Source organism: Leopardus geoffroyi, chromosome B4 (genome assembly GCF_018350155.1).
Source record: "Leopardus geoffroyi isolate Oge1 chromosome B4, O.geoffroyi_Oge1_pat1.0, whole genome shotgun sequence".
Taxonomy (NCBI): Eukaryota; Metazoa; Chordata; class Mammalia; order Carnivora; family Felidae; genus Leopardus; species Leopardus geoffroyi.
The window spans coordinates 104,497,106-105,650,538 of record NC_059341.1 but is presented as its reverse complement, the minus strand read 5'-3'; the positions used below and the strand labels follow the sequence as shown (position 1 = coordinate 105,650,538).

Below are 1,153,433 nucleotides of genomic sequence, written 5' to 3'. Positions count from 1 at the left end.
TTAAAATTGGGCCACGTTCCTCTTATCCTGAACAAAAAGGGTTTTATGACCACTTTTTATTTTAAAATGAAAATAAAAATAACGTATTCATTTTTCTAACAAGTGATTTTTGAATACCTGTAATAGGTCAGAGCTGGCTCTAGACAAAATTGCATTCTTTCTTGCATCTCTGCTTGTTTGTGAGATTAATATTCTTTCTGTAATGTATTCCTGAAGATAATTTCCTCCACTGAGGATCTGTTGAGGGTAAACTTCCTTAATTCTTATGTGTCTGAAAATATCTCTATTTCACACTCACTGTTAGATGATAGTTTAGGTAGGCATAAAATTCTAGGTTAATTGTTACTTTATTTTAGATATGAAAAGTATATTTCTTTTGTTTTACAGTTTTTTTTGTTGTTGCTGTTGCTGTTGAGTTCTGTTATCTACTAAGTGTTATTATTTTCTTGGTGATCTGTTTTTTTCTCATTGGTTGCTTTTCCTTGTCTTTAGCATTCTACAGTTTCATTTTGATGTGTCAAAGTACAGACTTGGTTTTGTTTCATTTTCCCTGAATTGTTTTTATACTTTTTAAAAAAGTTTATTTTGAGAGAGACAGAGACAGAGAAAGTAGGGGAGGGGTAGAGAGAGAAGGAAAGAGAGAGGGAATCCCAAGCAGGCTCTACAGTGCCAGCACAGAACCCTATGTGGGGCTCAAACCCACAAAGCTACAAGAACATGACCTAAGCCGAAACCAAGAGTCTGACCTTTAACCAACTGAGCCACCCAGGTGCCCCTGTTCTTATACTTCTTGATTGCTGTTACTTGATTTTCCTTTATCAATTCTATAAATTTTTTAGTGATTTTTTTTCTTTGAAATTTTGCCTCTCCCCTATGCTTTCCACTTGGAAAATTTATACCTTTACTCTCTCGAGAGTCCTTTAATGTCCATCTATAAAACTTTTCTCTCTTTATCTCTGCCTGCTAAATTTCAGATAATTTCTTCAGCTCTAACCAGCATTTCATTAATTATCTCTTGAATAATGTCTGGTCTGTACCAAACCATTGAGGTTTATTTTTATTTCAATGACCACATTTTCAATTTCTATAAGTTCTTTGGCTTCTTTTCCAACTTTCCTGGTCTTGTTTTTTTATAGATTTCTTTCTCATATCTTCAATTTTTATTTGTATAATTATTTTAAATATCCATTTGATCATTTTTTAACTGTAATTCTCAGGGGTCTAATTATTGTATGTGTTGCTTTTACTGACTCTCACAATGTTTTTTTTTCCCTCCCATATTATGGAAATTTGTATAATATGCTTATTTTCATGAGAGATTTATCTGTGGGAATCTTATGGGGCCTCAATTAAATATATTTTCTTCTGTCAGGCACCTATGGGATTTATTATATATAAAATTATAAAGTCAAAATTCACACTGTAACCTTATATGATGGCAGGACTTTGCAAATTCTTAGGAGGAGACTTTTTGTTATTATTTCTATCAAGATTCTAGGCAGGAATCAAATTTTCATTTGTTAGGAATTCAGTAATTTTTTAAATGTGAATATAAAACGCAAGGTAGTTTATGCAGAAAAGTGGGGCTTAATGATGGAATGCAGTGTAGCTTCATTGAGAACCAGACAGATGAGTTATAGAAAGTCATACAATCAGACACTGGCAGATAGATTATACCCAGCCCATCTCTCTCCCTCCCTCTGTCCCTCTTTACAATTATTGGGAAAGGGCATATGGCATCAATTCATACAATCTGGGAGCTTGTTCATATCACGCAAAATGGATTCTAGATGACTAGCTCTTTAGATAGGTAGAAAATTAAGGAAGGGATAACTATAATTTTGAGACACTTAGGACTATTATTGGTATAATTTAAGCTAACAGCTCTCAATTCTCAATTACTAGACTTATTTAGAAAGTCATATGGTAACTGATGGTATCAGCACATCAATAGAACTACCCAAGTGAACATGAAAGTTAGAGAGCAGACACATAATGAAAAATCTAAATGATGAAACCTAAAAGAAGAATGGAAGGAAACATGAAATATAGAGAATGAAGAATTTAATAGTCACAAAGACCACTATAAAGACCAGGTACTGTAAATGAATGATGTCATTCAATCCTACAAGTAGTTGTAGGGGAAATGGAGTCAATGTTTTACTGATTTAGAGAATGGAGACTGTGAAATTTAGGTGGTCCAACATCATACAACTAATAAAAAGAACTGGCATTTGAATCCAGGTCTGGCTCCAAAGGTCATCCTAAGAGCACAGTGTTTTGTAAGGCTACACCATGAGGAGAGCACAGAATCATGCAACTCAGATAGACTTGAAGACACCATGTTCTTCCAGTAAATTTTGACAAGGAGTCACAGAATAGCTTCAGAATGAATAAAGAACTTACCTATCTTCAATGAATGAAACAAGTTGGTTTTAAAAAATCTACTTTATAACCTTGGTTTCAATCCTTCATCTACTGTGATGAATTTTTATCCTTCATGTAGTCTTTTCTGAATCCACATCCAAGTAAAACTTTAATTTCTTATGTCCCTCTCTGCTCTGTACCAACTAAACTCAACTCATGTTCCTCAGTCAAAAGCCCAGGCTTTGGAGTCAAACAACCTGACATGAATCCTGGCTTCACCACTCAACAGCTGTGTGACCTCAGGCAAGCTATAAAATCTCTCTGTGTCTGAGTTTCTTAGCTAAAAAGCAAAAGGGAAAATAATAATAGTCAATACCTCCATATGGCACATAATAAGAACTTCCAAAATGTTAACTTCAGAAATATTCTTGATGGAGAGAGGGACAATACACATATGTAGGTGATACACAAAATCTTTATGTTTGGCATACATGTAAACCAATTAGAACAGATACTGACCCTAACACTGAAACAGGATCCTGGAAGCATTTAGCTTTTCATTGCCAAATAGGGGGAGTCCCATGGGTCCTAGAAAAAGACGAAATTATTTGGGCAGTGAGAAGGAACTCAGAGGACAAAGTGCTGGTGCTATTAGCCAGTTAATGTATGAGCATTCTTTTTTTTTTTTAATTTTTTTTTCAACGTTTATTTATTTTTGGGACAGAGAGAGACAGAGCATGAACGGGGGAGGTGCAGAGAGAGAGGGAGACACAGAATCGGAAACAGGCTCCAGGCTCCGAGCCATCAGCCCAGAGCCTGACGCGGGGCTCGAACTCACGGAGCGCAAGATCGTGACCTGGCTGAAGTCGGACACTTAACCGACTGCGCCACCCAGGCGCCCCTAATGTATGAGCATTCTTATCATAAACAAATAGTATAGTCACATAGTATGTACTAGTTTGATATAGTCCTGAGCATATGAAAAAAAAAAAAAGATGGTGATGACAGAAACTAGTGTCTACAAAACTAAAACTAGCCAGGCTCAAGATTTTATATTGGAACATTGTTCTTCTGATGGGAAGATTGCCTTTAAATCTCATTCCACTAGTGTAGTTGGTGAGAAAAATAATAATAAATATTGATTGAGCATTTCTTAATTGTGAGGCATTGTGTTAAGTAATTTTCATGCAAAACCTAAGCTAATCTTCACAAAAACATATTGAGGTAGCACCATTAAAATATGTACCTTGCAGAAAAAATGAGGAAGACAGAGTGTTAGAATTCATTGAGGAAAGCAAAATACCAAGTATTTCAGAGTACATTTAATATGGAGGTAAAATAATGATGAAAGTCAAATAAAATAATGATGGAAGAGAGCAAAAAGGGGGTGCCAACAACATCTAAAGATAATAATGGTTGGGGCCACTGGGTGGTTCAGTAGTTTGACTTCAGCTCAAGTCATGATCTCATGGCTGGTGAGTTCAAGCCCCATTTTCAGGTTCTGTGCAGACAGCTCAGAGCCTGAAGCCCATTTCAGATTTTGTGTCTCCCTCTCTCTCTGTCCCTCTCCTGCTCTCTCGGTCTCTGTATCTCTCTCTCTCAAAAACAAAAACAAAAACAAAACAAACCTGCATTAAAGGTAAAAATGGTTGGTAGCAGCCATCATTCCTGGAGCTAGGAAACAAAAGAGAAGAGATATATTATCAGATAATAGGAGATTAGAGAAGACAGCCTACAGGGTTCAAGTTTGGACTTCTTTGGGGAAGCTCTGCTCACCAGGGCTCAGGCTTGGAATTCTTTGGGAAAGCTCTTCTCAACTGGTGTCAGATCTCTGTGAAAGTGTCATAATCTGCAAGGTACACAGACCACCAAGGATACTGTTGGATACTTGGATAGCCTAAGGATCATTTAAACTTTATTATGTAAAAAAACTTCTTTATTTATTTATTTATTTATTTATTTATTTATTTATTTATTTTGAGAGAGAGGGCGGGGGAAAGGAAGGGCAGAGAGAGGGAGAGAGAGAGAGCAGGCTCTCTGCTGGCAGCACAGAACCCAACGTGGGGCTCAAACACAGGAACCATGAGATCATGACCTGAGCTGAAATCAAGAGTTGGACGCTTAACTGAGGCTACCCAGCTGCCCCAACATAAGGGAGCATTTAGCTCAAAGGATAAGTAAGTGAGGCATAGGAACAGGTTCAGGTTTATATCCAAACCTGAGTGGGTGTGGTGAGGCTACTGTTTGATGTGAAAGAAGAAACCATAGGCTACAGCCAACAATTTGCTGCTGTTGAATCAGTGCTGATGGAAACTGAATAAAATGTGATTCAAGGCCCTTCCCTCACACACTTTCCCATTTCTTTTTATTGCCCCCCAAGATAGAACCTAACAGCTGACAAAGGAGTCTGGAAAGTGTAATTTTCATAGACTCCACACCAACATCACAGAAAAATGTATGGAATGAAGAGCTTGGAGCTGAGAGCTGTGTTGCATGGTATTTTGTGCAATGTAGGTATATATAGTTTAAAATGCAGAATTTGGAGCTGTGTTAGTTATTTGCCCTCACAGAGATTAAGTAAAAAGCACCATCTCTGGAAACCAGGTTTCTCACTGTTGGGAGGGTAAATTTACAGATAAGCATGGGAAAGTGATCAGAATATTCCATGTGGCATGGATTAGAGTGGAGATTATCAATATGAACTCATTTTAGCTTAATATAGATACAAAAGTATGGTCACAAACAAAAGTATATATGTATATGCATGAGTGTATAGAATATGTGTGTATATATACACACATGCATGTGTGTGGGTTAATATACATGCATATATTTCCTTCTCTTCTCAGCTAGAGAGTCTAGAAGCAATGGCATTTAGTAGCAATGATCATACTCAAAACCCAGATCTTTTTTTTTAAGAGTTGGGCACTTAACCGACCACCCAGGTGCCCCCCCTTTTTAAAAAAGTTTATTTATTTTTGAGAGAGAGAGCATGAGGTGCAGAGAGAGAGAGGGAGGGAGTGGATCCCAAGCAGGCTCCATACTGTCAGCTCATGGCCCAACATGGGGATTGAACTCATAAACCATGAGATCATGACCTGAGCTGAAATCCAGAGTCAGATGCTTAGCTGACTGAGCCACTCAGTTGCCTCCCAGATCTTATTTTCTACTGACATTTACCAGTAAAAACAAAAACAAAAACAAACAAATGAACAAATAAACAAACAAACAAAAAAACAACAACCAGGGCTTCTTGGGAAACTTGACTGATTCTAGGACTGGGAAAGGAAATATATGAGATGAGCCTGTAGCATCATATTGTGTGAGAATGAGGAAAGTGCAAATTGCTTTGAAGGAGGTATGTCAAAGGGCACAAGAACCAACTGAAAATTCTCCCAGTGGAAAATTTAAGCAACAAAATAAAGTAGTAATGGGTTATAACATAAAATATAAAATAAATCGATGTGAGTCTATACTGATATAAATAGATGATTAAATAACACATAAATGAAGAATAAGAGAGAAATGTCCTATGCAAAAAAATCAAAATAATATATGTCAATACTCTGACCTTAGGTGGTGGAGCATAACTACTTTCTCCTTAAATGTGGGTTGTACACAGTGACTTCATTCCAAAGAGTACAGTATGGAAAGAGGTGCAGGGAGGATAACTTTACAGTGGAGAAACCTGACAAATACTATCTTAGCCAAGTGGCCAAGGTCAATATCAATAGTGATAAGTCATGTTTATAGTTTGTACCTTTGGTATGATGTGATGAAAATGACACTTTATCCCTGTGGTCTTCTTCCCATCACACCAAATCCACAGTCTAATTTTAAGAAAAACATAGAGACAAATCCTGGTGGAGGGCCATTTTACAAAATACCTGACCAGCAATCTTCAAACCTGTCATGGTCTTGAAAAACAAGGAGAGTCTGAGAAACTGTCACAGTCAAAAGGAACATAAGGAGACGTTATGAGTAAAGGGAATGTCGTGTACTGGTTAAGACTTTGAAACAGAAGGAAGGCATTAGGTAATAGCTAAAGAAATCTAAATAAAGTATTGACTTTAGTTATTAATAATGTTTCAATATTTGTTAATGGTAACAAATGAACCAACTACACTAATGTTCACAATTGGAGAAACTAGGTTGGAGGTATGTGGGAACTCTACTATTTTGGCAATTTTTCTGTAAATCTAAAACTATTCTAAAAAGTCACCATGTCCCTTGGAAATGTGGATTATATAATTTATTTTTGTATATATACATGCATATAAGTCTAGATTATACTATTTTACATAGATTATATTATAGATTATATTGTAAGACTGGATAAGACAAGATTTGTTGAGGGAAAGGGCACTATTTTATTACCTCACATTCAAGTTCTTAGGAAAAGAACCTGTAATCTGTCTTATTAGCATGCTCGGGGGATCTTGGAAACTTGGAAAAGATAATGGTGCATTTGAAATGAGGTGAAGATGCGAGTTATGCGTTACTAGAGGGTCGAGGAAAGCTCAGAGAGGTAGGTACTGCAAGATCTCAGTACCCAACAGATAACATGTGCCCTAGGGTGCTAATAGGGTATCTTCTTAACAACAGATCAAGGAATGTACTATAAAGGGGGCTATCAGCAATACTGAGAAGCTCAGTGTTGTCTATCCTGTGTTGAGCAGGGTTGGTTGTAGGAAATTCTGGTGAAAACAGGTTCTCGAGTGTCATTAAAATAATAGCTTCCCAGAAGAGGAGCTAGGGATAGCACCTAAACAGTTGAGGCAAGGTAGATGATATTAACATAATGGGCAGCAGACCAAATTGCTCCAAGGAGTTATCAACTGCAGGGATCAGCCTGGGTGTTCTTGGGCACTAGGTGGATTACAACTGGATAAGCAAGTGGCTGATGCCACCTACTGCCATGGAAAATGACCATCATTATTCAGGTTTGAAATGCGATCCATTTCTCAGACCTAGAGCCCATCAATTGATGAATAGGCCATGTTCTCTAGAAGAATCCCACAACAACCCAAAGATATACAGTAGTGATTCCCTCAGTCATTAACCCCCCAAATACTACTGTCATTTCTCAGAGTAACTGCATTCTGAGGAAAAGAAATTTCCAAAACTTTTGAAAGCTGTTGGATATAGGGTTCAAGCTTACACTGATATTGGGAGTTCAAAAATGCCATCAAAGGGACACCTGGGTGGCTCAGTCAGTTAAACATCCGACTTTGGCTCAGGTCATGATCTCAAGGTTTGGGAGTTTGCACCCCGCATAGGGCTCTGTGCTGACAGCTCAGAGCCTGGAGCCTGCTTCAGATTCTGTGTCTCCCTCTCTCTCTGCCCCTCCCCCACTCATGCTCTATCTCCATTTCTGTCTCTCTCTCTCACAAATAAATAAATATTTTGAAAAAATTTTAAAATGCCATCAAGGAGCCTGTATTAGATTGGGGCTTATGGAGGTCAGTTGAGAGCTCAAGCATCTCTTACTGTAATTTTGAGGAGTCCAGGGCTAACCTGTGTGGTTATTTGAAAATTTCCCGAGTATCTGATATGTATGTATTTAGCATATGGAAGAACCATCATACTGTTTCCATGTAAGGAAAAGCCAGATCTCTAAAATTATATTATCTTGGCCAGATTAATAAATCAGAAACTATAGTGCATCTGAGATGCATAAATGACAGAGTTTAGTGCCACCCTCAAAGATCAGTGACTACAAAGATCAATGACCCTCATTATATATCAATATAGTTTACTAAGCTGGCCCCTTCAAAGGCAGTAGATTGTAGTGAATCACAGTGGAATACTACAAAATTTTCCCCATGGGTGGAATGAGAAGAGTGGTCTTATTTGAGCAAAGAATGGCTGTTTCTTGTCTTTGTCCTGTATGGTTGGGACTGACCTGGGAAAGTATTACACCCATCACTACATCTATGGGAGGCAAAAGAGGGCATTGATCAGAAGGTTTTGTGGAAAAATAGTCTCAGAAACCTTTGTATGGGTTAGGTGCAACAGCCCCAGGGGACTCCCTTACATAAGGCATAAAGCCTACGGAGGGGTGGTGATGCCTTGGGTGCTAGTAGTGGGGGATACACAGGGGAAAATATACCTCTCAAAAAAAAAAAAAAAAAAAAAAGAAAGAAAAAAGGACACACACAAAAAAACAATAAAAAAGAAAATATACCTGTCACCATCTTCAGATACTGCAGCACAGTGGTCAGAAAGCACATATGTGAGATCTGACACATGATTTTAACATAAGATCCAACACATGAGTTCAAGTCAAAGGGAGAGCAGTGCACTGCTGGTATCTCAAAGTTCTGAACTCATTCTATGCCCAATGTTAGTGAGCATCATACACAATCACTTGTCAGGGGTATTCTGGAAGCCAATCTTATGTAATCCTGTGAAAGAAATAATACCCTGGCTTGCAGAGAGCAAGGCCACCCTCTAGGCCACCCTCCAGGAAATAAGGCCTAGCCCAGGGGCCTTGGGATGACCTCCCAGGCATGAGTCATGGAGCACCTTGGGGCTTCTGGTTGATCTTGTGCACAGGATTGAAATTTGGGGAGTATCTGAAAGGGAAACACAGAGACCAGGGAACCCCACTTGGCTCCTCCTCTGAGCCTAAGACTCTGCCCTGACATAATTTCTGGCATCAACTGGCCCCAGGCACAGAGGGGGAATTTTAAGAATTTTGAGGAAAGCCCATGAATGTGTAGGGCCTCTTGAAGAGCAGAGCCTGGATCTGAGGGAGTTCTTGGTCTCTATTATGAGTTCCAAGAGGGCAGGGATGGGTCTGTTTTGCTCATGGTTTCCCCGTACCAAACACTTAATTCATTTTTGAAGGATGAGTGAACTGGAACTTGATTGCCAAAAACATGAAAGATTAGTTAATCATGGAAAAATTTTAACTGAAGTTTGTAGTTCCTTAAATGTAAAGTATATAGCTTAATGCCTTTCTCATAAGATTTTTAAAAACATTACTGTAGTAAGTTATATAAAGTGCTTAGAAGATTATCTGGCACAGAAATATACTTAATACATATTTGTTAAGAGATAAATGAATAATTAATGAGCCCATGAACAGAAGAAAAGTTTTTTTAGTTTTTCATGATTCTGACTCTATCATGATTTAAAAAATTAATTTTAGAAATGGTTGTTCTGGCTCTGATTTACCCTGGCTGATAATCAGGAGAACATAGAGATTTTGTCTCCTGACCATTTTTCTTCCTTCCTTCTTTCCTTCCTTCCTTCTTTCCTTCCTTCCTTCTTTCCTTCCTTCCTTCCTTCCTTCCTTCCTTCCTTCCTTCCTTCTTCCCTCCCTCCCTCCTTCCCTCCCTCTGTCCTTCACTCCATCCCTCCCTTCCCCCTCTTTCCTTCCTTCCTTCCTTCCTTCCTTCCTTCCTTCCTTCCTTCCTTCCTTTCTCTCCTCTCTTCTTTCTTTCTTTCTTTCTTTCTTTCTTTCTTTCTTTCTCTCTCTCTTTTCAAAGAATGGAACTTCTGGGTTGAAGGAAACCAGTATTTACCTTAGTGTCTACACACAGTAGGTACTTAGTAAATTTTAGTAGAGCTCAGTTGACTTTATAAAATAAAACTAATTGATTATAATGGTGATGCTCTTGTTTAAAAGCTTGCCAATATCTTTATAGGAGTTCCCAGGTTTTTCTTATCTGCCCTAAGTGTGTAGAGGCCTTGAAGATTCTGAGAAAAATCAGTTTTAGAAACTTTCCACTAGAAAGCCTAAAAAGTGAATTTATAGGAGTTAATTTCCTTATGGTTATTTCTAGTTTTTCATTTATTTAAATTTAAAAATAGCACTCTCAGAGGCTCAAAAGATTACAGAAAGCATAACTCAAATATTTTGAAGCCTATAGAAAAATGCTTGTTTTTCGTTTAATCTTAAGTTATATGCATTGTATAACAAGCAGAAATATGTTGGATATTTAATTCATCTGTAAGACTCTCTAATTCATATTAATAAAAAATATGTTGAGATTTATTCCCATTGTAGTTTTCCTTGGAAACTCTTTGAGGGCTAAGATTACTCTTTTATACATACATAAAACCCTCAGACTCTGGCACATTTTATCTGAAAATAACAACTACTTTTCAAGAAAAATGTATTAATTCCTTGGTAGCTAAAAGCTAGAAAGATCTCTGCAGAGGTTTAGCATATTTTGAAGGAGAATAAAAGAAAGTCTAAATAATCTTATTTGAATGTGGGGTTAAAATACTGAAAATGTGTACTTTTTTTTTGGTATTTAAAAAGTCATTAGTATGTAAGGGCACATAACTGGTATCTTAAAATGTCAGCCATATTGCTCATCTTAACAAATGACTGCATTAGGAGGACAGCTGTCAGTATGATCTTCTGACATAAAATCAGGACTCTGATAATTTCCACTGTTGCCTTAGTTACCCATGAAGATGGTGTCATCTTCAATAGTAAGTAGAAAACTGTCCTCATCACAGGATGTCATGATTTCTTTTAAAGTATTACAAAGATTCAACATGAATATGCTAATTAACATCATGCTAATGGGCATTTTATTGTTGATAATAGAGACTACTGTGTTTCCTTCTTTAAGGAAAACAGGACAACAGATAAGTTGCACCTGATGAATGCATAGCTGGACAGCAGTTATACATTCTTTGCTCATGACTAATACACGCAGCATTTCTCCATCTACTACTTTAAAAGCATCATTTGAAAAATAAAGCTTTTTAAAAAAAATTTTTTAACGTTTATTTATTTTTGAGACAGAGAGACAGAGCATGAATGGGGGAGGGTCAGAGAGAGAGGGAGACACAGAATTCGAAGCAGGCTCCAGGCTCCGAGCTGTCAGCACAGAGCTCGACGCGGGGCTCAAACTCACGGACCGCGAGATCATGACCTGAGCCGAAGTCGGCCGCTTAACCGAATGAGCCACCCAGGCGCCCCATGAAAAATAAAGCTTTTAAAAAAATCCCTTACTGCTTTCCTTACATAGAAATCCTGAAACAATGGCAGTGGCCCCTATGCTTTCGATTATTGTAATGATCATTGCTTTTAGGTTTCATTAATCTGGAATGGAGATTTGTTTCTGTTGAGCCTCACCATCAAACCTGTGAAAACATTGATGGGCTATGCAGTGAAGCACCTGTAAAAGGGGAGTATGTTCAAAGAGTGAGGGAGGGTGTGCTTTAGCTCTTTCTGCTTTCCTAATTGCAATTGAGTTCTGAAAACTGAAAGCCTCCACATTCAGAATGTTTTCACCTGACACTTGTTCCACACTGTATGCTTTTTTATTATTTCTGGAAATTGTAACCGGTTATAATATCACTAATCGAAATTTTAGTTTGCTCGTGCTCATTTGATCAATTTTGATGTTGTGAGCATGCAATATACATTGTTAATGAAGAATGCAAAGAAAAATGATCTCACAAACAGATCTTGTTTGTTGAGTTATATTGGATTAAATACAGTAGGTATGTGTGGGGTGGGGGGGGGATCCAACAGGAAAGAAAACTATTGTTGATGCCATTCTTCTGGAATAATTCTATCAACTCAGTCCAATGTATATTACTCACATCTAGACATACCTAATGTTAAAGATATATAGGTATATACAAAAAGTAATAAAACCTATATGAACAGCAGAAAAATTAGTATTTAAAACAGATTAGTAGATGGCAAGGAAGTTCTAAACACATGTTTGAATGCTTCATGACTTACAGATTTCACCATCATATCATTTTTAGGAAATTTTCACCATAATTTTGGGCCATTCATCACTGAAATAGACAAAGTACATCTGTAGTGACCTAGTTTAGGTTTAATATACATTGAAGTTTAATTTGGAAGGATTTTTAAATTAAAGTTGGTTTTAGGGCACCTAGATGGCTCAGATGGTTAAGTGTCTGACTTTGGCTCAGGTCATGATCTCAAGGTTTGTGAGTCTGAGCCCCTCATAGGTATCCCTGCTGTCAGCTCAGTGCCCCCTTCAGATCCTCTGTCCCCCTCTCGCTCTGCCCCTCCCCCACTCCCCCCTCTCAAAATGAATAAACATTTAAAAAATAATTAAATTAAAATTGCTTTTTTGCATCCGATATTAATGCATGATAACAATTAGGCAGTCTCCTACTTTTCGTGACTCTCCAGTTATACCTGCACACATTTAGCATTCCCTTGATGACAACTCTGCTCCATCCCTAAGCTTCAGTCCCCTCCTTAGCAGTAGATATTTAAGAAGCTTTAGAGAGCAGCTTGGCCTCTAACTACTTTTGCTATTATTCATGCTCTAATTTGCCCCAGACCAAGTATCTGAGCTCTTGTCTAGAGTCCCTCTCTATTACATGGGTTCCTGCAGTATTGGCCTCAATCTCATTCATATTGAATTTAATGCAGATCTCATACTACATTTCCTGCTCATGTTATGTTTCACACATTTTGGTCCCTGTATTAGTTTACTAGGGCTGCCATAACAAAGCACCACAGATCGGGGGGGCTTAAACAACAGAAATGCATTTTCTCACAGTTCTGGAGGCTGGAAGTCTGAGATCAAAGTGTGGGCAAGAATGGTGTCATCTGGGGCCTCTCTCCTTGGCTTGCAGATGGCTCTTTTCCTTGTATTTCCACATGGTATTTTCTCTGTGCATGTCTGTTTTCTGTACTCATGTGTGTTTTAATCTTCTCCTCTTACTGGAATGGAGCATACTCTGATGAGCACACCTCATTTTAACTTAATTACCTCTTTAAAGACCTTATCTATAGTCATATTTTACACTGTGGGTTAGGACTTCAGTGTATGAACTTGGTAGGGGAGTAGATTCAGCTTACAGAAGTTACTTCTTTTGTTACAACAGCAACAACTATTATTATTTTTATGGCTAACATTCATTGAGTACTTATTATATGCCAGCCACTGTTCTAGCTTCTTCACATCTTCTGTGCCATAAAGATTGGAGCTCTGTTGGGGCGCCTGGGTGGCGCAGTCGGTTAAGCGTCCGACTTCAGCCAGGTCACGATCTCGCGGTCCGTGAGTTCGAGCCCCGCGTCGGGCTCTGGGCTGATGGCTCAGAGCCTGGAGCCTGTTTCCGATTCTGTGTCTCCCTCTCTCTCTGCCCCTCCCCCGTTCATGCTCTGTCTCTCTCTGTCCCAAAAATAAATAAACGTTGAAAAAAAAAAAAGATTGGAGCTCTGACCCCACACCTCAGATCTCTAACCTGTGATGTGAGTCTTGCTATCAGCTGCCAGATTCTCTGACATTAGCTGCTTGACGCCTGACTTTGCAGACACAGGGTTGCCTAGTTATGAGTAGACTCTAGAGGTGGAAACCATAGGTCTTTGTTCTCGTTCTGCCTTTTATTGGCTGTTCGACCTTGGGCAAGTTACTAACCCCACTGCGCTTCAGTTTTCTTGCTCTGCATAGATGTAGAAATGATACTAACTATAGGGTTGTTGGGGAAGATTAAATGAGTTTACTATAAGTAAACCCCTTAAAGTTTTGCTGGGTGTGTGACTGGCAGAATGAAACACTGAGATAATGTACTCTGCAATAATGACATTTTGTATAGAATGTAATTTGCAGTTAGCCGAGTCCTCTGCAGCAGCCTCACCCCAGTTATTTTATTAATTTCATATAGTGTAACTTCACATCGTACAGGTCATTTTTTTAAATTTCACATACAGGTATTATGATGGAATTTTGCTGTACTTGCTATATTTTAACTCTTGTTACTATTTTCATTTTTCCTGCCACTCGTATTCCTACTTCTATTTCTATACTTGCCTTTGGTAACATCTGTTGTTATCTTCTATGTAGGTATCACCTACCTGAGTTGACCCCTCCCTTATTACTTGAATACTATGCCAGCCTTACGGTGCTTCTGACTGCTTCCTGTGTTGAATATGTCTTATTTCTCCCCTGGCTTGGTCATCAGTGCCTATATCCCATACCTACAATAAGACACGAATCCCTAAGATTAATTATCTGTTGCAAATAATTTTGCTGTCTTGTGTGTAAACCCATGACCATATTCATTGGAGGATAAATGCTGACCTGTCTGTGAATGTTTCATTCAGTAGTTAACTGTCAACAAACAAACAAACAAACCTCTATTGCCGCGTGCAAGAAGTTGTGGGCATAGTAGTAGTACTTTTGAATATTGTTACAGTACATGATTTAAGACTACCACCTTTGGAGTCATATTGATGGATCTGAATATCAGCTCCACCATTTACTACCTGGATAATTTTAGCTTCAGTTTCCTCATCTGTAAAACTGGGATATTTGGACCTGTGGGGAGGATTCAGTAAAATAATTTGCTAAACAATACATGTCTCAAGTGCTCTACAAATATTATTTTATTTGATGCTCACAGCAACTATGTTAGTTTTATCATTCTTGTTTTACAGAGATATTATGATTCAACCAGAGTAGACCCTGCATTCTTTCTATACTTTCTTGCCATTTTCCTTTAAAATACCGTCTATTATTTGGATGCTCAGATATTTACGAATATCCTGGACAGGGAGAGTTCGTTTTGTTTTGCAGCTCTTACTCCTGGTAATTACAAAATGCATCTTTTTTAAATAAGTAAATTGATAACTTTCCCAAAAGTGATTTTTGTAATGAATCTGTCATGGCAATTAGAAATAATTAATTTTTGGGTCACCTGGGTGGCTCAATCAGTTAAGTATCTGACTTCAGCTCAGGTCATGATCTCACAGTCAGTGAGTTCGAGCTCTGCGTCGGGCTCTGTACTGACAGCTCAGAGCCTGGAGCCTGCTTCAGATTCTGTGTCTCCCTCTCTCTCTGCCTCTCCCCTACTTGCGCTCTGTCTCTCTCTCTCTCTCTCAAAAATAAATGAACATTTAAAAAATTAATAAATATATATATATATAAATAATTATTTTTTTCACTTTTTTAACAGTACAGTCAAATTGGGAAGGTTTTAAAAATCCCATAAATAAGAAGCATGATATCAGAAGACACTAATTGCAAAAGATCATTGTTTCCAATAGGTCATAATGTAGACTATCTTTCTTTTCTACAAAAAAAGTTGCACAGCTTTTATTTAAAAAGGTCATTAATGGGTTGGCACATCTTTAAACTTTTTTTTAACATTTATTTATATTTTGAGAGACAGAGAGAAAGAGAGAGAGAGCATGAATGGGGGAAGAGCAGAGAGAAAGGGGGGGAGACACAGAATCCGAAGCAGGCTCCAGGTTCTGAACTGTCAGCACAGAGCCCGATACAGGGCTTGAACTCACAGACCGTGAGATCATGACCTGAGCCGAAGTCAGATGCTCAAACAACTGAGCCACCCAGGTGCCCCGGGTTGGAAGAGCTTATATTCAATTTTGAATTATTTTCAAAAATGACTGGATAGAAATCAAGTAAGGCAACCATAGTAGAAATGCAAACACGTTAGAAAAAGGCATATAGCATCAGAGCTATGATCAGAACCTTGGTCCTACATGCTCAAAAATGTATCATATTGATAAATGTTGAAAAGAATGGCCTTTAAAACCTTGTATATGTTGTACAGATTTATTCTAGTATAGCAAAGATGTCAGACTTGCCTCCTTTAAATTCACTTGCCACTGATGTAATTAAGTTCAGCTACTATTTGTATATTTGTAGCTCACTCTTGGGTCAGTTCTATTCTATAACTGCTTCACTAAAACACTGTCCTTTATGCCACATGCAGCCATTCAATTTGCTCTTGGTTGCATTCGTTGAATACATGAAGGAATTATGTTATGTAAACATAATTTCATTTTGAATTCATTAGAATGAAACCTAAGCCTAAATGCAAGGGAAACTGCCAGGACACATGGGACCTGGAACTCTTGTTGATCTTTTCTCTTGAGAAGATGGTTGTACTCTATCACAAATTGGTAGAAGGGGTAATTGTAGAGAGGACCACATATCCCATGACTAATCCGTTTCTTTTCTCCTCAGTATCACCACGTGTGGACATTTCAGTATATCAGACTTTCCTGAAAATACGGGTTTAACATTATATCAATGAAAATAGCTTAGAATTGAATATTAAGTACTCTCTCTTCTAAAACAATGCCTTTAGCCGCAATAAAGCAATCCTCTGGTTCTTTTGTTGTGTTGTCTCTTTCTCTCTCCCCCTTTCCCCTCTGAACTGCTCTCCACTATACCATCCTCCCTGTCTGATTCTGTTCCTCCTCCCCCACCTCCTTCCTCTCTTCTCTCCTTTCTTCTCTGCTCTCTTCCGTCCTAAAATTCTCAATGATTTATTATGAAGTACAGTTCAGCTATGTTCTTTGTCTACTTCATTATTGTATAACCTAGACTCAGCTTCCTCCCTAATAAGGCTACATCCCTCTAGCAAATTTGGAAACAAGGAGTTTTGCCTCACATATGCTGCTGAATCAGTTTTATACTGCAGCTGCTAATCTTACTGCCTAGCTCTCTTCCTCCAAGTGATGTTTCAGGTAGATACTGTCCCACACAAAGATGCTCCCAATTTTATAAGCAATTGGGGTATCCATGTTGCAATAATAATTTTTTTTATCTTGGTAGACATAAAAAAAATCTTGCTCTACTTTCTATTTGCCTGTGTCACTACTTGACCTTGATATTATCTAATCCAGTGTTGCTCCTCTGTACACTGAATCAAGATATTTCTAATTCTTATTTTATTTCCATATCATTGTAGCAGTTGGTATTTAATATGCATTTATGTTTCTTGTTAGAGAAAAACACAGATGATTTATTATATGCTTCTGGTCTGTTCACTTTTCCTCCTAAACTTTAGCTTGGGAAAATAGCTTAGTATTTAGAAATTATGGAACAAAAACTTAAGCGCAAAATGTAAATGGATCCTTGGCTAATAACTAGCAGATGTTATATCTACCTTTTACTTCTGCTATAGAATTATACAACTTCTTTAACATCTGAAAAGGCAAGACTCTGAGAACTGAAACAACTTTAAGGTTATAACCTGTAGACATGTCAACCTCATATGCAGAAATCAACTCATTATTTTCTGCCACAAGGTGTTTTTCCTTCTTGGTTTCATGGGACTTCCATACATGTCCACATGGCCAATCATTACACAGGGATTGTCAATGGCATTGTTCTCTCCTTCACTTCTTACATTTAAATCTTCTCCAATGTCTGTCAATTCTAATAGTTGGATATCTCTTAAATCGTTTATTGTTAGTCTATCTCTACTGATAGCACTTTGCACCAATCTAACTAGTTTCTGTGTTTCTTATCTCAATTCTGTTTGCTCTTTACATTGAAGAAAGAGTGACATTTCTAACATGACTGTCTGATTGGGTTCTTCATTTACAGTTCAGTGGCTCTTGCTTATATGATACAATCTGAAGTTACCTGCCAAATACAACAGGCCAGTTGCCTATGTACTTAATTTTCCTTTTTCCATTATCAAGTGCCCTGATTTCTATTGGCTCACTATTGTGTCAGGGATACAGATTCCATGTAAGTTTCAAGGATTCAGCAGGAGACCCGGCTAAGGCCAGTCAGTCTGTTTCAGTGCCTAGCTTTCATGTGACCTAAATGGACCAACCAAAATGAATCTGTGGATTTTCCTGGAAATAGCACTCATCTTCCTTTTTTGTTTCTATGCTGGGTGTGATGAGGAAGCAAGCAGGTCTGTGTGGTGCTGATAGTCACTATGAGACCATCAGTGCAAGTGTTAGGGTGCCAAGGATGAAATCTTGGTGAGGAATTGGACCTGGGAAAAGAAAAAAATTAACTGGGTCCTAGCCTAACTGCTTGCACAGTCATCTCAGGACCTAGAGGGATTTATTTCTGTTACTTGGTTTTGAAAGCATCTGTTGAAAATATCTTAACTTCTACCTCTCTCACCTCAATTTAATCTCTATAATGGAATTGTACAGAATTTCTTTCGGGTCATTCTTTCTCTTATCTGTGGATCATTGCACATACGGTTTCCTCATGTTGAACAGTTTTCTCTCTTTTCTGTTCACTTCTCAAAACTTGGCTAATTCCAAACGTCTTTTAGATCTGAGTTTTGATTTCCAAAAGACTTCCTCCAATTTCAGAATTCATACCACCATTGTGTCCTTCTCGCTTAACAGTGTTTATGATATTGGTTCCTGTAATTGTTGACTTGTCTATACCTTCAGTGAACTATAAGCTCTCTCATGATAGGGACCATGTCTACGTTGTTTATTACTACATCTTTGGCACCCAGGTCAGTGCATGACACGTGATAACAATTTGTTCCTTCATCCACTCGGTAAGTGTTTATAAAGCTCTTGGTTTGAATCTGGGCATAAAACAGAGTATATTATAGAGAGAATCCTCCTCTTGTGGCATTCATATTCTCGCAGGTAGATATAGACAGTACACCACTGAAACAATACCTACATAATAAGTTAGGTGGTGATAATTGCTATGAAGATGCATAGATCAGGGGGAAAGCAGAGTGAATGAATGAATAAACTTCAAGAAATTGGGCTTTTGTTTTATGTTGACAGTGTTATAAAATCTGAGAAACTTAATTGTTCAGATCATTTAAAATGTTCCTAACAATTATTTTTTATATAGAAAATGATTTACATTTTGAAGTAAATGACCAGCCACTGAAAGACCATTGTTTAATCATCACCTATAAACATTTCTCTTGAACCTCCCCCACTCTACATTTTTAGTGCAAGTAAGTAATATTTCTAAGAATCTGTTAGGCATCTTCTTAGCCTTTTATTCATTGTGTTTGATTAGTTCAGATTATTATTAAAGTATAGGTTATGATAGCTTAAAATAATAAAACCTAGAGAAAAATTATGAATATTTAAATTCCTCAATCATATCTTTGAGCAAGTTGTCAGTTTAAAATTGTCTTTAAAATGATTTCTTAAAGTCAGTTTTTTGTTTTCTTTTCAGAATCATGAATTATAAATTATAGTTTGGAAGTACCTATGAGATAAGATTTAATAACAGGGACTTCATAACATCTTTGAAGTGGTTTGAAATTACCTTAATTTCAGCTTTTGAGTTCTGATACAATTTTCATTGAGACTAGACAGATAAACTATAATAAAGGAAGGAGATTTTTTTTCCTATTTTTATGAGTACTGACACTTTTAAAAAAGATACAAAAAACTTTCATTTCTTGTTCAAATTATAGTTATTTGGAAATACAACTTTCTAACCTGGCAGTAACATTTTGCTTCTTGTGTATGTGTTTCTTTTAAAATTTATTCTCTACTATGGATTTTTAGTTTTTCTTAGAAGGTCCACTTTTCTTTGAAATATCAGCAAAAAAACTAACCTATTACAATATTTTCTTCTGTCATTGTACATAAAAATGGTAGAAAGTTTGTACTTTTTTGATCAATAAATATTTAGACTGCTTATTACATGCCAAGCACTATGTGTTTATCACTCTCAATTATTTGAATCACAATGTAATATAACCTTATTAAAAATATCAATAGAATTCCATCAAATTATATCATTGAAATGAAAATTCCCTGGTTTTTGGAAGTCTTTCTTTACAATTAGTGTGAATTCTGTAGCTCTGAGACCTTAAAGGGTAGGGGGAGAAAATATATTTCTTCTAAAGGGTAGATATGAATAAACTTGAGACCCTTCAAAGTATCTAGACTTAATGGGACACATTTGCTTAAGTATTTAGTTGGTTGGTAACATGTGCAAAGCATGATGCTCAGCAAACATTTTGTCCTCTTCTATGCTTTCAGCTTTGCAACAGTGAAGCTTTCAAACATCTCCACTGTTTTTGCATGATAATCTTAGGTTAGAATAAAACCTATGTCTCTAAAACATCCAGCTTGCTCAGCACACCTTGACTGGGCCATTGGAACAAGTGGGCTCTGCTCCACAAGGTGGATAATGGCGGTGTGTGTTTGGTAGCCAGCATCTGAGATGACACCTAATGATTCCCACCTTTTTGAATTCACACCTTTTTGTAGTCCCCCACCACACTGTACCAGGTTGTCTGTGTGATCAATAGAAGTTAGCAGAAGTGATGGTACGTCCCTTCCAAAATTAGGGGTAAAAGACTGAAGCTTCTGTCTTGAGATTTCTCTTTTCTTTTTCTTGCTTTAGGGAAGTCACGATGTTGTGTGAGCAGCTTTAGGAAGAGAAATATATGGTAGAAAAAAAAATGAAACCTCCATCAGAAGTCACATGAGTGAACTTAGAAATGGATTCTCAGTCCCTAGGACTGCAGCCCTGGATGACTTTGCTGCAATCACAGGCAAAGACTGAGCCAGAAGCACCTAGTCAAGCCTCACCTGAATTTCTGACCCTTATAAACTGTTGAGATAATGCATGTTTGTAACTTAAGTTACTAACTGGGGGAATATTTTGTTACATAGTAATAGATAACTAAAATACTTTTAAGTTATTCCATTTTGTGTTTTGGGTTATAAACTAGGTCAGGGTTTCAGCACAATGAATTTTCAGTAACTGAAACCTATTCTTAGGATGAACTCAGGAAAACTTAGAAAGACTACCCACTTTTCCATGATGTAGAAAATACTTGTCATCCTATTTTTTCAGCCTTCCTTTCTCTTAAACCCATGGACATGTCTTCAAAGAAAGGAGGGAAAAAGAGAGAAAATGAAGAGTGTTGAGGGGGAGTATAGTGAGTCCTAGCTATTTTTCAGGCTTGTGTTAGACAATCCATTTACTCTTGTCCACAATTGCAATAAGCCTCGACAATCCCCTTTTTACTTAAAGAAATTAGATGATATCATGCAGCTAAAACATTTCGCAACTGCAAAAGAAAGAAACTGGATCACTTTCTTACACCATACACAAAAATAAATTCAAAATGGATTAAAAACCTAAATTTGAGACCTAAAACCATGAAAGTCCTAGAACACAGGCAATAACCTCTTTGACACTGGCCAAAGAAACTTTTTTCTAGATATGTCTCCTGAGGCAAGAGAATAAAAAGCAAAAATAAACTATTGGGACTATTTCAGAATAAAAGGCTTCTGTACAGTGAAGAAAACAATCAACAAAACAACAAGGCAACCTTTGGGATGGGAGAAGATATTTACAAATGGCATATCCAATAGAAAGTTAGTATCCAAAATATATAAAGAATTTATAAAGTTCAACACCCAAAAAACAAAATAATCTAATTAAAAAATGGACAGAAGACATGAATAGACATTTATTCAAAAAAGACATACAGATGGCCAACAGACACATGAAAAGATATTCATCATCACTTACCATTAGGGAAATGCAAAATCAAAACTCCAGTGAGTTATCACCTGACACCTGTCTGAATGACTAAAATCAACAACACAAGAAACAGTGTTGGTGAGGCTGTGAAGAAAAAGGAACACTTGTGCACTGTTGGTAGGAATGCAAACTGGGACAGCCATTGTGGAAAACAATCTGGAGATTCCTCAAAAAATTAAAAATAGAACTTCCCTATAATCCAGCCATTATACTCTAGGTATTTACCCAAAGAATACAAAAACACTAATTCAAATATGCACCCCTATGTTTGTAGCAGTGTTTTTTACAATAGCCAAATTATGGAAGCAGCCTGAGTGCCCATTGATTGGTGAATAGATAAAGAAAATAAGTGGTATGTACAATGGAATATTATTTAGCCATAAGAAAGAAATTCTTTTTTGCCATTGGCAATGACATGGATGGATTTAGAGAGGACATTGCTAAGCGAAATAAGTCAGAGAAAGACAATTACCATATGATTTCACTCATATGTGGAATTTAAGAAAGTAAACAAATAAGCAAAGGTAAAAAGAGAGAGAATTACCAAGAAACATACTCTTAATTATAGAGAACAAACAGATGGTTACCAGAGGAAGGTGGGTTAAATAAGTAATAGGGATTAAGGAGTGTACTTGTTGTGATAAGCACAGGGTGATGTATGGATATTGTACACCTGAAACTAGTATAACACTGTGTTAACTAACTGAAAGTAAAATAAAAACTTAAAAAAATTAAAACATTTCACAACCAGAAATTAAATATGAGTATGCCTGACTCCAATGACTGATTTTACATTATACAAAATTGCCAAATACAAACATGAAAGATTTAAGTCCATAATGTTGGGATGCTATTTTTTTCCAGTTTAGTTAGATCCATTTTAAAGGAAGAAAAATATCTATATTGATGGATTTGTTGTAAGAATAAAATGAGAAAGCAAATGCAAACAAAACTTTCGCAACTGCAAAAAAAAACATGCAATATAAGCCCTGGTATGATTTTCATAGGTCTTATGGTGGACGGTCAATATATATTTGCTCATGGACAAAACAGAGTGAATTTTGTCCTTTTGTACATAAAATGAGTTTTAATACACATTAGCTTGTTAGACTGTACATTTCTATGACAGCATGGATTTCTATACATATTTCTGATATATGGCTATTTCTTGCATGTAGATTCTATTTTTGAAAGATTTCTACATATATGAAATTTATGAGAGAAAATAACCTTTAAGGTGTAGTATGAGAATATTATACGAACTGCACATTACCTGAAATGCAAGTATTCAGATGAAGCATTTTTATTTATTTATTTATTTAGTTTTTACTTAGTATTTTATTTTATTTATTTATTTTTTTTAAATATATGAAATTTATTGTGAAATTGGTTTCCATACAACACCCAGTGCTCATCCCAAAAGATGCCCTCTTCAATACCCATCACCCACCCTCCCCTCCCTCCCACACCCCCATTAGCCCTCAGTTTGTTCTCAGTTTTTAAGAGTCTCTTATGCTTTGGCTCACTCCCACTCTAACCTCTCTCTTTTTTTTTCCTTCCCCTCCCCCATGGGTTTCTGTTAAGTTTCTCAGGATCCACATAAGAGTGAATACATATGGTATCTGTCTTTCTCTGTATGGCTTATTTCACTTAGCATAACACTCTCCAGTTCCATCCACGTTGCTACAAAGGGCCATATTTCATTCTTTCTCATTGCCACGTAGTTATTCCATTGTGTATATAAACCACAATTTCTTTATCCATTTATCAGTTGATGGACATTTAGGCTCTTTCCATAATTTGGCTATTGTTGAGAGTGCTGCTATAAACATTGGGGTACAAGTGCCCCTATGAGATGAAGCATTTTTAAATTAATGAAAATATATGTGTTGATGTCAATTTTGAGTAATTTATCTTACATATCAATTTGATTTAGAGGTGTATTTCATTTTTGATTGCTTGTCATTAGTTGAGGCATTACCAATGTGCGTTTTTGTGAATGGTTTGCTTCAAGCAATACCATGATAGATTTGCCTTTGTTCCTTTCAACTGAATGTGTTGTTAGTGGATGTTTATATTTTAATCCTGTTGCTTTACTAATGTTAATTCCGGAAGCAGTCATATGCTGGGAGGGGGAAGGGTAGGCTAAATGGGTGATGCGGATTAAGGAGGGCACTTGTGATGAGCACAGGGTGTTATATATAAGTGGTGAATCACTAAATTCTACTCCTGAAATCAATATTACACTCATGTTAACTAACTAGAATTTAACTAAAATTTTGAAACAAAAAAATAAAATAAAATCAGGGCACCTGGGTGGCTCAGTCGCTGAAGCATCCAACTTCAGCTCAGGTCATGATCTCATGGTTTGTGAGTTCAAGCCCCACATTGGACTCTGTGCTGACAGTTCAGGGCCTGGAGCCTGCTTCAGATTCTGTGTCTCCCTCTCTCTCTGCCCCCTCCCTGCTCATGCTCAGTGTCTCTCTCCCTCTCTCTCTCAAAAGCAAATAAGCATTAAAAAAAATTAAAAAAAATAAAATGAAATAAAAGCAGCCATATTTACTGACAAAGTTTAGTAACTTATGTTTCTAGCTAATTAACTAAATGAAAAACTGAATAATAATCCATGCCAGCTATTGACTTCTCATAAGGAAATGAAGATTCAAATGAATAATCTGGGAATGAAGGTTTAACTGGCCCTCAGTGCTCACTGGTGTAGTTTTGATGGCCCACAGATTAGATTTCAGCATCTTCATATGTTATAGCAATAGTTAAAAAATTAGTTTGGAAATTATTTTGTGTTCTATGACCTAAAAGACCAGGAATGTATTTTTATATTATTTTCTATACATAAGTTAAGACTAGAGTCCGAGCAGTTTGCTTGCTAAAGCTTCTAACATGGGATTCAGGGCAATATTCATGCTTGTGGTCATTTAAAGAAGGGGGAATGGTGATAAAAAGGAAGCTCTATAGAGGTAGGATTGTGTTGGCCACATATTTATTAGAACCATATATATATATATATATATATATATATATATATGAGAAATTAATAAATAATTGTTAAATTTATAAATGAATTTATGAAGCTGGAGAGGCAATTGTGTGCCAGTCATTTGGGTTATGATAAGGCTTTGTAATTTTATGTTGACAGAATTGGGGAACCATTGAAAGATCTTTTTTAAAAAAATATTTATTTTGAGAGAGAGAGAGAGAGAGATAGAGCATGAGCGGGGGAGGGGCAGAGTGAGGGAGACAGAGAATCCCAAGCAGGCTCCACACTGCTAGTGAAGGGCCCAACATCGGGCTCCAACCCATGAACAGTGCGATTATGACCTGAGCCAAAATCAAGAGTCAGACACTTAACCAACTGAGCCACTCAAGGGCCCCTGTAGGATCTTGAAGAGGAGATGCATGGACAAGTTTTGGATTATACAAAGATTATCTGATAGCAAATGGATTAAACTGGAGGCAATAAGACTAATTAGATGGCTGATCCAGGCCAGAGATGTTGGTGTGTTAGTAAGAATATTTAAATGGGATACAATTCTGAACATGCTAATTAGAAAGGCATTTGACTGAAAGTAATAGAAAATCCAACTTGCAGCCATAAATGTCTACTTTGTTTCTTTCACAAACAGATGCTTGGAAGTAGATGGTGGCTAAAATTGGTTCAGGAACTCAGTGATGGAAGGACCAATGTTTTTGTGGTTCTTTGGGAAATCTCATACTTGCTCCCTCTTCAATACAAAAAAAGTGAGCCAGGAAATGGCTGAAAGGAAAAGGGATGTGCTAAGTGCATATGTTCTGTTTTATCATGAAGGGAAAACCTTCCCAGAAACTTATTCAGCAGTTAACTTAACTTTAACTTCTCCTTAACTTCTTTAAGTCTTTTAATCCAGAAACAGATGTCATAGCCATTAAATTAGGAGAAAATATGGTCACGATTGATTATCATGATCCATCACTGGGGTGCCATGTAGCTTTCCCAAAGAAAATATGATTCTGTTAGCAAAGGAGAAAGGGAGAGTGGATGCTGGCAGGAGAATAGTATCTTCCACAGCTAGCCATTTTGACCCAGTGGCACAGTGAAATAGGTCGTCATGACTCTGTGCTTCGGTGTAAATGTGCTGCTTTATGGGCTGATTCGTGTCCATGATTGTTTATGATAGTCCTAATTAGTGAATATGTACCCTAAAGGAATGTGAAAATTCAATTAAAAAATAAAACTTCTCAGGCAATTTAATTTTCCTTATCTTTTATTTTTATTTATAACATCCACACACACAACCTGCACCCACCAAAGCATCTCTCTCTTTAGCCAGGCTGCTGTGGAGCTTTTTTTGTTTCATGGTGATAAAAAGGTATGATTTTCATTTCAATTAGAAGGAATTGAAATAGACTTTAGCACTAGAATGCCAAAGGATACCATACCGCTGACTTGTATGAAAAATTTTTTATTATCCAGATATTTTATGGTTTTAAATTTTTTCATCAAGGCAGTTGATTTTCCCTGTAGCAGTAGTTTCTCAATAGGAGTAAAATCATATGATTATGCAGCCTGGCACAATCTGCTTCAGTACTTTGGCAGTAACTGCGGAAAGGACATTAACTCCAGGGAGCCTTCATCAGGCTTGAAGAGCTTTGGCATCTGGAATGTTAATCAGGGATTTTTGTAAAGTCAGTGAAAATGAGATATCTCCTATGTATTTTTAATTTGTTTAAGAAAATTGAATACCATGGACCTTTAAATGTTATCAATTTAGCAATTGAATAACAGCAATCAAGCTCTTTGTCTACTGAAGTGAAGGTATTTTGCGTTTCCCTAAGATGTATGGAAAAGACCTTGCTTCCTGCTACTGTGCAATAAATACTACTTACTTTATCTTTAAGGGAGAATTGAATGTCTTAAGCAGTTTTGTTATGCAGTAATCTTTTGGGTGGAAACTAGAAAATATGTACCTAATATACATGATCAGAAAAAAGAAAAGCTAACTATCTTAGCCAATAGAATTAAATTTATGCCACATTTTCTATTATGTTTTCTATTTTCATATTTTATATTTACATATAATATATTTTTCCTGTTATCTACTGTAAATGAATACTTAGATTTAAATAGATATGTCTTATTCCATGGTGTTTTTATGTGTTAAATTATATTATAAATTTTATAGGCTAAATGAAAATATCCCACTTGTCTGGAAAATGAACAAAACAGTCCACATTGTAAATTCTTAGATTCGTTGAATTTTAGATTACAGAGATGGTTTGAGAGATCAACTTCTTCAACTTATTTTTGAGATAAGGAAATATAAAACCCAGATCACTGAGTTGCGTTTTCAAGATCTCACAGCTCACTAGGGACAGTCAGTAGTAGGTTCACAGGCTACTAATATTCAATGTTTTCTGACAATTCCAAATTCATTTTTTAAATATTTTATTTATTTTTGATTGAACAGGAGAGAGCACAAGTGGGGGAGGGGAAGAGAGAGAAGGACACACAGAATCCGAAGCAGGTTCCAAGCTGTCAGTACAGAGCCCGCCGCAGGGCTTGAACTCACAAACTGCAAGATCATGACCTGAGCCGAAGTCGGACGCTCAAACGACAGAGCCACCTAGGTGCCCCTCAAATTCATCTTTCTAAATGAAGGTAGAGTCATTGATCAAGCCAGGAAGTCTTTCAACTGTAACCTAATATCAGATTGATGAGATTGGTCTATTACGAACCAAAGGGCCCCTTAAGTAGTTACTCTTTGAACTTCAATTTGTAGAAGGATGAACCTCTGGTGGAAGGGTGAGAGGTAGTTGACCGGAAATCATTAGTTTTGCTTCATTCATTCATTGATATAGATACATACAGAGTATATGTCAAGAGCCATATACTGTTTGAAGAACTGGGGCTATAATAGTATACAAGACAGATGAAATTCTTATTCCATAAGTTTGCTTTCTCACCTGTAAAATAGGTCTAATACTATGCACAATACATATTAAGTACTCAATTATTAAGAGCTGGTAAGATAGCAGTATCTAGACATTTTGTCCTCTAGTTAAGGACATAATTGAGTCTTCACTAGGTTTTCCACCATTTTATGAGTAAGACCGATAAATCCATAGACACTAACCCTTTGTCTATGTCTTTTGCCATTTGTCTGATGATTAGAAGTAATGTGTGGGACAAAATGTTGATGCATTAGGCATTTAGTAAGTCCACAGATGGTGGTTCTGATAAAAGATAATGAGTAAGGAAAGCAAATTCAAAAGCAGAATGAGTGTTTATTTCCATGAGGATGTTTTACTGCCTTTTTCATGGTGGAAGAGATCCAAAGTAGTGATCTATTTCAGTATTGTCTTGCTGGTTGATTTTGCTGAAGCATGATAACAATGCTGAGGGACTAGTTAGTCACCACTTCTGAAAAACTGGATGACAGTGGTAGTAGACAGGTCAGTCTTCATGAAGACAGTCTCATGGCATTATGTTTGTACATATTCATTCTATGCCCATGCCACCATGGCCACCCCCCTTACTTATGAGCCAACTGAACAAGCACTAGGTTGCTGAGAAGAAAGCTTACATACACCTAAAGTAGATGAATATATGCATCCAATTATTGAAGGTCTACTTCACTGTGAGAGTGTTTTGTTGAGTTTTCTCCCCTACTGTTCTTAGTCCCAAGTCTTTAACCTTGTTTTTTACAAGTCTTTGATCATTAGTCAAGTATTTATAATCCATAGCTCAATAATTGGTACGTCTCCTTATCTTAGGCTATCTATCTTTGCAGGCAGTGGACAATGAGATATAAGGCTAATATTCTGCTTGCTGAAAGGATTTCCTTTAGTCCCTAACCTTCAGAATCTTCTAGAATGTGGTCAAAACAGCCCACTTTTGAAGTGTCTCAGCTTTAGACTATTTCATCTATTTGTCTCTGTCAGACAGTTTTGATAATATTTACTTTAGGACAAATTTTGATAGCTAAGAATATGTACTTTCAGCATTTTTCTTTAAAAATATTATAACTGGGGTGCCTGGGTGGCTCAGTTGGTTGGGCATCTGACTTCAGCTCAGGTTATTATCTTGTGGTTTGTGAGTTCTAGCCAGGCCTCAGGCTGGCACCCCTATGGAGCTGGCTTCGGATCCTCTGTCCCTCTCTCTCTCTCTGCCCCTCCCCCACTGGCACCCTCTATCCTAAAGATAAATATTTTAAAATATATTTAAAATAAAAAATAGTGCCAATCCTTGCATATTTTTTTCTTTGTGATTTTTATGTTAATTTAAGAAGACTTCATAGTTTTATTGTATAACTCATCAGTTACTAAAGGTTTAAGACTTTTAATAAAATTGACTATAAATGTTGCCTGGTTTTGAAGGCCCTCCAAAATATCAGGACCTCATTCAAACTACATAGCTTTGCCTTGGTAATCAGACTTTTCCCCTCAGAGATACCCAAACAGCTATTTAAGTGAATGACAGCAATAAAATATTGTGGACTTATTATGTGCCAAGTAGTTAGGAAAATTGGTGAAAAAATGCTCTCTTTCTTCTAGAAATTTGTGATATAGTAGGGGACATTTGTTAATTCACAAATAACAATGACACAGTCTAGTCTTTAATAAATGTTCCATAATAAAGATGTGAATCAAGTGTAAATCCAGACTTCCCATCCTATTTCTATCACTTTCCTAATGTTTAGCCATTTTCAAGGCCCAGATTAAAATCATCTTCTACATAAGATCTTCTCTCATGGCCATAATTCTTAGTGATCTAATTCTTCCACTATTCCATATTAACTACATTACCAACATTAACTACATTTACCAACTACATTACCTACTACATTACCAACATTAACTACATTACCAACATTTCCAGTTTGTGTTAGATATTGCAGTATTGGCTTTAAAATTTTATTCCCCAAATTTTACATAAGAGGATGTATTACTATCATATTCATTTTATTGATGAAGAAACAGAGGCTCAAATAATTTACTTCCTCCCAAATCATGCAGTTAATGACTGATGGAATTAGAATTTGACCTAGATTTGTTTGGCTTCAGTGTTCAAACTTTTTCCAACATATTTCCTCTTCTCTCAGATTAACACTAATTTATATGACATATTTTCTTAGCTTCTCATTGAGCCATGTACATTATATCCTCAGTGCCCATTTGACACTAAAATTCAGTCAACATCTCTACCTCTTTCAGCATCATAAAAAATTCTTCTACATATTTAACAAGTTTTATTTTTCATCTCTACCTTAAAAGAAAATCTTCACTTTTACCTTGACAATTTTTCAGTTATGTATCTTTGTATTTTATCACTAGGTGATCCTATAGAGTAGTGAATTTAGGAAGTAATTCATAAATGTTATAGTTTAAAAAGTAATGATGGGGTACCTGGATGGCTCTGTTGGTTAAGTGTCAGACTCTTGATTTTGGCACAGGTCATGATCTCACAGTTCGTGAGTTCCAGCCCCACATCTGCTATCAGCCAGAGCCCGCTTGGGATTCTCTCTCTCTCCCTCTCTCTCTGCCCTTCACCCACAAGTGTGCTCTCTCAGCTTTCTCTCAAAATAAATAAATAAACTTTAAAAAATAAATAAAATGTAATGAGAATTACACTTTGGCTATACATGACACTTAAATGTATCTAATATAGTCATCTTCTTTATTGTTTATTTATTCAGTGTCTGTTAACTGCCAATTTTACTATCTCTCTGCTATACTGAGGATACCATGGTAAATAAGGGGGGATACAAAAGGGCATACAGGCAGGAAACCTATACTGATTCTTAGTATTTCTGAAGAATGTAACACCTAAACTGAGAGCTGATGGATGAGGATTAACTAGACAAAATAGGGGAAGGGCAGGTTGAACAAATAGAAAAAAGTTTATGTTTAAACTTGAGATTAGGAAGAGCATGGAGAATTACTGAAGAATAGAACATATGTGTAGGCATGGGTGGGACTTGAGAGTGTGTGCTTGGTAATGGAGAGAGAAAAAGGGCTCAGTTGTATGCAGGGGAACGGTTGTACAGTTTTTGGAAAGTCTGGACTGTCTTGGAGTCAGTGAATGATAGCCAGGAGACTTCAGAGTGTAGTGTTATACTCCGAATTGGGTTGTGGAAGAATTATTTTACTCTAGCTGCACTTTGGAGGATGCATTGAGTTGGTGAAAGTGATAAGATTAGAAGCAGACTTCTCAGGTCAGTGGACAAACAGAAAGATACTGAGGTGGAACCGTCAGGACTTTGTGACTAAGGGAATGTGGAGATTCAGGAGTGCAGCCAACTGAAAACAGTGTACCCCAGCAACATGCAATCTGAAGCTACAGCATTTTGAAGAAAATATTAAAGCATAATAAATGCAAAGGTGACTATAATTACAGGAGTTATTTCCTGATAAGTTATAGAGTAGAATGAATTATTTTATAAACAGTATTTAAAAATAATTTCTAAGTGACACATCAAATGTTAAAGGGGCCCTCAGAGGTGATCAACATTAAAGGCTGTTTGAAGAGTGTTGAAGCTACAACTTGATCTATTCTTGGCTTTATTTACAAACAATATTTACTTAGCTATAGATTTTCGGGAAAACAGCAGTCTTAAATTATACACAGTGGGTTTGGCTAGTTCAAACCTAATTAGCTACTTATATTAATCCTTACTTGACAATGTAGAATGTGTTGTAATATTTTTAAATGCATGTATTTCAAATCAATTTTATGTTCTTGCTGCTGTAATATATTAGTACTTCTCAGAAATCCATTTTTAAAATCTTTTTTTATTTATTTTGAGAGAGAGAGAAAGAGAGGGAGAGAGAGAATCCCAAGCAGGCTCCATGTTGTCCACACAGAATCCAACACAGGGCTCAATCTCACAAATAGTGAGATCATGACCTGAGCTGAAACCAAGAGTTGGATATGCTTAACCAACTGAGCCACCCATATGCCCCAGAAATCTCTTTATCTTACTTATTACTCTTTTCCTCATTGCTACCTAATTTTGATTCTTTCCAAATTGTTGCATTAACATTGTTTTCTCAGATTTTTCTGTTATCCCTATAGGTAAAATGTACAAGATGAAAATTAAACTAAAATTAGACATAATCAAAACATGATTTCATCATAACTCACTACATATTCTCTAATGAACAGAAATCTTTTGTTATACATTAATGCCTTAAGAATGAAAGTCAATTACACAGAAAAATTGCCACTGAAGAAAAGAGGGAATAAATGAACTAATTGCAATGAGAAGACAAGTGATTAATCTGTGAATGTTTCTATGTTGTTTAATTGCAGTGCACTCTTGTGGTGTCAATATTACTCAGTTATTTAATCCTAGCTACTGTTATTTGAAGAAATTCTTATTCCAGGATACAAGAAAAGGCAAACACCACTGGTACTGTAACACTAATTAGAATTTTTGCATAATACTGGTGGGTTAAATTTGTTTTTGTTGTTTTATTTATATTCTACCTTCATTTAAGAGTATTTGGATATTTCATTTTATAAAATGCTTTCATATTCTTTATATTTTTGATATTCCCAATAATTCTCTTGGAAAATCATCTTTATTCTCATTTTATATGTGAGAAAAATTGAGACTTTGTGAGGTTGTGTGACTTTTCTGACACCAAACTTGTAAATATCAGAGCTGGCCTTCAAACTTAGATATTCTGACTCTAAATCCTAGCCTTTTTCCTATATCATCTTCATCATGTTAAAAACCCACAAAACATGATGAGTTGTAGTAGCTCATTTCCAATTCCACTAACATTCATTGAATGCTAATTAAGTGCTGGATGCTAATTATGTACAGCTCTGATCAAGGTTTTGAGGCTGACAGCAGGATCTCTTCTCAGATATGAATAACCTCAGTGCATCATAGGGTATGCTACTCCATTTACATTTTTCTTGAGTTAGTATATTCTTCAGTGAAGAATGTTCTCTTATTATTATGTTCATGAAAACAAGAGAAATGTCATCCACTGTGAAAATTGAGAAGAATCAAATTCCAATCCAGATTGGTTTTCTTAGATACTGGTGATGAGATAGGAGATGATAGTCTTTACCAGTAGCCAGCCTGTGAACACAAGTGTTTTTGTTTTTTCTTTGTTGTTTCTGCTTTGGTGCTAAAGAAGAGTCCAGTGACTCTAAAAACCATTAAAGCCCATGCATAGCCATCTGCCATTTGTCTGATTTTACATAACTTTATTCAGCAAGACAAACAACACAGTATACCTAGTTTCCATATATAACATGAGCTAGTGGGATAGTCCAAGTACTACATTTAAAGCTATTTCTCCTTGAGTGAAGAGGATATAACTTTCTGAATGGTGTGAAGGCTCAACTCTGAGAAGCTTTTCATGAAAAAGAAGAAACAAATATATATTTCTAACTGGCTTTTATATAGTTATTTTTCAGCTAGGAATGGGACTTACCTTTCTTTGTCCTTGAAAAGTAGTCTTAAAGGAAATAATGATTTAAAAACTACTTTTTAAAAATTAGGGATCAACGATAAATATAAATTTCTTACAGCTAAAAGTTTCCTCCTTTATACAAGTTTGGGTCTTGGGTGTATTTAGATAATGTTTTCAATTACAGAAAATAATTTATTAGGGACCTATTAGAGATGAAAAGATTGCCAGTAGAGCAAACATTGCTTTCAGCTTTTGGCAAGTTGATTATAAGGTTAATAGACTATAGGTAGAAATTCTCAGAGGTAAATGGTCAAATACAAATTATAATGCTCTGAATGAAATTATCTTGGGGAATGTGAACATTTTAATACGTTTGAAATTTTTATTCATAGCATTTTTGTTGTTTTAGTTTACTTCTGCTCATAGCCAGAGAGAGAGAAAAAAATGTACTTGTTGATGTTTGAACCAGTTTAATTCTGCTAGAACCAGTTTAAAACTTTTTTTTATTGAAATATATTGGACATATAATATCACGTACATTTAAGGTGCACAACATATTGATTTGATCCATTTATATATTGTGGTATGATTGCCATTGCAGGGAGGGTTAGTATCTCTGTCACGTCATGTAATTATCATTTCTTTTTTGTGGTGGGATAATTAAGATCTAGTCTCTTAGCAAGTTTGATGGTTATAATACAATATTGTTTTCTATATTCACTACACCATACATTAGATCTCCAGGATTTATTTATCTACCACTTGCAAGTTTGTATCTTTAAACAACATCTTTCCTTAAACAACATCTGCTTAAAAAATATTAAAGACCTGGGACACATGAATGGCTCAGTCGGTTAAGTGTCTGACTTCGGTTCAGGCCATGATCTGGTGGTTCCATGAGTTTGAGCCCCAAGTTAGGTTCTTTGTCTGTCAGCATGGAGTCGCTTTGAAGCCTCTGTCTCCCTCTTTCTCTGCCCCTCCCTCACTCATGCTCTCTCTTTCTCAAAAATAAATAGACATAAAAAAATACTGAAGACCTTTTTTTCTGTATGATCATGAGGTCTACAAAGTATAAATAAGCTCCAAGAAACTACCATACAAATTCTGAAATAATGAATGAAGGCACAGAATTCCTACTTTATATCCTGAGCAGGTTGTCTCTATTCTCTAAAGAATTTAAAAGAATCCAGTCCTGGTAAGAACACTGTATTTACTCTAGATACCTACAATGTCCTGTCTTAGGCTAATGGAAGAATTGGAATCATTTGCAAGTAGGGACAGAGTAACCTTGTGCAGCAGATGGTAGCTGAGTAGATTGCCTGAGTTTGGTCCCTGAGGGACTGTATTTGAGGGAATATTGATAGATATTAACCATCTTTATTACTTTTTTAAGACATATCCACAAAAATAATGTGACTACTGATCAAAGTTAGTTACGAGTGCAATTTTGTTATGAATATTGTACAATTGTATTCTTCTGTAAAGTTATAGAATTTAGAGGCCTCAGAAGCTTCTGGCCTCATGGAGGCACTTCAGAAAAATAGCTCGAAAGTGTTTCTATTATATTTATGTGTCATCAAGTGCCTAAGAACATGGGAGGAAAACTAAATATGTGTATAGATTAACAACATTTTTAGTGAAAATATGGTTTTAAACTTAGATGAAAGATATACTGAAGACAAGTTTATGTTCCATTGTTCCTTGAGTCTGATGAATAAAAGCTTGGTTATCTTTTCATTTTGAAATAAATAATAGACCTAAGATTATTATTGGATCTAAAAATAAATTATCAATACATATTATTGTTATCCTTATGTTAAACAAAAGAATATCATTTGAATGTATTGCTCTTTTACTCTACAAAAAACAGTGTTTCAACACAACAATTTTATCATTGATTATTTACACCTGCCAAGTATAGCTACAATAATGAAAAAAATGTTTTCCAAATATCAAAATTTGTAAGATTATCAAAAAGTCAAGCATGCTTAAAGTTGATTTAAATGCTTTGTAGTGAGAGACGTATGGATTCTCTGCTTTTGAATCATGCATCTCTTGCTTAAGAGCTATATTACTTCTTTAGGTGAGTAACTTCTTTCATCTCATCTTCCTTCCATGTAACATTGGGTGATAACCATTCCCATGCAAGAGATGTCATCAGGTAACAGAGGCCAGACTAAGTTACACTTTCTGAGAATTCCATTATAAAATGAACAAAGAAGCCCAATTTTATATAGTAGAATTATAAAACCTGTGGTGTATTTTAAACATTTACTTTTATGTATTTATTTATTTTGTAGAGAGATAGAACGTGTGAGTGGGGGAAAGGAGCAGAGAGAGAGAGAGAGAGAGAATTTTAAGCAGGCTCCAAGCTCAGCGCACAACCCTGGGATCATGACGTGAACCGAAAGCAAGAGTTGGACACTCAAACAAGTGAGCCACCCAGGCATCCTTAAACATTTACTTTTAAATAAACAATATTGGGAACTTTTTTCTCTGTTCATAAATGGACTCTCTGAAGCATAAAAAATGCAAGAAACTACATACAAAAACATGGTTCCATTTATAACCTCATATGGTATATAATCAAAATTCCTCATTTAAGTGAGTCCTGGCTAAGGAGATCTCCTGGTTCTTGCTGGCTATTCCACTGCCTTCAATGCTGAATTAATGGTAGACCAGCTGTGATGACTAACTACAATATTTGAAAAGTATCCAGTAAATGCTTATTATATTTTTTCTTGTCTTTTCCCTTCATCTGAGGAAAAGCATTTGTAACTTTTGGATTAAATATAGTTATGAGGTCATGGAATTCAGTGTGGATTGTCCCCTACCCCCTATTTTTAGAGACCTAAATTAACACTTCTATAGTGTTGGAGTAAAAGAGTTCTCTAGGGGCTTCCAATCTTTTCTGATAGTGACTTACATGATCAAGTACACACACATGCACACAATATAGGCATCTCTCGTTACTGAAACTTAGCCCATTTCTGTAAACTTGTTTAATATAAAATTTTTAACATAGTAGGAACCTTGATGTTCATCATTTAAAAAAATTCAATGATTTCTCAGCCCATACAAAAGTCCCCTCAAACTTTGCCAAAGTTTATTAAAACAAATAACTCAAATGAATATATAAAAATCTATTAGGAGTTTAAGGATATTATAAATCACTTAAAAGTCTAGTTGACTAATATTGTAACACTTAACGAACTCATTTGTAGGCATATTTTGAGGAAAAACACAATGATACTGTGTATTTTATTAGATACAAATTACATTATCATTTTTCAATGCAAGGGACATGTAACATAATATGATGCAAACAATCAATGGCATGATATTTTAAAATTTCATAATGAAGCCAAATACATTTGGAAAAATAAAAAAATGTAAAAACTTTTAAAATGAAAGCTACTTATCAGTTGAAGGGAGGTAGGATTTAGTGGTGAGAAGGTGGAGATGAATGTGGTAGTCATCATTGATGTTTGAGGGATGGGCGAGAATGAGCCAGTGAAGGAACAAGTAAAAGAGTAAATGTCCAAATTCCATTTGTGACAAATTCAAAGATCTGGTAGATAGTCTTTTCTTCTTGGGTCCCAAGATTCTTTAAGAAAATGACTATGCATCACCTATCGTCTGAAGCCTTAGTCAAAGCAATGCAATGAACAACAGAAAACGTCTTCTTGAGATCCTTTCCCTGCTTAATACTGGGCCTGATAAACCGAGATTTTTTTTTTGTAATTGCATTTTTGAAAATAAGCTTTCAGCTTATGTCACACTCATTCTCATTGCAATTTAAATGACTTTGTCTTTCTAATATTTTCTTTTTCCTTTAATATTTGATGTCAAGTATCCCTGGATCTTTAGATTGACAGTGAAAATTAAATTGACTGAGTGCCTGAATGATAAGCATGGAAATTTGCTTTTTAGTGTAATTTTTTGGGAAAAATTGTTTCCGCTCGCTATCTGTGGAAGGCATTTCACTCATTATCTTATATAGATTTGCATATTTTTCTCAGGTCATTGATGCATCCAATATTTATTGAAACCCAATTCCTGCACCAAATCAACTTCTTTCTTGATTTCCTCTTTCCTCAGATTTTTAAATATGTACAACATATTTTGTAGTATGCATGTGATACTTGATGGCCAATAATCCATTACAGAAAAGATTCTTTAGTTAGTGCAAAAAGATTAAATTGTAGTTTGGTAACATGGTAAAGCTTTCTAGAATCAAATGCCATGTCCACCATATTTGTTTATTTTCTTACTCATGTCCAGGTTTACAACCTTTATGTGCTTTACTCTATCTATATGGTTTACAACTTCCAACTTCTAATGCATGAGCCTTTCTAGGTCTCTGAATTCAATTACCTTATTTGAAAACATGTACCATTTTTTGAAGACATTTTTAAGTTAATAAGGGGTGGGTTGTAGCCATAATACACAATACATTTAAATGACAGAAGTACACAATTTGATCCTGTTTGAAGAAAATCTGAATGATGATAACAAGTTGATCTTATATTTTCTTAGACTCACAGGCAACTAAACTATTTTTGTTGGAAAATGCATATATATTTATTATAAAGCTTTTTAGATTTTGACATGATATTTTGAATACACATGATTGCATTCCATTGAAGCATATGTTCAGATAGAGAAACTTTGGCTAGGGATAATGTGGCTAACTGGATTATTGTTCTAACTCTTCAGTACCCTGTACCATGTCACTTTGCAGTGCCCTTCCACTGTAAGAAGACTGTCTTTCCTGATCTCTTGGCTCTAGGTTCTTAGGTGACTTGGTCTGGCCAGATATTTGTTGATATAATGCAAACAGAAGCATGAAAAGTATATGTGCCCCAACTACTGCCATGGGAAGAACATGAATATGCAATGGCAGCTTTCTGGTCCTAGGAGGAAGATGACAGATCATGGAGTAGAGCCAACCTGAGCCAAGTTGACCACAGAACCATTGACACCCATCCTTTAAAATGAATGAGCCCAGTTGAGATTAGTAGAGGCATTCGGTGAAGCCTAGACTAGAATAGGCAAACTCTAACCAACCTACCAACTTCGGAGCTAAATAAAATTTTACTGTATGCTGCTGAGATTTAGTTTTCCCTGTTTCTTTTTTTAGTATAGAGTTCTTATGGCCATAGTTAAATGATACAGAGGATACTCATATAAATTACTGAAATATAAATTTCACAAAACAATGTTTTTATATGCTAGCTGAACATTATTAAATGCTATGAACTCTGATTTTTTTTATAATTATACTAGTCTATTTTCATTTTCCCTCTTTTTTGTTTCTATTTCATTATTTAAAAATGATGATTATAAACAACTGAAATAAATTATTAGACAACCAATGGATCTCCATCCAAAATACTTTTACAGTTTTGTTGTTTCAGTTCTGGATTCCTTCTATATACCTCATAGTATCTCATGTTCTGAGTTTAAATGTAATATACTCAATGTAGAGCTTCTGTTATTGTCAAGCAAACACACAAGATTGGCAAGGCCAAGCCCAAGGCCAGACTACTTGAGCTGGTAAGGATACAATGAGCCATTTACAGATTTAGACAGTTTATTACTTACATAAACAATGAAAAGAATTATAAGCCAAAGGTGCCTGTTCCACGCTATTTTTGTTCCATACACCAAAAAGGATAATATGGAAATGAAAAGGATGGGAGGTTGCAATGAGATCTTTTGGACATACTGTTGCTGAGGAACCAAATATAGACTGTAGCTAAGTAAGTTTATATTCTGACACTATTCTGGGGAAGATGAGCTAGAAAGTCCCACACCTCATCAGACCCCAGAGACTATGAAAAACTGTTTCATAACAACCTCTCATGGGATAAAAAGAGTGAGTAGGACAGGGCCTTACAGGTTGCAACTTTGCAAAGGACCAAACGTTGTAGGACCATATGGCCTGCTTCAGCCCACTGCAGACATGGTAAAACTCTTCACCAAAGAACCCCACTGACCCCTCACATCCTCCATATCTATATTCATTATAGCACCCATCTTAGCCCTCTCACTCGCTCTACCCATATGCATCCCTCTACCAATACCATATCCACTCATTAACATAAGCCTAGAAGTGCTATTTATATTGGGTATGTCAAGCCTCCCCGTCTACTCAATCTTACGGTCAAGATGAGCCTCAAATTCAAAATACGCTTTAATCAGAGCCCTCCTGGCCAAAGCCCAAACAATCTCATACAAAGCCATCACCCTCCTATCGCTCACATCTCACACTAGCCATCATCCTCCTATCAGTACTACTAATAAATGGATCTTGCACACTAGCCACATGAATTACCGCCCAAGAACACCTATGATTAGTTTTCCCCACAAGACCCTTAGCCATAATATGCTTCATTTCAACATCAGCAGAAACTACTTGGGCTCCCTTTGACCTAACAGAAGGAGAATCAGAATTCGTTTCTGGATTCAACGTTGAATGTACAGCAGACCCCTTTGCCCTATTTTTCCTAGCAGAATATGCCAATATTATCATAATATAATCATAAAAAACATCCACACAACAATATTACTCTTTGGAGCATTCCGCAGCCAATATATACCAGAACTTTATACAGTCAACTTCACTGTCAAAGCCTTACTGCTAACAATTACCTTTCTATGAATTCCAGCATCTCTCCTATTCCAAGAGAATCATAAAGCATCCTGCCAAGACTCAGATATGATGTGATTCAAACCTCTGTTTGTATGGATGTGTTCAAGGTAACCAGGGCACAATGGTGGAGCTGTTTCCCTATAGTTAACACCTTATCTATTTTTGTGGCAGTTAAAGGTCAAAGTTCACAGACTTTGCAGAAGTACACAGGCCTCCAATTGTCTATAGAAAAATAGTAATGGCCTGCCTTACTTGTTATCCCAATGGCTGCACAATACATATATTAGCATCTTTTTTATAAGTGCACTTAGTGACTTTCTCCTCTGACCTAATAATTATTTTTTCCTCAGTGATTAGCATTATTCAGACCCTCGTGATTAAAGGGTTACTTAAACCTCTTTTCGAAGGATGAGTAATTTTCTGCTTGACGTCTTAGTTAAATATGGAATTAGATTGCAGAGTACTATGGGGTTTCTTGTTTAATGCCAATAGCTCTTGTCCAGAAGCAATTGTTCGGAGATTTTAACATTTAATCATTTCATTTGATATTATTAATTATTTCATCAGTATTATGCTAGAGGAAAGATACTGATTAAATAAATAATAGTTTGAAATTTGCATTTCAAATAGTGTTGTCAGATGTGAGTTATTTGTAACCAAACTTTTCAGGGTAAAATGTTATTACGCTAAGACACTGAAAATCCTCTATATAATACTATAATGATAGATATGTGCCGTTGTACAATTGTCCAAATACTTAGAGTCTGCAGCATCAAGAGTGAACCCTAAGGCAAACTACAGAATTTTAGTAATATGATGTGTCAGTATAGGCTCACCAGTGGTAGCAAATGTACCACTGTGGTGGTAGATATTGGTAATGGGAAGGGTCTGCATGTGCAGTGGCTAAATAGGAAATCCCTGGGGCGCCTGGGTGGCGCAGTCGGTTAAGCGTCCGACTTCAGCCAGGTCACGATCTCGCGGTCCGGGAGTTCGAGCCCCGCGTCGGGCTCTGGGCTGATGGCTCAGAGCCTGGAGCCTGTTTCCGATTCTGTGTCTCCCTCTCTCTCTGCCCCTCCCGGGTTCATGCTCTGTCTCTCTCTGTCCCAAAAATAAATAAACGTTGAAAAAAAAAATTAAAAATAAATAAATAAATAAAATAAAATAAATAGGAAATCCCTGTGCCGTCCTCTTAATTTTTCTGTAAACCTAAAACTGCTCTAAAACAGTATTTTTTTAAAAAAGGGAAAAGAATTTATTACAGCTCAACCATTATGTTGTACGTACTAAAAAGGAGTTTGTTTCAAAATAAAATTCATTTTCTATAGTATAACAAACTCCTTCTTAGTACGTACAACACAATGGTTGAGCTGTACATTTTCTATGCAATTAGAAAACAATGAATTTTCCTAGCATTGGCATAATTATAAATTACTGCAATAATTTCATTAATTTTTTGTGAACAAACATGGCTTGATTATTCTGAGAGGGAAAGCAATTAATTCTGCACACAGGTTCTACAAAATATTTCAGCTAATGAATTTATCAAAATAGCAATTTCTACCTGTTAAGTTACTTTTTATAGTCTATAGATAAAAGTGAAAATATCCCCCAGTGTGAGTGCTCACTCTGATGACTTAAAATAACTATCCTTAAAGAAACTTTGCACAAGTTCAAAGTTAGATAATAATTGTTGCAAAGATGTTAAAAATAAAAGAAGAAAAAATATGTGCTCCTTTAATATGCGTAGTCAACAGTTGCAACACTTTATAAAAAGAAGGTTATTTCACAACTTTCCTAGAAATTGTACTGGAAAAATTCTGCTATTTTTTGGTTTTCTTTCTCTTCAGGATAAAAGTATACTCTTCATTTAGGGATCCCTTGTTTGCTTGAACCACAACGGTCCATTATAACCTTGTGATATGTCCATTGTATTTGTACCAAACAGTTCTTTGGTTTATTGATGTCAGAGACAAAAATGGTAATGGGATCCCAATATAGCTTTCTGGTTTGGAAGACTACATACTTTAAATAATCTAGAATAGAGAATACTACTTTTGGCAACGTGCACTAGTGTTAATCTTGCTCTGGCAGGTCATCAATGAACAGGGTATTTTCCTGCCCTACCCCGGTAGGAAGTTCTGCTAATGCCAGAGTTAAAAAGTTCTCTTAACATTCATGCATAATTCAACATGTGCCTTCTGATTTCTGAGGACTGTGCCTATCATTGCAAAAGAAAAATACTTCATTGAAACAGAAAATACATGTGATAAGGCAAAATAAATTGCTTTGTATGGGGAAAGAAAATATTTTTATTTAGTGTTTATTGAAATGGTGTTAGATTTAAAAATCCTAACATTAAGGATAATACAATGAAAATTAAGTTTCTTTCCATTACATATCCACATCTCCTTCCTCAGAGGTAATAACAATGAACAGATTTTTGTATCTTTCCTGAAATAATATTCTATGTTTGCAAATATAAATACTTACACACACACACATACACACACACACACATATATATATATAATTTTTTTAATGTTTTTATTTATTTTTGAGACAGAGAGAGACAGAACATGAGCAGGGGAGGGGCAGAGAGAGAGGGAGACACAGAATCCAAAGCAGGCCCCAGGCTCTGAGCTGTCAGCACAGAGCTCGACACGGGGCTCGAACTCACGGACTGTGAGATCATGACCTGAACTGAAGTCAGATGCTTAACCGACTGGGCCACCCAGGTGCCCCTGTTTTTAAAGCAAAATTGGGGCATACCTTGGAAAATATTTTAATTAATATGCTATATATAGGTATTCATATAGATAGTAAAGTGGACATATTTCCAATGGGTATATTTAAAGCATTTTACTGTCAGTAGCTATTTCTCCCTAGAGTCAGTTTATGGAGAATAATTCAACATTACCTACAAATTATTTGAGTACTTTGCCAGACTCCTATAGGGGACATATTATTAAAATAAGACATTATTAACTTGAGTAATAGCAGTAATGAATAAAGTTAATTGAGTGATCTGTATGTACCAGACCCTCTAGTAAGTGATTTACACATATAAACTTATTTAATCATTGAAACAAAAGCTTACTATGTTTATACCATTTTATAGATGAAACTGAATCACAGAAAGACAGGTAACCTGTGAAAACTCACACAGCATATGAATAGCAAAGGCAGAGTTTGGATCCACATAATCTGCCTCGTGTTTCTATGTTTTCTGCTATATTAGCTATCAATACTTAATAAGGACTACTTCTTTGTTCTTAATTTGAAAACATTGTCTTTGAATATAGCATAGATCTTTTAAAAAAATGCATGTTATGACATAATATTCCCTTTTTTCCCCATTCTGTGTGTTCCAAACATAAATGACAGAAAAGTCTCTTTCTTTTTGTCCATCATAATATACTTTCTCTGCATTACTCTCCACAACCTAAGTTGCTGTCATCCCCAACTCTTTCCAAAGAACTCTCAGAAATCCTGTCTATGAGACTGTCTTGACAACCACACAGAGTGTGCTGGATTCATCTTATGTATCTGAGGTTATGGCACCAAACTTCTGGTCTTATATGTTCCATTTGGAAATTGACTTCCTGTCTCTCAGCGTTGGGCTCCTCAGCTGTGTGTGACAGTTGGATAGCTATTGGGCTCTCTCTTGGCTTCCCTCCTACCTTCCCTGTCACTTCCATCAAAACAAAGAATCCTTCGGTGATATATTAATTCTTCTAGAATCAAACCTTTGTTTAAAGGAAGTAATCGTGATTTTACAATGAAGTCCTCATAAGTGTGGAAATGTTGACCCATATTATCTTCCTCAACAGCAACATTCTGCTAACAGTGCCTGAGTGCAGCTGTGCATGACCAAAATACTTCCATGGACAGTTTCCATTTATCCTTACAGAGCAGAAGCTAAACAATGTTGCTGAAAGGAAAAACAACCAAGATTTTGAATGTTTTGGAGGAAGATCTCAGCTTCTTTTTGAAATCATATGCGTTCTTATCAGTGTAATTAGATATTTATTTTCAGTTTTATATCTCAAATTATAAAACCATCAAATCATGTCTAATGAAGAAGTGAGAGTCACCTGAGAGAGAGAGAGGGAGACAGAGAGAAAAAAGAGATTACTGCAGAGTAAGGGAGATGTTCCTAAAATTACTCTAAAAAGAATATTGGCTTAGAAGCATGATTTAATCCTTCTTGCCCGACTGGGAATACCCTCTATATTGCATTTTACATTCAATTTTATGCAAGGGTCAGTTTTGTTCCCTTGAGAATGATAAGCTAGAGGGATAGGTTGACTTGGTGCCAATTTCTATATTTTTTTAAAGGGTGCAAGTTGTAAGACAATATTATAGATTTGTTAGGAACTGGAGATTTTAACTGCTTAGTTGAATTGAGTCTTTCCCCTTCTCCACCATTCATACGTGCATATTTGGGGGGGGGGATTTTTCTGTTTATTTGTTGTTATTTTGTTGTTTATTTAACTGGTTTATTTTCTTATAATTTTGTTGTGACTATTCACAAATATTCCATTTCTCTGCCTTTGTTGCTTTGACGGACAAATTATGAGTAAATGTGGTATGTAGAACTTCCAGGTGTTATCATGTCAGTATGGGATGGAGACTATCAGTCTCAGACCTTGAATGAACTACATGAACAGGCTCTTTGCTGATCTGCTTTGGACATGTAGTGTGAGGGAGAAATAACCCTTTATTGTGCTAATGCACTGAGATATGGGAATTATTTATTACTGTAGCATAACTTAGACACCCTTGCCTATGCTAACACATAATTTTTCTCTTCTGAATATATCCCTATGGATCTTGAATGGTGTAAAATTTGTTAAAATTTATATCAAGATATCTTACTGGAGCACATTAGTTTTGTTATTTCAATTGTCATATATTGTTATATCACTACATTACAATCCTCATAATTCTTATCCTTTTTCTGCTCCTAGGAGAAATTACACCTGGTTTTCCATGCTATTACTTTTTTCTTTCAAATCACATCCATATGTTCTCTGATTTTGTCTGAGTTGTCATATTCTCACACAATCTTAGTGGTGAGCCACCACTAAGTGAGCCACAACTGACCATGGGTTTGACTCTTAAAATTAATAAGCATCTTGCCCATAGGGGTTCACCTGATACCTACTCACACTATTGTTTGTAATAAGAGGATGTATCAGTCTTTTGAGAAGTTGTTCTGATCTCACTAGGAAAATAAGCTTTTCTCTCCCTGCGTTTATAGCATGGAGGAAGAATTCCTGTTCCATTTCAATTGGCAACCCTGGCTCTATAAATAGAATGTATTCTTTTGGAGTCTGATTTCACAAAGTCATATAGTTTTACTTAATATTATTTAAAAAATAAAATCCAGAAATATCGTATATATGGTATATAAATATTGACTCAGGTCAGCCTTTCATTCAACAACAAAGCTTTAAATTAAGATAAGGGACCTCTGGGTGGTTCAGTTGGTTGAGAGTTCCACTTCAGCTCAGGTCATGATCTTGCGGTTTTTGAGTTTGAGCCCTGCATTGGGCTTGCTGCTGTCAATGCGGAGCCTGCTTTGGATACTCTATCCCCCTCTCTTTCTGCCCCTCCCCTGCTTGCACTCTCTCTCTCAAAAATAGATAAACATAATAAATAAATAAATAAATAAATAAATAAATAAATAAATGAATAAATAAATAAGACCATTGGGGAGCACAAATTTTACATCAATCATTTTCTTCATTAGAATATATTTCATAAATGATATTAATTTCTCAAGAATTTTATCTCCTATTTTGCAGTCACTCCCTTGTGACTTAACTTTAAGCATTTAAATATATTCCTGTAAATAATCTTTCCACTACCGTATACCCTCTGGCATTGACCTCCTCTCCTCCATGACATTGTCCTTCAACCTGCCTCAGCCATACATTTCCATGGGAATACCCTAAAGATCCTGTCCTTTATAATTACAACCACTCCACATTTCAATTTTATGTATCCCTCTAACTACATCCTCTTCTTTTTTCTTATTTTACCTCAAGACCCAGACCCCTAATCTTCTTCAATCTAACCACACCTCCCCATGTCTTTTTCTTCCACTCAGCTTAAAATCATGGTTTCTGATTTTAATTTCTTGTATATCCTCCCTATAGTCTTTTCTTTATGTTATCCTTGCTTTATTTTTTACCTCCTTAGCAAAACACAAATCTCGTTTAATTAAACTCTTCTCCTATACCAAGCTCCACCTGTGCACCATAAGGCTGGGGGGAAAAAAACACAACTATGATAACTTGTTTTACTTTCAATTCATGATTTTGAATCACAAACAAATCCTCCATTTCTCTCAGCAATCACACTATATATCCCTAATCGTTTCATATTTCTTATCTTCTAAATGACCGTTTCTCTTCTTTCCTTCTCAAATTCTTACATGTCTCCATCCTCACCTTACTTTCTACTTTGCTACTTTGCTGAGAAAATTATAGCTATCATCAGTAAACTTTCACAGAAATTCATGACTACACTTCTTAACCAGCCACCAATATTAGCATATTCATACTCCAGTATTCATACTTGTTGCCATATATGAGACCACAGTGTTTTTATTTAAACATCACACCTCTGCTCATGATCTAGATCTCATCTCCTGTCACCTAGTCAATGTCATTATTTCAGAATGCACTCTTCTCCAATATGTTTGTTTCTTTTTTACTTGCTGTTGAATCAGTATACAAATATATTATTATTTCTTTCTCTCCCTATTAGTCCCCAATGCCAGTTTGGCAAAGATCTGCAAATGACCAATAGGTATATGAAGAGGTGCTCAACATCACTAATCATCAGTGATATGCAAGTCAAAACCATGGTGAAATGTTACCTCACACCTGTTAGGGTGGTTATTTTCAAAAAGACAAGAGACAACTGGTGCTGGAGAGAATATAGAGAAAAGGGAACACTGTGCACTGTTGGTGGGAATGAAAATTGGTATAGCCATTATGAAAAACAGCATGGAGTTTCCTCATAAAATTAAAAATAGAACAATCATATGATCTAACAATCCCACTTCTGGGTATATATCCAAAGGAAACAAAATCACTATCTTGAAGAGATATCTGCACACCTGTATTCATGTGGCATTATTCACAAAAACCAAGATATGCAAACAACCTAAGTGCTTGTCAACAATGGAGAAAGAAAATGTGGTATGTTTCTACAATGGAATACTATTCAGCCTTAATAAAGAAGGAAATCCTGCCCTCTGTGGCAACATGGATTAACTTGGAGGGCATTATGCTAAATGAAATAAACCAAACACAAAAAGACAAATACTGTATAGTATCACTTATATATGGAATCTGGACCAAGAAAAAAAAAATTGAACTCAGAAACAAAGATAGAATGGTGGTTACTGGTTCCTCTGAAGGTGGAGGAAAGAGGCAGATATTGGTCAGAGGGTACAAATTTTTAGTTATAAGATGAATTATTTTTGAGGATCTTACATACAACATGGTGACTATAATAAGTATTTTGTATACTTGAGATTTGCTGAGATTAAACGTAAGTGTTCTCAGCACACACAAAAAATAACTATATGAAGTGATGCATGTGTTAATGAATTTGATTATGGTAATCATTTAACAATGTATATGTATATTAAATCATCACACTGAGCAATTTAAATACATATGATTTTATTTGTTGATTGTAGTTGGGAAATGCAGTTGTCAATAAAGTTGGAGAAAAATTAACCATTTCAAATTAATTCCTTTCATAGAAGAATATGAGGTGTCCCATATTTAGCCACACATTTATATTTTTTAGCTTCTAATTATTTTTCTTAAGTTATATATAGTTTTCTTATGAAAAATCTATTTGTATACCTTGATTTCATGTTGAAAAACTAATTAGCATCCCACAAAATAATTGGTAAACCTGATGATGCAAATTTACCCCCCAAAAAATGATACCTTCAAATAATTTATTTGTTAAGACACTGTAAACAGATTTTATTCCAACTGTTATTTCTGTTCTTACATGTCCTTTATAGAAAAAGGACATAGTGTTATAATGTATTCCAGATTCATTTGTAGATTTATTCAAGAATACTGTTAAATATGGAACTGAAGTCGGTCTTAAGTACTATAAATGGTACACATAATTCTATATTATTCTATAGGAAGGAAATATCTCATTTAAGTCATATGCCTGCTTATTCTATATATAATTCAAAGATATCTTTGGCCAGCTCAAAATAGAGTCTTGCTAGCTCCCAAACTCAAAGTGGAAGTTGAGAGAAAATAACAGAATGAGCAATTCTTGTTGCAAAATATTAATGGTAGATCATTGCAAAGTTTTTTTGAATGTTTTGCCTGACTTCTCGATGGGTGGTATTTTACATATATTTTGGGTGTGTTTTTTACAACACTGAATTTATAAAAATGATACCACACTTAGATTAATCCTTGTTTCTAGTTAATAAAATTACATTTATTTGCCTGGAAAATGTTCTAAGAGTCCCGGGTTTTATGAGGTTACACCTTACAAAATTGTACATTATTTCCTATACATTTGCATAAATGATATTGTCTTATTTTAAATACTTTGAACACCTTTTTGAAATTGTTTTTAGAATCAAGTTTATTATAAGAGAACTAACCAGATGAAATTGAATTGTGATTCCCTCTTTTTTGCATTGGTTATCATATTTTTATATCTGTTAGGAAAATCATATGTAAAATACATATATATGTATACATGTGTGTGTGTATATATATATATATATATATACAGTCAGTCATCTAGCAAATTCTTATAACTCAACTCATTATAAGCATCATCAGCCTTCTTCAACAATCACTTATGATTTTATTTGTGATCCTGAGTTTTTTTCTTTCCTAGAGAAGTAATCAAGGTGAGAAGTGAAGTCATAAGACTTTTAAACTGAAGTAAAATAGCTATATTGAGTTTTCTCTTTAAAAATAATCACCATTGGTGACTGATTTATGTCATATTAAGTATTTTAGAGCACCTTTCTGAAAATTGTTTTTGAGTCAAATTTATGAGTAATAATGTAAGTTGCTTATTGTTAGGCTTAATATGTAATGGAAATGTAGTTGTAACCATACCTGTATTTTAAGAATCAAAACAGCACTATGAAATATTAGTCTGGCAACTTTAAGTTGTCTATTACTTTGAATGAAGAAAACTTCAAGCACAAAAGGAAAAAAAAAAAAAGAAAAAGTGTTTAATTTCCTATATTGAGTTAAAGATCCTATCAAATTCTACTAATCTGTGTTATACATTACCTTAGGGGAATGATGGGAAAAACTTATTAGGGAACACTGTCACACATGTAAAAAATTACCTGACATTAAAATATAAATATTGCCCAAATCATAATCCACTCATCAGTGGTATCATTTCAGTGGTTCTTTACAACCTACCATTGGTCATAAGACATGAGTTAGCTACAAGCATTTCTATTGATTTCCATTGTCTAGAAAGAAACTAAAATATTTCATTTGAGCCAGTGTGCCAACACTGAAATTATTTTTCTGACAACTGGGCAATGTTCATCCTGGTTTGTTTAGACAACCAATTAAAGTAAGATATCAAATCAATTGCTGATTTTTCTATTGTAGTAAAGTCAACACCATGATATTACCCCTTTCATTTTGTCTCATATTTTCATTTTGTCTCCATGAGAATAGTCCTGTAGAGTGTACCAGCTTTTCTCTATTTTCTCTCCGCCCCTAGATTCACTGGATGTGGTAAGTAGAAAGTAGGGAGTACCCAAGGGATTAGTAACATATGAATGCCAGAGAATGAGAGATAAACTCCATGAAACTTAGAAGCCTGCCACTTCTGTGTTGATTCTAGAGGCTGAAACATCTGCCGCATGTCAGGGGACTCTGTTTAAAGAGAAAGGTACATTTCTCTACATTACACCACTCACCCATGAATAAAGAGGCACAGCACCTACAGAACCTCTCTGGATGTTGGTGTAGAGGCCACATTTCAGTATGCTGCTCTGATGCCCTCACCCATAAGCTTTGAGTGGGATCCAGCAAGACAGGGCTCTGCAGAAAGTGTGTGGTGTCCACTCTCCTGCTCCTCGGGCCTTAATTATTCAAAATTAATTGCACGTCTTTGGTAGATATTGCCTCATTTATAAAAATGCTTGTATTTTGCATATGTGTAACTGTGTAAGTTAACTCAAATTCTTAAAAAGGCATAAACAACCAAGCTGTTGGATGAACATAGAATGAAAAGAATAAAACTAGAAATGGATTTGCTTTCCTTTTTATAAAATGAACTTGCTATGAGGCGTAAGAGAAAGATCTATGAATGAAAATCATAACTCCCAATTAGTTAATTAGCTCATAGGTTTACTAAATAAACAAGTGAATGTTAATTTTAAGTAAAAACTGTCATTCACGAGTCTCTTTGGTGGTACATGTTAATCAAGAGTTGAAATTTTTTTGTGATAGATTTCAAATATCAGCAGCATTTTTCTACATTTCTCGTGTTACTGAATTGTTTTTTGTTGTAATTTACATTATGAGATGGGAGGTAGTATGATATAGCATTTAAGAATTTAGACTTTTGGGGTGCCGGGGTGGCTCAGTTGGTTAAGCGCCTGACTTGGGCTCAGGAGATGATCTTGTGTGCGTGGGTTTGAGCCCTGCATCTGACTCTGTGCTGACAGCTCACAGCCTGTAGCCTGGTTCAAATTCTGTGTCTCCCTCTCTGCCCCTCCTTTGATCCCTCTCTGTCTCTCTCTTTCTCTCAAAAAATAAACATTAAAAAATTGAAAAGAATTTAGGCTTTTTAGTTAAACTGTATAAATTTAAATGTTAAATGTGTCATTTTTAAGTTTTGGTGGCCTTTAGCAGGTTGTGTAAGTTTTCTGAACTTCAATTTTCTCCCATGTAAAGTGGGGATAATGATGGTACTGGGTCAGAGGTTGGTATGAGGTTTTAATGATATAGAACATGTAATGTAGTGGCCATAGAAGAAGGCTTCAATAAATATGAAGTATTAATATTCAGGAAACTACATGTCAGCTTCTTTAATTGTGAAATAACAAGCCCTTTAAAGCCTTAAAATGGTAGATGTCTGCTATTTTAGGTAATATCTATGTAAAGTGAAGTTAGGATTTAATCAGTTATTTCATGAATAGAGAAAAGAACCACTATGTAATCAAGGTTTATGAACAAATTATAAGGACTGACTATATAGTAGTGACCCACTGAATAATTACTCATGTTTTTTTGTTAACTTTAAGAAGTCAGTCTCATTAAAGTCCCTTTTAAAAGCATTTAATTATGCCATAGATCTAGTTATCTTGTATGCCAAATTGTCTTAGCTCCTAGCTACCTCATCCTTTTTCTTCCAACTTATATATTTGTATATCTCCCTCACATAAGGGATTTTGAAATTAGAACAAATAATGTGTACAATTAGCAGTTTAATTTAGGTTGAAATAATGTTTTCATCTCATGTCTGGTGAAAGACAATTTTTTTAAAACACCTTAATTCTCTCATCAGTACTGTCAAAGTAAATATTTGTTAAAGGCAGAATTATTAATGGGAATGTGGGTCCATTTTTTTCTTCCCATAGAAGAGCAAAAGGACCCAAACACAAAGCACTTTTTTGGCATTTGCAGTTATAGATCTCACAGAAAATAACTGGGTAATTGTTTTGTCAGTTTAGAGATCACACGCAGAATTATAGCGTTTGCTTCATTTCACTTCTGTCTTGGATTGATAGGACAAGCTATTTGGGGGAAGATTCTGGTTTCAAAATACGCTGTGGAATTTTTCCATCAAATCAGTATCTCTAAAAATTTGTGCATGATGAATGAAATTTTGTGCCTTTAATGATGACCTCCACAGTTCTCAACTGTTTCTCACTGGGGAGTACAGAGTAGTTACCATAAAATGAACTTACATCAGGCTTTCTATTGTCTTCTTCAAGTTGTGAACTGATTTCATATATTTGGATTTCACTGCCTGACCTGAAATTGGTTCATTGATTGTGATATGTCTCTCTGTGCTTCTTCTCATAATTGTTTTCCAGAGAATGTGACTTACACGTTAAATGCTAAGTACTTTGTGTAGGATCGGGGGACATCGATAATGAACCCAAGAAGAAAATGCATGATATATAATGAAATATTGATAATCTTTAACACATATAACACTGTGACTAGCAGTTTTCATAGAAACACTTACAATTAAAAATGAACTTATAGTCACAGACATTCATAATTCTATTACTCAAAAATCTTTTTCTCAACTATGAAAAACATTAATACGTTAGTACTGGTGACAGCATCACAAACATCCTATTGGAAAACCAGCTTTACCTGATTTTTTCTCTGCAACTCTTCTGCTACTCCTAAATTTAGACCAGATCTCACAAACTTAAATGCCTGAGGGAATTGTACTGTTAACATCTCTTCCATAATGTGTAAAGAAAAAAGAGTATCAGGCAATAAATGCATTTATGAACCCTATGCATAGCATCTGCCTAATTTCACTGCTATTTATACCAGCCCAAACAAGTCCTACATTGGTTTAGATTAATTGTCACAACTTGGTTTAGACCATACCTTACCATACACTGTTTCTGCCTTCCATCTCTAATAACTCAAGTACACTCTGCATACTATGTACTGGTCTCCTGTATAACAAGACTGATGACATCGTTTTCCTGTTTACAATATGCTTTACTTTCCCTATGTTACTTGATGCACACACTTCACTTTCTAATCCCATCTTCTACCCCTCACCTCATTGCCGCTCGACCTGTGCTCTGGCCCCATTGAGTATCTGTCATATTGAGACTCTTGAGTCCCTCAAGATTTTTCATGACTAACATTTGTCCTTTAATATCCTTCACTCCTAGAAATGTACATAGTCTGTGAATCTTTCCTTGGAAATCAGCAATTTTTCATCCAGGACCCGGGGAATAGGTTCTACCTATTTCCATACCACTTCTCCCATTGTATTGCAATTTTCAGGGTATGTGTATGTTTCCACTATCTGCCTTTCAGGGCAAGGAAAAATTCTTGTTTATGTTTACAAGAAAACCTAACAACATCTAAACAATTTTTAATTAATTAAAAATTAATATGTGCGTGTGTGTGTGTGTGTGTGTGTGTATGTGTGTAATAAACATACAAGGTAGCAGTATGGTAAATTAAAATTCTATGTGCACAGCAAAGCACAATAAATGTTTCTTTTAATTTTTCATGTAGTGAAGATTTCTTTCAGCAAAAGTGAAAATATAGATAAGAATAACAAATGCAATGAGAATTTTCAAAGGCAATGTGTCCTTTATTTTCATATTAACGGAGGTCAGTCTGTACACAAATCCATATATCTACCATCGTTTCTTAGCCTTGACCTAAGTGCCTTCCATATCTGCAGTTCTTTTATAATTTTCTACTTTTCTGTAGAGTTTTCACCTACTTTTCATTGAAGCAACAGAAAGAACTGTCCTTGGAATTTGAATGTTTTTAAAAAGTAAATGTTTTAAAGTAAATGTTTAGCTTTATGCTTATGAGATAACAGACTTTTTTTATGATTTCCTGCACCTGAGTCTCAATTAGACCTCAAAAGACAAATTGGAAAAAGCACAATAAACTGCCATTTGGTGCATGAATGTGTGTGTGTGTGTGTGTGTGTGTGTGTGTGTGTGAATAGTATGGGGTAAAGCTAGTGATTTAAAATTCTAAAACACATATTATTACTATTCCTCCATAAAATCTCTGTTTTTCATTACTGGACTTAGAATATTGCTATTACCTGTCTTTGTGATGATTCTGCTGTAATATCGTTAAGATCTCTTCATTAAGCTTTCATTAAAATTGATTTAAAGACGGATGGAAGAGCATAGTCATTGCTTATTTTTTTCAATAAAGACAATGATGTATATCTAGGGTGTAGCATAAAGCTTCCTCTTTTTTTAATTTTGGTATTTTTTCTGATTTCTTTAAAAATACTATCCATATTTTTATTAAATCACACTTTTAAAATAAGAAATGTTTATATTTATTTTTTTTTAATTTTTGTCAATGCTTATTTATTTTTGAGAGAGAGGGAGAGAGAGACAGAGAATTGGGGAGGGGCAGAGAGAAGAGGGAAACACAGAATCTAAAGCAGGCTTCAGGCTCCAAGCTGTCAGCACAGAGCCTGATGCAGGGATCAAACCCATGAACCATGAGATCATGACCTGAGCTGAAGTCGGACACTTAACCGACTGAGCCACCCAGGTGCCCCTAAATGCTTACATTTCTTATTGCTTAATTACTTTAATAGTTTCCTGTCCTTTTCCATTTCTACAAAGTTCTAAAACTATTCTCTTTGATTTCTCAGTTCATCAGAGAGTTCAGGTAATGAATTAAAGCTCTAGTGTCAGAAATGGTTTGAATAACATCTCTGCCAATTATCTCTATCTTGATTAAGATATTTAACCTTTCCAAGCTGTACAAAAAATGGGAATAATACCGAAACCATGTCACAGAGTCTGGAAGATTAAATAAGCTAATGTATGTAAAACAGATTGTAAAGTATGTAGCCAATAATAAGCATTTAATAAATGTCAGTTGTTGAGATAATATGATGTTGATGATGATGATGCTATTTTATCAGTGTCTATTACACTGCAATGCCGTTGCAATCCAGCTTTCCCCTATGTCACTTCACACTAAAAAAATTGCTGCCTATAATGATAACTGTTTGTCAGATCATTCAAAATGATCTACAGTGCACCAGGCCCTGTTCTATTGGATGGAGATACAGCAGTGTATGAACAGATGAAAGTCCCAGTCTTTTAAAAAAGTTTTTTGATGTTTTATTTATTTTTGAGAGACAGAGAAAGACTGAGCCTGAGTGCGGGAGGAGCAGAGAGAAAGGGAGACACAGAATCCAAAGCAGACTCTCTAGGTGCTGAGCTGTCAGCACAGAGCCCAATGCAGGCCTCAAACTCATGAACTGTGAGATCATGCCCTGAGCTGAAGTCAGATGCTTAACTGACTGAGCCACCCAGGCCATCCAGTCCCAGTCTTTTTAAAGGTCGAGAGGTGATAGACAATACACAAAGAAAAAGTGAATTATGTTGTATTTTAGGTAATGCTACGTGTCATAGAGAGAAATAAAGCCAGAGTGAAGTATAGATAACTGGGAAGCAATGGTGAAGTTTTAAATAGGGCAGTCACAGGGCTCCTACTAAGAAAGTGATATTTGAACAAAGACAAAATGAGGTGAAGAAAAAACCAAAACACTTGGGTAAATTTCCTAAGAAAGAACATTTCAGGTACAGGGCAAATGCTTACTAAGTGCGAGATCAGAATAAGGTCAGAGGATTAAAGGGATCCAGAATGACTAGAGATCAGTTCCACTATGATATAGGCCATTACCATATGTTGCTTTTCTTCAGGTTAGTAGAGATTTTGAGCCCTAGTAATGACATCCTTTTCAATTTAAGATTGGTTTATGTGTTTGTTCACAGTAACAGTGAGACACTGAGCACCAAAAGGCCCCAAGTGGATCATTTGATCTCCACACAGATTCTTCTCTGTCTTCACCGTGTAAAAGCAGCTCCACCTCCTGCTCATTGGAGTCAGTATCCCAAAGATGATGGCCAACTCCTCTCTTTGCCGTTGATTCCTTGCGAGAGGAAGCCTAAAGCTCTGACAGCAGCTGCAACTTATAATTCAATAGGCCCCTTGTGGTATCTCCCGATGAGCCTGTGTCTCCTCTGGGCTCTGAGGCTTCAAGCACTGACAAGCTCAGAGGGATGGGGCCAGGAAGCACAAAATTCTCCACAGTGTCTTTGGAAGGGATGATAAGTGGGATAACTCCTGCTTCCTGGAAGGACCTATATGTAGCTTTCCTATTACAGCCCTATACCGTGGTCCATGATTTAATGACTACATTACCTTGAAGGATAATGCATTGTCTTTTCATAGTGCTTTCACTTATAACAACAGTTACAACAGTCAGAAGACTGTTGTAGCATTGCATGAGATTAGCTGCTTCTGGATGGTAAGGTTTCAGATTTGACCTGTGGATTCTATGGTCATGGGCTCACTCTCACAACTTTAATGTGAAGTGAGTGCCCTGACCAGAAACTATGTCATGTGGGATTCCACGCTTAAGAACTAGATATTCTATAAGCCTCTTGGTGGTGGTATTGGCTGAGTCTCTGCAGGAAGGGAAAGCAAACCTAACCCACAGTAAGTATCTCCTTCTGAGGGGACAAATAGCTGGCCCTTCTAGGATGGAAGGAGGCTAATATAGCCAATTTGGCATTCACTGGCTGCTTAGCCTTGTTAGAGAATAATGCCATTTTGAGAGCTCAGTGTTGATGTCTGTTGTTGACAAGTGAGACACTCAGAAGTATTAGTAGGTAAGTTTACTTTGAGAGGTGGAGTCCATCATTTTGGTATCCATATGTACTCTTCATGTCTGTCACTGGGGCTACTCTAGAGCAGCTTGGGCTTGATCCCAGCTGTGTTATTTTCATTGTTTTGATGGGTTGCTGTTAGGCGTGTTTAACTTTATGACTTGGTAGTTCTGAAAGAAGCCAACTCATCGTGAGTAGCTCTGGATGCATATTCACTGAAAGTCCCCTTGGTCAAACATTTCTTTTCTATCAGGTCCTCAGACTTATTTTTCAAAGGCATACGATTATCCACATGGTGTTGCTTCAGAGTCCCAGTGGTTTACATCTGATTCTCCATGAGAGCTTGCTATAAGCTCCACATTTAATCCTTTCCCATCATGGACGTCTCCAACCCCATAACATCTGCCAGATCACATAATGTAAGCAGGAGAGCAGACTGTACCAACTCTGGACCTACTACAGCATCCTTTTGTGCTCCAGGACCTACTCAGTGTAGCCTACAGTTACATGTTTCATTTATTCTGTAGAGAATTCAAAATGCAGCAATTTGTATTTGAATTTGTGGGAAAACACAACATTCTTCTGACCACAGGATTCCTGAAAATTTTACTGGAGTTTCCTGTCTCTAAAACTTTCTAGCATTTATTTCTCATTACTATGGAACACATGTGTCTTACCACAGCCTCTAAACTACTAACTGCCTTCTGCTCATCCTGTTCAATCAACATGATGTTCATCAATGTAATGGATCAGTGAGATGTTCTGTGGAATGTCTAGGTGATACAGGTCTCTTCAGACTATGTTATGACACTGGATAACACAATTAACACAGCCCTGAGGCAAATATGCAAGTGAAAATTGTCTATTCCATATGAATGGCAGTGATTTCTTATCTTCTTTTCTAATTAGAATGGTAAAAACACATTCACCAAATTAACAACCACCAGTCATATACTTGTGGTTTTGATAATCTATTCCAGCAATGAAACCATGAGCAGAACAGTCCCTGTTATCAGTACTGCTTTATTAAATCGGAAATAGTCTACAGCCATTCTCAGTATCCATTTCTTCAGGGGCTAGTCTGTGAATTAAGGTATAATATGGAGCACTGCCCTTCATCTTTAGTCTTTAATGATAGCACTTATCTCTGCTATAACTGCTGGGACATGATATTGGTTTTAATTTTCCATCTTGGCTGGCAGTGGATGGTTGGAAAATGGACAGTTCCAGAGATTTCCCTTTGGCCTTTCCTAATATTATAGCTCTTATTCTAGACTAGGGACTCTTATGGACTCTACACTAATTCCACTATTCCCTCAAGGACTGGGAAAACAAACACTGACTTGGGTTTCTGGACCCAGTGGGCACACAGTATTTTAGAATTTTGCCAGGATTCTGTTCATTACCTGTTTTCTATGACTTTAGCAAAAAGGATTGTGATAAAACTATGAGTCTTTAGGTGTCAAAGTCATCTCAGAACATTTGTCTAATAGTTATTGAGAAGTCTGGCTATTTCCCTTTAACTAGGCTACAGTATCTGAGTAAATGGTCATATGTAACTCCCTTTGGAGAGTTTCCATGTTACATACTTGCCATGGTGTTGCCAGGTTATTCTTCCCAGAGATTGGAACACCTCTTCAATTTGTAGGCTCCAGATATGAAAATGGGCTCAGGTATGGAAACTGAGCAAGGAATTGTGATTTTAGTTGAGACTCATCGTCCTGTTTTGCCATTCTTTTCAGCTTGAACTTTTTCCACATTTGTTAACTGCCCGGGTATTTTTCTTTTAGGGACATCATGGTCTATTAATCATCTTCACAACTTTCTGCAGGTAAAGTCCCCTTGTTTGCTCCCCTGACCTTACTGTCAAACAGTAATTATTGTCTCTTGGCTTCTGAATATTAAGTACTACCTATAACATCTATTACCCTGAGGTCCCTATTCGCCCAAGAATGTTAATGACAGCAGCTCACTGATCTATCTCCTCTTCTACATCTACTTCCCTGGGCCTTAGAGAAGATCTATCAAAGATGGTACTCCTGTCACCACACATGGCTGTAGGATTTGGTGAATTGTGTATTCTTTGGACCCCCTCCTGGATCAGAATTGTTTGGTGGGTCCTTTGTCCTTACGTAATATATCCATTCCAGCATTCCCACTTCTCTTAGACTCTTAATTCCTTTCTCAATCATCTGCCAGGGAAACTCAGGCATTTCTACTTCACTTAGAGTTGGCTATCATTTTTTCCCCAGGCTTCTATGAACCACTCCACTGCAACTTTTTTTCATCTGATGCTGTCCTTGGTAGAGTTTTAAATCTCATGTCCCAAGAAAATGCTCTACCTTTCCAAGTCAATGAATTCTTGTTTATTCAGTCTTACATTCTGGCACTCTTAATTAAGCACACTTCAAATCTAATCCCAGGAGGACTCTTTCGGCTTCTGCTGATAAATGCCAGCTAATTCTTATAATTCCTTATTGTATATAGTCTCTATCCTACCTTATCAGACTGAGCACATCCCCAGCTGAGTTATACTAGGATTTTACTCTGGTTGTCAGCTTAGTGGCCACCAGAGAAGGCGGAAGGACACCTGATGCTTCCTGACACAGTGGCTCCTGCAGCATATTATAGCAGAGTGAAGTGCTCATTCTTACCAGAGAAGCATGGGTCAGCTCTTACCAGAGAAGCATGGGTCAACTCTCTGCTAGACCTGAGAATTTGAGTGGGTCAGGCATCTCCATTCAGATGTCTCTGAACCATATTTTAGCATTTCAGGTTTTCTATACCAGGCCCTGAACTTTGTATAACATACTTGCCTTAATTGAGCATTCTAATATCTCTGGAGCTTTGTACTACAACAATCTTCAACCTGGTGCTTGACTGTGTTTGTCCTTCTACTGCAGGTAATAGGGTTCTCTATTGCAGAGGCTCTTGGCTCTAGAACTTAGCCATTAACTGCTTGTTAATAGCCTGAGTCTCTCATTATTTTTCCACAGGGCATCAATACAATATAGCAGTACCCAGGCAACTCCACTATCTTTGTAAGCATCCCCCCACCCTGTTAAATTTTTCACTGCCTTCATTCATGTCACCTGCCATGGCACTCTTCTCTATTGGGGCTGATTTCTTCTTTCGTTTTATTTTTTTTTTCAAGTCACTACACGTAAAATTGTTAGCAATTACACTGCCACTTTGAACTAGGGATCACCCATGCCTCATTTATCAACCAGAATGACATTCCCTTCACTCTTGGGGTGATGGCGAGCCAGTCCCAAATCCAAAACTTACTTCCCGCTTTCTCAGATTACTGTAATTCTGATACCACTTCTATAGTCTAGACCTAATAAGAAGTAGATAATAAGATGGGCTTAGTTAGGCAAGGATTTTCTTAGAGGAGATGCCTCTGTGACAGAAAATGTGAGGGAGCTGGAGAAACCTGGGAGAGGTAAGTCAGACCCTTACTAAAGAAAGTTGTATGGAAGCATCATAGTCTGCCCCACTATCTTAGAAGTTTCAGCAGAATCATCAGAGTCTTGGAGGCCTTTTAGGATCCCTGTGTGTTCAGGGAGAAGCCAGTGAGTATGGCCTTGGTGAAAAATGTGGTGGTGTGTTCAGAGTGTAGCAGCCAATGCCTTTGGCCAATTAAGCTTCCTAGACCTGGAGGTCTGCAGGGTGCATCCTCATGCTGCCATATTAAGTGAATAAAATATAATACATTAGTTCAAGGGGTAGAGGGGGCTAGGTTACAAACTCAAATAACTACAGGTATGAGTCTATATTATCTAATATACATATATGTTATCTAATATAAATGAACAAAATAGGCAGTCTAGTTACTGGAAAGGAACACTGCTCAAGCTTGAAGATAATTTTGTCTCAGTGTTGGGAAAACAAGGTTTGCTGCTGTGAGGGAATGATTGTTGCATGCAAAAATTGGAGTCAAGCATTTCGAGATCTTCTGGAGTTTTTTGTTTGTTTGTTTGTTTGTTTTGTTTTTGGTGTTTTCTTTTTGTGAAGCCAGAAATGTAGATATTTATATGATATATGAATTTTACATACGGGAAACTAATTTTTAAAAATCTATTGGGTTAGCACAATAGAACACATCAACAACTTGATTTTAGGTTAAAGACTGAGTTTATGCTCCTCCATTTAATTATCTTAACCATTCTTCTCATCTTCCTCTCTGTTCACATACCCCAGCCAGCTCATTCTACACTCTCAAATGTAAGATGGGATAATGTCATTGCCTACCCTTTCTTCTATGTGCCTCCTAGTACTTGAATTCCTGGCATTGCAAAGACAAAGGCTTAAGATACCCTGTCAAGGCAAATTCTGCTCCCTTGTGCTGTGTCAATGTCGTGGTCACTGCCAAGGATGCCCCCAATCATTCTCTACTCGTCCCCATTAGTATACTTTTTAAAGTTTCCTACAGCCCTTGCCAATATCCTTCTCAGACCATTGTCGCCACTGAGTATCTGTTGTCATTTCAATTCGAACTAGTAGACACTTACACACTAAGACACTCTTACCTTCAGACAAAATACGTTCCATATGTATGCACCTATAACTTGGTAGCTTGCTTCTTGTTTTTCAGATTGATAAGCCAAGAAAATAAATATTCCTGGGATTTTTTTCCCTTGCTCTAGAATGTCAGCGTCAAAATTTTTCTAAAATTAGGGTGGGCTGAAAGTTGTTGGCTACAGTAGAATGTGAGTGCCTTTTCCCAATGCATAGTTTTCATCTGAATCTTAAAGGAGTCCTTGACCCAAAAAATATATATATGAAAATTTATGTGCTTTGCTTGTTTTGTTTTGTTTTGTTTTCTAATTCAGAATCTCTTCTATAAGAGAAATGTACTTGGTCCCATGCACCCTTAGGACATTTTTCTATGCTGTTTCAGAGCCATAACTTTCTCATCCACCAATAATAGATATTCATAAAAGTACCTTTTTTCTCCTGCACATCTCTTTGCATCCCAATCATTTCTTTCCTCGAATTAGTCAGATTCAATAAATACGATGATATCATTTCACCTTTCTTTGCTTAAGTGTCCATCTGAGCAAAGAGTGTTTAGAGAGCTTGGGAGTCTGTTCACGGACATTTTTTTCAACCTCTTGCAAGCCCAGTCTAAGCTGCTTGTTTATTCTCAATGCTGAAAACAGTTTAAAATAAGAAATAGGAAATATTATTGTTGCATGTGTAGATATGAAAGACTTATTCATCTAATTCCTTATAAAAACAATGCCATGAATCTTACATTTACCATAAGAATGTTGTTGAGGATGTCACCCAGTGCATTAAAGAGGGTCTTTTATAAGTATCCACAAGATACATTTTACTCTGATCTCAGAACCAGAAAGTTATAGCTTTCCTTGAGAAACTACTTTTTTTTTGTTTTGTTTTCAGACACTGAGAATGTAACTGAATACATGTCATTCTTCTGGAAAGCTTGGAGCCAATCTGTGAACCTTCCAAAAGTTTAATAGTATTTATTTATTTGTGCTAAGTTCATGCTGGCTCCATTTTATTTCTCCATCCTTATTTTCTCTTTGCCTCATTTTTCTTCTCATTTTAGAATTTAATCTTACCTAGCTATATCATTTCTGTCTTTCGTTGTATATCTCCTTAAAACTACTTTATGGACCAAAACATATAAATAAATTATACATAAGTCAAAACTCCTGCAACTAACAAGTTCCTAATTATATTGAATGGCCACATCTGATATTTAAATATGATGTAAAATTTCATGGGAGCCTTTATCCTGTCCAGTGCAAAGACATATTACCACAGATGGGATTAATTTTAGAGTTGTTTCCTGAGTACATGGTGACATTTATTGAAAGCACATTGCAGTACAAATGCGTGGAGTGGAATTAGGTTGTGTCTACTAGCAGAAAACTTGTTAAGTGTGGCTGCAAATGCTGACATTCTTCAATCTCTGCTTCTTACCAGGCTCAGAATAGTCCTGTGAGATGTGACTTCCTGAAGAAATAATTTGATCTTCTAAACCTAGACATTTCTTTTTTTTTTTTTTTTTCAACGTTTATTTATTTTTGGGACAGAGAGAGACAGAGCATGAATGGGGGAGGGGCAGAGAGAGAGGGAGACACAGAATCGGAAACAGGCTCCAGGCTCTGAGCCATCAGCCCAGAGCCTGACGCAGGGCTCGAACTCACGGACCGCGATATCGTGACCTGGCTGAAGTCGGAAGCTTAAACGACTGCACCACCCAGGCACCCCTAAACCTAGACATTTCTAAAGTAGAGAGGAAGTTACCATTCTTCCATACAGATAGGAGTGAAGAGAAGAACAACATGAGCAAGTCAAGGTTTCTTTAAACTTCTGAGGCTTAAAATGTTTGGTAGACCAATAGCTTCTCAAAAGAAAGTCAGACATCTACTTTAGTTGACATTGTCTTTACAATTAATTTTTTTCCCATGTAATATAATGGTTGATGATTCCTCCATTTTTTTTCTCTAAAAACTCTATGTTGTTTCATTGCAATGTGGATGAGTTTATGCTTGCTGGTTATTGTATATTATAATTTAAAAAAACATTCATGGAACTTACATTTAATCAGATTGCTCCTCTGTCTTCACCTCTTACATTTTCTCTTTCATTCTCAGGGTCCAATTTTCTTTTTATTCTTTTAGCAACCAATATTACTTCCTTCTCAAGTATTGCATTTCCTCCTTCCCTTTCATGAAAATTTCCCCTAGAATCTTCAAATGTCTGACTCTTTCTCTGTATTCAAATTTGGCTTAAGTACACCTTTTAAGAAAGAGGCTTTTTAATGAACAATAGTCTATAGTGTCTATAACAGACTATTTTCCTATGTTCCCACCCAATCATCTCATTACACCATTCTTTTGTTTATTTTATACATCTTATATTAATTAGTTTTATTTATTTGTGTCCTTATTTACTGTTTGGTTTCCATTGGTTGAATGCAAGCTTATTGAGGGAGTAAGCCAGTTTGTCATATTGACTGCCCTATCTTCTGTTTCACTGACAGAACCTGGTGCCCAGTAATTTCTCAATCAGCACTTTTTCTTATGATTTTAACGAATGTAATAAAAATGAAGTACAACAGCTTATACAAACAATGCTGGTTATAAACCTCAATTGTGCTTTACCAAGATGGTGGACAGTCTTCCTGGGAATGTCTTCTTCCCCTGCTCTCCAGAAGCTGGATAAGGACTGTGAATGTTGAAATTTTCTTCATTCAGTGACAGTGTTTTTTTTTTCCTATGTGAAAATTGGTATCTGTGAAATATATTCATTAGTTTTAAAAAGCTCAAATGCATGGCCAATAGGTCATTCTGTAAGATTTACTTTTTAATTTGGCAAAGCTCGATGGTTTCACTTGAAAACACTGTGTACTTTCTACTTAAATCTCTAATTGAAAATTACAGTAAAACCTTGGATTGCAAAGTAACTTGTTCTGTGAGTGTTCTGCGAGATGAGCAAACATTTCTAATAAATTTTAACTTGATGAACAAGTGACATCTTGCAATACAAGTAGTATGTGAAATGCCGAACGTCACAGGATGACAACTGAGCCAATGGTTCTTTTCTCTTTCTCTCTTTGTCTCCCTCCATCTCTCTCTCTCTCTCTCTCTCTCTCTCTCTCTCTCTGTGGGATTGTGGATGATCATATCCCTCGCTCGGATGTTCGGTCTCAGGCTGCAGTGTTTGGCAAAAAACTGATTTTTCAGATCCTTGGAAGGTGCCAATGACTGGCACTAGTGTATTTTTTGTCACTTCAAAGCATCTATGGACAGTACTTTGCTTTTCTGTACAAGAGTAAGTTTAGGAATGCCTTGCTTCCTTCTAGGTCAGGCTGCCTGCTGACATAGACCCTTTCTCTGCTGCCTTATTTCCAGTTACATTATATACAGTATAAGACAAGAATTTATTAATACTATACTGTTCTCAACATCCGTTAGTGATAGTGAAAGTCATCCTACACAATAACCCTCCTCTCTCTTATCTCCCTCACACCAGCCACAGAAGTTTTCAAAGGTAAGTGCAGGTTAATTTGTTTACTTGTCTTTATATTTTGTATTTTCTTTATTATTTTTTATTGTATTACAGTATTGTAATCATTTTTATATTAATATTTTTGGGTTGTGGAACAAATCATCTGAGTTTCATTATTTCTTATGAGGAAATTCACTTTTATATATAAGTGCTTTGGATCACAAACGTTTCCAGAACAAATTATGCTTGCAAACCAAGGTATTATTGTATATACATTTTGCTTATCTGCATTATTTTAAAGTTAGTTTCAAAACCCTTGAAACCCAGAGTTGCACAATGTGGTCATATAAATCAGAAAATCATTAGAATGAGATTTGCCTTCCAAACTCCATATTATTTTGTCTTTACTCCTGTTCTACTACATATCTGGTGAAAAAGTTATTTTATGATTTAACCTCATATTTTATACAAAGTACATGAGAGATAGTTGTGAAAAATCATATTGAAAACAATAATATTAATTGCATTCACATCACATGCTAGACCCTTTTCTAAACACATTGATGTATTATCTCATTTAATCCTAAAACAAACTTCCTTGGTAGTACTATTATTAGTCCCATTTTACAAATGAGGAGACTGAGGCCAAGAGCTCAGAGATAGTGTGGACCTGGGCTTTGACTACAGGTAATCTGACAAATGACCTTTGTGGCTATCAAAAAGGGAGAAGGACCGACATTTTCTTTTGCTCTCATCAGAGAAGCTGGTTGGCACAGTTCTACTTGCTGTTTGCCTGGATCACAGACTAGGCAGATTGTGATGTCTGTTGCTCTGAAAGTGTCTCCTAGGATCTTCTTTCCACTCTACTGAGAAATCTCCTGCCCATACTGCCTTTGGACATACCCTTCAGTCCTTCTCTGAGTATTTCTATTTTGTTTGCTTTTTCTTTATTTTTTTTGTTTGTTTGTTTATTTTGAGAGAGAGAGAGAGAGAGAGAGAGAGGAGAGGTGGCAGAGAGAGGGAGACAGAAAGAAAATTCCAAGCAGGCTCTTTGCTGTTAGTGCAGAGCCAGACCTGGGGCTCAATCTCACAAACTGTGAGATCATCACCTGAACTGAAATCAAGAGTCAAACACTCAATAGATTGAGCCTCCCAGGGACCCCTCTATTTTGTTTGCTTTCTATGATTACAAAAATGTTTGCTCACTCTAGACTATTTTGTAAAGAGTATTTATGAAAATATAAAAATCCCCATAATCTCTAAATTATTAATAATTAGTTGTTTTCTTATAGTCTCTTATGATGTCTCTCCTTTATAATTAGATACTTCGTGTCTTTATATCCTTATGTTTTGCTTTAGGTCTCCTTAGAAGTGGCTGCAGAGATGGGACTAGACATGCAAGAGATTTATTGCAGGAAACACCTAGGCTGAGACAAGCGGAGAGAACTGGAGAAGACTGAGAAAATCTTCACATCATGACACAGGTCTGATGCCAGTAAAGGAGTGCAAGGAGTGAAAAGAATTGAATATGCAAAATTTTAAGCCATAGGGCAAGTCTAAAAGTTTCAGTGCAGTGGCAGATCAGAGACATAGCTGGTGGGCTGTCAGTTATGTTCTGTGTGGCTCATTATCAGGGTCACCAAGATTTACCCATTATGCAGCACACATCTATTTCTCCATGCACATTCCAGGAGCATCTCCTCATGCCCTTGTGGGTCTCTCAACCTGAGGAAAAAAACCTGAGGACTATTGTTAGTAGCATGAACAAAAGTCAATGTCCCTGCTGTTGATCTAGAGGCCACATCTGAGCTTCCTTCTCTACCATCCTTTCGAAACACTCCTCACCTTTAGCTATGACTGCATCAGGTCTTAGTGGATGGTCTAATGTGGGGATTCAAACCTGCATTTCTGAGGAGTCTGAGACCTTGATAATTATACCCTCCTCAGGTGAGAGTCACTGTATGTGCTTCTTCACATTTGCAGTGGGGTCAGGTAATACCAGAAGGATCAAATGAATCATCTGGGTTCCATGTGTATTTCTCCATACCTCCATTGTGTAAAAGCATCCCTACTTCTTCCTGATGATCACAGTCAACTATCTATGCCACCATAATGACTTCTCTTCTTACCTACTGGGTCCTAAATATAAGAAATCAAAATTTTTCTGGTAGCAGACATAACTTGTAGTTCAATGAGATCCTTGCTGTATCCTCAGGCAAGGATATGCCCCCCTTTGTGGACCACAACATCCAACACTAGAGATCCCAGAGTTGATTTAGACAAGAATGAAAATTCTCCACTAGGTTTTGAGGAGTGATGGTAAGAATAATGCTAAAGACACTCAGTGGTTCTGTCCCTGAATTCCCAGAGACATGTAATCTTCCCACTTGGGACACAACATCATAGTAGAGTTCTCTGATCTCATGCATACATAACATCATGAAGGATATCATCCCATCTTTTCTGGATATTGCCTCAAAGCTAGAGCTTCAGCTGTGCTTTTAGAAGGCTGTTCTATTGTTCTATAAGGTTGACTATTTCTAGATGATGAGATGCCAGAAATAACTAGTGAGTCCCATAGTCATGGGCCCACTCCCATTCCTCTTTGCTGTGAAGTGGGTCTGCTGATTGGATGCTGTGATACAGGGATTCAGTATCTGTAGATCAGACATTCTGTAAGCCCCAGGATAGTGGTTGGTAATTGAATCTCAGAAGGCAGGAAAAAAATCCATATCCTGAGTAAGTGTCTATCACAATGAGGATGACCCACAACAGTTATCAGCATGGGAGAGCCCAAGGCAGTTGGTTTCCCAAGTGACCAGTTGGTCTCTGGTGGAATAGTGCACACTGGGAAGTCTTGTGGTGTTATGGATTGAATTGTGTCCACCCAAAATTTATATGTTAAAGCCTTAATCCTTATTGTGATTCTATTTGGAGATACGGACCATAAAGAGGTAACTAAGGTTAAGTGAGGTCATAAGGATGGGACCCTAATCCAATAGAATTGATATATTTATGAGCAGAGGAAGAGACACCAGAGCTCACCCGTGCACTCTGTCTCTCCATGCATACCCAAAGAAAAAGGCCATGTGACAACACAGCAAGAAGGTGACATCTGCAAGCCCAGCAGTGAGGCCTCGCCAGAAACCAATCATGTTGGCACCTTGGTCTTGGACTTCCAGCCTCCAGAATTGTGAGAAAATAAATTTATGTTGTATAAGCCACCCAGTCATTGGTATTGTGTTATTGCAGCTGAGCAGAATAATAGGTTACTCATAGGATGGAAATTTAGATATGTAGCACCTGAGTTTATGAGTACATTATACTCTTCTCAGCAGATCTAAGACAGTGGAATATTTCCAAGACTTCCACACATATTCTCTTATTATTCATTAGGCAGACAACTCTGGAGAAATTGAAATTGTCTTAATATGAGTGAATTATAAAATGCTAATAAAAAGCATTCTCCACTCAAATTCTTATTGAGCCCCTGACTATTTAAGTTAACAGTTCTAGGGAAGAGATGGTTAATACAATATCTCAGCCATTAGAGCTTCTACTAAACAGTGGAAACTCGATTGATAAGGTATTTCTGCAAGAAGGTATCTTTTGCCTTTGGTTCCAAAAGGCATTTTGTTGAGATTGCCAAAATTAGAAAATGAAATTGTCTTGAATATCTTTTATGGTTCATTTATTAAACGTTCAGTGCGAATAAATGTGAATCTGATGTTTTTTAAATCTTGAAATAGATTTTTAGGAAATGACTTTCTACTTCTTTGGAATTGACATCTTTTCACCAGTAGAAAAATTCCTAAATAATTCAGCAAACTATTTTTGCACCTACTGTGTGTTATTGTAGCATGTAATGGGGATAAAACAATAAAAAATACAGGTGCTAATTACTCCTGCAAGGAGATTATGGAATAACGGATTCTTTGTCAGAGATTCACTGAAGGTGTCAAGGTCAAATATGTGTTACATCTTTTGATGCAGTTTTGAGGCCTGTGTATCTGCTTTAATTCCATTAGCATCTGCACAGTCAAGAGGAATAGCATAATGAAAGGAAATACTGCCCAGAGTATGTGTCATTTTATTCAGTTGATAGTCATTGTAAAGATAAATCTTACTAATAGGGTGAGCGAGGATGAGCACTGTCATACTGTGTGTAGTGAGCTGGAAGTACAAACATAAAAGCAAATAAAGGATGCCCAGTTCATGCAGCGAAGCTGGTTCAAACCAAATTTGTGGCTTACAGAAATGGGACCTTGGTAAAATTTTCTAATTGTTGTATATTATTACTCTTCTAAGTTATATGTAGTAGACCATTTGTCTACTGTATCCTAATGTGAGAAGATATTTATAAAGTAGTACCTAATTCCCAGTGAGGAAATTCTTTTGTTCATCACTTTTGTTCATCACTTATGATCTTTTAAGTTATCACTATTATTCTTGCATTGTCATGTAGTATATCAAGTGTGCAGTGTGTACTGTGTGTACATGTGTGTGTGTGTGTGTGTGTGCGCGCGCCTATGTGTGCATTGCTAGATACAACCCTTCTATTTCTGCCTACAGCATCCAGTTCCTTGTTTTACAGTATACACATTGTAGGGTTTTTGCTAAACTACTGTTCTGTATTAAACTGCTAATCCTCATGGGGAAATGTCTTTTCTTTCCCTAAATAGATTTAATATAGGCATACAAAAGTTTATTCCCAAGACCTTTAGCTATATCCCATAAATATGTCCAAGGAAGAACATGCATTATTTTTCATATCATCAAACTCAAGGACAGTATCACTGGAGCAACTTTACAGCTCTCTATAAAATTAAATGCACATAAGTCTTTTGTTACAGTTACCACAGAACACATTGTATCTGAAAATGTTTCCAAGAGCCACACTAAATTCACAGAATTGAACCAAGTAGAAGATACTGCTTTATTAATACAGTTTACACTAAGCTCATTTAAAAAACTATACCCTGAGATGTGGTGGTAAATTTTCTTCTAAATTAAATTGTAAAGGTCTACCCCATAATTAGTCATATTTGCTAGAATACTAAAAATTGCCACATCTTTCCTCACATGATTTGGTTGCTAGACTACATAGTTAATGATTCGTAATCTATGAAGGTGTGAGTACTCCCTTAGTACTCTGACAAGAGGTTTCAGTTAATTGTTCCTCCTTGTAATTTATCTTTAGTTTTGAATGTGATTCCAGGGGCAAAAGCTTTATGAATAAAAATAATCTTTGCTATATCATTTTGCTTTCTGGATGAGGAAATACATGGGCCTGGAAAGAAGAAGAACAAAGGAATACCCAGTGTTAGGAAATGTATGAGTAGGATACTCTGTTCTATTCAAAAGTGTGCTGCTTTTTTCTTTGTGAATAATATAAATAAGGGTCTTATTTTTTCTTGTTTATTGATTTTTTTGTCATGGGTCTAATCTTATTATTTTATTTTTAGTCACTAAACACTACTTCAGTTGGTTTATATTTTTTTAATAAAATTTTTTAATGTTTATTTATTTTTGAGAGAGAGAGACAGAGCATGAGTGGGGGAGGGGCAAAGAGAGAGAGAGAGAGAGGTTGACACAGAATGCTAAGCAGTCTCCAGGCTCTGAGCTGTCAGCACAGAGCCTGACACGGGGCTTGAACCTACAAACTGCGAGATCATAACCTGAACTGAAGTCAGACACTTAACCAACTGAGCCACCCAGGCACCCTGGGTTGGTTTATATTTTGTATAAAGTATATTAACGAGTACCAAGGCTGGTGCTGTAAAATGCAATCTATATGTGACCTTAACATAATTAGAGAATTATATAATTATGAAATTAGAGTTCTGATTGGTTTTATTTGATTTGAACAGTAGTGATCCACATTTCAAAGATGCAAGAAGCATAAAACACTCTTGCAACAAACATAATACTGCCTGATTTTATATGTGACAGCTTATATTTGTTACACACAATTTTTTAGGATGGCAGTTCAACAGATTCAGCAGATGAAATAACCGAAGACACCAAACTCATTTATATTATTGTATCAATAAACCAGATATATTCTGGATGGAGTCTCCTGTTCCTTTGAAATAACTTAAGACAGGCTCAGACTCCAAACATAACCTTTGGAAACCTTTCTCTAACATTATGTGAGCTTCTGTGAGTATGGTTCCTCTGCCTCTGGGCTTATGCTTTTGTACATGCTGTTGCACCCTCCCTCAAACAACCCAGAAGTGAGTTTATCCCCATTTGCAACGTATCAAGAAAAATATTCTACAAAAAAATCACTCGTAACTAAGATAGTTCCATTAAATACTATTTGAGAAGCAGATGATGGCAGGGTGCTGGAGCTGACAGAAGAGAGGCTGCACATTGAAGCAACAGAAAGAGTTAGAAAGTAGATAGTTTCTAATGGATACTTCTTACAGATGTCCCTGCCATGCTCCATCTCTCTGGTTCTGACTCTCCCACAATTCTTTGTCTCCATACACTTCCCTCCTAAGAACAAAAACTTCATATCTTTGTTTCTTACAGAAAAGTGTATCACCATTGCATAGTTTGGTATTTTCTGATACTAATCTTCGTAGGATTTACCCTCTATAGAAAGTAGCTTAGCAGGATAATTAGCCAAAGGCATTTCCCTTCTAAGGGAAGTTATTTTGCCTTGTCCAAATGACTTTTGTGAATGAAATATCCTTAGATTAAGGAGGCAGAAAGGGTTCACTTGTATTAAGTGAGGGCTTGACATTCTGTAGTTAGGACTGTAGGGGGCGTCTTGAGGTTGGTGGTCAACAACTCACTGTGATCGCTTCATCAGTCACCAAACTCATCCTATGGGAAAGCTATCTCTGTAAAAGTAAAGTAGTATTTCATAGGAAAATAATTCAAGGGCCTCTTCCTTTGGCTTCAAAGTGTTTCAGGATTTCTTTTTTTTACCTCAATACCTGGGGTTCACTGTCCTGCTGCTTCGAAGAATGAAGAGGTGGACACAAAATAAAATAAGCAGCAGGCAAAAGTTTATTACAGTATGAGAAAGTAAGAATAGTATGAAAGCTCTCTTTACAGAGAGGGTGTATTCGAAAGTGAATGCCCATGACTACAGGCAAGGGTCTTTATTTTATAAGGTTTTGGTCGCCCCCCACTCCTACCCCTCCTTTCTCCCTTGTTTCTTCTCAGGTTCTACCCTTATTGACTGAGTAACTCTAAATAGTCATTCTTTTTTGATTGGTTCATTTCCATTGTATGACGAGTGTTCTATGGCCTTACTGTTCCTTGTGGGTCATATGTTTTATGGTCTACTTGTTTTTAGTCGGGTCTTTTTTCAAATTCTTAGGGGAACCTGAGGGGTAGTAGATGGTGTCTGTTACATCCTTAAGAGGAACTTTACCCTTTGAGGGGGTTTGCTATGGTCAGATACTCCCAGCATTGTTCCAAAATAAGTGTTTTCCCTACCCAAGGAACTCAGGTCCTAATCTTTCCCTCTCTGCCTACTTTATCTTTCCCTGTCATAAAAAGACCAAACTTACCACTTACAACTTTATATGAAAAGTGAGTCTTCTCTTTTTGGTTAAGAACTGGCAAGTATATTCCTGGCCTTGTAGTATTAGTGAAAACGTACATTTATTAAGTAATAAATTGCTGTATTTTTAGTGGTGTACTCATAATAAAATTACATTAATTGTGTAGTAATTTCTAAATTAGAATACATGCTATCAAGTCAGGTAATACCTTCTTGTCTTGGTATTTTCCCAGAAATAATATCTGTAAAATTCTCTATTTCCAGAACAGAATGCATTGATCCAGAACACCCAAATGGTTGTCTGTTTAGAAGTGCTTCAACATTTACAACAAAAAACACAAAAGTATTTAGAAAAATTCTGTCTTGGCAGGCTAACAGGGCCAATTCAGAACTGAAAAATTGTTATTTAAAACTAACTCGATTGGGTTAAGATTTTGATTTCTATTTCACACTCAATCCATCCACTTTCTTTGAATACACTCACATACATATAATTAATTTTTGAAAGAGAACACTGAAAATATTTATTTTGAAAATAATATGGACTGGATATACAAAAATGTCAGACATATTGCCATAGACTTTACATGCTCATATTTTAGACATGTTTTCATATTTAAGACTTGTTTTACACCGTTGCTTAGCAACATTCTGGTCATTTATTTCAAAAAGAACTTCTAAATTACAAAGCCTTTTGTGAAAAAGAAATAAGAAAATTTTGACTTTTTTTCGTGTATAGAAAAAAATGCAGAGAAAACGTCCGTTGTTGTGCATAAAAGGACTATTGTATTAAATGCTGAAAAATAACATTCTGACTAAATTATTTGTTGTGATCTTTATTTTAAGTCTTTTTATTTAAAACATTAATAACAATGAAGTCATTTGTTCTTCGCTCTTTTCAGTTACTGGTTAATGTGGCACCCAATTTATGTCCAAAAGGTTAAGTGTATATAACAGCCTAATATTTTAAGGAAAAAGCTGGATGAAAATGAGGTTCTTTGTTTTCTGTTTTTGTGTTACCTGAAGAGGTGATTAAGTAGGGAGTTAATATTTAAAACACATAAATATATATTATATGCATAGCACTAATGCATCTATTATAAAAACTTGTTACCTTCTGCCTGAGGTATTAATTTTTTGCACATATTTTATCCTCCACACTAGTCTCTGTGCTCCTTAAGATCAAAACCTTTTCTTTTTTTAAATTATTTATTTTGATAGAGAGAGATAGTGCGCACTCACAAACGAGTAGGGGAGGAGTAGAGAGAGAGAGAGAGAGAGAGAGAGAATCCCAGACTCCGTGCTGTAGCCAGAGACCGACGTGGGGCTCAATCCAAAGAACCATGAGATAATGAATGACCTGAGCCAAAATCAAGTGTCAGATGCTTAGCCAACTAAGCCAACACAGGCACACAGAACCTTTTCTTATTTGTTGTTGAGTTCTCATAATCTGGTAGTATCTTGTATATAACAGGCATTCAACATGTGTCAAGTTGAATATTTTAATAACAATAATTATCATAGTAACAGTGACAATATTTTTGAGCAGTTGTCTATGTGCCATGTACCATATCAAGCACTCTATTTTAATTGTAGAAGCAATTATGTATTTTTTCTGTTTACATCATGGACAGGGGAGAAGGAACTCTTAAATTATAGTGAATACAAAGGCTGGGAAACACTCCAATATATAACCAAGAACTTGCAGTCTTCCACATTGTGATAAATAAGGTAAATTGAAATGCTTATACTTTTAAGTATTGATAGGCTTAACAATTGTTTTTCTCAAGCTTAGATCTCAAAACACACCAAGCATAATTAGTTATATCTTGGTGTAATGGATATCTGTTGATTTAGCCTGTGCAGTGTATATTGTCTCATCTGGTACAGCATCCTGTTTGTTGTTGTTGTTGTTGTTGTTGTTGTTGTTGGGTTTTTTGATTTTTTGTTTTTTCCCTTGAGAAATCTCTCCTCCATTCTCAGTTCATATGGTCACATGGGACAACCCACCCTCCAACCCCAGAAGTGGGAACATAATCTATGCCTTATCCATGACAGTGGCCTTTCCTTTGGCTATCCCTGTGGTAATTCAGCTATTAATACATGACACAAAGGAAACAATTAGCACTAGGTGTTCTGTTGCAAAAGGGGAAAGAGTTAGGATCTTTTCACTGGGATTGTTGAGCTGGTTGGATTTAAGAGTAGAGCTATTGTAGTCACTATTTCTTCAGCACATCCCTTTGAAACTGAAGCTAGTGAGGAAGAAACAGTGTCAAGGCAAACACCAAAGAATACCTGTTCCTAACAATGTCCACTGATGAATGCTAAAATCACTGGGTGAAAGTTTGAGGAGAAACAGGATATTAGCATAGTCTCAAAGTGTCTCCTCCAAGTCATTTATCAATTACAAAGGGAGAAATCTTAATTTTACAATGAAGAAATCTGGCAGACAAAATTTAACCAAGCAGTCAAGGTCAACCTCACCAGAAATAAGATATATTAGCATTATATTTCCTCAATATTATATACTTAAAGAGGAAAAATAAATCAATATTTTGTGGTATTCTTGCCAAAAATTCAGAAACTTAACCTAATCATCAGACAAGAAGAAATGTCAGACAAACTCAAAATGAAACACATCTACAAAATAAGTGACCAGTATTCATCAAAAGTTTCAAGATAATGAAAGATAAGGAAAGACTGTGGAAAGTTTTGAAGAGACAGATCAACTAATGCAATATGGCAACCTGGATTAGGTCTTGGAAAATAAAAAAAGATTTTAGGCAAAAAAAGTTGGTGAAATTTAAAAATAAGGTCTGTAGTTTAATTAATAATATTGTACCAACACTAAATTTTCCTGGGTTTTAAAAAAAATAAGTTTATTTATTTATTTTGAAGACAGAGAGAGAGAGAGAGAATCCCAAGCAGGCTTTGCTCTGACAGGGCAAATGCAGTGCTCAAACTCATAAAGAGTGAGATGATGACCTGAGCTGAAATCAAGAGTCAGTCACTTTTATTCAACTGAGCCACCCTGGCGCCTGTCTAATTTCCTGGTTTTGAAAATTGTATTATGTCTATCTAAATTGCTAACATTTTATTTTATTTTATTATTATTTTTAAGGTTTATTTATTTATTTTGAGGGAAACAGAGACAGTGCAAGTTGGGGAAGGGCAGAGAGAGAGGGTAAGAGAGAAAATCCTAAGCAGGCTCCACACTGTCAGCACAGAGCATGATGTGAGGCTCAAACCCATGAAGCCTCAAGATCATGACCTGAGCTGAAATTGAATTGGATACTTAACCAACTGAGCCACCCAGGTGCCCTTAAATTGTTAACATCTTAGAGGAAACTGAATGAAGAATATATGTGAACTCTTGGTAATATTCTTCCAAATTTTCTGTAAGTCTAAAACTCTTTCAAAACCAAAAGTTAAAGAAACACACACAAAAAGAAATTGAGTCAACAGATTAAGATTAGATTCCTGGCAACTTTGTGTACCTCTATTCAGCCATATTTGAGCACAGACATACCCATTAGTCTTTCAGGTCATGAGTTGAAAAATTCTTTAATCATTTTAATTGGATTTCTCGCACTTTCAAGCAAAAGAGATATGACAAATATGTATTTATTTTCTTTGCCAGTGAGTTTACTGTGGTCTGTCTAGAAAATGCCTCATGACTAATAAGGTGTTACATGTAAGGGGATTTTCCCAATAATTTCTGTGCTCAAGGCAATACTTTTTTTCATTTTAAAAATAAGTTTGCATGGAAGCGTTTTTCTATAATGTACTTGTCACTTTTATATCTTTGCTGTGGAGTGTCCTAAATATGAATTTTCATTCTTCCAATGATTTTGAGTCATCATTCTGAACATAGATCATCTTCTAGCACAGAATGTGTTGGTATTGATTGACTGATTGATTGATTGAAATATTGAAAAGTATGCTTATACATTAATTGACCTCTGATTCTAGAATTTATTTATTTTGTCCATTCTTATAATTTATGAATCCCATTTACCTTATTGGTTTTACATACATTTTCTTACTGTTAAACTATTTATAACAGTGTTCCTCCCACCAGAACTTGCTGTTGTATATCTGCTGTTGGAGAACACAATCTTACTGAAATCAAATTTAAATCAAGAGTCATATGGTAACTAAGGAATATCATAAATATTTCTTGTATGATCAAAGTTCATAGATTTTGTGATATCTTTTTTAGGCACAGAATTTTTGTGGGCTTTGTTTTTTTCATATATGTAACTATGGACTATGATCTATATGGGTGAATTGAATGTGTCACTTTAGGATATGATAATGTGACTCAATTAGAAATTAAAGTTTGTAGTTTATGCTTTTATTAATATTTCAAGTAATGTGTTTCCTTAATAAGTCATCAGTGCTCCTGCTCACCATGATATGTTTCCCAAGATGGCCTAAGAAAAATGAACATCACAGAATGACAGGGAGAACTACGAATAAGTCCCTTGGGCAGATTAAAAGTGTCTCCGTGTGCCAGGGCCTGTGATTGCTTCTCCCCACTTACAGAATCATTCATGACATTCTTTTTGTGACAGGTCTTTTGTCCTAGCTGATGTGAATATAGAGCTTCCTTTTTGCCTGTATGTGTCAATTCCCGACAGTCACCTTAAATGCCTATCCCCTTTTATCTTGGTCTCCTTCAAAATGTGTCTCGTGCACATGTATTGGGCTTATAATTAATCTGAGCTGATTGCACTTCTCCTCACTGCCCATATGCATCTATTATTATCCATTCTTCTTCTTTTTTTAATTCCTTCAAGTCAGCAGCAGCTATACTGTGCTGTCATTTCCTTGGCTTGGAATCAATTCTCTTTTCCTGCCAAGTGCCATAGATCCTACAAAGTGCTTCTGTTGCAGTAGTAATTTTGTTACCTAATATAAATGAACAGTAAGGCTTCAGAGTCTACTATAAATAGCATGGAGTTTCTCAAAGGTCTCCCACTGATTGTTCACCAGACTGATTTAATCTCTACTAATAGTCTTAATTCATAAATTGACATTTTAGCATTTTTTTCTGGATTTTCCCCACCACAGTCCCAATTAATTTTTTTTACTGTTTGTAGAGAATTGGCCCTTAATTGTTTTAGTGTACTTATTTGTAACTCTAGCTAGTCTTAAAGAAAGAGGAGAAGGAGTAATAAACAGGGAGATTCGGGTTTTTCCACTATTTCTTATTCTTGTGAACTATTTGTCCCTCAACCTCCTGAGTATAACATAACTGCGAAGGGACTCTTTCTGTACATTTTATCAATTAAGGTCATCAGCTTGTAAGAAAGTCTATTGATGACTGACAATACTCAGGGTATAGTGTTCAGTAAAAGGGAAATGGCATAATGATGTAATGCAGAAAATTCTGGGCAGGGAGTTGAAGAGGTGGAATTTGGTCACAACTATACTGATATATTTCTGAGTGATAATGTGTAAGTTCAGTTCCATCTTCTGAAAATAGTTAGGCTTGACTACATGAACTTAAATTGCTTTCTTCTCTAATATATTATGAGTCTACAATACCACGTTCCTCCAGGAATTCACAATTTAATTGAAATGTAGAACGAGAAGAGTTGCATTGCCTGCAATTCCTTGTGAGAGTTTTATAGCACAGGAGCCATGTTTTATTCTCTCTCAGGTCTCAAGTCCAAACACAGCCTAAAACAGAAGTTCCAGGTTTTTTTCCATTGAGACACATATAACAGATGATAGTCACACTTACAATCCATACTTAAAGAAGCGCATGTGATTATGATCTATTCCATGTCCACATGGGAAATTTCTCCCCTTCTCTGTCATATTTTGAAATCCACTGTTGAATCTGCTTTTGTTCATTTATTTAGACATCTTTATTCAGGCGTAATATACAATAAACTTTATATATAAAGTGTCCAATTTCATGTGTTGACACATGTATACACCTGAAAAATGATCAGAATATAATGAATGTATCTAGCAACTCCAATGATTTCCTCATGCTTCTTTGTAATTCCTCCCTTCTGCTTCACCATATTTTTCTGTCCTCAAGCTACTACTGATCTGGTTACTATCATGAGAGATTAGTTTGAGTTTTCTAAAATTTTAAACAAATGAAATCAAGAAATAGGAAGATACTTTTTGGCGGGAGGTGGGGATTTGGGTTTTCATACTGCACAATTATTTTGTTCATCCCTCTTGTTGTAGGTATAACTAGGTCATTACTCTTTATTGCTGGGTTACATTTCACTATATAAATATACCACAGTATTTTAATCCATTTCCCTGCTGGTGAGCATTTGTTTGTTTCAAATATTTGACTATTACAAAACAAAGCTACATGAACATTCGTACATATAACTTGTATGGACATGTGCTTTCAATTCCCTTGGATAAATACTTAGGAATGATTGGATCATATGGTAGGTATATGTTTAACCTTTTAAGAAATTGCTCAACTCTTTTCCAAAGTAGTTATACTATTTTACATTCTGACATTTACATTCTATATAATTAAAGAATGCATTTCTTTAATGATTCATGATTTGAGCATTTTGTGTACATGTATGTCAGAGATCTGTGCATTCTTTGGTAATATGCCTGTTAAAATATTTGCCTATTTTTAAAATTTTTGGGTTTTCTTTTTCATAATTCCAAGTCCTGAGGGTTCTTTATGTATACAAATTCTTTACCAGAAACATGATTTATAAGTATTTTCATTCAGTATGTGGCTTATATTTTCATTGTCTTTATAGTTTCCTTTGAAGAACAGAAGTTTTAAACTTCATGCTCTAATTTATTTTTTAAATAATAAATGGCTTGCAGATTCTGGCACTTTATTAATATTAACAAATAATTTGTTACTTACCTCACACCAAATCATGATACATAAATGTGACTGGATACTATGGAAGAGGATGCTGAGTCCCTACTGGTGGTGAGGTAATGATTAGTGCAGCTATTTTATGGTATTTTTTTTTCTTTGTTGCATAGTAATTGCTGATACCCAGTCACTTCATTTTTAGGCCATTTGAAAAATAGCTTAGGGTAAAGGTTGTTGTAGATGTAAGCTCCAGGTTGGATAACTTTGTGGATTCATTGTTGTATTTTCAATATTGGAATATTAAGGTTATATCCCTGAAGTGGAACTGCATTGTTGACAAAACACAAATGTTTTCCTGACAGTCCTAAGCAATTACTTTTATATAATGCTTTTTATATAGCAATTATGTTTCTTGCCCTTAACTTTATTACTGACAAAGAGTAGATGCTAATCTCCAAGACAGGATTTTTTTTTTAAGTTTATTTATTTTGAGAGAGAGAGAGAGTGAGAGAGGGGCAGAGAGAGGGAGAGAGAGATCCCAAGGAGGTTCTGCACTATCATCAGCCCAGAGCCCAATGTGGGGCTCGAACTCAGCAACCATGAGATCATGACCTGAGCTGAAATCAAGAGTCAGACGCTTAACTGAACTGAGCCACCCAGGTGCCCCTCCAAGAGAGGATGTTTTATGCAAACAAAATATGCAGTCTCAGACTGCTAAAGACAGAGAGATGACAAGACTTGTGACATACAGGATCTGTTCATTCAAAGAAGTGCCATCCCTGTTCATGGTAATGAGAAGCATGGATGGGGGAAACTGGAGTCAGTTCCCTTATAGTTGATTCATGCCTTCCTATTCACTGCCCCCAATTTTTGTACACAGAAATGTTGTCCATACATTATCACATTTTGGTTTGATCAAAGTTCGGTCTTAGAATCTTTAGTCTGCTCCAGTAAAATAAAGGTATGGGGTATCCTCCTGTTTGAAATGAAAATATCCTAGAAAGTATCATATGATATTAAATCTTCACATTTTATAATTGAACTTCATCAAAATATTGTCTAATAATTACACTACACCTGACCATTAAGGTCATGGTAAATTGGTTTGGTGTGAGAAAGGAAGGAAAAGTAATTTTGGAATATCGTCATTGACAACAGGAGAAGGCAAACACAACAGGTTATTGTGTGGTAAGATAAAGAACTAAGGACAAATACTAGAAGTCAAACAATATCTATCCATTATCTCGTTCTTCAATATTAAAGCTCCCAAGTTTTAGCTGAGCCTGTGATTTTCATTTGCAGGCTACGTTCCCACTTCCTTTGCAGTTTGTGTACTCGTGTGACTGAGTTCTGGACAATAGGGCATAACTGGAAATAAAGAATGCTATTTGGTCATGCCCATAAAAAGAATTGTACTTATGCTTTCTTGCCTTCTTATTTCCTGCTGTGGCAGGTGACGAGTACTTGACAAGACAGCAACTGTGGACCCAAAGTTGGAAGTCATGTGTTTGGGACTATAGAATTACCTTCTAATCCAGGCTCCTTACTTCTGGAGAGGTAAGGACTTATGAAAGAAATAATAAACATCTGTTTTCTTTAAGTTTCTGTATTTTTGGATTCTTTGTTATAACAGCTTAGCCTGTGCTCCAATTAATAACGTCAGGATTATCAAAGAAGAGAAGATAACACTAATTTCTACAGAGCATAATAAAGGTAAATTTAAATGTTTCATATATTTTAATTTTTCTGAAGCTTGATAATATATGGACAATATTTTTTGTATACAAAACTTGGACTATTTCCTCAAAACAAAATGTGTACTTTTTTACATTACAGGGAGGTTTAAAGAATTCATCTGCCAAATTATTTTTTATATGTAAACTGCATGCAATGACAGAGGTCAGTTTAAAATCTAATGGATACTCTCCTGAATGGTTGATAAAGTGTCTGATCTCAAGATTAGAAATTATTGCCTAATTACATATACAGCAGTTAGTTCCTTCTCAATGAATTTACTGAAATATATGCATACACATACATATACATACATTCATACAGAAAGGTAATCATGTTTAAGACTGATAACTCAGGGATACCTGCATGCCTCAGTTGGTTAGGCCTCTGACTCTTGGTTTTGGCTCAGGTCATGATCTCACAGTTCATGGGTTTGAGCCCCGCATCGGGATCTGTGCTGACAGAGTGAAGCCTTCTCAGAATTATCTCTCTCTTTCCCTCTCTCTCTTTCTCTGCCCCTCCCCTATTTGAGCTTTTGCTCTCTCTCTCAATAAATAAACAAATAAACTTCAAAAAAAAAACCCTGATAACTCAGTCTTTAGGAATTGCACAGATCTGTTTTTTGTTTATTATTGTTATTTTTATTGTTTTATTGTATTATTTGTTCCAAGATTTGTATATTTCCCGAAGCCTGGAGATTTTCTATTGGGGCTTAAAGGTAATTTTAAGCCTTAAGTTAGCAAGTAGGTTTTGACCTTAATTATATTCAGCAGCCTATGAGTTTCTTGAAGTTAGTGTTTCCTATTTTGTGGTTGACTTTTTACCTATAGCCTGGGGAGATTGCTTTGAACTTAGTTCCTTGTAAAGGCTGGCCACATGGGTTTACGAACTTGCCAGGTTTCCACACTTATGAAGGCTTTATTCACAGGCTTGTGGCAATTTTTATTTAGGTGAACGACTTTTACTCAGGCTGTTTTTAAATCATTAGGACTACAGCAACAACATTAGCAAATGCAGGAAGACAGTCCTGCCCTTAGCAATCAGGCAGAGCAGAGGCAAGGATTCAATTATGGAGAAAAAGAGTATATTTGTTTTCTGAGACTGTGTAACACATTCCCACAACCTTAGCAGCTTAAAACAATACAAATACATTATTTCACAGTTTCTATGGTGAAGGGGCCGGTAGACTTTCCGCTCAAGTCTCACACGGTTGTAGTCAGGCTCTTGGTTGGCGGGGAGGGTGCTCCATTCTTATCTGAAGTTTGAGAAACTCTTCCACACTCATTCAATTTGTTAGCAAGATTCATTTCTCTGCATCTGTAGAACTCATGGCAGTTTCCATTTTCTTCTAGGCCAATAGGAGAATGTCTCTCAGGCTTCACCTTATTCCTTCTATCATCTATCTATCTATCTATCTATTTATCATCTATCTATCAATCTATGTATACAGCTATCATCTCTCTATCTATTATTGTAATAAGAACATTTAATAGGAGAGCTACCCTGTTGACAAGTCTTGACGGACACGGTACACTATTGTTAATTACAGGTATAATTGTGTACAGCAAACCTCTATAACTTATTAGTCTTAAACAGCTGAACATTCATTGAACAGCAACTCTTTATTTATCACTCTCTCCAGTCCCTAAAAATTCTATTCCCTGTTTCTCTTAGCTTGACTATTTTAAATACTCACATACGTGGCAACATGCAGTATTTATCCTTCTGTGACTGTCTTATTTCACTTAGCATAATGTCCTCGAGGTTCACCCATGTTGTTGAGTGGTGTTGAGAAAACTGGATATCCACATGAAAAAGAATGAAATTGAACCCTTTTACCACACACAAAATCAATTCAAAATGGATTAAAGATTAAAGACTTAAACATAAGGTTTGAAACTATAAAACTTCTAGAAGAAAACAGGAGGAAAGGCTTCATGGCATTTGTCTAGGCAATGATTTCTTGGATATGACATCAAAAGCAAAGGCCTTAAAAGCAATAATAGAATGTGAGAGTACATAAAACTAAAAACTTCTGCACTGCAAAGAAAACAATTAACAGAGTGAAAAGGCAACCTAGAAAGGGAGAAAATATTTTCAAACTATACATATGATGAGGGGTTCATTTCCAAAACATATAAGAAACTCATACAACTCAATAGCAAAAAAAGCAAATAACTCAATTAAAAAATATAGAAAGAACTTGCTAGACATTTTTCTAAAGAACACATACAGAATGGCCAACGTGTATATGAAAAGTTGCTTAACCTCACTAATTTTCAGGGAAATGCAAATCAAAACTACAGCAAGCTAGCACTTTACTTCTGTTAGATGGTTATTATAAATCTAAAGAATTAAAAATAGTACTCTCATATCATCCAGCAATCCCATTTCTGGATATATATTGTCCCAAATTGAAATCAATATCTTGAAGAGATATTTGCATTCTCATGCTCACTGAAACATTATTCACAATAGCTAGGATATGGAAACAGCCTAAATGTCTGTCAACAGATGAATGGGTAAAGAAAATCTTGTATATACAAATAATGGAATATCATTCAGCCTTAAAAGAAAAAGAAGAACGTCCTGCCACTTCACTTTATTTTAAAGAACTTGCTTAATTAGATCAGACTCACCTAGGATAGTATCTCCAATTTAAAACCAGTTGAGTAAGGATTTTAATTACATCTGCTAAACCCATAGTAACACATTAGTGTTTGAATCACTAGGAAAAAGTTTGTACAGCAAGGGCTGGGAATCTTGAGGCAGAGAGAGGGGATATCTTATTCTTATCAATTCTGCCTACCACAGGGAATCATTCCTAAACAGACCTTTAGATATTACAGTAGGAAGTAATCTTTCAGCTTCTTAAATAGACTTTTTAAGCTAAATCTATAAGCCGAGGTCTAGGCTTTTATCCACAGAGTTGAGTTCCACATGATGCTATAGAAACCATGTGATATTTTAGATTAAAATCGTTCATGCCAGGCACACCATGCTAGGTATACTGTCTCGCAGTCAAGACAACTTTCAACCAACCTGCTCTGGAATTGTTAATCACTGAATTCTGAAAGTAGCTTTAGAAAGCTAAGTCTCAATGTGTCATTCTTTCACAATGAAGGGATAGATCTTATAAGTCAATAAATAAAAGGAAATAATTTTCTTACTATAAAAAGAATAATCCTTCTTCCAAGTTGTGATGGTAGAAAAATACATTACTATAAGCCTCAAGGCTAAGATGCTGGTAGTTCTCATATAAATAAAATGGCAGAGTAGCCAGAAGCTGAGTAAAGAGAAACAGGGAAAGAGACAATCAATAAAAACCCTCCTGGGATTACAGACAACTCTAGGGTTTGGAAACTCAGTGCACATATTTTTCTAGGCTGAACTTGCTCAGGAACAGTAAAGATGTGGGGTAGACTTGAAAGCATTCTCCAAGGCTCAAATAGACCAACAATGCCTGAAGCTTCACAGCAAAGAGGCTGAAACACCACCTCTAATGGGACATTGCCATAAAAATAACCTGCTCTGAACAGATCTGACTTCTTTAAAAATAATTTTTTTAATGTTTACTTATTTTTGAGAGAGAGAGAGAGAGAGACAGAGAGCGAGCAGGAAAGGGGCAGAGACATAGAATCTGACACAAGCTCTAGGCTCTGAGCTGTCAGCAGAGAGCCCAACACAGGGCTCAAACCCACGAGCTGTGAGATCATGACTTGAGCTGAAGTCAGACACTTAACCTACTGAGCCACCCAGGCACTCCTGATCAGAGATGACTTCTTAAGAAGCCAAGTTTTAAAATAATGTTACAGTCATCCCTGGCAGCCTCAAAAACTATATGAATACCCAAGGCCACATTCTCTCAAGAATGACCAAAGAGAGAACCTCCAACCTATTCTTCCTGGATGAATATGGGGGAAAAAGTAAAATAAAATTCCTGGACTGTGATAGTCTCCAAACCACACACACATGTCCAATAGTAAAGGGTAAAAATCTAACTGCCTAAGGAGGCTTATGTGTAATCTTTGACCAATAAGTGGTTTATGCTGACCCAAGAGTGACCAAGATTAAACTACAACAACAATAAGAGAGGACAATATGAGTGACAATATCAGAGGCTGCATACTGCAGGAAAAATGTACCTTATAGAATCATTTCAGTCAAGTCTCTAAACAAAGAAACCAATGACCAAGCAGATAGCAACCAGGTATAATTAGAATCCAGAATTTGTACCATGTATTTTTGAAAATACCCCATTTTCAACAAAAATAATGAAACATGACAACAAACAAGAGAGTGTGACTCACATACAACAAAAAAATTGGCAATAGAATAGATCTTTGAAGTCATCCAGACGATGGACCTAGCAGACAAAGACTTTAAAGTGGCTATTGCAAATACATTTAAAGAAGTAAAGGAAGCTATGCTTGAAGAATGAAAGAAGGTATGATGATCATCTCATAAAATATTGAATATCAATGATGAGATAGAAATTATTAAAAAGAACCAAATTAAAATTCTGTGATTGAAAAGTACAATAACTGAAATAAAAAATTCACTAGAATGGTTCAACAGTAGACTTGAGCTTATAGAAGAAAATCAGTGAACTTTAAAATAGATCAATAGGATTATATAATATGAAAAAGAGAATAAAGAACAAAGAAACATTAACAGAGTCTCAGAGAAATGTGGAACACTATTAAACACAGTAGCATACTTGCAAGAGGGCTACGAAAAGGAAACCAAAGCAAAGGAGAGTATAAATAATCAAGGAAACAAAGGCTGAAAATTTCCAAGTTTGATGGAAAACATTCATGTACAAAGCCAAGAACCCCAAGAAACTGTAAGATAAGCACAAAGAGTTGGGGCGCCTGGGTGGCTCAGTTGGTTGAGAGTCTGACTTTGGCTCAGGTTATGATCTCATGGTTTGTGAGTTTGAGCCCTATGTCCAACAGGCTCTCTGCTGTCGTTGCAGAGCCTGCTTTGGATCCTTTGTCCCCTCTCTCTCTCTGCCCCTGCTCCACAGGCACACTATCTCTCTCTCTCAAAAATAAATAAACATTACCAAAAAAAATGAAGATAAGCACAAAGAGGAAAACACCCATACTAGTCACAGTCAAAATGTTGGAAGATAAAGAGAAAATCTTGAAAGAAGCAAAAGAAGAAGGAGCCTAACATCAAATTACAGAGTTCAGAAAGAAGTGGGATGACACAAAGTGATAAAAGCAAACACTGTTAAAAAATCTTATATCTAGCAAAATTATCTTTCAAAAATGTGGGTGAGATAAATGGGTGAGATAAAGACATTCTCAGATAAACAAAGATGAGAGAATTTGTTGCTAGCAGATCAACCTTAAAAGAAATAATAAAAGAAGTTCTTATGACAGGAAAGCAAGTGACACAGAGAGTAATGCAAAACCACAAGAAAAAGCAGAGTCCCAGTAAAGGTAATTATGTAGGTAATTGCAAAATACAGTGTAACTGCACAGTTCTTTTCTTTCTTCTGTTGACTGATTTAAAAAGGAATTGTATAACATACCATGTACATGATGCTATTATTGGGCATATAACGCATGGAAATGTAATATATTTGACAATAACAGCACAAAGGGATGAACAGGAACAAAGCCATGTTGGAGTACAGAAATGACACTAGACAGGAGTAAAGAGAACTAGAGAAGGTAAATAATAAAGTTAGCATATATACATGCTTTTATTTATTTAGCTTCTTTAAATTTTTTTTTTAATTTTATTTTTGAGACAGAGAGAGACAGGGCATGAGCAGGGGAGGGGCAGAGAGAGGGGGAGACACAGAATCTGAAGTGGGCTGCAGGCTCTGAGGTGTCAGCACAGAGCCTGATGCGGGGCTCGAACTCATGGAGCATGAGATCATGACCTGAGCCGAAGTCGGACGCTTAACTGACTGAGCCACCCAGGTGCCCCTATTTAGCTTCTTTAAAACATATGATTCTATGAAGTCATAACTATAACAATATATTGTTAAGTTTGTAAAATATATAGATGTAGTATAAATGACAATAATAGCACAAAAAAATAGGGAGGAAATGGAGCTACATAAAATTTTTATATTTTATGTAAAGTTAAGTCAGTATTAATCTGAAACAGACTCTAATAAGTTTAGATGACATGTTGTAAGTCCTTAAGAAGCCAGTAATAAATTACATTCAAAAATATAATCAAAACTTTACTAGAGATTTAAAGTGTTACACTAAATATAATCTGATTAATATAAAAGAAGTTAACAAAGGAAGAGTAGAGGAACAAAAAAAAATGAGGCACATAGAAAACAAAAGATAAAATAGCAGATTTAATTCCAATAATATCAGTAATATTAAATGTAAATAGATCATACAATCCAATCAAAAGTTAGAGATTGTCAGATTAAATGTAAGAAACAGAACTCTATGTTTTGTCTTAGAAGAGACATACTTGGTATTCAAAAACACTAGTAGGTTGAAAGTACCGGCGTGGAAGAAGCTATACCATGCACCAGGAAGGAAAGGAAAGTTGGAGTAGCTATACTCACACTACACAAAATAGATTTTAAAACAAAAATGTTACTGACACAGAGATGAACAATTTACAATGATAAAGGATCCATTCACGAAATATGTAACAATTATAAATTTATAAACACCTTACAGTGAAGTTCCAAAATTGTACTAAATTGTGGGAGGAATATTCAGCTCAAAATAATAGCTGAAGATTTCAGTCCTACACTTTCAATAACAGAAAAACAGTTGGGCAGATCAACATGGAAACAGACTCACCAGACGTAACAGACATCTGTAGATAGAACCATCCACCCCAAAGCAGCAGAATGCACATTCTTTTCACGTGCTCCTGGGACCTTGTCCAATACAGATTATACGCTACGCCATCAAGCAAGCCTGAATAAATTTAATAGGATTGAAATCATACAAATGATGTTTTCCAATATCAATAAGATTAAATTAGAAATCAGTAATAAAAGAAAATATGGGAAATTCAGAAATATATTGAAATGAACATGCTCTTCAATAATTAATAGATCAAAGAGATAACGAAAGAGAAAATAGCTTGAGTAGAATGAAAATATAAAAGTATATGGGGATATGGTTAAAGCAATAAAAATTTAAATAAAGCTGTAAATGCCTATATTAGAAGATATATACTCAATAATTTAACCTTCCATCATAAGAAACTAGAATAAGGAAGAGCAGATTAAGCTCAAAGCAAGTAGAAGGAAGGATATAATAAATATCAAAGTAGAAATAAATGAAATAAAGAAGTAAAAATGATAGAGAAAGTATAAATAAACCCCAAATTTGGTTCTTTGAAATATCAATAATATTGACAAACTTTTAGGTAGATTAACCAAGAATAAAATAGAGAAAACTTAAATTACTAAAATTGAGAATGAAATGAGGGACATCACCGCTGACCTTACAGAAATAAAAAAGATGGTAAGGAAATATTATAAATAAATTACTATGAACCAACAGGTTAGATAATAGATAAAATGAACTAATTCCTAGAAAGACACAAATGAAATCTGACTACAAGAAGAGATAGAAATTCTTAGTAGGCCTGACAACAAGTGAAAAGGTTGAACTAATAATTTTAAACTTTCCAAAAGAAAATCCAGACCCAAAAAGTTTCACTATTAAATTCTACCAAAGATCCAAAGAAACTAAATATAAATTCTTCACAAAACCTTTCAAAACATAGATGAGTTGGAAACTCATTTTATGAGTCCAGTAATACAATGATATGAAAATTAGTCTAAATATCACAAGAAAAGAAAAAAATATAGACTAATATCTCTTATAAATATATCTACAAAATTACTCAATAAAATACTAGCAACACAAGTTCAAAAACAAAATAAGGATTATACGTTATGACCAAGTAGGATTTATTCCAAGAATGCAAGGTTGAATTTGTAACCAAAAATCAATTCATGTAACACATCATATTAATAAAAGACAAAAATCATATAATCATTTGAAAAGCATTAGACAAGATTTAACTCGCTTTCATGATAAAAGCATTCAACAAACTAGGAGTAAAAGGGAATTTACTAACCTGAATAAGGATATCTATAAAAAAAAATACAGCTAATGCTGTGTTTTATGATGAAAGAATGAATGTTTTTACACTAAGATCAGAATAGGTTTTTTAGAGGAGCCAAAAATGTTGTATCATTAGATTGTTGTGATGGTTGCACAACCCAGTGAGTATACTGAAAAATGTTGAATTTTACATTTTACATCAATGAATTGTACAGAATGAATTGTGAATTATATCTTAGTAGAGCTGACTGAAGATAAATAAAAACAAACAACAACAAAAAGGGAAATGATGCATGAGACCTGTGACTTTTCCAAAGCTCAGTAGGAGAATGTACTGAGGATTATATGACAGAAGTGGATCCATCATAGGCCTCTGGAGTCACAAGCTAAACAAAACAAAACAAAACAAAACAAAACAGCAACAAAAACCAGAAACCAAAACCAAAACCAAAAAAACAGGAGACCATTTCCTTAGAAATATGCTGAAAAGTATATCTCTAGTTGAAACAAATGAAAAGATTAGGGGAAACCTTTCCTATGCCATTTAATAAGTGTCCTTATTAAATGACTGAACTACATCATGGGGCTAAAATGTTTATTTATAAGATAGTGTGAAAGCCCCCCCCCCCAATAAATGGATTAGGAGAGATTAAATTTGATGGCTAGATGGGGAGGAAGTAAAACAGCAAAAGGTGACTGGAACTGCTAGTAATGGAAATTTCTAGACATTGTAAGAAGAAAATAGCTCAAACTCAGCATGAGAAGACAGTATGAATAGGTGACTTTCACCCCAAATGAAAAATGTTTAGTGAAAAATATTAACCCCTGATGAGAATTTTCTCTCAATTATGTTTCTCACACATGTATTTAAATATATGCTGGCATTGAGTACCTGAAATCCCACCATGGCTAAATAAGTGTTTTCTGCATTTCTTCTCCTTTCTTCAAAAACTGTTGAGTTTATGCTCTGGTGTATGGGAGTAGATTTTTAATTCTGGTTGGATGTTAAAATACTTTGGGCCAAGATGTACTTCAATAGGTGAATAGATATAAAAACTGTGGTATATTTATATACTAAAATTTTATTCAGCAATAAAAAGAAATAAGCTCTCAAGCCATGAAAACACATGGAGGAACTTTAAATGCATCGTGCTAAGTGAAAGAAGGCAATCTGAAAAGGCTGCATACTGTATAATTCCAACTAGGGAATTCATGTGGAAAGGTTCAACTCTGGAGACAGTAATCAGTGGTTGTCCCAGGTTCAGGGAAGAAGGGATAAATTTTTAGGGCAAAGTTCTATATGATACTGTAATGATGGATACATGTCAGCATACATTTGTCAAAACTCAGAGAATGTTTAACACAAGGAGTGAACTGTCATGTGAACTGTAATATAAATGTAATGTACGGACTTTAGTTAAAAATGATGTTTCAAATATAGGATAATCAGTGTAGCAAATGTACCACACTGATGCATGATGTTAATAATAGCAGAGAACAGAGGGGGAAGTGAGGGAGTATATGGGGACTTTTTGTACTTTTTGCTCAATTGTTCTGTTAACATAAAACTGCTAAAAAAGTTTTTTTTTAAGGGAAAAAAAACTGGGGAGATTTAAAAAATGTATCAGCACAAATTCCTTCTTTAGAGATATAGATTTAATTGTGCTTGGAAAGATACCAGAATCTTTTACAAGTACTTCAGGTGATTATTATATACAGATAAGACTGTGATCTGTTGGTTGATGACAACAGTAAGTATATTCTTGTAATATAATTTTAACAGGGCATGTTTGCTGTTGTGGTTTGGCTTGTTTTCCATATTTTTCAGGAATGGTCCAATTCTGTGATAATAATAATGTCCTGCTAATGCTTTGGTTTTTTTTTAATGAGGCACATTAGAGATTTTGATTTTAAATTCAACTTTATAGGTACTATGGGATTTATAGCTTTTCCATGAAAACAATACAATATCTATAAGTATCATGACCTTTTCTTGCAGAGATTAAATGAGATAAGAAATTGAGGGGAACTTTAAATTCACTAGCCTTTAAATTCTTTCATCTGAACAAGATATTTTGATTTTAAACATAAAATGTCTTTGGATTTTTTTCCATATCTTCCCATGAAATAATTATGGAAGAGATTTGTATTCAAATATGGAGCATATCTTAACTGTTATTTTATCATTGGCATATCTTAGTCATTTAATCTTATTGCAGAAACTTTGATGAGCTATAATGAACAGGAATTAACATAATTTGAGGTGAAAAATAGAAGAGTATGTAATTTTGGAATGAGCCATGCTTGGTGTCAATTTAACTGATAAAGTAGTTTTTGGTGGGTTCCTCAGTTTTCTGTGGGATATACATTACCCTTCAGAGGATTAAAGATAGTCCAGACAGAAGTCATTCATATTTTGATTGGAGCCTCTTGAGTATGGAAGCAGGATAGTTCTGACAAAAATACTGATATGCTTTCATGAGAGGCGCAATCACTGCCCAGGTTGACCGTAAGTCAAATGATCGTTCCAATAGCTAAGAGTGCACAATGCTTGGGGGTGGGGAGTGGTGGACCAAGACCACTCCTTTCTCTAGCAAGTCTTCCCTAGAAAGGAGGTTCTCCAGATGGACTGAACATTAGTATCATCTGGGGAGCTTTAAAAGTCTCAGTGTCTGATAATACCGAGACTAATTAAATAAGAATGTCTGGGATGAGACCTAACATCACAGAGGTGGACATGACTTACCTTGTTAGGTGAATTTGAAGAGTACATTGAATGTGTGTAGCTCACCCTCTTCTTTCTGCTCTCATTTTGAAGTTTGCCTAAGTGCAGAGATATGTATTACCTATGCCTCCATACTGTGTTTTTTTTTTTTCAGTTACAGGCCCTTGTACCTTGACACCTGTAGTATTCCTTCTGAGGTTGTGCATGGGTAGGTAAATCTGACAAATTTAGGGTGAGTTATTAACAGACTTAGCTTTTATCACTAAAGCTATTTGATTTCTTTTATGTTTCTAAAGTTACTTCTCAATTGGTTCCAAGTTGGGGACTTAATTTATTATCTCTGAATGACCCTAACAGATTTGATGGCCTGTAAAGCACTGAGGAGCCCGAGGAATCTCAAGGAACCCAGTTGTAGGAAATACAGCTGATTTCACATATATTAGAAGGTTAATAAGCAGCCCCTGTCCCAATATCATGTCCTTTCTCTTCCTTATACTCTAGTTCTCTCTTACTCTAGCTATTTGTCTGACGTGGTTCACACACCCACTGAACAACACCTTATAACTTTGAGAAACAATACCAAAAACCTAAATCCGTGAATTAGAAAGCAAATTTCTGAGAGAATAAGATTAGGTTATTTTGTAATACATGTGCACCTTTGTTCCCATGAATTGTGCTTGCAGTGAAGTCACAGTCACATAGGAGGGCAGCCCGCCCCTTTATCAGAGTCTGGGTCTAAGGATGCTTCTCAGAGAAGTTTTGGCTGCGAAGGCATTTCGTGGTATATCCACAGATTCACCAGCTTTCTTCTGTTTTTACATTTATTTCAGCTCTCCTATGTAACCTTCAACAAGTCATTGAAACCTTTCATCCCAGAATTGTAAACTTCTCCTCGTGAGAATAAATAACATAATTATATGCACTATTTTGAGAATTTTAGGAAAACCCTAATTCATCATATTTTTAGATAGTTCAGTTGTGTATATTAAAATTTGGGTGAAATAGGAGTATTTAAACTTCAAACGTTGTTACTATTTTTTAATAAAAAATGATTATTGGAGGTTATATTACCTTAGGAAAGATAATAATCACAATCATTTTATTTCTATAATGATTCCTTTTTAGGCACTAATTATTGCTCTACAACATTTTTTTAAATTCTTTAAAGTGTGTTTTAACTGCCTTCTTGAATTTTTAATTTTGTTTAAAAATAGTCTCCACTGAATTTTTCCTCTCAAGTGAACTCTATAAAAATTGATTTTTGCCTTTCAAGAAAAGTGTTAGAAAATGTAGTTTAAGGGAAGTGTATTATTGTGTTTTCTTCCCCCATGTTCTCTTGTGCTTTAGTTGTTTAGGTTCCTGTATTTTAGTTGTACTTTAATATTGTAGAACTTGAACATTTCCTAGGGAGACAAAAGTGCCTATTTTAGCTTTGCCTCCATTAACTAATCATTGGATAGAGGCAGTACTTTCTTTTCTTTTCTTTTTTTCTTTTAAGTTTATTTATTTAAGTAATCTCTACATCCAACGTGGGCTTGAACTCCTGACCATGAGATCAAAAATTCCATGCTCACATGACCAAGCCAGCCAGACATCCCCGAAGCAATGCTTTTTAATGTTGAGATGCCATTAGACAGTTTTGGAAGACCTGTATCTGATTCCACCTCTCTATAACTAATGAACTGTATGACCCTGGGCTGGTGACAGACAATATTTTTGAATCTCAGTTCTCTCATATGTGAAAGCAAGTAGTTAGAATATATTTTCTCTAATTTCTGATATATTTTTCTGTAAATGGTTCTGTGGTATGGTTCTTGGTTCACAGTTTTTATAGTAAGCAATTACATAAACAGAGATTTATATTTTAAAATGTCTATGAAAAACTATTAGAGGTTCCCTGCCACTGAGAGAATCTTGAACCACAAACACTTGACAGTGTTTCTCAGAGAGTTCCTCTGAGTTTGCCTGAAGATCCAGAATGCCACGGTGTTAAGTATAGGGAGTGCCATGGATATCCAGAAATAAAGGATATGAAATTTGAAACTTGTGCAAAGAATAGGATCTTTTTTGAAAAATGTGAAAATAAGTACCCCCTAAATTTAGGAAAGCTTCTATATGGATGGGGCCCATTCTCAGTTTTGTTCATTGGTTTTATGGGCATGTGGACAAAGGAGGGCTCACAAGACAAAGGCCTAAGCCCTGAATTGGTATAATGTCATTCGTGTTGTGTTGTGTGGGTGAAAGCAAGTCAGGATATCAAAACTTGTGGGAGAATAGACTTTATCTCCCTTTTAAAAATAAAGTTTATTTATTTTTAAGAGTGAGAGAGAGAGAGAGATGGGGGGGAGGGGTGAGAGGGTGGGCAGAGAGAGAGGGAGAAAGAGAATCCCAAGTAGGCTTCACACTGTGAGTGTGGAGCCCGATGTGGAGCTCGAACTCACAAATTCTGAGATCATGACCTGAGCCAAAATCAAGAGTTGCATGCTTAACCAACTGAGCCACCCAGGCACCCCAGACTCCATCTCTTGATAGGAAGAGCTGCAAAGTACTGAGGTCATTTTTGAAATCTATGCATTTCTGATAAAATTGACAAATAAAACATACTTTGCAGAGTTTTCACGGGCATTGAGTAAAATAGAGTGCTTGTTTCAGTGCCTAGCAAAGAGTAGCCAATCAATAGATAACTTTTTATCAGCTACATAATTATTATTAGAAATGCTACCTGTGTAGAGTGCCTGGGTGGCTCAGTTCCTTGAACATCTGACTTTGGCTCAGATTATGATCTCATGGCTCCTGGGTTCTAACCCCACATCGGGCCCTTTGCTGACAGCTCAGAGCCTGGAGCCTGCTTCAGTTTTTGTCTCTCTCTCTCTCTCTCTCTCTCTCTCTCTCTCTCCCCCTCCCCTTCTGGCACACTCTCTCTTTCTCTCTCCAATATAATAAACATTAAAAAATTTAAAAAAAAGAACTGTTACCTATGTTAAGGTCACCAGGAGCCCAAATCCTGTTACTTCTACTCCTATCTTGTATTCCTTCTTCTCTACCTCTATTGCTATTGTCTGAATTGTGAAACCCAATTATTTCTTGCCATGAATGTTGAAACAACCTCTTGAGTAAAAAGCAATTGGCTATTCATCTCTATTGAGAAACTATAAACTCCATGAAGGGCAGGGAACTTGACACTCTGATTTATAGTTGCATTTTCTTTTTCTGATACAGTACATTGATCACAGTAGATGTTCCACAAATATTTGTCAAATATATGAATAAAAAATGAAACTCTACATACAAAGAAAGCTTTAAAAAATCCAAATCTTGTTACTCTGCCTCCTCATATTCTGCCAATATCTCCACACTTTTCTAAATAAAATTTAAGCTTCTTGGTGTAACCTACAAGGCTCTCCATGATCTGATCCTTGCCTCTAACTTCATCTCTCACTCTTCCTGTACACATAGCTGATCTTCCAGCAATTTTCCTGAATCTATCATGATTTGCTGAAAATGTCCTTTCCCCTGGAAAAGCCTATTCCCACTTCTTCACCTGGCCTAACTCCTACAATCCTTAAGACTTATGGCAATAATTTCCTCTTCTGGGACATCCTCCTTAATGTTCCAGCATTGGCCACATGGCACTCTTCTTGTCTCCTATCACAATCCTATCACAGCAATTATCACTCTACAAACCAAGTGCTTATTTTTCATCTCCATATGACCAGCAAGTATCTGGTATACAGTAGATGTTTCATAATTATTATGTGAATGAAGAAAGGCAGAATAGCAGGTTTGAAGGAAGGGTAACTTTCAAATCCATTGTCAGGAGTTTCACAGAATACCCCACTTAAGCCTGGGGATGTGTTTTTCCTCCCTCATTAAAGTCTCATTAGAGTATTTTTCCCCACTAAATGGACGAAATTGCCTTCCTTTGTCCTTAAAATAATTCTCAGTAGTGAGCTTGGTGTTACTCTGTCCCCAGGTGGCTATTGTTCTAACCTTTATTTGCACTGAAGCCTGACTTCATTTCTCTTTAACTGCTTTTGTTGATTGAGCAGGTGGCTTATGTTTTATTTCTGAACAATCTCAAAAGACAGACTAGTCCAAGTATAAAGCAATGTTTGTATAATGCTAAACTATAGAATTTGGTAATGACTAAATTATTTTGGCATCTTGAGCACAGAGCTAGGCTCAGCTTCTTCCACAGTAATGACAATTGTGTTAATAGAAGTGCCTTCAGGAAAGAAGAGAAATCCAGCATCAATTTGACATGACTAATGTTTAAGTGGATCCTGCTGCATTTGCTTTTCAATAGAAAGCGACAAATGGTAGTTATTCGAAGCACCCTGTGAATCTTGTGTGTGCTGTTTGTGCATAAGTTAAAGTAGCCCCAGGCAACTTTTTACTTACTCTTCTTTGATTTACTGTCTTTCTTAAATTGGAACACAAATACATTCTAAACAGTTTTAGGTCACCTAGTTCTTTTCCTTATTTCCCAACCATAGCCCAATCCTCTAAATTCTTAGCTTTTTAGAAGAGTGACAAAAGAGGCATATAATTTAGTACAGAAAGATACAACAGAAGATCACAAATAATCCACGATATGTGAACAACCACATTTTCCAAGTTCTTAAGAGTAAACTGGAGCTAACCATTCCATAAATACATTTGGCAATTTCAGAAGATGTATGGACTTCTTTTTGGAAAAATGTCACCCTTTACTTTCCTGTATAATGTTACTTAAGATTGGGCACGTGCTTCCATTATATATCTATTAATTCCTCTCCTTACTACACTAAATAATAGCTGACATACCAAAAATGCATCTTAAGATGAATAGGAATCTTCTTAATGAAACCAACATTCCCTTTATTCAGGTTAGAAAATTAGAAAACGGAGCCCCAAGGAAGGCAGATGACTAGAACAAATTCACATAGCTATCTAATACAAAAACTAAACTAGGGCAAAGACCTCATTCTCTTCCCTTTCGATTCTTTCTACTATATCACTATATATTTTTTATTCTACTCATTCTTTTGGTTTTATCCTTTTGAATGCTTATTTATAACAAATTGTTTTAAAGGTAGTTATACATTTAAAAAGAAGTGAGATCTTTAGCTGAAAGGAATTATTTGTAAGGATTTGGCTAGAGATGCAAGATGATTATTATCTAGTTCTGATTTCATAAGCTCTCTTTTTAAACAATATTTTACATAAACAAAAAATAAATTAATATTTAATCAATATTGCTATTGCTATAAGATTGTAAGTCTTATTTAAGTTATTTTGGGATATATGCTGTAAGCAAGATATATGTTAGAAATAAAGTATGTTATCTATATTTAATTTGTATTGAATTTAATTTTTATTCGATGCCCTAGGAATTGCTTGGGAGTATTCTAAAGTATTGTTTTGCATTTGCTTACAGCATCTTATTATGTTGCACTCAGTCTTTTATATAAATCTACCATATAGAAACACAGTTACATTTGTGATCAGGTCAATGTTGCATTTCTGGCTAGATCAATATTCATGCAATTAAGATACAAATATGTCTGTATGATATTAAACAATGGTTGAGTTCTTCTTCCCCTAATTTTTTATATTGGATTTTAATTCCAGTATAGTTAACATACAGTATTCTATTAGTTTCAGGGGTACAATATAGTGATTCCACAGTTCCATACACTACTCAGTACTCATCAAGATAAGTGTACTCTTAATTCCTTTCATCTGTTTTACCCTCCCCCTGCCCACTTCCCCTCAGGTAACCATCTGTTTGTTCTATACAGTTAAGAGTCTGTTTTTTGGTTTGTCTCTTTTTTCTCTTTGTTCACTGTTTTGTTTCTTAAATTCCACATGAGTGAAATCATATGGCATTTGTCTTTCTCTGTCTTATTTCTCTTAGCATTATACTCTCTAGGTCCATCCATGTTGTTGCAAATGGCAAGATTTCATTCTTTTTTATGAATGAATAATATTCCATTACATATTTATATAATCTGTATTACATAGATATGAAGATTAATTGACCATAACATTGTAAGTTTATTTCTGGGCTTTCTCTTCTGCTCAATTGATCTATTTTTATTTTTGTTATTTTTTATTTTTATTTTTATTTTTGAGAGAGAGAGAGAGAGAGAGAGAGACAGAGAGACAGAGCACCAGCAGGGGAGGGGCAGAGAGAGAGGTAGACACAGAATCTGAAACAGGCTCCAGGCTCTGAGCTGTCAGCACAGAGCCCGACGTGGGGCTTGAACTCACAAACTGTGAGATCATGACCTGAGCTGAAGTTGGATGCCTAACTGACTGAGCCACCCAGGTACCCCTATTCTGCTCCATTGATATATGTGTCTATTTTTGTGCCAGTACCATACTGTTTTACTACAGCTTTGTAAAATAACTTGATGTCTAAAATTGTGATATTTTGTTTGGGTTTTTTTTTTTTCAAGATTGTTTTGCCTATTGAGTGTCCTTTGTAGTTCCATACAAATTTTAGAATTGTTTGTTCTAGTTCTATGAAAAATGGTGTTGGTATTTTTTTAAGTTTATTTATTTTTGAGAGAGAGAGAGAGAGAGAGAGAGAGAGTATGAGCAGGGGCAAAGAGAGAGGGAGACACAGGATGCAAAGCAGGCTCCAGGCTCTGAGCTGTGACACTGGGCTCAAAATCATAGACCACGAGATCATGACTTGAGCCAAAGTCAGAGGCTCAACCCACTGAGCCACCCAGGTGCCCAGTGTTGGTATTTTGATAGGGGTTGCATTAAAACTGTAGATTCCTTTCGGTAGTATAGACATTTTAATAGTATTTGTTGTTCCAATCCATGAGCATGGAATATCTTTCCATTTCTTTGTGTTGTCTTCAATTTTTTTCATCAATGTTTTATAGTTTTCAGAGTACAGTTCCTTTACCTCTTTGGTTAAGTTTATTCCTAATTGTCATTATTTTTAGTACACTTGTAAATGAGATTATTTTCTTAATTTCTCTTTCTGTTGCTTCATCATTAGTGTATTGAAATGCAACAGATTTCTGCACATCAATGTTGAATCCTGTGACTTTACTGAATTCATTTATCAGTTCTAATAGTGTTTTGGTAGTCTTTCAAGTTTTCTACATACAGTATCATGTCATCTGCAAATAGTGAGAATTTTACTCCTTTCTTATCAATTTGGATGAAAGACTTTTATTTCTTGTTGTTGTCTGATTGTTGTGCCTAGGACTTCCAGTACTATATTGAATAAAAGTGGTGAGAGTGGACCTCTTTGTCTTGTTCCTAACCTTAGAAAAACTCAGTTTTTTCCCCATTGAATATGATGTTAGCTGTGGGTTTTTCATACAAGGTCTTTATTATGTTGAGATATGTTCCCTCTATACCTACTTTGTTGAGAGGTTTTATCATGAGTGATGTTGTACTTTGTCAAATGTTTTTTCTGCATCTATTGAAATTATCAAGTGTTTTTCATCCTTTCTCTTATCAATGTGATGTCCTTTTCTCTTTTAAAATTTTTTTTAATGTTTATTCTTGAGAGAAAGAGACAGAGACAGAGCATGAGTGGGGGAGGGGCAGAGAGAGAGAGAGGAAGACACAGAATCTGAAACATGCTCCAGGCTTTGAGCTGTCAGCGCAGAGCCCGACGAGGGGCTCGAACTCACAAGCTGTGAGATCATGACCTGAGCCAAAGTCGGAGGCTTAACTGACTGAGCCACCCAGGTGCCCCTCCTTTTCTCTTTAAATTGAATCATTTGTATACATACCAAGGTGCTGGACTGTATATGAATTCCACAGAGTATGGCCATATTTGTAAATATGTGAAAATAACTTGGAAGGTTTTATTTTCAAAATTATGGATTGGATAAATAAAAATGTAAGTATTCTTATATATATCAAGATAAAAATGGCGTATATCTAAGTACTTACATATGCATTTTTTAAGAGGTCATTTGCTTAATACCACCTAATTTTCCTCTACTTTATAATATATATCTACCTCTTTTATTATATCATTATCACAGAGCAGTTTCTCATTTTTCAAAGCATTTCAGAGTTCTTACTAATTAAAGTTTTGTGACAACACTATGAAGAACATATGTTATAATTTTTATTAGCATAGAAATAAAAAGACAAATATTTTCTAAAAATGTGTTATCCCAGCTTTTTTGTTGTTCTTGTCAGAATAGGTGGGACTGGTTCTCAGGTTACTTGGGTTCCTTTTTTAATACAAGTCATGGTGAAACTTTGTCTCCTTTTCTCATAAAAATGGAGAATATCATTTGGATTAACTTTGATGACTGCACATTCTCAAATTAACTGTTTATCAAGTATGAGCTAAATGATAACTAGCACTCTGGATTTGTTTCAGTGTGTGTGCATGCATGTGTGTGTGTTGACTTGGGAAAGGGGATTAATGATAATGGAAAGAATATGAATGTTTCTGGAAGAGCATGAGAATGTTTGTGGGGTTGCTATTAGCCTGGCCTCAAGAGAGAAGGAAAGAGGTGGCCAAAAAGAGAACTGAACAAATGGTAAGAGGAAGCACTGAGAAAGAAACCAACCTTTAAAAATCCCTAGATCAGGGGGTGCCTGGGTGGCTTATCAGTTAAGTGTCAGACTTTGGCTCAGGTCATGATCTCACAGTTCGTGGGTTTGAGCCCTGCATCCGGCTCTGTGCTGACAGCTCAGAACCTGGAGCCTGCTTCAGATTCTGTGTCTTCATATCTGACCCTCCCCACTCACACTCTGTCTCTCTCTCACTCTCAAAAATAAATAAAACATTTTAATAAAAAAATTTTAAAAAATCCCTGGATCAGTCAGATATGCTTTGGGATGTAAGTAACAGAAACCCAGGTCAGTCTGGCTTAAGTAAGAAGAATTCTTATTACAAAACATCCAAGGAACAGATATAATTTCAGGCCAGTTCAATCCAGGGTTTTGATACTTTTGATGTCATCAAGATTTTTCTCTCTCTCCATTGCTCAGCTCTGTTCTCAGTAGTTTTTACTAGCCTGACATTTAGGAGTGTGACCTGTAAAAAAAGGTATAGATTTTGGGGTTACCACCCCATAACTATTAATTATATCCTTGGGAAAGGATGAAATCACCTTTGGGTTCTAGAAATCACATCTGGGTTCTAGAGTGAGAAGAGAAGAAGATCTTGAAGAGAATCTTGACAAACACCAGCATTGAAGGTGGAGGAATAAGAGTTCAACATGGAGACTGAGAAGGAACCTTCTGAAAATGAAGAATACTAGAAACACAGAATCCATGGGAATGGTTTTGTGTCATAGATACACATTATTTGACTATCTGATATATTACAATTTTCCCTTTTTCTATAAATAGTCTCCATATGCGGGAATGGCCACCAGAACTATATGGCTATGACTCGTGGCCATAGCTGAATATTTCAGGTGGGTCCAATTGAGCCAAGCTCACCCATCAGACTCTTGTTTCTAAGAAACTAAACTTTAGAACTGAGAGATGTGGAAACCACATATGGCAGGCTGAGTTGAAGCAAACAAGTAAAACAAATGAAATAAAAATAGAGTCATGGACCTAGAAGGAAGTAGAGGAGTTTAAAAGGGCTCAGAAGTAGAGGAAAAGGAAGTATCTGTTGGAGGAGTGTTGAGGGAGAAAAAGCATAGGGCCTGGGAACATTTTTTCTTTTTTTTCAGGTTGTTAAAGACCTGAGTATATTTCATTTTATTTTGTTTTATTTTATTAATTTTATTTATTTATTGTGTATATTTTCAGATTTATATTGTCTCTCCCTTCTCATCAGATAAGCTTGCTTCCTAAATTACAAAAGAAATAGAAGTCAAGAGGTAGAACATTTCTTAATTCCTTGCCACCAAAACTGAAAACTATCAGCATCTGTGTTTATTCCTTTGCCCTTCTTTGCACCATGGCACAATGGAATAATGCTTCTCTCTTGTAAATTACCCCACCATAACATTGCAAGAACGATCCCAAAATTAAATAACCTAATATGGGGGGGGGTACAATTGCAAGATTAATGAAATGAAGTCTGTGTCTGCACAGCTATCCATCCTGAGTTCCAGGGGTCTGTCTGCAAGATCCAAATCCAATTTGTCCTGGCTGGTGTTTGGCATGACTTGATAGCTGCTCTCTGCTCTGGCCTAAATATACATGAAGATGATTCTAGGACCTAAAGCTGGCTGTGACTTCCAGGACAGCACTTGAAATTCCAAGAATATTCCTACTTGTTTTTGCTTTTGTAAAATTGGGACTGAAAAATACTGCTAACAAAAATATTTTTTGATGCCTGCAGAAAAGGAAAGGATTTTCCTGCCTGACTCCAACCCCTGTCGTATACTTCCTGACTTTCAGAAAATAAGAGCTTTGATTCATTCCAGTTTGAGAATGGGAGCTGGATGGAGAACAGGAGCTGACTGCCAGGTTTCTCCTGTTTTCTCAAACATATTTTCCAGGATCTTTGTATCCTTGGTGCCTAGCATAGTGCTGAGTACATAGTAGGATCTAAATGCAATATTGGAGAATCTATGACTGGATGAATAATTTATGCAAGCTAAGGGAGGCCTGAATTCAGAGCACAAGATAAAGGATACATTTTAGGGAAGAGGAACTTTTTTTTATTTTCTACTGAAACTTCAGTGTTCTGCAGAGAAGGGAACAATATGGATGCTGCTTCACACATGAAAAAGAAAAAAGAGAATCAGATCATAGATTTTTAATGTTCTTTTAAATTCTGAGAATGGTGCCCTGTGTGAATAAAGAATTATAATTGGGGATATGTTTAAATATTTACTTCTGATTTTCATTTCCAAGTGAATTAATTGAAGTAGTTTGATACAATTTTCCTATTTTGGAACAACCAGCATTATTAAAGTAAGTTATCATGGATTTAACAGCTGTGAGTTTTAAACTAAGCATGGCTATTAAAGCAATGTATCTTAGTTTTGAGAACCAAACTTGGTTTCGCTTTATTACATTGCAGCTATTAAAATGTGGCCATTTGATCAAAATCTTCAAAAATTTTTAAAGGAAAAAACATGTATACACAGGGTTTTAAATTGTTAGTTGTTTGCTTTCTTCCTTTTCTTTAAAATAGAGAACAATCCCTATTCCCTAATGCTCTTGGAAATTAATGTAGGACAGGCAGAAACAACTATCTTGAATGAGCTTTGTTTTATTTTATGTCTAATAGGCTACCCTCTCCTGAATTTTTTTCATATTGTCTGACTTTATCTCTTGTTATTTCTAAACCATCATGGAACACTGTTTCTGTTTGATAGGCCCTTTCTGATGAATAAAAGAGAAGGGAGAGAGGGGAGAGGGAGAGGGATAAGAAGAGGGAGAGGAAGAGGGAGAGATGAAGGAAGGGAGGAAGGAAGGAAGGAAGGAAGGAAGGAAGGAAGGAAGGGAGAAAGGGTCGGGGGACAATCCCTTAGAAATCTCTTTTCAGATCACAAAGAGTTGGAGATGCTTTAATATAAAAGAAGTAAATAAAAATAAGTGCAACTTTGTTACTTTAATTGCACTTGAACTCCACACTTAAAAGCCCAAGCCAAAGTTAGCTGAGGTAACCGTTTTTGAGGGCACCTGTCAGGGAGAGTCTACTATGATGGTTAAATTTGTGTTAACTTGACTATGCTAAGGGGTGTCCAAAGAGTTTGTAAAACATTATTTTGGGGTGTATTTGTGAAAATGTTTTCAAAAGAGTTTAGCATTTGAATCAGTAACACTGAGTAGAGATCTGCCTTTACCCATCTGGTCAGGCATCAACTACTTTGTTGATGACTGAATAAAGCAAAAAGTTGGAGGAAAGGTGAATTCTTCCACCCTCAGATATCCAAGCTCCTGGTTCTCAGGTTTGTGGCTTAAGACCAAGAGTTACACTATTGGTTCCACTGGTTCTCAGCTCTTTACTGTCAAACTGAACTACAATAGTGCCTTTCCTTGTTCTCCAGCTTGTGGGCAGCAGATTGTGGGACTTCTTGGCCTCCATAACAGCATTAGCCAATGTCTATAATAACTCTTATCTATCTATCTATCTATCTATCTATCTATCATCTATCCCTATTGGTTTTGTTTCTGTGGAGAACATCGATTAATACATTTACCTTTATCTTTCTTAGAGAAAAAAATTGAGATGAGGAAAGAAGCCTTCAATTAAAAAATAATACTTCTTAATGAGTAAAAAATAAACTTTTGCTTTAAAACATTCGAATGTGGGCCTTTGTAAAAAAAAAAGTAGCTTGTTTTCACTAATACAGGAGCTGACAATCAGAAGTAAGAGTCTTCCATGAAAATTTGAAAGTAAAATATGACATTGGCTTAGGAACAGGTGGCTAGATAGATGGTATCCATGTTATGTGGTAACAATCTATTTTATGCTGTAGCAAAATATTTGGTAAATCTATCTCCTGAACTAACTTTGGGTGACATATCATGTACACATGATCTTAGTCTTAGGGGAAAAAAGTTGGGAAAGAGAATGCCAACCTGCATGTTCATTGTTGATTACACTTGCCCAGGAATTTTAGAGAAAGATGAACTCAAAAAATGAATTTTCTAAATGTACAGACAAGAATTAATAGGACCAGATACTCCAGAAACTCAAGGCCAGAGACAACTGTTTTTAGATCTTGAAGTAGAGATAACAGTGAGTAACACTTTGAGTAGCAAAGATTGATACAGGTAACAACAAAGGCTGATCTTACCACATCTATCAGAATAGCTAAAATCTGAAACACTGACAACTCCAAATACTGGTGATGATGTGGAGCAACAGGAACTCTCGTTCACTGCTGGTGGGAATGCAAAATAGTACAACTACTTTGGAAGACAGTTTGATGGTGTCTTACAAAGGTAAATATAGTCTTACCATGTTATTCAGCAATCCTACTTTTATTTATTTACCCAAAGGAGTCAAAAGTAATATCTACACAAAAACCTGGACATGAATGTTTTTGGCAGTCTTATCATAATTATCAAAGTAGAAACGATGAAAATGTGCTTCAATAGGTGAATGGATAAACAAAACTGTGGTACATCCATGCAATGGGATATTATTAAATGATTTTAAAAATGAGCTATGAAGCTAAGAAGAGACATGGAAAAACTTCAGAAGTATTTTATCAAGTGAACTAATCCAGTTTATAAGGTTACATACTGTATAATTCCAATGATCTGACATTCTGGAAGAGGCAAACGTATGGAAACAGTAGACAGATTAATGGTTGCCAGGGGTTCATCAACTCCCCCTACACACACACTCACCTGACAGTATGTCAGATACTAAGATTTTGAGTCAGTACATTCATTTCAGTTCTGACTAGACATTTCTCTTATTTGAGTAGTGTTGAAGAAGTAGGAGGCTCAGTGGTTAATTACTTTCTAATCTCAGTAAGACTAAGGAAACACTAGTTCAAACAAGAATGAGAATCTAAGACATTGTACAAATAATTTGCAGTAGTGTTAGAGTACTAATTGCATGTAAACTTTGGGGATCTTTAGGAAAATATTTTTCTCCTTATTACTTTATCATTTTTGAGAACAAATAGTTATCTTTTGGAGAATGTGTGTGATTGAGTATGTGAATGTGTGTGTTTATGTGTATTTAATCCAGAGTCACACAATTTTTAACATAAGAAGTCTGTGCAAATCTTAGTGGTGAGAAACTTAAACATAGAAACTTAAACATAAGAAAAATTTATCTAAGTAGACATTGTAGTATCTTGGTAAAACCTGGATTTGAAGTCAGGCAGACTTAGGTCTAATTCATGTTTTAGTACTATGAGCACCTGAAGAAGTTTTGTTAACCTCTGTGAATTTTGATTTACTTCTCTGCAAAGTGGGATTCATAATTTATAGCTCACAGGATTACTGTGATGATTAAGATGATAAATGCGAAGGGTTTGGCTCACCACAGAAGCTCAATCAATGTTAACTAATTTTATTTGAATAAATAGTGGGTCAAGTGAGAAAGTAAACACAGGAAGACACAACCTTGGTTCAAGCTCCATATAGATCTTTGGTACAAATGAATAGCATTTTCTTTATACTCAGTCTTAATTAAATATCTAAGTCCTATATTAGACTAAGGTATATGCATTTAAAAAATGTATAATGCTTTTCTTCAAGATGCTTAGAAGGGAGTTCAGAGAGCAGTTATTTATATACCCAACAGAACAAACAACAAACAGTACTAAAATGTGAAGGCTAATTGGCAAGTGAGCACAAATTACTATGATGTGGGAATGTCAACAAAATTCAAGTGGAAAATAATGGATTTTATCTGGGTCTTAAAAGAGGAAAATGGCTTAAATAAATGATTATGTAGAATTAGAACCTGGGAAAGGAATAGATGACTGATGTTGAGTGTCTACTATTTTTCAGGCACTGTCTATTGATACCAAAATACGTACATAGAGCCTGATACAGTGTTTGCATACAAACAGACAGATGGAAACAAAGAAACAGAGAGAGAGAGAGATCTAAAAATGAAGCAGATGGATATACATCCTCATTTCAACTCTTAAGAGTAGCTGTCATTGGGGTGCATGGGGGGCTCAGTAGGTTGAGCGGCCAAACTCTTGATTTCAGCCTAGATCTTGATCCCAGGGTCATGGGATTGAGCCCTGTGTTGGGCTCCATGCTGAACATGGAGCCTGCTTGAGATTCTCTCTCTCTCTTTCTCTCTCTGTCTCTCTAAAGTAAATTTTTTAGAAGTGGCTATTATTAACTCAGTTTTGCAGATAAAGAAATTGAAAATTATTCAGTGAGAAACTTGTCCAAGCTCTTATAGACAGCAGGTAGAGAAATGGGTTTACCAGCCCAATTCTGATGCACACTATGTGTTGTTTCTAATATAGCACTTCTTGAGTAATAAAGTGTTTTTTGAAGACAGGTAATGAAATACAAGTTTAGAGAGGTTAAAATTAAGTTACTTACTTATAAAATTTCTGCTCTCTCCCATTCACAAATATTTCTGTATAGATCAGGAGTAAGTCTGGGACCATCATGGTGGAGAGAGGGAATAAAGAAATAAAGATAAAGAAATGTAAGCCTTATTATAGAATACTAACACAATTTTTTATTTGGATTTTTTTTTTACTGAAGGGTGATTTTATTATTTTATTATTATTTATTATTTATTATTTTATTATTTTCTTCAAAGATGATTAGCTTTTATTTCAAATTGATCTGCAGTTGGCAGCCTCCTACTTTTCTCTGCCTCAGTTTCTTTTTATTGTTATTTTTTGTTTTTAAATTTTTTTATATTTAAATTTTAGTTAACATACAGTGCAATATTGGTTTCAGGAATAGAATTCAGTGATTCTTTACCTTCATACAACACCCAGTGCTCATCAGAAGTGCCCTTTTTAGTACCCATCACCCATCTAACCCATCTCCCACCCTCCTCCCTCCATCAACCATAGTTTGTTTTCTATCAGTAAGAGTCTCTTGTGGTTTGTTTCCCTGTCTGTTTTCCGCCTTCTAATATGTTCATCTGTTTTGTTTCTTAAAACAAAATTCCACATATGAGTGAGATAATACGGTACTTGTCTTTCTCTGATTGACTGATTTTGCTTAGCATACCTTCTAGTTCCATCCACATTATTGCAAATGGCAAGATTTCATTCTTTTTGATGGCTGAGTAATATTCCTGTGTGAATATGTGTGTGTGTGTGTGTGTGTGTGTACATATCACATCTTCTTTATCCATTCAGCAGTTAATAGACAATTTGGGCCCTCTCCATAGTTCATCTATTTTGATAATGCTGCTATAAACATTGGAATGTATGTACCCCTTCAAATCTGTATTTTTTTTTAAAAAATTAATGTTTAGTCATTTTTTGAGAGAGACACAGATGGAGGATGAGTAGGGGAGGAGCAGAGAGAGAGACACACACACACACAGAATCTGAAGCAGACTCCAGGCTCTGTGCTGTCAGCACAGAGCCTGACTTGGGCTCAAACTCATGAACCATGAGGTCATGACCTGAGTCAAAGTCAGACGCTTAACTGACTGAACCACCCAGGTGCCCCTGAATCTGTATTTTTGTATCCTTTGGGTAAATACCTAGTAGTGCAATTGCTGGATCATATGGTAGTTCTACTTTCAGTTTTTTGAGGAACCTCCATCCTGTTCTCCAGAGTGGCTGCACTAGTTTGCATTCCCACTAACAGTGCAAGACAGTTTCCCTTTCTCTGCATCCTCACCAAAGCCTGTTGTTTCTTGTATTGTTAAGTTTAGCCATTCTGACAGGTGTGAGGTTGCATCCCATTGTGGTTTTGATTTGTGTTTCCCTGATGATGAGTGATGTTAAACATCTTTTCATGTGTCTGTTAACTGGATGTCTTCTTTGAAAAAGTATTCATGTCTTCTTCCCAGTTTCTTAACTGGGTTATTTGTTTTTTTGGGTGTTGAGTTGATAAGTTCTTTATAGATTTTGGATACTATCTGTTTATTCAATATGCTATTTGCAAATATCTTCTCCCATTCCCTAGGCTACCTTTTAGTTTTGTTGATTGTTTCCTTTGCTGTGTGGAAGCTTTGATCTTGATAAGGTCCCAATAGTTCATGTTTGCTTTTATTTCCCCTGCCTTTAGCAACATGTCTAGTAAGAAGTTTCTGTGGCTGAGGCCAAAGAGGTTTCTGCCTATATTTTCATCTAAGATTTTGATGATTTCCTGTCTCACATTTAGGTCAGTCATCCATTTTGAATTTATTTTTGTATACGGTTTAAGAATGTGGTCCAGGGGCGCCTGGGTGGCGCAGTCGGTTGGGCGTCTGACTTCAGCCTGGTCACGATCTCGCGGTCCGTGGGTTCGAGCCCTGCGTCGGGCTCTGGGCTGATGGCTCAGAGCCTGGAGCCTGTTTCCGATTCTGTGTCTCCCTCTCTCTCTGCCCCTCCCCCGTTCATGCTCTGTCTCTCTCTGTCCCAAAAATAAATAAACGTTGAAAAAAAAAAAAGAATGTGGTCCAGTTTCATTCTTCTGCTTTTCACTGTCCAGTTTTCCCTACACAATTTGTTGAAGAGACTGTCTTTTTTCTATTGGATATTCTTTGATGAAGAATAGTTGGCTTTGATGAAGATTAGTTGGCCATATAGGTGTGGGTCCATTTCTGGGTTTTTATTCTGTTCCATTGATCTATTTGTCTGTTTTTTTGTGCCAGTACTATACTGTCTTGATGACTGTAACTTAGTAATATAGCTTGAAATCTGGAATCATGATGCCTCAAGTTTTGTTTTTCTTTTTCAGGATTGCTTTGGCTATTCAGGGTCTTTTGTGGTTCCATAAAAGTTTAGGATTATCTGTTCTAGCTTTGTAAAAATGCTGGTGGTTTTTGATAAGGATTGCATAAATATGTAGATTGCTTTGGGTAGTATAGACATTTTAATAATATTTGCTCTTCCAACCCATGAGCATGGAATGCTTTTCCATTTCCCATGTCCTCTTCAATTTCTTTCAATTGTTCTATAGTTTTCAGAGAATAGATCTTTTACCTCTTTAGTTAGGTTTATTCCTAGGTATGTTATTGTTTTTGGTGCAATTGCAAATAGGATTGACTTCTTTATTTCTTTTTCTGCTGCTTTGAGATTGATGTATAGAAATGCAACAGATTTCTGCATGTTTATTTTATATCCTGTGACTTTGCTGAATTCATGCCACAAGAAAAAACTTGAAATGCTTTCAAATACATAGAAGTTAGTGAACATCCTACTAAATAATGAATGGGTTAACCAGGAAATTAAAAAAAAAAACATGGAAGCAAATGAAAAAACACGACTGTCAAAACCTTTGGGATGCAGCCAAGACAGTTCTAACAGGGAGGTATACAGCAATTCAGGCCTATCTCAAGAACCAAGAAAGATGCCAAACACACAGCCTAACCTTATACCTAAAGGACCTAGAAAAGGAACAGCAAATAAAGCCTAAAGCCAGTAGAAGAAGGGAAATAATAGAGATTAGACCAGAAATAAATTATATGGAAACAACAACAAAAAACCCAGTAGAACAGATCAATGAAATTAAGAGCTGGTTCTTTGAAAGAATTAACAAAATTCATAAACTCCTATACAGATTTATCAAGAAGAGAAAGGACCCAAATAGATAAAATCATGAATGAAAGAGTGGAGATCACAACCAACACCACAGAAATACAAACAATTATAAGAGAATACTATGAAAAATTATATGCCAACAAACTGGGCAATCTGGAAAAATGGACAAATTCCTATTTGGATTTTCACCTTCTAAGCTCAGAAACTAATTCTTGATATCATTAGTATCTCTTTTATGACATTTGTTTTTATAAAGCTTTTATCCATTAGGATTTTTTCACATCTTCATTGGTATTTTCTAGGTAGATGTTGTGTTCAAAATTCACAAGCTGATTTCTTCAGGCAGGGTGGTAGAATTGAATTGTATTGCATTATCCAAAATACAATCTGGTAACTTTAAAAATTTTTTTAACATTTATTTATTTTGAGAGATAGAGTGAGACAGGGCATGAATGGGGGAGGGGCAGAGATGGGAAATAGGCAGGACCTAAAGCAGGCTCCAGGCTCAGAGCTGTCAGCACAGAGCCACATGCAGGGCTCAAACTCACAGACTGCCAGATCATGACATGAGCCGAAGTTGGACACTTAACCGACTGAGCCACCCAGGTGCCTCAAGTCTTGTAATTTTTCTAATAGATTTAAATTTTAAGGAAAGAGTGTTTCTGGAATACCAGACATCCCTCAAGGATATCTCTTATCACTACCATACCCTATGATTAAAGTCAATGGAAAACTACAATAACAATTTAGTACTATTAATGTCCAGATGCTTTAAAAATGAACATTTGAGTCATCCATCAGGCAAAGAAAACCATGAGCTAAAATTGAGGTTTCCTAGAGAAGAAGGAATTGTCCTTTAAGACTAAAGTATTAATCTTACCCAAGTATCCATCCTGGCTCTCTAGGTTTTAAACTCAAAGCTGCAATATCAACTGTCTGAGGTACCAGCCTGCCGGACTGCCCTGCAGACTTCAAATTTGCCAGCTCCCACAGTTGCATGAACAATTCCTTAAAATAAATCTCTTTAGATAGAGATAGGTAGGTAGATAGATAGATAGATAGATAGATAGATAGATAGAAGATAGATAGATAGATGATAGATGATAGGTAAAATATATATATTCTATTTCTATATATAGAAAATACATAAACATTATAGACAGATATATATGTGTATATATATGATTATAGAAATATTAGAAATACAGAAATAATATTAGAAATATTATTATAGAAACATTATAGATTTCTCTGGAGAACCATGCTATAGTGTGGAGAACATACCATAGCAAGTTTTAATAATTCCTTAAGTCTCAGGTGCCTGGGTGGCTCCATCTGTCAAGCGTCTGACTTCAGCTCAGGTCATGATCTTGCAGTTTGCAAGTTCGAGCCCCACATTGGGCTCGCTGCTGTCAGCCTGTCAGCATACAGCCTGCTTCAGATCCTCTGTCCCCATCTCTCTGCCCCTTCCTCACTTGTGCTCTCCCCCAAATGAATAATTATTAAAAAAATTATTTAAGTCTCAGTTAGCTGATCTCTTATATGAAATAATAGAATCACTTATATCATAGAGTCATTAAGAGTAAAAAAAGAAACAGTGCAATCAAATTACTTAGCAAAATATCAGACAAATCATAAGTACTTGATAAATATTCGCCTTTGTTCATTTTCTTCTACTCTGATTATCCAGCCTGCAGTATTCCAGGTATAAGCTTTTTAAAATATCTTTTATCTGTATCTCAATTTATTTTAATGTGTAATCATTTCATTTCAGTTTTCCTCCAGCAAGATCCAAGAAATGGTTAAATTTTCTAGTTGTTAAAAGGATCAGTTCTTCTTTGACAATATATTTATTGATTAACTCAAATTTCTCAGGTTGGCTGAATATACACTTTAAGTCTCTGAAACCATTGTATAATTATGACTACTATTTGGACAATGTCCATGGAAAATCTATGACCTAAGAAGAAAATGGCAAGGAACTCACACCTTCCCCAACAAACCTTTGGTAATTTGAGTTTAAATTTTGACCTTTTGACCAGTTATGCAAATGAACACCTATTGTGTTCTACAGATTGATCAAATAGCAGTAAGTAAAACAAAGTCCATTTTCTCATAAAGGCTGCCTTCTATATGGCCATTGTAAGGCTTTTCCTCAGCAGGAAAACAGTAGCCATTGGAGGGTTTTGAACACAGGAAAGATAAGTGAGGAAGCAGAATTAATAGTGTACCCAGCTTCCATAATGAGTAAGTGTGCATATCATCTCCCCTTGTCATAAACAAACTCTCTATATGGTAGGATACATAAATAAACACACAAATAAAAATAGGGCCATGCTTTCTGATTCTACTTCTCTAAATAAATGATATGGTGTTATTTTCCCATAAGTTACAAACTCCTTAGCAAAAACAACCTTATCTATGACTTGAAATGCTAATGAACACACATGATGATTTTGTTATATAATCAATACATATTTAAAAACTGATTTACTATCTTGAAGAGATGAATAAAAACTTGGTTGTCTTAGTCCTCATTCATTTTTCTTTAAATCCTTTTTACATTTTTTATTTGATTAAAACTGGATGATAAGGAGAAAGAAAAATTGTTAAAACAACATCTTTGAGTAATTGGGAGGCTAGTAGGATGTGTGCTAGTACATGTGAACAACAAACTCTCTGGAGAGAAGCCTTGATTTGTTGCATTTTCTGATTTTTGTGGTGTAAATACTCCCTCCTAAAAATTGAACACTGTTCAATTTAACAGTGATTATGGACCAGAGAGGTAAATGCATCTATCTAAAGGTTGTCATTTACACAGAATTTTTTTTGAGAAATTTTTTTAAGAAGTAAACATGTCTGTCATTTCGTCAACATTATTATAACAATGTTCACACATCACAATTTCTAGAATGAAACAATGTGTGTGCTATGGGTTTTTTTAAGTGATAGTAATTTTCCTCTTCCTCCATCCAAGTAGGAATAATAGAAATACAATAATAAAGCTATTATATTCATAATAAAGACACTAAGAGAATTGAATGAAATGATGTCTAAATTCAGAGTCATTGCCACTCCAGTAGACCAGAATTTAAATGGATTGAAGCAAAGCATCACAAGTTTCCCCTAATTTGGGGAATCTTGATATATGACATTGATCATTTCTAATGTGGCAAAATATTCATTCAATAGTCTTCCCTCAATTTATACACTCTTTTTTTTAAGTTCACTTATTTACTTTTGAGAGAGAGAAAGCAGAAGGGAGGGGGGTATAGAGAGACAGGGAGAGAAGGAGAATCCCAAGGAAGCTCCATGTTGTCAGCGTGCAGTCTGACATAGGGTTCTATCTCATGAACTGTGAGATCATGACCTAAGCCAAAATCAAGGGTCAGATGCTTAACCAACTGAGCCACCCAGGTGCTCCAGTCTTCCCTCAGTTTAAAATACAATGGAATATTACTCAGCTATAAAAAAGAATAAAATCTTGTCATTTGCAACAACCCAAGTGGAATTAGAGGGTATTATGCTAAGTGAAAAAAGTCAGTCAGAGAAAGACAAATACCATGATTTTACTCATATGTGGAATTTGATAAATGAAAATAAATGAACATTAGGGGAAGAAAGAGAAAGGGAAACCATAAAATCGACTCTTAACTATAGACAACAAACTGAGGGTTGATGGAGGGAGGTAGGTGGGGGAATGGGTTAAATGGGTAATGGACATTAAGGAGGGCACTTGTGATGAGCACTGGATAATGTATGTAAATGATGAATCACTAAATTCTATTCCTGAAACTAATGTTATACTATGTGTGAACTAGCTGGAATTTAAATAAAAACTTGAATCTAAAATAAACACCATGCTTTATGTTTTGTATAAAAAATAGTACAATTTTAAATTTAGATGTTGATCTGAACAATCTGATTTTAAGTTAATGAACAGAGATTTTACTATCAGTGAAAGCCAAATATTATGCTGTATATTCATTTATTGAGCACATAATTTTCCAAATAAAGTGGTGAACTACTTGGATATAGTCTCAGCATTAAAATATTCTGGAGACTTATAGTCTTACTATTTTATAATATGTTTTAAAAGGAAACATGTGAAGTATTGTTCATGTGTATTTTAGGAAGATAACTAAAGGTAATGTTGGAGCCTGTCATGGGTTGAGGGATATTCTGAGAAAGGATTTGCATGTGAAGTTTATTAAGGAGTATTTCCACAATTGTAGAAGGAAGGCAAAAAAAGCATACTGGAGAAAGGGAGAACAATTGTGATGCAAACACAGCAAAGGCTTCGGCCAATCCAGAAATTCAGAAAATGATATGACCTTAGAGAGTTTTCCTAAGTTAGGGCAAGTTTTAACAGGCTTTAATAGCCTCAAACAGTCATTAAATGCTGGATATTCTGGGAAGAGCCATGACCCTAGGTGAGGAGATTCTCTTCAACTATAACATTTCTCAATGAATGCTCTGTGATGGTATATTTTATTTATCACCCTGACTAGGTTATACTCTCCAGTTATGCAATCAAACACTAATATACATGTTGCTGTCAACGTCAGTTGACTTTAAGGGAGATTATCCTCTATAATCTAGTTGGGCCTGATAAATTGAAAGGCCTTAAGAAAAGAACTATGGTTTACTTGAGGAAGAAGAAATTCTACTTGTGATCAGCAGCTTCAGCTGGTGCCCAGAAGGTCCAGTCTGCTCCTCCTGTTAGCCTGCCCTACAGATTTCAGAATTAACCTTACCAGTCCCCACAATTGTGTCAGTCAATTCCTTGCAATAACTCTCTTCATATCTGCTTCCTACTGGTTCTGTTTCTTTGGTTGAACTTTAACTGATGCAAGCTGACGGCTGAGAATTGTCTACAAACAGAATGTCAAGTAGCTGGTGGATTAATCTGTCACTCCAGAAGGGAGTGAAATCTTTCACTGGGTAGGCATCCCAGTGTTCACCATGGGATAGTTAAATTATTTCTCTATCTTTTACATTCAAATTTATATTCCTGCCACTTGCCAGGCAGAGAAAGATGAGGAGAGACTGGGAACAACTCTTATGTTGTTATACTAGCGATGACTCAGATCAAGATGCAGAAATCCGATTCAAGCAGTCCCAGCACATATAAAATGAAAATCTGGGGACAATGCTAACTTCAGGTGCTGCTGAACTGAGAGGCCCAAATGAAGTGATAAATTTTTGGATTCCCATTTTTTATCTTTCACCTCTGCTTTTCTCTGGATTCCCAACTTCACAATTTGTCTCCTTCACTCCTCGGGACTTCATAAACCTCATTCTAGCAAGTCCAATGCAAACATTCTGATTTTAGTTTGATTTCTCACATTTGGATGATAATACTAACTGCAAACCAATTACTATGAGCAAGAAAGATAGACTATGCTAATTGGTTAACAAAGTCTGAGTAATTAGCTTACTACTGGAGACAGGGGTTTCAAATTTCATATAAGGAAAGGAGCTGCAGCCTTGGTGGAGAAGGGAGAGTGAGATATCACTGGGAGAAATCATTAAGGATAAACTAGAAATACACACAAGTCAGTATGAGAAGATGACAAGGACATTTGTCTGCCTTAGCCTGGACTCTGGAAAGAAAAATAGTCTCATTATTAAATAAGTATGTTTAAAATAAAGGCATAAAATGTCAAAAGATAATAAGTGACAATGTTTTATGAAAATTGATGGGATTTTAAAAAGAATAAAATAAAATGTGTACAATTAAAGTGTAGGGTTTTTGAAATTAAAATGAAAACCCCAGTAGATGAATTAAATAGCTACTTAGTCACAACATAACATAGAATTAGTAAAGTGGAAAATAGATTGAAAGAAATTGATTAAAATGCAGCAATGGGAATTAAATAAAGAAAATCTGAGAAATTAATATAGAGGGAGGATTCAGTATATATTGAATATGAATTACATAAATAGAAACTAAATGAAATGAGAAGTAACAATATTTGAAAGTATAAACACTTAAAATTTTCTAATATTGATAAAAGACATAAATCCTCATGTTTAAGAATCACAATGGGTTCCTGAGAAACCAGAATAAAAATCAAGCCACCCCTTGGAATATTATAGTAAAAATGGAGAACACCAAGACCAGGTCTTAAAATCAAATGTAGGAAAAATTCAGATCAGGTACAGATGAATTATTAATTTTTAAAATAATTTATTTATTTTTTAATTTACATCCAGGTTAGTTAGCATACAGTGCAACAATGATTTCAGGAGTAGATTCTTTAACATCCCTTACCCATTTAGCCCATGTCCCCTCCCACAACCCCTTCAGCAACCCTCTGTTTGTTCTCCATATTTAAGAATCTCTTATGTTTTGTCCCCCTCCATGTTTTGATATTATTTTTGCTTCTCTTATGTTCATCTATCTTGTATCATGAAGTCCTCATATGAGTGAAGTCATATGATATTTGTCTTTCTCTGACTGACTAATTTCACTTAGCATAATACCCTCTAGTTCCATCCACATAGTTGCAAATGGCAAGATTTCATTCCTTTTGATTGCTGAGTAATACTCCATTGTGTATATATACCACATCTTCTTTATCCATTCATCCACTGATGGAAATCTGGGCTCTTTCCATACTTTGGCTATTGTTGATAGTGCGGCTATAAACATTGGGGTGCATGTGTCCCTTGGAAACAGCATACCTGTATCCTTGGATAACTATGTAGTAGTGCAATTGCTAGGTTGTAGGGTAGTTCCATTTTTAATTTTTTGAGGAACCTCCATACTGTTTTCCAGACTGGCTACACCAGCTTACATTCTCACCGACATTTGTTGTTGCCTGAGTTGTTAATGTTAGCCATTCTGATAGGTGTAAGGTGGTATCTCATTGTGATTTTAATTTGTATTTCCTTGATGATGAGTGATGTTGAGCATTGTTTCATGTGTCAGTTGGCCATCTGGATGTCTTCTTTGGAGAAGTATCTACTCATGTCTTTTGCCCATTTCTTCACTGGATTATATGGTTTTTGGGGGTTGAGTTTGATAAGTTCTTTATAGATTTTGGATATTAACCCTTTATCTGATACGTCGTTTGCAAATATTTTCTCCCATTCTGTCGGTTGCCTTTTAGTTTTGCTGATTGTTTCCTTCACTGTGCAGAAGTTTTTTATTTTGATGAGGTCCCAATTGTTTCATTTTTGCTTTTTTTTCCCTTCCCTCTGGAGACGTGTTGAGTAAGAAGTTGCTGCAGCCAAGGTCAAAGAGGTTTTTGCCTGATTTCTCCTCTACAATTTTGTTGGCTTCCTGTCTTACATTTAGGTCGTTCATCCATTTTGAGTTTATTTTTGTGTATGGTGTAAGAAAGTGGCCCAGGTTCATTTTTCTGCATGTCGCTGTCCAGTTTTCCCAGCACCACTTGCTGAAGAGACTGTTTTCATTCCATTGGATATTCTTTCCTGCTTTGTCAAAGATTAGTTGGCCATACATTTGTGGGTCCATCTCTGGGTTCTCTGTTCTATTCCATTGTTTGAGTGTCTGTTTTTGTGCCACTACCATATTGTCTTGATGATTACAGGTTTGTAATACAGCTTGAAGTCCAGGGTTGTGATGCCTCCAGCTTCAGTTTTCTTTTTCAAGATTGCTTTGGCTATTCGGGGGCTTTTCTGGTTCCATACAAATTTTAGGTTTGTTTGTTCTAGCTTCGTGAAGAATACTGGTGTTATTTTGGTAGGTATTGCATTGAATATATAGATTGCTTTGGGTACTATTGACATTTTAACAATATTTGTTCTTCCTATGCAGGAGCGTGGAATATTTTTCCAATTTTTTTGTGTGTCTTCTTCAATTTCTTTCAGAAGTTTTCTATAGTTTTCAGTGTATAGATTCTTCACCTCTTTGGTTAGATTTATTCATAGGTATTTTATGTATTTTGGTGCAATTGTTAGTGGTATCAATTCCTTGATTTCTCTTTCTGTTGCTTCGTTATTGGTGTATAGGAATGCAACTGATTTCTGTGCATTGATTTTACAGCCTGTGACTTTGCTGAATTAGTGGATCAGTTCTAGCAGTTTTTTGGTGGAATCTTTTGGATTTTCCATATAGAATATCATGTCATCTGCAAAGAGTGAAAGTTTGACCTCCTCCTGGCCGATTCGGATGCCTTTTATTTCTTTGTGTTGTCTGATTGCAGAGGCTAAGACTCCCAATACTATGTTGAATAACAGTGGTGAGAGGGTACATCTCTGTCTTGTTCCTGACCTTAGGGGGAAAGCTCTCGGTTTTTCACCATTGAGGATGATATTAGTGGTGGGTCTTTCATATATGGCTTCTATGATCTTGAGGTATTATCCTTCTATCCCTACTTTCTTGAGGATTTTTATCAAGAAAGGATGCTGTGTTTTCTTGAATGCTTTCTCTGCATCTATTGAGAAGATCATATGGTTCTTGTCCTTTCTTTTATTGATGTGATGCATCACATTGTTTTGTGGGTATTGAACCAGCCCTGCATCCCAGGTATAAATCCCACTTGGTCATGGTGTATAATTCTTTTAATGTATTGGATCCAGTTGGCTAATATCTTGTTGAGGATTTTTGCATCCATGTTCATCAGGGAAATTGGTCTATAGTTCTCCTTTGTAGTGGGATCTCTGTCTGGCTTTGGAATCAAGATAATCCTAGCTTCATAGAAGGAGTTTGGAAGTTTTCCTTCCATTTCTATTTTTTAGAAAAGCTTCAAGAAAATAGGTGTTAACTCTTCTTTAAATGTTTGGTAGAATTCTCCTGGAAAGCCATCTGACCCTGGACTCTTGTTTTTTGGGAGATTTTTGATTAATAATTTGATTTCTCTACTGGTTTTGGATCTGTTCAAATTTTCTATTTCTTCCTGTTTCAGTTTTGGTAGTTTATATGCTTCTATGAATTAGTCCATGTCTTCTAGATTGCCCATTTTATTGGTGTATAATTGTTCATAATATTCTTTTATTATTTGTATTTGTGCTGAGTTGGTTGGGATCTCTCCTCTTTAATCCTTGATTTTATTTATTTGGGTCCTTTCCTTTTTCTTTTTGATCAAACTAGCTAGTGGTTTATCAATTTTGTTAATTGTTTCAAAGAACTAGCATCTGGTTTTTCTGTTCTACTGTGTGGTTTTTTGTTTGTTTTGTTTTGTTTTTGTTTCGAATTGATTTCTTCTCTAATCTTTATTATCTCCTGTGTTTTGCTGGTTTTGAGTTTTATTTGCCATTACCTTTCCAGTTCTTTAAGGTGTAAGGTTAGGTTGTGTATCTGAGACTTTTCTTCCTTCTTTAGGAATGCCTGGATTGCTATATACTTCCCTCTTATGACCACCTTTGCTGTGTCCCAGAGGTTTTGGGCTGTGGTGTGATCATTTTCATTAGCTTCCATGTACTTTTTAATTTCCTCCTTAACTTCTTGGTTAACCCATTCATTCTTTAGTAGGATGTTCTTCAGTCTCCAAATATTTGTTATCTTTCCAAATTGTTTCTCGTGGTTGATTTTGAATTTCATAGCGTTGTGGTCTGAAAATATGCACTGTATGACCTTGATCTTTTTGTACTTGTTGAGGGCTGATTTGTGTCCCAGTATGTGATCTATTCTGGAGAACATTCCATGTGCACTGGAGAAGAATGTGTATTCTGCTGCTTTAGGATAAAATGTTCTGAATATCTGTTAATTCCATCCAGTCAAGTGTGTCATTCAAGCCATTGTTTCCTTGTTGATTTTTTGTTTAGATGATATGTCCACTGTTGTAAGTGGGGTGCGGAAGTCTTCTACTATTATGGTCTTATTAGCGATGAGTTCCTTTATGTTTGTGATTAATTGACTTATATATTTGGGTTCCACCATATTTGGAGCATAAATGTTTATAATTGTTAGGTCTTCTTGATGGATAGACCCCTTAATTATGATATAATGCTCTTCTTCATCTCTTGTTACAGTCTTAATTTTAAAGTCTAGATTGTCTGATATACGTTTGGCTACTCTGGCTTTCTTTTGTCGACCATTAGCATGATAGATTGTTCTGCATCCTCTTACTTTCAATCTGAAGGTGTCTTTAGGTATAAAGTGTGTCTCTTGTAAACAGCAGATAGATGGATCTTGTTTTCTTGTCCATTATGTTACCCCATGTCTCTTTATTGGAGCATTTAGTCCATTGACTTTAAGAGTGAATACTGAAAGATATGAATTTATTGCATTATGTTGCCTGTAGAGTTTGAGTTTCTGGTGGTGTTCTCTGGTTCTTTCTAGTCTTTGTTGCTTTTGGTCTTTTTTTCCAATATTTTCTCCCCTCAGAAAGCCCCCCTTGAAGTTTCTTGCAGGGCTTGTTTAATGGTCATGAACTCCTTTAATTTTGTTTGTCTGGGAAACTTTTAATCTCTCCTTCTATTTTGAATGACAACCTTGCTGGATAAAGAATTCTTGGCTGCATATTTTTCTGATTCAGCACATTGACTATATCCTGCCACTCCTTTCTGGCCTGCCTAGTTTCTGTGGATAGGTGTGATACAAACCTGATCTGTCTTACCTTGTAGGTTAAGGACTTTTTTCCCCTTGCTGTTTTCATGATTCTTTCCTTGCCTGAGTATTTTGCGAATTTGACTATGATAGGTCTTGTTGATGGACGGTTTTTGTTGAATCTAATGGGAGTTCTCTCTGCTTCCTGGATTTTGATATCTGTCTTTCCCCATGTTAGGAAAGTTTTCTGCTATGATTTGCTCACATAAATTTTCTATCCCTTTTTCTCTCTCTTCATCTTCTGGGACCTCTATGGTTCTGATGTTCCTTTTTAATGAGTCACTGATTTCTCTAAGTCTTAAATTGTGCTCTTTTGCTTCAGTGTCCCTCTTTTTTTTTTCTGTTTCATTATTCTCCTTAAGTTTGTCCTCTATATCAGTGATTTGCTGCTCTTCCTCATCCATCTTTGCCGCCGTGGCATCCATTCAAGATTGCAGCTCAGTTATAGAATTTTTTTTATTTCATCCTGACTAGCTCTACTTCTTTTTTCTCTCCAGAAAGGGATTCTAATCAATTTTCAACCCCAGATAGTATATTTATTATTGTGATTCTAAATTCTGGTTCAGACATCTTGCTTGTATCTGTGTTGATTAAGTCCCTAGCTGTCATTTCTTCCTGCTCTTTCTTTTGGGGTGAATTCCTTCATTCCGTCATTTTGAAGGAAGATAAGAAATTAATAAATAAAAAAAACATTAAAAATTAAAACAACCACCCAAAAATCAAATAAAATGCTAGATCGTAGGTGTGTTTTGGTCAGGTTGTTGAAAGGAACTTGATAGATTAGTGATAAAAGGGAAAGATAAGAAAAGAAAGAGAAAAAAAGAAAAAAGAAAAAAGGAAAACGTTTGAAAATTTGAAAAAATGAATACAATGAAATAGAATAAAATGAAATGATGGAAGTAAAATAGAATTTGAAAATTTTACAGAAAAGAAAAAAGTACAGTAAAAAATTTAAAGGAAAATATTTTTGATAAAAATTAATAATAAAAATAATTTTTTTCTCTTTCTGTATTCAAGAATAAGAAAAGAAGGGAGTGCCTGGATGTCTCAGTCGGTTGAGCATCCAACTTCAGCTCAGCTTACAATCTCATGGCTCATGGGTTTGACCTCCACATGGGGCTCTGTGCTTACAGCTCAGAGCCTGGGTCCTGTTTTGGATTCTGTGTCTCCCTCTCTTTCTCTGCCCCTCTCCTGCTCACACTCTCCCTCTGTCTCTCTCTCAAAAATACATAAACATTAAAAAAATTTTTGAGGGGGCCCTGGGTGGCTCGGTTGAACATCCAACTTTGGCTCAGGTCATGATCTCATGGTTTGTGAGGTCAAGCCCACGTTGGGCTCTGTGCTGATGGCTCAGGGCCTGGAACCTGCTTCAGATTCTGTGTCTCTCTGCCCCTCCCCTGCTCATGCTATGTCTCTCTCTCTCAAAAATAAATAAACATTAAAAATTTTAAAAAAATTTTTTAAAGAACAGGAAAAGAAAAGAAATTGAATAGATGGACCAGTGAACAGATTGAAATACGATTGAAATTACATTGTTTTCCCTTAGAAGTCAACCTAAGAAGCACTTTACAATCCATAAACTAAGCAGGCAGAGACCAACTAAGCAGCACCCAGTTGGGTGGTGTTTAGTGTAACAGCTCTGTTCTCCACTAGATGGTGCTGCTTAGCTTGCTGGGGTGGATTGTTGTGGAATTTGTAGGTGTGTGTCTGCATGCGTGGGATGGGTGAAAATGGCATCACCCAGCTACTCAGTCTCTAGTATCAGAACTCTGCTCTCCCTGACCAGCAATCACACACCCCTCCTTTGTCTCTGGCTTCTGTCCACTCCCCACTTTTACATTGTCCATGACCACGTCATCAGTTTGCCAGATGGCACCTCCCTCTTGAGTTTTATCTCAGATGTGGCTGTGTTTCCCAACCCCTCACTTCTGAGGGACTGTAGCTTTGACCCGCTCAGACCTTCTGGGGGAGGGTGTCACTGAGCAATGGCCAGGTGCCAGGTGCACCCAGGATGTTCGCAGGACCATGCTGCTGCCAACACCCAGAGACTGTAGCTGGGTACCAGCCCACCCCAGAGAAAGTTCACATGATCGTGTAGAGCAATGTTTCAGGGTTTATGGAAAATCACAACACCCATCTGGCACCACGTTTCCCATTTAACATCCTTCTTCTAGCACCAGCGAATGTGGTTGTTCTCTAGGGTCCATTGGGACCTTTGCTTGTGGAGAGGCCACATAGCCCCTACCAAATGTCCTCCCAGCAAGGGAACCACCTCTCCCCATGTGGCCTGAGGAACCCTTGGACCTCTTTCTCTGCTGCAGGGGATTTTCTCTTCTAACCAGAGCATCATTAGGTATTGAGTTGCAGAGTTTCAGACTCGGTTCTTCCCCTGTTTATAGAGTCTTAATGGATTTTAAACCCTCTCCTTTCTCCTTTTTTTGTTCACTCCCATGAGTATTCTTTCTTTTCTCTCCAGCTGCTTTCAGACATGGAGATGCTTTCTCATACTCTCCCCCATCCCCTGTCTGCAACCTCTATGCAATCAAAAACAGCTCCCTGCCCTCCTTGGCCTCTCTCTCCCCCAGTTCACCTCTCCATGCCACATACCTGCTGAGTTCTATGGTTCAGGCTGTGCAGATTGTTGTGTTAATCCTCAAATCAGTTTTCTAGGTGTGCAGGGTGGTTTAGTGTTGATCTAGCTATATTTCAGAGATGCAAAAAAAAAACTTCTATGTTGTTCTGCCATCTTGGCCCCTTCTCAGTCATTTTTCACAGTAGGCTTTTCTCCATAAAATCAAAAGTCAAAAGAGTATAATAATTAGCTTGAATATAGAGAGAAAAATACTGTCACTTAAAAGTCCATTCAGTAGTTGGCTGGAGCCAGTTCATACTGGCTTGCAAGTGCAAGCTGTTAAACCATTGGCTGCTTCAAATCTAAGCCAAATAGCAAAGGAAATTCCCAGGGAGAATAGGATCTCTATGATATTAGCCAAGGATTTACTGAATTTATAAAAGACTAACTCAGAATTCAAAAGCTAAACACAATTAGCGAAAACAAAAAGCAACACACTTGCAGATGCATCAGAGTGAAAATTCAGAACACGAAAGGCAAAGACAAGATCATAAATGAAGCTGGAGGAACAAAAAGAGGAAAACTAATGCTAATCTGTCAGCAGTTTTCTCTATGTAACTAATGGGAGTCCCAATGCAGTGGAATAGTATCTTACAATTTGAAACTACATGCTACTCATATATATGTATTTAGCTAACCTTATTTAAGAAATAGTGTATTTTAATTTGAATTATAAGATAAGCATTTGATATTTTAAAAACTGGAATATGTTGTATGTGATTATCTTTTCATATTACACTAAACCTAGAGTGGGAGTTTGATTTTAAGAAGTTATTTCTCCCCTTTAAAATATGTTGGCTTATTTTTTGGTTTCTCTTTTACATATTATATAAATATGTATATATGTATAATATATATTTAATATAGGCATACATAAAAATAGACATCTGATTCAGAAAGTAAAAGTATGATTTCAAATCTTCTGTAAGTTTTTTTATATTTTGCTATAGAAGTAATAAAAGTTACCACTATATAATCATACATTTGGACCTTGAACAATGTGGGGATTAAGGTACTGACTATCCACATAGTTAAAAAATTTGCAAAAAATCTTTGTTTCCCCCTAAACTTCATAACTGTTGACCGGAGGCCTTATTCATACATAGTCAATTAACACATATTTTGTATGTTATATGTATTATGTACTTTATTCTTACAATAAAATAAGCTAGAGATTAAAAAAGTGTTATTAAGAAAATCATAAGGAAAATAAATTTATATTACTGTATTTTATTTACCAAAAAATCTCTATATAAGTAAACTTTCCATTTCAAACCCATGTTATTTAAGGGTCAACTGTATTTAAGGGTCAACAGTAAGTGCAACTGTTTTTAATAGGAGTAAATGAGGTATAAAGGGAATGATAAAAATAAAGGAAAAAGTTCATCTTTTTCATCAAATCCTTAGATCATCTGGAAGTACAAAGGCCATCTGAAGTTACAGGCTAGAAGAGATATATTTATTATTTCAAAGCAATTACGCCTATTTGAATTCCTAACACCTCCCAGAAGGTATCTGTATCTACTGTCTTTGACCAGTTGGTCAGTCTGGTAAGTGGACTGATTCATCCCACTGAGTAAATTCTGATGGACACTATGAACAACCTTTAGTTGTCTTCTTATCCTATTACCTCATTTCTTTAAAAAAAATGTTTTTAATGTTTATTTATTTTTGAGACAGAGACAGAGCGTGAGCAGGGGAGAGGCAGAGAGAGAGGGAGACACAGAATCCAAAGCAGACTCTCTAGGTGCTGAGCTGTCAGCACAGAGACCGACGTGGGGCTCAAACCCATGAACTGTGAGATCATGACCTGAGCTGAAGTCAGACGCTTAACTGACTGAGCCACCCACTTCTTCATTTAGTTCATGATAAACTAATTTTTTAAAGAGATTAATCATGTGTATTTTATGATTGTTTTTGACAAAACCTTTGGTTAAAATTTCATATGAAAGTAATTTGATTAATATAAAACCATTGTACCTAATTAATATTTGTATTTTCCTTTCTTTGTTTTTTTTTAAATTTTATTTATTTGAGTTGTCTCTATAACCAACGTGGGGCTCTAAGTTGTGACCCTGAGATCAAAAGTCATGTGCTCCCCTGATGGAGCCAACCAGGCACCCCTATTTTCCTTTCTTTGAAAAATATGGAACATGAATTCTTCAGTGCTTATCTGACCTTCATTATGTACTTCAAAATTGGTTTTTAGAATGTAGATAAGATGAAGTCTACCCATTAAAATTTTAAGTAGGATGTTTTTCAAAGAGAAATTAGTATGGATTGAGAAGACAAATTTTAGTTTCCTTTTAAAAAACCTTTTAAACAATCACACTGGAATAAAAATGAATAATTTATGTGGTGCTGGATATCTTAAGGTAGAAGATAAAAAAAAATACTGAATTTGGCAAAGCCTGGAGTTAGAGTATAGCAAGTATAGCAAATTTTTACTTCTGCTTATAGGGGAAAAAATGGTGCAGAATGAGAATGTGAGGCAAGAGAAATTTGTTTTCGTTTCTTAAGACAAAAGAAAAAAAAACACCATGAAAGATAATCCAGGAGAAAAGGAGGACAGGAGAGAGAGAAAGAGGGAAATTTTGGAAGCAAAACTCTAGACTATGAAAAAGCACGCAAATGCAGGGCACAAGTGGCATTTAGAAATACAAGTTGTTCATTTCTTTTTTTTTTAATTTTTTTAATTTTATTTTTAGAGAGAGAGAGTGAGATCGAGCAGGGGAGGGGGCAAAGAGGGAGAGAGAGATTGAGAGAGAGAAAGAGAGAGAGAGAGAGAGAAAATCCCAAGCAAGCTCCAAGCTCAGTGCAAAGCCCAAAGTGGGACTCGTATGCACGAACTGTGACATTATGACCTAAGCTGAAATCAGGAGTTGGCACTTAAGGGACTAAGCCACCCAGGCACCTCTGTTCATTTCTTAAAATGGTAGGTGAGACAGAGGAAATGATTACTATAGTGTAGTAGATTGAGGCATATTATAGTGAGAGAATGAAAAGTTTTGTAATAAGATCTGAATATCTCTCTCAAGTTCCCATTGTCTGAAAATTCAGAAAAAAAAGTATGATTTTTGAACTTTTCTTGTTTCATGAGAGAATAACAAAAAAAGAAAAGAAAAGAAAAGAAAAGAAAAGAAAAGAAAAGAAAAGAAAAAAGAAAAGAAAGGATACTAACATTTAGAGAATATATACCACATTCCAGGCACTCGAGAAATTTTACTTATGCAGTTTTTATCCTCACAAAACTCTTGAAATAAAGGCATTAGTGTGATTGTTTTACAAATAAGTAAACTGAGAAACAGAGTGATTAAACTATTTGTTTAAATGACCCACTGCTAGAAATTAAAAAGTCAAAATTTAAAACGGAAATCTGGCTGACTTTAGATTCCATGTTTTTTCCATAATTCATTACTGCCTAAGTAATTGAAAAATCACATGCAAGAAACTCCATTTCATTTTAATGAAAAACTAATACTACTATGTTTTAAAAATCCTAGGCTGTGAATTTTATGATAATAGTTTGAAGCAATTATTATAAGCTTACTTTTTTTTTTTTTAGTTTTCAAGGATTTAAGACCACATGGTATTCTGGTAGTACTTAACAGACAATGCCAAAGAGTGCACTTAGAAGCTAATATGTACTTTTACAATTTTATTTTTTATTAATTTTTCCCCTTCTAAAAATCATTTTTAAATTATAGTTTACACACAGTGTTACATGAGTTTCAGGTATACAATATAGTATTTCTACAACTCTATATGTTATGTTCACCACAAGTGTAACTACAGTTGTCACTAGACAACACTATAACGATAGCACTGATGACATTCTCTATGCTGTGCCTTTCATCCCGTGACTTATTCATTCCATAACTGGAAGCCTGTACCTCCCACTCCCCTTCACCCGCTTGCCTACAGTGTTTTATGTTTGTTAAAATAAAGTTCCTCATTCTTTAGTCGTGATACTCTACAAAACAGCTCAGAGAGTTGATTGAAGAAATGGAAAAGTCAATGAGGGTGTACACAGGAAACAGAAGAGAAGCTCAGGAACTCAGGGTGCTGGGTTTTCTGCTACCCAGCACCTTGGGAAGGTACCCTTCCTGGTACATCTGCTGGCGTGCCTGGCTTCCATCATGGAAAATATATTCACAATTACCATGAACTGGGCTGACCATCACCTCCAGACATATATGTATTTCTTCCTCAGCAGTTTCTCCTTTTTTTACAGTTCAAAATTTTTCATAATTTGTTAACTCCTCCATTTTGCTACATAATTCTGATGCGCAATAATTTCTTATATTTTTTTTAATTGACAATGCACCGTATATTCAATGTCAAACACTTAGCACTGTCTTCACAAAGTTTTGCATTACAGGTGATATATCTTGCTTTTTAAAAACAGCGCAGTGTCAGAATGTAACCACCCAGATGGTGCTGAATATCAGTAATTCTTTTTTATTTGTTTACAATAAGAAAAATGAGTTGTGTATTTTGCCATTCTATTAGTATACATGATAATTTATAAATCAACAGCTTAGCATTAACAAAAATAATTGACTGTGAGTGATTAATATTTTCCTTTTCTTACTGTTAAGTACATAACATATTGAGTTTCTCTGCTTTTTCTTCTACAGTGTTAGGAGATAAATATTTTATGCTATCCTTATACAGGAGATTAAATAATACTTGAAAAATCTTTATAAATTAGAGAAAAGAAACTTCTGTTCTCCTTTGCCTAATTATTATGAATATTAATACATCTCTGTCAAAAATCAGAAATATGTAGATCATCAAAAGGGACTCTGTCATATATAAAGTTAATAGAATATAGAATAATTTCATTGGAAGTCAAAACAAAAATATAAAGAAGCATACTGATATTATATATAATTCTACCCCTCTTCTCCTTTTCAACAATGGAAACCAGTAGCAAAGTCAGAACAGGTCTTCGAAAATGTTAAAAGTTTATACTTGCTCAAAAGGGAAGTTTTCAAAAAAAGTGTTATTATACAATACATAGGGATGGGCTGTTGTTTTTTAAAAACACAAGTGATAACAATCAGAAATATTTAGATAAATTATTTTATGTTGAATATTATGGATGGTGCATAATTAAAAGGAGTCTGGATTATGTTAACTTTTTTGAAAAGGGACTACCAAGCTTTGTTCTGGCAGGGGGATCCCTTTGATCCCATTTTTTTTCTTTGGGAAGTTTATTTCAATTTTATTTCCACTCCTCGAGTGTGGTCTTATTCTATGCATGGTCTGTCCTCTTAAGATTTGAACTTTAAGGGGTCTCACTTGAGTGATGGCCTTCCAAAAACATTCTCTTCTTTCAGCCAAGCAGCTTAGGTGTTTCCCTTTGCCTTTGCAGCCCAGCCATTGATCCAAGACTCATAAGGAACCCACACACAGACTTCTGAATCCTCATCAACCTTGAAACCCTAACTTCAGTCTGTGACGCTTAGTTCAGTGAGACCGTGACTCATGGATTTTGTCTAGTTTTATAATTTTTTATGGTGGAGGATAGTTACAATACCAATTACTCCATTATAGCTGGAACTGTGAGGTTTTTTAAAATAAATTATTGACCAAAATAAAACCAGGTGTATTTTTGTTTTCTCCTAAGAACTCTCTTTTCCTGAAAGATATGCACTGAATTGGTCCTGAAATTATAAACATGACATGTGTATTGTAGGAGAAAGTAAATAAGTGTTATCTTTTGTAACATATTATTTGTTGGTAACAAACATTTTTAGCACAAAGTAAAATGATGGAGGAATTAAAGCAAAGAAGCTAAGGAAAACCATATAATTCTACTGTTCATGGGAAATAGTAAGATCACTTTAACTTTCCTTTTGAAAATTTACATATTCCCCATCTCTACTGATTGCAAAGGTCTAGAGGCAAAGACAGCATAATAGTATTGAACCCTCCTAGCTCTAAGTATTGGTCTGTAATATCATTTCCCATCAAAAGATAGGAGGACTCCTTGAAAACATGGCTGATTTCAAGTTTGGGTTAGAAAATGTAGAAGAGGAGCCTAGAACATCATGTTGTGCTAGAAAATAAGCTATAAAAAACTAACAAGGTGATATCAAAACTTCACAGGTACTGTCACTGACTGAAGATGGGACAGTGTGAGTCTCAGGAAAAAAAATGATTTTGATTAAAACATAATGAGTATTAAAGACCATGAATTTCGTGTAGCACTTTTTTTTAAAAAAAAGGAGAGGAAAAGGAAATAAAACTCAGTGCATATCACTGGAAATAGGTAGCATACCAATAACTCTAGTAATTGATAATTTAAAAAGAAATAATTATGCAATTATTCTACCTTTTCAACATAAACTGTAACTTATGGTAACAAAAAGATACTAGCAGTTGTTGGAGAAAAGTTCTTTTTACGGAGAATAATTACAGCTAATAAAGGCAGAAGGAATGACAATGAGAAAATCACTGTTTTGCTACCACATACAAAAGGACTGATTTAGGAAATGTTCAATAATGGATGCTAAAACCATTCAGTGAAACTAATGGGGAACTTTGCACTGAAGGAATCAAGATGTTACCGTCTGAAACCACATATCAACCGGTATCACTGAAGCAAGACAATCAATGTGTGCCTCCAAAGGGATGCAATATAAAGTACAAAGGATTACCTATAGGATGCTCTTGTGAAAAAGAAAGAAAAAGTACCTGAATTGAATTGTCTTTAAGAACTTATATCCAGGGAGCCTTGGTAGCTCATTCAGTTAAGCATCTGACTTTTGGTTTTGGCTCAGGTTGAGTTTGGTAAGTTCTTTGTAGATTTTGGATATTAACCCTTTATCCGATATGTTTTTTGCAAATATCTTTTCCCATTCTGTTGGTTGCCTTTTAGTTTTGTTGATTGTTTCCTTTGCAGTGCAGAAGTTTTTATCTTGATGAGGTGCCAATAGTTCACTGGCTCAGGTCACCATCTTACAGTTCGTGAGTTCCAGCCCCACATTGGGCTCTGAACTGTCAGAGGGATTGGTATTCTCTATCTCTGTCTCTCTCTGCCCATTCCCCATTCATGCTCTCTCTCTTTCTCTCAAAATAAATAAATATTTTTTTAAAAAGAAATGAAAAAAGAATTTATATCCAGTCTAATGGAATGTATTGTGCAACACCTCAAGAAATAATCAGCCAAATCTTGACTATGGATCATCAATAGGATTATTGATCTACTTTTTTCAAAAAGGCAATGATGTGAAAAATAGAATAGGAGGAGGGAGACTTGTCTATATTTAAAAACAATGAAGAGAGGGAAGGAGGGGAGGAAGGGAGAGAAGGAAGGGTGGGGAGGAATACAATAACCAAATACAAAAGTGGACTGTTTGGATTCCATTCTCATTCAAACTAAGGAAATGTAAAAAGACATTTTGAGACAAGGACATTTTAGCTGATAACAAAAAAAAGTATTGCTAATGTTGTTAATTATGTGTAATTATAATGACATTATGGTTTTGATTTAATTTGCCTTTGATGTATATTGAAATAAAAATGACTTGCTGCCTGGGCTTAGCTTTAAAATTCTTCAGCCCTGGGGCGCCTGGGTGACTTAGTCAGTTGAGTGTCTGACTCTTGATTTCAGCTCAGATCACGATACCAGGGTCGTGGGATTGATCCCCACACTGAAACTCATGCTAGGCATGGAGCTTGCTTGGGATTCTTTCTGCCCACCCTCCCACCTCTCCACACACATAATGTCTCTCTCTCTAAAATAAATAAAAAGAAAAAATTTTAAAATAAAATAAAATGCTTCAGCCCTACCCCTACCCCTACCCTCCTTCCACCCACAAAAGGCAAGGAAAATAGATTGAAATAAGTATATAGCAAAATAGTCATGATTTTTGAAACTGGATGATGGGAGTCATGAAAATTTATTTTACCCTACTATTGCATATGTTGGAAATATTATTAATGCAAATTTATAAAGAGAACATGAAGTTACCTGTGAAGTTATATTTTGCTGCCTTTGAAGAGAAAGGAGAAAAATGGGCCTTATTTTAAAATGTAATGTTAATTTCCTCCCTTCCCAATTGTTCAGGATAGGAACTTGAACTCAGTTCATATGTAGCCTCAGTATGATACATCCTGTATATATCAGGCAGGAAACTGATGGCATCCTCCAAGAAGTTAACTGATGAAAGTTTAATGCCTGAACTATTTATAGAGGTGAGTTCAGGGTGAATGAAACCAAGGGATGGTGAAGCCTAAGGGATTTGTGGAAGTCAGTGTCACCTGGGACTGTAGAGACAGCAGGAAATTGGAACAGTGATGCTAAAACCTGTGAGAACAAGCTCTGGGAGGGGTCTATGGGAGAAGGTAGAGCTGTGTAGAAAACATGCCTGAAGGGAAAGCACCATCTTCTAACCCCTGCTGGTGTCTTCCATCCCTGTAGTCCAGCTGTCAGAGGTGAAAGAGTCTTCCGTCCCACAGAGTTCAGACTGCAAGAGCACAGAGCAGGGCAGAGAATGGTTGTTGGTTGGGGAAGGCAAAGAGAAGTGATGGAGAAAATATTAACCTGAATGTTTATACCACTAAAGATCTGATTCTGATTTTGAATAAGTTCAGGTAATATAAGGTGAAAAGTTTAGCAAATAAAAGAGAAAGTACAACATGCTCAGGAAAAGGACACATTTTAGTGCACTCTAAAATACAGATATAGTGATCAAATATTTTAAAAATGTAACATAACAGTAATTCCACTTAGGGCAATGGACAATTTGGTTCATTGTACATTTTGTTTTAGTTCAAAGAATTATGTTTCCATAAAACTAAGGCTTCCATATAATAGGCAAAAGTATTTGAGGACTCTTTATCCCAGGGTGAATAAGTAGCCAATATTTTTTCATAGATGATGAGGGACAATGAGAGGCCCAACTGTTGAAAAAAAGGAATAAACCTTTCTGTTAAGTAGAAAGGAACTCTATATACCAGGGTTACCTTGTGGGAGGGTTGGCAGAACCATAAATTGTAAATCAAAGTGCAAACAACCATTGCATGACAAAATATTATTTCAGGCAATTCAGTGAAGAAAATCTACGAGTAAATTGTTCTCTTCTCTCTTTTCTGATTGATATGTAATTTATGTTCCAAAAGGCTCTAGTCTCTCTTGGCTTAAAATTTTATACTTACTGCTTCTTGAGCTGTCTTATTTTTTAAGCTGGTTGAAAGTACACAGGGAAATTTGTCAGTAGACGGTTTAAAGGACAATAGATCTGGGAGATCCCTTGGAAAAGGTAAGAAGAAAAAAATGAGCATTATTTTTGAACAAAGAAAGGATGAAATTTCAGGTTACCTTTTCTTAGATATGCTGGAATCCAAATTCTGGAATCCAAATGCTTTTCTTAGATATGATGGAACCAAAATGCTGGAATTGAAGACATTGGAATATGTGGGTTCTTTTAAGTTTTTATTTAAATTCCAGTTAGTTAACATATATAGTTTAATATTGGTTCCAGGTATACAATATAGTATTTTTACAAAAGAAAAGAATGGATATTTAGGTTCAGAACAAATATTTGGAAATGTCTAGGAAAAAAAAGAGTCTCTTGTGGTTTGTTTCCCTCTCTTCTCCCCACCCCCACTCCCTGCTTCCTATATGTTCATCTTTTTTGTTTCTTAATTTCCACATTTGAGCGAAATCATATGGTATTTGTCTTTCTATGACAGACTTATTTCACTTAGCATAATACATTCTAGCTCCATCCATGTCATTGCAAATGGCAAGATTTCATTCTTTTTGATGACTGAGTAATATTCCGTTGTATATATATACATCACATCTTCTTTATCCATTCATCAGTTGGTGGACATTTGGGCTCTCTCCATAGTTTGGCTATTGTTGATAACACTGCTGTGAACATTGGGAGACATGCACCCTTTCAAATCTGTATTTTTGTATCCTTTGGGTAAATACCTAATAGTGCAATTACTGGGTTGTAGGGTAGTTCTATTTTTAGTGTTTTGAGGAACCTCCATACTGTTCTCCAGAATGGTTGCAGGAGTAAAATGAATCACTGAATTCTGCTCCTGAAACCAATATTACACTGTATGTTGACTAAGTAAAATTTAAATTAAAAAAATCATTAGGAAATCCAAATCAAAACCACAATGAGATAACATCCCACATCCATTAGAATGGCTACTACCAAGAGAAACAGAAACTAACAAGTGTTTGTAAGGATGTGAAGAAATTGGAAGCCTTGTGCATTCTTGGGAATGTAAAATGGTGCAGCTGCTGTGGAAAACAGTATGGCAATTACTAAAAAAATTAAATGTTGAATTGCCATAGGATCTAGCAATTCCACTTGAGGGTACACTCAAAAGAAGTAAAAGCGCTTGTCTTGACAAGCACTGAGTAATATATGAAACTGTTGAATCACTATATTGTACACATGAAATTAATATAACACTGTATGTTAACTACACTGGAATTAAAATTAAAAAAAAATTAGAAAACAAAATCAACCAAGGATTATGATGAAAACTTGTAGACGTGAAGAAAAGAGGTAATTTTCTGAAAATACTGAGGAGAAAATAACATTAGTATTTGAACACATCTATAGATACAGCCTTATGTTAGTTGTAGTTTTATAACTACTCATGCCTGGTTGATAATTATAACATTAAGTATAGTTCATTCTAGTATGAGGTCATGCATTTTTAATTATACTTATACGTATTTTAGGCATATATATATATGTATATATATATATACACACATATATATATGCCTTTTTTTCTCCCTTCCTTTTCAAGATTTTTCATCTCTATCTGCTATAAAATTTGAAGCTATTCAAAAAAAAGCTCTTCAAAACTTGGTTCTATACCGCTGTCTCTAATCACTTCATCCACATTCTCAACTCAATTACATCTATGCCCCACTCCGCATATGGTGTGTGTGTGCGTGTGTGTGTGTGTGTGTGTGTGTGTGTTACCACATGAAGTGTGATGGCTACATGAGTCACAGATTTGTGCATCTGATGCAGGCCTATTCTCTAAGCTCCAGAGCAAAACCAATAGTTTACCTGACAACTTTTTCTGGGTGTCTGATAAAAAAAACCTCAATCTATCTGAAGCTGAACTAAAGCCAAGCATGATCCTTTGCCAATCATATCTGTCTTATGAAAAGTAGCACACAGCTCACCTCCCTCTCCCAAACAACCTTCCATATCCAGTGCTTTACCATGAATTGTTACTTTTATGTCTTAAATATCTTTTGAATGTTTTTGCTTCCATCCATCTGTAATGTCACCATCTTTATCCAAACTGCCATCATTTGACATCTACATGACTGCAACAACCTGGACCACCTACATTTTTCCTCCTCACCCTTTCCTCGCCGTCTCATACCAACACATCCCTTTCACTTCTCCTTACTACAGCTGGAATGATCTTTCTGGAATGTATATCTGGAAATCACATCAACTTCTTCTTTCAATTCTTCAAGGACTACTCTTTGCTTTGAGAATAAAACAGGATTTCTTTACATGACCTTCAAGGTTTCTACTACTTTGCCAGCCGTATTCCACTCCATGCCCCCCCCTTAGTGTTTCTCAGCAACCACACTGGCTTTCTTTTGCTCCTTTACTACTTCACTAACATCCTATCATGTTCCCATCTAGGGATTCACGCTTGCTGATCCCTCTACTTGAAATATGTACTCCCTAGATTGCCAAATAAGGAGATGGGTCTTGGCTCACTTCCTCAGTAAGACCTTCCCTAACCACCCTATTTAAAATTTAAAACCTCTCTCCCCAACTTCTGTACTTCCTATTCTTTACTCTGTTCTTTTGGTGCCTTATGTGTCTCCATTGCCCTTACCATCTTGATATGTACTATATATATTTACTTATTTTATGCATTGTCACATTAGAATGTATGCTCCTTGCTTGCAGGTATTTTTCTGTGTTTACATGTAATATCACTGAACCTAAAAGAATACCAGGAACACAGTGCTAGAAGTCTTCATTTGCTACACCAGATCTACCCCAAGTTTTTTTCTTGCCTGTTCTGTGCTATGGGAGGCTGGCCTCTACAGATTGTATATCTGGACTCTCGTCCTCCGGCTTACACTCAGATGTTTGCCAACTGGGAAACATTTTCAGAGGATTGGAAGAGAAAGAGTATTTAGGTTGGATATTCATTTCTCTTGCAGCACACCAGTAGTGGCTATATCTGTCCAGTGAAGGCCAGGGCTGCCCCATAATTCCTTTCCAAAGTTGTAGGATCTCCAGGTTTTGGTAACTGCTTCCTGTCTTTGCTTCTTAGGAGACAAGTCTTTTGTTTTAATTCTTAGACTCTCATCCTCTTCCTTTGGTTTCTTCAACCCTTTCTAAAGCCTTGTAGTCTGCCCTTCATCAGAATTTCCTCACATACCCATTTGAGTGTACCATCTATTTCTGCAGGAACTCCGATCGAGTAGGCATTCAATAGTAAGACCACAACACATATATAGTTAGCATTAATAAATTATCTTCTAGGAAGATATACTGTTTAAAACCCAGTGTATTTCTGAATGCATTGTAACTTTTCAATTAGTGGTAATTATTATTATTATTATTATTATTATTAGGCCAAGATTTATTCTCATTGTTAGCATCTTAATAGAATTCCATACAGCATTTTGTATACAGTACAGCAGTTTAGTATATATGGCACATAATACAACATTTTACTAAGTCTGTCTGCTTTTGCTCAGTCTGAAATATTTTACCAATAACTAGAAAGTAGCATAGTGAAACTTCAAGATGTCGGTCTTCATGATGAATTTATTGTCATTTTATAAAAATTCAAGTGCACCCTCCAAAACTGCTGCAGTGGCAGAAATATATTTATTTTGTTTTATGTCAACTGGGTGACTCCTCTGTGTACAATAGTGTAGTTCAAATACAGCTCAATTTACAATGCAAGTAAGAAGAAGATAAATCATAGAACAAAGATTCTAAAAATAGCCAGTGATTACCTGTCAGCTCCCTGAGTTTCACACTGCTAGTAGAGTGGCTCGCTTCTACTTAATTCAGACAATAGCCACAACATCCAGTTGGCCTGGGTGTTTATGCTTTTAAGCTATAGGGTGTTTAACAATGAACTTAAAGCTAGGTTTTAAAATTCTATGCTCTTCTAATTAATGTTTGTGCATAAATTTTTCCAGGAAGGTAATCTACATGATGCCATTAATGACTTCTTAAAATTCTCTGCTGGTGAAGAAATCAACATTGCAACCTTCTGTTTAGAATTTCTCCTAAGCTCACACCAGAGCATAATGTAGTCTCCATGACACCGCATGGGATTCCAGGAGATCTTTAATGAGCAGGTGCAGAATTACTGGGATAAGAATGGGATGTCTAAGAAGTCCTTCAAGGTCTTCATTGCCAAAAAGATAAACTTTTAAAAAGGGAGGACCACAGCCTTTGATCAAGATAGAAACTCAAACAGAAAATTGAGAATTTTTATTTCTATAGCCACATCATGTAATTTTCTTCATACCTTAATTAAAATTTTAAACTGCATACTTAGTACTTTAAGTTTTAGTAATTTAGTCTAGGAATGTACTTTATCAACAGTACAAATACAAGATACCAAATAAATCTAATATTTTTAAAGGCCAAACGTCCTTTGGAACATATCAAATAAATCCATGAGAGGTCTATATTTCTATCACTCAGATCCACTGTGACCATGGGAGGCAGGAAACTTCATATTCTTATACTTTCCATAAATTTTTTAATTCAAATTTTTCTGTGTCAACTTACAACATTTGTCTTCCAGATTTATAGTTAAGCAATTTGTCAGGCATCTCTTCACTCCTGGCACATACAACCCAACCAGCTGTTGTCAATTTTTATCCCTTCCAAGCCTTTTGGCTCAGTGACAATATCTCACCTCAAAAGATTCATTGATGTTTTAAGATATGATGAGATAATGAATAAGAAATTTCTTTGGAAATCTCAATATTTTCTACGTACAGAAATTGTTGAAAATTATATTTTAGTAATCTAATCTTATAGATTGATTTGCATCTTCAACAACAGCATATCTTCTTTATCTCCACCCTACTTGGAACTTTTGTTGTCTTCATCCTTATATCTTGAATCTAGTAATGACTTAACAGTCATTCTTTCTAATTGTCACCGATTTCTCAGCTCCAGAGTAGAGAGTGTCCTTAACTAATCCACATCCAATGCCTCATTTCTGCCCCAAATGCTTGTTTGAGGATGTGGGCAGTCTCAAAGCCAAGGGCCTGTTTAGTGTTCTTCTATAGGTGTATAATGCAGGCAGTAGGATTTCCCTGCAGAAAGGCAAGAGAAATAAGATTAAAACCCTACAAAAATATTTATTAGTGTACTTGTAATGCCATCATAATGTTAGTATATCTGACTACAACTGAAAAGAAAGATAAATGAGTAGCCATGATATCACACACACACACACGCAAATGCTTCTGGGAGTGAAAGACTATTATTTCCTTAGTCTAATGATAAAAACAGCTGGAAGCACAGTTTGTCAGAGATCTCTTAGGATAAAGAAATGCAACATCGTGTTCTAGAGAGTCCAATTCTGAACATTTCTTACTCTAGGGTAAAAGAAAGACTGCTATGTTAACTGTTGTGGGTATTCATCTTAATTTGTCTAATCTAGCCCCATTTTTGAAGACCTACAAGTCTTAAGTTTCATGAAAATTTGTGGAAGACTTTAAAATGAGGATGACTCAAATTTGTTGATATTTAAAATAGTGGGCTTAAAAATGTAGTTAATAAGAAAGTCTAACTTTCGTTTTTACTTTAATGATACTTTATCAAGCAAATCATTTGATTTTTCCTCATAGATTTAAGATTCTCTACTTTGGCTAGCCCCACTTGATGAATTGCAGACAGGTAAGCATGACAGAATCTGTGGCATACCCCTTCCCTGTTCTGTAACATCTCCACATTTCCACCTCTTTGTGATATAAAGGAAATGGTAGATGGAAAAGAAAGAGCAATGAGAAATGAATACATGATCTTTATGGTGCTTTCCAGCCAGAAGAGTCCATGGCTTGAGATTACAAACTAAAGAACTCATTTAATCCATTTCTACATAGAGAGTACTCTTTGCATATATATTCAGCAATTATAATAAGATTAGGTTTTGGGATAATTGCTGCATCAGGCATATTGTAACATTCCATTTTACTAGATTCATAGACTGCTGCATTTTTCTCTCCATTGACTACCCTCCTTATTTTTGCTTTCATATAAAATATATTTATCAAAGTAATATGGACATAAAATTTAAAAATACATAATATTGAAAATCACACCCTCTACTGTTAATCCCCAGTGACTAACACTTCTTTAACGCCTTTATTTCTTAATTTGTATCTTTGTACAATACCTATTGACTTCCTTTTATGGCTGAGGAAGAGTTAGTTTCCTTGCATTCTTGCTATTCTCTTTCTTCCACTCAATATGGAAATCATAATTTGTAGTTAAATCAGTAATCAGTGTTTATCTTATCATGGCTATGTGAATATTATCCATTGTTGAGTGTACTGTGATTTATATTTCTTCTGTTGAATATCTTCTCATGAAGTTAAAACTTTTTTCTTTTTCCGTAATTTTGTTTTTGTTGTTGTTAACTTCTCTGGTGAAAGCCTAAAGTCACCCAGGTGATAGGAAAACATCGAAGGGTAATATCGAAGAAGGCACACCAATGAAAATTTTAAGTGTTAAAAGTCCATTGCGTTAGGGTTCTCCAGAGAAATAGCTCCAGTAGGATGTATATGTATATCTATCTATCTTCCTATGCATCTATATATCTATCCATCGAAAGAGGGATTTATCTTATATTAATTGGCTCACACAATAATGGAGACTGATAAATTCAAAGTTGCAGTGTGTGGGGGCTGGCTTAAGACACAGGAGACCCGATGATGCAGTTACAGTCTAAAGGTCAACAGTCAGAGACCCAGGAAAGGTCTCTCCCTTCTGCTTAGGGAGGCCAATGTTTTGTTCTATTCTGGCCTTTGACTGATTAGATAAGGTCCACCCACACTATGGAAGGCAATGTGGTTACTCAAAGTTTACAGATTTAAAGGTTAATTTCACCCCATAACACTCTCCAATAAGATACATAAAATTAACCATCAAATCCATGATTTTGTAATGTACAGTGCTGTTTTAAATTATATCCCTACTCAACCAGATTTTCCCCCAATATAAGTATCTTAAAAAAATGTTGAGAAAAAAATGGTGTCTTTTCTACATCATTATTTATTTGAAATAGTAATTAACTTTGCTAATATAAGGTGCTCTAAACTAAATATGGCTTGTTTTTCATCAGGGTATATAAAAGGTCAAGTAAAGAGAGTATATGGACTTTCCATGACTAGAATAGAAGCAAGGGTGTAAGGAATGAACTGAATTTTTTTTTATACATATGCTGCTGCCTCTTATCAGTGTTTTCTTAAGTTGTTTTTCCTATACTTCCTTAGATTTGCACTATGCAAAGGGAAAGTGACTACATTGGCTCTTTAAATTGAAGATTAAATACAATTCAAATTCCTTTTCTTGATCACAATAGCTAGACTTCAAGTGTCCAAAAGCCACATGCAGATACTTGACTGCACAGTGCAGGTAGAGAGCATTCATGTCATTATGGAATGTTCTACTGAACAGCACTACTCTGGACAAACACTATAGAATTAGTAATTGTAATCAAATATATTGTTCCTGTCTTATGAAAAGATTGAAGTGTGAGTTGGTCTTAAAGAGGCTGAGGGGCGCCTGGGTGGCACAGTCGGTTAAGCGTCCGACTTCAGCCAGGTCACAATCTCGCGGTCCGTGAGTTCGAGCCCCGCGTCGGGCTCTGGGCTGATGGCTCAGAGCCTGGAGCCTGTTTCCGATTCTGGGTCTCCCTCTCTCTCTGCCCCTCCCCCTTTCATGCTCTGTCTCTCTCTGTCCCAAAAATAAATAAACGTTGAAAAAAAATTTAAAAAAAAAAGGCTGCTTGATTCTTTTTTCCATTAATAAGAGCTATTTGGACTTCACACCTAAGACTTGAAAGGAATATTACCTTTAAATCACTCAATTAGGACTTTTTGGGTTTTATAACTCAACCCATTCAATTGATAACAAAGGCCAAGACATGAGTGAGAACATGGGCACATTAGAGGAAGATAAATATGCTTCATATTTTTGAATATGGTACATGAGGAGAGATTCCCAGCCGGTCAGGGGCAGGTGAGGGCTAGGTTCTGAAAGGGGATGTAAAACATGTTGTAAGTTTAGTTTTAGTCCCAAAGACAGTAGAAGAGACATTGACATCTAACAATTTTAAACATGGAGATAGTATAAGCGGATTATTTTCTTTAGAAGAAGCTCACAGTTTTATGAAGAAAGAAAGCTAGAAAGAGGATAGGATTTAAGAGTCAATCTTACCTGGATTCATATTTTTCCATCTGCCACAATCAGAATTGGCTTGTACATGTTCCTTAAGTTTAGTCTATCTCAGTTTCTCATTTGCAGAGTGGAGCTAATAATACTTCATGAGTTGTTAAGATAAGTAGATAAGATATGCAAAGTATCTATTGAATACCTGGCATTTAATAGGAATTTTGTAATTTGCTGGTCCCTAGTCCTCCTCTTATTCACATATGTTTAAATTGCAAAGACAAAAGGCACAAAAGGGAAATTCTGCAAGAGGATAGTATATTTGATCCCATAATTCAAGACGATTTATACATGGCTTAATCGACGGGAAGTTCAAGAAGTCTGAGATCAGATGATAGCTTATCACCCAGTGACAGCTCTGAGTAGAGCAACGTCAGAATAGAAATGAATGCCTGGTAATCAAGTGGAAGCAGACCCAGTGCTGATGTACTGACCACCTAACTTAACTGCTACTCTGAGACCCATCAATACAGAATTAGGTGTGGCCACAGTAAATGCAAAAACAGAAAGTAGTTTTTATCCTATCAAAACTGATTTTCTGTCAGTGTTGTGGATCACTGGGGTACCACAAACATGCACAGATGTGCTGCTGATCTTCAAGAGATGTGTATAATTTATATTTTCTACAACTGAGAATACATATTATAATGCACTTATTTGAGCCACCCATATGGCTGGAAAGCTTTCCTCCTAGAGAGTACCATAACTTGTATTTTGCTTCATTCAGGTATCTGCTCAAGCATCTCTCTTATGAGGGGAACACTTTGACATGCCATCTAAAATAGCAGTTTTCCAAAGTTCTAAGTTTTACTTGGAGGATCCAATTTAATCTTTGGCAACAAATACTGTCGGTTGTTTTCTTGAAGTGACAGGCTCACTCTGTTCATTTTCAAGCAAATGTCTGCCAATTACCCAAGTCTGAATAACCGTGGTTTATCTGCCAGTTCTTTCAAGTAAAAATGTTGTTTCATGAAAAAGGCAGCTAGTTTCAGCTCTCAACTCGAAAAATATACAAGTTTCTTTTTTTTTTCTGGTTCAACCACACTTTAGTTATGTAGCAAAAGCACTTGTTTTTTATGTTTATATTTATTTTTGAGAAAGAAAGAGGGAGCGGGGCAGGGGCAGAGACAGAGGATCCAAAGCAGGCTCTCTGCACTGACAGCAGAGAGCCCAATATGCGGCTCGAACTCAGGAACTGTGAGATAATGACTGGAACTGAAGTCGGCTGTTTAACCAACTGAACCATCCAGGTGCCCCTCTAGGAAAAGTACTTTATGCATACTTCCCACTTCATCACATGGAACATTAAAAAGTCAACATTTAATAAAAATAATAATTTTTACTGTTTTAGTTTTAAGCACAACTGACTTTTTCTGCAAGTGCATGGTCAAATGCAATAATAATTGGTAGTACAGTTGGGTGTCAGTGCCTAAGGCACCAATAATTCCACCTACCATTACTTTTGCACTATCTAAATTGCTCACAATAATTAATTAGTATATAAATATTGTAAAAATACTGATAAAATAAATAATTTTATTTATTGTTATTATTAAATAAATCATAACATCTAGGCCTTAAGTATACTCCTAACATTAATAAAGAAATATGTTAGAGAAAACACAGATGCACAAAATTTAGAAATAGAAAAATATAATCACAAAATATTTTTAAATTATAAGAGATTATAATTTCCAATAGCATTTTCATAAATTAGAAATACTTCATGTAATGGCTAATTTTCTACAGAAATGTAAGTTATCACAATGTACCTAGTAGAAGGTATATAATGAAGAACCTGAGGAAACATTAACAATGTAACTTAACGTCAATGATCCTAAATTTATTTTGGACAAATAAAGGGATAAGATTAGCAAGAAAATATGGGTTGATAATAAGAAGAATTTCTTTTATTAATTTATTTATTTTCATATTTTCTGCAATGAAATTTTATTCATTATTATAACAGAAAAATGATATTTAAAAATATCGACATCTTTCTCTTTTAGAGAAAGGTTAATTTTTAAAGACTATACTTATTAGTGTTAAGAAACCATGTCACTGATGATTAAACTGATGTGAACTCATAAGAATATGAGTTCATTTTTCTCTTTTCCAATTAAAGTATAACCATACATTTTGGGAAAGATAAACATAAGCCATAACAAGTGAAGCAGGGGCTGGGAGAATTGACAATTTAGATCATGTTGAAATTGCCTCACTGATTTTTTTTGTCAATGTTTCCCACCTACCATGTTAAATATCCATAGCAAAACCCCCTTTTTATTGGAATTTTCCACTTCTAAAACACACTTTAAACACTTCCAAAAGATTCCTATAGCAAATTCACACTTCCTATCTCCAGATAGCTGCAAATAATCAGATCTGGGACTAGATCATGTTCCTAACTTGAATGCTTCAATTTGGAACTTTTCTGATCCCCGACGGCACATTGGATTAGGAATTAGAGCTTTTACTCCCAGGAGCAGAATTTTCGACACAATTTATGCCACAAAGGTTGCAAACTGAATGCCACCTTATTACATCCTGCCTGGAGGCATTTTTTTTTCTTTTTGGCCCACACAAGGTTTAAAAAATATTGAATTAACTTAACAACAATTTGAAAATATTTGCTTTCATAACAAACTGAAATGTGGGACCCTGAGCTTCATTCTTTCTATCTGGCATGGCAAAAAATTTTCTGGAATAGATAAGTTGCAGAACGCCCTAGATGGGGCTTTCACCAAGATCCGCACTGCCTACTCTTTTACAAAATTTGAATTTATGATCACCTCCTTAGGTTATGTACAAAATCTTGCTGTTAGAAAATGATTTCCCAACATACCTGCTATGCTATCATATTCCTATAAATAAAGACTTTTTTTGGTTTATGGAACTCTACAAAATTTCCAGGCAGAGAGCAGATGTGTATCATGGGAGACATTGGTAATTTCAATCTCACATTTACAAAGATTGGATTGTTAATGCCCAAGCAGGGAATAAAGTTCCCAGTGAAGGTGATATAAAGGATATGTAAGTGTTCATGGGGTTGCATTCAGAAGCAATGGGTACCAAACATCGATGAAAGTCTGCGTGATCAGGCTGTGAAGGAAGTTAAAACAGTCCACAGAAAGCAACAAAGTTACTTTTGAAGTTAATGTGTAAAAATTTCCTGACCTGTGGTGAATACAAATACTAGCAGATTAAAAAGCTGCTCACATTGGCTTTTGAACAATCTGAGTCAGTTGCAGACTTCTAAAATGTGTGTTTAAATATACATGTCTTTTAAAGAAAGAGACTGCCATACAATATGTTTAATATTCTATAGTAGTTTGATCTCAGGAGTGCTTTTTAATTCTTATCCTTTCATGGAAAACAATTTTGAAATCTGTTGTTTTCCTTTCAGTATACATGCAATTCGTCTATTTTTGACATTGCTCTAAGAGTAAACATGATTAAAATGGCAATGAAACCATTTATACAGCCATTAATAAAATGTGAATTAAATCCATATTTAATCCCCAACATGGTTCTTTCTATAAATCTATTCAACTTTTTGAATTTTATCTCAAATAATTTGGAATTGAGATTTACCAGAGTCAGCAGTTCTCAGAATGGTTTACTGCCTAAGGGGATAACAACAACTGGGGCAGAGAATTTAGGTCCATCTTGGGAAACTAGAATATATTCTTTTACTTGCTCAAAAACATTTACCAAAATCTGATCATACATTACTCACACTAGTCCTTGCTGAAGCTATAAAGAGGAAAAGACACGGTCCCTGTTTATAAGTAGCTAAAAACTTATCTGGCAGAAAGACAGCTGACCAGTACCATGTGATAACTGTGGTCATGATCCCAGGCAACTGCAAAGGAAGCATGGAGGAAAGATAGGTTAATATTGCCATGAAAATTAGAAAGTTTCCTCCAAAAGCAGTAACAGTGAATTGGACTCAGAAAGAAAACTATGATTTTATCATATAGCGAAGGGATATATGAAAGCACATGGCAGTTCAGGGAGCCATAAGTAAACCCACATGATGGGAAAATGACTTTGATGACAGAGATAAGGATGCTAATGGGTATTGGGATAGGGACCCCTGGGTGGCTCAGTTGGTTAAGTGTCTGACATCAGTTCAGGTCATGATCTCATGGTTTGTGAGTACCATCTGGGGCTTGTGAGTTCGGGCCTGCGATGGGCTCTGTGCTGACAGCTCAGAGCCTGGAGCCTGCTTCGGATTCTGTGTCTCCCTCTCTCTCCCTCTCCCCTGCTCATGCTCTCTCTCTCTCTCTCTCAAAAATGAATCAACATGGAAAAAAAATTTTTTTAAAATGGTATTGGGACAGAGGGCAGAGTGTTTTATATTATATATACATATACATATACATATACATATACATATACATATACATGTATGTATATATATACATATACATATATATGTATGTATATGTATATATATATGTATATATAATATATTCCATTGTCCTAGGAATATTGAGGACATTTGGGAAATTTATTCAAGAGTCTAGGAGGTTATGTACAATTTAACATTTGCATGTCTAGGAGTTTATTTTAAGAAAATAATGTGGAAAGGAAAATATGATAGAGTAGCAAGGATGCTCCTCACAGCATTATCTAGAACACAAACATTTGGAAACATCTGGAATAAGTAACAATGGGAGCCTGAAATAGGGGTAGACCTTTAGAAATACCTACATTTTGGTCTGTAAGTTTAAGATATTATAGTTAAAGCAAACTGAGTTAGACAAAGGCCACTTCAAATATCTCTAATTTTCTCAAGACTTGTGCTGTTTCTCACATCCTTATCTGCAATCTTCCCGCTGACTTTAATGATTTATGAAGAAACTAGCAGATTCAGGGAAGGCCTGGGGTAAATGACTATTGGCAAAGTTAATCTTCCAGAGAGTCATATTTCTGCATTTGTATCCATCTTTTCATCCTTACCCTTCGTACCTACTGTTCACATGTTTTACTTACACTTCTTAAAGCCACATTTATCACTCTCCCTGAAGTTAAACATTCTTAGTGTGTTTTGTATACACCAAGTAAGACACGTTGCTGTCAAAAGCTATTTTTAAAATAACTCTAACCTCTAAATTAGAGAGTGGCATATGAAGCCAGGCTGCTTAAATGCACATTTTAACTGCCTCACTTTCTACCTGGGTGGCCTTTGAAATTGACTTAACCCTTCTCCTCCTCAGTTTACTCATCTGTAAAAATTAGGGTTGAAAATAATGCCTACATTTTATAGCTTGAATTTTGTCCCTCAAATACTCATATGTTTAAGTTCTAACCTCTAGTACCTCAAAATATTACCCTATTTGGATATAGAGTCATATATAAATAGATGTAATTAGTTAAATGATGTCATACTAGAATAGGGTGGAACCCTAATGCAATGATTGGCATCCTTATGAGAAGGGGAAATTTGGACACAGACATGCACGCAGTAAGAACACTAAAGATGAAGGCAGACATCTGCAAGCCAAGGCACACGAACAACCGCCAACAAATACCAGAAGTTGGGAGAGAGGCATGGAACAGATTTTCCCTCAGAGCCCTCAGAAGGAACCAAACCTGTGGCGTTTTGATCCCAGACTTCTAGCTTCCAAAACTCTGAGGCAATACGTTTCTGTTGTTTAAACCACTCAGTTTGTGGTAATTTGTTAAGGCAGCCTACCTCAGAGGACAATGGAAGAATCAAATACAAAGCCTATAGAATGACTCTTCTCACATAATAAGTTAACATTATCAGCCATCAACTAAAAGAGAAATAAAGGGGTAGGTACAGTGGTTCTTTGTGGTACTCCTGAATTATGATACCTACCTGAATCTATCTTGCTCTCTGTAAGTTAGGGAAATTCAAACTCAACACTTACATAACCAATTCATTTTTTTTTTGAATGGCATTGTGAACTTTTCTCTCAGGCTGCCTACTATCCAGATAATTCTGCTATCTTTTGTCCACAGTTCAATTCAATGTGAAAACTTCAGCTCATCTTTAGCTTTTCTATTTCTCTCAATATTGTTTATAAAGTCTTATTTTTTTGGTGTATGTTCAGATTTTCATAAATTAACACTTAAACTATCTTAAGGGTCTCCATATAGTTTTCCCTTTATATTTTAGGCACTGCATTTTAGGCACATCATTCTGAAATGTTCATTTGAGTGCATCATCTGCTTGCTAGAAAATATGCACTGTACTGTTTTCAGAAATGGATTTAAACTTTTTACTTAGCATTCATGATCCTTTATGAGTAAACTACCATTTAATTTCCTAAACTCAGATTGCATTCTTATAAAGTTGATTTCCATTAGCAGTTATTCTCAGGGATACAGGTCATGGCAAAAAAAGGGGAAAAAAGCCTTCTGTTTTTGCATTTCATCTTGTACCAAATAAATAACATAGTTCAGTTTTCCTATAACCTGTTCTTCTCCTTGTTTCCAGAATACTTCATTGCTATTCTTTAAATACTTGAAAGTATTTTTAAGTTCCTTTATATTGTGTGTGTGTGTGTGTGTGTGTGTGTGTGTGTGTGTGTGAGAGAGAGAGAGAGAGAGAGAGAGAGAAGGGGCAGAGAGAGAGAGAGGGAGAGAGAGATTCCCAAGCAAGCTCTGTGTTATCAGTGTAGAGCCCGATGCAGGGCTCAATCTCATGAACCGTGAGATCATAACCTGAGCTGAAATCCAGATCCAAACACTTAACCAACTGAGCCACCCAGGCATCCCTATTTTTAACAATTATATTAGACTTATGAAAAAGTTTATAAAATAATATGGTGAATTTTCATGTTCTCATCACCTACAATAAAATATAAAGCATTAAGAAACCTTGGAAGTTAATTATGTTCTCCTCCTCTCCTCCCCTTCTTTCTTTTTTAATTTTTTAAAAAATGTTTATTTATTTTTGACAGAGAGAGAGAGACAGCGCATGAGCGGGGAGGGGCAGAGAGAGAGGGAGACACAGAATCCGAAGCAGGTTCCAGGCTCTGAGCTGTCAGCACAGAGCCTGATGGGGGCTTGAACCCACGAACTGGGGATCATGACCTGAACTGAAGTCGGACGCTCAACCGACTGAGCTACCCAGGTGCCCCTCTCCTTCCCTTCTTAAACTTCAGAGAAAACCAGATCCATAAATGTCTTTACACTTGCACTATGTTTCCGTCTCTAAATAACGTATGGTACCATTTTAAGACTTAGTATTATATATTTGTGCTGTATGTATCTTTCTGCAACTTGTTTTTTACTCGGTATTATGCCTTTAGGACTCATCATGTTGATTCATGTGGACCTAGTTCATTTATTTGCCTTTTGTATAAATTTTTTACTTACGACTATACCAAGATAAATCCATTGTCCTGTTGGTTGACATTTAGTTGGTAACCAATTTTATTTCATTCATTCACTCAAGAAATATTTATTAATCATCAAGGATACAAAAGGAAAATTAGTTCCCCATTCTCCCGAAGCTTATGTTCTAGTACAAACCTGTCTTTTCCAAATGAACAAAAGTTTCTATAGAATAAATTCCCAGGGGTAAAATTGTTGTGGCATTGATTATTTATATCTTAAAATGAGTAGGTATTTTAAAATTTTTCTCCACAGAGATTGTACCAGAATATTAGAACGTTATTTGATCTATATTTTCTCCAATACTTGACATAGTGAAATTTTAAGTTTTACCAGTCTGATAGGTATGAGATAGTATATCCTTATGGTTAAATATGCAATTCCCTAATTCCTAATGATATACAAATATTTTTATATTCACAGGCCATTTGTATTTCCTGTGCTCTTACCCATTTTCTACTGAAATATGTAACTTTTTTTTAACTGCTTCGTAGGGGTTGTCTGTCTCTCTCTCTTTCTCTCCCCCGCCCCTCTCTCTCTTGTTTTTATTTAAATTCCAGTTAGTTAACATACAGTGTAATATTGGTTTCAGGAGTAGAGTTTAGTGAGTCATCACTTATGTACAACATCCAGTGCTCATCACTACAAGTGCCCTCCTTAATGCCCATCACCCATTTAGCCCATCCTGTGCCCCTCCATCAAACCTTATTTTGTTTTCTATAGTTAAGAGTATGTTTTATGGTTTGCCTTTCTCTCCCCACCCCAATACCACGTTCATTTGTTTTGTTTCTTAAATTTCATATATGGATGAAATCATATCATATTTGCATTTCTTTGATTTTTTTTTTTTTTTTTTTTTGCTTAGCTTAATACTCTCTAGCTCCATTCACATCATTGCAAATTGCAAGATTTCATTCTTTTTTATGGCTGAGTACTATTCCATTGTACATATATACCACTTCTTCATCCATTCATCAGTTAACGGACATTTGGGCTTTTTCCATAATTTGGCTTTTGTTGATAGTGCTGCTTTAAACACAGGGGTTCATTTATCCCATTAAGCCAGCATTTTTGTATCCTTTGAGTAAATACCTAGTAGTGCATTGCTGGGTTGTAGGGTAGTTCTATTTTGAGCAACCTCCATACTGTTTTCCAGAGAGGCTGCACCAGTCTACATTCTTTATATTTTTTTACATGCTAAAGTTTGAAAAAACTTTCAAAAAAGTTTTATAATTTTCTGTACAAAAGTCTTACTTCTTTCATACATTAGTCCTACTCTGTATATTAATTTTCGTAAATGGTGTTTATAAATTACATTTCTAATTGTTTGGGTTGTGAATAGATTTTATTTGGAGATCTAAGTCAGGGGTACGCAATTTTTTTTTTTTTATAAAAAGCCAGTTAGTAGGCACCTGGGTGGCTCAGTCAGTTAAGCGTCCAAATTCAGCTCAGCTCGTGATCTCGCAGTTTGTGGGTTTAAGTCCCACATCAGGCTCTGTGCTGACAGCTTAGAGTCTAGAACTTGCTTTGGATTCTGTGTCTTCCTCTCTTTCTGACGGCCCACCCCACCGCCACACACATTCTGTCTCTCTCGCTCTCGAAAATGAATAAATGTTAAACAAATTATTAAAGGCCAATTATTAAATATCCTTGGCTTTGCAAACCACGGCACAACCATTCTCATAGAAAAACTAAGAGCCCTTTTTAAACTAAGTGTCATAATTTGTAGATTTGTGTGAGCTTTCTAGTTAGGCAATCATATCATCTATGATATGGGATGATTTTACCTTTCTTTCCTTTTCAATCATCATAAAATTACTTCTCTTATATTACTGCATTTGGTTAGGACTTCTAGAAACATATTGAGTAAAAGTGTTGATCATGGTATACTGTTCTTGTTTTTATACAGAAGAGATTGTCTTAATGTTTCACCATGAGTATGATGTTTGATATGAGCTTGTACAGAAGCATTTATCAACTTAAGGGATTATCTTCTATTCCTAGTGTCCTGAGAGTTTATTATTATTTTTTATTACAAAAGCATATTTAATCTATGCTTAATGCTATTTCTTCACTTTTAAATTAAGATTATTGCATTTTCTCTTATGATGACTAAAGCAAAGCATATGAAGACTTTTCTGATGGTAAACTCTTTTGCATTGCTTGTATTAATGCATTGATAAATAAAATTTGCTTCTATTTTATTAAGAATTTTTCATCCATGATAATATGTGAGATGAATATGTAAATTTTCTTTCTTTTATTGTCCTTTCTGGTTTTGGTATCAATGCTATACTAGCTTCATAATGTGAGATAGAGAATACAATCACTTTATCATTCTTTGAAAGTATTTGCATGCAATTAAAATGATCTATTTTGTGAATATATACACCTCACTGGGAAAAATACCTAAGGCCAGTACTTTTAGATGTGTTTGTGTATGAGTACAGATTTTTAGTTATTGACTTAATTTTCTAATGGTTATACATCTATTAAAATATTTCTTACAAATTAGGTTTGATAAGGTATGTTTTAGAATATTGTTCATTTTACCTAAGTCTTCAAGTTCATTGGCATAGATTTGCACCACTTTTGGTTTTAAAGCATTTTATTATGGAAATTTTCCAAACATGAATCCATTGAAGTAATAAAATAATCTCCCTTGTACCCATTGCCCAACTTCAATCATATATAATTATATAAACCTCTACTATTTCATTTTATTTATCTTCCTGACACACTTTTTTGGCTTGCATAGTCTAAAACAAATCTAGTAAATCATATAATTTTACCTATAAATAATTCACAATGCATTAACTAATAAATTAAAAATAATAATTATTAAATTTCTTCTAATAAGTGTCTTCATTTAGTTTTCCTGGTTTTTTTTTTAATGTATGCTTTTGGGGAAAAAATTAAGGTTCAAAGCTCAGTATGATTTTCTCTGTAATTTTCCACTTAGAATGAATGAGTTTTAATAATCATATGACCTTGTTCACCATTTTATCTTCATGGCTAAAAATTATTCCATAATTACAAAATAATATTGCAAATCGAAAAAAAAACATTGGAGTTGAAATTAGAGAATCTTAATTTTAGTTCCCCTTTTCTAACTATCTGTGATTTGCCAATTATTTAGGGCTTCTGCATATCTGTTACCTTAATTGGATAAAACAAAGCAAAAATACCTTCTACTGAGAATGCAAAAACTTACATACATATTAATGTACTTGTAAATTTTTAAATGCTCTAGAGAATGTCATGTGCAAGAATGATATGTAACACTGTGAGTGATCAGTGCAAATTTCTCTCCACTTCTGAACAGAGAACTCAGTGTGCATTAAGTACTAATGGCATCTAAGTAACCCCATTTCTAAATGTTAGGAATCATGTTTTATGTTTGGGCTCTGATACTCAACATAAGCAGATTTTTGCAGAGGAATATGATTTAATAAAAATCTTACTGCTCCTCTTTGGAGTTAGGTAGAGGAGGTGATGACGTTTTCAACTTCTCTTTTAAAGGTTTGTGTCCTATCTAATGGCAATTTTTACTACCCCAGGATTTATACCTGGAAAATTATAACAGAAGGGGATTGGCTAGGACTGTATGTATCTATACCTTTTCCATCTATCACGTGCGACCTTTTTCATTTTTTTTTATGTTCATTTAAAAATTTTACACTTAGCTTCTAAACTTAAGCAACGGCCAATTTTTAGTTGTTAAAATATAAAGGAGCAACAAGTGCAAACAGAAGATGTGTTGTGTTGTCTTTTCTTCGTGCTTGTGTAATCATGGAATTGGATAAGGGGTGGTAATAGAGTTAACTCATCTTAGTAGAGAAGAAAAAGTGGAAGCATGAAGGGTAGCTGGGTATCACAATTGAGGTTACATTAGAACTTGAAATGCTGCAATGTGAGAAACTTGATCCTATTTCCTGCCTTCCTCCCAATCACTTCGCAGAAAAAGGTAAGCAGACATGCCTAGTTCCCACAATTGCTTATAACACAAGTCAATACAATGGCAATAGCCCATGTGAGGTTTTTAATACTAGCTAATGTCCAGACATTTTATAACTTATCATCCTCCATGACACTAGGAATCAAAAAATTATTTATCATGCGTTAGACTGACGTTGAAAAAAGGGCCAGTGGCCATTTTGAGTGTTAAAAGACTTTTGTTTCTACAAAAATATAAAACTGTAAAATTGACTCAACTAGTAAAGGCTTCCACTTCTGCAGATAATATTAAACTGTAACTTTTTTTTAAAACTGGGACTATCAATCATTTTGCCATCAAAATATCAAAAACTTCCTCAGTTTTGACAGCATCTTGGAGGGTAGATATTGAACCATAAACAGTGACAAGAAGAAAACTATGCAGAGTAAGACATTTCAACCTGCTCAAGCCACCATAAGATGAAATATAACTTTGTAATGCTATTAGTATTGCCATTACATGCCTCAGCAGGTATATACATATGTCACACTGACTGGGTATTCTGATCATTCAGGCAGTTCTCATGACATACAAGTTGCTGAAAGTATTGAACATTATCACTGTTTAACTTTTTTGTTTTTAACTGATATACAGTTAAGAACCAGATACAGTGTAGTGTTAGGGGGAGAGAGGGCATTTTTGTGTGCGGTACCTAGAGGAAGTGATGGATTAGGTGGGGAGAAGGAGAGTACAAGATGATTATGCTCAAACTTGCTTCCATTTACTAGTTTTGAAATCCCTAACAAGAGAACCATAATTAAAAAGTGAAGGGAAGAGAATCTCTTGCTACAGAGATCAAGGGACTAAGGAACAGTCACGAGGAGCTGAAAAACGCTTTAAATGAAATGCAAAACAAAATGGAAACCACCACGGCTCGGATTGAAGAGGCAGAGGAGAGAATAGGTGAACTAGAAGATAAAGTTATGGAAAAAGAGGAAGCTGAGAAAAAGAGAGATAAAAAAATCCAGGAGTATGAGGGGAAAATTAGAGAACTAAGTGATACACTAAAAAGAAATAATAGGGGCGCCTGGGTGGCGCAGTCGGTTAAGCGTCCGGCTTCAGCCAGGTCACGATCTCGCAGTCCATGAGTTTGAGCCCCGCGTCGGGCTCTGGGCTGATGGCTCAGAGCCTGGAGCCTGTTTCCTATTCTGTGTCTCCCTCTCTCTCTGCCCCTCCCCCGTTCATGCTCTGTCTCTCTCTGACCCAAAAATAAATAAACGTTGAAAAAAAAAAAAAAAAAAAAGATATAATATACGCATAATTGGTATCCCAGAGGAGGAAGAGAGAGGGAAAGGTGCTGAAGGGGTACTTGAAGAAATAATAGCTGAGAACTTCCCTGAACTGGGGAAAGAAAAAGGCATTGAAATCCAAGAGGCACAGAGAACTCCCTTCAGACGTAACTTGAATCGATCTTCTGCACGACATATCATAGTGAAACTAGCAAAATACAAGGATAAAGAGAAAATTCTGAAAGCAGCAAGGGGTAAACGTGCCCTCACATATAAAGGGAGACCTATAAGACTCGTGACGGATCTCTCTTTTGAAACTTGGCAGGCCAGAAAGAATTGGCACGAGATTTTCAGTGTGCTAGACAGAAAAAATATGCAGCCAAGAATCCTTTATCCAGCAAGTCTGTCATTTAGAATAGAAGGAGAGATAAAAGTCTTCCCAAACAAACAAAAACTGAAGGAATTTGTCACCACTAAACCAGCCCTACAAGAGATCCTAAGGGGGACCCTGTGAGACAAAGTACCAGAGACAACACTGCAAGCATAAAACATACAGACATCACAATGACTCTAAACCCGTATCTTTCTATAATAACACTGAATGTAAATGGATTAAATGCGCCAACCAAAAGACATAGGGTATCAGAATGGATAAAAAAACAAGACCCATCTATTTGCTGTCTACAAGAGACTCATTTTAGACCTGAGGACACCTTTAGATTGAGAGTGAGGGGATGGAGAACTATTTATCATGCTACTGGAAGCCAAAAGAAAGCTGGAGTAGCCATACTTATATCAGACAAACTAGACTTTAAACTAAAGGCTGTAACAAGAGATGAAGAAGGACATTATATAATAGTTACAGGGTCTATCCATCAGGAAGAGCTAACAATTATAAATGTCTATGCGCCGAATACCGGAGCCCCCAAATATATAAAACAACTACTCATAAACATAAGCAACCTTATTGATAAGAATGTGGTAATTGCAGGGGACTTTAACACCCCACTTACAGAAATGGATAGATCATCTAGACACACGGTCAATAAAGACACAAGGGCCCTGAATGAGACATTGGATCAGATGGACTTGACAGATATATTTAGAACTCTGCATCCCAAAGCAACAGAATATACTTTCTTCTTGAGTGCACATGGAACATTCTCCAAGATAGATCATATACTGGGTCACAAAACAGCCCTTCATAAGTTTACCAGAATTGAAATTATACCATGCATACTTTCAGACCACAATGCTATGAAGCTTGAAATCAACCACAGAAAAAGTCTGGAAAACCTCCAAAAGCATGGAGGTTAAAGAACACCCTACTAACGAATGAGTGGGTCAACCAGGCAATTAGAGAAGAAATTAAAAAATATATGGAAACAAACGAAAATGAAAATACAACAATCCAAACGCTTTGGGACGCAGCGAAGGCAGTCCTGAGAGGAAAATACATTGCAATCCAGGCCTATCTCAAGAAACAAGAAAAATCCCAAATACAAAATCTAACAGCACACCTAAAGGAAATAGAAGCAGAACAGCAAAGACACCCCAAACCCAGCAGAAGAAGAGAAATAATAAAGATCAGAGCAGAAATAAACAATATAGAGTCTAAAAAAACTGTAGAGCAGATCAACGAAACCAAGAGTTGGTTTTTTGAAAAAATAAACAAAATTGACAAACCTCTAGCCAGGCTTCTCAAAAAGAAAAGGGAGATGACCCAAATAGATAAAATCATGAATGAAAATGGAATTATTACAACCAATCCCTCAGAGATACAAACGATTATCAGGGAATACTATGAAAAATTATATGCCAACAAATTGGACAACCTGGAAGAAATGGACCAATTCCTGAACACCCACACTCTTCCAAAACTCAATCAGGAGGAAATAGAAAGCTTGAACAGACCCATAACCAGCGAAGAAATTGAATCGGTTATCAAAAATCTCCCAACAAATAAGAGTCCAGGACCAGATGGCTTCCCAGGGGAGTTCTACCAGACGTTTAAAGCAGAGATAATACCTATCCTTCTCAAGCTATTCCAAGAAATAGAAAGGGAAGGAAAACTTCCAGACTCATTCTATGAAGCCAGTATTACTTTGATTCCTAAACCAGACAGAGACCCAGTAAAAAAAGAGAACTACCGGCCAATATCCCTGATGAATATGGATGCAAAAATTCTCAATAAGATACTAGCAAATCGAATTCAATGGCATATAAAAAGAATTATCCACCATGATCAAGTGGGATTCATTCCTGGGATGCAGGGCTGGTTCAACATTCGCAAATCAATCAACATGATACATCACATTAACAAAAAAAGAGAGAAGAACCATATGATCCTGTCAATCGATGTAGAAAAGGCCTTTGACAAAATCCAGCACCCTTTCTTAATAAAAACCCTTGAGAAAGTCGGGATAGAAGGAACATACTTAAAGATCATAAAAGCCATTTATGAAAAGCCCACAGCTAACATCATCCTCAATGGGGAAAAACTGAGAGCTTTTTCCCTGAGATCAGGAACACGACAGGGATGCCCACTCTCACCGCTGTTGTTTAACATAGTGTTGGAAGTTCTAGCATCAGCAATCAGACAACAAAAGGAAATCAAAGGCATCAAAATTGGCAAAGATGAAATCAAGCTTTCGCTTTTTGCAGGTGACATGATATTATACATGGAAAATCCGATAGACTCCACCAAAAGTCTGCTAGAATTGATACATGAATTCAGCAAAGTTGCAGGATACAAAATCAATGTACAGAAATCAGTTGCATTCTTATACACTAACAATGAAGCGACAGAAAGACAAATAAAGAAACTGATCCCATTCACAATTGCACCAAGAAGCATAAAATACCTAGGAATAAATCTAACCAAAGATGTAAAGGATCTGTATGCTGAAAACTATAGAAAGCTTATGAAGGTAATTGAAGAAGATTTAAAGAAATGGAAAGACATTCCCTGCTCATGGATTGGAAAAATAAATATTGTCAAAATGTCAATACTACCCAAAGCTATCTACACATTCAATGCAATCCCAATCAAAATTGCACCAGCATTCTTCTCAAAACTAGAACAAGCAATCCTAAAATTCATATGGAACCACAAAAGGCCCCGAATAGCCAAAGGAATTTTGAAGAAGAAGACCAAAGTAGGAGGCATCACAATCTCAGACTTTAGCCTCTACTACAAAGCTGTCATCATCAAGACAGCATGGTATTAGCACAAAAACAGACACATAGACCAATGGAATAGAATAGAAACCCCAGAACTAGACCCACAAACGTATGGCCAACTCATCTTTGACAAAGCAGGAAAGAACATCCAATGGAAAAAAGACAGCCTCTTTAACAAATGGTGCTGGGAGAACTGGACAGCAACATGCAGAAGGTTGAAACTAGACCACTTTCTCACACCATTCACAAAAATAAACTCAAAATGGATAAAGGACCTGAATGTGAGACAGGAAACCATCAAAACCTTAGAGGAGAAAGCAGGAAAAGACCTCTCTGACCTCAGCCGTAGCAATCTCTTACTCGACACATCCCCAAAGGCAAGGGAATTAAAAGCAAAAGTGAATTACTGGGACCTTATGAAGATAAAAAGCTTCTGCACAGCAAAGGAAACAACCAACAAAACTAAAAGGCAACCAACGGAATGGGAAAAGATATTTGCAAATGACATATCGGACAAAGGGCTAGTATCCAAAATCTATAAAGAGCTCACCAAACTCCACACCCGAAAAACAAATAACCCAGTGAAGAAATGGGCAGAAAACATGAATAGACACTTCTCTAAAGAAGACATCCGGATGGCCAACAGGCACATGAAAAGATGTTCAGCGTCGCTCCTTATCAGGGAAATACAAATCAAAACCACACTCAGGTATCACCTCACGCCAGTCAGAGTGGCCAAAATGAACAAATCAGGAGACTATAGATGCTGGAGAGGATGTGGAGAAACAGGAACCCTCTTGCACTGTTGGTGGGAATGCAAATTGGTGCAGCCGCTCTGGAAAGCAGTGTGGAGGTTCCTCAGAAAATTAAAAATAGACCTACCTTATGACCCAGCAATAGCACTGCTAGGAATTTATCCAAGGGATACAGGAGTACTGATGCATAGGGGCACTTGTACCCCAATGTTCATAGCAGCACTCTCAACAATAGCCAAATTATGGAAAGAGCCTAAATGTCCATCAATTGATGAATGGATAAAGAAATTGTGGTTTATATACACAATGGAATACTACGTGGCAATGAGAAAAAATGAAACATGGCCTTTTGTAGCAACGTGGATGGAACTGGAGAGTGTGATGCTAAGTGAAATAAGCCATACAGAGAAAGACAGATACCATATGGTTTCACTCTTATGTGGATCCTGAGAAACATAACAGGAACCCATGGGGGAGGGGGAGGAAAAAAGAAAAAAAAAAAAAAAAGAGGTTAGAGTGGGAGAGAGCCAAAGCATAAGAGACTGTTAAAAACTGAGAACAAACTGAGGGTTGATGGGGGGTGGGAGGGAGGAGAGGGTGGGTGATGGGTATTGAGGAGGGCACCTTTTGGGATGAGCACTGGGTGTTTTATGGAAATCAATTTGACAATAAATTTCATATAATAAAAAAAAAAGTGAAGGGAAACATTTTAAAAGGGATTTGGGAAATACAGGGAATATATAGTGCTGTCTCAGGGTTTCGGAGATAAAGTGTGATCTTGAGTAGTCAGGAGTTTTATTTCAATTTCTGTGAAGATCAAACTGCAACTCTGAGACCATGAGAACTGACACATCATTAGTGTGTATGAGAGTTTCACATCCAGGTGGAAACAAGCAGAAGAAATTGAGAGAATATCTTTGAGAATGTATAAAGCACACATTGGTGACCTTCAGAAAATAAGTGGAGATTGGGGGAAGGATAAAGCAGGTGTTGTGGTCCTAAATTCATTCTCTTAAAGCTAGAAGGTAGCAAAACAGGGTAATAATTTGCATAAATATTTGTATAAATATCAATTTCATGTTAGGAAGGGATTGTGCCTCATGATTTGATCTTAATAACAGATGGTATAGAGGGAGAGACTATTTTTGTGTATTGCATCAGGTTAAGGAATTATCTCATATTCATAAACTATTTAGTAGTAAAAAAACAAAAGCAAACAAAAAATCACTTGTGAGGCTTTTTCTCTTAATACAGAATTTAACCAAGTTATATTCATTGCAATCAAAATTTTTGGTTTTCTTCAGGTCATTTATTTTATGTTTAATATGCTTTTTTAGTTTCCTATTTTTTAACTTTTGCTTTATGTATAAAGTCACCACAGCTTCCTATTTTTAAAGGTAGTGTTGCTATTTATATATTTCTATACTGACAGTAATTTTCTCTGTATACTTTAAACATTTTATTTCACTGTCTCTGGCTTGCATTTTTATTCTTATTGAGAAAACTTCCTTGATTTTTACCATTGTTCTTTATAAGTTATTTTATCTTGCTTGGGATAAAATGTGCCTTCTGGATAGGTATGTTGTTATTTTTGTTTAGAACTCACAACCATTATCTTTTTAAATGTTTTGGTTAGTACATGTTGGATATAGCCTTTAGATAGTTTTACTTTCACTTTTTTCTTTGCTTCTGATATTCCAATCAGAATATCTCTCTCATTCTGCCTTCCATATTTCTTAATATTATAAAAATATATTCATGCCCTTAATTCTGTGATGTATTTTGGTCATATATCCATATTACAGTTTACAAATTACCTTTTTGTCTCTTTCTCATCCACTATTTAACCTACTAGCGCTTCTTTTTTATTTCAAAATCATCTATGGTTATTCCTGGAAGTTTATTTCTAATTATTTTTTGCCTTATATATATTACGCAGACTAAATGTTTAAAACAAATCATATGTAACTGTTCTAATATTTGTAATTCCATGTCTTCGTAAGTGAATATTTAGATCTTTTCACTCATTGTTTCATCTGACTCTGACTTATGCGCTTTGACTTCTTTCACATTTGGTGATCATTGATTGACTTTATCCATTGAGAATCTAACACAAAACAATTTGGGAAATGTGTATTCCAGAGAAGATTTAATTCTGGATTTACTAGTGTCCAAACTGAGATCAGCCTCCTGCTGACCATCATCAGTGGGCAAATCACAGACTCTGTTTTTCTGCTCCATCCCATCTAAGACTGAATATCCTGCCAGCATTGTTATCATTGGAAAACTCTCAGAACGACCCATTTTAATGTGGGCATGTGTTGTCCCAGCACCAGATCACATTTATTTCATTATGAGGAGAATAATCAAGGATCTCTTTCCTCTTGTGAAGTCAACTATGCCTCATGGAAAGTGTTCTATTTAGGATATAGTTCGACTGTAGTGAGAATGGTTTATCAATTCACTTAGCCACTTATGTGTGAAACAGAAGTCCCATTATATATAGATGCTTGTCATCATTATCTATTAGTGTCTTCATTGTTAGAATCTATAAAATCATCTGGACTATTGGCGTGCAATGCTTCCTGTTTTACCTGACATTACACTTTACCCTTTTTAAAAATCTTGGAAGTTAGCAATTAGAGACATGGCAAAGGATTTCATTTATTTTTTTTTCCCTGTTGTTAATTTTAAAGCTTACCTTTTTTTCCATTGTGAGAAAATGTCATGCTTGGACAATTATTTACAAAATACATATTTTAAAAAAGAGGAAGGGGCGCCTGGGTGGCTCAGTCAGTTAAGCCTTCGACTTCGGCTCAGGTCATGATCTCACCATTCATGAGTTCAAGCCCTGCATTGAGCTCTGTGATGATGGCACAGAGACTGGAGCCTGCCTCAGATTCTGTGTCTCCCTCTCTCTCTGCTGCTCCCCCATTCATGCTCTGTCTCTCTCTCTCTCTCTCAAAAAAAATGAATAAACATTTAAAAAAATTAAGAATAAATAAAAATAAAAAAGAGGAAAATGATAAATATAGTCCCTTCATCTAGGAAAATATTATTATCATTTTGAATCATTCAGTCACAGTATTTATGCGCATTTTATTAACATATTTTTATTTAATATGAATTTTTGCTAATATATTTTCCTTTAGGGAATAGATTTTTTAAAGTAAATTTATATGATTAACTTAGAAATTCAAATAAATTTCAAAAATTAAAAGAAAAAAGGCATAACATTTTAACACCATAATGTAACCATTACTATACTTTAATGAACCCCTTCAAGATCTCTGAGTACACACACACACACACACACACACACACACACACAGAGTTTCTATATAGATACATAACATTCATTCTTCTCATGAGATCTCTCAAACATGTGTCTTTGTAAATTATTACCTCCTGTGATTTGGTTCATTCTCATTCATTCTTGCATGTATGTATATACATCAGGCATTATTCCACTATTGAGAGCCTATGATTCTGAGTGCTAGAACTCGATGCAAGGAGGCAAATGCAGCTCTGCCCTTGAGACATACTGACTCAGTGAAGAGGAAACAGAATTAAACACATATAAAACATATTAGTGACCTATATAGAAAACACCAGGGGTGCTTAGAGGAGTGGGCAATTCTTCCCAAGAGGGAAATGGTATAATAGCCTTAAAGAAGAATATCTGAGTTGAGTCTTTAAGATATAAAGATGTTTGTTTACCTTGTGGACTTGTAAGCTTCAGGATCAGGGAGAAGAAGTATGAAACAGTGGCTGGTGTTCAAGGAAGAGCAACTTCTATAGATTCAGTAAGTCAAGAGTGTGGGAGAATTAACTTATAGGTAGTGGTGGTAGTGGTAAGTGTAATTAGTGAAATATTAAGCAGAAATAAAAAAAAACACATTTCCCCCAATTCAATTCGTTTTCAGTGATATGTACTCAGACACAGCTATAGTGTATGCCCTCCTGCTATGATGGTGAGATTAGATATTCATTTCAGTAAACACTTGAGTATGTTTTAATTAAAATGTCTTCTGAGGAAATGGAATGTCACATTTTTAAATAGAATTTCAGGTTGCTATAGTTACTAATAAAACTGTCACTATTTATTCTAAATAACATAAAAAGCATCTTTAAAGATGGTAAATCATTTTCAAAATATCCTGACCATTAGTACTGATATTAAATTGAGTTGTAGTAACAACTAGTTGAATGTTTCATGTGTGAAAAACTGCAGAAAATGGATATAGGAAAATAGAGAAAATAGAGATATCTTTCAAAAGCTTATGAGTTAGATGGAAACAAATGTTAATGTACCTTGTACAGAACAGGAGACAATTTCTCTTCACTGATCAGATCATCTGTTAAGTTCAAATGATCCAGTAAAATTATTTTTTGTTGTTATTCCCACAAAATTATGCCAGTCATTGAAGCATAAAGGTAGTTAAGTGAGGGGAACATTGAGTGACATAAAGGAATAATGCATCCTGGAACTATGGGGCTTTTGTGGTCATATCCCTACAGAAATTCTACCCTATTGCAGACTTTCTGACTTCTGAAACAAAATGTCAACTACAAAATAGTTCATATATTTTAAAAAATGGTTTGCACAGTATAATCAATACCATCCAGAATCTCAGACTTCCTGATATGTTTTGAAAATTCATACAGTATAATTAATACATAATCATGTCCCTATTCACCAGATAATGGCCGAGACCCCCAGGATAATTACAAGAAGTAAAGTCAGGAGCTGTGGTCAAGAATGTGGTCAAGTTTAAAAGATAAGAAAAATGCCAGCCAAAGACTTCCCAGATGTATTCAAGGCTTGAAAGCAAATTACCAAAATTACAAGTGGCACATAGTACTAATCAACACCATGATGCTTTCTTCCTTTTGAGGAAGGAGCATAATTGCTATATGTTTCTAGTTGGACTTAGTTTCCTCATCTTTCTCTGGACTTCGTTTCGTCATCTTACAAGAAGGGGGTGGGGGTGGAATAATACCTACTGTAAATAAGGAAGTGATTTTTTAAAGTATTCTAGCATAGCACCCTATAAGCCTTGGTTCCATTATTTTGCCCACCCTTTTCAAGTCTCACAAGACCTAATAAATGCTACCCTGTCACAGAAATTTACAGAAGAGTGCTTTCACTGAAGGGTACAACTTTGAAGTTAAGGAAGAGTTAAAAAGTCCTGCTTTTTTTATTTGTTTAAAGCAGCAGTCCACATATCGCAAAGTAAAGAAATTGGTTTCATCAATAAAAAGATGCAAAAAGGTTCTGAGATGATTCATAATGCGCATTTAATGATTCATAATATATATCTAAGGATTCTCATCATATTGTTCTGTTTTGTCTCTTTTATATTTACTAGAATAGGAAGAAAAATGTATTTATCTTCCTTTATAATGTTTTAATGTTTAAAGGATTTGAAAAACTTCACTGAAAATCCTCCTCACATCTTAATGTCTTTCAGGGTTATTCATTTATCTAAGCGGGTTCCTAGAATTTTTTACGGGATGATCGCATAGATGTATGTCTTTCATATTAAATGTCTAATATTTTATGTAAAATATATACAATATTTATAATATAAAATATTATAATTTTATTTTATAATATACATTATAATTTATATAATATTTATAATTATAAATATTAAAATTTTATAATTTTATTGTATATATGTAAAATATATACAATATATTTATAATATTTATATATTTATATATTTATATATAATATTTATATATTTATAATATAAAATATTATAATTTGGAATAGGAACAAAATTTTTAAATATAATTTTTGGATTAACCATTATCCTCATTTGTTTTAGCAATACATGATGGCTAGCATGTATTTTCTTAGAGAAGATAGAGTTAGAAAGTATGATCAAAAGATAACATTTTTTAATGTTTGGTTATTTTTGAGAGAGACAGAGACAGAGCGTGAGTGGGGGAGAGGCAAAGAGGGAGACACAAAATCTAAAGCAGGCTCCAGGCTCTGAGCTGTCAGCACAGAGCCCAATAGGGGCTCAAACCCACAAATCCTAGAGCATGACGTGAGCCAAAGTCAGACACTTAACTGACTGAGCCACCCAGACACCCCTCAAAAGATAACCTAAATCCTACTAAACAGAGAAAATAATTGCCATGCATTTATATAAAAAATGAAGAAACTAGTACTGGACATGTTATTATTGATTTTAAAATAGTAAAATGAAATAAAATGATCTCTATCTATTAACCAAAATGATCCAAGAAACAGATGGCAAGAAAAAAATATTTTGTGTACCATCAATTAATTCATGTTAGTTCTAGCATTCTAGGGAAATAAATATTCTTTTCTTAAAAATTATATATTTTTGTAATGCTTAAAGGTAATCACTCTGATATTATGAGGTGATGAAATAAGGAGTATAAAAATCAGATGCTAAAATTAGAGAATTTTGAATTTTCATCCCTTATCTAGTGAATATATATTTGGCATTTTACTTAGCTTCTATAAACCCCAGTTTCCTAACTGAAAATGGAAAAAGTAGTTAACAATTGTGTATAATAAATAAGATAATGTATATATACCCTTAGTAACCCTGAAATTTTGGTAACCATTAGAAAAGATAGAAATATGTACTCATATTTTTCCAAGGAATATTATAGTATACCAAATAATCAGCATTTGCCCTAATATAATAACTTGACTTTTTGTAGAGTAGAGGAGGTCACAAAATGATTATGATTTCCTTGACTGAGTATTTTAGTTTTTAAAAAATTTGTACATCCCGAGTGCATACATATTTAAGGCATTCTACTGTACATTTAAGCCATATATGTCTTAAAGGGTATAACAACTGTATTTAAGGCTTACAATATCAAAGGTAATTTTACTGCACCACAGAGATAATTCTGAATTCCATGTAATGTGCAATTAAGGACTGACATCAAGTAATATGAATAATTATATGTTCCTTCTCTAGATTCATATAATAGCCATTTTCACTTATGCATTTGTATGACTTTAACATATCAGAGGAAGTGCTTACAGAATGCAAAATGTTTTAAACAGTGTTTCATAAAGTATTTGGGGAAAAGCTTTGTAAGAAATCAGAGAAAACTGGTTTAGAATGTATAAATAGTAGTTTATTCATTTTTATATAAATGCATGGTAATTATTTTCTCTGTTTAGTAGGATTTAAATTACACATTGTTTACTCATGCAATCCCTATCAGCACAAAATTATCACGGTGGTTTTTCATTTTTTCTATATATAGTGCTTTATATTTAAAAAAAATTTGTAAGTCTCAGAAAGGGTTTCTGAACAATGATACCAAATTTGTAGGTTTATTTTCTCAAACCAGATTAAAAGTTCCTAGAGGATAGAACTCCTTTTCATCAACTTGGAATGAACATTGATCAATATGTTATATTCTTGGCAGTTTGATTGGATTCAATTGGATTGCATAAAAGATTCCTGAAGTCTGATTTTTGGAGACTTAGATTAATATTCTAACTCTACACTTAATAGTCTGTGGACCACTTTTTGCAAACACTTAAAGCCTCTGATTCCTCAGCTGTCAAGCAGGGATCATAACATGCTCTGCTTTGCTGACCTCAAAGTTCTGTTTAGTGCAATAATATGAATGAAAACATGTTATTTACAATGAATGCATTGTTTCCTTTCTGATCACACACCCACTCCAGTCAGGGGCTCTTTTTTTACCAACCGATATCAAATTATAAGGTCCAGATTTTACAAAGTCAACCTTTGATGGCAAAATAAACAGTCCTTGTCCCACTTCTTTTCTCTTTGAAAACAAAACAAACTCAGGTACACAGATAATTAGCTTATATTCTTCCTATAGAACCAATTATTCAGTAAAATTAGGGAGGACAAAGGTTGCCAAGAACAGAAGTATGTCTATGTTCATTGATGTTTTGAACATAATTTTATCTGGACCCTCTTGTTAATTCTATTAGTCATCTTTAATTTTCCTTGTGCTTTATCAACTGTGATCATTGCATTTGAATTGGATATATGCTTTGCCCTGAAACTAGATTAGTCTTTCAGGCAGTTTTTCTTAAAAAAAAAAAAAAAAAGAAAGAAAGAAAACAAGAACAAAAACATAACAAACATCATAAACTAACCACAAACTTTTATCAATGCTTTTATGATGCTATTTCTGGCAATTATTCTATTGAATTATGTATACTATAATATCTAATATGTATTTGACACCACTTTTTAAAAACCCCCATAATTACCCAGTGTGAGTGTACTATCTATTTCCTGATGGACCCAGATACAGACTAGTAAGGATAGTAGATAACAAGCAAGAGAAGCTACTGGATATAAAGGATTTTCATTTCATTAAAAGAGTAATGAGGGGGCCTGGAGTTGGCTGAGCATCCGACTTCAGCACAGGTCATGTTCTCGCATTTCATGAATTCGAGCCCTGCATTGGGGTTTGTGCTGACAGCTTGGAGCCTGGAGCTTGCTTCGGATTCTGTGTCTCCCTCTCTTTCTGCCCCTCCCCTGCTGGCACTCTCTCTCTCTCTCAAAAATAAATAAACATTAAAAAATAATTTCAAAAAGAGTAATGACTTTATCTCATAAAGGCCATTGAAGGTTTTTAAATAGAAGAGTAGTGTTTTCAAATGTCCATCCTTATCCTAGTAGTAATTACTCAAGGACATGACAATTCAATACATTAAGAGATTCTGAAATTTCAGAATTGAGCATATTTAGATTCAGTGGTTTAATAAAAACCAAATGAACAAATAACTTGTCTACATCAGTTTATTGACAGCTGTTAAGGTATGCTTAATCTACATGGGGCAAGATACAAAAAAAGAAGGCTTATCAATATTAGTCTTTTCTCAAAAACACCTTCAGACTCCTCACACAAATATTCAAGGACCTCCATTCGTAGACCACTTTGTCATATGGACCATCATTATCATCCTCTCCTTGTCTTACTAAATCAAAAGTACTGACTGATATGTGTTTGACATATTACCTTGACAGGAATTGTATATTATTCTCATTTCTGAGAAGGAACTTTTCAATCCTCTAAAATTTGTTATGAAATTTTTCTTATTACCTTTTGTCAAAGTCTGAGACCTCCACAACTATTCCCACAAATGTCCTCATTATCTATTCTTTTCAAGGCTGCTGGCGACTTTCAACAGACCCTAAAGTTGCTCAATCTTAAGCAAGTTGAGTAAGGGGGACAAAGATCTCCATTTAAAATTATATATCTGTAGTATGTAGACAGCTAAAGAATCTGTTAACAGATTTGTTGTGGAAAGGCATAGTGGTCTTTTGGTGGTTGGATAGAGAAGAGAGGTGAGAAGACCCAGGAGGATACAATTTTAATAGTGTAAATAAGAGATGATGAATGAGTGAGAATAGAATGCAGGGAAGAGATCTAAAAATTAGTCACCAAAAAGAACTTGCAGGCTACATGTGGATGATGAGTTAATAGGAAAGCTGAAGGTGGTTATAACTTGACTGAGGGTTGCAGGACCTCATATATTGTTGGTGGAATTATAAACGGATATTTCTTCTCTCATATCATTCTGACTAGGCCTTCACTTCCTCTACTCCAGCAGGAATTGCTCTTATGTAGGTCACTGATGATTTGTATGCTGCTGAACCCTAATGGTCAAATCTGTTCTCATTTTATGGGGCCTCCCAGCAGCATTTGACAAAGTTGATCACTGTGTACTTTTTCATACATTTTTGCCACTAGTTTCTGGACACTATACTCTTGGTATTTTTTCTTTCCCCTCTTTTTAAAAACAATTTTATTTTAATTCCAGTATAATTAGCATACAGTGTTATATTAATTTAGATGTTCAATATAGTGACTCAGTAATTCTATATGTTACTCAGTGCTCATCACGATAAGTGTACTCTTAATCCCCTTCACCAATTTCACCCATTCCCCCCAGCCTCCTCTCTGGTGACCATGTTTGTTCTCTATAGTTGAGTTTGTTTTGTACGTGAACTAACTAGATTTTAAAATAAAAATTTAAAAAGGAAAAAAAAAAGATGTTGTATGTAAGTGGAATCACTGAATTCAATTCCTGAAACCATATTGTACTGTATGTTAACTAAGTAAAAATTGAAAAAGAAAAAGAAAGAGTTTATTTTTGTTTGTATCTTTTTCCTTTATTTGTTTTGTTTCTTAAATTCCATCTCTGAATGAAACCATCTAATATTTGTCTTTGACTGACTCATTTCACTTAACATTATACCCTCTAGACCCATACATGTTGTTGCAAATGGTAAGGTTTTATTCTTTTTTATAACTGATTAATATTCTATAGTGGGTATTATATATACACTATACTACACACGCACACACACACACCCACACACACACATCTATTCTTTATCCATTCATCTATTGATGGTCACTTGGACTACTTCCATAATTTGGCTGTATAAATAATGCGGCAATAAACATAGGGTGCCTATATATCTTTTTAAATTAGTACTTTCTTATTCTCTGGGTAAATATTTTTTTTCCTCCCTAATCTCTCTTTATTTTTCTTTTTTACTTCTCCATTATCTTCTCCTTGACCTTTTAGTGTTAATGTCCCAAGACATTCTTCTTTACCTCTTCCTTAAAGTCTTATCCAGGAGACCGCAACTTTTTCCAAATTTATATTTCCTGCTAAGACCCCTCTTTCTCCAACTCCAGATATGAATAAAAAACTGCATATTTAACATCTTTACTTGAATGCCAAGTGGATATTTTAAACTTGGATGAAGACCTCCAAAAGTATGCTCCAAGATATTTCTTCAACAAACTGTTGTCTTGCCAGACTTGTCATTTCAGGTCATGGCAACTCAGACTTCTGGCTGCTCAGACCACAAGTCATGGGGTTATCTTTGACTTCTATTTATCTTCACACCCCACATGCATCCTCTTAGAAGTCCTTTTGTGTCTAATTTTCAAATATTGTAAAATCCAATCACTTCTTACAAAATTCAATGATGCAAACTTGATTCAAACAACCATCAACTCTCACTTGGATTATTGTAATAGCCTTCTTACAGATAGCCTTGTTTCTATCCTTGCCCCTGTACGGTATATTCTCAATACAGTATCAGGGATGGTCCCTTTAAAACATTAATCAGATCATGTCTTTCATCTGTTCAAAATTCCATTTCATTCAGAATAAAACCCAAAGTCCTTATAATGACCTACCATTTCCTGAATTATCTGTGCCACCGCTTACTCCATTGTCTTTCTGATTTCACCTTCTACTTAGTCATTCCTTCATCTATAATGGCATTCATATGCAAGACATTTTGCACTGTTCCCTCTACTTGAAATGTTCTTCCACTCAACATATGTGTGACCAATTACCTCACTTCCTTTAATTCTTGCTCAAGTTAATTTTCAATGGAATTTATTTGCAACCTTCCCCTGGACAAGTTTCCCAATTCTCCTAAACCTATTGTACTTTTCTATTCTCCATTATGTTTACCACCTTCTGGCATATTTTGTAATTTACTTATTTTATGCATTGTCCGCGTTCTCCGTCTAAATGTAAACCCTATGAAGGCTGTTCTTTTCTTTCATTCGTTGATGTATTCCATGGATACAAATGATGCTTGGCACTATAGTTTTTCGATAAATACTTAATGAGTGAACCATTTCACAAATCAGTTTGACCTTGTATTGTGACTGAACAATCATAAGGTTTCAAGTAATTCCATTTCAAGGTACATATACCCAAAGGAAACTTCAGCACACTTGTACTATGCAATATATACAATCCAAAATATATAGGAAACTCCTACAACTTTATAGGAAAAATAAAAACAAAGCTCAATTTTAAAAACTGGCAAAGGACTTGACTAGACATCTCTCCAAAGAAAACATCCAAGTAGCCAATAGATAAATGAGAAAGTTGTCAACATCACTAATCATCAGGGACATGCAAATTAAAACCACAAGGAGATATCACCTCACAAATGTTAGAATAACTATTATGGGAAAAACAAAAGATAACAAGTATCAGTGAGATTGTGGAGAAATTAAAACCTTTGTAACCTGTTGCTGAGGCTGTAAAATGGTGCAGCCGATATGGAAAGAGGTTCCTCAAAAAATTACAATAGAAGTACTACATGATTCAGCAGTACCACTTCTATGTATATATCTAAAAGAATTGGAATCAAGGTCTCAAAGACATATCTGCACTCCCATGTTTATTGCAGCAGTATTTACAATAACTGTGATATGGGAACAATACAAATGTCCATCAATAGATGAATGGATAGGGGCGCCTGGGTGGCGCCGTCGGTTAAGCGTCCGACTTCAGCCAGATCACGATCTCGCGGTCTGTGAGTTCGAGCCCTGCGTCGGGCTCTTGGCTGATGGCTCGGAGCCTGGAGCCTGTTTCCGATTCTATGTCTCCCTCTCTCTCTGCCCCTCCCCCGTTCATGCTCTGTCTCTCTCTGTCCCAAAATAAATAAATAAATAAATAAATAAACGTTGAAAAAAAATTAAAAAAAATAGATGAATGGATAAAACAAATGTGCTATTCACCTAAAACAAATACAATGTTATAATTCAGTTATGTCTCGTTAAAAAAAAGTAAATAACTAGGGGCACCTGGGTGGCTCAGTCAGTTAAGCATCTGACTCTTGGTTTTGACTTGTCATGATCTTATGGTTCATGAGTTCAAGCCCTGCATCAGGCCTAGTGCTGTCTGTGTGAAACCTGCTGGGGATTCTCTCTCTCCCTCTCTCTCTGCCCCTCCCATGTACTCTCTTTTTATCCAAATAAATAAAATTAAATTTAAAAAAAATGACTAGATAGATTAACAAAAAAAATGAAAGAATACATAAGAAAGCAAGAGAAAGTGTGTCATATACATACAATGGAATATTATCCAGTCCAAAAAGTAAAGGGATTTCTTTTTAAGTTTTTATTTAAATTACAGTTATTAACATTCAGTGTAATGTTAGTTTCAGGTGTACAATTTAGTGATTCAACACTTAACATTCAAAACCCAGTGCTTATCATAACAAGTACACTCCTTAATCCCTATCACCTATTTTTTTTTCCTTTTTAAGTTTTATTTAAATTCCAATTCACTAACATATGGTGTAATATTAGTTTCAGGCGTAAAATTTAGTGATTCATTACTTACATACAACAGCTGGTGTTCATCCCAACAAATGCCCTTCTTAATACCCATCAACTATTGAACCCTTCTTTCTACCCACCTCCCTTCCACTAACCCTCAGGTTGTTCTCTATAGTTAAGAGTCTATTTCCTGGTTTGCCCCTCTTTTCTTTTTCCTCCCTATGTTTATTTGTTTTGTTTCTTAAATTCCACATATGAGTGAAATCATATGGTATTTGTTTTTCTATGACTCATTTTGCTTAGCATAATTCTCTCTAGCTCCATCCACATCACTGCAAATGGCAAGACTTCATTCTTTTTTTATGGCTGAGTAATATTCTATTCTAATATTCTATTATATGTATATACATATATATATGTATATGTATATATATATATACCACTTTTTTATCCATTCATCAATCGATGGACATTTGGGCTGTTTCCATAATTTGGCTATTGTTGATGATGCTACTATAAACATTGAGGTGCATGTATCTCTTCAAATCAGGATTTTTGTGTCCTTTGGGGAAAAGACTCCTAGTGCAATTGCTGAATCATAGGGTAGATATATTTTTAACTTTTTGAGGAATCTCTTTCCTATTCTCCAGAGTGGCTGCACTAGTTTGCATTCCCACCAACAGTGTTAGAGAGTTCCCCTTTCTCTACATCCTCATCAACACCTGTTGTTAGCCATTCTGACTGATGTAAGGTGATATCTCATTGTCGTTCTGATTTGTATTCCTCTGTTGATGAGTGATGTTGAGCATCTTTTCATGTGTCTGCTAGTCATCTGGATGTCTTCTTTGAAAAAGTGTCTATTCATGTCTTCTGCCCAATTCTTACCTGGGTTGTTTGGTTTTTGGGTGTTGAGTTTGATAAGTTCTTTATAGATATTGGATACTAACCCTTTATTAGATACGTCATTTGCAAATATCTTCTCCCATTTTTTAGATTGCCTTTTAGTTTTGTTGATTATTTTTTTTGCTGTGCAGAAGCTTTTTATATTAAGTCCCAATAGCTTCTTTTTACTTTTGTTACCCTTGCCTCAGGAGACATATCTAGTAAGAAGTAACTACGGCCAAAGTCAAAGAGGTTACTTCCTGTGTTCTCTTCTAGGATTTGATGGTTTCCTGTTTCACATTTAGGCCTTGCATCCAAAAAAATGAAGGGAATCTTGCTATTTGCAACAATATGGATGAACCTGGAGGACATTATGCTAAGTGAAATAAGCTAGTCAGAGAAGGTCAAATACTGCATGATTCCACTTATATGAAAGATCTAAAACAGTCAAGAAATAGAAGTAGCACAGGAAATAGTCAAGTGCAGGAAAATATGCAATGAATTTTAGTAACAATATTGAGTGAAAAATGCAGATCCAAAGAAATTTTATATTGCAATGAAAGATATAATACTCAGATTACAGACTGGATCAGAGGAATAATCCATAATAAATATCCACTAGGGCTAATATTATAATTTTTAATGGGCAGTCTTTTATGGGACTTCTTATTTTTATGAAGGATACAAGACAGAAAGAAGGCCATGTATGAGCCAATGTGAATAATGTTTCATGAACTATAAGCTATTATAATAAGCTGTTTATCTAATTCTTTTCACTTATGTTCCAAAAAGAAAAAAAGAAGAGTACTTGGAATTTGGGCAGAAATTGTTTATGTTCTCATTGGTTGTGCTTCAGCTGTCCTTTCATCTTCTGACTGGAAAGGCTCAGGATGTTCAGGGAAATCCTCTTCTACTTCTCTGGCCTGGGTGTCTCAGCTCTTACAGAAGAATGCTCAGTTAGCTACTTGAGTCACGTTATGTCTGTGGTGCAGAATCAACAAATCTCCAGGTGTGCTCCAAAATTTAAAAAGGCCAAACACCATTCTCTTCAAGCAGTTTCAAAAGTGGAAATTTGTTCTCAGCATGCAGCTATCACAGTAAGAGAATTTAAAAGGTCTTTAAACTTTGAAGATTTTAAGTCAAATGCAAAAGTAGTTTAGTTTTAAGGACAACAGATTCTCTAGTTTTTGAAATAACTGAGAAAAAGTAGAATGAGTAATAAGTAATCAACTACATGGATAAATTAAAATGAAAGTAGCCAGCAACACAATGAAATATATTTAAAAATCAAAATTGGTTTGCTTTGAAATTTTGTCAAATTTCAGTTAGGATATTTTGGTCACTGAGAACTTTTTTTGGCTTTCCAAATGGAAATGTTTGTTTTCTTTCTTTTAAAATATTTATGTATATTTCAGGGTGCCTGGGTGTCTCAGTCGGTTAGGCGTGGGACTTCGGCTCAGGTCATGATCTCGCGGTCCGTGAGTTCAAGCCCCGCGTCAGGCTCTGTGCTGACTGCTCAGAGCCTGGAGCCTGTTTCCGATTCTGTGTCTCCCTCTCTCTCTGACCCTCCCCCGTTCATGCTCTGTCTCTCTTTGTCTCAAAAATAAATAAACGTTAAAAAAAATTAAAAAAATAAAATAAAATATTTATGTATATTTTAAAATTCAGCCAATATCTTTGTTTCTGAGTTTTATTTTACTTTAGAGACATAATAAAGTAAGTGTGATGGTGATGATGAAGGAAATATACTGTCTGGCTATGACACTTTCTGAAAATAAGGATTTTTAAAAATAATATTATCCTGGATGTGTGCACTAGAAAACCAATAAAAAATGGAATCCAGATCAAATAATTGGCATGGTCTAGGGAAAAGCCTAGCATTTTAGTCTGCATTAGCCATGTTTTTCATACTAGAAGACATTTATGAAATATACATTTAATATTCATAAGTCTTATGAGAATAGTAGGTTTGCATTTCCAAACGTACTTAGCAATATGTGAATAATATTATGCTGCAATTTGTATAATAACAGTTATAATTATTTTGTAATCAAAGGTAAATGATAAATGGGAAAAGCCAAGAATTTTGGCTAGGAAATATTTATTCCTTCCATATAAGACAGAATATTTCCCACTTTCCTGGTTCTTCACCCTGTAAAAGAACTAGATAAGGTGAACATGAAACAATTGTCTACTGTGATAACAATATAAATATCATCAAGATTTACTAACATTTCTAATAAGGATATGGCTTATGATTTTATTAAACATGTTAATTTTATGTAAGAATTCCATCTTGTTATTAGACCACTAATGAAATGAAATTGGATTCATATCTTAATTTTAAAAAATCTTATATTCCACACAGGAGTTGATTCCAATAGCTTATCAAAAATAAAATAGGTTTGTCTGTTTCTTTCTGAGAGATGTTAGCCAAAACTTGCCTTGATCATTATTATAATATAATTAATTCAGATGACACAGGTAAGCAAGTTAGCATTGCAATCATTTATCACATTAGTAAAGTATTTCCTCATGTTTAAATTAAATACTAACAATCACGTTCTTGTAATATGCTAGGAGTTCTTATTCCAGCAACACAAAATCTTATATATCTTCACAGTGCATGATCCATTTGATATTGATAAGAAACCTGATTTTTTCTTGTATTAAACATAATTCCATTTTGGATCGGTAAGAAAACTGCAGTCCGCTCAAAACAAGAGATGAAGACCAAATCATACTGTTAACAAATTTGCATGCTCTGAGATGTTACCAGCTGCTGCTCTTAATAATAAATGAAGTCATCACTTTCAGCAATCTGGAAAAGAAACTGAAATAATTATGTTTTCAGTTTTGATTTAACTGAAAAACAGTTAATGGGAGGGAACAAACATTCTCCCAACTGAAAAAAAGCTGTAGTTCACTAACAACCAGGTCAAGTGTGCATTTTTCACAATGGCCTAATTTGTTGGTACGCATATCCACTGAAGTGAGGAAGACCTCAGAGGGCCATGATGTAAGTCCCAGGAATAAAACTCAAAAAGCTCTGTATTCACAGTCACCAGATATTAGTTAAAGACATTATTTTGTGATTACTGAGTAGTTTCTCAGTGATTTTCTGACTTTATTTTATAACAGCTGACATTATTGAATAATCTCTAACTTGCTTCCCTGTTACATTAAATATCACATTTAATCCCCAAAATATACCCAAGAGAAGGTTGATGCTATCATTATTCCTACGTTAAATGTAAGGAAACTGAAATCTATTCACTTGCCCAAGGTCACAGAGTTAGTAAGTGACAGATCTTAGATTTCCAGTCTCTCTTATTCCAGAGCCGAAGATTTTTTGTCACCTCTGTAATACTGACTTCCTATGGGCTCATTATTAAACCCACTATTTACATTGTGGCATTAATATGTAGATTGTGTATTTGGTTTAAGAAATGTTTTCAAGAAAAACAAAGAAATTCTTTATCTCTTCAGAAAGCATGGCAGCCACAGCATAATTCCGTGAATACTTAAGATCCCAATATTCCAGAAGACATCACTAAAAGTATCTTGTAGATAAAATAGTTTCTTCTCTTGCTTTGGATCACAGATCCTTGATTACCTGGTGGAAGTAACTAACTCACTTCCCCTCAAAATTGTGTGTGTGTCTGTGTGTGTGTGTGTGTGTGTGTGTGTGTATTCAGTTATTTTGCATACAATTTTAGAGCGTTCTCTGAGCATTTGAAATCTATTCATTGACTCCCTGAATTCTGACAGGTGAAAAACAAAACAGCAACAACTGAACTCATTAATTAAGCCAAAATGATGGCAGATAAAAAGGATCTGTGATTTCTTTACCAGAAAGTCTGTAGTAACCCTTTCTTTTTCTAGTTCAAAATGCATTCCAAATCTGCCTGCCTCTTCCCACTTCCGAAGCCCCTCTCAGACTGTAGCCACTGTTTGGCTCCCTAGAAGATAACTCATCTAGTCTGTGTTTCCATCCTGCCTTCCTATCCTTTGTTCTCTGCACTTCAGCCAGAGTGATGTATCTGAACGGTATCCCAAATCATGTTACCCACTCATTAAAACTCTAGAGGTTCTATTTATATTAGAATAAACTCACACGTACCAGGGTCTACACGACTGGTATTCTGGCTTGTGCTGACTTCCCCAATCTCACCTGATACCCTGGTCTCCTGTTGTGCTAAAGCTCTAGCCGACTGGCTGCTTCTTCCTCTCCAACGGACAACTTTATTCCCATCTCGGGCCTCGGAATCTGCTCTCTTTTCTCTGCCTCAGGTACGTCCCCAAATTCTCATGATTAATTCCTTCTTATAATTACAATCTCAGCTGAAATGTTTAAGCCTAAAGAAGAAATTCCTTAATAATTCAATCAAAAGTACCCTGCTATCCTCATGTCACTATTTCAATAATATATTTTATAGCAATTATTAATATCTGACAAATTCTGATTATTTGTGATGATTTACACCGCTAATCCTTTTTTCTCTCTCCCCACACACACATCCCTCAGTAGAATTTGAATGTTTTCTTCTTACCATTCCTATCTGCCTGGCACATAGTAAGTTGTCAATAAATGTCAGTTAAATCAATTTCTCTAGCTAATTAAGACTATGTGTCATGCAGTATTTAGACAGAATCTAAACTACCACCTTTCATGTGTGTCCTGAACAAACGTACTGTTTTTAGTAATTGTTTCATGTAGACATTTCTGAGATGAAAAACTAACTTTTACAGATGGATTTAGGTTTCTATATAGTGCTGTAATTTGTTTTATACTTACCCTTTTTAAAGAAATGACTTAAGCATTCTTATTTAAAAGCTTGAACTTTCTGTGTGTCTAAAGAGAAGATAAAATTCTCTGTATTCTTCCTTATCTAGCTCCTCTGCCAAATTGTATTTCCACTGATGTGAAACATAAAACAAACATTGCTGAACATTGTTTAGTGTTGCTCCGTAGGTACCGTACAACCAATCCCGAGTATTTGAAACAAATAAAATAAAAATTTAGAACTATACTGATTTTTAAGTACTAGAAAAACAATGAGTAACATATATAGCATAACATCTATTCCCTTAAATCCATTTTAAAATATGGGTAGGATGACCATACATTTCATTTTCCCTCGGATAGTGCTACTTTATGTCGTCTTATCTTAAATATTCATACTTTCTCTCTCACAGTATAATTTGCATAGACAGCAAATTATATGCTAACTATGAAAATGGGCAATATTAACTTTGGTAGCATTATTTGTCAAATAGTAAGAAAGGACAATGAGATTATCTACTTTCATAGGTTGCTGGAAGAATTAAATGAGTTAGTGTATGTAATGTCCTTAGATAGGTGCTTGGCATCTGATGCATGTGAAGTAAATGTCAGCTATCATCCAGGTTTTTTGTTTTTGTTTTTGAGAGATAGAGAGCAGGGGAGGGGCAGTGGGAGAGAATCTTAAGCAGGCTTCATGCCTGCCCAGAGCAGAGCCAACGACGGGGTCATGTGAGATCAGAACCTGAGCAGAAATCAAGAGTCTGACACTTAACTGACTGAGCCACCCAGGTGCCCCAGCTATCATCTAATTCGGATGGAAAAGATAGACCAGTAAGTGCTGCCCAATTGGGCAGAATAACAGCATTTAGTGGATCCAGAAGTACTGCCCCTTCATAGATGTCTTTTACTATTTAGCTGGATTCAATTTTCACCTGATGTTTGCAGAGTCCCTGGTTTTAATTTGTAAATGAAGCCAAACAACTACCCGGACCACCTGTAGTCCTTTAAAATGATTGCTTTCCAGGGGTGCCTAGGTGGCTCAGTTGGTTAAGCATCCGGCTTCGGCTCAGGTCATGACCCCTTGGTTTGTGAGTTCAAGTTCCTCACTGGGCTCCGTGCTGACAGCTCAGAGCCTGGAGCCTGCTTTGGATTCTGTGTCTCCCTGTCTCTCTGCCCCTCCCCTGCTCATTGTCTGTCTCTCTCTGTCTCAAAAATAAATAAAAAACATTAAAAAAATTTTTAAATGATTGCTCCCTTGTAGATATATTTTTCTGGCATTTGACTTCACTAGGAACAGGTTATGCTGAACAAAGGACCTTGAAAAAAATATGAAACATTCAGACATTACTTGGTTAGGAAATAGGGAACAACTGTCTTTTCATGTAGGGAGGGAATTGGATTTTGGATGGTGTGAAAACCAGAAGTCAGGCACCAGGTGTTTGATTAGAGGTGTTGTTCTTTAAGCCTCGAGTTTTAGAATAGAATTTATTTATCTTAGGTACATCTGTTTCAGATGTTAGCGACTCTCAACTAAAATGAAAGTACTTGTATTATATCCCCAACCCACCCCATAGAGCTGTACTACTCATATACTTAGGAACATTGTGTTTGATGAAAAAGACATGGGGGATTCCTTTCTTTGTGATCCTCAAGATAATGAGCCATATTTAAGAAATACAACTCTTGTTTTTCTTTAAGGGAAACACAATTTTATGTCTTTCAGCTTATGCATGGATATTTCAATCATATTAAATTTGAAGCAGTTTACTTAAATTTCCCTGGAAATGTCCTTAGTAGTAGAAACATAGTCAGGAGATCTTCACTCTTGAATATGTCTCTGTGAAAGTTCATTATTTATTTCAGACTGCTAAAGGTATTATAAACTTTTCTTCAGTTAAAAATAAATTGTACAAGGACTTTGGAAAATGTTGCTGATTTAAATTGGTCTTTTCATATTAATTAGTTATCCAGTTCTAGATACATTCTTATGTATGTAGTGTTTTGGGGAGAAATCTACAGAACTATCTTGATGACAGAGAACTCGGTAAATTCCCTTACTGCCAAATTTTGTCTCAGGACAAAAAAATTTTCAAAGTCCTTATTTTCAGTCCATATTTCCTCGGACTATTTTCTTTAGTGTATTAAATGTTTCAATTTATTATTTTTTAATTTATAAAAAGTGTGAGAGTGACAAATATGCTGTACTTAAATTGTGCATTACTGTGTAAAAATAGATCCTTAAATTGAATTCACAATCAGTGTCACTGGCTTAGATTTATATTTCCTGTAGAATAAAGCAGAAAGTGGAGATCACGTGCCATTTGATGGGTTGTGAAATACTCGGAACCAGTAGGAAGATAACCTGGTTTGTGAATGACAGAAATCCTATACGATTTAAAAAGTTGGAAGATGATGGTTTGTCATTACAGGGTGCTACAACAGAAACTGATGTCGTATATTCTGAAAGTGACTGATAAAATGGCAGCAAAAGCAGCGACTCCTAAGAAATAACATGTGTGATATAGGTTGTCAAGTAGTAACTTCTACATGAGACTGGATTTATACACCCAACAAAATCAATAGCTTGTTGTTTATTGAATGAATTGCTGAACAGTTTATTCAATGGATTACTCCACTGAAAAGACAACCAGGAAAATGTAGTATTACCACTTTATAAAATTCATCATTGAGTTATTGAAGATACTAACTCTCTTCAACAGAAATAAAGACTAAAAAACTATTGCTGAACCTTTATCCCATTATTTTTAGTGCATACACTGAAGCCAACATATCAACTCACTATAGGTTAGATTTAGAGATGATTATCAATATTTGGATCATTCATTCATTTATCAAATAATTACAATAATAAATATAAAGGAAACAGGCATTTATTGTACAAACCCCTGGAGATTCAGTATGGCAGAATAATTTATTTTCTTCAGGTAATATGGAATACTTTGTGGATCAAATGGTATGCTAATGATATGGCCTTAAAAGTTGGGTTTACTGTTTAAATTCTCTCAAGTTATAGTCGACTGACAGTTTTTCAGCTATCTTATAGGAAAAACTGGTTGATAAGGCAACTAAGCAAATGTCAAGAAATATTTCATAATGGAAGCATTGCTGATAACATTTACGAAGCATTTACTGTGGGTGAGACTATATGTTACGTTGTTCCTCACTACAACCCTAGGTCAGTTGTGTTAGTTAGAGTAGGGTGAACTGGCAAATGGCTCAAATCTAAAAGCTCAGTTGAATAGTCCAAGGATATTATTGCTGGTTGTTGGACAGATGTTCTCCATGCAGTGATTCAATGCACTGAAAAAGAAAGCATGGAGGAAAATATCCTGCTTAATAATATTGGCTCAGGAGAGACAAACATTACTTTTCCTCAGATTCTATCAGTAAGAACTGGTAACATAGCCATTCCTGGTTACAATGGGAACTGAGAAGTGGAGTCTCTAGATGAGCAAACATCTTCCAGCAAAACCTGACTAACATAGAAGAGGAGAGTGTCAAACAGCTAACCTACATGTCTGGTATGTGCTAATGTAATGGACATTTTACTGATGAGGGAAGTAAGCTGTAGAATTTTTAGAAAACTTGCTTAAGATGACACAGCTAATAAATGGTATATTTAGGACCTTTATTGAGAATATGCTCACCTTCCATTTTGTATTTCTTAATTTTCAACTGCTATTCAAATTAATTTATATGAAATTGCAAGTTACTTCTTAAATTCCCTTAAAGTTTTTCTATGTTTATATTTTTTATTTTCCTAAATAGCATTTATACTTTACAGCAGAGATTCTGTCTTTTTACATTTTTGTAACACTAATATTTTTTTGTGGCTCTGAGATCGTATCAACTCATAATGAATGTTCAATAAATCTTATCTAAATGTCTGATTACAGGTTAATGTTGGGCCTAGTTTAGAAACATGAGGCATGATGTAGGAGTTGATGTAAGAGAGGAAGGGAAATAATGGTTGAGTTCAGGGTCTTGGCAATTTTTCAGAAATAAATTTTAATGTAGCAAGTTAAACTATTAGCACAATCTCTAATCTAACCAAAGAAATGATGCATGTGATATAAAATATAACTGAGTTTTTTTTCTTTTGGTATCATATGAAAATGTCCTTTCTGTATGAGTTGTTAGTATTGTGTGTTAGTATTGTTAGTATTGTGTGATGAATAGAGGAATTGCAGTGGAGTGTTTAGGTTTATTTTTAAATGCATCAAAGTCTGGGATACCTGTGTGGCTCAGTCGGTTAAGCATCTAACATCAGCTCAGGTCATGATCTTGAGGTTTGTGGTGGGTTTGTGAGTTCAAACCCCCGCATCAGGCTCAGTGCTGACAGCTCAGTCTGGAACCTACTTTGTATTCTGTGTCTCCCTCTCTCTCTGCCCCTCCCCCGCTCTCTCTCTCCCTCTCTCTCTCTTTCTCAAAAATAAATAAACATTTAAAAATTTTTAAAAATGCATGTGTCCGAAGTAAATGAGTTACAGCTATACTGTTATGTCATTTTATTTTCAAAAGCAGTAGAAATGTTTTCCAACCAAAAGGAAGCAAATTTATTATATAGATAGTAATAAAAACACACTGTAGTTCAAAGTGCTCTGATAATCAAATATAGTGGTTAACTTATGGAATATTCCATTAAAATATTTTACATATCATTTCCCCCTTCAGTTTCTGTAGAATATTTTTAATGTAGATACAAAAGGGGAAATGTGTTAAATATGTTCTTTTGGAAGGGAAAGTTCAGACAACAAACAAGATCATACCACACTTGTAGAATTCGTGAGAAATATTCAAGAAAAAATATAAGAACTACACTAAAGTTTTTCAGGTTGACTACATGTTGAAAAGATAAGGAGATAAGCCTTAGAATTAAATAAATGTTGCATTCTATATAGAATGGACTGGAAAAGTCTTTATAAAAGACAAATTTAGTTCTAAATTTATTTTGACATATTAAAATGTTCACTATTTTGGTGAATTTAGATTTTTCTTTATATATTGCTTTCAAATCTTGAACATACTATTTCCCTAAGTTTAAGCACTAATGTACAACCTTTGAAATTTTTACCATTTTGCAAACTGCATTAACTATTATTTGTTAAATATTGCATTTAAAGCGACTTTCCTTATTTCACTTGAAGAGATTTATTTAAAAATAAAACTATATATCATGTCTTTATATAAAAAAATCAACTTCCACAAATAAAATATGAAAGTTAATAAAATGAAAACAATTTTGTTACATTTATTTATTTAAATAAATAAATTTATAAATTGTATAATCTATTTTACAATTATTAAAATTTTACCAGGTAAATATGACTTGAAAAACATATGTTATTAAGTCTAGAAAGGTATTGAAGACAGCAAAGTGAGATTTTCTTTCTGAGGTGATGAGAGAGATTGAAGATGTACATGTTTCACTCTTTGATTCAATTTTTAACATTGTGTTCACATACATAAAATCGTCTTTTGCCACCAGTGGTATGATCCCACATATTGGAATGTATCAAGAAAATGTATTGGAGATTTTATTGTTATGGAAAGCATTAGTGTTTCTTAGGGGATCTGAGTACCTTCTAAGTTTTTGTATTATCTCTACAGAGAGCAAGAAAGTTGGTTTACTTACCGACAGTAAAATAGTTGTGAATTTTTGCTACAGCCATTTTCTGTTTCAAGTATCTTCACTCCCATTTATGCCTGTTAAACACTTCATCTTTTTTTTTTAACCAAATAGAAATGTGTATATTGATTCACAAAATACATGCCCCAGAATGTTCATATACTTGCTATTTATAACAACCCAAACTGGAAAGAGCCCCGTTGTGCATCAACAGTACAATGGATAAATAAATAGTTCTGTAGTCAGTAAAATGAACACTAGGCAGCAATGAGAATGAATGACCTATTGCTACAGCAGCAACATGGATGGATTACACAAAATGTTTTTGAGCTGAAGAAGCAAGGCACAAAGAGTATAAGCATTCAGTATAAATGCTGAAGAAATGCATTTTTTAAAGTATTAAAATAGATAAAAATAAATCTATGCAAATAGAAATAATGATGGCCACTTTGGGTGAAGGATAGTGACTGGAAGGTAACACAAAGGGGCTTTTAATTACCAGTATTGTATTTGTTTTAATTTTATTTAAATCCAAGTTAGTTAACTTGTAGTATAATAATGGTTTCAGGGGTAGAATTTAGTGACTGATCACTTAATTAACACCCAGTGCTCATCCCAGCAACACTGCTTCATCTTTTAATCCCCAAATTTAGGGCGAGCTCTTCTAAGAATCCTTTCAGGATCATCATCTGCAAACCACCTCTTCTCAACTGGTGTCTGTTGTTCTGGAATCTCATCTTATTTAGTGTATGTCCCAGAGTTTTCTCTTTCTCATTAAGTATTATTACTAATAGCACATTAAAATAAGCTGACGTGCAATTGGTTGACTTGACTCTGCCCCATTTCTGCCATAATATTTCCTAGCAGTATCTAAAATACACATGGAGTACACAGTTTTCACTTCAAAGTGCGTGCAAAACTGGAAGACAACCAGCAGCTACCTATGTCTTTTGCCCCATTCTCTCCAGGCACAAGATAACAAACACTTCTCTTCACGGACAACGTGAAGAACAAATAGAATAAGACCTTCTAGGCCCCGCTAGACTCTGATGTGACAGTCTGGGCATCATGGTGCATTTCACAACCTGAATGATAGAGGAAGCTGCATGAGCAGTTGGCATCAGCAGGAAATTATAGGTTAGGTGTAGGAAATATGAGCAAGAAATAGAGGCTGAGCCTCGTAGTTTAAAAAGTATACAGAGTCCAGGGGTGCCTGGGTGGCTCAGTCGATTAAGCATGCGACTTCGGCTCAGGTCACGATCTTGCAGTTGTCAGTTCGAGGTCCACATCCGACTCTGTGCTGACTGCTCAGAGGCTGGAGCCTGCTTGGGATTCTGTGTCTCCCTCCCTATCTGCCCCTCTCTCGCTCACACTCGGTTGTTTGTCTGTCTCTGTCTCTCTTTCTCTCAAAAATAAACATTAAAAAATTTTTTTAGAAAGTATAGAGATTCTGAATGTTCTTCCTGCCATGGTTTTCCCATTTATTGTTTGATGTACATACATAACTATTAATATATGCTTTTGTTTTATATTTGTAATCTTTAAATTCTGACAAGTCAAAAAATATAATCTCTTGTTTAATAAAATGCAAAATACTGAAGATCCATTTCACATGAAAACCGATGTTGATTGTGTAACTTGCTCAAAATGTTTGCTTACATTTAATATCTGCCTCGGGGCTTATAATGATGTCAATGGCCCGTGAAAATAAAAAGTTATAAATCTGATGAAAAGGCATCAGCATTTACTTCAAATGTAAGTATTGTAAGATTCAAATTGTAAGATGTTGTCCCAGAAGATTAATAATTAACTCATGTAGTTGTAGTAGATGTATTTAGGGAGCTCTCTCTAAACCATGACTTTTTATTTAGAGCAAACAAGTATTCTTTTAAAATAATGTCACCGTGTTTCTCCCAAGTTTTCTTTCGCACGTACAAAAAGTAAAACCGTCACTGTCAGTGTGTTGGCTCATTAGCAGAAGAACTGTAGAAACAAGTAAAGCATACGTTTTTACATCCACAGTGACTTTTTGTCAGTATTACCAGAGAGAAAATCAGTTGAATGAATTCACTGTTTTCATTCATTTCATGAAATCAAAGTAAAGCTTTTGGAAGTTCATTCTACACATGGTGAAATATCTGACATTATTATGAATGCTGCTGTAAATTCAGTTTAGAAATTCAATGCTTACCATAAAATTAGTGATTTTATGATGAAAATTTAAATGCAGATTTCGAGGAAGCACAATGTCAGGGTAAACTGTTTCTTATCAGATTCAGAACTCTTGGAATAGTAATGTGATTTGATTTTGATTGCGAGGCACATACAAATTTGTAATTGTGTAGAAACAAACTGTGATATTCCACCAATCAAAATAGGGTTGTACAATAATTACAAGAATTTTTTTAGTATATGCTGTTAACTAATTGAACTAAAATATTTTACGATGAAGCTGATATTAAATACCAAAAAATTACTTAGCATAGCAATATGTAATTTCTATCTTTGCTGCCCATTTCCAATTGGGTTTTAAAAATATTGGGCCTTTGATGAACTACTTTGCAAAATAATCTACGTGTCTTAATATAATATCGAACTTATTTTACGGATTAGTGTTCTAAATTTATTTGCATTTGGCCAAAATCAGTTGGAAACCTGTAACCAATAAATGATGCACTAACAATCTCCAGGTTTTAGAGCTTTTAGTAAGTTACAATTACCACAAATGACACTTGGAAACAGGAATTCATTTGCTATCTACAAAAGCAAAGGAGGAAGTGAGCAAATTAAATGATGGGAACACATATATGAGATGTAGTTTTGAAATAGAGTAATTGTTATTATGTATCAATTTGTCTTAAGACTCTTTTGAAGGAACTCATATGCTTAATTGAATAAATTTATATTCTATGCCAAAATTGAATTAGCTTGAGGGGCCCTATGATTTTGCGGCATCTAGAGTTTGTGAAATTTTAAAAAGTAAATATAGAATTAATTTATTGTCTAGTTTACTTATAAGATGTAATAAAAAGTTCCTCTGAGTGAAGGCAAAATTTCAGGTATATTTGTAAATGTTTGGGTTGAAATAGATGTCCATTTCAATATTAAAAAATAGAAGTGAAAATACCCTCCATTGACCAAAATCTTCTCTGCGTTTCCTTTACTTCAGTGCCTATAGAGACATTATTTTCTGAAATAAGATTATGATCTTTAGAAGAGGCTCAATTAAATAAGTCAACCATTTAAAAGTTATTAGTCACAAATGCAATTTTGAAGCAAGTTACATAGACAAATTTATGAAAAATAAAAGTCGTGAGACCATTTATTCTTCAGAAAAGTAGCAGATATGACATTAGAATAAGAGACATTTATGAAACTCATTAAAGCTTATGAATACTTACCAAGAACAATTCTTTTCCTTATATAATTTATCAGTGAGTTTTAAAAATCATTAGTTGAAGTATATGTATACAAGTGCACAAATACTATATGTACAGCTCCATAGAGTTTCACTAATTGAACTCACTGATGTAACCAGAAAACAGATCAAAAACAAAACATTACCAGGGCCCCATAAGACCTTCTTATGGCCCCCTCTACTCACTATTAAGCTATAGATTTGTTTTGCCAGTTTTGAAACTTATATAAATGGACTCATACAGCATGCAGTTTTATTATCTGGCTTCATATCTCAATATAATATATTTCTTCACTTTTTAAATGTTTATTTATTATTTTTGAAAGAGCGCACGCTTGTACTTGCAAGGAGGGAAGGAGCAGAGACAGAGGGAGAGAGAGAATCCCAAGCAGGTTCTGCAGGGTCAACACAGAGCCTGATGTGGGGCTGGAACTCATGAACCATGAGGTCTTGACCTCAGCTGAGATCAAGAGTTGGGGGCTAAACCGACAGAGCCACCCAGGCGCCCCTCAATATAATGTTTTGAAAGTCACTCATACGTCTATTTGTAGTTAATTCATTCTCACTGCTCTGTAGATTTGCATTACGTGAATACCAAAATTTATTTACACATTCTAATTTTGATGGACATCTTGGTAGTTTCCAGTTGGGGCTATTAGAAATAGTGCTGTTGTGGGGGCGCCTGGGTGGCGCAGTCGGTTAAGCGTCGGACTTCAGCCAGGTCACGATCTTGCGGTCCCTGAGTTCGAGGCCCTCGTCGGGCTCTGGGCTGACGGCTCAGAGCCTGGAGCCTGTTTCTGATTCTGTGTCTCCCTCTCTCTCTGCCCCTCCCCCGTTCATGCTCTGTCTCTCTCTGTCCCAAAAATAAATAAACGTTGGAAAAAAAAAATTAAAAAGGAAATAATGCTGTTGTGACTATTTTAGTGTACGTTTTTGAAAACATATGTATGTATTTTTGTTGAATACATAAATAGAAGTAGAACTACTGGGTCATAAGATCATAAGATTATTGTTATGATTATAAGCATTTTATAGATCAACCACAAAAAATAAGACAGTTTTGTAAGCCAATATATAAATATTTTAATTTTTTTGACTTAATTTTAAGGTCTCTTTACCCTCTCAAAATTGTCCCAATTTGAAGAGCAAAATAAATGATCACACTAATGATAACATGCTCCACTTTATCAGTCTGCAAACAAACAAAAAAAATGATATGTCAAGTGTGCTTTTTGTTCCCCAAATAAAAGGACACACTTTTTTACTATTAATAAAATGTGTATGCAACTTGAAATTTGCTTTTAACATAATTCAAGTTGAATACAGATCAAGATGCGACATAAGTAGAAAATATAACAGTCCTTGCATTTGCTAAATTTCTTTTACAAATAGTGATGAAATCCAATTTCAAGTGAATGATTAAAAGCACAAAAGTAATATAAAAATAATTTACAACTAAAATTATCCTCTCTTAAAATCCATTTTATTTAATGGATAAATGCCAATATTGAAAAAAATAACATAATTCAACAATTTGAATTCTAAAATTTTCCATTTTTGAAACTCTAGCTTAAAATATCATGGCAAGTATAATTTCACATTGTATAATTATTTTGTATAGCATTTAAAATGCTTTTAATAAAGCATTGCAGAATGAAAGACTTGTATTTGAAAATATTTGCTAACTATTCCTTTTTTTAACGTTTATTTTTATTTATTTATTTATTTATTCTTAACTTAAATCCAAGTTAGTTAATATACGGTGCAATAATGGTTTCAGGAGTAGAACCCAGTGATTCATCACTTACATTTAACACCCAGTGCTCATCCCAACAAGTGTCCTCCTTAGTGCTCCTTGCCCATTTAGCTGATCCTCCCCACCCAACACCCCACTAGAAACTGTTTGTTCTCTGCATTAAGGAGTCTCTTATGGTTTGTCTCCCTCTCTGTTTTTATATTATTTTTGCTTTCCTTCCCTTATGTTCATCTGTTTTGTATCTTAAATTCCACACATGAGTGAAATCATATGATATTTGTCTTTCTCCGACTGACTTATTTTGTGTTTTGATAACTGTTCTTATAAACCTTTATAATTAATTATTTTTTACTTTTAAAAACTTTTTTCTTCTCCTTGGTAAATAAGTGAAAATCTTTTGAGACAATAATTATATAGCTAAGTATATGGAAAAGATACAAGTTCCAAGCTTCTTTCTAGGAAGTAAAGGGCTAGGAAGTAAAGGGATTTTATATTTTAAATGTGTTTTAAATTTTTATTCTCAGTGGGTTCTGAAATGGCAAATACAACATTCTTCAGTTACTTCATATTTTTTCAGTGTTAATTGACATGGGTGGTTCTAACTTCGAGGGGGATAATGAACTGTCTAAAGGAGAGTGAAGCCAGCCCGCTTGAAGAATATTATGTTTCCACAAAACAACCTGCACAACTTTTGGTGCTGTCCCTATGGGTTTGGGATCTTTTACTAAAATATTGGCAAAATTTTAAGTAACAGAATTGATACTGTCCTTTAGAAGAGCATGTGGCTTTTGCTCCTGTTTTAGACTGCTTTTATGTATATAATTCTAAAGTGTTTTTCTTTTGTTTAAATTGCTACAAGCCATAAAGCCCTAATCCACTAATCCATTCATTCAACCAATATTAATTGAGCACTCATTATGTGTTAAGCACCGTCTAGGCATTGGGACTATAGAAATGAAGTAGACAACAATTCTAGAGGGAGGAGGCAGATGGGAGGATATGTAGTTCTGAAGAAAATGGTGATATGAGAGAAGATGCACTACATAATTACTTATATGGTGAAAGAAAGGCTTACAAAGGAATTAACATTTGAGATCCTCCAAATCATAGCAGCTAAAACAAAGGATGCTTCAATCTTTTATGTTATTTTAATGAGAAGAGAAAAAATGTTATAAAATCATTGTATTCAGATGCTAAATAAACCATCAGTAGGAGAAACTACATTTGGTTTTGGTCATGTAAATTAGAACATTTAATCAGTAAATTACCTACCCATCAACTGTTTCTGCCTGCCCTTTCAAAATTGTATGATGTGGTTCTCTCTCTTTTTTAAAATATGCACTTGATTAGGGGCGCCTGGGTGGCTCAGTCGGTTGAGCGTCCCACTTCCGCTCAGGTCATGATCTCATGGTTTGTGGGTTCCAACCCCCTGTAGGGCTCCATGTTGACAGCTCAGAGCCTGGAGCCTGCTTCGGAATCTGTGTCTCCCTCTTTCTCTGCCCCGCCCTCGCTCATGCTCTGTCTCTCTCTCGAAAATAAATAAACATTAAAAAAATTTTTTTGAATAAAATAAAATAAAATATGCACTTGATTAGATAATTTTGAGAATAGCAGCATACTTTATTTTACCATTATTGAATCTCAATGCATATTAGACTATCAAATATCTAAGAAGTTCTAAAGTAGAGAAACCTATTTAATTTTATTTAACCCCAAATTTTCCAATTGTATTTAATATTTTATCTTTTTTTAAAAAAAGAAACATCTATTAAAATCCATAGAAAACTTATGGTCTGTGAGATACATCTTGGGACATGTTGGAAATATGTCTATATCACCAATACTGAAAGATTTGAAAAAATTTATTTTATTTATTTATTTATTTTTAAATGTTTATTTATTTTTGAGAGAGAGAAAGCAGGCACAAGTGAGGGAGGAGGAGGAGAGAGAGAGGGAGACACAGAATCCAAAGCAGGCTCCAGGCCCTGAGCTCACAGCTCAGAGCCCCACATGGGGATCGAACCCACGAATTGTGAGTTCATGACCTGAGCCGAAGTCAGACACTCAACCAACTGAGCCACCCAAGTGCCCCTGAAAAATTTTAGTTACAGTAGAATAGCTAATGGTACATTTCAGACTATATCTAGAAAGAAAAATAATGCTTAACCTTGAATAGTTTTTGAGGGAATTGAACTTAAGTCATTGATATTTACTGATAGGTGACATGAACAAATATCATCAAACTGTCATTTAGTTCTATGGTTAGCTCTTATGTCTTGAATAGTTCTATCACCACCAGTAAGGAAATGTGGCCTGAGAAGCAATTCTTTTTATATTAAATATTTATACAAACATTTAATAAATATTATAAAGATATATATTCATAAATATTTACTCAGCTTTTTATTCAAATTATGAGTTGAAAATGAAATATCTTACGATAAAGAATATCAAGGACTTATTAGTTCCTTTAAATATACTTTATATAAAATTAGCTTGAGGAATTTCCTTATTTGTTTAGCATTTGTTTATGAAAGGTTTGTATAACCACAGTACCCCTCCTATGCTAAGTATGCTCTCATTCTGGAAGCCACACAGGATTAGTCATAGTTAAAGCTCACATGAGAGAGAGGCCAATATTCCATTTCAAACGCTTTATTTGGTATTGTTTGGAATATATAAAGCATCTGGTATTTTGTTTCAATTATTTTCCTTCACTCGAGCAACCAGCTGAAATTTTATTTCTGAAAAATTTGTTAAAGTTGTGCAGAACAAGTTTCCCCAAATGTGCCATGTGGGCATGTGGACCATTTTGAGCTGAAGGAGATTGAGACTGCAGGCTCACATGAAAATTTTACCCCTCCATTTACTATCACAACAATCTGGGGGTCTTTCCCAGACTTAAAGTTATTACCAGAGATATATTTTACCCAAATGATTCATCTGCATTGCAGGACAAACATCTAATTACCAAGCATCTGCTCTTCTTACTGTCTTGTGAAATGCCCTCCACCCCTTTGAAGCCCAGGTCTCTATGTTATTCCTTGTCTTAGGAAAGGATGTATGTACCTCACTTTGCTTTTTTGTCTTGGAACTTGTCATGTATGTGGGGTTCCAGTACATGTGAAATCAAGTTTGATTTTCTATTATTAATCTGTCTCATGTCAATTTAATTCTTAGACCAGCCAGAAAAAGTTTTAAAGGTTAGTTAAAAGTTTTCCTTCCTCAACACCATACAGCCTGTAGGCCATGAGTTTTGTCAGGCATGGACCAAATGATGGAGGCTATGTTGAGGATTTTGAATTCAGTCCAAGGATCAAAGGAAAGACATTGTCAATTTACATAATGTAACATGATTGTATTTGAATTTAAAAATAATTTTGGAGGGAACAGATAGGATTGATTGAGGAAAAAATAGTAAGTTGAAGGACAGTATATCAATTCAGCCTCCAGTTTTCCCCTCATTTTGATTTTAGATCTTCCCTGCGTCCTTTCTCATTCTAAGCAGAAAATCTTCAATAACTTCTCCACTTCTTATGAAAGCTACATTCTTCAATACCAGCGTGTAGAAGAACATCAAAAGAGAAACAAGCCAACTTTTAGTATTGGGGAACAGGAGTTAGTCATAGGCATGGACCATAGATAAAGGGAACAGAGAATATGAATGCAGTAACGGTAGACAATGAATGTTTTGAAGGCTAGATTTTTAAAAACCACTGCTCCCATCAATTTCACTTAATTTCTATTTCTTGTCAAGATCTTTGACTTAATCATATATGAGTATGTTAAATTTAGGAATAATACTATATTAATATCTTATTTAAAATTTTTGACTGGAACAGGAAACAGTTTGAAAAGGTAAGAGACAAATAGGACAAATAGTAAGAAAAACTATTTTTAAATTATACTACTTGAATTCTCATTCATATTTTTGATGTGTGAATTTTTATATTGGCTCATGAAGCTGAAGATAAATTGTATTCCAGTTGATTAATTATTTTTGCTAAACTCATGGAATTTATCACTTTTGAAGTAAATGATAAATTACAAGTTTATTGCTTACTTTTCTATTCATCTCATGCACATTATGACCAAATAGAATGAATGTTTTAGAAGCAAAAAATGATTATCCTTTAAAATGTATTTATGATTTAAATTATTTTCTTAAAATTGTTTTATTATATAAAATCTTTTGCCTTTGATTGTCTCAAAAAAGAAAAGATTTATTAAGCCATGTATTTTATGTGAGATAGAAGATATAGATTTTATATATATCTAAGAAATTCAATGCATTTCACTTGATAATTGACATTCATGGTGCTAAGGCTTTTCTTACACAACTTTACTTTGAAAAGTAAGTATAAGCTTTATAGGGACAGAAAAGTTTTCCCTTCTTCCCTTCTAGGTTCTTTGGCTGATCTAATAATTAAATAGATAAAAGCATAACAGGAGAAAAACAGAAGTGTAATAACATGCATACCTACTGTATAAGTGGGAGAGACTCAAGAAAACAGAGTGCAACTCTCTAAAATGGTCAAAGTAATCAACTTAAATATCATCTTCAGCTAAAGACAAAAGAACATATTGGGGGAGGTGCTTGTGAATGAGAGGGTCAGTCATGGTAGGCTACCAGGAAAAGCACAATAAATAAAAGAAAGATTGTAATGCACATGTAAGTCTTTTTTTGATTGCAGTTTCTAAAGATTTCAATATCTTCCTCTTCCTGGTATGCAAAGGAGATCCCCTTACAACTAAGGAGATTTCCCCTATAAATGTCAATGTCTCTTACAAAAGGGTAACTTTTATTCAGTTTTCAGAGCTTCACTGTGTCTGCCACTTCTTAAAAATAACCATTAAAAAAATCAATATGCCAAAGAGGCATATTTCGGGGTGGTATATTTTGCTCTCTTTCAGCTTTATCAAATTAATAAATCATCTTTTCTCTTTTATTTTCATTTTTGTACATAGATGATAATTTTAACATGAACTATTATATAAAATATCTTTAATTCATTCAATGTATATCATTTAATTAGGCACTTATTAGCAGCACAAAATTAAGTATTCAACAAAGTAAAGTAATATAGGTGTTTTTCAAGAGCTGTCAATCATATGGGAATGGATGAGAGAATGGTAGGCATCATGAAAAGTACAAGTAACTGAAGAGACAAGCTCTGCATTCAATTCCTATTTGAAAACCACATCCAGGTTCACAGCTATGTGCCTCATTAGAAGGAAAAAGGACATAAGAATTTAAGCATGCAAGTGTTATGGGATAAAATTATTAATTATTACGAAGAAACATTTTCCTTAAAAAATCTTCCATTTTCAAAAGTGATTCATCATGTCAGGACATTAATTTAAAAAGATTCATGATCTTGTCAGCAAAGCCTCACAAAGCATGAAGAAAATAGAAGGAAGTCATTATGTATCAGTATAAAAAATTTAACCAAACTAAGTGTTTTCCAGACTTGCTTATACTCAGTCTTACACAGGAAGCATATTATAGGAGGGTATATTTAGTGGGACATCTTTTCAGCTGAACTCACTTAAGTTTCCATAGCTAAAAATCACAGCTTTCTCCCATACGTTTTCAAAGCATTTGATCCTACCTATTTATGTGTGTGTGTGTGTGTGTGTGTGTGTGTGTCTGTTTATTTTTAGATTGAAGTCCATATCTAAACAGTTAATTGCACTAATCTAAGTGTATGGCTGGAGGAATTTTAACATATGATTTTTACATATGAATATACCTATCTAACCACTACCCAGATCAAGGTATTGAACTCCAGAATATTCCCTTCAATCTGTGCTCCATCCCAGGGTACCTTTCTCCAGATAGAACTAATATTCTGGTATATATTGCCACAGATTTGTTTACCCCTGAAGCTAATCTAAATTGAGTTATACAATATGTATAACTTCTTTCAATCAAATAATATATACAAGATCCATTTAGGCCATTGTCGTTATCACAAATTTGTTTTTTTTTAATTTTTAAAAATTTTTTTAACGTTTTTATTTATTTTTGAGACAGGGAGAGACAGAGCATGAACAGGGGAGGGTCAGAGAGCAGGAGACACAGAATCTGAAACAAGCTCCAGGCTCTGAGCTGCCAGCACAGAGCCCCACGCGAGGCTCGAACCCATGGACCGCGGGATCATGACCCCACCGTCCAACCGACTGAGCCACCCAGGCGCCCCACAAATTTGTTCTTTTTTATTGTTGTGTAGTATTCTTCTATGTATGCACATACACAGACTATATATCCATTCAATTATTTTTGGACATTTAATATTTTTCCAGTAATTGAGAAGTATAAGTAAAGCTATTATGTACAAATTATTTGGTATACCTATTTATTCTTAGGAGTATCTAAGCGTAGAGGTCTAGCGTAATTTGTAGGTTTAACTTTCATAAATACCATCTAAAAAGGTTGCCAAAGTGGTTTTACCAGTGTACATGACCACCAGCAGTGTATGAGGATTTTCTTTCTTGCATCTCTGTTTTCACACTTGGAATATTCTCTTAATTTAAGTCACTGTAGTGGGCATTTTGTGGTTCTAATTTTAATGTCTTTGATAGTAAATAATGTGAAACTTTTCATATGCTTATTGACCATTTCAGCATCCTCTTTTTTGAAGTGTTTGGTTAGTCTTGTGACTGCTTTTTGAAACTGAGTTACTTATCTTTTCATTATTTTTTAGTGAGAGTTCTTTTTATATTCTGGATATGAGTCCTTTGTCAGATTTATTTATTGTGAATGTTTTCTTCTAGTATGTCTTCCATATTAATTCTCTTGATAATCTTTGATGAACAGATGTTCTTAATTTAATGTCATACAGTTAGCAATTTTTTAGTGAATATCTTTTGTGTGCTTTGCTTAAGAAATCTTTGCCTACTCTAAGGTCACGAAGATATACCCGTATGTTCTATTCTATAAGTAATATTTTACCTTTCTCACTTGCATCAATAGTCAGAATTGAATTTCGTCTTTATTATGATAAATATAAGAATAGAGTTATATTTTTTTCTTATTTATATTTAATTTTCTAGTGCCATTTACTGAAAAGGCCACCCATTTTCCACTGACTGGCATTGGCATGTGTATTTATGAATAAAATAACTTAGTGTGTTTAAATCTTCTTCTTGACATCCTATTCTAGTCATTTGTTTATTTGAATATTCTTATTTCAGTACCACACTGTCTTAATTACTGTAGCTTTGTAATAAGCTTTATAATCTGTTAGTGGTAAATTCTATAAAATTTTATTTTTAAAATTTTATTTGCTATTCAAAGTTCCTTGGATTTTGTTTGAGAACCCTAGTTGGGTTAGACAAAGTCCAGTTCATATTTTAATTAGTCTGTAAATCTTTCTATGGCAAGCAAGGAGTTACTACTTTATTACAATATAAAATTGGCAGGTATTTTTTTCTTAGTGAAACTGGAGATAGCTCCAGTGAGATGTAATTTTTATTATGGACAAATTTGGATTTTGTAATGTGTCACTGAAATTATTCAGACTATCTAGACTCATCAAATGATATGTAAGGATAAGAAATTCACTATACATCACCTTCATATTTAAGCAAATGTCATTGAGCTAAAATAAAATTCCAAATAGTTATGTAGAAAATTTATACTTCAGCAGTTGACTGTTTTAGGAAAATACTATAAATTGGATTGCAATTATTTTTGTTTTAATGCAATTTTATGTAGATTTTAAGAGTTGTAAAAAATATTTTTAAATCCTTCAGAACTCTTTTATATCTTTATCAGAAGCAGGAAGGAAATAGGTTGTTAGCCAGATAAGGTTGTATGATGTAGGAAGGCCTTGTGTTTGTTGTCTGTTGGATTATAGGCTTGCTCATCTTTAAATGCAAACACTTGAAAGGCAAAACATGGATATAAAGGAAAGAGAAATAACAACCAGTGTCATGAATTGAGGTTCCTGAAAGATCAGAGAGGTCCAAAATAGAAGGATTGGGCTTGGATAGGTTGAGGGACACCTCTTTTGAAAGCGGAAAGACAGGAGAGAATGAGTATCGATAAATGCTTTGCAAGATAGGTGAGAGGAAGTTGAATCATTTCCTTCTGTGAAATAGCCAGGGACACCATTTGCTGACAGGGAGAGAGGCAAAGGATAGGATGTAGAGTAGAGAGGTTTTCAAATAGTTTATACAGTAAGAAAGCAATTTAACCAGAGAAATTTAGCAGGATAGCTGTTAGGAGGGGTTGAAAGTTAATATTAGTTTTGTTATCATAAATTTGGTTATTGTAGAATTCTCTCCTGAAACAAGTGTACAACTTGTCATTTTGCAGGTAACACCACAAGCTACTGTATTTTTAAAAAGCTTTTTAAAATATGTTCTCTCACAGACATTTTTTTCAATACAAGTCTAGGTATTCCTTCATATAGAAACATCCTCTGATACAGAATACTATTATGCTTAGAAATTTTTTAAAAAGTCTTTAATATAATTTCCTTATATTATAACTTGGTTCTGAGTATGATGAAGAAAGAAAATAATTATTAACTATTACCTGTATGATTAATCATCAGCTACTTAAAAGTCATAATGAAGTCACTTCAGGTTGTAGTGGCATATTATATGTGTATATATAATATATATGCAATAGGGTACCTGAACTGTGTGTGTGTGTGTACATATTCCTGACCCCTGAACAACATGGGTTTGAACTGTGCAGATTTACTTACATGTGGATTTTTTTCAGTACATACGATACAGTACTGTAAATGTATTTTCCTTTTTTATGAGTTTCTTAACATTTTCTTTTCTCTAGCTTACTTTATTGTAAGAATACAGTACATACTACATATAACATAAAAAATATGTGTTAACTGTTTATATTATCAACAGTAGGCTGACTATTCGTTAAGTTAAAAATTTTTTTTTCAATGTTTATTTATTTTTGAGACACAGAGAGACAGAGCATGAACAGGGAGGGACAGTGAGAGAAGGAGATACAGAATCCGAAGCAGGTTCCAGGCTCTGAGCTGTCAGCACAGATACCAACGTGGGGCTCAAGCCCACAAACCGTGAGCTCATGACCTGAGCTGAAGTCAGACATTCAACTGACTGAGCTACCCCAGGTGCCCCCATTAGTTATTAAATTTTTAAAGAGTCAAAGTTTACACAAAGATTTTTAACTGTTCAGGGGAGTCAACTGTGTTGTTCAAGGGTCAACCATATATATATCCTATTATATAACCTGTATAATATATCTTATTATATAACCTTTTAGATGAGTTTCCCTGCTGTCTTCTGTTCTTTATATTCCTTCTAATTGTCAGATTTAGAACTCATAATACCTTATGTTTGCATAAAACTTCAGAATTTACCACGTATTTTCTCCTCTCTTGTCCAGGTTCATTCAGCTGTTGTGCTGCATGCCTAGGCCATAAAGTTAATTATTCTGTTTCTAATTCTAGTGACATTTCCTCTATAGGACAGAGGGACTACAGTAATACATTTTTAGTCAGATTGATTTAATTACACTGGAGACTTGACTTGCATTTATTTCTGCATATGTTGTTATTTGAACATAAAGATACAGATATAGGATTTTTTTCCAAATATGTTTCATAAATATTTTGTGTAAATTCAAAATTAATTAGTGAGGTAATTAAATCCAGTGGGCTAATGCTTTAAAAGAATTCTTTAATCATTTCTTTCTTTTTTTTGGTAAAAATACAGATGATCTTATACTAATTTCTTTGTTTTGTAAATATAGCCTTTTTATTCCATTTTTTCTAGAGTGAGACATACTTGAACTTAAAAGAAGAAAAATTAAACATATAACGTTAAATAACCAAGAAATTAGACATCTGCATTTCAAACCTATATATATTTTAGGAAACAATTTCAAGCTTTGACGACATGATTCATGGTTTAATGTTTTATATAAATCAACAATGGCTGAGATCCAAATATAAACAGTACAATGATAAAGAAAAAATGTTTCTATTTCTTTATGACCCCCATTAATTTACTATTCCATAACAGCACTTGTAGTGACAGTTGAAAGACTCTTTGAAAATCTCCTCAAAATCTGAAAAATCAAGACAAGATCAGTTTTAATTAGATTCATCTAAAGAATTCAAACAGATATTTCTCCAAAGGTTATAATCATATTAAAAGGAACTCAATTTCACTAGTCATTAGGAAATGCAAATCAAAACCAGGATGAGATGTCATTTTATACCCACTAGAATTGCTATGATAAAATAGATAATAATGAGTGTGAGCAAGGGTATGGTGATATTTGGACCTTTATACATTGTTGATGGAATCTAAAACTGTCCAGACACTTTGAGAAGCAGTTTAGCAGTTCCTCAAAATGTTGCATGTTGCACATAAACCAGCAATTTTACTCCTATGTATATATCCAAGGGAAGTGAAAATATGCCCACATAAAAACCTGTGGATGAATTCTTATAGCAGCCTTATTCATAATAGCCAAACAGTAGAAACAACCCAAATGTCTATCAATTGCTGAGTGGATAAACAAAATATAGTATAATCCATAAAATGAAATATTATACTGCAGTAAAAAGTAACGAGGTTCTGATACATGCCACAACATGGATGGAACTTGAAAGCATTATGTCAAATGAAAGACATCAGTCAGTCACAAAGACCACATATTATATAATTACATTAATATGAAATTTCTCAGAGTAGGCAGATACATAGAGATACAAAATAGATACTTTATTATTAATGGTTACCTATGCCAAAGGAAAATTGCACCAGATAAACAGGCAGGGAAGACTTTATTCAAGACTACTGCAATCAGGGTGAGAGACTGAACTTCCTTTCTCTGAAACAAAAGGTGATAGGATTAAGTGCTGGGGTGAGCTAAAGGAAAAGTACAAGAAGTTATTAGGGTGAAGTAGATCAGTGTGATTAGGCCATCTATGTTTGCTAATGTAGTTGGATTCTACACTCCTACAGAGACTGGGGGATAGTGCCGGTATGTCTTTTGATGATTATATTTCAAAAGGATGACTCCCAAATCCTTGTGAAAGACATTCCTAGGTTGAAAAACTGGTAAGAGCCTGGAGGAAGATATATCTATATTTCAAAAGAGCAGAAAAAGAATATGCAATCACAAGTTTTTAAAGTAAATGTTCTAAGGAAAGATGGGGGGTGGGTAGGGGGGGTCAAGTGTCTATAGTCAGGGAAAAAATCATCTAAAGTTTAGTCAAGCTCTTGGGAAGGCCATCTCAGTCACCTAGGACTAGGAGAAGGGTTGGATAAGAACAAGAGTGACTGCTAATGGATACAAAGCTTTCTTTTGGAGTGAGGAAATATTCTAGAATTGATTGTGGTAACTGTTGGCCACCTCTGTGGATATATTAAAAAAAAAAACACATTGAATTGTGTACTTTAAATTATTAATTGAGTTAATTATTTCTCTTTCAAGATGCCTATTTTTTAAAATACCTTGTATAATAATAGGTAAGTAGTCCTACCTATTACCATTTCTTTACCAAATTACTACAAGAAAAAATAATGCAGTGCAATCAGTTATAATTTTGTCTGTGGTACATGTCTTTTCTTCTTAACAAATTTTACAGGGCTCTCATTACTTGACTCCAGGTGCAATTTAGTGTTTGCTTAGCACCTTTTTTCTATTCTTTTATACTACCTGAGTTGTCAGCCAGAACAGTCAGCCATCAACATTGTTGCCCCATGATCATTTTATCTAAACTGAAAAGCAAGCTAACACCCATATCCCAAGTGACAAAATATGTGCTCAGCCAAATGTTATATCATGTACCATGATTTGGATCCAAAATCCTGGTGTGACCTTCAATTCTAATTTATTCAACAGGTACATACGAGGACCTTGAGAACTTGTCTTGCCTTTTCAACACATAGCTTTGATTAAAGGTCAGATGTAAGCAATAAGCTTTGTTTTTCCTTTTCTGAGAAAAAGGTTACATTTGACAAGTCAGCATCATTTGACACATTTGACCTCCTGGAAATACTGCCTGTTGCATATTTTCATAATACCAGATTTTGCCAGTTTTCCTCCTACTTCACTATTCCCCCTCTCCTTTGCTGAATCTCTTGTTTTCAAACTTCTGAATGTTGGAGTACTCAGATTCTGTGCTCTCCTCACTGCTTTTCTTTATCTACATGTCTGTCCTATGTGTACTGTACAGGTACACAACTTGCATTTGCTAATTAATGACAAAATTTACATAGCAAGAAAAAGAAGTTAGCATTACTTCATTCAGGTAGAGACTAAATAAGAATGATTTTCTTCAGCTATGGATTTAATTTATTATTTACTAAAATAGGTGCTTTAAAGCAGCTTTTTTCATGTCACTAGGAAAGTGCTATTAAAGTGATGAGACTTTGATATTATTTTTGCTTGTATAGTGTTATAAAATGACTACATCCTTATTTCACATGCAAGAGAGTTTTCCAGCAAATATGGGAGAGTATGGTCAACCCATTAACTCTTTTTTTAAAGCAGCAATATGGTATTAAAAAGCAAATGTAAACTCATTCATTTAGTAAATGTTGGTAAAATGTCTCTTTTATGACACGTTCTGCTTCAGGAACTAGAGATATAGCAGTGAACAAAATTGAAAAAAAATATTCTGCAATATGGATTCTATATTATACTGTCAAGAGAAAGACAAAAAGGAAACAAATAAATATATAATATACTGTAAAGTAATAAGTGCTATAGAGAAAAATAAATAAGGACAGGGGAAACTGAATATCTCAGTGGGGTTGCAGTTTTTAAAATGATGGGCTGGGACTGAGGCACCTGCGTGGCTCAGTGGCTTGGGTGCCTAACTCCTGATCTCAACTCAGGTCGCGACCAAGGTTATGAGATTGAGCCCTGTGTTGGGCTCCACGCTGAGCCTGAAGCCTGCTTGGGATTCTTTCACTCTCTTTGCTCCTCCCCACTCCCTCTCTCTCAAAATAAATAAGTAAATATTTTAAAAAATAATAATGAAATGATGGTATGTGAGGATCTCTTTGAAAAGAAAGCATTTAAGCATATTGTTGAAAGAGAAAAGGTAGTAAACCATGTAGATAAATATCGAGGTGAAGTGTATTCTAAGCAGAGGGGAAAACACAGTGCAAGGACCCTGAGATAAGACATGTATTTAATCTGTTTGAAAAACAAGAAGGCCAGTGTGTCTTGAGAAAGGTGAGTGAGAAGAGTAGAAGGAAATGAAACCATAGAGATAGGTAACAGGTTCGTGTTGGGCTTTGTAAGCAAATTAAAAACATAAGTTCTTAATTTTCATGTTTAAGTAGACATTTATTGGAAGATTTTGTGCAGAGAAGTGGCTTGATCTCTTACACTTTTATTTAAAGAATCACTCTTGTTATTGTGTTGAGAATAAATTTTAAGAGGGTAGGAGTGCAAACAGGCAGATAATAAGGACATTAAAAGAATCTAGGCAAGAGGTGGTGGTTGGTAGTGATCAGCATATACATATACCAAGAGTAGATGTGTATGGATTGAATGTGGAGTATGAAAGAAAGAGAGATGGCAAGGATAACTCCAACTGTTTGATTACGTGAGTAGCTAGAAGAACAAATAGCCTTTAACTGTTAAAGTATTAATGCAGGATGAGGGGTGTGAGAGGCTCCATGCAGAGATGGTTAGAGCAATGCTAATTTTGAAATGTCCGTTACGCATTCAAATGTTGAGAATGCAATTGAATGTATGAGAATGGAGTTCAAGGAAGAGGACTGAGCATGAGATTTACATTTGGGAGTCATTACTGTAGATCCATTATTTATGAGTGAGGTCTTCAAGGAAAGACTAGACACAAAGGAAAGTGACCCAATTCCTGGGAACTGAGAGTCAACACAGGAGACTGAAAGGTAGCCACAATGAAAAGAAGAAACCAAGGATGTATGGTGTGCTGGAAGCCAAGTGAGTATAATGAATAAAGGTAGAATTGATCAACTGTAAATGTGGCTGAGGGATCAAGTAAGATGAGCAGTGAGAATTGCCTATGAGATTAAGCAACTGGTAACTTTGAAATAGAAGTTTTAGTGTCTCTGGAAATCCAGTGAGTGACTCAAAGAGAGAATAAGAAAGAAACTTAAGTAAATATGACTTTTTGATTTGTTTTTGTTTTTATTTTGTTTGTTTCTTGCTGTAAAAGGGAGCAGAGAAATGCATATATTAGATTGATAACAATGAAGCCATTCAGTCTCTTCAAGGATTCCTGCCACCAGATGTCTTAGTTTTTAAGAATGTAGAAGACACATCTTTTAAGCAGAAGATCTATGAGAACCATGATATCAAAAAGATTTTTATAAACCTCAGTGTTAAGGACACACTCTGGTTTTGGTCTCTCACATTTCACAGTAAATGGGCTGTGGTGATAGAGAATAGAGTGAACTGAGACAGACAGTTCTTCCTAAGGCTTAGAGTACAGTAGAATTAAACTGCCTTCACCCAGCTCCCCTTCTTGTTCTTCCTTCATCTCTCAAGTAAGTGCCACCTTTAGGTCCTGTCTATGAGCTTAAAACAAAGGACTTTGAAAAAATAAGACAGATTTCTGGGGCTGCCCCAGTTTAGTTCTATTTGTAATCCAATTTTTGATCCTACTAACAGTTCTGTCCTCTCCACATTATGGTAATGGGATAGGCATGAGCAAGTACCCAGCCAATCTCTTATAACAGGGGGGATAATTGACTGCAGGCACAAGATGGTACTCCTTGAAATCTATTTCACAGCCTGCCTGCCTTCCACAACCTGCCTGCCTACCCCCGTCCAGTGACTAAATGTAGTGGGAATACTAAAGCAGATCCCTTCTAGGATACACAAGACTCTTTTGACCAACTTTGATTCTCAACTCACAAATGGCTTTGCTGAGCCTACCTTGAACTCCATCCAACATTCTCTTCTTCTGTCCTTCATTTACATCACAGTGTGACAACTTTTCCACCCTTCCCTGGTTCCTTCTCTATTTCTTTTTGTGCAAACATTTCAGGGACTATTGCAAATAAGATCTGACTTGTCATCAATACCTGGAGATCCAAAGCATTTTCATGCTCTTCTTCTCTGTCCCCTGTTCAAAGGGGAATGTACAGGGGCCAGGCAAAAAAAAAATGAAGTTTTAGTGAAAGTCTGGCCCACAGTAAGCCCACTGGGTCTGCAGACTCATTCTGTGGTCATTTTTTGATTCCTGAGCACAGAAATGGAATTGGAATACTTGGCAGTAGGAGTCACTCCAGATTGAGTCCCTGGTCTATGGAGTAAAAGTTAATATAATGGGGGAAGCCTAATAGAATACTTTAAAATCACTCCTCCTCCCAACCACATCCAAGGAAACAATACCTTTTCCTAAGATATATGATGAAGACTAGTGTGACTATTAGACCTAAAAGATACAGAGGTATTGGGTCCCTATAACATATACATTTAATTTGGTATTGTAGCTCCTGCAGAAACTAGAGAATTAATTATTATAGACTATTGTTGGCTCTATAAGTAGTAGCCCCAAAATCACCTGCTGCATCAGGCATGATGCCAACTTCTATAACAGATTAATAATGTCTCAGGCAAATGGTATATGATCATTTATTTCACAAATGGATTTTTTTCTATTTCAATTATAAAAGAAATGAGAAACAGTTTTCATTCACATCAGATAGACAATACTAATTTATAGGTTTTGTTTTGTTTTGTTTTGTTTTAATATATGAAATTTATTGTCAAATTGGTTTCCATACAACACCCAGTGCTCATCCCAACAGGTGTCCTCCCCAATACCCATCACCCACCCTCCCCTCCCTCCCACCCCCCATCAACCCTCAGTTTGTTCTCAGGTTTTAAGAGTCTCTTATGCTTTGGCTCTCTCCCACTCTAACCTCTTTTTTTTTCCTTCCCCTCCCCCATGGGTTCCTGCTAAGTTTCTCAGGATCCACATAAGAGTGAACACATATGGTATCTGTCTTTCTCTGTATGGCTTATTTCACTTAGCATCACACTCTTCAGTTCCATCCACGTTGCTACAAAGGGCCATATTTCATTCTTTCTCATTGCCACGTAGTACTCCATTGTGTATATAAACCACAATTTCTTTATCCATTCATCAGTTGATGGACACTTAGGCTCTTTCCATAATTTGGCTATTGTTGAGAGTGCTGCTATAAACATTGGGATACAAGTGCCCCTATGCATCAGTACTCCTGTATCCCTTGGATAAATTCCTAGCAGTGCTATTGCTGGGTCATAAGGTAGGTCTATTTTTAATTTTTTGAGGAACCTCCACACTGTTTTCCAGAGTGACTGCACCAGTTTGCATTCCCACCAACAGTGCAAGAGGGTTCCCGTTTCTCCACATCCTCTCCAGCATCTATAGTCTCCTGATTTGTTCATTTTGGCCACTCTGACTGGCGTGAGGTGATATCTGAGTGTGGTTTTGATTTGTATTTCCTTGATGAGGAGCGACATTGAGCATCTTTTCATGTGCCTGTTGGCCATCCAGATGTCTTCTATAGAGAAGTGTCTATTCATGTCTTCTGTCCATTTCTTCACTGGATTACTTGTTTTTCAGGTGTGGAGTTTGGTGAGCTCTTTATAGATTTTGGATACTAGCCCTTTGCCCGATGTGCCATTTGCAAATATCTTGTCCCATTCCGTTAGTTGCCTCTTACTTTTGTTGATTGTTTCCTTTGCTGTGCTGAGGCTTTTTCTCTTCATGAGGTCCCAATAGTTCATTTTTGCTTTTAATTCCCTTGCCTTCAGGATGTGTCAAGTAAGAAATTGCTACGGCTGAGGTCAGAGAGGTCTTTTCCTGCTTTCTCCTCTAGGGTTTTGAAGGTTTCCTGTCTCACATTCAGGTCTTTATCCATTTTGATTTTATTTTTGTGAATGGTGTGAGAAAGTGGTCTAGTTTCAACCTTCTGCATGTTGCTATCCAGTTCTCCCAGCACCATTTGTTAAAGAGACTGTCTTTTTTCCATTGGATGTTCTTTCCTGCTTTGTCAAAGATGAGTTGGCCATACGTTTGTGTGTCTAGTTCTGGGGTTTCTATTCTGTTCCATTGGTCTATGTGTCTGTTTTTGTGCCAATACCATGCTGTCTTGATGATGACAGCTTTGTAGTAGAGGCTAAAGTCTGGGATTGTGATGCCTCCTGCTTTGGTCTTTTTCTTCAAAATTACTTTGGCTATCCGGGGCCTTTTGTGGTTCCATATGAATTTTAGGATTGCTTGTTCTAGTTTTGAGAAGAATGCTGGTGCAATTTTGATTGGGATTGCATTGAATGTGTAGATAGTTTTGGGTAGTATTGACATTTTGACAATATTTATTCTTCCAACCCACGAATATGGAATGTTTTTCCATTTCCTTATATCTTCTTCAATTTCCTTCCTAAGCTTTCTATAGTTTTCAGCATACAGATCTTTAACATATTTGGTTAGATTTATTCCTGGGTATTTTATGCTTCTTGGTGCAATTGTGAATGGGATCAGTTTCTTTATTTGTCTTTCTGTTGCTTCATTATTTGTGTATAAGAATGCAAGTGATTTCTGTACATTGATTTTGTATCCTGCAACTTTGCTGAATTCATGTATCAGTTCTAGCAGACTTGGTGGAGTCTATTGGATTTTCCATGTATAATATCATGTCATCTGCAAAAAGTGAAAGCTTGACTTCATCTTTGCCAATTTTGATGCCTTTGATTTCCTTTTGTTGTCTGATTGCTGATGCTAGCATTTCCAACACTATGTTAAACAACAGCTGTGAGAGTGGGCATCCCTGTCATGTTCCTGATCTCAGGGGGAAAGCTCTCAGTTTTTCCCCATTGAGGATGATATTAGCTGTGGGCTTTTCATAAATGGCTTTTATGATCTTTAAGTATGTTCCTTCTATCCCGACATTCTTGAGGTTTTTTATTAAGAAAAGATGATGAATTTTGTCAAATGCTTTTTCTGCATCGATTGACAGGATCATATGGTTCTTATCTTTTCTTTTATTAATGTGATGTATCACATTGATTTATTTGTGAATGTTGAACCAGCCCTGCATCCCAGGAATGAATCCCGCTTGATCATGGTGAATAATTCTTTTTATATGCTGTTGAATTCGATTGGCTAGTATCTTATTGAGAATTTTTGCATCCATATTCATCAGGGATATTGGCCTGTAGTTCTCTTTTTTTGCTGGGTCTCTGTCTGGTTTAGGAATCAAAGTAATACTGGCTTCATAGAATGAGTCTGGAAGTTTTCCTTCCCTTTCTATTTTTTGGAATAGCTTGAGAAGGATGGGTATTATCTCACCTTTAAATGTCTGGTAGAACTCCCCTGGGAAGCCATCTGGTCCTGGACTCTTATTTGTTGGGAGATTTTTGATAACTGATTCAATTTCTTCGCTGGTTATGGGTCTGTTCAAGCTTTCTATTTCCTCCTGATTGAGTTTTGGAAGTGTGTGGGTGTTTAGGAATTTGTCCATTTCTTCCAGGTTGTCCAGTTTGTTGGCATATAGTTTTTCATAGTATTCCCTGATAATTGCTTGTATTTCTGAGGGATTGGTTGTGATAATTTCATTTTCATTCATGATTTTATCTATTTGGGTCATCTCCCTTTTCTTTTTGAGAAGTCAGGCTAGAAGTTTATCAATTTTGTTTACTTTTTCAAAAAACCAACTCTTGGTTTCGTTGATCTGCTCTACAGTTTTTTTAGATTCTATATTGTTTATTTCTGCTTTAATCATTATTACTTCTCTTCTTCTGCTAGGTTTAGGGTGTCTTTGCTGTTCTGCTTCTATTTCCTTTAGGTGTGCTGTTAGATTTTGTATTTGGGATTTTTCTTGTTTCTTGAGATAGGCCTGGATTGCAATGTATTTTCCTCTCAGGACTGCCTTTGCTGCATCCCAAAGCGTTTGGTTTGTTGTATTTTCATTTTTGTTCAGTTCCATATATTTTTTAATTTCTTCTCTAATTGCCTGGTTGACCCACTCATTCTTTAGTAGGGTGTTCTTTTTTTTTTTTTTTTTTTTTTTTTTTTTTAAATTTTTTTTTTCAACTTTTTTTATTTATTTTTTTGGGACAGAGAGAGACAGAGCATGAACGGGGGGAGGGGCAGAGAGAGAGGGAGACACAGAATCAGAAACAGGCTCCAGGCTCTGAGCCATCAGCCCAGAGCCTGACGCGGGGCTCGAACTCACGGACCGCGAGATCGTGACCTGGCTGAAGTCGGACGCTTAACCGACTGCGCCACCCAGGCGCCCCAGTAGGGTGTTCTTTAACCTCCATGCTTTTGGAGGTTTTCCAGACTTTTTCCTGTGGTTGATTTCAAGATTCATAGCATTGGGGTCTGAAAGTATGCATGGTATGATCTCAATTCTTGTATACTTATGAAGGGCTGTTTTGTGACCCAGTATGTGATCTATCTTGGAGAATGTTCCATGTGCACTCGAGAAGAAAGTATATTCTGTTGCTTTGGGATGCAGAGTTCTAAATATATCTGTCAAGTCCATCTGATCCAATGAATCATTCAGGGCCCTTGTTTCTTTATGACCGTGTGTCTAGATGATCTATCCATTTCTGTAAGTGGGGTGTTAAAGTCCCCTGCAATTACCACATTCTTATCAATAAGGTTACTTATGTTTGTGAGTAATTGTTTTATATACTTGGGGGCTCCCATATTTGGCGCATAGACATTTATAATTATTAGCTCTTCTTGATGGATAGACCCTGTAATTATTATATAATGCCCTTCTTCATCTTTTCCTACAGCTTTTAATTTAAAGTCTAGTTTGTCTGATATAAGTATGGCTACTCCAGCTCTCTTTTAACTTCCAGTAGCATGATAAATAGTTCTCCATCCCCTCACTTTCAATCTGAAGGTGTCCTCAGGTCTAAAATGAGTCTCTTGTAGACAGCAAATAGACGGGTCTTGTTTTTCTATCCATTCTGATACCCTGTGTCCTTTGGTTGGTGCATTTAGTCCATTTACATTCAGTGTTATTATAAAAAGATATGGGTTTAGAGTCATTGTGATGTCTGTAGGTTTCATGCTTGTAGCGATGTCTCTGGTACTTTGTCTCACAGGATCCCCCTTAGGATCTCTTGTAGGGCTGGTTTAGTGGTGACGCATTCCCTCAGTTTTTGTTTGTTTGGGAAGACCTTTATCTCTCCTTCTATTCTAAATTACACATTTGCTGGATAGAGGATTCTCAGCTGCATATATTTTCTGTTCATCACATTGAAGATTTCCTGCCATTCCTTTCTGGCCTGCCAAGTTTCAGTAGAGAGATCCATCACGAGTGTTATCGGTCTCCCTTTATATGTTAGAGCACATTTATCCCTGGCTGCTTTCAGAATTTTCTCTTTATCCTTGTGTGTTGCCAATTTCACTATGATATGTCGTGCAGATCAATTCAAGTTACGTCTGAAGGGAGTTCTCTGTGCCTCCTGGATTTCAATGCCTTTTTCCTTCCCCAGATCAGGGAAGTTCTCAGCTATTATTTCTTCAAGTACGCCTTCAGCACCTTTCCCTCTCTCTTCCTCCTTTGGAATACCAATTATGTGTAGATTATTTCTCTTTAGTGCATCACTTAGTTCTCTAATTTTCCCCTCATACTCCTGGATTTTTTTATCTCTCTTTTTCTCAGCTTCTTCTTTTTCCATAATTTTATCTTCCAGTTCACCTATTCTCTTCGCTGCTTCTTCAATCCAAGCTGTGGTTGTCTCCATTTTATTTACAGCTCATTTATAGCATTTTTTAGCTCCTCCTGGCTGTTCCTTAGTCCCTTGATCTCTGTAGCAATAGATTCTCTGCTGTCCTGCATACCGTTTTCAAGCCGAGCAATTAATTTTATGACTATTATTCTAAATTCACTTTCTGTGAGGGAAAAGTGCTCAAATTAAAGTTTGAGCATTTTACATGAATGTGATTCCAAACCTACTTGTGTTGGTGGGCGGGGCCGCAGTCAGACCTGATGTCTGCCCCCAACCCACCGCTGGGGCCACAGTCAGACTGGTGTGTACCTTCTCTTCCCCTCTCGTAGGGGCGGGATTCACTGTGGGGTGGCGTGGCCCACCTGGGCTACTTGCACACTACCAGTCTTGTGGTGCTAGGGATCTGGAGTATTAGCTGGGGTGGGGGCAAGGTGCATGGGGGAGGGAGGGGCAGGCTCAGCTCACTTATCCTTCAGTGATCCGCTTCGGGAGGGGCCCTGAGGCTCCGGGAGGGAGTCAGACCCGCGCCGGAGGAATGGATCCACAGAAGCATAGCGTTGGGTGTTTGCACAGTGCAAGCAAGTTCCCTGGCAGAAACTGGTTCCCTTTGGGATTTCAGCTGGGGGATGGGCGAGGGAGATGGTGCGGGCAAGGGAGATGGTGCTGGCGAGCACCTTTGTTCCCCGCCACACTGCGCTCTATCATCCGGGGCTCAACAACTCTCCCTCCCATTGTCCTCCAGCCCTCCTGCTCTCGAGCAAAGCTGTTAGCTTATAACCTTCCAGATGTTAAGTCCTGCTTGCTGTCTGAACATGCTCTATCTGGCCACTCTGCTTTTGCAAGCCAGACTCGAGGGCTCTGCTTTGCCAGTGGGCTGCCCCTCCGCCCGGGCTGCCCCTCCGCCCTGGCTCCCTCCTGCCAGTCCATGTAGTGCACACCACCTCTCCGCCCTTCCTACCTTCTTCCGTGGGCCTCTCGTCTACACTTGGCTCTGGAGAATCCGTTCTGCTAGTCTTCTGGTGGTTTTCTGGGTTATTTAGGCAGGTGTGGGAGGAATCTAAGTGATCAGCAGGACGCGGTGAGCCCAGTGTGCTCCTACTCCGCCATCTTCCTCCCAGAATACAATATATATTGTTTTACAACTATCTGTTTCACTTTGAAGTAGGTTTGGAATCACATTCATGTAAAATGCTCAAACTTTAATTTGAGCACTTTTCCCTCGTACATAATATCTAATAAATTCAGAGGCAATCTTGTTTGGTAAATTGGTCATATATTTAGTGTTAGATTGTGGGAGAGAAACTCATAATAGACTGCTTTCCTAGACGTTGGGCACCCCATCTGGAGGGTCTCAAAATTGAGCTCTCTCAAGTCGACCTCCCTGAAAATGGCCTTATAGTTTTATCTTAGGACTGTGTCAACTCTCCTATGCTTTCTCATATTAAAGGCAAAGAGATTCAGACTAGAGGGAAATCCCGTAGAACATCAGACTAAACCCTTACATCATTGGACATAATTCCAATGTGATAGAGTGAACAAAAAATGACCTGAATTAAGAATATATATGGATTCATTTTAATGACCATTGGCCTGGTCAACCGGTCAGGGGTCTGGATGGAAAAAAGCTGAGAGTGTGCTCCCTTCAGCAGCACATATACTAAAATTGAATGATATAGAGAAGATTAGCATGGCCCCTGTGCAAGGATGACACGCAAATTCGTGAAGCATTCCATATTTTTCCGGATGGCCAACAGGCACATGAAAAGATGCTTGACGTCACTCCTCATCAGGGAAATACAAATCAAAACCACACTCAGGTATCACCTCACGCCAGTCAGAGTGGCCAAAATGAACAAATCAGGAGACTATAGATGCTGGAGAGGATGTGGAAAACGGGAACCCTCTTGCACTGTTGGTGGGAATGCAAACTGGTGCAGCCACTCTGGAAAACAGTGTGGAGGTTCCTCAAAAAATTAAAAATAGACCTACCCTATGATCCAGCAATAGCACTGCTAGGAATTTACCCAAGGGATACAGGAGTACTGATGCATAGGGGCACTTGTATCCCAATGTTTATAGCAGCACTCTCAACAATAGCCAAATTATGGAAAGAGCCTAAGTGTCCATCAACTGATGAATGGATAAAGAAATTGTGGTTTATATACACAATGGAGTACTACGTGGCAATGAGAAAGAATGAAATATGGCCCTTTGTAGCAACGTGGATGGAACTGAAGAGTGTGATGCTAAGTGAAATAAGCCATACAGAGAAAGACAGATACCATATGGTTTCACGCTTATGTGGATCCTGAGAAACTTAACAGAAACCCATGGGGAAGGAAAAAAAAAAAGAGGTGGATCCTGAGAAACTTAACAGAAACCCATGGGGAAGGAAAAAAAAAAAGAGGTTAGAGTGGAAGAGAGCCAAAGCATAAGAGACTCTTAAAAACTGAGAACAAACTGAGGGTTGATGGGGGGTGGGAGGGAGGGGAGGGTGGGTGATGGGTATTGGGGAGGGCACCTTTTGGGATGAGCACTGGGTGTTGTATGGAAACCAATTTGACAATAAACTTCATATATTGAAAAAAAAGGAAAAAGGCTGAGAGATCTGAGACAAGGTCTTTGGTAGAGTTGTGTGAATGGATATATGGCAGAGGGCATAGAGTGAAGATTTTTGTATTTATATCAGAAAGCATCCATCATGGAAGAGGCACTGCACAATGAAGTAGACAAAATGACTTAACCAGCTTTCTTCATTGACCATCCTGTAATTAGGATAATGAGCACAATAAAAAAAATGGCCAAAGTGTCAGAGATGGAGACTATTTATGGGCTCAATTTCATGAAGTCTGTTACCAATGTATATCTAGCCTTTGCTGCCTCTGCATATGCAATTGTCAGTGATAGAAATCAACACTGAGCCCCTTGAAAACAATCAGGAGATGACCTTGATCAGCTGAAGACTGGAGACTAGTATTACTGAGGAGGAAAGAAAGGAATGCATGTGAAACCCTGGTGATCCATTTTCAGTGCCTCCTGGTATTCCCTTCCCCAAGTGCTGTAACTGTGGACAGATATGTGCAGCAAACTGAGAAGTGTATGATGGTCAAGTGTCAGACCACATAGAGGGGGTATTTTGGAAATGAATTTCTTTTCTTAGCATTGATTGATTAACTCTTGATATGCTACATCTAGGCTAAAAAACATACTAGCTTTACTTATTTTTAGATAAAACTAGAATCTTCTATATAGACTTTCTGTACAGACTTCTTACCGTAATTTAGATTGAGATTGATGCAAAAAGATTTTATTTAGGCATATATCTTAAAGATAATGGTTAGTCCACATATTTTCACCTAAATAAAGCAGCAGGCAAAGTTTAAAACATAGTCTTCCTGTTTCTGGTTACTCTTAAATGTTACTGTGTTAGATAACATCCATTTATCCCACCACCTTTTTTCCACTCTGCTTTCTGAGATCGAAGACTGACCTGAATAGACTATACCAATGGGTTCCCTTTCCCTATAGCTTTCAGTTAGAATCCGTAATTTGGGAACTTGCAGGAGATCAGAAAAAGATAGGAAAGTAAGGTTGGGGAATCTTTTACCCTGAAGTCTTTCCTAAAGGAGTATTTTGAATTGCTTGTTTTTGTCAAAGGTCCCAGTTCTTCTAAAATTGGTCACTGGAATATGATTATTTGCTTCTAGATTCTCTTAACTCCACATCTTTTTTTTTTTCTCTTAGGGCATACTGTTGATAATACCTGCCCTCGCTGATACTAGCCCCAGGATATTGCACTATCATTGTAGTTTTCCAACACCTTCCCCATAGCTTTGTAAATAGTTTTTGAAATGAATTCTCCTGGGACTCTAAGTGATACAGTAATTCATTGTTTTTCAACATTTTTTTCATTATCTATCCCCTAAGGAATATTTTTAGACATATTAAATGCTATTATAATATCCCAGATTTTTTCACACTCAGAATCCAATTTCCCCCACCTGGGGGTGATATTGCTCCTGTTGAGAATATAGGAGTAGCTGGTTAACAGAGGTAGCCTAATGGGATTTATGGTTTACATGCACATATCATCAAGGACTTCAACTGTTGGGAGAAAATAGGACATGGTAGGCTTATAGAATGTGATTTGTACCTTGAACTAGCAGTTTATAAATGTTTAGAATGCATAGATCTGGAAACCAAGAGGTAACAGTGAAGGTTATCATTATTACATATAGTAATCCTTTGGGAAAATTTTCTTCTTATCACTGCAACCTTGAACTTGATGACTGTGAGAATTGACTGTGAGAATTCTAGTGCCCAAAGCAGGAATATTTACTCAAAAAGATACAGTCATGATTCAATGAATGGGAGGCTAAATCTACTCCTGGCCACTTGGGGCTTCTCATGTTTCTTCATCAGCAAGAAGGGAACTTACCAATGTTATTGATTAGATTCCCTTATCAGGGAGGTATTACAATAATGTACAAAAAGAGGGCTATTATTGGAATCCAGAAGGTTTTCTGTGGTACCTCTTGCTATTTCTTTGTGTTTATTAATACCCATAGTCAGTGGAATACAGTGGTAAAGCAATGTGTCAGGTTTCATAGGACAGATGGTTCAGGTTACCACATTAAAGAACCCTGTCCAGAAAAGTTCTGGCAGAGAGTAAGGAGAATATGAAATGTGTTATGAATTAAGGCAGCTACAATCACCAACCTAGGTTTTTTTGACTAGCTAAAAAAGTGGGGACTTAGCAGCCATATTCTACAGTATTTAACTTTATTTCCTCCCTCCTTTCTCCCAGGATATTCAATATGAAACTAACTGAAGAAATATATTTGGCCAAAGAAAATAATCTGAGTCCTGAAAGCTTTGAAATTACTAGCTTGATAAAAATTGAATACAATCTGACTTGTTAAGGTCAGCTGTAATAGAGTGTAATGTTGTTCTACCAAAAACCAAGTTAATTTTCAAAATCAAAAACTTATATGGTAAATTACATACTATTCTACTTATAGGAAGGAAACTTAAGTGAATTCTTCTTTACATTTATTATTTTGCTTAATTATATGTAAGTAAAAATCATGTATACACCTAATGTGTCCTAACTGTATTTAGTTTAGTATGTTATTTTTTAATTTTATTTTTTAATTATTTTTTTAATTAATTATTTATGTATTTATTTATTTATTTAGAGAAGGAGAGAGGGGCAGAGAGAGAGGGAAAGAGAGAGTCCCAATAAGGCTCCACACTCAATGCAGAGCCTGCCCCTGGGGCTCATCTCACAACCATGAAGTAGACACTTAAGCTGAAACCGAGAGTCAGACACTTAACTGATTGAGCAACCCAGGCACCACAGTATATTATTTTTTAAAGTAATACTTCAGTTTATACATTTTACACCCTCAAATATAAAACTAGGTTCTAATTCAAACACTTTTTTTAAATTTTTTCTTTAATGTTTATTTATTCTTGAGACAGAGACAGAGCATGAACAGGGGAGGGGCAGAGAGAGAGGGAGACACAGAATCTGAAACCGGCTCCAGGCTGTTAGCTGTCAGCATAGAGCCTGATGCGGGGCTCGAACCCATGAACTGTGAGATCATGACCTGAGCTGAAGTCGGACGCTTAACTGACTGAGCCACCCAGGTGCCCCTCAAATACTTTTGAAATGTAATTAAGATGATGTTTCTTTCTGATTAAATATATCATCTTTAGTGTTTTGTCTCCAGGTTATAGCACGGTGAGCAACTTACTTTTAATGAATTACAGTAAACTGAGCTATTTGTTGAATGAATGAAAACTTAGTTTAAAACAAACGAACAAACAAACAAAAACTACCAAAAATATCAGGTAAAGCATCCAAGAGTTTATGTCACAATCTTATTCAAGAGCTAAGACTGTTGATGATCCTTGAATTTTTTATATAACCCTTTATAGATAATATACAGAAAAAAATGTTGGCATTGTTTTCTTTTTTTTTAATTTTTTTAACAGTTATTTATTATCAAGAGACAGAGAGAGACAGAGAGCGAGTGGGGGAGCAACAGAGAGAGAGAGGGAGACACAGAATCCAAAGCAGGCTCCAGGCTCTGAGCTGTCAGCGCAGAGACTGACATTGGGCTTGAACCCACGAACCATGAGATCATGACCTGAGCTGAAGTTGGTCACTTAACCGACTGAGCCACCCAGGCGCTCTGATGTTACCATTGTTTTCAATGAAAAAATATGAAATATATTCTAGAAAACTATATCAATTAGAAAGATGAATGATCCAGATATTATAATTAATAATATTGAATTTCTGGAATGTGATAAACCACTGATTTTCTTCAATCTCCCTTACTGTAATTAATTTTGTTGGTTTAATCCTTTTTTGAGATCCAAATCTTTCAAATTTGGCCTGTGGTAAATTAAATTAAAAAGTACATATTATGTTCCGTGATACAGACTGACTTTTGTTCATAGCAATGTGTCTACCAACCTCATATTTGCAAGTGTGTATGTGTGCATTTACTGGACCAGACAATGAACAATGTTTATTACAGAATCTATGAAATTCTTATTTATCTGAGCTGTGTCCATGTAATGACTTGATTGTCCATAAACCAAAAGATGAACTATTTGGAACTGAATAAAAAGAAGTTTCTAAAATTAACAAGTAAAGTAATCATCTAATAAATTCTTTTAAGTTCCTCTATTTTGATTGTCATGAACATTACTAAATACCATAAAGGAACTAAAACATAGCTCTAATCCACGTGCTTCATTCAAATAAGGGAGATAAAAATATAACCACCCTTCATAGTTTCCTCAGAGAAGTCTGAGTTTATACCTGCGTCCCTACCTTAAATATTGATGCCCCTTTTATTCCTAAAGGTGGTCATGTTAGGTTAATATTACATAGTCATCACCTTAGAGGTAATGCATATAAACCAATAACTAAAATATGGAGTGGTAACTAATTAGTATCAGGAAATAAGCTAAGTACAAAGCAATTACCATTGGAATTCATGATTGGGTGAGTTCAATTCTCTCTGGTGATCAGGGAAGACTTCAAAGCAGATATGGCAGACAAATATGCCATATCTTAAAGAAAGAGGACTATTTCAACAGAGAGAAAATGGAGAGGCAGTTTATTCAAAATATCTATATGTTTAATGTGAAAAATTATTCACACTAAAGTTGAAATGTTGATTTAAAATGTGGATTTTTTGGAGTGCCTGGATGGCACTTCATGACGTATATCTCAAGATTGCTTTGCCTATTCAGAGTCTTTTGTGGTTCCATACAAATTTTTTGGATTGTTTCTTCTAGTTCTGTGAAAACAGTTGGTAGTTTGACACAGTTGCATTAAATCTGTAGATTGTTTTGGGGACTATAAACATTTTAACAGTATTTGTTCTTCTAATGATTGAGCATGGAACGTCTTTCTATTTCTTTTTGTTGTCTTCTATTTCTTTCAACAATGTTTTATAGTTTTCAGAGTATAGGTCTTTCACTTCTTTGCTTAGGTTTGTTCCTAGGTATTTTATTATTTTTAATGCAGTTGTAAAAGGGATTGTTTTCTTAATTTCTCTTTCTGCTGCTTCATTATTGTTGTAAAGAAATGTAACAGATTTCTGAATGTGGATTTTGTATTCTGCAAATTTGCTGAGTTAGTTTATCAGTTTTAACAGTTTTTTTGGTGGAATATTTTGGATTTTCTATATATATAGTATTATGTCATCTGCAAATAGTGAAAGTTTTACTTCTTTCTTAGCAATTTGGATGACTTTTATTTCTTTTTGTTGTCTGATTTCTGTGGCTAGGGCTTCCAGTACTATGTTGAATAAAAGTAGTGAGAGTGAGTGGACATCTTAAGGGAAAAACTCTCAGTTTTTCACCACTGAGTATGATGTTTGCTGTGGGTTTTGCATATATGGCCTTTATTATGTTGAAGTATATTCCCTCCAAACTTACTTGTTGAGGGTTTTTATTGTGAATGAATGCTGTACTTTGTCAAATGTTTTTTCTAAGTCTATTGGAATGAGCATATGGTTGTTATCCTTTCTCTTACTGATGTGATGTATCATGTTGATTGATTTGTGAATATTGAAACACTTTTGCAACTAGGAATAAGTCCCACTTAATTGTGGTGAAAGATTTTTTTTAATGTATTATTGGATTTAGTTTGCTAGTATTTTGTTGAGGAGTTTTACATCTATGTTCATCAGAGATTTTGGCATGTGGTCCTGTTTCAGTGGAGTCTTTACCTGGTCTTGGTATCAGAGTAATGCTGGCCTCATAGAATGAATTTAGAAGGTTCCCCCCCCCTTTATTTATTTATTGTTTTTTGGAATAGTTTGAGAAGAATAGGTATTAACTCTCCTTTAAATGTTTAGTAGAATTTGTCCATGAAGCCATCTGATCCAGGACTTTTGTTGGGAGGTTTTGATTACTGATTCAATTTCTTTGCTGGTAATTGGTCTGTTCAAATTTTCTACTCTTTCTGTTTCAGTTTTGGTAATCTATATGTTTCTAGGAATTTATCCATTTCTTCCAAGTTGTCCAATTTGTTGGCATATAGTTTTTCATAATATTCTCTTATGATTATTTATATTTCTGTGGTATTGATTGCTATTTCTCCTCTCTAATTTGTGATTTTATTTATATTAGTCCTTTCTCCTTTTTTCTTGATAAGTCTGGCTAGGGGTTAATCAATTTTATTGATTTTTTTTCGAAGAACCAGCTCCTGGTTTCATTGATCTGTTCTAGTGTGGTTTTTTGTTTGTTTTTTGTTTTTGTTTTTGTATCCAAATCATTTATTTCTGCTCTAATCTTTATTATTTCCTTCCTTCTACTGGCTTTAGGTTTTGTTTGTTGTTATTTTTCTAGCTCCTTTAAGTATAAGGTTAAGTTATTTAAGATAAACCTGTAATGCTTAAACTTTTTTCTTAGAAAAGCTTTTGCTGCATCCTAAAGTTTGTGGATCTTGTGTTTTCAGTTTGATTTGTTTCCATGTACTTTTTCATTTCTTCTCTTATTTCCTGTTTCACTTACTCATTTTTAGTAGCATGTTATTTGGCTTCCATGTATTTGTAGTCTTCCCAGATCTTTTCTTGTGGTTGACTTCTAGTTTCATAGGATTGTGGTCAGAAAAGATGCATGGTGTGATTTTGATCTTCTTGAATATGTTGAGGCTTGTTTTGTGGGCTAATATATGATACATTCTGGAGAACGTTCCATGTACACTTGAAAAGAATGTGTAGTCTGCTGTTGTAGAATGGAACGGTCTGAATATGTTTGTTAAATTTGTGTCATTCAAAGCCATTGTTTCCTTGTTTATTTTTGGTTCACATGATCTATCCATGGGTAAGTGTGGTGTTAAAGTCCCTGACTATTATTATATTATTATCCATAATTTTCTCTATCCTTGTTATTAACTGTTTTATGTATTTGGGTGTTCCTATGTTGGGCATATAAATATTTATAATTGTTATATCTTCTTTTTGCTTGTTCCTTTATTTTCATATAGTGTTCTTTTTGTTTCTTGTTAAATATTGTTTTAAAGTCTATGTTGTCATATATAAATATTGCTACACCAGCTTTCTTTTGCCATCCATTTGCATGATAGATGTTTTTGCATCCCTTCACTTTTATTCTGCAGGTGTCTTTAGGTTTAAAATGAGTCTCTTATAGGCAGCATATATGTGGGTCTTGTTTATTTTTTTATCCATTTTGTCACTGTATGTCTGTTGATTGGAGTGTTCAATACATTTATGTAGATATGAGTCTTTGTCATTTTATGATTTGTTTTGTGGTTGTTTCTGAAGAGTTTCTCTGATCTTTTCTTGTCTTTATCTTCTTTCATGGTTTGCTGATTTTCTTTAGTGATATATTTCAATTTCTTTCTCTTTATTCTTTGCATGTTTAGTAGTGGTTTTTGATATATGGTTACCATTAGGTTTGTATATAACCTTTTCTGTAAGGTTATATACAGAAGGTTTGTATATAACCTTTTCTATTTTAAGTTGATGGTCATTTAAGTTTGAATTCTTTCTTTACTCCTCTCCTCCCCACATTTTTAGGTATATGTTGTTATATTTTACATCCTTTTATCTTGTGAGTTCCTTGAATGATATTCATTTTTACTGCTTTTGTATTTCCTACTTCTATACTGTCACTTTTGATCTCTTCTTTCCACTCAGAGTCCCCTTTAGTATTTCTTGCATGACTGGCTTAGTGGCCATGAACTCCTTTAGTTTTTGTTTGTCTGGGAAACTCTTTATCTCTCCTTCTATTCTGAATGATCATCTTGCTGGGTAGAATATTCTTGGGTGAAGATTTTTTCCCATTCAGCACTTTGAATAATCATGCCACTCCCTTCTAGCTTTCAAATTTTTTGATGAAAAATCCCTTGCTAGCTTAATGGGGGTTCCTCTGTATGTAACTGTATTCTTCTGTCTTCCTGTTTTTAATTTTTTTCTTTATCACATTATTTTGTCATTTTTATTTTGCTATTTGATTATATGTCTACTCATGGATCTGTTTTTATTGGTTTTATTTGGGGTTCTCTGTGCCTCCTGCATCTGGATATCTGTTTCTTTCCCCAGATTAGGGAAGTTTTCCGTTATTGTCTCTTCAAATAAATTTCTGCCTTTTCTCTCTCTTCTTCTGGGACTCCTATAATGTGAATGTTATTACATTTGATGGAGTCATTGAGTTCCCTAAGTCTACTCTAGTTTTGCATAATGCTTTTTCTCTTTTGTTCAGCTTGATTACTTTCCATTACTCTGCCTGCTAGGTCATTAATTTGTCCCTCTGCTTCTTCCAGACTGTCCTTCATCCCATAATGTGTGTTTCTCAATTCATTTTTTGAGCCCCTTATCTCTGCTGTGTTATTCCTTATGTCTGTGTTAAGGGTCTCACTGATGTCTTCTACCTTTCTCTAAAATCCAGTGAGTATCCTTATGATCGTTACTTTAAATTTTCTATCAGCCATGTTACTTATATCTTTTTCACTACAGACCTGAATGTGATGTGTTTTACTAGATGTGCTTGGTCTACTTGTGAAATAAGACTTGTCGCCATGGCTGCCAGAACTGAGGCCCCACAAAATGCCCAAATCTGGAGATGCAGTGCTGATAGGGGTTTGAGCAAGTTTTCTGGGAGAAGAGTCCCACTGTGCTGGGACTAGGGCAAGTGTGACTGGGGAGGGTGGTTCCACTGAAACACGTGGGGGGTAGGGCTTGGTATAAACAAATGAAGTTGTGAGTATATATGTTGTGCTGTTTCCCACAGATGGCCATGTGCTTATGCTGAGGGGCAGGAGAGGAAATGGTGCCTGCCAGTTCTTTTGTTCCCAGAGGGTTTTTTCCACGAATGCTGCATCTCTGGGACATGCCCCTAGACGACCAACTAACCTTCACACTGTGTACTCCAGGTGCTCTTCATATCACTATTTCCATGCTATGTATCTGTGGGATATTTGCCCTGCCTTCTCTGCAAGAATAGCCTCAAGGCCTCTGGGCTCTCCTCAAGCCAAGTCCACTGATGTTTAAAATTCCAGGCTTTCAGCCCTACTGGTTGCAAGAAGTCAAGAAGTTCAGCCACTACCACTTTCCAAGCCAATCATTATGGGGAATCATCTTCTCCATGTGCTCTCCTGTGTGCTACTCTCTCTTGCCCTTCACCACTACAGCTCCCTCCCCACCTCACCAGCCACGATCAGTTTCTCTCCCAAACCACCACTCCACACTTCCTACTTCTTTGATGTGGCTCTTCTCTATCTTTTGTGAAGTTCTGCCAGTTTTCAGGTCAATTTCTGGGGGTATTTAGGATGATTTGATAGTTATCTAGTTGTATTCACGGGATGAGTTAAGCCTAGGGTTCTCCTACTTCACCACCATCTTCCCTTCCTCAATCAGGCATTATACTTTTAGGGCACCTGGGTGGCTCAGTGGGTTCAGCATCTGACTCTGGACTTCAGCTCAGGTCATGATCTCAAAGTTCGTTAGATCAAGCCCCATGCTGGGGCCTGTGTGCCCCTCCTGCTTGTGTGCACGCTTTCTCAGAATAAGTAAAATTTTTAAAAATTAGAGAAGTAAATAATAATCAAAAGTGTGCTTCTCACCACCCATCAAAAAAGACACCTGCACAGAGTGATGTCAGCAAAATGGCAGACTAAGAAGATCCAAGCTCCCATCTTCCCCAAAGACACACCAATACAAAACAAAACAAAACAAAAAGCCCAAAAGAGAACAGGCTCTGTCTGAACAAATTCTATAGGAGCACTCGAAAAAAATGAAAGGTTTACAACAACCAGGCAAAAGCCCAAACAAGCAAAGCCATGTTCACAGCGGTAGGGAGGATTTATGATTCCTTACTCATGCCCCACAGTCTTGGTTTCCTCTCCTCAAATGCAGACCCTGTTTGTTCCAGTCTGCCTGGGAGATACCTGAAAGACTGACTTGCTCACTCAGTCTCGATGACTTAGAACACATGCAGGAAAAAAAGGCACACACCCTGCTTTAAAAAACTACAAGGTAGGCAACAAATATAAAAATAGGTTTAAAAAAAATACTTCCATGCATCAAGGGACACAATCAACCACATGGAAGGCAACCTATGAAATGGGAGAAAATATTTGCAAAAATAGAGGTGAATATCTAAAAAATGTGAAGAAATTCTACAGTTCAACAACAACAATAAAAAACTAACAGAAAAATGGGCCAAGAACTTACTTGACTATACATTGCTCCCGAGAAGATTACAAATGGCCAAGAAGCACATGAAAAGATGTTCATCATCACTAATCAGATTGGGAAATATAGATCAAAATCACAATGAGGTACCACTGGATACCCATTATAATGACTATCATAAAAACAAAACAAAACAAAAAAGTAAACATTGTTGAAGATGTGGAGAAATTGGAACCTTGTGCACTGTTGGTGGTAATGTAAAATGGTGCAGCCAATGTAGAAGACGGTATACTCATTCCTTAAAAAAATTAAATGAAATTGCCATGTGATCTAGCAATTTCATTTCTGGCTATCTACCCATATTATTCACAATGGCCGTGATGTGTCCACCCAGTGTCCATCAATGAATGAAAGGATAAACAAAATGTGGTCTATACATACCATAGAATATTATTCATCCATAAAAAGGAAGAATATTGTGATACATATGTCTGCTCTTACTCTTTCATTTCGATGGAGAGAGTTCCTAATCCAAGGGATAAGATGAGACACACAAAGGAATTACAAAGAAAATATAAGAATTATGAAGGAAGTGATAAATCCTCTTATTTGCATATGATACAGTTGTCTACATAGAAAAATCTGGGAGAATCAAGAAACAATTATAAGTGATTCAGCAACATTGGTCTTTATAAGTTCCACTTAGTAAAATCATTAGCATTCCTATGCCCAGTGTAAATAAATATAAAACATAATAGAAAAACCAGCGAATTCAAGGCTAGCCCTATAATAACATCATTTTACTCACATTTCTTGGCTGGGAAGCAAAAGTTGTTATACTAGGCAGAAAGGGTGAGAGAGAAAGAGTCTCAAGCAGGCTCCACACCCAGCGCAGAGGCCAACTCTGGGTTCCATCTCACAACCATGAAATCATGATCTGAGCTGAGATCAGGAGTTGGATATGTAATTGACTGAGCCAACCAGGTGTCCCAAGTTTTATTCATAATCCAAAAGGATATGGGGCCAGAGAGCCTCTTTCCCTCATTTATCTGACTCTTTCTTCATGTCAAATCCTGGAAAGGAAAACTCACACCAATTTCACCTTCTCTCCTCCCTGCTTCCATAATTCCATGGAACAATGAAGGACTGGCTTATCCCTATCCTCCATGCCTCAACTCCCTCCTACTAAAAACAAAAAGCCTCAAAACCGAACTGTGACAGGAGGAAGAGGCATCTTCCTTTTGCTATGCCTGTGTCCTTTTTTACTGCCCCTCAAAATGTTGAATGGGAGCTGAAACGTCTAATTTTTTTTTTCTTTTCATAGAACTGGCTCTTCATAACCAGTGTCTTGCTAAAGAGAGCAAAGTCTCTACCCCATCCTTCTCAGAAAGCTATAAACTTCCTGGCTTGGTTCTGGAGGTGGGAAATGAAAAAATCAAACATGATTTAAAGGCAAAATTAAAATACATTTGGGTCACCATTTGCAAAATATAAATCATAACACACAAACTTGTGTCTTTCAGCAGCTTTTCTTTCCCCCTCACCTTGTTCGCAACATACGCCTTCATAATGGAACACGGAATAATGATGTAAGCATCTGAAAACCCTCAAAAGTATAGAAAATTGATATTTTTAACAAAAACAATTAAAAGTTCTACGCTACCCATTGTTAGTACCCTTCAAACTCTAGCTTTTATTTGCCTGGGATAAAAGAACTTTTATGATCAAAGTTCCAAAAGTGACCCCTGTATAAGAATATTGAAACCTTTATGCATAAGAATAAAAACAACAGGTCAGCACTCTGTCATAATTTACAGCATAACTCTCAAATTGTACCTCTGATTTATTTTGTTCTTAATACATATTTAACAAAATAAGTTAAAATTAGGTGGGTTATACTACCAAAAGTAGCATGGAGTTCAAATTTATCTCATAGTAAGATTCTGTCATTTTTATGCCTCAAAGAAAAAAAAAAATCACATCCTTCAATTTATCATAATTTTCTATGGTAGGAAAAAAGGAAAGCATTCTGTCTTGTCTTTAAAATATACTTTGATCACTGCAAATATTTCTATCTTTTTCAATTCTATTAGATATTTGCTCTATTAGGATAATGAGGCAGTTAATTTTCTTTATGATCGAAAATCTGAGGGTTACGTGGTTGAGATCTAGCAAAACTATTCAGGGATGTCTTCAGGGAACCAGGCTTCTTCTATCATCCTTCTCTTCCATCCTTAACATATACTTTTTCATTCGCTGGCTTTAAGAAAGCTGTTGCACTTGTGATTATCTTTACATTCTGGAGGGGAGGAAGAAGAAAGGGGAAGGTCAAAGGCAAAAGTCTTATTTTCAAGAAATTTTGACATTTTGTTCAGGAAGTAAAGCCGGGGGTATCTTCTACATTCTGCTGCCAAAACTCTATCTCCTGTCCAACCCTGTAGGGAGGTTGCAAAGGACACTGGAGTAATTAATGAGTATTTTGCTTCCCAGCCTTCAGAGTAGAGGAAGGCAGTGAGTCATGAGTGAGCCAACAGCCAGCATCTGCCACACTGACATGAGTCTATCTTTTGGCATGTGTTCAAACTTAAAGAAGCTTTGAAAAGATCATTATCTATCTCCATTCATAAGTATAAATTACATTGTAATGATAAAACTTTAGTTATAGTAAACATTTATGATTTTAGGTAATATGTATATTAACTATTGACTGAACAATTTTATGTACTATGCAACACGCAGCATAATTAAACACTAATTCTGATCTATCATGACAGAAGTTTCTTCATGACTGAGACCATAATTCTTAGTCAAAACCATAATAAGATGACAGTATTTTCAATTATAATAAAAAAGCCATGGTGTGCAATATTAATTTTTCCTCAGAAAACAAAAGAAATTGATTTTCAATTGAAATTCTACTTGAGTCCCAGTGAAAAAATCCTTTGGTCAGCACATCGAAAAGAATACAAAAAGAAAAAGAATAAGGCAAAACTCATGAATAAGAATGAACTTGATTCAGGAGAACATCACATTTAGTTCTTTTATTTTCTTTAAGTAAAGTTCTTTATCATAGCTTCAGTTTAAGATATTATAATAGATCTGATTATATACTATAACTATGCCACTAAGAGACAGGGAGCATTATCTTGAGTTTTTGTTAATACTTTAATATACAATGACAGGAAACTGGTGTATGTTTAATAAGTGAGGAAATTAATTCATATAAATGAGGGGGATGCATGTAATTCTTATAATTTCTATTGGAGAAAAATCCTGAAACCAACTTCTGAAACTGATTTCTCATAAGAAAATAAATATCCTAAAAATACAACTCACGATGGACAGTTTTGAAGAACTTTACCTACATCTGCAGAAATTATTTATTCAGGAAATATTTATAGAGCATCTATACTAGGCTAAGACACAGTTGGAAGGTGATGAGAATATAGTAGCAAATAAAAGAGATATTAAGATATTTGAACCATACTTAAATAGTTCTGCCTAGAGAGGATGATATCATTATGCAAATTTGGTTTAAGGGCCCATAACCAGGGACTGTTAGCTGCTGTAATCAAGAATGCACAGTCTGGGGTGGTCAGTCCTCATTAGTGAAAAGTAGTGACTCTGTCCTATAATGATGAATACTGCATTTGGGCTCTCCGCAGAGAATCTAATAATATTTAAGAAATATCCATTGGTGAACATGTTTTTAGAAATACTGTCTTTGCACCATGGAGCATAAGACTCTAACAATCCTGCATCTCGTATCCTACAGTTAGCCTCAGGCAGGGTGATGGCTGGTGCCTGAAGATGATCACAAGTGTAGCAGAGGATTGTTTTCTCTGCGTCTTATACAAAAAAAAAGTGTGGTTGGAGCCCCTAAAAAGACAGAGCTGGGACGTTTTGATGTATAAAATACTTTGTGTGACTTATTTTGTGCCTGCTTGCTAATGACTGTACATTTACCAAAATCTGACATGTAACAGAACTGGTCTAAGATAACTTTCATTCTGATCTAGCAGTAAAACTGTGGAAGAAAAGGAAACCTGTGGAGGAGGGCTACCTCTCTGGCAGTTGCTATAATGTACAAACATAAAACTAAAAGAATAAAAGCTTAAAAGTGGCCCTTCAAAAAATCTATTTAAATCAAATTACAACAAAATTCCCCCGCCCTATGGAGCTTATATTCTGATAAGAAAAGATGGACAATCCATAAATAAATATACCACATATTAAACTAATTTATTGGGTATTCACGGTCCGCCTCTGAGTGAATGATGTCTGAGGTAAGACCTGAATGAAATAGATTGAGGCAAGTTAAAAAAAAAAAAAAAAAAAAAAGATTACCTCAGAGTCTTGTCAAGAATCACCAGGATCTGGAAGCCCTTCTTGCTAAAGTGTATGTAAAGCAAGGTTGTTGGAATTAAGTGTATATTAATCATGCAAGGTGGTAGGGAATAGTCTAGATTCTAAAGGACAATTTTATTATCTAGTTATGAGGCCTGGGGAAAGACCATGACTATTGTGTTTTATGATATGTAAACTGAGGTTGAAATAGAAAATATCTCATGTCTCTTTAAATTCTAAAATTTTTGTGATTCTTATTCTGAATACTTCTAGTATTAGCTGACGCTCCAGGCTTTGGTATAAATGAAAGTCAAAGCAAACATTTTTAAGAGCTTTAGTGAGATATAATTCACACAACTTATAATTCACTCATTTATGCATGTACAACTCAGTCATTTCTAGTATATTTACAGTCATACAACTAACACCACAATCAATTTTAGAACATTTTAATCACCTGCAAAAGAAAACTTGTACCCATTGGCAGTCACTGCCCCCTTCCCCCACAACCCCCGCCACCCGTACTTCTTCCAGAGCTGGACAACCACCAATCACCTTTCTATCTCCATGGATTTGCTTATTCTGGACATCAAATAGAAACGGAATCATACAATATGTGATCTTTATGGCTGGCTTCTTTCACTTAGCATAATGTTTTCAAGGTTCATCCATGTTGTAACATGTATCAGTACTTCATCTCATTTATTGCCACATAATATTCCACAATAATATATTGAATGGATGTACCACAGTTTACTCATCCATTTGTCAATTGACATTCGACTTATTTTCACTTTCACCTATTTTAAATCAGATGCTGCTATGAGCATTCATGTACATGTTTTTGTATGGACATATTTTAGTTTTCCAAGGCATATGCCTAGGAGTGGACATACTGGGCCCTATGACAATTCTTTTTAACATTTTGAGGAAGTGTCAGACAATTCTCCAAAGCTGATGTAACATTTTACACTCTATAAGCATGTATGAGGGTTCCAATTTTCCAAGGTAAACATTTAAAGGTAAGCTTTTCAAATTCAAAGGGTCATCTTGGGGATAGAATAGCAGTTCACGGCCCCCCTAACTTGTACTTAGTAAACCTCAAAACCCTTCTGATTGTGACACTCTGAGATGATCTGTGCTGGTTTATCACCTGTTGTAACTGCTAAACAGCATACATTTATTTTTCTCCTCATTCTTTTAGATTCTTTTTTTTTTTTTTTTTTTTTTTTTTAATTTTTTTTCAACGTTTATTTATTTTGGGGACAGAGAGAGACAGAGCATGAACGGGGGAGGGGCAGAGAGAGAGGGAGACACAGAATCGGAAACAGGCTCCAGGCTCTGAGCCATCAGCCCAGAGCCCGACGCGGGGCTCGAACTCACGGACCGCGAGATCGTGACCTGGCTGAAGTCGGACGCTTAACCGACTGCGCCACCCAGGCGCCCCTCTTTTAGATTCTTAATTCACTATCTGCTGTTACTGAAAATAATGACCTTTCTCAGGCAGGATAGGCTGAAAAATGGCCCCCAAATATAATAAGTATTAATCTTTGAGATCTTTGTAACCTTGTGCGGCAAAATGGACTTTGCAGATGTAAATAGTTAAGTGTCTTGAGGTGGAGAAATTATCCTAGATTGGCCAGATGGGGTCTAAATGAAATCCCAAAATGAGAGGCAAAGGAAGATTTGACACAAATAAAGCAGTGTGACCACTGAAGCAAGATGCCATACTGCCGGTTTTGCCGGTTTTGAGAGAGGGTCATGGGCCAAGGAATGCGGCTCTGGAAGCTGGAAAGTCAAGGCAATGGCTTCTTTCTTAGAGCCTCTGGAGGTTGCACAGCACTGCCTATATCTTGATGTTGACCCAGTGAAACTGATTTGAGATATTTGACCTCCAGAATTGTAAGAGAATAAAGGTGTTATTTGAAGCCATCATATTTGTGGTATCTGGTTATAGTAGCCATAGGAAATTAATACATCAGGTAATATATCTGCATTTTAATACAATTCTTGGAGCTACACACTCTATTATTATATGAATAATTCTGATTATAATTCATATATGCAGTAGGTAGTCGAAGGAGATACTTGGGAGTATATAAGCTTTTTATATCCCATAAAATCATACATTCTATATGGTAGCTTATTCTTAAATTTCTATAATTGGGAAAGTACACAGAATCTTTAACCATTGAATAAATAGTGGTCAGGATTCCAGGTAACAAAATCTATTTTCTATCAATTCAGTGTGTAGGCATGAATTCTTCATTGTAATGCCCCCGATTTCGAATCCAAGAGACCACCAAGGAGCGATACTGATGCAAACGCACGAGGGTTTATTTGCAAGCTCGAGCTTGGGCCCAAGTATACCCGACACAGCGAAGCAGGGACTTGGACCCCTAGGTTAAGAGGCGTAGCAGTTTTATAGGGGCCAGTGGCCAATGAGATTGTAACACACACAGAAAGTTGCATAGTCATGTCAGTCCACACGCAGGTGGCCAACAGAATTACAATTTACCCTATAGTAACTGTTTGAACTAGCCTATCACTCTGGTCAGAATTGGCACGCAAGTTTGGCAGGCAAAAGGCAGGGTTTACATTCTTTGGCGGTTAGGGCTTCCGCATTTCTATTTGAGCTGGTTTCCAGTAAGGGTGTGCTCAGCGGCTTGACTAGGGTGGGGGAGTGTCTTAAGCAATAAGCAGGTCATGTGGGGGTTATACATGAGATGATGGGTGTAGCACAAAACGGAGTTAGTCTTGCTCTGCTTGTCCAGGAGTAGGGGATTTTTGTTAAATTCCTTGGGTCCCACATTCATATTTATCCTTAATTTTCTTTCCTTTACCAAAAATACTTATAATCGCTAGGGGTATGCCCTTGACTTTTCTGTGGCTCCAATGGAAGGAACTATAGCCAAATGGTTTGCAAATTCATGTTTGGTATCAACCAGTCACAAATTGTGCGGAAAAACACAATGCATGTAGATCAGAGATTGTTTTCTGAGGATTGAAGGAGATAAGTTTTGTAAAATACTTAGTACAGAGCCTAGTGTCCAGCCAACATTCAAAAGTGGCCTTTACTTGTTTTAAAATGTTATTAGTGAAGGTATCAATGAGCGAGATCTGCATATTGTTGAAGAGCTCAGATTCTGAAATCAGACTTCCTAGATCTGGGTTTTCAGACAATATTAGGTGTATGACCCTGGATAAGTCATTTATCATCTCTGTCTGTTTCCTCCTTTATCAAATCGATGTAATAATAGAACCAACTCACAGAACTAATTCATGAGTTCATGAACTGAACTATGAAGATCCATGCTTAGCACCTGGAAGCTCAATAAATTTTCGTATTATTTATTGAGGAATTACTTTAATTCCACCTTATCACATCTGAAGGTCTTGTCTTTTCAGTCTGTATTTGTTTATAAGTGAGTAAACGATGTAATGTTCCTCTAAGTGTCTTCCAGCTTATTGTCACACTGTTCACACCAAACAGCACTGCCTAGTTTTCCTGAACGGGTGGGGGAAAATCCCCTTAGGTGGCCCATGTAATCAATCCGCTCACTCACGATTTTGCAGTGCTTGCTGATAAAGAGGCTTCTGCAATTCTGAAGGCTTCCCTGAGGGCAACATCCCCAGGCCCTGCTGCTTGTGTGCAAATCTGTTTCTACTTTTGGGAAAGGAGCCTTATTTACCTAATGAGGTTCAGTTTACAGAATCCAGGCTCCAAATTCAGGTCAAGTATGAAGAAGGAGCAAAGCACCCTGCCCAAGCATGTCAGAATCAAGGGAATGAGCATAGTAACAACCTGAATTTTTTTTTTAAGTTTATTTATTTTGAGAGAGACAGAGACAGCATGAGTGGAGGAGGGGCAGAGAGAAAGGAGAGAGACAATCCCAAGCAGGGTCCTTGTGCTATCAGCACAGAGCCGACAATGGAGTTGAATTCACAAACCATGAGATCATGGCCTGAGCAGAAATCAAGAGTCTGATGTTTAACCAACTAAGCTACCCAGGCGCCGCTATCCTAAATTTTACGTACAGATTTTCCCCCAAAATATTCAGACCAATTCATATAATTTGATTCACACAAACATTTATGTGGAAAACTTTTCTTAAGCACCACGTTTCAGTGTCCAATATGTGCCAGGCACTTTAAATATATCATCATATCTACTCTTGACCACAATTCACTTGAAAAGGTATTATCAGCCCCATTCTGCATTTGATAAAATGAAGTCTAAGATAAGTGAACCAACTTAGAACCAGTCAAGAAACAGAGAAGAGAGAGAATCAGTATTTAAATCTATGCCTACCTAGTCTCCCAAAAGCAGAAAGATGGGCCAATATTCTTTTAATCATTTTCCAAACGTTGAACATGTAGGTTGTTCCCAATATATTGCTATTAAAAGTAATGCCACAATGAACATATCTGTGCATTAATCTTTGTCAGAATTTTTATTGCCTCTGGATAGAGAACAGTAGGAAGTAGCACACTAGGTCAAAGGGTATGTAATATTTGTAAAGATTTTTTTTTAATATATGAGACTGCCTCCCAAAAGATTGTTCTGGGCCTTCCTTCCAGCATGAGGAAGAAAGAGTGTCTGATTCATGCACTTTTACCAACACCATCATCCTGTAATCTTTGCAAATTTGATAGGCAGTCTGTTCTCTCCCTTCTAATTATGTATAATTTCAAATGGGTGCTACTGCATAGATAAACACAGCCAATGGCAACAAGTGAATGAATTGAAGCATCTATATCTTGAACACAGAAAAACTGAAGCAGCAGACATTCTACGTTTGCTTTTGTTGGGGTGACAAGACTGGAAGGAAATTCAAAATGTCACTGAATTTATTTTTTAACTTTTATATCAAACTGCATTGTACATACATAACAGTGCACAAATCATAACTGTACTGCTTGATTAAGTATTGAAATAAATATACCTATGTAACCTATATCAAAATACACTACAGACCACGCACCATGAGAAGACTCCCTCATGCCTGTTCCCGTGCTGTCCCCGCAGATGACCGCTATTGCAACTTGCATCATTGTACATTAGTTTTGTTGCCCTTTTTGCATTTTACACGGGTGGATTTAAACAGTATGTGATGTTCAAACAGGGTGCTGTTGAAAAAACCACCAGATGCCGAATAGAAGCAAGGCAAGATTTTATTCATGGCAGGGCCAAACCTGATCTCCTGATCTTTTTTTTTTTTTTTTAACGTTTATTTTTGAGACAGAGAGACAGAGCATGAATGGGGGAGGGTCAGAGAGAGAGGGAGACACAGAATCTGAAACAGGCTCCAGGCTCTGAGTTGTCAGCACAGAGCCTGACGCGGGACTCGAACTCACGACTGTGAGATCATGACCTGAGCCGAAGTCGGCCACTCAACGGACTGAGCCACCCAGGTGCCCCCTGATCTCCTGATCTTAAGGAGAAAAGTGCAGAGAATGGCCCCAACAAAGGTAGCAGTGAGCTTATATGGATTTTAGCAAGTCAGAATACATCATTATTTGGTTAACCAACTACAATTTACGGTGTTTCATGGTAGCCAATTATATTGTGACACAGACGTTAGTTTTGGCGGGAACCTATCAATTTAAAGTTCTTTTTCCTAAGAGGGTTTAAAATGACCAATCATAGTTAGACACCTGAGATGCCAAAGGGCAGCAAGTACCTGATTTTTTACATGTTGGTCTTGCCTAGGCCAGATCTTGGTAGAGGGGGTGGGGGAGCATTTTGCATCCTAGATTATCTATTTAGCAAGCAGGCGAAGTCACAGAAGAGAGATAGGGTGGTTAGTAATTTACGATAACCCTAATAGGGAACTAAATAAGCCTTTTATCTCAATTATTCATGAAAGGTGAGTTTAAGCTGAACTTATGTACAATAAGCTTTCTGATATCTTATAAGTTGACCTATTACAATGTTTTTATATCTTCAGATCTTTAGATCTTTTGGTATACGATTTTTTGCCTGGATTCTTTTGCCCAACATAATGCATTGATTTTTTTTTTCATTGTGGTACAATATTCCATTTTAAGAATGTGACACTATTTACTTATTACTGCTGATTCCAGTTTAGAGTTATTATGAAGAATGCAGCTATTAATTTAGTGTTGTGCTCAGATTACCATTTCTGTGTGCATGTCTACTTGCTGTGTATATACCCAGGAGTAAATGATTACAGTTAGTTTTGTTAGATACCATCCAACAGTTTTCCAAAGAGATTGTACTTATCCTCCTTGGAGCAATATCCAATAGCTCTTTATCCTCACCAACATGTGGCATTGTCAGCTATTTCTTAAGGTGAGGATTGGTATCTCACTGCCCATTTTCATTAAGGATATGCAACACCTCTTCGGATGTTTAAAGGCCGCTTAGATTTCCTCTTTTGTGAAGTGCTTATTCATGTCATTTGTCTATTCTCTTTAAAAGAATCATCTATCTTTGTCTTGCTGGAATTTTTGAATTTAAAATATTTTGAATGAAATTTCTCTTTAGACACAAGTATTACAAATATCATCTCTCTGAACCTTGGCTTTGAATAGTGTCTTTTGATAAATAAATTTTAATAAAGGTATATCACAAACGGAGAGACATTGCTACCATGTGGCAGAACTTAATAAATAAGACCCTTTCTGTCTCATTCATCAATATTCTGCCCTCTCCCTTTCTTGGTGGCCCGTTTAACCAATTTGTGCCGATAAATTTCTATAAATTTATCCTATAATGTTTTTTTCTCTCATGTTCCAATCCATAAATATCAATTATCTTCAGATATCTGTATTACTTGTGAATAAAATACATTATTTATGACAGGGGAAAAAGTGTTTAATATTTCAAGTCCCCAAAGCGTTGTTTGCTGAGCTGGGTGATAGGAATGATGAAATTCGCAAAACTAGGAAATCTGATAGGTAGGTGAATTCTGCTGAAGAAGAAACTAATGAGCAGATTCCAAGGGGTTGGTAAAGAAGCTGTGGCCCTGGAGTCTGGAGAGACCTTTGTGGAAAGAGAGCTAACAAAGGAGAATAGACCAGAAGGTGTTTGTGAATAGTCTTAAGTTTGGCTATGTGGTTGCAATGAATTTCCACTTTGGTAAGATCTACATTGCAAACTGTTGCTTTCTAGAATTGGATCCACTCTGAGGTAGGGAGTGCAAAAATTTCTTGGGATGATTCAGGAAAGGCACAAGAGAGTGAGATGCTGATCACAGGGACTCCATTACACTTGGGTTACTTGCAGCTCTAATTTGCATCTGCACAGTGTGATTTATGCTGTTTCCAGCTGCATTTGCAGTCAACAATAGCAACAATGATTGCAATCCTATCGCAATATATTTATCACAAAAAGTACAATTATATCATATTTCCAATCTACTATCGTTCTCTAAATTGTGGACATGTGAGAATTATATCAGAATATATCAGAATTGGTCTTGTCTTTGAAAATTAGCCTTTTTTTTTTGCCACATTATATTTCCATGGTGGATCAAATTTACATTAGTAATATAGATGGTCACTCGCCATCTTGTTTTTATAAAGTGGGCTTTGTCTTATTTGACATATTTTGGCCAATCCTTGGTTTTTCCTTTCAATTATTTAACTTGGCAGGGAAATGAGGTTGCATTGTGTCCAGAAAAAAAAAAAAAAAGAGCAAGAATGGATAGTAATATTAATAATTGCTTGTCTTTTATATTAATATTTTCTTTTTAAAAAAATGAAAGCTGCACTCTTAGAGGGTACTATTAAGTTTAGAGACCATATTCTATTATGGAATACTACTAATCTTTCCTATTCCAGTTGGTTCTCTAATGTTTTCTCTCCTATAGTGTTGGAAATTGATAAAATTCACTGAACTACTATCCCTGGCAGACAACTCCTGCTTTCCTTCCTACAAAAGAGACTGTCACATAAAATTTCCGTCAAAAGGATTTTAAGACTTCTACAATTTGTATGCATGTAAAATTCATGTAACATGTGCATTCACAAAGGCCCTCCACACTGCTAAAACTGTGACTTGTGAGAACTGATCAAATGGGCAGGAATGCCAAATGGCCCTGCGGGTGGAAAAGGGATCAGATGATTTCTACAGGGAACTTGAGTGTCATAACTAGAGTCCCGATAGTACACTTTGTTTACACTTCTAACAGAGATTTTCAAAGTCATGAACGTAGATGTTGCTAATTCCAACATTTCATAAAATGACAGATAACTCATTTTTTGTGGTATCTTCTATGAAAAAAAATTTAATTTTTGTCTTTGTCTGACTGTCAAGGGCTGATTAGGTAGCACAGAAACTGAATACTAAAAGACTCCCTTTTTAAATTAAGGAAATCATGTCTACAAGTCTCCAGAACAAAAAAAGATTTCTACTCTCTTGCCAGTGGGATGAAGGGAATTTTTTCTAATGGACTAAACATGAGATCAGGCAAAATGTTCAATAGACATGTAGGAAACATTTTGTCTAGTGTGGACCTAGGATTTCAGGAAAGCCCTGTATTCTATATGTACTGCCTTCTCCGTGTCTATGAACAAAGACCACCAAAAATTCCCAGCAGCCAGTGGCATTTCCTGTTGGAAAAGTTACTCTGCCTGAGTTTCAACACCTGGAGAGAATGTTAATGATCAGGTGCCAATTCTCTTTGTGCTTTTTTTTCCCCTCCTCAATTACCTTACAAATTGGTGTCTAAGTAAAGCAGGCTTATTTCTATTACTATTTCTTTCTTTTTTAAATATATTTTTAATGTTTATTTTTGAAAGAGAGAACACAAGCAGGGCAGGGTTGGGGGAGACACAGAATCTGAAGCAGGCTCCAGGCCCTGAGATGTCAGCACAGAACCTGATGTGGGGCTCAAACCCATAAACTGTGAAATCATGACCATTGCGGAAGTCGGATGCTTAACCGACTGAGCCACCCAGGTGCCCGTACTATTACAATTTCTTTACATTTTATTGAATCTTGGAAAATGTGTCATACAAGACCAGTGTGCAGTGTCCCCATTCCGGCTGAATCTTTTCCCTGCCATCTGCTTTATGATTCTTTGCTTTGCTGCTCCTTCTGGGCCCTAATAATCAAGCAAACAGAGAAGGTAGCAGCAGTCTCAATGGTTTATCTTTCATCCAGCGTGTATCCTCTTGCTGATAGTTTTGTTTTCTTGATACCAAATTTCACAAAAAAATGAACACAAGTGTCTGGAAGGCAGTATGTTGTGGTGTGAAGACAGAGGGCTTTGGGGCCAAGCATCTTTAGTTTGAATTGTGGTTTTGTCACTTTGTCAGGAGTGTGGATTTAGACAAGCCCACATCTCTGTGTTACTTAGTTTCCCTAATACAAATGATGACAATACCTAGCAGGAAGTGCTGTGCAATTAGAGATCGGAGATATGTATTGTTCTTAGAACACACCGGGCATGATTTAAAAGATGGCTAGAAGTCAAAAATTAAAATCTAAGTTTTCTCTCCATAAGCAGCTTGGAATATAATTGCAGATACATGACTCACACACACTCACAGAATCAGCATTATAATACAGAATATGATTTTGACAAATGATTGATCAGGATAATCATTATTAGGGAATTTCAGAAACCCAAAAGGAAAGATTCTGTGACTTTCATAAGTTAGTGGCCTTTTCTGAGCCAAAAGCACCATGGTGGGATCACTATCTTAGGCAAGCGCTCTTGGCATGAGTTGATGCAAGACACCAAAAGTGGTTATGGGAGGTTAGAAAGCTATTGCAAAACTTTAACGACATGTTAAAGGCTGGAATTGTGCAGACAGATAACTCTGTTCACATTGGAATTAAAAGCATTTAAGGACTGAGAGGAGCGAGCAGCACAAATAGGTAATTCGTTCACCAAATGTTAAATAGAGATAAGCACAATTTCTTCCACAGATACATTGGTAGCATCATTGATTTGAAATGAATTAAATTGCATTGAGCTACTTATTAATCCAGAGGAAACCACTTGGGGTTCTGAAGAAGTTTCTTTACAAATTATGTCCCTAGCAACTTCACATGCTGGCGCTAGTGTTGAATTTAATAAAACAGGGTCAAAGAAGCTGTGGCAATCGAAGCACGTAGCTTAGCTACAGAGCTGAGGGAGAGCACACAGGGCTTTATCCAGACTGTTTCACAGGGATGTGTAAGCACCACAGAGAGTGCCCTCAGGATCTGCTTTCTCCCAAGATCCTATTCCTCCCTTCACTGTTGACCACCTACACAGAATAACAATAATTCCAGTGCCCAATTGAGTAATAACAATAACTGTATTATTCTACATTTGCTTAGTACTTTATGATTGTTCAGGTCAAATCCATATATTTTCAATAGTTTTTATTGGTTATCTTCCCTAAATTTCTTTAAAAATTGTTTTTAATGTTTATTTTTGAGAAAGCATGAGTGGGGGGTGGGGCAGAGAGTGAGGGAGACAGAACTGAAGCAGGATCCAGTCTGAGCTGTCAGCACAGAGCCTGATGCAGGGCTCAAACCCACTAACCGTAAGATTATGACCTGAGTGGAAGTAGGCCGCTTAACTGACTGAGCCACCCAGGTGCCCCAAATTATCTTCCCTAAATTTCTAAAGATATGCTTAAAAATGCATATCATTTTTTAAGAGTTGCATAATATTTACATTGTTGAAGGACTTTCTGTGAATTAAATTTTTTTTAAAAAAGCTTAAAAAATATACTGATTTTCAAATCATTTTAGTGATACTAGATGAATAGAAATGTAAAAAGTTTGGTCAGAATAATTATGTCTCTTGGTAGGGAAAAGAAACAGAAGTGTGGAGAATCTAGATTTTGTTTTAAAAAACAAAATGAAGTGTTTGAGATACAGCCTTGAAGATTCTGGGTAATAGAAAAACAGTAACAGTTTCCCCTATATCCCAGTCCAACTTCTTGAATGCATCAGTTTGTTATTAATATGGTTATATAAGTCTTTCGAGAAAGAGAATAGAGTTTCCAGAACTCTAGACCCAGATATTGAGAATAGCAAGTGTTCTCTTAATATTAAAAGTGACTTTAACAGCACAGTGTGCTCAAGGACAAATGCCCAAGTCGGCAAACACGTATTTCTCATCATCAACTTTAATAAATATGAGCTGTGCAAGTCACAATCTATCTACCACTGTCCCTGACAAGGAAATGAATATTTTTTAAAAGTATGTGCCCTGAGTGGATGATTCAGCTCTTCAACTACAGGAAATCAGTGGTGAAGCATAATAAGCCAAAAGCAAATCAAATAGTAGGCGAGCCTTTTAGTGTGTGTGTGTGTGTGTGTGTGTGTGTGTGAAAGAGAAAGAAAAACACCCAGAATAGCTGGAAAGTTCAGATTAAAGAAAATTGAAAATGAATTTTTTAAAGTGTTGTAGAAGACTGTGTATTTCAGAATGATGATCCTGAGGATTCAGTTCATACATTTTCTAAGAGCTTGAACATCTATTTGGGAAGGGCACAGAAGTAATTAATTAGGGACTAATCATGCTATCTCTATCTTTTTCTCTGTTCGAATATGTTGTGAACATAAATTTAAGCCAAAGTCTCCATGAAACTATGTCCAAGGATATTTTAATACGGAAATATTGTAATACTAATGTGTAAAGTGATATTAAAATGAGAATTCCTTGTGCTGCCTATGCTGGACAAGACCAGAGCTGAAGCTGGACATTTCAAAGTAGTGGTTTCCCAAACACATCTTGCCATACTTAATGCAAGAATTAATAGTTATATTTTATTAAAAAAATAAAAAATTGTGGACAAATAAAAACTGGATGTGACACCATACCAGCAAGCATAATCCAAGGCTCTCCTGAGCAAACCAAGAAATATCATCATTCTGGTCAGAAGTAAAGTCAGGGAATGTGGTTTTAGGAAAGTCAAGGAAGAGAGAGTTCTGGGAGACAGGATTTGTCGACATTGCCAACTGTGTCTCGAGCTCAAATTAGATAAAGCCTGTCAAGCATTCTTTGGTTTAGCAACATGAAGCTCAAAGCTGACCTTACTTAGAGAATATCGGAGTGGGTGTTGGGATGAGTGGGGGCTAATGAAATGGACAGATGACAGGTGAATATGTCAAGAAGTGTGACTGAAAATAAGAAGAGATCTAAAGTAGTAATTAGTAGAGTAGATGGGTCCTAGGAGGAATTTCAAAGATGGATAGGACTTGGGTAAGTTTATATACTTGTAATAATAAGGAGTTAAAAGAAGAGGAAAGGTTGATAATAAAGAGAGAGAGAAAAGATGAGAACAAAACAGGGAAAGAGCTCTAGAGACAGGCACGTATTGGAAACGAATTTAAATAAATTTTGAATACTTATAAAAAGTTCATTTGTACTTGGATGAAGTAAATCTAAAGTGAATTAGAACCAATAGAACTAACATACAAATACAAAATACAAAACTAACATAAAAAACACTTTTTAAGAGGGGTAAACTACTAAGTTATGAAGACAAGCTTTCAGTAGTTTGAAATGAATTTCATTATAAAATACATTAAATAAATGAGAAAATATTAAGAAGGTTGATCATAGCGGTAATGGGTTTTAAGTTTTATGAAATGCTGTGATAATTAGGTCAGAATTTTCAAGTGGAAATTGAGTGATAATCCTTAGAAATGCAAAATAGTAATGGAACCTATAACAAGAGTGCTATTAAAGTGTTCAGATAAATATAATTCTAGCTCAAATAATTAAGATTTCATTTATCATCCTGAATCTCAGTAAAATTTGGCTCCAAATGTTTTTATGGAAACTAAAGTTCTGTTTAATAGTTTTTACAGGGGCACGTGGGTGTCTCAGTCAGTTAAGCATCTGACTTTGGCTCAGGTCATGATCTTGTGGTTCACAAGTTCGAGTCCCACATCGGGCTCTGTGCTAACAGCTCAGAGCCTGGAGCCTGCTTCTTGGATTCTATGTCTCCCTCTATCTCTGCTCCTCTCCCACTCATTCTCTCTCTCTCTCTCTCTCTCTCTCTCTCTCTTGCTCTCTCAAAGATAAATAAAACATTAAAAAATAGTTTTTACAGTTTCTGGAATGAGAATTTCTGAAACTTCACTAGGGTTGAAAAAAAAATTTTAAGAGTTGAAAACCAGTGAAACTACCATGTAGAGATATAATTAAAGAATTCATCTGTTTAAAAACTTTGGTTCCACTCAGTCATTGCTTCTCACATAGCAATGTAACTAGATAAAGGTTTCATTTATTGCCTACATTTGGCTGTGTCATTCCATCCTTCCATTATTTATGTCACTACTGGAAAGAAATCAGTATCTGTTTATATGTTATGCCTGATAAAAATAAGGTTTCTTCATTATTAAGGTAGATGATGTAGTGACTCTTAGTAAAAACCTAAAAATGAGAAACCTTATAGTCTATGTGGAATATATAGGAATGTGACTTCTCACTGTGTAACAATACAAACACCAGACTGTCTGTTTATATTTCACTGCTGCAAGTAAAATTAAATAAGATAACAACTTTCTATGTATTCACAAGGGAACGAATTTCATAGATATAACCATCCTATCCTCTATAGCATTTAGAGATTACTATAGCTATTAATGATATATTCTATTTAATGTTGTAATTATTTTATCCAATGTATTCAAATATTTTCGTTGTTGTTCAGGAAGCTCTGTGCCCAATGTGGGACTTAAATAAATCCTGAGATCAAGAGTCCTATATTCCACTGACTGAGTCAGCCAGGTGCCCCTCAAATATATTTAATAAAACAGTTTTCCCTTGCTATCAGAATGAGTCAAAATAGTTTAACTGATGTTGATTTGTAGTGCTGAAAAACTCACAATGTGGGTCAGAAACAAGTTGTTCTCTTGCAGGGAAAGAATGCATATGAACGACACCATATTTAAATATATATTGAGAAAAGAGATAGTTTTTCAAAATTAAACGTATCTTTTAGTTGAGCTCAAAAAATATTTAATGTGTGACTTCAGTTTAATCATTAAAAAGAATTCCAAGGAAAGGTGGAATGATATAAACCAAAGGAGCATAAGTTTTGCCTAGTTTTATCTTTTCTTTTTTATTAGAATGATTACCCATGTGTGAAAGCTGTTCGTAAACTGTAAAGTCCTATACAAAAATGTCTTTACTAATATTTTCCTATTCTGGTAATTAGAGTGATTTATTTCTCAAAAATTGTGATACTAGGAGAGTAAACATACAAGATGGGTTTTATGAAACTGTGAAATTTTATTTTCATTTGCCACAAATTTGGATAATGACATAACCATACATTTTGGCCCCAAGCCCTTTTGAATTGAAATAGCTTATTCTACATATTGATTATTTAATTAACAAAATTGTCAATTAATTATTTTCCTACCTTAATTATTCTTATTATGGACAGGTGTTATGTGAAATATGAATTATAACTCATCACTTCTTTTTTTTTTTTTTAATTTTTTTTTTTTTCAACGTTTATTTATTTTTGGGACAGAGAGAGACAGAGCATGAACGGGGGAGGGGCAGAGAGAGAGGGAGACACAGAATCAGAAACAGGCTCCAGGCTCTGAGTCATCAGCCCAGAGCCCGACGCGGGGCTCGAACTCCCGGACCGCGAGATCGTGACCTGGCTGAAGTCGGACGCTTAACCGACTGCGCCACCCAGGCGCCCCATAACTCATCACTTCTTAAGTCAAATGAATTTAATTTGGTTTTAAAAATCCTAATTACAAAATGATTCTTTCAGTGACAGCATAGAATTAAATAAATCCCATAATTTATGGAAACAGCTTTTTTTAAAGTACTTTTTGTTTATCACTGTTGTTTGCAGTCACGCTATGTAATGATAAAGGGGGAAAAATAACTTAAAGCCGTTTCAGTATGTTACTGGGTCTCTCGGTTCTTGTCCCAGATGCACCAAAGAATTGGACACCCAAGACCAGAATGGGGAGATAGAGTTTATCGAGTAGGTAAGTATAGTACACTTTCAAGAGTAAAAGGGGGCCACTTCCAGAGCAATAGTGGCAATGGCACCAAAAAACTCTAGCTGCATCCTTTTAAGTATGTTTGGTTAACTTGTAAATTTGACTTTGACATTTTTGATTGACAGCTGGTGGTTGTAAAACATTTTGACCTCTGCACATGCACATACCCATGATGCATTATAATTGTACTTATTTATGTGTTGCCTAGTTATGGACATTTAATAAGCTTTGTTGTGACCTTAAACGTACTTAAGGGCAAGTTGCACCCTTTGTGTACATGCTCAGTTCTTAGGAGTCCCCTCATGGCTTTTGAGCCAGCTCTGTGGTTATGCCTTTCCTGTTCTGTTAGCCTTTTGGAAGTGGCTCCTCCGAGGGTGTGGTGAGCATCTGTTTTATCTCTTCTCACTCATGCCTAAATAGCTGTCTAACATCCCCCGCTCAAGTGATTGGACCCCAAATTACTGGAAATTGGGACATGACCACTGTGGCTTCTTCAAGCTGCTGGGGGCATTATGAAGATTTTGGGAGTTCAACACTTGCTCACTACGGATGAGAGAAGGCAGTGGTGGTTGGCAGCCTTCCTCCAGGGACTTCCTTCCCAAAGGAAAGAGTTGTAAGCATCTGAAGGTTGATATCTTTGATTGAGGACCAGTTAGAAATTGGTGGTGGGTACCTTGGAGGAGACAAAGGATACTAACGTATTGAGTAGCTGTGGTCCAAAGAGTAACATAAAAAGAGCCCCTAGAATGAGGAAAGGCAGTCAGGGTATAATTGTAAGCAGTTGTGATAGATTACCCAGGAAGACAGGTGTTTCTTTGGTATGGAAATTTTTAAGGCAGAAAGGGAAGGGAAAAGTTTGTAGGAGATCTGATTCCACATTGGGGAAGAAGACAACTGAGCTATAAAAGGAAAAGATGACTTTGCCAAGCCCTATTCCTAACGGGATAATGCAGAGAAAGAGAGAAGACTTATCTGTCATGAGGTGGAATAATCAATTCTGCCACTCTATACGGTTTTAAAAGAAGTGTCCTATCACAGGTGAATTTGGGTATGGGAAATGCAGGGAGATTAACTTGTATAGAGGAGGGCATCTATCCAAAAATGGGGGTTAGAGATGAAGGCTGCTTGTAAACAGGAAGTTACTGGAAATGGTGACCACATCCAAAGAACAGATCCAGTCAACAGGGACTCCTAGCCCACAGCAGTGCTCAGGCTGTGGGGTTTATGGCAGGCAAGGGTCATTTTCCGGTTCCTAGAGGTCACCTAGCCCACTGCAGCACATGCAAAGCAGCTGGTGTCAGGGAGCAGGGTCCACTTCCCAGAGGACCACAGGTGGAAGAATCAAGCAGTGTTTGTCACCAGTGGTGGGAACAGTTTCAAGGCAAACCCTCAATCTCATAAAGAACTGGACAGAATTAGGGAACTAGAGTAGAAACTTTCAGACTATACAAATGTGACAGGAGTAGGGGAAAGAAGCAGCTGGGAGCACTCTCAGCTCTTCAAAGAACTAGCTCTAGAAAATGTCTTCATAAAACTAATTCTAAAATCACGCTGCTGACTTTCACACGTTTCTCTGGAATAAGTAAAATGTAATGGAGGGCATCAGCAAGTGTAGCTGAGCCACGAAACATTCTCAGTAAACTTCAAAATATTGGTGTACTAGAAATTGTACAGAGCACATTCTATGACCAGGTTGTGTGTGTATGTGTGTATTAAAAGATATAATATATTGGGACTCCTGTCTGGCTCAATCAATTACATGTCCGACTCTTGATTTCGGCTCAGGTCATGATATCACAGTTCATGAGTTCCAGCTCTGCATTGGACTCCACGCTGATGGTGTAGAGCCTGCTTGGGATTCTCTCTCTCTTCCCCTGCCCCCCTCCTTGTGTCTCAGAATAAATAAATAAACTTAAGAAAATTAAAGTTTTGAAATACAATTAATATTCTGCAAGGTTTTAAAAGGATGTGCTATAAGGACAATGTTTTGGATTTTGTCAGCGTGCCCCTCCACATCTATTCCTTCCCTCTCTGTACTAAGTTCTATCTAGACTTGTAGAAATGTCACCAAGAGCTTCCTTGACCTCTGGTTTCCAGTCAGGATGGGAGTGGAAGAACAGTGGGAGTTTTCTGCCATTCCCACTCCCTTCTGGGTGACTAAGGTTAGAGTGGGCTGGTAGTTCCTAGAAGGCAATCCTATATACCCAGTCCTCTCTGGATCTGTATTTTGGGGTTCTTCCAGGTCTAGAGAGATGGGAAGAGGCCCTCCTATTACTTACCAGTCCCCCCCAGTTACCAGCTTCCAGTAATCCTTGTGGATTTTTCTTTTCTTCACCTCAACCATGACTTTACAAAGAACCCTTAAAATTATTTTAAGTAGCCAGCTGGAACCCTAGGTAATATATATTGTTTGGTATGACAAAAGCAAGGTGACTATGGGAGGCAGTAAATCACAGCTGTTGAACTTAAGATTCTGGAGTCTGAGCTTGAGTCTCAGCTATACCACTGACTAGAGTAGCTCTGGGAAAATTGCTCAACTTCTTTAAGCCTTAATTTTCCCATGTCTGGATAAAGCAGACACTTTCTGTTCCACTGGGCTATCATGAAGGTTAACTGAGAACATGAGTGTAATGTACTGACCCAAAAGACTGGTCATTAGTAATAAAAGGCAACAGGTACTGGTCACTTACCGTGCACCACATATTCCAGGCACTCTATATGTACTGTTTTAGTCTTTTCAATAGCTTCGGAATAGAGAGCATTACATAAGCTGAGATATATATGTGTGTGTGTGTGTGTGTGTGTGTGTATACACATGTATGGCTTATATACGTGTATGTGTATACATATATACATATATATACACATATATACATACACGTGTATATACATATATACACATACATGTATGTATATACATATATATGCATACATGTATGTATACATATATGTATGTATACGTACATATACATATATACATACATATATACACACATATATACATATATATATACACACACACATGTATGGTTTAGAATAGCATCTGATACATAGCAAATATCATATAATTGTTTGTATTATTATCATTGTCATCTAATTTCCTAATTTTAAAGATGAGGAAACTGAGAGGTTCAATATTGAAGGTTGGTTTATCAAACAAGAAATTTAGCTTGGATTTGAATTTAGGAAGGGGCTTTAAAACACAATATTTTGGAGTGCCTGTGCAGCTCAGTCAAGTAGTTGAGCGTCTGACTTTGCCTCAGGTCATGATTTGGGGTTCATGAGATCGAGCCCAACGTGGGCTTACTGCTGTCAGCACAGATCCCACTTCCAATCCTCTGTCCCCCTCTCTGTGCCCCTCCCCCACTCATACTCTCTCTAAAAACTAAAATAAAAACATTAAAAAAACCCACAATATTTTATGTGCATTTATCAGATTGATATTACCTATGATTGTTACTGTTTAAATGATTCTACTTATGTAAACATATATTAAAAATATATTTTATTGTATATATGGTGTATATATATGGTATATATATTTATTATATATATATACACATGATATGAATATTTGTATGTTTACAGACTATGTCAAGGAAGACTACATAGTAAGCCGTTACTTAAAAATTACAGATCTGGAAATTCAAAATAAGTTATATAAGTGTATCTGTGTCTATCTACATGTGTATCTATGTAATGACTACCTGACACATATAGATCTATCTGTCTATAAATGCGTACATATATAGCATATAAAATTGTAACCTATTTATTTCTACATGTATGACAAAAATTAGCACATGTGTTTAAGATTATTTTTGCCTACGTTTCCTAATTTGAAGAATATAACTTTTTCTTGTAGCTAATGAACAATAGTCAAGAGTTTGAAACTTGTTTCATCAAGCAAAATGACTAAATCACTAAATACACCTTATGTTTTGAAAATATGTAGTTGTGATATTTTAGGGAAAATAGTGTTTGTTTGCTTATGGATATGAAGAAGGATATCTCTAGCTATATGAGAGGTATTTTTGCTTTTGTGCTGTCATCTAACATATATGATGATGATTTTTGTCTGAGAAATGCTATTTTACATGTGTCAAAGGAAAGGGTATACTTTGTTCATTTCTGTTTTTTTTTTAGGAGCTGCCAATATTATTTAATATAAGTAGTTGATCTTTTAAAACCCTTGCTCTTATTGTGTCTCCCTCAAGAGTAGAAGCTGCCTAAAAATGCTGAAATATGCCTCAAATGATGGCCATAACACAAATTAATAGAATCTCTGACTAATGCAGAACTTCTTCTAATGTAACCATGGTTTCATCATTGAACATTTCTATTGTTAGTTCCCATTCTCATGGAGAAAGGCAAAACAGCAGGACTTTTTGATATCTGAATAATTTGAACATAAAATGACAGAATATAATACAAAAGGAAGATAGCTGAGCTTTATGTAAGTATGGATTTAAATATGTATTTTAATTTCCAAAAGGTAATATGGATTCCTAGGCCAAAACGATGACTCTAATTTAAACTACAATTTATTGTGGAGAATGAAGTGCACGATGAAACATTCAGGCAAACTGTCAACACTGATGCTTGAATGTTGTGATTACAGTTGCTATTTGAGGGCAGAGATCATTTTGCTTGAATTCCTTGCTGGTAAATTTATTGTTCAAATAATATGGTGTCTGAAATGTGGTATAAAATGGATAACTACAATCAATAAACTTGTGATTTATTTATCTATTGCAGATATTTTCATTGTCAGGTTGCTGTGTACAAAGAAAATAAAGAGGGCAGAGTGGCGAAAATGTTGAAGATGCAAATTACAGACTATGCTTTTAATTAATTCAGTGGCAAGGAAACTTCAAGACATATACCAGTTTCACGTGCTTTTTCTTTTTCTTTCTTGTAATTGGAAGAGACTACATGTTCTAAAGGAGGTGCAAAATAACAAGAAACATTAGCTCCTTTGGTAAATGATATTGAACAATGTGATGGTGAAGTTAAATTATACATCATTTACATTGATGAATAGATCTGTGACATAATTGATTAAATTAATAGTTATAATGTGAAGTTTAAATTTAAAAGCTCCCAGAGCAAAACCCTCAAAGATAATTAATTAGCTTTCCTTTAACCTGTTGGCCAAATACTGAGGGACACAAAAGAGAATGATACCTTTTTTCTGTAATTTTTCCCTTAGCCTCATCAAATTATGTTCGACTAAATAAAAACCTCCTACCTGATCTCTTAGAATGCTATATCAGAGTTCTTAGGTAGATTTTGGCATATTTTTTAGAATTGCATATGTTCTTTAAACTGAAATATCGTAATGATGATCTAATGGTACACTCAAGTAAATAACTCCTCGAACTAGAACTCAAAGTACCATTTTTAATTTCCAAGACTTTCCATATCTATATTTTAGTGTGTAGTATTGGAAGATGTTTCCTGACTAATCAGAGATGCAGATTGTAAGAGTGGATATTTTATTTTAGTTCTAGCTTTGATTATAAGCCACTGTATGCAACAAAAAAGTGATTTAATACTTATGACCTAATTTCCTTTACAGGAAAGTCTTTATTATTATTTATATTAATACTATTGTTAAGGATGGATTTTTTTAATTTTTAGTTCACAGTGGGATCATGGAGTGGGGTCATATGTTGTGGCAGGCAAAAATTAATCTCACTATGGAAATCATATATTATTCTCAAGTTTCTTACATGTGAATAAATTAGTTGTGCATGAAGGAGTTAGAAATGTTTACGTGTATTTTAAGCCCCATACACCATATTTACTACTTACTTCTACTACCATTGTATCTGATCATACTGGAAATTCTTTGAAGAAAGGCAATATATTAGTTTTACTGTTCTCTGTCTTCCACAAATTATATATATATTTATATGCATATGCATTATATATAATTATGTGTATATATTATCTAGATAAAGATATAGAACAATTTTTCAATCTATGATGCAAAGATAAGCAAATGATTTGTTTTATTTTGTCTTTTTTTGCATTTTTAAATTAAAGTTTTCTAAAGTGATTTTACTTTTTATTTTCAAAGATCTAAATGAAAGTGTAGTGGTTACACTCAGTTTAAAGGCATCATTTAACATGACTACATTTTAATGCAGTTTCCTTTCACAATAATTAAATTGTGAAGTGCATGGCCATAATGGCTCCTGATGTGAAAAATTTGCACTACAGTGATATCATTTAAGAATTGATTTATCTTAGAAAATTGACAGCATAATGGATATAACAACATTAACCTTGAAACCAGGACTTATAATTAGCTGAAGTTGACGAGGAACAAAGGTCACCATCTGAAGGTTATCTTCAATATCTTTATCTAATTTCTAAAGGACAAACTACTGTATCTAACACCCACTGTCTACGTGATCACTAAATAATCATTGAAAATTAGTCAAAACTCAATTACCTTGTCCATCTGTATAGTTCTTTTGTTCTTTGGTAGGTAAGTGACAAAGAAAGAGAATATTAGATTACTCTTGATGTCCACATGTTGCCTGACCCATAAACATATGCAGCCTATTAAGCTAGTGCTGTTTTATTAATCTTGGCCAGATTGGCCAATGTGGCTAGTTCTTTCTAAAATGTGCCCTTCCTTCACAAGTATAGGTTTTTCTAAAGTTTCTCAAGTAGATGATATCAGCTCAACCATAGAACCTTGAGTAGTTTTCCTACTTGAATAAGTTAATCATATCTTTGGGTCATGAAAATGCAATTAATTGAATCATTTGAAGGACTTTTAGGCAGAGAGGCAGTCTTCGATTTACATGGTAAGTACATTATTACAGCAAAAGACAAGAAAGTAAATAAAATATTAGTGAAGACACTTTTCAAGTAATGTGGGTTAGTAAGATAATATAAAGCAAGATTTAAACTAAAATGCCTAATATAAACGTGCATGTAGGAAATAATATCTCCTATCCATATAATGCAAATGGTAGGCATAGATGATAGATTGATGATGGATAGGTAGGTATAGGTGTAGATAGAAAGAAAGATATTGTGTTAAAACAGCAATTGTGTAAATATGCAGTGACTGGGAATAAAATATTTTATGGAGTTGGTAATTGATAAATGTAAGATATCATTCTTTAGATATATGCTCATTTTACAATGTTATGGCAGCACCTATTTTATTAGTCATATCTTCAATTATTTAGACAATTTTAAATGTGCATAATCCTTTATGCACAGTTTGAGTTGATATTTAGAGTACATTCATATGAAATATTATAATTTATTTGTTGAAATTGGACCATTTGATATAAATATAATGTAATGTCTTTTCTGAAATGAACCAAAATATGAATTACCCATTTAAATTCTTGAAATGTAGTGTTTATGGCAATAAACATAAAAGGATATAATGATATTCTTAAACACTGACAGGAATATTGTTTATTCTTGTAGTAAAATGGAAAAGTTAAATTGTATTTTCCCATGTTACAAAAAAGAAACTCCCAGCTTTATTCCCAATATAATTTTAATGTTCAGTTTTTGATATGAACCCAAATATTCAAATTATCTTAGAGTACTTAAGAGAGTTTCCTGTAACATGCCTTCTGTTTGGAAATTTTGTCACATTTTACCATAAAAATAGTTACTGTGAGTTCAGTATTTAAAAAAAAAAATACACGTTTTATTTAAGGTTTTGAAGACGGTTGCTTTTCTAAGAAAGAAAGAAAGAAAGAAAGAAAGAAAGAAAGAAAGAAAGAAAGAAAGAAAAGGAAAAGAAAGGAAAGAAAAGAAAAAAAAAGAAAAGAAAATGTTCTCTTGTAAGGAAATGCAAAATCCCAGTACTGGGAGATTAAAATATTTTCTCATAACTACTATCCTTGATGATATCAGAAGTTAGCCTGAAACTTACAATATTGACATGGAAATCAAATAAATGACATCTTGGTGAAGTAGAAGGGATACATAAATTAATGAATAAATAAAACAGTTTGATATAGAGTAAAGCAGTTATGAAAAATTGGAGTGCTATGGAAGCACATACTTCTTACCAATTTTAGAGTAAAAATAATACCTTACAATAGTTTAAGTAGATATTGCTTGTTTTGATAAGTTACTCATCTGAAGTTAACAATTATATTAATTGCTCAAAGAAAGTATGTCACATTCAGTGTTGTATCTGACATAATAAATATTTTTGGATGAATTAATGATTTATGAATTTAAACACAGGGATATCTTCTACAGTTCAAAAACATGTATAATCCTAACATAGTCATATTAATAATATTTTGCCTTGTGTTTCCATGCCTTTTAAAATAACTCCCAGATAGTCTTGTCAGAGAACTAGTGTTATTTGGATATCTCTGTCTGGCGAATCAGTATTATTTGGATATCTCTGTCTGCTCTGCCTTCTCATACACTGTTTGAGCTCCATACCATACAATTTAGGAATACAAGCTGAAGTCCCAAAAAAGGGTAATTTGAAATGTATTTTCCCCCAAACGAAGATATAAAGGGTTCTCACACGTTAACAATCTGACCTAACCATGTGTTTACACTCTGATAAAGAGTCAATGAAGATAAATGTATTAGAAAGCATTTTATAAAATCATTAATAAACGAAATGGTATGCTGGTGCCTTAAATGTTAACATAAATTCCATATAATTTAGTTATGCATTTTTTACTTGAAGCTACAGAATTGAGAGGGTAGAGCAAGGTATGTTTATCTATCAAGACCATCCCTGACTTTTATCTGCTTATACAAATTTGCTCTACTGTGACCTCTAATTTTTGTCTCAGCTGCAAATACTAGGTTTTGCCTGGTTTCTCAGGTCTGGAATCACTGGTGCTAATAATAGCTGGCATTTATTTAGCTTTGTATGTAAATGATCTTCTTTAATCCTACGATGTAGATACGATTTTATCCTTCTTTTACACATAATGAAATGGGAAAGACAGTTATTTCCCATGCATTTATTTATTTATTTAACTTTATTTTAAATAAAGTTTAAATCATTTGCCTAAAGTCAGCTAGCCTATGATAGGATTTGAAACCAGGCAGTCTGCTTAGATAATGCTTTCAGGACGACATTTTATTTCCTTGGGGCAAGTTTCCTGCCTTTCTCTTGCAACCCTCATGTGGGCTGAAATTGTGCTTCAGTGTGTATCGGAGTAAACCGCACATGCTGCCCGACATCCCACTCGCTCCTGCTTGACTGCTGGAGTCTCACCTGTTATGTGCGGACATGATGGTTCAGATGCTCTGCCTGCTGAAAGATTTGTGTATAATCTGTCACTACACCTCCCTACTTGCGGCTTGCCCCAAGACTGTTTATATTCTGACTTCTCCCTACACTTGTTGAATGCCTACAAGATTATTACAGTCAGTTAAATAACTTCTATAATAATATGGCGTAAGATTTACATCACAATGAAAGAAAGAAAAAAACCAGAAATACTTTGTAGTTAAAACTCAACAAATCTTGGTATCATACTAGATACCAGGCCAAAATATAGAATTAATTAAATAGAGATTTCAAAATTATGAAGCTTATTTACTGGAAGGTTCGATGTGTCATTCAGAGCAAAGAGAAACTTGAGAGGAGGTAGGTATACAAAGAAAAGAAATAAACCTGGTTTTGGCTCCCATGAGTTTGAAGCAAAGGAGAAACATACAGAGATTCTTGATATCACCATATCCACATGTTTATTTGATCACCATGCATGATATATATATATATATATATATATATATACACATATATATATATATTTAATTTTAATATCTCATAGTAAATAGTGAAATAGCAGGAGCTTGGGAAATTGCAGTAAGAAGTACATAATAGGTGCTCTGGAATTTCATTGTAAATTTAATTGTAATTAAATGACTAAGGCATAGATTGATATCTAATTTTGACAGTTTCAAGGCCAATTCATTTCAAATTGAATTTGCTACAATTGTTAATAAATCGAAAAATATATCAAATGTCACTTAAAGCAGAATCTGCTTTACAGGTATATTCAATTAATCTTAAAAACTCTCAGTATTATATTTAAAGGCGCTCTAAGAATTTTTATTTTTACCCTTAGTAACTACTAAATGAAATTAAAAATCAGTCTAAAAGTTTCTGATTAATGATGCTTAAATTTTAATTCCAGGTCATTTTAAAGGTGTTTTAATAACTATCTTAGTGTATTTTATTTCTTAAGGAAACAGGGGTTTGAAGGAAAAAATTATGAGATTTGTTCCTGATAATTTGCTTGGGAAGTTGTACATAGTTACTATTTGTAACATTTAAGTATTTAATAAATTGATGCAGTTATATTTTTAGAGAGCAAAGAATATTTTTTATCTTTGTTTTCCTTCACTTCTCTTTTGTTCTTTTTTTTTTTTTTTTAATTTGTATGTAGGACACTGAAACCCAAATGGACAGAAATTAATTTCCAAGAGAATTATATTCTTTGGTATATCTTTAAAATTGATTGTCCTTAGATTTTGAAGAGGTTCAGAAATCACTAATACAATTTTGTGTCATTTTTAATCCCTTTTATCTATACACGCATGCTCTTACCCACCTGCCCTCTGGCGATCACCATTTTGTGCTCTGTATTTAAATCTGTTTTTTGTTTGTATTGTTTCTTAAATTCCACATGAATGAAATCATATGGTATTTGCTTTTCTCTGACTGACTTACTTCATTTAGTACTATACCCTTTAGGTCCACCCATGATGTTGCAAATGGTAAGATTTCACTTTTTTACAGCTAATATCCCATTGTGTATACATAGCATATCTTCTTTATGTATCCATCTATGGATGGACACTTGGGTTGTTTCCATATCTTGGCTATTGTAAATAATGCTGCAATAAACATAGGGATGCATATATCTCTTTGAATTAGTGTTTTCATATGGGAGGGGGGTAAATACCCAGTAGTGTGATTACTGGATCATATGGTAATTCTATTTTTAATTTTTTAAGGAAACTCCATACTGTTTTTCACAGCAGCTATGTCAATTTGCATTCCCACCAACACTGCACGAGCGGTCCAGTGTTGACCAACACTTGTTTCCTGTGTATTTTTTAAAGTTTATTTATTGATTTTGAGAGAGAGAAAAAGAAAACATGCACATGCTAGTGAAAGGGGCAGAGAGAGATAGAGAATCCCAAGCAGGCTGTTAGAGTTCACAGCCTACAAGGCCTTGATCCCACAAACTGAGATCACAACCTGAGCCAAGATCAAGAGTGGGTCCCTTAACCTACTGAGAGGCCCTGATGTCCCTCTTGTGTTTTGATTTTAGTTATTCTCACAGGAGTGAGGAAAATCTGGTTGTAGTTCTCATTTGCATTTCCCTGATGATTAGTGATGTTGAGCATCTTTTTATGTGTCTCTTGGCCTTCCTTGGAAAAATGTTTATTCAGTTCCTCAGTCCATTTTTAAATTGGGTTATTTGTTTTTTGTGTGTGTTGAGTTGTATAAGTCCTTTATATATTTTGGATGTTAACCCCTTATCAGATATCTAATTTTGTGCTTTTTTATTTCCAAATAATTATTTCAGATTGTTTTCTTGTCAACTTTATTAAAATGTGGAAACATCATAATAGTCATAAAAGCCACGCATGAAAATAAACAAATACAATGAGACAATAAAGAACAATTTTGTAAAGTGCATTTGAGGGGTGCCTGAGTGGCTTAGTCAGCTGAGCGTCTGACTTCAGCTCAGGTCATGATCTGTGATCTCACTGTTCATGAGTTTGAGCCCCACATTGGCTTGGTACTGTTAGCCTGTCAGCACAGAGCCCGCTTCAGAGCCTCCGTCCCCCTTTATCTGTTCCTCCCCCACTTGCACTCTCCCAAAAAATAAATATGTTTTTTAAAAGCACATTTTATGTTTAAGCTTCTCTGTACCTTAATAGAAATGGATATAGAAGTAAAGTGCATTTTAAGAGTCGGATATTTATGACATGCTTCTGGGTAAAAGATTCTTTTTGTATATACACACGTACACACAGACCATGGGTCTGTGGTTTGCAAGGCACTGGACAATAACTGATGTTTGTTACTGGGTCCCATTGTACTGATGAATTGTCTGATAAAAAGAAGATCTGTAATAAATATTTTGAAATAAATGAATACTGGTATATGAACTCCATGAGCATAGGTTTGTCTTTTAAAATTCACTGCCACTTCCTTAACATTGACACATCAAGATGCTTAAGACATATATAATATGAAAGAAATGAAATCCATAAATAAGGAATGAATTAGAGGAGGGAAGAAATTATATGAATATAAAAATGTATTTCCAGCCACTTGGATTAACGCTGTTCCTCCAAGCCCTATATGTTTAATTCCAAACCAAGTATTAAACATCATCTTGTATTTCCAAGTTAACTCCTTGTTCCTCCTCCTCTGTTACCTATTTCCACTTATAATCAACATAATGATGTTTTTGCTCTGTACTCCAAGTGTCTTTGGTTCCTTCTTTCACAAAAGTTTTGGTGTCACTTATTTGAGCAGGTGAATAATTGGCAATTTTGCTGTCTTATCACTGTCTTAGGACATCTTTCTAGTCAGATGGTCCTTCTCATCATAACGCTTTCTCCACTACTTCCATCCCCCAAATTAATTATGTGTAACTCTTCAAGCTGTTTACTCATACTTTTACTCCTTAAAAAAACAAACAAAACATTTAAAACTGAATTAACATCTACCTTCTTTGAGAACATTACTGCTTTGATTTCCATAAAATTTCACTGGATTATACCTTTACATTTTTATGCTAAAGTCCATTGTGATTTTGTCTTATTTATTCCTTAGGACCCCAGGGAGTGTGGCCAATTTTCTTTTTGCATGGTTCATATTAAGTAATATTCTGTCATTCCTCAATATATACTTGTTCTGTGAAAAAAAAATAAAATTCTTGATGCACTCCTTCCTTTGCATTGGTTACATAGAATGGAAAAGGAGAAAAACCTGAGAATGGCAACAATATCCCAAGAATATTGATGTGTGAACACATTAGCCAAAGATATGATTTTGGAAAGTATATTAATATATTAGGCTAAAGGAATAGCATCTCTCTTGGATCTGTGGCAGAAGGAAAAGAGCCATAGAAAAATTGTGATAAAATTTTTTTAGGTCCTGGTATGGCCACTTCTTCCATGAACACAGTCAAGAGACATGAGCAGGCTTATGTCAATACAGGAGGGATGCATACTCTTCCTATGGAAGGCAGTGCAATAAACATTGCAACAGGTGGGGATTTAAAATCTTCTTCAGGGAATATTGTGAGTAATAGCAAACAGTAATAAAATATATAACAATATGCATTATAATAAAGTAAGTAGATTTGTTTTCTTGTCTCACAAAAACTAGTCACAATAATATATTGTGATTATATACAAATTTAGGTCTCTGCAAGTTATAAAAATTATACATAGAGTATAAAAACTAATGGGTATCTAATATATTACATACAGCTCTGGTTACTAATCTTTTGATCTCTGACTCCCCTCAAGAATCTCATACTATCAATATTCATTTAAAAAGTGCACTTGTGTATATACACATACAAATTATTATTTGTGTACTATTTCAGGGGATTCTAGAACTTTCTAAAGCCCACCAAAGGACTATGTGGAGCTCCAGTGACTCCAAGACAAGAACTCTTATATTCTCTTTTCAGTTTACTCTATCCCTTTCCCACCATCAGTAGCCATATTCCTTGGACGGACACTATTTCAACCTGTAATCTCCTTAAGCCATTGTGATTTGTCTTCTATAATTATCACTTCCATGAAACTTTCCTTACTCAATATTCTAGTAATATCTTCTTGCTAAATACACAAGTTATTTTCCCCTTTTTAAATCTTACTTGATTTTTCAGGAATATTTGACACTAGTCACCATCCCCCACTTTTTGCAATGTTTTTTTTTTTTTTTTTAACTTGTATCCATGTCATATACCCTCCTGATTTTTCTCTCTTATATGCCTATTTCTTGTTAGAATCATTTTGTAAATATTAGTGCTCACTAGGATTCTGGACTTCAGCTCTCTTTTCTAATCCTGCACTTTTTGTCATCAACGTTGTTCACTTCCATGGTTTAAAATACCACTAATGATTTCCAAACAATCAGATTTCTCATTTGATAGGTTAGCTTTTCCAACGTATTTTGAATATCTGTAAATGGATGGCTCACAGTCAGATAATAAATTTCAACATGGTCAAAACTACATTCATTTTGTTTTAACCTAAATATTCTCCTGCCTGTTTCATATGCCACTGAAGAGTGTTTCTATCTTCATACCTTACCTATAATAGCTTTCTTCTTTCCTATTTTTTTATCCTGCTCCTTCCAAAATATGTTCTCCTTTTTCTTGATTTTAAATTTTCCTAGGCTCCCTCAGGATAAATTTTAGGCTCTTTAACAAGATTTACATATTCTTTCATGGTTATGGCTGCTGCTTCGATTTTTATTCTCTTCTCTCAGTCTATGTCTCCCCCATCTTCACATAGTAGCCAAACTGTCACTATGTCCTCTTCTGTATGTAAGTTATAGCTTATCTGTCTCTGGTTATTTGCCATTGCTGTTACATTTTCACACCATCCATTCATGATTTACTTAGTAAACCTTTCTCTTCCTCAGCTCTGATTTCTCGGAAATAGATTAGATGGTTCTTTTCTGGGTTCCCATATCACCTCCAAGTTTTCTCTTATCATATTGTGTCACTCCTGACTCCCTATGCCAGCTGGTTCTTAGATGATTCATGGACTCCTAGAAACAGGAATAAAAACTTTGTTTACAAATGTATGATATCCAAAATCCAAAGACTCATTTTATAATACGAAAACTCTAAAATTGATTGAGAAAGTAAATGAAAAGAAAACACAGACATGTACTGTAACGAATATTTACTATAGTAAATGATTACTAAAATAAATTTAATTACATAATATGCACATTTGCATAATTTCAAGATTAATCAAAGGATCATAATGAGCCTTTACTGCCAGCTTGCCAGGAGTCCAGCTTCCGGGTCCCCTATACAATTTTAACCTGGACCCAGTCGCAGGTTAGCACCATTTGTTGGTGATTGTCTGACACAACTTACACATATGGCATAATTTTGGGTTCTGTGGCTGAATGATACTTCAGGGATTCCAGGGAAAAGCCAGTTGACTGGCACCTGGTGGGTTAAGATCAGGTTTTTTACTGTTGTTTTTTGTTTGTTTTTGTTTGGGGCCTAATCCAAAAAATATGGAAAAATACTTGGAGTTAAAAGAACCCAAACTTTGCCTCCTCACTTCCCAATATGAAGTGTCATAGGACATTACCTTAATACGATGGTAGCCTCCGAGTAGATCAACAGCACACTATCCGGGAGGTCATGATACAGAAAAGCTCACAGAACAAATTAAAATACTTAAATGACACATTTTATCTAGTTTATTAAAAACACACAGAAGCAAGGGGAAAGAGGGTAGGTTAAGACACAGAATATGGTACAGTGCGGAAGGGCTACATGGTCATAATCCTGAGGTATGCAATAATCAAATGTCCTGTTCCTCTCCCTGCTACATCAACCTTCCAAACTGATGGTGTGGTCACAAAGACCAGGCTTGAAGCTTGAGCTTTATTCAAAAGACAAAATACGCTCTGGCTCAATGATTCATAGGTGCAGGGACAAATACACGTGGCTGATAGATGTAGTTCTCCCGTTAGCCTAATGAACAGCAATGAGTTTTATTTGTGTTATTTAAGCAGAAGACACATAAAGTCATAATTGAAGTCACCAATGATGGCCAAATAAAGACTTTTGAAAGATAATTTTTCATATATATCTATTGTATCCTAAATACATACAAGCTTCTTGTATATTTATTATTAGGTATATTTACATACTATAAACATATAGTTTCCAGGTGTCTCATGAATATTATGTATCTCTGATATTTCCATCCCTCTCTGCCTATGTTTAACACAAGTATGCTCTGCTTTATAACTACTTATCTTATATTGGACAATTCTCATGAATTCCACCCATGTCTAACAAACATTTTACTTACCAACACTTCACCTATTTTTAAAACATTCTAAAATACTTTGCCTACACTTTACAAACTAAAAACTTATTCATATAATAGAATATTTTCACAGCAAATGTGCATTTCACAAAAGTAGCCTACGGTGGGTGATTGTATTTGCTAAAAATGGCTTCAATATTACTTCTCTTACCATGTGATTTTGATGCTCCTCCCATTAAGAGGTGAGGGTCTATGTTTCATTCCCTTGAAATCAAGTGGGCTGGTGACTGGCATCCAATAATGAAATGTTGCAGAGGTGACACCTTGACTTCCAAAGCTAGGTCATAAAAAGTGACATAACAAGCTTCTGCCTTGTTCACCACTTGGTTTGATTTCTGCTGTGATATCTGACTGCCCTTAGGCTGCCATGCTGTGAGGAAGCCCAACCTATCCCTTTTAGCAATCCACATGTAGAAGCCATAAGACCACAGAAGGAGGGGGTGAGAAGAGAAATAGAGTTAGAGATATCTCCCCAGTCAGCCTGAGCTGTTTTAGTGTTTCTACTCTCCCAGGCCTAGCTACTGTCACATTACAACCACATGAGAGATTCTAAGCCAGAACCATGTAGGCAAGAACTTCTCAAATTATGACCAACTGATACCATGATTAAATAAGAAAATGTTTGTTGTTTTACATTACTAGGTTTTGGAATGACTTTTTACCCATTAGCACATGCTAGAACATTTCCCCACCTAGTCTTGACTTCCCTTCCACATCTCACCCCTCTACATTTATGAATGTATTTCCACTCCATTTCAGCCTGAGAACACAAGAGCCATTTGCTAAGTACATTATATAATTGTCATTTTGAAGAAAGTTTTGTACAGACTTCAACTGTCTAGGACTTCTTGTTATTAAATTTTTCTTATTAATTTAGGGGCACCTGGGTGTCTCAGTTTGGTTAAGCATCCAACTCTTAACTTTGGGTCAGTTTCATGAGTTTGAGCCCCACATCAGGCTCTGCGCTGCTGGTGTGGAAACTGCTTGGGAGTCTTTCTCTCTCCCTCTCTCTCTCTGCTCCCCACCCCCCCCCCCCACTCATGCTCTCTCCGTTTCTTTCAAAATAAATAAACTTAAAAAAAGTAAATTTTTCTTATTACTTTAATACTGAAGATACTGTTTTCTAATTATAGTCTTTCTAAATCATACATTTATGTGCTTCATTACTCTATGAATTTTTAAAGTATATCCAAAGTGAAGATTACCCATCTAAGTTATTTTCGTTGTTTACTTGACTGTCCATGACTGCTTGCACATGTCTTTGAATGAAAAAGAAATAGTGACTTTTTTCCCAAAGATGTCTCACCAAAAGAACAGCAGTAATCACTGAGCTCAACTTTATTCAGTTTATTTGTGTTGCCAACTGATTCAAAGAAATATTAGATTGGTATCAGTGATGTCGATAATCAAGGTAGTTAGGTAATCAGAAATAAGTTTGAGTCAAATTCTGGAAGATTTATATTTGACAGAAGTTAAAAAGTGCATATCAGAAGTCAAGCCGTGTGTACCTAGCTTCTTCAGGTGCTTGAGCTGGAAAACCCAGGAATTATTAGTAATGAGTTTTAATTTACTCACCTGTAAGAATGGAGTTAGATTAGTGTTCCCAGCATAAAATTCTATAATTCTTAGAGAATTATAAGTGAGGATCCCAGAATTTGAGCAGAGTCAAAAATGAAAAACTTTATTATGGGGCTTTATATTAGAGTAAATCTCTCTAGGTGAAAACAACCGCTGAATGTATTTAGGATGTTTCTTCTCCCTTGACATTTAACCTCATAGTGATCTAAAGAGGAGGAACATAACAGATTTTTCCCCTACAAATGTTATTTTTCCTTTTAAAAGGAGAAAAAATATTTCTGAAGTTTTCACTATTTTGTTTGTTTCCAGTGCCTTGGTATTAGTCTTAGATTTGATGTCAGCACAGAATGATGCAAGAGAAAATTCTCTGGAACTTGCCTTCTCTTCTCATACTTTGACTTTAGACAATAACTAACAGTTTTTGCTTTTCTCGAATGCTAAGATACTCTTAGTTATGAGCTGAAATCTCAGTGACTATTTGTCAAATTGGTACATTTTACAGTAATCCCATGTAAATGCATAGATAAAGGCTGATTAATGTAGTCTTTTCACAACAATTTATCTTGTGAGAATTGATGCTTATATATTCATGTGGAGGCACAAGTGTTAGCAACAATGTGCTTAGTATAGCTCTCCTATTCTGCAGTTTGTTTTTTAGACAAGTAAGTAATGTGTAGCATTAACACAAGAAACATGAAACCTACATAATAAAAAGTGCTTACTATTTATGATAGAACCTGATATGAATTTTATGACAATTCATTTCAATTAATTGTATTTGATCTATTTTTTAATGTGTGCATAACAGAAAAATTAAACATAATATGCTTTTACACACCTTTTCTTTCTATTATCATTTCACAAACAGTATGTGGGAGAAACTAAGTTTTCAACAAGAGTCTTTTTATTCTTCTTTCAGCCTTAAGGCTCTGTGGACTACTTTTCCAGCTTCTCTTATAAGTGGATATTGCCATGTGGGTTGTTCTTGGCAATGGAACATGAGAAAAGTGTGTGTTACTTCTGGACCAAGGGTTTTAGAAGTGGGGTGCTTCCTGTACCCTATATTTTTCCTTTCACCATCTGGATATATAACCAGAGGAGATGGCAGGGGCCAGCTAAGAAAGGTGCCCAAATTACTGTGTGAAAGAAAGGAGACCACTGACCAAGTCTTACTCTGGAATATTGAGAGAGTGAAGAATAAACTTCATTTGGGATTGAGTCATTATGTATTTGGTGTTTTGTTGCTTATTCTAAATAATACGATGTCATAGTATTGTGTGGCCTTGCTGCTTAATGAAATAAAATAAAATTCACATTCCCACAAAACTATAGGTAAAGTGTATGAAAGGAGTTACTCCTATTTTTTATTCAAATCTGTCTTCAGTTTTAAACTCAACAGTAAGCATAAGTGCAAAAAAATGTCATTTAATTATTTTAACAATGTTAACATAAACTATTGTGAATATAGGCGAAATATTTTTAGAATGAGTAACTATACGATTGAAATGAGGTGATATTGAGATCAACATGTCTATTACAACTAATATTATTTGCTCTCTTTTTGCATCCAAATTATCCTTGCACTCAAAAGACAAATTCCTGTCACTTACCGAATCTTTGTTGTTGTCATGGCCCTTGCTTCTCTTGTGCTTTGATCTCAGTAACTTAATCCTTGTAAACAAAACCATCCTTGATCAAAAAAAAAAAAAAAAAAAGCCTTTTTTATCATTATTACTAAAGAGTAGTTGTATGACACCTCCCACTTAAGAAAACATATAGAAAAAAATCATATGTAAAATAAAATATATGGAGGGAACATTATTAAGTGTGACTAGTAACACTGTATACTTCTATGGACTAAATCCTTCCATTGATAAAAGGTATTGGGACTAATGAAAGGGGTGATTTTTACTACCTCTTCCCCCTTTTTATTTAAAGTTTAGTTATTCATTTTGAGAGAAAGAGTGAGCTGGGGGAGAAACCCAAGCAGGTCCCCACTGTCAGCACAAGCCCGAAGGCGGGGGCTTGAACTCACCAACGGTGAGATCATTACCTGAGCCGAAATCAAGAGTTGGACTCTTACTCGACTGAGCCACCCAGGTGCCCTGCACTATCTCTTCCTAAAACTAGTTGACCAGAAGATAAGCATATCTCATCTTAATCAGTGATCCTTGGTTATTAAAGAGCAGATGATAACTGTAGCATATCAATTGGTTCTATATTTGTTTGAGAGACTTTTTGTCTTCAATGAACAAGATGAAATGTGTTTTTGGATCTCTATGTATTTTGTTCCCAAATTCCTTCAGATTTATTTAAGCAGTAGTTCTCAAAGTGGGATTCTTGACCTAGCAGTAGTCCATCGCCCAGGAATTTATTAGCAGTGCAAGCTCCCTGACCATACTACAGACTTGCTGAATCTGCAACTCTTGGGATGGAGTTCAGAAATCTGTGTTGTTACAAGCCTTCTGGAGATTCTCCTACATGCTAAATTTGAGGGCTATTAAACTAGAAGAACTGGTGTAGAGGGTGACTCCTCTTTACTCATGTGAATTGGCTGACCTAATTTCTTCTGCAAAATTGCTATTTATAAATGCTCCTCAGTTTTGATTGAAAAGGTTATTATTTTTTTTTTTGTAGTGATGTTAGTGGTAAGAAAATGAGAATGTATAGTTTCTAAGCTGAGAGTGCCCATGAAGACTATCTCTTCTTACTAAAATATTTTTTACCTATGACTATTTCCAGCCTTCCATGATCAAATTCTTCCTTTTTGTGATAGCATCTACTGGGTATCCTTTAATTGTCAGCCGCATGTAGGGATTATACTGAGAATTAAAACTTTTGTTTGATGTGTGAATGGGAGTCAGGCAAATCAACACTCTTCTTGGAAATGGTAACAATATCTGAAGCTGTACAAGGCAAATGTTGATTACTAAGGAAATTAGAACCAAGGTTTAATAAGAAAGGAATTCTACAGAGTGACATATAAACTGTCTTTAAACATATGAAGTTTTTTCAAGTATAAAGGGCATTTTATGTCTTCTGGGAAATGCCAGAGAGTGAAAGTTAAAAGAGTACTGATATATGATTAATATGCAAAAGTTATTATTAAATTAGGTCTGTCTGAAAATGGACTGGACTATCGCATGAGTTAATGAATTTTCTGTAGTTAAGAGTGGTTAAGCCACATCAAATGGTAGGTTGATTGAGTGGTCTAGACCCTTGTTAGTCAAAGTGTGATCTTCTCCGGGAGCTGTTAGAGGTATAGAAGCTCAGGGCTTACCCCAGTCCTGGTGAATCAGAATCCACAATTTAATAAGATCCATTGGTAATCTATATGCATGTTATGTTTCAGAAATAATGCTTCAGTAGACATCTAATGAATCATCTAATTATTCTTATACCTAATTATTTTTAATTTAAATCCAAATTAGTTAACATAAAGTGTAATAATGATTACAGGAATAGAATTTAGTGATTCATCACTTACATATAACACCCAGTGCTCATTCCAACAAGTGTCTCCCTTAATGTCCCAATTCTTTTAGCCCATCCTCCACCCCAACACCCTCCCAGCAACTTTCAATTTGTTCTCTGTATTTAAGAGTCTCTTATGGTTTGTCTTCCTCTCTGTTTTTACATTATTTTTGCTTCCCTTCCCTCATGTTCATCTGTTTTGTATCTTAAATTTCACATATGAGTGAAATCATATGATATTTGTCTTTCTCCAACTGACTTATTTCACTTAGCATAATACATTCTAGTTCCAACCACGTTGTTGCAAATGACAATATTTCATTCTTTTTGATAGCCAAGTAATATCCCTACACACACACACACACACACACACACACACACACACACCACATCTTCTTTATCCACTCATCAGTCGATGGACATTTGGGCTCTTTCCATACTATGCCTATTGTCAATAGTGCTGTTATAAACACTGGGGTGCATGTGCCCCTTTGAAACAGCATTCCTGTATCCTTTGGATAAATACCTAGTTCTTATATTTACTTACTATAGGATTATGTCATGATGCAGAATTTGAATAACAGTCTAGAAGAGAAGGGGGAAATATATGAACTTGGCCTCGCATTTCACTATGGGGTTGCTAACTGAATTAAATGCTACTCCAGAAGAAAAGATCCTGTTTCCTGATATTGTACTTGATTTAAGTGAGATGGTGTTCACAAACTATTTTTTCAGTTAGCTTCGGACTCTTTGTGATACACAAAAGCAAAACATGCCTTTTGGATTTCTTGCCCTAAACCCTGAGGATACTTGCATTAATCCCCATATTATACACAGAGTTTAATCCTTCTCCTTGTTCCCTTCTCCGTGGCCTCTTCCCGTTCACTAAAACTAGGCGAGGCTAATTTCCCTCCCTGACAACATTTCCTCCCTTCTCAGAGTGGGTACTGGTTTTGTCTCCTGCTTCCTCCCTATTCCTGGCGGAATGAGTCTGTACTGACGGCAGAAGGAAAGGAGGAGAGGTTAAAGAGATGTGTAGGTATAGAGGGGGACTGGAACCCCTTTCCAAAGACCAGACTTTGCTCAAAGCTGAAATTTACTAGGGCGGGGAGGACTTCGCACACCATCCTTATCCCCAAAGCAATGCATGGAGAAGAGCTGGAGAGGCAGTGAGAAGTGACAGATGCCACCACACCCTAGCTTGACTCAGGTCAACCATGACCACCGTGCCTCGGTCCTGGGAGCAGGGCGCTGCTTAGAGAAATGACAAGCACGCAAGGCCAGAGAGCGAGGTGCCCAAGCGCATCGGCCTCCCCACAGCACCAGCCGACACGCGCTTTCCTGCGGCGACCATTGTGCGGGGGAAGCCCGGACGAGGAAGAGCGCACCCCCTGCCCACACCTGCCCACCCCCAGCCTTGGCTTCTCAGGGGGCGCTGGGACGGCCGCCAGCCCCAGCAGCCCGGGAGCGGCTTTGAGGGAGTCGTGTGTATCCGCGAGCGCGTGTGCGTGAGGAGGAGAGCAAAGACGTGATTACTTCAGAATTTATTTAAGGGCCGGTGGAAACCACTGCAGCAGCTTCCAGGGGAAGCCCTGGTTCCAGAGGAAGAGGAGGTGGCGGCTGCCAAGGAGGAGGAGGGGGGAGAGGCGGGGGAGGAGGAGCGGCGGCAGCGACAGCACGAGGCGAGTGAGGAGAGACGATGCTGTAGCGTCCGCACCGGCTCCCGGCAGGTTGGTCCCCCCCGGCCGACTGGTGCAAGCAACGAGGCTCGCCAAGAGGCTGGGAGGAGAGTCGGGTGTGGGGGGCCGACGGCTCCCCTCTCCGGAGAAGAGGCGCCTCTTTTGAGTTCCATGAGACGCCCTGGCGCGGAAACAGTCTGGGGGCCGGGAGACGACCTGTCGTGCTCCCCGCATCCCTGGGGAGTCGCTTCCCTTTAGCTTCCCAACTCTCGGCGTTAGCCATCAACTCCGGAGAGGCTCCGGGTGGGGGCATGGGTGGAGAACTTCTCTTCCAGATACTCCTCTCGCCTTTCCCCAAAGCTCGCGTTTGCAGGGACCCCCTCCGGGTGGCCTGCGAGGGGGGATGGTGGCCGGGGGGTGGGGGGGGGGGAGCGGCGCCGCTCGGTTAAGTTTCTGTGAGTCCAACCCAGTCCCCTGCTCCCGGCTCCCCGCCCCCGGGTCACCAGCTGCACGCGGGAAGCCGAGGCTGCTCCACCAAAGGGGCCGCTACTGCTTTAAGAGCCGCCTCCCCCTCTCCTCCCTTTGACAATGGTCTGAACCGAGCTCTGCTTCCCAAAGCAAAATTTGTAATATGCCATTTTTCCGATGGACGCTTCTCCTTTTGGCTGCTGACGGAGCCGCGGGAAGATGCCGGGCTGCTGCCACGCCACCCAGCCGGGGCACGTTCAGGGAGGGCGCCGGGGCACGCGAGTGTCTAAGCTGCCTTTCTCCTCCGGTTGCTAGGGAAATGGTCCAGGAGTGCCGGCTGTGAGCTTCCCCTCTCGTCAAGCCTGAGACTGCGGTTGTCATTGATCAACTGAAGAAGCAGGACCCGAAATTACAGACATTAGGTACCGAAACTGTGTTCGAGTTGCAAGGTTTCCATTCCGCCTTATTTGTTTATTTATTTATTTATTTATTTATTTTTTTTACCACCCCCCCTCCCCAGCCCCACCCCGCCCCCAGGGAAGATGAGATGCATATTCCTCCTTGCCAATTACTGTTCCATACCTTTTGCTTTCCACCCCCATCCTCTCCCTTCTCCTGTTTCTCCACCTCCTCCCGACTTGGCTGTCTCTCGTTGGGCAAACCATACAGAATTTTAGTGTGGAAATTATGAAGTCAACTTCAGGGTGGTGGTGGGGGGGTGTGGCTGAGAGATAACTGTCCAGCTGTGTGGCGAGGGCTGGCTCCTGGCCATCTGTAAAAGCACTGGGGTAAAGAAAGTGCAAAATGCTTCCATTAGAGGTGGTCATAATATTTCCTGAGGACAAGGGATTTCAAAGAGTTAAATAGGAGGAGGAATATTCATGTAATGTAATCAGACAATGGCTAGGATTTCTCTCACTCCTTGTGGGTTAACTGAGGTGGAGCTGGGTTGGTTCTTAAGACTAAATCTTTGAAGAGGAAACTAACTACCCAGAATAATTGCATCTTTGCCTCTAGTCGGGTCTAAATCCCAATGATTTGCTTCAATAAAGTGATTCATTGACAGAAAAAAAAGCCTTTTGTAACATTGTCATATCTGAATAAGTACTTCTTGAGAGGCGTATATTACCAAGAAACACATTGGATCTTGAAAGCCCTTGGGTAACGACTCCAGTGGGCATTCAAAACTTTTATTTTGAAATCTGTGAGATCTGGAAGACAGTCAAGGTTACATACTAAGAGTAAGGGAGTTGGTTTTCCTGGTATAAAATTCTTCCAGCTAAATTTAAGCACTGGGACAATTAAACCAATCCGATTATTATTTTTTTTTCCTTTCACAACAAAATAAACAATGTCTCTAACTAGGTCTTGAAACCTTAGGTAATTTCATGAACAGGCATCAACATCTAGAACATAATTCATAAATTCAATTGGCTTTGGAGAGGGGTGCTGAAAAGGCAAATATCCAAGTGAGCTGTTAGGATGTCCTTCCTGGTTTTTCAGGAATTATGTGGTACAATACAATTTTTAAGACTGAAAATGATTGTAAAAGTTAAAAGTGGTATAGGAAGATGGAGTACACTAGAGGGTAGACAGCCTTTGGAAGTTGCTTCAGATGTTGGCCATTCTACAGTAGGGTGTTTAACTCTTACCTTGAATATATGATCTTAATACTGAAATATGCATTTAGAAACAGGTTGTATTTTGTCTTCAGGGTTATACAAGTATTTTGTCATTTATATAAGACAGGATAGGAGTTCTAGTGCCAGAAACTAAACTAGTTCATGAAAGTGGCCTTTAAATTTTTTAGAAAAAATTTTTTTCTTCTAGTTTTGGTGAAAAGACTTTAGATTTGCTCATCTGAGTTGTCTGTTGGTGAAGAAAAAGCAGATTAAGGCATCTATTTCCTAAGTAACTTTTGCATAGTTTAATTTCTCCCAATTGGATTTGAAGAGTTCAGAGTACCCACTGGAATTAAAACTTTAGGCCTAGAATTAGAATGAATCATAAAGGCAAAATATTCTGTCTGAAAAGGTTAATGTTGTTCACTTTATACAATAACTAAATAAATACTAGAATTTTTAATTGCCCTTTAGAATTTTACTGTGTTATCTCAGTCAGGTATTCTATTGAAGCCTTACAATGGGCTTGTTTTGAAAGAAAATCATGGATTCTCCCCCTCCCTTACAGAAGAGAATACTGAGGTTTTGAGAGGTGATGTGACTTGCTCTCCTTCCAACGCCTTAGTTGTGAAATCAAATCAAGTTGAGTGAATTAATAGGCTAAGACCCTAAGTCCCTAAGCTACTTCTCATTGTAGCATCTCTGGACTGACTAAATCAGACGCCAGCTTTTATACTGATATAAGAGCCTAAAGTTCGTGAATGTGTAATGTCCCATGGTGACACCAAGCCTTTGTTAGCACTAGGGTAGTATATCCAGGAGGGCATTGTAGCTGAGGTAATCACCGCAGTTATGCTTTTCCTTGGAATTTCAGGTTTTTATGAGTAATTCAGAGTTAAGATGCACGAAGGGCTTTTTCCCAAGAAGGATATGATGTAAAATACGGATTTAAGAATGTTTAAGTAACCCTAAAATGTAAACCTTGCAAGTGTTCTGGCACAAATTGTCACAGTGCTATCATTTCCTCTCCCAGTGTTTTGTTTTAACCTTAAATGTCAAAAAGAAACACATTGGCTCCTGCTAATGATTTCTCAGAATGACACAGCTGTTCAGTGTGTGGATTTTCATGCATGGCATGTGAACTAATTGTTTTTAATATTCAAATGTGTTGGAACATTTTTTTTCCCAATTCCTTCTCAATTAATGAAAAGAAGATGTATAGCAGTTAGAAACAAGTCTTCTTTCCATTTTTGTGATAGTGTTTCAATAAAATTCAAATTGAGAAAAATACAAAAAATATTATATTTTTATCTGTTAAGTGGTTAGCAATAGTAACAATGTGTGTGCGCACTCGCGTGTGCATTTAAATACATCTTATGTATCTATTCTTTTACTTATTTTAGGGTGAATAAGAAAATGAACAAGTCAATTCTTTTGCCTTCAGGTAGCCCAGTGTTTGGAGTGATGAGCAACAATTCAAACTATTATCTTGAATTATCCTACAATTCATCCCCCCCCTTAAATTTTTATGTAGAATATCAGTCACAAGATACTTTCCTTTTATCTTTTAAAAAGTTTCTCCTAGTTTTCAGTGTGCCCTGACCAAATCATTCAGATAATTGAATTTATCTCCTCAATAACCCAATTTATATGAAGAATTGCATAAAAGTAATTAACTATTGACCTGTTAAGTCTTGACATTTTATTTGACTATACCACCAGAAATATTTTCCCCAAGGACAGGAATATATAGGCAGAAAAATGAATTGACCTTGCATTATAAAACCAAAGAATGCTCCAGGATCAACAGCAAAACCAGTATTTCTCCACATCAGCCTTCTGCAAAACCAGGCCCTCTAATTAATAGCTCCTGGCCTCAGTACAACAACTGAAATTGAGATGGGTTTGATTCTTTTTCAAACATAAGATAGAAGGTAAAAGGGAAAATGAGATAATTTCTGATTTTTAAAATGCTATACAGTATATCAGTATATCTAAAAGTCTGTTGTCTATTTTAAATCAAATTAATAAATGATTTTAAAATATTCTAAGCAGTTCATTTATTTCATGACTGGAACCTTGTGATTAACAGCTGAGATGTGAAGTTACTACATTAGATAATGTAGTTTATGGTGTCTGTTTTGTGGAATATTTGAAAGAGTGTTAGCTTGTATTGTTTGGATGGAAAGCAGACAATGCAGTTCTCAGGAGACAAAGGAATACTAACAGTAATTAGGGGAATAATGACCTAAACAAACTTATGCACCTCAGTCTGTTTCATAAAGCCTCTATCAAATTTAGTCAATATCACTTTATCTACTTTATGTAGACTACCTTAACAATTTAGGTAGAGAGCACATAAAAGTAATAAAATGGGAGTTGTAAAGTCAAGAAACTATAAACTAGTTGGTATGCAAAAAAATCTGTTGGTAAAATTAAAAAGTCAAAACTGATTATTATATAAAATGAATACTCAATTATTCATAGGTTTCCTAAATGAACGAGTGAACATTAATTCATTCAATTATTTAAGTCATTCAAAAATCATTTACTTCCTACCCATTAAGAGCCAGACACTCTGCTTGCTTTTAACAATATAACAAATAAGGGTAAAATGGAGGTGTTAGCTATAAGAGATTTGTAAACTTACAGGTGAAGATCACTTATTAGTAAGTTGAATAACATATTACTATAAACTGAATTGGAGGAATCAATCATGAAAAAACCCCAAATCTTTGAGAAGTAGGTGAAACCAAGTTGTATCTTGGGTAGGAGCTTTATAGATTATCAATAAAAGAGAAAGGATGTAGATTGGCAGAAGTCAATGAATCATATTTCATTGAGGTCAAAATATTTAGTTGGAGTTGGAACAGTGTGTAGGAAAAGAAAGAGACAATCAGACTAATGAGTTGCAGAGTTTGGTGAGTTGAGGGTCAAGTGGCATTATCGCAAGTAGTTTCTTAGTACTAAGACTTCCCTCCCCTTTACTTCCTTTAAGCAATGATGTGTGAAGTGATGCCCACGATTAATGAGGACACCCCAATGAGCCAAAGGGGGTCCCAAAGCAGTGGCTCAGACTCAGACTCCCATTTTGAGCAGCTGATGGTGAATATGCTAGATGAAAGGGACCGTCTTCTAGACACCCTTCGGGAGACTCAAGAAAGCCTCTCACTTGCCCAGCAAAGACTGCAGGATGTCATCTATGACAGAGATTCGCTCCAGAGACAGCTCAATTCAGCCCTGCCACAGGTATGATTCCTGGTAATATTTGTCTTTCCTATTGCAATCACAAATGTGACAAGACTTTGCTTTATTTCTATTCTTGGAATTATCTTTTTGCTTAAAATGTATGATATGTATGTTTTGGTGAGAAAAGCATAAGAATAGATTACTACTGGTTCACATAAAATCTTATCTTAAATTTGTAGTACTTTGGTGATGGTGGGTGTGAAGGCTGAGTTCCTATCAGGTCTTTCTTTTGAAAATTTTATCTGAATGTTTTGGTGGGTATAGAAAAATCACCTGTTGATCGGCTTTCAATCACCCAAATATGGGAATAGTTAGTTTTCTCTTTCTTGCTCTTTAAACAGTATTACGACATTTGGAAATATGTGTTTTCCATTTTCAGCTGTGTGGTCTGTCTTTGGAAATAATCATAGTTTGGAAGTCTACTGTCTTTCTTTAAAAATGCCTAGCACCTGCTCAAAAATTCTTGGAATTTTCAATGTATTATACCCTCTTCTTCAAAAACATTTCAACCAGTTTCTTGAAAATATATTTTGGAAGTTAGAGAAAAGGCAAAAGTTCAGCCTTACTCTAACAAACTTAAAATTGTTAGATTAGCTATTTTTCAATATGTTTGTCAAGCATCTTATTTTATAGAAAAAGATATCATTTTAAGAATTTCAAGCTTATTTACATACAAAGTTAATACTGAGACTCAATTTTCTTATTTAAGAATAGAATAATTGTGTTTGTTTTAGGTATGAGAAAAATTATAGAATATGAATGAGATTTTTAATAATCAACCCCAATACACTATATTTTTCTCTTATTTTTTTTTCAACGTTTTTATTTATTTTTGGGACAGAGAGAGACAGAGCATGAATGGGGGAGGGGCAGAGAGAGAGGGAGACACAGAATCGGAAACAGGCTCCAGGCTCCCAGCCATCAGCCCAGAGCCCTACGTGGGCTCGAACTCACGGACCACGAGATCGTGACCTGGCTGAAGTCGGACGCTTAACCGACTGCGCCACCCAGGCGCCCCTATATTTTTCTCTTAAATACAAATTTGATTGGCCCTCCACTTTAACAACAGTATAGAAATGTTGACGAGTTGACCTCTCTCCATGAAGTTATGTCTTGTAGCAAATATCTTTTCATAAATATTGAAAATTATATAATCAAAGTTGATAAAATTCTAAACCCAGATGTACTATTAACTTGAAGTGTGTTGTTGAGATATTAAAGATTCTCAGAACGGAAAGGATCACCTAGAATCCTTTTTATCACATCCCCACTAGGTAACCCCATAACCCTATATGAAGAACTCTTGTTGTAGTCCTTTTTGTTTTCAGTTTGTCTTGTGTTAAGATGCAATACTGTTTTCTGTAACCCTCACTCGTTGGTACACCAGTTTAATTACACAGAATGAGTTGATTCATCTCAAAAGACAGCTATCATATCTTTACCTAGAGTTATATTTTTCAGCTGTATTGAATATTTTGATTATAATATCTAAAATTTTAAGTTTTTTTTTAAATTGTTTAATGTTTATTTATTTTTGAGAGAGACAGAGACAGAGTGTGAGCAGGGGAGGGGCAGAGAGAGAGGGAGACACAGAATCTGAAACAGGCTCCAGGCTCTGAGCTGTCAGCACAGAGCTCGATGTGGGGCTCAAACTCATGAACCATGAGATTATGACCTGAGTCAAAGTTGGACACCCAACCCACTGAGCCACCCAGGCACCCCTAAAATTTTAAGTTTTGGATTTGAATTATATTGGTCTGCAATCTCTTTATCTCAACACTCTGGGGCTAGTGTGTTTCAGAGTTCAGAATTTTCTTGACTTTTTTGTAAGTATATGATGTATATTATGGAAAACTAGATGCATTCTGGGAAGCACCCTATAATTCTACGTTTTCATATCTGAAAAGAATTATATGAATATTCCTATTGCATGGAAAAAATAAAGACCATAAATCTCTCACATTAGTACAGCTTTAGTTTTGTACCTATCAAGTTTGCAACACACATACAAATAAAATATCAGTTTTCAGAGTATATGGGTTTTGGAACTATAGGTTAGGGATTATGAACCTGTATATTCAGATGGACATAGTCCCAAAGTCTTTTGTGAATACTTTGACACTTTTCTTATTGTTGATTTACATCTTACTATTCTACGGATTTGAATAATGCCTGCAATTCACAGGTCCTTAAAGACAGTGATGGTCCTATAATATTTTTAAAGTAAATTTTAAGTAATCTAATCTGTAACTTAAGCACTCTGGGTATCCTGCAAGCAACAGAGGAATATTCTTCTTTAACTGGTATCTTTGAGTATTTTTGACTTTTTTGTAAGCGATGTGCCTGCACTGTTCAGTGGCATTGCATTGGATATTTAGCTGGAAGGAGAAAATGACTACTATAAATGTGTGTTTTGAGGCAGAATAAAGCATGTAAAATTGAGAACTACTACAATAACATAAAAATGAAAATTATTTTAACAAACATGGGATAGAATTCAAAGCAGAGTCAATCAAACTTTATGACACACTATGTTTTATATAATACTTTTAGGTGTTGGTGATTTGATGCTTTGCTTTAGTCACTTTCTCTCAGAACATTCCTTTATGAACAAATGTAGCGATGATTTTAACAATCTTAACCATATAAAGTATTTTGTAGCCATAGTGTTTAGTTTTTCATCACTCGATCGCGCGTAACTGTGTTTAAAGAGTACTTATAATTGCACATCACCAGGCCTGATGTTTCTAACCTTCACACTCAATTTTCTACCTTTCTTATGCACAGATGAATTTAAATGTTCCATAGAACCTCAGATTCAACATGCCCTAAACTCAATCATCCTCTGCCTCCCATTCCCCACCCAAATCTGGGTGTTCTATCTCCTCACCCAGACACCTGACAGTCCTAAATTCAATCATCATTTAGCCATATTGTTTTTAATCTAAATAATTCTCAAATCTCTATTTTTTTTTTGTTTTTTGTTTGTTTTTGTTTTTGCACCTGGTCCCAAACTTCTTTGTTTTTACATCTCCTAACATTTCCACTTTAGCAAATGCGTCATGCCATGTGTTTGAATAATATTGCTCTGCTTGCAGGATCTCCATAAGCTTCAGGCTTTTCCGGTCTCTCCTTTGTACATCTTCATCTCTATGCCCATAATGTTTTTCCTCAATGTCTTTGCTTCACGTCTAAACTTAGCCAAGACTTTCTCTCTTCCAGGAAGGCTTCTCTGAACCCCCAGGTACATTTCCTCTGTGTTCCTTAGCCTTATAATTTCCCATATTATCATTAAATTATCTGTGTATATGCCTGTTTCCCAACCTGGACTATATGCTTCTTCAGAACAGGAGCATATCTTAATCCTCTAACCCTGTGAGCCAGTGGAGTACCAGGTCTGGAGTGAGGGCTTTTAAAGTAAAATCAGAACTAAATGCATATTCATTTGGATGGAGAAGTAGCAATAAACTTGATACATGAAGATCTAGTTTGTATTGTGGCTCTTCTGTGCATCATCAACTTGAGTCAGGACTTCAGGTTTCCAGGCTATAAAAATCAGTTCATACTAATACTTCACAGGGTAGTCTGTGATGATTAAAGAAATATAAGTAAAAACTAATTAATTTGCAATGTATAAATATAAAAAGGATTGCATTTGTTTGTCTCCAATGCCAAAAGATAAATTAATTTCTGTATATGTATGGAGCATTAGAATAATTTACTAGGAATATTAATCAAATAGTTTTAAAATTTTTGAGTACAGGACAGATATTTGTCAATTACTGATGTGCTTATTAAGAATATTTACAGGAAAGGTAAGAGGAGGTAAGAGGAGTGAACTTTCCATTATAAAAAGTCCATTTTATATATATATATAATTTATATAAAATATATTTATATTTAGTTTATATTTATGTATTTTTATTTATAGTATTAAAATATTACTATAATATATTATTTATATCATATTTTATATTTATTTATATTATTTATATATAGATATGTACATATATTATACATAAAATATATTAGTTCTTCATTTAGCATATATTGACGATCTTCTGTGTATTATTAACTAGTTACATATATTTGAAAAGGGGATAAAGGAGAAAAGGCACATTATTTGGCTCCCAGAGAACTTAGGAAATAAAGTTGCTTAGAAACAATATATAAATGAACCCAACTTAATATAATACCAGAAGATTGTACAAGTATTGAAAAAATTTTCAATACTTGCTATAATACAAATGCTATAATCTAGGCATATGATTAAATACAGAAACTTTCACGTGTAAAGTGATATTAAGGAGGTCTTTTTAAGAAAATGTTGGAAATAATTCTAATATATTCTGTGTGGAGTTGTAGAGTTGTGCATAGGGCCCTCTCAAAGACTTTTGGGGTTAAAGTTCAGCCTATGCTCTTCTTTCTAGTCTAGGCTTGAGGTTCCTAATTTGCACAAAGGAGACAGATTAACTAGCAGCATGCCTGAGTTTTGTTTTTATTTTTTGAAAGACTATATAGGAATCAAATAAGGAGAATAACTGAAAGATTTGTTTGTCAAAGGGTTGTAGTGTAGGAATGAAATTTTATATACTGGCAGTGGAGGAATATGACCTGTTAACAATAGGAGTTTGTACACAGTATGATCAGTAGAATTTTGAGTGAACTGGTGACATGATGAGGTAATGATGAAGGAATATTACTCTGCCATTTTGATTTAGGATGGATTACATAATGTACTCATTAGCTATCTATCGCTGTGTAGAAAGACAAATACCATATGATTTCACTCATATGTGGAGTGTAAGAAACAAAACAAATGAGGAAAGGGGAAAAAAGAGACAGGCAAACCAAGAAACAGACTCTTAACTATAGAGAACAAACTGGAAGGAAGGTAGGTGGGGGGGATGGGTAAAATAGGTGATGGGGATTAATGTGTGAGCTTGTTGTGATGAACATCAGGTGTTGTATGGAAGTGGTGAATCACTACATTATACACCTAAAACTAATAGAACTGTATGTTAACTAACTGGAATGTTAATAAGAACACTTAAACAATAAATAAAATTATGCTATGTAACAAACAACACAAAATCTCAGTGTAAAACCTCATGTAAAATTTTGGATTTATGGAATTCAGCTGATCTTGACTTAGATTGGTTGATCTTGCCTGGGCTCATTTACGCCCAGTTTATGGTTAGCCCAATTTATGGTTAGCTGAAGGTTGGCTCAGTTAGCTGTATGTTAAGTGGCTATTGTTTGAATTAGGATGGCCTTGGCTGGACCAACTGGGGCCATTCATCTCTATGTATGTGTGTAATCCTGCAATAGGCTAGCCCTGGCAAGTTCTCATGGTCATGGCAGAGGAGTAAGAGCAAAGCAGAAACAAGCAAGTGGTTTTCAAGCTTCTGGTTGAGTCTTATTTTGGTAAAAGTTATGGCCAAGCCCAGAGACAGAGTGGAAGGCAATACATAATTACATGGCAAAATTACAGGAGGGGATGAAGCATAAGGACCACCACGGTAACTGGTCTATCACAAATATAAGCTAAAAGGGTCATTTGGGCCATTATTATGTTAGGGAGAGCTTATTGTGATAATGTAATAATTCTGGTGGGTTGTGGGAATTTGAAATAGGATTGTGCAACTTGAATCTAAGAAAGACAATAGAAATGTAAAGAATGTTGGGGAGAAAGGATGGACAAAGACTGGTAATGAACTGAATGGCAAAGACTTGGAAGTTGAGTCAGAAGATCTGAATTTGAATTGGAGTTCTTCCACTTATTAGCTGAGGGACCATTGGTAAGTAACTTGACTTCTCTGAAACTCTATTTCCTTAATTCAAAGGAGGGATGATATCCTCTCTTGGGAGTGGTTAAAAGGAGGCATGTATATATTCTTCAGAAACCTTGAACATTTAAAAATGTCAGGAGTCATTTTTCATTAATTGGTTTGTGCTAGTAGTTTACTCTGAGAGGAATTAAGTTAAAGGAAGCTACTTATGGAGAGCAGGAATATGTTTATATTTTGGCATTTTAAAATGCAAAATATTTAAGTGACACTTATGGAGAGTCACTTTTATTCTGGAGACAGACTACCTCCTAGGTATCTTTGTGGCTTGCAACGTACTAGCTCAGTGACTCTGGTTAAAGTAGTTAATTCAAATAATGATAGACCTACCTCATAGGATTATTATGAGGAATAAATGACCTGGAACATGTCAAATGATCAATTCAATGCCTCACAGATAGTACATGCTCAATAAATGTTAAATGCCGCTATTGATGCTGTTATTATTACTATAGATATTATCATCATTATCCTTAGCCAACCTTAACTGCATAATTTTGCTGGGTAATAATGAACACCAGCACAAATTGAAAGCACTAAAACGCCGTACTCTCTGCAATCTTTATCAAATTTTGGAAGTCCTTTGATTTATCTTTTTTTTTAAAAAAAATTCTTAACTACACTCTTCTAAATGGCTTCCCCCAATTTTCCACTTCCTCAATGACCAGTTTCACATGTCCCTTGATTGAGTCAAACAACATCCCTTCTTAGTCTACTGAGAAGATAATATCTGGATTGAACTCTTTCCTTTTCAATGAAACCTAATGATAGTGCACTAAGCATTTTATCCCTTGCTCTGTCAAAGATGCTACATCTATTGCTGCCTCTTATTATAGTTATTCTATTTTCTTAATATGCTTTTCTTTCTTCCAGTTAGTTATTTTTCCCCTGGCCAGATGAAATGGTGTTCACAAGCAGCCTTTGTTTCTCATGATTTAGATCTCTTTATTTATATGTCTTTGTTAACCTTTATTTTCAGACTTCTATCATCACCATTTTCTTAAAAATACACTTCTGCATGCCATCACTGGATACAGATTTGGCAAATCTAGTGATCCTCTTTCATTGTCATGCTCCTTGGCATCTCTGTGCCAAGCAATGCTATTAATTATTTCATCTTATAATTCCCATGTCCTTAATTCTTTATAACCATTCCTTTCCTAGATTACTAGTTTTGATGTCCTCTAATACTGATTCTCTTCCCGCATATCCCTGTACACTTATTTATTCCATACTCATCTTCTTTTACTTTTGTTCTCCAATCTTAAGCATTGCCCTTTTTGTTTAAGGCTAGTACCTGCCTCTAGATCTTTGATGTCCCCTTCTCATGTCCTTTTGATTATTTTTTTGTCTCTACTATCTTCAATCTTTCTTGCTCTATCAGTTGGCTTTTTTGTAACATATTCAAATCAATTTCTTAAAAGTAAAAGTACAACAAAACCCACAAAAGAGTTGCTTAACACTGTGTCTCCGCTTAGCCACCAGTCTATCTTTTCTTTTCCTGTAACTTTATTTCCCAACTTGCCTGTTCTCACTGTCTCAATTTCTTCATTTTCTATTCACCTTTGAGCAACTGAAGTCTGGCTTTCCCTCAGATTCCCTGCTCAAAATGATGTAATCAGCAGCCAAGTGATGGATGCAGTAGGTCTGTTTTATTAAAATTCACTGCAAAATTTGACACTGTGATGACTCCCTTCTCAAAGAGCGAAACAAAACAAACTAAAAAGCCAAACACCTTACACTGTTAACTTGTATGACACCACACTATCTTGGTTTTTAAACATTTTTGACTTTTTCCTCCCCATTTCCTTTTCTGTGAATCCACTCCTTAAATGTTAAATAATAAAGATATGATGGGGGCACCAAGGTGGCTTGGTCAGTTAAGTGTCCAACTCTTGGTTTTGGCTCAGGTCATGATCTCACAGTTTATGAGTTCAAGCCCCGCATAGGGCTCTGGGCTGACAGTGCGAAGCCTGCTTGAGATTCTCTCTCTCCCTCTCTCTCTTTACCCTCCCTGCTTATGCTGTCTGTCTCTCTCTCTCTCTCATCCAAAATAAATAAATAAACCTAAAAAAAAGATATAATGAATAACAATAGCTAATATTTCTAAATACTCCCACTAGGCTAGGCAATGTTTTATTTAAGTATTCAGATATTAAAATGGGGTCTTTCTGTCTTTCTCTTTGAAGGGAGGCTAAATAAGTGAGGTGTAACTATTTGCAGAAAGTACTAGGACATAATCCAACTAATAAGTCCAATGTTAGTTCAAACTCCATTTTAAGTCTCAACAAAGGTTGAGGTGGTAAAGCTAGAAGAGAGACTGGATTGTTTTGGAGAGCTGTTGGTTTGTTGTACACAATCTACCATTCCATGTAGGAGGGATGGGGTGATTACCATTCATTTGAACCAAGTGAGAGGAACTTCAGGGCAGACACTTATGAGAACTTGATGTATTTCCTCCAGAAGCCGAAGGATATAGTCTGAAGTCTAAAAGCCACAGCTGTGGCTGGAGATGCCCCTGCCTCTATAATAGATTAGAAAGTCACATGGTAGGAAAGCTTCAAGTCCTCCAATGTCAGAATAAAGGTTGGTAATATTTTGAAGCCCAGGTCCCAGGTGGTGAATAACGAGAGAGAAATTGGAGGATTGATTTCAAAGGACAAACAGAGCTAGTCAAATAAAACTGGGGAAGACAGATTCTTTGAGAAAGCCATGAACCTGCCCCAGAAGAAGGGTCATTGATTGTGTATTTGCCATTCAGAAAGCCCTGAACACACATGAAAATTGTGTCAGCCACATTCCACTGTGATCTTTCATTCCAATTTCACTTTCCTAGGGTCTGACTCTGGAAGGGTCAGGAATTGTTGCTGTGAATGTAGGCTATCAGCATGAAGGAGACTACCTTGTCCCACCCCCCATTGTAGACTTTAAAGCTTGAAACAAGCCTGAGCTAAGTGAAAGGGTGAGCTTTAGGCAGGACAGAAGCTTGGGGCTTTGTATATTATATAGTCCTATATGGAATGAAACTATGAAATTGTTAGACTACTTAATTCCCAAACAAAAGGACAGATAGTTTATTTTCTAAGCATGAGCAGAAAAGCTAAGACACCCACCTGAAATTTTATTTGGGGTTCATTTCTTCACCTGAGGAAATCAGGAGACACAGAAATGTTGATTTCTGAATCCAGCTCCTTCATTAAACTGGTTAGATGTATCATCTCAGTTAATCCTCAAAACATTCCAATGAGGTCGTTATTATTATTATTCCCATTTTACAGATGATACAACCGAGGCACAGAGAGGTTAAGTAACTTGTTCAACACCACACAGTTGGTAAGTGGTACTCACCAGGATTTTATTCATGGCTTACTTTTGTTTTACTCTGAGCCATCTCCTTCATCTCATTATGCTCATTAGATATAAAGAAACCTTTCTTGAAACCTTCTTTATGAGACATGGGCCATTGAAAGTATTTCTCATGACTACTCCTAAGTTTTTAATAAGGCAAACATTATGATTTAAATATGGAAAGATTATTAGAGTTCATATAATTATACACACAATTATTTAAGAATCTCAGTTCTTTGTATTTATAAATTTACCTTTTAATGTATTAAGCATACTTCATAGCCCATCATCTACTTTTTATAAGCAAGAGTGTATGGGTTGCATGGAAAAGTATTTAACAAGAAATTATAGGACGTGGGTTTCATTTTCAACTTTGTGAAACCCCGTGACACAGAAAAACCAGTGAACTTCTGAGGCTTCTTGTTTACTTACATGTAAATGGGTAATTCTGGTTCCCTCTAATATGTTGAATACTTTTGTTAATTTCAAATGATTATAAGGGTATAGACTTCAGCTTTATTGATTTAATAATCACAATTTAATAAACAATTGCTATTTATTTTTATTTAATTTTTATTTGAGGGGGGGCACACAAGCTAGGGAGATGGGTAAAGGGAGAGAGAGAGAAAAAAAATTTTAAGCAGGCTCTGCACTCAGTGCAGAGCCTGACGTGGGGCTCGATCCCATGACTCTGGGATCATGACCTGAGCCAATATCAAGAGTTGAACGTTCAACTGACTGAGCCACCCAGGCGCCCCAAACAATTGTTTTTTATACAACAAATATTTTAGGGCCTACCCTGTGTGAGGTTCTATGCTTACAGTATAGTGTTGCTGATAACTATGCTTTATTTTAAAACTTGACTAACCATGAGTCCTAGGAATGTATTGTAACAAGAAGGTAATGCCTACAATCCACTGGATATCATGTTCATTAGTAAATTCTTTGAAATGAGAGTTATTTCTAGTTGCTCCATTGCCTTTTATCCTCTAATGTAATGAACCGTCCATGTTCCTTGAAAAGGGCAGTCCCTCTTTTGTGTTCTAGAAATCACCCCCTCTTGCTATTTCAGGACAAAACGTTTCCCCTCTTTTTCCTACATCATTAAAAAAAATTCTATTACCAACTCACCTAACCAAGTTACCACCCCATTTCTTTCCCTTTACAACAAAAGTTTAAAAAAATTGTCTACAATCATTATTTCTCATTTCTCTCTTCCTGTTTTCTCCATTTTCTCTTGAATCTACTCTAGCTGGGCATTTACTGCAAAAACTTCTAACCTGCTTTGTGAACAATACCTGTAATCTCCATAGTGCTAAATGCATTGGTCAATTCTCAGTCTCATTCCTGTTTATCAGCTGTATTACATACTTTGGGTCTCTTCTTTTTTGAAACACTTGCTTCATTTGGCTCTAGTGCAGTGCATTTGCCTGCTTTTCCTCCTATCTCTTTGGTCACTCCTCAGTCTTTTTTGTTAGTCATTCTTAATCTTCCTGACCTATTAATGCTTGATTATTCCAGGATTCAGTTCCTGTACTTTTTCTCTTTCCATCTTGGGCTAATACCAGTGATGATTTCTCCTATCTCCTAGCTTTATGTATTATCTAACTATTGATGACTTCAGAGTTGACCTCCCAAACCCAGACATTCCCATGACCTTCAGACTCCTATTGTCAAATGTAGAAATTAAACATGTCTCAAACTGAGTTCATGATCTTCACTTACTCTTCTGCATCTAAATTAATAGCAACGTCAGTCTTCTTTTGGCTTAGGCCAAAACCTCAGTGTTTTATTTCTTTCACATTCTGTATTCCATCCAGCAGTGAAGTGTCTCTATTTTACCTTTAAAATATATGTAGACTTGAACCACAATAATCACTTCTACAACTCCATCCTAGTCAGAGTCACCATCTCTTACCTGGATTAGACAGTATTTTCCTTTCTCCTTTCTCCTTGCTCATGTCTGTACCTCATTAATCTATTGCCAACATAACAACAAGAAAGATCCTGATTCTGATAAAAGGTAAGTCAAGTTTTGTTTCATATCTGCTCAAGTGTCTGAAATGCCTCCCCTTCTCACTGTAAATGCCCAGGTCTTTAAACTGGACTAAAGTTCTAACAGCCCCCTCCCCTTTTTCTGTCTGATAGCATCTCCTGTAGTTTTCTAGCTCATCCACTCTACTCCCACTATCCTGGTGTCCTTGCTATTCAACATGTCAGGCATTCAACTGTGTTAGGGTCTCCGCACTGGTGTTCCTTAGGCCTGGAAAGTTGTCCCCCAGACAGCTATGTGACTGGCTCTTTCAACTCTTTAGGGCTTTACTCAGATACCACTTTCTCAGTGAGGCCCTACCTGAGCAATGCATTTTAAATTAAAATAGCTCCCTCCTTAATATTTCCAATCCCTCTTCTCTGCTTTTTCTTCCTAGCACTTATCACCATCCAACATAGTGTATACTTTATTTATTTATTTATTTTTGCCTTATTTTTTATGTCTTTCCTCCTCCACTAGATTCTGTTCCATGAAACCCGGGAACTCTTTTCTAATGATTTACAGCTGTATTTTCTGCCCACAACAGTATCTGGCACTTAGTTATTGTTCAAAAATACTAAATAATGAAATGAAAACAAAAGTCATTCTTTTGCTTATTGAAAACATTCTCTGTGGTATCTAGTTTGTGCTTATTTGGCAAGTCTCATACAGTCATAAAGAATTACATATACTGACAGAACAGGAAAACAAATACAATTTATACAGTATTATGGCTAAAGTGTTTATAACACTAAAGTCATAGTATATATGAGGCTGGTGTTGATATTACACCTCAAAGGTCCTTCTAGAATGAAGTGGGTTTTATATCAAAAGATTGTGGCATTTTTAAAATATTTTATAAATCAGAGCAAGGAGATCAGAATGTAAATGGCTTGCTTTGAAGGTATGAACAAAAGATATGAGTCCAAGGCTTTTTTACTTCAAATTCCACTTTTTTCACATTTTCATGTTCTTTTATAGGGAATTTATTTCTTAAATTAAACCAGCTTTCATGAAAGAAATGATGTGGAGAGCTGTGCAATGTCGTAATACTACTACCATGATTTGAAAACCATATACAAGTTTTATTTCATGGAAACAGAAAAATAAAAGAATATTTTGGTTAATTTTTATTTTTTAACAGTTTATCTTTTAATTACTGATTTTCTATTTTTCTTTCTTTCTTTCTCTCTCTCTCTCTCTCTTATTCTCTCAGAAGGAATTATATCAACAGAAAAACAGCTGTTAGTATTCTCAAGATGAATTTCTAACTTGAGTTTTCCAATCAATTTTATAGTATAATTAGGTGTGCTTAATACTAGCATGCATATGATTCATTTGTTTTTATTGATCTTTGAAGAAAAATTCTAGGTTCAGTAACAGAGACCTTGAAATTTACAGTTTACTTTTTCTTGGTCTTTTTTCTTCAGGACCTTATAGCTTAAGGCTAGATAGCAACCATCACAATGTTCTAGTTTGGGAAAAGAGAGAGAGTTTAGAACTGTAGTTTAGAATGCTTTACAAACATGACTTTCACACTCTAGGTAATTATATCACACATTTTTGCATCCATTTCTGCAATTTAATTGGTTTAGCTCTCTATTAGCTTATATGTCACAGATCTTAGTGGGCACCTAAAATTTGTTGTCTGATTACTTAACAATCATAAAGATTATGTGAATAATTCTTAGTGAAGATTAGTAGATCGAAGGGGAATAGTGCTTGAATTTAAATTATTCTTTGCATTGCAATTGAGTTTGTGACTCTAATTTTTTTTTTTAATACAGTTCTACTAATTTCCCCCAAGTGTGACAGAATTTATTGAGTGAGATTTTGAATGATTGGTACTTTCTTCCTTGGGCCTTGAATTAGGACAAATTTTCCCCAAAATGGAACTTTTAAATCCTTTTTTGCTTCCCAAGAAGTGAGATCCTTGATAGCAGAACTTGGAATAGGTGCTGTAGGAACAAGGTAAATATTCCTCTTGAGTCTCCCTCCCAGGAGATCTAGAGGTGTCAGATTGCCTGCAAAGGCAGGTGTGAGGATTGACACTAGTTCCTAAGGTATTTGGCCTAAAATGAAGATTTCTGCTTTGCAACACTACTTTGCCTGCAAGCCCATGTTCATTTTGATGTTAATTAAAGGAAATTGTTCAACCATGGATGTGAGCAAGTAGAATTTGGCACTATTTGTCTTATGTTCAACTAATTTTCCTGTTTTATTATTACTTATGATTCTCTTTTTATGCCCACTTGTAGGATAATCTGCTTCAATTAAAGTATATAATATTTTGGCTCAATTTATTATATATTTATGCTAGGGCTTAGAACATGCATTTGTTTTGGTGACTTACAAAAGATCATTAATTGATGAGCTTTAAAAAATAGTGGTCATTAATTTAAAAGTTTTTCATGATAAAATCTTATCTAATGATCTATTTTTAAGATAAAGGAGAAAAATCAGTTCCAAATGATAGCGAGATTATTTTATCTTTGTTAATTTTGTATATGGAAAACATTATTTAACGATATTTATACAAATGTCATTTAGAAAATTCTGTTAGTTAATTGCCTGGTCTATTCTGTCATCAAAATACAGTCCTATGAACTATATTCAATATGTACAAAATAATCCATGGCAGTTGATGTTGCTTGAGTTAGAAGAAATTTATCAATTAATATCTTTTTAGTAGAAAAGATTTGATGTCTGAAATCAGAGTTTTTAGTAACTATGTTAGGTAAATTTAATTTTTCTTCTAAAACTTTAACTTCAATTTACAGCTCTAAGTCTAAAATTCTGTTGGTACGATCACAAATTTTATCTCTTACTATGATGTAGATTCTTTATTTCTCCCCTCAATTCTATTAATTTTTACATGTTTTGAGACTCTTATTAGTTGCATTCTACTTTATCATTATTCTGTTTTCATGGTCAATTGAAAATCATCATGAAATGATCACCTTTATTCCTAAACAGGCATTTTCTCATAGATTCTGCTTTGTCTGATTTTAATTGTACGATAGAAGATTTCTTTTTTGCTAGTCTGTACTGTACACATTTATCTATCTTTTTACTATCACAGTATCTGTGTTTCTATGTGCATTATTCACAGAGAGCAAATTTTATTTTTATGAGTTTGACAGTCTTTCTTTTTTGGTCTCTTTATATTGACCATAATTACTTGAATGTTTGTGTGAAATATACTGTCTTACTAAGGGCTTTCTCTTTTCCTTTTCTGTTTTGTGTTCCTTTTATTAACCTTTCATGCTTAACTTTTGAATTGATTGAATATATATTTTTGTTGTGCAATTTCCCCCTCTATTGTTCTGGCAGTTTCATATTCTTTTGCTATTCTTTTAACAGTTAACACATAAACCGTGATGTGCATTCTCACTATACCAAAATGTAATGTTTAATGTGTACTATTCCTGCCATCTATTCCCATGTGTGTGATGTGAAAGATATTATTTTCTAGATTTATACAGGCAATATTCCTTTAAATTTATTCACACATTTACCATTTGTGTTACTAATTCCTCTTTCTGGATATTGAATCTTCCATTTGAGATCATTTTTCTTCATTCTGAAGAACAACCTTCAATATTTCCGTAAGCGTAGTCTACAGATGAATAATTTCTCAGTTTAAGACTTTCTGAAAATGTCTTTATTTCACCTTTATTCCTGAAGGATGTTTTCACTGGATATAGAATTTTAAATTAGTTGTTATTACTTTTGGCATTCTTTTTTGTTTTGTTTTGTTTTAAGTTTATTTATTTATTTTGAGAGAGAGAGAGGAGGAGGGGCAAAGAGAGAGAATTCCAAGCAGCCTCTGCACTGTCAGTGCAGAGCTCGATGATGCGGGGCTCAAACTCATGCACTGTGAATCATGACCTGAGCCGAAATCAAGAATCAGCTGCTTAACTGGCTGAGCCACCCAGGTGCCCCTTTCCTTTGGCATTCTTTACATGCCATTTTATTCTGACCATCATTCTTGCTATTGAACAGACAGTTGTGAATTTAATTATTGCCTCTTTGAGGGTAAATTTCTTTTGTTGTTTTCTGTTTTGAGGGAAAGCATGAACAGGGGAGAGGGCAGGGGGGGAGAGAGAGAGAGAATCTTTTTTTTTTTTTTAATTTTTTTTTTTAACGTTTATTTATTTTTGAGACAGAGAGAGACAGAGCATGAACGGGGGAGGGGCAGAGAGAGAGGGAGACACAGAATCGGAAGCAGGCTCCAGGCTCTGAGGCAACAGCCCAGAGCCTGACGCGGGGCTCGAACTCACTGACCGCGAGATCGTGACCTGGCTGAAGTCGGACGCTTAACCGACTGAGCCACCCAGGCGCCCCGAGAGAGAGAATCTTAAGCAGGATCCACCTTCAGCACAGAGCCTGCTGGGGGCTTGATCCCAAGACCTTGGGATCATGATCTGAGCTGAAATCAAGAGTCAGATGCTCAACTGAATGAGTCACCCAGGAGCCCTGGTTTTTGTTTTTATTTTTGGCTTCCTTGAATAATTCTTTTTTTTAAGAAGTTTTAGTATCATGTGCTTAATATGTATTTTTTAAATTCTTTTTTGCTTTGTATTCAGAGGGATTATTGACATTGTAACTCAATGCCCTTTATTAGGTAGGAACATTTTTACTCATTTTAAAAATTCAGTTACATTCCATCTTTCCTCTCATTCTAGAATTCTACTTGTTTATTAACCTCATTTTATTCTCTCTTTTATACTCTTTTCTGTATTTTCTATTCCTTTATCTCTCTGTGATTTATAGGATTTTTTTTTGTACCCACCCTTTGGTTCACTAATTTTCTCTACTGTATTTTATTTGATGTTAACTTATTTATCTGGTTCTTTATTGTGTTTATTGTCCCTTCTGATTTTACAATTTCATTTGTTTGTATGTAAATTTTTAGCTTTCTGTGAAGTTTTACAATCTCATCTTTTATCACTTTGAACACTGTAAGTATAGTTATTTTAAGTCTTTTAGATAACTTCAGTGTTTGGGACTCCTGTGGTCTGTTTCTGTTGTTTACTATTTGTATTATCATATATTCTTATTTTCTTGTAATCTCATGTGTATGGTTATTTTTGACTGTGTGGCAGGCATTTCATTTATAAAGTTGTGGAAGTCATTTTAGTTCTAGAATTATATTATCTTCCTACAGGGAGAACATGTATTTATTCTGGCCAGGTGCCTAGGAAAATAGCAATCCTCATTCACCTTTATTCAAATAATTCCTGGGGTGACCCATCATCCAGGGATATTCCCTCTAGGGACCCATCATCCAGGGATATTTCAGAGGCTCAACTTCAAATGAGGAGGATTTCCTAGGGCCCCTTCATCTTATCAGAACTTGACTCCAACTCCTGTCCCTCTAGTCCTATGAAACAGTCACATGTGCTGAGCTAGTCCCTTTAAAACTAGGGGAAAAGCAGATCTAAATGTCTGGGACCTAACTTTTCCCCTGATCCCAAATACTCAATTTTTTACTATCTTTCTATATTAGGTCATACATGAATACAAAATAAAATATAGATATAAAGAAATATGTATAGATAGATATATCTCCAGTGTTTTTAGTTTTCCTTATCAAGAGAAGTAGTCCAAATTGCACAGTCTGACATTACCAGAAACAGAAGTCCAAGAGCTTTAATGAGTACAATGAATGTAATTAATTGAAAAGAGAGCTGAAAGCAATTTTCTTAAAATAAACATGCTAATTTCTGTGAAAAAATTAAGCAATTATCTTTCTTAATTCATTTTCTAGTATACTCCTAGTCTTGTTATATATTCCTGGTAGGCTTCTGGATGTCAGTAACTGTTTCAACAGTGTTGAAAAATAATCTTTCCTCCAGCATTTCCTCCTTCAAATACATCCTCCTCACAGCTGCAAAAGTCTCTATTTAAAATGCAAATCTGACTTTGCCACTCCTTTCTTAAAATGCTTCCATGTCCACAAAAATCAAAGCAAAACAACAACAAAAACATTATTAGAACCAATACACTATTTCAGCAAGGTCACAGAAGAAAAGATGATTACAAAAAAATTGATTGAGGTGACTAATGATTAAACCAATATTTATGATGATATGTGATAGAAGTATAACAATGATAGAAGTATGTAGCTAATGAACAAAAGCAAGGAGACCAGAGCAATGCAATGGGGGAAGAGAAGAAGCATTTGTTGGTCATGTATTATACATGTATAATCATGTATTACATTAGTTGCCACCTTCGAATATCTTATTTTATCCTCAGAAGAGTCCTGAGATCAATCTCTTTAATTCTACATAGACATAGTAAAACGAAATCTCAGGAAAGTATGTTTCCTACTGTCAGATTACTGGTAAATGTCAAAAGCAGGATTTAAATTCAAGTTTCTCTAATTTTATTTTATTTCATTTTATTTTATATTTTATTTTATTTTTTTATGGTATGTAAGGACACTTAACATGAGATATACCCTGGTAATTTTTTTTAACTGCACAGTCAGTATTGTTAACTATAGGCACAAAGTTGTATAGCAAATCTCTAGAACTTATCCATCTTGCATAACTGAAACTTTGTAGTATTGCACCTTTAAAATGAAACTTCTTTTATAGCACTTAAGATTATAGAGTCAAAGATAGTCAAAGATAGTTTTTTTTTAAAAAAAAACATTATCTGTATTTCCTTATTTAGCAAAATCAGGAAAATAATTGTATGATTTTTGCCCAAACTATAAAATTGCTTTAAGCTGTATTTTTGATTAATTACATTTATTGTACCCTATTCTTGCTCTTTTCCCATACTGAACTTGCCCATCTGTGTTAACATAAAACTGGTATGCATTTTTTTTTTTTTTTTACTTAAGATGTTGTCCATAATTGCATTCGGGGTTGCAGGTAAGTATTCACTTATTTAAATGCAATGTTTAATATATTTGAATGTTTGTATCATTTATATATTCACCATTTATCCATTTATTCCTATAAATAGGAAGATACTTCATTTTGATTTCATCCATTGGCTTAATGGAATGTAACTTTAGTCAACCTTCTCAGAAAGGTGTTTGAGTGTTGGCATGTTTTCTGAACACTGAACATATAGGGCAGTGTCTATTGATTTAATATAAGGTCAAACTTCATGTTATATCCGCCTATTTCCTTATGTCATGCCATTGCACAGGTTTTGTAATTGGCTTTCATGTTTTCATTGTGTTTTCTTGTTTAAAAGTTTTTACAACTGATCTTCATGCATCCCTGCACCACTAGCTCTTCAAGTGGTAACTACAACCAGAAACAGAAATGACAGCCTCTGTCTGAGAGTTTTTGTACCAGATACAGTTCTAAGGACTTTCCATGTCTATGTAAATATGTTATATATGTTAAATAACGAATTTAATTTGAACCACCACAATATGGACTGTAATTATACCCCTTTTACAGCTAAGGAAATTAACATGGAGCATGTTCCCAGGCTACAAAGGTAGTATATGGTAGACTTTCAGTTCTCATCATGATGGTCTAATTTCTGAACTGGACTGATACTCAACTCTTAAAACCATTTCAAACTTACATATTTTTAAACTAACTGATATGTCTTAAAAGGAAAGGTTGAGAAGTTTTTCACATAAGATACTAGCAAAATAAAGCCCTTTTGTGAAACTTGAAACCCTGAACTCTACAAGACTCTAGGCCTTGATGCACAAAGAAAAGCATTGCCTGTGAAATTTTAAGTTTAGATTTCAAGTTACGTCAATGTCTTGAACCTCTCTGTGCCTCCCAGTTCTTCGTTTTTGAAAAATTAGTGAGGTTCATATCCGTAGCCAATAAGAAGTCAGCAAAAAAAGGACTGAAAGTATTTCACATTGTTATGTGGAACAATGGAAAGGGACACTGGAAAGTTACAGTTCGAGTTTCAATCCTTCCAGACAGACCAGAGATAGCCTTCTTTTAACTGCTGGGATCAGATAGGAAAAGAAAAAAGGGAGAGGAAAGAGAAGAAAGCATTTTTGAGCAGCCAGCACCAGGCCAACAGAGCAGCATCCAAAGACAGACTTCTGAAGGCAAAGAGTGTATTTCACCTGAGCTTTGTAGCAGTGGTGACAGTGACATTAGTGTATGGAAGTGGTGGTAATCAGAGTAGCAGTATCAGGATGGCAGGAGACCCAGAGAAGTAATGGCTTAAGCCAAGACTGTTGACTCTTTTTTGTTATCATTAAAGAGTACCTTTGAGCACTGAACAATTTCACTGTGCTTTAAAAAAATAAATGGCATGTATCTCTTCTCTTGATAGTTAGAAACTTTTCAGAAGTCAAGCCTGTATCTAATTCAACTTTGTTATTTCTAACACTGTGCATCATGTAAATACTGTAAATTTCCTGCAAATTTTTGGTAAAGTAGGATGGGCAAAAGTCAGTTTCAATGAGTTTAAGAGAAAATGAATAGAGTAGAATTAGAGATTTCAAGTATAAGGAGATGTTTCAAGGAATTTTGCTATAAATAGGAAGATATAAACAGGTGATAGGGGAAGTGGAATCAAAGGAAATAACTTGTTTCTTTTCCTTCCAGACAGAGTAACAGGATGTTTTTATGCTGATGGATGCTGATGAGAATAATCTCCATAAATCTGTGATGTATAAAGGTGGGGTGGGGGATGACTTCCTGGATTAGGTCTTTAAGGAGGTGGTAAGGGAAGATAATGAGAATGGTTTCAGTAAGAGAATACCTATTTTTTTTGTATGCTAGTAACTGAGATACGTCGGTAGAGGTATTGGTAAGTGGACAGATGTGATTAGGAAGTCTGTGAATGTTCTCTGCTGGTTGCTTCCGTTTTCTCAGTGCAGTAGAGAGCAGGGCATAAGTTCAGAGTGATTATGGGAAAGAAGTTGGACGTTTGAGGATAGAAGATATGAAATAGTTTCCTAAGAGTGTGAAAGAAAAAAATGAATTACAATACAGAGTATAACTGAGGAAAAGTATTAACAACCCTCTTAAGATTTGTTATAGCATCCGTTATTTACCTATTGTCTTTTTGCTTTGTGTATCTATGCTTTCTTCTCTTTTCTTTCTTTAAAAAAAAATTTTTTTTAACGTTTTATTTTATTATTGAGAGACAGAGAGAGACAGAGCCTGAGCATGGAAGGGGCAGAGAGAGGAGACACAGAATCTGAAGCAGGCTCCAGGCTCTGAGCTGTTAGCACGGAGCCTGATGCGGGGCTCGAACTCAAACCACGAGATCATGACCTGGGCTGAAGTCGGATGCTTAACTGACTGAGCCACCTGAGTGCCCCTCTTTTCTTTCTTGATTAAAAGATTCAAAAGGTTATCTGTGTCTTTTCAATTAACTATTGTTTGGATTGTCAGCTGTATAATTTTTTTCCTTATTCATTTATTTATTTATGATTTTAAAATGATTTATTTTTGTAAGTTTATATTCTTTTTTCTATGAGTTGCATGTTTAATTCACATATTTTCAGTATTTATTCTTTATTAATATGAGTATTAAGGCTTTTTTCCCTCTGAGAACTGTTTGGTTTCTCTCCATTAGGTTCAGATATATATGGTATTTAAGATATTCTGTAGTTTTTAAAATATTAAATAATTGATGAACATTTTTGATTTTTAGGTGATGGGATATTTTTAGCTTGTTTTCTAATTATTATTTCTATCTGTAGTGCATTGTGATCAGAAAATGTGGTCTCTACTAGTGCCAGATTTCAAATTATTGACTTTTTTGTGTTCCAATATGGCAAAATTTATGAACTAAGGGAATTTGGGAATCAAACTTTATTATTTTTCAAAGTGTAGAATTCAATGTGGATATCATGTAGACCTAGCTTGTTTGTTATTAAGTTCTTATAAATTGTTATTTAATTTTTGTTCACTTGATCTCACATGAACTGAGAAAAATCTGAATTAATTATATAGGCAATTTAATAACATTTTGTCATTCCTTATAATTACAGAGCTTTCAAGTTATCAGCCAGGCATAACATAATGTCATTCTGAACTTATAATAAGTAGAATAATTAATGATCACTATTAACAATGTCAAATACAGCCTTTTAAAAGAGGATATTCTATAAATCTTTTAACATTTTTAAGATTATTCAAATTTAAGATAAACAGTTGAAACCAAGACAAAAGATGACTGGAAATATTCTCATATGAAATAGTGGTATTTTCCACTTTATTTTTCTCATATTTGCAGATAGCTCCATTATTTAAAATAAGCAAAGCAATAATAGTTTGAAATTGCCTTAAATGTGCTTCAATCTCAGGCATTTTAGTTGACAATTTAGATAAAATTAACAGCAAATATCATTTATAATTTATCTCATTTTCAGTCTTGAAGGAGAAATGTCTCTTAATTTTACCCTCTAATTTGTTCTTTCAGATATAAAGCACCTTAAGTGGGGGGAAATTATCCCATTGTAATATGCAGAATTTTCTCAATGAGCTTGCTTTATAGACAGAAATTCTAGGGTGTCTTTATATTTCATAATTTGCATTATAATAGATGTTTTTGCAAGAACTTAATGCACTCAACTGGAAGCTTTTCAGTGTGTAGAGGGAATTGTATTCTACTAAGCAATGACATGATTTTTTTTCATGAAGAAAAGTAATTCTTTTCTTTGATACTTGGGGAATGTACTAGAATTGTATATCAAGGACAGAATAGGTGACGATAATTGGTAGTTAAAATTGTATTTCATTGATCCCCCCCAAGTACATCAATAGGGACAGTTTTCTGCAGAGTGTCTCCCCTTAGTCATTATTTTTATGAAGTTTAAAAAATTAGTTTTCTACTTACTAATTTTTTTAGCTCTATGTATTTAAAACTAAATGTAGGTATGTCACATATCATCTCCTTTAATTGTCACTATAACCTATGAGGCAGCTTGTACAGTCTTCCAGTTGCATTTTCTATAGACTGACCAAACACGTCCTCCTTACGTTTTGTATTCAACTGCAATCAGAAAGGGTGCACTGAGCTAGCTGGTATTTTGAGATGTTAATTACAGCTTTCAAAGGGGATGCATGGAGTTAGTGGAGTATGAGGCAGCAAAGGAAAGGTACAGTGTATTCATAACCTTTATGTTCTTGAACATGTTTGCCTACATGCTTTAACCTGTACACATGTGCAACTGAACTTTTAATTGAGGCGAGGCACAGATGATAGAAGGTTATATCCTGTGGCCAGGTTCCACTGTTTGCAGTTATATATTGTCAATTGATGTGTAATTCATGTATGTCAGAAACCTGACAAGTTGAAGAGGTAATTAATTTCCCTTATGCTTGTTGCACTGCACCTGTGAACTCTCAGAAGAGAAATTTGAAAATAAATCATATCTTGGCAAAGCAGCAAGACCAGATTAGATAAGCATCAAGTGGACAGATTTTTCAGAACAGGAATCTTGCTTAGGTGGGTTGGAATGAGAGAATATGGAAAATCAATATTAAGGCCTGAATTCTGGAAAATACAAAAAAAAAAAACAAAAAAAACAAAAAACTTCCTGTGTAGAAACTGGAGCTTGCCTGAAATGGTGTCCTGATTTGCATTTGGGAAGGCAAAGAGGAGAAAATATAGTAACTATTCCTCAAGGGATTTTTCCGTGGGAAGCTGAAGTTTAATATAGGAAGTGGGATAGATGCCCTTTCTCTCATGGGGTTCTGTGATGTTAGATAATACTTTGTTGATAAATGAGGAATTATTTTTTATAAAGTTTTGAAGGAAATTACAGAAGCTTTGTTACCTTTTATCATATAAATACATTAAAAATGTTAATACAGATTTAGTCAATTTAGATTTGGGAATAAGATATGTGTTACATACACATTAAGAGAATCCCCATAAATAATGACTTGATGGGCAATAAATCTTAGAGAAACATCTATCTCAAAGACAGATTGATATAGATGAAATCAAATTCTTATTCTTGTATAATGTATTCTAACATTATTGCAAAGTTTAAGACCATTTGATTTTTGGTTAAGATTAAATTGGGTTGGAAAGTCGGAGTTAAGGGAGAAGGTGAGAAGTGTGTTACATCACAAAACTCATCTGGTTTATACCTATTCTGTATCTATATGAAGATACATCATCATCTATATGAAAACTATATTATTTTAGAGATAAATGCTGTAGGAAATGTTTTTCTCTGAAAAACTGATGCATTTTCCCTTCTGGACATTAGGAACAGTTATAAATTACAGCTAAATTAGTGACCTATACTTATCATACAGATATTTTTTGGTTTTACAATACATTGTTTTAAATAGTAAAAATAGCCAGTGTTTATTAAGCACTTATAATACATCAGACACTCAGTTATCTCATTTAAATCTTTACAAAATTCCTTTGAAGTTGATAATTACAGTTGACTCTTGAATAGCATGGGGGTTGGGGCATCAGTCGCTATGTTGTCAAAAATCTGTGTGTAACTGTTGAGTCCCCAAAAACTTTACTAATAGCCTACTGTTGACTGGAATTCTTACTGATAATAAAAAAAAACACATACTTTGTATGTTACATATATTACATACTGTAGTCTTACAATAAAGTATGCTAGAGAAAAATATGTTATTACTAAATTCATAAGGAAGAGGAAATACACTTCCAGTGCTGTGTGCATATTTATTGAAAAGAATCTGCATTTAATTGGACCATTTAGGTGGTTGTTCAAGGGTCAACTGTATTATTTTGTATTCCAGATGAGGGGTAAGGAGAATTATTGTCATGTCCAAGGTAAAACACCAATAAGTATTGAAGCCAAGGCATAAGCTTAGGCAGTCTGATTTCGGAACTAATTTTTTAAAAAATACCAACTACGAGTTAATATCCTAGTTTTAAATTTGGGAGATTTTTATATCTGCAATTCTATTTTCTCTTAAAACTTGGGTAATCTGATGACTAGATTTGTATTTATTCATGGAAACAATGAGCTTAAACTGAGCAGCAATTGATCCATTAGGCACATTTCACCAGGGCTCTCACGATTGTACTCATGGGAGCTGAGACCCTGAATGATCAAAGTGATTATGTTCTCTTTGTTTTGATCATCGGGATATTCAGAACATTTATGATTGAACAGTAATTTTTTTCTTCCTTCCGGTATTGATTTTTAATGTTCATAGTTCTCTAATGAACATAATTTGTTGTGCATTTCTTTTTAGGCATGCCAAAGTTTTTGTAGGATGCTTTATTTGACTATTGTGCTAATAGTGCTCTTCGTGTAATTGTATAAAGAACTTGGACTTTAAATAGACATAAATTTTGTCAAAAAGAATTTAAATAGATTGCTATGGAAGAGTATTAGAGCTTCTGTAGTGGAGTTGTGTTATTCTTAAGTATATGAAATTTGTGTAGCTAAAAATATATGGATGGTATAGTATCAGTGCTATATCATGAGATTATGAAGAAAGGAGTGGAGTTGTTTTTAGAAAATACTTGTAGTAAAATAATACTTTTCTAATGAAAAAATTGGGGGGATATGCTTTGTGAGACCCCTAATTACAGCTACCTAATCACTGGGGACAATTTTAGAGCTCCAATAGCCCTTGTGTGTGTGTGTGTGTGTGTGTGTGTGTGTGTGTGTGTGTGTATGTGTGTGTATGCTTAAGTGGCATGAAATAAACATGTATTAATGGAATAAAAATTCTGCACAATTTGCTCTACCAGATATAGAAAACGTGGTAGCCACAAGCCCTGCCTAGTTGGAGCTTAAAAATGCATGGAGGGATACAAAAGAGTTTAGAACACCTATACAGCAAAATATACAGTCCTGAAGAGCAGACTATGGTTAAGCAAAAATGGTCAGGGGAATTTTTCTAGGAAAATCTTTGGGATCAACATGAAAAAATTTCCAAATTTGGCCTCATCTACACCGGTTTCCCCATTTTATTGGACGTTTTACGCTTTTCCCCTTTATTGTAGTATTAATGTAATTTGTAATTCTTGCAGGAGGCAGTATGAACTGTCAATATTTTTGTCTTGCTAAGGTGTTATCATTTATTTCATAATCATCTGCTTGTTGCACTTTCCAAGTTGAGATTTATGGGACATTCTATATGCCAATTCTGATTTATTTGTTATTACTGCCACATAGAAACATTTCATTTTTCTCTGAGCATATAACATTTGATCATTTCTAGGAGCTTTGATTGGTCAGAGATCTTGCAAGTTGCAGAAGTTAATTTTAACTAAATATAGTGAAAAAAGAATTAATTAGACATATACAAAGCAGTGCAGTCTCAGAAAGGAAACCCAATAGTTAGGTCTCAGAAAGAATAGGGATGAAAGAAAATCCAGGGATGTGAGCAAGAAGAAAGCGAAAGTCATTGGGGTGTTTGCATTGGGGTTGAGCCCCCTCCAATTCTTTTCAGTGTTTCTGACTCTGTTCAAAATTCACATTCCCAGGTAAAAGAACTGAAGCAGCTGAAGTTGATTGAGAAGCTCACACTTTGGCTAGAAGGGAGCAATACTTTCATCAGTGGTCTTAGCGTAGGTGATAGAGAGGGGTATGTTTCTAAGAAACTCAGGTCTCATTAACAGAAAGGTGGGATAGGCACTGTGCAGGGAAACTGGTAGATGACATTCCTGCTGGAGTCTTAAATTTGATCCATTTTAGTTCTACTCATACTTGTGTAGCTCTTGGCTGTACAAGAATGAAGTTAGAATATGCATTTGATATACAGATGCAAATGTATTTAGTGCCAGTAACTTCAACCAATTTTTCCTCCAAAAACATATTTTATAATCAGTTAGAGCTTTTTCCAGAAACATTTCTCTTCCTAATTAAAGAATCCTGTTGAGAGCAACTGTCTGCCCAGAAGTAAGTAACAATTAGGGATTTGATTTTATTTGAAATTTAAGACATGAACATATATAGGCGATGCTGCTTCACCAATTATATCATAGGTTACTCATATTTGACCCCTTAAGGGACTCATATTTGACCCCTTAGAGAATGCCAGATTAGGTTTAAACTGCATTAAGTATTCTTGAGGTTTACCAACTCTAAACATATTAGAAGGGATATTTTGTTAGTAAAGCAAACATCACTCTTAAACTGCAAGCAAATGAAATAAATGCTTTAACACCCAAATATTCTATATAGTTAAAAAGAGAATATTTAAATATATTAAACTAATTGTGCTATATGTTACTTACCAGAAATATACTATTTAAAAAAAATTTTTAATGTTTATTTATTTTTGAGAGAGAGAGAGAGAGAGAGAGAGAGAGGGAGCATGAGTGGAGGAGGAGCAGAGAGAGAGGGAGACACAGAATCCAAAGCAGGCTCCAGGCTCAGAGCTGTCAGCACAGGGCCTGATGCGGGGCTTAAACCCACGAATTGTGAGATCATGACCTGAGCTGAAGTCGGACGCTTAACCAGCTAAGCCACCCAGGCACCCCAGAAATATACAATTTTTAAAAGTCAGAGGACATGTACACTATTTTGTAATGACTTTGTCCTGGCAAAATATTAAAGTATATATAATTGCAGAAAAGAATTGAAGTTTTATTTATTTATCTTTTTAAGATCTCTGGTTAAATACTGTTTTGAATATTTTTTTTAACGTTTATTTATTTTTTGAGAGAAAGAGCATGAGCAAGGGAGGGGACAGAGAGAGAGGGAGTCACAGATTCCGAAGCAGGCTCCAGGCTCTGAGCTGTCAGCACAGAGCCCGAAGCGGGGCCCAAACTCACGGACCTCGAGATCATGACCTGAGCCAAAGTCGGATGCCTAACTGACTGAGCCACCCAGGCTCCCCTTGAATATTGTTTTAATTAAAACAGATAAAGATGTTTAATTGAAAGATTTAACTCCTCCACATATATCAGTTTGACATCATTTTCTAATGTCATTGATATCTCAACATATTTAAAAAAGAGAAGTGTGACACAGAAATGGAAATTAGGCTTCTATTTCAAGGATATCTCAGAAAGGGCTAATCACCACACCAAGAAGTTTTTTTCTTTTCTTTTTATTCTTAAGGTTTATTTATTTTTGAGAGAGAGAGAGAGAGACAGCATGAGCAGGAGAGAGGCAGAGAGAGAGGGACACACAGAAACTGAAGCAGGCTCCAGGCTCTGAGCTATCAGCACAGAGCCCCAGTGTGGGGCCCAAACTCATGAGCCATGAGATCATGACCCGAGCCAAAGTTGGTGGCTTAACCAACTGAGCCACTCAGGTGCCCCCACGCTAAGAAGTTTTTACTGGCAAATAATCAGGAAGCACTATTAGGATCAGAAACTCTTATGTAGGAGATTGACATCAGAATGAGATATGGACTGTTTAAGGTAAAGCCAGAAACAAGAAATTGTGTTTGAAGAAAACAAGGTATGGCTTTGCATTGGAGAATATAAAGTATTTTGATGTAATTGAGTTACTGGATATAGTTATTCTACATTCAACAACAACAGAGCACTGAAGCAACTAATAAATATTTCTATGAAGGCCAATACTAATATGAAATGGGATATTTCTTTCAAACTAATAGAAGCAACAGGATATCATTAATGTTATTGGGTGTTCATGTGCACTGTCATTTTCAAATTGCTTTATAACTACTTACTGATTACCCTTCAAGGATGGTCTGCTGTTCTCCATTCATCAACTTGAGCATAAAATACTTTGCATTGGACCTAGTAGAACAGACAATTTATGGAGCTATAGTCATCCTGGAAGTAGCTGACTGTTGCATGTAAGGAAAATATGGCTCACTTGCTTGAAACCATATCACCATTTCTCTTCCCCAACGTGCTGGAGTTACAGCTAGAATAAATGCCATGCTCATGCCAGACTGTGAGCATGCATTCTCGGTACATCAGCCAGCTCGCTCTCATCCTCTTGCAGTTTTGCCATTGATGGGGTGACATTAAGATTCAGGACTTAAATGAAACCTAATACACAGAAACTGCTCAAATATTTATAGCAGAATTTCCTTCAAATGTACTAACTGGGAAGTTGCTTTCCATATACTTTAGAACTCTATCCTTGTCTTTTAGCTTCAGTGAGATTTTTTCATTGTAGAAATTCCCTAAAATTTAGAAGTTAGACCAGATGGCTTTAGAGAGACCTTCTGGTTCTAAAAGATATCTTGTGGAACATAGCACTTTTGTTTTCTTAGTATAAGAGCTCAACACCCTACAATGATCTGTAAGGCTCTTTATGATTTGTCACCACTTCTTTCCTCTTCAGCTTAGTTCCTACCTATCTCATTACCCATCCTCAACTACTTCAGCCACATCCACCTTCCCAAACTTCCTAGAAGATTCTAAGGCTAGTTCTTTTTGTTTTTGAAGTTTATTTATTTTGAGAGAGAGAGAGAGAGAGAGAGAGAGAGAATCCCAAGAAGGCTCCCCGCTCCCCCACCCATCCACCCCCACCCCCAGTGCAGAACCAGACTACAGGATTGATCTCACGACCCTGAGATCATGGCCTGAGCTGAGATCAAGAGTTGGATGCTTAACCGACTGAGCCACCCAGGTGCCTCCAAGGCTAGTTCTGTCTTGAGTTAAAGTCTTTCTTTTGGATAACCGCATGACCAAAACTCTTAATTTCCTCAGGTCTCTGAGGAATATGTTTAATATATGTAACTTCCTGTAAATTTTCTTCATTGTATCAATGTGAAGCCAGTCCCCAGATAAGACTATTTCTTGCTTAGATTTTACCTCTTCTACTAAATCTTCCTCCTCCATTCTCCTCTTCCTTAGCCTCTGCTTCTATGGAACTTGACCCAGTGCACTACTTTGGAATGTAAGCTGCCTGAGGTTAGACAATTTGTGTCCTTTATTCACTGCCACATTCTCAGCATTCAACTTGGCATCTGTAAATACTTAAATATTTTAGAATGACTGTTTTAATCTTGAAGGCCCTAATTATTTTAGAGGATTTGAGTACTCATTCTATATTGGGTAAAGACAAGCAAACAAACAAATAACAAATAAAAATCAACCAACATTATATTCTCCACTTGCAAGCATCTTAAAATTCAGTTAAAATGAGTTTCACTAACCTAAATCTTTTCTATTATTCTCAGTGAGCAGTGGGCTTTTTGAAGTTCTGTGTGAAGATTTAGGATAAACTCTGACCTGTGGGTCAAATCCAGCCCTGTTTTGTATTGTCCATAAGATAAGAATGTTTTTTGTTTGTTTGTTTGTTTTTTTACATTTTTAAATGGTTGAAAAAAGATTTAAAGAATAATACTATTTCATGATGCATGGGAATTTCGTTGTATGAAATTCTAATTTCAGTGTCCATAAATAAAGTTATATTGGAATAGAGCCATGATCATTTATTCATGTATTGTCTATGGCTACTTTCATGCTACAAAGGCAGAAATTTTTAGTAATTACGAGACTATACTGCCCACAAAGCCTAAATTTTTACTCTCTGGCCCACTGCAAGAAAATGTTTGCTGATCCTTTTCCTCAGATGTAGACTCTCATGTCTCATTACCTCTTGGATTCTTATAAGCACCTTTCATTATCACTTTAGATCATGAAATGTCTTCAATCCAACAGACCCATGACACCATACTTTTCCATGTCATTATTTTCTGACTTCTTTCATTCAAGAAACTAACTTTATTCTTTCCTGTTGGGAACTTCGTTTTTTTTCCTACTTACCAGCTGTTACATGTCTAGCTGGTAACTTTCTTAGTCATCCAAAACATTTACAACTCTTTCTGAGTATATTTGCTGTCTTACCCAGGAAAACATTCCTGCCACAGTCTTACTAGTAGAAACAAGAAAAAAAAAATAGAATACATGAAAATAGAATGAAAGATTTCCACTTGTGGCAATTTTCTTCTAAGTTTTTATTGTTTATCAGATACAAGTCCCACAGTCTTTTATTCCATATGAAACAAATTTTGTCACTATCTCTAACTTGCATTCTTAGATAACAGGTCTTTTTTTTTTTTAATTATTATTCCTATGAAAAGTATAGAGAGGAGCCAAAGCTTGTGTGTGTGTGTGTGTGTGTGTGTGTGTGTGTGTGTGTGTGTGTTGATGGTTTCTAAGAGGTAGTTTATTATCCAGCTGAAGAACTGTTAGGTGAGAAATAGAATCTCAAGCAATAACCATGGATTACATTTGATATTAAAAATGAATGTCTTGGCAGTTTTATGAACTGCTTTATGATTTAACTATTTCAGTAGTTAGATCGTAGTGCTAATGAGTTGAAAAGGATGAACTTGTTTCCTATAGGCTAATTAGCTTTATGCTCTTCTTTGGTCATTGAAACGTCAATTTGATGAGATGTTTTGCTGGTCCAGATCTTTATTAGCATAGAGACTACAGCAACAGTGTGGATGAAACCAGTAAAATTTAATTATACAGCTTATATACACATTTGAGAAGAAACCTTATTTTATGTAAGATATTTAGATTATATTTTAATGTTTATAAGTCTTATTATTCTAGATGATGCATAGATAAATATAAACTCAAAGGAAGGGGCATCTAGGTGGCTCAGCTGGTTTAGCATCTGACTTTAGCTCAGGTCATGATCTCACAGTTTGTGTGTTCGAGCCCTGTGTCGGGCTTTGTGCTGACAGCTCAGAGCCTAGAACCTGTTTTGGATTCTGTGTCCCCCTTTCCCCCTCTGTCCCTCCCCTGCTCATGCTGTATTTCTCTCTCTCTCCCCCCAAAAAATAAACATTACAAAATTATATAAAAAACAAAACTCAGAGGTAAAAGTGAACAATTAGCCATTGTGACTAGTTGACATAATGACAATCAATATTAGAACCAATTTTTGTTACTATTTCAAGGTTAATGTTATTAGTTGATTTATTCAATAAATCTATTAAAGATTTATTAAAGAAAATTGATTAAAGAAATTTACTCCAGTTCTACCTAAAATTTCTCTGAACTTTGAGTTTAAATTTAAAATTTGTGGTTCCATACAAATCTTAGGATTGTTTTTCTATTTCTGTGAAGAATGCCACTGGAATTTTGAAAGTACATTGAATCTATAAATTGCTTTAGGAAATATGGGCATTCTAACAGTATTAATTTTATTGATCCATGAATACAGGATATCTATTTATTTGTGTCTTCTTCAATTTATTTAATTTGTGTCTGACAGTTTTTAGTGTAGTGATCTTTCAACTCCTTGGTTAAATTTATTCCTAAATAGTTTTGTTTGTTTTTGATGCTGTTATATATGGGATTGCTTCTGCAGTTCATTGTTAGTACATAGAAACACAATTGATTTCTGTATGTTGATTTTGTATCCTGCAACTTTACTGAATTTATTAGTTCTAATATTATTTTATGTCTTTAGGGTTTTCTGTATACACGATCATATCATTGACAGAGGCAACTTTACTTTTTCCTTTCTTACTTGTTTTTATTTGTTTTTCCTGATGAATTGCTCTGCCTAGAATTTCCAGCACTATATTAACTAGGAGTGGTGAGAGTGGGCACTCTTGTCATATCTCTGACCTTAGAGAAAAGCCTTCAACCTTTCACCATTGAGTATGATGTTAGCTATGGGCTTGTCATATATGGCCTTTACTATGCCAAGGTATGTTTCTTCTATACCCTGTTGATTGGGAGTATTTATCATGAAAGGATGTTGAATTTTGTTAAGTGCTTTTTCTGTATCTATTGAGATGATTATATGATTTTTATCCTTTCTTCTATTAATATGGTAGATTGATTTGTATATGTTGAACTACCTTGTATCCCAAGGGTAGGTTGAAGTACCCTTGGTTACTGGTATGATCCATTTATATCCTATTGACTTTTATTTGCTAGAATTCTGTTGATAATCTTTGCAAGTGTTTGTATCAGGGATGTTATCCTATAGTTTTCTTTTCTTATAGCATCTTATCTAGCTTTGATATCAGGGTAATTGTTGCCTCATTAAAATGAGCTTAGGAGTGTTCCCTTCTCTTTAATTTTCTTGAAGAATTTGAGAAGAATTGGCTTTAATTTTTCTTTAAATGTTTGGTAGAATTCACCTGAATATCCTGAATAGTCATATCCTGAATAGTCAAAGCATTCCTGAGAAATAAAACAATGTTGGAGGCATCAGCCTTTCTGATTTTGAACTATATTATAAAGCTATAGTAATCAAAATAGTACAGTACTGGTAATAAAATAGACATAATAGCCAGTGGAACAGAACTGAGAGCCCAGAAATAAATCCATACGTATATTGTCAAGTAGTATTTGACATCACAAATAATCAGTGAAGAAAGGATGGTGTCTTCAATAAGGGTTGTTGAAAAAACTGGATATTCATATGCAGAAGAATGAAATTGGACCCCTATTTTATACCGCTCATAAAAACAACTTAAAATAGATTAAAGATTTAAGTGTAAAACCTGAAACTGCAAATCTCCTAGAAAAAAACATAGGGGAAAAGCTCCTTGATTTTGGTCTTGGCAATGAGCTTTTGGATATGATACCAACGTGCAAGCAACAAAAATAAAAAAATAAACAAGGGGGACTATATCAAACTAAAAAGCTTCTGTTCAGGAAAGGAACCAATCACTAAAATGAAAGGACAAAAAATGGAATGGTTATCATAAAATCTGGTAAGGAGTTAATATCCAAAATATATGAGAAATTCATATAACTGAATAGCAAAAATCCCAAACCAAAACAAAAAAAAAAATGATTTAAAAATGGACAAAGGAACTGAATAGTCATTTTTCTAAAAAAGACTTAGAAGTGGTCAACTGGTACATAGAAAGGTGCTTAGTAACATTAATTATCAGGGTAATGCAAGTAAAAACCAGAGTGAGGTATCACCTTATATTTGTTAGAATTGTTGCTATCAAAAAACAACAAAAGCAAACAAAATAAAACAAAACAAAAACAAGAGATAACAAATAAAACAAAAAACAAAAAAACAAGAAGGATGTGGAGAAAGGGGAACTTTTGCACACTTTTGATGGGAATATAAATTGATACAACAATTGTGGATAACTGTATGACGGTTCCTCAGAAAATTAAAAATAGAACGACCATATGATCTAGCAATCCCACTTTTGGGTATACATCCAAAGGAATTGAAATTACTATCTCAAAGAGATATCTGCACTTTGATGTTAACTGCCTAAGTGTTGATTGATGAATGGAGAGAAATGTGGTTTGGGGGCACCTGGGTGGCTCAGTCAGTTAAGCACCCAAGTTTAGCTCAGGTCATGATCTCACAGTTTGTTAGTTTGAGCCCCATGAAGGGCTCTGTGCTGACAGCTCAGTGCCTGGAGCCTGCTTAGGATTCAGTGTCTCTGTCTCTCTCTGCCCCTCCCCCCGTGCTCTCTCTATCAAAGGTAAATAAACATTAAAAAAAATTTTTTTAAAAAAAAGAAAATGTGGTTTTATATATAGAATGGAATATTATTCAGCCACGAAAAAGAAGGAAATCCTGCCATTTGTGACAATATGGATGAACCTTGAGGGCATTATGGTGAGTGAAATAAGTCAGAGAGAAAAAGACAAATACTTTTTGGTATCACTTATATGTGGAATCCAAAAAAAGCCAAACTTAGAGAGTAGATGAGTAGTTTCCAGGGGGTGTGGGTGGGAGAAATGATCAAAGGGTACAAACTTTCAGTTATAAAATGAATAAGTTATGAGGGCATAATGTACATTATAGGGACTAATACTGTATGGTATACTTGAAAGTTGCTAAGAAAGTAGATAGTTGCTTGAAAGTAGATCTTAAGTGTTCTAACAAGAAAGAAAGAAAGAAAGAAAGAAAGAAAGAAAGAAAGAAAGAAAGAAAAGGAAAGAAAGAAAAATAAAGGTAACTATGTGAGGGGATGGATGTGTTAGCTAACCTAACCTTATTATGGTAATTATTTCATAATATATATGTGTATCAAAACATCACATTATACACCTTAAACTTACAATATGCTTCTTGTCAATTAGATCTCAATAAGGCTGAAAAAAATTAAAATTTGTCTATATACCAAGGTCATTCATATGTAATAAGCTGTAATTGTGTTGCTAATAATACACTAAAGCTTGTTCTAATTTATTTTTATAGAGCTATAACTGATATATAACATTATATTAGTTTCAGGTATACAGCATAATAATTTATTATATGTATATATTGTTAAATGATCACCACAATAAGTCTGGTTACATCCATCACCATATATAATTACATTTTTTCCTTCAATGAGAACTTTGAAGATCTATTCTTTTATCCACTTTCAAATATACAATATATTTTTATTAACTATAGTTACCATGCTGTATATTACATCCCCATGATTTGACTTATTTTTTTAAAGCTGAAAGTTTATACCCTTAAAAGTTATTTTTAAATAGTAAAAAATAAAGGTAAAATGAGATCAGAGGTATATAGGCCATTAGCTTCTCTTAAAGTCATGTGAATTATATGTTTTTATCAGTAATTATTAATTTGTTTTATATAATTTAGATTTCCTTGCCTAAACTTTGTACTCCAGCTTGAAAAGCATTACACTTAAATTACAAATGTGTTTCTCATTATTTACCCTAGCAATGAAGATTACATTCATAAAGTCTACCAGCAAATGTTACATTACTCTCATTGATGTTATGGTCCTCACCTTAATGTTATTGGGGGGAAAAAAAGAAAAAAGCTGAGAGAAAGTACATCATATCTGATCATCTCCTAATCTGCTAATACCCAGCAGCTAACATGAGGCTTGAAAATTAAATCATCTGAAAAAATGAAGTCTTATTTATTACACCCCTCCCTTTTTAAAAAGTGTTGTCTGTATTAAACTGGGGATATCAGCATGATTTTAAAAATGTGTACCAGACTCAGCAGTTAGTATGTAGCTACTAACATGTAGTATATTCAGCTATGACATAATTAAATTCTGTTAATATTAGCAAAAAGAGGGAATAGATTAATGAAAATAAAGAATTCTCAGTCTTATAAATGTATAGAAATTGTTCCCAGGACTATACACCTATATAAATATTGTATTTCTGTGGTCTTCCGTTAACATTAGGAAATTATCTGCATATACATACCAGGGTTCTTGTGCCATTTTATGAGATTAGAGTCAGGGAGTACTTTTATATCTTCAACAATTTGAACTTCTCCTGCTAGACAGAATAATAGTATGAATAACACCCAGATCAATATGAATAATGCTAATAATACTCAGGAGAATTTGTTAACAGACTTTTCATTAATATCCATTGATCATTTACAGATATTTTACACTTTTTAACATTTTTTAGTGCTTATTTTTGAGAGAGAATGAGAGACAGAGAGTGAGCAGGGGCGGGGCAGAGACAGAGAGAGAGAGACACAGAATTGGTAGCAGGCTCCTGATGCGGGGCTTGAACCCACAAACCACGAGATCATGACCTGAGCCAAAGTCAGACACTTAACCGACTGAGCCACCCAGGTGTCCCTATAGATATTTTATTTATAACAAATCCTCCACCATTAACTGTTGGAAATGATAAATGTTGGCTTCTGCTCTTGACCCAATTTCATATCAAGAATTAACGTATGTATTCTTCTTCAATGCCATTATTTCATAAAATTGTGGGGAAATAAGTTCAAGAATTCCTTATACTTACATAAATGGGTTAAAAAAAAGCTTAGGGTGGAAAGCTGCCGCCACAGGGTGAAAGCACCCAAAGTTAGCTACTGAGATATTATACCATTATAATATCTTGAGTAACTTGTATCACCTGCAGGAAATAACTTTGCATCTGGCGCCAATATACTTTGACCACAAACTCCACTTACCGCCCAGACTCTTTACTTCTTACACACAGGAGTTAATGGTTACTATCTGATTGTTTTCTTCATGTTCGCCATGTGTGTAAGATCTTGAGCACTCAATAAATATGGAGACGAAACCCCTGCTCAGGGCTCATATTTCCTCCCAGACATTAGCATCTCTCATTTTCACTTCTGCATCTGTTCTCTTGCTGGACAAGAGAGAACTCCAAACTCACAGTCTGTGACATAAAATAATATCAACTTTATATTCCTCTTAGTTCATTGTTAAAGCCAAAGGATCTTCCCTTATCCAAGTACTATATCTCCATGAATTTTACAGTGTATCTTTTATTATTAAAGGAGTAGTTGCAAAACATAGTATTCTTATAGAATATTATCTGAAGGATATTCAGACTCTATTCCTTCATGTTCTATAGTCTAGTTATTTTTTTACTCAGATGATATAATTTCTTTCTCATCTTCCTAGCCTCTAAATGTCACTATGCACCAAATTTCATCCTGTGTCTTCTCTTTCTACATTGAGTCTGAGGTGATCTTATCCAGTCTCATGGCATTAAATATGATGCATAATGTGACAACTCCCAGATTTCATCTACAGCTAGTAACTCTTCCTCAAGGAGGACTCATATCTGCAACTGGGTTATTCAACATTTCCTTTTTGACATTGAATAGGAATCTGAAATTTAACATATTTATAACTTGAATACTTGATTTCCACATCCAACCCTTCAAAAAATATTGCTCACCCAACTGCCGTCCACATCTTTGTAATAGATTGTATTCTTCCAGTTACTTAGACCAAAATTTGAACTAATTCTATATTTAATTTTCTTTTTCTTTCATATATATCCAAACCAGCACTTACCTTCTTGGCTCTACTTTCAGTACACAAATGTATGCATTTATGTATATATGTATGTACACACACATATTTACATACACATTTCCCACTTCATCTGTCCCCTGCATCTTTTTAATCCATACTACTCCCCCCTCTGTTTTCTTTCCTCCACTCACACTGGCACCCTGGCTGTTCTTCTTAGAATGGTCTTTTCCCAGAGATATATGTGGATCACTTCTTCATTTAATTTAGACCTTTACTCAAGTATCAATCTCTTGTTGAGCACTACCCCACCATCCTATATAAAATGACTTTCCCCATCTCTGACTTTTTCTTACAAAGTATTTGTAACTAACTGGCTAATTAACACTCACCGCCCTTATCTAGAATATAAGCTTTGTTAAGGCAGCAATTTTATTTTATTCTCTGCGATTTTCGCAATGGCTGCAACAAGTAATGGACACATAGTACGCATTAAATAAATTCTGATGAACAAAAGAATCAAACTGACCTGCAGGTTAAATTAGACAGCAGAAAATGTTATGATAATGACATGAGGAATATGCTATAGTTTAAGTACATTGGCAAGCTCATGATATACTGCTAACACGTTAGGATTTACAGAACTTGTTAGAGGTAATTAAAATTGGGTTGCTGTAGAACTGTAGAAGTTGGCACTGTTGAATCAAGGAAATGCTGTCTCTAAAATTTTCATTATGACCTTGTTATAACTTCGGACTACGGTAGCTGGAAAAAAAAGTGTAAGCTACATCAAGCACTAGACAGTATACTCTTCGAGAGTGGGAGGTAGAAGCAGTCTCCCCTGCTTTTGTCTTACTTCTACTACTCCTAGATAATAAGTATTGGCAAGTATCTGAATTTGTTGTTGTGTCAATATTCTTGTCTTTCCATTAGTAATACAAATAGAACTAACTTCGTGTTTGCTAAAGGTTAACTGAATGAGTACACTTAAAGCTCCTAGCGTGCAATCAGCCCTCAAAACATTTCTACTTTGATTGTATTTTCTAATAAACTTGTACTAAATATTAAAGGGAATCACAGAAATACTAATCATGAACATGAATCACATGGGTGTACATCTGACTTACTATTAAGCAAGAGTGAAAAAATGAAAAAAGTTAATCGTGGTATTTTAGATTTCCAGAAATAGGCTCCAGCCCTTGCCTTGAGAATAATGACCTAATGATAAAACAAAACTTTACCTACTCAGTGGGACTCTAGCCACACCATCTCTTAGAGATGTAGTTAAAAATATCAGAACCTTTAAGGAAGTTTTAGGCATGGACAGGATGGCAGCTCCATGAGCCAAGTGAAAGGCACCACAATTGGAAGTATAACCTAGTCTCTTTTTGTGGTTGATGTCCAAAAAAAAAAAAAAAAGAAAGAAAGAAAAAAAAAAAAGAAAGAAAAGAAAAAAAAAAAAAACAAAACAGTGATGTCCCACTAAAACATCCTTTTGTGATCCTTTTGTGTTATTGTTAGAGCCAGAGTGAAGGGGCTGAGTCACCCGGTAAGCCACCTGTTAAATCATGATGTTTCAAAATCTATCTACCTTCAGGATATATTTAAGAGTGGGCTGTTCATTAGTCATAACTAAAAATATGTGGTACTGAAATGTAAAGTAAAAGGCACGTAGTCTCTATAATTGATACTTATTACTCAGCTCTTACTCTAAGTTTTCCAAGTCTATTTAGAAGTTTAGACAGCCTTGCTGTCATTTGGGAGAGATGCATTTGCAAATAAGCATTTTTGTCCCATAGAGGCAATATTATTAGGGATGTTTTCTTTGCAATCAATAGGAAACATTAAGTACTTTGTATCAAACTATTCAAATGGCACTTTGATACAAGCCTCAACACATTCAAACTTGCAAAATGGTTTCTCTGATATTATTTTTGACTTTTGCTGAATATTAAAGATAAAAGTGTTACTAACATATAGCATACATGTGTCATATGTATTATAATATATGTATATTGTGTGTGTGGTGTGTGTAATTTTTAGTCTTGGGATAAATTAGGTCCTTTTAAAACTTGATACTATAAATCTTGATATAAAAAACTTGGTATAAAAATTAAACTTGATATAAAAATGGTGGAGGGAAAACCAATTTGACTACAAAACAGCCAACCACATACAATAAGACAAAATACATATTAAAAACTGGAAAAAATATTTGCAAGTTGAGTACATGTATTAAATACTATTAATATATGAATGATCTTAGAAATCAATGAAAATGGTAAATTTTTTAATGGAAAAATTATCACAGGCCATAAATCATTTATTGAAAAGGGGATGATATATCAACCCATATTGAATTGGCAAGTATTGATAATTTCAGTATTGCCAAGAATATGGAGAAATAGTCACTTTTGCACAATGTTGATATAATTAGGAAGAGAAAACATTTTTGAGGAGAGTACAGCAATATGAGTCAAAATTTAAAATGTGTATATTTTTATTTATTTAGCAGTTTAATTAGGAGAATTTATCTGGCAGAAATAATCAGGCATGTGTTCAAATATCTATGTACAAGGATGCGAATAAAAATATTGTTTATAACAGTAAAAAAAAAAAGGCACTAATCTAAATATCAACAGTAGGGAATTTGATAACAATATCTACTATATTTGGATGGTGGGACAGCCTGTAACCTTTAAAAAATTTGCTATAGAGATATGCTTATGGATTTTGAAAGCTCTCATAATAGATTTTTACTAAAAAAAAAACCTGGCTACCTGTATCAGTAGCAACATGAAATTAACCTGGTTATATACATATGTGAATCTGTGTATGTGTATGTGTGTGGTATGTGTGTTTGTATGCATACCATCAGTTTGTTTGTTAATGGTAGTTTGTTAATGGCAGTGGAAGAACCAAATAAGGTTTTAGTTCTCATGGAGTGTTCTACAGAGGGAAGTTTAAGTGTAAACAACTAAGCATACAAATTAACAAGATACACTCAGAGTTGATGGTTGTTCTGAGGAAAAGAAAGGAATAATTTCTGCGTTAGGGGAAATGATGGTACTTAAAAAAGGAACTCTGGAAAGATGTCTTTTAAGTAATAATGTTTGAACTGAGACCTAAATGAAAAGAAGGAGCTTGTTGTAAGAGGATTGAGGAATCTAGCCTTCTAAGAAGAGGGAACAGCAAAGACAAGGATTCTCTGACCACAATAGGTTTGTAGGGCTCAAGCGGAAAGAAGCCCTAAGTGATACAGAGATTTGAGCAAAAAATCTTGCTCTCTCATTTGAGAGAGTGTGAGAAAAAAATCTTTACTACGCTGTATGTTACCCAATTTGAATTTAAATAAATAAATTAAAAAAGAAAGATTCTGTCTGCTTCTCTCTCCCTCTGGCCCTCCCCCACTTGCACACACATACTCTCTCTAAAATAAAAAATTTAAAAAAATTAAATATTAAAAAATAATCTGAGACCCTCGCAGTCCAATGAATCCAGTTAGGAGTCTTTTTAAAAAGTGTATTTTAATCTTAGTGCGTGTATGAGTTAAGCAGGACTAAATTTTACAGATACAAAAAATTAATGAAATAATTTTATTTTTAAAATTCCCTTGCCTTGAAAAGTAAAAAATTCAAATAGAATTGTTATTGCCTTCCTAAAACAAGAGTATTTCACCTTCCCCTTCCCTAAGTTTAATTTAACAGTGAATCAGGTTCACTGAATCACAGCTAATTGTGAAGCTTTCAGAATTAGCAGAAATCTTCCATTAAGGGCCCGGTGATTATGTTTATTAGTATTTGTGGCCTGATTTGTTATTAGGTAAAGAATGCTATTACAGTGTAATCTCATGCATTTTAACAGCTGTGTTATTCCTAATCATTTGAAGGAAGCTGTAAACTGAGTCTCTTACATTAATAGAGATTCCCTAAACACAGTAGATAGTAACAATCCATTTTATTTTAAGGCATTTCACAGAAATTGGTGGCACTATGTAATTAGTTTAATGTTACTGAATGCCACTATTGCTTTATATTAACTCAGCTAAATAAAATATTAGTTGTAATTTTTGTACAAGTAATGATTTTATTAAAGTAACCAGAAAACTTTTTATATGAGGGTCATTGACTTAAAAGTAATTTTTAAAGGTACCTTCCTTAATTTTACAGTAATTAATGAAAATGGGTCTCAAAATATCTAGTTTAGGTTTCACAAATAGATATTGACTATTTGAAGTTATTTTTAACTTAATTCTTAAATTATGTTATCATTGTACTTTTATGTTTCTTTAAAATTAAAAATATAAAGGTAATCACCATGAATATATAATCATTACACATTTCTACCTGATATTTATTTTATCTTTAGCTTTAACATGTATAAAGTGCTATTAGACATCACTAGATTCAAAGGAGGGGATACATGAATTGGAAAAATTAAGTATATTTGTATGTTAATTTTCTAGGGTTCTGGAAATAAGAAAAGTAACATAATAAAGAGCCTCATTAAAAAAATAAAGGTGGTTATGAAATTTCCCATTAGTATAGGACACCTTAGATGTTTTTAGGTTTAATTAAAATTATAAAATACAGTTTCCCTAGGTAAAACTACATTAAAAATGCTCAATGCTTCCCCACATGTATTACAGATTACTACCGTGTTATATAATGCTAAACTTTTATGGTTTTCATTTAAGGCACATATTATTTAGAGAGGATTTTATGGGCTCAGTGTTGAGTAATGTCTAATCTTCTAAATTGGTCTTATCCATTCCTGGAGAATAGTATTAACTTGTTTTATAAACGTCTTAGAACAGCACAGTCCAATAGAAACAGCTGGACATGTAGTTTAAAATTTTCTGGAAGTCACATTTAAAAACAAAAATAGGTGAAATAATATTAATGATATATTTTATTTAAATCAGCATGTGGCAGTAGCCACGTTTCAGGTGCTCAGATGCCACCTGTGGCTAACAGCTCCAAATCTGGTCAAAGAAGCTTTAGAACATGCATTGATCTAGGACTTAAAAGAGTCCCTGTAGACTGTAGTTTCTCCAAAAGAGAGCGTGTTTCAATTAGCAAAGATGGTTATAGGGGTAGAAGGCTAAATGGCTGATTAAATAATTTTGTATCATGACAGCAACTAAATGTATCACTTTGCCTTGGATTTTTGCCTTTTTACCTTTTAGTGGGATGTTATGGCTCTGAGTGAACAGTCTTCTATGCTGCAAGAACTTGTTGTATTAATTCACTGAGATATTCTCAACCCTTGACCTGGACTGCTTTGCATTCCGTATTCCTCAAACACCCTGTTCCCTGCCCCCACTCCCCAGACCTATGACTTTGAACAGGTCATTCATTCTTTCTATCTGGAATAAGCTACTGTCATTTTATGGAAAATCAAAACTCTATTTACCTTTGACGCTTGGCTCCAATGCTTTGTAAACTGTAAAATTGTAAATTTGTAAATTGGCTCCAGTGCCTCGTAAATCCATCTTAGAATCCACTAGATAGAATTCATTGAGCTCTCAATAGTGGGGCCTCCATAACATTGTATTATGTCTTCTATACTGCTTGTTGCACTGTGTATATAGATTTGACATTTGTCTCATTATCTTCCTTCCCTTTCTCTCCAACTGGATTATGGACACTCTGTGAGTACACACCATATCTTATTCATTTTAGCCAACCTGAATTCAGCTAGAGGATAGACACAACATAGGTCCCTAATAAATGTTTATATATTATATTTAAATTGCTATCTCAAAGTATTGTACAACACAATTCTGAATTTTTCTTGTAAGTTATCTATAGAGTTATTAAAATTCCTCAAGGCACATGAAGCTTGTATGTGCACATTTATATGTAATTTGAATCTGCAACTTAGTGGGATCTACTTTTGTCCTTGATTTCATCTCATTTCATTGGTGCTCACCTTTTGAAGGGCCGTGGACATTTAAGATTGCTCTCATCAAAGAGACCCATTTGTTATCATTAAGTTTTATTAAATATTTTACAGCTATTTGTGACATCATGAAGTCGTTTCATGTATCCTTTAACCGTTGCTTTGTGTTTCTAAAACTTAGGTCCTCAAGAATGTAAACATTTTTAGAGAGTAATGACTATTTTTATTTTTATTCAACTCTCCCCATAACACCAAGCAGTTTTCTGGGAATAGTGTAGGTACTAGGTTCAGTAAAATCTTCTTGATGAACCCACAATATTCCTGCATAACAATTATGTGTAATATTGAGAGGTTACTATATATCAATATAGTTAAATTTTTTTAATATTGTATAATTTATAATGAACCCTACTTAATTATTTAAGTGTATGTTGAATGCCTGTTTCATACTTGAGTTTATTCATTCAGCTTGTTGAGTGCAACAAATTAGAGTGCAGAAACTGTATTAGATACTGAGCATGCATTAAAGAAAACAAGAGACAAGAGCCCACCCTTGTGTGTTTTACAGTATAATGAGAAGTACACATGGCAGCACATGGCAAATAAATAAGCAAATACATATAAATGAATTCTTCTTAATTCAATGAAGGAATGAATGGTTGAGGAACAGAAAAAAAAAAACAAGAGGAATACATATAGATGCAGTGGAGAGGGACTCTACAAATAGAGGACATTTAAACTGGGGCTTGAGTGGGGTCCCTGGATGGCTCAGTTGGTACAGCATGAGACTCTTGATCTCAGGGTCATGAGTTCAAGCCCCATGTTGGGTGTAGAGTTTACCAAACTGGGGCTTGAGTGATTAGTAAATCATTGCTGTGTGAAGGTGGGAGAAAGAGCATTCCCAGGAGAGGAAACAGCCTTTGTAAGAGCACAGTGCATATTGGAATTTAAAAACTGGCCAATGCAGCTAGGACCCAGTGAGCCAGTGGGAGTGGCATGGGATGAAGATGGAGAAAGAGGCAAGGCACAGGATTAAGCAGAGATTTGCAGGCTATGCTAAGGAATTGGGTTTTACTCAAGGTTTTTAGCAATGAAGGACACGACTCATATTGAACAGAAACTAGTGGAGGAGAGCAAGAGGGCGAATGGAATAAGATTAGGGGCACATTATAGGAATTCTTATGATAGAAGCTGGTGGCTTGGGCTAGAGTTGTCACAATGGTGACAAAGAGAAGATGACATATTGTGTACCAGTTTACAGAAAACTTATCAAGAGATTGTAGATGAGGATTGAGGAAGGGTGAAGAATCAAAAATGACTAACAATTTTTCTGCTTTGCAACTTGTGGATGTTAGAATTTTTTTTAATGAGCTGGCAGAGAAAACACAATAAGAGGGTTGTTAAAAATAGTTTTTAGGAATGGATAGAAGATGGCAGAGGTGGACCCTGAGTTTATCCCATCCCACACTTACAACTAGGTATCATCCACATGCAAGTCAATAAACTGGAGAGTGATCCAAAGACTGACAGAACAAACTCACAACTAAATGTAAAGAAGCAGCTGCATCTGGAAGGTTGAGAAGATCAGAGAGGCAGAGGGAGTCTGCTTGTAGAAGGAAGGCAGCTTTGCATGTAAAGAGGGCAGAGAAGCAAGCCCTTGACGGCCTAGGTTGCTCAATGATATATTTTGGTTTCTTTCTCTTTATTCTTTGCATACTTGTTAGTGGTTTTTCATATGTGGTTACCGTTAGGTTTGTACATAACATCTTCTGCATATAGCAGTCTATATTAAGGTGATAGTCATTTAAGTTTGAACCCATTCTTTACTTCTTTCCTCCCCACATTTTAGGTATATGTTATTATATATTACATTCTTTTTTTGTGAGTTTTCTTGATGGATTTTTTACAGAAATATTCATTTTTACTGCTTTGATGTTTCCTACATCTATACTGTCACTATTGGTCTCTCCTTTCTACTCAAAGAGTCCCCTTTAATATTTCTTGCAGAGCTGTTTTAGTGGTAATAGACGCCTTTCAATATTTTGTTTTTGTTTTCTTTTTCTCTGGGAAACTCTTCACTTCTTCTATTTTGAGTGATAGCCTTGCTGGATCGAGTTGGCTGCATATTTTTCCCATTTAGCACTTTGATTATATCATGCCACTCCCTTCTGGCTTGCAAAGTTTCTGTCAGAAAATCTCCTGTTAGACTTATGGGTTTTCCCTTGTAAGTTACTGACTACTTTGGTCTTGTTGATTTGAAAATTTTTTATCATTATATTTTGCAAATTTAATTACAGTATGTCTTGGTGTGGGTCTGCTTTTGTTGCTTTTGATAGTTGCTCTCTGTGCCTCCTGGTTCCAGATATCTGTCTCCTTCCCCAAATTAAGGAAATTTTCATCTTTTATTTCTTCAAATAACTGCCTCCCCCTTTTCTCTCTTTTCTTCTTCTTCTTCTGAAACTTCTGTAATATCAGTGTTATTATATATGCTGGAGTCACGGATTTCCCTAAGTCTATCCTTATTCTACATAGTTCTCTTCTCTTTCTTTTGTAAAGCTTGATTACTTTCCCTTACACTGTCTTCTAGGTCACTAATTCATTCCTCTGCTTCTTCCAGCCTGCTGTTCATTCCATCAGATATGTTTCTTATTTCCTCTATTGAGAACTTTCTCTTTGCTGTGTTATTGCTTATCTCTGTATTAAGGGTCTCATTCATGTTTTCCACTCTTATCAACTCCAGTGAGTACCCTTATGATCATTGCTTTAAATTCCCTATCAGTCATGTTGCTTATATCTGTTTCATCTAGATCTCTGTCTATGGCCTTGTCTTATTCTTTCATTTGCAATAATTCCTTTGTCTTCTCATTTTGTCTGTCTCTCTGTGTCTGTTTCTAGTATTAAGAAAGTCAGCTGTATCTTCTTGAAAGTAATGACTTTATGAAGAAGAGATCCTGGAGTGTCCTGCAGTGCAGTGTCTCCTATTCACCAAAACCTAGCAATTCAGGAGAACATCCTATGTGTGTTGCTTACACCCTGCTGTTGTGTCTAAGTCACTTTTCCTTTTGGTTCAGTCATTTGTACTGACTCTGCCTCCTGTGGGCTGTGCTTGCTCTCTGTGGTGTTATTGGGACCCAGGCAGGACAGCTTTGAGGGGGTGTGCTTGCTGAGGAATTCGTGAGTGGGGCAGCAGTGTTAGCAAAATTTGTGCTGGTCCCCTAGTATTTGCCGGATCCCCCCAAACACTGCAGTGGTTAGGGGCTACATACCAAGGGAGTTGGGGGTGGGAGCCTGATTGCATTGCACAATGATGACTGGGCGTGGTTGGGTCTAGTGCCTGAGGGTGGCTGAGGATGCACAGCTGGGCACGGCATGCCAGATGGGTGCAGTGCACAGTGGCAGCTGTGTGACCCAGTGGCTGGGTGGGGTGCGTGCCTGGCTTTAATAAGATTTGCTTGGAGTCCAGGGCTGAAGCTATCAGACTTGGAGTATGCAAGTCCTCATGAAAATCAGTGGGGATGGCACACTGCTAGTGGGTTGGGTAGCAAGTGTCTGTGTAGTCCCATCTCTCATAGGTATCTCTGTTCTTATGCTGGGGGAAAGGGTAAGAAAATGGCTCCTGTCAGGTCCCTCATTTTTGGAGAAGTCCCTCAACTTGCTCTGAAGCTAGTAGAACAGATCTGTCTTCCATTTACCCATGGTGTTGTGTACACTGCCATTTTTACGTTGCTTTCCTGTGTAGGCTGCTATCTCTTTAAGGGTAGCAACCTTCTATCACTAGCTCTCCCAACTTGCCTGGTGCTGAGTCAGCTGACTTTTAAAGCTCCAGGCTCCAAGTTCCACTGATTCTACAACTCACAGAATTCAGCCCCTCTAGTTTTCAAAGTTAAATACTATGTGATACATCACATCAATAAAAGAAAGGATAGAAACCATATGGTCATTTCAACAGATGCAGAACAAGTATTTGACAAAGTACAATACCCATTCATGATAAATACCCTCAACAAAGTAGGTTTAGAGAGAACATACATAATGAAGGCCACTATGAAAAACACACAATGAACATTATGCTCAGTGGTGAAAAACTGGCAGCTTTTCCCCCTAAGGTCAGGAACAAGATAAGGATATCCACTATCACCACTTTTATTCAACATACGACTGGAAGTCCTAGCTCCAGGTATAAGACAACAAAAGGAAATAACAGGAGTCCAAATTAATAAGGAGTAAGTAAAACTTTTAGTATTTGCAAAGACGCGATACTATATATAGAAAACCCAAAAGACTCCACTGAACACTGGCTAGAAATGATAAATTCAGTAAATTCTCAGGATACAAAATCAATGTGCAGAAATCTGTTACATTTCTATGCCAGTAATGAAGCAGCAGAAAGAGAAATTAAGAAAACAAATCCTATTTAAAATTGAACCCAAAATAATAAGATACCTAGGAATAAACCTAACCAAAGAGGTGAAAGACCTATACTCTGAAAACTATAAAACACTGATGAAAGAAATGGAAGACAACACAAAGAAACTGAAAGACATTCCATGCTCATGGATTAGAATTACAAATATTGTTAAAATGTCTATACTACCCAAAGCAATCTACACATTTAATGTGATCCCTATCAAAACATCACCAGCATTTTTCACAGAACTAGAACAAACAATCCTAAAATTTGTATGGAACCATGAAAGACCCTGAATAGCCAAAGCAATCCTGAAAAATAAGGCACAGCCAGACATATCACAACTCTTGACTTCAAGTTATATTGTAAAAGTTTTAAAAGTTATATTATGTAGTAATAATCAAAACACTATGGTAGTGCCACAAAAATAGACACAGAGACCAATAGAACAAAATAGAAAACCCAGAAATATATCCACAATTCTATGGTCAATTAATCTTCAAGAAAGCATGTAAGAATATCCAATGGGACAAAGACAGTCTCTTCCACAAACGGTGTTGGAAAAACTGGACAGCCACATGCAAAACAGTGTTACTGGACCACTTTCTTACACCATAAACAAAAATGAGTCAAAAACGGATTAAAGGTCTAAATGTGAGACAGGAAACCATAAAAATCCCAGAAAAGAACACCGGCACTAACTTCTTTGACATTGTCCGTAGCCTCTTCTTTCTACATGTCTCCTGAGGCAAGGGAAACAAAAGTAAAAATAAGCTATTAAGACTACATCAAAATAAAAGGCTTCTTCTGCAAAGCAAAGGAAACAATCAACAAAACTAAAAGGTAGCCTTATGGAAAGGGAGAAGATATTTTCAAATGACATATACAATAAAGGGTTAGTATTCAAAATATATAAAGAACTTGTAAAACTCAACACCCAAAAACAAATAAACCAATTAAAATGGGTGGAAGAGATGAACAGGCACTGTCCAAAGAAGAATGTGGCCAACAGACACATTAACAGATGCTCATCATCACTTACCATCAGGGAAATAAAAATCAAAACTACAGTGCGATATCATCTAACACCTGTCAGATTGGCTACCATCAACAACAGAAGAAACAACAGGTATTGGTGAGGATGTGGGGAAAAAGGAACCTTGTGCACTGTTGGTGGGAATGCAAACTGTTGCAGACACTGTGGAAAACAGTATGGAGGTTCCTCAAAAAGTTAAAGATAGAACTACCTTATGATCCAGAGGTCACACTACTGGGTATTTACCCAAAGAATAAATAACACTCATTCAGAGAGATCAATGCACCCTTATGTTTATAGCAGCATTATTTATAATTGCCAACATATGGAAGCCAAGATATTGAAGCAGCCCAAGTGTCCATTGATTTATGAATTGATGAAGAAAAGATTATATATAAATAGAATCTTATTCAGCCATAAAAAAAGAGTGAAATCTTGCCATTTGCAATGGCATGGGTGGAGCTAGAGAGTATAATGCTAAGCAAAATAAGTCAGAGAAAGACAACTACCATATGATTTCACTCATATGTGGAATTTAAGAAAGAAAACCAAAAAGCAAAGGGTAAAAATAAGAGATAGATAGTGGGGGTGGGGAAAGAGAGAGAGAAAGAGAGAGAGAGAGATCAATAAACAGACTCTTAATTATAGAGCACAAACTGATGTGCTCAGAGAAGAGGAGGGTGGGGGATGGGTTTAAATAGGTGATGGGGATTATGTCATGATGAGCACAGGATGATGTATAGAAGTGTTGAATTACTATTTTCTATACCTGAAATTAACATAACACAGTATGTTAACTAACTGGAATTAAAAAAAAAAAAACTTAAATAAGAAAAGGAAAAAAAATAGACTTAAGTTTGAGGTGTCTGGGACATGCCCAGTAAAATGTCAAATAGGCGTATTGTTTCAAATATCTGGAGTTTGGAGGAACCTTTCCGGGCAAAATGCACAAATGTGGAATTCATTGACACACATAGATAGCCTTTAAAGCATGGAACTGGATAGAGACCCTGGGGGGAAAAAGTGTAGAGAAGAAGAGGTGAGGGTTCGAACTAAACCCTGGGGAATACCTGTCTGAGGTCAGGCTGCCAGAACAAATGCCATAGGCAGGCTGTTTATTTATTGCTCTATTTATAATTTCTTTTTTTCGGAGCAAAATGGTGCTTTTATTGTAGCATGGGGACATTTACTTCTTACAGTTCTGGAGACTGGGAGTCCAAGATCAAGGTACTAGCAGATTTTGTGCTTGGTGAAGACCCTCTTCCTGCTTTTGGACGGCTGCCTTTTTCCTGTATCCTCACACGGAGGAAATAGGGACAGCTCTGTGTCTCCTTTTTATAAGCGCAGGAGTCCCATCATGGAACTTCACTCTCAGGACCTGATCTTAACCTAATCTTTTCCACAAAGCTCCACTTCATAGTACTAGCACACTGTGGGGAGGGGAGTGGAGGGCTTCAACATATGAATTCTGGGGAGATGCAAACATTCAGTCCGTGACAACTTTTGTTTGAGAAGAATACACCAGGGAAGTAGGATTAAAACTCAGATATTGTAGTGTATTTGGAGCCTTGCCCTCCCCCCAAAAATCTTTTTGTGGCTTCCTGTGGCACTTTGGATAAAACCCAAGATTTTTAGTGTGTTCTATAAATCTCAGTGTTTTAAAAAAGGATGCGAACACCTCCAGGAGATGCCACTGACATAGTAAAATGTATTTAAATAATTGGGTGATGTCAACAAGATTGGCTTTCCAGGAGTGGTGGTATTTGAAGGCAGATGGGAGTTGTACGCATTGCATGCTATCATGCAATACAGTGAAGGGAACTAGTGGAGACAACGTTAAAATTTTGGCTATCAATGGCAAGAAAGAGAGTAGTAGCTGGGGAAGAAAATGGACTGGGAAAAGATACATTTAGCCTGGGACATGCTATAGCACTTTTGCATATTGAAGGGGTGTGTGTGCAGAATTACATCAACTGGCAAAATCTGGGCTAGAGTATGGCACTAGACAAGAGTAGTCACAGTACCATTTGTGGTGGGGGTGGGTCTCAGAGAAAGAAGCTACACTCCGGGTGTTTGCCAGCTGCCCTATTTTTCTTATTCATCTCCAGCAACCAGCTGCTAAGAAGCAAGTGATAGGAAATGCCTGCTTACATCCCACGTTTTCTCTCCCTTTCTCAAGTTTCCAGTCTGCTGTTCTTTCTCTTTCTTTCCTTACTTATCCAACTCTTGTTAATCTAAGCTTCTAGCCACTGTCTTTTTTATTCTTTTTACCTTGCCATAAAAACTAAGTTTATTTTTATGAAGTTAACTGAAATCAGAAAAAGAGTACAGTTCAGGGTTTATCAGAACAGTTATGTGACTGATAAAGTGAAGCATAAATAATTTGCCTCTACTTTTAATTGAGATCTTTTATTATTATTATTATTATTATTATTAATTATTTTGCAAAAAAAGAACAGGAGAATGGTAGAATATTAGGCAGTGACTGATATTTACTTACTGATCACTGACTATGCTTCATAAACTGTTTACACGCTTTATGTGACATGTGCTATATACACTTCACAATAATCCATTTAGTTACCTATCATTTTTGTCCTTGTTTAATAGATAAATAAAGAGGTTAAGTAACTAAGATAATGCATTTTGCAAGTTTTTGGAGCCGGGACTTGAACCCAAATAGTCTGAAAGAGAGCCTAGGCTCTAACCCCCTAAATCTTGCTGCCTGGAAATGGTGTGGATGAAGTAACAGTGCCAGCATTACGTAGCTCCTTCAAGATGTTATCCTTCTGAATCCCTCAAAATGCATGGATCAGTTTGACCCATACCCCGAAAGGAGGGCACCGTGTTTCTACCAACACCTACAAGTAGTAGTATTAGCAACATCTATGACAGTCACATTTGGTAAGAGATGACCTTTGTTACATGATGACTGAATGCCAGGCACTGTGCCAACAATTCTACTTGGAGCATTTCATTTAATCTGCCCAACAGTCCTGTGCAGGGCTCTCACGATGGTCTTCATCTCACAGATGAGGGAAACGAGATTCAGAGTGGGGTAATTTGCCACCTTGCCCATAAGTACAGGAGGACACAATATTACCCCAGAATCTAGGCTATCAATCTCAAAATCTTGAACACTTTTACTTGTTCAAAATTCTCAGGAGACAAAACAAGTCGAACAAGAGGTCAAAGCTGTTCAGGAAAGAGAAAGGATCCACAACCAATGAATACTTGAAAGCCTGAAAGCAAATTCAGGGGTCACAATTTAAAGAGAAGTTATATCTATATCTATTTCTATATGTCTATATCTACATCTATATATTTATATCTATATTTATCTATCTGTATCTACATCATCTATTATCTATATCTATGGTGGTTTTTTTTTTTTTTTTTTTTTTTGCCAGCCAATCTGAATTTGGAAAGGAAAAGGGAACATAAAATTTCACCTTCCTCTCTCAACCAGGCACACAGATAGCTATCTAGGAGAGCTGGCTTTGGTAAGAATTCTTACCCTTTGCCAGCTTCTGCCATTTTTCCCAGAATCTAGTCTGCAGACTCTGGAATGAGCAGATCTCATCCTAGTAATGATAAACTGTAGACTAGGAAAAATAATTACCCTTTATCCTTTATGGTGAGTTTTTGGCTGAGACCCCTTTTTCTGTAGGGTAGCTCATAAATGGATGAGCTCATAAATTACAGGCCTCTGTAATTCAAGACTATCTTTGATAAGTTTAACCTGCTCGTTCAGCCTCGAAGTAGAATTTTACTCACCTGAGGTTCTGCACTCGACCCAGCGCAGCTTTAAGTCGTACCAAGAATGATTGTAGACCAGAACGATTCTGGACCTGGTTTGGTTTCTGAGTGGGACCCAATTTGACCCTGGACAGGATCTGGTTTCTAAGCCGGAAGTAGTTCAACGCCGGACCTGGTCTGGTTTCTACGCAGACTCCTGGATCTGGTCCAGTTTGTAAGCCAGTTCCTGCCTGAACTTGGACCGGTCCCGTTTCTTTGTAGGACCCAGTCCAACCCTGAACCCAGTCTGGTTCTAAGTCAGACCCGTCCAGGCCCAGTTGGTTTCACGGTCCAGTCCAGAAAAAGAAATTCTCAGAGTCTGAAAGTTCATAACGCAAAGCTGCAGAGGATCCGAGAAGGACTTAGGACCCCTTGAGGCAGTGAGAAAGCAGTGAGCTCAAGAGGCTCAACAGGTATCCATCCATGTCTGGTTGCTCCTCGCTCCAGGAGCTTGGGAGGCGGGGAGATCGGGGGTCTCCTTTGATTTTGTCTTTCGACACTAAGAATTGTTAAGATATTAGCCGAGGTATATTATACATTTTAAGAGTTTACTTGAGCAAACATTGATTCAAATTGGGCAGCATCCAATCTAATTTATAGGAAGGAGCTCTGAGGAGCAGTACAAATTAAAGACTCTTATAGAAGGAAGGGAGCAGGAACAAAGAGGTTATACTAGGCAAAAAAGTGAGTTCATTACTTCAAAGTTACTTTTGTTTTAGGGGATTATAAGGGTCTGCCATGAATATTACCTAACTAGTGCTGATCAGGAGATTCCTGATTGACTGGTTTAAGTAAGATTTCATTTCTGGGAGAAGTCTTGGTTCAGTATTGACATAGGGTTTAGCATTAGCAAATCCATTTTGGGCCTGTTTTTTTTTTTTTTTTTTTTTTAATAAAGGATATAATCTTCTCCAACAATAAGATACAACAAAAATCTTGAAAAAACAGAAAAAATATATTTTTCTGAGGAATACAGCTAAGAAAAGACTAGATAGAATGATAATGGGGTCTTTAAATTTGTACATGTCCTCTCCACTACCTTCCAAACCAGTGTTTTACCAAATGTTATAGGATTGATTTCACATGCCTAGCACCATTATTAGTTCCCTGTTTTATTCTTCGATGACTCCTTACCTATAGTCTATACACAGCCTGTACACCTCAGATTTTACCCATCCTACAAAAACAAACAAACATCCTTTGCTAGAAATGCAGATTTTTATTCCTATACCCACGGAATCAGAAACTTTTGGATAAGATGTAGAATCTGTATTTCTGTATTTCACATCTGGAAAGATGGGCACAGAATTTGAGACTTACTTAAGAGGTAAAATTAGAAGGCCTGGGTGATGTGATGGAGAAAGGAATCATCCAGGGGTTCTACAAAGTCTGATCTGGGTGATGCATGGTGGTATTATTAATTGAGGTGGGAGGGTCAGTTGAGAAGAAAAGATGAAGACTTCAGTTTGGATACATTACATTTGAGATTTCTCAGTGACAATAAGCCACAGGACAGATAAAGTTTCAGGAATCATCAGTACACTATTGCTGGTAATTATTTCCCTATAAATGGATGAGATCCTCCGGGGGAATCACAGAGTAAGAAGACAGATGGGTCAAGGGTTTAATTTTGAGGGATACTAGTTTCAGGTAGAGACAGGCATGAAAGAATCTGAGGAGTGGTCATTGGGGATAGGGTTAGAAGTAGGAGAAAGTCCAATGTTTTCATGGAAGCAAGTTTCATAGGTTAAAATTTCAAGGAGTGAAGATTCAACCATGTTATAGTCGTGTGGACATCTAATAAGAATTTTATTTACGGGCGCCTTCGTGGCTAAGTCAGTTAAGGGTCTGACTTTGGCTCAGGTCATGATCTCATGTCTCCTGGGTTTGAGCCCCACGTCAGGCTCTGTGCTGACAGCTCAGAGCCTGGAGCCTGCTTCAAGTTCTCTGTCTCACTCTCTTTGCCCCTCCCCCACTCAGACTCTGTCTCTCTCTTTCAAAAATAAAATAAACATTAAAAATTAAAAAAAATTATTTAGACATACGTAAAGATCATTGTGCCTTTGGCAAGATAAAATTCAGTAGAATTTGTAGAAGCAGAAACAGGTTTGGTATTGAATAATTGAAGATATAGGAAGCTAATATACCTTTGCTTCTTCTAAAAGATGGACTAAAAGGCAGGAAAGACAGGAAGATACCTAGAGGATGGTTCAGGGCTAAGAAATGTATATTAAGATACAATAATTAATATCATTTAATGTTGTAAGACAATTAAAAAGGATAGTGATAAAAACCACTAAAGGTATTCTTTTATCTTTATGGAATCATCTTAGAATCCAATAATTTGTTTCTTTTACATTTTGTAATTAGATTACACTTAATCTACACTTGATTCTAATGATCAAGGGAGAAGCTAACTTTTGTTTTAGGGAGTTTACAATAATTTTTATGTTTCTATATTCTGGATAAGGGCTTACATGACTACTATGAACAAAGTAATTTTACCACTACACAATTTTTGACACATAAAATGTTTATGATAAATGTTGGGGAAAAAATTTTAAAACAAGAAGGAAATATCTATTCAAAAATTAGTGTTTACACAATCTTAAAATCATTTAAAAATAAAGTAATTTTTATGTAGATTATATTTATTTATTTATATTAAAAATGTTAATGTTTATTTATTTGTGAGAGAGAGTGAGCATGAGCAGGGGAGAGGCAGAGAGAGGGAGACACAGTATCTGAAGCAGGCTCCAGGCTCTGAGCTGTCAGCACAGAGTCCAACACAGGGCTCAAACCCACAAACTGCGAGATCATGACCTGGGCTGAAGTCAGATGCTCAACCAGCGGAGCCACCCAGGTGACCCTTATTTATATTTTTTTAAATAAAATGTTTAAATATAATATAATGTATACCAAAGTAGGGTATATAATGTATACCAGAGTAGGGTCTGCTCAATCCTAGCAGATTTAAAAAATTTTTAATATTTATTTATTTTGAGAGAGAGAGAGAGAGAGAGAGAGCGAGTGAATGCGAGCATGAGTGAGGGAAGGGCAGAGAATCCCAATCAGGCTCCGTGCTATCTTCACAGAGCCTGAGATGGGGCCATCACATGAACTGTGAGATCAGATCTCAGCCAGAATCAAGAGTTGGATGCTTAACCAACTGAGCCACCCAGGTGCTCCAACCCTATCAGATTTTTAAACTGCTACTGAAACAAATCAAATACAAGTCAAATTGATCCTGTTTTATCTTTTATTAATGTTTGAGGATATGGGTAGTTAATTTGCCCATTACAAAAGGTTTCTACTCTATATATCATCTTTAGTGATTTCTTTTAATTTCTTGAATCCTATCATGTTTTATTTCTGAAGTCTTTATGTTGTTTTATAGTAGATCTATAATCTGATTCTTTATATCCTTTGATAGTAGAATACCGATTTAAAGGCTTTTCTGAGTTGGAAGAAATAAGTTTGTTTTCAGAGTTACTCATGGATAGCAAATATCTTAGCTTTCCCAGTATTTATAGTAAAGTCCCTTTTGCTCAAATGCATTTATTATGATACATGGGAATTATCATGGAACATGCAACAAATAACTTAGATCCAGTCTACTTAAAGCTGCTACTTTAAAGAAGAAATGGAATGAATCTTCTTTTCCACTAATGGAAATATGTTTCCACTAATAGTGTGTGTGTGTAACATATTTACATTTGTCTGTGTATATGAAAATGTGTGTGCATGATTGTGTATGTAAAAGCCTATGTGTATATATGTGAGTATATGTATATGTATAAATATATATGTATATATATGAAGATATATGTGTGTGTAGAAATATATATGCCTATATGAAAATATATGTATATATAAAATATGGCTTATTTAAAAATGTCATTAAACAAATTTATCTGAATAGGATTATTCTTATCACATTGGTTATAGTATTCTGTATTGCAAATTCCAAACACCATAGATGAAGGTATTTAAAAATTAATTTCACATACTTCCTTGATTGATCATTGTAACCTAATTTGAATTAAAATAGTATATTCATCCAGTCATTCAATCTCACTTATTGAGTACCTGTAGACACTGATCCAGATACCTGTAAAGTGACCAGTGAACAAAACAAAGCCTTGGCCATGAGGAAACGTGCTGAATAGTGAGACAATGTGAGAGAATTTGTAACATTCTGGAAGTTTTTCTATTGATTGATTTTCATTTTACTGAGGACAACCCATGTTCTCTTGCGGTTTCTAGGTTAATGTTATTACCAAAAAGTGTAAATTATCCTCTTCTGAATAACGTAAATCTAAATCCAATAGTGTGATATAATTATGTATAGATTTTTCAGTTGAAGTGGCCTTAAAACTCGTCATAATTATAAATCCAACTTATTTAATTTATCCTCTTTTCCTTTCCTTCCCCAGACTAATTAAATATCTCTTCCTAGTCTGAGCTGAGAATTGTTGTAAGGGGAAAGAATTGTAACTAGAGTAAATAATTGTATTTTGTGAATCAGTTTTTAAATAATTTAGCATAATTTTCTGTAACTTACCATATGGTATAACATTTAGTGACTCCAAATAGCCTTAAGGTTTTAAAAATGATTTAATGAGAAATTTTCTGATAACTTTCTGATAAGACCTCCATAGTGAGAGAGAGGAAAAAATTGTCTTCCTTTCTATGTTTAATTCATAACACAATTAAAACATATTCATTAGAGAATATTTAGAAATTCAAGGGACAGTCTACATTTTCTATGTAAGCCTGCCACTTCTGTATTAGGTAATGTCTGTCTGTGATTCATTTTAACCACAAAAAATTATTCTAGATTCACAATAAATCCACATTTAAGATTAAAATCTTTTACTTTCACAGGCAAACAGTATCTTGCTTCTCAAAAGAAACAATCAAGTTGAAAAGATAGAACGTTATTTCCTTTTAAGTATATGAGGTTTAAGACTAAAAGAATATCTTTTCATCTTGTGTAGAAAAACATAGCAGGAGATCAAATAGGTCAAGACTAATTAGATCCTATTTTAATAGGTTAACTTTTTTATTGTCTGTTTTCCAAAAAGTGTCCAAAACATTTTTAATTCCTTTTCTGAGAGAAGAATTGAAAACATGATATGGCTTGAGAAATTGCTTGTTCAAAAGTAAGCTTCAAAGAAGTGAGAGCACAGTAATGTGTGTTAACACAAAAAGTTTTGCTGAAGCCGAGAAATGCAAGAAGACTTGAAGAGATCCTGCTTAATTTTAGGTCTCACTAAACCTGTAAAAATATCGTGAGATCTATTAACCCTGCCTTATGCCTCTGCTTCATAAGAGAAGCTTGGTTATTTCATGATTTTGTAAGTCAAATATTCAGGGTTTAAGTATGCCAATATTTAAATATGTCAGTCTTTTTTCCTTTTCATTCAGTCACATTGTCTCCTGATGAAATTATGTCACCACATCCTCATGATTGGATGAGATGTAGAGCCTGGAGGCCGCAAAGCTGGTAAAATTGAAAGGCCAGACCTTTTTTACTCTGTCAGTATGTAATTCAGAATTTAAAACCAAATACATCAAAACAATATTGCAGTGACTACGCCTGCAGCTGCTTTTGCTGCCTGTGCTGCTACCAGCTAACCCTTGTTTTCGGTTGCTACGCACAGTCATTTACTCTCCCTACCGCCCTGTGAGACAGGTACTATTACAGAAGTTTTATATGTGAGACAGAAAAGCACAGGGATATTAAGTAACTAACCTAAGGTTCCATATCTGGCTAGATTGAAACCCAGGGATTCTGGCTCGAAAGCTCTTATTCCCTAATTACACTGTCCAACACCACATATTAACACTACCACCAAACTATATGACACAGAACCACAAGATGTTGAAATTAGATTATCTTCCTAGTCTATTTTCTCGGTGCAGACTTCTGGATAAATTTGTCTCACATTTTGGGGGACCCTGCTTGTTCAGACAATTACATAATAGTCCTGGAAATAAGGAATGAGGTCAAGGAGTTGCCTAAGGAAATGAGTTGGGGATATAAAATGCAAAACCATTTAGAAGAAGTGGGAATCAATGGTGATCATTTGAGCAGAAAGATAAGGGTTTTTAGGAAAATGTTTTAAAAATGTTTCTGGCTGGTGTGTGTGTGTGTGTGTGTGTGTGTGTGTGTGTGTGTGTGCGCGCGCGCACGCGCGCGCGTGCAGAAGAGGCCGGATCATTGTAAATGCTCATATAAAGGGGAATTCTTTATAAGGAATTTTAGTGTCTTTTGTACTTTATAGTGCTTCCTCAAAAGGATGTTTTTAAACTCCCTTATTTATTACTAAAGCACTAGGTAGAGATGAATTGGATGGATATGTTCATATTTTTATTAGATGGTCAGACATTGAATGAGGAGTATTTTTAATCTCTCTTGTAAAATATCTCAGGTTAAAAATAAAGTATGAGTCATCTGCTCTGATGGTATATTCAGTAGCTAAAAATCACAGTGCTTTTAAAACATTCTGCTGTGTCAATTTGACTAAGTTGTTCATACATAATTGAAAAGAAACTGCTTTTTCTTTATAAGGTTCCATATTGTAACTGATAGTTACAAGGCTTTGAGGTATCAAAACTCAACCTTGTAGTAATCATCACCAAAAAAAATGTTTTTCTTAGAAATTTAAGAATCTTTAAGTATTCAGAAATGGCCAAGACAATGGAAATGTGTTTGGAAGAAGGCATATTGTGAGTTATGCATACTTTTTTATGATTCATAGTGATAAGTATCAATGATGCAGCTAATCAATTGATCACTTAGTGTTTTTCCCCCAAACATTGCTTTGATTTTAAAAATATAATTACAGTTGTACAGATGCATAAAAAATAGAAGAATGCTTATTTTTTCTGGATTTATTAGTATAAAAAGTTTAATCTTGTGCAGTATTTTTGTTTTATAAGAGCACTTATATGGAGAATATATAAAATTGAATGATAAAGTAGAAATTATGAATATTGGGTTTACTTGCTGTATTAGCTATCTAGTCTTTTGTAAACAATTACACAGTTTTGTAAGCCTCAAAACTTAGTGGCTTAAAACAACAGCATTTATTGCCTCACGGTGTCTGTGGATAGAGGTTTGGTGCAGTTTAGCTGGGTCCTCAGACCCAAGGTCTCCCCTGAAGCTGCAATCAAAATATTAGCCAGGGCTGCAGAAATGTCATGCTCAAGTGAGGGGGAAACTGCTTCTCAGTTCACTTGCATGAGCTTGGCAAGCTTCAGTCCCCAGCTGGTTGTTGGCACGAGATGTTTGTTTCTTGTCACATTGACCTCCCCACAGGGATGCTCACAATGTGGCAGCTTCCTCTAGAGGGTTCTGAGAATGAAAGAGAGAGAGAGGCATCACAATTTTTTCAAAACCTAACCTAACCTCAGAAGTGACATCCCATTTTTTTATCACATTTTCACTAGGTCCAGCTTACATTCAAGGGGAAGGGATTACACAAGGGCATGAATTCCAGAACATGAAATCATTGAGAGCCATTTTAGAGTCTTTCTACCACAGTGTCCAAAGACATACTAAACAATATTGTGGAAGGGGCGCCTGGGTGGCTCAGTCGGTTAAGCATCTGACTGTTAGTTTTGGCTCCGGTCATGATCTCACAGTTGGTGAGTTTGAGCCCTGTGTCTGACTCTGTGCTGACAGCATGGGACCTGCTTGGGATTTTCTGTCTTCCTCTCTCTCTGCTACTCCTTCTCTCTCTCTCTCTCTCTCTCTCTCTCTCTCTCTCTCTCTCTCAGAATAAATAAATAAGCTTAAAAAAACCCCTAATATTGTGGAAGAAGGGAGATGTATCTTTTTTTCTTCTCTTTCCCTTTTTGATAACTTTCTTCCTTACGGAATTCTCTCCTTGGGTGTGAAGTGACTTGTTTCTTCTCTACAACTGATTAAAGTTTGCTTTGAGCTATTATCCATCAGTAGGTACTTGTTGAAGTAATCTTATTTTGTGTTCAAGATGCTTAGCAAATGCAGCGTAGACAGTAAAAGGATGAGTAACTTAATGTGCTTCCTCCCAATGAGTTTGTGCTGGAAGTACTTAAGATGGGTTAGAATATGTTGAAATGATTCACTTAGTGTTAGTGACTAATTCCAATAATGAGTTATCTTTTAATTATGTCTTAGGTTTCAGTGCCTTAGAATAGGAGAATAATGAGTAATGGGACCTAAAAGGGAATCCTTTTTGGTAGAGGCTTTAAGAACACCTTGCTTCCACTGCACAGACAACTGTATACTCCAAGCATCCTTCCTTGAATTTGGGGTTTTTGAATTGACATATTTATCAAGAGATTATAGAACATAGAGAGGTGTAGATAAATCTCTGCTAAGGAAATTAAAATTTTATACAAAAAGAAAACAGAATGTATGACAATTTGTACATGAAAAAAATATAATGGAAGGTCAGTGGATGAAGAGGTCACTTCTGGCTGGGTTGGTCAGAAAGTGTTGTTTGTTTTGAATCTGAGATATCCTTACAGTTCCTGTGATACAGGCTAAGCCTACTCTGGCTTATATTTTTAATATCCCCTTATGGTAGGTTGAATAGCAAACCTCCAAAGATATTCACCTCTTAATTCCCAGAACCTGTGAATATGTCACCTTATGTGGTAAAAGGGACATTTCAAGTATGTTTAGGATCTTGAGATGAGGAGATGGTTCTGAATTATTTGGATGAGTTCCTGTAATCATTAACGGGCCTTATAAGAGGGGGACAAGAGGATTAGAATCAGAAAAAGGAGATGTAAAGGTAGAACAGAGATTGGAGTTCTGCTCTCTGAAGTTGGAAAGTGGGGCCATGGAACAGGGAATGCAGATGGCCTTTAGAATCTGGAAAAGGCAAGAAAGAGTTCTCCCCAAAGTCTCCAGAAGAAACGCAGCCCTGCCAACACCTTGATTTTTAGACTTCTGACCTCCAGAATTGTAAGAGAATAAATGTGTGTTGTGTTAAGCCACTCAATTGTACTAATTTGTTACAGCAACAATAAGAAATCAATACACTTCTTATTCCCTGAAATTCCACTTATCCATCCCTAGGCTAAGTTACTTAACCCTTCTAGGAAGTCTCTTGGGTCAACTACTTTTCAGCATGTACTCCCACCTGTGTAGCCCAAATATAGTCTTCAGGATTGTGTGTGTGTGTGTGTGTGTGTGTGTGTTGGGGTAAGTGAATAAGAAATAGGGGGCCACCTGGGTGGCTCAGTCGGTTAAGCATCTGACTCTTGATTTCGGCTCAGGTCATGATCTCATGGTTCATGAGTTTAATCCCTCATTGAGCTCTGTGCTGACAGTGTGGAGCCTCCTCGGGATTCTCTCTCTCTCTCTCTCTCTGCCTCTTCTGTGCACTGTCTTTGTAATAAATAAACTGAAAACAAAAATCAAAGAAATAGGGATGTGCTTTAGTGCCCATGTCTGAAGTTGCCACACATCCTGAAGGCAAAGATACTGCATTGTGCATGAAGAAGATTACGAATGTCGGTGAAGATATGCAAACATTGGAACCCTGTACGCTGTTGGTAGGAATGCAAAATGGTGCAGCTGCTATCAAAAACAGTATGGAGGTTCCTCAAAAAATTCAAAACAGAACTACCATGTGATCTACCAGTCTCACTTCTGGGTATTTATCCAGTTAAGAATTAAAATTAGGATCTTGAAAAGATTTCGGTGTAGCACAATTTACGTAGAAATGTGGAAAAATTTTAAATAGATAAATGGATAAAGAAAATGTATGTTTACACATGTGCATATATACACATATACTGTGCACACACACATTAATACATATGTATGTACAATGAAATATTATATGGCTTTAAAAAAGAAGGAACTCCTGCCAAATGCAACAATATGAATGAAGCTTGAGCCTTTATGCTAAGTGAAATAAGCCAGTCACAGAAGGACTGATTCTGCATGATTTCACTTATATGAGGTCTCTATAATAGTCAAAGTCATGGAAACAGAGAATAGTGGTTTCCAGGGACTCTGGAAAGGAGGAAATGGGGAATTGCTAATCAACAAGTACAAAGTTTCAGTTATGCAAAATGAGTAAGTTCCAGGGACTTGTGTAACATATGCCTATAGTTAATATATAATTAAAATTTTAAGGGGTTGGATCCCATGTTAAATGTTTTCATTATAGTAGAATATATGTCTAGAAAGATTTTCTTACCCAATATACCAATAATGCCCCCCTTAAGACAAGATGCCTGTGAATTTTGGCAGAAACTTTTTTTTTTTTAATAGTATACTAGCATGGCCTGGTGTAGCTCCTTGCTTGAGGATGTGGGAATATTTGTCACCATAACATTGTTTCTGGTTTTGGGCCAAACTAAAATTGAGACAGTTTTTAACTTTAATATTGGGTTATACATAGCCACTGCATTATGCATTCAGGATTCACAATCCAGTTTTGGGGATGCTGGAGGCAAAGAAATAAAGACTGATGTACCGTTACAATGTAACTGTAGGCAGTCCTTAGTTTACATGTACTGTGTTACCTGAAACCAGTGGGTGTCAGAACCAGAGAGTGGTGTCCTTGCTTTATACAGTAGCTGAGTTACCACAGAGCCATGCAAAGTCAGGACATGGTTCTTATATCTACCAGTTTCAGCTAACACTGTGCCATGCAAAATGGAGGATTGTCTGCATTTTCTGTCTGGGAGGCTTTAAGCAAGAGAAATATTCATACTTCTTTGTTATTGCACTAATCCCAGGAGACTTAGTGTTCTGTTCACTTTGGAATTCTTAACCTGGCTGTGTGGCTCAGTTGAATGTTCTGTTACATCTGAGAAGAATAATTAATAGTGAAAAATATATTCCAAAAATATGAAGGAAAAGAAAGATCTGAATACAAAATATTTTAAATCATAGTAAATCAAAGCATATTATAAATGTGAAGCTTGGCTTTATTTATTTATCTATTTATTTAGGGAATCTGATCAAATGAATAGAAGAAAACAAGGCTGTCTATAGAGCATAAACTGATTATAGAACATTCCGTCATTGGCTCTTTAAGTCTTCAAGTTAGAAGACTCTTGCATTATATTGTAATCTCAATTAATTTAGCAGCATAACATCAATGCATTTTATGTTCTCATTTCAGTGAGTTCATTTCCTTTCATTTAATAGTATTTTGAGAATATGATATAGATATTGTAAACATTGATTCATATCAGAATTTTGGTAGCATCAGTTGAAATGGAGCTGCCCAGAAGAAAAGTAGAGAAATCATATGTTTTAATTGCTATTTCTAGTTACCATTCTAACCATCATTCATCATTTCAGAAGCAGAAAAAAATAGGAAATGAATTTGAAATTTACTTCTTATGATTTAGAACTTGGTAATTTTTTTTTCCTGCCAAAGTAAATAGCAATGCAAAAGGAATTTGTCTGCATATCCCTTAGATTCAGATTAGACTCCATTCTGAAAATTTTGCGTATCTGATTTTTTTAATGTTTTTATTTATTTTTGAGACAGAGAGAGAGCTTGATCAGGGGAGGGGCAGAGAGACAGGGAGATACAGAATCCGAAGCAGGCTTCAAGCTCTGAGCTCTCAGCACAGAGCCTGACACGGGGCTCGAACTCACAGACTTTGAGATCATGACCTGAGCCGAAGTTGGACGCCCAACTGACTGAGCCACCCAGGTGCCCTGCATATCTGATTTTAGATAGTGCTACTGATTCCTGTGTTTTCAAGTTCTCATCTCTCCCCTAGTTCTATCTGATTCCTCCATGGCTATCATTTCCAAAATTAAAGTATGCACATGCAATACATAACGTTTAGCTGACAAACCCATGCCAAACTTTTCTGAAAGTGTGAACTTAATGTATTTGACAATATTTTATTTGCTCTCTTGCCAGCTTCTCATAATTACCTTAAAAACTATTAATGTTAATTGGCCAAATACTTAAATATATTAAGAGAGAGAGATAGTTAGATATTTATTAGAATTATCTGTTTAATATACATATATTTTTTAATAAATTATTTGCTCTGTTTTAGTTTTCAGTTCACAAGCAATTCTTTCTTGCAAGTATTTATAAGTCAAAATGATAAATGGTGTTGAGGTATTTTAGTGTAATTAATGAAATTCCAGATAATAGTTGTTGGAAGGATAGATGTATTTTTAAAAATCACCTTAGATAGGATAATCTCCAGTTAGTTTTTCAACCCAGCAAATATTTTAGGCTCTTATTTATGGAGTTAAAAATAAAACCAGATACTTTAAAAGGGTAAGATATTGTATTTTTTCCTAGTTATTGTGTTTTGTGTCTGGTAGGGGAAGACTAAGTATAATATAATTGGAGGTTTAATTGTAAACTAAGATCACAGTAATTGAGTCTCTGACTCTCAACCAACAAAGGCTGATAGATAAATCTCCCATAAATTATGTGTATCTAGGATTATAGCATTGATATCCTCTTTTAAATGCCAGATCTTTTCTTTCAGTTCCTATAGCACATTTTGAACAGGCTGAAAGCTGCCCACTATGGTACATAAATATGTGATGTCAGGTAACACACACTGAAAGAGGAATAAGTTGTGTTTAGGTTGATGGTATGAATTTTATTCAGTAAATAATTCTACAGCAAAAAGCTTGCTCAAATTTTAGTAAGAAGAATAAAAATTATATATTTAAAACTAATGGTGAAAATTTATAATAACCAAAGCCACAAAAATACCTGAAAAATTGTAGGGTGCATTGAGGAGGTAAAATACAGAATTTAGGGTCTTTTGCCTTTCAGGGAAAATACATTCTATAAATCTAATGGAGATTTATAGCTAGAATTAATCTGTATTTGGGTCTTATCCATATGTATTCTAATCCATATCTGTTTCAATGTATACCATGTAATCTGTGTTGATAACCCATATCTGTTTCAATGTATACCATGTAATCTGTGTTGATAACCTATCTTTATTTTACTTGTTTTTTTTTTTTTTTTAAAGTTTTTTTCAACGTTTATTTATTTTTGGGACAGAGAGAGACAGAGCATGAACGGGGGAGGGGCAGTGAGAGAGGGAGACACAGAATCGGAAACAGGCTCCAGGCTCCGAGCCATCAGCCCAGAGCCTGACGCGGGGCTCGAACTCACGGACCGCGAGATCGTGACCTGGCTGAAGTCGGACGCTTAACCGACTGCGCCACCCAGGCGCCCCTATTTTACTTGTTTATAATCTAATTTGTCGATGCATTATTTCATGTATAGTAATAACTAATATTAATTGAATATTTACTATAAGTTGTCAATAAGTAACTTTCCATGAACAGTCACAATTAATATTCCAGTGTCCTCCTAAGATAGGTGCTAGGACATAGATTGACTGATTTTACATGAGGAACATAAAGAAATTTGCCTACATTCACACAGCTAGTAAGTAGTGAACATAGGCTTGAACCTATTCTCCTAGTCACTGAAGTATTTATTCTTTCATATCTATTGCATTTTGCAGACTTGAGGTAGAATTGAAGGGCTCAAGCAGGGTCTCTTGGGATGGTGCCTCTGTTGTGTTAACAAAAATATCTGATCACTCTTGTCATCCAGAAGTTGAATTTCTGCAGTAAATTCAAAGGTAATCAGTTCCTCAGTGGTTGCTTTACACTAATGAAACAAATAGGTAATAAGAATGAAAATCTATTATTATAGGATAATGCACATTTCAAAGCAGTCCCAGGCACTAATGTCAGCCAATCAGCTCATCCTCTCCTTGCAGAAGGAATTCATAGGAAGCTAAATTCAACATAAATGTATCAAATTCAAACAAATTTATTGGTTGTGTTTTGTGGTAATTTCTTAGGATACAGAAGTAATAAGTACAGTACTGAGCTGATTTAACCCTCAAATGAATGGGAAAGACACATGAGTAAAATGACAATTACAAAATAGTGTAATAAAGTTGTGATAGAGTTAGGTGCAGAATACTAGGGATGACAGCAGAACCAGCAGTCTCATTTGAGGGACTCAAGAAAGTCTCCTGAGAGGAGGTGATGCCTGCAGTGTATCTCAAAGGGTAAGATTTATCCAGAGGAGGGAGGTGGCTTTCTAGGCACTAGCGTCTGTGATGCAGAAGCATAGAAGTAAGAAAACACTTGATACAACAAAGGAAGTACAGGATTCATTATGATAAGGGTATATAAGGGTTCTTTGAGGAAGTGGTGAAAGGTAAAATGAGAAAAGTAGTCCATAATGGTATAATGAAAGACCTCATGCATAAATACACTTGATATTTTTTCTTCCTAAGAAGAATGGGGACTTTATTAAGAATTTTGAATTTGGGAATAATCTACACATATTTGTATTTGAAACATCTTTCTAGAGTAGTGGTTACCGAACTTTAGCCTGCATCAGACTTACTTGGGGGGCTTGTTAAGCAGAGTTTCCAATTCAGTAAGACTGGAGTAAAGCTGAAGAAAATATATTTCTATGTTGCCGGTGACGCTGATGCTACTGGCCCCTAGACCACTCTTTGAGAACCACTTCTCAGTAGATGAGATCGTATGAGTGTGAGAGTGGAAAAAATAACTCAAAAAATACACTATTTTGGAGAAGGCCTACGTTGGGGTAAAAATAAGATGAGATTCTAAACTAAGGCAGTGAATGCAGTAGTTATTAAAAGTAGGCAATAGATTGAGCTGAGCAGATATTTTAGAGGGAAAAATGAACTGGCTTGGTATATAGATATCAGGATGAGGGAAGACTTTATTGAACCTCCAGAAATCCAGATCGGGCAACTGAATGTTTATTGGAAGGACCAATAACATAAGAACTGGGGGAAGAAATTGAATGGGAGGCAGCTGACCATAGTAATTGCAGAGGAGGAGAGGAGATGATGTCTGATTTGGACTTGTCGAGTTTGAGATAACAAGGATACATTAGTGTATAAAAGTTGGCAAAGAGGAGCTGACAGAGACTGAGTCAGGATTCAGCAAAAGATTCCCTTTATCACCTCAGCCATATGGAAGGGAATAGAAAAAGAAAAAGTAACACACAAAACATTCATAAAGGAAAGCGTTTCAGAGAAGGTATTTCATAGAAAAGGCGCAGAACCTTAAATCTCTTTGGTACTTTCTTCAGAAAACCCTGCTCCATGCAACACTAGCACAATTGTGTCTTTGCTACATTTTAGATTTCCTGTTTAGGTGTGAGTTTGAGGACAATGCTTTGAAATTAAAAATATATGCCAGAAATCTTTGGAATTGTACTTTTTTGCTAAATTCAATGGCATTCACTCTCATATCTTTAGGTCAAACAAGGCTATTCTTTTTCTCATCAAAGACGATCCACTTCACTTCAGAAAAATTCTGTTTGCAAGTCAATTCATTCTTTCCACAAATATTGAATAAATATGTTTTCTCTCAAGTCATTGTGTGGCATCCCAGGAAGTTCTCCCCGTTTTCTCCCCACACCTCCACTTATTTAAGAGAGCATAATTGTTAGAAATTGTTGCCTTTGGAGTCACCCTTTCTAGATTTGAACACTTACTAGCTGTGCGATTTTGGGAAGACTCTCTTCCATCTTAAAAATTATGGAAATTACATCTAAAAGAGCTAAGATGCTATGTAGTAAGACAGTAGAGCTGTTTATACTGTGTCTGGTATAGTCAGTGCCCAGTTAATGTTATTTTGTTACCCAGCCAAGGTCTTAGGACAAACTTACCCAGTATGCATTCAAAAACAAATACTGAAACTTATTGTCACCCTATAAAATCTCCTGCAACACTTGTATAGTATAATTTTAACAACTTGTTTCTCAGAATTCTTCCTCATGTTGTTAGATTGAAAGATCTACTTTTACTCTTAGATTGACACACTCTTTGATTGAACAGATCCTTGAACTGAGAAAGCATGTCATAGCCTCTAGATCCCATACACCAAACTCTGTGTGATGCCTTGTGCTTATTATGTGTACAATATACATATACTGACTAAATTGTCTTTGTCATTCTGACTCCCCACCAGACTCAGAACTCTTTGAAAGCTATGACCTTGACTTATTTACCATCATGCTCTTCATGTTCAGCACAGTCACCACATAGGCTCAATCATTCTTTTTTTTTTTTAATTTTTAAATTTTTAACAATATTTTTAGAAAGATGGAGAGATAGAGTGAGTGGGGGAGAGGGGCAGAGGGAGAGAAAGGGAATCTATGCTGAGCATGGAGCCTGATGCAGATCTTGATCCCATGACTCTGAGCTGTCAGTGCAGAGCCCGATGCGGGGCTCGAACCCACAAACCGTGAGATCATGACCTAAGCCGAAGTCGGACACTTAACCAACTGAGCCACTCAGGCGCCCCTATTCTTTTATGAAAGAATTGTGTGGCTCATGGAACATTCAGATTTGGGCTGGATTGTGGTCAAAGTAAAAGTGTAGATATTTTCCTTTTTTTTAATTTCAAAGAATGACTACAAAGGGCTTTTTCTGGCTTCTGTAGGAAAGGAGGTTTATAAAACTGGTTGTGTGTGTTTCCTGCTTCTCTGCCTCCCAGGAAATTTACCCTGTAAAGTTGCCAAGGAAACACTAACAGCTGAAGTCTGGTAGAGGAGAAAGATGCCTCATTAACAAACTCAGCTTCATTATTTGGATGCTTGCCTCAAGGAGATGCTGTTCTCTGATGGAAGTTTGTTTCCATTAAGCATTGTGTGAAAAACTGAATGATTTTTAAGGAAATTTTTTCTTCTATTACTCCTCAGGGCTGTGAACCTACACAGTATGAGATGTTACATAAAAACATTACGGACTTGTAGTTTAATGTGTTTGAACTATTATTGCTAAGCATATATGTTAGATCAAGTTTTCAAGCATATCACTGTATAATGATTAAGGTGTCAGGTCTTTAACTTGAAGTATTGGCAGTATTTCACCAGAAGATAAATTTAATATATTGTTTATTATCTATTAAGTCATTTTGTATATTTCCTTCTTATGAACTAGAAACCCTGGGATATATAGAAATTTGTTGCCTTAAGATAATACAGAGTTGAGTGCCTTTTCCTTTAGTAGGATGTCTCATCAGTGATGTATAATGGAAAAAATGTATGTAGTGCTTGGGGTTATAACACTTGGGATTTCAAAGTTTCTTTCCAGAATTTACCAGCTGTTTGATCTTGGGCAAGTCATTTATTAGTTTGTTCATTCAGGCATTCTATAAAGATGGGTTGTGCAAACACTGTTGCCTTGAGCCATCTTTCAAAGTGATATATTTATACAAAAATGAGAAATTCTTCATCATTTCTATACTCTGAGCCTCAGCTATTTTGTGTATAAAAATGGTATTATGTGCTTTATTCAGTCAGTCATTCATCCAGTCAAAAAGTATTTATTGAGCTCCTACTGTGTGGCAAGCTGTTCTAGAGAGTGATGGGAGGTGTTCACCCTTTATTGGGCTCTTGACAACATTGTTCTTTTATCTTCTTTGGATTTAGGGTTGGGTAAAACTTCCAGCTATTACTAATCCCTGTGCTTCCCTATTCTCCTGGATCCATGGAACCATCAGTACCTCTGTAAAGCATCCTTGTATTAATTGCTCTTTTATGATGTTTTTGAGTTTGCCATTTGTTTCCGGGTGGAACTTTCACTGATTTAGACAGTTAGGGAAGGTCTGTTTGAGATTTTGATACTTAAACTGAGATCTGATGGAGTGAGTTAATTAGGAGGATGTATAGGAAATGAGTATTCTGAGAAGCATGAAAAGCATGTGTAAACATGACCCTAAGATAGGTGTCATATTTGGACTGTTTTTGGAACAACAGTGGGGTCAGTGTGACTGGGTGGCGTGAGAGAGTTGGATAATGGAAAAAGGATGATATCAGAGAGATGGCCGGATCACTACAAGACATTGCAGGACATGGTAATAAATTTGTGTTTTATTCTAGGATTAATGGAAACCTCCCTGGGGGTTTGGATCAGAGGAGGAATCTGACGTAACTTACATTTTGAATGGATAGTCCTGACTGCTGTGTGGAGAATACGTGGGGGAAAGAAGAGACATGGACAGATGTAGAGACAACAGTTAGGCTATTTCTTTAGTCAAGGGAGAAATATTGATACGGTCCAATGAAATAGGATGGTAGGAATGTATGTGGTAAGGAATAGTCAAAGTCAAGCCATTTTTTATTTTTTATTTTTTACTTAATTATTAAAAATTTTTTTTTTAATCTTCATTTATTTTTGAGAGAGACAGAGTGGGAGTCTCTGGGGGAGGGGCGGAGAGAGAGGGAGACAGAATTAGAAGTAGGCTCCAGGTTCTGAGCTGTCAGTACAAAGCCTGATGCTGGGCTCAAAATCACAAACCGTGAGATCATGGCCTGCACTGAAGTCGGATGCTCAACCAACTGAGCCACCCAGGCACCCCAAGCCATTTTTTAAAGATAGAATTGGCAGGATTTGCTGAGAAGCTGGGTGAAAGGTGATGTGAGGATGGAGAGCACCGGGACAGGAACTTAATTTGCGGGAGGGGTAGAAGTGGTAATCAAGTTTGACTTTGCATTATTAAATTTTAAATGGCTATAATACATCCAAGTGGAGATCAGAGTAGGCAGTGTGCATCTCAGAGGATAAGTTGAAACTGAATATGTAATTTCCTAATTCATCAGCATACATGATATTTAAAGCCATGGTAGCCAGTACAATCATATAGAGGGTGAAACTAAATGGAAACCGCAAGGAAGAGTATTTGAAGGAAGATGGAGCCGTCAGCTTTGTCAGTGTGGCTTAAAGATCAAGGAAGGTGATGATGAAAGTTGACCAATGATTCAGCCAATTGGATGTCAATGGGAGCCTTAATAAGAGGGTTGCAGTGATCCAGTGGGGACAAAAGCTGCATGAAGAGAGAATGGGAGATGAGGGACATTCGAGAAATTTTTGTGTAAAAAGGTTGGGATAAATCCTTAATTTTGATATTTTGAATATATAAATTTTGTAAGCTTCTCTACAAACATAAAATACCCCGTTAAGTGTTTTTAAATACCTTGGCACAAATTATAAATATAATCATTCAGTGAAAATGGTTGATATCTTTTTTTTATTGATTTCACTATACTGATAGAGTTTTGATAGATTATTTTAATGCACTCTGTATTGATACTGAATCACTTTCCCTCAAACAATTTCTAAAATGGTCCCAAATTTTAAATATGTATAAACCAAAATTTAAAATATCAGTAGCTGATAACAATATTACAATGTTTTAAGTATTTTTATTTTATGTAAAGTGATTTTTTAGAAGTGTGCAACTTGAAAATTTGATATTAATTTAAATGCAACTCTCAGATTTCGAGATAGTCTGGGTTTATGGCATGGGCAGTGTTAGATTCAGTGTGTTATTTAGAATTTAATTTTCTTCATTTTTAACGTATTTGATACCCAAGCTATTTTAACATCTTTTCTTTGACCATACCTGGCTGATCCACTCTTTAGGGATAAAAATAAGGATATGGCAGTAGCCCTGAGGGAGACCTCAATCCCAAAATCTTTGTTTTCCCGCCTGTATGCAGGGGAAGCAAGACTTAAACAGCGAACTTAAATGATGTGCACTGAAAACCACATGATTAATCCCTAAGCTCCGTTATTCAAAGTGTCTGTCAAGGGGGAAAATATGTCAACTCTTGGAGAAGGAGTCACGGGGAGGAGGGTGCAGCTGGGTAACCAACAGCATCAGTGCAGCACAATGTGGAGTTGAATTAACCTGTCCTGATGCGATCCTCGGTGTCCAGGCTGCCCTCAAATCTTACACTTCTTGGAGCCCTGACACTAATCGCTACTCTTGCAGCTCAACCTTCCCAAGACTTGAGACTTCTGATTCATAAGCCAGCCTTGGCTGACCTAGGAGCAGAGCTCTCCTGCATTAGACGAGGCTGCCTTTACATGGCTTGTGTCAAGGACTGACTAATAATGTCTCTTAGGTATTTGACACCTTGCAGGACAAGTGAAACTTTCATGATCTAAAATCGTGTTAAGAGATAAAATTGTTTGTATAGTGAAGGATCCTAGTCAGCAGATGATAGCAACACATATGGCGGAGGCGATGTAATACAGGTGTTTAGCAGCAATGGTACCTGAGCAGCAGCATGTGGGCAGGCACTTGGCTGGCTTGGCATATTTTTATAAGTTCAACCGGGAAACAAGTCAAATGTATTGAAAGAGTCTGTTGCATACACAGCATGACCAAGGTCACCATGGTGTTAGCTCTCTCCATATCCCTCAGAGGGTCAGGACTTGGTGAGACAGGTGGGGTGCTTAGGGCACAAACTTTGAGGAGTCACTGACTCCTAGGATTGTACAGATGCCAATGCTGCTCTTGTAGGCACCTGTAAGAATCAGGTGCCTAAAGGATAAAATTTAAGGAGGCACTCACTGCCAGGATCCTGCACCTGCAGGGTCAGGTCAGTACTTGTATGACCCTTGGAACGAATGCCTCCTTAAATTGTGTGCCCTAGACATATCAGTTACCTCACTCTTCCTGGCCTGGTCTCTTGTCCCACAGGACAACACTAAATTGGGTGGACCAGATGACAGCAATAGTACGAGGAAGAGGCAACGGGGAGTAGCAAATTCCATAGTGCATCTAAGCAGTTTTACAGCTCCCAGGTGGATCTAGGTTGCGGAAGAATGAGGTGGAAAGTTCCCTGCCTCATTGGTGCCAGAGAGGCAAATGAGAAACAGCTGTATGGAAGCTCTTTCTAAGACTGCCTACCTTGTTATGTTCTCAGAAGGCTGGCAGGACATTCCAGTAAGAATTAGGCCAGCATGTTGTTTAACTCTGCCTACATGGCCCATGTGGATATGTTCAAGGTAACCAGAATGCAAGGGTAAAGCTATTTCCCTATGGCTGGTATTAAAAAACACAGGTTTGCAGTCCTGCAAATATGTTTGTAACACCACTTCCTGATAGCTATCTGATATTGGGTAAGTTATATAAACTTTTTAAAAAAAATTTTTAATGTTTATTCTTAGAGAGAGAGAGAGCAGGAGAGGGGCAGAGAGGAAAGGAGACACAGAATTTGAAGCAGGCTCCAGGCGCTAAGCTGTCAGCACAGACCCTGACACAGGGTTTGAACCCACGGACCATGAGATCATGGCCAGAGCCGAAGTCAGATGCTCAATCAACTGAGCTACCCAGGTGCCCCAAGTTACATAAACTTTTTAACCTCTTAAATAAGGAAAGAAATAAGTACCTTATAAAGCTATAATAATGTTTATAAAACATTTACATGGTATGTAATAAATGTTTAAGTAGTAGATATTTTATTAAATGTAAATGAAGCTATTAAATCTAAGTGAACATGGTACGTAAGATAGTTAAATAAATCCTGTAACTAGTTTTAAAAATCAGTTTGTTTTCAGTGTTTTAGTCAAACAACATTATTATAATAGTAAGTTAACAAAGTTTCTAGGAAAGCAGTGTTTTTTACTTTTTGATGTACTTTTGTTGTTATCTATATAGAAAGATAAGTAACAAGATAGATGGATTTGTTAAGGATTTAAGTTATATTTTGCAAACTATTCAAGAACCATCAAAAAATGGACTCACTTTCAGTTCAGTGTTCCTCAGAAGATTTATTTATCTCACCTTTTAATTTTACAACATAAATGCATTCATGCACACTTACGCTCATTATTCACACCTGAAAAATTTATTTTTGCATCAACTGATAGATAAACTATAATTTTGGCATCTGTCCAAGTAGAACACTTTTTTCTAATTTATACTCAAAATAGCACATAAGCTCAAAAAATCATTTTTTCAATTAAGTGAATAAACAGTAAGAATGTGCATCTGTACTCTGTTTAGAGTCATGAGTTCCTAGTGTGCTTTAATTCAACATGTTAAAAATCATAAATACCAATGCCTTTGAATTCATCTTCTAAATTCTTTTGCTTAATTTTTCTGAAGATGATAACTATCATGAAAGGCTTAAAATTTTAGAAATGTGAAAATTTGCTCAATTTAAGATAGCAAGAAATCATCATATCTATGATACCAAGAAATCTTCAGATATAATTAAAAAAAACATGACAATGCAGGGGCGCCAGGGTGGCTCAATTGGTTAAGTGTCTGACTTCCACTCAGGTCATGATCTCACGGTTCGTGAGTCTGAGCCCCGCATGGGGCTCTGTACTTGACAGCTCGGAGCCTGCAGTCTGCTTCAGATTCTGTGTCTCCCCCCTCTCCACCCCTACCCCACTTGTACTCTGTCTCTCTCTCCCAAAAATAAATAAATGTTAAAAAAAATTAAAAAGAATAAAAAAAATTAAAAAATGGCAATGCATTAAATAAATGGCTAAACTATTTTGAATCTGAATCAGTTTCTCTGTTACCTCTCTGATAATGACATCAGAAATGTTTATCTTTAATGTACTTTATATGTATGTCTATTTAGAAAGGCATATATTAACTCAAAATGTACTTAACGTTTTTTTCTTTCATTTTAAATGTACTTAGAAATAACTTTTAATATGAATAGAATTTTGTTTTTTGTCATGGTCATAACAGGTGTGTTTATAAACAGTGCAATGGCTGTGTGTTTTATTTTCTATTTATCTAGTATTTTAGCTACTACCTAATTTTGTCAGTTCATTCCATGAAATTCTAAAACAGTTTTAAAAGTTATATTTTACCTTTAGATTAAAAATGTGTGCCAGTTTATAAATGTTTCATACTTTACTTTTATTATCTAAGGACATAAGATTACTTAAATGATTTAATGATAACGTTAAAGAACTTGTTAGATCAAATAATTTAAATGATTTGATTGTTTATGGTGTACATGGTAGTGAAATAAAGAACTTCAGCAAGACAGAAAGGGAGAGCCTTTTACAATAGACTTAACAATGCAGGCATATTAATTGGGATCTTCCTGTTTTTGAGAGGCAGAAATTTAAAGTTGCAGGCAGGAGAACATGTAGTTTCAAATGAGGCCCAAATGATAGAATCAAGGACTTGGACCCTACCATTATATCTTTCTAAATCCACATTGCCTTAATTTTCCATAAGACTTCTATCTCATTGGAAGCAGTCTTTCTAAGCCTCTTTTGGAGCTAGAGTGAGGGAGAGGAAGTTCCTCAAAGGGATGCTGACTATGGAAAAATATGATATACAATATATTTGTTACAGTGAAGACAACTTAATAATTTTCTTGGCAAGCATTCCTTGTGGTTGCCTTATCATTTATGGCCCTTGATAAAATATGCATGTAGAAATTCATCGCCCATTGAGTTCCTGTTCAAAGTCAGCTTCTTCTGATGGAAACTTCCATCACACCATTCCTTTCTTCTCCCTTATCCTGCCTTTAATGTTGTCTAATGTTGTCATCACATGCTTATTTCAGCCCCTTGTTTTTGTTTTGTTTTGTTTTTGTTAGGACTCCCTATTTTTGAGATACTAGGGAAATAATGTGATTAAGTCACGAATGAATTTGTAACATAAATCTTCTTAATGGTATAAAGGAATCAGCTATTTCTCTGATCACAGGTATTTAATTTTCTCTTCCTTCAATCTTGACTCCATTCTCTTTCATCTTTGATTTCTTACTGCAACTGTATTTCCCAGGTTCCTTATCCCTATCCTTTCAACTAGATGCAGACAGATAAGTGACCAGGGTCACAACCAAGAAACTTTTTATGAAGTATAACTCTTCAGTGGAGCCCCAGACTCCTATCCAGCCCCCTTTGAGCAGAGAGTTTTGGTTTTGTTTTTTCACTGGGGGGACTGGGGTATGATTTAAAACTACGATGGTTGCAAGCATTAAAATCCTGAGAGGTTTTAGTTAAAAATCCAGAATTCTAGCTTTTGAAAAAGTTACATGGTTAGTAACCCTGGAAGCAAAGTCCTGCAACCAAGGTGGAGCTGTATTCGTACCTATAAACAGGCACACGCTCTCCAGTTTGTCGCAGTCACCTGTTTCTCCGTTTATGATACCTTTGACAATATAATCATTACTCAGGCATGATCTTCTGCAGTTACTGATTCAAGATTCGAAATCAGTCCTTGTAGAAGAATAGTTAGTCTTTTTTAAAAATATTTTTATCTTCCAAGTACAGTAATAGAGTAGACTATACATAATTAAAATTTTTATAGGTTCAGCGTTTTCCATGGGATATGTATTCTTGCAAATAATATGTTAAATTGCAGTTTTGTTAAAATTACTTTTTTTTTTTGTTCTGTCCTCATTTCAACACCTTAGAGAACAAAACATTTGCTTTCCTACCTAGAGCCTAGCCTTTTTTTTCCTCATATTTCAAGACTTGTCTATGTACATTTTTTTTTCTTTTTACAGAGTGTGCAGAATTAGAGGAAATATCTAGATTTTTAGATACAGGTTATTTGTATAGTGTTACAGTGTGCAAGACTGTCTGAAAACAAAACAAAGAAAACAAATGTAGCTGTGTGCCCTAACTTAGTAGCTAAAGAAAATATTATACTATGGGTTTGGGAAATTCTCCATGCTGTTGAGTAGCATTTTACAATCAACACCTCTCCCCTTTTCAGGATATCGAATCCCTAACAGGAGGGCTGACTGGTTCTAAGGGGGCTGATCCACCGGTAAGTTAGATTCTTCATTAAATTTAACTATTGACAAATTGAATTATGTACACACCAGATCATGAGATAGTTACTTGTATACAATTTGTGATATAGATACCTTTTGGAAATCTGTAGTTATTGCATAACTAATACAAAAGTGTGAACTGATTTGAGGTGGTGTTTGCTATTTTTAAAAGTTTTAAGATCTCATAAAATTATCTCCATGTACTGACTTTAAAAATAAGAGTAAAATCTTCATTAGAATGTGTAAATACTTTACGTCCTATGGCCTACACCAAAACTTTTGGAACATGAGGGGAAGTTTTACCATTCTAAATATGAATGTATGATTTGGGTTGCAATATATTTTCTAGTTACTGAGAAAAATTATTGTATCAGCCCATTTTATCAACAGTGTTAATTTGTGATATTGCTGTTTCTTTTCTACTTTATCTGGGAAGCTTCTGGAACATTAGAAAAGGTGCTCTAAAGTTTTAAAGTATTATTATTTGTAAGCAATAAGAAGAGATTGATAGTCTAGTATTGGAATATCTTGGTACTTTCTGTGATATCTGCTTTCAGAAAATATTGATTAAGATAACATTTATGTGATTCCATGTTTGAAGTACAAACATGAGTTCGTGGTGTATATCTTAAGTAATAAGATTCAATCTGTTTCAACAGAGAATCAGTGCATAAATTTCTATCACTGTTTGCTTTTCACTTCGCACTGTGAGGTTTAATGCAGAACGCACAGAACCTACTCTCATCAATTTTAGCTATACTTCCTCTAGGTCTCTAGGATCTAGGTGGAGTGCGTAATCACATTAAAACAGCGAGGTGTTCAAAGACAACTTTCAACGGCACCTCTTTCTCTCCTGTCTCCCTCATGTGTCCATGATGTTGTCTGATCTTCATCAAATTACTCCTAGAGTAGGCTAAACAACATATTTTAGTCCTATCCCTTCCTTTTATTTTCAGTGTCTGAATTTATGTTGGAAAAAATGTATTGTCTTCAGGTATCTGCTTATATTTAGTCCCTGAACCTATTACATTACAGTATAAAGCAAGATGAAATGTAAGTCAGCCAGCGAGTATATTGTGACAGGATTTACAGGCAGCCCTATATTCAAGTAGTGTAGGTGAATGTTTATGTGATGTAATTTCAGCCTGCTGCTTAGCATGGTGTTTTACGTAGCACTCAAATTTTATTAGGAGAGTAAACCCATTTCGTTCCAAATCGCACCCTCATAGGTCTACTGATTCTTAAAAGAATTCCACAATTAGAGATCAGTTGGTTTTAAAAGGATTTGTCCCTGGCTCAAATAAAAATTAATCACCTCTTTTCTGCAAGGGGTGATTAAAATCTTATTCATTATTTATATGTTAAAATAAGTTAAGCATATCCTTTCAAGAAAACATTTTCCAAATATGGAAAATTGAGTGGGCTTAAAGCCTAGTTGTTGAAAGAAGCTCCTTGCAGGGAAAAAAGATCACAGAAAGGAATGATGGTGTACAGAAGGCAAGCCTCATCAACTTCATTCCCAATTGCTGAAAGTGAAGTGTGTGTGTGTGTGTGTGTGTGTGTGTGTATGTGTGTGTGTGTAGTTTATATTGTGAAGATAGATGTTCCCTCTTGGCCGTGCCCTACCATGATGTTGGTTATTTTATACTGCTGCCTGTATTTTCAGAAATTCAATGACTATGCCTATTTTTTACCTTTTTGTAGAATGGAAAACATGCAGATTTTAGAGTACATAAGAGCTTAGGCAATCAATTAGGGGTTAACAGTACACATAAATTTAGTACCCCCCCCCATTGTTAAAGATTTATCTAGAATATATTACTGGATGCTATATAATAAAATCATTTTTAGTCCCATATAAACCTTATATAGGACAGTCTAAGTAGAAGTGAAATGGTAATAGTATCTAGTGTTATTTCAGTCATTTAAGAGTAAGACTTTGAATGGAGTTGTTGTTCTTGCCCCCAAGTTAGAAAACTGAAAGTCAGATTATATTAATTATAACCTAAACCCATTTGAAGTTTTATATAACTTTTCCTTTCTCTAAAAAACATCTTTATAATAGGTCATCTAAATACTATTGTCCATTTCTAAAGTTACGTCTTTTGCATAAGTGTTTACAATATATTACCAAAATCATTCAACAATGAAATTTTTATTGCTAAGAAATTCAAGGTCCTTTACTTCCCCCTCATTATACAGAATGTATAAAGTGCTGAATGAATGGCGTCTTACAATACATCACAATGGTGCAGAGCTGTGAAATAATTTCTTTACCAGTATATCAGAAATCTCAGGGATATTTTTAAATGTGTTATATTAAAAAATTGTAATTTTTTTCTCTGGGTATGCATATATTATTTCTGAAGCATGGGAAAAAAGTGGAGTTTATATTATTTTAAATAGTATACATGTACAAAAAGTTGTGTACATTTGTAAATGTAATTATAAATAAGTTTGCATACCTGGAAAGAATAAGTTTGAGGAAGTCCAAGAATATAGTTTACATTAATATTTTTAACAATAAATGTTACCAAGTTTCTTTTTGAAAATTCAAGCAGTCTCAGTTTCAATACTGATAATGAATGGGAGAATCATTCATTTATGATTTTCAGGAGCAATTCAAGTTTTATGATGGCTTTCTTTCTCTGAAAAGGATTCCAAGAGGATTTTTTTTTTAATTCAGAAACTGAAAATTAATTGATTCAGTAGATAGAATTTACAGATTTTTCTAAATCACAGTTATTTTTTTTTTTAAGTTTTTTTTTTTTAACGTTTTATTTATTTTTGAGACAGAGAGAGACAAAGCATGAACGGGGGAGGGGCAGAGAGAGAGGGAGACACAGAATCGGAAGCAGGCTCCAGGCTCTGAGCCACCAGCCCAGAGCCCGACGCGGGGCTCGAACTCACGGACCGCGAGATCATGACCTGAGCTGAAGTCGGACGCTTTACCAACTGCGCCACCCAGGCGCCCCAATCACAGTTATTTTTAAGAACTCTTCTATCATTGAGAAATGTATCAACAGTTTAATATTACCTTGAAACTGCTTTTGAAAAACTGTAGCAGACATAGTCTACATTTAGCATATGTTTTCCATTCACAAAAATTGGATCACAAGTTAACTTCCAGTGTAAAAACATAACATATATTTACATATAAAAATAAAGTGAAAGAAAATGTATAATTAAAATCTAAAGGGTAAAAATATCATTAGGTTAAATAGTGCTTTTTATATACTATTTGCCATAGTGTTTTCATTTTTTTTCTTGGTTTTATTTAAATTCCAGTGTAATTAACATACAGTTTATGTATCAGATATATAGTGATTCCACATTTCCATACAACACCCGGTGCTCATCACGACAAGTGCCCTCCTTAATCCCCATCAATTTCACCCATCTCCACCCCCACCTTCCCCCTGGTAATGAGCAGTTTGTTCTCTATAGTTTGTTCTCTATAGTCTATATAGTCTGTTTTTTGATTTGCCTCTCTCTCTTGTTTTTTCCCTTTGCTCATTTGTTGTTTTTTAAGTTCCACATTATGAGTGAAATCAAATGAATTTATCTTTCTCTGACTGACTTACTTTGCTTAACATACTTTCTAGCTCCATCCATGCCATTGCAAATGGCAAGATTTCATTTTCTTGTATAGCTAAGTAATATTCCTGTGTGTGTGTGTGTGTGAGTGTATACCCCACGTCTTTTTTTCCTAATGTTAATTTATTTTTATTTTTATCTTTTTAATACAATTTATTGTCAAATTGGCTTCCATACAACACCCAGTGCTCATCCCAAGTGCCCTCCTCAGTGCCCATCCATCACCCACTTTCCCCTCTCCCCCACCACCCATCAACCCTCATTTTGTTCTCTGTATTTAAGAGTCTCTTATGGTTTGCTTCCCACCATCTGTGTTTGTAACTACTTTTTCCCCCTACCCTTCCCCCATGTTCTTCTGTTAAGTTCCTCAAGGTTCACGTATGAGTGAAAACATATGCTATCTGTCTTTCTTTGAGTTATTTCACTTAGCATAATGCCTTCCAGTTCCATCCACATTACTGCAAATGGCAGGATTTCATTCTATCTCATTGCCAAGTTGTATTGCATTGTATATATAAACCACATCTTTATCCATTCATCAGTTGATGAACATTTAGGGTCTTTCCATAATTTGGCTATTGTTGAAAGCGTTGCTATAAACATTGGGGCACAAGTGCACCTATGCATCAGCACTCCTGTATCCCTTGGGTAAATTCCTAGCAGTGCTATTTCTGGGTCATAGGGTAGTTCTGTTTTTAATTTTTTGAGGAACCTCCACACTGTTTACCAGAGAGGCTGCACCAGTTTGCATTCTCACCAACAGTGCAAGAGGGTTCCTGTTTCTCCACATCCTCACCAGCATCTGTTGTTTCCTGAGTTGTTCATTTTAGCCACTCTGACCAGTGTAAGGTGGTATCTCATTGTGGCTTTTATTTGTATTTCCCTGATGATGAGTGATGTTGAGCATCATTTCACGTGTCTGTTGGCCATCTGGATGTCTTTGGAAAAGTGTCTATTCATGTCTTTTGCCCATTTCTTCACTGGATTATTTGATTTTTGGGTGTGGAGTTTGGTGAGTTCTTTATAGATTTTGGATACTAGCCCTTTTTCTGATATGTCATTTGCAAATATCTTTTCCCATTCCATCAGTTGCCTTTTGGTTTTGTTGATTGTTTCCTTTGCAGTGCAGAAGCTTTTTTATCTTGATGAGGTCCCAATATTCATTTTTGCTTTTAATTCCCTTGCCATTGGAGATGTGTTGAGTAAGAAATTGCTGCGACTGAGGTCAAAGAGGTTGTTGCCTGCTTTCTCCTCTAGGGTTTTGAAGGTTTCCTGTCTCACATTCAGGTCTTTCATACATTTTGAGTTTATTTTTGTGTATGGTGTAAGAAAGTGGTCTAGTTTCATTCTTCTGCCTGTTGCTGTTCAGTTTTCCCTGCACCATTTGCTAAAGAGACTGTCTTTTTTCCATTGGATACTCTTTCCTGCTTTGTCAAAGATTAGTCATACATTTGTGGGTCCAATTCTGAGTTGTCTATTCTATTCCACTGGTCTATGTGTCTGTTTTTCTGCCAATACCATACTGTCTTGATGATTAGCTTTATAGTAGAGGCTGAAGTCTGGAATTGTGATGCCTCCTGCTTTGATCTTCTTCAGTGTTACTTTCACTATTTGTATCCCACATCTTCTTTATCCATTCATCAATTGATAGACACTTGGGCTGTTTTCATAATTTGGCTGTTGTAGATAATGCTGCTATAAACATCAGGAAGTATATAGAAATACAGGTCTACCTTAAGAAGCAAGAAATATCTCAAATAAATAACCTAATATTACATCTAAAGGAGCCAGAAAAGGAACAACAAATGAAGCCTAAAGCTAGCCAAAGAAAGGAAATAAAGATGAGAGCAGAAATAAATGATATAGAAGGTAGAAAAAAAAATAGAACAGATCAATGAAACCAGGAGTTGGTTCTTTGAAAAAAATAATAAAATTGGTAAACCTCTTGCCAGAATTATTAAAAAGGAAAGAAAAAGGACCCAAATAAATAAATCACAAATGAGAAAGGAAAAATAACAACACTACAGAAATACAAAAAATCATAAGAGAATATTATGTAAAACTAAATGCCAGCAAATTGGATAAGCTAGAAGTGGATAATTTCCTAGAAACATACAAACTACCAAAATTGAAACAGGATGAAATAGAAAACTTGAACAGACCAATAAGTGGCAATAATAAAAGAAAATCTCCTAACGAACAAACAAAAGTCCAGGGCCAGATGGCTTCACAGGCAAATTCTACCAAATATTTAAAGAAGAGTTACTACCTGTTCTCTCAAACTGTTCCAAAAAAATAGAAATAGAAGGAAAACTTCCAAACTTATTAGATGAAACCAGCATTACCCTGATACCAAAGCCAGGTAAAGACTCCAGTAAAAAAGAAAACTATAGGCCATTATCCCCGATGAACATGGATGCAAAAATTGTCAATAAAATACTAACTAAATACAATAATATGTTTTAAAAAATCATTCACCATGATCAAGTGGAATTTATTTATGAGTTGCAAGGGTGGTTCAATATTTTCAAATCAATCATTGTGTTATATCACATTAATAAGAGAAAGGGTAAGAACCTTATGATCATTTTAATCGATGCAGATGAAACGTTTGACAAAGTACAACATCCATTCATGGTGTTTTAAAGTTTAAAAAAAATGTTAAGATGTAAAAATCTGATGAAATTTCTTATGAGGGTAGTCATGTGAAACCAGTATTGTGATGAATCACTGTCTAGCCCATGAGCCAGAGCCAGAGGTGTTGACCAGCCCCACTCAAGAACCAGGATTTGTCCCAGCCTATGGGCTAATTCTAATCTGCAGCTAGAATTTAGTAGCTCAACTTGGTCATAAAACTTAAGTTTAATGACAGCAGACCCATACAGACTAACATACAAAATGAGGAAGGTTTCTCTTCTTAATTTGGTTTAAGAAATGTCTGATTATTAATTAGCTGTTTGCTTTCTTATCATTTTTGATTCTTTTTAAGGGTCAATATGGGCAAAATCTGATAGGGACAAACCCTAAACTACATGAAACACATTTTTGAACATATTTCACTGTAACATACACATTGGTTAAATGCGGAAATGTCATGATATTTCATAGTGCTAGTATCAGTGTTTGAATTAAGTCTACCTCATTGCCTCATCCAGAACTTATAGCAGTAAAACTGGGGCTATGCAGTCCCTTCCCTGTTTTTCTTTCTGTTTGTTACGTTGGAGTAACAGGATCTATACATTTGCTTCTTACAGAACTTAGTTCTTTTCATTGTTCTGTTTCCTTTATCCAAATGCTAATGGTTCTTTTTATTTCTAAAGTATGGTGAATAAGTGGATGCCCATCTAAGCCATATCCTTGGGTTTGATATGTACACCATCCTAAACATTCTCTAGCTTTATTAATTTTCTCCACTAAAGAACCAGAATTGTACATTCCATATTTTGCTTTTTTCTGTTCTCATTTTAATATCTTCCTGATGGTTCTGAGCAATTTGGGTAAATACTCCATAGAATTTGAAACAAATTTATTTTCTTGAGGGTGGTGTTTAGACCAGATTATATATTTTTCAAGTTCTGAATGGTCTTAAATTTTTAAAGTCTCCAAAACCAATTTTAATTTGATTATTCAAAAAATGCCAGTGTTCTACTTATTTGCTTCAAAAGATAAGAGAATAAAAAAAGTAAATCTGAATTGTGATCTAATATAGTTTATTTCAACTTAGACTTTATATTGCTATATTACATACTTAAATTCTTCTATTTATTTATTTGAAATTCAGTGTATATTTGAGTATACACTATGTGTTAGACATTCGTTTAGGTTTTGGAAATAGTGATGTACAACACACAGTTTCTCACTTCAGAATCTTACGATGTAGTGGAGTAGACAGGTTGGTAAAAACAATTCCAGCGTAAACTAAACACAGGATGAGATGAAAATGAGTAAGATAATTCATATAATCTGATTGTTAGAGGTGAAAGGGGCTGGAGAATCAAGGAAGGTGAATAGAAGAAAATACTGCCTAACTTAATAAGTGTAGGATAAGTTGAAGTTTGCCAACTGAGGAGAGTGGGGCATGGCATTTTAAACAGAGGAAACAGTGTGTGTGCATAGGTCAAAAAAAGTGAAAATAACTTACTGTGGCTAGAGTATGAATAAGCTGGAGTGTTGGAAGTAGTGGTGAAGATAAAAGGCTAGGTTAGGCCAGGGCAAGACATGAGAAATTTCATGGAAGGAATTTGTTCTCTATAGTAAGAACCATGAAAAACCATTAAAGTCTTTAAACAGGAGATCACTTAATCAGCTCTGTCAAACATTTTTTTTTTATTCCACTTGTAGAGTGATTTATAAAAGTCTAAAAAGCAAGAGAACAAGTGAAAGGCTCTTGCAGTCATCCAAAAGAAAGATAATAAAAATGATAACTGCAGCGTGTGTGTGTGTGTGTGTGTGTGTGTGTGTATCCCACTGAATTATAATACTAATAGAAGGCCATATCTCAAGAGAATGTCAACATTTTGAGTAAAACACTGAATGATTGATATGAACCTATAGAGTGGCAGTGAAAATGGAGAGGGTTGGACCGATTGATGAGTTAGTAAGGACACAGTGAATACTCAAGAATAGGGGTTGTTCAGAGAGGGGAGAATGAGACATACTGAGAACTTAAGGTTGACTTTGGTTTGGCAATTGAGTGAATGGAAGACAAGAATAGAGATAAGAATACCATGAGGTAGTGAGTGCACTTTTAGAGGGGGGGTGATGAGTTCAGTTTGGGCACATTAATTTGAGCTGACACAGTTGGGAATGTATGAATGATGTTGGAATTTCTAGGTGAGATCTCATTTAGAGCCATTGATTTGGACATGTAGAATAGTCAGTAATTGAAGCCATTGGAGTTGATGAAGTTACCTCCAAAAAAGGTATTCCAAGTGATGTTCATTGTAAACTTCAGAGGAAGGAAAGAATTTAAGTAATAATCAGAGGAAAGGGAAAGATCAGAGTAGGCCTCAAAAAAGAGCAGAGATGGGTGCAAGGAAGGAGTACCAGGAAGCTGTGGAATCAAACATGCTAAAGTCAAGAGAAAGTGGTGATAAGGGTTACTAGCAGTTTCACGATGTTGAGAGTTCAAGGAGAACAGAGTGCCCGTTTTATTGAGCCACAGGAAGATAAAGTGTTCTAGGTGAGAATAATTTAAATGGAATTAACTTGGGTAGAATCACATTTCCAGTGACCTGAATGATAAAATGGAAAAGAAGACTTGGATTCAGTGACTACAGAAAACAATCTCAAAGAGCTTGATTATGAAAAGTGGGAAGGAATAATATCTGATATAGGTTATGAGGTCGAGTGTGTTGAAACATATGGAAAGCACATAAAGCGGGAGGAGAATTTACTGAGGAAAGATAAATTAATTGATAGAGCACAAGGTGAGGCAAAAAAGCAAGGACTCCAGCGCATATTATGGAGAAAGAGCAATGTGTCTTCAAATGTGAAATGAGTGAGAAAGAAAAGATTGTTTTCAAAAATATGTTTCTCAAAAACATTCACAGGTGGAGGTCTTAAGAAGTTGAAAGTTTCCATTTAATAGCTTTTATTTTCCTCACAAAGTATAAACGTGCAAATTAGCTGATAGTAGCAGGGAAGAAAATAGAATAAGGAATTTCAGGAATACAGAGATTTATCTAGCCATTATGGATTATGGGAGAACTATGTAAATCACAGATGGATTACTGGAAAGTGTTAAGGGTCCACATGTGGTTTTTGGCAGTGAATTTGTAATGATTTTAAGTGACTCAAAGGTGTGTTTTCAAAACAGTGCTCAGGTGTTGGAGGGGAGAATGCCTGCAAGCATTTTAATTTCAGGTTGCTCTGCCAGACCATTGCTATGGAAGGGCAATGGGGCAAGATAATGGAGAATGTTAGCAAAGATGCCGTACAGTCTAAGCTGAATAAGAATTGCAGTGGAGATAGGAAGAAATTGAGAAAACAAGAGGGTTCAAAGGTCTTAATAAATTTGAAAAATAGTTGCAGTGGGTGTTGGGAAAAGGATAAAAGGTTATGGTGAGAGAGTAAGATGCTTGATTTAAGCATTTCAGGACCCAAACATTGCCAGGTCTAATAAGATCCAGGTTGTGGTCATGGGAATGGGTGAAGTGCAGAGGGAATGAGGCTCATTGAGTTTGAGGATGCCAAGACAGTGAGGGACCAGTGTAGGATGATCATTTCTGTGAATCCTGCAATCTTTCTTACTACATTCATTCCCTTGATAATCTCAACCTATTTGACAGCTTAAGTGGCATCTAGGAACTGATAACTGAATAATTTACATTTCTACACTGGATAACTTTCCTGAACTTTAGACTTGTGTATCCAACTAAATGTTTGACATATCGTCTTATACACTCAAAAAAGGAATTTAAAGCATGACAAATTAAAAATTGAGCTTCTGATCAGCTCTGTCGCTCTCTACAAATTTCCTGCAGTTTTCCCCATATCAGTTAATGGCTACTATTTCAAAAAAAATCAAGACCTAGAGTCATTTTACAGGTTCTGTCTTCATAATTTATGTAAAATCCAACCAAGTCTCACTACCCCTAGAAAACTATCAGCCTTGTCAAAGCCATCATTCTTTTTCATGTGCATATGCTCAGTGAACCAAGCAGGATAAGTTTGTTAAAGTCAGATCATGTCACATCTAGGCTTGAATCATTGTTGGCTTCCCATCAGAATAAAATTCCCAAAGCTAGTGAAATAGCTTCTAAGACCCTTTATGACTTCTCTCATTACAGTGCCTCTAGGAACTCATCTACCTTTTTATTTTTCCAAAGGTCATTCCACTTTGGTTGTACTAATAATTTGCTACTCTTGACCCAGGCAAGCACTTGCTATTATTTCTTCTGCCTGCCATGCTCCTTCCCCAGATATCACCATGGCTTACTCCCTCATTTTCTTTACGTTTCCCTTAAAATGCTATTTGAACAGAGGGATCATCCGTGAACACCCAATATTCTTTTCCTTGCCTCTATGTGTTTACTGTTAGTGTTCTTCAACTAGAATACAAACTATATGGTTAGGGTCTTTGTCTCTTTTGTTCAGTATAATATCCAAAGATCTAGAAATAAAATCTGTTATATGAATTCTTCAATATAGATTTGCTGAATGAATAATTAAGAACAAACACATTTTAGGCACATGATTTATATGATTACATTTGTGTGCTTAAAATGATTACTAGAATACTGCACGGAGAAAGAGATTAAGAATGTTATAAAAATTCTGTAATGAGATTACACAGTTATACTATGATAGTGGTAGTAAGAATTAAAATAGCAGAGAGTTAAAACCTTAAAAAAAACAATATTGGTAGAACTTTTTGGTGGGGAAGGAAGTGAGACTCATGGATAAATTCAAAAATTGGCCACTGGGGAAAAAATAACAGCAATATAAAACCAGAAGGATATATGTTTGGATACTGTGTATCTTATTTATCTTGTTTACTATCACTATATAATAATTCCCTTTGAAAGGAGAATGCTTCTGTCTGGCTTATAGCCACATTTTCAATGCTTTGAACATAGTGGGCCTTCAGTAAGCATTTAATGATCAAATGAATGAAGCAAGAGTAGTAATGCTAAAGGGTCTTCAGAAGGTGAAACTGTGAACCAAGTATTGCAAACTTCAGTGTAAGGGAGGAAAAAAAGGAGACGTAGTATAAAAGATAAAAAAAAAAAAAAAAAAAAAAAAAAAAAAAGAAACTTCCATTGTTGATTCAAAATACTATTTTAAGCTCCAAAACATATACTACTAATGATAAATATCCCCACATTCTATGGAGAAGTGCTAGACATACTCACCACAGACTTACTAAGTAATAATTACAGTAATATCAGTCCTGCCACTGTGAATGATCACCTTGATTCTGAGAGATGACCAGAAATGAGTCAGCAAAATTTCAGCTGTAGGGAGTGCTACAGGGTTTTTACCCTGTGAAAGAGAGAAGGGTGTGCTTCTCCTAAATCAAATGAAGGTGAGCCCAAAACAGTGACTCAAAGAAGGACCCAATGGCATCTGCATGTTTGGATATTTATTTATTCAGTAGCTAAATCAGTATGTGGTTCCATGGAATAGATGTAAAGTAAGGAGGGAAAGAAATTAATGTGTATCACTTGGATGCATAACCAGTAAATTAGATATTTGCTTCCTATCTAGTAAACTTGAATGGCAGAAGCATGATTAGAGCTATCCTAAGCCAGGGCAATGGAAAGGGGTCTTAATAGGAGTGGCTGTTACAACTAGAGTTTGTTGTGTCAAAGATGCATGAGCTTCTCATGGACCAGGTTGATGAGGTAGAAGGATAATGGAACCTTCCTAAGATGGCTACTTTCTACCACAATGGGACCCAGTATTAAGAATTAAAAGAATGTCAAATATTCTGCCAAAGATAGAAGCTGGGATATGAGGGGAGGCAAGTGGTTAGTCATGAAGCAAATAACAAAATGCCTGTGTCAATGAACTGTGTAGCATGGGACATCCCCATGGGAGGATGTCCAGGGAATTCCCTAATGAATCCCAGTTTAAAATTTTAATATTTAGGCACCTGGCATATATAAGTCACCAATCATATAAGACTTGGCCTATTTTTGTCTATTATCCCTTTCATACCCCTGTCCTAACTTAGAAGGAAGGTCTGTGAAAAAGAAGATAGGTGAAAAAAAAAAAAAAAAAAAAGCAATCATTTCCCTCTTCCCAGTATGAGTTCCTCAGTCCTAAATCGGACTGGTCAATTGAGTTGAATAAGAAAAAAAACTTAGAGAGGGAGGGAACCAAACCATAAGAGACTCTTAAAAACTGAGAATAAACTGAGGGTTGATGGGGGGAGGGAGGGAGGGGAAAGTGGGTGATGGGCAATGAGGAGAGCACCTGTTGGGATGAGCATTGGGTGTTGTATGGAAACAAATTTGATAATAAATTTCAGGAAAAGAAAAAAAAATAAAGTATTCCAAATGAAACAAACAAACAAACAAAAAAAGAAACTAAAGTTTTGATACAGTCTTAAACTCCAAAATAAGACTTTTCTTATAGGGAATATGCTCAAGCTCAAGGAGTTAGACATAAGGAGGGAATATATGACAAAGCTTATTTAATGGCAAGGATGGATGAAAAATGAAGTTGGTATTTATTTAGATCTGTTACCTGTATGCAGTTACTCATTTAAATTGAATTCAGCTCATTAAGTAAAGTCATTTATATTGTGGAAAGACCATGACATTTATAGCTATTAATGACAAGGAGGGGTGAAGCGGGGGGTTTACTCGAAGTGAAGATGGTTTTACTTGAGACTGGAGGAGTAATGGATTAGAAATTCTAATGGCTTTCAAGAAGGATGCCAACTTTACCTTCTGAAGTGAGCTGAGAAATTATGAACAGAATAATCTTAGTGCTACCCATGAAGCCATATAAATTCATTTCAGTTAAGATGAAGCGATGGTGATCTCCTTCAACAAAGTGATAAAATACACAGGAAAGATTATTTACTATAAAATAGGAATTTCAGAAGGCATGATGAAAAGTTTGAAGGGAAGAGTGGAAAGTAAGATAAAGAGCAAACAGAATACTACAGGATAAATATGCTAGAGAGACTTGGTGACTTAGAAAGGTTAACATTTTGTGTATCCCCTAAAGATGAAAAAAGTTAATAACTGGCAGGAAACGTTCTGTAATGATTCATACCAAGTGTACATATAGATGCTGCTCAGACTGTAATTTACAAAAATAAACTCTCTCTCTCTCTCTCTCTCTCTCTATATATATATATATATATATATATATAGATATATATATGTATATATAGTCTCTTTCTCTCTGTCTCTCTCTCTCTCTTTCTCCCTCCCTCCCTCTCTCTCTCTCTCTCTCTCTATACACACACACACACACACACACACACACACACACACATTCAGCAATGTAGTATACAAATTACATTTTTTGTAAATCTATACTTGAATTGTTTTGTAATCCATGAGAAAATAGCATAAGATGTAGTAATTTAGAGTGTGGGCTCTGGAAAATGGCCTCAATTTGAGTTTTGGCTCTGTCCCTTTTAGGTATGTGTAATCTTGACCAACTTATTTGAAGTTACTTACTTCACTGTGCTTCAGTTTCCTAAACTATACGATGAGGGTAAAAATATAATCTCTTTCATAGGGTGGTTATATTTTTTTTATTTTTTTAATGCTGATTTTATTTTATTTTATTTTTGAGAGAGAGAGAGAGAAAGACTGGGCGTGAGCAGGGGAAGGGCAGAGAGAGAGGGAGACACAGAATCTGAAGCAGGCTCCAGGCTCTGAGCTGTCAGCACAAAGCCCGACGTGAGGCTTGAACTCACGAACCATGAGATTATGACCTGAGCCGAAGTTGGACACTTAACTGACTGAGCCACCCAGGTGCCCCCACAGGGTGGTTATATGTAATGAGATACCACATACAGAATGCTTCAGATAGTGTGTGGTATGTGCAGATCCTCAGTGTTTACCATTGTAATTTTTATATAAATGAAAGTCTTCATTAAGTAATATGGGGTCATTGCAAAGAATTGGCTTAGAGTGTATGCTATATTTTAATTGGAGATGGAAAAGCAATAGTCTGTGTAAATTATTTTTAAATCAGTCCAACCCAATAATTTGATGAACTCCTAAGGATGTTCTTCTTAAGACGTGGGTATATACCAGGGTGGATAGGGAATAAGAAAGAAAGGAATCTGTTTCATTGCAATCAATTAATATTTTTAACTTGTCAGAAAAGGTAGTTAAAATATTGATGGCATGAATATGTAGCCAAAATGCTGAAAGTAGTTCAGATGCAGAAATTTTATCATGAGAGAAATGTGATTGTTAGCATATATGGTACCATGATTCCCATGCTCTGTTATTTCCTACTCATTAAGGCATTACTGATTAGAACTCTTTAAGTGAGCGTTTATATTTCAGCACAATCAAACTACTCACTTAAAGGGGACATTAGAATGTGGCTTCCTATATTCAAAAGCATGTGGTAAGTGTGAAAGTGAGAAAAGAGATGAATTATAGACTAACATCTGAAAGCTGGGTTTGGAATAATACTGAATGTAGGAAGCATTTATGAGGTCTTTCAGCATATTGTTTCACTAATGATTAATGTGATAAGAAATATTTTAGAAATGATTTCCCCAGTGTAGGTCATTATTTGAGAAGCTCGGGTAATGAAACAACTCCTTGTTGGAAATAGAGTCTTGGTATTTACTGTTAATTTTTAATTTTAAGAAAAAAGATTTTTGAAAAAAATTTGAGGGAAAACCAAAGTTTTTCATGTGAATGAAAAAGACAGAAGTAAAATAAATTATGAACTTACATTATTGCAAAGATACATTATTTTTGTTAATAATAATATTAAACATTGGAAGATATACTGATATATTCTGTTTTCTGATCATATGGAGTTCAATATAAATTAATGCACTTATCTTTGCTCTCCGAAATACCTTTTTCCAAAATAGTAATATAATTTCAACCACAGACATTGTACCTATTTATATTTTGTTCTTTTGTTCCTGCCTTCTTTTCTCTACTATTTATTTTTATTATACATAATGTGTTTATTTGTGTATATGTACATATGTATATTTTTATATGTAACATATGTAAACACATATATAACATGTATAACATATGTACTCATATATTTATATATATATACTTTTTCCTACAAAAAACAGAACAGATTTTTTAGTCTGAGTTCTTAGCTAAATAAGAGGCTGGTTTCTAATTAGATTGTTATTATCTAACACAATAAAGTGGAACTAGTTTTATTTTTGATCAACGATACTTATAATTTAGGATGTTTTTCTGAAAAGACAGATGGACGAATACAGCTTTTTACATATAATTGCTCATTAAAATGTGAAAAATATAAAGTAAAAATAAAGGTTTATTTAGAAAGCATATCTGTAATGCCTGTTGTGTACTTAGTGCTATTCTAAGCACTTTAGAAAAAATATCAAGTCAGTGCAATAGATTTTTGCACTCTAACTGCTTAGCAATTGTTTCTTTTTAAAACATGTTGAATAAGTATAAAAAAGGGTATATAGATACATAATTATTTTTGTATTATATGGAATAATTACGGGAAATGTGTTTTTGGGTATTTGATTTTCATTTTTTTGGAAGACTGTTTTGAAAGGTAAATGTTAAGCCAGGTCTTAAAGAGCTAATTTGCATTACATTAAAACTTATTTTCTGGATGGAAGGAAATCATCCTCGTATATAAAGTAGTTCAATTCTATATATAGGTTTTAGCAACTAATAAAGCTGGCTGCTGCAACTTGGTTTTTAGATATCCTTTTCAAAAGTGTGTGTGGGTAATTGTTTTTCTAGGAAGCCCCAGATAACCTCCACGTGCCTTGTAGTTTAAGAACTAAACATTGGTTCACCCTCAGTGAGACTAGGCTCCTGGATGATGCTTGCTGGCCATTCTGGAAAGTGGTTCTGATTGCCCCCAGGGGCCCTCTATGAGGAAGGGTCTGGTGGGCAATTCAGCATAGTTTGAGGTGACAGGACCTGCTCAGATCCAAGGCTGCTGCTTTTGCTTTTCCAAGAATCCCAGTTAGGTGATGTTCTACCTTCTTTGGAAAGATGAAAAGGAGCTAGTTTTCTAAGAATTTACCCCCTTTACACTTGTGTTATTTATTAAAGTTTTACTGGTAGGAAATTGCAAACTCCTCTGGCCAAGATCTTCCCCTTTTCCCTCATTGGCCTCCAGGGGACAGGAGGCCGCCTGAAAGCTTGCTTGCCTTCTAGCCCTACTGCAGGAACTTGTGTCTCTGTGTGAAGGAACATTTATCTGGAAGGAAAACCACTTGCTCTGACTAGTCTTTATAACCAGATAAGTCTTTTTCAGATGCACACAGGGAACATGAACCAGCAAAATGCAAATGTTTGAAATTGCATTTATATCCTTCTTTCAATTAATATTAATTATAACCATGGCAGGAGCTTTAAAAAGGAATCTGCTGGTATATTCATAATAAGTTAAAGCTGAGATTCTGCAGAATTCTTACTTTCAGTTAAAGTCTATCTATGTTGCTTCAAGAACACTGTATGATAGGAATATGTCCTAAAGACTTTATGATAGGCTATTAAATTATTTTTCAAAAAGATATTTGAAGCTGTTGAAGTATATTTAGAAAATTATAAGCATTATGGAAGAGTGGAATGTTAAAATACCAGAAATTTAATATTTGACAAAAAGAATTCACCAAGATTTTCTGAAAATTTCTAAATTGTGTTTTGGCTACATAACAAATTCTGCAGATATTTTTTATTTCACTAATAGAAATCATTTATATTTTTATTGGAATTTTATGGAAAAGCCTGGTTATTTTCTCTACTTTCCCTTTCTTTTATCACAGATAAAACTAGTAATCCACATAAATGACTATTTTATCTCTCTATTAACAGTTCTCTCTGCAAACTTTATTTATTTAAACATTTTTAAAGTTTATTTATTTATTTTGAGAGACAGAGGGAGAGAGAGAATCAATTCTAAGTAGGCTCCATGCTGTCAGTGCAGAGCCTGACACAAGCTCGAACTCACGAACTGTGAGATCATGACTGAGCTGAAGTCAAGGGTCAGATGCTTAACAGACTGAACCACCCTGGCGCCCCTCTCTGCAAGCTTAAAAAAAAAAAAATCTTCCTATTATGCCTACTCAGAAGCACTGGATTTCATTTAATTTATATTACCATTCTCTAAAAGAGCAAGAATTTAACTATAATTTTACATTGCATCCTACCTCATTATTCTAACTTTTAAATAAAGGCATTTAAGTAATTGAATTACATTTAAGTGGGGAAAAATGGTCAATTTGAGATAAAGATTACCTGAATAATTTTTTTAAGAGTTATGGGTTTACAAAATAAAATTTAAATATAAGAATAAAGAAAGGTTGAAACTATAATGATAGAAAATATGTACCATATAATACTAACTAAAGAAAAAAAAAACCTATGCAACTATATAACATCAGAAAATAATCTTTAAAAAATTGCTAAATATAAAAAGAAATACTTTAAGAATAAAAATTGATATAACAGGAAGACAAAAAATTTTTAGTTTTATGTACCTAATAACGTAGTCTTAAAAATAGAAAACAAAAATTAACAGAAATAAAAAGATAAAAAAAATCTATTATGGTGGAACATTTTAATATTTTTCTTAGTACCTGGTCGAACAAGAAGGTGAAATCTGTAAAGGTAATGATAAGTTGAGCAATATGAAAAACAAGCATGGCCTAGTGGTATATATAGGGAGCCTAGTGATATATTTAGGGAAATATATATATACATATGTATATGTATATATATGTACATATATACTAGATTTCTCCAAATTAACCAAATGTGTGTCATACAGGAAGACTCCACAAATTTCAAAGAATTGAATCAGTTGGAATATTTTCTTATAATAGCAGAATTCAGCTAGAAATTAGTAAAAAAGATGAAATTAAAAAATTAGAAAATACTTATGTTTTTGAAAAGTATGGCAGCTAAATCTAAATAACTCACTGGTTACAGAAGAGTTCAAAAATTAAAAATTTTTACATTCAGTGATATTGAATACTGCATATTGAAACATGGAGGAAGCAATTAAAGCCCCACTTAGAAATTTACATTTGTATATATTAGAAAAAACAAAGGCTAATAATCAATGATGTAAATATTCATCTCGTGAAGCTATGGGAAAAGAAGCAAATAAAACCTAAGGTTTATGGAAAACAAGAAATAATGAATCAAGTAGCAGAAATTAATAGAGTAGAAATATTTAAAAGTTACAAATAGAGCTAGAAATTGGTTTGTTGAAAAAATTATTAATGCTAATAACTCTCTGGTGGGTTGGTAAAATAACCAAGTGAGAAGGTGCAAATAAATTAAATATAATAAAAGGAATTTTGAACACAATTTACGCATATGAATTTTATTATTTTTTTTTTTAATTTTTTTTCAACGTTTATTTATTTTTGGGACAGAGAGAGACAGAGCATGAATGGGGGAGGGGCAGAGAGAGAGGGAGACACAGAATCAGAAACAGGCTCCAGGCTCTGAGCCATCAGCCCAGAGCCCGACGTGGGGCTCGAACTCACGGACCGCGAGATCGTGACCTGGCTGAAGTCGGACGCTTAACCGACTGCGCCACCCAGGCGCCCCATGCATATGAATTTTAAATTGTAGATGAGACGAGGAAATTCCCAGGGAACCACACATAGCCAGTTTAACACAAGAAGTAAGAAACACAAATAATACTTTTACTATGAGAGAAATCTACAAATAAAAATCACACAAAGAAAACTACAGGACCAGATGGCTTCACCAATGGATTCTACAATCATTCAACAAAGGAATTATACCAACTATTAAAAGCTTTAGAAGACAATTAAAAAGAAAAGAACACTTTCCAAGTCATTTTATGAGGTGTATTAGTTTTCTATTGCTGTGTAACATATTACCACACCTTAGATGCTTTAAGCAACACACTTAATTATCTCAGGTTCTGTGGGTCGGGAGTTTGGGAATAGTCTAGCCACGTATACTGGTCAGGGTTTAACTGGATGTGATCAAGGTTTGTGCTAGGCTGCATTTTGTTATGGAATTGGGCTCCCTCTCCAAATTCATGCAATTGTTGGTATATATGCCTATATATACATATATACAAATATACACACACATATACACGTACATATGTAACAGTGGGAGTGACATCCTATTACCTTTGCCATATTGTTTAGTTAGAAGCAAATCACAGACACTGCCCATGTTCAAAGGGAGGGGATTAAAGAAAGGCTGAACATGGGGCCATCCTAGGGTCTGCTACATGAAGCCAGAGAGAAAAATCTTAAAGCAAAGCCTGAAAAATTAACCTAAATGTTAGCTAATTAAATGAAGCCATACATAAGGATATGACATCAGAAACTAGTTGGGTTTGTTCCAGAAAGGGAAAGTTATTTTAACTTTCACAAATCAATGAATGTAATTCATCATATAATTGTATACATAAGTATAATATGTGCAGATTTATGTGCATATTATATACATACATAAGTGCAGACAACATGTAGATAAAAACTAAGTACTTATTTAAAATGGTAGATTCTTATATATCATATTCTTATATATCACATATATATAACATATGATTCAATATCATTATATGTTAATTATATGATTATTTTTATGATAAAGTGTCAACATTCTAGGAATAGAAGTGAACTTTCTTATTAATTACTCCATCATTATTTTATTCAAATATTTATTCAACAACTAATATTCATCAGGAACTCAATTATTTTCCCTGTCCCTGTGTGCTCATAAAGATCACTCCCTTTAAAATATTGGCAGCTCTTCATATTCGTTCACTATACTTATCCCACGTTATACTTATCAAAGTACTTACACATCAGAAGTACACACAAAGTACTTTACACTAATCAAAATTTACATCTGAACTTATTTCTATTTGATAATAAATATTTTTCCTCCTGTCCTTCCTTCTGAATTTCCTTCCTTTTATTTAACCAAACTTAGTAACTCTTCCTTATCTTTCCATATTTAGCAGTTGGAGTTGTGTCCAATTTTCAAGGTTTATTTAATATAACTAGTCCCCTTTAATAGATCACACACATATTTTTTAAAACTATGAAATGAACGAAATGAAAATTTTCAAGGAAGTATGACTTAGTTTGATTTGTTTTTAAAGTGGAAAGAAGGCAGATTATTACAAGTAAATTATGTAAAATATACTTCCCAGATAATTAGGAGTATGGAAAAGTTTGCAAACATGAAGGTATTTATATACAAAGTATAAAAATAGCATTGTATTCTTTATGTAAAACGATAACCTGCTCCAGAATGAAGACTTGAAAAGTAATATACTCTTTGTTTTGCTGCTCTGTGCAGAACTTCAACTCTACAAACAAATCACCAAAATGCATACATCACTAGCAATAATTAGGGAAGGGATTACAATAGTATTCTTTTAAAGTACTTATAAATGTCTGGAACTTGTTACTTGTAATTATGTTTTGTTTATTTTATGTTTGTTAACATTGGGACTTAATATCTCTCAGCCTAAGGAAAACAAAAAGAGTTCAAGTTTTTAGATGACATTACTAGTATTAAGCAAAAGAATACCATTGATATCATATGGTAAGACTCCCTTCCCCCTTTAAAGTTCTGGTTATGAATCAATTTCTTTGAGGGCAGTAATCAGCTCTTTGGATTGGATTATATGGCAGTCTTGATTTGCTTATCTAAACTAGATGAGGTTAGATGCCATAAGGAACATAGGAAAAATGCCAAATTCTTGCTCTTAAGAAATGTAATTCTGAAATCATCAAGACATCAGCTTAAGTTCACATATTTTAATGCTATTCAAACAATTTTAAATATTTATTTGGACATGAAGGAATTCCATTTTCGAGACATTATAGTAAGAAAGATTGCTGCAAATACTTGAAAGGAAGTTTCATTTATATTAATGTTGAAGATGTGACAAGAATTCAAATGTATTGCCAAAGTGTAACTATAAAACTGCAGGTTTTGCTAAAGTGCATGAAGGTTTTATGTAGATACCTACATCAATCAGGATATCCATAGCCACACATCTAACTCTTATCTCCTGTCAAGGTTGGATTTAATAGGAATGACTGAGAAGCCTACTTTCCTTCCTTTTCCACTCTTAAGATGCTATTGTCTTTGGAAATCTCATTTTTTTTGGAAGACAAAAAATAGTTCTTTATTGCTGATCCTATCAGAGGACTCTAGTCCTTACACTGAGATTAATAGACTGGAAAGTCTAACTTTAGTTTTGTTTGTTTTTTTTTTTTTTTAACAACTCATATAATACTAAGTGTTATTGCCCCATGTCTTCCCTTTGATTTCCATCATTTTCTCATATTTTTTCTTTGACATCTGTTTATTTTTTAATTTTAATTTATTTTTTTATCTTATCTCTACACGCAGTGTGGGGCTTAAATTCATGACCCCAAGAACAAGAATCACATGTCTACTGAGTGAGCCAGCCAGGCACCCCTCTTTTGATACCTTTTAGACCGACAGATGTTCCTGCTCATTTTCTTTTCCTCCTTCCTTGTACTCTTTATACTGAAGGTGATTTTTAAAAACTCTTTCTATTTCTAAAATATCCCACTCATTTCTTGCTAGCTTCCTTTGAGTATATACCATGACAAAGTTAAATTAAAAAATGTTCTCGTGTTCTTAAACTGAGGGTTGATGGAGGGAGGTGGGTGGAGAATGGGCTAGATGGGTGATGGGTATTGAGGAGGGCACTTGATATAAAGAGCATTGGGTGTTGTATGTAAGTGATGAATCACTGAATTCTGCTCCTGAAATCAATATTGCACTGTATGTTAACTACAATTAAGATAAAAATTTGAAAAGAAAAAAGAAATGTTTTCATGTTCTTAAGTGATCATACAGCATGTACATGTGCACATCCATACAAATATGTTACTATATTTATGTTTTCTTTTATATGTATATATTTATATTTAGAATGTATTTATATTTAGTATGTATATATGTATTATATATGTATTCAGTATGCGTGTGTGTGTATATAATGTACATGTACACATACACAATGTGCTGCATATAAAATATACCACTGAAATTATGCATGTTTGGCTAGTATTGTGAAGGCAGCAACAGAGAGCTGTTATTAAGGGGGCACCTGGGTGGTTCAGTTGGTTAAGCATCTGACTCTTGATTTCAGCTCAGGTCATGGTCTCATGGTTCATGGGTTCGAGCCCGGGCGTCGGGCTCCACACTGCCAGTGGGATTCTCTGTCTCCCTCTCTCTCTTCCCCTCCCTTGCTCAAGCTCTCTCTCGCCCTCAAAATAAATAAATATTAAAAAAAAAAAAAGATGAACCATTTAAAGTGTAAATGATGAATGATCTGGGCAATAATATGAAGAATGTGGTGGACTAAATAGTGTCCCCCAAAATTCATGTCTACACAGAACCTTAGAATGTGACCTTATTTACAAAACAGATCTTAAAATGAGATCAACCTGGATTTAAGATGGGCTCTAAACCAATGACAAGTGTCTTTATAAGAAGATGAGAGGACACAGAAACGCACAGAAAACACCATGAAAATGGAGACAGATATTGGAGTCATGCACTTATGTATCTCATGCACTAATGTATCAGTGAATGGCAAGGATTCCTGATAGCCACCAGAAGCTGGAGAGAAGTATGAGATAAGTTCTCCCTCAGAATTTATGTTTAAAACAGCAGCAACAACAAGAGCAACAAAACAACCTGCCCAACAACTTGATTTCAGACCCCTGGCATCCAGAACTATGAGAGAATAAATTTCTATTGTTTTAGGCCACCAGGTTGTGGTAGTTTATTACAGCACCCTTAGGAAAGTAAGACAAGGTGCACAGGACCTGAACAAACATGGCTAAAATTTAGTGAGCTACAGGGAAGTGATGTTAAATTAAACTTCCCCCGCAGCCCATCATATTGGGTCTTATAGGAGTTTGGGTTTTTTTTCATGTGCTATGGGAAGTCATAGGAGAGTTTTATGTGAGGGAAATACATGATAACATTCATATGTTAAAAATATTATGATGGATGTATTACACCCTTTAAAAATGAGTGGAATAAGACAAGAATGGAAGCAGGAATCACAACTGTGTGAGTCCAGGTAAGAGATGATGGGAGTCTGACTTAAGTTGTTGGTGACAGAGAAGTGAACTAGGCTGAGGTATATTTTGAAATTACAGTTGATGTCTTGATGGTGGTTTGGGTTTATGTGCTGACAAAAATAAAAAAATGCCCTTAAGTTGTGGGCTAAGCTACTGGATAGATGATTATGACATTTACCAAAACAAGAACAAAGAAGAGAAAAATTTGGAGAAAGGGAAGGAGGAGAATGTTATTTAGCTTGACAGGTGTGAGTTGTTTACATGGATTGAGATGTAAATTTCAGGGATGATAGTATATGAATCATATTTAAAGGCATGAGAATAGTTAAGTTCTTCTAGGGAAAGAGTGTAGAAAGAGAGGAGAGAGAAGTCCAAGCCAATATTGAAGCAAATTAGAGGAGAAGTATGCAATATAGGGCATTAAATAAGAAGCTTCCTGGATGAAAACGTAATGAGTGTTAGGTTATAGAAAAAGAGAGCTCTAAGTGGGGAGCCAAGTTCTATTGCCTCACGATATTAGAGTACATATAACATTTACTTGTACGTAAATGAAGGATTTATGAGTCAAATGATTTAGAGTTCAGGACTTTAGCCTAACATCTTGAGAAAAATTTTCCCCAGCAATACATTCAAAGTAAGACTGTAGCATATATGTGTCTTTTGTCTTTGTGCTGCTTTTTACTATTGAAGATGATACAGAAATGGAATTCTGAAGCAAATTGCCAAAGACATTTTTTGTAAGGTCACAAATCTAGTTCATTTTGCTTTCAATAGCTTCTAAGAGCAATAAACCTCAATAGCATTCCCTTCTTAATTTCATAATCGGATCAAATGGTATAACTTAAAAAAAAGTGTCTATATGTAAAGGCCAAGTAGCAATTAAAGGAGGATATATACCCACAGCCAGTCCAAAGTTTTGTTCATACATATGACCGAGCAGTTATTCCAGTTTTAGACTCAGAGGAGTGTGGAACTGGAAGGTCTTACAAACTGTCTGAAGTATATCTTTACTCAAAAATAAGGGAATCAAGAATCACAAAGGCAAAACCAACCAAATAAAAACCAAACTTGCATATAGTCTTATCTTGGCAGAAATGGAACTGGCTTTTTTTTTTTTTTTGGTCAAAACTGTACTATTCCCTTATGATAGATAAGGGAATGCTATCATTCAGAAGGCAATAATAGGTTCTAGTTTCATGAGGGAAAGAACAAAAAAAAATTATATACTGTGGTTATACAAGTTGTAATAAAGGACCCTAAGGTTTAATCCTAGTTTTATCACTTTAATAAGCACTTTGATTTTCCTCAGGCAGCATATTCTCACAGAGCATCAGTTTTCTTATCTGTACAATTAAACCTGCATTTCACAAATGCACTCTTATGTGAGGGTTTGCAATGATCCTTTAGTAGCAATCATTAAGATTCTGAGTCTCTTGTAGCCTTCAGTCATAACACCACTAAAGGAACACAATTTTGACTCACCTTGGAAGCTGGCCTTGACAGGAAGAATCAAGTAGAGGAAAGAGGGAAGTCATGGAAACAAAGATAAAAACAACAGTATTTTAAAGTTCTGGTCATGTACGTGTAACACCAATACACTGACCTTAAACTATTTATCTATTACTAGATACAGCTACTTTACAGCTTTTTGTAAAAAATGTTATAAACTTCCCCTGCAGCAGGTTTTTTTTTTTTATTCTAAACCTTCACTACTTCCCATCTTGTTACTTTTTTTTTTTTTTTTAATTTTTTTTTTCAACGTTTATTTATTTTGGGGACAGAGAGAGACAGAGCATGAACGGGGGAGGGGCAGAGAGAGAGGGAGACACAGAATCGGAAACAGGCTCCAGGCTCTGAGCCATCAGCCCAGAGCCCGACGCGGGGCTTGAACTCACGGACCGTGAGATCGTGACCTGGCTGAAGTCGGACGCTTAACCGACTGTGCCACCCAGGCTCCCCTAGATTACTTTTTTCCCATCTCTCATGGCTTTTTACCTGTAGTACCACTCCCCCTTTTTCTTTCAGCATCTTGGGGATCTTTAACCTTCAGATAGTACTTTTTCCCTCCAGCAATCTCTACCTTTCCACTGACCCCTCTTTCTCTACTTTCAAATAGTCCCTGTGCTTTAAACCCCTTCTGTAAGATGATACTGTCCTCTCGAGTTTGGGTCTGTATCTCTTCTACACAACCAGATTCAAACCACATGGTGCCCCCTGCTACAGTTGCTCAGCTCCCTCTCTCCTTCATTTTCTGTGAAATTATGTCTACTCCCAAACTATAACAGAATGTTTGAAAATTATATTTGGAGCTGTCGTAATTGAATCCACTGACCTAATTTCATTCTTCATTTCCCTTGCTCTCTCTGTGGCACTTGATGCTGCTCTGTCCCTGCCTTGAAAGACTCCTCTTCTTTCTCCCACTGCAACCAAGTGAACATACCCTAAAATTCAGTCCTTGGTCATATGCTTCTCTCTGCACATACTTACATTTTTACAGTGCTTAAGAACTACCATGGCTTCTACTATAGTGCAGCTAAATCTAAAATCTCTGGCTGCAGACCTAAAATCTCTTTTGGTCTCTAATCTTCCACTTGCAATTAAAAGGAAAAAAAAAAACATATTTAAGGAGTATTACAGAGAGGTATCTTAACTTGTGACCCACCCTTCTCCCTACCAATTGTTTCTGATAACCAAATCTAGTTTTACCTTCCTTTGTACATTTTTGCAAATTGTACATTTGATTTCATTCTCCTATTCAGGAGTTTTTACTCTTTCCTGCTGACTATAGATTATAAGCCTATACTCAAGTGGATTGTTTCTTATGCATTTGGAGTTCTAAGAGCCAGAAGACAAAAAAAGAAAGAAAGAAAAGAAAAGAGTTAAAATTATTTTTGAAAATCCCTTAGGAAGAAGCCATTATAAAGACAGATAGTAAGTACACTATGTTCAACTCATCCAATATATTTATTTAAAAATTATTTAGGTGTAATATATAGGGAGTATGTTTTACACTTTTGAAGTATACTGTTTGATTAGTTTTTAGTCACCACCCCCATCAAGATATAGAACATTGCTGTTACCCTGAAACTTTCCTTGTGTCCCTTTGTAGTCAAAACCCTTCCTGACACTTAAACCATGGCAGACGTTAATCTGCTTTCTGTGAGGATAATTTTGATATTTCTGTAATTTCATATAAATGGAATCACACAGTATGGCTACGTCCACTTAGCATAACAGTTTTGAAATTATTACATAGTTTTGCCTGTATCAGTAGTATATTCTTTGTTATTACTAAGTAGTAACCCGCTGTATAGTTATACCACAATTTGTTTTTCCAGTTGCCAGTTGATAGACATTAGGGATATTTCTAGTTTTGGCTATCGTGACGAATCCTGCTGTGAACATTCAAATATGTATTAACTTCTCTTGAAAAGATACCTACAAGTGCGATTTCTAGATTTTCTATTAAGTGGTCTTTATAAGAACCTCACAAGCTGTTTGCCAAAGTTACTTATCATTTTGCATCACTGACACAAAGTATGAGAATTCTAATTGTTCCAGCCTTCTCACCAACACCTGGTATTGTCAATTCTTTTTATGTTTGCTACTCTCGTGGGTATGCTGTGGTATCTTGTTAGAGTTTTAGTTTTCATTTCTTGATGAGTAATGATATTGAACATGCTGTCTAATGCTTATTAGCCATTATGATTAATGGCTGTATGTCCACTAAAAGATATTTTTCTGTCTTTATTATTAAGTTTTCATAGTTCTTTACATAGTGAGGAGACAAGTCCATTATCAGATGTTTTATAAATATATTCCAATCTGTTGCTTATCTTCATTTACTCCAACAGTATCTTGCAAAAAGTTAATTTTAATTTTGATGCGGTCCAATTTATGTTTTTTTTATGATTTGTGTTTTGGGTCCTAAGAAATTTTTGCCTAAATAAAGATAAAAAACATTTTTTCCTATAGTTTCTATGGAAGTTTTATAGATTTAGCTCTGACATTTACTTCTGTGTTCCATGGATCATGTGTCAATGTTGTGTTTTCTCACATGGATATTCACTTGCTTCAGTTTCAGTGGTTGAAAAGACTATGGCTTCTTCATAACCTTTGCCACAATAAATTCACCATATCTGTTTTCATCTGTTCTGAACTCCCTCTTCTTTTCCATTGATATATAAGTCTGTCTTTTCTCAATACCACAGAGTCTTGATTACTGTGGTTTGATAATATACTAATTCTTGAAAGATTTACACTTTTGTTCTTATTTTTACTATTCTAGGTTTTCACATTTCCATGTAAAATTTGGAATCAACTTCTCAAGTTCTATTAATGAGAAGCAGCGAAACAACCTGCCAGGGTTTTATTGAGATTGCATTAAATCTGTAGATCAGTTTTGGGAGAACTGATATCTTACCAGCATTGAATCTTACAATCCACAAACGTGGGATATCCCTCTTTATTTAGGTTTTTAAAAAAATTATCTCAGAAATTGGTTTAATATTTTAATTTCCAATATTCTTTGAAGGTATATAAACTTACAGTTTATTTTTCTACATTGACCTTATATTCTACCATCTTACTATATACACATATTAGTTCCAGTTGCTCTCTATGTAGATAATCATATTTTGTGAAAAAAAAAGACAGACTTTATCTGGTTAGGACTTCCCAAAAAACACTGAAAAGCAGTGGTAATTCTGACATCCTTTTCCTGTTCCTGTTTTTAGGAGGAGTAGTATTTTGTTATTAAGAAGGATGTCGGGGAGTGCCTTGGTGGCTCAGTTGGTTAAACGTCCGACTCTTGATCTCAGCTCAGGTCTTGATCTCAGGGTCTTGATTTCAGGGTTGTGAGTTCAAGCCCCACATTGGACTCTGCGGGAAATTAAAAACACACATATATATTAGCTCTAGGGCTTTCTTTTTTGTGTTGTTTTATCTAATTTTAATAACTTCTTCCATTTCAAATTGAAGAATTTCCTAGTTTTTAGGGACCATTTTAATGAATTGACTTGTATTTTATGAAATTATTTTCTGATTTTCTATTGATTGAAAAATGTATTTTTTCTAGTAAATTCTATGAATTAATTTTGATTGTTGAACTAGCTTTACTCCTATACTACAATATGAAGCCTTGTGGTTTTTATATAATCCTGGGCAAATGTTGTTTCATCAATTATGGGATTCTAGATTGAGATTTTTTTTTTTTTTTTTTGCCTTTCAGTAAAGGCATTGCTTCATTGTGTACATGCACTCACAGTTTCTGACAAGAAGTATCCTTTAATTTGTAATTATTTTTTTCATATTTAGTGTCTTTTTTCTCCTGAGGATACCTTCAAGATTTTCTATTTATCATTGATTTTTAGTACTTTTACTATGATTTGCCTATTTATGTTTTTCTTCTTATTTCTCTCTCTTGGAATTCTCTGAGCTTCTTGAATATATAGTTGTTGTTCTTTTTTCCATTAGTTTTGGAAGTTTTCCATGTATTTTAGACTGTTGGAAACTGTCTTGCAGGTTTTGAAAGTTCTATTCAATTTTTTTTCCCATTCTTTTTTTCTCTACAAGTTTCAGTATGGATAACTTCTGTTTACTTATTTTCATTTTCAAGTTTGTCTGCTTCTAAGTCTATCAAGTGAATTTTCAATCTCTTCCTCTCTCAAGAGGAAGAGAGAGGGAGAGCTAGAGGGAGAATGACACTTTCATTGCAACACAAGCTTAAAAGTCCCCCATTTTTCAATTGTATCTATTTTGTATTTTATGTGAGTTTTGGAATGACAAATGGTTTGTTGAAATGTTCTATTCCTCTCTCAAATTCTAGAAGACACTATATGCCTATCCTACAAGGGGGGCTGGGAGAAGTCTCTTTGCATTCTTGCATCTTCTCTAGCAAGAAATTGCAGTTGCTTGTTACTCATTGCAAGGCTCATGGTAGGAGCCAGGGGAAGGAGGTACTGGGACTTGATAGTTCTCCTCAAGTCTTAGCCTTAAACTGGCTTTGTGGACCAAGCCTCAGGACCAAGTGTTTCTGCATTGTCCTGCCCCTTCCAGGGTGGAAAATTTTCTATCCCTCCTCCAAGGTAGCTGACTGCCTTGATTCAGTAGGTGTTTCAACAAGCAGTTTGCTGCTTCCCTCAAGCAAGAGACCTCTTCTTTAGATCATTGTAGATTCTTGTGATTGAGTAGGTTACTTGCTCCTCCCCCAGTGGCAGATAACTTTTTCTTACTGTCAGTGCTGGTTAGAGGGAGTGGATTTCTGTACTTCTCCCAGTGGTGATTGCCTTTGGCCTGGGAGCAAGGGGTGAGAGGGCTTCTGATCCCTTCCTCAGTGAAAGCCAACCTTTACCTGGGACTTACAGCAGGGACTTTCTATCTCTTGTAGATAGATGACTTAAAAAAAAAATTAAAGCAGAATCAGTTGTTTGATATTAGAAGGGTTCTAGCCCTTCTCCCAGTGGCAGATATCTTTTTCTTTTTTCATACCTGTCCCCAAGCAGTAGCTGAGCTCATCTTGTTAAAGAGCTAGTAGTAGACAGGTGCAGACTCCCTTTGGGCATGGAGCTCCCAGGATTCAGATCTCTCATGAGAGCCCACACTAGACTTTTAAGAGTTTGTTAAAATGTGAGTTTATTTCTTCTCACTTACTTTTACACCACCTTTTATTTGTCTCCCATGTTCTGCCAACAATTATACAGTTTTTGTATCCTGTTTTTCCTTAGAGGGGCTTGTCAACCTTGGAAATTTGTTTCGTCTGGATGCCTTGTGTCCTCAGTTTTGTGATTGTTAAAGAAAAAAATTGGTTTTTTTAGATCACCTGGTTATTCCTCACTGTTAGCATAGGAGCAGTATTCTCTTAATGCTTCTGTATCCTAAGTGGAAGTAGAACTCCTCATCCAGTTATTTTTTTCCAGTATTGAAATATATTTTTCTTCTTTAGCTGATTACTGGATGAACTCTTTGACTTTCCCTGAGGAGTGATGTAAACATAATATAACAATTTGAACACTAGAATGGGCCTTAAGAAGGTGAGATGTAATACTCTAAGAGAATTGAGGGAACTCAGGGCACTGAAGAAATAGCAGATTCAAACTTCCCACTTTATACTGAGGAAATACAATCCTTGAAAGAAATGGTGAATAAAATCACTATTGTTATTCAATTTCTTTTCTTTTTTTCCTCTCTCTCTCTCTCTCTCTCTGGCTTTCCTCTTTCCTTCCCCACTAGCTGAATCTGTACTTAGTTTAAAGTTAAAAGCTTTCTAGATAGTGTTTCCATGCTCTATTTTAGTTTTCCTGTATTTCCAAAGAAGAACATCTATTCCAGACACATTTGTCTTCTTTCTTCTTTCCTTTCATGTTTTTTCTTCTGAATAGAATGCATTTTATTGTTCAGATTTTAACCCTGAATGATTAAGACATCCAAATTTTTAGTAACTGAATTGCTACTAAAACTTACTAGTACATTTAGCAATTTTTAAATAAAAATTCAACTTTAATCCACTACGTGACATGGGATCAATAAAAATAAATTTTAACTAATGCATGCATTTTCATGGCTCGTTTGATGATTCACAATATGCTGAAGCTTGTGTAATGTCTTTGAACACTATGCAAGTAAAGAACAAAACTGCTTTCTGGTAGAATTTTTAAATTAAGAGCACCACCTTGTGGGAATACGTATTTATATGAAATGTGAGACAGAAATAGTAAGGGAATAAACCTCATTTTGACAATACCTATAATCTATACTAAATTATTAGTGTAAAAAGAAAACATCATACTTTTTCCTAAGGAAGATTAAGAGATATCAAGATAGAATTAGAAAATTTTTATTGTGCAATTTACATCAGTTTTTTTCATACCTTATGAATCAGTAAGAATTTTCTGCAATATTACAATTGCTAATGATTCCTTTTAGATAAACATTATTCTAGAACTGATTTTTACCATAAAATAGTAAACATTGTTATAAGGAACTATTAAGATGATCTAATCCAAAAAAGCCTTACTTTAAAAATAAGGAAATCAAAATTGAGGAAGTGTATTTAGTGTGTCCACTAGGTATAACCAATGGTGGGATAGGTTTATTCATTGAAACATTGTTGCTGTTTGCATAACTGGTTTTGATCAATTAGCAGAAATTAGAATATGATAATGCTTCATTGACCTCTACTGGGAATAGATTAAGAAAAGTGAATTTTGTTATAGTAAAGCAATGCATAATATATAATATACTATTGTATGCTTAAAATGATTATTTTTCTACAATCTTTCTATGGTGTATTCTTCTTATTTACTTTTTAACATCAAATAATGTATCTATTGTCTCATGGAACTTAATTTGAAAAAAAAACTTAATATTTTTATGGATTAAAGTATTGCTGGTTCTTTAAAAAGTTCTACATTTGACATTCCTTCATCTCAGCTTACTTTCAAAGATTGGACTAAAATTTGTTGATATTCATGGGATGAGGAGCCCATGACTAAAAAAAAAAGTAGTTCTCTCCACGAACAAAAAACAAATAGGCTTCTTTATGTCACAAACTCAAACACTGGTCTTCTGCTTTGGAACTTCAGATTCCCTTACTACTTTTTGATATCAAGTCATAATCATTCTTCCATGTTGAAATTGCAGAAGAATAAAATATGCTTTTTGTTGATGTTTTATTTTTCTTTAAACATGGAGTTTTGTTGAGCCAGGTTTTCCCCTGTTGTAAATTGTGTGAGTTGGGCAAATATTTCTGGTGAGGTTAAGCAATCTGGCTTTGATTCTTCCAGTTTGTTGGAATCTTCATGAATTCTGATTCTGTTCTTTGTTTCTTATTTCTCTAACTTTGAGTGATAAATATAATTTATAAATATGTTTTTGAGTCTTCATATACAATAACAACAGTAAACTAGGAGGGGCCAATTATGAAAACTTAAGTCTTGCTTCTGGTACATTTAAGTGACTCTCCATATAGTTATTCGTTCTGCTAAGAAACCGTCTCACCACATCATCCAACTTGTGTGTCCTTATCTTTTCTCCAAGAGCCTTGACTCAGGTGATTATACTCACCAGGATTGTTGGTCTGTAGTAGTATTTATCTCTCTAGTCTTATAGCCAAATATAATTCATATAAATCTATTTGTAACTATTTTCATTTCATAGTTTATTGCATCTAACAAAGCATGAATCTGAAGAACTAGGTTGCATAGATTTATTGAACTATGCATGATTTCCAGAAGTCATTTACAGAAACTTTAGGACAAAAGTCTGAAAATATTTTGGTGCTTTAGGGGACTTTGATATTTATCTTTCAGTTTTTAGAAGTCTTACTTACGGTATATTTACTAGAAACTTATCCTTCAGAGAGATAACGTGACAATAAATTATTTTGGGTAAATTTCAAATAATAATTCTCTTACTTCTTTTTTTTTTTAATTCTCTTCTTAAGCTAATCTGAATAGAGTATTGAATGATAGCATATTTTTTATAATGATATTTTAAATAATTTGGATATGTATGTTGCAAGAATTAAATGAGTGTATATAAAATCCTTGGTACAGTTTCTGGCACCCAGAAGTTTCTGAACATGTTTGCAGTTTTTATTAACATTATCATCATCATGTACCCAGGAAAATCTTGTAAAGTATGCCAATAAATTTAATCAGTAAGACATCATTATGAGAAAATAATATGAAACTGTGAAATGCAGTATGTAAGTATAAAAGTGAGGGAATAAATAGTAAGTTAGGCTGCTTTGACTAGAGCAGAGTTTCATAAATAAGTAGCCTACATTTTGATGCATACTAGAAACCCTGGCACTTAGTGATTTAAAACAGCAACCATTTATTTAGCCTGTAGTTCTGTGGGGTAGCAATTTGGGGTGGGCTCTCCAGGCCAGTTCTGATGTGGGCAATGCTCAAGTGAGCTTGGTTGGGCCTGTTCATATGACTCTAATCAGTTGTCAGATCAAGGATGCTGGCTGGTTCAAGATGGCTCAGCTGGTATAGCTGTCTCATCCTCCTGCTGGGCAGATATGTTTAATAGCTAGCAGGAGCAGAAATCTCAGGAAGGAAGGCAGAAACATGAAAAGTCTCTTGAGGTTTTGATTCCAAACTCACACAACCTCATTTCTGGAGCTTCTGTGGTCCACAGTAAATTACCAACCAGCCCAGATTCAAGGAGTGGGTGACTGCACCCCTTGTTAGCAGATAGATCTGCAAAGAATTGTGGTCACTTTTGTAACCTACTGCAATCAGAATTGGTCGCCATCCATGGAAATGAAAATGGTACATGCTGAAATAATGATCAGTGGGACTTGGAATCAGACAAATAAATGAAGAAGGGAGAAGAGTCAAGTTTAAATTATTGGAACTAAGTGATTTAGTTCATGAGAAGCAACATACTTTATATGGTTAAAGATTTGTAGTAAGGTTCACCTGGATTAAAAGTCCATTCAATTTTACCAATTCCCTTCCTAAAAACTGGCCTTAGGCATCTCATTTAATTTCTTTAAGAGCTCATTTGTTCCTTCATTTGTAAAAAACTGGAAATGATAACAGCTACCTCAGGTGATTGGGAGAATGAAATGAAATCATGCAAGTAAAGTGCATAATTGTATGCTTTATATACTAAGGGTTCAAAAGTGTCATTAATTCATTATTTACAGAATTCATACTTTATTGGTAGTATTACAATTAGTATCCTGATTACAACAAAACCACATCTCAGGACGAAAACTCAGTTGAAGATAATTCTGTTTGGGACAGTATTTGACTGTATTGTCAATGGAAATAGTTGCTGGGGCTCTGAATATTTTAAACTGGAGCTTTAGATGGAAATCAGAGACTGAGATACCCATATAGAGATGATAGTTGAAACCAGGTAATGGAGGAAATATAGAGCAAAAATCTGTGCAGGGAAAAGAACACGCAGCCAAATCTAAATATTTAGGAATTTAGAAGATTAGATTATGATTAATTCAGCCTGTTTGATCAAACATATAAGGTAATATGGTATTTTTGTTGTTGTTTGCTTTCCTGGCACTAAATTTTTGCTCATTCTGTTTTCAGTCATTACTGTCATCACCAACTGTTAGATCCTATTCTGCAAAGAATTATTCATATATCCCCTGCTTTCCATGCTTAATGATCTCAGCCTGTATTGTAGGCAAATAACAGCTCAAGAAATATTTTAATTGAATAAAAGGAAATGCAAGATTCATAATAGGATTCCAGAATTTTATAACACTTCATATATGATAAACATTAAATTTAAACATATCTAATCACATATTTATATATAATCATGTTCACATTTGAATATCATGCATCATAGCTAAACTTCCCCAAACTCAAATTAAACAAAACAAAATAAAACAAAAAAACCTAATAGTTCTTCCTGATAGTTGAGTATAAATTTGCCAGGTACAAATAATATTTACTAATTATATCTGACATAGGAAAACATGGAACCATCTGGTTTCTTCAAGCACAACCTTTTATTTTTTTTTATTAATGGCTCACCCCAGGGCAGAGCATTGTCCAGATCAACAATTTTCATCTCCATTGTATAATTTAGTATTATAATCTTAGTGTGAACTCTTCTGTGAAATATTGTATCATTTATCAGTCCTATTCAAGTCAGAATATATTAGGTTAGAATATGCTATGTGAAGAATGTTCTTGTGTATTAATAAAACGTTTGCCACCTTTGAAACACATATATTTTAACTTTCTTATGTTAAAATCACAAAAAAAAAAACAAAATAAGACATTTCAGCATTGGTAGACTATGGTGACTATATAATTTATTTTATTGCTGACTTCAGGAAAACTAATTTATTTCAACTGAGTAGACATTCTTTGTAAATGTGGTTAAGGGGAACGTGTGTGTTTGAGTCATGCTGGAGGTAGGAGGGGATGTGGGAGGTTGTAGTTTATTTTTCTAGGCTGTAGGTGGTATTTGGATATTTTGGGGATATTTCAAGGCTTAGGAGTGAACGTTCTATTGTACTTTCTATTTTCTTTTGTCAGAGATATGCTGAATAGTTGTTTTTGTTGTAGGTGGTATTTGGAAATTTGATCCAGAGGAACATGTTTTAAGAGAAAAAAAGGAGGGGGAAATCAATACCAGTCAAACACTCCTACACTACTCATCTGGTAGTTGTTATTGCTTTTGTAGTTTTGTGTTTTTCATGAAACAGATACTGAATGATGAACAAATTGTTGGCGTTCATATTTGACGCACTAAGGACTTTGACAAATCCCTTAATAACAAGTACTTCCCTCAAAGGAGAGAAGAGAAAACTTGACAAGAAACTAGAGAAGAAATACAGGAAAGAGGTTCCAAAATATATAGAAGTAAGAGAGAAAATTTAAGGCAAAAAGAGGAAAGGCTAGCATTACTGTTTCCATTTTACTGTGTTAAATATGGAGCTCTAAGAAATTCTTGTATAGAGATTCCAATTTTATAAAATTATTATCATCCTGCATAGATCTTAAACAAACATTGCTTCAAGATCCATCCTCCGCGTTCTACTTCTCTCTCTCCATAAAATCTCGAAACTCGTGATTCCAAGTATAGCTATAAAAATTACTTATCACTGTAAGGATAAATTTATCTGTTACTATATAGATACTTCTATTATTTATTACTTAGGTTTTTCCTGAGCTCTAGGTCCACTTTATAACTTGAGTGTCACATAAGCACCTCAAGTACAAATCCAGTAATTAACCTTAATTTTTTCTTTTGTGTTCTATGTTTTACTAAATGGTTCTACTACCAAATCAGGCACCCCAGTTCAAAAGTTGGATATTGTTCTTTTGAATCTTTCTTTTTTTGAACCACTCTTCCATTACCAATTTTCATCAATTTAATCTTCAAAATACATCTCAAACCGAACATTTCCCTTTCTTGTCACTGTCACAGCCTAGTCTAAATCACTGCTGTCTTGCAGTTAGACCTCTTTATTAGATTCCTTATACCCTGCTTCATTCCCTCAAATTATTCTATAAATATACACTGTGTTTTTCCATAATGTATAAATCTGATCACAGTTTAGCTGCAAAGGAATCCCTGAGGAAGTAAGTTGGAGCACAGGAGACTAGTCAAACGGTTAGAATCCTGAAACTGGGCTTTAGAAAATCACGTTGTCACTGATGATGATAATAAGATCAAGGTATACCCATCGGCATGTGTCAGAGAAGAACTACTGGAGGTGAGGAGACTGAAAAGCTCAAAAAGCACTTTGTTGAATGAATTTCCTATGATTTTTCAAGCCATTAAGAATGGTGATAGGAATAGGTAGGAGGACCTGGACCTCTACCCTCACCTGGAAATAATGAGGCAGCATCTCCCTCGCCTAAGCACTAGACCGGAGGCATGCTGAAACATGGGATTTTTTTGTAAAAAAAAAAAAAAAAAAAAAAATTAATGTTTATTATTGAGGGGAGTGGCTGAAAGTGGGAGACACAGAAACTGAAGCAGGCTCCAGACTGAGCTGTCAGCACAGAGCCCGATGCTGGGCTCGAACTCATGAACCACAAGATCATGACCTGAGCTGAAGTTGGACGCTTAACCAACTGAGCCACCCAGGCGCCCCTGAAACCTGAGACTTAAATAAGATCCAGGGATCATAACATAATACCCAGAATGTCCAGGTTTCAACAGATGTTAATCCTGAGATGGCCCGATGGTTAGAATTCTATGACAAAGATTTTAAAGCAACCATCATAAAAATGCTTCAATGAGTAATGTTAAACGTGCTTGAAACAAATAAAAAGTAAAGTCTCAGCTAAAGAATAGAAAGTATCAGTGAAGCATTGGAAAATATAAAGGGAGCCAAATGGAAATTTTAAACCAAAAATTACAGTACCAAAAATAAAAACACAGTGGCTGGGCCTAACAGTGGAATGAAGGCAGAGGAAAAAAAAAAATCATTTGAACTTGAGGAAAAAAAAAAGATAGGGATTATCTGTTCTGAGAAACAGAGTAAACAAACTGAAAAACGGTCTCACAGACATGTGGAACTAAAACAAAATCCCTATTCATGTCAATGGAGTCCAAGAAAGAAAGGAGAAAGAAGGTGAGTTGAAAAAAATATTCTAATAAATAATAGCTAAAAAATTATTTTTGAGTAAACCCCAACCAAATAGGGTAATTTCAAACATCTACACCAGAAATTTCTGAAAACAAGGACAAAGAAAAAAAATCTAGAAAGCAACCAGAGAGAAATGACATATTATCTATTAGAGAAAAACAATATGAATGAGAGTAGTATTTCATAAACCTTGGCTATCAGAAGAAGTGATACAGTGTTTTAAGTGCTGAAAGAAAAGAACTGTCAACACAGAATCTTATCCTTATCTACTGAAAGTATCCTTTAAAAATACAGAGGACAATCAGGACATTCTCAGGTGATTGCAAAATAAGAGAATTTGACATCCACAGACCTACTTAAAAGAATGTCTAAAGGCAGTTCTCTAAACAGAAATAAAATAGCAGTAGGCCACGTGGAACATCAGGAAAGAAGCAAAAACATGGAAGAGGCAGAGCTACAGACTTTCCTTCTCTTGAATTTTCAAAGTTTGTTTAATGGCTGCAACAAAAATTATTACACTGTCTAATGTGGTTCTCAAAAGCAATTATTATGAGAAGTAATGTATCTGAACATTGTACTGTGCAGCATGTCCCTTCAAGGAAAAATACTCCACTTTCACCACAAGAGGGAGATGCAAAAGCATCTGGGAGAAGGATGGTTTTAACCGCGAAGAATTAATGTAGCAGTCACGAAAATGACTCAGATTCAGGAGGTTATTAACAGCCTTCTCAACTCTGGGGAACAACAAAATCACAATTGGATTGGATCGCTTCATCAGTTCACCTGAAGGCCAGAAATACGCTGTTTACTCTAAAGAATACAAAACGAAAAACTTAAAACATTTTTCATCTCACAAAATAAGCTTACAGAAATCATTCTGGTGTTATGAAAAATGGTGTTAGTGGTTACAGCAGGAACATTCAAAGAAAGAATGGAGACCTCTTGCCTCGTCCACAATTTCAAACCCTCAGCTGTGAATTTCATTTTGCAGGCTACAAAAAGATGCCAACCTTCAAACCTACAATTTACACAGAGCAGCCTATGAGAACAAAACCCACTATTGTAAAGGTTAGAGACTTTCTAGAAATGAAAGAACTTTTATTTGGAATCCATATTTGGTGTGGCAGGGCACAAAACCTGCTTTACTGAAAAAAAAAAAAAGAAAGAAAGAAATGGTAACGTTTTCCTTATATTTCAAGCCATTCCTAAGTGAAAACCAGCTGAACACAGAGCACCCTTAAGTAGATTCTTTTTTACCTCCAAGCTTTGCCAAAGAGCCTGGCAGTGTTTAAAGTACCTGGTTTTCTCATTTTTGTCATCTATTCCTGAGCTCCTAGTAAAAATACAAACAGCCTATTACCCCCCTCACCACCTTAACAAAAATCACATTACCCAGAGGAGAATTATAGCTACTTTGATACTCTTCTATCTTGTTTGATGGTTTCTATTTAGTCTCATTATCTTCATATGTTTAATTGTACGGTTTTTACCTGTATATATGTTTTTGAACTTCAGTTTATTGAGATTTTTTTCCCTGGCTCATAAAATTCCTCTCCCATAGAATTTCCTATCCGTACATGGACCATACCCTTCTCTACTAGCAAGCTGCCTTTTAGCTTTTAACAAGCAATTTAAAAGCCACTTCTGCCAGGAAGTCTCTCCAGTTTTGTTGTTTTATTGTGTTTTTGTTTGCTTTTGTTTTTTGTTGAATGTCTTGTTTTGTTTTGTTTTTTCTGTCTTGCAACAAAAAAGAAAAGCAGCAGCAGCTACAACAAGCTCACCAGGATTACAGCACTAGATTTCACATCTAAGTTTCTGGGTGATCACCAGAATGACTTAGGTCCTATTATATTAGAGTTGTTTGCACATCTGCTTCTCCACAAGTTTCTCAGCAATGAAAAGTGGTGACAATGAGAAATTTATCACTAAATCTCCAGTAGCTAAGGCAGGACCTAGCACACGACTCCAGTGTCTGGTTTATTAAATGTTTCCTAAGAGAAAATAAACTTTTTTTCTTTCGAATTATCCCAAGCCTTTCTACAGGTTATTCTTTTATGTTTTGCGTAAGAAAGAGAAATTGCAGGTGTGCTTTAGGAGTATGAGATTGGAAAGTATTTTCTTTCCTTTAGTTCCATTAAGCAGACGGGCACTATAATAAAAATAGCAACACTCTGTTTTGGCCGTCCGACAGTTCCCACATTCATCACTTACTAGATATGTGAAAATGACCAATTTTTAAAATCTCTGCAAGACTCAGTTTTCTCGTGAATATCATAACTACCTCGAAAGAGTTGCCATGAATATTAAATGTGAAAAACACAAGTAAATGTAATAGTTAGAGTGCTTTGCACAGTGTAAGCATTCATTTTGTTTCCTAGTCAGGCAGAAACTGAGATTCCAGTTAGGTCTCCAGTGCCACTAAAAATGAGAGCGCCGAGAACTTTAATAGAGACCTATCACTTGGCCAGAGCCCACAGAGGCTGGGACAGAAAAGAGCAGAGCATTTCAGAACAACCAAGGGCCATTGAAGCCCTCGGGGCACAAGCCTCGGACTGTAAAAAAAACGGGAGCATTCACAAACATCCTTGCTTACTTTTCTTTGGTTCAAAGACTAAGAAGGACTGCATTTGCATCTTGCAGGCTTCCTTTCTTATTCCTAGGTGGGCTGAGAATGTAAATTTATGTAATTTCTATCACCAGTTAAAGAAAGCTACTGGTAAAACAAGGGGAATGAGAAATGCAAAGAGAAGAATGAAGTAGCAAAGATACCAGCCCAATGTAGAGTTTTTCTTTCCATCAAACTATCTTATGTTTGTATTGCCTTGATCTCTTTGTTAACCGCCTTCGCATTTCTAACAGGTTTAGTGCAGTATACACCTGATCACTTCCAGAAAGATGATTCGTGTGTATATATATACACACGCATACATACATACTTGCATACATATACATATATATTTCTACACATGCATCTATATATAGTGGGTTTCATTATATGTTTTTCAAATGATGTAAGGATGACCTTTATTTTTATTTATTTATTTTTTTAACGTTTATTCATTTTTGAGACAGAGAGAGACAGAGCATGAACAGGGGAGGGTCAGAGAGAGAGAGGGAGACACAGAATCTGAAACAGGCTCCAGGCTCCAAGCTGTCAGCACAGAGCCCCACGCGGGGCTTGAACTCACGAACCGCGAGATCATGACCTGAGCCGAAGTCGGATGCTTAACCGACTGAGCCACCCAGGATGGGTGACCTTTAAAAGAAATCAGATACTTTTGTCTGGTAGGGTGACAAAGTTTGCATTGCCAAAAATATTGCAGAATGATTTTGGGTGATATTTGTAATTAACTGCAATGAAAACAGGAAAATAGATGACTGCAGTTTGCAGAGTCGTTGATTACTTTGCTTTTATATTCAGAGTATTTCATGGTATTCACATTACTTGAAATTAGAAAATACAAACCGATACGCCACTTCTGTTATTTTCTGTTAACGAATACTTTTGAACGTTGTATTTTGATAAGAAATCTACTTTAATACTATGTAAAAGCACATTACAAAAGACGATTATAACAATACTAGCCGTATATTGTGAAGAAGGATAGTGTTATTTCAGTGAAAAAATATGTTCACCACACTGGTGCATGGAATACATTATGTAAAGACACATGTATAAAAGATATTTCTAGGAGAATATAAGAGAAATATGTTTTAAAAGACCTATTATTTGTACATGTACTGGTTAATAGTAGTAGAAATGTGTACAGTAAAAATAGTATGTGTCCCTAAGAATGAACACAAATACACTCAATACATATTTGACTTGTCATAGTTAACATTACTAATATTAAGAACTAATGTGTACTGAGTAGTTTTTCTGTGCTCAAGTCACTTAAATTTTTTTAATGTTTATTTTTAATAGAGAGAGACTGAGCATGAGCAGGGGAGGGGCAGAGAGAGAGAGGGAGACACAGATCCAAAGCAGACACCAGGCTCTGAGTTGTCAGCACAGAGCCTGACCTGGGCTTGAACCCATGAACCATGAGATCATGACATGAACTGAAGTCAGACACCCAACCAACTGAGCCACCCAGTCACCCCAATGTGTCAAGTCTCTTAGGTATTATATGTCATGCCATGGAATCTTGTTACTAACTTGTACGGTAAGTGCTATGATTACTTCAATTTCACGCATGAAGAAAGTTATTTGGAGATTGTAATTAGAACAGGTGAGAGCCAGAACTGGAAGTCATGTCCATTGGGAATGAAGACTTTGTTCTTGAACACATTTTTACACTGCTTAAATATTTTGGAGTCACTGTAAAACAAAATTAGGATGAAAGCATTTACAGAAACATAAACACTACTACATAGTAGGATTTGTGGCGATTATATTGTAACTTGGTTGAGATGGTATCATCTAAATTTAAGATTTAGCAATTCATAACTTTGATCTTCTGTATTCATCACCAGAAAAAATGTTGAGAAAGAAAGATAAACTTAATTTCAAATTTTGCTTTTTGTCTATTTTTGTAAGCAATTTTATAATTCTGTACAATGTCGTCAGTTGTTTTCTTTCATTTAAATACCATCAGACCTTGCGATTAGGTGAGGTGGAGGTATAGCCAAAGGAACTGGGCTTAGAATCATTTTCACAAGATCAGCTCTTCATTCAATAAGAACTTTATCATGAGGGGTGCCTGGGTGGCTCAGTTGGTTAAAGCGTTTGACTCTTGACTCTTGATTTTGGCTCACGTCATGATCTCGCGATTTGTGGGTTTGAGCTCCAAGTCTGGTTCTACGCTGACAATGTGGAGCATATTTGGGATTCTCTGTTTCCCTCTCTCTCTGCCCCTCCCTTGCTTGTGCTTTCTTACTCTCTCTCTTTATCTCTCTCTCTTTATTACTGTATTGTGAATTTATCCAGACTCTTAACTCATCATTTTTTCACCAGACAACACTAACAAATTCAATAGTATAATCCAATTTTATATTCATTACAATAACTAGAAATGTGTTTTAGTGTAAACATTACTAATAGCATTGAAATCAATGTCTAATTGTATGGATCAAGATCAGGTTAAAAGAAAGTTCTACAGCCCTTCCATAGCAATGTTTATGTAAGAATGGGACAGAGACTAGCAGCAGGAATTTTTTTTTTCTTTTAATGAAAGCATTATATAGAAAAGACAATTATATAGAAAATATTTATTTTTTAATATCATGGCATGTCTGAAATAGCTATAGTTTTAGCTACAGTAGGAACTGGCTTTGATCTCTAATAGCTAAGGTAGAAGTTTTAGTTTTTGAAGTTTTATGATTTTGCTTTGAGCTGTTGGAGGTAGTGATCTGGGAAAGAATGGAGGTAATGGATCAGAAAGTCATCAGGACTAGAACATCAGGCTTCCAAAAGCAATATGATGATGATACAATCCAAAGAATAATGATAATATGAAAGTATAATAATAAGAGATACTTGTACTTTCTTTGGGTTTCCTAGCACCTGAATCTCTCCTATGCTTTGAGAATTCTTCACCATTTACTTCTTCCCCCACTGCATCTAATTTTATTTAGATAAAACTGAGACATGACATTGTGTAAGCTTAAGGTATATAACATAACAATTTGATATGTATGTATATATGTATACATGTGTACATACACATGTATATATGCTGTGAAATGATTACCGCAATGTTTAGTTCATGCTCATCCCTTCACATAGTTACCACATAGTTAACATTTTTTTTCTTGTAATGAGAATTTTTAAGCTCTACTTTGTTAGCAACTTTCAAATCTGCAGTACAGTATTGTTAACTATAGTTGCTATGTACATTACATGCCCAGAATATACTTATCTTTAACTGGAAATTTGTCCCTTTTAACCACCTTCCACCTTCACCCATTCTATTAGCCCTCAGCCCCCACCTCTGGCAACCACCAATCATTCTCTGTATCCATAAGCTGGGTTTTTTGTTTTGGTGTGGTTTTTTTTTTTTTTTTTCAGATTCCACCTATAAATAAGATCATACAGCATTCTTCTTCCTCTTTCTGGCTTTCTTCACTTAGCATAATGCCCTCAAGTTTCATCCAGGTTGTCAAAAAGGCAGGATTTCCTTCTTTTGATACCTGAATAATACTCCTTCCTATATATACCACATTTTTTTATCCATTCATCTGTAGATGGGCATCTAGGTTATTTTCATTTATTGACTCTTGTGAATCATACCAAAATGAACATGAGGGTGGAGCTGTCTCTTCAGGATAGTGATATCACTTCTGCCAGATACCCGGAAGTGCAATTGCTGGGTCGTAGGGTAGTTCTGTTTTTAATTTTTTGAGCAACCGCCATACTGTTTTTTCAGAGTGGCTGCACCAGTTTACATTCAGTGCACAAATGTTCCCTTTTCTCCACATCCTCACCAGCACTTGTTATCTCTCTTTTTTTGATAATAGCCATCCTAACGGGACTCAATTGATTTCTCATTGTTTTCATTTGCACGTCCCTGGTGCTTAGTGATGTTGAGTATCTTTTCGTGTGTCCATTGGCCTTTTGAATATTTTCTTTAGAAAAATGTCAGTTTGAGTCCTTTGCCCATTTTTACATTGGATTATTTCAGGTTTCTTTTTGCCATTGAGTTATAAGAGTTTCTTATATTTTTTGGATATTTACCCCTTATTAGATGTATGATTGGCATTTTTCCCATGGATTTTTCCCATTGCATAGTTTGCCTTTTCATTTTGTTAGCTGTTTCTTTTGCTGTGCAGAAGAAGCTTTTTAATTTAATGTAGTTCCACTCATTTATTTTTGCTTTTGTTGCTTGTCTCACTGTGTGTGTCAGAGGGAAGCAGAGCCTCTGTGCCCTATAGAAGCTACAAAAATACTGGCTTTATAGGCTGTCATGTGGTTAGGCATTAGCTTCATTCCCTGGGCCTGGCAAGTCTGATGTACCCAACCAGCATTGTAAATGAGCACTAGTGATCAAGGAGGCATCTGCATTGGGGAACGTATTTGTTTCTTACTGCAACTCTAACAAATTACCACAAAGTTAGTAAGTTAAAACAACACAAATGTATTATCTTTTCTAGAAGTCAGAGGTCTGAAATTGATCTTATTAAGCTACAATGAAGGTGTCAGCCATGTTGTGTTCTTTCTGGCGGTTCTAAGAGCCTGTTTCCTTATCTTTTCCAGTTTCTAGAGTCTACTGCATTCCATGGGTCAAGGCCCCTTCCTCCATGGCCTTGCCAGTAGTGTATCATGTTCAAATCACCTTCTCACCCTTGCCTTCTGCCTCCCTCTTTTAAGGACCTTTGTGGTTACATTTGGGGCCACTGAATGATCCAGGATAATCTTTCCACCTCAAGATCCCTAAGTTAATTAGATCTTTAAAGCCTTTTTGCAATGTAAAGCAACACATTCACAGATTTCAGAGATGTGGATGTGTTTGAGGAGCCATAACTCTACCTGCTACAAAAATCCTTTCTGTGGATCCTTTCTGTGGATCAACGGAAGCAGCGATATTTATCTCCTAGGGGCTTCAGTGATCTAGGTCTTGGTGGGGACATCTGCAGCCCATTGGCATTTAGTGTTCTCTGACAGTAGTATGTTCATTTGATGGGTCTTGTGGTTTGGGGTGGTCCCAATTACTCCAGACCCTCTGTTTTTGTTTTTGTTTTTGGTTTTGTTTTTGTTTTTCCAAGCCAGGTACCTCAATTGCTTTTGGTGGTTCTATGAGCTACTGCATACTTTTCCTATACTTTCCTTCTCTGCTTAAGTTAATTAGATCTCTGTATGAGAGAGAGACCATATAGTTAGTATGGGTGAGATAGATGATATTTGAAGATGGAAAGTCCAGGCAAAACAACAGCAGCAACAAGAACCCCCCAAAAACAGCAACCAAAAAACAATTAAGTTTCCAGCTTCTAGCTGTTATAAAGGCTAATCACTGATTTGTTGAATAAATGTAGTAGAGATTAAGCAGTTATTTTTAATCTTAAAGGAATTTCATCTAAAAATAAATGTTTTAGGGGTGCCTGGGTGGCTCAGTTGGTTGAACAGCTGATTTCAGGTCAGGTCATGATCTGGCAGTTGGTGAACTTGAACCCCGCATTGGGCTCTGTGCTGACAGCTCAGAGCCTGGGGCCTGCTTCAGATTCTGTCTGATTCCCTCTCTCTCTTCCCCTCCCCTGCTCACACTCTGTCTCTCTGTCTCTCTCAAAAATAAAATAAACATTAAAAACATTTTTAAATATTTTAAATGACTCCTGGATTTTAACTTGCTGTATAGTTAAATCAAACTATCAATGCTCATTCAATGTAATGTACATTGCATTAAAGTTATCGATGCACTATAAAATCAGTCCATCAGTCTCTCTGTCTATATATATATAGATAGGTATCTCCTGAGATCTGTGTTACATGAACATTCACAAAGCTTGTATGATTTAGTTTGTGTCTGTTTCTCATTGTGGTGGTGACTACAGAGCTGGTTTTACCTTTCTTTTTGGCATATATTCCTTCTGGAAGAGGTAGAAAGGTCAACTAATTCAGTTTACCCAGGGAAGCCTGCTTAGCATCTCTCTGCCTGTGGTCCTCTCCCTCCCTTTTATTGTTCTGCGCCACTCCTTGCTATTCCAGCACTGAAAGCAACAGGGACTGTAAATATCATGTGTCACTGTGTCCTTTTGCTCTGAGAAGAACTTTCTCTGAAGTTTACAAATGTGACGACAAGGCAGCGTCTTTTTTAGAGGAATTAACAGATATTTTGACTTACATTCTAGAATTCAGCTAGAAAGACAAAACAAAACAAAACAAGAACGTAACTCTTCATTGCTAGTTAGTTCTTGCTAATGCGATGTAGGCCACAGCTAAAAGGGATGTTAAGATCACCTGGGTCAAACTTGTTATGTTACGAATGAGGAAGCTGTGGCTTAGAAAGCTTAAATAGCTAGCTCAAGATCAATACATTTTTAGCAGCTTCATTGTCTGATTGTATTATTTCTTAAACTGTCTTTGAAAATGAAAGTGCTCAGTTTATTAAATATGTTAGGTAACCAAGAATGAATCCTTTTCTAATACTAGTACTTTTCTAATAATAATATTAGATTATATCCTAAAATTTCTCTTTCTCTTGAAAATTATGTTACAGATAGCTTTAGAACTTAATTTGATGAAATTAAATCATATTAGTTTTATGGATCAATGAGTGTCCACGGTTTAAAATTAATAACCATAACAAGACTGCATTTACTTATTTATTGTATTTCTTGAATAATTTTATTGCAGCCAGTTTTGAATTTTCAGAAATCAAGATTTGGGGTTCCTGGGTGGCTCGGTTGGTTAAACATCCAACTTCTGCTCAGGTCATGATCTTGCATTTTGTGGGTTCGAACCCCACATAAAATTCTGTGCTGACAGCTCAGAGCCTGAATCCTGCTTACGATTCTGTGTCTCCTTCTCTCTCTGCCTTTCCTCACTTGTGCTCTGTCTCTCTGTCTCTCTCTCTTAAAAATAAACATTAAAAAATTTTTTTAAAAGAAATCAAGATTTTACTAATAACTTACATTGAAGAGTATTCATGGATATTTCATCTTGAAACATTATAAAGTGAATTTTAAGATATAAACCCTCAAATCATTTCCTAGATAGAAAAAAAAAATACCATACATGAAAAATTTTCATTTTGTTGTTTGTAGCATCACATATGGCCACAAGAGGGCAATCTGTGAAAATAATTGCAATTGCAAGGACCATAGCATTTAATAAGTGGATGTTAGGTACCTTTGATCATGAATTTAGCATCATTGTCGGGATACATAAAAGGGTTCCATTTTAACTACATAGTATTTAATTTTAAATAAGACGAATTAAGCTCTACATTTTCCTATAGGTTGTAATGTTTATAGCTATGCAATAGATATATCCCATGTGTGACACTGGAATAAGATTACATTCTTGTAATGATACCTCAGAAAAGCAATTGTAGTAAACTGTCAATACTGTCCTAGGAGAGTGACAGTGATCAAAATAATTCTTATTTGTAAAGTTGTCGTGGATTTTGATGACTCTTGCTTAATCACTGATAAAGGTATTTCTTGCTTTGACGCACATCACATAAGACATAAGGAAAAATAAAAGGATCCCTTATGGATTAAAAGCTTTTTTGATAGGTAGAAGTAGATCAATTATTAATTTTATCTACATCCCTATGACTCAAGGTAATGTAGCACAAGAATGATAACTCTTCACAGGACCAAAGAGGAAAAAGTGTTTAGAGGATAAAGAACGGTTTAGCATACTGAGCACTTCAAAAATCTCTGCCCACACTAACTTCCCACCCCAACAATCCCCAAAATAATACATGTCATCTAAAATGTACATTCACTTTTGTTCTTAGGAAAATAATGCAATGGAGTCTTCCAGTCAAATTTCTGGAAGCAGGTGTTCTTTATGATAGCATCACCTTCATTCCTGCCAAGAACATAATGTTCAGCACACAATTCCAGTTTTATTAATTTCATTATTGTGTGCAGTACTCTGCCCATTCTACCAGACATACTGCGGGGTGACTCAAACAGCTCAGAAGAGAATTTCTATTTATATCCAACATTGTGTTTATTTGTTACATCCCTTAATTTTTTTAAGATTGTATACTTTTCAAATTTAATAAAGATGCAATAATAACAAATTTGTTACAGAATTATATTTTTGGTGGTACCTCAGACTATGTACTGTAGATTTAATTTGAGATTTTATAAATTAACTAAGCTACTTAGTAGAAAACATTTCTTTGAAAATATGCAATGGAAAAAGCTTGAAAATAGCTTTTTTTAATGTTTACTTATTTTTGAGACAGAGCATGAGCAGGGAGGGGCACAGAGAGAGGGAGACACAGAATCTGAAGCAGACTGCAGTCTCTGAGCTGTTGGCCCAGAGCCTGATGCGGGGTTTGAACCCATGAACCACGAGATCATGACCTGAGCCGAAGTCAGATGCTTAAACTGACTAAGCCACCCAGGTGCCCTGAAAATAGCTTTTTTTTAATCTTACAGAGAATAATTCTTTTACGTTTCTTTAAAGTTCTTTTTGACCTAAGAAGCATCCTCTCACTACCTTTAAGGTTCCTGTATTAGGTATGGTGTAAAATTTACACTTACTAAGTTGCTATAAATGGTAGCACCACGAGTTAATGATCAGACTTAGAAAAGGAGTAACTAAAACTAGTTTTACATGTTCTGCTGCAGGAACTGGGCATTTCCATCAACTAAGTGAGGCTCTGGGATTGGGTTTTTTAATGAAACCTGATAACGATTGCTATTGAGTATGGTTTCTTTCTCTTTCTGTGACTTTTGCATCATATTTCTTTTTGTCACAGACACTGAAGCTATAGTGCAAAAAAATTATGGGATGTAGAAATAGAAGAGGGAAAAATAAGGAAATAACAATAATGCTTAGAAAATGCCCACAGAATAATAGAAATAACATATAAATGAAATCAACAAATATTAAGGTGTCTATAATGTTAGTTATTTTCAAATAATATGTCCAGTTACAGTGTTCTCAAGAAATTTCTCAGGTATGTGTTATTGTAGCTCGTTTACAGCCTGAGAAACCATGATGTTAAAAGTTAAGTATCTTGCCCAGGGACACATAATAGCCACTATGCAAAGTAGCAGAGCCATGATTCAGCTGGTGCCATCTGAGACCAAATCCAGTTTGTGTGTGTGTTATTTTGTTATTGTTTGTTTGCTTGTTTTGCTCTTGTGAAAGTTCCTAAAGGAAATCACTAAACTACCAGAATACTAGAGATCACAAAATTTCTTGAATATTCATAATGCCTAATAGAAAGAAGAGTCAGAAGGAGAAAGGATGTAAAGAAAGGGAAAATAGAATAAAAGCAAGAAAGAGGAATATAATTTGCCAGGATTGGAAATGGAGAATTTTGATATGGTATCTGAGAGACACCAAAACATAATACAGAGTAGAAGGCGCTTTTCCACACATACGCTCTTACTCCCCTGCATTCTTCCCTAAACCCTGCTTTGCCCATGTGCTGTCCGCTCTTGTGGTCTGTGCGTAAGCTCTGACTCACCCAGGCACCACAGGGAATAAGGGGCTCGCTCTCAGATGTTACAGCTATGTTACTCAACTTCAGCCAGATTTCTAAAGATTTTTCGGGCTTCATTTTAGGCCCCTTCTGTCCGTCCTTCCTTCCTTCCTTCCTTCCTTCCTTCCTTCCTTCCTTCCTTCCTTCCCACACTGTATTGATGACACCAGTGCTGAGTTTTGACACACAGCTTCCAGATCTTTCCTTTCATATTGAGTTTTCCTGCCTTCTTGGAGTGTTATCCATAGAGAATTCAAATTTTAATAACGAATCTGAACACTGTATCTGAAGTCAAGCATGATTTTTCTCACTAAATTTCATGTTTTGGGATGTAAATGCAGACTTCTAATTCCCTATTCACAGCTTTTTTTTCCAGTGCTCAGGACATGTCCATGCAAATTGACTGTAGTATAGACAACCTTGACATATCAGAATTACTGAGACTGATAAGGTTAGGTCCCAACCATGACCTGGTTTAAAGTGTGTAAATGCACAAATTTAGCAGTTAGGCACTAACCTGAGCCCAATTTGTCTGTAGATTATAAAAAATTCTCATAAGCTGAACAGAACCAATTCTGATATCCCAGAAGCCTCCTGTTCTTTATGTAGAGCACGATTATATGTGTGTGTGTATGTGTGTATGTGTGTGTGTATTCATGCAGACATATATTGTGTATATATAATATATATATTATACATACACACATGTCTGTGTGATGTGTGTATCATATCAATATATCATATATATATTGTGTCATGTCTGTGGTATTTTTCCTTAGAAAAATAAAATATGCAGTTTTATTTATTTTAGTGAGAGTAGTGACATGTCCCATACTTCATAAATTTTTATTTAAACAACCATATTTTTTAGCTAAGTAGGTCCTCCTATGACTCAAGACAAACTTGGTGATGAACATGGACGAATTCTAGTAAACTCTAGTACCACTTCAGGAATAAAACTGATTAATTTATTATAATCACAGCATTACTTCATAGCATCATTACCTCTATATTTTAACAAACTGCCTCAAATTCATTCTGTATGAAATTTGCCCAATTATTAGCATTTTAACAGACTAAGTTATTCTGAAATGTTTTTTTATAGCATAGTTAATTGCATTGTGGCCTAACCTCCTTCACTTTTGCATTGATATCATATTTAGCATATGAAAGGGTCTTTTTCATTTATATAATCTGTCACTTAGAAGTTGTTACTTCCATTATTAAAATTCTGAGAAAGCCTGGGACTAGTAAAAGACTATGCCATTCATTGCCTTAATTCTGGTTGCTGTCTGGGGTAAAATGTGGAGAGGAAATTCCTTAAGGTATTTTGTCATCACCCTTATCATAGATGTTATATATAACCCTGCGACCTGGGACAAGTGCTAAAGCAGTGTATAAATTATACGATTTGTCCTGGCTCTGAACCTAACAAATTAATAATTAAGAAACAGAATATATAATGAGCATGTATCTACTCTATATTTCTCTAGATTTGCCAGTTTGATTATGATTGTCATATGATTATCAACTACCCTAGGAAGACTGTGTTTTGATGTTTAGTGCTTATACATATGAAGATCCATTTTCCAAACCACCTGTCTCTTCTGTTGCACCTGTTCCTTCCTAGTCACCATTTCACAAGGAATGTTTTCCCTTGCCAAAGATCTATTATTGCAAACTAATTAGTATAAAATATGACAAGTGACTCACTATAAAGGTTTGGTGGCATAATGTTCTGATCACGAACATAGTGAACATTGTTTTTTGTGGTGTGTTTTCTTTTTATGCAACTATTTGAGTAATGCCCAAATGTAACTGCCTTGTTTACAGGAGATAAAAGAGTACTAAGTAAAATTTGCCTTTTTTAACCCCAATGTCACAGTCTTACTTTCATCACATCTTAGGTGGAAAATGATGTGGTTAACACTTCTCTATTCAAAATAGACTCCAAACTCAAAAACATGATATCTTTAGCTAACACATAATAATTTCCATTTCCACAAAAGATTTCCTGGTGTCCTGATTTATCTAACTTAAATTTTAATTTTTTGGTATCTTTGTATAAATTCTGTTAATTGCCATGTATACTTGTGTCATGTCTGTGGTTCTTCAAAACCATAATTATTCCAATTATGAATTTTTCTAATTAACCATTCAGTAAATATTGTTTTAGTAACTTCTTAGCATAGAAGATAAAGTTGTGAGTACAGTCTTTAATCTCATAAGACTTACAGAATCAATTTATAGATAAAGCAAGAAAAAATACAGATTTTTCTGTCACATTTTATGATCTAACCATCAGTAACTTAGTACTAAAGGTTAATAAGCCATTATCCATGGTCTTTAAGAGAACTGACAGTGAATTGAAGGAAATGAATATACAAATAATTCTACTGTAAGAGATAGGGTTGTAAGCCTTCTAATAAAACTATAGACAGCAGGGTCTGGGACTATCTGAGAAGGAGAAATTATACCACTGTTTGAATATAAGAATGGATAATTATTATATGAACATTTATATATTATATTGAATGAATAATTACAGCATAGTAATTCACACAAGGATTGGTTGCAACTATGATAAACGGAGTTATTTAGGATGCAAGATTTTCCTTTGTTCTATTTTATACACACACGCACAAATGCACACACACACACACACACACACACATAGAGGCTTTTTAAGAATTCAAAGTTAAATATTTATTTCTCTTTTGGGCGACCTGCAAACTGAATTTTAACCACCTATGGTTGGTTTTTTGGTTTTTTTTTGTTTGTTTGTTTGTTTGTTTTTCTTCTATTCTTTTGTTTTGTTTTGATTTAACCTGCTTTGGCCTACTTCTTATCTGAGTAAAAAAATCTAATGCCACCTAACCATGTTTTAAGGCTTTCCTCTTTCCCTAATTACTTCTGATGATTATCAGAATAGGGACAATTAGAAAAATCAGTTCCTGTCTCCTGCAGTTTGTTTTAATTACCAAATGTTGTTATGTTTCTATATTCACCAAAAATGGAGTGTATTGTCTATAATTTGGTAGTAAAAAGTGAATATACATTTTAGGGCCTCCTATCTATGCAAGTCTATAATTCTACTATTCAAAGTAGCTTCTTTAAAGTGAACCTTTTTGGGGTGCCTGGGTGGCTCAGTTGGTTAAGTGGCCAACTTCAGCACAGGTCATGATCTCACGGTCTGTGAGTTTGAACCCTGTGTCAGGCTCTGTGCTGATAGCTTGGAGCCTAGAGACTGCTTCTGTTTCTGTGTCTTCCTCTCTCTCTGTCCTTCCCCCATTCTCGCCCTGTCTCTCTCTGCCTTTCAAAAATGAATAAATGTTAAAAAAAATTAAAAAAAAATAAAGTGAACCTTTTTACTGACTTCCAGGGAATGGTGGTGTCACTATATCTTGTGTATGTTTCTGGCATTCATTCTATCAACTAATATTCATTGAGTTGTGACTTTGTGAGGCACTCTTCTAAGCAATGAGGTTATAACAATGACCAAAACAAAATTCCCTGCCGTTACATAATTTACATAATTCTAGTAGAAGGAAAAAATGAGTTAGTTTGGTTTTTGGTATCAAATTCGTATAAAGAAAAGGTCCAGATGCATATCTGAATCATTAGGACATTTGTTCTTCTTTTGAATGCCTGGTTTTAGAAACTGTACCCACATACCCATAGGATGCAATTGTGGATATACTGTATATGCAATCTGAAAACAGATTGTAGTGGGAGTCTTACATTGCAAATGTTAGTTACTCTGACATCTTTGCAGATCACTTAACTGCTCACATTTGTAAACATTGTTGGCCTTAGACAGAAAATTAATGTTCCAATTCTGTATAGTAGATGGATGAAGTTAATGGCATATCATTTTAGGTCATTAAAATTGCCTAAGATACTCATTATTTTAATGAGCATTTATAAATACCAGTTTATATTTCTCATGACACTTATTCCTTTTCATCTACTCTTTTAAATTAATGCTGTACATTTTGAGCATCTCTGTTTTCACTGTTTGGAATATCTCCTGAATATCTCACATCTCTAAATAAGCTGGAGTATTCCTCTTGAGGGACCCCACAAGATTGCTTTCCTATTCACACTTCCACTTAGTGCTGGCAGAAAGGCTTATCTCTCATTTGATTAAAATAGATTAATATTGCAACTGTGAGTTCATTATCATGCCTCCTCTTTATTGCAACTTCTGTCTTGGTGGCTGTGGAAGAGCATAGTCACTATGTTGTTTCTCTTTTTTTTAACTTTTTTTTAAGTTTATTTACTTTGGGGGTGAGGGAGGGACAAAGACATGGGGAGAGAGAATCCCAAGCAGGTTCTGCCCTCCCAGATTAGAGCCCTATGGTGGGAGGGGGTGGACATGGAGGGGAGGGGTGTGCTCAGTCTCAGGAACCATGAACTGAGTTGAAATCAAGAGTCAGACGCTTGACCAAATGAGCCACCCAGGCACCCCTGTTTTAAACTTTTAAATGCATCTTTTTATTCCCTTATTTTAGATTCAATGTGTTCCTGAAGTGGATAAACCTCACTAAATGTGTGTATTCTTATTTACATCAAGTTTAATTTTCTTCTACACTATTAACTTTCTCCCTTTCTTTAAATTACAATTTATTTAAAATGATTGATAGATAGCCCTGGTTATCCTCTTTATGCTATCAGTAGTTTTAGAGATTTTGCACATCATAATCTAGGGAGGAAAAACAATACATTGACAACCTGGACATATTTTATGGAGGTCCTTTTCCCCCAAACCTTTCCTGACTGCTGCAAATGCCAATTATTTTCCCCTCTGAACTGATTAAGGTTTTTTTTTTTTTTTTTTACATTTATGCTTGTGTTTTTAAGCCATGTTTAACAAGGCCCTAGGACTATGTCAGGATGCCTCAATGAGGTTAGCTTCAGCAAGACTGTGAACAAGCAGGACTCTGATTCTGACTCAAACAAAGAAATTCCACTTTTATGTGGCTTACATTTTGGGCTCCCACATATAATTTCACTTAAAATACATTCTGTTTATGGTTACCAGAGCAGAGGTGGAAGGTGGGATGGGTGAAATAGGTGATCGGGAGATTAAAGAGTACACTTATTTTGATGAGCACTGAATAATGTATAGAATTGAATGTATAGAATGAATTACTATATTTGACACCTGAAACTAATATGACACTATGTTAATTATACTGGGATTAAAAGTAAACACTTAATAAAATAAATAAAATATATTCTATTTAGAAAAAAAGAAAATTCTCAATCACTGGATTGTATCAACATTTTACTCGAAGAATCTATACTATGCCTCTTACTGCTGACATCTAGCACTCCCAGATTATTTCAGGTACTGGCGTTGAGCTCTGTATCAAATTTAGGCACAAGTTGTTCATTATTATATTCCCCTCCTGGCCCTCCATTAGAGTCAGAATGGGAATATAATCATGTGACTGAACATCAACATCATGAACATTATCTAGTTGACCAGGAAAATGCCACTTCCTTTTTCAGTCTACCTGGTTTGCTATCCAAGTTATCGGTTTGGCCAAAGAGGCTGCCTTCTCTAAGTAGAAGCCTTTTGCTTCAGGTAGGAGACTAAGAGTGGGATGCTCCACTGGTGAAACACCATCCGCATCCTAGTGTATTGCTTACTGGCCCCTCCTTTTAGCTTCTTTTGCTGGCCCTTCTTCATTTTGCTGGACTCTTTTAATATTGGGGCACTGGAGGGTTTAGTAGTTAGACTTCTCTTTTTTTCCAGTATTTACTCCCCTAAGTCTACACACTGAAGACTTCCAAATTTATTGTTCTTGCTAAGACTCTCCACTGAAACCCAAGCTCATGTGTCCAACCACCTAGGTAAAATCTCCATGTGAATGTCTAATAGATGTCCATGTTGAAAATCGAGTTGTGGATCTTCCTTCCAAACTTGATCCAACCATAGTCTTCATGTAGGTAGAATTCTTGGAGTTATGCTGGTTTCTTATTTCTCTTATTTCCAAATCTACCTTCAAAATAGTTTTAAAGTCCAGCTAGGTCTCAGTTGCCTTTACCACTTCCACCTTTGTCTGAGCCACCATTAGCTTTCACCTGAATAGCGCCCTAGTTCATTTCCCTTGTACTGCTCTAACCTCCCCTCCCCAAGCCTCATTCTTTTCTGTTTTTAAATTTTTATGTATTTTTAAAATTCCAATATAGTTAAGTTTCAGTTTTACAATATAGTGATTCAACACTTGTGTACATTACTCAGTTATTACCACTTAATCCTCTTGATCTATTTAACCCATGTACACACCCACCGACCCTCTGGCAACCACCAGTTCTTTATATTTAAGAATTTGTTGTTGTTGTTGGTGGTGGTGGTGGTGGTTGTGGTGGTCTCTTTCTTTTCCTTTGTTTGTTTCTTAAATTCCACATATGAGTGAAATCATATGGTATTTGTCTTTCTCTGACTGACTTACTTCATGTAGTACTACACTCTTTATATCCACTCATGTTGTTGCAGGTGGCAAGATTTCATTCTTTTTTATGGTTGAGTAATACTCCATTTGTGTGTGTGTGTGTGTGTGTGTGTGTGTGTATACATATATATATCCACATACAAACATATATATCACATTTTCTTTATCCATTCATCTATCAGTGGACACTGGGTTGCTTCAATATCTTGGCTACTGTAAATAATGCAAAGGTTCTCTACATCACTTCCCATCAGAAAAATGCAAATCAAAACCACAGTGAGTTATCATCTCACACCTGTCAGAATGGCTAGAAAAACATCCACAAGAAGAAACAAGTGTTGGTAAAGCTGCGGAGAAGAAGGAACCCTTATGCACTATAGGTGAGAAGGCAAACTGGTACAGCAATTGTGTAAAACAGTGTGGAACTTCCTCAAAAAATTTAAAAATAGAATTACCCTATGATCTAGTAATCCCACTACTGGGTATTGTCTATACTTTATTCTTAACCCAGAAGCCAGAATGATTCTTTTAAAACGTTGGTCAACCATTTAATCATGTCTCTCCTCCCCTCAAGGCCTTCCATAGCCTTCCACCCTGCCTCCTGTCTTACTCAGAATAAAAGCCAATGCCCTGTTAATGCCCTATAACATCCACCATAGTATAGCTTCTTGTTCTCATTGTGATTTCATCATCTAAAGCTCCCTTGCTCATGTACCCAGCTTGGGACACCACCCTCCCTTTTCTTTATTCACACCCTGAGCATGCTACCACCTTAGCACCTTTGTATTTCTTCTTTGCTTTACCCAATACCCTTTTCCTTTGGATACCTCCATGGCTCATTCTTCACCTCAAGTCTGTTTCTCTTCAAATGTTACTTTTTCCTGGGGGCCTTTTCTAATTACCTTTTAAAAAATTCAGTTCTCCTATTTACTCCACTGGGAGATAAGCTCCATGAGGAAAGGACTGTTTTTTCTGTTTTGTTCACAGTAGCATCCTCAACAGTTCAAACAGCTTTATAGAAAGTATGTATACACACACACGCGCGCACACACACACACACACACACACACACTGATTTCCTAAAGCACACATATATATATGTATATACATATATACACAAATAAAGTATATATACATATATATACACACACATGTATTTGTATATATGTACACACATACACACAAATATATATTTTTAAATAAATAAATGACATTTCTTTAAGTTCTTTCCTTTAATATTGAAATATGTAAATAATATACTTTATCATGGGTGTGATAGATGTTAAGGTGCCCTTACATTTTGTTAAGACATTTCCTTTAATATCTAAATAATATATCTATCTTATCTTGGGTATGATAAATCCTAAAGTGCCCTTAACATTTCTGTAGATGTAAGGAGGGATTTTAAATTTGCCTGCCATTTGCATCAAACTTGTTCCTTCTGATTTATGCTGCAGGCTCAATTCCAATGACCTTAGATACTCTTAGATACTACCAGAATCTGTCCTCTCCTTGAACCTACTTGACTCATGCATGGAGGCATTTCCATTACCTTCTTTCCCTAAATTGTAACAAATACAGCTTTTTATGGATAATTTTAAGATAATGAAGGTATTACATCACCGAACAGAAAATAATTTAAAATCAGTAGTAGACATAATAGTTCATAAAGTTGGTCATTCTCTGCCTCAGATTATGTCTTACTGGCTGTCTCTCACGTTAAAGTTTGGATATTTGTTTATATCTTTATATCATTCTAGGTTTTAGTTATAGTCTAGGTATAAAAGTATAAATGTTGGTACATTTTAACTTATAGATTATAAAAACTACTCAGTAGATCTGGTACTGCATCATTTTGGACCCAGAGGACAAATTTGAACCATATAAACCTTTATGTTTCACTAACCCTTAATCTAAGTGTCATTGTCATCAGAACCAAAGCTCCTAAGAATAGAAGGAACATTTACCAATTCAGGTGCTCCTGGGCCTTCACCAGGGAGAAACAGTTAGCTTTACTCTGAATCCAGGGAGGAGACGCATACAAAAATATCAAGCTTCTGTGACCATTGCTGAATGGTAATTTAACTCAAAAAGATTAGCAGTGTGATTATATTCACAATTTTTGGATTTTAATTTTTATAATATATGTATAGGGGTTTTTATTAAAGATTACTTTAAAAATAATTATCTCCATTTAAACAATTTTATTATTATTTATTTTTAAATTCTAATATAAATAACTTACAGTGTTATATTAGTTTCAGGTGCACAATATAGTGAATTGCTGTATCCCCAGTGCTTAGTACAAAGCTGAGAACATTATAGGCACTCAGTTTTTAATTGTTGAATTGACGAATCAGTGGTCCAATTTAAAGAAGTTTGTCAGGAAATTTTTTTCAATAGAAGTGCCATGGACATCAGAAGCATAACTTTAAAATATGAAAACTCTTCCCAGTTATTGAGAAATAATAGATTATTGACTAAATTTTAGTCTTCTTGGCCCTACCTCTTATATTTAATAATGATTAGTTGAAGCTAATTATTACCTACGTTCATTTACTCAATGAATATTTATTAACTTTATGCCAAACATTATGGGAATGAATGCAACAGTTAATAAAACAAAAAATACATTCCTTTATAAAATGAATAAATGTCATTTTTCACATATAGTGCAATGGAGAAAATAAAGCTGACAAAGGGAATAAAGTGTTGCAGGGAAAGAGTGGGGACATACTTTTTAGACCGTGTTCAGAATAGAACTTACAGAAGTGCTGACATTTAGGCGTACCCTTAAGTAACTGATGGACGGAACCATCTGACTATTGGGTGGGCTGGGGAGAGAGCCAGGCAAAAGGAGCCGCAGTTGCAAATACCAAGGAGGCAACATCAATATGGAATTTGAAATCACAGCTCACTAATCCCTCTTCCCTTGTTCTAGTGCCTGTTTATCTTCACTCTTCTCCTTCTTTCCATTACACTTATCCCCTCTGACATACAATTTAATTTACTTATTGTATTGGTGGTTTCTGCACTTCTTCCCACTGCAGTGAGAGCTCTACAAAGAAGGGTGTCTGTCTATTGTGTTTACCAATATATGCTAAATGCCTAGAATAGAATCCACCTCATAGCTGGTACTCAGTAGATCTTCATTGTATCAATTGACCTTATATTTTGGGAACTGCAAGGAGATCATCTGGCAGTGGACAGTACATAGGGGTGTGGTGGCATGAACTGAGGACAGAATTGTATTTAGGGACTTTGTATTTTCTTCGAAATATGACAGGGAACTTCTGGAAGGTTGAGAGTAAGAGAATTCAATGGCCTGATTCACATATTTAACAGATCTTACAGGCTGCTGTGTGGAGAACAATCCACATTCTCCAACAGCCCCCAGTTGAGTGTACAAGCACACCAACATGCTAATAACTCACCTTTTGCAGACTTTAGTAAGGGCCACAATTGAAGTGTGGACTAATTGTGTGACAGTAAAAAGTTTCTGGACTGATAAGACTTCATAGATGAGGGGGCACTGAAACTAGATCTTGAAATGAGTAAAAAGAAAATTCCAGGCAACCAAAAACAATTGGGCAAGGGATAAATGAAACACAATTGTTGTTGGGTTGAATAAAGAAATTTGGAAAGTCGGTTTGGATTCTGAGTGCTGAGAGGGTAACAATGACAGTAAGTTTTTTTAAATACATTATCTCTGTTTTTACAATGAGTTGAAACCTATTTTAATCCCCACTTCAAAGAAACCTGATGCACAGGGAAGCTAAGTCAGCTTTATTCATCAAGAAAGAAGCATGGAGATTTGAACTTGGATCTGTTTGGTGCTAGATCCCATGTACTGAGTTGGTGATTTAATAATAATACAATCAAAGTTTGAAGAATTATCCAATTCCTTGCATCTAATAAGTTCAATCACATTAATATTTATTTTGTATGACTGGGGATGCTAGAGTGTGTAATGCTGTCCAAGGCATCGTAATCATGTTACTGATTATGGCCCTTTTGATATTAAAGCAATGCATTTATAATAAGAATTTCTGTCTCTGTTATGAAATGTTAATATTTATGTTCCTTTCATTTATTTATGTGTGGTGAATGTCAAGTACAAGGCAGATAAATTGAAGAAATTAATGTATGCCCATAATTTATCATGATATAATAAACTCTTGATTCTGTATCTGCATGGCCTTCTAATCAACAAGCTGAAAAATTGTGACTTGACCATAGTCATTTAGATGTCTGCATTTCCAACCAGGAGGTTGTGATCCAGGACATAATAATAACTTATAATAATTCACTAATACTCACATTCATTTAAAATGAAGTTTTGTTGAGGTCATCCTCTACATGGTGTTTTAACTTTTCATTCCTTACTTAGTTATTGGACAGAAGAAATTACTGATAACACAAAATTGGTCACATGACCTGGGCTTAGAAGAGAGAGGAAACATTAAAAATGGAATTACAAAAGTTTTTTTTAATGTTTTATTTATTTTTGAGAGAGCTGGAGAGACAGAGTATGAGCAGGGGAGGGGCAGAGAGAGAGAAAGAGAGAGAGAATCCGAAGCAGGCTCCAGGCTCTGAGCTGTCAGCACAGAGCCCAAAGCAGGGCTCAAACCCACAAACTGTGAGATCGTGTCCTGAGCCAAAGTCATACGCTTACCCGACTGAGACACCGAGGTGCCCCAAAAATGGAATTTAGTGGAGAAAAGGTGAAAAGATAGACTTCTCAAAGAAGAAATATTAGCCAGTGGCTCTTGAGGATAAGCACACACCAGATCAGTGTTTCTCGATCTTGCTCACATTGTAGCATAAAGAGGAAATCATAAAGTTTTCCATTATACTAATGTAGACAGAGGAGGGTGCTCATGCCTAGTATTGAGTACCTCAGGAGCTCTGGAAGTCCCAGGATTTGACAAATCACTCTGAAGCTTAGAGACTGGTGTTTCAGTACACCTGTAATCTGTTTGCAGCACACTGGCTGGGAAGCTCTGTCCTAGTTAGCTCAGAATGATTCATGGTATCACCAAGAAAAGCAGGACATTTTTATCTTGCTTATGTTCGGTTTGACTATAAAAAAAGAATTCCACTACATCAGCTATCCCTTAATCCTGTTTGCACATTGAAAAAAAAAATCTGGGGGGATTTAGAAAAACACCATTTTGACATCCTTAAACTAATTACATAAAAAATCACTAGCGTTGAGGCCTAACCATTGGTATTTTTTAAAGCACCATAGAGGATGCTAATGTGCAGAACATTCTACTCCACTAGATGATCACTAGTGTGTTCTATATCTCTAACCATCTAGGATTTTAAGTGATGTTAGGAGATAGTCTATAGCAACCTAAGTTTGGAGAAGCCATTGAATATGTGGATGCTTTGCAGGGACAATTAAGGAAAACCCGCAAAAGAGACTGTCTTTCAGAAAAAGTGCAAACCATTGCTAACGATGCCTAAGAAGATCCCCAGAGTTAAAATTGCCTGGAAGCTTCCCTTTCTCCTTGTGACAAGATTCAAGTGGAAGTATCAGTCTCAGACTTTGAGATGAGAGAAGAAGAGATAAGGATAGGGGCAAATAGATGTGAGATTGTAAGAAAAGGAATTTTAGTATAAAACAATCAACTATTAATCTGCCGCAAATGAGTGAGTAAACAGCAAAGAGAGGCCTTAGCAGACTAGAGAAATGTTTATTATTGACCTGCTGTGAAAGGAATGTAAGGTATGAAGGGCCAGGCAGTACAGAGAGCACTGCTGAGGTTGAGGATTATGAATTTGTCAGTGTTTTGATTATCTGAGGTGCTCCAACAACACACATCAACCTACGTTGTAGCAGAGAAGCTGGACGAGTGGATTAATACAACTGTTTACTGAATGGGTCAAACAGAAGTATATTAAGAAAATAGAGTGAGGGTTTTGGCAAGAGAATGAAAGATATGATGGACCATGGATTCTTGGTTGGGTATAGAGAGAGTGAAAATGGGAATTAGCAGATAGATTGGGACAGAACTTGGTCAAATGGTATTTATTTTCATGATGTCCAAGAAAAAGTGTAGTGAAAATAAGAGAACACGAGAATGGAAGAAAGGGGAGTCACATTCTGGGGAATACATTCCCCTCCACTCCAGGTGGCTGGACTCCCATTAGAGTAATTCTTCTGGCCCCATTAGAGTAACTTGTATGCCCCCAGGAAGAAATGGCTTCCTTAATAAATGAGTTTGATAGAATGAACTGGGCTTGTGTGACTCATCCCTTTCCTCCCTTCTGTTCTCAGTCTGTGGAACTGCCTCCCCCAAAGAGCATGCATTCTAAACTGCTTTCTGCCATGCTATAAAAACTCTAGCTTCTAGCAACCCGCCCATTCACAGCCAAAGCTTTTAATTGAAGAAGTTAAAATCAACTGATTTGCTTGCATATCTAAGCTTGTTCTTTAATATAGGTATATTTTATTATTCTCTCTCTTTTACATGACAGTTTTACATGACAGTTTCATACCATTTCCTCGCTTCTTCAAACATTCACTACTCCCTCCCCTAAGCTGACTCTCAGCTGATATCTCAGCTTCCTAAGTTCCTGAGCAGTTACACAAACCCCCACCACTATACTTACCAGCAAGGGAAACCACATGCTCTGCCTTCCCACCTGTTATGAAAGATGGTGTTGTCTTCTCTCTAAAGGCAGTGTCTTTTCTCATATGTTCTACCTCCTTTCACCTACTGAAGGACATTTCTCCAGAAATTCACCTTCTTCACCTATGATGAGCCTACATCACAATCTTTCACCTTCTGCTAGACCGTCTCCCTCAGCACAGCTTGTTCTTATTTCTTTCCCTCCTTTCCTTGTCAGCTACTGTCTCATTTCTTTGGTTCCTTGTACAGCAGTGTGCTTTAAAAGTATTGTATAAACACATGGTTTCTATTCCTCTCCTCCCTTTCATTTTAAATTTACATCGATGAGGCTTTTTGCATGTTGTGCATGCCCCTTCCTTTCCAACTCTGGACCAGGACATAGCAGGTGCCGAGATGTTGATGCCCAGGAAGAACCATACTGCCATTTATGAACTCCCTTTCAAGGAGGGAGTGATGGTGGCTAAGAAGGATGTCCACATGCCTAAACACCTTGAGCTGGCAGACAAGAATGTGCCCAGTCTTCACGTCATGAAAGTCCTGCAGTCTCTCGAATCATGAGGCTGTGTAAAGGAACAGTTTGCCTGGAAACATTTCTATTGTTAGCTCACCAACGAGGGTATCCAGTATCTGTGATTACCTTTACCTGCCCCCTGAGATTGTGTCTACCACTCTGCGCTGCAGAAGTCCTGAGATTGGCAGGCCACAGCCCAGAGTTCTGGAGAGTGACCTGCGAGACTCACACAAAGGGAAGCTGATAGACACCTATAGACCAAGCACTGTGTCCCCTGGTGCCGACAAGAAAGCTGAGTCCGGGACTGTCTCAGTAACTGAATTCCAGTTTAGAGGTAGATTTGGTCATAGATGTGGTCAGCCACCTCACCAAAGTTGGAGGAGGTTGTTTTGTGTTGAATAAATCTGTAGTCAGAAAAAAAAAAAAAAAAAACAGGCTTTTCTCCCAACCATCTGCTGAATCCAGTGGCCAGTGCTCAGTCCTTGTTTTAATTGATCTTTCAGCACCATTTGATACAGATGATCACTCTTGCCTACCTGCTTCAGTGCTCACCACTGGACTTCCAGGACACATCCCTCTCTTAGTCACCCCCCCCCCCACCCCCACCTCACTCTGCTGATTTGTTCCTACTCATTCTCCTTCGCTGGTCTCCCAGGACTCTTATTTTTGGAGTATACTAGGGCTTGGGTTTGGACCACTTCTCTTGTCTATTTACATTCACTTCCTGATGACTTCATTCCAGTTTTTTGGTTTTCAGTCTGTATGCTAATGTGGTCTACTGATTTGTATATTCAACTGCCAATGTGACATCTCTATTTAGATGACTAATAGAATCTCAAACTCAACATGGACCAAATTGAACAATTGGATTTTTCTCAAACCTGCTTCTTTCACAGCCTTCATCTCATTGGTAGCAATTTCCTCCTTTCACTGCTCAGGCCAAAAACCTTGTAGTTGTTCTGGATTCCTTTTTTGTCTTTCACAAACCACTTCTGATTCATCAAAAGAACCTGAATACTTCCATAAAATTAAAATAGTTCATCAGATAGTCAATCACCAAAGAATTATTTCATGTGTGAAATCAGTTAGGAATTTATTAATTCCATTTTCATATTGTGTACTGAATTAAAATCAGTACCAGATAAAGAAGTACCAAGATGTAATTTTGATTTATGGTGTGCCTTTGTAATCAGATAGAACTGGTTTCAAATGATGTGACTTTCCCATTTGCCTAAGATGTGATCTTAGACAGTTATATTTCCCTAAGACTCCATTTCCTTATATATAAGTGAGGAATAAATACCTCCTTTTAGAAGGTTTTGTAAAGGACAACTCTGGCATCCCTATAAATAATATCATTCAATAAGTAGCAGCTATTGAATTATTGTTCTTGCTCTTAAACAAAATAAGACAGGATAGTGATTGGCTTTGTCTTTCAAATGAAATTCTTGGAAAAAGTCAAATTAAGGAGAAAATAATGTACCCGCTACCATGGCAACTGAGGCAGTAGAGTCAGTAGAGATCTTAAAGAATAAGAAATGATAGTCTAAAGATTGCTTTAGTCTATATTTTCCACAGTTTTTGACTAATATTGCCTTTGTTCCTGTAATCTTGTAATCTTTGTAATCTTAAACATGGGATTATGAGTAGAATGTCCATCCCTATAAATTAATGTTTTTTTTTAAATGTTCTGTTATTCCAAGATAGCTATGATAACATTATCTGAAAAGCTCTTGTATAGAATTGATCACCATTATGATTTTTCTCTTCCTCTCATCCTGTCAGTTAAACCTGTATCTTCTGAGATGGTATAGACAAACTATTTAACATCAAATGAACTATATGAAGAGCATTAGAACATCTGCTTTGTTTGCTTGGAATATGCATTTCTTCTCTTTAATATGATATTTCTCCCAAAACTCCATGAAGTATGCATGGAGATGAATTTATGGGTGTGTACGTTTAAGTGGGTGGATACATGTAAGTTTGCAAAGTTTCTTTCTCATTCTATTTCATATTTTTTTAATGTTTATTTATTTTTGAAAGAACAAGCAGAGGAGGGGCAGAGGATCTGAAGCAGGCTCCACTCTGACAGAGGTGAGCCTGATGTGGGGCTTGAACTCGTGAACCGGGAGATCATGACCTGAGCTGAAGTTGGAGCTCAAGTGACTGAGCCACCCAGGGGCTCCAATCTGTTTCCTGTTTTTTAAAATCTATTTTTGAAGCTTTTTTTTAAAAATCCATTTTCTAAACTACTAGGCAGCGTTATTTAATACAAACGATATGAGTTAGTAGTTAGAATATCTGTGATTTGTACATTCTCTCTTTTTGTTTTTCATTTATTCACCAACAACTTGACTATTATGTACCAAGAAGTGCATTCAGCCCAAACTTTGAATGCTATATATACCACATATTAACTGTAAGAATCTGGGAATAAGAATAAGTATTTTTTGAGTTCTCAGGACTAGTCAGCAAGTCAAAATGAGATAATTACTATTAAAATACAACCCATGAAAAGAGAGAAACAAAACATCCAGAGGAAGATGTGTCAAGTATTTCCCAAATATTTATTGGGTGCCTTCTCTATGCCTTGCGTTGTGCTGGTTTTGTTAGTTGTAGACAAGAAGGTCTATATAAGGCCACTTTTGCACACTAAGGAATCTTATTTCATCTCAGACTTTAGCTGGAAATTATGCTTCTTGATTTAAAAACTAAAATAAAAATTCTGTATTGGTTACTGAGAATTCTTTTGCATCCCGATGCGGTAATTATGGTGTATAGTAACAGAGAACATCTATGGAAACTGGACAATAAATAAAGTAAAAAAGATTGATTTATCCAGAGTGGAAATATTGGTCACAAATAGCTAAGAATTTAGCCAATTTCTAAGAAAAAGGGAAATTTAATATCAAAACTGTACTATACAATAGTATAGTGCATGTAGGGTATATCCATGTTTAAGTTCAATATGTAATATTCTATATGTAGGTCTCATGCCATAGAATAGACCCAGTATTTCTCAACTATTTATGTTTATAAAAGTCAGAACTCAGAAACCCCTTCAGATGTTATAAAAACTTAAACTATGTGGGCGTCTGGTATCCACAGTGGTAGATGAAGAAATAACATCCTGTCATAAAACTGTAATGTGAGATTTGTAAACCAGGCTAATGACATGTATTTTAGAACATGAGAGAAGCTTAACAAAATATAGTAAAATTATTGAGTCATAGAATTATAGAGTTCTAATCAATCAGTATTTTTTTTGTTAAAGGACCAAAACAAAACTTAATCCTGAATTTCAGACAGTTTAATATTTTTAATTTAAGCATGAAGATGTTTATGGGTTATTATAATACATGTAAATATTTGTGAAAAATGTCATTGAAGCAAAGAGAAACCAAAGTGCAAAAGAAGAAGGATTATAGAAAGAAGATACCATTTTAAAATTTTCTAATTTGAGTTTGGAAGACAATATATATGTAGGTATGTTTGTGCATGTATGTGTACATATGTGTATGCACATGTGTATAGTCATTCATGTGTATAATGCACACACAAAACATACATGCTCATAAATATATACATGCATCTACATACCTGCCTGTATCTAGACATATATAAAAAACTTTATGAGATTATGTGAAAAAAAAAATAACCCAACACACTATCATCAAAATGTGAACTGAAAGCATATTTAATATTTTTGTCTTGTTACATATGGAAGTTTGGAAATTTCAATATGCTTGATTTGTGTTTATTTATTTAGTCCACATAGCTACAAATCTTGAAGGATCACAAAGGGTTCTATATTTATTTACTTGAGACACTCTCAATGAGTAATTAAGTAGCTAAAAAAATCTCTTGAACTTGGAAGAAAGTCTTTGAGGCATTACAAGTTTTGTTTTGTTTTGTTCATTGTTTTTTAATTTGGATCTTCTAATGTAAGATCTCACTGCTGGAATTGATTATACCTGTTGGTGGAGTGTCTCATTGGCTTACTACAAACACAGTGTTTCCTTTCACTTCATTCACCTGCCTTTCATTTCTGTTCTAACCTGTAAAAGGTGTCTGGCACTTCATTGCTCTTCGATAAAAATTTTTTGAATAAATGCATGAATAAATGAATGAACAAAACCTACCAACTTATGCACAAGCAGCTGTGACTCTCAGGAAGGAGACTCTGAGGCAGGGTGTAAAAGTAAACTTACAGTTTTGTCTGTGTACACAGGGTCATCTTTGCTCAATCTTGTAGAAGTCACGATATGAAGAGAAGGATGCAGATATATAGAGATGCATAAATATGACCACACATTTAGTAGATAGATATGATAGATAATCTAGCTGGCAATATGTACTTAACTAGCTTCCACATGCCATCCATATGGATCACTAGGATGTATTGCCCATCTGGACTGCAAATTTCACTCCATCTGGCATGACTTCTAGCTGAACGCTTGGCTAGAGAATTCTTTGTTATCCTATAGTGTTATGGTGTAAATTGTAGTGATATCTCTCTTCCTCGTCCTCGTCTTTCTCTCTCTCTTTCTCTCTCTCTCTCTCATTCCTATTTTTGTCCAGTATGGCATTTTTCCTCCTGAGCATTTATCAGAAACTAACAGCACATGAACAGCCCTTTCAGTGTATTTCTTTAATTCCCCAAAGTATTATCACTCTAGCAAATTTTTGAGCTTCTTATTCAATACCTGTAAATGAACAAAAAAAGGTGTATTGAATTGTCTTGAAGTAGAATATACAGAACAGTTATTTGTTTAAAAAGTTATATTGAAGGGATATAAAAAAAAGTGTGAGCTGAATCCTCCTGACAGTATATGGAATAGTAGATTCCAAAGTATTTTTTGAACTTTTTATCAAATCAAGTTGATAGCATACATTTCATAAGGCTTTAAGAATAGTTATTCTCAGAGGCCAAGAGGTGGATTCAATGACTTCTGGGAATCTTCTCTGTAAGTCTATTAAAAACAGTGTCTGGCTTCAGGACTTTTATTTTACCCATTTTTAAGAAAGTGTAATTTAGGGGCGCCTGGGTGGCTCAGTCGGTTAAGCGTCCGACTTCAGCTCAGGTCACGATCTCACAGTCCGTGAGTTCGAGCCCCGCGTCAGGCTCTGGGCTGATGGCTCAGAGCCTGGAGCCTGCTTCCAGTTCTGTGTCTCCCTCTCTCTCTGCCCCTCCCCCGTTCATGCTCTGTCTCTCTCTGTCTCAAAAATAAATAAACATTAAAAAAAAATTAAAAAAAAAAAAAAAAAAGAAAGTGTAATTTAGTCATCCTTTTACTTTCTCATTTTCGATTTCCTTCTGTAAAAATTCAAGTGGTTGAGACAGCTAGAATTAAACTTTCCTGGAGTTTGTATTCTTAATTTCTTTCTTTTGAGAAGAGATATATCTTGAGAGATTTTTGGGCAGTGGTCTGTGGGTAGCAATTAAAATGGACATCTTACCAGTACTTGATGTGGTTGGTAGACATGGCCCAGAAACTAATGAGTCCTGGCCTGAGCACAGTAAGTTTTGTTTCACATAGTAATATTGTACTATCTTTCACTTTCGAGTTAATACTTAAAATAGTGTTATTATAAATTGAACGCAATCAAACTAAGAATGAAGTTTTTGACAAGCCAAAAAAATCTTGGAAAGCTATTTGGAAAACTTAAGAAAGATGTCAAAATATACTAACCAAAAGTATGAAAATATGTCTGTACATTTTATATATTTTTTGAGATAAGAATGTTCTTACTTTACTTGATTTCATAGAAATGGGGTGTTGACCAGATTAATAAGTCTCTTTATTAATTTCACTTGAGAAAAGTTTATATATGAGAAAACACGTCTAACACAGTTACCTCAGGTGCCCTGAAATGCTTTCAATCATATTTCCCAAAACATTCCATGTCATCTTGTATGTCTTCACGCATTGTTCCTTCTCTTCCTTCAACCTCCTGCCTTTGCCAAGGTCATTTTGATATATCCCTGTGTTAGATACTTTTCAGATGAACTCAGTCTCCTTTACATTAAGTCAGTCATTAGCACTTACTAAACTTCATGTCAGGTGTCTTGCTAGTTAATAACCTCTTAGTAATCGATGTCTCTCCCACCAAATTTAAAATTCCTTAATAAGGACAGAGACTGTATCTCTTATAATTGTGATGCTAGGGCCAAGAAATAGTACCAGACTTCTATAACCAAAATGGACAAGGCAAGGTTCTGTATCCTTTCAATTTTCAGATGTGGACACCACTTTCCCTGTTGGCTACCAAGCAGAGAAAGAAAGTTATCTTCAAATAAGCATTCAGTACAATTATATACCATCATTATCATAAATAGCCTGCTTAGAAAACAAAAGTTTGGGGAGGAATGTATCTTTTGGCAATTTCTGCAACATTTAGAGTAAAGCACTGTATTTAAAATAATTATATATTTATACTGTTTCTCCTTCCAGCTTACTCAACATTAATTCTTTCTTCCCCTCCCCACACAAAAACTGTGAAAAAGAAAAACCTGTACCTTTCTTGGCCAAAAAGCTTCAGAATTCCTTGCTGAAATAGTTTGTTGGTTGAGGCAAATTCAGCAAATGTATGAAATTATGCCGGGGATATGTAATATTATACCATGAATATTTGATTTACTGGCCTTCTAAATAATAATAAGAAATCTAGTGAATCATATGGTCTGTATTATATCAGAACCAATTTACAGGTAAGCATAAAACACACAGGTTTTATTTGCACCATAATAATCTATTTGGCAAAAAAAATAAATAAAAATTCCTTTAAAACCTGGGTTCACAAGAAGCTTCACATTTGTTTTCGAGACATTGTTTCCACTGATAGCTCTTTGAGGAGCAGACTTACCTGGCCCTGCCAACCATAAGAGGAAGTATCTCTGAGTAGGAAAAACTAAAATTTTTTACATACATAGCTAATTACCAAAGCTAGTATGCCTGTATACTTATTTTATTTAATTTGATAGTCATTTGAATGAATCCCATGTAGCCTAAAAAATCAGAAAGGAAAAAAGAATATTTAAAAAATATAAGGTAGCTGCTTAAATAATCACGAAAAAGAAAGCACGATTTTTCTATTTAAATTGCAGTGGTAGAGTTATAATTAAGATGACTAATAGTTTTAGTAACTAGGTAAATCATGCAGGAGAAAAAAAAGCAGTTTTAAAAAATAATCATTTGTGTGCTCAAAGGAAAAAAAGGATGGGAACACATCAAAGGGAAATAGGAGCCGACCTGAAGGACTTCCCTGTAGCCAAATCTGGGACGATTTAAGCATCAAAATAAATTATATTGTATAATAACTCTACGTATAAAATAAATATCTCTGAGTTCATACTGGTAGAAGTAAATAGTTGAAAAAATAATTATAGATGAGGCAAATCTTCCCTACAGAAAAATTCCATTTAATACATATAAACACTACCCTCCCCCAGGATGTAAAGCTTAATTTTACCACTTTCTATCACCTCTTGGAGAATATACTAGACTTAGTGGCCAAGTTCCAAAGAATAGAGTATGGAAAGGAAAACATAGTAACTTTACAGTAGAGAAACCTGGCAAACAACACCTTACCAAGTGATGGTTAATATCACTAGTGATAGGTGGATATCACATACTCCCATGATGTTGTGATGAGGTCACTTCATTAATATATGATGAGAAGGACACTTTACCTCTGTGGTATTCTTCCCTAAAACCCATAGCCCAATGCTAATCATTAGGGAAACATCGAATAAAGTTAATAAAAGCATCAAAGCAGGGTAGCCTGTGGGATACTTGGCCAGTAAATCTTAAGTCTTCCAAAGATCAAGATCATGAAAAACAAGGAAAAGCTGAGAAGGTGTCACAGGCCAGAGGAAACTCAGGAGACATGGAAACAAACTGAATGTGAAACCCTGGATTGGAACCAAGAACACAAAAGAGACATTAGTAGAATGACTAGTGAAACCATAGTAAAGTCTGGAGTTTATTTAATAATAATGTACCAATATCAGTTACTCAGTTTTGACAAATGTATCGGAGTAATACAAGATGTTAACAGAGAAATCTGTTGAGGGATATATGGGAACTTTCTGTACTATCTCGGTAACTCTTCCATAAATGTAAGATTATTCTCAAATTAAACATTTGTTTAAAAATTATCTTCTGGTTTATTTAGCAGTTTGCCGAGCAAACAATTACCTACTTGCAGAATTTACCAGAATGTGGGGGTCCTATCTAAAGAATTGAAAATCATTTTTCTGCTTCCTCCTCATTGATATAAATTTGAATCATAGTTGGCAAATAAAAGCTACAAATGAATAAAAGTTTAAGTTTTGAGAGCCCATCACCATCATAGTTTGATAGTCTTCAGGTTCAAAGCAGGTGGTTCCTGGTTGTTAATTATATATAACTATGCCATCTTAGATACATTCACAAAGTCACCACTTTGGGCTCATTCTCATCTCTGTTTTCCTGAAGTCTCCACCTTTGAACCATGTGTAAATGGAGCATTTATTTTTACCTCTAAAAAGTGTAAAGTCATCTGAATATGATCTTTTATACAGACTGAATAATCTGTGTTAAAAGACATAAAAAATGAACACGCTTTGCAGCACAGCCTATACAGTTTACAGTTTACAGTTTACAGTTAATGTTTTTGGATATTGACTTAAAAATCTTCATGTATCTAAAAGATAATTTTCTTTTTTTCTATATATGAGAGTTAAAGTTTTGATTTTTTAAAAACAAGTGTATTGTCCTTTTTTAGTTAACTTTGAAACTTAATGATTTTTGAGTTAAAATGGGAGAAGTAGAGTAATGATTATGCTCATATTGTGATGTGCGTTAAGAGTTCAGAAAAGTAGAAATATTTAGTGCATTTTATTTGATAATACTCCTAGTATTATATAGCTTTCCTGAATTGTATGTCTTGAGCCTTAATGTTCTAGCCAACTATAATATGCTTTGATCTCTAAACTTAAAAATATTCTTCCCTTTCAAAGAAAAGGATTTGTACAAAAGTCTAAAATCTCATTGAAAAGGCTGGGAGTAACAAAGAGATCTGGAAACATACAGAAATAAGAGTGATGGAACAATAATTTGTTGCTAAATACGGCTTTAAACAGCATACGAAACATGCTTCAGGTTAGTCAGAAGAGGTCCTCTGTATTACACTGTGCGCGCTTCCCTGAAATGAAACTGTATGTTATTGGTTAACCAGGATATTTAGCATAATCACTCTGCTAGACTGTGGTGGAGGGAGGTGATTATCACTGAGAACAGATGGGCAGGTCCACAGCACTGCCAGATTCTGCACAAGCTCCATTTATTGTTGGTTCTTGCTTTTTCCCTTCTGTGTTTTAATTTTTTAAAAAACATTGTACGTTCTAAAGAACTAGCTGCACAAAAGGTCGGTGGCTGATAACCTTTCAGCTTAGATTTCAAACGTAGCAGAAAGATTCAAAATGCTATCACTGTGTATCTATGAAGGATGGGGCAGATTTCATTTTACCCTCTAGCCTCCCTCAATGCATGCACGGATTTATCTGTACGCTAAGCTCTCTGCTCTGCATCTGTAGCTTCTTGTGGATTATATTGTCTCTGTGATCAGAAATGATTTTCTCGGATATGAACACCGTTTCTGGCTCCCCTAAAGTGCATCCTCCTAATGGGACCCGGTTTTACACTTTTCAAGTAAGTGTGTTTTAAATGGCTTCACTACTTAGGAAGTTAATGTATAGTCAAACTTTTAATAAAAGGAAATATAATCAAAGGAAAACTGCAAAGTGTGCAAGTGTTAAAGAGGATGTAAGAAATGGATAATGTGCATGTCAGTTTAATCTGTTTTTTAAATATGGAAATAGGATGGCATTAGACTTCTCTGTGAATTCAAGCAAAATAATAACGAACACTTAATTTTCTCAGGGATTTTAAAACTTGCTACTGTGTCATCCTTGAGGGTTTATGAGATGAGTCTCCTGATACTGTTATTTATGGCTGTAATATGGTGAATATTAGGAGTTACTTCTCTTCTATATCACAGAGAGAATAGAAGTAAGAGACATATTATGGAACTTTGAAAACTATGTCCTCTGGGCTTAGAAAAATGTTTTCTATTTCATACACATAGCTCAACAGAATTTGTTAGTTAATTTTGTTACATGTGCAATATACAGGCAATCAATAATATAGGAAGCTTACATACCATGTTTAGTATGCGTTACAATTTGAGATCAAGTAGAAACTCATTAAGATGGAAGCTTTTCTGTGTTATCAAGAAGTCAGAATGATTTATAATATAAATATAAGTGTGAGTAACAAAGCTGTTACCTACTAAATGTATTTCAGTTGCCTGTGAATAAATCAGTCATCAGTCTAGAAAATGGATAAGCCTAAACTAAATCAGATTCTTCCTCATTTTTGTCCTCAAACTGCATCTTTTAGTACTAAGGTTTACTTTGTAATTCAGTCATTTCATCATTACATGAAAAGAGAAAATGAACCTCTTCCCTCCATATATTTTACTTTATGGGAATATAAACAGCCTGGCATTTAATTATTTTAGCTCTACAGTTACAGTGTTCTGAAAAAAAAATATATAAAGACCTAGAGATTAATATGGGAGAGAGTCAGAATTCTTTTAAAAGAGGGCTCTGAATAAATGCACATCTGATTTGTTAATGTCTTTTGCCTTTGCAAACTCTGAGCAGTAAATATAATTACTCCATCTCTCTCCCCATTTTTATACTTCTATTTTTAATCCTGTTGCCTCTCCTGCTTTACACTGATGTCTACTGATAGTGCAAGTCTGTGCTGTTACAGAATATATTCACTTCCCAGTGGCGATCTGCTTATTGTGGCAGTGACTCAAAATGCAAGTGCCCTGGGGCTGTTCTGCAGAATTATTACTTTTTTTTTTTTTTCTTCTCCGTACACTGAGATATAAACACTCTTTACAATATCCTGTAGCTGGCTCTTTGGGGCAGCTTTTGACATTAGGTATTCTACTTCAGTCTCTTAAAGTTTAAGGGTCAGTAAATTCCATATGCTCAGTCATGACACAAGCTTTTTACAATTCCTTCAGTAAAGATCTTGCTGACACCTTTCTTGGCAGATGATTTTCTTTGAAAACACACTGGAATGATTTTTAAACACTCATTTTGTTGTTGTTGATGTTATAACGATTCATGTACAAACTCTAGGAATTTGGACAAAATAGAAATGTTGACAAATAATGAACTCTATTTCACATTTTTAATTCATAAAGTGGCATTTGATCCTGACATTTATGGTAACAGGCAATGTGCGCTTAACTTTTTGTTGCTATTCGTTTTTGTTTTTGGCAGAAGAGAAGGAAGAAAAAAAGATCATTTTTTAAAGCATAAAGGTAAAGATTGATAAAAACTGACTCTTTATTTTCAAAGGGCAGAATTAAACATGATTAGTTTTCTTCGTTATATGTATCAACCTAATTTAAGGCAATGTATTTTCTTTGGTTGAAATATTGTTATAAGAGATGAGATGCTGGAGAAGTAACAGACCATTTCTGGGGAAAAACATGAAAATGATTAGTTAAATTTTCAAAAGTGGTTCTCATTATGGAATGGCATGCATAAGTGTGTTTCAGAAACGATTCTGCATCAAGGAGTTGAGATTTTAATGCTTACTTTCTTAAAATTATTTTAGCATAAGAGTTAGCATATGCAAAACATTTAAGATAGCTTAGCATGAATAATATTCAGTTTCAGTTCCATTTTCTCATTAAATGTTCAAACTGTTCTGCCATATTTGCTGAAACTGTACATTACCAAATTTTAAGAGTAAGATTTAAAATGTATTTGACCTGAACAGTTCAAAGGTAAAAAGCCAACAAATAAGCTAAAGGATATTAAGACTTTCATTTTCATTGTATTTTAATTTAGTCAAATATATTCATACTTCTACATACACATGCAAATACTGTTTTTGTATAGACTATCTAACACTTAATTTAAATTAATTTCCTTATGTGTGAGATCTCAGTTCTGTATTACTGTGAATAGACGCGTATCTGTTTTTTTGTTTTTTTGTTTTTAATTCAGAGGTGCTTTGATCCTGGATGATGCCAGAACTCAATTTGCACTATATATTTAGTGAATTGTTTATCCCCCAAAATCAAGTTCTGGAGTGTGGTTGCTTAGAATGCCTTTTGGTTGACAAAAATTAAGATTAAATGCTACCATAAGAAAAAATTGATTATAATGTTTGTGTGTATTAGAACTGCCAATTTATGGAGCTCAAATGTGTATAAGTGGGAAATCTCATTTAAAACAAATTTGAATGGATATATATATATGTATATATATATATATGTGTGTGTGTATATTGTATATATATATGTGTGTGTGTACACACACACACACACACACACACACACACACACTATACATAAGAATGCAGTAAATTCTCCCTAATTTTATGTCCATAACAATTATGTCCCAACGTGATTTCACATTTAGCTGTAGTGTTGCAAATAAAACAGTCTATATGCTTTATTAAATCTCTAGATCGGCTAATCATAAAGTGTGAATCCTCCCAGAGGTATTGGGGTCCAGCATACTACCCCTCATTTTCTAGAGATAAACTGTCTTCACCTAGTGGTTTTCAGACTGTAACCACGCAGCCCTGAGACTTCATGAAAGTTTGTTAGTAGATGCCATAAACAGTAGGGAAGAAGAACACACTCTGAGGCTCTTAATGTTTCCCTATTCTGTATTTACCAGTTTTATTCATTGGAGCTCTATGCAAGTTTTATGAACAGCAATAATAACAAACAGCATGGTGTTATCAAAAACAGAACAAAATAAAGGTTATGTGCTACTTCCTCACATTAAAGGAATTTATGTCTGATGAGAGCAACTTTGTCTATTTAATCTGCAAGGAAGTTATTTCTGTTTAGAATACCTTTTTTTACCATTTAATCCTAGCATTAATAACATCAACTGCCAGGACTGTGTAAAAGAGTGACTGACTCTGTTGCCCCCTGGGACCCACAGAAAACAAAATATGGCCACATAGTAATCACCATTTTTATGTTTGAAATAAATACTTCATGTATCCTCCATCCTTAAAGGATAAAGTTCATCTCTCCAGCTTGGCATGAAAAGCTCTTCATGGTCTGGTGCACACGCAACATACTGCTAATTTACTTGGCTTTGCTCTCCCAGAATACTGTCTGTATACTTCTGCTGCCCGCCTCTTCCATGAACCTGCCCACTGGGATTTTTTTTTGTTTTGTTTTGTTTTTCTTTTTACTTGAAGACTCATCTCAAATGCCACCTCTCTTGTGAAGCTTTTACTCATTCACCTCATTTCTGCAGGCTGTATTAAGTGGCTTCCTTCCCCTTGCTCCTTTGCCTGTGCGTACAATCATTGGAGCACTTATCACGCTTTGTCTTAATCCCCAAGAACATTTTATCAATCTGTGTCCCTAGCACATGGATACTGCCAGTATCTCTGTTTCATAAGCTGGGGGCATATATTAGAAAGGTAAATGATAAGAATATGAAAACTTAAAACAATCAACAACAAGTTCTTTTTTTAATGATATAGGCAGCAGGTGAAGCATTACTATTAAAATATCTAAAGTGTATATAAAGGTAAATTTAATAGTAAACTTTTGTGTACTGCTGTTCTTCAAAGTTCTTCAAAGTAGGTAATGGTTACATGAGTAATCAAGGAAAAATGTTAATTTTATTATTTTTAAGATGCATTTTTATGGCAGCTAGACAAAATCTCCTTGAGATTTTCTTCTTTCTATCTCTTTACCATTCCTTATTACTCAGGGTTTTTTTTTTTTTATATTTCATCAAGAGAGATTTAAAATTTCATTAGTATATAGATTTCCCATTCAGCAGATAGGATTAGCACCCAAAATAAACAGAATACTAAAAAGTAAGCTACTAATTTCAATTGCATGAAGAATTTTACTCAAAAGATTTACTGGTTTTTAGTGTGGCACACCATATCTTTGTTATTGAATGAGGTTGAGATAATTCTGGCTTTTTAGCAAAGAGCCAGATTTTTTTTTTTTTTTTTAACATCTATTCTTTTGGTACTACCTAGGAGTCCACTGTTATTTTTCCATTATTTGGAGCACATTGTAACTTCTTATTGTTGATGATTTTGAAATGCATTGAAAGTATCTAGTAGAACACTTGGCACATGCTATGTGTTAAAAAAAAACAAAACAAAACAAAACTGGGGCAGCTGGGTGGCTCAATCAGTTAACCGTCCGACTTCAGCTCAGGTCTTGATCTCATGATTTGTGAGTTTGAGCCCCGCATCGGGCTCTGTGCTGACATCTGAGTGCCTGGAGCCTGTTTCGGATTCTGTCTCCATTTCTTTCTGCCCCTCCCCAACTCACGCTCTGTTTCTCCAAAATAAATAAACATTAAAATTTTTTTAAATAAATAAATTAATTAATTAAAAAGAAATAAATAAATTAGCCCTATAGAGATAAGAAAGGCCCCATGGCTCCAGGGTTACATAGCAATACAGGCAGAGATCCCCAGCTAAATGAGAGAATTGCGTTTTTTCTCTATCATCCAGTTGTATGCAGTCATGATTACGAGTGGCAGAGATACATAAGAGGTGGAACAGATGGACTAGCATATTCAGAGGTACTTACTGGTATGTGGGAAAGGCAGAGTTTAGTATAACAGGAACATAAACTGGAGATAAGAAATGGTTAAAAGTGAAGTGTGCAAACTCAAAAATTAAACATAAATTTGAATGTCATCCTCAGGGATCTTGGACTTGAGATTTAAGGATTTTCAGTGAGGATTGACGAGCTTGGAGTTGCTGTTTAGTTAGAATTTTGAACTGTGCCTTGGCTTGATGATAGGACTAGAGCAGAGAGAACAATTCAGTAGCTTTCAGAAAAATTCAGATGAATCTTTATGATTTCTCTGCGCTACAGATGAAAACAAACACTAAACCGATACTCAGAAAAACTGATGCACACAAAAGGATTTCAAATAGTTGTTAACAGTGTAGAGTAAATAATGTAGTTTCTGTCTGAAATCAAAGTTATGGGAACCCAAAAGTCCATGCTCTTTCCCTTATATTCTGCTGCCTGTAGTGTTATTTAAATATATTAGCAAAAGTATTCCAAGCTGCATAATTTCCAACCTCAGTGATCTATTTATTTATAAACATATAGAAATCTGCTCTACCACTAAAAACATTGTACTACAGTCTCATTGTGTGTGTGTGTGTGTGTGTGTGTGTGTGTGTTTAACTTAAGGTTTTCACTTAGTTACCCCTCCTCATTTTATCTTTACTGGCACGACATTCTCCTATTGGAAAGGCATTTTTATAGTAACCAAACTATATCCTATACTATATCCTATTACTATATCAGTAAACTTATATCCTGAAATTGTACTGAATGACAAAAAGAGAAATCAAATCGGGAGGGAAAGCTCTCCTAAATACATGCCTGTATTAAGTAAATAATACTCTGGACATCAGTGAGACCAACCAAGGGAATCAATGAGTAGCCCTGGGAGCTTCATGTAGGAAATCATAATTCTTTAACCTGCAGAGGTTTCTGCTTATTGAAAATCTGGTGGACTATATGTTCTGTGAGCACCGCGTCCTTCTTTTCACTGTTAAATCACTAACACCAAGCAGAGTGCTTGGCACACAGCCATGATTAGCAAATAATGTTGAATTGATTAGCAAGTTGAAAGGAAGAATGTCTTGTCCTGCATCATGTAGGCATTACTGATAGCCTGATATAGAATGACCTTCCCCTAGGAACACATAAATGGTTCTAAGATTCCCAGGCTGATGTCCACAAATATATTTCACTTATACCTAGCTAAAATAGCTTCATTTTTCAGGTAGTGTCTGGAGGGGAGGGTAATTGGAAGTAGAGAAATGATTGAAGATGCTCCTGAGATAATCATTTCATGCACCAAGCGCAGTGCCAGGTGGTTAGTAAGGGCTCCATAACCAGCAGCAACAGTATCAGAAGCAGCAGAGATGGGGTCTGTGGACCACACTGGAGGTGGCAAGGATGAGCCAAAAGAAATTAAGCATGAGGGAAAAGCTATTAAGAGATACATTCTAAAGAGTTTAACTTACTGAATATAGGACACAAAAGAGGACAAGGCAAGATTACCCCCAAAGTTTCTAATGAGGGAAAGAAGGATATGGAGGAGGAACAGCTTTGAAAAACAATATATTTAGTTCAGTTTTGGACAGATTGAGTAGACCAGTTGGAAACACAATTGTGCCTCTCAGGAGAGAGGTCTGAGTAGTAGATGTAAATGTGGGAGGCATCTGCTTACAGAGTAGAGAACACTATGGAAATGGATGAAATGACTTTGGCAATGAATGAGGTGAAGGGGGCAGATGGATGGGACATGAAATCCTTGGACATATTGACCTACTCAGAAGTATCATTATGGGTATATGTACTTGGTTTATTTCATAAACATATTTGGAAGCCTTTTCTTTATCACTCCTCCTTGAATATCACCCCTGAACCTAATTTAAAAAAAAAGAAAGTAAGAAAAAGAAAGAGAAATGAAAGCAAATTAGCCCTATAGAGATAAGAAAGACCCCGTGGCTCCAGGGCTGCATAGCAATTCAGGCAGAGGTCTCCAGCTAAATGAGAGACTCTTGAGGTTTTTCTCTGTCAAGTTAGATGTTCCTGCCTCTTTATGTGTGTGTTTGCTTTATTTTGTGAATGCGTTTTGGAAGCTAAAATTCTCTTTCAAACCCCTCCTTGAATGTCATTCCTGAACCTTCATTCTTACACTTGCGTAAAAGTAATCTGTTATACCGCTTAATGATACTGTGTGTAGTTTTTCACTTAGCTCTCTCTAAGACTAGTCTGTGAACTCCTGGAAGCATAAAATGTATTTACTTAGCTACTTACAGTTGTTCATTGACACTTAGCCTAATGTCTGTTAAACAGAGGTTGTCTGTATTTTTTGAATGAATGAATGAATTCATGTTTAAGTTGGAGACCGCCTAAAATTAATTCTTCTCTATTAATTCATGAAATCATTAAACACACCTTGTTGAGTATCTCCATTATGCCATACTTTTACAATGGTGAGCAAAACACCTGGTTTCTGCACTTAAAAATCTTAGAGTTTCCTCAAGGAAAGTCATCCAAAAAGTCATGGTAGAATATTATTTGGTTCTCTGGAGTAGACAACCAAAATGCTTTGACTTTAAAGGTACATAAAGATAGTTTTATCATAACTTGGAAATTTAAATTAAATAATTCTGTCTCCAAATCCACTTTTAATTCTAGTTCATGGTTAACTTTTCTACTCTTACCATATTGGTAACAATAAAATTCCATAATAGTTAAGATTGTGTCCTTTGGAATTAAACACAGGATTCAAAACCAAGTTCCGCCATTTATGGGAGTGTGGCTATGAGCAAGAAGAATCATTTCTGCATTTTTGCTTCCCTTAACTATTTATTGTAAAAGAGTAAGTCATGAAGTCATCATTAATGCTAAGTAAATTATTTATGAAATCGTGTAAAGTATTTCCTTCTAATAAACATGGCCCTCAATCAAGATTAGCTATTGTTTTTAATGATTAATGAACTTTCCAACTAAAAGCATAATTTATTTTACAAGTTATATTTTTCCTTTTGGTTTATTTTAAATTTAGAAAAAAATAATGCTAAGAGAGCAGATTTTACCACTTTACTTCATGTACAGGAGCTTATTAAAATATATTTAATTAACTTTTCAAGATCTTAATTTTATATAAAATAGTTTTGTGCCTATAGAATGTATACTTTTGGAGCATTGATACTACATATCCTTTTGAAAATGTACTTGGATTCCTTTTTATAAATGCATTCTTTATTATCACTTATTATCATCTAAAGTTTTGCACACATGCAAATGCAAATTTAAAATCACCGGTTTGTGAAATTGGCTAATGTAGTATAAAATTCAAAATATCTAAAAATTCTTAGAGAGTATCTCACTTTGTATGTTGGGTGCTCCATACACTATGTAAAGATCTAAAGTAGTTTATGCTACTGGGAGCCAGCAAAATTAAATCTTATTATTGGCAGCAGAAGCATCTGAGAATTGCTGAGCATCTCACAAATAATGAGGCATTTTAACAGTACTAAAAGGTGTGTAATGTGTATAAAGAATTTCACAAAATGATGTGTTCAATCACAAAGCAGAGTTGGCAAAGTTAAATGGAAAGCTGAATGATATCATTAAGAAGAAATTATTGTAACCTAGTTCCTGTTGCTTAAATATTCACAATTTCAATTATGTTGGTGGAAAAAAAAATACGGAAGATTCATAGAAAACAGCATTACACTTAGTTTTTCTCTACCAGGTACATTCAGTGCAAAAGTGACAGCTCTGAACTACAGTGTCATTTTACAGTGTTATATAGTATACTGATTCCTTTTGTTTTTCTTATTTAGCACAGCATTAATCTGTTTTCTAAAATGATCCATCTTTGAAGTTATGATAGGCCTATAGAAAGCCACGTGTGTATTTTGATTCATGTTAAAAGAGGAAACCTTGTTTGAAATCCTAAAATATGTTATTGTAAAATATTATATATTTATTATATTTGAAGAATTATACATTATCATTGTTAAGCTACAATATTTGTTTAATAGCATTTTGTTTAGACATTAAAATAGTTAATGCATAAAGAACCAAATCATTCGGGGTGCCTGGGTGGCTCAGTTGGTTGAGTGTCCAATTTCGGCTCAGGGCATGATCTCACGGTTTGTGAGTTAGAGCCCTGCGTCGGGCGCTGTGCTGACAGCTCGGAGCCTCGGAGCCTGGAGCCTACTTCGGATTCTGTGTCTCCCTCTCTCTCTGCCCCTCCCCTGCTTGTGCTCTGTCTCTTTCTGTTTCTCAAAAATGAATAAATGTAAAAAAAAATTTTTAAAAAAGAACCAAATCATTCAACACACCTTGTTGAGTATCCCCATTATGCCAGACTTTTACAATGGTGAGCAAAACACCTGGTTTCTGCACTTAAAAATCTTAGAGTGTCTTCAAGGAAAGTTATCCAAAAGTCATGGTAGAACAGTATTTGGTTCTCAGAGTAGACAGACAAAAATGACAGAAGTTATAATTAAGGAATAATTTATTTTTGTATAGATTTTAAAATACAGTTAAGGTCTGTTGAAGTGCTCCCTCTGGGAGTCAACATGCACCAATATAAAACAGGTGTAAGTACAGAATTCTTTTTATTAATATTATTATTGAAGTATCAAATATTTGAAAGAAATACTTTGTTTCTCAAGAATATAGTTACTTCCCAGGGCATCTGGGTGTCTGAGTTGGTTTAGCGTCCAACTTTGGCTCAGGTCATGATCTCTCAGTGCATGGGTTCGAACCCCGTATTGGGCTCTGTGCTGACAGCTCAGAGCCTGGAGCCTGCTTCTGATTCTGTGTCTCCCTCTCTCTCTGCTCCTCCCCCATGCACTCTCTCTTTCTCTCTCTCCCCCCCCAAAAAATTAATAAACATTAAAAAAAAATTTTTTTTAAAGAATATAATTACTTCCCGTTGCCAGTGCATATTCTTTCTGGGAATTGACATTGGAATTTCGGATATTATGTTATTGACTACAGTTTATTTCATCCTTCCTCTCTTGTGGATCAGTGTTAGAGATCCTTAGAATTGTTATAGCGATTCTCAAGCTTCGGAATACGTAACTATCCAAAATGCAGGCTACCAAGTGCCACCCCCAGAGATGATTCAGAAAATCTGCTAAGGGCCAAAGAATTTTCATTTTAAATAGAATTCCAAGTGATGTCTGTTCAGAAATGTCACAAATTGGGAAACAGTGGACAGGAGGTGGAGAATTTTTTAGCACTGTGAGAGTTACTTTCTGTTTGAAGTACAGCTGATGAATAGGTGGAATACCCATAAGGCCTTGCTCCAGTTTTCAATACAGTTGACCCTCAAACAATGTAGGAGTTGGGGCACCGACACCCTGAACAATAGAAAATTTCTGTATAGCTTTTAATTCCCCCAAAACTTAACTACTAATAGCTTACGGTTGACCAGAAGCCTTACCAATAAGTTAATTGGCTTATGTTTTATGTGTTGTATATATCATATACTCTATTCGTACAATAAAGTAAGCTAGAGAAAATAAAATGTTATTCGGAAAATCACAAGGAAGAGGAAATACATTTATATTACCGTACTGAAAAAATCTGAATCAGTGCAGTTCAAACCCATGTTGTTCGAGGGACAGCTATAATTATTCTATTTTAGAAAGACATGCTTTTGATTTGTTGTGATGAAGTCCTTTAGTTAATGCTTTTCATGTTTCAATCTTTAACTCCAATTGATGTATGGATTTTGAGGATTCCAAACTACTGCCAAGAGAACCTGATTAAATCAAGGACGAGTGCTCAAGAGTGGTGAACTTTAGCTTATCTTTCCTTTAGGGCCTGTGTTGGTCACAGAATTTCCAAATTCAGACTTCATATATTGCCATTTCAAGAAAAACATTCGTTTGTTTTTAATTATTTATTTATCTGTCACCTAGAAACTGTAGGATTAAACAAAATCTATGAATTATTCACTGGTTATAATATAAAAAATAACCAGTTCCTTTTTAAAAATCCTGAGTTTAGGGCCGCCTGGGTGTCTCAGTTGGTTAAGCAGCCGACCGGCTCAGGTCATGATCTCGCGGTTTGTGAGTTCGAGCCCTGCGTCGGGCTCTGTGCTGACAGCTCAGAGCCTGGAGCCTGCTTCTGATTCTGTGTCTCCCTCTCTCTGCCCCTTCCCCGCTCATGCTCTGTCTCTCTCTGTCTCTCAAAGATGATTAAACGTGAAAAAATTTTTTTCTTTAAATCATGAGTTTAAAATAGAACTTGATTAAAATAATAAGTGTTCGTTAGAAGAGGGGTGTTAGGTGGCTGCTCTACCCGGCCTACACGATTCTCAGTTATCAAGAATAATCCCTCCTTGTGTGTTTAGCCATTATCTTTATGCCTTCAGCTAAATCTCAATTTTAAGGCATACAGAATGGCACTTAATTTTCATAAAATATCTGCCCTTATACCAGGTTATATTTGCAACTTCCAAATCATGGGTTCATAAGAAAATTGTGATTTTAAAACCCTCACGAAGAAAGTTAACTGTTTAGGTGTAAATTCACTAATTCTTTGTCTCCAGAATTTTTTTTAAGTGTGTTTACTTATTTTGAGAAGACAGAGACGGCACGAGTGGGAGAGGGGCAGAGAGACAGGGAGAGAGAATCACAAGCAGGATGGGTGCTGCCAGCGCAAGGCCTGATGTGAGGCTCCAACCCACGAAGCCATGAGATCATGACTGAGCCAAAACCAAGAGTCGGATGCTCACCAACTGAGCCACCCAGGTGCCCCTTCAGATTTTTTTTTAATTTAGCTTCAATGAGAAGAAAGTTGACAATATTACTCTAATTTTGTAAAATAACAGCTATTAAATATATTTTACCTATTATAGAAACAATTGTTTTAAAATACCTGAATTATCAGTGTTGACTAATGTCTCCATCTCATGCACTTTGTGCTGTATTTAAGAGGGACAGTGGTCACTATGCAGACATTTTTAATCTAGCAGGGTCAGCCCAGAGCAGATAATATTTTCTGAGAATCATGTATGGTTGAAGGAGTGTTAAGATTTGGAATCAGATCAACATATATCCTGCCTTACTGCCTATGTGACTTTGGGCCAATTATTGGATTACTCTGAATTTTAGTCTTCTCACTTTAAAATGAAAATAATTAAACCTGTCTCCCTAGAATTTTAGGAAGCTAAGAAATGATGCAAAGGAATTTTATGAATATTAGAAATGAGTATACTGCTAAGTACATGGTAGGCCCTTTTATAATAAAAATGATGATGACAGTGATAATACTAATATTAGTAATACCTGATTTGTCTTCTGACTTCCTGATAACCTCCAATGATTCTCACCACCTGCTACTCATGCCTTTGTGTAGAACTCTCCTTCATTAAACTAGAACTGACGCTGTGTGAATAATACAGGGTTCAAGTGACAGTGTGTGCCTTCTGAAATGAGATCATGAGGCATTGCAGCCTGTACTTTGTGCCCTTGGAATTGCTCACAAGCCAGTTGCCATGCTGTGGGGGTGCTCAGCAGCCCTGTCAGAATGGCCCACATGGAGAGCCGCTACCCACCCCCCCCACCCCCCCGCCAATTGCCAGCATTAACTTCCCAATCATGTGAATGAACCATTTTGGAAGTGGATCCTCTAGTAGTTAAGACTTCAGATGACTGTTGCCCCAACCAACCTCTGACTGCAGCCTCAGAAGAGGCCCCGGGTAGAACTATCCAACTGAGCCGTTCCCAAATTCCTGACGACTCATAAAAACAATGACAGATGATAAATAATCGCTGCTTTTCAGCTACTAAATTTTAGAATTTGTTGTGCAACAATAGGTAACTAACACAATAACAAAGGTCAAAAGACAATGTTGTCATCTCTAAGCAAGTTGATGGTAATGTATTCTGTCCAGATATATTTCATTATCTCTAATAGAGCCTTCCTAGCCAAACTGACTTGCTCTTTCTCCACCTAATTTATCTTTGCTCCCCACTTTACTTCTCAGTGCATCTACTTCATGAATATATAAATCTTATAGCATCAATATCTTTCACATTAAACTTATTTTATGCACTTTTCTTCCTGAAAGTCTTTTCTAAGATATTTACACAGTACCCTTAGAAGTTGCTTGTTAGCAGGTAACTTAACTTCTTTTATTCTTTTAAAAGAACGTATGTATGTGTGCTCTCTGGTATTTTCCAATGGCTTTTTCTTGGTAGAAAAAGCAGGTGATTGAAGGTTATGTCTACTTGCTAATACTGTGCATAGGAAAGGAGTCTTTTTTTTTTAATTTTTTACTTTTTTTTTTTTTACTTTTTTTAATGTTTATTTTTGAGAGAGAGAGACAGAGTAAGAGCAGGGAAGGGGTAGAGAGAAAGGGAGACATAGAATCCGAAGCAGGCTCCAGGCTCTGAGCCGTCAGCACAGAGCCCGACACGGGGCTCAAAACCATGAGCTGCAAGATCGTGACATGAGCTGAATGACATCTGACGCTTTACCAACTGAGCCATGCAGGCACTCCAGGAGCCTTTTTTTTTTTTAAATTCAAGTATAGTTGACAAATATTACGTTAGTAATATTGTACAATGTAGTTGACATAGTGTGCAATAGGTGTACAGCATAGTGATTTGATAACTGTACATTGTTGTGCTCACCACAAGTTAACTACCATCTTTCAGCATAAAATGCTATTACAATACCAATGACTATATTCTTTGTGCTGTGTCTTTTAAAAAAAAAAATGTTTATTTATTTATTTTGAGAGAGAGAGAGAGAGAGAGAGTGTGGGGGAGGGAGGAGGGTCAGAAAGAGACAGAATCCCAAGCGGGCTCCGCAAAGCCAAACCATGGGCCTCAAACTCAAACCATGAGGTCATGACCTGAGCTGAAACCAAGAATCAGTGTTTAACCGACTGAGCCACCCAGGCACCCCATCTATGCTGTCCCTCTTATCCCCGTGACTTATTCATTCCAAAACTGGAAGCCTGTAACTTCCACTCTGTTCACCCATTTTGCTGAATACCCTTTTCCCTCCACCCTCCTCTCCTCTGGCAACCATCAGTTTGTTCTCTGCATTTATGGGTCTGTTTCTGCTTTTGTTTGTTTGCTAATTAGGACAGGAGCCTTTTATATGGGAAATAACCAATCCAAAGAGAAAATTTAGAAGAAAAAAAAAAGTAAAAGAAGTAACTCCTAATGTGTTTTTTTTATTTTTTATATTTTAAGACCAAATACACTAATGCTTAACTTCCTTAAGTAAAATACCATTATGTATTGAAAGAATTTGAATCCCTATTGAGTAAATCTATAGATCAGAATAGCCTATTTAGTAATGCATTTTATTATCCTGGCCAACAAAATTCAAAATAACAATTCTCATATTTGACTTATGATAATGTTTATGTGAAATTCTAGTATCTTCAGCTGTATTTCAGAACTATTCCTGCCAAGTCTGGATTTAAAAAAAACAAACAAATGACTGCTCTAAAAGTATTTTAAATAGTTTTGGATAAATTGCCAATACCCTCTCGTCAAAAAATAAATGGGCAGGGGATATTTCCAGAGAATATGTATCAGTGAAAGCATAGCAGTAAAATGGACTTTAGGACATGTTTTCAAAGGAATATTTTCTAAAATGTGAGATTTATCACCTAAGAATTTTCAAAATCTTTACTTTAGCAAAAGTACTTCAAACAGCTTTTATAAAATATGTATGTATGTATATGTGTGTTTGTGTGTATATATATGTATACATACACAATATGTATGTATGTGGCATACACATGTGTGTGTATATGTCTACGCACACACACACTTGTGACATTTATATGATATTGACAGGAGAGATTTATTTACTTGTGTCTTTGATACTGCTGGAAGCTTACACAACTCATTGTAAACCTATGATTATTAATAAACAAAACAAAACTATGCACCAACCTCAAGAAAAATAGTAAAATATGGAAACTAGACCTTATCTAAGGGGTTAGTAAAGGCTGTTATATTAGATAGGATTAGTTAGGATTAGTTTGAATTGCATATTTTTTTTTTTTTTTAAAGTTTCTTTATTTTTGAGACAGAGAGAGACAGAGCATGAACGGGGGAGGGGCAGAGAGAGAGGGAGACACAGAATCGGAAACAGGCTCCAGGCTCTGAGCCATCAGCCCAGAGCCCGACGCGGGGCTCGAACTCACGGACCGCGAGATCGTGACCTGGCTGAAGTCGGACGCTTAACCGACTGCGCCACCCAGGCGCCCCATGAATTGCATATTTTAAAAATCTCAAGGGGTGCCTGGGTGGCTCAGTCGTTAAATATCTAACTTCGGCTCAGGTTATGATCTCACAGTTTATGAATTCGAGTCCCCACATCGGATGAGTTCAAGTCTCACCTTGGGTGAGCACGAGCCCTGCTCTAGGTGAGCCCCGCTCCTGTCTGTCTCTGTCTCTCTCTGTGTCTCTCTTCTCACCCACTTGCGCCCTCTTTCTCTAGGGAAAAAAAAATCTCAAAACAGCACTGCTAAAACAAGAGATAAGTTCTTTCTTTTCCCACATAAAAGACTACTGGACACCAGTGGTCCACATCCCACTGCAAGGGATGCCGGCACAACCATGTGGATTGTGCCTTTGCCTGGAAAGCCCTTCATTCTCCTCCTCCTGTCACCATCCGTCACCACTATTCACCTTCAAACCTCAGATCTAAAGTCATCTTTTCAGGCGAGCTATGGCAGACACTGTACTTGCCTCCACATATCAATTTCTTTCTTCTTTATTACAAGACTCCTAATTCTTAATTAGGCACATTTCGCATAGCCGCACCATCCTCTCCTACAGCTAGGTATGGCTGTATGACTAAGTTTTCACCCACTAATGGTTGGGAACAGGTTGTACAAAACTTCTAGAAAGCTCTTTAAAAGAGATGGAAGGCACTATTCCCCACTTTACTCCTTCTTGCTGATTTGAATGCAAACTGATTGCTGGAGCTCAAGCAACCATCTTCGACGATGAGGCAGAAGCACATACTTAAATTGGCAGAAACCAAAAAAGGAGTATAGGCTTCTGGCTACTTGGACTTCCCATAAATAGCCTTGGACCACATATATCCAGTAGGCTTTTTTTCTATGAGGGAGCAGTGAACTTCTCTCTTGTTTCTGTCACTTTTATTCTGTGATTTTTATATGCAACTGAACATTAGCTTAACTTATATAACAGTCTTTGTTTACACATTAGGTAAGGTCAGATTTCTCTATTTTCATAGGTTTATAGCACCATATTCTTTTCTTTCATACTAGTTATGTCACTATATAATTATACATTTCTATAAATTGGCTTTCTTTCTTTTTCAGTGTAGACTCCAGACAGCAGGGCCCAGTATACTTGTGCTTACTTTTATTCACTGAAGCCTGTCATAGTGCTGATCACAAAGTCAATATTCCATAGATATCTGCTCAATAAAGAATGATCACAGGGTCAATATGTATGAGCTGAGGTTGATAAGCTTAAGTGGGAGTTTAAATTTCTATGAAATACGGTGATTATGTTTCAGGCCCACGTTTGCACTGGTTGTATGGCCAGTAGTTGTAATGAATGGATTTGTAACTATCTACTTTGTCATAAGAATTAACTGGTGGGGGCGCCTGGATGGCTCAGTTGGTTAAGCGCCTGACTTCAGCTTAGGTCATGATCTCACAATCTGTGAGTTCAAGCCCCGCATCGTGCTCTGTGCTGACAGCTCAGAGCCTGGAGCCTGCTTCAGACGTGTCTCCCTCTCTCTCTGCCTCTCCCCTGCTAATGCTCTGTCTCTCTCTCTCACTCTCAGAAATAAATAAACATTAAAAAAAATTTTTTAAATAATTAATTGGTGAAAGGAGCGGTATGAGAAATACTGTCTATTTTGGTGGATGAAATTCACTGATGTCATCATATTGTGATAAAATTCAGTTTCCAGCTGTCTTAATTACATTTGTGTTTACTTTTAGGAATTATTTCCATTGTGGAGATGGGGGTATTAAAAAGTAATTATTGGGGCACCTGGGTAGCTCAGTTGGTTGGGCATCTGACCCTTGATTTCAGCGCAGGTCATGATCCCAGAGTCGTGGGATTGAGCCCGGCATTTGGCTCCACACTGAGTGTGGAGCCTGCTTAAGATTCTCCCTCTTCCTCTCCCTCTCCCTCTCCCTCTGCCCCTCTCCCCTACTTGTGCTCTATTTTTCAAAAAATAAAAGTAATTATTAAGTGTATGGTCATAAATTACATCAAGTGTGTATGTCACAGATAAAAATTTACCAATTTTAAAATCAGTGATCTCAAAAATGGTGCATTTTTAAATTTAAATTTAGAGGGCATCCTTTGGAAATTATTACTCTTCAACCTCCTATAAACTTTGAAAAATTTTAATAACTATATAACTAACTATAACTATATATATTTTTTTTGCTTCATAATAGAATAATCTGCCAGTTTTCAGAACCAAAGGAAACATCAGTTTACTTAACATTCAAATTACTTTTAATAAAATTACCTGAAAGTAGGAGAAGATATCAAAATCTTTTTGTTTGCATGTCATCTAACCTCAGGTAACACAAAGCCTTACCATAGCAAACAATTATTCTTGGGAAACGTGAGAGCAGTGTAAACTATAAAGGAATCAATCAAATTGGGACTGTGTTTCTATAAAGGAACATGTGACTCATTGAATGCAAGCCCTCTCAGGAGAGCGGAGGTAATTTTTTTAAGAAAAACAAAAAGTCTGTAAGGCCACCATGGTGCCTTCAGGTAGAAATGCAGATGCACATATTTTGTTCATGGGCACTGGAAAGTCAAAGGGTATTCTAGGGATCATATTATTATAGAGGTAATTGACGGGTTGTGCAATGTGTTATCACTGCATTCGTTTAGTGTTAATTGAAGGATGCGAACTTTTGTGCCTGGGAAGCTGAACACAGTGACATAGGAGTAAGAATCACCTGCTCTAATTCTGACTGTTTTCTATTTAGTAGGATTTTTGTAAGCTCTTTTTGTTTTTAAATACAAGGAATTTCAAAATCCTGATGGGGCTTCTGAAACATCAAGAAAAAAGTCAAGAATGGTTCATTTGGCGTTAATCTTAGATATATTAAAACTCTTTAAAAACTGATCATCCATCACTATTACACAGAATATTATGTTATCTAGAATTCTCCATTAATTCCCTAATTAACACAAAAATATATTAGCAAGCAATCCATCAACAGATGGTAAGGCGTGGCATGGAACCTTCTGGCTGCACAGAAGTAGATGATAAAAGAGGAAATGTGAGTTATTTTTCCTGGGTGTCTACAGAAAATGGATATGCAGCCCATGATCACTATTTTTGTATTGTGATATTAGAAATTGTAACATTAAATGTGCAATTGAATACCATCTGTCTAGTTGCAAGCCAAAATCATGATCACAGATCTGACATATTAAGTAAAGCTCTAATGAGAGAGTGAAAGTCAGAGGTACAATTCCTACTGAGAATGTTTATAGCCTGGAACGGTATACAGATGGATTCTTTTCCTTTTGTTATGATATTAGAGTGCTTTTAAGGCAGCATTATTGACCGCTTTGAGATCTTGGGGTCAACCAAAGCATCTTTAACACCCGGAATAGATATTCCAAAAATAAAAAATATAGTTAAGGGTGATACTTAATTACTATTCTGCAGGAGCGTTTTAAATTTTTTTTTTTTAACGTTTATTTATTTTTGAGACAGAGAGAGACAGAGCATGAACGGGGGAGGGGCAGAGAGAGAGGGAGACACAGAATCGGAAACAGGCTCCAGGCTCTGAGCCATCAGCCCAGAGCCCGATGCGGGGCTCGAACTCACGGACCGCGAGATCGTGACCTGGCTGAAGTCGGACGCTTAACCGACTGCGCCACCCAGGCGCCCCTGCAGGAGCGTTTTAAATAGCGGTTTTGGAGCTCCTGGTAGCATCAGGGATTGAAGCCCTGCTGCTCTTTTTTGTCTTCCTTCAGGGGGTTATACGTTCTTAGCTGCAAAGAAAGATTTGTGATTGGACTGTCAGACCACGCACAGGATCAGAATCACCAGATGAAAGCTCTGAAATCAGAGGCAGAGAGAGGAACGCGGGGTTCAAGCTTATCAGAAAGGACGTAGAAATAGCGATCACGTGGAGAACCTGAGTATTGACTCTGCCTTTTCTCCTTTGAGGATGCAGTCTCACTAATATCTAATGTGGTTCAAGAATCTGAATGGCTGTCTGTAAATACCTGTTAGATGGACATGCATGGATTGTTAGCATTCCAGAATGGTGACATAACACACACATTGTCAGTAGCAAAGAATTGGCTATTTTCGCACTACTACAGAGAATGTGGTAGCAGTTGTGTACCTATCCTTTAGGAGATCAGTGGATGAGGAGAAGACAGGCCAAGATATGCTACTGCTTTGTGTGGTACCCCCTCTTTTCTTAGGGTTGGTGACCGTCACCATATTGATTAGGAACTTGTTACACATATCTCTGTGTTGTTCCTTCCCACCAATCTGCAGCACAATCTAAAAATCTGATAGTCATATATGACATTTGGAGCATGACATTTCATTTAAATTTATTATTAGCTTAATTAATTAATCTCATTGCCTTCTCATGATACCAACTAAACAGTATTAGTTCTTGTTACATATTGCATTGGTAATTTTAAATATAGGCTATGAATTTTTATTAATTTTTCTTTACATATTTTCTTTGCATATGATATGTTAGTAATTCACACAATTTAACAACAAAAAATAGACATTTCTAGAAAAACAGCCTTAGTGAGCATCATGTTTTTTTATATGGTCATAATTATTATAACTCTAAGAAAACTCTTATTTTGTTCTCTTTGTAAATTAACCTAGAGTAAAATTGACTTTTTTTGGTATAAATTTCTATGAATTATAACACATATATAGATTGCATGCAACCACTACCACAACCCAAACATAGGACAGTTCTGTCACACCAAAAATTCCCTCCTGCTATCACTGTGTCATCACACTACCCCCTGCCCACTATCCCCTGGCAATTTGATCCGTTCTCCATCACTATAATTTTACTTTTATCTTTTCAAGTGTCATGTAAATGGAATCATATATAATCTAACCTCAGGACACTACCTGCTATCACTCAACCTAATACCTTTGGAGAGCCATCTAAGTTGTTGTATGTATTAATACCATGAATGCTTTTAAAAGCTTCTTATACACAGTTCCAAATAAATGTTTCTTTTTCCTGTGTAAATATACCATGGACCAAATTACAAATTTGGTATTTTTTACTAGGAACAGCAAATCTTAAACTACAAGGCCCCCCAAAAGTAATTTGATCTCTATTACAATAATGTGGGGAAAGGATTTTATATTAAAAAAAACACACACACACATTTGCTAGAGGTTTTATCAAGAGAGCATTTTTAAATTACATTTAAATTACATTTAAAAATACTGGTTTTAAGGGTGCCCGGGTGGCTCAGTTGGTTGAGCATCTGACTTCGGCTCAGGTCATGATCTCACAGTTTGTGGATTCGAGCCCCGCTTTGGGCTCTGTGCTGACAGCTCAGAGATGAGTCTGCTTTGGATTCTGTGTGTGTGTGTCTCTCTCTCTGCACCTCCCCTGCGCGTGCTCTGTCTCTTTAAAAATAAAGAAAAATAACTTTTTTATTGATCTTTCCAAACATTTTATCTTCAAGAATTAAAGACATACCTTGAGTGTGTTTAATGGGAAAAGTTGTATTTGAACAATCATTTATATTAATGATCATTTAATCATTGACTGCAACCACAGTGATCAGAGATACATATTAATAGCTCTGTAACCTTGGGCAGTTGACTTAACCACTTCTAACCTTTTAAAAAATCAATAAAAGGAATAATGACAGTGCCCATTACATAGATTTTGTGTCATTAAATAAAATCACATATATGAAGCTCTTTGCACAGTTCTTTTATTCATTAAGGGCTCGTGGAACGTTTTGATGTTATTATTTAATTCTTCTTTAATTCCACAATGAAAATGTTCCAAACTTATTTAATATTTTACTATTATGTTTATTATTTGGTGTTAAATTAAAAATATAGGACACAATGTTCCATGTACAGTATGATCCTTTTGTTATAAATGCTTTTGAGTGAATGAACTTTAAAAATTCTGGAAATATATTTTGAAAGTTATGACAACCATTTTTCTTTTCCTGATTTTACATATTATAAAATATGTCTCTCTCAAAAATAATAAACATTGAAAAGAAATAAAAAAATAAAATCATGATTGAAGATGAATGCACATTGATTAAAATAGTTGAAATATTGGTTTGTTTTTTAGCAATATCATTATGAAGAAAAGCAGAAAAATACGTAATGTAGTTTACTTTAAACAGGTTTTCTATTTTGGCCATATACACGTATTTTATTATTTTAAATAGATAACAATAAGTTTATATCCTTATTTAACAAAGGATAATGTTTTGAAAAAAGATAAACTGCTTTGTTTTAATTTCTCCATTAAGCCGAAATTTCATTTGTAGCTTCTTAACTCTGACCTTGAGTAGTGATGTAAAGAATGGGTAAAGCCTGATCCTCTCTATAAGAGAAGAAATGACAGGAAGGAGGGACAGATATTGGTCAGGTTAAAGATCTAAAGATATATTAGATAAAAGAGAGGCATATAAGGAAGAAGGAGGATTTGACCATATTGGATTCCCACTCTTTATTCTGAGATGAGACTCCCTCAACTAGGGGTATAAGGGAATGTGGTTTCCTGGACATGCCTATTTTCCCTGTAGGATGAAAAGGCCCGTGGGTTCTCAGATCAAATCTCCCTGAGAGGACATGATGGAGGCAATTGGTTTGAGTATTTGTGGGTTTGCAGTTGGGCCAGCCTTGGGAAAAAGCAGTTTGACCCTGCAGTAAAAGTGGGAGGTGGACGACCCGTACAAGGAGACTCAATGGAGCATGGGGCTTACGTAAGTATAAGCTGACTGGCAACAGAGACCAGGCTCCATCAGAGATCCCAAGTAACATTAACCAGAGACAGTTTGTGATTATAAGGGAGACGGACAAGGGATGGAGGAGGTAAAGGACAGCATCTTTTGTGGCCCCTGACCCTTAATCCTTTTTTGTGAGTTTGTATAGGTTCCATCATCCTGAGCTGTCATCTCAGAGTATAGCCAGGACACAAGATATGGAAGTCTTGGGGAATCATAGCTTTATTTAAAGGGACTGTTCAGGGGTACGGAGTGGCTCAGTCAGTTAAGTGTCTGACTCTTGATCTTGGCTCAGGTCATGATCTCACAGTTGATGAATTTGAGCCACATGTTGAGAGGCAGCTTTGTCCGTCAGCATGGAGCCTGCTTAGGATTATCTTTCTCTCCCCCTCTCTCCGCCCCTCCCCTGCTCACTCGCTCTCTCAGTAAGTAAGTAAGTAAGTAAATAAATAAATAAATAAATAAATAAATGGACTGTTCACATTATCAGACTAGATTAAGTTCATTTTTTATCTACTAAGTGTGTGTAGCTTCTTGAAGAAGCTTAGATCAGTTACATATTAAGCAGATATACAGGTCACTCTTTACCTTCAAACAGAGTGTTAGTACATTTATGGCATGGTCACTGCACTATGGTTCTGATACTAACTACCCAGAGTTAGCATAGGCTTCACATGTTGAGGGATACAATTTAGACATCAGTTGCAAGCTCTGGGCTTCCCAAGCCACTCACACTTCTGACCAACCGGCTATAAATTTGAGGACCCCCTCTAACCCTCTCAAGTTCAATAATTCATTAGAACAACTCAAAGAATTGAGGAATATGCTATATTTACAATTAAAGTTTCATTATAAAGATTACAAATTAAGGGGCACCTGGGTAGCTCGGTCGGTTGAGCGTCCGACTTGGGCTCAGGTCATGATCTCACAGTCCATGGGTTTGAGCCCCGCGTCGGGCTCTGTGCTGACAGCTCAGGGCCTGGAGCTTGCTTCGGATTCTGTGCCTTCCTCTCTGCCCCTCCCCTGCACATGCTCTGTCTCTCTGTCTCAAAAATAAATAAATAAACATTAAAAAGATTACAAATTACGACTTGCTAAATGTAGAGACACAGGATGAGATCTGGGAGGGGCCCACATTTAAAGCTTCCATGGTCTCAGAATGTATCATCCTCCTGGCATATTTTAATCCCTAATAAGGAAGCTCATCAGTCTTCAGGTATTCAGTTACGGTTAATTGAATCATTGGCCAAATGATTGAATTCCATCTCCTGTCCCCTCCTCTCATTGGAGATCATGAAGTCATGCTAATACCACATGGCTGAAAGCCTCATTACTCCAATCACATGGTTGATCTTTCTGGATTGCCCAGACCCTATCCTGAAACTATCTGAGGGACTACTATGAGTCACTTTATGAACATAAAGTCAGGTGTGGTTTAAGGGACCCATCATAAGTAATAAAGACAACTCACCACTGGGGACATTCCAAGAGTTTAGAATTTCCCTCCTAGAAACCTGGGACAAAGACCAGACATATTCTTTATTATGCAACAGTTTGTGTATTTTAGAAATTGTATCACTAGATATTTTGTTGTTGGAGCATTTTAACAAAATTCAGTAGATTTCTGAAATAAGCTTTAATACCGTCAAAACATTTCTTATATATGTATATAGTTGAATATTGATATACATATATACACACCATATATGTATTTATATTTATCAGTATATATACAGGTATGTCTCATATATATGAAAAAGAGTATATAAAGTAGAATGGCATCACTTACATATATATCTTATATAAATTTAATTATTCATGTACTGCAACTTCATATGAAGGAACGGAGAGACAACCATTTAAGAATTACAGAAGATTGCATACAATGAGCGTATTCTCTCCTAGTGAATGCGAGATCAGAAACCTGAACAATTTCTGAAGTTGCTTCTGTGCTCATGAAGTGAACGCCTCATGATGCTGGATCAGTCTGTTTTTAAAGATATTTCTCATACATTAAAAAGTACACATTGTACTTTAAAAAAAACAAAGTCCTTATGGTAGGATAGGTCATCCATCTGGTGCTTTTCCCCTGTAGGAGTGATATACTCTTAACTTGGGAGGAAAATCTCTCAGAGCGGACAGAGTGAGGCATAGTATGTTAGTTTCTTGTGTGATGTCTCCCTGAGGAATTGTTTAGAGTGGTTTTGAGTAAGTTGATTTTTCCTTATGGGCTGACTTCTAAAACCAAACCCACCCCACAGAGAAGATGCAATTTTCCTGTAAATATATACATTTTGAGAACATCAGCTTCAGGTCTGCTGTTGGCAACTAATTTTTTGAAAAGGAATAGTTGTGGATTTGTGCTAAAATGAAGTGATCAGATGACAGATAAAGGAAATATTTTTGCATTATCTATGAGATATTTAGAGACACATCTTCTAATTTTTTTATAAGATATGAAGGACATTTCTAGGAATCTTATTTTCTTATTCTTGTTTCTTAGAGCAACACAGTCTCAGCTGTGTTAAGTACCATCCATTTGAGGGTACCTGGGAGTTTAATAACTGCATTTAGGAGTTGATCCATCATTTTATAATTGGAATAAATGATGGGGTGGGAAAAGCATGTAATACTCATATACACATTAACATATTTTTCTCTGGACTATTATAAACGTTTTCCAGAAAGGGGTGTGTGCCCTTCACTGTGTAGTCTTACTTTTGTGCTCAGTTTTTTCTGGTTGGTGAAATATCATTTGGAACAGAGCCTCGTGGGTTCTAATCCTGTTGTGCCCTATGTGTGACTTAGAACAAGTGTCTTCCAGAGTCAGTTCCGTCTTTATAAAACAATGAGTTTGGATCAGATGGTTTCTGAGATCCCTTCAGTTTTAAAAGACTTTTCTCAGTTCAGCTACACCACCTTTGAAGTGCCATTTGATTAATAATTATTTTTATAAGTATTTAATGAAGATGAATGTTTTCTATCTATAACGTTAATCAGGACTAATACTATCACTTAGATTAGTTTTTCATACTTAGTCTGTTTTGCAGAATGAGTAATGGTTTATGTCATTCACACAGAATTTTTTAGAAGCTATTTCTGTTTGTTTCTTTCCATTAAAATGAACAGATTTATATATATATATATATTAACTTTATATACTTGAATGGGAACAGTGATTTGTATTGAAGTATTTTAAAATGAGACCTCTTCCGTGATATGATTTTACAATGTAAATATCTCTTTTATAGCATTTATCATATTTTATAACAACTATTTGTATATTTTTCCTTTAAAAGTTCATATATTATTTATTTAAGTTTATACTTTGGCACCTACCATGATGCCTGTCAAATGATACTGATTAAATATCTGTTAATGAACCAATTAATGAATAATGACTGAACACTGTGTCATTATTGAAGTCAAGAAAGGAGATAGTTTTAAAGGAAGGAGTCATAAATTGTGTCAAATGCTAGACACATTATTAGATGTGGACTAAAAGGACCATGGATTTAATCCATTAAAAATGAAACTGGAGTGCAATGAACAAATTAAAACCAAATGGAAGCAGTGAAGTTATACCCTTTAAGAAGCATAGTTATAAAAAGGAGAAATCTAAGGCAGAAGAATAAAGGTTGTACGTATATTAAAGGCATCATTTTTAAACCTTTGAATATATTACTAGTATATAATGTTTGAAGGTCATGCTGAAGGGTCCGACGGAGATACTGGGAGAGGAGGGTACCTAGGGTAAGTGGTAGATTGACAGACATATCAGAGGAGGGAGAAGACAAAAGTAATGACATGTAAAAATGTATACTTTTAGAAAGGAATAGATGGTTGAGTTCTTTGGAAAAGATAATTTAAAAGGAAACTACATGTGGAGTACCTGGGTGGGTCAGTCAGTTGAGCGTTTGACTCTTGGTTTAGGCTCAGGTCACGATCTCAGGGTTTTGTGGGTTAAAGTGCTGCATCGGGCTCTGTGCTGGCAGCGTGGAACTTGCTTGGGATCCTCTCTCTCTCCCTCCCTTTCTCTGCCCCTCCTCCACTCATGTTGTCTCTGTCTCTCTCAAAATAAATAAGTAAACTTAAAAAAAAAAGAAAATACATGTAAAAGAGGGCAAAATGAAGAAATTTATTCCTAAATAACACTAAAAGCAGAGGCTGTCACTTCTCTGTGTAGACAGTGTTCATCGTGTTCATTGTTCATATGTCCATTGTCATGCATAATGACTTACAAGAATGTCTCTTCTTACCTAATAACCTGAAGAGGTCTTAATACTACCATATTGGAATTCTCCAGAGCCAGTGGTTACTGCATAGTCAACATACACTCTCTTAAAAAATAGCTATATGCTCTTGAAATATTCCACAGTGAACCTTATTCAGCTATCACCTTTAATCCTAACTACACAGAAGTTTTTAATGTTTTCTCTGAATAGTTATCTGTATAATAAAAAAAACAAATTATTGTTTGGCAGGAAAATAATGCACTATCATTCTCCAGATTATTTTTATTTTATATGCTGGCTTGATCATTTGTCACATGTTACTTTCATGGAGAATACCTATGCAATTAACCCTTGGTTTATATTAATACACCTTATTCTTCTTAGTAACTTACCACTTTTAGAGTCATTCAGTTCTTCTGTTCTACTGGGTCTTCAGAATTTTCTCTTTATGTCCCCTAAGTTATATTTATTTTTCTGCAGTGCTTGCTAACAGACAACAGCTATAAAACTAAGTCTGAAAAACATGCAGTCCCATCCTCCACTTAAGAGATAAGAAAACTTTAGAATTAAAGAAGTTGTGTCAATATTAACTTATTAAAGGATTTTTATCGTTCATGCTATCTCTGTTTTCTGTCACTAGCAAAAAATGTGAACATAGAATATTTGTTACAGTTAAAAGAAAGCCTAGCCAGATCGCTGGGCACAAAAGGCTGTTACTGGACATTGGATAATATTGCCCCCACTTTGGTGGAATGAACTGGCTCTGTCCGTATTGTTGTTTATCACAAGTCTCAGATTATAAACCTCAAGTAGAAGCACCCAAATGTCTGAATGTATTGGTGCTCCAGTTGTTAAGGATCAAGGTAAGCATCTGACTTTTTTGCAGCAAAATGCAGATATTTTCTTCCTGGAGACCCACCCATCCCTCCATCTAACACTCTCTCACCTAACTCAGGTTGGGTTGGCTACTTTAGGTCAAGTAGTGACCACCTGATCTAAACTTGCCAATAAGATCTTGCTAGGGAATTTTAGGAGAAACAGGAAAAGAGGAAGCTTTGTGCTTGTACACATAAAGTTTGGAAGCAGTATGAAGTCCCATGTTTTTTTCAAAATTAGGGGGCCTATGGTAGAAAAAGGAGAACTTAAGAGGAGTAACAGATTATGACAAGGGTACAGATAAGAAGAGTGAGTCTATGGACATTCAAGTACGCTTTCTTAATTCCTGAGACCCAGTTCTTTTCCCATCCCTGAATTTTGTGAGACATCTATTATAATAAGTTGCCCTTCTTACTTAAGTAAATTCAAGTTGTCTGTTAACTCTGGTTCTGTAAATACATTCCTTATTTGTTGGTCAGTTAAAATGAGATAAAATATGGTGAGATTTGATGTGAGATAGTGAAATATTTATATAGTGTTTGACATTTATAAACTTTTAAAATTATGAAATAAATTCTATAATAAATAATGCCACATAGTTTAGTATAATATAAAAATCCTATTAAAAAGGAGAGAAAACAGAAACTGTACCCTCAGAAAAGCCTGTTATGGTTTGCTTTGAAGGATTAGTTCTTTGACGTGTAACTTACAAACAATAGGTTATTTCTATGTCAACAAATTACTTGCTTACCTGAGTACATTTCTTCTGAAAATACTTTCAGCTTTATGTGTCTATGTTCAAAATACAAAGGATCTAAAATTCTCCCATAGTTAATGCAAACTTGTGTAGCCACTCTGAAAAACAGTTTGGAGTTTCCTCAAAAAGTTAAAAATAGAACTGTCCTACAATCCAGCAATTGGACCACCAGATATTTACCCAAGGAATACAAAATATGAATTCAAAAGGATATATGCACCCCCATGTTTATAGCAGCACTATCAACTATAGCCAAATTATGTAAAAAGCCCAAGTATCCTTCAACTGATGAGTGGTTGAAGAAGAAGTGTGTGTGTGTGTGTGTGTGTGTGTGTGTGTGTGTGTATATATATATATATATATATATATATATATATATATATGGAATATTACACAGCCATAAAAAAGAATGAGATCTTGCCATTTGCAATGATGTCGGTTGAGCTAGAGAGTATTATGCTAAGTGAAATAAGTCACTCAGAGAAAGACAAACAGCATATGATTTCACTCATATGTGGAATTTAAGAAATGTAACAATGAGGGCACCTAGGTGGCTCAGTCAGTTAAGGGTCTAACTTCAGCTCAGGTCACGATCTTGTGGTTCATGAGTTTGGGCCCCAAGTTGGCTCTATCCTGACAGCTCAGAGCCTTGACCCTGCTTTGGATTCTGTGTCTCCCTCTCTCTCTGCCCTTTCCCCGCTTGCACTCTATCTCTCTCTCTCTTAAAAATAAATAAATATTTCCTCAAAAAATTAATTGTCCCTACCCTTCCTAGATTAAAACCCCACAAAGCTCCTAATTTTGCTCCAAGAAGACTGCCCATTCTTCCTAACAGAGTTTTAAAAGCCCTAGAAGTTGGCTCCCGGGATGTTTTTGGCATCATTTCTTGCTATTGTCTACTTTATACATTATGCTTAGTTAGTTGCCCTCCACATTAAAGCCTATTTCTTATGTGTGCTTTGCTGAATTTATTCCACCTTTACCAGGTAACTCTATTTAACCTTTAAGCTTCTTCAGATTTCACGTCTTTATTTATTAATCCAACAGTGTTTTTATTGAGTAGCTACTAATTATATGGTGAGAAAGAGCAGAAACAGTGCAGCTGTCTTAGAACCTCCTGTCTAAAAGAGAGTAAATATTTATCAAATACTCAAAGAAATATAAATATAAAAATTAGTAAGACCTATAAAGTAAAGGGATGAAGTTCAGAAAAAACTTCCCTGAGGAAGTCCAGAACTAGAAAGAAGACTTGGACTTAGCTAGTTCAAAGGAGGGACAGGGAGTATGACGGTATTGAATGAGCCCGTGGACAAGAGGTTTTCTACCATAGCAATAGGTTCAATTAGGTATTTTCTTGGTGCCCCTGTATGCCTGTATGCACATCCTGGGACTTATCTCATTAATTTGTTATTTCTACTTGCTTCACCAAAGAGATTGTAGAATTTCTGGAGCATGAACTGTGTCTAATTTATTCTTGCTTATTCTATCATAGTCGCCTGTCACAAAGAAGACACCCCAAACCACTTTATGAATTATTAGCTTATATCCTAATTGAAATGTTATGCTTCAAACTAGTGAGATTAAATTAGTTCCAGTATCATAAGAGAAAAGTGGGACATAGGAGTCAGCATATTGTATGTTCATGCATTTTGCTCTTTGGTATCGCATATAATATATAGTTTGTGTCTGTCATTTCTCCTGTGTCAGCCACATTAGAAATATGTGCTATCATTTTAAATGAATCATAGGAATAATTTTGGCATGTTATTATACTTTTAAATTTATTAGTGAATTAAGTAAACTATAGCAGTAAAATAGCTAAGGTATATACAGAAATAAGCAGTTAGCTTTTCATTGATAATAAAAGCTCGTTTATTATAATTTGTGCAGAATGTCTTTTGCATAAGATGTGGTTTATCTGATGCCTATTCTTCCCTCATCAGAAGTCTCAATAAATTAAATGTATCAGCTGTTTTGAGGTAGATGTATTTTGTTAAGTTTTTTTGAATTTTCTAAATTTAAGCTTCAAAATCGTTCCCATAATAGTCAGATCTGAGGCCCTAGCACTGAAACTTAAACTTAGGTCTCTGCGACCTCTTTCTCCTATTCCGTGCTTTCTCTTGCTTTACAAGTATAAGGTTACATGATGCTGGGAAATAGTACAGGCAAACTGTTGAGACACTGAAGCTACATTAAAATGTTTAGGGCTATATACTTAAGATCTGAAAAAGTCTTCTATGAGAGAGAGCCCACTTTCTGCCTGACAAAGTGTAGACCCTTAATGGACATTTGTGGACATTTATTAAATAAGTCAATCCAGTTTTTATTTAACAAAAACTAAGACATCCTGATAAATCTAGTTCTTTTCAAAACACATACGATCCTCTGTTAGTATTTTATAAGAACAAGTAAATGGTGAAAACACTTCAATACTACAACAATTGTTATATGATTACATACTGCTTTTCACATACAATTCTATGTCCAGTGCTAATGGATTTTTTTCTCTTTTCCTGGCTGTCTGTCTCTTTCTGTCTCTCTCTCTGTCTCTCATGCACACACACACACACACAGTATTTTGTCTTAAAAACCAAAAAACAAAAAAACAAAAACAAGATGCCAGTACTTTTGACAATGTTTTAAACATTTTAACCATGCTAATTCTGGTAACTGTGCTGTTTCACCCACATTTTAACTTTCTTGCATCCCAGTGACTGGTACCTGTCTTCCCCAAGACCCAGGTACAGGCCGATAAAAACACAAAAGCAGGTCAGTTAAAAATAAGAAAGAGGGTTCACAGCTTTTGTGCCTCTGTCACTGTGAGGCATAATAACATGCGTTATATTTTCAATGGAGGAGGCCACATAGATCAACCATAAATTAGCATTTTAACTTTTTTATTCAGGCCAAATGAGTCTACTGAAGTAGGCTGATAATTAATTTGAGCAGATGTATGTCAACATCCGTCTAAGGGGAAAATGAGCCAGAAGACTGCCAAATAACTTAGCGTCACAGAACAAACACTGGATAAGAAAAACAAATGAAATGTAAAAATCATTTAATAAGTATCATTATTTTGCAATTTTAGAGGCTTACAACATCCCACCTAAATATAAAGATGTTTTTCTTTTGATGTTTTTGTGAACTTTTAGATACAGTAGCACTTGATCCCATTCTCTTTTTAAAAAATTTTTTTAGGGGTGCTTGGGTGGCTCAGTTGGTTGAGCGTCCGACTTCGGCTCAGGTCATGATCTTGCGGTTTGTGAGTTTGAGTCCCGCGTCAGGCTCTGTGCTGACAGCTCAGAGCCTGGAACCTGTTTCAGATTCTGTGTCTCCCCGTCTCTCGGCCCCTCCCCTGCTCATGCTCTGTGTCTCTGTCTCAAGAATAAATAAATGTTAAATTTTCTCAATGTTTTTTTTTTATTTATTTTGAGAGAGAGAGAAAGAATGTGTGAGCACAAGAGAGAGAGGGGGAAGATCAGAGAGATAGACCAAGAGGGAGAATCCTAAGCAGGCTCTGCACTGTCTGTGCAGAGCCCCATGTGGGCTCGATGTTGCAACTGTGAGATCATGACTTGCACTTAAATCAGGAGTCAGATGCTTAACCGACTGAGCCACCCAGGTGCCCCAAACCCATTCTTCGGTCTAGAATTACTGAGCCCTAAGAAAAAAGTCTTGTAATGGTGTCTTGGGTATAATTTTTAATATATTTATAAAGTTCACTTAGGTTGAAGTCATAATTTTCATTGTGCAACAAAAAACACTAATTTAACTTTCAGATAAAATGATATTTTCCTTCCAAGTGAATAAAACTTAGGAGAACCTATAACACGCAAGTCCATGGGATTTCAATCTTATATCATCTTTTCTTGTCCTCTAGTTTCCTTACCACTTAACATACAAACATACATACACCCACTGCTTCCACACACACTTTTTTTTAATGGGAACATGGCTCTTTAACACTTATTTTGAAATGTAATTAGCCGTTATTACCTGAATTTTGTGCCAGTTGGAGCATCCTAAAGCAATCTTGACTCTTTTAAAGAAATGAAGGATGGCATTTTCTTTGTTTTAAAATTGTTTCAATTATTGCATGAAGTACATTATTCACAAAGGTTCAACTTTTTTTTTTTTTTTAATTTTTGGGACTATTTTGGATTTAAGAAAAGAATTTAAATTATCCAAATAGCCCGAATTGTAATTCATAAACTTAGAAAACAAATTTCATGCTTTTTGTAGTGCAGAAAGGACTGTATTTCAGCCTTTTGAACACACAACATACTCCTCTAGATATGGTACCAATACTACTGTATGATATAGAATCAAACACGCATGTCTTCATAATGTAACAGCATGAGCTTCCTCAGGCCACTGCAGCCAGAGGGTAAATTGGTGGAGAGTAACCTATTTTTCACTAGTGCTTCCCTTACTTGCCGTTGCAGGCCTTTAGTTAACACAGGGCTGTCCACAGCTTCAGGAATTTTCCAGGTCTCCAGAAATGCCTGAGGAGTCCTCTTAAACAAACCCTTGAGTAATGCACATCAGTTGTCCTGGCTCTTTGGACTGTCCTGGCCTCATTGTCATACACTACTCTGTAGCTCTGTGATGTAAGATGGGCTTGTCTCCACTTTCACAGATAGGTTGACCATCCTGTGTTTCAGGCAGATATGTGAGAATGCTTTCTCTGGGTAGTGCAGTTACCAGCGGTTTATTTGTATTTTGCTTATCTTGATTTCCTAATTATTCTCAATGGACTCATACCAAATTAAAATTTATATGCAAATATATTTGCATTAAGGTAAGTAAATATAGTAGATCATAGTAACTATGCATCAGTCCTCCATTTGTTTTAAATATTGGTTTCAGGTCCAAGCTTCACAAATGGAGAAGCATAGAGAACATTTGGAAAACCATGACTATAATTCTATATTTTAATTTAATAATGAGAAGGATCAGATATCATAACAATAATATTTCTTACAAACAAGGCAGAGTTAATCATCTACATATTCTTTGAGAAATGAGCCACAATCCAGGGATCCCAAGAAGCTATAATTTGATAAAACCTGGTAGAATCTTAACTGTTAAGGTGATTTGTGTATAAAAGGGATATCTTCAATATAACATAATGTCTCAAAATACTATCCCTACTATAATGCCATTTTCTCAGGCAAGACCACCTTGAGAGAACCCTATAGTTTTGCCATCCTGTGGCTCTGATATAAGAATTTCTTTAGTTTACCAAAATATATACATTTCTTATCAGCAAGAGTAAGTTAGCTTCTATAACTTCGTTCTCCATTCTGTAATGTTCACCCTTGATATGTGTACATAGTTTTAAAATTTTTAACATTCTGTTATGAATGCTTCAAAAATACACTGTGGATTTTATAGTAAAATATTGTTTATCTGCATGTTATGTCAAATAGCAGCAATTAAATGCACAATATAATTTTTATAAGACTGACATTTTCAAATATAGCTAAATATGATGTCAAATAATTAGATAAATGTATTTCCTTACTCTTTAAATGATCTTTAAAATAGAGACCATTTATTTCATTATTCAAAATAAATTAAAATATTGTGTTATTAGACTTCTACATATTAATGACTTACAAAATTGAATTATAACGTATTCATATAATAATTTTTTTTTTCAATTAAGGAAGGACTATGTTAATGGCTGTCATGAAATTTGACCCAGGTACAATTCCATAGTCCTGTCTTTCAGATTTTAAAGAATTAGACTGAAAATTTCTATGTCACCTTATTTGGCTAATAAGGAAAAATTGGGTCTACATTATATTTTGTTTCTATTAGCTATGTAGATTTCTTAAAAACACACATGAAACATTTTAACTTTTTAAAAAAGTTTTTATTTAAATTCCAGTTAGTTAACATACAGTGTAATATCAGTTTGAAGTGTACAACATAGTGATGCAATACTTCCATACAACTCCGGTGCTCATCACAACAAGTAAACTTCATCTCCAACACCTGTTTAGCCCATCCCCCCACCCACCTCCCTCTGGTAACCATCAATTTGTTCTCCATAGTTAGGCGTCTGTTTCTTGGTTTGCCTCCCTCAACATATTTTTTAAGACTGTCACTAAAATGTTTCATCTCTGATGAAGTAAAAGAAAGTATCATATTACACACCCACCAAATTGTGTGGACCAAAAAATGAAATTAGAAGGAAATTTTGGTGTAATTTTAAAATTATGACCTAGGCTACTGACTCCCAAATACATGACTTGTAACTGGAAACTCACAGTCCTTCAAGAAGCTTGTTGATTCCCTTTCCTATGGTAATGCACTTGGCTCTTGAGAGACATAGTATCTAGTCAGATCTCAGCGTGTGAGCTTAGTGCAGTAATAATTTGTTCATAGGAATTAGGCCATAGCTTTCCTATAGACAGCTTTCCTGGGTCTCAGATGATATTAGAGAAATAATTTATAGCCAGAGATTTTCTAGGTACATTTTTGCACAGGCATTAATTCTTTCAGACCATTAATACTTTTAAGTAAATTACCCATTTAGTGAGCTAAATGCTATTTAATTTGAGAAGGCTCAGTTATGATCTGAAAGTATTTAACTCTGAGTAATGACCTAGACTTAGTGTATTTTCAAGAATTAGCTTAAATAATAGAAAAAGGAAATTATTACAGCTATTCACCTATGCAAAGACTAACTTTAATGATAGCTGGTAGGAATTGCTGAAAAGGGTGCTATCCAGAACAGTTGGTAACCTTTATCATAAGATTTTGAATAAGAAAACATTAAGTGTAACAATTCTATAATTTTTTAAGGTTCATCGATTTTAAAGATCCTGCTCTAGTAAGCAGAAGGGAAAATAGGCAAGAATTCTAACTACAGTGATGACATTGTATGTCTGCAGCAGAAAGGATTTTAAGTATTCATTTAAGATTTGGAGATTTGGGGGCGCTTGGGTGCCACAGTTGGTTGAGTGTCCGATTTCGGCTCAGGTCATGATCTCGCAGTTCATGAGTTTGAACCCCGTGTTAGGCTCTGTGCTGACAGCTCAGAGCCAGGAGCCTGCTTCCAATTCTGTGTCTCCCTCTCTGTCTGCCCCTCCTCTGCTTGTTCTCTCTCTCTCTTTCTCTTTCTCTCTCTTCCTCTCTCTCTCTCTCCCACTCAAAAATAAACATTAAAAAAAAGATTTGTGGATTTTGAGAGTTTATCTGGGGCAAGAAATTATGTTGATTTAGGAATATCATGATAAATGAAAGTAGATCTGAACCCTCCACTCATGGAATTTTAGTCCAGTTGGCCAACAAAATGAATCAAGTAATCTAAGTAATATACAGCTATAGATAAGGAAAGATACACAGTTGTGTACAAGCATGTTAGAATGACTTTTCTTCAACTTGGGAAGAAGATAGAAAAGGCTTCCATAGATGAGTATAATTATATTGCTCTTGATCATAAATCCGGTATCTCATAAATTCTCTAGCAGTCTTTGTAACCACAATTTATTGGTAAATTGATTTGGTTTTACAATGACATATCTAAACGTGAATAGGGATGGGAACTATATCAATTAGAGTAACCAAAATTGCAAGAATGATTGGTAGGATTGAATTGGTTAGATAGTCTTAACTTCATTTTGTGAAAAAGACCGCCATTGTGTGTATGTGTGTGTATGTGTGTGCGTGCATGCGCATGTGTAAGTTTTGCATAGACCTGATAAACCACTTCTTATTTAATCCCTTCTTTTTCTTATAACATCAATATAAGTATAAAAGATTGTTTTCAGCATTATAAGAAATTAAGAGCTGCTAGTGTAAATTTATATTGAATCCAAAAATTAGATAATCTGCCATATTCTTTCTACTAAATAAAAAATACAAATAAGTCGAGAAGTGCAAGATGTACCATTCTTATGTACACCCTACATGTTAGCTTCTCTTATATCTATCATGAATTTCCGTAATAAGGACCCCAACAATGAGGTTTCATTCTGTATGTGGAATTTCTCTAAGTTTCTCTAAATTTGTTGTCACTGATAAGATTTTGCTTGATGTCTTACCAGCCACAGAAGTTAGTGTAGGGGGTGGGTAAATTGAACCAAAACAACCTAACAATGCATTCGTCAAAAGTTGGCTCATATTTCTCCACTTCTGTTCCCACTTCATTGCCTACCTAATCTCACCTTCAGCAACAAGCTTTCAGTCATAGGATCACCTATTAAGTCCAATCAACAAAATTACATTTAGTTTGTAAAAGAAGAGTTCAGAATTTTGCGTGTTTTAATGTGCATGGAAAATTGTACGAAATATTCCATAAGTGATCATCAAATCAAAGTCAATCAAGTTTAACAGGGAACTAGTTTAAAATGTTAGAATCTCAATGAACCCATTCTATTATTCATGATAAGATGTGTTATTCATTTGATAGCCATAGACTCTTATTTATTCATTGGGTTAATTTTGATAAAATGACCACCACACATTTATCAATGAATAATTATTGAACTATCATCATTTCAAAGTATTTGGCCTAATTAGTAAGTTTTCATTATGATGAATAAGTAATGATAATCAAAAAGTGTGTCAATATAATGTACATTATATAGAGTATTTGGAAATAGTTGGCAAGTGACCTTCAAATACCCAGTCCAGTGATTTTCATATATCATGGCTAGTCATGGATTAGTGGTATCAGGATCATCAGAGGTGCTTTTGAATATAAAGATTTCATGGTTCTAATAAGAGTTTCCAAAAACTTTTTACTCAGTTTATTTAGGGTTAAAGACCCCCAGGGTCTCTATTACTAAAAACTATTTGGATTTTCCCGATAAGCAGCGAGATACCAGAGTCACTGATTTTTTGTCCTATTATATTTAATGAGGGCCATATTTGAACACCCAGAAGTATAACTGTAACATGTGCATCTCCAATTTTGAAGCTTTTTTGTTTTTGTTTTTTTTTAATTTTATTTTTAAGTAATCTCTACACCCAATGTGGGACTTGAATTTACAACCCTAAGATCAAGAGTCACATGCTCTACCAATTGAGCCAGCCATGCACCCCTAATCTTTAAACTTTTGATCTGCAGACATGAGTTGTGATTCTGGATATTTTCTTAAGAAAGATTAAAATGCTATTATTTATTTTGAAAAATATCTCAATTCTGTCAATTTACTGAATAATTAAATTGTGCTGTAGTCTTATTCTTGTCCTTTGTAAAATTAATTGTAATGTTTTGTGTTTTTGCCATTCAAAATATCAGTAAAAAGATTAAATAACAGAAATCAGTGACTAAATAACTGTATATTTTCTCCTAATGAAAGTCTGTCATTGTCTGAAAATTATGCCTAGTAAGATATGTAGATTGACAATTCAAAGGATCTCAGATGAATGCTTTTTCCTTTTGGGAAAAAAATAGGAAAAGAATTAATGCCAGTGTTATCCCTTAGTTACAGTTATCATATTTAATGAGAGTTCTTTCAACAAATAATATATATGGTGATGATTTTATCCACATTATTATATGTTGTATATTATAGAACATATACTCTAAATTGAAATTGTAGTTTAGATATTTTCTAGTTTGAAATCATGGAATAGATTTTTAAATCAATATTATCTTAAGTGCATTTTCCACAACATGTAATACAGGATATTAGAAAGGTTATTTTTGAATATTGTCAAGTACGTTAGATAACACTATGGATATATAAAGTAGGGAGAGGGAGACAGAGAGTTTTTCAGATCTTCTAATCTATATAGTGAATGCCTAAGAGGCAAACATAGACTGTAGCACTTCCAGAATCACATGACCACAAAGGTCTGTGTTTTTAAAGTATTTAGAAGAATACTCTTTGGGAAATGCTCTTCTAAAGACAATGAACTTTCTTAAGATTTGCTCACAAACCACACCCTGCAATCCTATTCTCCAAAGAATGGCTACCTTTAAATAAAGGGGAAGAGTCTTCCTTTATTAGAATATCCACCCAACGTTATCACTGATAATTTGAAATGAACTCACATGGCACCGAATGAGAAAAACCCTAGCATACATTTCAAACAGCCTTCAGTTATTGTGCTGAAAAGAAGTGCATAGCTTTTTAGTTCAGAAGACATTTCTATTTCAAATACAAAAATAACTTCCACTTGATCTATTGCCCTTTCACTTGGACATAATCATCTTCTTCTCTAAGACTGTCTCACACCACAGACAAAACTCCCCTTTGCCACTTTTGAGAATATGAGCACTAAGAAATCAATTCTTTTTCAAATATTTGCCCAGGTATTTCTGAAACAATTTGTTCTCGATCTGAGAAAGACAAAGTAGGCTTTCTATTGGATTTTGCACTATTAAATGTAAATCTATTGGATTTTGGACTATTAAATGTAAATCTTAGCTTATGTGGAGGCCATATTTTCCTCCATCCAATTTTCTTTGTCAAATCTAAAATTTCCTACCTGAGAAAATTGGAAGAAACCATTATACAGAGAGAGAAAAGAAGGAAAGAAAATTCAGAGGAGAAGAAACGTAGAAAGAGATCTGGGGACATTGGGTTCCTAGCTCCAGTTGTCCCAGACACCCAGACACACACATCTCAATCTTTCAGTTCTAAGAGAAACCCCACTGTTCTGCAAATATGCTGCATGTTGCCTTAATAAAATTTAATTTGCTGTAATTTTTGACCATTTGAATAATCCAAATTGTATCTCCCATCCAACTGATCATGTCCTAAAAATTTTTTTCTCCTTTACAGATCTTGACACCATTTGTGTCCCACCTTCCTCCCACTATTACCATTTTATTTCAGGCTCAATATTTTTATTTCAATTAGTGAAGCACTCTTTTACCTGGTCTCTTGATTCTAATGTTAGACTCTTTCAATTTAAGTTCAAATATCTAACCTGCAAATTATATGAGATCAATTACTAGCAAAAAAATTTATATGGATCATTTTTTTGTTTTATCACTCCCGTTAATATAAAACCAAAATCTTACAATGTCAAGAAGACCATTCTTAATCTGATTCCCAGCTTCTTATCCAGCTCTGTCTCTTGCCACCTACCCCTTCATCACCATCAAAACACTCTTAGTACACAAAAACTTAAAAACACAGTGGCTTAAAACAACCATTTATCATGATTTCTCATGATCTAAGAGTTGACTAAATGATGCTTGCTGGAGTCTGTAATGCAGTTGCAGTTGGAAAGCAGTTGGGGGATGGAGTCATGTGAAGTCCCAGCTGGGGATATTCAATAGAATATTCAGTATTCAATATTCAATATTCAATAGGATATTGGCTACATCCAGATCTCAATGTGGTCGTACAGAAAAGAGCATTTTGAGTAATAGAGGAACTGAATTAATTAATCAGATTATTTTTTTACTAAAACAGCTACAGTGTATGTTCTTATTCTTTTGGAGAAAAGTTTTAAAGGGATACAACTGAGGGGCGCCTGGGTGGCTCAGTCGGTTAAGCATCTGACTTCAGCTCAGGTCATGATCTCGCCATCCGTGAGTTCGAGCCCCACGTCAGGCTCTGTGCTGATGGTTCAGTGCCTGGAGCCTGTTTCAGATTCTGTGTCTCCCTCTCTCTCTGATCCTACCCCATTTATGCTCTGTCTCTATCTCAAAAATAAATAAACGTTAATTTTTTTTTAAAGGGATACAACTGAGACTATAATTAAGGATATGGCAAGGAATACATTAATCCACTTATTTGAAAAGATGTTTTTGTGTACAATTTTAAAACATTTTTAAAATAAGAATTTCACAGAGTTACTCTATAAATTTTATAATACAAAAATAAGTTATACATATAAGTGAAATCATATGGTATTTGTCTTTCTCTATTTGACTTATTTCAGTTAGCATAAAACCCACAAGGGTCCATCCATTTTGTCACAAATGGTAAGATTTTATTTTATTTTGTGGCTGAGTAATATTCCACTGCATATATTTATACCATATCTTCTTTAGCCATTCATCTATTGATGGCCACTTGGGTCGCTTCCATATCTTGAATATTGTAAAAAACAAAACAAATGAACAAACAAACAAAAGTCAGAAACAGGCTCATAAGTGTAGAGAACAAACACAGGGGAGGTGGGTAGGGGCATTGGTGAAATAGATGAAGGAAACTAAGAGGTTAAACTTTCAGTTATAAAATAAGTCACAGAGATGAAAAGTACAGCATGGGGAATATAGTCAATGTATCATAATAATGTGGTGTGGTGACAAATGGTGGCTACACTTGTTGTGGTGGACATTGAGTACTGTCTAGAATTGTTGAATCACTTTGTTGTACACCTGAAACTAGTACAGAATTGTATGTCAACTGTACTTTAATAATAAAAAAAATAAGTAACTATAAAAACATAGTCTCTAAAAAGAGACTATTTCCGGGGCGCCTGGGTGGCGCAGTCGGTTAAGCGTCCGACTTCAGCCAGGTCACGATCTCGCGGTCCGGGAGTTCGAGCCCCGCATCAGGCTCTGGGCTGATGGCTCAGAGCCTGGAGCCTGTTTCCGATTCTGTGTCTCCCTCTCTCTCTGCCCCTCCCCCGTTCATGCTCTGTCTCTCTCTGTCCCAAAAATAAATAAACGTTGAAAAAAAAAATTAAAAAAAAAAAAAGAGACTACTTTCTTATAACAAAACATCTTCCTATGAATATCATAGTATTGTAATGTAACAAAGTTAACTAAATATAGTATAATAACACAGCACCCAATAATGAGGAACATTGTTGATATTCCATTTGGGATATGAGTAAACCTGGAATTTCATTTGTCATTCATCTCTTCATTCAGTTACCCCATAGTCTTTTATTCAGCATCTGCCATATGCTAAGTCTTATTGTTTTGACCTTGGTTTGTTGACATTGCCACCAAATTCTGAGTGTAAATTTGTAGCCCGATCATTTCTCCACTCAATATAATCTGTGTTCTCCCTAACTATGACAATTAAATTGCTTTTGCCATGTTTTCTGTCCTGTTTGCCAAATTCAATGAATATTTTTCAATTTATGTCTTATTTGATCTCACTGCATTATTTATTACTGTTGATAACCCCTTCTTAAATTCTCTCACTGGGATTGTAAGAGTTCAATCATCTGATTCTTCTGATTTCCTTCTCAAACATCTTCCTATCTCAGATTCTTCTTTCCCTTAGCCGTTAAATATTAATTTTCCCTAGGGTTCAGTCCTCAGTCCACTGGTCTTTTCACTTATATGTTCTTTCTCAATATTTTTATTCACATAGTTGCCTTCATTCTCTCCTTTATACTAATAGCATAGCAAAGACATCTTGACTTTTTCTACTCCCAGATGTCCCATGTGCATGTCAAGATCAGCTTAACTCAAATGCCAAATTAAAAACCGTCATTAAACTCTCTAACACTGCTCTGTGGAGTTTCCTCAGCCAGAATCCTGAGTCCATTGAAACCAAAGTCTTAACAGGAAACTTGTGCCTGCTCAAAATCCTCTAAGTACTGTTTACTTCCACTGCCTGCTTTACGACCTTCACAACATATCACTTTAATCCCCTGCCTTCTGGCTGATTGCATTGCATCATTCTGTGTGTTTCCTGTAAAAGATATCTTATTATTATTTTTCCAAATAAAAATCTTCCATGCTTTTACAAATGCTATTCCCCTGGGTCTGGAGTGCCTTAACTTTCCTAGTGCCTAGCAAATTCTTATGCATCTCGGAAGACTTAACTCAGATCAGATGTTTCCTTCTACGTGAATTTTGCCTTAGGCCATGAGCTCTGTAATCTCTGGATTTTCCCTACTTCTTAAACATCTCATACAGCTCCATTATAGTTCTTAGTGCATTGCCTGTCATCTTTTTCACCTATCTTCCTGACTAGACTGAATTCTGAAAAGGGGAACAGTTTTGTTATTTAGCCTGTATCTCCTGTGTCTAGTGCTAGTTAATTGGCCGATTTATTTGAGATTAAAGATAAAAAAAATTAGACTAAATTACTTTTTTTTACCACAAAGATCACAAATTTTTGTCAGGAAGGAAACTGTTTTGGAATATACCTTAATGAACTTGGTTTCTTGTTAAGATAAATGGTTTGGACTGATTTAGGAAAAAACAGAGACAAATAAATTGCTTTACATAATAAGTTAATTGGGCTCTGCAAATGTGGAGAGAAAATAATAGGGACCCCAACAGGAAATTGGTCAGCTGGACAGCAAGTTTTTCAGTGATGTGGAGAAATAGTGTCTCAGAATACATTTTAGAGTAAAAAAGCTTTATGCTCAGGTTATTATTTATCCTGATGCTACTATGCTGTACTATTATCTATTCTGAGATTACTGTAGTAGACAATATCTATTGAACATGCAAATGCCTTATGTGAATGATGTTTTGAGAATATTTAGGGAAAGGGGCCATATTCAAGAATTCAGTAAGATTAAGCACTTTGGGGCGATGAGATTGTTGTGCGAATGAACACTTCTGTATTTAAAAAAATATCAAGGGTGGGGGTGTATTGGACTTCCCATAGGACATGATGTGGATTTAGCAATCAGTATTATTTAAATTTCAAAATGAAGGAGACCTCCATTGACATTGAGGTCATATTTTAATAGAAGCTAAAATTTCTATCAGTTCCTGTAGTGTTTCTAGTATGTATGCACCAGTAGGTATCTTGAAAGTAGATTTCTTTCTTAGAATATGCATTAATTTTCCACTTGTCAATTCAAATATTATTTTCAATTTTAATGGTAGTCTGTAGGATATTGCAATAAAACATGTAACTCTTACTCAACATCATTAAAAGACAAACATTTCTAGGAAGACAGATATAAAGCTAGAACTATATATAAATAAAGGCAATAATAATATATGTGCCAGTGCTCTTTCCAGGAAGGCATGTGTTTCTAAAGGATATAGTTGGGTTAGGACAGATGGGACAGTATGATTCTTTACTTGTGTGGAGGCAAGCTATGGCTCAAAGACATGATTTCTACTATTTATTCTCTTGTGGGGAATTAAGCCTCCTCATATTTTTGCTAGTAAAAAGTTTACTGACTAACGCTTTGAAATAACACATGTATTTCCTTTGCAAATTTGGTATTATAGCTCCATAATAAGCACCTGTAGTGTCTTTGTGTAAAATCATAGTATCTATTGTAACATTAGTTTAATGATTACCCTCATAATTCCTAACTGTGGCTACAGGTGTCATTAATTAATGTTGTCATTGTTTAAAGGAAAGTAAATATTCTAATTACCTTCTTACTTTTTTTTTTTTAAATAAGAATAGTCCTTTGCCAGAAAAACACAGTAGAGTTTTGTTTCATTTCCTTATTACATTTTTCCTAGGTACTTGCTATTGTTATAATTAGAGATCAGTTATTATTTTTTTTTCTACTCAAAATAATAGTTATATGGAATTCACAGAGATTGTCAAAGAACCATATAGAAAATCATCGTGGAATTGAGCTCAAATGCACAGTTTTCTTTGTTTTTTTCTCTAATTCTCTGTTGCCTCTTCACATAAATTTATCACTGATCCATTTACAAGTTAATCAACAAGTTAATAGTTACCATAAAGTGAAGAGTATAGAATTTTGTTTCAGATTGAGACTCAAAGGTAGACTGTGGGTTGATACCTAGATCCAATTTCATTCAAGATGTGTAATTGATCAATAAGATGTTTTGGTAATAAAATAGGAATACAAACAAAACTTATACAATACAACTTAGGTTTGTAGTTAATTTAAAGTGAGCATAATTCCATAAAGTGAGCACAGTTTCTATAAAAGATAAATGCAGATTGTCATGGACTAGTAATTTTGCTGCCAACACCAGAATCTAGGTGCTGGAAAATATTATTTCCTTTTCTCTTCCAGCACACCCATCCCCAGCATCTGCCACACTTCTCATTGCCAGGCTTAGGACATGATTAGGAATTGAGAAGTCACAACCTGCTAACTCTTTCCATACTGGAGAAGAAAGCAAACAGAATCAGGAGCTTCCTGGACCAGTGGTGCTCAAGCCTCCCAGACCCTACAACCCTGACTTATAATAAACCCAATACTTTCTAATGCATTGCTCTTTTTTGCATCCTAAAGTGACATTCATGCAAATATAATTCATCTAAATATGTAATTTTTTAAAAGTCAACATAATACCATAACTGAAGTGTAAAAGAAATTTAATGCATAGCAAATGGCATGTATTTTAATATATAAATGTTCAGGCATGTCCAGACATAATGAATTTGTTATTGTTTATTTGTATGCTCGATCTCTGTGAATATGGCAGAAATATGGTCTATTGGTGACTTGACTCACTGGTAGTGGAGCTTTCCAAAATGTTTTCAAATAAAATCGAGTCTGGTCAATTTTCCCTTTGCTACTGAGGTGCCATTTCTTCTAGGCTCTCCCAGCTGACAGAACAATTAATTATATGCATATGCTAATTCATATGTATATGTACATACAGATAGATAGGGTAGATAGATCGATATTAGATAGATAGATCTGTATTAGTTGCCTGTGACTGCTGTAACAAATTGCATAAAAAGTGAAACAGAAATACATTCTCTCACAGTCTAGAAGCTAGAGTCCAAAATTGAGGTGTCGGCAAAACCACACTCCCTCCCAAGGCTCTAGAGGAGAATTCATTTCTTGTGTCTTCCAGCTTTTGGTGGTGGTAGGCATTCCTTGGCTTTTGGCCACACCAGGCCACTCTCTGCTTCTGTGATCTCATTGCCTCCTCCTCTTCTGTCTCAAAACTCCCTCTCTTGTAAGGATACATGTGAAGCCATCTGTTTAGTTAATTGTTCAATTCCATCATACATATATAGTGGTGTTAAATTGTTAATGATAGCCTGGAGCAAGTCATCTGAAGAAAAAGTTTCTTTTTATCTCACAAGCCTGATCCCAGATATCTGAAACACTCAACTAGAAGTCTTTTGTTTATTGATCATTATAAAGACATAGCCTGGGGCACCTGAGTAGTTCAGTTGGTTAAGCATCCAACTCTTGATTTTAACTCAGGTCATGATCTCATGGTTCGTGAGTTTGAGCCCCGCATTGGGCTCTGTGCTGACAATGTAGAGCCTGCTTGGGATTCTCTCTCTCTCTCCATTTCTCTCTGCCCCTCCCCCACTTGTACACACACACACACACACACACACACACACACTCTCTCTCTCTCTCTCTTTCAAAATAAATAAACTTAAACAAAATAAAGACAGTCCATCTGATTAATATAAAAAGGGAACTATTTGTTGATCAATGACAGTTTTATACAAGTTGATTTTCTTACAGAGAAAATAAAACCCTTTCCACATTGTAGATACTATAAAGATCACATAGGGACACACCAAAATGAATTTACTTTGTTGTATATCTCTTCTTGGAGTTCACGATTTTCCTTTAGCACTGGATTTCCCACCACAAAAGACAGCCTCTCTCATGGGAACTTCTTATAGAAACATTAGTTTTTACACAAAATTATCTTGTATTAGTATGGACAGTTGTTAAGGAGGGGCTCATGGACAGGGTTGTTAGATTTGACTATGCCATGGACAATTTCCTACAGCTGAATTCATTTGAATAGCACTCATTAAAAAAGAAAATTCCTGCCAATGAATTGTTTGTAATGCAAGGGGAAAAAAAAAAGTGGAAATAACCTGATTCTCTGTAAGAGAATAAACTGTTTTGTTCTTATAATAAAAATGATTTAGCAATTAAAACCAATGAACTACAGCTACATATATCCATACTGATAAATTTTGAAAACCTAATGATAAGTTATAAACCAAATTATTTATGCAAATATTCAAATACTGAATGATACTATATTTTTTATGAATACACATATATGTGTATAATATGCAGGAATCTGTAAGGGAGTAATATAGTTCCATTTCAAGATATTGCATATCCCGGGAGAAAGAGATAAAAAAGGACTAGATGAGGAGATACAGTCTTTCATTGTATCTGTGACATGTGATTTTTTTTCTAAAGAAAGATCTAAAGCTAATGTGGAAACATGAAAGATCTCTAAAATCTTGATACATACGGGTTATATGTCATATTATTTCTGTACTTTTCAATATGCTATTTTTATTGAAATGTACCAAAATACCTAAAAATTCTAAAAAAAATAATATATGACTATCATACAATTATTTGAGTATGTAAATTTTTATTTTGAATACCCCTTTTTATCAATAATACAAAAGGGTATATCGAGATATATATATATATATATATATATATATATATATATATAGTTTTTCTCTTTAAAATATTTTATTTTTTTTTTTTTAATTTTTTTTTCAACGTTTTTATTTATTTTTGGGACAGAGAGAGACAGAGCATGAACGGGGGAGGGTCAGAGAGAGGGAGACACAGAATCGGAAACAGGCTCCAGGCTCTGAGCCATCAGCCCAGAGCCCGACGCGGGGCTCGAACTCACGGACCGCGAGATCGTGACCTGGTTGAAGTCAGACGCTTAACCGACTGCGCCACCCAGGCGCCCCTCTCTTTAAAATATTTTAAAGCCCTAGTTGAATAGCTATATTTATTTAAAATGAAATAGTTGATAAATTCCCTGTCCCAAAGTTCCATCCTTTAATGAGAGATAATTTTTTCCATCTATCTTAATAGCAACTTAATCTTTACTTAGTTCTTGATTTGATAAAATATTGAGATCAATCTCAGCCTTCATGGTAAGTTTACAGGGAAGTTTTTCTACTTGTATACATATTTATTGTTGAACATGCAGAGGTTCTGAGACATTAAATCACTTTCCCCAAGTTAGATGTTGGGCTAATATCAAACACAGTTCTTTCAGTTCTTAACTGTTAACTCTTAAGACAAATCTTTCTACCATCCTTAAATATTAAAGAAAATTTCAAAAGATCTGTTGTGTATTTACTCACTGATTTATGTGTTTATTCCCTTGCTATTTGTGATTTTATCTGGTTTATTTGCTTTGGTGAAGGTAGGAGTGGGAGTTGGTGAGAAGTATAGAATCTGCCTGAAATAGGCAATTAATATAAACATTCTCCGTCTCTCTGTGTGTGTCTCTTTTTCTATCCCTCCTCCCCACTGAGGGAATTCATTTGGGTAAACAAGCTCTCTTTCAGAATGCTAATTATCCCTAGATGGGTAAAAAACCTTAGTTACATTTTCATTGCTTTAATTAGATTTAATGGAAAGGAATTGAAGTTAATGAAATCAACTGGGGAGTATAAAATTTGCTTAAAGCAATCATGCCTAAAAAGAAATGGAAAATGAGAAAATAAGAAATATGAAAGTATGTAAAAGCAATAATCTAAGTGTAGTAACATCTTAGGGTCTGCGCTCTCTGAGTCAATTGGTCAATACTGTATCTAGTCGAGTGTGTGGTTCTTCACACAGGCTCCATGACAGATTTTTATTAACATTTAAGGGAATCCTTGCAAGTTCCTCCATTTTAACCCAAATCCAACTGTACCTCCAAGACAGTGGTTCTTAGACTGAAGCATGCATCACAATCATCTGGAAGAGTTACTAAAAACATGAATTGTTCGTACCACCCTGAAGCTTCTTACTCCTTAAGGCATGAGTAAGGCCAAAGAATTGCATTTCTAACACTTTTCCTGTGACGCTGTTGATGCTAGTTGGGGGGAAATCATACCTTTTGCTCCTACTTCACTGATTCTACCTTCTCAATTTCCTTTGCTGATGTTTCTCCTTCCCAGACCTCCTGCTACTGGACTACCACTGAGCCCGGTCCTTGGCTACTTGATGATCTTATCAGGTATCATCCAGTCTCAGGGGTTTTAATACCATTTGTAAGCCAAACACTCTCAAATGTATATATTTCCTTCCCGCATTCATCTCCTGAACTTCAGACACAGATATCCAAATGCCTACCCAACATCTCCGTTTCTAGTTCTAATAGACATCTCAAGTCTGACATGTACAAAACTAGAAATCTTGAACTTTGCTCCCAAACTGCTCCTTCACAGACATGCCCATTTCAGTTAATGACTAGTCAGTTCTTCTAATGGATTGGTGTAAAAATCTTTAAATCATCCTTGATCTTTCTCTTTTACATAATACAATATATCCAGAAATCTGACCAGATCTTAACCATTTATATTGCTACTACCCTGCTCTGAGCAAACCTCTCTTCTGGATTATTATAGGACTAAGTATATATCCTAAACCTTGCTTTTACCCTCGTCTCTTTACAGTCTATCCTCATAACAGATGTCAGAGCGAAGTTAAAACTGTCAGTTCTTGTGGTTTTTCTGCTCAGAACCCTCCAAAGACTCCCTATCTCCTTCCAGATAAAACCCCAAATTCTTAAAAGGACAACGCAAAATTCATGCTCTGGCTTCACCTCGTTCGATATTCTCATTCACTCCACTCAGGCTATACTAGCCCCCATCCTCTTCTACACAAAATGTCAGGGCTTTATACTTTAAGGACTTTACATTTGCTGTTCATGCCAAGATGATTGTATGCCTGAAATCTACATGCTCACCTCCTTCAAGACTTTGTTCAGATAGCATCTTCTTAATGAGACTGATGGGAATTTCCCAATTTAAATTTAAACTCCTCTCCCCTCTCCTTCTCTGCAGCATTTTCCATCTCTCTGTATCTTCTCTCCTCTTTTTCCTGCAGCACTTATCATCTTCTTTCTAATTATATAAAATATATGTTATATTAAATATATATATTTATTGGATTTTTATATTCACCTCCATCCCCACCAGAATATAAACTCTGGAATGTTTTGTACATGGATGTATCCAAACATCTAGAATAGTGACTGGCACTCAATAAGAATATGTTTAAGAAAGGAATTAATTAATCATCAAGATCCAAAACTTCATCTTCTTTGCCTTTGTTATTGTTACGGCAATAGGAACATTTGCTACTTGTTGTGACCATGCAGTGACTGTGCTGTGGTATTTATCCTACTTTATCTTTTTCTAATATTGAAATCCAACTTTTGAGGTTATCTGTCATTATACTTATTTTAGAAATGGGGAAACAGGCTTATTGGGATATAGTAACTTCCAACACCAGCAGCTAGTGGGGACGGCGACATTTGATTTAATAAGATATGATCCAGGGGTTGTAAGCTGAACCACAAGGCTGTGATGCCTGGCATTCACTTGTTGGGATTTGTGCTCATGTCAAATTATGAAAATGGGTGATGTGAGTCTCAGTTTAAAATGTGGGTCCTCTCTCAGCATACTGTCCATATCAAATGTTTCACCATACAAGATGTGGGAAAGGTACTGATCTGGGGAAGATTCTGTAAGGAAATGTCACACCTTGAGATCCTTCATAGCATTCAGCTCTCTTCTCCCTCAGATCTCAAGTGTCTTGTTCAGACTGAACATCTGCATAGGCCAGGCACTGCGCCAGGCCCTGGAAGACGTTGGTGAGATAAAGAACTCATTCACAGGCTAAAAGGAAGAAGGGATTCTTAAAATACTTTGTGATCTGCACTCTACTAGAGGTGTGCTAATGGTAGAATAAATGGTCTATCAAGAGCATGTACGTTTGCCAGGAGGTGTAGAGAGGCATCTCAGGGACCTGGGTTAGAGGAGTAAATTATTTACCAAACGTTGGTGGAGAGCAGTAGAGGGAATCCAAATATCCATTGTATGGGCAAAGGCACAGAAGTGAGAAAGAGCTGATGTCTTCTTGGATGCCTTTGGTTCTAGTTCAGGCCACACTGTATTTTTCTTTCTTTCCCTTACCTCTTTTCCTTCCTTTGTTTCTCCCTGTTTCCTTATTGGTTAGGGAGTAAGGGGTTTGGGGGCAGTGTCTGGATTGCCAGTGGGGAAGATTTGTGGGGAAAAAAAAATTGATGTTTTTTAACATGTTTAAATGTTTAAATGTTGGCTTTAATCTACTACATAATTGTCCCAGCAGAAACTTTTTTTCTAAACTTATATCACATTAATTTTTTTTTTTTTTGGCCTGGTTTCCCTATCAGTGTTTCAGGTTGAATCTTTTGTGTCATCTATAAAATAACATGTGTATTTAGGTGTTTTATTGGAAAATACTTTTTTTAATGTTTATTTATTTTTGAGAGAGAGAGAGTAGGGGAGGGGCAGAGAGAGAGAGGCAGCTGCCAGCACAGAGTCCAGCACGGGGCTTGAACTCACGGACCTCAAAATCATGACCTGATCCAAACTTGGATGCTTAACCAACTGAGCTACCCAGGAGCACCAGAAGATACTTTGTTTTAATTCATTTTCCTTCCGCTTCCTACTTAGGTTTTTAGGGCCCTGTAGTATAAACAGTATGTGCTTGATAAATTAATATTAACTGATGTAAAATCATAAACTTGTATGGCACTGGCAGGGAATCATTCATGGGTTTTCAAAAATGTTTAATTGTTACACTGAATGTATATTATACAATATATATTAGTAATTTGATAATCTACAGTAGCTAATTTGCCATTCGTAATTTTTATTATTCCTTAAGAGAAATTAAATAATTTTATTCTGCTCAATAAAAAATTTTGGAACTTTGAGAGACAGTTTCTCTTTTTGATTTTCTGTAGTAATATCATTGGGGGGAAAACAAGTGATCTTTAGCTGCTGTCTTAAATAAGGTGGTTGATAGTTTTTAGTATGGTACTTGAGTAGTTTGGAAAGTATAATTAAAAGCTTTATTTGTAAAGCACAATAAAAGTCATATAAATTACAGTTTATATATAATATTAAATATTCATGAGTATGTTAGAGTAAAATGTGGAAATTTTACTCTGAGCTAGTGAGGATTACTGTTTTGATAGTTCAGAACAGATGATACATTTATCTTGTTTCATATTTATCTTAAGCCAATCTCATATGGTAGTAAATAATAGTTGTCAACTTTGTTGTGATTTTTGATGAATATTAACTGCTTTGATAATTGATTCTTATAGTGTATTCTGTGCAGGTGGAGATGCTGACTGTATTTACTACACTTATGTTTTCACTGCAGACTTAGCTGTGATGATGAGTGAAAATGTATTTGAGGAACAAATTTGAAAATCAGACATAAGCAGTATCTTACTAGATATATCTCCTGAAGCAAGGGAAACAAAAGCAAAAAATAAACTATTGGGACTACATCAAAATGAAAAGCTGCATAGTGAAGAAAACAATCAACAAAACTAAAAGGCAACCTATGGAATGGAAGAAGATATTTGCAAATGACATATCTGATAAAGGATTAGTATCTAAAATATATAGAGGACTGCCTGGGTGGCTGAGTCAGTTAAGCATCAGACTTCAGCTCAGGTCATGATCTCACAGTTCATGGGTTCAAGCCCCATGTTGGGCTGTGTGCTGATAGCTCAGAGCCTGGAGCCTGCTTCAGATTCTGTGTCTCCCTCTCTGTCCCTCCCCTGCTCTCTCTCTCGCTCTCTCTCTCTCTCTCTCAAAAATGAATAAACATTAAAAAAATTATTTAAAAAACCCTTCTTAAAAAAATAACTTATAAAATTCAACACCCCAAACCCAAATAATTCAATTATAAAAATGGGCAGAAGACATGAATAGATATTTTTCCAATGACTTAAGTTTGAAACTCAAAGTTCAGTAACGAGTTCTTAGTCTTTGAGGTCCTGTTACAGACTTTTCTAAAAGTATTCCAAAAGATGAAAAGTAACAAGAAAACAATTTAATTTCCAAGAAGAGAAAATGTATTGGCAGTGTTTCAAAACACAGACCCTCTTCATTGTCTCCATTCTTCAACTTATAAAAAGTCCAGCAAGGGAGTGATAAATGAAAGACAGATATGATGTTATTATGCAAAGTTACTGGGATAAGACAGTGGCTCCAAGCAAGGAAATTTGAAGTTAGAAACCATTTTGACTGAAGAGGATAAGGGGTACCTGGGTGGCTTAGTCGGTTAAGCATCCAACTCTTGATTTCGGCTCAGGTCATAATCTCACAGTTTCGTGGGTTCAAGCCCCGCGTTGGGTTCTGTGCCGGAAGCATGGAGCCTGCTTGGCATTCTCTCTCTGCCCCTCCCCCAGTTGCTCTGTCTCTCTCAAAATAAATAAATGCATTTAAAATAACTGCATTTATTTTATATAAATAAATAAATGCATTTAAAATAAAAAAAGATCTTTGCCATACCATTGATAAGTTCTAATATTTCACACATTTATCATGTTAGGACTATTTCTAATGTTAGGACTATTTCTAATTAAGAGCAATTTTTGCACCCAATTTTATTCCCATCCTGAAACTTTGCAAATTTTAAAAGTTCATAAGTAGTGGAAAATCACTATGGATAGTCTTCAACCGAATGTAATCTACCAGAACTTATTTGCCATAGATCTGTTCAGTTGTATTTTTTTTAAATCACCTGGGCCTAAACAATAGGATAAAAAGAATATTGAAGACATACATTTAAAGAATATATATATTCTTTCTATACATATATATGATATGCCCTAGAATCACAAATGATCTTTAGAGAAAATTAGTACCTTTACATAGTATCCTTTTGTACTAAAATATTGCAGTATTATTTATAACAGTACCATACCTAAATACTTACAAGCATTTTGAACATTTTAACCAGTGCCCTTTTCATCATGGTTATACACTGCACTCTATTACTTTCTTTTTTTCAGCCAGGTGACATTGGATATGAAACTGAACCCTCCTTTACTCAGAAAGCTAAATACCCCTTCACAGCATTTCACACCAGTGTTACAATGCGAAATTGAAATGTCAGCTAAATTTTGGGCAAAAACCAGATACGTGAGAAACATACTATTAATAGAAAACTCTTAAGTGATATTTGATAAATGGAGACTGATTCTTGGTTGAGATAAAGGGGCTCTTGCTTCCATTGGTGAGAAGCTACTTTAGTTAATATGTTGAGAGAAAGAGGCAAATAACAATTTAAAAACATTTCTAGGTACTCTTCTAAAGAGAAAGAGGTTATGGAATGGGGGGAAACAAACAATAGGCATAGTTCTTGCCTTGATAATAAAAATGAGGATCAAGATAGATTCCATCATAATATCAAGAACTTGCTAATACTTAATACCTAAAATTCTGAAAGTAGAACAGACTATCCAAAACAGATACGCTTCTAGTACCTAGGTATTCATAAAGAGGCTAAATAATAAGTAAAAGAAATTCCTAACTACATAGTATCTTATCTATTGATTGATTTATTGCATTTCCTACCCAGTGTTGCCTTGGTTGCAAGCAACATATACATACATGCAAACCAGATCAAGAACAGGGAGTATTGATTATAAAGGTTTGAAGACCCTCACAAAATCCAAGCACGGGAGGGAAAGACTACTTGACTTCATGAGAACTGACAGGCCTTTAGGAGCTGAGTTGCTATGACAGTCCCTAAAAGACTACATGATTCTTATCTCATTTTCCTTTTTTATGTCTGTTCTGCCCTCCTTTCTTTATGAATTGGCTTAGTCGTAAGTTTGCAGAAATTTGCAAACATCCACTCCAGAACCTAAGGGCACATAATCCCCCAGCTGTAAAGTAAATAGCTCACTAGTAACAATCTCTACATCTCTCATCTGATTGCATTAGCACATCTCTGGCTTAAAGCCAGACTACCAAAATCCTAAATTTCATCTAGCAAATGTCATGGCTGCTTTTATTTCAATTTATTTTATTTTATTTTATTTTATTTTATTTTATTTTATTTTATTTTATTTTATTTTATTTTATTTATTCTCAAGTTAGGTAGCATACAGTGTAGTCTTACCCTCCTTGATGCCTGTCACCCATTTAACCCTGTCCCCCACCCACCTCCACCCCCACCCCCATCACCATCAACACTCAGTTTGTTCTCTGTATTTAAGAGTCTCTTCTGACTATCGCCAAAGGTTGTGGTTGGGGGTACAGGATTGTATTAAAGACAATGCTGATCATTTAGGAAACCAAGCAGCTCAGTTATCAGGAAATGTGTCCATTACATTTATTTTCCTAATTAATATCTGCTTAATGAATTCTGAATTATTTCCAGAACTGATTTCTTAAACGTGAGAGTTGATCTCTGAGTTTCTTTCTTAGTTTCAGACTCTGTTCTAATTACTTCTAACCAATTTTGTTTATTATAGCCCTTAAATTCATTCTTCTTGTCTCTAGTCTCAATCCATTTCAGTGTACCCACCTGTGTTCTTCTCCTTTTTAAAGAAAAAAAAAGTCTTTACAACCTCCCAGTACCATTAGGAAAAAGTCTTTCCTTCACATATCCTACTGTGTTCTGGGGACTCTAGGCCTTCTTCCTTTCTGTCTCATGTCTTGCCATATCATCACATACCAATCTGTCCTTCATCCTGATCACTTGCTGCTTGCCAACTAGTATTATCTTCTTCCTTATCATTAGTCCTTTTTTTTTTTTTTTTAATGCAGTTGGTTAAAACTGATCCATTACTAGCCCAGGGAACTCGATTATTTAAAATTCTATCAAACATTAATTTACCTTGAAAGTCTCTGATCCTTTGATGTGGTCCTTTCCTTCCCTTTTCTAAGATTTCATGGTACACTCTACTTACACTATCATCATATTTCTTTAATGTTGTTATTTGATTATGTGTCTCTTCTGCAATACTATGATTTTCTGAAGGTCAGGGGAATTATCTTTCACCTCTGAATATGCACTGCCTAGTCAAGTTCCAGGTACATTGTAACTAACTGATCAATAGGCATGTTTTAATGAATAGAGATTATACTGCTTATGCCAGTTTGATCTGCTGATGTGGCATCCATTCCCTGAATATAAGAAAACTGAAAAGCTTAAGAAAGGTGAATGATATGTTAGGAAAATAATTCAAGTTATTTCTTTGAAATGATTTTTGTATCTTTGACCAAAAAAATAATGACTTTTTGTACCTTATTTTTCTCGCCCATAAAATGAAGAATGAGGAATAAATGATCTCTAATAAGTCCTTAGCACTAATATTATAGAAAAATATTGACATTTTAGTGTTAGTAACGTCAGTTTTTTCATCACAAATATTCCTAGGATAAGTTAAAATTATCTGTTGATACTTACACTCTAGGCTTACCACCTAATTGATATAAATGAATTTGAAGTATATTAATACAAAACAAGGAAGCAGATAAACAGGTACAAATTTCAAATGTGTTTCTCCTGCCCTGACATCCATCGAATCCTAATGTGTACATCCAGCTACCAAGTTCACATCTCTACTGGGATATCTCATAAATGTCTCAAAAGAGACATCTTGATTTTCCACCTTTAAAACTTGTTTCTTTTCAGTCTCAATAAATAATGCCACCATCTTTTCAGATTCTCAACCCAAAATTCTAGGATTCATTCTTAATCTCTCTCTTTTTCTTATATGTCTCCCCCATCCACAAATTCCCAATGGACATCAGCAAATTTTATCAGCTTTACATGATTTCATGCATCCAAACATCCTGATTTCCTTTTGGCATGAAAGCATTGTCAAATCTTAACTGAAATATAACAGTAGTCTTTTAGCTGGCCACTGTGCTTCCATTTTTCTTTCCCTACATAGCTACCAAAGCGATCACTGAAAAATGCATATCCGATCTTGTGCCTTCCACAGTTAAAATTTTCCAGTGCCTCCCAGTGTAATATTTGGGGGAAAAAAATCCCTCGAATCCTCACTCTGGCCTTCATAGCCTAAAGTGCTACACTCAAACCTGCCCAAGTGCTTTGACTCTAGATATTTGAATCAGCCTTAAATGTCACCTCCCTCAATTCATGTTTCTCTCATCATCCTATGATCCACTTGCCTTTAATCTATATTATCCCTTTAATATATATTTTGCACATCCATGTTTGTTTGTTTCCTTAATTTTGCTCTCCATTCCTACCTTTTGCATACATCCATAACGTCTATTTTAATACATAGAAAATACTTATTTGATGATGACTATAGTTTTAAGAATTAATATTCAGGAATACAGGAATATAAAGTGGTTTAAAGTTATAAGTTCTAAACTTAATTCTCTCATATAAACCTTTAAATGTTAAATTGTGAGTCATACTTTTCTACTCAAAATTTTAGATTTTAACTTTTACAAGGCTTTTGTTAAATCCATACTTTACCATTTATAAACTTAATTAATACTTTTTTTATGTTCTGGTCTGCATCATGTAGTTAATAAATTTGATTTCCCTTTTAATGACTTTAATCGTTTGACAGATAACATCATTTCAAATTGCTTAAGTTACTGTCAAACCTTAATTATAATATATTCAAGTTTAATTTCCCTTAAATATTTCAATACTGCAAACTTAATAAGAATTTTAGTTCTAAATCAAATGACACAGAACAAGAAATAGTCTTGCTCCCAAAATATTCTTAGTGTCTAGAACAGGAATATAAAGCTTATGTTCTCCCTGGAGGTTATTCCTTCATGGTGGACTCTTGCATTGGGTTTTAGTTCTCCCATTTGATTTTCTCCCATCTTTTTTCCTCTCCCTTCCCTCTAAACTTCTGTTTTGTTTTGTTTTTTTTAATACACATGAGTCTAGAATTATAAAATACAAAATTAAAAAGTGAATAGCATTAGATTGAAAATAGAAGAAAAATACAAAGCAAAAAATATGATATTCCCAGTGGCTCAGTTGGTTAAGCATCTGACTCTTGGTTTGGCTCAAGTCATGATCTCACTGTTTAGTGACTTTGAGCCCTGCATCAGGCTCTGTGCTGACTGTGCAGAGCTTGCTTGGGATTCTCTCTCTCCCTCTCTCTCCTCCCCTCCTCCACTCACGCTGTCTCTATCTCTCTCAAAAATAAATAAACTTAAAAAAATATGATACTGCCTTATCACTTGATGCTGGAAAGGTAAGTGAAATATTAGCATTAGGCTCAGATGTCTTTTTTTTTTTTTTTGGTAGAAAATATATGATTACCTCATTTTTTATTTTGGACTTAATTTTTTTCAATTTTTTAAAAAATTCTAATTAGTTAACATGTAGTGTAATATTGGTTTCAGGAGTAGAATTTAGTGATTCAACAAATACATATAACACCCAGTGCTCATCCCAACAAGTGCCCTCCTTAATACCCATCACCCATTCAGCCCATCTACCACCCACCTCCCCTGCAGCAATCCTGTTTGTTCTCTATAGTTAAGAGTCTCTTATGGTTTGCCTCCCTCTCTTTTTTTTTTTCTTCCTTCCCCTGTGTTCATCTGTTTTGTTTCCTAAATTGCATATATGAGTGAAATCATATGGTATTTGTCTTTTTCTGACAAACACTCTAGCTCCATCCATGTCACTGTAAATGGCAAAATTTCATTCTTTCTGATGGCTGAGTAATATTCTATTGTGTGTGTGTGTGTGTGTGTGTGTGTGTGTGTGTGTATGTGTGTGTGTGTATAATTTCTTCTTTATTCAGTCATCAGTCATTGAACATTTGGGCTGTTTCCATAATTTGGCTATTGTTGATAACTCTACTATAAACATCAGGGTGCATGTGTGCCTCCAATACATATTTTTGTATCCTTTGAGTAAATACCCAGTAGTGCTATTGCTAGGTTGAGGGTAGTTCTCTATTTTTCACTTTTTGAGGAGCCTCCATACTGTTTTCCAGAGTGGCTGTGCCAATTTACATTTCCACCAACAGTGTAAGACGGTTCCCCTTTCTCTGCATCCTCTCCAACATCTGTTGTTTCTTGTGCTATTAATTTTAGCCGTTCTGACAGGTGTGAGGTGGTGTCTCATTGTGCTTCTGATTTGTATTTCTCTGATGATGAGTGATATGGGGCATCTTTTCATGTATCTATTAGTCATCTGGGTGTTTTATTTGAAAAACTGTCTATTCATATCTTCTGCCCATTTTAAAACTGGATAATTTGTTTCTTGGGTGTTGAGTTTGATGAGTTCTTTCTAGATTTCGGATACAAACCCTCAGATAGGTCATTTGCAAATATCTTCTCTCATTCCTTAGGTTGCCTCTCAGTTTTGTTGATTGTTTCCTTTGCTGTGCAGAAACTTTTTATTTTGATGCAGACCCAATGGTTTATTTTTGCTTTTGTTCCCCTTGCCTCTGGAGACGTGTCTAGTAAGAAGTCACTGCGGCCCATATCAAACCGGTTGCTGCCTGTGTTCTCTTCTAGGATTTTGATGGTTTCCCGTCTCCTGTTTAATACAGAGAAGTGTTTACTTTGTTGGTATTTGTTTGTTTAATGTGATTCACTAAAATAAAAATGATTCTCATTTTAGCTGTCAGTTGGATCTTTTCTTCTTTTGACACGTTGGCTTTGATAATGTATTTCTTTCCTAGTTCCAGATGAACTCTTTTTAGCATTGAGAAGAAAATGAGTTTCATTAATGAGGTATAAATTAGGATATTTGATTTTTTGCATTTCTTCTTCTAAAATTGGAACGCTAGCTGCAATGCTTTAATTTTAGAAAAATAATCCAAAGTTAGAATATGATATATCCCACTGGTAGTGAAAAATATCACAATGTTTCTTTTCATAGTAGTTATCATAAAATATATATTTTATTTTATTTTATTTTATTTTATTTTATTTTATTTTTTTAATTTTTTTTTTCAACGTTTATTTATTTTTGGGACAGAGAGAGACAGAGCATGAACGGGGGAGGGGCAGAGAGAGAGGGAGACACAGAATCGGAAACAGGCTCCAGGCTCTGAGCCATCAGCCCAGAGCCTGACGCGGGGCTCGAACTCACGGACCGCGAGATCGTGACCTGGCTGAAGTCGGACTCTTAACCGACTGCGCCACCCAGGCGCCCCTAAAATATATATTTTAATACTCATTGGTTTACTTATGATTGTAGAGTGCACCATGGCTGTTTCATATATAAAATATAATTTTCTGTTGTGTGGGTGAGCACTGCAGTCCCATGATTCTGAGAAAAATAAAGCTTGGCTTTAGCACATTTCCTCTGCTGCTGATTATAGAGGTAATTATTCTGATGTTGCTGTGGAAATACTTTTAATAACACTTTTTGTAGATTGTGTTGCTGGTGTAAAATTTCTGTTTCTTTACTTACTTAATTACAAATTGGTGAACTTAAACATTTTGTGGGCATAGACAATTATAAATTATTATTGTTTAGGTCTGAACACAAAAGTACTCAGTAATTTTAATGGAATGCGAATTTCTACCCATTGTCAGGAACTTCTTTTATTTCACCTCAGACCTAGAAGTTATGCTTTCCTATTTTCGTTTACATTCAGCTTTTTTCAAAACAAGTGCTGCCTCTAGAACATATGTTTATATGGATATTTTGTCCAGTTGAAAGCTGATGCTTTATATCTAATTCTATTCTAGAAGGTGGAGTCCTAATCTTTTTGTTGAGTCTCTGAATTCTTGTTACCTATATCACTATCTGATTCTTGATCTCTTTTAATCAACCTGTCTGCTTTAAGACTGTATGTACCCTGACATCCTGTGGCTACTGATGGTGGCTGCCCTAATTTTTGATCACTTGATGAATGGTGCTCCTTCATTCATTCAACAAATATTATTGGGTGTCTACTTTTCTAGGAACTGGGATAACCTAATGAATAAAATAGAGACCCTCCTTTGTGAAGATTACAATTTAGTGGGAACGAATGGTGGTGATGATAAATATAATAAATATAATATAATATAATATAATATAATATAATATAATATAATATAATAATAAATATAATATAATATAATAAATATAATAAATATAATATAATATATAATAAATAAATAAAATGTAATAATATATCAGACGATCACTAAGCACTAAAGAGAAATGTAAAGTATAGGACCCTGGAGGTATTAGGAAGGTTTATATAAGATTACATTTGCACAACTCAAAGAAGGTGAGAGAGGGACAATGCAGATATACGAGAGGGTATGGGGGTGGTCACTGTGAACCTTTTCAAGGTGAGTTTTAGTTAATAGTGTTTGAGAGAAAACAGAAAGAGTGGAAGTAAATACCATGAGTAGAGACCACTTTTTCAAAGAATTTTTTTCTAAGAAAAAGCAGAAAAATGGGATGGTAGCAAGTAGGAGATAAGAGGATTAATGATATGCTTTCCAGATAGTTGAAATTGCAGCATGTTTGTATGCTGATGGAAATGGTTCAGTGGAAAGAAAAAAATAATAATGCATCAGATGCCCAAATCTGGTTTCTTAGTTTGCTCATACAGTGCTGATACCTATTAAAATAAGATATTGATTAGCCCAGTTACTACAGGCAAAGAAAATGTTATGGTTTAAAAAATATATCAAGACACAAACATTTTGATCATGAATTTTCCAAAATTAATCTTTCCTGCCATTACCATTTTATAGGATTAGCTGAATTTCCCACCAGTTGTGCTATTATGCCACAGCCTTAGTTCTGATCAAAAGCTAATTTATGTTCTCATAGAGAAAAATCTTTTGTTTTAACCATTAGGTCATACTCCCTTCTAGAAGCATAGATTCTGTTATTGGAATGCCAAAATACGAGTACCAGTATCTATCGATTTAAACAAACATAAATCATGTGTACACTAGACCAGAACTATCAAGTAGTTAGAGATAAATATCATTAAGAAATCAAATGTGTTAAGTATTTTAAAATATCTGATATTTGTTACTTTTATCTTTGTAACTCAATATTGGGGTAACAAATGCATTATTTTTGGTTTATGTTATCATATGAGGAAAGTATTAACAAAATACCAAAATTATCAATTCAGTTACTTAATATTTTGTAAACAAACCACTAATCAAATGACCGATATTTATACCAAATCCTAGTAATTCCTTGAGAATGTAGTTTTAGATAGTCTGTCCGTTTTAACTTTATGTGAAAGCAACAAAATCCCAACCAAAACTGGTTTTAAGCTATGTTGTGATTTACTGGTAACTGAAAATCCCCAAATAAAGCAGGATTCAGCATTTGGTGGTATAATATTTCCAGTAATGTCATGAAAAACATGATTTCTTTTGTTTCCTTGTTCTGCCCTCCAGAAACATCTCTGTCATCAAATAGGCAAAACATGGCCATAAATTGGCTTCCATTAGCAACCAGAGTTACAGACATCCTTATTCACATCTAGTAGGAGACAAAACACTTTATGATTCCAGATTCCAAGTAAAATATTCACAGAGGGTACATCCCTAAGACAGTGTCTGAGGACAAGAAAATAATGCTGACTCTCTCAAATCAAAAAGGTTCTCTGAAGTTATGAAATTAATTAGTTTTTTTTCATACTGCCTGGGATACATGTAGGAAGGGTAAATAAGTGTTCCAAAATCTGGATACTTAGGATAAAAGGAACCAGCAGTGTCACCACTGACCTAGATTTTTATAATAATTTCCTGATTTTTTTTTTTTTTAATTTTGCTTCTTTTACCAATGATTGTATTTACTAGACAAGAGTAGAGGGACATGTACGGGAATTTTCTTGTGTAAGTATATTATTAAAATATACTTAAATAAATGATACTTATTAGCAATAAAAGATTTACTAATTTACTGAATTTTATAGCTAAGAGGGAATTCCTGCCTTCAGGGAACTCAGAGTCTTACTGGAAAAAAATATTTGAACAAGCCACAGTTATAGCATGTTAAGTGTTGTGACTGAGTTAGTACACGCTCCTGGGATAACATACATAAAAGTTCTGTATTAGTTTTCTAGTGCTGAATAATGAATTACCACAAATAATACATACACATTTATTATCTCACAATTGTCTTGCTTCTGGAATCTGGGCACGATTTAGCTGGGTTTTCTGCTCAGTCTCACAAGCCCATAATTAAGGCTTCAGTCAGTCAGATCTCAGTACTCATTTAGGGCTTGAAGTCCTCTTTTAAACTCATAGGGTTGTTGGCAGAATTCGGGCCCTTGTGGTTGCAGCATGGAGGCCCTCAGCTCCTAGAGACCACCTACAATCCCTTTCGACAGGAGAGTCTTTCATCTTAAGGGAGGCCAGTGTCTTTCTTAAGGCTTTCCACCTGAATAGATCAACCCCACCCCCAAAAATAATACGTTTGATTAACTCAAAATCAACAAATATGGAACATTAATTGCATATGCACAAATCTCTTTACCTTTGTCATAATCTGTTGGCTAGGAGCAAGTCACAGGTCCTGTCCACACTCAAGAGAAGGAATATATGGAAAGTGAACACCAGAGGATAAAATATCAGTGTCATGACCCTGGCCCTAGGTTCCATTCACCATAGGAGCCAAGTTGACTCTATCTAGAGGAGCAGAGGATTAAGGAAGGCTTCATGCAATGGGTAAAATGTGAGTTTGGTTATGGAAAATAAGATGTTAAAATTTTTTTGTGCGTGTTTATTTATTTTTGAGACAGAGAAAGAGTGGGAGCGGGGGAGTGTGTGACAAAGAGGGAGACAGAACCTGAAGCAGGCACCAGCCCAGGCTCTGAGCTGTCACCACAGAGCTTGATGCGGGGCTTGAACTCGCAAACCGTGAGATCATGACCTGAGCCGAATTTGGATGTTTAACCGACTGAGCCACCCAGATGTCCCTAGGATATTTTTAGATAAGAGAAGAAAGGACATGTGGATACTGAATTAAAATGAATAGAAGTGTATATGGAGTTCTAAAAGTGATTAAAAGTAGAATAGAAAAATAGGTCCAATATTGTTCAACCAAAGTGTTGGTAAGAAAAAAATAATGTCTTTAGTTTTGATTATGTGTGGCCACATCATAATATGTCATAAAAAGTTTACACTTTCCTCTGTAGACAATGGAGAATGATCACAGGCATTTTTACTTTTGTCCATGCATCCATCCATTCATTCATCCATCAGTATTGACAAAGTGGTACTTTGTACAAAGCACCTCTTAGATACCAAGGATATGCCTTTCCCTGCCACCAGGCACTTGCAGTATAGTGAGTAATGAGCCGAATTCATTTAACAAATTGTATAAATGGGACTATGAGATAATTATAAATCTGTAGCTTACTTGGTTCAGTCCCAGAGAGACTTTGCCATCCACAGAATCTTGTTCAGCAACCAAAATTATTTCAAAATAATTCAGTTCCTTTACTTACGTTTGTTAAAACTGGGAAGGGAGCACAAAGTTTGGTAATAATATTTTCTAAACTTTCCCTCATCTTTCTCCCCATTCGCTATCCTCAAACTAGAAGGAACCTGTTAAAGATCACAGAACGTCCATCCACTGGGTCCTGGAGTGAGTGTGTGCAGCAAAGTTTCCCAGGCCACTAATTAGAAAAAATCTTCTCTTGAGATGAAAGGGTTTCTCTGTTGCCAAAGCTACCATTATCATAACTAATAAGAGATATTGTCTCCATGGATAAAAGCATAGGAGAGCAATGCATTCTAAATAAAGCTCAGTTTCAGTCAAAACAGGCAGATGGAAAAGCATTCTGTGAAGAATGCAAGTAAATAAGAGAGTGATTTATTATGGGAAAGGGCTTCTGAGGAAAAAACTGGATAGGAGGGAAACAAAGTGGAGTGAAATGAAGAAGCGATCTAACTTTTATAAAGATAAGTCTTGCAGCAATATGTAGGGAGAATTGTAGTACTGAACCAGCAGGAGCCTGCAGGCAGAAAGTTTGTGTGATTCCCGATTCAGAAATATTTTTATTGTATACTTAAAAGAGAGGTAGTATTGGGGCGCCTGGGTGGCTCAGTCGGTGAAGGGTTTGACTTCAGCATAGGTCATAATTTAGCCATTCATGGGTTCGAGCCCCATGTCGGGCTCTGTGCTGACAACTCAGAGCCTAGAGCCTGCTTCAGGTTCTGTGTCTCCCTCTCTCTCTCTGCCCCTTCCCCGCTCACAGTCTATCTCTCTCTCTTTCAAAAATAAACATTAAAAAAATTAGAGAGGTAGTACTGCTTGATTCAAGCTTTTTATGTCTAAAGCATTCTGTATGAGAACTTTTAAAACATTTTTTCAGAGAGCTAATCTTTAGATAGGTATAATACTCTTATTTATTTTTTAAATTTTTTAATGTTTATTTTTGAGAGAGAGATAAAGCACAAGGGCGGGGGGCAAAGAGAGAGGGAGACACATGAGGACAAAGCAGGGTCTATGCTCTGAGCTATCAGCACAGAGCCCGATGTGGAGATCAAACTCACAAACCACGAGATCATTACCTGAGCAGAAGTCAGATGCTTAATCGACTGAGTCACCCAGTCACCCCTATAATACTCTATTTTAATGTATCGTATCTTTCTGAATATATGGCATATAGAGTTATATTAAATTTTACATATATATATGTATATATATACATATATGTATATACGTGTATATATATGTACATATATATATATACACGTATATACATATATATACACTAAATGATTAATGTGTATTTCTAAAAAGAGGTTATTTGTGTATATAGGAGAGTACTTAATTCCCTGGGAAGGTGTAGGTACTTGAACCAAGAGAAAATATAGCCTGCAACAAATTACTTCAAAGCAATTAGATAGCTAGCTTTAAATATCTTAAATAATGAATGTTTGTACTCCAGTTCACATTTATTATATATCTTTTCTTCTTTTGAATCTATAGATTTAATATTTTCAAAAAGCTATAATGGAACAAATATGAGGATAGTTGTATTTCAAATATTTTATTAGTCCTAATATCTTTCCTTAGATAAATATATTTATGTGATTATGTTTTGTTGGAATAAAAACAATCACAAATATCAATCTATGCTCTCACCTTTACATAATAATCTGCAATGTAAATTTTATAACATAGAGTCAGGCAGGCCCAGATATAATTTAAATTCTTCATAATATAAGAATTATATTATGTGCGTGTGTGTGTGTGTGCAGTGATTTTAACAAAACTCTATTAACATTTCAAAATGTCTCAATTTGGATGACGTATTGCTATTCAAAATTGTACTTCAATTAAGAAAATAGTCTTATTAAGCACTTACTGCATATACAGACCACACTTAATATTGTGGCTCAGACATTTCAGGTGCTTGCAATATATTGGCTCTTATCCAAAGAATTTGTGATTAGTAAAGATCAGAATAAACTTCCATCCACTCAATTCTATGATTAATATGTCAAATTACCACTCACCAGAGTTACTGTATAAGCAGCATTTATTAGTGGCTGTTATCTAGGGCATGCAGAAGGCTGGAAACTCACTTTGATCTTTTGCTAGTGATCATTAGACCACGCTTTCTTTCATATGACTCCTGAAATCTCTAAGAAGTGTCAGGAACACGTTGTTTTCCATTACCACTAATCATTTAGCTACACTCTAGTATTTCTTTCATGAGTATCTAGCACTACTCTTTTTTTATAAGTGTACTATAATTTTTGGGTTTATGTGATTCTTCAACATTATATACAAAATAGGGTGGCATATAAATGAGAAGAAGTTTCTACTATTATCTTTGACAATCCATTGATAATTTGGCACTCCTCCACCTTCCCTCCCTCCCAGACAATGGCTTCTTATTAACTTCCGATAGAATCCATACACCCTCCTTGGAATACCAGGCACGGCATGGTATCAACCCTGCCTACCTACTCTCTCTTCTTTAACACACTTATTGTCACCCACCCTGTTCTCGGCACACTGGTTCTTAAAATATACCTTGCTTTTCCCACTAGAGGAAAGTTGAGTGGGTGCTCTCAGGAAAGACAGTCACTTCTGACCCCCCCCTTACAGCTATTCTCTTGACTGCCTGCTTTCTATCCTTCAGATCTCAGTTAATTTGTTTGTTTTATTTGTTATTCTGTCAAACCTGTCAAAGTGACTAGCACATAATAGATAACCAGAAAAAGGAAGTGAAGGAAGGAAAGAGAGAAAAAAAAAAAAAAGGAAAAAGGGAAGAGAATAACAATTGTCTTTTGCATTGTTTATTGCATACTTGATGGAGTCACAGATACATAAACCCAGATAATTCCATTTTAAAACTAATTCATCATGAATATTATGATAAGCTCTAAACAGCATTTTCTGTGATAAAACTGTGCCATTTTTAGGAGCATGTTAATTAACACAAGGACTTGAAACATTTCTTTAAGTATACTATTTCATGCGATTTGACATACTGTAGATCTTTGGACGGTTCATTATAGTAATGAAAGCAACATTGCTGTAAACAATCAAAGTAACATGCATGTAAGTGTACAGATATAGGCTCTCCTATTTCAAGCTTATGTAATATGAGTCTCTATAATTAGCTAATCAGTTTAATCGTTTTTACTAATTTAATTTTCTTCTCCATTTCCTATTAATAGATTGTCATGGTTGATTTACCTGATGTAATTAATAACTTGGGAACTACATTATGACTGCTGAAAGGCATCGTTAAATGAATCTTTAAATATTTTCAAACTATTTAATTTCCTTTCTTAAAGACAGATTGAAGAGTAGAATCAATTAGAAGAGAATAAGAGTTTCAGTACAACATTAATATAATTTATTGCTATTTTAATTGGCCATTTTAAGAATTCATTCAATTAGGTATCATATACTTTTTAATCTTTGAAAATTATATTGTTGCTTTTTAAAGTAATTATTGTTACAAAGGTGGGAAATTCTAGAAGAGGAAATAGAAAAGGAAAATTTTCATAGATGTATATTCCAATTTCACAATATAGCCAAAAGAATACAGTTGTATTTTTGTATGTCACTGACTTTACAGTGAACTTTTCCACTTTCCATTAATGGGTAGACCAAATAGAATTTTAAGGAATTGCATTCTATATAACTCATTTATTCAGCAAAATATTTGAACATGTATAGTGTTCTAGTTAAATTAAGGATTTATTACTAGATAATTATGTTGTTAATTTACTCAGTAAATATTTATGGAGCTCTTACTTTATGCTGGACACTATTGTACATTCTGAGGCAACAGCAGAGAAGAAAAGAGTCTTTGGCCTCATGGAAATTACACTCAAGTAAGAAAACAGGCAGACAGATAGATAGATTTCATGGAAAATTATTAAGTCAGGAAAAGTGGTTTAGAGAATGTTAGGGAAGAGAAGGAGATACTTGAAAAGGTGGCAGTGTACGAGATTATAATGATGAGTTGTAGTATCTCCGATGGGCAGATCGGCATGTGAGGACATGAGAAAGAATGAAGAAATGATAGGCAGTGGATATGCTCCTTCTAGCTTTGAACAATTCCTGAGTTTGGGGTATGAGACAGTAGAAGATGGTTTATAGAGAATGAGTTGTTCATCATTGAAATTATGGGAATTGGGGTATAGTTATATTATTAGTGGACAGAGCATAAGCCTGAAAGTGGGTGGCTGAGATATGATTGAGAATCAAATCATTGAAAAAGAGAAAGTCAAGATTCTTCTCCATGAATGTTGAATTATTAGGAATTCTGAATGGAGAAATCAAAGTGGTGGTGAGCCAGGTGTTAAACTCATTAAGGAATGAGTGGAAATCATTAAATTACATTTTTAAATTACTTCAACAAAGAAAGGTGGCGGGCAGTGTAATCTGAGAGTTTGGGCTTCAAGGTAAGCAATTTTCAGGAAGCAAGTAGTCTGGAAGAGGCAGTGAAGAGAAGGACGCCTATACCAGGCATTTTCATTGGGCGTCTAAGGTGCTTCCATAACAAACCAACGTTACGAGTTTATCAGGTGGCTATTGTGGATTGGCGCTCAACACTTTGCTACCCTTGCTCTAATGGGCCTTGATGACCAGCAGAATGTGGACAGCTTCAAGCTACATTTTCAAGATTCTTTTGTAGCCAGGGCTAATCACATGTGATTTAGGTCTAATCTTATGCCCTCTCAGAAAGCTCTCGTCCTGTAACTTCTGCTCAGTTGGCTGACAAGCACACCAGAGAGGTATGCGGGGCTTCGGACGCAGACTTAGCGGCAGTGTCAGCATCTCCTCAGACCCCTCGTGGTCGCGGAGAGGCAGGGCATGTGGCACAGATCTCAGTGGTGTAGACTGGAGCATTTTATGTGCCATGGCTCTGGAGCTGCCACTGCTTTTGTTTTTCTGCTCAGTGCGGTGGTGCAGAGACTTCCTGATTTGGGGCAGGGAGAGCAGTTCCCCTGGATCTTTGTTCTGTATAGTATCTTTAAGGTTAGTTAGTAAATGTTTAACCTAAAGTCTGTTTCTTTAGCCCACCCAGTGGTTCAGTCATTCAACATGCTGTGACAAATGTCCCCGCAACTAAAGTGCATTCTGGTCTCTCCAATAGAGGCTCGAGCCATATAGAAGAGTTAGAGTGTCGTGGACTTCCACACATGGTAGACATATGGGGGGGGGGTGGAGTTAAGGAAAAATGTTACATAAATGACAGCTTTCGCTTTTGATCGTGAAGTCTTCCCTTTGGCTCTGTAGCATGTAAGGACTATTTATTTCAACATGTTTTCATGTAGGTTTGATAGAATTCCACGTCTGGCATTATCAATATTTTTCGTTAATTGTCTTGTTATCTGTGGCACATTACTAAGCCATATGACAAACGATCTACATACTCCAGGTGCATGTCTTTTCATAATTAACCTAAAATAGTTAACAAAAGAACAGAAACATTTATAGAAAATACAGTAAAACAATTTCACTAGTTTGCCCAGGCTGCTGTAACAAAGTCTTACAAACTGGGTGACTTAAACAACAGACATTTATTGTCACACAGTTCTGAATGCTCAAAATCTGAAATCAAGCTGTTGGCAGGCTTAATTACTGCGGAGAGCTGTGAGGTGGGGTTTGTACCGTGCCTCGCATTTAGCTGGTGGTTGCCTCGGGGATCTTGGTTTGTAGATAGTGTCCTTTCTGTGTCTCCACATGGTCTTCCCTCTGTAAATGTCTGTCTCTTTGTCCAAATTTCCTTGATTCATAAGGACACAATCATATTGGATCAGAACCCAACCCAGTGACATATATTAATATGAACATCAAAGATCTTATTCCCGGGGCCCCTGGGTGGCTCAGTCGGTTAAGCATCTGACTTCAGCTCCGGTCATGATCTCATGGTTTGTGAGTTCAAGCCCCACATTGGGTTCTGGGCTGACAACTCGGAGCCTGGAGCCTGCTTCAGATTCTGTGTCTCCTTCTCTGTCTGCCCCGCCCCAACTTGTGCTCTGTCTCTCTCTGTCTCTGAAAAATAAATAAATGTAAAAAAAAAAAAAAAAAAAAAAAAGATCTTATTCCCAAATAAGGTCACATTCATAGATATTGGAGGTTAGGACTTTAACACCTTGTGGGAAAGCACAATTTAACCCATAACAACCAAATAAAAATACAAATGTCTAAAAGGCAAGTGTATAGTAGAGTTGATAAATGGAGACTGGAAGATTGTATAACTAATTTACTAATTTAATCTCAACAAGAACTGTAATTGACTAATTTAATTTCGACAAGAACTGTAGCAGGAAATACCATCCTCATTTTGCCAATGAGTAGACTGTGTCTCTGGGTATTTGCATAATTTGGCCAAGTTTAAATAAGCATAAAGACAAGTGTTTGAACTCTGAAATTCTAGAACTGATCTATTTAAAATAAATCCAATACACTTTTCCACTCTTCTCCACTGTTTTCCCAAAATAGAAAAGCTACATAAGAATTATAAATCTAGAAAGCATCTTTTTCTCAATGCTTGCAATCCTCATGGAAAATAAATTGTTTCAACTATTACTGAACTACTTCAACCATGCGGCACAGAAAATGTGGATGCTTGGAATTTAAGGTCCTTCCAGGTATGGAAGAACTTGATATGGAAACTTTGGTAAGAGGTTTGGCAACAGATGATGAGGACTGTGGAAAAGGAGAGGAGGGATGGGATCCCAGAAATATATCTGGGTAGTATTTGTAAGTTTTAATGATTTATTAGATGTGTAGTAATGAGAAAAAAAGAAAGTTTAGAATGATTTCCAGATTTCTGTTTTGAAAAAAAGGAAGTCAGTCACGAAAGCATTCATGTGTATATAGAACCATACCCAAAAAGAGAAGATACAGGAAAAGTAAGTTTTGAGGGCATGTGATTGGAGGTGACTTTGAAACATCCAGATGAAGTTCAAATATGAGAATATGAGCCGATGGAAAAAGCCAACAATAGTCTTCAGAAGCCAGGACTGAATATCAGAGTGAATGTGAAAAGTAGTCAAATTCAAACATGAGTCAGAAATAAGAGAAATGGATAATGAAATGGAAATAATTGTGACATGATGTTTGTTTTTGACAGTACACATTTTATTAATTATGTAAGCACAGTATGTTGATCAATATCAGTATTATGCATATGGATTTGTATATTTATTTTATATAATCAGAGTGTGATTATATGCATATTGGTTAATCCTCAAGACTTCTGAGAAATAGCAGGTTTTATCCTACATGTAAGGTTCCTTTTAATTTACCCTTTGCCAACAACTCAATGTATCAAGCAAGTAGGAAAGAGGGGTGTAGTCTTAATGTAGCTTCCATTACTGTTGAGTTAGCATTAACTGTTATTTTTCAAATCCCAAACATTGTTCATTACAAATAAAGTATAATTTTGTCAGCTCATTTGTATTGTGATTTTAAAGTACATAAAAGCAAACGAATATTGTAAAATTCATGGAGATGTCAGTAATAGGATCATGTTAATATTTTCTCTCTCTTTAAATTCACTTTAGTTTCCCCTCTCATGATCTTACAGATTAAAGCAAATAGCAGGGAAAAACACTGAAGGAATGCAAAAAAATGCATAACAAGAAAGGCACTAAGAGTCTACAAGTGATTCTTCTTTAAAATAAAAGCATAAATGACAGCTTAAATAGTAAAATGTCGTAGAATAACAAATGAGTTAATTTATTTCTACAATGTGTTATCAAGAAAAGGACAGTGGGTTGAAGCAAGGAAAAAGGCTAAACCATGTAGGATAGTTTAATATATTTACTTTGAGAAATAGAAATCAAATTTATTATTATATATAAATAACTATTTTAAATTTCCAGCTGTGTTATAAATGTATCATTTAGTTGTATCAGAATACTATTTTACCTCCCTAAATCTTTCTTTTCTAATTAAACAGTCTTGCTGAATAATTTACTTACATGTGAATTAAATTATAAGAGAATGCATAACTTCAAAAAGATCCTGATTTTGTGTAGATGAAAATACTCTTTTAAAAATGTACTTCTGTGGGGTGCCTGGGTGGTTCAATAAGTTAAGCGTCCGACTCTTGATTTTGGCTCAGGTCATGATCTCATGGTTGTGGGATTGAGCCCAGCTCTGGGCTCTGCGCTGAGTGTGGAGCTTGCTTGGGACTTTCTCTCTCCCTCTCTCTCTTCCCCTACACATGTGCTCGCTCTCTCTTTCTCTCTCCCTCTCTCAAAATAAACATTAAAAAATAAAACTTTGCTTCTAACAGGGTTAAAATAAAATATCTGTTTCTTCTAATGAGTGTATAGTATTCTGTTGTGTGAATGTATAATAATGTATGTAATCATATATAAATTAATGGGCATTAGATTATTTCTATTTTTTTATACTGACACAAAAAATGATATGCAGTGAACATACATTTACATACCTTTTAAATAATTTTTAAGGTATGTAGTAAGGTAAATTCTTAGAAGCAGGTTTAAGTCAAAGAGTACCTGTATTTTTAATTTTAATAAATATTACCAAGTTCCTTCCCAAAGATATGTATGACTTTATATTTCCCTAGTCGAGTGTGTGCCTAGTTTACCTAAGTCACCTTATAGTGGCATCTGTGATATTTATGAATTTATATATGATATCTATGATACTATAAGGAAACACTGGCTCCCTTTCATAAATGAGGAAAGTGTATTTCTAGTCACATGGGATATTTATTTCTATGTTTATTTATTGGCCTTTTGTATCACTTGGTAATCCCTCTTTTTCTGCCCTTTATTCAGTTTTACAAAATAAATTTGGCTTAGTTTTTAAAAATCACTTTGTAAATTTCATTGGTTTGAGTTTAATCTATCTAAGCCCTTCTATGTTCATTGGTAGACATTGACACTGTTTGTCAATAACTGTACAGTGGTATATGTCTACCTAAACATCAAGAACATGATTCACATATCCCAACAAGAAATAAACTACCTCATTGACTTTTTGGTTTCTGTGTTTGATTATTTTCCCCAAGTCTACACTTTGAAGACATTAAGGACTAAGGTAAATATATTCTCAAATATAATTTTTTACTTTGTTAGCAAAAATAGTATCAAGGCATTCCCATTAGCTGTTAGATTATTTTAGGAAAGGAGTCTTAGTGGTATTTGAAATATGAAATGCCTTTATCAAACAAGATCACACATATGCTAATGATGAAGAAAAAAGCAAATGATCAAAGCCCATAACAATAAAGCACTGTATTAGAAAAAGAGGTGTATGTGCCTGTGAGATGCCTATGAACATAGAGTGGTTCATTTCTAATTTGCAAGGTAACTTGGAAAGCTCGGTCCATGCTAAATGTGCTTTTATGCTTAATTGGCCTCTTTGGTAAACTTGCCCTAAATAATTAAAACGTTCTTTGAAACTTTAAGCCATTTTGGATTTCGAGCCTGAGTACTGTAATATCTAACTAATTCAATGTATCACATCAATAAGAAGATTTCACAAGTTCTGCTCCTGTTTCTGTACTCATCCATCTGAAAACACTATGCTAGGCAATTTATTCACCCCATAACTATGTATGGAGCTTCTGCATTGGGCCCAGCTATGTGCCGTGCACCAGAAAAGATGACTAAGATACAGAACCTGACCTTGAATAGGTGCCACTCTGGGGGGAAGTCAGTCAAGGAAAGCTGCAATGATATCAGAGCCACTTAGGCATGTGTAGAAGAGGAACCCCAGGTCCAGCTGGGAAAGAGAGGACAGAGAAAGTTTCCTGGGAAAGGTGACAGTTGTGGTGAATTTTAAAGGAAGATTAGAACTTAGATCAAGGCAAAATTGTATTACAAACTAGGGTACAGAAAATACAGTCTAAAGTAGAGAGTTCAGGGAATGTAAGTAATTTAGTTTGGCTGAGGGTACATACAAGACACTAGTGGGAGATGGAACAGGAGAGGTAGAAATGTGCCAGCCCATCAAGTGTCTTTTGTGTCAGTTTGAGGATGGGAAGCCATTATGGGATTTTAAGTAAGGAATAATAAGGTAACATCTACTAAGTATTAAACACACTGTTAGCTAACATGCTGACATTGATGGACACTACAGAAAAAAGAACTAAAAGCAGGCAGAAAAAAAAAGTACATAGTCCATCTCAATAGATCCTAAGGGATTAAATTTATTATGATAATTGTAGCTCTTACTTATTTAGTGCTGTATGCTTATGGTTAAATGCTTTTCATGCTTTGTGTCATTTAAGCTGCACAAGAACATTATGAGGTTGTTTCTAGGCTGCTATCTTTTTTAACTTATTTTTTACTTATTTTTTACAGTTTATTTATTTATTTTGAGAGAGACAGAGACAGTGTGGGTGGGGGAGGGGCAGAGAAAGAGGGAGAGGGAATCCCAAGCAGGCTCCTCACTGCCAATGCAGAGCCCATGTGGAGCTTGAACTCAGAACCATGAGATCATGACCTGAGCTGAAGCCAAGAGTCGGAAGTTTAACTGACTGAGCCACCCAGGCACCCATCTTTAAAAATAAATAAATAAAAATAAAAAAGACTCTATTTCCTAATTTTGCAAAATTAGAAGGAGATGCAAACGTCCCTTCCTTTGACTAGAGAATATCTGCTTGGTAGATGTGCTTGGTCTATCAAGAAGGGTAGTCAGCTTAGGAGTTGGAAACGATTGGGTTTGAAGAACTCCTTATCAGGTATGCAGCTATAAATACTCATTTGTTAATTTTCTGTTTTGTTTTTTGTTTGTTTGTTTGTTTTTGCCCTGAGCATTAGTTATGTTCCTGATATTGAACTAGGTCCTGGAGACATGGGAATGAACAACACAATTTTTTCCTTAATGGACCCTCCAGTATACAGGAGGGCCTAATGCAGCTTTGTGTGTTTTTATGTATTTGAAATCAAATTCTTCACACACACACACACACACACACACACACACACACTCACACACACACACTTGCCTAGTGCTTTATAAAACAATATTATTCAAGAAAAATTTTCCTATGGCTTTCAAATTTCCATGATTTTAAATTATGTTTTAATCAGTTTTAATTATGAGTATCATTGTATATTAATCTTGATCATCAATTTTGATTATTTCCTCCTAATGATTTTCTAGAGGAGGTATTACTTGCTTAACAAAAAAATTTGCACAAGGTTGTACCAGTTAACACTCCCACCAGCAAAGTGCCCAGTAACAGTGTTGAGAGGAGTTTTTTAAATGTTATTTCTTGACATGTTGTTGGAAAATGTGCAAAGATGGGTCAAAATGGTCACAAGGTTGACCTAGCATTTTTCAGAATTCTCTTTGAATGCCAAGGAGTTTTTCAGTTTTCATTGTTTTGGTTGAAAATTTTTCAAATTTTTTATTGCTAACAATGACTATTTTTAGAAAAGCTGTCATTTATTTTGCAATAAAAATCTTAATATGCAGCTTTTCTTGTTGCCAGTAAATTATTATTGTGAGTTGAACAACTACATGTCTACTTCTATTTGAAGATTATGGAAGAGATGAAGATAGAAAACAAGAAAAATAAGACAGTTAATTAGAATATTTTACTGGGCACAACGGCTTCCTGGCTGAAGCTGAGTTACGTTTGTGGGGGTGGTTATGTTTTTAGGCTTGGCCTTCTTTTTATTATTTCTAGTCATGAATATTTTGTTTGCAGTAGCAATTTCTTTGAAGGCTTTTCTTTTATGATGATATACAAAATTAGTACATCATGACATTAATTAAATGAAACAGAAATAGTTATGAGCAGACTCTGGAGTTATATTCTGTGTTTAAATCCCTGCTATGCCACACATTTATCACATTTGTGATTTTCTGTACCTCTGTTGTTATCACTAAAATGGATATAATCATGAAACTTATTTCATGGTGTTGTCTAGAATTAAAGATGTAAAATCTGCAGTGCTTTGAATAGTATCTGGCACCTAATAAGTGATTAATAAATGTTAGATATAGTATCATATATTTTTCTTCTAAAAATCAATTCAGTAGTCAATGATTTCATGTTGCTGTGCTAATAGATTAAAAGTTACACAAGGATAAAACGCAAATGTAAAAACAAATTTGAATTTTTTCTGTAATAAATAGAAAAATTAACATGTAGACAAGTTTGAGGTTCAAATTACCTGGAGCTCAGGAGAAATGTATATTTCTCTAGGAAGTTATTATATATATGTATATAATTTATATGCATATATACACATATGCATCTGCCTTTCATGTTTATTTGTATATATGTTATTAAGGAAATGTGAAGAAGAGCTGTTTGAAAAATACTCAATTTTTGGATATTCAGTTGAGATCTGGAATTGTGTGTGAAGATAACCTTTGGAATCTGCCAATCAAAGAAACCAATCTATAAGGCATAGGCAACTAGGTGATTCGAATAGTTGGGTTGCACTTTATCTGTGGAATGTGTGTCTTCCTTTTTTCTTCTTCTACTCTCCTTTAATATTTATCAGAATATAATAGTTCTGAACTTTTAAAAATGTTCACATTACTTCTGATGAAGAAAGACAAGGTTGAATTCTCACAGAAACCATCTTGAATCCTTTTTTGTCAGGGAAGAGAGAATTTTTCTTTACAGTCAGTGTCCAACTTCCTCTCTTGTTCAAGCTAGGCTTTTGGAACTCTGACCTGTTCTGGATCAACAACAGCCACATTTGATTATGGCAGTAAGCAGAGGTCATCTGCAGCTGTGAGCTTGGGGTAGAGAGAAACCAAAGACTGCATTTCACACAGGAAGACTTTACACATTTTTAAGTTTAAAGAGAAAGTTTGGGATCAAGAGCTAACATTGAAATGAAGCGTCCTCAGAATGGCTTAGGTGGAGCAAGTGGATTTAGACCACAAGGCCCGGAAGTATTTATTCCCTGGAGCAAGCAAACATGGTGAAGAGTGGGGAGCTGCCAAGAGCCCTGAGATCCTTGGGACACTTTATATAAATCCCTGCAATTAAAAGCTTGTTCACCTCAGCTCCAAACCTGGTATTTGACCCTGATTCATGATCTCAGACCAAAGGTGAGAGAAGAGGAGGATGGAAAAGACACCCTTAGTAATATAATTTGAAGGTCTGTCCTCATCAACAGGAAGGCTAGAGTTAAAAGCCTTTTTTCCCTTACCGTTTTCTAAGTCCTATATAATACATGAAGTCTACGAGCCCTCGTGGAGGGCACTACTCAGATTTCTACTGTCTATACACCCAAACACCTCACCAGGAATTCATGGATAAATGGTTCTATTTTGCTTTGATCCTCAATGAAGTGATATTGTTTCTATACTTTAAATGCCTATAAAATATGCTCTTATTATTTGTAATTCTTTAAATTTTAATTTTTTAAGTTTATTTTATTTTTTATTTTTTTTGAGAGAGAGAGCAGGACAGGGAAAGAGAGATAGAAAGAGAGAGAGAATCCCAAGCAGGCTCTGCACTTTCAGCATGGAGACTACTGCAGGGCTCAAACTCATGAACCATGAGATCATGACCTGAGCCAAAATCAAGAGTCAGATGCTTAACTGACTGAGCCACCCAGACGCCCCTGTAATTTTTTTAATTTAAAAATTTAAAATGTTCCACCATAAATATTTTCTCATTTGTTACTTGCAGATGATATAAGAAATAGGATTTGTACTATGAACTTTATTTCAAAGATGAAAACCAAATATACAGATGATAAAGTTATTGCCGTGCCATAAAGTTTAATAAAAGGTGACTAGAATCCAGAGCTAAGGAACTTAGGACTTAGGTCAGAAGTAGGAGTAAAGGCTCTAAGGTATTATTATTTTTTAAATCCCTAACACTAATTAAATCATCAGCATATAGATGTAAATTGAGGAAGCTCTGGTCATATAACAGAGCCACAGATGCCAGATGTTCTCTATGCTAGTCTCAAACCAGTCACAGTTTGACAGGTCCCTCTACCCTTTAATAGACAGACTATTATTCATTTAAAGTTTATTATGTCTTGGGGTTTGAGCAAAGGGGAGACTTGTGTGTTCCATGTTTGTTTTAAAAAGATCTCTGTAGAAACTATGGTGAGAATAGTTGGAAAGAAACAAGATAAAAGCAGAAATCAATTATGACGTCACTGCGATAATCCAGAATACGCATAAGGACAGCTTGAACCAGCATGGTTGCTGGGAGAGAAATGGATACGTTCTGAAAAGTAGAGCCTGATGGAATCTCTTAATAGACTGAATGAAATGAAAGATAGGAGTCAAGGGTGATTTCAAGTTTCTTTGCCTTGTTAGTATCTAAAGAACTCAATGAAAACAATATATCTACTGTAAACCTTCCTGATTATATAATATCATACTATGTCACATTTACCACAAAAAAATCATGAACATTAATTTCAAGATAGAAATCAATGGAATAGTGTAGGAATAAGAAAACCTGATATATGTGTTTAATTTAATCCAGTTCATCAAGTAATAGTTCCTTAGCATAGATCCCATGCTGTGTTTGGTTTGGAGTTAAGCAAGAATGAGCCACAATCCATGTGCTTGATGAACCTATATGGTAATAGAAAAAAATACACATAAGCAGATGTAATGCTGTGTGGCAATGTTAAGTTAGAGTTATATGCAAAGACCTATCTGAAATTAAGGTAATTCTGCTGATGGTGTATTGGGGAAAGTTCATGCAGCATAGGCATGTGACCTAGGCTTCAGAGGACCTTGGAAATTGGACAGGAAGACAAAGAAGCATCCTAAGAGAGAGAGATGCATGAACGAAGAATAAAAGTTATAAAAGCATGTGCGTCTTGGTCCTTTCAGACTACTACAACAAAAGTACCATAGACTGGGTGGCTTATAAACACCAGAAATTTATTTCTCACAGTTCTGGAGGCTGAGAAGTCCCAGATCAAGCACCAGCAGATTCCATGTCTGGTAAGGACCTGCTTTTTGCCTCAGAGATGAACGTCTTCTTTCTGTGTCCTCACGTGGTAGAAATGAGAAGGGAGCTCTCTGGGGTCTCTTTTTAAGAGCATTGATCTAATTCATGAGGATTTTACCCTTATGACCTAATCACCTCCAAAAACCCCACTTCATACTGAAGAAACATTTAACATATAAATGGGGGGGGGGGATACATTCCGTCTATAGCTGGTCTCTGTTGAAAAATAAGTACAAAGAATATTTTATAAGCCCAGTTTAACTGGTGGTGGGAAAAGGAGGACAGCACCAAACTTCCATTTGTATTCTTGTTGTAGACCCTGCAAATGTTCTGGGCAAGCCTGTAGCCAGATGCCAGAAAACAAGTTCCAGCTGCTTGCCATCACTATAGACCTGGGTTTGGATCAGACCCACTTGCATAGGGAACCAGAACTCAACAAAGACACCAAATATAAACGATCATGGGAAAAACATGTGGCCAAAGAGAACAGAATGCCAGATCCTGACCTTTTGATTAATGGCCAAGATTTTCTATCTCTTTACGAAGATAAAGCCTAACAGCTACTCTACCATTACTCTCAATACATTCGGCTGCCCCTTCTTTTTAAGTTTTCCCTTTCCTTTCCATAGTTCGCTTGCCTCTGAGCCTCAAAAATTTATGAGAAAGGATTAATATTTTTAAATACTCGGGAAATAGCTAATTTATTTATAATTAGTTTATTATTTACTGTAAACTGCATATAAAAATATCTCAACCAATTGTAATCTGCCTCCAGAATATCACCATCTCTAATCATCTTACTTTAAACATAGTATCACTTTGCTCAAATTACCTTCTTTGTAACTTTTTCATAAACTACGACAACCCAGAGATTTTCTTTTTAATGAGCTTTAAACCCAGCATTACTTAGACGTCTGCCCCAGTTTTCTATACATTGTAGGTTCTTCTTAAAATAACTTTTTTGTGTGTTTATGCATAGACATTTGCATGACTATTTAGGCTGTGAGGTGAACTTTAAAAATGTAGGACTTATAAATAGGGAGAAAAGAACAATCTACTCAATTTCCCAGGCACCCAAGAAAATTAGTTTCTGTACAAAGACTATAGTTTTCAGCTCATACTTTACCTATAAGGTTATCAAAAACTGCATCAATGACAAAGATTTCATCCTTTCTGTGTTATTTCTTCACTTAGTAAAGTTTATTCTTTTTATGAAACAACAAAAGAGTGAGTAGTCCTATGTATCTAGGTTTGGCTAGCTAGAGTTGCACCGGAAAATTTGATCTGAGTCAGATTGTGGAAAAGTGTGTATGCATTCTAAACTTGATCTTTGAACAATGGGGATTTGTCTGGATTTTTTTTTTTTTTTTTTTTTTTGACAATGAGATGAGCAGATCTGAGTCTCAGGGATATTTCTTGGGACTCTGAAGGGATTTTTGCAGACTGAATATTAAAACAAACACAAAAACAACACACAGGAAACTAGCTAGAAAGCTGTCACCATAGTCTTTGCTGGAAGTGGACCCTGGCAGTGGCAGTGCAAGGGAGAGAATGAGAGAAAAGGGCTAATCAAAGAGAAGTGTTTCTTATGGAAAGAAGGAGTGTTCAGTCTGGAGAACGAAAACCTCAGCCAGGGTTTCAAAATAATTGAAGATCTTGTGTTTGGTCTCAAGTGAAATTAAATTCTCTCTCTGTGTGTCTGTCCCCCTGTCGTACTTTCTCTTTCTCTCAAAATTTCTGTGGGCAGATGGCTTCTGATGAAGACTGCAGTTTCTTCTAGAGGAGACATTCCAAGTAAAGGGACCAGTATAAGTTGTATTAGGTAGTAAATGGTGGCCTAGTTTTACCATATCTTTGATATTATTTAGATGAATAATAAAAAATAAATTTAGGTTAATTTAAATCAGATTCTCTAAGAGTGAGGCTAAAAGAGAAAGATTGAAAGATTTGCTCATAATGAGAAAAGGTCACTTGATCTACTTGATTAAAATTGTTAATTAGGTCAGGGCATGGCTTCCATGAAAATATGGTCTTCCACTGGAAAACAGAGAAATGCTCAAAAATGCACATCTCATTTTTTTTTTTTTTTTTGAGAGAGAAAATGTTCCTTATTATGTAACTTCCTCTCAACACCAGGGCTCAGATCTATTCCTCTTCAAAGCCACATTAGTGTCTCTAGCTCTATGCGTCTTGGCTTTCAGTTTCTTGTTCTTTGATCTACCCTTAGGAGCATATTGACAATAGCAATGTTAGGAGCACTATTTATACTTAAGAGCCAATCTTCACCTTGGAAATACCACTGCCTTCAGCATATACTTTTAAAAATTTTATTTAAAAAATAAAAATAGTAATAGTAATAAACTTCTAACAACTAATGTAAAGATTTAACAAAATATGCCTGCATAATATCAGCTTCTTCGTTAGGCTCCGTAATCTAGCAATGCTCAAAATAGAGAAAGGTGACTATGTCATGGAGCTTACACCGTGTTCAGGGGAGACAATAAATAAACTCATTAAAGCAAATATATAGAATGTTAGCTGGTAATAAATACCCTAGTTGAAAATAAAGTAAAAAAGAGTGCTGCAAATTTAAGTAAGGTGGTCAGATAATGCCTTGATGAGAAGAGGGCATTCAAATAAATATTTGACTAAACTGGAGAAGCAATAATCTGGGAAAAGGCAAAGAAAATGGCAAGTGCAAAGGCCCTGAGGTGGAAGTATTCCTGGCATATGTAAACAGAGGGAGACCAAGTCTACTACAAATGGTTTAGGATTAAAATATCCTGTGGTTAAATCAGAGAAGAGGGGTGCAGATAGTGTAGGACATTGCAGGCAATAGCTATGACTTTGACTTTTACTGTCAGTGAGGTAAGAAGCCACTTGAGGACTGTGAGCAAGGGGTAGTTATACTGGTCTGACTTTGGTATAAACAGGATCTCCTGGCTACTGTGTTGAAAATAGACCAAAGTAGGGCAACGACTATTATTGGTTTGACCTCTTCCCTGAAGCAGCTTTATCTGAGTTAATCTGATTATGAGGAGCAGAGGCCAAGACTACAAGAATCAAGTCCATGGATAAACACAAACAGTGGTTGAGAAATCAGGGTCAGATTAACAGCTAACATTCCAAAAATGTCACAGTTCAAAGGTATGGGTCATATAGCAGATCAGGATATGAATTAATGACTGCTTGACTCTATTTAATACAGCATAACACCCAAGTAAGATAAAATATGATTATGTTAATTTGAATTATATTTAAAAACATAACTTATTATGGAAATGGTACTGGAACAGTTTCTCTTGTGCATCAGTGGAGGCACGTTGTAGATTGACGAGATCCTGGATGCTGAGTGCCAAAAGCAGTGTTGTCTGTAGAGTGTGCTTTTTGATCTGGAAGCTTTCTGATCTTAAGAGTTAGCAATTTGGATAAAATATGCAAATATACTCAAAATTAATAAAATGTCATGGAAATTACTTAATTCAACAGCATTTATGGAACATTCATTGTGTTCCAAGCAGTTTACTACAAATATGGGCTTGGCAGGGATGAGTGGTACAGGGGTGCATAGGACAGGGAGGGGGCATAGGACTGCAGTGGTTATGAGGTCAAGCTTTGGACCAGAGAAGCTAGAATAACAGTTCTGATACTTGCTAACTTTGTGACATTGAGTAAGTAATTTAATCTTTCTAAACTTCAGTTTCTTCAAGTGTAAATGGCAATCTCAATTTCTGCTTCATAGGGCTGATGGAAGATTAAATTAAATAATTATCTGAAGTGCTTAGCAGAGAGCCAAGCATGTAATGACCCAGTTAATGGTGACAGTTGTTTTGTTGCTGCTTTTTGTCCGAGCTTAAGAGTTTATAGGTTAAGACAATAAATTTACATTTCATAATGTTATGTGTCATAAAATAGATTCAGTGTAATTGCAGGAATCAAGAAAGATGTCACACAGGTATGCAAGGGAGAAAATAAGCTGGATTTTGAAAATGCTCAAGGTGGAGGTCATCATTCATTCATTCATTGTTAGTTTAATTAATAAATATTTATTTTGTGTATGCTGTATCCTGGAATTGTGCTAAGAACTGAAAATGCTAATCTTTACCAGAAATAAGCTTTGCCCAGCATTTTCCACTATGATAGGAAAGGGCAACTTGTAAGAATCAACGGTTACACCATGTGAATATGCGTTCCCTAAAACTTCCTATATGTTATATACCCTGAGAGTATAGTGGAGAGAAGGCAAAGCTTGATTCTGTTTGAAGTAATGAGAGGAGGAAAATGAAAAGAAAATCCTGCAACTATCTGTTCTAGGAGCTTTATACACTCAGCCCTTACAGCAGCTCTCTGAATTAAATATGTTTTCCTTATTTTACAGATGAGGAAACTTAGAAGCAGGGGTGTTAACTATCTTGGCCAAGTCACTTAACTAGCAAAGGGAGGAATTAGGATTTGAAAATGGCCATAGCTAACTTCATGGGGGAAAGGAAAGTGCATGTTGCTATGTGCCCAACAGGAAAGAAGACTTGAAATATTTGTGAGCATCTCTCTCGTGACAACCACAGACGGCTCCCTGCTTTGAGGAAAAGGTCAGAGTTGTGTTGGCCGAAGTAAATCGGTGCAGGAGGATCATGTCCTTTGGTTTTAGAATTCCTGATAAAGACTGGAAATAGCAATGAAGAGTATTGGAACAGTAGTGTTCTGGAGAGACTATAAAGAGACACTTAGGCGTGGAGAATGATCAAGGACCCAGACCCAGAACCTCACATGAAATTAAAAGTCCTTAGGAAGCACTGGACTGTATATACTTCCATTAGAATTATGTGATCAACAGGGGTTCTCATTTTTAATAGGGAGCATTAATGCATTGGCATGAAGAAATTTGTTTTGTAAGTGCAACATCTTTGCAGACAGATAATGTTAAAGCCAAGCGTAAATTCTTACAAAGAGTAAGAATCTTTGTGTTTAGTTTCTCATTTTGCCACATTCCCTATAAGAAATCCTTAGTTATTGTTGGGTGGGACTCAGGGAGCCATCAGAAACATAGAAAAATATAATGTTTATTTGCACTTTAGATTTGTTTTAGAGTAGGACTGGCTACGTGAGCGGGGAAGCACCGGGCCCTTAGAGGGAGACACACACACCTCAGACCTTTAACAGAGTTCATTCTATGTACAAATGAATAGCATTAAATAAGAACTTTTTGCAGCCCTTGTGTGCTGCAGATGTTATTGTTCACATCATTTCTACCTTTCGAAAGGAATCAGAAGCACAGAAGTAGCCACTACCAGTTATCTCAGGGCAATTACTAGGCCATCGACCCTCTGAGAGAATGGGATCGAGATTGTATTTGGGGATATCAGGAAGATGTGTGCATTTCAACCATGAACTCAGAGGGTTTACATGGTTTACCGCCTTCAGGTGAGGGACACAGAGACCTTTGGTCTTTACCCTTTATTACCTGGCTGACTTTGAAGGATTTTTTAATCCCACTGAACTCTACTTTCCTCATCTGTAAAATAGGGAAAATAATGTTCACCTCATAGGTTTCTCAGATATAAATGAGATCTAATGAAAAGTGCTCAGCATGGTACCTACAGAATGAGTCATTTTTCCCTTCTCCCCCTTTCCCTATTCCTCCACAAATAATTATTATTAGCTAAACCTCTACTCCCAGGGTGAGAATTAACTGAGGGAAGAGGGTGAACTCCTCTGGGGCATTGCTTTTGACTATGTTTCTCTGCTCAGATGTAGAATCAAAGAGAGGAAAGAGAGAGAAAAAAAAAAAAAACAATATGAGAGTTATAGACCTTTTTTTTTTTTTTTTTTTTTTTTTTTTTTTTTTTTTTTTTTTTTTTTTAGTTTATCAGCAATTTCTGTAGCTGGAACAAAAGAGAAAAGTAGTCACTGACTCCCCCTAGTTGTTATTGTGGTTGATAACAGAAGATGGAGAGCAGATGTGGAATGGTGCACCCTTCGAAGAGGCAACAGAGACATTGTACAGAGATAGGATGTATGTCCCAGCAAAGAGAGATGTTCCTTGAGGTCACTGCAAGGGTGGCAGGCTGCAAAGATTAATGTAGCAGAAGCACAGAAGTTCTTTTAGCACAATACCTGCTAGCTTGTAGTATTGGTTTATGGCTGGTAGTCCAGAAATGCCAGCAGAGAAAGAGTATCATAACAATTTTCTTCTTCCATTGCTTGATGCACAATGCTTTTATCTTACTTCCCAAAGGGAACCATGCATTCCTAAATCTCTATGACCATACTCCCTGAAAGGACGCAAATAAAAAGGGCATATCGTCTTTGTCATATTTTTACAAAAAATTCATAACCTCAGTGTAATCATGAGAAAATATCAGATAAACCCAAATTGAGAGCCATTCTACAAAATATGTGACCAGTACTCCTCAAAAAGGTCAAGGTCATGGAAGACACAGAAAGAAGAGACTGTTACAGGGCAAAATACGCTAAGAAGACGTGATGACTAAAAAACAACATGGTATCTTGATGTCTTGGATTGGATCCTGGGACAGAATATGGATATTAGTGGGAAAATTTAGGAAATCTGAATAGTTTATAGTTTTGCACCACTATTTTTTCATAAAGGTATTTTCTTTCTCTCTTTTTTTGAGAAAGAGACACAGAGAGTGCATGGGCATGAGTGGGGGAGGGGCAGAGAGAGAATGCCAACACGCTCTGTGCTTGATGAAGGGCTTGAACCCACGAACAGTGAGGTCATGACCTGAGCCAAAATCAAGAGTCAGACGCTCCACTGACTGAGGCATCAGGTGCCCCAGTTTTTCACCACTGTTAATTTCTTAGCTTTGAGAAATGTTCATGGCTACACAAGATGTTAACAGTCATTGAAGCTGGGTAAAGGGTATAGGGGAACTCTGCCAACTTTGTAACTCTTCTGTAGATTTAAAATTGTTTCAAACTAAATTAAAAAAAAATTCTGTTGCACATACCACAGGATAGGCTCTTGAGCCATGTCAGCTTTATGTAAATTTGTGAGAATGAGAGCTATTAGGGTTTTTGTTCATTTTATCGGCATTTGGAATACAGTGCCGTCTCCCCGTCTGTCTCTTTCCCGAACAATCTTATTGAAGAGCCAGAGAAAGGGAGAATTGTGGAAAAAAGAAATGGGGCCCTGCCCACATAAAGTGAAGGAAACTCTTTAGAACTAAAACCTAAGGTAGTGCTTAAAAGTATCCAAAAAAGATGTAAGAAATATGGGGACTTATTTAGATGCAAAAATATCAAGAGGAAAAAGGTTCTTTTTAGAGTTCATCCCTATTATGTTTTCTTAACGTAACTCATATAGTAAAAGCATAAAGGAAACCTGTGTTCTAATAGAAAGAAAATTAATTTACAGATAATCTTGGGAAGAAAAGATATTAAGTCACTGGTCTCATCCAGAAATTCAAAGCATCTCATTTTTTTTTTAATCCTTAATTTTCAATATTGTTGAGCCAACAAATAAATAATAATGAAATGACCTTAAAATGTGGCCTCAGTGCAGTTGCTTCTGTTCTCATTTTTATTAATCACAAAGAACAATTTCTAAGAGGATTATTTCTGTAGTCACAACTGTCATTGGTGAATAAAGCATTTGGTTGTCTCTAGGGAAGTGGGACAGCTGCCAGACAGCTCACATGCATGAGGAACTAAGCATGGGTTAGGACATATATTTTGACCTTTATGATTTAGAACTCTTAATTATGACAAATTTTTGTTAGCAATTATTGGATTCTTTCAAAAAAGCTGTAACTCCACTCTCTAGGGAGATGGTGCTACATTATGGCTGAAGCCACTTTAATGTCTATTAAGTCAGCCCTATTTGCTTGGAGGCATGTCATAGTCCAGAAAAGCACGATGGTTCATCACGTAAGGTAACCTATTTTCTCAGATTTATTTTTTATGACTCAAAGCCGCCTCCTTTTCTATCATACTAAACTACCCTTCTAGTCTTACTAATATACCATTATCAACATCCCACAATACGCTTCTACTCAGCTATCCCTTCTGTTTTATTTCCCAACGAATTATCTCATACCATCCAGAGAGGTGGCTGCTAGAAACATTGGACTCTGATCATTTGTATTAAAGCTGACAAAATATGTAGAGTCAAAGTTATTGTTATCATTTTTTCCTTTCACATAGATTTACGATTGTTTTGCCATATTTGTTTCATGTATTTCCTTCTCCAACTTGCTGGAGAACTATCTGGAACACTTGAAAGTAACTGGCAGATAACATGGTGGCTCACCCCTAAAGACTTAGCGTGTCTCTTGTAACAGTGAAGACTTTCTCCTATTATAATACAATAGTATTATCACACTCAAGAATGCCACACAATGTTATTCTCTAACAGGCCATATTCAATCTTCTCTCATTTTCCCCCAAATATTCTTATTATTTATAGGTCTTTTATTCAGTCCAGAATTTAACCAAGGATCACAGGGATCCATAATTGGATATTCCATGCACTCCATTTCCTAAAATTGATTTGCCTATTGAAGAATCAAGCTGATTCTTTTTTATCACACCCCATGTCACAAAACCCTATCTCCCTCTATATGAAATGAAGGAAGATGAAGGAGAAAGGAAGGATGGAAGAAAGGAAAGGAGAGAGAAAAGGAAGGAAGGAGGGAGGGAAGGAGGGATGCAAGGCATGACTTCCATCCATTTCGAACTTTTCACAGTACATAGTTCTAAGTTATAAAAACTCCTGAGATGCCAAACAATAAAACAAAGCATAGCATTGGCATCTATGAAATATTGCTTAATCAACTTACAACATTCCTCCCTATCTTTTTTCATTATGCTATGCATTGCCAATAAAATTTACTTCCTATATCTTAGAAACATCAGACTTTGTAATATATGTATACTGTTTTTCTTTGAATAATATTTGACTAACAGTTGGTGATTTTAACTAATAACAATTTGACTAATAATAGTTTATAACAATTCAAACCAGAAGGAAGATTTAAAAGTTGGAGCCTTATAGGGGTGCCTGGGTGGCTCAGTTGATTAAGCGTCCGACTTCGGCTCAGGTCACCATCTCATGGCTCGTGAGTTAGAACCCACATTGGGTTCTGTGCTGACAGCTCTGAGCCTGGAACCTGCTTAGGATTCTGTCTCTCCCTCTCCCTGCGCCTCCCCAGCTCACACTCTGTCTCTCTCTCTCTCTCAAAAAAAAAAAAAAAATGTTAAAAAAAATTTTTTAAATAAAAAACATTTAAAAAGTTGGAGCCTTATGACATTATACATTTTTACTACCACCTATTTAAACATATTTATTGCAGGCAATTATGTTCGGTGATTAGTGAGTGACTCTAAGCTTTAAAATACATTCTGTGCAGTGAGAAATGAAATAGAAATACAATTTAGGCAAAAGAAAAATGCACAATTTCTGTCTCAGAGGAGAATTTGTGGGTTTTGTTGTTTAGTAATAATGGTGATATAAAATTGCAAACGTATTATGATTCAGTTTGATGTATTTAAAAGAATGACATAATAGTTTTATTTTAATATACTAAATATATCTATATATCACTACCGTATATCAGAAATTGCATAGTTTGTTTCCAGTTAAACATAGAGTGACAAATTTTGTGTCTCACTTTAAAGATGTGTGAGGAGTTACATTCCCTAAATTTCATAGGGGATAATTAAACAAATATGTTTGAAGGCCAGTGCCCTAAACTTTGTCAAACTGTCACTTTCTCTCATATTTGCGACAGTGCCTTTCCCATTCTCATTCTCAAGTGTTGTTTCTAGTTCTTCCTCCAAGAAAACTGAAGTTCCCATCATCACATCCCATTTCCTTACACTTTATACCCCTGTTCTATCTTCTCTGTTGTTACTATGGGAAACTGGTCCTGTTCTTGGCAGAGATAAATCCCTTCTTCAGCTCCCCTCTTGCCTGCTCACGATGCATTTTCAATAATCTTCCTCTCTTCCTCCTTGTCTTTTCCATCAAAGTTCAAAATTCTGAAATTTTTCCCATGCAAATAATGTCTTTAAAAACCCTCTTGACTTCACTTGTGGCTCTAGTTACGCTTCTCACCACAATTTCTCTCACTTCCTTTACGGCAAAGTGACTCAGAAAATTGTGAATGCTCATTGTCTCCAATTTCCCTCCTCAAATTCTCTCAGTCTCCTGCCCCATCTCTCCCGAGAAACTAATAATGTCAAGAACACCAGAGATTTCCATGTTGCCAAATCCAGTGATTAAATTTTAGTCTTCAGGGGTACTTGGCATACTTCTCTTCCGCAGCATCTTCCAGCCTTTCGGTAATAACACTTCTGTGTTCTTCTCCTCCCTCTCTGGCCACTCTGACTCAGTTTCTTTTATTAGCTCTCTCCTTATCCCAATGTTTACGTATTGAGGAGTACACCAGACTCAGTCTTTGGCCCTCTTCTTTATTTATTCATTCTATTACATACCTTGGTGAGTTTGGCTGAATTATAGACTTAACTACCATTTTATGAATAATGACTCCCCAAATGAATGTCTCCAGCTTGGACCTAAACTTCAGATTAAAACAAAAATACATCTTAGTTTTCTAAATGGCATCTCAATTTAACATATCAAAAACTGAGCTCCTGACTTCCTACCCCTTGTGACACACCTACTCTTTTCAAAATTTTCTGCATCTCTATGCTGTTATTCTAGTTACTTTGGCCAAAATTCACTGATTCATCTCTTTATCTCACACCCACATATAATTTTTCAACAGATCCTGTTGGATTTATCTTCACAGTATAGTTTTTATACACTGGCTACTTCAGTCACTTCCATGGCTAATATTCTGGTTCGAGTCACCATTACCTCTCTCTGGATTCTTGCAGTTGCACTGTCATTGGTATTCCTCTCTTGCCCCACTTCAATCTATCTCACAAGCAGCTGCCCAAAGGATTACATTAACACTGAAATTGGATCATGTCACTTCCCTGCTCAGAATCTTCCAATTGCTTTCCAAGAACCAAATCCTTACATCAGCCTATAGTGTTCCACATACTTGAGTCCCAAGTTACCTCTGGGAACTGGCCTGCTTTTCTTCCTTGCTCACTCCACCCAAACTACTCTGTCCTTTGTACTTGCCCTTCTTTCATACCAGATATGATATGATATTCTACCTCTTAGGTATCCACATCATTACTCCCTCATCTTTACGTCTTTGCTCAAATGTCACACTATCCCTGAGTGCTTTCTTCCTTTCCTATCGACATTGCACTTCCACCTTCCCTGTTTTGTTTTACTCCTTTAGTACTTGCCACCATCTAATATTTTCTCTATTTGCCTTTGTCTTCCTTATTGTCTGTCTTTCCAGCCCCTTCCACTATCTGTGCAAGGATCCCCACCACCATCCCTTGCAAGCTTCCCAAGGGCAAGTTTTTTTGTATGGTTTGACTGAATATAGTCAGCTACTATATTTCGATTCTCTGTCAGAGTGCCCAAACCTCTTCTAGGAAGCCTATCAATATTTTTGAGTGAGTGAATCCATGAATGATTAATTTTTGAAAAAAACAAAAACAAAAACAAAAACAAGAGATTTTCCTGCACGCCCTCTTTTGTGTGTGTGTGTGCAGATTTTAGTGTATCAAACCTTAGTAGCATAATACCTACATGATAATTCTTTTCCTAAAACAATTTTGAAGATAATTCAGACACCAAACTGTTTTTGCTTAGGTTTGAGTAATTACGAAGAAAAAATGAATTGATCACTAAATTCTAGGACAGTTAGAGAAGTATTTATTGAAGTTGTAGGACATGAGCTAGACTTTAAATAAAGAACATACAATTTAGCAATGTAGAAAGTGAGTAACAGGATGATCCAGGCAAGAGAAGTGATGTGAAACTACACTGAACAGGCAGGAATGTGTGTAAACATGCTTTTCTTCCTGAGCAGAGTATTCCTGCTGAAGGAGGGAAGTTATGGTTTAGGACTGTAGGTAGAGGCTCATACATGGTGACGTTGAACAAAAGGCTGAGAGCTTTTCACTTTATCTGATAGGCCAGGGGTTTTCATCAAACGTTGAGGTGACATATTTTGACGGGGTAATGTGGGAGTGAAATGCTAAACAAAGTGTTGGAATAGACAACGTTATGGCTGTAAGACTAATTAAACATAAGAAAGACTGAAGATAGAGAACCTGGATTGGCAATTATTTCAGGAGAGTGGGGGATGAAGCCTAAAATAAAAGAAAGAAAAAGAAAAGTAATGTTGAATTCAGGGAAGAGAGCAGAAAATAATTTTCCTGAAGCATGATAGAATGCAGAGATGCAGTAACTGGTAAGAAAGGGTTGCAGAAACCTAACCTAGAGTGGGTGAAAGGGAAGACCTCTCTCAGAAGATGGTATTGAAAAGAGGACATTCCAGGCATAATGAAAAGCAAATGCAAAGTCCATGTGCAAGTGACAACTTGGTGTGATAAGAGGATGGGTGAGAGAAGCATTATGCTCAAATAGGAAATGGCTGGAGATGAGGTCGGGAATTAAGTCAGAAGCCTAGAAGAAATGAAATCAGATAATGGCTTGCGGTTGACAAATTAGGGAATCATTTCCTTCAATTAAAAGATATTGAGTAGAGGAGTTATGCTTCAAAGTAAGTTGAATGAATTGAGAATGTTAAACATGAGGAGAATCAATGGAACACGTATAGGCAAATGTCTGCATGTCATCAGCAGGGGGATGAAATGAGAACAAAGCAAGAAAAGAACAATAAGACTGAGGGAAAATGTCAGGTTGGAAAGGTAGGAGGTGGAAGGTGCTGTAGCAGGGAATCTGATGGTTTGGAAGTCTTAGAAGGCTGCAGACGTTTTTGTTGTTGCCTTTTCTCCTGCAAAGTCAAAGTCAGAGCTACTTACCAGCATTTACTTTTATCTGTTGAATGTGAATCTGACACCCAGAATTTCTGTAAGTTTTAAATATACAAACTTCAGCAAACATTTAATTGTATTTAGTGCTTTTACTTTTAATTTTTTTTTTCAACGTTTATTTATTTTTGGGACAGAGAGAGACAGAGCATGAATGGGGGAGGGGCAGAGAGAGAGGGAGACACAGAATCGGAAACAGGCTCCAGGCTCTGAGCCATCAGCCCAGAGCCCGACGCGGGGCTCGAACTCACGGACTGCGAGATCGTGACCTGGCTGAAGTCGGACGCTTAACCGACTGCGCCACCCAGGCGCCCCAGTGCTTTTACTTTTAAGTGTTCTCAAACATAAATATCCAGTTTACAAGAGATAGTATGTTGCTGTTTAGAAACATTAGTAATGGCAAATTAGTGATAGAGACAAACCACGGAAAAGAATGTGCTAATGGCCCGGATGCATTTCTCTCTATTTGGCAATAATGCCCTTCCACTGAGGCAGGTGTTTATGTTTATGCAGAGTTTGTGCTGTTTGCATTTGCAATTTCTAATGGATGGTATTTTTAGAAATATCCTAAAAAGCTGTATGCCCCCAAATGAATTATCAACAATAACAATAAAATTAGAATTTTCCAAAGGGTTAACCTGTTAGCTCCTAAAATTCCCAGGGACTCATCTGTGAAACAGCAGATGTTGTAACTTCCAGTTTTGTATTTCTAAACGACCTAATTAGTTTAATTCAACATGAATTTATTAAGCGCCTACCGTGTGCTCCAAACTGCTAACATGTTTATTCATGATACCATGAAAATGTTAGTTCCTACAATGAGGAAGATCTTATAATGGAGAACCTGGAGAGATAGATAGAGGGAGAGATAGAGATAGATAGATAGATAGATAGATAGATAGATAGATAGATAGAAAGAAAGAGATCTATATATATCTGTATATATGAAGACCATGACAATAAGTAAAAAAAGAGGGGGCAGGGAGTATGAGGATATGAAATAGATAATAGATAAGAACGAGAGAAAGAGAAAAAGGGAGGGAGAGTTCACTTATTTCTAATTGGGGGAATATCTGAGTAGCCTTTTCTATACTGGTGAATACAAAGTGGATCCTGATAGGTGGGGAGCATATCAATAGCAAGCTATGCAGCAAGAGTTAGAAGGATCTGGGGCGCCTGGGTGGCTCAGTACATTCTTCCTCAGCAGGGAAGAAATAGGGGTATAATAACCCTATTGTGCATAATGGGAAAAGGAGAACAAAAGCATTGTCTAAAGCAGTGGAACAAGAATTGGGATATTTAGTATACTATTAAATTACAAAGGTGTCTTGTGGGAACAGTGAAGATAAAGACTATCAAACCAGGAAGGAGAGCAGACACCAGGTTGGAGAAGAGCCAGATGTCTGAGTATAGAGTAAATTTCCATATTTTCCAAAGATAAGTTGATAAGTTGCTCGTAATATGGTGTTAATATGTTGTTTAGAGTTTCAAATGTAGCCACCAGAAGAAGCAAAACGTAAATGATGAAAAGAGTTTATCTCTGGGGTCTGGGCCTAGAAAAGGGGGAGGGTGTCTGCTTGTTTGCCCTATAAGCTCCATTGTAAACCTTGATTTTTTACCATATGTATAAATTCCTTATTTTAAAGAACAATAATAATAAATTAAAGAAAGGAAAACTAAGTATAAAACAAAACAATGTAAAATGTTCATCCTTAGGAAAATGACATTCAGTGGAGTAAGATAGTTTTTACAGATCATAAATAAATCTTCATAGCTAAAGTAAAATCAAGGAGAAGCTCATCTACAAGCGACACAAATATGCGATGAGCCGGGAAGTTTGGGAAAATAAGAGAGATGGTGCCACACAACATCTCGCTAATGTCTATGGTGCTCACAGATGTCAAGAGACTAAACAATGCAAGGTGTCCTGTATCAAAGTTAGTGCGCTTGCTGACCTTTTTTTACCATGACCTCTTTCTAACTCTGATCTTAGAATTCTTAGGTAATTTGATTTTCTACAAAGAGGAATTCTGTCTTGTGAAGACTAAGAATTTGTACATCAGGCAGCAATCAGATTAATTTACCTCTAACTTTGTGGTATAAAATGCTTTTGTGGAATTTTAGAAGAGTAATTTCTTCTACTGGGTCTTATGATGTTCATTTGTCGTATGAACTTCAGAAGAGTTGATCATATTATCCCTTCCCAAAGTTTTCTTTCTGACTTTCATTTAAACCTACCTCCTGAAACTCAGCAGATCTATACATTTATTGAGTTGTTTGGCAAACATTAAGAATCTTTTTAAAATCACAGTAATTTTATTGAAATGAATAGGAAACAGATGACTGGGAGGAAGGAAAAGTAGCAAAATTATATTATCTTTAGTCAAGATACATGATTTAAACTCTGAAAATCACAAAATTGATGGACCACTAAAGGCAATAGAGTATTCTGCATTGAACTGTAGAATGGAAAAAAAAAAAAAAAAAGGAAATGAGTGGAAAAACTGGTAAAATCCTAATAAAGTCATATTAGTTAATAGTAGTATGCCAGTATTGGAGCATCTGAGTGGCTCGGACGGTTAAACTTAGTCTGACTCTTGATTTTGGCTCAGGTCATGATCTCACGGGTTCGTGTCCACGCTGACAGCACAGAGCCTGCTTAGGATTCTCTCTCTCCCTCTCTCTGTCTCTGCTTTTCCCTTGCACATACATGCCTGCGAGCAGGCTTGCCCTCTTGCTCTCTCTCTCTCTCTCTCTCTCTCTCTGTCTCTCTGTCTCCCTCCCTCCAAAAATAAATAAAGAAACATTAAAAAAAAAGTTGAAGCACATTCTGGTCAATCTCCACTTGTGCGATGTTTTGAATTGTTATTTATGATTCATAGGTGAATTTCAAAGTACTTGGTAGAAATTTTATTTCACAGCAAAAACTATATAGGGAGTAACAACTAACAGTTGAATTATTTTAAATTATGTGAAAATTAAGCTTTTATCTAAGACAAGTTTGGGGATTGTTTTTTCAGGATTGTGTGGTAATGGGGTATGGTAATTATTTAGCAGAAAAGCAAGAAAAAGACTTTTTTAAAGTATATTTTTGACCACCTGTTCCATGATCCAGACTAATAATTTTTCTCTGTGTTATTTTGAATGCTTTAAAATGGTACTTTGAAACATATACACATGGAAACATCCAAATAAACATATTTATTTCATCAGAAATAACGTCCTTGAATGTGGGAAAAATATCTTGAACTTTTCTGCTACCCTCAAAATATTTGGTAAAATACTTTAAAAAATAAATGTATGCTATAAATATTTTGATCTACTAATAATTTCTTTATATATTATTGCTAGAATACTGAGATACTGGAGAACCATTTTTGAGCTTTTTCTCTACTTTGCCACTTGGAATACCTGAAAATTCATGAACTACCTGAGTAATTAACAATGCCCATTTGTACTGTTTATCATTTTTGTAATTCTCAGTGTTACCAAATTAAAATATAGTGAGAATATGGTAAACAGTATATCTTATCAAATAAAAATTGAATATCGGTGATCTGGTCTAAGTAATTTGTAAAAGTAAAGCAGGGTCTTATTTATATGACTGATCTCTATGAACTTAGAATCATTGTACTGTGCTCAGTTTACCTCTACTCCATTATTTATTACTCATCCAAATACATTAGATTCTGTTCTGGTCAAACACCTCATGTGAGAAGGTTAGAACAATAAAAAGACCACAGTTTCTGCCCTACAGAGTCATGTGGTCTTGTGTGGGAGTTAGACATCTGCACACATAATTATAGTACCATAAATAGATTGCCTAGTCTAGGGGAAACCTCAGGACAGATTTCTAAATTCTTTTTGTTGAAGACAGGGTTCTTAGAATACAGGGTATGGCATCTAAGTCTTAGACAACAAAGAGGAGTTGTTCAGTTAGACAAGGCAAGCAAGGTCAACATGAGCAGAGGAAACAGAACAAAATAAGTGAGATCCAGTGCCTTAGGCAAATGCTGTAAGTTCATGAGCTTTTAAGTGACCAAACTCAAACGTTGTCAGGAACCAGATTACACAGGAATTTTAAGCAGAGGAGTCACAGGATGATAATTTTGTTTATGAAAGATCACTTTGGTGTTGATGTGGAGAGAAAAGGCACCAGGTGCACGAAGAGTTGATAGGAGTCTGGGCCAAAAATAATCTTGATGTTACCTAAGATAATAGTAATCGAGAAGGAAAGGGTGATATATACAAGAGCTATCAAAAAAGCAGAATGACAGAACATGATAATCAGTTGGGTATTATGACAAAAGACAGGGAGTAATTTTTGTATAATTTGTTGCCATCCCTTTTAATCTGTGTGTTTGTATCTGTGTTTGTTGGTAACTTTAGTGAAATTTCCAATTATAATAGAACAGGGATGTATAGCACACAGTCTTTAAAAATGAATCCTACAAAAGGACATGTGCACCCCCTGTGTTCATTCAGCATTATTTACAATAGCCAAGATGTGGAAACAGCCTAAGTGTCATCAATGGATCAATGGATAATGCAGAGTGTGTGTGTGTGTGTGTGTGTGTGTGTGTGTGTGTGTATACATACATGCAATGGAGTATTACTTAGCCATAAAAAGGAAATCTTGCTATTTGTGACAGCGTGGATGGATCTTGAGGGCATTATGCTATGTGAAATAAGTCAGACAGAGAAAGGTAAATATCTTATGATCTCATTTAAATGTAGAATCTAAATTAAGTTAACTATGGAATAATAATAATTAAAAAAAAAAAAAAAAAAACAAGCTCACCCATGCAGAAAACAGATTGGTGGTGGTTGCCAGAGATGGGTTAGAGAGTGAGCAAATAGTTGAAGGGGCTCAAAAGATACAATCTTTCAGTTATAGAATAGGTAAGTCATGGGTATGCACAGCATGGACCCTATGGTTAGTAATACTGTGTTGCATATTTGAAAGTTGCTAAGATAGTAGATTAGACTTATTGCAGTGATTATTTCATCATATATACAGTTATCAAATTATTATATTGTACACCTGAAACTAATATAATGTCAGTTATGTCTCAATTAAATAAATAAATTCTAAAATGGCAAAATGAAAATTTTAGGTGATGAAAATTTTAAATAGGGGTGGTGGGAGGAAATATATAACGGAAGTGCTTATTACACATTTTACACGTTTACTAGTAAAAATTGGCTTCATTATAATCATACGCTCTGTATGTGACTGTCTGATCCTATTTTCCAAATACAAATATTTTTTTTAACTGGAATAATAATAATGGGAAAAGACAATGAAAGACCATCAAAATTCTATTTTGTACTATATTGTTCATATACATATATAAATGCTGGAATTCTCAGTAATGATTAATTTTTTTTAATTTTTTTTTTTACATTTATTTTTGAGAGACAGAGACAGCACAGGTGGGGGAGGGGCAGAGAGAGAGGGAGACACAGAATCTGAAGCAGGCTGCAGGCTCTGAGCTGTCAGCATAGAGCCTGATGCGGGGCTTGAACTCACATTTCTATTGCTTTTGAAATAAAATGACATAAAAGTATAGCTGTAACTCATTTACTTCAGACACTGATGCATTTTTTTAAATTTTTAAATGTTTATTTATTTTTGAGAGAGGGAGAGAGAGAGCAGGGGAGGGGCAGAGAGAGAGGGAGACACAGAATCCAAATCAGGCTCCTGGCTCTGAGCTGTCAGCGCAGAGACTGACACGGGGCTTGAACCTACTAACCATGAGATCATGACCTGAGCCAAAGTCGGACGCTCAACTGACTGAGCCACCCAGGCACCCCATGATTAATGTTTTAATAAAGTATTTAACTGTGTTACATGTCTTTTAAATCCCTGATTTAAGTATCAAATCTTAAGTGGAAGGGCAAATGTTAATCATGAAATCATATTTTGAGATTTGTTACCCCCGCACACGTTGCAAATTATTTGTATAATCTTTATCTTTTGTCTTCTATGGCCATTTATATTAATTACTCTTTCTGTTCAGTTCTGTCCAGATCCTTTATACATCAGGTTAGCCATCAAACAGATGTCTTTATCATGACATTAGGCCCAATATTACTGGGTGTTTTTCTCGCCATAACAGAAATAACTGGACATCACTAGGATAAAATTCTGAGGGTGGATCTGAGACTGTGGATATGAAATACCAGTCACGGAAGCTGATGATCAAAGTGACAATGTCAGGGGTGCCTGGTTGGCTCAGTCGGTTAAGCAGCCAACATCAGCTCAGGTCATGATTACATGGTTTGTGGATTCAAGCCCCATACGAGGCTCTCTGCTGTCAGTGCAGAGCCTGCTTTGAATCCTTTGTCTCCCTCTCTCTCTGCCCCTACCCCACTCATGCTTTCTCTCTCAAAAATAAAATAAACATTAAAAAAAATAATAAAGTGACAGTGTCAGTCCCTATACATAAGTGGGGTTTTGGGACACATAGCTTACTCCTACAATGACCTGTGACATGAGTGTCCTGTCCTTAAAGCCATAAGCTATGAGTTTGTTCCAACAATAATAAATAGTTAATACTTAGCAAGTACTTACACTTGTCTTGCAGAGACAGTGTGTGTTTGGTTCTGTGATTTATCCCTATTTTTCAGATAGGTAATAAGGTAAGGCACAAAAAGATAAAAGCAAATTTCCCAAGGGTATACAACTACTAAAAGATGGAGCTAGGATTCTAACACAAAGAGTTGCCTCCAGAGCTGAAAATTTTAACCACTCTGCTACTTTACCTTCCCAGATGTCACCTTTCTCCTTCATGTAAACAGGGCAGTGACAAATTGACCCCTGATAGATTAGTCTATCCATTGCCAGATGAGGTTCCAGATGCTTCAAACTCAGCACACAGTGTTGTGAATGTTCAGATGCTTTTCACTGTGAAAAGTAGAGATCACGTTATGTTTTGCAAAACAGGAATATCCATTGAACAAAATTATATATATATATATATATATATATTTATTTATTTATATATATTTATATTTATACATTTTTTTATTTTTTTTTTTTAACGTTTATTTATTTTTGAGACAGAGAGAGACAGAGCATGAACGGGGGAGGGGCAGAGAGAGAGGGAGACACAGAATCGGAAACAGGCTCCAGGCTCTGAGCCATCAGCCCAGAGCCTGACGCGGGGCTCGAACTCATGGACTGGGAGATCGTGACCTGAGCTGAAGTCGGACGCCTAACCGACTGAGCCACCCAGGCGCCCCTATATTTATACATTTTTAAAGAAATTTTAAAAAGAAGTTCCCAGAATTTTACATGATTCATTATTTGACTATAAGAAGGACATAAGTTCAGGTTCATGAGTTCAAGTTCATGAGTTCAAGCCCCAAGTTAGGTGTAGAGATTACTTTAAAAATGTTTAAAAAAAATAAGAAGGACATGAGGTGAGTGGCATATGTTTTTTAGGTTTACTTAAAAGTAAAAATTAATATTTCATAAAAAACATATTTCTCTTTTAGTTTGACTGCATTCTCTCATCAACAGATTGGAGTTGACAGTTATGTAAAAATAATATATTTAGACTGACTAAAAATGTTATCTACTATTATTATAATGATTCCTACCAGCCAAGAGTGGATATGAGCATGACTCTTCTAAGCTAAAGATGTACAGTTAATTTCCTATTACTGCTAGTGTGAATTATGTGAATGAAACATGGCATACCTGTTAGTTTTAAGAAGTAATCACTAGCTGAGTTGAGGATTCAGCAACCAAGTTTGAAAATATTTGTGTAAGTTTATTCAATAGAGTTATGCAGCTTAAAATTAGCATATACAGGGCTCCTGCGTGGCTCAGCCCATTAAATGTCCAGCCCAGGATCTCAGGATTGTGAGATGGAGCCTTGCGTCAGGCTCTGAACTGGGCATGGGGCCTGCTTAAGACTCTGTCTCTCTCTCTCCCTCTCCCTCTGCCCCTCCCCTGCCCAGACACATACTCTCTCTCTCTCAAAACAAATAAACAAAAAATAAAACAAAACAAGATGATATTGGTTTATGTTTATAGTAAATAGATACTTTTCCTAAAGCAATTTGTGCCTGAAAAATGCATTGGTAATATCATTTCTAGAGCTACCATGGGTATTTACCCTTTCTTTGAGCTTACATCCTGAAGTTCTCTGCCTTTTATATTAGACTGAGCTACCACTGTTCATGGTATAACAAATGAGAGTGACATACAGTGTGATGCTTAAAACAGTTGATGCCAGGTGACTAGGTTCAAGTATTAACTCCTCCATATAAGGCATTAAAACATCCGACATTGGGAAAATTGTTTAATTCTCTGTGCCTCCATTTTTCCACATGCAAAGTGAGATAATCCTGGTAGCGATACCATATGAAATTGTGATTATTAAGTAAGTCAATACATACAAGGTACCTAAGATAATGCTTGAAATATAGTGCAAGATATGTTTGCTGTTATTTTTATTGCTCCTATGAGTTACATTGTGTTTAAAAATTAATTTCTAACGCTGAAAATGTATGACAATATGACAGATTCTGTTCAATGAACTACTGAAATAAAATACGAAGTCAAAAGAGGAAATATTCGGGGCGCCTGGGTGGCTCGGTCGGTTAAGCGTCCGACTTCGGCTCAGGTCATGATCTCGTGGTTCACGAGTTCGAGCCCCGCATCGGGCTCTGTGCTGACAGCTTGGAGCCTGGAGCCTGCTTCCGATTCTGTGTTCCCTCTCTTTCTGACCCTCCCCCCATTCATGCTCTGTCTCTCTCTGTCTCAAAAATAAACAAACGTTAAAAAAAAATTTTTTTTTAAAAAAGAGGAAATATTCTTCAGAAGTTTCCATTTCATTCAGTAAAAGCTTGGTATTGAAAGGTAATTTTTCTCTAGGAAATCTTGATGTTGAAAGATAACTAATTCACTGTCGATCCAATTTTCACAGTAATAATGGATAAAATTTGAATTAGTTTAATATATTAATTATTTCTGAAAACAAATATCGAGGCCGTAAATGAAGCACTTTGGCCAATGCCTCGACTCCTTCAATTCATTGCAGCAAGTTTCACCCAAGCAGAACAAACCTAAAATCAAAAAAAAAAAATCAGTGTCCCCCAAAATAATTACATTTTAAATGGAATTTTCAACCATTAGGAAATTATTTTTTTTTTAATGTTTATTTATTTTTGAGAGAGAGACAGAGCACAAGCAGGGGAGGGCAGAGAGAAAGGGAGACACAAAGTCTGAAGCAGGCTCCAGGCTCTGAGCTGTTAGAGCCCAATGCAGAGCTTGAACTCAAGAACTGCAAGATCATGACCTGAGCCGAAGTCAGCGCTTAACCAACTGACCCACAAATGTGCCCCAAACATTAGGTAATTATTAAAGCTTAGCCCCTTAATAAAATTATTAGCACCTGAAATCAGCAATGATATTTGTATTTTAATGGAAGATATTTAATAGAGAAAACCATTAAATTTTACCCAACAGAAACCTAGAATGGAGATTTGAAAGCTGAGAAGATTCAATATAATCTAATGCATTTCTTGCTGAAATAAGGGTCTGACCTACTATGAAATGTGTATTCTTATTTCTAATGGTTATTTTCAAGGTGCCATAAGAAATTTTGCTATTATTTCAATTTATTAAGGTATAATTAAATTATAATATATGCATTTGAATAATATGGAAGCATGACAGCAAATAAAGCCTTTGAGTGTTGGAATATGCTGGGCAATAGGAAAACAACTATCTTTGAAAGCCTTTCTTGGCTCCATATTCACCATTAATCCCACTTCCTCTGGAGTATTTCTGTAGCACTCTGCACATGTTTTTATCATAAGGCCCTGGCCTGTAACTATTCATTTGCTTTGTTTTCCCCACCAGATAATCAGCATCACTTGAAACTACGTCTTATTTAAACATGTCTGTCAGAGAGCTGGGCTCCAAACACTACGGACTAATTTTTAAGATTTATTCATTATACCTATCTCAAGAGCTTTTGACTTTTAAACTAATTATATTCCAGGCCTTTTATTTGGGCTTATTTAAAAACTCAAATTACTAGAATATAATGGATTTATTAATATGGAAATGACCTTTACCCAGGCAGTACCGCACTTCTTTTTTAGTGTTCTTTAAGAATATAGTACCGCAAATGAAAGAGTAGAGCATTTAAACAGTGATTCCTCCCTAGAGATACTTAAATTTTCTGCACAAGGGCAAGAACTACTTTATTTTTGTATATTCACCAAACAGAACAAACAAAACAAAAGAAAAACCAGGGAGTAATTCTATAAAGTACTTTGAAATGAATGCATCTATAATGTTAAAAATTCCCAAGTATGCAAAAAGGAATTTAATTAAACTTGAAATCTATATCCTATAGAACTGAAAATACTAGACTTCAGAAATTGGAAAACTATCTTCTATGAAAGTCCTTTTTCATTTTGATTTTTAAATGTTTTGTATAACTTTATTTCCCTTATAGGTTTTATAGCAACTTTACTAAGATATAATTCACATACCATAAAATTTACCCCTTTAATGTCTACATTTCAGTGTTCTTGAGCATACTCACAGAATTGTACAACCTTTATGACTATCTAATTTTAGAATATTTTTATAACCCCTCCCCCCAAATACCTTGTATTCATTAATAATCATTCTCTATTCCTTCTTCTAGAAACCACTGCCAACTGCTGAACTATTTTCTTGGTCTACTACTTGTCTATTATGGACATTTCATTTAATTGACCTCACTCAATAGGTGGTGTTTTGTTACTGACTTATTTCACTTATATTTTCAAGATTCATTTAAGTAGTAGTATATTTTCGTATACTTCATTCCTTTTTATTGGTAAATAATATTCCATAATATAGATCTGTCACTCTGGATAAAATTTTGTTTATCTGTTCATTAGTTGATGAAATTTGGTTTGATTTCATTTTTTGGCAATTATGAATAATGCTGCTATGAACAATCATATACATTTTTTGTGTACACTATGTGTTTTTATTTTTCTTGGATGTATAAGTAGGAGTAGAATTTCTGGGTTATGTGGTAACTCGATGTTCAACATTTTGAGGAAGTACCAAACTTCTTTCTAAAGTGAATGCACCATTTTTTAATCCCACCAGCAATGATGAATGAAGGTTCTAAATAAGTTTTTATGATATACAGTTGAATTAAAGAAAAATTCCATCTCTACTTTTTGTAATAACTTTCATTTTTTTTTTTTTTTGTTTGAGAGCGAGAGTATAAGTGAGGGAGAGGGCAGAAGCAGACAGAGAAAGAAACTTAAAAAAAAAAAGTTTATTTATTTATTTTGAGAGAGAGAGAGAAAGGGTGAGCAGGGAAGGGGCCGAGCGAGAGGGAGAGAGAATCCTAAGCAGGCTCTGCGCTTAGGAGCTCCATCTCACCAAGTGTGAGATCATGACCTGAGCCGAAATCAAGAGTCATACACTTAACCAACTGAACCACCCAAACATCCCTAACTTTTTTTTATTTAATTTTTATCATAATATAATATATATCACAGTATATCTGGAACATGTCTGTGACCTCCTTAGACTATAAGCAGAATTTAAAAGCCATCTTTGTGATATCAGCACAATTTTGACATGTGACATTTTTCAAATGTTGAATAAATAAATGGGGATTGTATTTATCATTTAATAAAATATCTATAAATATATTATTCAACTTATATGTTCTGCCAATGTGGTAAATATAGACGTCTGAAAGAGCTTCCTAGTACAAAAGCCAGCATGCACCAAAAAGGACACTAAAATACCAGTACAATGTTTTCTGAAGACTGGAGCAACCTGAAGACATTTCCTAATCTGAAGAACTGGCAACTTGGGTTTAATTGCAATGGGGTAAATTGGGAGCAGGGGAGGAAGAAAGGGAATTGATACTAAAACCCTGTATCAATCCAGGACTAGTAAATGGCTAACCCCTCAGAGATAGGGTAGCCTAGAATAAATCCGGCATCAGCAAAAAAATGTCAGGAAGACTATCAGTATAAACTTGAGTTAGGAAACTAGGTTTAGAAAAACCGCAACAAAAACCATGATTAACAACACAATCTTGCCCTTGAAAAGAGTTGAAGTTCATACTTTTTATTAATTATTTAAACTTAAAGTAGTCCCTGCTTCATAGTGCTTAGCAGAAGGATAAATATATTCTCACTGAAGAAAGTCCTATCTGCCAGACCTTACAGACTTCCCACAGGTTAAGATAAACCAAATATGAGTTTGCAATCACTGTTTTAAGTCATAAGAGGAACTAAGTTGCCTTGTGCTAGAATCAGAAGAAACAGTAAATACCAAATTCTATTCTCAAGGATATTGAATATTAGAATTATAATACACATAATATAAGTTTAAAATATTTAAAGAATAACACTTTAAAACGAATGAGAGGCACCTGGGTGACTCAGTTGGTTAAATGTCCGACTCTCGGTTTCAGGTCAGGTCATGTTCTTGCGGTTCATGGGTTTGAGCCCCACGTCAGGCTCCACTCTGGCAGTGCAGAGTCTGCTTGGGATTCTCTGTCTCCCTCTCTCTCTGCCCCTCCCCTGCTTGCTCTCTTTCTCTCAAAATAACAAATAAACATCTAAAAATTAAAAAGAATGAAACTAGTATGCCTATTTTATTTTTATTTTTATTTTTTAAATTTTTTTTTTCAACGTTTATTTATTTTTGGGACACAGAGAGACAGAGCATGAACGGGGGAGGGGCAGAGAGAGAGGGAGACACAGAATCGGAAACAGGCTCCAGGCTCTGAGCCATCAGCCCAGAGCCTGACGCGGGGCTCGAACTCCCGGACCGCGAGATCGTGACCTGGCTGAAGTCGGACGCTTAACCGACTGCGCCACCCAGGCGCCCCAAGTATGCCTATTTTAAAATTTGTTCCTCAATAGCTTTATCAGAAACAAAATTTTCTGTTGTTTTTCTTAAAAATGCTTATTAACTTGCATTAAAGTTGTCATTACTAAATATGAGCAGTTAAAAATTGTTTTTATTTAACAAATGTAATTTCTATGACAGGCCCAGTGTGAGGATCTGACTATATTACAGAGGCAAGAAAATCTTAGTTCTTAGCCCTCATAATTTACCATGTATAAGAGGAAATTTTTATCTTGGATTAGAATTAAACCTTCTAGTCTCTGTCTTACTGGGATCTGAAGATTTAGACTCTAGATTAAAGTCAAACAAAGAGTGGCATGAGTAATTTAAAATGAGAGATAACTCTCCTAAAATTCTCATTAATTTTAAAAGACGGTTTTATTTTTATGTTTTATGTATCACTGTGTTCTGAACAATTTACATTTCAACATCTGTCAAAGTTCTTCAGTCAGGGTCTCCCTTTTCTATGTACTATTGACTTTACCACACAGATTCTAAGAGTGATCTATTCAAATAGAGCAAAATTAACAAACTTATAGGGAATTAAAAGGCTTTTTTTTTAATACATTGGAGGCAGAGACTTAGAAACACAAAGTGATTTTTGCTTGCTTGTGAAGAGTGGCGTTTTTATTTTTTATTTTTATTTACTTTCTATTTTAGAGAACGAGAAAGCGAGAAAGAGAGTGCAGGAGAGAGGGGAAGAGGGGGAGAGAGAGAGAGGGAGAGAGAGGGAGGGAGGGAGGGAGAGAGAGAGAGAGAGAGAGAGAGAGAATCTTAAGTAGGCTCCATGCTCACCACGGAGCCCCACGCAGGACTCGATCCCACAACCCTGGGATCATGACCTGAGCTGAAATTAAGAATCAGATGCTCAAGTGACTGAGCCACCCAGATGCCCCAGATGCACGATTTTTAAAGAACATAATCAGAAGACAATAATTGTATTTCAGAGCAATTAAACTATTACACAATGGGAGTGGGTGCTAGTATATATTTACAAGTGTGGTATTGTTTTAAAAAATGTAACAACTCAACATGGAAGGAAGTATTAAAAATGTTTTCTTCCCCAAGATTTATAACTTCCTCTTACTTCTTTCTGTGTAAAGTTCTCACTCATAGAATATGTTCTTATTCTTGAAGTATATTATTAAATAAACTATTTTTACACCAAAAGATAAAACTGGGAAAAAAGAACATCTGAATATATACATTGACTCATAGCTATTTTTCATTCTCTCAAGCAACATTAGCGTAAGAAACAAAACAAAACAAGACAAAAAACAAGTAAGGAGTATTATGGACACTCAGTCAAATAAAGTAGCTTTTTCCATGTTGTTCTCTGCATAATTTATACATGTAAACAAATGATGATAATCTAAGTCATGGTTCTGCAGTTGAAGAACTTTCTATAATAGAAGTTTCTAACTCGGGTTACTTGAAACATTTATTATTATTTTTTGAAGATATAAAAAAAAGTAAATTCCAGAACAGAATGGCAAGTAGGATTCTTCTTGGGTACCAGTTTGGGTTAGTAAATAGCTGCTGCTTAAAATTGCATCAAGAGGAATATTGTGAGGCTGCTTCAAGAAACAAATGGTTATTTAAAGTTGTCCCAGGCAAGGGAAGATAGAATGTCAATACTCATGTGGTTTATTTGATACCGCTATAGAAAGATGATGTAAGATAGCAAAAATCAATTATGTAGCTGAATGTACATTTTACTATCCATATGCAATTTTATGCACTGTGTGTTTGTGTAGCAATTCAATATTGATGGGACTTATTTTATAAATGAGTAAATATCTGTACAATACAGGTAGGTCAAGAGTTTTTCCTAACTTTGGCTAAGTCTTTGCCAAAGATTTCTTATGAGCAGTTGAAAGGTTAAGAATATAGGTGAGTGCTTTTCCATATATGTTCTTCTTGACAAATGTATCTTACAAGTTGCTTCCCAAGGAAGCAGTATTCTGAGATTCTTTTTGCTTCTACTGACCAGAAAGATTCAGATGTTAGAGGAAGTCCCCTGGCAAAAGAAGGAACAATGGCATATTTCTTATGTAAAGTGTTGTTTTTAATAACTTTTGTTGCTGGGGAAGGAATACCAAGATGATCAAAAGGATAGGAATGGAAAATTTTCAAATAGCAACAAGCAAATGTTTTTGAAATGGAAACAATTAGGTGTCCAGAAGACCAAATGGTTATTCAAAAGAGTGTGCGAGGGTATTATTACCTTAATAAACATAGCAAGGTCCAACAACTGGCACTTTGCTGGGAAAGTCCAGAAATTTGTTTGTTTTTTTTTTTTTTCAATGTCTGTGAGTGGCAGATAAACTCCTATGAAGGAAGATGAGGTTTAATAATGTCATTTACCTGCTTAAATCCCTTCCATCGCTCCCATTCTCTTCATCAAAGACCAAAACAAATAGCAAGCATAGCTTATACTCCACTGCAGCCATACTGAACTGCTATTTTTTTTAAATGTTTTATTGAAACATCATTCACATACCATTTACAGGCCTAACTTGGAGATATTGTGGGTTTGGTTCCAGACCACTTACAATAGAACGAATATCACAATAAAGTGAGAGTCAAATGAGGTTTTTTTGGTTTGCTCGTGCATATAAAAGTCGTGTCTGCACTATACTATAATGTACAATAGCATTAATGCGGGAAACAAAGGCAAAAGAAAACCTCCAGTGAGGCTCTTTCTGCCCACAGGTCCTGTCCCTGCGCTTCAGTAATACCACCTTTTTGCACCAAAAACATCTCAAGAATTCCTTCTTGATCATTCTCTCTGAACCCCAATGTTTCCACATCATTGCCACAACAGTGTACATAATTTAAAAATACTTTATTGCTAAAAAATACTAACCATCAGCTGAGCTTTCAGGGAGTCATAATCACTGATCACAGATCACCATAACAAATATAATAATAATGAAAAAGTTTGAAATATTGGGAAAATTGCCAAAACGTGACACAGAGACACAAACTGAGGCAATGGCTGTTGAAAAATGGCACTGACAGACTTGCTCCACTCAGGGTTACCACACGCCTTCAATTTGTAAAAAAACACAATTCTCTGTGAAGAGCAATAAAGTGAAGCACGAAAAAACGTGGTATGCATTGTAATTAACCCATTTAAAGTGCAATTCATTGGCTTTTATTAGATTCACAGAGTTAAGCATCCATCACCCCAGTCAATTTTAGAACATTTTCATTACCCCGAAAAGAAATCCTGCTTCTCTTAACTATCACCTCCAATCTCCTTGCTGCCTTTATAGGTTTCTATAGATTTGCCTGTTTTGGACCTTTCAGATTAATTGAATTAAACAATACATGGTCCCTTGGGGCTGACTTCTTTAATTTAGCATAACATTTTCAAGGTGTGTTCATGTTATAGCATGTGTCAGGATTTTGTTTATTTCTACATAATATTCCATTTTCTGATATGTTACATTTTTTTTCCATCCATTCTTCAATTATTGGACATTTGGGTTGTTTCCACTTTTTAGCTATAAAGAATAATGCTGCTGTGAACATCCATGTGTGAGTTTCTGTGTGGACATATGTTTTTCATTTTCTTGAGTATATCTCTAGTAGAGAAATTGCTGAATCATCTGGTAACTATGTTTTACCATTTGAGACCCTGCCAGACTTTTTTCAAAGCAGCTGTACCATTTTACATTTCAGCTAGCAGTGCATGAGCCTTCTCTACATTCTTGCCAACACTTGTTATTATTTATCTTTTGATTATAGCCATCCTAGTAGGTGTGAAATGGCATTCCGTTGTGGTTTTAATTTGTATTTCTGATGATTAATGATATTGGATGTCTTTTCATTCATTTACTGGCCATTTGTAGATCTTTAGAGAACTATCTATTCAGACTTTTTTTCATTGTTTAATTGGGTTATTTGTCATTTATTATTGAGTCGTAATAGTTATCTATATATTCTAGAAACAAGTTCTTACTATCACATATATGATTTGCAGAACATGTTCTCTTATTCTGTGGGTTGTCTTTTCATTTTCAGGATTTCATTTGAAGTGCAAAAGTTATTCCTTTTCATGATGTCAAAATTCTGGTGGTGTAAGCTTGGTCTGCCTTAGACTGGATGGCTGAAACCAATTTATTTTCTCACAGTTCTGGAGGCTGGAAATCTGAGTCCAGGGTGCCAGGATAGCCAAGTTCTCTTCCTGACTTGCACGCGGCTGGCTGCTTTCTGTCTATGTCCTCACATCATAGAGAGAGAGGTCTGGTGTCTCTTCCCCTTCTTATAAGGGCAGAAATCCCATCCTGAGAGGTTCACCCTCATGACCTCGTCTCAATTTAATTATTTCCCAAAGTCCCCAATTCCAGATACCATCACATTGGCAAACAGGGCTTAAACATATGAATTTGGGGGAACACAATTCAGGTCATAGCAGATGGTGTCCATTTTATCTATTTTTCTTTTGTTGAGCTTTTGTTGAGCTTTTAGTGTCGTATCTCAGAAACCATTGCCTAATCCAAGATTATGGTTTACCCCTATGGTTTGTTCTAAGAGTGTTACAGTTTTTGTATATTTAAGTGTTTTGTTTCTTTGTTCATTTGCTTTGACTTCAGGAAGTGGTTCATGGTGTTTTTTTGATCTGGAAAATATTTTACTCAACACACACTTTGCCTGGCTAATTCTTACTCATTTTTCACCTGTCATCTCAGGTGCTCCCTCCATACACATACTTTCTGCAGGGCTTGGTTGATCTGTGCTTGTGTATGCCAAGCACCCTGGATTCAGCCCCCAATACAGCATTTCTCACATTGTATGGTAATTGCTTCAGCTACCTTTGTTTACTATGTCTTTTTCTCCACTGTACGTATTATAAAGTCTGAAAAGATTACAGGACCTCCTGTATATTAGGCATTCAAGAATATTTTATGGGGCCAATAAAGAAATGATCAAAATGTTAATTTATTAACTCATGGTGAGAGATAGAATTGTCAAGCAGACCTGGTATCCAAACTAGGCCAACCAGGGCAAGTCTCTTCTCTGCAGGAAACTGCCCAGAAAATTCAGTTATTCTAAGACTATGTCTTGCTGTCCATGGGCTCAGAACATGTTACATTATTTGAACATTTATGGCACCAGGTCATGTTAGTGTGTCCTGATAATTCCAGAGTACACATGTACTTGTCTTAACCCTTAATCTCACATAACTATAACCCTTGAGCCTTGACTCCCTTTCAGAGACAGTGTGCTTAGAAGATCCCTGCCAGCTCTTTTCTTTGGATTGTTTTTCTCTGTTTTGTTTTTTGTTTTTTTTTTTTTTTTTTGGCTGCCACCCCCCCTCCCCCTTCTCACTGACAAATTCTGCCTATTTTTGTGTTAATACAACATAATAGGACCCAATGTGTTATTCTCTGAGCTGTGTTCTTATTCTAAATGCTGCATACAGTAAAATTCTCCAAGGCAGGACAACATATTTTAATATCCTTTCTAACTTCTAGGGCACCCACTAGAGCATTTTAACTCAGTGGATACCAAACACTGTCCTAGCTCAAATATTTTTGGCTGTATAATTATAACTCCGTTGACTAGAGACATGATTTAGTTTTGTTTTGTTTAGAGTTAGAGCCTTGTTGGGCTATGTGGGGAGATTTAAATATTCAGCTTGAATGCTATTTTGTGTGCCTGGGAGTGTTCGCCACAGCAGGTGTTACCTAACCAGATGCTAAAGCCTTTTAAATTAATACGCAGCATCTTGTCAAACATGCCTCCTGCTTTACACCGTTAGAGCTGTTGAAAATTGGCTTTTCCTGCCAACAGAGTTGTCGGTTGGCAATGACTCAGCCCTGACATGCTTTAGCTACGATGCTTATTGGGCCAGGTGATTTTACTAATGTGCTTAGAATGTTGAGTTTTAATAAATTTTCTAATTATTTTCAAGCATCTAATAAGAAAAAAATATCTTTTGGACATTGGTTTGAATAAAAGATTCATTCCCTCTCTTTCCATAAAATGAGTCAAGCCCAAGGACAAGCTTGTTAATGGGGTTACAGAACTAAAAGGCTTGGTTTCTGTGGTAGGGTTTCTCTCTGAGGATCTTCTCTCTTTTTTCATATATCTGATACAATAAAACCCAGGCCCAAGGCTATTCCCATTTGGGTAAAAGTACAAGAGGGAGCTGGAGCAGTTTTAACGGAAAAAGATACCTGGAGTGTGTAACGTCAGTCATAGTTCTAGGCCATTGAGTTTGTCTGTCTTTGTGATTTCAGTAATAATACGCAGAGGCACAACAGGATTTGGAAGTTACAGAAGCAACTCAAAGATAGGATTTGGAAAGCTAGTCAGACTTAGAGCCAGAACCCGAGAGGAAGGGCTCTTCATTCAGTGTGGTCCATCCCACTCACCTGAGTCAGGCAATCTATAAAAGGCTTTAGGCTGTAACCCTGGGTTCCAGCCAGACTTGCAGGCAGCTGGGCTGCTCTCAAACAACAGCTCATAGCAGCCAACACAGGGGTTCACTGAAAGCTCCTCAAATATACATTATTTTGTAATTTCACATTTGTAATTTCACATCTTGAGAGCTGTGTAAGCCCCAGGGTAGGATCAAAAGATACAATGAGGTGTGGAGGGAATTAGAGCAGATAAGGTCACATGCATTTTAGGAGGCTTTTAAGAACAGTTTTATGATGTCCAGAGAATTTCCTCATAGTTTCTGTCTTTACAGACATTAATATTATGCTTAAGAGAACAGAGAGTGTTATTTGATGTGTTTTTGGTAATATTATCCAAATTAATGGAAGAGAAAGAATATACTAGGTGCAAAAGAGGAAACAGGTACAACAAGGCATTTTCTCTTACAAAAATGTTTACTCTGTCACATTAATGTCTATCATTTTTACCATGCTATTCCACTAGTAATCCAATGGGATCCTTTCTTTATTGTTCCTCTTGAGAGCATTCCTGCCATCCCTGATTTAATATTAGGATCTTCCAAAATAAAAGTACGTGTGCATGGCAGGGAGTAGGGATCTCAATGAAATTTATTTAACTGATTTATTTAAGTCAGTTATGTGACTCTTGAGTTGCATTTCAGTTGCCATGAATGGGAAAAGAAAATTCATGATATTCTAAAGCATATAATTAAATATAAAATCCTAATATGGAAAACTGGGTCTTAGAAGAAAATAAAAGTGTATATAGAATAACCACACATAGCTAAAAAATAACAGAGTGTATATCATTAATTGGACATCTGTTGTAACCAGGACATATGCTAGTCACATTTATATTAATGATCTCATTGTTTTATTTATGTATTTATGTATTTACTTTAAGATTTTATGTTTGTAGGGCAGTTTTTGATTCACAGCAAAATTAAGTGGGAAGTACATAGATTTGCTAGGTATTCCTTGCCCCCACACATGCCCCCACCTCAATTATCAAGAATTTTCTATAATTGATGAATCTACATTGACACATCAGTGTCATCCGAGTCCATAATTTACATTACAGCTCACTCTTGGTGTTGTACATTCCATAGATTTGGGGGAATGTATAATGACATGTATCTCTCATTATATTATAATACAGGGTATTTTCACAGCCTAAAAATCCTGTGTACTCCATTTATTCATGCCAACGTCCTCTGACTCAACTCCTGGCAACTGCTGTTTTTTTGTTTTTTGTTTTTTTAATGTCTTCCATAGTTTAAACTTTAAACTATACCTGGAATCATGTAGTATGTAGCCTGTTCAGAATGGCTTCTTTCACTTCGTAATATGTATTTCAAGTTCATCTATGTTGTTCGTGGCTCAAGAGCTCACTTCTTTTTACCACTGAGTAATATTTCATTGTCTGGATGAACCACAATTTATTATTCATTCACCTATTGAAGGACATCTTGGTTGCTTCCAGGATTTGGCAATTGTGAATCAAGCTAGTATAAACATCCACGTGCCGGGATTTTTGCAGACTTACATTTTTCAGTCCCTTTGGATAAATGTGAAGGAGCACAACCACTGAATCATATGGACTAATGAGCTCATTTTTACCCACACTCATCAAATAAGAAAGCACTGCTACCTACATTTCCTACATAGACAACTGTGGCTTAAAAAGTTCACTACTATTGGTTTAGATATGAACCTAGCTCTGTTTCACTCTGAAAGCCACATATGACTTCTATGAGTAGGCAGAGTATAAGCCCAATTTACCCATTAGGCACAGTAAAAGCACTGCTTAGGGTTCACGATATTCTTAGGGGCACATGCAAATGTTCCAATTACTTTTAAAATTAAAAGCAAAAATGAATATTGTCCAGTCTAGATTATATTAATCTTTATATCAACACAATCACAAAATACAGCTTTTAACACTTTTTTGAATGAAGGGGCCCACAAAGGCAAAAGTACTTAAGGCCCACAGAAGTCATAATGCAGAGTAGTCAATTTTGGGGTTGCTGAAAAATGTGCTTCCCTCAAAATATGTCCCCAGCCAATCTATGATAGCATTGCCTGTCCTCTGGGATTCAACAACAAAACTGAATTATTTCTAACAGCTGCTTTTAAAGAGCATCTGATACCTGGGGCAGTTCTATACACAGACTGACAAATTAAAGAGTAGAAAGAAGAGCAGAGATAAGATAGAAGATGGGAACGTTTCAGTGGAAATGTAGTAAGCGAGGCACGGTAAGAACATGGCTTCATGGTCAGACAGCCTGAGCCTGCCTGACAGCACCTATCCTTGATTTCAACAAATATCCACTTTTTAGGTGATGCCAGTTTCCTTGATTGGAAAAGTTTTGAAAACAAAAGTTACCTGGTACCCGTGTCCACATCTAGCATAAAATGAGTCTTGTAGCTTGATTGATTTTAAACAGACTCACATCTCTCGGGTGACTGTAATACATTAATAGAATTTGCTATTATGCAGTTGTAGGGAAAAGACAACACAGTTCTCTTGTTGGAATATGGATACATAAAAATCAAGGGGGCACAAAATATTATTTGCACGGAGTTTAAATCTCATTTTCCTTTTAAATTGGGCAGCCTTACTCAACAATTTCTGTGAAAACTCTGAGAGTCCAGTTGTGCCTGTCAAATTGTATTAGTTATGCAGGCGAGCCTACCTGCAAGCCATCTAGCCCAAGGCTGACCATGAGATATGGCTGTTCCGCACAGTAATTTTGGGTGACAGCTTTTCCTGAGCTCATGCAAGTCTAGGAGGCAATTATGAGACCAGAGGTCATTAACACTGCATTTGATTGCATAACATAATATGGCAATAATAATAGTAAAAAGAAATGTATATATACATACAGAAAGAGAGAAAGAGAGAGAGATGGGATATAAATTTCTTTAAAACAAATGCTTTTTTGTTTTCATACTGAAAATCTACAGACTCTTGTGAATTTATAGCTGATATTCTGAGATATATATATGTGTGTGTGTGTGTGTGTGTGTGTGTAGATAATGTAAAGACTCTATTAAGACTTTTTGTTTTTTGTTTTCATCTCTTCAATGTGATATTTCTGCTATTAATTTGTTCTAGAAAATATGTCCTATGGTGCAGGGAAGGAAATATGTATCCTTATACATGTAAATTTATGTGCAGTTATATCCAAAGAAATGTAGATTTAAAATCCAAAGCTTTCCACTGAGCATTACAAATAAAATTGTTAGAAGAATTTTCAATTTTCAGAAGATGAGACACCAAAATATAGTAAATTGGAGATAGTGCCTAAGGAAGTCATTATAAAAACATTTTGAAGTCGTTAATTTTGTCTAATTTAAATGCTAGATGGTCAAGTCAGCATGCTTCCATGCCATATGCTTTCCTCAGAGCTATTTTTGATTTGCACAAATGTTAGATGGTTGGAGAATAAACTTAAAAGATGCTTTTTTTGTGGTTGGTGAGGTTGTTGGTGGTGCTTAGTGAAGCTGAATTCCAGCTCACCCTTTTTCTCTTTTCTCTCCGACTGATTTTCACTTACGCTTCTTCAGCCAGTATATACTCAGATAAATTGCAGATATAAGGCCATTGCCAGCTAATTAATTAAGTGGCACCCAAGAGTAGAGAATGCAGGTTTAATTGGAAGGTAAAGAGGGTTAAAATTGTAATTATGATGAATGGATTGTCAGAGATTACTCTGGAGACTGCTGCCTGGTGTCAGTAACTTGAATTTAAAAGGTTGAATTTCCCTCTTGTCACACAGCTTCTCCTGACCTGCTTTTCTGAGGTGAGGATTCACCTATTAAATAAAGCCTTTCAACCATTTGTTTGAATAGAAAATATGTCTTTTTTTTTCCCCCAAATAAAGCCCCTCGAGTAAGCACAACATTCTGAAATGTTAGTAGTCTATTTCAGTCCAATGTTTAATATTAAATAACAGAAAACTCACTTAAAAATGAACATGTATCAAAGTAGAAATTTCTGCATCTGTCTGAAGATGGACAGCCTAGTGGGCTTCGGGGAATTACCAGGTGAAAAGAGACATGAGGAGAAAGGCAGAGAAATGATGACTAGAGGAAGTTCTGATCTAAACACTCCTCTGTCCAGGTTACTCCTATAGAACGTAATTAGGCACCGGAACTGAGTCAATCTGTATTCTGCCCTCGTAATTTTCACTTTGAGAATAACACATCTAGGAACCAAAACAAGAGAAGCTTCTTTGCATGAAAACTGTTGAGAACAAGTCACTGACCTAAAGGCTACTATTTCAAATATTAGCAGCTCAGACACTTGAATTTCTCAAGTTCATCCTTAGCTCTCATCCCAGCAAGCACAGGCAAAACCACTTTTAAGATACGAAAGCAGGTTACCTCTGCTCTGGAGATCTGACAGGCCTGGGCTTTGCCATATACTAGCATGGACCTTGCTAGAGTTAGTTAATCTCTTTTAATCAAGTTTTCTCATATGTGTTCTGGGGAGACTAAGACTGCCATGATGAATAAATGATATAACAGATGTAAAGTTCCTAGCAACATCCCAAGCCTATAATAAAATGCTCAAGAAATAACAGCTTAAGAAGAGAATGATGTGGGCAGAGGAGAAAAGAGGTAAGACTAGCAACTCAGCTGAAATAGACTACTTTAGATTTCATACAGTTTATAAGACTTGTAAATTACAAGTAGGGGTGTACAGAAACTAGATGACTTGTGTTTGTGTATAAGAAATGATACTTTAAATTTTTAAAAAAACAAAAAATTCTGTCTATATACATATATAATAGAATTCTTACAGTTATCTACTTGGCTGGCTTTATTTATTTAAATCCCAATGTCATTAACATACAGTGTTGTATTAGTTTCAAGGGTACAGTATAGTGATTCCACAGTTGCATATATTACTCAGTGCTCATGAAGATAAGTGTACTCTTAATCCTCTTCATCTATTTCACCCATCCCCCCCTGCCCCCCCCCCACCAATCTCCCCTCTGGTAACCATCTGTTTGCTATACTTAAGAGTCTGTATTTTGGTTGGTCTCTCTTTTTCTTCCCCCTTTTGTTCACTGTTCTGTTTCTTAAATTCGACATGTGAGTGAAATCATATGGTATTAGTCTTTCTCTATTGGCTTATTTTGCTTAGCATTATACTTTCCAGCACCACCCATGTTGTTGCAAATGCAAGAGTTCATTCTTTTTTATGACTGAATTATGTATGTGTGTATATATATATGTGTGTGTGTGTGTGTGTGTGTGTGTGTGTGTGTGTGTATATATATATATATATATATATATATATCTCACAACTTCTTTATCCATTCATCTATCAGTGGACACTTAGGCTGCTTCCATAGTTTGACTATTGTAAATAATGCTGCAATAAACATAAGGGTACATATAACCCTTCCAGTTAGTGTTTTTATATTCTCTGGGTGAATACCCAGTAGTGTGATACTGGGTCGTAGGATAGTTCTATGTTTAATTTTTTTGAGGAACCTCTATACTGCCGTCCACAAGAGCTACACCTACCAACGGTGCACAAGGGTTCCTTTTTCTCCATATCCTCACCAACATTTGTTGTTTCTTGAGGTTTTTTTTTTTTTTTTTTTTTTTTTTTTTAGCCATTCTGACAGGTGTTATGTAGTATTTCATTGTGGTTTTGATTTATGTTTCCTTGATGACAAATGATGCTGAGCATCTTTGCATGTGTCTGTTGGCCATTTGTATGCCTTCTTTGGAGAAATGTCTGTTCATGTCTTCTGCCCATTTTAATTGGATTGCTTGTCTTTTGGGTGTTGAATTTTATAATTTCTTTATATAATTTGGACACTAACCCTTTATCAGATATGTCATTTGCAAATATCTTCTCCCATTTTTTAGTTTTGTTGTTTGTTTCTTTTGCTGTGCAGAAGCTTTTGATTTTGATGCAGTCCTAAGAGTTAATTTTTGCTTTATATTTTAAAGGAATTAATCTACATTGTGAAGAATTAGTTTTTAGTGTGATTGATATAGCTAGAAATGATTCACTCTTGAGTAAAAGTTGCTTCAATGGTGAATACCTGAATGTATATAAACATGTTGAGAGCAAAGATTTTAAGTTGCCTCTTTTATTGTCATGTACCTAGCACTTAGAATAGTGTCAGTACATAGGGAGTGCTCATAGAAATGTGTGTGTGTACACATGTGTGTGCGTATGTGTGTGTGTGTCAGATGCATGAGTATGTGTTAACAAAGAACAGTACATCCCCTTTGGTTTGAGGGTACTTACATGGCACTTTGTGTCCTGACCGCTCTTTAAAATTACAAGAAACAAATAGAGTACGGAAAGTCATTTTGGTCCTGGGGAAAAGTAGGAATTTTGGCAGACTATCATTGGGAAAACAAATGATTAGTCTGAAAAGTTGTTGAATATGGCCTATGGTTGGTAACTAATCTACTAGTCCTGTCTCAGTGATTCAAAGCAAACTGAGCTCTTCCTATAGACTCCTTAGAACTCAGAAACAGTGAAGTTATGAATGAAGTTTTCTTACAACATTTATCTTTGTTGTCCTCAGCTTCTGAAAATACTGTTAAACACTGTGTTCTGTTTCTTTACTTTTTCACTTAAAATTATATTTTTGAAATCATTCCATATTTCTGTAAAAAGATGTAGCCTATTCATTCTGCCCTTTGTACAGTATTCCATCATGTGCATTTACTATGTTTAATTCACCCATTTTCTATAAACGGAAATCCAGGTTGTTCCCAATTCTCGGCCACAAAGCCAGCTTTCCTCAGAATCTCTAATATTCCGATGCCCATAATGTTGTTCCAACAGCAAATATATGTAATATAAATCCCTTCCTAAATTCATTTGACTATGGATTTTTTTTTTTTTTTTCTGAAAATCTTACCGAAATACAGTTCTATAGACTATAGTTTGGGAAACAATAGGCTAGAGAAGTAACATGGATTAAATATGTATTTTTTTTCCTCTGAGAATGAATAAGACAATATAATATAGCCAATGAACAGGGGCACCTGGGTGGTTCAGTTGGTTAGGCGTCTGACTTTGGCTCAGGTCATGATCTCATAGTTCGTGAGTTCGAGCCCCATGTCGGGCTCTGTGCAGACAGCTCAGAGCCTGGAGCCTGCTTCAGATTCTGTGTCTCCCTCTCTCGCTGCTCCTCCCCTGCTTGCACTCTATCTCTCTCTCAAAAATCAACATTTTTTAAAAATATAGTCAATGGATAAATAATACATCTGAATGCATGAATTATTGGGATAATAGTATCACTTTATATATACATGCAAGAAAACATAGTAGACAATAATGCCATTGCTGTGTAGAATATAGCACAGCATAATATTTCAGATGTAGACAAAAACAACTGCTACAAAGTAAAAAGGATATCAGACATGTTATATGTTGTGCAAATTCTAAAGATATCAGAAAAAGAAATAACTACCAAATGATACCTTTTAAAAATCATTTGGCTATTATAGTAAAAAAGTTTGGCAAAAGTGATCCATTCATTTATTGTAAAAACAAGGAATCAGTGTCTATAATTTGTCAGGAACTATGCTAAATCCTAAGAATATAAAAATAAGCAAGATAACAACCCTGTATTAAAGGGTCATACTGTTACTTAGAGAAGATGAACACATAATTCAATTATTTTAAAAAACAATTTAGTAAATGCGTTGATAGATTTTGGACAAGGTACTGTAGAACATTAACAATGTGTACTGCTAATTTAAATTTTTTTTTTTCAACGTTTATTTATTTTTGGGACAGAGAGAGACAGAGCATGAACGGGGGAGGGGCAGAGAGAGAGGGAGACACAGAATTGGAAACAGGCTCCAGGCTCTGAGCCATCAGCCCAGAGCCTGACGCGGGGCTCGAACTCACGGAGCGCGAGATCGTGACCTGGCTGAAGTCGGACGCTTAACCGACTGCGCCACCCAGGCGCCCCAATGTACTGCTAATTTAAAAATAAATTAGGCAGAGAGGATGTGGAAGAGTATAAGGAAATATAAGGAGTATAGGAAGAGGATGTTTAAGAGATAGTATGTGAAAGAAAGAAATCGAAAAACAGAGATGAGGAAATGGAAAGGTGGAAATAGAAACAAGAAAGAAAAATCTGTGGTAGATGCAGAAGACGGACCTTCTAAGAAGGAGGCTTTCCATTTCAGAGTCACCTGTAAATCAACAATGTCTCTAAGAACGTAGACTAACATTAAGAAGTTAAGTGTGTGTAACTTTAGTGATGGGCTTTTAGTGACAAAAATCCCTAACGCCCCTCAAATGTGAATTCTGAAAGACCTAGGAGGTCAGTGCAGCTAGTGTTAAGTTATCTCTGTGTCCTCTGCACCTAGCAGTGGGTCTGAAATGTAGTAGGTGCCCCATAAATGTTGTGTGGGTGGATGGATAAGAAGGATGATAAGTTTGTATCAATTGGAACTGTTAAGAAATTTGACAATTTTCAATTTTCAGCCCAAAGAAGGCAGTGTTGCAGAAATTAAGGAGTTTTGGAATCAGGGTGGATTATTTGTAGCTGTGTGACCTGGAGCAAGTTATTCATCCATAATAAGCCTCAGCATCCTCATCTGAAAAATAGGGAAGAGATTAAGTAATTCATATGAAATGCTAATGTCAGGGCAGAGCAAAATGACTCCTGCTCAAAAGGGTAGTTATTGTTCAATGATAAAGTGAATTAATTATGAAAGGGCCATGTTTTAGAGGGTTTCAATTTTAAAAGTTAAAGTCTGTTTACATTTGGTGTGTTTGAAAGTAGGAAGCTCTGAGAAGTTTTGTGAGCTTGAGACCAATAAATTTTTTGCAAAGACTGAAAGAAGGACAAATTAGAAAGATCAGGAGGAAAAAACAAACAAGTTATCATCTATAGCACTGACTGACTCTCTAACATTGGGCAAATTTCTTATTTTCACTAGGCCTCAGTGAGATTTGTTTTTAAGACTGTATATTCTAAGAGCAGTTTTAGGTTCCCAGCAAAATTTAGGGGAAGGTATAGAGATTTCCTACCCCCACACATGAACAGCCTCCCCTATTATCAACACCCCCCATCAAAATGGTACATTTATTACAATTGATGAACCTACATTAACACATCATTATCACCCAAAGTCCACAGTTTACATTACTCTTGGTAATTGTTCACTCTTGGTGTTGTGGATTCTGTGAGTTTAGATAAGTATATAATGACATGTATCTAACATTTCTCCTTACAGAGTATTATCACTGCCCTAAAAATCCTCTGTGCTCTTCCCCCACCCAAACCCTGTCATTCACTGATCTCCACAGTTTTGCTTTTGTCATAGTTGGAATCATACAGTGTATATATAGCCTTTTCAGAATGGCTTCTTTCACTTAGTAGCATGCATTTAAGTTTCTTCCGTGTCTCTTCCTGTCTTGATAGCTCATTTCTTTTTAGCATTGAATAATATTCTATTGTCTGAATGTACCAAAGTTTATCCATTCACCTACTGAAAGGCATCTTGGTTGCTTTCAAAGTTTTACCAATTATGAATAAAACTTTTATAAATATCTATGTGCATATTTTTATGTGGACATACTTTTTAACCTCTTTGGGTAAATGCTAAGGAGTGGTATTGCTGGATTGCATGTATGAGTGTTTAGTTTTATTTAGTGACATTCTAGCATTTTGTTACAGAGTTTTATTATGATTAATGAGATCATACAAATTGCTTGGCAGAGTACCTGGCATATTGTAAGGGCTGAATCAGTGTTAACTATTTTTGGTGTAATTATTATCTCATAAAAGATATATAAAACTCAGTTCATTTTCACAGTAAGGATAGAGAAGTAGGTACAGAGGAGACAAATGTCACAGGAAAAGTATAAAAACATTTGATGATTAACTCTATATGTGGTATCTGCATCTAATGCAGTCCCAGATACACAGAATGTGCTTGTCAAATTCTTGTTACTCTGCATGGAAGGTATACTTTGCCTTGAGCCTTCTAGTTCCCCATACTCCCTTTGGACTGAGTAAGAGGGATGATTTACGTAATGGTTATCTAATTCTTCAGATAAGGGGGGGAAACTTACTGATAAATGCACTTCAAATTGAATCATATAAACCTGACAAACAGCTAGGGTGAAGTGATATAGAAGAGCACTAGACAAGGGGTCTAGAAAACTATGTTCACAGTCTAACCCTCTTTCTATGGGTTGTGAGCTTCATGAACTTAAGATTTCAGTCTTAGTATTTCAGTTCTCTCAGCCATCAAATGGGAATGAGACTACCCGACTGGTTATTTAGAGAGCAAGAAGAGATAAGGAATGTCAAGCAGTGCCTGCAATTTGCTAGGAAGTTAATAAATTTAAAATTAATCTTAATACAAGGAGTCACCAAATAGCATGCCCGGATTCAGTTCCATGATAAAAAATAAACCAAATCCAAAGTCATCTATCGCCAATAACATCTTGACCAATTGCCGTCCTCGGTTTTGAATACGTGATTGCTTCAGTACATTTATAAATTTGTATTTTTCTCTTCTCTAAGCATAAAAGCATATTTCTTCATTGTAGAGAGTTTTGATAATAAAAATACATAGGAGGAAGCAGAAAAAAACAAACAACCTCACTTATTTTTTTACCACCTGGAAATATATCATGTTAAAATTCTGAAATATTTCTTCCTTCTGGTATTTTGTCTTTCTGTACATATATAGTAAGCTGCATCTCTAGAAAGATAAACCCAGATATATTTTTTAAATTGATATGATGTTAAATATAGATTCGATTTATGTTTTGTCTAGTAATATCCATAAAGATTACTTTTAAATGCCTATGTTAACAATATATAATATGGAATTGTCACTTTCTTCTTTTCTCTATCAAAATTATGCTGTTCTTAAAAAGTTTTGTTTTTTATGGAAATGTTTATTATTTTCTACTTGTTGCTTATTTCCATTCTCCACTTAAAGAATATGCTCAGAGACTATCAACAACATTTAAGCAGGCAGCAATGGGGGGAGAAAACATTTATCTGTAATGCTAGCCTAAGTGTAACAATGAATTCTTTCATCTTGATTCTAAGCTCTAAGTCTGCTCTGAGGTCTTTGAAGTACCCACTTGGGCTATAGCCACTCAGAAACTCAACAAAATAAATGGTTTGAAGCAAACAAAAATATAAACGCTAAATCTTTCCCAGCTTTGCATAATCATCATATTCACTTACTTTTGACTATATTTGCCTTTAGAGAGGTTAGGTTAACCAAACTGTCTCCCTGATTTTCATTTTTATGTTTGATCCTCTGACAGTGACTTCTGAGCACAGGGCCGTTTTCCCAAATATTTAAATATTTGGCAAAGATTTAACAATTCTCAGTTTTATTACTGAGAATCACTTTTAAATAATATAATGATCATTGTAATGATAACATGGATCTCTTTACTATTTTTCAAATTTATTTTAAAATAATATTTGTTTACACATTGGAATAGCCAAATAATTGAATTAAGTTTCTTGATTTTCTTTTTAAGTAATCTTTACTGTGTCTAAACTCTCTGCCTCATGGTAAAAATACCCAGATTATACAATCTCTGATCCCATTTTGGGGAAGCCATTGAAGATTCCTCCAAAGTGTCATTTGTCACATGGAGAGAGGATTACTCCAGAACCCTTAATTTTTTTATTGAAAATAAATACTGAGTACACGCTATGTCTTAGTCATTGAGAGTGTAGCAGTGAAGTCTAGACAAAGTCCCAGTTCATAAGGTGCTTATGCTTCAAAGGGAAGAACAGAATAATGTATAAATTAATATTATTTGCTAGATGATTTTATTAACTCTTAGATATTTATTATTTTGTAGGAGGTACATTCTCTTTTTTCATCTTGTTAACATATAAATGAACATCTTAATCTCTAAATAGCATAGCATTTAGTAGGATTTTTGTTGTTGTCGGTAATGGTTTTTGTTTTGTTTTGTGTTTTGACTCTTGATGATTTAGTATACTCAGTCTGAACATTGCTAAATAGGGATTAAAGTGAGATTTTTGGAGTTGTTCACAAAATTGGCCAAATTTAAATCAGTAATTTCAATGTGATGTATCTGATACATTTTGAAATATATTTTATACACTCATCTGAGCAACATATTATAATAAAATGTGAATGCTAAGTATCTGGATTAGCATTTTCTGACCATTGGAACCAAATTAATTTAATAATAGCAATATATTTATATTCCTGTCATTGAAGTCATTATTTCCATTTTTTACATTCAGAAGTTTATATTTTGATTTTTATTATCCCTGTGGGACATTTCTTTTTATATCTGAAATATGTCTTCAAATGTATTTATTCCCTTTTCAGGAATTTGCTGCACTGACAAAAGAACTCAATGCTTGTAGGGAACAACTTCTAGAAAAGGAAGAAGAAATTTCTGAACTGAAAGCTGAAAGAAACAACACAAGAGTAAGTATAAAACTGCCTCTGCTTGGAATTAATTCCATATACAATGCAGTGCCTTATCTCTTGTATACTCATACAAATAAAATATTTTAAAGCTTGAGGAAGACTTTAAGCAGATCTAACTCATAGTGTGTTATTTAAAGTAAAGGAGAATATTCTATAAAACTCAAAACAGGAAGGCCGGAAACCTAAATTACAGTCTCGGCTACTAAATCACTATGTTGCCTTAGAAAATGTTTTTATTCCTCTTTCCTTTGCTTTATTTGAGTTTAAAAAGAAGGGCTGGATTTCAATAGTGAGTTTCAAACTTCCAAACTGTTGTATTGGAGTAAGGGACCAATACCTCAGAGGCTGGAAGTGGGCAGAAGAGGTGAGGCTTAAGAGGGTGTAAGTTTCAATTGTGGGGTGATGTGAGGGAGTGGCTGGGCATTGGTCCTCACTTCACTCCAGCAAAGTATTTATTAAAAAAGAAAAAAAAAAGAGAATGTATAAAACCACTGGAGCAGAACTCTCCTAATTAAGAGAGGCATACCTTTTCTATTTCAGAAGATGATTGAGATTTCCAGTTCTGATGTTCTGATTTCATGATACTGATGGGCTTTACTGTATTCTGTTCTTGGAAACTCATATATTCTTTCAGTCTTATGCCCTGTGACATTAAAGTCCAGAATTTGATCAAAGATGCTGTATTTTCTTATTCAGAAGGAAAAGTCACTAAATTTCATAAAATATATAAATCACCAGATTACCTATAAATTTCTCTACTAAAAACACTTCTGTGTGGATATATAACTCAATTTCAACATGAAGTAGGTGAAAAATATTTTCAGGGTTACAACGCTATCAGATTAATACTATAAAATGAGAAAGTGAGGTGTAGTTAATAGTGTATTCATTTTATGCTTGGACTTAGAAAGTAACATAAAAATAATACCTCCACAAACAGTGAACTTGTGCCTTTAATGAGAAGTATGCATTGTATGAATAATGGCTATATGATCAAACTCAATTTATCTCCTTATTCTTAGGGGTCTTATTTTATGGTAAAGAGAATTCACATAGCATACACACAAGGAATTGGTTTTCTATTTTTTATTATTATTTTTTAATGTTTATTTATTTTTGAGACAGAGAGCACAAGCAGAGGAGGAGCAGAGAAAGAGGGAGATACAGAATCTGAAGTAGGCTCCAGGCTCTGAGCTGTCAGCACAGAGCCTGATGCAGGCTCCAACTCAAAAGCCGTGAGATCATGACCTGAATGGAACTCAGACAACTTAACCGACTGAGCCACGGAGGCCTCCTCAAGGAATTGATTTTCATTGAGACTTTGATGAGCCAGTTACATGGGCTGCCTCAAAGAGAACACAACAAAGACAGTTTAGATCATGTTATCGGGTGTCAGATGAATTTTTTCTATTTTTTTCACCCTTGATTTTTAAGTTATAATTTTTTATGCAAATTTAAAATTTATTTCTGCCATGAGATTTATTCTGCCCTATTTCACTATTTTCCATTTTAATGCTTTAGGCTACATTCCCTGCTGTAGCACAGTACAGCCAAATGTAAAAGTAGGATCCGGAAACTGAACATGGAGGGAAATGCAAACTTCTTGGTAGACTTTCAACTAATTCTCATATTTAAAATACACCAGAAACTCTTCTTTTAGCTATGTATTTCTTCTTTATACAGTTTTTTTTTCCCTACAGCCCTTTACTCCTTCTTAATGTCTATGAGGGACACATTATAATTACCCCCACTTTACAGAGGAGGCAACTGCTCAGAAAAAGGCATATAACTTGCCAGAACTTACACAGTGAATAGATAGAAGAGAAGGCATTTGAAAGCTAAGGCAGTCTAACTTCAGAGCCTGTGCCTTTAGCCATGAGACCATTGGCATAATTACTCAAGTTAGGTCTATGGAAAAAAAAAAAAAAAAAAAAAAAACAACTAAGATTTACAACAGCTTAGAGAAGACATTGCCTAAGAATAAACCATTGCAATATGGAGTGAGTACCTCATTCCTTCCTGATTGTGACTAATTTCAGAGAACTAGGAAGCAGCATCCATACAATATTCATCATATTACACTCCACGAGGTCCAGGAGTACCTGCAGCTGTTACACCTGCAAAGGAGCCTTGGAGGATACAGGAAGTAAGGCAAGCTGCACTTGAAATACCTCTTCAGGGGTCAAAGTGAGAAAGATAGAAATATTAAATTCCAGTAGGGTAACAGAAGCCATTGACTTTAAACATGACTTTAAACATGAATGATATTTACTTTGAAACCATGAATAGAGCAGAAAAACACTTTTCCACATTCCTTAAAGCAGTCGTGTGGAGGATTTTTGTTGTTGATTAAACCAAGGAAAAAAGATTTATGGAACCTTCTTTGTGCAAAGTATCAGTTACATATCAACTTCCTAAGTTACATAATCACCTATCACCCTCCCCCAAAAAATATCCAGGGCTAATAATTTCTCCTTCTACATGTCTACATGTTCTGTTTTTTGTTGTTGTTGGGGTTTTTTGTTTTGTTTTGTTTTTCCCTGCTGTAAACACCACTATTTAGTCATAGAGAAAGAGCTACAGAATTTGCTCTTGGTGTTACATTGTGAGGAAGTTTAAAGTAGAAGCGAGTGTCTCCATTTCCAGCATTCTGATACCATTCTCTTTCCATGTTGGCGAGTTAACATATGCTCATGAATTGAGATAAATAACAACAACAAAAAACGTCTGCAAAGAGAACTCATAAGAGATAGAGTATTTGTGTTAATTTTGAGTATCATCAAAACAATAAATGAGACGGGGCTCTACTATATAATAGTTGAATGAATTATATCTTCTCCAACTAGAATATATGTGTCAGAGGGAGTTCAATAAATGATTTATTGGATATAGCAATTAATAATAATGATCATATTATACTAGCTAACATTAATTACATGTGAACTGTTTTCTAAATGTTTTGTATGTTTAACTCACTTTATCCTTACAGAAATCTCATTATTCCCATTTAATTGATGGGAAAACTAACATATAAATAATTTGCCCCAGGCCACCCAGCTTATAAGTGACACATTTAGGGTATCTACTTCTCAGCTTAACCACAAGATATATATTTAAGAGACCATATTCCTAATGTCACTTGCAAATCATACATGATACAAGGGTTGTGTTTAGGAAAAAAGGAGAGTTTGTCCATTTTTCTATAGTTCAGTTCTAATGTTCAGTAATTTATTCTGTATCAATTGTGTGCAAATTGATAAATACGAGGTATTTATTCTGATGCCAGAGCTGAAAGTTGTGGCCATTTATCATTTTGTCACTATAGTAACACCTGGTCCCCAGCTCAAAAATATGAATGAATGAAAGAAATCAAAGTAATCAGTAAATTCAGTTGCCTCAAGTAATTAAATTTAGGACATCCAAATAAAGTCATCCTAATATTAATTACCATGCAAAAGTAGAAATTTCAAAAATTGTAGAGAATATTTATAAAAACATTCAAAAAACTTTACTGTTTAATATTATCACACTGTAAGTGTAGAAAAATGATTAGGCAAAATTTGTTATTTTTTCTTTTTTTTTAATATTTATTTATTTATTTATTTATTTTTATTTTAGAAAGAGCAAGAAAGCAGGGGAGAGGGACCGAGGGGGAGAGGGAGAGAGACTCTTAAGCAGGCTCTCTACTCAGATCGGAGTAGGATGTGGGGCTCAATCGCACGACCCTGGGACCATGACCGGAGCTGAAATCAAAAGTCCAATGGACACTCATCTGACTGAGCCACCCAGGCACCTCCAAAATTTGTTGTTTCTAAAACTTTTCTGACCATACTTAGGCAAATTATATTTATAGAAAATAATTTATTCCTGCCATTATTTCAACATAACTCAGATTGACTACTAAACTTTATCATGTTTTAGTAGAATTAATTAGTAAAAAGCTAAAAGAAAACCAGAAATAATAAACCAGTTATTGTTTCTTAATATCAGAGTGGAGAATTTTTATTGTTGTGGAACCATTTTAACTGTTTTTGTGGCTGAAGATTTCAAAGAATGTTTTATGTTATTGGCAGTGTTTTTAGAAAGTAGTTATTGCATGACTTTGTAAAAGAAATTATGAGGCATTCTTAATGTCAATTATAAATAGTAAAGCTATAATTTTATCTTATAGGTCACCAACTAAAAGGCTTAATTATCCTCAATTCAAATTAAAGACCTAATTTGAAACATTCCTTAAAATGCCCTTACTTTTGTTTTGAGCCAAGAAATTATACAAATAAACGCTTAATTACAATGAGACCCCTTCCATTACTAAAGAGAAGCTTCCCATTTTTGACAAACTTCTGTCTACACTAGTTAATAAAATCCCTTCAAACATACTTCCTCAATGAGTAGAAAGTACAGACCAATTGAAAGGAAGACCCCAGCAGTTGAAGGCAGGTGAAGACACATGTGCATGCATATGTGCTTGTATCTGAAAGTGCTCTGATAGGATATGATAAGCAGAAGAGGACATATAACTAACATATAACATAACTAAGGACATAACTAATAGCACAACTATTTTGCAACATGAGACCTAAGCATTTACATAGAACTGTAGGGGATGGTAAACAGTATTTGAGGGTAGAGGATATTAAGTACACTTAGCACAAAAGCAACTAGTTTGAAGTTTCTCATTCTCAGATGTTAGTGATGTATTATGTGGCCGTATTACAGCAGCCAAATTTAGTATACAGTCCAGAATGTATTTCTACTTGAATGTCATTTGTGATTGAAAATAATTTCACACTCAGGGCACCTGGGTGGCTCAGTTGGTTAATCATCCGACTTCAGCTCAGGTCATGATCTCACGTTCATGAGTTTGAGCCCTGTGCCAGGCTCTGTGCTGACAGCTTGGAGCCTGGAGCCTGCTTCAGATTCTGTGTCTCCCTCTCTCTCTGACCCTTCCCTGCTCATGTTCTGTGGCTCTCTCTCTCAAAAATAAATAAACATTAAAAAAATTAAAAAAAAAAAAAAGAATTTATTTCACATAGGTTAGGTGGAATTTAAATGTAATAGTAAGTTGTATAATTTTAGAAATTTAGTTCAAAAATTTCCAATGATGCAATATGTACATATGCATATATTATGTTTGTGTATATGTGTATATATATATAAACCATGGTCATTAAAAATTTTTTTTTAATATTTATTCATCTTTGAGAGACAGAGAGAGACAGAGCGCAAGTGGGGGTAGGTCAGAGACAGAGGGTGACACAGAATCTGAAGCAGGCTCCAGGCTCTGAGCTGTTAGCACAGAGCCCAACATGGGGCTTGAACCTACAAACTGTGAGATCATGACCTGAGCTGAAGTCAGATGCTTAACTGAGAGCTACCCAGGCGACCCTAATCTGTGGTCATTTGAAATGAATTACACTGTAGAATTAGTGGCCATTTATGTAGTCCCTGCAGTCTTTTGAGTACACCAGGGAGAGTGCCTTCGGCAAGATTTATTAAATATTAGAAAAAGAGTAGTTCTTAGCAGAATGCCTGGGTGGCTCGGTTGGCTGAGAGTCCAAATCTTGATTCAGGCTCAGGTCATGGGGATTGAGCCCCCTGTTTTGGGCTCCATGCTAAGCATGGCTTCTCTCTCCCTTGGCCCCTCTCCCCTGTTCATGTGCTCGCTCTCTCTCTCTCTCTCTCTCTCTGTCTCTCAAAATAAATAAATAAAAGTGTAGCTCCTAGCAAAGGTGTGTAATTAGTAGATTATTAGTGGTATCTTATTGAATTCCTCTTTATTTTTCATTTATTTAAATTTGTAAGCTTCAAAACTATAGGTATATGCTAGATTTGAACATTTTTGGCCACATTCTCTAGGCTAGATAAGTTACATTTATCTTACTTCAATTCAACAAGTGAGTATTAAGCACATATTCTATAGAATATTTTCCTAAGTATTGAGGAGTATTCAGGAGCCCTTAGTATTCAGTAAGTATTGAGGAGTATTCAGTATTCTTAAGCCCTTAAGAAGTCTGTTTTAAAGAACACATTATTTTGTGTTATTATTAGATAGATGAAAGTTCCTAATTGCATAAAGCAGTACAGCTTAACTGTATTAATCAAGAAGACATTAATTAAGGAATATGAGAAATCTCTAAACATAGCTTCTGTGCACAATGTCTTAGGACCATATTTCTTAGCCTTGTGGGTTTTCTTTACATTCCCAGACCCGGAAACGTGCAGCCTCTGCTACCACCTGTGCCAACAAAATGGACCCCCATGCTAGCAAGTTTCTTCATCTGGCTCCCTTCAGAATCTGCCCTATGTGGGTGACTCTGGTTGGCTGACTCTTAAGTCACATGTCTGCCACCTAGTGGTTAAACATGCCTGAGAAATGTTTTGAATCCAGTATTGGGAGGATGACATTCAGAATGCAGAGAACTATCAAAGATGGAGGATATGTTCAAAAAATTGGGGGCAACCACAAATACGTCTCCGCTACAACTTTTGTTGTGCTCTTCCATATTAAAATTCTAAACAGCAGCGATACTGACATGTATCTATCCAGCAATACAACTATACTTGAACATAAACAAAATCACCTTTTCTCAAAAAAGAAAGTCCATGAATGTAGCTACATAACCAGAGTTCGTCCATATGTATACTCTTGCTCTTATTAAATCTCAATCATATCTTAATATTCTATAACCTATTGACTACTTTAAGTGTTAATCAGAATCAAGTATCCAATATAAAATAAAGAGGGAGAATAATATACATTATGTATATATAATATAACAAAAAAAAAATCCCCCTTTCTCCAGCTGGTCAAAAAGTCCTAATGGCAGTTATAAATTCCAATTCTAAACCTCAATTCTTGGACTTCTGTAGATGAACTGATAAATATTCATCACCAGCTCTAAGTACATAATTTCAGGATGATAGCCTCCCAGCCTAGCACTGTGTTATCTCCAAGATTGAATTAAGACAGACTCTTCTTTGGATCCTTTAACCGTTCTATAGAATCACCTGCTTCTGAATGATGTGATAGTGTAGTGAAACCAGGCTGGAGGCATCAGTCAGTTGCATTACCCCCTTTACTTTAAAATGTGGGGTTTTTTTGGTCAGAAGTAATGTTGTGTATGATAACAAGACTGTAAGCAAAAATCTTGATAAAATGGTATTGCCAGTAGAAGCATAGCCATTAGAGAAGGCAAATCCATATCCAGAAAAAAAAAAAAAACATGTATTATATTAAGAAAAGATAGACACCCCCTCCTTGACGGAAGGGATTTGATGTGATCTGCTTGCATCAAGGTGACTAGCCTGGCCTCTAGGTGGACTGTTATCATGTCAGGGGTTCAAGATTGATGGCTGCAGCTGGTCACTTGGCCATTCAGCTGTGGTGGTAACCCTATCAACCTTAATGATGAGAAGCCCATTTTGCCAGGTCAATGAATAACTTCTATCCCTGAAACCATGGTCACTTTTCTATACCCATTGAACAAATATTGTGGTGGCCAGAGAAATAGGCTGATATCCACAAGGTGATTAATTTTTGTCTAGCAGATTGTTGAACGAACTAGTCCTAGTTCAGAGGTAACATCCAAGAAATTTGGTGTTTTCTTTTCCTCAGTACTGTTACCATGCTAAATAGTTGAGGGTTCTTTTAGAGAAGATCTTTTGATTAGCTATTGCTTCATAACAGACCACACCAAAATTTAACCTCAGAAACAACATTATACTGTACTCACCAATTCAATGGGTCAGGGATTCAGAAAGGGCACAGTAATGATGGCCCTTCTCCGCTCTGTAATGTTTGGGCTCGCAACCCGATGACTTGATGGCTAGTGACAATGATATGCTGGTAAATGATTTATTTTACCAGAAAAAATTTAAAAAGCACGAACCTATAGTATTTGGAATTCCCATGGTTTTAATACTCCCATGGTGGCTGACTTCAGGCTACCAACATGATATCACTGAAAGCTGAGAAGTGAAATGATACACAATAGGGAACCAACCTGTGGTATTTCTACCTTCAGATGCAATAGACGTAAACACCCCAAAGAGTGTAGATAATGGTAATGTAGATAATGGTAGGAATTTTATTAAAAACTTGGAATTTAATAAAATAATTAGGAGTTAATACATTTTGAGTGTTTATTATCTTTTCAAATATTGTTTATTTAATTATAAGCTTACATAATTTAAGCTTCAACAATAACTATGTTTAACCACCGGCTCACAGAATTCCTGAAAATTAACAATCCCCTCTAACAAGCTGGTATGGGCCAGTGTCAGCACACCATTTGAGGCGGATAACTCGAGTATCTGGACTCTGCAAAGTCTGCTTGGGAGCAACCTATTTCTCATAGGTTCTAGGGCTCTGTGTGAACTTAACACTGCTTATTTCTCCAACATCATCTGATGTTAGCCTTTCCCTGACAAACTTTGCTTTAAGCACACCAGTCTATTTTCAGTTCCTCGATATGCCCAGCTGTGCCCTCTTCCAGGAGTTTTCTTCCTCTGGCTCTTCATTTGGCCAGCTCTTTCTCATCTTTTAAGTCTCAGTTTCAATATCATCCTCTCAATGAAACATCTGTTTACTGCTCTATGCAAAGTAGGTCTCTCCTCTTTTCAGCTCCCATAACTCTCTGTTTTAGGGTTAAGTTTGTACAAACTCCCATAAGCTACGTGAAACAGCTCGGATTTAACCAGTCCACACACGTATCTATAGACTTCAAGAGAGTAGAATACCATGAATATAATCAGAGATTGAGAAATAAAAGGAAAGCTCTTTGAAAACATTGTGTCATTTCACACGGAAGAACTATTAATATTATTTTGACCCTTAAATATGATCCCTACCTACTGATCTATACATTTAGGGTCTCAGTTATTTGTGTTCTTCTGTGCCAGTGCATGGCAAAGTTTTCTGACACTTCGAACCATAATTACTGATGGTGAATGTAGAGAAATTAATTTATTAAGAACTAAGAAATGTGACACTAATATGTGACACCGAATCGAACAATGACATTGTGAAAACCAAGCATTTTTACTACTTTAGGAAATGTAAGCTTTAGGAAAACTCCTGAAAAAAATATGTTTTCTTTATTTCTTTCCACCCCAGTATCTTATATCTGCTTTTTCCTTTTTTGTTTGAGTAACTTCTGCTTTATTTTACATAGGCATTTGTTAGCCTATACTTTTCACTACCCTTCTGAAAATCTCTCCCACAAAACTTCCTGGTCATATATTATTCTTCCCTGACCAAAATATTAATAACTGAGAAGTTAACCCAGCAGTTTTTTTTTTTCAGGTATCTTTGTTTTTAGCAGCAGAACTGCCTTATTAAACTAAACAAAGGTGGAGCCCCAATTCACAAAACATTTTTATTTTTTTAAGTTTATTTATTTATCCTGAGAGAGACTGAGATAGCATGACTGGGAGAGGGGCAGAGAGAGAGGGAGACAGAGAATCCCAAGCAGGCTCTGCACCATCAGCACAGAACCCAGTGAGGCTTTCGAACTCACAAAACTGTGAGATCATGTCCTGAGCCAAAACCAAGAGTCGAATGCTTAACCGACTGAGCCACCCAGTCGCCCCACACAAAACATTTGAAAGTCAAATTTCTTTAGGTCTGGAACAGACTGAGACACTGTTCCCTGGACTTTCATGGCCCCAGAGGCTACTCTGGGTGAGTGTAGGTTCCCAAGTAGACCGTTATTTAAAAACCTCTTTTCCCCAAATGACTATTGCAAAACCTCAGTTCCTATATTCCACTTGGTTGCATCTACTTTTTTATTATGTAACCTAAGAATTAATTGTAAATAAAATTATTAGTGATTTTCACTGTGATTTTTATAGCAACATGTGATTATAACTATTACTATAATCACTATACAAATGTGATTATCACTATAATCACATTCAGAGCAACATAATTATGCTCATTTCTTTCAATTCAACAATTTTAAATGACCAAATGTGTATGAAGTTTGTTGTGACTTTTAATACTCTTCTAACAAAATCATCATGCATTGTGCAATGTTCTTCAATAATTACTCTATTTGATCACATCTGTTTTGTGTTCTATTTCTACTGAGCTCATGCTGAAATTATTAAATTTTCTAAAAGGATGAATAAGAATTTACATTACATTTTTTAAATGAGTAATTCCATGATACGACAGAGATGCAGTTTTATGGACCTTTAATGCCTTTTATGGACCCTGGCTTAGATTCAGGTGTGTGCTTCTTTGTTGCTACCTGTGGTAAACTCTGAGTTTATCATGAGATGCTAGGTAAACCTGCAATCTTTTCAGATAGAAGTCATTCATAAGTATTAGTAACTTGTGTTCATAAGATAATTGCATTTAGGGTAATTACATTTTCTGTTACGCCCAATAGCTGTTACTGGAGCACTTGGAATGCCTGGTGTCACGACATGAAAGGTCGCTAAGAATGACGGTGGTAAAACGGCAAGCCCAGTCCCCCTCGGGAGTGTCCAGTGAAGTCGAGGTTCTCAAGGCACTGAAATCTTTGTTTGAGCACCACAAGGCCTTGGATGAAAAGGTAGAGTATTTAGAAAGGTTGATTACAGTTTTATGTGTCGATTATACCTCAGTGAAGCTGAAATTTAAAAAAATAAAATAAACTTCAGCTACCAATTTTAAAGAGTATTGACAGGAGATTTCAAGCTTCACTGTGCTTTCGTCATGAGCATCAGGTTCCTTGTCTTCATCCATGACTCAGCTGACTCCTGACGTAAATGAGTACAGAGAAACACGTTTGAATTATAGGAAAATCATTTTTATAACTGCAGCTGGATTATTGTGTGTATATTGGTGATGCTCATAACCCTGTTTTTTTTAATACCACCGAATCTATGGTTTATCAAGTTACACTTTTATTGTGGTGCATTATGGTCCTAGTCCAGATGGCCATTTGAAATTTAATATTGTCATTCAGTCTCCCTCTCTCTCCTTCTCTTTCTCTCCTCCCAGCCCCTCTCTGAAATGCATGTCTATAGATCCCAACACAGAAGACCACTAACTGGAAATTCAACATATCTTGAAGTATAAATTGGATGTATACTCTAACCTTTGGAGGTTTATATTAGAAGCATACATTTTATTCGATCTCTGATACCTTCTGAGTATATATTCTGAGTATATATTTTGAGGAATCTCTGAATATAACAGCATAAGGTATCAGTGGAGAAAACCTGCTTTAGGTCTTTTTAAAAAAGTGGCAGTAAGCTTCTTTTAGCTGTTACTCAAAAAACTTCGACTGACATAAATAAGCCAATATGATGATAATATCCTTGGGAGATTAATAAGGCTTATGACATGATTTTAATTTTGTGAAATGTTACAGAATTAACTTTTTAAAATTAATAAAGCTTTAGGATTTTGTAGAGTGGGAATTGGGGCACTTCAATTAGAAAGTACCTGATAAGTTCTGAGTATTAAAATCCAAATGAGAGATTATTACCCGGTTATATCTAGGTTTTAAGCATGCAGACACTTGTGCTCTAGTTAAAATTTATGTACATATATACTTTTATCACTGGTCTTTCAGATGGTCTTAGACCAGGGTATTATGTGAAGTATGTGCATAAGGATAACTATAATTCTACCTTCTAGATTGTTAAGAAGAAATTGTAGCTTATTTTTCATTTTAGCCATGAGAGGAAAGTAGTTTATGAATAATTTTGAGTAAGATAGAAATTGATATTATATAAAGATCCTTGATAAATATAATATCACTACTATCAAGTATCAAATACATAATATGTTTGAGTTCATATTCCCTTTATTATTAAAAAAATACATTGTTAAGAATTTGCAAGACTTCATATTTATGGAATGTCTATTATAAGTCAGACAGATATTTGACAAACAAAAATAGATAAGACATTGTCCTTACGACTGAGGAGTTCAAAGTTATTGCTAGAGATTCACGTGTCAATAACGGGTAATGTTAAGAAACAGTATGTACAGTGCAATAGGGAGCCACAGGAAAAGTGACTAATTCCACTTGAGAAAGTGATTTTAAAAAGTTCAAGAATGTCTTCACAGAGGGTATGACATTTGGACTTGAATATTAGAGAATGTGTAGGAGTTTTTTAAGCAGAGTAATGAAGATACTCTGAGCAACAGGATCAATATGTAAAATAACCCAGATGTATAAGAAGAGCACGGCCTATCCAGAGAAAATGTAATAGTTTTGAATGCCTTGAATGAAAGTGCTTGAGAATGTGTGATCTTAGAAGTTCCCTATATGCACTCCCACATCACTTGAGCGGTATCTTATGAAAGAATGCATGCAAGGCAGTAAACAGTATTCAGGACAAATAACCTGATGGGTGTGAGTACATTTAAGAAGAAAATAGTTGTTGCACAACTTAGACCAGACAAATAATCTACTATGTAGACATTCAGTGAGTTTAGCATAACTAAATGAAGCATTTTATACTATGGCGCTAGGAGCTGTAAGAGTATGTACTAACTCACCAGAAGTTCCAGGGACATTGGTTAGTTCCTAGGCAACTGAACTGATTATCAGCTAAGTATTGTTGAACAGTCTAAAGGAAAAGTGTTATGAGCTTGGATTCTGGAGTTGGACAGATATGGACAAGTGACTTCTCTAAACATCTGTTTTCCTCTTTTGAATGGAGAGCTAATAGTACTTAGCTTATAGAATTGCCATGAGGATTAAATGTGATCTGATGTGCAAAAAACTCTTATATGGTACTTAGCATATGGCAAGTGCTCATTGAATGTTAATGAGTATTACTGTTAATGTGAATAAATTTCAGCACTTGATAAAACTTTCAAACTAAGTAAAGATGTTGGTGTTACTGTTGATCCACATGCTTGTTTTAAGTAGCATTTTATTTAGTTATTGAAGGATTAATCTGTGCTTTCATGGACAGTTCCTCTAGGAATAGCTCACAGCTACTCAAGAGGCTAGGAAGGGTGGGGAAACAAATTACAACATTCTATAAGTACTATGGATACTATGTTATAATACAGAGAGATGATCAGAAGATGCAATTAACCATTGCTTGAGGACAAGACACTACCGACTTTACAGGGTAAAGTTACACATGAAGAGCTAAACAAAGTAGAGAAAATTAAGCATAGCTATGGATGGTTACAATTACTGGCAGTTGTCATTATTAATGTCCTTATTTATACATCCACTGAATTGTAAGTTTGAATTTTCCTTATTAGCGAAGACTGACCGTAACTTTGAATATCACTCTCCAATGTGTTAACCAATTTTGGAGGCTGGAGGAAATGATAAATATACATGTTTAAGTATATGTAAAAATTCATAGTAAATATATTTCTGTGATCTAATATCATATTGCCAAAACTGGATTTGAACTTCTGGTCTAAGGAGAAAACATTTATAATGTTTTCTGTTATAGGACTGATAATTCCAAAATGAAACCCTGCCATACCTTACTTTTAATTTGGAATGTATGCTTCTTCCACCAAAGTTTCTTTTCATCCTGAAACACATTTGTTATTTTTAGGGAATTATTTTATTTTAAATTCTCAGGGATAGGATGTATGTAGCCTTGAAACATCCTTTGGGGAAAAAATTCTTTAGTTATTTTTTATACCCTTATGAAGAAAATTGATATAGTAGATGAAACTATAAATAAAAAATTCTAGGTGTATATAAATATTTTAGAGGTTATACTATAGTTCTATAAATTAAAACATTAACATGTATTAACTAAGAGACTACAAACAATGGATGCGTTGAATGTGGTTAAATAGCAAAAGAAATCAGAAAAGGTTACGTATAGAGCTAAGGATATCACCTGTGTACTTACATTTAGGAAAAAAAAAAGTTAAAATTATAATTTTTCATGGCATATCAATCATGTCTAGATAGTTCCACAGCACACCAAATCCAACAAGGAAAGTAAAGGTAATTATGTCATTCTGCTGGTGCTGTGCTTAGCAGAGCAGAGCAAAAAGCTAAAAGCTGGTCAGAGACAATATTTTTTTCACTGCTAATGCAATTTAAGCTATATAGACAAGGTAAAATTTTGGGATTCTTTATGCCTTAGAAAAGTTACTTTTTTGCATCCCACCTTTTTTTGTTTGTTTGTTTGTCTTACTCAGTTTAGCAGAAATTAGCGCAATATGAATTAAATACAGAGAATAATTTATCCTAATAAAAACATGAATCATACATTTATCTCATAATGTATTGATATTTACCACCCCAGTTTTTGGATTTACAACTAATTCAAAATATATTCAGAAATTGTTTTTATTTTCTTGTAGAGACACCTTTAGATTCATTACTTTGTGGGTAATATAATCTCAAGCTGTAGATACCATTCTAAATTTATTTGAGGGGTTATTCTATATTCAAGTTGTTTGTTAAGCTTAATGATTTTTTACCCTTTGAAGACTCACTATAATGAGAATAAAAATGTTTAACTTTGTGGTAAATAGGAATCATATTAGAACAATTTTTGTGATCATCAGTTTAGCAAAGAAAGTCAGGAAGATACTGGTTTAGCCATGGTTTCAGGCCTGAAACCTACAGGATAGCCTGGTTTCAGCCATTCTGTAAATGATTTGAAGAACTCTTTTAGAAACATTCCAGTGTATCAGTATATCTTAAAATAAGACACGTAGCCTCTTCACAGCAGTGTTAATGTGATAGTATCAATGTTGCTTATAGTGAGATCGTTAACTTACATTTTGACAATTTCATATTGCTCTTCTCATCAACTATGATTCTTAGAACTTTCTCACTCAGAACACCTGAATTTTATAGCTGGTATTTTAGGAAGTGGGTGTAAAACTTTATAATCAACCCTGTTAAATATCAAGCACATCTACTAAGATTTTTGTTGATATCTGAATTCCACGCATCAGCAATCCTCCTTATTTGCAGCCTTCAGATATTTGCTTCTTTTACATCTATCCAGGCTGCTCGTAAAAAAAGTATTCCCCAAGTCAAATCATCAAAGACTTCCTTTCAAGTAGTTCTTGTTCAGTTATTAATCAGCATTATTAGTTTTATGCATTTTAATGAACAATTGGATATTTGTCAAACAGCATGGGTATGTGTCAGGCTATCTAGCACACCTAAATATCATGAAAGATCCTATGTAATTAATTATCTTTGATATCAAATATCAATTCATGTATATATTACTAATTTTCAGAGGATTTGAGCATAACTAAATATAATTCATGTTAAACTCCTCTCAGATAGTTATTCTTTCTAACTCAAGATACATTTCAGGAGTGAAGTGCACCCAGCCACCTGAATATGTATCAGTTATCATTATACACCACAAAAATATAATTGATATTTTTTAAAATTTCTTGTTAGATTCTAGATTAATAGGATATTAGTGGGGGGTTTTTGTCTGCTTACTAATTGAAAAGTAATGTTAAATTCAACTTTAATTATTATGTGAATTTCTAAAATATATTTAACCTATATTCTCACTTAAATCTTATCTTTTTAAAATAGGGAAATGTGATACACTAAAATATACTGTCAATGCATTAATAAAATTAGAGCTAATAAAAATATATATTAAAATACATATTAACTGCACAAATACTATAACATTCCCATGGAGCAAATTCTATGTTAGCTCATATTCAAAAATTCACCATGAATTACATCTTAAGTTGAAGAACAGTGTATTTTATTGATTCTTTTCTAAGGAAAATTAAGTCACTGTAGACATTAATTTTAATTCCAATTAAATTTGAATTAAATTAAATTAAATTCAGTTAAAATCCTTTCTCTGAATTCCTTAAATTTTTACATGATAATATATATTTTACATATATGTAATATAGAGCATATCTAAAGATCTGAACATATAATAACTAAAACAATTTTAGAAGTTCTAAGAAAGCAAGAATTAAAGACCACTTCTTTGAGTTTCATTTATTTATGAAACATTTGTAAATCATATTATTTCCAAATCATAAATATTTTCAAACTAAATGTGCAGAGTATTCGGTTCTATAAAATATGATGGCTTAACCTTTGGTATCTGGAAGCTAGTTAGGAATTCCAGAGTAATCAAATAGTTTTCAATCCCTCAGTAGCAATGTAGACCTCTAACTAATAAACATTATGAGCAATAGACAATATTTTTTCAGATTCTGAGAATCTTTTATGAAGTTACTCATACCAAATGAAGCTCAGATATTATTTTTTAAAAAGTAGAAAGAAGGATTTTGCCTATGTCTCATACTTAATCAGTGAGTCTTTTTCAGGGGAATTCATAATATATTTTTGAACTTTGCCTCCACTTACTGTGAGTCAGAATTAAGAATAAGCAGGTCTGTCTCTTTCCCGTTAGAAATTCTGTCATTGAGACTAAAATGACTTGCTTATAAGGAAATACCGTGATAGAGAGATGCTATAAGGTGACAATGTATTCATAGAATTTATGAGCACTTAGGGCTATAACTACGTTAAAAATTCGCCAAATATGACTGTCTCGGATAATGTTAATGATGGATTCAGCACAGTTTAACATGTATGGGATGTACATTACTGCACATATTTTGGTTTTTCTTCTAGGTAAGGGAGCGACTGAGGGTTTCTTTAGAAAGAGTCTCTGCACTGGAAGAAGAACTAGCTGCTGCTAATCAGGAGGTAACATACCAAACTTTCTCCTCTTTTGAGGTGTGATATCACTAGCATTATAGCCCTTGTGTTTCACATCACTTTGATTAAAACTGTCACAAAAAATAAATTACATTCTGTATATGCCACTGAACAAGGTGTGTTGAAACCAGTTGCCAGAGTCATGTTTCCTGATATCTGGTGGTTCAGATCAGTCACTTAAAGATGAAAAGAAAATTATCAAGCTCTAGTGACAAAGTGGCTTAGAAAGACTGCAGTCAGAATGCCAGTCCTTTCAGAGAGTAAAACACAGCTCCAAAATTGGAAAGCATGTCATATATCTGCTAAACTTAGAAAATGGCACAAATGAAGTTAAGTCCTTGGAGATATAAACATACTTCCCTTAAGGTTCTTACTATTCTTATCTTCTAAAGCATCATGCCCGTGTTTAGTGGCACCATTAAATCCACTTCTCTTGCTCTCATTCATGACTCAGGTATTATAACCATCTCTGAGATTTAAAAAGTTGTGGTTTTTTTTCTTTAGAAAAATTGACTTATTTTGGTTTTTAGTATACAGATTAACTTGGGTCACTAGACCAGATATATATATATATATATATATATATATATATATACACATATATATATATATATATATATTTTATATATCTGTAAAAGAATATATTAAAATATATAAACAATAATCTGTATAGGCCACTAAAATCGACCCATCTCTTTCTCTGTCTCTAAGAGAGAGAATACTTGTAAGGCTACTTTTTCCTCCAGAAATGTATTCCAGTAAGGTAAATATTGGCATTGGCTAGTTGGACATACTAAAATAATTCTACAAAATATTCTTATTTTAAATAATTAAATATGTGGGTGGCTAATGTCATTAATTATAAGTATTATCAGGGCATTCTTACTACAATAATATTTGCATTTACATCACACACACAAATACACATTTTTAAAGCATGTTAAAAATTTCATCTAGTACAAATCACCTTGTTCTTTAAAATAAGCTAAACCAAAAAAAAAACAAGTTTAAAGTTTGGCTTTGTTTGTTCTGGGTTTAACAACTTAAACTTTAGAAAAAAATGGACTTTTAATTGCAGAGACAATCATCAGTTCCATGTCAACTAAATGCTAGCTGTGTTAAAAACATAAACGGTGGCATAATAGTTAAAAAATAAATAGACAAAGCATTCAGTTCAGCTTAATAAACTGGATGGCTTCAAATAAATAAAAATAAATAAGTAAATAAAACAAAGGGAAATAAGAGATTGGTACATCTTAGTCATCACAGAAGAAAAGAACCTCTGAGATAATGGATGATGACAAAGAACTCAATCTTTTTATGAGAAAGGATAGGTTTTACCTATACAGCAGGTATATGCATTCCTGGAACGTCCAGAAAGAAAATATTAAATGTTTGTTTATTTTGTGTTTTATCATTGTTAATTTTGATTTTCATGTATGTTTAAAAGTACATTTATTTTGGGTACATCCCTCAAAACATTTTATCATTAAGGGTAGAGAAACAAAAGCTTTAGCAACTACGAATATGAAAGCCTTGCTTACCATACAGTAATAAAGCCTCTGTCTGTTGTAAACAAAGGTGAGGTGAGACCCCTTGGCCAAAGTATGTATGCTGCGATAAAAATATCCCTCAAGTTCAAGTAAGGCGCTGAAAATTAGCTCCAGAAATGGCAACTGAATAGTTCAATTAGATATAAAATGGGAGAACAACACTTGAGGGAACCAAAGCAGAGGAAAGACATTTTAGCCTCAAATTTTTTGTAGTCTCTTATAGGCAGCATGGTCCATTTGATTCTTATATGTAAATTAAATATATTTTAAATCATTAACATTATTCTACAATTACTGCCGTCCTTCTGAATGCTTTTTGTTTTGTTTTAAATAATTTGTATAAGAGGATAGTAATTGTGTGGTCATTATTAACTTCAATATGTTTTCTTTTTGTTGTTGATTTTTATTAACTTCCAGGTGGCTTAACCAGACTCCCTACTTAGGAAGCCACATATGCACAGATGGGGAAAGGGGTAGCAAAGTTATCTTAGTTTTCTAACAATAAATTGTTTATAAATAATTAATGATTTTAAGAGAGAGTACATGGGAAAAACCAACTTTTACTTCATAATGAAATTTATATTTCACTATGAAAATCAAAAATAGAAAGAGAGAGAGAAATTCTGATCAGAAGACACCTTCAGTGTGAGTTCTTAGAACAACAGTTGTACATGAAATCTCTTATAAGTAAAGCGTCATGTATTGATGATAAGAAACATTTACAAATCTGACAAAATAAGCTTAGAAAAAATGTATACTATTGGCAGCTTTAGAAAGGGGAACTAGGTAAAGTTTGATTATTAGAGGAAGTAACTGAAAATATTTTAGAAAACAAAGGACAATGTTTTATAGAAAAAAAGAGAATTATTGAAGAACACATTCTTAAGAACCAAACAAAAATATGTAACATAGCCAAAAACAACCAGGTACTAGAACAAAATTCTGCATATGGCTAAATTAGCAAAGCGTTGGGGAAAATTTCATTTGCTGCTTCAGATTTAAATTAAAATTAAAAATACTTACAAGTGTCCCTTATAATTCAGTCTATGCATTTCTTGAGTTCATATAGCAAGCTTGACAAGTGAGGATACCACATTATCAGAATCTGATTCGTGAGTTTCTGGTAGTGATAATAACCATCCAGATAGCAAGGAATCTATCCAAACATTTTCCTGAATTGTTTCAGTTCCAAAATTCAGAAAGGAGAAATCAGAGAGCAGAGGTTAAGACTGCAAATGATACCTTGAGATATATATATATATATAGATAGATAGATAGATAGATAGATAGATAGATATAGATATATATATATAGATATCTATATATCTATATATAGATATACAGATATATAGATATATATTTGTAGCGTCTGAGAAAATGATAGAATGTAGTTTATTCTGTCATCGTTATATTATACATATATATCAGCAGAATAATCCTGGAAGTTTGGTACTGCTATTATTTTACAGATGAACCTAGAGAGGTTATGTCTCCTAATATGCCATTCTCTCCTACTAGAAAATGTTGTTATCTCTGAATTTGTCTTAACTCTCTGTATTCAGGCAGTGCTAATCCCTCCATTTAACTGTGGCTACTCATTTACTCCCTTCTTTTTACATATACATTAAAACCACTATAGTTCAGGTCTTCATAAATTCTCACTTGGAATATTACTATAGATTTTTATTTATTCTTGTCTCCTATCCTTTTCTGCTATATAATTCTCCAAGGTTAAACTTGCTAAGCAAAGCTCTAATCATAGTGACTATTTTTAATAACATTCTAATGTGTAATATATACTTATATGTAATATATAGCATATTAGTGTATTAATAACATAACAATATACTGTATTATCATATGTTAATAATATAGGGATATATCAAGAATCTCTTCAATGGTCCTAACTTACAAATCTAGCTCTAAGTCTCACCCCCTTACTGCCCTGACTGAGTCATTCTAAGGTCTTGTTAAAATATAGTATTCACTATTTTTGAAATCAGCCAACATTTTTCCTGCATCTTATGCTAATGTCTCTCTTGGAATCCTTCCACAACCCCAGTTCACACACTGAAATCATATTTCCCCATTTAAACTCAAGTTCAGACATTACCTTTTTAATGAAATATTTTATGATTTCTTGCTAACAGTCATCACTCCTTAGTTTAAATTGCTAAAGCTCATTGCTTCAGCATTTATTATGACTGTTCAACAACTATTGGGTTGATTATATATCTGTCTAAGCCTAAGTGGTTAGTTCCCTGATAAAGTGGACTGCATCTTGTTCATTTGTATTTATTGTATTCACCACAGTGATATGAACCTCATGATTAATATATATTTGTCAAATTTCATTGTATAGATTTGTTCTAACCAGTGTTGTCACATTGTTCTTTTGCTGTTTCCTTAATATTCAAGTTTAAATAACCTTCATGCTCAAAAACCACAATGTATTGATTATATGGATTATATGAACAAGATGTCTTTCCAAATACAATTATTGAGTAACCACCAAGTGCAGAAAATTCCAAGTATCTGACAGGAAGAATAGGAAAAAACTAAAATAAGTGAATCATAATGCAAATTTTCATGCAATTTTCCCTCAAGGGATGAAGACGAACATGTAAACATAAGTAAGATATAATGTCGTGCAAAACTAAATAAATGAAAAATAGAGGCCCAAAAAGCAGAGAGAGGAGGGTATTTATTCTGAACCAAAGGATCAGAGAAGGCTCACCCTTGAAGGAAAACTATGATTTGGCTTTAAAACTGGGGGGAAATGTTTCAGGCTGAGCAGAGCGTATGGAAAAAACAAAACAAAACCTGAAATTGGCCATTTCAAGAGTAAGGGATGATGTTGTGTTGGTAAGGATTTGGGTGTGAAAAGATGTGGCAGTAGAAAGTGGGGTGGTGGGGAGGACTCAATTTCAAGACGGCCCTAAATGCCATACGCAAAGTGTAAAATTCATACGTTATGAGAATAAAGAAATGAAATGAGAAAGCATTGAAGGCTTTGTTTTATTTCTGTTTTGTTTTGTTTTGGTAAAGTGAAAACCACTGAAAGTATGTTCCTTTTTTATTTTATTTTATTATTATTATTTTTTTTTTTTTTTGTAAAGTGTTAGGTTAGAGTGGAGTAGAGCTTGAAAGCTGACATGATTGGCATGGCTGGCTGATGTAATTATCTGCTATGTGATTTTGATCATGACACCTCAATTCAACAAACATTTAATGGGCATCTTCTGTTTCCCAGGCAATGAATTAAGTACTAGATATCAATATATTAATAAAACTCAGACATTGATAAATCAGTAGTTCTCTCAAATATGGGAAATAGACATGTTACAAAGAAATTATAGTGGGAAGTTATTATTTATGAGGATGGAGTTTCAGTTTGGGAATATGAAAAAAGTTCTGAAGATGGATGGTGGTATAACAATGGCATAACAATGTAATCATACCTAATGTCACTAACCTCTACACTTAAAAATGGTTAAAATGGTAAATGGTACCGCTTACTACAATGAGAAATTAATTATAATACAATATGACTAATGTGAAAATGGGAGTAAGTACAAGGTTTTATAATATTACAAAACAGAGTAACCAGTTGTATGGGCACGAAAGAGGAAAAGCAGATGGTATTATAAAAGTTTTCCTAGAGAAATTTTGCCATTTGCAATAACATGGATGAATGTTGAGACATTACGCTAAGTGAAACAAGTCAGACAAAGAAATACTGTAAGACCTTACTTATATATGTAGAATCTAAGAATGTTGAACTCACAGAAATAGAGTAGCTTGGTGGTTGCCCAGGCTGGAGGGGTGGGAGAAATGGGAGAGGTTTGTCAAGGATACAAACTTTCTGTTATAAGGAGGAAGATTAGAGGATCTGATGTATATACCATGGTGGCTGTAGTTAATGATACTGTATTGTATACAGCAAATTTTAAGATTTGCTCGAACAGGAGATGTTAAATGTTTTCACCAGCAACAACTAAAAAATGGTAATTATGTGAGATGATGGAGGTGATGTATTAACTAACCTTATTGTAGTAAACATTCCAAAATATGTACATATATCAAATTACTGTTTTGTATGCCTTAAACTTACACAATGTATTTATCAATCGTATCTCACTAAAGGTGGAAAAATATTTCAGAATCTTGCTAGAGAAAAAAAAATTACCTAGAATTTGAAGGATGACTTTAAAGAGCTTACCAGATGGACTTGGAGGAAAAGAAGGGAAGCAGGCAGGAGGAGGGATGGGGACTAGGCTGCAGAAAATAGCAGATCTGGGTAGGGACGCCTGGAGCCTGGGCAACAATGAGCCAATGAAGAGTCATTAAGGAGGGAAGGAATGTGATCACATTTTCAATTTTGCAGACCAGTGGGACCTCCGAAGGTTAAAGGTAAAAAAATGTATATGATAGCCAAAGTACCATGTTTATAGTTCAGATTTTGAAAACTCACTATGATTTTTTGAAAGAAACAAGGGACTAGTGTCAGAAAATACTGAACTGTGTAGAATGGAGGTATTACCAAGTCTGGCATTTTTTGTGTTCTTTTAGTAATGGAAAATAATATAAATTAAAGAATCAAGACAGTATTGTAAATAAATATATATACATAATAAAAATTTGCTGTCATTTTATGCCTCTTTGAATAACCCCACTTAGGTAGATTGTATTGTTAACGTTGAATACATTTTCCAGGCCATTGTCCTACAAAAGTGAATTCAGGTTATTTAGACACAGAAAATACAATAAAACCTTTATTTCTTGCAGAGTATTTTTGTTACTGCTTAAAATTGGAAAACCACACACACACACACACACACACACACACACACACAAAATGTACAATAAAGGGAAGTGCAAAGAAGAATAAATAGATTACTTCCTAACAATGTGTTCTCTTTTAGCAGAAGCCCATATACTCTTAAAATTATTTCATTAAATGAGACAAAATGGATTATTTAGAAGTTACAGTAAAAACTTAATTGACAGACTAATTTTCACTGAATGTACAGGTGTGCTTATTTTAAAAGCTTTTCTACATGGCTGCATTATACATAAAACGAACTGGCACATTGAATTGTAGGCTGAACTATATAAATTTTTTTATATTGCTTTCATTCTGTGTTGTTTATTCCAAGCAGTGAATTTACCAACTTTCAATTAGAATTTTCTTAAGGAAATTAGCATTTCATTTCACTTCCTCTATAACCAGCCTTATCCTGGGAGTCTAATTTCCTAAGGAAAAATTAAAGAACTTTCATGGGTATATCAAGTATCATTTGCATTCAGAATATTGGGTCAGAATGGTGAGAGGAGCTACTGGTAGCAAGTTCGCGTTTGGGAAACTTGTAGGACCATGGACTGTGGCCATTGCTTTAAATACATTACACCATTAAGTCATCGAAATGATGTATTGGGTTTGAATAAGACCCAGTACTCTGTGGAATCCATGGAAATGAATGGAAACAGTGAATAGATACAGGTAAAGGGAGAACCTACCTTAAAAAGCAAATAAAAGTCTGGGAAGGAGCAATGAGAGATGTGAGACTCAATTGACACAAGAGTTAACGAAGCAAAAAGAAGGGCACCTGGGTGGTTCAGTCGGTTAAGCATTGGACTTTGGCTCACGTCATGATCTCACAGTTTGTGAGTTCAAGCCCCACCTCAGGCTCTGTGCTGACAGCTCAGAGCCTGGAGCCTGCTTTCGATTCTACATTTGCCTCTCTTTCTGTCCCCCCCTGCTCACTCTCTGTCTCTCAAAAATAAGTAAATATTATTTTTTTTTAATTTTTTTTCAACGTTTTTTATTTATTTTTGGGACAGAGAGAGACAGAGCATGAACGGGGGAGGGGCAGAGAGAGAGGGAGACACAGAATCGGAAACAGGCTCCAGGCTCTGAGCCATCAGCCCAGAGCCCGACGCGGGGCTCAAACTCACGGACCGCGAGATCGTGACCTGGCTGAAGTCGGACGCTTAACCGACTGCGCCACCCAGGCGCCCCAGTAAATATTATTTTTTTAAGTGAAGCAAAAAGAAAAAGAGAAAGTGAGAAAGAGAGTTTTAAGTGTAGAGATTGGAGATGGCCAACAGTGTCAAATGTCTTATGAAGACATAAAAGATTATGTTTAATATGAGGTGATTAGATTTACAATTAGGTTTCTGGAAATGTTTGCAAAGACAGTTTCAATAAAATATAATGGAAGGAGAATAGCTGTGATGGAAAGAATTTATGAGTCAATTATAAGTTTAGAAATGGAGATGATGAGTAATATTCTTCTGATAAGTTTGGCAAAGAAGGAGAGAGGAGGTTAAAAGCTGAAAAGGTAGGCAATATTGAGAAATAGCCTATTGAAAAAGCTTTCAGCCAAGGAAAAAACAAAGGAGAAGCGATTTTTGATGGGCACCCACAATAGAGGATGGGCATGGTTTCAAGATCTATTGTAGGTAGTAGAACTCTTTCCTCTGAGAAATGGAGAAGGGAGAATGGAATATGTAGTGTAGAGATGAAGGAAGAGTTTGATTTGGAGGGAAAAGAAGGCATAGAGATTTTATCAGAAATATTTTTCCCAAGGAAATAAGGGTCCTCTGCTAAGGGAGGTGGGAACAGAGATACTTTTTATGAACTTAAATAAAATTAAAATAAGACAGTGTAGAATATGGCAAGGAGCCAGTAGGACCAAACAATGAAGGGGCATCTGGGTGGCTCGGTTGGTTAACTATCTGACTCTTGATTTTGGCTCAGGTCATGACCTCACAGTTGATGAGATTGAACCTTGCCTTGGGCTCCGGCTGACAGCACAGAACCTGTGTGGGATTCTCTCTCTCTCTCAAAGTAAATAAATAAACATATTTTTTAAAAAAGGTTAAACAAGGAAAATCTCTCAGGGGAGATGCTCATTGAGTTCCCCAGTGAACTTATAATGGCTGGTTTCCACAACACTTACAAACTGAAACAACATGGATTCTACCATGATGTTTCCTTATGTAAATGTATCAAGGTTTGTTATACATCACAATTTGAAAGAAAGAAATAGGAATATGAAATTGAAGTTGTTTCAGATGACTTTGGCCACTTTGAATAAATCCAGAAGTGAAATGCTTTTCGAAAATTTGACAGGGGTAAAAATCAGGAAGCTTCTAAAATCCACGAGCAACTTAGCTATATTTACATAGTTGGAAAGAAATTTAGTAGCTGAACATGATCCAGAAAAATGTGGAAAGTGAGAGAGCTTTACTAAAGAAATTTGCTTTGGGGGAACTGATAGCAATACTCATCTAAACTTATGTGATCATTTATTTGCAGACTTAATGAAATGACCAAGCCATTTTCCTCTTCAAATTAAAGCTGCCATTTCAGTGAGTGGAAGGCTCCAGATGTAGAAATAAGAGACCACTGCAAAAGTTCTTGAGCTATTTCAGATTCATAAAATTCATAATTATTTATCTCGATAGACTCTGCCAACTACTTGTTTTTTGGTTCTTTTCATTCTCTTTCCCAGTTCCATGAGATCAATGTCTATTACTGCCTTCATAAAAATGATTAATCGTACAACAACCTTCTAATTTCCTGCATGTTTACATATTCCAGATAGCCTGATTCAGGTGACTAGCTTATTTTCACCATTAGTAAATGTATGAAACTATTTTCATCATTAGTAAATTCAATGACCAATTTTGAATTAACATTCTCACAGAAAGTCAAATACAAGTTTTTCTGTGTTTTATTAGCATTTGAAGAGAGTCATTATCACTACACTTACCTGAAAATATTATTTGTTTAATGACAGCAGTGTTTGCATAATGTAATGACATCTTGCCGCTCCCAACTTCTGTCCCTTGAAGACAATGTAAAACTCTCCAATGTGACATTTTTAGCTTGCCTGCAAACTATTATGACTTTCTGATACACTCACTTATTGGAAACCTATAATTCCTGTTGGAGTTGTATCATTTTGGGTTAGAAAATTGGGTAGTTCTTAATTGATTTTATTTCATGGAAGAGTTTAATAATAGTTGAATGATGTCCTTTTTTTGTTTTACTTTGGTAAACTCAAAGCTTCAGCATTGTCAAACCAATTGTTATTCACAAAGGCCTACAGTTGCTTATTATACTTCTAGATTATCCTTCATGATGATACTGTATTGTAAAGATAAGTGTAGATACTGTAAATTGCTCACGTTATTATCATCAGTAGGAAATGTCTTCTTTGCTGTTGATAATTGTACTGTTCCAACACAAAGAATCTTTCCCCCCAAAAAAGGAAGTCAAGATGTCTTATGACAACATATGTTAAAATGCAACAATGAAAAGAGCTAAAGAAATGGCTGTTTGCTACTCCCACTGTTTTTACTATTTCCAAAACCTGTGTGAAGCAATTGTTTAAAATATAGGTTAAAGTTGTCTCCTGTTGTGTATGAAACATTTGAAGTCTGTTTGCCAATTTTTTTTACTCTTTTTCCCATTTTGGTTAGAATCTTTTCCCTGATGAAAGCATAGGATTTGTTTTTCTAAGATAGCAGGAATGACTTTTTTATCTTTGCATATGGAGATTGTGAACTGTTTTTTTTTTAATCTTTTAACAGCAAGATCATGCTTGACATTAATACTTTGATCATAAGCATCATAAATTGACCCATTTTATTTTACCCATATGTTTACTAAAACATTCTTGTTAATTTTAAAGCTGACAAATTTGAAAAAGATTACTTTTAAAAAATATAAAAGGAATACTGAAATTTAGTGGGCGACAAGGTAAAAAAAAAGATTCCAGTTGAGTCGTAGAAAATCACTTTCTAATTTTGTAACCGCTGGCAAATTATTTACTCTCTCTGCAGCTCAGTTTTCTTATCTGTGAAATAGAATACTAATAAATTTGGGATCAGCCTATCTTTCAAAGAAGGCATGATACTTGGATGAGATTATATACAAGGGAGTACTTGGTAAACTTGAAGTGCTAAACTTGTATTGCTATTACAAGGCTCAAAAGGCCAATATCAGCTACTTATTAGTTGAGAAGATGAAAAATATTTTCTGCTGACAATTTCAACTTTATGGTAAACAAAATAACAGTACTTTCTTTTATGCCCAGGACTAATTCTCCTTTTCTTGGATAAATAAACATTTATTCATAAGATGATTGTGTAGCACAACATGCATTTTATAAATTACTTTGCAATTCATTTATTTATGCAGTTGGTAAAAATAACAGCAGTCTACAGTTTTTTGAGAGACGATTGTGTGCCTGCTGAGCACTATATATCTACCCAAACACATGCATACAGTTTTAAGTTAATCATCCCAATTAATTTATGAGAGAAGTAGAAATATTACTAGCATTTTGCAAATGAGGAAATTGAGACTTAGAGAAATTAATAGAATTATTTTGACAGTTATCACTAGTCAGTAAGAATCCAGAGCCAGGATATCTGACTTGAAATTGGAGTGTTTAACAGTAGCCACTAGGCTGCATGGCCTTTCTCTTAATAACAAAATGTCTTTATGTATGAAAACTGTATTTTTAAATAAACAGTTTGCCTTCTACCAGTAACTAAATTCATCGTGACATCGTCATATTTGTTATATTCTTATGGATGAGTTCAAGATTCATAGTTTCATTATATTGACAGGGATAAAAATAGGTGTTAACTAAATTAATAAAACATACATTAAATCAACTAGTTAGTCAATTTTTAAACTATTGAATATTGGATTGAAATTAAACAATTAACTCCATAGAAAAGATTTAAACATCTAGATACTTGCAGTTGTTTGGAAAAATAAGATTACTGGATTTTAAACTTTGCATCTAAGTGTTTTTTCTTGGTATAGACTTCAGTGTCAATGACTCTGACTAGTGTCCTGAAGTAAATAGCATGGCAATGTTGTGTTGGCCCCTATGTTTTCAATGTAGAAAATGTGAGACCTCAGATTATATTGAAGAAGATCAGAGAGTTTTTATAGCACTTCTTTATTCTCATTTCATTTTCGTCAAGGAAAAACAAACAAAAAAATAGTGTTGAGAAATTTGGAAGTTTCAAATAAGTGAACTTTTGAGACATTAAAAGGAAATGGATGGGGGTGCCTGGGTGTCTCAGTCGGTTAAGTGTTGGATTCTTGGTTTCAGCTGAGGTCATGATCTCATGGTTTCATGAGTTCAAGCCCCACATCAGTCTCCAAGCTGACAGTGCAGAGCCTGCTTGGGATTCTCTGTCTCTCTTTCTGCCCCTCGCCCACTTGTACTGTCTCTGTCTCTCTCAAAAAAAAAAAAATAAATAAACTTAAAAAAAATTTTTAAGGAAGGAAAGGAAATGGATGAACAAAAAGGATGCATGAATTGCTTTAATTTCTTTTTTTTTGTAATTAGTAATTTGACTGCTCATGATTATACTTTTTAAAAACTTAATAGCAGAAGACATCACAAATTTGATCAGCTATTATTTATCATATGCTGTTTGTCTCTATTTGGGCTGCTATAACATAACATTGGACGTTTAAACAACAAACATCATTTCTCATAGTTCTGGGAGCTAAGGTGTCCAGAGTCAAGATGCTGGCAAATTTGGTGCCTGGTGAGAGCCCACTCCTGGTTCAAAGATGGCTGTCTTCTCACTGCGTACTCACATGGCTAAATGGGCAAGGGAGCTCTCTGGGTTCGCTTTTATTTATTTTTTAAAAATTGTTTTAAATGTTTAATTTTGAGAGAGAGAGACAGAATCTAAAGCAAGCTTCAGGCTCTGAGCTGTCAGCACACAGCCTGACACGGGCTTGAACTCATGAACCACAAGATCACGACCTGAGCCAAAATCGGAAACTTAGCCAACTGAGAAACCCAGGTGCCCCTCTGAGGCTTTTATAATGTCTTTTATAATGACACTATAATGACACTAATCCCAATCATAAGGGCTGAGCCCTAATGCACTTATCACTCTCAAAGGCCTCACCTCTTAATACCATCTCACAAGGGAATAGAGGACAGAGGGATTTCAGCATATGAATTTTGAGGGGAAACAAATGTTTAGAACAGCACTAAGCCAAACTGCGAAGTTTGAAGGTACAGTCCCCTACAAGACTAGCCTCACTTCTGATCCTAACTGCAAGTTCAAGGGATTTGAAAATCCACTCTCAGATTCAGTAATTCACTAGAAAGACTCATAGATCTCACTAAGAGCTGTTACACTCAGGGTATGTTTTATTACAGGGAAAGTATATAGATCAAAATCAGCCAAGGAAACAAATGCATAGGGCAAAGTCTAGGAGGGCTCCAGAAGCTGTTTCCGTTGTTCTCAGGATGCATTACCTTCCTAGAATTGGTCCATAACAATATACACAGAGCCTACCAACCAGAGAAGCTCACCAAAGCTTTGATGCTTAGATTTTTATTATGATTTCCTTACATAAACATGATTGTCCATGTGGCTGATCTCAGCCTCCAACTCAAGATGCAAAACCTCCTAAATCTATGGTTGGTCTTTCTGGGATAAACGGCCCCCAACTTAAGACTATTGTATGTGCCATCCTAGGAACTACAATGTCCAGACCTTGCCCTAAACAAAGACATTCCTAGAAGTCATGGCACAGATCACCTCCTAAAAGCTAAGGGTTGGGCCAAAATCTTTACTATACAACAATAAATTATCTTAACTGTCTATCTTAATTGAAGATTTTTACAAACACTAAGTGCTGATAATATCTCCTTATTTAGTAACGTGTTGATAAGGCAAATATGTTATTTTTCACCCAGAAAACACTGCCAGTGGGACATAAGGAGGATAGTAACTTATAAGCAGGATCAGAATATTTGTTGAGAAAGTTTTGTAACAGAAAAAGCATGACAGAGGGAGAGAGGGGAAAATACAGTCTTTTAAGAGAAAATTGCAAAACAGATTATAGTGTCATTAGAAATATTTGGGGGCACCTACTGTTTTGGAGGCATTAGGCTGGGCCAAACACTAAAATTGGTGCTTTTACACTCTGTTTTAGGCAGATTCAATCACTTGCCTCTCCTCTCCTCAGGTTTATGGATCTCTACATCATGAGGTAATTGCTATTAACAGTGAAAATTTATTGAGATCCTATTATTGCCTCAACACCATACAGCCATTTTAGAGATGCAGAAACATGGTTCTAAAGCTAGAGGTAACTCAACTGAAATATACAACTAGTAAATTACTGGGCCACTAGGGTTTTCTTGGCTCCATTCATTTCTTCAGATCCTTACTCTTTAAAACTCTTCATAAGGTTTTGGTTATTCCCCATTGATTTCCAGAAGTGTAGCTATTATCTATCCAAATGATTGGATGGATTTGTACCCACACAAATGTTTCTGTATGTTTTTGTATGCTGAATAAAGCAGTTGGAGGAAGAAAATAAGTTAATACTATAAAATTAGAAGAAGAAGCTCTGGTCCTTTTTTTTTTAAATCAGTTATTTCTGATATATAGGATTCTGTCACTAAAAAAGGTAAATAAATGGAGAGGAAATATACCATAATTGAATAGTTCTCAACCAGCATCACCTATAAAGCATTTGAAAAATATAAATATATCTAGAAATTCTTATCCATTGTTAGCATGAGACCTGGCTATAGTCACTTTAAAAGAAAAAGTGTTGTAATTGATTCCTATGTTAGCCTAAGATTAGAACTAGAGTAAGGATATAGTAGAGGAAAACCATGGGTTTTGAAGCAAACAGACAGGTTTGACTTTCTAGCCTGCCATTTATAAGCTATATGATTTTCCCTGAGTCAGTATTTTTTAATGTTTATTTATATTTGAGAGAGAGAGAGAGAGAGAGAGAGAGAGAGATGGAGACAGAGTGCAAGCAGGGAGGAGCAGAAAGAGAGAGGCAGACACAGAATCCGAAGCAGGCTCCAGGCTCTGAGCTGTCAGCACAGAGCCCGACATGAGGCTCGAACTCATGAGCTGTGAGATCATGCCATGAGCTGAAGTCGGACACTTAACTGACTGAGCCACCCAGTATTGCCCCTAAATATTTTTTAATGAATCAGTTAACATTTTTAAATCTGTGAGTGTCTATCAGTAAAATATGAATGAGATCAATAACTACTTACAAACCTGTAAGAATGAAATTACAAAGTAAAAAATCTAGCACAATATAAAAATACTCAATAAATGATAAATATCATGCTGATAATCAAAATGGTGATGCTCTTACTTCTCTAATGAGAATAATTTGGGAGACATATAAACTTGTTCCATGAAGAGATGATTAAAATGCTGTGCAAATGCTCAGGACCATTCTTCTCAAAGCTAGTTAGAAACTCTAGGGATATGATTTGGAAAGTATGATTAAATTTCACCAAAAACTTTTCTTGAAATTAACATGCTCAAAACACTATTTCAGGTATCAAACATAAGGTTCAGATGATGACACCTATAGGCTCAGTGTGAAAGTATTAACAGGTGCAGATCTAAGTCCTGATTTGCTGCAAGAGGACACCGATGAGATAAATGTTTGAACCAACTTACCTCTAGTCATTCAGACCATAATCCAGCTCTAATATGTATTCTGATTTACATGTATGACTAAGCTAACATCGAACCCTGAGTCACCTTGCTTTACTGGCTATTTGTGATAGAATATTAAGTAGGGCCCATCTGTCCAATATGACCACTTTATAGCAAAGCCCCCATTCAAACATGGTGCTCCAACCAAGGTGCTCTACTATCTTTTCACACTTCTGACCATGGTAACAGAAACCCTAATGGTTATTAAATTCATTGCTCAGGGCCATGCTCCCTTGAAATTTAAAGAATCTCCTTCCACTTATGTCAGAATTAGACTCATCACAAGGATAGTGCATCATCTTAGACATACTTCTTGTAACAACCAAAGTAACTAATTTTATCTGTATATAAACTCAATATAGTGCTTCTAAAATATACAGCTGGTTCTATCTCATAACATCCATTTCTACAAGTTGTTTTTGTTCTTTCTTACTGACAGAGTTTGTCACAATTTTTATTGACTCAACCGACACATACACACACGCACAATGACTTTGGGTTGAAGTGCCTGCCATAGTTGTCATCACTCTAGGCAGCAAGAAGGGGATAAAGATGTATATAAAGATAAATTTTAGGGGCATGATAAGGAAGCAGCACACATGATTTTTGTTTACATGCCATTGAACAAATACTCTGAGCTGTAAAGGAGACCAACAAGTGCATTCTCTAGTCATATGGCTGTATGCAGAAGTTCTGTTGCTAAAGAATGGGGGAATTGATATTAATGTGCAACAAGGAGCCTCTAGAACACATGGAATACAAGGAATGCTCGGGGAGCGCCTGGGTGGCTCATTTAAGTGTCCAACTTTTGTTTCGACTTAAGTCAACAAGCCTCTTATCGGGCTCCATGCTGATAGTGCAGAACCTGCTTGGGATTCTCTCTCTATCTCTGTCTCTGCCCCTCCCATGTTCTCTCTCTCTCTCTTTCTCTCTTTCTCTGTCAAAATCAATAAAATAAACTTCAAAAAATAAAGAATGCTTGAGATTCATTGGTAAATTGAATAAAGTCATATAAAAATATGTACACAAATATCAGTAGCATTCCCACACTAGCAGTAAATAAATAAATAGAAATAAAAAGTAATAAAATCAAGGGGCACTTGGGTGGCTCAGTCAGATGAGCTTCAGACTCTTCATTTTGGCTCAGGTCATGATCCCAAGGTCATGGGATTGAGCCCCCCATCTGGCTCCATGCTGAATGTGGAGCCTGCTTAAGATTCTTTCTCTCTCTCCCTCTGCCCCTATCCCCCACTCATGTACTCTCTTTCTCTCTAAAATAAAAAAAAAATAAATTTTAAGTAGCAAAATCAAAATACCAAAAATTGAAGACCATCAAAAATGATTTATCAAAAATGTATGCAAAGGTAACAATTTAAGATCTTATTTATATTTAGCAGAAACAACATTCACTCAACAAACATTCATTGAAATAACAATTGTAACTAACAATTATAGAGTACCTGGAAAGGCCCTCTTCTAAGTGTTTTATGCATTTTAAGTCATTGTGTCTTTACATTAGTAGTCTTTGAGGCTGCTATTACAAACATCATTATTTACAGAAAAGGAAACTGAAGCCCAGAGAAGGTAAATAATTCATGTAAGTTTATCCTGTCTGAAAGTGGCAGAACCAGAACTCTACTTCATATCTCCTGCTTTTTTTTTTAATGTTTTTTATTATTTATTTTTGAGAGTGAGAGAGACAGAGCACAAGCAGAGGAGAGGCAGAGAGAGGAGACACAGAATCCAAAGCAGGCTCACGGCTCTGAGCTATCAGCACAGAGCCTGACACAGGGCTCGAACTCCTGAACTACAATATCATGACCTGAGCCAAAGTTGGCCACTTAACCAACTGAGCCACCCAGGAGTCTCATATCTCATGCTCTTAATCAGCACTTTGTATAATCCCCTTGGACAAGTAGCAAGCACTGTTTTGGCCCTTGAGGACATACCAGTAATCAAATCAGAAATTATCCCTGCCTCAAAGAGCTTGTGTTAGAAACATATAAATTTAAAAATAATTTCAGATAGTAATAAATTCTATGAAACAAATCACATGGGGCTATGGATAGAAAATATCGCAAATCTAATCTACAATTATTTTTAAGATATTTCTTTGTTCTCTCAGTTCTTACTTTTGTAATACTATTAATCAGTGTCACTATGTCATCCAAAATTCCTATTTTGACCAGAGAATACCAAAGAGCACATAAGAAGAACACATTCACTTCATTGAGTAATTTCATTGTCAAGGATAATTTATCCTATATTTCTACTGACTTAAATGGCATTAGAAACAGTGTCTGAAACTGAGTAGAGAACGGAAGCCTAAAAACTCAAGAAATGAAGTTACAGTTCTGTCTTTCACTGGGTCCATTTGAATGGTTTTGAATTTTTTTTATTTCACTTATTTTTTTTTATTTGAATATAGTAGACACACAATGTTGCATTAGTTTCAGGTGTACAAGATAGTGATTCGATGAGTTTACACATTATGCTATGTTCACCACTTGGGTAGCTACCATCTGTCCCCATGTATCGCTACCACAATATCATTGATTGTATCCCCTATGCTGTTTTTTATTTTTAGTTTTTTTTTAATATTTTTAAGTTTATTTATTTATTTTGAGAGAGGGTGGGGAAGGGGCAGAGAGAGAGGGAGGGAGATAGAGAATCCCAAGCAGGCCCACACTGACAATGCAGAGCTCGAACTCACCAACTCACGAGATCATGACCTGAGCGGAAACCAAGGGTTGGATGCTCAACCAACTGACTCACCCAGGCATGCCCCACCCCGCCACCCCCCACCCATTGCAGCTTTTTAAAAAAGAGATAGGCATGATCTACTACATCAGGGATCAGCAAAACTTTTCTGTAAAGAACCATCTAATAAATATTTTGGGCTCTGTGGGCCAGATGGTCTGTCACAACTACTCTACCATTGTAGAGTGAAAGCAATCATAGACAATCATGTAAACAAATGAACTTGGCCATGTTCCAATAAAAATTGATTTATGGACACTGGAAATTGAATTTCTTATACTTTCTGTGTGTCACAAAGTATTATCCTTCTTTTGATTATTTTTCAACCATTCAAAAATGCACAAACCATTTTTAGCTTTCAGTCCTGACAAAAATAGGCAGCCTGAGGGCTGTAGCTGAATACCTTTGCACTAGATGATCACTTAGGGCCTGTCCTGGAGGTTCACTGTCACAGGCCTTCAGCAGCTTTTCACTGCACCTGCCTGCCTCAACCTGCGCAAGAGATGAGACAACAACCCTGAACTGAAGACTTCATATGCACTCATCCTCAAACTGAAGGGTGTAGAATGGTCACCTGGAAGTATATTCAAATTCAGATTCTTTAAAATGGAGTCTACATTTTTAACAAGCATCATAGGAGATTTTGATGCATGTGACTTTGAACGGCTAACAAGAACCTGGACCTAAATATAACATAAACATAGAACACAGAACCCGTAAACTGGAGATTACAAAACAATGAGATAAGCAGCTCAGTAGAAATCAGCAGGAGCCAAACAAAGAATACCAGATATTCTGTGAAAAGTGGATACTAGGGAGTAGTTAGAAGTTAGTGTGGACAAGCAGGAAGAAAGTGGCAAGTTTAAAACCCTCTTCTATATAGAATACTTAATTGGGTGCTGTGAATAAATTCTGCCCTGACTGAGAAAAGAAGGGTGAGGGCAAGAGAGGAAAGGAGCAAACACCGCAAATGGGAGCTGTAATCTGCCTGCATGGGAATTTACTTTCTCCCTGAGCCATTCTGGCATCTGCTAGCTCTGTGACTGTAGGCAATTTCCTGAATCCTCTTTGCCTCAATTAGTTCAACCCTCCTAATGAACTTATCAGGTTGTTGTGAGGTTTTAATAAGTTAATACAGGTAAAGTGCTTAAAGGCACCAAGTACCTTCAGTAAATATTTTTAATGCTGATATTGATCTTTTTAGTCATGATACTGTCGAACTCCTTTTAAAGATGATTGAACTGAGGTCCCGAGAGATGGAGTGTGTGTCCCACAGTGGTACTGACTAGGTAAAGTTTGTTGTGGGGACAGAATAAGGTTTATCATTCATCCTCTGTAAAATTTATTTATCTTTTATCTATGAAAATAAAGTATAAAGACTATATAAGTTCTGGTCCCTTTCCATTCTGATATCTTATGATGTATACACATTTAAAAATCACATAAAAATAAAATTGGAATGTGTGCAAAAGAACCATAGCACATGATTATTACCACTAGAACCCAAGCAAATAGGTACTTTAAAAGGAGTTATTCAGAATAATGGGTTTAGTATGCTTCTTTTGCTACTTCGAAGGAAGAACTAAATGAATAAACTCTTTGTATTGCTCTGGCTTCCTTTTTTATATGCACGAATGACTAATGGGTATTGTTTCTGCTTTTACATTTTCTCAAGTACTTTTCAAACACTTTGAAATGCTTTTCTTTCCCTCAAGACTTTTTCCCTTACCTTAACAGAGCTAAAAAGAATTGTTCCAGGACGAGGCCTATAATTTTGTCACTTCTGCCCTGATAGGGAAAAAAAAGGGAGGGGCAACAAAAAACTCAAATTTGTATTCACTGTGTTATCTGTGCCTGGCTGAGGACATCAAATCTAATAGTGCTTGAAAGGGATTAGAGTCCATCTTCAAAAAGGTTACTTTCATTTATTATTTTTTTTTTAAGTTTTTTTTTTTTTTTCAACGTTTATTTATTTTTGGGACAGAGAGAGACAGAGCATGAACGGGGGAGGGGCAGAGAGAGAGGGAGACACAGAATCGGAAACAGGCTCCAGGCTCTGAGCCATCAGCCCAGAGCCCGACGCGGGGCTCGAACTCACGGGCCACGAGATCGTGACCTGGCTGAAGTCGGACGCTTAACCGACTGCGCCACCCAGGCGCCCCTCATTTATTATTTTTTATATGTTTATTGGCCGTCTCTCTTTTTTTAAGTGTTATTGAGGTATAATTGATATACAAAAGTTGCACATATTTAATGTATACAGTTTGATGAATTTGGACATATGTATATACACATTAATACCATCACCACAGTCAGGGTACTGAATATATTCATCGCCTCCAAAAATATTTATGTTCTCTTGTTGGTTTGTTTTTGTTTTTATTTTGTTGTGGTAATAATACTTAATATGAGATCTGTCCTCTCAGCTTATTTTAAAGTGCACCATGCCATATTGTTAACTAAGGGCGTTCTGTCGTATTGGAGTCCCTAGAATTTATTCATCTTGAGTCACTGACAGTTTGTATTCTGTTAACTAAGGGCATTCTGTTGTATGGGAGTCTCTAGAATTTATTCATCTTGATTCACTGACAGTTTGTATTCATTGAGCAACAATTCCCCCTCAGCTCAACCCTCTGAATGTGCTAAATCTCTTCTCTGATCTCAGAACCTAAGCAGGGTGGGGGCCTGGTTAGTACTCAAATCAGAGAGGTTAATTTTAACGTGACATTTTAAAAGATTCGAATATTTGTTGATAGAAATACAGTGTGTTTGGATTATTAAGGTGGAAATTTTATTCCAAATGTTTTTTAATGTTTATTTATTTTTGAGACAGAGAGACAGCGTGAGCAGAAGAGAGGGGGAGAGAGGGAGAGAGACAGAATCAGAAGCAGGCTCTAGACTCTGAGTCATCAGCATAGAGCCCAACACGGGGCTTGAACTCACAGACCACAAGATCATGAGGACACTTAACCGACTGAGCCACCCAGACGTCCCTGGAAATTTCATTCTAAAACAATCAAAAATTCCTGACAGCAGATGAACCACTCTTGAGTAAACAGATGACAGAAATTTGATTAGTATTAGGTAGATTTACCTTTATTAATTTAATAATCAATATTTACTCAAGGCATTTAATAGTTCTTAGTGTATATAAGGTAACTAAAGCAGAAACTTTTATTCATGTCTTAACATAGTTCATAAAAATAAACATTTCTTGGGACTTTTAAAGACAGGCCGTTACTCACAGAGCCTACTTGCTCCTCTGTAGACTAATCACGTCTAGACCCATTGGACCATGTACTTTGCTGTGACTCTCTTCTCAGCAAGTCTTGGTCTCCTCATTTTTGATTTTTTTTTTTTAATTTGGAGGGTATGGGATAATTACTACAGTCAGTTGTCCTGCCCTCTGCTGAAGGCCATGTCAAGTTAGCATGTTTCTTTTTGTTTGTTTTGTTTTGTTTCATTTTGTTTTGTTTCGTTGCTTCTGGTTTTAGGGAAGTAAAGGGTCGAGTAAATGATTGTGGGAAGTATCTTGAAGGGAAGCCTCTGTTCAAAGCCAAAATGTCTTATGATAATCAATACCTTTAGTAGTAACTCCTATTTGCTTTTTTCACTGTGAGACATGTTAAAAGGTAAACTGAAGCATATTAAAAATTCTGAGTTTCTTTAAGCAAAAATCCATTCGAATTGAGCAGCAGGGTCAAACTGGAAATGTTTGGGAAACCTCCCTGACAAGATAGGGGTAGAGACAGACTGTGTAGAGAGAGTGCCAACACAAAGAAGGATATTATTTGATTGGCTATTGTAAAGTCTAGTGGGATATTTGTGATTGGCAGTCCTTAACATTTTGATTGCTTAACCCTGTGGCATTTATAGAGTCTTATTTTGGTTTGCTTATGTAGGGTGCCATGGCATTAAAGCCACCTCAGTCTAATGGCCCCTTTGTTTAATTAATTTAACAGTTTATTTTTAAAATAAGATTCTACTGTCTTCGGGGTTGGGGGACAAGTTATTAGCAACTGGCATCATCCTGGGTGATGGATATTGCAATGTATTTTTTTTTCTTGAAATTTAATAAAATTTAAGTCAGACGCTTAAACAACTGACCCACCCCAGGTGCTCCTTATTTATATTTTAAATGGTGGCTTGCTTTCTTGCAGTGATAAGTATATTTTGTTCAGAATGTGTTTTCCTATTAGTGACACTTTTGGAAAACTCTTTAGGACTTTGTTTTTGCTTTTTGTTCTCTTGACTAATTATTATACTTTACCACAAAGCAGCTTCCTTGGTCGTTTTTATTACTATTCTTCGATTTTATGACACTCTTAGCTGCTAACCTGCTATAACAGCAGTCCTGTACCTTAACAATGTTCACTAATCCTGTCCATTTTAAATTGTTTTGCATTTTCTGTAGTCATGTATATGCCCCTAATGAAAATATCAGCATTTGACTTTATTATAATTTTGAAGATTAGAGAAATATTTGAATAATGGAAATAAATTACAGAGTAACCAAGTATCAAAAATGGAATGACTGAAATATCAATTAGATGAACAGAATAGACAGTTTGGTAAAGAATTGTAATGCATATTAGAACTAGGTATTAGTAACTATATTAAATATATAGCTATTGAAATTACTGTTGTTGAATATTATAATTAAATTGAAAATGAACACCATAAGCATTCTATGCAAAAACAAATCTATCCAAGCAAACATTTGAAATACTGTTGTTATCTATTTTATTGTCTATCTATCTATCTATTCCATTGTCTTAAACTTAAAACTAAAAATAAGAGTTTAGGGGCACCTGTATGGCTCAGTCAGTTAAGCATCCAACTCTTCAGCTCAGGTCATGATCTCATGGTTCATGAGTTCAAGCCCCGCTTTGGGCTCTATGCTAACAGAGTAGAGTCTGCTTGGGATTCTGTTTCCCTCTCTCTCTGCCCCTCCCCCACTTGCTCTTCCTCTCTCTCTCTCTCTCTCTCTCTCTCTCTTTCAAAAATAAATAAAAATAAACTTTAAAAAATGTTTTGCATGCCAGTTATTGTTTTAAAAATGGGCCTTAAAAATTTTTAATTGTTAAAAGGATTTTTTTCACCATTAAAAAGTATATAAGGAATCCTTACGTTTTTAGGTATAAGCAAAATCATTTCATATGTAAAATTTGGAAATAGCCAAAGTTCATGTACTGTTCATGTACTGTATTTTCCATCAAAAAATCACCAGAAACTTACTTGTGACTTGCATTTAAATTTGAGCACCCAGTCAATTCATCTAATGAGGATTGGAAAGGCTGGTTAGCCAAAGAGGAGCAGGTTAAACATAAAGGTCCATAGTGTGTTCTCATTTATTCAGTAAATATTTGTTGACAGAATAGAGGTAGCAGATGGTAAAAATTCTAAACAACCACGAAGTGAATCTTTTTTTATCTCCAAGCTATTTGATTTTTCACTAGGATATATGGATTCATTTATTAAACCATTGTTTAAATATTTTCTGAATCTGAAAAAGGCAGAATCTCACAGTGCAAACGTCTGATTCTTATCTCAAAACAATTTGATCATTCATCGAATCTGCTCAGTTTCACAAGTTTTCAGGTTATCCATGCTCACTGAAAAATAGTGAAAATGAATATTACATGTGAGCTGACCAAAATGCATTAGACTACATGAAGGTGTTTTACTCTGGTTTTTTTTTTTTTTTTTTTTTTTTAATTTTTTTTTTCAACGTTTATTTATTTTTGGGACAGAGAGAGACAGAGCATGAACGGGGGAGGGGCAGAGAGAGAGGGAGACACAGAACTGGAAACAGGCTCCAGGCTCTGAGCCAGCAGCCCAGAGCCTGACGCGGGGCTCGAACTCACGGACCGCAAGATCGTGACCTGGCTGAAGTCGGACGCTTAACCGACTGCGCCACCCAGGCGCCCCTTACTCTGGTTTTAATATGCTTCAGTGGTGCTTACAGATCAGTGGCCAAGAGCCAAAGCTAGAAAGTGAAATAGCTATTGGCTTGTTTGAATAAATATCTAAATCTTTATAGTTTCCCAATTAACACAAACCCATATAAAAACACAAATCCAAACTATTGCGACTAGAGAGTTGCTTAAGTGTAAATTGTAAATCTCTAGTGTTCTACTAGTTGCCTTTTTTTTTTTTTTTTTTTTTTTTTTTTTTTTTTGCTTTTTCATGTTGCAACGTCAGTGGAATCTAAGCATGGAGTTCAGCTAAATTAGAATAAGTATATGTGTAGAAGCAAATTATGTGTTAGTGTAGTGAGACTTCTGTAAGTCTCACTCTTGGAATTGTTAATTGAGTTTGGGGTAAAAATAGATGAAAAGAATGTTTGTTAATTAGACATGGGCACTGTCTGGAAATTGTTGTTAAGTAGGTAAAGGCAAGTATGAATTCACAAATATCAGAATGAAGATCCTTGGAGAATTAGCATGAGGCATAGACATGATTTATTTTAAAAAGTAGTTGGGCAATTTTCAAAGTAAATTGAAATGCTTGAGCCACATAAGAGTTATAAATAAAAACGTAAGCAGCATGATTTTTATTCCTAGGAGTAATTGAAGATATTTTCTAACTGTATCTAAATTGTTTTGCCAAATCAGGACAGGTAAATTCCCTTGCTATCAGACCATAGAACTGTAGTCCTGACCTAGATAAGTGTTTGGATTGTGTATGCAGTGACTCACTTCAGTAATTTTCAAAAGTCATTATAGCATAATGCTTGAACAAGTTTTGAAGCTATCAAACCTGGATTGGAAAACTGTCTGTGTCACATCTTTTTCTGTACAATTTCAAGTATATTATTTATTCCCTCTGTGCTAGTTTCCTCATTTGTAAAATAAAAATAATAATACCCAATTTATAAGACTATTGGGAGGATGAAAAGAAATAATGCATGTCAATTATTTTTCATGTGTGTGGCATGTAATAGATATTCAGCATATACAAGTATTATTATTGCTAGCAGTTCTTAATTAGAAATTTAATTTCTAAATTTCTTTTTCTTATTTCTCTTTCTTCCTTATATAACTTCATGGAATGTCCTATACACTAATATTTTCAAAAAATGAAGAAGAGTAAAACCAAGTGAAAATTTAATTTAATTTACGTTGCTTTTCTTTTTTATTTTAAGAATTCTTTTGGCAGAAATGAATTTCTAGATACCCTTGGAATTCCATTTTTCCATCTAATGTCGATCTGTTGTAAATCTAAAACATTTAAACATAGCATGTACTTCAGTACACCTGAATAGTATTACTTAGGCTGCAGTATACTTGTAAATATTTTAAGACACAATGAGACAGAAAGTCTGGCTGACTTTCATGAAGCTGTCCTCCCATGATCCCATTCCCATCCTCCTTTATAGCCTATGCCTTCCATCCTGTCCGCCTCCTAATACTAGAGCTGTGAATATCCCACAAGGCTATGCCACTACTTCTCATTCTTTTCTTCCTATTTTTTTCTCAGTGAGTTCTTCCATTCTCATGACTCCTTTCTAACCTTGAATCATGTGGTGTGAACATTGGGGAGATTTTAGGTTCACATAGTCTTCCACACAGATGACTAATTTTCTTCTTCATGTATAAATTTTCAAGAAATTTTCCATCCAATTTTTCCAACTCTCTATAGGTCTTTTCCAGTCATATCATCTACTTTCATTCAACAACCTGTAGTATTTCTAGAGTGTCTCCTACTTGTCTATCAGTGTCCTAAGAGCTGGGAATAAATAATCAGATGTAGTTTCTGGTCTCAAGGCACTCGGTGTCAAAAGGGGCAGTCAGAAAACCAACAGCTAATTGTGATAAAGAATAATAATTTGTATGACATGAGTTATTGGAGAATGCTAAAGAATTACATAACTTAAATCCCTGGCAGGAGGATGGTTCCAGAACCTGTCCCAGAGTGGGTGACATATAAGTGAAGACCTAAAAGGTGACTCAGAAGCAGTCGAGAAGGAAGAAGCATGTGTAGGGGAAAACCCCAATCCACCTCCTGTGTTTCTCCTTTGCTCTCACATGACTACCACACTCACAACACTTCTAACATCACATGTATGCATGCATGGATGTGGTAGGGAGTGTTCTTCCACCAAGCATTCACTGAAACCCCATCTATGTGTTCTACAATTTAGCTTAATTGTGACACTCCCTGAAAATGGTGTCACAAGTTAAGGGCTCAATCCCACATGACTGTTCCCTCCCTATTTCAGATGCCAGTTATGAGTAAAGTTGTCACCTGTGTTCCTGACTGATTGGCTATAATCAGAGATTCCCATAACCCCCTCTTTGGGTTCTATTAATTTGCTGGTGCAGCTCAAAGAACTCAGGAAAACAGTTGCATTTACCATTATTAAAGGATACAGATGAACACCCAGATGAAGAGGTACGTAAGGCAAGGCCTCGGAGGGTCCCCAGCCCGGGAGTTTCAGTCCCTGTGGAGTGGGAGTGTGTCACCCCTCCAGCACATGGATGTGTTTACTAACCTGGAAGCTCCCTGAGCCCCATACTTGGGATTTTTATGGAAGCTTCTTCACATAGGCATGGTCAGTCACTAACTCCATTTCCAGGCCCTTTCCCCTCTCTGGATAATTGGGGGTAGAGTTAAAAATTCCAAGTTTCTAATCATGGCTTCACCTTCTGGTGACCAGTCCCCATCTAGGAGCCCATCCAAAGTCCCATCATTAGATCAAAAGATGCTCCAAGTGTTCTTCTCACTTAGGAATTTGCAAGGGTTTTAGGAGCTCTGTGCCAGAAACTGGGGGCAGAGACATGTGTATATATTTTCTGTTATCTCACAAAGGGCAACTCACTTGAATTAAAAACTTGCAGTCAAGATGGCATTTTGTATGTGACTACAAGTCTTCAATGAACTAGAGCATAAAGTATGAATAAGAAGATGATATTGAAGTGGTGAGTGGAGTTTCCATTATCGTCACTACATAATGAATGATTAGTATACATCATATTTGACTAAGTACTTTACTAAAAGGTAGGTATTATTGTCCCTCATTTTTCAGCAGAGGAACATGAACTTGAGGTTAAGTACCTTGTACAAAGTCATACAACCAGTAATATCTAGAAGGACCAAGACTCAACCTGGTTTTTAAAAAAATATTTAATGAATGCTATGCTTCTGGAAATTGTCTCCCAAATACACTATTTGTTACCAATTACTTGTTTCTACTTTCAAGAAATCTCAAACTTGGAAAGAAAGGATGGTATAGATGAAAAGTTGATGCAAAGAAGCAAATTTATATAATGTGCTTAGCACAATTTTTGTACATTGTAAGAGCTCAATGAAGGACTTTTGTTGTTGTTTTCTCACTGCTTCTTTCTTTTTTTCCCTTCCTTTATTAGAATGTAATCTCCTGGAGAGAAGGACTTTTATCTGCATTTTCCCCCGTGGCATCTGATACTTAGAACAGCAATCAATGAAAGTTTGTTGAAAAAATGGATTAAGACATTTTAAGCACTAGAGAAATCCCCAAGTTTGAGAATACAGAAATATTAAATAGACTGTTATTTTCTCCCAAATCACATTTCTCCCAAGAATCCATGTTTCTGTGTATTTTCTGACACCTTAAGTATCCAAGTTCTCAACTTTTACTTGTGTTTTAACTTTCTTTTAAAGAGGACATTTACATCATTTGAAGAACTCACTGAAACTTTGCATAAGTCTCAAGCTTTTGTTTTTAATAATGATTTACATTTCCCACACCCTCTGACTACAAAGTTCTTCTCCCAGATATCCACATTGATTCTTCCCTCTTATCTTCAGGTCTCTTTGTAGAAATTACCTAATTCCTAATTAAAATGAATAAATTCCTCCAGGCCATTAAGGAAAACAATTGTTCAAAGGAAAGGGGATAAGAATGAGTCTGTGGGAATCCCAGAGATAGCCTGGTAGAAAAAAAGGAATGGAGAGCTGGGGTATTTTCCACATGAGAACACAGGACACCAGTAGTCCACTCTATGGGGTCAGAGCTTGTCAGAGATTGAGAAGAGCCAAAAGCAGCTGACAGAGGCAAAGGCAAGAACAAAACTTGTAAGATTGGCTTGGAAATACCATAGTTTGGGAATGCCTAGAAACAATGGGTCAGGCTCTCAGAAGCTAGATGAGCAATCTGGAAATGCAAATAAGGGTCAAGGCGAAGCAATAATAATACCGGGGCGCCTGGGTGGCTCAGTCAGTGAAGCGTCTGACTTCAGCTCAGGTCATGATCTCGCCGTATGTGAGTTTGAGCCCCATGTCCAGCTCTGTGCTGACAGCTTGGAGCCTGCTTCAGATTATGTGCCTCTCTCACTCTGCCCCTCCCCCGCTTATGCGCGCACGCGTGCACTGTCTCTCTCTCGCTCTCTCTCTCTCTCTTAAAATAAACATTTAAAAGAATAACAATAAGCCATACAGCAAGAAGCACAGAGATAGCAGAGTGTTTGTTGAGGTACTTTAACTTTTTTTTAGTTTTATCTTTTATCTTTATCCACATAGTATTTTCCACAGGAATACTGAACAACCTATAATACTGGGAACACAAACAGTTTGTGTTCTTCTATCCACATGGACAGTTTTGGACATGGACAAAATGGACAGTTTTCTCCCATTGTCTCCCTGGTAAATTCTTAGCCACTCTTCAAAATCTCCACTTAGACATTCCATGCTCTTTGTTGCCTTCCACATCCCCTGTTATACTTGCAAAGACACTTTTAGTGCTAAGTGACAGAAAAGCAAGTTTGAGCAAAAAAGAGAAATTTGGAGCTCATATTAAAGAAATGCCAAGGATAGAGATGATTTGAGAATGGCTAGAATTAGGAACAGAAGTGATTCATTAGGGCTCTGTCTTTTTCATTTGCTTTTCTCCATAAGGCAGAACTGATGGTAAACAGCCATCCTGATTGTATCCAGTCAGCTTATCTCCCATAGTAGAAAAAGAATCTTCCCCGCCCCCGTATCTCTGCCAGAAACATCTGAAGCAATATTCTGATTGCCCTGGCTTGTATCATGTACGCATGATTTGCCCTTAGCTCTGGCCCGCTAATTGATAGTCTTTCTAGGATTAGAATAGGGAAGGATAATTCCCCAGTGAAAATGTAGGATGCTGTTAACAAAAGGAATATCAAAGTGATGCTGGGCATTTAAAACAAATGTAAATGAACAGTTGACAAACCATGGTTGCTAAGTTAAAATTATTGTGGACAGTTCCTCTTAACCAGAATTCCGTTGGCCTTCAATGGATTGATACCCTGAAGATGTATGTGAATCTCTCCAGGGAGGAGTCCGTACCTTAATGATATACAAAGGATTCCAGGGTTGGAAGGTAACAGTACTTGGAAAGGAAAAGCTTTCTCCCCATCCTCACCCACTACTAATTAACCCTGACTTAAGAGAGTGCAAATGCAAAGCCATCTGAGACCATGTGACAGAGTAGACAAGGAGTTAACTTTAATTTGATTCCTATTTGGTTCTCATCACACTCTACTTATCCCAGTTTAATCACTTGTTAAGTGTGGATCATGAAAACTATTTGCAGATTAAAATAGTTTTTAGCACAGTCCTTGGCCCGTGCTGAGTTTCCAGTATTTTCCTGCAGTGATGTAACATGGGGTAAACCCCAGAGACTACCCAGAAGTTATTCCTCCTGCCTGCCATGCCATTCCAGTTGTAGTAGGTCATGCTGTTTAGCAATGAGGGATCCAGGTCTACTTTGGTATCCTAGACCAGTCAACTGCCCCCTCCCTGTTACAGCGTTTTCTGTCAGTTGAGAGGCCAGAGAATGTTTGGGAGCCATCAGCTTCTTTTCATTATGCTTGTGCTTGCAAGCTAGTTCTCAAGCTATCTTCTGCCTTTGTTTCTCAAGCCAGCTGGGAGAATTTCCTACAGAGGCCTGTGTTGGAACCCTTGTAATTTCTAGGTGACCATCTCTGCCCCTTGAGCACATTAAAGAGGGGGCCATCCCCCAAAGTTGCATTCACAGGAGAAAACCTCTCACTTTTTCCAGTGTGAAAGAAAGAAATCAACATTATTAGCACCTACAATTAAATCAGATGCTGAAGCTTTGCTTTCATAACTACTCAGGGTAATTTGTTATTGGGCAAAAATAGAACAGACTAAAATCATTTAACAGTGGTAAAGAATACAGAGTATTCTGCATCTATTCTTCTGTTTCAAAAACATGATTTGGGGTCTTGATTAAAGCAACAGAAGTGTGCAGTTTGCATGTTAGTGGTTGAAATTGATGTCTTTCTTGGAACTGTCATGTGTATACTTTGCAAAACACTTAGTTTGTCATATTTTTAATGTGGCTGCACAATTGTATTTGCAAAGAGTGTTTTCAATATGAATTTGGTATTTTGACTTTTTTTATTATTATTAAAGGCATTAATTCACTGAGTCATTCAGTAAACCTTTGTATAGCACCTACTTTATTTTAGGCACTAGGACATATTTAAAATTTATCTGAATTACTAAACAAATAGAAATTCCTCTGTAAACAGGGTTAAATTTCGTTTGAATGTTTTTTAAAAAGGTCTCTCTTCACTTCTAAGTAACTAATGGAAGAAAATGCAGAACATTTTTTTTTTTCAACGTTTATTTATTTTTGGGACAGAGAGAGACAGAGCATGAACGGGGGAGGGGCAGAGAGAGAGGGAGACACAGAATCGGAAACAGGCTCCAGGCTCTGAGCCACCAGCCCAGAGCCCGACGCGGGGCTCGAACTCACGGACCGCGAGATCGTGACCTGGCTGAAGTCGGACGCTTAACCGACTGCGCCACCCAGGCGCCCCAAGAACATTTTTAAATCTATTATTACCTTTGTCAACATACTTGGTTGTTGTTTTTTTTAATTTTTTTAATCTTTTATTTTTGAGAGGGAGTGAGAGAGATAGACAGACAGACAGAGAGAGACAGAGTGCAAGCAGGGGAGGGACAGAAAGAGAGGGAGACACAGAATCTGAAGCAGGCTCCAGGCTCTGAGCTGTCAGCATAGATCCTGGTGCAGGGCTTGAACTCATGAACTGTGAGTTCATGACCTGAGCTGAAGTCAGATGATTAACTGACAGAGCCACTCAGGCATCCCACAACATATTTAAGTCATGGATGTTATGTTAGTGGAATGTTCGTGTACAATGTTTGAATTTTTAAAAATTCAGAATAAAATTCCATTATGTATTGGTGGTAATATAATATTCTTGTATTCAAGAGACAAGATGTTAAGAATGTAATATAAAAATGATATACCCAGGGACTATTTTATATGTGTTCCTTTGATGTAATTCATTTCTATGTTAACTAACATCAGAGAAACGTCTCTGTAGGTTTCCACACACTCTAAATCTTTATCTTTTGTTATTTCTGAATGAATTAGGTTTACACTCTTTGTTTATCCCTATCCATTCATTATTTAAATCAACACATTTTTATTGAATAAAATAAACCTTGCACATAATAATATGATGTGTTACTTCATATGAAAATGTTGTTTTCAATAAGGTATTCCTTTGAAAATTATTTTCCCTTGAGATATTAGGACTTCTGCTTGCTAAATAAATAAGCAAAGTGATTAAATTAAGAAATAGAAAGTAGATTTTAATCAATGAAATACACACAAAAATAAACAGGGACATCGTAACAAGTAATTAATGGCAAAGCACGTTTTCTCTGAGGGAATGATATTTCAGTTGAATTTTGAAATCTGGGATTGTGTCAATTGTGGTCTGAGTTGGGGAAGAATGTTTCAGGCATGAAGATTAAGTTCCTAAATTCTGGGTGAAAAAGAGCCCAGTGTATCTGAGCGACAGAAATGAGGCCATTGTGACTGAAGGGATTATATACAATATTATTGGCTTTGTTAAGAAGTTTAAGTTGGGAAAACGTTGAGGTTCTTTAGAAAGCAAGGAGGGACACAATGTAACTTAAGTTTAAAAGATGCATCTGGCCCTTTTGTGGATGATTGTAGATAGGTAAGAATGGGAGCAAGGGAACCAATTGTTTGGTGATTGCACTTCTCCAAGAAGAGCATTTACAGAGTTGTTCTTTGTTATTTGTGATATGCCCTTACAAAAAGATATGTTGTGTGCTCAAATGCTGCAGGTCATACACAAGATACCCGATCTCACAAACACATCATTGTGCATCTGGGCATTGAAGCAGTGGCAGTGATCAGGGCAAAAAACCCAACCTCTTGATGTTTTATGTTTACTTGCTAATTACTGATCTGTGTGACATATTATTGGTCTCATAATTTAAACATAAATTGTATGTGATTGACTATTTATTGTGCATTAAATACTATGGGCATTGACTTCCCCAAGAAGCACTAATTCCATATCTGAGTTGATAATATAATAAAATTTGCCATGACATAAGTAAGTTATGGTAACAACATAAAATACCTTAAAAATATATATAAATAGCAACTTTATTTTAAAACATCATTTAAAATGCTAGAATGCTATTTTTCCTCTGTTTATTACTATGATTACTTAAACCAGAACTGAGAATCTTTCGTAGTTTAAAATATATGTCTGAATATTAAGCTGAAACTTTTCAAGAATTTTGCCTTCTGAGAATTATTTTGCAAACTAACTATATTTGAACTAGCAGTGCTAAGATAATCGCCACTAAAATACTGATAATGAGACCAATTTAATTCTAAGTATTCATGATGGTGCCACAAAATTATGTCCAGTTTATATATTTGTTTATTTTAAAATTACAGATGCGCTACCTCTTAGGGTAAAAGAATGTGCTCATATCTAGCCTTCAGCCTGCATGTTTTCATTTATCTTTCTTTTATACTTTAAAAATTCAGTATGAATTTTATCACATTTCATAGATTAATTTTAAAAGTACTTTTTGAATGAATAACACACAGATCATGGCATTGATTTAGGCACATTTCCAACTAGATAGGTACATTTGCAACTAGAAAATATTTTCTCCAATAAATTTCATATTCCTGTAAGTATGATAAATATTCAAAATGCTAATTTAAATCTTAAAAAGATTTTTAAGTAATAATATGAGTAAAATCTAATGTTTATTTTCTGATTATTTGTTTATATTCATTAGCTCTAAACCACATTTGGGTAAATTCAGTTTTTCTATACTTTATACTATATTTTAGATTTTTAAGGCATAGTGCTTTTATTTTGCAGATTGTTGCCTTGCGTGAACAAAATGTTCATATACAAAGAAAAATGGCATCAAGTGAGGGGTCCACAGAATCAGAACACCTTGAAGGGATGGAACCTGGTCAGAAAGTCCATGAGAAGGTATGACACATATGACATGGCCCTATATGGAAATGTTCACTTGCTATATATCTTTTGACAGAAATATGAAATCCATGTGATAAACATTCTTTATTATTTTTTGATTTGTTGGTCATAAGTCCATGATTTTTCTTTTCACTTATTGCTTTTAATTTGATTTGCTTAAAAATAATATATGTGTGTGTATGCATAGATATGCATAGATTTGAATTTCTCGTTACTTGCTGTTAACTTGATCCTCTGAAATATAATTAAATTATGCATCAAATTGAACATATATAATTAAATAAATATATTTGTATAGTTAGATATATCAATAATATACATCTAAGACTTTTTAAAGTACAATAACATTAATTTTGATTTACGAGTGGTATTATGTATAGTTGGTGACTAATCTGTGGCTTATCACAGCAAAAATTTTTTGGTAATCTCCTATTTGATTTAGTATTTTCTGTGTATTTAAGAAGGTCCTAACAGTACTCCTGTTAAAGAAAAGTTATATAAAAGAATCTGAAGTCTTGGGACTTTTACTGTTGTTTAGAAGGGAATGATATTCTTTTTGGTGGGGCTTAGACCCAGGCTAAGAAAACCTAGCAGTCTCTTTGGACCTTTTGTGGGCTCAGCCATCTTTTCCAGCACAAAAGGAAGAAGGTCAGTTGCTGGTAGGTAGGGATCAGATAAGATTATATAGGCATTTGCATATCCAATGACAATAGACAGTCTGCTAAATATTTGCCTTTACAAGTTATATCTTCAATGGTTAAGCTCTTTAATCATCAAGACTACATGAATTAAGTAGCTAAATTGGTGTCATTGTGAATGTTGAGGGGTTTTAAAACAGAGGTTAAAGGGGCGCCTGGGTGGCTCAGTCGGTTGAGCGTCCAACTTCAGCTCAGGTCACGATCTCGCGGTCCGTGAGTTCAAGCCCCGTGTCGGGCTCTGGGCTGATGGCTCAGAGCCTGGAGCCTGCTTCCAATTCTGTGTCTCCCTCTCTCTCTGCCCCTCCCCCGTTCATGCTCTGTCTCTCTCTGTCTCAAAAATAAGTAAACGTTAAAAAAAAAAAACAAAAAAAAACAGAGATTAAGAAGCAAGTGACTGGGCCACAAAACAATGGCACCAGACTTCTTACCAGAAAAGAAATTGAACACTTGCTTCGTTACCGGTTGAAACAAATGGAGGGGCTTCTTATGTCTCCTCCTTCAAGCGTAAAAGCAAAGGAAGCCAAGTAATCCAGACTAATTTCCTGAGACTGCCATCAATTCTGGTGGCTGAGAAGCAAATAGCTCTTAATTTAAGGCTTCACTATTTTAGCCTTTATCCATGTATTTTATAGAAATCTCAAGTTGAGTTTTAAAAATAAACTAAAACCTGAAAGCTAGATTTCATGAGCTGTATTTCAAATTTGAATAAAATTATTTCTCTTCCCTTCAGATAAATGAGCTGACATTAATTCAGTAAACAAACCACTGAGCTCTTTAGAATAAAATGTTTGCACACAAAACTCAGTTTGGGAAACTAATGTAATTTTCTATTATTGTCTCATTTTAATTATGTCATCAGTCATACAGTACTATACCTTTTCCCAGAGAATTCTAAAGTATACTTGTTTGGGTATAAAAATGGACTTTGTGGTCATGCAGTCTTTTCATAGAAATCTACAAAATATTGTGTTTTTAACAGTGTTGTATTTATACTAATCCAGACTATAATTAAAGAAATATGTCTTTGAAAGGCATAAAGAACCTGAGATTTTGTCTATTCTCTAACAAACCATTTGATATATAAAACATTCTTCTAGTACTTTTGGGGGAGGGGCAAGTACTCACACATATTTTTTTCAAATGTTGTTTTTTTAAACATACAACCCCTAAATATCCAGACATAATAGAATGCAAGACAATTCATGTCAGATTAACTTTCAGAAACTGATTACAAGATTAGGATGAGGACCTATGTATAATAGATGTTTGAAAGTTTATTTATTTATTTTGAGAGAGACAGAAAAAGTGTGAGCTGGGGAGGGACAAAGAGAGAGAGAATCCCAAGCAGGCTCCTCCCAAGCCCGACATGGGTTTGAACCCATGAAACCGCAAGATCATGACTTGAGCTGAAATCAAGGATTGGATGCTCAACCAACTGTATAATAGAGCCACCAAGGAACCCCTGTATAATAGATGTTTGTCTCTCTTGGACTCCACAGATAATGTGCATACGTGGAGGATTCTGAGTAGGTAGTTGGTGATGTAAATAAAGTACTTGTCTCTAACTTGCCTTCCAGTTCTTGGAGAAGGCATTTCAACCACTATAGAAGGGAAATTCTGTGCCATTGCTAACTTACTCACTCTTCCTTACGGATGTAACTAAAGATTTTTAAACGTTGTAATTATTAGTATTCTTTTTTTTTCAATTTCCCATAATTGCAGGAAGAGTGATTTCCAAATGCTTTGAAATGATGATATACTAGTATTGTTTAAAATATCATGCCCCTATCCTCTTCCAATGTAAACCTAAAATATATATCATGCATATATATATATATATATATATATGTGTGTGTGTGTGTGTGTGTCTAATTTAAAAATAAGTAACTTGTTTCAATTCATATTTCTCCTCAGATGATACAAGAAAGTATTTTGAGATTTTTTCTTTTTTATTGAAATATGATTGATATACAATATTATATTAATTTCAGGTGTATAACACAGTGATTTGATATTTATATACCTTACAAAATGATCACCATGATAAATCTAGTGACCATCTGTCTCCACACAAAGTTTTTACAGTATTATTAATTACATTCCCTATGTTGTACATAACATCCCCATGTCTTATTTATTTTACAACTGGAAGACTGACTGTATGTCTTAATTTTCTTCATCTATTTCATCTATTTCCCAACCCCTTCACCCCTGGCAACCATCAGTTTTACATTCATTCATTCATTCATTCATTCATTTATTCATTCATTTATATCACATTTCTTTGCCCACCATTTTTTTCCAGTTTTATTGAGATATAATGGACATATAACATTGTGTAAGTTCAAGGTATACAAGATGATGATTTAGCATATGTATATATTGTGAAATAATTACCACAATAAGGTTAATTAACATATTCATTACCTCACATAGTTAGTTACCTTGTGTGTGTGTGTGTGCGTGTGTGTGCTAAGAGCATTTTAGAATTACTCTCAGCAACTTTTATGTGTTTAATACAATATTGCTGATAATAGTCACCATGCTTTGTTAGATTCCCCACAATATTCTAACTGCTGACATTTATAGGTAAAATATTAAATGATATCCTAATCATTACAGTTATCATCCTTATATAAATACTCCTAACTTCAATAAACATTATAAAGCATCTTTCCTTTATTATCCTCTATAACGTGATTATTTAAAGCTTATCAATAGCATTGAATAACAAGTGTTATAAGATTGTAATTTAAATCCTACCACTTAATTTTTTGTTGGGAATTGTTTAAAAAAGTATATTCAAACAAAAAAATATTATTTTGGGTAGTATCTATGCGATTATCAGTATAGCATGACTGTAGTATTAGTGTATAAATTACAAAATGGTTGTTGGGGAGAAATACACAAAACTGTTGTTAGATACTACGGAGCTGTCAGAAAGTGACTTGTAAATCCTAGTCACAAGGATTACCCCTTGTTTAGGGTAGTAAATTAGCCAACAGATGTTTTATGTCAGTGGTTTGAGAACTCTGTTGACAAAATAGTTGATAAAAATAGTCTCATAAAAGCACAGTCTGTAACAGGCCTTATTACTCACAGAAAAGCTGTGTAATTATTGTCAACATTTTAAAAACAAAAAATTAAAAGAAAGAAATGAGCTTAACTGGAATTAGTTTAAATGTCTCTGTGGGACATAAATTTAATCAGTTCTAGAAGAACATACAGAGTAATAAAAATGTTCAGAATACTAAGTTTTACCTCATTAATAAGTTCAGAACTGGGCTCAGTAACTTTACTCCTGTTGCTTTCTAGAAGGGAATGAATTTGTGAAATTTTTGCAGTAAACACACTGCTCTTGTAAAGTAGTTAACAATGCTCCTGACGTATATATTCTGAAATTCCAATTATTTTTTGCAGCTGCAAAATTTGCTAAGTGATATGGATAACCAGACTGTTAGACACTGGTAGAGGTTCAGAAGACATAGTCTCTGGTACTAAATTTGCTGCGAAACTAGAGAGAAAAATAAGCATGCCCAAATTACTGTTGCAAAACATGATAAATGAGTAGTGTCAAAAATGATCTTAGAGTTTGAAGGAAAATAAATTAATTGTGATGGAAGGTGGTAGAGAGGCAGCATGGAGTAGTGATTTGTTTGTTGTCGGTACACCTGGATTCAAATTCCATCTCTGCCAATTACTAGCTGTGTGACCTTACACTTTTACCTCCCTGAGCATCACTTACCAGTAAATAGTCATACCCAGCTTACAGCTTTGTTGTAAAGAGTAGAGACACTGACTATGAATAACAAAACTCTTGGCACATTGATTACAAGCAATAAATGGTGTGGTTATATTATTTGTTAATCTTGTGTTTTCATTCATTTTTCAATAAATATTTAGTGACAACTTTATTGATAGTGCTAGGATATAGGTCCTGGTCTAGGTGGTTGGACCGTGGTAACGAACAAGGCAGATAAAGGCACAGGCAGGAAACAAGTTGTATGTCAGAGGGACTGATGTGCTGAAGGGGCAGGTACAAAGTGGGTGGGGAGATGTTAAATAGACATGGCACGGAAGGATTTTTTTTAGAAGGTGGGGTTTGAACTGAAACCTGAAAGAGGACAGGCATTCAACCATATGGAGAACTCTATGCCATTAGAGTTTTTGAGGCAAAGGAAATCCTAAGGGCAAATGCACCACGGGTGGGAAAGAGCTTCTTTGGCACATTCTTGGGAAGGAAGGATGACAGGGTGACTGAAGCCTAGGGGTCAGGGGAGAGAGCAGCAGGAAACAGGACTGAGCAGTGAACAGGGCCAGATCATGTGAGTTCTCCTAGGCTGTGGCAAGGAGCCCAAGTTTATTCTCAGAGCAATGGGAAGATATAGAAGTGTTTTAACTTAGAAGCATCTTGATTAGATACCTTTTTAAAAAATCGTTTGCACTACAATTTTATATCCATTTGTCATTTTCTCACACATCAGACTTCTGAAGTAGATAGAGATGTTCCTTTTCTTAATTTTACCGATAATGAAATTGAGGCTTACTTAGAAAGATTAAATGACTTATTTGTCCAGAGGAGGGCCACAACCCTGGTCTTCTCACCTCCAGACAATATTATGCCTTCACATTTCTTCTCATATGCCAGCATGATTTCTTTAAGTGTTACTGTTGATTTTCAAAAAAAATTATTCTAACCCAAACTTTTTTCTGATCTTTTCTTCCTTTATTATTACATATACTCATTTGTTTTTTAGAGTTGATTATTTTATTCTATTCAAGAGTGTGTTTTAAAAAAGAATTTTTTTTTCATCATTCCCTCAACTTCTCCCATTTTTTTTTTTTTTCTCTGAACAGATCCTTTTTTTCTCTTCTTTATTTTTTTACTCTGAACAGATCCTTCCTCCGAGGCAATGGCATTCACAAGTTTTGATCACTCCAAGTGTGGCTCTTAAACTGAGGCGAGAGGGGGCCGTGATTTAGTGGGCCTTGCTGTGGCCCTCTGTGCCCCTCTACAGGATGAGAAGTTTACGGGGCCAGGGGAAATTGCACACCTGTAAGCCACACCACCACCCCTTCTTGACCACATGCCTGGTACTTGATAGCCAGGACTTTCTGACCAAAGGGACCTTAGCCTGCCTCCAGGGCCTTTATTGACTTCTTCCCAGAAGCAATGTCTATAGTCGGCCTGCATTCTCATGCACTCATTCCTAGACTGAAGGGGTGGCCAAGGAAGCCTGTTTGCTGGGGTTACACAAAATTTGAAAGTGTTGGCTAAGGGATCCATTCAGGCAAAAACAGATCAGTGTTCTGGAAGGAGATGAAACCAGGAAGAGAAGGGGAGCAGGCTGTAGTTCAGGGATCATATCTGGCTAAGTCTTGGTGTAGAACTTCCAGGAGACTGAGAATTATTGTTTAGAATCTGGTCCAACAGTCATTGTGAAAGGTATATTTTCATGAAACATAATAGGTTATATTTTTACTTGACAGTTTGCTAACTTGATTTATAATTGTTAAATATTTAGATTTATGGTATATGGACCGCGCTTTGTTGTTTTGCCCCGGGCCCCACAAATACTAGGGACCTACCTGTCTACTACACGCTGTAAGAAATACAATTTAATTTCAACCTTTTACTCTGTAATATATGTATTACATCTGTTTGCCTGTATGTGTAAAACTGAAAGTAAAGTCTCACCAAACAATAGTTACATTTTACTATGGGCCATACATCTTGTTACTTCTTATTCATCAGTGACTGAAACTTTAGTTCTTCACAGAGGTTAGAGTAAGGAGGTGGCTGATTTATCAGTGACCGTCCAACACCTCAGGCATATCTGGACATGTGAGACCCTTTCCAGGCTGGTGGCTATCTGCTACCCTCTGAAGCTTCTTCCTTCCCTTGTCATCCTCACTTTGAACCTAGGTACTCTGGGTGATCCAAGCTGCATCTTCCCTTTTCAAAACTGTTGCTCTGTTATTCTCTCTTAAAATCTGACATTACTTCCTGACTGTTTTTAAATTAAAATAAAATGTAACATAGCAATTTAAGCAACAGGGATATGTAAATGTAAAAGCTGTGTAAATGCAAACTCAGAAATGGGTTTTTGTTTGCATTTTTTTCAGTTCTTTAGTTCCTGCCAGATAGGCAGGAAAATTTAAGCCAAAAAATTTACAGATCAAAATGAAGAACCAGTGGCAAGAATAATCCTCAGATCAGATCTAGTAACTGCATGTGTAATACTTGCATTGTAGAACTTTGGTCATGAAGGACACTGAGCTAATGTGTTATAAAAATTGAAATACGGCATGTGCCTTTACCAAAATTAAGGGTTTTGTGGATTTCTAGCAATGCATGCTATGTTTTAGACTGAACTACCAATGACAAAAAAATAGGCCTTTAGGAAAAGTTCATAAAGCTATATTAGCAGCATGATCCTCCATGATGACAGAAGGATTTTATTTCATCATGCTATTGTCTTCTATTATGCACAATAATTGGATTTATTTACATCTGAATAGCCCTAACAGAATATTTTCTTCTGTGCATGAATCCCATATATTATGATCTAATTCCTCATAGTAACATGATAATAGTGTGTACACGTCTCTTTCATTCTTCAACTGAGTTTTCAAGCAGTAAAACCAAACAAAAGGATGGAATTTATGAATTTGCCATCTTGGAGTTGGCACACCTCTCAGGAAAGAAAAGGTCTGTAGATACCTGTGGCTGAGTGGCTTAGAGGTCTGTGGCTAGGAAAGGGCCCAGGAGAGGCAAGTGTGGGATGTTCCATGGTTCATTCATATGTGCATGAAGTTATCCCATATCAATTTTATAGGAGCCAAATTGGAGAGAAAGCTTATGACCACAAGTTAGGCATCTTCTCTATGCAGTGGCAAGAATAAGAAAAATGTTCTAATGTTGTGTGGGGACTCATTAAGCTCAAAATAAATCTCTTTCTGATTTCAGTGACTGGGTTTTTGTGCTTTAACTACACCCTTACTGGGAAGAGAAAGGGGAATTGACTTGTTTATCTCTATAAGCAGATTCAGTATCCTTTATATTATCTGTCTAGATCTGAGGACAGAAGAATAAACACACCTTTGCTAAAGTCAGAGATCTTAAGATTTTAAAAGGCTGATTCACAGACCTTGACAGAGTGTGTTCATTTATCTCTATTTTATTGATATAATTTAAATTTTATGCCATGAATTTGCTCCCTTAAAGTGATATAGAGAAGAACAAGTGTTTTTCCTTCCCTGTGTATTGTCTTCTCTGATCTGCCAAGCCAATCCAGGAAAATGTCTAAGTCTATTATTCAGACACTCTGCAATTGATTCTGCTTTTATTTTTCATTTTTGTGGAGTTTACCCATCTTAAAATTCTCATAAAGCACTAGTTTGCCAGGAATTTGATGGGTGTTTTACAGAACCCACTCCCCTAAAAAGAGATTTCCTAGGACAAGAATATTAGGACATATTGTGCTGTATATTTTTGAATTGACGCCTTTACTGTAGTACTCATTAGAATTTTTTATTTTTTTTTAATATTGTCAAGTTCCAAGGGGAACAGTATTCAGTTTTCCAAAATTTGTATGACCAGAAATCCCCTTTATCTGCAGGGAAATTACACATGCCAGGATGAGTGTTCTGAAGAATATTTCTTAATGCTGGCTCTGGCCTTTTAATTTTTTTTAATGTTTATTATTGAGAGACAGGGAGAGACAGAGCATGAGCAGGGGAGGGGCAGAAAGAGGGGGAGACATGGAATCCGAAGCAGGCTCCAGGCTCTGAGCTGTCAGCACAGAGCCCGACATGGGACTCGAACCCATGGACTGTGAGATCATGACCTGAGCCGAAGTCGGATTCTTAACTGACTGAGCCACCCAGGCACCCCTCTGGCCTTTTAAAGATAGGCAAACTATTCTTCAAACCTGTCTGGAAATATTATTAGCAAAGGCTACACCCCAAGTATGAACAAGATAAATAACTTGTATAAAGCTCTTCACAGCTTTCCAAAAGTGCTTTCACGCAGTTGTTTTATTTGATCCCTGTAATAACCCTGTGAGGTTTACAGAGCAGGAATTACTGGCTCAAAGTCCTATAGCTTATCAATAGGAGGAGTGGATGGAAATAGTATAACAAGCATGCGCATATTAAAAATGAACAAGAGTGAAGAAAGGCAACATGTCAACTACCTGATTTCATGGATTTCGAAATATAAGAGTATTTACTTTGAGCAAGAGTGTTTACTTAAATTTGCCCACGTGTCTAAGAGGATGAAAGAGCTTATCAGACGAGCATGAATCTTTAAAAAATTCAAAAATAAACCTTAGACAAAGAAAACTTTGTTACCTCCTATGTTGGTGTCTTCAGCAATCACCTAGTCAATTATACTTCTCCGGCAATTCTTACTGGTCTCTCTCTCTTTTGTCATTTTTCTTCTTTATCCCATTCCTAGAACAAAGAAACTTCTTGCAACTCAAAAAAAAAAAAAAAATTCTCTCTTTACCTTACTTCTACAATCAGCTATTTCTCTATTTTTGGCTTCCTTTTGCCACAAAGCTGTTCAACAGGGTTGTCGGCTCACTTTCCCTGATTGCTTTCTTTGCATTTTTTATAAATCTGTTCCAATAGAGTCTTTGCCCCACCATTCCACAGAAACGTCTCCTGTTACCATCACCACTGATTTTATATTGGTAAATACAAGGGCCAATTCTCAACCTTTGTTGTAGTTGATGTCATAGTAGGTCACTCCTCCTTGATTCCTTTTTTTTTTTTTTTTTTTTTAACTTGCATTACAGGAAACCACACTATTTTTGTTTTTCTCTTACTTCACCAGTGGCTCCGTCACAGTCTCCTATCTTGTTGGACCATATTCTTCTTTCAGACTTCTTGATGTGATCTAGGGCTCAGTCCTCCATTTCTTCTCTCAATGATTGCTGGTCAGTCTTAACTAGTATCCATATGCTAATAGTTTACAAATCTTTACCTCTAGTTCAGACTCTACAAGCAAACATTTATCCAACGGCCTATTCAACATTGCCACTTGTTCATCTAAAAGATATTGCACACTTAAAATGTCAAAAACCCACCTCTTGTATCCCCCCACCCAAACAAATTGCATCTTTTCCATCTCAAATCACGGAAACTTTGCCTTTCCAGTTGCTCAAGTTGAAAAATATTGAGTCACCCTCAAGTCCTCCCTATGTCTCACACCCCACATCAAACTGTAAAGAACTAGATTTGCCCTGCCTTCAGATTATACCTAGAATCTGTCCACTTCTCATCATCTCTATTAATCTCTCCACTCTGAACCACTTCCAATCATCTGTCACCTGAATTATTGTAATTATTTCCTGCCCCGTCTCTCTGCTTCTCCAGTGCAGCCTTCACAGTCTTATTTTCAACGTCTCAGTCTGCTCAAAAGTCTGAGCAAATGCTCTGTACAAATGCTTCCCATTTATACAAGGCTTTAAATGATTTGCCTTTTTTTTGTTTTCCTCTTTGGTCTCCTGACTTTGACCTCTGTCTCCACTCCAGCTGCACTGGCCTCCTGTTGACTTGCTCTTTCTTCTGCCTAGAATGACCTTCTTCAAGATATCTACATGGCTGTTTCTGTCACCTCCATCAAGCCTTTGTTCAAATGCCATAACATGTTCTAAATGGCATGTAATTTATTTATTTATGTTGTCTGTAATCTATTGTCTGTTACTCCAGCTAAAGAATAAGCTTCATGAAGGTTAGGATCTTTGTTTTATTCATTATGAGGCTCAGGTGTCTAGAACAGCTCCTGGCACATGGTAAGCTCTTAATAAGTATATGTTCAGTACATAAATAAATGAGTACCATGCTATTTTAACTATTGTTAGTTTTTAAATCTTAATTCTTAGAGCTTAATTATAATATCTACTTTTCAGATCCCATTTAAAACCCCTGGGGAGATTATTTTGGAATTACTTAAGTTAATATATTAATTTGGGGAGAATAATCACCTCTATGATGTGCTGTCTTGCCATCTGTAACATGGCTTCTGTCTCCATTTTTTTATGAATTATTTTATGCTCTTCAATAAAATTGTTAATCTGTCACATAGAGGTCTTGAAGATTGTTATTTGTTTCTAGACATCTATAGTTTTGTTGCTATTTTGATTATTTTCATATTTTTTCTAATAAATTAATGCTGGCATAAAAAGTTCTATTGATTTTTCAATATTGATATGACATCCATCAAACTTGCTAACGTATTGGGGCACCTGGGTGGCTCAGTCGGTTAAGCATCTGACTTCAGCTCAGGTCATGATCTCTCAGTTTGTGGTTCGAGCCCCATGTTGGGCTCTGTGCTGACGACTCAGAACCTACAGCCTGTTTCAGATTCTGTGTCTCCCCCTCTCTCTGCCCCTCCCCCATTCACGCTCCGTCTCTCTCTCTCCCTCTCTCTCAAAAATGAATAAACGTTAAAAAAATTTTTTAAAAAGCTGTCTGACATATTGATTTCAAGAGTATGTTGTGGTCTTAGACTTTTCTAAGAGTTTAAGAAATTTAGAAGTATTTTATTCTTTTTTCTCTTCCCTCCCAATTTTTATTTCTTTATTTCTAATATATTGCCCAAGACTTCAATGTTCAATACAATGTTTAAGACTTCAGTACACCAAAGAGTAGCATGGGTCAGAATGGTATACTTGATTTTATAAAGTCACGTTTTATTCAACTTTATAATGATCTAGACTGTAATGATAACATTAATTATGATGCTTTCCATAGTAACCATTTTTCAGATTTGGAATTGCTCTTCTATTACAAGTTTTCTAAGAATTATTATCAAGACTAAGACATCTCTTAGAGTGATGAATTTCATTGATAGGTATTCCGATGGTAAACTGTTTTTTTTTTTTAACCTGGGGATTAAATGTTTGTTTTTTAACCATCTGCATGCTTCTCTAACAGAAATTAAATTTTAAATTAAAAAAAGTTTTTAATGTAAAAACATAGAAATTTTAAATTTAAAAACTTAAAATAAAAGTTTTTATTTTTTTATTTTTATTATTCTTATGTCCATTTATTATTCTTATGTCCATTATTAGTTCTTTACATATATAACAGTTATGATCTGATTGGGCTACAAATAAGTTGAGCCCTCTTTTGACTATTTAACTTAAATACAAGAGGACTCACGTGACCCAATGAACAGTAAACCTGGTAGGTCTCTCTTGGGACCATTCTTGCTCTGCCTGAATTATCTAAGAACCTCTAAAACTTAATCAGGTCAAAAGAAGCATTTTTTTTTTAACATTTTGTAAAAAGAGAACTAGAAAATGTGATAAGGTAACAAGTGAGCAACAATTTTTTTTAATTGCCATTGCCTCTTTTGAGTTTTCAAATTATCACTTTTAAAAATAGGTGGCTCCTCAAAGTCAAATGTCATCCATGTACCATTGCAATAGCCCACTGACATACAGGCTAAGTGAAATCCTTCCGTACCAGTCACTGGCCTGGTGTGAAGTTCCGCCAGCAGTAGTGACATCCCATGGCAGAGTGGTTCTTCAGTGAGGATTCCCCCTTCTTCAAGTTATACCACCTTGAGGGCTTAGTTTCACAGTTAGGCTACCAAACTCATCAAGATGACTGAGTCAGGAATGTCCTCCAGAGCCAGCTACCCACTGAGCTGGAACCATGACTGATGTTGGATATTGGACTCAGGTCCCAGTGCCTACTCCCACTTCCTACATTCTTTTCACTAGCTCTTGGAAACTATAATGATTCAGTCAATTGTCTTAGTTTGTAGGATAATTTGGAATAACTCTGAACTTCAAAACTGAAAGGAAAGAAGTCTTGTTTTTCCTTTCTCCCCTGAGGTTTCCTAGTAATTATGCAAATTACCCTCCTGCTATCCTCTCTTATATCAAGAAACACTGGAAGAGACAGTTTGTCAAGGTTTCATTAAATATTGTTCTAGGGCAGGGGTGCCTACTAGCCTTATATTTACATATCTAAAAGGAGTGCTGAGTGATTCTTCCTAGAAGAAAAAAGATTTTCTCCAATGTTACTTCTTTATTCTATAGCTAAACAAAGAAGGAATTCAAGATTTTCAGTTATAAGCAAAAATGAAAAACAAAAACCAAAAATTCTCCACTATACATATACCTCCTTATATCTTCTTTTTTTAGAACATTTAAGAATTTTATAGATGAATGTTTTTCCACATTAATCATTTGGTATGTTTATTTCATGTGGTAATATGGGAAATAACTACTCTTTACATTTCTGAGTATTATTAATATCACTCATGGGACTATTGAGTAGAAATTCTTCATGTTTCATCTAGATTCAAGACACTACAGAATGAAGCATACTTCTATCAAGCTACATTTACCAGATATAGTGAATAAATTATATTCTACTTTAAACATTATGAAAATATTAGAACTTCAAAGTAACAGATATTCCTCAGATTAAAATATCCTTGCTTTTAAATTTGGTGGAAATTAAGAATGACTTAAACGTCTGAGAAAATAATGAATATATTTTATAGTTATTAATGAAATGATTGACCACATTAAAGAACTGACAAGTGAAAGTCCATCAGCTAGATATTCTAACTAAATAAAATTTCTAGGAATTTATGGTATCATAATAACTTTGTAATTCTCAATGTGGAATAATAAAATCATTAATGGGGAAGTAACTATAAGAAATCATCTGATCTAGAAATTTTCCAAGTAGGGCAATTTTCAGTCAACTCTATATAGAGGTTTATTTCTTTCCATCTTTCAAAAATAAGAGATAGTCACATCTTTCCATTTGAACCATTAAATATATTTTAAAACAATTTGTTGATACTACAATAAAGAACACTAATTTCTCAGATCTGTTATTACATCTTTTATTACATTCATTTCACCAGTCATTATATTATTTTATTACTTTAAATCCTTTCCCTCTTTATGCCAATTTTTTAGGTTTGATGACTAAATTGGGTACAGTAATTAGTAAAGTACCTGGATAATATGGATCTATGGTCCTTAACACAACTAAACATTACAATTACTTAGGGAGATTTAAAAACAATTATATACCCGGACTCCACTATTGGATATGGTTTAGAGTGGGATCATTTTTTTAATTGAAGTATAATTAACATACAGTGTTATATTAGCTTCAAATGTATATAATGACTGAACAATTTTCTACATTACTCAGTGTTCATCCAGTTAGGTGTACTTTTGATCTCCTTTATCTATTTCACTCCTCCCTTCATCCACCTCCCCTCCTGCAACCACCAGTTTGTTCTCTGTATTTAAGAATCTGATTGTTGTCTCTTTTTTTATTCTTTATTTGTTCATTTGTTTCTTAAATTCTACATATGAGTGAAATCATATGGTATTTGTCTTTCTCTGCCTGACTTATTTCACTTAGCATTATACCCTCTCGGTCCATCCATGCTGTTGGAAAATGGCAAGATGTCATTCTTTTTTATGTCTGAGTATTATACCATTATACATGTGTGTGTGTGTGTGTGTGTGTGTGTGTGTGTGTGTATACACATATATATACATAAATATATATTTATGTATATACCACATCTTCTTTATCCATTCATCTATGGATGGACACTTGGACTGCTTCCATATTTTGGCTATTGTAAATAATGCTGTGATAAATACAGGGGTGCATATATCTTTTTGGATTAGTGTTTTTATTTTCTTTGGGTAAATACCCAGTCGTAGAATTAGTGAATTACATGGTAATTCTATTTTTAACTTTTTGAGAAACCTCCATACTGTTTTCCACAGTAGCTGTACCAATTCATGCTCTCACCAGTAGTGTGTGAGGGTTCCTTCTCCACTTTCTCACCAACACTTGTTTTGTCTTGTGTTTTTTCAGCGTAGCCATTCTGACACATGTAAGGTGATATCTCATTGTGGTTTTGAGTTGCATTTCTCTGATGATTAGTGATGTTGAGCATCTTTTCATGTGTCTGTTGACCATCTGTGTGTCTTCTTTGGAAACATGTCTATTCCGATCCTCTGCCCATTTTTTTAATTGGATGGTTTGTATTTTTAATGTTGAGTTATATAAGTTCTTTAAATATTTTGGATATTAACCCCTTATCTGATATGTCATTTGCAAATATCTTCTCCCATTCAGTAGGTTGCCTTTTTGTTTTATTTATGGTTTCCTTCACTGTGCAAAAGCCTTTTAGTTTGATGTAGTCCCAATACTTTAATTTTGCTTTTGTTTCCCTTGTCTGAAGAGACATATCTCATAAAGTATTTCTACAGCCAATATCAAAGAAATTCCTGCCTATGTTTTCTTCTAGGAGCCTTATGTGTATCATATTTAGAGTGGAATTCACTTTATATTTTTATTCAACCCTCCCAAAGTTTCTAATGTGTGGTCGTGGTTGAGAATAACTGATATGGAGTACAGATATTATGTCTGCTTTATTCGAGGTTCTAGATTTGTAAGGTTTATAAATAGATGGTTTACATATGATTAAACAGATTTAAAGAGTCAATGTGGAATTGGAAATAATAGCTGTGAATTCTGTGCTGGAGAATTTCAGAACAAAGACAAAATGTGTGTACATATAGGAGAAGATTTGAAATCTGAGTTCAGGTCTGATTTCTGGGAGCTAAAAAGCAGTATGGAAATTAACAGAAACAGTCTAGGCTGACACAAAATGCCCAGAATCATAGCTGTGAAGCATTTGGACTCCTCAATGCTTAAATACTTTTTGGTCCTTACGAATTTTGTTAATTGTTTAGTTGCTTGATTTGGTTTACTCTTTTTTCCTATATTATGTTACATTCAGGTAGGAATCCTCATATTCTGAGCCCCCAACCTACTGTCTGGCATATGGTAAAGGCTAAACAGAGTTTTAGTGATTGAATGAATGGATAAATGAAATAACAAGTAGAGATTGAATAAATTCATAAATAAAAGAGTAAAGAAACAAAAGTAAGCAGAGAGAGTGAGAAAGTGAGAGAATGAAAGAAAGAAAGAATAAAAGAAGAGAGAGAGAAGAAAGGAAAAAAATTCCTAGAAATATGACACTGGAATACCTATGCTCATGTTTGAACCTCATCACTTTTTAGTAGTGTGACCGTAAGAAAAATACCTGTGTTCCTTGCTTCAGTTTCCTTTTCTGTATACAATAGTTCCTTATAGGGTTTAGGCACGTCATGCTCTGTAACAGTGCCTAACACATCGTCAGAACTTAACAAATATTAGTGAAGTAGAATAATTATTAGAAACCCATGCATAGAGCCAGACATCTTATGAATATGTCAGGGTAAGTAAGTACTCAGTAAATGATAGCTATTATTATTAGTTGTCATTATTCTAATGAAAGATACAATCCTATTGAGGATTTGGAGACAAATCCAAATTTGCGGATTTAAAGTAAAATGAAAAGTATAATGGTCTCTTGGAATGAAAGGAAATATTTACTGGGACATCAGATTGGCTGAAGTCTTCCAAAGTCCCTCCTTGAGTCAACACTTGGTCTAGGATTTACTCATAGAGTTCATAAAGAGACTTCACTAACAGCCCATGGAATCTCTGATTGATTCAGTCTTTTTTCTGTTATATACATTTTTTTCACCCCAACATTGCTGACTCAGGAAATTTCCAATGAACTGGTTCTAGGTTTTTTTTCTCTATTATTTTTGTGCTTATGAATGCTTTTCCTCTAGATTTGTGTTATTTCATTATTTTTGGCTCTATATTTCAATAATACTATATTTTTCCTCTCACAGAGTGAAATATATCTTATAAGACTTTGCCATTTTATAGATTCTCCCCAATCCTCCACAGAATTATTAGAAATAGATTGCTTATGTTAATGATTGCAAATCTTAGTGTATTTTTCTGACCAAACAATAATTTATTTCTAACCATAATATTCTTAGAACTATTTTCAAAAATGGAATGGAAGGGCTTGGTGTGACCCCTTCAATGCGAAGTCTTAAGTGTATCTGTGTCTTTAATATCTGGATTTAACTGATAGTAAAATAAATTCCTACTTTCTACTCTTTGGCCCCACCTTTTTTATTTTCTCTAGAGAGATTAATAAACCATAAGAAATAAAATGCATAAGAGAAAGAGATTTACTTGAAATTCATTAGGAGAGAATCAAGGACTTATGTGTTAGGCATGAAAAACATTAGAAAAGAGGTGTCAAAATGTGCAAATCACATGTGGAAATAATGTTCATAATAAGATTAAATTATCAGCTGCCATGGCGACTACAGTTAAGAGTACTATATTACATATTTGAAAGTTGCTAAGAGTAGGTCTTAACTGTTGTCACTACAGAAAAGAAATGGTAACTACATGAGATGATGGATGTGTGTTAGCTAACCTTATTGTGATCATTTCATGACGTTTACATGTAATGATTATCGTGTTGTACATCTTTTTTTTTTTAATTTTTTTTCAACGTTTATTTATTTTTGGGACAGAGAGAGACAGAGCATGAACGGGGGAGGGGCAGAGAGAGAGGGAGACACAGAATCGGAAACAGGCTCCAGGCTCTGAGCCATCAGCCCAGAGCCTGACGCGGGGCTCGAACTCACGGACCGCGAGATCGTGACCTGGCTGAAGTCGGACGCTTAACCAACTGCGCCACCCAGGCGCCCCATCATGTTGTACATCTTAAAGTTACAAAGTGTTATATATCAAGTATATCTCAATAAATCTGAGGAAAAGGTATCAGCTCTCAAAAATAATGGCTTCTTGGTGTAGGCAGAGGTCAAGCAAGTATTTTGTTCTGCAGAGTCAGTGTCCATCCACCTCAGAGATCTTATAAAGGGGCACCTGCATGGCTCAGTTGGTTAACTGTATGACTCTTGATTTTGGCTCAGGTCATGATCTCATGGTCGTGAGATTGTGTCCTGTGTCAGACTCTGCTCTGGGCATGGGACCTGCTTAAGATTCTCTTTCTCTTTCCCTGTACCCTTTCCCCACTTGTTTGCACTCTTATTCTCTCTCTCTCTTAAAAAACAAAACAAAGCAAAACAAAACAAAACAAAAAAACTGTCCAAGGGGAACTTAATTATTGTTATACTAATATAGCACTTTAAATGCCCTCTGTTCTGTACATTCAACAGGCATTATTTTACCATTTAAAAGAAATGTGAAAATTATTCACTATTATGTTTCCTAAACTACTATTCTTTAGTGGGGTAGAGGAGCACGATGTAGTCATTAAAATATGCTCCAAATAAGGAACAACCATTAAACCAAGATAAAATGCAGAATGAAAATGGGCAATTAGTAATTTAACAAGACAACTGGGTTTTTTTTTTAACATGTTATAGTATTTTTTAACTCAATATTAAAGCCAGAAGTAGGAAGGAAAACATATTAATGGTGAAGTCATTTTGTTGAAGATTATCAAATACAAAGAGAGACATATTTCTAGTATTTACCTGATAGAAAATGGAAGAACATGTTTATATTTCTGGCTTTATCTCAGGATTAACTTTAGAAGCACTATGGCCATGACATGGTAGGACATCTGGGGCTTCAGCTTCATTCGCTTCATTTGGTCTTAGATGTAGGCTGTATATTTCTACCATATCATTTACTTTAATGTACATTTATAATATTTCTTTAGTTTATTTCAGATTTTTCTACCATAAAGATAATTCTCCTGCTTTAAAACAGGAGAAAAATGATTAAGTTCTCTTTCCTATTGCTTATATTTTTAAGTTTGTGTATTTAGTTTGAGAGAGAGAGAGAGCAAGGGAGAGGCAGAGAGACAGGGAAGGAAAGAATTCCAAGCAGGCTCTGCGCTGTCAGTGTGGAGCCCAATGCAGGGCTCAATTTCACCAACTGCAAGATCATGACCTGTAGCTGAAACCAAGAGTCAGACGCTTAACCAACTGAGCTACCCAGGTGCCCCTATATTTGCGTTTTATGAAAATATTTTTTCATCAACTTTGCACAATGATGGCTGAAAATATCGTCTCTGTATTTTGTTTTTCTTTGAATCCTTACTGCTTTTCCTAAAACTCATCTTACTTATTACCAGAAATTTTCTTTCACTCATTCATGCATTCATTCATTCATTTAACAAATATATTTTTGTGGAAGGTGCTGTTCTATTCACTAGAGACACAAGTAATCAAAACATTTATTCAGTCAGCCAAATTCTATCTCATTACCATCACATGCCAGGCATCATTCTATGCACTTGTGATACACAAAAAAGAAAACATATAAAGGCTCTTTTCCTGGCTGGAGCTTACGATCTAGCAATTTGGAAGAGGTTAACAGACAATAGACAATAAATACAAATAAGTAAGTCATTTAGTATGTTAGAAGCTGATATTGAAGAAAAGAAAAAGTAGATAAACACACACACACACACACACACAATCAGGAGTCCTGAGATGTGGAGGTAAGGGCAGTTTTCTGTTTTAAATAAGGTGGTCAGGATGGGCTTCCTTGAAGTGGTTGAGGTTGTTAGCCACTTGGAACACTAAGGAAGAACATTTCAGTCAGAAGGACAATTTAGGGGCACCTGGGTGGCTCAGTCAGTTGGGCACCCAACTTTGCTCAGGTCATGATCTCGTGGTTTGTGAGTTCGAGCCCCACATCAGGTTCTGTGCTGACAACTCGGAGTCTGGAGCCTGCTTTGGAATCTGTGTCTCCCTCTCTCTCTGCCCCTCACCCACTCATGCTCTGACTCTCTCTCTCTCAAAAATAAATAAACATTAAAAACAAAATTAAAAAAAAAAAAGGACAATCTAAAGGCAAGGCTGCAATGTGGGAGTGTAATGGACTTATTAGAGGAGCAGTGAGGTTGCCAGTGTGGCTGAATTGAGAGAGCCAGTGGGAAAATAGTAGGAGATTTTTTTCCTACTATGGAGGCTGTGGCATGGAGGGAAGGACAGTGGAGCAGGGAGTCAGGGGCGGTGGTTATTGCTTATTACAAGATTTTTGCTTTTGTACTGGGTAGGATGGAAAACCACTGGAGTGTTTTGAGCAGAGGAGTGACTTGATCTGACTACCATGTAACAAGATTACCATGGACCGCTCTGACTGTTTTAAAAAATAGGAGTAAGAGGATAAGGTTAGAAACAAAGAGACCAGTTAGAAGGTTATTATAGTAATTCAGGTGGGAGTAGATGACCCAGACATCATGTGTTGAACAGGAAAATCCAGCTACAAATCCCAGGTGAGGATTGGTGTGGAGGATGGCAAAGATTGTAACAATACCAACTGCCAGAAGTAGGAGCCCACAGACCTTGGCCTACTGCATCTTCTAAGGGTTCAGAGTCATCAAAGAGGATTGAACACACAAGGTGTTCCTTGACACATAAAGAGGTCATAGAAATGGGTCTAATTCAAATATATCACAAGGTAAAGCAGACAAATTTTTTCTAAAAGACTGTCATTCCTCTGCTCAGTACCTTCCTGTGGGGCCCATCTAACCCAGAGTAAAAGTCAGTGTCTTACAATGAACTCAGGAACCCCTGGCATCTCAAGAATCAACATCATCTGCCCATGTATGCTCACTCCCATCTTCTTGCTATAGCCTATTCCTTTCTAGCTATACTGGTCCCCCTTGAAAATCCTAAATCTACTTGTGTCTCCCAGCCTTTGATTTTTCTATTTCCTCTGCCAGATAAATACATGATATGCTCTTATTCTGGATTTGGGCTCAGTGTTTTCTTTGCATCATCAATTCCTCTAGCATAAGCTTAATCCAAATACTGCATGTGATATCTTATTCTAAAAATTTTTCGTTGTTTATCTGAAATTTAAATATAACTGGACATCCTGTATTTTATCCATCAACTCTAGCCATGGGGGGAGGGAAAGAGAAAGTGAAAGGGAAAGAGAAAGTTACTGGTAGTTAAGGCTTTAAATAGGTTACCAGGTCATGAAGACAGATGAACAGTTTGACAGCAGGTTTTCATGTGTTATTTCCCTCTTCAAAAACCTTTGATGACTCTCTGTCATTCTATTTAGTACTCAAAGTGCATTGTATTTCATACAAAAAGCTAAAGCCATCTTAATCTATGGCGGCCTTTTTTCCCAGTCTCTTGCACTCGTCTACAGCACTCGTCTCTGGCTCTCCACACAGTACAACCTGTAATTGCCCTGCAGAAACTACCTCCCTGCCTGTACTCATGCTTTACCTTTCTGAAATAAATACCCTCCTTATTTTACTTTAAATGTAATTACTCATCTTTAAAGATCAAAGTCAAAGAGTATCACAAATAGTATCATCTCTCTGCTCCCATGTCATAAATATTTAGGATGTTTATCATAAAACTTTATGATAACATTCATTGTCATACTTAATAATTGCTTATTTATGTGCTATTCCTCTGCTTGACGAGACTTTCCTTGATGTCAGGAATGTATCAGCACATTTAACAAAATCCCAACACCTAGTTCTTTCTTCCTGGTACAATGTTTAAGAGAAAAACATTGAAACTCTTCATAACCTTGTGTTAGGAAATAATTTTTTGATACAACACCAAAGTGCAAGGTATAAAGGGGAAAATGATAAATTGGACTTCATTAAAATTAAAAACACTTGCATTTCAAACGGCACTGTCAAAGTGAAAAGATAATCTATAGACTGAGAAGAACTATTTGGAAATCATATAACTGATAAAGGAATTATATGTGTGTGTGTGTGTGTGTGTGTGTGTACACACACACACACACATCTATATATAAATAATTATTGTAACTCATTAATAAAAAGACAAATAACTCAATTAGTAAATGAGTAAAGAATTTGAATAGACAGAGAAGATACATAACTGACAATAAAGACGTGAAAAGAGGCTCCATATCATTAGCCATTAGGAAGTGCAAATCAAAATCAAAATCAAATCAAATCAAATCAAATGCAAATCAAAATGCAAATCAAAATCACAAGGAGATACCACTTCATACACACTAGAGCAGCTGTAATAAAAAGGCAATGACAAGGTTTGGTGAGAATGTGATAAATTGGAAGTCACATGGTTGCCAGTGGGAATGTAAAGTGGTGCAGCCATTTGGGGAAATAGTACTTCAAAATGTTAATGTAGAATTTCCATGTGATTCAGCTATTCTACTCCTAGGAATCTATCCACAAGAATATAAAACACATGTCCACACAAAGACTTGTACACAGATGTTTACAACAGCATTATTTACATTAGCCCAAAGGTGAAAACAATCTAAATGTCTATTACCACATGAATATATAAATAACATGTAGTATATCCACATGATGGAATACTATTCAGCAATCAAAAAAAAATCTGATACTACAACATGAATGAAACTCAAACACATTTTGTTCAGCGAATAAAGCCAGTCACAAAAGACTATCTATTCTGATTCAGTTTATGTGAAAAGTACCAAATAGGCAGATTTACAGTGGCAGCAGTAGATAAATCGTGCCTAGGGCTGGAGGTGGGGGTCAGCTGCAAATGATTGTTAATGGGCAAGAGGTTTCTATTTGGGGTGACGAAATGTTCTCAAATTAGATTATGTTGATAGTACAACTCTTTAAGTATATTAGACACCATTGACATTTATTCTGTAAATGGGCAAATTTTATGGTTATAAATTCTATCTCAATAAAGCTGTTTAAAAGAACCACTGGATTTTCTTTTAATTCAATAATAGGTCATTTCAGTTAAAGTGCCACAATTTATTTTAAAGATAAATCTACAAATCACTGTTAAATGATTTCAAACAAAAGTTATGTATTCTTTTTCTAAGATATAAATCACAGTTTTTAAATGAACTTTTACTATGGAATTATGAGAAAATATATTAACCTCACCATAAAATATATTTAAGGTGATTTGAATACATGAAATGTTACACATTTTTTAAAAAATAAAAGATTTAAGGGGCACCTGGCTGGCTCAGTCGGTTAAGTGTCCGACTTTGGCTCAGGTCATGATCTCACGGTTCGTGAGTTCGAGCCCTGCGTCAGGCTCTGTGCTGACAGCTCAGAGCCTGGAGCCTGCTTTGGACTCTGTTTCCCTCTCTCTGCCCCTCCCCCACTCATACTCTGTCTCTCTCTCTCTCTCAAAAATAAATAAAACATTAAATTTGTTTTTAAAAAAAATAAAAGATTTAAAAACACTTCAGAAAAAAATTGAGAGTTCAGAAATTTTCCATGGATAGTCCCAAATTTCAAAGTAGTGTAAAGACCTTATGTTATACATCTGTTACTAAAGGAATTAAAAAGGTTAGCATTTTAAGTGTTTTTTTAAGTTGCCTGATTACTGTTTATACTTAATTAAAATTTTCTTACCTTGAGCCCGTTCAAAATATGCAATTTTTAAACAAGATTTTAATGGACTTCAGGTGCACAGAATTGGACTAATCATTTTTCTAATTAGAAAATTAACATGATTCCGTTGACTTAACAAATATTTACTGAATGCATATGTGTGTGTGTATGAATACACACTACATTCTTGCTACTTGTCTATACCATATACCATGCATAATTTGTATCTGTTGATCTTTATATTCTGAGTAAAGGCAATATGGTAAAGGGTGGATGAACTTAACTAGGAATTAAAAGTTCTGCATTTTAGGGGTGCCTGGGTGGCTCAGTCTGTTGAGCATCTGACTCTTGATTTTGGCTCAGGTCATGATCTCACAGATCATGGGATCAAGTCCAGAGTCAGGCTCTGCGCTGACAGCACAGAGCCTAATTGGGAGTCTCTCTCTCCTCTGTCTCTACCCTTCCCCCATGCATGCTCTAATTCTCCCCCTCTCTCTCTCAAAATAAATAAACTTGAAAAGAAAAGTTCTGCATTTTAATTCAAATCAGCTCTGAGTGATTACGTGAGTCTCAGTTCTCCCAAGTTCTTTAGGGTTCCAGAAACTTAAGTGTATTTTCTCCACTTACATAAAACATTTTTCAAAGCAAAAATTTGTTTTCTAGTGATTTGTGTAGCTTCTAAAAAATTGCCTTTTTTTTTAGTTGACTAAAGAAAGTCCTCAATGTGAGGAAGTAGAAGTTCTATTAAAGCTTAAGATCGCTTAGTTACCTGTAAGTAGTATACAGAGTTCAAAGATATTTCCTATTATGAAAAAAACCCTGTAATATCATACCTCAGTTATACCAAATTTGGGCATAACTGACTGGCAATTGGCTCTAGCCTTCTTCCCTAAACCAGTTCTCAGTTGTTGCCTAATGATTATAACTGGCCTATCTCAGCTTCATGTACACATAGTTGTGTCCTGTATAAGGGTCACCATCAATGTGTTTGCATTTTGTATCCATAAAAACTGTCTAGAAAGTTGGTTTTTCATTAGCTTCCCAGTACCTCTTCATTGTGTGTGGCATTGCATGCCTCAGGGATCTTTGGAAAGACCCTGAGGGACTCTGATCCCTCAGCAAGCAGCCATCTCAGCAGTCGGGGAAATAGAGTTGCTGGATCTCAGCAGCATCTCTGACATTCCTACATATTTGTAAAATCTCTTCCTTCTTTTACTAGATTATCAGATGTTCAGTATCTGCAATTTAAGAGTTCAGTAATACCTTCAAGGTATTAGGTCTGTGGATCTGGCATCTTTAGATACCATTTTAAGATTAACTCCATCTTTTCTGCTCTTTTAATTTAGATTTTCCAGGCTGCTTCTTCATGTGTTAGTTCCTGGGCTTAGTAAACACCCCTTGCCATTGGTCTGTGCTCCCTGTTTGCTCTCTATTTTCTCTTTCTCACTGCCTTTGTGGTGCTTTCTGTTCTCCCTCTTTTCTCCTACAGTCAGTGCTGCTCTAATGTGTCATTTGCATCCCTCAAAGTTCTGAGCTCTGCAAAACTGCACAACGCAAAACACAGGGCTTGTGGAAGAAGAGGGGTTTGTGTCACAACTTTATCAATGGCATAAAACAAAGAGATAGAAAACCAATGAAAATTGTAGCACCGTTTTACACGTTAAATAGTCAAGAATTGCATAAATACTGTAAATATGACTCTTGGACTTGAAGAAGACCTGAATTTTGCTGGCAGAAATGGATGTCAGATGGGTTTGGGGGTTTGTGCATTACTGTGAAGTGATAGAAAGTGGGGTATCTGAAATCAGACAGAAAATTGTAACACGATGGGGGTGGTGTGACTCAAAGCCTGAGATACACTGAGGCGATGTTAGATGTCTGAGGAGCGTGCACGAGTTCATTTTGTGTGTTCCTACACAGCTCAGTTCAGCTGGGTATGGGATTCTGTGTTTAACCAGTGATTCTCAGGAATGAAGTCGCGCATAAGAAAACACAAAATTTAGAGCACAGCATAACATATAGAACCGCCGGATCATTATGCTGTGCACCTAAAACTGATGGAACATTGTAGGTCAGCTCGACTTCAGTATATTGAAAAAAGGAAAACGCAATATTTATGTAACATTCAAATAGTTTCTTCATGTGTCTATTGTATTAACACAGATTCGTGTTTTCCAAACAAGCACTGTACTAAAATTAACGGTACTTTCTTTGCTTTTTCTCATTTTCTCATTCTTTTTTCATGTTTATCTTTTTTAATTTGGGTTTTAACTTGGGCAAATTTAATTTGCCCTTTTAATTTGGGCATCTGTTATTTGCATTTATGTTAAGGCAAAGTGCATCATCATTTTCTTATTTCAGCCTGGCTGTGCCCTTTTTCTTTTAGTGCTATTTCTCCAGTTGTGGCCCTGTCTCCACCACAGAACTTCTCCAGTACAGTTAGGCTGTAGGACACGCTTCTGAAGACATGGGTCACCCTGGTTTCTAAGCAGCAAGGGGAGAAATCAGTCTCAAAGTATTTAATCCTTTTAAGCCTCCTTCCTGTGGGTTGTGTGCATTCATGACTTTTATGTTCTTAACAATATAGAAATCTAGGCTTTTTTTATGCTATACCTTTATTCTAGCTAGGTCACATTCACGCCAGGAATAACCTTTGTTAAAAGAAAAATGTGTGTAAGTTCTTTCTCTGAGAGTCATTGAAAATGAAACTTGCAAATGCACCAGGATGTTGAATAAAAATAGAAAATATGGAGCGCCTCAGTGGCTCAGTTAGTTAAGCATCCGACTCTTGATTTCGACTCAGGTCATGATCTCATGGTCCTGAGATCGAACCCCATGTTGGGCTCTGTGCTGGGAAGAGAGCTTGCTTAAGATTCTTTCTCCAATTTGACAATAAATTTCATATATTGAAAAAAAAAAAAGATTCTTTCTCTCCCAGGATGCCTGAGTGGCTCAGTCAGGAGCATCCAGCTCCTGAGTTTGGCTTGGATCATAATCTCACATTTCATGATATCGAGCCCCATGTCAGGCTCTGCGCTGAAAACACAGGGCCTACTTGGGATTCTCTCTCTTCCTTTCTCACCTTCTCTCCCTCTCTCTCTGCCCCTCCCTTGCTCTCTGTCTCTCAAAATAAAAAACTTTAAAAAAATTTGCTCTTCCCCTCTGTGCCCCCCCCCCCGCTTGCATGATATCCCTCTCAAAAATAAATAAATAAATAAATAAATAAATAAATAAATAAATAAAAAATATTACACAGTTTCTGTGCTCCTTCTTATCATTTAATAATATGCTGCTTATATAAATATTGTTTACAGTAAGCTTTGGATATAATTGACAAAATAACTGCCGTTTGTTAAATGTTTGGGATACACGAGTGTTTCATGCTAAGTTGCATCTGTTCAAATGCATCTGTTCACCTGTTTGAAAATTACTGATCTACCTTTATATTTTAATGTCCATTAAGACTTTTCTCAAAAACTTAGTTTTTTTTCAAAACTAGTTAGGGTTCTTATTTCTCAGTGTGAAAGCTCCATCAGTTTCATTTCTTTAAGTTCATGGATTTTAAATTAAAGATGAAGAGAATCCTAAGTGCCATTTCTTGTTCTTTTCCTGCAGCGTTTGTCCAACGGTTCTATAGACTCAACTGATGAAACTAGCCAAATAGTTGAACTACAAGAATTGCTTGAAAAGCAAAACTATGAAATGGCTCAAATGAAGGAACGTTTAGCAGCACTCTCTTCCCGAGTGGGAGAGGTGGAACAGGAAGCAGAGACAGCAAGAAAGGATCTCATTAAAACAGAAGAAATGAACACTAAATATCAAAGGGACATTAGGGAGGTAAGTGATTCATAACGGTTTCAGTCTTTGCTTTCTGAATGCTGCTTCTGAGATGCTTTTTGCAAATCTCCCCTAATGGCATATAATCTTTACATCTATTCAGAAAGCCAAAATTTGGGATGCATGATATTAGTTATGAAACATGTCCACTAAGACAAAAATAGTTTATTTACTTATCGACACTTTAAATATGTACGGAATTTCATATCAAGTCTTGAGTAGAGTAAAAACTTTCTATAGTTTTTAATGAATTTTTAAAAAATTTAAGCTGCTAATTTTAAATAGCTTTAGATGTGGGTGTGAATAATGAAATTGCTACACTCTTAGCAAATGGGAATACTCAAAATCATTACTTTAAATTTTCCCCCTCTTATTTTGGTGTTGTGTCTGTGAGTGTGAATATATATTTGGGAATGTGTGCACCTTTTTTTCTCCATGTATTCAGTTCTTCTTAGATGTAACATCACTTCATCTGTTTAATAGAGTACTTGAAAGTTACTGCAAAAAATACGAGATTTTTTTTGTAACACTGCCTAATCATCTTACCAACTAAGGTGAAATGTTTAGAACCTTTCACTTTCTCACTCTATTCAATTAAAAAGAAAATTATTCATAATTGTTAAAAAATTTATTTGATGACCTTTCACCTTTTGTCATTTTTACATATTTGTTTAAATTACATATTTTATCTTATTTACATTTTTGTGTATAATTAACTAATTGTTATTGGAGTTGACTCCACTCCATGTATTCAATTATTTTTTTCCCATTCCCTGTTGAGCCCATTTTACTTACTTTTGCCTCCAACATCCCCTTCTTTGATGAGAACAGATTGGTGACCTCTGTGTTGTTGAACGCAGCACTGGATCCAATCATTACTCCCTGAAGTATGTCGTCAGTTGGGTCATAGCACCCTATAGGCTTCTGATTTTCATCCGTCTTTACTTCCCGCCTTTATCTCGGGCTCCTTTATTTGCTCACTGTCTCCCTAGACTTGTAGTGCCTTCCCTTCTCAATCTACTTTCACTTCCCTGCTAAGTTCATGCAGTCTCATGGCTCCAAAAAACACCTACTGCCTTATGACTCCCAGTTTATATCTCCGGCTTATCCTGTGTCTTGTTTCCCAGTTGCCTGTAAAATTAACATATTCTCAAAATTAACATATTCAAGAGTGTTTTCCTGTTATTCTCCCACCCCCAAGGAACCAGAGTTTCTTGTCTTCTTACACAGCCCACCTGTCCTCAATGCCGTTATTGTTCAGAACAGAAGCCTTGGAGCTGTCCTTGGTACCTGTTTCGCTCACACACTGCATATGATTCAGCCATAAACTCATTATTTCCAACTTCAAAACTTATCAATAATGTGACCTCTTCTCACAATCTTTATGGCTCTTCCTTATTCCACACAACCACCATCTCTCTCTGAATTATTACAGTACTCTTGTGACTAGTCTTCCTTCCTCTGCGTTTTACTGGCTTCAGTCTATACTCAACATAGCAACCTGAGTGACCTGTTACAATGTTAAGTCAGCTCAAGTTACCATTCTGCTTCAATGGCTACCTGTCCTACTTACAGGAAAATCCAAGTCCTTACAGTGGACTACGAGCCATGTACAATCTCCACTACCACCTTTCTGACTTCTGGGAACTCATCTCTTGCTGTTTCATTTTAGTCCACTCTGTTCAGTTAAGATGGATGGCCTCTTAAACTAGCCAGACCTATTCTGTTGGGTTTTCTTTTCCCTCTTCCTTTTGCTCAAATGTTTTCTTCTCAGTGAAGTGTTCCCTAACCTTGTTATTTGCACATGTACACTCTTCCTCTTCTTTCATTTTCTTTGTTTTATCTCACAGTATTTACCACCATCTGACACAATATACACTTTACCGATTTACCTGTTTGTCATATACCTCCCTCTCCCCTATACATAAAGATTCATAATGGCTGGGAGTTTTGTTTTGTTGTGTTTTGTTCACTTCTCTATTCTAATCACCAACACAACTATTGAGCTTATAATAGGCATTCAAGAAAACTTTGTTGAAAGAATGGATATTTATAGGTGTTTGATGTAAATGTCAAAAGGCATGGATGAGATTAGAATGTGGGTTAGAACAATACCTACTATCTCAGAAAAAATGTAGATGATCCGTGAAGTGGCAGGTTGCTCTGCTACCATGCAAATGATGATACTGTGCTCTCTACTTCTTTATATGAATTGATCGTTCAAAGACACGTCTGTCATTTTCACTCCTTAGCTGAAGGTTTGCCACTCTTCTATATCACTGTTAAGAAACACTACAATTTCTGGCTGTAAAGCTATTTGTTGAGGCCTTGCTTATCCTGGTTTCTTCATTCTCTTAGTCCCAGAGATTTAGCAATTTTCCTTTCATTTAGCACTCCTCTCTTGCTTCCTCTCTTCATGTTTATTTAATGCAGTGTCACAGGTAGAGCCCAGTATCTCCAGCTCCCCCTTTCTTATTGACTATGTAAAAATAATTCCTTAATTCTAATCGTCTTCAGGTGCAGGTGACAAAAAGCTAATTCAGATGGAAAATATCAATCATCTGATGCCAGGTGTTTGTTTTTTTTTTTTTTTTTTTTTTTTTTTTTTTTTTTTTAATGAGGAAATCTCTTCGAATAGGTAAGGTATTCTGCTTTCATGTGGAATTCTTTTAAAATATAACTATTCTTGGGGTGCCTGGGTGGCGCAGTCGGTTAAGCGTCCGACTTCAGCCAGGTCACGATCTCACGGTCCGTGAGTTTGAGCCCCGCGTCAGGCTCTGGGCTGATGGCTCATGATGGCTCAGAGCCTGGAGCCTGTTTCCGATTCTGTGTCTCCCTCTCTCTCTCTGACCCTCCCCTGTTCATGCTCTGTCTCTCTCTGTCCCAAAAATAAATAAACGTTGAAAAAAAAAATTAAAAAAAAAATAAAATAAAATATAACTATTCTTGGGGCACCTGGGTAGCTCAGTCGGTTAAGCATCCAACTTCAGCTCAGGTCACGATCTTGCCGTTCATGGGTTCAAGCCGTGTCGGACTCTCAGCTGACAGCTCAGAGCCTGGAGTCTGCTTTGGATTCTCTGTCTCCCTCTCTCTCTCTGCCCCCCCCCCCACTTACTCTCTCTTTCTCTCTCTTTCAAAAATAAATAAACGTTAAAATTTTTTTAAAAAGTAAAATAACATAGAACTATTCTTGGGGCATCTGGATGGCTCAGTTGGTCGAGTGTCTGACTTTGGCTCAGGTTATGATCTCATAGCTCGTGAGTTTGAGCCCCGTGAGCTGACTGCTCAGAGCCTGGAGCCTGCTTCAGATTCTTTGTCTCCCTCTCTCTCTCTCTCTTTGCCCCTCCCCTGTTCACTGTCTCTCTCTCTCTCTCTCAAAATAAATAAAAACATTTAAAAAATTTTAAATATAACTATTATCATCTCTAAAATTTTATGTAGTTATATTTTAGAAGAGATTCGTGAAGAATATCTCTCATCATTCACCTCTAAAGGGAGGTTGCAAATACAGATGCTTCAAGAGCCAGTCAGGCAATATAAATGTATGACACATTCGGCAGTAAAGGTATAACATAGGAAGCGCTAGAAATTAATGAGACCTGGGCAAGAAACCTATACACTGCCTGACTTTCTGTATACATCATGTGTGCTGTGTGTGTGTGCACGCGTGTGTGTTAAGGACACCATGAAAGGCCAAATAAAATGTTTCCAAAAAGGTCCGATTGCCAGAGGCCCTGGTTTACTTCTAGGAAATTCTTAAAGACCAACCATGAAAACTATTACAGGTGTATTATATTTAATTTGTCTAATTTCTTACATCTGTCCTATCCAGAAGGTACTCATCATTATGCCCATTTTTCTCAATTGAGGTAAAGTGACTTGTCAAAGGCATATGCACTGCTCACCGAGCATTGTACTCCTTCCAAACCCTCAGCACCAGGAAGACACAGGATCAGCCCAGCTCCAAAACCTGTGCTTCTTCCACTATGAGCAACTTCTAAAATCAACAAAACAGAATCATTTACCAGTGATAGCACTGGCATAAAAAATGCAGCTGCACTGTAACCACCACTGAAATAATCTTGTGCTCTCTGTTTCCAATAAGAAGAAAACCATGGACTTTAAAAAGGTATCACTTACACTCAAAACTCCAGCTTCCGCTTTTATAATCCAGACTGTGGTCTGTGGACACACAAGGTCTACTAGATTGCAAGTATTTATAAGAGGAAAAAAACAGTGGGGGCACCTGGGTGGCTCGGTCGGTTAAGCTTCCGACTCTTGACTCTCAATATCAGCTTAGGTTGTGATCTTGTGGTTGTGGGATGGAGCCCCACCTAGGGCTCTGTGTTGAGTGTGGAGCCTGCTTGGGATTCTGTCTTTCTCTCTCTCTCTTTGCCCCTCCCACCATGTGCTCTGTCAACATAAATAAGTAAACTTTAAAAAAAGTGATTCTTCTTGCTACCCAATGTGTAACATTGCTAGCACAGTATGATTTATGTATTGTATTAGCACTACATATTTGTTGATTAAGGAAAAAAGGGGAGAGTAGGAAAAACCATATAATTAAAAGCTTCAATGCATTTTGCTTTATGTGTGAGGACTGTCTAGTATATCTAAAATGAATTATGTAAGTATGTTTCATTAATGCTTTTGAATATATTTTTGTCATTATTCCTCATCAATAAGTAAATCTATTTAAAATTTACTTTTTTGATGACTAGAAGAGATATACTTTATTTTTTATGATTTTTTTTTCTTTTTCAAATTTTTATTTAGATTATCATTAGTTAACATATAATGCAATATTGGTTTTGGGAGTAGACTTCAGTAATTCATCACTTACATACAACACCTAGTGCTCATCATAACAAGTGCCCTCCTCAATACCCATCACCCATCTGGCCCATCTCCCACTCACCTCCCTCCATCTTCCCTCATTTTTTTTCTCTGTCAATAAGAGTCTCCTATGGTTTGTTTCCCTCTCTTTTTTTCCTCCCTTCCATATGTTCATCTATTTTGTTTCTTAAATTCCACATATGAGTGATATCGTATGGTATTTGTCTTTCTAAAATTTACTTTCTTTGAAGTTTTGTCTTAGTTGCTCCTTAAATTGACTGTGACCTATATGTAGTTGGGGGCTGGAGTAAAGCAAAGAACAGTACACATATTAAAAACATAGACAATCTTATAACATGCTTAGCTCTCCACTTTATAATTAAGAAAGCTACTAATTGGGGGAGTGCCTAGGTGACTCAATCAGTTACATGTATAACTCTTGGTTTCGGCTCAGGTCATGATCTCATGGTTCATGAGTTTGAACCCCTAACTGGTTCTGCACTGACAGTGCAGAGCCTGCTTGGGTTTCTGTCTCCCTCTCTCTGCCTCTCTGTCACTTGCACTTTGTCTCTCTCTCTCTCTCAAATAAATAAATAAATAAACTTTAAAAAAAGCTACTAATGGAGTATTGAATAATACTTTATTAAATATTATGCAAAATATGCAAATATTCAAATTTTGATGTGCAAAGAATTAGAATTTTTCTTTAAATGTTTATTTATTTTTGAGAGAGAGAGGGACAGAGTGTGAGTGGGGGAGGGGCACAGAGAGAGGGAGACACAGAATCTGAAGCAGGCTCCAGTCTCTGAGCTGTCAGCACAGAGCCTGATGCAGGGCTTGAACTCATGTACCATAAGATCATGACCTGAGCCATAGTCGGATGCTCAACCGACTGAGCCACCCCAACAAAGAATTAGAATTTAAATTCTATATTGTTTTGTGAATAAAACCAGCTTATCTTTCTAACTTCCTATTAAGAGTTCTTCAAAAATTCCTAAGTAATTAAATGAATACATATCAGTTTTGTCTTTTCCATTATCTGAAACATGGAGTTTTATTTTTTAGTTTACTATGTCTGAGATACTATAGAGTTATATTTATTTGCTATAATAAAGTCTATTTTGTAAACAAACCATAGGTCAAGAGATAATTGAATCTTTATACTGTTTTCCTCTTTCTTTTTTTTTTTTTTTTTTTTTCAACGTTTACCCATTTTTGGGACAGAGAGAGACAGAGCATGAACGGGGGAGGGGTAGAGAGAGAGGGAGACACAGAATCGGAAACAGGCTCCAGGCTCTGAGCCATCAGCCCAGAGCCTGACGCGGGGCTCGAACTCACGGACCGCGAGATCGTGACCTGGCTGAAGTCGGACGCTTAACCGACTGCGCCACCCAGGCGCCCCTGTTTTCCTCTTTCTTTAGGGAACAGTTTTTAGAGACTAGAAAAAGCTTCCCATTTTAGAATTTCTAAGTGACACACAGGGAAAAGATATTTCTCCAACTTGTAAATTCAAAATTTATTTTTGGCAACACAGCTTGCAGTTAAAAATTGAATCTCCCACATGAATCACTGAATCAAAAATGCAGTACCAAAGTCTGTACAGTGACTCCTGCATGCAATGTATGCCATAGAGTCAGATCAGCTAATTATAGGCACAATAGTAAGTAATAATCAAAAAGCTATTATTTATGGAGTGTGTATTATGCATAAGACTACACAAGGCACTTAAAATACTGTATCGCAACAATGTTATATGGTAGATACTAGTATCCCAACCTAAAACAGAAAACAAAATAGATAAGCAAGCAGAGAAACCAAAAAAGAAAAGAAAAGAGGATGAGTTATAGAAAAGGTAATCAGCATTCACCCATGATAACTGAGTTAATAAGTAGCAAAAACTGGGATTTGGAGCTAGTAAGTGTTACTCCAATGGTCGTGTTGTCAAGAAACATGTATATGTCTTTAACTGAGTTTATCGCTATTATAATTTTATAAGAAGTTATATATGTAGGCTAGATTCAGAATTCTCTTTTTTGGTTACAAAATTGACACAATATTCCCAGAGTTCTATCTGAAAATGAAATTAACAGTATACAGTTTAACAATACATAATTTTTCAAAGACAAATAATGTCAAGAGGGTACACATCTAAATACATGCGCGCGCGCACACACACACACATACACACACAGAGTGCCCACCTACTTTCCATCTCACTTGCCTGAGATTCTTAATTTCAATCCTTTCGCTGTTAGTTGTGCTATTTTCTCTCTTATTTAAATCGGTGCCTTGCTATTATATGAGGATTTTAGTTCTTTTAAGTTTACTTATTTATTTTGAGAGAGACAGAGAGTGTGCAAGTGGGGGAGGGGCAGAGAAAGAGGGAGAATCTCAGAAGGCTCCACGCTGTCAGCACAGAGCCCAATGCGGGGCTCAAACTCACAAACCTTGAGATCATGACCTGAGCCAAAATCAAGAGTCTGATGCTTAATCCAGTGAGTCACTCAGGCACCCAGAGGATTTTAGCTTTTTTATTCTCTACTTTTCTCTCCCACCCATCCTTCCACTACAATTACCCCCAAATCACATTTAGTGTCACCATTATTATGGGGCTGTGTAGATCATTTCCACAACTGATCCAAGTAGTAATTTCCTATGATAGCATTTCCTTTTGTTGTACAGCTTTTTGTTTTTCCAGGATTTTATTAATTACTTGATACATTTATTTCCTTGCTTGTTTTTAAAACGGTGGTGTATCTTCGCAGCCGCTCCAGCAGAGTAGTAAAATTGCATAATTTCAATTCAGTTATGGTCAGTGTTCAAGCAGATAATTTATCATTCTTATTTTTATTTTCTTTAAATCATTCCTTTTTCCTCTTCCCTCCACGTCTCATCTGTACAAGCTTACTTGTAGGCCTGCTTCATTGTTTTAGCTGTAGTTGTGGGATTTACTTCTGCTATCATCTTGAAAATCCAGGACAGAAAAGTGATCAAGTTCCCTAAAGCAGAAAAGGCATAAAAACTAGAGCACAGATAATGATTAAAACTTTGAGAGAAGGCGAACACCTGTTGTAAAAGTAAAAGCTAGAAGTTAAGGATTCATGCATATGGTCATCTCCAGGTGGTGATGAGGGAAAATCGGGAAATGAAGGACTATTCATTTAAGGACTTCTATTTCTTTTGGAAAAAAATGGAAGAAAATGTATCTGCTCTGTGCATGTGGCAGGACTGGCTCCAGATCCTGAAGGAGAGGACCAGAAGGGTTGCTTAGGAACATTGACCAAAGGAATTTGGATAGCAACATATGGAAACCACCACTACCAACTCAATTTTAGGCTCCTTACGCAAAGGAGCTCCCCACATTATCAGGAAACCGCCACAGGCCCATGAGGCTTGCTTCTGCAGCTGACTTTTCTTAATATCTTTTTTTAAAAAGTAGGTTATCCACCTACTAGTAAATGTTCATGTAAGCTGTTAGGAAGATAAAATCATCTCCATATTATCTATGAATTAGGTGGTTTAAAAATTATAGTTGAGAATAATATTAATGCCATGGTTATTACATTCACACTGATAGCTGATTTTTCCATAGAGTTGTGTATTCTTTGAGTTTTCTAAATTCTTGGGGCACCTGGGTGGCTCAGTCAGTTACGCACCCAACTTCAGCTCAGGTCAAGACCTCACGATTCATGAGTTCAAGCCTCGCGTCGGGCTCTGTGCTGACAGCTCAGAGCCTGGAGCCTGCTTCTGATTCTGTGTCTCCCTCTCTCTCTGCCCCTCCCCCCTTGTGCTCTGTCTCTCTCTCTCAAAAATAAATAAAAACATTAAAAAAAGTCTTTTTTTAATTGGAATATATGTAACAAGGAAAATGGTTAAGTTCCCAAGTCAATTGGTCAATTCATTTGTGAATATGGCTCTAATTTACTTTTCTGGGGCCTCCTTTTTTTACAAATGTTTATTCATTTTTGAGAGAGAGAGCGTGAGTGGGGGAGGAGCAGAGGAGGAGGGGACAGAGGATCCAAAGCGGGCTGTGTGCTGACAGCAGCAAGCCTGATGCGGGCTCAGACTCACTAACCTTGAGATCATGACCTGAGCTGAAGTCATACACTCAACCTACTGAGCCACAGAGGCACCCCTGGCCTCCTTTTTTAAACACTGGGTTACTCTTACTTATATATGTAGATGAGGATACTGGTGATATTGGTTATCCTTATTTGAAGATTGATTTGCAGTTTGGAATGGTAGCCACCATTTTACTGATTTTATGGCTTACAACTGTACCCATAATTGTACTTATCTCTACTGTATAATGAGCTAATTTATCTGCCACTTCTTTTCTAATGCCAGTTCTACAGTAGGCAGTTTCTTGTACTCCATTCCATTCTCAGAGAGAGGAACTTTTTGTTAACCCAAGATGTAAAAAGAATTCTGACAGGTAAATTGGGAAAATTCACATGAAATTTGGCATGCTTTCCATAAAAAGAAAGGAATGAATATTGCTTCAAGAAAATGGTAATCTTTGTATCTTACTATTTTATTTAAATAACAAGACAATACATTAAACTCTGTGAAAATCTGATTTTAATTAATTTATTATTTTGAATGTAGGCCATGGCACAGAAGGAAGATATGGAAGAAAGAATCACAACCCTTGAGAAACGTTACCTCAGTGCTCAGAGAGAATCTACCTCCATACATGACATGAATGATAAATTAGAAAATGAGTTAGCAAATAAAGAGGCCATCCTACGGCAGGTTGAGTATCTTATCTTGGTTTTGTTCTGGTCCATGTGTGCTCTCACCATTCTAACAAAATACGGAGTAAATAAAATACAGTATTTCTTGGCATTCAACTGTTCTCTAAAATTTAGAATGGAACTGACTCAACAGATGTGATTTCTAGCATGTAATTTACAAATATGTCTTAATAATAATAAAAATAATTACTAATATTTACTTTGGGTCTAGACATGAATCAGACACTGCTAAGCAGTTAACAATTACCTCACTTAAATCTAACCACCACCCGTGAAGGAAGCACAATTATTATACCGAGGCATCAAGGTTCAGAGACATAAAAACTTTACCAATGTCACACATCTGGAAAATGCCAGTTCTTAATGGAAGGCCAAGTCTGTTTGGCTCCAGAGCAGAGTCTATTTGGCTCCAGAGCTCCATATTTGGACAAACTATGGCCCATGTGCCAACAACTATAGCTGTTTTATAAATAAAGTTTTATTGAAACATAGCCATACTCATTTATTTAATCATTTTCTATGACTGTTTTTGTGCTACAACAGTAGAACTGAATAGTTGGAACAGAGACTAAATGATACACAAAATCTGAAATATTTATTATCTGGCCCTTCAGAGAAAAAAGTCCTGTTAACCCTATCTCTAGATCTTGGGCTGTTAGTCATTGTGCTACATTTCATCTCTCACTCCAGTTAATACTATAATTTTCAATAATATGCTCTCATGGTACGTCTGAAACCTTAGCGTTGAGTTATATTGCACATGTCCACATTTATATTCACTAGTAACTTTTATTTCTTTTTGCTGCCATTGGTAAGAGCTTTTCTATTTTTGTAATGTGCTGAATTTTATTAAGGAATGTGAGTAAGTAACATATACAAACATGAGTACAGTCATCTCTTTGCACAGTAAGTGTGGTTGATTTTAAATCTAGAATAATGGCAGAAACCCTAGTGTCTGGTGTTTGTTATCCTTACTGGGACTCTTTAAGTGTCTCTTTTTCCATCCCTGTTTCAGATGGAAGAGAAGAACAGGCAGTTACAAGAACGTCTTGAGCTGGCTGAGCAAAAGTTGCAGCAGACTATGAGGAAAGCTGAGACCTTACCTGAAGTAGAGGCTGAACTGGCTCAGAGAATTGCAGCTCTGACAAAGGTATTGCCATAAAACAATTAGTCAGTCTAGATACACTCATAAAAAGGAGTAGTGATCCAAATGGAATCTATAGATTGTCTTTAGGTTTCATGAAATTTAAGTTTATTTCGTCTTTATTATACTGGTTTGTTACTTAGATGAGTTTTTCATATTATAGATCTTATTTATGCTGACATGAATGATTTACATATGAATGTGATGATACCTTTGCCTATGTAAACGTTAGCAAAAACAAAATTTTGTATCCTGATGGTTGATTTTCCATGATAATATTTGAACATTAGAATAATCACTGAATATAAACAAATAATGATGAAATTTAATATGTATATAGATAAGTTGCAATAACTTAATAGCCTTAACAGAAGTTGTTTGGTATTAAAAATGTAGGAAATATCATAAGCAGTTCCTTTCTGACTATATATGAAAACATTTGTTAGCAGTTGGAAGTTAGATTTGCAATAGTCTAAATTCTAAAGTTACTAAATAGAAAGTGGTTTTAATAGTTACAGTTTCTTCTGAACCAATTAAATTCAATAATAACCTGAGGAATATTCAAAATTATCTGCCATGTTATGGCTGTCAAATTCTACAATTATACACATATTGTAAATTTTGCAACCATTATAATGTTAAAAATGACTTATCATTCTCAGTGAAATGGAAAGGACAGTGCTTCAAAGTGTATATGTACAACAAAACTTCAGCTTTGCTCACTAAAAGCATGTTTTACTTTTAATATCAGTTCAAAAATGTACAAACATTTTAGATATTCATGCAATCATTGCTCAGTGCTACATTTTCCATGCACCTAATAAATGGGTAAGACAGATATATGAACTACAGGTTACAAATTCTGGCATTAGGACTATCCAAAACAGTCAATACAGCAATACAAAAGTGGGCACACACATATTTGCTTTCCCAAAAAAGTAAATAATTAAAGAGGAAAAGTAGACTGATGCCTATTGGTTAAAATAAGATAATTAGTCAGGTAGTGAAAAGACAAATATTTGCAAAGTAGAGCAGGGTTAGAAAGGTTTGGAATAATTGCTTGTCTACAGAGTATTGGAATAACCAGCTGAATAAAACATTAGTGTGATTAGGATAATGTCACAATCTGGATCTTTCTATAGTCATAGACATACCATAAACCCTTCTGGCAATTTTAGAAATGTGTGCTTTCTCAAATAAAGATAAATTTATCATTTAATTTGAGAAATAATCTCTAAATTATATAAAAATGTGCAAATATAGTGGTAATATTCTATTTTTTCTTGCAAACACATTTAAAATTACTCAAATATGGATAAGGATATGTGTGTGTGTGTGTGTGTGTGTGTGTGTGTGTGTGTGTGTGTGTGTACGTATATACACACACACACACACTAAGGCTCTTCATTTGAAGAACATGAACTTATATAGAGTTATTGAACTGAACTATTTTCCGGAGCTAAGTGAATGACTAAATAATAAAAATAATTTTGTAAAACTTTAGTGTAAAATAATCATCAATACTATCCTGAGTAAAATACGAGAAAGTCTGGAATCTCTTCCAAAATAATACAATTTAAAATTCACCAAATAATTGCTCCTAATTAACTTCTGATGGACTGAGGACAAAACATACTTTAAAATATAATACTTGACTTACGAGGCTTCAAAGTATATATCCCTAAGCATCCTTAATTTAGAATATAAAAAAATAATTTTAAATAGGTGTCTTATCTTTTTTCCCCTCATTTTTTCTCTGGGGCTCTTACTTGTTTTTGATACATACTTTCATTCATGTACCCAAAATAATTTCTTCAGTTTACATCTAACTAATAATATATTGCTAAAATTTCACTTCATCTGAATCCTTTTGATTTCCTCCTTTTTCAGTAGAGTTTCATCTTTCTTAAGAAGTGTTAAAAATGCTAGAGTTCACTGTGTTTCTCTTTTTTACTGCTTTCTCTTCAGGCTGCTTTCGCTTCAGGTTTATATCAACACCATTATTTCAACTACAGAGTTTCTAGATTATTGCCATATTTAATATACACGTCTAGAGAAGAGGTTTTATCCTCAGCACACTCCCTATGCTTGTAACATTTTTATAACTTTTGAAGATGCTCTTTCATTTGTTTTCCCAAGTTTTATGGCTACAATGATCTTGTACTTTTTCTTCTCCTCTGTTCAGACACTTTTAGGGACTATCACTAGAACCAGTTTTATTTATATATTTTTATCACTTCCATATTTTCAGGATCTCACTGTTATTGATCATCATAATTTTTTTCTACTTCTTACTATTTTTGATACTAAAGTAAAAAGATTTCTGCTTAGCTTAAACCTAGGCTTCCCTCTCCTATATTATGAATGGCATTCTAAATAATGTTTCAAGCATTTTATTTGGCCTATATATATTTTTTCTGTTTTTATTATCTGCTACCTATTGTTTTCTTCTCTTTGCCCCACCCTATCTGACTTTTATATCTTCCCCATTTCAAAATCTACTCATGTTTTTCTCAAAGCCATTTCTGCCTATAATTTCCTCTAAACTGTAGCTCATTTGAAATGTTCCTATGTCATATTAAAGAGTGAAACCAAGATAAGCCCTGTATCCCATCAAGGAGTACAAAAAATAGATTGTTTTTGTGTGACTTTTGTATTTACACTAATTACTTAAACTATAGTCTTCACAAGGCTAAGATGAACATAAATCAATACTATTGAAATTGATCCCAGTTTTTGTTTAGAAATGATGTCTGAATCTATTCCGTGGTTGATAAGGTGTGTGTGTGTGTGTGTGTGTGTGTGTGTGTGTGTGTGTGTGTGTATAGATAGGTAAGGAAAGCTCATTTAAGGCTTTAGAAAGTCAGAAATATTGAGGAGTGGCTACAGATAAATGTTAACATTGGCTATGGCAAGTATACACAAAATTAACCAATAAAGACTTTGGAATCCCAATTTTATGATTTATTATGTTTCCTTCTTTAATTAAAGTGCATATTCCCTCAGCAAGGACATAATTCGTATTGAATTCCATAAGGTATTTCATTCATTTTTAGTACCAGTAAAACATATCAACAGTAACAAAGTAATTTAAACTTGACAGAATTCTTGCTCAATCTTTAAGTGAATTTTTACAATGTTTAGTATGTTTTCAATAGTTAAGATGGAAAGAGGTAGAAGTTTTAAGGACCTTTGGGAAGACCTACTGGGCTTGTGTTTTTAAAGAGACAGCTTTGGAAATTGAAATGTTCATGCTTTGACTACCTTGAATCAGTCACCTGATTAATTTTTACACCACCAACTGCATGTTAAAATGTACTTTTGAGAGATTACAGATATCTTAATGAATTTAGATGATATCATTTCAACAACATTTTGACCCATTTACTATATTCCTATTTGAATTCTAGGTTTTAAGTGATATTAGAAAACCATTTTGTGACATTTGGGAACTATGGTAGCTTTCTGTGTTTCTTCTGCTTGGAAATTTGGGGAGAGAAATTGGTTATTTGTTATTTCTTCATTATTTTCCCCATTTATGAAACAAGAATCTCAAAAGGAAAATCTTACAAATGTAAATATTGAGTTGTAATCTATATAAGTACACCAGTTAAATGTTAAATGTTTATTTTATAGATTAGTTGGAATTTGTTGCATAAAATAGTACATATGTGTGTGAGCCAATACATGAATAGGCTACTATTTCTTTTCAGGTACTGCATGACATATTTATATATAGTCCTATATTTGCATAAAGTAAGTTTCACTGTTTTAGAATAAACTTAGAGGATGTAATGGAATATGCTCTGGAGTTAAATCTTATAGATCTAACATAGAATAATTTTGATGTTATATATACTTGTAATTATGATCAAAATGTTGATTTAACTTTACATGTAATCTGTGCATAACATACTAATACAATTCAGCTATCAGCAATGTCACATGTGTTAACACTCTGTGTCTGTGATAACCTGACAATCACCTCCAAGACATGTAACGAATCCTGGCACTGGGCAAATATTAGCTGACAAAGGCACCATGCTGCCTGTTCACTTTAGGGCGCTATTTTGTTTCCATGGCAACAAATCAATGTAGAAACAGTTTCTGAGTGGTTCCTAGTGTCATTCAGGAGAGTTTGTAAATACATATTCTTGTCCTCACAATATATTGTCACCTTGATAATTTGAGGACTTCTAATCGCTTTCATTTACAATGTCAAATTAAGACTACATCTGAGAATAGGTGCCAGGGTACTAGACCAGGTACTACACACACTTGTATTCAGAGACCAGAAGTCAGTTTGTCAGCTCGTCACTGTTGCTGAGGAAACTCAACCCTGGAATTGGAGAATACCCATAATAATTAATCCTGTGGCTTAGTTTGTCTTGATGTCTACAGTGTTAGGTTTGTAATAAATGTTTTTCCAAATTTATTTCACCTGGGTCGTTGTCCTAGCATACACTTCAACGCTGAGACACACAGTTTGCATTATTTTTTAGTAATATGATAAACAAACAAACCAAAATACAAAACATTTAACAATCTATCAGAGACATATTCTAGTGTTTGGTTTCCCATAATTCCAACTATTACATGACTCTTTCAGAGTTGCTTTAATTCATTCTATAGTAGTCTTTCATCGCCAGCCGTCACTAACCTTCCATACCTTAGGTTGGTAGCTTTTTATTTGGGCATATCATTGTTTTTCATTTATAACCATTGACTGCATCGTGTTCACCAGATATCAGTGTAGTTCTTTCCATGTAAAATTCTGTCTATTAAAGTATTAAATTTGCTGTCACATTTTTCTTTTAAGCATTCTGTGCTATGTTCTGTTCAGTGTCAGTGTCTTTAGTTCTGATTTTTCAATTTTGTCCCTCTCCTTTTCCTTGACTTGTTAGTCTGATCCAACCTCTTCTACCTCATCTGATGATTATCAATATGTTATGGAAGCTAAACTACAAGAAATGATCTCCATACGTAGGAAGGTAGTCCTACTGGACTTTACTTTCTATTGCTAAATAGAATCCATCTAAGTTTTTCTTTTCATTTATAAAAATTATGTTATTTTTATTTATTGATAATCAACCATCTGTGCAGTTCAGTGCTTCAGGAGCTTAAGATTGGACAATGGCAGGTTTGTGTTCAAACCATGCACAGTCTGCATGTTACATTTGGCTGATTTCATTGCTCATAAATAAGTCCAATGTTTTGCTGATGCTTGGATGTAACAGGCCTTTGTAGCTGACACATTTCAAGCAATGCTGTTCAGCTGCCTGTTTAAAAAAAGTTTATTTTTTGAAAATTACATTTGCGGTTGGTAGTAGCTTGCTTTACATTTTATTTCAATTTATTTAGAGGTAAAGTGTTAATCAAATCTTACATGTCAGGTACATATTTCATATTTCTTAACAGGCTGAAGAGAGACATGGAAACATTGAAGAACGCATGAGACATCTAGAAGGTCAACTTGAAGAGAAAAATCAAGAACTTCAAAGAGTATGTATATTAAGAACCACTCCCCTCAATCATCAGTCTATGGGCATGTAAGAAATGAATGTCTTTCTTGATGATAGGTTATATTTAAAATCTTATGAATATGCTCTGTGCATTTTAAAGGAAAAAAGAAAAGGTTCTGCCAATTTAATCACACCAGACATAAAATGGAATCCAATTTTAAACTAGGAAAATATAAAACAAACCCAGTGCTTTTTAAATGATTGTTATGTCAAGTTTATTTATTTTTTCTTGAATATAAGGCTAGGCAAAGAGAGAAAATGAATGAGGAGCACAACAAAAGATTATCTGATACGGTGGACAGACTTCTGACTGAATCTAATGAACGCTTACAACTACATTTAAAGGAAAGAATGGCTGCCCTAGAGGAGAAGGTAAAATGACAGAAGAGTAGAATCACATGAATATTTATCAATGTTCTTAAGGGCATAGTTGTTTTATACCCTGCTGTAATTATTGTATTGGTCGGATGATCCATTTATTTTCCTTAAGTATATATGACATAGTCTTAGAAGTAAACGAGTAGTTTCTGTAAAAATGTGTAAGATAAATTTTTAAATGAGTAAAAGTGCTGCATGGTATGTAAATCTTGCATATTCTCATGATCATATAGATAAATGTATTAAAATGTATTTTGTGGTGAAAATACTTAGTTATTCTTCACCTGGTGTGAAAAAAAGAGCAATAAGACAAAAATGGATTATTTTGGGGCTGTCTTGCATTGAACTATTCACATGTTTCGAGTAACTAAATCTACTGCTTGTCTAAAAGCCAAAATGAGTAACTGAATTTATATTACCAATAGAACTAATCCTACTTCAGTTTAGGAACGCAATAATTTCAGCTGCGTCATTTCCAAAAATTGCCTCTTTACAGTGTGCAATGTCATTCACAATGCTATGTGTCTTGTTGATAGTTGGCAACTACCACACCAGCACGAGTTACATGAGCTGGTTGCCGATTTCAGAGCAGATACAAAGGTAGGGGCTAAAACCCAGATGGACAAATCATTTTGGAAATTGAGAATGAATGCCAGTCACTACTTAAGCTAGACATTTTCCCCTGACCCAGACAATAAACCAAAATAGAAAAAAATACTCCCCTGAAATTGTTAAAGTAGACTGGCTAACTTTCATTACAAAGTGATAAGGCATGCCTTCTTTCCATTCAACTCCAAATGCATGGCCACTTTACCAATCACTACACTCTTAGTTTAGTTTTACTAAAATTAAATTTGAAAAAATACATTTTTAAAAATCATGCTTTGTGGTAATATAAAAAAGCATAAAGCTTTTACGATAGTAATCACTTCATGACAAAATTTTAAAAATAATTTCTATGATGCAGCTTATTTCTACATGTCATGAGATGTAACAGTTTTGTAAATAGCTAAAATTTCATTCATATTTCTCTAATGATTTAACCTTTATTGGAAATTATTTATTCTGTATTTGAAATAGAAGGCCAGAAATTAAACTTTCCAGAAATAGGATCTGATAAATTATTTTTTTCCTCAGATGATAAAAATGAGTTCATCTGAATCCTTTATCTGTAATACCTTTGGCTAATATTGAGTTTATTACTCACATTTTCTCATTTTAAAAGTAACCTAATTATTTCAAATTTTAAAACACTGAGAAGAAGAAAATATAGCTTAGAAGATAATATTTATTCCATTTGCCGGTCCAAGTGTTATAAAATAACATTTCCCATTTAAATTATGTATTTTTCTAAATGTTAAGGTATTATGTTTAAGGATTCTATTTAAATGTGGTTTCCATGGAAACCAAGAAATAGATGCACCAAGGAAGGAATCAAAGAGAAGGAATCAAAGAAGATTCTTGAGCAATAAAACATTAATCTACATATTCAATTATTTTCTCTTTAGTTAATTATTTTTCTTTCTTTTCTTTAGAATGTTTTAATTCAAGAATCAGAAACTTTCAGAAAGAATCTGGAAGAATCTTTACATGACAAGGTATAATGGAAACTTACATTTTACCCATTTTTCTATTTTAGACTGACAAATGTGTTATTGTAAAATAAATTTTATAAGAAATAAATTTAGGATGCTACCTTTTTAAAACAATTTTAACTTTTGTATTATACATCCAGAAAAGTGTACATATCTAGAGAGCTTGATAAATTTTTATAAACCAAACACACTGAAAATCAAGTCTTGTAGCCCCCTTCTTGTTCAAATACAATTACTACTCTTATCCTAAACGATAATCACTGTCTTATTTCTAAAAAAAAAAAAAAAAAAAATGCTTTTGACTTTTTGTGCTTTACACAAGTGGAGTAAACTAATTTGTATTTAGTTTGAGATATCATTTAAGCAGACATATATTAAATATCATGCACAATGATTGTGCTGAATTACATGTGCTGTTTGCTATATGATCCTGGTTCCAAAGTAGCTGAAAAATGTAATTGAGAGAGAACACACCTTTGACAAAGCAGCAAGTTGCAGAGGAACAGATGCCAAGTGTCGAAGGAGTGAAATATATAGTAAGAGCTACAGGTAGGAGAGACTACCATATAGTGCTGCTATAAATAAGGCTTCAGGGAGGTGTCACTTGACAAAGCTCTATGGAAAGGGAAGAATACGTTACAAGCCTTTCAAATACAGTGCATGTGGCATGATTGCCAGTGCTTTGTGTGAGGCAGGAGTGGTAGGGAGTTTCATTTCTTAAATAATGATGGGCATAACCTGGGGCACGTGGGTAGCTCAGTCAGTTAAGCGTCCGACTTGATTTCTGTTCAGGTCATGACCCCAGAGTTATGGGATCAAGCCCTGCATTGGGAGCAGGGCCTGCTTCAGATTGTCTTTCTCTCCCTGTGCCCCTCCCCCTGCTCTCTCTCTCTCTCTCTCTCTAAAATAAAATTTTCTTAATTTTTTAAAAAAATAATAGCATAACAGTTTGGCTGGAATCAGTTATTCCTGTTATAGGACATATTATATAAGAGGCAGATAAGGACCAAATTATGAAATGTTAAAAGCTGTAATTGCTAATATATCTTCTCCTTCTTCATTAGCCTATATATTTTTTAAGGCTATTAGTTATTTTGAAAGAGAGAGAGCATGAGAGCAGGGGTGGGGCAGAGAGAGGACAGAGAGAATCCCAAGCAGGCTCCATGCCATCAATACAGAGCCCGATGGAGGGCTCGATCCCAACAACTATGAGATCATGACTTGAGCCAAAATCAAGAGTCGGACACTTAACTGACTGAGCCACCCAGGTGCCCCACCTATAAATTTTTGTTAGCAATTTTGTCTGATTTCATTTTGTTTAGCACAGGAAAATAATGTAATATAAAATTATTGACTTAAAAAGTGACCTACAAATGTGTGTTGAACAAAAGAGAAGAGAGAGAGAGAAGAAGCAAGGGACAGAAGAGACGGAGTGAGAGGAGGGAATATCTGGGAACAGTATGGTATATGGAAAGTATTGGAAAAGATGAGAGAAGAAAGATTTAAAAAAAAGGAAAACTGTACATTTAGCCCCACTAAATTCTACATATTATGATTTTAATTTAAAACTATGTGGCCCCACAGTCAGAGTATATATGATCTGAAAGATAGATCTCTCTGTGGCAATACAATATGGTCCCTAGAAGATAGCATCTAATTCTTTCTGAAGTAGTTTTAAAAAAAGTCTACAGAGTGGAGATGCCATTTCATCAGGCTCTTGAAGGCACAAAAGATCTTGCCAAATAGGCAAGGGTAGGGCAGAGGACAGAGCCTATGTGAGAGCACAGAGAAAACAAAGATGGTTGATTTGCTGATTTACCAGAAGTTTGCTGTGACTGGTATGTGTTTAAAGAACTAGGTTGCGCCCAGATTGTGGATTTTGGACTTGATCCTATTATGCAATGTTATGTTTTCCAAAGCTCTGTGTGCTCCTGGCAAGATCCCCAGAACCCACTCCCCCACCACCTACCCAAACCTTGTAGCTTCAACAATCTGCCTAAGCAACTAACAGTACTAATCACTCCATGCTTTGCACCCTTGTTCACGCCAGTAACTAGAGGAAGCAAATCCCAGGTCATACCTCATTTCTGAATATCATCCCACACAGCTAAACATATTTCCTAATCTAACTACATCTCCTATAACTTCTGAAATTTCCACTCAGTTCTCTATAACTGACAGTCATTCATTAGCCAAATCTCCTGTGTACTCAACCTCTTCTTGTTGTTTCTCATCATCTTGATCTCTAAAATTTGAAATTCCTAGGACTGGTTTTGAATTTCTTCTGATGTTCACTCATTGAGTTGAGGCTCTTCTGATCTCATGGATTTAAAACCATCTATAAATTGAGCACCTCCAAATTTAGATCACCAACTGGGTCCTCTCTCCTGAGAGAGTTCATGTATTTAAGAGCCAACTCAATATCTCTATTTGGACACTTGGGCAACTCAAATGTTCACAGGTTCAATCCCCCCACCCCCAAAACCAGCACCACCAACCTCAACCACTGCCAGCAGTAGTCCTCTCAGTAAATTACAACTTCTCCTCTTAGCCAGGTTAACCTTGGAGTTATTCTTGACCCCTTTATCTCACACTCCATATTCAGTCCAATAGCAAATTCAGTTAGTTCTGTCTTCAAGATATAACCCAAATCCATCCAGTCTCTTTCTAACACTGCTATTGTCCAAGCCACAATTTTCTTGCCTATGTTTTTGGAAAGACAGTAATATCTTTCTTCCCTCCCTCCCAGTCTCATTCATCAGGAGTGATCATGTCACCATTTTGCTCAAAAATCCTCCAGTCATTTTCTACCTCACTCAGAGTAAAAACCAAAGACTTAAAAATGGTTGACAAGGCCTTTTAGGACTACCCTTCCCAAGCCCTGCAACCAAAACATTTCTATGTCTATTCCCTATCTGTCTTTCTCTTTACTGTCCAACCCAGCCACAATGACCTCCTTGCCCTCTCCTTCAGCAAATATACTCCTTCTCACTAGGGAGCATTTGTATCTGCTAAACCTTTTCCTAAGACATCCCTATTTTTTTTTAACTCCCTTCCTTTCTTTAGGTTTTTGCTCAAATAGCACTTTATTGGAGAGGTCTTCCATGCTTCTCTTATTTTCTTTTTCCTACCAACATCCTATAGACTGTTTATTGTCTTGTTTACTAGATTATAAATTATAGGAGGGCAGGGAATTTTTTATCTTACTACTTTATCTTATGGCATAGCACAATAGAGGTGCCCTATGTGTGTATGTGGAAATAACAAACAAAGGGATTAATGAATGCAATAAGAAATCATTTAACATTTTAGGCAAATAATTTATTTGATCATATGTGTTTTTTTAAATGATACATCTAAAAGAGAAATGTGTAGGGAAGAGATTGAAGGGAGCACCGCCTCTGTGGAAGCTGGTGAAGTAATTCAGGAAAAAACTTAAAAAGGTGTCGAGTAGGATGATGTTAGTAAGAATAAAAAGGGCAGATAAGAGAAATATTGGGAAAGCCACATTAACAACAAAGTATGGTGAGAAACGAAGTATGAATCAAGTAAAATGTCAAGCATTGGCTGCTGGGACGGGAAAAAACAGTAAGAGGAAATCTAGAAGGACATATTTACACTTTCACAACATTATAAAATGTTATAATCATGAAAACAAAATAAATCCTTACATATGCATTTAATTAAGGACTATTAGGTGACCCTTATATTGAAGATTTATGGACAGAAACTGGTAATGACAATCTGAGAAAATTTTCAGGTGTACAAATAATTCTACCAATATCAAGCTCACAATTTTAACTTATATCAGGTGATGACTCTTTTCCTCATCTTTTTTTTGTTTAATCTTTATTTTGAGAGAGAGAGAACGCAAGTGAGGGAGAGGCAGAGAGTGAGAGACAGAGACACAGAATCCAAAGTAGGCTTCAGGCTCTGAGCTATCAGGACAGAGCCCAATGTGAGGATTCAACTCACGAGTCGTGAGATCATGACCTGAGCTGAAGTTGGACGCTTAACTGACTGAGCCACCCAGTTGCCCACTTTTCCTCATCTTTTTAATCCATTTTCTTTCTCCTTCATCATGTGTATTACAACCCTTATAGAATAATCAAAGTCCTTTTCTTCATGAATAAGACCTTTTCTTTATTTTTTTAATCTGCTATGATTATGACTTTGCATTTTGAAGTGATGTATACATAGCTAGTCATGATCTTAGTATTCCTATATGTTTGCAAAAATTTAGGATTAATGAATGCAATACAATGTAGATAATTTTTTTTAGGGAAGTAAAATTTGTATTTTTTATTTTTAACCCCAACTAACTAATGGCAAAACAAACTTTAGGAGTTTTTGACACATCTTTTCATCAGAAATGAACTAACTGATGACCATGAAAGTGTTTGCCAAGAAATAAAGATCAAAAGAATTGATATTAGTTGTACTAGGAAATATGACCATTCATATATTGAGTTCAGTTCATTGATGGTGAAGTTTTAAGCATAGCATGTTATTCTGTGTTTATTTTTGTCTCAACAATCTAAAGTACTACTCTATAAAACATCTTCAAGGCACTAATGTTTAGATAACTTTCTATTGATTTGTGCTTTTCACATTTTCATTACAAGGGGAAAATGAGGCATATTTTGCTGTCATGTCTAATGACCTGCAATAAAAATATATCCATCAGTTTTCCATTTTTAAAAAACCACTAAGATTGATAGCTTGGTTTATCATAATTGAATGTTGGTATTCTTGGCATATGCATATCTTCTGAGTCAAACATCTTTGATTTTTAGGAAAGATTAGCAGAAGAAATTGAAAAGCTGAGATCTGAACTTGACCAATTGAAAATGAGAACTGGCTCTTTAATTGAACCCACAATATCAAGGTAACATTGAATTAAAATCTTATTTATAGTTTGCCAAAAATCAATATGATTTTTTTATGGTCCCGTATTACCTCAAATAAAATAAAACAGGCCTCTTACTGCCCAGCAGGCATTACCCTATGTTCACTCCTTACTCCTTACTGATTTACTATTTCTATATTCAAAAATAATTCTCTAACTTAGTAATCTGTTCTGCAAATATGCAATAAAAATTTTAAATATTACATTTTGTATTCTGCATTTAATTACACAGCTATAAATAACGTAAAAAGAGTCTTAAATGAAGGAATAGAACTGTATGTGAGGAGATTACTTCTCATTCCGGGAAGAGGCAACACCTCTTTTCTCTACATGCAGAAATGCTTTCAATGTATAATGTTACTGAAGAAGTATCATTGATTATGGTCACTTAGCATCCACCTATCTTGTTAAATTAATTGCAAATACAAAGTGAAGGAGAAATTATACATGTTTTGAAAACAAGTAAATTTAGCCATACTCATCTGCTTTGACTCAGTACCTCATCTTGAAAAAAAGAAGCAATGACATAATTATATACTCTTTAGATAAATACATTGATCTTGATAATTCACATGTAATTTTCTTTTGTGCTTAGGGCCTTTTATTTAAAGTTAATGAGAAACCCTACAAGGATTTACTCATTTGATCATTTATTAGACAACACAATCGTATCAATTATTTGAAACATTTGACCACCACAGACTTTGAGAAGTTCATTTTTCTTGGTCTTATAGTTATTCTAAGAATGTTCATTCCACGGGCGCTGGAATTTATGTTGGTTTTGGTTACTGTAATCTCAGTACCTAAAACAAAGAAACAAACCAAACCTGGTATATAGTATACTCTCAATAGATATCATTGAACAAATGAATATGTGTAATAAAGCATTTTTTAGATATTCAGATCAAAAATCCAAGTTAAAAAATCCTAAAGGTGCTTATATTCTCTTGAATGTAAGTATTAGTAAAAATAAAGTTCAGTATTTTGAGTATTTTTACCTTCAGTTTAATATAAGAAACACAGTTCTGCAGGCAAAAAAAAAAAAAAAAAAAAAACATCCAAAGAACTTTTAAACATGTAGGTCTTTAATTTAGAAAATTGTGTTTATTTTTCTAAATGCTTTATTATGATTTATGTGTCTGAACTGAAATTATTAATTCAGTGATATATGTTCACAAGGTAGGGTGATGATGATGGTATTGATGAAAGAGAAAAAGAGCTGATAAAATAGCAACAGAATAAATACATAGAATGACCATCATCCAGTCAACAAATTTAGTATTTTTTTAACAGAACCAAATGGTCATTTTGTTGGCTTTTTGACCTTTGGTCTCAGAAATTTGATCTCAGAGTTGTATAAAAAGAGAGAGAGAGAGAGAGAGACTCTTAAATATAGAGAACAAACCAGTGGTTACAAGAGAGGGAAGCTCGGTAGGGAGAAGGGTAAAATAGGTGAAGGGGATTAAGAATACACTTATCATGATGAGTACTGAGTAATGTATAGAACTGTGGAATCACTGTATTTTACACCTGAAACTAATAAAACACTGTACATTACTGAAATTAAATATATATATATATATACACATACATACATATATGTATATAATATCCTTAAAAAATAGAGAGTTGTAGAAGTGTTATCTAAAAGTTCTAAAAGTTCATCACTACACTGAGTCATCATGAACAGCCTAATAATATGACATTTATCCACAATGAAGGATCATTCTGAAAGCTTGGGAACTACATACAGAACAGTTCTTCTTTGATATACCAGATTGTAGTAGAAACAAAACTAGACCAAGAATAAGAAGATTGACATTTCTAGATCTAATACATACAATTATTAGCTGTTTCATTTTGGAAAACCCATTTACCTTAAGAAGTTCAAATTTTATATGTATTTTACATGAATTATATATAAAATAATATTTTTATGATTATCTCACAAGCTTACTTTGTAGATAAAATGAGACTAGTGAGCAAAGGGGGTTTTGTAAACAGTAAATCAAAAAGTACAAAGTATTATAGGAATTACTGATTAGACAAACTGATGGAATTTATAATATGTTATAGGATAACAATATGTATTGAATGGCAATTACTTATTGAACAAACATGCTTCTGAATGCACAATTTAAACAGCAATAAGAAAACAGAAGATGCATAGGAACTTCACTGATCTTACAGATGAATGAATAATACCTATTTCAAATGGGAAACACAGGGATACTCTGAGGACTATTACAATAAAGGGAATACAAGGGGCTACAATAGTATAAGACAATGGGAATTTTAAGCTGACTTTAAAAATGTCAACCACATAAATGTGGGAAGAGACTATTTCTAGCAGAAAGAACATCATGTTCGAAGGCTCAGGATCAAAGGAAAGTGTGAGTTACTCAAGAAATTGAAAGAAAGTACAGCTGGATGGAGAGAGAGAAGGCAGATAGTAACTAGAAGTGAAGCTAGAAAGCAGAGTTCCAGATTGTAGAGGGCCTTGTAAGGCCATCGAAGGGTTTTAAGCAGGGCATCAATAGTAGCAGATCTGTGTTTTGGTTCGCATTTTTATAAATGACCTGGAGTTGAGAGATAAGACAATAAGAAAACAATACGCCTAGGAAGATGAGTTATAATTTTAGAATCGCCCCTCCAATGACCAAAGAGACGTTACCCAAACAGTGACAGACAAGATACCTAGAATGTTCTAAGGTAGACAGTTTAGACTGTATTATGATTAATTTCATTCATTTATGAGCTTACCAGACATTTATCAAGTGTTTATTATATGCTAGGAATGCCTCCTTTAGCATACAATGGTAACTAAAATCTGACCTTTGTCTTCATGAAACATATACCCTGTTATAAATAGGTCCTGAGAGAGGTCCTATTTATGAATGTGACCTGGTACGTTAGTTTTTATATGTGGCTATTCCATAATAAAACCAGTTTCCTTGATTGAGTTTCAAGTTCACTGCTATAAAAACAATAGCTGCCCTCCACTTGGAGGATGATTCCTTAGTTCATTTGCTTTAAATTTCTGCTTGACAAAACAGGGATTTGCATTAGTTAGGTCTTCTATTGTTGCAAAAATCTAGACCTCACATAACCTTTTCTGATCTTGCCAATAGTTTGGAAATGCTAGTTTTTTTTTCTTTTTTTTTCACAAAAAGAACTAACAGAGCATAGTAGATCAGTAGGAGCCCCAAGTTCAAGAGAAAATACAGTGTTAAACATATTTCCTACTGATGATGGATCATTTTATAGGACAGCATGCTGTCACTATTATCATCATTATTATAGCAATAAACTGAACTTGCCATAAATCTATATATAAATAACATGTGTAGCAAAATATTTATTACACTTTGATTACAGTGTTTATTGAAAACCAGTGTGATGATATTTTTCAACCAGAATTTTGCAACTATTTCATCTCTAACCATATTTCAGAATCAAATGTGCTTATCAAAAGATTTTTCTTTACATTTTTCAAACAATGTCTTATCAAAAGCTGAAAAATTGTCCTGGTGGTAGGTCCCATTATATTTAAAAAATAAGATTATTAACCTTGGGTCCATTTAATTTTAAGTATTTTGTTAATTTCCTAAATTGAAAAATAGAACACCTTGAGAGAGAATTCTGGGACCCCAAAAGTTTACACATTTTACTGTTAGATTAGTGGGAAATATTTAAAACAGACACAGCAATAAATAACATATATCGGTATGTACACTAAATAATTCAACTACAATTCTATTTAGTTTTGTTTATCCTATTTGCCAGAATTTAAGCCAGTGGATCTTGGTTGTCAATCTTAACTTGTTTTATTTTACTACCACATTTGAAAATGATAATTAACGGACAGATGTTTTATATTCTGTTTAAACAGACAAGGTCACTTGACCTTCAAGAATGGATCTGAAATCAATTTCTGACCTAAGCCTCAGAAGAGACCCCAAAGAGTCATGACAATTCACCAGTTTTCTTCTGTGATTTTTTTTCTTTTTTCTTGAGCATTTATGTTTTATTCCTTTTTTTATGCTTTATTCTTTATTGAAAATTGAGCAGTTCATAGTGATTTGCTGGAAAGTTTAACTTTTGAGATTGAGCATATGTCATATTTTTCCCTTTTCCAGAACTCATCTAGACACCTCAGCTGAGTTGCGGTATTCTGTTGGATCCCTAGTGGACAGCCAGACTGATTACAGAACAACTAAAGTAATAAGAAGACCCAGGAGAGGCCGCATGGGTGTACGACGAGATGAGCCAAAGGTTAATTTTTTTTTTTATTTCAAGTCTTTGATGATTCTCAGTAAATATACTGTTCCATTTTGGATAGAATTTTAATACTGAGAGAATTTAAAATGCTAGCATTTTTAGTTTCAAGCCTGACATCTTTTTTTAAACTATAACTAATGTAAAACTACCCCTATGTGCCGGAAGTTGAACTATACACTTCCCATGTGTGTATCCACATAACCTTATGAATTTGGTACTATTTTTATGTCAACTGCAGACATAAAAAGATTGAAGCTCAGAAATTTTAAGTGCTCAACATTAATTACACAGCCAGCAAAGTGAGAGGATCCAAACTTGAACCTCTATTTGTTTCAAATTCCATGCTTTTATCCAGTATGCTGTATTGCCACACAAATGGACTTTTGGTTTGCTTGGGCACTTATGCATTGGCATTCATATTGTCAATTAAAATTAATTAAATATTTTAAGTAAAATTACTGTTTTAATAAAACTTTGAGAAAAATGTACACACACTATTGCAAGTGTTTATGGAGAACTTCTCCTGATAAATTGCAGGGCTGTCTTTCATTCAGTCAGTTAACTTGCAAGCTATGTATATTGTAAGTTTTTCATTGCATTTTATACTGAAGTGATATAGTTCCTTTGTGCCCTAAGTATAGCTTTTTCTCCCCAACCACTTTTATGTGTCAAATACTACATAACCTACTTGTCCTTATTTGTACACAGGTTCTTGGATGCCCTATGGTTTTTAATTGGTACCCATGTCATGCATAATTTAATCCCTCATAGTAGGCATTCAATATCTGTTAAATGAATGAATAAAGAAGTGAACAGAGGAAGACTAAATCAAATCCATCTTGGTTCTTTTCATATGCCAAATAAACTAGTGCCACTTGTACGAAACCAATTTGTGACACAAATACTAATTCAGATCATCAATCTTAAATAAATACTCAGGGCGAAATCATGTGGTCCCCCTCCGCCAAAAAAATCATTTTACATCATCACAAAAATGAAAAACATTTTTTTAAATACAAAAAATTCTTTCTTTCTTTCCTTCCTCTCCTACCTTCAGATCACAGCTTGAAAAATGCTGGTCTGTTGCTTACTCAAGATTTTCACTGGGGCACCTGGCTGGCTCAGTCAATAAATCATGCGACTCTTGATCTTGGGATCATGAGTTGGAGCCCCACATTGGGTGTTTCAGATTATTTACAAAATTATTTTTTTCATTCACGTGAGGGATTTATTATATCAAATAAAAAAAAACATAGCCATGTAAATTAGTGTGCCTTGGGCTTAAAAAAAAATCAATGAAGCATTTGAGTGATCAGAACAGTAGAGATGAAATTAATATTTTTTTAATAATATGTTGTTAGAACCTATGTAAATGAATGTTGGGGAGAGAATTATTATATAATTTGTGTGGCAATATTTGTAGTCAGCCAGTAACAAGAAAGTGTAAGTAAGACTAATTAGTATAAGAGATGGAAATGCATCAGTACAAGTGAATAGAGGTTGTTATATTTAGAAAGAAGGAAAATGTTTCAAACATAGATGCTTTAACGTAATTGATACCTCACATTAAACCAGAAATCATGTGTAAGTTTATCATAATTATTCCTATTAAAATCTTGATATTTATGCTGACAATTAGTACCTGCCATTAGTTAAGATGTCAAAGAAATATTTTATTAAAACAATACATTAAAATTTTAATAATCCGTTCCGCTTTTCCTAAGTAAGCTACAAAAGAGTGTGTGCAAGTTGATTTTTTCAGACTAGTGCTTTGATAACGAGCAATAAGATATGTACAATAATTACTCATTTACCATTCAGGTGAAATCTCTTGGGGATCATGAGTGGAATAGAACTCAGCAAATTGGAGTGCTAAGCAGCCACCCTTTTGAAAGTGACACTGAAATGTCTGATATTGATGATGATGACCGAGAAACTATTTTTAGCTCAATGGATCTTCTCTCACCAAGTGGTCATTCTGATGCCCAGACTCTAGCCATGATGCTTCAAGAACAGTTGGATGCCATCAACAAAGAAATCAGGTGAGTTCAATTATCACTGATGGTTTTAAGGGATTAGAAGACCTTGATCCTAAAAATATCATGATTAGATCAGAAGCACTGGCATCACTTGGGAGCTGCAGACTCTGAGACCTCACACTTCACTGAATCAGAATGTGCATTTTCACAAGATTCTTAGGATATCTATACATGCCCTGTGTAAAATTAGGACGATCTTTATAAGGAACATATATGAAACATAGGTAAACTAATGATTTTAGGGCAATATAAAAGCATAAGGTAAAGATAAAATATTCTCTGATGAATTTTAAGTTGCCTTTTAAATTAAAATCTATTTAAATGATATTTTGTGGTAATAAGGTACATTTTGAAGGTACATTTAACACTACAGTAAAGGTACTAAATAGCATGCAATTAATGTGCAGCCAGCTCCTTAAAAGTATATAGACATCAGAATGAAACTAACTATGGCTGAATTATTGTATACTAGATATGAAAAAAAAAAAAAAACACACTGTCACCACACTGATAATAGATGGCTTCCAAAGAGTAGATTAATTATGGAATTAAGTTGTATAAGTTAACAATTCAAACATTGAGAAATATTGTCACTAAGATAATCTCTCTTTTTTTTGGATAATTTCAACTTTAACAATATATACTTTCTTGAATCCCAATGATGATCATAGTCTCTCTCTCTTTTTTTTTTTTTTTTAGTAAAGAAAAATGTAAGGATTAACACACCCTTTGAATATGTTTTTAAATATTTTTAAGGTTTAAAAAATGCTTACAGTTTGTAGTTCTTAATAGGAAAACATTATCTGAACATTATCTGAATGAATACCCTAATGGAAAACCACTCTAAAATGTTTCAGTTGCATGTGGGGCAGAGGGGTGGGGATTATCTTCACAGCACTCCAGCTTTCTCCACGAGGAGGTCACAGGTACACTGGTTTGTGTTACTGCGACATCCAATAGGTGATCTAAGTTGCTTTTCCTTCAGCAAGGGCTTTATTTGTCAGAAGGGAGTTATGCTTGACCTCCAAATTTGGCTGACAATTTACTGATGAGATTCATTACTTTTGTGCTGCTCTGATATTTTGACCTATTTGCTGAGTTCTGGGCCACATCCTGGAAGGCCACCATAACTTTTGGATCCTGCATGGCTTCGAGAACCTCTGGGTCACTAAGAATTTCATTGAGCCCAGGCATTCCTGCCATTCCAAGCATTCCCCCTGCCATTCCAGGCATGCCTCCAAGAAAATTGCCACACATTCCCCCAGGAAAGCCACCTGGAAAAGAGCCATACTGAGCTCCTGATTGTCCTCTGGCTTCTTCCTCCCTCTGAGCTCTCTCGTGTTCTTCCCAAACCTTCTTAGCCCTTTCCATTCTTTCTTTGATGTTTCTCTCTTCACATTTTTGCTCATACTTTCTCCAATGTTTAGCAATTTTCTGGGCCCTCAGTTGAACTTCTTTCAACATTGCACTAGCATCTTCATCATAATCCAATTTACAAGCAAGAGCAAGATCATGTGCTGCTTCTTCCCAATGGCCCAGAAGTCTGTGTCCTTTTCCTTTACACTTGTAAGGCTGAGCTGAGTCAGGATTTATTTCAATAGGTCTGTCACAGTCTCAAATGGCAGTATTTGGCTTCTATAATTTGATGAAGACCCTGGCTCTCGTGGCATACAGAATGGCCAAGCGAGGATTCAGCTTAATGGCATGTGTGAACAAGTCAATGGTTTTCCGTAGTTCACCATCATTTAGGGCATCGGTGGCAGCCACTTTTTTATCATTTGCCTGATCCATCATTTCCTGGGTTATCTCCACATTTTCATCTCCCATTTCTTGTGGGGCATCAGTATCTTGTTCAATCATACCTTCATTGTTAATTTCTAGATCACTCTCCTCACTTGATGGTCTGTCTTTGTATTTTCTTTCCTCTACCTTCTTACTATCTGTTTTTTCTTCCTTGATATTTATTGTCTTCTGATTTAGTTTTATGAGTAGAAGGTGGTATTTTTACCCCCCATGCTCTCCGCCCACTCCCGCAGGAAGCACATTTTTCTCACTGTGCAGCACACTCAGATAGTGCTTACTCATTTTTATGAAGGCCTGACGCTCACTCACTTTGTGGGGGTCGATGGTCCAGGCAGTGGCAAGGCTAAGATTTCAGCCTGATTCCAGGCGAGGGTACTAGATCAGCGTGACTGTGTGGAAGGGTCATAGTTTCTTTTTTTTATCATTGACTTAACTAACCTCAGTGAAGAACCCAGCTGTGTCAAGTGGATTTATATTCTTTTGAACATTGAGAAACTATTCTTAACTTGTTTTTTTTTCAACAAATGAACAGTATTTTACTATTTTGAACGATGTTTTTGTTTTTCTGGCTCTAGCTAAATCTGTTGGCTTCCTAATATGATTCAAATCTATCCAGTTCTCTACTATCATCACCCTATTGGGCATTATAATAAGTTTTCATCTAGATGACAATAATAGTTTCTGCCTGGTTTCTTCATGATATACGGGTTCCCCATCTGACTTTTTAAAACCCAGTTTGCTTATGTAAGGTCACCCTTTTTCAACCCCTTCAGTTGCTTTTAAGATAAAGAACAAAATACTTCATATGGTCTATAATGCCCCATCTGCCTCAACTTTCTCACCTACCTTATTCTATATCCCATTAAACATGACTTCCAGTTCTTTGAATGTTCCATGTTCTCTCCTTTGTTGTTGCTGTTCCTTTCTTCTGGAACATTATCCTCATTCCATCCACACCCTTGTGCCCTAACATTTCACCCTCTTTACCCTTACTCACCATGAACATCTCCACCGTTCCTTCTTCTGACCTTCAGTTTGTTTTACTGTCCTTCAGTTCCTTACCTTTATTAGATTGTAAATTATATAAAAACAAGAAATGGATCTTGCTTTGCTCACTGTTTTATGTCCAGATCTTGGCACTTTTCTTGATAAATAGAAAGTGCTTCATAATGATAGATTAGCATAAATAGAAAAAATAATATAGGGGTGCTTGGGTGGCTCAGTCAGCTAAGTGTCTGACTCTTGATCTTGGCTCAGGGCATGATCTCATGGTTCATGAGTTTGAACCTTGTATCAGGCTCTGCTTGGATTCTCTCTCTCTCCTTCTCTCTCTCTGCCCCTCCCCTGCTCATGTGCTCTCTCTCTCTCTCTCTCTCTCTTGCTCATGTGCTTGTCTCCCTCTCTCTCTCTCTCTCAAAATATATAAATAAATTTTAAAAAAGAAAAAGAAGGAATATAGAATGTAAATTCAAACTAAATAACACTTTTTGATGCTTTGCAGTTAATGGTTGAGCTCACTGCATAGATTTGAAATCAAGTATATATCTCTGTGATATTTGTTTTCTCTGAAAATAAATACACACACCCTCAATAACAACCTGTTTCCCTCCAGGAACTCAGCTTTGTTACATTAAGATAGTAAAGCCCAGTTATAATCTTGACCTAGGCTAATTAAGTTTGATAAATAGTATGTTCAAACTACTGTCCTTTTATATATTTCTTTGCTGACCCTAGTAATGTATTTAATATAGTTGCTAATTTGTAAGAAATTAAGAAGTACATATAATTTAAGTGTGTAGCAACATTCAAAAGACACAGGAATCTTGGAAATCACGGAAAGATTGTGGAGTAGGAGGACCTTGCCTCATCCCATAAACAACTAGATAACACTCATGTCAGTGCAAATAACCCAGAGGATGATTAGAAGACTGGAAGAAAAAACTCCATAACTAAAGGTAGAAAAGATATCTGTAAAAATTAGTCAAGGGATTCACAAAATAAAAGGATGTAAAATATGACACTATAGACTAAAATGTGGTGTGGAGAGGATTAAAGCATGGGTTCAAATGTAAGCGACCATCAACTTAATATTGACTGCTAATGGTAATCACAAGTCCAAAACCAGTAATGGATATGCAAAGAATAAAGAGGAAGGAATCCAAGTTTATCACTAAAGAAAGCCAACAAAACATGAAAGAGATAAAGAGAAGGATGAGAGAAAAACTACAAAAACAACTACAAAACAAGTAACAAAATGGCAATAAATACATATCTATCAATAATTACTTCGGATATAAATAGACTAAACACTCCAATTAAAAGACATGGAGTGACAGATTGGATAAAAATCAAGACCCATCTATATGCTGTCTACACAAGATACATTTCAGACCTAAAGACACCTGCAGATTGAAAGTGAGGGGATGGAAGAATATTTATCATGCAAATGAATGTCAAAAGAAACCATTGTAGCAATGCTTATATCAGGAAAATAGACTCCAAAACAAAGACTGTAACAAGAGACAAAGAAAGACACTATATGAGAAATAAAGGGGACAATCCAACAAGAAGACATAACAATTGTAAATATGCATCCAATATGGGAGCATTCAAATCCATAAAAGGTTTAAATAACAAATGTAAGGGAACTAATCAGTAGCAATACAATAATGGTAGAGGACTTTAACTTACATCAAAAGACAGATCAGCCAAACAGAAAATCAATAAGGAAACAGTGGCTTTGAATAACACATGAGACCAGATGGATTTAAAGATATATTCAGAACATTTCATCCAAAACAGCAGAATACACATTCTTTTCAGGTGCACATAGAACATTCTCCAGAATAGATCCCGTATTAGGCCACAAAACAAGTCTTAGCAAATTTGAAAAACCAGTCATACCATGCATCTTTTCTGACCATAACACTATGAAACTAGAAATCAACCACAAGAAACATCTAGAAAGAGCACAAATATGTGTAGGCTAAATAACATACTACTAAACAAAGAAAGAGTCAATGGAGAAATCAAAGAAGAAATAAAAAATTACATGGAAACAAATCAAAATGAAAATTCAGTAGTCCAAAATCTTTGGAATACAGCAAAAGCAGTTCTAAGAAAGAAGTTTATAACAATACAGGCTTAACTTAAGAAGCAAGAAAAATCTCAAATAAGCAATCTAACTTTATACTTCAAGAAGCTAGAGAAAGAGGAGCAAACAAAACCCAAAACTAGCAGAAGGAAGGAAATAATAAAGATTAGAGCAGAAATACATGATATAGAAACTAAAAACAAAAACAAAAACAAACAAAAACAATAGAACAGATCAGTAAAACCAGAAACTGGTTCTTTGGAAAGATCAGCAAAATTGGTAAAGCTCTAGCCGGATTCATAAAAACAAAAGAAGACCCAAATAAACAAAATCACAAAAGAAAGAGAAGAAACAACAACCAACAACACAGAAATACAAACAATTGTAAGGGAATTATTTTGAAAAATCATATGCCCATATATTGGACAATCTAGAAGAAATTGATAGATTCCTGGAAACATACAACTTACTAAAAATGAAGCATAAAGAAATAGAAAATTTGAGCAGACCAGTTACCAGCAATCAAATTGAATCAGTAATCAAAACACTCCCAGCAAAATCCAGGACCAGGTGGCTTCACAAACAAATTCTACCAAACATTTCAAGAAGAGGTAACACCTGTTTTTCTCAAACTAGTCCAAAAAATACAAAAGGAAGGAAAACTTCCAAATCCAGTGTCCCCTTGATACCAAAACCAGATAAAGACATCACACACACACACACACACACACACACACACACACACACACAAAAGAGAGAGAGAACTAGAGGGCAATATCTTTCATAAACAAAGATGCAAAAATCCTCAACAAAATACTAGCAAACTCAATCCAACAATACATTAAAAGAAATCATTCACCACAATCAAGTGGGATTTATTCCCAGGATGCATCCCAGTATGCAAGGGTGGCTCAATATTCACAAATCAATCAATGTGATATATCACATCAATAAGAGAAAGGATAAAAACTGTATGGTCATTTCAATAGATCCAGAAAAAGCATTTGACAAAGTACAACATTCATTTAAGATAAAAACCCTTAGGGGCGCCTGGGTGGCTCAGTCGGTTAAGCGGCCAACTTCAGCTCAGGTCATGATCTCGCGGTCCATGAGTTCGAGCCCCGCGTCGGGCTCTGTGCTGACAGCTCAGAGCCTGGAGCCTGTTTCAGATTCTGTGTCTCCCTCTCTCTGACCCTACCCCGTTCATGCTCTGTTTCTCCCTGTCTCAAAAATAAATAAAATGTTAAAAAAATTAAAAAAAAAAACCCTTAACAAAGTATTTCTAAAGGGAACATACCTCAACATAATAAAGACTGTATATGAAAAACCCACAACAATCATCATACTCAATGGGGGAAAAACTGAGAACTTTCCCCCTAAGGTCAGGAACAAGACATGGATGTCCACTGTCACCACTTTTATTCCACATGGTACTGGAAGTCCTAGCCACAGCAGTTAGACAACAAAAAGAAGGAAAAGACACCCAAATTGGTAAGGAAGAACTAAAACCTTCACTAATTGCAGATGACATAATACTATATATATAAAACCCTAAAGACTCCACCAAAAAACTACTGGAACTGATAAATGAATTCACTAAGGTGGTGGGATTCAAAATCAATGTGCAGAAATCTCTTGCATTTCTTTACACTAATAATGAGGCAGCAGAAAGAGAAACTAAGAAAACAATCCCATGTTCAATTGCACTACAAATAATAAAATATCTGGGAATAAACTTAACCAGTGAGGTGAAAGATGCTACTCTGAAAACTATAAAACAATGGTGAAGAAATTGAAGACAACAGTAAGAAATGGAAAGACAAAAAAATAACAAAATTTAAAAAAAGGAAATGGAAATACATTCCATGCTCATGGATTGGAAGAACAAATATTTTTAAAATGTCTATACTATGCAAAGCAGTCTACAAATTCAATGCAATCCCCCTCAAAACAGCAACGGAATTTTTCACAAAACTAGAACAAACAATCTTAAAGTTGTTTTTTTTAATTTTTTTAATGTTTTATTTATTTTTGAGACAGAGAGAGACAGAGCATGAATGGGGGAGGGTCAGAGAGAGAGGGAGACACAGAATCCGAAGCAGGCTCCAGGCTCCAAGCTGTCAGCACAGAGCCCGACACGGGGCTCGAACTCACGGACCATGAGATCATGACCTGAGCCGAAGTCGGATGCTTAACCGACTGGCCACCCAGGCGCCCCAAATTCTTAAAGTTTGTATGGAACCACAATAGACCCCGAATAGCCAAAGAAATCTTGAAAAAGAAAAAACTGGAGGGATCACAGTTCCAGACTTCAAGCTATATTATAAAGCAGGTAGTTATCAAAACAGTATGGTACTGTCAAAAAATAGACACATAGGTCAATGGAACAGAAAAGAAAACCCAGAAATAAACTCACAAGCATATGGTCAATTAATCTTAGAAAAAGGAGGAAAGAATATACAATGGGGAAAAAAATAATCTCTTCAACAAAATGGTGCTGGGAAAACTGGAGAACTACATGCAAAAAAAAAAAAAGAAAGAAAGAAAGAAACTGGACCACTTCTTTATATTATACACAAAAATAAATTCAAAATGGATTAAAGATCTAAAGTAAGACCTGAAACCCTAAAAATCCTATAAGACAACATAGGCAGTAATTTCTGACATTGGTCATGTCAGCGTTTTTCTAGATATATCTCGTGAGGCAAGGGAAGCAAAAGCAAAAATGCACTACTGGATCTACAGCAAAATAAAAGGCTTCTGCACAGTGAAGGAAGCAATCAACAAAACTGAAAGACAACCTATTGAATGAGAGAATATATTTGTAAATGACATATCCAATAAAGGGTTAGTATCCAAAATATATAAAGAACTTTTATAAGCTCAACATGCAGAACACAAATAATCCAATTGAAAAATGGGCGGAAGACATGAACAGACAGGTCTCCAAAGGTGACATGCAGGATGGCCAGCAGACACATGGAATGATGCTCAACATCACTAATCATCAGGGAAATACAAATCAAAAGGACAGAGAGATACCACTTCACACTTGTCAGAATGCCTAAAATCAAAAATACAAGAAATAGCAAATGTTGGTGAGGATGCGGAGAAAAAGGAACCCTTGGGCACTGTTGATGGGAATGCAAACTAGTGCAGTTTGGAAAATAGTTCCTCAAAAAGTTATAAATAGAATTACCCTATGATCCAGTAATTGCATTACTAAGTATTTACCCAAAAATATAAAAATACTAATTCAAAGGGATAAATGCACCCCTGTGTTTATTGCAGTATTATTTACAGTAGCCAAAGTGTGGAAGCACTCCAAGAGTCCATAGATATATGAATGGATAAAGAACATGTGGTATAGGGGTCCCTGGGTGGCTCAGTCGATTAAGCAGCCAGTACTTGATTTTGGCTCAGATCCTGATGTCATGGTTGTGAGATCGAGCCCTGCATTGGGCTCTGCAGTGAGTGTGGAGCCTGCTTAGGATTCTCCTTCTCCCTCTCTCTCTGCCCCTCCCCTACTCACTGTCTCTCCCTCTCTCTCTCAAAATAGACTTTAATTTTTTTATTTTAAAAAAAGAACAAATGGCATACACACACACATACACACTGGAGAATTAGCCATAAAAAATAGACTGAAATCTTGCTATTTGCAACAACATGGATAGAGCTAAACAGTATAATGCTAAATGAAATATCAGTCAGAGAAAGACAAATTCCGTATGATTTCATTCATATGTAGAATTTAAGAAACATGACCAGAGGAAAAAGAGAGAGACAGAAATCAAGAGACAGACTCTTAATTGTAGAGAACAAACTAATGATTACCAGAGGGGAGGGTGTAAGGGAGGGGTGAAGTAGGTGATAAGGATTAAAGAATAAATACACTTAGAGTGCACTGAGTAACACATAGAGTTGTTGAACTACTATACTGTGCACTTGAAACTAAAATAACACTACATGTTAACTATATTGGAATTAAAATTAAAAACAATATAAAAAAGAGAAATAGTGTCAACTGTTAGCAAATTTTTGCTACTTAAGTGCTGTGATACAAATATTTTGTTTGATGATTGTGTAAATGTAAAAGTTATGTTTCTATTTTTCTTTAAAACATTTGAATTTTGGATGAATAAATAGTGCATGTATTCATTTTGAATGTTTCAAAATGAATAAACCCCGTTTATTTTTAAAAAATAAAAAAGAGAAATAGGCATCTTCATAAAAACAGTTGCTCATACCAGCTAGAATCTATTTCTGGTTAAGATTTTTCTTCTTTCACAAACTAATTTAAGCATTAAAAAATGCCTCTTTTCTGGTTTCCTCACTGTTCACTAATCTCTCTTAAAGGAAGAGATCAAGTTACTTCATTTGCCAGTGCCCTGTTTGTTAGTTAATCTGTGCATCAGTAGTTAGCTACTGGGCACTTGGGTGGCTCAGGTGGTTAAGCATCTAACTCTTGATATCGGCTCCGGCTGTGATCTCCTGAGACTGGCCCCTGCCATCAGGCTCTGCGCTGAGTGTAGAATCCACTTGGGATTCTGTCTCTTCTCTCTCTCTCTCTCTTTCTCTCCCCCCCCCCCCCACTGACACATGCACGCTCTCTTTCCTGCTCTCAAAGTAAATAAATAAACGTTAATATATATTATATTATATTATATTATATTATATTATAATAAATATATATTATATATTATATATATAATATTAAATATTAATATATATATAGTAGCTAATTAGCTACTATTTTGACTCCCTTGTTTTTGTGGTCTTACTTATTGTTTCATCCTTTTGTATATGGTACGCCCTCCCCAACACACTGGGACATTTCAAAGGGTGTCTGTTTTGTTAGTTCTTTTACTTTCTGTAACTACATCCAGATTCTAAAGATAAATGGATTGTCATTTATTTTTCCGAATGAACTGAATATCTAAGGTAGCATTCGATTTCCTATTTAATTAAACTTCAGTCTACTTCTTATTGAGCTTTTTCCTCTAGGTGTGACTCTTCCTTTACAATTAATACAATGCCTAGAGTTAATAACTACAGTTAATTTTAGAAAAAAACGTTTTTAGAAGAGTGATTTCCCACCATTTTTAAAAACGTTTTTAAATGTTTGTTTATTTTTGAGAGAAAGACAGAACTTGAGTGGGGGAGGGGCAGAGAGAGGGGGAGGCCAACAATCCTAAGCGGGCCCCAGGCTCCAAACTGTCAGCACAGCTTGGACAAAGGGCTTGAACACACGAATTACTATATCATGACCTGAGCTGAAGGAGGGCACTTAACAGACTGAGTCACCCAGGCGCCCCTCCTACCAGTCATTTTAAAGTACAATTTTTTTTTTTTTTTAAGAGAAGACAGTGTTTCCTTTGGAATGTGTTTAAAGCATTAATAATATTGTGCTATGTTACTTGATTAAGCTTTCCTCTGGGTGAACTTAAAGTGCATCCATGAAAATAAACTTCAAAGTAACAGAATTCATATTCTTTGTGGAACTGAAAAATTATAATTAAGAGTAAATATGCCTCCTTGTTGGAATGAACACTGGGTGTTGTATGTAAGCCAATTTGACAATAAATTATATTCATTAAAAAAAGAGTAAGTCTGCTCAATATTTTTTTTTACTTAAATTTTTGGAGTGGAATAAGGTTCACACAAAGTTGAGGGGAAGAAGGTACAGAGATCGCCCATATATGCCCTGGCCTCACACATGCACAGCCTCCCCCATTATCAACATCCTTCACCACAGTAGTATATTACAATTGATGAACCTATATGACACATAATAATCACCCAGATTCCATTGTTTACAGTACAGGTTACTCTTAGTGGTGTACATTCTGTGGGTTTGCAAAATGTATGACAAGTATCCATCATTATGGTTTCATACAGAACATTTTCACTGCCATAAAAATTCTCTGTGCTCTGCCTATTCATCTCTTCCCCCTCCCAACCTCTGTCAACCGTCGATCTTGTTAATGTCCTCATAGTTTTTGCCTTTCCTAGAGTGTCATGTAATTGGAGTCATATAATATGTAGTCTGTTTAGATTGGGCTTCTTTTGCTTAGTCGTGTGCATTTAATGTCCGTCCATATCTTTTCATGGCTTGATAGCTCACTTCTTTTTTAGCTCTGAATAATATTCGATTGTCTGGATGTACCTCAATTTATCTATTCACCATTGAAGAAGATCTTGGTTGCTTTCAAGTTTTGGCAGTCATGAATAAAGCTGTTATAAACATCAGTGTGCTGGTTTTGGGTGGACATAGTTTTTAACTCATTTAGCTAAATACCAAAGAACACAATTACTGGATAATATGGTAAGAGTATGTTTAGTTCTATAAGAAACCACCAAACAGTTTTCCAAAATAAATATATAAAAATAAAACTTTACGGTGATTATAACCTTACAGTTAAGGATTATATATCATAGGAGATCACAATAAGCCATTTATAGTTAAGAGGAAAATGTCTCAGGAGAAGTTCTAAACCCCATTTTTTAAATTACCTACTGGTACAGTTTCATTATAACAAATAGATACAGCTTAAATAGGGTATTTATGCAACCCCGCTAAAATTCTTTGTTCTTTGCATCTCTGTAATAGTTCATTTATACATATTCTTGAAGTTTCTCTTTATTTAAAAAAAAGGAGTATTAGTGCTTTGTCTTCTGAAAAGCATTTATATCAACAGTTAAAACATTTTTTCACTATGTATGTAAGTATGATGTATGTATCTATCTAGAGATAGATCATCTCCACATTATTAAATTGCCTGGTGCTTATTTTTTTTAATGTTTATTTATTTTTGAGAGGTGGGGGAAGGGGCAGATAGAGAGGGAGAGAGAGGATGCAAAGTGGGCTTTGGGCTGACAGCAGCGAGCCTGATGTGGAGCACGGATGTGGGGCGGCTGAGTAGGTATTGGTTTAAAAAAAAGTGTAAGGGTTTTATTTGACCAAATGATAATTATGAATGACCATTTATTGAAGATTCTATCAAGTATACTTTTTAATCAGTTGGGAGGTAAGATTCAACATCTTTGTTAGGACCTGAGTTTCTAAAAGTCTCATTTATTGGCACCTCGGTTCAAAAATAAGATTAGGAAAAAAAAAAAACAAAAATAAGATTAGGATTAGTGGCAAAATTATCTAGGCAGGCAAGGATTTAAAGGTTTTAGCAGGTGATAGTATAGATAGAGGGTCAAAGTGGGGAGAAGCTGTATATCATTTGAAAAGAAAGATGTTCTAAATTTCAGCCAGAAAGTGTCTGAAATTTATTGAAAGTTTTATTGCCTTTGAGTAAAGAAAACATTAGATTTGATATAAAATGCTCACAGAGTTATTTATTTATTTATGTATTTATTTGCTTTTTGTTATGTGAATTCTCATTACCACTATAGCAGCATATAATGGATCCAAATTCAACTGTGTCTTTTAGGCTAATTCAGGAAGAAAAAGAATCTACAGAGTTACGTGCTGAAGAAATTGAGAATAGGGTGGCTAGTGTGAGCCTGGAAGGCCTGAATTTAGCAAGGGTCCACCCAGGTACCTCTATCACTGCCTCGGTTACAGCTTCTTCGCTGGCCAGTTCATCTCCCCCCAGTGGACACTCAACGCCAAAGCTCACCCCGCGAAGCCCTGCCAGGGAAATGGATCGGATGGGAGTCATGACACTGGTATGATGATGTGCACAGAGAACATTTGACCCCATTAAGACTCATGTGCATTAGCTGATTCATATTGGGTGTTTGTTCTAAGGATTTTCTGTGTGTTTTATTGTTTTTCTTTTTTTCGCAACAGCCATATGTGGTAGGTGCAACTACTAATCCCATTATGAGTGGAGGAAATGTAGCCTACAAAGATGTAATTTTTCAAGTCACATAATAAGGAAATAGAAGAGCAGCGATCTAAATGTCACATCAGAAATCTGAGTGACGGAAACCATTAAGTAAATTTTTCCTTATGATATCTTGGTGAAATAGTTGGGAGTGAGTATTTTACTTTTAACACAGTAAATAACAGAAAATACTGGTTCTAATTGCTCCAATATAAGAACGTAAAATGTTAAATTTTTATAATATAAATAATATAACCTTAATAAGAAGAACCACCAAAACCAATAGCAACAATTTCCCAATTTTGTTTTAGAATTTCATGTCAACATTTTTACACTTCTTTATTCTTTAATCCTTTGTTTCATTTATTTTTGTGTTTAGAATTAAAAGTCGCAAACCTAAATTATTAGGAGGTGCTCTGAACATAACAGAGAAAATCAAAGTGCCCTTCGCTAAAAATAAGGTAGAAAAACCTCTGGAAAAAAAAAATGATAGGAATGACTACTGAATGCTGTGATGTTTTACTTCCCATCATAACATCTGCACGTCAGAGGACACCATTTTAATAGAAAGCAGAAGTAACGGGCGTTCGAGAGCATGAGTAAATTGCCCACGTTTAACACAGTAAATGGAGCTGTATGTCTTTCAAATTTGCTGACGCAAAAGCATATACTATTCTGCCCGTTTATTTTTTTCTGTGATTACCTAGAACTGTGTTTAAATGACAATAATGAAGATTTAAACATTCTAAACTATTTATGGAGGTAAAATTCTGGTTTTGTAATGAATATTAAAACTATACTATTAAAACAAAATTACAATTAAACAAATTTGGGGGTAGAAATTAATTAAAAATAAATAGATAAAATAATAGCTTAGAGACTAGTAAAACTAGCACAAATATAACAAATGGAGAGTAAGTTAATGTTACCACAGAAGAACATGAAATGTATATAGTGTTTCTGCATATGTTCAGAAAGCTGTGAAGCTACTGTAAAAAGTGTCACAATATCTGTATCTGTGTATGTATGTGTGTAAAGTATCTGAACAAAAAATTTTAATTAATTTTCTAAATAGCACCTTTAAATAAATATGTTGCAAAAATGTGTACTGTACCTAATATATATATATGTGTATATATATAATACACATATACATATATATGTATATTTCATGCTCTCACGTCTAGGGAAAAGTAACACATATTTTTTTAATTTTTATTTTTATAAAATTTATTATGTATAAATATCTTTTTTCTTTAATTTTACAATTGTGAATTGAAACAAAACTATGGTGTGGCAGCATTTTTCATATTCAGACTCTTTGCAATTATGGACTTCAATGCAATAAAGTCAACATAAAAGAGAAATGGCAATATTTTTAAAAAAGGAAACATTTACCTTCTTAAGCCATTGAGTCCTCTATTCTGCGCTCATTTCCAGACTTGGTATTAAAAATATTCTTAAAATAGACTCATAGACAATGCCCGTTCAGAACAAAGGACGGTAATCAGAACTGACCCCACCTAGACACAGCACAAACTTTTTAGTCAATGTACTAAGATATAATAACCCAATATACTGAGCTACATTGTGATGTGGTGATTTTAGAAATCTAGGAACCATCAATTTGACTTTTATTAACTAGACACGATACTATCTTTGGGTTAGTTTCTGTTTATATTTGCTACATATATTTAGCTTTTTAAGTATGTTCCTAAACATTAGTATCCTAATCCTTGATAGTGTTAATATTTTTATAATAGCAAAATAACATATTTATAATCATTTAGACATGATTTATATATATATATATATATATATATATATATATATATATATATGAAAAACATGCCACTGCTTTCATGCATTTTCTTTAGCAGTTAGTCATAAATAAATCAATAGTAAATGAACATTATTATACTATAATTACAGTACTTAAAAAATATTTAAAGCATTTCTTGGGGGTAAAAAAGTACTTAAAATGTCCCATATCTGACTCAGAAAAACAATAAATGAAATTCAGGGAGTCTTTATCACCTAATAAAACTTTGTCATTAAATTCATCACTGTTATAGTGAAAGGCAGGTAGATTTTCTTTTACCTGTAGAAAATATGAGGGAGGGCATAATTTAGGGGAATATAATCCATGTTTGAATATTCAGAGGAAAATGAAAAATTTGGGAGACAGAAAAGCAGAGATTGAAAAGACATTGTTTTCATTTGTATCGTATGTGTGTATATGTTTTACAAAGATTGTTATTTTTCCTGATTATAAAATGTACTTTTATTTACTTTTACCTCACCACAAATCCATAAGCATAAGAAACATCCTGCCAATATTTAGTAAGAATATTGTGTGGAGTAAATCAACCCATTTTCCAGGAACAAAAATATATAAATGTAAATATAACTATAATGGAATAAAATTGTTTTACTTACATAAGAAAAATTAACAAAGATATTAGGTGAGCAAGATTTATCTTAAATCATAAAGAATTAATTTTTTTAAAAATTCTATAATATTGTAACATTGTAACGTTGACAAGAAAACAGCAGCCCTAAAAACATATTTTATTGAGGCCAGAGCTCTTAGCATTTGGGAATGGGAGACTAGTTAGGAAGCCAGGAAGTTTGAGATAGCTCAGGAGCAGTATGCCTGTCCAAGGGTGGACCAAGGCTCTGCATAGATAAGGCAAGAGGGAATGCTTACAAACTCCATACATGTGCATTGGATCTTTGTTTATGGATAATCTCTTTCATTCCCATTTATATTTTGGGGAGAAGATAAGTCCCATATTTATTTCTCACTAGCTCACTACATGTGCTTCATATTCCCTAGGGTTCCGTGTCTCAGATCCCATGCATGTATGCTTGCCCCATCATGTAGACCTGTCCCCCCGCAAACCCCACCATTCCATCTAAGAAGTTCCCTCTCTGAAGTCACTTTCAGGAGGAGTCCTCTTATAATGGGTAAAGACATTTATTTAGAAAACAATGGAATGAAAAAACAAGACAGTCAAGTTATAGAATACTGTTGAAACTTGTAACATGGTCAAATGATACTCATTAATTAGTTCTGTTTTATGTTGCTTTTATTGCTGCCAATCACAGCCAAGTGATCTAAGGAAACATCGGAGAAAGGTAATGTAAATATCTTTTGTGTGATTACTAGTTGAATATTGTTTTTTTTCTGTGAAAATTTTAAAATTGCATTCCCTTTATTTGAAGCATTTTATTAACATAAACAGAAATATTAAAAGTATTTAAGCATTATCAAATTGTTTAAATATGATTATAAGAGCAAATGCCTCAAAATAAAATTGTATATGCTTTCTAGAGTAATGATTAGATTATGAGGCCTACATATCCTAGAATTAGATTATTTATTGTCAATGCTAGTAGAATGCTGCTTACTTTTAAATGTAGTTTTACTGTTATTCATGGATGTGAGACCAACAGATCAGGAGACTACTGCCAATGAAAAGATACCTTGTTACTCACCCTTCCCTTTGCGAAGGCAAAAGCACCTGAGTAGGTCATGAGGCAAAAAGAACTAGGAGAAAGGATGAGTAGGAGTTTTATTGTAGTTTCTGTTGGAAAGGCAAGGCAGGGTGAGCAGGCTTAAGATTGGCCTGTTTTAATCATTTCTGTGGGCTCTTGGTATAGGGGCTATCTCTAGTTGTCTGATTCCTGGCCTGGCATGATTAAGGCAGAGGAATATTGCTTCCTGGAGTATTACAAGAGCCAGATCAAGAATATGATTTGGGATACTGGTCTAGATAGATTGATGTACATATGGAAGTCATACTCCACGGAAGTAGTTTGCAATCTCTAGGAATTAGCTAGTCCTGGGAGGCGCATTCTGTCCTGGGTCAGCATGGTGCCAGATGCCAGAGCATCAAGAATATAGAAATTACAAAAATATAATTAATCTGCTCCTTTCTTGTTTAACGTGACATCAAAAGAATACATATTGGAAATGAGAAACAAAATTGACTCCAGTCCTGATTCACAAAATGACATCTTCTTAGATAATTGATAACAGCAGAATTCAGACTCATGGGATATCAGATGGGAAAGATTTCAAAGGTTGAACCTACTCTCCAGAGCGTAAATCTATTTTTCAGCATCATCAAGATGTGGTAGGGGGCACCTGGGTGGCTCAGTTGGTTAAGCGTCCAACTTCCACTCAGGTCATGATCTCGCTGTCTATGAGTTTGAGCCCCACATCAGGCTCTGTGCTGACAGCCCAGAGCCTGGAGCCTGCTTAGGATTCTGTGTCTCCTCTCTCTGCCCCTCCCCTGTTCATGCTCTGTCTCTCCCTCTCAAAAATGAATAAACTTAAAAACAAAAAAAGATGTGGTAGTCAGATTATGCCCACTTCTAAAACTATAAAAGTATTTTTTTCTTTGTTTCTTTTTTAAATTAAGGGAATCTATATTAACTTGTGTGGCATAGATTGATGGAATTTCTTTTCTGGAGTTATCATCTATCTTCCTATAGCGTCTTCTCCTTGATACTAACACTTGGTTCTCAGCTATCAAATTTACCATCATAATGTTCTTACTATTTGTCTTTGACTTTCTCTGCCACTGAAAAGAATTATACTGGGAATATAGAAAGATATCTGAGTAGATGATGGATATAAAAGAAGTTTAGTGGATATAAGAAAAAAAGTCACAAAGGAAGTTTCCATACAGAAATGCAGGCTCAGGGAATTCATAGGATGAAGAAATAGTTGATAAGAAAGGTAGGTCATGGAAAGAAGGCCACAAACTAAAAATTGTTGTTTATCAGGTTAAGGAGTTACAAGTGTGATTCCATTTATCCTTGAAACAAACACATTAAGGTAAGTATTATTAGTTTCCATTTTATTGATGAGGAAATTGAATCTTAGAGCAGGTAAATAATAAGCATATGTCATTCAACAAATAAGAGAAACCAGAATTCAAATCCATCTCTGATTCCAAATCCTTTCTCCTCTATTTTATTTATATAGTGTTAACTCTAAGCATTATTCAGAGGAAGAGTGTCTATGATGTTTTTAAGAGCTGATATTTGGAAAGTTTGCATAGTTTGACTGGCAGAATAGAAAGAGGAAGGCATTTTAGGAGGTGTTTCAGGAAAAAAAAGTAATGGAAGCAGAAAGGTCAGGCTTGGCAGAAATAATCACAGAAAACAATTATGGCTAGATCATGGAACTGTGAAGACATAAATACATATCAGGAAGAGTTTAGAAACACACTTTATGAATTGAGATGAGATGTGAGTTTAGAAAGAGTTTTCTGTAGGATTAACATCATGCTGAAAGTAGTTCTTGAAAAAGATTCTTCTGGTGGCCCTTTGCTAGTTGAAATGGAGAGAGGAAATCCTATATAGATGCCTACTTAAATCGTTAAAAGGAATCAAGGCTTGGATGACAAGAGCCCAGACAAACAACTTCATTCAGTTTCTTCAATGCATGAAGTCTTTATCATGTATCATATAGAAACACATTTATGCATAATAGCCTAACATAGAAACAAAGCAAGACATTATGTAGACATAAGATGAGAACACAGCTTTAAATTTTTTGCTATAGCCATATTGCTCTTTGTCATTAGAACTTCCAGAGCCATATCTGTTAGCTATGCTTTCCACAATCTTTCTATGTATAGGTATTTTAACGCAGTGATGCCATGAAAAGAAATGCAAGATTGTTGTAAAAAATATCTCTTCACAGTCAACTTTACCGTTGAGTAGTCTTTACTGTAATGCAGTTTTATATGTCTATCTCTGACAAAATTTATGGTATCTTGAATTGTTCTGGACTCTGAGCTAAATTCTTTCTTTTTCTTAATGTTTATTTTTTTCTGAGAGAGAGAGAGAGAGAGAGAGAGAGAGAGGCAGAGTACGAGGGGTGGGGGTGGGGGGCAAAGACAGAAGGGGACACAATCTGAAGCAGGCTTCAGGCTCTGAGCTCTCAGCTTAGAGCCCAACACGGGGCTCAAACTCACAAACCACGAGATAATGAGCTGAGCTGAAGTCGGATGCTTAACCAATTGACTGAGCCGAAGTTGGATGCTTCAGCCACTCAGGTGCTCCTGAACTAAATTCTTTAAGGAAAGCCCTTCCATCCATCTTCTGGTTTCTGTATGCCTTTGTCTGTGTTCCCATGGGAGATAGTGAAATGAAACTGTTTGCAAGACTTATGTTCTTACCTTTTATAATCTTTACTTTAAAAAGAATGTTTTTTCTAATAAGCTACAACTCATTTTTTAAACATCTGGACCACATTTCATTTGCCTGTGTTAATAATACACTTTATCTGATAAAGTTGTAGTTTTGCCATCTTCTCTTCTCATTTCAAAAATCTCCTATTTAAAGGGGGCCTGGGTGGTCAGTCGGTTAAGCATCCAACTTTGGCTTAGGTCATGATCTCATGCTTTATGAGTTTGATCCTCATTTCGGGCTCTGTGCTGACAGCTCAGAGCCTGGAGTCTGCTTTGGATTTTGTGTCTCCTTGTCTCTCTGCCCCTCTCCCACTTGTGCTCTGTGTCTCAAAAATAAATATTAAAAAAATCTCCTACTTAAAAGATTTCCATGTTATGATAACCTGACTATGCATACCTTCTTAATGAATTAACTCAAATATGTACCCAGTAACTTTTTTGTAAGCCTTTACATTCTGATACGTTGAAACGGAGTCCGTGATAGCTTTTTCATAGTTCCTGGATATTGATCTATGGTGCTTATTCACTCTTAAATAATGTTTTTTTATGAAATGTGTCCAGGTTATATATTAAACTGGAATACCTTCACTTTTAAAACAGTTATTAAACTCACATGCTTCAGTAATAAGAATTTATATGTCTAAGATCTATATGCCCCAAGTTTTTTGTTTTGTGTTTGTATTAGAATTACTCAAATAGTTTTGCTAATGACTCTCCATTTCTGTCAATTTCATTTGAAATCTAGAAAGAATTCATCTGAATGAATTGTTTTCATTTCTAGATTGCAGTGGTGGAAGAAGATGGTCGGGAGGATAAAGCAACTATAAAATGTGAAACTTCTCCTCCCCCTACCCCTAGAGCCATCAGGATGACTCACACCCTTCCCTCCTCCTACCACAATGATGCCCGAAGGTATGATTGTCTCAGCTCACTTCACGGTTTGCATGCTCTCCTTCTGAAAATATTCTTTAAGTGCTGTCAAATAGACTGCTTAAAAATTTATATGAGAAATTTGGTTTGAGCTATAACTCTCCATTAGAGTATTGCCCTCCTCCCTCTCCCCTCCCCTCTTGTGAAAAAAAAATGCATTTTGAGATCATATTTTTAGTTTTAAAATTAACTATGTATTTGTGGTCTTATTACTAGCCAATATTGATGAGATTATCTCTTCTATATTTAGTGGATATTTAGTATTAAAATGAAGTCAGGCTAATGGAAAGACTCACTAGGAAGAATAGCAAAAAACTTAACAGACTCTAGGACAAAACTATAAATGTGGCTTAGGCTTAGGTGTAAAAGTAAGGTCTGCGGATGCCTGGGTGTTCAGTTGGTTGAGCATCTGACTCTTGATTTCAGCTCAGGTCATGATCTCACGGTGGTGAGACAGGGCTCGGCACTGAGCATGGAGCCTGCTTGGGATTCTCTCTCTCCCTTTCTCTCTGCTACCCCCCGCTCACCAATAACTAAAACATTTTTTAAAAAAGTAATTGAGTTCTGAAAAGTCCATAATGGCAATTCATTTATTTTTAGCAAACAGGTATGTACACTACCCCCCGGGGTCTGGTGCTGACAGCTATAACAGCTAATAAGCAGAAAGTTCTTAGAGGGGGAAAAAGCATATCTGCCAAAATGTTAAAAGAAGAGGTAAGGGGAAATACCCTATTTGTTGTAGCAACTCATCCTGTGGTGCTTTCCATCTGCCTACAAAATTGCAGGCAGATCGCTATAATAAGTAGCATAAACAAATCTAAGCGTGCAATTCACATCTTAAATATATATGCTTTTACAGTCTTATCAATTGCAGCATCTCAAGACACATCATTGATATGGCTGTGCATAATGGCTTAGTATTAACACTTTAAGTAAGAATTTATCTTCTAAATAGTATGAGTTTTACAACAAATATGCTTTAAAACAGAGGTTCTGTGCTGGCAGACATTTGCTCCTTTCTGTTTTGTTTATGTTTAATTTCTAATGTGAGTATAAAACCCCAGTTACTCCAGCTTCAAACTATCTGCTTTCATCCTCCAAGAAAAGAATCACTCCTGTTTTAACATGTGAAAAGCTATTGGTTTGGAGTTTAGAGAATGTCAACTCATTGAAGAGGATGAATAAGTAAAGTTAAGTAATTCATCATGGTGTTGTCAAATGGACAGCTGTAGAATAGATAGCAATGTATCTATTGTACCTCTCCTATTAATACTATGTCAGTTACATTGACCAGGAATGGAGTCTAGAGCAACTTCTTGGAAATCATTTCAGTTTATCACGTACCTGAAAGAATACCTGAGAACTGTAAGAAAAAACAAAATGATCACTAGAGCATATGAGTATTTGCTTTTAAATCCCACCAAGATGATTTAAAATTAAATGAATGAGACACCAGAGGTGCCTGGGTGGTTCAGTCAGTTAAGAGTCTGACTTCGGCTCACGTCATGATCTCAGGGTTCATGAGTATGAGCCCTGAATCGGGCTCTCTGCTGTCAGTGCATATCCCACTTAGGATACTTGGTCCCCCTCTCTCTCTGTCCTGACCCACTTGCATGCGAGCGCTCTCTCTTTCTCTCTCTCTTTCTAAAATAAATAACGGGCACCTGGGTGGCTCAGTCAGTTAAGCAGTTGGCTCTTGATTTTGGCTCAGGTCATGATCTCAGGGTTGTGGGATCAAGCCCCCATTGGGCTCTGCAGTGAGTGTGGAGCCTTCTTAAGATTCTCTCTCTCCCTCTCTCTCTGCCCCTCCCCTACTCACTCTCTCCCTCTCTCTCTCAAAATAGATAAATACATTTTAAAAGTTTTTTTTTTTTAATTTTAAAAAAAGAACAAGTGGTACACACATTGAAATGACCAAAGGAAAAAAAGAGAGACACAAATCAAGAAACAGACTCTTAATTGTAGAGAACAAACTGATGGTTACCAGAGTGGAGGGGTAGGAGGATGGGTGAAATAGGTGATAAGGATTGAAGAATACACTTAGGGTGCACTGAGTAATGCATAGAGTTGTTGAATCACTGTATTGTACACCTGAAACTAATATGACACTGCATGTTAACTATGTTAGAATTAAAATTGAAAACTTAATATCCAAAAGAGAAATAGTCATCTCATAAAAACAGTGATGATCTGCTAATACCAACTAGAAGTTATTTCTGGTTAAGATTTTTCTTCTTTCTCAAACTAATTTAACCATTAAAAATGCCTCTTTTCTGGTTTCCTGACTGTTCACCAATCTCTCTTAAAGGAAGAGATCAAGGTACTTCATTTGCCAGTGCCCTGTTTGTTAATCTGTGCATCTATAGTTAGCTACTGAGTGCCTGGGTGGCTCAGGTGGTTAAGCATTTGACTCTTGATACTGGCTCAGGCTGTGATCTCATGGGATTGGGCCCTGCTGTCAGGCTCCAAGCTGAGTGTGGAGCCCTCTTGGGATTCTCTCTCTCCCTCTCTCCTGCCCCTCCCCTGCTCACGTTTTCTCTCTCTCTCACTCTCCCAAAATAAGTAAACTTTAAAAAAAATAAATTAAATAAATAAACATTTTTAAATTAAAAAAATAAATGAATTGGGTTCCAAAACTGAGAGAGAGAAAGATGGCTAGAAGAAAATCAGGTAAAGCTGTGACCTGGAATAGCAGCTTAAACTTCACTGTTAGTTAAATGTAAATGTCTTATCATAGGTCATTATGTTTAAGACTAAAAAAATCATACTCTGAGGTGGAAATAGGTAAAGGGTCACTTGCTAAATAATGGAAGGTCATTTAACATGCAATTAATAAGCCAGCCTATGTTCATTGGTTGTATTAAATAAGGGGGAAAATCATTTAGAACAAAAATCATTTTCCTTAGACAAAATTTGGAGGCTCAGAGCCCTGAGGCTGAGGAAAAAAAACAACAACAACAAATTTCAATATGCTTAAGAGCAAATGTGGGAGGAAAGGAAGAGAGTAAGTGTTCTTTCGTTTGTCCCTTTATGAAGGAACAAGTCTGTGTACCTTGTGGATGAGCAGTATGCCCTCTTTTGTGTTTTGCAGTAGTTTATCTGCCTCCCTTGAGCCAGAAAGCCTTGGGCTTGGCAGTTCCAATAGCAGCCAAGACTCTCTTCACAAAGCCCCCAAGAAGAAAGGAATCAAGTCTTCAATAGGACGTCTGTTTGGTAAAAAGGAAAAAGCCCGACTCGGGCAGCTCCGTAAGTGTGCATGAATTTGACAACTTCCACTGCGACTCATTTTGGTCACTTGTGAGGGTCTGTCTAGTTTTCATTTCATTTCTCGTCTCTGCATTTTTCTTTTGCCTACCTGACACACTTCCTTTTTCAGTCAGCTCTGTAAATTCAATTTAGATGAATAATGTTTGACAAAACTTACAAGGGAAGAATATTATAAAACATCCAATCCTGGGGCGCCTGGGTGGCGCAGTCGGTTAAGCGTCCGACTTCAGCCAGGTCACGATCTCGCGGTCCATGAGTTCGAGCCCCGCGTCAGGCTCTGGGCTGATGGCTCAGAGCCTGGAGCCTGTTTCCGGTTCTGTGTCTCCCTCTCTCTCTGCCCCTCCCCCGTTCATGCTCTGTCTCTCTCTGTCCCAAAAATAAATAAACGTTGAAAAAAAAAATTAAAAAAAAAAAAAAAACATCCAATCCTTTTGATTCCTCTGTGAATAACAATAGCTAGACATTGTTTAGGACTGACTCTGATAGACACAAGGTCCCTACGAGACAAGTGTTATTACTGTTGTTCTTATTTGTCGATGAGTAAACAATGTCTTAGTAATTTACAGAACTGAAATATTCATCTTAGTGTCAATGTTTAAAACCACTGAGTATACTTCTGCTTAAAACACAGATGTATATAAATGCTTTTCTGTTGAAAAAATTGAGATGCCTACAAAAAATCCATAATGACTTTTTAACCAAAATAAAGAATTGTGATATTCAGGCCAAAAAAGTACAGGTTTCTTTATTTAAAGCTATCACAGCTTTCCACAGAATAAACTCTACAGTATGTAAGTGGGAGGACAGAGGAAGGAATAGGGCAATAGGGATTGTATTAGTTATTGTTGGACACTAATGGAATAAAAATATAGATCAGTACAGGGGTTCCTGGGTGGCTCAGTCGGTTCAGCATCTGACTCTTGATTTCTGCTCAGGTCAGAATCTCACAGTTTGATTTGTGAGAGTGAGGCCGTGTCTGGCTCTGTGCTCTCAGCACTTGGGATTCTCTCTCTCCCTGTCTCTCTCTGCCCCTCCATAGCTCACGCTTTCTCTCTCTCTCAAAATACATAAATAAACTTTATATATAAAATACATAAGTAAACTTTATATATATGTGTATATACACACATATGTATATATGTATACACACATGTGTATACATACGTGTGTATATATGTGTGTGTGTGTATATATGTACATATGTACATATATATACGTGTATGAGCCTGGGTAGCTCAATTCATTAAGTGTCCAACTCTTGATTTTGGCTCAGTTCATGATCTCATGGTTCATAGGTTCAAGACCCACATCAGGGGCTGCACTAACAGTGCAGAGCCTGTTTCAGATTCTCTCTCTTTTCCTCTCTTGGCCCTTCCCCTACTTGTGTGCTCTCTCTCTCTCTATCAAAATAAATAAATAAACTTTAAAAGAGATAGGTACATACATACATCAGTACATTTGAAATGACCCTAGGTAAATATACACTTGGCTTGTGTGTGTGTGTGTGTGTGTGTGTGTGTGTGTGTCTTCCTATATTTTTTCTTCTGAAATCTCTTTTCATCACATTGGTTATTGTGATTGCATTTTCTTTTTTCTGTCTTTTCTTATTTAACGTAGAAATATAATCTATTGAAAAAATATTTAGCTCCTTCCTCCAATGGTGAATGCTGAACAGAATGATACAAATCTCTTAGCACTTTCTTTAGTTTCCCAAATAAAGGGATGATTACTTACAAGTAATGCTCCAACTTCCTGGCTAACTTTCCTGTCCTGGCACCGAAAGAATTTCTGAGAGCAATATTTATGTTTGCAGAGGTACAAATGTAGTATATTCAAAAGTGCCTTTGTAAAATCCACACAAAGTATCAGAAGCCATGAAAAACTAATGTCCAGACAGCTGTGTGATTAAATGTTACTCAACAGATGAATTAAATCCTCTTTGGACTTCTGTTTCTCAGGAAAGGAACTCCTAAGGCTATAAAAAAATTATTGCATAAAGAAAGAAGATAGAAGATGATTATTTTTTGGATATAAAATGTGCGTGTCAAGGCATTGTTTCAATTTCTTGTTTGATAACTATTTATATTCTTACCTAATTATTTGTCATTTCCAATATATTACAGTGTAATTAACAATAGTGTAGGTAGTTATTTTAAACTATTTTGCTAACATAGTAATCATTTTATTTACTCCTATTTAAACATATATATTCATTTTGGGATCTATAATTTACTTTTCCCTTTTAAAATATATTCAATTGCCTTTCTCTTTTGGATTTTTTCTATTTTATTTTAAATTTAATTTTGATGAAGAGTTACTGAATCATTAGAAATTTTGCCAACAATATTCTGTCAAAATCAAGGTATCCAAAATATAATTTAAAGTCTAGAAAAATATACATTCTTCTTGAAACCTAGCCTTTCTTACCCATTTTTAGTAACTTTTTGTCTCTATGTCATACCAGTTATCAAGTGAATCAGTGATCAACTCCATCCAAATCAGAAACTAGCAATAGTTATTCATGATCATACCATCACCCTGGGAAGATTTCTGAGCTCTGAGCAATTTTGTTTTACCCTGAAGAACAAAAAAGTTACCACATAAACAAAACCAGAGTCAAAATCACGCTAAGGACTGCAATACTGATGAGGAAGACAGTTACAAATATCTACTCCTCTGGAGCTACGTAGAAGCTATATTGAAGGTGAATCAAAGCTCCTGGCGAAACCCAACAGGCTTGAGAATTTGAGGGAAGAAAAAGAACACACAGATAATCCCAAATCATTTACGTCTTCCTACTTTGAGTGAATAAGAATATATTGAAACACTTAAGTTTAGAGTACCAACCATGAGCCTTAGTAAAATGGCTACAGCATAACTGTTGGCATCAAGGAGCTTTCAAATTAGTAGGATAGAGTACATAAGCATATAGAACCTTTTATTTAAAACAAAACAAAACTTCAACGTATTTCTGACCCAGAAAAAATTTACCTGCTACATTGTCTATCCTACCAGCATAGCTAGGGAAAAGGGGTTTGAACCCCACAATCTATGATTATACATCAGTTATTGGAATCCTGACGGGCTTGCCTTTTAATTTTATCTGAAGGCATTAACATATTTTGAAGCAAAACAAATTAAACTGTGTTAAAAATAACTATGTCAGATGACACTCATTTTTTTTTTCTTTGACAAAGTTACTCCGGAAGAGAATAGGAAGGGCAGTGGGTGAGCTGTGACTCATGGCATCCCTGTGGACAAGATGTCAGAATGAGGCCTAGGTGATGGAAAAATGCAGTGAGGTTTGTAACTGGTTGAATAGTCCTCCTGTTACGGTGCTAATAAGTAGAATGATGACACCTTGGATCAAGGGTTTCTTGATGGCCTAATTAGGACTCACTCTGTCCTCGGTAAATACATCCCTAGTCACTGTATGTGAATATTTCAATAGCACAGGTATCTGATTTTTGGATTATTGATATGGATAGGAAACACAAATGGAAAAAAAAAAGGTGTTATTTCTAAAGACTGTCTCAAAAACTGAGTTATGGAGGGTCCAAAATCTCTCTCCCTGTGATCTTACCACATTCTTTGACTTACTACCTGGGGAAGCACCAGCTTTCCCAGGTCATCAGAGAACTCCAATTATAATGACTATAAAGAAAAAAAGAACAGAATGCACATGATCATCCTAGCTGATGTTAACAATTAATGTTAAGTATAAAGAAAAGAGGCCATTGGGGCGCCTGGGTGGCTCAGTCGGTTAAGTGTCTGACTTCGGCTCTGGTCATGATCTCACAGTTTGTTAGTTCAAGCCCCACGTCAGGCTCTGTGCTCAGAGCCTGGAGACTGCTTCGGATTCTGTGTCTCCGTCACTCTCTGCCTGTCCCTCCCTCTCAAAAATAAAATAAACATTAAAAAAAATTAGGGAAAGAAGCCATTGACAGGCATTGTAAGAGAGGGCAACACAAATCAAAGACAAAGAGATTTTCAAGAATGGAGACTTGATCGAATAGAACCAAATGAGACAAATCTATGAAAAACAAAACAGTAAAAAAGAAAAAAATAGATTAAATTTGAACAGGCAATGTCCTCAGTTATTGCTGTAAAAATACATGTATCACTAAGTAAAAATACACAAATACATAATTAAATACATAAATAAATAAAAGTTACTCTTGTGAATTTCCTTTAAATTAATATGAGAGGCTATACATCTCCAAGAGATTTTTTTTTGCCTACTACATTGTAATTCTGTTTCCTTTATGGTCATCTGACAGATTGTATTACAGTTGCCTGAACTCCTTGACAATAATCAACATAATAAAGAAAATAACTTCATAATGACAAAAACAGCATCAACATTGCACCAGGATTATTTGGCAAGCATATTTCTACACATAAAATTTGCGTGACTTGTGCTGGCCTTTACTCCCAAATTTAGATTGTTCCTAGATGCTATGGAGCCAACAGATACAATGTAAATTCCACAAAGTATCTATTAAAGATGACCCATACTCTGCATGGTGAAAGGGCCTTTTGTGAAGAAAACACTATTTAGCTTCAATTATGAGAGCGTTTATCACATACCCTTTTTGAGCCAGCCCCTGTGTCTAGGTGCATTTTTTAGAGAGCTAATGGACTAATAGATATAGAGCAATGAAGTAACCATTTATAAACTCAAAGTGTGTTTAAATCCAACTGAATTCTATGGCTTTAATACTGAAAAGAGATCAGATGAAAAAAGATGAAATCACCAATGGGCAACAGATTGCAGTCCTAATCTCTCTGGAGTGAGAAGTCCCTTTTTAAGTCCATTTGTCTATTGGACAAATGGAGAGGCACAGACTTTGCAATGTGGGTTTTGGCTAGAAATTCCTACAGACTTGTACCTCAAGGGCCAACACGAAATAAATTATTTTGAGTGGAATCAAAGGACCAAGCAACATAGAGATATTTGCCCTCACAGTCTGGATGAACAGAAGGCTTCAACCAGTACCATTCATAGATCCAGGTATATGAGAGCCCTTTACTGAATTCCTTGACCTGGGTCTTAGGAAGCCTCATACTTTGCAGTACTTTCCTTGGAATTTTCTATCATCCCTCTCTGTTGCCTGGGAGAGACTAGGGCTGGCAGTGCTATCTGGGCAGGACTCTTAGCCAAGATTCGTACCTGTGTGGGTCCAATCACTGAAGGCACTGTTTTTCTGTTTTTGTTTTTGTTTTAATCTTTCAGACCCCAGGACAAAACAGGGAGGCAGTGCCATCCAGGCATGGTGTCTGATCCAACCAAACCATGTGGATTTGAGTCTCTGTTGCTTCCCTTCAGAGTGTATGCTCTCTATCTCATGCTTGGGGTCAACCAGATATCCCAGGGAGCCCAGAGACTTAGAGCCATGAGGTTGTTCTGGGCCACTGGCCTAACTCTGTTTCCAAGAAGGTGATCTGACAAGTGAACCACTCACTCCTGCTCTCTAGAATGATATTGTATGACATTGGACCACCAGATCCTTGTCATGCTGATTTGGGGTTACTCAAGATGTTTATGTAGAAAGGGAGCTAGAAAAAAAATACTTTAGTGGAACACTCACATCCCACTGGTGGTCCTGTGTCCAACAATTCCAACTCCTCAAAGACCTTGCCAAAGTAAGAGTGATAGTGATGGCCCAGAGAACTTCATTGAAGATGAGGATTTGGGCTTGGTGTTTGCATGCACAACTACAAGGTGGCCATTGAAAAGTGATAAGCAGTTTATTATCTGAGTAATCCTCTGAATCATGAAACTCAAGCCTTGTATTCCTGAATACCTCATGCCATGAGAGGGTGGAGCTGATGATATTCTCTTCATATTCTTAAAAGACCTCCTGGAGAGTGAGCAACCCCCCAGATTCCCACAGGCTAATGTTTCATATCAGGGGCTCTCCTGCCATTTTAAGGACACATTAGAGGATTTTCTTCTCATTGAAGAATGCTTAGAATCCTTGTTCCCTGCCCGCTGTATATCAGTAGCCCTTTGCAGTCACTGTGACATCTGAATATGCGCCTCTCTCCTCCAACCAACATACACAAATACTCATATTTCTTATGGAGATTGGTACAGTCTCCAGTTTACAACCACCGAGATATATAGAGCTGTGCAACAAAAATGTAACTCAAGCCACAAATGTGAATCCCATATATAACACTATGAAAAGTAAAAGGAGACCGGTGAGATAAATTTCAATAATTATTTGTCTATATATCAGAAGTATTTCAACATGTAATCAATATAAAGTTATTGATTAGATATCTTATATTCTTTCTTTTAACACTACATTTTCAAAATCATATGTGTATTTCATACTTGCAACACTTAATTTGGACTAGCCACATTTCAAGTGTTTCATAGCCCTGTGTGACTAGTAAATAAAATATTGGTAAAGATGAATAGGTAGACATTCTTAAAACCCACACAGCCATATGAACCCACTACCAGCTGGGCAAAAATGCGGCAGACTCTCTCCAGATTGGGATGATCATTCATAAAGTAAGAGTTCATAAGCTGGTTTGGCTGACATCATCCTTACCAGAACCTGAAAATTCTTCTATGAAAGAAGGTTCTCACCCAGAAATGTTTTAGCTGGGCTAAAACAAATGCACATGACTAGAATTTTGCTCCTGCTTAAGGGTACTGTCCTACATGCGATGCTTAAAAATAATTGTACCTACTATGGCAATAAGTTTCATTTTCTATTGGCATTTTGAAGTAGGGTATAGCCATAATTCTCTATTAAAGTGCTCTATTCAAAGGATATTAGATTTTGAAGTATTCAGAGTATTTCCAAGCTCCTCATGCTTTTTATTTTTATGGTTTTATTTATGGGAAACAATTCTAATATCTATTTTCCTGGGTCTAGCTTTGACTCACAATATTCTTCTAGAACTTTCTTTGTTTCTCTCCCAGAGCTTTTAATTTTTTTTATGTTATTTTTGCTAATTAAAATGTTGGGTTCTTAAAAACATTTAAATGATAATTTATATGTTCTTCTTTGCTCAGAAAAATATAAAAAGGCTGATTCATATAACCACTTGGTGGATGAAGTGTATCATTGTTTACTTAATGGGTCTACTTCATCAATCTCTATGTCCCCATCTGGTCAAGAATTTCGTAACTTTTATGTGAATCATTCATTTTAGTTTTCACTTCAAGAAAACAATTCTATTGTTACTTGCAGACTGTGAATAATAATTTCTAGATATACAATAAGGCAAGTACACTGATGAGAGAAATAAAATATTCACATGCCGTGAATAAATGGAAAATCCCACATTTAAAAATGAACCCCAAGAGTCCTTCAGTCAGCTAGTGGATGACTTTCCTAATGGTACCACCAATGAAATTCTTTCATAATAAAAAAAATGTTAAGTATTAATTGCACATGTGCATAATTGAATAAAGTAAATGTTTGTCCCTGAACTCAAAAGTATTGATTAGATCTAGACAGCAGTCAGTGTGTTTTCAATTAAAGAGGATTGTGTTACAATGATATAGTTCAGTAACAGAGTTACTAGGCTATGAGATTAACATTTATACCAATGCTCCAGAATTAATAGCATTGAGTATTATAAATTGTTTGCTAAAATAAATTATGAAAAACAGTAATAATAAAATTTTTCACTGACACTTTAATAAGATATTACTTTTCACTAGAGAAACCATAACTTGGTCAAGCCCTGCAAATGTGAAGTCAGGAAATTACAGTGGCAGAATAGTAAAATTATCTTTAATAATTTTATTTATTGACATATTGGTGACATTTGTGTGGGTAGTAGCAGTTGTCTTTGTAAGAGTTGGTATTAGCCTAATTCTTTCTACCTAATCTTGAGCTTAACTGGAATTGAAATCCCTTCCATTTAAAAAATATGTGTACTTTGGGGCGCCTGGGTGGCTCAGTCGGTTAAGCGTCCGACTTTGGCTCAGGTCATGATCTCACAGCCCGTGAGTTTGAGCCCCGTGTCGGGCTCTGTGCTGACAGCTCGGAGGCTGGAGCCTGCTTCAGATTCTGTGTCTCCCTCTCTCTGACCCTCCCCCATTCATGCTCTGTCTCTCTCTGTCTCAAAAATAAGTAAACATAAAAAAAAATTAAAAATATGTGTACTTTAACCCACTTAAAAATAGTGAACATTTTTTCACTTACCTTGACTTCATGTTTTTTGCATATAGTAAATACCAAAAAGAAAACAGAGTCCAGGATTAAGTTCTCATTTTTCAAATGTAACAAAGAATTTATGAATTAACTATATGTTTATGGATCCTGGATTAAATAATTGCATTGTGAAATATGTAATTCTATTTGATGCCCAACATACTTTTCTTTCCTCTTCCTTTCCTTTCAAGGTTATGTATATTACGTATTTTTCAGCAGCAATAAAAATGACGCTACACCAAATAATTAGTGGCTTGCTGGGATAAGAACCATTCTTACCAAGATTTTTTGAAGATATAGGTTTTTTTTTTTCAGATATAATTATGAAATTTACAAAACAAAACTAACTTGCCAGAACATATGAAGTTCTGGAAGTAAGGCATATACTGAAGGATAAAGGAGTCAGCCAGGTGAGGAAAAGAGGGTGCCAGAAGGAGGATATGCAAACTCTTTAGACGTCAGCAAATACTTCTATAGTCTCTTGACTTAGAATTGAAGACATACACCTGATTGTGTTCATTGGGCTATCATTTATCCCATTTTACATCAAATATGTCAAATTTCAAATATTGAAAACAAATTTCATTCACTACACAGATATGTGCTCTTCTTTTTCATAAGAAGAAAAAGAGACCTTGAAGCTTGTATATTCCATGGAGTGTATATTCCATAGATTATGTATTATGTCGAGGGTGGTATGAATAGTAGGTCAGTCGTTACCTTTTCTTTTCATTCTCTCAGTGTACGTTCATTTATGTACCCATGCCATTTTATGCATGTTGGTTTGGCAGTATAAGGACAATCTAAAAAAGAAAAAGAATTCGTGATACTGAGCAGTTGAACAAATAACTTTTAAAAATTTATTTTCAAAATTGACCCAATGTATCCAACCTAACATGAATAGTTACTTTTCCACAGGAGGCTTTATGGAGACTGAAGCTGCTGCTCAGGAGTCCCTGGGGTTAGGCAAACTTGGAACTCAAGCTGAGAAGGATAGAAGACTGAAGAAAAAGTAGGTTTGGAGATTTTCTTCCTCTATTTTCTAACTTGCACTTACTCTTTATCATTTGTGGGGGAGTTAAAAAGACAGTCATTGGAAACAATAGACTAAGGCCATTGTTGTTCTAGTATTCCCTAAAACTATTCAATTCTGGAGTTTTCTGGTTCTGCTGAGCTACGGTTTGAAATAGATGTACACATCTCTGATCTGTAGTAGAAATCAACAGTTTCTTCTAAGAGACCAATGCATTGATTGCAAAACTCATATATATTTAAAATATTTAAATGTAGCCTTGTAAGTAATGTGATAATCTATTTGATATGAAATTCAGGGCTGAATTGGTATGATAAAAAGGGAATGTATACTATTCAACTTCGTGTTTCCTCTGACAATTAAAGTATCTCCTCTTATACAGGAGTATTTAAAAGAATATTTCCCTGACTGATTGAACATAAATTTATTTTAGACCCAGAGCAGATTGTTTTGCATCTGGCAGGAAATTATAGTGTATCTTTTCATTCATATATATAATATGGAACATTTAAATGATTTACAAAATTGGCAAATGTTGAGTCGCAGCAGCTGTTAGAAAGCTAGTGGGGTCCATAAGTAACATATTTTTAAAATACAAAGTAACATTTTTCAGTGATGAACTAGTACCTATAGAACATGTTCTTTAAAAGCCAAAGTATTTCTCTCTTCTGGAATCTATTGGTGGGTTACTTCTTTTCCTCTCCTCCTTCTCATATATTTTATTACATTGTGTTTGTAGTTTTTATGTTTACTTTCTTTCCTATGAAATAATATTCATTGCTCTAGTCATCATTATTGTAGCAGATGTGCTCATGGGGTTATAGTATTCAGTGTAATCAACTGACTTCATATTTTGCCTTCTCATTTGCTTTACAGATGTTTACTAATAATGAGGAAATACAGACTTGCAAGTTGTAGAAAAGCTCACTAGCCTAATTATTTCACTAATGTTCTACATAGTCCATAATACATATCCAATGTATAAATATATCCAATATATATATTATATTTATATACACATATATATCCAAATTTAATAGAAATACTGTGCAGAAAAAAATTACCTTGAGAAGATTATTTCTTGAATATAGCCAACTGCTCGGTGTTATTCAATACTAGTAGATATTTCTTTTTTCATTAGTGATCACTAAATGTATAATTAAATATTATCACAATCTGTTTGAAATGTCTTACCTTTATTAATTACTATCAAGGATTTTTTTATTCAATTTTTTGCCTCTTTATTGAGAAACCATTCTTCTAAAAAATCTTCTTTTGATAAAGTCTTTACAATTTATTTCAAGTGTAAAGAACTTTCAATTTTATTTATTCAAAATTACTTTAAGTCTAAAGGAATAAGAGTGATTAAAGCCCAGCCTGGCTAATGAACTTGTTTTATTTCACTTAAAGGTTAATTTTCATTTCTCCTATAATGAAATACTTACATATAATGGCAATTTGGCCTGTTTTCACATTGCATGCAAGGATGATATTGAGGCAAACAACATAGTTCATTGGTTGTTTATGGAACCAAATTAAATGTCCTTTTCAACAGCCACTAAAATTAAACATTCCAATTATGCAGGATTTAAACAATAATATATTTACATTTTATCTCTTTCTGTTGGATTGACTTAATGTTAACTTTATGGAATTATTTCCCAAATCCTGACTACCCTCATAGTCAGAAACCAGTTTTAATTCTGGACTTAGTTTGAAGATTTTACTGTACTTGATTTTTGAGTGTTATTTTGCAATATGTTTTGGCAAAATATAATTTTATAATGTGTTAAATAAAATACTGGTCTTTAATATTAAGAAGAATATTAAGAAAATTCTATAATATAATAATAACATTTCTCAGTACAATTATTTCTTATAGAATAATAGTATTTGGGTTAAAATGGATCCAACAAGACAAGGCAGCGTTGATTAATGGAAGGACAGGAGTATTTCTGGTATTATTGATTATTCCATGTGTATAAATATGTAACCAGTATTTATGAGATGTATGTAAGTGCTAATACTTATTCAGGACTTGGATGACACTATGCCTTAGTTTCTGGATTACCAAAATCTCATCTAATGAGTTTTATAAGCTAGACAAAATAAATAATTTCATATTTATTAGTCTTTCAAGATGGAGGAAAAATCAAATACATTTTATTGAAAAATAAACAAAAGCAAAAATGAGGTAATTTCTTTCAAAATTTTGAACAATTATAGTTTATGTGCATAGTCGCAATGACTGTGGCTTCCTGCCAATTGTTTATCTACATTCTATCCATTGACCAAGCCAAATGATGTTTCTAGCATGAAGTCTAGCATGAAGGTCTAGCATTCACTGCCCCAAAATTCCTATCAGAGCTTCCTTAGTCTCAATGGTAATAAGCAGAGCTGAATAAAAATCTTATTTTCAACTTTACTAGCGTATCAGGTATCTACAGTTGACAATCTGTGAATTTAAATTTAATTGAGAGAAATCTTATCTAAAGAAGTTAGTTATGACACATTTTTTTTAAAAAAACCCATATGTGGGAGATACTTACAGAGAACAGCATGCAAGATAGTCCAGATTCTTGCAAAGTTCAGAAATTTGTAATGTTGGCATTCTCAAACAAAGGTCTAATTTGAGGCACATTTGCGATCCAGTATATTCAACATACATAGGTTAGGACAGCTTACTGGCTCTGTGTCCCTACTTCATTCTTTTACTTTGCTTTGTGATGTAGGCATTTGTTTTTCTTATATTTCTAGTTATTTCCCTATGATCAGAAATAGGAATAGGACAATACTGGATCTGCGAAAGCACCCACTTTCAAGAAAATCTTGCCAACCTTTCCCTTCCTGAGTTGGGTAACCTGAGTTATCACTCAGGTGCTATCCCATCAGAACACAGTCTCACCTAGGCCTGAAGTTGATCTACTATTGTTCTGCCTGGTTTGCTTTTACTATGCCTTATCTTTACTACACTTTCCTTTAAAGCTTTAATTGCATCCATTGTTCCAGCAGGTTGATAGAGGGTACAGTTAATACCTACAATGATTGTGTCAAGCTGAAACTCATCTAGTAATTCTTTGAGTACTTCACATTAATTTTTCTGGTCTTCCCCATTAAAATTTGACCAGTTTTTCTATAGCCTCATGGTATAGCTCTCCTAATCTTTAAGCATTGAGTCACTTAGTACTCTCAATATGTTCTCTTCATATTAAAATTGTGATTCTTGTAGTTTTCTTGATGTGGGCTGCTTCCGGAGTGTCACTGCTCTCTGAGATCTTGTCCATCATCCTTTGTTTGATTTCAGTGGACTCCAAGCACCTTCTCTGACTCAACACATACTAAATGGCATTACCATTTCTAAAATTCACATTATGAGCAACTAGACCTGAGAATTCCACCTCTTCCCTTTTGTAACTATCATCCTGATATTTAAGAACTTATTTCCCTTTCTTAGCTCTCCAGCTAATGTTTTAATCTAAGACCTACAGCTACTTGCTCAAAGTGGCCAACTGAAGGCAGCCACGCAAATACAAAAGGTAATTGTGTGGCATGATAGAAACTGTTGCAAGGTCACAAAATTACATGGTCTGGCTCATAAAAACCTGAATTTCTTTTTATTGTTTTCTCTGAGCATAATATTTTTATTGAAGTATAATTAACATAAAATATTATATTAGTTTCAGGTGTACAACATATTCCAAGTTGAGAATCTATTTGATGATAGACAAAGGAGTCAGGCAATTAGAGATCAAAATGTCAGCTTTATCACCAATCAAATTGTTAGAATATGACTTAAGTATATGGCAAAAAAGGGGTGGTTTCCTAAAACTGAACCCCAAAATTCAACAAATTTACCTGACACAGAAAAAGCTGGGTTGTCACAGACTTGCAAGGTGTACAAATATAATCCCCACTTCTCCTTGAAAATAGCATCTACAATATTGTGATTTTTGTAAATGTGTCCCTCTAGAATCAAGGACTATAAACTTACAAGGAAAGAAATGAAAGTTTAGGTCATTAGCATCTAAAAGAATTTTTAAAGTGTCAATGTTAGTGTATTTGTATTAATATCTCATCATATTTCTTGTCTTTATTTTCCTGGAATATATTTAGCTGACAATTTCCCATATCACCATTTCTAGAAACATGATGTTGGGTGTGTGGCAACCTTCCTGAGTCCTTAGAGATCTGGAAATACATTTTACATCTAAAATTCGTTGATAATGGCTAGAAGTGTACAACTATTGGTTTAAAGTAATGTCTCTCAAAACTTTAAAGCTACTGTTCTTCTTGCCTCTAGTTATATCTAATGTCAATTAGTTGTCACTTTTGTATATATCATGTAGGGCTTCTTCTCTCTCTCTCTGAACATGTTAAGATTTTTCTCTTCGGGGTTCAGAAATATCATAAGCATGTTTGCATTCAAATATTTTTTGTTTCATATTTTTACTTTATACTTGCAATCTGGAGACTTGTTAACCTGAACTGTTTTACATGTACTGACTTTTAAAAATTTCATTTTTAGGCTCAACTTTACTTCCAAGAAGCTTATTTTTAGAGACTTATGAGATTAAAGATGAACTTGTTTGTTTCAATAGTAATGTACCTAATTCTCATGACAGTCTTTGATAGTCAGTGAACATATTAAAATTGACAGAATACCCTGTAAATGGATACATATCTCCAGATATATATGTTCTGAAGTCTTTATCCTAATTTTTATCTGCTGATTTTCCTCCTCCGCTTTTACACGGTATATGTTTTTTGAAACGTGCATGTATACTGAAATCTTTTGTACCTTGAGACTAAAACTGAAAAGTACCATATAAATATTAATACACTAATTTATCATTTTCACTCTTTAGCTATAATGTAGGTAATATATTATTATTATTGTGTTAGATATGTTATATTCTTCCAAATGGATATCATTGCTAAATGAATATGGATTTGAAATCAATTTTTCAACATCATTAAAATGAAATTAACATTCCAACTCAGCTATCAGTAGCATCCTCCAGAGAAGCGGTTTTATCCTTGAAGCATGGCAGTCATAGTTAATCACTACCAATGAATCTTTATGTTAGAACTTCAAAGACATAAAAGTGAAGCTCTATAGATTTAGTTAATTTATTTCCATTGCAGTCCTAAGGGTCTTCCTCAGTGCATAATCTTTAATGTGTTTTGAGACTCGGCACTTTTAATCTTTGGCATTTGGAAGGTTCAGAGTTTGCATATCTCTAAGTAAAATAAATATCACTGAAAATATTCATAATTAGAGGTATCACATAAATTCCACTACATTCTCTCATTTAATAAATATTTATTAAGTGTCTGTGTGCCAAGTTAAACTTATAAATGAATTGCATTCCAGAGGTTAGTTTGTAAGACATGTGTTGGAAGCTTTGAATACATTTTCCCTTCGAAGTAGTGCTATATATATTGAAGGTAAATGTCTTTGCTTCCTCCTCAAAAATCTATTTTGTAAGCCTATTATAGGAATTGAATCTGACTAGATAAAGCAAAAATGAGAATTCATAGTAGGTTATTAGAGTATCAGAGATTTCAGAAACAACAGAGCCAGCACACCTCCAAAATTTCAGCAGTAAGAGATTATGAAATATTTCTGTAGAGTGTTATCAAGAATTCATATTTTCTTTCTTTCTTTTAATGTTTATTTATCTATTTCCGATAGAGAGAGAGCATGAGCAGGGAAGGGGCAGAGAGAGGGAGACAGCGGATCCGATGTGGGCTCTGAGCCGTTAGCTCAGAGACCAGTGTGGAGCTCAAACTCACAAACTGTGAGATCACGACCTGAGCCAAAGTCAGAAGCTTAACCGACTGAGCCGCCCAGGCACCCCAAGAACTCATATTTTCTGTGTCACCTAAGTCCAAATTTTAAATTCCTAGGTGAAAGCATGTGATTGGCTTAGTGAGGAACAGATATGTGTGCTTGGGTCAATCAGTTATAGTCATAGGTTCGTTTTATACAGACATGACTGCAAGGGGAACATCTGGGAACTCAACTCAAAAGGATCTAACAAAATAAAATACTTCAGAACCCAAACCTAATGTTCTCAATATTTCTCTGGGAAATGTGTCTCAATTTCTTACTCGAAACTTCACAAGTGTGTCTTCTCTACCTGCACTGAGCTAGCGCTAACCATTGCCTTGCCATCTGATCCTACGTAGCCATCTGACTCCAACCATGGACAATTGTAAAAAATTCCCTAAACCTAAGAAAATAATAACATCTGAAGGCTAAAGGCCAAAATGCATTGATTTTTTTTTTTAGGAAAATTAAAGCTAAGGAAAATCCAAGTGTTTTTATAACTAACTATATTTAGATATATTTTATCTGTTTGAAGGAAGGAAAAGAATTCAGAATGAATAGAGCTGCTGTTTTGAGCCAACAGTGCAATGTTCATAGATCGGAATAAGTAGAACAGAAGCGCTATATAGTCTCTATACTTTCTGCTCAGGGGAAACATTTATGATATGGAATGATTAAAATAAAAATTAGTAATAGGAAATTAAAACTTAAGATAGCTACATATACTAGAAGAATGATCTCCTTTTCTAAATAAGTCCATATCATTTGTCTTTACTGAAGTATGTCCTAGATTAATAGAATACACAAATGATCATTTTTTACTCATTCCCTTAATGCCTATTATGTCCCAGGAACTGTGTTGGAAACTACTGATATTCAGATTGCACAGTTCCATTTTTCAGAGCACTTGTAGAAATACAGATGTGAAAACAAACCATTGCACCTAGGTATTTCAGAGGCCATGATCATTTCTCTAAATCACTAGTCTTTGAACAGAATAAAAAAAAAAGTGCCGCAAACCTAAAGCTACCTAATGTTCTTATTTCAAAGTTGTTCTCCAAGCTAGGGACTGCTCACCTCATTCTTAGTTGCCAAAATAAATCTATAATATTTATTAGATTATTTTTTGATCAGTAAGAAAGGAGATTATTGATTACCAAGAGTAAACGGAATCCTTTAAGAATAAACTGTGCCCTTAAACTTTTCAAACATTTTCTAGACATGTAGAGGAGGAAAAAATACTGTCGAAACACCATTTATTGAGTTCAGCAAGGTATTTAATTTACTTCTAAACACAAGATTGGATTGGAACTAACAAAATGGGTTTCTAACTGATGAAACCATTGTAACCGAAGGGGCTGAACAAAAGAACTGGTGAGGACTAAGTAAAATAGAAGGTGACAGACTCAGTTCTTTCACAGGTGACTTAAATAAGAGTATCAGATTTGTGGAAGAATGAAGCTGGAAGACATAGTTAAATTTTTAGATAAATTATTTTATTTAAGGAGGACCTTTACATAGAGGTCCAAATCTAACAAGATAAAGTTTAATAGGGGTGTTTATATAATTCTACATCCAATTTTACGACTCTACTTACTGGTTACTTGTGTATGGGGGATATGGTATGCGTGTAGGTATAGAGGGATCTTAACTGCAACTCCTAAGATCTCTGTTTCTACAAAAAAGACAAGTTAGCAATGTCTAGCAAGGGCGTTAATGATTTTCAATATCGATAAAAGCAATGGATAGGGCCAAAATTCTATGTACTGCTCAGATTATAGTTGGATATTGTGCTAATTTCTGGGAAATATACTTTAAGTGGATATATTCAAACCAGTTATGTTCCAAGGAACATGACCAGTATAGCAAGATTATACCAAACATGTCTTCAAGGTATGCTAGAAATAATTAGGAATGTGTGGGGGTATAAACAACAGAGATCCAGATTCTGCCAAAAGAAAGAACTCTCAAGTAAAGAAGAAATCCTAAGAAAATAATAGGAACTAGGGCAGTGACTTCTACTCAGATGACCAAACCAGAAAACTAGGCTTCATCTTTGCCCTTGGTCGTCCTTGTCCTTATTCTTCCTTTGTGTACCTCTGTGCACCTCTGTATACTCTTGCTCCATATACTATCTCTTTAAAATCTCTCAAATGTATTGGTTTTCTTCTTTCCTTTTTCAGACCATCATACTAAAACCATGATACGTTCTTGCCTTCCTGTAATCCGTTCTTTGTACTTCAGCTAAAGAGATCTATCTAAATTATATTTCTGAACTTGCCTAGAATCCCTCAGTTATTATCTAGCTTCTCTAGGATAAATTCCAGATGACTTTATATGGCCCATAAGTCCCTGCATCATCTGGTTCCTATTTATCACCAGCCTTATCTCTCTCTACTTCCCATCTTGTATGTTATTGTCTTAATATACTTAATATCTAATACTTGTTTGTAATTACCCCTGTTCCATTTTCCTCCTCGTTCTTTGTATAGTAATGATAATATTTATTATATATGTAATAAGAATTTGATAATCACATTGAGCAGTTACAGTATTCTAGGTACTATACTACATATTTTACATGTATTATCTTTTAATTTTCACAAAGCCTTCGAGGTAGATTTTCCTCCACCTATGAGGAAACATAGCTTTCCAGGCACTGTACGATACAAGAGTCTGGATCTCTTGAGTCCAGCCTTTTTCTAAATTATTTGGGATCTCAGGGTAAAGCTGCAATTTAAAGTATGTAGTTGTTTGTCAGCTGGACCTTCATATCCTATATATTTGAATGGTTTATATAGGGAGTCAATAGAGAATCCCTCACCCTCTGTATACTCCGAAAAGAGTAGCATATTTTTTTTTTTCTGGAGGATAATTAGTTTGTCATCTGACCTTATCCCATCTTTCAACATGAGCAATAAATATATTCAAACCAAACTATTTTTTTAATACTGGGAAGAGGAGATAGTTTCAAAGCACAAAATGTAGCTGTGTTATAAAATTGCTTTTTTTCATATAATTAGCCACACATAATATCTCCAAGTTTGATGTAAGAATGGTAATGAGCACTTACAAATAAGCTATGTAAGAAATGTAAATGTGTGCTTGAATCAATCTTACACAATTCATTCCAATAAAACTTAAAAAGTTAGTATCGAATACCAAGGATAATTAAGCTCCTTTTTTAGAAGAAAAAAGTCACTAATTAGGGTACCTTTAAATATAATGCTGACATCTTAATCTGGAAAGAATTCTCCACATTTGTTTCCACAAATATAGGATCTTATATTGGCTCTGCATAGGTTTTTCATAAGGTCTTTGAAGATGCTATCTCTTCCCACAGTTATTTAAAATTAGCCACCTATCAAATAAGATTCTCTTCTTTGTTTCTACATTTCTAAGGAGAGCAGTGATTATCTGTATCTTATTTCCAGAGCTTTATTTTAAAAACTAGTTCTGTATGTCCCCTAAAAACATATGTATGGATATATGTATATTTTATGTACATGTATGTAAAAATACATAGAAATGTCTTTGTTTCAGATTTTACAGAGCCACAACTTTAACTGTGTTTGACTGGGTTAGATTTGCTAGGCAAATGAACAAAATTCTTAGAAGAATAAAGATTTCTTAACCTCTTTAAAAAAGTCTCAAAAATCTCTAACTATTTGAAATTAGTATTAACTTGATTTTTTTTCCTTCTAATTTTTCCTTTAAATTTTAGGTTAACATAGTATAATATTGATTTCAGGAACAGAATTTAGTGATTCATCATTTACATACAATACCCAGTGCTCATCACAACACGTGCCCTCCTTAGTACCCATCACCCATCTAGCCCATCCCCCACCCACCTCCCTCCAACAACCTTCAGTTTGTTCTCTATAGGAATGAGTCTGTTATGGTTTGCTTCCCTGTCTCTCTTTTCCCCCTTCCCATATGTTCATCTGTTTTGTTTCCAGAATTCCACATATGAGTATTTGTCTTTCTCTGACTGACTTATTTCACTTAGCATAATACACTCTAACTCCATCGACTGATGAATGAATATAGACAATGTGGTATATATGTACAATGGAATATTACTCAGCCGTCAAAAAAGAATGAAATCTTGCCATTGCAATGACACAGATGGAACTAGAGTGAAATCGGTATTAACTTAAAAGAAAAGTTATTTCTGCAGTAGTGTGATGATGAGCCATACTGAAAACTTCTGAACCATTTCCTTTCATTTATAAAGATCACTAGAAATATGCTTGACTATTTATTTTCAATGTGTCCCATGTCTTTATACATAAAGTAAACCTTTCCATCACCCTGTGGTGCCCTAATATCCACATAGATCACCCACTCACAGTTTAATCTGTAAGTGTCATGGCTTCCAATGCCATTCTCTACTCAAGTCAGACACCTTCCATGGTCATATTCTATATCATCTCATCTCCTCCAAATCACTCTTATTCCAAAATTACTAATTCTTACTAATTCAAACAGATCATTCCTTCCTAACCATAGTCTCCTCTCAGCTTTGCTTTGTCATTTTCTTCAACTATCATTTTTCTTAACTTGTATCCTTTCCCAGCACAGTTGCCCCTTTCTGTTCTCTCCTTGCTTCCTATTTAGCTTAGATTCCATGTCCATGATGTCAACACACTCAAAAGTTCCTCATTTTTTTTTTTTTTTTTTTGCTCTTCTTTCATTTGGTTGTATCCACATGCCACTATTGCTGCCACCAATGAATTTTCTTTCTCTATGTCTACAACTGAACACCTTTATGCTGCTGGAGAACATTATAGTACAAGACTTCGGACCAGCTTCCTTTGGCATTTCATCAGTGCCCTGTAATTACAGTATTTTTCTCTTACCAATCTTGTTTCTACTCCTTGAAACTTTTGTTAGAGAACTCCACTGTTCTCAAAGCTGCATCCTCTGCAGATGAACTCACATTCTGCTTTAGAGGGAGAGAAGGAAGAAACCATCTGAGTGCCCTAAATTATTTGCTGCCAAATGCATACTAACACTAGCCCCTCTTTTGTTTTATTACAGGAAACTAGGATACTCTCTTGTGTGAGTGCTCATCTCTTCCCGGTCTCTCAGTCATGTTGTGCTGACTTCTTATTTGCTCTTATACTTTCAAAATCTGCTCTCTTCTTTAAACATTCTCAGGTTTCGCCTATTAAAGGAAATCCTTTCTTTATTCTACTTTTTCACATCAGTTGCTACCCATTCACTCCTCAATCTGGTATTAATAATTGATTGTAAAATCCTTCTGAGTCACCAATTTGAACCTTAAGAAGAGAGAAGCAATCACATTTCACATATGAAGCTCATGTAGTGAATTATGTATCATGTGAAGTTTTAACATTCAAAGTTGACTAGTTTATAAACAGGAAATGGCCCATTCATGTAGTAAGAGATCTAGAAGATTAAAATGAGACATCTGAACAGTTTCAGGCACCATTTTGGAAAAAAGACAGATGTTCGCTGGTAATGTCTACTTGTGTCTGGATGTATGCTGATGTTCCCAAGGAAAACATGCCAATAATTGGATTTGATCATATTCATTAAATGGTAACTTAAAACCTGTTCTTTTTCTGTGTCAATTAAAACTTGTTATTTGCCTATTACTCACAGTGATCTTTACATGAAGAACATTTATTTTTCACAGAATCTGTCTTGATGTTATCATAACCTTGACAATCTGGAGTGAAGAGAAAACGAATAATGAGGTTATGTGTTATTGTAAATAACTGCTTGTAGGAAAGAACATAGAAGAAAAATTAAATACTTTATCCAGATGAAAAAGCTCTGCAAATATATATTCCCTCTGACATGAATTTAGAGTATTTACCACTCTGAGATATGTCAGAGTCATTTTATGACTAGCTTTTTGTCCTTTGCAGGACTTTTTTTTTTTTTTTTTTTTTTTTTACATCATGAGCTGAAATCCTTAATATTCTAAAGTGAGGTAACTGCTCAGTATTGCTTTCAATTGACTCTGGAGAATAAGAAAGTTCATAAAAACTCTGAAAAATCAGAAAACTTATAACAATTGATAACAAATATATTAGAAATTTAAGTAATACTTTTTGAATTTTTTTTATATTTGTGTTTCCTGTTTGTTTCATAATTTCTCTTACATTTTATATTTAAGGTATTTTTATTGATATTAGTTTTCTATTTTTGAAAATGCTAAATGAATACATGGGGACTATTAATATTCCATTGTGCACATATTTAATCAACTTGTTTTATTGGAGAGCAATTACTAGATAACTGGTAGGCTGAGAAAGATGATTTTGTCCATGGGAATAACTGACCCCAAATGCTTTTGGCAATTTTCCTGGAAAGCTCAGAAATTGCCTTTTTTAAGAGCTCATCAAAGAGTTCACAGATACGTTGACAGGAAAGCCATTTTAACAATTTAGAAACTGTCTCTTTTTGGTTTTAATTTTCTTTCTGTTCCATGTATGATGTAAAAAAAAATGCCTTAAATTTCTTAGGTCATTGTGGTGCCCATATGTATGGACATTTATATTTTTGTTTATGTGAATATTTAAAGAGCTTCCCACAGCTGTTCTGGAGCTAAGGTCAAAGAATACGCATTTCTCCAAAAGGCCTATTTAATAAAATAATACATGGTTTCTCTGAATGAATGCATTTAGATGAGGCACGTACAGGGTGTTTTCATTGCACGCCAACCTTTTCTTTATAACGACTGAGCAATAAAAAAGAAACTCTCTAAGTTGCCTAATATCTGAGATATGGATTTCTGCTTCATATTTTGTTATATTTAATATATTTTATGAGTTGTAGTAAAAGTTTTATTTTTTTCTAAGAATTAGTCTACTATGCTTGTATAGAAAATTTTAAATAATATTACCATGGCTTTTTGTTGAATAATTTAAATTCCATATTTTCCCAGTGCCACTACTATATCCAGGGAGCAAGTGGGCTACCTCAAAAATTATATTTAAATCAATGCTGTTTTGCGATGATTTATGGTAATATTGGTGAACCAAACTAGTTTCCTTTTTCCTCAGAGCAACATTTATAAACATCTGTCCAAATAAATGTTTCTGTCGAAAGAGACTCAGTTGGCACAAACAGCATTTATTTTGCCAGTTCAAACAGAGGAGAAGGAATTATTGTAGCAAGGGGAAAAGAGTCATGGGATTCTTTTATCCTTCTCATGTTCTGATTACTGGCAAATGCCATATTATAAAAATTATTATTCTTATGGCATTTGTTAGAATATTACAATTATGGACCTGAATGTATAATTTTCTTCTTGCCCCATATGAAGGTAAGGAGATTGAAAATCAGAACCTGCTGGTAATTTTGACCAAATCATGTATAAAAACTAGAACCCCGATATTCTGACGCTCACACCAGTGCTCTCTTAAGTTGCTGCCTCTCCAGGGGTCTCTTGTACTTTTTCTTGAGCTCGAACAGTAGACACGTAAGGCTGTATGAGAATCTGAGCACCATTTTGTAAATACTGTTTCTATTTGTAAAACAACCCAGGAGTGGCCTGAGGTAAAGAATGTTCTTTAATAAAATGCCTGATTTCTTCCTGGAGTATACTAGAGGCTGGGAAAAATGTGGTCATGCATGTTTCAGAGTGGCTCATTTTCAAGAGACAGACTTACTAGTCAACAATTAGACCTGCCCTCAACCTGATCATGCTTTTGGACGCAGTGAGTATGTGTGCCACGGTGAAATAAAAAAAGACACCATGTCTTTCTCATATCTGAGCTTTTGCACATCTGAAATGATGCTCTTGTTTTATTCCATGGCTTTCTTTGGACTAAAATGTATCCATTAACATTTGTGTGCTTTTCTTTTCCATCCATCCTTCTCCATCTCATGAAAAGCACATCTGGGTAAGTTGAATGACAATGGCTGCTGAACATGTTTATTTTCAGCACCATCCTTTTTGTCTTTTATCTTTAGTATTTCTCTTTTCAGTTTTAACACAAGCTGCACTGCCTCTGACCTAAAATGAAAACTGCAAAGTGTATTCATTTCCACACTGTAAAAGGAATCATTGGTTCAGAGAAATGTTCACACTCAAATTAATTATGTTGGCCTTGCAGGCACTTCTGTTTATTCAGTTCTATTAGACACACGTCAAAAGATATTCCAGACGTCATTTCCTTCCTTCTCAAGTCATGCTTTAGGAGTTAGTGTGGCACTCGGTGAGGCTTAAGAAATAGTTGGAGGCCACATTGTTATTTTGGACTGTGCTGCATGGCTGGGTTGGCCTGTGCTTAGTGGTCGTTAGTGCTTAGTGGCTCTCCACCCACATTCTCTTCCAGAGACAAACTTCTTTGTTAATTATTAGAACTGCACTTAAATGAAGAGGATAAATGTTGGATCTTCCCCAGTAGGACTTTTACACTTAGATTCCAAAGTAATCCTTGGTTTTGGTTTCTTCCTTTGGTTTTGTGTGTGCTTCCCATTATTTCCTGTACTACAGGTTAATTTTCAAAGATTTAAAAATCTAAACATCTCAGATTACAGTACAAAATTTTAAATCCTTCTCTTTGAACTAAAATGAAAACATGTTAATTATCTATTCCTAAGACAAATGGGGCTTCAAAGTAAAACAAATTATGCATAACGTTTATAAAATATTTACATTGGTTTCAACTTTTACATTGGTAACATGGTGAGCTTTTAAAAACACTTCTGTTTGGGAAAGGTATTGCTTTTAAATTGAAAACCAAATATATATATATATATATATATATATATATATATATTATGTATATATATATAATATATATAGCATATATATAATATATAATATATAATATATAATATATAATATATAATATATAACATATTTATATTTGTAGTATTGCTTAGTTCATTAGTATGGTTTATATTTGTTATATTTTTCTACTCTAATTTTAAGTTCTAGTTAGTACTACTAATTATTTAGTAATGCAGAATTTACTTCAGTTAGGATAATTTATGATATTAAGGAAAGCCTAGTAAGTGTTCTTAAAAATGCAAGGCAAGCCATGGTTAGGGTACTATTCAACCATGATAGCCAAATTTGTAAGCTCTTTTTAAATATAATGAATATTCTAGATATTAGATTTAAAACATTGTTTTCATGTTATCATGTAATATCAGTGGTCTGTCTTCTCATGGTTTTTAAATTTCATAAGGAAAATAATCCCATTTTAAGTTTCATAAGGAAAATAATCCCATTGAATATTGAAAATATTCAATCCCATGAATGAATAATCCCATTCATTTTCCCTTCACTTTTTGAATTAAATATTGAAAAATAATAAATGCGTGTTGCATTGTCGTTTATGTACTTTAAGAAACTGATGGAATTGTCTTCATTCTAAAATTGAGATTCTTGCCGTCTTGTACACTCCTGGAATTTAACATTTTAGGACTTTAAAATCATTTCCCCGGTAGAATTGCTAAAAGAAAGCTTAGGAGGTTAAAGTGTCAGGAGAAGATAGTACAAACTTAGTGATGATAGGAGATTGGAGGTGGAAAGATCATTCCCTGAATTAGGGCTGAGAAGGTAAGAATGTAAGCCCCAGCTTTCCCATTTGTTTTGTGTACCCTTGAGTGACTGACATGTTCTCTGTACTTACTGACACTACTATCAACTTCCTGAACCTCACAAGAGGATGAGAAAATATCTATAACCTCAAGAAGCATGAAAACTATAAACTTCAAAATCTGAGTTAAAGAGGGCGAAAATTAGATGAGGCACTAAGGTAATCTAGTCTAAATGGTATCCAAATAACCTGAAAATTACCACTGTTCCTCCAATAAGTCCCCAATTTACTATCAGGAGGTGACTAGGGAGAACAGATCACAGAATCTTTCAAAAATGAAATTGTTTAATGGAAAGTAATACAAATCCCTTTAGTTTTCAGTAACAGCATGAGTAATTGTATTGCTTCATCACATTTCTGTGTGTGCACGTGTGTGTGTGTGTTTATACCTTTTTAATGGCTTTGAAACTGATTAAATTCAAAATAAAGTGAGGAAAGAAATTATGTAAATCCCAACTCAAATTCACAAATAAATTACATTTTGTTTCTGAGACTGTGCCCTCCATTTCAGAGCAGCTTGAAGAAAAAAGGTTTCAGTATGAATAAACTTTGGTTTTAATGTCGTCAAACTATTTCATTTCCAAACAACCTAGCATGTGTTCTTGGAATCCAAATAAAATACTACTTAGAAGTGTAATGGATTTTATATGCACTTCATGTGAAAATGTGCCATTATAGGATATACAAACACACATACACTTGCACACACACACAAAATCACAGTATGCTATGCTTTTTAAAATCAAGTCAACCTTGTTAATGTTGAATTCGAAACTCTTAATTTTATGGAGCTAAATATGTATATTTAGGCAATCAATGTTCTGAAGCAGCTGATTGGGATTTGTGACATTTCTGTTTAGAAAAATTATGTTAATTAAGATATACATTTTCAGCTTGCACATGTTAGAAAAAATGTGGGTGGCACCACATTTTGTTCATACTTGCTGACCAGAATTTCAAATAGTTTCTCAAATATGTAATGTTGATTTTCATAGCATTGATCAACAAGTCTATATTTCTGAATGATAGACGTATAGCTCGTCGTCTGTTGGGAATTAGAGATCATATCCTACTTACCCTCCTGACTACTGAATTTTAATGGAACAATTAATAACGGTGTGAAATGAAGTATAAGTAAATTTACTGCTACGTTATGTGAGAGAGATTTATTCTCTGGACTATACTGTTAAGAAGTAGATTCAACTGTCAAATTATTTTGACTTATGTTTTATTCTTGGTTCTTATCAAGCCACATATTTATTTCTTCTGGTTATATCAATAGCTAATTACTTGTCATGTGCCACAGTAAATTAATAAGCTCTTAAGGTATATTTTTCAATCAGAGAATTCCTTTATATTGCAATCATACAAAATCAATTGAACTGACACAAAGTGCAAGCAATCCAGTTTGTCCATCCCAATGAGATAATCAAGACCAATCTTGGTTCCTCTGGCAGAGATGCAGAACCTGATATTAGGGAGGAAGAAGAAAAGAAAAGGCAAAGCTCCTTATTTATCTGATAATGTTAAGAATTAAAGGGCGTGATAGTAAGCGGGTAAAGATTATACATATTACCCAGGAGGTCAAATAAATATGTGCCACTTCTGAATATAAATGAACCACAAGAAAAGAAAGAAAAGGGGGAGAATACCATTTTATTTAATACTAACAAGGAAGTTGCTTTTAATATAATCAAATTATTGCAATCAATTTATCCTCCTTTTCCAGTTACAAAAAGTTCAAGAGATTAATTAGCTAAAGGATAGAATGGGGGTTAAGAAAGTTAACTCTCTGGCCAAGGTCTTGGGGCTCAAATTCTGGCTCTACCACTGCTGACTCTATGCTCCAAGTTGTTTGTGTTCTTCAGTGTCCTCATCTGCAAATGAGTATCAATATGTATCTTATTGTTGTGAAGCTTAAAGAAGTTATCCATACAAAGCTCTTAGGATAGCGTTTCACACAGAATTTGTGGCAATGCGTGTTAGCTGTTGTTATCCGGGATCTAAACCCTAATTTGTCTACATCCAGAACCTTTGCTCTTTCAAACCATGATATCATATCTCAGAAGAACAGAAAGTGGTTTAAATGAAACAAGAAGTCACATTAGAAAGATCTCTATTACAGTATGTACTATATTGAATTGTAGTAAAATCTAAAAAATTACATTTAAATATATTTTTAAATTTTAAATGAGAGGTATAATAAGTGCAATCAGTGGAGTATGCACAAGTCATAATATTTGTGTAGAAGAGAAAATTAATTCTGCCTGGGAGAGGTCTTGGAATCTTAACAGGAAGGATAAAGCATGAGCTATGCCTGAAGGACAAGTATGAATTTGCCACGATTATGATGCAAAGGATGTTTCAATCAGAAGAAAAAGGGAGATAAAAGTCACAGAGGGTCAAGTAGAATGTGGTATGGGGGAATGGCAAGTGTTTCAGTACTGATTGAGCAGAATAGTCTGGAGAGAGCTGGGGCTAGATTACTAAGGGTCTTTTTCATCATGCTAAGATATTTGACCATTATTTTTAGGACAACAGGGAGGTTTTTAAGTAGGCAAGTCTTAACAAAAATTTGCGTTTAGGAAGTTCTCACTGGGAGTTGGAAAAAGCATGGGCGGAGGGGTACCAGAGACAGAGAGACTCTGGGAGTCTTTTGCCATGATCCGCGAATGATGAGGATTTGAACAGAAGCTTTGGTAGTAGTCAATTTGCAAAATATCTTATTTAATGTTCGAGAGTGCATGTTTTTTCTCTTTCTGAGCAGCCAGTATAGGTAACTGCTAAACAAAATGCTTATTCCTTTTTAAGATGCGATGCATAGTTTGATGTTAACAAAAACAAAATACTTACAATTCATCCTATGATCAAAGATCCCAGGTGGTTGTCAACATTGAGAGTTTTGTGGATTACAGTATAACAGTCATTCGAAAGATTTTCTTGGCTAGAGCAGATGATGAAAAGCATGATGCAGTGGAAGGACAAGCTTTCATCTCTAGGACTTTAGAGTTGGGGGGTGGGATATGAGGCGCACACATGTGGTGCTAATCAACAATCTGTATGAGTGATACTGACACAGTAGAAGTTTCCAGACTTTGAAGGATAAAGAGTCTTTATGGAATGGGATTATCACAAAATGAAAGCTAGGGTCGTAATTTAGGCAAACAGAAAGATTTTGATAGTTGAAGAAGGGAAAGAACTTACCAGCCCTGGAAAATGGTGCTTGCAATGAGAAATTAGAATGCACAAATTATATGCAAAAGTAGTTTTTCAGTTCTGGTTAGAAGTGAATGAAGATAATTAGAAAGGTAAGTCAAGACTAAACCTATATTAGTATTCATAATGCAGGTTGAGGGTTATACTTTAGGCATTTAAGAAGCCGTTGGCAGGTTTTCAGAGGACAATACTATGACAAAAGTAACACCTCACATTTATTAGCTGCTTCCTTTGTGTGAGGCACTGTTGTAATCACATTACCATATGTTTTCTCTCATTTAACTTGCATTGCAACCTCCTGAGGTAGGGACTAGTATTGCCAGCTTTATTTTACAGATGAGGAAACTGAGGTACAAAGAGGTAAAGTGACTTGTCTGTGGATGCACAGCTAAGAAGAGGAGGCACCAAGAATCAGGCCCAAACCATCAGACTTTAGAGGCTGCTCTCTTACCTGTTTTGCTATCATGGCAGATTTTCTTCTTATGCCAGTGTATTAAGAGGGTTAGAGGACTAGAGATAGGGGCCAATTAAAGGGGTGAAAAAAAAGGAGTATGGTGGTGACAAAAATAGAAAGTAAAGGAAGATGAAATAGAAAATATGAAGGGGGAAATTGGCAGGCATTAAATGGAAAGTGACTGAAATGGCCATCCCGAGTGACAGAGGAAAGGGTACTGTATAGTATTCAGACAGTCATATCACAAATTGGCAATCCCAAAATAGCATTGGAGGCTAAGTGGTCTGAGAATAAAGTCTATTTTCACTGACAGTGATGAACCATTCATGTTGGGAAGAATATGAAAAAGGAGACTTTACTGGCCCTATGGTCTGTGACTTTTTTGAGTAATTAATGAATTTTATTTTTCAGAGTTTAACACTTTATTGAATTTTTTGATTTATAAGTTGGTTCCCCTACTGTGAGGGCATGAATACAGGGACTTTTCCTACTCCAGGATGAACCACATTTGTTAGGTAGTCAGTCATCTCATTTTTATGATCTACTGCGTACCAGGTTTTGTGTTCAGCAAAGAATAAGACCAACTGAATCTCTGAGTCAATAAAATGTTAAAGATACTCTAGGTAAGAATGTTTGGTATACTAGGGGGCTTATAAAAAGATGTAGTGGATATTGCCTCAGGGGCGAGAAAAGATGGCTTCAGGGAAGTATTTTAGTATGTCTTAAAAATCAAGACAAAGTGACTGGGGAGACAAAGCATGGAGACATGAGGACATTGTTTAGTGTGATAGAAACATAGCTTACAAATGCAAGCATACTGTACCAATTAGGTTAAAACTGCAATAGTTGAGCAGAGACATAAAACCAAAAAAGTAGAAGCCAGACATTTCCATTTGGTTTGAGTCATTTAAGCAAAGTCAAACTTGCTTAAATTAGTGTGCATTAGGAGTAAGAAACTACAAGCCTGGCAACTGCCTTTGATTCATGTACATTTTTTAGACACTCTCGATTTTTATTCAGAAATCCTTGGATCTAGTTATTACTAGGGTGCCCAACCTTGTTCCTATCTCAGACCAGGCATAGCATGCACAGGCTTCCCTGTGCACAGTTATATCTGAGCATGCAAATGACTCATGCACCTGGTGGGCCTTCCAAAGGTGTCACTTTCCAGTCACAGTAACTCATTGACACCTATTTCAAGAGAGTCTAATGGCATTCTTTATTAGAGATGAGAACATGTTTCTTGAAAATAGTCAACAGTTCAAAAATTTTTCTTACTCAAAATGACATTCCTTTACAATTAGTGCTTTTCTTTTTTGGGTTTTCACACAGGTGATGACAACCCTATGTCAGATAGAATCTCTAAAAGGAAGTGCTACTGGTATTCTCTAAAATCTAGTCTAAATCTTAACATAAAAATGCATATCCATAACTATAGTGATATATAAGTGATCCTTTGGGAAAGGATGATTAAATATTAGATTGTCTGGAGAAAAAAAGAAAGAAAAACAAAAATATTTCTTCAGGTCTAGATAGAAAGACAGCAATTTCCAGACTCACACTTATACTAGGGAAAGTTGATCCTAGCCTTGCTCTGGAAGAACTGTCTTCTGACCTTTGAAAAGGTTGAATCTCAGGTACAGAATAAATACATACCTTTTTACACATAGAGTGGTTGAACAGAGAACACCCACATATTCAAAATGCCTATTTGTCGCAAATCAGTTTTTTATATTTCCTAAACAATTCAGATCACTGTTTCTCTGTCAAAATATCTGGTGGGAAGAAGCATGCCCCCATACAATTAATGCTACCTTTAATAATCTGTTAGGAAATCTTCATGTGTTAAACTCAGTGATTTCCAATTATTATAGCATTGCCCATATTATTTTATTTTTTTTAACATTGCTTCTTTCTCATGGAATACACCCAGATATATGTCTCCTATAAATATGTCTCTTATAAATATGGTGAGAGTTTTTTTTTTTTTTATAATTTTTTTTTCAACGTTTATTTATTTTTGGGACAGAGAGAGACAGAGCATGAACGGGGGAGGGGCAGAGAGAGAGGGAGACACAGAATCGGAAACAGGCTCCAGGCTCTGAGCCATCAGCCCAGAGCCGGACGCGGGGCTCGAACTCCCGGACCGCGAGATCGTGACCTGGCTGAAGTCGGACGCTTAACCGACTGCGCCACCCAGGCGCCCCGAGAGTTGTTTTTTTTTTTTAATTGAGAAGAATTAAATGTAATATTGCTCTGAGAATTTCAATGCATTTTTTACACAGTTGATACTGCCCTCAGATAAAGGGAAAGCACATCTGGAGTCAAAGTCATGTGACATGCAGTCCTGCTGCAAAACCCAGCCATCTACCCCGGCATCTAACCCGGCAGTTCCTCCCCAGTTTCAAGTGTGTCAGTTCAAAGGCTGGGGATTAAGCCCTGCCAGCTGGGGACCAAAAAATAGCATCCACTGGACTAGAATTATTTTTCTTATTATCTTAGCATACTCTTACTAAAGTTATTATGTTACAAGAGTTTGTGATTAAACAAAGCAAAAACAAAGAAAACTTTTTCAAGAACAAGATCACGCAAAGATTTCACAAACAACTGTGCAGTTAAATTTCTATTCAGATGAAGAATAGAACTATCTGAGCACATTGGATTGCCTCTTAACCAGACTCCTGTCAGGGATTCCAGCCCAGATCAGATTCTTGGCATCAGCTGGAATGGGTGTTATTATTCTGACAAACTGGCTCAAGAGGAAGCAAAATTGAAGGATTTTTTTTTTTACTCTTTGAAACATAAACATTTGAATGGCATTGTAAGCCAAAATATAAAAGGATATTTGGACTATATATATAGTCCAAATATATATATATATGCATGCCCCCATACAATTATGGGGGCATATATATATATAGAGAGAGAGACTCAATTTACTGAAAAAAAGAAGTACCTAAATGTGAACCCTGGCAAACATGTTCAACATTCACAGATATTTATTGAGCACCTTGTCAGTGCCTGACTTTGCTCTAGATTCTTCTAATTATCTCTAAACAGAATATGTGAAAACATCAGTCCTCCTTGAGCTTATACTTGAGTGGGATATAATAGACGGAGGTGTAAATGATACTCTGTTAGAAGATAAGTACTGTGGAGAAAAATAAATCAAGGAACAGGGATAAAAAAAAATGTCTAGTGAGGGTTGAAGGAGGTAGGGAAGAAGACATTCAGAGAAGGTGACATTTGAGTAAAGATTAAAAGTAGGAGAGGGAGTGAGCCATGTGGAGATGGAGGCATATGCATTCTATACAGAGACAATAGTGAGTACAAAGGTCTTGAGGCAGAAAGAAGCTTGAGCTATTTCCAGGATCAGTGAGGAGGCCAGTGTTGCTGTGTGAGGTAGCAACTGAATCAGGGTAGAGGCGGATCCTAACTGCTGCTTTGGCTTTTATTCTGAGTGAGACAAGGAGTTATTGAAGGTTATGAGCAGAGAAGTTACATTATCTGACTTAAGTTTTAACAAGTTCACTCTCGCTTGTGTGGTAGAATATTTTTAGAGAACTAGTGAGAAGTCTCACAATTAAAATGTTCTAACTTTTAAAAATGTCTTTTGTACAGCTCATATAATTCACTTGTTAAATGTTATGTACTTCCTAGGTGTTGAGTGCATATTTACTTGCCTCTTTACTAAATGTGGCCAAAAAAAAACCCAGCTGTCAATGTATATTTGTTTCTTCTCCTTTAATGCCACTCAGCTGTTACATAACTGGAAGTGTTTCTTCCCTATTGGGTATAACATTACAACTCTTAATAATAATCCTCAGCTCTGTGGAGGCCTAATCTCAGTTGTCTTGCACATAGTCCAGGCTCAACCTTACTGCATATCCTGCTTAGAACCTCTTCCCACACGCCCTTCAAAGCCAGCTCAGTTACCAAATGCCTTCACCAATCGTTTCCATTGCTGTTAACCCATTTTCAAAATCCTCACGCCCAGAATGTGCATCACTGAGTTTTAGCATCTATTTGTGTATTGTATTGTGTTTTTGGACAGTTCGTGTGTTTGCTTTTTCTATCTAACTAGGGACCTTGTGAAAAACTGAGCCCATGTCTTCCACATTGAGCACAGATCTAAGGTCACAACAGATGCTCAATGAGTACCTGATGGTTGTTTGACCCTGCAACCCATTTCTGTCAATACCAGTAACAGTGAGAGTAGGCTATTCAAGTCAGGTTTTCATTGAAGGAATGTCATTGGGAAGTGCAAGGGAATGGGAAGGCAGGTGAGGAAGCCCCTCTAATTTTCACTTCGTATTCAGGGGTGCTGGGATCACTTTTCCCTGTCCTCGGTGCTGAAAAAGTTACTTGCAGAATTCACCTATGCTTTCCTTGCTATTCAGATAAAACAGCACTTGATTTATGTGTCTCTTCAGCAGCTATAACTTCAGTTTTTGTTTTGCCTCTTTGTTTCTTTGTCACACTGAACTTTTGTTGGTAGCATCCACTGCAAATATGGAAAGTTCTCGCTGAAAAGCATTTTTGGTTATGTACAGTTGATCATTGAACACCATAGGCTTGAACTGCTGGGGCCTACTTACCCGCACATTTTCTTTTTTTTTTTTTTTAATTTTTTTTTCAACGTTTATTTATTTTTGAGACAGAGAGAGACAGAGCATGAACAGAGGAGGGGCAGAGAGAGAGGGAGACACAGAATCTGAAACGGGCTCCAGGCTCTGAGCTGTCAGCACAGAGCCCGACGTGGGGCTCGAACTCACGGATCGCGAGATCATGACCTGAGCCGAAGTCGGCCTCTTAACCGACTGAGCCACCCAGGCGCCCCTGTTATTTTCTTAATAATAGTTTTTCTCTATATTTATTGTAAAAATACAGTATGAAACATGTATAACATACAAAATATGTGTTAATTGACTGTTTATGTTGTCAGTAAGGCTTCCAGTCAAGGCTATTAGTAAAATTTGGGGGGAGTCAAGAGCTAAATGCAGGTTTTTAACTATGCAGGGAGTTGGTGCTCCTAGCTGCCATGTTGTTCAAAGGTCAACTGTATCTTAACAAATTATAAAAATCAGTTGATTGATTGATAGTAGGAAATAATCAAATGTTTCATTTTAGAGTTCATATATGATATTATTGATAGATTCCTAAGCATGAAAGACACACATTCAAAAGAGTGAATATACACTACACTTTTATCATTTGTGTGTAAGATCAAAGTATACTAAGGAACAGAATATATTTTCCAATATAGCCCTGGTCAGGTATATATCAATTTGAGTTTCAGTAAAAACACATATTTGATATTTTAACAATAAATGACTCAAATTGGCTTTGTAAATGGATGTCAGTTATAAGGCTCAGTTGTAGGGACAATGATTAATAATGCATTTGTCAAGGCTTTTTACATTTTGCTACCAGAAACAACCATTTGTTTTCATTGAAATGTTTCACTTTCATTAAAAACGGGAGTGATTATAAATGAAAATGAATGTACTATTGAATTTCACACCTTACATTGCTTTCTAGTAATAGAAGTTAATTTCTCTCTGAGCTTTCTTTAAATGAGAGGCAATTTCATAGTCTAGATTAAAAAAAAAAAAAAAAAAAAAAAAAAAAAAACTCCTAATGTAGCTACCTTGACCTGGAGAGCATACTAAAATGAGGCACATCTCTTAAATGGGGATAAAATAACCAAATGTATCCACTGCCTCTATATTCAGACATTTTCTCTATCATTGAAATAGTAAGGGAAAGTAAGTAGGTTGAAAGAAGCCTCATTTAGATCCCATAATGTATGCTTGAAAATGCACATGTGCGCCATTTTCTTGTTAAAGAGCTAAGATATTTGCTGATAATATAATTCAGCTTCTTAGTCCATTAACATTTAATGTTTCAATTTTGTGAATAAATGTTGGGAGAAATTATTTTTAGATGTCAATGTTTTACTCATAAAATCAATGGCTGATTTCCATGTATTTCTAAGAGGAAGAAAGAATTCTGTTATTCTATATTAACTCAGAAAAAGCTTGTGAAGGATTATTGGTTTTTTAAAAATATTGGCATTTAAATTAATCACTACCATCTTTTTCCATGTTACCTGACTAATGATCTTTGCTGTGTACTTCAGGCATGAACTTCTAGAAGAAGCTCGGAGGAAGGGATTACCTTTTGCTCAGTGGGATGGGCCCACTGTCGTTGCATGGCTGGAGGTAAGAGAATTAAACCAGAAAGCTCTTAAATTAATGACTTCAATTTGATAGTTTTTCTAGAAACAGGTGAAGATGGGTTCCTGAAGTCACAGCTTTCCACTAGCCTGGAGTAACTTATAGAGGGAATATTTGCTTTATCCAGGGGGCTGTGAGCATTGTTGTGATGCATTCTTGTGATTGTGGCCGAAGGAAGCACCCAGTAGGATAAAAGGAAGTTGCTCTAAATTTCACTGTCTTCATCTTTAGAAGAAGGGAAGGCAGGTATTGAGCCACATTTCTCATGTTGCAACAAAACATCTGCCCTAGTCTATCAGTCTAGAGTTCTTTCTCATCAGCAGGTTACAAACAAGAACCATCTCTATATTCAACATGTTATCCGTGATATCACTGTCACCTATTTGCGCAGAGAGCCGTTTCTTTGCCTGTACAATGATTCCTGAACCTAATTCTCTAACGCCCAGAGGCCAGCTAGGTTTAGACACTTGGAATTAAGCAAGAGAATACTTATCCCCTTGTTCTCTTCTGGGTCTAAATTGAATGTAATTCAGCATTTTCTATGTAACACGGGGGCCAGGAAAAATAAAAACAGTACCTGAGCACAGTGGAGGCTGGTAGAAGCAGACTGCAACAGTGAAAGAAACGCATTTGACCACAAAGGACCAGTTCATACCACTTACTAGTAGTGTTCACTTGCCTGTTCCATTCAGTCCTCTAATGTGGGCTGCCGGCAGCTACCAGGATATGCCAATGTCGGGGCAAAGAAGAAAATATGCTTTCCTTGCCTGGCAGAGGCAATTTGAACCCATTGTTTTAACTGGTTGGGGATTATAAAATCACTCACTTTCATATCATATCCAGGGCTAACAAATAATCAATGATGAAAAGTTAAAACCCTTTTCTAGTTTAAAAAACAGCCTTTAATAGATGTAATAATATGCTTTGCCTTTTTTTTTCTTGGACTGAGTAAAAGAGGCCTATGTCTTGCTTTATTTTATTCTCTCGCAGCAGTCAGGGAATTTTTAGCATATTAATGATCAGAGCTGCTTCTTCCAAACGTGCCTTTAAAATTACTATACTTTAAAAATCAATTATGAGTCAAAATGCTTAAGAAAACACACCTCAAAATTAATAGCAGCTCTTTGTTCAGTGTCACTCCAGTGAAATGAGCTGCAGTGACAGAGAGTTAGCTCCTATTTTGGCAAATGATGAACAAACCCTTAGATTAAAAAAAGAAAAAAAAAAAGATTTACTGACATTAAGGGGCTAGGAAATGACAAGCAGTGAAGTTTTGTGCTAATTAAACCTATCCTGAGCACACAGAAATTGCTCATAATGTGCTTCCTAAAGTGACTCAAATTGTAAAATGGAATAAACAAGATGAATGAGTGGGGTGATCCAGTGAATGAGACCTCTTAACTCTCACCTCCTTTAGCACCTCCTCATGTGCACAGCCTGCTCAGAATGATGAGCAGAAGGAAGTCTGATGCTTCACACACCATTTATCACACCAAAACCTTTTTGAAAGTCTAATTAGAGTTGGTACTGATAACAATGTATTGGCAAGCATTTGGGTAATATTACTCAGTCTGGGAATAAAAATATCTTTAAAAAGAGGGAGTGAAAAATCGTTAGGGTCCAGCGAAGGTATGTTTAGATGTTTGCTTATTTTTGAACAAGTTGAGTTGATGAACTAAGACATTAAGTCCCATCTTCCATCAGTGGTACCTAATGGTACTTAATGGTACCTGTCAAGGTAAGGCCAATTCCTTGTGTCTCACCTGCTGGAAGACAGTATGAACTATTCAGTCATGTGCCCTACTTAGATTCCCCTCTCTCCTGTCTTTTACCTCAGTCACAGCCCAGGCCACAATGACTCAAAGTTGGCTTTTGGTTTGTTTGTTTGTCTCCCCTATAGAAACAAGTAACCTTCTAATATGACAGAATTTTTTAAATAGAAGGATGTCTAGGTTAGTCCCCTATTACCATGTAACAAATTACACCAAAACTCAGCATTTATTTTCCTCATAGCTTCTGTGGGTCAGGAGTCTGACTTAGCTTGGGGCTTTGATCAAAGTCTTTCACAAGGCTGCATCCAAGGTGTCAGCCAGGGTGGCAGGCATCTCAAGGCTCAACGTGGGGAGAATCCACTTCCAAGCTGACTCCTGTTTTCACAGTCATGATTGGGTTCCTTGCCAGTGGTTGTCTAGAAACATCTGTTCCTTGCCATGTGGGCATCTTCACAGGGCTGTGCACAACGTGGCAGCTGGATTCCCCAAGCTAGAGCTCTGAGAGGAGGGAAGTAGAGAGGACTAGCAGGAGTGAAGCCAGAGTCTCTTTGTAACCTAATCTGGAAAGTGGCATCCTGTCATTTTCATAATCCATTAGATATAAGTCACTGATTTCAGCCCAAACTGAAGAGCAAAGAATTACACAAAGGCAGAAATGTCAGGAGGGGCCCCCGGGTGGCTTAGTTGGTTAAGCGTCTGACTCTTGATTTCAGCTCAGGTCATGATCTCACGGTTCATGGGATCGAGTCCCGTGTGGGGCTCTGTGCTGACAGTGCAGAGCCTGCTTGGGATTCTCTCTCTACCTCTCTCTGTGTCCCTCCCCCCACTGGTGTGCTCTCATTCTCTCTCTCTCTCTCTCTCAAAATAAAAATAAACATTTTTTTTAAAAGTCTTAAAAAGAAAAAGCAATATCAGGAAGAGGAAATCCCAAAGATCCTCTTAGAAGCTGCCTACCAAAATGCCCTGGAAATAATAAAGCTGAATTTCTTTGTTTTACAAATGAGGAAAGTAAAACTGAGGCTTAGAGAAGTTACAGGACTCACCAGTGACACTGAAGGAATTAGAGCCCAGCCTTCTAGTCCAGAGCTCTTGGCGTTGGCTTTTGCTGGTTTATACCTTTTCTTCTTTCTCTTACTGTCACTCTCCTTACTCATGTTCTCTCCCTTTTGCTCAGTCTCTTCACGTCAACAAATAAAATAGTCCAAAAACTCAATATTTTGGACACTTAAAGACCAAGATTTAAACTGCTTACTCGCATGTGCCTTGCTTCTTACTCCTATCTAGTGATGGTGGGGAAGGAGAATGGAGAGAATCTTCCATTTTTAAGCGTGTGTAATTCAAATGCTGCAACACAATCCATGTGAGTTGGCATTCACCCCGTGCTTAAGGTGTGTGCAGACACTGTGCTGTGGCTCCTTGCACTACTGATTCGATTGTCTTTCAAAAGCATCTTAACAAAGTTGAAAAATTGGAATCCCTAATTTCTAATGCATTATTCATTTAGTTACTCTCTTTGCCTAAAGTTTTCCAGATGTTTATAGCTTTAGCCTCTTCCTTTAGCACATCATTTTGTTCTCCAAAACTTAGTTCGTGCAGGATATCAAATTAAGTTCACACAACTATCACATGAGAAAGGAGTCTAGCTACATGCAATACAGGCTTCAGTCTCTTTCCAGGGCAGCTGGATTTCTTTGCACTCAGAATTCCGAAGGAGAATTATAAATTGAAACCATGCATTAAACAAACGTCAATTGAGTCTTCACCAAATGCAGCTTGTGGCTGTTCTTGCCCTTAAACCCACGGCAGGGGGGGTGGGGGGTGGGCAGGGCTGGATTTGGTGATGTGCACCTATTATGTTTAGCCTAATAATATAAATTAGTTGTTAAATTGGACACCCTGGAGACTCGATTTCAAATCTTCCTTTCCATCACTGCCTAGCTGATATTTTTAAATAAATGGCTTAATGTCTCTGTGGCTCTGTGTCATCTGGGGGAAATAATAATAGCATCTATCTTTTGGGGTGTGGGCAACAAAACAGTTCACACATGTAAGGTACTTAGGAAAATGCCTGGCACATAAGACACCGAACTGTGTAACTATTGGTATAACCTGTGTATGTATTTGTTCCCTATCCAACAGCTCTGGTTGGGAATGCCCGCTTGGTATGTAGCAGCCTGCCGAGCCAACGTGAAAAGTGGTGCCATCATGTCTGCTTTATCAGACACTGAGATCCAGAGAGAAATTGGAATCAGCAATCCCCTGCATCGCTTAAAGCTGCGATTAGCAATCCAGGAGATGGTTTCCCTAACGAGTCCTTCAGCTCCTCCGACATCCCGAACTGTGAGTCAAGCTGAGCTCCTTCCCTCTCCCAGTGCTGGGCAAGTAGCAGCCTCTCTAAGTCCACAGAGCGAGACTGTGGCAGCACACATTTCAATGTCAGCATGAATTATTCTGAAGAGATTTCACTTGCTCTTCATTAACCTTGCTGCTACTTTTAATAGGTTTTCAAGTGAGGAGCTGTGATTCCTATCAGACTTGAAGGCTGAAACCAAGATGGGCTTTTGAGCTAGTCTCTAACGGAAGTCTAGGTTTTTCTCCCAGGCAAGAAGACCCCAATTTTACTCTTTTTTAGGATGTTCCCCTTTTTAAAAAAATGCAACATCCAGTATCTTAGGAGATGAGTTGTTGGCGTTAGTGCTTTTGGAAGATACAGTGCTTAGCTTAAGCAGTTTCCATAATTATGAAAGTATGCACATATTTGATATTTTATAGATACCAAGTGGAATACCTTCCTTCAAATTCTATTTGTTTCTTATTTATAAATCCCTATTCTTCTGTAATTTTGTTCCTATCCTAATGTTAGGAAAGAACAAAATGTCTAAAAAATGCATGCCAAATGACAAATTCATATAGTAAGAACAACTCCAAATAATATTCATTCTTTCTTTAGTCCATTTCTGAATTATATCTTTTGCTGATAAAGGATATGATTTCTGATGTTAACTGAATTTCTCTGATCTCAAAGAAATTGGGAAATTTATTATTCTTAATGCAGAATAATAAAATATGGAAGAAGGAGGGAAATTTGGGTAGCAAGTAAGAGATAGAAAAGTGGTATTACTTTATTGCAATTTTCAGGAACAAAACTAACTTGAGTTTACTTTTTCTATGTGGTTTTAAACAGCTTTAAAGAACTAGCTTCATGTTTATTGTATGTATCTTTACATTCCTTCCCAGTATTCCAGATTCCAATGCCAGAAATACCAGGTCAACTTTAAAAAGGTTTTATCTTTCTTGTATAATTCCATTTTAACTTCTTTCTAAATAAGATGTAGAAAAAAATCTATAATTTAACAAACTCTTATGTATAACATTATTTTTAAATGTAAATAATGTTGTATACTATAGCTAAAATACTACTCAAGCTAAAAAATAATACAGAATATGTTTAAAATAAAAGCTGAGTAGGCCATTAAAATAGGTATTGTAAGCTGAATTCAGATCTGATAGAGTTTCCTGCATAATTTCCAACTGACAGAGAAGCATCACAACTGGCTTATATCAGCACTCTTTTCCTAAGAGCAAATGCATGCATAATTGCTAAAAATGCAAAATTAAGAACATTTGAAGTCCCAATTTCAAGATGAAAAGTAGCATATGCTTTATATTTTTATTTAGCATCCTAATCCATTTATTTCTTACTGGAAAATAGAATAATTGAGCACTGTTTTTCTAAAAATGTCTAAGTGAACTTAAGAAATTTAAATCACAAACTATTAAAAGTAAAAGCATATTCAGTTGTTTAAAGGACAGTCAAATGTGAAGAGAATTTATGAGACTTCACGATCTAGCCTCAACTTCACCTCCTCAGGTCAGGACCCCAGCGACACAGAACTCATTTCACTTTGCTAAACTTTTATGCTCTTGGGTAATTATGAGCTTTTGTAGTTGCTCTGTGCTGTGACTGAAACATTTTCCCCACTCCAGGATCACTGTCCTTCCCCAACTCATCCTTCACTGAATGAACCTTGAATGTTTTTCCTTGAGAAATCTTTCACCAGACGCCAAAATCTAGTTTGCTTCCCTTCCCGAATTACTACTCTGTATGCTTACAAAAGCCATTTTATAATTTTCTCTTCTTAATTTATCCTGTGCTAAGACAACCAAAGATATTATCAGTTTTCCATAGTCCCCAAGCCTTAATTCAGTGCCTGGAAAATTGTAGAGAGTGGTCAGTAAAATTCATCTTAAAAGTGGTGATTGTATAAGTTAGGTCGCTCTACCAACCATTACAGAGGATATAAAATATCCTGACTTCAGAAAGGATAACTATGGTAAAGAAGGTGAGCCTTGTTCACCGCTAGATTAAGTAGGAGATGATATAGTTTAATTCCTCAGTGTTAGGTAGAAGCAAAGAGTTGTGGAATTCCAAAGAAGGGGAAACCATTTCTGGCCTAATAAGGCTTCAAAGAGGATTTAACATTTCAAAGACAGGTAATATATTATTAATTATTAAAAATTATTTTTTTCAATATTCACTTTTGGACAGATTAACTTTCAGTCTATTTTCTTCATCTGCTTATGATATGAAATATGAATTATTTCATATCATATTTTATATTTTTCTTTTTAAAACTTCATAATATAGCATGAGCATTTTCCTCACTTTATTAAATATGCAATTGTAATATCATGTTTAATTGCTGAATAACTGCTTCATGGAAATACCATAACGTATTTAACCAAATCCCTAATGTTGGACATCTTGCCTATTTGACAATTTTCATTGTTATTCACAATACCATAGTGGATACACATGAAGTTATATTGTTGCATAAACTGATTACTTCCATAGCAATATTTGTATATAGGGTTTTTATATTCTTATTACTTTTCAATCTTAATTGTTAAATTATATTGGGTAGCCTTTTCTTCATCCTTTCATCAGCATTATCATGCTGCTTAAATTTATATTTTTAAAAATGCTACTACCGTTAAATTTTTTTCATATGCTTATTGATTTGGTATTTAAATGAATTACCTGTTAGTAATCTCTTCAATTTTTCTAAAGAATTCTAGGACTATACCTCTTTTTATTAATGTGTAAAAATTCTTTGTTCAGAGAGGATATATATGCCCTTTACCAAATATTAATACAAATTACATAAAAGATAAGTTGTATCTATTTGTCTTAAAAATGATCTACTGAGTAGTGTTTCTTCCTTTTACTCCACCTACATGGAAGTATTTATTCATTTTCTAATATATTTTAAATACTATTTGCTTTGCAAAAAAAGGTGATTATAAATTGTTATTAATGAATCCACCACATAAAGTGAAGACTAAAGTCATCACATAAAATTATATATTAGGATTCACATTTTACACATAAAAAAGCAGGTTGTCTTTTTTTTTTTTTTTTTTTTTTTAAGGAAATGGTATTTTGTCTCCCAGAACACTGTGACTAGTTCAGGTCATACAGGTGTTTCTGTGTGTTTAGGTTTGGGTTTGAGTTCCTCAGTCAGGTGTATCTTGCTTATTTCCTTAAATTCCCAAGAGAAAAAGACAAATTACTTCACTTGTTTTTTTTTTTTTTTTTTTTTTTTTAATTTTCTACCCAAAAAGAAATTCTAATTCTGCCTCCTTTCTTGTCTACATGAAATGGGCTGAACCACCAAAAGGAAAATCTAATGTTCACATTTATTATTTTCTTGGGCCAACCCTAATCTTCCAGCTTTCTGTTTCTTCTTCTGAGCTGCTGTTACAATGGAAGGTCTCTTACCTCATAGAATAGGGATGGCGATATCAATCCAATGAAATATTTGGTTATAGGGGGATGTCATAAAGAATAAGTACATGCTTTAAATACTTTATCTTTGATAAAATATGTAAATATTAAGGCACTTGCAAATTTAGATGAAACACTTAGGACTTTTCTTTGAGTACAATCCCAGTGCCTGGAGTTCGACATTATCTTTCTTTTATAACTTCATCTATAAAACATCTTCAATTTTTCTAGTTTGAGTGTCTTTTTAATGTGATAACTTTAAGATACTTAAAAAGCTCTGTTGGAGTGCAAGATTCTCCTGAACACTTACAGTTTTTTCCCCCAGACTGATTAAATTGTATCTCATTGATAGCAATGTGTTAAGGTTTGCCTACACTGGTCTTTCCAAATAATTCAATTTAGTGTTCATACATGAGCCAAATTCATTTTTGTTTTATGTAGTATATATTTCAATTGCCTAATTAAAAAATAGTGCAGTAGAAATACAGAGGTTTGGAACATAGAATTCAGCAAATTTGAGCAGGAATGTAAGGCATAAAATAGGAATCAGTCGGTATAATGTACAGGAGAAACAGCATTTATTAAATGAAAGACTTACTTGAGCAGAGATTGCTTAACAAAATTCCTAATGAAACTGTAGTATTTTTCTAAAGAAATTGTGGTAATATCCGACATCATTGGATGTCTAAGTGTCACATGCTGTTTTCATGTAATAACTCATATAAGCCCAACCCTATGAGATAAGTACTTTTATCACATCTGTTTTATAGATGGGAAGAACTGATATACAGAGAGGTTAAGTGACTTGTCTAAGGTCGCACTGCTGTGTGGTTTACCCGAGTTTATGCTGCTAATAAGTACACTCTCCTTCCTGCACTCTGTTTTCTTCTCTTTTACAGCATTCTTCCAGCCTGCTTTGGTTCCTCCTTTCTTTATTAGTAACCTCATAATAAAGTGAGGGATCATTGTGCAAATACTAGTCTTATTATAATGAGAAGTATTTATCTTCTCATACTGAGAAACATAAATTCAGATAAGGGAGACATGTGAATCTAGGCCATTTTGGTTGTAAAAAGTAAATTGCAAGCTTATTTACTTTGTAACTCAATTATAAAGTAGAAAAATACTGCAAAATGACCTAGGAAGTAACAGAAGTTACTACCAGGCAGGTAAGGTTTAGGATCATTCTGAGGTCTGACTGCTTTACTTATTTTATATTTCTGACGGCAAGAGAATTAATTATTTTCCCACAATTAATTTTCAGGATTTATCCTTTAAACTCATTTTAATGTTTATTTTCATGTCGTAAATCTCTCCTGAATGATTTAATTAGGTAAGTGCTTTAATACTGAACATCCTTTAGGAATTTTCCTCCCAGTTCTCATTTGATAATACTATATCCATATTCTACTCTAGTTGGACAAAGGTGAGGCAATCGAGGCATGTCAAACACAAAACTGAGGGAGGCACGCACTGCTGGGTATTGACCTTGCATTTGCACTGCCAGGAAAGTGAGAGCATCCTTGAATGGAGTTCCCTTGGCATCCCATCCGCCTTATCCTAGTCTCAGACCTGTATCAGAATTTGCAATGTCATAGCTTAAACTTTTCAATATTTTTTTTTCTAGGATGAAGTATATTTTTAGCCCACTTACCAGATGTTGAATCTAAAATTTAGAGAGGTTAGGGAAAGTCCTAGGGTAGTTATTAAAAAGTGGCATGGTAGACCTCAAGCCTCTTGATTATAATTTAGTAAATTTTCAGATAGTTGAAATTTTAGAAATCACCTTTTAGATGCAGACTATGAACCACACACACACACACACACACACACACACACACGCACAAATGACTACAGATTTGCATTCTCCAGCTAAGATATTAGGGGCTACAGCATGGACTGCCAAGGAATGAGTAATTCTCAACGGTTCTCAGAGAACCACACCCAAATTACGTGATCCGTGTCCTTTCTGCTTTTCCAAGCTATTTTTTCGCACTCTTTATCTTTGGCCCCCGACACAGTATCCTCTGTCCTTTGGCTGCTCAAAGTCTCCCACTCCAGCTCTTATCTAAGATGCACTCTTCACTGAAATGCTTCTGCTCCGAAGCACCACTTTATGACTCACCCAGGTGAAATCTTCATACCTTTAACCGGTGCTGAAGAGAAAGGAATCTGAATACTTGGCCCTCTGTGCATGGGCTTGCTTGTAAAATCAACTTGTTGAAACCTACACTAATGTCTAAATGTTTGGGTTGTGCAGAAGCTATTTTGTGAGTTCCTTCACCAGATTCTAGAGCAGGCAGTGCGCCTCACAAGTAAAACTTGAAGATCAAAGGAGAACGACTAACATACAACTTAGGAAACGTTGCCAACCATACTTTAGAAGATTGCCCTGCATATATACTTACTTTGCATGTAAAGCTAAAGATAAAATCAATGGCTTCCAGCATCTTGCGTATTCCACAATATGATGATAAACTGGTAAATATACACTTTAAGATAAACCGTGAAAGAGATTATACAGGTATGAATTCCAGTATGAGATAATACTGGTCAAGTTTCTTGTAGAAGGAGGAAGCTGTTAATTATTTGGATTCACAGTTAAGATAGAAGCTACAGAAATCATTGTAAAAGGAGACTGGCTTAAATGAATTTCCTCTCAGGTACTTACCACCTGAGAGGAAATTCATTTAAAATAGCTCATTTTGAACAAACAGCACAGCCACTCAGGCAAAGCACTGTGGTCACTGGGTATAAAGGGCATGTGACACATGAGTATGACACATGAGTTTTTAGTATAGTACACTCCTCACACACAAAGTTTATAAAAGCTATTTATTCCAAGTGATTTAATGATTCATACACTCATGTGCCTCTTTGTTTATAATGAGCACCATTCCCAAAAGCTGGGAGTAGAGGGAAGGGGCTCTTAGTAACATGGATGACCTGTGTATTCTAAATACAGTTTATAGGTGTGCATAGTTTTATAGGGGAAAAATTCAGATATACTCTAAATTCCAAAACGGTAGGAAAGTGAGAATTTTTTTTACCATACAAATTTTGCACATATGATGACTATCCTCTGGGATTTTTTTAAGCTCTACACCCAGTGTGGGGCACTACTTAACTCCCCTTTGTTACTCAACTATATATATAAATGCTCATTCTATATTACTCATTACTTGTATATATAATTCTCTAATGAAATTTCTCATTTATTGATTTATACTCAATTTAGTTTATATGTAATTATTTTTCAAATTATACTGAATTACATAATTTGTAAGAGAAGGAAAATTAACATGTATACTATATGTGTTGGTAGAAGAGGCCAGAGTGATTTATGGTGGAGGCTTATGTTGGTGCATCAACTTAGCTACTTCAGATTCTAGACCCCTTCCAAAACAAGTAGTAAGCAATGCATAGAATATTAATTCCATTGTAACTATAGGATGGACATATTTGCAGAAGCTTGCTCTGTTCATAAGGATTTCCCAGTGAAATAGTGGAATTTAATAGGAAGTGGTTCCCAGGGGCCATTATCATCAACAAAATGTCTGATCTGTATGTTACTGACTGGACTTTAGTTTAGAAATTGTACATCATTCAGTGTCTAGAACAAGTATCATGGGTTATCTTATTTAGAAAGCAAATGAGACTTTATAAAAGAATAGTGCCTGCTGGAGGGAATTTTGTATATATATATATATATATCATGTTCTTCTCTGTAATCGTATAGCACACTGCTGAGAAATTAGGAAGCCTAGCTTTTTTAATTTCTAACAATATTTAGCAAGGTTGAAAAAATACCCTTTATTAAATTAAAAATAGCATTTCACTTCTTTTTTCTCTATAAGAATATAAGAACACAACATACCTACTGAATTGTAAAAGGAAGAAATCATTTGGGAAAAGCTGATATTACTTTCCAGACACGTGATGATAGTGCTTTCAGCTTTGTATTGACAACAAATTTTCTTTTTTCAAGGACATTGAAGAATCAAACCTTTGTGAATGAAATATTGGTAATCACACAGCAAAGTACCTGTGCCTTTGTTTTCTGAAGAAAAAACAAATACGTTCCTCCACAGATCAAATGTAATCAGTTCTTCATGATTGAAAAAAAAAAAATGGATCCAATAGCTACATACCTTTGCAATGCAAATTGTGATTTAGCCTTTTTCCCGATTAATAATTGCAGGAGTATCATCTTAAATCTATCCCACATGAGCTTCACAGCATGCCTCTTTCTATCTAATCTTTTTTAAGTAGAAGAAAAAGGGAGCTCTGAGCAAACCAGCAATGCTGTCTCTCCTGTGCATGCCATAGAGGCAAGAGCATGTCGTGTTGCTGTTAACTTACAGTCCTGCTGCCTTTCTTCTTTACCACTGCTTCCCTCCTGTGGACCCCGCCGCTTCCCCTGAACCGCCTCACTAGCCTTCAGGCAACGTTTGGGTGACCCATGAAGAAATGGAAAATCTTGCCGCTCCAGCGAAAACGGTTAGTCTTATCTTACGCCTTTGTTGAACATGAAGAGACGTTATTTTGCTGCTGTTTGGGTGAAAAACTATCTTGTTTGTGACAGATCAGAGTAATGGGTATGTTGACATAGTGATATGCATGAAAACCAACATTTTCATGAAGGTTTTATTTTACTGCACTTGGATATTAAAAAAAAAGAACTTTAATGTTTATTTTTGAGAGAGAGACAGACAGAGTGTGAGTGGGGGAGGGGCAGAGAAAGAGGGAGACAAGGAATCTAAAGCAGGCTCCAGGCTCTGAGCTGTCAGCACAGCGGGGCTCGAACTCACCGACCGTGAGATCATGACCTGATCCGAAGTCGGTCACTCAACCAGCTGAGCCACCCAGGCACCCCAAGAATTTAAAAACACTTTTTTATCCATTTTGCGACATTGGGAATTTTTTAGTAACAGATATCACTTAGTATTGGGCATATTCACAGGTAGTACATGTTACCCTACCCAATTAAAAGAGTGTGAGTGAGGGAGCCACAGAGAGACGGGGAAAGAGAAAACCCCAAGCAGGCTCTGCACTGTCAGCACAGAGCCAGACACAGGGCTTAATCTCACAAACCGTGAGCCAAAATCAAGAGTTGGATGCTTACCTGACTGAGCCACCCAGGTGCCCCTGAATACTCATTTTTAATGGAATAATTTAGTTTCTTGTACTTTACCAATACAGAGCTTAAACCAGCCCCTCCCCAAAATGTTCTGTTCATTTGATTTTCAAATACAGGCTTGAAAAGGTTTTTTTTTGTGACTTTGATTAATTGTCAGCTTTTAACACTATAATGTTATATGTAGTCATTTTTCATTTAAAGTAACAAAGTTAAGTATGTCATATATTTTATTCTTAGCAGCTTCTTTTAATTTAATGTCCTTTTGGTTTTATCCATATTCAAAAAATCAACTATCTACTTTATGAAGGGCAAAAATGCCAATGTTTCCTAATTACATTTCTAGTTCAATTTGTTGTGTTTGGTTTTATTGTTGTTTAATTTTGTTTGTTGTTGACCGTTGCTGAAATCTACTGGATTACCACAAAGCTTTGTTAGAGGGAAAAAAGTTACTTTTTGCACATGAATTTATATAAGATTTCTTTATTTTAAATGTATGTGTGTATATGTGTATGTATATATGCATATATGTGTATTGTATATTTGTATACATATAATCAGAAATTTTTATTATAGCTGATTACGTTTGGAAAACTACATACTTTTAAGAATGAAAAGTTTTGGAATGACCAAATCAAATGTACCATGAAAACCCCATATGTCATATGTGTGTATATTTAACTGGAATTAACTAGAAACCATGTAGTTGTCCTTGTAGTTGCCCTTGAACTGCTAAACTGATTGCTGTGGATTTGAATAAGGATCCATGTATTTATCTATTTATGTCATAATTAACATTTTCAATAACAAGTTTGCTTCTGCTAGATAAATTTTACTGTCTTCATTTGAGATTAATTTATATTTATCTGCTTTATTAATCATTTTCTGCTGCTAACACAGAAAGAATCTGAGGAAGGAAGCTGGGCCCAGGTAGGAAATTCATATGCTTTAAATACCATTTAGTACACTATGAGGATATAAAGTAAGAAACTGTAGTATGTCCTAATATTATAAACCTTCACTTAGCTTAGGATTAGGCTAATAGGTATATTTGAATTTATTATGTGTAATACTATATATGTCTTCTTAAAATCACCATATTTTGCAGAGAAAATGATTATCATTTCATATGTGGCCTCTTTCGGAAAGGGAAATTATCTCTCTCTTTTCCAAAGAATGAACTATAATTTAAATGTCTCTCAAATCGCCCCTGAATATATTTAATCAGGAGTCATTCAAGTTGGATATATAAAAGGGGGGAGGCATTAAAAAAAAACCGTATTAAACATCCGCTTTAAAGTATAACGGAAAGTGTGGGAGGACTGGGGTCAGAGGAACATGTGTCAGCAATGTGACTGCAAGTCAGAACTGACGTCTGTTAATTGAGATGGCGCTATGACGCAAGCATATGGACTTTGAACAAGTCTGTACGTTTGCAAGGGAGCTGAACATTTGTCAGCATTTCCACGTGACGCACAACTGAAAAGAATGAATGCGTGGAATAGCGCATGTGAATCAGACCTCTGGCTGGAAGGAAAATTTTGGCAGTATTGATTGCTAGGACCTGTATTTAAACATTCCGTAAATTAGGGTGGCATTTGGTTTTGATTTTGCTTTGAATTTCATCATTTTCAAGAATACACAAAAGAAAGGGAGCACCTAAGATTTTCAGTAGAAATACATCTTATGGTCGCAATTGTGAATTTGTTGTACCATAAAAAACTGAATCAAAGACACAGTAAAGTTAATAGATAGTAGTAGTCCTTTTTAAAAATAGGTTTAGAGAGGATGGTTGACTTTAGTTTTCATTTTGGCTGTTATGAGCAATGTTTGGTTAGATGACTTTGTTCATATTGTTATATTAAAGAATTAGATTATTTGTCTTTATTTTTTTATCATATCCTGCTTCTAAAATACAGAACCTATACTGATTGATTTCTCAAAAGAGACTGATTCTTTCCAATGATCTTTCTGGAATACTGGCTGCATGCTTCACTAGATAACAACATGGTCCACACAAAGCTTCAGCATTCTGTCTCTCTAGCCTTGTTGCTCCTTTCTTTATTTGTTTACCGAGGTTTCTATTTTCACATTGAGATTTGCCATTATACCATAACAATGGTAGTAGTATCCTCGAAGAGAAGGAAATGGTGGTCAGTATTAGCTGACAGATAAAAATAAATTAAATAAACCTATCTATATAAAGAATTTTTAAGCTAAGCATTTATATTATACCCTTAATTTGATTTTTTAATTTAAAAGTGCATGTTTGTATAGAATGTAATTTCTTTTGAGAATATAAAGTGAAAACGGTTATTTTCTAGAGGTGGGTACCATGATACATGTACCCAGAGTTCCATTTGATACCAAATTAAATCAAATACTTAGAGTCTAAGTATTATTTTTGCTTTTGTCCTATATATCATAGTAATTAAATGTCAGTTATAATAATATACAGTATCCTCCTATTACCATCTCATTTTTTTGGCTAAGAAACTTGACTGCTATAAAACAATTCTAGTGTCCGGTTTTTCTACAGACGCTGGCATATGGAGATATGAACCACGAGTGGATTGGAAACGAATGGCTTCCCAGCCTGGGGTTACCTCAATACAGAAGTTATTTTATGGAATGCTTGGTAGATGCAAGAATGTTAGATCACCTAACAAAAAAAGATCTCCGTGTCCATTTAAAAATGGTGGATAGTTTCCATCGGTAGGTTTTTTTTTCAAACAGTAATTAAAATGAAACAAATAAGGTATACCTTACTAAAACAAAAAGAGATGTCTAGGAAATAGAGAATGTGTGCTATTCAAGACATCTGTGTACATATACTTGGCAAAATATTTTCATGCAGCAAATTGCAGGGACTATCTAATGTAGAGCTGTGTATGTACTATGAGCCCAAAGTTTATGGAACTGCATATATACACAATTCTCATTCAACATAAATCTTTTTTTTCTTTAAGAAATTCCATGTTTGTGATTTGTATCTACGTATGTTTTTATATTAGAAAATTATTTAATAAGAATTTTAAAATTAAGTCAGTTGCAACTCTTAATATATGTGGTTACCAATTATATAATTTAGATATATACTAGAAAAAATTTGAGAAGGAATTCTCTGAAGACAAATTCTTTTGTTCTCATAAGAAGCTTTTAATATATTTTTGCTTCTTTGTGTATTAATTCTCAGAAAAAAATACTGAATGGATTGTGAGGCAGCTATAAGCACACAGATGAATAAAATGCAACCTCTCTTTTCAGGTAGTTTACCATCTAGGGGGGTAAAAAGAAGCTTGTTATAATATCATGTCATAAATGTCATGCTGATATCTTTGTAGGTTATGTGAAAAATTGTCAGCTGGATTATGATTCTTTTTTGTTTCAATTTTTTATTTAAATTCCAGTTAACATATAGTGTAATATTAGTTTCAGGAGTAGAATGTAGTGATTCATCACTTACGTTTAACACCCAGTGCTCATCACAAGTACCCTCCTTAATGTCCATCTCCCAGATAGCCCATCCCTACCCAACTCCCTTCCAGCAATCTTCAGTTTGTTCTCTGTAGTTAAGAGTTTGTTTTATGGTTTCATATATAGATTATTATGATGGTAAATTAATACATATAAATCTAGGTTATTTGGCTTATAAAACCCTATTTGATTACATCCTATCCAACATTTAATTAGTGACTGAAATAAAAAAGTTATAAATATCAGATATGTTGATGACATAAAGATAGGATAAAGAGATAACAATCGGACCTCTTTGATTAAACTTATGGAGATGTTTTGAATCTTAACACAGTTGTTGATACTGTTGGGTTAAACTTAGTAGAGATAAATATGGTATAAATTTAAATACCATTAAAATGCTAGATGGGGAATCCATGATTTAAAAGTAGATCAAGTGAAGAAAGATACAATATATAGATGGCACTAAAATCTCAGTTTTGTTTAATGGATTTACAGGGCATATTTAGATTGTGGTTTTGGCAGATACAATAAAAGTCTATCATGTGGTGAAATGACAACAAGAAACTGTATTAATTTATGGGCATTAAATTGTTACTGATAGGTAAAATCCCAGTGGAAAAGTTGAAAAAATTGAAGACATTTAGCTTGAATAAGGGTAGACTTTATATGTTTTCCCATGTTTTGATATTATTACATGTTGGCAGAGTAATATTTGCTCTGTTGAACATGTACTTTTCTAGTTCAGATGTGTAGGTAGTAGGGTGAATGATTTCTGTCCAAAAGAAAGCTCTGTATAACTCTCATTTGCCATATAGGATACACATTGTTAGGTAGTGAGTTCCTTGTCACTGAACATTTAGGCCCTCAAATTTTGTGTGGTTGTATTAGATATTTGAATACTAAAATCTTTGATGGCATATTTGTGCCTATTTTCCATTCTTCACTAGATTGACTTTTTTTAAATCTATGGGGGTTTTTTAAGCTTATTTATTTATTTTGAGTTGGGGAGGAGAGGCAGAGAGAGGGAGAGAGAATCCCAAGCAGGCTCCACACTGTCAGCACAGAACCTCATGCAGGGCTCAAACTCAGGAACTGTGAGATCACTGTCTGAGCCGAAATCAAAAGTCAGATGCTTAACTGACTGAGCCACCCAGGCATCCCACTAGATTGACTTTTAATTGCTTTACGTTATGGTAAAAATGATTATTACAATGGTCAAATTTTTTAATGTGTATTTATTTTTGAGAGAGAGAGAAAGCACACAACGAATGCAAGTGGGAGAGGGACAGAGAGAGGGAGACAGAGCTTGGAAGTTTCTCTGCATTGACAGTAGAGAGCCCAGTGTGGGGCTCCAGCTCACAAACTGTGAGATCGTGAGTGAGTCAAAGTCAGACACTTAACCGACTGAGCCACTCCGACGCCTCAAGTTTTGTTTTTTTTTTTTTTAATAAAAATTACTGAAACAGCAGGGTTCTTTTTGTTCTGGGAAATATACAAGCTTCATCTCTGCACCATGCCTAATTCAGACTTAAAGCAGGTAGTACTGACTACACAGTGCATCCCGCTGTCTTTCTGGCCCAGTTTTTCATCTCACAGATGCTAAAGTAATAATAATATGTATCATCTTTCTGGTACTGTTTTATATTACCTATAAAAACTTGGCAGAAATTAGCCAAAAGCCATTGGTTTAACCTCAAGCTGCCTAATGTCTATGACTGTCATTACATTAGTATTTTCTGTTTTTCCGCTGAATTAGTTTGCTGGAGCTACCATAACAAAATACCACAGACTGGGTAGCGTAAACCACAGAAATGTATTTTCTCACAGTTCTGGAATCTAGAGATCCAAGACAAAGGCATCAGCACAATTGGTTTCTTCTTGGCTTGCAAATGGCTGCCTTCTTGTTGCATCCTTAACATGGTGTTTCCTCTGTGTGTGCACCCCTGATTTCTCTGTATGTCCAACTTTCCTCTTCTTGTGAAAACACCCACCAGTGAGACTGGAATAATACCCACCCTATGGGCTTTATTTTAACTTAATTACCTTTTTAAAAACACTATCTTCAAATATGTTCACGTTTGAAATACTGGGGATTAAGGCTTGGACATTTGAATTTGGGGGAACATAATTCAGCCCATAACACTTGGAATTTTTTTCCAGTTTCCTCCGATTCTGAAATATTTTAACTCAACATTGTCCTTATTAAAATGAAAGGCTTAGAAATGCATAGAGTGCTTCGGCATTACCTGGCCAGTGTGTATGTCTAAATTTGTGTGTATTTCTAAACCAGAAATCACTAATAAGCCTAGATAGTTTTCTTTTCCTATTGCACTCTGTCACATCCTTTATATCTATATCACCATGTCTTCCCCTTTCCTCTCTCTGAACATCTCTAGTTTCTGGATTTGCTTCTTATGTTCATGGCAGTTGTCCTTTTTCTGCCCTTTATTTTCACAACATTGACCCCTTAATTGGTTGCCCTGTTCCTAGGTTTACCTATTTTCTCTCTCTCTGATTTTGCTACCAGGTTAGCCTTCTTAAACTGAAATGATCATTTTGGTCTAAGGAAGACTAACCCGATAGCAAATGTTATTATGATCATCTCTTTCCCTGTGAAACCATTCAGTGCTTCTCAATCACCTGCATGTGTTCCGCGCTTTCGCTGAATGCAAGCTTTCCTTAATGTTACCCCGTTTTGTTACCCCGTGTATATGTCCCCATATTCCTCCTTACTTCCTATCATGGATTCCCAACACTGTACAGTATGTCTGACTATCACCACACATTTAAAATTTCATTGGCGGGGCTCCTGGGTGGCGCAGTCGGTTGAGCGTCCGACTTCGGCCAGGTCACGATCTCTCGGTCCGTGAGTTCGAGCCCCGCGTCGGGCTCTGGGCTGATGACGGCTCGGAGCCTGGAGCCTGTTTCCGATTCTGTGTCTCCCTCTCTCTCAGCCCCTCCCCCATTCATGCTCTGTCTCTCTCTGTCCCAAAAATAAATAAAACGTTGAAAATAAATAAATGAACATTTAAAATTTCATTGGCAACCCTGTGTTCATGGTGCTCCATTTTCTTTATTGACTCTTTCTCTCCCACCTGATCATTTAAGGACAGTTTTCTGTTCTTCCACGATATCCTTTCCACAGGGAGTTTCATGTCTGGTGACCTATTTCTTTCACATACTTCTGTATCACTGAGACGTGGTGGCTATTCATTTTGGTTTGTGGTTCTCTATCTTATTTTAACTTATTCATGTTTTGATATTATTTTTTCTCAGCAGCTTAAGAAGAAAGTATTCATTTCTCATAAATTACTTCCTATTTTCATATTAGCGACTTTAATTTTTTTCCAAATGAGTGAAATGTTCATTTGTCAGCAAATAATGTCAAGACGGCCTGATGGAAGACAAAGACATATGGATGAACAACATAATCCATAATCATTTTAAGGAGGGTGGTTTTCTTATTTTGAAATTAATATTTTTACTCTTCAGAAACACTGTGTGCTTAGAATAACTGCAGTTTATTTCCCTCCAGTACTAAAGGATTTAATTACAAACGTAATTTATTATTCTGTTGCCCTGAGAAGTAGTGCAAAATGTTAACTATGCTTAATCAAAGAACATGCATTATCTGCTGAGTAAATTCAATGTTTTCTCTTCTTTTTTTAAAAAAATAACAGAACAAGTTTACAATATGGAATTATGTGTTTAAAGAGGTTAAATTATGACAGAAAAGAACTAGAAAGAAGACGAGAAGCAAGCCAACATGAAATAAAGGGTAATATGTCTTTCTTTCATAGCAAATACCTTTTTGGGGGGAGAGGGGATAGCTTTCACTTTTATGAACCTAAAATGCTTTATATGTTAACAGTGGTCACTAAGTAGCATAAGTATTTGGCTGGAATAGTGTCATCATTATTTCTTTTTCATTAGTTTTATGATTGAAACACTGAAAGGGTATCATCACTTTATAAGATGAATATCCCATCTAAGACATATTCTTGATTTTTTAAATTGACATTTATTCCTCTGAACCTATTAATTATACATTCTGTTTGTCCTAAAGATGCCTCCATGCAGATATTTTTGTCAAACTTTTAATAGAACATTCTCATATGATTCAGAGAAACATGGTATATAATTTATTTATAGTAGTTCATCTTTGGTGTGTATCATTTGAATTTTATTGCAGTGCTTAGAAATGTTATTTTTGTACAATAGTTACAGAGATATTATGTAGGGATTTTATATAGAAGTTACATAGAGATTCCCACCTATAAATGAAACTAGTCCATTGATAATTTTAGCTATAATTATTAAGTCAAATAAATGGTTAGAGGCATCCCTAATTGCTGCAACTATTATGTGTACAAAAATGTTTGACTTGAATAAGAAAAGCCATTCCCTATTAAAGATTAGAACACCACCATATTAATAATTAATCCTCTAAATGTTGAGAAATACCTTAATACACAGAGGAAAGAATTGTTTAAAAGAACAACACGTTAGATCCTATACTTATTAGAGACCACATTACTTTTATTATTGTTGATGAAAGAAAATATAATTGTTGGGTATAAGTATCTATGGGTCTCTTTTGGTGAAAATCATCAGTCCACTTATGTCCGTTTATATTTTTTAAAGGAAAAAATTCTCATTAAGGGAAACATAACCAAAAGTTTTTGTGGGAAATTTTGGATACAAGCAAAATAAACTATCAGTTGTATTACCATTTACTGTTACCAGGAGTTGACATGTGGAAGCATTTCATCAGATTGAATAGGGGTTTAAACATTAATTGTTTACAGTTAGCCATGAGTCTCTGTTTTCATCTTCACTTCCTCTGGGGCCCAATTTAGATATGAAAATAGTATGTACCCCATGTTATGTTACCCTTCCCCTTAAGCTTAGCATTGTTTTATTCTTTAAGATTACCTTAGACTTCTCTCATTTTCATTTGTGATAAACAATGTCAGAAATTACTTTTATCTTTGGCAGTTTTTGGACAGCACATTAATTCTAGTACAATGGGCTTCAATGCATGCAAAGGTGATTGGTTGATATATTTTTCTATATATGGTTCATTGGAGACTAGATAGACACACAATGGATTTCTTGTAACAATTCATTTGACTCATTACTTAGGAGCAAGAAAGTGTTTTTCCATTATCAAAATTGAGTTGTTAGATTTCACTTTATTTTGGGGCCCAGGAAATTGCAAGTTGTTTTCAGTACATTGTCATTCAGTTGAACTGAAATTTGGGAACTAATTGATCACACAAAGACCCTTGAAGGAAGTCCATGCTTGACTTAACAAAAGATGTTTTAGTTTTAGCACACATACTTTACCCATGAGATACCACTTCTAGTTTTCTGTCTGAAGTGTTTTTTTTTTTCCAAGTAGATTTTATTATGCTTGGTTTCACCACATAGAATGCTTCGCATATAGCTAGATATAAAAGAGAAGGAGGAATTACCCATTTGGCCCTACACCAAATATTATATTAGTATTTGGCAGTTGCTGGTTAGAGCACTGCCCTAAGAAAAGCTACTGTGATTCACTTGATTATACACAGACAGCTCCATATGATGGGTGGTTGTGAGTGAGATCATAAATAACCCCTGTTTCCCGTAACTGATCCAGTGACATTTACAGGAATAACTCTTAACTGTGACCAGGGGTCTCTGTTATTATCTGAAGTGTTAATTAACCTTGACCTTAATAAACAGCTTTCTGAAGTGAGGGGACCGAGTGAATATCAACAATGTACTAACGTTTCATTTGTTGCTAGGAAACAGTCAACACTGATCTCTAGCCATTTATTGTTTAGGTCAAGAGGATCCTTACAAAGCTTTAAAGTCAGGGCATAAATTTTGCTTGAAAACAGATTTATAGAAAGGGATCTGATTTACAAAATGAAAAAGAAAGGTACGTTGCTGTTCTGAAAAAGAAAAGCTTAGATTGGTGCCGTGTTTACCTTCAATTATAACTCAGTTGAGTTATTTTCTACATATTATTTTGTAAATATATTTTGTAAATCTGAGGACTCTTAACTACAGGTGTGGCAATGACATTTTTAACGAAGATATATTTGCAGAAATATGATAACTACAAATGTCTTAGACTATCAAAATATAAACTCATCTCTAGAAAAGAGCAAACACTTCTTATTTGCAGATCCACTTAATGCAAGGAAAACAGGACAGTTTTGTTATTTTTTGAGGAAATTGTTGTCACATTTGTTTTTAAAAAAAAGTGTTGCACTTAGTGAAAGCAGTGGGAGAACTGATGCTGTCAGTTCCTGCCCAACTTTTGAAGTGCAAGTTTACTATAACCAACAGTTGGAACTAATCAGTTGTTATCAACAGAAGTTGATTAATGTAACCAAAATATAATACTCACCAATTTATATCCCATTTTCTGAGATTTAACACTGCAATGGAACAAGCTAAAGAAAACTCAGAGGAAAGTATATACTTTAGGAATGACCCAGGGAGACCTAGTGAATATATATATATATATGTGTGTGTATATATATATATATATATATATATATATATATATATATATTATAATATGATATATAATATAATACAGTATATAATATAATATAATATAATATAATATAATATAATATAATATATAAAATATGTGTAATATAAAATATACTAAAGATCATTAAGGAAGTCTTGCATTGATGAAGAAAGGCGAAAAAGAGCCAAAAGTCTGAGGGAGACATTAAACATCCTGCTCCCTGAAGAAATTCATTCTGCTTTGGCTGGAACAGGAAATAGTAATAAGACTGTAGGAAGAGGATATTGTGGGTCTTTCTTCACATGTTCTTCATTAAAAAAAATATAAGGGGGGCGCCTGGGTGGTTCAGTCGGTTAAGCATCCGACTTCGGCTCAGGTCATGATCTCGCGGTCTGTGAGTTCGAGCCCCACGTCGGGCTCTGGGCTGACAGCTCAGAGCCTGGAGCCTGTTTCAGATTCTGTGTCTCCCTCTCTCTCTGACCCTCCCCCGTTCATGCTCTGTCTCTCCCTGTCTCAAAAATAAATAAACATTTAAAAAAATATATATATATAAGGATTAGAAAAGATATATAGAAAATCCAAGTAATCTAATGATATGCCATATAATTCAAATTAATATGTGAATTTAGAAGGGTCTGTATATAAAAAGTCAATATGACTAAAAAGAAATGAGCTGTCTAACTGAAAAGTCATGGAGTGACTTAGCGTGTACTATTAACTGAAAGAAAAGTACTATGTGATTATAGTGTAAGAATCATACCACATGACTCCAACTCTGTGGCATTCTGAATGAGGTAAAACTATGGACACAGGAGAAAGATCAGTGGTTGCCTGCAGTTAGTGGAGAGGGAGAGATAAATAAATGATGCACAGGGGATTTTTAGGGCAACTATTTTTAGTAAAACTATTTTGTATGATACTGTAATGATGGATACATGTCATTTTACATTTGCCCAAACCTGTAGAGTGTACACCCACCATGAACCTTAATGTTAACTATGGACTTCGTGTCAATGCAGGTTGTCTATCATAACAAATGTAGCACTCGAGTGAGGGACTTTATAGTCAGGGAGGCTGTGCATCTATGGGGCAGGGAACATATGGGAACAGTGTACTTCCTGCTCAATTTTGCTATGAACTTAAAAATACTCTTTAAGGAGTGCCTGGGTGGCTCAGTCAGTAGAGCATCAATTGCACTCTTGATTTTGGCTCGGTTCATGATCTCACAATTCGTGAGACCGAGCCCCACATCAGGCTCTGTGGTGACAGCATGGAGCCTGCTTGGGATTCTCTCTCTCCCTCTCTTGTTGCCCTTCCCCTGATCACGTATGTGCACATGTGCTCTCTCGTGCCCACGCGCTCTCTCTCAAAATAAATAAACCTTAAAAAAATACTCTTTAAAAATAAAGGCTAGGGGCGCCTGGGTGGCTCAGTCGGTTAAGCATCCGACTTTGGCTGGGGTCACGATCTCGCGGTCCGTGAGTTTGGGCCCGCGTCGGGCTCTGGGCTGACAGCTCGGAGCCTGGAGCTTGTTTCCGATTCTGTGTCTCCCTCTCTCTCTGACCCTCCCCCGTTCATGCTCTGTCTCTCTGTCTCAAAAATAAATAAACGTTAAAAATAAATAAATAAATAAATAAATAAAGGCTATTTTACAGTTTTAATAGAAAAAGCAACTATATTTCCCAAAGTATTCTTTATACTTTTTCTGGAAAACAACAGAAATGTACTGTCTCACAGTTCTAGAGGCTAGATTAAGGTGTTAGCAGGATTCATTTCTTCTAAGGGCTGTGAGGAAGAATCAGTTCCATGCCACTGCCTTACTTTCTGGTGGTTTTCTGTCAGTCTTGATGTTCCTTATCAAGGAACACATCATCCTGATCTCTGCCTTGCTCTTTGTGGTGTTTTCCTTTTCTGCATATCTTATGTCCACATTTCCCATTTTTAGAAGGAAACCATCATATTGGATTGGGGCCCGCCCTAAAAATCTCTTTTTAATACTTCAATAAGAACCATATCTCTATAAGTAAGGTCACATTCTGAGGTACAGGGGATTAGGACTTAAACATATGAATTTTGAGAGGACACAATTCAACCCATAACAATAAGAAATTTACCATAATGGCTAAAAAAGGCAAATAAAACAATTGAGAAATACAGAGTATTGGTAAAGATGCAGATTTTTATACATTGCTACTGGGGCTTTAAATTGTGAGAATGGAATTTATTTAGCATATCTATGAATATTTAAAGCAGCACTATCCTTAATAACCCAAGATGGAACCTAGCCAAATGTCCATCAACAGTAGAATGATGAATTGTGGTATAATTATACAATGGAATACTATATAACAATGAAAATAAGATACTTCCATTTCTATAGCAGGGATAAATCTCATATTGAGTGAAAGATGTAGACACAAAAGTACATATTGTACGATTTTATTTATAAAAAGCTAAAAAATCAAAACTAAACAGCAAAACTAATCTGCGGTGAGAATAGTTAGAATATTGGTTACTGTTGGTGTGAGGTCAGTGACTGAGAATATGACATAAGGGGTCTCCATTGGGCTGAGTTATCACTATATTGCTTTAATATTAGGCACAAGAAAACCTAACTTGATTATAAATGAATGTATTAGAACAAATTAGTAATGTTTTTGAAAAACGTAAACAATATATACTCTCTCTGCTACCGCCAAAAAGACAAAAACAAAAACAACTACTACCTTGATTTTTACAGACTTTTATAATTTAAATGGGGGGAGAGGAACATGATAAACGGTTGAAGTTGAAGAATATATCCCAGAGTATTCTTTATTTTTTCTTTTCTGGAAAAGCTATACATTTCTCTCAGAAAGAAAAAAAAATTAACAGGAAAACTTAAATTTTAGCATAAAATTAAATGCTGGGCTTTATTTCCCTTTTTACAGGATTAGAAAAAAAAGTTATCATTTTTTTTTTCACATTTCCTTCTTAGTTCTTTAACATTCTTTCCTTTCTGTGGAACATTGTGGTCTTCTGTCTATTTTGCTGATTTTTATGTAGAATTCTGTCAACTCATAATGAGAACAATGGAAAAAATATAAATGATAGAATATACTATGACACTCCAGACCAAAAGTCTGAAAAAGGCACATATGACATTTTTCTCTAAGGATTTTAGTTTTAGAAAATAAAATTGCAAGTGTTTTATATCTCAATAAAATGCTACCTTCAACCTAAAAGGAAAAACAACTTGTGACTTGACCAAGTGCTTGATTTTTGCATCAGCATGTGATTGAAACATAATGAATTGACAAAATAGTGGGGTAAATCTCGGGCTATGGAATCCCTGTTCTATCTTACTCTTCTGTTCTTTGATTTATTGCTTCAGGTTAAAAAAAAGGCTCTTCTAGTCTATATTCAGTATTTAATTAGTGGTTAAAAAACAATGATGAAAAACCATATTAGCTTCTCATTTTTCTGTCTTTACTAAAGAGCTGTATATCAAGGCAGGAATAAGAAATGCTCCTGTCTGGTAATAAAAAAAACATTAAGCTTGGGACAGATCCCTGGAGCTCCACAACCACACAGGAAACACCGTGAGACATTGTATTCCATGTGCTGGAAGTGCTTTTCAGTGATAACAAACACGCTTCAAAAGACAACTTTTTTTTCTAGGCTAAAAGTAAGACAGGTTAGCTATGAGAATGAAATGCAACAGAAGGGGGCCAGGTGCATTGGGGAGTGGATAAAGAAATCAGCATAAATGCTGACTTGGCCAGACACTTGTGGCTTATTTCAGCCGGTAGTTTTGTTTATTGTGCGAAATACTGCCGCCTAAAACGATGCACCTCTTTTCCTAGATGTGTTGGTGTGGAGCAACGATCGAGTGATTCGCTGGATACAAGCAATTGGACTTCGAGAATATGCAAATAATATTCTTGAGAGTGGTGTGCACGGCTCACTGATAGCCTTGGATGAGAACTTTGACTACAGCAGCTTAGCTTTGTTACTACAGATTCCAACACAGAACACCCAGGCAAGCCCCTTTCCGCTGTAGTTGCACTGTGCCCTAGTTTATAGAGCGATAAAGTACACTTGTAGGGAGGAAAAAAAAAAGTTGGCTGTGTATTCATGAGCCCTAATGAGAGTTAGCTCAGCTCAACCTTTGAAATATGGCACTGGGGCTTTAATTTGAAGCCACTGGATTTCTAGCCAAAACAAAATCATAAAATTAATCAGGAAAAGGGATTTAGAGGTTATGTAGTCCAGCCTTCCACCTGAATGCCAGATTTCCCAAAACAATATCCCTGGCAGATGGCTTTCAGTCTCTGTCTCTCTGAGAGGCGTTCATTTCTATTTACATGTCTGAATTAGACAGACATTTAACAATGAGTATGCCACTGGTTCCCCAACCTGGATAATTATTCAAATCGGCCAAGTTTCTTAAAAATTTAAAATAAAACCTACAAGCTACAGCACAGGCCTAAGAAATCAGATATCCAGAGATTGGGTATAGGAATCCAATTTATCTAAAGTTTCCCCAAATAATGAGCATTTGCCAGGTTTGAGAACTATCTCTATAGACTTAACAAAAATTTGGCAGTCTAACTTCATTTTTCATTTTTTCGTTTATTGCAAAGTTTATATAAAATATTCAGTTGGATTAAAGTAACGAAGTGCCCCTTGACCTCAGACATGTATGTGAGGCTGTCTCCCCACTGTCCACAGACTGACTATAAAGAAAATGGCCCTACCTTGTATTTATAACTAAAACTTGCAATGGCTTTTAGACACGGAGGACTAAAATCTTAAGACACTTTAAATAAAACAGGATTGTAATGTTTTCTCAGATGAATATAATATCTATGATATTTAAAGTAAACTGTGACCTCAGTGATGGTAACTGTAGTTTGATGTCAACAGGCAAGGCAGATTCTTGAAAGGGAATACAATAACCTCCTGGCTCTGGGAACTGAACGGCGGCTGGATGAAGTAAGTCCTTATCTGTCATTCACAAGGATCTAAGAGTACAAATAAAACAACTTTCAAGGAATAGTGCTCAAAAATCAATCAGAAGCTTGTTCTCTGGATAGAATCTAGAATTTTCCCCAGTATTGTGCCTAATTATTAAATTTTATTAGTCATTTGGTTTTGGAAAAACCTTTATGAATTCATAAATATTATCATATCAGCAGTTAGAAACACCTAGAAGTAATTTAAAAACAGATTCTTATGAGTTGTGATGGCAAAATTATGATGAGTGACATTTTTTAAAAAAGCAGTGATAACATTAATCCTGATAAACTCAGCTTTTAAATAATTGTGTGCTGACTTCCTAAATATCAGTGTATCCTACAATAAATTTTAGGATATTACAATGAAAAGAAAACTTGCTTTCAGTAAATGGGAAGCTTTTCATTATTTTAGAAAGTGACATTGAGTTTTCCTTGAAAACATGAGTAACATTTTAACAGTCATAGGATTTAAAAATTACATCAAGTGTAAGAATCCCAAACATAATATATGCATGTTTAAATTATTTGGAAAATAATAAACATATGAGTAGACTCCTGAGACAAAGGAATACAAGGAACATTAGCAAACTCTGTGCATTGATAGATGCTGTGGATTTTATTAGCCCTTCTGAGTTTTTTACAGGGTTTTTCTGGAAGAAGTAGAAAGAAAACCCAAGTATTAAATGGAAAACGCAGAGAGGCATAATTCTGTGTTGCAAAATGCAGGCGTTTCTTGACTAGAAAGAAAAGCTGATTCAAATAATTTTGTGAATGAACCCAGCAAATCCTAAAATGAGGCAATTATTTCACATTCAAATGAGCAAGGAAGATGATCTTGGATTTATAAAATCCAAGCTTTCCTTTGTAGAGGAGGTTATAGACAGATTAGCTTTAGTCTTGACCTCAGCTAACTTCCTATAAATCCATACTCCTGTCCAAGCAGAATAATGATTGATATTTTTAAAACAGTTAATACTTAACTGATTTTAATTTTATAAGTTGTTTGATAATCTTTTTAATCCTTATTCTTAATTGTTGAATCAAAAAGATAATCTACATAAGCCCTACATGCTTTTGAATGCAATTATTCTCCTTGTTTAAAAGTTGCAAAAGGAGGGGCGCCTGGGTGGCGCAGTCGGTTAAGCGTCCGACTTCAGCCAGGTCACGATCTCGTGGTCCGTGAGTTCGAGCCCTGCTTCCGGCCCTGGGCTGATGGCTCAGAGCCTGGAGCCTGTTTCCGATTCTGTGTCTCCCTCTCTCTCTGCCCCTCCCCCGTTCATGCTCTGTCTCTCTCTGTCCCAAAAATAAATAAACGTTGAAAAAAAAAATTTTTTTTTTAAAATAGTTGCAAAAGGAGGGGCACCCGGGAGTCTCAGTCGGTTGAGCATCTGATTTCGGCTCAGGTCATGATCTCATGGTTCATGGGGTCAAACCCCATGTCGGGCTCTGTGCTGACAGCTCAGAGCCTGGAGCTTGCTTGGAGTTCTGTATCTCCCTCTCTGTCTGCCCCTGCCCTTCCTGCTCTCTGTCTCTGTCTCTGTCTGTCTCTCTCAAAAATAAATAAACATTAAAAAAAAATTTTAAGTTGCAAAAGGAATGTTAATAAAAATTATTGGGGTGCCTGGGTGGCTCAGTCGGTTGAGCGTCCGACTTCAGCTCAGGTCATGATCTCACCACTCGTGAGTTCAAGCCCCGCATCGGGCTCTGTGCTGACAGCTCACAGCCTGGAGCCTGCTTTGGATTCTGTGTCCTGCTCTCTCTCTGTGCCCCTCCCTTGCTCATGCTTTCTCTCTCTCTCTCTCTCTCTCAGAATAAATAAAAACATTAAAAAAAATTTTTAATAAAATAAAATAATTAAAGAACCATCCTATTGCTACATTTTAAAATGTGGATTGACTCAAAGGAGCCAGGTAGCGACTCAAGCATATATGAGTTAGTGTTGCTTTCTGAAAGTAATAAAAAGCCAAAAGGTCTAAATGGTATGTGACTATCTGCCTTTAAAATATGCTGCATCTTTTTCTTATTTATTAAATAAAGAACACAGCACATGATTTTATCATTCCAACACTGTAGTCTCTTTCGTCCTAGTTTTTTGTTTGTTTTTGTTTTTTGAGTGTGAGCAAAAGTAGCTAAACAACTTAACCTGTGCTTGTTTCTGGGGCTGATTACATTCAGCCCCCATGGAAAGAATTTGAGAAGTGCTCGTGTGCTTCTACAGATTTTCACTTCAAGTTAGTGGGTATCCTTTATCCTCACCTCATGGAAACTTTTTCCTCTGATGTTGCTGCCAGGTCCCATTAACTTTCTGAGGGAAGACAGTGCTAAAAGAGCAAAAGAGATCATGATTTAAATCCTCCACTTGCTTATTTTTGAGTCCCTAACCCTTACATTGCAGCAGTTGTATATCCCTACACTGTAATATAGTGTTTTGTAGAACTGAAGAATGTTTGTGTTAATGCAACAACTCTTCCAAAATTCTGATTTCCAAGAAATCAGGCCACAACTGTGAACTTCTGCTTCTTTTCTCTATTTATAAACATTTGGAGGCCTAGGACAGTGTAGAACCTGGCAGTGGAGAAAAGGAGTAACAGACATCTCTTAAATTGTAAAATGGCTCCCTAATCTAAACAAAATTTAGATTTGGATGCTATGGATTCTAGTAGAACAATGGATATATATAATTTCATAGGTGATTTCATTTTTTCCAAATTGACTCTGAATGTCAACTAAATTAGCAGTCCATGATGAAGAATACCTTATAGTTTTACTTGTTTAGAACAATGATAATTTGAGCTAAGTATTGACCTATTATTCTATATGCCAAAATGAAGTCACCTGAGCTAATAAAGTAACCACACACACTGAGATTAACTTCAGGGAATAGATAACCATTCCCTACATGAAAAACATAGTGACATAAGAAGATAAGATCTACGTAGAATGATTAATGTTTTCCTTAGAATTTGACATAAAGAGTAACTTGTGTTTAATAAAGAATAATACTTGCTAAACAGTAGATTACACATCACTCCTTGTGAATATAGAGAAAGTTCATTGTATCTAAGCAGATGCTTTGTGTATGCGCAGAGAGGGAAGAGATTATATCATTATGATATAACAGAATCATCAGCCAGAAATACATTTGTAAAACAGCAACCAGAATTATATTATGCTTTTAGTGGTGTCTAAAGAGCTAAAAGGATGGTTTCCAAGCTCCACAGGTTTTTCAATAAACCACAAGTTAATTCATTATCAGCTGAAATCTAACAAATGACAAATTTGGTTTCTTACACAAACTATAGGTTATTTATCTGATATGATCCAGGCTGTATCAAATATAGCTCTCCCATATGTCTCTTGTTTACTTAAAAGCAAAACTCATGAAATAGTTATTTAAGTTTGTGAGTCAAACACGGTTTGTGTAACACTTAGTGAACTAAATATATACTCTCATACTATAAAATCAGTTGGCATAAAGTGTGACAAAGAAGAGATAATATTGGGGTTTTACTTTAGGTTTTCAAAACGATTTACTTTTACAGATAGCAAACCTTAGATTTGGAGTCAGAGGAAAATTTTTATGAAAACATTTCTGCTGCAAATCTCCTGTGTTATTGTTTTGGAATCAGTAGAACTCTCCAAATAAAACATAATATTCCATAGGTGTGCTTTACAGACAGACTGTAGATATCAGTGTTGCATGTTTCTAAGTGCACAGTTTTAAGGACCTGGACTAGTTTACTTGTTATTACATCCAATTATAATTCTGTACTGGCAGAGCGATGATAAGAATTTCAGGCGTGGGTCAACATGGAGAAGACAGTTTCCTCCCCGTGAAGTACACGGAATCAGCATGATGCCTGGGTCCTCAGAAACGTTACCAGCTGGATTTAGGTTAACCACAACATCTGGGCAGTCGAGGAAAATGACAACGGATGGTACAGTAGTTTTGCATTTCTGCTTATAAAGTAAAAAAAAAAAAACAAAACATGTTACCTGTTTAGCAAATGCTAGTATCGTTCTCTGACTTTGCATAGCTTTCTGGAAATTCTTAAGTTGGTTTGCTCTGCTTGAAGTTTACTTTGCTTTCATCAAAAACAGACTCTTGCAAACGGCTGATGCATGAACCCATGGCACCTCATTCACATTATTAAACATAATTTATAAAGTCCTGGAAAGGACAGTTTTGGCTAATGTCCACATCTAGGAAGAACAATACTCATCTGCATGATTTGTGTTTCTTTACTCTTCTATTCTCAAAGCAAAGAATTTGTTTAGTTAGAAGATGAATTCGGACTAAAAAGTCCTTAGTAAATGGAAATTGACTCCACAGTCACCCTCCATGTTTGAATATTGCAAGTTTTGTATTTCATCTTAGAAACCCAGATTCATCAGATATTTTCACATCTGACCAAGGCAGAAGGCCTTAAATAAACAAGCACAACTATGAGAAGAGAATTAAACAAACACAAAGCCAATAGTAATTTCCCAATTAGTATTATTTCCTTCTGTGGACATTAGACTTGTGTTATATACCTCACAAAGGAAAACAGCCATTCTGAAGGAGAGACCACTTTGAAACAGCAGTCACAAAATTATTTCTATTTGGTAGACATTAAAAGAAAAAAAAATAGCCCCACTCTCTTTATTAAGACAATTGCCTAGAACCATTATTTCTTTTCAGGGTTGTAGCTATCATGGCCCTTAAAATCAGTTCCAGTATAACCCGTGATCTTTGTTCTACATGTCTTCTAACTTGTTAATATCATGGAACATATTAAAAAATTCAGGAGGAATTTATTGCAATTAAAATTAGTGAAGAAGCTCTTCAACACTTGGAGGGGGAAAAATCCTCTATCCTGAATTCTCTGGGAGCAATCTTTGCTTCAAAAACAGAAACACCATGGGGAGCTGCTTTTGTTACAGGCTTCATCTAAGGAGGAATACACAGCAACTCGAAAGTACAGTTGAATCACAATGGAATAAGTTTTCATTAGTAACTTGGTCTAGCGGGAAGGGATAGGAGTGGCTGATGTCTGAGAGAAAGAAGGTCTACTAGTATGTTCAGGATCCCTTTACTCAGGGGATAATCTTTCTCATCTGAGATTTTTGTACTCAATCATCCAAGTTCCTCTAAAGCCCTTTTCTCCATTTGCAGTTGCCTCATCAAGACTGCAGAGGTTAGACAACTCCACTGTTCGCACATACTCATGTTGACAAGCCACTCAAAGGAGGCAGCACTGACTTGCTGTGAGTAGCTTTCCTCGGCTGACAAAAAAAACAAACCACCCAAAAATGGAACCGACATAGAGTAGTAAATCCACACGATACTCTCTGGTATGGCCTGGCAGTACAGAGGGGAGATGACCCTTTTGGACTGCTAGAGGGTGGAAGAGGAGTCTTAATATCGTAGCTCTTAATCTCATCTTTCTGATCACCATCTGTCTGCTCTGATTTAAGGTCCATCTGTTGGAGGCCTATCACTATCTTATTACACATCAGCAGGTCGCAGCCCCAGCCACCGCCATCTACTTTTCAGTAGCATTTTATATGGACGCACATAGCGTTTTATTGAAGAGAATTCGGCACTCACAGAGTAACACACTTTTAAGTGAATATTTTATATAGGGAAAGTTAAAGCAAGCAGAAAGTGATTCTAGTAGGTACACGGAATCAACTAGCAGCAGAAGCAGGTAAATGATGTAGAGGTAGTTTATTATTAGAAGCCAGAGTATGCCTGATAATTTTGAATTTCAGTGTATTGTTTTTCATCACTGATTTATATTTGCTGAAAACAAATATGAGCTTTAAGGATCTGGGGCTCACAGCATAGGAACAAAGTGAAATTATAAGAATGGCAAATAGGACTAAAACCTTGATATATAATTATAAGATATTAGGCATTTGTATTTAGAGAAATACTGGCTGATGGGATCTACTTCCAAGTCCATACAAAAATGGAGTTTTATTGAAAAACGGTTGTAGTAAACCTGTGGTTTCCTAGGCTGTACATGTCAAATGCTCATGAAACTTGTTTAACCTAAAACTGAGTTTTACCAAAATATTTGCCATTTATAATAAATTAATATTTTGGAAAAAGACTTTTTAGAGCAATATTTAGAACCCAGTGCGCGCACAGGGACAGGGAGAAGAAGCAGTTACAGGCAGAGGAACAGCTCATCTTGTGTTGTTTATTCATCGCCTTGAATGAAAGCTCCATGCAATTTCTTGTTGGTCTTTGGGGCCTACTATGGGAGCTGGTGTGCTGCCTTATTTGGGTCACTGTTTGAAGCTGCTGATAAAATAAAAAGCTTTAAGAGATTTAATTTCAGAATGTAAAACCCTAACATTAAAAATTTAATTATGGTATACAATTTGGCATCTAATTAGGCATGATCTAAAGTATATAATGATTTGGCTAAATAAGAGGCTTTCCAAAATACTGTTTGTAATAGCTTCTACACATAACATGATAATTTCCCCAGGAACTGAATACTTCACTAATTTACAAATGACTATTTAATATGTTGAATACGGCTCGCTTCTTAGTTCTTGACTGATGGGTAGAATTACTCTTTAGCTATTTGCAGTTTGTATTTTGTGCATGGCATTCTAGTTCCTATTTCCTAATTTTTACCATTAAATAAGATAAAGGTATTTGTTTACAATAACCCAATCAAGGACAGCCAGTTTCTGTTTTGACGAAACATTAACACTTTTATTATTAAAATAATTCAGAACATATTATTTATCATTTCATTTGTGTCAGAAATAGAAATTGTGAGCTTTTTCTAAGTATATTATGACAGGAAGAATCAGTGATGCCACATCACTGATCCAGACACTGATCCAGATCCTTTGAAATATGGTGTTTTTGTCACAAGTAAACAAAGATGTCTTTTCAGGGGCGCCTGGGTGGCTCAGTCGGTTGAGCGTCCAACTCTTGTTTTTGGCTCAGGTCATGATCTCATTGTTTGTCAGTTAGAGCCCCACTTTGGGCTCGGAGCTGACAGCACAGAGCCTGCTTGGGATTCTCTCTCTCCCTCTCAGCTTGCCCTTCCCCCCGCCCAATTTCAAAAAAAAAAAAAAAAAAAAAGCAAGAAAAGAAAAAAATAAAGGTGTCTTTTTAAGAGCTCTAAAAGATATGAACTAGAATAAGAATCCATTCCATGAAAGAAGTCAACTCGACCGAATTTACTGATGAGCAAGCTGCAGATTTTTCAAAAGGACTGCTCACATTTTCTATGAATACCTTTGTTTATATTTACTGCCATGCTTTCCACAAACTTGAGCAAATCTTGTGATTTATTAAATTGGCTTGCACAAAGTTGGAGAAGGAGCAAATGTTAATTATGTCCAGCTATCGGCCAGATCCTAGATGGCGTTCCGTTTGTAGACTCCTAGGATGGAAGTAGGCAGGCTCCATGGAGGAGTCTCACTGGTGGCAAAGGGGGACTTTCCAGTCCGGGAGCTGACAGCAGACTAACACTGTTCATTAAATATTTCAGATGTCGTCTTTTCAGCCTACTCTACCTAAAGTGCACTACCATCTATGAAGACAAACAGTAAAAACCTTTGTGAAGACTGAATTCTAAGGAAACAACCACCAGTGATGGTTTATTATGCTGAAAATGTGATTTTGGGGGAGTCAGATATTAAGTTTGATTAGTTTACTACAATTGTAAGAAAATGCTTAAGTCATTTGAATAATAAGCATCATCCACGTCATAAATTCTGTACAACAGATGCTTTTATGAAATGGAGCCACTCGTTTTTTCATGTTTTATTGTAAAATACTAGGCATTTATGTATTACTGTGTATGTATTTCTTTTTAAATGTGTAAGTCTTATGTAAATGGATATAAATATGATTTTTAAAAAAATAAAATATATGGTTCATGGAGTCTCGAGTGCAAACATTTGACAATTCCAAGTACTGTTTGTATTTTACCATTCCACCATTTTTACAGTTTCTGAATTGTAACAGTCAAATCGATATGTTTCTCCTTCAAGTCTGTCAATACTTAAAGCTGAAAACCTGCCTCTGATCATGTAAAAAGGAATGATTTAACCTGGAACTGGAGCCAAAAATAGTCCTTTAAAGGCAATCAGGGATGTCCTATATCTTTAGAAATAGCACTGTGATGGCTCGATCTCCTTTTCAACACAAAACAAAGCTAAACTGTTTACAAGAGTCAAGAGCAAATATTTAAAAAAATAATTTATAAGGAATAAACAGCATCTTCTCTTGTTATCTGTGGACCAAGAAAAAAGAGAAAAAACAAAAACTTCTTTACTAAGAACCACATGTTCATCAGATATCTCGAACCGCCAGCCGGCACTGTTCAGTGAATGTCAACCACTGCAGAGTCCGAGGCTCATTTCCATTGAAAAAAAAAAAACCCAGAAACCTTTCCCTTTTGTCAATGTAACAGGGCATTAGCCAGACTCATGTCTAATGTTATAAGCTTCTAGCCAAGATGGCCTTGTTGCGACTTCCCTGAAGTCAGTCTTATCAGAGGAAATAAATGAAAGACAGAATGATTAACATATATAGTGTATAAAAGTACAGAAGAGTAATCTCTTCCCTGTGGCTTTATTTGGTGGTGTTACTGTTGTTTATTCTTTGTTTATACGGGAGATTTCAAAGTAAAACCTATTTAATAATACCATTTATCTAACTGCTGATTTTCTGCTGCTTGATCTTATGAAGCGCAAGACCTGTCATTAGTAATTTCCTTTTTGTATTTAATTTGCTGTTTGCACGTACATTACATTTGTTTTGATGTCTATTTTTGTTTAACAGATTCAGTCAAAAGGTAATGGTAACAGAAACCCTCTCCATTGTCAATAAAAAAAAAAATACTTCCAGTTCTCTGTTTAATCTTTGTTTTCTAGTCACATAATATTTAATTTAAACTATAATGAAAATTGGTCTTCTAGTGACTCTCAGTCCATTTTTTACCTTCAAAAGTGAGTCTGCCACAAGAGGGAGCACTGAACTTGCATATGAAGGTGATTTTTTAAATTTTCTGGAAATGTTGCCTGAGCAGAAACAATGCAAAGGAGCTTTCTCAGCTCATCTGATCACTGGGATCTTGACTTAGGGAAATGAAATATAATACAGAAACTATGATATTATAACAACACACTAGATCTGTATCTACTCTCAATACATGACTTAGAGACTATCCAGTAAGAAATGTTAATCGTTTATAATAGATTCTAATGTATAGAGAGAAAAAGATCTAGCTATTCCCTCAAAAAAAAAAACAAAACAAAACAAAACATAAAATACTCTTCAACTTATAATTTCTGCCAGAATCTAAAATCCATTTACTGGATTAAGCTCAGAATCTCAATATTTTTCCTTCTGACCAGTTATCAAACTTAAGAATTTTCACATTTGCAATGATGAGAGCCTTCTCAAATACAATTTTATATAAACAAAAGTGCTCCTTAGATATAAAGCAGATCTTTTATATATTTAATGTATTGTCTGGAGCAAAATAACTGGAAAACACTTTTCCATAGATTTGAAAGAAAATCTTAAATTTTTCCAATGTCTTACAGTAAAATATTCTATGAAAATACCAAGAAAAAGTCATGAGGACTTTATTTCAGAAAATACAATGATTGTATTTTTAGTAACATTATATCGTTATTTTTAAAGATACATTTAATCCAGAATATTCTAGGTACTATCTCCTGAAAGTGCTTTATGGTAAGTATGTTAGAGAAAATTCCTTTTTTTTCCTACCAAATTTTAGGCAGTCCAACAACTCAAGTGTATCTTTCTTGCCCCACTTTTAATCACATGAAAGTAACAGTACTTCCTCTGACTCTTCGGAGGAGATAAATTTCCTCAACCGGATGCAGGAACAGTACTTCCTCCCCAGTCTCATGCACCGAGTTATTGGAAAATAACTTGAGCCTGCTTGCTAATGTGTCCCTTCAGAATTGATTGCTAGGAAAAATGTGCAAGAGGTCCACAGATACACCCTTCACACAGTTCTCGGATCTGCCTTTGTTTATCCCTCACAAAAGAACAATGGTACACATTCAGCTAAAGAATTTGCCATTTCAAATTGACAGGATGTTACACGAAAAAATAATTGTTATATTCTTAACAAGAATATATTACTTAAGATTACAGTTGTGATAATGAGTAAAATGTACCCAACAGAAGGGACACTTTAAGGAACTTCACAGCTTCAAATTATAAGTTGAATGTCTATCTAGTTGGTTTAATGCAGGCTACCGAAACAAAGAGAACAATTAGCTGAAAAAATTTTCAGGTGTAACAGTCAAGAAGCCAATTTAAGCAAAGAGGACTTTACTTTGAGAAGCCATTGATTTATAGCTTATGGTCCAAAAAAAAAAAAACAAAAAAAACCCTATCATTTTCATAATGTCTTTATATATAAGTTGTAAGCATTTTTTATGAAATAAACAAGTAAATAAGCTCTCTGTTATCTCTCACATATATTTCATATACCCAGACTATCATGTTAGGACAGCTGCTCTTAAAAAATAATTTTCCTGATGGACTGAAAGATTGGGAAATACTTTAAGCACCATCAAAGACTCAATGGGCATGGTATATATATATTTTTTAGTTTAAGTGTATTCTTCAATAACTGATAGCATGTAGAATCCTAAGTAAGTCATATATTTAATTATCTACTCTGGCTAATTGGTACATTACCATAAACTTATTAACAAAGATTCATTTTCAGGAATTTTTCTTAAATTCTCAATAGTTTTAGATAAGTTTAAATGGAAACGTGTTTGAATGTCACAATGTGTTTTTAGTGAGTTATTATTAAAAAATTAGAGATTTCACATAAAAATCTAGATTTGGGATTACTTAAAAACTCCTGGTCTTTAGCATAATATAAAAACTTTTACATTTCTTCCTTAAGAGTTTTCCTTGTCAGTTTACTGCATTTTTGTGTCATTTCCTTGTTTTTATAGGAAGCTGGAATCATTAAGTGTACGGTCAACTAAGAACCTGAGACAGGAGGAACTCCAAAGCCCTCTCACCTCCCTGACAAACAGACTGGATTAAATAACCTCTAGGATCTGTCAGGCATGTGATTTCCCCTGACAAGGTCAAAATGACCCGAGGGCAGAGCTGTATCCTGGTATCTAAGCTTCCCTCAGGAAATGTAGGTCTAGATGGATGCTCCTGTTTCAAAGTCATGGGTCTAGGTGATTCCCTAAAACCTCCCATTATATCTATTTTTTTTTTTTTTTAATAACCATGCATGGGGACATCTCAAAAATGTTAGAAAATATTCAGAATTTCTGTAAGAAAAATTATCATTATTTTCTGACTTCAACTTGAGTTTTAGGTTTTAGGTCAAAGCTACAGATTCCTCATTTCAGGAAGTACTCTATGTTAATGTGTCACTTTCGATTAAAATATTTGAGGGAGTAAGCTTTTTAAAATCATACATTAGCTATATTTTTCCTAAATTAAAGTGATAGACAATCTACAATGAACCATGTTCCAGGCAACTGAAAAAGATGCTAATTGGGTCTAATTAAACAGAAGGCACAGGTCTTCCTCTAGTCTTCAAATACTATTTTTTTTTTTAGGCCAAGCTTTATAATTCACATTTCGGGTTGCAAGTAATTTCTATTTAAGTATTTATTTATGGGAAAGAATTCAAAAAATTTGACTCCAGTTAGAAAATTGACTCAAATTGACTCAAAATAGGAAAAAAGAAAGTCATGATGCCTGCTTCAGCACTTCTTCTATGTGCCCAAAAATGCTGGGGTCTTCAATTGTAGGTGTTATCTGGAAAGAAAAAACGAGAGATGAATGTTCGTCCCTGAACCCCTTCCATCTCTCTATAATTAAACAATTACATGCAATGTTGTATTTCCCATTGTCTTATAATATGCATATAAAAATGTTGAAAACAAGGGAACTCTGATTTTAATATTTTAAAATATAATTTGTAGTCTTCCAGAATAATAAACTGTTCATTTAGCAAAACTATTGGTCCTAAATGATGGGGTTTTGGGGTGTTGGTGAGGGTTTCGAGCCAATGGCCAGGAAAGAATTCTCGAAGAAGTCTTTGGTGTCAAAAAGGTGATTTTATTAAAGCACGGGGACAGGACCCATGGGCACAAAGAGCTGCACTGGGGTTGTGAGGAGTGACTGTTTATTATATACTGTTGGGGGAGGTAAAATCAAGAGGAAGTTTCTTAAAGGGATTTCCACAAGCTAAAGAGGATTTACAGATTATTGGAAGCCTATCTATTGTCAAGCTAAGGTTGTTTTTCCCTCTAGCAAAGCATTATCATTAAGATAGGGAGTTTACAGAAATTAGGTTATTGATAAAATGGTCTTTTTCTTGTAATATTACTAAGATATTTGTAAACTGATGGAGACTCAGTTTAGCCATTTGTTTTATGTCCTTTCCTTTGTTCTTGGGCAGCCAGGAGTGCCTGAGGAATGTGTCACATAACCCACCTGGGGGGTGGGGGAGTTGGGGCAAGTCAACTTGCCTTATGCTCCTTCATCACTAAGTGGTACTTTCTCTAGAATCCCTCTAATGAGCCTTTCTTTGTGCCTCTTTTGATTTTTTTTTTTTTTTTTTTGCATTTTCTCATACAACTATTTACTGTTGCATCACCTTCTAGTAGATATTGGTGATTAAGTACATATACTTGAATTAGCCTAACATTTTCCAAAATAATGTTCACTCAAAATAGAAATAATTAGAATATATATCAATTAGAACTATAGAGTATATATGAATGAGAACTATATAACCAGCATATATATTATATATATGTACATACACATATATATATCATATATATCTGTACATATACAGCATGTATATAACCAGCATGCATAACCAGTCTCAATTGTTTGCTTTCTCATTCAGTAATAGCCATTAATGACTACAATGAAGGAAGATGTGTCTTTAATTCATTAAGACTGCATTTCCACTAGTTGTTAGCATTTAACTGACATACTGATAGTAAAAGTATTTTCACACACTGGTTCCTATAATCTCAAAGCATATGGTTTTAATTAATACGTGTTTCCACAACCCTCATTCCTAGAGAGTGGTTATGCAGTTTCCCCCTTAACATTAAAAAAAAAAAAATGTAAAAACATTTCAGAACCTGGCGTTGAACATTTTGGATAATTTACCTTATACGGCTTGCCGTTGACCAGGGCAGACAGAGCTGACCGGGGAATTTTTCCAGATCTCGTTTTGGGTAACTGTTTCACAAACACTGCATTTCGAAAAGCAGCCACAGGGCCAATGCTCTGTCTAACATGGTTCACAATTTCTTCCAAAACTTGTTCCTCTGTTGTATTAATATCTAGGGAGAAAGTTCAGGTGAATAAGCACTGAATTAACTAGGGTTAATCATTCAGGGCCCAAACACTCTGGGAGAACAAAGATCTCTCACCTTTTCTCAACACGCAGAGTGCTAAGGGGACATGACCTTTCAAAGGATCTTCCTTACCAACAACAGCGCAGTCAGCTACCGTGCCATGGGAGAGGACCGACTGTAATAAGGAAAGCATTCATTTAGAAAATCTATGTGTGTGTGTGTGTGTGTGTGTGTGTGTATATATATGAATATATAAAGAGAGAGAGATACGGACATACGTATTTCAATCGGAAAAAAAAAAAAAGTACACGTCGGAGAACTCGAACCCTATAGCTGCCTGCGTGAAAGTTACTACTAATTCACAATTCGTATCATTATAACCAGGGTGAATGAATGATTAGGACCCCCATGGTAGTCACTCACAAAAGGCTAACAGTGATTAAGACAAATTGCTTAGCTTACCTGGAAAGTAGGAGAATTGTTTCTTCACCTCACTTGTTTATTAATGAAGTCAGGGCAGGTATTCAGTGAGAACACACTGCAGTGTGCATCCGAAATAAAAGGGCCTCATGGTGATTTAGCGTTAGTGCTGGCTACCATAAGCGCACTTTCCAGAGAAATCCAAGGCAGCCCCATGACTAAACAGGGATTTTATTTCTGTATCTGTTACTAAGCAATGAACAGAGCATCTCTTTTCTTGAATGACCACCCATCCAGAGAGGATTTTCCAACTTCAAAGAAAAGGCTGGAGATAGCATGAAGCCGTGACTTCAGATAATCACCCCTGTCAGGGAGCCATTTTCATACTGCTTACTCTAAGCTCTAAATATCTTAAAGAACAAAACAGCTATCAATCTAGAATCACAAGAAACCACAGAGTAACCACATGAAATACAGAAGCTTAGGGTTAAAAAAACATTTCTGCTGTGATGGTACTTTTAAAAATGATTGTTCAAAATGTCCTCTTCTGAGAGAGTAATAGGTATTTCAGTGACTGCAAATCTCTAATAGCTAGAGAAAACAGTGGGCAATATACCAACAGCCCATTTGACACTTTTTATTCTTTATTCTTTCAACAAATATTTACCAAATCCTTCTATGTTCCAACCACTGCACCAGGCTCAATGCTGAGCAAAAACAGGTGCTTACAGTCCAATGGATGAGAACAATCTTAATAAACAATCACTAATATTTGTTATTGTGAATGTCTAAATATAAAAGTGGTAAGGGCTCTGGGGAAATAACTGGGTTTTTACAGGAAAGCTATAGCAAAAGCCTCCAAAATAACTTAGGTTTTTATGTGAAATACAGAGCAAAAGCAGAAGGACAGGGGTCTCAGAGAAGCCTTCAGGAAATGACAATGAGCTCAGGTGTCAAGGATGAGTAGACACTGATTAGGCAAGGAGAAAGGGTGGGGCAAATCCCTGAGGAGAGACTTCACACAAAGCATTTGAGCCTGAAAGAAACTCATGTGGCAGGAAAGCAGCAAGGCTGAGAGAGGCGCAAGAGGAAAGGAAGCTGTACAGGTAGAAAGGGACTGTGCTAAGGACTTCCGATTTAGGAGAGTTGGAAAAGCGACGAAGCAATTTCAAGAGTTGAGGAGGAGACACAAGATCTTTGTGGATTTTTTTAACAGACTTTATTTTTTGGAGTAGTTTTAGATTCATAGCAAAATTGAATGGAAAGCAAGAGTTGTCCTATCTCTCCCACCCCCATATATGCACAGCCTCCCTCACTCTCAAAATCCCTCACTAGAGTGGTGTATTTGTTAGAATTGACGAACCAACATCAACACGTCATTCTCGCCCTCGTCGACAGTTTACATTAGTGTTCACTCTTCATGTTGTATATTCTATGGATCTTATGAAATGTGTGCACCATTATATTGCATTTTACAGAATAGTTTCACTGCCTTAAAATATCTCCTGTGTTCTGCTTATTCATCCTTACTTCCTGCTAGCCCTTGGCAAACACTGATCTTTTCAGTGTCTCCAAAGTCCTTTTCCAGAACACTGGAATCATATAGTATGTAGTCTTTTCATATTGGCTTCTTTGGCTTCAGATTGTATTTTGAAACACAAACTTACTTTGGGTTCACTGTGGAGAACAAATAGAGGATCGTTAAGGGGGAGTATTACAATTTATTCAAATCACCCTTGAGGCTACAAGTAGACTAAGGCTATGACAATGGGTAATGGGATTCTAGAGTTTCTTTAAAGATAAAATGAACATATTTTTATGATAAATTGGATATGGAGCAAGAAGAAGGTAGGGAAGTTATGGATGATTCTATGTTCTTTGGCTTCAACAGATGTTTGGATAGTGGTGCCATTTTCTAAGCCAGAAAATACTAGTGAAGGCTAAGCTTGGAAGGAATGATCATGTATTAAGTCTTGGAGATGTTCCACCGAGGCATCTTTGAGATATCTAAGTCAAAGCAGTTGAGTCTGATGGGAGTCTTAATCTGGAGATGCACATTTAAATGTCATTAATGCATAAAAAAAAATGCAAAAAAAAAAGCTACAGATAAAGATTATTTAGGGAGACTGGGGCACCTGGATGGCTCAGTTGGTTAAGTATTTAACTTCAGCTCAGGTCATGATCTCATGGTTTGTGGGTTCGAGCCCCACATCAGGCTCTGTGCTGACAGCCTGGAGCCTGAAGCCTTCTTCGGCTTCTGTGTCTCCCTCTCTCACTGCCCTTCCCCTGCTCACGTTCTGTCTCTCTCTCTGTCTCTCAAAAATAAATGTTAAAAAAATAAAAAATAAATTAGAGAGAAAGCAATAAGAAGATGAAAGCCTTAAGGAACTCTGACATTTAATGGCTACATGAAAAAAGAGAAGCTGACAAACGAGACGAAAAAGGCACAACCAGAGAGACAGGAAAAACACAGCAGAATCTGGGACATGATGCTTCTCAGTCCCAAAGTTTCCAGGAAAATCTTTTTTTTCTTTTAATTACACCAAGTTGAAAATGAGTCCCGGAAGACTCAGCAAACAGCCAGAATGTTGGGTGCAAAGCCGGTGCACTACCTCACACTGCCCCTGATTAAGCACAGAAATCAACATTTCTCCCATATCCTGTTGTTACCACCCACTTTGAAGGACTGAGTTATAAGAGTTGCCAGCCACATAGTTTCTGACTCTTCCAGTGCTGACGATAGGATGTGTTCAATAAATTATTTTCTGTGGTACATATTTTATTCACTTCATTGCTGAGATAGAGCTGTGTACTGCATCTTCCATTAGTTGGGTCTGACTAAAAAGCTCCTGCAAAACACGTACTATACAGACCACACAACACCATCTTCTCCCAGTGCTTCAGTTGGAACTCTCAAAATGCTTCCAACGGCTTCCCATTTGCTAAGATCTTATTTATGTGTTAGGTGCAGATGCTAGAGACAAATTTCATTGCCAGAGATCTGTACTGGGAGTTAGTATACTCAGTCTGTGGAGACAATATTTTGTCGATGGCAGATAGGATGTCGTTTTGGTGGGCCCAATCCTATACTTCTGGCTTAGGATTCCCTTCATGGGTGGAGAAAAACTTTTTTCTGGGTAACCAGAGTTTTGATTGTCAAAGAAGAAATTGTTAAAGTGTTCATTGGTGCCATAAGCCTCTCTACCTTAATTTTTTAAATGCCAATGTATCTGCTCAAATTACTATTAAAAAAAAAAATCTGATCATCCAGGTATTTTGTCACCTAACCAGTGTAATTTTAACTAAATCAAACATCAAACCTTCTAGTTTGCCATTCATTCACCATATTGTTTTAATTTCACCACGTTTCTACCCTCAGTATTAGTATGTTTAGAAGTGGATGAAGGGGTGCTCCTGGGTGGCTCGGTTGGTTAAGCATCCAACTTCAGCTCAGGTCATGATCTCACAGCTCGTGAGTTCGAGCCCCGTGTCGGGCTCTGTGCTGACAACTCTGAGCCTGGAGCCTGCTTCTCTCTGCCCCTCCCCTGCTCACTTTCTCTTTCTCTTTCTCTCTCTCTCTCTCTCTCTCAAAAATAAATAAACATTTTAAAAAAATTTTTTTAAAAGATGTGGATGGGAAAATTCTGACTGGTTTTCCATATGGGCAGAGTACTTTAAAATCAGAATATATAACACAGTTTTCTACAGTACCAGAGTTTCACATTTTTCCTAGTTTGTAGACAAGCTCTTAAAAATCTGTGAAAAACATAATCATTTACCAGAATTTTATGTCATCTATAAACAAGGTTCATTATTATACTGGATAAAATATTACATCAATCCATCAGTATTGAAAAGATGCCATAAAGGAAGGGGGGGATGGCTTTCTATGTTGGCTCCATAAATAATATTTACATGCTAAATAATGATTGCAACAACTGAATCATTAAAAAGGAAAGCATCAAATTATGTCTTGGCAACATTTAAGGGACAGAAACCAAATGTCTTGGGGGGCTAAAAATATCCAGAGCCATTTTCATATATTTTCTCCACATAAAATCCATAAGCCTCTGTGATTAACTGGCATTTAAGAACTGAAAAACTAACACAACTTAAAAGGTAATTGTCTCAACCGAAAGTGTGCAATGGTTCCAATTTACGACTTTTCGTCTTTAGGGTGGTCTGAAAGCAATATGAGTTCAGTAGAAACTATGCTTCAAATTTTGAATTGTGGTCTTTTCCTAGGCTAGGATATGTGGTACAATCCTTTCTTGAGACACTGGGCAGTGGGGGAAGCCTCGGCGCCCAGACAGCCAAGTGATCACAGGGTAAACAACGGATGCACTTACAACCACTCTCTACCCATACCGCCATTCTCTTTTTCATTTTCAGTACCATAGCCAATAAATTACACGAGCTATTCAACACTTTGTTATAAAGTATTTACATAAGATGATTTTGCCCAACTGTAGGCTGATGTTAGTGTTCTGAGCATGTTTAAGGTAAGGTAGGCTAAGTTATGATGTTTGGCAGGTTAAGTGTATTAAATGCATTTTCAACTTATGATCTTTTCAATTTACAATAAGTTTATCAAGATATAACGTCTTCTCAAATTGAGGAATATCTGTATAAATGTTAGGGTAACAGTCCTTGTAAATGCTTGTCATTTGTTGTTTTTGGGGTACTGTCATTTCTAGGTAAATTTTAATGGATTTGGAAGGTTTTGTGGCTTTAGTAAGCTAAATTATACAGATCTCTTAATTATGTGTTTAAGTAGTTTAATCTTAGAAGTATTAGTTTAAATCAAGCACTTTCATAAAATGAAAGGAGCCAGTTTTGGTGGGAGATTGTGTCTGCAGTAGGGAAAAGAAGAATGCTTTTTCATTCCCTCTGATGTTGGAGTCAGATTCTACATTATTATCAGTATTCATATTCATACTCAGGAAAATATTCAGCAATTTTACAACTATTTAAATCCAGTAATCATTTAATGCTGAGTAGAACAGAAATTACATGGCATCTTTGTTGAATATACACTTTATGGAAATATATTCAATCCTGAAGAAATCACTCCTAAAAATAGCAAACAAAATAGCCAACTTGGAAAACAAACAGTGAAACTATGGTCAGAATAAACTTCCAAAGGGTAAATTGCAATGAACACTGCCCTAGGCTTTAAGTGCAGTATTTTAATGCCAGATTTCCAACTTCCCAACAATACCAGTGGGACTATTTTAAGCTACAAGTGAATGAATGAAATCAGAGAGCCTAATTTGTTCCCTGGAGGTGTCTATGCACGATAGCCTGCCCACAGCGGTGAAAGAGCACCAAGCAAGAAGGACCGCATTGGCTCCTGGTAATTTTGGCTCATAAGACCTGAACTAGCAGATTTCAGACCCAATTTTCTTAAGAACACCTTGAACTTCCACCAGAATATTCCAAGTGTCTACCTAGATGCCAGACTTTCAAAGATTAACTTTTCAAATACATACAACTGTTCTTTAACAGTTACAGAAGGCCCTAACAGGTGTTGAGATCTGCAAGGATAAGATCCTCTTCAATTTATAAAAGCTATTCTAGAACTCTTGTTTTCTTATGATGAGAACAGAAAAGAACATATAGTTTCCTAAAATGTTTTTGATGTAGTAACTTTAATAGAATTTGTTTGATTAGTCTTATGTAATGCACTTGTCATATTTTACTTTAAGAAACTGGGAAGGCACAGATTTTTACTATATATAAAAGCAATATTCAGTCTATTTTGAATTATTACAGATGACACTCCCATGCATTAAGACCCTCAAATCCCATTTCAAAAACTCAAAATAGAATTCAGCATTCAGAATTGACAATTGAGAATCCTAATGGGAATCCTGGAAAGCATCTACATGTAAAGTAAGGTTTGGACACTTTAATAAAAGTTGGTTATGTCATCAATAAAAATATTTCACATACATATTAATTATCAATATGTTAAGCAATTTTTATAGGATGTGGGAAAAACCCAGTAAAAAATGTTAGTTCCCAACTCTTTAAAGGATGTCATCATAAAGAAACAAACCTGATATGAATTGAGTTATTAACTTCCTTATTAGACGTAAGTATACAATAGAGTTAATCATTTAATTTATAGAAAGAGAGACATTCACTTCAAGATGGCTTGAAGGCTGGCAGGTGTCCTATTATGTGCTGTAATTACTCCAAGATCTAGTGACAAAATTCTTGTTGGGAAGCATTGATTCCAGCATGCTTTTTTTTTTTTTCCAATTTTGTCATTTTAACTATCTTCTGCCTGCCTCATTCTCTGATTACATACAGTGAGGATGTCAGTAGAAACATATATTTAAATAGATTGATAGTTCCCTTTTTATTCTAAAAATAAAAGAGAGAACCAAGAACTTTGATAATAAAAGCTGTGCATATGTAATCTCCAAATTTTGATTAGCTGAGTCTGCCAGAAATACAGGTGAATATTGGAGGTAATCTCCTACAGGCAAGAAATTAAAAGTTCATGCAACCAGAACAACCTTTTGCCAACACACCAAAATACATGAAGCATAAATTTCAATTTCAGGTTATCACAAAATTCAGAGTAGGTTAAAAACAAGATAATATTATAATAGAGCACAAAGCCACATATCCCAAAATATTATATAGAATTCTTTCTTTTTACTCAAATAATATCAAACTGTCACACACACACACACACACACACACACACACACACACGCCAACATGACAAGAAGTGTTCATATGTTTTGTTTTAGCTGAAAGTAAGTATGACTTTTAAAGAAGGTGACCAGTGGGGTGCCTGGGTGGCTCAGTCAGTTAAGCGACCGACTTCGGCTCAGGTCATGATCTCACGGTTCTTGAGTTTGAGCCCTGTCTCGGGCTCTGTGCTGATAGCTCAGAGCCTGGAGCCTGCTTCAGATTCTGTGTCTCTCTCTGACCCTGCCCTGCTCCTACTCTGTCTCTGTCTCTAAAAAATAATAAATAAATGTTAAAAAAAATTAAAGAAGGTGACCATCTTTTAATTATAGGAAAGAGAAGTAAACTTTGATTCTGCATGCTCTGATCCCACTGGATTACTACTCATACTACTTTAAACATTTTCTTTCATTTAAACTGTAGTTTGCTCTATTCCATTTCAAAATGATTCTGGGTTTGGTTCTGATAAAGATGGAATAAATACACTCCACCTTATCACTTTCACTAATTGCAATGAAAAACTCTGGGCTGAAAAAACCAGATCAGATGACACTATTAGAATTATAAACTTGAGACACAACCGGATGGTGAATCCCCTCTTTTTTGTTTGTTTCTTTGTAGGATTTGGTTTTTGTTGTCATTATGGTTTGTTTGTTTGCCTCCTGCATATTCCGGCCTGGATGCTGGAGTAGCACAAAAGATGGAACTGCCAATAAGTGCAGACAGAAAAACCCCCCAAAACATCTGCCTTTACAGAGGTCTAGGGAAAGGAGCAGAGGATCTGGGAAACAATCCTTTTCATGCTACCTCTCTCCTCTAGGTGAACACCAACAAGGAAGCACCGTCCCTCTTCCTTCCTACCGAGCTGTAGCAACCTTGTTGACTTTCCACACCCTACTCCAAGTGAAGGCCAGCAAAGAGCTGTGTCCTTTCCTTCCTCCACTACTGGTGTGCATCCTGTGGGATGGCACCTTGGGAGACCCCCCCGCAAAAAAGCACCCAATCTAAGGGAGTCTAGTAAGATTCAATGCCATTTGTCCCCCGCCCCCTCCTCCCACAATAGCAGCCAGGCAGTCCCTGTTAACTTGCCCTGCTCTACACAGAGTGCTGTCAATGAGACAGAGTCCCATCCTCCGCCCAGGCACGCTGTGTAAGTAGAACATGCAGTATTGAACCCTGGTAAGAACATAGGGAGGGTAAAGCCCTGACTTTTTACCCAGAAGAGCAGCAATGAGGAGCCTTGGAAATCAGAAAGTACAAAGTAAATTATGGAGAGGAAGGAGTTGGAGAAAGGCATACTTTCAATCTGTGTATTTAAAGTAGTCCTGAGCCCACCCCAGATTTGTGCAGGCATGAATCCAACCAGAATCAGCACAGTGAGGATTTTGAGCACTTAACTCGAGTTTCAGATTGGCCTCTGGGAGAGACACAAGTGAGATGGACCAAATAGTACTTCGGAGTCTTTGAAAATTAAATTGACATTAGAACCTCAGCCCATAGAAAGTGGGCATGATCTGATTTTAACTAAAATAATCACAAGAACACAAATCCAGATGATTTAAACAGGATCCAAAATCTCATAATGTCATATTCAAAATATCTAGGATAAAATCTAAAGTTACTGGACATAAAAGAAATCGGGAAAACCTAAACATCTCAAGAAAAAAGACTATCAGTCAATAGATGCCAACTCCAAGATGACCCAAATATTAGATTTATCAGACAAAGATTTTAATGCAGCTATTATAATGGCAGCAGGGGGATAAAACTTTCCTGGATTCCTCATTGTTCCTATAAAAAGCCCTAGCCTGTTGAGAATCTTCAAATACCATGAGAATTTGATCTATAGCTATTTGTCGAGTTAATTGCTCTGATCTGACAGGATAATAAGACTTTTTCTAATTTACCTGGGAGGGCAAAATTATTAAAGTCTAGACTAGCTCCCTAGGTTAAACTTACAAAGTGCTAGGGAGACTGGCTCACTAGCTTCCTAGGTATTGACATGTCAAAAAAGATGAGGCCTCAGATCTTGGAAACATTTCTAGGTTGTAAGAGTTGAGATTCACAGGGCTGTCCGGCTCCTGGAGAGATTTTATTTACATATCAAAGAGTGGAGTCTGGATGCAGGCCCTTCAGTTTAGGAGACCTTCTGAGGAGGAGTGAAGAAGCTGCTCCATTCCCCTTTAGAAGCAGAGAAAAATTATCTCCCTTTTCTGTCATCTAGAAGTGTCTGGTGCTTATGTAGGACTAGGGCTAAGACCTCAGGTAAGAGGGCAATGACACACTTACTACCAAGAAATCTGTCTTTGACCTATAACACCCCATTTGCACATTCAGGATAAAATTGACAAAGATGAATATTAAAAACCCAGAAATAGCCATGGCCCAAGAAGTATGGGCAAACCTTCCTGGAATGAATGGAAACAGAAGTTCTCAGTAAAGAAACAAAAGCTATCAAAAAAAAAAAAAAAAAAAAAAAAAAAAAAAAAAAAAAAAAGAAAAGAAAAGAAAGAAATGACTTAAAAGAAGGGAAAAAAGGCAAATGAGGGGAATGAAGAAAAGGCAAAAAGAAAAACCAATAAACTGATAGGCATAAATATAAACATATGAATAATTAGTTTAAATGTAAGTGGTCCAAAAACACCACCAGTTAAAAGATAGAGATTTTCAGATTGGATAAAAACAAAAGGAAAATCCAACTATATGCTATCTACAAGTCCATAGAAAGCATAATGATCCGGATGATGGATTTATATGGATCTATAATGATCCATAATGATCCAAATGAAAGGATGGCAAAAGATAGAAGATTGAAACACAAAAGATGGAGTGGCTATGTGATTACCACAGATGACCAACTTCAGAACAAAGAGAATTACTATAGATGTTTGTAAAAAATCAATATATAAAAACATTGCAACCAAGTAAGGTTTATCTAGTAATGCAAGACTGAACATTTGAAAATTAATTAATGTAACTCGCATATTAAAAGGCTTAAAAAGAAAAGCCACATGACCATATCAATAGAAGCAGAAAAGGCACTTGGCAAAATTTGGCATTCACTCAAGATTTTTGAAAAATCTCATCAAATTACAGGGGCACCTGGATGGCCCAGTCAGTTAAGCGTCCAACTTCGGCTCAGGCCATGATCTCACAGTTCATGAGTTTGAGCCCTGCATTGGGCTCTGTGCTGACAGCTCTGGAGCCTGCTTCTGATTCTGTATCTCCCTCTCTCTGACCCTCCCCTGCTCACACTCTGTCTCTCTCTATCTCTCAAAAATAAATAAGCATTAAAAAATTTTTTTTAACTGATCAAATTAGGAATAGAATGAACATCTTAATTTGATAAAGTTTATCTCCAGAAACACTGACAGGAAACATTTTTTTTTAATGTTTATTTTATTTATTTTGAGGGGGGTGGGGAGAGAGAGAGAGAGAGAGAGACACGAGTGGGAAAGGAGCAGAGATATATGGAGAGAGAGAGAGAGAGAGAGAGAGAGAGAGAGAGAATTCCAAGCAGGCTTCATGCTGTCAGTGCAGAGCCCCATGCAGGGCTCAAACTCACAAACCATGAGATCATGACCTGAGCCAAAATCAAGAGGACATTTAATAGACTGAGCCACACAGCGCTCCAGGAAACACTCCTAATGGTAAGGTACTGAATTTTTTTACCCTAAGATAAAAACAAGGCAAGGGTGTCTACTCTCACAACTCTTAGTCAATATCATACTGGAAGTTTTAGCCAGCTCAAGAAGGCAAGAAAAAATGAATAAAAGGCATTCAGACTAAAAAGACAGCAATAAAACTACCCCTACTCACAGACAACATGATGGATTATCTATATAGGAAATCTCAAGAAATCTATAAAAAATACCAGCTCAAAGAAGTCAATAGTATTTCTATCCACTAGCAGTGAAAATTTAGAAACCAAAATTTTAAAAAAGATTCTATTAGCAATACCTTAAACATTAAATACTTAGGTATAAAGCTAACAAAATATGCTCAGAATCTGTATACTAAAAAGTATAAAATATTGACAAAACCTATCAAAAGAGACCTAAAGGCATGGAGACATGTATAAAATTCATGGATTGGAAGATTCAGTATAGGTCAGATATCAATTTTTCTCAAAAGAATCTATAGATTAAGACCCAATCAAAAGCTTGTTCTAAAATATATATGGAAAAGTAGGGGAACTGGAACATCCAAAACAACTTTGAAAAAGAAGAACAAATGTGGACACCATTCAACTTGAAGGCATTCCATAAAAGCTACAGTGTCAAGACAGAATATTATTGGTAAAGAGATAAACACAAAGAAAAATGAAAGAGAAGACATGATCTAAGAATAGATCCATTCAAACACTGTCAGCTGATTTGGACAAAGGTGTAAAGGAAATTTAAAGGAGAAAGGGAGTCTTTGCAAGAACTGATACTTGGAACTACTGACATCCATATTAAAAAAAAGTAATAATCCTCAACTACATCCTGCACCATTCACACACAGACATGAAAACTCAAAATGTAAATGTAAACTTATAGAAAATGTGAAATACTAAACTAAGTGTAAAACATGAAAGTATAAAATTCTTAGGTCAAAACAAATGAGAAATATTTATGACCTTAGGTTAGGAAAGAAATCTAAGATACAACACCAAAATCACAATCTGTCAAAGAAAAAAGTTAGTGAACTTGACTTCATCAATATAAAAAATACTTCCGCTCTGTTAAGAACACTGTTAACAGAATAAAAAGACTAGCCACAGACTGGAAGACAGTATTTGCATATCATGTATCAGATAAAGGACTCTCAAAACTGAAAAATAAGAAAACAACCTAATTAAAAAAAAAAGGGGGGGGGTAGATGATGTCAACAAGTATTTTACCAAAGAAGATATGTGGATGAGAAACAAGCATATCGAAAGATGCCCAATGTCAGTAAGTCATTAGAGAAAAGCAAATTAAAAGCCCAATGAGATACCATTTCACATCTACTAGAATGGTTTAAATAAAGAATAATGACAACTCCAAGTGTTGATGAAGAAGAAATAGAAACTCTCAAACACTGCTGGTGTGAACGTAAAAGTGCACAGACACTATAGAAAAACAGTTTGACAGTTTCTTACAAGATTAAACATACACTTACCATATAAACCAGCAAACCACTATAGGTATTTATCCCAGAAAAATGAAAATGAATTTTGCCCAAAAACCTATACATGAATGTATATAACAGAATTATTCAAAATTTTTCCTAACTAGAAATAATCCAAATATCCTTTAATGAGTGAATAGATGCAGAAACTGGTTAGTACATGCACACACGGAATACCGCACAGCAATATAAAAGGATAAGTTAGTGATATACACAAAACGTGGATGGATCTCAAATATATTTCCCTAAATGAAATAACCCAGTCTCAAAATGTTACATACAGTGTTATTCCATTTATATGGCATTCTAGAGAAGCAAAAACATAGAAACGAAAAATCAGTAGTTACCAAGGGTTAGGAATGGGAAGGGTTAGAATACAAAGATAATTTTATGACAGACGTCTTTGGCAGTGTTGACATTTTTCTGTATCCTGTGTGTGGTGATGGTTCCAAGAATCAAACAAGTATAGAAATTCATGGTATTATACAACAATAAAGTGGATTTTACTCTATGTAAATGTAAAAATCAAAAACCAAAAACATTTAAAAAAATCTTCTGGGGACTCTGTGGCAATGTGTTTACGTTGGAAGAAAATTCTCAGGATTTAAGATTAGAATAAAATGTCTAAATCTCATACCACTTAAAGGCTATATGCAACCTGGTTATCAAGCAAGAGAAAAACAAGAAGATAGAGGCTATCAAGAAGCAAAAATATATAGGCTCTCCTTCTAGTGGGGCGCCTGGGTGGCTCAGTCAGTGAAGTGACCGACTTCAGCTCAGGTCATGATCTCATTGTTCGTGACTTTGAGTCCCGCATTGGGCTGTGTCCTGACAGCTCAGAGCCTGGAGCCTGCTTCAGATTCTGTATCTCCCTTTCTCTCTGCCCCTCCCCTGTTCATGCTCTGTCTCTCTCTCTCTCCCCCTCTCTCTCTCTCTTTCTTAAAAATAAACATTAAAAAATTAAATATATATATTTATAGGCTATAGCCTATATATATATATAGGAATTTTAAGGATATATATGTATACATACATATATATATATATATATATATGTGTGTGTGTGTGTGTGTATATATACACATATATATACATATATATACATATATATATAGGCTTTTCTATAAATAACACATATATATCCTAAAATTCCTCACTACCACCCAGGCAGAGATCAAGGAGTTTGGAGAATATGAAGATTTACACAAGAAGAAATAAGGGAAGAGAAATACTAGAGTAATCTAGCCTCTGCTTCCATTGAAGGGTACAGTAATTTTCCAGGTACAGTGACTTAACCTCAATATTAACTTAAGTTCAGCTCTGTCTCTAAATACTACCTGGAATAGTAAACCAATATTCATCAATACCTCTTCAATAGCACCTGCAGAAATTCTGTGACCTGCAACATTTATCACGTCATCAACTCGAGACATAACATATAGATAGCCTTCTTCATCCATGTAACCAGCATCCATGGTGTCATAGTAGCCCTGTAAATAAGAATCAATAATGTCTAATTAGCATGTATTGCTAGGTAAGACAATCATTTAAGTTTGGTATATATAAAATGTGATAAAAATGGATTTACTCCATGCATTTGACTTTTTTCATACCTAGACTATGGAATTAAATTCCTTTTGATTTTGGTAACTTACTAGAACTTCTTTGCTCCCCTAACAGCCAGGAATCAATTTAAGTGTTCTTATATATGGTCAAGTTAAGTGTCTGAACTATAAGTTATAAAGTTTATGAACTCAATTTTTTTAATGAAGAATAGTTCAATATTTCCAATATACTTTGGTTTTGTAAAGTAATTCTGATAGATTTCTTCATTAATTATATTAATTTTTAAAAGCTTTAAAGCTCTCTATGAATAATTAGAAAATACAGCGCTAAGTTTATTAACATGAATTTGGATTGGACTCAAGCTTCCGTGAAATATAATAAGGATGAAGTATAATTTTTAATCAACTCAAAGTAGCAGCACATCTTCACGGACCCAGAAAATCACAATAGAATGATGAATAAAGAGGAATAAGAAGTAGAAAGAAATATTTCTTCTAATGCTTTTCAGTCATCTTGATTCTTACGTAATGAGCACAGACTTTAGGAACAATCCAGATGAGTCACTATTTGGTTTCCTAATCTTTCTGAGATTCAGGACGCTCATCTGTTAAACAGGGTAGTGAACTATACCCTGTAAGGCTTCCATGAAGCATAAATGAGATGGTTTATACCTAGAGGGCGACTCTGGCACATCATGAGCCCTCTGTAATTGTCAGCTCTTATTGCGATTTCTGTTGGAGAGAAAACCTAGAGTACAGTTAAAGAGAATGGACTCTGGAATCAGATTTTATGTTCAATTTTCAGCTCCATCACTTCTAAATGACAGGCAAGTTACTCAACCTTGTTGTACTGTGGCCAAGCCCTTTAATGTGAAGTATGAGGTCAGGGTAACAAGGCGAGTGTAGAGTCACTCCATATAGTTTAACCATAAACTGAGACTTTGAAAGAGCTTTCAGGGTTAAAGGTGATCATGTTAAAACCACACTCACATCTGATTTGCCATTGTCGGGTGTAATTAATCACATCAGAACTCTGATGACTTCACAGTGGCCCATCAGGCAGATAGATTGGGCTGACAGGAGTCAACCCTACTGACAAATCTTCCCTGCCACAGTCCTTTGGGGCATGTTTAATCTTAGCTACTGAGGTCATTTAACTCCATGATCTCCTTCTAAAGGAAGCTATTTTAAATCTTGTCATTTGTCTGGCTGATGAGGTTACCTGTCTTTCACTCACAAATAATAAAGATAAAATGCTAAATACTGAGACTTCGTTTTTTTTTTTTATGAAATTATGACCATTTATTTATTTTTTCATCTAATGCATAATGAGGAGAACCAAGGATGTCTCAGGGAAAGAAATAGAGGTGAAAGGACAGCAGCAGTATGATGCTGGGACCTGATGTGGATTATCAGGAAAGTGCTGTTATAAACACAAAACACATCACGGTGATATGGAGAAACAGGTAAAAAATGACAAAACAGAAAGTAGGAGAACACTTTTTGTTATCCAGGGTACTGGAGGTTGTGCTGGGAGAACACCGTCTCTAGCATGTGTCCATATTTTAAAAATGAGAGTTTAAAATAAAAAGCTAAGAGAACATTCAGGAACAAAATGTCAAAAATAGGCAAGGGATAGAAAAATACAACTTGTGGGCCATGGGCCATCTGAATGAACTTTGCTCACATAACCAGCTTAGGGGATGAAGGGGGCCTAGTGACAGTGTACAATTCTCATCCGGTGCTTTCATTCTGCAGAGGGATCCAATGTAGGAAAGAATAGATGGCCCCAAAGTTTTTAACTTGACAGAAACTTTCCTGATAATGAGGGCTGCTAAATTTCAGGAAAATGTGCTAAGAGAAACTGAAAATTTTCTATGTCCACAGACTGAGAAAAATAAATATAAAAATGACTCATTTAGATAATTCTACTTTGGACACTCTTATTTCTGAGATCTAGAACTTGGTCCAGATAAACTTTAAGAGTTGTAGTATTATCTATGATTCCAGAACAAAGCTGTTCAATTTAATAGGCAAGAACTATAAAGAAGTACTTTGGAAGGTTGTTGTTGTTGTTGTTGTTTTTTAAAGTATAATAAAGTTCTTACAGGAAATTTTTCAAAGTATAAATGCTTGAATGCTTCCTGATTCTTCCAGAGTCCTGAAAAAGCCCCAGGTGGTAATGGCAACCTTATATAAAAACAGAGCAGTTAGAATTATGATCAAAATGGTAATAAAGAAAGATTGATTCGAATAGTTTTCTAGTGTGATGGATAATTGCAAGTCAAATCCCACATCGAATACAACCCCTAAACCTGCTGGATCGATCATGTCTAATAAGGGCTGAAGTAGTTTGATCATGACATAGCAGCATCATTGAGGGATGACTGTAGTTTCTGCAAAGGGCACAAAAGGCACGTGCAGTTGGCCTTCAAAGACATATTAGCAGCAATCACTGTTTCAATAAGAAGCGTAACATCTGCAAAAAGGAATAAAAAATGTATCACCGAATTGACTTTTTAGGACAAATATGCTTCCACCATAAGCAAATAAATTCTCTTTTTTCTTTTCTTTTCTTTCTTTCTTCTTTCTGTCTTTCTTTCTTTCTTTCTTTCTTTCTTTCTTTCTTTCTTTCTTTCTTTCAAGTATCAAGGTCCCAACTGCCACCCTTGCATGTCTCTGTGAAGAAATGCTCCAATTAAACATTCCAGGAACAATCTTATCTTCACAGTCAAGCTGCCTCCCCTCCCGGCTCAGGGAATTCCCTCTCAGTACGCCCTCTATTCTTCCTTTTCACAACCATCCCAACCTCTGTGATTTCTCATCCTATGAACACATGGAGATACTTGAGAATATAAAATATAAGGTTGGATACACTTCTTCTTTCCAACCAATTTGCTCTTATATTTCCTGCTTTCCTCCAAAGTACCAAACAGATGTTTTACGCATGGCAAGGCTTAATCTGTAGCTATCTTTCCTTTTTAAAAAAAAAAAAAAATTTAAATGTTTCATTTATTTTTGAAAGAGAGACAGAGAGTGAGTGGGGGAGGAGCAGAGAGAGAGGGAGACACAGAATCCAACGCAGGCTCCAGGCTCTGAGCTGTCAGCAGAGCCCAATGCGGGGCTCAAACTCACGAACAGCAAGATCGTGACCCGAGCTGAAGTTGGACACTTAACCAACGGAGCCATCCAGGCACCCCTGTCTATCTTTCTGACAGGTAAATGTTAGATTGGTTCCCTGTAAGAAGTGCCACCTGACAAAAATACCCACTCAAATTGTTTTCTGGATACAGAAATCTTTTAGATGCTTTAAAGTTTGGAGATTTAGATACTGTAAAACTTAAGGATTTTGAAAAACCTTCCCTGTCCATACTCATACAATAAAATACGTAGTGAAGCAGGGACCGTACGGTACGGCTGCTGAGAAAACTGAAAACAAAGTAGACGTGGCTGCTGCCCAGGTGAGGCAACGTCACACACAACCCCACCCCAGTATTAGGCCTCCGAGGTGCTGAACTGTATTCTCACATTCAGTCAGACGGAAAGTGCTGTTACAGGTGGCATCAGGAGCCCAGCTGCGATTGCCCAGCCCCACTCTGTCCAGCCTCCAGGTAGGTCCTCCCTTGCAAGGGCTTCATTTGGTGACATTTTAAGATGGATGAGAAATGCAACATCTGCATTTCTGGACCTCATGTCATGACATAAAAGTGCATGTGAAAGCATTCTGTAATCCGTAAAGAAAACTACAGAGATTCTGCTGTTGTTACTACTGCTGTTCATCACTAGGTCTGTGGGCAGGAGGCAGGCAGAAGCAGATGATCCCTTCAGGTCCTTTGAACGGACTTTACTATGTCAATCCTAAATCACTATGTATATAATTTCACTTCTCGGTGTGTTTTTATTATTAATATTTTACAGACCAGTGTATATCATTGATTAGTAAACATGGACAGAAAATATGGATAGAGAAGCCACCAAAACACATTCAACTTAGCATCATTGTCAAGATGCTGAGGAGGAAGAGGTGAAGAGGACACCAAGAAGGGATGGTAGATGGCGAATCAAAAGCCAAAACAGGCCAGAAGAGATAACCTTAGTCAGTGAAGCCGACTATACATAAAATAAGCAATGACAACAATAACCCTGCTGGAGATAGATTCTGCTTACATATTAAATAAATCATTTTCAATTGTTTCTCCCCAAATATATCATGATATATAATCCTGTATGTTTTTCATGGTGATATTTTTAAACAATATTCTAAGAAAAATAAAAGATAACTGCCATAATAAATGCCAGCTGACACTAGGCTGTTTGGCAGACATCAGAGAGTGGTGGGGTCTGAGGCAAATTAGAATGCACGTGCCAGGTGTAATGGGAGCAGCTGTTTCCTAACTCCATCCGGCATACAGAAATGCCCGTCCAAATACTGAGTCTCTTAATATTGCCCATACTAAAAACTATGCATATAGAAGGACATATTGTTAAACAGGCTTCTCTTTCACTTTATCTACCCCTGGTATTAACAATACATAACAGATACATTATATTCTGATAATTAATTAAAGCTTAGAGGATTAAAGTCTAGGTAGTCGTCCTCCGGGGGCGAGGGGCAGGAAACTTTAAGGGCCTGGGCTTTTTCAGCTGTTGCACAAAATTTTAAATACCTGCTTAAATTTTGCGAAGAACAGGGACAGTAGGGATTTTTATACCATTTCTCATTCCTGTGTGAAAGGTCTGCATAAGTTTGGGTATACCCATAGACCTTGAGAATTAAGAATAACATACCAAAGATAAGATCCAGGGACAGAGCATGAAACAGGAAGGAGAAATTCAAGGCCAAATGCTATTGTTCTTTAAGGACCAAAAAAAAAAAAAAAAAAAGAAAAAGAAAAGAAAAGACTATTGAACAAAAATAAAATAAAACAGAGATGTATGAGAACTAGGGAAAAATAATAACTTAGGAGCCATTAAAGTAGAGTTTTAATAATGACTGAGTGTTCAACAAGGTCAAATGAAAGCACGGATTTTGTCTGAGGGTGGATTCAAGAGAGGTTAGGGAACTTAGTGATTAAGATATTCTGAGTATTCTTAGGATTGCCATTTCAGTGGTGTGGAGCGGGCAACAAGGGATGTGACTAAAAACTAAACAGGAAGTTAAGTGGAGGCAGCAAGTTTAGACTATATTTTTTTTAAAGTTTGTGGGTGATGGGCAGGAGAGATATGTCATTGTTTAGGGCAGAGAGGCAGGCTGATTTAAGATGGGGAAGATTTGAGTAGAAGTAGCCAGTGGAGAGAGGATGAAGATATGAAAGAGAAGAAAATGCCAGAGAACTTATGTTTCATTCATTCATTCATTCATTCATTCATTCACTCATGTATTTATTTTCTTCATTCAATCAATATTTGTTCGATTCCGGTATTCCTCAGTCATTGTATTAGACACTAATGATACAAAGATATAAGAACTCTGGTCTCAGACATATGAAAATCTTGGCATGTTGTGTACTACAAGAAATGTATTTTTACAATACAGATAGGGAGAAAGCCTGTCATGAATGGTATCTATTCAGTCACGTTAATGAAATAACAAGGTAAAGATGTTTGTCAGGCAAGTTTTACAGCAGGTCCTTAAACTCTCTACTGGCAGGAGCTCTTGGAAGGGAAGGTTTTATCCCTAAAACTAAGTCATGCCTAATAAGCCAAGGTGTGGATCTACTGGAAATAGCATATGTGCCTCCTGATCATTTTTGAGATGTCCCCAGAAAACTACTTCATTATCTCCAAATCTAACTGAGGAACAGGCTGGAAAGCATATATGAGATTGAAATTGTTAATTAATGGGATAAAATGAGGGAATGCTATCTGTTCTTCACTAATAAAGTCTCATGTTGTTATTTCAATATTAGAGAAGAACTCTGAAAAAGGAACCTCGAAAGATGCCATATAATAGTCCTAAGGAAAAGCAGGAAGAGAGGTTTCCAGAATTAGGAATATCTGTGATTATCTATAGGTATATAAAATATATGTGAAATAAAACATGTGAGAAGAGAAGCAATGAGCTTCAGACAGAAGTTAGGTATATATGCGCTAGAGCAGATTTTTTTTTTTTTTTTGGTGGGGGGGCAGAATTCTAATTAACGCTTTTCTTGTTGATATCCAAATGATTATTCTATACTAAATGTAGGTCTTCTTTCTGGAACAGTGGGTGCACTGGGGCTTTTCTTCTGAAGTTATCTTATAGAAAAAGAACTTTTTTCTGTAGTTACAATAACATAAAGATACACTGGACTGGCAGAAGAAACAGGAAGATATTAAAATCCCAAGGCATCTGCTGGTTAGCATCTGTACTCCTCCTTCAAATCCAAGGTAAAATGCTACCACGCTGTGATACCTTTCCCAACTCTTTCGAGCAGAGTGAAAAGGGTTTTGTTGCAACCTGTCTAACTGTGAATCAAGAGTTACCCCTAAAGAATGTCTTTCCAAAGAGACCATTCTTAAGGGGAAAGAGAAATAACTGAAGTGATCCCATTGGGGGGTGGGTGGAGGGAACACATGATGGGGAAGCATGGGGATGCTGAAAAATCCTTAAATAGCTAAGAAAGGAAGGGAATGCCCCTCATTGTAGAAGGTGACACATTCCTGACCACTCTGAAATATCAAACTCCTTTTATGCCTCCATTCCCAGATACAGGCTGGTCTGTATTTACTGCTCCATCAAAAGTCTCCATGGTAACAGAAGTAAATTGAAAATATAACTCCAGTTTCCTGGAGAATTCTGGGGTTAGATCCCAACTTTGCACCGAATATTTCCGATAGAGTCTTTAGGCTTTACTTGAGATTTTCATGTGAGGCTATTTTTTGTCTTCCCACAAAGAGACTGATTAGGCCATAATTTCTTTCTCTTTGGACAGACAAAAGACTAGGTTTGAATGTGAGCTCCAGCTGTGTAACTACTAATGATGTTTAGATACCCATGTCTAAAACGAGGACGACATTGGCCCACTGTCTACCTCACAGTGATGTTGTAAGGCTAATAAAACATCTTGCTAAAATCTGTATATGACCTTTAGAAAAGGAACATGATTACAATTATGCGACAAACTTGTACTCAAAGGCTACACTGATGAAAAGAAAGCTGTCTGACCCTTTCCCAAGACAGCAGCAGAGTGACTGAATCATTCCTGCAAAGCTATAAAGATGTGAATAAACAGCATTAGGGGACAGGAGTTCAATATCTCGTGGCTGAGATATTTATCGCCAGGCACCCGAGTAGAAGCCACTTGGACAATGCTATCTGGCTCCCTCATACCCCACCACTGGCTGTGGGGCAAAGTTCCCAGGCTTGGCTGGGGGCACACAGCAGGGAGACAGGCCCCACTTCCGGTAGCAACAACTGGATCTGGTCCAAGAAATGCAGGCCCATAAAAGAAGACTTTCTGTTTTCTTTTTTAGACAACTGAATACTGTGGAAACAATTTATTAGTCAGTGCAAGTTGGTTATGATCAACTCTTGCCTGCTCATTACAGTAGCCAGAGACCTATGGCTTTAATAACAGTGAGCACTGTGGTACCGAGGAAGGCAATTGCAATGAAAATTTTCTTTCATGCCCTGCTCTGGGTGCTTGGACATTACTGACTCAGTTTTATTTCTGCACTTTAGAGCTTTGGACACAATTGCAGGAACACTTCCCCAAATGCATGAACATCCTGTATTCATAGCAATTCAGATGCCATAACTTTCCCGCTAAATTAACTGCCTTGCATAGCTTTCAAAATCAAAGGAATTCTCTAACATCCAGGCAGACATGTAGTTTTCTCTTCTACTAGAAAGGAAAAAAATCCTAGGAATGCAAGAAATCTACAAAAGCCTTGGATTCATGTTTATTACATCCTAGAGTCTGCAGTAGTTTAGGAATCACTTAAATATCTACCTTCCAGTTAAAGGATTCCCAGGAGAGCAAAACAGCAGTTTCTAAAAAGCGTTAACAAAGAAAATGGAAAAAACGAAGTGGAACAAGAGCTTTCTTTTTAACATTTCCACATACCATGATTTCTCATTTTAGGGTGAATCATCTTAATATGATAAAATGAATCATTACATTTAATATCTTGAAAAGGGTAAAAATATGATTATAGCTTCAGATTTTAAAGAAACTGTCAGAGAAAGATAGTTTCCAATGTTATTTATACTGTTCATAACAGAGTTTATAGCGAAACAAGAAGCTATAGCAGTACTTACAAAAGCAAACAAATTTGGGACTAAAACAATGAGTCATTTTCTTTATTGACTTACTTTAAGATAGTTTGAGCCCCATACATTGCAAATATTCTATGCAAATTTTCCTTGCATTCTTGGTTATACTACTATAAGTATAATTAATGAACATAAATAACATTAGGGAATACTGCTCTTTCAAACTGCTCCCACTCCATTATTATACAAAGTAATAAAGAAAAACATGGGCATGAATAATTGAGAGTGGACATCTATCTCTGGCCAGGAATCACTCCCGGTGCTGGCTTTGGATACCAGCTCAGTTTTAAGTTCCTCATAGACCCTAATTATTCTTATTGCTGGTGGCCTCACCCCGTATCTATGCACAAATAATAAAGCATAGCAATACACCATAGAAACTAGAACTTTTTCTGGAAGAAAAGTAATAATTTTGCTTTTAAAATTATTTGGCAAGAAGCCACACATTTAGTTTACAATTGGCTACTATTTGTCACCAGTCACTGTACATATTCGGAAATTATGCCAAGTAAGGAAATAAGACCTAAAAATTGTTTGCAAATGAAATCAAAACTTTATGAAGACTAAATTGACAATGAAGTTGTTAGGATGTTGAATTTCAAAGATATTTAATGAAATATGTATTAATTTTGTTCCGTTTTTCAAATTTGAGGGTCAATACATTTTGTTTTTCAATTTAGAATCTCAGGGGAGCCTGGGTGGCTCAGTCGGTTGAGTCCAACTTCGGCTCAGGTCATGATCTCATGGTTTGTGAGTTCGAGCCCTGTATTGGGTTCTGTGCTGACAACTCAGAGCAATGGAGCCTGCTTCGGAATCTGTGTCTCCCTCTCTCTGTCTCACACCTGCTCACGCTCTGTCTCTGTCTCTCTCAAAAATAAACATTAAAATAAATAAATAAAATAAAATAAAATTTAGAATCTCAGATAATAAATAAATAAATAAATAAATAAATAAATAAATAAAATTTAGAATCTCAGATATTTTGTGGACCCTTCTCACCATGTATAATCCCTTTTACATGCCACCTTGTTTTTCTGGGGGACCATGCAGCTAATCTCTGGAAAGAAGTCTGCTTTCACATCACAGACCGTTTAGAATGTGATCAACACAGAAAGAATTTTATCTCCCAAATTACACACTCCTTTTTAAAACCAAAATAATTTTCATTAAGTCAAAAAGCTGTGTTTTTTTCTCTCCCTTAATTCAACTAAACATATATTTATTATGAGCTCTTAAAAAGCATTCATTGGCTATTTCACATTCTGGATGAATAATGTATCCCCTCAAGGCACATAGAACAGCTATAGACAGACACAAACAAGTCTTATGGATAGATGTTAAACATGAAAACATTCTATGCATACTGCGGGCAGCCATTCAGATGCACGAATAATTTTGAGGTAGGTGGGTTAGGATAGAATGGCCTCTAGAGATGTAGGTTCCAAAAGGAAATCCTTGCTCTCACAGATAAAAATAAGTTCCTAAAATTACATTTCAAGAACTATTCTTTAAGAAAAAAGGGATTTTGGTGGCAACTTTTTTCCTATTTTTTCTACTTTAACCTTTTGAATACAATAATATATATATAATATTTTCAAACATCTAGTTTCACCATTAATGTATGGGAGGGACCAAAGTCCACTGGATGTCATAATATAGTGTATCTCCAAATAGTTCACATGGAAATTTCAGAACCCACATGAGCATGATAAAATTCCCTGTTTAGGAATGCAGAGGGAAGAAAATAATTCTGAATTGGTGACAATTTAAACCATAGAATGACTTAAGGCAATTGTGTTAATTTTAAGTACTTGAAGTAATACTCATGGCTTCAAGAACAAATACAGTTTATGTGGGTTATTGCTACGTTTTATTATTTTTGAATGGAAGTAGGGCAAAGCCACCAATAATGAGAATGACAGAACACAGATGGGTGCATAACTGCTGGCATCAAATGCCACCTCTAGGATCTTACAGGAAGAGTTGCTTTATGAAACAGATGACTCACATAGAGTCAGGCAGTTATATAAAATGTATGCCGCTAGAGTGCTTTCAAAGGCTCTCAAAAACCATGTGCTTCCATAAGTAAGCTAAACATCCACCCACGATCTTGTTCAGATTATTAGTTCCTTGGAACGCCATCCTCCCATCCCTACCATTTCCATCCCAAGAGGTCAGATTTCAACCAGATATTTCAAGCAGATATTCAACCAGAATATGGATTCTGGCTCAGAAAAATTATGACTATAAACGGCATATTCAGTATTTTATTTTTCCATCTTGCCAACAAGATTTATTAAAATTTAAACTTGAAAAGAGTAATATAACGTTTACATGTTTACTGATAACATGAGAATCTGAGAAGTGTATCATCAAGTATATCTCCTGTTAGCTTTCTATAAGGCCAAAGTATCTCGACCTGAAGAAATACATTCTTTTAAAGTTACTGTTTTTCATTTAATTTTGACAGAATTGTAATTTTTTTTAACCTGAGGGAAAAAAAAATGTTTTCTCTATCTCGATCCATGTCATTGCAAATGCCAAGATCTCATACTGTATCGCTGTTGACTAATACTCCATTGTATAAATATACCATATCTTCCTTTTTTTTTTTTTTTTCTCTCAGATCTAGGATTCAGGTTCAGATTAGGGAACGGGTGAGAGTATGTGTTTGGTATCCTGCAGTTCAGAGACCTCACCTGAGACAATTTCATATCAATCTGAGGATGTCAAGTCATAAGAATTCTTCTAAATAAATGAGAAAACAAATCCTTTTCAAGGCTTGACATAGAACGTTCTTTATTTAAAACAGCTCCTTCTGCCAAATTCTACTACTTAAACCATATGAGTAAAGAGGCCAGTATCATGCTAATCGGAGGCACTCCAGCAACCTATATCAATTATTACAATGTCACATCTTGTGTGTCCCTCAACTTAATCTACTTGCATTTCAGCTTCTACTATCATAACGATTTTAAAGTATGGATTTAATCAAAGCAATTTTTAATATTTTCACTTCAAATTTTGACACGTTTTGCTTACCAAATGAACAAGGATGAAAACTGTTGGCAAGGAATTGTGGTACTTGCTAAATCATGGATTTTATATTAGGCTGCTATTTGACCTAGTAATTATACTTTTAGAAATCTATTCAATTCTATAGTAATTATCAGAAAAGAAGAAAAGACAACACAGGGGCACCTGGGTGGCTCAGTTGGTTAAGCATCTGACTTCGGCCCAGGTCATGATCTCACGGTCCGTGAGTTCGAGCCCCGCATCGGGCTCTGTACTGACAGCTCAGAGCCTGGAGCTTGCTTCAGATTCTGTGTCTCCCTCTCTCACTCTGCTCCTCCCCTGCTCATGTCTCTCTCTGTCTCTCTCTCAAAAACAAATTAAAAAAAAAAAAGAAAGAAAAGACAACACAAAAAAGATGTTCAATATAGCATTATTTATAATCATAAATTTTCAAAAAAGACTAAAAGGTCTAGAATGGGGATAAACATTTTTGAGAGGCAGAGTTGAAGTTCAAAATGCTCGTGAGACAGGGTAAAGGAAAAACAGCAGCACAGAAGAATAAGCTGAATTGTTTCAACACTCTAAAATGCTGGCCAAAAAGTAAAAAGTCAGATCTATTATAAAATTAATGCCGTGTTGCTAAAGTGTGGGAGTATAGAAACTTTATTCACCTCTTTATATATTTGGTATTTAAGTTAAATTCACTACCTACACATTACTTGTATAATCAAAAATTATTTTGAAATGAAGGATTTATCTTTTTAAAAATTGTATCTAAATTTGTTCTACCTTATGGGGCTTCCCTGCTTCAACCCTAAGAGTTGACACTGTGTATTCTCACACAATGCACAAGCTTACTTTGCAACCCCCTCTTTAGTACTGTCACGGCAACCACTCCATTTTTAAGTTTATTTATTTATTTTTGAGAGAGAGCAGGGGAGGGGCAGAGAGAGGAAGTCAGAGAGAATCCCAAGAAGGCTCTTCACTGTCAGGACACAGCCCGACACGGGGTTTGAACTCACAGAGGGCGAGATCATGACCTGAGCCGAAACCAAGAATCGGATGCTTAACCAACTGAGCCACCCAGGTGTCCCTCCATTTTTCCCTTAATATTATATACTAATAATTGCTCTTTTATTTATTTATTTTTTTTTCAAATTTTTTTTTTCAACGTTTATTTATTTTTGGGACAGAGAGAGACAGAGCATGAACGGGGGAGGGGCAGAGAGAGAGGGAGACACAGAATCGGAAACAGGCTCCAGGCTCTGAGCCATCAGCCCAGAGCCTGATGCGGGGCTCGAACTCACGGACCGCGAGATCGTGACCTGGCTGAAGTCGGACGCTTAACCGACTGCGCCACTCACGCGCCCCTAATAATTGCTCTTTTAAATAGTAGCATTGCAAATTTTTCTTACTTTACCACAATATTTCCTAAACATCGAGCCTTCATTTTTTGCATGTTGTCATCCAAAATCATAACTGCAAAGTAAAATATAAACAAATATAAATTTGAATAAAAATGCATAACCTTAAAGCTTAAACCTTTCCATATTTTCAATATCCAGCCCCCAAAACTGTGCCTTTAAAGGTATCTTTTAAGTCATATGAGACCATGAACATATATCACTATGCTAACATCTTACAAAAAATTAAAAGAGCATATGCTTTGATTCCTAATAAGATTATGAATTTTCCTTCAGAACCTCCGTTAAATAAAGACATCGTATTTCAAACATGCTGTTAATTTCATAATCTATGTTTATATCCACTTCAACATATCCTTCTATTCTATCAAAAACATTAAAAATATATCCAGTTTTTCAAAACTTAAAGGAAACAAATCAAGTTCTTAAATACACCAAAAAAAATATCTCAAGTAATAAAAATAAACTATTTAAAAGCCTGGAAAACCCCTTTTTTTTCCTAATTTGAGGCTGAATATCCACTTATGAGCCTTAAAGCTCCATTTAACCTTCCCAAATATTATCCCAATGCTTTCTGTGCTAAGCTGTTACAATCCTGAAATATTTTAGGAGGCCAAAGCCTGTATCCCCATTCAGCAACCGCTAGTGCAAACTGGAAATGAGGATATATCATGTTTTAAGCTCTAATTTATCCTGTATGCGGTCTCATCCATCCAGGTTATTCTACTGAGTGAAGCTATGAGAAAAGAAGGACATTGTCCCCAGGAAAAAATTAATCATCCCTTCTTTGTGTTCCCAGAGCACTTTGTTTTAAAATTCTACTTTGACAATTAGTAGTGGTGTAAATATCCCTTTCATAAGATGGTGAGATCATTAAGGGTGGAGGTCATGCCTAACTGTCCCCAAATCCCAGCACAGTGGTCAATTTACTCTGGGTCAATTTACTCAATTTACCCAATTGAGTAAATTGGGTAACTGTCCCCAAATCCCAGCACAGTGGTCAATTTACTCAATTTACCCTGAACAAGTATTACCCCTTCAATTTCTCTATATAAAAAGTGGGAGTAATTCTTTTCTCATAGTTTGTTACCAGAATTACTTGAAAAAAAAAAGAGACAAGCTTGTGGAAGGTACTCAATGAATGTGAAATTGTTACATTACATTGAATATTTTTCACATAAAAAATGATTTTCTTTCTTTTCCCAAGTGGATACAACTTATGCTTTGAATCTCTGACTAACCACAAAACACAAAAGTCATGAGTCATAAAGTCACTATTTCTTTGGTTATAAATACTTTAGTTCTAACGTTTAACCTATGCTGTCTGTAAGCCATTGGCTTACAGACAACAAGAAACTTCTATACTGAAATTTCATGAGGCATCAAAGCTCAACTCATTCTTATAGCTGGATATAAAAATGGTACTGAAAATCTGAAAGGGAAATGTATTTAACATCTCCCATAAACATTAGCCCCTAAAAATGGCTCAACACAAAGCATTTTTTTCTGATAAAAGGAATAGGGATGACAGAACTGTTCAAAGTGAGGATATCACTAAAGCTGGGTTCACCTTCCATGCCTGGAAAAGTCACCGACTTCACAGAATATCTATTTCTGCTCTAAAAAAAAAATCTTAAGTGTCTTTTTATAAATACATCTGCTAGACTAAACCAAATGATCTCCATTTCCTTAACTAATCATTGTCCTGAAAAGAAAATGCATGTTATTTTCACATGTTACTTTAGAGAAGCAAGGACAAATCTCTGTATTTTATAAGTTACATGCAAATAGGAACTCTATGTAGGAACCATATTCTGTCACCCAAAGATGGGTCCTCATGAATCTATGAAGCTAAATTGTGTGACCTTATGCAAATAAAATAACTTCTGTTCTTCATTTTCCTTGTCTGGAAAATGAATGCGTAAGTCTAAATTGAGTCACCTCATCCGGCTTCTCTGAAATCTCAGCACACTACTAGGTGAGACTTAGTTCAGTCTGTTTACTGGCAAGAGCTTGCATTAATGCTTCGTTGTGACCCTATGAAGCATGTGGTATTATTATTCCCATTTAGAAATAAGGAAATTGAATTTTTGGAAAGTTAGGTGAATTGTTGCAAAAGTTATACAACTAGAAAGTAGAGCCCAAGGGGAATTTCTGAACTATTATAACCACTACCAACAATCTAAAAACAAATATTTAAAATATACTGTATCTCATTTTCACATACCACTGGCATGAATGAAATGATTTTTCTATTTGGAATCTTTAGGCTTTATCTTTAACCAACGAGGTTCAGAAGATTTGTCATCACTCCTAAATTAAAAGGTAGCATATATATAATGGAAAGAACTACAGCTTTTGTGAGAAAAACAAGCAAAGACATAAACAAAAAAATAAAACATGATGGTGGGCATTGTCTACAGCACCTAACCAGCCATGTTACCTCAGCAAAGTTATTCAGTCTCTCTGGGCACCAGCTAACTCATCTTTAAAATGGTAATGACACCTCTAAATTAAATATACTTCATCATTAAATGAAATGATGTATGCAAAGTACTCCATACCTAGCAAGTATTCCATACATATTAATTTCACAGCCATATTCTTAATGTGCCTTATAAATATTATTTTCTTGGTTATGACAGTCATGTAGGACATGTTCTTGGAAGTTAACAATCTTATTTTTTATCAAATTGACTAATAACAATATTAAGGCATTTATTTTCAGTACAAAGTATTCATTCAATCAAATGCTTTTAAGTACCTACTATGCATTTTGGTCCGCATTAGACACAGAACAAATACCAAATGTATTCACCTTACATATTTCAAATGATCAGAATCATTTCTCACCATTGTATCCCGGAACACTTTTTCCTGCTTGTCCTGGAGGAGGGGTTTTAGAATTACCTAATCCGATGCATGAGGCTGTAATTGGGGATCCAGTCTCTGGAGAAATAAATATTATTTATCATTTAATATTTCAATTTGAAATCATGATGTTTCCTCAGTGTATGCATTTCTCCCTGCCCCCCACCCCACCGTTTCTCAACAAATTTAACTGCATGAGGAATAGATAAATAGTGTAAGTGTATTATTTAAAAATGAAAAAAAAAATATATTAGCAATCTATACCAGATCAACATTTTTAAAATTGAAGGATACAAACTGAGAATAACATATATTGTAATGCTTCTTCTAAAGAAAAGAAAGGCCTCTCTAATGTCCTTAGTTATGAATCAAAAGGCATGAAAAATGGAGAATTACATGACTGAGAATTAAAAAAAAATTTTAACATTTATTCATTTTTGAGAGACAGAGAGAGACACAGTGTGAGTCAGGGAGGGGCAGAGAGAGGGAGACACAGAATCTGAAGCAGACTCCAGGCTCTGAGCTGTCAGCACAGAGCCCAACAGCACGGGGCTCGAACTCACGAACTGTGAGATCATGACCTGAGCTGAAGTCAGACACGTAACTGACTGAGCCACCCAGGCTCCCCATGACTGAGAATTTTACAACACACGTTAAACACTAAAAGATCCCTAGTAAAGATGCCTTCACTTAATTCACCTAGTTATTTTACCATGGTAAATAACAGTTACTTGTGAAATATTTTCTGTTATTTATGGATTAATCTCTAAAATTAGTAATCCAAAAATTTGGGGGAATATATGAACAATATCAACTCGAATTTTTCAAGAACTACCCCTGCTTACAGACCTTGCATCTGAACTTGAACATAACAATGCTTTGTCAAACTGCTCTCAGCCTGCTGTTCCTGAACTTCCAAAAGTCTGGCAGCCAGGCGTATAAGAAGGAAGGAAGAAAGGAACGGAGGGAGGAAGGACATTACTGTATGCTGATGATTTCATCAAGAGCAGACACTTAGCCACCGTTAACCTGCATCAATTAACAAAAATGATAGATTAGTTTTCTCTATCTCAAGTTGCTAACCGAATAACAGCAGCTATTATATGATATCCATAAGTTCTGAAAATGATTATTTTTATGGACAAATACATTTGTTATTATTGGTAAACACAAGTTTGGGGTTAAGAGCTCTTTTAAATATGAGGCATGTGTGTTGGAGGAGCTGGATAAGAGTATTGACAGTGAAAAGTTCTGGACCTACTGGCTTAATATTATACACAGAAACATACACGAACATATCCCCAAAGGATTAATTGTCAAACCAATTGGGTCCAGGGGAATCCAAAATATTAAAAAACATCTATCTTCCTAAGGACTCAGAATGTATTCTTTCCACTATGGTTTCTATCATAATTTTTCATACATTTATATCACTTTAGCATGGTGGGAGGAATTTATTACTGTTCTTTACTTTCCAGAGTAGCTCAGTTTATTATTCACATTTTATGGATGGTGGCTCGGCTGGCATCAATAACAGAAGATGGACCCTGGAACATTAAAACACAGTTCCTAAGTCACAGTCCAGTGCTTAAGATGCTAAGCCATATGGTCACTGCTGAGGAAAAGCAGCAAGTAACCAGAGCAGACGTTTCTGATGTTTAACAAAAAATTCTCAAGTACTTTCATACTATGAAAAAAAAAAAAAAAAAAAACAGACAGGCATTTTATGCAATGGCATTCCATCAGTCATGCAATACCCCTGTCCTTTCTTCCTACGGTGCACGCGAAGCAGGGAAGGAAGCCCCCTTTTTGGAAAGGTTAGCAACATTTTCCCCTCTGCCTTTTTAAAAATGTCTCAGTACTGACCTCAGCTGTCCTCCAAAACTGACAGAGACAAGAATAGTGTGATGACAAGAAGTAACCCTGTCGAGTGAGGTGCTTAAAGAAAGGTATACAGACAGAGCGAGGTGACAACAGGGGCAGAAGCTACTAGGACGCATGAGGAAAAGAGAGGTCCCCTTTATGGCGCCTCTGTTCCCTCTCCCACCCCAAGGCGGGGGAGGGGGAAAGCAGCTGCTAAAGTACGTCTTCTATGTTAAAAGTGTGTCTCATCAAGTTTAGTTTATCACTAGAGGCACTCCAATCATTTCAAGTTCAAACTCTCTACATTTCTAAATGCCATAAAGCCTCTTAGCAACTTGTCAAGAGATGGCCTCAGAACCTACAAATGAACCTTCCAATGACTTCAGGACCTGCTGTCTCAGAGAAGCAAACAGAAACCACAGCAACAAAGCTCTAACTGCACTCTGCTTCATCTCGTCTCCATGCGGACTCTCATGAAAGATGCCGGCCCTCTGCCCTTCTTACACCACCGGGAGAGAGGGGATGGGGGCTAGAGGAAGCGAGAATAAAACCTAGTCTTAAAGAAAGACACAAGAACAAGTTAGTGAAGCACGGTCAGTATGTCCTGCCTAAGTAAGTTGACACTATGCACACTTCCTGAGATTTTTAAGCATCTTTGTATAGTGACTACATATTTATAATCCTTTCAACCTTCCGCTGTTTTGTTATAACCAATGACTGTTAAGTTAAATGAACAGCCTGTTGTTCTATAAGATTACTTTGACTCACGTTTAAGGGCAATGAAAAGGATTATCCATTCAGGTACTTAAAGTAGATACTGTAGGTTTATGCTTGGAACATTAGTAATTTGAGTGCCTTGTTGATTTTATTTTGATATTCCTTTGGGGGTTTGGGAAAAGAACTGTTGGTAGTGACATGTAAAAGATACTTTCAGATGAAATGACAGTTTCAGGATTCTCCACACAGGGAGCCATAGTTAGGACCAAAGTGGGATAAGAAAGACCATAATGGTCGCTATAGAAACTTTGGTTGTCTCTCTGTATACCTCTGAACGTCCTGAGACCCAAAAAACGTACTGATCCACCTGCATGGCAAGCACACTTGTGTGCTCACACGTTCATGCACACAGACTGTGTCGCCACCCTGACTCTCAGGCTTGTCCAGGTGCAAAGCAGGCTTCTGGTTGGGGAAAGCCCTCAGGCACACTGCCGCCCTGACCCAAACTTCTAAGGACTCCCAAAGCCCCATTGCGAAGATGTTCTTAAAACATCTGCTTCACACTGCCCAGGCTATAATTAACTGGCTAGCAGTTATCTAAGAAGACAGGAAATCCGGACGTCACACTGAGACCGAGAAATGGCTGCATTTAAACCAACCAGAACATTCTTTTGAGGAAAAGAATTGGATGCTTCATTTGGAGAAATCTTTCCAAAGATACCTAATCTTAGAAAGAGACACCCAGGAAGAAGGTGGCAGGGAGCTGAAGGCTGTGAAGAAGATGTTAGATTGGTACATTTATATTCATACTGCATTAACAGCTAATGCAGACACTTCACTTTTTTTTTTTTTTTTGTATCTTTACTGCCTCTCCACCTTATTGCATCGGTGAGCTATTACTTAGAGGATTTTTCCCTAAAACCTCTAACTCTAAAGAAAACTAATGAGAACATACTTTTTTTTAAATATGAATTATGCTGTGTTATGCTAAATGTTTTTTGTTTATGTTATTGCATTTAATCCAACTATGCAGGGAGATAGAAAAAAGAGGGATATTCTTTTTACAAATGAAAAATACTAAGGACTGACCTAGAAAATTGAAACCATTTTTCCTGGTTGCATAGTTCTTACAGAAAAGGATCAGAATGAAATAGAAAAGCATACCACTTGTGAGGTTCTTAAGTAGAATATGAAGGGCTGAAGAGAAATCACCTGGACTGTGTCTCAGAGGAAGAAAAATCCTTGCGACAGACAGTGAGCCCAGTCTCTCAGATTTGCAAATGGAAGTAATGGTGGGACATAGCACTTATTAGCAAATATTTATTGAGCAGCTACTATGTGCTAGGTGCTGTCATCAGAACTGGGGCTAGAACAATGAACAAAAGTGACCATGATTGCTACTGTCGTGGAGCTCACATTCTAGCCAGAAAGACAAACAATAAAAACACACATAAAACATATGACATGTTAAGGAGTCATAAGCACTAAGAAAATTTTTGAAAGCATAGACGGGGTGTGTGATGTGATGGGGAAGAATCGCGATTTTAGATTGGGTGGCCAGAAAAGACTTCTCTGAGAAGGTAACATTTAAGTGAAGGCTTGAAATGAGTGAGGACCTGTGTCACATGACATCTAAGGACAAAGAATCCAGAAGGAAGGAAACACAAGGGCAAAGGTCCTGAGGTAAGCTTATTTGTAGAGTGTTTGAGGAATGGTTAGTCAGCTAGTGTTACTGAAGCAGAATAAAGGAGGAAAGTGTTAACAGGGAATAAGCTCAGATAGGTAGTGAGGAGACAGATCATTTAAAAGTTCTTTGAAGTCCTCATAAGACCTCAAGCTTTAGTTCTGAGTGATGCTGCATGCTAATGAGGGCTTATGAACAAAAAGTAATGAATCACAACAATGCAAATAAAATTTATGTAAATATCTGCACAACATTCAGTTCTATGGCCAAGTTTATTTTATTTGGGGTTTTGAGAGAGATGTGAGAAAATGCATGGACAGACAGACATTGCATTAGAATTGATGGTTCAGACACAGAGATTACTGTGTCTTCCCGAACACTCAGGAACCAATTCACATGAAAATGCCCTAGACTAGTTGAAAGGCGAGGGTCCAGTCAGGTGATGCAGGGAAGACAACTGCCCACATCAACCAAAAATAATCACTTTTGTTATACAAGTGTTAGTGTGTATATAGATCAGCACAACATTTCTGAAAGGCACTTTGGCAACTATAAAAACCCTTAAAAATGCACATACTCTTTAACCCAGTGGTTCCACGTTAAGGAATATATACAAGGAAATGTTTGTAGACGTTCAAAAATATTAAGCATCAAGGATATTTATCACATATTGTTTATATTGATGTTTAGAAGACTGTCCACAAATAGAAATCAGTCCATATTAAGAATCACTGCAAAGCTACTCAAACATCATAGAATAATGTCTGATAGGAAATAATTTTTACAAAGTATTGTTTAGAAAATCTGTAAAACAGAATGCATAATATGATTCTTTTACATAAGTAATATGCACTGAGCAAAAATATATATCTTGGCAAGATACACATTAAAATATTGACAAGTTATTTCTGAATGGTGAGCGAAGGGGAAATTATGTTGATCAATTCAGAAGGCTGTATCCACAACTTTGAAATGTACTCACTATGGAGAGTAGATTGGCTGCAATTTGTTGGAGCCTCATCTTATTGAAAGGTGGGACCTATGTCCTCTCGATTTGAGTCTCAGCTACTTTTTGATGGCTCTAATAGAAAAGAGTAGAAGTGACTCTTTGTTTCCAGGCACAGGCCTTAAGAATTTTAGATCATTATCTCTGGAACCTCTGAGCTGCCATGTAAAATGGCCCATTATTCTGAATCCTGCAGGCTAAAAATGCCACTTGCAGGCATTCCCGTCAAAAGTCTTGACCGACTCCAACCTTGTGGCCATTCCCAGGCATGAGAATGAAGCCATCTTGGACCCACCAGACCAGCCTATTCACCACTAAATACTGTCTGAGTTGTCTCAATCAAGAATACATGGAGTGTGGGGCCCCTGGTTGGCTCAGTCAGTTAAGCATCCATCCTTGGTTTCAGCTCAGGTCAAGTTATGATCTCATTGTCTGTAGGTTTGAGCCCTGCATTGGGCTCTGTGCAGGCAGTGTGGAGCCTGCGTAAGATTCTCTTCCCTTCCCCCAGTCATGTGCAGTTGCCCTCTCTCTCTCTCACAAAATAAATAAACTTTATTTAAAAAAAAAAAAAAAGAGTACATGCAGTGTAAAACCTCTAGTTGATAGCTGCCCATACTCCTCATCCATAAAACCATAATATATGGTTGTTATTTTAAGCTACTAGGTTTTGGAGTAGCTTGGTTTTGTTTGTTTGTTTGTTAATACAGCAATGGACACTTGGAACACTGGCCACTTCCTGAGTGCTTGAGAATCATTTGAATCAGCAGAACCAAACACAGTCTAGTCCCTGACATTTTATGTTCAGGAATTGTTTGCTGACTAGTAAATACATATTTCTTCCATGGGTTTAGGCTCCAGTTCCCATTATTAAGGTCAGGGTTCTTAAAAAAATAAATAGCAGATCACAGAATAATGCAATCCCAAAATGAAATGGGGAGCGGGAGAAACAGAGGACTCAGAAGAGAAAAAGCTGTATGTTATCATTATAATTCTGTTCCAACATTTTCTTATCCCAAGAATGATATTAAAAGGTCAGGCCTCCAATACATATTTATGGAATTCTCTCTGAAAGGCATTTCTTTTAATGGGAAGGCAGTGTTAAGGGTGGAAAGACATGCCAAACAGAAATAGCAGCATGTTCAAAGGTTGAGAAGTTAGACCATCAAGGGACTGACTGCAAGACGTTCAGCAGACCAAAGCTCAGGGGTGTAGGGTGGACAAGAGAAACAACAAGACACAAAGTCAGAGAGATGAGCAGAGGCAGATCAAAAAGTGCCTTCTGTGCCAGGGTAAGAAATTTAGATATCATTCCAGGAAAAATGGGAAGCAGAGTGGGTTTTAGCAGAAGTGATTTGCTCAGAATTGCATTTTACAAAAATCTCTTCAGTTGCAAACTGGAGCACTAAACTGGGGATCCCAATCCAGAGCAGAAGTCACTTAGATGTTGGTGGTTTGATGAGGGGTGAGCAGCTGTGGAAGATGAGATCAAATCTGAGTTACACTCAGAATCAGAGGGTCTTGGTGATTGTTTGAGTGTGGAGAAAGCGTAAGAGGGAGAGGTCCAGACAACCCCAGGGTTTTGGCTCATAAATGAAAGGCAATGCAGAAAGAAGAGTAGATGTGAGTGAGGGTTAAGAGGAAGAACACAGGGGCAGGTTCACAAAGCCCATCTCTGTCAATAAGAGCTCCCGCTGCATCTGAAAATCTGCCATTCTGTACACACTGTGGTTCTAGAAGCACTACGTTTAAGCAATATGGATTTAGAAGTTGGTGGCCCATGCAGAGAGCTGAAGTCCTGGAAATCAATCAATTCAGCAGCCTGGTACCGCTGAGTCATATTAATCACAGCATCATGATGGGCATAAAAGCAATTTGTAAAGAAACCATTCTCTCCAATTCTGAATCTATGCAGTGTGCTATAAATAACTTGAATGGTGGCGGCAGAGGGGAAGCAGAACAGTGAGATGTACACCGGTGAAAGAAAATCAATTGAATCTTTGTGTTCACGAGATGGTACGATTACAGTTTAAAATACTTAATTCAAAGCAGCCTAACTTTTTGTACTGGAAGCAGACCATTAATTTGAGTTGTGGTCTTATCCTTCTCCCTTACCAGCCCCTTACTGCCTCTAACTGTGGAGAAACTCATAAATTACCTGCAGTTAAGTTAGATAAGAAACGCTGAATTAATGAAGGCATACGATAAGACCTAGGAAGGGAGGAGTGGACAAAACAGAGCAATGAGAGTTCCCATTTTAATCTTAACCAGCAAGTTGACTCCAGGAAATTAAACTCTCTATGATTACTTTTTCTCGTGTACAAATTGAACTCTTACGTTCCAAGTTTTCTTGAGTCTGGATTATCTACAGGCCAGGAGGCGAAAGATGGCCTTTATATCCATGAAAGGTGATTCAAAGAAAGGGAAGGAAAAAAGAAAATATTTATTGAGAGTTCCTGTAGGTCAGAAACTCTGCTGCATGGTTTGTACAAACTTCACTTCACTTCAAGCTTCCTACAAGCCCGTGAGATAAAGTGCCCGCAGAAGATCAAGTCCTTGCCTATAGCTGCAGAGTGAGTGTTGCACCAGGATTGAAAGGCAGTCCTGTTAGGAGTCAGCATCACTTTTCACTACCTACACTGCTTTTCCAAGGAGAACAGTCACCTGTGGTTCCTGAAATTAGAACTGACAGTACAAGAGGAATTGGGAACTATTTTAGGGGGGTGAGGGTCAATGGGTCCACGATGAAAGGGTTTATAAGCAAGAGGGGGAAAATCAAATTTCCAGACAGTAAGGTTTGTCAAGGAAGGGTTTAGGAACTCTTTTTCTTGTAGAGATCAACAAAACCATAACATATTTTTGCCTTTCAAGAGTGGATGAAATGTGATTCTTGCCCAAGGTAGGAGGATTAGAATGGATGACATTTCAAAGGCCAAACCAACTTTATATCATTCGTTGATTTTACAGTGTTTAGTCTCTTGTGAAAACATTACCACTAATACAATAATGAGTACAAACAAATATTCTAAAAAGCAATTATACATATCCAAACTACTTCACGTAATCATATTTGAAAAAAAAAAAAAAGAAACAACGATGTTCTTTCTACATGATCATAATATAAAGATGACAACGTCTGATTCAAAGGGTGATGTTTGACTTGGAAGATTCATTTTCAGATGTATAACAATTTGTAAACAGTTATTCACTTTCAGAAAGAAAAGCCTTGTGAAGCCTGCCTTACATTTGACAAGAGATTATTCCTTCCACAAATCAAATTCATGTAGCTTACCTCTAAGCCCCTGCTTCTCAAATTATCAGTAAAAATTACCTACCTTAAACTAATGAAGATTGCTCTAAATGAAAAAAAAAATCCTGTTGCCAGGCAACAAAGATGGCATCAGGACTTTCTTCTCTCTCACCAGATGGATAGTGTCAGCATCGCTAGCTGAACATTGCTGAGAAGCCACTGAATCCGTAAAACTGTTTTTTCCCCAATCACAACTTCTCATGCTAAACTATGTAAAAATTCTTCCCCATGAATGAAAAAAAGAGATGAACTTATTTTTGACTGTGACATTGAAAAAAAAAAGTGCAGCAGACAGTAGTAATCCATTCACATAACTAAAGACTCTGTATTCTACTATTTGAAAGTAGCATACGGTATATCCTGGACAGCCCCATTCATGGGGCAAAGGCATTGTCAGTCCAGTGCAGTTCAACCCAGTGAACTGGGTTCCACAGTGTGTATTTCAAGAGTTTAGTGCAATCCTTTGTCTTTGAAAACACAGGCCTGTACTTTAATGAAGCCATAGCACCCTGAATTTGATGGACTCAGACATGAAGCAAAACCCAAAAGCACGGAATAACAAAGAGTCCAAAAGTGAACCTAGGAAGGCAGCATTTGGTTGTACACAGGTATCTCACTCTGAGATCTGCAGCCATGGAAGTTTTGCTAGTAGTCTTGGCACCCAAACTATAGAAAATATGTTTTAAATAAAGATAGAATCTTCAAGGTAAGTCACCAAGAAGATGCTTTCCTCACTGTCATCTCAGCCATGTAGGGCCTCTTATGCCTGAGTCCTAGAAAAGCATTTTGCGATAAAATATACATGATTTTACGTGAGGCACAAGTACATTTAAGTTAGAAGAAAGTCATACATTTTTCACACAGTTGTACATTTATTTTAAAAAAGGCAGAAATAGGGGAGCCTGGGTGGTTCAGTAGGTTGAGCATCAGACTTTGGCTCAGATCATGATCTCGCAGTTCGTGAGTTCCAGCCCTGCAATGGACTCTGTGCTGTCAGCACGGAGCCAGCTTCAGATCCTCTGTCCCCCTCTCTCTGCTCCTCCCCTGCTTACACTCTTACTTTCAAACAGTAAATAAAACATTTTAAAAAGGCAGAAATAACAAGAGTCATAAAGCTTCCAACGTTGAATTCCAAAGACGAAGAAAAGTCCCTACTGTAGAGTAAATTTAGGGCTCCAGACAGACGGATTGGAATCTCTCAGCAAAAAGTGTACCAACTTACTTATAAAAGCAGAATGCCTGAGAAAGCAGAGGTAATAAGGGAGAGGATGACCCAAAACAGCAAGTGGCTTCAACTTTGATACCCTACCTATCAAATCCTCAAATGTTGGCTGTTTCACAATTAGTCTACCCAGAAGGAATGAGACAGTACTACATTTGAAATGTACCATTTTCCACAGAGGTCTCTGCTTAGGAGAATTGTTACTAAACTGTAATTACTTATTCCATTTTGTACTTTTGATTTTTGTAAAGAAAATGTATTGCTGTCTTTAAAAAAAATACTTGGGCTGGGGTACCTGGGTGGCTCAGTCGGTTGAGCGTCCGACTTCGGCTCAGGTCATGATCTCACGGTTCGTGGGTTCGAGCCCCGCATCAGGCTCTGTGCTGACCACTTACCCAGCCTGGAGCCTGCTTTGGATTCTGTGTCTCCTCTCTCTGCCCCTCCCCCACTCACTCTTTGTCTCACTCTGTTTCTCAAAAAAATAAATATAAAAAAAAATTTTTTTAATACCTGGGCTAAAGGATCTTGTCGAGATAAACCTAAGACTAGGGACTGAATTGGGTCAGCCTAACTAATTTTTGTGGTTAAAACTGTGGTTGAGTTGTCTGTTCTTAGGAAGTATATCCTACTACACTGTGCGAAAAAAAGGATTATTGTGTCAAGTGGCCTTGACATATCTTAATAAGGTAGTATTAGGGGGTGTGTGCTTTTAAGATCAATGATTTTGATTTAAGAACTGGCATGATAGAAGTTTGCTGAAGGCTTTGAATCCACTTTACAAAATCCAAAATTATCAGATTCCTTCTCAAAGGAGGAAGATTTAGTCTATGTATAGAACATAGTGACTTCAGAACTGGCAACTGCAATTAAAACTGCAGCAGTTCAATCAAACAGAGAGAGAAATACTGTGATTACTCTGAGACCTAAGAACTCAGCAAAGATGGCTCAAGGCAGATAAAGTAAGATCAATAACTTAATTGTCACCAATGTCTCAATCTGTTAGGTGGCTACTGTTTTCTCATTGAAATCCCTCCTCAGGGTTTCTCAAATACTATGAAGAATTTTATTCCCTCATTAAAGTGATAGAAACAAAACAAGTAAACAAACAACAAAATCACCCAGTGCCGCTCAAGTTGGTAGCTATTACATCATCACTACTTCATCACTACTTGGGTACTTGAAATACTTTCAATGTAAGCTCTGTATCTTCTGATGGGAATCACACAGACAATATTCTGACAGCAGATAGAAAGAATCACAGATTCCTTTCATCTCAACCCTTTACCTACCAAGGTGTTCTTTATTAAAGCCTTTGTGGAACTTGGGTATTCTAACCTCACAGTCGTTGTCTTTAATTAACTGACTGGTAGCATGTGAAAAAATAGGGTTTCTACTTAACTAACATTAAAAAGTGGGATGCCAAGCTGTTTTGTTACAATCACTGCTAAACCAGTATCATGTCTTACAGTAAATGGAAAGGAAAGGAAAGGAAAGGAAAGGAAAGGAAAGGAAAGGAAAGGAAAGGAAAGGAAAGGAAGAAAACCTCTAAAAAGAATAAGGTCTACTGTGTTTTGGGTTCTAGTAGTTAGTCTCTGAAATTTAAGGAATCGTTTTTTTTTTTTTTTTTTTTTTTTTTTTTTTTTTGTATTTGGCCATTCACTCATAAGGAAAATGATTCCTTTATAGTTATCTTCAGACAGGGGCGCCTGGGTGTCTCAGTAGGTCGAGCATCCGACTTTGGCTCAGGTCATGATCTCACAGTCCGTGAGTTCGAGCCCCTGTGTCGGGCTCTGTGCTGACAGCTCAGAGTCTGGAGCCTGCTTCAGTTTCTGTGTCTCCCCCTCACTCTGCCCCTGCCCTGCTCGTGCTCTGTCTCTCTCTCTCTCTCTCTCTCTCTCTCTCTCTCTCTCTCTCAAAAATAAATAAGCATAAAAAAAAGATATTTATAGTTATCTTTAGTCAGAAACACAACAACAACAACTTCCTGCAAAGGACACCATGCACTGCACAGTGCTTTCCAAAATTGTGCTTTGTATCTAATTTTTGGAAAAGCTAAAAATGATTAATAACAGTAGGGTGTTTTATCTGGTGATGTATACCTGAGAATAATGAAGTTTTGGCTGTTTATTTATTTTTGCCCATGAATTACCATATCTTAATGGGACGATTGTCTATTCTCTTAATCTCTCCTTTTTGTTTTGTTAAATTTTTAAATGTTATTTATTTATTTATTTAGAAAGAAAGCACAAGCGGGAGGGGCAGAGAGAGACAGAGAGGGAGAGAGAGAGAATCCCAAGCATGGGGCTCAATCTCACAACCATGAGATCATGACCTGGGCCGAAATCAAGAGTTGGACACTTAACTGACTGAGCCACCCAGGTGCCCTTAATTTCCCCTGTTTAAACTATAATTGCAGCACCTCTGTTTCTCTTTCTCTATGTATAACAGAAAATGAAAGATTCAGTCAATTATGCAAGTATTTTCAATCATTTTATGGATAAGTTATGGTGAAGATAAAAAATCTGAATGAATGACAACAATTTGTCTTTTATTCAGATTTATGCATCAAATATATACAACTCTCCTATCTAAATTTAGCAAGACAAATTTTCTTTATGAAAGCATTAAGTGTTTACATTAGCACAATCCAAAACAAGGGCTTAATATTTCAGTCATGTTGAATAATGAGGTTTTTATTTAAATGCTCCTGCAAGGAGTTGATTGGTTCTCAAATTTCCCACAGATTAGTTCTCAGTTTAGAACCTTATACATTATTTAAATCAAATATTAAAGAGTGTTGATATCAAGGGGCCAAAAGAGAATGCCAGTCACCAGAAATCTGTTATTGCTAATAGAAATTTCACTAACGTAACAAAAACAACATGGTAATGAAATGGATTGACTGCAGAATGCCTTCTTATAACTCAAGTCACAGGAATTAATCAATTTTTATTCATACATTTTAGTTACTTACCATATCCCTAATTAATTCTAAATCATACATCACAGTTTCTAAGCAGCCATTTGTACACATATATTAATGTAATCAGAGAGCAAATTCATAAATTATACATTGTATGGAAGGCTCATAAAAGTGTACGATTATATAAAAAAATCAATTTCTAAGTCAATAACAAGAAAAAAGATCTTGTAGAAAATCTGAAATTTGAAATGAAAAGTATTTCTTTGGCCAAAGCTTAACATGCCTTCAAATGCTATCAGGTTTTCACATGGCCACTCTTGTGGACATGCCCCCATCCATTTAATATGTAAATAGTAGGACATTCATGACTGTGCCAAACACATTGAATTTTCCTTTCTCTTTCCTAAGAGTTAATAATAACCCACAAAGTACTTGCCTTTTTCTCCCTGGTGATTTAACATTAATTTGATATCACTTTAAGAAAGGTCTGTGGGGAGTGCCTGGGTGTCTTAGTTGATTGAACATCTCGACTCTTGATTTCGGCTCAGGTCATGTGGGGATTGAACCCCACATCAGGCTCTGCTGCTGAGCATGAAGCCTGCTTAAGATTCTCTCTCTCTCTCTCTCTCTCTCTCTCTCTCTCTTTCTCCCTCTGCCCCTCTCCCCCACTCATACTCCTTCTCTCTCAAAAAAAGCTGCAAATATTAAACCTGAGTATCACTTTGCAGTTACTTGCCACATCATACAACTTTGAAGGTAATGAATTGATTCCTTCTATGCAACTGAATAAAAATTTGAAGGAAATTTTGTTAGTAGCTGACATCTGCATCACCTAGGATGAATTTCTTCTATAAAGTACAAAACTCCCTACCTGACTGGCTACCTATCCACCTCTCCACATGTATGTATTTCTGTACTTTAATTGGACACAACATCAAATTCTGTAAAATCAGATGGGAGGGGATAGAATCAGTCATTATTAGTAGAAATCCACTATGTTTTCCACAGTACTGAGCAGCCCTTCAAACCTGATTAAAATGATGGCACACTGACATAATGTTGCTATTAATTTTCTCTAAACAAGACATTAAAGAAAAAATTGCAAATTCACATGAAACTCAGTACCCACCAGGGAACTCCAATGTGTGTTTTTCAGGTGTCAGTAAGCTTTTCGTAAGCCTGGATGCACTAACTACATACATCTGCACAAGCTATTATATATAAAGATATTAACAAGAAAAAAAGAATCATAATTTTATTTATTAATATGCTGATTTCCTTCAGTAGGCTTTGGCATAGTCACCTATAATGGGGGAAAAAACAATATTTTTCTGCAAGCACTTGCATGAGGTCACTGTGTTGGAAACAACCCCTCATATTGACCAGGAAAAGGAAAGGAAAATCATCTTAAAGTTGATAAGATATTTTCCTCTTCCTACCTAGGACAGTAACAGTTAGAATTTTCCTGGTGAATAAGGGGATGCATCAATCCTATAAATACTCTTCCTTGCAGAAACAATAAGTCTTCACTTGTTTTTGTATATTTCTACATATGGCACTGCTCTTTCTCTGAATTCTGTCTTATCATTTTTATTTCCTAAATAGTTACAAATCTGAATTTAGGTAAGAAGTTTTTCCCTTAGCAAATAAAACTAGAGAGAATAGAAACTCTTTCTGATTTTCACTGTATTTAAGGAAAATGTATTCCACTCTGATCATTAATTTTATATTTTGTATTACCAAAGATATGGAAAACATGTTTTTCCAAAGAGCAATATCCAAGAAGATAATATAAAAAGTATCATTTATCAGAATCAAAGAGTTCTAAAATATCAAACAATGAACTTCAGTTTTAGTCACTCACTTGATTTTCTAGACTCTTATTATTTTTAAAATCAGGCTTCATCTTTGCAAAGAAAATTTATTTAAAAATTGTTTTCATTCAAATTTGATACTCTGCCCCAGTTACTCAGAAGATAAAAATTCTGAAAACATTAATCTAAAAGGGTTGATGTAATTTGCTAAACTAAGTAGAACTGAACTAAAATATTTACATACAGGGGTGCCTGGGTGAATCAGTCGGTTAAGTGTCTGACTTGATTTCAGCTGAGGTCATGATCTCATGGTTCGTGGGTCAAGCCCCGAGTTGACAATGCAGAACATGCTTGGGATTCTCCATCTCCCTCTCTCTCTACCCCTCCCTCACTCACACTCTCTCTTTCTCAAAAATAAATAAACTTTAAAAAAAATTGCTTTAAAATATGTACATAAAAAGGCCACAAGGTTCTCATAGCTCAGTTACTTTTTGTGAGTCAAATGGAAAACCCAACAAAACCTCTATACTCAGTGAAGGGGAAAACAGGTTCCAGTTAATTTCCTTACTTTCACATATATACACAAATATCCCTAAAAAGAAGCAGCATAGGGGCACCTGGGTGGCTGAGTCAGTGGAAGTGTCAACTCTTGAGTTCAGTCAGCTCAGATCATGATCTCACGCAGTTTGTGAGTTCGAGCCCCATGATGGGCTCTGTGCTGACAGCACATAGCCTGATTGGGATTCTCTGTCTCCTTCTCTCTCTGTCCTTCTCCCACTCGTTCTCTCTCACTCTCTCTCAAATAGATAAATAAACTTAAAAAAAAAAAAAAGAAAGCAGCAGAAAGGTTTTTTTTCTTTTTTTAAATTGTATTAAATTTCATGTTACATCTGCTTAATATGACAATTTGTTTCCCAGGGATCACTTAGTGGGAGGAAAATAGAGAATAAAGAAAATAAGTAAATAAATTACACATATAATGATAAATGTTTTGGAGAAAGATACATTTAATTTTATAGAACACAAGAAGGGAGCCAGAGAACCACAGAAAATCTTATGAGAGAAACACTGCTTTAAGAAAAGTACTCTGGGAACACTGTGCCAGCGCTACAGCAAAGCAGAGGGAACAGAGATGAGTGATGAGGACAATTTAAATCGGGGCAGATGATAATGCAGCTGCCACAGCTCAAAGGCAATGGGAGCGCTGAGGTGGTATGAATCCAACAGACACTTCAAAGGAAAATCTGAGATTTAGTCACTTATTGGATACAGGCAAAACAAAGAGGAGGAGAAGCAAGCAAGATCTTCAATACTCTATACCTAGAGACCAGGAAAATGGCGTCATTGATATCGTTTACAGAGACATTTTCAACAAAAGGATAACCAAAGAATTGCTTATTTCTACTGAAGCCAGAACCACCTAAGTCCTGAGTTTATGCCTGACGGTAATAATAGCTCAGGGTCTCCTCCAGTCCTTGCAGTGTTTTCGAACACTTCTGCAATATTTCTGTACATGTTTGGAAAATGCTCACCAGTTTGCCACCAGTGGTCTAGGACAGGTACTCTGAAGACCTTTTTGGACCATTCCAGGGTCTCCACATCACATCGTTCTCCAGCCACAAACAACGTTTTGAACCTGAATATAAGAGGGAGCATGAATTCAAATTACTCCTTGAAAATAAATATAAATAATTTCATCCTCATTCTTTAAAACATTCTAGAATCCAACCACATTAATTCCATCAAGGAAAACAACCGTATTATCACTATATCATATTATAGAATGGTGAGAAGGATTATTTGTTTTGACCCAAATGTAGCCAAATGCACATCGCAACATTGAAGAAAGGTGCTTCCAAAGAATTTACAACTACAGCTTCTCAGTTTGGAGAAGAACAATTGAGTTGATCTTTGTACTGCATCTGTCATATTCATCTAATGATCAAAGATGAAAACCTTTTTCCTCCTTGACATTATGTCTGCTAATTTTAGCTCCATGTTTGATTGCTGTATTCTATTTAAGTCTATACACAAAAATATACTCTTGAATATCAGCTAAGGCAACAAACAAGCTCATAAACATGATGTGCTTGTTCATTTTGGTGAGTTCCTTTGATAAAAATTACTCTGATTTCAAATACATATTTACCCTATTCCAAGGACATACATAGGAAAAACAGGTTATTTAAAAGTAAATACCATTGTGACCTTTCTGGTCAAAAAGTCAAAAGGAATACAAGGTTATTAAAGAGAGCACTATGCCACAGAATAGAAAAGATGAAATAGATAAATGGAATTGGGTTGACACTATTGGTGGTTCATTAAAAGAATGATTGTTTTTCTTTTATTCTCAATGTTTCCATGGTCTATCAAAAAAAAATGTATGTATGAAGAGTTAATTCATTGTCATCAAAGTAAAAATCATTCAAATAAATAAAAACCTGCCTACCCATTCTAAACAATATAATATTAGCCACAGGAGATTTCTTACAGTTCCCTTATCATGTCATGAAGATTCATGGAGATGCAGATACTCCCACACCTATGCTCCAACAATATACATTTCCCCTCTTGGTTATAAGCATATACATCATTTTATACTTATTTGTTTCTTGTCTATTTCCCACAGTGGACCATGAGCTCCTTAAGAGCGTTTATCTTCATGACGTCAATACCCATAAAGGAATATCTGGGACTTTTAGGTACTTGAACGTTTCTAGAAGCTCAGTAAGATGAAGCAGAGAGGTGGGGTATAGGTGAAACTTATGTCAGCTTGACTCATTCTTCTAAGTAAAAGAGGAAGCATGCTGTTTTGTTAGAGCATGGAAATAGACAATAGGAAAGTGACTTGAAGAGAGAAAATTTCTGGCTATTTTAGGAAATTTTTAATGAATAACATAAAAGCAAAAGAAGTGAAGAGCAGCCACTTGGCTTTCTATCATTGATTCAGTTAGTAGGTCTAGGAGGCCAAGTGGAGACAACACAAACTGGGTGTAGTACAGAAATAACGGGTGGCAAGTCGCGCTAAAATTGCTGTCTGGCAAATCTAGAGCAGGTGTGAGAAATAGGGAAGCAAAGTAGGAATAATCGTGATGGAGAAAGATATCAGGAAAAATAATATAAAGACAGAGAGATGTAATTTCAAATTTCAGATCACCCATTACTAGTCTTTGTTAAGAAACCATTTAAATAATGTGGATCAATCATTGTGGTGAGTCACCTCTCAAAGTATGCAAGGCTGCTAGGTGATAATTTAAATCTTTAAGAGCACTCAAGGGAAACAGAGAAAAGGGATGAAAGTAGGAAAGCAAAAAGGGAGAATAATAAGAGACAAGACTAGAAAAGAATAAATTAGACTTTTTGACTATATATATATATATGTATATATATATATAGTGTATATATATACATATATATATAATATATATATACATAATATATATGTATGTTTGCAACCTGAGATAAAATTTAGATAATTAAATGTATATTCATTATAACATGCTTAACATTAAAATGTGGATACGAAATATGACCTCATCTGGCAAAAGAGATATAGCACAATAAAACAAATATTAAAACATTAAATTATTAAAACTAGGTTAAAATATTAAAAAAAAAAAAAGATTAGGGGCGCCTGGGTGGCTCAGTCGGTTAAGCATCCGACTTCAGCTCAGGTCACGATCTCATGGTCCGTGAGTTTGAGCCCCGCGTCGGGCTCTGGGCTGATGGCTCAGAGCCTGGAGCCTGCTTCCGATTCTGTGTCTCCCTCTCTCTCTGCCCCTCCCCCATTCATGCTCTGTCTCTGTCTCAAAAATAAATAAACGTTAAAAAAAATTTTTAAAAAAGATTAGTGTAAAGTTTTAAAGTTTAAAATGAAGTCAATACATTTGTGTTTTTTTTTTTTTTTTTCAAATTTTTTTTCAACGTTTATTTATTTTTGGGACAGAGAGAGACAGAGCATGAACGGGGGAGGGGCAGAGAGAGAGGGAGACACAGAATCGGAAACAGGCTCCAGGCTCTGAGCCATCAGCCCAGAGCCTGACGCGGGGCTCGAACTCACGGACCGCGAGATCGTGACCTGGCTGAAGTCGGACGCTTAACCGACTGCGCCACCCAGGCGCCCCTATACATTTGTGTTTTTAGATGCCAGGTAAAAACAAGACAAAAATTTAAATATAAAGGCCCATATTGTTGATAATCCTATGACTCAAAAATGTGAACTTATTTTAATTACATTTTCTTTAAACAGATTCCTAATATTTTAGAAAAAGTCTGTGATTACAACCATTATGCACATAGATAATTTGTATTAAAATTTATAAATGATATGTTTGGGTGATTCCAACAGTTTAGGCAAAGAACAATAAAAAGGTAGAGTTTTACAGATATCAGAGGCCATATTTCCATCATCTATCAAGTCACAGATTACTCCAAAGAGCTCTAGATTGTTCAGATGGTCAGATGTTCAGTTTATATGTGAAACTGCAGATCTAGAATTATATATATTTTTGAAAACATGGGGTAAAATACTGTCAATTAAAAATATTAACACATAATACAAAATAATTTTTGGCTAATTAAAGGGCAACCGATATCTTGATATCACCAGCATTTTTGCAAGTTTTAATTTATTTTTTTGGCTTTTTTCCCCAGTCGAGTAAATTACAATTAATCTAATTAATTGGTTATAATGATAAACTATTAACTAGTATTGAGTTTTTATCTGATGACAAATTTCCACATTATATATTTTAAAGCTTAGTATTTATTATTGTGGTTTTGCAGTACAATTCTATCATTTATTTTTCTTAGAAGTTAATTACATTTTTATCATTATGGTAGCAATATTCATGCTGGCACTAATAAGCCATGTATAAAGATGAAATTCCATAATGAGTAGTAAAGGTGATATCTGGCTTTTCTGCATGTCAGTCTCTTCCATTTCCAAAAAAGTCATTTATTATTTACTAAAACAGAGGAAAAATTGCAAGATGATTGGTGATTTAGAAAAATGTTAAAGTAGTATAGATTAATTCCTTTCCCTAAATACACTAAAAACTATCAATCTACTTTTTTATTAAAATTCCTCAAACTGCCCCAAAGTTATTACTTTTGTCAATTACAGACTCCTAATTGTATAACATTATTGAACATTAACATACTGTATACAAAGATTTACGAATAGAATATGACTAATGAAAAAATTAAGTCTTGTAATAAATACTTAATCAAATATTATTAACTCCTGGAACACCTGGATGGCTCAGTCAGTTAAGCATCTGACTTTTGGTTTTGGCTCAGGTCATGATTTCGGCTCAGGTCATAATTTCAGGGTTGTGGGATCAAGCCCCGCACCAGGCCCCACGTTGGGCTCTTTGCTGAGAGCACAGAGCTTGCTTAGGATTCCTTCTCTCTCCGCCCCTCCCCTCTCATTCTCATTCTCTTTCTCTCTCTCTCTCTCTCTCTCTCAAAAAATAAACTTAAAAAAAGCTTATTTAATGGAGCGCCTGGGTGGCTCAGTCAGTTGAGCATCTGGCTTTGGCCCAGGTCATGATCTCATGGTTCAGGAGTTCGAGCCCCGCATCAGGCTCTGTGTTGACAGCTCAGAGTCTGGAGCCTGCTTCAGATTCTGTGTGTCTCTCTCTCTCTGCCCCTCCCCCATTCATGTTCTATCTCTCTTTCTCAAAAATAAACATTAAAAAAATTTTTTTTAAAAAGCTTATTTAATATATATATTATTAACTCTCAATTCCTCATAGTAATAAAACCATTCAATGTGATATGATATTTCTATAACCAAGATGATTAGTGAAAGAAAAAAAACAGCATAAATCTATAATTATAAAGATAAATTGTAAGATAATTTAAAGATAAACTCATGCCTTAGGCCAGTCTTATTTTTTAAAGGACATTTTGTGGCTTATAATAAAAAAGAATAATAACATCACTTAATAAACTTCTCATTAATGACCTTGCAAATATTTTATTGATAATATGAAAAGACAAATACATCAAAATGAAAATATTTAAACAATTTTTCCTTGAAAATGCATTTTATAAAGATTAATATTAGCCACTCTTGTAGTTACTTGGATTCTCTGGAATCCAAATTTACCTAAGTTAATTACATAGGTCTTCTATCTACGCTATAACTACACTGTATAATATGGAAGCTCTAAGCTACATGTGGCTATTTAAATTTTAAATTAGTTAAAATTTTAAAAAAATATATCAATGTCATGATAGGATTATCCTCTTGTCAAGAGTTCAATAGTCACATGCAACTTCTATCTACCATATTGCAGAGCTCAGTTTTATTGTATAGTGCTGCCACAGATTTTGATAGACTAATAAATATATGGGTAATATTCTGATGATAGTAACACAGGGAAAGATGAATTTACTTCCAAGCATATACTACCAAAAACTTAAACAAAATTATAACATACAATATCTAGAGTAGAAAAAAACAGTAGGGGGATAGAATTAATGGGAATGAAACCTGTCTACTTTTCCCCAATTCTGTGTAAAATGGAGTACCATTCAACACTCAAATGAAGCTGAAAATTAAGCCAAGAGAAAGAGAAAAACAATAATATTGTCAAATTAATTTTAGTCCAAAATAAAAAGGAAGCTGCCCAAAAATGGATAAAAGCTAAAGATAAATTCTGATGAAGAATCTTCAGGTAATAAATTAAGAACAGAAGAAAACTAAAGTGAATATTTCTTTCAAGCTCCATAAACTACCAAACAAGTGAAAAGTACTCTTCACTTGTGCCAAAAGAAGTTAAATAAAAATAGATCATTTCAGCAATGCCTCGTCAACTTCTAGTCTACAGAATATCATTACTTTTGCCACCAGTGTCCCTGAGGTTATCTCCATTTTTTCTTCATGCTATTTTCCTCCACTTGCTCCCCACTAGAATTCAGTTTCAAAATGTTACAGACACTAGTGTTAGTATTACACATGCATTTGTCACTCTGTCAAGGACCTACTAGCATTTTGTCCACCAGGCTCTCTCTCAAGAACAACCAGAAAAGCTAAACAGAATGTAAAATAGAAACATCTCTTTCAGGTATCAGAGAACTACAAAGACAATCAGCACTGGAAGCATTAACATCCCAAGGAAAAAAATGTATAGAAACGTCTTACACTGACATGCCGTTTTTCCCCCTTTGGAATATCTGCCCGAGCAACTAGTGGTTGAAAAACTGAGCAACTGAACAAAAACTGTGACTGAGAGGCTTAGAAAATGAACAGCAATTCCTGCCACGACAATTTCTTGGGGGGGGGGGAGCAAACCAACCTGGAACTCAAGACTCATAATGGAAAAGAAGGAGTAGAGGGTTGTGAAACACTCAAGTTTCCATTGGAATGCCTGAAGATTTACATCCTAACAATAGACATAAACTGGAAAGAAACTTGCCTTCTTAAATACTGAAGTACAGCTGCAAATCAGCTAAAACCCGAACTGGATCAAAGTGATCTTTCCTTATGTTAACAGCCTGCCAAAATAAGAATTACTTTGTAGGACCTTAACAACTCCAGAGTGTCAAAGTAGCTATATAATTTTTAACATATGATGATCATTAAGATAGAAGGCCATGTGACCAACATGCAAAATAGAGTCATCAGAAAAAAAATCACAAAGATTCACAGACAGTCTTGTTATTACACATAGACTTCGCAATAACTCTGAATATGTCCATGAAATATTTGTATAAATTATCAAAGAACTAGAAATTATAATAAAGCATCAAATAAATATCTCTGAACTAAAAATACAAAAGTACAAACTTAGAGAAGTTTAGATCTAAAGAAAGTTTATATACAACTGAAAACAAGATTGAAAACCCAAAATGTAAGTTAAGAGAAAATAACCAATCTGCAACTGAAAAGAATAAAGGAGAAAAAACATAGAGTTTATGAGATATGGGTAATAGGGTAAAATGTTCTAACAAATGCCATTAAAGTATCAATGCCTAAGAAGGGAAAATAGATAGAAGCAATATTTGAAGAGATAATGGATAAAAGAGTTTCTAAAAATAATGAAAGCTATCAAGTTACAAATTTAAGAAGCAATTTGAATGAAATGAAATTGAATCCATAATTTATGGGAGGATGGGTGAAATAAAGAGGATCAAGAGTACACTTATCATGATGAGCACTGAGAAATACATAGAATTGTTGAATCATTCTATTGTACACCTGAAACGAATATAACACTGTGTGTTAATTATACTTCAATGGAAAAAACAAAAAAGGAAAATTTCTTGAAACAAATCTAAGAAAAGATGTCTTTCATGCAATAAACAAAACAGCATTAATGCGATAAATTAAAATAATAATAACCTTAATAAATTAAGAGATATACTATAATTATGAACTAGAAGTCTCAATATTAACTTGCCAGTTTTTAACATAGAAATCTATAAATTCAAAATAATCCCAGACAAAATTCTAGCAGTTCTGTGTGTGTGTGTGTGTGTGTGTGTGTGTGTGTGTAAACAGGCTGATACTAAAATCTGTATGGAAATACAATGGAACAGATTAAAGAGCAAAGAACAAAGTGATGTACTGCTGTTACTACTACTACTACTAGATATCAAGACCTGTTATAAATCTATAACGACAAAGACACTGTGAGAGTAGCACAAATATAGGCAAATAGGCCAATCAATGAAACAGAATTAAAGCAAGAAACAGAAAGGACTTATGAACACTTCTATGACAAAAGTGGTATGCAGAGCCATGGGAAAGTATGGCCATTTAAATAAACAGAACTTGATTAATTGGATACATATAAGGAAAAAAAAACAAGCTTGACCCCTTACTTCATGCCATACACAAAAATCAAACCAGTAAGATTATGTGAAAGGTAAAACAATAAAGCTTCTAGAAAATGATATAGAAGAGGGGTACCTGCATGGCTGTCAGTAAGCGTCCAACTCTTGATTTCGGCTCAGGTCAAGATCTTATGTTCATCGAACTATACACACATATTTTATCAATGTAAATGTCCTAATTTGGTATTGTACTACAGTTACGGAAGATGAAGCCATGGGAGAAACTTGGTGAAGGGTACATAGGCCCTCCTTGTACTATCTTTGAAATCTCCTGTGAATTACAATTATTCTGAAATAAAAAAAAAAATTTTTTAAAAAGATCTCTTATTCATGAGATGGAGCCCCACACTGGGCTTGGAGCCTGCTTGAAATTTTCTTTCTCCCTCTCTGTCCCTCCCCCATATGCGCTCATTCTCTCTCTCTCTCTCTCTCTCTCTCTCTCTAAATCAAAAAAAAAAAAAAAATAACATAGAAGAATAACTTCTGACCTTCAAATAAGTAACATGTATTAAACAGGATTTTAAAAAGCACTAGCCATAGAGAAAAAATATTAATGAAAAGGCACATCTCTTCATCAAAAGTCACCACTAAGATAGTGAGAGAAATTCAAATCACAAGGTAAAGATTATTTGTAATACATATAGTCAGTAAAAAAAAAAAAAAACTGGATTAAAAGTATATGAAAAGTCCCACAAATCAACAAGAAAAAAAAACTGAAATGTGCCAAAGATTTGGATAAACATTTCACAAAACAGAATCTTCAAATGGCTGATGAAATATGAAAAAGCAATAAGCTTCAAAATACAATAAACAAGAGATGTAATATTTTTCTATGTTGTATAAATTATTAAGATTTTACTTCTTGGGGTGCCTGGGTGGCTCAGTCAGTTAAGTGTCCAACTCTTGATTTCGGTTCATGACTTGATCCCAGGGTCATGGGATCGAGCCCTGTGTTGGGGCTCTGTGGTGTACACAGAGAATGCTTAAGAGTCTCTCTCTCTCTCTCTCTCTCTCTCTCTCTCTCTCTCTCTCTCTCTGTGTCTGCCCTTCTTCCCCACTCACACACACTCTCTCTCTAAAATAATAAACAAACAAATACATAAATACATAAATACATAAATAAATAAATTTTTACTTCTTCACATAATGGCTTTAAATTATTTACTTTCTGATTCAACTACCATGGTGATAACTGGCAACTAAGTTTTTTAAAAGATTCAACAATGCAAGCTGGATATTTGGATGGCTCATCAGCAATCCACCACCAACCCAAAGACAGGCAACATATGGTCACTGTCATTCTGAGATTCAGAAGACCACATATTTGGAGCAGTGAGTCAAATGTAGGAGATCTCTGAAAGCTTTTAAAAAAGGATTGATAACTCATCAATGATTTTCTCATTTGTTCTCAAATGAGATTTTCTCAAATCTCAAATGAGATGTTCTCAAAATGATTTTCTCATTTGTTTAAATTTTAATAGTCGTTGTCACTGAAGTAGGAAAGTTATTTGCTTAGGCGCTGCCAGCTCTGTTAGACCAAATGAAGAGAGGTGCAAAGCATGTACACATACATACCCTCGCCCACCTCTCCTACTATGAAGGCACACCTATAGTATGACATCCTCGATTTACCAAAGTGGTTCAGAGATTTCATGTCAAATGAGCACATAAAGAAAATGGGAAGAATTTTTCGTTATGAGATTTTTTAACTTCCTTGAGAAACAGGACAAGAGTAGATGATAATATAATGGACTTATTACGTACATACTGCCCAGTTATGGGATAATTCTCAGTTTTATCATTCTGCCATATTTATTTCACTTAGAAAATAAAATAGTATTGATTTTATTGAATTCTCCCCAAACCCTACTTAACTCTTAGTTCTCTTCACCATCCCACTAGCCACCTGGTCACAGTAACTAGCATTACTCAGAGGTTTTCATTTCCTGCATTAATTTTTTTTTTTTTTTGCCTATTGTGTATCCCTAAACAAGACAATATGGTTTTTCATAATTTTTCAAATTTCTCTTGCTATGTGTAAGAGAAAAATAATCAGTTTTCACTTGCTTTTTAAACTCAGCATTATGCGTTTGAGATTTATCCATGCTAATATTGAAGTTCTGGTCAATTTCCACTTCTGAATATCCTGTTGAATTAATACACCATAATACATAATCAATTTTCTACTATGTTTTTACTACATATGTACTTACTTATACTTTGTTTTGTTTTGAAACAAACCTTCTAGAAACCTTCAAATGCATGGTTTATTGTTCACATTGCTGAGAGTTTCTCATTCTCATCCCTCCATATTAATAAAGCTTGATCATGGGACATCTTGAGTGCATAAATATCTATTACTAGATATTTCCACTTTATTCTCTCCATAGTAGTGTAAAAACAGTTCTGCTGCTTTATATCCTTGCAAGCAAGTATCATTGTTAGGTATTTTAACTTTTGTCTATGTGATGGGAATAAAATGCCATTTCTCTGTTTCTTAGTGAGATTAAAGATCTTTTAATGTTTTGGACTACTCTTGTCTTCTCCATGAACTGACTCCATATCCTTTGCCCATTCGTCTATTGGATGGTGTGTTTTCTTATTGATTTGTAGAAGCTCTTTATATCCTCTACACTAATTGCTTAATGGTTACACATGCTGCAAATATCTTCTCTGAGTGAATCATTCATCATTTAACTTTGTTTATTCTTTTAGTGGGCGATTTTTCATTTTAATGTAGTAAATTTCATCAATATTTTCCTTAATGATTTGTGGTTTACACTTTAAAAGGTCATTCCCTACTAAAAATATATTAAAAGATTTTTCCATTTTCTTCTGAAAGTATTAAGTCTTTGCTTTACAATTTTAGAGCCTTGAATCCAGCTGAAATGTATTTTTGTGTATCGTATATGGTAGGGAACTCATTTTTTTCTACATATACAGCCAGCTGTTCCAGCACCAATTTATGTAAGGGTCTATCCTTCTTCCACTCGTTTGTTAAACCACGTCCTCTATAAATCAGGTTTCCATAGCAATGTGATCCGTTATTCAATTTTATTAGTCTTGTTTGTTGATCCCTGCTTCTATACTCGTATCTTAAGTAGAAGAAAAAGAGATTCTTTGTTGTTATTTTTATCTCTTGCTCCCTCTCCTATGTTCACCTTCTCTGTTCAGTAAGTTGGTGGGTGATGTAGCTATCCCCCAGCGATCCGATGCCACAATGATGGTCCAGAATTCTTAATACACAGTGATACTCAGGATATCATAGATCCAATTCTAGGACAGCAGGTAGGCAGTTTAGTTCAGTCTACAGCTGCTGGGCTATTCTCTGTTTCATTCAGACCTCTGTACCAAAGCTCACTATAAGTCCTAGTTCCAGAAAACAACCTCTAACCATCATTATCAATCTCCTTTCATGAGTGAAGGGTAACACTGCACTGCAAGTTCAAGCACTGAGCTGGCTCTGACTCCACAATCAAAGCTCCAGAATACCGAGTTTCTACTATGCTGTCAATGCCTGCTCTTACACCTAGCAAGCCTCTGGCTTCAGCCATGCTTACTACTTTGCATATCTGTTCCATTTCTGATCCGCAGATATGTTTACTTTAATTTTGAGCTCATCTCTGATGCTCTGCTTTTTCTTTTTTGTATTATCTCTCATTACAGTGCAATTGGGGGGAAAAAGGGCTGCATCGGAGCATGAGGTACTGTGATACCTTGAATGGAAGTACCAGAACTGAATTTTTTCTAACTTTATTAAGATTGAACTAGGAGGAAAACATGGGAAAATAAATCAACATGACATGATGAAAAAGAGCAGTAAATTAGAAAGCAGACAATAATAATAGCTATGACAGTCTACGTTAAGAATTGTTCCAAGTGCTTTGCGTGGATCATATAGCTTTTATTTTATTATATTCTTGTGCTATTACTATATTTATATTCTGGAAGGAGGAGCGGGGGGAGAAGGGAGGGAGAAGAGAGGAGGAGAGAAGGGAAGGAGGGCAAAAAGAAAACAAGTCAACAACAAAAGAACAGAGACGCTATGTAACATTGTTGAGGTCATACAACCAGTACATGGTAGACTTAAGCTCAGTGAGTCTAACTCCAGAGTAAGAATCTTAACTATATGACACTGCACTGCCTAGTCACAGCTTTGCTGCAGGGAGCTTTGCAATTCTGGGAACATTATTTCACCTTCACCTCTTTGTGACAAAGTTTTCTCAATTGCGAAATGAGGTAACTATCCTAGATGATTTCTAATCTGTTTTTCTGACTTCTACTTGTCTATGATAAAATGAATTTATAGTTCTGCTTAGTACCCTGTTTCAGAACATCTTTTGAAATTTGCTTTGGGAGTAAAAATTTCTGGCAGATCTCCACATTTATTTTATGTGTTGATTTTTTAAATATTTATTTATTTATTTAGAGAGGGGGAGGGGCAGAAGGTGAGCAAGCAAGAGAGAAAGAGAGAGAGAGACAGAGAGACAGAGAGAGAATCCCAAGCAGGCTCCACTGAGGCTGATGTGGGGCTTGAGGCCACAAACTGTTAGATCATGACCTGAGCTGATATCAATCAGACACTCAACCAACCCCAGCCACCCAGGCACCCCTCCAAATTTACTTGTTTTTAAAAAAAATGTTCATTTATTTTTGAGAGAGAGAGAGTGTGTGTGTGTGAGCAGGGGAGGGGCAGAGACAGGAGGACAGAGGATCCAAAGTAGGCTCTGTGCTGACCGCAAACAGCCCAGTGTGGGGCTCAAACTCACAAACCTAGAGACAATGACCTGAGCCGAAGTCAGAAGCTTAACCAACTGAGCCACCTAGCCCCCTCCCCCAAATTTACTTTAAAACAATATTTAATGAGATTTGTGATACATTTTAAAAATACAATTGCATCATTTGGAATGTCCTGTAAGAGAAGAGAGAGGCTAAGTTCTGCAGATATATCACGAGCCTGCAGTCATAATACCTAGTGAGTGTCAGTGCAGTAAATAAGTATGAAAAGTCTTAAACATAAATAAAAAAATCAAAGATACAGTTGTGTGAAAAGACTTGAGTCCTGGTCTTTATTCTGTCTCTAACCCAAACTTAACTTTTTTGGACTTCGGTTTCCCTGTTTTTAAAATCAGAGAGTTAGATTTTTGACGTCCCTTCTGTTTCTACCAGTTCTTTAGTTCACAAGGGAGGATCCATTAAAGTTCAGTGAAGGCATTATCTGAATTGACTCGGGGGACCTGGGTGGCTCCGTCGGTGAGGCGTCCGACTTCAGCTCAGAACATGATCTCACAGTTTGTGGGTTCGAGCCCCATGTCGGGCTCTGTGCTGACAGCTCAGAGCCTGGAGCCTGCTTCAGATTTTGTGTCTCCCTCTCTCTCTCTGCCCCTCCCCTGCTCATTCTCTCTCTTGCTCTCAAAAGTAAACATTAAAAAAAAAAAAAAAAAAAAAAGAATGTGGGCCCTTGTCAGATTGCCTGAGTTAATTTCTTTCTAAAGGTTTCTTAAACTTTCTGGTCCTAATATTACTCATTCGTAAAATGAGGATAATTACAATTCTTCCTTATTGTGGTGACTGAATGAGAGAAACTTAAACTGCTTATACCTGGCACGTAGTTGGTAATCAGTAAATGTTTGAATTTATTAATAGTAATTTGAATAATTGAGGGTGTTTTCACAGTCTGCATCATTAAACATCTATTAAAACCTACGTGCACACCATCCCGAATAACATAGGTGCCTAAAGACAGAAGGGCATCATCAGGGGGGACTTATTGCAATTTTCCTTACACTAAGATCTCATATGCCATATTAGTATTAGTTTGAAAAAAGGCATTTGGTGCTGTTCGATATTGTATATATCAGGAAAATTGGAAAAGGTTCCCGCCTTCACAGTAATGGATAACCTTCAAAACTCATGTACAAATGCGAAAAGAAGATGGTTTAGCAAATGAGAGACCTTAGCTTCCAGGATACACAACTTCACCCCCTGCAATCAGAATGCATTTGTTAGTAAAGACACAGTGCAAGATACCACAATCACTGTTTCTTCAAAACTCCCTGAAACTGTCTAAGACATAGAGACTATACACAGCCTGTGACGTTAATACCAAAATCTACTTTTCTATCCTTTTGGCTGCAATGGAGGAAACAAAATTGAAATGTAGTAAATGAAGGAACAAATAGAGGGTGAGTGGAAATATTACAATGGAAGGTTCATTTTATGAACACTTTTATTTTAATGAGTATATTGTTTAGATTACAGGTGCAATTTTATGTAAATCCAGACCTGAGTTTTCATAAAATAAAAAAAAAATAGGACAAGAATGAAAAACAAAGTCATTGGGGCGCCTGGGTGGCGCAGTCGGTTAAGCGTCCGACTTCAGCCAGGTCACGATCTCGAGGTCCGTGAGTTCGAGCCCCGCGTCAGGCTCTGGGCTGATGGCTCAGAGCCTGGAGCCTGTTTCCGATTCTGTGTCTCCCTCTCTCTCTGACCCTCCCCTGTTCATGCTCTGTCTCTCTCTGTCCCAAAAATAAATAAATGTTGAAAAAAAAAAATGAAAAACAAAGTCACTGACTGCCCAAACTGAGAGCTTCTTCCTTACACCTGCAGTGTATGATATCTATTTTAACTCCTTCTTTGGGTTATAACAACATACAATTCATAACATTTGGTGCTTAACTTAAAAATTTCGAAACAATCATTCAAACCCGTTTTTTCTGGCTTGAAGAAATTACAAAATCCTTCTTTTAGTTTATGATAGCAGTGACCAATTTCAAAGAGGTTCAATAAGAATTGATGTTGGAAACTGCCTTGCAGATACAAATTGCTATAATTATCTTTGAATATACATATCATTAAACTAAAATGGATGTCAATAAACCAACAAAAAATATTTAAACTATTCAGAGCATACTATTATAAAACAACAGAAAAATAATTTCCTTCACTCTTTCAACAACAGTAATTTGGACTATAATTTTCGCGTTTTATCTGTACATATGAAATCGAATAATATTTACACTATTATTCTATTTTCAAAGGATCGTTAGATGCTATTATACATGTACAAATGCATGTTAAGTCATGGTCTGCATTTTACTTTAAGGGAAATACAAGAAAAACAGTTTAAAAAAAGAGAAATATTTCGGTAAGATCTGAACTGAAATAAACACAATACGGTATTAAAAATATTCCCGGGTATAGTTAAAATTCTAACTAATTCAAAGCTATGTTTAGAACAGTCATTCTTAATAACATGCAGAATCTTTTGGCTCTTTCCATCGAGGTATCGCAGTGCCAAAAAAATGTATAATGTTCAGTTATTCATTCTGATGGCAGTTTTTAATGTAATTTGCCCCGTGCATCCCAAGTTCACCTTGTCAGAGAGTACCGCTTCCCCAAGGCTGCCCCAGGGTCCTGTTGACGGATGGCTCTAATTGCAGTCGGCGCTGTAAACAAGGCAGCTACTCCATGCTCCGCGAGCACACGGAAATAAGCGCCAGCATCTGGTGTTCCCACAGGCTTTCCCTGCGATGAGATTCATTTAAAATGTCACCGGGTAAAATGTCTCCTACTTCACTGACAGTTCAATGCTTATACACTTAACACAGCAATGTTAATAAAATGGGGTTCTCGACAGATCTGAGTTTTAAAATGTCCCCATACTCTACAATAAATACATAAAAAAAACAAACGCACGCCCAGGCTTCAGAGGGGCCATTTGCTCCCTTACATCATCCTAAAAGCTTTCAAATTGCACTGTTTTCCTTTCTCAAGTTTTGAACGATAAAGGATAGGGTGTATATATCACATTCAAATTAATAACATAAAACAGACTTCTGTTTTCCAAGAAATTCAAGACATTGTTTTGTGTGGTAGGACTAAAGGAGAAATATGATTGCTACGAATTTCTAACTTTGACACTTTTTTTTCCATAATCACTTCTAAAAGTGACAATAACAATTCTCTAAATTTTTGAGAACAGAGAAAAATATGGAATCACAGTAATTTCTGCATAATAACCTTTACAATTAAATGCCTCACTCCAAGGAAAGCAACTTCTATGACTTAAAAATTCAGTAAGATATCTCCAGATGTATGCTTTCCATACCTTCAAAATGACATTTCACATATGCAGTGAAAACTCTGTGAATAAAAATCTAACAATTTTTATACAATACGTAATCAAAGGGACACAAAGCATTTTTATTACTGATGTTTCCGCAAAGTGCAAAATGAGCATAGCATAAATCAGTGATTCTGCAAAAATTCTGTTACATAAAATCTATGTTGGCCCAGCCATATCCCCTCATTCCTCAATCCATTCTCATCACTGCTACTTTTTCCTCTGATTCTAAGGCAAGGTGCCTGGAATGTTAATGTATGTTATATGAAAAAATATGTATTATAGGTATGTAATATATATTTCACAATCAAATCATTTTGGGAGGGATTGGGTAAGAAAAAGAAAATAGGTTTCTTACTTTGGACCATTACTTGAAGATTTAAAAGTTTTAAAGGAAATCAAGAATTCCCAAAAGAGGAATTACTATATGTAATATTTCACAATCAAATCCTTTTAGAAGGGGTTGGGATAAAAAAAGGAAAGCAGGTTTCTTATTTTGGACCATTTCTTGGACAATTAGATGTTAAAGAACATCAGGAATTCCCTAAAGAGAGTTACTATATGTAATATTTCCTAAACTTCTCTGCCTACATCCCCTATATGAACATCTCATAGATCTTATATTCTAGAGAACACACTTGGGAAACACTGCTGAGGTAAAAAGAGGAAAGAAGTTGCTAATAGCAAACTTAGCGCTCTCCTCAAACACAGAATAAATGAGTGGATGATAATAAGAGGCCAATCATAGCTGTCTAGTAATTTAGATTCAGTATCTACTTCTGACTGGATCTTTGATAGGGCGTTATTTAGTTTGTACTTTCCTCTTTTTAATGGTTACCCTTAATATTCTTTAAATGTAATTTTCTTTTTGAAAAATATAACCCCTTTCTTATATTCTGTTGCTTTTTCTCTTGCTCTTTTAATACCAAAGACAGTATTTATTGTAACTAGAAATTCACTTTTATTATCACAACTATCCCAAACTTTTGATTTCAGTTTATTCCATTACCACCTCATACAGGTCATGAGGTTGATACAGTATGGAAAGCTGCCAGATACAATTTGGCAACTCATGTACATAACTTGACTCACACATTTTGAAGCCTTGAGCACATCAGTCTAAAATGAATCAGCAAAGTTATTCTTTTGAAGCAAGTGAGGTAAACATTTGACTTTTACTTTTTCGATCTGTCTTAAGCACTGATCAGTCCCTGGTGTACTAGATTGTGACTTTGGAAATCTGATCTCATCCACATAAAAAGTATTTATTAACTGATCATGTGCAATTGTCTTTCCCTATCGATGTTGCCACTTTCCTGCCCACTAAATAAGAATAAATCACTTTTCCAATATTTCCTCGATAAAAGCATTGAGATAATATTTTACAGTAGTTTGACCTCTACTGAAGAAAGTTTTTTATAGCCAATTGAAGTTGAATTTCATTACAATTCCAGTGTCATGGGACAAAGACAATATACCCACAAAAGGGTGATATTAGTGTCATAACAAAATACTATACCATAATGACTTTCACGTATTTTACAATGCCTTCAATTAATTATGTCTAATGATAATGATAGCTTAAACATTAGAAATATTAGTTAAAAACTGTACCATATTTTTATAAATAATATAATTGCTGCTGCAATTCTGACCTGCACCAAATAAATTTCCATCAGTATTCTATTTATTGAGAATAAAAATCATGATAACGTAGCAATACTATTAAAATACTAAAGGAAGTGATATATAAAATCTCACCATATTCCTTTGTAAGTTAGCTGAGCTCAGAAAGGTTCAGATTTTTCCATTTTATTTTCTATTCTCACAGGATCATTCAATGCTATGATATGTTTTACTATTTTAGAATTAAGTGACTCAATAGCTTAGTGGTTTTATGGAAAACTCTTCTCCCCTGGCCTCCTGCACATACACAAGCTTGTGTAAATACACACACGTGCATGCACACACAGGCAATATAATCCCTTTATAGTACTTTGTAAATTTAACCAATAACATGCTAAGCACTCTGAGTTACCTAGGGAAAAGGACCCTGATTCCAGAACTTGCATATTCAGCGAGAAGCAACAGCCCAAACAATTGAAAAGTAGGAAGATCCTATGATTATGGAGATTTTTAACAAACAACATATACACCAAAAACAGTAATGCAGCTAAAAGGTAACAATAACTTAAAAACTCTTCAAAACTCAAATCCACTGATGTAATTTACCCTTTGCTTTTATTTCCTTCCCCCAAACTAAGGGGTAAAGTGTTTATTGCCACCCAGAACACGAAAGCAGAAAGCGATCCCTATGACGGCGAAGCAGAGATTCTAAGCTTTCAGCTATTATAATCGTGAATTTTTAACATCAGAGATTTATAAAACACTAACTGCTAATATTTATAATGCGGTTAGTGATGGTACAAAGCATAGAATCCAAGCAGATAAATACCTTAAGATTAAGCTTCACGTACAAATTTCTACCACTTATGATTCATTGTGTTAGTTTTAAGGAACCATAAATGATAGACCCTGAACTAGAAAACCAGGTAATATCTCAACTTTTCACATAATCCCTACTGAGGTTAAGTTTCAGCACAGGAAAGTAGTGAAAGACAGCAACTTAACAAAACGAAGATGAGCTTAAACACTAGACCTAGATCTTTGAGCAAAATAATATTTGTTTTATTAATTCTATGATTTCGGTTTATCCAAGGCTTGGTGTCAGGGCTACGTGCAGTTTCTCAGACTTTGACATACACATTTTTGAGTCAACTGTAGTCTTTGCCTCCTTTTGTGGCTGGATTAGAAACACACCTGGTACCTTTTTGAACGCCGCTTCTGAGAATATCACCAAAGGCATGTTTGCACTGCGGTTCTAAGGCGAAGACAGCGACATCCCTTTTAGAAGAGTCCTGAATTTAATTTCAGCAGACAGGTGCAGCAGTGTTGGCTTGTTTATTTTGGAAGCGTGATGAAACTGGCAATAGCATGTGTTGAATTCCTACTATATGCCTTGTGCCTTTACCAAGAGATGAAAGTTTGGGCATGCAACATCTAAACTTGAGACTTATTAAAACATAAGCAGTTCTCCAGGATATAATATTTAGTGAAAGAAAGGTAAAATGCAGAATAGTGCACATATCATTTCTGCAATGCCATCTGTATGAAAATGAAGGAGGGGGCATTGCTTATACAATAACAAACTATTATACACATAAGACTGCTTCCAAATCAGAGAAATTGAACAGCTGGGAACGGGGGACAGTGAGATTTGCACTCTTTACCCTTTTGTAGGTTTTGAAATATGAACCAAATGAGTGTACAAGCTTTTAAAAAATGGCTTTTTCTTCCCCAAAGTCCCTCTCTCAATAGCTCACATTATCTTGTTCTAATTTTGAAAACATTACCGCTGTTTTAAAGCCATACGGGATAACTGCACTATGCCTTAAAACCTTCAGATCTATGATTTTGTGTTACTATAGCAGATTCCTTTTTAAGGAGTAAAAACTTACTTATAAATACAATCTGATAACTAAGAATTTATATCAACTGACTTGGCTGATTGTTTGCTAGAGATTTCCCATAATTCCATGGGCCTCACCTGTAGGGATATGCTGCCGCCTAGCTCTCCTTTATCTTATCCATATCACCGGCTAATTTTACTCTAATCCACTGATTGTCAACCCTAAATGTACATGAGAATTGCTTGGGATGCTTTGAAAGGTACCAGCGTCTGTTCCCCACTCCCAGAGGTTCTGATCTAATTGGCCTTAATTTGGGTCTAGCATTGTTGTTTCACTTGTCCCCTAAGTAATTCTAATCTACAGCCAGGGTTGAGAACCAATGCATAGTCCTTATATATGAGGCATTACCTGAGGCTAGGACATTATCCAGTACCCACCTGTCTGGTTACCTTAGGGGATGAGCCTAGAATTTAAGATTAGCCTTTGCTGGATTTTTTCCCCCTGTTATTGGGGAGAATTGCTTCATCCTTTGTCTTGTTCTATAAACTAGATTCCAGATTGTACATACATATTAAGATTTATAGGCTGTCACACCCTGAATACACTTATCCTTTTTCCAAAGATGGAAAGAATAGCCCCAGGCAAGCAGCTCCTGTGTTGCCCAGATACTTCTGAAAGCTAAGTTTTAGTTTGAGGGTTTTGTTTTGTTGTATTACTGCTTGAAATGATTATGTCTTAATGTTTTAGATGAAGGGTTTCTGACCAGACTTCAGGGAAGTTTATGACTGTTCTGATTTTTTTTAATGTGTATATGTTTGTTTTCCTAGGGAGATTAGTCAATATGATCAGATCCTGAAAAGGAGTCCATAACCAAAAGGTTTCTAGGCCTATGAGAGCCTCCCCAACACAAGAATCTCTTCAAAGCTTTTCTGTCTAGCTCTGAGGAACAGCTTGGCATCCATATTGGTAAGGAGGAGTTATACTGTTACTATTTGCAGATGACATGATACTATCCATACTTATACACACTCCACCGAAAAACTACTAGTAGTAATAAATGAATTCAGTAAAGTTGTAGGATACATAAGTAATAACTAGAAATAGATGGCATTTCTATACACTAATAACAAAGTAGCAGAAAGAGAAACAAAGAAAACAATTCCATTTACAATGGCACCAAAACCATAAAAGCATAAAAGCCTAAAACCATAAAACTGGAAACCATAAAACAGATGAGAGAAATTGAAGATGCCATGATATATACTTTAAATATCCTACAATTTTGTTCATTATACCTCAATAAAGCTGAAAGTAAAAAAAATAGATCTACCCTCTGGTTCTCCTGCCTTCTCCCACATCTCTGAGAGAGTTAACCATCTGGGACCTTGTGATGAGGCTACCCTCCAATGAATAAGCCATTGCTTCCACCCCAGTCATAAGAGTCCATCTGTCCCACTAAAAAGATGCTTACTTCTGAAAGTATTAATGCCAAGTAAATGAAGCAGAGCACTGGAATTGGTAATTCTGCAGACCCAGTGCTGAGCTAATTAGGGACTCTGACATATTTACCACTCTCAGCAGTCACTAAGAGCATTTATCACTAGGATAGCTGGTAGCTCATGGCTTCTAACAGGACTGCTTTCGCCTCTGAATTCCTCCATGCTGATGAGCGATCACTACTATCTGTAGAAGAGGGACAAATTAAGGTTTTCTTTACTCATAGTGAGTAGTTAGACTTTGCTATAAGCAGAGAAATTAAATGGCTTCTTGCTTTTATTACGCTAACAGATTTCTGCCCAGGAAGGGAAGTGTGGCTATTCCGTACATACAATGCAGTTCAACCTGAGGTCGTACAAACCCCAGCTACTCCATACCATCCAATAATTTACCTAAGATAACCTTCAAACATTCTCACATTGCCCCCATGTTTAAAAACAAAACAAACATACAAACCTTCCTACAGAAGTGCTGTCATAAGGGTGACTAATAAAACCCTAATTCCAAAAACTCTCTTCATCTATTGTCCTAGCAGACCTTTTTCTGAAGCAGTTGGCACTGATGATCCACCTTCTGGAAAACCTCCCTTCCACCTCAGGATACCAGTTTTCTGGTCCTCCCACTGCCTAATTTTTCATTCTCAGTTTATATAGCTTCCCTTTCTTAATCTTTACCTCTGAGTATTTTAATCACCTTAGGAACTTGAATTATTAACTCTTCTATGTCTCTAATTCTGAAAATTTTTCTGAGTTTCCCAATATCATACAAATGTCTGCGTCGTAGGTTTAAAATCAACATTACCAAAACTAAAAATACTCTTTCCTGCTCCACAATAGCTGTAACTCCTACTATGGCAGCTCGGTTAGCAATCACCATCACATTGGCTATCTTAGCTGAAAACATCAGAGTTATTTTCAACTTATTGAGCTCAATCTTACAACATCCACCTGACACCCTAATATCCTGCCTTTGCCTTTAAAGATCACTGATACCCCGGTTCTGGTCACTAGCTGGTATTATTCAGTAATTTCCCAATTGTTCATCTCTAAATTATGGCCAGAGGGCACTGTTTTTGGAGCCAGAGAACCCTGTTTCAAATCCCAATTCTGTCACTCATGTGCCACTGGTAAAATTATTTAATGTCTCTGATCCTTGGTTTCTAGAGCTGTAAATAGGGACTCAAAATATTTATCCTATGGATGTGTGGATAGAAATAGTTAAGGCTATGTACATAAAGCGCTTAGTAGAGTTCTTATCAGGCAACACCCGATCAACAGTAGCTATTATTATTACTGGCAGTGTTTCATCCACAAAGCTTTCCCTATCTACTTTAATCCTAAACTTCCCTTAAGAGACCAGTAGACAGATTTTGAGCCTGATGGGAATGCAAGCTGCCATTTTACAAGGTATGTAACCTAAGGCAACTTATTTAATTTCTTTGATCCTTATTTAGTTCTATCATCAGAAAACTGCATCAAAAGAAGAACAAAAATTAAATGTAGACTATTTACCATAGGCAATGGCTCAATGTAATTTCTGGAAAAAAGTTTTATATCTTCTACACTGTGTAAGAAATTTCTTAGGTAGTGTCTTGGTTTGTTTGCTTTCTGTCCTTTACATTAATCTTACTTTTTTTCTTTTTTAATATAGTGTCAGTGTGTTCAGAGCAAGGAGTGTGTATGATACTTATTCTGTTTCCCTCTCAACCCCTAGAAGATACTGAGCTCACAACAAGCACCAATAAATATTGTTGATGGAGTCATGACAATAGCTGCACTTCCTTATTCCAACATAAAACACAGGCACACAGAGAGAAAAATAAACTCCGGAATAAGTGTCTTTGAACAACTAGCCATGTGAGAAATCTAAAAGATGCTGGCATCAGCTTTGCAATCTTTTCCAATTGAGAAGATCAAATTATACAGCCTGAATTAGAGTAATAACTGTGTCATCATTTTTCTCATTCGATACATACATAAAAATACATTGCTGTTATACTAGATTAAAAAAGAAGAAAGAAGGAAATAATTTTCCATTCGATAAGGGGGTAGGACGACTCTGATGAGTGCCTTTGAGGGTACTAGTTAACAACATCACGGCTACTAGTCATAAAAGGAAGCAACGTGTCCCTGTGCTTGAAGGAAGCAAATCTCTGTCCTGAAAACAACTGATAATCAAATTAGAGAAAACAGGTTAACACGTAAAATGCAAAATTCTTGCAAAAAGAAGGTAACTCTATACATGCAAGCAATTACATGTTTAAAATGAAGCCTCGAAGGAGATAAGAATTCAGAAGGTCCACGTGTGGAACATACATCATAGAATGTCTTCATGGAGATTATAGGCCCAGTGCAGTACAGAAGTAGGTGACATGTGCATTGAAGGTGCACTGTGGATGATCTAACGAATGTTAAATAATTTTAAAATATTTAAAGTAGTATCCTCAATACTCTCAAACATGAGATTTCACATAGGAAAATGGCTACAAGTTTTGATCCATGTATATAAAGTAATAATAATTATGTGTAAGATATGTGTGGTGTGTGGTCATATTTTACTATACACACACATATTGTGATATTTCTCTGCAGCTTTCAAACTAATTTCATATAAATTATCTTATCTGATTCCCATGCAAATAAAGGAAAGTGTAGAGCTCATTTTCACACTAATCATTCTATGAAGAAAGAATAGATAGTATCTAAACTCTTCCTTCTTCCTATGAATTCAGGAAAAGAGCACTCAGTAAGAAATTATCAAGCTGAATATTCTGAATTCTTTAAAGATACATATAGCTTATAAACCAGCAATGATAAAGCCCACCAAAAAATAGACGAGAAAGATTATACATGTTTGGATAATGGTGAGCCATTAAATGTACTGGTTTATTCACAGATGAAAGGCATCAAGGCTACTCTTCTCTCACTCCTGGTTCAACTCTGAAAGGACAGATCCTTGAGGGGACAGATCGCTGGATTATTTTCCATATATGCTACTCATTCTTCAAAATCGGTACTAGCAGCATCAACACATCCTTGTGTGCTGATTCCTCTGCCTGGCTCTTAGAAGAAAGTTAATGGGCTCCAAAGGGAGCTGCGTTTAGTGCTCTGATGACTGCTGCAGAGTTAGGAGGATAGACTTTGAAGGAAGAAATGTGGAGCACCTGAATATTCAAGCATTACGATGACTGGATTGCATGGGAATGAACGGTTGGTGTTTATATTGTAGAATTTTATTCTGGCAAAGAATAGATTCATATGTTTGGATAATGACAGTAGCTTATAATATCCGGCATTTATTCTACTATTATAGCCCGGCAACCTTTCTAAGGGCTTTTCGTGGATTAACCAATTTAATGATATATGAGAAAAGTACTGTTATGTTTTTGAAAAGTAATATTAATCTTGACATTTATAGATGAGAAAACTGAATCTGAGAGCAGTTAAGCAACTTATCTGAGGCCAAACAAATAATACGTGGAAGTTTCAGGAATCTTACAATGGAAGTCTTAACTGCTATGCTGCCTCTCAAACATTAAAATTTTGGGGGGCACCTGGGTGGCTCAGTCGGTTAAGCATCCAACTTCGGCCCAGGTCATGATCTCATGGTTCATGAGTTCAAGCCCCGCATCAGGCTCTGTGCTGAGAGCTTGGAGCCTGGAGCCTGCTTCAGATTCTGTGTCTCCCTCTCTTTCTGCCCCGACCCCACTCACACTCTGTCTCTCTCTCAAAAATATATAAACATTTAAAAAATGTTTTTTAATTTCACTAATTTAGAATGAAATCTTCAGTAATACATTTGAAGAGTCAGTATCACTCTCTAGGGAAAAAAATGAAATTAATTCCAGAATTAAAATTTAAAACATGTTACCAAATAATATACTTATTCTAGAAAAAAAATTGATTTGGAGAAGATTCACGGAAGTGCAGAATGGGGAGACCATGTGTCAATCCTCTAGTTTCAATGATGAAGAAACGGATTCCCCAAGAGGCTGAATTAATTTGCCTAACGTCATATAGGTAGATAAAAGCAGAGCAAGATAAATAACACAGATGTTCGTATTTCCAGTCTAGTAACCATGCACCTATACCACAATTCAGAATCTTAAATAAATCCTCTACCTCCTCTAACTAATTTATTGTCTGAGAAGGAGGAATATAGGATATATCTTCAAAGCTAATTGTTGAATTAACAGACAGCCATTGGTCCTGGTTAATTTAGGGAGCATGCATAAGAGTTTATTGAAATGGCTCGCTGTTATGAAGTGTAGAGTTTGTGAAATGCAAACAGATGTAAAATGAGAGCAGGCTTTCCTTCCTTGAGGACTTCCAAGGATACAGTTATTACATAAAAATGAGAACTGCCATATCAAGATCAAGCATACTAACTAGTTTATGACTTAATGCCAAGCTAAAGTTAAGGAGACCATTATCTAGCATTCCATTCTAGGTAATTTAGCCAACAATAGTATGCTGCTTTCTTTCTTTTTTTTTTTTTTTTTAAGGCAAAACCTATTTTAGTATATTTTGGTATATTTTTATGTACACATAGTTTTATATAATCTTCCTCAGATTTACTGAGGTATAATGACAGATAAAAATTGTATGTATTTAAAATGTGTAACTTGGTGTTTTGATACATGTATACACTTTCTTGTGTGTGTGGGGGGGGGGCGGTGAGAACACTTGCAATCCACCCTCTTAGCAAAATACAATATTGTATTTCAAACTATAGTCATGTCGCTATACATTAGATCTCCAGAACTTATTCCTCTTAAATAACTGAAACTTTGTACTCTAGAAATCAATAGTAAGAAAACAGTGACATTCACAAATATGTGGAAACAACACACTCTTGAACAGCAATTGGGTCAATAGAGAAATCAAAAGAGAATTTTAAAAGTATTTTGAGACAAATGAAAATGAAAACACAACATAGCAAAACTTATGGGATGCAACAAAAGAAGTGACACTAGGAGGCAAGTTTATAGCAACAAACCCTGACATTAAAAAAGAGAGAGAAAGATCTCAAACTAACTTTACATCTCAAGGATCTAAAGAACAGCTAAGATGGAAGTTAGCAGAAACAAGGAAATAATAAAGACTAGAGTAGAAATACTTCAAATAGAGAATAAAAAACAATAGAAAAAATAAAAACTAAGAGTTGTTGGAAAAGATAAAATCGATAAACCTTTAGCTGGACTACTAGGGAGAGAGAAGACTCAAAATAAATAAAATCAGAAACAGCAGACAATGTAACAGATGCTTCAGAAATAAAAAGTATCATAAAGGACTATAATGGGGAGATAGATGTCTGTTGAGTAAAGTTTTCTTGCTTAGCCACACTGCCGCCATTACAGAAGGCTGGGTTTCACAGCATTATTGTAATTGAAATGTATGTACAAGGTATACATTTGTACATTAGTACCCAAGGAGAGATGAGGAGAAAAGGGGTCCGGGCAGATTTCTTAGACCTTGAGAAGAAATGTTGGGTTTTGATTCTGCAGATGATAGGCTTTTTGAAAAAGGGGACAGATACAAAATGGAAGACAGAAACCAGAAAGCATATCTGAGTATAACCATCACTTACCAATAGAGACATGTGCCTGCACACACATACCAGGTTGCTAAAGTTGTTTGTACATTAAAGTTCCTATATTAAAGCAATGTTTGTTTAATTTCTCCTCTTTGACAAAACTGCTGTACCAAATATGTCTTTGTCTATCTGTTGTTGGAGTTAAGTCTGTGGGAATCAGTGCTCCATTAATAAAGTAAGTTTCTGAAAAGCACTGTTTATTTTCTTCACCTCAAAAATAAGGTCTGAGTTACTCAGAATTGGTTTGCAGTCCAATTGGCCAGTCCAATCTGGCTTCCCAAATTGTACACTTTAAATATGCCTAGTTCAGGGGTGCCTGGGTGGCTCAGTCAGTTAAGTGTCTGACTTCGGCTCAGGTCATGATCTCACGGTCTGTGAGTTCGAACCCTGCATCAGGCTCTGTGCTGACAGCTCAGAGTCTGGAGCCTGCTTCAGATTCTGTGTCTCACTCTCTCTCTTCCCGTCCCCCACTCACACTCTCTCTCCCTCTCTCAAAAATAAATAAACATTAAATATGTCCAGTTCAATGAAGAATAATAATAAATCTTTGCTTATTAAAAATGTAACCTATTACCTTATTTATTTAATTTGTTCATAAAATTCTCTGGTAAAGGTAATTAGAATTACTTTTTCCTCCCTCAGAGGGACAGGTCTTTACTTACAACTCAAGTTATTTTTTTACTGATATCTTCACCCAGGCATTTATTTAACAAATATTTAGTAGGAACCAAATACATGCGGAGAGCAAGGCTAAGGACACCTATTACACACACATTCCAGGTTTTGTGTATTACTCAACTGTTACTGCAAAAAAATTCAATAGAAATAATACTTATGCTGTAAGTGACTGAATATATATGAAACATATATATTAAAGTACAATTATTATTTTTTTTAAAGGCTAGTAGCTGAGAATTGATGGTATGTAAATGTTAAGATGATCTCTTCCCTCTCAAAGAGCAGACAGGGGCAAATAAGCGAATTAAAGGGGCCTATAAACAAATAGGAAACTGTATCTGGGACACAAACCAGGAGGAAAAACATAAGGAACTTAGGAGAGATGACAAGATTTCAGCTAATCAGAGAGGTCAGAGAGGACTTCCAGGAGGAAAAGACACTTGAGCTGAGATCTAAAGGTTAAGAGGAATATATTTCAGCAACAAATGGGCAAATTCCTGTAGCGAGAATGAGTACTAGAACAGCTTCTAGAAGGGTGTGCTTTATAAGGGAAGAGATTCAACAACCTTCAAGGGTTGAGAATCCAAGTATCAGTAGGACTGAAAATGGCCATCAGCATTTGGAAAAACAGAGAGGGCTTCTGGGAAGATGGTGGCGTAGGAGGACGCTGAGCTCATTGCGTCCTGCGATCACTTATATCCCACCCACACCTGCCTAAATAACCCAGAAAACTACCAGAAGACTAGCAGAACAGATTCTCTGGAGCCAAGCACAGATGAGAGGCCCACAGAAGAGGGTAGGAAGGGCGGCGAGGTGGTGCGCGCTCCACGGACTGGCAGGAGGGAGCCGGGGCGGAGGGGCAGCCCACTGGCAAAGCAGAGCCCCTGAGTCTGGCTGGCAAAAGCGGAGGGGCCGGACGGAGTGTGTTCTGACAGCAAGCGGACTTAACATCTGGAAGGTTATAAGCTAACAGCTCTGCTCAGAGAGTGGGAAGGCTGGAGGACAACGGGAGGGAGAGTTGTTGAGCCCCGGACAACAGAGCACAGCTTGGCGGGGAACAGAGGCACTAGCCAGCACCATCTCTCTCGCCCATCCCCCAGCCAAAATCCCAAAGGGAACCAGTTCCTGCCAGGGAACTTGCTTGCACCACGCAAACACCCAACGCTGTACTTCTGCAGATCCAACCCTCTGGCGGGGGGCGGGTCTGACTCCCTCCCAGTGAAGCGGATTTCCAAAGGAAAAGTGAGCTGAGCCTGCCCCTCCTGCCCCTGTGCACCTTGCCGATCCACCCCAGCTAATATGCCAGATCCCCAGCACCACAAGTCTGGCAGTGTGCAAGTAACCCAGACGGCCACGGCACCCCACAGTGAATCCCGCCCCTGGGAGCGGTTAAGAGAAGGCATATGCCAGTCTGATTGTGGCCCCAGAGGTGGGCTGGGGGCAGACATCAGGTCTGACTGTGGCCCCGCCCACCAGCGTGAGTTATTCAAGACAGCACACGGGAAGTGCCCCACAGTTCCGCACCACTCCAGGGACTATCCAAAATGACGAATGGAAGAAGTCCCCTCAAATGAATCTCCAGGAAATAACAACAGCTAATGAACTGATCAAAAACGACTTAAACAATATAACAGAAAATGAATTTAGAATAATAGTCATAAAATTAATTGCTGGGCTTCAAAACAGTATACAGGACAGCAGAGAATCTATTGCTATAGAGATCAAGGGACTAAGGAACAGCCAGGAGGAGCTAAAAAATATGCTATTAATGAGCTGCAAAATAAAATGGAGACAACCACGGCTCGGATTGAAGAGGCAGAGGAGAGAATAGGTGAACCAGAAGATAAAATTATGGGAAAAGAAGAAGCTGAGAAAAAGATAAAAAAATTGAGGAGTTTGAGGGGAAAATTAGAGAACTAAGTGATGCACTAAAGAGAAATAATATACGCATAATTGGTATTCCAGAGGAGGAAGAGAGAGGGAAAGGTGCTGAAGGTGTACTTGAAGAAATATTAGCTGAGAACTTCCCTGATCTGGGGAAGGAAAAAGGCACTGAAATCCAAGAGGCACAGAGAACTCCCTTCAGATGTAACTTGAATCGATCTTCTGCATGACATATCATAGTGAAACTGGCAAAATACAAGGATAAAGAGAAATTTCTGAAAGCAGCGACAGATAAACGTGCTCTAACATATAAAGGGAGACTTATAAGACTCGTGACCGATCTCTCTACTGTAACTTAGCAGGCCAGAAAGGAATGGCAGGAGATCTTCAATGTGATGAACAGAAAAAATATGCAGCCGAGAATCCTTTATCCAGCAAGTCTGTCATTTAGAATAGAAGGAGAGATAAAGGTCTTCCCAAACAAACAAAAACTGAGGGAATGCGTCACCACTAAACCAGCCCTACAAGAGATCCTAAGGGGGATCCTGTGAGACAAAGTACCAGAGACATCGCTACAAGCATGAAACCTACAGACATCACAATGACTCTAAACCTATATCTTTCTATAATAACACTGAATGTAAATGGACTAAATGTGCCAACCAAAAGACATAGGGTATTAGAATGGATAAAAAAACAAGACCCATCTATTTGCTGTCTACAAGAGACTAATTTTAGACCTGAGGACACCTTCAGATTGAGAGTGAGGGGATGAGAACTATTTATCATGCCACTGGAAGTCAAAAGAAAGCTGGAGTAGCCATACTTATATCAGACAAACTAGACTTTAAATTAAAGGCTGTAACAAGAGATGAAGAAGGGCATTATATAATAATCACAGGGTCTATCCATCAGGAAGAGCTAACAATTATAAATGTCTATGCGCCGAATACGGGAGCCCCCAAATATATAAAACAACTACTCACAAACATAAGCAACCTTATTGATAAGAATGTGGTAATTGCAGGGGACTTTAACACTCCACTTACAGAAATGGATAGATCATCTAGACACACGGTCAATAAAGAAACAAGGGCCCTGAATGATTCATTGGATCGGATGGACTTGACAGATATATTTAGAACTCTGCATCCCAAAGCAACAGAATATATTTCTTCTCGAGTGCACATGGAACATTCTCCAAGATAGATCACATACTGGGTCACAAAACAGCCCTTCATAAGTATACAAGAATAGAAATCATACCATGCATACTTTCAGACCACAATGCTATGAAGCTTGAAATCACCACAGGAAAAAGTCTGGAAAACCTCCAAAAGCATGGAGGTTAAGGAACACCCTCCTAACGAATGAGTGGGTCAACCAGGCAATTAGAGAAGAAATTTAAAAATATATGGAAACAAACGAAAATGAAAATACAACAAACTAAATGCTTTGGGATGCAGCGAAGGCAGTCCTGAGAGGAAAATACATTGCAATCCAGGCCTATCTCAAGAAGCAAGAAAAATCCCAAATACAAAATCTAACAGCACACCTAAAGGAAATAGAAGCAGAACAGCAAAGACAGCCTAAACCCAGCAGAAGAAGAGAAATAATAAAGATCAGAGCAGAAATAAATAATATAGAATCTAAAAAAACTGTAGAGCACATCAATGAAACCAAGAGTTGGTTTTTTGAAAAAATAAACAAAATTGATAAACCTCTAGCCAGGCTTCTCAAAAAGAAAAGGGAGATGACCCAAATAGATAAAATCATGAATGAAAATGGAATTATTACAACCAATCCCTCAGAGATACAAACAATTATCAGGGAATACTATGAAAAATTATATGCCCATAAACTGGACAACCTGGAAGAAATGGACAAATTCCTAAACACCCACACACTTCCAAAACTCAATCAGGAGGAAATAGAAAGCTTGAAAAGACCCATAACCAGCAAAGAAATTGAATCAGTCATCAAAAATCTCCCAACAAATAAGAGTCCAGGACCAGATGGCTTCCCAGGGAACTTCTACCAGACGTTTAAAGCACAGATAATACCTATCCTTCTCAAGCTATTCCAAGAAATAGAAAGGGAAGGAAAACTTCCAGACTCATTCTATGAAGCCAGTATTACTTTGATTCCTAAACCAGACAGAGACCCAGCAAAAAAAGAGAACTACAGGCCAATATCCCTGATGAATATGGATGCAAAAATTCTCAATAAGATACTAGCCAATCGAATTCAACAGCATATAAAAAGAATTATTCACCATGATCAAGCGGGATTCATTTCTGGGATGCAGGGCTGGTTCAACATTCACAAATCAACAACGTGATACATCACATTAATAAAAGAAAAGATAAGAACCATATGATCCTGCCAATTGATGCAGAAAAGGCATTTGACAAAATTCAGCAACGTTTCTTAATAAAAACCCTCAAGAAAGTAGGGATAGAAGGAACATACTTAAAGATCATAAAAGCCATTTATGAAAAGCCCACAGCTAACATCATCCTCAATGGGGAAAAACTGAGAGCTTTTTCCCTGAGATCAGGAACACGACAGGGATGTCCACTCTCACCGCTGTTGTTTAACATACTGTTGGAAGTTCTAGCATCAGCAATCAGACAACAAAAGGAAATCAAGGCGTCAAAATTGGCAAAGATAAAGTTAAGCTTTCACTTTTTGCAGATGACATGGTATTATACATGGAAAATCCGATAGACTCCAACAAAAGTCTGCTAGAACTGATACATGAATTTAGCAAAGCTGCAGGATACAAAATCAATGTACAGAAATCAGTTGCATTCTTATACGCTAATAATGAAGCAACAGAAAGACAAATAAAGAAACTGATCCCATTCACAATTGCACCAAGAAACATAAAATACCTAGGGATAAATCTAACCAAAGATGTGAAAGATCTGTATGCTGAAAACTATAGAAAGCTTATGAAGGAAATTGAAGAAGATATATAAAGAAATGGAAAAACATTCTGTGCTCATGGATTGGAAGAATAAATATTGTCAAAATGTCAATACTACCAAAAGCTATCTACACATTCAATGCAATCCCAATCAAAATTGCACCAGCATTCTTCTCAAAACTAGAACAAGCAATCCTAAAATTCATATGGAACCACAAAAGGCCCTGAATAGCCAAAGTAATTTTAAGAAGACCAAAGCAGGAGGCATCACAATCCCAGACTTTAGCCTCTGCTACAAAGCTGTAATCATCAAGACAGCATGGTATTGGCACAAAAACAGACACATAGACCAATGGAATAAAATAGAAACCCCAGAACTAGACCCACAAATGTATGGCCAACTCATCTTTGACAAAGCAGGAAAGAACATCCAATGGAAAAAAGACAGTCTCTTTAACAAATGGTGCTGGGAGAACTGGACAGCAACATACAGAAGATTGAAACTAGACCACTTTATTACACCATTCACAAAAATAAACTCAAAATGGATAAAGGACCTGAATGTGAGACAGGAAACCATCAAAACCCTAGAGGAGAAAGCAGGAAAAGACCTCTCTGACCTCAGCCGTAGCAATTTCTTACTTGACACATCCCCAAAGGCAAGGGAATTAAAAGCAAAAATGAACTACTGGGACCTTATGAAGATAAAAAGCTTCTGCACAGCAAAGGAAACAACCAACACAACTAAAAGGCAACCAACGGAATTGGAAAAGATATTTGCAAATGACACATCGGACAAAGGGCTAGTATCCAAAATCTATAAAGAGCTCACCAAACTCCACACCCGAAAAACAAATAACCCAGTGAAGAAATGGGCAGAAAACATGAATAGACACTTCTCTCAAGAAGACATCCAGATGGCCAACAGGCATATGAAAAGATGCTCAACGTCGCTCCTCATCAGAGAAATACAAATCAAAACCACACTCAGATATCACCGCACGCCAGTCAGAGTGGCCAAAATGAACAAATCTATAGTCTCTATAGATGCTGGAGAGGATGTAGAGAAATGGGAACCCTCTTGCAGTGTTTGTGGGAATGCAAAATGGTGCAGCCACTCTGGAAAACAGTGTGGAGGTTCCTCAAAAAATTAAAAATAGACCGACCCTATGACCCAGCAATAGCACTGCTAGGAATTTACCCAAGGGATACAGGAGTACTGATGCATAGGGGCACTTGTACCCCAATGTTTATAGCAGCACTCTCAACAATAGCCAAATTATGGAAAGAGCCTAAATGTGCATCAACTGATGAATGGATAAAGAAATTGTGGTTTATATACACAATGGCGTACTACGTGGCAATGAGAAAGAATGAAATATGGCCCTTTGTAGCAACGTGGATGGAACTGGAGAGTGTGATGCTAAGCAAAATAAGCCATACAGAGAAAGACAGACCATATGTTTTCACTCTTATATGGATCCTGAGAAACTTAACAGAAACCCATGGGGGAGGGGAAGGAAAAAAAAAAAAAAGAGGTTAGAGTGGGAGAGAGCCAAAGCATAAGAGACTTAAAAACTGAGAACAAACTGAGGGCTGATGGGGGCTGGGAGGAAGGGGAGGGTGGGTGATGAGTATTGAGGAAGGCACCTTTTGGGATGAGCACTGGGTGTTGTATGGAAACCAATTTGACAATAAATTTCATACATTGGAAAAAAAAAGGAAAAACAGAGAGAACTTGGGAAATTATCAAAAACTGTTATTATGGAATGATGGTGACAGATGCCAACATGAGAACTGCAGAGTAACTTCCAACTACTGGGTGCAGGCAAGTCTTCAAAGATGAAGACAGTGTTCTAAATGCAAAGGGATAAGGGAATCAAGGATTTCTGTGGGACTGTTTGTTAGTTTTAACGAAAGAAATAGTAATGTGTTAAAAATTTGGTAATTATCGAGGCGATTGGGTGGCTCAGCCAGTTAAGCGTCTGACTTTGGCTCAGGTCATGATCTCATGGTTCATGAGTTCAAGTCCCACGTCAGGCTCTGTGCTGACAGCTCGGAGCCTGGAGCCTGTTTCGGATTTTGTGTCTCCCTCTCTCTCTCTCTGCCCCTTCCTGGTTTGCACTGTCTCTCTCTCAAAAATAAACAAACATATTTTTTTTCATTTGGTTTAATTATCAGGAAGTTAAAGGCAAACCCACAGTTAGAATTTCCAATATGTTTTCACTCTACAGATGCACAGCTATATGTACACTATGGCAGAAAAGAAAATTGTATTTAAATATCTGCTTTGTGTGTTCATGTCGAAACACAGATCATTTCAGGTGGGTGACTCTTAACATATCTAGAAATTAAACTGATGGTCCAACTTAGTTATATCCATTTTTAAGTTTTTTCGGCCAATGTAATTATAGATGTGTATTAAGTTCCAGAATATAAAAAAGTGATCTTTGCTGAGAAAAAAATTCATTCATTATTCATTCATTAAATATCACGAACCACTTGCATTCAATAAGAGGTATGTTTTATGAACCATAGATGACTTGGGCACATAATGAACCAGTACTGCAGAACATCAATTTTTATTAACTCAAAATTCATCAATATGGAAACATATTGTCACACTCACCAATTCAATAACTATGTTATAGCTTTGAAATTCTATAACTCATTTAAATGAAAATAAAACTTTGAACATACTGAGATGTATATGATTTTATTTCTCTTTAGAAGCGATAATCCTATGAGAAGTACAAGAAGTATTCTACTCACCATAAAAAGAATGTATTTTTAACTTTTTAATGGGATATTTTGGCTTCTTAAATAAAAAATACTAACCAGACAAAAATAAAATAATATTAATTTGGTAATCCACTTAAAATTGGGGCACAAATAGGATGATAATTTGGGGGAGGTTAATATTTTTTCACTTGCTGGACTGGTGACAAATCAGAACTCATTTCCAGTTTATTTTAGCTTTGTTTAATTGAGTGAGTTTTTTCCCTGCATTTTGCACACTTGCATTGTCAGTTAATCCCCTTAGAAATGGTTCATTTACACAACAAATTTTACCTACCACCTGGAAGGCACTGTGTCAGGCATGGGGAGGGTACAGAAATGACAAATATCCCCTGCCCTTAAAGTTCACAGTATCACAGCACTGAATCTACAAGGTCAGAGGTATCTAGATATCATAGAAGCACAAAGAACACCTCAATCAGCCTGAGAAAAGCAAAGGAAATATCAGATAGGAGATGATATTTAACTTGATCTCTTAAGAAAAAGGACCACTCTATTACATGATCAGAACAAGTGGAATTTTACTGTCAGGAACAAGCTAATACTGGCAGTTCTGTTCACGTAAGTGCCTGTGAAACAGGATTATTAAGTGGGAAGCTGAGTCAGAAATAAGATTTAAACATAGCAAAGGGCAGATGACTATCAATCATTTGTATCAGGCAAATAAGCTTGAATTATGTTTTTTAAGAGACAGGAGTTCTTTGAAGATTTTTAATTTTTTTTTAACTTTTGAATTAAACTTTTTATATGAGCTAACTGTAGATTCACCTGCAAATATGCCATGTACCTTTTACTCAGATTTACCCAGTGCTAACAGTTTGCAAAACTGTAGTTTAATATCACAATCAGGATATTGATATAGTTGAGATGCAGAACAGTTCCATCTCCATATGGATTCCTCCTGTTGCCTTTTCATAACCACAAACGTTCATTGCTAGTATACAGAAATACAGTTGATATTTGTGTTTATCTTGTATACTGAGACCTGACTGAATTCACTTATTATGTGTTTTTATATGTTCTATAATTTTCTACATAGATAATCGTGCAGACTCAAATAGAGACAATTTTATTTCTTCCTTTCTGAAATGTTTTTGTTTTTGTTTCCAGAACTATGTTGAAATAGAGGGTGAGAGTGAGCATCCTAGCCTTGGTCTAGACATAAGAGGAGTATTAAATCTTTTACCATTAAGTACTGGCCATTGGCCATTCCTTTGAGGGAGGCCTGTGGTGACAAATTCTTATAAGTTTTTCTTCATCCTGAGAATGTCTTTCTTTCTTCTTTATTTCCAAAGTATCTTTTGATGGATATAGGATTCTGGATTAACAACTCCTTACTTTCCAAACTTGAAAAATGTGTCACTTTCCTCTGGCCTCCAAAGAAAAATCCTGTCATTCAAATGGCTTTCCCTCATAGATAAAGTATTCTTTCTTTCCCATTGGTCTCAAGATTACTTTTTGTCTTTAGTGTTCAGAAATTTATGATTTGTGTGTGTGTGTGTGTGTGTGTGTGTGTGTGTGTGTGTGTGTTTCTGTAGACTAATCCGGTCTGTAGGTTTACTCTGTTTCTTGAATCTATAGATGTATAGTTTTGGCTAAATTTAAGAAGGTGAGAATTTTCATTAATTTTTTCATTATTTTTTCAGCCTGACCCCTTTCTCCTCTCCTTTCATGATGCGAATATCAAAAAAGCTAGATCTTGTGTCATCATTCCACATGTCCCTGGAGCTCTGCTAATTTTTCTTTCCAGTCTATTTTCCTTCTCTTGTTTTCATTGGGTAACTTCTATTGTTCCTTTTTCCAGTTCACTGATTCTTCTTCCCCCTCCCTCCATTCTGGCATTGAGCCCATCCACTGAGGTGTTTTGTTTTGTGTTTTTAAATTTATTATTGAGTTATAGTTGACATACAATGTTATATTAGTTTCAGGCATACAACAAAGTGATTTGACAAGTTTATATACATTACATGATCCTCACCATGAGAAGTGTAGTCACCATCTGTCACTGTCACCACAAAGCATTATTATAATATTATTGACTGTATTCCTTATGCTGTATTTTTCATCTCTGAGACTTATTTGATAGCTGCAAGACTGTACTTCTTAATCCCTTTCACTTATTTCACCACCACACCCCCCCCCCCCAACACACACACACACAATGAGTTTTTATTTAGGTTATTGTCATTTTCAGTTCTAAGATTTCCATACGGTTGTCCTTTATAACTTCTACACATTTAGTGTGACTTTCTATTTTGCCATTTGTTTCAAGAATGCTCATAATCCCTGTGGAAGTACTTTTATCATGGCTCCTTTAAAACCTTTGTCAGATAATTCTAACATCTCAATTGGTCTCTGTAAATTGTTTTTTCTCAAGTAGTTTGAGATCGTTCTAGTTTCTGGTATGAGGAGTGACTTTTTTTTCATCAAATCTTAGATATTTTGTGTATTATAAGACTGGCTCATATTTACATCTTCTGTTATAGATGGCTTTACTATTGTTCCACTCCATTAAGGAATGGAGAGGTAGAGATAAAAATCCAGATTCCTCATTTGGCCTTCACTGATACCCAAGTGGGAGGATGCTTCTCATTGTTCTGGGTGGGTTCTACTTCCAACAGTAGGCTTCCACTGATAACCCCCTGGCTGGGTGAGGTAAGAGTAACTGCTCCCTGATACCACCTTAATGGGAAGAGGGGTACCTCATTACTGACAGGAGGGGGTATAAGTCCAGACTCCTATGGTCTCCACTGTCACTACAAGTTTGAGGGGTCCTCATTACCACCTGGCAGGGATAAAAGTCTTGGCTCCCTAGCTCAAACTTCTCTGATACCCCTGTGGGAAGATGGAGGGTTACACTTCCTCCTTACACCTTGACAAATATGGAAGACTAAGCTCAGCTTTTGTTGTTGCGGGTGGGGAGAGAGAGCATGAATTTTTCTATGGTGTTTGCCTAGAGGAGAACCATCTAAAAGTTTTACGTTTTACTTAGGCTTTCTTTTTCCTATTCCTTTGGCTTAAGAGATCATGTTTCTTTACATTTTTTTAGGTGTGTGTGTGTGTGTGTGTGTGTTTTGTTGTTGTTGTTGTTGTTGTTGTTATTGGTGTTTCTGGGTTACCAGCTTTTTCAGCAGTGAATATAGGATATATGAGGGAAAAATAAAACCCAGGGTCTTATCACCATGTTGTTCCTTGGGTCCCAAGGTCCCTAAAAGCAAGTTTCCCTTCTTCTCTCCAACTTTTAGTCTTGTAATGTTTTCACTAGACATAATTCTTATGATTTTTAGTCCTATTTAGAGACAGGAATAGAGAAAAGTATGTCATCTTCGTCTTTGCAGAAGTAGAACTTAACCCTTTGAAGGACTTTAAGCAACAAAGTTCTATGTTGGCTTTTGCATTTAAGACAGATAATTACATAAGTAGGGAGAGCTCAGAAACTGGAGTTAGGGGAGAGGTAGACTGAAAGGAACTTTAAAGGCAAGAGCACCCATTAGAATGCGCTCTAGACTGATTATCTGAGGATAATCTGAAATCTACAACTGCAAAGCATAGGCACGAGTCAAATCAGAAGTCAAACACAGAACACACACCAGTCAACAACATACATATGCATAGCAGCTGAATACCAGCTTTGAATATACGGCAGGAGGCATGGAAAAGAGGATACTCTTGATAGGTACTAAAATATAAACTCAACAAAATGTAATGACAAATAGGGTGTGATATGTAAGGATAATGAAATTAGAATCACTCCTTGATTCTTAGTTTGGATAACTGAGTAAATGCAGGTGAAATTAACATTGTAGAGTACATGGAAAGAAATGTGTTTTGCGGGGAAGAATGGAGATGGCGAGTTCAGGTTGTCATCTTGAGCATAAGATGTGTATAGACCATCCAAAGATGGTCTAACAATAAGTTGGTGCTCAGCAGGAAGATCTGATATAGACAGGAGTAGACAGAAGCCTTGGTTTGGTTTGTACTACTCAAATCCAACTGCATGGAGATTATAAAACATATATATATATATATATATATGATGAGAAAAAAAGGTTAGGAATAAGACCCTTCTAACCTCCAGTGTTTAGGACCAAAGTAAGGGAAACCAAGAGAGGAAAAGGAGGACAAGCTGTCTTGAGAGGTAGGAGGAGAACAAAGGAGTGGAGCTCAATTTAGCTCCATGAGCATTTATTGAGTGTTCAGTGTGTGCTACACACTGTGCTGGGAGACTGGTTTTTGAAGATCTCACACTCTACTGGATACAAACAGACAAAGCAAACCAGTGTGCTCAGCACAGTGCTCAGTGATAGACATGTGATCAGGGGGCAATGGAACCATGGAAAGGGCCCTAAACAAAACCAAAGAATATAAGAGGAAACTTTGGAGAGATGATAACGTCTAAGCAGAGTCTTCAAGATTGGAAGGGAAGGAAAGACACAGGAAAAGTCATGCCAGGCAAAAGAAACAGCCTGAACAAATAGCAAAAGGGCAGGAAGCTCAAAAGGAGAAATAATTACTTGCAGCAAATAGCACGGTTGATGCACTAAAAGAGTGAAAATTAAATCAGATTGAAGACTTTTTGACTTGGTCACTTAAGAAGTCACTGTTGACCTCTGCTGCAGCAGCTTCTATGAAGTCATGTGGATAAAAATTGGACCACAGTGGGATAAAGAGGAACTAGAAGAATATGAAATTCGCACAGTGTGAACTGGGTATTTTTTTTTCAAGGAGTTTAGTGGAGAAGAAAATAAAGATGGGATAGCTATAAGTGGGCAAAGGTCTAAAAAGCTTTGTTTTGTTATCAGAAAGAATTGAAGATATTTATACTTGGTATGAAGGAAACCAGAATTCAGATAAAAGGTTTAAGAATGTAGCGGGGCGCCTGGGTGGCGCAGTCGGTTAATCAGCCAGGTCACGATCTCACGGTCCGTGAGTTCGAGCCCCGCGTCAGGCTCTGGGCTGATGGCTCATGATGGCTCAGAGCCTGGAGCCTGTTTCCGATTCTGTGTCTCCCTCTCTCTCTCTCTGACCCTCCCCGTTCATGCTCTGTCTCTCTCTGTCCCAAAAATAAATAAACGTTGAAAAAAAAAAATTAAAAAAAAAAAAAAGAATGTAGCTATTACATTCACTCCTTTACACAAAAATATTTATAAAGCATCTACATTCCTCTTGAGTACATCATTCCAAAAAAAAAAAAAAAAAAAAAAAACCCACCAAGCCCCTTTCATAGTATTAAAATCATGTTTCAAATAAACTCAAGAAGTAATAAAAGGCCAATGGTAAATACACAAGAATTGTATGTTCTTCAGTTCTAAAGGCAGCTTATATTTATAAATATAAATACTTACAATGGCACCTTCAACTCTGTTACATGTATGTTACTAACACCATAATTCATAATAGGGATTCAGCGTTGAGGCTTAATTTGTTTACTTCAAAGAGAATCCTTATTTTAAAAAAACATTTATTTTACTGCAATGCCTTTGTGTAATACTTTCTAGAAATCTGTTAGGGATAGACATCAAGCTGATGAGTATATGTTTTTCATAATATAATTTTTGCTGGTTTTGTTCAGCACAATTTTAACACCTGGCTATTATTTTCTGTATTCCATTCTCTTTTGATATCCTATTTTTAACTGGAAAAAGATATAAAAAAGTGTCATGCCCCAAATCCAAATTTTTCGGTTCCCACTTAGAAACCACTTCTTTAAAACCTTCAGTTAAAAAAATTGTTTAGATGGTATTAATTTCATGTTATTACCTCATATAAAACTGTTGTGTTCCCATGTAGAAGAGGTCCATAACAGATATAGGAATGTCCAACAACCCAGCCTAAGTCAGAGGCTGCCCACCACACCTAAAAAATAAGAAGGTAATAAAATACATATACGTTCATCAGAGAAATGTTCCTGTAACATGAATTTAAAACCATGATTACCTCTCCAGGTTTAAGTCCATATATAGAAGACATTGTCCAGTTTAGCATCACAGCATATCCCCCAGTGGGTCTAACCACACCCTAAAAGAGAGAAAACATGAGGTTAACATCAATAAACGATGTGTTAAAAGATTCTCTGCCTTAACACTATCCATCTCAAAAAGTTCCTGTTTAAAGTCTTTTATATTCTATAAAGTACATATTTGGTTTTCATCCAATTGTATTTACTTCAATATTTATTTGGTTCCCCTATTAATAATATCCACATCAGTTCACTTGTAGAATCCATTTTCACAGACCATTCTTGACTTTCTAAAGAAAACTTACGACTTCACAGAATTACATGCAATAAAATTTTTTTTTCCAGTGGTGACATAAATTAACATTACATTTGCAGGCATATTTCCAGAATGAAAACGGAAATTCTCAAATGGTGTATACAGAAAAATCAAAGGTAGCTGTGCTCTTCAAACAGACTAACATAAGGATGGCTATTCCATTATATGATTGAATATTATTAATAGGATGCTTAGAAGAAGCAAAGTCATATTCTAACTGGAGCCTCGCTACAATGCTACACTAGGGATTGTGCTAGCACAGTATTAGAGCTGAACAATTCTTTAATGATGAATTCTAGAATTCCAAAAAATCAGTCCTCACCTCATGAGTTGGATCTAAGGCTCACAGACTTGCCTTATATTACAGTTGGGGCAAAAGTAGGGATTGTTACATCACAGTGCCACAGCTTTCATGAATCAGTTTCTAGCAGCTACCCATGATACTGAACGTATTCAAATTTAATACAAGATTAATATTTGAAAACTGGCACAAGAGTCACCACAAATAAAAACTGATGGTAAATTTAATAATTTTATTTATTGCTTCATTACAAACATTAACCATCATTGGCTTGAAAAGGCTTAACCATGTGAATATTCAGAATGAGCTAGTGAAAAAGTAAAGCTGTATTCCACTCACATGTATTTTGAAACATCCTTTAGTAGAACAATTATTATTACTGCATACAGAAAATAATTTACCTAATATTTTACCTAAAGGCAAACATGGCCGGAATTAAGAAATGTACTAAGGTTGGGACTTTTTGGCATAACTCTGCAGCTTTAACGTACGTACATGAATCAGAGAAATGAAAAACAAATCGACTTTCCGTTAGTTACTAAAATTGCTGCTCTCTGCAGGCACCGATAAAACATAGGTATCAAGCTGAGGAACACATTTTATCTACCAGAAAAACACCTGGTCTCTCAGCAAATGTCACATGCAGGCATTTGACAGCTACTTTCTAAGTTATACAATGTGGTCAGCAAACAGCTGGTTCTCTTGATCACCGTCGCGTATTAGAAACCTTAGCCTCCTGCAAGGGGGTTTCACATGTGCATTTTCCCAGGTAAGCTCTTTTCCCAGTATATTCTGTGCCATCTTCCATGAACTTTGCTTATTGGTTTGTTCCATTGAGATCTTTTCTTATGATTCAATTCCTCGAGTAGTTTGACATGAATCAACTTGAAAACACTTTTTTTTTTCTGAAAAATTTTATTCATTGTGTAGAGAAGAAAAAGTGAAGCTTCTTTTCATAGTAGTTATCCATATACTATGGTAGACAGTGAAAATTAATGTCAGTAATGATTTCATTTAAAATGTTTTAGAATTTTCTCTCCATCTACTTGTCCTTGCATTTAGAGCTCGTTGTTATCAGTAATTCTAAATATAATTATAACTGGGTAAATTTATGGTGCAGAGGATAAAATGAATCAACTGGAAGTGAAAAAGGAAGAAAAGGCTAGAAAAAATATAAACAAGTAGTAACTCATTTGTAAAGCGAAAAAGATAATTTAAAGGAATAGGTTATCAAATTCCTATTTACCTCACAAATGGACTTACCCTTTATCCTTCTTTAAAGAATATTTACCATTGTTGCTTTGCCCATAAAATAGTGGATATTTAAATCCAATTGATGCCACAAAAGTGAGACTTAAAAATGAGGCCAGGCATTAAAAAAAAAAAAAAAAAAAACCACACATTTAAAATCATAAAGTATTTACAATTGAATTTTGTATCCTATTAGCAAAATTATTTCCTTAGTTCTAGCAATGACTTCTTTTTATTTTTCCCTGTGCTAATACTGCCCAAAAGGCAGAAATGTCAAAACAATTAAAGGTTGCCATCAAAGATTCTCATTAAAAACAATTTAAATGCAGCTAATAGAGAGAAAAGCTGTGACGTCTGTTTTTCATTAGTTTTGATCCACTTGTTTTTATTTTTTTAAGAATAAGGATAAAAATTTCTGTCAAGTATCATTTTACCATTCATTAATCTAGATAATAAATCTGAGATTTGGCCTTGCCTCCAAAGTATTGGGTGATGTTTTCAATTTTCTGAGTATTTGAGATGATGTAGAAAAAAAGAGCAGCATAATTTCATACTCTCCATTAGATCTTTCATAAAAAGTTTGAAAGTAAAAAAAATTGAAAGATTCAGTTTAAAAAGAGAATGCCTTTACTATAATATTAAATATGTGACTGAAAATAAGGTGCTAAAGCATTTCTTGTTTTGTTTGTAATCACATTTTCCAGGTAATGATTAAAATGCAAAAGAGAAACTCTGTTCAGCCTCTAAAAACACATAAATCATGTTCAAAAATCAAATCATTATATTCTAATATTCAAAATTAATCAGGAACTGAAAACTACTTAAGAATATATTTGAAATCTTGAGTATGAGATTAAAAATTCTTACCCAGTATCAATGCTTACTCCTAAAACACAAGCATGCTGCATTTTACTTTCTTGAGTCTCTGTTACTACTCTTTTTATGTACTTACACTCTATCTACCTGAAAGTAAAACCATTAGATGAATTAATATATTGTCAGAAAAATCCCTGGAACCTACCAATATACTGTTCTGGTTTTTGGAGTATTAGCCGTAACACTTAAAGTCTTCTGGAGAGCTTAAAAGACTTCCGGGTGGGAATAGCATCCTGTACCCCAAATAAAGACGAGAAAGTGAATTCTATCTCAAAAATGGTAAAGGAAGGGTGTGTGGATGACTCATTGGTTAAGCATCTGACTGTTGATCTTGTCTCAGGTCATGATCTCACGGTTCGTGAAATTGAGTTCCGCGTTGGGCTCTGCGCTGACAGCCTGGAGCCTGCTTGGGATTCTCTCTCTCTCTCTCTCTCTCTCTCTCTCTCTCCCTCTCTCTCTCTCTCTCACCCTGCCCCACATGCACTCTCTCAAAATAAGTAAATAAACTTTTTAAAAAATGCAAAAGGGGGACGCCTGGGTGGCGCAGTCGGTTGGGCGTCCGACTTCAGCCAGGTCACGATCTCGCGGTCCATGGGTTCGAGCCCCGCGTCCGGCTCTGGGCTGATGGCTCAGAGCCTGGAGCCTGTTTCCGATTCTGTGTCTCCCTCTCTCTCTGCCCCTCCCCCGTTCATGCTCTGTCTCTAACTGTCCCAAAAATAAATAAACGTTGAAAAAAAAAATTAAAAAAAAAATGCAAAAGGGGGGCAATATGAAAGTGCTCTTTAAAACAAACAAAACAACAACAACAATTTTTAAGTGATGGCATTTTAAACTTCAATCCATACAGGTAAAATTAAACTGTTGTTATTAAGTCACCCAAGAATAGGACCACAGAGTCATCACAGGTATTCTTTATGATTTCCAGCTTAATGAGCTGCCTATGAAAACAAGGAAAGCCACAAAACGTCATAAATGGGGCCATTAAAGTGAAACATAAGAAAACAGAAAACATGTCAGTATCAAGTGTGGTATGCATTGTTGGTTGCCACAACTTAAGAAAAATACAAAACAATATGGGTTTTATCAAAAGGAGAAGACTGAGGAGTGTGGTAAGATTAGGAGCTTGGAATTCTACATCCTATTTTTTTTAATTGATCTATAAAAATCTGAAAAGCAAATCTCAAAAATCAGGTAAGAGAAGTGTGGAGTACTCAACAAAACTTCATACTTTCTAAGTTGAGCCCCTCTGTCCTCCTACTGTGTAACAAGGTTTATACAAAAGAGATATGCATATTTACATACATGAGATATGTATTTATTCATACATACATATGTAAACATGTGTGTGTGTGTGCATGTGTGTTTCAATTTGGCCTGACAAGTTGAGTAAAAAACAGAACAAGAAGAAAGGATAAATGAGTATTTTACGTAAATAAAAGAAAGCCATCACCAGATGGTAGCTGGGGTCAGTTCACTGAGAAATAAAAGGTGTGGTTCTGATTACTTAAAAGAAATCCAATAGACCAACAGTAGTTGTGTTCTTCCAATGGCTTTACAGATGACAGCCCCTCTTTCTAGAATGAACCCCATCCCCACCTCTTTCCTGAACCTGGTTAGCTCCTACTTCATCACGCAAGTACTTAAAGACATCATGAAAGTGTCACCTCTTCTAGAAGCTGTCCCCAGTGCCACAGTCTGTGTTAAGTAATGGTCTCTCCTGTCTTGTTCCTTGTCCCCAGGGTCTGCAAACCTCCTCCGGGTGGCAACCTGACACTGTGATGCGTCTCCCCCCAACGATGAGCGCTATGAGGAGAACCCCTCTTCATCTTTAGCACAGTAACTGCCATGGAGTAGGCATGTAATACATTTCTTGACCGATTCAATACATGAACAGTTGAGTGAATAAGCACATGTAAGAAAAATATAACCGTCTTCTTTGTTCAGGAGAAAGCTCTGAAACTTGTAGAACTGAGTGAATCATACTGGTGGGAATGGAACGGCTCCTCTTGGGTTAGTTCATCCAACATGAAATCTGTTGCTACAGGTTTTCGGATGACTCTGAAGCAACCTCTATGGAGAATACTTTAGCAGCAATATAATTTTTTATCGATCTGAACAACTGTGATAGAAGGGGCAAAGGTATAGCAAGTTCAGCGTCTTAACTGCAAGAATTGTACCACAGATAAGAAAAAAAGTTCACTGCTTTTTATTCGTATTTCTCCTATTTTTTGTTCTAGGGTAGGAAATATGAATGTCATCCAACATGTGGGAATAAAAGTGACATAAATTGTGTAAATGCACATCAGGACAAAAGGCCTTCCACCTTCTTGTCATGTCTTTCTCTTTCTTTCCTGTCCTTCCTTCCTTCTTCCTTCCTTCCTTCCTTCCTTCCTTCCTTCCTTCCTTCCTTCCTCCCTCCCTCCCTCCCTCCCTCCCTCTCTTTCTTTCTTTCCTCTTTTCTTGAAGTGTGGTTGACATACAATATTCTATTATTTCAGGTGTACAACATAGTGATTCAACATTTATATCCATTAGGAGTGGTCACCATGATAAATCTAGCTACTTTTTTTTTTTTATTTAAAAATTTTTTTTTCAACGTTTATTTATTTTTGGGACAGAGAGAGACAGAGCATGAACGGGGGAGGGGCAGAGAGAGAGGGAGACACAGAATCGGAAACAGGCCCCAGGCTCTGAGTCATCAGCCCAGAGCCTGACGCGGGGCTCGAACTCACGGGCCGCGAGATCGTGACCTGGCTGAAGTCGGACGCTTAACCGACTGCGCCACCCAGGTGCCCCAAACTACTTTCTATCACCATACAAAGTTGTTACATATTAACTATATTCCTTATAGTTTGTACATTGTATCTCTGTGTTTTTTTTCTTCATTTTTTAGCTGTTAAGATTGCACCTCTTTATCCCCTTCCCCTACTTTGCCCATCTCTCCAGCCCCTCTCCTCTGCCAACTATCAGATTGTCCTCTTTATTCATAGGTCTGTTTCTGGTTTGTTTTGTTTTTTAGATGCCACATAGAAGTGAATTCATATGGTATTTCTCTCTCTGTGTCTGGCTTCTTTCACTTAGCATCATGCCCTCACATGCTTTCCTTTCAATCCTTGGGTTTTTCCCCCCCTATTCTCTTGTTCGCCTTTTCTGTTTTGGCACTGGACTTTGTTTTGTGTGTGTGTGTGTGTGTGTGTGTGTGTGTGTGTGTGTGTGTGTGTGTGTAATTATCACTGTCCCTTCATGATATCAAGCTGGAAGCAGAGAATTATTATCATCACTAAATCTCCCCTTCCCAAAAGGACGCCCCTGCATCCAGATGCAGAATTCTTCCACTGTGCAGTACTTTGAAGTATCTTGAATACAGTCACCCAGACTAAACAGGACAGAAGCCCACAATATTGCAGAAATGTATGCAAAGTCGCTCAGTTGTGGTTGCTAGAATATTTACAGATTAACCTCTCATACAGCAACCTGACAAATCCAGGGCTGGCAGATGCAGAGATGCAAATATGTCCTAAATAGATCTTCAACTTCTAACCAAAGAACAGATTGCCTTATGTGTGTCTTATATGTGCTTATGAAAAGTATTTTTAAGAAGAATATTTTTACGGGCCCAGAACATTATTTTTCCTCATGAAGGCCAAAGATTGAGAGAACAAATTGTATGATGACATTAAAATTATTTAAATGCTTCATGAATGTATGTGTGCTCATCTCTCCTGTACTTCTATTCTAGAAATACAAGTATTAAAATTTCAGATCCCATTAAGCCTGATTATACCTACCAGAAGTGAAATGAGAATCTTCTGAATAAAGAGGAGTCTGGGAACTAACTCAAGAAGTCAAAGATCATTTAACAAATTTTCTGAGAATTTACCATGGCCCAGTTTTTAGGTTAGTGACATAGTGGATTCAAAGATACATGAAATATATTCTGACTTCTGAGAATATGCAACATTATGAAGATAAGCAAATAAAAACTGGTATCCATAAGGTAGAATAAAATAAGTGACATAAAGGTTTGTTGACAATGTATAATTTCAAAGCAACTGGAACTCTAAAATGCACTAGAGGAATGAAGGAAGGATTTCTGAGGGACCTTGAGAGATGACTACTTTTCTTGCCATTCTGCATGTCCCACTTTGCAAAACCTACTCACCACCATGCTTTAAACACCAGAGCTGATGACCCACAAAGGTCTATCTCCCAACCCAGATGCACTTCTAGGACCCAGACCTCCATCTCCAACCTCTGGTTAGGCATCTCCATGTTGCATCATACTCAGTATGCATCTGAGGATGCATCATACTCAGTCCAAGACGCATTATACTCAGTATGTTCAAAAACTCTCAGTTTCCCCCAGCCCCAAACCACATCCTGTGTTTCTATTTGGCAAATACTCAAAACCATCTGCCTGGGTTCTCAGTTTTGAGTCTTGGACCTGTCCTCTGCCTCACGCCTATCTTTGAGCCAGATCTGATTTCTCTTTATTAAATGTGCTATCTTAAGTAAAGTCCTAAATTAAAACAGCCTGGAAACGAATCTCCTTGCCTCTATTGTGTCTGCTTATTTTCCCAACAGAATGTTGCAAGGATTTACCTTCCTTCATATTTTTCTCTCCTGCCTAAAAAGCATTAGTGCCCTCTGTCCCTTCCATACAGAATATAGCCTAAACTTCTTGGCTAAATGTAAGAGTCTGGCCCTTGCCTATGTATCTAACCATTTGTCCTCCTCATTAGTACCACATGCAATAGCCATCCTGGAAACTTTCTTGCACACTCCTGCCTTTGCTTATGCTGACCCTCTCTGCCTACAGTGCCCTCCTCTCTAGGATGCCACTCTATGAAGACGTTTTATTTATCCTTCAAACACCACCTTATAAGAGCTTTCTTTGACCACTGTTTAATAGAACAGCTCTCCCACTTTTCCCACCACTCGGTCCGATTACCCTGCTTTATTTTTTTCTTCATAACACTTTCCACATATTAAATAGCTCTTTGTTTATGTGTCCTGGCTATAGAAGATAAACTTTTAAACTTTTAAAAAGATAACCAAACACATACTTGGGTGCTCAGTAATATTTGTTGAATTTGTTGAATGGAATCCTTCAGATACCATTCAATCTCATCTTTTCCGAGAGAGAAATAGTGCAGGGATAACAGTCTACCTCGCCTACCTGTGTTCATGAATATTTCAATCCATTAGACTGAAGGGACTGTGGTTCACTCATATCTTTTAGCACAGAATGAACACTCAATACACGTATATTAAATGGAGTTGAATTTGACATAAATAGAGACGTCCACACAATTAAAGCCTTCTCCAATTCAGTGAAGGGAGATTATCTTTAGGATGGTACATAAGGAAGTAAATGAGAATGACTGAAACTTCAAATGATCTTCAGTTTGGGCATCTCCAGGAGAGAACTTCCTGACCCAAACAACACCTGGAAAAGCTAGGATCCTTCCTTATTTGGAACCGCCATTTTTCAGATTTGATGCTCTATATGTTACTTTCATCTCTACCACACTGGCTGAGTCAGGTTTGAGTCTCTAACAAGCTCTTCCATTCCTGCCATAGACATCCCCATCCAGACCAAGTGAAATTCAGGGTAACTTAAAATCTTGAAGTGGCACAACTGTTTTTATAAGAATCCTTCAGGCTAATAGGAGCTAAAGTGATTTTTGGAGGGTTCTTTTTTATTTGGTTAGGTTATACTATGTTTTCAGGGTCAGGGATTTCCTTTCATGTTGAACTTTTCTATTAGATTATAACGTGGTGAATCCCATTTTATTTTACAGCCACACATCCAGTTAGACTCTATGTAGCTGGTGCATAATGCAGAATTGCAAAAGGTGAAAGGTTAAAGTTAGGGTCCAGCAGATCATTTGGACTGCTTGAACAAGTCATCAATATGAAGGAATATTTATTTTTCAGATGACGAGAGTTGTGAAAAAAATCATAAGGGATTGATTCCACAGTGACACAAATTTGTTTTTTTATGCATGCAACAAAAATTTATTAAGCACCAAACTACATACAAAGCACAATGGTAGTGGGGTACCTGAATGGCTCAGTTGGTTAAGCATCTTGATTCTTGATTTCAGCTCAAGTCATGATCTCACGGTTCGTGAGTTCGAGCCCCACAACTGGGCTCTGGGCTGACCACGCGGAGCCTGCTTGGGATTCTGTCTCCCTTTCTCTCTGCCCCTCCCCTGCTCACTCTATCTCTCTCTCAAAAATAAATAAAGATGAACTTTAAAAAAAAGCACAATGGTAGACTAAAATGTAATAAAACATGGTCTCTGTCCTCAGAGAGAATATACTCCCTACCAAATATTTCCTTTCTTATAAGCAAGTGAGTTTGATGTGGAACACCTTAATTTTTCTTTTTAAAACTAATCTAATGGAATCACTATTTTATGATTATTAACAAATTACATTCTCAGAACTCTGATGCTACAGAAATCTAATTATTAATAAAGAGGCCACTGTCCTCCAGGATGTGAGTGATTGTGAAAGCCCCTTCCCCCACTAAAATTTTAGGATTCAGTGACTACTGAACTCCCTAATATGGGCACCTGGGTAGCTCAGTCAGTTAAGCCTTCAACTCTGGATTTCAGCTCAGGTCATGATCTCACAGTTCCTGGGTTCGAGCCCCATATCAGACACCATGCTGACAGTGCAAGCCTGCCTGGGATTCTCTCTCTCTCCCTTTCTCTGACACTTCCCTGTTCCCACTCTCTCTCTCTCTCCCTCAAAATAAATAAATAAACTAAAAAAAATTAAAAATGAATAGGAAGATGACATTGCAAGCCTTTATGAAGTTGTATGAAGAAACAGTATAATTTGGAGATACAGACAAAAGTGATATTTATTTCTTATCTGACACCTGCAAAAATATTGATTCTTCTAACTTTGTTTTGTGAAAACACCTTTCATGGTAAGCAGATTTAAAAATCCTTGAGTGTCTTCAGTGCTACAAATCACATAGTTCAATACTCTGGATAAATTGCCTGTTGTTCAAACTGTCTAGGCCAATTCTCAATCTTGCATTTATAACAAAGAATTGAATTCCCCTAGATCAAAAATCAATTCCATACTCTATAAAAGTTACACCTTAATTTAGAAAATAAAACTATTTAATTTAAAATATAGTTTTATAAAATTGTATTAAACCAACTGATGTTTGATCAAATACCTATTCATTTTAATAGGTTACTAAATCAATAGCAGCTTGCTTATGTATGTGAAAATTTCGGAAGAAATAGGGGCAAAGCATTTGACATTAAATATAATTAATATTTTTCTAGATTTGAACATAACATAGCTTTAAGGTACAAAGTACCCAAGTCTAATCCTTCAGGTACAGTTGCATTTTCAGTCAGTAATCAAACATTCTCAGGGCAAAAGAAATCTGCCGCTATAGATACTTAAGAGAGCAAATACCTTCGGCAGCCCTGTTGTTCCAGACGTGTAAAGAATATACAGCGGATGTTCTGAAAGAACAGGAACACAATCATGTGACTGTGCTTTGGCCATCTCTTCATCCCAATCAAGGTCACGACCTGGAGCCAAGGGAACGGTCTCCTACACAGAAAGTATACAGGAATATGCACTGAACAGAGGAGGTTAAGTCAGGAGAACAATGCAGACTGGCTAAATCTGTATTAGTCTGAGCATATGATTGGAAATCTAGGCCTATATAGCACTAACTAGCAAATTTAAGACTATATATTTCAAGGTCATGACTTAAAATAAATATTCCTAAAAAGTCCAACAGTTTGATGTTGGCTTCAACAAAAGAACATGTTTTATTCACATCTAAGGAAATATGTAAGAAATTCAATGTGATGCAGTCATGTTTTCATCAACAGTCAGAGCTTAACGAACAGAGGTTCATGTTTTCCATTAACATACATACACCATTAACTTTATAAACCAGTTTCTATTTTTATAACTTTTCTTCTTTTACTTTGGAACTAAAGTCTTCATAATACAGTATCAACTAACCCATTAAAATTTTTCTTTATATAAGGGCAACTTAGCACTAACACTGAGGCCATCTTTCCAAATGAGGAAACATTAAATCATTTTCAAGGGTGGAGGAGAAATCTATTTTTACTTTTTCAAGAACAAAATTAATTTTGAAAACTAATGAGTGTATGTGACATATCTAGAATGCTACCCAATTTTTCCCACAAGTCATTGATTAATATGGCAGACATGTTTGTTTTCTTTTTTGTTCCTAGTACTGAGCTCTGTGTTATAAACCTTATGATAATAGTCATGACTTAGTCAGAGACACCTTAAAAAGAATTAGACCTCTTTATTTAAGATGGTGCCAATGAAATAAGCCAGATAGATAAAGAGTAGGGAAGTGGCTTATGGGAAAATTATTCTAATGGAGGGTCACAGCTATGTAAATAGAATTAAGACTCAGTACATGTCTAATTATTTTCTGAAATGTTAACTAAGCTCCAGATGACACACCAGAAAGTTTACATTTGGGGAATTTACTAGTATAGGCTACACATTCCTCAGTGAGAGTTAGTAAGATCCACCACCTAAAATGTATGTAACCATTCATTTCATCCAGGTGATCCCTGGGTGAAGCCCAGAGACTCTGACGGATTTAGAAAAGCCAGGCCACTTCCATTCTTCAGGGTCCTTAATATATTAATCGGGGTTGTAAAAAATGATCATGTATTTAAATGAGTACATTTACAAAATAACACTTAAATATGTCACAAATAAAATGCCTCTGTGAATAAATAATAACAGATAACCATCAGAACAGAACTTCATGAAGATGAAGTTTAAGGTCCAATTGTCTTCTCCAGCCTCACTCTGATGGAGCTGGAATATACCAGAGATAAATAAAAATAGTTAACTGTAACCCAGTTGTATATTTCCACTTGTTTTTATGAATCAGATAAACACAACAAATTTCAAATTACCAAGCCTCTGACATTACAATCACAGACCCATAAAAAAATTATCACACCCTATAATGAAAAATGTCAATTGGAGGATCACAAAAATTTTTACAGATGAACACAATGAGGACTTGAATGAATGGTTTTTCTTCAGGCTAAGAAAATCCTCTACAGGTGTATGTAAAGAAGATTTGACAAAAGGAAGAGAGGGAAAATAAGCATTAGCTTCTACATCTGTCCATTTACTTCTATAGATGTGTCCTGTTATCATTCTTAAAGAGTAATATTGGCAGAGCACCAGAGTTGACTGATGTGACATTCCTTTGATTCTGTCGTTGCCTGCTTGAGGCTTAGGAGTGGCAGCCAGGTTTTTACCTCCTTTGGCAAAAACGCAATCCTGATTAATGAGACACACCGCCGAGCCTCATAATTTGTGTTTCTAAGCTGAAAGCAAATCCAGTCCATTGAGCTTAATTACTAACTAAACAGCAGGCCTACTATAAAGGACAGGAGACATCCAAAGCCCTCATCTAAAATAAAGACAAGTTGGGGTGCCTGGGTGGCTCAGTCGGTTAGGCGTCTGACCCTTGATTTCAGCTCAGGTCATGATCTCAGGGTTTGTGAGATGGAATCCCAATCAGGGCCCATGTTGACAATGTAGAGCCTGCTTGGGACTCTCTCTCTCTTTTTCCCTCTCTTTGCTCCTCCCCTGTGCTCTCTCACTCTCGCAATAAAGAAATAAACTTTAAAAATAAAATAAAGATAAGTCAAAATAGAGGGAAGAGCCTCAAGGAAAAGGGAAAGTATGCCATTTTGGGAGGGAGGCATGGAGCAGTGGGTCTGTACCTATTAGAAGGAAAGAGAAGAGATGTGCATTAGAAAAATCTGAATAGGAAACTTGCATACCCATATTCAGTGTGTTTACTGAATATGTAAACATATGAACAAGGAAAAGAAATAGCATATATCTTGTTGGGTAAAAGTCATCAAACCAAGTTCAAATTGTGGCCTCAATTATTGGCTGTGACTTTGAGCTATGACCTCTCCAAAACTCAGTTTCTTCATCCGCAAAATGGGACCAGTAATAGCACCTACTTCATTCATTTGTGAGAATTAAATAAGAAGTATTTGAAAGTACTTAGCTTTGGGCATAGCATAAATTCTTTACAAAGTCATGACTTTCTGTATGTGTGAATGTCCCACACATACACGATTAGCACACACATACTCACAGAAACACCTGTGTGTATGTGTATGTGTTCCTACCTTTCCTCTAACCTCCTCATACCCCAAGCCTCTTTTATTGCTAACTTTGTATTCCTTAACTTAACAGCAACAGGCCTTTTTTAAAAAAAAATATGCTTGAGGGCATCTGAAAGAAACCCAAAATTCTTTGAGACAGTAAGAATATTAAAATCATTGAGGGACATGGTTTATAACCACAGACTACTAAAACTTTACACAGGAATTTAATGTGGTAATGGGAACTGCTAGGTGGTAATCAAAGTGACATAGCTTTAATGCTTTCTCTTCTTGTATCCTGTCATTTAAGCATTTTCTGCAGATAACCTCTCAAGAGTTCCATAACATTACACGATTCTTTGCACTCTTATAATTTTTCTTCTGCAAAAAATTTTAAACTGCTAGGAACCCAAGATGGTTCTACTATAAATTGCTGACACTCGCTTGGATACAGAAATAAGGTGATCATTAGATCAAATTTACTAGGAAAAGCACTGTAAAATATATTCATTTTCTGTATTATACTGCTTTTTCTTCCTTCATGGATCACAGAATAATTTATGTGCTTAGAATATTCATATTTTGTTTTCTTCAACATAGTTTTTATTTCTAGACTAAATGCCTTCTCGAAAGTTATTGAAAGACAAATTTTATATACAAATAATCATACCTCTCCACAAGGCAGGATAGCTGGGGGATCAAGCACATAGTCAGAATGCATGTGTTCAATCATGACTCTGACACCAGCTGGGCAAGTTATTTTATCTCTGTTCACTGAATTCCTCTTCCATAAAATAGGAATAATGCTATCACCTGGCTCACAAAGTTGTCAGAAAGATTTTTTAAAAACCATTCATTACCAGAATATCAAAAATCATATGGTAAGCGGCCAGTGTTTGTTAAAATTATCATTATTGTTATAATTTAAATTAATATATGGCACCACAATAGATTCTGCAGAGAATCCAATTCATCAACATGACATATTATTACTATATGTATTTCAACCTTATTGTCTTAATCCAGTTTTTAAAATTTTTTTAATGTTTATTTATTTTTGAGCAACAGAGAAAGAGACAGTACAAGCAGGGGAGGGGCAGAGAGAGAGAGAGACACAGAATCTGAAGCAAGTTCCAGGCTCTGAGCTGTCAGCACAGAGTCCAACGTGGGGCTTGAACACAGGACCCGCGAGATCTGAGCTGAACTCGAATGCCCAATTGGCTGAGCCACCCAGGCGTTCCTAAGCTAGTTTTTTTCCATAAAGACAGAAAACATCATTCATACCTTTTTCAGTTTTTATTTTTTTTTTGCCAAAATTGTGACATTCAGGAAGTATATTGAATGGTCTATAAATCAAGTATTTCATAAGGTCAACACTAGAATAATCCTTAGTGCATCACCATATGCAAGAACCAAATTCAATATTCAGATTACCATATTTGGACGATTATAAATGAGAACATGATCTGGTTTGTGTTGTCCTAGTCTCAGTGCTTCTTCCAGAAGTGGTATGTATTCTACTCTTCGTCCGGGTTCAATCCCAAAGGATGCTGTAACAACCACCTTGGGCTACAATGGAAAAAATGACAGTAATTGAGAAAGTTTAACAACACCAATTAAGGTAATCCCAATATTTCAGGTGCAGATTGGCAATTTGACATTTCTAAAGAAATGTTTTAATGATTCTGTTCTCTATTGAATAAATGGCTTGAAAACAAAAAATTCATTTGTAAATGTTGTAGACCTAACGAATTCCACACAGATCTAACCTGTTTGAAACTACAAGTTCAGTGAGGCTTTGGGCTAGTATGAGCTATTAAAAAATACTTCCCAGGGGCACCTGGTGGTTCACCTAGTTAAGCCTCTGACTTTGGCTCAGGTCATGATCTCAGGGTCATGAGTTGAAGCCCCACATCAGGCTATCAGCGCAGAGCCCGCTTGGGATCTTCTGTCCCCTTCTCTTCTGCCCCTCTCCCCCCAACCCTCAAAAATAAACATTAAAAATTTTTTTAAATAAATAATACTATCCAAAGAATTCATGAAACCAGATAGACTTGCCCTGAACCAGTGAAATGCAAACCTAGGGGCCCCTCACTTACTGAGACCTTTGTGCCTGCTGGTTATTGTGACCTTGTAGTATTTCTCAGGTGGGGAGAGCCAGCCAATTGCTATCAGGAAGCATTACTACATTTTTAAATGTCAGCATCTCTCCTCAAATGTGACCACAGAAAAAAGGGCTCGAATCTCTGATTTTTCTTTCGTGATTCTTTTCTCATTGCCAAATACTATATTTGTAATTTTCTTGTATTTTTCTTAAAAGGGCCCCCAAATGATTTAAGCTTCAAGCCCCACAAGCCTGAATCTGCTCCTTAAGATACACTTGGTAACTTCTCTTTACCTGACAACTTTCTAGTCTCCTTCAAGATATACAGAGAAGTAGCCAAAAGGAGTCCCTGGAAGCTTAAGAAGTTAGGGTTAATCTCCATTCTGGGCAGGCCTCAGATGCCCTACTATAGTCAAATGTTCCCTCAGCCACACACTGCACAGGAGGCTCTCTGAGGCCAAATCTGGATCCCATTTATCTCTTTGTCTTCTATGCCTGGTACAATGCTTGCTTGCCATACAGTAAGCTCTCAAATGTTTTTGGAACTGAACCAAAATTCTAATTAATTTGCAGAAATAAACATGTCTTTATTCTTTTAAGTACACTGTTTCTTCACCAAGAAATCCAAAGCAAAGGAGGCAGCTAATAAATTATTCAAGAGACAGATAATCAATCCAAGACAGTGCATCTATTCCTGAATTCTGATTTCTAGTTACAATACATTTCATCTAGGGAAGGTTTATATTATACCAAGTATATGCATATATCATTACTGTCTGCTTTTTGAATATCATTTAATATTCATGGAGCTGAGGCTCAGTGCAGTTACATAGCTTGCCCCAGGTTACAAGTAGTGGAATCAGAAAGAGGGCCAGTTTTTGTCTGATTACAGAACCTGTCTCTTCCCACTATATCAAGCTACCTTTTAAAAGACACACACACAAAGGAAAGAAAACAAAAATAAGTCTTGTTTCCTTTTATTATATTTTTAAAGATCCAGCATTTGAATAGAATTCACATTTTACTATCTGTAATACTCACAAAAATAACTCCAGGCAATATTTCCTAAGATTAGAATTCAGAATAAATGAAAGTAAGTTCCATATCAAATTAAAAATATATAGAGAATATATCAAAACTTGAATAATTTAATAAACTCAAAATTAGAACCTTCATCTTGAAAAAGAATCCTTTCTACATTTCTATTAACGGCCTTTTATTGGAGGCTCTATTTAGTCTAGACTGACTTGTCAGGGTACTGTACATTCTTCCCATCGTCAGCCTGTAACATAAAGCTTTTTCTTGAGCCAGTTTATTTGAAAATCCTGACGTCAAAATCATTCCTGATTTCAATCATTCCTGAGTAATTCTATCCAAATATCTCAGATATATATCTCTATCTTCTCAGCTTTAATTTGACCTGCTCAAAGGTCTTGGCCATAGGAATATACACTCATTGCCTAAGCTGCTTAGCAAGGTTGTGTGTGTGTGTGTGTGTGTGTGTGTGTGTGTGTGTGTGTGTAATGAAAACTTAGCAAGTGATATAGTAAACATTTTATAAATCCTTATTTTTATGTATCTAAATTTCCCCACATCATATAAATTTTTTAAAAAGGAAATAATATATCTCATTCTTTTATCCAAATGGTGTTAAGGATTTCTTTAGTTAAAAAACTGGAGTCTACAGCTTTGTTGGAGAAGCCCCCAAATGCCCACTGGGTTCCAGGTCAGTGACTGACTGATATTTCCCCCTATATTTACCTTCATAAGCACTAACTCGACAAGTTTAAAAAAGAGAGGGGAAAAAATCTATCTGGTTAGTCCACAAGCCAGCTTCCTAGTTCTAATAACTGATCTATTACAAGATGAAGTCAGATATGCAAACCCTCGCTGTCTATCTCGCACTAATATCAGATATTAGTTCCCTTGTTAGGAATGTCTCATCTCGGATTTATGGAACTCTGAAAGCCAACCATCTCTTACTCCCATAACGACCTTCCTTCCTTAATCTTCCCACTGCTATTACTCTGCTGCACATTACCCATCACTTCACAAACAGATCACGTACCAAAATGTCTTCTTCCACCCTCCCCTCTCCCCCATTCACGTTATTTGCAAGACCTTCCTCCTCTTAGCATTGCCTACAACAAGACACCCACCTGCTCAAAAACGTTGACAGGTCAAGATCTACAGCACCCAGTTCAGACAAAAACTGACTTTGCAAGCTCACCATCTCTCCCTCTCTGGGCTCCTCAGTCTCTTCACTGTCCTCCAAATGAATTTTACCCTTTCCTCTCGAATGCTGGACTCATAGTCTTTTTTTCTTCTTTTGGATCCCCTGACATCATTCTCTTCAACTAGCTGAATCTTGGCCAAGATCTAACCCAAATCTCACCTCTAGGAAGTCTTCTTCAGCCACCCCAACTAAAAGAAATCACTCCCTCCTCTAAGTCAGGGGTCTACGAATGACAGTTGAGAGCCGAACTCTGCCCACAGCATGTTTCTGCAAATCTTCACTGGGACACTGTCATGCCCTCTGCTTATGTAGTGTCTAAGGTTGCTTGTGTTCTACAACACCACAGCTGAGTACTTGCTGCAGCCACGTGTAAACCACAGTGCCTAAAACATTTACTATCTGGTAACTTGCCAGAACAAAGTTTTCTGACTCATAGAGGGACAATAGCTAACCTTTTTTTAAATGAGTACTATATACCAGGTACTGTATTAAATGCTTTCAATGTAATATCTCAGTCATCATTTCACAACAGCCTAATCAAGCTTGTTATCCTAGTACCCCCATTTGAAGGTGTAACTCCACCCCTACTGGCACCCCTCTTAACCACTGTGTGGTGGTATACCACCATTCCTGGACGTGTGTAAATTATAAAACTTTAATATGCGTTCCATCCATTTGATAAGTATCACTCATTATCCGGATTTAAGGACAGTACCTGGCATATTGTGGGAAGTTAATAAATATATGGTAAGTGAATAAATTGGTTATTAGTTATTTTCCCTGTATGTCTTATATACCCAAATACATGGCAAGCTAACTTGAAAAGTATATACCTAACCTATTTTACATCCTTCACAGCATCTAGCAAGACGTTTTTCACATAAAACTGACCCCAAGGGGCGCCTGGGTGGCGCAGTCGGTTAAGCGTCCGACTTCAGCCAGGTCACGATCTCGCGGTCTGTGAGTTCGAGCCCCGCGTCAGGCTCTGGGCTGATGGCTCAGAGCCTGGAGCCTGTTTCCGATTCTGTGTCTCCCTCTCTCTCTGCCCCTCCCCCGTTCATGCTCTGTCTCTCTCTGTCCCAAAAATAAATAAACGTTGAAAAAAAAAAAAACTGACCCCAAAATAAAATTTGGTGTGTGTGTGTGTATGTACATATATACTTGTATATATATGTATGTATATATACACACACAGTGAAATGCAAACCTAGGGGCCCCTATATATATAGGTTTGCATTTCACTGTGTGTGTATATGTGTGTGTGTGTGTGTGTGTGTGTGTGTATGTATATACATATATAAACTTTAAGCATCTCATTGGAAAGGGGAATCTAGTAAGTACAGAGCACTTCAGATGGTTCCTTCACAGATAACTATGGCTGTACTACACGTAGCTACTACTTGATTTCTCCAAATAAAGCACTTACCTTTGCATGGTCAATACGACTACTTAGTTCTTTGGATGCAAATCCCCCAAATATGAGACTGTGGATGGCTCCTATTCTTGCACATGCCAGCATGGTATACATCGCCTGCGGTATCATGGGCATGTAGATAACCACAGTGTCACCTTTTTTGACACCATGCTTGACCAAAACACCAGCCAGCTTAGAGACCTACAACAAAATCATTACATCAGCAAAGTGTTTTCTGTGTTATTTCACTAGACTTCTAAGTTAAGACAGTAACACAAGAAGTTGATCATCCTCTTGGTAGTGGATTAAAGAAGCCTGAGTAACACATATTTGATGATGATGTGAGCTTAGATAGTGAGAGTAATAACAGTAATAACAAACAGTATGACAATAATTGACTATGAACCAACTTATTATTATTATGCCACATGAACTCTATGGCCTAAATTTGCTTAATTATTAATTCAGCAACATATTTACTGAGCAACTATGATGTACCAGACACTGTGTTTAGAGTTGGGAACATAATGATGAAAAACAAACACACAGATATATCCCCATGGAGCTTTTATTCTAAAGGGCAAATCTGTCAAGTGAACAGAAAAGTAAAATAATGGCAAATTTAGACATACATTGGGTTAACTATTAAAAGAGACAAGAACATGTTAGGAAAGAAAACATATCATCTACTTATAAGGTAAGTAAGATAGATTCTGTTATTATTATTCTTATTTTAAATATAAGGTAGCTGAGACTCAGATATAATAAACAGCTAACTCAGAATCCGAGAGGTAGTAAATACAGCCAGGATACCATCACAAATATTTTGACCTTATATTCTTTGCCCTTTCTATTGCTTCGAGCCAATTATTTTTTCTTTAAAGTTTTTTATACTAATTATCTATACAAAGTGACTGCCCTGTACATTGAGACCAAACATACAAACTTTGTTTAACTTTTAACATGTGTTTTGGAAATTAAAACAGGTTATGAAAAATACACCCAGACCTATGAAAAAGAAGTTCAACATTCTTTCACTTAAAAAATGTATATTGAGCACCTGTATATGGCAGACATTATTTTCTGAGACACCAGTAAACAAAACAGGACAAAGATCTCTTATGGTTTAGCAGAAGAAATACAATAAACATAATTAGTAAGTGATCTATTATGTGAAAAGGTAGTCAGTACTGTTGTGGGGGGGAGGGCAGGACAAAATGGAGGGATTGAGAATACAGAAAATGTAATTCTCAGTGGGAAGGTGAGGGTAGACCTCATTCAGAAAGTAGCACTTTAGCAAGGAATGTAAAAGTTAAGAATGAGTGGAGTATACTATTTCAGACAAAGAGAACACCAGCACAGAGGTGTAAGGGAGATCATTTGTGATGTGACGGAGGAAAAGTAAGGAGACTAGGGAGCTGGAACAGAAAGAACAAGTGAGAAAGTGGTCGTAGATCAGGTCAGAGAGCTAACGAAAGGACTGTAGGGGTCCAGTGGGCAACTGGAAGGACTTTGGCTTGCCTTTGGATGTGGCTGCTCAAGATAATGAACAGAGGAGACCTGAGACAAGGAATTGGGCCACAGGGCTATTTATATGGATCCTTTCATTTTATTCTGCCTTTCCTACTTTTTCAACAATTTGAAAGGATTTGGGATCCTGATAATTCTTCCTTTTTCTCTTTATTCCCTTCCTCTGTGCAGAGGGGGAAAGATGTGGTCAAAATTAAGGGCTCTGGTGAAAGACAGAAAGTAACAAACAGCTATCTTAGTGTTTTATGCTCTCCTATTTGCATGGTATAATTTAGTGCTATTTTTTAAGAACTCAAAGCTGCCCAGCATCAAGTTATGAGAAAGATACACCAAAGTGATATAATCATGAACTTTAATTCTTTCTGGAGCTAAAGACCAAAATAAACACTGGAAGGTTCTATCCAAATCCTCAGTGTGCAATCCATGCAGAAAAGTACCATGCTCTGTGATCACATTACTGGATATCCCATTTAAGCTACAGCACTAGGAGAGACCAATGAGAAGTCTGTCCTATTTACAGCTATAACTTCAGCATCTTGAACAGTGCCTATTGTTGAATAAAAATAACCTTCAACCAACACCCAATCTAGTAGTTATTCAGTAACTTTATATTCTAGTCTCACTTCTCAATGTTGCTGAAAGATGTCCCCCAAAACTTTTCTGTCCTTTGAAAGAAATGAAATAAATGAATTCAGAAAAGTTTTTGAAAAAAAGATCTCAAAATGACTCGATGCGACCCCAAGAAGTATTTAAGTTGGAGTCATGTCACAGCTTCAAAAAAATGAGCCGACATATTAAATTAGAATGTTTCATATACAAATCCAGTTTTCCAGGTTCTCCTGAAAAACTGTCAAGTCTAGCAACACCGAGCCTGTGTTCTTGAATAACAACTATCAACTGAACCTGATGATCAGCTACTAGGTTGAGCTCACCATTCCTGGGGGCATTATTGACAGAGAATTAATTTTTCTTTCCATCCTGAGTTTAAAATGTATTCTTCTACATCTTGTTTAATTTATATCATATGCTTAAACCATAGTTCTATAGCCATAAAGGTGTGATATATACTGATAATGAATTTTTTTCCCACCCACTTCTCCCACTTATGTTATCTACTTGGCTCCAGCATCTGAATTGTGAACCACTTCCCTGAATGAAGACAACCTTCAGTAAATTAGGCTGCAGCAGGTGTGTACAACCACTAGATGGCGCCCATCTGGCCTTCTTAAACTGGCTTCCTGTAGCCAGCCATTCAATGTTTTGATACTGTGCTAACCACACCAGACTTGCTCTAGAGAAAAAAAGCTATATGTGATCAACAGAGAAAATCTATTTTTCAGTAGTTTCCAGGGCTAAATGCCGCTCCAGCAAAAGTTTACATTGTAAATTATGTAAATGATATGCATGTATGAAATTATATCGATATAAATGATATACATATATGAAATTTTACATATATATTTATATATACGAATGAAAACAGGGGAAAACATTCATTTCTGGTGAGATTTCTAATAAATATGCATATGGAAAACAAAATATTAACTCACTGCAAGAATGGACATTGGTTTAATATGAGAATATGTGATAATATTTCATTAAAAAGTATTTCTTACTAATATTAAATCTAGAATTAGTTAATATGGGAGACCTAGAACAGAATACTTAGGTCTTACTTCAGACACAATACAATAATTTTGAAAAGAAGGGTGAGCAGCAGCAAACAGAGGAAAAATCTAGAAATCCCAGTCACCTGAAAGTTCATAATCACTCAAAGTGCTACGAAGTTTCAACACAAAGGGAGATGTGATGATTGCTATTTCAGGGCTCGCCTTGCTTTTATTGACCATCAGATATAAAATTATCAAAGAGAAAGAAATTCTATATTCTTTTTGTTTAATGTTATAGTCTTATCCTACCATAGATATCTGAATGTAAATTTATAATTTCTATTGCTATCCAAAGAGAAAATATTTAACATATATCTTGTATAATTTATAGTTTCTCAACTATAGTTAAAGGAAAGTTAAATCATGTGTAATTCACCCAATCCATATTCATTTTTGCACCTTAAAGGTGTATTTTAATTTGTAAACAATTTAATCATTTTATCACTCACACACCACCAAATTTGGTTTTTAGTCTGAGTTAAGGGCAGGACCTATGCTATGCGATCATGGTCAGGCCATGCCTCTCCGCTAGCATGATGATTAACTGAGCTGTGAAGGAAGCCTGAAGAAACAAAATGAATACACATATTCATTTAGATACAACATTATTTGTTTCTTCCCACTAGAGACTATATGAATTAATCATTATTTTGGTACTAATTTAAAACCATTCTAACATATGAGTGCCCTGTTAGTGATTCAATTTATACAGTATCAGCTATGTATACTAAAGTCAAGTTTGCAAGTCAGATGCAAAAGAGGAAGACATAGTCCTTAAAGCAAAGCAATTCAGAGTCCAGGGAAAAATAATATGAATAAATAGTAATACCAACATAAGAAAATACAGTAACAGATATTTATGTTATATAAAATAGTATACACATGTATTTGGTTTATATGTAACACGTGCTTATTTTGACACAAGTAAAAACTTTAAATTTAAAAATTATAAAATGAAAACATGCTCATATAAATAATAAAAAAGAATTTTATAGATTTTTTATGTATTCATTCCGCAAAATCTTCATTCACAAGCAGTCTGTGGGTTAGTATAGTTTCATGATCAAATGCCCAGGACACAAATATAAACATTAGGTGAAACTGACCAAACACTATGTTCTATAGAGCAAATTAGCACTTGCTTCACAAGCAGCAAGTGTGTCCATCTAAAGAAAATAATGTTTGTATGAGAAAGATAGAGCTGGTGTCCAAATTATAGCAAAAAGATAATAATTATGGGAAATTTCAGGGCCATGTCAAAGAAAATTATATGAAAGAGAAGACACGAGGAAGCCTATTTTCAAGCTGCAGTGATGTCACCCTGCAAACCCTGGTCTAATCAATCACAGAAAATATAACTAATTGAAAAACCAATTATAGTATCTGAGAAAACAGTCTTCTTTTCCGAGGATTCTACTTGAAAAATATTCAGAAACCTTCCCTTAGTATGCTATATGAAACCACCCTGAAAAATGGGGAGCAAGCAGGGAATTTACAAGTGGCTGCTCTATAAAAGTTCGAATCAGACTTGTTTCAAGCCTAGTAGGTATAGCCAGAGATCCTAAATAAAGATATGCATATGGAATAGTTTCCACAAGGCACAAAGTGGTGGTATCCTTCAATTGCCCATGCAAGCAACTGTTCCTATCGTTAAGGAGATTTTAAGCTAAAGGGGACATATTTATTTCTCTCTTGGACCATTTGTCATCTCTTGACTTCCAATCTTGCCCACCACAGCTTCCTCTTTGGAGAAATCAAAGTGATGGAGCTTTCCATCATACTTAGAATAAAATACAGTCTTTATAATGGTGTGCAAGGTCCTATGGAATCTGACTCCCGGAGGCTCCCACAACCTCACCTTCTTCCACTCTCTTCTCATGGCGGGCCTCCGGGCGCCCCATGGTGGTCCAAGTCTGTTCTTGTTCTGGGGCCTCTGTTTCACCTGATTTTCACACAAATGAGAACATGGTTGTCTCCCAGCCTGCATTTGGGTTTGTGTCACTGGGTCATCTCCTCGATGACAAGTAATTTTCTCTGACATACATCTAAAATGGCAGCCCAATAACAGTCCGTGAGTTCGAGCCCCGCGTCGGGCTCTGTGCTGACAGCTCAGAGCCTGGAGCCTGTTTCAGATTCTGTGTCTCCCTCTCTCTCTGCCCCTCCCCTGTTCATGCTCTGTCTCTCTCTGTCTCAAAAATAAATAAACGTTAAAAAAAAAAAAATTAAAATGGCAGCCCAAGTCACTCTGTAGCATATTTTTCGTTACTTATATTGTATAATTTTTCATTTATGGTGTATTATCTTTTTATTCATAATGTAGCTCCCTAATTAGAATGCAACTTCCCTATGGGAAAAGATTATAATATTCACTACTGCAGTCTATGATGCCCACAGTAGTGCCATATAGATCAGATGCCCTAAAAGTATGTTTTAATAAGTAAATTGACTCCATCATTATCCCAGTCCAGAAAAATGAATTCAAAACAGTCTACTGATTTTGTTAAGTTGACTTTCTAAAAGTCAGAGTTTAGCCACTCTGAAGATAATACAAATCATCTATTAAGAATCTATCAATGAATGATAAAAATAATCAGTTAAGCAAATGTAAGAATAAAAGCCATGAACCAGAATTTCAGGCTTGCAAGAAAGCCAAGTAAGGTAAATGTTATAAGCAGAGTTTTAGCTGAGGCATGATATAAACCTTCACAGTCAGGCAATGCACTAAAACAAGGAAATTTCTCACCATATTAAAAAATAAAAATTTCCCAGTGTAAAAAGAAACTCACAATGTGGAGGAGACAAGTGATATTTTTGGAAATAATTATTTCTCTCAGACAAGGATTACATTTTTCTTTACTTTTTAATGGATGAGTTACTATTCTTTCTATATAATATGAGAGTATGCTATGAGGTCTGTATTAGACATTGTGTTGGTCTAAAAACAAATACATAAATAAAATATTAACTCTATCTTCAAGGGGTATTACTTTGGCCAAGAAATACGCTAATAAGTAGATATACTAATAAGTAATGTAAAAAGCAAAAATAAACCCATACATGGAGAAAGGTACAAATAAAGTGTTCTGGACTTCAAATCATGGTGAAATAGTTTCTGTTGTAGAGGGAAGTGAAAAGAAGTGAGGTTACACTTCAAACAATCTCAAAAAGTCTGCTGAGAAAATTCAAAGGGAATGGTTGCATTGTTATTTTGGTTGATGTAAAAATTTCATTTAGACATTTGTATTTTGAATACATGACTCTAAACATGGAAAAAGGAAGCTAGGAGATACTAAAATGTTGTTTTCTCATTTAATTAATTCCTATATTGTCTATCAAATTGGTATAATATTTATTTTATTTACATGTAGTATTCTTAGAATCTAATCTAACAAATTTTATTAAGTTGAGAAGTTATTCAAAACAAACTTTTAGCTACAATTGTGATAAAAATGTAAATCAGTAGTTGGTGCCTACTCATGTACAACTTCACATGAAATACAAGCGTCTACTAAAACATATTTTACAACATTGCATTATACAAAATAGCTCACAATTGTTTTTAAATTTTTTAATGTTTATTTATTTTTGAGAGAGAGAGAAAGATAGGGTGTGAGTGAGGGAGGGGCAGAAAGAGAGGGAGACACAAAATCTGAAGCAGGCTCCAGGCTCTGAGCTGTCAGCCCAGAACCTGACACAGGGCTCGAACTCACAAACCACGAGATCATGATCTGAGTAGAAGTCAGATGCTTAGCCGACTGAGCCACCCAGGTGCCCCCAAAATAGCTCACAAAAATTAAGGCTTATGGGAAAATAAGACAACCAGACCACTCAAAAATCAACATAACTAGAACTCTTTAACATTCATTTAACATAATATCATATTCAATAGATCATTTACAGTCTTAAACAGTGGAAATAACGCTTTCTGTTTTAAGGTATTCTATCGGAAGGCATTCACTTCTAAATATCCTTGCAAAGAATGACCAGTCAAAATAGCACAGTGTAGACTTTATCATTAACGATTTTTAAAACAGGGGAGAATATTTTCTTAGCTTTAGATTCTGAAAGGCACTTAACTCATCAACACTTGTGCTTAAGGATCTTCATCATTTTTTTCTTGAGGTTTTCAGATATTGAAAAGATGTTCGCTTTAAATTGTGAGAAAGTTCCTGCAACTTGCTAACAAGGTAACAACAATCCAATAGGAGAATGAATGGGCAAAAGATCCAAATGAGCACTCCAGAAAGGTGAAACAAATGGCCAATAAGCACGGGTGAAGGAGCTCAGTTTCAGCAGGCATTAGGGAAAAGCAAATTAAAAGCACAATGTGATACCACCACACGTTCACCCGAAAGGCCCAGATTAAAAAAGACTTGGGGGGGGGGGGGGCGCCTGGGTGGCTCAATTGGTTAGGTGTCTGACTTCAGCTCAGGTCATGATCTCGCAGTATGTGGGTGTAAGCCCTGCGTCAGGCTCTGTGCTAACAGGTCAGAGCCTGGAGCCTGTTCTGGATTCGGTGTCTCCCCACCTCTTTCTCCCCCTCCCCTGCTCACTCGCTCTCTCTCTCTCTCTCTCTCTCAAAAATGGATAAACGTTAAAAGAATTAAAAAAAGAAAAAAAAAAGACTTGGGATTCTCAATGCCAACTATTGACAACTAGCATTCTCACACACTGCAAGGGGGAATGGTAAATGGGTACAACCAGTCTGGAAAACTATTACACGAAAGAATCTCATGAACAAAAAGTTGAGTAAAAAAAGCCAGACACAAATGAGTGCATCCTATTATTCAATTTATACAAAGTTCAAAAGCAAGTAAATGTCATCATGGATGGTGTATCAACGTCTGCATGATAATCCCATAAAGGCTGAATGAGAAATGACTAACATGAGGCATGGTACGTGCTTCTGGGGGTGGAGATCTTCTGTCTCCTGATCCGGTTATGTGGGTGTGTGCTGTTTGTGAAAAATCCAACACGGTTCTGTGTACTCATCTGAATGTATATTACATTTCATTAAAAGTTGACAAAGTGGCATGCGAGGAAAAAACCTACATAAAACACTGTGAATGAAGTTCAACCTCAAACCAGCATCATTCACGGAATGATGATTCCAGCATCAAGCACGGAAAAGGTAATTCACCTTACAGAGACGTACTTTTTAGCAGAGCCGACTGCAGTACAACTGAAGTTCTTATTGCTTATTTAAGAAGCTTAAAGAACGGAAACTGCGCATGTGCCCTGTTGCATTCTTTCCCCTCAACAAGGCAAGCGCCGGCAGGGCTGAATTTCTGCAGGTTCGGCCGCGTTTTTGCATTTTCAGTTCTTGCTTAAGAAAATGATGATGAGGGGCGCCTGGGTGGCGCAGTCGGTTAAGCGTCCGACTTCAGCCAGGTCACGATCTCGCGGTCCGTGAGTTCGAGCCCCGCGTCAGGCTCTGGGCTGATGGCTCAGAGCCTGGAGCCTGCTTCCAATTCTGTGTCTCCCTCTCTCTCTGCCCCTCCCCCGTTCATGCTCTGTCTCTCTCTGTCTCAAAAATGAATAAAACATTAAAAAAAATTTTTAAATAAAAAAAAAAGAAAGAAAATTATGATGATGTGACAAAGAAATATCAGATTATCATGCCCTGACATACTTCTGAAAAGATGGAAATCACACTTTGAAAAGAGCACCTTAAAGGGCAGAGCTGGAGAAAGGACTTCTCATGGGACATGACCGTTGATTTCAGAGTAATTTTCTCCTCCAAATTACTCAAACTTCATAATTACAACCACCACTGTAATCATATTTCAAACAATTGCCTTCAGTGGAGATCATAGACACTTTCAGTTTGAATTAAATCAAGAAAATTTGGCACACTCTGGGCTTCCTCAATTCTCCCTGTATATATATACATTCATGAAAATTTCTAGTGGTCACATTTTTATTTAGCAAATAAATAAAAATTCACAATTGTCTGAATACCAAAAATGAAAATAAAAAAATAAAGCAAACTCAGAGGTACTTCAAAATGAAATTAGAGATAGAGAAAACAAACTCAAAAAAATTAAAGTAGGAATTTCTTAAAATGATGAATACGGTATATAACATATACAGCCAAATACAAACAAAAACTCTCATACACACCCCTTTACTTTGCTGAGGTTTAATATAACCACTAACTTGAAAAGAGCTAGGGGCGCCTGGGTGGTGCAGTCAGTTAAGCGTCCGACTTCAGCTCAGGTCATGATCTCCTGGTCTGTGAGTTCCAGTCCTGCACCCAGCTCTGTGCTGATAGCTCGGAGCCTGGAGCCTGCTTCGCGATTCTGTGTCTCCCTCTCCCTCTGCCCCTCCCCCACTCGTGCATGGTCTCTCTCTCTCTCTCTCTCTTTCAAATGTAAATAAACATTTAAAAACTTTGTAAAGAAATGAAAAGAGCTACCAAGAGAAGGACACAATAAGCATATACATTTCTCCTGGAATGCAGATCTGGGTGTAAGTGTGGAAAATTCAAAGAGGAAATATTCATCTTGAACTTCCAAGCCAAATGTAAATAGGCTACAATTCTTCAGAGATAGTAAGAGGTCAGAATTTGCCTAGAAAGAAGTTCAAGTTATATTACTGATCCAATTCAAAGATAAGAAGTTCCCACAATAAAGGAAGTTAGAGTCATTTAAAAATTTCAAATACAGTTTCATTCATTCCTTCATCATTGAACACGTTTGCTATGTACCAGGCACTATTCGGTGAACAGAACAAAAACCCCTTCCCCTTCCTTCCCTGATGCAAAGTACATTCTAGAAGAGGAACCAGCACTAAAGAAGATAGACAAGTAAAATATAAACAAAGGTACTGAGTAATAAGTGGCAAAATTAAAAAGAAAGTGGAAAAGGAAGATCCGAGGTGATGTGCACATGGGAACATTTGTCTTCAATACGGCCAGGGAAAATCTCATTGAGAAAGTAATACCCAGGTCCTATGAACCATAAGATATCTGGAAGAAAACTATTTCCAGCAGAAGGTAGGTAAGTACAAAGCCTCTAAGTTGGGAATGGAGCAAGCTGACAGTTGGCTGCATGAGGCAGGGGGCTGCAGTGTGGGATGCAGTGGGGCTGGGGAGTAGGTCACTGGAGGCAATCATGCAGAAGCACAGGTCACAGCGGGGAGTGGCTTTTGCTTTTTTTCTTTCCACGCTCTCAGAATTAAGAACAAATCTGTAGTGCCACACTCAGAGTTCTCGAGAGTCTGGCTCATGGGAAAGCACATCCCACTTGAGCTTTCTGCCAAAGCCACTGCAGAGGTGCTAGGATCTCCCTGCCCTGAAGATCTCTGGAGGTGCTATTACCTCTGTCTGCAGGACTCTCCTGTCCACCACTTCCCTTCCCACTTTTGGTGGTTTGGCAATTTTAGGCACTGATTCTTCCAGAAAGTCTTTCTATGCCATATTAACGGTTGGCTGAACTGCATGTTTTCCCATGTGTTTCCACAGAATATACTACTACCCTCAAACATCACCTTGATCATGTTTATATGGGTTTCTTAGCTCCTTAAAGTTATGGAATGGTGCATTTAGCTTGTATCCCTTGTTCCTAACAAGGTTTGGCATACAAAGTCAATACTTGTTGAATGAATAAAGAATGGATCTAGAACAAGGTTCAAATCACTATACAAAAATCTTAATAAAGGGTTGTATAAACTACCAGATCTACATAAAAAATGAAAGTTTCGGAAAAGCTCTACTTCTGAATCATTCAGATCTTTTATGTCACTGAAACAATTTAGTCTAACATTTGTCCGTCCGCTAATTAAATAAGAAATGCTAACTAACTTAATCAAGTTTTACATAGCCAGAAACTCCCAGTAGAAATGAGATGGGGGAGGTTAAAACAAGTTAAAGTACAAAGCCACTTCTCTTTGTTTGTTCTCAATGGCATTACCATTAAATCTTTCTTCCTCTGTCTTCTCTACTTAATAAAATAAAGGCCACAGGGAACCAGGAGCAGGTAATCAAAGTCAAGCACAATGCCTCCCTCTTTCCTAACACTTCTTCCTTTAGTACTTTAGAGAAGAAAAGCCTGGGGAATCAGAAGCTGTCAGCAGGTGAGAGAAACAGGCCTTTTAAGTACTTTGATGTCAGGCTAAACTGAAACCAATGAACCAGTACAAACCTCAAAAGGGTCTAAGAGTCCAGACTCCATATTAGAAAATCAAGATGGGTTAGCAGAAATGCTTCTAAGCAAAATGTGTATTTATCATATACACTCATACAATTGACTAAAAAAAAAAATAGAAAATGAGCAAATTACTTAACTCTTATTTTATGATTCTCTAAGGCTTTCTCTTAGTTTTTCTTTAGTTTTTTTTAATGTTTTTATTTATTTCTGAGAGAAAGAGAGTGTGCAAGCGGGGAAATGCAGAGAGAGCAGGAGACACAGAATCCGAAGCAGGCTCCAGGCTCTGAGCGGTCAGCACAGAGCCCGACGCGGGGCTAGAACTCACATACTGTGAGATCATGACCGGAGCTGAAGTTAGATGTTTAGCCGACTAAAGTCTTAGGTGGCCCAGGTGCTCCTAAAGCTTTCCTTTTGACTCTGATGTTTGGTTATGAATCAAATTCAATATTGGCATAGATAATACTGTGTAATATACAAATAAGCTTCCTAATCTGTATACTAATTAAGATTCACCAGTGTCTTAGGCCTTAAATTAATAAAATGAAACTGTGACAATATGCCCAAATCATAGGAATAAGATTTTAATCATAGACAAAACCTCATCTAAAAGCTGAAAATGTAAACCTACAATAAAACAGAGTATAACAGGTAATCGGGAAATTTCATTATCTCTTCGAATAAAACATGGCTTCAGATGAGTAACAAGGTCATTTGCTAATGGAGTTCTTTCTCTCTTCAGGCTCAGTGTGAGCTCTGTCTGTGTTTAATTCATTCTGAAAATAGAGTTCCCACTTACAGACCAATACAAAGTATCCAACAGTATCTTTGTGGCAGTATTTTGTTTTGTTCTGTGTTGGGCTGCCCAGCATTTGAACTTCCCTCTTATTATCTTGGAATTCCTACTATGAAATCAAAAGAGGAAAAGACATCTCTTTCTCCACTGCCTGGTGCTTTAGGCATGTAACCTAAAATTGGCCAAGTAGGTGTTCCTAATATGTCAATCTAGGAGATTAATTCAAGTCAGCAAGTCTAGTTACCAATTTGTAGGTTCTCCTTAAATTTTTACCGCTGCCCCTTCTCTCTCTTGGGGCTACTTCTTCCTGAATCCAGTTCTTCAGTCTTCCCTTTTCATGAATTCCTCTTATATTTACATCAGCTGAAGCTGGCATTTGTTGATACAACCAGGCTGAGACCCAGCTTGAGCAAAACGGGTTTAAATTTTCTCTTAATTGTTTGCAACAACTCAGGATTGAGACATTGGATTGTCCCAGTTGCCTTTTTTGAAATCTCTTAGAAAAATAAACAAGAATATTGCTGACATAAAAGGGTATAATTTCAGAGAGTCAAGGAAAGTTGACCAGATTTTCTAAAAATCCAGCACAAACACCAAATAGGTTTAAAAAGCAAAAGAAGAGAATGTGTTTCCACAAGCCCTAACTTAAAAGCAAATGCTTCCAAACCCTACTGTGACACACTTTGCCCAATCAGTAGTTCTCAACTAGTAACCATTTTGCCACCCAGGGGACATTTAGCAAGGTTTGGAGACATTTTGGTCATCACAACTGCTGGAGGGGTGCTATTGGCATCTAATGGTTAAAGACCAGGAATGCTGCTAAACATCATACAATGTACATACCAGCACCCCACAGTAAAGAATTCTCTGCTTTAAAAATGTCAACAGTGTCAAGGTTGAGAAACCCTGCCCTATACTATTATCTCTCTTTAAATCAATATAAGTAAATGTCCCACAGAATATGTGTTACATAGTCCACAATACCCAAATCCTTTTATAATTACTTGTGAAACCTCATTTCCACCCTAATGCTCAAAGAAAATCTCATGGGGTACCTGGGTAGCTTAGTCGGTTGAGCGTCCGACTTCGGCTTAGGTCATGATCTCAGGGTTCCTGAGTTCGAGCCCTATGTCGGGCTCTATGCTGACAGCTCGGAGTCTGGAGCCTGTTTCATATTCTGTGTCTCTGTCTCTCTCTCTCTCTGCCCCTCCCCTGCTTGTGCATGTGTGCTCTCTCTCTCTCAAGAAAGAAAAAAAGGAAGGAAGGAAGGAAGGAAGGAAGGAAGGAAGGAAGGAAGGAAGAAAGAGTGAGTGAGTCTCATAATTCATCTGTCAGTATTATAATTCACCCAAGAACTAAACAGATGGGAAAGAACAACAAAAAGGAACAAATAAGGGAAAGGCACAGTATGTAAAAAGACCTGTAAAGGGCCAGGAGTGCCTAAGGGCAAGACAGGATCCCCAGGGTGAAGAAGAGTTGTGTTTATGGCAAAGAATATCTGGAAATAAAGCTTGCAGAAATGCTGTGATCAGATTCCAAATGTCTTCTACATCACAGGAGTCTAGATTATACTAAGTAGTAGTAATTTTTTTAAATGTTTATTTACTTATTTTGAGAGAGAGACAGAGGGAGAGAGAGAATCACAAGCAGGCTCCACTACGTCAGCGCGGAGCCCAACACGGGACTCGATCCCACCAACCTTGAGATCATGACTTGAGCTGAAATCAAGAGTTGGACGCTTAACAGACTGAGCCACCCAGGCACCCCTAAGTAACAGTAATTTTTAAGGAAAACATTTTTAACTAGTTGTTCCTTAGGGAGAAAACTCTGGTGTCACACTAGGTGGTGATCTAACGTGAGAGGAGGCTGGTCATCGGGAGGTTGGGAGAGGCTGCTGCACTGGTACAAGAGCTGAAAGGAGCCAGGCTGACAGGATGGCAACATGGGTGGAAGCAGAGGCCAGGAGAGGATTTGAACATATTCTTAGAGTCTTACTCACCTCTCCCTGTAAAATGAGTATTCTCCAGTACAATAACATATAAATATAAGGGATAAAAACTCAATTAGTTAACATACCTCTATTTTTTCCAATGTGCATCAAAAGAAAAGCAAAGTAACACATGTCAGTGAATTAAGTGAATTAAAGTTTGAACTATATGAATGTGTTTTAAGTAATTTCGATAGCATTTCCAAACAGCATATACAGAAAGTGTATGATATTACCTGCTCCAGAACTTCTTTGTAGGTAATAGTTGCTTTAGTATCAGTAACAGGACTGTCATAGATGATAGCAATCTTATCTCCTTGACCATTTTCAATATGACGATCAACGGCATTGTAACAAATGTTAAGCATTCCTTCCACAAACCTGAAAAATTGGAAGGTAAAGGTTAATAATTCTTTCCAAAATATACTGTTGCTTAACTAGGTTGTATATTTCTAGTTTGGCAGTGCTGCCCTTAAATTAGTGCTTCCCGTGGCACACATGCAATGCCAGGTAATATCTAGAAAGTAGACATTTAAGATGGTACAGAAGTGACATCTTTGTTTTCATATGTGTTTGCTTTTATGTGCACTAGAAAAAAATATACCTCACACTTCAAGGTGACAGCTTTGTAGATTTTATTGCTTAGGACGGAACGACAGTATAGACACCAAAATAATCTACGTGAAATGGATGAAATGAATTGTATGTAAGTACAGTGCAGCCCACGGAAGCATTAGGCTGAGAGAACAAATGGCAGATGTATGACTGAGTTTGGGTAACTGCTGTAAACAGACCAGCTTACTGGAAAATTCAATTCTCCTTTAAAAGAGTTACACACACACACACACACACACACACACACACACACACACACGCACACATTTGTTTCAATTAAGTGGGATGCCTCCAATTGCCCAAATGGATAAGCTCTATTCTGCATGTTTGAAATGCTCCATAATTTGAATAAAGTATGGACATGCATATAACATTTTAATTAATTTTTTCAAAAACTTTTGCAATTTCGTACTTTTCATCTCCCAATTTATCAATGCCTTCCTCTGAAAACACAGACATCATGTAGATGGATGGAGATAACGTTTTGAAAAATATAGCTCATTTTTTTTCCAAAAGAAAAAGTTTTGCATTTGCCCCCTCTCTAGGAGGAGGGGATTAAACCAAAGCATACAAGGACAGTAATGGTCTATTTGTCCCAACATCAGGCTAGCAAATATCATAACAATGCAAAATAATAGGAAAAAAAAAAAACATTGAAGCAAGAAGAAAAAGTCCTGTCAGATAGCAGAATATCACCTTCAGGTCTTCACCCAAAAAGCCCTATGTGAAATGAGGCAGTGAATTAAAAGCAGCTATAGATACAGTGGCAGCATTAAGAAATAACACATAGAGAACGCAACAGGAGGAGGGATCACTTACTCAGGGTCAAATGACCCTATATACTTCAATAACCCGAATATGACTACCTGACAGCATAGCACAAGGAGTAGTTAATGTAAAGATTCTGAATCACCAAGTGTGAAAGATTCAATGTTTGTTCAAAAATACCGTCTCTTCCCCTTGCCCCACCTCCACGAGTGGAGAATACTTCCCTTGTTTGGGGCTCATGCAGGTGACTGTGCTTTGGCCAAAGAGCTGACATAAGTCAAGCAGAGGCGTGAAGGCACCTGTGCCTGCTCTCCTTCACCTCTACTTTCTCCAGAAGAGCCTCCAGGTGTCTGTGATTGTTGCCTCCTCGGCCTAGTATCCAAAGCAAATATTTGCAGGTGGAGGAGAGCCCAAGAAGCAGGAAGTGTAGCCCAGTCAGATACATGTCTAGGAGCAACGTTTCCAGTCATCTGACCCCATGACAACCTAGAGATACATGGAAATAACTGCCGAATATGTTATGATTTGGACATTTGGTATGATGATTTGACATGCAGCATAATTGTGGCTTTAATTAGCTAACATGCCAAGAAAAAAGATAGTTTGCTCAATGTTTTGTATCAGAAAGAAGAAAAGACGTTCTATGGAATTTTCCCACAAGAATATTTATTTGTATTGTTTTTGTTTTTGTTTCTGAAAAGAACACGTTTCGGACACATGGACTATTGGCTTGCTGGAATACTTCTTGATGTTGTTATTATTGTCCTTCTCTTTATCTACAACTTCTACTCTACCACTCTGTGCTCAACAGTTAATTACACTCATGACATTGCACAATAAAGAGGCCCTCTCAATACCAAAGACTGATGAAGGGTTCACTTTATCATTTGCTGGCTATTCTCCTTCCTCTTCTTCCTTCTCAATATCTTTCACGGAGTCTACTTCCTCTGCCAGATCTTTGACAGTGATCCCTAAGGTTCCATATCCATCCCTTGGCTCACTCTGCATATACTCCCTGGGTGATCTTAATACTCATATGGCTTTAACTTCCATCCTCAGCTCCAGCCCTGGCCTCCTTTCTGAGCTCCATACTCTTATAGCCAACAGTCTGCTGGACATTGAAGGGAGTCCAGAATGAACCTCCCCAAAACATGCTACTTTGGAAGGTAGGTTATTTTGGGTAGAAGACAATCAAGTACCAAGACTCAGGAAGACTTTTTAACCTCCCCTCTTTATTGTCTCTAAGAATTTAGATACAGGGCCTAGTCCAAGGAAAGGCTTATCACTGAAGATAAGTACAAAGAGTATGGGCTGGGCATGGTAGGGGTGGAGTGGGGAGTGGAGAGTACTTGGCAGGGCCTATTCAATTCCTCTCTGTATCCCGTGGCCTTTGCATGGCATGGCAAACGTTTATTTACCAAACACTTGCTCCTCCCATCTTCCCGTGAACTGTCTTCCTTCCCTTTGAAGCTCTAGGCCCCCACCCCCTTCTCCTTAGCTCAGGATGGCATATAAACCTCAACGGTCTGACTCTCTTCGAACCTCTCATGTCTGTGTGAGACTCCCATACATCCAAAATTAATTTTTCTCCTATTAATTTCACTTTACGTCAATTTAATTAATAGATCAGCCAAAAGAACGACAAAGGATACAGGATTTCCTCTCCAACAACATCTATTTGGAAAGAATAACATGTCCAAAACAAGTCATTTTCACCCTATCTCAACCCATAGCCCCATGCCAAATGCAAACCCTCCCCTTCTCCTGTTTTCCATATTTCAAGGAACCACCTTGCACCCAAGGACCTGAATTAGAAACCCCACAGTCAGATTTGACCCCTCATTCTCTATATTCAGTTGGGTACATGTAACATTACATTAGTCTCTGTAAATATTCAGTTCTCTCATTCACAACCTGGGTTAGAATTACTGCCTCCTAATTAATCCTCCTGCCCCAGGCCTTACCCTATCCTCTCAAGACAACTCTCTATGCTATTAGAATGTTTTTCCTCAATAAGTCAAACTGAGAAAGACAAATTTCATGATTTCACTCAAATGCGGAATCTAAAAAGCAAAACAAATGAATAAATAAACAAACAAAAAGGAGAATCAGACCTATAAATATAGAGAACAAACTGATGGTTGCCAGAGGGAAGGAGGTGGGGGATGTGTGAAAGGGAGTGGGAGATACAGGGTTCCAGTTATGTAATGAAGTCACAAAGATGAAAAGCGCAGCCTAGGCAATGTAGGTCACGATACAATAGCATTGTACAACGACAGAAGGTAGTTCCACATGTGGTGAGTGAGCATAGTATAACGTATAAATTGAATCACTATGCCGTACACCTGAAACTAATGTAAATTGTGTGTCAACAATACTCAAATTAAAAAAAAAAGTTTTTAAAGAATGTTTTTCCTCATAAATGTTCTCATACCAACTATTTGGTGCTCAAAGTCATTTACTACTGTTGCATGAAGTTCAGAATAAAAACTATGTATCTTTAGATGGCATGCAAAGCCCATTCATCTCAGCTTTATTTCTCCTCATCCAACTTCCCACACTCCAGCTCTAATGAATTATAAAATCTAGATTTCCTGAATCCGCTCAGCTGAGGATTCTTTCTGTGACCGTTCTCCACCTTTACTCCACCTTTACCTCCCCCAAGCAGTTCCAAAGCCCTATGCACACATCTCTACCATAGTACTTACCACATTGTATTAACAATTGGTCTACCTACTGATATATTTCCCTCATTATACTGTAATCTACCTTACAGCAGAGAAAATGCCTTATTCTCCTTATAGTCCTAGTGATGTCGGAGTGTGGGGCAAGCTGAGGGCAAAACACAGGCTAACAGCAACCTCCCCACCAAGTGGAATGTGTGATATTCCTCAGGCACTCCTGGCTACTCAAGAACAAAGGAAAGGGGTTTTAAATGCTCACCATGGGAATGTGGGAAACTAAGGCAAATGAAAAATTAAATTCCCTTCCTGCCTACAGCCCATTGACAAGTCCTTGAAACTGGCAGAGTGACCTCCTTCTAGAAGCCCAGCTGCCTGGATAATGACACTTTTAGGAGCAAAAGAGAATCTTGGTTTAACATTATCCCAACCTTGAAGATCCTGTAAGTCTACTTGCTTTATCTCAACTGCCCCCAAGACATATGCTAGCAATCGTACTCCAAGATTATGGCCAATATGCATCTGAAGGGTCTCATGACTGAGGTTTTACTAAACAGTAATAAATGGAATTTCGCTACCAACAGCTAGCCCCTCAAGGTCTTGGAAATCTTGCTTCCAAAATTCCTTAGAGACTTACTCTATCCCTGACCCCACGTCTCCCAACCTGAGGGTAGAGAGCTGCTCTTCTGCCCAAGTGTCCTATCCCCATGCTTTAATAACATCACCTTTTGCATCTTGGCTATTGGCTCCGGATCACCCCACCATCACCCCAAAACTTCATCACTAGGATCTACTATAGAAGCTCTTCTGTATTTGGATGCAGTATATATTTGATAAATCAATGAATAAAAATATTAGTAGGTGTTCAAGAAACATTGGATTTAGAATCCAGCTAGAGTAGTCAGGGTAGTTTTTACTAACTCATTTTAAAGTTGAGAGAACAGAGACTTAAAAAGAATAATTCCCAGGACATTTGGCAAGAAATTCAAGAATGCCACACTTGTAACCCAAATCTTTAGGCATCTAGACATGTATCATTATTCACATATTAATTCACTCATTTATCAATTATTTATTTACTATCAAGTTCACAGATTCTTTCCTCTGTGGTCTCCATTCTGCTATTGAGCCAATTCAGAGAATTTTTATTTTGGTAAATGTATTTTTCAGCTCTAAAATTTCCACTTGGTTCTTTTTTATATCTTTAATTTCTTTGCTGAAGCTTTCTATTTCTTTTATTGAGGCTTTTTTTTTTTTTTACATTTTATTTATTTTTGAGACAGAGAGAGAGTGAGAGCATGAACAGGGGAGGGTCAGAGAAAGAGGGAGACACAGAATCCGAAACAGGCTCCAGGCTCTGAGCTGTCAGCACAGAGCCTGACGCGGGGCTCGAACCCACAGACCGCGAGATCATAACCCGAACCGAAGTCGGACGCTCAACCGACTGAGCCACCCAGGCGCCCCTATTGAGGCTTTTAAAAAATATATTTTGTGTTTGTTTATAATTATTTGTTGAAGCATTTTCATGATGGCTGCTTTAAGGTCCTTTTCAGAGTGTTCCAATCTCTGTGTCATCTCAGTTTCGGCAAGTGATTTAGGGTTGTATCCTGGACATCGTGGGCATCTTACTGAGACTGTGGAGCTTATTTAAAGATTCTATTTAAATTCCAGACCTCCTCTAACACTGTGTCAATGGAGGAGAGGGACGTCTCATTACTCCCAGGTACAGGTGTGTTAGTCCCTGTTCCCCTAATGGCCTCTTTTGACACTGGTGGGCGTGAGGGGTATCTCATTACTGCCGGACTAGGGTACAAGTTCAGGATCCCACTAGGCTTCCATGACACTGGCTAAGAGCAGGGGAAATATGTACAAGTTTAGTATATAGGTTACTATACCCTAGGGTTTTCTTTTTGAGGGATACCCTTACAGAAGTTTTGAAAATTTTAAGGGCTCCCTTTAGGAGGGCAGAAAGGAAATTCAGAGGAAGGGCCTGCAAACAGTGTTAAACAAGAACTGCCGCAGGAGATGACAAATTGGCATGGCTCCAGAGGTGGTAAGAGTTAGTGCATATACCACTATAAATTGGCTCAATTAAAGATTGGTTTACTGTGGTTGACTGGAGCAAGTGACCTGCAAGGGGCCTTCTGGCTCAAAGATTTGATTATTCTACTATGACAAGATTCTTATTTCATTTTAACTCAAATCATTTCAGTAAAGGTCAACTGAAAGCCTCCTATGTGATAGCTCTGCATTGTCCCTTATAAATTCATGAGTAGGTTCCAAAGGGTTTGTCTCCCCAGATTATTAAAATAACTGATGCCCCCCTCTAGACAACTGAGAAAATAACTTTAGAGTATTGTCTCTTATTTTTTATATATGTAAATATTTTGCCTCTATGTTTAAGATTGCATTATGAGCTTTTCCCAAGAGCCTGAAAAATTAAAAAAAAAAAAAACAACAACAACATACATTTAATGACAGCATCATATTACATTCAATGGCTATTCAATAATAAAGTTAACTCTGTATTGTTGCAAATTGCCTTTCATAATATTGTCATTATTTTAAATGATCCTGAAATGATGTTTCTTATAGAGAAATATTGGTTACATTGTTTTTTTATTACATTTGCAGGCAAATGTCATTCCTACAATCAAACACATACATCAAATAATTAAATTCCTTCTGGAAATATTGAATCAATTTATATTACAATCAGCATTACCTGAAATTCCATTTTATCACACTCCTCCAAATACAGATTATTCTCAATCTTCTTCAATTTGAGAATTGAAAAATAGTTTCAATTTTAGTTTCTCTGGTTACTGGTATTAAGTATGATGTCTTACCAAGTTTTAAAAGCGCTTTATATAGAACATTAGACTTAAGTCTGACACTTACAAATTATTTTCTCAATTTATTCACTAATTTTAATTCATGCCATTTCCTGATATAAAAATATTTGAAATTTGTTAGGGTGCCCGGGTGGGTCAGTTGGTGAAGCATCCTACTGTTGATTTTGGCTCAGGTCATGATCTCATGGGTCATGACATCAAACCCCTTGTCAGGTTCTGCGCTGACAGTGCAGGGTCTGCTTGGAATTCTCTCACTCTCTCTCTCTCTCTACCCCTCCCTCCCTCCATCTCTCTCAAAATAAATAAACATTTTAAAACTATTTGAAATTTGCATATAGTCAAATACTCATTTTCCTTTACAATTTCTTTGTCTAAGAAACTTCATACTACTCTCTTCTGGTTTCAGTTTTTATATTGATCTTTGATATGAGCCAATAAATATTCATACATGTATAAAACTTGTAGGTAATACATGTTATACAGAATATATTATACATATGTATTGTAGGACAACTGTGCATGTATACATATTACGCACATGTACATAATATACGTGTGTGTGTGTGTATACACACATATTCAAAAGTTCTGGCTACACAGAACCTTCAAATCACATAAGAGACATCTACACATAGATGTATCACATGACGTCTGTGTATGTGTGTGTTGATATATATATGTATATATATACATATGCATATATTAAATGATAGTACAATTATATTTATTTATCCTTAGTCAATTTTACAAGCATCAATGTTTGACTAATGCTTACTGTCCTCACTTTTTTATGATGCTTCATTCTTCCCATATGTATTATGCATACACTCCTATATATATATATATATATATATATATATATATATATATATATATATATATCAGAGTCTCTGTCAAGGCTATGTAGTTTCTAGCTATAACTACTGGAATGTTCTGTCAGTAGAGTCTTGTGAATAGTTCTCTCTTTAAACTCAGTCAGCTTTAAGTTCTGTTAAAGAAAGAAAGGAAAAAAAACCTCATATTCTATTCTACCCCATCTCTGCCCTGAATTCCTTCTGCAGAAAATTGAAAGAAATCTGAATGCACCCCACAGCTCACTCGAAAAACAGAAAAAAATATAAAACTGAAATGAAATTGACAGCAGCAGTGGAACCATCAGAAATGGAGTGACCACGAGATCACAGCAGTGGCAAATTTGGGGACTACATGAAGCAAACAGAAGCAGAATGACTGCTAAACCCAGAAGTCATGCCAAACAGGGCGGATGCGAGTGGACTCCTGACATGGAAAGATTCTTAGATACTATTAGTTAGATTAAAGAAAGAAAATAATGTGTAGAAAAATTATGTAACCATACTATAGAATACATTTATGGGGAAAGTATAAACCCCAAGCACGTAATTAAAAGGCTCATTAAAAGGCTCTCAATAGAACTCTGAACTATTTCTAAGATCAGAGGCAAGTAGGAATAAAAAACAGGCCATAAATGTTTGGATGTATTATTAACACATAAGCCACACCTACATACATGTTGCACAAACTTTCACCAGCCCAGAGGCTAACTTTCTGAAACAAGTTTCTGCGTGAATGATCTAGGAGTAGGACAAGAACAAGGTTCTATATAATTTCCAGGAGGCCTAGGAACCCCACATATCCATTGCCACCTGGAAATCCCCTCTTTTCTCTCAATCACAGTAAGAAGGATTTAAGTAACCAAAATCTACATTTACTGACACATGAACTAAGATCCTTACCTGGATTCTGAGATGTACTCCACTTAGCTACCTGAACCTGGCCACTCAGATGAGTGTGTGTGTGTGTGTGTGTGTGTGTGTGTGTAGGTGTTCATATAGGTGTGTATGAACATATATATGGAAAAGAGGACAGCATAAAGCTGAGATGCGGGAAAGGCATATTGTCAACATAAATAACAAGGGGAAAGGCATATTTTTAACTTCAACAATATCTAAAGTGTACCTAAAAATCAATACAGAAAAAATTAAAAACCCAGTAGGCAAAGAATCTCAGCACACAATCCATAGAGGAAAAAAATGATAATGGTCAATAAGTAAAAAAAGATGATGCTCAGCTTCACTGACAATCAGGAAAACGAACATTAAAACAATAATAATATTCCATTTCTCCCCATTGGATACAAAGATATAATACACAGTAGTTTTAACTCAGCCAAAGCAAGTTGCCTGTATGTTTATCTCTGTGCTTGTAGAAAAGCACAAGAAGGTGGGGCACCTGGATGACTCAGTTGATTAAGCATCCGACTTTAGCTCAGGTCATGAGCTCACGGATCAGGGGCTCAAGCCCCACATCGGGCTCTGTGCTGAGAGCTCAGAGCCTGGAGCCTGCTTGGAGTTCTGTGTCTCCCTCTCTCTCTCAGCCCCTCCCCCACTCGCTGTCTGTCTGTCTCTCTCTCAAAAATAAATAAACATAAAAAATTTAAAAAAAAAAATAAAAGCACAAGAAAGAGTCTAGAAAAATGTACAAGAGAGGTAAAGTTGGGTAAAAGAAAAATTGAGGTGCAATACAGAAAATAGTCTATATTTTTCTGTAATAAATACTTCTGTGTGATTTGATTTTTACCAATATTCTTTTATGTATTAAATATATTTTAATAAAACTATAAATTTTAATAGAAGATTGCTTGGCTCTTGGATTGACCAAATCATCAACTCCATATCATTATAACTGCCACTAATGAAAAAAAATAATTTAATTAATTAATTAGAACATCTCTTTTCAATTTTCTTCTGGTAAAAAGGAGTATTTCTTATACTTATGACAACATCTAAACTCAGTTTTAAAAAACTAAAACGGGCCATCAAATTTTTGCTTTTCCTTTTTATTTATTTTTCTCACCAGAATCAACCTCAAGCAGATGTATAGTAATACCAAGAATGGCTAGACAGAACCTTCAAATCGCATAGACAGATCTACTATAAATCTGTGTTCATCATTCTTGCTTGCTGCCCACTGTGATTTTGGTTGCCCTCATTCCAGGCGCTTGTAACACTGCACTAGAAATGAGGCACGGCCACGAAGTTTGCTGTGACCCATGACGTGGCTACAGAAATAATGCAAGAAGTCTTTAAGATTCAGTGTGTGTTTTCCACATTTCCTTCTGTGTGTCACAAGGACCAGTGACATTCCAAACGGTGACAGCACTGTCGACCTGTATTTTTTTAAGTTTATGTATTTATTTTGAGAGAAAGAGAGAGAGAGAAAGAGAGGGAGAGAGGGAGGGGCACAGAGGAAGAGAAAGAGGGAATCCCAAGCCATCTCCATGCTGTCAGCACACAGCCCAATTCAGGGTTTGAACTCACGAACCACGAGATCATGTCCTGGGCTGAAATCAAGAGCCAGATGCTCAACTGACTGAGCCACCCAGGTGTCCCCAACCTGTAGTCTTGAGTGAACACGGATGATATGAAACAAATTTGCTGTGTAATCAAAGATACATTTACATGAGTGAGATACACCTGGGCTATTTTAAACCAGGGATATTTGAAAGCTGTTTACTCCTACAGCACAGCCTAGTCTATTCCGACTGAGAGAAAAGTCCCCAGACCCATCTATTTTGGCAAACTCAAACAAACTTTAAAATTGTCATAGTTTACAATTTTAGAGGCAGAGGGATACATTCCAGGGCAAAAGAAATGAGTGTAATCTCAGCTGGTATAATTATGTAGTCACTATAGAATTGTTAGATGTCCCTGAAAAGAAGTCAAGGTGCACCATCATCTGTGTCTGAGCTCAGAGAGGTGGAGCTGAGAGGCTTCAGAAGGAGCTCCTTTAAGAAGAAAGCTCTTGGGGCGCCTGGGTGGCTCAGTTGGTTAAGTATCAGACTCTTGATTTTGGCTCAGGCCATGATCCCAGGGTCGTGGGATCAAGCCCTGCACTGAGCTCTGCACTGACAGCACAGAGTCTGCTTGGAATTCTCTCTCTCTCTCTGCCCTCTCCCCCACTCACTCTCTCTCTCTCTCTCTCTCTCAAAAATAAACGTTTAAAAAAAGAAGAAAGCTCTTGAAATTCTTTCGAGGCTTCTTCTTATGCATAATTTTCTATTTTCCCTTGCCTTTTCCTCATTAACCCTGCTAGTTTACATCCAGGAGAAAAACTTTGACTCAGTTCTTTGGAGGGAAGCTTGTTTGAATTTGACTTCTTTAGAAGAACTAAAGACTAAAATGTTCCTCTCAATTTCACCACTCCCTCCTATTTCAAGAACAAAACTTATTGTACTTTCAATAAGTGTGGACTATGAAACTCTTTCACAAACTGCCATATTTCAATCTGCATGAAATAGTTATTGACATGAGTATATTTGGTAGTTGCAATGTTGCAACCCTCTCTGTAGTCCCAGCTAGTGATTTCTGTACTGGACATACATTTTCTACTAAATAACTGGAAAGTCCAACATATAATTTACCTTCTGATATGAGCTCCTTTCCCTGGATCATATTACAATGTCCCTCCTTGATGATCTCCTATTTGGGTTTTTATTTTGGCACAATTTCAGAAAAAAAAATTCAAGTTCTTTTTAAAAAGTTAAATAAATCTAAGGATAACATACTGAAAAGAATTTGAGGGCAATGGATATATTTGGTTATCTACCTACTAAAATACTAAATCTATATTAGGAATGTGTAACATTTATAAGAAATAATTTATTATATTATAGGCAGACTTTGGCAGATTATAACCTCCAATATTAACTATCTATAATTATTTCCTCAGGGCTCCTCAGTGGCTCAGTCAGTTAAGCATCTGACTTCGGCTCAGGTCATGATCTTGCAATTTGTGAGTTAGAGCCCCACGTTGGACTCTGTGCTGATGGCTCAGAGCCTGGATCCTGCTTCAGATTCTGTGTCTCTCTCTCTGTGTCTCCTCTGCTCATATTCTCTGTCTCTCTCTCAAGATAAATAAATAAAAACATTAACTTTTTTTAAATAATGATTTTCTCTTCAAATGTTTTTTTTTAGCCAACAAATTTAACAATAATTTGTTGTTGGTTCGACCTGAAACTGTTAAGAAAAGGCAAAAAATATAATTGGGAACATGTCCACCATTCTGATTTACAGAACATACTGATTTACAGGCATACTGATTTACAATAACTATAATAAGAAGCAAAATGTGGCCAACTTCCTGGCAGAGGTAGAAACAAAGTGTGATGAAAGCACAGAAAAAAAGAGATTAATTCTGGCTAGGGGAATGTGGTTAGGAACTGGTGATGTTGCAAGGCATGTAGTCTAGTTATAAAGGTCTGAGCCTTGAGGTCAAAAGACCAGAGCTCAAATCTCAGGCATGTCATGTAATAGTTGCAGGCCAGCAGGCAAATTAACATGCCTAGGTATTTCTTCCTCCATCTATAAAACCAGGAAAACAAAACAAAGAAAACCCAACAACATAGCACTTACTCTATACCAAGACAACACTATGAACATTTAACACACATTCATTCAATTTTCATAATGACTCAATGTAGACACCAATATCGTCTTCATCTTACAGATAAGGAAACTGAGGTATGGAGAGGTTAAGTGGCCTAGTCGAGGTCCACACTGGTGTGTTACAGGCTTGGACTGGATGCCAAGCAGTCAGGCTCCAAGTCACAGCCTCTTATTCTGCACTGAGGAGTTAATAGAAAGTACTCTACACTCTCCACAAACATGCTTTCATACACATTTCCTTGACTCCTTTCAATAACCCTATTAGGCAATTACTATCATTATACACATTTACAAATGGGGAAACTGGATTAGATAAGTTATGAAAGCACAGTTTTGTGGCAATGGGTATGATTGGGGCTGAAGCAGGACATAAGGGGAGGGCGACTGTTTCAAGACTTTTTTTGCAATAATAATGTGGTGATAGAGATGGAAGGGAGGGAAGGGTTTGAGAAATACAGAAGACTGAAAAAAGAATTTTAGAGAAAAAGAGGAAGAGAATGAAAAGAATGCATATCAAAGAAACTGGGGCTCAAGGGGAGTCAGCAAACTATAGTCACATGCCAAATCTGGCCCACAATCTATGTGAATAAAGTTTTATTGAAACACAACCACACTCCATTGTTTCTGTATTCTCTGTGGCTGCTTTTGCTCGATAATAGCAAGATTGAGTGCTTGCAACAGAATCTATCTGGCCCGCAAAACCAAAACTACTTACCATTTGACCTGTTAAAAACTTTGCCGGTCTTGTCTCTCGCAAAGCCTTATACAACAGAAATTTCTGTGATGATGGAACTTTTCTGTACCTTCACTGTTCAATTGCATAGCCACAGGTAGCTGGCTAAATTTAAATATTAATTAATTCAAAGTAAATGCAATTCAAAATTTAGTTCTTCAGTCACACTAGCCAACCTTTCAAGTGCTCAGTTAGCCACACTTGGCTAATGTTACTGCAGGACTGAATTTTAATCTTAATTCAAATTAAACTTAAATTAAAATAGCCACATGTGGCTACCAACTTTCCTGTTGGACACTGCAGTTGTAGGGGATTTAGAGGAGGCAGAGGTGGTCCCCAGAGTCAAATACTGAAGGGAGATCAAATGAGGTAGGACTTCAAGTCAATCCATTGAATTAAGGAACAAACAGGTACTGGTGATCTTGGGGACAGCAGTTTGCATACAGTGATGAGGATTGAGGCCCCCTGCAGTGGATATAAGGGGTATAAGGGAAAAGGATATGTAGGGGTATAAGGGAGAGAAAAGCCTGGAGTATAGACAATGTGGCTGAGAAGTGAGGATATCAAGAGAAGGGGGATGCTCTGACATCTCTTTGGGCTTGTGCAAATCTTTCAACCGGCTTTTATCTAAAAGGGTGAAAAGTGAAGGCAGTTGAGGGGAGACAGCATTGAAAATTAATGGAAATATGATTCTTTAATGGCAATGGCAAGTGGAACATGTGCAAAAAGTAGGCAAAGTTCAGGTTCTGTTTTAGAAGTGCATTAATGCCGCTGAAATAGGAGATGTGTGTTTAGCGTGGAGCATAACCTGAACTAAAGCAACGAAGATGAGAGTAAGCCTTATCTTAAAAGCCTGGAATGCCCAGTTAAGGAAGGGGAGGCCATTAAAGGGTTCAGAGCTGGAGAATGCTGTGCTTAGAAATGGATTTCAGGTCAGTCTTGAGAGGCAAAGGAGGAAATGGAATCAGCTAGGATCTATACTGACTAGCCAAGAAAGGCAAAGTAAGTAATGAAAACTTGGGGGAAGAGGAACTATTATAGAAACAAATTAAAAAGGAACTAGGGGCGCCTGGGTGGCGCAGTCGGTTGAGCGTCCGACTTCAGCTCAGGTCACGATCTTCGCGGTCCGTGAGTTCGAGCCCCGCGTCGGGCTCTGGGCTGATGGCTCAGAGCCTGGAGCCTGCTTCCGATTCTGTGTCTCCCTCTCTCTCTGCCCCTCCCCCGTTCATGCTCTGTCTCTCTCTGTCTCAAAAATAAATAAACGTTAAAAAAAATTTAATAAAAAAATTAAAAAAAAAAGGAACTAGAAGTAGGGGAAGAGTGACATCAAAGAAAATTGAGGGTTTTTTTTCCCCCATCTCTGGATGCCAAGTTTATGTTGTCTTTAAGGGAGACCTGGAATAAGAAGAAAAAGAAACAGTTTTGAAGTATGAAAAGGAAATAATATTTTGTTAATCGCCAGTATGCCAGGTTCTGCATCTGGAAATTTATATGCATCAAATCATTTAATCCACACACTATCCCTTGAGGAAGACACTGTTATTCCCATGTTATAGATGAGAAATGAGCCTCAGAGAGGTCAAATAACTCCCCAGAATTATAAAACTAAAACATGGCAGACTATAGCCCAGTGCTTTCTGCCTCTAAGGAAAATGTGATGAGTTTCCAATTTTACATGTCTGTCTGCTTATTTGAGTAATTCGTGAACCTTCACGAGAAGCTGTTTCCTGTGCGCAGAGACCACATGCTAGCTCATTAATGGCACACAGCAAATGCTCAATAATTATTTTTAAGTAAATGCCTGCAAGTGTGAATGAACGTGAATTGAAATAGTACTCTTCTGACACATTAACACAAATAAGAAAAAGAGTCTCATGAGGTAAACGCTCAGTAAAAACAATGACAAGCTCCAAAGACTACTATTGCACACAAACAGACAAGGCTTTAAGCATTTTGAAGAGGGCATCACATTGCTTTCTTCACACAGGGACATCTCATCTAAATTACAGATACTTGGCCTTGAGCAGTATCAACTGACTGTTCCAGGAAACCCTCCAAATTGGGTAATTGCCTACTTGGGGCAGCATAATAACCTTACGTTAATTTAACCACTAGGGACATTGTTTTTGTAAACGTACTTGGAAAGCACATCTCTCTATAGGACAATTATTTTAACAGAAAAACCTAACACAAAGAGAGCGACATTCTTTAGCCCTACCAATCCTTTATACATGAGTACGTGTATGCAGAACCTGGCCCTATCCACCAGCCCTAGCCACAGACTGTCCCATCTCAACATGAAAGGACAGCCCAGGCATCTGCATCTCTGCCAGATCATCTCGGATTAAAACTGAGTGAATTGCCAAAGGTGAGAAATGCAGCCAACAGGAAAAAAAGAATAGAAAGAAATACTTTCAAGAAATCAATACCTGTTATCTGAACTGGATCCACACTGTCAATGAAGAGAAAAGGCATGAATGAAGGATTTTAAAGATCCACAGACTGTGAGTCATGTCCGACAGTTAAATTCAAAGCTGAAAGTAAAGACACCATTTTGCCTTGTTTGCCTCATTTTTATTCTAGAGGAAATGCAGGAAAAACAGGGTTTAAGCAAACAGAAATAGGATTCAGTTTAATATAAAAAATAAAAGAAAATTATAATGAATTAAATTAATATTAAAGGTCAAATGTTAAAGATACAATCGAAATACATTTGAATTTCAAAGCACAAATCTATTAAAATTGAAAGATAATCATAAATGAATATAAATTTAAAAGAACATTTTAAAGGAAAGTAAACTGCATCATTCTGCCCTCTTCAAGACGGTATTTAGCATACTCTTAGGAGCAGAGGTCCTCAATCAACCAACTAAGAAACAAGCCATGATGAGCTCATAAGGAACTAAACTCCAAACTGGGCCAGGTTCCTAGAAAACCAGACTTACAGATCAGGGTGCTCAAAAGGTCTCCCAGAAGGTAACCCTGGAACCTCAAAACTATCCAGAGAACCAGGAAGGGACAGAAGAGAAGGTACACCTCCAATGTCAATCAGTATTGGTTGAAGGGAAGAAAAAGAGCTCTCAGAATTTAATACTGATAACAATGATGAAGTGATGAAGAAAGAACAAAAAAAAAAAAAAAAAGGGAAGAGAGGAGGAAAGGAGAAGAGAGATAGTGGCCCCAGGACCACACAGGGGAGAAGGAAGCTAATTTGTTAATATGGTGTTACTTTACTCTGGTTAAGGAGAAATAGGAAGTGAGGCGAGAAATAGGTAAGAATTGAAACTAATGTGCTCTAACCATGAGAACGTTAGGACTGTATATTTTTTCCTATTTTCACATTGCATTTTCATCTTAGCTATCCATTTCTTTCTCTTTAAGGCTGTAACTCATGTAGAATTACACACCACAATGTTCTGATGAAACTCTCCTCTACAGCTGAGGCTCCCAGAACGCAGACACCACGTTCATTAACTCATTCTGCACAACACTTAGCTCATGTCCACAGAGAGATGTTTAATACAAGCTCTTATTAAAGAGGAGGAATACAATCAGTCATCTTAGAATGTCTGAAAAGAGCTTTTTCTTCCCACTGAGCTACATAAATTATTCTGAGATTGTTTCTACAAAGATTGTGTAGTTGGCAGAGCTACAAAGGGGGCATCAATTTTGTTTTCCTGCTTAAAACAAAAAGATTTAAAGGAAATGTGATACAACATTAAGATTTTACAAAGCCCGGTGTTCGATGTCCACTAGATTATCTTTATTTATTCTTCAGATATTTCATAAGGAAGAAGGTTGTGATACCTTATTCACAGTATTAATGTTTTTGAACAAAAAATCTGACTCTATATTAGAAAGGGTATAATATCTCTTTGATCTAGAAATCTAAGAATTCATCAGCAAGAAGAAAGGAAAGAAAGAAGGAGAGAAAGAGACAGAGAGAGATCTTCAGAATGCTGTATCCGAAGATGTAAGGATATCTGCCTGTTTATAATAACAATAAAGAGAAACATCCTAAATTTCAGCATGAAGGGATTGTGAAATAAATAACATTCATCCAATATGTTAAAACATTCTGCAAACATTAAAAATCACTGAATAGAAGAATAGAAGAATGTTAAAAATATAGCTTATTGCAGTGGAAAAAAGACCTGTCAATAGTATGGATAGTATAATTCCATTTTTCTGTAAGAACAAAAATAGAGACCTAGAGTGTCAAACAGACTTACAGACATATAGAGTTTTAAAAAGCAAAACACATATACAATAAATATGTGTGCCTGCAAACACTGGTGAATCTGATTAAAGTTTATTAGTTTAGCTCATTGTACTGTGCCAATGTAGATTTTGGTTTTGATAACATAATAGTTTTGGTTTTGATAATATACTAGTTGTGTAAGACATCACCATTAGGAAAGGCTGAGGGAGGGGCACAAATAAATCTCTTTGCACTATTTTTGTACCTTCTTGTGAGTCTACAATCATTACAAAATAAAAATTTTAAATGAAATAAAAAGGCTGAAGGAAAATATGCAAAATATGCCAAGATATACACTGAGAATGTATTGAGATATTGAACTATACAGCCGATTTTACATCTATTTCAGCTTTCCTGAGTTTATCCAATTAGAATTTAAAGAACTACTGCTTCTTTATGGGGAAAAAAAAGCATAAACCTAAATTTTAATCAAGTTTTTTTAATGTTTATTTATTTTTGAGAGAGACAGAAATAGAGCATCAGCAGGGGAGGGCAGAGAGAGAGGGAGAAACAGAATCTGAAGCAGGCTCCAGGCCCTGAGCTGTCAGCACAGAGCCCAATGTGGGGCTCAAACCCACAGACCACAAAATCATGATCTGAGTCAAAGTCGGACGCCCAACTGACTGACGCCCCTAATCAAAATTATTTTTAATAAAGCAATGTCACTGAAGAGGCCATGTCAATTCAAACCTAGGTCTCAAACCAAGGCCTTGTAATCATAAAACCTCTGCTCTCTTTTTTTTTTTTTTTTTTTTTTTTTAACGTTTATTTATTTTTGAGACAGAGAGAGACAGAGCATGAACGGGGGAGGGGCAGAGAGAGAGGGAGACACAGAATCGGAAACAGGCTCCAGGCTCTGAGCCATCAGCCCAGAGCCTGACGCGGGGCTCGAACTCACGGACCGCGAGATCGTGACCTGGCTGAAGTCGGACGCTTAACCGACTGCGCCACCCAGGCGCCCCATCTGCTCTCTTAATTAAACCCTACTATGTCCCATCCAACTTCCCACCTTCGTTCATCACCGAAACAACCTTACACTCAGATACAAGCATGCATGCTACGGACATATCTACAAAGATCATCTAATTGGACTAGATACTATTGAACATAACTTAAAATTTTTATTATGCCTTTTTCCCTAGCCTTATCCTCAAAATAATCTGAGAACAATATCACAAACTGTATCTTTGCTTTATCCTTGTCAATGTCCCCAATATCTACATATGTATTATATTCATAAATAAAACATTTCCCATTAACATTTCCATAATATGAAACTTGAATACAGTGCAGTTTACTCAATTATCCAAGAGTTCATCGTCTAGCTGGTTCTAAGCCCATTATTTCCCTTTATTTTTTTTGTTGTTACTTGCCTTCTCCTCACTTTCCTGTGTATTAGCACCTCTAGCAGAAAATGAGAGATTGTACAAATGGATAAAATTTAAAATGGCTGATTCTCTTATCTATGAAAAGATTCATTAGTTAGAAAATGGCTTCTGTTGACCAAAATGTGAGGTTCTGTACTCTAGCTATTCAGACCTCAAGAGTCAAAGGTAATTCAGGGTAGAGTCAATTGTCAAATAAAACAAATTTTATTACCCATATTTTCAAAAATTATAACTAGATAGTACATAGCACTCATAATTACTCTTTTTAAACAGGAAAATGAAAACGATCTCATTGCACACAAACACACTTTTTTCCTTTGATGTATGAAATTGCCCTTCAAAGTTACAATCTATCTGGAATCTCATTCAGTATCTGGAATAGCTCCTGGATTGTAGAAGGCATTTAATAAATGTTCAATGAATGAACAAGAGAAAGAAAGAATGAATGAACAAATGAGTTAATGAATAAATAAATTCTAGAGCCAAAAATACTCCACTCTTATATAGTAGAACCACAAATATATAGTGTGTATATATGTATATATGTGCCTGGCTTGTTTTTAAATCTGAAACACTGGTATTATGAGGATAAAATAGGATTAACTGGAGAGGATATGGATTATGATACAGTGAGATGCTGACACACTCCAGAGTCTAACACATCTGGTTTTTCATCCCAGATCTGCCACCTGCATGCCAAGTAAACATGAACAAGGTACTTAATCTTCCCTAAATTCTTCTTTCAGAACGTATGTGCTTGAGAAATTAAATAACTATGGTAATGATGCATTGTTATCATTACTGTAATAATATATTATGTATTCTGTAACACTTTACCACTCACTCGCAAACTCACACACACACGTGTGTGCACACTTACTCATACAAATACACACATATAGAGTAAAATCATCTTCTAGGATTTAAGCAATTTTGATTTAAGGGTATTATTATTTCCATCAGATACAGACTTTGAAATAACTAGATATGTAATTACAAAAAGGAAAATCTTCCTAATTAAAGATATTTTCTACTGATTATAAATTTAAAAATTAAATTTTTTATAAGTTAATTAAACCTAGATAAGAGAAAATGTCATCAAATTAGATCGACTAATCGTGTAATTACATATCACATTTCAAATAGCTCTTAAAATATTCAGGCGAAATAATGAAATGTTTCTAGTAGACACATGTAGCAGGTGTTAAACAGTCAGGACCCAGAATTTTAAAACACTAATAAAGGGGCGCCTGGGTGGCTCAGTCGGTTAAGCGTCCGAGTTCGGCTCAGGTCATGATCTCGCGGTCTGTGGGTTCGAGCCCCACGTCGGGCTCTGTGCTGACAGCTCAGAGCCTGGAGCCTGTTTCAGATTCTGTATCTCCCTCTTTCTCTGACTCTCCCCTGTTCATGCTCTCTCTCTGTCTCAAAAAATAAATAAATGTTAAAAAAATAAAATAAATAAAACAATAATAAAAATCAGTTTTATATTTTCAAAATTTAAGCGCTTAACAGAATATATTCAGCTTTTACTCCAAATAACAAAACATTAAGATTTGTATCATTATTTATGGCAATACCATAAATGTGTCCTAGAAATATAATATTTTTAGGTTATCTCATTGCTATCACTTTTTTACTTTTTATTGTTTTTTTAATTAAAGCATAATTGACATATAGCATTATATAGGCTTCAGGTATACAACATAATGATCCAACATTTGTACACACTGCTAAATCATTACCACAATAAGTCTAGTTATCATCCATCACCACGCACAAAATTTTTGTCTTTTTTTTCTTTCTTCTTGTGATGAGGACTTTTAAGGTTTACTCTCTTCATAATTTCCAAATATGCAATACAGTATTATTAAGTATAGTCATCATGCTATATCCCCATGACATTTATTTTATAACTGGAAGTTTGTACCTTTTGACCCCCTTCACCCATTTCATACAACCCCGTTCCGCTCCCCACTCTGGCAACCACCAATCTATTCTCTGTATCTGTGAGCTTAGGTTTTTGTTTTGTTTTGTTTTGTTTAGATTCCACCTATAAGTGAGGCCATTCAATATTTGTCTTTTATCACTTTTAAGCAATAATTTTCATTTGATCAATAAAATTTGATTTGGTTAACTTATTGACTACAAAATGACTAATAACTGACAATATGGTAACATGTTATTGGTCCAACTATTAAATATGAAACTGGGAATCTGGTATGTTCCAGAGAGACAACTTTTTCAGTCCCTACTCACATGGGCACTGGGTCTGTACCACATAAGTAAAGTATTTTCCTTCCATGTAATATGTGTGTCTTTGGCTCGATGACTAGAAACTCATGCTGACTGTAAAATAGTCTCTACTACAACTTAAAGATAAATGAGCTAAAGAGAAGCAAAGGAAGCCAACTGCCTCATAATGGCACTTAGACTCATGAAGAATGCAAACTGGTGTACCCACTCTAGAGAACAAATGGAGGTTCCTCAAAAGGTTAAAAATAAAACTACTCTACAATCTAGCAATTGCATTACTAGGTATTTACCCAAAGGATACAAAAATAATGATTCAAAGGGATACATGTACTCCAATGTTTATAGCAGCATTATCAACAACAGCCAAATTATGGAAAAAGTCCAAATGTTCATCAACTGATGAATGGAAAATGGTGGTATATACATACAATGGACTATTACTCAGCCATCAAAAAGAATGAAATCTAGCCATTTGCAGTGACACGGATGGAGTTAGAGAGTACTATGCTAAGCAAAATAAGTCAGGCAGAGAAAGACAAATACCATATGATTTCACTCATATATGGAATTTAAGGAACAAAACAAAACAAAAACATAAGGGAAAATTGAAAAAAAAAAAAAAAGGAGAGGGAGGCAAACCATAAAAGAGACTTTTAACTATAGAAGACAAACTGAGAGTTGCTGGAGGAGAGCTGGGTGACGGGATGGGCTGAATGGGTGATGGGTATTAAGGAGGGCACTTGTTGTGATGAGGACTGGGTGTTAAATGTAAGTAAAGAAACACTAAATTCTACTCCTGAAACTAATATTACACTGTATGTTAACTAACTGGAATTTAAATAAAAATTTGGAGGAAAAAAAAAAAAGAAAATTTCAAACTCTTTGATGCCTTGATAGAAAGAAGATTCATAAGTCATTTTGGGTTCAGGTAGGATGGATGATTCAGGTAATATGTACCTACAATCTATATAGGAACCCCAATATAAGATAGATTAAGAAAGTACATCTGCACATGGCAAAGTTTTTAAATCAGAGCAACTGATATCCACAAGGTTATCTGCATTCCACTGTGGATATAAAGGTGACTGAATCCTGATCCCTGCCCTTCTATTACCTAGTATGATTGGTTAAATTGCTGGTAAAGTATCCGCGGAGTGTGAGCTTATCAAGTGGATGTATAGTGGATGGAAATGAGTACTGAGTTATTCTTCGCCAAACTACTTAAAGGGAAATAAGATTCAAGGTGACGTGATTTTTAGGGGGAAAAAAACAACACTTAGTCAAGAACACATGTAAAAGTTGATTCTGGGAAAGCAGTGAAGATTTACAATTCCTCTAAAATGAGAGAATGGAAGATACATGGAAGCACAATTGACACAGGACAAAAAGGGAAACTACATCTCTGATTAAAAATTTTTAGAATTGTATGGGGCGCCTGGGTGGCGCAGGCGGTTAAGCGTCCGACTTCAGCCAGGTCACGATCTCGCGGTCCGGGAGTTCGAGCCCCGCGTCAGGCTCTGGGCTGATGGCTCAGAGCCTGGAGCCTGTTTCCGATTCTGTGTCTCCCTCTCCCTCTGCCCCTCCCCCGTTCATGCTCTGTCTCTCTCTGTCCCAAAAATAAATAAACGTTGAAAAAAAAATTTTTTTTTTTTAATTTTTAGAATTGTAAAATAGTTCTCATTCTTTTGTACCCTCTAGGTCCTGATGTCTAAACAGTCACAGGACAACCAGACAGAAGTTAAAGAGTGCAGTTACAACTCATTACAGAAATTGTGCTTCGTAGTGTGACCCAACTGGTTGAAAAATTAAGTCCACCACTATACGGCAAGTCACTTAATCTCTCTGTCCTTTTGTTTACAGAGCTACAAAAGTGCATTATAATTATATCTATTTCATAAGGTGTTGGAAGGAGTCAAAGAATACATATATAGTTTTAGCACAGGGCCTGAGCCACAGTAAGTGTTCCATAATTAGTTAACTGCTTTTGTATTCCCATAGTTGTTAGTATTAAAGAATGGAAAAGCTCAGGCATGAGCTAGAGAACAATTACATGTGAATTCCCTTCTCAATCCATTACAGACTCTACAAACATCCCAAATTTCAATGTGGCACATCCTCTAAATACTCAAAGAAAGCATTTTAACATTTTTACATCACGTGTTCCCCAAAGTTTGTTACATCTATGCAATAACACAGTAAGTGGGAGAGCCTACAACTCATTGTCCTTGTACTACATTTTTAAAAATTACATATATTTTAAAAATATATTATATATAATATAAATTATATATATCATAATCATATATATGATCCTATATAATATTATACATCATACATAATCATGTATATGATTATATATGTGATGATATATAATATTATATACCATATATAATCAGATAATCTATGATATATAATATTATATATATATATAAGCTGTATGCAGTATGATTCCTGAGAAACTCATCTCTGCACTTAACATAAGCCGTTTATCAAGGTCTGTCCATGCACACTAGGATCAAGATGAAAGCAACGAAAGAAAAACAGGAAAGAATACTGTAAATAATGTGTAAATCAGTAATAAATGCAGTAAACAAAATCAACAAGTTCCATAATTACATACATACAAGAAGTCAAGTATTTTCTTTTACTGAAAGGTTGGAGGGAAAAAAAGTTCAAATATTCATACTTAGATGAATTAATTAGACTGTTCCTATCTTCTAATAAAAATAACATTAAAGCATACTGCAAGCAATGAATAATGTGGTCATTATAGATTTTCCTTAAGCCAGAAAACCAACAGAGCATTTTTTAGAGAAAAGATTAATACTACTTTCTAGAGTCCAAGAAAAATTTCTAAGATAGGTAACAATTAATATAAAGCCTCTCTTCCCCCAACTTAGAGACTGTGGTACACATTTGAAATATTTTACATATAAAACATGGTTTATTTTTTTCAAAGAGTATCAACATATTATTCCATATATATAATATGGATATTTTCCAAATGTTTCTGGGAATTAGATCTAGATGTTCTAAGTTACTTTTAGTGGTTTCCTTGGAGAAGGGATAAAAAAAGAAAGAAAAACTAAAATTAATTGAGATGCTTTTTTAAAAAAAAATTTAATGTTTATTTTTTGAGAGAGAGAGACAGACAACAGAGCACAAGTGGGGGAGCGGTAGAGAGAGAGGGAGGCACAGAATCCGAAGCAGGCTCCAGGCTCTGAACTGTCAGCACAGAGCCCCACAGGGGCTCGAACTCAAAAACAATGAGATCATTACCTGAGCCAAAGTTAGACACTTAACTGATGGAGCCACCCAGGCGCCCCTAATTGAGATTCTTATTACAGAAACACTATAATGTATTTAGAAAGAGTACAGATGCTAAGCTCAGACTACCTGGGTTCAAATCCTATATCTGCTACTTACTAGATTTATAAGATTAGGCAAGTTTCTTAAACTCTCCATATCTTCATTCCCACACCCATTAAATGAGAATAAAAAACTGAGGAGTGCCTGGATGGCTCAGTCCATTAAGCGTCAGACTTCAGCTCAGGTCATGATCTCCCAGCTCATGAGTTCGAGGCCCGTGTGGGGCTCTGTGCTGAGGAAATATTATTTCCTATTATTTTCTTCTCAGTCAAAAGGACAGGACAGATTGCACTGCAGTAACAATTGCAAACTCTCTGTAACTTGCAAAAACAAATGTTTATGTCTTATTCATATGACTTCACTGCGGGGTGGACTCCCCAAAGCACTGACATCAATGATTTTTGCTCAGCAATCCAGATTACATCTATTACACACGTGTTCCACGATGGTGGAGAAGACCGGAGAACTATAGATTGAAGCACTCACAGCTAAAGGCTTCACCCTGAAGTGACACACCTTCCTCTTCTCACCGCCTTGGCCAAAGCTAACCATATAACACTGGGTACAGGGGGATATCCAATCCCCCTGCATGTCTGAGGTAGAAAACAGATACCACTGACTAATGATAACCATCACAGACTAATTTTATAATTCTCCCATTTTACAATTATTTTGGGCAAAGCACTGTTTAAAGACTGGAACCAAAATTCTAATCTCTAGGAATCATTTGTTTTCTCCACTAATAATGATCCTTGACTTTTTTTTTCTCCTACCCACCAAAATCGGGTGTCTAACAAACTCCCATTGGTAACTGGCAAACTTCATTTGGCCTTGATGAAGGCAGGGAGTAGGGAGGAAGGCAAAGTCAGGGCATCTGTGGTTTAGAAAAGCACTTAACTCTCAGCTGAGAATCAATACAACCCTGTAAAAATAAGAAAAACTGTGGAGAGAAAGCAAAGTTAGATTTGTACAAAAATGGACTTTTCTAAGCTCCAATGCTTTGCTTACAGTTATTTAGCAAACAGTCAATGATACTGATGCTATATCCCTTTGACTACTATCTATCATACCAACTTTTTTTTTTTTTTTACAAATATCTGTATTGGTCATGTCTAAGGTAGATACTGAGCATTCTTTTTTTTTTTTTTTTAATCTTCCTAAAGTTCTTTTACCTAACTAATGTATCCACTTAGGAGAGAGGTCTTGAAAGATTATACTTGGGAAATATTTTTATTCTAATATCAAAACCTAAGGAGAAGTTATTCTTATTGTCCAGAGTCAGCTTTTAAGTCAAAGACCTATGGAAATTAATTGCTTTCCTTCCACTTAGAAAAATTTATATTTTAAATCAGTAAAATCCACTATTTACCTAAAAGTCATAAACTAAATTCTACTGCTCTCTAGCTTAGAATCTGAAAGTGCTGCTTCTTTTTATTATCATTATTATTATTGTTGTTGTTGTTGTTAGCTATTCTAGGACTTTCAACTGGACTATTTCAAACTCAAAATTCTTTTTTTAAAGTATATTTATTGATTTTTGAGAGAGAGCAAGTGAGTGGAAGAGGGGCAGAGAGAGAGGGAAAGAGAATTCCAAGTGGACTCCACACTGAGAGTGCAGAGCCTGATGCAAGACTCAAACTCACGAACCACAAGATTGTGATCTGAGTGGACACCAAGAGTCAGACGCTTACCTGACTGAGCCACCCTGGTGCCCCTCCAAGTTAAAATTCTTAAACTTCAGTTTTCCTAGATATCATAAGAAGAATACCTCTCCTTTCCATGCACTGTCCTTTACCTCATTTGGCCCCAATACTAGCACAAGCACACAGAATCTGTCATAAAAAATTCTCTATCCACATGGTTTAGCTAAAAGATTTGAGTTCCACATTCAGATGTGCTTCTAAAACTACAATTTAAAGAGGTTCTTAGATTCATATATATTGTCACAAAGATTCATTAGCCTCCTACATATTTCTCTTGCAAATGTCACACCACAATGGAAAGCAATGAGTTGCTGCTTGTTGCTTATTAAACTGGAATTCTTTTTAAAAAGCAGCAGAAGCAGAAGCAGCAGCAGCAGCGGAGGTAACAGCAGAAGCAAGTAACTTCGACCACTGGATTTCTTCCCCTCAACTAATAGTATAAGGCATGAACAAAGGAAGACTAAGCCACCTTCCAGGAGGTGCTAAGCCTTTGGATTTTCCCCTACACCTGGTACTTGATCGGGTCACAGCCTATTGAATTTCCATTGTTCATTGATTGTGCCATTTGTGAGGCAATCCATCCTTGCTTATGTAATTGCAGCGTTCCTGTAGTTCACTTCTTTCTGCCCTGAAGGCTCGGCAGCATGAGGACTGAGAAAATTAGATATGGCACAGCCTCAAGCTGCTGACCTTCAGAATATAAAATAAGGCCCATCTTTTAAAATTGGTCTTTCTTGATGAGGTTACTCTGCAGGACTATATTTCCAGCAGGCAATTTTTCATGCTGACCATGTACCTTCTTAAAATATTTTTTGTATTTATAAAAAAAATGATAATTTAAATTTTAAATATGCCTGTACTGTGCACAATATTATGAATAAATTCATTTCATTTAGAGTTTGTCAAAAGGGGACCGATTTTTCATTTTTAGGTAAACCTCTCACCTTCAAACCAGAATTAAATATCATTTTAATAAAATCTGATAAATATGAAGGAAACTTCACAGACTCTTAATAAGTTAAAAAAAATTCCCAAACAGTTTAATGTGGCTAACCAGTTGACTGCCAAAGTACTAAGATTCAGTAGCGAAATTAAATTACCTCCCGGTTACATAAAAATCCACATTATATTTTGCTTATTTATTTTCCTTTGAAACAAAGTCAAACTCAGAAAAGTTGAAAATACAAGATTGAAAAAAACGTTTTTTCCCTCTGAACCACTTACTTACATGATGCCTAATAACCCCAGAATAATTTAACAAATCAACAAATTTTAATTATTTCACCCCTTTCCAACTGTCTCCATATCTTCCCTGTCAAACTCACAATCAAATGTGGAATATCTAGCTAAATAGAATTGTTCCAATGTATAACAAGAACATACAGATTGCCTGAGTAGCTCTTTATTTCAACATTTAGGTTTTTCCATTGGGTTTCTTCCATGGACTCCTAGTATCTAAACAAACAAAAAAGATAAGAAACCACACAAAGTTCAACTTGCAAAAACAGGGAGAGCTGCTGATGAGGAATGGGTTTCAGAATAAGCAAAATTCCCTTCATTCCTATGTCACAGATTTCATCACTTCTGCCATTAGACAGAAGTTTCTCCTAAAAGGGGAGGAAGGAAAAGCAAAGATGGCGCGGAAACTTACATAACCCAGGTACCTCCACACACAGTCATCTGGTCTCCGTACCTGTCTCTACCCCTCCGCCATCGGTTCACTCTGTAACGCACTATTCTCGCTTTGGCCTCCATCTCTACATTGATACCACACTATGAAAAGTCACTGAGGGTTTCTGAATCAAAACTGCCTGTTCAATCCTCAATAGCCTCAAAACATCTCCAGAGCCCTTGACCTCTACTGACTTCCCCTATTTTTATCTCTTCTCTCCCTCATGCTCCATGACACTAAAATATCCTGCTCTTCCTTTTACTTCTTTGACCAAGTCTCATCCATTCTTATGGGGTATTTTTTTTCTTTCTTCTACTTGTCTCCAAAGTTCACTTCTTAGTATTTTGCTCTTCCTCTCTCTCTCTCCCCCCCCCACCCCACTCTCCACTCAACATTCACAGGCTTTAACTCTCACATCTTTTTAACTTATAGTTAAATCTATAATTCTACATAAGCTCCACCCAGTTTTCAACCCATTAACTTTCACTTCACAATCAGTTGCTCCAGTTGGACATCTGACTCAAATTCTTGCAGTTACCATAAATTCCTTCCTTCCCTGAATCCCGCTGCCAGGAAGTCATGATGTCTCATTTAGCCTTCCATAGGGGCTACTCAGTTCCAGCCAAGTGTTGCCCATTGCAGATGGATACTCAGCTTTTTTTTCCAAAAGAAGACCAAAACTTGAATTGTTAATAGAAATGTAGATTTTAAATAAAATCTTCCAATGTTTAAATACTGAGAACTACCTAAATAAACAAAAACTCAGCACCTGGGGCAAACAAAACCTACCTTCAGGTTTACAGTCAGATTGTGACTTGTAGCCTAAGACATAAATGCAAATCCCTTTTTCTTATTATTCCAAGATTTTTAAAACCATCCTGAAACTACCTTCTGAATCTGAGGTCAGTAGTGCCCCGCCTTCCCTGCCCAATTGTGGTTTCACTTTCTGGTGTTTCAGTTACCTGAGGTCAATCTCAGGCCTAATGTGATCTCACAGTGCCTATGTCATTCATTGCACTTGATCTCATTCTGTAGGCATTTTATCATCTCACATCATCACAAGAGGAAAGGTGAGTACAGTACAATAAGATATTTTGAGAGAGAGAGACCACTTTCACATAATGTTTATTACAGGCTATTGTTATCATAATTCTATTTTATTAGTTGCTGTTAATCTCTTACTGAGCCTAATTTATAAATTAAATTTTATGATAGGTATGCATGCATAGGAAAAAACAGTATATAAGTGTTTAGTTCTATCCATGGTTTCAGGCATCCACTGTGGATCTTGGAATGTATAAGGGGGATAAGGGGGACAATCCAAAATAACCTCTACAAGCCAACTGCTCTACTACATTATTCTCTAAGCACACTTGATTCTTTCTAACCTCTATGCCTATCATGTTTGTTTCCCACACACAAAAAGTTTTTTCCTAAGTCCTATTTTCAAACGCTATCATTTCTCTGAAAACCTCCCAGACCACATTAGCTTATGGGAATATCTTGCCCAAATCCAAAGACATTCATACCTAGTATTGTGTGTCAGGCACAGTCTCAGACACTTTACAAGCCCCTCTCCACCCCATATAATCCCAAAAAATTGATACTACAATCATTCTCATTTTACAAATAAGGGTATTGAAGCTGGCCCAAGGTGAGTGGCAGAACTGGAGTTGAGCTCATAACTATTTTTTTCCAGTGCAGAAAGAAGAGTATGAAATTCATGTTTTGGTCATGCATTATATGATATATTATGTACCAGGAAAAAAATCAAAAAATCCGTAACATGACTCACAAGGCCATTCACTATATGGCTCTTTTCTCCCATTTCTTGATAATTTCCCCATCATTCCTTAAGCCCCGGCCACATTAGTCTTCTTTCAGTTTCTACAATCTACTGAGCTACTGCATACTTCATGGCCTTTGCATATACTGTGTTCTTTGCCTGGAATGTTCCTCTCCACTTCTCATGTCTAATCTCTACTCATTGGAATCTCAGCTTAAATATCATTTCCTCAAGACTCCTCCCATGATCCTTCTAGAGAAGACTATGTTAAATCCACCACTAACCATTGTACTGAATAGTATGTACTGCAATTCTAAATAAATAGCTCTGTGATAGTTTAGTCAATGTATGTCCCCCCTGCTACTATGTGGTGAGTTTCTTCACTACCTTTTCCACAATTTTCTCTGTATTATCCACACAGTAAGTTAATGATTGATATCTTTAACTCTATGAACCATTTTAAGACTTGGAGGGATTAAACAACCTTTATCTCATAGCTAGTAAGTGAGATTTTGCATGTTGAAAAAACTACACTCCATTATAGAAATGTTAACCAACCTGAAACCGTTTTCTAATAATCTGCATTAAGTTGGAGTCTTTCCTTTTCAGCTTATAGTCACTGTTAATAAATATTAAATTCTAAATCAAATAGTATATGAGAGTCTTATCATGGTACATTGTTTAAATAAAAATAAACAAAAATGGGATTGTAATGCTTCCATAGAAAGGAATAAATTGATGAACTAGACAGAAGAGTCAACCACAATGTGTAATGCAAAAGTTGATTGCCTAATCTTTATATCACAGAGTGGCAGCTCGATTTCAACTTCAGGATAGGCAGCAGGATGCCTAATTCGTGAGGAGAAACTAACCAAACATCCATTTTGTTGTTTCAGGATTAGAGAAACTACTAGGAATTCTAATTGCTTCCCCTTTGGCTATAGTTTTCCACTAAAGTCTCTGAAATAGATATTTCATCACCGCAGAAACCAGGTGTCAACAATGTGAATTAACTACCAAACTGAGAAAAAGGTGGTTCTTCACAACTTCCTAAAGCACCTACATATAACTGGGATTTATTTTCCAAAGATTGTAGAGATTACAGTACCAGAAGTGTATTGGGGCATCTGGGTGGTTCAGTCAGTTGAGCATCCGATTTCAGGTCAGGTCATGATCTCATGGCTCACGGGTCCAAGCCCCGCATCAGGCTCTTTGGAATCTGTGCCTCCGTCTCTCCCTGCCCCTCCCCAACACTCTCTCTCTCTTTCTCTCTGTTTCAAAAATAAACATTAAAAAAATTTTTTTAAAAGAAATATATTTTACAGGGCTATTGACTTCAGTGGAAAGTTCCTTCAGTCTATCACCCTTAATGATTTCTATCCCATGTTGAAATACAAATCAAAACCACATTGAGATACCACCTCACACTGGTAAGAGTGGCTAAAATTAACAATTCAGGAAACAACAGATGTTGGCAAGGATGTGGAGAAACAGGAACACTTTTGCACTGTTGGTGGGAATGCAAACTGGTATGGCTGCTCTGGAAAACAGTGTGGAGGTTCCTTAAAAAAATTAAAAATAGAATTACCCTATGACCCAGCAATAGCACTACTAGGAATTTATCCAAAGGATATGGGAGTGCTGATTTGTAGGGACACGCATACCCAAATGTTTATAACAGTGCTACCAACAATAGTCAAATTATGGAAAGAACCCAAATGTCCATCAACTGATGAATGGATAAAGAAGATGTGGTTTATACATACAATGGAATACTACTCAGCAATGAGAAAGAATGAAATGTGCCATTTGCAACAATGTGGATGAAACTGGAGGGTATTATGCTAAGTGAAATAAGTCTGTCAGAGAAAGACAGATATCATATGTTTTCACTCATATTTGGAATTTGAGAAACTTAACAGAAGACCATGGGGGAAGGGAAGGAAAAATAAGATACAAACAGAGAGGGAGGCAAACCATAAGAGACTCTTAAATTCAGACAACAAACTGAGGGTTGATGGGCATGCAGGTTCGGTGGGGGATGGGGACAATGGGTGATGGGCATTGAGGAGGGTACTTGTTGGGATGGGCACTTGGTGCTATATGTAACTGATGAATTATGGGAATCTACTCCAGAAGCCAAGACTACACTGTATCTTGGCTAACTTGACAAAAAAAAGAGATTTCTATCCCATGTTTATACTCCTGCATATGTAAATTACCATTGGGTAGTTTATGCCACTGTGAAAGCTAATAAGCATTACTATTTATGTGTTGGGGCTTCTCATAGGCCTGCAGATTCTGAGCGGAGTTTACTTTCATGAAAAACAAACAGACAAGATTATAATGAAAAAAGAGAAGCCAAAGGGCATCAGAGATCTTGACTCCCTGTATGTCAGCTCCATCTAGAAGTTAGCTACAGCACCCTATGAACTCCTCAGTTTTCTTAAAGATTTGGCTACCCACATCCACATTTCCAAGACCCCAGCTTCGAAGAAAATAAGCAAATCTCTTTCACATCAAATTGTGCCTATATCCTCTTACTATCTCCCAAAGACATATAGTAGCAAAAATCAGCAAATCTATGCATTCTGTTACTTTACTATAATTTTTTAAACTCATATGTCAGCTCTGCCCTAGACCCTAGGGATATAAAGATAAAAAAAAAAAAAAAAGAGAGAGAGAGACATTTCATCCTGCCCTTGAATTTAGCTTTATAGAAAACAGTTAACCAATGAGGAGTGTCTGCAAATAAGTGTCCAACACAGCAATGGATTCTACTTGAAACTGAAAAGTCTTATTGATGAAGTTTAAGATTAGATATGTGATCTTCACCTCGATTTCCCTGCCCAAATCTGCTCTGCCAACCAAAATTTTTAGTAAGATTGAATCACTCTTCTGAAATAAATACAAAGTCAAAGACTTATCTTTTTTCACTTTGATCTTTTGGGCTGCTGTAAACAGGTTTGGCCATGCGATTCCAATTCCAAGAGCTCAAAGATGAAGAGTTCAGCTACAGTATTATCAAATGTCAGTGATCTACAATGTACTGAAGTTTTAAAAATACAAAGACCTTTTGGCAAAAATTCTCATTAAAAACATTTTATGCACACAATTTTAGAAAATTTAGGCGAGGAATTAGAGATTAAGAAGAAAAAAAAAAAAAACAGAAAGAAAACCTCCAGGTCTAAAATGTCTACTTGATAAACTTTTGATTTCTGCATTCTCTGCACTCACCTAGGCCCTTGCCAACCCCAACCAAGCCTCTAACAACCTGTCCTTTCCCTTTCATTGCCACTGTCACTGCCTTACATCTGGCCCCCATTGGTTTTTACTTGGAAAAACTAACTTCTCTGCACATGGTTTTAAGGGGAGGGGAGGGTCACATAAATAATTTCAGTACCACACCTTAGGACAGATATGCAGACACAGACCTTTGAGAACACACTCTTAGGAAAGTTATTTAATTTCTGTTTTGATCTGAGAAACACAAAGAGGGTTTTCTGCTCCTGAAATAATTGTGGTTTAAGAGTGCAAAGATAGCTAGCTACTCTTCCTCCAACATTTATAAGGTCTATTTCATCCAAGACATGGTCTTGGGTCTTAAATCTTTACCCATTTAATCCTCATACTATTTCCACATTTATATATAAAGAAACGGAAGCAGAGATTAAATAACTTGGCTGTGAACACACCGCCAGTAACTGGGAGAGCCAGAGCTCAAACCCAGTATTCTAGCTCCACAGACCATGCGGTTAGTCACCATGACTCCCAAAAAACAGGGGTCTTATATTACTCATGGGCATACACAGTGCTTGAATCACTGTTGGCCCTGTTAAAAAGGGTTAGTTGAACACCACTGAAACAACTGAACTAGAAGAGAACATGTGTTCAGATTCTAAAGGAAAAACAACGTAAATATTCCAAACATTGAAGAGAGAACCAGGCATAGTGACAATATAGAACAGACTCTGATTGGTTTGGCCTTTCTCCATTCCATCTCCCCTGCTCTCAACAAGGAGACATTTGTCAAATGCAAACCTGATTGTGTCATTCCCCAACTCACTGCTAGGAATTTGGAAATTTGGGAAACTCCACTGTAGTGTTTCTCAAACTTTTACAAGAAACAACTCTCCCTAATGGCTGGCAGATGAGACCAACCACATTTTTAAGGATTAGGCACATAGCCTAAAGAACACCCAGAACTCTGAGCTCTCATAGCTGTGTGCCTCACCCTTACTATTCCGGCAAGTCTCACATTTATTCTACAATGTATCTGTTTCGTTGTAATGCAAAACTGATGTGTATAACTACTTATAATTGCAACTGCAGACAAAAAAAAAAAAAAAATTGTATTCCTACCATGATTTCTAGCACTACCTGGCTATATGTGCATAATTTTGGAGAACCTCATATCACAGCTCCCTATACACGACAGGGCTATGGATCTAACCCAATCTACTTGTCAACACACAGAAATCCCTTCCCCTCCCAACCCTTGACTCACCAGCCAGCCCACTCTCCCACCTCTCCAGTCAACACAATTATTTGCAACCACGGTTACCGGCCAAATTTCAGCCACCTCCTGGTCTTAATAATTAGATCTTTGCCGACCTTGAGAAGATATAACCATACTTCCAGACCCTACTTAGGTGTGATTTTATTGAAGTCTTTCCTCAAATCTCTTCCTCCCTGCAGTATAGGGCACTTGACAGTACTTCCCTATTTGTTTCTGTGGTTGTCTCCTACACTAGACAGTGCTGTCCGTAGAGACAGACCCTTGTTTTTGACCGTGGAACATCTCCAATGCCAAGTGGAGTCCTGCCATATTGGTAAATCTCTGGTCTATAGGAAGCTCGGCTCATAATGGGTAAGCGAATTCCTCAAGAGAAGGGAGGAGAGTTGACTCTGGAACTAAATGAGATTCGAATGAAAAGATCTGAACACGTCTCCGCTCTTGATTTCCCGTCCTGACACAAGGCCGGATTCCCAGAGAAAGGGACGATAAGCCCTGTCGCCCAAAAGTCGTGAGAGCTCCGGCTAGGCGAAGGAGGCACTCACCAACTGGTGGAAGGCGGGTATCTGTTCTCCAGCGTTTTGGTCCAGGGCTTGTACCAGCTGATCTGCTCGGCGGCTTTGCCCCAGAACCTCTCGGGGTCGGCCACCGAGGCCGCGAAGTGGGTCTTGTACTCGCCGCCACCGCCGGCCGACGACAGCGCTCGGCAGCCCCGACCCCCGAGCGCGCCCCGTGGGCCGGGGGCCAAGTAAGCCCTGCGGGCAGTGCCCGCGCCCCGGGCCGGCGAGGACCCGGGCAGGGGCCCCCCGAGTCCCCCGGCGCCGGTGACTTTGCGACACTGCAGCCAGGACGGCTTCATCGCCGCGGGCTGGCCCCCCGCCGGCAGCGCTGCCCGCGGTCCGGAGTGCACTTCTCGGGCGAAGACTGGGGCTCTGGCGACTTCCTGAGGCCCTCGGGGAGCAGGCGGGAGGCGGAGGCAGATCCCGAGGTGAGCCCGGGGCCCAGGAGTTTGGAAGTCACACTGGAGTTGCCGGGAAAAGCCGACCTGGAGCGGAGGGGGTGGGGACGAAGCAACAGGCTGGAGTGTTGGGGCTCGGGGGTGAGGGGTGAGGGGCCACAGAGTGAGGAATCCAGCCGCTCGGTGCATTCCCGACCCCGCGGCTCCCCCGGGAAACGCTGCAGACCCTCCAGCGGCCCTCGGAAGAGGCCGACGCGACCAACTCAGTTTTCAAACAAACAAGTCGTGCGCAGCTTCTCGGGCTTCCTCTTTGGACTGCGAGCTGGTGGAAGCGCACCGCCTCTGGCCTGCGGCGGAAACCCACCGTCGTGGGCTTCGCGGCAAGGCCCCTGCACCGTTTGCGGTGTTCGTTTATTTTTTAAACTCGGCCCAGCCCCGGGATATTAAAAGCACAAGCGGCTCCAGGGCAAGGACTGCTCCAGGATTTCATCACAGCTGAGAGGGTAGGAGGAGTGGAGAAAGGTTGCAAAGAATTGAGTAGTGCTTCGTGAGAGTGATCGACAGGCCGCTTGAACTCGGATTCACCTGCTGCCCGACTCCCCCACAGGTGTAGGAGCTGAAAACAGAACCGACTTGTTGCATCTCTTCCCTTCCAATTTGAGTCCTTCGAGTTTCTGTGTCCTTTTATTTATTTATTAATTCTTTTTTTTTTTTTTTTTTTTTTTTTTTGATGAGAAAACAAGAAAGCCAAAAGGAGGAGCTAGGTAAAGACGTGAATCAAACAAAAGGGAGAAAGGAAGCTGGGGAAAATGAAAACACAAAGGCCCTATAAATTATTATCTGGGTTTAACATTCTAAAAGCGCTTTCGCTGTTTTTTACACCCTAGTGAAATTCAGATGCGATCTTGTTTGCCTTAGCATTTGCCATTTTGTTTGTAAAATTGTGTATCCCCAAATCAGAGGTGAGAAATAGCGGAATGTCCCCTGCCCCTGGGAAGGATAGTAAACTTGAGAAGCTGTTGCCAGTTTACTCTGTAGCAACAGAATAATGCGGAGATAAAGGCTAAACAGAACAGAGATAAATCTAATGCACAACTTAGAAAAGTTAAATAACCACTTCAGTTATTCCCTTTCAACTGAGAAACAAGGCACTAGACTTTTCCCTGACACCTGCAGCCTACTTTATTCCTTCCAAAGGTTTCGCATCAAATGATTTCCAATGCCAAGAGTCACTCGCTACCACTTGAACTCAGAGATAAAGCCATTTCACTTCCTAGTCTCCTCCTTTCCTCTGCCCAGTTGCTTAATGCTACTCCCTGGTATACAAGATCCTTTAACTCCAAATTATCCCCTATTGTATTACAATGATGTCCAGTTCCCTTATTTGCTTAAGAAATGTGTGAGCACCTACCCTGCAAGATATGGTTTGTTGGGGGAGATTTGAAGGAGGGAAGCAGACATTATTGGCACCTACTATGTATACATGTGGTGCTCCCCTTTCAAATATGTTAGTGCCTATGATTCTCAAAGAAGTGCTAAGGAGTTGGAACTATTATCCCCATGGTTACAAATGGAGATTAGAGATAAATTAACTTGCTTGAGGGCAAGCAAAATAGGATTCAGACCTTGTTGATGCTCAGAGTTTGGCAGCCCCTGCACATTTCAGGACTTGAATGCCCTTGACACTGATCACCATGGCCTCAAAGTGGAGGGCTCTCTCAGAGTCGGTTTGCTCCACTCCTGTTCCTTACCCCAGAATACTCTACAAATAGTATCATTTTCTCTGTGCGTCATGACTGGAATAAGGTAGGGAATCTGACTCTGAAATCTATAATTTTTGCACTAAGCTGATAATCTTCCTATTTAGAAAGAGACAGAAACAGAAACAGAAGGCGACAAGGAGGGAAGGAAGGAAGGAAGGAAGGAAGGAAGGAAGGAAGGAAGGAAGGAAGGAAGGAAAGAAGGAAGGAAGGGGAAGATTTTAGACCTCCAATAAAATATGACAAATTGAGTATCCACATCCATTCCTCTCCTACAAACGCCACTGAAAGAGAATCTAAGAGGGGCAGTAGTAGTGGTGGTAAAAACCTACAAGGGCAAAGAATAGGAGAAAATAAACCAAATGAGAATTACAGGGTCACTTAAAGGTGAAGAGGGTCTTGAATTTAACTGCTTTTGTTGGAGAAAGGGATTTTCTCTTCAGAAACTTGGAATGTCTCGGGATTTCAAGGCCCTGATTTCCTCTGAAGGTTCAGAATGAAGGTTTAGGGCTTAAAAACAGAAGCATTAATTGAAACATTGTGTGAGACAAAGACTATCACATTGCTGGGTGAAACCATTTTCTCTGGACCTGGCAATACATGGTCTTATTTTAAGTAATTGTACAAAATAGATTACTGGGTCCCTTGGATGGCTTAGTTGGTTGAGCCATCCAATTCTTGATGTCAGATCAGGTCATGACCTCACAGTCATGAGATCAAGCCCCATGTGGAACTTAGAGCTGAGCATGGAGCCTGCTTAAGATCCTCTCTCTCCCTCTTCCTCTACCCCTCCCCCACACAAATGCACATGCTCTCTGAGAAAGAGAGAGAGAAAGAAAGAAACAAAGAAACAAAGAAAGAAAAAAGGGAGAGAGGAAAGAGAGAGAGAGAAAGGAAGGAAGAAAAGAAGGAAGGAGGAAAGAAAGAAAGAAAGAAAGAAAGAAAGGGAAAGAGAAAGAAAAATAAAGAAAAGAAAGAAAGAAAGAAGGGAGGGAAAGAGGAAAGAGAGAGAGAAAGGAAGAAAGGAAAGAAGGAAGAAAGAAAGAAAGAAAGAAAGAAAGAAAGAAGAGAAGAAAGAAAGAAAGAAAGAAAGAAAGAAAGAAAGAAAGAAAAAAGAAAGAAAAGTTCTTGAAAAAAAAAAATAGATTGTTAATGTAAGTTCCAGTTCAGGCCACAGGAAGAGCATGAGTGAAGACACAGTCCAGCAAAGGCAAAGAGCATAGTGTATAAGTAGAACACGAGTGAGCAATGAGACTAGAAATTTTTATTGGAGCTCAATATGGAAGTGCAAAATAATGCCAAATGCAGACCAGAGTCAGAGGGTACACACTGGCCTTTAAATTAAGCCACTCAAAGCCTGTTGACTGGCCACTAAGCTTAAGATCATTAACCACTGAGTCTCATTTTGGATCCTAGTGCTGGTGAAACTTGGAAAATTATTTACTCTCTTACACTGTAATATCAGTATCTGTATTCTGAGGCTCACAATCCTTATTGAACAGGATTGTTGCAAGATTTAACTATGTGTACATTGATTAGCATCAGGTCAGTAGCAAAACAAGCCAATTTAGGACAGCAGCCAAGCCTATAAACAACCAACCAACCTTAAAGGTCAACCACAAAAGCCTCCAGCTTCATCAACATACCTAAAAATTTACAATCAGAAAATTATGAAAGAACTTATTTTAATTTAAATGTGCATGGGGGCAGTCAATTAAGCATCCAACTTCGGCTCAGGTCATGATCTCACATGTTTGTGCGTTCGAGTCCCATGTTGGGCTCTGTGCTGCCAGCTCAGAGCCTGGAGCCTGCCTTGGATTCTGTGTCTCCCTCTCTCTGCCCCTCCCCCACTTGCACTCTGTCTCTGTCTTTCTCTCCCTCTCAAATATAAATATTAAAAAAAATAATAACTAAAAACTTAAATTTAAATTTAAAAAAAAGCATGGGGATATCTGGGTGGTTCAGACAAATGAGCATCAGACTCTTGATTTCAACTCAGGTCATGATCCCAGGGTCCCAAGATTGAGCCCCGCATCATGCAGGCTCTGTGCTGAGCATGGAGCCTGCATATGAACATTTCTCTCTCGCCTTCCCCTCCTCTGTCCCACTCTCTCTTGCTGTCTCTAAAATATAAACAAGCAAACAAACAAACATGCATGTACATTCTGTACTGCTTCAAAAAATAAAACTGTATATTTAACTAATTTGGGGACAGGTTAATCACAACCTTTGCAATGGTTATACCTCTAAACCTGCAGCTTTTTAATACAAAATATTTATTTTCTTGTGTGTCAATAAATTGTGTATATATTTTTCATTTATTTATCATTATGATAAGTGTACTCTTTAATCCCCATCCCCTATTTCCCTCATCCTCTTCCCACTTCCCCTCTGGTAACTATCAGTTTGTTCTCTATAGTTAAAAGTGTGTTTCTTGATTTCTCTCTCTCTTTTTTTTCCCTTGCTCATTTATTTTGTTTCTTAAATTCCATATATCAGTGAGATCATATGGTAATGGTATTTGTTTTTCTCTGAGTAACATATTTTGCTCAGCATTATACTCTCTATCTCTATTCATGTTGCTGCAAATGGCAAGATTTCATTCTTTTTGATGACTGAATAACATGCCATTGTGTATATATACCACATTTTCTTTACCCATTTATCTATCGCTGGACCCTTGAGCTGCTTCCATTGTTTGGATATTATAAATAATGCTGCAATAAACGTAGGGGTGCATTTATCCCTTCAAATTAGTGTTTTTGTATTCTTAAGGTAAATACCCAGTAGTGTGATTACTAGATTTTAGGGTAGTTCTATTTTTAATTTTTTGAGGAAACTCCATACTGTTTTCCACAATGCCTGCATCCATTTGTATTCCCACCAACAGTCCGTGAGGATTCCTTTTTCTCCATATCCTCCCCAATACTTATTGTTTTGTGTTTTTTATTTTAACCATTCTGAAAGGTATGAGGTGATATGTCATTGTGGTTTTGGTTTCATTTCCCTGATGATGAATGATGTTGGGTTGTTTCATGTGTCTGTTGGCCATCTGGATGTCTTCTTTGGAGAAATGTCTGTTCATGTCTTTTACCCATTTTTATATTGGACCACTTGAAGGGTATTGAGTTGTATCAATTCCTTATGTATTCTGGGTTTTATTTATACTTAACTCTTTTTTTTTTTTTTTTTTTTTGGTTTCAGGAATAGAATGTAATGATTCTTACACAATACCCAGTGCTCATCATAACAAATGCCCTCCTTAATACCAATAACCCATTTAGCCCATCACCCAACCACCTCCCTCTCCCAACTCTCAGTTTGTTCTCTATAGTTAAGAGTCTCTTATGGTTTGCTTCCCTCTTTCTTTTTTTCCCTTGCCATATGTTCATCTGTTTTCTTTCTTAAATTAGACATATGAGTGAAATTATATGGTATTTGTCTTTGACTGACTTGTTTCATTTAGAATAATACACTCTAGCTCCATCCATTTGTTGTTACAAATGCAAGATTTTATTTCTTTTTTATGACTAAGTAATATTCCGTTGCATGTGTGTGTATGTATGTGTATGTGTGTGTGTATGTATGTATGTGTATACGTATATATATTTATATACATATATATTTATATACATATAAATGTGTGTATATATATGTATAGATATATATATTTATATACATATACACATACATACACACACATAACCCATATCTTCATTATCCATTCATCAGTAGGTGAACATTTGGGCTCTTTCCATAGTTTGGCTATTGTTGATAATGCTATTCTAAACATCGGGGGCATATGCCCCTTCAAATCATTATTTTTGTATCCTTTGAATAAATACCTAGTAGTGCAATTTCTGGGTTGTTGGTTAGTTCTATTTTTAACTTTTTGAGGAATCTCCATACTGTTTTCCACAGTGGCTGCACCAGTTTTCTTTCCCACCAATAAAGTAAGAGGGTTCCCCTTTCTCTGCATCCTCACCAATGGATAAAAGACAGTCTCTTCAACAAATGGTTTTGAGAAAACTGTACAGCAACGAGCAATGAAACTGGACCACTGGATGAAACTGGACCACTTTTTTTACACCAAAATGAAAAATAAATTCAAAATGGATTAAAGATTTAATTTTTTTTTTAATTTTTTTTTCAACGTTTATTTTTGGGACAGAGAGAGACAGAGCATGAACGGGGGAGGGGCAGAGAGAGGGAGACACAGAATCAGAAACAGGCTCCAGGCTCTGAGCCATCAGCCCAGAGCCTGACGCAGGGCTCGAACTCACCGACCGCGAGATCGTGACCTGGCTGAAGTCGGACGCTTAACGGACTGCGCCACCCAGGCGCCCCTTAATTTTTGTTTAACGTTTATTTATTTTTGAGACAGAGAGAGACAGAGCATGAACGGGGGAGGGGCAGAGAGAGAGGGAGACACAGAATCGGAAGCAGGGTCCAGGCTCTGAGCCATCAGCCCAGAGCCCGATGCGGGGCTCGAACTCACGGACCGTGAGATCGTGACCTGAGCTGAAGTCGGAGGCTTAACCGACTGAGCCACCCAGGCGCCCCCAAAATGGATTAAAGATTTAAATGTGAGACCTGAAACCATAAAAATTCTAGAAAAGAATACAGAAAGTAACGTCTTTGTCATTGGCCATAGCAACTTTTCTCTAGATATATATCCTGAAGCAAGGAAAACAAAAGCAAAAATAAATTATTGAGACTACATCAGAATAAAAATTTCTGCCCAGCAAAGGAAACAATTAACAAAACTAAAAGACAATCTACATAATGGGAGAAGATATTTGCAAATGACAAATCTGATAAAGGGTTAATGACCAAAATATATAAAGAACTGATACAACTCAATGCCCAAAAATGAATAATCCAATTTAAAAATGGGCAGAAGACATGAACAGACATTTTTCCAAAGAAGACATCCAGATGGCCAACAGACACATGATAAGATGCTCAACATCACTGATTATCAGGGAAGTGCAAATCAAAACTACCATGAGATTGCACTTCACACCTGTCAGAATGGCTAAAATCACTAACACAAGAAAGAATAGCAGTCGGCAAGGATGTGGAAAAAGGAGAACCCTCTTGCACTGTTGCTGGGAATGCAAATTGGTGTAGCCACTGTCGAAAGCAGTATGGAGGTTCCTCAAAAAGTTAAAAGTAAAACTACCCTACAACCCAACAATTACACTACCAGGTATTTACCCAAAGGATACAAAAATACAGATTTGAAGGGGTATGTGCATCCTGATTTTTATAACAGCATTATCAACAGTAGCCAAATTATGGAAATAGCCCAAGCATCCACCAATTGATAAATGGATAAAGAAGTGGTATAGAGATATAAAGGAATATTAGTCATAAAAAAGAATGAAATCTCGGGGCACCCGAGTGGCTTAGTCAGCTGAGCGTCCGACTTCGGCTCAGGTCATGATCTCACAGTTTGTGGTTCGAGCCCCACTTCGGGCTCTGGGCTGACAGCTCAGAGCCTGGAGCCTGCTTCGGATTCTGTGTCTTTCTCTCTCTCTCTCTCTCTCTCTCTCTCTCTCTCTCTCTCTGTCCCATCCTGCTCATGCTCTGTCTCTCAAGAATGAATGAACGTTAAAAAAAAATTTAAAAAAAGAATGAAATCTTGCCTTTTGCAATGACATGAATGCAGCTAGAGAGTATTATACTGAGTAAAATAAGTCAGTCAGAGACAAATACCATATCATCTCACTCATGTGTGGCATTCAAGAAACAAAACGAAAGAGCAAAAAGAAAAAGAGAAAGAGGCAAACCAAGAAAAACCTCTTAACTATAGACAACAAACTGATGGTTACCAGAGGGGTGGGGATGGGGGGTTACATAGATGATGGGGATTAAGGAATGCACCTGTGGTGATGAGCACTAGGTGATATATGGAGGTTTTGAATCACTATGTTGTACACCTGAAACTAATATTACACTGTATGTTAACTGACTGGAATCCAAATAAAAACTTTAAAAATGCTTTATCAGATAATGAAGCTGTGATGGAAATTCCAATACAAATCATTAACATTTCATTCAGATCACCAAAATCCTTGTGAGATCATTTTAATTCTTCTGTACAGATCATTGCTAAGAAATTGCCCTGTTTCTGTTTCATATTCCACAACTAAAATCACTCTATGGTGCCCATATATTTGTAATAAGACTTTGAATACATAAGAAATTATCTTAGCGTCAGCAAATAAACGATGAAAGGAAAAGAAATATTTTTGTACTAATATTTTTTTCATACAGTGTAATTACCTACCATTACGTTAGGTTGCCATTTTTTATGTTTCTGTGAACGTGTGGAGGGAGCATATGAAATTGAACCAGCAAAAGAAACTTAAAGCCACTTTATGACAAGAGCTATTCTTATATAACCAGGAAGTGAGCAGTAATTTTGGGGTTTCCAAAAAAAAACGCAAGTATCTCAACTGAAGTGCTGTTTTAAAATTAAAGACAAAGGGGCACCAGGGTGGCTCAGTCGGTTGAGCCTCCGACTTTGGCTCAGGTCACGATCTCACAGTTCACGGGTTCAAGCCCCGCAACAGGCTCTGTGCTGACCACTTACTCAAAGCCTGGAGCCTGCTTCAGATTCTGTGTCTCCTCTCTCTGCCCCTCCCCCGCTCACGCTTTGTCTCACTCTGTTTCTCAAAAATAAATAAATGTAAAAAAAATTTTTTAATTGAAGACAAAAGTATAAGGACACATAAATGACTTACTTTAGATAGCTCATGAAGTCAGATGTCTCCTTTATTTATTGGAAGCAGTGTAGGTAAAAAAACTAAAAAGTATAAACTACATGTGAGGTATATGGGCACCCTTTTTCAGGCATCATGCTGAATGATGGAATGCTTAGATGAATCTTGTGGTACCTTTATGCTTTATTTGTTGATACAACTTTCTATCTGTATTTAGTGTTGAACAAGTAATTTAGGGCTTGCTTAGGACATTTGTTTTAAAAGAGATTTTTGTGAGGCACCTGGGTGGCTCAATCGGTTAAGTGTCCAACTTCAGCTCAGTCCGTGAGTTCAAGTCCCACGTCGGGCTCTGGGCTGACAGCTCAGAGCCTGGAGCCTGCTTCAGATTCTGTGTCTCCTTCTCTCTCTGCCCCTCCTCCACTCTCTGTCTTTCAAAAATGAATAAACGTTTTAAAAAATGTTTAAAAAAAAGATTTTTGTAAATTTTATTAAAAGATCCAGGGGCGCCTGGGTGGCGCAGTCGGTTAAGCGTCCGACTTCAGCCAGGTCACGATCTCGCGGTCTGTGAGTTCGAGCCCCGCGTCGGGCTCTGGGCTGATGGCTCAGAGCCTGGAGCCTGTTTCTGATTCTGTGTCTCCCTCTCTCTCTGCCCCTCCCCCGTTCATGCTGTGTCTCTCTCTGTCCCAAAAATAAATAAAACGTTGAAAAAAAAATTAAAAAAAAAAAAATAAGTTAAAAAAAAAAAAAGATCCAGAATGTATTCAGAATTTTCAGTGGAGATGTTTGTGTATAAAAAGTGTTTTGGGGGCGCCTGGGTGGCGCAGTCGGTTGGGCGTCCGACTTCAGCCAGGTCACGATCTCGCGGTCCGTGAGTTCGAGCCCCGCGTCGGGCTCTGGGCTGATGGCTCAGAGCCTGGAGCCTGTTTCCGATTCTGTGTCTCCCTCTCTCTCTGCCCCTCCCCCGTTCATGCTCTGTCTCTCTCTGTCCCAAAGATAAATAAACGTTGAAAAAAAAAAAAAAAAAAAAAAAAAAAAAAGTGTTTTGATTGGGACGCCTGGGTGGCTCAGGCAGTTGAGCATACAACTCTTGATTTTGGCTTAGGTCATGATCCCAGGGTCGTGGGATCAGAGCTGCACATTGAACCCCATGTTAGGCTCTGTACTAAGTGTGGAACCTGCTTAAGATTCTCTCTTTCCCTCCCTCTCTCTTTCTCTTTCTCCCCCTTCTGTCCCTCTCCCCAGCTTATGCATGCTCTCTCTCTCTCTCTCTCTCTCTCTGAAAAAATTATCTCAATTAACATGTCTTTGTTGTTTGCTTATACTTGGAATTTTAATTCAGATACTCCTATACATTGATGTGAATATAAAATTCATTTCTTTATGCCTATATACTTATAACTCTATGTGGATATAGGGTTTATATTTTTATAACATTTTATTGTTCATTCCTATTGATATTTGTAGCAGCTCAGTATAAACCAACTCATCAATTTGAAAGATCAAGAAAACTGTTATTGGTTTTTTAAATTTTATTTGTCCTTTTTTTTTCGATTGTTGTTTTTATAACTACAAACTTCAGCTAATATTATTGGGCTATGCCAGACATTCTAGCAGAATAGAATAGAGCAGTCTTCCTGGTATTTCTCCTTAAAAGCTATGACAAGACCAGGAGGCAGTACAAAGAATTAGACTTTTTGATAATTCATGACACCTGCAAAATTAACTATAAATCCTTGTGTGTGTAAAATGACTAATTTCTGTTTTCTTCTTCTTTAACATCTCTAAAGTTTATTTCTTTTCTCTTTAATATTTATTTATTTTGAAAGAGGGAGAGAAAGCATGAGCAGGGTAGAGGCAGAGAGAGAGAGAGAGAGAGAGAGAGAGAGAATCCTAAGCAGACTCCATGCTGTCAGTGCAGAGCCCAATACAGGGCTCGATCTTGTGAGCTGTTAGATCATGACCTGACCTGAAACTAAGAGTAGGACACTTAACCAACTGAGCCACCCAGGTGCCCCTAAAATCTCTTTCTTCAAAACTTTTCCAATGAGCTAATGTAATAGCCTGCTAGCCAATTTCCTGTCTTCAGATTCATTTACCTACTATCACTCAATGTATCAGCAAGTATTTACTGATTGCCTCTTACCATGGTCAGAAGGATTCCGGGAATACAAAGAATGATTTATAATGACCAATAATTCATTTATGTTCTCAGGTAGCTCCCAGTCTAGTCAGGAGGAAAACAAGTCAACAAATTCCATTAAAGTTTGTTACTCCTTTGAGCTAGGTGAAAAGGCAATAGTGAAGGACCCGAGAAGCAAACAGAAAACTCTGTGTTCAAAGCAAAAATAGTCATTCTAAAATATAATTTAATTGTATCACTCCCTTACCTTAAATGTGAAAAGTCTAAAGCCCTCCACATAGATCTGTGGTTTTCATTTGTTATTTACACTGTTCCCGGAGGGCATTTGGAGGTGAGTAGTGCATTCTTATCTATTGCTAACTAATAAATTATCCCAATTTAGCAGCTTGAAACAGCAAATGTTTATATGAGATTTATGGATCAGGAATTGGAATGGCTTAACTAGGTAGTTCTGGTTATACTAAGGTTATGGTCTGGTTGTTGGTCAGAAGTATAGTCATCTGAGGGGCACCTGGGTGGCTCAGTCGGTGGTGTCCAACTTCGGCACAGTTCATGATCTCCAGGTCCGTGAGTTCGAGCCCCACGTCGGGCTCTGTGCTGGCAGCTCAGAGCCTGGAGCCTGTGTCAGATTCTGTGTCTCCCTCTCTCTCTGACCCTCCCCCGTTCATGCTCCGTTGCTCTCTGTCTCAAAAATAAATAAACGTTAAAAATGTTTTTTTAAAGAAGTATGGTCATCTGAAAGGGCAGAAGAATCTGGACTGTGTTCACTCATGTGGCTGTTCGCAGAAAACTGCTACAGCTCACTGAGCTGTTTAGAGGGCATGGCAGCTGCCTTTCCTGAGATGAGTGATTTAAGGGTGTGTGTGTGTGTGTGTGTGAGAGAGAGAGAGAGAGAGAGAGAGAGACAGAGAGAGAGGCAGAGACAGAGACAGACAGAAAGAAACCAAGACAGACTCCACAATCTTTCATGATCCAATCTCAGAAAGGCAATTTGTCACTGCTTTCATGCCACTGATCACACAAACTCTAGTGCAAAGTGGGAGGAGACTACACGAGGGTGTGCATAGCAAGAGTCTAGATGATTGGGGACCATTTGGAGACTGGATACCTTCGGTTTGTTATAATGACTGGTGATTGTTATTAGCATGGGCAAAGAACAAGGATTTTAAAGTCTTGAACAAGAAAGAATTGTATCCACTCTTTAAACTGTCAACAGTGTTGCCAAATAGCTCTTCTATGCTTGGTGTACATTACCTTTTCCCATATGTACACACCTGGGCCTCTCCATACCTGGCTTCTGGCAATTCCCTATAAAATGCTATTTCTTCTGATCTCCACAAATCTTCCTTCTGGCTGCAGTGCCTTCTTCACTTTGGCAACCCTTCAAACTCCCTCTTTAGGATTTAGTACAGATACCTTCATCTCCTGGATGCATTCCCTGATCACATTAAGCAGATGAGCCCTTGCTTTTCTCTGCCTTGTTTACATCTTTGTTATAGTACTTACAGTACTTATTACAGTGCTGTAACTACCTTTGCCAGCTATTCTCCCTTAGAAGACTAAGAGTCCCAGCAGGAACATGTTGTATAATCTTAGTTTAATCTCTGCGTCCCCATACCTTACACAGTCCCTGCACACAGCAAATACTTCTTAATACAAGTTTGTTGAATGAATGAACCACTTAGTGAGATGTTGTCTGTGTCGGTGGACATGTGTTTACAAGGATGGTGGCATTTGAGAGAGACCTGCAGAATGTAAGAGCTTGAGAACTGATGTGCTCTCTTTCAACCCAGATTCTGCTTTGTTGCATTCATGTCTTATTCAAGTGAAAATTCACCTTCACATTTCATATGTTTTTACAATAAACATCTCGTATCTTTGACCAAAGGATAACCGAAAGTTGTGTTTTCATAGATCATGTTTGCAAATTTTAGGGGACACTACCTGATTAATACACTTATCTTTTGGAAAATGTTCATGTTAAAGAGCTTAGGATCCATACAAACCAAGAAAGAATAATCGTGCCTCAGTATATTTAACGATGTTTAAATGTTGAACTCCAAGAGTTAATACATGCATCTTATGTTGCAGCCACTACAATTTATTAAACTGGATCTACAATAATAGGATAAAAGGTTACTATCCTCAAAGAGAAATGGGCTAAGTTATGAACAACAGTAATCTGAAGCTATGAAAACTGAAGTTTACTATGCTAAAAGAGTTAATGCAGTATGTAAATGCATTAACTTAAGGAGTAGCTTATTAACAGAAGCACCTGTGCTATTTAGGAATCATTTAGTAGCCTCCTAGGGCTCGGGGCTTTACTTCTGGTGTTTGATCCCAGAATTGTCTGTTTTTGTGTATTTCTGTTTATGAAAGATTCAGCCTGCCAGTCATGATCATGCCTTGACTGACTTCCACTAAATCTTCCAGATACTGAATGTCTTCCTGGACCTTCACATGGTCCTAAACTCCTCCGATGCTCTTAGAAATATGGCTATTTCAATGTATATTCATTCATTCAGGTAGCCTTTTGGCAAAGAGCAATTCAATGTCAACTATATGTCAGGTATATATATGGATAATAGAGGTCAAAAAGAAAGACACTTTTAGCTATATCTCTTGATATTTAGTTTCTAGTGGGCAAATATCGGAAATACTAATCTAGCACATTATAATACAATAAATAAATATTACAGATAAGGATGTGAACTGTGGTGAGAATAAAACAAAGTAAAGGGTGCATGAGTGACTTCCCTTAGGAGGTGATATTTAAACTAAGTCCTGAATTATAGGAAAGAACTGCCATGATGAATATCTGGGGAACGAGAACTTTAGAGAGACAGAGACTAACAAGTGCAAGGTTTCCATTGTTGGAACAAGTCTGGCAAGTATGGGAGTCAGAAAGTTAGGGAGTATAGTTTGAGCATGTCAAAAGATGGAGAGGTGCAGTATGAGAGACAGGAGGAGCTAGATCAAGAAGGAAGACTATGGAAAGAGGCTCAGATTTTGTTTTAAATTCGGTTGAGAGCCATTGGGTGGATTTCAAAAACCGAAGGGATGTTCTGACCCTCCTAAGCTGGTAACATAATCATTAGCTCCTGAACTTACATCTGTGACAAAAGGTCTTCAAAGTATCTAAAAGTAGAGGTGGCTTGGGTTTGAGAAGAGTACACTGTCTCTTCTATTTACAATGTTCACATATCATGGAGCTTCAATACAGAGTCCCACCCAAGTTCAGGAAGTCCTTCCTCCTAGATTCTATATTCTACTTTTACCTTTTGGTTAGACAGGCACTCAATTCTTCAGTCATTCTCAGCCTTTTTAACTCCCTTGTCAGGTCCATATTAGAGAGCTATAAGGAAACTTCCCCCTTCTTCCACATCTCCTCCTCCCCTCCCAAAAAAACAAATGAACCCCCAAAACTCAAACGTCTCAAACTCCATCCCGAGCTTCTTAAGACTAAAAATGATTAAATGGATTAGGCCCTTAAAAATACAATTTTAACACAGCCAGATAATGCCAAATATTCCTTGCTCATTCAGTGTCATAACTGATCATTATTTTTTACAAATTGGAGCACATTGAATGGATATTCTAGGCCCAGAACATTCAGACTGCTTAAGAAAGTTCTTAACCTACTAACTTTAGATAAAAGATCATTTACTTTAAGATATTTCTTACCCCTGGGGCACCTGGGTGGCTCAGTCAGCTAAGCATCTGACTTTGGCTCAGGTCATGATCTCACCATTTGTGGGTTCGAGCCCAGCATCAGGCTCTGTGCTGACAGCTCAGAGCCTAGAGCCTACCTGAGATTCTGTGTCTCCCTCTCTTTCCCCTCCTCCCCAGCTCACCATCTGTCTTTCTCCCTCTGTCAAAAAATAAATAAACATAAAAAAATTTTTTTTAAGATATTTCTTACCCTTGGGGCGCCTGGGTGGCGCAGTCGGTTGAGCGTCCGACTTCAGCCAGGTCACGATCTCGCGGTCCGTGAGTTCGAGCCCCGCATCAGGCTCTGGGCTGATGGCTCAGAGCCTGGAGCCTGTTTCTGATTCTGTGTCTCCCTCTCTCTCTGCCCCTCCCCCGTTCATGCTCTGTCTCTCTCTGTCCCCCCAAAAAATAAATAAACGTTGAAAAAAAAATAAAAAAAAAAAAGATATTTCTTACCCCTTTCCTCAAAAATTCTCCTCCTCAGTATTATCAAGACCATGCTTTTTCCATATAAGGTTTCTATAATGGAAAACAATTAAAAACAAACAAAAGCGCACCTTGTATAAACAAGTATAGCGGAGGTAGAAAGAGGCTCAGTTATGTGGATGCCCCCTTTATACTTTGTCTGGGACTCCATGCTTCAGGAACTAAAGTAAACCTTCATTTCTGTCTTTGAACAATATTGTTATAAATAACCCTTAGACCCCAATCAATATTGGAAGTAAAAATTTAGATTAAAAAAAAAATAAAATGTCCTTAAACATGAGCATTTATGCTTTTAGGATTAGACAAGGAATAATAGAAAAGTGACTAACTTTTCATCTCTGTACTTCTTTATTATCTACCAGATGTGTAAATATATAATGTCCATTGGTTTTGATAGCACTACAAGGAACGTCTGTGTGCAGCAGCACTGTTCTCAGACTCTGTAGAGGGAAAATAAATTTGAACCTCAACACCATAAATGCATTTTTGGTGATTAAAAAGTCCAAGCTGTTAAAATTATGTTGTAATTAAGGTAGGTAACAAAATTCTTAAGTTTATATGGAAGTCAAAACAATTACATATGGCAAAGCAAATGCTTTTACAGTGAAACATAAATTAAATATATCCTAAGGATTTGGTTGTGTTGTATATAACTGAATGATGATCAAATTTTCTTTTGTTGTGTTCACCTTCAAGTTGGCTTGTTTCTCCACAAATAGCATTAGAAAATAACATTTAAGTGATTTATTGTAATATAAATTTAAGTGAATTCAAAATAGAGAATGATGTGAATGTTTAACTGAACTGCCACAGTTTTACTTTTGGTAATTTGATCAAGATTTTGTGCAAGATTTAAATCCAGGAGACTTGGGTTTTGTAGGTAATACTTTTCCTTCACTTCTCAAAAAATAAACTTAGCCAGCTTAGGTTAGAAAAATTATAATTGGTAAGCTTGCAAAGGAAAGGTTCAACCCACTTCAAATTTCTCTTTTGGAGATGGAACATAGGTTTTAAAAAATAACATTAAAAAATAACAATGATTCAATTATCGTGCAATCAAAACAGATTTGTTAAGAACTAGAAGAGCAGAACTTTTTTTTTTTTTTTTTTTTTAATTTTTTTTTTCAACGTTTTATTTATTTTTGGGACAGAGAGAGAAACAGAGCATGAACGGGGGAGGGGCAGAGAGAGAGGGAGACACAGAATCGGAAACAGGCTCCAGGCTCTGAGCCATCAGCCCAGAGCCCGACGCGGGGCTCGAACTCACGGACCGCGAGATCGTGACCTGGCTGTAGTCGGACGCTTAACCGACTGCGCCACCCAGGCGCCCCAGAGCAGAACTTTTTTATATGTAATTTATTTATTTTTTAATTTATATCCAAGTTAGTTAGCATATGGTGCAACAATGATTTCAGTAGTAGATTCCTTTTAATGCCCCTTGCCCATTTAGCCCATCCCCCTCCCACAACCCCTCCAGAAATCCTCTGTTTGTTTTCTATAATTAAGATTCTTTTATGTTTTGTCCACCTTCCTATTTTCATACTATTTTTGCTTCCCTTCCCTTATGTTCATCTGTTTTGTATCTTAAAGTCCTCATATGAGCAAAATCATATGATATTTGTCTTTCTCTGACTGACTAATTTTGCTTAGCATCATACCTTCTAGTTCTATCCACGTAGTCGCAAATGGCAAGATTTCATTCTTTTTGAATGCTGAGTAATACTCCATTGTGTGTATATATATATATATATATATATATATATATATATATATATATCACACCTTCTTTATCCATTCATCCGTCAATGGACATTTGGGCTCTTTCCTAAAAGAGCACAACTCTTTATTTAAATTCTACTCTGAATTTACCTGTAAGCTCCCCACTTATTAAAAAAAAAGTGGCCTTTATCCATTCTGTAGAGGTAAATTAATAAAATTTGAGGTGCACAATTTGAAGATATATCTGTTCAAAATACATGTGGAAACATTGATAATAAACATGTGTAGCTAACATTTATCCAGAGGAGAGAAAAATAGAGAAAGGAAACAAGAATATTTTAAAATTGTATGATTTTTTCCACTCTGCACAATAACCTTTGATGTGGACCAAATAAGCTGTAAATTCTAGGCCATCAAAACAAAGGAGTAATTATCAAAGAGAGAACCAGAGAGAAATTATTATCATATAGACGTTAAGAGTTCAGGCTCTGGACTCAGACAGTCCTTGATTTCAGTCCACATTCTGTCTCTTATTAGCTGTATAATTTGAGGTAAGTCTCTTATTTCAAGACTCAGTTGCCTCATGTTTAAAATGAGAATAATACTGGGAAGCTTAAGTAAGGTCATGTATATGAAGTACTTGGTACAATGCTTAATTCATTGTTCACACTAAACAATGGTTATTTCCATTCATCCATTCAACATCTATTTATTAGGTATCAGGTATATACGCAAGGTATTCTGCTGGTGAATAGGAATATAACAGAAGCAAGATTCTTGTCATGGTACTTAATAAGAAGGACAGAAAATTAAATAATCCATTATAAGAAAGTGCTGTGGGAATATGGGAGCACATGATCATTCTTGAAGAGGGTGGGGGAAGAGGTAAACCAGAGAAAGCTGCTTGGAGATGATTTTTAAAAGTTTAGAAATGCAGGAATAGACAGGGCTTAAGTAAGAAACAAGGTAAGAAATGCTCCAGACAGAGGAAAAAGCATATGCAAATAGGCCTATTATTTTTCAGAGATTGAGATGGACATACACTTTTCCTATCGTCACCTCTAGTTATTTTTACTTACCGTGACCTCTGTCTAGCATACTTTTCTGCCTCTTTGTATGCTCCCTCCCCATTCCACCTCACCCATACACAGTGGTTTCTAATGGTCAAGGAAAGGTGTTATCAGGACCTACAAGGTCATATTAGTACTGTTTAAATCACACAAAGTTATATGAAATTTATTTCAGAGCCACAAGAAGTCATTGAAGGTTTTTAAGTGTGTGTGTGTGTGTGTGTGTGTGTGTGTGTGTGTGTGTGTGTGTGTGAAAGAGAGAGAGAGAGAGACAGAGAGAGAGAGAGAGAGAGAGTGCATATGTATGTGACACCATTGCTTCCTGGAGGGTACTATTCTTCATTGTGCTTTACTTAGACAGCATCAACTTACATTGAGAAGAGGAGAAATGGATCTTCCTGGATGCTGAGAAAAAAGACCCACAGATGAAATGGTCCAGAAGCTGAAAGTTATAGCATTAATTTAAGATTTATATAGCTCTATAGTCAGTGTGAAAACAGTATCTGCTGTGATACTAAACTCATATATGCAGCAAGAAGAGAAACTGAACCCAGCAGAGTATAAAGGAATAAATGTTCAGAATGTGCAGCCCAAAAGATAGTGACAGCTGTGGTGACAACAGAAACATGACTGTCTGCTGAGAAAACTCACAAGAGGCTTTTATGCCAGATTGCGATGCAAGAAATGGACCGTAATGGGTCAGAGACAGAAGAGAAATTGGGAAAATAATTTGATATGCTTATTATACTCCAAATAAACTCCATATTTCTCCACTTAACTTAGAAGTTTCTCTGATGTCTATGCTCTCTTTACCTCCCTTTCCTCATCTCTTGCCACATCCCCAAGTTGCCTCTGGACTCTCACTTTCTTTATGCCTGCTTCTCATCCCCTGCTGCTTTACACATGGTTTCATTTTGCTAGATCATTCTTTCCTTATCCACTTGCTTAATTTCTCCCTAGCCTTCAGATCTGTCCTTCTATGTTGATTGTTCAAGAAAACTTTTCTAAGCACAGTATATGCCTCTGGTTACATTCTTCGCCTGTCAGAGCACTTCCCACACTTTACTCTCTGCCCCAACAAACTATAACTTGTGAAAGAAAGGATCTAACTTCCAGAGGAATCATGGAATCCATGATAGCACTGTTGCATAGTGGCCGTTTAATAAGTGTTTGTTGGAGGCTGGATCTGACCTGCCAGTTGACTGACTGACTGAATGAATGAATGAGATAAAAAAAAAAATCAAAACAAAAAGACTTAAGAGCACGCATGAAAAGAAAGAAGGGAGAGCAGGACACTGTAATGACGCTTTACCCATAATGTTTAAAAAGATTTTACTGCTCATCTTTGTATTGCTTCATTATCAGTGTATAAAAATGTAACAGATTTCTGTATATTGATTTTGTATCCTACTACATTCATTTATCAGTTCTTGTAGGTTTTGATGGAATCTTCAGGGATTTCTATGTATAGTATAATGTCATCTGCAAGTTGTGAAAGTTTTACTTCTTCCTTACCAATTCGGATGCCTTTTATTCCTTTTTGCTCTCTGACTGCTGGGGCTAGGACTTCTTAGTACTATATTGAATAAAAGGGGTGAGAGAGGACATCCCTGTCTTATTCCTGACCTTAGGGGAAAAGCTCTCAGTTTTTCACCATTGAGTACGATGTTTGCTGAGGTTTTTTCATATATGACCTTTATATTGAGGTAGATTTCCTCTAAGCCTCTTTTGTTGAAGGTTTTTTATCATGAATAGATGTTGTACTTTATCAAATGTCTTTTTTTCATCTATTGAAATGATCATATGGTTGTTATCCTTTCTCTTGTTGATGCAGTGTATCACATTGATTGATATGTGAATATTGAACCGCCCTTGCATCCCAGGAATAAATCTCACTTGATCATGGTAAATGATTTTTTTTCATGTATTGTTGGATTTGATTTGCTAGTAGTTTGTTGAGGGTTTTTGCATCTATGTTCATTGGAAATATTGGCCTGTAGTTTTCTTTTTTTGTAATGTCTTTATCTGGTTTTGGTATCAGGGTAATGCAGGCTTCATAGAATGAATTTAGAAGGGTTTTTTTTTTCTCTTCTATTTTTTGGAATAGTTTGAGAAACATAAGTATTAACTCTTCTTCTTTGGTAGAATTCACCTGTGAAGTCACCTGGTCCTGGACTTTTGTTTATTGGGAGGTTTTTTTTTGGGGGGGGGGGGTTTGTTTGTTTCTTTGTTTATAACTATTTCAATTATATTGTTGGTAATCAGTCTGTTCAAATTTTCTATTTCTTCTTGGTTCAGTTTTGGTAGGTTAAATGTGTCTAGGAATTCCTTCATTTTTTCCTAGTTGTTCAATTTGTTGGTATAGAGGTTTTCATAATATTCTGTTCAACTGTTTGTATTTTTGTGGTGCTGGTTCTTACTTCTTCTCTTTCAGTAGTAATTTTGTTCATTTAAGCCCTCTCTTTTAAATTTAAATATCAAATGTCTTTAATGCAGTGTCAATTAAAATAAATTAGAAGTGACACCTGTCCCCAAGCTTGAGTAACTAGAATTTTGAGAGAATAAGAAACTTAAAGTTCTTCATATGACTCTTTTGAATATACAAAACAATAGGCCATGTTTCAACATCTAGTAAATAATAGAATAGAAGGCTGAATAATATTTACAAGTCAGATACCTTTGAAGACAGTAAGATATAACAGCAAGTTTTGGGTAATATTCCTTTCTTGTTACATCTTGCCATCATAAAATTTACATTTTATCACCTATAAATGTAGTAATTTGTTTGAAAGAAGATCTCCTATGAGATTTTAGTTTCATGATCATTATTTTTATTACTAACCTCAAGATTCTTGTTGCTTGTTTACTTGGGGTTCTGGAAAATTGTACTTAATCTTTATAGATTTTTTTCTTTAATAAATTGGATTTAAAAGCACTCAAATTTAACCTGCTGGCAATTATTTAATTGCTCTTATTATAATTAACTCAATCTTTGCAAAAGAATTAAGTCAACATGTATACAAGATTGTTCAGAGTCTCAGGAAATTAGGATCAATGAATTAATTCAATTAGGATTAAATAAAATAGTGTTGAGTGTAACAGAAATATTTGTAAAAAATAATGCCATTACTATATCAGCAAGAATCTGTGAACTTAAACCAAGATTCCTTAATTTTTATACAACACTGGCAAAGCCCACCCAGTTTATGATCAATATCTATGTTCTCTTATGTTTGGCACACTACTACACTACATTCTAGCCCCTTATGATGTGGGGCCAAGAGTTCAAGTTCTGGACAGCTAATGTGGGCCTGAATGATGTGTATTCTCCAAGCCTGGTCCCTAAACCTTTGAACAAGATGCTCCAGATCCTTTTTCTACTGTCTGCTATCTAGCTGCAGAAAATCCTTTGGAAGTCTCCAAGACCTTAGAATGTAGTGGAAATACATGACAGAAGCCTACATCCCTGAGAAACCATGAAGAGTAACATCTACTACTTCCTGGCTTAAAGGTGATATGAGTAAAAAACAAATCTCTACTATGGTAAGCCATCGAGATTTAGGGATAGTTTATTACAGTAGATAGTCTAATCTGAATAATATAGAGGATATGAAGAAGATTCTAAACTTAGTCTGATGCTTTACTTTCTTAAATACCACCCAACATGCTCAACCTTGCTACATACTGATTTATCATTAATTGTGTACAAATTGGTCTAAACGAAGATAGCATTGATCTGGATATTGCTAGGAAATCTATTTATCAATTGTTTCCTGCATTTTTATAATAAAAAATGTGAGTTTAAATTAGAAGTATATAGTATTTACCATAGAGCCAAACTATTCTCCTTTTGTCCCACAGAACACTAAAACACCTTTGTTAGTCTTAGTAATACTTTCTTCCCCCACATGCTCTGTATTTTCTGTAAGATCATTTTATTGGACAATTTCCTATTGGTAGAAAAATAATATTTTGGGCTTCTAGCGAGTCTGACTTAATGAAAATCCATATTAGTAGTCAAAACCCATTTTATCAAATCCTATCATGAAATACTCATTCAAATTAAAGTTAATCCTCATTTTATTTCATCTTATAAAATGAATATACTTTCTGCTTTCTATTTAAAAAAAAATTATATGCTAGTTCTCAGACTGACTAGCTATTAGCAATATAAAGTTTCTCATTCTTTAAATACATAGAAAGAGTTTGGTCATGATGGCTAACAAAAGTAGTACCATTATTTCTAAAGTACTATACATTATTTTCACTTAATTATACCCAGAATCCACATCAGAATAACAAGGAACCACTGTTATTCTAAAATAGCATTTTTGGATTACTAATTTTATGGGTGAATGCAATGTTCCCCTTAATTCTAAAAGGAAGTGAGCATTTTGTATTACATTAAATTTCTCATTTTACAGATGAAAGTATTGACATTCAGAGCAGGAAGGTAACTTGTTTAAGGATCCACAGCTAATAAGTGGGAGAGCTGCATTTGACCCTAATGAGATTGGCTCTGATAGCTTGACCTTTTAATGACTAAATCCATTGACCAGAATTTTTCAGACTGGAGAACTTACAGATTGTTGAGAATGTATCTGTGGTTCCCTAAGGGTCTATAGACCCTAATTGAGAAATACTACAATTAACTACTGAACATAGTCTCATTATAGCTTGGTCTAGTACAACTATAAACACAAATTTACACAGAAATTACAAGGCAGTTGCACGATGATAAAAGAAGCTATAGAATTACCTAAAATATGTGTGTACATACACGCACATCTGTCTATCCATCCATTTATTCATCCAGTTATTGAAGACTCTGGACTTGGTTGTGCACAAAATAGAGACATTAGTTTTCTCTAATCACTGCCTTTGCAGTGCTCTGGAAGCAGTCTCTAAATCTAGGTCTGCACACAGTTGTAACACCAAGACTTTAAAAGTAATAAAGGAGCAAGGGTAGTTGAAAGAGTATCAGTTTCCATACACTCAATTTCTTATGTGTTCTTTTCTAATACTGATCTACTTTTGAGAGATCTGTGGGAGAGACTCAAAGGCAGTTTCTCCCTCTCCATCTCTCTCCCTGTGTCTCCCTGAGGCACACACTTCAAAAATCTCCCTGGACATCAAAGAAAGTGATTTCAAAATATTGACCTAAGAAAATATATCACCGTCAATGGATAACCAAGGAAATATACACCATTTTACGACTTGTGCCTTTCCCTATCTTGTAGACATTTCTGTTAAAGCTGATAAACTGACACTTAAAATGGATTGGTTTTGTTAATTATTGTTTAAACAATACATCTTCCATCTTCCCACTTTTGCCAAAGAATGCATCAATTTTGAGGGGGTTCCACAAAAGCAAAGCAAGTAACATATGGGTAAGAAATATTAAAAATTGAAAACAGCTTTTTTTCATGTATTTAAATGTAAGCAGTTCTTTTCAGCTTTCTCATCTTTGGGACATGTTTTTAGATGAAAAGAAAAATTTTGAAGAGTTAAAGCAGTATAGGTTAATGAAGTAGATCCTTTTAATATAATTGGAATATTTTTTGAGACCACCAAAATTTTCAAGATACTTTGGATAAAATTTTTATGATTTCTTTCAGAGTTGGTATGTATTATTCAACAAAGGAGTTAAAACCTGTTTTATCAAGTCATATCATGAAATACTTATTCTAATTACTCAGTTCTCCTCTTATCTCATCTTATAAAATGACTATATTTTCTACTTTTTATTTATGAAAAATAAAGGTATATACTAGCTTCTAGACTGGTTAGGTTTTAACAATAGAGAAATTTCCCTTTGTTAAGATATAAGGAAAGTTTGATCATGATGGCTAGTAAAATTGATAGTGTTCTTTCTAATTTCATATGGAAAAATTTAATTATTCCCAGTGACCAAGTAACAGACCCTGATAGATGAATGTACACATATTTAACAAGGAAATATTTCTGGGAAAATAAATGATTTACGATCTAGGCTTTGTATTACATGCATTACTTTTAAAAATTAGTAATAAGAAATAGCACATTGATTTACAATTTTATTTGATAAATTATTATAAAATTGTATGAATTAATCTTATCATGATTGAGAGGATTCTATCTTACAAGACATGTTCTATACTATTTTTCTCAGTTTTTTGTAATACTTTTGAAAACGAGTATTAACATGCTTACTTGACTAGAAAAATGCCATTAGACTTTCCTTATCACAAAGTATTTTTTTTCTGTTTTCCAAGTTTTATTTTTAAGAGGTATCTATTGATATTTCTTGAATATGTCTCTTCTTTATTCACTGGTATGTATAATTGCATTTAAACTGCAGCATAATGATTTGTCCAACTATTAGTGTCATCAGTTCAAGTGCAAAAACTTGCTTGGCAAATAGTAATGTTATGTTTACAATTAGTAGTGTCGTTGACTTATTAAATAAGTGCAATGATAGCCATTTTGTAACATAGTATTGTTTGAGGATGAGAAAACAGAATCAGTAACTATGCTATAAACCAGCATACTGTATTTTGCTAAGATTTTTATTGCCCAAGTTGAGATTTAGAGAACACCATCTAATCTGTAGTACACAGCAATCCATGTTGTATCACACAAGGAGTCTGTGGTGTGTGCCAAACAACTCTATTAACAGGCAAGAGAGAGTGTAATTTAATGAAACAAACAAGGATAGGATAGGCTGCCGCTTCAAAAGGTCACAGATAGCCAATTTAATGTAAAACTTTTTTCTTTTCTACTGATGAAGAACACTACTCTGGTTTGGATTCACTGTTTATTAGATTTTCTGTTCCCTCTTTCTTGATTTACTTTCACTTCTGTAAGAACACATTCTCAAGTCCCTTCCTAACAAAGAGGTCATCAGAGGTAATACTGCATCTATGAATACTTTAAAATGGCTTTAGTTGACCCTTACATTTGATTAGGTATTTTGGTTGTTTATTAAATTCTGACTAGCAAATCATTTCCCAACAGAATTTTGAAGATGCTACTCCATTAGATTCTCGCATCCAGTGTTACTGCTAACATTTTGAGATTGGTATAATTCCTATTATTTTGTAAGAAGACTTGTTTTTCTGCCTGAAAACCTGTTAAGATCTTCCCTTCATCCCTGGAATATTGAATTATTCAAAGTGCCTCACTGTGGGTTCTGGGTATTTTTCCCCATCTATTATACAAGGTATTTGATGGGTTCTTTCAGTCCTAAGACTCCTGGCTCTTTAGCTCTGGGAACTTCTTTTCTGTCATTTCTTTAGAATTTCCTCTTTATCACCTTTGTTCTTTTTTCTGGAAATTGTAGTATCTGATATTAGACTCTCATCAGAAAGCACTTTCTCTAAGATTTTATTTTGAAGTAATTGCTACTCCACTGTGGGACTTGAACTTACAACCCTGAGATCAAGAGTTGTATACTCTACCAACTGAGCCAGCCAGGTGCTCCAGATAGTATTTTTGATAATGTGTTTTTCTTTCTTTTTTTTTTTTTTTTGGTTTGGCAATGAGAAATGGTTTTACTAACTAAATTGCATAGTAATCAAGCTTAGCTAAATCTGCAGCTCCAAAGTTTTTTTTTTTTATATAAAGCTTATTTAAAGCATATGGCAAGAGAAAAACATATTATCAAAAATATTATATTGGCAAATATATATTAAAATTTAGATTAATTTATTTTCCAAACATCTCTGAGTACATTGAGGGGAGTTTTAATTTAGCGGGTGAGAGAACAAACTAAAGCAAGATGATCTGAATGGAAATCCTGGCTTCACCACTTTCTAGCCAGGAGATATTAGGCAAGTGACTTAACCTCTCCATGCTTCAATTTTCATCTTTTTTAAAAGAAGTTTATTTATTTATTTATTTTGAGAGAAAGAGAGAGAAAGAGAGAGAGAGAGAAAGAAAGAGTGAGGGAGAATCCAAGCAGGCTCTACACTGACAGCACAGAGCCCAACGCAGGGCTTGATCTCACAAACTGTGAGATCATGACCTGAGCCAAAATCAAGAGTTGGATGCTTGAACAAGTGAGCCACCTAGGTGCCCCTCAATTTTCATCTTTAGAATGAGGTATCAACAGGACCCATCCATAAGGTTGTGATGAGGATTGAATTGTTAGTAGATAGATTAAGCTGTATGAAATTTCTGTGCCAAACCTTTTGACCTATAAGTTCAGTTTCATGGGGTTCAACCTAATATAAAAAGTTCTTAGAACAAACAGTGCCTGTCATATGGTGAGAAATATACAGAATAAGTCTTAGCTATGATTCAGTTCAACTAGATACTATTAGAGTAACTGTTACAGATAACAGTTGTTTGGTAAGTTTTGGTACAGCCATTTCAGAATACTTCCCAGAATTGGAGAAAGCAAATGATTTTCGCCTCTAGGTAACAAATCTTTTGCAAGTCGGTGCTTTTCAAATTATTCACTTTTGACAAAACCGAAGGAAGACCTAACTGAGCTATGACTAAATAGCTCATTAACAGTTATTTTTGGTGATAGATTACTGTGCTATTTTTACTTATAACAGAAAGAGTTCAAATAAGTGAGTGATGTTTATATTAAAAAATACTATCATTCCTATCAACATATTTATATAGGCATATTTTTAGCTCTATACAACTATAAAAAACAGATATGGAATTGATCCTTAATTTGTTGTATTCTAACATTAAATGATATTAATCTTTGCATATATTAACTAATATTTTTAAATTTAAATTTATAGATAACTTAATCTCATTAGGAGATTCATTTTTAATTATTTTGTATTTGTAATAAAATTTTACCTTTTGTTATTTTGGATGACATTTGTAGAATATGTTGTTTCGATGAATTGCACACAATATTAAAATAACTTGATCCAGAAAAAAATACATGTTAAATCTATAGGAAATTTTTAACAAATTAATAAATTAAGTTTAGTGTATATCCTTAATCTAATTCTCTTAATTCTGAACAGATAGGCATAAATCATCAAATATGCTGCATAGAAAAATGTTCAACTGGGGAATAAGATACTACTATTGACTTCTAATTTCGTGGAGTATCACTTCTTGAGGCTTTCTCTCTTGGATTTAGTAAACACCATTTCTCCACTGTTGAGGCAAAGAAGTGAAAACCCTGGGTTAATAATTTACAATCTGGATGCAGTTCAGCTGTCCCTATTCCCTGAGGTTCTGCTTAAATAAACAGGGTTGGGATAGAAAGTAGGGCAATGATAGGTAGGTAACAGCTAAGCTATTTGTAATCAGCCATCGGAGAGATCACGGACCCTTAATTATTTCTAACATTCTTCAGAATGTAGAATTGTGCTGGAGTCCAGCTCCAGCAAGTCCAGGGGTTCCCGAAGGATGGACGGCATCCAGCGAAAAAGTGAAAATAAAACAAAAATAAAATAGAACAACTAAAATATAAGAAACTAAAATAAAATAAAAATGGGCACAGACTTTTCCTCAATATCGAAGCCAATGACTAAATATATTACAACTATTTAAGGCGATGCATATATTTATTAATATAATAGTATTGCCCAAGAGTACAACATGTTGTTTTCCAAATGGCATTGTCTGTTTGGTAATAACATCTGATTTAGTCAGTGGTCAGTCTTCTGGCAGCTTCAACATCGTTAACAACCTGAGAACCTGATTGCAAGTGGGAAATTTCTGACCTATTGAAATACCTGGTGTTCGAAGATTCGTGCAACTTGTCTACTAGCTAGAACCTTGATTCAATATTTTATATTATGAATGGACATTTTCAACAAGCTTGGGTATTTGATTTCTCTGCCCACATCAAAGTAGAAGGAGAAGAACTGAAAGCTTCATTTGAGAATTCACGCATTCATTCCATAAACATTTTTGAAAGAACTTCCCATGTGCTCAGCCCTGCACTGACAAACTAACATGTTGTATAATAGTGAAATAACAGCATGGGGTGGGATAGAAAGACAACCATACTAAAACCAAGAATAAAACTGATGGTCATGAAAATGACTCTGAATTGTTAAAATAAAGCTAAATTGTACCTATGATTTTCTTTTTGTGAAAGCAAATAAAAATGTCCATTCATTATATAAAATATTGAATCAAGGTTCTAGTCAATAGACAACAGAAAAACAACCATACTAAAACTACGAATAAAATTGATGGTCATGGAAAGGACTCTAAATTATTAAAATTAGAGCTATATTATGCTTATGATTTTCTTTTTCTGAAAACAAATAGGAAGTGTGTTTATTTTAGTAGAATTTTTTAAATTTTCTCATCATTTTATAGGATTGTAACTTAAAATACATATTGTTGAAAATGTGATCTTTAATACTTAATTTGGTATTCTTATATAAAATTCATTTATTGAAGCAGTGGATTTCACAACAGCAGCAGGTATATGACAATATTACCACGCAGTGCCTCACTGTTTCTTTAGAAACTTTTAGAATTTATTTTCATAAAAAATAACAATCTCTGAAGGCCAGTAGAGAAATTTAATAAGCTTGAGATTAATTATGATTCCATTATGTCTCAGAAAATGGACATTGTGTAACAAGGCACAGCTAGATTCCCTGGAGAAACCACAGTAGTTATTTTCAATTGGCTATTTCTATTAGATACAGGAACAGCACCAAGAAGCTTTAAAAATATAATAGTCTCTGTCCATCCTAGAGGACTAAATCAGTAGTTTGAAATCCAATGTTATTCTGGATTTCAAAATAGAATATTCTGAATATGTACACGCATTAATATTAGCGGTCATTCAGAAAAGTAATCAAACATTGCGCATGTTAAACTAGCCATGTAGAATGCCATGAGTTCATAAGTTCAAGAGCTTCATAAAATATTCCTGTGGGCAAGTAAACGTTTAAATAAAAATTGAACAGAGAAGCCTCAGGTCTATAGCTTAATGTATTTTCTGGTCTAAGTTACACGTACATTATCACATTTTGTGCACATATAAAATGCACAGTTTCCAAAAATAAACATGAATGGTCACCACCAATCAAATTATTAACATCCCAGTAAAATTCAATTTGGCTAAAACCCAAAATTGGCATTCTCATGTCTGATCTCCTAAAGATGTTCTTTGTTTTCTGTATAATATGTACTCATTGTTTTAACCTACCAACATACCTCAAGGCTAGTCATTACCAAAAATAGCTATACATGATCATTCACATATTTTGAAATGTAAAGTTGAAATTATTTCTAAGCAAATGTTTTATATGTTACTTGCAACTTATTGATTTCTAGGCTTTCCCCAAGAACAACAGTTTTGAACCAATAATCCTACATTATTCTTGTTATGTTTCTATAAAAGCGTTCTGTTAACAGTTCTTATTATCCCATTATATGTAATTAGAGTTATAAGTGCAAATGAAATAAAAATAAAAATTTGTCCGGATGTTTGGTTCATCCATTTGTAAAGCAACCGAATAAAATGAAACCTGCCATCTGTTCTATGTATTAAAATTCCACCTCTTTGCAACACGGTCTATTGTAGCCTTTTCATGCTATTTTGATTTCCAGAGGAAATATATTCAGATCTTTTTTGATGGCATATTTCAAAATATTTTGGACTCTCAGCAACTTTATGAATTTATGGTTCTTGATACATATCAGTTTTACCTTCCATTCCTTACTTTTACATTACAAATCTATGGACATGTTCTAAATAATGAAAATAACTTTTACCTTATTTTCTTGAATGATAAAAAAATTTTTTTTTAAATCTGTTTCCCTAGGCACAATCACTGAAATCCCAAAAGAATGAGTCTTTAGATGTAATAAAATTGGGGAAAAAATAGAGTTTTTTAAGTAATAATATTGTATAAAATCACCAGATGACATCTCCTAGTCTCTATAGAAGATTTCTGTTCTCTTGGTAGACAAAACATTTGAAAGAACAAAATGAATTATTCTGTACCAGAAAGGAGCTGTTTCCAAGTACTCACTTTATTTTTGTATGTCCTTTCCTCACTTGTTAGTTTCTTGCTTCCATGTTTACTGATGTTAACAAAAAGATTATTTATTGCCTATGTAAACTATAAGGTTTATTACCAAGGAAGGACCTAGAAGCAACCACTGAAATTCTCTTCTTAAAATCTCTCTCTAAGAATATAAACTCCAGGGTGTAAATCAAATGTCTGACTGATGCTCATAATGTGACAGTGGTACTTCTGATTCAAAGCTGAGTTCTGCTGTAATAGGCATAGCCAGAAGGCAAAATTAAATGTGCAATGTCTAAACTGAGTTCACTGATCATCTTGTTTTCCTCTGAGAACCTCAAGCTGTGGTTTACAAACAGTTTTCTTGCAGGATGTGCCCTAAAATAGCAAACTGATTTTAACTTATCTGTTACCTTGGGGCTTTGTTTACTCTCCTAAATGGAGAAGCAGCAGGATATTAAAGAAAGAATTCTGGAAAAGTACGCAATCTAGAACTGTTTCCCCAGCCTTTTGATGTGGTCACATGTTATGTAGAAATAACCGATTCAACAAAAATGAACGTTTTTGTATATCTGCTTGTTTGAGATGGCTTAGGGGTTTTTGTATTCTAATGTGTTTGGTGAATCCTCAAAAGGAAATATGGATAAAAGTGGTACAAACAGTGGTTTCACCACAGCATGCATGTTTTGTTGATTTCTTATGAAGATTTGATCTCAAATGAAGGTACTTTGGGAAATGTTGGCCTGGTAGAAGCTAATGTTAATACTTTGTTTTAAAGAAACAATTATGAAAAGTTTAATACTATCATTAATGATGTTTTTTTCTTCTTTAAGTGTGATATTAGTGAATGAGAAGATTTGAAATATTTTTTGATTCCAATTTTTATTGGGACATAGTCTATAACATTTTAGGTGTGATGTGTATCATCACATATTTTCTCAAAGAGAAATGTCTGTATATGTGGAAAACCTGAGTGAGTCACTGAATTTTTCACATTTCTATATGAGATGTGTTGATGCAGACTGTGACGTGGCATGGATTGTTCAAATAAATTATTTGAAAGTTTTTGCTGAATCATATACAATATTAAAGTATGAAGATGTCAATGGAACTGTTTAATAAATTTACCTCTCTTGCTTTAAGGAAATCCCAGTTCAAGGAGATAAAGTAAAATGTTCAAGTCTAAGTATTAGAAAAGAAAAAAAAACATAAAAACTAAGAAAAACAGTAATAAACAGGATATCTGTTTTTTTTCTCTCTCGTATCTTTAGGGAACCCAAAGATTTCCAGCCCTGGCTCTTGTCTTGATGACATGGGCTTCCATTCCCAAGGCCCCATCATGGTCCCTGGTAGCTGCTGGCATTTCAGCATTTATGTGTTTGTTCTAAGCAGCAACAAGAGGAGGATGAAAGGATTCTCTCTTTCTCTTTTTTAAAATATTTATTTATTTATTTATTTTGACAGAGAGAAAGAGGAAAAAACACAAGTGGGAGAGTGGGGGAGGGGTAGACAGAGAGGGAATGAGAGAGAATCGTAAGCAGGCTACATGTTCAGCAAGAGGCCCAACTTGGGGCTCAGTCTCACAACTGGGACATCATGATGTGAGCTGATATCAAGAGTCAGACGCTTAACTAACTGAGCCATCCCAGTGCCCCAAAAGGATTCTCTTTAAGAGCATTTTCCAGAAGTTGCACACCCCTCTCTCCTCATATCCATCATTAGAATTTAGGCATATGGTCAAAACCTAAAGGCAAGGAAGCCATATGCCCAGCTAAAAATTGAGAAGAAAGTGAGAATAGTGATTAAGGGATAATTAACAACCTCTGCCACTCAGGAAGCCAATTAAGGCATCAGCTTTTTAGATTTACTGTTTTTTCTTTAAATAAAAAAAAAAAGTTTATTGAGGGAGGGGCCAAGATGGCAAAACAGCATGGAAGTTTTTTTTTTTTTTTTTTTTTTTTTTTTTTTTGCGTCACTCGTCCCTGAAATACAGCCAGATCAACAATAAACCATCCCGCACACCTAGAAAACTGATTTGAGGATTAACACAACAACCTGAACCAGAGAACTCAGCAGGTACCCGGCCTGGAGAGGTGAACTGGGGGAGAGAGAAGCTGCGGAGGGCAAGGAGCTGTTTTTGCTTGAGGAGAGAGTATGGAGATGGGGGGAGCAGAGTATGGAAAGCATCCCCCCCACCCCTGCCCAAGCAGCTGGAGAGAAAAGAAAGAGTACACAAGGGACTGAAGAAAAAAGGGATAAAGGAGAAAGGAGAGGGTTTAAATTCCATTAAGACTCTATAAAGAGAGGGAGTGCAGAGTCTGAAACTCCACTGCTTGATTCCTGGCGGTGCTCTGGTGGGAAGGGTGAATCCCCAGGAGCAGAGAGCGAGGTCTTCAAGGTCCTCAGGCCACATGGGGTGAGGCAGTTCCTCTGCTGGGAGGACATTTAGTAAAGTCTGTGTGGCCACCCCACAGGCCAAGGTCCCAGCAGACCCTGGAGAACAAACACATTGCTGTTGCTGGAACAAGGACATTAAGGAGGAAGCCTGGTGCCAGATGCGTGTTGTGATTTTCCATAAATCCTGAAGCACTGCTGCTACATGATCGCGTGAACTTTTTCTGGGACCGGCTGGCACTCAGCCAGAGTCTCTGATCATCAGCAGCAGCACGGTCTCCCAAATGTTCCTGGAGGCAGCCCAGCACCCAGCCATTTCTCAGTGAGACCCTCTCCCAGAAGGTATGACCCTCTCCCAGAAGGATCAACACTATAGTCCCTCAGAAGTGAGAGGTTGGGAACCCCACAGCTGCATCTGAGATAAAACTCAGGAGGGAGGTGCTGCCTGGCAATCTGATGGCTTGGTCATGGACAGTGTAAAAGCAGACAGTGGATGGAAGCCAAAGACAAAGGAGGAATGTGCAATTGCTAGTTGGGGAGAACAGAGTTCTGATACTAAAGACTGGGTAGCTGGATGACACCATTTTCACTCCTCCAGCACCTGTGCATACACACCTACAGGTGCCACAGCAATCCACCTCAGTAAGCTAAGCAACATCATCTAGTGGAGAATGGAGCCGTAACACTAAGCCTGCCCACCTGGGCCAACCTTGCTCTTCAGGAACATCACAAATCTCTCCGCTTGCTTAGTTTACAGACTATAAAATGCTTCATAGTTTGACTTCTAAGGGAAACCTATGTAATTTCAGTTGTACTTCAGTCTGATTGCTGCTCCATCTATTCAATTTTTTTTCTTTTCTTATTCTTGAATACAGAAAGAGAAAAAATTTATTTTTATTTTCCATTTCTCTTATAAATACTTTTATTTAATTTATTTTTCTACTATATTTACTTTTTTGTAAATTTTTCAAATTCTATTTTATTACTTCCATCATTTTATTTTATTCTATTTCATTGTATTCAAATTTTCAGATTGTCAAACATTTTCCTATTTTTTGTTTGTTTGTTTCTTTCTTTTCTTATCTTTCCCTTTTTTTCTCTAATCTATCAAGTTCCTTTCGACAACCAGACCAGAACACACCTAAGATGTAGCATCCCTTATTTGATTTTTTGTGTTGTTTTTAATTTTTTAATTGTAATTTTTTTACCTTATTAATTCTTTTTCTTCCTTTAAAATGATAAAATGAAGGAATTCACCCGAAAAAAAAGAAAGAACAGGAAGAAATGACAACCAGGGACTTAATCATCACAGATACAGACAAAATGTCTGAACCAGAATTTAGAATCATGATAGTAAGAATACTAGCTGGAGTTGAAAACAGATTAGAATCTCTTTCGCTGGAGATAAAAGCTAGTCAGAATGAAATAAAAAATGGTATAACTGAGATGCAATCTCCAATGGATGCCACAGCAACAAGGATGGTTGAAGCAGAGCATCAAATCAGTATTACAGAGGACAACTTTACAGAGAACAATGAAGCAGAAAAAAAGAGGGAGACTAAGACAAAAGAGCAAATTTAAGAATTAGAGAAATCAGTGACTTATTAAAAAGGAACAACATCAGAATCATAGAGGACCCAGAAGATGAAGAGAGACTAAAAGGGGTAGAAGGGCTATGTGAGCAAATCATAGCAGAAAACTTTCCTAACCTGGGGAAAAACACAGACATCAAAATCCAGGAAGCACAGAGGACTCCCATTAGATTCAACAAAAACCAACCATCAACAAGGCATATCTTAGCCAAATTCACAAAATATTCAGAAATATTCAAAAATGTGCAGCCAAGACTTCTTTATCCAGCAAGGCTGTCATTCAAAATAGAAGGAGAGATAAAAAGTTTCCCAGACAAACAAAATTAAAGGAGTTTGTGACAACTAAACCAGCCCTGCAAGAAATTTTAAGGGGGGCTCTCTGAGAAGAGAAAAGACGGGGGGGGGGTGGAAAGCAAAAGCAACAAAGGCTAGAAAGGACCAGAAAACACCACCAGAAACTCCAACTCTACAGGCAACATAAAGACAATTAATTCATATCTTTCAGTACTTACTCTAAATTTCAATGGACTAAATGCTCTGATCAAAAGACATAAGGTAACAGAATCGATAAGAAAACAAGATCCATCTGTATGCTGTTTACAAGAGACCCACTTTAGACCTAAAGACACATTCAGATTGAAAGTAAGGGGATGGAGAACCTTCTATCATGCTAATGGTAGACAAAGGAAGCCAGAGTAGCCATACTTATATCAAACAATCTAGACTTTAAAATAAAGACTGTAACAAGAGATGAAGAAGGGCATCATATCATTATTAAGGGGTCTATCCACCAAGAAGATCTAACAATTGTAAACAGTTGTGCTCTAAATGTGAAAGCACCCGAATATATAAATCACTTAATCACAAACATAAAGAAATTCATTGATACTAATACCATAATAGTAGGGGACTTCAACACCCCACTTACAACAATGGACAGATCATCTAATCAGAAAATCAACAAAGAAATAATGGCTTTGAATGACACACTTGAACGGATGGACTTAACAGATATATTCAAAACATTTCATCCTAAAGCAGCAGAATACACATTCTTCTCCAGTGCACATGGAACATTCTCCAGAATAGATCACATACTGGGACACAAATAAGCCCTCAACAAGTACAAAAAGGTCAAGATCATACCGTGCATATTTTCAGACTACCACGCTCAAAATCAAAATCAACCACAAGAAAAAATTTGGAAAGATAACAAATACTTGGAGACTGAAGAACATCTTACTAAAGAATGAATGGGCTAACCAAGAAGTTAAAGAGAAAATTAAAAAGTACATAGAAGCCAATGAAAATGGCAACACCGCAGCCCAAAACCTCTGGGAGGCAGCAAAGGCCGTCATAAGAGGGAAGTAGATAGCAATCCAGGCCTTCCTAAAGAATGAAGAAAGGTCTCAGATACACAACCTAACCTTATACCTTAAGATCTGGAAAAAGAACAGCAAATAAAACCTGAAACCAGCAGAAGACAGGAAATAATAAAGATTAGAGCAGAAATCAATGCAATCAAAACTAAAAAAACAGTAGAACTGATCAATGAAACCCAAAGCTGGTTCTTTGAAAGAATTAACAAAATTAATAAACATCTAACCAGTTTGATCCAAAAGAAAAAGAAAAGGACCCAAATAAATAAAGTCAAGAATGGAAGAGGGACATCACAACCAACACAACAGAAATGCAAATAAGAGAATATTAGGAGCAATTATACACCAATAAATTGGACAATCTGGAAGAAATGGAAAAATTCCTAGAAACATATAAACTACCAAAACTGAAACAGAAAGAAATAGAAAATTTGAACAGACCATAACCAGTAAAGAAATCGAATTAATAATCAAAAATATCCCCCAAAACAAGAGTCCAGGGCCAGATGGCTTTCCATGGGAATTCTACCAAACATTTAAGGAAGAGTTAACACCTATTCTCTTGAAGCTGTTCCAAAATATTGAAATGAAAGGAAAACTTCCAAACTCTTTCTATGAAACCAGCATTACCTAGATTCCAAAACCAAAGATCCCCATAAAATGAGAACTATAGACCAATTTCCCTGATGAACATGGGTACAAAAATCCTCAACAAGATATTGACCAACTGGATCTATCAATACATTTAAAAAAATATTCACCATGACCAAGTGGGATTTATACCTGGGATGAAGGGCTGGTTTAATATCCACAAAACAACCAATGTGATTCATTACATCAATAAAAGAAAGGACAAGAACCACACGATCCTCTCAATATATGCAGAGAAAGCATTTGACAAAAGATGGCATCATTTCTTGATGAAAACCCTCAAAAAAAAGTAGGGATAAAAGGATCATACGTCAAGATCATAAAAGCCATATATGAAAGCTAGTATCATCCTCAATGGAGAAAAACTGAGAGCTTCCCCCTAAGATCAGGAACAAGACAGGGAAGTCCACTCTGGCCACTGTTATTCAACATAGTATTGGAAGTCTTAGCATCAGTAAGACAACATAAAGAAATAAAAGCATCTAAATCAGCCAGGAGGAGGTCAAACTTTCACTCTTTGCAGATGACATGATACTCTATATGGAGAACCCAAAAGATTCCACCAAAAAACTGCTAGAACTGATCCATAAATTCAGCAAAGTTGCAGGATATAAAATCAATGCACATATATCGGTTGCATTCTTATACACCAACAATAAAGCAACAGAAAGAGAAATCAAGGAATCGATCCCATTTAAAATTGCAACAAAACCCATAAAATACATAGGAATAAATCTAACCAAAGAGGTGAAAAATCTATATGCTGAAAACTATAGAAAGCTCATGAAAGAAATTGAAGAAGCCACCCAAAAAGAATGGAAATAGATTGCACGCTCCTGATAGGAAGAACAAATATTGTTAAAATGTCAATACTACCCAAAGCAATCTACATATTCAATGCAATCCCTATCAAAATAACACCAGCATTCTTCACAGAGCTAGAACAAATAATCCTAAAATTTGTATGGAAACAGAAAATACCCCGAATAGCCAAAGCAATTTTGAAAAAGAAAACCAAAGCAGGAGGCATCACAATCCCAGACTTCAAGCTATACTACAAATCTGTAATCATAAGAAAGTATGGTACTATCACAAGAACAGACACTCAGATCAATGGAACAGAATACAGAACCCAGAAATGAACCCACAGACGTATGCCCAACTAATCTTTGACAAAGCAGGAAAGAATATCCAGTGGAATAAAGACAGTCTCTTCAGCAAGCGGTGCTGGAAAAACTGGACAGCGACATCCAGAAAAATGAACCTGGACCACTTTCTTACACCATACACAAAAATAAACTCAAAATGGATGAAAGACCTAAATGTAAGACAGGAAGCCATCAAAATCCTCGAGGAGAAAGCAGGCAAAAACCTCTTTAATCTTGGCTGCAGCAACTTCTTACTCAACACGTCTCCAGAGGCAAGGGAAACAAAAGCAAAAATGAACTATTGGGACCTCATCAAAATAAAAAGCTTCTTTCTGCACAGCGAAGGAAACAATCAGCAAAACTAAAAGGCAACCGACAGAATGGGAGAAGATATTTGCAAATGACATATCAGATAAAGGGTTAGTATCCAAAATCTATAGAGAACTTATCAAACTCAACACCCAAAAAACAAATAATCCAGTGAAGAAATGGGCAAAAGACATGAATAGACACTTCTCCAAAGAAGACATCCAGATGGCCTACTGGCACATGAAAAAATGCTCAATATCACTCATCATCCAAGGAATACAAATCAAAACCACACTGAGATACTACCTCACACCTGTCAGAATGGCTAATTTTAACAACTCAGGCAACAACAGATGTTGGTGAGGATGTGGAGAAAGAAGATTTCTTTTGCAATGTTGGTGGGAATGTAAGCTGGTGCAGCCACTCTGGAAAACAGTGTGGAGGTTCCTCAAAAAACTAAAAATAGAACTACCCTAGACCCAGAAATTTTCACTACTAGGCATTTATCCACGGGATACAGGTGTGTTGTTTTGAAGGGACACATGCACCCCCATGTTTATAGCAGCACTATCAACAATATCCAAAGTATGGAAAGAGCCCAAATGTCTATCGATGGATGAATGGATAAAGAAGATGTGGTGTATATATATGTGTATATGTATATATATATATGTATATATATATATACATATATATATATATACACATATATATTATATATACACACATATATATATATATTACTCGGCAGTCCAAAAGAATGAAATCTTGTCATTTGCAACTATGTAGATGGAACTAGAGGGTATTATGCTAAGCAAAATTAGTCAGTCAGAGAAAGACAAATATCATATGACTTCATTCATATGCGGATTTTAAGATACAAAAGAGATGAACATAAGGGAAGGGGAGCAAAAATAATATAAAAACAGGGACAGGAACAAAACATAAGAGACACTTAAATATAGAGAACAAACAGCAGGTTGCTGGAGGGGATGTGGGAGGAGGGATGGGCTAAATGGGTAAGGGGCTTAAAGAATCTACTCCTGAAATAATTTTTGTACCATGTGCTAACTAACTTGGATGTAAATTATGAAAAAAAATAAATTATAGAAAATTTTAAAAAGTTTATTTATTTATTTTTAGAGCGAGAGAGAGTGGATAAGCAGGGGAAGAGCAGAGAGGGAGGGAGAGAGAGAGAGAAAGAGAGAGAATCCCAAGCAGACTCCATGCTGTCAGGATAGAGCCCTACACAGGGCTCGAACCCAAGAACCATGAGATTATAACCTGAGTTGAAATCAAGAGTTGGATGCTTAACCGATTGAACTACCCAGTCACCCCCTGTTTATTCTTTATTTTTATTTGTTTGTTTATTATTTTTACCACATCTCCCCTTATTATGTAAATATACTCAGGTTCTCCATTATTAAAGTCTTCAAGCTCTATTTCAAATCTTCCCTTCCTCATAAAGCTTTTCCTGATTATCAAACCTCATTATGATGATTTACGTCTCTGGATTTTCATGTATTCCATCTATACTACAACTTCTGGGTGGTATTGTATTGTAGGCACTTCTGTTTGTATGCAGACTTTTTCCAACTGCATTTCAATTCCAAAAGGCCTGAGAGTACAATGTTACTATAGAATTGTAACTGACACAAGTTTTTTATTTTCTGGGCCCAATGACACTTGAACCTTCAATCTTAAATCTAGTTTAGTAGCTGTAACCTTGTTGACCAGAATTGTTTACAAAGCTTCATCCCACCCCTTGACTTCTGTGGTGTCACACGTCAACTCTTCTTATGAGTTGCAACTAGAATGTTAGTGTTAGAACACTGTGTTCTCACAATCCATAGTAGAAGAAATCTTGCACTTTGAGCCCCACTCAGTGCTCACTTGTAGGATATTTTAATACAGTCAAAGTTTGCACACTGTTAGCCTACAGACTGGATCTGATTTATAGACCTATTTTACTTGGCTCATTAAGGTCATTAAAAGAGTGATTTAGTTGCCAACATTTAAAAATCAGGAGAAGTCATGTTAAAAAAAGAAAATAGAATTTCTAGATGTTCTTGAAAAAATTCAGAGATGTGGCAACATTGGGCTAACATGCCTTCATTCTATTAATAGGCTTGAGCTGAGTAGCTGTTATCCTGTTAGAAGATACAATGCTATGTGTTCACTAAATCTTGTTTCTTTTTCTTGTCTTCTTTTCTGAGCACTTGCAATCAAACAGGTATGGCTGTTTGAGTTCAACCAATACAATATAGTTAAAGTGATACATGTGGCTGCTGAAAAAGTTGCCTATATGATACTCACTGTTCCCTTTCTTACCCTGTATGTCAGACTGGTACAGAGGATACAATTGGAAAACTTCAAGGCTATAAGAGACAATAGAGGCATAGAAGGAGTCTGAATCCTTGAGCTATTTCATGGAACAGAATTCCCATGCTAATCTACACTATAACATAAACAATAAATAAACCCTCACTGTATTAAACCATTAGGATTTGAAGATTGTTTGTTACAATAGTTAGCCTAAACCTCTTTTTTTTTTAACTAATCTCTACACCAAGTGGGGCTCAAACTCACAGCTTCAAGATCGAGAATCACATGCTTTACTGACTGAACCAGCCAGGCATCCCTAATACAGTCTCTTCAGACAGTGGTAGGCAGTCTATAGTTCACCATGATCTCCACCAATCCCAATTAACCTTCCTAATTCCAATGAGTTGCCTTTTTGACTTAATTATGCACTGAGAGCAGTCATAGAGCAAATTTTGAAGACTGAGTTTAAAAGGAATTTGACAAAGTGAAGTATTTAAAAACTATTTTACTAAAACCTGGATTACTTATCATAAAAAGAACAGTTGAAAGAATTATGAATGTACAGCTTGGACTTTTAGAAGGTATTTTAAACAATCTCCAAATATTTGAAAGGGTTATGCAATGAGGATTTGAGCTTGCTTTTTATATCTCTGGAGGACATAATTATGACCAACTGGACAAAAATAGAACTAAAAAACACCTTCCAGGATGTAACAGAGACTATTTTTATATTGGATTAGTAGTTGGACTAGAAGACTCCTGAATTTCAGAAAAATTCTTAGATTTTATTAAGTTTGTGCTAAAAAATTACTCATATTATATGTGACTATACCTATTATATGTGACTTATATGTGACTATATCTATTATAGGTTCTGCTCTCCTTGGAATATTACAGTTTTTGTTTTGTTTTAGTTTGGTTGTTTTTATTGTTACAATTAACTTATTATGCTTTGCTTTTACAAAGTGAACTTCAGGGGCGCCTGGGTGGCTCAGTCAGTTAAGCGTCCGACTTTGGCTCAGGTCATGATCTCGCGGTCTGTGGGTTCGAGCGCCATGTTGGGCTCTGTGATGACAGCTCAGAACCTGGAGCCTGTTTCAGATTCTGTGTCACTCTCTTTCTCTGACCCTCCCCTGTTCATGCTCTCTCTCTCTCTCTGTCTCAAAAATAAATAAATGTTAAAAAAAATAAAAAAAACAAAAACAAAAAAAAGTGAACTTCAGCTGTGTTACAGATTGATTTGTTTATTATGAATACAAAATGAAATTGCCTTGGTAAAGTAATTAATAATCAATAGACCCTAATGATGCTACAGTGTTACTTTCTTAGCTCCTAATATTGAAGATAGGTGAGCTTTTATGTTTCTTTATGTGAATCTTCTTAAATAGATCCACTGACTATTCAATTTATAACCATTTTAAAATTTCATGATTTTTTACAGAATCCTAGTTAATGTTAACATCATTAAAATATAAAGTATATTCAAAAGACTTTCCTAAAATAATTCCTTTATCTGAAAAAAAAAAAAACAAATATATCTGTCCTGCCCTTTTCTGAACTTTTCAATCTATGTGACCTAATCTCAAATAAAAATATGAGGGTGCCTGGGTGGCTCAGTCAGTTAAGCATCTGACTTCGGCTCAGGTCATGATCTCACGGTTCATGGGTTTGAGCCCTGTGTTGGGCTCTGTGCTGACAGCTCGGAACCTGGAGCCTACTTCAGATTCTATGTCTCCCTCTTTCTCTGTCTTCCCCGATCATGCTCTCTCTGTTTCTCTCTCTCTCAAAACTAAACATTAAAAAAATCAAAAATTAAAATGTGAAAGTTACTCTTGAAATCACTTGGCTTTCCTTTCAATCCTATTCACTTCTTTATCTTTCCAGAAATAACCATTAACCTAAATTTGGAATTTATTGTTCCCATGCATATTTTGGAATTATTACTACATAAGCAGGTATTAATAAATTATATGTTATTGATTTGGCTGCTGTGAAAACACATATAGTTGACCTTTGAACAATGCAGGGGTTGGGGGGTCAATCCCCCACACAGTCAAAAATCCATGTATTACCCCAAAACTTAACTACTAATATCCTACAGTTGACTGGAAGCCTTAGCAATAACATAAACAGATGATTTACACATGTTTTGCATGTTGTGTATATTATATACTATACGCTTATAATAAGATAGAGAAAAGAAAATGTCTTTAAGAAAGTCATAAGGAAGTGAAAATATATTTACAGTAATGTACTGTATTTAGAAAAAAAATCCACGCATAAGTCGACCCCTGCAGTCAAACCCAAGGGTCAAGGGTCAAGGGTTGTTCAAGGGTTAGCTACATATGCACCACACACAATGCAATTTGCTTTTTCTTATTCAACATTATGGGCTTTTTTTTTTTTTGGTTTGTGTTCAAAAAAGCGAATGCATTCCTGTTAAATATTTTACTTGTTTTTCTCCGTAAGCATTTAAACAATTAATTAATTTGTGCTAATCCATTCATATGGTCCCAAAGTCAATAAGCATAAAACACTGTAGAGTTAAGTCTTCCTCCCACCCCTGTACTTTAGCCACCCAGTTTCCACCCACCTCCATTCCCCAAAATAGGTACCCATGGTTACTGATTCCTTGTGTATCTTTCCAGAAATGTTTTAAATGCACAAATAAATGATAGCATGCTATGTAATGTTCTGTAGATTGCTTTCTTTACTTAATAATGTATTATCTTTTCACATCCGTGAAGAAAGAGCATCCTTTACCCCTTCTTAGTGTAGCATGATGTTTCATTTTATGATTAGACCTTTGCATATTTACTATTCTATTAATGTACATTTAAGCTGTGTCTATTTTTTTAGCCACTACAAATAATGTGGCAACATATAAGTATATACCCATATATGTAATTTTGCACATATGAATTACATTAGTTATCTATTATAGCATAAGAAACTTTTAGCTTAAATTGACAAATACTTATTATCTGACATTTTCTGTGAGCTGAGATTCCAGATACAATACACATACAATCTTTAGCTAGATTCTTCTGCCTCAGTAAGTCTCATGAGGCTGTTATCAGGGATTGGTCTGTGTCTGCATCTGAAGGCTTGACTGGGGGAGGATCTGCTTTCAGGCTCACTCACATGGTTGCTGTCAAGATTTAGTTCCTTAGAGAACTTTATTTAGAATAAACAAATATTAAAACTATACCCACTATTTCAAAATGAGTGAAAGGTACCAAATTATTAAATAAGAAATAAATACATAAAAATATTGCAACAATTAGACTTAGAAAAGCCTAGAAGTGTGATGACAGAACTCAAAAAATAATCAAATTTTATTTTTTAAATACTTTGATGAATAATTGTGCCTGTAGGTTGGAACACAAGTGCTAGAGTTTCCCTGCGATATATGCCGAGATGTGGGAATTGCTTCATCAAAGCACCTATACATCTTTAAATTTACTAAATATTGTTAAATTGCTATCTAAAATGGCATAAAAGATAAATAAAATAAAGTAGTTTTGCTAGTTTACATTTACATCAATATTTTAGGAGACTTAACAGTTCTACATATATTTATCCACATTTTTATTGTCAAACTGTTCCAATTTTGCCAATCTCTTGGGAGAGAAATGCTATCAAAATATTTAAATTTTTAACTGTGTGATTACTAATGAGGTTTTTCATTTCAATATATTATCATATTTTTTCTGAATTACCTGCTCATATCTCCTATTTTCCTCAGTTTTCTTTTCTTCTTCTTGATTCTTTGATAATAATTCTTCAACCTACTCTGGAAAGCTGTACTCTATTTGTTACATGCATTTCAAGTATCTTTTTCTTAAGTTTCAGGTATGTTTTCTTAATTTTCAGTGTCTCTTTTGAAATAAAACTTGTCATTTCAAGGTAGTATATATCTCAACAAATGTTCACATATGGCTTGTGGTGTTAAGTTTTTATGCTTTTACCCACCTCCTGTCCCTGTAAGAAAAATAATTGTCCTATACATTCGTGAATATTTTTATTTCCCTGAGTCTTTTCCCTGAGTCTTTTACTTTTCCCTGAGTCTTTAATCCATAGATTTTAGTTATCATTTGAGGTATGGTTCCAAAAGTTTATTTTTGCTGCATCAATAACCACATTGAAACCATTTTTTCACTAATACAAACTATGGTGCAACTGGCTTCCTTGTGCCCATGAGCACATGGAAAAGAAAAAGAGGAGGTACTGCGGTGAAGAATATGCATGTTTTCGTATTCACTAGCTACTGCCAAAATTGTTACCCTAAGGAAATTGTTAAATTGGTTCTATTACTAGTAAAGTATGAGTTCTACCTCCTCATGAGCATCAACAAACATTAAATTGCACCAATCTGATAAGCCTTAATAGTTCTATCAGTAGCCATTTTACAAAGATGTTTTTTCTTTCAATTTGTTTACTTGAGATATATTACACACTTACTTTTCCAAAATGGGTGGTCTGTTTTCTAAGTTTGCATGATTTGTGAATCCCAGTTTATTTTTTTCAGTGACAAGCAAATATCCCCAAAGAATGTATTAAATAATGTATCCTTCCCCCAATGTTACCTTATATATAAGACTATCTTAAAGGTGATCAAGGAAAAGGAATTTACAATTATTTATTTGAATTTTCTCATCCCTGGGCTTTAAATAGTCATAATACTAATAATATCTTATACCTTATGAGCACTTGACAATTTTAAAGAGTTCTAAATGCATTTGACAAGCATTTAAAACTCAGATTAAAGTTTCTCGTAACTAAGCATAATAAAAGTAGTAAAATGTTCTTTTCATGTGGATGAGTCACTTTTAGTTTCTTATTTATTATGTTATGTTTAATCAAAAATGCTTGCATATTTATATCAACTTTCTGTTTACCCCTTAGATTATTCATGCCTGAGTGAAGTGTCAGCTGCAGAAATAGGAGGTTTAATGAGTTTCATGGGGATACCTCATTCCAAGAACAAAAACTGGAAAAGGAATAAAACACAAGTGCCTGCATACTAATATGGCCCATTGTCAGAGCCAATCTCAGGAGCACAAGATGACAGATAGTCCCTACACAATATACACCTCATTTAGAGAGGCCTTTAGTTCCAATTTGGTTTTCTTTTTATAAGTTAATCTCTTACAGACACCGTGCTAATGCTAAATACATAAACGACAAATACCCAAAGGGAGAGGTTACCACTACTCTACCCTGAATACTGCATTACTCTGCACCTGCTCAGGTTTTATTTTAGACTATTGCTTTGTTCTGCTGCTCTTTTCCTTCTTCTTCTTCTTTTTTTTAAGAACCATTGTTGTTTGTTAGAAATGGATGCCGTAAGAATAAACATTTAGCTTATTAGCATTCTACACACACATTCTTTTTCTTTGACCAAGAGCCTTAATTTACTTTGGTGAAGATAATGCATTATAAAGTACCTTTTTTACATATTTAATATATGCTATGTAGTGCTGGTCTGTTGGGACAGCAAGCAAAGTTAATTTAAAAGAGCGAAATTTAAAGTTGATGTATGAAATGCATGAAAAATGGAGAACTAAGGCAATTATTTATGCTTTTCAGATTAAAAATTCCAATATACGTATAAATAAAAAGAGAAAGATTTGGGATCTGTATAATTTTGATATATTATTTTGTGTATGGTTTCTGTGTGTGTGTGTGTGCATGTGTGTGTGTGTGTGTGTGTGTGTGTGTGTAGTAAAATACATAGAATTAAATGGTCTTACATTTTATAGTAAAAATCAAACAAAAGACTTCCAAGGGACCTTACATTTCTTAAGCCACTTGAAGTTTTTAAAGTAACATTTTCCATCTCCAACCAACATTTTCCAACATTTTCAGAAGGATTTCATTAACTCATCTGAAACATAGAAGGAAATATTGTTTGTTTTAGTTTTAGCATTGTTTTGAACTATATTCAGCACTTTTAAACTATATTCAGCACAAAGAGAATAAATTTCATTCATTAAAGCAGAAAGATGTTGATTTTTTCACACATAAAAGAATACTCTGATGTGGTGCACGGGTAACAATGAGGAAGAAGATAGGTAAGAGAGACAAATGGGAATGAACATTAATATAATGACTAATTCCTGGAAGACATTTTATGTATTATTTATATTATTATTGTGGTTGATGCTATTTCTTGTAATTCACTCATTTATTTCTTTTCTTTTCAAGCATTCTTTTTTTCTTTTAGGCAAATGACCTGAGAGAAGTAAGCGACTTGATCTATTAGAATTCAAAGGTCTCCAAACTTCTAGTCCCCTAAACTAATACTCTTCCCACAACTCCAAGGGGTCTCTTCAATACATCAGAGAAGGAGGACAGTCAAGAGCCCAACAATGATTTCAAATTAAGAAAATGAGACAATTATTGCAATTATACACACTTCCAAAATTCTTTTTTGTACAGTGTAACCCAAGTATTCAGATTCCAAAACATCCAAGTAATTATTTCAATCTATTCTTTCACTTTGCCAAATAAATTAAATGAAAAAAATACTTCTCCATCAATATTTTTTGAATTAGATAGAGAAATATTAAAGAAATACTCTTTAAAATTTCTTGAATAAAAAACATTTGAACTATTGTTGAAAAATAAAATAAAATGTCTTGAATGTGCTGATAGTAAATGCTACAATGTTTTCAGTCATCAATTAGGAAGGCCATTTATCTCACATTGGGCTTTGGAGTTCTGACTTTCAGAATCCAAATCCTAGCTCTAGAACTTATTTTCTAGACAGAGATATAACATTTCTGAAACTATTTTTTCCATGCATGTAATGGAGACAATAATATGCCTATGAATCATTTATGATGCTTGATTATAAGTTTTATAAAACTCCTCAAAACAAACCTCCATAACCAAAATGCAGTGGCCTATGTAAATTAAGAGTTCAGAGTTCTCAAGAAGTCTTTGATCCCAGCTCTGGCTTCATTTTTCTCAAGTTTTGTGACAATGTTGGCCTACTTCAGGATGGCCAAATGCCTGCAATAGTTCTGAGCTTCCGAGTAAGAGAGCTCTACCTTACAATCGTCAAATGCAAGCCCTTCAAGTTTCATTGGGATTTAACTATCTAGAAGGTTTTAAAAATTGTTTCTGCAGCAGGAAGAATGAGGAGTACTCTTAGCGGCTTAAGCCAATGTGTTGATCTGGGCACAGGCTCAGTAGTAAACAGACCACATAGCAAGCTCACCGTGAGGGAAGAGACAGAAATGGCAATGGAGAATGCCAAAATCATTGTCCCCTGCAGCCTTCCTTATTGGGTGGTTATAGAGTGAAAGAAGTAATCTATGCAGTGAGCCCAGGAGAGTTTCTGACACACAGTAAAAAATACATAAACATGAGATAATGTTTTTCCTCTAATGCTTTTACTTTATTTTCCTTTCATTTGATGATTTTATTAGCAGACAATCTAAAATATAGGAGGCACAATTATATAGAGTGTCTTATAAGTAATTTTTCTAGGATACTTATTCTATATAACTAAATTAAACTGTTGTTATTTTATGTGCTGAATTTGACTTATACAGAGAGCCTAATCGTATATCTTGATTTAAACAATTCTTTGCTCTCATCCTCCCTTTTTATTTCCATAAAAATATTTACAATTAAATTAATTATTCAGCAATGGTTTATTTGGAAATAAAAAACTACAGTACAGTAATTTCATTAACTAGCTCATTGGTTCTCAAGCTGTATGTGTTCATGATACACTTTCAAATGCACCAATTTGAGCTGAATATTTAAAGGGATTAAAAGAAAATGAGTAATTTTTTTTAAAGCACATTTCAGAAAATTAAAGGGAAGAAATCCTCTCATTGAAGTTATTCAACTATCTTTTTCAGAACCGAGTGACTGTGTAGTTTTATATTATGTCCTACTCTGACCACAATCTTGTGAACTTGCAAGATGTTTTCACATATTCTGATAAGCATGCCATTTCTCTTTCTTTTCCCTTCCCTTTCTAGACACCTTTCTTTTTTTTTATCATAAGAGATTCTATGTCACTTCACCAAACCCAATTTTTTATAATGATAATATTAGCTAAAATTTATTGACTGCCTATTATTTCCCAGAAGCTGTGTTATATTTTTATATGCCTTAAATCTCTCTCTTTTTGAAATGTTTCTTTATTTATTTTTAGAGAGAGAGAGAGTGTGAACAGGGGAGGGACAGAAAGAGAGAGAGAGAGAGGGAAAGAATCCCAGGCAGACTGCGCTGTCAGCTCAGAGCCAAATGTGGGGCTGGAACCTATGAACCGTGACATCATGACCTGAACTGCAACCAAGAGTCAGATGCTTAACTGACTGAGCCACTCAGATGCCTCATTTTAGCGCTTTTAATCCTTGAAATGGTAACATTCCTTGTGAAAGATGTTATGGTCCTTTTAGCACATATTATTGGGAACTCTGGAGTCAGTCTGTCTTTCATTGCACTCTATGCTTCAAGGAGTTGCTTTTATAGTTTGAATAAGTCCCTACACAAAAGAATGCTTATATTGTCATCTCCCCCCTCCCCCACCACACACACATCTGCTATGTGATAAGTTTAGAGCTCTTCAACCAGCAGGAGTTTCCATGCACAAGAACCCCAGACTCCCTGAGTTTGCAGCTTCATATTCATGCACACATAAAGACAGTTTCTCTTTTTTTTTTTTTTTTTATTTTTTTTTTCAACGTTTATTTATTTTTAGGACAGAGAGAGACAGAGCATGAACGGGGGAGGGGCAGAGAGAGAGGGAGACACAGAATCGGAAACAGGCTCCAGGCTCTGAGCCATCAGCCCAGAGCCTGACGCGGGGCTCGAACTCACGGACCGCGAGATCGTGACCTGGCTGAAGTCGGACGCTTAACCGACTGCGCCACCGAGGCGCCCCAAGACAGTTTCTCTTTTTTAAAAATATTTATTTATTTATTTATTTTTGAGAAAGAGAGAGAGCGTGAGCCGGGGCGGGACAGAGAGAGAGGGAGAGAGAGAGAATCCCTAGCAGGCTCTGCACCCGACAGTGCCGGGCTCAAACCTACAACCATGAGATAATGACCTGAGCTGAATTCAAGAGTTGGACGTGTAAACAGCTGAGCCACCCACGTGCCCGGTGTCTACCTATGTCTAAATCATAGTTTTAAATTCCTGGAATAAAGAATCTGATTGATCCAGCTAAGGTTAAATGTCCATGAATGACATTTTCACTCAGCTATATCTAGTAAGAAGAATCTTATAGTTCAAGAAGTTGGAGGAGGAGGAGGAGGACGACGACGAGGAGGAGGAAGAATAGGAGGATGAGGAGGACAGGAATAGACCAGTTTTTGCTGTTAGTATAACAGCTCTGATGAAAGGAAACAATGCTATATGAATGCATAGTAGGATTAGAGGAAAACGGGACATACAGAGATCAGAAGAAGCTGGACAAAGGAACAGGAAAGATACTTTGCAGAGGCACAATTCCTTAGCTTTATGTCTAAGGGTCTGGATAAGTGCTTTAGTAATGAACATGGGGAATTTATGAATTATTTATAGTTATTACTTATGTTTAACTTCATAACATACTTGTTTTTTCCTGTAGTGTGAGTTGAACCATTCTTACCAATTTCTCATAATATGAGTCAGAGAATCCTTCCTGATACTTTATAAAGTTATATCAAAATAGGGACTTTCAGCAGAATTGTAGTTAAGGTTCTTATAGTTGGTGATGGCAGACCATGTAAGTAGCACGTTTTACAGAATATTGCAGTAATAAGACATTGCTGTCTGGAAGTTTTGTGCTATTATACTCATTCTTTTAAAAAATGTTCTTTCCAGGAGCAAAGAAGTAAAAGAGAATATCAAAACACAACACAACATAGAACAACCAAGAACTCATACTCGGAAATGCAATAATCACTTCCCTGGACATAATGGCTGTAGATGTCTCTTCACATCCTTTTATAGAGAGTGGCTTGCACTATAACTGAGTTTTCTGGTCCAAAACTATCCAAGAGCTTCCTCTCTTCTTAGCATGTTGGACTCTTCTCTCCACTACACTGAAGAATACCATAGTTTTCTTAGTTACCATGAAGAGCCACAGATTATCTTTCACAAGCTAACTAGTTAATATCTGTAATGTCCATTGTGGATATTAACATAAAAAGTAAAAGAAAGAATAGGACCCTGCATTAGCAATTCAAACTCAATCCCAAATCAAGATCTGAATCATACTTTCCAACTAGGTTCTTTTTTAACAGGAAAAGATATAAGAAGACAACATTTAGTATTATCAGCCTTTTTTTTTTATTTTAACAATTTCAGTTGCTGTGCAATGATACCTCATTTCAATTTTAATTTGCATTTCCCTGATGACTAATGATAAATGCACATTTTGTGAGTTTTGGCCACCTGACTCTTATGTCTTTTGTATGCCTTTGTCTTTTTCCCATTTAGAAAATTGAGATTTATGTTTTCCTATTGACTGTTTTTTTTAACCTTAATTTTATTGATAGATTATTTATTGAATAAGATAGTCTGGAGACAAGTCCTCTGAGGAATGTATGTGAGACAATTATCCATTCTAGTCAGTGGCTTATCTTTCCAGTCTCATAACAGTATCTTTTGTGAATAGTCTTAATTTCATAAAAGCTAATTTATCAAACCTTCTTTTATGATTTGCTTTTTGTGTACTGTTTCAGGAATCTTGCATACCTCAAACATGAAAGCCTTCTCTTATATTTTATTCTGGAAGCTTTATTAATTTACCTTTTATATTTTAATCTATGATCTATCTCAAACTAGTTTTTAAGAGTCAAATTTTTAAAAATGTTTATTTATTTTTGAAAAAGACAGCACACACATGGGAGTGGAGAGGGGCAGAGAGAGAGAGAGAGAGAGAGAATCCTAAGCAGGTCCATGCTGTTAGTGCAGGGCCTGATTCAGGGCTCCAGCCCACAGTCAATGAGCTCATGACCTGAGCCGAAATCAAGAGTCAAATGCCTAACCGGCTGAGCCACCCAGGTGCCCCTTTATGAGTCAAGTGTAGGGGCACCTGGGTGGTGCAGTCGGTTAAGCGTCCGACTTCAGCCAGGTCACGATCTCACGGTCCGTGAGTTCGAGCCCCGCGTCCGGCTCTGGGCTGATGGCTCAGAACCTGGAGCCTGTTTCCGATTCTGTGTCTCCCTCTCTCTTTGCCCCTCCCCCGTTCATGCTCTGTCTCTCTCTGTCCCAAAAATAAATAAACGTTGAAAAAAAAAATTAAAAAAAAAATGAGTCAAGTGTAATTTTATTAGTTATAAATATCCAACTGGCACAGTACCATTTATTGAAAAGACCATCTTTGTATAACAAATTGCAGTGGTGTTCTTATCACAAAACTAATGAACATGTATGTGTGAATCTGTCTCTGAACTCTTCATTGTGATTCCTGAATCTCTATGTCTATACTCATGCCAATATTACACTTTCACAATTACTGTGACGTTATACTAAGTATTGACACCTACTAATATAAGTAATTCAACTTTATTCTTCTTCAATATTTCCTTGACCCTTCTAAATCCTTTTCATTTTCTTATACATTATAGAATTAGCTTATTTTCATTAAAAAAAGCTGCTGGGATTTTGATTGGGATTTTATTTAATATAAACACTAATTTGGATGGGGTCTAAAATCTTTAGCATTTGAGTTTTCTGTCACTACCTAGCAAATTACCACATTTAAGGAATAAAAACAACACATTAATTATCTCAATTTCCATAGTCCGAAGTCTGGGCATGGTTTATCTGGGTTCTCTGGCCAAGGTCAAGAATCACAAGGCTGTTTGTCTACAGCCAAAGTGTTGGTGGGATCTGGGATCTTAAATGAAGCTCGGGGTCCTCTTCCAAGTACTTGTTCCTTTTTTTTTTTAATTTGCTGTGTAGATAACTTTTTTGACAACTTGTTGTGACAATGACAGTAATATCAGAGTTTGAATAAGTCTTGCTACTGAAGTAAAATAAATTGGAGGGGAAGGGATGGGATGCAGGGCAGGAGAGGAGAGATGAAGAGACAGCTAAATAATCCAACTTGGGGATTTGGGGAAGGGAAAGGAAGTTACCACAAGAAGAAAAACATAAACCCTAGTGAAAGCAGTCCTGCAAGAGTGTCCAAATTTAAACACTCTAGTTGGTAAAAAGTGGTTGAGATTTTTCAAATCTGCGTTTCTTAAGTCAAGCTTGAAGGGGGGAGTATCTAAATAATTAGCATAAGACAGAGAAGCCAGATACCTTCTAAGAGGGGCAATAGCAAATAAATACAGGTCAGTTGGTCAGAAGGATGGAGATGTCAGAAGAAAGGGAGAACCAAATTCTAGCTGGCCTATTCTTACTACCCTTAGACTTGGGTGAGTTTAAAAATGAGCAAGGCAGGTGGACAATGTACTATGATATAGATTTGACCAAAGGTTGGCTTTCCCCCTTGGGTTAGTCCTGGTTTAGAGCCAGGCACCCCTAATCTAGCTGGCTCCACAATCCCTCAGTTCGTGTAGATAAGAAACTGGCTGGGGTCTGTGTCAGCTTCTGCATCAACTCAAAGATGAATTTCACCTGGTTCTCATAAGCTTGCCATAAGATTTTCTCCCTGATTCCTTGGATACTACTGAAGTCCTGAAGGTAGAGGTCAATTAGGTTAAACCAGTAGATGCCAGTCGTGAAGTTCATATAGTGTGGCTGTCTATGTTATGCATACAAATGCTGGGAGACAATATTGAATCCCAGGAAGATGAATTGCATGATCTGTTGGTGCAGCTGATAGCCCAAGGCCTGGCCATTCAGAGGGGTTCAACACACAAAACTGGACAGTCATCAGCCACAATGCTCTTGATGAGCTCTTGTCTGAACGTACAGGGTGAATCTGGAAGTGGATTGTGACCTGGATCATTGGGGGAGACGACATTTACCTTGACCTCTACATTAAATATGGTGAGTGCCATGGTGGTTCTCACCAGGTCATTGGTTATGTTTTTCCCTCCATTAACCCTAGGATGGGCCTCTCCTTACTTTAAATCAGCCTCAGGGGCACTCAACGGTCAGGAATCAGTATTTGTTCCTTACTATGTAGAACTCTTGACAGCTTGCTTCTTTAAGACCCGGAGAGTCTCTGACTTCTTCCTTCTTTGCTGTCTAAACCGTCTTTAAAGGGCTCCTGTGATCAGTCAGGCCCACCTAGGAAAATTGCACTTTTCCTTAACTTCAACTAATTAGAGACATTAATTATATCTGCAAAATCCCTTCATTTTTGCCATAATCCTTAGGTAAGAAGCAAGCTAAGGGCCCTGACCACAGTCTAAAAGAGATTATATAAAGTATGAATCATTAGAGCTCATTTTACAGTTCTGCATAGTACAAAGTAGTAAGTCTTCCAATACAGGAACATGCCATTTTCTCTATTTAAACAACTTTTATTATTTTTTTTAATCTTTGGTTATTTTAAAAAAAAATTTTTTTAACGTTTATTTATTTTTGAGACAGAGAGACAGAGCATGAACAGGGGAGGGGCAGAGAGAGAGGGAGACACAGAATCTGAAACAGGCTCCAGGCTCTGAGCTGTCAGCACAGAGCCCGACGCGGGGCTCGAACTCACAGACCACGAGATCATGACCTGAGCCGAAGTCGGACGCTTAACCGACCAAGCCACCCAGGCGCCCCAGTCTTTGGTTATTTTGAGAGAGAGAGAGAGAGACAGAATCTGAAGTAGGCTCCAGGCTCTGAGCTGTCAGCACAGAGCCTGATGCAGGGCTCAAACTCACGAACTGCGAGATCATGACCTGAGCTAAAGTTGGACACTCAGCTGACTGAGCCACCCAGACGCCCCTATTGAAGCCACTTTTAAATTTCTCTCAACCATATTTTATAGTTTGCATTGTAGCACATCTATTGGAAGATTTATTCCTAGGAATTATTTTTGTGCTGTTATAAATAATATTTTAGTGTTATTTTCTAACTGCTGTTTTCAGCATATCCAAATAAAATTTACTTTTGTATATTAACTTTGAATCCAACAACCTTGGTAAATGTACACAGTAACTTCTACTAGTTTATCTGTAAATAAATATTATTAGTTTTATATACAATCATATCATCTGTTCTTTTGTCCCCTCAATTTTATGCTTTTTTTTTTTATGTCTTTTGCATTGGACAGAACCTATTGTACAAATTTAATGGAAGTGGTGATAGTGGCATTCTTGTCTTGTTCCCACCCTAAAAAAAAAAAGTTAAATATTTCACCATTAGTTATGATATTTCCTATGGGTTTTTTGTAAATATCCTTTACCCAATCAAGGAAGCTTCCTTCCACTGCAATTTGTGGTTTCTTTCTTTTTTAATATCTAATGAGTGTTCAATATTGTCAGATGATTTTTCTGCATCTATTAACACAATTATATTATTTTTATTCTTTATTCTCTTCATACGATTAATTATATTGATAACTTTTCTAATATTAAACCAATCTTGCTTTCCTGAAATAAAACATTCTTCATCATGATACCATATCATATATTCTGCATATTACTTTATTCGACTTGCTAATTTTTATTTAAGAGTTTTACTTACACACCATGAAAAACACTACCCATAATTTTTCTTTCGTATATTGTTCTTGTCAGGTTTTAGTATCAAATTTATTCTGGCTTCCTAAAATGCCCTGGGAAGTATTCCTTCTCTTTATATGCCAAAGAAGTTTTTTGCCTTTTGATTAATATTATTTTTTCCTTATGTGTTTAGAAGACTTCACCAGTAAAGGCTGGAGTTTTATTTTTTGTGAAGACTTTAAGTTACAGATTCAATTCCTTCAAAGCATATAGGGCTGTTCAGACACTATTTTTTATCATGTCACTTGTGGTAAATTGTCTCTCTTAAGAAATTTTTCCCGTCATTTTCTCCTGTCTTCCTTCCATGTTAGTTCCACAGGATTCTTACTTCAGGCTTTCAGAATTCCCATCTCTGCTCAATTACCAATGAGAGAGTACATTAATTCTTGACAAAAATTCTTTTCAAGCTGGTAGGTAAGCTTACTGACTATCAATGATTGGTATATTGCATAATTTCCCCCATCTTTCTCATAACCAATCAACCATAACCAACAATCAAGTAAAGAGTTTTTTATTTGTATTTGGTATCTTTTAAATAACTTTTTTTCTAAAAGTTTTTTGTTTTTATAACCTTTGCTAATGAAGTCTCAGTACCCGAAGGGCAAAAGCTAGTAAAAAATTTGAAAGGATTGAAGACCCTTCTGTGCGTGTAACTGCATCCACTGTAATATAGGTGCCAATTGATCATCTAAATACCCCCTGATAAGTCATCAATGTGGCATAATGTAGATATGCTTCATAATAAGTATAAAAATGAGGGGCGCCTGGGTGGCTCAGTCGGTTGAGCATCTGACTCTTGATTTCATCTCAGGTTGTGTTATCAGGGTCGTGAATCAAACCCTATGTCTGGGTCCATGCTTAAGCATTCTCTTTCTCTCACCCTCTTCTCTCTCTCTCTCTCTCTCTGCCCCTTCCTCACTCGTGCTCTTTCTCTCTAAAAGAATAAATAAATATAAAAATGAAGATAATTTTTACATGTCTTGATAATGTCAAAACATCCTAAAAATGTGGAAGAATCCAATTAACCATTTGGGTTTTGTTAGCTTGTACCTAAAATATATATTTTTATGACTATTTCACCCTTTATAACGGCTATTTATTTTTAAATAATTCTGAAGGCATTTCAATATGTGAGAGCTAAGATTTTAGCAAATACACCTGAATTTTGGGAAATATGGATTTGTTCAAATATAGTTAAACAATGTTTATGCAAAATACATATACCGTTTAAATATTTTTGAAAGATATTGACAATAATACATAAATTGGTGAAATGGCAGTCCTAGACATTTGGGAATTTTGACTTTTATTTCTTCATCATAGCTTAGATAGCTTTTAGCTATTCCCAACACATATAATTGTACCAAATTTTTACTTATTTGGAACTAGACTTAAAAATACTGTATCATCTGTCTAATCAACCAGAGAGGTATTTATTTTTATCAAGTATAAAGGAATAAGGTTTTCACTTTACACCATTCTGTAAAATGATTTTAAAAATCAAGCAAAAAAAATTGTCTACCTGATTTCATTTGCTGGTTGGTTGATTGGTGTTTTGTTGGGTACTCTCAGAAGGGCAGAGCATTAGTGAAGGATCAGATGGAGGGCACGTATGCTCAGATAAGGACAGTCTTCCACAAGTGTAAGTTGAATATTCTAAGAAATCTGTTACTGCTTGATCAGCATCATCAGTGTTTCACACACCAGATATAAAGTGTACTCTGAAATCCAACAGAGGCTGCCCCTCCAGTGCATTTTTGATGCTTTCCCCCTCTCTGCCTGAGTAGGTTCCTATCTGTTGATGCTTGATTGGCATGACAATTACTCTTTCTTCCTACTGCCAAAAATCCCTTTGATGGCCTCTCTCTAGACCTAGTTCCTCATTACCCCTAACTTTAAACTTGGAAACCACTTATTCCTTTATATGAGTGTGAGTCGATGTGAGTGTGAGTGTGAGTGTGAATTTGTGCCCAAGAAAATAGATTTGTTAGAGTTTAACACAGAAGAGCAAATATATGACCAGCTTTCCCTGTAGGTATCTATTTGGTAGTCTCATGGAAGACAATTTCGTTTAAATAAATTGTCATATCAAGATTTCAACACTTCAGTATTCACTCCTTTGGGTCCTCAGTATTAAAGTCTAGGTATTTCTCACTGGGTAGGATCATACTTAAACTTGCTGGCTGCTTGCCCTATAGGGAAGTATCAGTTGGAAACTAGTCTCAGTACTTGTAGGGTAGGAAAAAGAACTGCCCAGGTTAGAAAAGGTATCAGGATAATGGAAAGAGAAGCCCAGTGTGATGATTAAATATTTGAAATTCAAGATGTTTTCCTATAGATTCTTCGCAGACTTGCCTATATTTAATTCTATAAAAATAGGGGCGCCTGGGTGGCTCAGTCGGTTAAGCGCCCGACTTCAGATCAGGTCACTATCTCACGGTCGGTGAGTTAGAGCCCCGTGTGGGGCTCTGGGCTGATGGCTCAGAGCCTGGAGCCTGCTTCCGATTCTGTGTCTCCCTCTCTCTCTGCCCCTACCCCGTTCATGCTCTGTTTCTGTCTCAAAAATAAATAAACGTTAAAAAAATTAATTCTATAAAAATATATTTGTTTTGTAAGTGGGATTAACTGCAAAATGGATACTTTAATCAAAGTTAAAGACTATATTTTAATCCTTTCCTATGGGTTATTTAAATATAGAGAAGAATTCTATCTCCCTTCTGTTGTCTTTGGAAGGGTTTTCAGTTAAACAGATATCTCTTCTATGTGTATTAAAGTTTTTGTTTTGTTTTGTTTTGTTTTGTTTTGTTTCTCCCTAAACGCAGGAGATATGTACAGACAGAGATTAAACTATGGGAAAGGAAAAGACAAGACACATAGCTTATCTTCTGGCAAACTCTTTGCATTTTCCATTAAGTCATTGTTATCGTAGTTTTGGAGTTCTTTGTGTGCCTAATATTAGTATCATGGAACTTTAGAGCTGATAAAGACAATCTAATTTACACTCTTCATTTCCCAGGTGATGAACAAAGATTTCCTAAATCCCAGTTCAGAAGTGACTGTGCAATATCAAAATGTCTCCTTACATATGCATTTTTATTTATAATTGTTTCAGGAATGGAACTGATAACTGTAAGAGAATAATGTTCAGATAATTTAGCAGAGTGAAGTAATTTTTGAATAAGTATTTTAGGCAAAACACATTGTTTTAGTAGTAATACAATATTTTGTTCAAAACTGAGTAGCTATTTTGCTTATTTTAATGTCATATAAAGATACTAAAATAACATTATTAGCATTAAAGCCTTACAAATGAATATGAAATATAGTCAAAACTCTCCCTTAGCTAAGCAGAGTTATCATAAATAACACATACATCCTTTGAAATTTCCATTTTAGAAAAGCATAAACCCAAGCCTTCAAGTGAGAAATATCAACAAACAATTCATCTTTAGAGTTCAAGTTATTTACACTTTAAAACATGGAACTTCACTAAAAATTCCTCTTTTAAATTCACAGTGTTTTTGATTTTATGCAGTGCTTTAAGTATTGAGGGTCCTGTAGCTCTGGTTTCCTTCTATTCATTAAATGTTTTATTTTGAACAAAGAGCTGCCTCCTTGGAATGCATGTTGTTGCATTTCACTGAATGAATGTTTAAGTACATCAAAAATTGAATTTAAAATTTTCTGACTTAACAGAGAATATTTTAGTACTACACAATAGAGAACTGAAAACCAGCTTAGTCACTTGGAATTTTAGAAGTTACGTGAAGTAAAAGTTACCTGGGAGAAATGTTACCATATGGCACATAAACTTAGATGTTTGAAATTATTAGATCTATGAAATTTTCAGATCTGTACAATTTCACTAATTATAAGAATGTTTACTGCTTAGGGATACTCTCTCCCTTCCAATTTCAGAAAGTGGGATATTATAGGAAACATAAAGAAAAGGAAGTGAAATCACTATTAAAAAATACCTGGAGTGCCTGGGAGGCTCCATTGGTTAACCATCTGACTCTTGATTTTGATTTCTGCTCAGGTCATGATGTCATCATTGTGAGATCCAAACCTCTATGGGGCTTTGCCTTGGGCATGGAACCTGCTTGAGAATCCCTCCTCTCCCTGCTACTCCTTCCCTTCTGTTCCAACTCCTCCCACCCCAATTCCCACTCTCCCCACCCCCGTTCACACAGGTGCATGCTCTCTCAAAAAAATAAAACAAACAAGCAAACAAACAAAAACCCCTCATCATTGTTCTTCCAGGTTAGCTATATTTTGGTCACCATTTCCTATGCTCATCTAAAATCGTGGGACACATTTTGAGAATTATTGACTTGAACCTCTTGACCCTAATCTACTTTTTCCTCAAATCTATCGCACTTGCTTCCTCACCTAAAGTTTCATTTTGCTCATCCTGATTGAATGCTTCCTCGTCTTCTGAATGACATATTATTCTGATAGATGCAATATATATATTATTATCTGCCATTATTTTAAGCCATATAAGATTGCCATTTAAAATACTTAAAGCATCAAAATGTTGGCAATTTCATATAATTCAGATTAATATATGTCAAGCAAGAAGTGCATGCTCTCAAATGTGTCATTCATTTAATTCCCTCATGTAATTATTGTATACATTTTATTGTATGTAATTAAACATACCATTTTCCCATTTAGCTAGAAAAATCCTAAGAACTGTCACTTTTATTTGTTTCTAATGAAGAAGAGCACATACACACACACACACACACACACACACACACAAATTGTTGAAGGAATGAATGAGTAAATGAAAGTGGCAGTAGGGAAGAAGCAAATACAGTTACTGCATTAACAAATCCACTTGTAACATCTCTTAGCCAGGGCTTCTTTTATAAAACATAGCCAGAAAAGATAGAAGTAATATAAAATTTCTTCAACATATGATATGTAATTTTCAATCCAGAAGCATGGATATTTCTTCATTCGTGTATTCATTCATTCAACAGTATGTGGTCTATACTAACTATTGTTTGGACATAATACAATAAGTATGAGAGACAAAAACAGCAATATCAAATATTCCTTGACCTCTTATATGCCAGGCACCATTTTAAATGCTCTACACATTTCAAGTTATTTTACACTCACATGAAATGTATGAAGTATTATCTATAGTTAATAGTGAAAATGAGACACAGAGAAGTTAAGTAGCTTCTTCAAGGGCACACAGCTCATAAGTGGTAGAGGTGGGCTTTGAACCATTCAGTCTAGTTCCAGTCTGTTCCCTGAAACACCCTCCAGTACTGTTCCTTCCTCAAGATAAAATCTATACACAACACCCACTATATGCTGAGGCCAGAAATCATTTATATTGTTTTCATCACTGCATCCTGAGCACCCAGACTGATGGCTGATACATTTTATGTACAGAATAGCTGTTGTTGAATAAATGAATGAATGCTCAAGAATTCCTCTAGAGAAGTGACATGGTGAGATAAAATCCGTACTAGAGACCTGAAAAAATAAGTATTACGGAAGGTCTCAAGTGCAGGATCTGATAGAATTAGGACAGGTTTCATGAGTAACATGTGAGCAGTGTTTAAAAGAGATTAGCCTTATAAGAGTATTGCTAGTGTAGAAAACAGCATTTGCAAAGCTGTGAGGCTTGAACAGAGGTAAGTTCTATTGCTGGGTGTTAGTAGAATATAGCGGAGATGAGAAAGCTGGAAAGTTCCTCTTGGATGGGACTATGAAGGGTGATGTATGTCATTTTCAGGAGATGGCATTTCATCCTATGGGCAATGGAGAAGGCAGCAGCCTTATTTGTCTTTGCTCTCTTTTCGTTTGAATCTATCCTTCAAAAGTTTTTCACTTCATTAGAAGATTTTCTTGTTGCAGTTATAGTTGTTCCCAACTGTGTCTCAGCTATATTTAGTGAAAAATCATTTATTAAAACAATAGGTTTCAGATTTTATAAAAAATGTAACAGTATTTATTTTTCTTTCTTTAAATTTTTTTAATGTTTTATTTATTTTTGAGACAGAGAGACAGAGCATGGACAGGGAGGGGCAGAGAGAGAGGGAGACACAGAATCTGAAGCAGGCTCCAGGCTCCGAGCCGTCAGCACAGAGCCCAACGAGGGGCTCGAACTCACAGACAGTGAGATCATGACCTGAGTTGAAATCAGATGCTTAACCGTCTGAGCCACCGGGGAGTCCCCAAAATGTAACAAAGTATCAAACCAAACCTCCACAAGGTCTAGGGGAATGATGAGTAATTTAACTGCCTGTTAGAACAAAAACAAACATTTTCAGAGAAAGGTAGCAGAATGCACAGTTTCTACAACTCCCCCCTCCATAATGTCTAACATGTAATAAAAAGCACTAGGCTTCAAAGAAGCAAGAAAATATAAATCATTGTCAAGCAATTTTTTAAAAAAGTGTTCAATAGAAAACTCCCTTGAGATGGCCAAGGTATTAGAAGTAACAGACAAGGGCTTTATTTATTTATTTTTTTCTAGGTTAGTTTTTACTTTATTTTTTAATTTTTTTTTAAATATATGAAATTTATTGTCAAATTGGCTTCCATACAACACCCAGTACTCATCCCAAAAGATACCCTCTTCAATACCCATCACCCACCCTCCCCTCCCTCCCACCCCCCATCAGCCCTCAGTTCTCAGGTTTTAAGAGTCTCTTATGCTTTGGCTCTCTCCCACTCTAGCCTCTTTTTTTTCTTCCCCTCCCCCATGGGTTCCTGTTAAGTTTCTCAGGATCCATATAAGAGTGAAAACATATGGTATCTGTCTTTCTCTGTATGGCTTATTTTACTTAGCATCACACTCTCCAGTTCCGTCCACGTTGCTACAAAGGGCCATATTTCATTCTTTCTCATTGCCACGTAGTACTCCATTGTGTATATAAACCACAATTTCTTTATCCATTCATCAGTTGATGGACATTTAGGCTCTTTCCATAATTTGGCTATTGTTGAGAGTGCTGCTATAAACATTGGGGTACAAGTGCCCCTATGCATCAGTACTCCTGTATCCCTTGGGTAAATTCCTAGCAGTGCTATTGCTGGGTCATAGAGTCAATCTATTTTTAATTTTTTGAGGAACCTCCACACTGTTTTCCAGAGTGGCTGCACCAGTTTGCATTCCCACCAACCGTGCAAGAGGGTTCCTGTTTCTCCACATCCTCTCCAGCATCTATAGTCTCCTGATTTGTTCATTTTGGCCACTCTGACTGGCGTGAAGTGATATCTGAGTGTGGTTTTGATTTGTATTTCCCTGATGAGGAGTGATGTTGAGCATCTTTTCATGTTCCTGTTGGCCATCCGGATGACCAGACAAGGGCTTTAAAGGAACCATGATAAATACGCCCAATGTGCTTAGCATGGGATTAGAGATAACAGAAGAAAGTGCCAATGAACTTGAACACAAATCAGTTGAAACTATCCAATCTTAAGATAGAGGAAAAAAATTGTAAAAAAAAAAAAAAAAAAAAAAAGAACAGAACACAGTCTCACTAAACTGTGATAAATATGAAGAGGTCTGCAAATGGAGTTCTAGAAAGAGAAGAAGAGAGCAGAAAATATTTGGAGACATTTTTCACCAATATGGTGACAAGCAAGAAAGCTCAGCTAACTCCACACAGGATAAATGCACAGAAAGTACACGAGGAAAACCATAATTAAGGTACAAATGAATATCAAAGATACAGAGAGTGTCTTAAGCAGCAAGAGGGGGAAAAAGATATATTACATTTAGGGAAATAGCAATATGAATTAAGTGGGCTGATTTTTCACTAGAAAAAAAGATAAAGAGAATGGACTGATACCTTCTTTTTTTTTTTTTTTTTTTTTTAAATTTTTTTTTTTTTCAACGTTTATTTATTTTTGGGACAGAGAGAGACAGAGCATGAACGGGGGAGGGGCAGAGAGAGAGGGAGACACAGAATCGGAAACAGGCTCCAGGCTCTGAGCCATCAGCCCAGAGCCCGACGCGGGGCTCGAACTCACGGACCGCGAGATCGTGACCTGGCTGAAGTCGGACGCTTAACCGACTGCGCCACCCAGGCGCCCCTGGACTGATACCTTCAATGTGCCAAAAGAAATCAGGATTCTGTGTCAAGAAAAAATATTCTTTAACAATAAGGATTTAAAAAGATATTTTTCAGTAAAGCCAAAACTGACATAATCCATACCAGAGATCTATACTGCAAGAAATGCTAAAGATTCTAGATGATGAAATGGAATTGGGCACACTGCTCTTTCTCCTTTGTGTATTCCTCCCATCGCAGGTCATGGACTTACTCAAGGTAGGTGCTCAGGAATTAATTTCTTACAATCCATTATTGTAATTAACAAATAAAAAGTAGTTTCCAATTATCTGAATGATCAATAACTCATTTTCCAACTTTTGCAATTTTTGTTTTCCTAGCCCAATTCTGCTATCCCTCGCATTTGAAGATTTTGACTCACCTGTCCTACCCCAAAATTTTACTAAAATCAAGTCAATATTTACAGAAGGAATGAGATTTGTGCTATCCAAACAGAAATTCTGAATAACCAACAATTATCCTTGAAAGATTTATGGTTATATATTATTACTGCCAGAAGCATCCGATTAATTGCCTTTTATTTTGAGATGTTCCACATTATCATGGTATAACATATTTACGTATTTCTACCTTTATTTTCTAGACACAGTGCAATTTAAAAAGTATCAACATGCATTTTGTTGGGATATATTTTAAGCTATGGCCTGCAGAAAAAGTATTATGGGAAATATTCTGCTTGCTGTGAGTTTTCTTTCCAGGACAAAAATTTATTAGAGCCCTAAACCTTCCCTTCTGTATTTTAATTTTCCTAATCTCCCAAACTAGAATACACACTCCTCATGAATAGAATAGAATTTTGTTTTTGAAATCCTTTGATATATTACTTTCTACTCACTAGCTGCTACTGGTGAATAAAAGGAAAAAAAAATGAATGAATTTCCTAAATAATAGAATCACTAGATACACAATTTTCTAAATTCTACCTATTCCCAGGTTGATATTAATGAACTTGGATTGCTAGCCACACAATTTAATTATTTATATGTTGTTGACCTTATAGCCAAACACCATAAGTTTACTATAATTCCTCACTGTATCCACCGAAATTCTCCTTATCACAGTTACAATGATTTTCATCTTACAGAATGCAAGGGCTTTCTATCTTCATCATATTCCAACTCTTAGAACCGACAACACCTACCCTGGTATTGAAACTTTTTTTCCTCTGGTTTCTATGATTCTACCCTTGCCTCATTTTCCTCCTAGTTCACCAGCTTCTAGACATATAATTTTATTACATATTATTTCGCTCACTTGTTAAATGGTTGTGTTTTCTTTATAATACATTGATGATGTATCAATATATTTCCTGATATTAATATATCCTTGAATTACTATGAATACCTACAAGATTATAGAGGATTATTAGCTATTGCTGTTTGTAATCAATTCCAAATTTTTTTTTTTATTCTACATATTCCTAAGCAGGTTTGAATTAAGTGAGAAAGAGAGAGAGAGTGCTTTCCTGTGTCTTGATCTCAGAAATACATATGTTAACTTTGAAAATAACAGAAAAAACTCTCCATTTTTCTAACCTCTGGTAGTTCCCATAGCACCTGTTACATCTGCAATAAAGCTATTCAGGGAAGAATTCTTAAATAAATTTAGCAATGTCTTTAATAAGTTTAATAATGTGCTTTCATTTTTTAAATATTTATTTAAATATTTAAATAAATATTTATTTTATATTTAAATAAATATTTATTTAAATATTTATTAATTCAGAGAAAGAGAGACAGAGCACAAAACGGGGTAGAGACAGAGAGAGAGAGAGAGAGAATCACAAGCAGGATCCATGCTGTCAATACAGAGCTTGATCTCACAAACTGTGAGATCATGACCTAAGCCCAAATCAAGAGTCAGACACCTAACGACTAAGCCACCCAGGAGCCCCATAAATTTTTATCATGGTTAATTATTCAGAATACTGTTTTTTTTTTACTTCTGGTGTCCATATTGGTAACTTTTCAGAAAATTATCTATTTCATTAATATTTTCAAATTTTTTAGGTTTATGAAAAGCAGTCTCTTAAAACCAATACATATTTCTTACTTTTATGTCTAAAGCTATTTTGCCCTTATTACATTTGTTAGAGAGTTTATATTCCATCTTACCACACCTTCTCCTCATTCCCATCCTCCACACACATGTAAAAGCAAAAGCAAGTACAACAGAAATCACAATTTTTAAATTTATGAATTATGTTTCTTACTAAAATTTTATAAGTTATCAATTTTCTACCTTGATCCCATTTATTCCCATTTCAGTACTCTCTGTTAACTATTTTTGTCCCTTCTGTATTCTTTATTTGAATAATTTATATTAATTTCTCCTTCTTTCTTAATAACATATTGCCCTCTTTGAAGCAAGTTACTTTACCTCTGAGTATACATTTGGCCATCTGTCTTACAAGCTCTCATTTTTCTTTTCTTTATATGTAAGAATTTTATTAATGCAGATTTTATTTTCTATTTAAGCAAATAATTACTTTGGGAATTTTTTTAATTAAGGTTTTAAATTCTTACTCTGTGTATGGCTCTTTCTCTCTGAGAAATATTATTTTCCATTAATGTCTGATACTTGCCAATCAGACCTCCCTGTTCAGCCCCAGGCCCCTGTGCCCAGCTGTTTCCCCTGCTGATTCCCCAAGTCTCACATGCTTTTGCTAGATGTACATACAATTTCCATCCTTTATAGTTTTGCAGAAAATAATATTTATAACTTCCTCTGTTTTTCCCCTCCATTCTCCTTGATGCTTTGTAGGAGAGCAATGGGAAGATAAGTAACTAAGTCATTGCTACTTTTTTTGGAGATTGAATTTGTAAAATATTTATAGTGACTTAATAAATCTGCCATGGCAGAAAGGATCTTTTCTCTCTGCTACGGTCTCTGCTCATTGAATATATGAATATCCTTTTTATAGCATCTCATCACTACTGAAGTTAATTTTAAATTAAACTTTTTCATCAACTAATCTAACTTTAAGTTAATTAATGTTCAGGCATCCTGTGTCTATTCAAAGAATGTGTGATTAACATTTTAGAAGCTAAATTGAATTTATATCTAGGGAATCATACCAAGAGTGATAGTTGGATTACAAGGTATTTTGGAGGATAATGATAAAAATAAAATGAATCCAAAGAAAAACAGTTAATTGTCTATTTGAATATCTTCAATATTTGGAAAGCTAAGTAAATCACTAGAATAGTCTATATTTTTTATCATGCACTTATTAATTATTCATATGATCTAGTGAACTATTCTGTGACTTCTTTTATTAGTTTGATCTGATTCATTGTATGTATGATGTTATCAAACTAATTTGTGTCCCGGACTTCTTTAGCTTTTACATACAAAATGAAAGGCTATCCAAATTTTTTAAGAAGTTGAGGAAGGACATTAATACCTATTAACATTAATATCTATTAATGTAAGTTTTAAAATATCTCTTAAAAAGAAGTATTAGCAAGTTCCTAATTTTTATGTTTTTGGTAATAGGCTCTAAGTAATGATCACTACACAAGATCTACTCTTATCCTAGTTACACGTAAGCCGTCTACATGTAAGCTCATTATTCATCACAGTTGTACAGTCTCTCCTCCCACTAACAAAATTGTCTCTAAAAATTCTAGTGGTAGATTTATATTAATGAGGACTAACCTGTCTCATAATATTACACTATATGCATTTTTCAAACTATCATATATCATTACCTTTAAAAGTTGCCACCTTCTGCTTGGTTAATTTCCAGCCGTCTAGTTTGGATATGATTTTGAACACAGCATATTGTGAGTTTTTTATACTCTTATTTCACGTTTAATTCAAACTTACCATTGTTATTTGATTCATAGTTTACAGGTGCTCAATGGAATCTGCTTCTGAGAGTAAACTAAATACTTCTGTCAAAAGTACTAGAACAGCATTGTGGCTATTGTGTTAATAATTTCTATGATACCTACATTAATGCATTTTTATGTAGTTCACCTCCAGCCACCCAAACCAATTTTCTTACTAATAACTTAATTGTGATATACACAATGTTTGATCTTTCTCTTCTTTCAGGTCTTAACTCAAATGTTATCTTCCTGGCAAGCTTTTCCCTAGCCATCCTATTTAAAAATATGCTGCCAATGTCCCCTACCCTGATTTATTTTACCTCATAGCGTTTATCACCCTCTGATATTTTATATTTTACTTATTATTTGTTTGTTTGTTTATGGTCTGCCTCAGCACTCTAGAACTTAAGTTTTGAGATGTCAGAGATGTTATATGCCCTTGTTCATGCTCTAATCGCTGCTACTAGAATAGTTTCCGGAATGGTTTCTCAATCAATATTTGTTGAACAAAAAACAAAACCCAGGTTGAAATGGAAATGTATTTATAGAAAATGTCAAGGGTGTTACAGGAAGTAATGGAGAACGTTTTTAAATAAAACTTTTTTTTTATTATATTATGCAATACGGCATTTAGTATTCTTGGTAACGTGCCAACAGAAGCTGGTCTATATGAGTTTCTATATTCCCACATAATAGTTATACAGTTGGATAGGACCGTAATATTTGATAGTATCTTGAGATAGAAAATAAGAATCAAGTTCTCAGTACTCTGGATTCATATTGACAATGAAAATATTAAATGATGGCATGAGCATGTGCTATGAAGGGTGGGAATATAGTAGAAGATGGAAAACTGAACCAGATATGCTAGTGATAGGTTGCTTCTCCATTCCCAGATGCTGTGTCTCATTCAGTCATCTTCAATGTGACTTCCTCCTCACTGCCAAGAGCAATATAAGAGCTTGAAAAATATAAAACAACTCTGTACTGATTTTTTCCTTTCTTCTGGCATGCATAGTAGAAGGTAAATAAAGACACTCAATAGAGTTTGTTCCTCTAGCATTCAAGGTGCTCCTCAGTGTCTACAGAAGCAAAGTGTTCTACAGCTAAATAGGTAGGGGCATACCAAAGCAGCAAATACGGAACCATAGCTCATTTTGGCACTAGTTCCTGATGCAGAATGAAGAAAGTAGCAATATGCCAGGTGGAGATAAATCACTTCGCTGGCTGATTACATCAAATTGCTTCCAATATAAGCAGCCGGGACACATTTACCAAATTGGCATTTCAAATCATTATAAGGAAGTGGAATTAGTTACCCATTTATATGGGTTAATATTATGTGCTCAGTATGTGCCATTAGTAGGCACTTAAAAATGTTAATTATTACATATGGAAGGGAAAATAGAATAATATCACAGCTAATTTTTTTTTTTGGTAATATTAGACTTATCTTTACATTATGACTCCAGAATATTGTCCTAAATATAAACTCTATTAGCTGTCAATGAATGTTTTTGATTAACCTAAAATATGTACTGAGGCATCAGTGGAGAAAATTAGGAAAAATAGACCTCACCCTAAAACATTCAGCACCTGAATTACCTTGTGTCATTTTCCATTTAGAGTCAATCAAAATTAGATTGCAACTCATTTTAAAATTTTCCTAGTTCTTCATTGCTATGTGACTGCCAGCCCCTGGATCACAATTCGGCTGTGTTGTGTCCTGTGTACATTTTTCTTGATTAAAAGGCTTTATTGGTTGGTTGTGATGAGGTTTTACACAGTCTTTTGATCCACCGAGTTCACTGTCTTGCCATTTTCACATTTCATTACATAGAGAAAATGAAGCATGGGGAAGACTGGGGCATAGTATACATCATTTTTCTAACCTTTGAAACTGATGACATGACAAATGGCAATAAAAATCCATTTTAAATCCTAATATAGTGACATTGAAATTAATGTAAGTGGTGATTCTGTGACTGTCTTCCTTCTCTATTGAAAATAAGTATTATACTACTGCCTTGATTTCATAACAAAGATTTTTTTAACGCTTTTTTTTTAAAGCTGTTTTCAGAGTTAAAAGGTTCCCTTTCCTAGGGACTTTAAGACTCTGACAACATCAAAATTAAAAGTATAAAGAGTGGGTGGAGGCTTTTCTTTATCACTTCAAAGTAATTTGGTCAGAGAAGTCTCTAAAATTTCACTCCTGACATAGAAAAAAACTTCCAAACTATTAACACTGGCTACTGCAGGAAGGATTATAATTTTTTGCTACTTGTTAAAATAAGAAATATTATTTTTGAAATTTAAAATATTTAGCAACATAAATTTGCTCACAAAAAATAATGAGCTCTCGTTTCAAAGAAGTTGGTTAGTCCTTAGTTTTTATAGAGCATATTTATTATAGTCCATATATTCATTTGCCATAATAAGAAGATAGATGTATTCCACCGTTTTTAGTTCCTGGATGTTTTTGTAAGATAGTTGAAAAAAATAATTTCTCTTAAGTTCTCCAGAATTGATAGTGTTGCTTACAACAAAAGCTCTGGTGAAGAAATTGGCTTGGGGGAATAGATTGTATACAGCGGATACTTAGAGCAATAAGAACTTTTGAATTGGTTATGGGCTCAAGAATGTGGAAGGGGAATGGGAATCTCCTGTTATTATGATGCATGGAAATCTGGCAATAAAGGTATGCAAGGCATGAACAATTCAAGACTGTAAGGTGGGGTGGCTACTTTTAATTATGTTGGAAAGAAAAAGAAAGAGACTAAAACTTGTGTTGTCCATTGTGGTAGTCACTAGCTCCATATGGCTAAACTCTATAGATATTAAAGACTTAACGCTTGGAAAAAAGAATGTAAAATATCTCAGTATTAATTTTTATACTGTTTTATGTTGAAATGATAATATTTGGGGTATGTTGGATGAAATACAATATAGAAATAACTTCATCTGTTTAATTTTTACTTTTTAAAATGTGGCCACCAGAAAATTTTAAATTACATGAGACTTACATTTCTGGCTTATGGGTTATGGCATTGGTTGAGAAAGTGAGGACACAATAGGGATAGATAGGTGAGATTCTGGAGGACTTGAAATATCCTCATTCTTCAATCCCACTGAACTCCTTTTGCCATATAAAGAAGCCCTTTCTTATTTGCCTAAAACACTGTAATTCTCTTGCATGAGAGTGTTACATAGAAAATTAAGCCAATTTCCTTCATATCACACGGTCCATCATCCTTGATGGTCTCTGGGCTTCCAGTTGGAGTCAGGTATTAACATGGTTCCTATAGGCTCAAAGAATTTCAGAATGTTGATATTTATTTCTGTAAATGTGTGGGAACATGAGTGAAAATAGATTCTAAGAGTACTCAAAAAAAGGGACTAATATAATTTGAAATTGAGCTGAAAGTATTAATGTAAACATACCTCCCAGAGATTACTGATTCAATATGTTAGGTCAGTCAGCTGACATGAGCCTAATTGTTTATTTCCTAAAGCCACTCGTGACTAGTCACCCACATAACGGGCCCAAACACATCAGGGAATTGGTACACTGAGCCTGGTTATCTCCTATTATCCCACATCACCACTGAAGTCTGTCAGTTAGAATGAGTTTATTGCAGTCAGAAAGATAATGGAGTTCTGACCAAAGAAATTCTGCCTCATGGTTGACCCCACTGAAGCCTAATTCATAGAGATTTTATCCACAATCACTGAAATTATTTTGTAAATTGCATTTCTGCTAAAGTTAACCAGAGTCCATTTCTATAGCTCACAATAGAGGAAATTCACTGGCTGATTAGATTTATGGAACTTAGTCATGACTTTCACTTATTGGAAAGGGTACTGATATGGAGGAGAATATACCATCTTTTAAGTTCAGCTTTGAAACTGAGTAACTATGACTTTGAGTACCTAACATCGTCACTTACAAAATTAGAATATTTGACTATCATTTGAGTTGCTCCCAAGCCTAAAATTCTTGATACTTTAACCATAATGGAATCTACATGCAGTAAATGTCTGCAAACTAAATTTATATTTAACCCAGTGGTTTGACGGCTCCTACCCCAAATATTCACGTGTCAACAGAATCAGAATTATTGACAAAGCCTGCAATAAATCTGGGTTGTTTTTTAATTTCCCTGCTGAGTGATATGTCCACCAAAGTTCTAAAACATAAAACCACATTTACTAATTTATCTCCTCAAAAAGTACTCATTTTTTAACCTTGTAACTATAGACTTGGATTATTCATTTACAATTAAACCAACTTCTTGAGGCTACAATTTGACATAATCTCCAGGCCAAAGTGGAAGACAATTACAAAAAGAGCAATTTTATAAGCATATCACAACTGTGGTATGTGCCACAAAAGTTGAACAGGGTGCTGTGAAAACACATAACGAGGCACCTGGCAGGTAAGTGCCTCTGAGAGAAGCAATGCATTTTTCAAAGCTGTGATAAAGGTGGAATCTGGATTATATTAAGGCTGGCCGCTGATGGGTACAGGGATGTTCTCCAGCTGATGTGTTTGATGAAGATCAAACTGAAGCACAGGGCAATGTATGGCGTCAGTCTGCTGACATGCTTTATTAATCCTCTTTTCCTCTTGGAGTTCTGGAGCCTCAATCCTCAAAGGGTTTGGATCCAGTTTTCCCCCCCTCACCAACCCAAAATAGGTGTTCACATCACTTGAGAAAGACAGTCATGAAAAAGCAAATAAATGTCTCCTGGTCGCCTCAAACATCAAGTTATCTGCAAAGTTGCGCCATCCCTGTGTGCAGCCTTTACTTCTCCTGGTTAGGTCCACTTTCTTGTAAACTCAGAGAGTAGAAGTTTCCACCTGCAGGAAATAAATCCAGAATTCTCCTTGAGAAACAGAGTCCCATAAAAACCCACTATCCACAAAGCAGAAAATAGATTTTCTTTTAGGCTAGTGTTCTCATTTTCTTTGCCACTTCAGTTTAATTTAGGTCCTGGGCATGAGTTTATTTTCACAGAGGTATTTATAGAGAGAAGACGAGAGAGAAGTTTAAATTTGAATTTCTCCAATGCCTTTAAGATATCAGGGCTCTCTCCAAGGAACATGAATGTATTTCCTTCATAATGGCAGTTTCCTAAACATGATAGCCCGATGGCTAAAAGCCAGGCTCCGAAGCCAATAGAGTAGGTTATTATTTATAACTGTCACTTTCATGGGAAAATAGTTTAATCACCTAAGCCTCAATTTTCCAGTCTGTACAATGTGGGCAGTAGTAAGATTCTGGTGAGGAATGAATGAAATACATTTGTGATGGATTTTGTACAGTGCCTGGCCAATATCTCCCTGACAGCTGGTACCAATTAACATAACCATCATCATTATTTTTTATCAAAGAGTAATACCAGAATAGCAGTGGAAGTTTTGGGCCACAGAAAGATAAACAGGGAAAGGAGCACATTCATGTCACATAGGCAGCCTCTGGAAACATTTTAATTTATATAAAACCTATGCTCATCTACATTATTCATTCTAAACATTTTTATTGACTATGCATCTTTGGATTAACCTTTATTTATCACATTACAAGCAGCTCATTAAATGTTTGAATAAGGTCTCTGGAATCAGGATGCCTGGATGCAAATGCAGTTTCTGCCATTTTCAAGCTATGCAGTGTCAGGCAAGTTACCTCTCTGAACCTCTGTTTTCACATCTTCAAAATAGTGGTACTAATAGTGTATACCTCATAGGATTAAATGAGAGAAGGTAGATAAAGTTTCCAGAACAGAGCCTAGCACAAGGTAAATATTCAAGAAATGTTAGTTCACTATAATGATATTATAGAGCATCATAGATTTACTATGTTCTTCCCTCAAAATCAGTAGTGTTCTCATTTCTTATCCTGTAGAGCCTGTTAAAGGATTTTGCTCAGTGTGGTAAATGTTGATCAAATTTTCACCAAAAAAGTTTAGGCTAAAACAGGTAGTGTTGCCAAATCTCAAATTTTCAGGATTGATTTAAGCAATTTGTGGTATCAGTCAGGGTTGAGTCAGAAAAATGGACTACTCTGGTATTTCGAACAGGAAGAAATTTAATAGTGAACTAGTGACTTAAAAATACATAAGGGATTGGGGCGCCTGGGTGGCTCAGTCAGTTAAGCATCAGACTTTGCCTCAGGTCATGATCTCATGGCTTGTGAGTTTGAGCCCTGGGTCGGGCTCTGTGCTGACAGCTCAGAGCCTGAAACTTGCTTCAGATTCTGTGTCCCTTTCTCGCTCTGTTCCTCCCCTGCTCACATTCTGTCTCTTCTCTCTCTCTCTCTCAAGAATAAATGAACATTAAAAAAATGTTTTTAAAAATACCTAAGAAGGGCTAGAGGAGTAGTGATTGTGGAAAGCACCCACAATTACTCAATGTTATTCACTTTTATCACCAGCCATGAGAGGATTAGAAAGTTCCAGGAGTCACAGGAAAGTTCGCTAATGATCTCAGCTCACCACAGCACCAGATGAACAATTTCCAGGGATCCGAAGGAGTTGCAAAGAATCACATCTGTTGAAGCCCATGAGGTCTTCTTACTGGACGAAGAATAATGGTTTCTGCTTCTTTCCTCCTTTGTGACCTCTGCTAAGTGGACTCTAAACCAGAAAGCTGTTAGCAAGGGATTCTGGGAAATGTGTTTTCTAGACTCTCAGCCACTGTGATGTGAGGACAGCAAGAAAAACAAAAAAGTGCATGCCAGTCGTTCTGGGAAAAATAATATGCAAGTCACTTCTTTGGCCATTCAGCATCCATATAGACCCTTCTACATATATTTAAGTTTAAAAACAACAATAAAAATAACAATGTTCCTAAATCTAACATATTGCTATTATTTCTTATTTAAATACAGATGTGCTTACTCTCCTTTTTTTTTCTAAATTTTTTAATGTTTACTTATTTTTGAGAGATTGATAGTGTGCAAGCAGGGAAGGGACAGAGAGAGAGGGAGACACAGAATCCGAAGCAGGCTCCAGTCTCCCGACATGGAGCTCGAACTCACAAACTGTGAGATCATGACCTGCGTGGAAGTCCAACACTTAACCAAGGCGCCCCTACTCTCTTCTTATAAGGGAAAGATACCAAATTCCATCAGATACTTTATCCAAAGCAGAGTGATGTTACTTACCCTTCTAGTTTGGTCATTACACTGTTTTGATAAACTTTAGCCTAAACAATAAATTTTTAAGTTATCCACCACCAGAATACTTTATATAAAATAGGAGAAAGGAAAAAAATAATATAGGTTAATATACACAAGTATATTCATAATGAATCAGGCAAGAAATTATGTCTGGGCAGTATAGTGATTTCTGTACCTAGATAGGAAACAATAATTGATTTTAATAACTTTCTTTTTGTGGTAACTGTTTTGTCACCTTTGTGCTCAGTTGGCACTTTAGCTCCTTGTAGTTCTTTACCTGGTGAGTTGCCCTAAACCTCAGTGGTCCCACCTGCATTAGGTTGCCATGGTCCTCCATAGATGCAAGTCATAAGAATGTCCTAGAAAATCCCTTCTGTTTCACACCCCATCCCACTGTGTAGCAGAGATCTTATTTTTCCTTAATAATCAAGACCATTCACTCCAAACCCTTTAGTGGACCTCTTCTTTGCCTATTGATTCATTGGCAATCTCATCTTCCAGTTTCATAGAAATTCCATTTGTCCTATAGTAGAAGCATTCCTCCCTTGGGACCCAGGGAGCAAAAGTTGTTAGGACAGGATGTGGGACATTAAGAATGAAATGAGCCACTCCCACTTATTTCCTTAGTTTCAGACCCTTGTATTCTCATTACACTTCTAGGTGATTGCGTGTCTGATAAGACCAGTGGATCCTTTGGGTATTAGTTCATTCCCTCACTTATAGCACAATAAATCAGTTCCTTGGTCAGAAACAATGTTTTCTCTGACAGAAACAATGGATCCTATGACAGGAAGTTCGAGGTTGACTCTGCCAGCAAAGTTTATGGGACTGGCGAGGAAAATCTATACCCACAGTGTCTATTGAACAGAGCTCAAATTGCTACCTTTAATGAGATATAAAAATTCAATGGATCAACTCGCCGCCATGTGATTGGCTGATGGTAGGGAATGGTGCAGTACTGGGGACTCAGGTTTCATCTCAGCCCTTGGTGGACTGGGGACTCAGTGATAGTACTCACTGGCTGGATTAGCATTAGAGAACTTCCACTCAAATGGCTTAACTTTGCATGACTTGCACCTGAACTACATTGAATACTTTGTTTTTTAATTCATTGAGCAAACACTGGGGTGGCTGTTAAAAAACAGTGATTAACATGCATGTGATTATTGAGAGTTTCCTCCTCAGTGTATGACCTTTTGGTGAGGCAGCGTATAGGGACACAAGAATCCTTACACTAAGTAATGACTTAAAAAGGTCCTCTTCTGCTGATCTTTCATTTACTTCCTTCTCTGACTTCCTTGTCACCAGTGTTCCAGTGATGTTCCTCCCATATTTATCACTATTTAGTAAATCCATTAAAATCATCTATTAAGTGGTGTATACCTGTATATCTGGTCATTTCCAGATTACCAGCAAAGTGAAACACTAAACGCCTTGCTCAAGGTTCAGTCTACTAGGAAGATTTCTCTTTCCCAGCCTTCTAGGACCCCAACTGAGTAGAGTTATTATGCTACTGTTGTGTAGTTCTGACAGGTTGCAAATCTCTTTTTATGTGTAAACCAAAACCAGCCTTGGAATTTTTCTTTCTTACACAATCCGTTATAAGAAACTCCCCACGAGGTCACCCTTGTAGGCCGAGAGAGAGGTGGTAATGCTTGCTAACTGCAGAATCTGAAGGGGCTCTTTGTTCTCAGCGATAGTGCAAGGTGTAGCAACTTCTCTTGTACTTTGAAGGGAACATGTTAAGATGACAGAGGCCACTGGCACTTTAGAAACTTTGCTGAGGTAGCAGGCTCCAGAATTTTCATGGAGATTACTTGCGACCTTCTGGCACATTATTTATCCTACCAAGGGCATCTAGGATATCTGTTGATTCTTGTCAACCAGATCCAAAAAAGATGTCATCAGTGCAGTAAACTTAAAAAAAACCTATGGGTTGTAAGGATGATTAAGATTCCTGTAAAGAGGTAGAAAATTGAAATAACCGTGGTAAGCAAAGACAAACTGCTCCTAGTAATCTTTTTAATGGGTTTAACTTTAAAGACTAGCTATAGGCTTTTCACTTGTGTGAATTAGTGTTTTAGAAAAACTGACTACAGAACAAAACATAAATGCTCATCGTCTTCTGGTAATTTACAATCTAATTCATAAACCACTCTAAATCCTTCCTCATTTTATACATCTGTGAATTAAAAAAAAAATCTCATTTCATTGTTTTATAGTTTGGATTTTATTTTATTTTATTTTTAATTTTTTAAACGTTTATATTTATTTTGGATAGAGAGAGAGAGAGAGAGAGCACGAGTGGGGGAGACACAGAAAGAGAGGGAGACAGAATCTGAAGCAGGCTCCAGGCTCTGAGCTGTCAGCACAGAGCCAGATACGGGGCTAGAACTCATGAACCACGAGATCATGACCTGAGCTGAAGTCTGATGTTTTACCGACTGAGCCACCCAGGTGCCCCTATAGTTTGGATTTTATAACATTACAGTTCTAATGATCTGTCAACATAAGAAGTTAAGTGGTATGTGTTTTAATGTTCGTTTTGTTTTTTTTTTCTTCAAATTTCAGCTCTGGTATTTTATAAAATTTGTTTTATTGAAATATAATTTGCATACCATAAAATTCAACCATTTGAAATGTACAATTCAGTAGTTTTTAGTATATTTGCCACTATCTAATTTTAGAACATTTCATCATCCCCAAGAATTCTGGAGCAATCAGTACTCATTCCTCCTTTATCTGAGTCCTTAGGATTCACCATCTATTTGTCCGTTCTGTACATTTCATATACACAGAATCATACAATATGTGGCTTTCTTCATCTAGTTTCATTAATTTACAATGATATTTTCAAGATTCATCCATATGGTAGCGTGTATCAGTACTTTCCTCTTTTTATGGACAAATAGGACATGTGGACATACCATATTTGTTTATCCAGTCATCAGTTGACTGATAATGTTGATTGTTTCTACAGTTGGGCTACTATGAACAATGCTGCCATAAACATTCATATACAAGTTGTGTGGACATACGTTTTCAATTGTCCTAGGTACACACTTAGGAGTGGAATTGCTAGGTCATTTGGCAACACATGCCAGTATAAATAAGATCCATTCTTTAACAAAATAACGCATACACAGGTTATAAATCTTATGAATGACTTTGTCACACCAACCTGGAGGGGTATAAAAGTTATCATTCATTATCATCTCTGATTATTGGCAATTTAGCATCATTCCTAAATCATCTTATTCTGCATCTAGGTTGGCAGGTTTGTGGACTGAAATTTTCATGAATTTTTCATGAAAAGCCCTCCTGTGAGAAATAAAAGCCACTGGTTGCTCTTGGATCAACAGTGGGATACATGTGAGATTCGGCAGATGTGAAGTTTTGCCATAGCCTCTGAGAATTCTCCCATAAATTTCTGCTTGGATACTATAGATGACTATAAATATACATAGTGAATCTTCACATTTCCTGAAGTTGCTTAGGTCTCAGAACGTTAACAGTGAACCTGAGACTTATAGAGCCTTTTTTTTTTTTTTACCTTTTCTCTTCCAACATACCCAATGGTTTTCCAAGTTTTTAAGTCCTTGTATTAAATCTTTGCCTTCTTATATTACTTAGAATAATTTTTGTTTTTTCTTATTGAAACTTGATATATTTACGTTGGAGGCTTTACCACACACACATTTTTAAGTCCTGTGAAATCAAAATTCTATCCACATGTGTAAGAGATTTTATTTTAAACATTATTACAAGAAACTTTCTCATGCTGCTATATCCCTTGCCTTGGTATTGCTGTAGCTTCATCCAGATTGTCTACAAAAAGAGGGAAAGTTTTCTACTGGTGCTTTATGCTGAGGTCACTGTCTTAGTGCCTGTGGCATAATGGGCTCCGCTGCCTAGCTCTTGAAATATCATAGTCCAGAGAATTTTCTTCCCACTTCAGTCAGATGTCTCTGCATGGACAACATGTGGGGAACCTCTGATTTCTTATGGGAGGCTCTGCTTACTTATGAGACTTTGTGGGAATGCATGAAGAGATAGTATTCATTTTCATCTTTCACCGATTTTAAAATTTAATTTTTTAAATGTTTATTTATTTTTGAGAGAGACGGAGAGACAGAGCATGAGCAGGGGAAGAGTAGAGAATGAGGGAAGCACAGAATCCAAAGCAGGCTCCAGGGTCTGAGCTATCAGCACAGAGCCTGACATGGGGCTAGAACTCACACACCATGAGATCATGACCTGAGCCGAAGTTGGACACTTACCCAACTGAGCCACCCAGGTGCCCCCCATCTTTCGCCTTTGAAAAAGAGTTCTTAGAGTGTTATTTTCTGCTCATTTTGTTTTCAGCCAGTTTTCCAATTTTTTTCTTGTATAATACAAATCTGGTACTACAACCAAGGCATGTAGATAAATATACTGATAAAGATGTTGATATCTATAAATACACGTGTAAAGACTGCCATTTTATGAGAAGCAACTATGTGTCAGATCTGTGTGATGCATTTTATATAATAAAGAGATAGTAATTTTTAGTGCATTGTATGTTCAAGGCACTACACTAAGGGGTTTATAATCATTATCTTATTTAATCATTAAACAATTTGGCAAAGTAAGTACTGTTATCATTTACATTTTACTGGTGACAAAACAGAATCAAAAAAAGGTTAGGGGCCTCTGGGTGGCTCAGTTGGTTAAGTGTCCAACTCTTGGTTTTGGCTCAGGTCATGATCTCACGGTTCCCATGTTAGGCTCAGCACTGACAGCTCAGAGCCTACTTGGGGTTCTCTCTCTGTTGCTCTCTCTGTGTCCCCTGTACACACGCTTCCTCTCTCTCAACATAAACAAACATTAAAAAAAAGGTTAAATAATACTTCCATAGTCAAAAAGTTACTAGGTAGTGAAGCTAGGTATCAAACCCATGTTTCTGTGTCCTTGAAGCCCATACTGGTTATACCAGCAGATTCTCTGAGTTATATCTACACATATAATAAAGAAGTCTATAGTCTTCATCTGTATTATTCCAACCCATCTTCCATAACCACAGGGTGTTTTGTTTTCTTTTTTTTCACAAGCAAGTAATATAGTCATCTCTTGCTCATAGTTCTTCAATGGTTCCCTATCACCTACACTATGAAATCCATACTTTTTAGGATGGCTCAAAAGGCACTTTGTGCTTTCACTCTTTGAACCTTAGTTCCTCCCAGTTCCTCCAAACTACATCTTTTCCTGACATCATGTTTTTCCATCTGTTTGGAATTTTTAAATGACTAGCCAACCCCTAATCATTCTTTAGGTCTTCTGTGAATGTTCTGTGAAGGTTCTATTGATTTGATTTCTTCAGGAAGATGGATAGAATTTCACCTCACCTGACATTGCTTCTTGGCACATCTGAGTTAGTAAAGTATGGCTGTGTCATAGGTGTGTTACAAAGATTAAGTAAGAGCGTCCTTGGAAAAGACTCAACAGAATGCTTTTACTGCTAAGCGTTCTCTAAATGTATTAAATTAACACATTGTAGTTTCATTTGTATTTATTATAGCTTTCCAGTTTTGATTATTCTACCTTTAATACTGTAAATTCTTTTACACGGTGTTTATGCTTATGACCAGAAAAATTCCTGAGAATGTTCTAGTCATGGTTTATTGGTTAATATTTGCCTGCTGCCGAGACTCTCTAGTCGGTCACCAAACCACATTTGAAAAGTTTTTAGGTCCTAAGGTGAAAATAATATGTGATGATGCTGTACATGTTGGTTTGCACTCAAATAGTGTTATTAACTGGGAAGAACTGAAGTGAGCCAGTGAGCATCTATGAGAACAATCATAGTTTCAGATGCTCAGCTACTTTAAACAGTGGTGGTGTAAAAAAAAAAAAAGTGGTGGTGCTAAGCCTCCTTTTGGGAACAGCTTGAGGGAGCCACAGGCACTCTTTGCCTGTTCTATTGGCTGCTGGGGCATGATGAAGGTACCATCTATTTTCTAGCAAGGAGATGACAATACATGACTCACAGCTTGTTAAAACACACAATAATTCCTATTCCTTCTGGTAGGAAAGCTCATGAAGTGTGGCCTCAGTGAAAGCTAACAATAAAGTGGCCTTTTCAGTTCTTAAACTGAAAGTGAGTATACGTGAATGTGTCTTGTCATTGTCATCGTCAAACATGAAAGAACCCGAGATCTATGACCTAAGTGACATTCTCATCCATTGCTAATGCCCTATCTTTTTATTTTGTGACCACAAATTCTTAGCAATATTCTTGTGCCATATGAGATATTGGGTGAAAGCTAAAAGAAAAGAAAGAAAAAGAAAGAGGGAGACACACACGCGGGCGCGCACACACACACACACACACACAAAATGAAGGAAAGGTGGGAAGGAAGAAAGCCTAATAGTCATTACCTTCCTGAAGAGGAAACTCTTTTTTTTAATGTTTATTTTTGAGAAAGAGAGAGAGAGAGAGAGAGAACGAGCTCATATGCGTGCTTATGTATGGGAGGGGCAAAGAGAGAGGGAGACAGAGGATCCAAAACAGCTTCTGTGATGACAGTGCAGAACTCAACATGGGGTTCACACTAACGAACAGAGATCATGACCTGAACCCGAGTGGGACACTTGGGTTAACTAACTGAGCCAGTCAACAGCTCCCCCCATCCTCCTGAGGAGGAAACTCTTACAAACCTTAGCACTCTTCATTTATTTATTCATTGAACAAATATTTACTTTATAACAAAAGTCATTCAGACAGTTTACTGTATGCTGGGGGCTCTGCCCTCCTGGGGACACCAGATAATAACCAGGAAACCAAATGAACTAGAAAACATTAGATAGTGAGAAGAGCTACATATAAAATTAAACAGGATGGTGTGCCAGGCAGTGCCAGGGAATGGGTCGCTTTAGATTGGGTGGTCAGGGGACACTCCTTACCTTATTAGTGTGACTTCACACCTATTAGTGTGCTTTTCTGGGTGAGCTCACACTGCACCAGGTGCTGTGCAAAACAAAAACAAAATTAGCCCCAAACAATTGCCCACAAATATATTAGTGAGTTTGGGAAGAACTATGACCAAATTGGCGCCAGAGAGCCTGATCAGCTTCCTCTGTTTTGCCAGTCACACCAGTCACCCTTCCAATATTGAGGCCTGGTCCAAATCCAGTCAAAACAGTTTCCATCACAACGAAATTGGTTTATGAATGTGGTGATTCACACTGCCATCTGACTCTGTGCATTTGGCTCGGAGCAGTGCTCCAGGCATGGAGACATGTGAAGCCAATGCAATTCAGATTTAAAAATACCATCAGTATTATATTCACTAAACACTCCCATTTTTATCACAGTGTTTTTATTGACAGATATGAAAAGGAGAATTATTCTTATCACAACCGCATTTTAAAAAGGGTCAATGAGGGGAAGTTCAAGTGCCATGTAGTACCAAGGATATTTTGTTCTGTGTTGACAGCAAATGAAATAGTCATTTAGAAAAACTAACAGCGTGTGGATTAAGTGGGCAACAAAACTGCTGCACCCAATGAATCTGAGTCATTGACATTTAGGAGGGTGTTTATTGAACCTCAATGTACAGAAAGCCAAAAATTCTCCCTCTGAGCTTTTCACACATGCTAATGCAGAAGATGATATTCCATAAATGGGACAATGGTTTAGCTGACACCCACAATCTGAAGGAAGGAAGAAAAAGGTAGTAGAGATTTAGAATGTGCTTGATACTGTGCATGTATTTCCTCACTCCAGGTGTCCTTCCATGTGGCGTTGAAATACTTCCCCAGGGCATCAACCTCTGCCTTTGATAAACACTCTTCAGTTATGTTCAAGTCTTCTGCAGCTTTTATTGGGATGTAAACATGCAGACTCCATGACTATAGTTATGGTTTATCAGTACAGAAGAGCAGTGTGCCTATTCCCACAAAAGAAGTAAATGCACGCTCACAGGGGCTAAGGCTGCGTATTTATAAAATCCCCTCCTAGAAAGTGTATTTAGGAGATGGGTAATCCTATAGTGTAACCATATTTGAAATATACATACATAATCTCTTTCATTAAAAAAATAAAAAAGAAAGAACAAAGAAAGAAAGTAAACAAAGGATTCTGTCATCTTGCCTCTGACTTATTTTTAAGCTTTTTATATGGTAATATCAGGAAAGGAAAGATAATGTCAATACTGCGAAGAGATGAAGGGAAGAGCCAAATACTGGAACACAGGTTGAGAGCCTTTGTGGCATACCCCCTTAGGCTAGGACATAAATTAAACCATTCCCCAAGGGTTGCCTCACAAGAACAGACTGTCTATTAAGGGAAGGTTTAGAGATCATCTTATTTATTGTCTGGGTTTTGTTGTTTCTTTTTGTAACTAAAGCGTATCGGACTTTTTCTCCCTGTATTTTCTTTTGAACCAAGGTTATAAAAGTAATCTGAATTATATATGAGCCATTTACATCCTCACGAAATCTCTCAACATGGCAAATTTGAAAGTGAATGATTATGTGAGGTATGTTTAGAATAGTAATGCCATAATGGGAAATGTGAACTGCATTTTTGACATTTACCCATAAGTTAATTACTCAAGTATTCATGCGTAAGTGGAAATTGTTGAATTTTCTTCATATGTTAGTTATTGACCAAAATCGTATTAATAATAGCTAGATACACATCATTCAGGCATTATTTTCTTATGTGGAGTATACCTCCAGAAATAAAATATGAGCCTCTAGGGTAATTGAAAAACCGATACATTCTACAATTATCAGATAAAGTCTAAGGCAATAAATATTGTCTTTAAAACACCCGAGAAACCATTATTTCTGAAAATAAATTGTAAACTAAGCACGATTTTATTTTGCAGGGCTTTGAAGCTATAAATCAATTTATGCTTGCTTCTATTCATTTAACCTATTGTTTCCTCACTTCCTTTTTTCCAAGGAGGTGATAATAATAACTCCCCTGTGTCTCACAGGGGCTATTATGAAGATAAGTGGCATAATATACGTGAACATGTTTTGGGTTACTTGAAAGAGTATGTATAGAGACTTGAAAGAGTCATTTAGAAGAACAGCCTGTAGATTAAGAGGTCAACCAGACTATATTATTAATTGCTATTGAGAAGCTATAGAATGGACATTTAATAATATTTTTATACTTTAATGTAAATAAAATTACATAGATATATTCAATATATTTAAAAAAAAGAATCAGTGATTTATCACATTCTCTGATTCAGATGATTCAGAATAAATGCTATTGAGTTTTTCTTCTTGAGTTCATTAGTTTTGATCATTCTAGTAAGTCCTCATGGGCCAGCATTCACAGCATTTCTTTCTGGGCCATCGAGCTTAAACCCAGAATTACACACCCAGACCTTTTTATCCTGCGTTACAACTATAAACAGTTAAGTCAATGGCTATATAGAGTTAACAAATTATATTCTTCACATTAATTCATAAAGTCCATTGCGTTGTTATCTTCAATCTTAATTGTGCTATTTCCAAACCACCATTTTACCTATAAATAGAGATGAGCAATGATACAAGTTATCAGAAACAACAGATAATCCATTGATCCCTCTGGCAGAATAAGCAATTCTATGCAATGGGGACAGTTGTGGGGATTGTAAAAATGTGACTGTAACTAGGTTGGATTTATTTATTTATTTATTTATTGAATTCAATATATTATTGGAAAGGAGTCTCAGCTGGGGTCTCCAATCCCTCAGTTGAATTGTGGTTATTCAGGGGTTCAAGGTCATCAACAGTCATTAAATGAATGCAGATTAATATGGGGAATTGAATTTAATTCTCATTACTCTGGAGAAACAGCACTGAGAATGGAGGCTGTGCCTGCTTGTCTAATAGATCCCTTCTGTGCTCCCAAGGCACCTTGCCTACAGAGATATTTTCACTTGGATAAATAAATAAGCCAGGCAATGACATGTATCCTTTACATGACCAAAAGCATTGATTGTGCATTTTTACTCCCAGCAACTAGAATAGTGGCTGGAACGGAACAGATGCAGTATAAAATATGCTTGTGTGAATGAATAAATGTCTTGAAAAAATAGTCATTAACCATTTTAGATCTCAATTTGGAAAAATATTATTCTTGAATTTTGAGGTCAGCTAAAATTAGAAAAAGAGAACTGGAAAGAAATTTAGGAGAAAATGGTGGAATTCGAATAGTCCTTTAAAGGACAGTGCTTTGTTGGGGAAAGGAGACACTTTATTAGGTTATTCAGTTACACATAAACAAAGAGAGTTCTCTGCCTCCTCTTTGTTCTTAAAGGAAACTGGGGCAATTAATCAGAGCTCTATTTCTTTGGGGAAGTTACTCATAAAATAAAGAGGGGAGTCTCACTCACTTAAGGTAAGGAGTATCGGATCTTTAACCAAGAATTAAATAATGTGCCCAGCACTTTACAGGGATCCACGTATCACAAACACTGGTCAGGAAAGGTTCCCCATCTCTTGCCCAGCATTTTTGTGTCTTCAAAACAAAGGCACCTGCTGTTAGGTGTGGACGTTTGTGCGCTGTGCTGTGCCTTGCTGAAGTTTGAGACAGACCTTAGTACTTCCAAAGATAGGGATTATTTAAGTGGTGAACAATGGCGACAGGTGAGAGGAAAGACAAGTTAAGTAACTTCTCAAATTCCTTCTCTTAGGCATGCAGCAAAGTCTCGCCTAACAAAATCTCATTTCCCATTTGTAACTGGGTGTATGTTTTCTTGTCTACTGATCCAATTCATAGTTTCAGAGGCAGTTTCAAATTGCACAATATTTGTGCCAGTCACTTGTGGAGGCTGAAAAACAGTTTACAATATAAAACAATTCATATTTCTCTTAAATATGAGTATAGGTTGGTATTTGCTACAATTGATAGTGTAAAAATGTTTAGGAAGATTTAATTGAAATTTCAAAAAGTAATTAAATGCTTTATTTTATTTTACTTAAATAGGTTAGAAGACTAATAAAATAAAATACATGATAAAGTTAAATAATGTTAAGGGCAAGCTCACAAATTAGTACTAAATTCAAGAATTGCAGCCAAACACTTAGAATCACATTGTTTGCTGTGTATGAGCTTACTTTAAACTACTGCAAACAAACAAACAAAAACAAACAAACAAAAAAACCCAGGGCTTCAACTAGGCCAATAGTGGAAATATTCTTTGAAATATCTGGTGAAATAAATACCAAATCCCACACTCAGACTCACTATGAAAATGTCTACCACATGGTTTTAAAACAAGACACACTAGAGAAGTTAAGGAAAAAAAAAAACAACAAGGTTCTCAAATTAGGAGTGATTGATAAAACCAGACCCCAAATTCAAGGAGTGCCAAGAAAAGGAGATGCTTGGAGGTCAAGCTCCATTTGGGGAAAGGTTTATAAAACTGTCGTAGTCTATATGTTATTCAGATATCACAACAAAATCTTATATTTATTGTTTTGTTAAATGAAGTTAATTAGTTCATGTGTTGCCCCCAGAACACCCAAATTATTAAGAATTTGTCTTGAGCAAAGAACTCTCGTATCTCTTTGACCAATTCCATAATAGGTCTGAGAATCTCATGGGATGTGTATAAATGTGGAGCTGTATCTTTGAAATAGTATCAGATCTTTATACTGCGATGGGAATTTGAGATGTCAACGTTTATCAATACTTTTGGAATCTGTCCTTAATTTTGCACAAGTGATGTTTAAAAGTGTTGTCTATGTGCTGCAAAAAATTAACTACAGATAATGTTCATTATATATTAAAAATTTCCACTGGGATTAATGTAAATAATTGGATAAGGTATTAAAATAGTAAAATAGTCTTTCAAATATCAACAATAATAAAGGAGTGAATTAAGGTCTTTGGCAGAAAATGAAAACAGTTTTAATTTTGTTCTATATACAATTGTTTGGTATGAACTATTGCTTGACATTGATAATGTTAGAAAACACTAATGTTGGACACCTCAATTTTAGACAGTTTAAAGCACACTATTGCAAAATCTAGAGAAAATAATTTTTAAATGGAAAAAAAACTGCATATAAGATATGCAACAAAATTGAATTTCCAATAAAATGTGAAGAAATTAAGGAAATGAAAATACTTGCATAACTATAAAGGAGAAGATTCACATCAAATAATAGTGAAACTGTCTATAGATACTATTTTCTAGCTATTATAAATTCAAAGTATAAAATAGTATAAATTCAAAACTAGAATATTCAAAGTATAAAAAGTGTAAATTCAAAGTATAAAACATACAAACTGAAGTATATATTACTACTTTCAATTTTCATTATAATATCTTATTGGAAAAAGTCAAAGAAACACATATAGTTCTAGAAGTTGTATTATGAAATGCAAAAATTTGATATAAATAATATAAAATAGTGTAATTAGATACTTTTGTAATAGCTTCTGTGAAGTGTTAATTTTTCATGTATTAGTACCAATACAATGTTCGAACATGTAATAATTCCAACTATAAATTTATAAACAATTCCAGACAAATTTCTCCAAATTGAAGTTATTAAAGCAAATACACTGTATTTAAGCACTGTGATGATTTGACAAAAGTCTAATTTGGCATTGCTGTCAATATAATAAAAATTATTTGAAAACCTTGATGATAGCAATATAATGAGTAATTCTGTTGACATGAGAGCTAGAAAATTATGTGAAATAAATATATAATAATTTATGATTTGCTTTGCTTTATTATTCATCCAAATACCTTCTTCCTTTCAATAGGATAGCCAAGCATGTGTCATATTTAAATTTGTTCATTTTTGATGTATTGCTGACCTTCAGTAATAAAAATTATCAAAGCTTAGTGCACACATTTCAATGTATTCATTATGAAGGAATGTTTGTCAAGGTAAAAAGGAAGACTATATTTCATTTAATAGCCTGTAAGTCTAATTTATAACTTTTAAATATTTCATCTTATTGTATATAGACCTAGATTTATAATATTTTCTAGGTCTCACAAATAGCAGGTGTAAATCTGATAGTGAGTCTTGCTTTGAGGGAAGTAGGCATTTTTATTTTCACTAATCTTGTGAAGAAGCCAGAGCATCAAAGTATAATTTTCTACCAGTTAAAAATATAACTCATAAAAACATAAAGTAAGCTCATGTCGAAAACATTCATAGGGGACTAAGCTAAGGGTTAAACTAGTTCGGTGAAGTATAGGAAAGACCAAAGTGTGCATAGTCACAGAAGGGAAAAAAAATGCTGAAATGGCATTGCTAAATTAAATACAAAACTATTTAATATCCTCCAGGTCCATAAAACATAACCTTTGGGGTTATCTTTTCTATCAGACAGAACTCATTTGTATCTCAACTGAACAAAAATCATTTGTAATTTAACAATCTTCTAAAGGTTACATCTAACTGCACAGAGTCTGGAACTTTATCAATAATAAATAGTAAATCAAAGAAAACTGAAGCCTCCTAGAAAATCAGATAAACTTTGACTAGAGCTGTTAGTGTTCTAGCATGTCATGGACAGGATGTGCAGTCATTCTTTGTATTCCCAAATTTTGGATACTTTTTCTCAGTAAGGGAAAGGAAATAAAATAAAATAATATATTGGGGTGAGAGAGGGACTTCTTTAACTGGAGCTTGGGTTGTGGGCCAGGACTCTGATGACTCTAAGTAGACTCAAAAACATGCCATGTAGTAAGAGTAACTTGGCTTTGCCCAAGCAGAGGCATAAATAAGGCCAGGAGGTGCCCTCTGACTGGGATTCTTCAAGGATCAGCCAGGAGGGGTGCACTCCAAAAGTAGCCTTATTTTATTGTAATTGTGTTTATTCTGTGTTTTGATAGCTTTTCTGTATCTCCAGCCTTTGGTAAAACCCAGTCAATTGATAGCCTCTTGGCTATGGATAGCCAATGGATAAGAACTTAAACAGAGGGTCTGTTCCATGACTGGGTGAAGTATTCATGTTAAGCACGGAGAGAAAAGGGAGGGGCAGTAGTTTTCCAAATGCTGAGGCCAGTATAGTTAGCAGCAGTTGTTCAAGGAAAGGTGACCAAAAAAGACAACCTATATGAAATTACATAATGTTAAAATTGTTGGTTATACAAAGAAAAAGAACTGTATATATTGAACTTGGCCAACATCAGTGGTAAGCAAAGATCAGGTTATATGAAAGACCTAGGCTGGTGTGTATCACAATGCTTAGAAGGGGGTCCTGGAAAAAACTAGCTTTTAATTTTGACAAATGAATGAGGGTGCTGAGTACCCGTGCTTGTTGAATTGTAGTACAATTGCAGGTATGAACTCTAGAATCATATTGTCCGGGTTCAAATTTTAATTCCACCTCTTGATAGCTTTATGAGTTTGATTGATGTGATCTAGCTTCATATTGCCTCTAATTCCTTGTGGTGAAATACATATAAAGCATACCTACCACACAGGGTTGTTAGGAACTAAATGTATACCCATCTGGGGCACCTGGGTGGCTCAGTCGGTTGGGCATCTGACTTTGGCTCAAGTCATGATCTCATGGTTCCTGAGTTCGAGCCCCAACTCAGGCTCTGTGCTGACAGCTCAGAGCCTGGAGCCTGCTTCAGATTCTGTGTCTTGCTCCCTCTGCCCCTCCCCCGCTCATCCTCTGTCCGTCTCTCTAAAAAATAAATAAACATTAAAAAAGTTAAAAATATCTATCTATCTATCATCTATCACTATCCATCATCTTAAAAGACTTAAAGCGGTGCCTATCATATCGCATATCTTTTGGCAATCTTCTCTTGCCATAACTCTTTCTTGCCTTTCAACACTCCCTTGTGAATTATAGGAGCCATAGCCTGAAAATCGTATTTCCCTTGTTAGGTAGGCTCAGATTTTTGGAAAGCAAAAGGAAGAGAAATGCCATTTTCCTTTCTTTTGGAGATGCCTTCAGCAGAAGGAGTAGCAGCAGTGTCAGTAGGCTCTTGCGTGGGAATGTCGCTCTCAGGTTTCCAGTCAGCCGCAAAAACAAGAGAGACAGAGCCTCCATCAGAATGGTGGCTAGGCAGGGCTTTGGCCTAGGCGTATTACCAGCTCGGGATCAATGAAGAAACCCCTGTACCCTTTTGTTCACCCAGTTCTGCCAGTACCTAATACTGTGCATTCAATCCTTTTACACTTGAAATATCTAATGGTTTCTGTTTTTCGACTGACGGACATAGTTCTTATAACTTTATTATATTATTTCTATTATTAATATCAGTTATAGTATTAATATTACCATTCATATCCTCTGAAACATTATCCAGGAACCACAATGTCTAAGAACATAACATCCCTATCCAATGTTTTCAATCCACTCCTCCACTTCTTTTCCCCACAGACTTAATCCTTGATCCAGAAGCATATATAATGAATGATCAATAGTTGTATGAACTGTTGTCTCATTTAAATACACCACTATGGGTTTATATCTATCATTGATCAATGGCCTAATGGGTGGACAGATTTATTTCCTTTGACACCAGTCTAAGGAAGATCATTGGTGTTTTGGAGAACAGATTTTGAACAATTAGAAAAATGTGTAATCAATAATAGGAGAGTTCTTCTGTCCTACATAAAGCAAACATGTCAAGAAATATTGTATGATTTACCTTTAATACATTATCTTTCTCTAACTCTCTATTGATTACCCATGACTTACAACAGTTTGAAGGAGAAAATATATACCACACAGGTGACCTTGTACCGCTGAAACAACTGTAGTTTATTTTCAGTATCTGGACTGCCTTGCTAGGAGGAACTTTGATCAATGGACTTAGAATCTAGAATTACAAACTCACAGAAAAATCTGTAAATGTGAGGGCTTAAAACCAGGGAATAATTTAAAAAAATTATCTGGAAAAGATAAAACTGATGTGGAGGGAAAGCATCTGGCTCAGCAATGCACTTAAAATGTTCTAAGAGATCAATCTGGCTCACATTAGGGTCTCTTCATTTTGATTTGGTTCTCATTCTTCTCTTTCTTCAAGGACTTAATTCTATCTTAAAACTGTCATATCTGTCTTTCCTCATGGTCTTCTTCTGTTGCTGTCTGACAAAGATTATCACTCACTTTGTCAGTCCTATATTCTTGTTTTTGCTGGCCAACAAGAGGCTCCTTATTACACATTAATTGTGTTAGCTAGAAAAATGTCTTTACTTTGAATGGCTGTTCCTAACAGTATTTTTCAGCAAGCAGTTTTGTTGGTTAGGTTGATGCCTTTATTAATTATCTGGAGTTGATAACCATACCACACATGAGTAAATATAAATAAGATCGATATCCAGGCATCACACTAGAATCGGCATTGTTGTTACAGTTACACTACTTGTGACATCTGCTAATTCTACACATGAAACAATTTATTGCTTTCTGAAAGCTGAAAGAAGAAAATCCAAAGAACTGCTGGAACGTCATTTGCAAAGTTGTTTACTGGAAGACATTATGGTGAAATAAAAATAACACTGACTTTATAATGAGAAGCCTTGAACTCATTCCCTGACTCTTTTTTTTTTTTTTAATTTTTAGAAATGTTTATTCATTTTTGAGATAGAGAGAGTGCACGCACAGGAGCGGGGGAGGGGGGTAGGGGCAAAGAGAGAGAGGGAGACACAGAAACCCAAGCAGCCCAGAGCCAGACAAGGGGCTCAAACTCACCAACCCCAAGATCATGACCTGAGCCGGAAGTCCGAGGCTTAACTGACTGACCCACCCAGGCGCCCCTGACTCTTTTATTCTAAGGATTAACTCATTTAATTCATCTCTCTCTTTCAGTCCATTTGTCTGTCTCTGTCTCTCTCTCTCTCTCTCTCTCTCACACACACACACACACATGCACGCACATGCCACACATTTGGCTTATATCAGGAGCCAGCCAACTATGACTTGCAGACTAAATTCAGCCTGTCACCTATTTTTGTAAATAAAGTTTTATTGGAAAACAGCCATATCCATTTGTTTACATTTTCTCTATGGCTATTTTTTCACTTCAAAAGCAATTTAGTAGTTGTGCCAGAGACCAAATGGTTGCAAAATCTAAAATATTTACTATCTTATTCTTTATAGAAAACATTTGCTGATCTCTGGCTTAGATTATAGCAGAATACCAAGAAATAGTAGTCTTGTCCCTTTTAGCTTGAAAAAATATGACAGAACACCTAGTGCCTTGGGTCTTGGTTTTTTCTAAACCAACCTCCAGTAAAAAGAACCAGGGCTTCTTGGAGAAATGAATGATTCTAGGGCTGGGGCAGGAAATACACAGGATGAGCCTGGAGCACCCTATAGTGGCAAAAAATAAAGAAGCAATTTGGGGCGCCTGGGTGGCGCAGTCGGTTAAGCGTCCGACTTCAGGCAGGTCACGATCTCGCGGTCCGGGAGTTCGAGCCCCGCGTCAGGCTCTGGGCTGATGGCTCAGAGCCTGGAGCCTGTTTCTGATTCTGTGTCTCCCTCTCTTTCTGCCCCTCCCCCGTTCATGCTCTGTCTCTCTCTGTCCCAAAAATAAATAAACGTTGAAAAAAAAAATTAAAAAATAAAAAAAAATAAATAAAGAAATTAAAAAAAGCAAATTAAATAATAATAGGGGTATGTCAGCGCGGCACAAGAGACAAATGAAGGTTCTCCTGATGGCAAAAGCTGAAACATTTGAGTAAATAAACAGACAAATAAAAAATGGTACTGGATTGTAACTCAAGGTCTAAAATAAATCTCCATGAGTCCAAAGTGATATAAATACCTGACTGAATAAATAACTAATAGGATAAAACCAAAGAATCTCCAGTACAGAAGAATTTTAAATAATTTATGTAGATACTCTGCCCTCAAGGAGGTGTAACATAACTGTCCATTCCTTAAGCATGGCTGCACTACTGACTTCCTTTGAAGAGTACAGTACAAAAAAAAAAAAAGGGAAAAGAGTAACTTTGGAGTGGAGAAACCTGACTAACACTACTGCAGCCAGGGGATCAAGGTCAACAGTAACAAGAATAAGTCAGATTGATAGTACGTACCCTTGATATGATGGGATGAGAATGGTACTTTGCCTCCATGGCCTTCCTCTACAAAACACATAACCCAGTCCTAATCATAAGAAAAACACCAGAAAAATCCCAATTGAGACTTATTCCAAAAGTGTCTGACCAGTACTCCTCAAAACTCTCAAGGTCATCAAAAACAAGGGAAAATTTGAGAAATTGTCACAGTCAAGAGGAGGCTAAGAAGACATACCTACTGAATGTAATGTTCCTTCCTGGATGGAATTCTGGAACAAAAAAAGGGTATAGGTAAAAACTAAGAAAATCGGAATAAACTATGGATTTTAGCTAATGATACTATATCAATATTGCTGCCACATTAATTATAACAATGTACCATACTAATGTAAGATGTCAATAATAGAGGAGACAGTTTGGGGTAAACAGAACTCTCTGTTCTATTTTTATACTTTTTGTATATCTAAAACTATGCTAAAAGAAAAAGTTTATATAAAGATTTGGGAGAAAACACTTGAAAAGCTAATGTATTTGGTTGGCTATCTCTATGCATTTAGATGTAGAAATTATTTCACCATGTGTCTCTAACAAAGCAGAACAAAATGAACAAAAAAGTTCCAAATATTTTTATTCTCTTATAGTAATCTACTGTACTAAAATGTTTACTTGAAAATTTCTGCAGCTTTTGCATTTGTAACTAATGGGCTCTGATCCTAAAAGTACTAAAGAAATAAGAAACTCTATTTCAAGTAGAAACGACAAAAATAGCAGGAAATAGCAGTCATGTTCTGAAATATAATAAAGTCATTCAGAGGTTCTATGTCATTGCAGTACAAAAAATGAGAAAGGGATACGGTTAAAGGGTAAAATCTACTGGGGACATGTTTAATTCAAGCATTGTGTTTTGGAAACTACCCAAAAGCAGTAAGAGACTTAGCACAATGTCAGGAAAATTAGAGAGAGCAGTACAATAAAATGGCAGTTCATTTGTACATTGGAGGAAAGACGTGGGCATAATAAGAAAAAAAAAAAACAACTTTTCCTACTTTTGAAAGAAAAAATACTCTAAGCCATAAGCATATTTCCCAAAGAAATAACTGTTTTTAGGTTAAAAAGAATGTGCAGCTTATTATGTGCAGCTTATAATGCAAGGGCAATTTTTGGCCAAGACTAAATCTAAAATTGACACACAGTTTATTCTAGAGGCTGCTAAAGTTTGAATGCTTTAAAAGTTAAATAAAAAGGGGCGCCTGGGTGGCTCAGTCGGTTAAGCATCCGACTTCAGCTCAGGTTATGATCTCACGGTTGGTGAGTTCAAGCCCCACGTCGGTCTCTGTGCTGACAGCTCAGAGCCTGGAGCCTGCTTCAAAATCTGTGTGTCCCTCTCTCTCTCTCTCTGCTCTCCCCCGCTCATGCTCTCTCTCTCTCTCTCCCTGTTTAAAAAATAAACATTAAAATATTTTTTAAAAAGTTAAGCAAAAAAAATCCAAAGCTGTCATCTGAAGCATTTTAAATCCATGACACCATGCTTGGTTTTAAAATAATGACTCTAAGCCAAATTAAATCATACTGGCAACCTTTCCCGAAAGAGAAACTGGATATTTCACAAGGGCTGTTGTCAGGGCATGTTGGAGTAAGGTATCGATACCCTGGGCCTCTGATGCTAGAAGCAAAGGGATTCAATTCTCAGGAAATATCTTTTTCAATCTATTCAAATACAAGGAAGTAATGCAACCTTTCAGAAAACTATGTTATTCCCTTCAGAAGACATGCTATTGTGAATACAGTTAACCCAAATCACAGGTTTCAATGGTTTTCCCTGAAAGAATAGAAACACTCAGAATTATACCACCTTTACCTAGAAAATAATTTTTTAAAGATAGATAGTCCTCAAACAACTCAAAGTAATAAAGCAATTTAACTTATCAGTTCCATGATACTAGATGGGAGAATATCTGTTAAATTGAATGTATTTATTGGCTATCGATATTCTATATTTGTACTTACATATAGAAAAATCAGACAATGAGCTATTAGGAACTTCATTGTCAAAATTTTATTATAATGACTAACTAAAAATTGAGCATTATAAATTCTACATATGTTTGCTTTAGCCTGATGTCCATAGTGGTGGTGGTGGTGGTGGTGGTGGTGGTGTTGTTTTAACACAACTGGTATTTCATTGAAGAGTAAAACAGTAAAGGTGAAACAGACAGACTGATCCCTTTGACTGCTTAATAGTTAATGTTGTTTCAGTTCTTGGATCCAGAGTAAGAATTAATTTTGCTTATTCCAGTATAGCCTTAGCATAGATTAATCAAGTTTCATTTATTTAACAAATGTTTACTGATCACAAAATTTGCATCAGATACTATACTAAAACTCTAGGGATACAATTGTAAGCAAAATTAAAAAGGGGTGTCTGTCTTTGTGGAGCCTATAAGACAATAGAAGAGGCAGATATTAATTAAATAATCACATGAGCAAATGCGAAATTCCTCTTATATAATTGGCAGGAAGGACAAGTACATAGTGCTATGTGGTATAATCAGAGAATTGGAAAATCTTCTCTGACAATCACACTTGAGAGCAGACCTAAAGAGTAAGTCAAAGTTCACTAGAACACGAGAAGAGGGAAAATTTCCCAGGTAGAGGGAAAAATGTATGCTGCTACATTCTTTGAAAGTTAGTGTGGACCATGAGGAGCTTTGGAGATCACAGTAAGAATATCTGCCTTTATCTTAAAAGAGTAGGAAAACATTGCGTTTTAACCAAAGTGGTGTAACTATTTTTGCCTTTCAAAAATGCCATGTAGTTTACTATGTGGATAGATGACGAGACAGGGTTGATCCAGTTTCAAATACACTAGTTAAAGGGCTATTACAGTATAGGGGAGTTAGTTTCTGAGAACCTGAGTCATGATGTTTTCTCTGGAGATTCTAAGAAAGTGGATAGATTTGAGCGCCATTTAAGAAAGAATATGCACTGGACTTGGTGATGGGTGGAACATGGGCTGGGAGATAAAAGAGAGAAAGAAAAACAGGTATAAAAATTAGCCTATAGATTTCTGGTTAGTGTAGTTTCTGGTTAATGTAGTGTAGTGTAGTTTCTAGTTAGTGTACTTGCTGTTAGTGTAGAAAGAAAAACAGGTGTAAAAATTAGCCCATAGATTTCTGGTTAGTGTAGTGGAGTTTCATTGGGACAGACTACAAAAGAAGATTATTAAAGAAAGAAGATGATGTTGAATACAATGAGTCCATTTTGGGATGTTGACTTTAAGATACCAGTGGGATCTATCTAGAAGAAAGGATGGCCACAGTGGCACTTCCTGAATGGCAGAATAAGGATTTCTGAAAATTTGCCCCCTGTAAGAACAATGAGAACACTGGCAACAATTGTCAAAATCAACTTTTTTAAAACTCTGGAAATCAAGCAAAGGCTTCCAATGATTACAGAAGTTTTCATGTAAGGAAGATGGCTGAATCACAACAGTGAGCTCTGTGGCACTTTAATTTGCCTTCCTCCCATCACCCTGTTCCCAGCTGCTCAGTAGCACTGAAAACCCACAAGCTAACAATCAGCACCCATCAGCCACTGGAGGGAACAGAGTGGGTTTGGACCTTCCTAAAGCCCCATCCCCAGAGAAATGTTGCTATTTGGTCTTTCTAGCAGCAAAGAAGGTATAGCTCCCTTCTTAGGGCTTGCGTTTAATTGACATAACTCAGAACTCCTTCTCTGTTTGTTTTATATCCATGGCATTCATGGAAAATGGTTACTAGTAATTATTTAACATTACAGTTGCTTTAGGCAGCAATACCAGTTGTAGCTAAGAAATAAAAATCACAATCTTAACAAGGCAAATGGGGTAATGAAATGTCCCCTGGGGGGTTTGAAAGGGTCCAGCATATTTCTGGAAGCCCAGAAGGACATGCTCACCTGCGAGGCTGTGCATATGCCCAGGAATGACTTGAGAAGGCTCTAGTCTCTCACCTTTGGCTGATACTGATGCTCTGCCCAAGAAGGAAGTAGAGACTAAGGCAGAGTTTAACTGCATAATGGGGCATTGAAGGCATATCCCAGCATACAGGGCCCGTCAAGAAAGACTGAATGACTTAGTGGTTCAAGGCCTCTAAGGAAATATTTGTCTAATCGCTAGCTGATCACTAAGTTAATTGAGAAAAGTCCTCATTGGCTGCACATAACAAAGAACACAGGTGGAAATAGCTCAGGTAAGTCACTAAACAAACAACTTAGTCAGTGAAGTTGCAAAGTGGTGCAGCCATTTTGGAAAACACCTTGGCAGTTTCTAAAATTCTTAAAGGTAGAGTTACTTTAAGATCCAGCAATTCCATTCCTAGATATATGTCCAAGAGAAATTGAAAATCTATGTTTATACAAAATTCATACATAAACGTTCATAGCAACATTATAAGAGCAAAAAATTGGAAACAACACAAATATTCATCAACTGAAGAATGGATAAAAAAATATGGTGTATCTATATAAGGGAATATTATTTGTCCATAAAAGGGACTGAAGTATTGATACCTGCTGGAACATGGATCATCTCGAAACATCACGGTAAGTGTACAAAACTAGACACAAAATTATTCCATTTGTATTAAATTTCCAGAATAGGTAAATCTAGAGAGAGAAAAGATTGGTGGTTGCTAGGAGCTAGGGGGAAGTGGGAATAGGGAATGAAAGCTTCTGGATATGGTGTTTTCTTTTGGGGTGGTGAAAATAGTCTAAAATTATATAGAGGTGAAGAATGTAAAACTATGTGAAAATATTCGATTGTACACTTGAAATGGATGAATTTTATGATGTGTGCATTATAACTCAATAAAGTTGTTACAAAAAATAAAAAGGATGGAATGATAACTTTCAATGTTTGGTGTTTATAGGAAAGATAATAACTTTGGATGCAAGGGTATAAAGTTTTATTTAAATTTTTAATATGTTTAGGGGCACCTGGCTGGCTCAGTCAGTTAAGTATCTGACTTCGTCTCAGGTCATGATCTCACCATCCGTGGGTTCGAGCCCCATGTCAGGCTCTGTGCTGACAGCTTGGAGCCTGGAGTCTGCTTCGGATTCTGTATCTTCCCCTCTCTCTATCCCTTCCCTGCTTGTGCTCTGTCTCTCTCTCTCTCTCCTTCAAAAATAAATAAACATTAAAAAATTAAGAAAATTTTTAATATGTTGTTCAGTGGAAAGTTTCATCATTGTCTTCATTTAGGCTGCAATAACAGAAACACCATAGACAAAATATATTTCTCACTGTTCTAGAATCTGGGAAGTCCAAGATCAAGGCACCGGCAGACTATATGAAGGCCCACTTCCTGGATCTTCTAACTGGTTCTCATAAGGTAGAAGGGGCAAAGGAGTTCTCTGGGGTCTCTTTTATAAGGGCACTAATCTCATTTGTGGGAGTTTCAGCCTTGGGACCAGATCACCTCCCAAAGGTTGCATATCCAAAGGCCATCACATTGGGGATTAGTATTTAAACATGTGAATTTGGGGGAGACACATTTAGTCCATAGCAATAATGAAGTTACAGAGCACAATTTTTAAAAAGAATATAAAAAATAAAGTAGGGGAGATAAGGGCCCTAGGGACTCAACAAAGAGGTGGTTGAAGAAAACATGTCAGAGACATTGCATGTATGTCCCTGGTTTATATTGCCATAAAGCTATCATGTTAGAGAAAGTAAATATCTCCAAAGTAACTTTGAAACTGGGCAAGAAATATTATTAAGATAAATGGAGCTCACTAAGGAGATTAAAACATATGGTCCTTTCCCGTATCTTAAACTTCCAAACTTTTCAAAGGCATTTGGATGACAGAACAAAGCATAAAAACAGAGAGACAACTGAAAGGAGCCATTCACAGTAATTGAAATAGCCAAATGTAAAATGCAAATTGTCTGTAAGGCACTGGTTCTGTGCTTTGAGAATGCTTGAAGGTTTTTTAAGAGGAGCTGGAGATGGACACGATTTATATGGATAAACAAGAGATTTAAATAAAAAAGAAACAACATTACTTTCCACTTATGTGGTACATTCAAACCACTCCTCAGATCTGAGGGCCAATTATATACATATATAAGAAAAGCTAAAGAAAACATTTGAGTGTGTTCTTTTTGTGAGAAATACATTGTAACTACAAATCAACCTCAGCATCGATCCTCATTGTCTTATATAATTATAGCATTTCTATCTGCTTTGTCCACATTACAGTCTTATTCAAAATAGTGTTCATATCAATACAGTTCCTCTTGGCCAACTAACCTGCTGGCATTTAAACAATTTCCAGCCTTGAATATTAATCTCAGAATTATTAACAAGGAAGATTGGGGAGGTGATAGGTGAATTCACTTTTGAACAGTGGATGAAAAGCTGATATGGTCCAGGGTAGGTCTTTAAAAGCAGCTTTTTGAGAGGTGGAGATAGGGCCGAAAGAAAGAGAGGTGGGCTTTGAAATCAAGCTCGTGAGGGAAAGTGGCCTGTGTATTGATTCTCTATTCTTAGAGAGTAGTATCTTCTTCGTAGAGATACAGGAAAGATTAAGTAAAATGATGTTAGAATTAAGACATCAGGAAGTTCCTGGAGAAACATTTTATTCTGCCTGACTCAAGTATTTGTCAGTGGGCTGCAGGTTATAAGGAAATTCAAATTTTATCTGCCACTTCCTTCTTGCCTTTGTTCCCCACATCACTATGGAGGGGAGGGTGATTTGGGGGCTCCAGGAAACTGAGTCTGTAGGTTTTTGGAGATTAGGCTATTAATAGATTGCTTTTTCTTGTAATTTAGTAAGATATTTGTAAACTGATGGAGACTCTATCAGTTTAACCATTTGCTTTCTGTCCTTCCCTTTGTCCTTGGGCAGCCAGGAGTGCCTGAGGAAGGTCACATGTATCCCACCCTTGGGGGGAGGGTTAATGCCAGCTTGTGCTTGGCCCTCAGCTTGCCTTATGGTCCCTCATCAACTATATTTGCCCCTCACATGTGAATAATACCTGAATGTTGACAAGTGTTTCATATTTACGTAGGATGTGGTCTGGTCTTGCTATCCTACAAAGGAAAGTTAGGTACAGAGTCGCAACAGTGGCATATATTATAGCAAATTTTCATTAATATAATTTTCATTCCTCCCTTCCAGCTCATAGGTGTCATGAGATCAGTGTGTCTTCTTCCTCATCCATTGGTCTCCTAAATGCACTATGCGATCTCTGGTAGGCTGCGATACGGAATGCATATTGGTTCAGTGACTGAGATATTCAGACTAGGTATGCTTTCAGCAGGAAGGGGTACAGTCTGCCCTTACACTGGCAGAGGCAGGGGCTCTCCTGTTGAAACTTGGTGAGCTATAATACTATGGGGGGAGGGGGCTTTTTGGCCAAGAAGCTGAAAACATTTTATGCAGAAGGAGTGACCTGGGAGGTCTCAGTGCAGTGGAGTTCTATTATAGGTACTTTTGAGGTGGATTTAGAACCTAACCCTTATTTCATGGCATTAATGCCTAAGAGCACGAGCCTGATTCCTGTTCAGCGGGGCCTCAAAAAGGTATTGACAGGGGCGCCTGGGTGGCGCAGTCGGTTAAGCGTCCGACTTCAGCCAGGTCACGATCTCGCGGTCCGTGAGTTTGAGCCCCGCGTCGGGCTCTGGGCTGATGGCTCAGAGCCTGGAGCCTGTTTCCGATTCTGTGTCTCCCTCTCTCTCTGCCCCTCCCCCGTTCATGCTCTGTCTCTCTCTGTCCCAAAAATAAATAAACGTTGAAAAAAAAAAAAAAAGGTATTGGCAGACTGGAAAGATAGATGCAAGCAGTCAAGGTCCTCTCCATACTTTTTCCAGGAATAGTATGCAAGTCCAGCTGCGCACGCAAGATTTAACTTAAAATCCAGTAAGCATTTACCTACTGTGTGCCAGGTGACATTTTATCTTGTTACCTCCTCCCAGGAAACAATTTATTTATATTCATTAGGTTTGCAGAGGCTGATTTATTAAAACAGAATGGACTAAATCCTTCAGGCAAACAGAAACATTTTATAATTCTCATCCATCATTTGCTCTCTATTAGGATTTTTATAGTTTTCAAGTCAGGAGGAATAGCGAACACATTTACTACATGCCAGACACGGTTGCAAACAGCTTATACAGATTATCTCCTTTGACCTTCACACCAGCCTATTCCACAGGTACAATTATAATCCAATTTTACAGATGTGGAAACAGAGCAAGAGACACTGTCATTTAACCAAGGTCACACAGGTGCTAAGTGATGGCTCTAGGATTCAAAGTCTGTGGGCTGATTTCAAGGGAGGGACCCTTGAACTCCGGCCACACTGTCGCCCGGCACCAAGTCGCTTGCTACCTGAAGGTTTCAACTTTGGTTTTAAGTTTAGCATAGTAGTCCTCAGATTTTAATGCATTTAAGAATGAGGGCATAAGGGGTATCTGGGTGGCTAGTTGGTTGAGTGTCCGACTTCAGCTCAGGTCATGATCTCACGGTTTGTGAGTGTGAACCCTGAGTCGGGCTCTGTGCTGACAACTCAGAGCCTGGAGCCTGCTTTGGATTGTGTCTCCCTCTCTCTGCCCCTCCCTAGCTCGTGCTCTGTCTGTCTCTCTCTCAAAAATAAATAAACATTAAAAAAAAAAAGAATTAGGGTATAGACCCAAATCAAGTTTTATAGATGATATAAAGGAATTCAAGGACAATTTTTGCCTTACTAGCTGACTTGAGAATTTAACCCTGGCAAGAAGCAATCTCACTGTAATGTGCAAAATCATAGCCAGCCTGTGAAGTAAATGTAATGTAAGTAGAAGCCAGCCCTCCCTAATAGGGTGCTTGGACATGCTAACTATGGATAACTTATCTATTCGTTTGGGCCTAGGCATTTTTTAGGTACCATTAGTGTGCCTGTGGTATTACAGTTAGTATATGAAATGCAAAATATAAAATAAGTACTTAGAAATGTATTTTTATTGGCACGGCCGTGTTTGAATGGCTCAGAGTGGGGCTTGGCCCAGCAGCGGAGGGACGTTGTAGGCTGCCGGGCGCAGCTTGTCAGCCCCGGGGCAGGGCTGAGGTGCTAGGTACCAAGAGACCCCGGTATTTAAGACATGATGGCATCTGAAGCCCAGAGTGTTAAAAAAAGAACTTATTGTGATACTATGGAGGCCTATTCCACCGGTCTTCCTAGAAAAAGGGTCTCTAATTTTACTAATAAGAACATGAAGGAGGTTAAGAAATCTCCAAAACAGTTGGCTGCTTACATAAATAGAACAGTTGGACAAGCTGTGAAAAGCCCAGATAAACTACGTGAGGTGATCTATCACAGAAAGTGCATCATCCTTTTCCAAATCTTTGTTACAGAAAAAAACAGTCCCCTTGAAGTGCGGGCTGTGACATGGCAAATAAAATGAACTGGCTTGTGCAGGCCACCCACCTGAAAAATTACGCCATGATAGTCGAACATACTTGCTTAACTCTAGTGATTCTGGTTCTTCACAGACAGAAAGCCCATCATTCAAATATAGTGGGTTTTTCTCTGAGGTTTCTCAGGACCATGAAACAATGGCACAGGTTTTGTTCAGCAGGAATAGCTTTAACGTTCTGCAAAAAGAGAAGTATAAGTGAGCTTGTAGCTTATTTGGTGAGGATAGAAGACCTTGGAATTGTCATGGATTGCCTTCTTGTGCTCACCAATAGTTTACAGAAGGAAAAACAATACATCTCACTTGGCTGCTGTGTAGATTTGTTACCTCTGGTCAAGTCCCTACTTAAAAGCAAATTTGAAGAATATAGAATAGTTGCTTTAAATTGGCCTCAGGCAGAAATAAAAAGGTGGTGGTCAGAACTATCATCCAAAACAGAAACTATAAATGATGGACATACTCAGATTTTAAAGCAACAATTAAGTGGACTATGGGAACAGGAAAATCACCTTACTTTGCTTCCAGGATATACTGGTAACATAGCCAAGGATGTAGATGCTTATTTATTGCAGTTGCATTGAGACACAGTCTACTATAAAGAGAATTTGATTGTTTAAAATGTCCCCAGACTAAGATTTTAAAAAAAAAAAAAAGTCTCATCTGAGAACTGTGAATTGCGGAAGAAATCGAAACCTTTTTTTTTTTCCTTAAAAAGCCACATATGAAACCCTAACAAACTACGTCACACTGAAGTGAAAAAATATACAAAAGGAGCAGCTTCAACTTCAATGAGGTGAAAGTACACAGTGAAGACTGTGGCCTTTGCTGCATTTGGGACTAATATGGTTGTTTGGTAACATTGTTCAAGAGCTACTGGGTCTTAATGCAATCCTGCATAAGAATATAATTCATGCTAGGGGTGCCGGGGTGGCTCAGTCGGTTAAGCGTCCGACTTCAGTTCAGGTCATGATCTCAATTTGTGAGTTTGATCCCCGTGTCAGGCTCTGTGCTGACAGCTCAGAGCCTGGAGTCTATTTCAAATTCTGTGTCTCTCTGGCCCTCCCCCTGCTCGTGCTCTGTCTCTGTCTCTCTCAAACATAAATAAACATTTAAAAAATGTTCTTAATAAAAAAAAGAATATCATTGATACTATGTCAGAAAGAAGACAGGACTTATTACTAGGAATCACAATGACCAATCATTGTGACTTTTTTGAAGATTGTGTTTTATAAGAAAACACTTAAATGTGTGCAGCCATTTTCTTATTTTGAAAAGATTTTGCAAGTTTAAACTGTCATAGGAAATAATCAATACTAAAAATTTGTTGTCCACACTGAGATACTGTGTATACCAAATGCCTTAATTACTAATAAGCCAATGTGTATGATACGAATATCTGTTTAAAAAATTAATACCAACCATGCTTCTGGCATGATAAAATTATGGAATTAAATCAGGGGTTTGCAATCAGGTAGAATATTGTTAAAACTTATTCCATACCATTTTTAAAACTTGAGAATATTTTTAGTATCTCTGATTTTTTTTTGCCAGAATCGTGTCATGTATGTATGTGCTATTCCTATATAAAAGGAAAAGATGAATATATATTTGTATGAATGCTTAACTAGAAATGTCCATGGAGTTGGTTAATTTATATTCACTTTTTAGTGTATGTAGAGTTCTAATATTTTCAGTTCTGTATCATTTAAGCTTTCTTCATTTGAGTAAATTTACTAAATATTTCTAAAAAAAAAAAAGAAATGTATTTTTGTCAATATCACCTTTTCAAGCAAGCCTTAATCACTCTTCATTAATTTATTCACTCATTTGTCCCTTTACTCTTTCTCTCCTTTCTTTCCATCTATTCGTAATTCATTCGTTACTATGTGCTGGGTATGTGGACCAAACAAAACAAAATAAAATAAAACTCAAACATGCTCAGCTTATGCCCTTCAAATGACTAAGAACCAGCTACCTTTTTCAGTAGGGCCTTCCCTCCTAGGAACATGCTGGGTGCCTGGGTGGCTCAGTCAGTTAAGCATCTGACTCTTGATTTATGATCTTATGGTTTGTGGGTTCCAGCCCCAAAACTGGCTCTGCACTGATGGTGCAGAGCCTGCTTGGTATTTTCTCTCTCTTTCTCTCTCTACCCTTCACCTGCACACTTTCTCTCTCTCAAAAATAAATAAATGAATTAATTAATAATAAATAAATAAGAAACATGCCAAATATTAATCAGTGGAACTAGGCCTTTTGCCTAAAACCATAGAAAAATTTAAGATGCATAGAATTATGTCTTGATACTTATATTTTAGAATTCTAATGGATAAAATTGCGGCAAAATAAGAGGATTAAAATAATCTCTTTTGAATTTGGTACATGTATTTGCTTGTCATCATAACACTTTCTTTTATTGCTAAATAATAGAAATAATGTGTTTAGCTCTTAAAAACGTCCATCTGTTATCAAGCTAGGATATCCGTATTCCATTCTATGCAGTTATCTGTATTCTATTTTTATGTTTCCACATTTAAAATTTCCTTAGTAAGAATTCCTGGATTTTAATTTCTAAATGTTCCAACATTACGAATAGAATTACAAAGTTTGATGCCCAAATGCTATTCTGTCCAAAAGAAAATTTCTAAGTCATGAATATTACCAGAATATTATTAAATGAATCTTGTGAGAAGAATCCAGGCCAATAGGATGAGGAAGTTCAACCTACATCTGACTCTGAAGGAAACACATTTATATTCCCTCATTGCAATAAAGTGATGCCCATTGGAGAAGATCTCCGTTAGTGGAGACAAGGATATTGTCAAGTTTTAGAAAGACATCTTAATATATTTAAAATTTTATGATGAACTTGTAGTTTGTATATCCAGGAAAATGAATGTATGACTCACGTTTTCCATATAGATAAAACAACAGTCAAAATCACTGACAAGCTTATGAACAAATATATAAGCTTTTTTACTGTAGAATATACACAGTTTTGTAAAACTTAAAAAACAATTTTAAGTGATTGTTTTTTTAATCAAAATAGGCATTTTCTGACAGAGAACTTAAATTGTGAGGTGGGCAAGGTAATGACAAGTTTTTTTAATTTTTAATGTTTATTCATTTTTGACAGAGACAGAGCATGAGTGAGGAGGGGCAGAGAGAGGGAGACATAGAATCTGAAGCAGGCTCCAGGCTCTGAACTGTCAGCACAGAATCCAACACGGGACTCGAATCCATGAACCATGAGATCATGACCTGAGCCAAAGTCAGACACTCAACTGACTGAGCCACCCAGGGACCCCCATACAATTCTAAACATGTAAGTGATGACAAAGGCCTATAAATTTAATTTGACTGTTTCACTAAACCACCTAATAAAATTTGGAACCCAATGGAATGTTCTTTTCCAGAGCTCTCTTTTAAAGGTGAAGAGACAGGGGCACCTGGGTGGCGCAGTCGGTTAAGCGTCCGACTTCAGCCAGGTCACGATCTCGCGGTCCGTGAGTTCGAGCCCCGCGTCAGGCTCTGGGCTCATGGCTCAGAGCCTGGAGCCTGTTTCCAATTCTGTGTCTCCCTCTCTCTCTGCCCCTCCCCCGTTCATGCTTTGTCTCTCTCTGTCCCAAAAATAAATAAACGTTGAAAAAAAAAAAAATAAAGGTGAAGAGACAAAAGAAAAGTAAGTTTTGTTTATTCCTTTTTTAGTAATTTTTGCATTTAATAAGCATGACAATTTACAGTTCACAAAAGGCTGTTTTATACTTCTCTTTGCCACCTTAACTTCGTCAAGATTTGTGTGTTTCCAAACTGAACAATGGAATGTCTTAAAATATATACATTTGGAAAGGTAATATTAATATCAATAAAAAGGATAAAAATAAAAGCAAATATAGAAGTGGAAATTTGAAGAATGACAGCATGAAGAAAAGAATACATTAGTAGATGGAAAGAAAAATGTAGCTATTTTTTAATTTATATAAATATTAACTTTCTGAATTAGCAAAGTAAACAATGTTGATAGTAATCTGAAGTCTCAAATTTAAAGACAATGTCAACATGAAATTGATGATAATTAGGTAGTTGTATTCTAGTACATTATTATAGTATAATCAACATCTAAATCACATTGTAAAGATGAGGACTCAGATAATATGAAAGCCAAATTATTGAAACTGCGTATTTGAAGTCAAAAGTTCTTTCTTAACAGGGAAGAAATTTCTATAGTCATTGAGTAGGTGGATCCCAGAGGACTAGAAAACTACTAAAAGAGAAAAATGACCTGTCAGATAATAATTAAAATTACCTGCAGGCTTAGCATTGGTGATATACCACAATCTTTAGAATGCCATGGAGACATCTAGTAAAATACCTCTTTCTTCATAAAATCTATTTTTCAAAAGGTTACTTGATAATATTTTCCATGAAACTGTATTTCCAACTCTATATTGAAAATGAATAGATGAATGGCATTTTCTTTATTTTGAAACTGTCTTGAAAGTCAACTTTATGGAATATATTTCTTCAATAACCCAAGGAGTTAGGGGAGGAAAAAAAAAATCAGACATGGGATGTAAATAATAACAAGTGAAGAAAATCTAACAAGTATAGAGATGAAGGAAAATTGAAGGGCAGAAATATAAATGCTGTAATTTTATCTCCACTTTTTCTCCTGAATGATGTTGAATGCAACAATTAACCTGGCACTAACCTCCACCTACACTTCCCATTGACTCAATGGGAGCTCTTTACAGAGCTACAATTATGAGCTGCACATAATACAAAACTGTTACCTTGCTCATTTACCATCTCTCCTATTCTTTAAATATTTTATCTCAACTACTAACATGAAGGTTCCACTGATGTCAAATGCAGATATTTTGTATCTTAAGAGCTATAACGTTTATATACATCCCATATGAAAATGAAAGATAAATCTCATGTCTTTGCTTAAGATATGTCTTACACACATGAATCTTTGTCTTATATAACCACTTGTCTGAAGACAAATGGCAATCACTGTGTACTAACACATTATGATGCTGAAAGTCTGTGGTAGGAATGTTGTCCAAATAAAGACTTGGGGTAAGGAGAGGAAGATTTCTCCTACCTGATAATATAATCTCTACAGGCTCAGTGACATGTTCCATTTTGTCCCGGGTTTTGTCTCTAATCTAAAAATTGGTGTTAATAGTAATTGTAACAAGAACGACATAAGTAACTCCGTGTATGCGCCGCCATTTAAATCTCTATAGCTATTCTCTCTCCTCGCCTAGTTCATTTTTTTCAAAACATTTTGACTGAAGGAACATATCATGATTTCAAAACTCATCTGGGAATGAAGAGGTTTCCTCGATAATTTCCTAAAGCCTTTCTTAATGAGCATCTTATCCTCGGTGTAATACCATATTTTGTTTATATCCTATCCACATTAAAATTTCTCATCTCCATGGGGCGCCTGGGTGGCGCAGTCGGTTAAGCGTCTGACTTCAGCCAGGTCACGATCTCGCGGTCCATGAGTTCGAGCCCCGCGTCAGGCTCTGGGCTGATGGCTCAGAGCCTGGAGCCTGTTTCCGATTCTGTGTCTCCCTCTCTCTCTGCCCCTCCCCCGCTCATGCTCTGTCTCTCTCTGTCGCAAAAATAAATAAACGTTGAAAAAAAAATTAAAAAAAAAAATTTCTCATCTCCCAATAAAGAAAATGGTAGTCAGTGCCATCAAACCAATGAATCGAGCTATAGTTTGGTGTAAAGGTCTGTATCTATAACCTCAGAATGGATTTGTTGTCTTCAAATGTGACGTGGCTAGAACATCCCTCATTGATATGGATAATTTTGACTGTTTTATCCAATTTAGAAGTTGTAATCATTTTTCTGTAAAAAATCTTAATATACTATTTCAAGAAGAGCCACATATGACTTTCTCACTCAAAAAGCTCTAAGGGCCTTCTGAATAAATTCTAAGTCCTGAGAGTGACTCCCAAAGCCTTCTGCAGTCCCTGCCATTCCCCTTCCCTGCCAGTTTCTTTCTCGTCTTAACATTTGTTTACTTCATGTCTTCCATGTTCTAGTAAAGTGAACCGTTTCAACAATAACACGCATGCCGTTGTTTCCTGACTCCATTTACATGCTCTGTCAGTTTAAGTAAAATGTCTTCTGATTCTACCTCCATCTAAAAAATCCTATTTTTAGATACCCAGCATAAATGCCATCTCTTCTATAAAGCCTTCCATGTTCCACATGATGCTTTGTTCATATGTCTTGTATGTTGCATTTACCACACACTACCCTGTTGTGCAGATAGTTGTAATCTCAAATTTAATCTCTCTGGATCTCATTTACCACTGTTGGTTAGATTTAATGTTCTTTACCATCTTTTATGGCTCAAAAATATCATTATATTTTATTTTGACTCTAGAGAAACACAGTGGATGCAACTTGTTCAATTATATCTATGTCAATATCAATGTTGCCTTTTTAAAAAATAATTAGATTGCTTTCTCTCTGGGTAGACCAAATAGAGTACCAGCACATGTATTTACTAAGTAAAAGCACTTAATCTTAAGGAAAAAGAAATCAGCTTCAAACAAATATTTTAGTAGGCCTAGTATGATTTATAAAATGTTAATAATAAAAAAATATAGGATTAGTATGTATTGCTTCAGACAAATGATGGCCTTCCCGGAAACTCCTGGCCAGAAAGTGCGCCAGAGTTGAGTGTTCCCTCCAGCCATGTTTATTCAGTCAGATAGTCATGATGGAAAGATGACTTTCACAAGATTAGTTCAGTGCTATAGGAAGGAAATAAGGACACTAAACAATGGCTAACCCATAAACTATAGAATGTTATGATCTACTTTGAAGAACATTAAAGAGAGTAATTCACAAAGCCATTCAGAGTCCACAGTTTGGCATTTAAGGGATTCGAGATCAGAAGACCTTACAGACCCAGTCATTATCAGTGAACGCAGGAGAAAAATCCCTCTAAGACTGACTGAACCTGGACCTATATCCACTTTTATCAACTCTATAAAATAGTTGCTTCAGATAGTCTCTACTCTTCCCAGACCCACTTTTATCTCAACAGATGGGCTTGTTTCCTACATCATTGAAATCATAGAAGCCTTGCAGTGGGAGCTTTGCCAATCACTTCACAAACTCTACAAACCTGCCTGCAACAGCTTCTATTCTCTCCTCTTATCAAGACATATCTTGCCACCTATTCTCTGGATCCCTCTTACCTTCTCCTGCCCTCTTGATAACCATATGCTACCTATAATTGTTTCTCCTGCATCTTCAACCTTCCATCCCTGGTAGCTACTTCTCCCTTAAAAGTATTTAAATATGTTCAAGGATTTCCCTTAACACACCATAAATATTTCATCTTTGGAGAAGTTTTTTCTGAATCCCCAGATTGGTTTAGGTTATAGACTCTCATTGCACCATGTACGTTCCTTAATAGCATTTATAACTTTTTAAATTGAGAAATAATTCAATAAATACCAATTAATTCCAGTAGGGTACTTGTTGTCTTAAAAACTGCTTTATCATCAAGGCTTAGCACATGGTAATCACTTGACATGAAACCACAGAATGAATGAATGTATTTTCCTCTCTCTCTCTCTCTCTCTCTCTCTCTCACACACACACACACACACCCTTCTGAAACAAATGGCTTGCATAAGTACTTGTAATAAAATTTTCTCCTAAGCTTTAAAAGAAGCACCAATATGTTGATTGTTTTAGTATTTGCAGAGTGGTATAGGAAGGAGTGGTAGAGAGAGAAAAGAGGAAAGAGTCCATGGTGGTGGTCACTGTTTACTCTGAATTGCCCATATACACGGGCACCCATTCCCTTGGGAGGCCTTCCCTTGTATTTTCCAGGGATCAGGGAAAACAAGTGCCACTGCTTATTAAAACAACTGTATACAAAAGTATGCCTTACATTAAAGCTCCCCATTCATTTTTCTGTATTATCTCTTTAATATATAATTATTTGTGATAATGTATGACAGCAATTCATTTGCAAAGTTCAAAACTAACTTTAGTATAGAAATTCAAGAGTGAATATTTATGTACACACATACATATACATGCAACACACACACACACACGGTTAAAGTGGAAACCAAATAGAGATTAAAATAAAAATACTAGCAGTCTTTTAGGATAGAGATGATTTTTGTAACTCTGTATAAATACCCATTTGACACTGATTGTAGTTGCAATAAATATAAGACCAGTAGAGAGCACTGCTTGCACTAAATTTTTAAATATTCTTTCGAATACTAACTAGTAACATTTAATGAAAGGATATTATTTTTCATCTTAAATATTACTTATGTTTTTCTCCAATTAATAATCAATGTGTTCTTTTTATTTGAAAAATAAGGTACTTACACATCTCCTTTTGTTTTCATGGTGTTCCTATCTCATTTCATTTGGTGGAAATAGAAAAATCAATTAAAAAAAACATCTAAAAGTGAATTTGTAAGTTTTTAATTTTCACTTGCTTTAGACATATATACTGTTAGCTTCTTAGGTGAAAATTATGGTAATCATCATTGACTTTCTGAATTGCTGGACGGTGCATCATACCACATATTTTAGACAGAATAATGGACATCAGTCTATGGCAACTAATTTTTTTAAATCACTTTGTCATCTTAGGTTTCAAAAATTCAATTAAATATAACATTTCTGTAGCTAAGAGGTATCAGCTGGTGTATGATAGAATGTTAATGGAGCAGGAATAAAATAGTCACAGGTATTATAATCTGGAAGCATATCATTGAGAATGGCCACATTTAGCACTGGATTATACAAAAGTACAAAGCTTTCACTGAGTGGAATCTACGTTCATAATGATGATATAAATAACAACGATTGTTAATTGTAGCACTGTTTGACATAGAAAAAAAACCTAGAAAAAACCTGGAAGAATACCTGTAAGAGCCTATTTCAATGGAATTTTGTGAAGTACTTAAGAAATGTTATATATATCTATATGGATTGCTATGAAAATATCAGTATATAAAATAATCAAGGTGTAAATATGGTGTACAATATAAAGCTATCTGAGCTTTTGTTTATTTATTTTGAGAGCGAGAACACGTGTGCATGAATGGGGAAGGGGCAGAGAGAGAGGGAGAAAGAGAATCCTAAGCAGGTTCTGTACTGTAAGCATAGAGCCCACACAGGGCTTGATCCCACCAACCGTGATGGCCTAAGCCAAAATCAAGAGTCAGATGCTTAATCCACTGAGCCACCAGGTGCCCCAAAGCTATTTGAGTTTTAAAAAAGATATGTGCATACACATGTGTGTATCTATAGAAATTAAAATATTGTATATAATATTTAATATATGTATAATATATAATATTTAATAAGATACATACAATATAATAATGCAATAATATAATATAATGTGACATAATATGTATAATTTTTGGAAGAATACACTAAAAAAAATCCCTGTTAACATTTATTGCTTGCAATGAGTGAGAGAGCTTTTGCAGTACCTTTTGAGAACTGTTTTCCATGTGCATGGTCTTACACTTAAAATTTCAAAACAAAAACACTTGTTAAAAAGAGAATACAGAAACCATATAAAATATTTAATAGTTTATTTACTTGTCCTAGACGAACGGTAGAGATTTGTTTACTCTCCCCATGTATCTGCCAAAAATATTTGTTTGGCTTGATTTGCCACTACCGATCAAGGCAAAATTCCAGGTGACAGGAACGTGAAGATATTTGGAATTAAAACCATTTCTATTTGCCTCACTTTTTTCTTATTCTAGTTAAATCCTCAAGAAGCCAAAATACAAGTCATAATTGGATTTATTGTGTGAGTACATGCTTTGAGTAAGAAGTAAAATTAAGAAATCTTTAAAAAAGGAAATTTCTCAGAGACACTATTTCAGGAGGCAGATCTACCTTGTAACTACAGACTCTGGAAAAGGCAAAGTGAGATTATAAGTGTCAGAAAGGGCCACTGACATAGGCAAGTGGGTAAGAGTTCATCCAGTACCAGAAAGGCAGGGAAGGCAGAGAAGCTGAAAGAGAGGAACTTAGTTTAAAAGAGCATAATTTGGGGCGCCTGGTTGGCTCAGTCAGATAAGAGTCCAACTTCGGTTCAGGTCATGATCTTGTGGTTTGTGAGTTCGAGCCCCGTGTCGGACTCTGTGCTGACAGCTCAGAGCCTGGAGCCTGCTTCAGATTCTGTGTCTCCCACTCTCTGCCCCTCCCCCACTTGTGCTCTGTCCCTCTCTGTCTCTCAAAAATAAATAAATATTAAAAATAAATAAAAATAAAAAATAAAAGAGCATAATTTAATCCAACTGCTAAATTACAAAAACAAACAAACAAAAAACTAAAAACAAAAATGAAACAAAACAAACAAAGACAAAAAACAAAACCAAAAACTTAATGCTTTGGGTTGGGGTCAGAAATTTAAATGCAAACCAATTAAAATTGTAGCAATTTTTGCTTTAAATTAGAGCACTGGAGGATAAAAATGAGAGTTTTAAGCTCTGTTCTGAATGTGCTGTCCATGCTAATTTTGCATTTTGCTGTTAAGCTTGCTAATTACTGACATATATGTCCCTCAGCAGACCTACAATAAATTCTGTTACTAGCCTCAATTACTGTACTGTATCACAATCTGGGAAGAATTCAAGGATGCCCTTTTCATCTGTTTCTCCCTAATATCCTTAATTAATTCCATAGCACCAGAATTAGAGAAAAATAAATAAGTTGAGCTGGATTTTTTTTTAAGTCAGGATTGAGGTGTTTTTCAATAAAAACCCATGTAAACCATATTTTAATTGAAGGTGAGAACCTAAACAAACAAACAAACAAACAAGCCTTGGCCACAGTGCCCTCTTCAAGGATCAAGGTAAGAGTGTTCTCTTTTCACCATAGTCAGATTCTCCAACAATACAGATGCCCAATTACAATGATCACATTCCTCCTTTTTCTTTAGTTTCTCATCAAAAGATCCTGGCCCACTTGGTTAGCAATCCTTTGATTCAAAACCGCAAAGAGTAGCTTCCTGTTCAAAAGTATAACATTTTATGCTAGTCAGCACTCCATCAACTACGGGGTAGATTTGTCATTTAAACAAATTTTCTATCAAGTACAATGTGACCTATTTTCTGACCATTCTAAAGTAGACTTACCCCCTGAGGCATATTTCATCACAACTTCCTTTTTTATTTTTTTTTGTGGACTTTGTGGTGTGCTGGTAAATGTTTAACTTTCCGGGGTGGGTGGGGGGAGAAGAAAAACAAAACAAAAAACTTCGCATAGAGTATTTGCCAATGCACAGGGTGTAAACGCTCCCACCGTGGCCATTTGTACGTGATGTCACTGAAAGCAATGTTGGAATATTATGCACATAATTGGGTCTTGTGAACAGTGTGAACAAGTTTCAGCAGATCGCTGTTTGTGGTTGTTACCACTACCTAAGATTACTTGGTATAATGACTGTTTCTTCGTAGTTTATCTGTTTCCCTTCATAAAAACTAAGGTGCATAAGAAAAGGGACATATCCTATTTTACCATCGAATGTCTCCAGCCATAAAACAGTGCCTGGAGCATAGCAAGGACATAGTAAGCAGTTTTTGTAAAACACGTAATTCTCCACTCAAAATTGAATATATTAAATGTTAAAAAATGTAACAGTAATAATTGCTTTTACTGAACCTTTCCCAAAGGTTGTGAGTTTTAAACATTTGGAAATATCTCCTAAGTAGATGTGAGAAAGAGGTAAGTCCAGTATCCCTTGTAAAAATCATTTTATCTTGCTTCTCTTAAATCTCTTAGGTTTTCTCAGTGGTGTATATGTGAGGTTGGGATGCATAAAGAAAAAAAGAAGAAACTTGTGAGCTTTGAATTTAAATTTCATTATAAAAAGATCAGTCACAATTTGCAATCGTGAAAACAGAAAAATGTTCATTTCAAAATGAAACAGAAACATCGTTATATTCAATGAGTTAAATAGGCATAAATAAAATACCCTAGTACCAGAAAGACTTTGGACTTATTATATGTGCCATTGCCTGTGGCAGAATCAGAGTACAAGTTAATTATTATACTTATGATTTGCAGGATAACTGGTAATGTAAAAAAATGCAAATAAGACCGTACCACTGAGGAAAAATTATTCATATTTCAGATTTCTGTCTCTCAAAGTCTTTTTTCGTTTTTTTGGAAAGAAATAAAAAATAATTAGAATTGACTTTTTGTATTTTTATTTCATCTTTAATTTTCTAACATCCAACTCTGAATTAGTAACTCTTCATTTCATTCTGATGCGAGTGATTTTAATGTAGATGCTACAATACAATGTTTTTTCTTACCTGCATTGTATTGGTACATTTCATTGTATGACAGACACAAAGTAGTTCATAAAAAGGTTCATTACATTTCTGTTAATTAGATTATCTTTCACAACCTGACTGTCAAAGGCCCTCTTTAGGTTTTTCTTTTACTCCAGATTAAATAGCTTTTTTCCCCCCAAATATACACCATGTCTGTTCTCCCATCCCTGGTTTTGCTCTCCTTCTTCTGGGAATGCCCTTCTCCCTATCACTGTCTTTTGTAAACCTAATGTTATTCTAGACCCAGTTCAGTCATCAAATCATTCATTCTTTGCACAGCACTTAGTCACTAATTGATCTCTTTCGTGTTTGTTTATTACTCTGTTTATTGTCTTTCTCTCTCCTGCAGAATATAAACCAAGTGAGAATAATTGTTTACTGCAATATCCCAGTGCCTAGAATAGTGCCTGGTATATAGCAAGTGCATTAAGCATTTGTTAAATGAACAAAGTAATAATCAAAACAGATCCAAGGATTAAATAAATTTAGTAGGATTCTATATTTATGATGACTAAAAAAACACAAACATTTACATTCCAAAGTATAGTTTGGCACTTCATCTTAATCTAGTGTTATTTTGACAAAGCTGTGAGAATCAAGGAAGATAATGTGATATCTTGAATAAGTCAAAAATAATTTCTAACACCTAAGGTTGAAAGAACTCCAGTTTCAAGGTGCTATTTTCCTCATATGAAACTGTGTTTATTATACTCCATTTATAATCTAACTAAACTCATTTTCTTGGTATACTAATTTTTCATGCAAACACTCACCTGGTTTTGTCATATAATTCAAAAAGATTCAATTAAGTGAAACAGACCTTAACATAGGTTTGAAATACTTTTTTAGAAAAAACAGATTTTATATTTCAAAGTAGGTAGTCATTTTAATATTAATCTATATGGATATAGAATGGATTCAGGATCACACTTCTTTTCTCCTTTGGCCTAAATTTCTTCCATGCATTCCTCTCTTTGAGGTTAACTCAAGCATAACAAAAATAGAGAAGAGATATTTTATACATACATTACATATATATATGTTACATATATATAAATTACATATATTTTATACATATTACATATATATTATACATATTACATAATTACAAATATAATATAAAAGGCTGAATTCCATAAATCTTCAGTAATACATAATGAGGTGTAATATTTCTTAGCAGAAAGCACAGGGGCTCTTGAACCTCGGTGCTACTATTCTTAAGCAAGATGCTTAACCCCTCTGCCCTCAGTTTACTTATCTATAAAATGGGATAACAATACCTACTTTTTTGGACTAAAAAGAGGAGAGAAACCAACCTGGCACTAAGCCTAGCATATAGTAAGTGCTCAATAATCATTTATTGAATTAATGAATTCCACTGAAAACATAGTTACCACACATATACTATACATGATTTAATGAAAGACTGTAGTGATTGTGCAACCCAATAGCTAAGGTACAAGTGTAATTACAGGTGTTTTACAATTCCCTGATTAATACACAATCAACAAAGCAAAAAACATATGAATAGATCAAATATATTGACCTTGATGAAATGCTATGGTTAGTATAGTAGTGATCCAGGCAATTATTCATGAGACCTAAGTATGATCACATCTACTGAAGCAAAAGAAGAGGATAAGGAACTTTCCTTAGGTGTCTGCATGTCTTAAGCAGACACTCACAAATACTATTGGAGATAGTTATTCATATTCTATAAAAAATAAATCTTAACAGATAATGCAGTGTTTGCTGTTAATTTTCTACACCTACATACACATAAGCTAAGACACTGAACTTGTCCCTACTAGAAATAATAACTAATGAATATATGGTGATTTGTGCTTTCTCTTACTTTTTCTTTTAATCCTTACAAAAGCCCTACAGGGTCAACATACAGAATGATAGAGCAAATTTTCAATTAGGGAGCTCAAGTTATAAGTATAGAAACACGTTATAAAATGTTTGGTGCTGGGGATATATCAGAAAACAAAAAGACAAAAAACCTAATTTTATAGACCTTACAATCTGGGATTTGTGTGGAAATTGGTACAATTATGGCTTTTAGACTTATGAATCAAGCCACTCAAATGCATATTCATAATAAACTATGTTGTTAAAAGAGCTACATTAGTGACCAAGAGATTTGTATGTTCATCTTCAATTTTTGAATGAGGTTGGATATTTGTGCAAATCCACAGAACATACTCTACTGTTTATTGTGCACAATTAAACTTTTCTCTGTTGTTTGATTTAAGGGATGTGAATAATGATAACCATAGTTGTTGCTTCGTCCTGTCCTTTCTATGCTGCTTGGAGCACTTACTTCATGGAATTCTCACAGCTTGCTCATTTTTTGTCTCCCAACTTGCACTGAGCACTGTCCAGGGAGAGGGCCAACTCTCTTTAATCTCTGCATGGCCAGCACCCAGCATAGTGCTTGCTGGACAGTTCATGTGGGATGTATGTTTGTTGTAGGAGTAAATGTATATATACTTTACTGTTTCCAAAGCATGCTCACATGCAGAGTATCATCAGACCTTCACAAAACTCAATTTGATTGCAGGGTAGAATTACTTCTCTCATTTTACAGAATCTCAGTGAAATGGAAGGTTATTAATTCCTTTGTTTGACAGATGAGGGAAGGGGATCAGTGAGAGATTACATGATTTCTGAAAAGCACATAACTAAGACTTGAATTTCAAGATCAGGGTTCTTTTTTAAACACTAAGTGAAAACACAGACATTTTGAACTACTATTTTAGGTATGTCTTTAGGATCTATTTGGTGTGTGGCCAGTCATCTTTGACTTGTTCGAATCATTGGTGAAACCTTCCTTTTTTTTTTTTTTTTAAATGTAGAAAATGGGATAGAAAAGATCTTCAGAAACCAGTGGTTTCTATAATCCGAAGACAATGAAGTAGATAATATGCAAATATTTTGCTATAAAACAGTGTCTGCCTCTAAGAGTAGATGGCTAGCCAAAACAATTCTGCTTTGTCATAGGGAAGGGGATGGAGACAGCCTTGTCATTTTCAATCCTGAACCCACAGTCATCACCATTCTGCTTATATAAGATTTCTATATGCTCCTTATTTTCTTGATCAGAAAATGAAAGTCCCGACAGTGGCAGGATAGTGAAAACAGTCTGTTGGGGTGAAGGGGTCACAGTCAGTATTTGAAGGTTCTAGTCATGGAATCTTGATCAACTGACTCTAAAATGACCCTTTTAATAGCATCATCTCCCCCTAGACCACAGGCTACATGAAGGCAGGAACTGTCCTGAACCCCCAAGTCAGACCATGGCACAGGGCATGGAACACTCCTAGCTAATTTCCTGTCACACATGCTAATTATAAGTGGCAACTCTCAGTAACCACTGACTGACTATAAATTAACCCGACAAACTGCTAGGTACCTGGTACATGTTCTTCAAACCGAGTGATAGAAATTTCCCTTTGTGTTTTTTGATTCAAAATCATTTTTAAGAAGTTTGTGTTTAAAGTAAGTAATTTTCTAGGCAATACACTCAGGTCCTTAATGGAGTCCTAATGATGGAACCCTGGCCTTAAGTCAGTTATCTTATATACTGTTACAAATCAACATTCCAAAGGGGGGGGTACTTTAACAGAAATTAACAGCAACTATAATGAAATCCCAACATTTCTGAACTAGAAGCATTTTGTCTCTAAGGGATGGGATTACCGGATTGACAAATTCTCCGAATCTGGAAAAAAAAAAAAAAAAAATCCATCTCTCCATCTCCCTCCCTCTCCTCCCCATCCCCTTTCACTCCGCCTCCCCCCCCCCCACCCCACACCAGGCACACCTACACTCTGACCATTTTTATTTGAGTGGAAAGTTGAAAGCGAACACCACACCGGCTGCACCCATCCGGCGCTCGTTGGGGTGGCATAGCAAAGTTCTAGGGCAGAGCCTTCCTGCCCGGAGCCCGCGATGCAGCCGCCTTCCGATACCTGCTCAGCTTCACGCCGCAACTGAAGGTCCGCCCGCCGCGGAACAGTTGCGTCTCCATCTGGCTGCCAACCCACCCAAGCTTTCTTCTCCTCCACCACCACCACCTTCCCTCCTTCCCCCCCGCCTCCCCCTCCTTTCCGTCTTCCCTCTCCACCCCCGCCCCCAATCTCCTCCTCTTTTTCTCACTACAAGCGGTTGCTGATGCTGAAGCCGAGCGTCACTTCGGCTCCCACGGCAGACATGGCGACATTGACAGTGGTCCAGCCGCTCACTCTGGACAGAGGTAAGGGAGCGGCTCGCCCGCCAGCCCACTGCGTCCCCTCTGCATGCCCCTCTGCCCCTGCCAACTCCCACCGGGACAGCCTGACGCGCTCGAGCAGGGGCTGCGGGGCGGGCGAAAACGAGCGAAAACGAGCGTAGAAGGCGTTCGCGCCAGGAGCAGGACACTTTCTTCCCCTTTCTCTGCCCGCCACGTCCCCACTGCCCCCGCACGCTGCACTCGCCCGGCCGAGGGATGCCTTCGTCGGGCTCTGGCGCCCCCGCCGCCACTCCCAGCCCCTCGCCGGGTCGCCTAGGGGCCGCCGGCTTTGTTGGAGCTGAGGCGCAGGGACCGGTAGGCGCCCGGGCTCGGGGCTGGAGAGGGGCAGGGAGGAAGCTCGCCGTGCCGGGCGAGGGCGCCTGCAGCCGGAGACCAGGGAAGCCTGGCGAGAGAGCCGCCTGCCAGCCAGCGCGGCCCGGTGGGGGGGGGGGGGGGGGGGGGGGGAAGGGAGGGGGGGTGTCCAGGAGGGAGGAAGTTTGTCCGGGCGCCGGGGAGGACGAAGGTCGGTCCGGCTGCGGGTGCTCAGGCGGCCGCCCGGGGGCGGAGGAGGCGCACCCGGGGTGGCCTGTGCCGGGGCGCACGGCGGCCGGGCTGCGGCGGCGGGGAGTCGCCCTCGGACGAAAGGGCAACGCGGGGCGCGGGCAGCAGTGGCCGGGCTAGGGGCGCAGCGTCGCTGCAGCGGAGCCCGACTCTGCTCGGCTTCGTGCTCCGAAGGTGGCCGGGGTCTCCTCTGCCCCCGCCACCCGCAGCTCTCCGGTGGTGGCAACTCAGTTTCTCCTGCCCCAGCCAGCCTGGTTTCTCTCCCAGCCCGGGCGCCAGCGCGATGCCGGGGCTGCGGAAGGCGCCGGGACGCTGCGCAGGCTGGTTGAAATTAAACTTCTGACCCGCGACCCTCGGCGCCCTGCTCTCTGACTTGAATGGGGAAGCAGTGTTTGATTCCCCCCAGAGCCTTGCCAAGCCTAAGGCTAGAAGGCTCCGCTGCGCTGGGGGCCTCTCTGGAGCGCGCGTGCGAGGTTATACCTGTTCCTGTGTGTTCAGGTTTCCTTTCTGGCTTCCGACGTCTAGTTATGTTGGCGCTGGAGTCCCACGACGCCGCCGCAGCGGAGGACACTTGCTCGTCCCGGTCCGCAGCGGCCGGATTTAGGACCCTGGGCGGCCATTTGGATATGGTGTGCTCAGTCGAAGATGATTTAGTCCGATGTGCCTCTAAAAATATTCTTCTAGCAGATTAAACTGGACTGTGGAGCAAAGCAAAAGAGCATCCTGCTGCGAGTACAGTGCAAAGCCGGTGAACTCAGTAGGGCTTTAATTTGGAGAGACTGAGGATGACTTTAACGCAATCTGTTGGCGCCAGAACAGATATTATGTGGTGCCCATAGCAACCTTACTTGGGGTAAGAGTTGAAAAATTAGCCAAAAAAAAAAAAAAAAAAGTAATAATTGATTTTGTGTTGGGAAATGTTGATTTGCAAGTTAGTAAATTAATAACAGTACTTAAAGAGCTCAGAAATGCACTCTATAATCCATGAATGCACCCCAGTATCATCATCTATACTAAGCAGGATAAATCCATTGCCACTAAGTGCCGAACAGATGGCGAGCTATTAGAAATTATAGATTTCCCATGAATTTCTGTTTTAATGTAATGGGCTCTTATATTGTCCCATTACTAAATCAGTCTTTAAACATCCCAAGTAAAACGACTACATTGGGAGAAAAAACAAACTCCAAGAATACTGCATACCTGGGCAATTTTACATATTGCTACCACTGAAAATATTTCACTTTTTGGATTTTATCCTGACCCTTAGATTCCTTACTCAGTTGTGGAGAAGAACTGCAGTCAGACCTAGATCTATTCTTAAAGTTTGTTCTTGTTCACAGCCAAACAGTACCTGTCCTTTCCAGTGTGATTAGGTCCGTTTAGTAAGTAGCTCAAGAGGCAAAATGAGGCTGTGGATGTAACTGAATAAATTAACCAGAAGCTAACTGCAAAGTATGTAATTAATGGATGATGGGTTATTGACATCATTGCTGTGCATGAAGTCAAATATTTTTCCCATACCTTATTAAAATGTGATTAATTAATTGATTAATAGCATCATTAAACCAATGAAAGAAGGGGTTCTGAAATGTTCCTACAAAAAAACCAAAGTCTTTTTAAAAAGGCAGCATAATAATATGTACGTTGGTCCCATCTAGTTATAACTGTCATACTTACATTGGATGGCTTGGTTAGCATCTTTGGGCATCAGTTCTTTTGGGGGGAGCAGGGGGGTTGTTTGTTTGTTTTGTTTTGGTTTGGTTTTTTTGCTCCATAAGAAATTTAGATGAGATGATTCTGACACTGTGCAGCTTTAACAGTCTATAATTCGATTAGTTGCAATCAGAACTCAGTGTCTGGTCATCTACTGCAAGGTTTTCCAGATTACTCCCTCTCCCAGGTTGTTGCGGTGCCCTTTGATGTGCTTGGAGGTCACTCACTGATTTGGCCCTATCAAAGCATTCCTCACATGCTGATGATGTATCTGTCTCCTTACTGAATGGTGCTCCTTGAGGGAAGAGACCATTTCTAAAATCATCTTGGTATTCTCTGTGCCTGTCATAGTTTCTGATGCACAGTAGATCAAAAATTAATGTAAGTTAGTGTAAGTGAACTAAGGACTGCAGTGATTTAAGCAATGTTAAAAGATAGGGATTTAGTAGTGAACCAAGGTACAGTTCATAGATTCGCAATATTTTGGCCCTGGGAAAGATGGCAGGAAGAACACACGCCAATGATTCTTAACCTTTCTTTTCCTCTGTGTGCTTGTTGGATTCCAATCAGTAACCGTAGCTCACCAAAGTTATGATTAATAACCAAGAGGGGGGGTGCCTGAGTGGCTCAGTTGGTTAAGCGGCCGACTTCGGCTCAGGTCATGATCTCGCGGTTCGTGAGTTCAAGCCCCGCGTCGGGCTCTGTGCTGACAGCTCAGAGCCTGGAGCCTGTTTCGGATTCTGTGTCTCCCTCTCTCTCTCTGCCCCTCTCCCGTTCATGCTCTGTCTCTCTCTGTCTCAAAAATAAATAAACATTTAAAAAAAAAAATAACCAAGAGGGGTTGGGGCAGGTGGGCAAAGGAGAAGAAGGAAAGAAGATGCTTGACCAGACCTTCCAAGGGCATCTCAGCAAACCTAAAGCATGAATCCATAGTTTGATTTTTTTCTAGCATCTTTCCTTTTCAAGTGAAAAATATTGAAGAAACAATGATAAGGGTTTTCAAGGTTACTCTACTAGTGAGTGGGACATTTTATGCTAAAATTTAGATTTTCTTGTTTGATGCCCTTTGTCACCATAAACTGATTTATCTGGAATCTTCAGGGCAAAGGTTTTAATTAAAGAAATCAAACCTATGATTGAAATTAAGATTTACTCCTCCCAGAATTTAAAAGATACTATCTGAAAGCAAGACACTCAGAAGTCTGCACTAGCTTCTTGGATCTTATTTGGGAAGGAAGCCTTTGCCAAGATCAGACTGGGCCCTGGAAAGGATGAACAGAGTTACTTAAGGTTTTCGCCACTCTGTGCATATTCCAAACTCTTTTCCACCTGTCATTAAGACCTCAGATTAACCCTGTGTAGGCCTCTGGGTGGCTATGAGCCAGAATAGGCTCCTGTTCACTCTGGTCCCAGTACTTTGGATTCTTCACTAACCCATTGAGTGCCTGGTATAAGCCAGACCCTACTGTGGAATTGGTTAATACAGTGGTAAGCTAAACAGACATAATTCTAGTCTCTGTGGCAATTAGAGCCCATGGGGGGAGAGAGATTAATATACACACATACACACGCACACACACATACACAATTTACTCATTCAATAAATATTCATTCCTTGAATGTATGTATCATATATGTGTGTATATATATATATGATAATAATATACTATAGAAATGCCAGAAACAAAGTTTCTGCCTTCCTGGTCCTTAAGAGCGTAGTGGGGGTAATAGATAATAAATAAGGGATTAATTAATTAATTCAGCAAATAAGTATTAAGTGTCAGCCTTATGGAAAGCACTGTTTTCAGGTTTGTGGCTAATGAGCATAAGAGATAAAGTCTAATGGAGTTTATACACTAATGAGTGAGTCACTCACAGAACATATACACATAAAACTGTAAGTGCCAGGAAGAAAAAATAAGACTGGGTCAGGGACAGTGGCAGGGGCTGCTGTTGTGCCTATGATAGTCAAGAAAGGTCCTCCTTCCTAAATGGATGATGCTTGAGAAAAGATCCAAAGGAAATGAAGCAAACTTTGCAGATGTCTCGGGGAATGCACTCTGGAGAAGGAGGTCACGTGTGCAATCTGGGAAAACAAGGAAGTCAACATGAAAATGGGAGCACAGGGAAGACTGGTGGAAAATGAATGTGTGAAGTTGGTGGCCAGGGGTCAGATGATGTATCTTATGATTAGGATTTTAGATTGGGGTTGAAAGTATGAAGTTCTATGAAGACAATGGAAATGACAAAAGGATGGAGACTAATAGGGGAGGACCTATTTATTTAGATTGTGCTGGTCAAGGTAAGCTCCATGAGAAAGGAAAATTTAAACTGAGTTCTGGTATATTAATAAGATTCTTAGGAACGGCATTCTGGATAATTCTGGATAAAGGGAAGAAGACCCTAAAAGCAACTAGTAAGTGTATATCTTGACTACTATCCCATTAATACATCTATAACCAAACATGTAATCCAAAAGAAAAATTACCAAGAAGTAATAGCACTCTAGGTATTCATCCTGGGATAGGAATATGGTTTCAAGTATACTAAGAGAAATCTATAGATCGGCTTTTGCTTCTTATTACTAGGCTAAAATATCATATAATTAAACTTTCAAAGGCATACCGAACACTGTAATTTACATGTCACTATGCATAAATCTACATGTCAAACCCAAGTGGTCGTAATATGAGATATAGTTGCTTTTAGTCTAGTATTTTATATTCGTGATATAGGAAGTAGTGCTTATAACTTACCCTTGTGGCAAAGAGGAGAGGCTGATAAGGAGATTGGTGTGGAGTCTTCTCTGCCAGAGTTTAAGATGTTTATAGCAATTCTTCCCTAGACCAGAGGTTAGTTTGCCCCATTATATTCTCTAAAACCAGGAATGACCTTCAGCTAAACTCAAGAGAACAAAGCAGGATGCAATCTACGATACTTAACACTTTTGTAACAACACAGGAATACTTCACTGCATTCAAGACTCCATGGATTTAGGTACTTTCTTAAATATAGTAGTTCAGACTCTCCTTCACTCTCCATCTCAAGGTTGGAAAAGGAAATACAACAGAATTCTTCAAAATTTCACGTCTGTGTAACTTCTCCCTCTAACTTTAATCAGAGGGAGATTTTTTTTTAAATCATCATTCATAAATAATACAAAACCAGGTCTTGGAGAAATAGGGATAAATAAAGCAATTGCTAGGAGTAATTAAAATTATCTAATTTTAAATATTTGAGACTTTGCTCATGACACAATCGATAGTTTATAATCTGTATTAGGTGCCTATGTAAAATAAAATGTCAGTCATCGAACTTTTTTCTGTGAGTTAAATACAACTTGGTTAAGTCACAAAAGTATAAGTGGAAATCTTGATTCCTGGCTTCTAAAAAGAATTTTAATCTAAGATATTGATTAAACAAATCTTGATGTGTTTTCCCTTTTAAAAAAATAAAACTTTTAGTCCTTCAGAAATTCTAATATAAAACCTAAAACCAAGAGCTTATATTTTGTGGGTTTCAACCTTATGGGGGGAAAAAAAAAACAAAATCGAACGCAAATGAAAATCCCATGGGCACCACACTTTTCATGGAATTTGTGATACATTAAAATTTTTCTTTCTTTTCTTTTCACTTTTCAAGGCCTGCAGAGCTTATTACTTTATATATCTCCCAATTCAAGCCTTGGGCAGCCTATAGCTTTCTAATCGACTGTATTCACCAGTTTTCATAAAATCTATATTTGCCTGAAAATTGCTTTTGCTCACAGTCCAAAGGGACTTGCCTCTTTTCTCTCTCCTTACTATTTGTTTTTAACATGAGGAGAGATTAAGAAAGGAAAATAAAAATTAAATTAGTTCAGGGTGCCTGAGTGGCTCAGTGGGTTAAGCATCTGACTCTAGATTTCAACTCAAGTGATGATTTCACGGTTCCACAGTTCTTGAGTTGGAGTCCTGTGTCAGGCTCTGCACTGACAGTGTGGAGCCTGCTTGGGATTCTCTCTCTCCTTTCTCTCTGTGCCCCCCCCCCCGTTCTATTTCTCTCTCAAAATAAGTAAATAAAAATTTTAAAAAGTAAGTTATTTCTTCTGTTACTTTAAAGATGTATACCCCAGTGATCATGATTGTGGAGAAAAAAAGAAGAGGGGTTGATTATATACGGCTCTTGTCCTAAAACCTTCTCACAGCAGCAGCCAGAATGTTTTAGTCTACAAACATTAAGTGCTTGCTTGATTTCTCACGTTTTCTGTGAGCTTCACTACCCATTAAAAAAAAATACTTTCACTGTACTTTTTTTTTGGCAAATCAATGTTTGAGTCTTTCATTCTGTACTATATTGTTACAGAACTATCAGGGATCACAACTAGGACTTAACTATTAGTAAAGAAAAGGAAACATTGAGAGAGTAGCATCAAATGTATACTGGATCTTAGGGATGCAATTCTAAGTGCAAAGCCAATAGAGAGTTCTTTTCTTAGTCTTGACATCTGTCGATTAGGATACAGTCTTTGTCAGATCAGAGACCATGCTGGATTTGTTTATGTAGAGCCCAACACATTGTCTGGCACATAGTTGGCACACCCTTAATATTTGTTGATTGAATGATTAAATGCAATTGACCTAGCTGGACTCGTTATCATGGACACATTTTTAGTGCTTAAAAAACAAAGCCTTCCAACCTATAATAATATGAAAGGGATGACTACCTTACTTTATCACTTTGTTTCTGTGCTTATGTGTACAAACTCCTAACAGCGACAGCTTTCCCCGGCCAAGAAAGGATGTGAAGTATCATAGCCTACTTCCATTGCTCATCTCCACCCACTATTTTAACTTGTTATTTGAACCACATAAACTAAGGCCAAAATACAACTGAAAAGCAACCCCCATCCAAAAAAAAAAAAAAAAAATGTGTGTGTGTGGGGGGGGGGGAGAGGTCTAGCAGAATTTCCTCTACACACACACACAAACACACACAAGCTACACTGCCTCATCCTTTTTTTAAAAATTACAAATGGATGAATGAGAAAGCTGTGTCTTGATAAAGCGGTTAAAATGGATTTAATTTGAAATCACTCTGTGTTGGCAAGTGAACACACATTTTAAAAGTCATATTGATTACATCAATGATTTACTAATGGTTTAAGTGATAGACAAGTTGTTTTATGATTGAATTTTACCACCGTTATGTGCTAGCTGAATTTGAAGACTGGTCTTATAAAATATAAATATGCCCAAGGATTACTTGCAAAAAAGTTATGTTGAATTGAAACTTATTTTGAAGTTATACTCGGATAGTTATCTGTATTGGACAGAAAACTATAGCTTCTTTTTTAAACTGATGGTAATTTCCCACAGAAATAATGTGGCTATTTCAGGTCCAGCCAGTTCTGCTATTTTTGTTTACTTGCTCAATGTGGTGATAGTTCTGATATTTCAGTATAAAATCTGTGGTTTTTTTCCTACCAAGAATTATCTGTAATCAAAAAAGGATAGGATAATGGGAATCCAAAGTGACAGTACAAGTTAAGCCCCCAATTTATACGGGGAAGAAAACCATTAAATTACAGCTGAATCTATTTAATAATAATAAGAGAGGTGGGGAATATGGCTGAGAGACTCCTGAAAGAGATCTTTGAGAAAAATTGGGGAAGAGCAGTAATTGCTGATGGACAAATATCCTGGGTTCCAAAAAGGTGAGAAAAGTGTCTTAGGAGACTACCGTTCAATCTACTGTTTTTGCTTTCGGGCAAAAAAAGAAAAAACTCTAATGATATTAATAAAAGAATGGGATATTGGCACTTATAAAAGAAAGTGGTGATCCCACAGAGCCTACATGGGATCACTAAGAATAGATCTTGTCGAATTTCAGGTGTGTGCTATGGCCCTACCATCCTCATGACACCCATGACATCACAACTTTTATAGAAGCCTTGTGGAAAATGTAGAAATACGTCAAGTGGATGATTGCACTTTTGGATTTCTAGTGGTTGAAACACTACTACAAGGCAGTTTGCTTGTCTGTCCTATTCGACATTGTTACTGATATTTTGGATGAGAGTCCCTAGAAGATTTATGTAGGTGACATAGAACTAGGAGGAATAGCAAATTATTTGAAAAACCCTATCAATATTCTAAAATTATACCTAGCTGGAATAGCAGGTTACAATATAAGGGAAAAATATAGGGACAGTGAATATAGCCTCCATTCATTCATTCATTCATTCATTCCACTGGGAAAAAAGGAGCCAGCCTTGACTATTTATTGCTCTTGGTTAGACTGTCCAGTGAATACTGCCCCACTAGACTCCACTCAGTTACTTTGAAAACCACAGACGGGCCATGTCATCATGACTCAGTCCTGGGCTGGAGTTAGGGGTGGTGTCAAATGGCAAAGATGCATTCCACAGCCCGCCTGCCTGATTTCGAAGCCCTGCTTTTCTGTTTACTAGCTCTGCAGACTTCCAAGGTTGCTAGACCGCTTTGAATCTCCATTGTCTTATCTGTAAAATGGCAAATGACAAAAATAGCGCTAACTCCATGAAATGTTGGCTTTAAATGAGTTAATATGTATGAAGTAGTTAGAACAGGTCATCCTAGGAACCACTCGACAATGATAATTATTTCTTCCTTGAGTCCTGGAAGTTCTGTACTCCCACCCTACTGCCAAGGGGCATAGACAGAATATATTTCTTGTCTTCAGGCTATACTAAGAGGTAGAAATTATTTATTTTGGTATTCTCTAGAAGCAAGATGCATTTGGAAGTGCCTGGAGGTTGAAACCAAAAGTTTCCTCATTTGCCGACTTCCTCTCCCCAGATCACTTCTTTCTTGATGCTTAAATGACACTTTTCTTCATAATTCTATTGGAGTACTTACCACACAGGATTAACTTTTCTTTTTCTTTTACACTGCTGTCACCCTAACAACATAAGTTATTTACATCTGTCTTTGTGTACCCGTTGCCTATCACAGTGTATTAAATAAATCACTGGTTTGTCTTCACATGTTGCATAGTTTTGTGGGGGGATAAGATTAGGTAAATGAGCTGATGGCACAAGATGATAGCTTTTTATTCAAGAAAAAATTCCCTACACCTATTCTGCCCAAAATTCAAATGAGTGCCTTCCAGGAATCAGTGAAAATCCTTTTACTGGATTATTGGAAATGTACAGACAAAAGTTGAATGACAAACTGGAAAAGCTACAGAATAACTTTAAGATTCAGTAATAGCTTAAGACAGGGATTTGAGTTTATGTAGATGTTCATTGTTTATGTTTGATTTGATTTATATGCAGATATCAAACAAATATGTATTAAATAGTTGACTGGGGAAAATACAACCGAAAACGACTTTTTAACTCCTTTTTAGGGCTATTTAATTATTAGGCATCACAAAATGCTGACAAACATACATGTGCCCCTCAGAGGTGTGAGCTCTGGTCCAGATGCCTGGGTTCAAATTCTACTTATCCTTACCTCTTCCTTGGTATGTAAACTTGGCCTGTTGCTACCTTCTCTGTATTTGAGTTTTCACCTGTAAAATTGAAAAAAGTATTTCTTTACCTCCTGAGATTGCTATAAAAATGAACTGGGAAGGGGCGCCTGGGTGGCGCAGTCGGTTAAGCGTCCGACTTCAGCCAGGTCACGATCTCGCGGTCCGTGAGTTCGAGCCCCGCGTCGGGCTCTGGGCGATGGCTCAGAGCCTGGAGCCTGTTTCCAATTCTGTGTCTGCCTCTCTCTCTGCCCCTCCCCCGTTCAAGCTCTGTCTCTCTCTGTCCCAAAAATAAATAAACGTTGAAAAAAAAAATTAAAAAAAAAAAATGAACTGGGAAAACATATGCAAGTGCTTAGAACTTCCAGGTCCATACAAGTGCTCAATACTGATTGATTGTTCTCCACCTCTTCTCCCCAGGGCATGCATTTCCCCCAGTGCAATAAATGGGAAGTGCACAAGCTTCAGTTTCAGACACATAGAGATTTGAACTGCAATTCTGCCACTTACTATCCGTGGACACTTAAAATATTGCTTATTCTCTCCACATCTTAGTTCTCTCATTCTTAATGCAGGGATGACATTCACTTTGTGTGGGGATACAGTCCTTTGATTCTTCCTTCACTTAGTCATTCAAAGAGGAGTGAATGAGAGTCTACTTTGTGCCTGGTAGCAAGTCAAGGGCTAGAGGTAGAGCTCGCAGTCTAGGGAAGATGGACATTAAGCAGATGACTTATGATAACATAATTTAAGGATTATAATAATAGCTTACACATTGAGCATTTACTACATTACACTGCATCACATTACATAGACTACTACACAGCCAGGCGTTGCGCGTAGATCTCGTCTTTTTTTTTTTTTTTTTAATATTTATTATTGAGAGACAGAGAGACACAGAGTGTGAGCAGGGGAGGGGTGGGGTGGGGGGAGACACAGAATCTGAAGCAGGCTGTAGGCTCTGAGCTGTCAGCACAGAGCCCCATGCGGGGCTCGAACTCACTATCTGCGAGATCATGACCTGAGCTGAAGTCAGTCGCCCAACCAACTGAGCCACCCAGGTGCTCCACGCATAGATCTCTTCTTATTTCATTCCAGTTAGTCGTCAAAATGAGCCTTTGAGGCAGATGCTATTAGTATTTTGAAGATGTGGGAATTGGAGCCTTAAGAGGCTAAATAAAGTGATCGAGGCTCAGGCTGGTTTATTCTTGAGGCCTTCAGCTTACTCACTATGCTACACTGGAGAGCAAGGGCATAGGTCTGTAACAGGGTCTGTATCAAGCTTTGAGGAATTTGAACTTACTCCTAAGGGACAGAAGATGCAGAGGTGCTTGTAAAGTCTTCAGGAGACAGACAGAAGGCACACCAGGAGAGCATGTGACCCTGGACTAAAGAGAAATGACTTTCTCCAATGCTCGCAAAAAGGACCTTATACTAATGTTGGTAAAGATTAACGTAAGTGATATTTAAAAAATTTTTTTTAACTTTTATTTTTATTTTTGAGAGACAGAGAGAGACAGAGCATGAATGCAGGAGGAGCAGAGAGAGAGGGAGACACAATGTGAAGCAGGTTCCAGGCTCTGAGCTGTGCAGCACAGAGCCCGATGCGAGGCTGGAACCCACAAACTGAGATCATGACCTGAGCCGAAGTCGGACGCTTAACCGACTGAGTCACCCAGGCGACCCTAAGTGATATATTTTACAAGTTTAGCACAATTATTATAAATTAGCAAGTGTTTAATAAATGGTTGTGCTTACTGTTGATTTCTTAATACCGAAGAGCAAAATACTCATAAATGCTAGTATCACGAAGCACTAGCAATATTCTGTTCCTTCCCATGTTGTGCCAGTGAACCAAGAGAAAATGACTGTGGCATTCAGATTACCTTTCAGTGACCTATATTGCACTGCCAAATTTCTTTAATAGACATAGAATTTTGACAGGCTCTTATAAGTGAGTGATAATAGTGTCCCAAATCCCCTTTCCTTACAGTCCTTGCTTCTAAGTGGGATTAGTGAGAGGAATTTGGGAATATAGTAGGACCTAAACTTCAGACCCAAAGAAAATTGTGACTTCTTTTTCTTCTTCCAGATTAGCTTTAAATATCTTGAAGATTATAAATACTCTCTGCTTACTCATTATTATTAAAATGCATGCACTGAGGTTTTAATATGGATTCCAGTGGTCCAAGTAATGCTGTATTTGCTTAGCATTAAATGTGAAAGAGATGTTCCATCTAAATAAAACTTAACAAATAGCTGAAGTTTATTCCTTGAGGCCCCAAAGTTACTAATTTTTAACCTAAAAATTCATTTACTTTCCTTCTTTGGTACAGTGTATGTTCTCCAGAAAGTGGGATTTTTATAAAGGAATTGTGGAAGATAAAACAAAGAAGTCAGTGAGGCTTAATGCACATTACTGAAGGAATGATGAGGTACTTATTTGGCTGGCTCAAAGGGAAATTCTGCGTCTCTCCTGCTTCTCAGACCTATTTTAGTTAGTTGAGGTTGACAGATAACCTGCCTCTGGATAAATGAACGATTCTGGATCACATAGGCACTCATTTCTTCTGATGTCACACACTTTCCAAGTATTGCCAATTTGGCGTCCAAATGATAACTGTAAATAGCAAAATATTAAGTTGGGCATATGTTATGGACTGACTGTGTCTCTCCCCTTCTTATTTGTATGTTGAAGCCCTGGTCCCCAAGATGATACTATTTGGACATGGGGACTTTGGAAGGTAATTAGATTTAGATGAGGTCATGAGCGTGGAGCCCCAAGATGGGATTATTGCCCTTATAAGAAGACATCTGAGTTTTCTCTTCACTGATTGAGTATACACATCCAGAAGGCAGAGGCTGCAAGCCAGCAAGTGGACTGAAGGAACGGAACCTGCTGGCACCTTGATCTTGAACGTCGCAGCCTCTAGAAATATGAGAAATAAATACCTTTTAAGCCACCTATTCTATGCTATGTTGTGATATCTAAGTCATTGCATTGACGATATCTATAGTCACTCTGAACTAAGACAGTGTAACTTCACCCCACGGTCTTGGCCTTAGCAACCCTCTGTCCTAGCAGCTAAACCAACTAGCCATAGGCAAGATGTGTTGTACATAGACACACACTAAAGCATGCCTAATTTCCTACCTAATTCCATTTTCTCCCCTCTCCGGGTTTAGAAATCTCTGTTTTACATGTACTAACAAGTTTTCAAAGCGTCTTCTCTGGGATTGCTCTCCATTGTTTTCAGGGCTTGAAAAGAAAATACATTTCATTTATCTTTCTTAAAAGTTTCTCTGGAATATTTTTCAAGAGGAGATTTTCTATTTGCAAATTATATCTTTTCCAAATGTAAAGGATCGCTCACTAATGTTGTCTTATATTCAAATAATACTTTACCGATCTGTTATTGATGCAGGCCTTTGCTTATCTTGCTGTTACCTTCCTTTTTCTATCTGTGGTTGTAGGCCCTAGGGTGTATAGTATACGTCTTTAATTTGGCATAGTTGTGCTTCAAACAATATACCTCGCTGCTCACTCCCATCTTGTGTGCTATTGTTGTGCCCATGTTGGAAACCAATGATTCACAGCTACTAATTTTGCTTTGAACCAGGGGTCACAGGCTATAGCCCCCCAATCCCATCCAGCCTATGAGCTAAGATTGTTTTTTTTTTTACATTTTTAAATGGTTAGAAAACTCAAAAGAATATTTTGATGGATGAAGATTCTATTAAATTCAAATTTCAGTGCCCATAAGTAAAGTTGTATGGGAACACATCCATGGTCATACATTTACATTTTGTCCATGGCTGTTTTCTAGCTACAGAGGCAATGTTGAGAGTTGAGGAGCTGTGACAGACCATTTGGCCTATAAAGCCCACACTGCTTACTATCCGATTCTTTACAGAAAATGCTTGCTGACCTCTCATTTTAGAGCATTAAAAAAATAGAGAAGAGAACATGTGTTTTGTATTTACCTTCAATTTAAACATTTGAGCGTCTTCACCCTCAGCTTTGAGTCTTCTCAGTCTTAGTCACCTGTGTTCCAGAGGGTTCTTTCTCCTTGCTCTCTGCCTTCCCCCCAAGGGCAGATTGCTCTTGCTTGTTACTTGATACTTATTAGTCTAGGAGGTGGGGGAGGAGAGGTTTCTCTGTTTTCCTGGCCCAGCCTCAGTCTCAGGAAGTCCCTATAACTAAGTCTCAAGAATGGGGCTTTCTCAGTGATAATGCCTGTCTTTGTTCTACAGACTAAAAATTGTGCCTTCATCATTGGAGGGTCTTATGTGGGAGAGTTCTCTGCCCCTTCCTGATGGTAGGGGATTTCTAATAGCATTCGCATAAGATCCTGGAACTAGGACTGTTTTTCCTCTTCTTTTTCCTCCCCCTTGTTGTGGAGGGTTTTTTTCTTTTGCTTTCTCTTGGTTGTAATGGGTCTTCATTTCTGGTCCTCATCTTGGTCCATTCTTTCTCATGAGCTCCCAGTAAACATTTGTGGAAAAAAGCCTATGAATATTTGCCTGTGCTCATTCTCCCTCTCAGCTTGGAAGAGTTTCTATACCCTTGCAGCTACTGTTTTGCAAAGTTAACTCATGCTGTGTGAGCTATAATTCATACTAACCTAGTTGAGTAAGGAATTGTGTTCCCAGTTGGGAAGACAGGCTTTGCAAGCTTTTTTACAGCCTAGTTAATTTTTGGTACTGATTTGCACATCTGAGTATCTATTAGGTTAGGTAGACTGTCTTTATGTTGTTAGTCGTATTTCACATTAAAATCTAATTTAGAGACTAATTTGACTGAATCTGTAATATGGTAGACTGAGCTAACACAGAACCTCTCCCATTACAAGCATCAAGATGTGCCAGATAAAATCTAACAATTATAAAACTATCTATAGCTGAGATTGCAAGGGAGAAAGAATAATCTCCAGGTGCCAAAAATGAAAAGGGAGGTGAAGGCTAGAATGGTAGTGATTTTGAGCTGACATCTTGGTAGAAGTGAAGGGGAAGGGAGATGAAAAATGTGTCAAGTGGTTCTAGACTTAGAAATTCACCCCATGGCTGGGGGCAAAGCAGGAACTGGGGGTGAGGTATTAGATATGCACTCCCATACCTTAACCTGTGTTACTAAGCTTGGATTCTAAATATACACTACGGAGTTGGTTTAGGAAATGTTCTCTCAAATTTACATAAAATGATTCTTAAGCTAGAACAAACTAGAGGAAGAAAATTGAAGACAGTACTCTTGAGAAACATCTAGCTACACTGGTTTCTCATAAATAATCCCTGTCAGAGGTACACTCACAGACATTAGAAACATATGAGAAGAGGGGCACCTGGGTGGCTCTGTTGGTTAAGCATTTGACTCTTGATTTCAGCTCAGCTCATGATCCCAGGGTCATGGGATCAAGCCCTGCATCAGGCTCCTTGCTGAGCTTGGAGCTGCTTGAGATTCTCTAGATTGCTCCCTTGGCCTTTCTGCCCCACTCGTGCATGCTCTCCCTCTCTTTCTCTCTCTCTCTAAAAATAGCTAGCTACCTAGCTAAATAAATAAATAAATAAATAAATAAATAAATAAATAAAAAGAAACATGTGAGAAGAAACTAGAACCTTGGACTGAGTCAGTATTCATGACAAATCATTAAGTGAATAAACACTGCATTTCTGGCAGAGGGAACAGAAATTCGCAGAGAATAAGGTGTGTCTGAAAAATGAAAACAAGTTGATGTAGGAAAAAAAATCAGAAAGAGACTATAAAATTAGCAATTTATAATTATTTTAAACGTGTAGTTTAGAAAAATGGAAACTAAAAGGAAGGAATGTGACCCTGAAAAAGTAATAGGTATGTTTGAGAAACATAATTGAAAAATATGAGAAGAAAATACTGAAAGAAGATTGTTTTAAAAATAAAATGACATTAAATGATATTAAAGTTCTGAAAAATTTGAAAACTTTTACTTATAAGACCATTATTGTGCATTCACATACAGGAAAAAAATTACATAGGAACCTTTTCACTTTATCTGATGTTATAGGCTCAATTAGAAATTACTGGGGAATCTGAAAGGAAGTTCTTGTGGGTTACATATTAAACAAGCCAGGTACTGGGGGTGAGCCTTATGTTCAGTTTTGGTTTTCTGAGTATTAATCTGGTCATGCCATCCCTAGCGTTAAATTCTTTGGTGACTTCCCTTTGTCCAACATTCTTGCTATGTTTTATATGTTCGTAATTTTATTAATTGAGCATATGCCAAATATTTTATTCTGCACGACCTTTCCCTTTTGCTCTACGTCCCCAATGCCTGGAACAGTCCGGTACATTGTAGGTGTTTAATAAATAGTTGTTGAATGAACAGATAAACTCAAGGTCTTGGCAATGTTGTCCTTTGTGGGAAAGTTCTTCCTGTCCACCTCATCCCTTTTCCTGTCAAGAAATCTTTTCTTGTTCTCTCAGCCTTGTTTCCATCCCTGTTTTGTGCTTCCAGAGCACCTTATAATGCCCGGTTATCACTCAATCATTCACTCAACAGATGGTTTTTGTGTGCTTGCTATGTCCCAATGCCTTCCTAGGCCCTGGGAATGCAGTCCAAAACAACAGATCATCCCAAGTCTTCTGAAGTTTATATTCCAGTGAGGTTGGGGTGGGAAGGGACAGACAGGAAGTACGTAAACAAGTAAATACACAGTATTGCGTTTAATTGTAAGTAACCTGAGGAAACATGAAGCAAGCTAAGGGGGAATGAGAGAGCCGAGGAACTGGGGGTGGCTCCTTTACATAGGAGACCACGGAGGTCCTCATGCATTAGATGTTTTTAAAGAGAATGAGGCATTGGCCCTGAGGACTACTGGGGGAAAGTGGTCCAGTTACAGGGAAAAGTAAGGGTAAATGCCTTGAGGCACTAATGTTCTAAAGTATTGTAGGACAGCAATGAGTCCAGTGTGGTTGGAGCAGGGTGAACAAGGGGAAGGGTGAGCAAGATGAAGTGAGAGAGGGACTTTGTTTGTTTGTTTGTTTTTTAGTGATGTTTTATCAACCACTCGGATGGGCTTGGCCGAGGGGGAAGGGGATGGGTGTGGCTTCTGCCTTGCACATGGTCAAAGGAGCACCCCGCGTTGAAGGTGTAGCCCCAGGACCAGCCGCGAGATGGCGCCAGGCTGCACTGGCCGCTTGAGAATGTGCGGCCCCCGGCTGGGAGATGGGAGGCCGCCAGTGATTCTAGGGGACTCCAGGACCAGTCCTCTACAAGGCTGGTGGGCCTAAAGTCCTTTCCTCAAGCCTCAGAGGGGGTTCGCTCCACTTAAGGGATCCCGGTCCCCAGTTCTGGAATCGGTTTGAGGTACAGTTCGGTGGTCACAGCCTGGGACTGGGTCCAGCTCAGCCAACGCAGCAGAAGGTCAGCATCGCCCAGCTCCTTTACGTGCTGCTCGGACGGTCACTGTAGGGAGGGACCCACACAGCCCAGTCCCTACGACTGTGGCTGCTGAGGGCCACATTGGCCACCTCCTGGAAGAGGGCATGTAAGTTTTCCTGGAGATGAGCCAAGCACTGGAGGGAGGCCACTACGCCCACGGACTGGCTGAGGCTGAGGCTTGCTATTAGGGCTTTGGTTTTTATCCCTAAGATATCAAAGCCACGGGAGGGATTTTAGTTCGAACAAGGTCTCTGCTATGTTAACCATAGAGGGTAAAGAGTAGACAGGGAGATTAGTTAGAAAGTAATGAAAAGGATCTAGAACAGAGATAATGGTGTTTGGGACCTGGGTAGTAAAAACTGTGATAGGTGGTCAAATTCTGAATACATTGGAACGTTGAGCCAGCAGGATTTGATGAGAGATTGAATGGAGAGTGTGAGAGAAACCAAGTAGGCGAGGATGAATCAGGCCTCTGTCCTGAGTATCTGGAAAGAGTGAGGCTTCAATTTACTGAGATTGGAAAGACAACAGAAGAGCAGAGCAGAAGAGGTTATTCTGGGAGGAGTGTAAATTTGGACACACAAATGAAGAGTTTGAGTTGGCAGCTGTATATAAAATTCTGGAACTAAAGGGAAAAGTTCAGGATGGAGATGTGAATAGGGGAATTATTAACATATAGATAGTATTTAAATCCATCTGGAGGATGAAAAGATGAAGGTTGTTGACTCGGCTCTGGGCAACTCCAACATTTAAAGGTGGAGAAGATGAGGCACCAGCACCAGCTGGGGAGGAAAACCAAAAGAAGATGGTGATCAGAGTTCAAGAAAATGTGTTTAGGAAGATGACAAGGATTATTTGTGTGAAATGGTACTAGGTGAGGGGAGATGCCATTTGGAGATTGACCATTGTGTCTACCCGTGTGGACGTCATTGGTGGTTCTGACATTTTGGTGAAAAACAGGTGAAGGCTTCATTGGAACAACTACAACAGGGAATGGAAGCAGATATTTTAAAGACAGAGGGAATTATTTTTTGGAGAACTTTTGCTTTCAGAAGTAGCAGACACATCATACAGTAGTTGAAGGAAGAGATAATACTCAACGTGCTTACAATGCCTGTGTCTGTAAGAATGGTAAGAACCGTACGTTGTGGTTAACAGTTATGTCCATCTTGTTGACTCCTTTTTGCTTACCATAATACCTGACCTAAGGGAGATGTAGAAGTACAAGCAGACAGGTACAATTTAGCTAAAATTGCAACCCCAAATTTGTTATCGTTTAGAAATATTTTCAATTGATGCTGCTTTTTCAGAATATGTATTTTGACAGTGGTAAAAAAAAATGAAGTGATCACAGATAATATGATTATTCCACATTTACTCCCCAATTCTCCAGCTGACTTAATTGTGCGAACACTGCATACCACCTTTATTTCGGAAAAACCATGCAATGTGACAAATTAATTTGCTTAAAATATTCAGGACAGGTAGCTTTAATTATCTGTAGCAGAGTCTTTCAAACATGGAGAAAAGAAAGTAAATCTATTTTTCTTCAATAAAGTAGACTTTGATTTAGGTTTGGAGAGTCTTTAAGGAGTACAGTAGTTGTATGTGAAAGGTTGATTTACTGCTAAGTGATGGTGCACATTTACTTAATGAAACGCATTTATTTTATATGAGAATGGTCAATTGTTGTACTATAGATCTGACATCTAGGAAAGCCTGACATCTAGGAAACTACAGAAATGAACGAAGTCACAAAAGATAAGATGAAATATCTAGGTGCTTAGCTTTGTTTGATGGATAGTTAAGAGTGTTTGAAAGTTTTAAGCAGGGAAGTGAAATGATCTGAGCTGTGTATTTATTAACTAATATGAAAATTGGTTGCAGGATTGAAATGTATGGAGAAGAGCAGTGTTTTACAAACACAACTCTGAGAGATTTTATTGGATGCTCCTTGAAAAAGTTCCATGGTGAAACAAATAAGGAAATACCAGGTTTCCAAACACTGGATTAAACAGATTTAAAGATGTTTCTTTAATGGAGTCTCTGACGGGCTTTGTGAATCTCCCAAGTCGAATGCACATCATAGAACTCTTTGTTCAAGAACTCCATTTTTCTTTGGAACAGTTTGACAATTTGGGGCTGTATTATCACTGTGATCTGGATGACCCAACCTGAACTTGAGGAGGAATTATAGGAATGGGAAGGAAGGAAGAGACAATAATGAGCATGCCTTATTGACTAATAGGTGGTGAAAATAGGGAAAGGAAAAAGCCAGAAGAGAAACATCTTGGTCCCCAAAGCTGAATGAGTTTAGCTTAGCACTTAACGAGCTTTGAGATGCTGGGGGAACAACGAAGTATAAACCAGGGCTTTGACCTGGGAAAGGGTTCAAGACGGGAAAGATTTCAGAAGCACAGACACCTGGAGAATAATGGGAATGATTAGAGCATGAATTAAGGATATTGAAGAAATAATAGCTGCTGCTATTTTTTTTTTCCAGGAAAAATGCAGGGTAGAGCAAAAAAGACTAGTTTTAGAAGAGATATGGCAACAAGTACTTTAAAATAAGTACTTTTTTTTTAGTATATGACTGCATCATTTTCAATGTTCGGACTGAAATATAAAAAAAAAAAAAAAAACAACAACCAATGTAAAAAATGTTTTTCTGCTCAGCATATTAATTCACCATGGCAGGAAAGTGTGATGCCTCCTTCAGAAATCCTAACATACTCAGCATACTTGGGCACTCAGTGTTTTGTGACAAGTCAGGAATTCCTCACTCTTTTAGCTTTGTCATCTTTCCTGTAAGTATTGATGGCGATCCATCAGTGGTATCCACATCAGGATTACAGTACTAGGTTCCTGTCTCCTCTCCTTGACATGCTCAGAAGTCTACGTTCTGGGCTTTCTGGAGAGCCATCGTTCTCAAAGAAGCATTTGTCCTTAGAACCGTGCATGTCAGCAATTACAGGTGTATCAGGGAAAGTGTAGGAATTTACTGACTGGCAGAAAAGCTGACAGAGCGCCACCACCTGAAACAAAACATTTTAAAAATCCAGAAATCTGAAATTAAATGAAATATAACGCACTATGTCCTTTGTTGTATGAATACCCTTTATGTAATTGGGTCTCCCTGCATTTATGATCAGAAAGAAATGGATGTAGCAAAACATGTAAATGCATTTTCAAGGTCAGGATGTGGAGTTTGGAAGAAAAATATCGAGCAGACGGTAAGCTCATAGGAAAATTAAGTCAGCCAGCTCTCCCCAGATGGTCACCTTTATACTGTTTTTGTAGCTTGTGAATTAGGCACCTGTATTTTCTTCAACTCACTCCCTGCCATGTGATTTCTTGCATTTGACATTTTAATTGAAAATAAAAACAATAAATCCTGATTTTTTTCACCAAAAAAAAACCCTTATGTTTTTTACTCTTATTTTTGCTTGGAATGAAGTAACATATTCATATTTGGGGATTCCTAGAATGCTTGTTTGAATTTTATAATTCAAATTGTATGATATGTTATGATAATAAAAATGCAGGTATAGTGGTTTGACACACATAAAGGTTTTCTTTTTTGCATTTTTCAGGAGACTGGCTTGAGTAACTTTTAGGATCTGTCCAATTTCAAAATATATATTACATCTTTTCTATAGCCTGCATTTTTGAAGTAGATCAATGACGTATGATAAGGATAGCCATATAGATTTCATACCTAATTGAATTTAAAATGTTCTTGAATGTGATAGTCACGCGTTCTACTGCACACATCATCTACCCCATGCTTGAGAAGAACATAATATCTTTAAATAAACAATGATTTTCAGGTAAACAATGTACTTTTCTCAGTCACTGCTTTCAAACTTCTATGGCATTTGAACTGGCATTCTGTTATTGAAATGTCAGCTAAAGATAATAAGGCCACTTCTATCAGTGCCTAATAAACCAACACAATGATTTCTTTTGCATTAATAAGTGTTAACATTGAGATGCATGTAAAAGAAAAGTGATTCCTAAGAGATACCTATTACTTTTTTCTCTTTCTGTTGGAGATACCTTTGATCAATGTAACGGGAAAACAAATGTGCCTAAAGCATTAGTAAAATGTGATGAAGTACTTTTTTGCACGTGAGTTAAGGTGCTCAGTGTATGTACAAGTAAAGATAAGATAAAACTACTCAGTAAATTATGGCAGGAGTGGTTTAATACCACTTGAAAAACAAATGCCTTTCAAATTAAACTCGTTCATGTGTGAGTAATTTGTCTTGCATTAAAAAAAAAGAGAGGGAGGGAGAGAGAAACCATGGTCAGATTTAAGGATTGGAATCTTGTTCCAAAGATAAAGTTAAGCTTATTTTATTTAATATTCTCTCAAATGGAACAAAACCAAGTTATTTACTATAAATTTGAGACCTTGTTGAGTAAGTCATTTCAGGTTTATTGCATTTGCCTGTTTATTTTAGTTAATTAGATCCTAATGATTCATGAATTAGAAAAGGTACAAGTATAATTTTAAGGACATCTAGTGGTCTGTGGGATTAAATTTTTTCATATGACAAAATATTAAATTACTATTTAATCTAATATGAGCTTGTAGCATCTGTTTTTATGCAATTATGTTACTTGTGAATTTAAACATTAACTCCTCATGCTGTCTACAACTCAACGTCCCAATTCATCTCATAGAACTTCGTTAAAATTACATTTAAAAAAGTTTCTGATACATTTTCATGTACATACAGATTGAATTATTGTTATGGAGTCAGTAAACAGCCTTTTGAACAACAGTGTGTGTTGAATAGCATTAAGCAATTCAACCCTACCTCCAAATATTTCCTCGACCCTCTGGACAGGTATTTTGTTTTGGCTCACTTATTTATTCTGTAAATACTTAATGAGTACCTGTCATGCTACAAACTTTAAGCTAGGCATGGACGTCAAAGCAAAACAAAAAGCAATCATGGTTCTTGTTCTCATGAAGCTTACGATCTACAGGAGAGAGAAAGTAGCCAAATAATTATGGGGATAAATGTAAAGTTCAAATAATGATAAATGCTAGGAAGCAAAGATAGATGGTACTATGAAAGAATGAAGGCACGTGGTAGGCATTTAATAGTAGGCACTTAATATTTGTTGGCTGGATTAATGAAAGAATAACTGAAGGAAAGGGATAACATAGAGACTTCTCTTAGAGAAAACTTCCCTGAGGAAGGTATATTTGATCTGAGATCTGACGCCTGAATAAGCCTTCACTTGGTAAAGATTGTAGGAAAGGGGGTCTAAAACAAAAATGAAAATAAGGCCTTGGTGGCAAGATAGAACATGCCAAATAAAGAAGAATGAGCCTGTAATAAAAGTTCAAAATAGCCGGAGTGGGTGGTCTTTATTCACAGACAACATGACTGTCTATGTAGGAAATCCTATACAATCTACCAAAAAAGCTACTAAAACGAATTGATTTTTATAAGGTGAGAAAATATACAGTTAACATTAAACTATCAATTGTATTTCTACAGAGTAACAATGAGCAATTAGAAACTAAAAAAAGAAACAGTAATATTTACAACAGCATCAAAACCATGAAATACTTAGAGTCAAGTGTAACAAAATATGTGCAAGAACTGTATACTAAAACCTATAAAACACTGCTGAAAGAAATTAAAGATTTAAGTAAATGGAATGGCATGCCATATTTATGGTATTGGAATACTCAGTATTGTAGGGATGTTAGTTTTTCCTAAACTGTTACAAAACTTCAAGACAATCCCAGTTAAAATGTCAGCAGTCTCTTGTTTAAAAAAAAGAAAAATTAACAAGCTAATTATAAAATTTTCATGAAACTGCAGAGGGTATAGAATAGCAAAATTGAAAAGCAGAAATAAAGTTGGAAGATTTATAGTACTCCTTTATTTCAAAACTTATTCTAAAGATATAATAATCAATAAAGGGCGGTATGAGTTTAAGTATTGATATATATAGATCAATGGAATAGAATAGAGCTTAGAAATAGGCTCGCATTGGGGCGCCTGGCTGGCTCAGTCGGTCTGACTTTGGCTCCGGTCATGATCTCCTGGTTTGTGGGTTTCAGCCCTGCATGGGACTCTGTGCTGACAGCTCAGAGCCTGAGGCCTGCTTTGGATTTTGTGTCTCCCGCTCTCTCTGCTCCTCCCCCCCTCATGCTGTCTCTCTCAAAAATAAATAAACATTAAAAAAATTAAAAAAATAAAAAAGGCTCACAAATACATAGTCAATTGATATTCAATATTTATGCTCAGAAACTCAATGAGGAATGGCTAGGCCTTTCAATAAATGGTACTATACATATTGGATACCTGTATGAACTATATCTTTGGTGCCATATTCAAAAATCAACTCAAAATGGTCCATAAATATAAGTGTAAGACCTAAAACTATATTATTTTAAAAGAACGTATAGAAGAAAATCTTTAAGACTTTGGGTTAAGCTAAGATTTCTTAGATTGACTGTAAAACGCATGAGCCATAATAGAAAAGAGTGCCAAATCTAAAATTATTGGTTTTCAAAAACATGAAAAAAAAATAATTCGTTTTCAAAAGAGATTAAGCAAAATAAAAGCCAAGGAATAAGAAAAAATATTTGTAAAATATATCTGATAAAGGATTTTGTCTAGAATATATAAAGAACTCTTAAAATTCAATAAAAGAAAAGAAATGACCCAATTTAAAACAAAAGATCTGAATAGACACTCCACCAAAGAAGATATATAAGTGGACCCAAGTAAGCATCTGAAAAGATATTCAATACCATTAGCATTTAGGGAAAAGCAAATTAAAACTACACTAAAGATACTCGTATTAGGATTTTTTTAATAGTCCTTATTTCTGTGTATGATTTTTTTTTTAAAGGTAATCTGTACCGTGCATGATTATTGTCTCAGTTACAGACAGGATAGAAATGGTTCTTCTCTCATACAAGATCTCTTATGTAGTCTCAATGCCTTCCATCCTCTTTGTCTAGTAGTTACCTTTCATTTGATAATAAACACTCATCTTCCCCAAATTATCCCTGTCCAAAACCTCAGCCAAATCATATTGTGTCCTTTGACCCCAGTTTCCTCAAATGTAAGATGTAGAGTTTGGAACATTAAGTCTCTTCTAACCCTGTGATACTAGTTTACTCTCCTAAAATTGAGACAACTTTTTGATAAAAATCAAGCAAAAATAGCCTCCTTCAGTTACATTTGCCATATCTATGCTATGAATAGATGCAGATAGATATCTAATTCTGGTAAGACCTACTCGTCGTACAATTGTGCATTTTAAAACCATAGCATTTATTTTGATTATTTTTCATAACCCTTTCCCCTGAGGCAAATTCTTACTTTAACTCTCATTACTGATCTATCTGAATTCCACCCCCCCCCAAAATGAATAGTGATAGCGTAGACACATGAGTATTGATTTTAGGAAATGTTGGATTCATTTTTAAAATTTTTTTTAATGTTTATTTCCTTTTTGAGAGAAGTAGAGAGAGGCAGAGGCATGAGCGGGGGGAGAGTCAGAGAGAGGGAGACACAGAATCTGAAGCAGGCTCCAGGCTCTGAACTGTCAGCACAGAGCCGGGTGCGGGGCTGGAACTCACGGACCACGAGATCATGACCTGAGCCGAAGTCAGACGCTTAACCGACTGAGCCTCCCAGGAGACGTTGGACTCATTCTTATAATTGGTACACATTTCTGTATACAGCAAGCTATTTTTAATTAGAACTCCAGGACAAAAGCAAGTCTGAACAATTTCAATTAAGTATTGAAAAGGATAGTGGAAAAAGATCTGCCCTGGGATTCAGACCATCTTAGTTTTGGTTCTGGCTTTATCACTATTTCACACTACTTAGAAGTACTCAACCTTTAGATCATGGACAAGTAAGGTTTTGGTTTCCTCATCTTTAAACTTATGGACTCTAATTTGATTACCACTAGGGTACCTTCCATTTGGATAGTTGATTGCTTCTATTCAGATTTATTAATTTCAGGCACATAGGAAAATTTAAATTAGGCTCACTGTCTATCGAGAGCACTTTTAAATAACTCATTTTCTTTTATTGTCTTATATTTACTGTTGGTTTACCTGGTAGCAGGGTATTCTATAACCTCCTTTTCTTCGAAATTCTTCCTTTTGAACTCACCTCTCTGAACCCATCTTAGCATAAATTCTGTGTTGGCCTGTTGTTTTGGGAACTCAAACTGCCCTCTCCCACCACTCATGTTTTGTGTCCCACTTGTTACTTAATAGCACTCTTGTTAAATGAACCAGTCTTTCAGGCAGAACACTTCTTGTTTTAAGGCCAAAAGAGGATCGGCTAGTCCAAAACACTCATTTTATAGATAAAAATGCTGAAATTGACAGAAATTCAGCATATTTCTAAAAATTAAGTTAGAGTAACAATCTCGGTACTAGAAACCAGGGCCCTCGGCTTTTTAAGCCTTTGTGTTTTTCATAATACCATAATGTGTTTCTAGAGCAAGTGGATCATGATAAAAGGAAGATTTGTACCAAGGTTGTAGGTTTTTGTTTCCTTTATTTCCTCCCATCTCAAGCATCATAAATGTCAAAAAGATGTGAAACAAACAATAAATTTTAAAAGGTGATGGAGGAGGGGCACCTGGGTGGCTCAGTTAGGCGTCCGACTTCAGCTCAGGTCATGATCTCATGGTCCGTGGGTTCGATCCCCACGTCGGGCTCTGTGCTGACAGCTCAGAGCCTGGAGCCTGTTTCGGCTTCTGTGTCTCCCTCTCTCTTCTGCTCCTCCTCTGCTCACGCTCTGTCTCTGTCTCTGTCGAAATTAAATAAACATTAAAAAAATAAAATAAAAAAATAAAAGGTGATGGGGAATAAAGGGTATTATTAAAAGACAAAATTTTGAAGAATTCCTGGAAGTAACAAGCACATAGGATCAGATCGATGAGTGAAAATGATAATAATAATCAGTAGTAACATTTATTAGGCATTTACCAGGCACTGTGCTAACCATTTTCATTTATTATGTTATTTATTATGTTATTTAATCCTCAACACACACACACACACACACACACACACACACACACACTACACACCTGGATAGGTTCTATTATGATCTTTGTTTTAATGAAAAGGAAACTCAGGTAAGGTTAATACCCCCATCTAGTCCCCTATGCTCAAATCCCTCAGCTTCCCTGCCTCTGGGTTTTGTCTGTTTCGAATCACTGTGATATTCTGCCAGAACAGAGAAGACTAAAACTCAAAGCATCAACCTGAGAAAGTAGTGCATGGGTATGGGCAGATCCTCCTAATGAAGGCTACAGAAAAAACCATAAACTCAAATACAAAGGGCAGAAGGGATTCCTAGCACAAACATTTGGTAATTGATTAAAGAACTCAGTTGATCGAGTGTATCCCCTCTCTTTTCTTCCTTCTTTAGACTTCAAGACAGTAGCAGTTGTTCCTAGGTTAAAACCTCTCTAAAGTAGGACATTTGAATTTTGGAGTAGGAGCTGAGAGGAGAACAGAGGCATAGCAATATCCCCAGATGCTTTCCAAAGGCCAGGGGTGGACTGAGCCACCATACACAGTGACAGACCATCTCTTTATTACCCCTTGCTGAAGTGGCCATTCTTGAGTTACTTGCATACCTACTCCTGGAAATAAGCTGTTATTATTAGAAACTGTATCCACTGACAGATAGAAATGCATATTTGATTATGGAAGCATATAGTTTAATCTAAGTCTTTAAGTATACATATTAAGTAGAGCAAAAAAATCACTGACTCTTTGAGAATCACCTTCTTTGTGAAGAAGGTATATGTATATCTTTATATATAAAATTATCTCAGAGGAAATAGAATTCATAGAGCAAACAGATTGCATTCTTTAAATGTCAGAGAAAATCAAGAAAATAATAGGCTGATATGAAAAAGAGACAATCATAAAGAAAAACTTTGAAAATAAGAGATGAAAGATGTAAGGAACCTATCAGAGTTGAAGAAAACAATAACAAATGAAAAATACACTAAAAAGAGAAATACTAGGAATAATTAGCACAAAAATATGGCAAAACAATATTAAAATACCAGTCAAAATTGAATTTAAGCCAAAATTAAATGCGAGAAAGGATAATACTTAATTTAGAGGAAAATTAAAAAGAATTTATTAGCCTCCTAAACTTTCATGTATCTAGCATCAGAGTTTTGAAATATATGTGAATGAGGCAAAAACTGATAGTGGGAAAAATTAGCAATTCACACAACTTTCTCAGAGATTAATAGCTCAAACAGACAAAAAAGTAAGACTATTTGAGATTTCAGTAAATTACTTAACAAGCTTGAGTACACATATAGGTTTGTATATATATTTATCTATTGTTTTCAGACATCTGTGGAATATTTACCATGTAGGACTCCAAAAATATTATTAAAATAAAAAATGAGAAATCACACAGGTAATATTCTCTGATGAATATGTAACAAAATCACAAAATAAAGAATAAAAGTGTAGTCTTCTTAAAACCATTCCCTTGGAAACATTTTTTTTTTTGATCTAAGTAACATTTGCTTTAAATAAGAAATCAAAATTGAATGGTAGACAAGAATGAAATGATCCACTCTGCCCAAAGAAACAAGATACAGCTATAATTGGGATTCTGAGGAAACATGCAGGGTCAATAACACACCCATAACCTAAGCAAACTACAAGGAAGAAAGTAATAAGAATAAAAGCATACGGTACTAGTAAGTCATAATGACACAAAATATATTTCATAAAAACAAATACTGGATTGTTGAAAAGACCAATAACATAAGTGAAATGTTTTCATGTTTGTCAATAAAGAGAGCACTGGTACAACTTATAAAAAGAGAAAATCCAGATGAAATACACATTCTAAGACCATAGAAAGTATTAAAACTGACAGGTGATAGAAAACTGAAATAGCTTAATAACAGAAGAAATTGAAAAAAAAAAAGCTAAAACCTATCCTTAAGAAAGGCCCCAGTTCCAAATGAATTTACAGAAATCTACCCTTCAAAGAATAGGGACTTCTAAAATGTTTTAACTAAAACTAATGGAAAATAGTATCTTGTAACTCAGTAAATAAAATATTAGCCAGCATTTGATTAATTCTAATATAACAAATGATCTGATGTCAGAGTAAATGATTATCATAAAACTAACATTTTATAGAATGGAATCACTGTATACCCATGATTACAAGTCTTCATAAAATAATGAATTTTAGGAGTCAGAAAATTACGTACAATAATTATTTTGAGGGGCACTTGGGTGGCTCAGTCGGTTAAGTGTCCGACTTTGGCTCAGGTCATGATCTCACGGTTCGTGGGTTCAAGACCTGAGTTGGGCTCTGTGCTGACAGCTCAGAGCCTGGAGCCTGCTTCAGGTTCTGTGTTTCCCTCTCTCTCTGCCCCTCCCCTGCTCACGCTCTGTCTCTCCCTCTCAAAAATAAATAAACATTAAAAAAATTAAAAAAATATATTATTTTGATTTTAACCTAAAGTTATTTATTTAGTTAAATTATTTTGCATCATCTTTGCAAATCTTCATTTTAATTTTAGGAAAAAATGTAGAAAATCTTAAAAGATTTTTTTAAGCAAAGAAAAAATGTCTAAATCACAGGATTGAGATTCATACACCTCATAAATTCAGAAGATGTGATTTTGTTTTATAATTAGGAGAAAATGTACTCAGGTTTGTTTTTTATAATCTTTAATTTTATCCAATATTCCATATAACTATACTTATAACCAAGCAACACTTCATTTGTTACTTGTTAGTTTGATATGAAAATGCAGTAAGTTACTAAACAAGTATTTTTCCTCCTTCTCTATCCCAAGCTTTAGTTTATAAAAGAAACATCAATAGAAAGCTAGAAAGCAGCCCCAGGGAATCTAACATAATGAGGAGAAACTCATTATTTTATGTTTTTTACTTGGAAGTTTAAATCATCTTAATAGTAATCATGTTCTTAACAAAATGCATAAACTATTCACTATAAACATTTCTGCAAACTCTAAGCTTCACCTTGTCCTATGAACATCTTTTAAAGATATAGACGTAGATAGTATCACGCTAACCTCACCACGCAATTCCCAAAGTAACTAAGAAATTGGATGACAGTATGATATAGCAGCGATAAGGTAAAAGGGGAAACATATTGTTAAGTAGCTTGATAGCAGAATAATATATCAAAGTGTGTCAGTTTGGATAAAAACATTCATTCATTTTCTAGTAGAGGAGACACTCGAGGACATGAAAAGTTAAATTTGTAAGGTTTCTTTATAACAAGCTCTCTGAAAACTTACCCAGCTTGATTGGGTGTCTCTCCAGCAATTTCTTGATAATGTCTTTCTCTTCCAATTTCCTGAGCACTATGAAAAAGGGAATTGGGATTTACTAATGATAATTATGAAAAAAGCCTCCCAGTTTTACAATATGCACGGGTAGAATCACTACCAATATAAAACCTTGGTTGCTTTCTTATGTGCTAAGCTAGGGAAATATTACAGAGCCGAAGGGTCCACATCATTTTGTGTCTAGTATTTTAAGATGCTGAATAATAAGTATTTAACTTTTATTGAGAAATCATTAGATCAGGAGTTATGGAAGAAAAGGTAAAATACACACACTTCAATTTTAAGGTAAACTTAAAGCTCTGTGAAAGATATTCTGTTCTTTCATCCAGCTGCATCTAGGGTCAGTTGAGGTCATAAATGAAGCATAAATAAATAATAGTGTGGCTGGACAGGCTGGGTAGCTGGGGGTGCACTATTGAGGTATCATATTGCTAATCTGTATGTGGTAGTTTTATTGTATTCCTACAGTCATATATCCAGTATACTTAACTGGCCAGTGGATAAGTGTTCATTATATTCATTTTCTAAGAAACTTCAGAAACAACTTGTCTACACACAAAATGTTGTAGTTTGGACAATGTATTTTAAAATATCTCCCCAGAGAGCTTAAAATTAGACTTCCCTAAAATTTTTCACAAGTGCTAAAATGAACTTTGATGTATTTTTGAGTCATACCCACTGGTTCTTACTCCTCCCACTTGTGGAAGGAAGATTAAATTTGATCATTGTAGAAAGATGGAGTCCAGTCCCTTAAATCCTCATTTTCTCAGAATTCACATTTTGTAAGAAGTCTAAATCTTGTCAGTAGGGCCTGACACAGGTATCACTGTTAACTAGTGAATACAAATACTTATATTTATGTCACAAGAAAACCTAATTCCGTACAATCAGTTCCACTCAACAAACAATTTTTAAGTGCCTACAACTGTCATGATGCTGTATTGGATACAATGGCATATACAAAAATTAGTAGGACACGGATGTCCTAGTATTTAGTATAGGAGAGGACAGTAGGTTGTTCAACGTCTTTCAAACATGCAAAGACAGATTACATTTTGTTCAGGTCTAATCCCTGACGGATTCCCAAAACAATCAAATCAGGTGTTCATTTGCATGGATGCCATGAAGGTTGGAAACAAGAAAAAATGAAATGAGCTAATTTCAAGGAGCAAGGGTATAGTTGGTTGTCATGATGTACAGACATAGATGCGAGATTAAATAGAAAAGTGAGGTGAAACTATAGAAGAAAAGGGAAGACATCTAATATAATAGAAAAGAAAGCTCAAACAAAAGGAAGTGAATTTTGATTTCCTGAGGTCTCAGGTAATGCAGGCAAATCAAGATTCAATTTTAGCTGCTTGGGAAAATTAGAATGAATTTAAAAAGGTGGTGAGGGAGAAGGAAGGAGAAGAAAAGAAAAAAGGACGAAATGCTGAATATAGTTCCTAGAAAAACTGGGAAGCATTACTCATTCTGACCACATAATGGATTGTTTAACAAAGAAAACTGTATCTTAGGCTTTGTATACCTAAAGATTTGTTTATTGGGTAAGTAATCACTTTCAAATGAAATAGGTACCTTCCATTTCAGAGACTCTCTTAGCAACTACAGCTTTTCGTTTTGGAGCCTCAATTGTTCCTTTGGTTGTGGTAGGTTTGGCAAACACTTTAAGCAGAGTCTGGGCCAGGATTTTGTCATTATATAAATTCATGATTTAACAATTCTAGTATTGTCAAACGTTTTTTGTTATATACTCCAATGCCAGCCCAAATCCCATGAAGAGAAGTCATTCAGTTTTTGATAAATAACACAGAGTAGAATATCTTTAACACCATAGGGAGTGAAGTTTTTAATTTGAGCACATTTAAATTGGGCTGATTATCTTTCGGGTTTACCAGTTAGTCTGCATTTAAGAAACATGGCGAGTTTTTGGTGGATGAAAGCAGAAATGATTGGTAGATGAGAAGGACACACTGATGATCATGTCTTATTAGTAACCGGTAGTGTGAGAGTGTTTTCTTTCACAACACAGCCATGGAAGTGCAAAGCATTATTGACCATTTATTTCATTTTCTTGGCACATATGCTCTGTTGTACAGCTTTAGATTTTTAAACTGACCATTTATCTGTGTAGTGGGAGCTGATTATGAAGTAGTGAAGAATTTTATTGGCGGTTTGAAACTGCCTATGGTAGGAATATTTACACAACAGAAATCAGCAAATGGTACCAGTCAGGGCTTCTGTTTTGTTCTGTTTTGTCAATTTATTTTGGAGAGCTGGTTACTGATTATTTACCAGGACACCACTCTTGCTGTTTTGCTCTGTGCCTCACTCACCATGTTCCAGTGACAATGGTTTTGCCTATTTTTCCAACATGGAGACTTGCTCCCCTCAGTTTAAGGTCTTTGCCTTTTCTATCCTCTTTGTCTGGATGTTCCTCCTTTGGATTTTCATAAGGTTGTCTCTTAACATTCAGGTTTCACTCTAAATGTCACCTTTCCAGAGAGGCTTTCCAAGACTATCCTCATCAAGGGACCACCACATGTGACTCAATGTTATCAACCTTAGCTCTGCAACCTGGAATAGTGTCTTCAAAGTGTGCTCCGTGGGGCTCCGGGGTGGCTCAGTCAGTTAAGCGTCTGACTCTTGGTTTCAGCTCAGGCCATGATCTCACGGTTCATGAGTTCGAGCCTCGTATCGGGCTCTGTACTGACTCTGTGGAGCCTGCTTGGGATTCTCTCTCTCCCTCTCTCTCTCTCTCTGCCCCTCCCCTTCTTGTGTCCTTTCTCTCAAAATAAGTAAACAAACTTAAAAAAAATGTTACATGTTCTTGTATCAGTTCGTTTGTATCTGATTGCAAGTCACAGAAAACCAGGTGGGAAAGCATGTGTTTGTCTCAGAGGCAAGAATCAAGAATCATGGGGTTACACAGTTCAAGGCTAGTACAACAGCTCAGTGATGGCATCAAGGGCCAGGCCCCTTTCTTCTTCCTGCTCCACCTTCCTTAGCATGGGAGGGTTTTCTGTATGATCGCAAATTGGGAAAAGAGGAAAGGTGCAAAGACCAAATTGCTGAAGGCATATGTCAGCAGTTTGTCCACTTAAAAAGACTTCCTGGAAACCATACCCAGTGCCTTTACACTTAAAACAATTGGCCAGATGACAAGAGTCTGGAAAGAAAAGTATTTTTGCTTTCCAGCTTTTATAGTAGAAGGCAAGGGACATGCGGGCTTTAGATGGTTTTGGAGTAGATAATGTGCATTGTTTGCCACAGAACCCAGTGCATGTTTATGGAATTAGGGGACAATATGCTTTAAATGACCCAGATCCATCTTGACCCAGGTTCCAGATTCAGATGAGTCATAGGTCAAATTCTTCAGTCTAAATGTCAGTCAAGTTGATAAAAATTCACCGCAAAGGAAAGAAGAAAATGACAATTGGATTATTCCAGATCACGAGAAGCACATGCCATTTAAGTCTCAGTATTTTCTTGGTTTGGGTTGTAATGTCCAACCTATCTTAAAGGAAATCTTTTCAAGATATGTTATCTTGCTACCATGAGGCAGTTGATGATTGATCACTTTTCAATGGTCAAAATATGTTATCAATATGAACATATTGATTATAACATAATATATTGAAGGGTTACCTCCTGAAACTTTGGGTAGTGTTATTTGCTCCAGCATATAATGACCCATGATGCTATGTAAAAAAAAAAAAAAAATTAAACAAATTTTAATGTTTATTTATTTTTGAAAGAAAGAGAGGGCAAGTAGGGGAGGGGGCAGAGAGGCAGACACACACAGAATCCGAAGCAGGCTCCAGGCTCTAAGCTGTTGGCACAGAGCCCGACGTAGGACTCAAACTCACAAACCGCGAGATCATGACCTGAGTCGAAGTCAGACGCCACAGAGCCACCCAGGCGCCCCTAAAAAAATTTTTTTTGGCCATACCTTTATTTTATTGTTACTCCCTTTTCTGTGGCAGCATAGAGAAATAAATAAGAGCATGGACACTGCAGTCAAACATGTGGTTTTGGATCCTGGCCCTATCATTTATTCGTTGTATTGCCTTGACCCAGATAATTCATCTTTCCAAGCCTTAGTTTTTCGTTGTTTATCTTTAAGTACACAGAGGAAACAATAGTAATTCTTTTATTTATTTATGAGGATATTACAAAATGATATAAGTAGGGTCAGTAAGCACTGAATAAATGATGACCATTACCTCACCTTGCTCTGGATCACATAGAAAACTGTCTGTCAGTAGTAAACTGAAGAGATGCCTCTGTGACCAGCTTCCTGCATCAGCGTCATCTGAGAGGACTAATAAAAGAGCAGATTTCAAGGCTCAACCCTCCATGTTCTTTTTATGTCAATTAAAAGAAATTTATGTTTATTTATTTTTGAGAGAGAAAGAGAGAGAGACAGAGTGCGAGCAGGGGAGGAACAGAGGGAGAAGGAGACACAGAATCCGAAGCAGGCTCCAGACTCCAAGCTGTCAGCACAGAGCCCAATGCGGGGCTCGAACCCACAAGGGCTAGATCATGACCTGAGGCAAAGTCGGAAGCTCAACTGAGTGAGCCACCCAGGCGCCCCCTTTTTATGTCAATTTTTAATAATAAATGGTCCAAGGTTAAATTTGTTTGTTGATTAAAATTTGAGAACCACTGCATTTCACCCTCAAGTAAGGATTTGTTGATCAGCTTAGCTTAATCTCTGTTAACAACCTTGGAGAAGTGCTGGGAATGATTTTAAGAATATGGATTCTGAGTCACATCTCAGTGTAGCCCAGATTCTAGAGCCATGTCACTGAGATTCAAATCTTAATTCTACAACTTAACTGTCTCCTTGGGGAAGTAATTTTAACTCTATTGGTCACAGTTTCCTTTTCTGTAAAATGAGGATAATAGTACCTATCTCATAGTGCTCTTAGGAGGAGTAAAATGCTGGGTGCGGGATGGGCTAAATGGGTGATGGACATTAAGGAGGGCACCTGTTGGGATGAGCACTGTGTGTTGTATGTAAGTGATGAAACCCTGGGTTCTACTCCTGAAACCAATACTACACTGTATGATAACTAACTTGAACTTAAATAATTTTTTTTAAAAAAAGAGGAGGAAAGGGGCGCCTGGGTGGCGCAGTCGGTTAAGCATCCGACTTCAGCCAGGTCACGATCTCGCGGTCCGTGAGTTTGAGCCCCGCGTCAGGCTCTGGGCTGATGGCTCAGAGCCTGGAGCCTGTTTCCGATTCTGTGTCTCCCTCTCTCTCTGCCCCTCCCCCGTTCATGCTCTGTCTCTCTCTGTCGCAAAAATAAATAAACGTTGAAAAAAAAAATTTAAAAAAAGAGGAGGAAAATGTTTAAATAAGTGTGGTACTAAATATTATGTATAACTGATACTAATATTATAAGTAGCATTTTTATTTAAAATCCCCAGGGTGTAGGGGGATGGGCTAAATGGGTAAGGGGCATTAAGGAATCTACTCTTGAAATCACTGCTGCAGTATATGCTAACTTGGATGTAAATTAAAAAAATAAAATCCCCAGGGTATATCTTAAGATTCCATATCAGTGATTCTCACTATAACTATACATTGTAATCACTGAGGAGCTCTGCAGATCCTGATGTCTAGGCCATACCCCAGAGCAACGAAAGCAGAAATATATGTAGGTAGGATCTAGGTATGTGTTGTTGTGTTGTTGTTGTTTTTTTTTTTTTTTCCCCAGCGCTCCCAGGTAACTACAGTGGGTAGCCAAGACTGGGAACCACTCCTTGTCATTTAAAAGCTCTCCGGGTGATTCTGATGATCAGCGAATACTATCTGAAAGGGGTCTACTGGTAAATGGACTAGGGATTAGTCTTTATTGAGGGAGGAAAGATTAAGAGCTCAGCCTCTGACCAGGAAAGCCTGCAGAGCACAGAGCTATTATAAAAGTACTGAATGTTGAGGGAAAAGCTGCTAAAAGAAAAGCTGTGAATGGAATAAAAATAAAAGGCACAGGGTTTAGAATCACTTAGATTCGGACTCCAGGCCCAGATCTCCTGTTTGTTAATGAGATACTTGAAACTCTGTAGAAGCCTCAATTTTCTCATTGCAAAATGTGGATATTTACTACCACATAAAGGTTGTTGTAAGGAGAAAATGTAAAGCTCTTAGTATACAGTGACCCCTACTTCATAGACATTAAATAAAAGTTTATTTTTATTGTTGCCTTTAGAAGCGAGGACTCTTGGGGCGGCTGGGTGCCTCAGTGGGTTAAGCATCCAACTTTGGCTCAGGTCATGATCTTGCTGTTCTCGCGTTCAAGCCCCGCGCCAGGCTCTGTGCTGACAGCTCAGAACCTGGAGCCTGCTTTGGATTCTGTGTCTCCCTCTCTCTGCCTCTCCCCCACTCATGCTCTGTCTGTCTCTCTCTTTTTCTCAAAAATAAATAAACATTAAAAAATTTTTTAAAAGTGAGGATTATTGTATAGCTAAAATTAACAACACAGGAAACAACAATGTTGGCAGATGTGGGGAAACAGGAATCTTCTTACGCTGTTGGGAATGCAAACTGGTGCAGCCACTCTGGAAAACGGTATGGAGGTTCTTCAAAAAGTTAAAAATAGAACTACCCTACACCCAGCAATTGCACTACTAGGTATTTCCCCAAAGGATACAAAAATACTAATTCAAAGGGATACACGCAGCCCGATGTTTATGGCAGCATTATCAACAATAGCCACATTATGGAAAGAGCCCAAATGTCCATTGACTGATGAATGGATAAAGAAGATGTGTGTGTGTGTGTGTGTGTGTGTGTGTGTTACTCAGCCATTAAAAAGAATGAAACCTTGCCATTTGCAATGATCTGGGTGGAGCAAAGGAGTATGAGGCTAAGTGAAATAAGCCGGTTAGGGAAAGAGAAATACCATATGATTTCACTCATATGTGGAATTTAAGAAATAAAATAAATGAACATGGTGCGGGGGGCAAACCAAGAAACAGACTCTTAACTATAGAGAACAAAGTGATAGTTACTGTAAGAGAAGTGATAGGGGGTGGGTTAAATGGGTGATGGGGATTAAGGAGGGCACTTATGAGCACTGGGTTTTGTATGTAAATGATGAATCACTAAATTGTACACCTGAAAAAAAAAAAGATTGTAATAATATTGTTTGGTGACAGATGTTATCTGCACTTATTGTGATAAGCACTGAATAGCATATAGAATTCAAGAATCAGTATGTTTTATGCCCCAAACTAATATCACACTGTATATTAATTATATTTCAATAAAAATTACATTAGTAATAAAAAAAAGAAGTGCGGTTTAATGGAATCCAGAGTATGAGAAAGCGTGAGGGGGCAAAGGTAATACCCAGCATTTGCTTAGGTAATGAGTAGGGGGATGAACCTGAGAAATGGTGGGCCAGAGGAGGAGTGGGTTTCTGGAAAATATTCTTGAGATCTTCTTGCTTTCATTGTTTGTCTGGCAGCCTCCCCATCCTTCCCTAATATTCCTCCTAGCCTGAGCTAAACTAGTTAGCCCTAACTTCTATATTAGTAACCAAATTTGGTAGAATAGTTTCATAAAATAAGTGCAAGGAGGTTCTGAATAGGAACATTGTGTGGACTCGTAACTAAACTACGCACACTTTATTGCATTAGTTTTAAAAGCAAGCATTTTGCTGACTCAAAGGCTTCTTTTGCTCCCTTCCAGGTCCTGGCCTTGTAGGTTTCTGGTACTTTTACAGAGCTAAAAGGGATCAGAATTACTTTGAAAATTCCAGTCTCGTATCCAGTTTATCCACTCATCACCTCTTTGTTTGTAGCACCAGCCAAGTCTGGGCTGGAGGGATCTGATTTCTCCCACGTTTGGTTCTTAGACTTCTTTTGGCTTTTACCAACCGCTATATATCCCGTGACCTCATACTGCTCGATTCTCTTGGGTGGGTACTGAAAAGATGGGTCAGGCTCCAGTGGGCTCCGCTGTCCAGTTCTCTCCCTCTGATCACATAGGCATAGATGGCAGGTAGACCACCAAGTCCATTGCGTTTCCTGTGCACCCAGGAAAGAGTGTAGTCTGCCTTCATTCAGGCACCCCCAGGGGCTACCATTGGTTCTACTGTGAACACTTCTCAGTGACACAAGGGAAGCAAAGACAGTACTGTGACCCCAATTAGTGATGTAACACTTCTCCATGGATTTTTTTTTTTTTTTCATCTCACAATTACTGTTTACTCAGGACTGGAAAAGGCCTATGGTGTAATGTGACAGGGCTGGCCCAGCCTTTATTTTTTATTTTTTATTTCTGGCCCAGCCTTTAATAGGATGTGCCTGGTTTCCTTGATCGCCTTTTTTGAATGATATATCTTAACCTTGAATGGTCACAGGAATCGTCTGGAGCTTAAACAAACAAACAAACAAACAAAAATCCTGATGACTGGATCTCAGGTTTAGAGATTTTGATATAATTAGTGTGGGGTAGCAGACTGGTTTAAAAACTCTGCAAGTGATTCTAGTGACAGCCTTTGCTAAGGAACACTGTTTAGAATGGGGTGGTACTTAACACTAATTACTTTCATCCATGGGCTTCCATCAGTCATTCTGAGACCCTTGGAAAAACCCCATTTAGTGTTATCCAGGGCATTAAAGAATAATGAAAAATCATTTTATTTACTTTCTCAACAAATGGGGTCTGTGAACCGACAACTTTGGAATCACTTGAAGTGTTTGTTTAAAAGGCAAATTCCTAGGCCTTACTTTCACAACCTTCTGAATTAACCTCTCTAAAGTGGGGGTGGGAGAAGGGTCATAAACATACATTTTAGTAATTTCCCCCAGGCGACTATTAAGCATATTCATGGTTTAGAGCCATTAATCTGTACCTGAGTTCTTCAACCCCGACTGCACATTAGAATCACATAGGGGCTATAAAGATACCCATGCCAAATAGACCAGTGGTTCTCAACCTTGGCTGCACTTCAGCATCACCTGGAGGCTTTTTGAAAGCCTCATACCCAGGCCTTACTCTGCCAATCACATCAGAATCTCCCGGGTGGGACGTAAGCATCTATGGTTTTTACAGCTCCCTAAGTGATACCAATCTACAGCCAAGGTTGAGAATCAATATTCTTTAAAAAAATTTTTTTTAATGTTTATTCATTTTTGAAAGACAGAGAGAGACAGAGCACAAGCAGGGGTGGGGCAGAGAGAGACGGGGGGCACAGAATCTGCAGCAGGCTTCAGGCTCTGAGCTGTCAGCACAGAGCCTGATGCGGGGCTTGAACCCACAGACCATGACATCATGACCTGAGCCGAAGTCGGATGCCTAACTGACTGAGCCACCCAGGCGCCCCTGAGAACCAATATTCTGAATATTCTGGTATAATCTGCGGGGTGGGGGGGAGATGAGTCCCAGGCGCTAATAATTTTTAAATGTACCTCAGATGAATGTAATGTGCAGCCAAGGTTGAGAACTCCTGAATATTCCGCTTGGTGTCATTTTCAGCTTTTCTGAACTTCCCTTAGTGTGGTTACTCAGTGACCTTTAGCCTACAGATGCAGGCTTGCCTCCTTCCCCACACCAGATCCATGCCAGTCTTGACCAAGGTTCATAGTGATCTGGAGGTTTAGTCTCATGAGAAGTTATGTGTCCACCTAGACATAAACCTCTAACCCTTTGAGTTAGTTTCATTAATTAATCTATTGCTCATTCTGTAAGTGTGTATCAAACACCTAATATTTGTCTAGTACTCTGCATTGAACAATGGATACCATGACAAATAAGATATTGTTCCTGGAATCTCAAGAAGCTTATAGATTTGCAAGGATAAAGGGGCGTGTATACATGCAAACAGAGGTGTAGCATTGAGTAGCATTTATTACAGTGGCTGAATGAAAAGAGAAATGTAGAACATAGACATAGACATGTCTAAGGAGATGCTAGTTAAACCAAGTCTTCCATACATGATTTAAAACACCTTCCACGATATGATATCTCTCTACTTCATCTCTTGCTACTCTTACTCTGGTTCCAATTTCAGCCTGCCCAATTCTTTTCAGTTCTCTGAATGCCCCACACTTTCTTACAAGACTTCAACCTGCATTTATTTGCCTAGAACACTCTTCCCATTTTCCCCACCTGCACCTCCTACCTAGGATTCTGCTTAGCTGTTACTTCCACGAAGAGATCCTTCCTGACCTCCTGAGCTATGATAAATGTCTTTGTTATACATTCATCCACTAACCTTAAGCAATTCTTTTATAGGACAAGCCCATTTTATTGCATGTCTGTGACTCCTCCCCCCCGCAAACCTATAAATTTCATGCAAGTGACAGCAACCAGCTATCCCCTTCACCACTATGTCCCATGCATACTGCAGTGTCTGGCCTTATTGGATGAATGAATTAACTGCATTCCAGGAATAAGGGATATGTGCAAAGCCATATAGGTATGGAAATCTGTGGCATGTCCTAGAATAAAAAATATTTTTGGATGGCCAAAGTATAGAATGGGCAGGAGGAGGTTTCTAGAGATGAGTCTGGAGAGGATGGTTATTAAGGGCCCTGTATGTAACCTTAAATGATCTGAACTTCACCCTGTAGGCAGTGGGAAGTCAGAGGTTTTATGTGGTGGAGCATAATAGTGAGGTTTATCATTCAGGATAATCACTCTGGTAGCAAGGTGGAGGATGGAATGAACAAAAAAAGGCTAATTTAAAAAACAGTTGGGAGACGTTCCAGTAATACAGGTGAAAAATAATAAAGGCTTTTCTGAAGTAATCAAGCGAAAGGGCTCCATTCAAAACGTACATTTCAGATAGAATATACAGCTCTTACTGACTAACTGCATGTGGGGGTGAATGTGAAAGATGATGTTTAGCTTGGAGGACAAGCTTGGTAGGAATGCTATTCATGGAATTATGGAATAAGGAAAGAGAAGAACTAGTTTCAGGAAAAAAATTAATGAGCTCAGTTTGTAACAGTTGAGAGTTCCACATACCTGTAGACATCCATGTAGTCTTTTGTGTAGTTAAAAATGCATACGTTCTTAGCTTGGTAACTTATTGATTGTGGATACAGTTGGTATTGTCTAATTGACTACGTTGACTTCCAATTTATGCACAAAAAGACAGACTTTTCAGACTGGCAGTGTTGTGTTGATTTCATGATTTTTGCTTCATTGGGCCACAATTAACAATCAGTTGGCAATACTTCAAGGGAGAGTCTCCATTAAAGTCACTCACTAGTTATTTTCTTTGATAGAGACATATATGTATGCCAATCCCACCCAAATTCTGAGGAGGTAATGATTTTATTATAGGTAGCAATGCTGTTATATTTTTTTCATTTGATTGTGAGTTCAGAAAGGAAGTATGTCTTAACTCTTCCAGTTAAACTTAGTGCCAAGTCTAATGGGAAGAGAAATTAGTGGATGGATGGATGGATGGATGGATGGATGGATGGATGAATTTATAATCTGGCAGGGATATGGGATGCTTTCTGGAGCTAATCACTTAGAAACTGAAAACCTTCCATCTTAAACATAAATGCCTAAGTGACTGCACTGAGTTATTAACTACAACAGATAGAAGAGGTCACCGTAAGCTATTTTTAAATTGTCCTTTCATCGTATCATTTTCTCTAGGCACTACAAAACCATCCTGGGAATTTTAAAGCTATGGGTATAAAAGACAATGTTTCTTGATACATTAACCTTTGATATTGTCCAGCAAAAGATGAACCTTTAACTTATTATTGAATTTTTTTTGCTTGGTATTGTTCTTACTGGTAGGTGGGTACACAATCAGATTATTTTAGGAAAATAACCTTATGGACCATATGAAGAGGCTGGAGAAGAAATGACTCTATTTGGATAGAGGGGACATGATGATAAGGGCTTGGAATAATAATAGCCATATGGAGAAAGCCCATTCATTCATAAATTTATTCATTCCTTCATTCATTCATCAAATATTTATTCACTGTATTATACTATGGGGATGCCAAGGTGACCCAACTTAGATAGAGTTTAGGTAAGAGTTTAAACTGTAAGAGTTATAGATAAACATTTGTTATATTAATAAATGTAAAATTGCAGATGTGATAAATGTGGTATGGGAAAGGAAAAGTAACACTGAAAACAACATCTCAGAGGTACAATTGACAGGCTTTCTTTGGTTATTGGGGTATCGATGAAAGACACGCTACCTCTTCTTTCCCGAAATAATATTCAAACTGATTTGCGTGACAGAGAACATATATGAAATGCCATTAAAGAAGGTGTATTCAGTGACTAATTGTGTAGAACAAATTAAAATGACTTTTTATCAAAAGATGAGATCAATAAGCTATGAATTATAAGTTCTGATTTTGCAATTTATTCCACTTACTCATTACACCATCCCATTGGAATGATGGTACTTTGCTGATAAGAGACAGTTGACTCTAGATCCCTCTATTTTGATTTTTTTTTAGATGTCGCCAGAGCAATTGAATTACTGGAAAAACTACAGGAATCTGGAGAAGTACCAGTGCACAAGCTACAATCCCTCAAAAAAGTGCTTCAGAGTGAGTTTTGTACTGCTATTCGAGAGGTATGACACTAAAATTTTAATAACGATATTTAGCTATATGTCTCCTGAATAGAAAAGATGTCTTTTCCACATAAACAGTTGAAATAGTTAAGATCGGAACTACATCTTAGCTTTCTGCTTTTAGCTGCTTGGACAGATGATAAAATATAATTTAGTCTGCTAAATTCATAAATTAGATCCAGTCAGGATGTATACAGTCATATAAAACCAAATGTTGACTTTATGGTACCAATGAGGTCACTGCCTCAGCAGGTAGCTGTTACTTACTTGCAGTCTAAGTTATTTAGTGGTCACATGAAGTCATATGGATACTCAGTTCAAAATAGTCATAATTAGTGGGGGATTGTGCTTTTCTTAAAACAACATTCAACTGAATCTTAGATAAATCTGGAAGAGTAACCTCCTACTGACTAATGTTACAGTTATCCAAACATTACTGTCTAGTGCAATAATGGAAAATCTCTGAACAGACAGCTATGCCCCTCTAACAAATCTTTGTGATGCTTTCCTTGCTAGAGATTTTAAGAAGCCTAACATAAAACAAGTGTGTAGAAATGACTGTTTGAATCTTGTATTGACTTGTGGTGGAACTGACTAGTCCGCTAATTAATTTAATTGTTAAAATAAAGTTCATTCAAGATGTATATACCATATTGTTTCTTGAATAAAGTAATATTAAGTTCATCATTTCTTCCCCCCAGGTACTAAGTAGTAATTCATTAGTTAGGACCTGAAGTCCATAACTCCAGCATATTTGCTCTGCTAGAAGTCCCCACTAATGAGTTATTTACTGTCATCTCCCAAACCAGTAGAACCCAGTGACTTTCTGGAGAGTTCGTTGTAGCAGAGGACATACACTTGTCAAGGAATACTTGTTACCAACTTCCTTTCCTTTTTGCAACTCTACCTGTGGCCAATGCATATATTTTTACCTCAACAATGCTAATATATGAGTAGTCACTACATAGGAAAGACCCAGGTGACTAAGACAGAGACATACAAAACTTCTCTCACTATAGATTTAAACTGTAGCCTATCCAGTGAGGTACAGTTTGGATTTTGCTGAGATTTGATTTAGACTGTGCTTGTGCTAAATCTTTATCAGGTGAAGTTGTTCACTATTTGATTTTTGTTTATGATGAACACAGCTTAAGTAAATAACCATAATTATGTCTCCAAATTCTAACCTATGAATTTAACCAAAGGCTGAAAGGAAATTTCTGAAAGTGTATGAGTTCTCGGCCACTGACTGCTCAGTGGGAAAGGTATAGATATGTGGAAACCCCATGGGCCTCTTTCAGGTCAATTCCTATAGTCACTCTGTAGATCAAGGTTAAATCCCCTACACGCTCTTTTCTTCCTTCACAGAGTGCTTGCTACTCCCCTGAGATTTGATGGCCGACTTTTCATTTTTAGATATTCTATCATCTCTTTTACTTTCCACAGAACTAACTAAAGGATAGGACACATCAAATGTGTATCTCTGCTAACTGGGAATTTGGCATGTGAGCAATGCAAAGTCTCTACCTTTGTGGAATTTACATTCCAGTGAGAAAATGATGATAAATAAATATGCAATACAATGTCAAAGGGTGACAAAACTATGGAAATAAAAGAAGCAGGATTAGGGGAAGTAGGAATAAAGCTCTATTAAGTTAGGGTGGTAGGAAAATAACCTAACTGAAGTAATGGAACAGGTCACAAGTATCAGTGGGATACAATGTTCCAGGTGGAAGAAACCATAAGTACAAAAATCCAGAGCCAAGAATGATCTTAGTCCATGGAAGGAAGATCCCAAAAGCCAGAATGTATGCAGTGAAATAAGCCAGGTAGGCTTCCCAGAGGCAGCCAGAGAGCAGATCACATGAGGCCTTGCATGCCGTTGTTAGGAGATTGGATTTCATTCTAAGCATGATAGAAAGCCCTTGGAGAATTTTGCCTTGACCTGATTAGATTTTTAAAAGGTCTTTCTGAATGCTGTGAGAATACAAGTGTGTGGGCAAGAGAGGAAACAAGAGAGTCCAGTAACAAAGTAATGAGTAGATCAAGTGAGAGATGTGATGATGGTTGCTTGTGTGATAACAGTTTAAGCTGTGGGAAGTCTTCAGGTTCAATGTGTGTTGAGAGTAAATTCAACAGGCATTGTTGATGCATTGGATGTATGGATGAGAGAGCACGTCTCAATTGCCTTTTAGGTTTGGGCTTGAACAATTGGATGGATGGTTACATAAGGAAATAGAATCTTTGCATTTGGACCAAGTTTGGAGAAGACTGTCCAAGAATTCTGTTATGGACAAAGCAAGTTGATGATGCTTTTCTGAAATCCATGTAGAGAGTCTAACAAGCATCTAAGTCTGAAGCTTGGGGGAGAAGTTGGGTCTGGAGATATAAATGTGGTATAGATATCTGTTCAAATAAATGCACAGACCTTTTTCTTTAAAGAGTTTACTAACAAAAAAGAGAATAAGAGTAAAGTAGAAAAGAAATGAAGACCTTGTATAGGCATTATAAATATATCTTTCAAACCCAGTTTGTGGTAAAGTGTCCTATGTGCGTCATTAGTGGTCCATGGAAATCTATAACTGAATTATGGGCAGTCCAATACTTTCAGAGGGAAAAAATCATATAATTTTTCTGCTTTACATTTTATAAATTTGGACTAGCAAGATTAATTTTAGATTCATACTAATGCCCTTATAATAATTTTGTCCTTTAAGGACAATGCATGTTGTACAGATATTATTTTGATCAATTCATCTTGACCCACATTTTACACTAGTTTTATGATATTATTCATATTTAAGTTTGGAATGTTCCTCATTATTCCCGTTATATCACTTTACATTAACTACAGGAAGTAATGATAAAAATAGCAATAGGTATTCAATAATTCTGAATCATAGAATAATATTGTATATCTATCTAGTGAAAAGTTCTTCAATAAAAACATAAAATATGAACCCATGCTGCCAGACAGGTGACTGCACGAGCCGGTAAAGAAAAGTGCAGCTGGGAAGTATGGCAATATACAGCAATAAATATCTGAAAATTAAATTTTCTTGAGTCAAGAATCCTTTCCCTCCTGGTCTCTTGGGTACTGACTTTTCTACTGGCATGAAACCTTTGAAGGTTTAGTTTCCTATTCAAGTTATGCTTAGAATCTCGATGGTTAAATTATTTGAGTTTTTTCAGGAATATTTGTTAATTCATACTTTCCAGTGTGACAGTTATTAATTTTGTCGTGACAGGTAGAGAAAGGACAAAGAACTACATGGGCGTCATTCTTAGTTGCATTCACCAGAGCAAAAACAGATAAAGGTCATTGTCAACAAGTCTGTGAAACCCAAATTATGCTAAAAAAAAAAAAAAAAAAAAAGGGAGAGAATCAGTTGTCAACTCTTTAAATTGACATACACCTTACACTAGTGTAACAGTAGTTATAGTTACATGTTGAGGCAATCCCGTGTTTTGCTTTACATTTGGATGAAACCACTGAATCAGCTCTTGGCCTATGGGTAGCACTTATATGGGAAGAATGGTTTAATGAAATTTTACTTTGTTTTTTACTGAAAATGAATGATTAAAAGAGATTAGATGTTTTCTCTACTTAATTATTCTTCTGTAATCTGTAATAAAGATAGAAAAAATCATGTTGAGACCAGTACTGAAACAAGACCATTTATGTACCCAGCTAACATTGATGTATTAATAAAAGAGTTTCATTTGAATGCCAATCCACATACAGCTGTAGCCATAGAATAAAGGTAGTAGATGGCACTACTTACCTTGATATTTTATTTTCTGGTTGAAGGATCTCAAAGGACCTGATTAATAGTTAAATTGCACCATTCTGTGCAAGTAATTTTGGGGTATATGGCGATAAATGGACTGACACATGATGTTCCTTTTCCCATAGTGAGAGGTACCAGCTGACAAGAGAAAGTTCACAGAACTTTTTGAATGAGAGATGAAATAAAAAAACTTTATGGTACTGATAGTCCCATTAAGAGCCATTTCTGGGCCTTTTTAAGTGTCTTTTTAAGTGTCTTCTTCAAGTTTTTGTTCATCACTGTATTATTTAGGTTGAACGACCTAAATTTATAAATTGAAATGTAAGGAAATACATGGGTTGAAATATAAGGATTGTAAAATGTTGGCTTTGGTAAGAGAATTTCCTATGAGACTTGAATGGTGAATTTGAATTGAATTTAAATAGTTCGATTGCAAGCGATGAACTTTTTCCTGACACTTCATATTCTTCATGCCTCAGAGAAAGAAATCAATAGTATATGAGTGGTTATATTTTAAGAGGACATCCCATTTCTGCAACACAGTTCAAAGAAATTCTTTCTGAAACTAAAATAATAAAAAATAAACAGACTTAATCTATTTACCATCACCATCTTCCAAGTTTTACAACATTTAGGCTTCCTGCTTTCCAGGGGAATGTGCTCATTGATCTGGTGTTTGATGTGCTGCTGAGAGTGGTCTGTGGTGAGGACTTGCTCCCGCATTTATGGCTGTCCTATGCATTTTTGAACCAAAGATGCAGAACCAAATGACACAGTCGCCAAAAACTGCCTTCTTTGGCCAACTGCCAGATGCTGTGTGTTAGTATTTTCTAATGTAGTAGAACTGTAGATTAAGAAAATAAACCAATTCCATATGGAATCATTCTGATAGTCAGGATTGTCGGAAAACATTCTAGTTCTCTTCTTCTCAGCACATGTTACAACTGGATTTCCCCATCCTCTTTAAGGCGAGATATGGTTGATGCCTTGGCTAAGGACGTGTGAATGGAAACAGTGTGGGCCACTTCCTTGGTGAAACCTTTGAGTCAGTGCATGGTATGTTGTGTTCCTTGTCCTTTGCTATGCAACTAGTGATGTTTTTAGTTGGTGAATGATCAATCAGTCTGGGTTGCAGGGTGAGGAAATGAGAAATACAGGCTCTGCGAACCCTTTACGAACAGGTAGCCTGAGCAAGAAATACACCTTTGTGACTCTAAGCCTCTAGAATATTGGGTTGGAACATAATCCAAGCCATCCTGACTGATAGTACACAATCATCAAGCCAAATTTAGCTTGGATAAAGGTTATAAGCAGTAGCAAGCATCCTTTTAACTGCTGTAAAGCAAAATTAATGTTTAAAGTCTATTATTTTAAATAAGATATGATGAATCTTTTTAAAACTATATGAAATCAATAACCAATATAAGTACCACGCCCATGGATGGTTCATAAATTTTAAAATCTGAGACACTTGGATCATAGATCTTGCTTCTAGATTATTTTCCATTTGCTCCTATTCTCACTTTTTCTCCCTGAGGATGGAGCCCATTAACCATCCAGCACCACCTCCTACCCCATCCAAGTCTTACACTGTTGCTTAATAAAGGGATTTCTTTGTTTATATACTAAAAGTTATAATCAACATGGAAGGAATAGTTAGGATGTATCAATCTGCTATTCAGTTGCTCTTAGTCTCCAGTGAGATTCTTCCCCTGGAGAGAGCTATAGATTGGGAATTACCACAGGGACTCCCACCAATATCATGTGAAATTTCGCAGTGAGGCATTCTGTCAGATCATGGGAAGCAGCAACATCATTAGAACATTGTTGTAGTCAAGTCGACCAATGTTCAAATCCCAACTTGGCTGCTTATTTCAGAACTCTCTAATATTTTATTTGTCAACTTTTAATAATGGAATGATACCATCAGTCTTGAAGTGATTCTGATAGTTAGAGATCATATATGTAAAGTCACATAGTACAGAGTCTGGCATCCAATAATTACACAATCTGTATTGTATATTAGTTACAAGTTACTGTATTAGTTACAAATACAGAGAATAACAGTTCTGTAGTTACCAACCATCCAGACAAATGTAATTTTTTTTTCTCCATAGGAGGCTCACATTTAAAAAAAGTTTTTTTCATGTTTGTTTCTTTTTGAGAGAGTGAGCGCACGATCAGGGGAAGGGCAAGGGAGAGGGAGACACAATCCAAAGCAGGCTCCAGGCTCTGAGCTGTCAGCACAGAGGAGGCTCACATTTTAAGAAAGATGTTGGCAATCTGGAGTGGTTTTAGAATAAACCAATATAGTAAGGAATCTGGAAACCTTGCCATTTGACAAAAAGTTAAGGACTTGGTGATAGTTAGCCACAAAAGAAAAAAAATCATGTGCAATATGCTTGTCATTTACTGTTTGGTAGGATGAGGTGAAAGGAAGGTAACCATGCTAGACCACTGGGTGAAAAGTAGAAGGATGTAGATAACTAGCGGTAACCAACAATGGGCTCATTTATAATGTAAGATGCTTCCTATAACAACAGCAAAGGTTAGATGATCATATTTCAGATCACTTTTTCACAAGAGCTTTTAATTTAAGGTCATATATAAGCTTCATGTTATAGGTGAAGTAAAAGCAAATATACATGTATGCTTTTATAATGTATAATTATATAAATACTTCTATATACATACATATAATTTACTTTCCCTATTTCTGTTCCCTTCCATTTACACGCAAAAAAATGTATGGCAAAATGTTTTTAATGTTTTACTTTAAACATGGATTTCATTATGTAAAATTAGCATCCTGTTATATAATGGCATTTAAAATAGCACTGTATTCGCGGGAATTAACAAAAATATATCTGACATATGTTTACACATATCTTTCTGTTCGTATTGAACCTAAGTTGGCAGATGACAAAGGAAAGAAAGCTTGGTGGCTCTTTCATTTCCTTTGATTTTATTTGCACTGCCAAATGTGATAGGACACAAAAGCCAGATTGTTTCTTGTGTGACAAGTTTCCTGCCAAGAAGAGCATGAAGTCAATAAAGCTTATTTCTGAACATCCTGAAAATACATTGCACAATATAGAATTTTTATTTTCTGTACCAAAACTTAGATTTGTCCCAGCGTGCCTTGACACGTTTCCAAGCAAAAGGAACCAGGAATAATTGAAGAAATCTCGATCAAGTCCTGTACTTTAGAAACGTTGGAACTGGTGGGTTGCTCAGAAGCACGAGAACAGCAAAAATAGTGTCTCTGTTCACATGATTTAACCTGCTTCTGAACTCTGACATTTTGCTAATATTTTGAACCAGTTATGGTGAAAATAACAGCTGTGCCATTTGTACTTGGCAGGCAATTAGTGAAAACCATGATTGTTGCAGTAAAGCTCTGATTTTTATCCATCATGTGAATGCTGATGGTCCTATTGAAGTCTATGTGTGTGTGCGCATGCGTGCCCATGTGTGTGCGTGCTTTTGTGTGTGTGTGTGCGCGTGAGTGTGTGCACATGTGGGTTACCCCATTGATATTTTAAAGACCAAGTTGTTCCAACAGTAGAAAGTTTCTTTGTTTTCCAAAACTCCTGATGGAGGAAAACTCTTCATATTCTGTGTACATGTGGAGTACATATGGAGTTTCTCGGTCCAACATCCAGCTTGATTATTTTGGTGAAGAAGACAAAGCTTTTACTTTTTATGGAGGTTTATTACTTTTCAACATCAGCATGCATTACTGTCAAAGATTCTGACAATTATCCTAAAAGATGCCTTGCCTGCTCTGTGAAAAGTGGTCCAGTAATTTCACAGTCATAGTTTGGAACCTATATTTACATTTTTATTTCTAAATAGAGCAAGTTGTGTTCTTTTCACTGTCAAAGTTGTGGGTTTTTTTTTTTTTTTGGTCTTTTTGGTTTTCTTTAGGCTTTCCAGAGGATATGTGTTAATGTACTTGGTTGAACTTGAGTCAGAAATTTCACTTTATTTATCTATCTATCTATCTATCTATCTATCTATCTGTTTAAGGGTCTGATTTATTTTTTGCTGTATCTTAGAACAGTTTGACAAGAGAGGTTCATTTGTGGCTAGACTTTCTTGTAGTAAACTCTAAGATGGCCGTAAGAAGGAGGCTAGTCATCAGATTCCAGATTCACGCATCTTGTATGACTGCTGCTAGCAATACCTGCCATTTTGGAAGGAGAAGTTAGAGCCGAAAACTTGTGACCTTTCCAGAGCTACAGAAAGGATACCTGTGAGGGCAAAGGGAGTCAAAAATGAGAAAGCCTTGTCAGTTTAACCACGGAGAAGAACTACAACAACTGGAAAGACCGCAAAACTCTTTCAAAGGTTACTTCCGCTTAAATGATTTAAAATTGAAAAAAAAGGTTTCAAATGTCTTTCTTTGCTGACAGAGGCTGCATTGATGCCAACCTTTCTAAAAATAACTTCATTTACCTTGAGGACAAAGGATTTGGTAGGACCTAAATTCAACTTGAAGTGTCTTGAAGAAAGCGCAGGTGTCTTGACACAAGTCTGTTCTGCTGTAAGGGAATTTAATTGTTTGCTTTTGAAAGTGGTGTGAGTGGCAACTTTGAGCCCTTGCTGGTATTAAAACAGACTCAAAACCGATTGCATACTAAAAATGACATAAACATTTCCTTGTAAAAGATCACTCCAAATTTTGGCTTCTTCCAAATCAAACAGCCTTCTCACTGAAATTTATTTCAAGCAGACAAAACTTTTCTTTTCCTTAATGTGATTTGGTTAATTGGGACTTTTTTTTTTTTCAGAAACCCACCATTAATTTTTACAGGAAAAAGTCACAGAATCTTCTGTAATAAATAAAATAGCTCCATGTCAAAGGCAAAAAGACGGCATGAACATTTACACACGATTGTATTTTTCTTGAGATAACACCGTAACTTCGGGAGATCCTCAAAAAGGCCCATGATATATCTTTCCATCTTACCTGCCAGAAAATGAAGACTACTCCCTAATAAAGGATTTTGGTATCAGTCGACATATACTACTTGACTAGTTGGTCTCCATCTCTAAAATCCTTCCAATTCGATGAATCTGTAGTTACATAGCAAGTAACCCATGTTTTTCTTCACATAAATGACGTGGAACTATATAAGGCTCAGCATGTATGCTTGGTAGGCATTTGTGACTCTGTGAGACTCTGTATGAATGGGTAGGGAAGACAGATACTATAAAGATTTTTAAACTGGTAAAAATAATGAGAAAAGTAAATGTACTCATTTTATTGAGTTTTTCAAAGGATGTAATTTATAATTTCATCACAGAAAATTGTGAAAACAGAATGACAATTCACTAGAAACGGAATTTTTAAACTAAGTTATATTTCTGCAGCTTTCTCAGAAAAGAAACACTTGTAACAATGTGAGGGGTGTTTATAACATCAATATGTCACTTTCTGGTAGCAAGAACAGGGTCTGTGTGGCAGGAACCATTTTAGACTATAATTGCACTAATGGGTCATTGATCTTAAAGGTATCTAAACAGACCCTCACAAGCAGTCTATAATGACTCTGAATGCTGTTAGCATCACTGTTGGGTAAATACTCAGCTTGGGCTTTCTATTTGCTGTAACAAATGGTAAAATAAACAGTACATATTTTGAGAAGCTTGTAATTACATGCGCTTACATAGTAGTTCAAAATAATAGAGTCCTCCAAGAAGTTGTATTTTATATTAGATAAAGTGAACATCCTGTCTTCTGTTGAGATCATAGGACTGGAAATCAGAACTTCTATTTATGGCACTATGGATGACAATTTTTATTTCAGTGAACATGTCATTTAACCTTTTATTGCCTCAGTATTGGCAACATATGTGTAGACAAGTCCAATTGTACAAGCCATCTAAAGTGAATGTTAAGTTACAAATTGGCATTAAAAAATTTTTTTTAACCTTTATTTTTGATAGAGAGAGAAAGACAGACAGACAGACAGAGTGTGAGAGGGGGAGGAACTGAGAGAGAGGGAGATACAGAATCGGAAGAAGGCTCCAGGCTCCGAGCTGTCAGCACAGAGCCCGATGCAGCCTCGAACCGACGGACCTTGAGATCACGACCTGAGCTGAAGTCGGACATTTAACCGACTGAGCCACCCAGGTGTAGTTCATTTGTTTTGACTGCAATGTGATATTCCATTGTGTAATTTATTAACTCACTTTCTCATTGATGAGCATTTATGTTGTTTCCAAGTGCTTCTGTGAACATACATGCATTTCTTGTCACATGACCAAGATTTCTTTGGGGTACATATCTAAATCTGGAATTTCTGGATCAGAAGGTATACAAATATTCAACTTTAAGAGATAATGCCAAACAATTTTTAAAATTAGTTGCTCCAGTTTATACCTCAGCAAGCAATACAGAAATTGTGTATCCACACTATCTCCAGCATTGTCATAGGAGACATTTAAACTATATCAGTTGTGGGGCACCTGGGTGTCCCCACCACTTAACCTTCTGGCTTCGGCTCAGGTCTTCATCTCAGGGTTCGTGAGGTGGCGCCCCCGTCAGGCTCTGCGCTGGCAGCACAGACCCCGCTTGGGATCCTCTGTCTCCCTCTCTCTCTGCTCCTCCCCTACTCTCTCTCTCTCAAAAAACAAACAAACAAAAAAACACATATCAATTGAATATACTAAAATAATATTTCATTGCAGTCATCATTTGCATTTAGTTGATCACTAACTTGCTGCATAGCCCTTCTTGTAATTACTGGCCGTGGATGTTTCTTTTTCTGTGAAAAATTCGTTCTTGTATTTTTTTTACTGATTTGTGCTTATATTTTTTTATATATTCTTGTTATTAACCTTTTACTGATGGTATATGTAGTTCTCCTACATTGTATCTCCTACGTTATAATTTGTCTTCAAGGTGTCTTTGTTTTTTTAGTTTTTTTAAGTTGAGGTGTTTTTAATTTTTTTTTTTTATGTTTATTTATTCTTGAGAGAGAGAGAGAGAGAGCACGAGTGGGGGAGAGGCAGAGAGAGAGGGCAACACAGAATATAAAGCAGGCTCCAGGCTCTGAGCTGTCAGCACAGAGCCCAATGCGGGACTCAAACCCACAAACTGTGAGATAGTGACCTGAGCCAAAGTCAGGTGCTCAACTGACTGAGCCACCCAGATGCCTCTTAAGATATCTTTATACATACAGTTCTTAATTTTAAATATTCACATTATCTATTATTTTACCTTTTTGTATTTTTTTAAGTTTATTTTGAGAAAGAGAGAGTGCAAGCAGGGTAGCAGCAGAGAGGGAGAGCAAGAATCCCAAGCATCAAGCTCCATGTGGGACTCAAACTCATGAACCTTGAGATCATGACCTGAGCCAAAACCAAACATCGGATGCTTAACCGACTGAGCCACCTACGTGCCCTCCATTGATTATCTTTTAAATAATCAATGCTTTTTTGGAGTATCTTACATAAGAAATATTTCCTACCCCAATGTCTAAAAGATATTCATCTATGTTTTCTACTAAAAGTAAAATTTTTATTTTTGAAGTTTATGTTCTTAATCCATCTAGAGTTGATTTTTTTGTATGTAGTGTGAGGAGGGATCTGATTTTGTCTTTTATCTATAAGGGTAACTATATCTTGCTCTATTTGTTGAATAATTCATAATTTTCTCTGTCACTTGCCCAATTAATATATACCAGACTATGTACATGGATCTGTTTCTGAGTTTCTAATTAATTCATCAATTTCTCTGTTCCTTCATTCATGGCCTACCTATTTCATTTGGGAGAATCAAGGCAATGAGTTGGCTTGGGGGGGGCACATAGTTTTAATCTTCACTTTTATTAGAAGATTTATGAAATCTTATTGCATGTGTGTGTATGTGTGTGTTTGCATGAAGGTAAATTAATAAAAGCAAACCATTCATGCATCAGTGAACAATAAGTATGTGCCATAAACTAAAGATTATTATGATAACTCCAATTCTGTTTTTTGCACTGGAGGTACCATGGGGAAAGAAAAAAAAATAACATAGTTTAATGCTTTCAAACCGAGTAGTTTCACATTCATGATTTGTGGGTCTCTTTGAGTTTCCTTCATCAAGGTTAATTCAGGTTTTAAGTACAGTCATTAATCTTATTCAGCAGATGGCAGAGAATGTTTCAGTTATCATAGCAAAATTAGCACCTACCATACTGTCTACCAAATAACGAGCATTAATAAATATTTGTTGGGTGCATGAACAAATTCATTAAGATGACCTTTTCATTAGTAGACAAACATATACTTGATTTTCATAGGCCTTGATTTTCAGATGGGATTCTGAGCTCATACAGATCTAGACAAAACCTGATAACACTGCTAGTTTAGAATAAGATCTTACTTACGTTAAAACGGCTTCCAACCTCGAAAGGTGGTCAGTGATTATGACTAAAATTTTATTTGCATTTAAAAATTGTTTCCAGAGATGAAAACTGATCTTTAATTAACATAAAAATGTCAAGGTTTTTTATGTATTTGCATAAATATATACACTGGTACAGATGTGCAAATATGATTTGTTTTCATGTCATGAATGCATAACTATTGCATTTGACATAAAATTTAGTAATGTGTATAAGGTGAAGAAGGAACCTTAGAAAGCCCATCATCCTGTAGTTCTTAGACATAGGGGAGTCATACACTTCTTTGTGAATCTGGTGATTGTGAATCTTGTGAAATTATGGATCATTTTTCAAGGAATATGTATATGCAAATTTTTTTGAATGCCAGTGGTTGGTAAATTATCTAAAACGGATCCATTTGGAGTCTTAAGCTGTTATAACTTTTTAATTTTAGAGCTGAGGAAATAGATCTGGAAAGTTTAAGTTGTCTTTCAAGCTAGTCAGTGCCTGAGTTAGTAACAGAGCAAAGTTTCCTGAACGTTAGTTCAGTTCTAATTCTATTTGCTATGGACAGTGGCAAAAACGGAACATTCTGGAATGTGGAAACAATGAAACATTATTTCACTACTTATCAGTAATGAGCCAAAATAATTGGAAAATCACATCATGGTTCCCGTTTCTGTAATTTCTATTCATATCAGTGTTCCGTGTGTACCAACAGCATTCTTTAATATTTTTGCCTTCTAGTTCTTTCTTTGCCTCATTTAACACAAGACAATGCATTGTGGCTTAGTAATATATCCTCTCATATGTTTGTAATCCAAATTTCCAGGAGGCAGTGTAAAAGTTTAGTTACTAATCATTGTATAATTGGCATTATATCACCAAAAGCGTTAGGATATTTCCAGAAAATTTCAGTCCCTGCTGAAATCATTTAGTATTTTTGAGATCAGACTTTTCCAAATGTGTTTCAGGATCTATCACAAATATGCATGTCTTTTCAAATATGCCTTTAGTCCTTTTCTTTCTATGTTAGCACTAGAAGCAGTGAAGCCATTTTCAACTAATAGATATTTTAGGGAGAATGCCTGCTCTCCCAGAAAAAGAAAAACCTATTACAGGTAATCTTGTCTTCCAGACTACTTGGTTTTCCTCATGTCTACCTCTCGATTATATAAGAGATACCAAATATTTATTAAGCCTAATACTTGGAAATTTTTTGAACTGCATTTTTTCCATGCTGTTTCCCATAGGTCAGCAATAGTGCATCCCAAATTTATCCCACTGCCTAAAGTCCTGCCCAGAATTACTTTGCAGTTCATTTCCCATTTGCTAGCACCTAGGGGTACAGTCACAGTTCTTAGGTAAGAGACTCTGAATCACTCTGAAAAGCATCTTTAGTAATCACTCTGAAAAGCATCTTTCCAAGTTTTTCAGGGCTATGCAAAGAAATAAGCAAATATAAAAAATAAACAAGGAACAAACCCATCAACAAAAGGGACCAAAAGAGATACATCCTCTTCTTCTCCTCAGTCTTTCTTCTGGAAGGATGGGGCCAGTGACCAGAGACAAGTGACAGGGCATTCATAGAGGTGTGAATAAGCAACAGAAGCATTACCTTGATGACAGTAAACAGATGTATGTTTTCCATATTAAATGCAGTAATGTCCCTCTTTATTTAAGGTCAAGAAAGGTGAGGGAAATTAGTCCTTCTGGAACACACAGTAGAATAGATAATTTCTCTCTCACTGATTTTGTTGACATCATTTTTTGCACACACCTTTCTAAACAATTCCCAGCTCCTGTCCACCTGGGGCTATCAATATAGATATGCAGCCATAGCAAGGATGACGGTACCACGCACATCTTTCTAAAGAATACCTGTGGCTAACCATTCGGAGGAATATAAACCCATATGGAGTCAATGTGGGAAAGGTTACTGGCAGTGCAGCAAAATTAAAGAATCCAACTTCCCGAGTTTCTAATTGAAAGGATATTCTGTTAAATTTCTTTTATGACCACCTGCTTGACTACCAGATATATTTTACCCCTTGTTTCGGAAAGTGAATTATAACTGGATTCTATTAAAATTTCTATGAAAATCATTCCATTTCCTCACAGATGGGATAGTAATTACTTCTGTGTCCAGGACAGAGACAAGCCAACTACCACTATACATTGAGAGAAATGGGATTGCTAGATATTAGCTAAGTAAATCAGACTTTCCTAAACAAGGTAAAAAAAAATATGTCTTTTATCTAGATATGACAAAGATCTGCATGTCAATTATATTTTGATAAAGATTAAAATGGCCAAATCGTAACATTGGAGAAATTTGAGGTCTTAGACAATTATAAAGACACCGTAATAGTTCCATAGAACTTCTCAATAATAAATATTTTCAATGTCTGAAGATAGTCCCATGAGAGGACAATAATTTATTAGTTACTATGGTTGAAGAGTTTGTAATTATATGATTCAAATCACATTGTTGATATTTCATGCAAAATACCTTGTCAAGCATAGGCAATTACTCAAACAATAGTTAGGAGGAAAAGATTCATTTAGAATGTTCATTTGCCTTAATTAATTTTGGCACATTACTACAGCCAAGGGAGGAATTTTTAAGATCTCCATGACATACTGATGGAAAATAATAGAGCCACTGAGTCATACTTGATACTCATATTTTCATCTTAGAAAGGATAAACTTGCGTAATAAAGAGTCCATTTAAAATGTTGATTTAATCATCATGGAATTAAAATTGTTTTTAATGAAACTGCTTATTAGTATAATTATGGCTTTACAATATTTGCATTGCCCAGTATAAGGACAAACTGAAGTAGCCACACATTTAAACATGTGAATATATAAATGAATGTTCCCTAACTTGAATTTCTATATAATTAAAATTGGACCCAGTAAAGCTATAGCTTAGTAAAAGAAAATCTCAGAACATTTTTTTCTATTTTTAGTTTAGTTAGTTATAATGATCTACTAGTGAGAAAAATGAATAATGCCTAATGTGATTATATTCCATAAACTATTGCCTTTTCCATAAAATATTTCCATTCTGTAGAAGACAAAATGGCATTTTTTCATTGAACTCCCAGTGATGAAAAGATTTATGTTTGTTAATTTATTATAAGACTTCAGAAAATTTGTGACCATCAGATACTTACATTTAATCTTGAAAGATGTTTTACAATGAGTTCTTAATTAAACATGTGTTTACAAGCAAAATATTCACAACTTAATCATCTATCAGGCTATTTTGTTTATTCACTATCAAATGTTTAGAGGTTTACAAACATGGATTTTCTTTTAGGAAAGCAATATTTATAATTGGTAGAAAAACATATGCTTATTGAACTATATATTTCAGTGCATTTAGTATTGATGTACATATTGGCAGCTAAAAAAAGAGTAAAAGGAGAGTTTTCCTCAATGACTAATTTGGATTTAGAAAACTATTTAGTTGGATTTAAAAGCAGATGAATTGTAATTAAGCTTGTTGACTTGCTTTGCTAATATAGAAATAATTTTTTTAGAGATCTTGTTCCAGACACTGCAATTCAATATACATAATTTTATTTTAATGTAGCAGGTTATTTAGAAAATAAATTCATTATGTGTTGTGTGCTCACTGTGAGGGACATTTCCTGTTTCCCCATTCTTCTCCATTAGTTTCCCTTTCAATGAGCCTCTAAAAAATCAAGTAACCACTGATACATTCTCTTTACCTCCTCTCACCCCACTGCTTTTATCCTCTAATGTGTCTGGAAGAGAGAAAGAAGCCGAATGAGATGGATACATTCCGCCCTCCCCCACCCCCGCCACGGTTTTCAGCTGAAGATTTCTTACTTCTGACTGTGATATCGGTTCTTTCAAAAATGTAGCAGTCACTAGTTTTGTGACCTCGGAGCTTAGATCATTTCTACGTGAATGCTTTTTCCATTTACAGAAGAATATTCCATTGACCTTTCCTGAGGTGTACAAATAATTCCTTCGAATCTTCGTTTGCGGCTAAAAATAGTACAGACACATCCCATTTGCAGTGTTCATGTACAGTGGTAAATTAGACACCAGATCAGTGAATCTGAAGGTACTCATGATAGTCAACAAAAATGTTTTCCCCTGTGTAAAGAAATACTCATTTTCCATTTGTAGCTGGCATGTAGAGGAGCTCATGGTGAAAGAAATGACTCTACATAGTCTGGCCATAGTCCTGGCTCAGCCAGTTTCCCCCTGTTTATAATCTCTAGTCACAGGAGACTGTGTCTTCCTTTGTGGTCTCTCCCCGTAAGCCACAGATGGGGGCACCAAACACCTAGGAGGTGTTTGCGATGCCAGTTGTAATTTCATGTATGTCTGGGACATTTCTTCTGTCCTCTCTGCTTGCTGAGCTCCCTGCTCTACTTCACATCAGCTGGTCCTCCATCCATCCTGTGCCCAGGACTTGTCCAGTACTTGTGTGTGGCATCGGTCTGATCACCTGGCCTGGCAGGATTCCCCTTTCTTCCTAATGAAGAGGAGAGGTTACTTGCTCTAGTTATTCCTCTGGAACTTCTCAAGGGTACCAAGTAAGACTGTGCAGTGCACGCTTAAGGACATCACCCATTTCTGTGGTCATCCCGGATTTATATTTATTATTGCCATTTCCTGGCAGATGGCTGTGTCTTGAAGAAGTGCCAGCTTCTTCTAACTCGCACAGAGGCACCAATTGTGCTAAGTACGAGACTGGATTTCTCATAACATATTCCGTGTCATTTGGTCCGTTCATAATAGAATGGTAATACTTTGTCCACTGAAATTCTAAGAGGGATCTTGAGCCTATTAGGAGTTAGCAGAAGTTCTCAAAGCCTTGCAACCAGCAAGCTGCCTCTCCTGAATTTAAGCATTCTTATACCCTTTAACTTTCCTCGTACTGGTCACCTCTCTATAAACTCCAAAGTTCATGAGAAATGCTTACTGAAAATATCTGATTCTATAATTTTAAGCTTTGCCTGATTGGTTTACATGCAACATGCTTATGTAATTCATGACCCCTCAGTGCCCCGTGGGCTAAATTTGAGAGCATTCAAGTGTGGCCTTCTCTCAGACTGAAGAGAAGACAAAATGCATTATATGTTATATATATTATGTACATTGTGTATATATATTTGGTAGTGATGTACATATTGGCAGCTTAAAAAAGAGTAAAAGGAGAGTTTTCCTCAATGACTACTTTGAATATATGAAACTATAATATATATCATATATACATACACACACACACACACACACACACATATATATATATATGGCTTTAGACATAATTCAGTTATGCTTTTAATAGTTATATAGTCATCTAAATTTCTAACAATACATATACTACTGTATGGCCGTCTACTTCTTAGAATCTTCCAAAATATATGTTATTCAGTGAAATGATTTCCAAAAGTCTTTAAGAATATGTCCATTCCAAGGATACCTGAGATGTGATTTTAAAAAATAAAGGGTTCCAACAGACATGGTTTTCAGCCCAAACCTCGGGGGAATCTTTGCCAAGAGCATCCCACAGTGCCTTGATGGAGTGCAGTGCCCTGTGCCTGAATGACTCCACACCCGGCCAACTCAACAGTCTCCCCAAGCAGTCTGAATTGAGTCGAAGGGACAGACATGCCCACAGAATTCCCCTCACAGAGGAATCCTCTAATTCATATTGACCAGAAAACATATGCATGTTAAATACTAAAGTGAGTTCCCATGAAGCCCTCGGTTGAGCTTCATAGGCTTTTGCTCATTTGTCTCATACACAACATGACATTTAAAAAAAATTTTTTTTACCGTTTTATTTATTTTTGAGACAGAGAGAGACAGAGGGAGACACAGAATCGGAAGCAGGCTCCAGGCTCTGAGCCATCAGCCCAGAGCCCGACGCAGGGCTCGAACTCATGGACCGAGAGATCGTGACCTGAGCTGAAGTCGGACACTTAACCGACTGAGCCACCCAGGCGCTCCACAACATGACATTTTAAAATAAAGTTTAAGATACTTTGGCTTAAATGGTTAAATGCCAATGCCTTTTCTGCACCTAATTCAAAACTAAGGCCACCTTACCTTCTTCACCTTGTGGCTTCTCCTTGCAGCTTCTTGATGGCAATCATGTCACTGTATAGATTAGGTGTCACATCCTTATCAACCTTAAGTGTCAAATACAGAGCAGTTGTGATGCAGTGGGTCTGGGTTTTGACATTGGAGAACAGTCTCTGCTCTAGGGTTTCCTCAAGGGTGAGCCCATCCTGCTACCTGATAGTGATTAATAACTGATAGGAACCCGCTTGTGAAACCAGCCAAGAGGCAAATTGCGGCCTTCAGTGATCTTATCCAATAGGTTTTATATGCTCACTTCATTAATTAAAGCTGAGTAATAAGTTGGCAGGTAGCGTTTCTGATCTATCTTGTCAGGGGACAGTTAAATGAGATACTAGCCACTTCTTGGTTTCTGAATTAATTAGTTCCTGGCAAGTTTGACCTAAAAGACAAATAACACACAGCTGTGGAGAAAGGCATACTTCCTGCCTGGTTCTTTCCTGTCTTACCGGCAGGGCTGATGTCCCTGTGTCCTTGAGTAGGCAAACACTGACATGTTGGAAGAACTCTGCGAGTGATTGTCTTGCTACTACAGATGGGCTCACATAATTACTATTACACTCTTGTGGGAGGCAACTTCAGCATTACCAAGAGAAGGAGTGCTACCAAGGTGCAGTCAAGTTGCTAACCATCCATTATTTCACTACAGGAGGCCCAGAATAGCTGCTTCCAGCTTTTCCTTTGCTCTGCTGTCAATATAGTAACACTTCAGGGATAAGCATGTTTGTGCGGACTGTATACATGAAGTATACTTAAATGCAAATCAAAATTCAACTAGTGTTAAATTGGCAATATAAAACACATGTGGCAGACATTTTTTTTACACATTTCTGGGTCTGAAGGGAATGGGTTGCAAATACTAACAAAATGAAAATGGAAAAAAACTGGAATGTACTATAATAAGACTGGGCCACCAAGGACATGCTTTAAGAATGGGATTGTTTTGGGGTCCCTGGGTGGCTCAGTTGGCTAAGCATCCAACTCTTGATTTTGGCTCAGGTCATGATCTCACGGTTCGTGGGATCAAGCCCCATGCTAGACTCTTGAGATTCTCTCTCTCCCCTGCTCATGCTCTATCTCTGTCTCTCAAAAATACATAAATAAACATTAAAAAAATGAATGGGATTATTTCCAGTTGATATTCCTCTGAGCCCTGCCACCTTCATAATTTCTTATTTTTATTGAGCAAAGAAAAATGGAAGAAAAAATGCATAGAAGTTTTATTTAAGAGGACACCTATACAAGCGATGGAGTAGAATATGGAAGAAAAAGAAAGAGCAGGCACTCCATGTTTTCTACCAAAAAGCTTTCATCACTGCTCTTCAACTGCCAGAAATATAATTTTATTTAGGTGCCTACACCTCCCAGCATAATTCAGGAAAGGGTGAATTTACTCCCTCAGCTAGGAGGGTAAATCTGATTGGCTTAATCTAAGACAGATGCCACAGTGTCATTCCCCTTGTGAATGATTGGTTTAGCAGGGTGGGGAAGTCACCCTGATCTAGCTAATGTGGCATGAGGGGAAGTCCGATGACATGTTTCCGAGGAATATATCATAGCTATTAAAAAGAGACATAGGAACAGATGATTACCTCTTTTCCACGGGATATTGTCCTGTCTGGATGTGATTTTTGGAATGATGACAGCCTTTGGAGGGCTACAAAGAGAACTCGCCTCCAAAGACAAGGCTGACATTCAGAGCATTCCAGAGGAGTAAAAACCAGGGTATCTGATGAAAAGGTTAAGTCCCTGAGCTAATTCTCTAGATTCTTCTCATCTTGAACTTTCCTCAGTGTTTGAGCCGGTATTTCCCAAACTTTGCTGTGCATGAGAATCACTGGGAAATCTTTGAAAGTTCCCAATGCCCAGCCCTCACCCCACTGCAGTTGGATCAGAATATTGGGTAGGAGCCAGATATCAGTTTATTTTAAGAATCCCCAGGTGATTCCATTAGGTAGCAACATTTGGAAACCATCTGGTTTGAGCCATTTTGAAGTATATCTTTTGTTATTTCCATTTGAGTGCTTCCCAACTGAAATGACAGAATTCAAACAAACAAAAACAAAACAAAAAACATATGAGTAGCTACACTGAATAAGAAAACAGAAACAATATTAAGAAGAGTATAATAGTAAAAAATGCTTTCATAGTTTTCAAGAGGAATTCTACTTCAGTTACTAAGCAATTTAATTGAACCATATTCAAATGTAATCAAGTACCTACAACTCTTGATAGAGTAGTCTTACTGAATATTTCCTTTTATACAGCTTCGTAGCTATTTAATAACCTGAAGTTTAATTTATGTAAAATAATTATGAGTGAGAGAACCCTTCCGTATTTATTAAATTTAGTCCTTAAAGAATGTCCACAAAACAGAAACAAATGTTAGCTTCTATTAAATATAATTTCAAGAAAGGAAGACTCATTATCCTTATCAGCTATTACAAATAACCCCTAACCACACATGCAAACACACACACACACACACACACACACACATTGAATTTACGAAACCATCTAAGAAATGGTCCATAGTGACTTACACTCCACATGGATAGACAAGGCAAAAACCTAACAGCTCACTATTACTCTATGACTCTATGACTTAACCAAAAAGAAATTTTCTACTCTCCAGAAGGCTATACTTTCTCTCATTTTCAGGGGGTGATCTTCCTGTCTTCTACCTCGTCAGGGTTCAGCTGTCTCCTTATTTAAGAGCCAGAGGGCAGCAGCCTGCGTCTCTTCCCACACTTTTAAAACACTGCAGTGGACTTAGGATCTTGCTGAGAATCTGTGTCATCCCCAGTCCAAGAGTGGAAAGTTTTGGTACCCTACGCTTTGACCTTGTTTGTGATCATACTACCTCATAATCTAACATGATGGCTTCCAGAAAAAACCTCCAGTTTTTGCAAAAATGTTCTTGGTATCACCTACCTATCATTGATTCCATTCCTCTTCTTCACTGCTCAGTTATTGGACCAGGGCCTTTACTTCCTACTTTGTCTTCAAGTAAGATCATAAAAAACTGGATAGGTATTATATAAGTAGGCATCCCTAATCTCATTAGATAGAATGATAGGCCACTCAGTTTTTTTTAATTTTTTATTTTATTTCATTTTTTTAAGATTCAATGATTATTTATTTATTTATTTAATATAATTTATTGTCTAGTTAGCTAACATACAGTGGAAACAGTGTGCTCTTGGCTTTGGGAGCAGATTCCCATAATTCATCGCTTACATACCACACCCAGTGCTCATCCCATCAAGTGCCCTCCTCGATGCCCATGACCTGTTTTTCCCTCCCCTTTCGCCCCGCATCAAGCCTCAGTTTGTTTTCTGTATTTAAGAGTCTCTTATGGTTTGCCTCCCACTCTGTTTGAAACTACTTTTTTCCCCTTCCCTCCCCCCATGGTCTTCTATTAAGTTTCTCAAATTCCACGTATGAGTGACATATATACTATCTCTCTCTTTTTCTGACTGACTTATTTTACTTAACATAATACCCTCCAGTTCCATCCACGTTGCTGCAAATGGCAAGATATCATTCTTTCTCATTGCCAAGTAGTATTCCATTGTATATTATAAGCTGTATCTTCTTTATCCATTCATCAGTTGATGGACATTTGGGTTCTTTCCATAATTTGGCTATTGTTGATAGTGCTGCTATAAACATTGGGGTACATGGGCCCCTATGAATCAGCACTCCTGTATCCTTTGGAGAAATTCCTAGTAGTGCTATTGCTGAGTTGTAAGGTAATTCTATTTTTAATTTTTTGAGGAAACTCCACACTAGTTTCCAGAGTGGCTGTACCAGTTTGCATTCCCACCAGCAGTTCAACAGGGTTCCCATTTCCCCACATCCTTTTCAATATCTGCTGTTTCCTGAGTTGTTAATTTTAGCCATCCTGACCTGTGTGAGGTGGTATCTTAATGTGGTTTTGATTTGTATTTTCCTGATGATGAGCGATGTTGAGCATCTTTTCATATGTCTGGATGTCTTCTTTGGAGAAGTGTCTATTCATGTCTTCTGCCCATTTCTTCATTGTATTATTTGTTTTTTTGGGTGTTGAGTTTGGTAAATTCCTTATAGATTTTGGGTACTAACCCTTTATCCAATATGTCATTTGCAAGTATCTTCTCCCATTCCATTGGTTGCCTTTTAGCTTTGTGATTGTTCCTTTGCTGTGCAGAAGCTTTTCATCTCGATGAGGTCCCAATAGTTCATTTTTGCTTTTATTTCCCTTGCCTTCAGAGACATGTTGAGTAAGAAGTTGCTGTGGCTGAGGTCAAAGAGGTCATTGCCTGTTTTCTTCTCTAGAGTTTTAATGGTTTTCTGTCTCACATTTAGGTCTTTCATCCAAATTGAGTTTATTTTTGTGTATGGTATAAGAAACTGGTCCAGTTTCATTCTTCTGCATGTTGCTGTCCAGTTCTCCCAGCACCATTTGCTAAAGAGACTGTCTTTTTTCCATTGGATACTCTTCCTGCTTTGTCAAAGATTCATTGGCCATACATTTGTGGTCCGATTCTGGGTTCTCTATTTGATTCCATTGGTCTGTGTGTCTGTTTTTGTGCCAATACCACACTGTCTTGATGATTACGGCTTTGTAGTACAGGCTGAAGTCCAGGATTATGATGCCTCCGGATTTGGTTGTGTTTTTTCAACATTACTTTGGCTATTCGTGGTCTTTTGTGGTTCCATACAAATTTTAAGACTGTTTTGTTTTAGCTCTGAGAAGAATGCTGGTGCTATTTTGATTGGGATTGCATTGAATGTGTAGATCCACTTAATTTTTTTTTTTTTAAAGCCTTGTAAATTGACAGATAAATTGACCTTGCATTTCTTCGGTCACACCAGTGTAGAATTTTTAAAATTTTACAATACAGAGACATAATTTCCTCAATACATGAGAAAAGTGACTATCCAATTTTTTCTTTAAATAAAAGACTTTTGAAATATGTATTTACATAGGTGGGTAAGAACATAATATAGAGGGCACTATAGATTTAGAAATAGGCATGGTATCAGGAGACTTTTTTCTTTTAGTGCTGAGTTACTCTGACAATTATTTCTGATAAAAATGAATGGGCAATGTGACAGAAATAATTAGTGGCTGAGAGAGGGATTGTTTGCAACAATCTGAATTGATAACATTTACCTGATTGAGGATACGTAGTAATGAAGCACTTCTACCTGATTAAACTTTCTGAGCTTTTCTTCCCCCTTTTGAAACTGAGATTTTTACAGGATTTAATTTGAAGGATATGGAAATACAAAGGCAGATTTTCGTCATGCCTAAGGACAGGTTAATAATGCATTCAGATTCACATCGTCTTCCATGTTGATAAAACTGACCTACTTTTTCTTCAAGAGAGGAAATGTCTTATGAAATATTTTCACATTAAAAATGTTGCATTTTGGTGTCTTTCTTTTTACATTCTATAATTAAACCTGGCATATCACTTCCAAAAGTTAAATGAAGTTTAGTTCATTTTCAGGTCTGGGCTGTGTAATGAGTTAGCATCTCCATTGCTCGAGACAAGTGGCATTTGCTGCTTTGCATGCCAGGGAATTTTTCCGACAGTAGTGATAATGATGCAGATGTTTTTCTTTGTAGGGATCTTCCAACAATATCCCTAATGAAAACACATGCCTACTTCCTGGCAAATAAAAACAATCATTTTTGAAAGCAAGAAAATCCAAATGCTTTCATCCTAAGATGGCAAATGTAAACAGTCCATTATTTTTGTCCCATCATTTTTGCTGTGTTCTGTTGCAGCAATAAAGTGGTTCTTTTCTTTTACTTTTTTTTTTCTGGCCCTGATATGGAACCAACTTTTACAAAATCTTATGCAGGTTCCAAGTAGAGAGGGGAAGTGTGATAAGCAGTGCAGTTGTAGTGAGAGCAGAGGGTCAAGCCTTGTGAATTGACTTTCATTTGCCGTCTCATCTTGAACCTTAGGTCCGGGTAAACTTATTTCCTATCAAGAAAGAAAGAAATACAGTTGCTAGAAGTAATATGCCCTTAAACTTAGGAATGTAACTTTGGCTTTTGAGATTTATATAGATGAAAATAATGAACGATCTTTGTAAATCTGTATAATAAATAATCTTTAACAAATCCTTTTACAGGTATAATTGGTATATAATTGAACAAATCTTTTTACATTGGAAAAAATGTGAAATTTTGCAAAAATGCAGCTGAGATTTTCACAAAACTAAACTCTAGATATATTTTGGGGTTAAAGTGAATGTTTGCTGCTGCTCTTTCCTCAAAGGAACATTTTAATGTGTTCCAAAACACAAGCCTTTCATCAGTTACCTTTTAAAAAAGAATTTCCACATGTACGCACAAGAGATGCCCTTTCTCCATTCGCTTTTTAAAATGTTATTTTATTGTAGTAAGAACACTTAATATGAGATATATCTTCTGAACAAATTGTTAAATGTACCATGCGGTATTTTTGACTATAGCTACAATGTTGTACAGCAGATCTCTAGAATCTACCTTGCTTAATTGAAACTTTATGCCCATTGTTTACAAACTCCCATTTCTCCATACCCCCAGCCCCTAGCAACCATTATCATTCCACTCTTTGAGTCTATTAATTTGACTATTTTATATCCCTCACTTAAGTGGAATCGTGAAGTATCTGTCTTTCTGTGACTACCTTATTTCACTCAAACCAAAGACAACACATGTTGGTTAGGATGTGGAAAAATTTAGAACCCTTGCACATGGTTGGTGGGAATGCAAAATGGTGTAGTTGTTATGGAAAACAGTATGCAGGTTCCTCAAAAAGTTAGAAATAGAACTACCATATGATGGAGCAGTCACACTTTTGAGTATTTATGCAAAAGAATTGAAATGAAGATCTTGAAAAGGTATGCATGCCCTGAAAGTCATGACAGCCTTATTCCTAAGCATCAGAGCAAGGCTGACCCACACCAATAGATGGGGTACAGAATGGAGTAAAGGCCAGAGATATCTGTTATAGTCATTGCTTGGTCATTAAAAAAATATAGTATTTTAAATTTACTTGTTTATGTTAAGAGAAGTATGTCAAAATGCCACATCAGGTGGACCATATCAAAGTATTCTCATTTTCAAAACTTATTTACTACCACAAGGGATATTTTGAGCCTCTTTTCTGTCCTTCTTGGGTGAATGACCTATCATAATCATAGGACATATAGGTAAACAACTCATCAGAATAGAATGGGGAGGAACCTGAGCAGTATGGATAATTAAAGCCAAATAAAATCTGTCATTAGGAACAACTTGGTTGTTTGTGTGCACCCATGGGTAAGTGATTTTGTTCTCTCTCTTACCCGTGAGAGGACACACTGACTGCCCTTCTGTATGACCAAACTTAGAATATTTTTAGGCTCTACCTTCATAAACAAAGTATGTTTAATTATGTTTATTTACCTACTCTACTTCAATTACCTTTTTAATCTGACTAGAAAATGGAGAACAAAATCACCAATTTCTGTGTGTCTCTTTAGCCCTTGAATGAATGAGCTTGAAATAGAACTGTAACAGAAGTCTGCCTTAAGCCAGCAGTTTTAAAATCCCCTTCATTTCCTCCCTCTTTCTTTTTATCAAACCTGCACATGTTTAAGAGCGAGGGGGTCGTCTTTGAGAACAAATTAGAACTTAGCGATTGTTTTATGGGCTTTACGAGATTAATTAAACAGAGCAAAGCCTGGTGCCTTGAACATAAGCTGAATTTAATAGAGCACATCAGAGAAGACGAAATGGAAAACTCTTCACAAAGAGGATAGTCTGGTGTTTTGGTAACAGTGAGCCAGGACAGTGTCAGGAAAGGCAAGCGTTTTCTGATAGTTTTCATTTTGCAGCTTCTTAAATGAATTATCCTTGCACAGTCCGTCTTCATTATTCATGTACTCCGTATTTGTGAATTCACCTATTTGCTAAAATTTATTTTGTGGTCATTCTCTAATGACCATTCTCTCAAAACTCTGTTTGCACAGAGTTGTGAAAAATGTGAGTCACCTTCATGTTTCATGTAAGTACCTTCATGTTTCTGGTTGAGACAAAACGAGGCAGTGCTCCACTTTCTTGTTTCAGCTCTTATATGGCAAAGATGTTTTACATGTTTAGTGTCATGTTTATTTAATGTCATGTTTATCTCATTTTTGTATTTTAGTGATTTTGCTGTTTGAACCGGCTCCCATGCATAGTGGTAAAGTGTGGTCCAATGTTCCTAAGTACAAGAAGGCTGGGATGTGTCTTATCGGAGAGAGCTCTTACTAGATTAACTTTGTGCAGGCATAAGTTATAGTGCTGTTGACCTTGAGTTCAATGTTAATGATCAAAAATACTTATTGAGTAAAGTGTCTTTAAACAAAAAACACACATAAAACAAGTTAATAAACTGATAGGTTGATGGAAGTGTTGTGACCAGAGGCTTGTAGGAACCTAGCCCTGCATTTCCCGTAAGAACAATGGCTCAGTGTTTGCTAATTCAGCACTTGCAGACTTTATAGACCATAACTATGACAAGTAACAAGAATCAGTTGTAGTGCTCATTTTCAATATAATCTCTCAAGAAGAGAGATCAGGACCACGAATGCAGTTGTATAATATAAAGTTTCATATTTATTATTTTCCAAGATACCTAGAAATTATGATGAAACTATTTGTATGAGTTTCACAGAGATCACCAAAATGTGCCTCGCTATAGGGTTGGTGGCAGCTGAAGGACTTGATCAGAGCTCAGACAGTTATAACATCTGCCTTCTGGTAACTTTTTTGGAAAAGAACCGTATCTTCTACTTCTCTGTTTTGAAGATTTATTTTGAGAACTGCACAACCACTATCTAAAAAGTCTTTATTTTTTGAAGTTTATTTATTTATGTTGAAAGAGAGAGAACAAGAGTGTGAATAAGGGAGGGGTGGAGAGAGAGGGAGAGAGAGAATCCCAAGCAGGCCCCTTGCTTACAGTGTGGAGCTTGATCTCCCCACCAGAGATCAGGACCTGAGCCAAAATCAAGAGTCGGATGCTTAACTGACTGACCCACACAGGTGCCCCTAAAAAGTCTTTAAGTGGTGAGTTAGCACATCCTTTAAAAATATTTTCTAAATAGTAGGAGGAATCATGGAACATATACAAGGTCGGAGTGATGATGCAATCTTAGTAGTTTGGTATTAAAACCCAGACCAAAACTCAGGATTCTTTTTTGCTCATTTTTCAATATGTGCCTGTAATCTCTCATGTTCTGAAAGTTCATTTATTAAATGATCTTTTCTGACAATTACCTAATTTCAGAAATATCTGTTTTAGACATGCTTGGGTGGCTCAGTCAGTTAAGTGTCCTATTTCAGGTCAGGTCATGATCTTGCAGTTTGTGGGTTCAAGCCCTGCATCAGGCTCTTTGCTAATAGCTCAGAGACTGGAGTCTGCTTTGGATTCTGTGTCTCCCTCTCTCTCTCTGTCCCTTCCCCACTTGCAGTCTGTCTCTTTGTCTCTCTCTCTCTCAAAATAATAAATCAATATTAAAGAAAAATACCTGTTTTAGTAATTTTCTTACTTGTTATGGAAAATTTTATCTATAGCAAAAATTACTTCCTGTAGTAAGTATAAGAAAACTTTGTTTCTGAATACCAAATAAATTGGCAGGAGGTTCAGATAGGGAATTACTAGAATTAATTTGTTACTATCTTCTCTTTTTATTGAACTGTAATCCAGTTTTAACATTATTAAACTTTCAAGTAATCAAGTAGAAAGAAAAATAGTAAAACGATACAAAAGTAATTGGTAGATTTTAACAGTAAGTCATACAATCTGATCCCAATGTTTTTTTGCATGAGCAACAAACTTATGTCGTTTAAAAATCATATGACTATCACCAATAGGATTTTTTCTAATTCACACTTTCTTATGAAAATCATAATTTTAGGCACTACCTAACACGATTGTGCATTAGGATTCTGATGAGTAATGATCATGTATACAGGCTGCTTTTGTGTTTTAATGAGCTGGCTATGCTAATTGGTAAAATGCTCAGTTTAATTTTATTTTTATATGCTAATTTTTTATGCTTAGGACGTAAAGAAAATCAGGACAAGTCTAATGTATATTTGGCAGTAAACATATTGTAATTGATCAAGAAATAATTATAGTCTATTTCTCTTTTCTATCGACCCTATCCCATTTCTTCCATTGTTTAACAGACTTCTAGTTACAAGTAAATGGGCCTGTATTTCCTTGAGTCTATCTGGAGAAGAGATAGGAATGAATAAGCATCAAGTATATAAACTATAGCAGGAAGGGTAATTGATAAATTCACATGGACAGATGGTAAGATCTATACCTAGAGTATAGAGTGACTCTTATTTTCCTATCATCCTTTCATAAATATGTCATGGCACATTTTGTAAGATCAGATATGATGGCACCATTAAAATAATGTGAAAGAGTATTTAATAAATGGGAAAAATATTCTCAATATTTCAAGTAAAAAATTGATTGTAAAAAGTATACAGTGACTGAATTGATGTTGATTTTTTAAACAAATAAGGCAGACTGGAAATAAGTCTCCCAAAATGTTGACAGTAGTTGTGTCCTGATATGGAATTATAAATTATTTTAATATTTTTGCTTATATAGGTCTATATTGTGCAAATTTTGTGTAATGTATATATGAATTACTTTTACTGTCAACTCACTTTTACAAAATGCACTTCTTAGTATTCTCTTTCTCTTGAATATATTCCATTTTAAAAGGCATATATGTGAGTTATATAAATTCAAAACAGATGCCTTGGCTCCACTGGTTAAATATAAGACTAAAGCAGGGTGCCTAGGTGGCTCAGTCAGTTGAGAATCTTGACTCTTGATTTTGGCCCAGTCACGATCCCAGGGTCGTGGGATTGAACCCCACATCAGGCTCCACACTAAGTGTGGATTCTCTCTTTCCCTCTGCTCCTCACCCACTCGTGTGCAAGTGTGCACACACTCTCTCTTTCTCTCAAAAAATAAAACAAGACTAAGGCTTGGCTGATAAATTACCTAAGTAGATATCAGAGCCGCTCAAGACCTCCTTATCTTCCCACCCTAAATTTCTCCTGGAGGTTAGCGTATACACAGAGGGCTTCATTTGCCAACTGAGTAGATCACTCACAAATTATATCTTACAGTCTATATTCTTCCTCTGATCTTCAGATCTACATATCTAGGTGTCTGCTGAACATCTCATGGAGATCACAAGGCAGCTCATACAATATCATCCAAAGTCAAACCCATTATCCTGCATGCCTGCCCACACCTCCAACCTGGACCTCTTTCCATCTTTTCTCACCCAGAGCCTACCAACACCAAGCTCCATTCGGTCTACTCCTTAATTGTATCCACTAATTTGCTCTGAATTGCATCCAACACTTCCTGCCTGCCAAACTATAATAGTCTCCTTTTCCATCACAGTTCATTTATGATGTCCCAAATATTGTGTGGGACACATTTAAACTAAAAATCTGCTCATTGTCTGAAATTCCAATTTAATTGAGCATCCCTTATTTTTACTACTACCTCTGGAAACCCATTATTAGCCATAATAATTTTAACTCAAACAACTGAATAATCAGGTTGGCTTTTAATAACTGAGTTAAATTTTTTCTTCAGTGTTTACTTATGAGTTCATATGATCCCTGTGACAATGACAATATACACTGAATTGACTCAAAATGATTAATTCACTGACCACATAAAGACCTATTTTTGGAAGTAAAAACTAACTTTACAACTCTTGCAGAATTTTAAGTACATGGGTAAATTTTAACCTCACTGAAAAATATTCTAGCATTTTGGGATCCTCAGTGAGATTTTACATCATCTTCATCCAATCAGTATATAGAGACAAGTTTTTAAACCCCAAACCCCATTTGAATTTTACCCCAAATAAGAAAATAGAGATAATCCAGTCCCTTTGAATGGTGTTATACTAATTGGAAATGACATCTTCCCAACATTTTGCTCAGGCATTTCCTGTCACAGAGGACTCTGGCTGTGTAACAAGGACAGGATGGGAACAGCTGCCTTAAGGGAATCCTTTTTTAGACAACCATAAGGAAAGAGATTTCTCCCTGGTGGCTTGGCCATCTGCCATTTGGACTCTGTGGAAATGTTGTTATTTATGATTTCACTTTTTCCTCCAGTTATTAAATGATTTGTACAAGGAATTTAATTTGTCTTACCTTATGAAAGTTATATGTGTAAAGAACCCACTAGGAAATACAAACCAATTATAAAAATAAGTAGAGAAATTAATAGCTAATTACACATTTTTAAAAATTATAGCTATTCTTCAGTTTTATGGTTTTACAACTAATTATTCTGCTTTTATACAATAGAAGAATTAGTTACAAAACTATAAAACTGAACAAAGTATTTTCTCTTGCCTTTGGAAATAAGTATAAGTATAGTCATTTTAATTCACTTAAAACGAGTGATATAAATAACCTCTGGAAATTTCAAAATTGATAGAGATTTGAGGACTGTGTTATGTAGCATACCAATAGTTTTGATGCTTTCCTTCTGAGTCCCTGCAAAACCAAAAGCAAATAAAAAGATGTGCCATTTACTGTCAGGCACGAGGGGGCGTTTAATCCTCCCTGTTAAGTGGTCCCAGAATACCCTCCTTAAGGATCCTTTCATCCCTCCCACATATGTTAGGAGGTAGAGTGCTGGAGAACTTTCTTAATGTGTTCTCATTAGAATTAACCTATACACACTATTTCAGAAAAGCTCCTAGTTCCTTTGTAACTTGGCCAGGCAGGTGGGTAGATATTTAAAGGCATCACTTTGTCCAAAATATTCCCGGTCTTCATCTAACTCTAAGCATCGGAGATCACTTGCAATAGTAATGCTATTTTCACATAAATTCTCTAAGACATGGGATTGGTCACAAATTATGGACCCTTTCAATTCAGCTTTTCTACTGCTGTAGGTTACTTAGTGTCCTTTAAAGCAAGTCATGAATGGCATGTATCACTTTGCAGCAGAAAGTCTGAGTCATGTAGTTGAACTTGGGCATACACACGTGGATTGTGAGAGATAGACTTGAAGTTTCAGTGCTGTTGAGATGCTATCATAGCTAGTGGTCCAGGAGTACTCAAATCTTCACTTCACCTTTCCTTCTCAGGGAGTTAGCAACCAAGAAAGCTAGATGAAAGGACCAAAACGAAGGAGAAAACAAATTACCACTTTGTTAATTGTATGGGAAGTACCCAAATCCTCTCTAGCGCAGTTCTGTCTGGTCTAGACACAACTTGTCTATATATATCCAAATATATAGATTGGATAATGAAGCTTGGGCTCAGACACCTAAATAACAGCCCCCCCCCCCCCCCCCCCCCACCAAACTTTCCTCCACTCTGAATCTGAGATGTCTAGTTAGGCCTAAGAAAGTAGAATAGAAAACAACAGGACCATTTACATCTACCCTAAGCAGGCAACTCCTGCCTGATTTCTTGTGACATAGATATAGTAAGGGATGAAGGTATGTCTCATGACTGCTAACTTTTTAGAAATACTATCAGTACCTCTAGTAAAATCATGGCCCAATACAGTTCCTGGTTGCTGACCAATTGCATGAGCAAGTAGGCCTTCCTTCCCAGGGGGTATTGGGACAATAAGTAAAACTGGGATGCAGAGACTAACAAGTGGGAGGGAGGGCCAGAAGGTTTTAGTCCCAAAATGTCATATTTTTTTCGATCTTCAAATTCAGTGCTTTGTTTGTTTGTTTGTTTCTGTTTTTAGTTATAGGTAATGCCATCCCATTGATGACTTAGTTGTCAGATGTATTTTGTCAGGATACAAGTGAAGTAGGAGGCTGTACAGTAAGGCTGATTTGATTCTTGAAAACAATATAGTTGCACTGGAGAGTGTCAACTGAGATTTTTTCTTGAGTGCTAAAAGGAAATGCTGCCTTGTCAAAGGCACTTACTATATACTGCATCGGCATGGTTGAAAAAAATAGTTGGGGCGCCTGGGTGGCGCAGTCGGTTAAGCGTCCGACTTCAGCCAGGTCACGATCTCGCGATCCGTGAGTTCGAGCCCCGCGTCAGGCTCTGGGCTGATGGCTCAGAGCCTGGAGCCTGTTTCCGATTCTGTGTCTCCCTCTCTCTCTGCCCCTCCCCCATTCATGCTCTGTCTCTCTCTGTCCCAAAAATAAATAAACGTTGAAAAAAAAAAATTAAAAAAAAAAAATAGTAATGAAGTAATGAAGCATACTGCCTAAAAAAGGTCTTTTGTGTCCTTTGTGACTAAAAACTGCAGAGTCCATTTAACTTCCCCTTCCTGCTTTGAGAACATAAAGAGTACTTTGCATGGCATAGTTGTCACTGAACCAAGGAGGAATGCTTCTTCAAGTCGATGGCCCATTTCTGGAAGCAATATCAGTTGCCATATTGATTTCACCAGTAATACCATCAAATGTCTGCCTTAATGACTGAACTGTTTTTTGCAAATCATTTCAACCTAATAGAGATGTATTGTCCTTTGCTTCTTTATACCTGTCAATATTTTTCTTGTCCAGTGGGTGGCATATTTTCACTAAAGTTGATGGCCATACAGAAATGTAGAAAAAGACATTTCTCTGGAAATTTTATCCTTCTTGGACTTTCACAGGATTGGTTTGAGGCTTGATGGTCTAATTATAGCAGACATGACTTGTAACCAGTAAGGGTCATTTTTTTTTTTTTTTTTGCAAACAAAATGGTTGGTTCTAGACATTGTCTCATACCTTAAATCCCTTAGTTTATAGGACTTCCAACACTACAATTTTAAACAAAATGTTTCTGCAGCTACAAAAGCATATGGAAACTATAGATGATAGATACATGGATAGCTATAGTTCTAAGTACACAGCATTTATTTATGGTATTTATTTATGTATTTATTTATTGCCATTTTTCCAAAATGGAAGACAAATTCAAGGCAAAAATTAAATACTTTTTGGATTATTTCTTCCATTATTAATAGATGAACCAATTTTCAGTTGATTTGGAATTATTTCTACAAAACCTCCTAAAATAAGCAGATTATGTTTTCAGCAACTTAAGCTTTACTTCTCTTTCATTCCAGCCATATGAAGGATAGTGTACACATTCATATCAGGGCACTTATTTTTGCATGGATGAAACCCACTCCACTACACGCAGTTAAATTTAGAGCCACAAATTCATTATAGATACCTCTTCCCCTGCCTAAACTCTGCCTTCAGAAAACCTGCCATGTTTTTTTATTATATTATGATAAATATATTGTGGCTTAATATTGTAAATGTTGTCCACCCAGCCAGGTGGCCTATAATAATAAAAGGGTACGGAAGGAATCGATTTTACTTTTAATTTATGAGAATATTTAAATATTTTAAAATCAGATACCACATCAAATAAATTTCCTTTATTCCACTTTTATCTGAGTTTCCAAATCTGAAAAATTAAGAAAACCATTAAAAATTGTAAATACAGATACAAATATCAGTGTTTTTTAAAAAATTTTGATTTATTTATCTTGAGACAGAAAGAGCACGTGTCCACGTATGAGTGGGAGAGGGGCAGAGAGAGGGAAAGAGAGAGGATCCCAAGCAGGCTCCATGCTGTCAGCGCAGAGCGAGACACAGGGTTCGAACCCACGAATCCTGAGATCATGACCTGAGCTGAAATCAAGTCAGATGCTTCACTGATTGAGCCACCCAGGAGCCCCTACAAAGTCTTAATACTTATATTGGTTTTTTTCCTACTTTAAAAATATACATTCTTGCTTGTTTTTTCAGCAAAAACTATACATTCAACAAGCCTTAATGAACACTATAATGTGGTAGGATTTGGACCATATAATTTTCCCGTTGGACTTTGTTCCTCATTAATTTGCTCTAATAATTCTGATCATTTGTCTTTCTACTTGAAGTACCTTGGTCTAATGTTAGACATTTTGATTTTTCATAGTTACTGAAAGGTTTATTTCTTTTTTGCAGTCACTGATATAGAGGGGTGTATCCTAATTGTAATTCTATTGACATTTTAGTAGCCAGCCTGTTCACAATGATGCACTACAAAATCTCTGGAGTATCTTGTACTTGAAAGAAATGTTACCCTCCATTAAAGTATATGTTGCTTTCCACGTTTATAAACTTTAAGGAATGGGAGCTAATGTCATCTTTTTATTATATTAAACACATCTTAAATATAGGTAGGTCTTTGTGTTTCAAAGCCCTTATTTTTAATTTCCAAAATCCTGATGAAGTTTGAGAATATTTTCATCTAAAACTATTTTTTTTAAAGTTGGGTTTATGGGAGTATAATTTTCATAGAGTATTGGTATTTCCTGTTATCAGTGTACAATTCTGAGACTTTAATTATGACATGCAATCATGTGATCATCACCATTATCAAGGTATAGGAGTTCCAGCACCCCCCAAAAGTTCTTTATGCCTAGTAGTCAACTCATCCCCACTCCTAGCTTCTGGCAACCTTTGATCTATTTTCTGTTCCTATTATTTTGCTTTTTCCAGAGTGTCATATAAATTAAATAATCATGGAGTCTGACTTCTTTCACTTAAGCAATACTCATTTGAGATTCATCCGCATTGTTGCATGTATGAGTAGTTTATTCCTTTTTATTGCCAAGCAGTATTCCATTGTACAGGTGTGCTTCCATTTAATTATTCATTCACAGTTGAAGGCTATTTGAATTGTTTCCAGTTTGTGGTGAATATGAATAGAACTACTGTAAGTATTTGCATACCAGTTTTGTATGAATATGCATTTTTATTTATCTTGTATAAATAGCTAGAAATATGTAAGGGAATCGTAAGGTAAGTGTAGGTTTAACTATATAGAAAACTGTTCATCTTGTTTTCTCAGGTGGCTGTGCTATTTTGCATTCTTACCAGCAATGTACAAGAGTTCTAGTTGTTCAACATTCTTGCCCATACAAGGTGTTCATTTTTTTAAAAATCTAGACATGTTAATAAAAGTGTAGATGTACCTAATTATGGCCTTATTTTTAATTTTCTTCGGGACTCGTGATATTGAGTATCTTTGATGATGAGTATCTTTTCACATTTGCCACCCATAGATCTTCCTTGCTGACATGCCTATTCAAGGAGTTTATCCAATTTTTAATTAGGTTGTTTTCTTACTATTGACTTTTGAAAATTCTTTATATATTTTGGATATGAGACCTTTATCAGATATGTGTTTTACAAACATTTTTGCCTAATCAAGTTGTTTTTTCATTTTCTTAGTTTTCCTGAGAGTTAGTTTCTACTTTTTTAAACTATGTTTTAGTCAGATTCTCAGTTTCCAAACCCTGACATTAACAAATTTTCACTAATTTCTAGTGAACAAATTATACAACTCTTCGAATTGGAGGGCGCTCAAAGAAAACAAACTCTAAAGATAGCACAGTTCCGTATAACATTCACTTAAATAATACAGCAATCAGGAGTTCTTTGGGCTGAAACTAGCAGAAAATGCAACTTCATTGGCTTAAACAAATATTTTTCTTCATTACAAGTTGAGAGATAAAGGCAGCTGCTTACAGTGTTTGAGGAGCTCCACATAATCAGAGCTGATATAGACACTTTTTCTTGGCCTTTCTCTTGCAGTCGTAGGTTGCTACTACAGCTGACCATCTTCACACTCAGAACAAAAAGTAGGGAAGGGAAAAAGGATAGCGCTTGTACCAAGAGGACAACACTTTCCCAGAAGCCTCTCACCTACTTCCAATTAAATTCTTATTGGAGAGAACTAGGTCATATGGCGAGGCAGTGCTAGGAGGAGGAGGCTGAAAATGGGGGCCGGGCAAGGTGAGCCTACCTAGTATCTGCCTCACACAGCCATTTTAAAATAACACGAAATACAGGGGTGCCTGGGTGGCTCAGTCGGTCGGGCGTCCGGCTTCAGCTCGGGTCATGATCTCACAGTCCATGAGTTCGAGCCCCGCATCAGGCTCTGTGCTGACAGCTCAGAACCTGGAGCCTGCTTTGGATTCTGTGTCTGTCTCTCTCTCTGCCCCTCCCCTACTCACACCCGGTCTCTCTCTGTCTCAAAAATAAATAAAAACATTAAAAAAATTTTTTTTTAAATAACACGAAATACAAAAGGCAGTAAAAGTGTAAGAGCAGAAGACAGAGCAATCAAAATCTAATTTTGAACTCAAGGAGTTTCCACACTTGCTGACCAAGCAGCTAAATTCTAAAGATGTAGCTTCCATTGCATTTTAGGCATGCATGTAATAGTAATAATAGAAACATAGTAGCTATTATCATAAGAATTTAATAAGAATAATAGGTTATGGTTTATAAAGCCACATACTTTATCTTCTTTGACTGCCTCTCGAAGATAGGGCTTTACATAATGGAAAACTAAGATGCATAGATAGTAGGTCACTTAAAGTCACATACAAAAGGGAACTAGGATGAGAAACTCATAATACAGATTTATCATCCCATACCTACCTCTCTGTACCAATCAGGGTTTTCAAAATCAAAAAGAATAATTCAATGTAAAGTTTATATTTTGATATTATCTACATAACCTGTGTGTAAATGAAATCTCAGAAGCAAAAATCCTATTGCATTAGAATTTTAGCTGTTCAGCTTAATTTATCTAAATGGGAATTCTGTTGTACAGTTGGTAAATAAGTTGAAGTAAAAGTGTAACTTTTACTTTATTTGTATTTGTTATTCTCTCAGTGATAAAATTTCCATCTAGAAAAAAGTAGTCTATTTGCTTTCTTAATATAAAGAAAAGTAAAATTTATATTATTTATTTAAAAATTTTTGGAGCGCTTGGGTGGCTTAGTCGGTTGAGCATGCAGCATTTGGTTTCGGCTCAGGTCATGATCTCGCAGTTTGTAGGGTCCGAGCCCTGCATCAGGCTCTGTGCTGGCAGTGTGGAGACTGCATGGGATTCCCTCTCTCTCTCTCTCTCTCTCTCTCTTTCTGCCCCTCCCCCACTTGCACTGTCTCTGTCTCTCTCAAAAAAATAAACTTAAAAAAAAATTAAAGCCCTTCTATAGTGAAGATGTATGTCAATTCAAAGTTTTAGAAGATGCCTTTAATTTTTTTCTTTCATATTTTGGTCCAGGTGCTTGACACACTGACTAGAGTAACTCCTAAACGAATGTTAGCAGAATGAATGAACAAACGAACTTTCTGAATCAAGTGACTGCAACCCCATTGCCTTAATTGAATCGACCTATATTTGTAAATTTTCGATAGCTTGGAATAAGTTCCAAATATTCAAAATGCTATTGAATCTGTGAGATTTATTTGAAGTCAGTAAATTACTGATACTAAAATGTAAGCTCAAACTGTGTACAAGAGTTTCTGTAAATTATTCAACTTTCACTAGGAATTAACCTATCTTACCAATGGAATGTGCTTAAAATGCTGCTGTAGCTGACATTGCCCAGAAATTTGGAGACCCAAGTGATTCTGGAAACTATAAGCCCCACTGTCCTGTGTTGAAGCTCACACAACCAATTTCTCTTCCTTTTAAGAATTCTCTGAGGGCATCTGGTAAAATACTTTAGCTTTCTATAACAGTTTCCTTCAAAATTTTACAAATACCTGTACACTTGTCCTTGAAAAGTAAGATAGGTAGGGATACATTTTGTCCCTAGAAAATGATGAGCTAAGAAACTTTAACAAGACAATATAACCAATGGAAATAGAATTAATGTCTCCAAGTTCTGACTTGACTCTCTAACTAGACCATGTCAGCCAGTGTTTAAAAACCGACTGATCAGAATCTGTTGTGCTTTACAGAAGAAAACACTAAAAATAATATTTGACTTCTTTCTTTGAATCATAGTATATTATAATCATAAAAGATTATTAAAAATGCTATTTCACTTTCATTGGGAGTGATGAATTTGTTGGTTTCTGACTCGTATTGTACATTTGCAGCCACCACATGTATAATGATAAGCGTCATGTTGAACCTAGATACCTTTATTCAAAATATAAATAAATACTTGTGACATCTCCAAGTTTTTGTTTCCTCAGTGCAGCCAAAATGGTAGTAGTCCGATGCTGTCTTAATAAGAAAGCCTGATGTGGTTGAAAGAGGAAAGACGTTGGAGGCAATTAGATATGAATCTCTGTACCAGATCTGCCACTACCTGTGTGGTCATAGGCATGTTACCATCTCTGTGACTGCTTCCTTGTGTGTAGAGGGCCTCAATCATAAGTTGTGAGCATTGACTGAGCTCTTAGATATAAAATGCTTAGCATTATGCTTGGCCTACAGTAAGTCCTCATTAAATGCACACCAGACTTGTGGTTACTTACTTCAAGACGTATTCGTTGAATAAGACCCTTTAATTTATTTACAAGATCCTTTACTCACTGCTACGCAAGGGTCTTTTTATGGCCTACTAATTATTATGTATAAGAAGAAATGATACAGCATGATTTCTTAGTTCAGGGTTTCTCGATCTCAAGACTATTGGCATGTTGACATAGTTCTTTGTTACAGGGGGCTACTCTGAGCATTGTAGGATATTTAGCAGCCTCTTGGTCTTCTAATACTACATACCTGTAGCATCCTCCTGCTTTTCATTTGTGACAACCCAAAACGTCCCAAACATTGCCAAATAAATTGGTGCAGAAACGCCCCCAGGCAAGAACTACAGTCTTCCATCAATTCTCTGTAAAATGTATTCATGGACGGCTAGTCTTAGGAGATTCTTCCCCAAAGATCCCAGTGTCAAATAAGTTGGGAAACAATGAATATTAATAATAATAATAATAGTAATAATAATAGCTATTTTTTATAAACTTACTATATGCTGCAAACTGTTCTAATCTTATTTAATCCTCCTAACAGACATAGAAGTTAGTTACAACTCTAAGGCATATTTTTCAAATTAGAACATTGCACATGGTCAAGTAACTGACCGAGATCATACACTTAATATGTGGCAACTGCAGAACTTGGGCGTTATCTGTACATCGTACTGCCTCTTGCATACTCCACTTTTTAATTCACAGTTCAAATTAGAATGTTAAAGATAATTATTCTTAAATTTTTATTTCTTTATTTTAGGAACTTACAAAATTAGTTTTTGCTGTTATCAGTTGATGACAATCTCCTAACTGTTTGCAAATGATTGTCTACATAAACATACTTTGATGCACGTACATATATCATTTTCCCTGGAAAAGATAATCAAAATGACCCTAGACAAATTCATATGGTCCAAAATCAAGGAGGGAGAAATTTCTCTGCTTGGAGGAGGCAGGGAACAATGAACAGAGAAAATGAAATTTGAATTGGGTCTTTTATCATCATGTTAAACTGGGTTAAAGAAGATTCTGCCAAATGAAAGCACATTCCAAACAGAGCAAACAGCATATCCAAAGGCCTAGGCAACTGGGAAGGCATTACATATTTGGGGAATAGTGAGGATGGAGGAAAGGAAGTTGGGGAATAAAACTAGAGAAAAGGCTGCGTTCTGCATTATTATTGCTGGTTTGACTCGTGTGGGCATTGGACTTTGCAACCTTTACTCTAAGGGCAGTAGACAGCCAAAAGCTCGGTAGTGACACGATCAGGTAGGTACTTGACAATGATAACTAAAGTCAATAGTGTTTGGTGGTGGAAAACCCAATTAAGACACTAATGCAGAGCTTTGAACAAGATATAATGAGTAAAGACAGAATGAAGGGCCAGATTTGAAAGAGTTTCTTAACAAGAAAAGCAGAGTAAGGAAAATCTTCCTCCCAAATGGGCTGTAAGATCAAGTAAGTGGAATTTATTTGTAGAAGGGATATTTCTGCAAAATAAAGTGATGTACTTTCAAGGAAATAACATGGAAACATGTTAAGCAGCTATTCTGGTAACCTAGAAAATTTGCATTAACAAGTCCCAGGCTCCACAAATGCTTTCCTGGAAAACTCTTCCTTTTTCATTCCGATTTCTCACTAAAATTGTATACTCCAGTTATTTAGTGAAGTTTCAGCCTACCTGGTAGATTCTAAATAGTGCCCCTACTTTTCTAGTCTAGACCACTTTGTCTTTTTCCCAAACATGCTACTTGGGAAAGGTGAGTCAGCATTGATGGAGATTCAACCAAATGTATTTGAAAAATGATGAGCCAGCCAAGAAATGTTGGAAAGAGATTGGTCAGAGATACTCAGAGAATGGTTGTGGAATGGATGTATTAATCACATTCTGAATTCACTTTAATAACTTTGGACTTAAGTGTGGAAAATATGATTAATAGAAAGGAAAAAAATCTTTGATTGCAACTTTCTATTTCATCTTTTACAAAATAGTTAATGGGCCAATCGCAAAAAATATCCCAGCGAAATCTCAAATGGACTTTTACCTCTGCACATTATGCAGTTGATTTTTATGACTATTATTTAAATCTTTAAAATGGGCATATAGTCTAACATACTTAACCTTGTTATTTTTTTCTATCTTCTCAAACTATCCTTTAAGAGTCATTCTGTATATGTAATTTATTTATAATGAAGCAATTTATTTTGCCACCGATATACAGATTTTATAATCCCATCCCTGACAATTTAGAAGGAAAACATTTTTTCTACTAACAATTTTTGTAGTTGTGCCTAAAATCATAAATAATAATAATAATACCTGCTGTTTAAGGAGTGCTTATTAGGTGCCAGGTGCCTCGAAAGTATTATTTCAAATGAAACCCATATGAAATAAATATTCTTTACCCATTTTTCAGAAGGGCAAAAAGAGAGTCAACATGGTGAAGTGGTTCAGCCAGGAGCTCATAGTCCCTCAATTATACTGCAAGGCTGAAACTTAGGTCCGTTAGTCAACAAAACCTATGTGCTTTCTACAATATCATTTTGGGTCCAGATTTTACCTGTATTTTTTTTTATTTCATTTAAACGTTAACATGAACCAGAGCTGATAGGTTGCTCTGTGTTACTAGTGTTAAAATCTCTTATTTTACTTGTTCCTGCCCCTGGATATCATTTTATTTCTGTATTTATGAATTATGAATATGTGTCACAAAAGGTAACATACATTCCGATAGGCAAGGAAAAGATATTGTTACGCAGCTTTATATATAAAATTTTTATCAGATATTTGAGAGAAGGCACTGTATGTAGGGGTAAAAATTTTTACTGACAAAGTAGCTTTTATAAAATCAAGTATCCGAGTTTTTATACCTGATGAACACGGATAACCAAATAATAAGTGCTTGCCTTCTCTGCTGCAGCCCTCACCCACCAAATAGGAGAGATTTTTTTTTTTTTTTTGGTCCAAATCATCAGGATAATTGATTCAGACTTATTTCAGTTTGTACCAGAGAATTTCTGTTTTACAAATGAAAATTTGTCATCCTATCTGCAGTGAAAGAATTGATGCTCTTAATGTTCTTACACATTCTTTTTTTTTTTTATGTGAACATTTTAGGTGTATCAATATATGCATGAAACGATAACTGTTAATGGCTGTCCTGAATTCCGTGCCAGGGCCACAGCAAAGGTAAGACTTGAGTAACTTTAAAAATACATTTGACCCCAGTGATCTAGTAATTGATTGTGCGCGTGTGTGTTTCAGGTATTCTCGTGTGTACACTGTAAGAGAATTTAGACATCAGTGGCAGCCCAGAGTCTAGAACCAGTACTGCTTCCCAGGTAAAAATCCTAATGGAAAATTGAACGTTTCTGCTGCTTCTGTAGCTTAAGAAAGGAGAATGATTTCATTAAACTCACTAACTGTCCATTTGGCACAAGCAAATCTACTGGTTCATTGTATGAAATAATACATGGTTTTCTGACACGTTCCTTTGATCCAAAAGAACCTGTTCCCCTTTCAGTGCATGAAGATTTACTTGCACAAGTCGAAAGCTTTGACTTGAGTTAGACATGAGGAGAACTCACCTGAGACCCACTGACATAGGATCCTTCCAAGTATACAGCTGAGCAGTGGGTAGCTTGCTGAAAGAATGTGACACTGACCTAAAGGGAAAGCCTGTCACCGTTTGTGAGAGTGACCACGTGTGCTCTTTAAAAACTCAAATCCAGACATTGCAGAGAAATCTAATGGAAATCTTACACGAATGGTAAGCTTATAGCAATAGGATAGTGAAATTATCTGGAAAATAGACCATTAGGAAACAGTAGTTGTAAACTAAAATTACTGATGTAGTTCTTATTTTACAAACAGAAGTGCTGTAATCGATGCACAACAGCTTGCTTTTTAAAAGCTCTTATCCTTCTAATAATGTGTAAGAAATAAGAACTGGTGAAAATAATCAGAATTTTCCATTTAATTCTTTTGTGTTATAGCACCTCTTGTTTGGTTTCTCTCCTGATTTCTTAGTTTTCATTCTGTAACTGAACACTGTAGATTTGTAAGGTTTTTCTTAACCCAGGCAAAAGGAGGGTATTATTATCGTTACATCATGCTTTGCTTGTACTGAAGTGGAACACACACAGAAAAATGATCCCTACATGGTTTAATTAAGGGGACAGTGAATTATGTAGTGTTTTGCCATTCTCATTTCTTATTCATGTAGAACAGCAGGATAGCAGCATAATGTTGCAATAGCACAATATTTTCTGGTTGTTTCTGGGCTGTCTGCATTGCATCCATGTCAGCCATTAAAATCTATGCATGACGACGAGGTTTGCATGAGCAAATGCATGTAGCTGAAAACAAGCCATTATTTCCATATCATTCACTAAACTTCACTAAATGCAGACAGTAGCATAATGCTCAATTGATGTGATAATGCTGTGTGTGGAAAAGAATGTACAGTTGTTGGCAATCAATATTTTCACAGTGTGGAGTAAATCACTTTACAGTAGGCATCTAATCAACTGTGGTTAAGTCAGGTTAATGGAAATGGAAAATAAGAAGCAGGCAGAGGATCTTTTCTTGATAGAAACTACTTAAATGCTGTTATTTTATTTCCATGAGGGGTGGGAACTAATGGTAAGTTGTGTTTCCAGCTTATTTTTAAAAATTCATGTATGAATTTTAAAATAAAATGACGTCCACATTAAATGATATTTTGTACATCTAGGTTTAAAACCATGAGCTGCTCATTTTGCCCACGTTGCCGTAGGAGTTGAAATATTAATGTAAAATGTAGGGGGAAACATCTGTAGCAGACAAGAGGACCTCTCATAACAACACAGAGTACTGATGTGAAATAATAATAATCCGTTTGAATCTATTTCCTATTTTAGCTTTTATTTGCTTTTAGGTATCCTCAATCAAAAAACAAAAAACAAAAGCCAAAACAAAATGTGCCAAGCCGGTGTTCTGGCAATAGCAAGATTATATATGTATTCCCCAGAGTATACACGTATAAGTGCTTCTAAGCACATTGAATAAACGTTCGTGTACATGCACCGGGGTAGACTGGGTGTCCTACAGAGAAGTGGATTACATCATCTCTGCCCTTCAGGTGCTCATAGTCAACACGTATACATAACAGTTATGGCATGTGTACCGTATAAAGGTAATATGAGGACGCAACCTATTTTGGAGTCCAAGAAAAGGAGGAATTGCATCTAACTAAGGTAACTGGGGAAGATTTTTATGATGAAGGGAAATTTGTATCATAATGGATAAGCTCTAGAAAGCCGGGAATAGCTAGGCAGGGCTTTACCAAACAAAGGAGTCATAGATGACGTTTAAATGAAGCGAATCTTCCCACCACCCCGCCCCCACAGCCCCATCTTGTTCTTTCTTTCACAGGAGAATGCTATAAAAATAAGAGGAGTTGCCTGATCCTACGCACTGCAAAGCATACGATTAGCCTTATTTCCCTCGTTGTATTACCAAATGACCATCTTTTCTTTCAGGCAACAGTTGCAGCTTTTGCAGCTAGTGAAGGCCATTCCCACCCTCGGGTAGTCGAACTGCCAAAGACTGATGAAGGCCTTGGTTTTAACGTGATGGGAGGAAAGGAGCAAAATTCCCCCATTTATATCTCCCGCATCATTCCTGGAGGGGTGGCCGAAAGACACGGAGGCCTCAAAAGGGGAGACCAGCTGCTATCAGTGAACGGAGTGGTATGTTCATAAAATAACCGGAGGTTTTCTCCCCTAAGCACATTTTTTGCCCCCTGCTGTTTCTAAAGTCAATGTTGAAATCCTAGAACAAATCATCATTTTGTGTCCAAACAGCTTCCTCAGCATTGATGGACATTAACCCTACAAAAGCAATAATTTTATAGTTTTTATGTCTCATTTCATCTGTTCGGGTGTGATAAGTGTGAACTAGTTGGAAAACTATCCCAAGAAATTATCCCAACTAGTAGAGTTTTCCCGCATATGATACTCAAGTTGAATTAATGCTTAGAAGAGCATAATAATAACTCCAAGGTTCTTTCTATTCAAATTACTATAAACAATTACACGCATTTTAAAAATAACGACAAAACTCCTCATCCTGTGTTTTTTAATTAAAGAGGAAGGATATTTTTAATATACATAATAATAACGCACATGGAAAAAGAATGTGCAGATAATTCCTTAATGTACAGCTATAGTATGATAAAAACATAATAACCTCTTCCCCAAAATGTTTGATTATGTTATCTATTCATCATATATATTTTGACTTTGACATGAAGTTAAGGTAGATTAAATGTGTAACATTTTAAAGTAGAAGTAGGAACATACTTTTTTGTTCATAACCTCATATTCTTTGGATGCCATTACCTCCACATGTAAGAAAGACCTGCTAAAGAAATAACTTTATCTGAAAAGAACAATTTTCTCCCCATAACTTCTACGCATACTAAGAATAATCTAAAAGCATAAATTTCAGAAGTTTAAATAAGAACATATTAATGTTTATGTTTGTATTAACCTAAGATCTTTTCCCTAAGGACTTAAGATTTTAATAAATAAACTAGATCTGGGTTATTTGTGACCTTGTTGATTTCTGCTCAGAACACAATATCCAAAATAAACAGCTTTTAGAATGTGATATTGGTAACTATGGGGTAAATTGTTGTGTATTTATATCTTTTATTTTATTATTATTTTTTATTTTTAGCATGACTAGCAGTTTTGTAGAACCCAAAACTACTCATTTAACTCTGCTGACCCCTGATATACATCAAAATCATTAATCCATGAATATTCTATATCACTTCAGAATTCCAATTCTAAAACTACCATTTCATTCACTTTTTTGTATGTAACCATGTTTTGAGATGAGCTTTCTTATTGACCTTTAGGTAATTATGACTTTTTCAAAGCATGTTCCAGCTGATAATTTCAGAGTCCAACTTTCCAGTAGACGGTTCTGGAGCTAGGTCATGCAATTATTTCACAAAGTAATCTGTGCCTCGGTGTATGAATTTATTACAATTGATCTAAATATATTGGGTACATCAAAAAAAGTATAGATTTTTTAAAAATGAAAAGTACAAAAAAGAACCAAAAACACAGTCAGAGAAATTGTGATTATGTGAAGCAACAATAGATATAAGTGAATTCAATGTAATAGGTGGTTGACTTTTAACTGTCTTTAAAGGAGCTAAAGAGCCTGTGTTTATTAACCCGTGTATAGGCACGGCTATCGGCATTTCATAATCTCTCATCCATTCCTTGCAATGAACATGTGGCTTTATCTGCAGGGGGTATTGGAGAGTGGAATCAGACTCACCAGTCTCTATCAGTCAGTGTTCATGTGATTATAAATTAGTATCCCCTATACTTGAATTTCCTAGTCTGAATAAGGGGAGTAGTAACTAAAAGCTCTGATGAAGATTAAAATGAGGCAGGATGTCTTTTAAGAACGGTACTGTGATAATTTAGTCCCACAGACTTTTTCTTTTCTTTCTTTCTTTTCTTTTCTTTTTTTTTTTTTTAAAGAGAGGTAGGGGAGAGAGAGCTAATGTGGGTGAGGGAGGGGCAGAGGAAAAGGGAGAACGAGAGAGAGAGAGAGAGAGAGAGAGAGAGAATGAATCTTAAGCAGCCTCCATGCCCAGCATGGAGCCTGACGAGGGGCTTGATCTCACAGCTGTGAGATCATAATCTGAGATGAAGTCAAGAGTTGGACACTTAACCAACTGAGCCACCCATGTGCCCCAGTCACACACACCTTTAATAAGTAAATGTGGTTACTGAAGAAGGTTGAAGAGGGTTAGCAGTAGCCCTATGATATTGTTAATGCTAGTCTCATTGAAAGAAAATCTTGAGGCAAATTCTGCTACACATGTAAGCATATTTTAGCAAACATAGTAGCAAAAAGGCATTCATGCAGCCTCTGTCATAAGCTGATGAAATTCTAGTTCTCTGTCCATTCAGATGTTCCAGTCATTACCTTGGAAAAAAGGTTTACTGAGGCAGATGAAACAACATTCCAGGGCCAGGATTTTGTTACCCTTATATTCAGCCTCAGACAACCAGAAATTCTAGTAAACTGGCAGTTGGAAATAGGAAGGTTTAGTGACCAAACTTAGGCCACTAATCTTATGGTATGGGCTATGAGCCTTCTTAAGATTTTTGCATTCTTTTCCTGCAAAGGTGGGCAACGTCTCCAAAAGTCTTTAATATTCCGCATATATATAACACTTTTAATTTTACCATTTACATTCCATTTGCCATGCTAGTTAATGAGTCACTGATTTTACGAATGAGAATCCATTTCTGACCTATTTTTGCTAATAAGCAAAGCTTCATTTGTTCATTGAAATAGGTATAACAAATGCTTTTGTGGTAGCCAAGCTCTGGAGTATTGCTTATCTGATTTAGTGCTTTGCGGACGACCCTGGACTGGTTTAAGCTCCTGAAGTTGGGGTTTAAAAAAATATTGTACATCCATATAATCAAACTATATATTATAAACTACCTATTTTAGAATCTTTGAAAGTAAGTTATATACATTTTAACAGTACCCAGTATTGCTCAGATGTTCATCAAGAGGTAGTTTTTATTCTCTAAATGAGAAATTTCATGCATTTCTCATAGTCATGCAGAGTGGTTAGCCCCAGGCAAGAACCTGGCCTTGCTTCTAAAACCCCAATCCAGAAGTCTTTTCAGTAGAAATTTCAGTCAGATAGACGTACTTTAAAAAAAAAAAAAAGCAACAACTCTGTAATGGAAGAGTGAAAAAAGAGAAAAGATTTAGCAAATGATCAAATTATTTCTTCTTACACTTTAAAGTACCACATGGGGAAATTAATATGAAAGCTTTTCAGAACATGTCATTATGAAGCGAGAACAAGTTTTAGAAGAAAGTGATTTGAAGGGCTGAAGCAAACCTGAACGATTTCAGTACACGACCTCTGGGAAAAGTTTCCTAAAGTCCCACTTAAGAAGTGAAGAAATTATTCCGGGGATCTTATCTGAAAAGACATTGGAAAGGATGTCTTGATTATGTACGTTTGTTTTTCTTCCCTGCCTCCTTTTAGAAAGGATATATCACAATATTTGGTGAAAAATACAATATGTGCATACAGAACTGTTAACATGGCATGTTAGGTAATAAAGTAGGATGATGGAAAGAGGGGAAAATCAATAAGTAGAAGTAAAGAAAAGTTACAGCAATTGAGCAAGTGTTTTTCCGTGTCTCTATTAGTATCTTGGAAGTCAAAACAGAAGGAAACTCATACAAGCTCAGCTATCATTGGGAGGAAAGCTTTTTTTTTTTTTTTTTTTTTTTTGTATTCCTGAGCTCCAGAGAAATTTCCCATGGGATTCTTACAGATGAGACACTGAATCACCTAATGCAATTTTATAGAAAATACAGAGGCCTTTGTATAGGGCTACTTCTTAGGTCAACCCTCAGTAAAAACAGCAGAATGCTCAATTAAAATTTAACATTAACAGAAGGTCAAAATGTCACAGTTTGAATTTATAGCTTCCTAATGATCTTCTTTTCACCCTTTTATGCCCAAGTATTTCATCAGCAATTTTGAGAAGGACTAAAGAACCATTTATAAAGGCTGCAGCCAATGTGGAGCCAGCAGAGACAGTAAATAAATTTAGTGATAGATTCCAGATATTAAAAAATCTCAGTAGAACAGTAGCATAGGCCGAATTTAATGAGAATCTACATGAAATCCTGCTCCTGTGCCCAGAAAACTTGCTACATAGGTGCAAAATCAGGGAAGAATGGCTAACCATCAAAACCTGGAAAAAAAGGGGCGCCTGGGTGGCGCAGTCGGTTAAGCGTCCGACTTCAGCCAGGTCACGATCTCGCGGTCCATGAGTTCGAGCCCCGCGTCGGGCTCTGGGCTGATGGCTCAGAGCCTGGAGCCTGTTTCCGATTCTGTGTCTCCCTCTCTCTCTGCCCCTCCCCCGTTCATGCTCTGTCTCTCTCTGTCCCAAAAATAAATAAACGTTGAAAAAAAAAAAAACCTGGAAAAACAAACAAACAAACAAACAAAATCCTGGGGATTTCAGTTTATTTCAAGAGGAATATTAGGGAAGTTAGTTGAGGGGAAATATCACAAAAGCATGTTAATGTGAGCATAGGGGCTAATAATACAAATACAGTGTACAGACATCGAAGGAGATTGGTCGTGCTCTGGAATGTGCTGTTCAGCTCACACCCCATTGTGCTCCAATCTGGGTTCCATCCTTGTAGAGGACAGTTCAATTCATCTGGAGATGAGAAGGCTTGTATACAATGAACAGGTTAAAGAAGGACTTGAGTTGTTTAGAAGAGAGAAGAGGATATTCAGGGGAATTCTGGCTGTCTTCAGTTGTCCTGCATTGTGTCAGGTGCCTGATGGCAGAACCAAGACCCCTGGTAAAAGCCACAAGGAAGACAGATTTCAGTTTATTATATTAAAGAGCTTTTAAACACATAGAACTCTGTAAATAGGGAAAGACTGAATCATAAAACAGTATGTGCCCATGATTTGAAGTTTTAATCAGATACTAGAAGACCACCTCGAAGGAGTAGTTTAGAACATGTGTCCTGTAGAGACAGCTGGAACAGTTGGTCCCTTCTAACTCTGTAGCTGTGATTCTAGGCCCTTCAATGGGATTTTCCTGACACTGCTATACACACCCCCACACCCCTCCTCATACAGGTAAGTGGGCTCCACCTACTCTCTGTGTACACTACTAAGGAGAGATTTTTCCTAAACAGATTAGAAATCTACTACAATATAATACTTTTTGTTTATTTAGCACTTAAAACTTACGAACAGCTTTTGCAAAAGAGATTCTCCCATTTGTTCCTTAGAATAGTCTCGTGAAATGGGTAGGGCCAGAATTTGTTCCCTCTCTCTCTCTCTGTCTCACACACACACGCGTGCACACACACACACACATACAGAAATGGATACACAGAAACCCACATGAAATACACACAAACTGAATTTCAGCCTTTACTGTGATCATCACTGATACTTACCAAATGTAATAATTAGTTATTTAAAAAGCACCTGGGGGCGCCTGGGTGGCTCAGTTCGTTAAGCGTCCGACTTTGGCTCAGGTCATGATCTCACGGTTCGTGAGTTCAAGCCCCACCTCGGGCTCTGTGCTGACAGCTCAGAGCCTGGAGCCTGCTTCAGATTCTGTGTCCCCCTCTCTCTTTGTCCCTCCCCTGCTCACACTCTATCTGTCTCTGTCTCTCTCTCTCAAAAATAAACATTAAAAATAAATAAAATAAAAATTAAAACAATGTCAACCCCAATGAAATATGAGTAAGTTCTGTGGATTGTGCCAATGTCAGTTTTCTATTTTTAATATTATACAGTAGTTTTGTAAGATGTTAATATTGGAAGGAGCTGAGTAAAGGGTACATCAGACCTCCCTGTCTGTTCCTTTTCAACTTCCTATAAATCTATAACCTTTCCTAATAATCTTGTTTTAAACAGAGAAAGTCCGAAAGAATCAACCTGAAATATGATGCCCTACTGGTACTGATGGGAGAGAGGGCAGGTGGGAAGCAGAAGGCAGACAGAAAGATAAAATAAAAGCATGAGAATTTTAAAAATATGTCACAGTGAAAAGAGGCTTTCATTAGCCTCTGAAATCCAAGCATGTTTTTAGAGCATCATTGGTGGGACAATGGCAGTTGAATTCGCCTAGCTCTGTAGTTAATCCTAAATGAAGCTGTTGCTACAGTGTATGCACAATGCTAATTGATTTTTAAGCATAACAGATGAATGACTAAAAGTTTAGGGATGGAACAGAATAAATTGTTTTCCTGGAATTTGGCTTTTTTCCCATTTTATAAATTACCTGTGCCAAGTTAAGGGTGAGTACTCACAGTCTAAATTATTTATGCTGAAAGGCTGTCAGGTGTGGGATGTGGACGAAGCGAAGTGAGAATTCCTTAGATTTGAGCTCTGTGGGGCTGTAGCATCCCAGAAGGGAAATCTGCATGAAAAACTTATTTACCTGTTACCTGAATGAAGAGAAAACACAAATAAAATGATTTTTAAAATTACTATGAGATGCAGTAAGATTTCTATGAAAATTTAAGCTCCACATCAAAATGTGTGCCCGTTGACAGCAGTAATTTTTGTTCATTGCCTTATCTTCAGCCTTAGAACAGTCCCTGTAAGTAGTCGAGGCTCCATACAGAATCATTGAACTCCAGACACCATTGTAAGCCCTTTACGTAATGCATTTAGTATTTCCCCATAATGATCTTTTGTGGTAGGTGCCATTGTTAGTACTCTCATTTTACAAACAGGGAAACTGAGAGAGAGAGAAATCAAGTAATGATAGAACTGGAAATTCTAACTCAGGCAGTCTGGCCTCATTCATTGTAATTTAAAAGTAAGTATATACCTTAGCCATTAATAAATTAGTATTTTTATGTATCTGTAGAAAACATCAAAGCTTCTTAACCTTTATGGGTTTATGTAAGTGCATTCTTGATGGGGAGAGGATCTATTCTTTTTCTCAGATTCTCACAAGGGGCTTTACCGTTTCAAAAGTTAAGAACCGTTCCTAAAAATAGTAATGTTTTGAAAAAGGAGGAGTTTACTTGAATTCAAATGGCTCAGAAAACTGAAGAGGCCTGAAGAGTTTAGTTTGAATGTGTTTGACTTGTTCTACATTTGCCTAACCCTTCCCTCCACTCCATGCCAGACATAGAAATTTCAGAGTCTAGAGTGTGGCCTAAACAGCCAACTACAGCCCGAATTGATCCACACTCGATGCCGAGGTCTTCTTGGCTGTTAGAGGAGAGCAGGCACAGACCTAAGGGGGCAGGCAGAGAGTTCGAGCTTCAGTCTTTGCTTTCCCTAGAGGCCTGGCACCAGGATCCCCAAGTCTGTTCTAGGCTACGAGGCCTCGAGGAAAAGCTATTCTCCTCCCATCCTCTCTCTGTCTAGGAGTCATTTCCAGATTCTTTACCTTTCTTGGCAGCTAAGTAGGAGGTTGTTTGGGTTGTAATGAAATAGGAATGCAAGCTGGAATTCCAGTTAAGTACTGAAAATTTTTGTTCTCCGATGGCATCATGTGACACTCCACTCACCATTGTCAAGAAGCCAAGAGAAATGTGATCATGTTGTTTTATCCCAGTCACCTTTGGAATGACACACGCAAGGCACCACAATCCAGTATATGCTGCAACCCTGAGCAGGCGGTGGTGTGGTCCCCCTCATTCTGAGTTGGCTCAGGATCAGAGATCTTTTCACTTGAAAAGTGGAATAGGAAAGAACTGTGCTGTGCCAATAGAAGCGGTAACAGTAGCTCACAGATAGAACCGCCGCATCCCCGCCCTGTGATTTCAGCCTGCAGAAATGAGCGCAGGGTATAGTGGTTCTCAGACATTAACAGATCAGCTTGAGCTTTGAGCATGCACTGAGATTGTGCTGATAAGCTGACTTAAAAGTGTATCTGTGCCAGGACACGCTCACAGTCAGTGAGTAATGAAGTACAAATCTGTAGATGCTAGAAAGCATTCCTACGCATGGGGTCAGACTGACCTAAATCTCTATTTAGATTGCAGATAATGGGTGTGTGACTGATAAATGTAGTTGCTGGTGCAGTCTTTCTCAGAATTATTTTTACCATGTGTTGTTTGTGTTTTCCTCATTTTCTGCTGATATTTTAGCATTTTTTTTCATTCATCCGATGATTATTTGTAGAGCAATTATTATGTGACAGCTGCTGAGCTAAGCCCTGGGTATAGATGGTGAACAAAATAAAAAAAGGTTGCAACTCTCATGGAACTTTCTGCCTGGTAGAGAGTAAGAAAATGATGGTGATGATAATAATAATAAATAATAAATGTATGTGTAACTAGTGATCTGTCTATCACTTATCCCAACCTAAAGGAAATCCCCCCAAAGCTTCAGTGCAATTCTACATTGGTCGGAGTTTTCACTCCAGGTATGAATTAGTTTGCTCCAACAAATTACCACAAACTTGATGGCTTAAACAATAGAAACGTGTTCTCATGTAGTTCTAGAGGCCAGGAGTCTGAAATCAGCTGAATGACCCCAAACCAAGGTGTGAACAGGACTGTGCTCCCTCCTGAGGCTCTAGAGGAGAATGCCTTCCTTTCTTGTTTCTTCTAGCTCTAGTAGCTGCCTGCATTCCTTGACCAGTGGCCACCGCCCTCAGACCTCTGCCTCCATGGTAACGTTACCTTTTTCTCTTCTGTGTCAGATCTTCCTCCACTCCGCTCTTACAAGGACATTTGTGCTTGCATTTAGGGCCCACCAAGATCATACGGGATGATCTCCTTGTCACAAGATTGTTAAACACATCTGCGGAGACCCTTTTTCCATGTAAGGCAACATTTACAGGTTCCAGGGAAGAAGACCTTTGAGGGCCATTATTCAGCCTTCTGCACATTATGCAGTGTGTTAATATCCCAAATCCAGTGAGCTGACACATGTCCAGTACTATGTCATAGGACCAGTTGTCCGCAGGCCATGGACAAATTGGTTTTCGACGCTCAAGTCAGCATGTGCTGAATCTTTTCCACCCTACTTCTGTTCTGACAATGCAACTTCCTTCTTCCCTTCCCACTTTGGGTACTTTTCTCCTACTTTTTGTCTATACAAGCAGTGAAGCCCTTCAGCCTTCTCTTTGTCTTTCCTCCAGCCCCAATTCTATCTTGTCTTTGGATGATGAAAAAAAAAAAAAAAGCTGCCATCTCTTTCTTTCTTACAGCCTAGGGTTTTCAGCTATTTTTGAGTCCTTTTTTTTTTGCCACTTAGGTGAGACTGAAGGACGTTGGGTGGGGGAACACATAAAGAACACAAATTTATATTTCAGGATATAAAACTGCCTCATAATTAAACACCATGACAAGTATGACAAGTGTTAGAAAGGGAAAAGGAGCAGAAGAAAACAAGTCGCCATGTAAAAGAATACAAGGAGCTACTTTATAGTGGTAGGAATAGTCCCTCTGAAGGGTGATATATAGGCTGAGGCGAAGGGCAAGGAAGAGTCCATCATCCTCAGAGGAAGGAGCTTGGGTGAAGATACCCAAGTAGGGAAGTCAATGACTTACAGTGGCTGAAAGAAGAACAGAGCGACTGGGTCATGGAGAGTCAGATAAGATGACCTGAAGAGTGGGTTGGAAACCAGATAGGGCAGATTCTTCTAGGTGCTACCAAAAAGGTTTTATTTCCTTTCATTGTAAGTACAATAGGAATGTTGATGTTCATCGATTCTGAAATCTGGTGATAGGCTAAGGATTTCTTTTTTATAATTAAAAAAAATTTTAACGTTTATTTTTGAGAGACAGAGACAGAGCATGAGGTGGAGAAAAATTTAATGTTTATTTTTGAGAGACAGAGAGTGACAGAGCACGACGTGGAGAGAGGCAGAGAGACATGGAGACACAGAATCTGAAGCAGGCTCCAGGCTCTGAGCTGTCAGCACAGAGCCCAACATGGGGCTCAAACCCTTGGACCGCAAGATCATGACCTGAGCCGAAGTTGGACACTTGCTTAACAGACTAAGCCACCCTGGTGCCCCCTATTTTTTATAAGTTTTTAAAAATTTTTAATGTTTGTTTATTTTTGAGAGACAGAGAGAGTTAGGCTAAGGATTTCTGATACCTTCTATGGCTATTCATTATGAAATGAAATGTATTATCCTTTTTCGCTATTTTAGTAGTATTGTTTTTTCTATACTGACGTTCTCTTTCTGTACCCTTAAACCACTTGACCTAAGATCTGGCACCTGAGAACAACTTCAGAAGCCATTCTCTGTCTTTCTATTGTTACTTTCAATGGAAATTACAAAACTTTTACTTTATTGCCAATTGATATTTTCAACATTTCAAATGAGACAAGAAATTTCAAGTTCTTATAGCTTTTGAGGAGTGTAAGGATATTCTAACCATAATATGATCAGTTACTCTTTGAAACTGTTTCATCATGTGTAATGCAGAAATAACCATACCTCTTTCACAGAGCGGCTGATACGAAGATTAACTAAGAGAAAGTGTGTGGAAGTATCTGCCACTAACTGTTAATTCTTATTAATAGTATTTATATTAGCTATCAGGGTAAATTCCTTTCCTTTAAGACAGGTAATAGTCTCTTTATCTTACAATTTTGCCTACCTATGCATTTAAACTCTCAGCTCAGACCAAGCCATTTCCTCTGGTCTCCGATTATCTTCAAGAGGCAGTAAATGCCCCCCCCCCAACCCTCCCCATTGACCATCTAAGTCCAGAGGCAGTTGGATCCTATTCATTGGTTGTTATTGTTGAGTCATTGGATTTTTTGGTGTTCTTACATCTGCAAAGCTGATATAGTGGCACCTGTCCTATCTACCTTGCCTAATAGTAATGAGGGTAAAAGAGAGAATTAATAAATATAGATAGTATTGGCCAAAAAAAACCCCAAAAAAACAAACTTCATCTTCCCACAAAACACACACCATGATTGGTGTATATTATTATCCAGCAGCCTTTTCACCAAGCTCTTAGATGGGTCTCTCTGTATTTCCTGTTGCTACAAAGTCTTAATTTGCAAATGCAGAAAATGGAAGTAGAGTAATCATCCTTCTTCTGTTGGCTGAGAAATATGTGGTTTATCTCAAAGGAATACAGCATCTGTCTTAAAATTCTGTACTAGATCAAGTTCTAGTATCATTTTTGCTTTAAGGAATTCACCAAACCCAATCACCAGTTATTGTTCTAACCATTAGCAGAGAAGCCAATTTCTATGACCTAAAAGCTATGCTTTGTGATTCAGTTTAAGCCTAACTTGCTTGAGAAACAACATTCTTTTAGGTTATTAAACGTTGGTCTATAGACTGCTGGCACCAGCCTAAAGCACAGTTAAGATGTTGTTAATATACCACAGTCCCAGAGGTATACCTAATGAAATGCAAACCAAGTCAAGTCTTCGAGTTTGTGCAGTTTTCCACAATGGGTTTTGATCTTGACTTGTTCTTGATTTTATTTTCAAAGAAAGAAGACACTGGTACAGATGGCAGGCACATAACACATCATAAACTATGTGTGATTACTGAGACGTTCGTGTGAGATGCCCAAACTTAGGTGTTAGTTGTTGAGCCTCAGATACAGGAAATGGGGTGAGAGAGTCTCGGCAGTCATGATGCCAGGACTACACCTTTCTAAGTTCAGCCATGACCACTTTTAATGAAGTTGCAAAGTGTGTCATATTGAACCATAGGCCTTCCTTCTCTCCTTGGTTTATTCTCTCTTCTTCTCTCATAGATACAGAATCATTAGTGGGTAATTTTATCACTGCTGACTACTCTGAAATGTAGAAACATAGAGTGGACTTCTACCAAATCATCACATGTAGGGAATTTCACAAATGACAACCATTCTGGAAAGGAGACTTCATCCAAGGCATGTCTCAGAATTACAGGATCCATGAGCAGGAGCCCTGCCATTGACCTTAGTTACCATGGGTGATAAAGGCAAAGAGATTGACAGCTCTTCTATGACTGAATCTGTGTCTACAAGCGAGCCATATTTTAAGAAAATGACTTTAACGGATTCAATCAGACTGTCAAAAAAAGAATTATTTACCATGTGCCCATGCCTGGTACCGGGAAAAGGTCAGTTTAAGCAAAACATAGATCATACCCTAAAGGGGCTCGCTTTTATCTAAGTCTCCTGGAGACATCAAGTTAAGTTTTTCATAAATAGAAATGGCTACATTACTCATAATTGGCCTTCGATATAGTTTTGAGTGATTTGTAGAAATATTGTGCCAGTGTGTCATAAACAGAAATATGCTAAGGCTGTGCAACTTTTCTCTTCTGCCTCAATCTGGATGGTGCAGTATCTATTTGACCATTCCATAAAGTCAGGAACTGAAGTCTGCAGGGAGCCTGAGACTGAGAGCTGTCTGAGTTTTACATGGGTCTGGAATGAGGCTTGCCACCAGGCAAAAACAGGACAGACAGCTGCTAATCCTGAAATTCTCTTTATTTTTGTGTCCTTGCTTTTAGAAAATTTAAATGATGATTGCATCGTTACTCATTCTTAAGCAATGTAAGAAGCAACTTTAAAAAAATTTTTTTAACGTTTATTTATTTTTGAGACAGAGAGAGACAGAGCATGAACAGGGGAGGGTCAGAGAGAGAGGGAGACACAGAATCTGAAACAGGCTCCAGCCTCTGAGCTGTCAGCACAGAGCCCGACGCGGGGCTCGAACTCACGGACTGTGAGATCATGACCTGAGCCAAAGTCGGACGCTTAACCGACCAAGCCACCCAGGCGCCCCTAGAAGCAACTTTAAATATCACTGTCCATGCTATAGCAATTGAGACAGAGCTAACTACCACAGGAACCCACTGCACACACCATTTCACATGGGCCTTATTTTATTAAATGGAATTGGCAGGAGGGATGATAAACAGCTGTATGATGCTAACTCGCAGATCACACATCATTTTATGGTGTCAATATTTGTAGATGTTAAAAATGTGATTTCCTCCGGGTGCATTGAATATATTTTGCCCATATTTGGAGTGTTCCACAAAGAAACCCAATCATTTTTTTGTTCAACGTTTATTTATTTTTGGGACAGAGAGAGACAGAGCATGAACGGGGGAGGGGCAGAGAGAGAGACACAGAATCTGAAACAGGCTCCAGGCTCTGAGCCATCAGCCCAGAGCCTGACGCGGGGCTCAAACTCACGGACCGCGAGATCGTGACCTGGCTGAAGTCGGACGCCCAACCGACTGCGCCACCCAGGCGCCCCGAAACCCAATCATTTTTAACCAGCTTGACCTCTAATAAATGTATTGTTTAAGAAAATCCTCAAGAAGTTAATTATGTGCAACTTATTAGGCATATTTGATTATTCTGGGAATAAACTTAATTATACTCATTGAAATTCCCACTGGTGCATTTTCAATTATTTATAGAAATGGGGAACCTGAGTCAAACTTTAAACTTTAACTATCTCTGTCGTGTGGCTCTCTCCTGATCTAACCACAGTCATCTGCTTTCTCTAATAGCCTACCTGCTCAGTTATTCCACCAAAATTTTAGTTTGAGAGATAAAAATAGAGCAATCAGTTGACAAAAGATAGTTAAGTTCTCTGTATCTAGAGCGCATATGTGGCCAAACAAGTTTACACAACATTGCCCGGTTGTAGTCTTGATGTTCATTCATTCATTCAAAAAGTACTTTTTAAGCATCTCAAGTGTGCTAAGCACTATTTGGTACAGTCAGGATTCTCTAGTGAAAAAAAAAGAGAAAAGAAAGAAATTCTTTCCTTCGTGGAGTTTATATTCCAGATAATAAATGAAATAAATAAATAAACATATACAGTGTTAGACAGTGGCAAGTGTGAAGGGAAAAACAAGAAATGTAAGGAGGATAGGGAGTGCCAGGGTACAGGACGGGGAGGGTGCAGTGCTGGGTGGTCAGAGAAGGTGATACTGGAGAGGATGAAAGGGGATGAGGGGGTCAGCCACATGAGTATGTAGGGAAGAACATTCCATTCAGAGGAAAGAGCTAGTGGAAGAACACCTGGCATGTTGGAATGTTGGAGAAGCACCAGGGGAGCCACAGATGAGGTCAGTGGTAGTAACTCCCTTTTTTTTTTTTTAATTTTTCAAGTTTGTACTAATTTTTAAAAATGTAACTAAAAAAAAAAAAAAATATATATATATATATATATATCTTCTATTCAATATATATGCCACTACATTAAAATGGCAATTTAAAATTCCCTGCATACTTGGTTTAGAAGTAAAGCAGGCGGTAGTCACAAAATTAGGAACAAAAGTAACAGAAAAGGCTTCCTTTGACAGCGTACCGGCTAGGCATTTGCCAAGCGCTCTGAATGTGCTGGGTGATTTAATTCTCACAAACGAATTCAATGGAATGCCTGGAATTTGAGAAGTAATTTGGTTATTTCTCTGAACTTTAGTTTCCTCATGGCGAAGAGATGGTTAACAGTGGCTACCTCGTTTTTTTAAGTTTTGGTGTTAAAATGCCATAACACGGTTCCTGACACATAATAAAAACTGAATAAATGTTGATAATCATGGCTAGTTATATTAATTTAACTAAGAAATCATTGTTTTCTCAGAGAACTGACAGCACAGCTAAGTTACAAATTGGTTGATGAACGTCAGTTTGTAAAATGTAGGTATTCGTTCATTCAGCAAAATATCACTGGGTCTGGTGTTGTCTGAGTCATTGGTGACATAAAAAATAAATACCTCTAGGGGTGCCTGGGAGGCTCAGTCCGACTTCTGCTCAGGTCATGATCTCGTGGTCCGTGAGTATGAGCGGGGCATCACTCATCAGGCTCCGTGTTGACAGCTCAGAGCCTGGAGCCTGCTTCGGAGTCCACATCTCCCTCTCTCTCTCTGCTCCTGCCCCGCTCGTGCTGTCTCTCAAAACAAAACAAAACATTAAAAAAAATTTTTTACATAAATAAATGAATACCTCTGATTTTATCTTTATAGGTATGGGAAAGAAATAGGCTTAAGTATGGGGTTCTGTGGGAGATTATGGATGGGCACCCAACCGGGGCATGGAAAGGCTAGAGATGGTTCCTCCTGTGGAGGAGACTCACAGGTGAGAAGATGCTGTAGGTGAACGGAGGCAGCGAGGAATATCAGAGCCACCTCAGGGAGAACGATACCAGAGTCCAGACATGGGACAAAATGGCCAGTTCTTCTGTCTGGAGCCTGAAAATACAATCAGGGGCCATATTGTGATGAGGCACACTGGCCTGAAGCCACTGGGCTGTGTCTGAGCAATATGGCAACCCAGAAGGACTTCAGGCAAGACAGTGACATGATTAAATGTGCATTTTAGAGTGATTACTCTGATTGCAGTGTGCAAAGTGGTTTAGCGAGAACCACAATTAGAGGCAAGGCAACCAGGCAGGCATGCATAGAACTTAATGTTTAGTAAGAGGAAAAACATGCATCTCATTATGAATCTATTATATAGAGAATGTGTTTGTTACAACACATTGTTATTTGGGGGACAAGGGGCAGAGGATCAATAATAACCATATGAAAGCAAGAATATAAAGCCAACTCATTTCATTTGCAAAAAAATTCCTAGGTGGACTGACGTGTACCTCCCTCTGGGAGCTCACATCTATCAAGCTGGACATCACTGCCGTTTTTCATCTCAGGAGCCATTAGGTGAAAAGCCAAAATTTAAACCTGCAGTATTCCATAATTCTTTCTCCATTTCTCAAACATCATTCCCTGAAAACCTGGATGTAGAGCATCCCCACTTCAACATGAGTGATCTACCAGGCCATGTCACCGAAATGCCAGCACAGACCAATAAACCGAGAGGACGAGGAAGAAAGGAAAACTCAGGTTTCTGCAAATTAATGTACCAGCAGAAAAAAACATTCAGCCATGACTGGTCAAAGGGAATCTCAGTCACATTCTCTCATAATTGGGGTTTTGAGGCTCACACAGACCACACTTCTACATCCATAATTTCTGTGGTAATGCAGCTAAAATCCCTTCATTTCACCTAAATTACCCAGGCAATTACAGTTATGATTTATTTTTGCTCAAATTACTTCAAAGCTGTGCTTCAAAGCACTTTTTAAACACAATTGACCTTTGTCCCACCTCTTCGGTTTATTCTCATTTTCCTTATGATGATGCTGAACTATTGTATTAAAACAAATTATACAAAAAATATGTGAGTACATCCTTATAAAATTTCCAAATAATTCAGTGAGAAAGACTGCTGTCAATTTTTTGTAAAAGCCCCTTTAGTCATTCGCCTCTTCTTCCATTCTAGTTCCTTTCTCTCTCCAAACCTTCCCCATGAAGATACGCTATGGTGATGTGTATTTGTGCAAACATTTTCTTTGCACTCAAGTACACACACACACACACACACACACACACACATTTAATTACGTGTTTATTTTAGACATAAACATATGAGACAAGACAGAGCAGTGATTATAAGGTAAGCATGGAGACAGGGTCATTTCCCATTAATAGTGTGCCCTTGGAAACTTACTGTGCCTCAGTTTCCTCATACAAAATTAGGATGATAACATTACATACCTCACCACGTTCTTAGGAAGAGTAACTATTTTGATAAATTTAAAGCACCTAGAACAATACCTACCAGTAAATAGTAAATCGTGAATGTTAGGTATTATTATAAGTTTTAAAAATGTATGGATATTTCCACATGCTTATTATTCTGTGACTTGCTTTCTCAGAAGTATGTCTTGGGTATCTTGCCATGTCAGTTTATACTTACATTTTTTAATCTGCTCTATAGTATTCTATGGTGTGTGAGTACCACAGTTAATCTAACCGTTCCCCCCGTGATGGACATTTACCTTGCTACCCAGTTGGCTTTTTGTTTTGTTTTGTTATTGTGAACACTGCTTCAGTGAAAATCTTCATGTATCCCGGTGACTATTTCTGTGGGGTGAATACTGATAGGGGGCAAAGATTAGGGAGATAAGAGTGGGGGAGGGGCAGAGAAAGAGGGAGGCACAGAATCGGAAGCAGGCTCCAGGCTCTGAGCTGTTGGGTAAGTACTGTGCACCGTGCTGGAGACTGGGGAAGAACAATTGATGCGGCGCAGTCCTTGGCCTCTAGGACCGTGTCTACCAGAGCTGTGCATTTTCTGCCCTTCACTAGATTTAAGCAACAGCATGGAAAGACCAAGTGACTCAGACAAGAATCTGGAGAAGAGTTCTGATAAGAGAGAAGGGAGAGGATATTTTAAAATCTAGGCAAGAAATGATCAGAAATAAGAGGGAGGAGAGGATGAGGTGAGATGTTACATGGGGGATGAATATCAGTCAGTAGAGTGTGGTGGTTAATTGGATGTGAGTTGAAGGGAGCATTAAAGATGTCCCCAAAGTGTCCAGTTTGGGTGGCTGCATGGCTAGTGACGGCAAGAGCCAGAGAGGAGGGGTGAAAAGAATCTTTGGAGGTTAGAGCCAGTTAGAGCATTGGCAATAAGTTTTATTTTGTGAACCTACATGAAAAATCTTAGTGTAAGTCACTGGTGACGGATCTGAACATGTTCTGTGGGTGTGCTTTTAATTGGTGAAGACGTGTGTAATGCAGAGCCAGAGAGGTATTGGACAGTAAACCTGAAATATCCTTTAAATGTTCGCTTCCCCTGCAAGAAGGCATCCGTAATGTTGAGTCTCTGCAATTAAATCAACTGTTTAGCTCTTGTTAATGTTTGTCATTCATGGTACACGGCGACATAAATGTCCCTGCTGTTTCACACGTCACAAGAAACACATTTGACAGCTGTGGACTCAGACAGCCCCTGCCTAGATTTGTTTTGTTTCTCCCTTATGCTTTCTATGAATTGCCTGGGTGTCTAGGATTCCAAAACGGGTTAAATAATAAAGTGTATCCTTTGAAGGATTTGATAGAATAATTTCAGGAACACATTATTATTTCTGACACCCCTTAGAAGACTGTGATCTCCGCGAGATCACTAGAGTAAGATAACTGAAGGGGAAAACAAAAAACGAAAACCCGGTTCTGGTTGACAGAATCCCAGTGTTATTGTAGGGAGAGGAGATAGGATGCTGTGTGCCACACTCAGTTAAATAAGATTCCCCCAAACCTCCTGTAGACTAAACCTTTGTTCTAAGTTGTAAAATCTTTCATAGACCCTTCCAGCATTAGCCTTGTCCCTGACATAATAACAGCCCACCCATCCTAAAATTCGGAGGGGGGACTTCGGGGTTTGTCTTTAGGGATCTCAGCCAGTGTCCGGATATGCAGCACGACTTCATTGACATTTAAAACCTCAACTGAATCTGGGTACCCCTTCAAAACTAGTTTGCCGTTTTAAGCCAGGCTCCACCATTCTTGGGTTTCTGCAGCGGCAGAAGGAGATCATGCTCCATGGTACCAGGTCTGCATCTACGGCCTTGGCAGAATTGCAAAGTGAGCAATAATGACCTGAGTGCCAGAAAACCTACTCTTTCAAACGTTTCTTCTAAGTCAGATCTCTTTCTCCCTTCCTCTTCCTCATGCTGCCCTTTGGTGGTCAGGGGACCTGTCCTTGTTTGGTAAAATCTCTTCCCCTCATGTCCACTGAAAATTCAAATTCCACAGGGCTGCTGATTTAAAAAAAAAAAAAAAAAAAAGACGAACAAACATAACCAAATGTATACTAAAGAAATAGCATGTACCGGGCACTACTATTTACACTCAGCAACATCTTCATGCTTGTTAATGGTTGACCAACTGTCCCTTATTGCTTGGGACTGAGGTACCTCCTGGGACATCAGTGCTAAAACCCAAGACTGTCTCTGTCTGGGAACTGAGGCACAAAGAGGAAGGGCATTTCCTAAAGATCAGACTCTTAGTGCTTTGTCTGCTCTTCACACACCCCAATCTTCTTGACTTCAATCTCTGGGCTGTTCCCGCTGTCACATGGGCTGGGCTAAAGGTCAGTTTGATGATTTGATGCAGTCGCACTAAATTTTAGTGACTGAGATATATTTGCATGTTTCTGTAATAGTGCTGAGTATGGAGGAGGAGACAGTTTTTGGGTGGTATGTGGGCTGGTGGTCATTACACCTCCACACCTCCTTCCGTTTGCCAAACTACACCCGGAAGCAAATACCGAGAACTGGCAATTTCTACACACCTGTTTCTGAACATTAGCAAGTCTCTGCTCCTCAGGGGTTTAGTGTCACAGAGTGTCACGGCTTGGGAGAGTGTGAGCAGACATAGTATGCCTTGTAGAAGGACAAATCAGGTGAATCATGCCTGGAAAGTGTTCGCCGTAACCTCGACATCTTGGTGAAACCTACCACTCAAAAATTAACAGATTTCATTGGAAGATCTCATTTTCTAGGAATAATTTTCCCATGCAGCTTTCTTCTGTTTCCAAATCTCTAGTGCTCACGTTTGTATTCCTGAAAATGGCTGTGTGTGCGTGTGTGTGTGTGTATTTATGTGGACATATGTATGGATGTGTATGTCTATTGTATGTGCACGTGTGTGTACATATGTTTATTGAATGCATGTGTATATTTATTGCATGTTTATGTGCAGTTGTGTGTGTGTGTTTATTCTTCATCCCCAAAACCATCAGGAATTGGTTTTACTCCTCTTGGTGCCAGAATATCAAGGGTTGAGCAATTACTATAAAGCATTACAACTGAAATGTAGCAGCTGCATTTGTTTCCAATTTTAATCTCCAGATCTGAAAGGTGAGCTGAGATCACCCAAATGCTAGATTTGTGATTGCTGGTGCTGATTTTCTCTAAAGCTTTCGCTCCCTCTAGGTTTTCTGCCCCTGGGGCCTGCTGGTAATGCTCTATACTCTCCACGCTCACGGTTCAGAAATTTTTATATTTGTAACTAACAGGATGAAAATGTGTGTAACTACATACACCTTTTTTCCTGTCAACCTCTCTGCTCCTTTTTGTAGTGTTTGGTTATCTGATGGCTTTCCCCTCTCAAGTTTGCTCACATCATGCATCAGGCAAATCTTCTGCACACTTTCCCTGTCCTTAACAAAATAATGACTTAGTGGAAGGACTGAGAAGAATAATTTTTTTATGAATAAATAATGATTGTTTGTAATTAACATATCAATTGTATGTATGGAAATGATGCTTCTAAATTACTTAACAGTGATTAGAAGCAGTTGATTTACTTAAGTAGCTTGAAACATTCTTCCAACAAACTGTTAATTTATTTAGTAAACTTTGCCCCAGGATAATATAAAGGAAACCTCTGCTTATTCCAGAATTAGATTTTGTTGTTGCTGTTGTCCTTAAGCCCCTGAAGTCCTACAGTAAGATTATCACAAAGAGCTAGCATTTGTTGGGTCCTTTTTAAATGTCACACACTTTTCCAGGTGCTTTGTGTTTATTAAGTTTAATGCCCATAATGAAACTTTATACATAGATACTCTATGATACCAGTTTTACAGATGAAGAAATTAAAGCTTGGAGATACAAAGCAGCTTACTATATATATATATATATATATATATATATATATATATGAGAGAGAGGGCGGGAGGGAGAGGAGGAAAAGAGAAAGATGGTTTATTCATTGACTATTAATTGAGCACACAATAGATGCTGGGCACAGAGATAAATAAGACTGATCCTACCCTTGGACAGTCTGGTGACAGCAGAATGATTGTAAACTGATAAATTACAGTGCACTGAAATAGATATTATCATTTAGGCAGGAACAAAGTACTATGGGAGAATATTAGCATATTTTTTCCAGGGGATAAATGTGATACTTTTTATACACTTGCCACTTTCCTTCAGCAAAAGAGAATACGTTTAGAACAAGAAATTAACATATTTGAGGAAAACAGTGGATCAAAAGTCAAAAAGTTTTTTTCTGAATATGTCCTGTAGCTTGTGCAGAGATATTCCATTCTTAATTAAACACCCAATCAATATGTATACGTTTTCTCAGTGACCAAAAATGATGATTCTAGAGCTACTACAAGGCAAAATTATGAGTTTCTAACCTACCCAGGTCTCTTTCCTGGAATAACTTAGTAAAGAAACTCTTACTTTTTATTATTTGGGTTAGTTATAGTCTAGAGCACTGTGTCCAAACACTAATCTACGTGTCAGGGACTGGCTGACTGGCTATATCAGAGTTTTATAAAGTCACATATTCCTAGGTCATACCGCTGTGGATATAGCAAGTTTGAGACCCAGTCTAGGCCTCTAATATTTTAAAAATGCCTCGATTGATTCCTATGTATATACAGGTTTAAAAACTACTGGTCTAAAAAACCGCAAATAAGGAAGAGCCACCCATATGGTATTTACTCTCTAGTATCTTGTTTAAGGCTATGGATTTTGTAGGTAAGAGCCTAATCTCTGGAAACAGATCTCAGTTCTGCTTACTACCTGGGGACCTAGGATAAATTTCTTAAACTCTCCAGTACCTTTCTTATAGAGTTGTGAGGATTAGATATGATGCACAGAAAGTAGCCAACAGTGCTCTGCACTTAGTAAGTGCTCCATAAATGTTAGACTATATGCACACACACACACAGGAACACATTTATATGTATAAATGTATGCATTCTTTTTATGATGTTTATTTTTGAGAGAGAGAGAGAGAGACGGAGACATAGTGTGAACAGCAGAGGGTCAGAGAGACAGGGAGACACAGAATCCGAAGCAGACTCCAGGCTCTGAGCTGTCCACCACAGAGCCTGATGTGGGGATTGAACCCACAAACCCTGAGATCATGACCTGCGTTGAAGTCAGAAGCTTAACCGACTGAGCCACCCACACGCCCCTAGATGCACACACGCTTAATAAAATGCTTTAACGGACTAAAAGGAAAGCTGTGATAAGAACAAAATGATCGATCACTGTTAACTTTGTGAAGGAGTTTACTCCTTGTAAAAGGAGTTGGTCTGTCTTCGGCTATATTGGGTCATTTCAAACTTGAGAATCATAATCTACTAATATTAAGCCCTTCACATAGACTCATGCTGCTCCTTCACCAGCCAACTCTTATAGATCTTACCCTTGTCACTAGTTCCTACCTTTTCACATGGCACAAACAAGTTTTGTACAAAAGGTGCAAATTTCCAGTTATAAAATGAATAAGTCATGGGGATATAATGCACAGCATGGTGACTGTAGTTAATAATTCTGTATTGCATATTTGAAAGTTGTTAACAAAGTCAATTTTAAAAGTTCTCATCCCAAGAAGAACATTTTGTAACGTGAACGGTGATGGATATTAGCTAGACAAACACTAAAATGCAAGGAGATAACTAAGATTGTTTCTAAGGGTCTTTATAGCTACAATGTTCTGAGTTTCTGAGCTACCTAGATATTGTAATCCAATGCTCTTCATATCATTTACTCCCTGATAACATCATTTGGCCCTTAATCCAAAGGAATGACTGATGTCATTTAGGAACCCATGCATAAACCTCGCTCAAGATATGCCTAGAATAACTGAGAAGCATAGCCAACTCTTGGTTATCAGAAAAAGTGTTTAAGCAACTTACCTATCAGCAAACTCCGTGAAGATTATATTCATGTAATCCCCACAGAGAAAGACCTGCATAAAGACCTGGGCATGGGCCATTTGACAGCTAATTATGCACAGATAACAAGCTTCCTTCCCAGGGCAGGCATCTCTTCCATCTGAGGGCTAGCCAGGGTCAAAATTTAACAACTAGTTTCTCAATTGCAGCGAGGAGAAAACACAAGTCATGAGCAAATTAGTGTCTGCGGTGTGATCCAAAGTCTCTTTTATGAGAGAGAATTCTTAATCAACTAGGAAATAGAGCATACCATGAAAAAGCAACCATTCTGATATCTCACAAAGTGTGGAAATAGAAGAACCATTGAAAGATCAGAATGGCCATATTGTTAGGTTGGTTCATTTGCCAGCCACCGATTTGCTAAACCTCCATTAAATTAACTAGCTTTAAAGCTTCCTCGAACTTACAACTGCATGGGATTGCTGATGTAACAAGTATGCATCTGGATTTTACTAAGCTATTTTTCCCCGGCTTCCTGAATGAAAATATCTTCTTTTATATATTCACATTACAGGAGATGCAGCTCTTACAGTTTTGTATCAATTTAATATTTCATTAGCTTGTATTTATGCATCTGGAAATGGCAATAAAATGATTTGAATTCTCCCCATATTGATTTCTATGTGTATTTTTAAAAGGTTCGGCAGAAGGAAATAAATCTTTTCAGGATGGAAATGTCCATTCTTCCTAGGGCATTTTAATTCACTTCAGTGAACGATCATGGCCAAAGTATGCCTAACTGTAGGGTAGATCATATTTCTTTTTAGGACCTTTTCTCTTTCCGGTCCCTGCTTCTCTTTGGTCTAAATATTTCCTAGGGACCTACTATATACCCCCATGCCTTCTTGACCACCCCTCACCTTTCTTACTGAAATCTGACTTTCACCAGATGTCTTTATTAAATGAATCCTTGCGGGGCACCTGGGTGGCTCAGTCTGACTTCGGCTCAGGTCACCATCTCACAGCTCATGAGTTCGAGCCCTGCGTCGGGCTCTGTGCTGACAGCTCAGAGCCTGGAGCCTGCTTCGGATTCTGTGTCTCCCTCTCTCTCTGCCCCATCCCCACTCATGCTCTGTCTCTCTCTGTCTTAAAAATAAATAACACATTTAAAAAAAAAATTAAATGAATCCTTGCTAATGAGTTCCTAAAATTGCAGTAAGTACAACAAAACTCCAAAGCAAGGGAATGAAATCTTAACATATAGGAAGGATTTCAGGTTTTAAATGCAAGAGGGGATTTTGCTGTAAAATTGGAAGGCTTGCTCAGTCTCTTCACATTCCAGGAGGGCCACATTTTCCTGCTGGGTGAAAAGCTGGAGCTGCAGGTTCTCAAGTGACGATCAAACTGAGCTGGTTGTTACAGGACAATGTTACAGAACAAGTCAGGAGGGCTTTTAGATGTGCAGCCTTGACAGAAACAATTTAATCGTTTACAAATAAACCATTGCATTTCAAAACATGTTTTAAACATTTAGCTCAAAATAAGGCATACTTTCATTAAGAGTGAGAGATTGAAGAAGCCCGAAGTAGGGATGGGTGATAAACGTTCAGGGCTCAAGGAATACCTGTTGACAAGTGCTTGCATATCAATATGTGTATCCTAACTGAGCAGATAGTTTGGCTTCTTTTTTTGCATGGAATAAGACATCCATGCGTAGGTGATCTGCTTTTTTGTTCTCGCCTTAAAAGAAAAAGAAAGGAGAGAAAACGGCCTTCGTCTTCTAAAAAGTTGTACTGAGGGGAATGGGTTAAATGGTGGATGGGTGGTGAGGAGGGCACTTGTGATGAGCTCTGGGTGTTGTATGTAAGTGATGGGTCACTAAAGTCTACACCTGAAACTAATACTACACCGTATGCTAACTAACTGAAATTTAAATACAAATTTGCAGAAAGAAAAAAAAAAGTTATGCTGAGGGACTAAAAGCACTTAAGAGGTAAATTATAGGTTGAAGAGATAAGCAATTGCACCCAATAGTATTCACCAAGTAGGCAAAGCCAATGGAAAAGGGCATCCAGATCAGTCATTAAGACAAGAGTTAAGACATTTTTCTAAAAACAATTAAAACATAAAGTTAAACAGTGTTTGAAATAATACATCTTACATACTTCCACTTCTTCAAATCTTGGAATTACCTCTTAGTTTCTATTATACTGTTCAATCATGTAATTTCTACCATTTTCATAAAGCATTTTTGGAAGCAGAAGAAGTATGACACTCGGCCCAAATACCTTCGGAAGGTTCTGTGCCCTGGTGAAGAAAGCAAAGCGAAAGGCAGAGTCCAACCAGGAGACCTATTGACTCTGGCGAGCTCAGAGGAACCTGAGTCATCATCTAAACCAGAGATAGAGAATCAAGGCAAAAATTCTAGATTCGAAGACCATGGAATCTGCTCCTTTATAAATTGCTAACTGTGTGGGGAGGAGCGGAGCTGGGGGTTGGAGAGGATGACTGATGGTTCAGTGGGGTTCGGTATGGCATACCAGCCATATTTCTCTCAGCTTTTCGTCCCTATGGTGAGAACTTGATGGCCCCATGTATTAGTACCACAGGTCTCCTGTGGCAACTCAAAATTGCAGGCATAATGCCTAAACTGGGATAATGGGCCTCCAAAGGTCTGGCCTAGAATTTCCAACCCTATTAGATGAAAGCAAATAGAACAAAAACCAAAAGGAATTTGGAGACTAATCATCTGGCCTAGAAAACATGTGAACCAGTGTTATTGAACCATATCAACAAATACATTTTCATATTAAAGAAGAAACTAGAGAAGAGCAGGGACAGCCAAATCACTTTCCTTTAGAAGGAGAGATTCACACAGTAACAATTCACCTTGGGGCAAATTAGAAATTTTGTGCACACGGAAAACAGGGATTATATTGTGCACAGTTGTCAAAGTGTTCACCTGTCCTTTATGTTCTTCTAAAGTACTTAGAATATAATTTGTAGAATATGTGCTAAATAAGCATCTGTTGAGTGATCATGTCAGTCATTGAATAATTAAAAGAATACATTCGTCAATGAATAAGTCTATTTCCCTAAGCTTTAGCTTAGGCAAAAATTCACTCTGCCCAGCAGCTTTTTTTTTTTTTTATAAGCCCTTGTTCTCCATTGACCACCGAGTTAGTGAAGGAGTAGTCATGGAAGTTGCCTCCAGGGCTCACCACGGTCATCTCTTAAACCCTTAGTATCTGCCTAGTACTCCAACACATGAGGAAGCCGCATTCTTACACACCAGCGTGACTGCCTCATTGCTAAATTCAAAGTTTTTTGGGGTTTTTTCACTTTTTTGTTTTCTCAGTCTACTCCAGCTTGCTGAAGCAAGTGATAGAATGGAACATATTCTTTTGTCTCCAAATCTGTATAATGTAGTAATTATGAATCTCAAGATAAGCTGAGATTATGCAACTTACTTTACTTTGAGTAACTCAATATAGTATCCATTTTGAGTCCCCTTTCTGCTGGGGTTGTAAAATGTGATCTCAACCAATTTTGGGTGGCTTCTCGGCCACCTTCGCCCACTCTTAGGTTTTCTGGAAGTCTCTCAGCCTATCTCCTCACACAGATGATTCTCCTAGGAGCTCTATCCATGAAGCAAGTCAAAAGACCTTTGTACTTCGGTCCTACAAAATAGGAGTTGTGTCCTCTGCCCTGAAGATCAGCTGAGAGGGAAGAAGATTACCGCCTTTTCTCAGAGCCCTTCTAATATGATTACAGCTTTCTTCTGTTTTGCTTCTCACTAATCCTAACCTGGAGAATCTTTAGAAGCTCTGGGAAAAGAAACCTCTTTGTATTTCCTTGTGGTAAAAACATAGCTTCCCCAACTATTATCTGTACCATCTGGACCATGATGCTCAAAAGACTTCGTACTCCAAAGCGGAGAATTGATTTATTTTTTTGCTTTCTGCTTTATCACTCCTACCTTATAGGTATGTGTGCATATCTGATTATATCCTTAGTAAATTTCTCTGAAAATAAACTATTCTTTATAAAGGGCTTACTCAATGCATAACGATAATGCCCTCTAGAAAAATTGTACCAGTTTGTGTCAAGTTATTAGCAGTATATGAGAGTGCCATTTCCCTACATCCTTGCAAATACACCATATTTACCATTTTTAAATTAAAAATGAAATATTTTGTGTTCATCTCTACTTATTTCATTACAAGAAAGCTTAAACATCCTTTCATGAGTTTTTATTTTTTAATTATTATGTGTCCATGCGTCCATGTGCCCATTTTGCTTAGGTCTTTACTGCCATTTAAGAATATTAAAAATTTGGGGCACCTGGGTGGCGCAGTCGGTTAAGCGTCCGACTTCAGCCAGGTCACGATCTCGCGGTCCGTGAGTTCGAGCCCCGCGTCGGGCTCTGGGCTGATGGCTCAGAGCCTGGAGCCTGTTTCCGATTCTGTGTCTCCCTCTCTTTCTGCCCCTCCCCCGTTCATGCTCTGTCTCTCTCTGTCCCAAAAATAAATAAACGTTGAAAAAAAAAATTAAAAAAAAAAAAAAGAATATTAAAAATTTGTCAGAAATTGAGAATGTTTTTTTCTGGTTTGTTATTTGACTTTTATGGTATATGAGATAGAGAAACTTACAGTTTATAAATCTGATTTGGTGATTTTCCCCTTGGCATTTTTACTTCAGAATTCTTTTTCCATTGCAAGATGAACGTTCACCTCTATTTCATTTTAGTTGCTTTATGGTTTTATTTTTACGTTTAAATTTTTGATGGGTATATTTAGCATAGACTATGAGGTTTGGGCTCCACATTACTTTCTATCTTTAATTATTATTTGTTTCAGCATCCTTATGTAACAGTCCTTTCCCCCTTTGGTCTAAATCCCACATCTGTCCTATAACAGAGTTTTACATAATCATGGATCTGCTTCTGGACTCTGTTCAGAACTCTTACTACAACAATAAGACACTGCTTTAATCATTATAGATTTGTAATAACATGTAATATCCGATAGGGAGACTTTACCTTTATTACTCTTTTTTAAAATTTTTTCAGAATTTTCTTGACTAGTGCATTTATTCTTCCAGATGAAATTTAGAAATCCCACTCTAAACGTTAGTGTGATATTTGAGGTCTTGATTGCTTCTGATCCTCTGAACGTGAGCCCCCATTCAATCCATCCGGTACCCTACTGCATCCTAACCTGCCTATACTTCATCTACAAATGCAATAAATAATGATGATGGCAATGAATGCCACTCGCCATACCTTCTTGAGATTTCAAACTGGGATCTTAATAAGATGCTAATTTCAGATTGGTCTTGCAGGGAAAAGAACATGCAAGCTCTCCCCTTTAAGAGATGTCACTGTTTTTTCAGAGCGTGGAAGGGGAACACCATGAGAAAGCGGTAGAACTACTCAAGGCTGCTAAAGACAGCGTCAAGCTGGTGGTCCGATATACCCCCAAAGTCCTGGAAGAAATGGAGGCTCGCTTTGAAAAGCTCCGGACCGCCCGGCGTCGGCAGCAGCAACAGTTGCTAATCCAGCAGCAGCAACAGCAGCAGCAGCAACAAACACAGCAAAATCATATGTCATAGGTAAGAAGTGCCTTCTTCCGCACAAGGGAAGTCCCTTACCGATATAAGTTTGTTTCGGTTTTTAATATAGTTTCTTAGCTGGATTAAAGTCATTAGGTTTGACAATGCTTCCCAAAAATCAATCAAGCAAATAAAAAAATGATGATCTCAGAAAATGTCAAGAAGACAGTTGCTGACTTTATGTCATTCAGCCATATTTTCTGCAAAGGTAAAATATTTTGGAAAATAATATACTTGCGGGGGGCAGGTACAGATTAGGAGATGCCTTTATACAAATCGGGAAAATACACCCTCTGTGTAACCCAGATCACTGGGCACATAGCCACATGACAAGAGTGTGGGTTGGATTCCAGCCCCACTCAGCCCCTTGGCCATTTGCCTTTGCACAGTGTACAAACTAAACAACCTGATCTTGGGAAGATCCCTTTAGAATACTACAAATTATTGGAAAACTACTCCACTCTGAAGAATGAAGTGGAGACCAGTGTGCATGTTCTAAAAGATTTGAAATTTTCTGTGGGTGCTCACCTCAAATGTGATGCTCTTCCCTTTTTTCTAAATTTCACTTTGTGACAAAAATGCTAAGTCAAGTTTTGCTATATGTTTTTAAGAAAATTCAAGAAAAAATGTTAAGAATCACCATCTTTGAAGTGCCTCTATGTGTGAGGTTCTTTTCACGTATTCTTCCTTATCCTCAGGAAAACTCTTCAAGGTATCACTAAAATCCCATTTTTTAGACGAATGATATGAAATTGCAGTGGCTTTGTGGTGTCCTCACAGCCACACTTACAAGTGGCATAGAATTATTTTCCTTTTTGTTCTTGCAGGCATTTCATCCGCCAACATCAGATATTCTGGAGTTCTATAAATTGTCCTTGCTATCCTTTGGAAGAGAGTTAATAGCATTGTAGACCTCTATGCTGTGATGTCTGCAAATGTGATTTTGAAGTTTCAAATGTCCTTGGAAAAATGACATTTGGACATTGGCTAATAGTGGTTTTAGGTCATTCAACATCAGATTACTATTTGCACAACCGGAAACATTGGATATGACGTGAGACTTTCTGTTGCTTGCAACACAAAAAGGAGAAGCTACAGGGGGAAGTATAAAGACTATAGGATTTGTCCTCAGACAGTGCTGAGGATTCAGTCTTTTATAGCCTGTAAGTGCTATTGTATATACCACAGTTTGGTGACTTTATCTAAAATCACCTTCCATTCATTCTACAAATTACATTTATTCAGCAGTAAATATCTATTTGGTACTGCCGTGGGCCAGGCACTGTTCGATGGGCTGCAGAAACAGCATGAACAAAGCAAAGTCTTTGCTCTCATGGTGCTTACATTCTGGTTGGGGGAGATGGTTAATATACAGGTAAATGAAAATATCCTGTTGGAACCAGTACTTTGCAGAGTTAAAAGGGTGCTTTGATAGAGATTGGCTAGGTGACAACTTTTGATTAGGTGATCAGGGGAGACATCTCAAAGGAGAGGACACTTAAGCTGAGGTTGAAGGACGAGGAGAAGCCAGAAATGAGCATAAGAAGAGGAGGAAATAGCCAGTGTGTAGCTCTAAGAGAGACTCCTGAGCTATTTGATGTTTGAGGAATAGAAAAAGAGCCAGTGTAATTAGTTAGGAAATAATGAGTGAAGAAAGAAGGTAGATGGGGGCCAGGTCGCAGAAAGCTTTTTAAACCACTGAAAGAAGTTAGATTTTATTGCAGTGGAAGCCACTAAAGGTTTTAAGCAAGGGAGTGACATGATCTGATTTATGTTTTTAAAAAGATTACTCTGGCTGTTCTGAAGAAAACAGATTATTGTAAGGTGAAAGTGAGAACAGAGACTAATTACAAGGCTATTATATAGTAGTCCAGGCAAGATATATGGTGCCTTAGCCAGGATGATAGGGTTGAGATGGAGTGATAGGGATACATCTGGACAAGTCATTTCGTCCACATCCTTCTCCTCTCTTATCCATTCCAAATGTACAGGTATTTTACCTTGGTGCTTTCAGAATCCCTTCAAAGATCTTTTTTCTAATAATAACAATCCACAATTCTTTAGTCAAACATGGACACTCTTTCCACTAACCCCTTTTTTTCTTCTATCCTCAAAAATGCAGACTTGTACCATTTTTCTAGTTGGTTTGCCACACTGGCCCAGAGTAAAATTACTCTAAAGTGTTTTGAAAGAAATATGTTGCCATTCAGACTTCTGAGGTCTTACTAAAAGCTTCCACCATTATAGCCATTCAGTCTTCATATCTTTCGAATATCTTTGTATTTCCTGGGCTGTGCCCTCAATTCCATCTCTCTGCTCCATCGGTCTTCATTAAATTACTTCAGAATTTCCTATTGTCTCATTGCCAAAGATTAACATAAAAAAAATTTGTTTAATGTTTATTTATTTTTGAGAGAGAGAGAAAGAGAGCACGAGCGGGAAGGGGCAGAGAGAGAGAGGGAGACACAGAATCCGAAGCAGGATCCAGGCTCACAAGCTGTCAGCACAGAGCCTGACGGGCTCGAACTCATGGGCCATGAGATCATGACCTGAGCCCAAACCGGACACTTAGCTGACTCAGCCATCCAGGCACCCCAAAGACTAACATTTTTAATAGAAGACATTTACGAACTGGTTTTTTTCCTTATACACGATATGGTGATTCTACTTAAGTGAACATGAAATTTATATTTATGCCTGCCAAGACAGCACTTCCTACACACACCATCATGGCCCCTTGAGATGAAACCGTAGTGACCATTTCAAGTACAAGCCAAGTACAACCAAGTCATGTCGTGCATGGATTTTATGGTGAATTCAGTCAAAGAGACCTACATTAGGTCTTGTTCAACTTTTAATTAATTAGATTTTAAGGATTAAATGGGATTTGTTACACTTCCTAACTCATACTATGACTGCTTTTGGGAAGAAATTTGAAGCTAATTTGGCCAATTGACTGAACAGATCTCTGATTTTTTTTTTTTTTTTTAAGTTTGACAAGTCAAGCAAAGACCAGGTAAAGCAACATATTCATCAGATACTGTCTTATTGTTTACCACATGAAATACAGTTTCTATTCTCTCTAAATTAGGAATTTTTTTAAATCCAAAATGGTATATGTTATGAAGTAACTAATCATGGTAAGTGGTGCATACAAATGGAAAATATGTTGAATGCAAGTGGTGTGTGGAGAATGCCTGTTATGCTCACTTTTAATTTTAAACTCACCTGAAATAAAACTCAATTGTTTTTTTTCCACTTTTATGTTTGATAATCAGGAGGGGTAGATTACATCTTCTAAAAGGTAATAGATATGATCTTTATACAACTGTATTATAGAAACCGAGACAGAGAATAGGCATATAGGTATTTTTATGCTATACCCACTTTCTTGACAGAGAGTGTTACATTTATTTGGCTTGCAGGATCTCATTTTTTAAAGCATGAATTTGTATACGTATTCCACCCAGACTCTTGAACAATAAAAGGGGGAAAGAAGAGTAATCCTTCTTGAGTTGTCTCAGAAAAAATTCTGAGGAAGTCAAGACTTAAAGGATGGTCAACTTCCTCTGCCCTCCTGTTGCTGGATTGAGGGTGGAGAATTCATGGCATCTGAAACCATTCTGGATCTTAACATATTTACAAAGTAGCTGGAGTTTGCTAGTGGCCTCACCAACTGTCAGGCCCCTACTTCCTTTACTTTGTCCACTGCTGACTGTTCTATATCCTCCACTGCCACTGCCACAGCCGCCATCTTGATGATCCGATCCAGAAAACCACTGCAGAAGTGAGAAAACCAGCCTCAAAGGAAGGATACCTGTGATAAAATTGAATCCAAGGAACCCAGAGTGACCGAGTAGAAAACTGGAATAATAAAAATAATAATCATAATGCTGGATAACATTTATTAAGCAATTAGGGTGTGCCGAGAACTCTTCTAAGTGCTTCATATATGTTAAATTACTTAATCGTCACAACAATCCGGTAGGTATTAGGTAGTAGTTTAAATCTCATTTTAAAGAAAGAAAATGAGGCATGTAGGATTTTTTTTAAACCATTTCACAGCTAGTAAGTGATAGGGCCATGATTCAAACCCAGAAACATATGTTCCAAAGCCTCTTTCTCTTAATCACTGTGCTACACTGCCTTTTTCTTCGATGGCTCTTGCCCTTACATGTCCCATCCTTCCTCACAGACATGTTCACATAAGCTTTCCAGGGATTCCTTCTCACCCTACTTACAGCTGGAGTTATCTAGTTCACCTTTACCACTCATCCCATACCTCAAAGGACTTCCATCACTTTGGTTTTATTAATTTCTTACTGCTGCCCTAAAAAATTACAAGTTTGGTGGCTTAAAAGAACACAAATTTATTGTCTTGTAATTCTGTAGGACCGAAGTCCAGCACAGTCTCACTGGGCTTTAGGAGGCTGCAGGGGAAAATTCATTTCCTTGACTTTTCCTGCTTCTAGAGGCTCTCCACATTCCTTGCCTCTTGGACCCTTTTCCTTCTTCAAAACCAGCAAAGGTGGTTAAGTTCTCACATTGCAGTGCTCTGACTTCTGCTTCCTCATCACACCTACTCTCCTGGCTCCTTTTCTCTCTCCATCTTCCACTTTTAATTATATCAATTATAGATCCCACTTGGATAGTCCAGGTTAATATCCATATTTTAACATCAGCTGTTTAGGAATCTTAATTCCATCTACACCTTTAATTTCCCTGTAGCATGGAATCTACTAGGTATTAGGACGTGGCTATATTTGGGGTCCATTATTCTGCCTACCACAATGACTCATTAAAAAGTTAGCAAAGCAGGGGCACCTGGGTAGTGCAGTCAGTTAAACATCTGACTCTTGATTTTGGCTCGGGTCATGATCTCACATTTCGTGGGATTGAGCCCCGCAGACCTGGTTGGATTCTCTGTCTCCCTCTCCCTCTGTCCCTCTCCTGCTCACTCACACGCAATCTCTCTTTCTGTCTCTCTAAATAAATAAATAAACATTAAATAAAGTTAACAGAGCAATTTGATCAGTAAAATTTACACTAATATGGAAAAAAAGCTTTTATTTAAAAGCATAAAAAGAATAATCTATGGAATTACAAAGCAAGGGAATAAGAAAAATAATGAGAACATTTGGTGCAGATGGTTCTTCCCGGTGGGTATTTCAGTGACCCACATTTTGGAAGCCCAGTCATCTCTCAGCTGCTGGCATATCCCTCAGGCCTACCCCCTCCCCTGGATAGATGAAAAGATCCAAGACACTTACTAAAATTCACCTGTTCTGAGTCCCATTCCCTTCGGACATGTAACTATATAATAAGTTAATTCATTAAAAATTCACTTGGTAATTAGGGGACCTGTAGACAGTTATTCAATATAGGACTCAGTAAAATGGTCTGTTCGTAAGAAAAAAATAAGTAAAACTCATAATAAAATATGTGGCAGTTAGTGAGCACTCCAAAGTGGTAGGGTAGTAGTAGAATTACAGTAGTAAAATGTCGCTAACAGATAATGCTTGTGTGTAATATGTTGTTAGGTGACTCCTGAAGAAGCACAATGGCCTTGTGCATGGCTTTCAAGCCACACTGCAGGCCCCAGGGGCTTTTAGGCACATCTCTAGAAGGCATGCCAGCTGGAGAGTGTTGATGCAAAGTAGGCAGATTGCAAGGCCTGCCACAATTTGTGAAAATCTGTTTTGTATATGATGCTTCGCATTCATTGAAATAAAAATATCCACAGCCTTGAAAAACAAAGATTGGAAACCACTGTTCTCTCTGGAAGGAATGATTCCATAATGGCGGAAGAGGGACAGGTCTTGGGGGAGTGTTCAGGGAGGCTGCTCCTCCAGATCTGACCATAAGGGCAGCTGCCTACTCTTTGCTACCTGGTGTCAGGCCTGAAACAGGCCTGATACCTGCTTCAGAGAAGGGATGTTGGTGCTTCCAGCCTGTCAGAGAGAAGCTTTGCTGACTGCACCTCAACAAGATCCCTAAGACTCACACTGTAAAGGTTATCTATCTTTTGCTTTTATGAAGAAAAACAGAGTCATCTGGAATAGGGAGGAAGAAATGTTTTACATTTGAAATGTTTCCAAACTGGGGTTCTGTCTTTCATTTTAAGGAATAACTGTGTCTTTTCCATCCTCATTCGATAATTACTTCCTTTGCAAACATCAAACAATTTTTTTTTTCATATGTGGAAGATTGTGCATGAGTGATAGGGCCTAAAATAATCCTTGCTGTTCTCACATAGCACATGCTCTTTTGATATTTTTAGCATATTGTAGTTGACAAATGAATACTAATCACTGATTTCCCTTCACTCTTTTCCCTCCTTTCAGGTCCTTAAAGAGAGGCTACTTGATCAAACATCTGATAGTCACAAATTTGAAACCGTGCTTCACAATCCCAGCACATAATGAAAGGAAAAGACAACATTGATAATTATACCTGTCAAGAAGCTGTGACCACGTGATATATAAGTTCTTCACCCAGGCAACTCGACACCTTCTTTCTCTGGGGCTGAATCCCCACTGCTCACGCGCTCTTTACACACACAGACCTTCCATGCACTGCAGTGGGAATTCTCAGTGTGTAAAGGGAGCAGTTTTCCGGTCCGCAGACTGAAATAGTACAAGAAGAATAAAGTCCATGACTTTCCGATAAATCACCGGGCCAAGATTAAATGAATCTTTGTTCTACAGCTTTTCCAGAGATTAACAAATCCCTCATTAGGCTATAGTTTAAACTGCATCAGTTCAAGGTTGTCATCACTTAAAAGAAACCTACTCATTGCCCTATACCCTGACCTCTTCCACATCCATATTGCTGAGTTGTCTGAATTAGAATTCCAGTTAATTGCAAATTCCACCTTTATTCCCCTTATGCTATATTTATACTCTGTTCAGGTTCTAGAAGCAATTGGCTTTTTATTTTCTGTTTCCATGAATTTTATTATGCATTAATGGAGAGGGACAATTTTAGCTCAACTTTTGGTTTGCTAGAGACACGGATAGAGAACTCTAGTACTGTATATTTTTTTAATTTAACTATCACTTGTATCTATGATTATTAATTCTAACAATATAACATGTATTTATTCCACAAAATATATATCAGAGTGTATCTGTTACAAACTGAGGTCTTTTCTTACCAAATGTTATGAATCTGGTAAGAGAATACTAGCAAAGGACCTAGCTTCATGAACTGATCCTCCTGTGATATTTCCATATAACCCTGCTCTCAATATTTGTTTGTTAAGTTTTATATTTTTTGATTGATAAACTCTGGGTAAGTCAGAAATCTTTCTGTCTACACTGATATGTTGTCATAGAAATTTATTTAATATGTTAAAGCCTAAGGCTTTACAAAACTCAATTATATATGTTCATACATATACAAATATATGTGTCACACAAGGTTTAAATCAGTTTCCCCAAAGACAAAGTGGATGTTTTTGGCAATCTAAGATCAAAAGTAGTATTCCTTTCAAAATTAGGCATATGTAAATGAGGATATTAATTTTGTGAATGAAAAATGCTGCTCCTTCTAGAGGGAAAAAATACGTAATTCATTACACACATTCATATAGGAAAATAGACAATGTGATATCATCTCTCAGAAAGTATCATTTGCTGGAAAATGAGCCACCTCTACAGATCTTCACTTTTGACTTATGGTAAATCTAAGCACATAAGTCTGATTTTACTCATTGGAATGAATAGAAAGCAATAGTTATTTGCGCAGTTAAATACCTTAGGCACAAAAATGTACCAGAAAAAAGAATACACATTCAGTTGAAACATTCTAGAAAGATGATTAAAACTGAGGCCAATATTTGAATGTTTCTTTTTCTCAAATGCAGAAATTGATTCCCCAACATAAATAAATTTTACATTTCAGATAGTCCCCCAAATTAGAAATTTATGAAGCTCACTTCAGGAGCTATTTCTTGAAAACAAAACCAAACCAATCAGAACTACCCAGTACATTTTATTTTGCCCTTTCAAAGGGTGTTATTATCAATACCAAGTTCTGCCTACTCTTCACAGTGCATCACCCAACAGAGAGCAAAGAGCAAGGAAGCTAGGAGGTACACCAATTCCAACAACCATCCTGAAAACATATCATTTTTTACTAGAGAGAAATGAGGGGGGAGGGGAGGGCAAGGGGGATGACCCTGAATGTTATGTAAAATAGGTTTACAAAAGAGATAAGCATGACTAAAGGGAGTGAATGGAGACTAAGTATTACTCAGTTTGAAAGAGGTAGTTCTCATTTTTATAAGAAAAATTTAATAAAACATATATTTTAGTTATCATTTAACAAAGAAATGTTAAAGCTATTCAGGCAATGCCACAGATTCTCATAAAGGGAAATATTTGCACCCTTGTAATGAGAAAATGGTCATTTCAACACATTTCAATGCCTTGTATAAATTTGAAGTTTAAGATACGTTTTCATTTAGTCATAAGTGTATGGTTGATATTAAAATTATCATATATTTTCACATCAATATAAATCTTATCATGGTGTTACAGAAGCAGCTATCAAGTGAGCAGATACTTTACGTTTGTGTTTTCTAGATGTCTTTGTATGTTATGCTTCATTTGCATAATGGTTAAATGCTAATAAATGTATGCCAAGTCCTTTGTCAAAGTGAAGGGGAAATCCATCACAACTAAGGTATCTAAAGACAGAGTACATGTCACGGTGGTCCTACATACAAATGATACAATGGCTGGTCTTTTTTTTTTTTTTTTCAGTAAAATCTGGGTATTGAAATATAAACCTTCCCTTAAAGTTTTAATCAAAAGTAGCTGACTCTAAGACTTAGAAAGGTCCTTTTGAGGTTCTCTAAGTTTCACTGAAGCCGGAGGGAAAGGGAAAAAATTGTACTAATGTTGTTTACTATTAATGATCTTGGTAGAGCTATTGGCATGTCCAAAGTCATATTAAAGACATAACAGGTGCCTTTTACATAAAGCTCAATCCTGAATATCATAAATAAATTAGATATTCAAAGTTAGGGGGGAAATCTGGTATGACTGTATCTTCTTGATCCTGGTGAATTTTAGTTCTTTCCCCCGGTCAGATTAGTGGCCAGATTTTTCTTAACTCTTTTCTGCGGTGATTTTGAAGGCCAGTACTCGGAGCATACTTCAGTAAAAAAAAAAAAAAGAAAGAAAGAAAAAAAAAAACAAACCTGAACCTTTTCATTTGGAGCATTTACATTTTGATTCTGTTCCCATTTGAAATAGAACATCCGCATGGAGATAATGAGCTTAAGTTACAATTGACTTTGGAAAGAATAACAGACTTTTGTGCTCCCTCAATCATGTAATCAATAGGGAATTCTCTTGTTATGTGAACTACCACTATCTTTTAAGACAATGCTAAGATCTAAATGCAAAATCTAGCTTTCAGGGGCTTTTTAAGAATTCAAGGCTGTCTCCGAAGAACTTGGCTAGAGATGGATTACATCAATTTACAAATGCAGTTCTCAACCCGTGACAAATCAAACTGATGTGATCTCAGTTCATTTTACTCAGCTGTGCCTATAGGACTCCAAGACGTTGGGATATTTTGTCTACATTATCTTAAGCCTCTATAGATATCTGTTAATGTGTGAATAATGTCTGAGTTTCTCATCTTTTAGCTGGTTTGTGTTTATTATACAGCCTGTTAACAAAGACCAGCTTTAGATAACATTGTGAAGTAGAAATCAATGTTCTGAAGATTCAGGGAAGCCAGTGTTGGCAGTATCTCCCCAAAAATGGGGCAGTCCTACCCATCTCGTCCCTCTCTGGATCATAAACTCCAGGAGCGAAAGGTCTGTGACTGCATTGTGAACTGCCGTATCCCTGGCATCTGGTATGATGCTTGGCACACAATAGGCGCTCAGTTGGTGTTTGTTGAATGAATGAACAATTGGATAGGTTGATAGACAAATAAGTGAATGTTGCTTTCAGATAATCTGAAAAATTTCACCAATTTACAGTAATTGGCACTGTAATTTCTGAATTTCATAGTCAGAACCAGATTTACTCTTTTCATAAATAAATGCTTTTCAGATATATGAATTTGGAATCAATTACTTCAAAAGCTTCAAGGATTTGAGGGCATTTAGATAAGGGATAGTGTCTGGGGAGTAAGATATTTTAACAATGAATAAAACTCAGCGTTTCTAGTTTTTTCTGAAAGCTCCCTGAGTTATTTTGCAAGGGCGATTAAAACATAAAACCCCAGTTATGAATTTTATAAAACATTATGTTTTAATTTTTAAAAAGGAAGAGAAGTCATGTCATCAAGACCATTTTTAATATCTCTTTCAGTGTTTTATCTCTTTACTAGTAACATTTCTCTAAGGACCCCCTAGTAATTGGGGACACGTCTCTAAATCTTCTGCTTTCAAAAGATCACTTCTTTCCTATTTGATTTCCAGGATGTACCTGAGCTAATGCTTAATCGCATAGCAATTAAGGCTTTTCCACGTGTTTATTCGTTTAACAAATATTTATTGTGCACCTAGTACATTGCTAGGTCCTAGAAATGCAATGGCAAACAAAACAGACCTAGTGCCCTCCTGGAACTTACTATGAGGAACTCCTCAACACTTTGGTAGAGTTTATTCTCCACTGGGTCCCTCTTCATAGCCGACAAGAAATAAAATCCCTAACTCCGTGGAAATCATGAAAGAACCCCCTGCAGACACTTACGTGAACTTGCTTTTCAGACACATCACTCAAAAATACCGCTCAGTTTATCCATACACCATAGTTCTACCCCAGCAAGGTAGGTAAGTCAATTTATTCATAATGAACACTTACTGAACTCTCACTAGGTTCTACTGTTCTTGGTACTTTCCATAGACCATCACTGAATCCCTTCAACAACTCCAGTAGGTTTCGTTTTATAGACAAGAAAACTGAAGCACAGATAACGTGACTTGTCCAAGGTCACACAGCTAGCAGATGAAATGGGGATTTGAACCCATGCGGTGTAACACAAGAGTTCATGTGTCGAACCATTATCTGTGGTTTGGGGGACACCATTACATTAAAAATAGGAGTCATTAATATAAATGGGTCACTGTATATAAAAGTACTTTGAAGTTGTAAAGTAGTATGCAAAAACATAGTAGTGAAGTTATTATGCTCAACAGACCACATCAGTGGCAGAAGCAGACTAAGAACTCAGTCTTATGTTACAGCTTACTCTTGTGAAGAACACTTCAAGCCAGGGACACGGATAAAGTACAGATCCAGGAAATTTCTGACATGTGGGAAATATGTCAATGACTTTTCAGAATTATTTGTTAGCCACTGTGTCTATCTGGTGCTACAAGAAACAAAATCCCTTGCTGTAAGGGCTTAAAATAAGTACACAGTGTGGAGCTGAACCAAGGATATTTCACATTTATGGGAAAAGATCGGGCAATAGTACTATTTTCTCACCATTGCATGTGATCGCGTCTTTCCAATTGTTTTCTTCATTTTTCTGAAAGAGCTGCAAAATTGTGCAGTGGTTCAACCTGACCAAAGTGGTATTATGCTGCTGGGAAGTAAAAGTATTAGACACCAGACTGGAAGTATTGTCTTCATTATCAAATGACTTTTAAGTTCATTTAAAACATGGATATTGAAAGATGTTTAGATGCTGATAGTGCCTGAATATTTAGACGCCAAGTTCCTTGCCCTTCTTCATTCCAAACCATACAGTGGGGGTCACACTACTGAGGGGTAGATTCTAAAGCCAATAGGAAAGGCAGAAATTGAGATTGGCCTAATGTTAGAACCACAATCAGATGGATGTGACCACATTTCCAGAGGCTAACAGGAACTGACACCTTCTGTGGGGAGAGGGAACACCTGCTTCCATCTGATTCACTCACAAAGACGGATCCCACACATGATTTACATCTGTTCTCTCTCTGCCCCTCCCAGTCAAATGGGCATGTTCTACATCTTAAGTGCTGGTTCCTATTGGTGGCAGCAAGGAACCTTCTTAAAACTTTTAATACATCATTATTCTTCCCTAAGCAATTAGCCCTTTCAAAATAATTAACATTTTGCAAAATTTAGCTTTGCACATAATACGCCAATGGGGAAATTCAAATACTTTATTTCCAAGGTCATACTTTTTAACATCTCTCTACCTGCCTTTTGTCACCTTTATTTTTACTGATATTACCATTCTCTGTACAAATATTGTCCTCTTCCTCACTTACCGTTTACATCGATTCTTAGACTTTTTAGATTTCACCTTGGCAAAGTCTTTTGAAACTATCTTCTCTTACCCATTCTAACTATTCCTACCCATGCATAGCACCTTAGTATTTTTTAATCAGGACTTTCATGAACTTTTAACTGTTGTCACAATGAACTTGTCTCCCTAAATTTCCCTACATATTGATGATAGGTAACTCGCTCTATTCCTTTGTTCAAAATCCTCTGATGGGTCCCCTATCTCTCTCTCTCACACACTCACACACACACACACACACACACACACACACACAATCACATTCTTAGTCTGAACCAGAACACTAATATGGTGTTGGGGAAGGAGGACGTTATAGTGCTCTCCCATTCACAAGTGCAAAACCTAGAATACAAAACGTGATGATATTGAAGTCTGGTGTATGGACTTTGAAATAGAAGTCATGGGATTTCATGACACTGAAAAAATTACAAGTTCTTTTTCAAGGTGAAGTTAAATGCAAAGAGAGACTAGCAGTGTTGTATAGTGAAGATACCAAGATTCCATCAAACAGTGACCCACAAATTCCAAAGTATTTGCTTGAGGTGTATGTATGTGTGTATGTGGATGGATAGGCCACCATGCCAACATTAGGGAGAGGTATAGGTTGAGATATATTTCCATACTATATGGGATGAGTGTATTTCCTTACTAGATAGCACTGCAGTTTTAGCCATCTTGCTCTTTTCTAAAAAATTATTTATTTTTATTTTTGAAACAAAAGCATGAGCAGGGGAGGGGCAGAGAAAGAGGGAGACACAGAATCTGAAGCAGGCTCCAGGCTCTGAACTGTCAGCACAGAGCCTGACACCGGGCTCAAACTCATGGACGGTGAGATCATGACCTGAGCTGAAGTCTGATGCTTAACCAACTGAGCCACCCAGGTGCCCCACTATCTTGTAGTCCAAGTTGACCAATACCTATTGCTGGAAACTGTCTCAAACTTTCTTTCCCCTGAGCTTTTGGTTATTTCTGAAATGCTTCTGTCTTTCCTGTATCTGTGCCTGCAAAAAAAATTTAAGGCACATTTCAAATGGTCCCTCTTCCAAGAAGCTTTTTCTTATTTTTCCACCTTTATGTTATCTACCCCATCATCAAACTCCACTGTGACATTTGTACCATTCTTTAGCTCTTTTCTTAGCTTCCCTTATGGTATACCTATTTGTGTCTTTATCATCCTAATTTGCCCCACAGTTAGTAATTATGTATGGAGTGGGTGTTAATATTTCTTAAAAGGAATTACCTTTCACTTGTCAACTTCACAGAATGACTTCTGCATTATTTTGGGGTCTCAGTGTTCTGAAGCTCACCCGTGAAATTCATCTGAATTGAGAACTCAACACCAGACACTTTTAAAAAAGAAAAAATGCTAATTACTGAGCATTTTTACTAAAAGGAAAAGAAAAGGTACAGAATAGTGTTAATTCTTATCACTTATTTCCTAGGTTTTTCTGATCTGACTTTTTGCTCTTAGGATGAATGTGAAAGTTGATGTAAATATTTTAGATATCACCACCACCCCTCCTACACACATACACATACACAATGGCTTTACCGCTGATTTATTCCCACATATAAAATTGGTTGCATATTTCATGGGAAAACAATGATAAAGGGTAAAATTAGGTTTTGAGTGAGCAACTGAACAAACAAAATGGACACCATAATAGCACTTCTGATTGGACTCCAGTCCTTTATTGATGGTCCTGCCTATCTCTGCTGTTCATTAGAATATAAACTTATCTACTGGTTATTAGTCCTCTCCCTTCCCAGGCCACCAGGCCACTACATCAGCAAGAGGGAATTGGGAGACTAAATACATTGTTTTGACAGCTTTAGTTCATATAGGAAAAGTTAATAGAAATCAAAGCATTTCTCCAGCCCTAGTCACACATCATGTTCTTCTGTATGGCCAACACAAAGGTTTATCTGAGTATGACATTTATATAACAAACATATTCAACACCTAATTTATTTATTTTTTTTTCCTAGGGGTGTCTTTTGCTTACCCCCATCCTTATTTGTTTTTTGTTTTTTTTTTTAATATATGAAATTTATTGTCAAATTGGTTTCCATACAACACCCAGTGCTCATCCCAAAAAGTGCCCTCCTCGATACCCGTCACCCACCCTCCCCTCCCTCCCACCCCCCATCAACCCTCAGTTTGTTCTCAGTTTTTAACAGTCTCTTATGCTTTGCCTCTCTCCCACTCTAACCTCTTTTTTTTTTCTCTTCCCCTCCCCCATGGGTTTCTGTTAAATTTCTCAGGATCCACATAAGAGTCAACACCTAATTTAAACACGATACTAATTTATTTCTCCCCACAGGATAGAAACACAGTATCTTAAAGGAAAATTCCCACACATAGATTAAGACCTGCACTTTTTTTTTATTCTTTAAGTTAGAATGATTACAAACAGAACTCCAAGAAATCTCCTACATTAACACAAGATAGTTTCAAAGAGTTTAATTGCTACCTGTGTAATAAATTTCCCATGGGCTTTTTCCCCATTAACTGCACTTTACCTAAAAATGTGGGAGGCTGACTGGCAGCCATGGAAGGAGACCCACAGAGGGTCCACACCTGGATGTTTTGTAACACAGCTTCCCAGGATCTCATCCCCAGCTTTGCAGATCCAGGCTCACTTGTTTTTTTTCTAGGAATACCCAGGGATAGTCTTAGTTAATGCCTGTTTTCTCAAAGGAATCACTAAAAGCACTCCCTTTAACTCTTAGAAGTGCCCCAATTTAGACAACACATTATGTTGTCAACTTACCTAGAAGTGGTGAAGCTGTAGGATGATGGTTCCTGTTAACCCTCCTCAATTCACCAGATGATTATAAGGATTCTTTCTTGTTACAAGTAATCAAAACACGACCCAATAGAGCTTGAGCAAAAAAGAGAATTAACCACCTCCAAAGCAGGCCAGATTCAGTCTCAATGTTGATAGCTTTCTCATTTCGTCATACCCCTTTCTCCCTTCCTCAACTCTGCTTCCGTCTCCTCTTCATGGCCCTTTTTCTCCCTGCTGCACTCAGTTCGTTCCTCTTCCTTATCTGTTCCTTTCCTAATCCTGTGTAGCACCACACCTATATCCTTATAGCTCTTAATCTAAGAGGGAAACTAGACTCTTTTCCTCAGAGTCTATATTCACACAGACTCCGAATGGTCTTGAATCAAATCACCATGGGAAAAAAATGACATGAATGGCTCAGTCTGGCTCAGGTCCTCATATGTCTACTGAGTGTTCACTTATTAGCTGTAGAGAAACCAATATGAGTAGCATGCAAACACTTCTACAAGGCAGGCTAAAAGAAGAACTACAAATGGGACATGATATAAAAATGAGGGTTCAGGGGCGCCTGGGTGGCGCAGTCGGTTAAGCGTCCGACTTCAGCCAGGTCACGATCTCGCGGTCCGTGAGTTCGAGCCCCGCGTCAGGCTCTGGGCTGATGGCTCAGAGCCTGGAGCCTGTTTCCGATTCTGTGTCTCCCTCTCTCTCTGCCCCTCCCCCGTTCATGCTCTGTCTCTCTCTGTCCCAAAAATAAATAAACGTTGAAAAAAAAAAAATTAAAAAAAAAAAAAAAAATGAGGGTTCAATTATAGGAAAGAAGACATTGCCTGAAGAAATTCGAAAAATCTTGGAAGAAATGCCAATTGAAATGGATGTTAAAAGTTAAGCGGGATTTTGGAAGAGCATTGAGATAGTTGTTGACTGGAGGAGGAGCACTCCCCCAGATCTTGGGCTTAAAACCAGAATCTTTCATTTAGTTTTTAATTCTGAAGCCCACCAGTTTAGGCTGGGCTCACAGACAGTTATTTTGGGAGTGGCTGGTTGGGCTTCCTCCTGTGTCCATAGTCAGTTGCACATCAGCTCAGCAGCTTAGCTGATTACGGTTGGCTGACTTCTAACTGGGGTAGCTCAGCAATCCTCTACTCCAGCAGGCTAATTTGGCCTTGTTCTCTTGACAAAAGAAGGATTGAAGAGAGAGTAGAAGTCCACAAAGCCTTTTGAGAATGTGGCTCACACCAACACAATGTCACTTTCCCCACATTCTATTGACTACAAGTCACAGGGCTAGCCTAGACTCAAGGACTGGGGAAAGAGTCTCTACCTTTTGATAGGAGAAGTTCAATACAAAGGGCATGGATACACAGAGAGACATAAAACTGAGCCATTTGAGGTCAGTCTGCAACAATGTTTTTACTAAAATAAGATGGTTGTAAAAGCATCTGCATAAGCAAAGCTACAGTTAAGACCTAGCTAACATTTATTGCTTATTGTGTTTGAGCAATAACATTTAAGCTTATTGTGTGCCAGGCACTGTTCTAAGAGCTCAACATATATTGACACGTTTTAAGTCTTACAACATCTTTCATTTCAGAGAAATAGGCTACCTGCGTATGGAAATCTAGATGTGGCTTATTATTAGGTTTATTATTATTAGCAAACATAGTTGAGTCCAGGGCCAGAGATTCCCTATTGTCCCTCATCAAAAGTCAGATTTCTCTGCATATTTGGGTTCGCAGATGCCTATGTAGAATATGGCAGCCAGTAGGATGATGTATTAGTCAATGTTCTCCAAAGAAAACAGAACAAATGAGAGATGGATGGATAGACAGATAGATAATTTATTATAGGCATTGGTTCATGTTACACATTAGTATGGACGCCAAGAAGTCCCACAATCTGCCATCTGCAAACTAGAGAACCAGGAAAGCCAGTGGTGAAATTCAGTCTGAGTCTGAAGGCCTTAAGGCATCCTGAGAGCCACGAGTGGCTATGTCAAAGGGCAAGAAAAGATGGATGGATGTCCCAGTTCTGGCAAGAGAGCAAATTCACTCTTCCTCTGCTTTTTTTGTTCTATTCAGGTCCTTAATGGACTGAGTGATGTCCACCTGCATTGACGAGAGTAATCTTTACTCAGTCTACTGATTGATATGCTAGTCCTTTCCAGAAACATTTTCACAGACACTCCCAGAAATAACATTTTATCAGCTCTCTGAATATCTCTTATCTCAGTCAAGATGACACATAAAATTAATTATCACAGATGATACCAACCTCTTCCTCCAAACAGAATGCAATCTACTGAGGCAGATAAAATAGGATGCTGAGAGAATTTTTTTTTCCATTGGTCATAATTATGGCTAAGGCTTGAAGCTGAAGTAAGAATTTACCAAACATTACCCTAACATAAATACAGCTTTAGACTTTCTAACAGGTAGTAGAATTAGCTCCACTCACTTTAACCCCTACTCCATCACCAAAAATCATAACAGCAGAGAGAAGGAGAGAGAGAGAGAGAGAGAGAGAGAGAGATACAGAATACAATATTTTTAGAGAGAAAGTTTTCCATCTCTGCCTCCACTCCCATCCAGCTCAAGCCATGTGAGAGAGGGGATCTTCAAGGCAATCTCTCACAGAGATGTAAGGGTAACTATAGGAAAACATCACTGGGAACTCATTCCCTTGCTGAATGATTGCTGAGCTCTGGAAATCCGTAGTTCCCATGGTGCCGTTGCATCTGGAGCTGAGTGTAATGAGAGGGTTCTCAGGAAAGTTTTGAGATGTGTCCCTTCGGTGTGGGGGTACACATGAACAAGGATGCCAAAGACAGGGAGCCTCCTCTAGGCCCTGTCCCCAAGGCTTGAAGGGAATGTGGTGGGAAGAAGACAAGGACAAATCTCTGCCTCATTGCAATACCCTGTGGCCCTCAGGGTACACAGAAGAGGGTTCTCAGCAGTGCCAGTGGGTCCACGTGATGAAGTATAGATTAGAGGAGGGACTTGAGTAAATTTGGATGTTACATCAATGTCAAGTTGTTATACAAGCTTCTAAATGCTTATTCTCACTTATTTTTGCCTCTCCCCAGTAGTAAACCATTCATGGACCAGAAAGAGTCCGTGAACCACACTTTGAGCATGAAAGGGAGAAGATTTTGCCAGAATATGTCACTTTGCCATGAGGATTATTTTGAGCTCAAGGCAATCAAGACCCAACAGACTTAAGAAAAACTTTTACCTTTTCCTTAATTACCTAAAAGAATTTAAATATGGGGCCTGGCCCAGAAAAAGACCTAGTATGAGATAAAATTTCTATCTGGAAGACCTAACTGTAAGGCAAGGCAAACATCTAATTACTAAATTAAACATCTGTTCTTCTTCTTATTGCCTTGTGAATTACTCCCCTCTCCTTTGAAGGCCCCTATCCCATTCCATATCTCTGGATAGCATATAAGCCTCAATTGCCTGACTTGCCCTGGAATCTTATATATATTTAGGGCTCCCGTATGGACTAAATTAAACTTGTTTTTCTCCTATTAATCTGTCATATGTCAATTTAATTATTACAGCAACCAAAGAACCTAGAAGGAAAGAAGGTGAAAAGTTTCCACCCCTTCAAATAGTACAGCTTATGTACACTCTGCAGAAGAACTTTGTATCAAATGTAAACATTGCAGTTTTAAATAGAACCAAGATTTAACTTCAACAGACAAAAGCAACCAGAAAGTTGTGGAATCTGCCCAAGATATTGTCAAATAAGGTTGCAAGGGGGAATTCAAAAAAACACATTGCTGAAAAAAAAAAGTAGTTGAAAAACAAACAAATGCCATTTATACCATAGGATATAAAGATTTTTCAATAAACTCATGAACATATAATAATTCTGTTACATTCTAATTTTAAACTTTTTTTTTTTTTTTACTTTTTGCGAGTGCTTCCATTTGAAGAAAGTCCAATTACAACAATGAATCTGCTTCAAAATTTAACCAATCAGAGCAAAAGCCCTGTGTGATGTTATTTATAAGAGATATTTGGTCTGTGCTTGGCACAAAGCTCCTAAAACCCTTGGAATTTCCTGTGAAAAGAGTGGTAGAGGCATCTTTGGTTATGTTAATGAAGTGATTTTTGGAGAGTCCCTCGGTCACCTAAGGATGTGGGCTAATTGCCAGTGGAGCCAATTCCATGATTAGAAAGTTGGAATTTTCAGACTACCCCTACTCTCCCAGGAGAGAGGTTGAGTTCGTTCACCAACGCCAATGATGTGATCGATCATGCTGATGTAATGAGGCCTCCATAAAAACCCCAGCAGTCAGAGAGCTTCCCAGTTGGTGAACCCTTGGAGATTTAGAGACAGTGCTGTGCTGCAAGAGGGTGTGGAAACTCCATGCTTTTTCTCCACATCTTGCCCTACGCTCTTCTTGACTTACGTCCTTTTATAATAAACCAGCAATCTAGTAAATAAAGTGTTTCTCTAAGTTCTGTGAGCTGCTCTAGCAAATTGGTGGAAACCAAGGTGGAGGTCATTGGAACCTCCAGTCTATAGCTGGTTAGAATATCAGCTGAAGACACCCAACACAGTGAAGTTCATGTAGTGTTTCCTGAGTCTAAAATGAAATCTCTTCAGTGCTCATCCTTATCACCTGTTCCATTTAGATGAAGCTTGGTTCAGGTCAGAGAGAAGCATACAAACTTCTCAGAGAAAAGTTTGCTTTCCCAGCCTGCTAAAGAAATTGGATAGGCCAATAGATAGAGACCTATTTGTAGTTCTCTGCTGAGAAACTTTCAGAAATGTATGTGTTCAGGAAAAAAGCAAGCAGTTGGACCTACAATTTTCATTTCAAACGTACTTTTAGAGAGGGATCGCACTCAACATAGCATTAAGAGATTTACATTTCTTGTTTAGTATTACACAGAAATACACCACAGTATAAACATGTCGTTATCATGCATCTCTTGACTGATATTGAACAAAGAAAGTCGAACTCATGCTCCTTTTCCCAAAAGAGTCTGAAGCTGCTATGTAAAAACTCGACAGTCATGGCTTACCTTCTCTGGCCAGGGCTTACAGTACAAACTGCACCTGTATTTTTTTTGTCTTTCAACAAAAAATACTTCTGTCTTGAGAGCTGTTTCTAATCATGGGAAGCATGGTAAATTCAGTGAGAATTATCATTTGTTACAAAATGTTGGGGAGGGGGCCCTACATGAAATTGAGGTTCTTAAGTTGTTTGGATTTTGTTTTCTCTGTTCTATGAAGATGATGGTAAAGACTTGAAGAGTAGCAAATTCAAACAGTGTAAGCAGGTCTCTTTCCCAATTGAATATCGCTTCATCATGGGGATGGCATTAAGAGGTTGGCCTTTTATTTATATATAAATCCATTACCCACACTTTATTCTTAGAGGAAACTGAATCACCGTTTGGTGTGTGTATGAGTGTGTGCTCGTGCGTGTTAAAGAAAAAGAAAAGGAACCAGAGGAAAGCCTTGGTCTTATCACTCCAACGATTGAGAAGCATTTCCCAAAACACTAATTTTCCTCTCTCTTCCAGGAATGACTCTTAATCTTGCTTCTCTACTTTTTTGTTTCCTAACAACTGACCTTCCAGACTATAGGTCTGTACACTTGCAATTAAGCAAAGAGAAATTTGTAAACATGTTAGGATATACGTGTTATATCATAAAAGGGTCATTTAAAACTTTCAATGAAATTAAGAAAACAATGACATAACCTAATGCAGGACCTACCTGCTAACAAAAGAAGAGACAAGGAGCTTCCAAAGGCAAATTTGAAATATTATATTTTTTTTAATGCGGCCTGGAAATTGACACATGGCTTGCAACTGCAATTTTCCATCTGACCACCAGGTAGCAGACAAAGCCTCTTCAATCACTTAGACATGAAAATGTCAAAAACCACAAAGGGAATGCCAACACAATGGTTCTTTTACATGCCAGAAGGGGTAAGTTAACAGAACAGCTCAGTACTTTTTCACCTCAATATATTTAAAGGGTTTAACAACCATCATTTTGCTGGTTTGAATTGAGAAAAGTGTCTCCTCTCACTGGAGGTGAGCCAGTACTAAAGGAAATGTGTGCCTCTATACCCTGCTTACTTCCTGAAGTTACTTCACATATCTAAAGAAAGCGGACATGGTGATATCACCATAGTTAACCTGCAGACATGGACTTCCCTAGGAGTTCTCCTTAGTCCTAGCAAATCTAGCTGAAAGAATACAAGCGAGTTCACGATTTCACTTACTGTGTAGGTGCCAGGAAAGAGTTTAGTCACTGGCACATTTTAAATTAAATTCCAGGCCATCAACTATCCAAGCCACACAATCATGGTAAAAATTCTTGTTTACAGGCAAGTTTAAACAAGTTATTCTTTAGTACATAAGATCACCATGCCATGGGCCTTTAATTTAATCATTTAATATTTAAAAGCCTCCCTGGTTTAATGTTTAAACAGGCCTTTTCCATAAAATAATCAGTCTTGGAATTGATTTGGAAAATCTGTCTTTGAAATCTGCGAATCCTAATCTTCCCTTCCCAGTTCCTGAACTCTTTTTCACTCTCTACCCCCATCTTCCATCTTCAAGCACCAGTGTATTCGAGATTGATAAACACCTGTTGTCACAACCTCAGTTGCTAGAAAAGACAGAGTGACCAGTTTTCAAAGCTACCCTTCTGGGCACCAACTGCAGGTTTATAGGGCTTGAGTACTTAAGCTGAAGGAAGGAGGCATAGCACAAAACTTTAGATTCAGAATGCTGGGTTTAAACCCCAGCTCTGCCTTTCCTAGCAATTCCTTAACTTTTGTGCCATTTCTCTTCCTCTTTTGTAAAGCAGAGAGAGTAGTCGTAGGACCCGGCTGTAGTTGTGGAGCTGCTTAAGCCTTAAGTGAGATCATGGGACCGTGTGCCTGGCATGTTGCAAACTCTTAATGAGTGTTAGTTATATATCTTCATTACAAGGGAGTTTTTTGTTTTGTTTTGTTTTGTTTTGTTTTGTTTTAATAAACCTCTTCTCGAGTGACTGGAATCATTACCCGTGACAGGTATTCCCTTAAATAGGCCAGAGCATTCTGAGCTGGGCTATGATTTAATGCCTAGACTGCAGTTTGAAAGAACAACTGTTCACGACAACAATGCCATCTGTGTAACCCTGCACAAGTCATCCAATCTTTTTGAAAAATGAACCCCTCTATCTGTAAAGAAATGATATTGACTAGACCAACAAATATTGTAGTCTCAAAGCTGTTTCTCAACTAAGGAGTATTAAGGTAGGATCTCAGATGACTAAGACATCTCAAGCCCAGCACATCCAGAACCGAACTCCTGACCACACCCTCCCTGCACAGTCAGCAGCCCTGTCTTAATTTATGGCAGCTCCACCCTGCCAGTTGCTCGAGCTGTATACACTGGAGTGACCCCCAAATCCACTATTTCACTCACATACCACATCCGGTACGTTAGGAAATTTGGTTGGCTCCAGTTTCAAAATATATCCAGCAGCTGATCACTTTCCATTACTTATTACCATCATTCTGGTCTCAGCCACCATCTCTCACCTAAATTGTTGTAATAACTTCCCCACACCCAGTCTATTCTCAACACAGCAGGCAGATCCTTGAAAATTACAAGTCAGATTAGATAACGCCTCTGCTCACAGCTCTGTAATGACTCTTCACCTGGAGTAAAAACCAAGTGTCTTACAATGCCCTCAAGGCTCCGTTAGCTCCCTCCTCTCTGATCACATTGTCCTCTGTGACAGAGGACACCAAGCCTTTGAGCTAGCTCTTCTGTCTTCCCAGAATACTCTCCTCCAGACCACTGCTTGACCAATTCCTGCAGATTCTTCAAAGCTTTGCTCAGGTCTTAATTTCACAGCATGACCTGTCTTAACCTCTCTATTTCATAAAGCAAACTGCCTGTCCACCCTGCTTATGCTCTGAACCCATCTTATCCCATTTTACTGACTCTTGTTCCTTAGCACCTACCACCTTCCAACACATATATCTGTATGTGCTCTCTCTTCTCTCTCTGTCCATTTTGTTATGCTGCTTATTTTATTTTGTGTATTTCCCTCTACTAGAATACAAGCTCCACAAGGGCAGGGATTTTGATCTGTTTTACTCAACTACCTAAAACACTCAATAAATATTTGCTGAATGACTGAATGGTGTGAGGGGAAAAAAGTAGTATGCAGAGAGGATTTAAGTTACATTGAAGATTTACTAATCACTAATCTAGGCACTTGTCACATATTCAAGCTTTTGCTAACACAGATTTGTATCATCATTTCTTGCCCAAGACTCGCTTTTCAGCTACCAACACCAAATGGTGAGACACAATAGTCATATCACTACCTCTTTGTATATAATTGGATTAATATACTAACAACAAGATTAATAGGAACAGAAATCAGAAAGATAGAAAAATGGCAAATTCCTCGAATGGAGCTTCAGAAGGTAGTAAGTATAGCCCTTACATGTTTCAGGGTCCAGCAGTCAAGTTTGCCAAATAGAAACTGACACTTGTAAGCCATTTTCTTAGGAAAACTGGTTTGGATCCAGACTATCAAACAAAGTTAAAATCAATAACTTATAATAATTAGTTAATATAAAAGATAAATTTAAATTTAACTTAAATTTAAATTTAACTTAAATTTAAAAGAAAACTAAATTTAAAACAAACCTATAATGAGTGACCATTATGCACTAAGCAACGTGTGAGCAGTGGGCAGGATACAAAATGAGACATCATCTTTGCCCAATAAGAGTAGGACATATAGGACATGTACCACCAGTAATTATAATTCACCGCAGAATGTGACTAGTGCTATCATAAAGGTACAGAGCGCAATAGAAAGACAGGAATGAGCATGATTAATTCCAATACTTGGAGATATTCACTTTTAAATTTCATTTTAAATTTGTGCATGTGTTTATCTCCTGCAAGATGCTTCAACTAAATTGACCCCAGCCAGCTGCAAATAATTGCTATGGGTTTTCTTTTATGTTATCAGACTCTATGCTCTTCATTTGTCACTCCCTCAATTTGATTAATGCTTTGCAAAGTACAAAGCCCTGAATCCTGAAGCTTTAAAGATTATTTTTTTTAATCTAGTAACTTCCTATAAGCTAAAATACTACTGGGCTCAATTTAATTCAGCTTATTATCTGAAATTGAAATGAATCAGGAAATACGAAGTGTGAATCTCATAAGGCATAATTCAAGCATCTATCACATGAAAAATATTGTGGTATTAGCCTCGTGAACACTAGTATCTGATTGTATTTCATACAGATGATCAAAATTTTGAATATATAACCAAACCAAAAATGATGAGGAAATTCCTATGCCAATATTCCCTTTTCTAGTGAATGATAAACATCAGAACCAGAAACTTAGGAATTGTCTTTGAAATCTCCCTATCATTCCCCTCACCCAAGAGCCAATTCAGAAGATCTTACAGATTTTTACCTCCCCAGTACCTTTCGGATGTATCCATTTATCTCCATCTCCTGTCATGCTAGTTCAACCTACTACCATACCTCACCTGAACAATGGCACTAATATCTGGTCATCGTAAACTGACTCCTGCCTCCTACAAGTCATTCTCCACATGATGGCAAGAGTGATTCCCATTTTTGTGTGTGGTTATTTGGGGGATCCTGGGTGTCAAGAGCTAAGTGACTCATAGTTTTCAGTTCGTGGCACGGTATCATCATGAGTTCGTGCAATGTTCCTC

The 1,153,433-nt window shown here is 36.1% G+C and overlaps 3 protein-coding genes, 2 long non-coding RNA genes, 1 other non-coding gene and 3 pseudogenes across 26 annotated transcripts; 5 read left to right on the top strand and 4 right to left on the bottom strand.

Moving 5' to 3' along the window:
- Nucleotides 1-30,156: 30,156 nt before the first annotated feature.
- On the bottom strand, nt 30,157-39,707 carry LOC123590608. Its single transcript, XR_006708870.1, has 3 exons — nt 39,473-39,707; nt 38,019-38,025; nt 30,157-30,167 (listed from the first exon to the last, which is right to left on the bottom strand). It is a non-coding gene; the product is annotated as an uncharacterized LOC123590608 (long non-coding RNA).
- A 168,444-nt stretch (nt 39,708-208,151) lies between these two features.
- On the top strand, nt 208,152-208,257 carry LOC123592255. The gene has a single exon (XR_006709655.1). It is a non-coding gene; the product is annotated as a U6 spliceosomal RNA (small nuclear RNA).
- A 52,398-nt stretch (nt 208,258-260,655) lies between these two features.
- On the top strand, nt 260,656-738,292 carry PPFIA2 (PTPRF interacting protein alpha 2). Of its 21 annotated transcripts, XM_045464340.1 has the most exons (35): nt 260,656-261,396; nt 262,129-262,235; nt 266,434-266,684; nt 343,145-343,198; nt 538,392-538,493; nt 548,894-549,058; nt 555,083-555,157; nt 588,201-588,317; nt 614,907-615,128; nt 624,573-624,719; nt 625,737-625,871; nt 630,770-630,856; nt 631,284-631,367; nt 631,628-631,759; nt 633,301-633,363; nt 638,157-638,248; nt 642,409-642,544; nt 644,372-644,592; nt 656,929-657,166; nt 660,439-660,468; nt 664,321-664,451; nt 667,561-667,715; nt 676,841-676,934; nt 690,666-690,674; nt 702,197-702,278; nt 706,205-706,405; nt 714,291-714,353; nt 715,891-715,920; nt 717,512-717,705; nt 722,151-722,248; nt 728,851-729,026; nt 729,914-729,982; nt 733,784-733,943; nt 735,164-735,255; nt 737,514-738,292. In XM_045464340.1, the coding sequence occupies exons 3-34, from the start codon at nt 266,436-266,438 to the stop codon at nt 735,220-735,222; spliced, it is 3,870 nt and encodes a 1,289-aa protein (XP_045320296.1). In that variant the 5' UTR covers nt 260,656-261,396; nt 262,129-262,235; nt 266,434-266,435; the 3' UTR covers nt 735,223-735,255; nt 737,514-738,292. The 21 variants fall into 21 exon arrangements, with proteins under 21 accessions (XP_045320296.1, XP_045320298.1, XP_045320302.1 ...); XM_045464342.1 differs by lacking the exon at nt 260,656-261,396 and having other exon boundaries at nt 262,012-262,235; nt 717,530-717,705; XM_045464346.1 differs by lacking the exons at nt 260,656-261,396; nt 343,145-343,198 and having other exon boundaries at nt 262,012-262,235.
- LOC123590827 lies at nt 403,864-406,817 on the top strand (annotated as a pseudogene).
- LOC123591005 lies at nt 645,289-647,288 on the bottom strand (annotated as a pseudogene).
- LOC123590828 lies at nt 730,390-731,442 on the bottom strand. Its single transcript, XR_006708995.1, has 2 exons — nt 731,369-731,442; nt 730,390-731,127 (listed from the first exon to the last, which is right to left on the bottom strand). It is a non-coding gene; the product is annotated as an uncharacterized LOC123590828 (long non-coding RNA).
- Nucleotides 738,293-739,603: 1,311 nt separating the features above from the next.
- On the bottom strand, nt 739,604-897,461 carry ACSS3 (acyl-CoA synthetase short chain family member 3). The gene is made up of 16 exons (XM_045464363.1): nt 896,535-897,461; nt 862,161-862,305; nt 847,807-847,995; nt 843,475-843,609; nt 839,309-839,449; nt 829,091-829,171; nt 828,914-829,009; nt 803,549-803,700; nt 788,859-788,962; nt 772,773-772,868; nt 769,911-769,974; nt 759,332-759,413; nt 757,026-757,148; nt 743,452-743,551; nt 743,186-743,361; nt 739,604-741,811 (listed from the first exon to the last, which is right to left on the bottom strand). Exons 1-16 carry the CDS (start codon nt 897,134-897,136, stop codon nt 741,743-741,745), a joined length of 2,355 nt encoding a protein of 784 aa, XP_045320319.1. The 5' UTR covers nt 897,137-897,461; the 3' UTR covers nt 739,604-741,742.
- Nucleotides 897,462-997,208: 99,747 nt separating this feature from the next.
- Nucleotides 997,209-998,115, top strand: LOC123589937 (annotated as a pseudogene).
- Nucleotides 998,116-1,013,513: 15,398 nt separating this feature from the next.
- On the top strand, nt 1,013,514-1,140,212 carry LIN7A (lin-7 homolog A, crumbs cell polarity complex component). The gene is made up of 6 exons (XM_045462592.1): nt 1,013,514-1,014,161; nt 1,056,212-1,056,330; nt 1,098,088-1,098,159; nt 1,100,493-1,100,702; nt 1,128,409-1,128,627; nt 1,134,972-1,140,212. Exons 1-5 carry the CDS (start codon nt 1,014,080-1,014,082, stop codon nt 1,128,625-1,128,627), a joined length of 702 nt encoding a protein of 233 aa, XP_045318548.1. The 5' UTR covers nt 1,013,514-1,014,079; the 3' UTR covers nt 1,134,972-1,140,212.
- Nucleotides 1,140,213-1,153,433: the final 13,221 nt, after the last annotated feature.

What these genes read in the sequence shown, in the direction of transcription:
- PPFIA2 (XM_045464340.1), top strand. Translation starts at nt 266,436, where the DNA reads ATGATGTGTGAAGTGATGCCCACGATTAATGAGGACACCCCAATGAGC. An exon ending in GAATTGCAGCTCTGACAAAG is followed by an intron (nt 625,872 to 630,769) that starts GTATTGCCATAA and finishes TTGACTTGTTAG; the next exon opens with TCTGATCCAACCTCTTCTAC. An exon ending in GAGGAAAATGACAACGGATG is followed by an intron (nt 733,944 to 735,163) that starts GTACAGTAGTTT and finishes CTCCATTTGCAG; the next exon opens with TTGCCTCATCAAGACTGCAG.
- ACSS3 (XM_045464363.1), bottom strand. Translation starts at nt 897,136, where the DNA reads ATGCACCGAGCGGCTGGATTCCTCACTCTGTGGCCCCTCACCCCTCAC. An exon ending in ATGGACTTAAACCTGGAGAG is followed by an intron (nt 829,010 to 829,090) that starts GTAATCATGGTT and finishes CTTATTTTTTAG; the next exon opens with GTGTGGTGGGCAGCCTCTGA. An exon ending in ACTCTGCGTGTTGAGAAAAG is followed by an intron (nt 743,362 to 743,451) that starts GTGAGAGATCTT and finishes CTTTCTCCCTAG; the next exon opens with ATATTAATACAACAGAGGAA.
- LIN7A (XM_045462592.1), top strand. Translation starts at nt 1,014,080, where the DNA reads ATGCTGAAGCCGAGCGTCACTTCGGCTCCCACGGCAGACATGGCGACA. An exon ending in GCCGCTCACTCTGGACAGAG is followed by an intron (nt 1,014,162 to 1,056,211) that starts GTAAGGGAGCGG and finishes ATTTTTTTTTAG; the next exon opens with ATGTCGCCAGAGCAATTGAA. An exon ending in TGCTATCAGTGAACGGAGTG is followed by an intron (nt 1,100,703 to 1,128,408) that starts GTATGTTCATAA and finishes CTGTTTTTTCAG; the next exon opens with AGCGTGGAAGGGGAACACCA.